Below are 986,779 nucleotides of genomic sequence, written 5' to 3'. Positions count from 1 at the left end.
CAATGCATATGCGTGCACCTTTGATTCAAAAGTTATTTCTGCTATGATTATGGTAGCTATAATTGTGTCCTATATGCAACGTTTAGGGAGAGTGCTGCTGTTGCACTCAAGCCCTGCTTGTGGGCCTCCCATAGGCACCTGGTTGGCCACTGAGAGAACAGGATGCTTGACTAGATGGGCCTGTTGGCCTGATACCTGGGAGCTCCCAGAGAGGAACTGACAGGCACTTTGCTCCTCTCTGGTCTTTCCTGCTGCTGCAGCTGCATTAAGCTAAGCCAAGCCAAGCCAAAGTTTGCCTTAGCATGTTGACTGTTACCAGTGTATCTTAGTCCACAGACTTAGCAGCGAACACCCACCTGCTAGGTGTTCGGAAACATCAAATGGCCCTTGATACAGAAAAGCGTTTTCAAAGGCTAGCTTCAGTGCTTTGCCACCAGTAGTTACATAAGGTTTTTCCCAGACCAAGTTGGCACCTGAGAGTTTGCCCTCGAAAAAGTGGGTCGCTTTCAACTTTAGCCAGTGTTCTCCTATACTGTGATTTTTATAGGGATATAATATCCCATTTTATATCTCATTGACTTTCACTATACTTAGGGAACTCATATGAAGTTTATGTCTCCATTTTAATGAGAGAGTCCAACCATTACTGATCACAGGAAATATAGCAACATTCCTCACAGTAGCCATCAAGACCAGGTCACAATTCTTAAAGGGAAGATTTTTGAGTCATTTTAAATATATATTATTTGTGGATTATTTATGGATTTTGCTATGCTCTCATTTTAAAAGACACCAATAGTGTGTGTGCATATTCTCCCCCTCCTCCTCCTCCAATAGCTGCCTTGAAAACACTACACTGTATTAGATGTTTATGGTCTGCAGACCATAAAGTGAAATGAATTTATTTGCCTTTGCATTCAAGGACAGCATTGCATAAGCTACTGCAAATCTAGCTTCTGTGTTTTTATTGTTTCTCTTTGAACAATGCTGCTGATTGAATTCAGAATCACTCCCCAGTCTCAACAATGCGATGCACCAGTCTGAGTCCCATGCAGTCACAGCAGTGACTAAGGATGGCTGAATCTGTCAATCAGTTTGGGTTTCTCTCCACCAGGGCCAGTCCACCCACAAGGCAAGGTGGGGCACTGCCTCAGGTGGCAGGATCCACAGGGACAGCAGATTTGGCTTCCAAGGAATGCATCACCTTCTGCTGCCGTTGCCATGGTGACAGTGACAGCTGCGGCACATTCCTTGGGGGCCTCCTTGGCACCCTTCCCCCGTGTTGCTTCTACAACAGCCTCTTGGTGACTAGAAGGCACCAGCCTGGTTCCCAGTGTAGATCTTTATTCCCTCCATGTTCCTGATATAGATCTCACCCCTTCTTCCTTGGCACGGGGGTGGGGGCACTTCAGGTGCCAAAATGTCTTGGGCAGGCCCTGCTGGCCATTTCTCATTTTCCCCATCTTACGTTCAGTTACAGTGGTACCTTGGTTCTCAAACTTAATCCGTTCCGGAAGTCTGTTCCAAAACCAAAGCGTTCCAAAACCATAGAAAGTAATCCAAATCGGATTAATCCCTTCCAGACTTTTAAAAACAACCCCTAAGACGGCAATTTAACATGAATTTTACTATCTAACGAGACCACTGATCCATAAAATGAAAGCAATAATCAATGTACTGTACTATAAAATAAATAAGACAGTGTTGTAGGTGATAAAAATTAAAATTAACTTTCTTTCTTACCTATACTGATGATAGTCATTGTTTGGATGGGGGGCTTTTATCCATTTCTGCAGTCACACAATCAATCAATCAATCAATCAATCAGTAGCTGAACTGGGTTCCACACAGTCACAAAAACAAATTAATTGGAAAAGCCTCAAAAACATAGCAAAAACAAAAGTACCAAACTGAATCAGTTCTGGAAGTCCATTTGACTTCCGAAATGTTCAGAACCAAGGCGCAGCTTCTGATTGGTGCAGGCGCCCCGGAAACAATAGCCGACAGCCGCACCGGATGTTCGAAAACATTCGAAAACCAGAACACTTACTTCCAGGCTTCTGTAGTTTGAGAACCAAAGCATTTGAGAACCAAGGCGTTTGAGAATCAAGGTACCACTGTATTCACATTTCCACTTCAGTTTGTCAGTTTTTAAAGTCCTTGTTCATCAGCATTTTATGTGCATTTCATCTAATAGACACATTTTTGTATGCAATTTTGCCTACTATACACATTTTTGCAAAGCAATTCCCTCTCATTCGATGCATTAGTGTATGTTATTTTCACTAATGTATGCATTTACATGCTCATGTAACCCAAGTGTATGCATTTTCCTACACATTACATTGCTGGAGAAATGTATTTCAAAATTCAGTGAAGTTGTCATGTTGCTGGACTCACATGTGCGCAGTCAGCACTCATGTCTGTTCATATGCTGAGAGGTTTAGGATCTTTTGCTGGAGTTATAATTTGCACTTCTTATAGATGTGTGTTAACCCTTGAATGGGGGATACATAAACTGAGGGCAGGGAGGGGCCTCTCTGTTGCTGCAACTGGGTGTACACCTGGGAGTAGCTGAGAGACGAAGGGCTGGTGGACATGCCTTTTCCTAACTTGTAAGTGTACTTTTGACAGCAAAGAGTTTATTCCTCACGCTGGACATTTCTTGCCTGACATTGCCGTGAGAGTAGTGCAGATTTTGAAGGATAGTTGTGTTTGGCTCATGTATTAGGTAAGTTTGCCTTTAAATGTGAACTGAATTTCTCTCTGATCTCTAGTGACTGAGAAACTGCTTTGGCTACTGCCTAGTAAATGTGTTTAATAAAAGGCACCTGGGTGTGTTATCTGAAGTTTATCTGAGTATTGCAAGAACATCACCACTTCCCTTAATTGTTCACAGGCAAAAGCCAAGACTGGGAGTGGGGGGACTTGTAACCAAATGTGTTTGCTGGTGATCAGTACTTTGAATGAGTATATTGGTCCATTAAAAGGTAAAGGTACCCCTGCCCGTACGGGCCAGTCTTGACAGATTCTAGGGTTGTGCGCTCATCTCACTCTAGAGGCCGGGAGCCAGCGCTGTCCGGAGACACTTCCGGGTCACGTGGCCAGTGTGACGAAGCTGCTCCGGCGAACCAGCACCATAGCAGCACACGGAAACGCCGTTTACCTTCCCGCTATAAAGCGGTACCTATTTATCTACTTGCACTTAGGGGTGCTTTCGAACTGCTAGGTGGGCAGGAGCTGGGACCAAACGGCGGGAGCTCACCCCGCCGCAGGGATTCGAACCGCCGACCATACGATCAGCAAGTCCTAGGCGCTGAGGTTTTACCCACAGCGCCACCCGCGTCCCGAACTGAATTGGTCCATTGTAACCCACCAAATCAGAAAAGTGCTCCCTGGGCCAAGATCCTGATAGAAAAGAAAAAAGAGCACAGGGGAGCAAAGTATTGTTGTGCCCCAAAAGTAATCAGAGCTAAATCACCCACCACAGGAAGTCCTTCTGCGAAGAGTTTCCTGCTCCACTTCCTCTATGACTGTCAGCACTGCTGGATGGGCCAATATGTAGACGCACTTGTAAACTCCATCACCTGTGAGCATTATATTCTGGGAGCCTCTCTCTCTCTCTCTCTCTCGCTCACCACATGCACAAACAAGCAAATGCAGTTGGTATCCTACAGGCATAGGTTTGCTTTCCCTGCTGAGTCACTAAGGAAAAACACAAACCATCTGCAATAGATCTTTTGTCCCCAACTCATTCGTTAAGTATAACGTATCATTTGCTGTAGCCACAAAAATTATAGTATGTGCAGCTGGAAGCTGCTAGCCCAGAAACATGCACGATGTGCAGCTCTGGACGCAAAATATTTTGAAGATTCGTCTTAAATATAGCTAAGGGGTTTTTCTCGTCTCCCTTACCCTATAATATAGAGCCCAGCTTTATGTTCTCAAATTGCAGAGTGGGCTTCCAGAGGAACAGAGCTGTTGATTTACTTTATAACATTCTATTTAGGTCTCTTGTCTTGCATAGCTCGGAAGCATGCAGCCCAGTCCTATGCATGCTTCAGAAGAAGTATATTGCATTGACTCCAATGGACCTTACAACCAAGTAAATGCATGCCCTAAAATGGGCCAATTTACTGGTGAGCAGAGTAATCCTAGATAAGGGCTGCCGAGGACGGGAGCAGCGGAGATGCCACCACCACATACACATTCTGGCTAGGGCAGAAGGCTCAACATTTGAATTGCCTGAGCCCCCCCCCCCCCACACACACACCATGGGTGTCAGCAGAAATGATTAGGGGGGTGGGAAGCAAAGTCTATGACTGGTAAGGACAGGCTGTTGACCAAGTGCAGTCTTTTTGCGACTGAACCTCACACACCATTACACTGTGCCAAAGAGAAGCAACAAGGAACAGTGGTGGGCTGCGCCTGTTGGTGATTTACTGTATTGTACAGGGCTGTACATTTCAGATCTAACTTCTCAAATATTGCTTTATTTGTCCATTTAAAAACAATGGAGTGATGTACAGGGTAGGGATGGAGGACAGCCTCAATCTGTCCATTGAACAACAATATAGTAGGTCTCCAAACAACATTTAAAACTCCTAAGGCTGAATTTCACACCTGGGTGTTATTAAAATAAATAAATACATTCACGATTCCAGGAGTTGCAAGCACCCTCCTTGACCCTGTGTGGGGCACCCAGGCCACCCATGGAAGGTGGTCCAGTTCTGGGCCTAGCACTCCTTCAGGATCCAGTTCCTCACCCCTGCTAGAAGTTCTCCCCAGAGAACGAAAGTGGGAATAGATGTAATATTTCCTATGAAATTGCTGATATTTCTCTTCTAAATGTTCCTCTCAGAGCCTTAAGCACTAGGTGCAATTTAGATTTCCTTTTACTGTTGCATAGTTCTCTCTGTTCTTCCCAGCTGACTGAGATAAGGGAAATAAATGCAAGGTGCAGCTGGTTCAGAGCGAATGAGGAAGTCTAACTGGCTGACCTTAGAGCAGGTAAATGATAGTTGGACTTTCAACGGCAGGGTGAGGGACAGAGATCTGGAGGACTTTGAGGGAGATCATGTCTCCTGATTGTGTGGAGAGCCTGTGCCTTTTCAGCTGTGCATGCATAGTCTTCCATTTCAGGCGTTGTGCTAAACTAGAGATAGGCAGCAATGGTACCCTCAAAGATGTTATTGGACTACCAGTCTCAGCCAACGTGGCCAGTGGTCAAGGATGATGGGAACTGTAGTCCAACAAATATGTGGAGGCCACCAATGGGCTACACTTGGATCGCAGAGGTGGGACTGACCTGGTGGACAATCCTACTCACTTTCCACAGGTGTGCTGTGACCATGCAAAAGTGCATCCCCTTGTGCTCCTGATAATCCTTCTCCAACACTCTCCTGTCCTTCTTGGCCCCTTTACCTGTCCCATCACCATCAGGAAGATCTGGTTTGCATGTCCTCCTGGAAGACTTGGTGCATTAGCAAGCAATTGGCCCTGATATGGCCTCCCCAAGTCATCACCTTGGTTTGCAGTTGGCAGTTGCTTTTGTATTGCTATGGGGATGGGTACTGAAATGTAATGTTCCCTGGCCTTTGTGAGGGAACATGTCTATTTGTGTAGATGGCAGCTTTCTTCTTCCTCCTTGTTTGACTTCACCCCCAGAGGCCCACTCCATTGTTTCTTAAGACAGGTGGATACCCACAGCCGTTAAAGCTTATACTACTTTAACAGTCATGGCTTCCCACAAAGGATCATGGGAACTGTAGTTTGTTATGAGATCTCTCTCCCTGCTCCTTCAAGCCTGTGCAGGGAAAATGTGTTTGCTAATTTCTGAGTTGTGACTGCTTGTACAGTGGTACCTCGGGTTAAGAATTCATTCTGGAGGTCCGTTCTTAACCTGAAACTGTTCTTAACCTGAGGTACCACTTGAGCTAATGGGGCATCCCGCTGCCACCGCACGATTTCTGTTCTCATCTTGAAGCAAAGTTCTTAACCCGAGGTACTATTTCTGGGTTAGCGGAGTCTGTAACCTGAAGCATCTGTAACCTGAAGAACCTGTAACCTGAGGTACCACTTCTTGAGATCATTCTCCCCACTAATTCTTTTTTTAACCCTAGCATGCAACTTTTGCTTTCTTTTCTCTGCTATTTCTGACAAGAGGCTTGATCGCTGTGCCGGGGCAAAGAAGACCTTTCAGAGTGCTTTGTTTATTGCTTTGAGGTAATCTTTGTGACTCACCCAGAGTTCATCTCTCCAGTTGATTTTATATCTTGAAGATTCCTCTGTTTGCACTGCAGAAGGTAGTACATTTTTCTGTCATTATCTAGGAGGTAGAGCCTGGAACTGTGTTAGAATGCCTGGCAAAACCAAGAATCATGGACAGGCAGTTCGGTTTAAGCCAAGATTCTTCCTTCTTGTTTGCTACGACAGGGGTCTGCTTCTTATTGAGTATTAGAAATGGGTCTCTCCACTGGTTAATCTATATTTATCTTTAGGGTTGCCAGCTGACCAGAAAAAGCCAGCCTGGCCTGCTCTTGACTCTTTAGTAGGCTCTTCATCTGAAGAAACCAGGAGCCAAACTTTCTCATGGCATAGAGATGAGCAACATTGCAGCAATTGTGAATGTAGCTATAGCTGAAGGGGATGTAAAAAATAATTTTAAAAAAATTAAAAAGTTGGCACCCCGACTGATGTTTTCCAATCCCACATGAAATTTAGGATGATTGACGGATTTTGAATACAACTGGCTCCATTTCTGTCAGAAGATTAAGAACAAAGGAACTTGAGGGTGTGGCGCCACGTTCACTCTAGTAGCTTTGCAGCCTTGTTGCTTGCAGGGCTAGCATGATGGGCCTGGAAGCTGCTCTCTTGCTCAGATTTTAATCCAAGATGAAGAAGATCTTTAATGCACTCACCCACGGGCTCTCTCACAAGCCCATCGCTTGTCTTCACTGCTGCTCTAATAGGAGTTTCCCTCCTCTCTCTAACCCAAAGCCAACTCCACACACCTGCAAAACACACACACACACACACAGACACACACACACACACCTCTGCATGTTCAGTAGAAGATCTGCATGCAAGTCATCGCCCCATCATTCTGCTGAAAACAAACCATGAGAAACAGCTGCATTCCCCTGGAAACAGAGCTCACATGAGCATTAGATCCTTACACAGCAAGGTTTATGAACATGCCATCAGCAATGAAATAATACTTTTAATATATCAGTTGTACATTTTCGTCATCACAATCCCCCCCCATTAGCACTTAAAATATGTCCTTGGTGCTATTTTGGAAATGCCTTTGTGTTCAGGCCACAACATTTCTAAAGGCTATATTTGGCCTGTGTCCGTCATGGCTGAATTTCATTTAAATATCTCTCTCTCTCTCTCTCTCTCTCTCTCTCTCTCTCTCTCTCTCTCTCTCTCCCCCTCCCTCCCTCCCTCCCTCTCCCTCTCCCTCTGCATCCCATTTAATTAAGGCATCTTATGATTCAGCTTTCTTTCTTTTTTTAAATTCCATGATAGATTTTATAAGTACATGCCAGAAGGTCTTCAGACAGAATACACTAATTATAAATGGTTCAACCTAATTACAGAGGATTGCCAGTGTTCTTGCTATGAACAAACAGGGTGTATTAAAAGTGCCTGTAAGAGGCACATGTTTGGTTACACTTCTTAGCCTTAATGAGAACCAATTAGGGCTTTAAAAAAGCATTGCTGAAAAATATTTTCATAGCATACAAAGGATGTTTTTGACACTTGAGTGTCTCAAGTATATTTTGTCCTCTACAGATACTTGAGAGGTTGCTTTACAGACGACCACAAGAGATGGTTGAATCTCCTTCCTTGGAGGTTTTTAAGCAGAGGTTGGATGGCCATTTGTCATGGATGCTTTCGCTGAGATTCCTGCATTGCAGGGAGCTGGGACTAGAACACCTTCAAAGTCCATTCCAACTCTAAGGTTCTATGATTCTTTCATCCAGTAAATTCCCCTGAGAATTGCAGGTGATGGCTCTTTTTATCATAGAATGAAGAGAAGGGTTAGAGTCCTGCATTCCAAAAATGCTGTTGCAGTAAATTTTGAGTGTTTTGAGTGGAAGGACCATTATTACTATTATTATTATTATTATTTAATTAATCACCTTCTACACAATCATTTCAAGATGATGTGCAATAACAGCTGTAAAAAAGCAGTTAAAACACAAACAGGCAGCTGATGCTGTTAAGACAGTACAAAATAGATACTCATGACCAAGAGCTGCAAAATCTGGCCAGAACAAAAATGTATTCAACTGTTTCTGGAAAGTGAAGATAGTGGATGCCTGCCATATCTCTGCTTGCAGAACTATATCCCTATTCACGGAACATATCAGTGTAAGGCAACATGGTAAGGCTGAGATGGGGGAGAACTTTAGAACTGCTTGCATTTTAATCAGAAATTATCTCCTTTGCACTTCGTGAACCAGTGCAGCTATCTTTCTACAAAGTGCAGCTATCTTTCTACAAGCTTTGGGAGTTCTTCAGCCAATGTCTGCAGAAGTGCACATATTGGGGGGAAGTGTGTGTAGATATACACATATTTATTTTTTAAAAAACAAGCAAATATGCATCTCATTATGGGAAAGTGCTTGGGAAAATGTGTATATTGCCCAAAACTGTATAAAAATATGTATATTATACGGAATTTGCACTACACTGATGAATTATGAGGATTAGTTTAAGGTTGATGTTTAGATTTTAGTTTAACTCTTAGATACTGAATATCAGTTACCCCAAACTCCTAGAAACCAACTACAATGTTGTCTTTGTTTTACATGTAATATTGCAGTTTAATCCATCTTGTTTATCGGAACTTTTCATTATCGGCATATTTTAGATGTCCTCCTGGCTGCCTACATTAATGAAGTTTGACCGTGAAAGAAATTAGAAACTGCAAGTCTAGACAGAGACCTAAACACACAGGAGATTAATGCCCGAGCTGTGTGCTAACAGGGAACAGCTAATGCGCAGTGAGAAATGATTTCATCAATGAATGGCTCCTGGGAGACCACTGGACTCCCCCGGAAAATAAGCTGCCTGGTGCAGCTCTCTGTGATTTACTGCCCAAGCTTTGCCTCCACCCAATCAGCCTGTGATAGGGATAATGTAAATTATTCCATCTCTGCAGCATTCGAGTGACTGGAATGTTCAGTCGCTAGAATATCCATCATAAACGAGGTAGAACTGCCCAGGCTCAGAGAAGGCGTCTCCAGAACATGTAGGAAAATAGGAGTAGCTGTGATTCCCAGCAATGACTTCATAGGTATCCTGTCAGTAGAGATGGAACACAGTGCATGGCTAGCAGCTGTTGACAGCCTTATTTGTCTAATCCTCTTCTAAAGCCACCTGAAGATTTGCCATTTTAAACCAGGTTTGGACCAGACAGCCCTTAAAACAGAGCACTTTTTCAAACACAGGATGTCCTCTGAAAAGCAGAATGCATGGCTGCTCTATTCCAGAGCCACACAGCATTCTGCATATCCGTTTGTCACAACTTGGATGGGAATGGCATTTGGTAGGATCAAAACATAAGGGGTGTCCTCATAAGGGGTCTTGAGAAGGTGTCCTGGTTCCAGGCTTGAGCTCCCGTGGGCCGAACCTGATGCCCCTCATTTCAGGTTACCAGGCAGATTCTAGTCACATGACATGTACCATGGTGGGTCCATCTAGGCTGGTCCACTCCTATGGCATTCCCCAGGAGCCATGCTGGGATGGTCTATTGGGTTTCAGATCAGAAGTCTTACAGATTCTGACCCAGTGCCATGCCAGCCCTTCTTCTTCACAGTACAGTGGTACCTCTAGTTACAAACTTAATTCATTCTGGAGGTCCATTCTTAACCTGAAACTGTTCTTCACTAGAGGCGTGCCTTCGCTAATGGGGCCTCTTGCTGCCGCTGCACAGCTGGCACACGATTTCCGTTCTCATCCTGGGGCAAAGTTCTCAACTCGAGGTAACTCTTCCAGGTTAGCGGAGTTTGTAGCCTGAAGCGTTTGTAACTTGAGGTACCACTGTAGCCAATAAAACGTGGCCTGTCTTCACCAACACCTGTCCTGAGTGTTATTTACTCACACTTGGTTCAGGTGCCCACAAGGCTCCTGTCACTCACAATTACAATTTGACTGAGCCACTGATTGCAACTTTCTAGAAATTTAAGCACAGCACTTCTTAACTTCCACAACTACACTGCAAATAGAACATAACTGTGTCAAAGAAAGGGTTTGGGTTTTTTTAAAAAAGTACAATTGGAACTTTGATATGCTTGTTTTAATATCTTGATAAAATTACTAAGGTGTTTTTTCAAGGAACAGAAAACATTAAGTCAGAAAGAAAGCAGATGGATTGCTAGTTGTTTTTAAGTTGTATACACACATATATGCAGTGCTTTTTCGGGGGGGGGGGCATACTCCTAAACATTTTGTGAATCTAGGTTTGGCCTCATTAAGGAGTAGTATTTCAATATGAGTAGGAAAATAAGAATACCCCTAAACATTTTGTACACATTATCCCCAGAGCATGATTGTCTTCAGAGTGCCAGGAGCACACAGCCCATGATAATAAAGATTATGCATCATCTCCATTACTAGCAATACTGATTCTATAATGCCACCTATTCAAGAATGAGGAAATGTGTTCTGAAGAGCAAAATAATTGCCTACAGATGGGTTACAAGGGAGGCTGTCAGATTCAAAACTGTTTAAAATCCTTCATTTGGAAAGAGAAATCATATCCTCCCTCAAAGAGGGCACGTGTTGCGGTGAAACCTGGAGACTGACACCCTGTGTTGTGGGTGGATAGATCGGTTAGCCACAACACCCGATTGGTAGGTCCCTTGTTGCTGGGATTAATCTGGCCAGTGGGGTGCAGTCTAAATGGACCGAGGGACCTATATATACCTAGGCACGTGACCCAGAGCTTCCTCTTTCGGTGCATGCATTCAGAACACCTGCCCACCTCTCCCCACTTTTAGGGCTTTGTGCTTGACCTTGCTATGCCGTCGTCTATCGTTGAGACAGGGGCATGGCAGGAATTTCCCCACTTGGGTGATTGGCTGTTGCCATTTGGGTTTCGCCTGCCACGTAGCAATTCATCACAACTTGTAAGGTTGCGGATAGGCGCTGGTTCAGGTGATAGGGATGGGAGAATGCTCTCGCCATCCCTACGTGAAGGGTATTCCATTAAAGGAATCCAGGGACTCAACTGCCACATTAGCACATTAACTATGCAAATTAACCAATGTCTGCAAAACTCTTTTGTCACTCACCACTTTGTGCACACCGGATAAAATGGATGGTTTTTTTCGTAGATTTCCTAGTGCCATATCAAGAAAATAGGCATGCCCAAATCCCTCTGAAAATCAAGTATACAGTGAAATCCAAGCCTCTCATGTGATTTGCTTCCCCTTCCAACTTGTTTCCTCTTGGCCATTTCATCATGAAAGCTTCGCTGATTTTGTTAATTGCACAGAACATTGCAGATACCTGCATTGTGAACATGTTGCAGACCAATGTCCCCTTGTCATTCAGTCCCAAATTCGCAAGGTTGTTCAGTCCATTCACCAGCCTGCGTTGAAAGAGCAGAATGCAATAATTCCATAGTGAACCCAGAGGTCTAGTGTCAGGATCTGGGGCACTTCTTTTATCTAAGAAAGGCAGGGCATATTCCTTTAAGAATTCTGGCATGAAAATATGCTTGTCCTGAGGGCACTTTCTCACTCAAACTGAGAACAAGGAATGATAATGTCCATAAAGTGATCTTATGAATGTCAAATGAAAAGCCAAATGTATCATTGCCTCAAGCTAGATAGAAAATAAAAATAAATATACAAGTATGTTTGTTAGTATCTTGAAATGACTTGCAGTATCACCATCTGTTTATTAAGGAATTCTTTTTCTGCTAATCCTGTGCTTCTTTATTGGGTTTGGAAGATTTATTTTTTTTAAAGAGTGGTGCAGTGTCTTCCTTCCACTTACCACTTTAAAAACACTAGAGAATTTTGGCTGAGTGAAATCTCTTACCAAGGTTCCAGCTACATTATACATTTTTAAAAAAAATATAATACCACTTTAAACAGTTGCGGCTTCCCCCAAATAATTCTGGGATCTGTAGTTTGCTAGGTGTGCTGAGAGTTGTGCAGCAATAAAACTGCTAGAATATTTGCAAAGTTAATCAGAGTCCAAAAATATTTTAAATTGGATGGGGGACGGTGCCTTGCAGGATGGGCTAGATAGCCCTCTGGTTCCCTACCCAATCAACAGTTCTATGCTTCTATTATTCTAATATCCTCAGAGAACTACAATTCCCAGAATTCTCTGTGAAGAGGTATTTGTTAAAGCACTCTGAGAACTGTAGCTCTGTGAAGGAACTAGGTGTCTTCTAGCCACTCTCAGCACCTGTAACAAACTACAGCTGCCAGTGAAGGAGCCCACGACTTTTCAAAGTAATATGAACTGCGTAGTGCAAAGTCAGTGCAAGACACTTTGCAGCCCAAGCCAGAGGAGCAAATGCTTTCTCCAACCTTGGTACCCAAGGCTGGTGAAGTCATTTTGACTCTCCAGGCAGAAAATTCCCACCATCACTTCTCTCCTGCATAGGCAGGAAAAATGGAAAACAACAACCCCGTATAAAGAACTACTTGCTGCCTTTCCATGACACCCCAAATCATTCAAGCCTAATAGCAGGGATTTCGGAGCGATTTCAACATATCAAGTCAGCACTTCTTGCTACACAGCCTGGGATATCCTTTTCTGCAATCTTCCTGTTTTAGACAGTGCTGTCACCTTTCTAGAACTCAACAGAGTTGTCTGCTTTAGTAAAAAGAAAGAAAGGTGAGGACTTATAAACAAAGTCAGTTTGCTGTATGCAAGGAATAACATCTGTCGCTTCAATGATACTGCGTTTCTTGAGGATTTTCAAATAAAAATCCATGCACTAAGAAAAGCATCTTTCACCATTTTACAGAGAAGAAAGAAGTTATTGAGTTCTTCGCATGTTGCATGCACATCCCTTAATTTTTTAAAATCTGGCCCTGTATGTTTGTTTGGTGTGTGTGGCGTACCCTGACTTCCTTGCATTTAGTATTGGGAGCTCTTAAAACTATGCAGTCGGCAAAAGCAGAGTTCCTTCTCAGATGGAGAGAGCCCTCCCTCCACATGACCAGCTGCTGAAACAGAGGGTCTTTCAGACCTTACAATGCAAATGGGGCGTCACACCTTGGTAATTGTACGATTGATGTCAGTCAGCTGAATGCATGAACCAACAACATTGTAAGGCATTGTGTTTGAGGTGATGCGGAAATGTTTTGCCTGTCGCGTTGCATCTGTGATGGCCCATTTCACACATCCCTCGATGTCTGAGTTATTGTGAGGACTGTGGACCACAGGAGACATTTCCGCAGTTTATAAAAATGACAGTGTGCTAATTTGAATAGACCTGTCCTTGAATTCACGAAGGAGTCTTGTGGCACCGTAAAGACTAACACTGAGTGTCTTTTCATAGGGATGCAGAATCATACCTGTTGAACTGCATGTCTGCAGACTTTTGAACAACCTTAAGTTTCTCAAGATTGAAAAAAGCGCTTGAGGATCCTTGCACGAGAGTTGTCAAACCTAATCTTGGTAGTTAGATCCTTTTCAAAGATATGAGGTCTAAGCAGTAGAGTAGTGACAGCTATTCATGACAGGCTGCTGATTTCGGTGTTCTTTTGAGGATTAAAGGACCTATTTCCTAAATAACTCATCCCCTAAGCTAAGCTGGTTTTGTACTTGCATGCAGTTAAGGTATAAATCCCGGCCCATATAAATATTTTAGAGCACTGTCAGCCAAAGGTGAAGGCTGGTCAAAAACGGTTTGGTGGAATTAGATGCAATTTAATCATCTCCATAAAGTTTATTGTTGCCATTTTGAAGTATGAGGCTTTGTGTAGATCTAATAAACAGAAAGGGCCCACAGTATATCACAGGGCATAGTTTACGAGAGCATATAATACTCTGGAAATAAGCCTTTCCCAAACAGAGCCATCTTTTTACACTTTTTTATGGCAAAGCAACTTGCAGAAACGGTTTTTTAAATCACAATTGTAAAATATGTATATACTAACTAGTGCTGATACAGATAGTCAAAATACTTTTCATATTCAACAGAATTCTCGTATTAGTTTTCCCACTACCCCGGATTCAAAGGCAGGGGGTTGTTTAGATTAAATCTGATACCCCAAGCTGCAATGATACCCAAGGCCTAGCTCAGAATACAAACTAGTCTAGCCTGTAATGCTGGGAAGATAGTGGCATTTGCCCCCAAGGTCCAAGCTCTGCATTAAACAGACTGCCCAGATAATATGGTGGCTTTGAAGGGCCTTTCCCAATGAAGGGAAAAGGCCCTTCAGCTTGAGCACTGCCCAGGAAATGTAGTTCTTAAAGGCGACTGAGTCCTTAAATATAGACTTCAGGTGCCCTGGAAACTGCATCCCCCGAAGCACCTACTGCCTTGAATGCTGCCTTTGATGTATTCAAAGTATCAAGGAGGGAGGGAGGAACAGAGAGGTCTCCAGCCTGGCTACCTGCACTGCTAGGTAAAGAGGAAGGAAAGCAGGCAAGGTTCATAAATTTGTAAATTGGGGAGGATCACAAATTGTGTAAATTGGGGAGGATCCCCGCACGCATTGCGGTGAGATAATCAAGACTGACCGCACTGCTGTTGTGGGTGGGAGCGATTGGATAGCCACAACAACCCGATTGGTGGTCCCTCGGTTGCTGGGGTATTTCTGGCCAATGGGTTTCATGCATTAACTGAGGGACCCATATATACCGCTGCACATTGCATTGAGCTTCCTCTTTTCCCCTCATGCACCGGATCACCCGCCCACCCTCCCTACATTTAGGGTTCATTATGACCTTGCTATAGGGACGCAGGTGGCGCTGTGGGTAAATGCTCAGCACCTAGGGCTTGTCGATCGCATGGTCAGCGGTTCGAATCCCCCGTGAGCTCCCGTCGTTCGGTCTCAGCTCCTGCCCACTTAGCAGTTCGAAAGCACCCCTAAAGTGCAAATTGATAAATAGGTACCGCTTTCTAGCGGGAAGGTAAACGGCGTTTCCGTGTGCTGCGCTGGTGCCGGCTCGCCAGAGCAGCTTCGTCACGCTGGCCACGTGACCCGGAAGTGTCTTCGGACAGCGCTGGCCCCCGGCCTCTTAAGTGAGATGGGCGCACAACCCCAGAGTCGGACACGACTGGCCCGTACGGGCAGGGGTACCTTTACCTTTATGACCTTGCTATGCCGTCGTGAGTCATCTGTTCTTGGGACAGGGGCCTGGTAGGAATTTTCCCACTTGGCTGATTGGTTGGTGCCACTTGGCTTCGCCTGCTGCATAGCAAATCGTCACAACTTTGTAAGGTTTGGCGGTTAGGCATTGGTTCAAGGTGGAGGGGAGGGGAGGTTGTCACACCTGCCCCTCCCAATGCGCAAAAGGGTATTCTGTTAAAGGAATTCCGGGCCTCGCCTTCCTTTTGTCCGATCCTCTTCCAGGGGTTAGGGCCACGCCAGAGTCTCTGGGAGCATCTGGAGTGATCTTGAGTCTGAACCTGGTCCAATGCTCCCCCAGGATGTTTTCCCTCACTGACGTCTGCTGGAGTCCAGGTGTCAATGGTGTCCTGCTGAGCTCAGGTGCAGCTAGTCGGGAACCAATGCCTAAGCAAACCACTCACGATCTGTAATCAATAAAGTTGTGGCCAAAATTATGCCAATAACCTTAAACTAAATTCCGTGTCAATTGTGTCTTTATTTATTGGGGGAGGTCTTGGGATCTTAACATGCAAAGGTATTGGGGGAGGTCTTGGGATCTTAACATGCTTCTAGTATCAGCAGAAATACAACAGGTTTCAAATTTCATATAAAAGGAGAAGGTGCTAATGCATTGTGGTGGTTTTTTGTGTGTGCGTTTTTTTGAGGGAGGGGGAAATTTGCCAAATCCAATGCCAAACTGAATCAACAAGATGGCAGTTTTCAAATGCTCTCCATCCATGAATCTTTTTCTTCCCATCAGGATTTGAACTTTGGCCTTTTGAGTTTTCTTTTCAGTGCCTTCACTGTACTACCTGGGCATCTGACTTTTAAAATGACTTCACTTTTTCCACTGCATGTTGACATTTAAGGATGAGTGTTTTTGCAGGCGTTTCCTTGTTGTCTTTCAGGATTCTATTTATATAACTACAGTGTGTGTGTGTGTGTGTGTGTGTGTGTGTGTGTGTGTGTATATATATATATATATATATATATATATATATAACAACAAGAACAACAACACTAGCTTTACCCCCATAAGAGCATTCATACATTGTACTAATAGTCTCACATGCATGTACACACACAAGCTGTTATTTTGCATGTTTGATTTGAAATATGATCCAATCTAAGCATAATTTGGAAACCTGAAACAAATTGCAAGTGCAACACACACACACACGCATATGGAATTGCTCGCTGTAGCTATTTTTCTTCTTAAAAGCCCTTGCTTTGTCATCTCTTCTCTCTCCCCCTCCTCCATTTTCTTCTGGCTTTGTCGAAGGCAAACAGCCAGGCTCTTCTTTGCAGAAAAAGCTTTTCTGGAAAAGACACAGAACGGGGGCGGGTGGTGGTGGACAGGATAATAGCATTTATTAACTAGCAAAAATGTGAGGGAAGCTTTAGGCCGGAACCACACTTTATGAGGAATGTTTGCCTTCTAGCACTAGTGTGAGTTTGGGAAAGCAGTTTTAGTGGAGAACATGTTTCATTTTCTCCACAGCCAGACCCCAAGAATAGAAATAAGGCTGGTTATGGAGGAAGCCTGTGTGGAAGAGAAACAGAGAGAATGGTGAAGAATTGAGAATATAAGGAGAGTTCCGCAGGATCAGACCAAGGGCCTACTTAGTTTAGCATCGTATTTCCCACAAGGCCAATCAAATATTACCAAAATCACCTATACCTCACACCCACTGATTCTCTGTGCAGATGCTCTCTCACTCCGCCCCTACTCAATTCCAGCATTTATTTATAAGTATTTATAAACCATACTCATGTTACCCTGGCAAATATGGTTTGTGGAACTCATACTTGCTGCGGCAATGTGTAGCACCTGTCTCAGTTTTGAGAGACTTGACTTACCTGTCGCTAGATTTCATGCCTAAGCCATGGGCACCCAAAGCCATGCCCTCCAGATGTTGTAGACTCCCATTCCCAGCAGCTCCAGCCAGTGGTCAGAGATGATGGAAATTGCAGCCCCAACATCTGGAGCGTGACATGTCAGCTACCCATGACCTAAGCTCACTGAAGGAGAAAGGAGAAAGGAAATTATTGGCCTTCTGAGGCTAAAGCCTCGGCTCAGCATCTACTGAACATTAAGCATGTGAGTTGTCCCACTGGCTCATTAGAGAATGGCACCCAGGCTTGGCTAGAACTCGCTCTTCCATGTACTGTTATTCCCATGTAGTCTGACCCTCCTACAATGCAAGAATTTTTTGCCCAAGTTTTGCCACCTGAAATATACTCAGAGTCAAGTAGTGATTTCACGCTCTTTATTTCAGCTCATAGGAACAGTCATTGAAACCCCCCCAAAAAACCTTTGGCTTAATATAAATTATTATCATAATGGATCCCGTGTGATTGGCTGATTCACTTCCTCCTGGGGCCTAATTGGCCTGCTCCTGCCGGCCAATCAGGTTGTTGCATTCTAGGATCCTACCTGCATATTGTTCTTGGATTAAAGCTCAGTACGCTGTGGGTTAAACCACAGAGCCTAGGACTTGCTGATCAGAAGGCCAATAAAGCAAGATGAGCGCCACAACCCTAGAGTCGGTCACGACTGGACCTAATGGTCAGGGGTCCCTTTACCTTACCTTACATAACACCACCCCTTGGGGTTTGGGGCGGGAAACATGCTGATTCTGTTACACCTCCTCTGCTTTGGATGCTCATAGAATAGCTTTCTGAAAGGAGAAGGGAGACTGAGATTGACTGTGCCCATTGGCCTCCTAGAGGAAGCAATGGGAAGCTGCTCTGGCCAGGGAGGGGCTTTGGGAAAGTGTGTGCGTGGAGAGGTGAGGGTGGGGCGGGGTGGGGGTGCTGAGCACAGCATTATCAGAATCGCCACCCCGTCCACACACTTTATTGTTCCCAAGTTGTTACTGGGGTTTGGGGGGGGTGTAGAGAGCCCAGTGCAGCCGCAGTAGCATTTTTATAACATTTCCCCAGATTGTTGTGGGGGCGGCATCCAATTCGGAGAGGTCATTGTTTTCATTGCCTGGTCCAGTCAGGAATTGTTTCCAATATTTTTTGGGGGAGGGGAACATTATTATAGTCACATTTATTCTGCATCTCTGCTTTAGCCTATTAAAAGAAAGCTTGGCTACAAGGAATCTGCTGGGATTGGCTACGTAGAATGACACATTAAAAAGGAATAAACATGGTTTGGGTCTAAATATGCCCTGACTTTAAGAGATGCTATTCTGAGACTTCTTAAATAACTAAAGCCAAGGCTGACTAGAATACAAGATAAGGGCACAAAAACCAAGAGCTTAATAAAGAATGACTCATGGCAAATGGCTAAAGCTTGTCTTGTTTGAGTTTTGGGATGCAATTGTAGAGGATCCTGTGTGGGGCAGCTGGAGCAAAACGTTAACAGCAGCTCAACTGGAAAGAGTCACCTTTTAATTAGTTTCAGGAGAGGGAAGTCAGAGCAGACATTCAACACAAAGCCCTATCTAGGGCTGGGACAACCCTAAGCAAGAAAAGGGGAGATTTCCAACCACAATTAGTAACATTAATCCCACAATAAGGAAATATTATTGTAAAAACTCCTTTGAATAACACAGTCTCAAAATTACATGGGGTAACTGATTATAGACATTGAGAGAAGCAACAGAAGCCATTCTCTGGAATTTAATGCGATGCTTGAATTTCAGCCAAACTTTGACATGAGTCTTCTCTATTCAATATGACAGGATACAATTGGGAAGAGAAAGACACTAGGAAATAAAGGCTTAATCTATAGATAATGGGAGTCGTCCATTATCCATTAAATGGGAGTCACTCTATATTCACTGTGGCTTCTGTATCATCTAAGCAACGAAAATACACCCCAGTATTATGGCAGCACTTTACTGCTTCTTTTCACAATATACTAGATTAGAGGGGCAAAGAAGCAAAAGCTTTTACAGAAGTCAATGGATATGTGCAAATGACACATGCACAACACATTTTACAGTAATGGGACCACGTGCTGGTGGTGGGAGGAGTCATTTGGTCTTTATCAATGTCAATGGAATAACATGCAGAATAACTGGCTTTCTTGCCAGTGCTAATCAACGACTGAATCATAAGAGGCCAGCAACTTTATGAAACAGAGAATCTGCTGTCGCTTTGGAATATTTCTTTTCCATAGAATTTGAGATCATCTCTAATTTATTCCTGTGCACCGGCTGTCAAGAGATGATTAGTCTGGGGAAACAGATGCAACCTCCCCTTAATTATTAACATGCCATTAGCCCTGATCTGTTAGTTTGATCAATGTACAAACATAATGGGCAGGAAACTTGTTGCAGCAAGAAAGCAGCTCCTAATTGAAGCTACTGCCACCCTATTCCTGGAGGAGCAGATCAAATATTTACAGTCCTTGAATGGTGGAAGATCAGGTTCACCCTCTTCCCTTCTTTAATGTAATCTCCCCTCCATTTTTGATGAAATTAAGCATCTGTGTGATTGGGCATTCATGTGGAATGCTAACATCATCTGTGATGTTATGTGCATGTGTGGTGCATGGGAAAGTCCTTCATATATATGAAGACTCTTGCCAGCCTGCCTTAAAAAATGCCAGAACCAGGCCACAGAATTTGAATGAGATGTGAAGTTGGACAGTTTAAAAGCAGCTTTTAGAAAGGAAAAACAAAATTTGTAAAAATAAATTGGTTTATTTTTTTCTTTTCTTTTACTGTGCCTTGAATTAACATTTGAACTCCAGAACAGAGTCCAAATGAAATTGTAACACATGCCAATTCCCCCTTTATCTCAAGCATGGATGAGTGTGTTCCTCACAGCAAGTAAACAAAAGACAGAGGGATTTGTTGCTTTAAAAATGGTTAACAGAAATTTAAAGGTGCACAAATATCTTAGGTGCTGGGAATGAAAAGAAACAAGACATGAATATTAATAAGCAGCCTAAAAGCATAAAACACTGCCAACAGTATAATTAATTCCTAAGACTCTTGCTGAGCAAAGACTTTTCGTTCATCCATCAGTTGTGTGCAACAGTTTCATTGATGAGACTCCTTCAGAATACTGAAATGAAGTTAATCACAAAAATCCAGCCTTTTAAATAATAATAATCAAAGTTATGTCTGAATTATGTTAAAATAGAGAGAGGTGGCAAAACCTTATCCAGCAGTGATTATGATGGATTCTTGCCAAGAACCTCCAGCAACTGCAGTCTATGCTATAGCAGTGCTTTTAGACATGATTAAAGTAGTATGAGCCATCTAGGAAGGATAATTAGAGGTGTGATTTGGAGACATGTATATGATAGGATTACGTTCCTGACTTTTCCCTTGTTTCTTATGCATCAAGTTTTAGCACTGTTACTTTTAAGGCTATAATGTCAGAGTTCATGGTCCAGCAACAATGCAAATCAGACCAGGTAAACAGGGCAGCAAGCTAGATGGAGGACATAGAATTACAGAATGGTAGAGTTGGAAGGGACCATGAAAATAATCTACTCCAATCCCCTGCAATGCAGGAATATGCAGCTATTCTATACAGGGATTGAACCTGCAACCTTGCCATTATCAGCACCATGCTCTAATCAACTGAGCTAATAATAAACCTGTTTTTATCTGTTGCATTCATGGGCTTGAACCTCTGTGTCCGCCTACGTACTTAAATGATGTGCAGCATTTGGCTGGATATTTGGCAACTGGCTTTTTAGTTTTTATATGAAGAATTCAGGTGCTTCTGCATTCCTAGAGCGCAGTAAGAATTAACATTAAGGCTCACTTTGGGTCATAGCAGTTGATGATAATTTTGGCTGAATTCTTACAGTGAATTGTCTGCAGGTCTAAATTAGTATTCTACAGTGCAATCCTAACCATGTCTACTGAGAAGTAAATGCTATTGAACCCAAAGCTCTGTTGAATTCAATGGAGCTTACTACCAGGAAAGTGGGGTTGGATTGCAGCCTTAGGGAGGGATCCTTTTCAGCCTCTAGTGTCCTATGCACACTTCTAAATGATGCTGGTGCATCTTCCACCAGTGACAGAACAGGACTTAGAAAGGCCCTTCGGTGGAAAAACATAATGTCCATTGGTTGATTGCAAGTTCTTCTAGATTGGCAGTTCTTTGGGTGAAAAACACCCATTGTTTGCAGGCCTTTCTGGAAATATGCAGAGACGGCTCAAGTCCATTCAAAATGGAACTATAAATGAAAGGATTTCTGCATCTGCACTCCTCTGGATCAGATGTGCATGGTAAAGCCAGTTTCTCCAGTCTGCTGTTGCCAGCCACTCTTCTGCTGCACAGCTCAGATAGTTCTGATATCCCTTCATCAGTGTGAGCTGCTGGGGGAATTCATGGCCTGTATAATGTTCCTGCTGCAGTCTATGATGAAGAATTGGGTTAATGCAGAGGTGGACAGAAGCAGAACCAAGCTACAGGCTGGAGGAAGAAAAGGGAACAGCAGGGAGATGAGGGACAAAGTAAAAACATGGGAAGTAACAGAGATGGAGCTGCAGAAGGGCCTGTGGTGCTACAGAGAGAAGAGAAAGTGTGTGATGCAGAGTGGGGAAATGGATTGAAGTGGGTTACAGAGAGATTGAAGCAGAGAAAGATCTGGCAGAGGGAAAGAAAGAGGAATGGCTGAGAGAGTACAGGGATGCAGAGAGATGTGGAAGGAAGAGGAAAGGGATATACCGGTAACAGATATGGGGACAGAGAGACCTGTGGTGGAACAAGGAGAAGGGAGGGCTCTAAGATGGAGTGACTGGGAGATCTGGCTTCAGGAAGATGGCTGAGTCAGTAATCCAAGTTTGTGGTGTTAGGAAGAGATGACAGTCATGGTTTCAAGAGAAATGAACACACAAGAGGAGAGAGCATTCTGCAGTGGAGGAAGAAAGTGATGGGAAAGTTTTAAAAGGAGATGGTTCCAAGAGGCCTGGAGCAATGCAAGAAGAAAAGTATGAAAATGCTGATAGAAGTGGGGAAGAAAAGAGGGTTAAAAGAGGATGGTTGAAAATGAGTCAAAGGCTATATTCATACCATTTAAAGCTCCATGATACCACTTTAAACAGTCATGGCCTGCTCCACAGAATTCTAGGAGCTGTAGTTTGTTAAGGGCACTCAGAGTTGTTAGGAGACGCCTATTCCCAACTACAGCTCCCAGAATTCTCTGTGAAGGATTGTTTGTTAAACCATTCTGGGAATTCTAGACTACTAGAGTGCTTTAACTGTCAGTCCCTCTAGTTCCACAGCTGCATACTCATCACCTGATAATTGCAGCTTCAAGTGATGACTGACATGGCTAAAGAGATCTGACAGATGTTATGTCATGGCTGGTACACCCAACATTTTCCCAACACTATTCATTGGAGTTAGCTCATCTGGCAGATCTCTCAGATATATAGCAATCAGTTTAGCACAGGCATCTCGGCAGAAGAATGGAACTGAGATTCAAAAGGTTAATCCTAACACATTTTGCAAAAGATTCTAGAAATGACAGTGACCTTTTTGGTGCGCTTGGTCTGATTGGAACCACGTGACACCTGTTCCCTGTGGGTTTGTGACTCTGTTACTGATCATGTTATAGAACACTACAAAGGTCAGGATTACACACACAGAGGCACTGGTACATTTTCACAGTGCAGGAAACACTACTTTTCTGGTATTCTTGCAAAAACAATAAAGCTAGTACCTGGGGGTGCTTGCAGAGGGCGACTTCATGTCGCAAAGTTCAGATCCAAATGGCTTGTGAGCAAAATATGAATTCACTAGGACTCTTAGATCCTCATCTGAGGCCCTTTTCTGGAGCCCTGAGACTCAGAGGGTGATAACAAGGGAGAGGACCATCTTAGTACTGATTTTAGAAAGCTGCTCTAAGAGCCTTTTTGGCTAAAGGGTGGGGACTAGGTGCCTGAAACAAATAAACCATGGTTTTCCCCTTCAAATGAATGGAGAGGTCCTTGTAGGTAGGGAACGCAGTGCAAAGAGTCTGTGGGTAGAAATGAAGAGCAACAGTACATGCTCCCTTCCCGCGTTCTTTACAAATGGACTGGGCTGGGCTTTCTAGAGCGTCTCCTTATAGCAGCTCAGGGTCAACTGCAGGATCTATATCTTGGCTTGCCTGGCCATGCTCTGCACCTGTTATGCCAGTGACCCTTGCTTTGCTTTTGCACCATTCTTAACTGCACAATAAGGGAGCTTAAGTCTTTCATTTAGAGTCAGCTGGAACAGTAGGTGTCTACTTCCCTAAGTATTGTTATGGGCCACCCCAGTCTCTGCCGAGCAGAGCACAAGATTCAAGGGGTCTTGGCACTTAACCCAGATTTGTGTTTCCTTCAGAAAATTAAAACACAATGGAGGCTAGTGTGTTCATGAGATATGGTTCATTTACCTATGTCTACAACCTGTATCTTTCAATGGAGGGGGTGTAGAACATTACATATCAAGAATGGCTCTTGTTGGCAAAGTTTTTGCAGAAAGCACATCAAGGGATACATGAAGCTAGCATTCCATTTGTGGGCACTGCAAAATGTGGGGTTTTCACTGCAAAACACTGCAAAACTTTTGCCAAACATTGGCACAGGTTGGGACTGAATTGGACAACGTTGGATTTTTTGGTGACTCCATGACCCCCGGGTTTGAGGGTCTATTGCTCCATTTGTGGGGTTTTCACTACAAAGCACTGCAAAAACTTGGCACCATTTTTGAGAGGATCCCGTATTTGGGGGTTCATAGTTAATGAAGCTGATACAAATTTAAGAGGCCTGTTAAGACACTATGCTCAAATAGGGAATTAGAACACAACTAAGGGGCATGGTGCGATGCGGATGGCGCTGTGGTCTAAACCACTGAGCCTCTTGGGCTTGCCAATCAGAATGTCGGCGGTTCAAATCCCCACGACGGGATGAGCTCCCGTTGCTCGGCCCCAAGCTCCTGCCAACCTAGCAGTTCGAAAGCATGCCAAAAAGCGTAAGTAGATAAATAGGTACTGCTCCGGCGGGAAGGTAAATGGCGTTTCCGTGCGCTGCTCTGGTTTCAGTGTTCTGTTGCACCAGAAGCGGCTTAGTCATGCTGGCCACATGACCTGGGAAAACTGTCTGTGGACAAATGCCAGATCCCTTGGCCTCTAAAGCAAGATGAGCGCCGCAACCCCAGAGTCGTCTGCCACTGAACTGTCAGGGGTCCTTTACCTTTTTAAGGGGCATGGGACTGTGCACATCACCTCTGCCCCTAGGATCTGGATGCATAGCAGGCCTACCCCCAACTTTCCTGTATTAAGCTGGAAGGTCTGAAGGGGTTTTCTAAGTGTGTTAAGTTGAGGCAGGATTCCCAGTTGCAGGGAGGCTTGTAAGTCCAGGGTGGAGACAGTGCACAGGAAACAATGGGGGCGGGGTGGTGCATGCATCCCCCCTCCATGAGTTTAAAACTGCCATGCCGGAAGTAGGCTATCTTTGGATCATTCACCCAATTCAGCTCTGGTTCCAGATCAAAGAAAGTGATGTGCACATCTTGCCTCCCATTCAGAGGGAATACGGAGCAGATCGGCTACAACTTCACTCAAACGTGCAGGGAAAATATGCTCAATTCATCAAGTGATGCACATAGGGAGGCCCATCTGCAATTACAGCTCTCCTTTGATAGATCAGTCTTTTTATGAGCAAAAAATGTTTTCTTGTAAAATGCCTAAAACAGGCCTTCTCTAGTTTGCTTTCATGCTAACATCTATTCAGTCTGCTAAATGCATCAAAATAGAGAGCTGCCCGATATCTTATCTGGTTCTATTTTTGTGCATGATTGTAGCAAAGGAAATAAACAGTCATCTTCTGATGCCCTCGCCCACATCTTTTATGGATCTGACATCATTGCAAATTCCGTGAGAGTTGACCAAAGAAAGATAAAGCTTCGCTTTGAATGCCATAATAATCAAATTTTCAGACTGTGTGCACAGGATTGCACAGGGAAAAGATGTCCTATTTATAGAAATGACCTTCAGAGTCTTTACCGGCAGGCATCTCTATAGGCAAACAATGCTTTGCTCCTGCTCTCTCTCTGATTGATCTGAGTGTTTTTCATTATCAAAGAGCACTTCTAAAGTCTTATACAATGGTCTGGCCAAGCACACCTGAATAAAACCTAGTCTAATCAACCTAATGTTTTTAAAAGGGATGAAGATAAGAAGAAATTGAGGTCAAAGCTTAACATTTCCATCATGGCGAACTCACAGCTGGAACTGTGCAAATCTTGTCTTGCCAGATCCTGGTCATGAAGAGGTTTTGCAACGCAGGATTCTGAGCAGATTCCCAAGGGCAGCAAAGAGGAGTCATCTTAAGTCAAACTCAAACAAAAGACTTTTTTAAAAAAGTTGGAGGGGCCAAAGCTGGGTGGTAAAGCACGTCCTTTGCTTGCAGAAAGTTCAGAGTTTGATTCCTGGCCTTTGCAGTGCAAGGATAAGGCAACAGGTAAGATCTCTCTCTCTGTGGAGACCTTGGGCAGCTGCTGCCAGCCGATATGACATTCTAGAGCAGCCATTATGCGATTGTGCATTCCTAGCCAGGAGATGCTATCGATTGTCTGCAATAGTTACGTGCTTCATATTGTCGTGATGCAGGTAGGGGAAGAACTTTATGAGCATCAGCACATACCAGACATTTGGCAGTCTAGGTCAACACACAATCTACTATGATTAGGACTGGTGCATGCCAAATACTTCCAGCTCCACCTATGAAGAATTCGCTCTCTTTTGTAATTGCATTGGTAGCCAGATGTGTGAGTTCAGAAACTATGATGGAAGGTCTTACAATGGGTGAAAGCACCAGTCTAGAGTGAAACAAGAATGAGAAAGATGATCCGAAGTATAACAGTGGCTTAGACAAATGGGTTCTGCTGAAGGAGTTCTGCTAAAATAGACTTCTCAGCAATGCAAGATAAAGAAGGCTTGGCCTACCACAAAGTTCCAGTGTGTATTTACATGCGAAATTGAGACTTATACACAGTGTTGTTTTCTTGCACTCTTAACAAATCTAGGCCCTTCAAGACACAAAGGCTTGAAGCTGACAAGTGCTTATGCTGTTGTATGGGCTGCCTTGCTGCACTGAGGTAGTAAAATGCTTTCTGATGAGGTGCTGAAAGTGCACAAAGTTATGGGGCACATCTAAAATGGACATCTGGACAAGGTCTTCAGCACAACTTGCAGAATGTGATTTCTGCATTCAAGTCACTCCAAATCTAATGTCTATGTGGGATGCAACCTTTTCTTCCAACATGAAAATATGCGTCAAGTTGCAAATCTCATTGAACTCAGTGGGATTTCCTGCTAACCATTTCACTCATTTATTAAAATTCTATCCTGCCCAAACGAGCATGGGGCAGCGATTAGCAAAACAGCAAAACATAATCAAAAAGTAAAAACATAAACTTTTTTTTTAAAAAGTCACCTCTCATAGCTAATATTATTCAAGGATGCCAGGAACAGGATTTTTCAGTCATCAAATACCTGGGTGAACAGGAATGTTTTAAAATTCCTCCTGAATGTTAATAATGACAGGTGCTAGGGAAGGGATTCCACAAATGGGGAACTATCACAACATGCATTCAGTTGCAAAACAAACAAAATTCAGTGAAGATGACGTACATATGAATAACATGCATATGGATCTAAGTCCTTGAGCCTGAAATCATGATTTTTACATCTCCTAATTTGCAGCCTTAACATTAAAAAAAAAACATTTTGCTGGAAATAAAGCATTATATACTTTTAAATTTAATTTTACCAGAGTTGTGGCTGTCTACAAAACATGCACTAATAGATACTCGAGTAAGGATGCAGTCTGTTCCCTCTTTCTTGGGAGTAAGCCCTATTGAGCTCAATGACACTCACTTCCGAGTCGAAAAAAGTTGATGGTGCAATCAATGTGCAAAGCTTCCACCTACAGGCTTGGCTTATGGAAAGACAGAACAAGATTTCAAATAAAAATGCTACAGCCCAATACTCAAAATAAATGGCACAACAACTTTCATAAATTAGAATAACAAAAAAGCCTGCATTGAAATAGCTGAAAGACAATTAAAAAGCAAGAATTCACTAGAAACAGAAATACTCAAGTTGTGGTTTTTGCTTTGACTTCATCCATAGATAATATCCTTGAGTGCATTTCACTGGACCACCGTTAAATATTTTAGTGGCTTGCATAAACACTTACCAGAGTACTGTTTCCAGAGCTGGCATTTGCTTTTCTGAATATTTTTCTTGAATGGCTGCTTCAAAGAACTGAGGACATTTTATATTAAGTCTGCTTTGAATTTCTTGCACCTCACAAGAGTGACTATTGCAGAAACATTCAGTGAATATCTCTCTATATGCGCCTGGAAGATCCATGCTTTTCAAACGTTAACAGTGCACCAAATGTTCACACACAAAAATTGTGACTCCCCAACCTACCCAAACATTTGTCTCTTTTCAGGCCTCCTCCTAAACAAGCTCTGCTATTTCAACAACTTCCCCTCACCTCCTCAATGCTTTTTCCCATGATCACTGTGATCCTGGTCAACCAAGGATGACTGAGTGAGCATGATAATGGCAAAGCACTGCACAGCATATAAGATTTGGTGCTTTGATGCCACCCCTGAAGGCAAACAAAGCAAAAATAATGCCTCCAGCAAAAGCAGTGCTTCCTGCATCACATTACCTTCACTCTGAATTGTCTGGGGGTGGTGGAGAAGCAAGATTACAGCCTGAATGGGAGGAATGCCAATGCCTTGATCATCAAAGCCAGACCAAGCAAATGCTTCCACCCGAGTCTGCCTCCCTCCGATTAAAATGTTTTCCAACCATGTCATATAAAACGAATGAACACTCATTTTTTCTACAGAGGACAAAGGCTTTACAGAAAACAGCCTCAGATATATTTCTTCTCCTAAGGAGCTGGATCCCCAGTAGATGAAGACATTACAGCTCAGTTTCTAGCAATACAATTGCAAAGCTGAAAGCCATACAAATCACTGGAATGACAGATGGTGTGCAAAGCAAGCTGGGAAGAGATGTGACTGGTACTCACTCAGCTACAACCAATCTTTACGTGGTCACAAATACTTTCTGACTATTTGGTGGGCAGCATGAGAGTATTTAACAACTACAACACAGCACAAAATCAATTCTGAGGCAAACTGAAATTAGAACACTTTTGGCAATCTCACATAGCCTAATGGCAAGATAGTCAGTAATGTTACTTAAATAATTCTTCAAAATCACTCATACTGGGATAATGATAGGTAAGTCATCTATAGTCATGCAGGGCTGTGAATATTCAGATGATTACTATATAGCGTCTCCTGAATATCACTGCTCAATCTGTGAGGCCGTTTCAGTCTTTTCACGCTTTGTATTTCTCCCCACACTCTTGCAGATCCAGTTGTTGGTATGTGTCCTATCAGGGGACATAGGGTCACAGATATTGGAAAGTGGTCACTATCTGTTCGTTCTAATACTTCAAGTGTTCACAAATGTGAATAATGAAGACTAATTTTGTCGATAGCTCTTCTCCCATGTTTGTTCAAATAAGTGTACTGACCTTTAGATATGTCTACAGAACTACCGTGAAGAGTAAATAAATTAGGTTGGGATATGAATTCCAACAATTTCAGGCCCCGTGCGTTAAATTTCTAATCCAAAGAACAATGTGAAGTTAGGAAGATACCTTCTAAGCCTCAAGGGAATCCTCCACAGTTGCTGCAATTGGGGCATAAAAACCAAGGACTACAGATGCTGTGGGGAATTTATGGTTGAACTGCTCCACAGTAGGGTTGTTAGATCTGACCAAACCTTGGCAGTCAGTGTCAGATTATAAGTAGAGGGGAGGTAGACATTTATACGGAAAAGAAAGATTCTTAGGTGTGGAGAGAATAGTAACAAGTGTAACCAGTGGTTTTGCAATTCATCCAAGCAATTGCCATTAAGATATACTTATCTTTCCAAAACAGCATTTGAACTTACTCAAACTTTTATTTTGTTTGCACTTCACTTATGGTTACAGAAGGCTTTTCACTAGTTGTGCTCAATGAAAAAATATTTCTTTCGACAAGGCACAAATAACTTAAATTGAAATTTTCTTGTAGTTTAATCTTGTTTTAAAAAACTGCAGTAATGTACAAAATCTAATATTAAGGATATACATTTACTACCAAATACTTCAGTGACAGAATTAAACGAATCAAGCACAATGATGCACAAGTGTCGGAGTACACAAATCACTTTTTTGGGTGCTAATACTTCAAGTCTGTTTAGACTTGTTCCGTCCATTTCCACCATTTCACTGCCATTTTGTTTTCTCTAGTAAACTTGTGCTTTCAAGCACATGTACACTGCCCTGAGTTTCTTAGAGGAAAGGCAGGATGCAAAGGGGATTTACACCAATAATTTAAATATTCCCCAGAATGGAACATGGATGGCAAGGTGACAATTTAGATCAATACTGAAAAACAGTAGAGATCTTGTTATGTTTGGGCCAAACCCTTCTGAACATAACACTAAACAGGACCAGGTTCAGAGTTTTGTTTGATTTGGACAGGGGAGAGAGGAATAGACAGAAACATAGAACACATTCTCTGTGGGAAATCTACCAACATACCAAAAGAAAACAATATTTGCAACTTGGCTACATCAATATTTTAGGTGACAGAATGATAGAGAAAGCCAAGTCAACGTTTATTTACAAAGCTCCTTATTTCATGTTTATGTGTGTTTAGAAATCTGTATAGACATTACAATCAGCCTTGTAGCATAAAGCAATGTAAAATATAGCTGCAATTCAAAGTAACCTTTTAGTTATCAGTAAGGCACAACATAGTAAGTTGAGCCTGTTTTTGAGACTCCTCCCGTAGCAGCTCTAACTGCTAAAAAGGCAGGCCATAATGGTTTGCCTCTTTGGGAGTAGAAGCAAATGATGATGAAACCTCCATGGAATCTACACAGACAAGAATTCAAAGCTCTCTGTCTGTGCAGTGTACCACTCATACATGGGGACTTGCCAGTTTCTCCCTTCTAGCAGGAGCACTCTATGCTCCACAAATGTAACTCTGAAGGTTGGAGGCCCTCAAAAACAGCATCTGCAAATAAGGAACCTGATGCCAAAAAAAAAAAGGGGGGGGGAGATGCTGCATCTTGTCCCCTTGTGCGGATGGAAATGCCTTGAACCTGTGTATGGGTCTCTCTGGATCCCAGTAACTCTGCATGTTACTGTATGACACAAATGATACCTGTTGGACAATATTTTCTTTCTGAAAGCATGCAAAAACCTGTTTGCGTATGTATTTCAATTACAATGGATAATGTGCCCACTGCTCTGAATGAAAAATTCTTTGTGTTTTAAAAAGTTGGCATTAAGCTTTCATGGAACACACATTAAAAGTAGGCCATTCCCCTGAGAAAAGGCAAAGAAAACTTTCATTGGTAAAACTGCATGAGGCTTGAAATGTTCATTTCCATCTCTTGAATGGTATACATTGCAAATTCTACTCAGAGTACACTAGGTGAAGTTAATAAACATGACTATCTTAGGTTCATTCAATTCAGTGTGTCTTCTCTGAGTAAGACTTGGTTGAACACAACTCCTTGATTTTAATTCAAATACTTTTTTTCTTTTAGTATGTCTCATGAGACACACAAGCTAAAAGAAACCAATAAAATATAAAACAAGTAAAAAAATATGCTTCCATCCAGGGAGACACAATCAATGCTATGGATTTAGCTATGACAGAAGGAAAACTAGAATGTCTTGGGCATGTACTTTCTGAGGATCATGATTCTACATGCTGAATCACAGCACGAATTCTCCTCTAACGGTTAAAACATTTGGCATAAAAGTATGCAAGATGGGAGAATGGCTTGTTTGCTGTAAACCTGAAATGTTCAAAAGTGGTTCTCTAAAGGTTTGGGAGAAAATACGGTAACTCAGGGAAATCCATTGGGGCATTTCTTATTTAATCCTGAGAAAGTGTAAAGGATCCTATAATCAAGAAAAAGCCTACTATGCTAATTACAGGGCCATAAATAAAATCTAAGAACAACTATGTCACATGTATTATATGGAAAATTAAGGGTTTGTGGGGTTTTTTTTAAAAAAAGATTTGTTTGAATAATGAAAAATCTAAAAGGAAAACATTTTCTCCTACAGAAAAAGCAGTCCTTAAAACATGAAAATTGTACGGGATGCATTAAAATATTTGTTCAATGTTTACATAAACAACACACAGTCACACATAAACAGACAATCATGGTGTGTTGATTGTTATTCAACACTATTTAAATCTATACAACAAACATAAATAAAACTGTTTAAACAAGCTAGTACAATATTGGTCTGGCCAATGCTTTTTCATGTTACCACACAAAACTGTAGATTTGAATTTTATGCTTCAACCTAATCAAGACCAGGAAAAGCAGATTACATAAACAAAAACATAGGATGGTAGCCAATGTTATTCATTCTCAGAGTAGATTTGTTGAAATCAATAAATTTAAGTCCAATAATTTCAGAGTTTCTAGTCTGAGTATGACTTAGGTATCACTCATGAACATATTTATGGTCTAAAAAAAATGAAGTTGTGACTCATTTGGTTAATGCAAAAAAAAAAAGGTACAATTTGATATAAATGTTTAGAACAAACCACAGTCTTTTAGGTTATTCTTTATGATAACATCAGTTACAGCATCAAAAACAAACTGAACATTCTTAGTATCTGTAGCACATGTGAAGTGAGTATAAATTTCCTTTGTGTCTTTTCTTTTGTTCAGGTCCTCAAATTGGCACTGGATATATGCAGCTGCCTCTTCATATGTATTTGATCCTAAAAAAAAAAATGAAATGCACAAACAAAATTCTAAAACAGAAGATTGTAGCACATACTATATAACAACAGGGACAGTAACAGAAAGATTGACTAATTTTCATCTGGCATATTTGAAGGATCATCTTTATACCTGCTCAGGTAATATCATTAAGAATCTAATAACATCAGCTCTAGTAACTTCAAAGTTTAATTTATTTGCTCCATCTTCTAATGTGATTTAAGCTAATACCTATCAAGAATAGTCTTTTTATATGGCAAACAGCTCTCTCTTTACCCTAGAAAGGGCAACATTCAGAAACTAATGGGGGGAAATTTCAATCTTCAAAAGTGGCAATTCTACAGCAAACACATTTCCAAAAGAGACTATAGGATGTAATTGCAGAATTAGAACTCAACTAGAATGTTGAGCTAAGATGATGATTTTCTATCCCACAACAGTAATTTAGCAATGTTAAGATCACTATTGTCAACAAAATATTGACATTGTCACTGAGCTTATTTTGCATATTTAATTTTCAATTGAATTGTATGAATGTAAATTTCTATTTCATGACATCTGACCCAATGCTTCCCCCCCTCTCTTTTTGTATGTGTGTCCTCTAGTATAAATAGATCAATATTTATTTATTAAATTTATATACTGTCCTTCATCCACAGACCTCAGGGTGGTTCACAACATAAAAATACAATATAAAAGCACAAAATGCATGATAAAAACAGGAACAAAACAAAAAAACTTCCTGTAGCCAAGGAAGTGGGCTTTAGTCTACAAAAGAATTAATCATAGAATCATAGAGTTGGAAGAGACCACAAGGGCCATCGAGTCCAACCCCAACTATTGTCATAGTTGTCTTGTTAGTTTTTAAGGAGCTAAAGAACTCTGGAAAAAAAAATCCAATATTGTGCAGATAGACTTCTGAATGCACAATGCAGCCCCCTACTTTCTTCTTCCTCTCCCCAAATCTGCTCTAGATTAAATCTCAACCCTCCAGTGAACATCTGGGATTGTTTGTGTGAGGGGCATGAGGGGCTGCAGAAAGAAGAAGGAACATTCTGGTTCTGCCGGCAGAAGTCCATTTCTCTAATAGGTGGTCAATCCCAGGATGTCACACTTTGTTTTTACTTATGCATAGTAAATGGTAGAAAAATTGTAATTTAATTATTTCTAGAATGCTTAATACATACCAGGGGTGACTAATCCCTGGGTTGGAGCCTGCATCAGACCCTGCTGATTTCAGTAGTAAAAAGAAACAAAAATTAAAGTAGACATGCTGCTGTTGTGGATGGGTAAGTTTAAACTTCTCAGCCCAGTCTAGCAGCCTGATGGGCATACAAATCACTTCTTCCCCGATCATCATATATATCATTTGATGAGCAAGGTGGGGAAATATCTGCCCTCCCTGAGGGATGGGCTGTGTGCCTTTGTATGTGTGCCTAAGTGTGGGTGTTTGTGAGAGCATCTGGTGGCTATACCCACTGGAGGTATGTGGCCGCTGAAGGGTCAAACCCTTGGCTCTAAAAATGTTAGCCAACCCTAAAACCATTCAGAGCGATTAACTTGTAAAACAAATAAACTCTAGCAGATCTAAGGTGCAATCCTGTTTACTCAGAAATAAGCCACTCAGTGTTCAATGGTGCATATAAGGATTATTGCCTAAATCACTAACAGTTTTTACACTTATCCTTATCTGGCATAGCATTTTTCAGAACATAAAGTTCTCTCTGAATCATAGACTTTGTCTTAAAACTTCTAAAGTGAGATATGTCATTTGAAATAGGCAAAAAGAAGAAGAATGCTTGAAGAGAGCTATGTGAATTTTATCACTGCAGATTTTTTTTGGTCATAGGTAGATCAGAACTCTGAAATAAGAATCTGGTAGTGAAGATTTAGCCTGAATAAATTTGGATTATCTGAGATGTTGCTGTGGCAGTCAAATTTACGAATGATAAACAGTCATTATAAACTTACTGTATTTTTCGCTCTATAGGACGTACCTTTTCCCCTTCAAAAATGAAGGGGAAATGTGTGTGCGTCCTATGGAGCGAAGACGCTATAGCCCCGCGACCCTCTCCCGGCTGGAGAGGTGACGCGCGGCTATGGCAGGAGCCTCTATAGCCGCGCGTCACCTCTCCAGCCGGGAGAGCGCGCGCGGGGATAAGCAGCCCCCCGTGACCCTCTCCCGGCTTGAGAGGTGACGCGCGGCTATGGCAGGAGCCTCTATAGCCGCGCGTCACCTCTCCAGCCGAGAGAGCGCGCGCGGGGCTAAAGAAGCCCCCCGCAACCCTCTCCCGGCTGCAGAGGTGACGCGCGGCTATGGCAGGAGCCTCTCCGCTGCGCCTTTCCGCTGCTCCCTGACCTGCTCTTTGGGGCTGGTGGTGGGCTTCCTCCCGCCAGCCCCAAAGAGCAGGTTGAAAGGAACCTGAAGCCTGGAGAGCGAGAGGGGTCGCCTGAACGCACCTTAAACGGCACCTTGTTTCAGAGCGGGAAAACAAGAGGGGGAAAATTCTCCCCCTCTCTGCGCAGCGCCTCCTGCCGCTTCGCTGAAGGGGTGCTGGGCAGAGAGGGGGAGAATTTTTTTTCTTGTTCTCCCCCCTCTAAAACAAAGTGTGTCCTATTGTCCGGTGCGTCCTATGGTGCGAAAAATACGGTAACTTATTTGTATATTGCCTTCCTGCTAAGTAATGTACAAAGTAACCTTCCTTGGCACACTTGTTCATCTAACATTATTTTTCAAACATTCTACTGTCACAGAAAACTTCCCATTTCATCTCTTCTGGTGCTCCAACCCCAAGTTGCTACCATGAAGCTCCTGCATGTTGCAAAGTATTCTGAGTCATGGTCTACAGTTCACATAGTTTTTGATGGGGCACTGCAACAGGATTCCTGGTCTTACCACTGCTCTGCCTTAATTGAGAGTATACATAATAATAAAGTCCATACTTCCTTACAGCTGTACACTAAAGTATAAATCTGTCACTATTACTTTTCTCCTCACTACGGAGTCCCTGAATGAGCTGCTAAAGAGAGATAGAATTTCTTGAAAGAGTTTGATAAGCACTGCTTTTTCATATAAGAATTTGGTTCATTATTATTATTACTTTGAAGCATCTCTTTTTCTGGGTATTGAACAAAAAACACAATGTAGTCTCTGTCCTCAGGCTTACACAAAAATCAAATTTTCAAACATTGATTATACAGACTGCAGATAATATCCTCATTTAATCAATACCGATTATTAGAATACTACACTACTTTTTGTAAAAGGTTAGAGTGGGCTATATGAGCTGCACAGTGAAAGTCTCTGACTTACAGTAATCCGGTACTTATTTACAAGTATGGTTTTCTCAACTGTTATAACCTAAGGTATCAGATCAATACATTCTCTTCTCTATTTCAGTTTTTGTTTCTTTTGGAAATAAAATGGTAAATACCTGGATATTCTGGGTAGCAAATAGTGAGGGGGCTCCTTTTGATTTTTTCTTCAAAAAGATCCTTCTTATTTAAGAAGAGGATAATGGAAGTGTCTGTAAACCATTTATTGTTGCAGATACTGTCAAATAATTTCATGCTTTCATGCATCCTATTCTGCAATGGAAAAATATGATATATAAGTTTAGACCCCTCTTTCCTACCCAATGAAATCCAAACATCATGGGGGTTTTTTTTTTGAAGCTTGTGTGTCAGGACATTTTACAAGTTACTGAACTCTCCAGGAGGACAATGGATTAGATGAAGAAGGGCAAAATAATAATTTCTAATGGATGCTTATATGTTTCAGGCAACGGCCTCTATTACTCCAAAGTTAAACACTTTGAAATTCCATTTATATGTTTAATTCTCCCACTGGAATTAAATGGGCGCCTAAATCTTAATTTACAGTAACTTTTTTTCTATATTCTTGGAGACTTGCACATTTTGCTTTCCGTGGGATCTGACTCTGGAAAAGGTTGCATTACCAGTTTACAAAATCTATAAACCATCATCTGCTTAGACATGGTGATTAACCCACTCACATCCCCTATCTAATGATGATAAATAACAGGACAGTATTTAATTTAGAAGTTTCACAGAATACAGGGGTTCCTTCCACGATTAGCTTTGGTGGGTAAGAGCTGATGCTATGTGCTCTTGCTTCTGCAGCACACAATAGTTTTGGAAGATCCATAAAATATAGGAAGAACCCATTACATGCCTTTTTCCATGCAGAGGAAACTGAGCAGTGCTGACATTGTTGAGTCTGTATAGGTGACCTAAATTGTCCAGTATTACGAAAGTGGCACAGGAAGCTCATATGCTGTAACAGATCTCATGCTGCTGTCATTGTCAGAAGGGGACCTAGGACTACTGTGTAACACAAAGAGCTGTACTAACTTGGCTGGGCCTAATGTTCCTTCTTTCAAAGTGGGTTTACTTGCCATTTCCTCATCTTCAGCAAGGACCAAATCATAATCACTCAGTGCAACACAAAAAATTATGGCTGTTACTCCCTCAAAGCAGTGAATCCATTTTTTCCGTTCTGATCTTTGGCCCCCAACATCAAACATCCTAGAAAAAAATGGAAGAAATGTGAATGATTATTTAAAGACGGGATTTCCCCCCAAATTCAAGAATGATTCTTCTGATTAGGTCAAATGTAGCTGAAGATGTAGGCTATTGCAATTTTAGCCTCCAAATTTGCCTCCAAACACTGTTATGTAGGAGCAAAATTTAACCAGATAACATTTTAAATTACAGGTTTCTATGGTCATTAATGCAGATTATTAATAAATCCACATTTTAGAATATGAGCCAAAGAGTATCATCACAGTAATACTACATATACCTGCCTACAGAGCAGCACTATATTTGCCTGCAGTTTTCTCTAATCTTACCTGACAATTACATATATCCTCGCCTCTCTTCCTCAGATGTTAACACCAGGAAAGAGAGACGGAAGGGACTGAAACCAATCACTGGGAAATGGGTTGGAAAGTTAGTTGTGTAACTGATGTGCTGTGCAGCTTAGTGCCCTCTTATTATATCACATTCAAATGCAATGATTTTTTTTCCAGATTGCTTTATAAAGATTGCTAAATAAATTCTCTAATGCAACCCACCCCTCCTTCTCCTGCAGAGCAGCAATACAAAATGAATATGAAAATTATAAGATTCATGCATTCATTGCTTTTTTGGAGATAAAGAAGAATTATAAGTTATGAAGAGCAAACTGAAAAATGGCATGTTATAGAAGTTAAGGATATCCAGCAAAGAAAGTAGGAATTAGAAAAAACTCTTGGAAAAGAGAACTGTTAATATATCTCTTTGCTTGCTTTAGAATGCCTCAGAACAGATAGTAGGATTTTTTTCCAATGGACACCAGGAAAGTATCTATATTTGTAAAATGCAATAGCTTTTACTCTTTGAAAATATTAACGTTTTATACAAAATATTTACACAAAATATATACATATCATATTTCTTGAGACTACTCACTTAAAATGGAGATCCTTGAAAGTAAAATGAGTTTCCACTATTCCTGTGGTTTTCACTCTAGTCCTGAGGACATCCTGCTGTGTCGGGATATAGCTAGTCTGGGCTATCCTGTCCAAGTCATTCAAGTAGCTAGAAGTATTTTTTTAATGTATAAAATAAAAATAAAAATCAACCGTTTGATACTTAAACATAACATGCAATTTAAAACAAATGGCATGAACAGTAAATACCAACTTCATGCTACTCAGGTATTGGTAGGGTACAGATAAATTATGGGCAGTTTTGAATAACTCTATTCTACACCACCTGACACATTTAGGTAATACAGTAGCAAAATTTTTAAAAACATGATTTAACAAGTAAATAAACTCAACAACACTCGCAGTAAAATCCTATGAATTTGTACATAGAGACAAGTCCCACTGTAGTCAATGGGGTTTCCTCCCAAGTAAGAATGCACACAACCTAAAACTGTAATCTTACACACACTTGGTGGGTAGCCCCACCAAACCTAGTAGGACTCGCTTCTGAGCAGATATAGAATTGTTCATTTTCTTCAGGGGAAGTCCCACCAACATCAGTGAGATTCACCTTTAGGTACAATTGGTAGGATAGTGATTATAACCTCAGAAGAAATAAATATGTAAGATGAAATGCTAACAGGAAATTAAATTAAATGCTGATTTACCAATTAATTAAATCTAAGGTTGATTCTACATGTAAAAACCCATTGGGGAAAATAAGGCTGATTTCATACACATTCTGGCTTATCTAAAATCATGCGGAGATGGCAAGAAATACTACTTGCTTTATTAAGTTTGCAGAATATGTGTAGTATGTAATAGTAGATTAAAAGCAAGGTTATGTTTATTTTACCACCTTGCCAGGTTAATCTGACTCCACTATCCAGGTGTAGCCATTTTGTTAGTAAATATAACCTATGGATTTTGCTATCTTATATTACATACGTTTGTGTGTGTGTAAGTAATGTATGCATAAATATGTATTGAAACTATTTAACATTATCAATGGGTCTACTCCAAGTATAAACAATGTTGAATATTGTATTACCCTATGCATATATGTATAAAATGACAACTTCAGAACATTGTGATTATTTCTATCCTGGCAAAGTTGACACAATTCATCACAGACAGTACTATTAATTTTAGATGTATTTCATTTATTTGGCAACATCTTTTTTAAAGAACAACAACACTATACTGGAAATAAAATGTATTGCTATACTTTGCTCAGCTAGTTTAGGGATTTAATCAGAAATATAGTGATAAGAATGTGCTCATCTCAAAATCTCTTTGGCCTTTTTTTTTTTTTTTTTAAGAGTCCCTCACTTGTATCCCTCACTTGCTGCTTCTCTTTTCAGCAGCAAAATGAATTTGGCAACTGTGCCATCACAGCAACACTGGTTCTTGTTTTAAGCTTACTATGCTGCTGAGTCATTAAGCTGATACTCTCTTGATCTGTTGAAACAAGCTTGAACGCCACTGTCTCTCCACAGTCTCTTGATAACACCAGCAAGCTCTGCTGTCATAAAGCCTTCCTCTGCTGATCCAGCAAGAACGAAGAGTTGACGAGCATCATCCTGTTAAAAAAGAAACATAAACTGTGAAGGTTCCCAGAAACTCTATTCAGCTTTCAAACTGTCATAATAGCAAAACAGCTGTTTACTTTTCTACAAAGTTGACAATCAATTCACATAAATAAAATTAAACAAAAAACATTGACATCTGTATTACAAGAAAGCCTTTTTTAAAGAAAATGGGGATTTCCAAAATGTCACAGAATTGTAGAGTTGGAAGGGATCCCAAGGGTCATCTAGTCCAACCCCCTGCAATGCAGGAATCTCAGCTAAAGCATCCATGACAGAGGGCCATCTAGCCTCTGCTTTAAAACCTTCAAGGAAGGAGAGTCCACAACCTCCTGAAGGAGTCTGCTCCACTGCTGAACATTTCTTACATTTCTGAACATTTCTGAACAAGTTCTTTCTGATGTTTAGTTGTAATCTCCTTCCTTTTAACTTAAAGCCATTGGTCTGAGTCCTACCCTCCAGAGTAGGAGAAAACAAGCTTGTTCCATCTTCCATGTGACAGCCTTTGAAATATTTGAAGATGGCCATCCTATCTCCTCTTTTCCAGCCTAAACATACCCAGTTCCTTCAACCATTCCTCATAACACTTGGCTTCCAGACCCTTGATCATCTTGGTTGCACTCCTCTGCACATGTTCCGGCTTGTCAACATCCTTCCTAAATTGTGGTGCCCAAAAGTGGACACTGTATTCCAGGTGTGGTCTGACCAAGGCAGAATAGAGTGATACTACTGCTTCCCTTAATCTGGACACCATACTTTTGTTAATGCAGCCAAATTATTTAATATACTACTTCTCGAAAGCTTTATATAACCATCAGATACAAGTTGCCTTTCGAGCAGAGGTAGGGAACCTGAGACCTAGCAGGTGTTATTGGACTCCCATAAGCCCCAGCAATCATGGTCAAAAGTCACAGATGATAGGAGATGTACTCTAATGGCATCTAACTGTCTTCTTCCACCTTGTTTAGGCATGAAGGGGGACAGATTCTTTGTCCTGCCTTAAATTTTCCACAGGTCTTGAAATTAACTGACTTTATTTTCGTCTAGTCTTTTACTTCTTTCACCCATGCCAAGATTTTGGGATATGAAAACTTGCCCTATTTTGCAAGCTGACTCCTTGTCCAGTCAGAGAAGATGTGTTGAAAGAAAAAGATTAACTATTTCACATATAATATAGTTCACTAATTCTTGTAAATGGATTTCAGAAGTACAGCAATGAAAGTGAACATTAAGTAAGGAGTACATCAATGCTTACAGCTCTGGCAGAATCCCCAAAGTCTATCTTCAACCTCCCCATTGCTCTAATGATAGCAATAATGGATTGAATTGTATTACTGTAGACAACAGCTTTGTACTGTTTACATTCTTCTTCTGAATAACCAGCTTCATGGATAATCCTAAAAAAGAAAGAAAAATCAGTATTTGTTTTAACTAAAAGTCATCTATTAACTTTGTTTTCACTCCTAAAACATACTTACTTCATTTGTTTGACAATTGTGCTTTTTCCTGATTCACCAGCTCCTATGAAAAACAACACCCAAAACATTGTTAACCAAAAGCCTGTTGCTCATTCCATATATCAGCACTTTTCAAGCTTTATTTCCACTGAGGTTGAGAGGTTGTGCAAACAAAATATCAGTAATAGTAGTCCACATTCCTTTTAAAAAACCAAAATAGTTTGTCCACCACTACTGATCTTCACTTGCAAAGCCCAGCTATAGGAAACTATGGAGCACATTCTATGCTGGTGTCTCAATTCATGCATGAGGCCTAAGCACGCCTTGCCAGCACACTATACAAACTGTAGAATACAATGCAATGTTTGGAAATCAGTGTGAAACTGATTGTAGGAAATTTGAATTCTGTTAAATGTGTTTTACAACGTTTTATGTGTGGAACATTTTAAAATTCCCTTTTTCTGCACATTTGGGAGTTTCAATTACCTATATTAACAATTTCATCATTAGGAAAAACAAGTGGAATCTGTACAAATACTAAAAGTACATCCCTAGAAACACTCCTGTTAAAGAGGTAATCTGGTCATACCCCCCCCCTCCAGAAATCTGAAAGAGGCCAATTCACTCTCCCTTCAACTCCCTGTTTCCCATTTCTCTGTTCTAACTGCATGGTTCCGTGACGCTATCAAGTACTGCTTATTATATTGTTTGGAGTGGAGTAGCCCTTTTAGGATTTTTTAAATTATTGGAATGTCTGCCTGTCTCAGGGTTCCCCTGAGCCTGTTGATACCGCCCTCTTGTCAGTGAATCTGTTCTGATTCCTAGACTCCACACTCAACAAACTAGAGTTTGCTATTAATGGAAATAATGAAGTTTACACCTCTGCCATTAAAACAATGGCATTAAATCTGCACATACAAAAACCAAGTTACTAAGTAAAGGTTGAACCTATTGGCAATCTCTCTCCACACACCCCACCACACATTATTATTAATAGTTTCTTTTCACATTTACACCATAATCTGATTAGTTGCAAATTACTTCCTGGAAGATAATATTCCAACCTGGGTGTGAGTCAGGAATATAACTCGAGAACCAGGATAATTCAAAATACCAAAGAATGAACACAAAACAAGTGGATATCACCATTGTACAGGCTAGAGGGGCCTGGCTGCTTACTACCAGAGAAGAACTGAAGTAGGTGAACTACTAGGAACATGGCAAGCTTCATATTCCAATACAGTGGTACCTCGGGTTAAGTACTTAATTCGTTCCGGAGGTCTGTACTTAACCTGAAACTGTCCTTAACCTGAAGAACCACTTTAGCTAATGGGGCCTCCTGCTGCTGCCGAATCGCCGGAGCCCGATTTCTGTTCTCATCCTGAAGCAAAGTTCTTAACCTGAAGCACTGTTTCTGGGTTAGTGGAGTCTGTAACCTGAAGCGTATGTAACCTGAAGAGTATGTAACCTGAGGTACCACTGTATATAATTCTAGGAAGCTGCCTTATACTGAGCAAAGACTGTGGCTCCATTTTGCTCAGTAGCCTGGAGACACCAGAAATTGAAGCTGGGATCTTCTTCAAGCAAAACATATGTTCTGTTACCAAGTTACAGTCACTGCCTGAGCAGACATAAGAAACAATTGTATTGCTACAATATTTACATGTGAACATCCACACACTACTATTCCGATATATGTTAAAGTTGTTGGAGAGAAGTATTTTAGTATTTTAAAGTTTTTCACTAAATTTCAACTAAATTAATGATTTATAAAACTAAGAGATCTTACTATCAGTTCTGAGATTTCATGAATTTGAACAGAAGAGGTAAACTATTGTGCTAACCCACCTGGGACCTTGCAGTAAAGCACAGGTAAGACATTGAATAAAAACATATATAACTCTATGGATTCCAATTATGCTCCCTTCTCATGAATGCATCTTACTGATGAAATCACATTAAAAACCTGGAGTGCACTCCTGCTTCTTTCCTTTGAAGCCTGGTTCATCTAACATCATGATGACATCAGGTAATTGACAGGTGAGCAGCCCAACAGGAGGAAGATTCACAAGTCTGATCCTTGCTTCTAAACCAGAGACAGCCTTCCAAAATCAGGCTACTCAGGGACAGCCAAAGTGATGTTCTCCAAATGTTGCTGGACTATCATACTTGCTTGTTGGCCATTCTGCTATGGAATTATGGCAGTCCAACATCTGGGGAGCACCACATTGGTTACTCTGGGCTGCTGATTAAGCTTGGGGTGAAACCAGTATTTTGTACCTAAGCACCATTTGAAGGAGATGGTTCCAGTAAACAAAACAAAACAGAAAATACTGCAAGCCTGAAGTCTGTCCACACCAGGTTTCTCCCATGAATTACTTCACCACTTAAGAAAAATTATGTGGCCTAACAACTCTCAGCACCCTTAACAAACTGCAGTTCCCAGGATTCCCAGGATTGAGGAAAATAATGATGGTTAAAGTTGCTTCCTAATATGCCAAGATCAAAAATCATATTTTTTTGAAATGTGAATTATCAAAAACAAAACAAGTCTCTATAGCTATACCAATAAGATAAAAATTAGTGGAAGATGATAGGTTAATGTAGTATCACAAAATTAAAAAAAAGTTGATACAGCTTCATTACATCTCTAGGAAGACCATCCAGCCACATACCAAAATATCAAGTACACAACTCATTTCAAACCACAAAAGAAAGCATAAAATGGCTTCCTATTGTTATTCAAGATCACGCTGTCTTTTTAATTTTATGTAATTTCAAGCAGAAATATTGTTTCTCTTTTTTTAAATCTTCACTTTTTTAAAAAAAATCTGGCAACAATTTTACTACCCTAGTTTATTCAGACTATCTCAAAAATCAAATATAAGCCCCATTCTATTCTAATTTCCAAATTATCTGCTGCACATTTCATCTATATAACTTTCAGGACCTTGAGCATTTAATAACCCACACATTTCCATAGATCTTTTTGTTATATTAACTTTGCCAACGGATTTTGGTTGGATCCTTCTGTAGTCATATCCAATGGCATACTAATATAGTGCCCTATTATCATTAATTAAATCAATATACAAACAATTGATTTAACAAGTAAGAGTAGTTACTGGTTGACTTAACAAATATATTTGTAAGAGAAGTTACTGGTTGACTTAACAAATATATTTTCAAGTCTGAATTATTTTACAGTACTTGTGTTCCTGTTCGCTTCAATTTGAACTCCTCATTCTGTTACCTGGAAACCAGTCTGCATTTACATTGAACACATTTGTCTTTTCAGAAGGCTGCAAACAAACATATGGACCTATTTAATGGAGTATTGTGGGTCGGAGGTGGAATCACTGAAAAATCACATCAGTGTTGCAACTGAGAAAAGAAGAACCTTAGTTCCTGTTAAACCATGATTCTGTGACCACATATTTGCGTGTTTTAAATTAATCAGAAACTAACACCCCCCAAGTAATTCACATTAGGAAGGAGTGCTATTAGTACACTATTACACAGGGTAAAAGGTAAAGGGACCCCTGACCATTAGGTCCAGTCGCAGACGACTCTAGGGTTGCGGCGTTCATCTCGCTTTACTGGCCAAGGGAGCCAGCGTACAGCTTCCGGGTCATGTGGCCAGCATGACCAAGCAGCTTCTGGCGAACCAGAGCAGCGCACGGAAACGCCGTTCACCTTCCTGCTGGAGCAGTACCTATTCATCTACTTGCACTTTGACATGCTTTTGAACTGCTAGGTTGGCAGGAGCAGGGACAGAGCAATGGGAGCTCACCCCATCACTGGGATTAGAACTGCCGACCTTCTGATCAGCAAGCCCTAGGCTCTGTGGTTTGGACCATAGCGCCACCTGCGTACTCCCTGTGTAATATATATAGTTTAACTGAGACCCCCTGCTCCTCCTGATATTTTAAAATAGAATTTTCAAGATTTGGGGCAGGGGATTTATTAGCTTTGTAGGGTGGGGTCATTTGAGGGGGCAAGTTTCTTTCTTTGGTCTTTTTTATTTGGGCTTAAATAGGTCCATGGGTCAGTGGAAGACAGGAGTGCCTGGGGTGCTCTGGTCCATGGGGTCACGAAGAGTCGGACACGACTAAATGACTAAACAACAACAACAACAACAGGTCCATGGATCATTGCCCCTGAGAACCCTCTCCCACTTCATAGAGCCTGCCTGGCTCCTTGATATACTCGAGAGCTTAGGGCAATGAAACAAACTGGAAAACTGCTTGCATGCAAGAGAAGGAAAACTCTAGCTGAATGCTATCGAACACTAGTGAGGACTCATTGTTGAGCCTAACTAGTGACAGGGAAGGCAAAAAGAAGGCATACTTGCCTGCCTCCATTGCATCCTTATCATGTTGTCCGGCAGACGTTTTCTGGGAAGTGTGGGGTCTTTTACAGAGTGGCTCAAAGGAGACGGTAGCTCACCATGACTTGTTTGGAAAGCATTTTGAGGGTAAAATTGCTTGCATCCACAGCTCTCCTGGCACCCTCATTACATATCTTCAAGCCTCTTCAACCATGTTTTTGGCTGCTTGAACAATCTATGGTCTTTTAAATGGGTCTGGGGAGGTGGTGAAGCTTCATATATGAGAAAATGTGTACAGACCGCCTCAAAGCTGCTGAGGGGTGTCCCCTGGTGAGTGTCCCAAGGGCCAGATAAAGAGTCCTGGAGGGATGTTTTTGGCCCCTGGGCCTGAGGTCCTAATTTACAGTAATTCTGAAATATGGTTAAGCATTAGATTTGGCATACTTTGAATGAGAGGATAATATTCCATGCACTTTGACCTGTTTTCAACAGTAATTTATTACAATGATTTGTAAACTGTAGTCCTTGTGTGCTTTCAGGCATCCATTATATTATTATTATTATTATTATTATTATTATTATTATTATTATTAGTTAAATTTCTATACCACCCTTCATCTGAGGATCACAGGGCAGGTTACAATATAAAAACACAAAAAATGCATATCACAGTAATGAACAAAACAATACCCCACCCCCCCACCCCCGTAGTTTAAAATGCCATAGGTTGTTTAATTAGCCAAGGGCTTGGAAAAGGAAGGTTTTTGTCTGGTGCCTAAAGATATGTAACAAAGGCACCAGGTGAGCCTCCCTGGGGAGAGCCACCCAGAGTATCTGGGAAAACCCAACCAAATGGGTGGGGTATAAATAAAAATTATCATTATTATTCCGTAAGCAGGGAGCCACCAAAGAAAGGCCCACACTTGTGTTGCTGTCCTCCATATTAAGCAGTAGAAATAATAGAAGAAAATCGCAAACTCCTTTTTCAACACAGAATTTCACTAAACAGGAGTAACTTGGGCAACAATTCTAGCCCAAGTTACCTAGAAGCCCCACTGAATTCAATGGAATTCACACTAGAAGACATAGGAAATGAGAGCTGGACCATAAAGAAGGCTGATCGCCAAAGAATTGATGCTTTTGAATTATGGTGCTGGAGGAGACTCTTGAGAGTCCCATGGACTTCAAGACCTCTCCATTCTGAGGAAATCAGTCCTGAGTGCTCACTGGAAGGACAGGACCTGAAGCTGAGGCTCCAATACTTTGGCCACCTCATGAGAAAACTCCCGGGAAAAGACCCTGATGTTGGATTGAGGGCAGAAGGAGAAGGGGACGACAGAGGACGTGATAGTTGGATAGTGTTCTCAAAGCTACCAACATGAGTTTGACCAAACTGCGGGAGGCAGTGGAAGACAGGAGTGCCTGGCATGCTCCGGTCCAGGGTCACGAAGATTTGGACATGACTAAACAACTAAACAACAACAACATGGTTTCTAAGACACAAATCAGAGCACTCACAGTTCGTATCTCACTTCTAACATTAGTTCATGGCATGTCCTTAGGCAAACTACTCTACTGGATGCAACCAAAAACCTCCTCCATCTGCAATGTGGTGATAGGGTTTATCCACAGAATAGTTTACATACTATTTACATGTTTGTTGAACAGTTAACTGCCAACCTAGCAGTTGAAAAGCATACCAGCGCGAGTAGATAAATAGGTACCACTGCAGCGGGAAGATAAATGGCATTTCCATGTGCTCTGGCTTCCGTCATGGTGTCCTGTTGTGCCAGAAGCAGTTTGGTCATGCTGGCCACATGACCCAGAAAGCTGTCTGTGGACAAACACTGGCTCCCCTCAGCCTGATAGCAGAGATAAGTGCCGCACCCCATAGTCAAATCCGACTGGACTTAACCGTCTGAGGTCCTTTACCTTACAATATAATATATGTGAAGTGTTTTGAATGCATGAAAGCATTATATAAATGCCTATTATTATGTTCATTGTCCAAACTGTGGGTAATCACAATTAAATACGTAGCCTAACAAAATTAAGGGTAGAGTTCCATCAGCACAAGCATTTATCTGCCATATGAAACGACCTCTCACCCTGGTGTGATGTTGCAGCAGTTCTAAACTTCCAGAGCAGATTTGACAAAGGAATGGGGGGAAGGAGGGAACCTCATTGTGCTACTGGGAGTCCTTACACTGGCTTCTGCAAGTGCACCAGGTGAGTTGAATCTGGCCCTAAGTGTCAAAATATGGAAATATAGGCAAACCAGAACAGTATTTAGTTAAATGAGGAATTGCAGCGCAAATTAAGACTTTTATTTGTTTCATCTGTATCACTCTCCTATTCTATCCTCGTAACTTGAAAGTGACCGGCTTTTAAAATACCCTATTTGAATACTCTAGATATGTATATATGCAGAACAACCCTATGCATATTTATTCAGTTCCAGTGAATTCAATGGGATGTACTTCCAGGTAAGATTGTAACCTTATGCACTTACATGCAGGAGTGAGACGCACTTCTTGGTAAATATGAAGATCATGCTATAATTCTATGCACACTTACCTAAGGGGAGGGGCTGTAACTCAGTAGTAGAGCACATGCTTTGCATGCAGAAGGAGCCAAGGCCAATCCCTTGCATGGCATCTTGATGCAGGGCTGAGAAAAAATCCTGTCTGAAAATTTGGGAAGTTGATACTATCAGTGTTGACAATATTGAGCTAAAAGGACTAATGGTAGGATTTAGTATAAAGCAGCTTCCATTGTTCTTATGTACCTAGGTGACAGTCCCATTGAAGTCACTTCTGAATAAATGTAGTCATAAATGCATAGTCAATCAGGCTAAAAAGGCCACAATAGCCAATGAGAATTTTCCTAGACCACAGATATCACTTCAGCATAGAATGTACTATTGGGCTGCAATATAAAGAATAAAAATATTTGTATTTATCGCACATGACAGATTTACACACTTTTATCAACACATAAACAATATCAATATAGGAAAACTAGCATGCATGAAAGTGCTCTGAAATGCACTAAGTTATCCATGGTGCGCAGGACAGGGGAATACGTATGAAAAATAAGCAGCACAAGCTTTATTATCTGGTATAAACTTTCATAAGCAACAGCCTAATGCAGCAACACACATTTCTGGAACGGGGGTGGGGCACCCAAGTATTTTCCTTCCATACTAAACAACAGAAAATATTATGTATAGTAAACTACTGTAAAGTTTTCCAGATGCACCTTATTTAAAATGATTTTCATCTAACACCAGTACCCCAAACTAACTTAAGTTCCACAGTGTGTATGTGGACTTGTTTACTTTAGGGAGGGGTGTTTTCATTTAGCAATCCTAAGCCATTTTTTATTCCTGACACCAGTCATCCAACTATTCTAAGAAATGTACAGCTCAAACCCATGAACATTCCCATCCTATTCGCCAAGAGTAAGTCCCACTGACCTGAGTTCAAAGGATTTTCACCTTCAGGTCTGAATTGCAGTCTTCATGCTAGGAGCATTTCACCTACACAGCCCTGTAGTTATGCTTTTGCCATCAACAGAAGCAAACCATTCAGGCAAACAATAGGAGTCCAAGTGACATACTGCAGTGAGGGCTACAAATATGGTACCCGAGAAATATGGCTTCGTTCAAATGAAAATGCCTTTACAGCTGACCACACATCACAGATCTCTCAACACAGAGGTGTTCTATCTTACCAGCACTTTACCCACCACCACCCCAATCACAATTAAGATGCTCAGAAGGCAAATTCCTTCCCCTGCCTGCACCTTTCAGCTGAGATCAAGAGGCTGATAACTTGCTAACTGGCAGGGCAAAAAGTGGAAAGCAGCAGGCGAGGCCAAGGGTGCGATCTCGAGGATGCAGTCTCAACCCTTTCAGCCTTGCAAGCACTTACTGGAGAGCAAGTCCCACCAAACTCTACTTCTGAGTAGACAGGCGTGGGACTGCCCTGTCAGTGCTGCAGAGGAGGGAGGAACGTGATCTGACACGCAACTGATCATTCACACGGGGCTAAAACTGCGCCTTGTTTTCCTGCAGGATGCTGCCGTGGAGAATTCAATTTCTGGGCAAGGCTGCGGGGAGAGAGAGCAGCAAAGCGAGAGAGAAGCAGCCTCCTCTCCCGCCGTCCTCACCCAAGAGCAGCAGCTTGACTTCGCGGGCCGCCTTCTCGCCATCCTCCCTCAGGTTCCTGTCGATCATCTTGCTCCTCTCCACCGCCGCCTTGTCCTCGGCGCTCAGCGTGCAGCCCATCTTGAAGGGGCTCCGGCTTCTTCGAGAACGCGAAAACACCGAGGGAGGGGAAATCTCCTTTGTCTTCAGCCTCAGTAGAGGAAGAAAGCGGCAGCCCCGCTGCTGGGATGGGGAGGGAAAGACGGAGGCGCGCCTGAGGTGGTTTCCCTCAAGCGTCTTAATAACATCCAAGGCTCGGACGGCAGCGGCGAACTGAGGCGCTCGTCAAAACAAAAAGCCGCCAGGCGCCACCCAAACCCGCCAGCCCCGCGCGGCCTCTCGCCTGTCCTCCTCACAAGCCCACTTCAATGGCTCTGCCTCAGTTTCCCCCCCGCACCGCGCGCGCCCGCGACCCCCGCCAAGGTGGGACGACGCCGAAGCCGCGCGGGCAGCCAAGGCGCTCCCAGGCAGGCGCGGCCGCCTCTGCTCCCCTCGCCAAGCCAGCCGAGAGAGCGGGGCCTCGTGTGTGTGCGCGCGCGTCTCTCCCCCCCCCCCCCCACGGAACTGTTGAGCCTCGCTCGGCGGCGCGTGCACGCGCGCACCTCCCCTGTCTTTTTTTAAAAAGAAAAGGTGGGGAGGGGGAGCGGGCGTCTGGTGCGCATGTGCAGGACTGGGCGTGGCGGCGTCGGGGGATAATTAGCATTGGGGCGGGGGTAGTTCGGGAAGGGGAGCAGCCCGTTGGTGGGCGGGCGGGGAGGGGGCTGCGCGTGACGTCAGCGCGCGCGATGTTTAAATAAATGAGCAGCGTGGCGCGGCAGTTGGGGCGGCCAACGGCTCTGGGGTGGGGAAGGGACGGGGCCGGCGGGCGGGCGGGCGCGCGCTGAGGTGGCGGTGGCGACTGTTAGTAGCGAGGGAGTGTTAGGGGGCGGCAGCTCTTGAGGTGCCTGGATATTCATTAGGCTCCTGTGAGGATAAATGCTGGGGGTTTTCAGAAAGAGACGCCGGGCGCTCGAAGGCGGAGAGTCAGGAGACCGAACTGGCTTGGGCTTTTTCTCTTGACGCGTTTCTAACTAGTTCTGTAATCCGCCCACACTCTCGCAGCCTTTAAAATTTGCAGCAACAACAGCCCTACTGTTCTGTATTTAGTTTGGGTTACGGAGAGGTGGCGGTTTTCTCTCTTAAGGCTTCCTGGCGATGCCTAAGCTCTCCATGGCGCAGGCCGTTTTCCAAGGGGTCCTTCCTCGGTCTGTGGACTGGGGACATTTTGCCGCCTGAGGCGAAGCGCAAAATCGGTGGTCTCTGCTCCTGGCAGAGTAGGGGTGAAGGAGGATCCGGAACAAGGCGGGGGTCAGGCTCCACCTTGGGATTAACTGCCCTCCCCTTGCTTCTTAGGCGGGCTGGTCCTGTGTAGAACCCGCAGTATGTTAAAAGCGGGGAATGGAGGGATATCTTTAAAGCTGTGATGTGGAAGATGAATGCAGGGTAGGGAAGAGAAATTAAAATAACGCAAGAACCTGAGGGAGCTTTAAGGTTGAAATCCTTTGCAGGGAGAGGAATGCAGGAGGGCTGTTTGCTACAAAGGTGGCCGTGAGGAAGGTGCCTTTTAATGCAAATAAAATTTAAATGGCAGGCCCCTATGGTCAGAAACTCTTGGGTTTAATTTGAATTCGTTTGAAATACAGCTGCACCATACATTCCTTTTATTCTGTTAGCTATTGAACCTTATACTGGAACAGTGTCGGGCCTTTTATGTGGTCGGCAACTACCAGTAGGTCACTTTGAGAATAAATTGGGGTGGGACAGATAAAAGACATCCAAAAACAACTCCATAATAACAACTTGTAGTAAAGGGTTTGGGGGGGGTGGAGATCAGACAGCAAGTCTGTGGGTGCATTTTTACATAAAGACCTATAAGTAGCTGACTCATACGGTGAAATGGTGGAAGTAATAAAGCACTGTTTTATGTAACTGCTTTGCAATGCATATTTTTCACTATCCTTTATGCAGAATTCTTTCACTAAGTGAAATATTGACAATTACAACATAATTTATGTGAAATGAGCTACTGAATGAGAAATCTCTGGGTCTAGCATGTGCTCTGTCACAGCAGGAGTTGTAATTAGGTTATTTCTGGTCTTTCCTTTTGATGACCTTAACCTAACATCAGTTTTGAAATATTTTATTTAACAGTTGCCTAATTATACAAAACACCTGCAGTCCTCTGAACAATCTAGAGTAGCAAGTTCCAGTAATTTTAATCAGTTTTGTGTCAGCACAGCATTTTGAGAAGTAGGTGACCTATAATTAGATAATGCCAAAAAAGAAGAAAAAAAGGTGGAAGTCTGTTGGAAATTCAAGTTCTTGACCTCAAATTTGCCTGCAAACTTGTACAAAAGCAGATGTAATGAAGCCTGAAATACCCATCCGTTACCTCAGGCTATATAATCATCCAGGTGTCAGTTGGTGTCAGTTCATTAATTGCAGCACTCAACCAGTATCCACTTGCTTAGACATAATGGCTCACTAAGGGATATTTCTTCAAGTAATGGATTTTGTTCCCTGAATTGATCTTGCAAGTTGTTCCCATGACAAAAGACACGAAGTAAAGAGGCCTTCGCATCTACCTTCTTACAGATCACATTGATTGAAATAAGTCAGAGGCAAGAAGCCTGAGGAGTGGGGCCCAAATGTGCTGCTAGTGTTGTTTGGTGGTGACCACCTCAGGGATGCCCAGAAATTAAATCCCCATGTAATTTCTAGCATAAGTGCATGCTCATGAAAAATTAAGTAACATCCAATGCACAATTTGCATTTTCATACCTTAGTCCTTTTTTTTTTAAAAAAAATTGATAACCTTAGTCTTGAGCAGTGCTCCCCCCCCCCCCGAAAAAATAGGTGCCAGTACTCACCATGAAGTTGTTACAGCAAGTGTCACACTTTTTAACAAAAAGATGTGCCGGTACCGCATACCCTTGAGTGCACCCTAAAATCCCCACTGGCCTTGGGTTATATTTTGAACTGTTCTGCTGGTAATTGTGTCTTGCAAAGTACAAAATAATTATTATATTCATGGCTTTTAAATTGAGAGCTAGTTGCAAAGTAAATGCATATGATATACACACAATGGATTAGAATGTTCAATCATATGCAGGAGGTGGATTTAGAAGTGATGTTATTCTTTAAGGTGCCAAAAAACTTACATATTTCTTATGCTACCTTAAAATGTGTATTAGAGTAACAAAACAAGTGATTATTTCTGTCACTTTGTGAGCCAAAAGTATAGTGTGAAAGGATTTAAGTTTACTCTGAACCTCACTATTTAGGTGAACTACCGGTAACTCATTAGATTTCTCCTTTAGGGAACCCAGTTAATGAGCTAACTATCCTTTTAAATCCAGTTTTGGTGTGCTAAATGAGCCTGGAACCAGTGAGCTACCTGAAAAGAGCAGCTTTTTAACTTCAATTCTCCAGAGCACTGGTGACTGACTTGTCAGGGTCTTAAATGAGAAACACATGCGTGTGAAAGATCTCACAAAACAAATCCATTCACTTATATAATGTCCAAATAGCATTTAAGACTTAATGACATTCCAGATAGTGTGAGCAGATGAGATCAGAGAAGTTTTGCTTTGTGCGATGAATGATTTCACTTGAATGCTTCAGGACTTTTCAGATTGTTGCTTTCTAGCAACGATAGTATTTTTGTGACTTAACTATTTTACAGAACTAAAACACCCAACACAATTTTGGAAGCTGGATCTCCACCCCCATTTTGACCATGACTATTCCAAAAATAGTGGTAGGATTGTCACAGTATCAGCACAGCTAACCAGTTTGCTGCTTCAATCCCAATGCTAGAAGTTCCTTTCATCATGTGTTGCCACCCTTATTGCTGGAAAGCTGCAGTCTGGAGGGATCTCTAACTACAACATCTGAATACAATAGCAGCTGGCTGATAAATGAATAATTTGATCAGAACTGGGTAAACCGACCTTCAGGCAGCAGCATTGCAGGCGTGGTGATGGGTGCATAGGCGAGGCAAGGAAGTCTGAATGGTGTCTGAGCAGTGCAGCAATGCTTTTTTATGTCACGGTACTGTTTGTTTATATGCTGCCTGTCAGCCAAAAAAAGCCACCTAAGGCAGCATATGAAGAATAAGCATCCAAAATCAAGCATGAACAATGCATTTCTTTAAGAAAACAAAAAACTTGACATTTCAAAACAAAAACCAGCGACATTAGGATCCTGCCAAAAAGGCAAAGGATAGTCTGCACAAAAATGTTAGAAGAATCAGAAGTAAATATTTAAGCAACAGCTCCACCTTATGAGTCTCAGGTGGGGTTGGGCCAAAGTAGATGCCCCTGGATGGCTCCAGCAGTCTCCCCTACAGACGCCCTAACTGGGTATCATTTCTGCCCCATTTCAGACAAAAATAGCTTGGGCTTGTACTGAATTTGGGCAGCCTTCAAGGGTTTGTTTGGAGAGTTCTGGCCCTGCGACTTCCTATGTTCCACTTGTGCTTTACAGTTCTTATCTGAAAGCATGGAAAATCACAATATGGTTAAACCAGATGATTTATTTTTTACAGATGTTAATGTTAGTGGGGATACTAATACAATTATACAAAAAGTGGTAAAGGCAGCATTCATTATAGAACACAATTCAAAACTGCATTCAAAAAACCATGGCAAAGTCTTTGCTTGTTTGATTCCTTCTTTACTTGCAGGTGTAGGGTGTGTTTCTTCATGACTTCCCCTTGCTCTGTGACAAGTTCCCCAGGCTTATAACTTCTTTGAAACCTTTACAAACAGAGTTGTCTCTAACAATATATAAATATTTATATTTTGTCTTGTTACGAGTTAATGTTTTTTAATGCTTTAAATAAAGTTCAAACTACTTTAAAGTGTTTGTAGGGGATACTAAGGCCAGGGCTTCAGAAAAACCCTGTGAGAACCAAAACATTGCTCACCCTGAAATTCTATCAAAAAAATTGCAGTGCCATTTTCCAATCCACAAAGTATACAAAAATGCATATACTCCATTAAGCTGCCCATGCAAATGCACATTGTAAAAATGGCTTACAAAGATGGATTATTTTAGGATACATAGCTTTGCAAAAATTTCCTCTCCTCACTCTGTTTGGGATTCCAGGTGTCTGGTTTACAAGGGTTATTATGCAGCTGTAACCCTGTGACAAGATAAAGCAGATAGTGTGTCGAGCAGGGAAAGAGTTAAAATATTTCCTCCAGTGAAGCCTATAGCCAGCTAAGACTACAGGTCAAGTATAAAAATTGACTGACCTTGTTAAACACTTCCTATAAGTCATGGGAATATGCAGAGTGGATATACAAATGACAAAGAAATCAATTTCAAGTAACAAAACACATGCAGTACAAGAGTAATTTGCAGCACAGTTCAGAAGGTGAATTGTTGGTTTCTTGGTATCAAATTACCTTGGTAAATTTATTATTGACTAGCATAGTATTTTTATTTCACATCAGTACCTTTTCTCAGCCATATTTAAGGTGTTTAGAAAGCTTGCACCATGGTAAATTTGTTACTCCTTAGGATACCACAAACTTGTTTTATGGTGTCCTATTTCTCAAGTTCCTTTTTTAGGGGAATGAGGGGATCCTATTCTGGGAACTACCATGGTCCCATGTACTACATCAGGAAGATTTTGGGCATCACATGGCAGGTCAGTCTCAAAGATGTGCTCTACCAAGCCCACATTCCCAGCCTGTTCACACACTGCTCTCAGTAACATCTACACTGGCTTGGTCATGTTCACAGAATGGAAGATGACAGGCTCCCCAAGGAGGTGATTTATAGGGAGCAGGCACCCAACTCATTGGCAGACCAACTCTCCATTACAAATATGTCCGCAAACGTGACATGAAGACTACAAGTATCAATCCCACCATATGGTCATCCCTTGCATATGACCGCAGTGCCCGGAATACAATCGGGTCATGCATTCATAGCAGTGACAAGATGAGGAATGATCACAAGGAGGACCACAGTGAGAAGAAATGCCATGGTGTATCTGCAGCAGCACAACCAGATGCTTTCATTGCCCCAGCTGCAACAAAACATAACCCTCCAATATTGGTCTCTACTGCCACAGCAGGCTCCAACAGTTTGACCCCCCCATACACTCCTCAATCGACTCTAGAGACAGACAGATGCCAATTGCCATGGTGCCTCAACCATCTTGATTGCAGTTAAATCTGCTATCCTGTAAACCAGGGGTGTAGAACCTCAGGGTCAAGGCTTGAACTGGCCTTCCAAACCTCTTTATGGCCCTTGGAACACTCTCAAGACCGCATCCCTTCTTGAATGATGATTTTGACTTCGTCTAACTGTCAGTATGCCTTTCAACCGAAGTCAGCGACTGGGCTCGGTAACTGGTTCTGCCCCGACTGGGCTAGGCAACTGGAGCACTTGCAGAGACCTTCCAATCCTGGAAAGGTCTCATCTCAGTGCACTGGACTCACAACTGCGCATTGTGAGCACCAGACTCAGCAGAGTATAAATAACGCAGAAGCTAGCTGTGAAGCATAACTCCTATTTCTAATAGCTACTACAAACTAAAGAACTACTGGCTTGCATGAGTGTTACAGCTCCCACTCTGCCATCTAGTCACTACATAGATAAGACTTCACACACAGTCAAGAGTGGAAGAGCAGTTTCCGCCCCCTCCTTTCTCAAAACACCAGATCAGGAGATGCAATGGGAGGGGGTGAAATATCAACAATCTCCCCATTTTCATACCAACCACTGCAGAATCTAACACATTTGCACTTTATGTACATATACAGTGAGTTGTTCTGTTAACAACTTTGGTTAGTGCATCGGCAGGTATTTCTTTCCCTGGCATATAGGACACTTTCACAATTCCTTTCTGGATGCATTCTCTATCTCAGTGAAGCTTAATCTGTAGATACTTTGTTCTCTGTTTGCATCTTTCAGAGTGGAGTAAAGCTATACAAGCTTTATTGTCCTGATGGACTTGAATAGGACAAGTAACTTTCACTTTTACATCCTCATACAGTTGTAATAACCACTGTCCATGAGGGAAAGAGTTAAAGCGTTAAGTTCTGCTTCGCAAGAACTCATGCTTTACTGTTACCTGCGTCCTACAAGACGAATCAAATAGGCATTGATTATACAAGTAGCACACACCTGAAGTGCTTTTACCATCAATTGCATCACTGCCAAAACTGGCATCGGCATAAATTTCAAGACCTCCAGATTTTTGGCTGGTGAACCTCAACCTGTAATGCAGAGTGCCTTTTAAGTACCTTGCTATGCATTTCAGCGCCTTCCAGTCTTAAACTGTGGGCTGGTTTGCATGTCTCCTGAGCAGATTTACACTTACAGCAATATCTGGTCTTGTACACCTTGCGATAAAACTGAGTTTGCCTAATACACTCCTGAAAAGCGTATCAGGAAAAACATCAGCATCATGTTGATAACCTGAAAACCATGGGGATGTCTACAGCATTAGCATCATTCAGGTTCAACCTTTCAATAACATCACTGATTTTGTGTGTCTGATGCAGCAAAAGTTACAGATAGGTAGCTGTGTTGGTCTGCCATAGTCAAAACAATAAAAATTCCTTCCAGTAGCACCTTAAAGACCAACTAAGTCAGTTCTTGGTATGAGCTTTCGTGTGCATGCACACTTCTTCAGATACCACTGAAGAATTTTTTATTGGCTACTGCCTGGAAATGCAAATGGCCAAATAGACGGTGGTACGCATGCATACACTGGTCATGCAGTTTCTCATTCCGTTGTGAAGGGTTACCTAAATACCCGATACCTGTTCAAGGTGTGTTCAAAAATCACAGACACAGTAGTGGAGAAAAAGAAAGTAAAATTTTATTGCTGACAGCACTAAGGCCCAGTGGAATGGTTTCCAAAGACTGGGTGCTGGAGCTCTGGTGCTTTCGGTTTATATACCTTTTTCCAAACAGCTTTAGGCATTACATATTCATAAATTGCAGCAAAATCAAACCAATAAGCGTGGACACAACCCTTCCTAAATACTCCTATGTCCATTTAACATTTCTCCAACCTACATGTTAAGGCGAAAAGGGCTTTGCGATTCTATTCAGAAATGACTCCTGGATATATATTTAGTGTTAGTACACTAACAAAGCCTCCTCCAACAGCACCTATGGAATGGGTCAGGTAGATTTCATCACTACACTGTTCCCCTTGGACTTCCCTCTGTTTCCTGTTTCTAGAGGCACGAGGAAGGAAAGTCTACAGTCACAGGGAAAGTGAAGTCTCCGATTCCCTCACACTGGTAATTACCAGGGTGGTAGTTAGTAGCAAGCCCATTGTACAGGAACCATACATTTGGATCATTAATCATCCATCCAGAATAGATGGATCCCTGTCTGGTGAAATTAACTGTATACTGGGGAAAGTATGGATATAGATCTGAAGGTGTGGTGTTTCCTTGGAAGGAGGTATTGAAGGAACCCCCAACCAAAATTTATTGGTGCAATGTGTATAATTTCCTAGCCAACCTTGATGTTGGTGGCGTTGTACCTGGTGCCAAACTTTCCATTTTGAGTTCCATGTCCCAGAGGCATAGCAACAAAAACACAAGCCTTGGGTGGTTCTGGAAAACTGGAAATACCGGTAGGAGGTGCCATTCAATTCAGAAGGAGGTGTAGTAAAAAGGCCACTTTGGTTATATAGTAGGCCTGCCAACACAATATCAGGATCCTTGATCAGTCCTGGAATGAGGGACATGTCAGCTACCTTTCTAGGATGTTCATAGTAAAGGGTGACATTTTCTCATGCTTTACAAAGACATTTCCTTGTGTCACACTGGGGTTCCCCAGAATCAAGATGCACATCAGGATTAACATGGACTTCATCCTCAAATTCTAATTCAGGATCCAGGGATCCCAAAGATATCAGGCATCTTTTAAGGGTTACAAAAGAGAAACTAATTTGTCAGACAAATTTACCCTCTTACCTGTCAGTTAAGGCTGGAGAGGAGGACAGAAACTATCACCTTCTGTATACCAACAATTACTCAATTGTAGGAGGTCCGAGGTACACAAACTAAACTGGAGGCTTTTCCCTGCGGTGCCCCTGGTGGCACAACTGCACATTTCTCCTGTTTGAGAACTGCACTGAGAAAGTACAGTTTTTTTGTTTCTTTCCCCCCAGGGACACAGGCCAAACTTTAGGAAACATTCAATAGTACTTAACATAGAAAAACCACAGTAATTTTTTTCTCTTTCCCCCCCTTTTTTATTGAGCAAGAGAAATCTTAAAATACATGCAATACCAACAAACACTTATAATTCACTTAATTGTAATTATAAAGAATATAGATAGAAAAAAGGACAGAAGGAAAAGAAAGAAAAAGAAATGAGTGTAGATAGAAAAAATAGTTTTAAAATATAAAGAAGTAAATTACAACCATGAAATATAGTAAACACTATGTGCGAATCTGCAAAGAAAAGAAACTTCCGACTAAATCCGTTGTGCTGATTTACAATTAAACTATTATTTACACAGTTATGTAAAGTTGTTTTTCTTTAACGTAATTTAACTTTTTCTAACAGATGCTTTGTATTGCATGGCTCATTCAATATCTGCCAGGAAGCTTTTATTGTCGCAGTACCCTTTGAGGTACTCCTTAATTATTTATTCCTTATTTACTTGTGTTGAGTTTCCTCTCACTATCCCCATTCTCCTTGCTAATTGTAAGTACTCTATTAGTTTGCCTCGATCTTTTAATTGTTTCCAGAGATAAGTCATCAAAAACCATCACTTGCCATTATACAACAGTTTATCAAGTCTATCCAAGTCTTTCATTGCCTTGAATATCTGCTCTCTCTGTGTATCTCCCAAAGCACATTACCACGTCTCTCAGCCAGGTTGACTCATTTCTCAGCTTCCTGATCCTATGTATGCGGTCGAGCGCATCTTTCAAAATTCCCAATTCCGGCAACAAATGGGCCATCCACTCAATCACTTTCTCCATATCTTCTGACTCTGGAAAAAAAATTTAGACGTAAATTTCCCATGTAGCATTAACATTCTCTGCCATAAGTTCCACTGTTTTGGCCAATTTAGAGACTTTGTCTTCTACTACAATATCTGGCACATTAAGCTTCTGTTAGATGCTGTGCTTTCTACCACATCCCGACAGCAAGGCAAACAACCTACCAGTAACTCTTTTTCACTGCCATTGGGATTGTTTAACTGGTTATACTTTTCTACTGTTTTGTTTCTTGTCTGAAGCACTAAAAAGCAGTTATGAGGAATACTAACTCCATTTGTATGTCTTAGAATAGGGATGTTTTTAGACTCCAAATTCTATGTTCAATAGCCGATAGTGATGGGATCGGGAGTCTAGTAACATCTGGAGGGCTACAGGTTCATCACTGACATAAAGCACACTTACTGTGTGCAAGCGAATTGTGCCTGTTTCACTACTCCTGGCTCACGGGACCATACTCAGTAAAATAGGAACAAAATGTCCTACAGAAAATGGCTACAGAAAATGTCCCTATTTTCACCCGAGGAATGTTGGAGAGTATGAGTGTCCCTGGCAAAGAAAAGGATAAAGAAAGGGGGGAACAGACCAACTTTGTGCAATTTTGAGCTAAAGGCGGAGAAGCTGCAGCTAATTGGCATGACGATTTTTGGTGCAACGATTTTGGTGGATTTGCTCTGAGGATGGCCCTTAGTTAATGCCCGCTGCCCTCAGTTCATATCCAAGGCCTGGAGAAATTGCTGCCTCAGGCAGAGTGCAGGCCTGCCAGCTCATAATGCTGCCTCCCCACCTCCCCCCACCCACGAGACCTTCTCACACCCTCTGCTTTCCTTGCCTGCCTGGGCACAGTTGTTTCAAAGCAGGAGCGCCTGCAGACGTTCCCCGTTTCCGACCCTCACCTCCAAGTCGAATGCCATGCCAATGGCTCTTTTCTTCAAGTTGGGATGACGCATATAGTCACGTGCCAGTCTGGAAATGGGCTTGAATTGTTCCTGGGTTGATGTGAACAAGGTCCTGAAACATCCCTATGGCTCTTTGAGTTGGGATGGCGCATGTTATCTCTGGCCAGTCTGGCAATGCTCTTGTATTGTTCTGTGGATGATGTGAACAAGGTCCTGAAACATCAGAGTAAGACACAAAGGATGCACAAGCCTGAAGCTGGCAGGAAGAACCACTAAGTGTTCCTGCACAACAACCACCACCACCAGGGTTACTTGAACCCCGCCCACCTGATTGTGTCCCCCCCCCCCCCCATCACTATCCTCTACTCCTCTCCGATTTCACCCAAGTCATATCTAGCTCTCTCTGTTAAGGAAGGGATGCTTGAGGGTGCAGGGCAGTATCTTGCAAATGAATCTCCAAAGCTAGCAGAGTTTGCTGAATATGATTTCCAGTGCTCCTGCAGAACTCGGAGCTGGCAGGAAACAACCCAGATATAAATTGTGGAAAGCAAGAGTGCTTCATTTGCCTGCCTTTCTTTTTAGCCAACCCCAGAATCCAGATTTGCTTTTGCAGATTTCATTCCACCCTCCCTGTAGACATTATCTGCTCTGCCCTGTTCTTATGAAACAATGATGAATGCAAATGGATTTAGAGAAGATTGGTAAATGGTGGAGTTTGTTTCCTACATAGGTGTGTTGCATGCTTCCCTCCCCCCCCCCCATGAGACCTTCTTACACCCCCTGCTTTCCTTGCCTGCCTGGGCACAGTTGTTTCAAAGCAGGAGCGCCTGCAGACGTTCCTCATTTCTGACCCTCACCTCCAAGTAGAATGCCATGCCTATGGCTCTTTTCTTCGAGTTGGGATGACGCATATAGTCCCGTGCCAGTCTGGTAATGCTCTTGTATTACCCCTGGGATGATGTGAACAAGGTCCTGAAACATCCCTATGGCTCTTTTCTTAGTGTTCGGATGGCGCATGTTATCTGACAATGTTCTTGTATTTTTCTATGGATGATGTGAACAAGGTCCTGAAACATCAGAGTAAGAGACAAAGGATGCACAAGCCTGAAGCTGGCAGGAAGAACCACTAAGTGTTCCACTGAAGGTGTACCTCTTTACCCCGGCCTGTGACGCCTGAGATACGTATTTTCAGGACAGGAGAACGGCATTCAGCAGAGGTCATCATCAGATCAAGATCTCCCAACTCTCTATGCAGGATGCAACTCAGGACCCTGGTCCATCTCACTTAGTGTTGTCTACACTGACTAGCAGTGGCTGTCCAGGGTTTCAGGTGAGGGACTCCCCAACATGGAGATGCTAGGGCCCTTCTGCATACAAGGCAGGTGCTCTGCCACTGAGCCTCACAGCGATGGACCACTAAGATGCTGCTAGGCCAGTTATTAAGATGTACCCCCCCTCCCAGCAAGAAGCCCCCACCCCCATCCAGCTCCCATTTAAGAACAATCCAGGAGAGAAAAACTGAATGGTTTTGTACCACTATCGGAGTTTGTGTCATGCTGCATCGCCTGTAATTGGGGTCTTTATCCTGAAGCCTTCTGAGGATGGGTTTCATCAGCTTGCTGCTGGTATAAGGATCTGTGGCTAAGGCCTTCCATATCGCTGTGGCTCTTCTGCAATTTTTCAAAGAGAATTTTTCTTTTTTTCCTTAAAAAAAGTCAGGCCTTTTTTTTAAAAACTTTGTATCGCACATGCATTAAATTCAGCTCTCCCCATTTCCACATCACGAAAACTTTGCACACTGGCATATATACCTTTTGCAAAGCAATCTCCCCTAATTTTATGTCTTTCTATATAGTATTTCCCCTTAACACACTCATCTCTTAGAGGCCCATACTCATCGCACTCTGCTGAGCACTCCAGCAAGCTGTCCACCACCAGGCTCAGACGCTTTGTGGCTAGGCTGACGATTGCTGAAAGTGTTTTCTTCTTTGGTGCTCGAGTCTGAGATCCTATGGAGACAGTGGTAAACCTCCTTGACAATCATGGGCAGCTGGAAGAAGATAAAAGAAGACCAGGATGAGAAAGTGTGGTGGACCTGAAAGAAAGCAAGGGGTTTTGGAGAAATGATATATGACGAGATAAAAAGGATGTTCAAAGTGATTATACACCCTCCCCAAAGAAAAACAAAATAAAACTGACGCTTTTGGGGTTATAGGGTCAGAAGTTCCAAAAAAGATGGTTAAGTTATTTGCATATGTGACTACCACCGCTAGGATTCTCTATGCACAGAAATGGAAAAATGAAGAAGTTTCCAGCAGAAAAGAATGGATAAGCAAAGAATAGATCTGCAAAGCTGGCAGCTAAAATAACAGAACTTAACCATGACTGTTTTATGTTTAATGGAAGCCTTTTTAGCACTATTTGAAGAAATATGACAATACCACGAATTCGCTAGCAGGATTTGACCTATGAGCAATGGAAATAATTAGAGACTGTTGTATTTTTGCTATGATACAAAAAAGTGAAGTTAGGGTGCAGCAATGCGATAGAATAAAAAAACACCATGGAAAACAGGATGGAAAGTAGGACTCAGAACACTCTTGAGTCCCCTAGCATACGATACCCCAGTGAGGCTGAACTGAATGGGCAGCAGCAGGAAGAGGTAGCAAACCCTGCTACCGAAGATGAAAGAGAGCCAGGAATAAGCAGGGTTTTTTTATTATTATTTACAACCCACGGAAGGGGAGGGAACACAAAGAAAAGAGACGCAGGAAAGTGAACAGGCAAGTTCACAGACCGAGCAAGGGTTAAGTTCCGAGTCAGAGGAGGGGCAAAGACCTGAGTCCCCTCACGCAAGGCGCATCGGGAGATTACGCGAACGTAAAAAAATTCCCTGCTTTAGCTGTTGGAAAAGACGCCGTAAATCAGTGGGACCAACTGACGAGAACGACACAGATTGAAATGGCCAGTTGTGGAAATAGCAAGAAATAAAAGCTATAAAAACGACAGATCTTGCCGCTACTGTTTGTGTGTGAAGAGAGCAACTATGCGACCCTGATTTGGGGGGGGGGGGGAGAGGGAAATTTATTATGTATTGGAATTTTATGTGAAATTGTGGAAATTCTTATAAAATATATATTGTTTAAAAATACCAGGATGAGAAAGAAATGACTGTTTGAAAATGTATATTTAGATTTTCAATATAGCTTACAAAAGGGAAACACAAAAGAAATAAATATAAAACAGATCAAAGAGCCGGCTTGGCTCATCTCTCCTGTTAAAAAGCTGCCCCCTAGGAATAGCAATGGCCCTTTGACCTCAGTGGTGTCCACATTGTGTTTCCTTTGCATTGACATGAACAGGGTGGAATAATGTACCGTACATTTCCTTCTGGTGCTGGTGTTCCTGTCTGTTTGGGCTCATGTGAGTACTGAGCATTATTTTTAAATACTTTCCCATCAACTTTTTCTGAGCGCAAGGATTTTCTAAAAAGAATATGGACTTTATAAGTGTCAGAATGCTGTGCTCACATGTGATGTGAACTGGAGTCCTTTATATGCATCTACATCAGACTATAGATACCGTTCAGAAGTCACCAATTAATTGAGCTAATTTAAATTCATTGTTTTGGAACAAGGGTCAAATCATGGTTTCATGATTTATTGCTATTTATTGCTAATGAAGCCAGGGAAAAGGATGTAATACATTCTGATTCTTCCCTCCATGCAGCAAAGTATGAATAAGCCATTGCATGACTCAATGGTGCTCTTTCTGTTGCTATGTTAATGTAGAATTTGCATTAAGCTGCCATTGTAGATAAACAAGAAACTAATCACTCAGTGATCATTGTATAATATTGATTCACTAATGATTTAAGATTATTAGCAAGGAAGCTATTGTGATTGGGATATTCTGGCAGATGTCACTAAATTTGAGCTCCATTGCATCACATCAATATATTTTACCAAATCTTGTACAACTAGAATCTGAGGAGAAGGAAATAGGTTCCTCATCTTCCCATGTTCCCGTCTGCTGCTTCTGTAGAGACCTAAAGTCTATCCACTGTACATAGCCCTGTTTGCAGTAGTAACCTGTTCATGAACGCCCTTCAGGCTATAATACCCAGCATAAAATAAATGTTTGTTTTTGAGGGGGAAAACATGCTCATCAGAGTGTATTCAAAGAAAGAATAAAATTGTATTCACAGATTTTGTTTTTTTTATCAGGCATTGTTATAAACACAGCTTGTGGCAGAACGGAGGTAGCTGAGAATAATTCACTGGAACCATTAAATCTTATTAGCAGAATTGTTTGCAGACACCAGGACTGGTGTCTGTCTACAGCAGCTGTCCAGGATTTTGTTTGCTCAGATTTCATTCTTAAACAGATTTGATAACAGTGCATTTGTCTCTCTGTGTGTGTGTGTGTGTGTGTGTGTGTGTGTGTGTGTGTGTGAAGTAAAATTATTAATACACTAAATATACATATATACATGGATGTAGCCAGGATTGGGGGGGTCATAATCCTCTGTCTAGCAGATTTGGAATGAAACATCTCAACAACAGTTTTAAATTACTTTCATTTGACCCCAAATGTTTAGAAAAATCTGTCAAAATCTTTATATAATTTCTACTTGTAGTTAAATAATTTTATTTATTTACTTGATTTGGGGCAGCTGTTCTCCCCTGGCTATGCCCACGAGTTTCCAAGAAGCTGAACAATAGATCATATGTGGTGGAATTGTAAAAAGATCAAAAGCTTTTGGGAAATTATAATGAACTTTATAAAAGGTTTAGATTAATTTTTACTTAAAAAAGGAAGCCTTCCTCTTAGGCATTATGGCAGCAGACATTCCAAAAGGAAGGAAGGAGTATACAGTGGTACCTCGGGTTTAGAACTTTATTTGTTCTGGAGGTCCGTTCTTAACCTGAAACTGTTTTTAACCTGAAGCACCACTTTAGCTAATGGGCCTCCCACTGCTGCTGCACGATTACTGTTCTCATCCTGAAACAAAGTTCTTAACCCGAGGTAATATTTCTGGGTTAGCAGAGGCTGTAATCTGAAGCGTATGTAATCCAAGGTACCACTGTACTTGTTTAGGAACATCCTTTCTATTCATAATATGGAAACTCTGGCCATCACCAAGATTGCTGCTGAGGCCCTGTAGGCATGTGCTGTTGTGGAGAAGGTGACTAAAAATCAGTCCTCCTGTCAGGGAAATATCTTTTCACACACCCAGTAAAAGATATTACACCTTCTTCTCCTTTAGCAGAGCTTGTCTTTTCATCCAGTGAAGTAAACAGCTCGTGTGTGTGTGTGTGTGTGTGTGTGTGTGTGTATATATATATATATATATGAAACAAAGCTTTAATAGTAGAAAAATGTAACATACTAACTGAAATGAAAGATACTGAGGCAAGGAACAGCCTTTTCTAACTGACAACCTGAAGGGAGGGGCCGATTCTAGAGTACAGTACAAAGCTCTGCTCACTAGAGGCCAAGTATTCTATTAATCGTATTAGGCTCCAGTGCTTTTCCTACAATCCCCTTCTCACTGTACCTAATTTGAATTCATCACGTCTAATTTAGCACATAAACTCTCAAAACTTTCTTTCGACAAAGGCTTTGTTAAATTATCATTTTCGTTGTTGGACAGTACAGTGGTACCTCGGGTAAAGTACTTAATTCGTTCCGGAGGTCCGTTCTTAACCTGAAACTGTTCTTAACCTGAAGCACCACCTTAGCTAATGGGGTTTCCTGCGCCGCTGGAGCACAATTTCTGTTCTCATCCTGAAGCAAAGTTGGGTTAGGGGAGTCTGTAACCTGAAGTGTATGTAACCTGAAGCGTATGTAATCTGAGGTACCACTGTGTTGTATTTCAATAAACCCTTCTGGCTCAAATCTCTTATCACATGACATTTAATGGCTATGTGTATGTGTATTTGTCTTCTCTGTTTGTACCGATTTAAGACAATGATTATCTTCCATAAGCTTTATGGGCTTAGAAACTGGCATTCCCAGATCCTCTAAAATCTTGTCAAGTCTTTGTGGTTCTTTGCATGTTTCTTCAGCAAAAACATACTCTGCTTCTGCTGAAGAGTGAGCTACTGAATTTTGTTTATGACTAGCCCAACTTACAGCTCCATTCCCATATATCTTATCAGAATGGTCCTGTCAGGCTTCATGGAATCTGATCTGCCTCCCTCATGGCAGGCTGCCAGTAATGGAAAAAACAAGAAGCTCTTACCAAACTATTTTATTCAACATTCACAGAGAGAGACTTAGGATGCATCTGTCAGATAATGGTGGTTGCTCTGAGTAAAGTCTCACCCCCTCCGTCTGTCCTATTATACATCATCCCTGTGTCAGCTGATCTCTGCTTTCTGCTTCTGAGCTTTCTGTTCTACTCTCAGTGCCCGCCGGGTCCTGGGAGAGGGGGGGATCTGGAAGGCTTTCTAAAGACAGAGTTTGTCAGCTGTTTCTCCCCTGGTTGTTGTTCTTCCTCCTGCTCATCTCCCAATATTTCCCAGCTTCTCCCCTCTACAGCCTCTGAACTATGACCTTCTGCAACCCACTGTTGTAAATCTATACTGTCTCCCTCTTCTCTGGGAAGTGTGGGGGGCAGTGGTCCCCGCCATTCCTCCTCAGACCAGTCCCTGACAGATCCTGGCCACATCTAAGAGAATGGACGTATACAAGGAGTGTACATACATGGTGACCAAAATGTCTGATTCAGTTTGTATGAAATGAGTAGTATCCTTGATAATAGGTGTCTGTTTTTGTAACGGGTGGCTGGCTCAGGCAGGAGTGAGAAGTCATTGGCTCCATGGCCCACAAAGGGGGTGGATCTTTGGGTTTGCAGTGTGCAAAGCTGAGCCCGAGCCCAGCAAGGGTGGAGAGCAGCAGAGAGGGCCAAGTGGGAGGATGCCAAGCGCTGGAGGGCTCCTGACAAGCGGTCTCTGCCTGGAGGAGAGGAAGGCAGGCTGAAAGGGCAGCGGCTGCTACTCAGTTGGCAAACTGCCTGCTTCCTTGCCAGCCCTGGGGAGCTTCAGCATTCTAAACTAACTGCAGCTTCAGATCAAGCTCAAGGGAAGCCCCACGTAGAGTGCACTGCAACAATCCAGACTTGAAGCACCCAATACTTTAACTGCTGTGGCAGGGCTTTGCAGGTCTTGGAATGGCCGTGGTCGTTGAACCAGGTGCAGCTGGTAAAAGCCATGGAGGCTATCTGGGCCTCCAGTGATACATCTGGACACAGAAACCCCCACAAACTGTGAACCTGCACCTTTAAGGATAACATAGTTGCTGATGAACTGATGTTTGTAAGAGAATTTGTAGCTGATTTTCTGAGGAACCCTTTACTCTGTTGAGAACCACATTCCCCTAAGGGTGATGCACATGCAGGACATGAGGACTGAAACCCAAAATGGGTATGCTGAAGTCAAATGTGGCCAGGGCACCGCTTTCTGCATGCTGTCTCTGCCAGCCCCCTTCCTCCTGTTTGCACCCTCCTTGTCACCTCCATGGAATTAGGCCAAGGGCAAAATGCAGCCCTTGGGGCACAGACTTACACCCCCCTTTCTCTGGGGCTTGATGCCGCCTGTGTAACAAGAAGAGTAGCACTTTTGTCTCCAAGAAAATTAGCTTGATGTTTATATTTGTTTTCTAGTGTCTCTCATGGATGAAACCTGTTAAATTGTTAAATCCTGGTCTGACTCCCACAGAATTAATGCAAAGTATTCACAGCATGACTGTGACATATGCTTTCCCTGAAACTTTGACTGGTAATACATTTATATATGTGTGCTCAGGCAACAGTAAGATAAATCAATAATGAATGATAAGTATCGGGGGCATTTTATATAGCCAGTTCATCTCTAAGAGTCATGTATCTTCCTATTGATCCAACAGCTCTTTGGTTTTGAGTGGCCTTCCATGAATATGGCTTGGAAGGGAACAGAGTGAGAAGGTGTGTGGCCTCCATGCCTTTTGGGGTGTGGGTGTTAGGGGAGGAGTAATAGCTCTGGTGGGTTGCACATCATGCTCCTGGGGTAGTTTGTCCACCTTTTGTCCTAGAAGCTGTTAGCAATCAACAGTGAGCACACCCCGCGAAACAGCTTTAACCAGCTGCCTAAACCAGGTGAGGGCAGCCGTTCAGTCTTAGTGAATTAGGGACTTCTCCTGCATGCAAAGTTGATTAAGCAGACAAGACCAATAGTGGGTCCAGCGGTCAAGGAGGTCGTTTCTGCACATGCAGTAGAAGGAAGTGAGGGGCAGATGGGGCTCGTCAACCTGGGAAGGTGGCCCATCTAGCAGAAAGAAAACTGATTTTAAACCTCCACTGCATGGCAGAATATCTTCGGAAGAAGAAAGGGCTAAGGAGCAAACCCAACACAAATCTGGAGTGGAGTCCCTAAGATGGCTGGATGGCACCTTGTACTACTACTTCTGGCAACTCCTGCAGTGAAGCGGGTGCCAAACATTGCTCTTCTTTCTTTGGACCACATCAGCAAGGCTGTGGTGTTTGTACAGAGCCCACGGTCGTCTCACGGACTATTGACCCGTACACCACTAATCCGCTGCCAACAACCAAGTCTTCCCCAGTAAATCACTTAGTTTCAGTCGGGTTCTTAAGTTAACAAAGAAGAGTGTAGTTTATTGCAAACACAAATAAACTTTAGCTGCATTCAAAACGTCGTTACTCTTTACCTTCTTAGTCTTATTTTTATCCTATCTCTAACTCTTCTGGGACGTGGGTGGCTCTGTGGGTAAAACCTCAGCACCTAGGACTTGCTGATCGCATGGTCGGCGGTTCGAATCCCCACGGCGGGGTGAGCTCCTGTCTGCGGTCCCAGCTCCTGCCCACCTAGCAGTTCGAAAGCACCCCTAAGTGCAAGTAGATAAATAGGTACCGCTTTATAGCGGGAAGGTAAACGGCGTTTCCGTGTGCTGCGCTGGTGGTGGTTCGCCAGAGCAGCTTCGTTACGCCACGTGACCCGGAAGTGTCCTTGGACAGCGCTGGCCCCCGGCCTCTTAAGCGAGATGGGCACGCAACCCCAGAGTCTGTCACGACTGGCCCGTATGGGCAGGGGTACCTTTACCTTTAACTCTTCTATCACCCCTCACACAAGAACCAACTGCACTAACTGTCTATTTCCAACTGCCTGCCAACTGCTTTCCCAATCAACCAACCCAAACCTCGGGCTAAGCCCTTTTATAAACAGGTGGGCTCCGCCTCTGGCTTTTCTATTGGTCTACCTATTAACTCTTTCTCTCCCCCTGTACAGACATTTTAAAAAGAACAGGCAAACGCCACAAAGGCAAAGAAGGGGACCTTCATACTCACTGCCCAGGCTTGCACTCCAGGGAGGTCACTTTGGTACTGTTAATGGAGCATTTTGACTTCACCCCCAGAGGCACATTACATTGTCTCTTGAGACCAATGGATGCCAACAATATTCATGTATTTTAGATTGTGTAAGGCTGAGGACAAGGACTTGGTTTTTAGGAGCTATTTCAGCAGAAGATTACAGTAAATTGTATAGCCATAATCCATAGCCATATAGTTGTGTGTACTCTGCCATTTAATTTTTTTTAAAATGCTACACAAAATTCATCTGAATTCTGTGCCAAAGAAAATGAAACCTGTGTAAACAAAGTCAATTTGCATACTTTATTACTACAATCTGAACAGACACTGCAATTACCACAGGGAAAATGTTCAACAACAATCCAGTTATCTAATGTTCTGTTAGACCCCTGTGATGCCTTCAGTCTTGAATGTACTAATAAGTCCACTAAAATTGGGTGCACGTTTGCATGCAAATGAGGGATACTTACTGCGTTTGTGGAATCCTTTATAAGGTGCCAAAGCGGTCTGTAGTAGAAATGGTAAATGGGCAAGTTTGCCAGGTCAGTCTTTAGTTTGATACGAGGTATGACAGGCCATGAAATAGCATTCAGTGTCTGCATTGAACCAGAGCCAGTAGATGTAGTGGATGGTTTTGAAAAAGCCAAAATGTCCAGCAGATCACCTGCCATGGCACAGTTGTAGCACCTCTGTTCCTGAGCCACCATTTTGTGTCTTGCTCTGGCTGATAAACTTCCTAAAGAAGAGGTGGCCTTCACTCCCCAAAGACTGAAGTCTGCCCACCTTTATCCTATAGAAGGGTGAAGTGTGTACAGCCTTGATTATGGGGTGGGTCAGTGAGAGGTATCTGAAGGTGGGTTTTAGTTGGATCTGACTTTGGATACATGCTATTTGTGAGCATTTTAGATAGCTTTTTTTTACCCTTTTTAAATGTTTGGCTTCTATATTTTAAGTCCCTTTTTGTGAGGAAAAAGCAATACATGGAACAATTAAATAATGTACCAAGTTGCAGAAAACAATGTTACTTGCAAAATGTAGTATGTCTTGATTGCTGAAAACCATAGTTCAATGTTCACAGCATAAAACCAGACAGCAGAACATCTGGATTCTGCTCCTGACTTTTCCAATGGCACAGAGATGGGTAACAAATTACCTCTTATCCAAATAGAAACAGAGCTTTTCTTTTTCTTTTTTAACTATTAACTTTCACTGAACGCAACAAAACAGTCTCTGGGAAGAAAACACAAGTTGGCTCTCCGTAGCTTGACTGTGTTTTTTAATATATAAAATGGGAAACCAGAGCAGCTTTATAATAAAGTGAGAACTCACACTTTGTCATCTACTAACCAAATATTTATCCTGAGCAACGGGGTGAGAGATTTTGAATAAACAATCATGGGTCAAACTTCGTTGCCTGTTCTGTCTCTAACAGAAATGGGACCATTCTCTCCCATATCTGCAATAAACTGAAATACCAATTTCTCCCTGTTTAGTAGTCCTCTATTCTCTCTGTGCTCTTAACACAATGACTGTGTTATATACCTGTTGGAGGCAGCCCAATAGATTTGGGCACCTGAGGTGAACCACGAAAGGTCCTTTGCCTGGCCAGGGAAGAAGGGGTGAATGAAGTGGCTTAGCAGACAGCACGGGGGAGGGGGGTGGCTGCTGAGGAGGTGGCAGATGTGACCTCCAAGGAGTGTGCCACACCTTTTGCTGCCACCAGAGCAACAGCAGCAGTGGGCAATTCATTCCTTGCCATGTAGATAGATCCTGCCGACTGATGCGGTTGGCTCACCTTGTGTGATGGCCTGGGAGTCTGATTCAGAGGCTGAACCAGAGGAATCCCATCCTGCACAGGAGTCCCTGCCTCCAGGGCCAGCTGAGCCGGGGCACGGCCTTGAATCTGAAGCGCCTGCACCTGTGCCGGATCCTCAGGAGCAGACACCAGATGAATCCACTCTGGCTCCGGAGGCGATTGAGGACCCATTGCCTACAGGTGCGCCTCTCCCAGCCCTGTCAGGGGAAGGTGAGCCTCCCCCTGGGTCCAGTTTTAGCCTCTCCTGAACTGCAGAGGCTCAGGGCAGAGAGGCGGAGGCAACTGGTTTCTCCCAGGAGGAGTGCTCGCCTTAAGGCCAGAAGAGGCGGGTCACCTGAGGGCCGGGACCGCCCCTGGCCTCAGAGGAGATAAAAGCCAGTCAGCCCAGTCCCAGGTTGCGGGAGCAATGACATTGGAAACCTGTTTTTCCAGAGTTCCCGACCACGCCCGGCTTCTTGCTTTGGACCCCGCTTCGCCCTTGGTGGACAGTCTCCAGACCCTCAGCCCAGGACCAGACTCTGACCACACCTCACGGTAACACCCCCCCCCCCCGGACCAGCACACAATGCCTGAGCCAAAACTGTAATCAATAAAGTTATGGCCATTTTTAATCCAGATTGTTGTCTGCTTTAGTTGTTAATCATGTCTTGTAGACACTGACCCAGCTGGTGGGGGGGCAATGACTTCTTTTTCCCTTGCCTTGAAGCTGGTCAGCAGTGAAGGCAGCAATAAAGAAGCAGAAGAAGAGTTGATGGACATATTTTGCCCTTCCCTCCTCTCTATTAGCATGCAGTGCTGGTTAACAGCATGACAGAACACAGGGGACTGTGGGAGATGATGTTTTCCTGAGGGTTCCTGAATATCACAGATTATTTTGAAGCTACTTCCAGATGAGATATGGGAAACTCGCCCTACTTTAATGATTTGGCCTTTGGTTCTCTCAGTTTCTGCTAATGCTTGATGTTCCCGGATTAGCCATTTAAGAGTAGGATGGTTATTGATAAGGTCCTGGAAATATTTAATATTTTTTACTCTTAACATCTTCTTGAGACCGCTGAACAGCTTCATAGCACTCTGTTAACACATAATGTCTCCATCTGCCTTGGTAAATAAAACAGAATCAGTGGCAGCAGGGACTGGAAATATTTGGCAGGGAAAACATCTCATTTTGCACATATTCACATAAATTCTGCTTAATAAACATGAGCCTGGCTTCTGTCATCTGGGAAAGAAAGGGAATGCACTTTCAAATCCTGAATCTCATGGACGTGTTGCCAAGCAAAAATGGCATTGGTGAAGGTGACATTCTTGCCAATATGATTTTTAAGTTACAGTAATATCGGCGCCATCAAGGGTTGTTCTTCTTAAAATGCCATTTTAAAATGTATTTTTAGTGCAAGTAAGAGTGTGTGGGTGGGGATTAATAAATAGGCTTGCTCTTATGAAGAGGTTTCTGTCAATTTGCTAATGCAACATAGGACTTATCGTCCACAGTTAAAATTGATTGTTCTACCTCTTCATCCATAACTGGCAGCCATTTCTTACTTGCAAGCTCAGACACTTGCTTTTGCGTAATGTAAACAACTCTTCAATATAATTCATCACGAACCTGCCTCTTTGTTAGGAGTTTCAGCATCACAGAATTACATGCCTAGAAAGGACCCCAAGCGTTATCCTTTCTAACTCCTGGCACCAATGTAACAACAAAAAAGAGCCTCCTTTCTCACACACTCTCTGTCACTTACACTCTGCATGTATGGTCTACATATGGGTGAGAATGGCACCGAGCTTAGGACTTTATATAGTCACTTTAGAATCAAGCAGCACCTGGCAGGCAATCAGCTGCTCCCCCCACTGCGGGACATGCTAACATTCATTCATTCATTAGCAGAATTGATACCCTATCGCTTAGCCACAAAGAGCCCTAGAGTAGCCAGCAACAGTCATTTCTAAGACAGTCTCTGTCCTGGGGTAGGGATCTAAAAAGACAAGACTTGCGAGGAATGGGGATGGGGGTGCAAACTCAGCCACAAGCTCTTAAAGTTACAGTTGGTGTCAGTGGAGGTTCTGGCAATCTTGCCCTTGATAAAGAGCTCTCCCTTCCCTGAAGTGCTCTTCTGCCCTGAGATGAGATCCAGGAGCACAATCGGTGGCAATGAATTCAGGCCAGGAAGGGGGAGAAGCTCTTGCCACCAAGTTCTTCCCTCAGACATTCCGGAAAATGAGAGATTCAGAACTTTTCCTGAAAAGCTTCTTGAGTTTTATCAAAACACATTGATTATTCCCAAGTTCCTCAATGTTTCTCCTCAGCAGGAACTGTCAGATTTGCCTCAAAGATCAACATTAAGAGAAATTCAGTAGCAGTTGTGGTCCAGGGGCTTGTCCTCCTCTTCCATTGTTCCGCTGGACAGTTCTGGGGTCTTGAAAAGGAAACATGAGAGTCAAATGGAGAACAGCTTGACTAAGAAACAGCATGAAATATTTCCAGTGGTTCCCAAGCAAGAAATTTAATACTCCTTAAAAAAAGAAAATGCTGGTCTTATCAAAACTCTTTTTGCTTCCCTAAAATACCTTAGATATTCTGCCTCTCCGATATCTATGGCATATCAAAATAATAGCATGAATGAGCCCCACTTTAAAGTTAGCCCGTTTCTTGACCTGAGAAAGAATAGTCCGTTACTTTATTTCTATGATGTTCAGAAACTCCAGCCCCCCATCTTGATTTTCAGAATTACATTTATTCATGCTGAGCTTATATAAGGGTTGCCAGATGTTCCTTTATTTGAAACAGCATTTCTAAATGAATGTTCCTCTTTCCTTTTTCTTTTTTTGGAACATTGCATCTCCAGGGGACATAATGTATGGGAGTAAAGCTTGCAAGAAAGAAATTTACTTACTAAGCGCCACACGTAGATATGAGGGTAATGGCGTGGTCAGCAAACATGCAGCATGCCGGGCCTAGTAATTACAATTTATTATACATTCCAAAGGCTTAATGAGTCTTAACCCTTTGAAATGAAGTTTTACATTTTAAAAATCTTTTTTTTTAAAAAAAAAAAAAAACCAGCACCACCACAGGTCTTTAAAAATTGAGCAAAACTATAAGCATGCTGCACTTGCTTAGTTTAGACTTATTTTATTACATATTTTCTGTCCATTCTGCTCTGGTAGTGTTGCCCTCTGGGTCAAAGCAGCAAAGTGAATCTGGGCTGGAGCCTAAAAGAGGTCAATGGTGAACACTTGGCCCAAGTTCTGTTTCTTTTCCTTCTTACTTCGTTTCCTCTCTATTCATTTGAATGAGAGTGTTTCAAGACATAAAAAACAACATTTTCTTGGTCAAGCACACACAATGCCTTGAGCAGCATTTAAAATGCAGGGTTTTCTTAGAAGATCAAACAATACACTTACCTCGGACAAGAATGGCAAGCAGCTTGATTCAAACCTCACACAGAAGCTATTTTGAATAACAAACGGGTAGTAAATCTACACAGGCACTAAAATTATGGAGCTGAGTACTAAATTTATGATTGCTTAGAACAATTGTATTTTTAGCACAAGAGTTTAGATTTGACATGCCTGGCTCCATATTAAATTGTGCCTGTTTATTCCCTAATTTGAATGGACTCGGATATGAACACGCTTTCCCCACGTGTTAGAAAATTAAAATCTATTTGTCAGCAAGCAATTATACTTTGATTTTATTTGCATACCTTCTTTTTAAACTCTAATTATCTTGGACATGATTCAGCTAGCATTAGTGTATTTTGAAGTCCAATGGAAGAGAGCTAATCATAGGCTTAACTGTGCCATTTGAAAACGTTACAGACGCTTAATATTGCCTGATCACTTCCTCATTAGGGTCCCCCCCCATATGATGTACAGTTCCAACCTAATTGTCTTTCCTCACATTCCTTTCTTCACTCAGAAGATCCTTAAAGCCCCAAGACCCTAGGACATTCAGAACTCATCTAATCACAGTGTTTGTTTGCACACTTATACAACTCATCTAAATGCCCCTAGTTTGTATCCCTGCACCCTCTCTCAGTGGTATAGCAAGGGACTGGGGCAGTTGCCCCAGGTGCTAAATTGTTTGGGTGCAAAATTTCAGCACCTTGTGGTGCCTCAGTGCAGCTACACACTTCTGTTGCTACACTCCATTGAAAATGGCTTCTCCATGCAAACCAGGAAGTGACTTCTCCAGACAATGGAACAACTCTTCTTTCCTTATCTCTGTGGCTGCGATCTCGTGGGGGCTGCTAGGCAGTTGAATGCGCATGCGTACACTATCTGTTTCCCTCCATGTGGCCCGAGGCCCTGGCAATGCATGCTACACCACTGCCCTCTATAAACCCCATTCCTCCAATCCAGAGAGCTAGCTCCACTCTGGGTATCAAGCAAAGTAAGTTAGTTACATGTTTTCCTCCCCCCCCTTTTTTTTGTTATCCTGCTGGGTGTCTTAGAATTCTGATTGAAGTTGTCCTTTGCTATACAGACTTCTGCCTTCTCTGAGCTGGGTTACCTCTTTACCATACCTAGATACCAGCTAAAGTTTTTGAAAAATGATGGAAATGAAAGGAGACATTGCCCTTGGTGGCTGACTCACCTCCTTCCATGCTGATTGGGTGGCCCTAGGGTGCTGGTGTCAGGGTCCGTCCGTCCTACTACACCTCTGTCAAATTCTACCTGTGAAACTACACGAGCTACAAAGCCATCCAGCTGTTTTATCATTCATTTGAAAGAATTCAGCCTCTTGCTTTCTGTGAAACTCTTATTGATTGCTCTCAATTTTATGAGCCGACATCTAGCTAATCAATCTTTTGTTTGGTGGGGGACTTCTCAATTTGGGTCACTTCTCTTCTGCAAACATGTTATATGCTTGCTGTCCCCCACCCAGATCTAAAACCCACTTTTTAGTGAAATCGGCGGGGTGCAGTGTAGGGAAGAAATTGACCGACAAACCTAATTCACACTCTGAGCCAAGGCACTACCAAAATGCAGCTATCCTTTGAAATTCTCTCCTCTGCATGGTGTGTTGCAGTTCTCCAAAGGAAAGAATTGCATAAAGAAATGTGTATGTTAATTATAAGTGGGTTCCAAAAAAGGCAAATATCTGAAGGAGCACCTGCCTTTTGCACCCATTTCTTCCATCCTTCTTTCATCAGTGCTTTATAGTTGATTGAAACATCTAGTGGCTGTAGCTGACCCGTAAGTCCACCAGGAATAACTGCTAGCTGTGTTTGCAAATCTTCTGTTAAATGTTTTCAGAACTGATGAAACACAAGCAGAACTGGCTTCTTCAAGAGCCTTCTAGATCTTCTTTGCAAATGATATACCCATAATTTCTTCATTCCTTCAGCCCTACTCGTGAGCTTGGACAATAATGCCAAGTGGCATGGCCTCTTTAGGATACATTTTCCTCTTAAAAATGAGCATAGGAGACAGTTGGGTACCGCCTGCACAGCATGAAAGGACAGCAGTATGACCTTGTTTTGATTCCGGCTGTTTTGACCCCTTTCATATCAACAGTTTTGTTGGAAAGCACATCAAAATTGAGAAGCACCTCAGCCATGTTTGCAATCTGACTTGGTTCAAAAGCATATTTTTTCTGGAGTTTTATGACATAGGAAGTAAAACCCTTGGATTTTGTACTCTTAAGCTGATGGCATTTTCTGTGCTAATTTGCTTCATGTTCTCATGGCCAATCCTCTCCTCATGAAGTTGAAGCAACATTTTGCTTTTCCTGTGAATTCAGCTATGCTGGGCCCAGGGGGTAACCGTTGAAACGCTGTCCAGGACCAGTCCAGAATCTGGAGGTTCCACTAGGAGTCAGTCCGACAGGGCCAAGGCAGGAAACCAGGCAAGGAGAGGTACAGGATCTCAGGCAGGTTCTGGCATACAGCAGTGTTGCTCCCGCAACCTGGGTGGGGTCCGACAGCCTTTTATCTTTGTCAGGGTAACGGCTGGTCCTGATCCCCCGGTGACTCACCTCCCTGTTTCTCCTGAAGGTGAGCACTCCTGCGAGTTTCTGCCAGCACCCAAACCTGTTTTTCTGGAGTTCCTAACCACACCCGGCTTCTTGCTTTGGACCCCGCTTTCCCCTTGGTGGACAGTCTCCAGACCCTCGGCCCAGAACCGGACTTTGACCACGTCTCAGGGTAACACCCCCCCCCCCCGGGACTAGCACAATCAAACTTGGTGTGCTGGGCCCAGTGGTAACTCGTGAAATGCGGTTCAGAACTGGTCCAGAATCCCAAGGTTCCTCTGGGAGTCAGTTTGACAGGGCCAGGGCAGGACATGAGGCAGGAAACCAGGCAAGGAGAGGTACAGGATCTCAGGCAGGATCTGGCATACAGCAATGTTGCTCCCACAACCTGGGGCAGGGTCCGACAGCCTTTCATCTTTGTTGAGGTAGCGGCCAGTCCTGATCCCCTGGCGACTCACCTCCCTGTTTCTTTTTTTTTATAATGAATATTTATTAGCATTTTCAAAAAAGAAAAAAACATATAAAAACATAAACAAAAATAAACAAAAAATAACAAAAATCCAAAACTTAAAAACAATTAAAAACCCCTAAAAGTTCAAATACTTATTTTCTTTTAACTTGTTTCTCAGACCTCCTCACACCTCCCCTTCTTGTATTCCAATTTAAATTATTGGCTCAGCAAATCCTTAATTTACTTCTCCATTTTAACTTAATTTAATTTATTCTAACATGTTATTATTTTACTTTTCTTCTTTCTTCCATTTCCTCAATTTATATTTACAAACCTTATTTTCATTTAATTTAGACCATTTTTAAAAAATCAATTTTAACTTATCCAAATTTACACATCAATATTTATACCTCATTTTTTCTTAAAGATTTTTCCTAAAGTCGACCAAAATTTCTCTTCCACATCTTTCCCAATTTCCATACCAATAGCAAAGCAAAATAAAAATAAAACAAACTATATTTATATACCCTTTGGATTCCCAAACTCCACCCCCCCTTTTCCCGGTTTCAGTCCTCAACAAAAATCCATCAGTCTCAATATACTGTTTAGCCTGGAGATCTCACGTCCAAGGCTCTCAATTCTCTCTCAGTTCCTCTCTGCCGGTCTTTTTGGTAGTCTTTAATGTTAAACTCCAAATCTCGAAGAAGCTCCGGCCTAACAGGATCCATGTTTCTACCAGCCAGACCTCCATATTTAAAGATAAAGCTTACGGGGTACTTCAAATCTTGTTTTATACTCCTTTCAAGTCCAAATGTCCCCCAAACTCCAGCTTCCACCTCCAATTCAGGCCAGGCTCTCCACATCAGATTTTTATTTTCCTTTTTTGTCATCATGTCAGGCTTCAAAATGCTGCTCTCCTTTAACTTCTGCAAAGTTTCAGCTCCTCCTTCCTTTTCTTCAGGCACAACATCTGTCACCTGCTCCATATTGTCAAAGCTCTCCGTTTTCTCTATTTGTTCAGTTGGATAGGCTCCTTGTTTCAAGTCCTTATCAGATTCAACAATGTTCTTTACTGCTAAGTCCAGAGTTGTAACATTTGTAGCCAAAACATCAGTTTGGCCTTGTAACTTTCCCAAGAGAACAAATGCTCTGTCCAATTCAGCCTGGATTTTCCTTCCTCCAGCCATTCCTGTAATGTCACTAAACCCCTCTAGAGGGATTTTAGTCCCTTAATGTTCCTTTCAGCTCAAGTCCAAAAGTCAGATTATTTTGTATCAGCCCTTCCTTATTTTCAACAAATTATTACAAATTAACCAACAGAAGCAACAAAAACAAGGTTCTCCTTTTCCGTCTCGACAGCCAACTTGACAGCTGTCAAACTTTCCAGTCTTTCATCAACAGGCTCTCTCGTGGGACACTCCCGGGTCCGGGTGTGTGTGTGAAATTTCAGCTCCCAAAATTAATCTTATTATCCTCCAGCAAAAATTCTTATAATGTCAAAACTGTGAAATTAAAGTCTTTTACTAAAAAAAAAGAAAAGATTCTCTCGACCTTAGCTAGCAGGTCCTTTGCTTTAAATTGTCTACAAAGAGTGGGGGGGTGGACTTCCTTTTTAACCCTTCCCCGCTCGTTCCTGATCCGCCAAATTTTTCTTTAAAATTCCAATTTCCGTATTACTCACGGGTTGATGTTTTAGAGTCCGAATGTTCCAAGGAAAAAGTCAGCGCTCTCCGATAATGGTTTGCGGCTTCACTCCGCAGATGAAGGAGTACTCTCAGCACCGCACCCCGTCCCCATTCCAAAGCCTTTAAAAAGGCTCCTTCACGGATTGGGGGGGGGGCGCAAAAGGTGCCCGCCGAGTCACTACGCTCACAGGCTTCTGCGCCTGTGATTTCAAGGGTCGCCGCAGCGGTAAGACCCAGTCTCTGCAGAGCCGATTCCCTCCGGAGCTCAGAGGGAATCCGCCATTAATCGATGGCGCCAACCCGGAAGTCCCGACTCACCTCCCTGTTTCACCCGAAGGCGAGCACTCCTCCTGCGAGTACTCTGGTCTCTCCTTCTCTCAGACCTTAGTTTATGCAGCTCGGGAGAAGTCGGTGGGTTACTAGACCCAGGGGCCGCCTCAGCCTCCCCTGACCCAACTGGTAGTGGAGCAGCTGTAAGTGATGGCCCAGCTGAAGGCAACGAGGTCATCCCCGCATCTGGAGCCAGGGCAGGCTCAGGCCCCTGACTCGGCCCAGCTGGTGCTTGTTGCAGGGGAACCTGTGCAGACGGGGACTCTTCAGGATCAAGCCCCAGACTTGGTTCAGATGATGCCTGAGGCAAAGGATCTGGTGCAGACTTAAGACTCCTCTGGTTCCGAGTCTGAGCGCGAGTCCCAGGCCATCTCATCAGCAAATATTTATTTCCTTTGCAAACCTTTTTGCTTCATATTGAATAAACTTGGTAGACATAATTATCCCATCCTGACGTTCCTCCATAATCCATGTCTTTATGTCTCTGCTCCCAAGTTTTGCCATTTTGCTGGTTTTCCTCTTCAGGCCCTCTTCTTTTTTTGACACCTTGGGTAGCTGTTCTTCCTGTTTTCTCCACTGTCTGATCATACACTCATTGGAAAGAGGTCCATACTGCCTCTCTGAAGATTTCCATGTTGTTTTGCATAATTGATGACTTTTAACTTGAATTCTGCAGAATATGATAATCGCTTTTTATTTTCTGCCATTTTTATCAGCTAGCGCTCAACATATTTTTTTGCAGTGTACTGTAGCCAAAATGCTACCCTCACAACGCAAGTGATAAATGGTGGTTCTTGCAGCTTCTTCATGGCAGCCATGGGAAGAAGATAGCCCAAAGTTGTTCAGCTTTTATAAATGAATTTCACCCTGGAGCCCCCATGTCGCTGCACAGCTAAATGTTTTTTTTTAACCTTCTATGTATAAGACGACCCCAAATGTTTGACTGAAAAAAACTTAGAAAAGAACATTGTCTTATACACGGAAAAATACGGTATGTTTCATGTTTTCCTTCGGTAATGATTTCAGTGATGTGACAATGCTAGTTCAGATGTGTTATTCAGTGTTCGTCATCCTGTGTGTCATATGATTATTTTTTAAAGAAAAAGGTTCTTTACAAATCAGATTCTTGTCATCATCAGCATTCTTTCCCAAGGGGCGGAAGACCTAGCACTGCAGTTGTATTATTCATGTTGCTCGTTGATGTGGGGCGAACAACAAATGAGCTCCAGATGGATAAATCCAGCACAAGACATATTCTTTAGGAGAACATAACTAAAAATAGTTTCTTACTGAAAAGACTCTAATGCTTAGAACTTGGAAACTCTTTTTTGCCACCTTGTGGCTGCATGTGGTCTTTTTTGACATGGGTTCCTCCTCTTCAGTTTTTTGATTTCTAAATATATTTGTGTCCTGCAGGTAAAGAATCTCTTGAGAAAACAGCTGCAGATTAACAATGTTATGTACTGAGTTGAATAGGATCCAAAATGCAGCCGTCTGATTGGTCCTAGAACAATAGGATTCAGAATGCAACAGTCTGATTGGTCCTAAAACAATGTAGCAGTATGATTGGTCCGCAGGAGCCACCCAATCCAGCTCCGGGTGGAAGTGAATCCACAACCTGATTGGCCTACAGGAGAATCTCGGAATTGGCCAATCATGTGCAGCCCATTGTGTAAATAATGTATGTAACCTGAGGTATCACTGTATACGTTTCAGGTTACAGACTCCACTAACCCAGAAATAGTGCTTCAGGTTAAGAACTTTGCTTCAGGATGAGAACCGAAATCGTGGCGGCGGCGCAGCAACAGCAGGAGGCCCCATTAGCTAAAGTGGTGCTTCAGGTTAAGAACAGTTTCAAGTTAAGTACGTACCTCCGGAACGAATTAAGTACTTAACCTGAGATACCACTGTATAAAGCAGATACTTTGGGGGAACTTCCATTCCTCCTCACCACTATGAGCTGAATAAAGAGCATGAAATCCACTCTCAATTTCAAACAAGCTTTGTAAGATCTCTTTAAGTAACTGACCTGAAGGGAGGCGGGCAAAACGGTTACTTCATTCACTTCAATATTCAGGATTATGAATCTGTTATAACCCAAGGTAAGCACATCCACCATGTAGGATAATTGGAGGGAAATATTGTTGGATGTTTAAAGACTTCTAGTATGATGATATTCTCAAATTAGAAGGCTTCAAAAGCTTAATAGCTCTTAGCGACTTCTGGTGAGTTTCTAAAACCATGCCCTATTTGTAAGCCTCCTTGCATCTTGCCCATCCCACTTCCTCCTTGATGTCATGGTAGCAGCAACAGGAGAATGGAAGCAGGCCTCTCTCCCTTCCATCTGAGATGTCTGGCACTCTGTTAGAGCAGCATGCCAGGCACAAGGAGCTCTGGGAAATGCAATTTTCCCAGTGCTATAGAAGTGTGCCAGACATCACAGATGGGATGTGGGAGCAAGTCCTCTTTCTACTACTGCCAGGACAGCCAAAAATTGTAATTTGGGGGTGAGGAGGGGCCTCAGAGACAAGGAAGGGCTTATATTCTGTTCTAGCTCAGATTTTTATCTAAGACAAAGCACTTTTGGCTCATAATGATTATATCATATTAAGGTGACCATTACAGACCCAACAAGATAGGTATTTGCAGAGTTTAGAAAAAAAAACACCCCAGAGGTTTTGACAGCATTTGGCATAATTATAACTATTCTGTAAGTGCCACCAGAATCGTGGGAGTATCCATTATGTATAATGTTCTACATCTATAGCAGAATTAAATGGTACAATCTTGCTGTGGTACAGTGTACTCCACTAATTTATTTCTACTTATTTTATCTATGTCAGAACATTTACACCTCAGTTGATTGTACAAGCCAAGCAAATGTCAAAATGGTTGACAAAATTTCTGATGGAATTTTTGAATACCCTGTAAGTGGAAAACTAGCAACAGATGGACAGAGAAGGACCGTTGTTACTTCAGTGCTAGTTTTTTTTTTTATAGTTTACAGCAGCCCGCCTAACCTGGTGGAAGCTCTGGACTGCAACTCCCAGAAAGCCACAGCCAGGGTAGACCATGGTCAGGGATATAATGGGAGCTTTACTCCCTAACATCTGGAGGGAATGTTTTGCGGAAAGCTTTTTCCACAGAGTAGCTCATCACTGGGGTGGGCAAACCTCAGCCACTTGAGAAATGAATTCCTCATTTGTTGTACTGCTTGTGCTTTAGGTAAAGTCCCAACAAGTTTGACCTTTATCAATGTGATGGCCTGGGAATCTGATTCAGAATCTGAAGGGTCTGCACCTGTGCCGGCTCCTCAGGAGCAGACACCAGATGAATCCAGTAACCCTCCAGCCTCTCCTGAGCTGCAGAGGCTCAGGACAGAGAGGCGGAGGGAACTAAGTTCTCTCAGGAGGAGTCCTCACCTTAAGGCCAGGAGAGGCGGGTCACCTGTGGGCCAGGACCGCCCCTGGCCTCAGAGGAGATAAAGGCCTGTCAGTCAGCCTGGTCCCAGGTTGCGGGAGCAACGACGTTGGAAACCTGTTTCTGCCAGCACCCAAACCTGTTTTTCTGGAGTTTCCAACCACGCCCGGCTTCTTGCTTTGGACCCCGCTTTCCCCTTGGTGGACAGTCTCCAGACCCTCGGCCCAGAACCGGACTTTGACCACGTCTCAGGGTAACACCCCCCCCCCCCCGGGTCTAGCACAATCAAACTTGGTGTGCTGGGCCCAGTGGTAACCCGTGAAATGCGGTTCAGAACTGGTCCAGAATCTGAAGGTTCCTCTGGGAGTCAGTTCGACAGGGCCAGGGCAGGACATGAGGCAGGAAACCAGGCAAGGACAAGTACAGGATCTCAGGCAGGATCTGGCATACAGCAATGTTGCTCCCACAACCTGGGGCGGGGTCCGACAGCCTTTCATCTTTGTTGAGGTAGCGGCCAGTCCTGATCCCCTGGCGACTCACCTCCCTGTCTCGCCCAAAGGCGAGCACTCCTGCGAGTACTCAGGTCTCTCCTTCTCTCAGACCTCAGTCTCTGCAGCTCGGGAGACGTCGGTGGGTGACTAGACCCAGGGGCCGCCTCAGCCTCCCCTGACCCAACTGGTAGTGGAGCAGCTGTAAGTGATGGCCCACCTGGAGGCAACGACGTCATCCCCGCATCTGGAGCCAGGGCAGGCTCAGGCCCCTGACTTGGCCCAGCTGGTGTTCGTTGCAGGGGAACAGACTGGGCAGACTGGGACTCTTCAGGATAAGGCCCCAGACTTGGTTCAGATGATGCCTGAGGCAAAGGATCCAGTGCAGACTGAGACTCCTCTGGTTCCGAGCCCGAGTCCCAGGCCATCACACTTGGTTTCCAAGAAAGAAGTATAAGATTCCAGTCCCACTTGTCCCCATGACCTTCAAATAATTTCTGTGCTGCTGGCATATAATAGCCTCCTTTGGATCTAAAGATTTTTTGTATATCCAATGAGATCCTCTGAGCATTGCTAGAAACATGCCCCCCATGTACTTTTCTACTTCCTGAGGCATGAAAAACTATACCCAGGTATTTAAAGCAGGAAACTTGTTCTGTCTTACGTCCATCTAAAGTCCAGCAATGTCCCCTCAGTTTTTTTGCCAATTCCTTAATTTTAGTTTCTGGTAATTGAGCACAAGGTGATCTTGTTTGCAGAAACGAGATAAGGCTCTCAGCGCTCTTGTAAGGCCAATGGGAGTTCTTGAAAGAATGGTGTCATCATCTGCATAGAGGCAGAAATGTCTGGAATGGAAATTAGCATTGCGGAGAAAATCCACCATCAAGTGGTGCCAGTATGCAGCCTTGTTTTAACTCCCTTATCAGTTTTAATTGCTCTCGTAAGATGGCCCTGAGGAGTATATCTTACTTTAAGAGAAGTCCCTTCACAAAACATTCTTATTAGGCAGAGTAGTCGTCTGTCAATGAGGATGCCTCCAACTTTTTACATAAAGTGGGTCAAGATATGGAGTCAAAGGTTGCTCTAAAGTCTATGAAGGTGGCATAGAATGAGGTTGTATTACAAGAGGAATATTTCCCAATCAAATTGTGTAAAATGAACCATTGATCGATAGTAGATTGACTTTCCCTAAAACCAGCTTGTTCCTTTGCTAGAATAATGCTCTCTTCCTCCAGCCAATCCAAGAATTTATTGTGCATGTGTCTTGCATAGAGCTTGCTAATTGTGTTAAGTAGACTGATTAGTCTATAGTTTGCCGGATCAGTCTTTGACCCTTTTTTAAAAATGGGAATTATGACTGGCAGCCCTCAGTCTGAGGGGGAGGTCACCCAGTAATTTTCGTGGCCGACTGAGGATTCAAACGCTGGTCTCCCAGGTGCCAGTCCACTACTCTAGCCATTATGTCACACTGGTGTGAGGAGCTATTGGTGTCTGGCTTTAGAAATAGGGTGGTGGTGATCTATTAAATGTATATCCTGCATTTCTTCCCAAAGGATAATAGAAGTCCTTGTATGGAGAACTCTGAGTATAACATGAGTGGCTTTTGAAATTCAATAAATCAGTTCTATCATATGCAACGTCATTTATTACAACTAATTCTGTGACAGGAAACATCAGTATATTAGCCATACTTTAAGGAACTTCTTTCTAGTGCAATCAGCAATATGGGGAGGGGAATTCTATCTTTACATTTCAAAAGAATAATTTCCTACACAAAGGGATATAGGAAAGCATATTATGTACCAGCTTCATGAACAGGCAACTTTAAAAACTGCTGAGCTTTGGAGAATATCTGGAAAGACTGGGTCATGTAGCAAAAAATAGAAACCGTGGCATTCAGCACATCAAGAATCTTATTGGTCAGTAAAAATTCTGCGTTGCAGCAATATTAAGCTCTTTTATCTCTGTGGTTTAGAAACTTTTCACACTTTTATTACCAACAAGTGAAAGGATGCTGGCAAGATAGCAGCATTCTTCCCCTATGCGTTGTGATAGCAACCCATATAAAATGTAGCAGAGGCAATTTAGTAATAATAATAATAATAATAATAATAATAATAATATATTTATTGTCATTGCCCCCTCTCGGGGACCACGAAATTACTTGGCTGCTCCATCCACCCAGGTAGGGCACTCCACACAAAATCAAAACAACTATAGAAACACTAGTTAAAACAATACAGTATAATACAGCAAGGAAGATTAGATGACTTTCAAAGTCCAGGCTTCCCATTCAGGGCCGAGATCGCTCTGGAGAAGAAGCTGTTCTTAAGACGGCTCGTTCTTGTCTTCATCGTCCTGTATCTCCGTCCCGACGGCAGGAGCTCGAGGAGACAGTGACCAGGATGCGATGGATCTTTTACTATGTCCAGTGCCTTCCTATGGCACCTTGTGGCATAAATCTGCTCTAAGGTGGAGAGTGGGCAGCCAACAATGCTCTCTGCTGCCTTAACAACTCTGCACAACCCCATCCTGTCCTGGGTAGTACAGCTTCCGTACCACACACATAAACCATAAGTGAGCACGCTCTCAATGGCACAAGCCAAAGGCAAGCAGCAGTTTCTGCGGAAGATGGTTTTTCCTTAGAATTCTCAAAAAGTACAGTCTCTGCTGCGCCTTCTTCACAAGCCCCCTTGTGTTGACACTCCAGGACAGATCCTCTTGTAATTCAATGCCCAAAAATCTGAACGTTGTTACCCTCTCCACACGGACCCCATCAATCAAAAGTGGCTGGACATTGCTCTTCTGTCTCCTGAAGTCCACCACAAGCTCCTTTGTCTTTGTGGTGTTCCTGTGTTAGTCTTAAGCATATTAGGGGTATAAGGGCCCAACCGAACCCTAGTAATCAGGCACTTAGATTTATCCATCATTTCAAGCAGCCACAGGAGCTCCAATCTGCACAGCACTTGATGAAAGACTTTCCACGCTCATGTCAGTGAGAGGAGTCACTCAATGCAGGCAGGAGCAGCACTGTGCCTTGAGACCAGTGCACGTGCCCCAGTTTCATGCAGCTGTGTTGTACCACACATGCTTTTTTACTGCACATAATCAGGAGAAAGAAGAGAAAGACGTTCTATAGGTGAAGCCCTGTGAACCCGCATGTAAATTCAACCAGGTTCTGAGGCGGTAAATAAGTTTGTTGCAAATTGTGTAAGCTTGTAAATCTGTTCCAGGGAGACGTCATTTCCTTTTCTTATTCTAACATCCTGAGCGCCTCATTTAGAAAAGCCATCTTTGATGGTCCTCATATTTAGGAATGCTTGAGAAATCTGATCTTTGTGCATCTGATATGAATTGATCAAATTCACACCTTCACAACTCATGTGTGTATTGGAGTCTAATGAAATCCTATACTTACCAGCCAGTGAGACAGTCCCACTGAGCTCAGTGGAACTTGCTTCCACTGATTTTTTCCTTTCTTTTAGAAATTGGGTATTTTATGGGGAAATATGCTTAAAAGGTATATTTAAATTCTGGACGGTTGAAGTTGTTCTGTATGAATTCTGATCCACATTTCCTACACTAATGCACAGGTCTGAACCTAGGGTTGTCTCCAACTAAATCATTGCGCACTCAGAATGGCTACCTCATACACAACAAATCTCCCCCACCTGCTTCACTGGAGGGTTGGAAAAGAACCCTCAAAGCCGATTATATATATTTGTTGTTGTTGTTGTTGTCGTTTAGTCGTGTCCGCCTCTTTGTGACCCCATGGACCAGAGCACGCCAGGCACTCCTGTCTTCCACTGCCTCCCGCAGTTTGGTCAAACTCATGCTGGTAGCTTCAGAACACTGTCCAACTATCTCGTCCTCGGTTGTCCCCACAAGGCTACACACCATCATCTTTCCCCACCTCAGGGTCTCTTTTCCAGGGAGTCTTCGCTTCTCATGCGATGCTTCAGGATCTGTCTGATCTTCTTGCAGTCAACGGGACTTCAGCACCACAATTCAAAAGCGTCAATTCTTCATGAGGGGATTGATCAGGTTCACTCTTTTGGCTCTCTGGCATCCATTAATGACTTACTATACAAATGTTTAACACTCTTTTGGAAGGAGTGTATTTGTGGGCTGGGCCAGAGTGGTTGATTTTACATGCAAGCAAAGCACAAACAGTGTTGTTGTCTAATGACATCCTATTCTCTGTAATTATCTTTCTCACCATACTAAACACCCTTTCAGAAGTGGCATTGCTGTGGGGAATACAGAGTAAAGCCTTCATTAATCTTGGCAGCTCACTGAACCTCACATCCTTCCCTAGCTGGCCCCAGAATCTGTCAATTTTTTCTTCTTGCGAGAGTTGCTTGCTGTCTGTCAGCTGGTAGTCAATGAGTTTGTCTCTCAGCTTATTTTCACTCAAGCTCAACAGGGAGCAGGGCCACTAGCCTTTCCACTGTAGAACAAAACAAGTGTTTAACTGAACATTGCTGATCTAAACCATGCACTAACTCAATCATTCTGTCAATGGGGAAACTGTCCCAAACATCTACCTGCCCCTGGAGTAATGTCAAGGCGAGCAGCAGGGTCCAGCACTTTCAAGTCCCTCAGGAGTGTATTGTCAAGGGAAAAGGAGGAGAACATCTTCTGAAGCACTGCTTCGTAGAATCTTCTCACAGATCTACAACAGCATAAGAGTGAAAAAACTGATTAGTGGCAACATTTTAGGCATACAGCCTATACACTGAGATGATATCATGATTACATAACTGCTGGGTAATATACTCACTGAAAGGTTTTCTTCTCATGAACGCCTTTGTGTCTGCTCCGAGGTCTTCATCAGCCAACTGATTTCCTTCTCCATACTCCTCTCTGAGAGGTACACCCACGATGGCCCTGGCTGGTATCAGGTAGCCCAGGATCCTCCTCTTCAAGCCTGTGAATTTGCACTTCCTCTGACTGCAGAAAATGTCAAAAAACAGGGAATTAGGAATTCTACAATTAGCACAATCCTATTTATTTATAACTATTATTCACACATACATACAATGTCATTGGTACCCACCCGGAAGGCAGTATTAAATTCAGATAAAGGCTTAAGGGCAGCAGACAGGAACATGAAGTAGATCTTCATGACCGGATCACCCAGATGGCTGGTTGGATCACGTAGTTTGGCACTCTTCTCCACCTCCTCAAGACCGTTAAAGTAGGCAGAACATAATTAAAATGAAAACAGCATAGTAAAGCATGTATATATCTGCTGCACTTACCATCCTTATCTTTAGTGTGGCCCATTGGTTCAACACTCTTTGGGTGCAGGTTAACAGACTCGGCCATCGGGTACTGGCGTACCTGAGCAGCTTCAGGTGGTCTGAATCAGTAAAATCTACAAACTCCTTGTAGATTTCACATCTTTTTGCCAATAAATTTTTATTGTTTTCTTCATATAATCTTTTTTCTAACAATCCTTATTATCACAATATAATCACTTTGACTCTGCCGAGTCTTGACTTCCCTCCCTCCCCACAGCTGGTATATACATCGCATTCTTATCGTGTATATTATTCTCATATCCTAAATTTTACATTGAAGGTGTTATTCCAATCCTGCTAGTGTCTTTAAACTTTTATAGTTCTCCTTTAAATATTCAATAAATTTACTCCAATTGTTATTGTATCTCTGGTCCTCTTGGTCCCGGATCCTCCCTGTCAATTTGGCAAGTTCCGCAAAATCTGTCATCTTCACCTGCCACTCCTGAATAGTTGGTAAATCTTGTGTTTTCCATTTTGGGTCAGAAGAGTTCTTGCGGCGGCTGTGGCATACATAAACAAATTCTGATCTTTCCTTTTAATCTCTGTTCCCACTAGACCTAACAGAAATGCTTCTGGTCTTTTGGGGAAAGTGTACTTAAACATCTTTTTAAGTTCATTATAAATTAATTCCCAGAATCTTTTAACCTTGTCACAGGCCCACCACATATGAAAATAATCCCTATCTACCTCTTTACATTTCCAACATCTCTCTTTCTATACATTTTTGCCAGTTTTGTTGGCGTCAAATGGCATCTATACATCATTTTTAATACATTCTCCTTCAAAGCCATACATCCAGTAAATCTCAGACCTTCATTCTATAATTTTATCCATTCTTCCAACTCAATATTATGCCCAATGTCTATCGCCCATTTTATCATCAATTCTTTAACCTCTTCATCTTGTGTGTACCATTCAAGCAATAAGTCATACATTCTAGATAATGTTTTTCCTTTACACTCTATTAGCTCAACTTGGAATTTTGATTTTTTGTCCTCAAACCCATTTCTCCTTTTATCTTCATTCAATAAATTGTTTATCTGATGATATTGTAACCATCCTGTTAACTCCATTTCAATTTGGTCGTATGATTTGAGTTTTACCCCTTTCTCCGTTTTCCTGGTAATATCCTCGTATGTTACTCTCTTCCCTTCCATGTTAACTTTCTTAATTGTCAATACATCTATTGGTGAGACCCACCAAGGTGTCTTTCTCTCTTGAGAGGTTTTTATTTCTATCCTAAGCTTCATATAGTGATTTTCTAAACACATGATTTAAGAAGCTTTTATGTACCTTCACTTTATCGTACCACAGGTACGAGTGCCACCCGTACCTGTTGTCATGACCCTCTAAGTCCGAAAGATCCGTTTTTTCCAATATCAACCATTCCTTCAACCAAACCAAACAAGTAGCCTCATAATATAAGTTCAAGTCTGGCAAGGCAAAGCCCCCACTTTCATTTTTATCTACTAATATCTTCATCTTTATCCTTGGTTTTTCCCCTGCCAGACAAATTTTGCTAAGGTTTTCTGCCAATCTCTCATTTGTCTTGTCCCTTTAATTACCAGTATGGTTTGAAATAAAAATAACATTCTTGGTAAGATGTGCATTTTTATCACCGATGATTCTACCCAAGAATGGCAGTTTCAATCTACTCCATATATCTAAATCTTTCTTAATTTCTTTCCAGACACTCTCATAATTATCTTTAAACAGGTTTATAGTTTTTTATGTCAGCCAAATTCCCAGATATTTCACCTTTTTAACTACCATAATTTCAGATTTCACATCTTTTTGGTTTTTTTTATGAATATTTTCTTAAGATTTTTGAATAAAAATGCAAAGATAAACAGAATAACATATATCATAACATACTTTCTTAACATCTTTGGACTCCCTCACACCTCCCGCTCCCATTTGCATCGTTGTCAATTCTTGCCCGCAATTTATCATCTTGTTTACACTCTTGTGTCAGGTTCATTTAAATATAATCTGTTAGTTCTCGAATAGGTTTATAATTTTTCCTCAAACTTACTTATCATCTTAATTCCATCTAATTTAGTGGTGCACAATTATTTATGATCTAGCATCCTTTCTTAACATTCAACCAAATTACAATGTTTTTTTAAATAAGTCTTGAATTTCTTCCAGTCTTCTTCGACCCTCTACTCTCCCAGGTCTCGGATTCTGCCAGTCATCTCAGCTAGTTCCATATAGTCCATCAGTTGCATCTGCCATTCTTCCAGCGTGGGTAGATCTTGAGTTTTCCAATTCTTAGCGATGAGTATCCTTGCTGCCGTTGTTGCGTACATGAAAAATGTTCGGTCCTTCTTTAACACCTTCTGACCGACAATGCCCAAAAGGAAGGCCTCTGGTTTCTTAGTGAAGGTATACTTAAATACCTTTTTCAGCTCATTATATATCATTTCCCAGAAGGCCTTCACCCTAGGGCAGGTCCACCAGAGGTGAAAGAATGTTCCTTCATTTTCTTTACATTTCCAACATTTATTATCAGACAAATGGTATATCTTGGCAAGTTTAACTGGGGTCATGTACCATCTATATATCATTTTCATTATATTTTCCTTCAAAACATTACATGCAGTGAAGTTCAACCCAGTGGTCCACAACCTTTCCCAGTCCTCGAACATAATATTATACCCAATGTCCTGTGCCCACTTTATCATAGCTGATTTAACCATTTCATCTTGTGTGTTCCATTTTAACAGCAAGTTATACATTCTTGAAAGTACCTTAGTTTTTGGTTCTAACAATTCTGTTTCCAACTTCAATTTCTCCACCTGGAACCCTAGCTTTTTGTCATTTTTAAAGACTTCTTTAATCTGAGCATAATGTAACCAGTCTCGCACTTTATCCTTCATTTTCTCCAAACTCTGCAATTTCCAATTGTCTCCATCTTTTTCTAATATTTTCCAATATTTTGGCCATTTGGCCTCCATATTGGGTCTTTTTCGGGCCTTAGCTTCCAGAGGTGAAAGCCACCTTGGAGTTTTGTTTTCCAATAAGTCTTTGTATTTTGTCCAGACATTAAACACTGCTTTCCTGACAATATGGTTCTTAAAGGCCTTATTGCTCTTAACCTTATCATACCATAAGTATGCATGCCAACCAAAAGCATTATTAAAACCTTCCAAGTCCAGTACATCAGTGTCTGGACTGTAATACTGTCCAGTACATCTTTTTGAACTGTAATACTGTATAGAAAATAATTTTGTTAGTGGCTGGATATGTATGTGTATGTTTGCAAGGCCTATCTAATAATAATGTACATGAATTCACCCTTTATCAAAGTGGGTGTATATTCTGACCAGTGCTGCTCTGATGGCACAGCCAGTGGCCAGCTGTGCTAGGTGGCAGATGCAGCCAAGATCCTGAATGTGGGGCTGTCTGGTCTTCAGTCTGCTGATAACAGAGTTGTGTTTGCCTTTCATGACACTCACATTATCAGAGTTAAAGATTCTCCCACAGAATGCCTCTTTCTATAGGAAAAAAGAAAAAAAATGCAACAAAATGTAAGGTTATAGTTAAGAGCAAACTACTGCACACGTTAACACAGTCAGCTTCCCTACCTTAATGCTGCTCTCAGTTTTTCATAAAGACTTTCTGCATTTCCAACGTTGCATATGGGCATCTCCAATAATCTGGTAACAACCTGCAGACTGGCCTCATCGTAGAGTCTAGCCATGACGAATTCTTTGTCTGCTTTTCTATTCGATTCGTTACACATCAATGAAAAGGGCTGAGATCGGTATGTTTTGGCCAACTCCTCATCTAGCTCTGCTGCTTTGGCACCTGTTGAGTAAGAGCACAGTAACGTTAGCTAACAATAAGCTGACAATATTACAGTGGTACCTCAGTTCTTAACCCGAGGTACCACTGTTTCCTTAATTTGAATCAACTTATCTTTTATGATTTGCGTAGTTTGGTTTTCCCCGCAGAATATTTTCGTGCAATGGCAGAGTCCGGGAACATGTCAGCTACACACTTGTTGAAGTCGTTGCAGAAGGTGAAAGAAATGTTTTTGGCACACAGCATGGCCATTTTAACCTCTGCATTTATGACCTAGTCAGCCTCTGTGCTATTCCTAGTCACAAATGCGGACATCGTCGGGGCATGTTTCTGTGACTACCCTGTGCTTGTGCTTGGTCACTTTCATGCCGAGTGACATCGGTCCTTCCCCCATGGGAGATACTAAAATCACAACTGCAAATTGCAGAATGCGTGACCATGCCCCACTCTGCTCTTCTTCATGAAGCTAAATTTGCTTCCCCCTTCCTCAAGATACTTGCACAACGTCTTCTCCACCTCCATCCATCTTTCTCTGTTTGAAAAAGAAGAAAAGCAACACATCAGAGTAGCCACACATGCAATTTGCAAAGAGATTGTTCTCCTGTAGCAAACCTACCTCCACATTCATAGGTGGGATTTGACTGGAGTAACACATGACTGGAAAGGCTTGCAGTTCCACAAACATAAGTGTGCACTGCCTCAAAATAAAAAGTGAACAAAAGAAGGCTCACTAGGGGGGCATTGCTGACAAAATGTCAACTTTGTAACCAGAGGTTCAACTGGTGCTGGGAGTTAAATGAGCCCTGAACATATCCCACACCAGTAGACTACATTTTTGAATAAGTCCACGTGGTTGCCTGCTCCATACATTATCAAGCCATAGCTTTACCCCTTCATCCATCCAGCCTTTTTCATTCACGTGTACAAAACAGCCAACAGGGAACTTGAGATTCGGCATTGTTTTTCTTTTAAAAGTAATCATTGGTCTCAGTTTGGCGCCATCAGCTGTGCATCCTAGTACCACTGTAAAACTGGACTCATGTCCTGTTGTTTTATTAAAATTGTTTTTTTCGCCTTCTTGATGGACAGTTTTATTTCCAACCATATCAAAATTCATTGGCGTTTCATCCATATTTCCAATGCTACTTAACGCATAGCCATGTTTAGTGTGCTGTTGTATTATGTAACAATGGAAACTATTTACTTTGCTATCAAGATCTGCAGGTACTTTTGGGCAATTTTCGTCTTTTGCCTCAGTACCATATTAATGCCTTCCCATGAATCTAGTACACCAGGATACAGTGGCCTTAAATCTGTTGCTGTGATCTGGGTTAGATTTGGCCCACTGAAGTGCAAACAAACGTATTTTATTTCGTGTCACTACATAACTGTTTTGGCAATGCTCATTCACCATGTCTACTACAGGTCCAGAGCCTGTGAGGAGGGAGTGGCATCAGCATGGAAGTTGAAGTCTCCCAATACCAATAGGTTAGGGAACTCCAAGGCCCAGCCGGCCACCGCCTCCAGCAGGCTTGACAGGGTGGCTGCTGGTGCGCTAGGTGGCCGGTACACCAGCCAGACAGCCAAGCTCTCCTCGGAGCCCCACACTAGGCCAACACATTCAATGCCGGGGATCGATGGCGATGGTAGAGCCCTGAAAGAACAATCTTCCCGGATTAATAATGCCACCCCTCCCCCCCGGCCCACAGTCCGTGACTGGTGGAGGACAGAGAAACCCGGGGGCGCCATCTCTCGTAAGGTAACAGTTACCCCTTCGCGCACCCAGGTCTCCGTCACACAAGCCAGGTCGACCCCCTGCGAGGTAAAGAAATCTCGCAGGGTGGCGGTTTTGTTGCCTATAGACCTGGCATTGCACACCACCAGTGAAGGAGGTGAGTAATCCTTGCTCACCCTACCCTCGTCTCTCGGGATGGGGCGCAGATTGGAAGGGGTACGAGCATATCCCCTTCGCTTATAACATCTGCCCCCACCGCCATACCTCCCTCGCCCCTCCACGGTAGCAATCCCAAGCCTCATAATAACCTCCATTTAAAAAATAGAAAAGCAAGACAACCAAAAAACAATTGTGCCCAAACAAAAACCAATTCCCACCCCACTCAATATCCCACCCCAAAACATAACAAGATAGAACAAAACAAGAATACATAGATAAAAACCACCATTCACGGTGGTACAACAAAATAAGCAATAAAAACACGTTTAAAACACATTAAAATATATAAAACATCTTTAGCATTTGCTGCAGCAGCACCAATGTCCTTAAAACTATCACGGAGGTGAGCCTGGGCCCCGCCCCCTAGGCCAGATGGAATTAGCCTGAGGAGGGAGAGGCCTTACACTCCAAACACTCACTCATCCCCAATTATTCCTAGTAAAAAGGCCTCTGGTCTTTTAGGGAAAGTATATTTAAATATTTTTTTTAACTCGTTATAAATCAAATCCCAAAATTTCTTCATTTCCTCGCAAGTCCACCACATGTGGTAGAAATAGCCTTCTTTGATTTTACACTTCCAGCAGGCCTTATTTCCTGTTTTGTACATTTTTCCTAATTTTGCTGTGATGTACCACCTATACATCATCTTCTCCAAATTTTCTCTAAGTGTAACACTTGCCGTAAATTTTATTCCATTGTTCCATAATTTCGACCATTTTTCGTATTCTATATTATATTCCAAGTCCATTGCCCATTTTATCATAACCTCCTTTATTTCTTCATCTTTGGTGTCCCATTCCAATAGTATATCATACATTTTGGATAATAACTTGGTTTTACCTTGAATTATTTCTATCTGAAATTTAGATTTTTTTCCACTCATCCCTACTTTTTTATCTTCCATCCATATTGCGTTTATTTGATGATATTGTAGCCAGCCTGTTACTTTTTCTTTCAAATCCTCATATGTTCTCAATTTCCAGCCGCTTTCTGATCTTATCAGTAGGTCTTTGTAGGTCAATCTTTCTCCTTCCATACTTGCTTGCTTAGTTATTAAAATATCCATTGGCGATAACCACCAGGGTGTTTTCCATTCTAAGAGTTTTTTATTTTTCTCCCGAACTTCATATAGTGGTCCTCTAATGATATGGCTTGAAAACCCTTTATGTACCTTTTCTTTATTTAACCACAAGTAGGCGTGCCAACTGAACCTATTGTTGAACCGTTCTAGGTATAATAAGTCAGTGTTTTCCAAAATTATCCACTTTTTGATCCAGCAAAGGCAGGCGGCCTCGAAGCATAGTTTCAGATTTAGGACCGAGAATCCCCCTCTTTCTTTTTGATCTGTGAGTAATTTGAATCTGATTCTCGGTTTTTTCCCTTGCCATATAAATTTCGAAAGGGTTTTCTGCCAATCCTTAAACATTATGGAACCTTTAATCACTGGAATGTTTTGGAACAGGAATAACATTTTTGGGAGTACGTTCATTTTTATTTCCGCCATCCTTCCCATCCACGAATGTTTGACTCTATTCCATGTATCTAGATCTTTTTTAATTTCCTTCCATGTTGTCAAATAATTGGCTTGAATTAAATTTATATTTTTTGTAGTTAGCCAAATTCCCAGATATTTTATTTTTTTAGCCACCTTAACTCCATTCTGTGTCTCTAATTCTTCTCTTTCATCCTTTCCCAGATTTTTAGTCATCATTTTTGTCTTTAATTTATTCAATTTAAAACTGGATAGTTTGCTGTACTCTTCTAATATTTCCAGCGCCTTGCTGACACTTTTTTGCGGCTATTCTAGGGATAGCATCAAATCGTCTGCGTAAGCTTTTAATTTATATTCTTTCGTTCCTACTTTAATCCCTCGAATCTCTGGTGTTGCTCTTATTTTGTTCGTGATTACCCCTAATACTATAATGAATAAAAGCGGGGAAAGAGGGCAACCCTGTCTTGTTCCTTTTTCAATTCTAAATGGATTTGTTAAGTTGTTGTTTATGATCAATTTGGCAGATTGATTCGAATATACTGCCTTTATTTCTTTCATGAATTCGCCCTCTATCCCTGCTTTCTCCATGCTTTTTAGTAGGAACGGCCATGAGACATTGTCGAATGTCTTCTCCGCATCGATAAAAATCAGCGCCGCAGGTACCTCATTCTTACACTCCAGATATTCAATGATGTTTATAGTATGCCTTACATTATCTTTAAGGAACCTATTTGGGAGGAATCCTGCTTGATATTTATGAATTAGATTTACTAAACACTTTTTAAGTCTGTTTGCCATTACCTCTGCGAAGATTTTGTAGTCGTTATTTAATAATGATATAGTTTTTGATATTTAATTTATCCTTATCCGGTTTAGGGATCATCGTGATGTGGGCCTCTTTCCGTGACTCTGGTATCCTTCCTCCTCCTAATATGTTATTTATAATGTCACATAGCACTGGCGTTAATTGGTTTTCTAATACTTTGTAATATTTGGCAGACAGTCCATCCGGTCCCAGGGCCTTCCCTAGTTCCATTTTCCTTATCGTATTCTGGAACTCTTCTATTTTTATAGATTTGTTTAGTTGAACTCTTTCTTCCTCTGTTATGGTCTTCCCGCTGCAGTCTTCTAAATATTTTTCTATTTGGTTTAAATCTTCGTCTTCCTTTTTATACAATTTCTCATAAATTTTGAAGAAATTTTCCTTCATTCCTTTTGGATCTTCTATCAATTGCTCCTCTATTTTTATCAATCAATCAATCAATCAATCAAACAAACAAACCTTTATTGCATTAGCATACAGCCATAGCAAGATAAGACAAAAATGCTAGAGACAAGCAACCAAACAAAATTCAAAGCGATATTACTGGCGTTATGATATTTAAATTACCCTAAGACAATAATGTAAAGATTTAGTTGCCAGCGCCGGGAATCTAAAGTGCGGATGTATATAAAGCATATAATGGCCCCAAAAAAGGCTCGGCACATTAGGTTAAAAGGTAATAAAAAGAATTAAGACAGGTCCAGGTCTAGGACACACTACCCCGTCAGAGTAGCCCTGAGTTTCAAGGCATGCACTATAAAGATTGCCACCCCACGTGTAACTTGGGGATTTGCGTCCACAAGAAGCGATTTCAAACAGTCTTCCTTAGATGTGATGGTGGACGGGATCAAGAGGAGGAGCTTAGTTCTTATTAGCTCATAAATAGGGCAGTAGAAAAAGAAATGTATGAAGTCCTCTACTTCATTCATTGTGCATGGACATAGACGCTGAGTAATAGGGGTCTTAGAGTAGATCCCCTGCAGGAAGGCCGTGGGTATAGAATTGAAACGGGCCATGGTAAACGCTCTTCTCAAATTGGGCTCCGTCAGGTCTATCAAGTAGTTGGCAAGTGATCTTACCACTTTCACTTTAGGGAGCCATATGGAGAGGCGAGCTGTGGTGGACTGTGCCCGGTCCATGGCCTCGTCTCTTGTAAGAATCCAGGCCCGGATTTTATGTTGGTCCCAAGATGACAGCGTGTCAAGATCTGGGAGGGAGTAGCATGCAGTAATAGTCTCCATGGCCTTGGACCACTTGTTGCTATGAGAACAAGTTAAAAAGGCTTGCCTGGCTAGTAGGGAACCTGGGGCTTTGATTAATTTACAATAAAAACTAATAATTCTAATGTGGGCTCGCAACAATGGAGGGGAGACCCAGTTCTGTTCTTAACCAAGCCCTTGGGGAGACCCAGTAACTTTCGTGCAAAAGAGTTTTGTAGAATCTCGAGCCTTTGTAGTGTTTTTAAATTCCACCCCCAGATTTCAACCCCATACAGTAACATCGGGAGGACTTTGCTGATAAATGCTTTTCTGATTGATGGAACCAACTGGCCGCCTTTTGCATAGAAGAATTTCTCCAAAGCTTTTTTATCTTATTTATCACATTTTGTTTTTGCCTTCTTCGCAATTGCCAAGCTTAAGACTGCCTTGCTGGCATCCCAGACTACCTCTATGCTTGTTTCTGTATTAAGGTTCAAATCGAAATAGTCTTTTAAGGTGGCTTTGGCCTTTTCAATAACTTCTTCACTCTCCAATAAATATTCATTCATTCTCCATCTGAACCCCCCCTGTGATACACCTTTTATTTCCAACATTATCAAATTGTGATCAGAGAGAGTTCTTGGTTGAATTTCACATTTTAGATAGATAGATAGATAGATTCTTTATTGTCATTACACAAGGATGCCATCCCTTAAAAACAACAAAAGCAACACAACAACAACAACCAAACAAACCACATTCCAGCCACACCCACACCCACACCCATCAAACTCCCAGGTCACACTATCGAGTTACTGCATTTAAGAAGGCCACAGCTCTTGGATAGAAACTATTTTTCAGTCTATTTGTCCTTGACTTGATGTTTCTGTATCTCCTGCCAGAAGGCAGTAGTACAAACAGACTGTGTCCCGGGTGAGATGCATCCTGCAGGATATTATTTGCTTTCCTAAGACAACGGGAACCGTACAGTTCTTCCAAAGATGGGAGGGGATGACCAATAATCCTTTGGGCTGTGGTTATGACCTTCTGGAGCACCTTCCTCTTCCTAGCTGTACAGCTGGAGAACCAGGCACAAATACAGTATGTGAGAATGCTCTCTATGGAGCCTCGGTAGAAGGACACCAGCAGTCTCTCACTCAGATTGTTCTTCTTTAAAAGTCTGAGGAAATAAATTCTCTGCTGGGCCTTCTTCACCAGAGCAGTGGTATTTGCGCTCCAAGTCATGCCCTGATCGATAGTCACTCCCAAAAACCTGAGTTCCGCCACCCTCTCCACCCGTTCCCCGTTGATATACAAGGGCTGAATGTCCGCCTTTTTTCCCCTGTAATCCACCACCAATTCCTTGGTCTTAGTCGTATTAAGAGCCAGATTGTTCTCTCCACACCAAGCACAAAGCCGCTCCACCTCGTCCCGATAGGCGGACTCATCCCCTCCTGAAATGAGCCCCACCACCGTAGTGTCATCAGCAAACTTGATGATTTTGTTGCTGGAATAAATGGCTGTACAATCATACGTATAGAGAGTATAGAGCAGGGGACTCAACACACAACCCTGTGGTGAGCCGGTGTTAAGGCTAAGGGCTGTGGACATATGTGACCCTACTCTAACCCTCTGAGAACGTTCTGACAAAAAGTCCAAAACCCAGAGACAGGTGGAGTTGGAGAGTCCAATCGCCTCTAGCTTGGACACCAGTCTATGGGGGAGGATAGTGTTAAAAGCAGAGCTAAAATCCACAAACAGCAGCCTCACATAACTCCCCGGCTGCTCCAGATGGAACAGAGCAGCATGGAGAGTGGTAGTGATAGCGTCTTCCGTGGATCTATTTGCCCTGTATGCAAACTGGTAGTTGTCAAAAGTTGATGGAAGACAGGAAATAATGTGACGGCGCACCAGTTTCTCAAAACACTTCATGATGATTGGAGTCAGTGCAACTGGTCTGTAGTCGTTCAGACTACTGATTGTGGATTTTTTAGGCAGAGGAACAATAGTTGACGACTTCAGGCAGGGTGGGACAATAGACTGGTGTAAGGACTTGTTGAAGATCTTAGTAAAGACCCTCGCCAGCTGATCCGCACAGCCCTTCAACACCTTTCCCATGATGCCATCAGGTCCAGCAGCCTTCCTCGGATTCACCATCCTCAATACCTGTCTCACCTCATGCTCCTCTACAGTGAATGAGGGGCCCCTATGGGCTGGTGGCTGTAATACCGGCGTCTCAGGTGGCTCCTTCTCGAAGCGAGCAAAGAAGAAGTTAAGCTCCTCCGCCAGCAAAGGGTCACCGTCGACAGCACCAAGGTTAGGTTTGTAGTTGGTAATATGCTGAATCCCCTGCCACATCTGTCTTGTGTTGTTACTCCTTAAATTATCCTCAATCCTCTGCCTATAGACCAGTTTTGCCCGTCGAATACCCCTCTTCAAGTTTGCTCTTGCCACACTGTAAAGCTGCACCTCGCCCGACCTAAAAGCCCTGTTCCTTTCCCGCAACAGGCACTGGACCTCTCTATTCATCCAGGGTTTCTGATTGGGGTAAAACCGGATGGATTTATTTACTGTGACAGTGTCTGTGCAGTGATTGATATAGCACAGAACTGCCGTCGTGTGCTCCTCCAGGTCTGAACGATCAAAAATGTCCCAATTGGTTCTCTCAAAACAGTCCTGCAGCTGATGGATGGCACCTTCAGGCCAGATTTTAACAGTCCTTGATATTGTGGGAGCCCGTTTCCTGAGTGGGATATATGCTGGTACCAGGAACAGAGACATATGGTCGGACTGGCCCAAATGTGGCAGCTGTAAAGCCCTATAGCCGTGATTTACATTCGAATAAACTTTGTCCAGTGTCTTGTCCCCTCTTGTGGGACATTTCAAGTTCTTTGTGGGACATTTTGAAGTTCTTAAAGTAAGTTACAACTTTAAGTTTGAAACTGGCTTCATATTTCTTCTTGCTGGTGAAGCCATGATGGGGTTTTGACTGTTGGACATTTGTATATTGTACTATATGTACCTTACCGGCGATTGGCTGGTTGTTGTATACAAAGCCTGCTTGGATTGGTCAGCTCTCCCTGCCTGCCCAGCCCTCCCTGTCTCCAAGACTATCAGAGCAGTAGTGCAAACACGCCTCTTTCACCCACCTGGCCTGCCCTTGTATCCTAGTACCTCCTTCTCTGCCTCGCAGATCTCACACATGCGTGCCTGCGTCGCTTCACTACAGTCCTCAGGAGCGAGATCTGAGAAGCAGAGAAGGAGGTACAGTAATAGGATAGAAGGGCAGGCCAGACGGGTGAAAGAACCCTGTTTTTCTGGGCACACTGCCGCTCTATCTCTTTTTTCTGTACCCCGGGCGTCCCAGACGCCTGCAGCTTGCTCCGCCCTTCACTTACACCTTCCCGGTGAGGTGCCCCCTCACCACGTCATCGGGACAGCGTTAAGTCACTTCTTTCCACGAATCCTGGTGAGTGGATTTTCTTCTACCATACTTGTACAGTGCTGCACTTGCTACTTTCATATGGCCGCTGGATGCGGCCGTGGCTGTTTTTGAGCTCACTCCACCATATGTGGCAACCGCAGATTCTCCAGTTCAGCTCGGAAGTTTCAGCACCCGGTGTATATGACGATCCCCGACTTTTGAGCACATTTCCCTGGGTTAAAAAGTCGTCTTACACATCAGAAAATATGGTACTATCATTAATTATTATAGCCACAAGAATCATGTATGAGAAATTCTCAGAAGATAGTGTACTGTTAATTAGTCCATGGGAAAATCAACAACAAATATCCAGCTGAGGCAAGACTAATGAATTGTTTTAAGAAGGAATAGAAGAAACAATTGCTTTTGTGAAAAAATATTTGGTTATTTTTAAGAACTACTGCATTTTGGATGTATTTCTTGTTTACAGAGTGGAGGTCAAACAAGGTGATGGCAGAGATGCATTTAATAAAGCTGCTCCAATCATGCATAAAGTGGGGGTGTCAAATTTTTAGGCATGTACAGGTGATGAGAGAACCCTTCTTGCACCCAATGTTTGCCACCCTAAATGATACTCTCCCAGGTATCCATCACAGATAGATACATCCATAGACATAGAGCCATAGGTAGATTAGAATATATAACTTCAAGCAGTGCTTTTTTCTGGGGGTACAGGGAGACACATACCCCTAAACATTTTGTGAATATAATGAAAGAAACTTATTTTTTTAAAAAAAATTAGTTTCTCTTCTAGCACGGTGAATCGGCAGTTCCATTGCTCCCTCTGATGGCGGCCTCATTTCCTGTCACGGCGTTTCCTGAGTCTCAGACAGAAGCGAGCACTTAATGTGTGAAGTAGGAATTGGAATCTAGCATGGTGTGTCAGGCCTGGTCGTTGTCCTCTTCAGATCACCACACGAACGCTTCTTGTTCTTTTATAACTTTTTATTGATTATTAACAAAACAATCTTATAAACGGTTTCTCAGAGTCACTTCTTTCAGATACCTTCTGAGCTCTGCTTCTCTGTGACCAGCCACCCTCAAAATGGCGAAGGCGCCTTTCCCTTCGTTTTCCCGCTCTTTTTTCTAACCTGGCTAGAGCTGGCTTGTATCTCCCCTCCTCCGAATCTGAGCTAGAACTTAACCCTAGCCTTTCCTGTGAACAGCCAGTCCCTCCCTCTTGCTCCTCTTGCTCCCTTCTATTAGATTCACTGCTCTCCCTCCCCCCTTGGGGAATGCTTTCTCCCTCTGATAAACTGAAAACTTCTAACTCTTCCCTGACATCACCCCCTCCCCTAAGCCCCCCTTCCTCCTCCTCCTTGCTCTCCTCTGTTTCTGAAGGACCGAACCCTATGAACTCTTCTTCCTCGCTATCTGTCTCTTCAAAAATTTCTTGAAGATGCCAGTTATGGGGTTTTGGCTTGTGGGGATATTTTCTATGAAATTCTCGAACGTTAATTTTTTTCTGCTGGTTCCCATGAGTTCTCAGACTCATCTAACCCTTTCCATGCAACCAAATACTGTAATTTCCTCCTACTTATTCTCGAGTCTAATATCTCTTCCACTTCGGTCTCCTCTTCTCCCATCATGGTGGGAAAAGGAGGTGGTTCCCTTGAAATTTGATACTTATGCGCTGGTACAAACACTGACAATAAAGATCTATGAAATACAGGGTGTATTCTCATATTTTCAGGCAAATGAAGCTTGAAAACGACTGGGTTAATTTGAGCCTTTACTTGGAAAGGTCCCAGTCTCCTTGGTTCTAGCTTTTTACACCTCCCTTGTATTGGTAGTCCCTTGCTAGACAGCCATACCCAGCTCCCTATTTGGATTTCTTCCCCAACTCGCTGGTGCCTGTATGCAGCTTTCTTGTAAGCCTCTTTAGCTTCTTCCAAATCCTCTTTCAATATCTCATGAATGCACCTCAACTCCTCTATCTGCTGGTTCTGCTGCTGGTACTGCTAACTGCTCCTCTTGACCTGGGAATGCCCTTGGGTGTAAGCCATAGTTTGCCACAAATGGGGCTCTGCCCATAGACACATGCATTGCATTATTATACGCAAACTCTGCTAGACTCAACTTCTCTAACCACCCGCTCTGCTGATAACCAGCATAACACCTCAGATATTGTTGTAGTGTTGCATTCGTTCTTTCAGCTTCCCCATTGGTTTGCGGGTGTCTCGCCAACGTGAGCCTTAGCTCCACATCTAGTAACTGCATTAACCTCCTCCAAAATTGTGATGTAAATTGGGCCCCTCTATCTGAAATAATTTGTGATGGCATACCATGCAACCTAAAAATATTATCTAAAAACATTTTTGCAGTTTCCTGTGCGGTTGGAATTTTGGCACATGGTATGAAATGTGCCATCTTGGTTAGCATGTCAACCACCACAAAGATCACTGTTTGCCTATGCGATGACGGTAAATCAGTTATAAAATCCATAGACACCACATCCCAAGGCCTTCCCGGCGTGGGCATAGGTTGCAACAACCCTGCAGGAGCTGCTCTGGGTGCCTTGGCTCGTTGACATACTTCACAACCTTTTACATATTGTGCTACCTCCTCCCTCAACTTTGGCCACCAGAACTGCCGTGTGATCTGATACAGGGTCTTTTCTCTACCAAAATGTCCTGCAGTCGGGTTATCATGATGTTGCCTCAACACTTTACCTCTTAATTCACCTGCAGGTACATACAGCACCCCTCTCCTGTACAACAATCCACCTTTTTCCTTGAAACCTTCCTCTTCCCCTCTACCTTTTCTCAGTTCCTCCATTTTCTTTTGTGCAAACTCATCTGTTACTGTCAATCGCTGGAATTCCCTGCTGTCCACTACTACGGCTGCACACCCCCACTGATCCGATCTCAGCATTTCTCGCAACTTGAGAGGTGCTTCCCCTTCCATATACTCAGGTTTGCGCGATAGCGCGTCTGCGCGAACGTTTTGATGCCCAGGTATGTACTCAATGCTAAAATTAAACGCAGCAAAAAACTCCGCCCACCTAATTTGTCTTTGGTTTAGCTCTCTAGCAGTTCTCCAATACTCTAAATTCTTATGATCTGTTTGTACCACCACCTGATGTGACGCCCCTTCCAAAAAATGTCTCCACACTTTAAAGGCAGCATGCACAGCTAAAAGTTCCTTATCAAATATGGTGTAGTTTTGTTCTGATTGATTTAATTTTCTAGAGTAGAATGCACAGGGTCTCTAGTCCCCTTCCTTGTCCTGTTGCAGCAGAATGGCCCCAATAGCCCTATCAGAGGCGTCAGTTTCTACCTTTATACGTTTACTTGGATCTAGGTGCATAAGATATTTTTCTGAAGCAAACACCACCTTTAATTTATCAAAGGCCTTCTGTGCTTCCTCAGACCATCTGAATGGCCCCTTGCCTCTTAGACAATCATAGTCAGTGGCGTTGTGGTTTTGGAGTAATTACCTATGAATTTATGATAGAAATTAGCAAATCCTAAAAACCTCTGTAGATGTTTCTTAGTTTTAGGTGCCTCCCATTCCACCACTGCCTGAACTTTACTGGGGTCCATGGGCACCCCTTCATGGGAAATGCAATATCCCAGGAACTCCACCTTTTGTGTGTGGAACTTACACTTTTCTAACTTCACATATAACCTGTTGGTCCTCAATCTCTCTAACACCTGTGTGACATGTTTTACATGTTCCTCCATACTTTCACTATATATTAAGAGGTCATCTAAATAAGAGACACAGAACTGGTCCAGTATACCTGCTAAGACGTGATTGATGAAGGTTTGAAATACCCCTGAGCCATTTTGCAAGCCAAAAGGCATTACCAAGAATTCAAATGCACCGTAAAGGTAAAGGTACCCCTGCCCGTACGGGCTAGTCTTGACAGACTCTGGGGTTGTGCGCCCATCTCACTTAAGAGGCCAGGGGCCAGCGCTGTCCGGAGACACTTCCGGGTCACGTGGCCAGCGTGACAAAGCTGCATCTGGCGAGCCAGAGCTGCACACGGAAACGCCGTTTACCTTCCCGCTGGTAAGCGGTCCCTATTTATCTACTTGCACCCGGAGGTGCTTTCGAACTGCTAGGTTGGCAGGCGCTGGGACCGAGCAGCGGGAGCGCACCCCGCCGCAGGGATTCGAACCGCCGACCTTTCAATCGGCAAGTCCTAGGCGCTGAGGCTTTAACCCACAGCGCCACCTGCGTCCCCTCAAATGCACCATACTTAGTACAAAAACTGGTTTTCCACTCACCCCCTTCTCTGACCCTTATCAGATTATATGCTCCTTGTAGATCAAGCTTGGTAAAGACTTTGGCTGACCTTACTCTCTCTAACAGGTCATCTATACGTGGCAGTGGGCACACGCGAGGCTTCATTTGGCTGTTAAGGATTCTGAAGTCACATACTAATCTCGGTGCCCCTTCCCTTTTTTTTTGACAAAAAAGATGGGAGCACCCCCAGAGGCCATGGACTCTCTAATAAAACCTCTCTGCAAATTCTTTTGCAGGAACTCCCTCAATGCTGCAGATTCTACTTCTGACATGGCATATATCTTGCTTGGTGGCAACTGTGCCCCAGGGACTAGATCTATCTTGCAATCATAGGGCCTATGTGGTGGAAGTTTATCCACTTCTTTTTCACAAAAAACATCCCGATAAGCAATATATTGTGACGGAATCTCACTTTCATTCCCCATCAACTTCGCTTCTACCTCTGTTCCCATTACTTCCACTGAGATTTTTCCCTTTTGCCCCAAACAATGTGTCATACAATAGATCGAACCAAAAACCAAAGACCTTTGATGCCAGGCAATCACCGGATTATGACGATTGAGCCAACTCATGCCCAGCACCATCGGGTGCCCAGCTAGTTTGGTCACATGAAATGCCCTGGTCTCTGAGTGATTACCCATATCCATTCTCATTGGTGGAGTCTCGTAAGTCAATTCTCCTAAAAGTAGTGGTCTGCCGTCGATTGTTTTCACTCGCAGTGGGAAATTCAAAGGTAACAAAGCGATTTTGTGTTCCTGTATCAATTTCTGGTCTATGAAATCTGCTGACGCTCCTGAGTCTAACAGCGCCTCTACCTGGACCCTGTGTCCATTGGGTAGTTGTAGTTGCACCTTCACTGTTAGTCCTGGAATAGGTGGTTCAGCGTGAGAGCCTTCTATTGCTCCTCCACCCGGCTGCAAGCTCCCATTTCCAGCCGGGGACATTCGTTTCCCTGATGCAGTTCCTTCGGGCAATTGTCTTCTCCCATGTCTGCTCCAGATATAGACTCCCATCCTTTACGATTGCGACATTGTCGTGCTAGATGCCCTGGTTTTCCACAGACGAAGCAACGCCTCGTGTCTCTTCCTCTCCCTGCATTTCCTCTTACCATGGAAGAGGTAGTAACTGGGAGGGGTCTGGCTGCTCCTAATTCCATGGGCTCTGGCCGCTCTTGTCCTGGCACATTGCCCGCTCTGCTCTCTGTGCTTTCGATAATATTGTTTTCCTGCCACCGTGGTCTCCATTGTTCCTTCTTTTTACTAGCCCTCCGTTCCACGCATAGGCTCAATTGCTGGCACGTTCGGACCAGAGAGTCCAAGGAACTAGGTTCTGGCATTTGGGCCAATTGGTCTAAAATCTCATTATTCAGTCCTTCCCTAAAAAGGGCTGCAACTGTTCGGGAATTCAGATCCCATTTTAATTTCTGCACCAGCAAACTAAAGTTGGACCAATAAACTCCCACAGTGTCTTTTCCTTGTCTCATTCTCAGCAGCTGCCTAGCTGTGGTTACTTCATGCACAGGGTCTAAGAAAATCGCATCTAGATACTGCAGAAAAATTTGTAGATTTCCTAGGGCGGCATCCCTTCGAGATATTAGGGGTATAACACAGTCCTTAGCCCTCCCTTCCAAGAAATTAATCACATAAGCAACCTTCTCTTGCTCAGATTGAAATTCTTTATCCTTTATCTCAATTATGTAAGAAATTTTTGTCTTGAAAGCCATGTATTCCGAGCTTTCTCCCTTGAAGCTACGTGGGATTATAGTAAATGTTTTACTCACTCTATCTCCACACGTCGCTTGCAGCATGGTTCTATGTTCTCCCAGTGCTGCCGATAGTACGTCAACTTGACTTTTCAACTGTAAGTTCTGTTGCCATAAGTCCTGTAATGTTAGCTGGAGCGCTGGGGTTTCTCCTTGCCCAACTGGCGCCTCAGCTCCCTCCATTTTGGCTCCTCCTTCTTTACATATAATGAAGAGGCGCAGAGCAGAAGGTATTCTGTCAGGCCTGGTCGTCCTCTTCAGATCACCACACGAACGCTTCTTGTTCTTTTATAACTTTTTATTGATTATTAACAAAACAATCTTATAAACGGTTCTTAAATATTATTCCTCAGAGTCACTTCTTTCAGATACCTTCTGAGCTCTGCTTCTCCGTGACCAGCCACCCTCAAAATGGCGAAGGCGCCTTTCCCTTCGTTTTCCCGCTCATTTTTCTAACCTCCTGGCTAGAGCTGGCCTGTATATCTCCCCTCCTCCGAATCTGAGCTAGAACTGAACCCTTGCCTTTCCTGGGAGCAGCCGGTCCCTCCCTGTTGTTCCTCTTGCTCCCTTCTATTAGATTCACTGCTTTCCTTCCCCCCTTGGGGGATGCTTTCTCCCTCTGATAAACTGGAAACTTCTAACTCTTCCCTGACACGGTGATTGGGTGTTTTTCTTGTTACCGCCTCCGATGGCGGCTTCATTTCCTTTCCCGGTGTAATGCATATTCTTTGTACTTTTGTCCATATACTGTATTTATCTTTCCCAATTTGAACTATAAAATTGTGATTTTCTTGAGTCATAATGAGAGTACCCCTAAACATTTTTAAAGGGGAAAGAGCACTGATTTCAAGAATGGAGTGATAGTAACTATGTAGCCTAAATGGGCCTGCTAAAAAGGACAGATATCAGCATTCTCAGGGAGCCCCAAGGTTGGAAGGAGGAGGGAAAAAATATCTGGGGGGGGGGGGACCACCACCCCAGAAAATAAGTTTAAGGAGGGCTGAATGTGCTCCATGGCCACAGAATACTGAGCGCCCGTTGTGCAGGGGGAATGTAAAACCAATGGGGAAAGGGGAAATGGAGTGCTCAGAGAAAGCCATAGCTGGCTGGCTGGAGTGCTAAACAGAAGCATTCCACACATGGGGTGCTGGTCCCGGGCTTTTATCTGCCCCGAGGCATAGGGCAGCCCCGATCCTCAGGTGACCTGCCTCTCCTGGCCTCGAGGCGAGCCGTCCTCCTGCGGGAACTTAGTTCCCTCTGCTTCTCTGCCCTGAGCCTCTGCAGCTCAGGAGAGGCTGGAGGGTTACTGGACCCAGAGGCAACCTCAGCTTCCTCTGACGGGGCTGAGAGTGGAGCACTTGCAGGCAAAGTGTGCTGGTCCCGGGGGTAAGGTACCGTGGGCGTAAGCAGAGTCCACACGAAGAGGGGTGAGGTCCGAGGCGGAGAGCCGGGCGGCGAACAGGAACGCTGGAACAGGAGGCCAGGCAGGGTACAGTACACCAGATGGTCAGGAACAGGAGGCCGAGCAGGGAACAGGAGCACCGGATGGTCAGGAACAGGAGGCCGAGCAGGGATCAGGAACACAGGAAGGTCCGAAGCCAACAACGACGTTGCTCCCGCAACCTGGGACCGGGCTGACTAGGCTTTTATCCTCTTCTAAGGCCAGGGGCGGTCCCGGCCCCCAGGAGCCCCGCCTCCTCTGGCCTTAAGGCGAGCACTCCTCCTAAGAGCAACCAGTTCCTTTCGCCTCTCTGCCCTAAGCCTCTGCAGATCAGGAGAGGCCGAAGGGTTACTGGGCCCTGGAGGAGGCTCACCTGTAGCCACTGAGTCCTCAAGCACCTCTGGGGCCAGAAGGGTTTCACCTGGGGCCAGCTCCTGGTGCTCTGCCACAGGTGCAGGCTCTTCAGCATCTAGGCCTTGCCCCAGTTCAGCCGGCCCTGGAGGCGGGGACTCCTGTGCAGGCTGGGATTCCTCTGGTTCATCCTCTGAATCGGAATCCCAGGCCATCACACAAAGTGTCCTCCATCCCCTCAGGAGCCAGAGCAGATTCAGCTGGTGTTTGCACCTGAGGATCCAGCACAGGTGAGGACCCTTCAGGCTCATGCCCCTGCCCTGGCTCAGCTGGTTCTGGAGGCAAGGAATCCTGGGATTCTTCATGTTCAGCATCCGAGTCCAAATCCCAGGCCATCACACATGGCATAATAAGAAAGATGCCTAGATCTCAGTAATCTTGAGTTTTCCAAGGAGGAAAGCAGTGGCGTGTGGGGATTGGAGGAGAATGAATAGTATTCACTGGAATCTTAGCAGCAGCAGCTGTTTTAATCATTTTATTAATTTGTTAGTATTTTAAAATAAAGCATTAATGCAATCCATTCTGTGAGTACATTTCACAAGCTGTATAAATGGAAAGACTAAGTGACCCTTGTTCAACACTGTCACCTGCAATAAGGTAGTAGGGAATGGAAGTGTTTGGGAAGGGAATTTTTCTCACAAGCTCTGCAAATAAAACACACTTCCAAGTAATCTTTTTACCATGCTCTTGAGTTATGTGCAGCAATATTTATTTTTTGGCAGCTTCACCTTTAAGCATTTTCTTTGTCACTAAAAGAAGCTTTATTTACTGTTTTTATTCAAGGAGTCATTTGATCCAGGTGTTTGCTAGTAATCATATCTAGGCATTAAATTGCCAGGACTCTTCTGGCAGTTTTAGATGCCACTGGAAATCACTCCTGAAGATCTCTCTCTAAGGAGAGAGTCCAGCTGTAGAATCATTTGGCCGAGGCCTCTAAATCAATGTTCTCTGTACTTTAAAATGATATTTAAGAAAGATATCCCATGTAGATTTGGAACCCACAGAGCTCCTGTGAAGTTTTTTTTTACACCATGATGCTTTCAAATCCTGCCATAGACTGTAATAAATTGCCAACACTATTAGTAATTTTGCAAAAACAGCTTCCGGTGATTTCAGATGCTAGGTTTCACACTATGCAGTAGCCTATCCAGACATTTGGGTGAATAATAATAATAATACAAATTATAATTATACACATATTCTTTATTACGGTCCAAAGACCCACAAAAACAGTTTCAAACGCAAAATGCAGCAGAGATACAAGGAAAAGATTCCCAGGCAATCACTGTTTTATCCTGAGCGTGTAGATTTCTATTTCTTATTACCTCCTAGAGAAATTTTGCCACGGCCAGGGTAATATCTGGAAATTTACCTGGAGATTCTGAAGCCTTATATCTCAAGTATCTTCTCAAAGAATTATAATACTTATCATCAGTACTATTTTTCTAGAAAACAAGGTGCCGAAACTCACCATGAATGCCTCCCTTGGTCTCTTATAATGGCAATGGCGCCCATCTTGAGTTCAGGCTGGAAAAAAAGCTCTGAATTATTATTGCTATTAAATCAATTTACATAGCACTTAAATTCCAGAATGGTTAATTGGGGTTAGACATCAGTGGCCCTCATTCCAAGGAAACCAAACCTGGGGTATGTGCTGGCACCCCTGAAATCTCTCACTGCTCAGAAATTGGAGAGAACATAACAGTTTGTTGTTGCATGCCCTCTGGCATTCCTAGCTCTATGAAATGGTCACAGGAAACTATCAGTGTTCTTTGTTTTTGTTTTTTATTTTAAATAATCTCAGACAGTAAAACTACTTCAGCAAGAAAATATAATGGGAATTAAGGGAATTGTGTGAAATTGCTTAGTTCTTGCTTCAGCCGTTTTATTAACTTGTCTTAATTGGAGGTATTGACAGTATTGCATGTCAAGGTCCCCAAGCCACCCTCAAATAAACACAATTCACACAGAATTTTAGATTAAGGTTGTTGGCATAATTTTGGCCACAACTTTATTAAAAATGGTGGGACGCAGGTGGCGCTGTGGGTTAAAGCCTCAGTGCCTAGGACTTGCCGATCGAAAGGTCGGCGGTTCGAATCCCTGCGGCGGGGTGCGCTCCCGCTGCTCGGTCCCAGCGCCTGCCAACCTAGCAGTTCAAAAGCACCTCCGGGTGCAAGTAGATAAATAGGGACCGCTTACCAGCGGGAAGGTAAACGGCGTTTCCGTGTGCGGCTCTGGCTCGCCAGAGCAGCGATGTCATGCTGGCCACGTGACCCGGAAGTGTCTCCGGACAGCGCTGGCCCCTGGCCTCTTAAGTGAGATGGGCGCACAACCCCAGAGTCTGTCAAGACTGGCCCGTATGGGCAGGGGTACCTTTACCTTTACCTTTTTATTAAAAATACAAAAAAATGTGAGTGGTTGCTTAGGCATTTGTTGCGACTATCTGTCCCCACCCAGGGACAGAACTAACATCTGCACACCTGCGGAAGTCAGAAAGGGAAAACAATTTTGGGGAGCTGGGTGCCAGGCCCTCACCTCTCCTCAAATGTTCCCAGGGGCCCTTGACAGGTTTGGACAAGAGCATGGCGAGCCCCTGGATTCCTTTAACGGAATACCCTTGCAGCATTGGAGGGGCAGGCACAGCCAATCCATGCCCCTCCACAACCAATTCATAAAACCAATTCCTAACCGTCAGTCGAGCTCCAAAGCTTGCCGCCAACCACTCACATATGCAACCATACCTTCAACCCCAACGCAACAGCTTTCAACCAGGTGTCATTCCCCAATGGAGAAAGATGCACCCCATCATCCCTATAAAGGGCAGCAGCCTTGAAGGTAATATCCGGGTACAAAATCAAAGACCCCCCCAATGCAATAACCTTTTTTGCGGCCGCACTATCAGTGTGCTTTCTAGCCTTCTTGGTGGCAGCTGGGCAACGACTGCCACGCCACATGTGCCTCTGCAGCAGCTGCGACCAAAAAATGTTGCAAAAAGGCCGCCAACTCCACCAAGTCTTTTTGAATTGAGGAACGTAAGGTGAAGCAATCTGAGGCAGGCAAATCATTTTCTCCCAGGTGCAGCACAATTGTCATGGGGGGGCCTCCAAACAGACACGCTTTTGAACCATTGGGATTAATTCAGCCCACAGCATTCCGCGTCTGGGCAGCCAGGACACCTGCACATGCTGGGGAAGAGTCCAAGTTCAGACTCCCATGCTCTGATGCCAGCCCAGTGGACGATACTGTGACCCACAATCCAGATACAGTGGTACCTCAGGTTAAGAACTTAATGCGTTCCAGAGGTCCTTTCTTAACCTGAAACTGTTCTTAACCTGAAGCACCACTTTAGCTAATGGGGCCTCCTGCTGCTGCCGCACCGCCGGAGCACAATTTTTGTTCTCATCCTGAAGTAAAGTTCTTAACCCGAGGTAATATTTCTGGAGTCTGTAACCTGAAGTGTATGTAACCTGAGGTACCACTGTACAAACAGCAACTACACCTAAGAATTGAAGACAAGCAAATATAGTACATGCTGTTCAGCGCCGCTCCCTTACATATCCTTTATATGCATCGGATTTCCAACGACCCAGATTCTTGATCCTTTCCACAGACAGACCCCAATGCGCTGCAGTCGTAGCAGCGCAAATGCGAAAAGAATGAGGGGCATAATCCGTGGCTGGATAACCACACGCTGCAATAACCTTGTGCATCACTTTTGCAAACTGATGCCAACAGGATGCCATTCTCATGAATTAACAGTGGACCAAACCCAGGAGGTCTAAGGGCCAAGTACCTGGAGGTGTCCGGCACAGGGCAAGGGCCCACCCTCCCAGTAGCAGGCGGCCGAATAACAGCACCTCTACCAAGCTGGTCAGTTTTTGAATTCCTAATCGTAAGCAATACCTCCGAGGGGGACCAGATGACACCCTGCAATAGCAAACCCCTAGAGTTCCTACCCCAAGAAACTTCCAGGACCACTGTCACGGTCCGGTCTACAGGCGATCTGTGCTGGACCCGGGGGTAAGGTACCGTGGGCGTAAGCAGAGTCCACACGAAGAGGGGCGAGGTCCGAGGCGGAGAGCCGGGCGGGGAACAGGAACGCTGGAACAGGAGGCCGAGCAGGGAACAGGAACACCGGATGGTCAGGAACAGGAGGCCGAGCAGGGAACAGGAGCACCGGATGGTCAGGAACAGGAGGCCGAGCAGGGAACAGGAGCACCGGATGGTCAGGAACAGGAGGCCGAGCAGGGATCAGGAACACAGGAAGGTCCGAAGCCAACAACGACGTTGCTCCCACAACCTGGGGCCGGGCTGACTAGGCTTTTATCCTCTTCTAAGGCCAGGGGCGGTCCCGGCCCCCAGGAGCCCCGCCTCCTCTGGCCTTAAGGCGAGCACTCCTCCTGGGAGCAACCAGTTCCCTTCGCCTCTCTGCCCTAAGCCTCTGCAGATCAGGAGAGGCCGAAGGGTTACTGGGCTCTGGAGGAGGCTCACCTGTAGCCACTGAGTCCTCAAGCCCCTCTGGGGCCAGAAGGGTTTCACCTGGGGCCAGCTTCTGGTGCTCTGCCACAGGTGCAGGCTCTTCAGCTTCTAGGCCTTGCCCCAGTTCAGCTGGCCCTGGAGGCGGGGACTCCTGTGCAGGCTGGGATTCCTCTGGTTCGTCCTCTGAATCGGAATCCCAGGCCATCACACGATCAAAGTCCCGGCTGAGGTCGTCGGGACCGGGGGGGCAAGATGGCAGGGTGGGAGCAGGAACAAAAGTCCAGAAGTCAGGGGTCCGAGGGTCAGGAAGCATGGAGTCAAGGGTCTGAGGATCAGAAAGCAAGAAGTCAAGAAGCCAAAGGCAGGAAGTGTGTTGCTGTGGCAAAGAGCCGAAGGGAAATTGTGCTGGTCCCGTGGGCTAACCGAGAGGTGAAGTCTGAGTCCAGTCCGAGGTCGAAGGTGCAGTATGAAGGCAGTCTGTGAAAGTTGAAGCTGGATGCAGGGCAGGTGAGGTCAGGAGCTCCAGCAGGATAGCAGGACAGGGTTCAGGCAGGAACTGTCAACCAATGAAGTTGCTCCCGCAACTTGGGACTGGGGCTGGCTGGCTTTTATCTGCCCCGAGGCACAGGGCGGCCCTGATCCTCAGGTGACTCACCTCTCCTGGCCCAGAGGCGAGCACTCCTCCTGCGGGAACTTAGTTCCCTCTGCCTCTCTACCCTGAGCCTCTGCAGCTCAGGAGAGGCTGGAGGGTTACCGGACCCAGAGGCAACCTCAGCTTCCTCTGCCGGGGCTGAGAGTGGAGCACTTGCAGGCAATGGGTCCTCCACCCCCTCAGGAGCCCGAGCAGACTCAGCTGGTGCCTGCACCTGAGGATCCAGCACAGGTGAGGACCCTTCAGGCTCATGCCCCAGCCCTGGCTCAGCTGGTTTTGGAGGCAAGGAATCCTGGGATTCTTAAGTTCAGCATCCGAATCTGAATCCCAGGCCATCACAGAAATGCTGACCTTATATCCCTTCCCGGCTCTTGCCACCAGGTGCTGTGAGTTACCAATTGGCCTCACCTGTGTGGCCGTGCCTTGCCTCTTCAATAGAGGTGGTGAAGAAAGTCTTCGCCGTCACTATCGCCACTTGGTAGGCTTGACGTTGAGCTCTAACCTGTGTCCAGTCAGATTCGGAGTGAGTTTTCTGCCACTGACGCTCTAGCCGTCTCAGCGATTGTTTCATCGCCCTCAGCTCCGAAGAAAACAATGGGGCTGTCCGGGCTCCATGCAATCGGAGAGGGCGCTTCGGAGCCAGACAGTCGATAGCCCTGGTTAACTCCGCATTCCAGCGGGCCACCAGGGAATCATCTGAAAGGCCATCAACATGGGATAAAGCATCCCCTACCACTCTCTGGAAACCATCTGGATTCATTAAGTGGCGGGGGCGGACCATCCGAATTGGTCCCACCTCCCTGCAGAGGGGAAGGGTCGCGGAGAAGTCCAGTTGCAGCAGGAAGTGATCTGACCATGTCACTTCTTTTGTTTCACTTTTACTTAGTGTCAGATCATCCACATCACTAGAGGTGAACACCAGGTCTAAGACATGTCCATGACTATGTGTTGGGCCAAACTTATTCAGGGACAGCCCCATGGAGGCCATGCTTTCCACGAAGTCCCGAGCGGCCCCTTGTAAGGTTGTGTCGGCATGGATTATAAAATACCCTAGGACAACCAAACTCGGTGTCTCCAGGAGAACATCCGCCATGATCTGAAGCAGCTCGGACAGGGAATCCTTGGTGCAGCGGGGACGTCAGTACACCAAAAGGAATCATTCCTATTGCCCAACTTCCAGAACATGCACTCAGAGAACTGGGTCTTCCCAGTAGGATGCCTGATGCAAGCTAATGACTTCCTAAAAATCACTGCAACCCCCCCTCCCCGCCCACATGACCTGGGTTGCTGTGCGTAAGAGAAACCTGGTGGGCAAGCAGCGGCAAGGACAGGCCCATCTGCTTCATCCAACCAGGTCTCTGTCACACATGCCAGGTCAAATCCTCCATCCACAATCAGGTCGTGGATGGCAGTGGTTTTATTCATCATTGACCTGGCATTACACAGCAACACCTTCAGGTCATGTGGGTTTCCCCTGTTGATTCCAGTATCCATCCGGTCAAGGCCAGACCCGGAGGCAGGGATAGTCAAATATCTTTAATACGGTCAATGACCAGAAAGCAATTTATAAAAATATGACATTATAAGTAGTATTGTGCTACAAATAACAGTGGAAATATGGCCAATTCACAGAATTGGTGCTTATATTTATGACCAGGTTTTATCTTTTAAGGTTTTAAGAATTCAATTCAAATGTCACTACTGTTTATTATCGTTCCTTCGATGTTTACAATTTGAACTCCGTTGCTGACATCATTGCTCGTCTTATTCTTGTTGCAATGTAACAGTACTTTGCCACAGGCCTGTTAACTTCGGGCTCTTTATCAGCTAAGAGGTGTCTGATATAGGTGTCGTCTGTACAACGAGGTATTTTCCTCAGAATCGGTTTGATCAGCTCTTTTCTTGAGTCTTGATATAATGGGCAGTATAAGATGACATGCCCGATGGTTTCGATTTCGTTGCTGTTACAGGGACATAATCTTTGTTCGATCGGTATTTTGTTGTATCTTCCCTCTAGAAGAGCTGAAGGGAGAGCATTAAAGCGGGCCCTGGAAAATGCCCATCGGTGTTTAGCGTTGTCTAGTACTTTGAGATAGTTTGCTAGATGGGGCCTTTGGGAATTGTACAGGAGTTTATAAGTTATCGGAAGTTGATTAAAGTCATTTTGGGCTTCAATGTCCCTGAGTCTTTCTTTGATTATGTTCTTGGCCCTTCCCCTTTCTAAACTTAATAAATACTCTGGGGAGAGACCATATGTGGCCAATTTTCTGAGAGTGCCCTTCCTCCAACTAGATTGGAATTTGTCAAGAAGCATCAGGGAAAATAGTCCAACCGGCGAGTTGTTAAGTCTTAGCCAAGTGCCTAAGGTTCTTATCCATACTTTGGCTTTAATGCTGTATAAGCCCGCTTCCAGTTGTAGTGCGGCATTTGGGACGCATTTAGGTGTTTGCAGGAGTGATCTAAGGAAACCTGATTGTATCTTTTCATATGGGTCTAGATTAGAGAGGGAGACGAGTGGTGCGCCGTATAGTATTTGTGCTGTTGGTTTTGCAGCGAATAGTTTAATTGTAGCAGGAATGAAATTTCCTCCCGTTGTGCGATGGTATCTTAGAATTGCTGTTGTACTTTTTTGTGCTGTAGAGGAGCTGTAATTTATGTGGGCAGTCTTCTTCCTTGATGCTTGGAATATAACTCCTAGGTATTTAAAGCATGTCACTTGTTCAATCTCCTGATTGTCTAAATTCCATCTGTATATTTTTCTTTTGTTAGAGAAAACCATGATTTTTGTTTTTTGGTAGTTCACTGCTAGTTTCTCTTCTCTACAATATTGGGATAAGCTGTTAAGAGCTCTTTTGAGGCCCATCTGAGTCTGGGACAATATAACCGCGTCGTCTGCATAGAGTAGGATAGGCAGTTTTTTGTCTGCTAATTTTGGGGCGTGTGTATCCGCTCCTTGTAGGTGGTCTATTAGGGAGTTTATATAGATGTTGAACAAAAAGGGGGCCAAAATACATCCTTGTTTAACTCCCTCTGTTGTTCTAATAAAATTAGAGAGTTGGCCTTCTTGGCTACATCTTATACGAAGTCGTGTGTTGTTGTACAGTTTGGATATTAGTAGCAGCAGATGTCGGTCTATGGATGATTTGTTAAGTTTGTCTCAGAGTCGGGTTCTTGGGATGGAGTCAAAGACTGCTTTAAAATCTACAAATGCTGCGAATAGGTGGTGATTGTGATGCGACGTGTATTTCTCAGCTAGGTGCTGTAAAATCAGGCAGTGGTCCATTGTGGATCTCCCCTGTCTAAATCCTGCCTGTGCATCATCAAGAATCTTCGCTCTTTCTATCCATTCGCACAGTTTCTCGCTGAGGTGTTTAGTATATAATTTACTTATTATATTCAGGAGGCTTATAGGTCTGTAGTTGGAGGGATCATCCCTCAAGCCTTTTTTGTAAATGGGGATAATGATGGAAGTCCCCCAGTCATGTGGAATCTGTGCAGTTCTATCTATATATGTAAACAGAGAGGCTAACAAGGGGGCCCACCAGATCGCATTATTTTAAAAAGTTCCGCTGGTATACAGTCAATTCCGGGGGCTTTCCCGTTCTTTAGTTGGTCAATCAGCAGATGAGTCTCTGTTGTTGAGACTGTTGGCCATGGCTGTATCTGATCTTCCGGTATGTCTAATGCATTGGACTCATCGCTAGATTCCTCGTAAAGATTATGGAAGTGTGTTTCCCAGGCTTTCAATGATACGCAGCAGGATAGTTGTGATAGGCCCCTATCCGGCTGTACAGCAACGATTCTCCAGAATAATGATGGGTTACTGGAATTGGAGGCCTCTATCAGTTGCTGCCATAGTAACTTCATTGCGTGCCTTTTCTTTTGTGTCAGGAGTTTTTTGTAACTTCTTTTGACTTCAAGCATCTTTTGTCTGTTATCCTCTGTTGGATTATCCTTATGACAGATGAAGGAGTGGATCAATGATTTCTTGGAGGCTATGCACTCATGATCGAACCACTCCCTGGAAGTTTTCCTATGGTGGGGAGACTTGGAATTCGGTTTTACAACAAACTCTTGAATTTTTTGTATAAGCATTTCATATGTTGTCATCCTGTTCGGGGCGCTCTCCTCTATTTCTAAGCACCCTTCCATAATTGCTTTTGAGAGACGGTAGCTCTCCTCAGATTTGTACCAGTTAGATATCCGCTCGCTCACTTGTCCATTCCATCTGATTTTCTTGAGGCCTGTTCCGGGTGTTAGATCTGGTTGATATCTGTGTTGTGGATTGGGCAGATCAAAGGGTAGATCACACACAAGGGATAAAGGTAGGTGATCACTTTCAGCTCTTGCTGTAATGGTGAATTTTGATATCCTAGGGACCAAGTCCTAGGAAACAATGCAATAGTCTATCGCTGACAATTTGTGTCCTGACCAATATGTATATTGACCAGGATAGTCTCCTTGTATAGCCCCATTCAGTAAGTGTAGATTCTGTCTGTAGGCCATCTGTGCTAGATGTAGTCCTCCAATGTTGCATGTCTTATCATAGGATGATCTTATCATTAGGGGTGGGATAATTTCCGTTTCTGGAGGCCATTGGTGAAAATGTGTGTATAGGGTGTTGTCGTTGGGGCCCACTCTTGCGTTTAAGTCACCAGCTAGTAATATCATGGCTGACGGATGTTGTCTCCTCCATTGCACCACGTGGGCTTCCACTTCTTTCCATAGTTGTTCTACTTGTGCCTGCCGTCGACATGTGGGTAAGTATAAGTTTATGCATAGCAGTTTGATTTGTCTAAAATCTAAAACTGCTGCTACAGACCATTCATCATTGGAGGGTAATTGGGTAATATTAGCTTGTATCTGTGTTGAGAACAGCAAGGCTAAGCCTCCTTTGGGTCTGCCCCCTCTTTGGCTAGGTGTTGCTCTCTTTATACATGAGTGGTAATTATCCAGGTAGAGCTCGTCTATCGACCAGGTTTCCTGGATGAACAGGATGTCAAATTTAGTGAAGAAGTCCATTAGATTGGGATCTTTACTTTTAGCTCCCCACCCTGCGATGTTCCACGTACAGGTGACCAGCTTGTGTTTTTTGATTGGCAGACATCTCGAGGGACAATCAAACCTAGTTGTCTCAATTGTTGGGGCGGTTGTCTTGTGGAGATCCTCAGGTGGGCTATCCTCATTTGGGTACTCCATCTTTTTTAGTGGTGCCCCAGGTTTATGGCCAATTTGAGATTTGTCATTCATTATGCCCATTTTGGGGTGTGTAGTAGGACATTTTGGCACGGTGTGTACTTGGACATATTTTAGTGTCCCAGAGGGGCGTCCTTCCCCCGTGACCTTATTTCAGTCATCCGTGTGAATGGTGTCTAGGGCTCCTAGGTTGTCCACAAAGATTGAACTGTTCTTGCTCAGTGGGACCGCTATTTCAGCTTGATGTGTTATTGTTTTCTTTGTTATAGGTGGTTCCGTAGGTCCCAGTTCCTCTGGCGATAGGAATAGCCTTAGTATCCACTCACTGTTGGATAAAGGTTTTGTGGTATAAGTTGCATAGTTAAATTCCCTGGTGACAGGTGTGGCTAGGAGGGTAATAGATTTCCTTATGGATGCTAATCTTTCAATTAGTGCGTCCTGAGCTTTATGTATTTGTTCAATAGTTGCTATGAGGCGATTTTCCTTCTCTATACTGGAACTTTCGTCTGGTACGTGATTTGGGGATAGGGTTTTTGGTCTTTTAGCCAGCTGGTTTGGGGCTTTATCTGCCTCTAGTTGAAGCATCTTACAGTTCTCGTCCACCATAGACATTATCGGCTTTATTTTTATCTTATCAGTCTTGATTGTTTCGATGAGAGGAGTGGGAGTACCAGACACTTTGAATAGGCGAGTCACCTGCAATCCAACCCTTTGTAACTTGTCCTTATTATCTGAAACTAGTTTGGTTGTGTGCCAGTCTCTGAATGTTACCACAACTCTGTTTAGGTCCTTGTCTGATGGCAGGAATTCAACATTAATGATGTTTTCTGCTGGGACGAACCCTCTAACGGCTAATTCAGTTTTCTTGAGAATATAGATTCTCTGTTGTGCTGGGGAAAGGAGATCTTTGTGCATGTATATGGGTAGGATGATAAGTTTTTGTTTATTTAGAATTAGATTTCTGCGAGAGTATGTTGTTTTAAGAGGCGTTTCTTGCTTAGGGATCGGGTTTTCCCTTGATTTTCCCACGGTTCCATTCGGGAGCGCTAGTTGCTCTGTTGAATTGTGAAGCCCAGCCTTATGGAGTTCCTCTGTTGAATTGAAAAGCCCAGCCTTATGGAGGTTTTTATTTGAGCTTGGGCTTCGGCTTTTATCAAGGGGTGGCAAAACTGGGTTAGCTGGGCTCGTTGGGTTTGAATTTTCTAATAGCTTAAATAGTCTTGTGAAGTTCATTTTCTTTGTTCGGGATGGGAGCTTTGTCTTCCTTCCCATTTTTATGTTCTTGGGCTTCTTCTCTTTATTCCTGGGACACTTTCCCTTTAAGAGGGGTTTCTTAGGGTCAAATAAATTTCCCTTCTGGTTTGATTTGATCCTAGAAGTTTTCTTTTTTTCCACATCATGTTGGGTTTTATTTTCCTTAATGCTGTTATCGTTTGGTGTGCTAGAGAGAACTTTATATGAATGCAAGTTGTCTATTCTCCTAGTTATTTCAGTCAGGGCGGTAAGTAGGCCCAAGCATTCTGAGAGGAAGTCTTTGATGTGTCCCAATTCTCTGCCTATCTGCAACTTCTGTTCATTTAACAGATCATTGTATAGCCCTGTTAGTATGTAGGGGAGGCATTCCAAGTCCAGATATTGGGCTCTTGTGTCCTCCAGGTCCTCATTCGTCAGTGTGAAACCCCATCTTCTCCCCGGGCCTGGGTCTTTGGGAGGGCTCATTTGTCTTAATTACTGAGTTTTCCTCTTGTGACTCTTGTTCCTGCTCCAGCTCCGGTTGATTCACTAAGGTTTCATTTTCTATGATAACTTGTTTTATTTCCGTTGCCAAATTGACTCCCACCCCTTCTTCATCTATTTCCATGAGCTCCCCGTACCTAGTGCGGTCTATGAACCATTCGTGGGGGTGTCATTTCTCAGCATTACTTATTTTATGTTTTTGGTTTAAAATAGTGTGAGATTTTCACCTGTCTTCCTCTTGTAGAGGGTTCAGCCGCTTTGGTGAGTGGGATTCCCAGCTCTTTATAGCTCTGTCTTGTGAACACCATTCCCTAAGTTGGAAGCTTCCCTTATTGGAAACTTTATTGTAGAAATAAAGGTAGAGGTAAAGTTTGGAAGTCCAGTATCCGGGCTGTTGGATCAGGGAGCCTCCCTACCTTACCCTCCTTAAGCCTTAACTTGGAGCGGGAGAGTATTCATGGGGGAGTTCTTGGACTTATCTTATCGAAGGTAGGCTCAATGGAGTTCAGCGGTTTCCTCTGCTTCTTTGGCTATATTTCAAGTCAATCCGTCATCCGGGAGCTCCAAGGTTGTGAGTCAGTGTAGCAGTATCAATAAACAGTGCGACGGTAAAACAATAAAAGAATAAACTAATTAAAACAAGGCGACAAGACAGACAGCCAATAGTCTTTAAGGTCCTTAAGATGCAGTTTTGAGGTCTTGAAGAGGCTAAAACTAGTAAAAAACGCTTAGTTGAGGTCGGAGGTTCTGATTAGGCTGCTACCTCCGTCGCCATCTTTGCCACACAGGCAGGGATAGTCTTCAAACAACGACTAAACCTGCCTCCTCGGTAATGACATGGTCTGGTCTTAGCGTAACTCCTCCTCCTGCCCATGATCACCGAGATCTGGTGTCCCAGTGCTTCCCCCCTGTGGGACTTGTCCCAACCATTGTGTTGGCTGGAGCCCCACTCCCAGGCAGCCCTTATCCCGCCCCTTAAAAACAAAACACAAACTATACACAACCAATAAAACTCAAAAAAACAAAAACAGAACAATTATACTAAAATTAATCCCCAACCAAATATCTATCCCACCCACCCCCAACAAAGGAAATTTTAAAAATTTAAAATGCCACCAACTGCTTGAGGGCATTTTAAAACACATTAACCACTTGGAACAGGGAAGCAATAGCAGAGCAACTTCCCGCATTTCCCCAAATGTTTGTTCCAGATAAGGGCCTAGGCCAGTTGGAAAGGCCTTGGAAAGGGAGCAGGCCCTGCAGTCCTCACCACAGCCGATGGTCCAAGGTCTCACCGCAGCAGGAGTCCCTTTGTAGCTGGGAGAGTGAGGGCCTGGGCCACGCCCCCTGGGCCAGTTGGAAAAGGCCCTGGAAGGGAGCAGGCCCTTCAGTCCTCACCACAGCCGATGGCCCCTAATGAACCAGCCGCATCAGACTGAACCTGGAAGTCATTGTGAAGGTTCAAAGTATCCTGCCACAAAGAAACTCTATTGTATTCTTTCAAGAATTTCAGCCAAATCCAAAAGTCTGCCTTCACTCCACTTGAAAGTCAAACCCGATGATGCGGGGCCTGCAGGCTGGCCGTAAGCCTGGCTAAGCGGGCACAAAATGGGCGACCAGGCGCCACCACTCTACAAGCAAAATTTAGGTGGCCCGACAAAGACTGGAGCTGCCTCAAAGTTACCTTGGTTAAAGGAAGCAATTCCTCAATAACCCTCTGCAAATTAACTATTTTATAATTGGCAGTTGGGAAGTACGCACAACGGTATCTAATTGGATACCCTGGTAGATCAATTGAGTGGACAGGCTCTCAGTCTTAGCTGCAGCCAAAGGGACACCCAACTCTTCCGTAAGGGAAGCAAATGCCTGCATTGGGATGACACAATTACCAGTGTCATGCACCGAGGCCAATAAAAAAATCATCGAGGTAATGAGTAACCCCTTCCAGGCTGGTTTTAAAAAGCAAGGCCCATTCCAAAAAAGTGTTAAAGCACTCAAAGGCTGTACAGGCTACCGAGCAGCCCATAGGCATAGCCTTATCAAAGTAGAAGGCCCCATCAAACCCTAACAACCAGAAATCCTGTGGATGGATTGGTAACAACCGGAATGCCGATTCTATATCGCATTTAGTCAACAAGGCACCAGACTTGAATAGAATATTAAGGTTTTTAATAAGAATACAATAAAGGTAAAAAAAAAAGAAAAATAGTAACAAAAATACAAAAGTAATAATAATAATAATAATAAAATGCAGATTTTCCATTTCTCATTTTCCTTTAACATGTTTCCCGGACCTCCTTATACCTCCCTTTTTAAAATTCCGATTCAAATTGTTGGTTCAGCAAATCCTTACCATTAAGTTTTAACCTGTTTCTAAGCCTGTTTCTCATATTCCCTTAAAGCATTACAGCTGGAAACCACTTAATTTCTATCCAACATCATTCTAACATTCTTTAATTTTGCAATATTTCTGTAGGTAGTCTTTAAATTTCTTTCAATCTTCTTCCGCCAACTCTTCTCCCTGGTTTCGGATTCTGCCAGTCATTTCTGCCAATCCCATATAGTCCATCACCTTCATCTGCCATTCTTCCAGAGTGGGTAGATCTTGTGTCTTCCAGTACTTTGCAATAAGTATTCTTGCTGCTGTTGTAGCATACATAAAGTTTGGAGGTGACCGTCGCGTGGATCACAGTGGCTAGGTCAGGGCGAGAGAGATAAGGAGCCAACTGCTTAGCTTGGCGGAGATGAAAAAATGCCGCCTTTGTTATAGCTGTAATTTGTGCCTCCATAGAGAGGGAGGTATCGAAGATTAAACCCAAACTCTTAACGGACGATGCTGGCACTAATTGCACCCCCGCAAGAGATGGGAGTTGCCCCCTCAATCCCATATCGCTCCGTCCAAGCCAGAGGACCTCTGTCTTCGAAGGATTTAACTTCAACCACCTCCCACGTAACCATCCAGCCACAGCTTCCAGACATCTGGTCAGTGTATCTGGGGCCGAGTCAGGATGGCCGTCCATCAACAGATAGAGTTGGGTTTCATCGGCATACTGATGGCAACCCAGCCCAAAACTCCGGACAAGCTGTGCGAGGGGGCGCATAAAGATGTTAAAAAGCATTGGGGAGAGAATCGCACCCTGAGGCACTCCACACACCAAGGAGTGGCACGATGACAATTCGCCACCAAGCGTCATCCTCTGTCCCTGACCAGAGAGGAACGATTGCAGCCATTGAAGGACTGTGCCCTGGATCCCCACGTCGGCAAGGCGGTGGTCCAGGAGTTCGTGATCGACCATCTCGAAGGCTGCTGACAGGTCTAGGAGAATCAGCAGCCCCGACCCGCCTCGATCCAGCTGCCTGCGGAGATCATCTGTTAGGGCGACCAGAGCCGTCTCGGTTCCATGACCAGCGCGGAAGCCGGACTGGAATGGATCGAGAGCCGATGTTTCATCCAGAAACCTACCAAGCTGTTCAGCAACCGCTCTCTCAATCACCTTACCCAGGAATGGAAGATTCGAAACCGGGCGGTAATTGGATAGATCTAAAGGATCTAATGATGTTTTCTTTAAGAGCGGACGCACCACTGCCTCCTTCAGTTCCCCTGGGAATATCCCGGTGCCAAGGGACAAATTGATGATATCACTCAGGGGGGCCCGCACCTCGTCTGGACACGCTCTAATCAGCCAAGACGGGCACGGGTCAAGAGGACAGGTGGTGGGCTTTCCAGCTTGGAGGAGTCTGTCCACATCGGCTGGGGATATCTGGTCAAAGTTGTCCAATACTGGACCCGAGGACAGTCGAGGGGCCTCCAGTTCCTTTATTGTATCCAAATTGGCAGGGAGGTCATGGCGGAGCAACAGGATCTTCTCCGCAAAAAAGCTCGCAAATGCCTCACAGCTGTGTGTTGAATTGTTATTTAAATTTGGCTGTCCTTCAAGGGACGTTAAAGACCTAATTATACTAAATAATTGTGCCAGGCGAGAGCTAGCGGAGGCAATGGGGGCCGAGAAGTAGGACTTCTTAGCTGCCTTCACTGCCAACTCATAGATTTTCATAGAAACCCTATAAGATGTTCTTGAGGCTCCATCACGGGCACCCCACCATACTCGCTCTAGCCGTCTGAGGTCCCACTTCATTTTCCGAAGCTCCTCGGTAAACCAGGGAGCCCGGTTTCTGCGGGGTCGCAGAGGGCACCTAGGAGCGATCTCATCGATGGCTGCTAGGAGCTGGATATTAGTGTCGCCATGGAAAACACCAGGTCCAGAGCCTGTGAGGAGGGAATGGCATCAGCATGGATGTTGAAGTCCCCCAATACCAATAGGTTAGGGAACTCCAAGGCCCAGCCGGCCACCGCCTCCAGCAGGCCTGACAGGGTGGCTGCTGGTGCGCTAGGTGGCCGGTACACCAGCCAGACAGCCAAGCTCACCTCGGAGCCCCACACTAGGCCAACACATTCAATGCCGGGGATCGATGGCGATGGTAGAGCCCTGAATGAACAATCTTCTCGGATTAATAATGCCACCTCTCCTCCCCGGCCCACAGTCCGCGACTGGTGGAGGACGGAGAAACCCGGGGGCGCCATCTCTCGTAAGGTAAGTTTCCCCTTCGTGCACCCAGGTCTCTCACAGAAGCCAGGTCAACCCCGTGCGAGGTGAAGAAGTCTCGCAGGGTGGTGGTTTTGTTGCCTATAGACCTGGCATTGCACAACACCAGTGACGGAGGTGAGTAATCCTTGCTCACCCTACCTTCGTCCCTCGGGATGGGGCGCAGATTGGAAGGGGTACGAGCATATCCGTATCTCGATCCCCTTCGCCTATGACATCTGCCCCCACCGCCATGCCTCCCTCGCCCCAGTACGGTAGCAATCCCAAGCCTCAAACCAACCTCCATTTACAAAATAGAAAAACAAATCAAACCAAAAACAATTGTACCAACAAAACAAATCCCCACCCCACTCAATATCCAACCCCAAACCAAAATAAAACGGAACAAAATAAAAATACATCAATAAAAACCACCGTTCACAGTGGTACAACAAAGTAAAAAGTAAAAACCCCTATAAAACGCTTTAAAATATATAAAAACATTTTAAACATTTGCTGCGGCAACACCAGTGTCCTTAAAACTGTAGCGTTGGCGATTGTGGGCCCCGCCCCCTAGGCCTGGTGGAGTGTGCCTACAGGAGGGAGCGGCCTTCCTCAACCCCCATGGTGCAGCAGCAGCAGTGGTGTCCCAGTGCCTCAATGAGGCCTCTTAAGTGTGGCGGTGGTGAGTCAGTCTGGGCCCCGCCCCCTGGGCCAGGTGGAATCAGCCTGAGGAGGGAGCGGCCTTCCAAACTCACAGTGCAGCAGCAGCAGCGATGTCCCAGTGCCTCATGAGGCCTTTTAAGCTGTGCGGTGGTGAGTCAGTCTGGGCCCCGCCCCCTGGGCCACGTGGAATCAGCCTGAGGAGGGAGCGGCCATCCCCAACTCACAGTGCAGCAGCAGCAGTAAACTATTAAATGAAGGGCTCTCTTTGGATAACATGCCGCAGCCACCACAGTGAAAACCTGAAAACTATCCAGCCAGCGCTCAAAAGTTTTTTCCACCTTAGAAGAACCAGCACGCCACCTTCTCCTGCCCAGGTGAACTAACAAGCGGAGGGGCCAATTTGAATATGTACACATAGCGACCATTCTGGAGCGCATTTTCGAAGGTGACACCCAGGAATAATGTCCCTTGCAATATTGGTAGAGACTTTAATGTCCGGAACCAACACACCATCCAAGCACTTCTGAGTGGCCCCATATTTGACTCTATGAGAATTGGCTCTACGATCCCAGACCCACTTTCGGGAGGCCGATTCCCCAAAACTCCCAATAGAGTTCCAAAGAGGATTGGATTGATCTTTATTACGGCCATTGGCCCGTTACACGACAGTTTCCCATACCAACATATTATACTTAAACCTCCAAATTTAAAATCGCCAAAACTTACAAAAGACAAACAGGAACCGGAGAAAAACAAAAACCACCATCATTACAATAAATTTGTAACCTATATATTGCCCTCTGCTCATAAATTAATCAAGGATATCAATGGTGATATCGCCTAAAACATAGATCATGGTTTAAAACAATGGTGATGTCACCTAAAACATAGGTCATGGTTTAAAGGGGTTATCCGAATCACACAGGAGACCGTTTCTCTTCTTTAGGGATAGGACGCTGATCAGGAATCTGGCAACCATGAGTGATTTTAGGGGGTCATCATCAATTAGTAGGTATCTCAGTTTGGCTTCAATCGTATCATCGACAATTCCCTTAAGATATTGAGCAAGAAACTTGCTCCTGGCCGGCAAGTGAAAAGCACAGTCAAAAATTATGTGATGCAACGATTCCGGTGCCCCACAATTACAATCACATAAGAGCGATATCTGTCCATTGGAGAATCTATTTCTCAGCACGTTTGATGGGAAGGTGTTGAATCTTGCCTTTACAAAGGCATATCTATGAGCTGAGGAAGTTAAGGAATTCAAATAGTTTGGGAGCCTTAAGAGGGGTAATAAACCAAGATTTAGAGGTGAGCAGGTACCATTGCCCAAGATCATTTTCTGCTGCAAGTCCATCTCCTCTAGCTTACAGGTTACTGTTCTTTTAGCTGGGACTATGTCCTGCTCTAGTAATTTGGATGGGGAGATTCCCATTGCCGTTATTTTCATCTGTATATTTTTTACCCATGGGCTCTGGAAATCATCTCTCCACATACATTGTATCAAGTACAAGTTTGGGAGATTGTGCCATAGAGATGACCAGTGACAAAGTATGTGCTTCCACAGAGCATTTTCCAGGGATACAATATTTAGTTCCATGCGTAACGCTGTATTACTTACACAGTTGGGCAGTTTCAATATCCCTCTTAAAAACTGATTTTGAATGACCTCCAGGTGAAATAGGTTGGCAAAAGTCCCCCAAATTGAGATGGCATAAGCAATTGTCGGGATCACCTTGGCCTTGAAGACTTTCAATGCCGATGGGATATGAAGGGCCCCATTGGTGAAGAAGAATCGCAAGATCGCCAAGGAGATAGCTTTGGCTCTATTTGTAACATAGGCTACATGGGCCTTCCATCTGAGGTTATGTTGTAACCAAACTCCCAAATATTGGAATCTATAGACTTGTTCGATGATTCTCCAATCAATTCTCCAATTATGGAGTTTCCGGCTCTTTGAGAAAATCAGGATCTTAGATTTTCCATAATTAATTGTAAGGAAATTTGCATTGCAGTATGATCCAAAAATTTTTAGGGCCCTCCTGAGACCTACTCTAGAAAAAGAAAGAATGACTGCGTCATCCGCATATAGTAACAAGGGGCAGCGATAAAGTGCTAGGCGGGGTGCATGAATCCTTTCTTGGGCCTCTATTAGGGGAGTCCTCGTGTCACTTATGAACAAATTGAACAGGAGTGGAGCCAATATACAACCCTATCGGACGCCTCTGTTAATGGGAATTGAATTCGTGAGATCACCCTCCGGGGTGAATCTCACTCTGGCCGCTGAGTTCTCATGGAGTTTGATTATTAGCCAGAGAAGCCTTCTGTTGATGCCCCAGCGGGTAAGTTTTTCCCAGAGGATGCTCCTGGGGATACTATCGAATGCTGCCTTTAGGTCAATGAATGCCACACAGAGTTGGCCACCCTTTGGGGTGGAATATTTCCAGGCAAGATGCTGTAAAATTAGAATATGATTACCGTATTTTTCGCTCTATAACACGCACCTGACCATAACACGCACATCGTTTTTAGAGGAGGAAAACAAGGGAAAAAACATTCTGAATGAAACAGTGGATGTATCATTTTTGGGCTTCATGCTGTGGCCACAGACATGTGATCTGATGGTGAATTTGGGGTGACCCAATGCAAAGATCCTGAGAATCCCTGTGGATCCATGCTTTGTAACCACGTTTTTGCACCATTGCAGCCCCAGGCAACAGTGGGTGCGTGATTTTTTTGGTGCAGGCTGTAGCCATGGACATGCTATGTGATCTGATGGTGAATTTGGGGTGACCCAATGCAAAGATCCTGAGAATCCCTGTGGATCCATGCTTTGTAACCACGTTTTTGCACCATTGCAGCCCCAGGCAACAGTGGGTGTGTGATTTTGGGGGGGCAGGCTGTAGCCATGGACATGCTATGTGATCTGATGGTGAATTTGGGGTGACCCAATGCAAAGATCCTGAGGATCCATGCTTTATAACCACATTTTTGCACCATTGCAGCCCCAGGCAACAGTGGGTGCGTGATTTGGGGGGGGCAGGCTGTAGCCATGGACATGCTATGTGATCTGATGGTGAATTTGGGGTGACCCAATGCAAAGATCCTGAGAATCCCTGTGGATCCATGCTTTGTAACCACGTTTTTGCACCATTGCAGCCCCAGGCAACAGTGGGTGTGTGATTTTTGGGGGGCAGGCTGTAGCCATGGACATGCTATGTGATCTGATGGTGAATTTAGGGTGACCCAATGCAAAGATCCTGAGGATCCATGCTTTATAACCACATTTTTGCACCACTGCAGCCCCAGGCAACAGTGGGTGCGTGATTTTGGGGGGGCAGGCTGTAGCCATGGACATGCTATGTGATCTGATGGTGAATTTGGGGTGACCCAATGCAAAGATCCTGAGAATCCCTGTGGATCCATGCTTTGTAACCACATTTTTGCTCCATTGCAGCCCCAGGCAACAGTGGGTGTGTGATTTTGGGGGGGCAGGCTGTAGCCATGGACATGCTATGTGATCTGATGGTGAATTTGGGGTGACCCAATGCAAAGATCCTGAGAATCCATGTGGATCCATGCTTTTTAATCACATTTTAAGTGGGGAGGGAAGGAAAAACAGAATGGACAAGGAGCACGGGAGGGGTGTGCAGAGAAGCAGCTGGCTAAGAATGCAGGAGAGGGGTATAACGGGAGGGAGGAAAGAAAGGCAAAAGTTTCCCCCCACCCAAGCCAGCCATATCTCTCTCTCTCTCTCTCTCTCTCTCTCTCTCTCTCTCTCTCTCTCTCTCCCTCCCTCCATCCCTCCCTCCCTCCCTCCCCTCTCTCTCTCCCTCCCCCCTCTCTCTCCCACCCCTCCCCCCTCTATCTCCCTTCCCCCCTCTCTCTCCCTCTCCCCCAGCAGCACAGAGAGGAATTCCCCTCGGCTTGCCTGGAGGGGAGGGGCTTTCCCTGCTCTTTGTTCCGTTTCAGCAAACACAGCAACGAAACAGAGGAGGGTGGGCAGTAAGACCCTGAGGCAGAATCCAGGAAAGCAGCCGCTTCCTCTTTTCAGGTTTCGCTTCTCCGTGCAGCGCCGCGATTTGATTTTTGCTTGATTTTTCGGCTCCAGGGACCACACATTCGCTCTATAACACGCACAGACATTTCCCCTTCCTTTTTAGGAGAAAAAATCTGCGTGTTATAGAGGGAAAAATACGGTAATTGTTGACTGTTTTGGGCGGAATCCAGCTTGTTCGGGCCCAATTAATTTCCTCTCTTCGGCCCATTGGATTAGTCTGTTCAACAGGGAGCGGGCATACAGTTTCCCCACTATTGAGAGCAGGCTGATGTTCCTGTAGTTCCCCGGGTCATCTGGTGAGCCCTTTTTGTGGATTGGAACGATAACAGCGTCCTTCCATACTTCCGGAATCATTCCAGAGTTGTTAACTGCATCGAAGATGTTCACCAGGACCTTGGCCCACCAGTCCGCGTGGTATTTTATAGCTTCTGCCGGGATCAGGTCTGGCCCAGGCGCTTTCCCTGTTTTGAGGTTGACGATCAAGTCATGGATGTCTTCCGGATCGGTAGGGGGCCAGAGGGGAAGCTGATCTTGAAATTCGTCTCTTGTGTTAACGATACAGTCAGTTGTGGCAAAGTAATTTTTTTAATAAGATTCCCAAACCGGGGCGGGAATAATAGTTAAAGGGTATCTTTTAGTTCTTTTATTTACCAGGAGCCAAAATTGTCTGGTGTTCCGTGATGATGAGGCTTCTATAATTGCCCACCATTGATTCACTTGCCATTCCAGTCTGGCACTCTTTAGAATTTGCTTGTAGGCCGATTTTGCTTGGAAATATTCTTTTGGCAAGACCGTTACCCCAGAGGCTTTATACTCTTTGTAGATGTTACCAAGAAGTTGTCTAGCCTGTTTACAAGCACTATTGAACCACAATGCACCTGTCTTCCTTTGTGTTCGATTTATTTTATGCGTCGGGACAGAGAAAAAAGACGTTAGATCTTCCGACAGATTTGAGAATAGTCTTAGGTCATAATCATGATAATCCTCAATTAAGCCTGAATATGCTTGTTTTAGTCCTTGTTGTAAATATGCTGAGAATTTTTGAGCCTGTAGTTCGGACCATTTTACACTTTTGACTTGCAGTACTGAGTTCGTAATCAAATGTGTTGGATGTCTGTCTCCATCTGGGGTCCAGTCTATAGTCATTGTGGCGACCAACGGTAGGTGGTCGCTCAGTTGAATATTTTCAACTTTAAAATGGGAAATTTGGGGAATATATCATGAGATACCAGCATTTAATCCAGGACACTGTTTGCAGAGGAGCTTATGTTTGTGAACTCACCCGGTATGTCAGGCAGGCAGTTCCCGTTTAGAATCACTAAGTTTAGACGTAGTACCAATTGGTAAAGAAGGGTTCCTGCTTCATTTACCCTTTTGTCTTTGGAGAGTCTTTGATTATGGAGGGAGAGGTCATTAATGAATTCAGGGGTTATCCACCATTTGGCTTTGATTAAGGACTCCCAGTTTGTTGCAATGCGAGCATTGAAATCCCCTGCTATAACATTGGGTATATTGGGGTGTTTGGAGTGACAAAGAATAAGATGTTCCTCCAGGATTCCCCATTTATTGTATAAGTCTGCAATGTTGCCTCCAGGAGGAAGATAAACATTTGTTATGGCAAGTTCGAAGTTTTCCCCCGTAATCAGGGCTGTAATTGCAAGGGTGGAAGCATTTACAAGCGTGAGTTTTGCCCGTATTTTCAAGGAAATTGCTATGACTAATCCTCCACTAGGCCGGCCTCCTTTAGTAGACGGGCATGCCGGTAATGATAGAGTGTTAAAACCATTAATATTTACTCTCCCCTCTCCCCATGTTTCCTGCAGGAGAATTACTTGGTGTGAGTTTATTAGTTTTACAAAGTCCGGGTCGAATTTTTTCCCCTTCCAACCTGCTATGTTCCAGCTTAAAAGGGAGAATGGGGGAGAGTTTGGCTGAGGTTTGGGTAGTCACAATGGAGAAGGGGGGAACGCTGCTCTTGGTGGATTGTCAAGTTTAAAGAAGTCAGTAATTTTCCTTTGGCTAATAGTAAATGACTTCTCTCCTTTTGACGCAGGTGTGCCTCTTGAGCTATTTGTAATTATGCTCTGCTCGCCTGGTCCTATAGGGGTAGTGTCCTGGTTTGGTCTAGTCTCCTCTCTGAAATCCCTTGTTTTATCAGAGAGCTTATCATCTAGGGGAGCAGAGATTAAGTCGGTACAAGTTTTAACTATTATTAGATTTTCCTTCCGTGGGTATATCATCTTATTTATATGGCCCAAGGGGTCTTCTGTCCAGTCCGTATCGATAGCAGATTGGACTTCCAAATCATCAGCTAGAGATTCTCCGTTCGATAATGATGACTCCAGGTCAGGCATTGAGGAATGTGTCGAAATTTTGTTTATATTTGGCTGTTCTTTAGTAGGTATAACCATTTCAGCAGATGCAGAAAGAGCTGGATCCAGATTAACTAATAGGGGTGGCGAGACAATTGTCTGTATCGTTGTCTTGGCTTTTATGGACCTGTTTTGGGGCTGTGGGCTGAATTTGAGAAGGTCCACTGAGCCTCCAATGGCCCTGTTGGTTTGAATTCCTTTGTTTCCTAGTTTGCTTTTGGCCTGAGACATCTTCTCTCTTAATTTATCTAATTTATTTATTATTTTTTCCTTTTCTTGTGACTGTAATTCGTCAAATGAATTCATAAGTGCGCTTTCATTGTTGGATATTCTGGAGCCACCCAAATTCGTCCCTGGTTGTGGACTGCAGGCAATCTCCTCCGTTCTCAGTGGGGAAAGCAACATCTCTTTGTCTGGTGATTTTGTAGAGCTTGTTTCTGGATCTAATATCTCTTTCTCTTTTTCCACAAGTAGTGGTTTTACTATACTGTCCGCAAAAACCCTTGTGGGTATGATTTTTGTTTTTATAAATTCCCATTTTTGTCTTATTATTAATAAGGGTAGTCTCAGCGAACGGAAGGCTAAAATAACTTTGTAAGGGCCATTTGATTGAGTTAGCGGAAGTAAAGCATAAAGATCGATATGAGCTATGCTTATTCTCAGGATTTTGCTTACGGCAGTTTTAGCTCCTTCCAAGCTTGACCACTCCCATATCTCAGACCTTATCGTTAGGCACACCTTCTTAGGTTGCAGTGTTAGATTTTGCTTAGACATGAGATCGTTTAGTTTGTATTTTCTCATCCCCTTTGCCCCGAAGTTTGGTGGGGCTATCACTGGAGGTCCCCTCTGGTAGTTATTTTGGGGGGCAATTTTGGCATCCATATCCATCACTTTTTCCGTTAGCTTGGAAATTGAGCCCGTCAGAGAGTCTATCTTTTTAAAAATACAGTCCAGTGTCCTAATGACTAGTTGTAAATGGGAGGACTCATTTCCCAGCTGGTTTTCTTTGTCTCGAATCTTTTCCCCATCCAGCTTGGGCCCACCCTTGATGGGAGTGCTCATTAGATTACAAGTGTGTAGGGTGGTATTTTGGGACTTGGGAATGTTATTAGCCACATCCAAGTCACCCAGTGGAAGAAATCTATTGTATGTAGTAACTGCTGCTTGAAAATTTGACTGGTCTCTTCTTCCTTTAGCTTGTAGCTTAGGGCTAGGGAGAAGTAGTAATTCCTCTGCTTCTCTGAGGCGTTTCCTCTTGCCCATAGCCGCAGTATATATGGGCTAAATAATGTAAATAATACAGGAGAGAAGAAGGGGACTTCTTAGCACAGTCAATGATTTAGCTATACAGCTGAGTGTTTAGCTCCAGGGATTTCTCCGCAGTTCGTTGAAGAGCCAAGAGCCCCAGAAGGGAGACTTTCTGTGGGCCGGTTCACTGATTCCTTCTAAGCAGTCTTTCAAGGCCTACCACTTAAGGCCGGGCCCAGAACGAAGTCGTGCTGAAGCCGGTTACCAAACCTCCAGAGGGTCCTATCCGATGCACTTTTGTAAAGTTATTGTGTAGATTAGAAACTTCCCTCCTTCTCCAGTTACCGTTGGTCGGGTAAGCAGTTCACAGTTCTATCTTTAGACCTCTTCTCTCTCTGCTCTCAGTACAGGCGGCAGCGTTCTCTCCTCCCTGGCAACCTTGATCAGGCAGCTGATAAGGAGGGAGGGAGCAGGCTGAGACAAGCTGAAGACAGGCTGAAGCTCGCAGAGCCAGCAGTTCCAAAGAGGCCTCTGTCTCCTCATCAGAACTGTGAGAGGACGTACCCATTGATGGAGATGAAGTGTCTCCTCTACTCATTTTGGCCCACTTTCCGGAATGTTTCTTATGGTGACATTTTCCTCCTGAAGACGTTTTCGCTGGCACAGGCAGGCTGTCCTCTGCAGAAGACTTGGAAACGGGACCATGGAGTGTGGTACCTGGCAGAAGCTGAAGAGAGGTGATAGGTGAATGACCCAACCCAGAGGTTCCAGGTAAAGACTGGGAAGACACCTCAGACCTGGAAGGGGCCTTCTGCTGGCCTGCTGAGTTGGGCCCCCCGGCTCCTGCATACAACCCTGAGAAGAGGTGAGGACTGGTATCCGGGAAAATTGTGAATCAGAAAATAAAACTCCAGACACTGGAAGATCCTCCTTCACTAGATGCCGAGGTAACAGGACATGAAACATCAGCTGGGGAATTAAGTTCTGCTTGCAAGCTGGGCTGGGAAGAGCAGCGCTGAATGAGACCATCCATTTCTGACACAAAGCATGACAATGCTACTGGATCACCAGCCAGACTTGCAACCAAGGACTGAAGACAGCCCATAGCTTGACCAGGAGAGGGCGAGTGGAGTGACTGAGATGGCCCACGAATCACCCTTTTCAGTGGGGTGGTAGAGGCAGGCCGCATTGGAAGCTTCTTTAGAGCCATACTAACTGCCAGTGAACAAACAGAATGAGGTACAGAACAGAAAAAACAATCAATAGCAATGTAACAGTTCCTATCAGTTTATTTCCAAAACTTATTTGCCAAATTAAAGCAACATATACAACTGACCACTAGGGGCCGCTATACAGAAACCAACCCCTAAGCAGCAATATCAAGCAGCCGTCAGGCCATATTGACACCGCACTCCCAATGGAAGGTGCAGCACGGCCACTAGGGGCTGAAGTCTGCAATATTGCCAGGAGAACGGAGACCTAAAATGGCGTTCCCACCAAAACTGGCAGTTGCAATGCGAAAGGAGACCTAAAATGGCTCTCCTGTCTAAAGACCTTCCCTCCTGAAAGACAAAGTAACCCCCCCACCTGCGCAAGCCACTAGCCAGTGACAATTACAAAGCCCATGGCACACAAGGACAGGGCAAGCCACACACCAGAAGCAGGCACCTATCCAGGGTGCCCCCCCCCCCGATTGCGAAGCTGGCACACCACTGACCAAAGAGAGCTGGGCTGCAGCAGGAATGGCCGGTGTGCAAAGCGCCGCTGGAAGAGCAACACCGGCTGCCCCACACAGCTGGTGAGGTAGATCAGGCAGGCTCCCTGAGGCTAAGCTCCCCACATGGCCGAAGGGAGGTGGGCAGACGGCCAGGGCATAGCTCCCAAGCCACGCTCCGACAAGAAGCAGCTCCAAGGCGCAAACCCCAAGGGAGATGAGTGCTAGAACTCCACTCCAAGGCTGTGCTCCCACACTCCCCGGAGACGCAGCACTAAGCCATCAAAATGAGTGAGGGGAAGGTGGCCAGAACTCAGCGCTACACCCACACTCCCTTCACGCTGCCAACAAGGCGGCAGTAGCCGCCGACAGATAGAGGGAAGGTGGCTGGGGGAGAGGACTAACGACTGGAGCCGAAACGCAGTAGTAAAACCACCCTATACCTGCTATTCAATAGCAGCCCATGTGGTGGCAGATTAGGGCAGGGGAGAAGTTGTGGCTGTGCAGATGCACAAGCAGATTCTGTCTGGTGCGCCCACAATGATTAGCAGTCACTACAATATATTTTCAGTAAACCCAGGCACAGCCACGTTCTGCCCTCAGGGATGAGAGGCTGCTTGTTCAGTCTAGCTACCCAGGAGTGCATGTTGGAATTTACTAGCCAACGTAATTTACAAGCTGAAGGGCATTAGTTGCAACACGGTACCCTGATAGAATATTCATTACTGATAAAGCCAGATCATGTTCAAAAATCATGTTCAAAAATCAATGTATAAGAAGCAGCTACTGTTGTCACAAACCCTTCTTGTTGGATGATGCCACCCCTTTTTGCCACTAGATAGCAGTGTGTGTCTTCAAAGCTTCCAAGCCTTGCCTATATCTTTGCTTTTGAAAACTGTTCTGTACACAGCTGAATGAAGAGTTGAGAAAGCTGCAGATCTGCAGATGGGCTGACAAAACCCAGCCAAGCCTTGTTGTGGTGTTGGGCGCTCCTTGCTGATCAACAGGAGCCGATGCAAGAAGGAAGATCATCGCCGTGTCAGGAGTGCACAGGAAGAAGCAAGTTCAGTTTGTCCCTTGTGAAATTCTGACAATTCAAAGGAGAGAAGTCAGAGATTCAACTGCCTCTACATCATCTTCAGCCTGCGATTCTGTGCACATTTATCTGGGAATAAATCATACTGAATTTAAGGGAATATACTTCTGAGTAGACATCTGTAGGCCTACGCTGCCAATTGTGCTGTTCTGCTTATTGTGATAAAGACGGCATGGCTTTGTCACTGGGATTGCTTCATTCGGTTTTCAACCTTTTTGAGTCCATGGCTCCCTTGACCAACCACACTCTCCCCTGTGGGATACCCTCTCAGGTGGGCGCCATTGCCACTATAAGAGAACAAGAGTGTTATGGCCCCTATTTTTCTAGAAAAATAGCACCGGATCCCCACTTATGTGGGAAGTCCATTCTGGGACACCATTCGTGTCACTGGGACATTCGTAAATCGGGATTCCCCCATTCCAGCCCCACTCACTTTCGGAGAGCATATAAGCAGGAACGAACATGTCAATCACATGCAAGTGGGGATTCCTCTGTTTTGCTTTTAAGTAGTGCTTACTAAACTAAAGACTCTTTCCATATTGCTTTTTCGGTGGCAAGAAATTCTGGAAGCAGAAGGAATACGGTAACAGGCAACTTAGGGCCAAAACAAACTCAGCTGGCCACAATTACTGGCAGTCGTAGGAGAATGCCATCATTGTTAACACTTCCCTTGAATTTACAGTTTGACATGTTATTTTTTTTTATCCAAACAGTTCTATTTATTGAAAGTTCTTTTGTTGGGCAGCATGTAAATAATGGCAGTAAATAAATGCTTTATTATTTGGAGCAGGGTGAGGGTGGGGAATACTTTTAATTATGGCCTGAGGCAACCCTGGAGAGGACCAACCTTTGTGGCTTTTGGGTTGCTTCTAATATTGAGGTAAAGGTACCCCTGCCTGTACGGGCCAGTCGTGTCCGACTCTAGGGTTGTGCGCTCATCTCGCTCAAGAGGCCGGGAGCAGGCGCTGTCCGAAGACACTTCCAGGTCATGTGGCCAGCGTGACGAAGCTGCTCTGTCGAGCCAGCACCAGCGCCGCACACGGAAACACCGTTTACCTTCCCGCTAGAAAGCGGTACCTATTTATCTACTTGCACTTAGGGGTGCTTTCGAACTGCTAGGTGGGCAGGAGCTGGGACCGCAGACAGGAGCTCACCCCGCCGCGGGGATTCGAACCGCCGACCTTACGATCAGCAAGTCCTAGGTGCTGAGGTTTTACCCACAACGCCACCCACATCCTTTGCTTCTAATATTACTCGAGTAAATTAAATGTCTTACAGATGCCTACGCCTCTCTTTAAATGTGTGGCTTTGCAATCAAGCAAAGAGCTCTGGTTGCCCCATTTTGAAGAGTTGGAAAAACTGAAGTAAAGGAGCAATGATCAAACCAGCCTGGGGGTCTGGGGCAGCTTTAGGGATTCAGATCCCCCTCAGCTGTGAAGTCCACTGGGTGTGACCTTGGGGCCAGTCACTGCCTCTCAGCCTGATCTACTTTGCAGGGTTGTTGTGTGGATAGAGCAGGCACTGGGGTTGGGGGGAGAACCACATACACCACATTGAGCTCCCTGTAGAAAATACAGGATCTTATTGTGATAACACACGATAGCCCTAAATGCGCAAGACCCAACCAAGCAGGAAGTTCTCCTGCACAAGCCCCATTCAAACCAACGGGAACCCAAGCAATGCCACTGCTGTGTTGGGCTGGGCTGAGCTGATGCACTCCACATGACAGCCCCAGCCTGCCTCTCCCGAAATTAGTGTGCACATTTGGGGAAAATATGTTATTGGGAGGATGGAAGCGAGAAACACACAGCACAGGACACACATGCAGAAATGGTCCTTTCCTTCAACATTCTCCCTGACTCCATAAAGCTGGCGGGGGGGGGGGGAGAGGAGGTTGCCTGGGGGGGAGAGATAGAGAAGACAAGGGGGGAGGGATACAAGGATTGAGAAACACAGAAGGCACCCCTCACTTTAAGATTTATTTTTAGATCCCTCCCTTCTATAACTGGGGGACTCTCAAAAATGGAGGGAGGTTATTGGTGCTGGTGGGGGTTTTTTCGGTGGGGGGTGTGCATTATGAAAAAGCAATAAACCAAACTGGAAGGGACACGCATACGTTTCCAGGCACACCTACCATACAGCTATTTTGCTATTTTCTTGCACTTCTTGATCCTTCTGTGTAAAATGAAAGCGCTCTTAGAGGGGGAGTATTACCAACGGTGGGGAAATTTTTTGTTTACAGGGGAGATTTTTAAAAGATAAACAGCAGCAACCAGCGGGCATCATGCAAAAGCCTCAGATGCTACCCAAAGGAGAGCCGGGGAGATTGTGGGTGGGACACAGAGAGAGAAGCAGCTGCTTCTGCATGGACATGTTCGCTCTGTCTTTAAAGTGGGGTGGCAGGGGTTTTTTCAAAAGGAGTGGAAAGATGGCATGGAGAGAGAAAAAGGGAGGAGGGAGCATGCAGGTGGGAGACTAGGATTCTGGGACACGTCTGGGAGGCTATTTTGAAAACTAAATAAAGTATTTTGTTATGCCATTTATGCCATCCCTTCATAACATAGATAAATTAAATCCCTTCTCAAAGCCCAGATGATTTAAATAATTTACATCCTTTTAAATTTTTAAAATACATTGTGTTTACTTGTACCATTTAATATATTGCACATATTAGTGTTTTTTAATATGGTGCTTAACATTGTATGGTGTGTGTGTTTTCTTGCCCCCTACCCCATCTTTGGAGAGACCCCTGTCTGTTTGCTCGCTTGGGTTTCTTTTCATGGCAATGGTGCAATTGCTTAAGGCTAATATCTTTCTGCTTGCACACTACATTTAAAAACCGGCTTTCTATGACATTCAAACGCTGCAGTCCTTATTAGTCAGCGTAATGCTGAACGAAAGCTCTTGAGGGCTGCTTGTTCCAGCAATCCTTAAGCCGGAGCAACATGGAACAGATGGGCCGGCGTCTGGCAAGGGGACTGGAGAAATCTACTGTTACCTGAAAAGAAAACCAAAGGAAAGCAGCTCCAAGCTCCAGCAGCACGAACACCTGGATGTGAGGATGGTCACACAAAGGTGTCTTTGGAGCAGGAGCAGCAGCAGTGCTGCCCAATGGGGAGGGGAGCTCCCCTTCCTTCCTGCACAGCGCAGAAACACTTTGTCTCCCTTCCTTATTTCTCCCTCTTCACAGCCGCCAGCTGTTTCTTTTCCCCACAACCCCTCTCTCCGCTCCCTCAACAATTTTTAATTCTTCTATGTAAAATACAACAACAGGAGCTGTGTTTCATATGAAATTAAGCAATACTAATTTTGCAAGTGGCCATTTTAAACCCAGCCCATCTTTTTTCTAATTCTACAGCACCATTTAGATACCTATTAATTCTACTACCTGAATCCAAGAGGAGTTGGATTCTTAATGGTATATTTTGGACATGCTATGCTGCTGAAATTTGACAATAATGAAATAAGAATATGGATTTTCCAAACTCAGTATATTCTGAGGAATGATCCCTTGCCCTCAAATTCTTCCTCTTGTTCTAATCAAGATTCACCAGTATATTTCAAGTGTATGGTCTGCATTTACAAAACCTAGCTAGAAGCTGCAGTTGGGTCAGGCCCAGAAGATGATTACTAGCCTCTTGGTCTGAATTGGCACCTATGGGGAATTTTGTCCCAATGCAAATACAGTGGTACCTCGGGTTACATACGCTTCAGGTTATAGACTTCGCTAACCCAGAAATAGTGCTTCAGCTTAAGAACTTTGCTTCAGGATGAGAACAGAAATTGTTATCCGGCGGCCTAGCGGTAGCAGGAGGCCCCATTAGCTAAAGTGGTGCTTCAGGTTAAGAACAGTTTCAGGTTAAGAATGGACCTCCGGAACGAATTAAGTACTTAATCCGAGGTACCACTGTAATAGCTTCAGATGAGAATGTTCCTCAGGACCACACGACAAAGGAGGAAAATACTAAATTCCCTTTCCATGGCTGCTCTGGTTCTGTAAATTAATACCCTCCTCTGTTGACGCAATTTTCATTTTTTAAAAACCCTGTAAATTAAACACAAAGATTCTGCATTTAGCACCATGTTTCGTTTGGTCCTGAGAGGCAGTGTGATTGAGTCCACAGAGTGCAGCACTTGCATACGATTATATTATTCCATGATATATTTAGCTTCTATGATACATTTAGCTTCAGATCTCAGTGTTCACCATGAACTTAAGCATCACTTTCTCTTCCCCTCCATCTGTTAATTCAACTGTGAAATAGGAGCAAAATTAACCTTTGTCATGACCTTTTGGAGTTCCTCTTTCTCTCCCCCTCAGTATCTGTTTTCTTTTCTGTAAAATAGGAGTGAAGGTAACCAGCAATAAATTCTCCAGGTTCTTTGTAAAAACGAATATTGTGAGAGTCGTAATGGATCAGCATCCTTTGAACTGTTATCTAAGGGCTTATTCAGACTTCCTCTTGTGCCACATTCCATTTCTCCCCAATGAATTTGTTATTTTCCCAAATCTGTGTCGTGTTTCTAGACACAGGTCTGTGCTTCAAAGTGCTGTGTCTGCAGTCTGCACATTCCCTGCAAAAAGCCACTCTTTGCCGCTGAATCGGAGCAAACACGAATTGTTCTGGTTCAGTGACAGAGTGGGTTTTCGGACCTAGAAAGCGCAGGGCAAAAGCTAAGTGTGGATGAGCACTGGGTGAGGAAATCCAAATAAATGCTGGTAACATTGGGTTCTATTTCTGTACAAATATTTTCTGTTAAAAGCTTAGCTAATTAAGCTTATTTATTTTCAAGAGGATAACATTATTAAGTAGTTATATCTTATTGACTGCCAGGAATAAATGTATAGAAAGAAAATGAAGTTAAGAGGGCATTATGTTTAATAACTATATTGTTTCTGTCTGAATTTGATCAATTGTGTGGGGGTAAAAGTTTTAATTGTTTCCATTTATTTAAGATTTAGAAAACTGGCTCAGTATTTCAAATTACAGAATTCATCAAATGGAAGAGTTAATAAAAGTTTTTAGCCGTTATTAATGTTCCCAGTTTGCGTTATATGTTGAGGAAGCAAATTAGTTTCATGAATGACAGGATTTGAGCGCAACCTCATTTTCAATTTATTTAATTTATTGAAGTTCTTCCATTCAGTGAAAAAAACCCATATAAGAAAAGGACGCCATTATAGGGATGAAAATGGGGCTTTGACTAAATTAGATGATACCATCCCAGGAAGTTCTTCCATCACTGGGGAACTGGTGTTATGGGAAATCTGTAACGCAAGTTCACAAAAATTGTTATCCTTCCCCACCCAACCGAAGTGGCTTCATGGCACTCCCTTGGGTGGAGGAGTGGGGAACCTGTGCCTCTTCAGATGTTACTGAACTGCAGATCCCATCATCTCTCGCCCCTGGCCATGCTGACTGGGGCTGATGGGATCTGCACTCCACCAACATCAGGAGGGCCACAGGTTGCCCATCCTTCCTCTGGAGTGGCTGGGGCATGGAAGTTGTCTTGCTAATGGAAGGAAAAGTCAGTTAAGTTTCAAAGTGGATGGTGCTTTGCGGATAGATATATGGTGCCATAATTCATAGAAAAGATGAGACCGAGGGGAGATATGATATCCATCTTCAGATTTCAAGGACTGTCCCATGGAAGATGGAACAAGCTTGTTTTCTCCTGCTCTGAACCAATGGCTTCAAGCCACAAGAAATGAGATTCCGACTCAACATCAGAAACAACTTTCTGACAGTAAGAACTGTTCAACAGTGGAACAGTCTCCCTTGGGAAGTTGTGGACTCTCCTTCCTTGGAGGTTTCTAAGCAGAGGTTGGATGGCCATTTGTCATGGATGCTTTAGCTGATATTCCTGCATTGCAAGGGGTTGGTCTAGATGACCCTTGGGATCCCTTCCAAATTTACAATTCCGTTATTCATTCCTCTTTGCCCACTTTGATTTCCCCTCCAGTTTTTTTTTCCAAAACTTTGTTCTGTATTTATTAATTATTATTCTTCTTCTCCTAAATCAGTGTGTGCAGCAATCATTGCCTTTGCTGTATTACGTTTTGCAGGCAGAATTATTTTTTGTTAGTTTGGCCAGGTTAAGCTTTATAATTCATTTTCATTATTCAATTTGAGTGCCTGGGCATTTTTGTTTTGTTTGTTTTTAAAAGTCAAATTTGGTGGGTATTAAGGGAGGGGGGGGGAGTCAGTTTTGATTTGTAGCTATTTATTCCAAAATGTAAAATATAATTTGTCCCCCATATGAGAAGTCATGTTTATTTCAAAGAGGAACACCTGTCAGGCTTCTGGTACTGAGTTAGTCACATTATTGAAGTGGCAGATTAAATCTAAGCTATTTCTCCCCTTTTAACATACTTATTTTTATTGACTTTGTCAATAGGATACCAAGGGAAATGAATACAAAAGAAAACTATGAATTGGCTCCAAAGTTGTATTTGGCAGAGTTTTGCTAGTGCTGAAGGAAGGCTGTGAAGATTTTGGCAGATTCCTCATTGCCCCCTTGCCATCTCATGCCTAATGAAAATTGCACAGAGATCCTGGTAGATGTTTATTGAATTTTCTATTATGATTTTTCCCAGTGTTCTGAACTTTTGAAATAAGTCATTTTTTAATTATGAAGTTACTAAAGCAAACAATGTCTCTTTGGGAGCTCACCATGCTTTGGTTTGGCACAGTGTGCTGTGTATCCTCTCATTATGACTTGCTTGCATATCCTGTTGATTTTACAAGGCTCAGATCAGATCCTATGGTGATAAATGGGGGATGATAGAGATCAAGATTTTATGTGTTCACACCCCTATCAGAAAATGGACAAGACAACAGAAGACATCGTTAACCTCTTTCCAAAATCACTGTTAACCTCTTTCCTGTGGGAGGAATGGAGACTGAAACGTTTACCTCTAGATTCCCCTTTAACACTCTTCCTTTCACACAGCAGCCAAATGAGGTTCATTTGCTATGTGGGAAACAGTGGTATTATATAAACTTGGGGACTTTTACCCTAATCCAGGGGTCGGCAAACTTTTTCAGCAGGGGGCCAGTAAACTGTCCCTCAGACCTTGGGGGGGGGGGGCGGACTATATTTTGAAGGGGGGGAAATGAATGAATTCCTATGCCCCACAAATAACCCAGAGATGCATTTTAAATAAAAGCACACATTCTACTCACAGAAAAACATGCTGATTCCCAGACCGTCCGCGGGCCAGATTGAGAAGGCGATTGGGCCAGATCCGGCTCCCAGGCCTTAGTTTGCCTACCCATGCCTAATCAATAGCCTCTTAAAGCTCCAGAAATAAATTTCATATTAGGGATATACCACGCGGCTGGTAAGAAATGCACCAGATTAAACTTTTTTTTTTTAAATCAGCCAAATATAAAGACTCAACCAGCCCACTGGAAAATCCATTTACGAATTGGAAGGGCCCCATTTGGATTGTCTGCCCCAGGCACCCCCTCCCACCTTGGCCCTTCCCCACACCTGTTAACACCTGCTTATGGAGATAAACAATGAGAATGGGAAAGTAGCTAACCACCAAAGGTGGACCCCAGAGTGAAATAAGCTTGCACTAGTTTTACTCAGGACTCAGAAGAGTTTTAAATAAACACACCAGAGCGTTCAGAGCAAAACCAGCAAGACTAGGGCAGTGGTAAACCACAATCCTCCTGACAGCAGCTTGGCTGGCACTTCCCAGGATGGTGAGGCAGGAAAGGGGTTGAGGTTGAGCTTTCGCTTCCATTGGTTGGACATAATATTATGTTTGCTGACTGGGAGCAGTTATGGACCACAAGTATGAAATTTACGGCATGTAATGCCCTAAGAGAGAATATTATGAAAATGATTTACAGGTGGTACATGACCCCAGTCAAGCTTGCAAAAATTTATCATTTGCCCGATAATAAATGTTGGAAGTATAAAGAGACTGAAGGTACATTCTTTCACCTTTGGTGGACGTGCCCAAGGATTAAGGCTTTCTGGGAAATGATTTATAATGAAATGAAAAAGGTATTTAAATATACCTTCTTGAAGAAACCAGAGGCCTTTCTCCTGGGCGTGGTTGGCCAATTGGTGCCAAAGAAAGATAGAACTTTTTTATGTATGCTACAACAGCAGCAAGAATACTGATTGCAAAATATTGGAAGACACAAGATTTACCCACTCTGGAAGAATGGCAGATGAAGATGATCGACTTTATGGGACTGGCAGAAATGACCGGCAGAATCCGAGACCAGGGAAAAGAGTCGGCGGAAGAAGAATGGAAGAAATTTAAAGATTATTTACAGAAATATTGTCAAATTAATGAATGTTAGAATGATGTTGGATAGAAATTAAGTGGTTTCCAGCTGTAATGTTTAAAAGATATGAAAATAAGGTATAGAAATAAATAATAATTGATGGTGAGGATTTGCTGAACTAACATTTTGAATTGGAATACAAGAAAGAAAGGTATGAGGAGGTCTGGAAAATAGGTTAAAAGAAAATAACATATTTTTCGCCCTATAGGACGCACTTTTTCCCCTCCAAAAATGAAGGAGAAATGTGTGTGCGTCCTATGGGGCGAATGCAGGCTTTCGCTGAAGCCTGGAAAGCGAGAGGGGTCGGTGCGCACCAACCCCTCTCGCTCTGCAGGCTTCGCGGACCTCTCCGCAAGCAGCGGGAGCCAGTGCTGGGCTCCCATGGCTTGCAGAGAGCTGCCTGTTTGGGGGCTGGGGCGGGGGAAGCTCGGGCGTCCCCTGCCCCAGCCCCGCACCTGGGGGGGGGGAATAATTTTTTTCCCTTTATTTCCCCCCCAAAATACTAGGTGCGCCTTATGGGACGGTGCGTCCTATAGGGCGAAAAATACGGTAAGTAATGAAAATGTTATTTGGTTTTTAACTATTTTTGTATTTTTGTTGTTTTTTTATTATTCCTTTTTTCTGTTTTGTCTTGCATTGTGCTGTTTCTTTTTTGGAAAACTTTAATAAATATTCTTTTAAAAAAAGGGGGGTTGAGGTTGAGTGTGTACGCTGGTGGCCATGTTGGGTTGTTTCAAAGAAGAAGAAGAAGAAGAAGAAGAAGAAGAAGAAGAAGAAATAAAATTTGTATATCACTCTTCATCTGTAGCTCTCAGGACAGGTCACAACATAAAAGTAAAAAAACCACAAAATGCATTATAAAATCAAGAACAAAATCAAGCCAAAAGCTTCCCAGCCCCAGGCCCCATCCACCTGTGCAGACCCAGCCTCCTCACTGCTCTTGGTCTCTCCTGGTGAGTTGCATTGACACCACGGTCAGAAGGGTGGAAGCAAAGAACCCACCATGTTGTCTGCTTCTGACCTCTGAACTGTGATGGTAATGGAAGGGCATCAATTGTTTTCCTTCCTCTGCACAGAGGTAACATACCCAAAAAAAGGCAAGACTTTCTCACCCTGACTAAAAATAGGCCTGTGTATATTAGCTAATGATTTATGAAGCAGGTCAGAAGCAGCGTTATATTTAGAAGGGGTCCACCTAAGTTATCTTTCCTGAACTTTAACCAGGAGAAGTATTGATTGAGCTCTACAAGCTACTCCCCAAAGAATCTCTTACAGTAGACACATTTGTTCCTTACTTTGTAAAACCAACCTTTTTTGAGTATGTCATGAGGATATTAGCATAGTAAACCAGCAAACACAGAGGCTTAAATTCACCTTTCCTGCATCATTTGCTCCAAAGCGTTTCCTAAAGCAATTAATAAAGGCCTTTTATCAAATTTGAAAACAGCCATTTTGATGTGCATTTGTAATTTCAAAAGGTCTCAAATGATGCAGCAGATTACTGAACAATTAATTGAAATTCAGGGTACATTTTGTGCTGATTCTGCAAACTCTAAAGGATTTGCTGTTGATGTGGGCATTTTAAAACGGCCACAAATGCAAGGAGAGTGAAAAGAGGGAGTTCATGGTAGCCTGCATTTTGAAAGTCATACTTCTGTGCGAAGAAAACTCATGTCTCTAGAATCCCTTGCCATCTTTTGTGCAAAACCCCTCTAATTAATCATATTTAGGAATTACTCTATGCAAAACATTTGCCTCCTCTCCTCCCACACACACAAGCTGCCAAAATGGCCTGCCCTCTGAAATACTCCATTAATTACAGAAGAGTTGCCATGCTAGTATGTTGCGTCAAAATGAGTCCTGCTGCTGCAGCATCCTAAAAACAGACATATTTATTTCTAGCTTGATATTATATAGCCCTCTGTGTCAAATACATGAAGTGATTGGGTAGGTGGTATTTTCTCTCTCGCTAAAAAAATTCTAACATAACACACACACTGTTTTCCCACCCATGAATGGAGATTTCAGCTGAGCTTTAAATTAGTGTATTGTTGTAAGGTTTTTTGGGGTGCGGGCTAAATCCTAGTAATTAAGAAGTGTCAGGATTTTGATTATTTGGGATGTGAAGAGAGAAATAACAAGGTGCAGAGGAATTCCTGGGCTTGCCTGTGCAAAAAGACCTGGCCAAGCTAGGGCCATTAAGAAATGATTCAGGGCCACTGAGGGTCATTGGCAATACAAGAGAACCATCCCGAGACAGCCATGCTATATATAAGATCTGGACTCCCTGCATCTGAAATATGAGTGAGTGAGTTGAGTGAGTGAGTGAATGAATGAATGAATAAATAAATAAATGTTACTTTCAATGAATTCTTGTAAGTTGATTCTACATATTTTCTGCTTGGCTTAAAGGCAACTTTAAAAAGAAGACGATAAATACAAAGGTGTTAGAATTCCCTCACTGAGGTGTTAAGACAGAAAGCAAAGGATAGGGCCCCATGAACACATGGACGCTTAAGCACGGCTGGTGGGAGTCATAGTCCAAAACATCCCGAGGGCACCAGGCTGGCCAAAGCTGGTCTTCGCACATTGCTACTGAATCTGCACTGCTATGTCATGCCACAACTGCTACCCAAGGAGAGCGAATGTGTTTTGGAGATGATCTGGAGATCTGTACACTACCCAGCTGAGGTTCATATTGTAATTCACAATTGCTTGTCCGCTCTCTCCAGCAGCAGGCTTTCCTTCAATCACACATGACTGGCAAGCAGCAACCACACAGGCGAAGTCTGCAAGCAGGATAACCTGCCCAATCTCATCTAAAATAAACATTCCCTCAACTAACAGAAGACGACACCTGTGAAAACTCATTCCTGCTCAGTACAGGAGTTGTACACACAAATGCTAAAATGGCATTAACACTGGGACCCCAAGTACCTGCTGTTTTTATCCACATTTCCAGCAATATATAAAAAAACCCCCCAAACCATTTCCAGTGATTTTGTTGGCATTTGCTTCAAAAGTGTTTCCAGTTTGGGAAGCATTGTCCACGCTCTGAATGGACCATAGCGGCATCAGAACAGAAAGACAAATCTGATTGGCTTAATAGTCTTGTTCTGCCATGCTTCTCACTATATGGTCCCCAATTGGCTGGACTCAGCCATGTGACTAAAATAGAAGCAATAGCAGGTGAAGGAGACTGTCAGCTGTAATAGAACTGCAGACAGAGGACACCAAATGGGGTTTATAGATGGCCTTGTCTAAATGGCATTTCCTCAAACAAAAAGAATTCACATATTAGAGTTCTAGCTTTGGAATGTCAAGATATTGATGTCAGAAAGAGAACCAAAGTCTGGATCAATTCCTACGATGCTTTCTCCTTATTAGAGGTCCAATGGAAAGAAGTTTCCTACTTATACGTGTCAGCGAGGAGGGTTCTAGGTTAGCCATCTCCTGGATGTGCTCATTGCCTATATTCAGGGAGTGATTTATGTGGAGAAAAAATTCGAGCACACCACCTGCAGGCACAAAGTGCACCACATAAGAATATCTTGCTTAGCTCTCAGGTGGCCAGATTGCCCTAGGCATTCCTGCAACCTGCCCTAGAAACTGCATTCTTAGCTAAGAGGCATGTTCAAGACCAAATGGGAACTTCCTTGCTGTGACGCACACAAGCTTTCTAAATAAGTCCAAACAGTTAACCCTTGAAAGCTGGTCATGCAGACAGACCCATGGCAAGAAAAAAGGAAGGCATCCCTTACGGCTTTATCCACACTCCCTTCCCTGGGTCTTCCACTTCAATGCACCATTTTTAAGCACTCACAGTTCAGAACACCAGGACAGGAGGTGTCTTCCAGAAAGCAGAGCAATTCCCTTTGAGGGCTCCTTATGTAAGAACAACACGTGCTTCGGCTTTTTCAGCTTTCTTACATTCCCCAAAGGCCTCCCAGAAAAGTAGGTGGAAGACTCTGTGCGTGTAGCAAAAAGTGGGGAAGGCGAAGAAGCATCTGACTTCTGGAGAATATTTTGTCTGAAACTGACAAGGTGTATGGCTGGGGTAAGTGCCTGGTGTCCCACAGCCTAACAGTAAGCTCTCATTAATTATTTGTTTGCCACACACTTTGATGGGCATCCGAGTTCTTTTTTAAAAATTTCAGGATGCTTTTCTCCCAACCAGCTGCCTTTGGTTTGCTTCCTTCCAAAAAAGTGCAAGCTTTTATTACCTGCTTCCCTCCAGCCTTAGTGAGGTCAGTCAGCTTCTCTTCTTCTCCTAGTCTAGGTGATGGGAATACCTTCTAGCGACCTTTTGCACCAGAGGCCAGAATTATTGACAAGCTGTCAAACCAGGGACGCTCACCATGCTTTTCTCAGCTGCAGTATTGATTGAGGTGCCCTCACAACAAAGAAATGGACTCCTAATAATAATTCTGAAAACATTGGGTCACAGGGTTCCGTTATGTGAAAGAATCTGAGAGTTTGGGTAGTGAAGTGGAAGCATAAGGAGAGAGAATAAGATACATATGTAATAAAAGCCCTCAAGCATTATTTGTAGTATTCTAGGATAAGGACAAAATTTCCTAAGTATGGCAGCAAGCAAGCTGGCAGCTTCCATCATACTTCCTTTAAAAATTAAAAATAAAAAGCTGTTTTCTGCAATGCTCTTTATATACTGGCCTGTTTCTCTAGGAACTCCAGGCATTATACATGAGATTACTTATAGTTCTATTTGCAATCACAATAACTCTGCAAGATAGATTCCACAGAGGAAGAGTGATTTATCCCACAATATCCCGTTTCAAAGCGGAGTGTAGGCATGAACCAATTAGTCCACTTCCAGTCCATGTTGCTTTTGCAGGTGTTCCTACACAAATCCCTCCTGTCTCGTTTCTGCATTAATCTACAATTTGTTTTAAATCTGCACAATTACATTTGCATTTGCATTTGGCTCCTTCCCACCTTCAAAACCTGCCATTCTGAATGCATTTTCTCTCAAAATCTGCCAAGTTAAACATGCCTTTTCACAAAATACACGTTAGCAGTGAGGACTGATGCCCATTGGGACCGACAGGAGGTAGGGAAATGAATAATAGGTGGAGCCAGAGACAATGAAAAGCAGACCAACTACTTCGAGTTTTGTTCCCCTCTTCCTCCCCTGCTGAGTTACACAAAGAGCAAAACTGGGAGGAAGGAGGAGGAACCTGGCAGCCCCTGGACAGCTTGTAAGTAGGAAGGTCGACAGGTGGGGTCTAGCTAAGCTAGCCAGACTGAGGTGGGTGGAGCTGTGCCCCATTTGCCCAGATAGACCAACCTCCACTGTGTCTTAGAATGCATTTTTTAAGCCAATGACTGTATCAGAATAGTGATGGGAGTTCATAGCAGCCTTCATAAAGACTGAATTTCTCACCTGGTCCATGACTCCCTAGAGCAAATTCAACCCAACACACCAACTACCACAGTGCACTTGCTCTCCTAGAGCCTCTATTTACCGTATTTTTCGCCCTATAGGACACACTTTTCCCCCTCCAAAAATGAAGGGGAAATGTGTGTGCGTCCTATGGGGCGAATGCAGGCTTTCGCTGAAGCCTGGAGAGCGAGAGGGGTCAGTGCGCACCGACCCCTCTCGCTCTCCAGGCTTCGCGCAGCTCTCCGCAAGTCATGGGAGCATGCACCGGGCTCCCACGGCTTGTGGAGAGTTGCCTGCATGCTGAAGCCTGGGCGCACTGAGCTCAGTGCGCCCAGACTTCGTGCAGCTCTCCGCAAAGTGCGGGAGCCCAGCGCTGGGCTCCCGCAGCTTGCGGAGAGTTGCCTGCATGCTGAAGCGCCGGGCTCCCACGGCCTGCGGAGAGTTGCCTGTTCTGGGGTGCGGGGTCAGGGGAAGCTCGGGCTTCCCCCGCCCCAGCCCCGTGCCTGGAGGGGGAATAATTTTTTCCCCTTTATTTCCCCCCCAAAAAACCTAGGTGCGCCTTATGGGATGGTGCGTCCTATAGGGCAAAATATACGGTAAATATTAGCGCCACAAGTACATTATGAAACTCTGTGATAGGGCAGGTGACTGTGTTACAGCAGACCTAAATAAGCTGCCAGGGAGAACAGAATAGATTTTTAAGACTGAACATATATGAAGCTCATTGAGTCCAAACCCTCAATGGAAACAACTGTGTCATTTCTGTGTGATGGTGTTGGCTGCTTGTAGCCTGCTGCTAAGCCCAATTCAAGGTGTGCCGATTTACGTTATAAAGCCCTAAATGACTTGGGACCCAATTCTCTGAAGGAAGGACCAGACATTAAGATCTGCAGAGGAGTCACTTCCTGTGGTTCCACTGCTAGGGGCATGTTGGAGGTAGAAAGAACTGTCTCCATGGTGGCACCTTGGTTTTGAGACTGAGGTAAGGCAAGCACTGTTGTTGTTTTTTGGCTACAAACTTCCTCCAAACACATATTTTTCCCCAGGCTTTTGGGTAGGAGCTGAGTAAATGCCCCACTAGCTACTAGCAATGGCCTTCTGCAGTCTCACTGCAGTATTGTTATTTGCTGTCATCCTAGTCTATCCATTGAAGGATGCTGTGGCATAACCGGATTCCTTTGTGGGGATGATTAGGGAGGCAGGAGAGAATGTATTATTTAATAATATTCTTCCAAACTTGCGCTAACAAGTTCCATATTCTAGCGGAGTTCCAAACATCCCCCTTTTTAGATTACGCAGCAATCAGCTTGTTGCTGACTCATCTGAGTCTTACTATTAAAGATTCCTTCCTGGTAAAATCCCTTGCCTTTCCCTCTTAAAAAGAATAAACACAAGAATCTGATTAACGTTAATATAAAAATAGTTCACTCACAGATTCATTCAGGTTCACAGACACATCCCTGAAGGCAGGCTTAGGTTACATAACGACTAGAACTATTCCATAAAGAAGTTAGTCCCAAGTGACTGCGACTAAGCAGTCACTTCTCCAAACACACAGCAACATCCAAAATGTTCAGAACATGGAGGCCGTGTGCTCCTCCATGCCAGGACAACAGACCACACCCACTTCAAGTCAGATGTCTAATGTAGGAATGTTGTACTTGACTGCAGTTTTACATCCCACATCCTTCAGAGCCCCAAGTCTACTCAAGTTTGTAGAGGTGACTTGTTGTGACTCTTACTCCTTTGATGGGGAGGGGGACTGAGAACCTTCTCTTCGTAAGATTCCTGGGAGTCTTAATTGTGCAGTTTTAATCTTGTCCAAAGTTTTATAGAATCTCTCTCCACTCGCAGTCCTTAAATCTGCCTCTTGGTTGTGGTGACATTGCTCTTAGAGCTCCTTCATCTTCTGCTCCCTGTGCTTGCTTCTTCTTCCTGCTGCTTGCCTTAGATGTAGGCAGGGGCTGAGTCAGAATCTCCAGGCTGCTCTTGCATCTTGTTGGCACCCAGCTGTGTCAGATGGAGTGAGGTGAAGCGTTTGGGACTGCTCCCAGCTACCTGCCTGCCACTGCATTTTAGTTGGCTGGTGTTTTCGTTAATAAACATTTTATTGGATTGTTTTATCATGCATTCGGAAGTAACCTGCCCTGGGATCAATGGAGCCTATGATGGCTGGGATATAAATTGAATGAACAAACAGGTAAATAAACATTCCTCAATGCTTTGCACAGCCAGTCACACAATATTGTCTCTGATTATATAGTTTTATCATTTGCCCAGGTTAGCAGTACTTGCATAGAATTATGGGAGAAGGGAAGTAAGAAGAAGCCATTGTAACAAGATGATCTGGCCCCAGTTATTTGATTAGGCCTTCACATGCCACTAGTTTAGTTGGTTCGCCTGTTTTCATTCTTCTGCTTTGGAAACTGTTTTAGCAGAGTAACTAAGGGGGTGAACCTATACTTGAGATCTGCCAGCTCAAGGGCTATAGGATTCCACTGTGCTGGAAGAACCCAAGATATGCAGCCAGTACAAAAGGTAATACTGGGGGAGCACCCCAGATAGGCTGTTGGGACACTGTTCCAAGAGCAAAAACTTGCCACCAAAATGGCCCAAACAGGGTTAAATCAGGGGTGGAATGTCGGTGACACAGGGAGGAACAAACTTATGCCAGAACTTATTCCGTGCCTTTCAATCCATGGCCAAACACCCATCAGCAGCGCAACTTTATACCAGTGTCATATTTCTCTCAGCTAAATTCAGTGATGGGGAGAAAATATCAGAAAAACAGCTGCCCCCGTATTTACAACTGCCCCACACATATCACTACAGCAGAGCGTAAGATATGGTGTAACTCATCACCCAGTTGCAGCAGACCAGTATCATCATTCTAACCCCACCTAAGGAGACCTTAATAATAATAATAATAATAATAATAATAATAATAATAAGGCACATGGCTTATTATGGGATTGTGTCTCATTGGTCACATTGATGTTTGTTTTTGAACATGTCTTATTAAAGCAACCCATGATGAAGCTAATTACATTAATAACCAAATAAGGAGTGGAGATTCGAGCTTTGCACATTAGCAATAAATTCTCCTCTCAGACTATATGTTTCTTGTCAATATTTTAACAGTTAGCTTTACTCAAAACAGCTGCGCCTGCATTTATTGAAATTGCTTTGCAGACACCACCCTCCCAAAGGCACCTAGAGACTACCAATGGGGCTACTCATCAAGTAATTGGTTGCAGGATTGTTTCTACAGTATTTACACAATGAGAGTAAGCACATAAACAAATGTCATAGCAGGGGCAGAATTAGGCGTGTGAACATTTAAGGGATACCGAGCACCACAGGTGAGAATATGTGCTGGTTGGCACTATCATTTATGTTCATTCTTAAAAAATGATAGCATCCCCACAGCTACCCGGAGAGCAACAAGAGAAACAGGAAGACTGAGAGCCCCAAAGTTCTTCTAGCACTTAGAGCTTAGGAAGTGATTAATGAACTTATTGAATCACGATAAATTTTTTAAGAGAGCTCCGGGCTCCCTCCACAAAAAGCTTTTAAAAATTAAAGTCCTGCATTAGTGCTCTGCATATTGTGCTGCCTTAACGGCAGAGTCTCAAATGCAACAGAGCCATTTCATTAAGGCCAGAGCATTGACTCAGCCCTGCTTTCTCAAAGCCTCAAGCGAAGGCACTGATTGTGGTGGCATTTTTTGTGGCAGGAGTGCTTTGCTTAATCATGGCAGGAAGGGGCCAGATGTTCCATTCTGCTGCTCCTCCGCAAATGAGACTGGGTGGAGTATTAGAAGATTTGTCTCCCCAGAAAAGACCACAGTGTTGGAGAGAACAAACATCTGCTGCAAGAATGTGAGTAGGAGACACTGGCAGAGCAAGGAAAAACAGAAGCAAAGCAATCCTTTTTAGCCTAATGGCCTGTACAGCCTGCATGTGAAGTAGTGGAGTAGCTGAGAACAACCTCAGCAAAACTGTGGTGCTATGGAAAACTAGGCTGATTTACTGGGGATGGTGTGTGTGTGTGTGTTTCTTTCTAACTTCAGTGCATGCTACATTCTGATATTCAACCGATTCGCACAACAGTTGAGAAAATTAATTTTAACAGCTTTGTATATTTTTCCTTTCTCAACTGCTATTTGTACTCAGTTGATCATTATATTTGTTTTGACTCATTCTTGTTAGATGCCTTGAGCTCTGTGTGAGGAAAGGTGAAGTGCATAGCGTCCAAGTGTCCCCATTTAATTGGGACATTCCAGATTGACAGAATCCACCCCAGCTTTTGATCCCAACCCCAGATGTCCTGTTTTGGATCTTGTGCTCTGGCTGTGCAGGAGCGCAGGACCAAAAGACAGGCATTTTTTTGGTTCCGTGCTATGACACGAGTCAGCTGGCTCACACCAGAGCATGGGACCAAAAGACAGAATGAAAACTTACCTTGACCCTGCTCGTCACCAGTCCAGGTCTGTTAATATGGGGAGAGGCGGTCCTTGAGGTTTTGTGGTTCTGAGCCGTTTAAGGCTTCTTAGGTCAAAACCAGCTCTTTGAATTTGGCCCGGAAACTAATTGGCAGCCTGTGCAGTTGGGCCAGGATTGGTGTAATAAGTTCATACTATCTTGGCCTGCTGAGCAATTTGGCCGCTGAATTCTGCACCAGCTGAAGTTTCTGAACCATCGTCAGAGGCAGCCCCACATATAATGCATTGCAGTAATCAAACTTTGAGGTTACCAGAGCATAGACAACAGATGTTAAGCTATCCCTGTCCAGACAGAGATGCAGCTGGGCCACCAGCCGAAGCTGATGGAAGGCACCCTATGCCACTGAGACCGCCTGAGTTTCAAGTAACATCAAAGGATCCAGGAGTAGCCCCCCCCCCAGCTACTTGATAGGTATGGGAATGTTCAGGGATGCAGGAGAGGATATATTGTCTGATTATATCCTTTTCCAACTTGCGTTAACAAGTTCCACAATTTAGCAGAGTAACATTCCCCTTTTGTTTAAACTCAGCGGATGCGTTTGCTCAGGCTCGCTAAAGCCTCTGTAATAACTGTTCTGGTATTTCCCCCTTATTCCCTCAGAAAAGATAAGACACGACACAGTCTTCTACAAAAGTATAAAAAGAGTTTACTCACATACCATTCTGTTCACAATAGGATCCCAGAAGGCAGACTTAGCTTAGAAAAGTAACATACACCTGGAAACTATCCCATAAGGAGACAGTCCCTTTGTCCTCTCTTGGCTGGAGGCCAAAAGAGCATCTTTGGTTAAGCAGATGTTGCTTCTTCGATGCATGTAGTGAAAGAGAGAGAGAGATGGCTGCCCTGCCCTGTGCTTTTGTTGTTACCTGCACAGGTGAGGCCACACCCACCTCTAGTCACATGCAGAGGAAGTCTGTCCCAGCCCAGAAGGAAACAGGAAGTTTAGCTGCCGGCTGGACAAACATTCCTCCCCATGTGTAAACATGTTCACTCCAGGAATGTTGTACTTGACTGCTCTTGTGTTTCACATCCCACAATAGGGAGGTGGCAATCTCCCATCCATCTGGACTAGGGAAGTGCCCCCTGATAGTGCCTCAGTTTTATCTGGATTGAGCTTCAGTTTATTGGCTCTCATCCAGTCCATTATTGAGGCAACACAACGATCCAGCACTTCCACTGCCACACCTGCAGATGCAGAGGAGAAGCAGAGCTGTTTGTCGTCAGCATATTGCTGACAACGTAAACTCCAGATGTATGTAATGGGATTAGGAGTCAAATCTCTCAGATCAGAAGGCATGGTTTTAGGGTAATGACACTGGGTCAAGGCAGATTAAGCCCAAGATATGATGTCTGAGTCAGCTCGTTCTCTCTTTCCACAGGGATGATAATATGAAATTGCATCAATACATCTAAAAAGGTGGAAACTTGATCCAGAGTCTAGCTTTGTTAGGCTAATTAATTATTGCTTATGTGGCAGCTGATCACATTATTCATATCTGTGGCAGCACTCATGATTAATGAAGCGTTCATTCTAAAAACTAAACGAATATTTATATAAATATTAACGAACTTGGTACAGTAATCTTTAACAATTATTCTTCCAAATCTCTACAATCCCTCCAGCAAAACAACTAAGCGCTTTCTTGGCTGCTCTTTCAAATATAAAGCTCCATTACTAGGTACACAAGGGGGGGGGGGATAAATTAAGACCATGCAGAGTTATATGCCAACATTTAGATGGCAGAGGATTGATTTTCTATAAGGCCAAAGGCTTTTTATAATAAAGTAAATAAAATCTACCATGAACCATTTTCAAATGAAATACGTGAAATTGGATGTCTCTAAATCATGTATTGATCCGATTTTCATAAACATGTTTTTGGTCAATACTGTGAGTAATCACTTCTCTGTCTGTTTCAAAATGCTGAGTAAGCTAGAATCTGGGGGACATTTGAGCCTAGAGGAGACACATTCTTGGACTTGTCTGAATATGGAGCAAGGCTGCAATCTAAGCATACTTACTAAAAGGTAAATCCCACTGAATCCATGGGGAATTATTTTCTGATAAACATGCTTAAGATCAGGCTATAAATGTGGAAGCGGGTCTTCAGAGTAGTCTTCATTTAAGAACATAGATTTTAGGGGTGGGGAGAAATACTGCAAATGTCGCTGCAAGCCACGGTTTGATTAAATGAATGAGCCTGGTGTTCATGCATTCGCCCCTCCCTCTTTCCCTCCCCTTACACACTTCATTTGATTAACATCTTCCCAGTTTTCAAAAACCCTAGTCCTGTCTTCAGGACCCAGGGCCTCAAATGCATGATGGAAATGCACGAAGGGGTCCTACAGTTCATCTCTCCTGGGGGAACCAGCCCCATCTCATTGACAATGAAAACACCATAAACATACCCCAGCCAGCCATAACGGAGGGGCAGAGCTACCCCTGAATGTGGCAAACATAACCATTGTGCTCTGAGATGCATATACATTTTAAAACAACCTAGCAGAGTGGCCTGGAAAAGAAATATCCTCTGTGGAAAGTGACATATTCAGCAGCGCACACCATTCCAGATGCTATGAACTACACTTAGAGAGCAAGCCTAACTTTCATCTAGGAGTGGTAGAGCCACATCCCAAACTCTGATGCTCGTGCTGGCCAAGGTGGAGGGCAAACAGTTTGGCCCCATTCTCCCCCTCCCTTACCATTTGTGCTAGCCCCTAGCACAGCAAAGGCATCCAGTTGAAGCCCATTGCTGGTAGCTGGACCTGCTTAGGATCCAGCAGATCTTTGACCAATCTAGTTTGACTCTTTCTCTGCTGCCTCCATGCCCCAGAAATGCTCCATTGTGTGTGGGTGTTCAGCTGACTTTTGTCAGGTGCAACAGGGACCTCTGGTATTCCCAAAGTCCCCCGCTGGCAGAGCATGACAGAGCCCAGCAGAGCTCAACACCTGCACCTGACCCAAACCCACTTCAGCACAGTGGATTGGTCTGCCCTGTTACACTTCTTGGTGTACAAAATCCTGACTATCTATGGACAAAGACCAATCAAGGCAGAGGCCTCAAGGGTGGCTAACAAAATCTGCAGGAAGTGGGATTTGGTTTAAACATTGCACATCAAATAAACAGAAATGGAGCCTTCATTATGCCGACATGGCAACCATTCTGAAGACCAAGACCTCTACATGTTCACCCTGGGCCTGAAACTTTTCAGCGTAGGCACTTTTTCATCAGAGAGTATTATCTACATATCTTTGCAATATCAGCATTCTCATGGTCCTTTCACCACTTTGTGCTAAATCATTTCTTGACATTTTAATATGTCCCCCTGTTGTGCCAAGGCCCAGTACACAGCTGCAAGAATGATTCAGTAGTTGTACAGCTAAGACTGCGCCAAAGACACACCACACCCCCTCTGTTTCCTAAAAATATTACCCCCCTGTGAAACTGGGGTGATTTCCTGCTGCTTACTTGGGAGCAGGGGAAATTTCTCTGGCATTTTCAGGAGGGGATTACCACTTACTTTACTAGGTCTTGCCCAGAAGTCAGCCAGTGGAAAACGGCTTCCCAACAGCTTTAGGATTTGTGCAGTATGACGTGGGGGCAAGCCTTCTGGCTCTGTGAGAGGTCTGGGACCTTCCTATGGTTATGTTAGTGGTGGTGGTAGAAATAAAGCCCTTGGCAAGCTTATAAGACTAGATAAAGTAGGTGGCAAGCTTTCCTGGAAATTACTTTCCCTGTCTATTCTTTCAAGAGGGTTTCATTTGGCTCCTACCAATCCAACAAACAGTCAAAAATGAAATTTTCAACACAGCTCAATGTGAAGCTATAAGATGGCGAATTATGTTACGGAATGTGACATCATCTGAAAATGCTCATCATGTTAGAAGAACTGAGGCTTTATGTAGTTTTCAGTCAGTTAGTATTCAATGTTTTAACCTTAGGTTACAACAGGAGATAAGAAAGCAATTAACAAAAACAACAAAAATAATTTTCACAGTAACATAAAAAAAATTATTTGTCACATTATGGATAAGTAAAAAAATAGGTATGAGCTCTGCCAGCTAAAAGAGTTATTCTGTTACAAGAAGCCAACAAAACACCAATTATTTGCAGCTCAGACCAGTTGGCTTTTTCCACAATAAGTGACTCTTAAAATTCAGTTCAGATCAAAGACAATATGGGGCAATAAAAGAAATAATGGGGTACATTACCCACAGAACCACTGCCACAAGAACAGTCTCAAACCATGGGATTTATTATTATGCGGTTTTAAGACTAAAAACCATGTTCATTACATAAAACACTACTGAATATAGTGAATGATGAGAATGCACACCACATAGGGGAAATGTCAAGCATGTCAGTGGAATTCTGTCTGTGGGCTTTCCTACTAGTGATTTCTCCTGCCAGATAATTTCTTAAATTTAACATGTATTGTTAATACTATTTTGTCATTGACAACTGGCCTTTCTTCGATCAACTTTTCTAATTGCTGTAGAGAAATTCAAGTTTTGTTTTATTTTAAGAAAAAAATAAGGATCATTTAAAAGTGCATCTCATCTTTGCATTAGCTAACTAAACTGTTCATGGTCCGGATCAAGAAACTAAGTGACTATCATAAACATATCACGGAAATCCGAGCATATTAAATTGAGGAAGAAATGTAATTGGCGGCTTGTCATACACACACCAAAAAAAATCCACTGTTAGATACCGCTAGAAAAAGGCTGTAGTCTCATAAATCTCTCTAAGGGAACATTAGCAAAGTTAGTTGTAATTCTTGCAAAATGTCTCTCCCATATCTGCACTGTTAGAGACGTCCATATCCCAGGGAGTGATCACACATTCCTTTTTATGACTTGAGAATTCATATTCACACCAGAAAATGTAGTATATGAAACAGCCTTCAGTGCCATAAAATTGTGTGGTAAGACATCAGTGCTATGAAACTGTGTTCTTATAAAAGCAGATAAGACAAATTCATAGGTAAGGCTATCAGTGGTTACTGTATAATACCTCTACTATAAGAGGTATTGCTACATTACCTCTAGTTTAAGCGGTATTATGCCCTGATACAAGGCTCTCACTGTTGGCGCCCATCTGAGGTCCAAAAGCAGAACATACCGGAGTATGGTAGAAGTGACCCTTCTCCCTTGACCCTATGTAGAGTCTTGCTGTTCATTTCTCTGGGCTGAACTTTCTTACCAGTGAGGTCATGAGGATCCAGAAAGTTAATTTCTCCTCAGGAAGCAAGAACTGCATGCAGATGAAAGTGACGGACAGTTGATGAAGGACCCTGAGTGAGGGACAGGGAAGAGGAGATCTCCATGGGTGAGAGGATGGGGAAGAAAGGAAAGCTTCCAGGTGAGAGCTAGGAGGGCTCACCTTTTTCTGACTGTGAAAAAGATTAAGGTAAACATACCTGCGAGAAAGGACTTTGCGTCCTCCTATCTCTTTTTTATTTTTGTTTAGATTAGTACATTTTTATTGCATTATGAAAAGTCTTTAAAATCACCTGAAAAGAACCAGGTTAAAAACTACCGCCCTATATCCTTACTTAATGTGGATTATAAAATTTTTGCAGACATTTTGGCAAAAAGACTAAAAAAAGTACTGATAGGGGAGATTCATAAAGATCAAGCTGGCTTTCTCCCAGGGAGACATATGTCAGACAATGTGAGGAACATTATAGACATTTTGGAGTTATTAGAAGTTGACATTAACCGAAAGGCGGTTTTGATTTTTGTGGATGCGGAGAAAGCCTTTGACAACATTTGTTGGAGTTTTATGATGAAGAATCTCCAAGGGATGGGGGTAGGCCAAGGTTTTGAAAACGGTATAGGTGCAATATATTCTAAACAAAAAGCAAAGCTAATAGTGAACAATGTGGTAACGGAAGAAATACCTATAGAAAAAGGTACACGACAGGGGTGCCCAATATCCCCTTTGCTTTTTATATCTGTCCTGGAGGTTTTGTTAAACATGATTAGAAAGGATCAGTTGGTTAAAGGAATACAGGTCGGAGCTAAACATTATAAATTAAGGGCATTTGCAGATGACTTAGTGTTAACGTTGCAACAGCCAGATACTAGTACCAAAAGAGCATTAGAATTAATTGAGATATTTGGTCAAGTAGCAGGATTTAAACTGAATAAACAGAAAACGAAAGTGTTGGAAAAAAATTTAACAATGGAAGAAAAAGAGAGATTTCAGAGTGAAACTGGTTTGGAAATAATGAAAAAAGTGAAATACCTAGGGGTGAATTTAACATCTAAGAATGTGAACTTATTTAAAGACAATTATGAAAAATGTTGGACAGAAGTTAAGAAAGATCTAGAAATATGGTCTAGGCTGAGACTTTCCTTGTTAGGCCGAATTGCTGTTATCAAGATGAACGTATTGCCTAGAATGTTATTTTTATTTCAGACCTTACAGATTCTAGACAAGATGGATTGCTTCAAGAGGTGGCAGAAAGATATATCTAAATTTGTCTGGCAGGGCAAAAAGCCCAGAATAAAATTTAAGATCTTAACTGATGCAAAAGATAGAGGGGGTTTTGCCCTGCCGGACTTAAGACTCTATTATGAATCAGCGGCTTTTTGCTGGTTGAAACACTGGCTACTCCTTGAAGACACAGACATTTTGGACTTAGAAGGGTATGATAATAACTTTGGTTGGCATGCATATCTATGGTATGACAAGGTAAAGGTGCATAAAGGCTTTAAAAACCATATTATTAGGAAAGCTTTGTATAATGTCGATATAAAGATTTGTTGGAAAGTAAAACCCCTAGGTGGCTGTCACCAATGGAAGCCAAGGCGGTGAAAAAATTAAACATGGAACCTAACTGGCCAAAATATTGTGAAATCCTAGAACAAGATGGCGAAAAGTTTAAACTCCAGAGTCATGAGAAGCTAAAGTTTAAAGTTCGAGATTGGTTACATTACTATCAGATAAATGAGACATTTAAGCAGGACAGGAAATTAGGATTTCAGAAGGAGAGGTCAAAGTTAGAAACAGAACTGCTAGAACCCAATACTAAGAATCTATCTAGAATGTATAACTTGCTGTTGAAATGGAATACACAGGAGGAAACGGTTAAATCAGCTATGATTAAATGGGCACAGGATATCGGTCATGACATTATGTTTGCTGACTGGGAACAGTTATGGACCACCGGCATTAAGTTTACGGCATGTAGTGCCTTAAAAGAGAACATAATGAAAATGATCTATAGGTGGTACATGACCCCAGTCAAGCTTGCAAAAATCTACCATTTGCCCAATAATAAATGTTGGAAATGTAATGAGTCTGAAGGTACCTTCTATCATCTTTGGTGGACCTGCCCAAAGATTAAAGCCTTTTGGGAAATGATCTATAATGAAATTTAAAAAGTCCTTAAGTGGACATTTATAAAGAAACCGGAGGCTTTTCTCTTGGGCATGGTCGGCCAGTTGGTGCCAAGGAAGGATAGGACTTTTTTTATGTATGCGACCACAGCAGCAAGGATCCTGTTGGCAAAGTATTGGAAGATGCAAGAACTACCTACTCTGGAAGAATGGCAGACAAAGGTGATTGACTTTATGGGACTGGCAGAGATGACCGGCAGAATCCGTGACCAGGGGAAAGAGACAGTGGAAGAGGACTGGAAGAAATTTAAAATATATCTTAAAAATTGTTGTAAAATTGAGGACTGATAAGATGTCTGGGGGTAAGAAATAGAGAATTACAGCTGTAAACATTAACATTAAGGAAATTTAAAGAAAACTACTAGAGAAATTGACTGAAGGGTTGCTAAAGAGTTGTAAAACAAGGATGCAGTGAAAGGGAGGTATGGGGAAGTCATGTTTTAAATGTTTTTTATATGTTTTTGTTTTGTGTTTTGTTTGTCTTTTTGTTAAAAAACCAATAAAAATTATTATAAAAAAAATCACTAGTATTTCTCCCTAATTTACATATTTTTGCATGCAGTTTTGCCTACAGCACACATTTTTGCAAGCAATTTCCCCTAATGTAATACATTTTTGTATGTTACTTTCACCAATATATCCATTTTTGTGTGCACAGTATCCTAATATATGTAATTTTGTACAGATTTCTTGGCTGGAGAATTCTGCATTGCAGAAGTTGGAGAAGTGTGAATTTTGAACAGTGGTGTGTGCTTCAGTTTGCATATTGTTTCAGAAAGTCCCAATAAGGTAAGCTTGCCTTGGTTTGCCATGGTTTGCCCAATGCAAAGCAAATCGATTTTCTCCCCCAGCCTCATAATGACTCACAAGTAAGTGCACAGGATTGCAACCTTGAAGACTTTCCCTTTCTCTGGAAGTGGGAGCCCTGATTCCTTCTCAGGTGTTTTTACGTAGGTTAATGTGGTTGCAGTTCCCGATTTTGTGGAGGAGGCGGACATCCAGTTTTCCTTCTGCATAAATGAAAACATAGTTTCAAAAAGGGTGTTGCCTAGCAACTCAGTCATTAAAATTACCTGTCTGCCTCAGCTAGATGGAACTTAGGTTTTTACTCCCACTGTGTGAGAGTCCCCCAGTAGATAATAATGATGTCCTCAGATTTACATTTCCCATCAAAGACACTGTCCCCGATTTAAATCCATAAGTTTGCTTTGATCAGAGGCACTAATAAAAATTACAATTGCTAGAACGATTTCTTCTTGGGGACAGACAGAGCAGTGAGAGCCCAGTTTGACAGGTTGAGAAAAATCCAATTACAAAGCGCCATTTTATTTTCCCTTCAATGTGATGAAATCAAATTTATTTTTCTAATTGGAAACCATTTTGACAATCCACCTCAAATCTTCTCCTTCATAAGACTAAATAGGGAAGGTGCCAAGTTTTTCATAGGGACAAACAGGAGCGAATTGTTCTACAATAACTCCACATATCTGTGATCCTCCATGGACAAAACTGTAGCCAGTTGTAGACGCCAGCCATGTTTGGAGAGCAGTTTTCTCCACTTCAAAACTTTGCTTCATTAGTTTTCCTTATGCCAAATTTGCCTGGCAGACATTTTAGTTAACCGCTAAGCCATGCCATCATATATCTTTGCTGCAAACATGGCAAGCTTGCCTGAATTGGTACAGGTATTTGTACAGAGCAATCCAAACTCCTTTTGTGCTGATCTGGCAGGTGAAGTTGGATTGGGTGGAGATGTCCCTCCCCCAGCCCTGCCAACCTTCTTCTGACCTCCCGTGGGCCATCACAGCAGGGATGAAGGTGGGGCTTTAAAGCCCCAGTAATCTGGGAAGGGGGCTTCAGCTTGCTACAAATTCAGGGTCAAAGTAATTAGGCTTCCTGATTCACGTTTTAAATTTTGCATATTGAAATTTTTTTGGTCATTCTAAGCCACTTTTGAGACCTAAAGGTAAAGGTAAAGGTACCCCTGCCCGTACGGGCCAGTCTTGACAGACTCTGGGGTTGTGCGCCCATCTCACTTAAGAGGCCAGGGGCCAGCGCTGTCCGGAGACACTTCCAGGTCACGTGGCCAGCGTGACAAAGCTGCATGTGGCGAGCCAGAGCCGCACACGGAAACGCCGTTTACCTTCCCGCTGGTAAGCGGTCCCTATTTATCTACTTGCACCCGGAGGTGCTTTCGAACTGCTAGGTTGGCAGGCGCTGGGACCGAGCAGCGGGAGCGCACCCCGCCGCAGGGATTCGAACCGCCGACCTTTCGATCGGCAAGTCCTAGGCGCTGAGGCTTTAACCCACAGCGCCACCTGCATCCCCACTTTTGAGACCTAGGTGATGAAAATTTGGGTATACATGTAATAAACAAATGGGGAAAGGTAGCTCAGAGTTGACATTACTCCAGAGTAGATGAACCAAACCCTGTGGTAAGCAACCTATGCTCTTCCTTAGCTTTGGTGCTGGTGGCAGCCACGATTCCTAAGAAGGTGGGATGGCTCCCGCAAACGACTTTTTGTCTTCTGCCGGCTGCCCTCCTTTCACATCAGCCACCCTCCTGCATGCAGACATGTCAGGAGGGACCCTGAAATCACCGCAGCTCTCGACTCCAAAGGAAACTGGCCTATAATACTGGCACGGATTTCCCCATCCCTCAAGGAAGGAAGAAACAAAGCTATTTAAGAAAACAAAAGTTTACAAGACCCCTACCTTTCACCTCCCCTTTTAAAAAGCCAAAGGCAGACTGGCCCTCATGGTGGTAAATTAGTCCTTTGGTTTAATGAGGTTCCCACATGGCAAGTCTTACAAAGATAAATGAGCCGTATTACTATTCATAAGTGATTTATGGTCTCCCAACTCACGCAACATCTCCTAATGGGTAGAATTAGGGTTAAAAGAAGGTTATCTCAAATTGCCAGCAGTGTTCAACATTGCTGCCCATTTGCCTCACCTTTGTCACACTAGCACAGTTGTTTAAAATGTAATTAATCCTGGTCTCATTCATTATTCTTTGCGTTGGCAGTAAAGGAAGGATGCCCCAAGTTAATATGGAGGAGCATTGATGCAGTGGCGTAGCGTGGGGGGTGCAGGGGGGCCGGGCGCAACATCTGGGGGGCGCGCGTGCTCGCACTCGCAGCTCTCTGCCTCCTGCTAAAATCCACGGGTTAGGGGCGCAAATTACTTGCCTTGCCCGGGGTGCTGACAACCCACGCTATGCCACTGCATTTATGCAATGGCTTCTTGCTTCCTCCTTTTTTTGCAACCTGATTGTACTTGATAAAACTTTCAGCCTTTTCTGTTGCAGGTGCTGCCTTTGTGTCTTGTACAGCTATTGAGGTTATATTCAGGCTGCAGCACATTTTATCTATGTATCTGTCGGGATTACAAAACACACAAACATATATATTATGTGCATCACTAGGATTGGATAATGGTTGTTATAGAAATTGCACTTTCAGTCAGGCCTCTCAGACTGATCTGTTCAGTAAACATTTATGGGAACAAAATGTCTCTGGTTGATGCCTATGAGTAGATGGCGAACATAAACTATAATGCTTCGGGAGCAGATTCTGAGAATGCATTCATCAGGAATCCTTTACTCATACAATTCTGTTTGAGCTGAAAAATGCTAATGGAGTGCTGTGAAGTCCAGAAGCTACACAATGACTCCATATATATATAAAGCTGTACCCATAGCATCCTCTTAACACAGCCTTCCCCAATCTGGTGCCCTTCAGATGTTTTAAACTACAACTCCCATCATTCTTGTCAATTGGCCATCTGGTTGGGGTTGATGAGAGTTGTAGTCAAAAACTTGTGGAGGGCACCAAAATGGGGAAAGTTAACCTAACACAGAAGACTGCCTCTATCCAGTTACTGTTTGTTTTATGCTATATGAGGCCATTTTGTATAGCAAACCCAGGTTTGTCACAAGTGCACATTTGACATGAAGGTGGAACTCAACAGTAGACAACATGGTGAGGTGGCAGCACTCCCCTGACCTCCAGTGGGTTGTGCCACTGCTTCTTATCAGGAGGTACAGATGGAAGCAGTGATGGGGTCAGTGTGGTGCAAATGCACTGGCAGGATTGCCAGGTTAACTCTGCTAGTTTGCACTGCACTGACCTCACTGTCTCCCCTGCCCTCCTGCTCTACCTCCCAGTAAACAGCAGAGATGTAACTGACCAGAGGTCAGGTGAGTGTCACACCACCAGGTCCACCACGGTGCAGTCTGCAGCTTGCTTTCTGGTGAGTTTGCCTACATACGATGCATTCCTTTCTTGCAGTCATGGTTAACCATTTTAAGTGCACAATTAGGGTAGAGAGACATGGGACTGACGCTCCGAAACATGCAGCCTTGGAAATTCCATGTTGCAAAGGTGGATGGGAAAACTCAGCACAATCTTGCAAATTTATTATACCACTGACAAATCTAATACGTAAACAGCCCTAAGAAGGAGTACACCTCAAATCCATTTTACAGACTTGAATGGTTCTGCTATTCACTGCTGTTTTTGCAAATTCTTGTATTGTTTTTATTTGAATGTGGCCCAGGCTGAGATCATAAGCAGTGATGTTTACTAATTAATTAAGAATAAATAAATTACTATAAAGCTGCACCTGCTGATCTAGTGTTGCCAGCATTGTAGTGCAGGCTGAAATGAAGCCGAGTGGTTGTAAGCAGCACAAATGGCAGAGACAAGCAGCACTTTGAATTAATGAACCAGCCACCCACTTGATAGACATCCTCTGCTGTCTGAGAACTAACGTAACACTCATCCAGCCCATGGACTGGTTCTGCTTTCTTGATGGATATAGAATATAAACCCTCACTTCTGGGCTAAAGTCTGCTATCAGACAATTCTGTGCCTGAGCTAATGGTGGCACGGTGCTCGTTCCTGAAAGAATTCTCTACTCAGAAACAAAGACAAGGCACCATGGTAGCCATTCATGTTTTGTTCAACATATTGATTACACAATGGCACTTTTAATATCCATAGGATTTATCATTGGGACCAAGTCTCAAATATGGTGGTGCAGGATAAAATTGCATCAGTTTTTATCCCTCTGCCATACGACCTCTTCCAGCCCTGCAATTCCAGCTATTTCCTGTTTGAATGAGATGGCAAATGTCCAAAGCACAGAGCAGTTTCATCTAGGGTATATAGATTTATATACTGCTTTGGAAGCCAGCCAAAGTCAATTCTTGTAGGAGGATATAATCTATCACCTTAATGTCAGCTGGAACTCTGTAAGAGAGGACACTGAAAAAGGATGCTAAGTTGCTTCTAATAAGACTTTATCTGGTAGCCTCTGATCATAGCACAATTTTCTTAATTGTATAGAGCATCAAGTGCACAGCAGAACTAGTATATAATATAAATCCATTTTACTGGTATGGCAAAACAGTAGATTCTTTAATGTCAGCAGAATATGTTGCAATTCCTCCCAAGGAGAAAGTAGATGCTGAGTGGCAAATTTTTTTTTTAATCTTATAACACAGTAGCTATAAAAATACAACAATAGAAATCAATATTGCAGAACCATAGAGTCAACTTCAAAGTATTGACATGCTGCAACGTCTGTATTCTATATAAAGCATGCCTTCTACTCCCTCTGTATCTCCCCACCCCCACCCAGCCCAAACTTCCCTGCTTCTGTACTAAGATATTTTCTGTCAGGTATCTGGCTTTCAAGGGGGAAATGTCATAGCTGCCATTTTCCAAGGAAAATTCCACCAGCATACAAAATTCACCTTAGAACTGAGCTTCATCTTGAACAAGAATTGTTTCATCTCACTGGATTTTCTCTTCATTTGGAATGAGGGAAGGTGTCCATTTCAGTTTCTTTCCATCTCTCTCTTTTTTTTCTTCAGTTCCATTCGGTTTTGTGGAAGTCCTGGTGAAAAATCCATCAGCATTTTAGTGTAAATCTTTCCTAACAGACATGTGTTGGTACACAATTTTGCTTAACAAACATATTTTTGTAAAGCATTTTCTCCTAATAGAATTTCTGTATATTAATTTTACTACTATATGCAGTTACATGCACAATTTACACTAGGATATGCATTTAAATGTGAAGAGATTTGAATTTCTTCCCTTGGTATTGCAAAAGTGCAGAAGCAGGCACACAGGCAGCACTGAGAACAACAATATAGCGTCTCAAAACACACCTGACTACACCCAAACTAAACACTTCTGCTCAAACTTCAATCACCAACTTGGATATTTGCTATTTTCCTTTAAATCCACAACGGCATGGAAGATGTATCAGCTGTTGTCATTCTATGATTCTTTCATTCACATCCCACCTGCTCACCATAGCAAGTGGGAAAAGAAGCTTGTGAAAAGACACAAGTGAAATCTGTTGAAGAAGCCATGCCTGCCTCATCTCCCATTTTGCTGGTGGATCAAAAACTGGTACCTGATGTATATCCTATCATGTATCGGTTCTCTGTTGAATTTCATCAGCTATGCTACCTAGTTCCAAAATCACACCACCCCACAAATAAGCACCCTGCCTTTACCGCAAAGTGAAGAATAGAATCAAATTCACACTTCTATATACAGTACAGGTGGGTTGCCATGTTGATTCTGTAGCTCATAATATGGCCTAGCGATCTGATTTCTCAAATTACTGGCATGCAAAATAATCAATTTAAATATCAAATAGAAGCTTATCTATAGATCTGTTTGGACCAGGCTTTAGGGGTGCAGCTTTAGAGTGCTGTGGTAAAAAATATGCAACAATTTCACCTCCATGGATTCTTTCCATTGCCTCCTTATCTGCATAAGGATAACATTTTAATTAATAAAAAAGACTTCATGGTCTTTAGTGTGATGGGGTAGACCTGTGGAGCAGCGGGGTGACAAGGTTGGGGATGTGTGGACACACTGACAGGAGCACCAAATAGGCTTTGTTGGTGTGTCTACACAGCTCCAACCCTGTTGCTCCACCCCACTCTAACCACGTCCAGATAAGCTGTAGCACCACACCAGCCACTCTTGCTTTCTTCCACGTGTGACATCTTTGTTTAACCATCTTCAAAGTGAACAATATGCAAGCAGATAATATCTGAGCAGTAATAGCCCCCAAGGCATTTTCTTTCTGCTATTTGTCATTTTCTAGTTTGTATTATTTACTTACAACAGCTATAAAAAAAAGTGAGTGCCTCATGGCAATATTTATTACGATTATCCAAATTTCCCTGGGAAAATATGGTGCTATAATGCTGGGAGAGACAAAGCAGACGTAAGTTACTCTCTACGTAAAACCAGAGTTTGGCAAAGACCTTTCGTCATTTCGTGATATGCAAATAGACTGATGTTTGTTGCTAGTACTGCATCCCACCAGGAGAATGAACAAACAGAGAGCTAGAATGAGTTGCACTTCATCAATTTGCACGTAAGTCACACTGCAACTGAAATGACTTTCCCCGCCTTCCGCATTTCCTTTCTTTCCCCACAACCCTGTGCAGCTTGGAAGTATGGGCGTGCATTCACGCACGCGGTACAGAGATTTTGAGATTTTGTGATTTGGCAAACAAAAGCAGCAAGATTCAAGAGCACTGTGCAAATGAAGCACACGGATATTCTGCATCATTTGTTCTGTTTGTGCCAGTGCTATGGGACGGGCAAGGAAGTAAGCACAGCAGAGGTGGGCAACCACAAGCCCATGAGACAAATGCAGCTCTGCAAGCTCCTCTGTCTTGCCATCAAGATTTCCCACACGCAGAGCCATTCCCCGCTCCATAGGCCATGCCCCTCTGTGCTTCACACCCATCTTTTGGTGCCTGGAAAGTTTCCTAAAGCTCTGGCAATGCCTCTTGCTGGCCTGGATGGCAGACAAAGAGGAGTGTGTGTGGAAAGAAGACTCCTGTATAAAGGGAAAGCTCACGCTCCTTGCTCTGCTCATTTTTGCTTCTGGCCCCACTAACCCCTAGCATGTGGCCCCTGGAAAGTTGCCCAGAAAGGAATGCTCTCCTCAGGCTCAAAAAGGTTCACCACCCCTGAGGTTGTTGTTGTTAGTCGTTTAGTCGTGTCCGACTCTTCGTGACCCCATGGACCAGAGCAAGCCAGGCGCTCCTGTCTTCCACTGCCTCTCGCAGTTTGGTCAAACTCATGCTGGTAACCTCGAAAACACTATCCAACCATCTCGTCCTCTGCCGTCCCCTTCTCCTTGTGCCCTCCATCTTTCCCAACATCAGGGTCTTTTCCAGGGAGTCTTCTCTTCTCATGAGGTGGCCAAAGTATTGGAGCCTCAGCTTCAGGATCTGTCCTTCCAGTGAGCACTCAGGGCTGATTTCCTTCAGAATGGATAGGTTTGATCTTCTTGCAGTCCATGGGACTCTCAAGAGTCTCCTCCTGCACCTTAATTCAAATGCATCAATTCTTCGGCAATCAGCCTTCTTTATGGTCCAGCTCTCACTTCCATACATCACTACTGGGAAAACCATAGCTTTAACTATACGGACCTCCCAAGAAGCAGGCGTCTCTTAATTTTGTGGCTGCTGTCACCATCTGCAGTGATCATGGAGCCCAGAAACTAAAATCTCTCACTGCCTCCATTTCTTCCCCTTCTATTTGCCAGGAGGTGATGGGACCAGTAGCCATGATCTTAGTTTTTTTCCCCCTGTTGAGCTTCAGATCATATTTTGCGCTCTCCTCTTTCACCCTCATTAAAAGGTTCTTAATTCCTTCTCACTTTCTGCCATCAAGGTTGTGTCATCTGCATATCTGAGGTTGTTGATATTTCTTCCGACAATCTTAATTCCGGCTTGGGATTCATCTAGCCCAGCCTTTCACTTGATGAATTCTGCATATAAGCAGGGGGGCAATATACAACCTTGTCGTACTCCTTTCCTAATTTTGAACCAATCAGTTGTTCCATATCCAGTTCTAACTGTAGCTTCTTGTCCCACATAGAGATTTCTCAGGAGACAGATGAGGTCTCTACCCTGAGGTAGAGTCCTGTAACCCTTCTCCTCTCCTCCACCGAGGGGGCTTACAGTTTGGTGACACCTGGTGATATTCATTCATTGCCTGTAAGCTACATGCAGAATTGTAGAGTTCCCATACTGTTTGTTCCAGGGAGAATTTTGTGGATGTGCATCCTTCTAAGTTCTCTCAAGCTAACATGACAGAGCCACGTGGGCAAGGAAGGAACCATTTACCTGAGCACATATCAGATGTGTCTAGCCTAGAGGAAATAGCAACAACTATGCATTCCAAATCTCAATCCTAGCACTTGACCATGTAGTTGTTTGGTTGCAGGGTATGTTTTTCTCTTTTTGGTTCAGAAGCTAATTCCACTACAAAATATAGTAACAGAATTGCAAGTAAAAAAAAATGCTTGAAAAGGTTTCGCAGCCACCCACCTGATTGTGTTGCATTAATTTCAGTTTATGCGAGAGCAGCTAAGAAGGATGTAATTGGAAGATAATTCTTTATACAATTCCCAGCTGCTCTTGCAGTATGTCTGCTTGAACATCTTGTGGTAATTGTGGATATAATGCAAAAAAATTAGACTTCTAAAAGCTTAAATTACAAGCTGTTAATTAAGACATAGTAGAGCCAGAGTCACCTAATTAATTAATTGATCAATCAGCTGGCTTAGTCACTTCCCAGATTATTATTGAGGAGTTTAGTTTTATTCTAAATTTCCAGAAATGACTTTGTTCATGATTTCTGCAGTGCAGATAAAATTTGTATGTAGGAACACGTCACTGCTGTTGGGTAGAAGAGCGGACTATCGGCCGATGGTACTTGGAGGAGAGAACTGGCCATTCAGTAATTCACACACTTTTTTACCATGTATATAAAACCATTCACGCTTTGTACGTGTAATTCTAAACCCTTCACTGACCACCAGAGCTCAGTTTCACATACATGCAGCGGTGGTTGATTTCGCCTCTCAGCCAGGATTAATAGTGATGAGGAAGCAGGGATGTAATTAGGCAGCAATTTTCACCCCACCCTGTGTGCATTAAAATCAGCACTGTTTCTGTTCCACTACAGTTTGGCTTCTGCTAGAACCTACATTATTTAGAATTATTTATTTTATTTTATTTTATTTAGAATTATTTATTTATTTTATTTTATTTATTTATTTTATTTATTTTATTTATTTATTTATTTTATTTAGAATTATTTATTTATTTAGAACCTACATTATTTACATTATATAGAACCTGAAAGGGAAACATCAAAACCTATGTGGAAAATGGCCTCATTTTGTAATGTCTGTGCACTGAAAAAACAACGGTAGCAGAATGGGGGGGAAACTACAAGTTACTTAGGAGACCACTGTAAGCAAATGGAAACAAGAGCAGGATTTTGATTTCATTTGTAGCATAAAAATCACTATGGATAATATGGTTTGCTATAAAAATTGGAGTATGAATGGATATGCAGTTGCAGATGTTTATAATGAGACCCCATGGAGGGACTGGGGGGCAGTCCCGAGATTCAGAGAATCTTTTTGTATAGACAGGTTTTTGTTTTGTTTTTAAATTGTTTATCTGTACTTCGTATTTGTAAAATCAATAAAAATGATTTCAAGAAAGAATAAAAAACAATGGTAGCAAATACCACTTTATATTCACTTGCCTGATTTTTGTTCCTGATCTCGGGTGGACATGTGAACATGTGAATTGCAGCCATTTTCAGTCACATTTCCATTTCTGACAAAATTCTCTAGCATCCCTATCAAGAGGAGCAGAATAAAAACAAAAGTGAACTTTGGTGAAATGTAGATTAATGACTCTGAAAATAAGAGAACAGAGATCATTCTTATATGTTATCAACATAGCCCCAAAATTAAAACCTCACTTTAAGAACATAAGGTGAGCCTCTTGGATCAGGCCAATGCCCCATCTAGTCCAGCATCCTGTTCTCAAGGTGGCCAAACAGATGCGCATGGGGAGCCTGCAGGCTGGACATAAATGCAACAGCACTCTGCTCACTGCAATGGCCAGCAGTTGGTGTTGAAGAGTTGGGAAGCTGCTTTTTATTGACTCTCTAACCATTGGTCTGCTTATTGTCTATTCTAAATAGCAGTGACATTCTAAAGCAGTGAATGGGGAGCCTATGGTCCTCCAGATGTTGTAGGACTCCAGTCCCCATCAGCCCTAAGCAGCATGGACAGGGATCAGAGATGATGGGAGTTGTAGCCCAGAAACATCTGGAAGCCACAGGTTTCCCATCACTGCTCTAAAGCCTTAGACAGAAATACTTCCCACCATCTACCACCCAATCCCATTAAGAAGAGATGCCAATAGTCCAGCGTGCTCCAAATTTCTGCCAGTGAAAGGCCCGCCTCCCCAGCACCTGATGATAAATTTGCAGGGCAAGACACAGAATGAACAAGGATGAGAGGCACCTGCCCTTTTAATAGAATAAGAAGAAGAGTTTGGATTTGATATCCCACCTTTCACTCCCCTTCAGGAGTCTCAAAGCGGCTAACATTCTCCGTTCCCTTCCTCCCCCACAACAAACACTCTGTGAGGTGAGTGGGGCTGAGAGACTTCTAAGAAGTGTGACTGGCCCAAGGTCACCCAGCAGCTGCATGTGGAGGAGCGGAGACACGAACCCGGTTCCCCAGATTACGAGACTACCACTCTTAGCCACTACACCACACTGGCTCAGGGTGCAGAAGGGAGAATTTCAGCAGTACTTGAGTGGCATACCCCACATGCAAGATCCCCTTGTCATCTACAAAAGTTCCAAAGGGGGAAAAGTCCTGCTGTCCTTTGCATCTGGTCACTTTAGCTACAGAGACCCTTCTCATCTTAATAACATATTCCCAATGTTGTATATGAAGAGCCTCGGTGAGCCCCAAACATCTGTTTATTGTGTGACCGGGTAGTAGCAGCACAGCTTGTTTTGTTTACTTACTTACAAAAAGTTATACACTGCTTGATTGTAAAAAATAAAAATAAATCTCCAAGACCTCTAAGAGATTTATAAACATTTAAAACATTAACATTATTGATAAAAAGTAGTTTTAAAATGTGTTTAAAACTTCACAGAAGATTATTAAAATCAGCAGTAGCTAAAAAGAAATAAAACACATGAAGCTTCTACACATCCAGATAGGTAAAGGTAAAGGGACCCCTGACCATTAGGTCCAGTCGTGGCCGACTCTGGGGTTGCGGCACTCATCTCGCTTTACTGGCCGAGGGAGCCTGCGTACAGCTTCCGGGTCATGTGGCCAGCATGACTAAGCCGCTTCTGGCGAACCAGAGCAGCACACGGAAACGCCGTTTACCTTCCCGCTGGAGGGGTACCTATTGATCTACTTGCACTTCGACGTGCTTTCGAACTGCTAGGTTGGCAGGAGCAGGGACCAAGCAATGGGAGCTCACCCCATTGCAAGGATTCGAACCGCCGACCTTCTGATCAGCAAGTCCTAGGCTCTGTGGTTTAACCCACAGCGCCACCCGTGTCCCCACACATCCAGATATACCTGCCTAAATAAAAATGTTTTAAGCAGGCACCCAAAAGAGAATGGCAAATGCACCTACCTGCCTGATGCAATCAGTAGGCAGGAAGTTCCAGAAGGAAGATTATGCCACACTAAAAGATAAATTTCTTACAAGCTAATCTCTTCCTTGACATTTCCTGTGATGCTTTATCCAATGAACCCGTTATTTCCTTCATCACCATTAGTTGACAACTCTGGACCATTACGCTGCAGCTCATCTGCCCAATGACCAAATTTAGAATACAGGGAACTGGAAAAGTGATATGGAATGGACATAGTATCTAGAGCAGAGGACGATTGATGGGCATGTGGGATCAATAGCAATTCTGGTCACAAAGGACGTTATGCTCAGGCTTTCATTATTGGTTTTAATGTAACCTACATTCTGCTGTCTGCTCATCAAGATTTCTTGCAGCAATAACCTGTAGGGTCTGCCAAGCAGCTCTGCTGCAGACCCTGCAGTACTGTACAGCATATCACTCAAAGCTTCACGGCAAAAGGCCTTTTGTGTGTGGCAAGATATTTCCCCATTTAAAATATATATTAATTAAATGCAACTTGGGATTAATTCAGCTAGAGTTGTAGTTTGGTATCGCTGTTGCTTTTCTTATACACTGGCAAAGATCAACTCAGCTCTGAAAATACCTCTGAAAGCAGCAAGGACTTGGCTGTTCTGGAAAAGTCACTGCCAGCTCAAGCAGTTCTTAGAAGTGGCAGAGACTCAATGCTTTAGCTGCTGCCCAGAGGAAAATTTTCCAGGGCAAAATCAAGGTGATCCCATTCATGTTCAAAACCCCAAATGACTTCAGCCCCCAATACCTGAAAGGCCACCTGCCCCCCCTCAACCACCTACAGAGGGGTCTCTCTTGGTAGTTCCTCACCCTCAGAAGTATGAGGTGTGGCCAATCTTCTCCAAAGAAGATAGGCAACTTAAATTAATGGAATATGCCAAAATGGCTAAATTAAGTGAAAGAATTAGAAATCAAGGCGACAACAAATATAAAAAAGAAGGGAAAATGTTGTAAGGAAGTTCATACAGTCGTTTAAAAAACACTTGAAATATTAAGGAGAGTGTTTAAATTCGGAAATAATTAAAGATAAGGAAATTATTGACATGTATAAATGAAGAAAATACAAAAGAACCAGGGGAGGGAGTGGGGGGAGGGGAAAGGCAAGGGATCTAAGTAATCCCAAAATAGGAATTCATTATGGTGTGAAAAGGTTTTATTTTCTTTCTTTTTTTACTTTATGTGGTTTATTCTTTTATACGTATGTGATGATAATGTTAAATTGTGAAAATTAATAAAAATATTATTAAAAAAAGAAGCAGCATTGAGGTGTGGCAGCCTGGGAGAGGTCTTCCTTTGTGCCAGTCCCTGAACTGTGGATCTCCTACAGAGCTGTGTGTCTATATTGTACGTATCATATGCGGAAGACACACCTCTTTACCCTTTGACAGTTAAAGAAATTTGCTCCATGGGACCCACCGCTTTTGCCCCAATTTTTAGTGGATGCATTGCACAAGGATTGGATAAATTGGACAAAAGGGTGTAATGAATCAAACCCTTCATGTAACTAGATTTAAAGGGGGAAAGAAAGGGAATCCAAAATTGTCGCTTGTGAATACTAAACTATTTATTTATTTAGATAATGCCTACCCTGTTTTTCAGCTCCCCAAAGGGCCCCCAAGGCAGCTTGCAGACTGAGAACACTAGAATACAAGAATACATTTTTTAAAAATGCAAATTTAATGCAAATAGAATTAAATTGCCTCAACTAAAACATCAGTGTAGAAAACCTTCCTCGTCAAATAAACATTGTGGGTGGAGATTTATTATCCCAGTTGGACTAAAATTGTCCTGATATTTGTTTTGCTGTTGTTTTTGTTGTTAAATCATTTTGGGGTATTTTATGGTTCATAAATAAATGAAATAAAGGATACAACAACAAGGGAGGAGCATAGAATGACTGTGTCGCTTTAAAATGTTGGGGGGGGGGGGTTAAATTCAGTTCACACTTAAAGGTGAATTTTGAATTCAGTCTTAATCATAATGTAAGAGAACATCTGGCCTGGTGGCTAACAAGTACCCTTATTCTTATTCTATTGGAATTTTTTGTTAGGGAAGGTGATGGACAAATTAAATAAACCTACGTGAATGTACCCCTTCATGGATCACTGCCTTGCCGTGGCGAAGGGGCTTGAATAACTCAGAGAAGCTATGAACTATGCCGAGCAGGGCACCCAAGATGAACAGGTCATAGTGGAGAGTTTTGACCAAACGTGATCCACCTGGAGGAGGAACCGGCAAGCCACTCCAGTATCCCTGCCAAGAAAACTCCATGGACAAAGACAACAGGCATATAAAAGATATGACGCTGGAAGATGAGCCCCTCAGGTCAGAAGGCGTCCAACATGCTATTGGGGAAGAGCGGAGGGCAAGTACAAGTAGATCCAGAGCTGATGAAGCGGCTGGGCCAAAGCCGAAAGGACGCTCAGTTGCGGATATGCCTGGAAGCGAAAGGAAAGTCCAATGCTGTAAAGAAAAATATTGCATAGGAACCTGGAATGTAAGAACCATGAACCTGGGTAAGTTGGAGGTGGTCAAAAATGAGATGGCAAGAATAAATATTGACATCCTGGGCATCAGTGAACTAAAATGGACGGGAATGGGTGAATTCAGTTCGGATGACCATCATATCTACTACTGTGGGCAAGAAACCCATAAAAGAAATGGAGTGGCCCTCATAGTCAACAAAAGAGTGGCGAAAGCTGTACTGGGATGCAATCTCAAAAATGATAGAATGATCTCGATACGAATCCAAGGCAGACCTTTTAACATCGCAGTAATCCAAGTTTATGCACCAACTACTTGTGCTGAAGAAACTGAAATTGACCAATTCTATGAAGACTTACAAGACCTTATAGAAGTGACACCAAAGAAGGATGTTCTTCTCATTATAGGGGATTGGAATGCTAAAGTAGGGAGTCAAGAGATAAAAGGAACAACTGGCAAGTTTGGCCTTGGAGATCAAAACGAAGCAGGGCAAAGGCTAATAGAGTTCTGTCAAGAGAACAAGCTGGTCATCACAAACACGCTTTTCCAACAACACAAGAGACGACTCTACACATGGACATCACCAGATGGGCAGCATCGAAATCAGATTGATTATATTCTCTGCAGCCAAAGATGGAGAAGCTCTATACAGTCAGCAAAAACAAGACCTGGAGCTGACTGTGGCTCAGATCATCAGCTTCTTATAGCAAAATTCAAGCTTAAACTGAAGAAAGTAGGAGAAACCACTGGGCCGGTAAGATACAATCTAAGTCAAATCCCTTATGAATACACAGTGGAAGTGAGGAACAGGTTTAAGGATTTAGATTTGGTGGACAGAATGCCTGAAGAACTATGGATGGAGGCTCGTAACATTATACAGGAGGCAGCAACGAAAACCATCCCAATGAAAAGGAAATGCAAGAAAGCAAAGTGGCTGTCCAATGAGGCCTTACAAATAGCGGGGGAGAGAAGGCAAGCAAAATGCGAGGGAGATGGTGAAAGATACAGGAAATTGAATGCAGATTTCCAAAGAATAGCAAGGAGAGACAAGAAGACCTTCTTAAACGAGCAATGCAAAGAAATAGAGGAAAGCAATAGAATGGGAAGAACCAGAGATCTGTTCAAGAAAATTGGAGATATGAAAGGAACATTTCGTACTAAGATTTCCACAATAAAGGACAAAAGTGGAAAGGACCTAACAGAAGCAGAAGACATCAAGAAGAGGTGGCAAGAATACACAGAGGAATTATACCAGAAAGAAATGGATGTCTCGTATACCCCAGGTAGTGTGGTTGCTGACCTTGAGCCAGACATCCTGGAAAGTGAAGTCAAATGGGCCTTAGAAAGCACTGCAAATAACAAGGCCAGTGGAAGTGATGGCATTCCAGCTGAACTATTTAAAATTTTAAAACATGATGCTGTTAAGGTGCTACACTCAATATGCCAGCAAGTTTGGAAAACTCAGCAGTGGCCAGAGGATTGGAGAAGATCAGTCTACATCCCAATCCCAAAGAAGGGCAGTGCCAAAGAATGCTCCAACTACCGCACAATTGCACTCATTTCACACGCTAGCAAGGTTATGCTTCAAATTCTACAAGGAAGGCTCAAGCAGTATGTGGACCGAGAACTCCCAGAAGTGCAAGCTGGATTTAGAAGAGGCAGAGGAACCAGAGACCAAATTGCAAACATGCGCTGGATTATGGAGAAAGCTAGAGAGTTCCAGAAAGACATCTACTTCTGCTTCATTGACTATGCAAAAGCTTTTGACTGTGTCGACCACGGCAAACTATGGCAAGTTCTTAAAGAAATGGGAGTGCCAGATCACCTCATCTGTCTCCTGAGAAATCTCTATGTGGGACAAGAAGCTACAGTTAGAACTGGATATGGAACAACTGATTGGTTCAAAATTGGGAAAGGAGTACGACAAGGCTGTATTTTGTCTCCCTGCTTATTTAACTTATATGCAGAATTCATCATGCGAAAGGCTGGGCTGGATGAATCCCTAGCCGGAATTAAGATTGCCGGAAGAAATATCAACAACCTCAGATATGCAGATGACACAACCTTGATGGCAGAAAGTGAGGAGGAATTAAAGAACCTTTTAATGAGGGTGAAAGAGGAGAGCGCAAAATATGGTCTGAAGCTCAACATCAAAAAAACGAAGATCATGGCCACTGGTCCCATCACCTCCTGGCAAATAGAAGGGGAAGAAATGGAGGTAGTGAGAGATTTTACTTTCTTGGGCTCAATGATCACTGCAGATGGTGACAGCAGCCACGAAATTAAAAGACGCCTGCTTCTTGGGAGAAGGGCAATGACAGGCCTAGACAGCATCTTGAGAAGTAGAGACATCACCTTGCCAACAAAGGTTCGTATAGTTAAAGCTATGGTTTTCCCAGTAGTGATGTATGGAAGTGAGAGCTGGACCATAAAGAAGGCTGATCGCCGAAGAATTGATGCTTTTGAATTATGGTGCTGGAGGAGACTCTTGAGAGTCCCATGGACTGCAAGAAGATCAAACCTCTCCATACTGAAGGAAATCAACCCTGAGTGCTCACTGGAAGGACAGATTGTGAAGCTGAGGCTCCAGTACTTTGGCCACCTCATGAGAAGAGAAGACTCCCTGGAGAAGACCCTGATGTTGGGAAAGATGGAGGGCACAAGGAGAAGGGGACGGCAGAGGACGAGATGGTTGGATAGTGTTTTCGAGGTTACCAGCATGAGTTTGAGCAAACTGCGGGAGGCAGTGGAGGACAGAGGTGCCTGGCGTTCTCTGGTCCATGGGGTCACGAAGAGTCGGACACGACTAAACGACTAAACAACAACAACAACAACGTGAATGTAGATAATGACCAACTGTGACATGAGAGGGGCGTTAGGGGAGGGGTAGCACCTCTGGTGGTGGGCAGGTCATGATCCTTCTGGAAGATGTCCACCTTTGGTCCCCACCCGGCATTCAGCTCCCACCTGTGGCTCCTCGTGATAGTGGCCACACCCCAGGAATGGCTTCAACAGGCCGGCTAAACCAGGGGAAGGTAGTGTCAGCTTTGCCTTTGAGCCGATGCCAATGACTGGGCTCCACCTCTTCTGCCCCGACTGGGCTAGGCAACTGAAGCCCTTCCAGAGACCTTCCACTGCAGGACAGCAGGTCTAAGTGCAATGGACCCACAACCTTGAGCTGTGAGCACCAAACTCAGCAGAATATGAACTACACGGACGAAAGCTCTGAAGCATAACTTCTTTATTCTCTTACGGCTACTGCAAACTAAAAATAAACTAAAAGACTAAAAGAGGCTACTGGCCTGCATGAGTGTTACAGTTCTTATGCAGTCATCCTATCTCTACACAGATAACATTCAGATTCCCACAGAGCTGGGCAGGAGCGGAAGAAGCGATGATCAGATTCTGCCCTCTCCTTTCTGAAAACATTGTCAAGAGATTCTCGCAATGGGAGGGGGGTGAAAATAACCACAGGTAGCCAATGGGTCTCAAATCTGTGGTGAGTTTGGGACTTCCTCCTGCATGCAAAGACAGATTCTGGCAGTGGATGAAATCAACAGTGGACCCAACAATCAAAAAGGCAGTTTCTGTATGTGCTGTAGAGAGAAGTGAGGGGCAGATGGGGCTCGTTAACCTGGGAAGGCAGCTAATCTAGGAGAAGGAAAACGCAATCCAAAAGCTCCATTTCCTGGTTTGATGTCTTCAGGAGAAAAATAAAGGCTAAGGAGCAAACCCTACAGAAATCTGGAGTGGAGTTGGATGGTGCCTTGTACACCTTCTGGCAACTCCGGCAGCCAAACCAGTGCCAAACGTATTGCTCTGCTTTCCTTTGGACCACATCAGCGAAGCCAAGAAGGGGTCTCAACATCTGGGCAACCCAGGACCTTCAGCCCAGGCTTGCACCTCAGGGAGGTCCCTTCAGTGCTGCTAACGAAATGGTTTTCCTTAACCCGCAGAGGCACACTCCATTGTCTCTTGAGACAGACAGATGCCAACAACAGTGACATGAGAACTGCACAGAAGGCCACCTTACACCAGTCAGACCACTGGTCCATCTAGCCCAGCATTGTCAACACTGACTGGCAGCAGCTCTCCAAGGTTTCAGACGAGGCTTTCTACAAGTCCTACCTGGAGATGCCAGGGACTGAACCTGGGACCTTCTGCATGCAAAGCAGGTGCTCTACTCCTGAGTCACAACCCTTCCGCATGACTTTGAGTTACAACTTAAGAGTGCAAGTGGGGTTGTTTTCTCTCTCTTTGTGACAAAAGGAAGCTAAAGAATTAGAGCCAAAAATGAAAAAGAAGCAAACACTCGATTCCAGTGACAGCCAGATACTGTCCTTACAATGCCAATAAGGAAGGGCACAGAGTCAGCTTATTGTTCTACATAAACTTCAGCCTTTTTTACCACCTAAATACATGGCTCCTGGGCTCATAATCTAAATAAAACCAGGAAACAAAAGGAAAAGGGACTTAAAGCAGAAAAGGAAATTTCCAATACAGAATCAAATGCCCATTTGCATCATTCACTTATGCTGATGGAATACTTGCAAAACTAGACATTTCTTAAGTTTGATCACTGAATAATAATAATAATAATAATAATAATAATTTCTCCCATCATATCAGCCGTAGCACCAGTAAAATGAATATCCAAATCATCAGTTCTTCCATTTTTTTAAACAGTGTATTTCTCTGCTGATTAAATTCAGCGAACTTTTAAGAGTATCTGTTGACTTTTTGTGTTGGTAATGCAGTGAGGCATTCTTTGCTGGGCTGCTAATTGTTGGGAGATGGGGTTTTGCTTGCTCAGCTGATGTTTTTGCTGTTATCTAAAAAGAAAATAAAAGCATACAAGAAAGTTTTTTATTGTTTTTTGTTTGTTTAAACAATCCCCATTGGTGTAATCAAGATGGTGCCCTCCAGATATTTGTGGACTACAACACCCATCAGTGCCAGCCAGTATTGCCAATGGTCAGGGGTGATGGGAGTTGTAGTCCTACGACATCTGCAAGGCTACCCTGCTGTACAGGCTCCAGAACCACCTCATTTCCCACCCACTCACAATCTTATTCAGCTAGCCTGTCCGTAACATAGCATGACTGTAGATCATTAGAGTCTATCCTCATTCACTTGCTTTCTCATTGAGGGGGCAGGAGTGATACCTTAAGTGGCAAAAAAAGGCTTTGAGCTATTCAGCCAAAGAAGAGTATGTTGAGGGTAGATTTCACTGTTATTTGAAGGAGTGAGAACTGCTTCACTATAAAACATCAGGTTACTGCAGTTTCACCACTTCCTGTCAACCTGAGGTTAATTAGTGTCAGTTTATCATTTGCAGCTCATTCACACTAGCTGAATTGAGGTCCAGGATAGCTTGTTGAATTCTGACCTCTGGAGCATTATGTTGCCTTCTTCCGAGAGAAACCCTTGGACAGAAATAGGTACTAAATAGGACTTAGCTACACTGCAGAGCCCAGGGTCAATGTGTGGCAGTGTTGGATGTGGAGAAGTATCTTTCCCAATAATCCAAGGATGAGCTCACAAACCTTGTGTGGCTACTGCGGTCTTTTTTTGTTTTCTAGTCATGTCAACAGGAATGCTGGTGAAATTCTCCAAGGAACTACAGGGGCTTGCAAAAGCTCACCTCAAAGGAGGGAGAAAGGGAGGTATCTCTCTTCCCAATTCCCCAACTCTTCCCAAAAACTTGTTGGCATGTTGGCTCATTCCTACACAGTGTGGGAGGGCTTGAGGTCTGTTGGACCATGGAAGATATAGATCTTTTGAGGATGACTGAAATTGAATTGGCTCTTGGGTGAACTACATCTCCCATGGGCTATTGGGCCTTGCAACCTGGTAGGCAAGGCAGAACAGACAGACTTTTATTTTAGCCACCAGCTAAAATAAAGCATTAAGGAGAAGGGAGAATATATTTTTGAGGAGCAGGAATCTGGCAGGGAGGGTGTTTGAGGATCAGGGGGCTGGCTGGCAGGGAAGCCTCAGAATGGAACGGAAAATGTATTTTCAATATGGGAGAAAGATAATCAAGGTTCATCTTCAAGTCAGTCCAAAGGGAATTGGGGCAAACTGAAGCAAGTGGAGACAAAGAGAAATAAATATGGCTCCAGATGAATGAGGAAGATAAGGTGACAACTTGTACACTGCTTCATACTTCAAAGAAATATCTAAGCAGTTTACGTCAGAAAAACATCACCAGATATACAATTTAAAAATCCATTTCTTATAGCAGCCCAGAACAAATAGGTAAGTTCCTCTTAAACATCAATCTAAATGAAAACAACTGACTCTTGGGAACCCATAAGAACCACTGGCAGACCAAAATCCGAAACTGCAACAGAGATGAGCAGCCACAACAGGGAGAAATATCTTACTACATTTTGAGGGAAAGAAGGATCTCCTAATAACTCCCAGCACCCTTAACAAACAACTCTTCCCATGGTTCTTTGGCAGAAGTCATGAATGTCTGAAGTGATATGATGCATCCCCCCACTTACATGTGTGACCATGTTTATGTGCTACACCTGGAAAGAAATACCTATTAATAATAATAAAATTTGTATACCACCCTATACCTGCAGGTCATAAGAGGAAATGGTAGGAGAGAGCTGGAGAGTTCTTGCGGCTTGTGAAGAGACCCTCCCTGGAGCCCAAAGAGGACATCAGTGGGGGTGGAGGAAGCCCCCAAGAGACCTGAGGCACAGCAGGTCTTTGTTTAGGTTGCTCAGCCTCCCCGCCTAACAGCTGACATGTGGGGCAGTGCAGCAGCAGCAGCTTTCCTGCACATCCTCCAGCCCCCAGCCAACCCCAGAGCTTCAACTCTAGATATTTTGGTCTGGATTGGAGAGGGAGTGGGAGAGAGAGCTGGAGAGCAGGCAAAAATAGGCATTTAGAGGCTTCTTAGAAGCTTTTTAGTGGGTGCTCCCCACTTTACACAATTTCACTATGCGCGCAGGGGCCCAGAACATGATGGGGGCACTGGTATGGTACAGATGGGGCCTGAGAGATGTAAGACAAAAAAATGGGGGGCGGCAGTTTCAAACATCCCTGTTTATGACTCAGGATAAAGGCTGTAAGGGGTGTGTTTGTGTGTGCACGCGCATCCCCATGCAAAATTGTCTATTTAGACAAGCCAGAGGTGGACCTTTAAAATGTTGATAATGTACTGAAGACATGGCTGCTTTGGTTACACTGAAGAGATATTCACTTATGGGTCTAATATTGGAAAACGAGAGACATGGCTTGGCTTCTTTTTTTGGTGTGCAAAGCCCAAAACGCAGACACACAAACACACACACGCACACGCCATAAATCATGCTCAGGGGGAAATGGATGCAAAGGGAAAGAGCAGTATATCTCAGCTGCTAAAATCATGAGCAAAAGGTCACTTGCTGGATCGCTGCTTGTTTTTCACAAAGCTGTTCCAATGCTTCCTCATATATCTGTATTATGAGTCCTGGGGCGGAGGGGGAAATGGTGATGTACGGAACAGGATGTTGTGCTTACAAATAATGGCTCCTTATATACTGCCTCCTTGGGTGATTTATGTCTCCTTGGAACCCCCCCCCCCTTTTTGGTAAGAGATTATTTGAAACATAAAGGAAGGAGTGGAATAGCCTTAAATTGATCTCAATTGAATTTAAGGAGGAAGTGGAGTGTCATAAAATTAAATATGTTTGTGGGAGGGAAAGAAGAGGGATATAAAGACCAAGTAGTTGTTCAAAAACAATATATTTGCCCACGACGTTTTTCCTTGCTTGGTATTTTCAAAATATAATATGCACAGGAAACTTCAAACAAAGCTCTTGCCAAATGCTCCAGCTGACCTTTTCCACCAAGGACAATCCCATGGTTTATATATTTATCAGACAATTGACAGCTCTGTTTTGCTTTTGGTGGAGAGGTAGAGTTGGGAGAAAAAATCATTTCAGTTCATATTTAAAGGCAAACCTACCTATCTTGCAGTTTCTGAAACAATAAGCAAATGTTTCGGACTGGCACATATCTGAATTTTGCAATGCAGTTCTCCAGCCAAGTACTAGGCACATACTAAGATGTCATCTGCAAATAAATGCATATATTAACGAAAATAAAATATGGAAATGCACCATATTAAAGGAAATTGCTTTGCGAAATGTATACATTAGGATAAATATACTGAAAAGACCCAATATGGAGGCCAAATGGCCGAAGTATTGGGAATTACTAGAAAAGGACGGAGATAATTGGAGGTTGCAGAGTATGGAGAAATTAAAAGACAAAGTGTGAGATTGGCTACATTACGCTCAGATTAAAGAGGTTTTTAAATTGGATAAAAAGATAGGATTCCAGGTGGAAAAATCAAAGTTGGAAACGGAACTGTTAGAACCTAAGACTAAGGTACTTTCCAGAATGTATAATTTGCTGTTAAAATGGAATACACAAGATGAAACGGTCAAATCGGTTATGATAAAATGGGCACAGGACATTGGGTACAATATTATGTTTGCTGATGGGAAAGGTTATGGACCACCGGTCTGAAATTCACGGCATGTAATGCCTTGAAAGAAAACATTATGAAAATGATATATAGGTGGTACATGACCCCAGTCAAGCTTGCAAAAATATACCATTTGTCTGATAATAAATGTTGGAAATGTAAAGAAACTGAAGGAACGTTCTTTCACCTCTGGTGGACCTGCCCTAGAGTTAAGGCTTTCTGGGAAATGATATATAACGAGTTGAAAAAGGTATTTAAGTATACCTTCCCTAAGAAACCAGAGGCCTTTCTTTTAGGCATCGTCAGCCAGAGGGTGTTAAAGAAGGACCGAACATTTTTTATGTACGCAACAACAGCAGCAAGGATACTAGTCGCCAAGCACTGGAAAACCCAAGATTTGCCCACACTGGAAGAATGGCAGATGCAACTGATAGACTATATGGAGCTAGCAGAAATGACTGGCAGAATTCGAGACCTGGGAGAAGAGGCTGTGGAGGAGGACTGGAAGAAATTTAAGGACTATTTACAAAAATATTGTAAATTGTATGAGTGTTAAGAAAGATGTAAGATTACAAGTAATATGGCACCATTAAATTAGTTGAAAGGAATATGAAGATAAGTAAAAATATGAGAAAAGCTAAATTTTGGATAAATGTCATGTTAAAATCAAGCTTTTAAGGTTTGGGTTAAATTATCTAAAATTAGGGATACAATATTTGAAAATTATAAAATAAGAATTGAAATAAGGTGATAAATTGCTGGATAAAGTTTGATAAACTTGGAACGCAGGAACGAGGGACGCGAGGAAGTCCAATGAAGTGAAGAAAATATGATTATGATACTTTGTTTGTTTGTTCTTTTTTATTGTATTAAAAATATTTAATAAATATCTTATAAAAAAAAAAAAGAAACTGAGAGGAACTGAAATTTACAGATTTGCCCACGCCTAGGCAGAGACATTCTTAGTATGTGGACACTAGTTGACTTGCAACAGGCTCTGATTTCAAATATATTTGAGTTCTCTGTCTGTTTTCATTGTGGTTTTAACCACTGTGTTTCTTGCTTTGTATGCAGAACTAGTGGGACGTTATAAATGTTTTTGATAAATAAATGAAATGCAAATAATTAGGATCTGACTGAATAGGGCATGAGTCAATCATTGCTGCTGTAGTTGCTTGCAATTAAAATATTTACGTACCAGTTAGCTAGACTAGACGTACTTTACAGAGTCCACTGTCAGAAGACCTGTAAGGGAATAGTCCTAGGTGTCTTTTATTTGAACACCTGTTCACTCCATGCCCTGTTTAAAGATAAATAACAACAATAAGAATAAAAATAATAACTTTATTATTTATACCCTGCCCATCTGGCTGGGTTTAAGGAGAGCCTTAAAGTTGTCCATCAACACCAGAACAGCAGACTCTGCAGGCACCAATAGGCACATGGGCCATCTGCACACAGTCTTGTTCCCCATTCTGGGGAGATTTATTATATATTTGCGTAACTTACAGTAATTATTTACAGATTTGTTTGTGTGTGAAGATTTTATGCAAAATTGGTCATGTCCTCTTTTGCCCTCTCTTTTTTTTGGGGGGGGGAGTATCACACTTTTTAATATGATGTTAAATATTATGCACTGAGTTATTTAAATAGTGGCATTTTTGTGTTTGTCTTCACAAACGTAGTGCTGAGACAATAAGAGAATACTAGCCATCCTTTTGTGTCTCTGGACTTAATGAACGGCAGATAGAGAAAAAGGGTACCCGTCCTATGTCAGAAAAATGATTGATTTACACAGGGGAGAAGAATGTGAATCTATCATTTTAAAAGTTCCCATGGAGTCCTAGTTCTACAGTTTCCGCAGCTGATTTCCCTGGAATGCAACCCCCCCCCCCCCATATATATGTACACAGACACTCCGTATCCTCCTCCACTTTAGGGAATGTGCCTAGCAACACTAATAGGGTGGATCTGTTTCCCCAAAAAGAGTCAGTAACCAGCCAGTAGACACCCCCCCATTTCTGAAAATAATGAATTTGAACCGAACTAAAGCTCCTTAGTAAGTTTTTATGCTGTCACTAGCTTGATCTTCCAGAGGTTACAATCACACAGGGGTGCTCACTGGTTACATGTGAAGAGGGGGCCTCTGATTTGCAGGCAAATCCCATTGAACTTGCTGGGACCTATTGCCAAGCCATGCCTTTCTTCCCCACCTCTCAGAAGTTAACTTTAGAAAGTGGTGATTTCTCTCCATATGACAAGCTCTCTCTCCCCATTTCACCCCCTACTTTGTTCCTGACTATTTATCTTCTTTCCATTAATTAATGTGATCTTTTTATGTGCCTGGCTGAGTGGGAAGAGGATGAGTGAGAGAAAGAATGTGTGTCCAGGAAAGATTAATTGGGTTCTGGGAGGAAGGAGGAGAGTGATGTCTATTGCTGTCTATGGGAAACATATTTTTAAAGGTTCCCTGCTTTATGATTGCTTTTGGACCCAGACTTTTAGTTGCACTTAGTTTCCATCGAAATCAGCAGGGCACATTAAATAATGCCTTGTCCATCTCATTGATGTCAGTGGGATATGAGTACAACTAATGTAGCCTGGATCCAACCCACATACTCATGTCAAAATATGTGTGGCATGAACACAGGACAATGTCAGCCACTCTCCTTGGGTAATCCAAATGAGAATCTCCAGCTGGAACAAATTGTGCTGGCTAAACAGTAAAATGAAGTGAACCTCAGTCATAAAATATCAAAGTCTGGCCACAGGAAAGTACTTTGCTAGTACACATTAAATTCTAAGCGAGCTCAAGGGACACTTTTATCTGTTCTTTGAGGCATCCGCTGTCAGCTGGGGAATACATTTAAATGATTGTAATAATAAGGGTGGGAGAGGTGGGATTGGGAACAGTGTGCCTGGACCAGAACACCACTGTGGCGTCTGATCACAAACCAGAAATGATGTGGTAGGAAAGAATCTGTGCACAGAGTTCCCTTCCATTTTTTAATCTGCAGCAACACCGTTATTCTGAGAAAGACCCATAGGCAGGTTGGTTCACACAGCGGCGTAGCGTGGGTTGTAAGCACCCGGGGCAAGGCAAGTAATTTGCGCCCCCTAACCCGTGGATTTGCGCCCCCTAACCTGTGGATTTGCGCCCCCTAACCCGTGGATTTGCCCTAACCCCAGATGTTGCGCCCGGTGCGGCCGGCCCCCCCTGCACCCCCCACGCTACGCCACTGGGTTCACACATTCCTCTTGAGTCCAAAGCAAGTATCGAAATCCACCCCAGTGTTGGACCTTTTGAACAAGATTGGTTATCCTCCATCACGTTTACTGCACACAAAATTGATCTCCATATTATGCTTGGCTGGGAGGGAGGACTTTGGCTTTAAAGTGGAAATGCTTCTTATGTCCAGTAGCTGTTCTGTTCTTTGGAATAATAAGATACTCCAAGGGAATGTCAAGTATAAGAACTCCCCACTCCCAGCAAAAATGGACCACTTCATATTCCATGTATTATTTTACAGTAGAAAGCAGGGGTAGCCTACTTGATGCACTGCAGATGTCATCATACTAAAACTCCCATCTTCCTTGACCACTGGTCTAGCTGTCTGCAATAATATATGCAGGCACCACATTGGATACTGTGATAAAAGGTTGGCCATTCTGAAATGTTTTGAACTCACCCATTCTGTTATTGTGTGTGTGTGTGTAATTGTAGGTAGGATTACATGTGAGTAGGCATGTACAGAATTGTGGTGCAAACGATCTAATATTATGGCAATTTCTGCTGATATTTTTATTTTATTTCACAGCTCCATTTATATAAAGTGCAGGTGCTTATTAGTCCTGCATATCCCAAATAAGGTAAAAGGTAAAGATACCCCTGCCCGTATGGGCCAGTCTTGACAGACTCTGGGGTTGTGCGCCCATCTCACTTAAGAGGCCAGGGGCCAGCGCTGTCCGGAGTCACTTCCGGGTCACGTGGCCAGCGTGACATCGCTGCTCTGGCGAGCCAGAGCCGCACACGGAAACGCTGTTTACCTTCCCGCTGGTAAGCGGTCCCTATTTATCTACTTGCACCCGGAGGTGCTTTCGAACTGCTAGGTTGGCAGGCGCTGGGACCGAGCAGCGGGAGCGCACCCCGCCGCAGGGATTCGAACCGCCAACCTTTCGATCGGCAAGTCCTAGGCGCTGAGGCTTTAACCCACAGCGCCACCTGCGTCCCATATCCCAAATAGACAACGCCAAATGCATCAAGCTTCTGGTTTCTGTTCATCTTAGTGTCTATTCTGTATGCTTCTGGATCAACAAGGATTAAAATCAGAGAGAGAAACAAAGAGGGTGAGGATGGTGGGTGTTTTAAAGAAGCTGGTTTCAATTTTTGCCTACATATACTCTCAATAAAGGTAAAGGGACCCCTGACCATTAGGTCCAGTTGTGGCCAACTCTGGGGTTGCGGCACTCATCTCGTTTTATTGGCCGAGGGAGCTGGCGTACAGCTTTCGGGTCATGTGGCCAGCATGACTAAGCCGCTTCTGGAGAACAAGAGCAGTGCACGGAAATGCCGTTTACCTTCATGCTGGAGCGGTACCTATTTATCTACTTGCACTTTGACGTGCTTTCGAACTGCTAGGTTGGCAGGAGCTGGGACCGAGCAACGGGAACTCACCCTGTTGCGGGGATTTGAACCTCCAACCTTCTGATCGGTAAGTCCTAGGCTCTGTGGTTTAACCCACAGTGCCACCCGCATCCCTATACTCTCAATACAATTCTCATAATTTGTCTGTGATATTCATGATGAAACTGACAGAAGAAGCAATTTATATTGTAAATAAAATCTCCATTAGATGTAGTGCATATTTCTAGGAATGGCCTTTCAGTCTCAAGCTACTTTAGCAGACTTTTGCCTGTGTTCAACCTCATTCCCCACAACCGTACATAAAGCCCATCAATCATGTTAACTGGGTCTCAGTAAACGGAACAGAAGAAATAGTGTCATAGGCAGCAGGAGAAATGCGGAAGATGGAGTCAAAGAGTCCCCCAGGCAACAAAATTATGTTTAAGTGTATCTCACATACTGGGTTTTCACCCAAGCACAACTGATCTTTAACTCATGTGGCCAATTCTAGACTGTACTTACATATTCTTGGGGGATCGTCAACAGGTTTATGGCATCCACTTCGCCTCTTCCACGGAAATCTAAATGATGTTTTAAACCTCTGTTGACAGAATATCTGGTGGAGTGATTTATCAGCTTGTTGAAATATTTTTCTCCCCAGATTTCTTTTCAATCCATTAAAACACACACCCAGATATGGAATCATTCCAATTGCATTTAAATCCCCCATCTGCTTTCCTTTACATATCTATAGTTTTTTTTCAACATCTGGAACACATTTCTTTTAAGTCTTGACTGATCCAGATCCAGTTTGGTGTAAGTGGGTTAGGAACAGACATGCTTCTTCCCTCCTTCCCATTCATGCTTTAGCATTTTCATAATCTCAGGGGAGAGGAGAAGACTAACAGGAGGACTATCATACGCGGGGAGTTTAAAAAATGAGAAGACAATGAGCATCTTAAAACCAAAGCAGGTAGCCATCAAGTAGAAATAAAACTTGAGTAATTAATAGGGCAACTAAAGAATAAGTGGGACACATGTCTTGGTGGTGATATTTACTGCTGAAGACTATGCAGCTTTGCACTTTTGGAACAGCTGCATTTCTTCCCTTAATTGGCAATGTTGCCAGCTTTGAATAAGAAGAAATAACAATTTAATCAACAATATACAAATACACACTGGTTCTACCTGTCTCTTTGCCTTTAAGGGTCTACATAGTGCTGTTGAATATTCAAAGTCTGTAAATTAGGGTTGGGGAGAAAATCGACTCAGCTCACATTTAAAGCTGTATTTATCAAATTAGCATTTTGTGAAATTTAGCCATCCTTCAAAATTCTCACTTTTCCAAATACTGTGATGTGGTTCTCCAACCAGTGTTTCTAAAATAGCATATATTATGGGAAATGTGCATAAAAATGAGTATACTAGTGAAAATGTCATGCAAAAAATATATTAGTTAAAACAGATCTGTGTTTAGAAGAGAAATTCACATTGCTGGACATTTTTTTTAAAAAAAGTTCAAGCTGCTGCAGAACTGTGGAGAATGGAATTTAAGACTGCAAAGAATGAGAAACTGAGAGAACCAAAAATTTGTTTCTTTCAACCCTAATTATACTTAAGATTCAGGGTGAAGAACATGGGTCACTCCAGCCCAGCAGACATTCTTCTGAAAAGTTCATAACCAAGAGCAAACTAAGGCCCAGGGACCGGATCTGGCCCAACTGCCTTCTAAATCCAGCCCACGGACAGTCCAGGAATCTGCGTGTTTTTACATGAGTAAAATGTGTGCTTTTATTTAAAATGCATCTCTGGGTTATTTGTGGGGCCTAGGAATTCATTCATTCCCCCCCCCAAATATAGTCTGGCCCCCCGCAAGGTCTGAGGGACAGTGGACCGGCCCCCTGCTGGAAAGGTTCACCGGCCCCTGACCAAGAATATGAAGGAAGCCTCCCTTTCCTATGCCAGTGAGGCAGCAATGACCCACCCCACCAGCTGTTCCTGTCCCCATTGTTTCCCCCCAGTGAATGGCATTCAGAGGTTCTCCCCCAGTTTTGAGGGGAAAACACATGTCTAGCCTCAAGGGAGAAAATGTGGGATTTAAAATCATCCAACTGTGACCACAACCCAAGGGAACAAGCACACCTAATCCCTTTGGCTCCTGGTTGGAGGAATCTCTGTTTCCCTTCTCAGAACAGCTTCATCCAGGTTCAAGGTCTTCTTCATATCATATTGGGCCAAAACTGATGGGGAAGAAGAAAAAGAACCATATCCAACAAGCAAGAGGGCAGAGCAGCGGAGGTAAGTGGGAACTAGAGATAAGCTTCTCAGAATTATATGCAACTTTTGAAATGCACCACTAACCTAATGCAGAAAATATTTTGCCAGAAATGCAACTCACGTTACATTAACTTTATTGTGTGCAACTTGGTGTAACCTCCTGGTGGCAGCCATGACTGTGTCTAGGGAGCCACATCTCTTTTTCAGAATCTCCTGACAGGGCTGGGAGAGACCCTTGTCTGACACCCTGAAAAGCAGCTGCCAAACCGAGCTAGGTGGGCTGATTGTCTAAGTATAAGGCCTATGTGCCTATGTAACTGAAGAGGGGTTTTAGGTTCAGCTTACAAGTGGGAAAGAACTGAAGGCCAAATTTTTGATGTGCTGCAGCACCACCACTGCTGATGGTTGAGAAGGGTACTGCAGTTTTTGATCCAGTAAAGATCAAGTGATGAAAGGAGCCAAAAAGATTTCTAACTCCGGCCACGCTCCTCATTCTAAGAATCATGTTGCCAAGATGCAGACCAAGCTATTCAGCTGCCTGTTTGCCTTTGGACCACCAGCTGTGGCAGCTTATAGCAAGACAAAAGGGAAAGTGCCAGTTCAAATGAAATTCTGCATGATTAGTTCCACTGGTTTTACATTAAACTCATGTAATCACTCATTCTTTCAAAAAATGTGGCAAACGTCTGTTGCAGTTAATTAGATCCTTGCTTGCAAAAATATTTTTCCAAAGCTCTTTCGTCAGAGATTTATAGCAGGCATCTCCCACATGCCTGCAGCTTCAGCTACACAAGAATGAATGAAGAATGCATTGAGGAAACTCCTCAGATGGGATTTTGCAAAGTAGCACATCAAGGACATCAGGAACCAAAATAACCAACAGCTCTGAAACTTTTAGCCACACTGATTTTAGCCAACTTATGAGAGGGATAATAAACCATGATATTAATTCTTTCATGAGACTTTATTTTGGCAGGATCTTTTTCCTTGTAAGAGAAACTATGTGGTTACAGCTGATCTCTTGACCTCTGATAAAGCTTTACATTTCTCCGGTTTAGTTAAGTGGGAGATGTGGGGGTTAGAATGTGATACTCGGTTTCTTGGAAATAAACATTTAGAACAGTGGGAAAGATATGCTGAGATTCTTTTTAACGCAGGTTAAATGCAATTAGTTTTTAACAATATGCTTGAAAAGATGCAATAGACTCAAAACAAGACTCAATCTAACATCACATCAAGCAAGATTAATTGGTCCAAGAGAAACATTTTAATAAATTATATGGGAAGAGAAAGGAGTACCCATAAATTCAGAGACGTTTCTTATAAGGTTCCAGGAGCCTTCCCCATTTGGTGCTCTTCAGGAGTTGTTGGGCTACAATTCCCATCAGCCATAACAATGCTTGTATCACAGGTGGTTGAATTAAGGAGAAAGACTTATTAACATAAGCGTGAAAGGTATTTTGATAAGCCCAGCAGAACTTGTTGTGGAGAATTCTGTGCCTCCTTACACAAAACGGGTGGGGAAGGAATATTCCAAGTTGGGCATATTGGAGTAAATGAAATATGATGCAAATGGGCTGTCTTGCCTCAGCTTACTTTTTTTTTAAATCACAACTGCTTTTGTACATAACAGTGTAGTAAAAAAACAAACAAAAAAACCCCAACATGGCAAGTTTACAAAGGCATGTAGCAATTACTGGCTTAATTTTAGAAATAATTTGTGTGGCTGTCTTGTTTCAGTTTATGAATTTGTTTCCTCAATGACACCTTTTAAAGTCAGTGCTTCACATCTGAGCTACCTGAGTGTAAACAGATCCTTACACAGATGCCAGAGACACGAAGCATCTGCTTAGCTATCGCCTCACTCTTTGATCGCTTTCAAATGACACACTATTTAGAGAGTGTTTTAAATCAGTCATTGGCAATTACAGTTCCCAAACCACCAATATGTTGGCAATGGAGTTAATAATAAGTGACACTGATCCCATACATATTTTATCCACTATCGAGCTCAAACACTCTAGCAGGCTTCTCTTACTGACATCTTCAGCAGTGATGGGACGTACAGAAAAAACTTCTCACTGGTAGCCTGATTCTGATGTGCAGAAGAGCATAGGAAACTGCCATGTACTGAATCAGATCAATGGCTCGTCTAGTTCAGTGCTGTCTGCACTGATTAGAAATGGCTTTCCGTGGTGTGAGTTTGAGGATATTCCCGGCTCTACCTGGGGTATTATTTCCTTAAATAAAGGAACTTCCTTAAATAAAGGAACTTTAGCAACTTGCTCTTCATTTCTGGAACCACCTAATTGTGGATTTGCATGCCCTGTGCCAACATTGGTGCTCCATGTCCCCTTCACTTATGGAATGCATCAAGAGGTGAAAATCTTCTTCCCTATTATATTCTCAGAACTCTCCTAGTTAACCACAGTGGTGTCCTTTGAGCTCACCCCCTTCTCTCTCCCACAGATGAGTGCTGTGAGAGCCACTTCCCCCGTGTGTGGTTCTACGCTGCTGGGTAGTCTGAAGAGAATATAGGTCTATTTTGACCTGTGGCATTTTATCCTGCCCCCTTTGTTAGAATAACGACCAAATTTAATCAAGGGATCTGACTAAAGGCCTCACAAGGCATTCTGATCCCATGTTAGGTAACTAGGGAGCAGGGGCAGCTGTGAGGATGAGCTCCAACCCATTACAGTTCCATTTGCCCTCCAATTCATGGAAGGAAAACTTCTGAAAGCAAAGAGCCTTCACAAGAACAATATTAAGTATGTCACTGTAGGTAGAAGCATTCCAAATGCCCAAAGGCCAACTTTGGGCAACCACTCCCACCAACTTCAGATTTGCCCTCCACAAATGGGAGAGTGAGGAGAATAGCGACTGTAGGTGTGGAGCTAAACTGTTGTTGTTGTTGTGCTGCATTTATTCTTCATAAAGTCACAGAAATAATCTAAAAATTCAATGACTAAAATCAAGCAACAGCAGAACATCTATTAAGAATGAAATGCTACCTAGCTTGTTGTGACAAGGCCATTCTTGCTGCTCTCTAAAAGTGAGTTGTGTTGAGGCCAGATAGACCTCCTTTGGAAGACTATATACATTTGGTGAATGGAAGGATCCAAAGAATTCCTGTAGCACAAAAAGAAGAAAGATGTCAGGCAGGTTCAAGCAATGCCAGTTCCTGATACTTAGGGAAGCACATGGAAGCCAAGTTTCAAGCACATTCCCTTGTCCATATCAGGCTCAGAAAATACATTTCTAGCTTGACAGTATTGTGATCACAATTCCAAATATGATGGCATGACACTCCTTTTGCAGGGTGCAAAGATTATTGAGGAGAAAGGAGGGCTGGCGCAGCACTACCTTAAAGCAAAAGGAAGCAAGAGTTCTTTGAAAATAATCTGTGAACCTGGAGTTGGTTTACTTCTCTAAAGCGAACTCATTAAAACTGTGGGGTGGGTGCGTTTTTAAAAAATGTAGATTCATCTTTCTCCTTTGTCAGAAGTGGAAATATTGATCAATTGCTACAAAGCTGGAAGGGAGAAATTTAAAAACACATTCCAATTAAGCAGCATAAATACCAACATCACCCAAAATATATAAAATATTCAGGAGTCTGAACTGTTTCAGACAGAATGAAGAGAGACAATTACAGAAAGTGTCAGGAGAAATTGCTTCCATGATATCTCTGTCAGGAGGATGAAGGTCAACCAAGGTCCATCTCCTGCTGGGATGATTAGCAGAAGGGTGACTTTGAAATAATGTGATTCCCCACCCCCTTGTGCCAGCTTCCTTTCTCTGTATTTTAAAGCTTCACAGTAGATTTTGCTGCCGGCTTTGCTGTGTCGCAATATTACAGTTCAGTCCTGCTGAAGAGATCCAGCACAACAGCAGCTGCTTCTGTTGTCGTGGGGCTAACACAATTTTCCAAGGAAAGAGAGAGACACTCTGTTTTACTCTTGACAGCGAGAACCATTCTTCAGACCCAGGAAGAGGAAGCTGTGGCCCTCCAGAGCTTGAAGATAATGGAATGATCCTTCCCATTATCCCTGAACATTGGTTATGCTGGATGAGGCTGCTGGGAGTTGGCGTCCCGACAGCATTTGAGTGACTTTAGATTTGCTACCCCATGGCTGTTGACAAGTCCAGCCCTCCCAATTGATGGCAGCAAGACAAACATCCTCAGAAGCAAGTACCACTTGAGCTATTTTATTTGTAACAAAATAACGCAAAACAAGGTGTCATAGAAACTATAGTTCAGGCATAGGCAAACTTGGCCCTCCAGATGTTTTGGACTACAGCTCCCATCATCCCTGATCACTGGTCCTGTTAGCTAGGGATGATAGGAGTTGTAGTCCCAAAATATCTGGAGGGCCACGTTTGCCTATGCCTGCATAGCTACTGCAGATGTTGGGCAGAGCAGTTTGATGGAATCACACAACACTGATGGTGACGTATAAAGTCCTAAACAGCTCAGATCCCAGAAGCACCTCACTCAGTTTCATTCTGCCTGGGCATTAGACCTTCTGGAGAGGCCTTTGCTACCACCCCACCTCTGGGAACCAACCGTTGTGTAGTGATGCAAGAGAGGGGCTTCTCCATAGCAGTAGACTGGCTCCTGCTCTGACCAGCACCAGCCTTCACTCAGTTTTGGGACCAGGCTAAGACCAGGCTATTTTCTCAACATTTATGAAAGCTTAACTCCACTGTGTAATGATAAGAAAATCAGCTGCTCAGCATTTTAAGACTGTTGTTGCTATGATGATTTTATCCATTTGCCTGTTTTATTAGTGGAATGAGGGTTTTTTTTTTATCCACTGGAAACAGAGTGGGCAATAAACATTTTAAGTTTTAAAAAACTGTATATAGGGTTTGAGGGAGAAAAAAAGCACTGCCCATTTAATAGAAGCATTTGAGCAATGTTTTTAACCTCTACAACTGCCAAAGTTCACAACAGTTCCAATTTCTGCTTCACATTCAGCTAGGAAAGGCAAAGGAGCTATTTTAGAAAACAAAACAGCAATAAATACTATTGTAACTCTTGGCAGGCTCTTCCTCGCTCTCTTCCCATTCCACAAGGAGGGTAGGCTTTGATTTAGGAAAACAGGGTCAGGGGATAATCAGACTGGAATTGTTTCCAGGGAATGGCAGCTAAGCGAGAAGGGGATTTTTTTATTTTTATCTAGACATTCTGAACACTCACTGAGTGCATTTCATTTCAATAATAATAATAATAATAATAATAATAATAATAATAATAATAATATTTTTTTATTTGTACCCCGACCTCCCTGGCCGGAGCCAGGCTCAGGGCAGCTAACATAATAAAACTAACACAGTATACAAAGAACATAAAAACATAAAACAGGCAATCAATTAATTAAAATACATCTTTAAATTAGTTCAGAGCAAATTAAAATCTGGACAGATGGCAGTCCACGGGTAAAATTGAGAGTAATTAGTATTCTCCAGGGCCAACTGTTACCACTGGTCTTATAAAGGACCTGTGAGCAGGTGAGGAGGCCTCTTTAATGCCTGTTCTTATACAGAAAGAAAAGAATCAGACTGAACCCTGACCAAAGGCCTAGCAGCACTAGCAAATTTGGGGTAGCAAGCAAGGGTACATTTACAATGCTGTAAAATTATAATGATAATATATTTGAATAATTTTTAAAAAATTAGAGACCAGCCTACTGGGATAAGTTCTTCAAGTCAACTCACAGAGACGTTTTCCTGTGTAAGGCCCTTTAGGTAAAGGTAAAGGGACCCCTGACCATTAGGTCCAGTCGTGACTGACTGGGGTTGCAGCGCTCATCTCGCTTTATTGGCCAAGGGAGCCGGTGTACAGCTTCTGGGTCATGTGGCCAGCATGACTAAGCCACTTCTGGCGAACCACACCAGCGCACGGAAACGCCGTTTCCTTCCTGCCGGAGTGGTACCTATTTATCTACTTGCACTTTGACATGCTTTCTTTTTTTAAAAAAAGATATTTATTAAGATTTTATAAGCAAAAAAGGGTTACAGAATAAAAAGGGGGGGAATAAAAATAAAGAGCAAAGATACAAAAGTACAAGTTAACAAATACAAAATACATAAAAAAGAATAAATGAAAAATAAAAAAACATTAAAAACAAATCAGTCTTTTCATGACTTGTATTTCATTTACTTATTTTCCTGACCTCCTCACGCCTCCCTTTTTTGTATTCCTGTTCACATGGTTAATTCAGCAAATCCTTACCCTCTTTGTTTTTATCTTAATTTTATATCTTAACATGTTTAACTTCATATTGTCATCTAGTTATCAATCCATTTTTACATATTCTTTTAACTTTGTTGCAAAACCGTCTCAATTCAACCAATCCTACATCATTTTAACATTCATTAATTTTACAATGTTTCTGCAAATAGTCTTTAAATTTCTTCCAATCTTCTTCCACCAACTCTTCTCCCTGGTCTCGGATTCTGCCAGTTTGACGTGCTTTCAAACTGCTAGGTTGGCAGGAGCTGGGATCGAGCAACGGGAGCTCACCCCGTCGTGGGGATTTGAACCACCGACCTTCTGATCGGTAAGTCCTAGGCTCTGTGGTTTAACCCGCAGTGCCACCAGTGTCCTGTAAGCCCCTTTACACTGGGATATTTACAGTGAAGTCATATGCATGTATACTCAGAAGCGAGCGCCACCGAATTCACAAGGGCTTGCTCCAGGTTAGTGTGTACAGGACTGCAGGCTGAAGAAACTTCAAACAATTTTTTAAATGTATTATTCCTGTCACTTGTGGTAGTGTGTGTTGTTGTTTCCCAAAACGTTTCCTTTTCCCAAAATGTTTTGGAATGAGACCACATCAAGATGAGAAGAGGTCTGTTGCTGCCACCACAACCAATGACAAAATACTGTGTTTGCCGTTCAAAGTTTAAAAAAGGAAATGATAAGAACGCCCCACACACCACCCAAATAATTTCATCTTCGCCTCAAAAACCAACAACATGCCCCCCCTGCAATATAACACACCCCTTGTGAATTGCATGTGGATTTGGATAAAGGAATTGTGGGCTCTTCACCTTTTTCTAAAAATGTCCACCTCAGCTTGGCAGCCATTTTGGAAGTGAAACAATTCAATAATAATAAATTCTTATCTGCCTAACTGATGTGCTGCAAATTGTTATGTTTCTTCCTTTGCGAAGTACATTTTGTACTATAAATTGTCTAGAGGGTTTCAGACCTAGAGAGCTCCGCATATGGGGCCTTTTTCAAAACCTTCAAGAAAAAGTTTATCCAGTGCAGCTTTTCAATCCCAGCTTCTGGCATACTGACTGGTAAAAAGTTCACATTTACCATCCCATTTTACACAATCTGTGCTGGCTTGTTCTTTGTAATTTGATATATCATAGTGATGCTCCCCTTCAGTGAGCAGCGACAGTGATCACACAGACAAAGTCCTAATAGGTGTTCACAGGGTGGTCAACATTTCCATTAAGCTAAATTTCTTTGTTTCAGGATTTATAATAAAATCTATGAATGTTAATAGGCACAAAATGCACCTGCTGGCTGGCATTTATAAAGTTCATCAGGAGCACTTACACTTTACGTGTCAGATGGGATTGTTGAACATTAGCCCTGATTTACAGGCGTCATTTATCAAAGACATCACCTGCTTACAGGGCGGGGGGGGGGGGAGTCCACACAAGGTCATTCCATTAGTGACTCTCCTGCAAAATTCACCGGGTTCTCCCTGCCACCAGCTCCAACATTTACAGTTGCCTCCAACAATTCTCTGCAAAGAGCCCCCATTTGTTTTATCATTTAAAAAGTAGCAAAGCCATGTCTAATTTCATCTTTCTAGAGGCAATATCCTGAGAGAATCACAGAGCTATTTGGTTTCTTCTGTTTCGCAAACCCACTGCAAACTGTTCCATCAGTGTTCTGGGAGGAGATCCTTAATAACTTACATTGCTATTAATCCCTGCCTGGCTAGCTCAGTCGGCTAGAGTGTGGTGCTAATAATGCCAAGGTTGCAGGTTCGATCCCTGTATGGGACTAGTGCATATTCCTGCATCACAGGGGGTTGGAATAGATGAACTTCAGGGTCACTTCCAACTCTACAATTCTATGAATGTTCTGTGGATGAATGCTTCCCATATTAATCTAATAATAATAATAATGATTTATTATTTATACCCCGCCCATCTGGCTGGGCTTCAAAAAAATATATATTAAAATACCGTAATACATCAAACATTAAAAGCTTCCCTAAACAGGGCTGCCTTCAGATGTCTTCTAAAAGTCTGGTAGTTGTTGTTCTCTTTGACATCTGGTGAGAGGGCATTCCACAGGGCGGGTGCCACTACCGAGAAGGCCCTCTGCCTGGTTCCCTGTAACTTGGCTTCTCGCAGCGAGGGAACTGCCAGAAGGCCCTTGGTGCTGGACCTCTGTGTCTGGGCAGAACGATGGGGGTGGAGATGCTCCTTCAGGTATAGTGGACCAAGGCCATTTAGGGCTTTAAAGGTCAGCACCAACACTTTGAATTGTGCTCGGAAACGTACTGGGAGCCAATGTAGGTCTTTCAAGACTGGTGTTATGTGGCCTTGGCAGCCGCTCCAGTCACCAGTCTAGCTGCCGCATTCTGGATTAGTTGTAGTTTCAGGGTCACCTTCAAAGGTAGTCCCACGTAGAGCGCATTGCAGTAGTCCAAGTGGGAGATAACCAGAGCATGCACGACTCTGGAGAGGCAGTCTGTGGGCAAACAGGGTCTCAGCCTGCATACCAGATGGAGCTGGTAAACAGCTGCCCTGGACACAGAATTGACCTGTGCCTCCATGGATAGCTGTGACTCCAAAATGACTCCCAGGCTGTTCACCTGGGCCTTCAGGGGCACAGTTACCCCATTCAGGACCAGGGAGTCCTCCACACCTGCCCGCCTCCTGTCCCCCAAAAACAGTACTTCTGTCTTGTCAGGATTCAACCTCAGTCTGTTAGCCGCCATCCATCCTCCAACCACCTCCAGACACTCACACAGGACCTTCACCGCCTTCACTGGTTCTGATTTGAAAGAGAGGTAGAGCTGGGTATTATCCGCATATTGGTGGACACCCAGCCCAAACCTCCTGATGATCTCTCCCAGTGGCTGCATGTAGGTGTTGAAAAGCATGGGGGAGAGGACAGAACCCTGAGGCACCCCACAAGTGAGAGCCCAGGGGTCTGAACTCTCATCCCCCCACCACCACTTTCTGAACACGGCCCAGGAGCAAGGAGCGGAACCACTGTATAACAGTGCCCCCAGCTCCCAGCCCCTCTAGACGGTCCAGAAGGATGTTATGGTTGATGGTATCAAACGCCGCTGAGAGATCCAGCAGAACTAGGAAACAGCTCTCACTTTTGTCCCTAGCCCGCCGGAGATCATCGACCAGTGCGAACAAGGCAGTTTCAGCATCCTATACATGCTGTTGGCCACCAAGCCCCTCTGCCATTTGTGTGTTCAAAAATTTAGGTGTTTTGCCATTTATGTTTTGTTTTGCTAGAGTGTCTGCTGCCTGATTTCTCTTTGTCTCTTTGTTTTTATTTGTTTTAGAATCTGTGTAGATTTTTGCTAGTTTTTTGAGGATGCAGGGAAATTCTGAGCCTCACTGGTTTCTTCTTTTTCTGTGAAGCGGGTATTTTGTGGTTGTGTGTGACAGATCCTTAGCTATCCCAATGTTCTTTCAGTTCCAAAAAGTTAGCAGAGACCGCTGTTGTAGCGAAAATGTGAGTCTAAGAGTTTCTAGCAGTGCTGTTGGTTTAGTGACTCTGCAAGCCACTTACACACACTTCAGTTTCTTCTCAAAGGTCCTCTGCTAAGAGAAGATGAGAACTCCCTCCAGACGTATTTTTAAAACTACCTTTACAAGTTAATGTAATGACGTTTCATGTACAATTTATGTGCAAGAACCGTGAAATGAAGCAAAGTTCTTTAGACATGGAATTTGCCCCTGAGATGACACTCCATCCTTAAGCAGGTAAAATGGAACTCTTTAATTATAATTCACAGAGTTAAACAAATTTCCATTATAACACATTTGTTTCAATGGTCTGTAATGGCATTATATTTGTTGTTAATTAGTGGATTATTCCAGGGCTTGGCCAAGATACTTTGCTGCCTGAGGTTAAGGAACAAGATGGCACCATTCTCCCTTTTCCACATACAAAAGCTGACCCTACTGGCAGTTGAATTTTACCACAACAAAGACGATGAAACAGAATTCTCCAGTACACCCAGTGCTATTTTCTAGAAAAAGAGGTTCCAGAACCCACCGTGAACATCTCCCTCGTTCTCTTAAAATGGCAATGGCGCCCACATGAGAGGTGCTGGAACTGAGTTCCTGTGAGTTCCCCCTGGAAAAAGCCCTGAGTACACTCCAGGGTAGCAAGCTGTCTTAGGGGATGCAAGACAGTTGGTGTGGCACACACAGATCTGACCAGCCCCTCATTGTTCACCTGACCATTTCACCTGACATCTGCTCGCTAATCAAAAAATGCTGCAATTCTGTACCACTATGCATCCTATGAAGAAACCACTCTGAGGCTTAGGCTAGATGGCTGGCCAGCCAAGACCACCTACAAACTAGCATCCCCGCTTCTCTAGCACTGGTTCAGGAGGATGGGGACAGCTAGCAAAGCTGCCTGTCATTGCTTTCTCCCATGCCCTGGCATCCACTGCCCGATGTATCTGCCTCACTCTGCCTAATGGCAGGGCTGGCTCATTCCGTAGAGTTGTCAAGTAGTTCTTCTGGTCTATAGAAAGCACAAGGGAGATACTGCTTCCTAATCTGGGGTGGGGGAGATTACAAGGAGGTCCACTGCAGGAATTTGGTTTCCAATTCAGTGAAATCTTGGCCTGTGAATAGTTGGGCATTGTTGATGATGATGTTGCTGTTGCTAGTTCCACAAAAAGGCCTCTAAGTAACTTTGAATATTTTAAAAGCACAAGCATAGATTATATATATATAAACACATTAAAAGCTCACAAAGCAACCCTCAATAACAGGAGCAAAACACTTCAGCCACACAACTAACAACACCTTACTGCATCAAAAGTCTTGGGAAAGAAGTATGTTTTTACCTGACATTGGGTGAACCACACTGGGGGAGAGCATTGCACAGAGAGGGAGCCACATCTGAAAGCCCAACCGAGGCACAAACTGAGCTGCATCTTTAATTGCTAGATGGCTTTCAGTCCACAATGAATACTGGAGAGTTTGCTCAGAGCCTCCAACTCCACTTTCTCTTATACTGGGCCCAACCATATATATTCCTTAGGTGTTGCTCCCATTCATTTCCCATAAGTCAGGTGCACATGAGGTCTGTCTGGCTTATGCTAGTTGGACATTCTTAGAATAATACAGAGATGTTTGCTGGCCATTTATCCCTGCAGAACTTGTAGGTACCACAGGAAACGTCAAAGTTTTCAGTCTGTCACTCTGAAAATTTTAAGGGGAACCCCCCCCCCATATGATTCAAAGAGCAGAGCTCTCCCAGAAAGAAAGAAAAATCTGTGTTTATCCTATGCTCTCTGACAATCTCGGTGGAATGAATCTGCTTACTCATTTCTCCCACATAGCTTTTGAGTGACAGGGCTGACAGCAACACACCAGGCATTTCTCAGTGTTTGTCAGACTGCAGCTCAGTCCTTGACAAAGAACAATGAATGAAGCAAAACAATTGTGATGGGTGGCAGTCACATCAATCTGCTAGAAAGACAAATGTAGGGTCTTATCACCTGTTCATGATAAGTTAAATTCATATGGGCAGCAATACTGATTTCTGGTGGCATTACGCTAAACAAATAAATAAATAATACTAAATAAATAATACTACCCCCATACCTTCCAGGTTGATAAAGAATAGATTAAGATAGTATAGTTGTGATTCAACAGAAAATTCACAAGTTGAGAGTCAGTGTTCTTAAATGGAGAGGAAGAGCTTGACATGGAGGGCATCTTGTGGAAGTTCTTCCAGATAGTAGTTTCAACACTCTTTAGTCATACTAGGTTGAGTATGAATCTTACTCTGTTTAGATGCTTCTGCATAGAGAGGAGGACAAGCCTCTTCTTTCATTCTGCAGCCAACTTTGATAAACTTACCTTAACTGATACTATATGAAAAGCAAACCGAAAGATTACAAAGTGCAGTGGAAAGTCTAACCTTGGTCCTGCAGATATTGCTGGACTACTGTTTGCATCCTTCTTGACCATTGTCTCTGCTGCCTGGGGCTAATTGGAGCTGGGGGGGGGGGTCCAACCATGTCTGAAAGGCCACAGGTTCTCCACCATTGGTATAATGTAAGACAGTTGCTGCCTCCTGCCAAGACTGAGTGTGTTCTTTGAAGAGAACAATAACATTGCTGGAATTGCACAATTAGAAGTGAATATAAATGATAAACATGCATTATAGAGTAAGACCATTTTGCTACCCTAGTTCCTAGTCCTACCTCTCCAAGGAATCTTATTAGCTGCCATCCTCTCAGCTTTCAATGGTCATGCTATCTGATGTCATCGGTGGTGGTGGTGGTGACATCCTAACCCTCAGTATGTTTGGGTTACATGGTAGTAGGATGCTATTGTTGCCAGGGGTAATAGTCAGGGGAAACACATAGCAGCAGAACAATGACATCATCTGCCTCATCCCCTCTGACGCTTGGCTTTAAGTCTTGCTCCTTAGCAGACCAGTAGGGGTGTGGTGCAAAGGCAGCAAGTTTTTAAACTGCAACTATAAGTGAAAGCTGAATATACAGACACCACAGGTAAAATGTCTAGCAAGGAGGTGTATATGCACTGCGGAATCACACAGATGATTGATGAGATTGATACCAAAGAATCTAATTTCCCTACAATTTGTAGTTCTCTGATTTGAGGCAAACAATGAGACTGTCAAAATGTATCTGCTGGTACCCCCCTTCTGAATTTCACATGTAGGGAATTTCCCATTAGGGTTGTTTTTATGGGCTTAGCCTTCTGTAAAGATCCAAATATGCCAGTAGCATAAAAGATGCAGAAACACTCAAAGCTGTCAGTCCATAAATAGACACCAAAAGGTGCTGTAGCTGAAGATGCTTCCATTTAGCACTCACAGGTAAGTGGTGCCTAAACTGTGGTATTGAAAATGACAAAAATTCTCCATACAATTCCATTAACTGATCTAATGTATAAATCCCCCTATCAGCTCATTTCTTCCACAGAAAGGACCACCACTCTTATGTGCAACTCTAGGTTAACCCCCATGGAGTTCATTTAGCATGAGCTGATGGGTCGAAATGTAAGACATTATCCACCACAGCTCTTTAGTTGCTGAAATTTCAGGTGGAAATAGCCTTTTCCTCTTTATATAAATAGACTCTAAAACCATTCATCCATAAAGTGGTGCCAAGTACATAACCTCATGCAGGGCTATCTTCAGAAAGGAGGCTTGCCAGTTATTTGTACGAGTCAAAAAATAGGCCCTAAAATAAGACATAAAAATCAAATCCTGCTTCCGTTACTGACAACCACGTTTTTAAGTGAAGAAATGAGATGGGGAAGTCCACCAAATAAACTTTCAGAATGTCACAACACATTTTTGAAAATACCTTTCAGGAATATATGGCCTGTACCCACCCAGCCAAGGAAGGCAACCACCTGTTGACAAACACACACACCTGCAGCAGCTTCAAAGGTGAACTGGATGCACACGGACCCATGCTTCCAGGGCCTACTTAGCTAACTTTAACTTTCCCAGGTTCATGCCCTGTGGAGCAGTTAAAGCAATATTGGGACCACTCCCCTGTCCCAGGCTTATGTACCCTTGTCTGATAGAGTGTGAGCACACAATCAGAGACTTCTGCACAAAATCATTGCTGCTCTTTCTTCTTTAAGCCTCTCCAGGATCTAGGAGACAGATAGGCTGGGAATGGAGGGCATTTGATTGGCTCATCCCTCACCTGAACAGCCTCTTTCTCTGCTTCTGAAACATCCTGTGCCCCCAAAGCTGTCTCTTACTGCCCCGGCCCTTTCTCTTCTCCCCACCCTGGCTCCTGCATTGCGGGTGCCACCAAACCCACTGGCTTCCTTGCCTCCATCACATACACACCAGAGTCCTTCCGGTCCCTGACAGTATATAAAGAAATAGCACAAAGCATAAAAATTGTCCACAGCAAGATAGTTCTCTTAAGTGTATTAACCTTACCCCAAATATTGAGTCTAAGCAGTGCCCATCTTTCTATATTGAGAGAGATCTCTGCCATCAATCTGCATAGGTTCAATTTAATCATCCACCTGTTTTCTTACGTGTGCACTGCTGTTTAATGTACTTTGTGAATTAACAAGTTTTGTTGTTGTTGGAATGTATTAATAGCTCCAAGTGTTCAGATTTTAATAACTACATCTAATTAAATCAGTTCATTATAAACTCCAGCAACAATACTGTCAGATAACTAACCTACTGTTAAAATAAGATCACATGAAATCTGAAATCTATTGAAACAGAGATGCAAGCATAGAATAAATTATATTATTATGCATTTTTAAATGTAAAAAACCACACACACAATAGAGCTTTTAAGAAGTCAATGTCTGCTGCACATTGTTTAATTCTTTATTTCATAGTTCAGTTTGGAGGGCATTGATTTGGCTTCCTTTATCAAATAAAATAGAAAGGTTAATTGGATGTTTATTTCTAGAAAAACACTCATTAGTGATAAGATACAGATAAAATAAGAGGGGTTGATTTCTTGACCCCAAAGCCTCGTGCGACTTTAGCAACGTGGGGAAACTCATCAAGTCTTGTGGCGATGGGTTTGCAGCTTACTTGCTCCTGCCACATCCATGTATTTCCCTCATTTGTGTCACACCTACACACACACACCCCCCTTCGTGCCTACATCTGCCAAATAAAAGCCAACAATCTTTATCTCCCCAATCTGGGCCCTAAAGTTAGCAGCTGTATATTTCTGGGACATGTACATGCCACACCACTGTTAGATGAAATGCAGAGAGTGTGGGGCGGGGGGGGGGGGAGACTTTTGACCCTCTGGACATTGCTGAACTGCAAATAGCACCATCCCTGGCTGTTGTCCAGGCTTGACGGGGCTGATGGGAGTTTGTAGTTCAGTAACATCTGGGGGGGGGGGGCAAAGGTTCCCCACGCCTAGCATAGTGTCACAGAGCAAAGCTGGTCAGTAAATCACACAGTTCAAAGCTGTAGTTAACTCTTTCTTAGAATCTTCACAGGCTTGGCTGGGTTTGGGGCTTAATGAGCTCATGCCCTATAGGTCCTACTCCATGAAATCAGTTCCTGAAACTAAAAGCACCCACCTCCCAACATTCCCAACGTTATGGGAAATTCAAATGGTTGGTGGCTCCTAGACCTGCATCATTGCCAAGTTGGGCTCTTGTCAAGATGCTGAGGTCCTGGAAGTTGCCCAAGGATCCTGTGTGCTGGTGATGGGCTGGCCTCATGACATGACCCCATTACCCACTTGGCCAAGCATTTAGATAGGCCTCGGTGCTCACATTGCTGCTTTCTCAGTGCATGATTGTGAAACGGATGACGTGTACATGATCGTAGATGAACCTGCAATGGTCTGCTACAGTTGAACAAATATGCATCAACATAAATAGGACTCTCAATGTTGTTTTCTTTATAGTAATTTCTTACCTGTCTTCCACCATGTGGTCCCAGGGCACATCACAACCATAGACTATACAATTACAAAAGCAGATAAAACCATTGTATAACTCTTGAGCAGGTAAGAGGGTTTCAAAAGGAACAAAACAGTTAAGTTCTGCATTATGTTCTTAGGTAAAATGTATCTTTGCAGTTTTTAAGCTGCACACAAGCCTGTGCACATTGGACCTTGGGGAAAATTCCCTTTGAACAACACACTTCAGAGTTAACTTGCATAGTTTACTCTGAATAGATTGTGATGGTGGTCATTCCGTCTCATTTTGAGAACCTTCCCACTGCAATGACGTATTTTGAGCTTCTCTCTCTTTATATTGCTTCTATACAAACATGAGCTCTGTGCAGAATTTAGTCATTTCAAACCATGATTAAAGAAAAATTATACATTGCACAGTTTCAGTTTAGAAAATGACCTCATTTTCTCCCAGTATCAATTTAAATCAATCTGTCAGTGAGATTAGGAGCCTGCTTGTCTACTTTGGGTTCTCTACAAACTGCAGATTCGGTTACCTTAATACTGGGGTGTGGCTATCTTAGGAGGGAGAGAGACAGTGCTGAAAACAGTTGTCTGAAGGCACATTAATTACAGGCATTTGTTTTCAAGGCAGAGATTAGAATGTATGTGCAAACCACTTTCTGTCACACACCTAAGATAGATCTGTCTTCACCTGCAGAAATCTTTGGGTATCAGAATGTAGTGATCTGAAACAAAAGCCATAGTTCAAAGTGTGGATGGAAGGGAGAGGGACCAGATTTCCTTGCCAATGACAACCACGTCCCTGGGCACAATGTTTGCCAATCAGTTTGTAAAGTTAAAGGGAATCCCTGGCCCCTCCTCAAAAATTCCTGCATGTTCCCTGTCCTGAGGACACCCAGGTGTTGAGGACTGACTGAATGTTCACCGTTGCAGGGGCCACATAATACTCATAATATTATTTCATTTGGCAGCACCCACCTTTGGAACGCCCTGCTGATTGACTTCAGGAAGGTGTCTTCCCTGTGTTCTGTGTCTGCTGGACATTTTTCTTTAGGCAAACCTATCTGGACATGTAGAATGCTGACATGGGGCTTTTAGCTTATCATTTATTTTTAATTTTTTTAATATTTAAAATTGTATTTTTTAAGTGTTTTTAAACTGATAATTTCATTGTTTTACTCTTTTTATAAACAACTTTTTGGGTTTTTTTACAGTTGTAGTATACACATTTCATGAAATGAATACATAGATAAATAAGCGAAAGGGCAGCTGGATGCAGCAGGGAGTACTAGCCAGTAACAGGGATTCAGCAGCAGAAACAGATGGTGGGCAGCTGGAAAGAAGACCACAAGGTTGGTGGAAGAAGATTGGACGAAATTTAAAATTTATTTACAGAAACATTGTAAAATTTTTGAACGTTAATGACATTGAAATGAACTGAAGGGGTTCTAGCAACAAGGTAAAAAATAAGATTGGATTGATAATAGATAAATTAATTGGATATGAATTTGCTGAACTAATTTTCAAAAGGGATACAAAAAAGGGAGATGTGATGAAGTCAGGAAAATAAGTGAATTAAAGATGAGGAATTAAAAAGAGGGATTTTGTGTTTTCTTTTTTTTTAATGTGCTTTTTCTTTTCTTTTTTGTTTTTCTTTTTTCCCCTAAGTTAAACTTCTGAATTTTTTGTACTTTGTAACTTCATATTTTTGTGTATGTGTTTTTTCCTTTTTCTGTTTGTTGTTATTCTTAAAACTTAATAAAATATCATTAAAAAAAATGGAAAGAAGACCACAAGGAAGGCTAGGACTGAGTCTGGGCTGAAAGCAAGAGCCTCTCAGAAGTAGATAGCTCTGGACTGCAAGGCAGGAACCATGAAGAGGAGCTCCTGTGAGCCCTGGCCCTGGTATTGCAGGCCCTACTCCTTAACAAGAGAGAAAGGACCACGCACAGTTTTGCAAGCTCATTTAGGTCAATGTCCCGATTGCTATTCAGTGCCCAGAATGTGCCACCATGCAGCAAGATGAACAGTTTCTGGGAACTCTTGGTCTGCAGACATGCAATTAGAAAAAGAGGTGGGGATGTGATCTATCTTGTCTAGGCTTGTTTGGGAATTGCTGGCTAATGTAGCTGGCAGATCACCTTTTGTCAGTGCTACTAGTTCAAAGCAAGAAGATATTCTGGAGTTCCACTGCAACGGTGCAGGAGGGGTAGAGTTTGCAAACAACAAAATGTGGAGTAAATATAAATCAACACATCACATATCGGCACAACATTGGAACCACTCTGGGACCCCTTTTTTCGGGGGGGGATGTATGATTTAACCAAGTGACATTGTTGTGTTCATAGTTTTTTGTTGCTAAGACTACACTTTTTTGCAGCTGTTGACATGTCATCTCAGTAGAGTCAGTAAAACAAATTATAATGAAACACTTACCGAGAATGTCCAGGTAAACAGAAACTACATCGTTGGACTCTTAAATCCAACTAAGTCATATTCTGGGAAGACCCATGAAACTAAATCACTTTTTAAAAAAAAATTATTATTTTCCAACACAAATATACAATTATGTCAAATTTTCACAAATTTGATTCTTTTTAGACTTCCTTTGGCTTCTCTGACAATCATCCATAATTACTTCTCAGTTTACGCATTCCTCTGTTTATATTGCCATTAAACTTCCCTCCCACTCCTATTTGTTTTTAACAATATATCTCTGCTTTCACAGAGCTTCTTGAAATCCCACCAGTGTTGTTTGCACATCACATGTTCTTTTCAGATATTCAACAAATTTCCCCCAGTCCTCGATGAACTTTTGGTCTTGAAGATCTCTAATTTTTCTGGTTAATCTGTCCAATTCTGCATAGTCAGTCAGCTTCAGTCTCCATTCTTCTATTGTCGGTATTTCCTCTTGTTTCCATTTCTAGGCCAGTAGAATTCTTGCTGCTGTGGCTGCATATTGAAAAAGTTTACAGTCTTTTCTTCTAATTTCATTCCCTGTAATTCCTAAAAGAAATGTGTAGGTTGGGGGGGGGATGTGTAGGTTGGGGTGGGTGGGAATCACAGCTATCCATTCCTGGATCATACTAAAAGTAAAGAGCTAGCATTCTTTCTGGAACATGCATAGCTTCACAGCAGGAAAGCATTCCAGAAGTGGGAAGCAGCAACCTCTTGCAGTCAGAAAGATATAATAGCTGTGGTGGGAGAAGTGGCAGTCCTTAAGGATGCAGGATGAACAGTTGAGATACTTCATTTTAAAATATGTGAAGAATGCTCGGCTGACAGATGTACTTTACCTTACAAAAGAGAAAGCCTCCTGAAGGTGTGATTATGCCTGTGTAAACCGAGTGAATGAGCAAGCAAGTTTTGGTATTTCACTGCTTTTGCTTTTAAAAAATGCTATTAAAAAATGCCAAGCATCTGCAAATAATTACCCTCAAAGACATAAGAAAAGTAAGTAATTTACTGGCATCTCTTGCTATCTATATAAGTAGTCTGACTTAATGAGCTACACAACACTCCATTCACGGCCCTGTCCTTGGTGCTGACTATCTCCTTGCTCTAGAATCTCTCTCTTTGGGTAGATAGGTATTACAGTGGTACCTTGGTTTAAGAGCAGCATAGTTTATGAACAACTCGGATTAAGAATGCTGCAAACCCGGAAGTAGATGTTTTGGTTTGTGAACTTTGCCTTGGAATAAGAACATGTTTCACTTCCTGTTGAGTGTGTCCCATTTGTAAATTGCGTGCCCCGCTGCTATGGCAAAGCACGCCTTGGTTTAAGAGCGCTTTGGTTTAAGAACGGACTTCCAGGATGGATTAAGTTCATAAACCAAGGTACCACTGTACTTGGTAATGCTTGATCTTTTCATGACATGTATGGTGCACAACATATTAAGGGCTCCACGTCGGTAGAAAATAGAGGCCTTTTTTCTTTAACACTGCAATCCCCTGTTATATTATTATAAGATGGCGGAATAAGAAGCCACACACCTCCCACAAAAGGCAGCATGTTGAGTCTGTGTTTAAGCACCCACCAGCAGATTACTGAGGCAAGGTTCCATAATGCTCAGTTTCACCTGAGCAACAAATGAGGGAATTGGTACCAGCAGAGTAATAGCCAGGGTGTTTTGGCCTGTTTGGAGGCAGGCGTGCCAAAAATCTTTTCCATCAAAAGAACAGAAGGCACCTTGGAAAATCCCTCAGGCTTGAAGACTAGGGAAAAGAATGGACTATTGTCAACATTGCGGGGTATGATTTTACCTACCAAGCAAAGATTTTTAATCAAGATGCCACATCTATGTCTATTCCTCTTGGCACCTGTATATTAGCAGTGCCACACACAACACTAGCAGCAGGACTGCTGCCTCAAAAAGCATTACACATTCTAGATTGCAAAGAATATGTATTCATAGCAACTAAATCAGATTGAATCCCAGTGCCACCTTCATCTCTAATCTGTTTACCTTCCGTCTGCTAAACACAACTATGTTAATCTTACAGCTCAGTGTATGGTGTTTATCACAGAGTCTTGTTTTTGTCTTTTATTTTCCTTTTGAGATTAGAATTACAATTCCCTTATTTTCCTGTGTCTAATCCTTAAACAATAGCCTCCTTTGCACATTTTTTTTTCAGAACGGGGAAGATCACCTTCTGCTTTTAGGATTATCTGTTCTCATACATGCAAATTTAAAGGTGACCCACAAAAAATCCTGTATTCATGCCTTTTTCTGTACTTTGGTGAAGAACAAGGAAGTCTGAAAGGCTTCTTCACTTTAAATATAAGGTGCTTTGCCCTGTGTGTTTGTCACACACAAAACTTCTAGTTATTTTGCAGAAATAACCACCCTGTATGCTTACAGGATAAAAGGGTGAACAGCATAGCAACAGTGTGCAGGTGAATTTAACACATTTATCTGGTTTCACTGTTATACATCTAATTTCTTTTCTGGCTGCCATATCAGGCCAGGTGTGTGGTCAGTGATGTGATGCTGCTCTTTGCTAGCAACTTGGGGTTCAGTTCTGAGACAATATGCCAGTTCTGCTGAGACACCAGTCCATCAGCCTCCTCCATCCATCAAGGCTGATTGGTATAAGGATTTTGCAGCTATCTGGGTTTGCTTTCCCCCCTCATCAATCCCTTTTCCTTTAATGTTGTGTCTTTTATATTGTAAGCCAGATGTGGGGCAACTCCAGCCCACAGGCCTCATTAGGCCCATCAGGCATCCCCATTTGGTCAGCAAGGTTATTTTGACTAAGCCACACGCACCTGCCCTACATACCTGACATTATATAAAATACAATGCGTTGTATTTGAAATGGCACTGGGTTCCTAACATATGTCTGCAAATCAGTATACAGTAGGACCTTGGTTTAAGAACAGCTTAGTTTATGAACAACTTGGATTAAGAATGCTGCAAACCCGGAAGTAGGTGTTTTGGTTTCTGAACTTTGCCTTGGAAGCAGAACATGTTTTGCTTCCTGTTGAGTGTGTTCCATTTGTAAATTGCGTCTCCCGCTGCTATGGGAAAGCACACCTTGGTTTAAGAACACTTTGGTTTAAGAACGGACTTCTGGAACGGATTAAGTTCATAAACCAAGGTACCACTGTATTATGAAGCATCTCACACACACACTGCATGGCACAGTTTGGAAACTTTGTATTTTAAAAGGTTTTGACTACATCCCTTATACGTGGCAAGAGTGAATCTACATGCATGTTTGTCTTTGATGTGAGTTCCCATGCTCACAGATGAGCCCTCAGGCTGAGTACTGAGTACAGTGGTACCTCGGGTTACATACACTTCAGGTTACAGACTCCGCTAACCCAGAAATAGTGCTTCAGGTTAAGAACTTTGCTTCAGGATGAGAACAGAAATCGTGCTCTGGTGATGCGGCGGCAGCAGGAGGCCCCATTAGCTAAAGTGGTGCTTCAGGTTAAGAACAGTTTCCGGTTAAGAACGGACCTCCGGAACGAATTAAGTACTTAACCCGAGGTACCACTGTACTAATTCAAATCCCTCCCTGTGGACAAAGGCCAAGATCCAACACAATGGGAGGGAAACGGGGCCTGACAGTTATTGTCCCCCTCTTTGAACTCTACAATAGTTCCCAGTGTCCTTCAGTGTGTGAAAGGAAGAATGACAGGCATCGTTTGTCTCCTCTGATGCAGTTCATACCAAGGGTTTGCAGGAGACTACTCCTTTCCCCACTGTTGTTCCCAGCGATATTTCACTTTCCTCATTCAAGACCAATCACTCTACATCCTTGCTCAAAATTAGCCAGATCTTCTCAGGAAATCATCGGGGCATCCTCATTATCTTTGCAATGAGGCCATCTCCCATTGCCACCTATTGGCTTGCCTGTGGCACAGTGAATCAGCATCTCAAGAGACCACCAGCTCTTCCCCACTGCTCCCTGCACTTAAGTGTGTGGTGCATTTAAACCCAGTTTCTCTGTTGCAACAACCAAGATCTGCATGCAGAAAGAACTTGATGCAGGTACAGCAGATTGTAAGTACGAATGCACACCTGCACCATGGGCCCAGTGGTGTAGCGTGGGTGGTGCAGGGGGGGGGGCCAGCCGCACCGGGCGCAACATCTGGTGGTTAGGGTTAGGGGGCGCAAATCCACAGGTTAGGGGGTGCAAATTACTTGCCTTGCCCCAGGTGCTGACAACCCACGCTATGCCACTGCATGGGCCCCACTGAATCAATTCATGCAGATGGTGTTACCCATCCCCATCAAAGACAACTAACCACTACACATACCTAGAAGTGGGTTAGGGGGCCTGGACTGGAATGGGCTTAACCAGGGGGGCCTGGATGCTATTTACAAAAAGGTAGCTATACTGGACTGCTGGAGACTTAAGAGCTGGTTTGGTGTACATTTTCAACATAAGCCTTCGCTGCATTTGCTCACTAAAACACGAATATCTGAAGCATTTCTCACTGTCAGCATTATCACACTGTTCTCTTTTGTTGTAGATCCTGCTTCCCTTTATTTCTCCTTGCTTTGCTGTGAAGCTCAGACTTCTGCATTAATTTCCCCGGTACACCATCACCTGTCAATCGGAGTGTTTAAATCTAAACTGCATGGGCAACTGCCATATGTATAGACTTCCCCCTCACACAACAGCCACCTGGATGATGCAGTTCTGCTCTGCAAAATTGCTTTGCCCTGTGCAATCTTTCTTGTGCTCACCATTCCAATCACATATGCAGAGGCATGGCCAGCTAGGAAGACCTGGCTACTGGCCAGCAACCTCCTTGTCAGCAAAAAAGGCATTAAGGACATTTACCAAGTCCCCCCAATGCTGCAACATCCCCCCCCCATACATCTTTCAGCTCTAAACCTGAATTCCATACATAAGCACCTGAAATGAGATAGAGATGTTGAAAGCAGGCAAGACTGTTAAAAAGGAAGCAGGAAACTATCAAGATTTTTTTAAAGCTATCATTAAGTATTAGGAAAGGGATTTGAATGGTTGTTGCAATGCGCTTACCCTTGTCCAGAGGACATTAGACGAATTCTGCAGTCTAGCAATAAAACAGCATAGAGTGTCCATCCATTTATCGCCGACTGTCATTACATTAACTGAAAGGGCACTATCTCACAAAACCACATTATCGTGCGCACACTCACAAATACATGTGCACAGCACATTTTGCAGCATAGCTGCATTCCATATATCTTGCTGGGAAAGGCTTCCCTCTCTTTTTTTCCACCACTGAGGAATGAATCTTAAACAGATGGATAATGTAATGCGTTCATCACATGGTGTAGCACACAGCATTGAAGGAACAGTGAAGAAGCCGCCAGTTCAACCCTCACACCAGCCACAAACTCATGAAGTGGCCTTGGGGAAGCCAAAGTCCTTCAGACCTAGTTTCCCTTCTGCAATGTCATATATATGACTAGCAAACTCAGTTCTCTGAGTGTGGAGCCTGATGCAGCCAAAAAGACATACCGTATTTTTCGCCCTATAGGACGCACTTTTCCCCCTCCAAAAATGAAGGGGAAATGTGTGTGCATCCTATGGGGCGAATGCAGGCTTTCGCTGAAGCCTGGAGAGCGAGAGGGGTCGGTGCACACCGCGTCTTCCCGCTGTCCCCGGACCTGATCTGAAGGCGGGCGGCGGGGAGAAGAGCGCTTCTCCCCGCTGCCAGCCCCGCAAGCTCTGGGGACAGCTGGGAGGTGCAGCGCATCTTCCTGCTGTCCCTGGACCTGATCTGAAGGTGGGCGGCGGGGAGAAGAGCACTTCTCCCCGCTGCCGGCCCCACAAGCACCTGGGGGGGAAATAATTTCCCCCCCCTTTATTTCCCCCCAAAAAAACTTGGTGCGTCCTATGGGCCGGTGCGTCCTATGGGGCGAAAAATACGGTAATTCACCATCAGCAGGCTTGGGGGGGGGGGACCAGAAGCAGCCTGTTAGGTGGGGCAGAGCTGCTATGCTACTTTCCCAGCAGGTGGGTCACTGATATTTACTGGGAGAGGTGGTGGGGCCAGGCAGCAGGCAGGTTGGCACAACGTAGATTCATTGTCCGGCGTCCCGCAATGGCTCCATCAACACATTGCCACTGTACGGACATCCCTGCTACCTTGCCCCTCTTTCTCTCAGTAAACTGCAGTGAACCACCTGCTGCACAGCCCCGCTCCCAGTAATCTGCTTCTGGGTTTTCAGAAGTAGCCATCCCCTCAAAAGTTTGGGGCGAATCTTAAGGGGGTACTCAAAAGCAGCATGCTCAGGGACCATGAAAGAAGTGGAAGGAGGCAAAGAATGTCCTGGAAGAAAGCATGACTGGCTGGCTGGAACCCTGACCAGAGAATGCCACACTGCAATATTTTCTTGCAGGTCTCACTTGTGTAATTAATAAATACTGACCTTAACCTACAGACATTTTTTATGGACTTCATAAGGTGCAGAACAAGAGAGAGAGAGCTGCCAACTGATAATGCACCATGTCCAGAGATAAGTTCACAAATCAGCTTTGTTTTTCAGGTGTCAGAAGACTTTTGTGTCTCTAGAATGTCCTCTCTTTCAGGGCTGTTGTAAGGATTACTGGGGAAATGTGCAAGGGCTGCTTTGAAAACACGTACCGTCTACCCCTCTGCATATTTTTAATGGCTCAGAAATCAGTCCTACTGAGCTCTTGCTCCCCACAAGGCACGCACAAGACCACAGCCTTCGCCTGCTCACTTAAAATGCAAGCCTAGCACTGGTAACGAACAAAATGGTGAAATGACATAGCTGGGCAATTAACTTACAAATATTGCCCATAACATTATTCTAAATTCATTAGCAGCTGCCCGTATTCCTCTCCTCCTTGTTTGTTTTTCCCATTACATTTGGTGCGCTTCGTAGCCTCTCTTTCGCCTTCAAGTCATTGGAGAGTCTTCTGTTTAAGCCCTCTGGCGATATTATGTTGCTTATGCTTGTTTTTTATTTTCTGAAAGAAAATGGTGATGAGGAAAATGAGTTTTACTTTAAGTGACATCCATTCTGTCAAAACGGGCACTCTGCCATTAGAGGCGCACTGGGGAAACTCTCATTCAGTTGACCTTTCACAACTGTATATTCTGCTCATTGTCTTTCAAGCATTCTGCGGAGAACAGTAATTAGCATATATTTACATACATGTGGACAGCTTCTAGGAGGGTCTTGTAAGCACTTACCCATTAGAACCCTGGCTTTAATAAATTGATGTATGCTTCTTTTTTCAATTACGCTGGGGCTCGGCTCTCTGTACTAATTGGGTGATAATTCACTTTAAATATTACTTTTTCTCTGCCTTTCATGGGAATATGCCGCATATTCAAAATCTAAGCAAATCGGAACTCGCTGCAGCAGAACGGCACAAAGCAAATAGCTGCTGAATGTCACTGGATGTTCACTACCTGCTTCCTCTGTTATTCCTTTGGAGAAATGATAGCATCCTCACTAAAAACATAAGAAGAGCCCTTCTGGACGAGACCACAGGTCTATCTAGGCTGGTATCCTGTTCCCCACAGCTAATCAACCAAGGCACCTATTGGAAACTCACAACAGGACATGAACTCTCCCATCGTTATTCCCTAGGAACTACAGTGGTACCTCTGGTTATGAACTTAATTGGTTCTGGAGGTTCGTTCTTAAGCTGAAACCGTTCTTACCCTGAGGTGCGCTTTTGCTAATGGGCTGTCCCGCTGTGCGTGTGCCTCTGGTGCACAATTTCTGTTCACATCCTGGGGCAAAGTTCACAACCAGGAGCAGCTACTTCCGGGTTAGTGGAGCTCATAACCTGAAGCGTTCGTAACCAGAGGTACCACTGTAGTACGCTGCCTCCAATCTGGGAAACAGTAGACAACTATCACGATGCGTAGCCATTTAGAGTTCCATCCTCCATGAATTTGTCAAATCCTCTTGTGTAGCACATGTAGTGTTCCTGCTGTTTGAGTCTGAACATGGTGGGCAGAAGCACTCATTATATGAAACATAAGACCACTGAAATCTATAGCTTTGTGTCAAGTTTTCCTCTCAACCTCTATCATGTGCAGGTTGCATTCATACTTCACAATAAACCATGGTTTATCATGACAGGAACGAGCCAAATAAAGCCTTGGCATTGCACACTGCCCCCTATGTGTCATGTGTAGTTAGAAGTTTTTTTTAATTAACCACAGCTCACAGTGTCGCCTGAACCTGACAAATTGTGGTTTACCTTAAAACCAATGCAAGCTAATTTCAACCATAGTTTATGAAGCTTGCTTCTTTCAACTAGGCAAATTTCACATTTCCATATCCCCTGCTCCAGTGGTTGGTTGTTGCAGTTCCTGGAAGTAAAGAACAGGATTGTATTTATGGCTTAATGGAAGATGTAGATCTGTGGCACCAAATGGATGTTGAAATGGTATATTGACTGTCTTGCGGATGTGGTTCAGATCAACCCTCAAGGACTGAGTCAGCCCATTGGTTCATCTAACCTGTATTTTAATTTGTTGTAGGTTGTTGGGAAAAAGGTGCAATATAAGTAAATAGAAGGATAATGATGATGATGATAACTACTACAATTTAGGGGTCAGATATATTACCTGTCCTCCATGGATTTGCCTAATCCCCTTTTAAAACCATCTAACCACCATCTCACTTCTGTAGCTCAGAGCAGTCAGTGACACCAAGAGGTGCAAGGAAAAGGCTCTTTGGCGAGTGGCTGCTTTTGGCTCAGAGCATGATTTCATTGCTGTTCTCCTTTTGTTATACTTATCCACTTAACTTCTTCCTTCGTTGCCGTGTGTTGGGAGTTCTCATGCAGTGCACGCACCAGCACACAGTTTAGGAATCACTGACATATATGATAATGTGGTTAGACTCACACAGATTTTTTCTGAGGGCCATCAACATCTCTTCTAATAACTTTCCCTTCAAAGGCACTTAGGTGAAGAGAGGAAGGAGTGGGAGCTGCAATTTTAGCTTCAGATTCCACAGTATGCTCAAATTATCACAAAAAAATTCTCCTTTCATTAGGAAGCAAATGGAAACAAACCACCTGTCACCTGGGGATTTCTTTCCTCCCCACCGAGATTCACATATCGGTCTAGGACATCTGGATAATCCTATTCCTGGATGTCCAAAATTAATGGGAACTTGGCATGCAGATTTCCTAGGTGGCTTTGAAAAGTTCACTTTAAATGCTGACCAATTAATCATCCATTATCCAGTTGTCCTCCATTACTTGCCCATAATTCAATGAGGCAGTTGCAAATATCAACTCAGGCCTAATGGGAAAACTCTATTCTGGGAAACATAAGCTGTCTTTTGGTGGGTTGGTGATACATGGAACTGGCATAATGAAATACCTTGCAAATTTATATTCCAACACCTTACAATGATATGTAACAAGTCCAAATTGGCTTATTATTTGCTGCATTGTGTCTACAGTGCCCAGAGTTTTTTGTTTTGTTTTACTTTTCTTAAACAATCAACAGTAGAGAAGTATTCTTTATGTGTGTGTTTTTTATTAGTTCATTGACACTGGGGAAGATGTTCTTTGGCTCTCACATTCTAGCTCACAGATTGATTATTTCAGTCTGCGTAAAAACTATCCTTTAGGTCTCACAATGATCCTGTAAGGAAGGTCAGCATTAACATCATTTCATTGCCCCTTCTAAGCTTGAGTTTGCAGCTGAGTGGATTGTCTGAAGCCAACCCCTGAGTCCTAGTTCACATAACCTTGCAGGTGATAAGGTACCTTTGTTCATTACCACTTACTGCTTTAGGCTACAGATGGGAGAGTTCCAGATTGGAATGGTTCTCTGTATATCCTTCATATGCAACATTCAATGTCAAGAAGTGTCTAGCCTAGCCTGGCTTGTAACATCATAACTTCTATGTGCAGGCTGTGACCGCTTTATGTAGCTAAAATGACACAGACAAGAAGGAGATGCAAGCAGGCTTTGGAGAACACCGAAGTGCAGAAGTTGCTTCTCCCCACAAAATGTGGGGCCAATTTCAAAGGACGAGGAAGTTCAGGCAGTGCAATGAGGACTGAGAGTGGCCTCTCAGTGGCCATTGAATACTAATTGACTGGTGTGGGAAGAGGAGATCAGGAGCAGGGAGAATGGAATGCCTGGAATGTTGCTGTGCTGCAACATTTTGTTCCAGCTCCCACTTATGATGAATGAATTTCCAAGCAGAAATGACAGGTGGGAATTAGGAAATGCAGGGATAGGCAGGCAGAGGAAGTGCTGAGCTCTGGTTCTTATTACGAAAAACAGAAACCAGAGGAGGAGAAAACCACCTTGGCCTTGTTTCATGCTGGCCCCTTAAAACAATGACCCCTTCAGCCAGAATGACAAAGGGGCATTTCCAATGTTTAAGAACTTTAAGGCTCCGTACATATTTGACAGAGTACATTTGGTTCACAAGATTTTAAAATAATTTATAGTCTTTGCAAAGCAGAGCTTATGCTGTGCCTCTTCCACAGTGTAGTCCACCATGATGAACTGCTCTTGCATTTAGGTTCTCATTTAATAATGTCATTGTGAAGGAATGCCTCGTCTTCCTTGCAATGAGGTCAAGAGCATAGGAGAGCAATCAGGCAGAGACTCTATCATGGGAGACGTACTCTGAACAGAAGCACCTATTAAAAGACAAGGAAGCGTTAGCACAAAGGGCCACTTTACACAAACTTCCGTTTCTCGCCTGAGGCCAAGCTGTACCTGACAACACAGCTGTATGTAATATTTACTGTGGTCATTGCTTTTCCATGGGGAGCCAATTAACTGGCTCAGAAGGAAAAAAAGGATGCTTAACCATTTTCCTGCCTGCCACTTTTTCCTGAGCCCCCCCCCCAACATATTTTTGCATTTGTGTGTTCCAGCACCTGTCCTCTCTGAAACTGCTACACTACAAATCCCAAAGACACTTTGTAGTGGGTTGTAAAAATAACATCACAAAAATATTTTTCACTCACTGAGCAAATAGTCCATACGCTCCAACATTTCCACAAAGAATTTGGGACATTTCTCCCACCCACATCCTGTGGCTGCCACTTGCCAGCTCACCCACACACCCCATGGCCACTGCCTCTTGCAGGATCACACCATTCCCTGCATCCTGCTACTTGCCAGCTGCCGCTACTTGCCAGCTCACAGCATGGGCGGGGGTGAGGGGGGCTGTTGCCCCAGGCACATTTTCTTTGAGGGTGCCTTTTGCTCCCCATGCCGCCCCTGCCAGCCCTGCACTGCTTTGTGAGTCTGATCCCACATCCCAGGCTTGCAAAGCAGCGTGGGGCTGAAGAAGATGCAACAGGCGTGTGCCCTTCAGATCAGCCCAATCAGACTGACACATGGACACCAGTATTTTAGGTTAATGGGCAAATTAAGGCCACAACTTTATTGGTTACAGAATGTGAGTGGTATTGGCTTAGGCACTGGAATTGAACCGACTATATCTGACTCCTGCCCGCCATGCAGGGAGTCCAGTAAAGGTCAACCACCAGTAGGGGGAGCCCTGTTGGCATACATCAACTGCGAGCTCCCCCAGGGTCCCCGATGGGGTCATGGCATGACCCTAGCCCATGGGTAGGCAAACTAAGGCCCGGGGGCTGGATCCAGCCCAATCGCCGGTCTGGGAAGCAGCGTGTTTTTACATGAGTAGAATGTGTCCTTTTATTTAAAGTGCATCTCTGGGTTATTTGTGGGGCATAGGAATTCGTATGTAATTTTCAAAATATAGTCTGGCCCCCCACAAGGTCTGAGGGACAGTGGACTGGCCCCCTGCTGGAAAGGTTTTCTGACCCCTGTGGCCTAGCCCATACCCGGGCTCCGGACGAGATCCATACCCAGGATCCCTTTAACGGAATACCCTTAAATGAGGAGGGGCTGGTGATGGCCACAACCTCCCCTCCCATGAACCAGGTTTTACCAATGCCTAACCACCAAACCTTACAAAGTTTGCTACGAGGTAGGTGAAAACCAAGTGGCTGGTGCCAATTTGCCAAGTGGAAAAATTCCTATCAGGCCCCCTCAACAGATGACCAACCAGCAAGGCCAAGATGACGAACGCATGAAAAGAGGGCTGGAGATCCACAGAAGCGGGAACCAAGGGGGTGATCCCCAGCCGTGTGGCTGCTTAGATATGGTAAGCCATGTCCCCCTGTGCACGGGGAGAACTCATGGGCTGCCTGCAACATCCTCCCGACATCACCCTTCCAGACAGTGTTGGTAGGGCAGTGTGAGGAGGGCACAGCAGGCATGCACCCTTCCAATCACTCCAGTTGCATCTCCCCCCTCCCCCAGTGTGCCCATGCACACACACTCCAGGTGCCTTGGTGACATGCTCCACTACTGCCAGCTCACACACCCCATCATCCTATTGTGTCTGCCACACACTCACTGGAGCCCTGCCAGTCTCTGACACCATGTCTGGTGTCTGCTTGTACCCTTTCTGAGCTCTTGAGAGAGGCAGGAACAACTTAGGGGTATCGCAAACAATGACCCATTGCCCTTGCTGGCCTCTGTGGAGAAGAGGCCCAAGCTGGACTTTAGCAGTTCTAGCAAAAGCCAGCAGCATCGGTAGGAATGCAATAGCAAGAAACATCCCCAGTGCAAATCTAATGGAGGAGAAAGCAACATTAAGTCACACAGCAAAAGGAAGAACTACTACTAGCAGAACAGCAAGAAGCGCCATCACTGTTGGGGTACGAACCTCAGTAGGAGCCTGGCAACCAGGAGCCTCAGCAGGAGCAGGCCTGAATGGACCCCAGCATTGATGTCCCACTTGGACCAATGGTCTCGTGACGCAGTTGAACTCAGTTAAGAATCTGGGTGGTGCAGAAGGTAAGTGGGGTTAGGAATGCAGCAATCCTGCACTTAACCTACCTAAAAATGCATCCCTTTAAACTCAAAGGAGCTTAATTCTGGGTAAGCATGTGCAAGATTACACTGCTAATGTCCTATTGATGTTAAAGGGAGACTTAGGTGTGCGCTTAAATTTCTACTTGGAATGTTTCATAAAGGATTGATCACATCTGGTGTTGGTTTTTAAATGCACAATCATAATTAGGGTTACTTGAAATAAGTTCCATTCATAAACCCCAGGGACTTGTTTCCATTTAAATATATCTAAGATTAGGCTGTCACTTGACAATCTGTCTTATTTGAAGCCACTAATGGATGAAGTGAGTTCTAAGTAAACATGCAAAGGATTGAAGTAACAATTAGGGACAAAAGGTTTAAAACTATATGATTCTCCCCCATTGCACCTCTTTGTCAAAGTCTTTCTGAATATGATTCTTACGTTCTCAAACGAGCTTCTATAGCCTTGTGAAAATGCAAGTGTTTTCTTCTCTTCCAGCTCTTGGATGAATTCAAGGGTGGATGAAAGGAAGCTAAAACAATTAAGAAATCAGTGTCTGTAATGTTGTGGGAGATACTGGTATACAGAAAAATAACTCAGATGATCCTTAAAAGTCTGTGCATCTGTTTCAGAAAGAAACAACAGTTTTTTACACGTAGTATGGCTTGCTACCACTTTGCCTTTGTTTTCCAAAATGTGTATCGTACATATACTGTACATTTCTATTTTAAATAATTCACCAATTGTATTAATAATATATGGGGAAACTTAATTTCCCAATGGCAAAGTACATTAAGTAGATCTATGAGAATGAGAAAGTACCATCAATGTTACAGCTGAGACTTGCAATTTATATATCCCATAGTCCCAACTTAACCAAAAGCTTATTTGTCATGAGCTGACATAGATGGTACACCTGTTCCCACTGAGATCTGAACCACCTATGCTTAATTACATTAGAGCTCTGTGTTGGATGTTGTCAGCGGTCTTCAAGATGGACTGGGCTGTATTAGTACCTAATATAACTTAAAGTGCTGGTGGGAAACATGACCACGTGAAGCACAGATCACCACTTGGTGTGCTCCTTATGTGGGACAGGCCTATCTCTGTGATGGTTCTTGTCCCAAACAAGAAGCCTAGTCTTGAATGCAAGTGCTTCTATGGGAGTTGGTCTGTTAACACCTGCACTGGTGTTTTGACAACCCTGGTACCATCCTTGTCAGTCTTTAGGTGCTAAGAGTTTTTGTTTGTTTGTTTGTGCAGATTGATTAATGTTTCTTCTGATGGTGCTCTATCTTTTAGACTTGTCCTTATTAAGATGTTGCCAGATGAGCATTTTATTTTTTAAAAAAATGATCCAGTATTATGAAAACACAAGTCTCCAATCTTCTTTCCTTTTAATGGAAACAGGTCCTGTGCAACCTCTCTAGAACTTTCCATCACTCTTGGGAGCTGGGAATGCAAAACAAGACCAAGATTCTTTCAGAACATGTGGCAATCGAATGAGTAAACATCTCCATACATTATGCAACAATGCTTACTATGTGGACCCATACTCACATGTGCCCCCTTTGAACATTCACTGGCTTTATGTATACATGCCATGTTCCTCAGCATTTCATCCAACATCCATGTGCCCAGACTTCTATGTGAGTTGGCTTCTGTGGAAGGTTGAACTCCACAAGATCAGGACTCCAGCTTGAGGAAGCCTGTGTACATAGAGGATTATTCCGAAAGGTTTCACCAATACAGTCATCTACACTCAACATGTGGGCATCATCAGCAAGAAAGGGCACAACTTGGGGTCAGGAACAGCAGTAATGCTCTGTTGCTTATTTGCACACACAGAGTCCCTTCACATAATTAATGTGTGATGAGTCATAGATCTATGAATTTTTCCCATTTTGGCACCACATACTGTGCAACCTTAGAAGTGCTGCCACATGGAAGCATTTCCTAGTTTCCACAGGTTAAGAACATAAGAAAAGCCTGCTAGAACAGGCCAATGACTCATCTAGTCCAGCATCCTGTTGTGGGAATGTTCAGGGATGCAGGAGAGGATATATTGTTTGATTATAGCCTTTCCAACTTGTGTTAACAAGTTCACAATTTAGCAGAGTAACATTCCCCTTTTTAAACTTACAGCGGATGAGTTTGCTTAGGCTCGCTAAAGCCTCTATAATAACTTCTGGTATTTCCCCCTTATTCCCTCATAAAAGATAAGACACGGCACAGTCTTCTACAAAAGTATAAAAAGAGTTTACTCACATTCTGTTCACGATCGGATCCCAGAAGGCAGACTTAGCTTAGAAAAGTAACATACACCTGGAGACTAACTCATAAGGAGACAGCCCCTCTTAGCTAGAAGTCAAGAGAGCATCTTAGGCTAAGCAGATGTTGCTTCTTCGATGCATGTAGCCAAAGAGAGAGATGGCTGCCCTGCCCTGTGCTTTTGTCGTTATCTGTACAGGTGAGGCCATGCTCACCTCTAGTCACATGCAGAGGAAGTCTGTCCCAGCCCAGCAGGAAGCAGGAAGTTTACCTGCGGCTGGACAAACATTCCTCCCCATGTGTAAACATGTTCACTCTAGAAAGTTGTACTTGACTGTTCTTGTGTTTCACATCCCACTTCTGTTCCCACAGTGGCTGACCAGATGCCGGTAGCAAACCAGCAAGCAGAATTTGAGCACAAGAGCCCTATCCCCTCCTGTGGTTTTCAGCAACTGTTGTTCAACCTTGCTGCCCCCAACCATGGAGGCAGGGCAGAAAATTGAGTTTTATTTTTCATTCATTACATACATCTCATATCCATAACATTTGCTATGCATTCCTTCCCCCCTCCCCTCCGAAGCTTCCCCAACTTCCGCTTCTAGTTTGTTTCTCCTTTCACCCAACTTGCTACCTCCTAAAAGAAAAAGTACTAATAACATATTTATACAATAAAATCTAACCTAAAAAACATAAAGATGAAAATAAATACACCATATTATTTCTCTATCTTCTACACATTTTCTAATACTAATGATGTGAATGTTTATTTAAATCCTGCCATCAAGTCTATAGACTTTCTTTGTTTCTGCAAATATAATATAAATTGTTCCCATTCTTTTTCAAAGTCATTGTTGTCTTTTTCTCATAGTCTGTCTGTCATTTTTGCCAGTTCTGCATAGTTGATCAACTTCTCTTGCCATTGTTCTTTAGTTGGTGTTTCTCCAGTCTTCCAATTTTGTGCAATCAACATTCTCACAGCTGTAGTGGTATACATAAAGAGAGTCCTCTTTTCTTTCGGTATATCTTGGCCTAAGATACCTAGCAGAAAGGCTTCTGGGGTTTTTTTTTGCAAAAGTTATTTTCAACATTTTCTTCAACTCATTATATATCATTTCCCAATAAGCTTTTACCTTTTTGCAATCCCACCACATATGATAAAACGTACCTTCTGCTTCACACCTCCAACACTCTTTCTTTTCATTTTATACATTTTTGCCAATTTAACCGGTGATATATACCATCTATACATCATTTTCATATAATTCTCTCAATAATATAAAATCTGTAAATTTCAAGTTTACTTTCCACAATTTTATCCAATTCTCAAATCGTATGTTATGGCCTATGTCTTGTGCCATTTAATCATTACCGATTTTACTTCTTCACCCTTAGTTTCCCACTCCAAAAGATATTAGATGCCTTTTTTTAGTAGTTTTGTGTTTTCTTCTATCACTTCCATTTGGGATTTGGAAACAGAGTATGAGAAGCCTTTCTTATTATCTTCTTTAAAGATACTCTTTAATTGTCTATGATGCAACCAACTTTGGAGGTGTTCAGTCTGGAAGTCTAAATATCTTTTAAAGCCATCCAAGTTAGTGGCCATCACAGCCCCCTATGGGAGTGAGTTCCATAGTTCCATGATTCTGTTTTCTATATATTTCACAGTTTTTCACCAACCATTTAAAAACATCATTGTATTCTTTAGGAAGCTCATATTGGAACTCACTGACATTCATTAGCTTAGGTACACCTTCATAGGGATGAGATTTGCTAAGAGATTTGCTCTCAAAAACCCAAATAAATCATGACTCCGGCAGCAAGGTGTTAGGAGACAGAGAGGCCCTAGCCATTAAAATTCTGTAATTAAGAAGTAAAATAAAGCAAAAACTGGAGGTGAACCAGGTCCCTGATCTCTGAGCTGCTGACTTTGCAGTAAAGAAACAGAAGGTCATGTTGCTGGTGTCAACAGTTTGTGTCAAAGCTTTTATATAGAGTGCTGAAACACTACATAGCAAGAGCTACCTGGAGAAAAATCAGGAAAACAATGCAATCTATTCTAATGCTGCAGAGACCATGTAACACAGGGAAGTCTGTGTTCTTTAAAAAAAAAAAAAGATCTTGCTGATTACGGTCTGGCATGAGACACCTGGGATAACATCTGTAGAACATTGCCCCTTTAGTAATGCCACATTTTTTGAATCATTCAGAAGGTTTCTGTTTTAACAAGACTGGCCCAGTCTTCTAATGAAGTGTTAGCAATAAAAAGTTGTGATACTGCAATCACAGAACCAAAGCTTTAACATATCAAAACCAAACAGCTGCACCAGTCTCAGGGCAACATCAGGAAGGTCCAGGCTGCTGATTAAAAATTCATATGAAAATATGGAAGCAAATGATGTGAAATGCCAAGTTGATGTGCCAGGGGTTGCCAAAATGCCCACAAATGATGCCTCTAGCAGCGAAAACCAAAGGGTGTTAAGAAATATCATTTCTGTTTCCCCTTGTTGAGTTCACAATTTAGAAGATAAATGGACCAGGAAAAGCCTTGTGTAATCCTTTTGCAGAGCTTGGGTTCCATTTAAGCAATCAATAGGAAGAAGGAGAATACGCAGATCTGCACAAACTGAGCCAAGTGTTTGTGGGAAATGAGGGAAGTATTTCAGCAAGGCTAAGCAGAGCACCTGCATTAGGGATGGAGATCCTGAGATCCTCCAGATCAGGCATAGGCAAACTCGGCCCTCCAGGTGTTTGGGACTACAATTCCCATCATCCCTAGCAGACAGGACCAGTAGTCAGGGATGATGGGAATTGTAGTCCCAAACACCTGGAGGGCTGGGTTTGCCTATGCCTGCTCCAGATGTTGCTGGACTATAGCTCCCAGAATCCCTGGCCATCAGCTCTGCTGGCTGGGGCTGATGGGAGAGTCACACCTGGAGGACCATACATAAGCAAGGAAGAGCTAGCAGATCTTTTTTATTAAAAGAAGTTGGGAAGGAGATATTCTCAGCTCAAATAATTATTTCCAGCCCAGTTGGTGAGCTGGAAATTTATCAAATCAAATAATATTGATGGTGTTTGTTGTCATTTAGTAATGTCCGACTCTTCGTGACCCCATGGACACCAGGCCCTCCTGTCTTCCACTGCCTCCTGCAGTTTGGTCAAACTCATGCTGGTAGCTTCGAGAACAGTGTCCAACCATCTCGTCCTCTGTCATCCCCTTCTCCTTGTGCCCTCAATCTTTCCCAACATCAGGGTCATTTCCAGGGAGTCTTCTCTTCTCACAAAGTGGCCAAAATATTGGAGCCTCAGCTTCATGATCTGTGCTTCCAGTGAGCACTCAGGGCTGATTTCCTTCAGAATGGATAGGTTTGTTCTTCTTGCAGTCCATGGGACTCTCAAGAGCCTCCTCCAGCATCATAATTCAAAAGCATCAATACTTTGGCGATGAGCCTTCTTTATGGTCCAGCTCTCACTTCCATACATCACTGCTGGGAAAACCATAGCTTTAACTATACTGACATTTGCTTTTTAAGATGCTGTCATTGCTTTTCTCCCAAGAAGCAGACATCTTTTAATTTCGTGTTTAACCTTCAGCGTTATCCAAACCATGTTGGTGGTGATAATGATTTGCATTTAAGGTTTTCTTTTTATTCTTCTGGCCTACTATGAACCAACAGATAACATAAGAGATGACGTGACATCTTCCCCTGGGGGGAAAACACACTTTCTCGCCCTGTGGTACAAGGCAGAAGGCCCCTGGCAGCCCTGAAGCAGTGGTCCCTTTGGGTTCCTGTAAAAGCAGTTGGTGGCTTTTAGAAAGAGGTGTATCCTGTTTCCATTGCCAAGTCAAAAATATGATAAGCCAGAGCTCTTGAATGCACAAGTAGAATAGTATCTGCTTCCTTCTGTAGTCAGATTCCAAAGGGGGGAGTGTTTAAGAGAAATAGCCCCCTCCATTTGCCAGCATTTTCTGGCCATTGTGCAAAGATCCAAAGACCAGGCTCCAGAGTTGAATATCTAAGTTGAATGCTGTTTTGGTCAACCTAAATATCTGACTCTAATAGGAACTTGTGAGTCAAATGTTTCTTTACTACTAATCTCAATAGAACAACAGCAAGGGAAAGGAGATATCACTCGTCATCCCTGAGTGGCAAGCTGAGGGAGAAGGAAGCAGGTGTGCCAGGAAGGAAAGGGGGATGTCAGGGGGAGCAGAAGGCTTGTCACTCCTTGGGAGAGCATCTGCTTTACACATGCAGAAGGTCCTAAAGTTCAATCCCTGGCATCTCCAGCTGTACAACTACAGCTCTGTCATTGCATTAAAGCTGTGCACCTTGGCTCCACAAATATGCTCTATACTATTGCTTACCACTAGGATGCTGGTGGCGCTGTGGGTAAAACCTCAGTGCCTAGGACTTGCTGATCGCATGGTCGGCAATTCGAATCCCCGCGGCGGGGTGAGCTCCCGTCTTTCGGTCCCAGCTCCTGCCCACCTAGCAGTTCGAAAGCACCCCTAAGTGCAAGTAGATAAGTAGGGACCGCTTTATAGCGGGAAGGTAAACGGCGTTTCCGTGTGCTGTGCTGGTGCTGGCTCACCAGTGCAGCTTCGTCACACTGGCCATGTGACCCGGAAGTGTCTTCGGACAGCGCCGGCTCACGGCCTCTTGAGCGAGATGAGCGCGCAACCCTAGAGTTGGTCACGACTGGTCCGTACGGGCAGGGGTACCTTTACCTTTACCTTTATTGCTTACCACTAGGAGGTCAAGCATTACCAGAAAATAAAGCTTTTAACTGTTTCATAAGCTATTTTATAATTCCTCCCCCAGGCCCCCTCCAAAACCAAACAAGCCAAAAATGCAGGCCAATATTACACATGTATGTCGGTGCAGTTTAAAATTGCAAAGCTCATTGCTCCCTCAAGAGAAAAGGCATGTAGGGGAAGATCTGGGCCAGTGGGTAAAAATGAGGAATTGTTAAAATATTGAAGGAATGGGAGTACCTCAGAAAACAGGCTGAAATTGAAACTGGTGAATTGATTATGTACTGACTGTGCAGGGCCTCCCCCAATCCAGTTTGGGGCCTGATCTGGAGTGGCCCCCAGGTCAATCCAGAGTTGACCCAACATGGATCTGGGCCCTGAATCCACTGGGGGTGGGGGAAGAAGGAGATGCTGTGTCTCCTCCCCCACCTGCAGCTGCATGGTTAACCAGAGTTTTTAAATATGCAGACAGAAGGAGGAGGGGAAAGAAAGAAACCCTGTATTCTCTTCTGGTTGCACTGCAGTCAGCAGGATTGAACCCTCCACTCATCAGCTGGTGAGCAGAGAGGGCCATCCTGCTGGGATCTGCTTTGCCAACACATTCCTTGAGGGGAACACACTGGTAAAGCAGACCCCCCCCCACTCTGCCAGCACCGGAAAACTAGTGATTGCATGTGAACTGTGCACATTGGGCGAAATTCTCACTACACTGCTGGTGACTTTACAGGAGTGGTTTTTTGTTTTTTTAAAAAAAATCAAAACTGAAGTGGAAATGTGGAGAAGTAAATTTAAGATTGGAAACATAAAAGGCTGAAATGGACAGATTTGCCCCTCCCCATGCACCTGAGGGGAATGTACCTTTGGCACTCCAAATCCCTCCTTTGGAAAGAACCACAGTGACTTCAAATGCTACTCCATCTTCCCACAAATGCCTTTACAACATCCCTGCAAATGCTGGGCAGATTTCTGGGTGCCCTGTCTGCAACCGCTGGCTCCCTAGCAAAATTCAAGGGCGTTTGAAAGATGGTTCTTCAGAAGCATTTTTAATGTAGAGATATGTATACAGAATATTCCCTTTGGTGGTATGCAAATAAAGTTGTCTGGTTCATTTTAAATTTTTGCCTTGGCTCTTCCTAGCCTGTCAGCTATTTGTTCAGCGGAGGCTGTAAGAACAGGTCCTGAATACACCCATCACTTTTTGTTAACAGTGTGATGGCTTGGTAACCCCAGGCAGGTACTATATAATATGCAGCACTTCGTGAGGTGTTTGCTTTAAGACAAGGAAGCAGGATGTGTAGCAGAGGCCACAGAGGCGGGTCTTTGCAGCTGATGAATCGCTAAAATCTGCAGAGTTTGTGAAAGGGGGAGCAACACTTAAAGGCTGTGGGCAAGATTTTTTTTTTCATTCTCTTTCTTGCTCTATTAAGTGTGAGTTTTGAATCAGTCCCTGAGTTTTCATCATGATTCAAAATCAATAGCTCTCCTTTCCCAGGTTCTTCTGATAGATGCCATAGATCACATTTTATAAAAACAATAAGATGAATCTTCCCATTATTGTTGCTGGTTGCAGTCACAGAAGACTTTCCTTTGCCAGATGCTCGTCGTCATAATTAATCAAACCCACCTCAGGTAATGACTTTGTGGGCTGTGATATTTATCCATGAACAGAGTCAATTGTGTATTATGGGGTCAGACAAGAACAAAACAATGAAATGTTGCACAAAGGGGCTTTTCCTGTGCAATCAGTGTTTACCCATAATGTCACATAAACACATACAAGACCTTAGCAGAGCATGTGTAGAGACGGAGCCAACTCCTGCCACTCACCTCCCTGCTGCTTACCAGGGCAGGGCGGGGGCAGCCGTGAGTCTGGGGCTGCATTCTTGCACCGGTAGGAGCGGTAGTAGCTCTGCCAGGGTAGCTCCACAACCTGCCCTCTCCGTTGCTCTTCCCCAGCCTAGCCCAGTAAACATCAGTGACACTGGCCTCAGGAGGCTCTCCTGCCAAACATGCCACTGTCTCACATACAGGCAGCTGCCTTTTTGCGTGTGGTAGTATCTGAAATGTTGTAAGCCTACACATAAACTGTGGAGGTGAAGACAGCACAGACAGGTCCACCCTAGTTAACGTGACCACCATTCAGTGGTACCTCAGGTTACAGATGCTTCAGGTTACATACGCTTCAGGTTACAGACTCTGCTAAGCCAGAAATATTACCTCAGGTTAAGAACTTTGCTTCAGGATGAGAACAGAAATGGCGCAGCGGTGGCGCAGTGGCAGCGGGAGGCCCCATTAGCTAAAGTGGTGCTTCAGGTTAAGAACAGTTTCAGGTTAAGAATGGACCTCCAGAATGAATTAAGTTCTTAACCCGAGGTACCACTGTGTATTAAAGTAGACCCACTTCTCCTTTTTACACTCCCCACATATCTCAGTAAAGGAACCAGCATTTTTTTTTAGTGTTCTTGGAGCTTGTCAAGATAATGGGGAGAGGGGTCTTGCATTAGGCGTGTTCACAGACAGGAGAAGTACAGGCTTCTGAGTAGATGGTTAGTTCATAAGAAAGCAGTTCTCTCTATTTCTCTCAGCTAGTTGCTAGCATCCTCATTAATTGCAGCTGTGTTCTCTTGCCTGCACCAGTGCTTCAAGGCCAGAGCTGGCCACATAGCTGATAGGGATCCCACAACTGTGGAATCACATGAAACACCCAGGACTCTCAGTCACACGAAGTTGGTTGGGAAGACTCAGGCTCTTTACTAAGGAGAAAAGTATGAAGTTGCCCATAAGGCCTGCGAGTGTGCCTCACTTTTTGCCTTTACCTTCCTGGCCAACAATTGTGTTACATCTTTTCATGGGGCCATGGATTCATTAGACTAGGTTGGCTAGTTTTATTGCTTTTGTCGTTTTGTGATTTTCAAATCAATGGTGTTTTCCTTTCCTATTCCTCCTGTTTGATAACAGGTTTCATGCTATGCTGCTTTTTTAAGTATTATCAATATAATATCCACCTCTTCATTTGGGTGAAACCAATGTCTTAGGTCTCTTGGTCACATTTGCTCAAGTGTGAAATGGCATCTCTTGCCTGAGAAGCAGAGAGTGGTAGGTTAGCTCTTGCTCCTTGAGATCTTTGGGACATCCAGAGTACAGTCTGAGATCTCCGTGCTCAGATGTGGTGAAAAGAAAGCAGGAACAGTGGGCAGTGCACTGCCTTACAGGGTTCGTTTTACACTTGGATTTTAGTTACGTCTGACCCCCAAGAAAACTCTATCCTGCATTTTGGGTCAGGTTTTTTTTGATAGTTATACCACCTACTCATTATTGATTAACAGTTTTCTGTTCTTTTTGATCATGACCAGGGTCAGAGCCACATCATGCATTTAAAGTGCATTTAAAACACAGGGTTTCTCCAGAGTATCCGATGACCAGTATTTTATCCCTCACAGAAGTACATTCCCAGCCCCCTCAGCAAACTACAGTTCCCAGGATTCTTTGAGGGAAGCCATGTGCTTTAAATATATGTCAAAGATGATTGGAAACCTATACTTTGCCTCTATTTCAGTATGTTTACTTAAATAATTTAGCTAGCATATAATTCTCCGATCCTGCAAACAAATGTCAGTGTTTGCAATCAAAGCCCAGAGCATGGAAGATGTTTTGAGAATTGCGGAAATTGACATGATTAAGATCCTGGTTTTATCACTCCTGCACGCTCAAGTAAATGTTACATGGTAAGTAAAACTTTGCTGAATTTTATGCATCTCAGAAGCATAATAGCGTTGAGTTTTTCACGCTAGGTTAAAATAAGGACCACTTTACCTGAACACTCACGTTTGCATAATGTCTGAGACACTACAGTCAATAAACAAACTTTATTGCTTTAGTGGTTAGGCCATAACAATCAATCATACAAATCAATTACAGTGAACAACACAATAATAAAATGCTGCATCTAAAAGGCAGCATAAGAGGGACTAGGCTGGCTTCAAGCAACGTCCCTCTAGGTTTTGTAGCAGCTGCTGCACAAATTGCCACCTTGTGAAGGACTGTCCTCTCCTTTCAGCTGAGCAAAACGCCAGGCTTTTGAGAAGCAGACCAACGTTGGATGAGAGAGGAGAATAGCATCTCTTCAACAGGAAGCTTATATAGACTGTAACCTGGAAATACTGGACGAAATCATCTGTGTCCGTCTAAACACAGCCGAAGATAGAGATGAGATAGAAGCCCCAAACAAAAAAACCCTGGATCAATTTGTCTGGAATGTGGCACGTTTTATAAACTTAAGTGAAGCTACTGCACCTGCAAATTTTATCCAGCTCTATCAAAAGGTAAAGGAGCAACAGCTACATTGGAAACTCCTCCCCCCCCCCCCCGGTAATGAATGTGGATGCACAAAGCTTTGGTTTTCCTGAGTGATGTTATGATTTGGACCTGAGGTCAGATTCCAAAGCAGATCAAGCCAAATTGGGCTGCTTTCTGAATGTCAAAATCAAGGTCCGAACGGAATCTTGTGTTCAGTCCCACCCCACCCCCACCCCCCCCAGTGACACGAGAAGCTGGTTGGCAGAGACAAACAGTGTCTTGTTTTGGCTGCTGTCCCTAAATGTATTTTCATTTTATCTCAGCCAAGTTGTTCTGAAAATAGGCAGCACTTTTTCAAGATCAGCTAAAGGCCATTCATGAAGACTCTCCAAGAGCCCTCCTAAGCTTTCCAAAACAGCAGCACTGCAGCAGAGCGAAAGCATTACCAAGCCTGCTTAATGAATCCCCAGACGTTCAAGCTAAGAATCGCAGAAACCTTCCAAATCCACACCTTCACCTCCATGGAGACTCCAAGGTGTGCCAGTTAGAAGAGAATGGAGGACCAACATCAGGGTTACTCATTCTTTTCTTTTACCAGACTATGAAGCAGCTCTCAGCTGCTTGAAGAGTTGGGATGTAAGCAGGGAAGGAAACTTTCTGTACTTTTCCAGCTCTTCAAGTAAGTGGAAGCTGCCAAAAGCCATTGAAGAAGGCGAGACGACATGCTCAGGTGTGTGCACACACCAGAAAGGCAATGTGGCTCAGACAAAAATCTCTCTCCCTTGATCTATCTATAAAATTATTAACAGCATGGCTCTCTCTGTTTACTAAGAAGTAAGTCCCAATGTGTTCCACATGGCTTACTTTCATGAAAATGTTTTTTTTTTTTTTTGCCGCCGAAGTACGCTACAGGACCCTGCCCTTGCAGGAGACCCACAGATGTGAAATAGATTGCTCGCCTCTTCTTCCCTTTGGCAAATGATTGTACTGTTGAAATGGTGGCAAGATTGCATTGGCCTATTTATTCTGAATGTTTGTAAGTGATGCCAACAAAGGTTTGATGATGATGAAAAGGTGCGCATGATTGCAGCCTGAGAGGTTCCTATTTCTTCAAGCACACAGAAGGAAATCAGATATTCTACTGTGCAAATGTGCTCATAATTGATTGCAACCAACACTGTGCAAACAGTTCCACTCACACAATGGAACTTCCCTTTCCTCTCCTCTCCCTGTGCATGCCCAAAGTAAGCTCTGGAGGGTTCCCCAACCCTCTGGAACAGATTTGGAGGGTGAAGGGAGATGAGACTTAGGGGAGGGAAGTTCCACTGCACGAGTGGAATTCTGTTGCACTAGCAGAACAGCAGCACACAATACAACTCATACATTTGTCCTGTAGGTGGCCCTGGGCGCCCCTGAATGCACATTCATGCAGAGTAAAATAGTATGTGAATCCTGTAGTCTCAAGGGGGCCTGGCAGCAATTGCCACCATTCTGATCGCATGGGGGGGGCATTGCAATCACAGGCACTGCACTTGGAATTGCTTTTGTCCATGTGACACCTGCCCACATGGAAATTTTGTTAACTTATACTAAGTCGGTTAATTAGATTTTAATTATTGTCATTCAAGGGGCTCTTGGCAGTGTGCATGGCTCTGATTGTTCCTGTTTTATATCACAACAACCTTGAGAGGTTGGTTAGGCTGAAAAGATGTGTTGGCTTGGAAATATTTTCATGGAGAGAAGGAGAAATGCAATTTTTGGCTTAGCTCATAGGTTCTCCTGTTCAAGCAATGTGTCTCCCTGTCTGATTATTCTTTAGCTATTTATGCCTAAGGTTTGCCCTCAATGAAAGACAGTGTGATCTGTATATTACCCTATTAATTCAAAAGTGCCCCACAATCTTGTCTCAGAGAAGCACCATCAGTGACTCTCATTCCAATGAAAATCAAAGTGATGTCAGAAGTTAATAAAAACAATTTCCCCTTGATTGAGTATAATTCTTGAAAATATTTTACCCCATCCTTCATTTTCTATCAGCTACTCTGCAGGCTGGATTTAATTTGCTGTTTCCTTGGCCTTTAACAATGGATGCAAACCTAATTTAAGCATTTGGTGATTGAATTAATCTAGTAGTAGGGTATTCATGCTCAAATACCTCCGTCATTAGCAGTATTCACTTCAATCACAATAACTGCTGCAATTGAAGTTCTTTGTCGGAATTGGCCTGTGACAGATAATAGAAACATTATATGGCCATCTCATTTTGTAACAAAGAGACACAAACTTTATCACAGATAGTCAGCAGCCCCCACAATCCGAAAGTAAAAGAAAGTGAATATGCCACAGGTTATGTCTTTATTTTTTGTTTTAAACCTAATCATACGTCACCTGGAAAACGTGGGTTGCTGTGATGCGATGGACAAATGCAAATCTTACTACGTATACCATTACACTCTGCCCCATCTTCAAGTGCTGTGAGATTCCAGGGGTGTCAGACTATGTTTCCTGTGGGACAATAAGACTCAGTCTTAATGATATGTTTTCATTTCTTGTTTCTCAAGGTCCTAAAGGCAGGGGCAGGGGGTGAAGGAACAGGGAGGAAGATAAAGAAAGGGACTCATGTCTGTAATTAATGATACTTGGGGGTCAAGGGAACGCCTTTCTGTGTGTGACTGCTTTAGTCCTCTGGTGACGGGGGAGGGGAGACCAGAAAGACAGAACTGAGGAAGGGGCAGGTGGTATTGGGTAAAGGTGACTTTTTGGGAAATGAGAGGAAGTGAACAGAAAGGTCGGAGAGAGGGAGACAGTTTTAGGGCTCCGGTGATAGGGGAAGAATGTTGGAGAGAAGTAGGAATTGGGGAGTGACAGATGGAAGTGGCAGGCGGAAGTGGACGGGGTTAATGTGGGCATTTGGAAGAACAAGTTGGGGGCACTGGAAGAAAGGAAGGGAAATTCTTAAGTGACCCTCCCTTCTCCCTCCTCCATTCCTCAGCTGTCTCATGCAAGAGAGAATAAAGGATGTGGAGCTCTCAGATATTTCATAGTACCTTCAAACAAAGTGTTTCACTCCTGGTACCATGTGTTGTCTTCAACATGAAGAGATTCAATGTAGTAATTTAGAACAGATAGTTTGTTAACAAGTGAACACCTCATTTATGTAGAACATCCATCAACTGAAATTATTGGTAGATAAAATAATTACTTACAGATCATAATATATAATTAGTAAGCATATGGTTAAATCTCTAGTTGCTCAGTAAGAGAAAACATTTTAAAAACCCATAAACACAGGGTCCTTTAATTAAATGCCATGCTTACTGCTTTTTGTTCTCTATAAAAGAAGTCATTGAGATCCTAAGCAATTTAATTTTAGCATAATACTATTTTCCCCTCCCTAAATCTACCAGCTGGTTATGGTATGCTTTCTCAAAAACCTGAGCTCAACTGTTAGGAGCTTTGCCATTTATACCATTTCAGACAATTGAGCTGGATCCATAAATGTTATTACCTTTAAAAGCCATTGCTCTATTGGATTTTTGTGGTGGCTTTGTTGGTTCCATACTCTTATCATTATTCAGGTTCACTCTGTATTCTTTGTGAGATCTCCATAACCTTTCTTAAATGCCTTTTCATTTTTATGAGAGAATATCAATAGTTCTGCTTCAGTATCTCTATTGTACGTAGACCAGACCATTGGGAATGTGCGTTTAATCATTTCTATGAACCGAAAATGGAATTTGGAGAGAAGAAATGGAGGAGGACTCTTTCCTTCTGTGGTCCAAAAGGCTTCTCATTATATTTAAAAGGAATGTAACAGTTAAAATCCATCCTAAAGTTATTACTTTGTCTTTTTTTTAACTTTGGAGTTTTTAACATTCAAAATGAAGCTTCAAGAAATCTCTTCAGAGCCTCTTAAATTGGGATTAATATTTGATGAAACAACAATAGATGTATACACACATATTCTCCCTTAATAATAATAATAAACAACTTTTATTTATATCCCGCCCTCCCCAGCCGAAGTCGGGCTCATGGTGGCTAACATCAGATATATATAAAAATAATAATAACATAATAAAATTTTATTTATATCCCTCCCTCCCCAGCCGAAGCCGGGCTCAGAGTGGCTAACAACAATAAACATTAGTATAAAACATTAGTATAAAATCAAACAATAAATAAATTACCTCCTAAAAGCAGCTCAAAGTTAAAGTAAAGTCTAATTAGATGGCTTTCCGCAGGGTTAGGGTTGGGAACAGTAAGTGCCCACATGGAATTGGAGAGACACCTCCTTTTCCTTCTCTTCAGGCTGCAAACTGTCTTGGTTTACCTCTCCCTGCAATGTCCACTCTGACTGGCCCACGGCCTCTATTCTTTTTTGTCTGTGCTACCTGAGACCCTTTAAAACTAGAAGGACGTTCATCTTGCCTTTTGAGCCCCACAGGCTGAATCTTCTTCATCTGGTAAAGAAAGAGCTCACAAGTGTTTTGTTTTTGTTTTCGCTGGGTATGTATCATTGATGAAATTATTATCCAATGAGCGCAAGAGGGCCAGTCCTCCCTACTATCGTATTTTATGGACTATCTTTCAGTTATTTTGCGGCATTAAAATGTTGCCATCAGAAATGCTCTTAAAAATGCCTTGCTTTTTAGCAATGTGCTTCCAAGGCTAAACAAAAGCAGCCCTTTGTATCTTTCCACCCTCATTCCTGATCCTCATAGATCGCTGTGTGTGCTCAAGGTGTTGCCACACAGAAGCCTCCCACTCAACATATGGCACCACAAGAAATGCAGTATGCCGGGAACCTGGGACAGTCTTCCCACCATCATTGCCCCAGCTCTGTAAAGCATCATTCTTGTGAAGTTATAATTTATTATGCGTTGAATCTAGATGCAGTCAGTGGCGTAGCGTGGGGGGTGCAGGGGGGCCCGGCTGCACCGGGCGCAACATCTGGGGGTTAGGGTTAGGGGGCGCAAATCCATGGGTTAGGGGGCGCAAATTACTTGCCTTGCCCCGGGTGCTGACAACCCATGCTACGCCACTGGATGCAGTTAGTTGCATTGAGATCCCAGTGACAGTGCTAGATTTAGGGTGGTGCGGGTGGTTCCCCTATATAGGCCACCGAGGAGAGGGGGCGAAAAATTGAGACCTGGCTTGTTCCCCATTTATCCTCATAACAACCCCGTGAGGTAATTTAGGCTGACAGAGCATAATTGGCACAAGCTTCCCCAGGTGAGAAATGAGCCCAGGTTTTGCCAATCTTAGTCCAGTACTATGTAGCTACTATGCAACATTGGCTTTCACAGGGAGAAAGGATTACAGGTACATAAACAAATAATCTGTAACCAGACAGAAACTGAATTCCTGGTGCAGCCCCTTTATGTTTATTAGCAGTCAATCAGGGATTGACTTTACAAAAGAGTTTTCAGAGCTGGTTCCTCCCACAATCACCTAGAGAACCAAATGAGACAAAGCATCTCTCAGGGCAAAATATGGTAGTTCTGTATTCTCAATATTTCCTTATGCAGTTGCTGGACTTTTCCATTTGCTAAGGAAAAACCAATTTTCTGTGATTTTTGAGCTTTGGGGGGAAATGATTCATTTCAATGTATTCCATCAAGCTTTCATTTATAAAGACTTTTTTTTCTTAGACATGACTCCATTTTGATGGAGGGGGGTTTTCTGTTTTAAGACAGACTTTCCCCATTTTTAATGTATTAGCTTGACATTAAATGATGTTGGAAGTGGGACCCTGAAGTCTTCTGTTCAGCCAGCTACATTAAATTATAAACTCCTGCTCATAGTCCAAAGCATACGTCTAGCCCACCAGCACTCTGAACTGTGCTCCTCTCTCTCCAGTTAGAGACTTTGATTAGACTCAACAGGGTGAATCGTGGAAATTAAGCAAGTTGGCTTATATGAGCAGCATAAAATGAGCTGTACCATGCCCAGAAAGACACTTTAAAATGTTTAAACATTCCAGCTCTGGGTTTTTTTTTGGGGGGGGGGAATTATAAATATATATATATATACTATTGTATCATTTTTTAGCAGTTTACAACTGTATTGATGCAATAAAAATTAAAAATCAGGGCTCATCAACTAAGTATTACAGATAGATGTGTTCTTAATTGCCTGCATAAGCTCAGTAGCACAAAAAGGATTTGGCAAGTGTTAAGAAGATAAAATAGATGTACAGGACCACCATCACCCCTGGAAATTAGTGAAAATTAGGAAAAGTAGAAAGATAAATAACTAGAGCCTCCCTTACATCAAAAGTCCTGACCTTCCCACTGCCAACTCATTCTACCTCCCAGTAAGCCAGTTGGGAGGTGAGTTAAGTGCCACTCAGCCAACCATGAGGAAATCTGAGCATGAAACCAGGCCTAATTAAGCCTTCTCTTGTGCGTTGTAAGAATTGTATTTGTAACCAAGCAGAAGGCAAGACCAAGATGGAATACCCTTGGTCCGTGGAAACAAAATAAATGGGCACAGGTGACAGGGCCAGAATTTGCCCCCTGAGCCTTGAGCTGATGAACCTGGCCTCACTGGTCGGTGAAATGTTGAGGAGAGAAGTCAACATCTCTCTGTGCACAGAGCAGACAGAGAACATTGTGCCTTTTCACAGGAAGTCTTGCAGTATATGGTCCCTTGCTCTGCGCCTTCCCCATAGCTATTGATTTTGTAATGAACAGCATATTGTTAACGTGTTTATTTGCAGTATACATTTATGTGAAAGGATATCCTATATGCTGCTAGATTGTAATGAAGTACCATTCCGTTGAAAACTAATATTCTGATAACACAATCTCTGTACTGTGTAATGGACAATGTCATTAAAGGACCACCAAACATCCACATCTGCAGCAAGGGTATAAAACTACTACCACCACAACAAAAATCCTCTAATTTACTGTAGCTGAAAAGTAATGCAGGTTAGATTCTAAACTATAATCAATGCCCTATTATCTTTCTGATTAGTTGACAAAAACTTGTTCTTAATGTTATCAACCAGTATCGCACAGCTGAATTACATGCACGGCAATACCTGTGATATTTTCAGAAAATATTTGGAATATGCGCACATCTTGTGTGCACATTTCAGCTCCTTCTTGCTGCATCAAATTGCTTTATTGGAACATTAGCTTGAGCCATTGGATGTTATGCTGGGTAGACACTGTACTGATGTAGGGATGTTGTTTCTTTTTATGACAAATTATGCTGCTTGCTGGATTTTAGCATAATTATTCACAATTCTAAACTTCTCTTTCAGTGTTGTAAATTCAGTCTGCTGACTATAAAAGGAGTCCCTATATGGCTTAATCTCTGCAGAAGTCAACCCCAATAAATTCAAGTCAATTTACTTCTGAGTGCTTACACTGTGGCCATGAGAAATCCTATATGTGCTTTCTTTGAACTTAACGGGGCTCCTTTTGGAGCAGACGTGCCTAAGATTTGAGGAGACTTGCATAAGATTATACTGACAGAAACCTATAATTCAGCATTTATTTTTCATATTCTTCAAAGACCCATAGTATGAAATAAAAAGGCAGCCCAGAGAGTCTTGAAGTACCTCAAACTGTCACCCTCCAGACGTTTTGGACTACAACTCCCATCAACCCCAACTGTGAGGTAGTAGTCCATATCATCGGAAGGACTCCAGATTGAAGAAGACTGTATTGGATGAACATAATTTTAAGGAATTAACTTTTGTATTCTGGAACCCACTTCATCATTTGCTCCTGACCAGAAAAGATGCTAGTTTGTGAATGCCTGCAGTGGACAGCAGGATCTATTCCTGCTCTGGCAATCATCTGGGGGGTGGCAGAGTGCATTAACAAACCCACACAATCTTCCACTCCCCCATACTAGAACAGCTACAACTTTGAAACTGATGATTTCATCTATATGCTTTGTTATCCCATTCATCTGGATGGCCTGGGGGCACCATGTATAAAGTTAAACAATAATTTATTCAGAAAAAGAAAAATATATATTCTCTGTATAATGATATGTGGGATTTTGGATGGCATCAAAGTGAATCTGCTGTCTTGCATGGAACGCCTTGAGACAAAATTCTCACTGAAAACTAATTGCAGTACATCATCATCATCTATCTTGATTATGGATGGGTTCACTGGCAGTCATCCTAGTTAGAAGACTACATGTTTGATGGTGGGAAGAGATGTTGGTGCACAGATTTTGCCCTTGTGCAAGTGTTGCATCTACAGCAGCAGAAGGGGACCTAAGGCCTGCCAGATGTTGGCCAAAATCAGAGATGATTGGAGTCATAATCCAACAACATCTGCAGGGTCACAGGGCCACCATCCCTGGTTCACAGTTTGACAGGTGGGGTGGGGCAGAATGAGACCTTTCTCCAGTCATATACCTTCCTATGTGCTCCCACTGACCACAGCTGGCAGAGAGTGGTTGTGGAGGAGGAAGAATAATTCTCTTGTAGTTGACATGATATTACCAGGAGACTTGCATCTTTAAAAACCAGTAATGCAAGGAGGAATGCTGTTTTTTAGCTTGAGGATTACAGGAATGCTGTTTGTTAGCTTGAGGATTACAGTCCTATCTGGGCAACCTTCCAGAGATAAAAGTGTGTCACCCCACTTCTGATTTTTTCCCAGGATGATGAGGAACCATTAATGAGTACTCTTTGGGTTTGGTCAGTCAACCAGCTACAAATCCACCTGTTACCTCATTCAACTCACATTTTACCAGCTTCCTTGCAAGAATATCATAGGAGACTTTGTCAAAAGCCTTACTGAAATCAAGATACACTACATCCACAGCATTCCCCTGATCCACCAAGCTTGTAACTCTATCAGAAAAAGAAATGATAGGCATGATCCCATCATAGGTACACAGTTTTAGGTACCATTAATTAAAATGATAAAGCTGTGTGCTTAAACTGTGTGCTTTAATTTGGCTGGATTGAGGCTAATATTCCATATCACTGCATATCACCAGCCCAAGTGCCCTGAAACAAACATGTGGGGTGGGAAGCAGAGGGGGCATGTGCCCTCTGCCCTCCCTGTATTAGTATTGCCATTGCCTCCCTAACTCATGGATGGTGCTGGAAGCAGGGAGACATTTGTTTCCAGTAAACTGAGCCCAGAAAGAAATGGATGGAAATTGGCAATTGCGTTGACTAGAGGCAATTCAAACTGCTCACGGCAGGCTACAATAAGGTTACGGACAGTTTGGTAAAAGAGGCCTACAAGCACACAAAAGATGGTGGTGTTGAGCAGATGTAATGGTGACACAGAAGTCAGCTTTCTTCTATGCCATCACTGTCACAGAGTGACCTAGGAGGTGGGCTTTGATAGAATTCAATAAATAAAATATTTGGTTTCCAATCCAGCTTCATTTTACAACTGTGGTGCCTCCAAGTCCATGTTGTACATTTTTCTTGTGGCTTCGCTGTCCACCCCTTCCACTGTGGGGCACTTTAGAGGGAAGAATGGTGCCCACCAGTGAGTGGGTGCAGAAATTTAAAAACAGACACATAATTTAAAAGGGAGTGCTGTGTTTGCCACCAGTGGTGAGCCCTGTCCCACAGTCCACAAAAATTGCTATAATTTTCCCCCAAATTTGCCAACAGATACAAACAAGTTAGCAAATCTGGGCAGAATTTCACACAGTCCTATGAGAAACTCAGATGTGGACATGCTATTATATCTGTTGGGGTTCCCAGTACCTAATCCTTTTCCAATCATTTTGAGCGCAGTGTGTGTGTGTGTGTGTGTGTGTGTGTGTGCATGCTCAGTGCTCTTTTCTTTCTCTGTGTAGATTCCTGAAGCATCATTATGGTGTAATTTTAAATTGCAAATGTGATAGGCATTTCTTGAATACATAATATCTGTGCACTGTAATAATGTATCCTTTTAAAAAATGGTAATGTATCCTTTGGGCCAAATCGCTGTCCTACTGAAGTCAATGAGAATTGCAATCATCTTCTGTGGAATTAGAATGTGTCCCCTAGAGCCAGATTTTTAGATTAGCTCAGCTTCTGTATGAGCACTAAACAAAGCACTAGATCCCTTACAGTTTATTCAGCAATAAACTATGTGCCACAGTAGCTTTAAACTTAAGACTGCTATTTTGGAGCAACTTTCTAAGCATTCCATGTAGAGAGTAGTGGTCTTAGTAGGGCAGCTCTGGTGTGAGATAGGGGCTGATACTCAAAACCAAGAATATGACACCTACTTCAGAAGTAGGGTGGCCATAAATTTTTATCCAAAAGAAAATTTGATTTATTATTAGGATTTCTGTTAATGTGGGGTTTCATTCTGAAGCTGTAGAGGGACATTTGTCAGCTCCGCTGCATGTCAGTTCTAAAAGTGTTCTGTCATTCTTGGCACAACAAGCAATCCTAATTCTCTCCCCCCTCCCCCCCCCCGGCCTAGGGATGTTTTATATGCTAGCACACAACTGTTTATGCAGACTACAAACTCCATGACTGCAAAGAAACTGTATTCATGTTATTATTTCTGCACCCACGCGGGTGGCGCTGTGGGTAAAACCTCAGTGCCTAGGACTTGCCGATTGTATGGTCGGTGGTTCGAATCCCTGCAGTGGGGTGAGCTCCCGTTTTCGGTCCCAGCTCCTGCCCACCTAGCAGTTCGAAAGCACCCCTAAGTGCAAGTAGATAAATAGGTACCACTTTATAGCGGGAAGGTAAACGGCATTTCCGTGTGCTGCGCTGGTCTGGCTCGCCAGAGCAGCTTCGTCACGCTGGCCATGTGACCCGGAAGTGTCTCCAGACAGCGCTCTTAAGTGAGATGGGCGCACAACCCTAGAGTCGGACACGACTGGCCCGTACAGGCAGGAGTACCTTTACCTTACACTGGTCATATTAAGTTCGAAGTCTTTGCTTTCCTGCCTCATTTGGGAATTTGGACAGCAGACTTCACAAGCACCAGACTATCCTGCCCTGTCACATAAACAGAGTGTCGGGGGTGCCAACTCCTGGAGGCCAAACCCTTCCCTCCCCCCATATTTGTTTGCAGGGGGCTGGGCCCTTCGATGTACATTGCATCAAGTTGTAGAAGCCAGGAACACGATTGCAGCATGGCTTCAGTGGCCAGCTCCTTCTCCTCCTTCTCTGCCACGGAGGGGAAGGAGGGGGAAGTAGCAGGAAGCAGCTGGAGGAGGCAGCAGGTGGGGCCAGCAGTGAAGAAGCTGCCAGCCATGGCAGCGGTGCCTCCACCACATTCCTGGCTCTTCCAACCTGGTGTGATGTTCAGGCATCACACATGCAACGTCAGCACTTGTGACTTCTGGATGCGATGTTGGCCCGGGTGACGTTGTCCCCCCCAGTCACATTAACAAGGTGGTGCCTCTGCTATGAGCTCTGCTGCTGAAAGCTGGAACCAGAATTAAGAGACTGATATTTTCACTGCCTCTAAGATCAGGGTATAATATACTTTATATGTGGGTGGGGGGTGGTTTTTAATTTTTTTTACTGATTAACAGTTTTTAAAATCAATGCTGTAATTTGATTCTTAGGGGTCTTATGCATTTTTTTAAGTGTAAATGTGGGAGGAATTGATAAAAAATATATATAAAGGTGGTTGTGAGTAATGTTTTCCTAGGGGTGGGTAGATCAGCCTGTTTCCATTCTATGTCAGTCTTCAATCCACTTTCAGTCTTAATTCCATCCTGTTCTGTTTTCTGCAGATTTTTTCCTAAACAACTCAAACAATCCACATTTAAATTGAAGACATTTTTGTATTATAGTGCTTTAAAATATGCCTTTCCTATACATTCTGTATTCATTTCCCATGGACTCCCCACCCAGCAAAATGCTTTTCTGTGCATTTTCACTCTAAAAACACACATTTTGTATGCATTTTGTCTACAAAATGTGCACTTGATGCACATTTTTGTGAACTGAAACTGAATTGCAAAATTCAGATTAAGTGCATTCCAAACTGGGTAAAAGTCTGGGAACTCCTTAAAAATACGAAAAGAAAAGGAAAGAAAAGGAATTTTTTCCACCATCCCTACACTTCCCCCTAATGGACTAGGATGGGCTGTAGAGAGTCTAGACCACAACAAAACAAAATAAAAAAATTCTTTCCAGTAGCACCTTAAAGACCAACTAAGTTAGTTCTAGGTATGAGCTTTCGTACCTGAAGAATCTGAAGAAGTGTGCATGCACACGAAAGCTCATACCTAGAACTAACTTAGTTGGTCTTTAAGGTGCTACTGGAAAGAATTTTTTTATTTTGTTTTGACTATGGCAGACCAACACGGCTACCTATCTGTAACTAGACCACAACAGTCCCTGAAATATGTGTTTACTCTTAGTCCCTAATTGCTGTGCCAAAGGATGTCACCCTCATGGTCAGAGGTAAGGGTGGAAGTGACAAGCTCCAGCAAAGGCTTCAGTTGCATTTTCCCCAATACTCCCCAGCTTGTTTACTACTTGGTTGCCTTTATGGGAGATGAGACATTGAACCACTATGATTTCTGTTGGGTGGTAGCTTTGCGTGTGAATAAATCACTTCTCTGCAGGAGGTACCAATGATACTCCGGTTAGAAATGGTTGTCTGCGTCTTCTGAACTCTGCTCCAAATGTTTTTGGTACCATACAACAATTAGAGCATAACCGCCGGAGTGAGAGCCCTGCTGCCTTTTGTCAATGCAACATTGCTGGGAGGGGAATCAATACTGTAAGTGATGTTGTTTTTCAAGACTAGAAGGATGTCATTTGGCTGTTGTATCTAAGAGGTCATTAGACTCAACAAAAGAGGTACTTGAAGAATTTGATCAATTTGGAAAAGTATCGGGCTTCAAACTTAATAAAAGGAAAACAAAAATGATAGTTAAGAATATGCACAAGGACAAAGTTGAAGAACTACAAAGAGAAACGGAATTAGAGGTGATTAAGAGGGTGAAATATCTAGGAGTATGGGTAACGCCAAAAAATATAGATTTATTTAAAAATAATTATGAAATAGTATGGAAAGGAATTAAGAAAGATATAGAAATGTGGGGCAGGCTCAGATTGTCATTTTGGGGTAGAATAGCCACAATTAAAATGTCCGTACTTCCAAGAATATTATTTCTCTTCCAAAATATCCCAGTGATCAAAGGTACAAGGATATTTAAAGTCTGGCATAGGGAGATCTCAAAATTCATCTGGCAGGGGAAGAAGCCCAGAATAAAATTTAAATTGTTGACGGATGTGAAGGAAAGGGGAGGCTTCGCCCTGCCAGATCTGAAATTATATTACGAGGCATCATGCCTATGCTGGGTAAAGACATGGATCAATCTGGAGGACAGAGAAGTGTTGGACTTAGAGGGCCACGACAATCGATTTGGGTGGCACGCCTACTTGTGGCATGGGCGGAGGAGAACGCATAAGGAATTTGGAAATCACATATTTAGGGGCCCACTGATTGAGGTATGGGAAAGGTATAAAGACGTGCTAGAACCAAAAACACCCCACTGGCTGTCACCATTAGAGGTTATGTCCGTTAAAAAGACCAATATGAGGGCCAATTGGGCCACATATGAACAACTGGTCATGAAAGAGGAAGGAAAGTGGAAAATGAGGCCGTACGAGCAGGTCAAGAACCAAGTTTATGATTGGCTACACTACTTCCAGATAAATGACATGTTTAGGAAAGATACCAAAGATAAAGGATATGCTGATAAAAACTCTAGATTCCAAATTGAGATCCTGGAAAATAATATAAAAACTTTGTCTAAAATGTACAATCAGTTACTGGACTGGAATCTAATTGATGAGGAAGTCAAGTCGGTAATGACATACTGGGCCAAAGACTTTGGCCGTAACATCTACTTCGAAGAATGGGAAAAACTATGGAAACAACATCTTAAGTTTACGGCTTGTGTGACACTTAAGGAGAATCTAATGAAAATGTTCTACTGTTGGTATATGACTCCCGTTAAATTAGCCAGAATGTACGGATCCTGTAATAAATGCTGGAAGTGCAAGGAAAGAGAGGGGACCTTCTACCATATGTGGTGGGAATGCCAAAAGGTTAAAGGGTTCTGGGAGAGTGTGTATAATGAAATGAAGAAAATTTTAAGCTATACTTTTGTTAAAAAACCCGAGGCATTCCTGCTGGGATTGGTAGGAAGGGAGATAAAAAGGAAAGATTACAAGCTGTTTCAGTACGCAACAACGGCAGCAAGGGTCCTGTTAGCTAAAAATTGGAAATTAGAGGGTTTGCCGACAATTGAGGATTGGAGATCAAAATTACTAGATTATGTGGAGATGGATAAGATGACAGGGAAAATCAGATATATAAAAGACCAGAGGTTTGTAAAAGATTGGGAAAGTCTTACGAAATATCTGGAAAACTTAAGCGATGGACAGATAACACTAGTGGGTTTTAAGGGAGCTCTGTAAGAAGCAAAGGGTAATGTCTAAAGAAAAACAGATGAACTAGAATGATTAACGGCACTACAAAATAAGAAATGCGGAATTATTTGCCTTTATTAATACGGATGATTTGTGGAAAGGTTGAAGGAAGTCACTTTTAAAATATGTGTGATATTAAGTGGAATATTATAGTCTGTCTTGTATTTTGATTTATGTAAACTAATAAAAATTACACATGAAAAAAAAAAAATAAGAGGTCAAACGACTGCATAGGGTAAGAACAATAAGACAAAGAGAGAGCTTTCCCCCGCCTTTTCTTGAAAAGAATAGAAAGACCTTGCCAGGACCAGCTCTTGCATTGCAGAGACTAGATTATTCTCAGGGTCCCTTCCAAATATACAGTTCTATGTTTCCTTCCTCTTTAGACATATAGAGTAGTCATGATCCATAGAATCATAGAATCATAGAGTTGGAAGAGACCACAAGGGCCATCGAGTCCAACCCCCTGCCAAGCAGGAAACACCATCAGAGCACTCCTGACATATGGTTGTCAAGCCTCTGCTTAAAGACCTCCAAAGAAGGAGACTCCACCACACTCCTTGGCAGCAAATTCCACTGTCAAACAGCTCTTACTGTCAGGAAGTTCTTCCTAATGTTTAGGTGGAATCTTCTTTCTTGTAGTTTGGATCCATTGCTCCGTGTCCGCTTCTCTGGAGCAGCAGAAAACAACCTTTCTCCCTCCTCTATGTGACATCCTTTTATATATTTGAACATGGCTATCATATCACCCCTTAACCTCCTCTTCTCCAGGCTAAACATGCCCAGCTCCCTTAGCCGTTCCTCATAAGGCATCGTTTCCAGGCCTTTGACCATTTTGGTTGCCCTCCTCTGGACACGTTCCAGTTTGTCAGTGTCCTTCTTGAACTGTGGTGCCCAGAACTGGATACGGTACTCCAGGTGAGGTCTGACCAGAGCAGAATACAATGGCACTATTACTTCCCTTCATCTAGATGCTATACTCCTATTGATGCAGCCCAGAATTGCATTGGCTTTTTTAGCTGCCGTGTCACACTGTTGGCTCATGTCAAGTTTGTGGTCAACCAAGACTCCTAGATCCTTTTCACATGTACTGCTCTCAAGCCAGGTGTCCCCCATCTCATTTTTTTTGCCCAAGTGCAATACTTTACAGTATTGCACTTGCTGCAGTGACTCTGCAGCACCCAGGAGAGGAATAGCATCCAGAAATCTCTATATGACGCATGCGCCCCATTGCAGACTGGTTGATACAGGGAAGCACATCACCTCCACAATGGCAGGAAGTGGGTGGAAGGAGTCCGTAGGCTCCTCTGCATGCCTGCAGACCTGCAAGTTATAGCTTTATGGCTCTGCAAGCCATAGTTTCCCCCCCCAAAAAACATTTGGCCCTTGTGAGCCTTAGGGGTTAATGGATAGCAATATTTCAGAGCTTCCCCATCCCTGCTCCTGAAAGTATAAATAATGCATTACTTGAACCCTGCAATCTCTGTCTGTGCTGATTCTTTAATTACAGTACCATCCCCAGCACCATTCAGAGCCAGACCACTCTTTGGCAAGCGCTTTCAACGGGGCTGTCATAAAGTTCAATTTCCAAGGAAGAGAAAATGCTGGGAATCCATTTATTTTGCTCGCTGAGAAATCCCCCGGGGTTTAATTAAAGAGTGGTAATTAGATGTACTATATGTTTGTGTCTTGTGTCGTTTGTGTCTTGAATTCTGATCACAGCAATATGCCTTCGCCCGGCGTTTTTGATCTCTCCCTTCTCTGTTCTCAGCAAGATTAACCAATTTACCCAAGGAGAGAGAGGGGGAGGGGGAAGCCTCTTTGGAGTACTTTAGTGAGCTTAATGTAAGATTTCCAAAGAGACTGGGGAAGGAAGGTTGCCTGGTAGTCAGATCTGAAAGGTGGGGGTGTGGGAAAAAGGAAAAGATAGAGATTCACCTCGACTCAGTAAGTCAAATCATTCCTTTTGGGTCAATTCACAGAGTGGTACAGCTCTGTCAATACAGAAGTTACCCCCCAGCGTTTTTTGTTTTTTTAAAAAATGTGGACCTGCAACAAAATGTTGCAGTGCATCCTCCCTCTTAAAAAGAACCTTCCTGTTCCGGATTGCAGGTGGCCTTCCTTTCAAGCAGGACATTCCCCTTCTCACACCCAACCATGTTAGCCTTTTCCTTTCCGAATTTCACACTATATTTAATAGAATCACAAAATCATAGAATTGAAGAGCTGGAATGTGGGGATCGAACCTTCAACCTTCGCATTATCAGCACCATGCTCTAACGAGCTGCATGATTTATTGACTATTGAGCATGCACAGTTTTCATCGTGGGGTGGGGGGTGGGGTAGGTGTTTTACCTGTTTAAGGTTATATCCAACTAAGTGTGACTCAGAGTAGCCATGTCTATTCATTTTAAAGCATCTACAGTGGTGCCTCGCAAGACAAAATTAATCCATTCCGCGAGTCTCTTCGTCTAGCGGTTTTTTCGTCTTGCAAAGCAAGCCCATTGACGACTTAGCGGATTAGCGCTATTAGCGGCTTAGCGGCTTAGGAAAAGGGGGAGAAAAGGGGAGGAACCGCAGGAACTCGCAAGACATTTTCGTCTTGCGAAGCAAGCCCATAGGAAATTCGTTTTGCGAAGCGCCTCCAAAACGGAAAACTCTTTCGTCTAGCGGGTTTTCCGTCTTGCGAGGCATTCGTCTTGCGGGGCACCACTGTACTTGCATTAAGTCTAACGCTGGATGCAATTCAGTAAGGTTTTTTCAATTCATTAAGGTTAAGTACCTGTATCTTTTGCCTTAAAGGTAAAAAATGAAACAACTGTACATGGGAAATCAAGCAGGGGCAACAAGGGTAAGCAGACCTTCCCCTCATTGCTCTTCCAATCCAATTCACAGTCTCCCATTTTTCATCTTAGAAACAAAAAAGCCCGTTGCAAGAGAGCTACATGTATTTCCTTGTAACAATTTTTTTGGCTCTAAAGGATCAATTGATTACTATTCTTCTTTGATAGACACACACACACACACACACACACACACACACATTTTATTTGCTTTTTTCATTATGGCCACAGCTTGGTAAACAAGACAACTCTGTGTGCCCTGTAAGGGGCATGTTGTACCCATGCTGTACAAAATTAGCCCTAGTCCCTTTGATATTGGTGCCTTTCCATTCTGTTTAATCATGGCCCAATTACATTGCAACTAGCTGTGTAACCAGCACAGTGTGTGTGTATATATCATCATCATCATCATCGCTTTTAATTTGTATACCGTCTTTTCTATCTTACAATACCCAAGACAGTATACAAGCTGAGGAAACAAAAAATGTATGCCTTATAACAATCTAATACAACACGAAAAAGGTTTATCAAGGGTGCAGTGAGATTATGGGCCACTTGCCCTTTTTACCCACTGTTGTCTTTTTAATTGTATATAGTGGTGCCTCGCAAGACGAAAATAATCCGTTCCGCGAGTCTCTTCATTTAGCGTTTTTTTCGTCTTGCGAAGCATCCCTATTAGCGGCTTAGCGGATTAGCGCTATTAGTGGTTTAGCGGCTATTAGCTGCTTAGCGGCTATTAGCGGCTTAGCGGCTTAGAAAAAGGGGGGAAAGGGGAAAAACTCGCAAGACTCGCAAGACGTTTTCGTCTTGCGAAGCAAGCCCATAGGGAAATTCGTCTTGCGAAGCGCCTCGAAAAACTGAAAACCCTTTCGTCTAGCGGGTTTTTCGTCTTGCGAGGCATTCGTCTTGCGGGGCACCACTGTATATTGTTTGTTCTATGTTGCTATGGCCATTGGCCAATGCAAATAAAGTTTATCTATCTATCTACAAAAATGTGATAATAAAACACAACTTTAAAATAAGCAACCTACATCAAATTAAGTAACATTCAACAATCATTAGAATAGTATAAAATAATATTAAATATCAGCATATGAAAATTATACAGAAATCTACTCTTAACAATTACAATAAATAATTTCTAAACTACAATCAATAAAACAACGGCAAGCCACAGTGCATAAAATAATACAATACAAATTGAGAAGCAGAGACTGGAGGGTGGGGCAAGGCAGGGGGACGAAGGCCTTGCCTGATGAAGTCTCTTCCCTCACATATATATGGCTTGCATGAGTAAAACCCTTCACTCTACTCCTCTTCAACAACAGGATTGATCTGTCTATACATCTATTTGAAAGGCCTGCTTGCCAGACTCTGTATGCCAGCCTTGTGTTCTTTTGCTAGGGCAGGGATTTCAGCAGTTGGCTGTTTTCATCTGGTGATTTCCATTTGGGCAGCAACAGAAATAAAAAGATGTCTTTGTGTACAATCTGGTGCTGGGAGTCATCAGAGACGGACATGAGCTCTAGCATGAGGTCTGGCTGCTTTGAAGTATCTCAGATATAGTGCCAAAAACCCTCTGGATCAAACGTCTTGCACTGATGGGCAACCCCGCCATGTTTTGTTTAATGTCCACCATTTCTTTCCTCCAGTTCTAAAATGCAATGAATATAAATATTGGACACCACTTTCATTGTGCAAATTGAATCGAGTTTGATTTGGATGAATAGCTTCTGAGATGAAACTCAGGCAGCTTCCCAGCATCTGCAAACATTTCAAAAAATTCCACCACCGCCACCTCTTCACATTCAGGGAGCTTGCTAAACTAGTTTCCAGCCTCAGGCGATGGCCTGGGCTTGAGTTCCAGGGTCCCAAGCGCTGCCCAAGGACACACAACTCTCTCAAAGGCAGCAAATGAATGCTTACTGAAGTTATGGCTGTTGTATTTATTAGGGATGTGCACAAATACAAAATACATCACAAATCTGCAGATCAAATAAATATATCACCATAAATGGATCGCCCCTTTGGGAAGCCTCATTATGACATTTTTTGTATAAAAGCAACTAATGAATATAAATGTTTAAAGAATCATAGAATCATGGAATTGTAGAGTTAAAGGGATCCCAAGGGTCATTCTAGTCCAACTCTCTGCAATGCAGGAATCTCAGCTAAAGCATCCATGGCAGACGGCCATCCAACCTCTGCTTGAAAACCTCCAAGGAAGGAGAGCCCACCACCTCCTGTCAAATGGTGTTACTGTCAGGAAGGAAGGAACCCCCTTTCTAGTAATTTGAATACATTGGTTCAGGTCCTACCATCCAGTACTAATGCCAAAACAGATTAGGAGGGGCCCAACTTGCCACTTGAGAAATGGGCATTGGTATTCTCTCACAGAGTATCTTATTAACCTGCAGGCACTCCCTCTTTGCCCTGCTCCCTTCTAACATCTGCCACAGATCTGCCCAGGTCCATGAATTAAGTTTTTGTGACGGCTCTAATTGCTAGAACGCGATCATGTGTTTACTCAGCAGCATTGCAAATGCGGCAAGAATAGCGCTCCTTTCCAGGAGCATATGTTGCAATTATTGATATTTACTCTTAGGTGGGTGAAGGTGGGGAGGGGAGTAGCCTGTTTTTGTTTCATTTTGGTTTTTCCCTTTACTTCATTGTCCACACAGAAAATGTCTCTGTGAGACTTGCAAACAGCACCAGATTAGGCTGACATGGCTGGTTGCCGACTCCTGTGTGCATCATGTTTACCAATAACGATAAGCAAGTCAAATGCTCCTGGTCTCCCTGATTTGTAAACATCTGGACCAAGGGCACAGATACAGCTCCAGATTAGTCATGCAGCAGAGTGCAGCAAAACGAGAAAGCACCGTGAGCCTCTCTGACAAGAACAACAAGGCACTAATAAATTAGCTGAGTCGTGTCTGAATTCTAATTGTTTCAGCGGTGGAGTTCCTGAAGTTTTCAGATCTTGTTTATACTCAAGCAATGCAGACTGCTCTTCTTACAGCTCCCTGCAAATTAAACTACCCTCTGCCTGACCTTGTCAGACAGTAGAGGTCTGCCTTTCATTGTCTTCTGAGACTGTTCAGTTTTAATTTGCCCCACAGACTATAAACCAGAAGGATAAGATCCAGCCAAAGCTAACCACTTATAAGTCCAATTTTAATCAATGGGTGAAATCCAGCAGGGGCTGTCCACCCGTAGAACAGACAAATGTTGGCGGAAAAGAGTTCCCATTTTTCTGAATAGTCTTTGTATGCTCGCGAAATCTTTTCCAGAGGGTTGAGGGACCCTGCAGAACAGATTTTTTTTTTGGGGGGGGGGAGATGAGAAGCTGCAGGAGAGGGGAAGGATCTTGCTCATGAGTCAAACTCCACTTGCATGATGTTGGTTCTCACCAGTTAGCTAGATCACCTCCAGAATAACTTCACACAAACATTTTGGGTCTTATTCCTTCCTGTATCACTCCCATCACACAGACATAAACATGGTAAGAATGGTTAACGTCTGCTTCATGTAATCTATGTCTATAGATTAGTGACGTGGTGTAACATGTCCTCCAATTTCTTGAAAGTTCTCTCCCCTTCTATTTCCCTGCCTCTTTGCATAGTGCTTTAGCATTTCACTGGGTGGAGAATTGAACTCACCATTTCCCCATGTTTACAAGAGAGCCCAGCCAAGGACATTGTGGGTTTTTCTTTTTCTTTTTCCTCCCTTTTTTTCTTTTTAAATGCTTTATTGAATTCCAAAAGAAAGCAAACAGTCAAGAAAAGAATAATACACCTTTCCACAAAATTAACTTCTTTCATCATAAAGAGCTTCTATAATGACTTCTTGTCACCCCATCGTGAGTCCTAAAAACTTTTAACATGTCACACTTTTCTTTTATCAGTCCAAATCAATCTCCATTATCGTATTTTCCTAGGGTTTTAAACATTTCTTCAGAAGTCACTCCAGACCTGCCAATGAATTCATTTTTTTACAATGCTCACTGAGATATTTTCTATATACGTCCCATTCTCTCCTAAATGTTTGTGTCGTGTGGTCTCTTAGTTTTCCCGTCATTCATGCCAATCCTACATACTCCAGCAGTTTCGCTTGCCACTCCAGTTTGGTCAGGATTGAGTCTCCCTTCCAGTTTCTGGCTATTAACATTATTGCTGTAACTGTAAAAAAAACATTTTCCTCACATTTTTTGGGATGTCTGTGCCCATTATTTCCAATAGGAAGGCTTCAGGGGTTTTTTTTGCAAAGGAGATCTTAAATATATTTTAAAGCTCATTATGTATTATCTCCCAGAATTGCTTTACTTTTCTACACTTCCACCACATATGTAACATTGTGCCTTTTGCCTCTCCACATCTCCAACAACTGCTTGAGAGCTATTTCTATACATTTTTGCTAACTTTGATGGTGTTAGATACCAGCAATAGAACATTTTTATAAAATTTTCTTTCAAAGTATAGCACACAGTAAACCTCAGGTCTTCCTTCCACAATCTTTCCCAAGCTTCCATCCGGATATTATATCCAAAATCTTGGGCCCATTTGATCATCACTGATAATAACCTCCTCCTCCTTGACTTCCCAGTCAAGGAGCCTATACATTTTGGAGAGTGTTTTCTCTTTAGATTGTATCAGTTCTTTTTCTAGTCTTGATGGTTCTGTAGTGAAACCCTTCCGTTTGTCTAATTTATATGTCTCATTGAGTTGGTGGTAATGTAGCCAATCTTGTAAGTATGTTCAGACTGCCTCAAAACTTTTTAACCTAAGCTGATTTCTCTCCTATACTTTGTGGGTTTTTCAGGAAGTTCAAACCCCCATAAAAAAATCAGATCACAGGAGAGGTTATTTCTGGAATGAAGGAAGACACTCACAATGTTTCTTCGTCACCTTGAAAGTAAGCTAAATGCCATGAAAACCCAGTACTTGTCAGGGGCTGGACTGAGGAGGAATGGTGGGGGCCGCCCCCCTTCTCCTGAACCTTACCAAGAACAGAAGGACAGTGTAGGTTTAGAACAGTGGTTTGCAGAAGCTCATAATTCAGAGGCTGCAGAGGAAAGAATCTGGGAAATATTGGGAGAGCAGCAGGAAGAAGCAGCAGCAGGGGAGAGACAGCTGACAGACTCAGTGTCTTTGGAAAGCATTCCTGACCTCCCAGGACCAGGACCAGGCAAGCATTGAGGGTAGTAGAACAGAAAGCTCAGATTAGCCAACGCAGAGATGATGTAGAATAGGAGGGAGGGAGGGGAGAGAGACTTTATTTGGAGCAATGCCATTATCTAGGGAAGGCTGCATTCCTTCGTCTCTCTCTGTGAATATATTGGTAAGGACTTTTATTGTTTATCTGCTTCTTGGCTGTTACCATGGGAGGGATCGTGTTCCCCAAAGCCTGACAGTACTCCAGCCATGAAAATTTTGCTGAATTTTCTCTCCACTTTGAATAATTGCAAATCACACACACGCTCATTTATTGACTGCAAATACACAGCGATAGGCAAAATTGGAAGAAAATTCCAGCCAGCATGGCCAGTGGTCAGGGTTGAGGTGCAGTTTAGCAAAATTCAGAAGGCCACAGATTGCCTAATCCTTTCCATATATTCTTGGAAGAGAGGTGTAGCTTTTCAAGCATCCTAAACCCTAGGCTAATTTGTAGAAGATAATGAATCCATAGATCATGAAGTCAGCTACATTTTTCTTCCACCTCCAAAATTCCTTTCTCTCCAGGTTTGAAGCATGCAGAGAAATGTGTTAATTCCCCCAAGTCACTTACTGGGAGGGTATTGAAATATCAGATCTTATCTATAGCTCCCCCCTATGCTAAGTCTTCATGCCCATTGCAGTTGTAGTTGTTTTTCATTTGTTTCTTCTTGGGAAGGAAATATCAGTCAAGTGAGATTTCTTTTGTTTTGCAATTTACATTTACATGCAAATGCAAAACAAGAATAAATATACAGCCAACCATGTAATATTAGTCTATTTCTGCTTGGGAGTCTTGCTGCATTGTGAATTATATTTTACATGGCTCTTTAACTGCTGGCTAGAATCCTCAAATTTGCTTCTCCTTACCCTAAATCAGAAGTCTAATATTTCAAAACTACTGCTGTTCTCTCATTGTGCTAATATCAAATTTGGTTCTTATGGTTGTAGTATACTAGATGACTGGCCTTCTAGAGCTCTTAGTTTGCTGAAGCTGCATAGAGGAATAGCAAAGAAATTTGGACACTGAATGGAAATATGACAGAAGGATATAAAGAATAGAGCAGAAATAGTCCCATTTTAATGATGGGGAGTTAAAGCTGACAAAGAAACCTGGATCAAGCAGAATTCAAGACTAGGGATGCTTGACAAAGCCCACGTTTCTATATTCCGACATGAAGTCACTTGATCTATACCTCTCATACTGACGCAACCTTGCAAGTTGGTTCTCAGCAGCTTAAGTGTATCAAAATATGTTTTAGAAGTGTATATTTTGAGAGAAAATACATTTAGAAATCTGTGTGTGAAGCACATGGTGAAATGCACATCCTCATGTTTAACCCCCCCCCCCTCTCCTCCAAAAAAAGGAAAATTTGCAGATTAGTGAGGAAATGAGATAGAACAGACTTATGGGTGAAGCTATGCAAAAGAGACATAGACCAGAAATGGATCCCTTCACCCCTCACTGTTCAATATCAATTCATTTTTATATTTGGCAGTGACATGGTCATATGTTTGCGAGAGCTCTCCTTGCATGGATAAAGACCCACTTCCCGTAAGCCTGCTTGCAGCTCCAGTTCAGTGGTGAGCAGTAGGCATTCACAAATGAAGTACAGAAATCCCCATTAATATCACACCAGGTGGGATATCCTAGTTCTTCATTTGCATGTATTTATCAGCTGTGGCACAATTCAGCCACAGCTGGACACCTTTAAGCACCTGTGTTTAAAGTTTCATTCAAATAGCCTTTCAAGTGCTTAACGTCTGTTCCAGTCATGCCTAAGGTGTTCCTCAACTTTTTATGGGTTGGATCCTCTCCCTGTCTTCATATCTTTATATCAGAAAGGATGCACATCGGGGGTGGGGCCTAATTAACTTGTGGGATTCACTGCTACAAGATGGGATTAAAAGGTAAAGGGACCCCTGACCATTAGGCCCAGTCGTGACCAACTCTGGGGTTGCGGCGCACATCTCGCTTTATTGACTGAGGGAGCTGACATACAGCTTCCGGGTCATGTGGCCAGCATGACTAAGCCACTTCTGGAGAACCAGAGCAGCGCACAGAAATGCTGTTTACTTTCCCACTGGAGCGGTACCTATCTATCTACTTGCGCTTTGACATGCTTTTGAACTGCTAGGTTGGCAGGAGCAGGGACTGAACAACGGGAGCTCACCCTGTCGCGGGGATTCAAACCGCCGACCTTCTGATTGGCAAGTCCTAGGCTCTGTGGTTTAACCTACAGCGCCACCCGCGTGGTCACTAATTCAGCAGGCTTTGAAAAGAAATTGGACATGCAGGGTAGGTCCATCAACAGCTATCAGCCATAACAGTTAAATGAAACCTTCGTAAAAGGAGGTAATCAGTTGCTGAGAGACACGCAGCAGGACAGGGGTACTGCTTTTTCTAAGAAGCTTTCAGGCTTCTGCAGGAAACAGGACAATGGATGTCCCATAGGGGCATCTTGTTTTGAGAACAGGATGCTGGACCAGATAGGCGTATGGTCTGGTCCAGATTTAGGACTCTTCTTATGCTCTTATGGACTAAATGGACTTTAGTCCAGCAGTTTCTGCTATGTTCTAAGTCAGTGGTGTCCAAACGTTTTTCAAAGAGGGCCAGATGTGATGAAGTGAAGGGCAGTGAGGGCCAACCAAGGAGCGAACCTTTTTTCTTTAAGATTGAATTGTTGAGCTTTTTTTAGGATTTACTCCAGGAAATAAACTGCCACAGGGACTGGATTACTGTTTTTTTGCACGGCAATTGCAGCTGCTTCCATTGCCCTCTCCCTCTGCCGCCCAATACATTGTTTCTGTATCAAAATAGCACTGGACCATGGAATACTGATGTGATTTTATGGTGTATAATCATCATAAAAAGATTGTAACCCTATATGGTCAGGATGATTAGCAAACTGATGTTAAAGGGCTTTGGTGGGGTGCATTTCTCCCCTATAATTCATTGTGATTGCCACCACAGAAAAGAAATCCAGTTGTTTTTCCCAAGGAATTGAAAATTACAGAAGACAGGCCAAAAAAAGGGACAGAATGATGTATTGTGAGCCAATATTCCAAAGGCCTTTTTTTTCCTTTTGAAAAAATTAGCATTGACAGTTTGACTGTGGGCACAAATAAGTAAAACAAAGAGTACAGAAAATCAAATCTAGGCTTGCTATTAATTTTTTTTGCTTTCCCCAAATCCAAAAAAGATGCAGATGCCAGAATTGTACTTTCTAACAGTATGTCCCAGGGTTTTCTGGCTGTCCCAATCCCTATGGGCAACAGCTCGTTGTGTCAAAGGAAAGCTGTAGCCCCATGTATCGCATACAATAGATCTGGAGTCAATCACTGGAATCTCCTGGTAGGGTTGGTTAAAACTTCTGTGTGAAATCAAGAAGAGTCAGTTATATAGTCAGTGTAGCTAGATGATCCAGTGATCTCACTTGATAAAACGTAGCTTGCTATCTTCCCTTCTTATGCAACAAAAATGGTGGTCATTATTACCTGTTGGAATCCAGGCTATCTATCTCTGTCTCACATACACATTCAAAATTGAGCAGACGTTACTTTGTACTGTGACTGAGATAACAGGAAATTATCCACCATGCAGGGTTAAAAAGAAAATATGCCTTTTGAAGAGACTACATATTGGCTTGTCAACTTGTCAACTACTTCTGCTGGAAAGAATAACTGGAACACCAACAAAAATGCAGTGACTGAGAGCAAAGAAGCTACCCATGGCCTTACAAGATAACATACGAGTTACGCTGCCTGGTATCAGCTTTGGCAGATGAAGTGGAAGAAGCAGAGCTGCAAGGCGTAATGAAGATGGAAGGCTCTTTTTGTTGCCACAAATACAATGAACGTCCGTCGGAAGAGGAAGGCAGTCCATCGAAGAAGACTAAAACAGAGATGACGTGGGAATATGTTTCAAAATTAAAAACTCATCAGCACAATTACAGAAGCTGCTGTTGTCTCAATTTTACAGCCCCCTCCCCTGTTCTGCAAAATGACGGTTGTAACAATGGCCTGCCAGCAAGACCTGTTGCGGAGACAACACAAATAATGTATAGGAACAAAAGCTATGAATACTCAAAAGAGCATTATCCAATCCTGGAAGAGGAGGCGGATGTATGGAATATAACATGGTAGTGCTGAAAGGTGCAAGTTCAGACAAACAAGCAACAATCAATATTCCTGTCTGGGTGGCAGATACATGTGGAATGAAGGGCCCCAACTTATACCATAAATTCAGCGGAATTTATTTAGGCATGTTGTGTGCCTAAAAGCTTTGTGTGATCTATATCCTGCAAAATTAAAACTAAAACCGGGTCCAGATCGTGTAGACGGAACAGCCTACAGCTTGCATGTGCCTATGATCTCTATGTGTTATGTGCACATGGTATATATATCTGTTTTGCTAATACAGTGGTACCTCGGGTTACATATGCTTCGGGTTACATACGCTTCAGGTTACACACTCCACTAACCTAGAAATAGTGCTTCAGGGAGGCCCCATTAGCTAAAGTGGTGCTTCAGGTTAAGAACAGTTTCAGGTTAAGTACGAACCTCTGGAACGAATTAAGTACTTAACCCGAGGTACCACTGTATCAGCTTCTTGTTTGTGTATGAGTCACTGTAATTTTGTGGCTTTGACTGAATACTCATATGTATTTCATGCAATATAATATTATTAACCAATGCATAAAATAAAATAAATATGGTGATGGAGGTCATGAGCCAGCCCAGCATCCATGGTCCCAACTCCCTTCTAAGCGCTTACCCTGCCCTGCTGTGCTGCCTGAAGAGGACTTGTGGGAGGCGAGTGGCTGGAGGGCCTGTTCAGGATCAGGAGAGCTATTTTGCTGATTTGTCATCACTGCTGTGTTTCCTTTCCAACACTGAATGATAACTGTTTTAAATACAACAGAGGAACAGGGATGCCAGAGAGCCTCAAATTAGCTCTGCCAGAAAGGAGATTAAAAATGAGGCTTATAAATAAAGCCCGAGTGCAGGAAAATTACAGCTTGTTCTGGATGCTGCTGTGTTTTTTTTTTAAGCTGTGGGTGATCTCCCCCCGCTTCCTTTTTAATCTAGGACTTAAATGTTGAAAATGTAATTATTGTATTTTATGGGATTTACAGTGGAATCCTATACATGTCTACTCAGAAGTAAGTCCTCTTCGCTCACCCATTCTTTGTTTTTGCTGACAGATGTAGAAGCTCTTTTAGGTTATAAATTATCACTCTGAAGGTAATTTTAAAAGGGAGGCATTTGCAGTTTTAGTACCCATAATAGAGCTGCAAAAAGAACATGAAGGGACATTTTATCATGCTTGGTGGACATGTAAAAAAGCTAATAAAATATTGGACACAAATACATAGTGATTTTCAGAGTCCAGCTTTGCTTTCTTGGCCCACATTCTGCTCATCACTGCATCCATACACCCATCTAGCACCTCAGCTGGCTCTCCTGATTCAGACAGAAAAGAGAGACAGAGCTGAGTGTTATCCATATATTGGTGACACTTCACTCCAAAACTCCTGGTGACAGCTCCCAGAGGCTTCATATAGAGGTTAAATAGAATGGGGAAGAGGATATCATCTATGGCAGGCTTCCCCAAACTCGGCCCTCCAGATGTTTTGGGACTACAACTCCCGTCATCCCTAGCTAACAGGACCAGTGGTCAGGGATGATGGGAATTGTAGTCCCAAAACATCTGGAGGGCGAGTTTGCCTATGCCTGGTCTATGGCATCAAACAGTGGCATGTCATAACTACTTTCTGGAAATAGTGCTAGAGGTAGGAGGAGAATCACTGAAGTACAGTGGCCTTAACCCCAATCTCTTGAATCAGCCCAGAAGGATACCGGGGTCAAGAAGAACAAGCAGAGTCAGACTCCCTGCCACAGCTCTCCCGATAAAGGTTATCAGGGTGTGTCCCTGACCAGTGTTATGATTGGCCAGAAGTGAGAATGAAATGGGTCCAGGTATTCACTCTTTTCTGGTTATGCATGAAGCTGTGCCGCTGCCACCCTCTTGAGCACCTTGCCCCAAAAGGGAGCACCAGCTGATGGACCAGGGAGGTCTTCTTAGGGAGTGGCACATCTCAGCCTCCTTCAAGGCAAGTGGTACTTTCCCCTCCTCTGGTGAAGAATTGCTCTCTCCCCAGGGCTGACTTTAAGAAGCCAAGATGGACAATGGTCAAAGGAGCAAGTGGTCAGCCACACTTCTTCAAGCAGCTTGTCTACATTCCCAGGCTGCTGAAACAGAAATTAATCCAACACAGAAGGACTTGCTCTAATGGTGGCAGAAGAAAACTGCCACTTGCAATGCAGGCCCTATAGATTGTTAGGTGTATTTATAGTTCACAGATGGCCCCCTCCGAGTCTACGATTCTATGAATAGTGAGAGCAAGCCTTTCAAAAAACTCCAGCATTTTTAAAAGATTTCTTTAATAAAACTATCATTTGTAACTTGTTCAAAGACCTATTTTCATTTAACATTCAGTATGTTTTAGCCCGAAATGTTTTCGTTCTTTGATACCAGTAATAAAGCAACCATCTGCACACTGGAATAAACTAATGATGATGTTACTGAATTAATGTAAGACAGGTCTGGGGGTGGGGGAGAGCTCATGCTGCTTGCCAGTTTGAAAATAATAATATAAGGGATAGGCTTGTTTACTTACATTCAAATGACATTTCCCAGAATATTAATTCCTGCTGATCTGCATAAATCTAACATTTAATGATACCCAAGGATACCTTTCTCATGGATGATGAGCTTCCACAATTCTGCCAGCAGTTTCTGTTTGTGGCAATGGTTGTGTAAGTACCAGCGTGCCAAACCTCACAGCTAGCGCTAGTTCTGCAGCTGTTGCTCAGCATATTGAAGTGGCAAGGAGGATTTTCCTATGTGCACTAGTGCTAGTGATTGGAGAACATCTTGAGTGAGGCTAAACCAACATGGGACTTGCCAATTATGCAAGTCTAGGGTTTGTGCTAGCAAAATTACACCGCTGGACGCAAGCCATCGCCTATATTTTAATTGAAAGGGGTTATTAACATTAACCTGAGAGTAAACCCACTGAAAGGAATAAATCAGGGATGTCCAACTGGTCATTTGTGGGGCATCCCTGGTTGATCCTGATTGATTGCCCCCCGCCAAAAAAACCCCCAGAAAACAGACAAACAACTGTGGGTCTTTCTCCCTCCAAAAAGCTCAACAACTTTGGTCGATCCTATGTATAGATCACTGCCAGTTGTTTTTTTTATAGTGAGTATCTGATGAAGTGTGTATTACACACGAAAGCTCATACCTTGAAAGCTTATATTTAGTCGATCTTAAAGGTGACACTGGAATTATTATTTTTTTTCATCTTTCATCTTGTTATTTATTATTTGTTTTTTTATAGTGGGAGTAGATTGCAGTCCCTTGGGAGTTGGACATGGCTGGAATAAACCTTCCTTAGTCATGTCTATTAACTTCAGTGGGTCTACTCTGAGTAGGACTGCTATTGGATACAACCCAGTGAGTAGAATTCAACAATCTCCTCTTTCCTTGCCTCAGGCACTGTTCCCGGGGTTCTCTTGATTCTCCAGAGCACATTGGAGAGCTGCAGAGCAAGGGAAGCCCTCTCACAGGAACTGTCATCCTCGCACCGCCTTCCATCCCAGTGTGTCCAAAATTAGGCTAAATTGCTCCAATACATTCTTTTAAAAAATGTACTCTTCCACATTTCTATTTCCTACTAGATTCTAATGACTGTACAATGGTACCTTGGGTTAAGAACTTAATTCGTCCTGGAGGTCTGTTCTTAACCTGAAACTGTTTTAACCTGAGGTACCACTTTACCTAATGGGGGCTCCCACTGCCGCCGTGCTGCTGCCGCGCAATTTCTGTTCTCAACCTGAAGCAAAGTCCTTAACCCGAGGTACTATTTCTGGGTTAGTGGAGTCTGTAACCTGAAGCGTCTGTAACCCAAGGTACCACTGTAACTGAAAAAAAGTGTAATGATTGCACAAACACACACACACACACACACAGACACACACTCCTGCATAGACCGTGTTGCGACTTGAATATTGCCACTCTAAATGTCTCAAATCTTTTTGAAGACTAGTTCCCCCTCAGGTAACATTTGCAAACTCCTTAACAGAACCAGCGATCTCGGTTTGGAGTCAATTGCATTTACTTTGATCAGTGTAACTACAAGGGGGGGGGGGCTGCACCTAATGAACAGAATGTATGTTTTTTAATGTTACAGAAACATTTTTAAAATGTTTTTTAATGTTACTGAAACAAACACCAAGAGACTTGGCGATATTCCGCAAAACTCTCAGTTACATTAGACTTGCAACAGCATTGGGTTTGCTCTTTAGGCACATTATGTCTGCTTTAACATTGCATAAAACTAAGAGTCAGCAACTTAACCGTCAGTTATATCATGAAATGAAGGGGTAACTGAGAGCAGAATCGGGACTTACAAATATTTGAATTCTTTTTTACTAAAGTTCAGGATATGTATGTGGGAAAGCACAATTTTACTCAGTTAATCTTTCCACAAAGGTATACGATTAACGACAGGCTGCCGCCTTAAACACTCTTGCCAGGGATTAAATCTCATTGGACACAGTGTGACACACTTCTGATTAGACACCCATAAGACTGCACTGCATATCTCACTGTACTAATGTAATGTTAGCAGGCCCACAGATACTCTGGGTGGAGTCTGACTAATCATAGAATCATAGAATCATAGAGTTGGAAGAGACCACAAGGGCCATCGAGTCCAACCCTCTGCCAAGCAGGAAACACCATCAGAGCACTCCTGACATATGGTTGTCAAGCCTCTGCTTAAAGACCTCCAAAGAAGGAGACTCCACCACACTCCTTGGCAGCAAATTCCACTGTCGAACAGCTCTTACTGTCAGGAAGTTCTTCCTAATGTTTAGGTGGAATCTTCTTTCTTGTAGTTTGGAACCATTGCTCTGTGTCCGCTTCTCTGGAGCAGCAGAAAACAACCTTTCTCCCTCCTCTATGTGACATCCTTTTATATATTTGAACATGGCTATCATATCACCCCTTAACCTCCTCTTCTCCAGGCTAAACATGCCCAGCTCCCTTAGCCGTTCCTCATAAGGCATCGTTTCCAGGCCTTTGACCATTTTGGTTGCCCTCCTCTGGACACGTTCCAGTTTGTCCGTGTCCTTCTTGAACTGTGGTGCCCAGAACTGGACACAGTACTCCAGGTGAGGTCTGACCAGAGCAGAATACAGTGGCACTATTACTTCCCTTGATCTAGATGCTATACTCCTATTGATGCAGCCCAGAATTGCATTGACTAAGCAGCCTCACACCACTTTAAAGAGTCGTGGCTTCCACAAAGCATCCTGGAAACTGTATTTTGCTGGTGAAGCCATGTTCCCTTCACAGAGCTGCAGTTCTCAAAGTGGCTTCATGGTCAATCCTTCTTCTCAGGGAACTCCCGGAATTGTTGCTCTTTGTGGGGAATAACAGCTAACAGCTCCCTTAACAAACTTAGGTTCCCAGGATGCTTTGAGGGAAGGAATGGCTGCTTAAAGTGGTGTGATACTGCTATAAAAGATAGATAGGGAGTTGGAGTAAACCCTATAGAAATAAGTGGACTTAGGTTAGCTATGCCTAACTTCATTCCATTTATTTCAATGTGTATTCTATGAGTTTGACTTAGTTGGATGAAACCTTCATTGCCTACCATACAAATTTCCAAGCTGGGGAATATTAATGTATCCGTTTTCAAAATGGTGGAGCAGCAGTGACTGTTGCTTGAGTCATGGTGAGCATGGTCTCCCGGCCATGTTCTCTGCCACAGTCTCTGTGGTCTTTTTCTCACTTTAAAACTAAGAATTATATCTGAACTTTCTGTTCTCTTAAACAGAAACACTGAAACAGCTTTGATATTATCATCATATCTCAGAGTAATAATTATAATTAGGTCCTTTTTTTCTAAAGGCCTTCTTTAGTTTTAGTACAGCTAAAACTATTTAAAATAGCCTTGAAATCTACCCTGAGCACCACTGGGAATCCCTTTGGTGTTTCTAAAACGGATGGCTTCACTTTCACTTTTTAAGATGGATGAAAAAGCCGAGCAAATTCAAAAGGCTCTTATGATCTTATTTGGAGGTGTCAGAACTTTGTAACTGTTGGAATAACCTTGGCCAAAGTGAAAAGCAAAAAGTACCACTGACACCCAATGCCACGTTGTGGCAAAATGTTGAACGAGTGGACTCTTAATTTTGTGTTCCACTGCAAGTCATAATAAGCAAAAGAATAAGCGTAATCAGCTCATGCTGCTTCACTGTGGGGATAAGTGGTGCTTGTTGGTGCTTTTGCAGTCCATTTTCGTTGGGCTGGGCACAAGGTTAAATTAGACAAAGCACATAGGAAGCCACAAAAACTGGTCCTTATAAGGTGTATTATAAAGGTGCATTATGCAATAAGCAGAGGTGCTCTCTGGATGTTGTTGGACTGCAACTGGCATCTGCCCAAGCCACCGTGGCTAATGAGGGATGATGGGAGTGGTAGTCTAAGGACATCTAAAGGGTACCAGAGTCACATGGTATGTCTATCCTATATGTGTAAGAGCAAACCCTCCAGGTGTCCCTATTTTCCAGGGATGTCCCTGATTTAGAGAAGCCATCCCAATTTCTGATTTGATCCTGGAATGTCCTGCTTTTCCTTAAGATGTCCCTATTTTCATTGGAGAAGTGTTGGAGGGTGTTGAGCTATCCAACCCCTGAGCTATCTGAAGGCAATAAGGAAGGGTTTTTTAAAAATGTTTAGTGTTTTATTAGGTTTGTATGTATGCCCAGAGTGCTAGGGCAACCCAATAAGATATGTGGGGTATAAATAGTAAAATTATCATCATTAATAATAATAATAATAATGATAATGATAATAAATTTTATTTATATCCCGCCCTCCCCAGCCAAAGCTGGGCTCAGGGCGGCTAACAACAATAAAACAGTACAACAGTACAACCCAACACAAAACTCTAAAATCATTCATTATAAAATTAATTCAAATAAAACCAATGGCAACCATTGGGCCAGAGCTCCGCGAAGATTGCCAAAGGAGGGAGTCAGGCTGTGGCCTGGCCAAAGGCCTGGTGGGACAACTCTGTCTTGCAGGCCCTGTGGAAAGATGTCAAATCCCGCAGGGCCCTAGTCTCTTGTGACAGAGCGTTCCACCAGATTGGAGCCACAGCCGAAAAAGCCCTGGAATGGGACGTCCCTATTTTCATCAGAGAAATGTTGGAGGGGTGTGTAAGAGGTATTCACGAGGGTCATGCTGGTTATTATTCAGTGCAAAAATTTGTTTATGGTTTTGCCTTCATTCAGATCTAATTATCTTGTTACATTCCATTTTTCCCTTTCCTTTATTTATGGCACTGCACGAGAGGTTCTAAAGTACCCATGTTATTCAGTGACATGCTGATAAGAAGTCAGACTGGAAGTTTTCCAATATAAATCTGGACTAATTCCACCAATTAATGTAAATGTACACCTCCACAGCTCTTGAGATTTAAAGTGCATGTTATGAATCTGAAATTGTCCTGAAAATAAAGAAGCAATTATTTTTGTCCTTACAACAGCAAAATTTCATGTGGCAGCTAAATGGGAAAGAGGGGTGTGAGAAAATCATCCACAACAATATGGTTTGAGAAAATCTAGGATTTGGTGTATTCAACAAAAATGTAAAATCCCTGGTTGATATTCAATGCTAGTAGGCTCAAGTAGACTCATTGAAACCAATAAACATGGCTAACTTAGGCTCATTATTATCGATGGATCTACTCTGAGTAGGACCATCCTTGAATCTTTTTACTTGTCTATTTTTTGCCTGGCTGGAATGTGTCCCTGAACTCTGATAATGTTCCCTGCCTGCCTGGAAGGAAGAAGAAAAGAGTGTGTGTGTTTAGGAACCAGCCTATTGCTTTTGTTTTTTAAAAAAAGTTTTTAAAAATCCATTTGCTGCCCTGCCCACCTTTGCCTTTGGGCCTTGGTCATCAGTGGCATGTGGGCCATGGAGGGCTGCTCAGAATGCAATGGGGCTCTCAGGGTGAAAAAGCTCCCCCACTTCTAAAGTAGGCTGTTGTTTTGTGACACCAGCTCGACTGGTTGGACACAGAGGAATGGTGGGAGAAACCAGCTGGGGAACGACCAAAGTAAGAAGGTTCAGATCCCAGAGACTAGTGGTGGGACAATGACGAGTGGTTATAGGGAGAAGAAAGAAAAGCTTGGGAAGAGGAGCTGTCATCCCTGCTGCTGCGACAAGCTCCTCTCCCCCTGGGCTCCCAGAACCAAGAGAGGCATGAAAAGGGAAGAGCAAAGAGAGCTATGTAGGAGCAGTCTTAGGTTCCTTGGAACAAACCCTGGGCAGGAGAAGACATAGAGGGCTGTGGGAAAGCAGGGACCATTAGTCCAGGCAACAGCTGTATAAGAGCAAGATGTGTTGCTGTGCTCATTTGACCTGACACTCCGCCAGGTCTGGGCAGATAGTGTTTTTGCTAATAAAGCGTTATCTCTATCTTCCACAGTGTGATTTACTGCTGGCTCACATCTGACACCTGGCTACCATCCCAACCACCAGACTGTCTGCTCCAGGTACTAGCCAATTGTCAGTCCTTGGGTGTGAATGCCTAACAGTTACCTTGGCAAGTAGAGGCATTACAACTTGGAGATTTTCACATTTGTTTCAGCATGTTTCAGCAAGCCAGACTGCAGCTTTCAAGAAGCCTAATCACAGAGGCGCTGCCAGAATGATTACGGTACCTCCTTCGGTGGTGTGATGAGAGTAGAGTCTATCACTGGATAAGAGTTTGGGAGTTTGTTAAGAGAAGATCCATGTGCTGATAAATAATTTATATGGATAATGTGGTTGCAGAAAGATGCAAAGGAAAATTATTTCCAGAGGCAATTTTCTATTATTCTCCAGACTGTAACCTGTCATTGTCGGAGTGAGTCAACTGCCAAATTACAGCTGAGATCCTGTTCCACTAATGAAATATTTTTGTCATCCTAATTTCAATGTTAAATCTAATTGTTTCTAATTTTACTGTTTTTCCTATCAGCATGGAACTCAACTGCAGCCATTGATGCTTGTCAGCTTTGCTGCCTTCGTTTGATATTTCAGTATTGCAAATGCAGAAAGAACATCCCACTTTATTCATGGGGCCTGCTCAGAATAAGATACTTTATTAAAGCAGTTGCTATTTAATTTTAAACATGAAAATGTCCCTTATAAAGGCTTAACACAAATATTTCCATGCATTCCCCCCCTTTTGTTGCCATTTCTTTCATTTCCCCCCCTTCTTTTTACACTTTGTTGCTAGGAAGTGATTTGAGTGTAATTTATACCAAATAGCAATATACAAATAAACTGACTATGACTTAATTTTCTGTCAAAATTAGAGATAATTAATCTTTTTATTCCACCACTCTTCCAAAAAGCTCAGAGCAGCCTGCATGATTCTTCCATTCCCCTTCTTTTAATAGACTTGATTAACAATTTCATACCAAGACATAGGGAAGTATCATAGCTAAGCATGGCAGGACAGCTCGACTCTATGGTATTAACCCCTTCATGCATTAGTTAGACTTAAGCATGCTGGTTATATGAGGCTGCTTACCCCACAATTTTAACCAAGATGTCCTCATAGGGTTGCCTATCCCTGAAATTTCCTGAACATAGCTGGAAATTGCTGCAATGTCCGGACATATGGCAACCCATGTCAGAAGTGTAGATAGATTTGGCTCAGAAACATGTTTTTGTTGTTGTTTGTTTCTTTGTTTTTAGATTTTGCAAAAAAAAAACACCTCAACAACTTTGGCCACTTTTTGAAATATGGCAACCCTATGTCCTCATCCAATACTCTAATCACTGCACTACACTGTCATCAACTCTAATCACTGCACTACACTGTCATCAACACAATGAACCAAACTCTGTCTTGCCTAGAACATTCTTATGAAGACTTCCACTGTGCTTTTCGCCTCTGAAATCCTTTGTGGCTGTAAATGAATATAAAATACGGATTTTATACTAGAGGGGGGAATGGTAACAACCATCTGCTGCACACAATTTTCTAAAGAAAATAAGAAAGCTCCCAGTGAACCTTTCTTAAGTAGTGAACATATTAATATAGGCAAATACAGGCTCATTTGCTGAATGTATCTGATTAAGTACAGCACATCACTTTTAAAGGATGCAATCCCACATCACATTTTGTAATTAACCCAGGAACCATGGCAGAAAATTCTACTGAGTTTCTGTCTAGCAGACCAAATAATGAGTGGTAAATGAATGGTAGTTCTTGGGGGAAGTGGTGCCAACTTGAATAAAATATTGGGGGAAGGTAAGCCCCACCACACAAGACGCAACACACAAACACCATTTGAATGGCAATGCCCATCAATGCCCCTTTAAATATTTTATTGGGGGGGGGCCAAAGGGACCTTGCCCCTAGGAATTGGCTCCTGTGCTTCGGGGTGGGGGAGCTCACCACCAGAGTAGTAAGTGGTAGTTTCCTCATTCTTGACCCATTTTTTTAGACCTCTGAAGTCAGTGCCTGACATGACCTTAACACATGAGCTCAACATGCCACAGAGATTGCCCCTTCTGGGTGGTGTTTACCAAAAACACAGGAAGATGATGGTCTTTTAGATTTTCCTGCACAATTAGAGCTATGACACTAGCAAGGGCAACAGAGTACTTGGGTGGAATGGAACCTGCTTAAACGCCGGACTTATTAATGCTGCTTCCTGTTGGAGGCTTTTTGTGTGAATTGGTCCCCAAAATACAGTCGTTATTTACCGTATTTTTTGCACCATAACACTCACTTTTTTCCTCCTAGAAAGTAAGAGGAAATGTCTGTGCGTGTTATGGAGCTAATGCCTGCGGGTGGCGGGGGGGATCTGCTGCAGTCGTGAGCAGAGGATCCATGGTTCCCCTTCCTTCCCTCCTCCGTGGTTACAAAGCATGGATCCACATGGATCCTCAGGATTTTTGCATTGGGCTACTCCAAACTCACTGTCAGATCACATGCCTGTGGCCACAGCATGAACCACAAAAATCATATATCCACTATTTCGTTTAGAATATTTTTTTTCTTGTTTTCCTCCTCTAAAAACTACGTGCGTGTTATGGTCTGGTGCGTGTTATAGAGCAAAAAATACGGTATTTATAAGCTTCTTGATGCCCAGCCTGCTTCTAAGCGGTTTACAAAACATCAATTGCACAACATTGCTAAAATGCACCATAATACAAAAATACAGCATAAAGCAATCCAGTTCAAACATCAAAATAGAAATGTCCATGATTAAAATATACAATAAAATAATCCATGGAAACAGCATAGTAATTAAAGCAGGAAACTTGAGTCATGAGATCAAAGAGATGTTTCATTGCTAAGATATTCACCTCTCCCCTCTCCCCAAATAGTGAAAATTGTGATTGCAGCATGGGGCACCTTTTCATACCTATAGGCCCCAGTATGAAACTGCATCCATGTAAATCCATATTATTTTCAATATCTGCCACGCTGCATGTGTTTGTTTGTGAATCAATGCTAAGTGTAGATTTAAACTGTAAAAAGGAATTAAAGCTTTGTGAAACATGCATGTAGTGGGTTTTTGTTTGCCTGAGTTTCAGTCTGGACTAAGATTCAGAGCCCACAATATCATTCCCTATGAATTCATTACAGGTGGTAGGTAAGTAAATGCAAAATAACATGATAGCAAAAGAGCAAAAAATAGTTAAATATGGGGTGTTCAGCTTTGCATAGCCATTGCCCCACCCAATCCAATCTCTTGCATATATACAGAGACTTCTATAAAGGGGGGAAGAGAGAGAGAAAAAAATCAGGGAACTGTCTTATATTGGTTCGTACCCTTAGTCCATCCAGCAAAATGTTTTGGGGTTTTTTGTCTACTTAGTGACCGCAGCTCTCCAAGATGGGCAGTCTTTCCCTGTCTCCTCCCTGAAAACCTTCCAACTGGAGGTGGAAACTGAGTCTATCTGTCTGCAAAACACAAACTTTGTAATGTGGTATAATTGTGCACAATGTTTTTAAGACAGCTTTACAAAATGGCAAAAGGGATTACAATGACTTCCCTCCATTGTCACCCCTCCCCACCCTGCCCCAGCAGTTTGTAAAATGCACATGTCAGCACAGATGTTTCATTCAGCTGCACTTTCAAGGTGCACAAGAGTGTCCATGGTCTAAAGGCAGCCAAAATGAAATGCTCTCAAGTTATTTAGTGCAGTTGTTTTAGAGCTAAGCACCAACACCTGCATTTTCAGAAGGAGAGAAAGAAACAAAGATTCTAGGAGGAAGTATAAATGAGGCAATTTGCTATATTCAAGCAATGCATAATTGGTTTATTAGCACAGAACTTGCCACAAAAATGCACATATTACTGCTGTAGCTTTTGTAAGCAGCATACTGCAAAACAGTCATAAAATCATTCTTTGCACTATAATGTCATTTTATGATATTTAGAAAGGGGCATTTTTTGGAAGCACTGTTATAGTACATTGCCACATTAAAATCTCTGGCACACTTAGGAACATTTCTCCATCTAAGAGTATTTGCATATTTTTTAATTAAAATCCCTCAGGAATAATTTCCTATCATACAAATTTGTTTTTAGAATACTTCAGAAGACTACTTCTGCACATTTCTCTCATCATAGCTTATTAACATGTAGTAATTCTCACTCTAGATCTACTGGGGCACATTTAAGCTTCAAGATATTAATATATGACTACCAAACAACAACCTGAAAAATAAAAGTATGCTTAGTTGTCCCCCAGGATGTTGTTCATAAGATCTGATTAATTTGGCCTAGTTCTGATTGAGGTGGCAAAACTATGGACCACAGGTAAAGGCTTGCATGACTGAACCCTTGTCCATCCAAAAACAAAAAGCCATCAGTGGAATCTGGAAAGCAAGCCTTCATTCTCCCCTGCCCACATTTATCGTCACAACTCTGTGAGGTAGAGTAGACTGAGAGATTTGAACTCGATCTCTCTGCTCAAAGTCAACTCAGTAACATCTAGAGAAAGGCTCTGAATATGGGAATGATAAGCCCTGTAACTCTGAATGGCTTTGTTAATCAAGGGGATTTAAATGTTTTGAGAACAGTACACTTACAATTCCCAGGTATATTCAGCAGACATAAAGAAACCACAGGAAAATGTGTTTATTTGCGAGATTATCACATGGTTCCATTTTAGATTATCATTGCTTAGCAACAAAAATAAAGCCTTCAGCACTTGGGGACCTCAGCAACAAGAAGCAGCAGCAACAGATATTCCAGCCATTTTCTTCTATCAACCCATTGTTTAAACCATCCTTCCCTTTTACTTGTTTTTCCATTGTGGTCTTGCAACTTATGTGGCTTCAGTTGTTGTTCAGAAGTGCTCTCTTCTGTCTTTATTCAGTGCTAGAATGGTTGAATGATAAGGCAAGCTCAGGGAGGACAGAAATCTCTCCCTGGGGTGGGGAGTTGAGACATGTGGGTATAAGACTTATTACATTTTGCAATCATCCCCTCTCCCCTTTATTCCTTCTTAATTTTGTTTCCAGAGGGCAGGATGTGGCTAAAATTGGGAACAATTAGAGAGAATGCTGGATTTCATTAAGCAACTCCCAATAATAACCATTAATAATAATGGTTTGTTTTTATTTTTGACAGGATGGCTTTAAAACAACTATATGGATAAGATAACAGTATATGGATAAGAAGGCAAAACCCAAATGCTGCACTCTCCCAAAGGCATATAAAACAAAGAGTGACATCCAACAATCTCAGAGAGGACAAAAATAATAGAATCATAGAATTGGAAGGGACCACAAGGGTCATCTAGTCCAACCCCCTGCAGGGCAGGAATCTTTTGCCCAACATAGGACTCAAACCCTCAACCCTGAGATTGAGAGTCTCATACTCTACCAACCAATCTACCACAGCTTCAATGGACTTGGCTTGTGCCTTTGCATGCTGTGTTCCTAACCATTAGATCTCCAATCCATTAAAAAATGGTTAGGGCCTATGAAGAAGACCAGCTCACAACCATCATGGTGAAAAGAAACCCACATGCAGAATTTTGTGCTTTGATCTGGACAACTGATAAGCAACTTTGCATTCATATGGTACCATAAAGATGCCTACAAACTATGTCACTGTGAATCCCTCGCACACAAAAGCTAAAGGGTTCCTCACAACAGGAGATTTGTAATGCCACGTCTAATTCATATTAGCAATGAGCTGAGAGAAGTCAAACTAACAAGAGACAAAGCTGTGTGGTAATTAAACTAGACAATGTCATTTTCATATAAGAATCATAGTGTGATGAGTGCACAACTACTGTGTCTTGTAGTAACCCATTCCATTTATGTTCTTCATCCAAAAGGAGCAACTATTCTGCCTCACGAGATTGATTCAACCTCTAGAATAATATATTTGCCTGGCGCATTTGCAGTCAGTGCAGGGCTGAGAAACCTGTGGCCCTCCAGATGTTGTTGGACTCCAGATGAATGTGGGCAATGGTCTGGGGTGGTGAGAGCTGTAGTCCTTAAAAATATGAAGGACCACAGGTTCCTCAGCCCTACAGTAAAGTCAAGAAAGTGCAGGTGTATTTCCAAACAGGGATGCCCCTGCTATAGTACAGCAGTGTCAAAAGACAAGCTATAAACTATACTAGGAGGAGAAGGATAAGAATGGGGAGGTGGACCACCTATGCTTCTTCAACACAGTCTCATCTTGGCAGGAGTAGATGTTACAGTTCCACTCAGGTGCAGGAGAAGTTCAGAAAGTGCCCCTGGGCTGAAAAATGCAGCTTCCTAAGACATTTCAACTTTCATTTTCTTTTCAATGGCAAATTTCTAGACTTTATTATTTCAAAATATGCATTTTGAGTGTAGTCGCTGTCAGGAGTGTGTACAGGAGCCAGACCCTGTGACCAGTAGGGCTTCACAGGACTGGGGCCTTGCTAAGTTTGTTCTGGAGAAGCAAGGCGCAGCCGCACAGGTGAGGCCGCTTGGTAACTCACTGCACCTGGTGGCAAGAGCCGGGAAAAGCTATAAGGTCAGCATTTCCCTTTGGCTCTTTGCCACAGCAATTTGTTTCCTGCCTTGCTGTGTTTGGCTTCTTGCTTCCTGATCCTCGCATCTTGACTCCTTGCTTCTCGACCCTCGGACCCTTGACTTTGTGACTCTCTGCTTCCTGACCCTTGGACCCCTGGCCTCTGGCCTCTCGTTCCTGCTCCCACCCCGCCATCTTGCCCCCGGTCCCAATGTCCTCAGCCAGGACATTGCCCGTAGACAGGACCATGACAGTTGCACACACACTTTGGACTTTAAGAAGGCTGACTTTATAAAGCTTAATGAGCTACTGGGTAAGATCCCATGGTCAGAAATACTCATAAAGAGGGGAGTCCAAGATGGATGGGAGTTTCTTAAGGAGCTTACAGATGAGATGAGAGTTAAGAAGCACAAGTATAAGAAATGAAACAAAGGGGAAATCATGAAGGAAGAGTATACACAAGTAGCCAACAGTTGCAGGGAGAAGGTCAGGCAGACCAAAGCTCAAAATGAGCTCAGGCTTGCAAGAGAGATTAAAAATATTTTTAAAAAATCCTTCACCTGTGTTCAAAGTAAGAAGAACAAGCAAGTAGTTGGTCCTCTGCACAGAGAAGACAGAGAAATGCTATTGGGTGACAGAAAGAAGGCAGAACTGCTCAGCACTTACTGTATTTTTCGTCCTATAGGGCGCACCGGCCCATAGGGCGCACCTAGGTTTTTTGGGGTGGGAAATAAAGAAAAAAAATTCTTTCCCCTCCCAGTCGTGGGGCTGGGGCAAGGGAAGCCCGAGCTTCCCCCGACCCCAGCCCCCAGAACAGGCTGCTATCAGCAAGCCTTGGGAGCCTGGCGGGGACTCCCGCTGGGCTCTCCAGGCTTGTGGATATCTGCCCGAAGCCCGGGGCACGCTGCTCAGTGCGCCCCAGGCTTCAGGGTGCAGGATGCTATCCGCAAGCGGGAACTCCCGCAGGCTCCCAAGGCTTGCGGATAGCTTCCTGAAGTTTGGAGAGCAAGAGGGGTCGGTGCGAAAGCCTGCATTCGCCCCATAGGATGCACACACATTTCCCCTTCATTTTTGGAGGGGGGAAAGTGTGTCTTATAGGGCGAAAAATACGGTACTTTGCATCTGTCTTCACCCAAAAGGAAAGTAGCACCCAACGTGGTGATAACAGACTAAACGATGTAAAGGGGGAGCTGAAGCCCAAGATAGGAAAACAGGTAGTACGGGAACACTTATCTACTATATATGAATTCAGCTCTCCAGGGCCTGGTGAGCTGCACCCAAGGGTACTAAAGGAGCTTGCGGATGTAATATCAGAGCCTCTGTCTGTAGTCTTTGAGAATTCTTGAAGAACAGATGAGGGCCCTGCAGACTGGAGGTAGGCAAATATTGTCCCCATCTTCAAAGAGGAGAAAATAGAAGACCCAGGTAACTACCGACCGGAGAGCTTGACATGGATACCAGGGAAGGTCTTAGAACAGAAAATTCAACAGTTGGTCTGTGAGCACTTAGAAAATGATGCTGTGATTACTAAGACCCAGGGCAGGTTTCTCAAAAACAAGTCATGCCAGATGAATATCATTTCTTTTTTTGATAGAGTAACCAGCGTGGTGGATCAGGGCAATGCTGTGGACATAGTGTGTCTTGATTTCAGTAAGGCTTTTGACAAAGTCCCCCGTGATATTCTTGTGGAGAAACTGGTAAAATGTGGACAAGACAAAGTAACTGTTAGGTGGATTTGTAGCTGGTTGACTGATCGAAGACAAAGTGTGTTCACTAATAGTTTTTCATCATCCTGAAAAAAGTGGGCTGCCGCAGGGTTCTGTCCTGGGCCTGATGTGCATCAACATCTTTATAAACGACTTGGATGAAGGTATTGAGGGGATTCAAGCACTGTATTTAATCTTAAGGGAGTTGAAGCCTCTGTGCTAAAACTACTAGGTTACCTCAGAAACACATGTACAGTAGAAGCCTTTTTATATATAATAAGCTGCCATTACATGATTTGAATTACAGGGGGAAATACCAATTCTATTCAGTCTGCCTGTGGCTTATAAAGAGGCAATGTGCTTTGTGTGTGACCCAGAAGATTAACACACACTGCCATTATCGCAGGAGGTCACAAGTTAGTAAAGAACTGGGTAACTGTTTCAAATGGCAAAGTCATGTCAAGCTAACACCACAGGCTTTGAGCAAATAGAACTTTCTAGTTAACAAAATGGATATAATTGCATTTCAAAGGTTAACTGATAAAATGGCGCAACTTTGAAACAGTGAAGGGAGAGAATATCTCTAGGGAGTCACTGACCTTTTTCAAAGGAAGGACTATAAATGCTGATAAAAGTCAGTCACTTACCCCCCCTCCAAAAAAAAGCCCACACCACAATTATCTGGTTAATTAGTAACTCTTCTGAAGGAGAATATCAGATTTTTCTAAAATAACAAAATGATTTGAATTATTTGCTGATGCAACAGGAACAATCTCATGACTGTTCTTAACAATCCACAATACTATACATAAAGCCATAGATACCCCCAATAATCTCCTGACACAATAGATATACTCCAGTAATATGGTCTCATGGATATCATCCTATACATGTTTATTCATTTAGCCAATAATCACTTCTCCTTTTCACTACAGTGCTTTGCACCTGCAATTAAATCCCTCACTATACAGGCAACTCCACATGTACACATGTACAATATGTGTGTGACCCATAGCTCTCAACTTTCAGATTTGAAAATAAGGGATCAGCAGCCTCACCTGTCCCAGGGAGCCTCAAGGGATCAGCAGCCTCACCTATCCTGGAGACAGTCTATGGGATATCTAACAATCCAGGATAGCAGCGGGAAGTAACGGGAAACGGTGCTGGAATAAGGGAATTTCCCACACAAAAAGGGAAGGTTGACAGCTATGGTGTGACCAGGCAAACACATATCATACAGAACCCAGAAAACATTACAAAAAGGAGCAGGGCAGGGCAGGGCGGGAGTGGGGAGGAGCAGAACAGGATGTTTGCAGACTTTTTCAAGGGTGTTTCAAATATTCACAATTTCACTTAAACACACAGTGCCTTGGAATGCAACCCCCACGTAAAGGGGGGCTGGGTTGCCCATAATAGCCTAACATTCAACAATTGCAGCCTCATACGCAGCACAATTTCTCATGGTGGGCAAAAACCACCTCCAGCTTTGCCACTCTGGTGGCACCTGATTTGTCAGCGAGATGCAGAACTTCAGGGTACGTTGTAATCCATTATCAACAGGCATGAGCATCCGTGGAGTTGCAGCAATTATGGAATCAGGCCATTTTGAATATTTCATACGAATGGTAAGGTGGAGAACTGGAGACATTTTTGATGGAAAGATGTGTATTTTACATAGGGCTTAATACCAGTTACTGGAGTGAAACAGGGAGAGGAGGCTATTGCACTCAGGTCCCGCTTGCGGGCTTCTCATACAGATCTGGCTGGCAGGTAGTAGGAATAAAAAAGTTTACACTCTGCAGGTAGCAAATAACAACTGATGTAAAGCTAATTTTCGTTTCAATCCCTTAGAAAGGGCTTGTGAATATTTACCACTGAGAAGAGACCCAGCAATTTGAGTCGCTGATATGTCTCTTGCTGCTCATCCCTGAGCTTTTATTGTGCTCTTCAAATGTTTGTACTAGCAGGCCTCCACTTTAAAAGGTTTTGCTGTGTCCTGTAAGCTTTTAATAAGTCTCCTGTGGAAACTCCCTGAATGGTAAGAAGAACTCAAGATGCACATTACGAATGCATCTCAATAAACCGTGTTGACTCTGCGAAGCAAAATGCACCACGCTATATTAGTGAAATTTGAAAAGGGCACACACACACACCCCACTTTCAGCAATGTTTTCAGGTGGGCTCCTCAAACAGGAGTAGAAGTGTTATGCAGTGATCATTCCTCCCCACCTTCCAGGCAAAATGAAGCTCAACTTGCAGGGTTTCCCAAACTTGGGTATTCAGCTGCTTTGGGTCTAAAATTCCCATCATCCCTGACCACTGGTCCTGAAGCTGGTAAAAGGCATTCCTAGTCACACAGGTCCCTTGGGCCTTTCTGTGACAGTAAGAGATGTTCGGCAGTGGAACAGACTCCCACGAGAGGTGGTGGAATCTTCTTCTTTGGAGGTTTATAAGCAGAGGTTGAATGGCCATCTGTCATGGATGCTTTAGCTGAGATTCCTGCATTGCAGGGGGTTGGACTAGATGACCCTTGGGTCCCTTTCAGCTCTAAGATTCTATGATTCCCCAACATGGGAACCACATACCCAAAGAGCCTCCATCTTCCCAGAATTTATACACAGTTTGTTGGCCCCTGTCCAGTCCACTACTGCATCCAGACACTGAATTATGGGAATTGTGGTCTGAGAACACCTAGTGGGCGTCTTGGTCTAAGAAGCATCAAGTGAGGCTACAGATTGTCCACATTGGACCTAAATTCAGAGTTGACTCTTATTGATACAGATTTAACAGTAAGGTTAAGGCTACGCTATGCAGGAAGTGATATCCTATGAAAAGAGCAGATTATGAACTGCATTCTAGCAACTAACAGCACAAGTGATTGCGAACATCAGTAATTCATTTTCTGTATATATATAATTAGAATGTTTTCCGTTTGTGGACACACACCAAGTGCTCTAGTATACAACACATTTTGTTTTTATTTTAAAACAACCTTAATATTTTAGGTAAAGCTTGGTTACAGCTGAATCTCTGTGTCTGTTCCTTTTCAGTCTCAACAGTGGGAGATTTATCATCTGCAAGTCTAATGTGACTTCCTCATCTACATTTTCAAGGCATCTGTCCTAGTGCCATGTAAATTAGATGCTCTGCCTTCTTGATCTGCTAGTAGAGCAGCTTAGCCAGAAAACCCTGATACAAACAGCGTCTCCCCTTGTGTCACAAACATGACTGGAACATCTTGCCAGCCAAGCCACAAGGGTCCAGATTTTTGCTTTGTTGAATGTTTGGAAGTGACAGTCAGATTCACAAATAATTGTCAAGTTACAGAAATCGCGCTACACTCCCCACAAAGTAAAAGGGTAAGGGATGATAACAGTATTGAAATATATCCCTCAAGAGTTGAAACTTAAACCCTTGTGAGGTACAAAGCGCCTCTGAGTGCCTTGTAATTGAGATCTAAATTTTCCGCCACGTGTTAAGTGTGGAAGGCAGCCAAGTGACACACTTGGCTTTTAGCCTTCTGTCTTGTCTACGCTCTCGGGGCCGTGGCATCAATCTGACTGTGTCTCGCAAAATGTCTGCTTTGAAATGGGCTTCAGGAGAAGGGGCACTGGAGAGAAAGTTGGAAAAATAAGTCTGAGAGCATATGGAAATGAATCACATCAGGAACTTAGATTTTAAATCCGCAGTGATTACAAGCTGAAAATGTTATGCTTGCTACTGAACTAATGTTGATTTGCATTTGCAACACAAATTTGGATGTGCAACAGGTGGGGGCCACTGTGCCTTGTGCTCGATGTCTAGGGGACAGGTAGCCACATGAAGCAGAGAATGCAGAAACCTGCAGAAGTGCAAAACTGCAAGGAGAAGACGCTTGCCCTGGGCCTGCTGGGCGCTGTTGTCGTAGTTGCTGTTGTCGTGGCTAATCCCCTAGCTTCCATGGATCCCTTAGCATTCCCTGGAGGATGTAGGCAATGAGGCAATGCACACACTAACTCTGAGTCCTAGAAGGGAGACAGTGCGCACAGCCGACGGTGCCTTTTTAGGGGGCCTAGCACGGGATAAGGGGTGCCACAGAGATAGTAAGGCAAAGCAGTACAGTGTTACCTCTGGTTACGTACTTAATTTGTTCTGGAGGTCCGTTCTTAACCTGAAACTGTTCTTAACCTGAAGCACCACTTTAGCTAATGGGGCCTCCCCCTGCTGCCGCCGCACAATTTCTGTTCTCATCCTGAAGCAAAGTTCTTAACCCGAGGTACTATTTCTGGGTTAGTGGAGTCTGTAACCTGAAGCGTCTGTAACCTGAAGCGTCTGTAACCCAAGGTACCACTGTATCTCACCACCATACCCCAGCCCAAAGTACTCACCTGCACTGCTTACCTGTACAGACTGTACAGTCTGATGACCATGTGGAGCTTGGAGCGCCTATCACAGCACTGCATGGCTCCCCTCCAGCTGGTGATAAGTGGTCCTTGCCAATGTTTGCTGGGTTTAGGTGCACCTAACCCGCCAACGTGGGTGGCCCTGTGGTCTAAACCACTGAACCTAGGGCTTGCCGATTGGAAGGTCAGTGGTTCGAATCCCCACAACGGGGTGAGCTCCCATTGCTCGGTCCCAGCTCCTGCCAACCTAGTAGTTTGAAAGCACTCCAAAAAAGTATAAGTAGATAAATAGGTACTATTCCGGCGAAAACATAAATGGCGTTTCCGTGCACTGCTCTAGTTTCGCCATGCTGGCCACATGACCCAGAAAAACTGCAGACAGACGTTGGCTCCCTCGGCCAGTAAAGTGAGATGACCGACGCATCCCCAGAGTCGTTCGCGACCGGACTTAACTATCAGGAGTCCTTTATCTTTTTTAACTCTAAAAAAGACTGGTGGTTGTCCCAGAAATTAGGTTTGTAGAACTAAAGTGGATCTCTGTCGCCCTTTTTTAAAAATCCAGAGTTTTTGTGATGGGGGCAGGCACTGAAAACTGTGGGGTGAACCAACGATGAACAGGAAGACAGATAACCACCGTCCAAGCAAATCGGGCTGAATACTCATTATCATATAACCTCCCCCAAAACAAATCAGAATGAATATTCAATAAAGATCAGGCACCATCTCACTTCTGCTTAAACTTTTGGCAAGGAAATCAGGATAATGCTCAATAAACAGGTCATCTGCAGGAACCCTTAGTAACTTACCATTTATATCAATTACTCTTTAGTCTCTACCACATAAAACACAAACTATGAATAGATTATTTTGCAAAATAAATGAAGCAAGAGCTCCTCTCAGCCTGTTACTTGGATACCATGCCTCATTTTCTAAAATTAAATTTCCCTATCTCAGTCAGAATCACACTGATATATGATCAATCAAGGTTGTCTTATCAGCCAAGTGCCTTGAATTTCAGACCATTCAAACAGATAAACAAGAAAACTCATTTGTGACAGTGATTTTAAAGATACAATGTGAATCTCTGACCACCTTTGTCAGCTAATGTGCTATCATGACCCCAAGCAGAGGAACATTACAATCATTGCTAGGGGGACAGCTTATCTTTGCACACTGCAAATGTTTCCAGAAGCTGCCATGGAGCTCAAGGAATTCAGGGAAATGAGGTTCGGATGACATCCAACAAGCAATTTTCAGCACCTTCACAGGGTCTTTTGAGGGGGTCTTTGAGGGGAACCAGTTCTCTTTGGGGCAGTTGGACTGTTGTTTCCTTTAAATTAGGGGTTCCTTGTTGGCAGATATATAGCTTCCAAAGATACAGACTGAAGCTATGAGAAGATTAGTTCTAGACTTGAGATGTACCCTGATTTTAGCCAATAATAGAAAATAAATGTTAACTCCATAGGTGTAGATGGAAGGAAAATATAAGTCCATAGGCTTTAAAACCACTTTTGTCTTCTCTGCTGCTACAGTTTTTGTTTATAGTTTCCTAACTTCCAAATAAAGTTGCACTTTAACTTACCCCTAGATAAGGATTTAAAAAAGCAGAAGTGAAATTCATAAATTTGTCATTATAATAGCTTTAAGTTCCCAAAGGGAAGCGAATTCATTCAATGTGACCAATCTGGGTTTATATTTCCTTTTGATAGTTCTGGAATTCTTGCCCAAGGAAAAAGAAGGGGAAAGATTAAAAAAAAAGGAAAAAGAAACACAGGATGTTGAAGAGCTAATCTTATTAACCTTGTTCAAAGCTTTCCCTTTTCTTTTTAATAATCTTTTTGGCATTATTCTGGATTAATGAATTTACAAACAAAATGTGATTCATGTTAAATAGAGAAAGCTTTTTATTTATTATTCCGGGGGGAGGAGAGAGGGAGAGAAATAGAATCTGGCAACTGAAAATGGATGCAGAATGGCTAGGCAGGAAGGAGTTCAGCTGTAGTGGCAAACAAGCTAGGCTCATACAAAAACTTGTGGGGGGGGACAGAACGGGGGCTGCCACATAAGGGCTGCTTGCTTTATTTGCCAGTTTGCATAATTTGATTTACATAATTAAGCTTCATTATTCTTTGCCATCTGTATATCCTGAGTTCAACCATGAGGGTTTAAAAAATAATAAGAACATCTTTCCAAAACACAGTATTCCACAAACACACTTGTAGAGGGCAATGCAAATAAAGGTCTAATATGTAGGAATTACTATTCTTTTTCTTTTAAATGAAGATTGGGGTAAATAACAGTCAGTAGGGGTGCTGGCCGGCTCTGCATGGATTCTGTTCTATCATTTCTGTACTGTGCTACTGGAAGCGTGTTCAAGTACTGCTGGAATTTCTCTGTGAGAGTCTCTTTCTGCAAATTTCACAGAGGTGTTTGAGGTGCTCTGAATTGAGGCTTGCCCCATCCTCCCACTCAGTCCAAGCGGACTGTTTTTACAGATACGGTTGTGTATGCTAAATCAATCCTCAGGTTAGAGACTGAAAGCCATAGAACAGGGCTCAGGAATGTTTGGTCTCCAGCTCCCATCTGCCCCAGCCGGCACAGCCAATCCTTAGGGTTGCTGGGAGTTGAAGTCCAGCAACATCTGGAGAATCTAAGATTGCCCAGAACTGCTCAGCACCTACTTCACCCAAAAGGAAAGCAGTGCCCAAATGGGTGATAACATAATAAACGATGGAAAGGAGGGTGCTGCAGCCCAAGGCAGGAAGATGGTAAGGGAACACCTAGCTACTTCAAATGAATTCAGATCTCCAGGGCCTGACAAGCTGCATGCATCCAAGGGTACTAATGGAGCTTGTGGATGTAATCTCAGAGCCTCTGTCTATGATCTTTGAGAAATCTGGGAGAACAGGTGAGTTCCCTGCAGACTGGAAGTGGGCAAATGTTGTCCTCATCTTCAAAAAGGAGAAAAAGGAAGACCCAGGAAACTACCGACTGGTGAGCTTGACATCAATACCAGGGAAGGTCCTAGAACAGATAATTAAATACTTGTTCTTTGAGCACTTAGAAAAGGATGCTGTGATTACTAAGACCCAGCAAGTGTTTCTAAGTGAATCATGCCAGACGAACCTCTTTTCTTTTCTTTTTTGATAGAGTAACGAACTTGGTGAATCAGGGAAATGCTGTGGATATAGTGTGTTTTGATTTCAGTAAGGCTTTTGACAAAGTCCCCAATGACATTCTTGCAGTGAAGCTGGTAAAACTGACTGAACCCAAAAAGTCATAGCCACCACATGATCTTATTTATGTGCAGGCATGTTCAAGCCAAACATCCAAGATCAAGCGTCAACATTATCTGAATATCTGTTTTCATCCAAGCCGCTGAATGTTAATGAGCTGGCCTGCACATGAAGTATTGACAGAGGCTAAGAATCTGGTTAATTGTATGGAGCTGTTACTGATAGTTTTATGTGTTTTCTTTCTGCAATCCACCCTGGGGTCATATGACAAAGGGCAGTATAGAATTTAAAAGATAAATAAATAAGCTAATGCGAAAGCAACGTGCTTTGCATTCAGAAGGTTCCTGGCATCTCCAAGTAACCAAGCAGCAAGTGATGGGATTGGCCTGTGCTGAGACTCTCAAGAGCAGCTGCCAGTCCGAGCAGACAAACTTTTATTTCATTTTTTTAAGTGAAAATATTTCTGTTAAAGAAAAGAAAAAGGGAAAAGGAAACAAAAAGGGCATAAAAAACCCCACATATGATATTTAGAAAGTATTTATAAAAAATGCTAGGTTATAATTAAATGTTTATGTATTAGACTAATAATTTCATTCATGTATCTTTGTATTAGATAAGTATGTACAGGTCCTTTCCTAATGCATCAGTTGATCCGCAGTATTGGAACTATAGACGAAACACCACTTTATCCTGAAATGACCTCCATCTAAAGTAAATGATGCAACAGACCGACAGTCCCTTCAGATCTATGATCAATGTTGACTCCCTGGTGCAAGAAAAGGTTGCAAATCCACACAAACAACACAATACAATACTTGACATTCTGCTTTAATATTAAAAACAACTTATATCATCTGCTGCCTAGAAAGGTGTTATTCATACTGCATGCTGATCATAAAAATCTATTTTTTAAAATGATTAATTCATTTCCCCCCTTTCATCCAAGGAGCTGCTTTTCAACAATGAAACCCACAGAGGCAAAAGCCTTTTCTCTGTATATATTGTTATGGAAATTCTCTAGTCAATGAAGTTCAATTTCCCTTTGTGCTTTTATCTTTATTGCAACTGAATTTTTCTTCTGTTTCATCAGTAACAGACATGGAGGTTCTTTTACATTTCTGAGACACTGGAAATAGTGATATCTGTGAAGGGACTAGCCTCTGTACAGTGGTGTACTCAGGGCAGGACTTTAGGGACAGAAGGCCTTTGAAAAATAGGCAAGAGAGTCCTCAAATACGTCAGGGCTGGCTCACATATTTTGAAGCACTGCAAGTGAAATAATGCAAATCACAGGTGGGAGGGGCTGCATAAGACCACTTGAAGTAAGTCAACACATTACCTTTTAAAGAGGGGCAGGGGGGCTCTAAAGCAAGAAAACAACTACAGTGGTACCTCGGGTTACATACGCTTCAGGTTACATACACTTTAGGTTACAGACTCCGCTAACCCAGAAATAGTGCTTCAGGTTAAGAACTTTGCTTCAGGATGAGAACAGAAATCGTGCAGCGGTGGCGCGGCAGCAGCAGGAGGCCCCATTAGCTAAAGTGGTGCTTCAGGTTAAGAATAGTTTCAGGTTAAGAATGGACCTCCGGAACGAATTAAGTACTTAACCCGAGGTACCACTGTACTGGGAATCTTTGGTGAAAGCTGACTGCCAAAAATTTGGTCTGAGAACTCTAGGACAGTTTTAGTCCAAGTGTTCTCTGAGCAGAACAAGTGATAAATCGTACCTGCCCATGGAATGTCTCGCTAGAGCATGGTGCATCTCCCGCTTGGACTACTGCAATGCACTCTACATGGGGCTACCTTTGAAAGTGACCCAGAAACTGCAATTAATTCAGAATGCGGCAGCTAGACTGCTGACTGGAAGTGGCCGCTGAGACCACATAACACTGGTCCAGAGAGATCTGCATTGGCTCCCAGCACATTTCCAAGCACAATTCAAAGTGTTGGTGCTGACCTTGAAAGCCCTAAACGGCCTCAGTCCTGTATACCTGAAGGAGCGTCTCCACCCCCAATGTTCTGCCCGGCCACTGAGGTCCAAAGTTACAGGGAACCAGACAGAGGGCCTTCTCGGTGTGAAGGAAATAAGCAGCTATCCTATTTTTAAAAGACATCTGAAGGCAGCCCTGTTTAGGGGAGTTTTAAATATTTAATGCTGTACAGTGGTACCTCGGGTTAAGTACTTAATTCGTTCCAGAGGTCCGTTCTTAACCTGAAACTGTTCTTGACCTGAAGCACCACTTTAGCTAATGGGGCCTCCTGCTGCTGCCGCGCCGCCGGAACCCGATTTCTGTTCTCATCCTGAAGCAAAGTTCTTAACCTGAAGCACTATTTCTGGGTTAGCGGAGTCTGTAACCTGAAGCGTATGTAACCCGAGGTACCAATGTATTGTTTTTAACATTTGACTAGGAGCCACCCAGAGTGGCTGGGGAAACTCAGCCAGATGGACAAGGTATAAATAATAAATTTTTATTTTTATTTTTATTTTTATTTTATTAGCATATTAATGTTACAGTTTGGGTTTTCCTTGTGGTAGTAATAATTTGATTTGTTTAGCCATAAGTCATAACAAAGTAAGAAAGGCATTCAGAGTTGAGCCACAAATTTAGCTCTCCCTGCAGCCAGCACAAATAAAGTAACAACATTTTCCTTGCTCAACAGCAAAAAGCACACAAACTCAACTGGTGTTAGAAAAAAATTCCTGCTGCTAAACTTATACAGATATTTTTCACAAGGATCTTATAGAGAGAGAACACTCGGTAATGCAGCGTCCTCTGTAAGTTTTTACAAAACACACAGAAACACTGTTCTAAGGGTAATTTCTCATAGCAGCCATCCAGAAACTCAGAGAGCATAAAACTACGTCTTAATTCTGTAGAAGCAATTCTATGTGCAGCCAGTGTAATTAACTCCAAATAGCTTTCTGATGGTCTACCTTCATGTATTAAGGCATGGATACAACCTAGAAAAGCTCAAGAAATGGATAGTTAACATACCAAGTCACAGAAGCTTTGTCATACAAAAAAAATAGACCTGCTATTTTGACATTTAGATTATAATCAGCTCACTATGAAGTTCTCCAGGAAGTATATGTAAAGTAGCAATTAGCTATTGAGAATTTAAGGGTGAGCTATAAGCCATGGAGACCAGACACAAAGATGATGGACTTAGCATTCCGTTATGAAAGTTTAAGAGCCAAACTTGTTTACTAGCCTGGACACGAGGCCAACCCACTTCTGCTCAGATGTATGAAAAAAGGCAAAATAAGGATAGATACTATAAGATGCATTGCTTTATTGAGAATCCCAATGCTATAACCACAGAAGAATTAGCTGTGAAATGGACCCCTAATAAAAAACAATTTAGTCTGTTGAATGGGGTTGTTAGAAATTGCCGAGTTAAATGTGACAGATCTCTTACCCAATGCTACTTCAGCTATGGTAAAATTGGTGTTAAGCTACATATTCTCATGGAAGTTAGCCAGCAAGTCTATCTGCTTTTTCAAACTATCCCTGGTTAGAGACAATATAACCATATCATCTGCATATAGGAGAAAACACACCCTTCCATTACCTATGACAGGTGGGTGTGCTGAATTCACAGACACTCTTGTGTCTGCCACCCAGTGGTGATCTACTGTGTGGAATGAGCTGATTTAGTACATTGGGTTACATTTATCTAGGAGAGCAGTGTTATGTACTGAAGTTCTCACCTTGGGCCAGCAGGGGGATACTGTAGATAGTTAGGTTAGGCAAATGAAGGATCGAAAGTGACGTTCAGTGATTGGATAGTTTTAGAAAGTTGTTACAGTAACGTGGTACTGGAGCTCTATATAAGCAGGCTGACTGAGCCCTTCAGTTCAGTTCTGTCCTGGCCTGTGAATAAACAAGAGCTGTTTGAAGAATCTCTGTGTCGTCTGATATGTTCACCCACAACTTAACAAGCAGCAGCCTTCGTTTTGTGTATCAGATGCAGTCCCTGCTTTCTGAAGCTTTGAGATAGTGCTTTGAGATAGCACTATTTCCTTCTTCTCTTGTTCCGCCTTCCTCCTAGTTCTCTCCCCACCATGGTTGACTATAAAAGTTTGATACAGTGACCTGATGGCCTCCATTTCTTCCTCCTTGTAAACCTAGTTTAGCCCATGGTGGAGCCACACAAATGGACATGTGGGCTCAGAAGAGTTGGGTGCACACTCAATTTTCTAAGCAATCTAGTCAGATCATTAATATACAGGCTAAAAAGGAGGAATGCCAAAACACATCCCTGTTTGACTCCCTTCTCATATGGAATTGGGTCAGTGACGTTTTATACCTTCCAACATCAAAGTGAGGCAACACGACTTATGCCCCGCCCCCTCTCAGCTCTCTCGCACCTTCGCCTGCTGCCCCAGCCAATGCAACCACTGCCGTGCTTCCAGAAGCCAGCACCACACTTCCGGAAGTATGTCAGCTTCCAGAAGTATGTCAGCTGGAAAGCTGCAGTGGAAGGAGAAAGAAGAGTGGGTGATGCCCACGGGAAGGCAAGTAGGCGAGTCTTTGGGCTCTGTTTTTTCATCCCAATGAAGTAAAGGACATGAGGCAGGAGTTGTAATGCTGGTGAGCTGTGCACAGGCAAGCTGCCAGCTAGCTCTGTGGAGGATCCTTTTATTGGCACAATATGCAAAACGAGTCAGATACATTTTGGACTGTGACCTTTACATATCTTCCGATCCTGAGATGGTGGGGTGGTACAAAGTTATTTTGGCACCTGTTTCCACCGCGTCATTTCCCCCTTCCACAATGTATGACAAAGGAGACAAAGGTCACAGACAGGGCACAACAGACCACTAAAAGAGCAAAGGTTAGATAGAGGGCATGATGTTCAGACAGCTGTGGCTTTGTCTGTGGGGGGGAGTGTGCTCCACACCCCAAGGTCACGCATGCAGACAGCTGAGGCTGCCTGCGGGTGGAAGTGTGCTCCACACCCAGAGATCATTCCTACATCCCATGCTCTAGTGTGGGGTGGCCACCTGACTCGTGCCACACATGTATTTTGGTCCCACGCTCTGGCACCACCAGTGCACAGGATCCAAAATGGGACATCCAGGATTGGGATCAGAAGCCAGGGCGGCTTCTGTAAATCCAGGATCTCTCATTTAAAACGGGACAGTTGCACAGCATGGCATTCCTATCTACTCTGATTTTAGCAGTACCATATTGGTACAGACTTTGGAGAAGCCTCAGAAGCCTTGGGTCTATATCAAAGGCATGCAATCTGGCCCACCAGATGGTTTCTATCTATTGAATCAAAAGCTGGTGATAGGTCAAGAAACATCTCAAAGAGCCTTGCATTCTTTTCAACCATTTCCCCAATGAGGTAGGACAAAGTACAGCCATGATTGATGGTGGATAACAGTTCCTAAAACTGGCTTGCTCTTCACACAGAGTACAATGGGAGGAAACCCACACCTGCAGTTTATTAAGTAAAAAAAAGTGGCATATATTTTAGAAGCGCTATCCAGGAGACAGACTGGTCTGTAATTCTCAGACCAATTGGAGTGTGTTTTAAATTGTTCCAGGAACAAGAAATGTTCACCTGGGTCCTTTTTAGCTTTAATCAGATTAGTCATTGATTTAACTGTACGTGAGGTTACTGGGTTCCAAACAGGGAGAACTCTGGATCTACAAAAGGGGGAGAAAGAAATGGAGAGCTGTATAATTCGTCAAAATTAGTGGTTTGGTCATTGAGTGGAATCTGGGCCTCAGTCCCTCTCGTCTCCCAAAATTAGTTTCTATAGCAGCTAGGCCCAAGGCTTCCCACAGAGTTCCGTTACCATCTCCTCACCCCACGCCACCCCTTTTTAAATGTATGAGGTATTTCTATACTGGTCTGAATGTGATGGGCTGTTGAGTGGATACTTAAGATTTTGGATTAGAATGCTGTCTACAGAAAGTTTAGCCAGAGTTTTCTTAGCATTCTGGCAATCCTCAACAAATCATGAGAAGGATGTGACAAAATTCCAAGAAGGGGTACAAGATGTAATTAGAAAGGGGTTCAAGCTGTCAAGTATTTGTTGGTGCAGACTTAAAGGAGGAGCTTCTCCCCAAAGACAATGAGAACTAATTCCTAAGTCCTCATGAAATTAAACTGGGACTAAGAAAGGGAACCAGTCCACCTGTTTCTTGTTTTCAGGGCTGTGTGTTTTCATGATTGGAGGGGGAACGACAGGCTATAGGGACCACTTTTTCAATTCCCCACACTTTTGGAGGGTTCAATTTCATTTTATATAACAGAACTGGGATGTGGGACACAGCCCTTTCCTATCTCTTAGCAAGGTGCCCACCAATCAAAACACCAAATGCAGATTGCAACTCAGTTGCTGGGCAGACCTAGAGGCACAAGTTGTGTATGAGGCTGGAAAAGGAAAGAGAAACTTTTTGCAGCTCCTTTTTGAGATCTCCAACTCTCTCCCCCCCCCCCCAAGTTCCTCCTGTTCTTCTCTGCAGGTGGAGGGCGAGGAACAAAGCCAGGGCTTGCAAGGAGATGCTGGGGAAGGCAGTGGTGGGTCTAGCACCTCCTGATGGTGGAAAGCCTTCATTGCAATGGATAAACAAGTGGCAAAACATTTATAACTGGGATTTTGTGAGACAAACTTAGAAACCGCAATGGCTTAATAGTTTTCATGGTGGTCCTGGGAAAATCAGGACAGTTTCACAGTATTCAAATGCACCCTTGAGGAAGGAAATGTTGACAACCATTGTTCTATTGCATGTATAATGGTGACATCCCCCAAGGTTTGTATGTTTAGACTGCATCACAAGGCTCAATGATGGAACAGAGCCCAAACTTGTAGGCCTTCAACTACTGATTCACAGCTCTTCTGATTGGCAGCTGCCAAAGCAGCAGTCTGTGATTAGCTATGCTGCTGTGAGGTCTAGAATTAGCAACTGTCATCAGACACATGTCTCTAGCAGGCAACTCATGACAAAGCGAGAAGTCTACCATTCAGAAGCCTGCAATTCAAACTGGAATTTCTTCACAATATTGTAGGAGCTCAACTGTTTCTCAGGCTGTAGCAAGGTTTATTCTGACATGCAGCTAAACACATTTTGTGCGATGTCAAAAAAAAAAGAGCAGTGTGAAATAAATTTGTGCGCAGTTGGGCATTTAGAATCTCACAAGGAGCTACGTAGTTTCTAAAAAAGAAATATCTGAGAAAGATAAAAAGTAGAAAATTAGTATGAATATGAACTACTTTCAGTTCTTTGTAACCTTATATGAATAGTATATTATAGGACTAATTACTTGATTAGTCGAAGGCATTTATTAACTCCTCTTGAACTTACCCTCCAGCTGAGACATGCGTCTTCTGGGACTGGATTCCTGCACAAGTCATGTGACCTGTGTGAGATTGCGACCCCAAAAGATGCACTTTGAGGGGGCCATGTTCTCACATGAGAGCACAGCAGCCCAAAACACGTGTTTTGGGGTGCCACACAAAATGGTCACCATACTCTTGCACACACAAAAACTAGATGTCCTTGTTTTACTGGGACAGTTGAGGTGTATGTGATATTAATAAATTTGTGTCCTAGACCTTATTCCAGACAGCGTTTTAAATAATACATGGTTAGAGGCAGCAACCTTCCATTTTTGAGCAGCCATTTTGTGAATATACTCCATTAACACTTAGTTTCACATAACTGTAATATTTAGCATGTTTTACAGAGATGATAGCCTGCTGGCTGCTTGTTCAAGAGGGGCAAAAGCTTATGGGCTGTAGCACTAAATTATATCTCTCTCACAAATCCTACCTTTCTTCAGAAAGAAGACGTTCCACAGAAGCTGCTTAGCTTCTTTGTGAGTGGAGAGTACTGGAGACCTGTGGTATTTCCACAATATCTCAGCTTATTTATAAATATACCCGATTGAGCAGATGGGAAGCACAAAGGCAATGATAGTCACCAAGCAACATTTAGTCCAGGGAAGGTTCTGGCAAGCTGCTTTTGCCAGAGAGAAATTTATCAGCAAATTTCCCCTGTTAAATTTCTAATTGAATCTGTGTTTCTCTCTCTTATGCCTACATTAAATCAACAAATAAAATTGCAAAAGCTGTTTTCACACACATGTGCGTGCACCCCCCCCCCCAGAAAAGTAGAGCTTGGTATGAATGCCAATCCAGTTCCATAATGTTTGGGGTCTGCTCCTGCCTCTGTAAAAGGGGTGGGGAACAACCAGTCCACAGGTCAAAGTAGCTCCCCCAGGCCTGCAAGGCCATTTCAGTCAAGCCATGCCCAGCTGCCCTACTACTGACATCACATATGGCACCTGGTGTGAGGCAGGTAAAGATGCAGCTGAGCCTGCAGGAGGCGGGGTTAGAGGTGCTGCCCTTCAGTGGATTGGGACCACCTGTAAAGCCCTGTGCATAAACAGCGGCAAACAGCTTATTGTCTGGGCTTGCAAAAGCTCTGTGCAGCGTGATCTGCAAGCCTTGGCAAACAGCTGATCATATTGTTATGATTTGTGGGTGCAAGACACCCTACATTCCAGATCAAGCTAGTGTTAGTATTTCATTAAGGCTGGTGTGTTAAACCTGTGTCTCAGGAGCAGCATCACTCACTCCAGTCCTAGCTTAGGGGCTTGAGCCTGATGTCACCTGCCTCAGGTTGCCTGCAGGTTCCCCAATGCTTGGCTTGCACTACAAGTGGGTCTTTTACACTGCTTAACTCCCAACAGGTACCCAGCAGATGGACAGGGAGGGGATTCAAACAGCAGGTGAGCAATTGGATCCCTACTAGCTCCTTCCCCTGGAATTCCATGTTAGGTTTTTTAATTAAATGTATGTTGCCATCAAAGGGTTAAAAGGTAGCAGAAACGCTCTAATCACTGAGCAGCTGGAGGTCATTAGGCTTCCAGGAATCTGAGTTTGTATAAATAGTCTCCTGTGTGTTTGTTCTTCCCCTTTCTCCTCCTTTTTTGGGCGTGTTTGCTGAGATGTGTGGTTCTTCGCCAGGGTTGTTTTTTGTTTTGTAAATAAACCTTATCTTTGAGTTACAAACCGCATGCTCCAAGACTCCTCTTTGAAAAGATACTGCCTCTCCTGCCCTTCTTCAACTGCTGTGCGAAACACTCTGCTGTAGTGGGACTTGTGACGATGGAAGCGCACTGGGCATTTACATTAAACTAATTAAAGTTTAATGGGACAGGTTATGGATGTTTGTACGTCAAGAAGGAGCTAAGGAGTGCAGTTCAGAGTGATTTATGCAAGGACTGGAGCGAAGACAGAAGCGGTTGCCGACAACGAAAGCCTTCAAAGCAGCTTGAGTCCTGCAACGTGCCTAGAAAAGTTTTAAACAGGCACTGCGCAGTTTGTACTCGCTGGAAGACATCTTATTCTTCAAGGAGCCACCTCAGCAGCTGGGAGACGGTCTACAGGTGTGTGAGTATCGTTCCTAAGCCCCAGGGAGGATGGCAGAGTCCCAGGAAAGTTTTTCTGTCCCGTTTACGCGACTCAATGGGAAAAATTGGCAAGATTGGAAGGCTAGAGTAAGGGTTTGGTTGCAAGCAAAAGAGTTGTGGAGTTGTACTGAAGCACCGCCTTTACAGGCAGCTGCAGACGCGTCTGCAGAAGACAAAGCAACAGCAGCAGCTTCACAGAAACGTGACAGGAAAGCCCAAGGTCTACTAGTTTTGGCAGTGGGACCAGAGCAAATGCCTTATGTTTCTGAGTTAAAGAACACGCATGAGGTCTGGACGGTTCTGCAGCGGTTAAATTCCAGAAACACTGCGGGGGCCAAGATCCATGCTACAAGATGTTTGTTTGATTTACGTCTCCAACCGGGAGCGTGTGTGAAAGAACATATTGCCAAAATGGTGTCTGCCTTTAATCAACTAAGACAGCTGGGCATTCCTTTCTCTATGGAGCAGCAGTCATACATATTGTTGTCTTCTCTTGATAAAAGCTATGAGACTCTAGCTCTAACCTTTGGAAGCTATGCCTTCAACTGAATTAACCCTTGAATACATTTCATCTCGGCTTGCAGATGAACAGGATAAAAGGCAAAGAGAAAGAGGTTTGTCTTTAAAGGGGAGTTATGCTGTGCCTAAGAGTGTTGATGCTGAGTTTGAGCACACAGTAAATGCTTTTGCAGCTAGACACTGTTTTCGCTGTGGTTCCCCTTCCCATTTAATTAGGAATTGCACACGTGAACCTGATCAAGACAGCACCAAGGCCGTTACCCCTAGTTACCAGACAAGGAGTTCCAGGGGACGTCGAAGAAGAGGAGGAGGTCGTGGCTACTCCCACAGCACACAGCACATGGCTTCAGTAATGGCGTTGATGCAAGGGCGTGGCCAAGGCAGCAATCTACGCTGGTTGATCGACAGTGGTGCATCTCACCACCTGGTGGCGCCATCTAGTGTCCGTTTGCAGAATTGCAGACATTTGCAAACCCTTAAAGTTGTGACAATGGCAGATTCAACTAAACGTTCCTTAGAGACCGTAGGCACAGTGTTCTTGAAATGTTTGCAAACAGAAATTGATGCCTACGTGCTAAAGGGATTGAAGGGGTGCATTTTGTCTGTGTCAGAACTTGATAGAAATGGGTTTAAAACTGTGTTTGAAAATGGGGTTTGCACTATTTCAAAGAATAACGTATCTCTTTTGCAGGTGGAATGCAGAGATAGGTTATATTATTTTGAGACAAGTCCAGATGAAGTTGAACAGGTTCATGCTGGTTGTGTGAACTCACCTACCCATAATTCTTGTGTCCATTTATGGCACCGCCGTCTGGGACATATTAATTTTCAGTATGTTAAAAGGCAACCTGAATTATCAGAAGGGTGCAAAATGAACAAATGTACTAAGTATTTGGATTGTACTGCATGCAAAAGGGCGAAGGTTCATAGATGCAGCTATCCCAGTTCAGATAGGAAATCTGACAAAGTATTCCAACTTGTGCATATGGACCTATGTGGCCCAATGCCTGTTGCTAGCATGGGAGGTTCGAGGTATGCACTGTGTCTCTCAGATGACAAAACAAAGGTTACATGGTTTTTTCCTCTCAAAACAAAAGCAGATGCTGCAGAAACAGTTAAAAATTGGGTTCATGCAGTAGAACTTGAATTCGGTACTAGAGTACTTGCTTTTCAGACAGACAGAGGGTCAGAATTTACCGGGTCTGTGTTGCAGAATTTCTTTAAGAAAAAGGGAATTAAGCATCGTCTGTCTACACCTTATTCCCCCCAAGAAGGAGGCGTGGCCGAACGTAAAAACAGGGTTCTGCAAGAGTTGGCAAACTCTATGTTGTTTGATGCTAAACTCCCTCAAAGTTACTGGGCGGAAGCCTGGCAGGCGGCTACTCATATTCTGAACCGAGTATATAATTCGGTAATTGCCACTACCCCATATTTTGCTTTATATGGGAAGAAGCCCAAAATTAATTACTTTCGGGTGTTTGGATGTCCAGCCTATGTACTTATCCCAAAAGCGTTAAGGAAAAAGGGAGGTCCAAGGGCTAGGAAACTCATCTTTTGTGGGTACGAACCACACGCCAAATCTTGGAGGTTCGTGAACCCAAATGGGGATACTACAAGAGTGGTCCTCAGTAGGAGCGCTGAATTTTGTGAGCAATCTGGATGGACTCACTTACATGCTAACCCTGACATTTTGAGAGATGATTTAGGCATTTATGCTGAGAATGAAAGTCCAGAGAGTAGTGAGCCAGAAGAGGATGGTGCACATGGTTCAGATGCAGATTCTGACCAGGCACAAGGTTCTTCTCCTAAGGTAGAAAAGCCAGAATCTAGGAGTGTTCCAACATCGCCAGTCAGTAGGCCTAGCAGACAGCAAAAGCGAAGCAGGTCGCCTGCAACACCAAGCCCAAGGGAGGTATCTAAACGGAGGTCTTTATCCCTAGAGGCACATCCAGGTATAAAGTCTGAGACAAATTCTGACAGCCAATGGTCAGAGGGGGCACAAGAGGAACAATTGCGCAGGTCAAATCGTGCCACAAAGGGCAAGCCACCAGAGCGGTTTAAGGTGACAAGTGTATACGTAAATATGGCACAGTGTGAGCCAGATAGCTATATGGAGGTACAACAGCTTCCAAGCTCAGAAGCCGTTAAGTGGCAGGAAGCAATGGAAAAAGAGATGGCTTCAATGAAGTCTCTCGGTGTGTTTACAAGTACAGAGCTTCTGAAAGGGCAACAAGCTGTAGGTTGTCGATGGGTATATCGTTTAAAGCCCACAACTACTGAGGAGTTGCAATATAAAGCCCGACTAGTTGCAAAAGGGTTTTCGCAGCGCAAAGGTGTTCACTATTCTCAAATCTATGCCCCTACTTCAAGATCAGAGTCACTAAGAATGCTTTTAGCCTCTTCAGCTAAGAAGGGAAATAAGCTGTTTCACTTTGATGTCAATGTGGCTTATTTAAATGCAGACTTACAGGAGGAAGTCTATATGACACCACCACCGGGTTTTGAAGGAGACAAGCCAAACCAGGTCTGGCGCCTACACAAATCCATTTATGGGTTGAAACAGTCCGCCCGTAATTGGAATTCCTGCTTAAACGATGCTCTAGAGAGCATGGGGTTCAGAAAGAGCGCAGCAGATGCGTGTCTTTATCTAAAAGGCTCGGGATGTGAACAAGAAGCAGTCTTGATATTCGTCGACGATTTATTATACAGTGGAAAGGATGATAAACTTGCACAACAATTTGCCACAAAGCTTGGAGAAAGGTTTCAGATAAAATCACTAGGCAATGTATCTGTTTATCTAGGAGTTAAAATTCAGCAAGATGAAAATGGGAACTATTGGCTCAGCCAAGAAGCTAAGATCCAGCAGTTGCTGGAAAGGTTTAAAATGGACAACTGTGCTGGTGTTAAAACCCCAATGGAGCTAAGTTACATAAAGGATGCTCAAGCCGAGCAACAGACAGAGTTCAGTAATCCCGGGGTTTACCAGTCAGCGATAGGCAGTCTACTCCACATTGCACAGTGGACCCGGCCCGATATAACATATGCTGTCAACATGCTGTGTAGACAAGCTGAAAAACCATCATTGCATGCTTGGCAAGGAGTAAAAAGAGTTTTAAGGTATCTCCAAACTACCAAAAGGTTTCGCTTAAAACTATCAGCAGGGGGCAGCACACAACTTGAATGTTGGGCCGACAGCAGTTGGGCAGATGCTGGACCAGATAGAAAATCAGTGTCAGGAATGGCGATAAAATTTGGAAATGCACTAATTGGTTGGAGATCAAGAAAGCAGTCACTTATAGCTTTAAGTTCAACTGAATCTGAGTTCAATGCATTATCAGATGTATGTAGAGAACTGGAATTTTATAAGCAACTGGTACAAGAATTGTTTGGAGAATGTTCCCTACCTATCAGAGTGTGGGAAGACAATCAACCTTGTATTAAACTAGCTAAATCAGGTCAATTCAAGGCACACACAAAACACTTTGATATCCGTTATCAAAATGTATGCCAAAGTGTAAAACAAGGTTTAATTGAACTAAAGTATTGTCCAAGCCAAGAAAATCTTGCAGACAGTTTTACAAAAGCTTTGAGTCCGCAATCTCATAAATGTTTCTGTTCAGGTTTAAATTTGAATTAAGGTTGGTACAGCTCAGTGTTACGAGCGAGAGGGGGTGTTGCTATCAAAGGGTTAAAAGGTAGCAGAAACGCTCTAATCACTGAGCAGCTGGGGGTCATTAGGCTTCCAGGAATCTGAGTTTGTATAAATAGTCTCCTGTGTGTTTGTTCTTCCCCTTTCTCCTCCTTTTTTGGGCGTGTTTGCTGAGATGTGTGGTTCTTCGCCAGGGTTGTTTTTTGTTTTGTAAATAAACCTTATCTTTGAGTTACAAACCGCATGCTCCAAGACTCCTCTTTGAAAAGATACTGCCTCTCCTGCCCTTCTTCAACTGCTGTGCGAAACACTCTGCTGTAGTGGGACTTGTGACGATGGAAGCGCACTGGGCATTTACATTAAACTAATTAAAGTTTAATGGGACAATGTAGGGGAATGGGGCAGAATGTTGGGAACTAGATCTTAGAACAAGAGAGACCCAACAAAGACGTGACGTATTTTCACTTTTGTACAATTACAGTTCCTGTGCCTTTCACATGGTGCGTCATACAACTATTTTATAATCATTAGTGTGGTTGTGGGAATGGAAGCTACTTTAATAAGCAGGAGAAAAAGAAATGATAGTAGCAGTGGCGTAGCGTGGGGGGTGCAGGGGGGGCTGGCCGCACCGGGCGCAACATCTGGGGGTTAGGATTAGGGGGTGCAAATCCACGGGTTAGGGGGTCAAATTACTTGCCTTGTCCCGGGTGCTGACAACCCACGCTATGCCACTGGATAGTAGAATGTAGAGGGGGATGTGGATTGAATCTGTATATGTCTACACAACCTGGTGCCTCTGGTAGCACACAATAATTTATCCAGTTATGTGTAAAATGAGAGATTTTGCCTCACTAATAACAAAAATGAACTGGGAATTTGGTTGCAAACTAAATCAAAAATCTCTCTTTCATACCATTTAGAAGGTTCTCCAGGGGATTAAGGCTACCCTGCTATAAATGGAACTGTAAACAAAAGTCCAAAACAATTATAAGAAAATTTCCCCAGTTGAAGTGCCAAAGAATGAATGCCCATTCTGCCCACACATCTTGTCTTTTTGGAAATTTGTCTATATCTTTCCTCGCTAGGAGCTCTGATATAGTAGGAAGCACAAAGGTGGTTTATTAGACCTGCAAGGGTGCATCTGAACGGCAGAAGATTTACTGCCAAAAATCTGTCATGGGAAGGAGCCAAATCATTAGCTCTTCCTGCATGATTGATCTTTCAAATATGACTAGCAGTGGTGTAAGAGCTACTGCTTTACACTGTCTATGTCACCCCTGCAGGCAATGTTTGTAAGCTCCCCTTCACATTAATCCTTACCTATTTCAGGGTTACTTCCTCCGCAGTTGTTCCTGCACCAGTCTGGGTCTGTGTAGTGGATTATACCCACCTGGAGCATAAGAACATAAGAAGCAGTCTGAGACTCACTTGAACCATCTGTCCGTCTAAGCCATCAAATTCAGGGTTACTACCCCCCCCCCCACCTCACCAGTGTGTTGCCTCATATGCACACGAGACCAGTTTGTAGCAGAATTGCCAGTTCTGGAAGGCTAGCTCTGCTGTGACACTCCTTCCCACCAGATCCTTCCCACCAGATTCTCCTGCCTCCTGGTGCTGTTAGACTACCATCAGGCTCAGCCAGCAGGGACAATGTCCAGTAGATGGAGGGAGGGAGTTGCAGTCTAGCATTCCTGAGCTGCACAGATTGACAGCAGCTCTCAAGAGCTGCAGACAGGGATCTTGCCAAACCCTACCTGCAGATTCCTGGGACTGAGCCAGGATCTTTTAAGTACAAACCATGTGCTTTACAACCAAGCTATAGTCCTACCCTCAAAGGTGGCATGCATTTATTCATTTATTATAGGGTTGTAGCCTTGCTCCTCAATCCTATGCATGTTTACTCAGCAAAAGTCCTAATTAGTTCAATGGTTTTCTGAAATAAGTATGCATTTGGTGCAGCCTAACTTTCTATATCTCACAGCCTTGTTCTTTGGGTGTGATTAGCAAAACACTCATCACATCCTGTGTCTGAAAGATACTACGTGCTGATAAGATGTCACTTCCAGCTGATTAGATATACCCAAGTTCTGTTGTTAATGACTACATTATCTGCCTGAGAAAGTAAACAGATTCTCGCTTAGTGAGATCCAAGATGTGCCACTTTTTCTGTTACTTAATACTGAACTTACAGTGATAACATACTCAAAAGTATCAGAACACCCCTAAAGCAAATCTATGTCAAAGCATATCACAAGGAGGTGACCAATACAACTAATGACCAATACAACTAAGCACAACCTTGCTGTTATGTTAATAGCAATATGCTATTGGATAGATAATTTGTGTATTAACCTTGAGCAGGAAAGCTTTGAGATCCCATTAAAGATGGTTCTCAGAGCAAGGCAGATGGAGGGCCTATGAAAATTACTAAAGTTTGGGAATAATGTCACCCTAGTTGTGTAACTCCCCAGTCTTGATGGGATTTTGTTACATGAATAAGACCTTGTTTTCTCATTCTGTAGATTATTATTTTTTGTCTTGAGTCTCTTTCTGCATAGTTATTATTTATTTGCTGTTGTATTCATGGTATTTTCAGTGTATTTTATTAAATGTTATTGGTAAAATTATGTGGAAACCTCTTTTGCAGTCATGTGATGGAATGCAGTATACAGAAGCATAAGATAAAATAAATCAGAGATGTGTCGGTTTCTGCCCTTCCAACAGTATCTTCAGTAATGCATTATAAGGGTTTTAGTGTGCCAGAAGAACAAATGATGTCATTGTCAGAATCATGCTTTTACAAAATTTGTGGGATTCCTTCAAAGGGAGCAGAATTACTGTGTTTAATGAAGTAAAATTAAAATTAAGTTAATGAAGTAAAATTAATTCAACATCTTTATCAGCGACTTGGATGATGGACTCAAGGGCATCCTGATCAAATTTGCAGATGACACCAAACTGGGAGGGGTGGCTAACACTCCAGAGGACAGGATCACACTTCAAAACGACCTTGACAGATTAGAGAACTGGGCCAAAACAAACAAGATGAATTTTAATAGGGAGAAATGTAAAGTATTGCACTTGGGCAAAAAAAATGAGAGGCACAAATACAAGATGGGTGACACCTGGCTTGAGAGCAGTACATGTGAAAAGGATCTAGGAGTCTTGGTTGACCACAAACTTGACATGGGCCAACAGTGTGACGCGGCAGCTAAAAAAGCCAATGCAATTCTGGGCTGCATCAATAGGAGTATAGCATCTAGATCAAGGGAAGTAATAGTGCCACTGTATTCTGCTCTGGTCAGACCTCACCTGGAGTACTGTGTCCAGTTCTGGGCACCACAGTTCAAGAAGGACACTGACAAACTGGAACATGTCCAGAGGAGGGCAACCAAAATGGTCAAAGGCCTGGAAACGATGCCTTATGAGGAATGGCTAAGGGAGCTGGGCATGAAGGAGAAGAGGAGGTTAAGGGGTGATATGATAGCCATGTTCAAATATATAAAAGGATGTCACATAGAGGAGGGAGAAAGGTTGTTTTCTGCTGCTCCAAGAGAAGCGGACACAGAGCAATGGATCCAAACTACGAGAAAGAAGATTCCACCTAAACTTTAGGAAGAACTTCCTGACAGTAAGAGCTGTTCGACAGTGGAATTTGCTGCCAAGGAGTGTGGTGGAGTCTCCTTCTTTGGAGGTTTTTAAGCAGAGGCTTGACGACCATATGTCAGGAGTGCTCTGATGGTGTTTCCTGCTTGGCAGGGGGTTGGACTCGATGGCCCTTGTGGTCTCTTCCAACTCTATGATTCTATGATTCTATGATTCTTTGATTCTATTCTATGGTTCTATGATTCTATTCTATGATTCTATGATTCTATGATTCTAAAATATGCTACTCAAGGTCCAAACCTCATTTAGTAACTACAGTTTAGAAATCTAACATTTAAGAAACTGGAGGGAGTAAGACATGAGTAGAAAAGCAACAAAAGTTTAATATTTACAGTGCAAATCTACATCAGAACAAAGACCTACCAACTTCTATGGGTCTACTAAATAAGTGTTAATATTGTTTTAAGTAGGATGCTCATTTTTATCTAAAAATCGGTCCTTGCAAATATAATATACTGTTGGAAATGCAACCTATGAACCTTTTAAAAACGTGGTCAACCTGTGGCTCAGGGACCACACACAACCCCTGAACTTGTGTTATTTGTTTAATCGTTATTGTTTTTCGCTCTGCTTTGTAAGTCCAAATAGATGACAGAAAGACATATGAAAAAACAGAGGAAAACATCTCACTCTACCAAAAGTGACCATACTCTACCACACACACCATATTTTAAAAAGGAAACAGCCATCCACACAGAGTAGTTTTGTAAATGGTGATGTGTTCCTCATGCGTGGTCCATTCTTCCATAACATCAGAGTACATTCTTTTCTGTTTGTTTCATCCCAACTTCTATAGTTTTAGAGCCCCCCCCCCTTCTATGTAGCTTCACAACAATTGGACCAGACAGTGTTTTATTGGATTAAAATTGATTTTTTTAATCTTGTCTCTGGTTACATGTCTTGAAGAATAGAAGTTTCTGTCTTCCTACTGTCTGAAAACAGATTGGTAGGGTTTTGGCACACATGTGGGTGTGCGGGTGTGCATGTGTGCCACACTACAGCTGCATGCAGGCTGCACACCCTATTCCTTTAAAACACATTCTTTCCCACATTCTGGACACTGTTATTTACCCCTCACTGAGCTGCAATTTTCAGCAACTCTTCACAAACTATGGTGCCCAGAATTCTTTGAGGGTGGGAAATGTGCCTCAAAAGTGCTTTTTGCAACACAGGATAGCTCAGTCGGCAGAGCATGAGACCCTCAGGGTCATGGGTTTGAGCCCCATGTTGGGCAAAAGATTCCTGCATTCATTGCAGGGCGTTGAACTAGATTACCCCCAGGGTTCCTTCCAACTCTTCATAAGATTACAGCATTAGAATTGTAAAGTGTGGTGTGTACACAGCGAAGAAATCTGTTATCAAAGGATGCGGTTTTGGAGTATGGGAAATACAAGCCACCACTTAATTCAGCTAATAAAATTAAAGAGCTGTCATAAATTATGAGCACATAAACCCCTCTGATTGGCAAAATGCCAGTAAGGCTAGCTTCTTGCTTTGTCTCTCGCATGATTTGTTGCAAGTTGCACTTTACATGATGACAAAGTGTAAACTTTAAGCGTAACAAGTGTTCCTGAAGACTGCTGGAGAGACTTCCAGCAAAAGCATCTGAAACAGCTTTTGGACTCGATGGCCCTTGTGGTCTCTTCCAACTCTATGATTCTATGGATTCCTGTTCAATGGAAGGTTTAATAACAAGAAACTTGAGGAAGGGGAAAAGCAGGTATTATAAATCATTCTGTCCAAGGAAGAGAATCCATGAACAGAATACGTTAGGAGACTCAAAGGCGATGAAATGGATTACGGAATCATGGAATTTGCTTTTTAAAATATAAAAAAATAATTAAAAATTCCTTCTTTTTTTAGATCACTCTCTATGTTGCTGTGCATCTTCCCTGGTTTTAACAAAACTCTTGTTGTTAGTTATAATCAAGAGAATGGTGGTTTCAGTCCTCTGTCTGCTTGTATGTCCAGAAATTCACAGACTGCCTCCCCTCCTCTGTACATTGGCAATGCAGATGGTGGTCAATGAAAGCTGGAGTCCAAACATTTGGAGGGCCACATGTAACTGATTGCTGAGTCAGTAGCCGGCACAGAAAGACTTCTGCCTGGCACTTTGGAAAACTGCTACCTGTCTGAGTCAACAATACTGGGTTAGATAGTCTACCACTGCAGAAGTTTCGTTCCTTCATTTTTTTCCTCCGTCTGTTTCATTAGCTTTTGGTCTATTAAAATGTTGCTGCACTATCGATTTTCTTTTCTTGTTCTGCAGTTACCAATAACTTATCATGTATTTACCTATCAGCACACAGAGATTTATGAGTTCTTTCCGGGAGGGATACTAGACTGAAGCCTCCCTATAAAGAACAAGGTTGCAGAACCTTGTTTGTACCGAAGGCATCAAGTATACAGCTTGGCTAGACGAGGTGCTGGAAATTCTAATCAAAACCAGCTGTGAGTTTGGAACAGGATGTCTTCTTCCTCTTACCTGCCAGGTTTCATAGTAGAGTCCAATGTGGCATGCATATTCAAACCCAAATGTTTGGCAAAGCAGGGGAGTGCGTGAATGATAATAAGATAGCTATGCTAATAAAAAGCATGTGCCACAGATAAGCTGAAAACAAGTCAAAAGCCAAACTTGCATAATCAAACAAAACCTCCATTGAAAGCAAAAAAAATACTGCCAACCACATGGTGTTTAAAAATAAAATTAAAAATGCTATATCAGCATCAGGCATGCATGTGCTATGTGCCCCCCAGTGGTGAAATCAAAATGCAACCATAGGAAATTCATTTGTCAGGTTTCAATGGCTGCATTTGACATGGGTAATTCCATGATGAGGAGCGGTATAAGGAAGCTGGAGAAAGTTTTGGGATCAAATTGCCTTGGGATGATAGCAAGGAAATGTCACCTTGTGTGGATTTGTGTGGCCTTGGCACATGTGACAACAGAAGTCTGGTTCATTCACTGTTCTCCCATCAAACAGCTCAGTACTCCAAGTCTGTGCTGCCAGCATAAGGTACTGTTATAGATCAGGGGGATGCCCCTTTAAACCCAAGAAATTAATAAATGGTTGGATCTTGATTATTTGGGGTATTGGAGGGAACATTGGAGGTCATTGGAAAAGTACAGGCTAAGCTTCCTTTCCAAGCCCATGCCTCACCTGGGATAGAGGCATTAACATGACAAAAGGGGTTGATGGCCCAACTAAGAGGAATCTTGGGCCTAGGCAGACAGAAAGTTGCCAGAGTAACTGGGTGTGAGGTGACAGAAAAAGAGTGTCTTCTTGAGCAAGTTGTGCTGGGAAGAAGGGAGAGAGAGAAAGACTGAGATCCATCTTGGGCAGGCTGGCTGAAGGCTGGCTGGGAGAGATGCCTGTAGGACTCCAGGGCTGCACTAAAACCCCTCTTGAAATTACCATGCTGTAAGATCTGGATTCCCTCTATGCAGACTAAAGGTGTAAATAGAAAATAAACGATATTTCTTGAAGCTACAACAGCCTCCACCATGTTTCAATTCTCCAAAGTAACACAAACCCTGGGTGAGTGCCTGGGACCCCATGAACTCTTGCTACCACTTGGCAGAGAGAGGGGCAGAACCCCAACTTTTCTAACAGTACCATAAGCAACTGGAGTGGTAAATGTGAAGCAAGTAAGATATATGTATTCCGTGCTGGACGCTATGGTGGAAACAGGAGAATCATGGATAGCAACTGATTCACCATGAAAATAAAGAGTAGACTAGCCCTTAAGCCTGCTGTAAGATTATATGGCGGAGAGGTGGTCCTTGTTACAAAAGTGTTGTACACTCTGAATGGTCTAAAGCAGTCACTTCTGATCTGGGGGGTGACAAGGTACTGCAGGATCGACATTAATGAAAGTGTAAAATGTAGCAGAGGCAGAGGTGTGCCCAAGAAAGGCGACAGTCACTTGCAGGCCATTGGGGGAAAAGTTGGGAGCAGTTGTGCTGGCTTGGGCAAGATCATTGTCTCTGTGCCTGTTAAGCTTACCAGCTGAAACCAGCATGGCCCATGTGATGACCTTTCTGGATGTCAATGTTGTGGCAGTGCCTAAAAACAGCCTAGTCTGGCCACCCCGACCGCTCTTTCCATAGTAAGGTACACGGGCAGTTGCAGTTGTCTTTTCCTGGTCCTACTTTTGCAATTTCCTATCACCCAGTACGTTTGCTGGGAGCTGGTGCCTAGGAAGCACTGGGGACCCCAAGGGAACACCTTTCCAAGGGCTCCTGACATCTTTCCACCTGGACATCTCCTGTACCGATTCACATCAAGGCTGTCTAAACATGTTGGGTTCTTGCTTTAGCCTGCATGCTTTCTCTGACGCATTCAGCCTACAATGTGTTTCTTTTCCATTTCCATTTAATATTAAGTGTTTTGACCCAATTTAGCGTCAGCTATTATCCTGAAAAGATTGTGTAGCACAAAACTGCTCAGCAATAAACTGGCTGCTTGAAAACATCCCCATTAAAATAAATAGATGAAAATGTGACTGCTGGATATTATTTACTATTTTCACAGACCTGGGGGTTTGTCTTTGCAAAAGCTTCAGAATTTGAGCATGCATCTTGTTAACGGAAATGTAAGGCCGCTTGCTTATTCAAGGTTCAGTGCAAGCAGCAAATAGCTTATGGATGTAAGCTAAATGCTCACGTGAAAATCAATGCCTTTGTGCTTTCATCTGAGCATAGATTTCTTTCAAAAGTTGAGCACTGTAACATTAATCCATAATTCTCTTTCATACAAAGCTTGGCCTTTAATATGAGTCTTCCTTAATAACAACATCCAAGGTGCTGTATGAATCGAACCACTATCCTAATGCCACCATATCTGTCTTTCCTATTAATGCCTCAAACCTGACTGCATTTACTGAGAACTAGACTAAATGTCTGAAGATGCCCCTAAAAGGAGCTCCCGTGGCACGTTTTCAATACTTGAGTTTAAGCTTTAGTACATAGCCTGTGCAGGTGTTCCTCCTGCAGCCTAGTGCCGTGTTTAGAGCATAGGACTAGCACCGGGGGTACCAGGATTCACCTCCCCCACTCAGCCATGAGGCTCACTGGGTGACATTTGGCCAGTCACCTTCTCTCAGCTAGCCTACCTTGCAGAGGATAAAATGGGAAAGAGTACTCCTTAGAGTAAAGGTGGGATAGAAATGTAAATGCTACACGTAAACCTCTAAAGCCTTTATACTCATGGAAGCTTCCTGCGTAATTTGGAACCCTGCATAATTGGGATTTTAAATCACAATGGGGAACCTCCAGGCATACAGGAGATTTACCACTTCAGAAGTTGGGTGCCCGCAGATTGGATGGTAATGAGAAGCGGGGGAGAAAGTTTAGTGCCCACGTTGCCATCCTCCCTGCAGCCTGAACACTTGCATACAGCCAATGGAGGGGGGAGGCATTTTGACCCAGGCCCTTGAGATCAAAGGGGGACTCAGATTTGGATACTTGTTAATCTTTTGGCATTTGATAAGTTTCCCAAGTGGTTCTTATGCACATCAGATCAAGTTGTGACACACTCCCCCAGTTTAGAGGGGCAAATTTAAACAAGTACGGGATGTGACTGGACAGTGGAATTTGCTGCCAAGGAGTGTGGTGGAGTCTCCTTCTTTGGAGGTCTTTAAGCAGAGGCTTGACAACCATATGTCAGGAGTGCTCTGATGGTGTTTCCTGCTTGGCAGGGGGTTGGACTCGATGGCCCTTGTGGTCTCTTCCAACTCTATGATTCTATGATTCTATCCCAGTAGCTGCTGGTGCCCTTCTTTAGGTCATCCTCATCCTGCCAGTCCTGGTGCTCCAACTCCATGTGTCTCCATGACACAGGATCATAACTGGGCAGGTGGCTGCCATGCAGTCTCCACACACCCCATCCACAGCTGCCCAAAATGTAGATAATTTACAGACTTTCTATTCTGTGATGGTGACCTACTTGGCAAAATGTTTACATTGCTCCCTATAAGAGAGGCTGGAGGAATTACAGCCATGGGAGATGACAGTTTGGGCAGCACTCAGGTGGCCTGTGTAACGTGTGCCTCATCTCTTACTCCCATGGAAATCAGGAGTACTTCCTTCCAAGCAGATGCCTTTAGGGGGAAACTAGGATTGAGGCAGTAGGGTGGTTCCTATGTGCATAATAATCACCTGACTGCAGCATCATGTGGTGGCATAATAGGTTTCATCTTGCAGTTGGAACTCTCCTATTGCCCTCAAACATGATGGTGTCAGTTCATTCTGCTCCAAGTCAACCAGGGCTGGTTCACACAATGTGCATGTTTATTATCTGATGCAGCCTGAAGTGATGAGCCACATCTATGAACAGGCCACTACAAACAGAACTTCCATATCTCATGGCTTCACTTCACCTGCCATGCTTTTTAACTGAGGAGCTCACACGATAATTAAATTTGTTTAAAAATATATTGGATCCAACTGGCCGGTTGTCTTTAGTTGGTTGCAGTAAGATTTGCTTGCATGAGGTGGGGAGGGATTGTTGGGTCAAGTCCGCCATTTTGCTTTGTATGCTGTCTATTCTGCCAGCTTTTGAAGATGCACCTGTTTGCACAGGTGTTCTGTTGATCTATTGACCCGAGTCTTCTGTTTTAATTACTATGCTGTTTTAATAGGATTGTTTTATTGCATAATTTCATTATATATGTTTTTATTTTAATGTTCAATGGGGTTGTTGCTTCTTGTATATTGATGAGGGATGCATATATTTTAATGTTTGTATAACTGGTTTTTATGCTTGTAAACGGAAGTCTAGAAGTCTATTTGGCATAAGGCATAATAATGATGATGATGAAAAATGCTTCTTAGAGGGGAGAATACGCCTGGCAGGCCCTGTCTTGGCATGAGCACATTCATTAAGCAGTGTATGGAATCCTTACATGTATACAGAGTGTACACACCTTGGCTCTGCCTATGTTTGTGTGTGAGCTCAAGAAAGAAAGAAAGAAAGAAAGAAAGAAAGAAAGAAAGAAAGAAAGAAAGAAAGAAAGAAAGAATTTAAATAGACAAATGTGCAGGTATAGGCAAGAGGTGTGTCGCACCTCACAGGCACTATCAAGCAGGTGCCAGGGACACATGCTACAGTTCAAGGGCAGCTGTTTGAGTGCAGGGAAGCGGCCATTCGCCGCATGTGACAGTGACTGCTAGGCCAAGGTCACCTGACAGATTCAGGGATGGTGCCATGGTCTCTATGGGCCAGAAAGGCCTAGAGAGCAGCAAATGCTTCATTTATTTCATATTGGGGGCTTCCTAAGCTAGAAAACCTGTTGCTGCAGCATAGGGCTTCGGTGAGCAGGAACTGTGAGTTGGATCCAAGGTTCCCTTCCTCTGCTGGAAGAAACTTCCTCCAGTGCAAGGAGCATTCAGATGACTGAAGAAGCCACCTCCTACTGCAAAAAGCTCTGTGCATTGGAGAAATGATACTTTTGAATCTAGCCCTTTAACTCAGGGTATCGGGTACTGGGGTCAGGCAGGAGGCCTCATTTTTGTGCCTTCTTTAGGAGCTGGCAGGAGGCATCTGGTGGGCAGCAGAATGCTGAGCTGGAGGGTCCTTTGGTCTGGTTCCCCAGGGAAGTCCTCAAGTTCTTCTTATGTTCTACAAAGACTCTCCTCCCTGAAAGAGAGGGGAATGGTTGTGGGCGGGAGCCCGAGCACCACCCTAGCAGGGGGCGTTTGCCCCCTGCCTCCAGCTCACCTGGCTGGCGCTCATGCCCCCACCGGTGGCCATCCAACCAGGTGCCATGGAGGGGGCATGCTCAGCAGCCTTTTGCTGCAGCGCCAGCCTCTCCCTGGCCTCATTCCTCGTCCTCGTCGTCCCATGCGAGTCACCCACCCTCCACTCCCTTCGAGTTAGGGCTTAGGTCATTAGCCTTGCTATGGACCTTCGGTTGGTCGCCCTGGTTGGCCGGGGGGCCTGGTAGGAGTTTTTCCATTTGGCATTAGGCTTTTTTGTTTTTTTGCCTACCTCGTAGCAATCGTCACAACTTCTGTGGTATTGGTGGGTAGGTTAGGCATTGGATTAATATGTTGTGGTGTGTCGAAGTGCTAGGCGTGGCCATCGCCTATGCCTTCAATTTTTAGGGGTATTCCGTTAGAGGAATCTGGCGGTCGTGTATTCTGTCCGATGCCTGCTTGGCGGGAGGCCATGGCACGACCCTCGGTGACAGCAGGAGGTGAGCCTATAGTTGGATCAGCATCAACAGGCTCCACCTACTGGTGAATAACAACAACAATATTTATTACGGCCATAGGCCCATACAGGTAAAAACACATAAATAACAGCTTGTGCACGTGGAAAAAAAAAAACAGCCGCAAAAACACCACAATAACAATAAAATACTATAAAATAGAATGGCATACTACGCCTTAGTTAGCTTGTAGTGCTCCTTGGCGTCGCTTTTGGGTAAGGACAGCGACCAGGAACCTAGCCACATTCAGGGTCGTATGGGTATCCTTATCCTGCAAGATTTGAGCAAGGTGGAATTTTGGTGGGGTACCCTCTAGTTTCTGTATGATTGATCCCAACAAATTTGCCCGTGGCACATTGAACAGGGGGCAAGTGAACATGATGTGCTGGAGTGACTCCGGCGTCTCCTTATCACATTCGCACGTGGCGGGGGCTTGGCCCTTTGAGAATCTATGTCTCAGGACGTTGGAGGGAAAAACGTTGAACCTCGCTTTGGTGAAGGCCAGTCTATGGGCAACAGTCGAACGGGAGGAGAGGTATGATGGAACGCAGTAAGTTAAAGTGATACCAATGTTCTGGGGCGAACAAACACCTCCCCCCAGCATATAATTTCACTGTAGATCGATGTCATCCAGTCTTTGGCGGATCAGTCTTTGAGCAGTAATTTGGTCTAGTTTTAGGGAATCTGAAGGAGAGATTCCATAACTCAGGAGTTTGGCATGAATTCTACTAGTCCAAAGGCTAGAGAATTCATCTCGCCATAAGCGTTGGACAAGGTAGTGGTTTGGTAATCTATGCCACAATGATAACCAATAATTGAAGACTTGCTTCCACAGGCAAGTTTCTAAGGATACGATCTTCAGTTCTAGTCACATGGCTGTGTTGCTTACGCACAGGGGGAGCATTAGGAGCCGACGCAGGAATTGATTTTGCAGTGTCTCAAGAGGAGCAAGATCTGTCATCACGGCCCAAAGCGGGGCAGCATAAGCAAGCACGGCAACCACTTTTGCCTTGAACACCTTTAGGGCCGAGGGAACATGCAAAGCTCCATCCGAAAAAAAGAATCGGAGGAGCGCATATGACAGAGTTTTGGCCTTGTTAAGTAGGTGTTGAATTTGAGCTTTCCACCCCAAATTGTGTTGAAAAATAACTCCTAGGTATTGAAATTTTAGGACTTGCTCTATTTTTGCTCCACCAAGCTTCCATTCGTATAATCTCCGGCTTCTGGAGAAAATCAGAATCTTGGATTTAGCATGGTTGATGGTTAATTGGTTGAGTTGACAATACGTGGCAAAGATCTTCAAAGCTCTGGTTAGTCCAACACGTGTATAGGATAGAATTACCGCGTTGTCCGCATATAAAAGGAGTGGGCAGCGGTAGTCCGCAAGTCTAGGCGCGTGTGTACTTGGAGATGAGTTAACTAGGGGTGCTCGCATGTCGCTGATGAATAGGTTGAATAGACAGGGAGCCAATATACATCCTTGGCGCACTCCCTTGTTTATTGGTATCGAATTTGTGAGGTCGCCCGCAGGAGTAAGTCTCACTCTAGCAAGGGTACCTTCGTGGAGCTGACTTATAAGCCATAGGAGTCTTCTATCAATGCCCTGTTTCGCAAGTTTCTCCCATAGAATATTTCTAGGAACGCTGTCAAAGGCTGCCTTTAGGTCTAAGAATAAACCCATCTGTTTTGTGATCCAATGCCTAAGCCAATACCTTTTCACTGCTGTAATCAATAAAGTTGTGGCCTTTCCTAGCCCATTAACCTTATATCATGTGTCCTCGTGTCTTCATTTCACTTAGCGGGGGTCGGGTCCTCGAACCACAACACCCATGTTCTTCTCATGGTCCAGACTCTTTTGCTATTATTGACTGCCCTCCATGTACTCATTGTACTCATTGAGCACCTATCATTCAACATATGCTGCATGTTCAAAGTTTTCCCCGTTTTTTCTTGTATAGCGAAAACACAGAGATTGAAAAGCAATATTAATAACTGGTTTACACTTTTTCTACTTTGCTTTGATCTACTCTTACTTTATTGTTGTACTTTAATATTATTTAACGTTAATATGATTTAAGTGGTGAAAATAAGGAGTGGGAGCGCATTCTATCTGATTAGACATCTCTCTCAGGACTAGGATTTAATATCAGCTTCAATTGGCACATCATAAAATGCATTTGAAATCAAACTTTCCTTGCATCCAATTTGTTGGGAGACGGCATTCTGTTAAGGGGAAAACATGGCATGACTCTGGAATGAGGTAAGCCCAACAACCAATAAATCAATTACTTACATTATCTACAAGGGCACACAATAAATACACATTTTTCATACTTATAAATCAGTTCATAGAAATCAATGGCTTCTCAGTATTGCTCCTCGTGTGGAGATCTTCACATCATTTCTTATCCCTTTCCTTTAAGCCATTCTACTTTCTAAATGTCAAAAGAAGAAGGAGGGAATCCTTCCTGCTTAACTTCCAGTAATTATGGAAAGCTTTGTCAAGGAAGGATTAATACAATAGCTTAGACATTCTTTTCTCTGACCTTTCTGATAAAGAATGGCTTAAAAATAAAATAAAAGTGTATTGTCAAGTTAAATATTTTGGCTTTAGTGTTACAAAGTTAAATGTTTTCATTTGTCAGTTGCTGAGATGCAAATGGGAACGTTGACAGTTTCAGCTTTGCAGGAGAACCGGCCTCGTTCTGGAACTCTTTGCCCATGTCAAATTGATGTTGACAGAAAGAAAAAAGAACACAGCTCAGTTATCAGCCACCATACCTGGCCATTTGCAAAGGCATTTGCAAGGGCTCATGGGCCCCTGGCAGTACTTCTTCAGACTGCAGCAACTGCTGCCCCTTGGCCCACCGTGTACTCTCTTGCTTGCAAATGGGCTCACTTAGTGATAGCCGCAATGACCAAGGGCTTGGAGCCAAGCCTATCATAGCATAAGAGGAGGCTGGTGGCTGTTCCAGACTTCCCCCAAACAAGAGGGTGTACCCACCAGTTGCACCTGGTGGGACGGCATGAGAGCAATGGGGGTGGCAAGGCTGGGGGCTGCAGCAGTGGCACCATGTTCATAAGGCTATCAATGGCTACTGGCCATGTTGGCTCTGTTCTGCCTTCATGGTCAGAGGCAGTGATGCTTCTGAATACCAGCTGCTGGAAACTGCAGGAGAAGAGAGGGCTCTTGTGCTCGGTCCTGCTTTCAGAGTTCCCATGGGCATCTGGTTGGGCACTGTAAGAATAGGATGGTGGACTAAATAGGCCATTGGTCACATCCAGCAGGGCTGTTCTTATGTTCTCAATGGATGGAATGATTGAAACCTTTCCACCCATCTCAGAGTGACTATGAGGATTCAGATCCTCCCTCTCCTTGCTCACCAGATGATTGATCTTGCAAATGGGAGGACAACATATTGTATCCCAATCTTACCAGAGCCCTGCAGGAAGTTATTGCTGAGTAATGCAGAAAAACTCCACAATGACAAAGCGGAAGAGTCTCCAATTCAGTTTTTTAGAAATGGCAAGAGCCTTAGATGACATGCACACACACATACAAAGGCTACCTGTGGATACACACATATTACATACACACATACTACCTGTGGATCATGAGACAACCTGGTTAGAACCTGTGGTAGTAGTTGGGGGAGGAATTCAATGAGTTTGCATTCAAAGGCAAACTTACCTATTTTGCACTTTCCCAAGCAATACCAAAACTGGATCACTACCATTCTGCAATCTTAATTCTTCTGTGAATTTTGCAATGCAACTCTTCTGCCAAGTAAATATGAAAAACAAATAAATATACTTGGATAAAGTGTTTAGAAAAATGCATACATTCATTAAAATAACACCGACAAATGCATTGTATTAAGGAAAACCACTTGCAGAAATGTGTATCTTGGCAAAATTGCATACAAAAATGTTCTTATTGGTAGAAATAAGAACTAAAATACTGGTGAATTTTCATGAAGGCTTTCTTAAAGAAAAAAAATCCAAAAACTGATGTGGAGAACTGAAGAACTGAATTTAGGATTGGAGAAAAGAGAAACTGAGAGTAACTGATATTGATAGATTCATCTCTATCTCCAGGGTCTGAAGCAGAGGGTCTTTCACATCTTCAGAACAGCGGAGGTGTTTTCCAGAAGGTGGGAAAGGAGAAAAGACTGTAATTTCCCCTCCCTCCCTTTCTGAAACTGCCACCCCCCCATCCTTAGAAGGTCTCCTGCTCAAGGCTTGCTAGAGCCCCAAACAAACATGTTGAAATCAGAAATGGTGTCCTTGATGAGAACAAGATAGAAACTATTTGATCCCAGCAGGATGGCTGCTTCACTGGTGACATTGGAGCTGGGATTTATGTGAAATAGTGCACTTCAAAGTCTGGAAACAATGATCCATGCTTAGCTTTCAAGGTACCATGTGTGAAGGATGTTCAAATGAACTTGTTTATGAAATCTATTTTTTGTTGATTACGTAGTTATGTCTGCAATAGGTAACTTTCCCCCCTTAAAAAAAGTCTAGCTTTTCTGTAATACTGTGAAATATTTTCAATTCTTTGTCACAACTTCCCTTGTGATCCTTATATAATTGCAGACATTTCAAGTTCCCTTTAATGTAACAGACAGAAATATTTATCTCTAAATTGGGTGGGGACTAAAATGCACACACCCTTGAATTCTTTGGAGGAAAGGCAAGATATCAATGAAATAGATAAGCAAACTGCCTGGCTCAGAACGTCCTCTAGAAATGGTGCCTTCAACTGGGAAATGGCACCATCATTCTGACGAATGTCTAAAGTGCTCTGATCCAGAGGGAGCACAGCGGTTGTAACCTCCTCTTTTTCACATACCACAAGGTTTAACAAATATATTTCACGTCTGCCTTCCCGTTGCCAATAAACAGGCGCCTCCAGGTGACTCCTTGCGTGCCAAGAATTTTTCATTTGTTTGCATTAGTATCCTTGCTTGCATTCCTGCACCGAGATGCCTGCACATAATATCAACCGAGTAAACAAGAAAACTGTCTGCCTGGCATTTTTCTCAAAACATCTTGCAGCAGTTAAAAGTGGAGACTCCTCCAAGCTTTTACCCCCCCTCCCCCATGCTTTTCTCATAAATATGCAGCTTTGACCTCTGTGGTTGTCTAACTAAGGTTAATGGTTTCTGCTATATATTTGATATAGGACTGGGTAAAGACTAGAGAGTCCCGACTCCCACACCTTAAAATAGATCTGTGCCTTTTAGCTACTTTGGGTCAGATGGAAATTCAACAGGTTTCGCTTTCCCCATTGGTGTGTTGGTCTGTTATATTTAGACCTGTCATGCATTGGTAGAATATTCTGCCAGAGAAAACAAAGAAATTCAAGGAAGAAATCAGACTTAAAAAGCAATAATCAGAAACCTGGAGCCATCTTCTAAACCAGGCTTGCTCACCTGGTGCCCAACATATGTTGTAGGAGTACAGTCCACATAATCCCATATTGTTGGCTGGGACTGATGGGAGTTATAAGACAAAGCATCTGAACTTCCCACATGTACAGTATTATTCAGGGTTAGGAAGAGTGATAGGGTTGTCATCTTCCAGTCTTCCAAACAGTATGCATGTTGTTTGTTAATTATGCATTTTTTTTCCTGGTTCTGTGTGGATTTCTTTTTTTTAGGTATCTAGAAACACACCTGCACACATGTCAGTGGAGCCCAAGGCTTCTGCATCCAGCTAAGCATTGGATCTGGGCCTTGAGGGGGTCTTAGGGGGCAATGTAACTAGAACAGGGTTGGGGAAATCTCAATCCTAGTGTCTAAATGGACCTCACTCACTGGCCCTGCTTCACACCCTCCCTGAATGTTATTGCCTGACTGGAATATGTCCTTGAACTCTGATAATGCCTCTTGCTTGCCTGGGAGGGAATAGCCAGGTCTGCCTGCAATAGGAAGTTTACAACAATTTACTTTACAGTGGTTCCTCGTGTTTCTGATGCTTCAGGTTACAGATTCTGCTAACCCAGAAATAGTACCTCAGGTTAAGAACTTTGCTTCAGGATGAGAACAGAAATCGTTCTCATTGGCGGCAGCGGCCCCATTAGCTAAAGTGGTACCTCAGGTTAAGAACAGTTTCAGGTTAAGAACGGACCTCCAGAATGAATTAAGTTCTTAACCCAAGGTACCACTGTATTTCCATCTGTACTGGAGGCAGGGACAGCCCAAGCCATTTCGGCACCTGAGGCACATCACAAAATAAGGGCCCTTACTCCCTGCCAGGGAAGAAAGGGTGAGTGAAGTTCTACTGTACATTGGAAACAGGGTGCAGAACAAATCAGCCTTATGTGGCAAATGAAGTGGAAATCAGAGGCCATTGCAGGGAGGAAAGGAGCCCACTCTGAATGGCGCTGGGTGGGTGCAGAGCCCAGGAGACCCCAGACGGCAGCCCCCGGCAGCACCTTCCTATTCACTGAGAAGCCACTGTAGGGGGGGGGGATGCAGGGGGAGGGGTGACGGCCTCAGTGACATACTATCATTTCGTTGCAGTCACACTAAAATATTGGATTCCTTCATCCTTTTCTGTTGCAAGGAAGACCAAAGTGAGCCAGGATGTTCCTTTTTCGGAAATAAGAGGGCATTTAGTTCTGAAGGCATTTCCCACCACTAGGTGGCTAAAATTGGGAAGCTGATTGCTTTCCTAGAGGATTACAGTAACTTCTGCTGAACTGGATCCAAGGCAAGACTCATTGGTGCAGGGATAGAAGAGAATATTGAATCCCACGGAGTGTAATTTATTTCTTCCTTCATGTCATACACTTGGTGCCAGATGGAGGGCTCCCGTGCTAGTTTTCTGAGCTTTTTTTTTTTAAAAAAAAGCACCATCATCTAGCCCTTATTTAGAGAAACTTCCTGCTTCCTTCATATCCTTTATATAAAAAGGGATTTTTCTAGAGCTGCACAGTGTGGTACAGAGGACAGAGCATTAGATTTGAGCTGTGGAGACCTGGGTTCAGAAGCATTCTTGGCCACAAAGATCAAGGAATGTTAGCAAGATAAAATGTCAGCAAAATGAAACACCACTTTTACCAAACTGAGCTCCTTGGACAAAGGGTAGGATATAAATAAAATAAAGTGAAAATGCCATCAATAATTTCTGCTGCATAGTTGTTTGAGGGCATGTGCTTGTGGATAGCTGAATTAGAAACCTCTAAAATATTCAGTAACATTTTAGTAGATATCGAGGCTCCTCTTTATGGATAAATCATTTAAAACAATAATTTTTTCATAGTCTGCTTTTTCACTTCATTTATACTAAAAAAAAATGAACCTGCCGTCTTGGGTGCAAGAGTGATGTCTAACTTAGCATCAAAAACATTTTAGTATGACAGCTCTGTTAATATTTCTACTCAAAATTCAAGCATTGCATCAGGGGTTGTTTTTTTAATGTTATGTGGTTCATTCATGGAGCTCTATCCAACAAGGAGCCTCTGAACTGGCAGCTTTCCTAAGGCAGATGAATATGATGAAATATATTATTTAGCAGGATGACACAAAAGGAAGAGGCAGGAGAAAATTAAATTTTCCAGTGAAAGCTTAATTCTGACCCACTGGACCCCTTAGAATTATCATTACAAAAACAATTCCATGCAGTCAGCTTTCACCTTTTCAAATGCTTTGGTCCTAAAACAAATGCTGTCTGTGGGGAGAAAGTGTTACAATTTTGAAGCAACTTTTTTAAAAAAGAGAAAGTCATAGTGCAGGTGGTGGGATATTTGACTGATCAATATAATTGATTGAGGTTATCTTTTTATGATAGATATTTATTAAGGTTTTAAAAATTATATTAAAAACAAAACATAACAATAAAAGGTAAAGGTAAAGGTACCCCTGCCCGTACGGGCCAGTCTTCACAGACTCTGGGGTTGTGCGCCCATCTCACTTAAGAGGCCAGGGGCCAGCGCTGTCCGAAGACACTTCCGGGTCACGTGGCCAGTGTGCCATCGCTGCTCTGGCGAGCCAGAGCTGCACACGGAAACGCCGTTTACCTTCCCGCTGGTAAGCGGTCCCTATTTATCTACTTGCACCCGGAGGTGCTTTCGAACTGCTAGGTTGGCAGGCGCTGGGACCGAGCAGCGGGAGCGCACCCCGCCGCAGGGATTCGAACCGCCGACCTTTCGATCGGCAAGTCCTAGGCGCTGAGGCTTTAACCCACAGCGCCACCTGCGTCGCGAAACATAACAATACAATCAAACATAACAATACAATCAAACAAACAAACAAAACAAGTATAATTTCATTACCTTATTTTCTTATACCTTACTTTCCCGACTTCCCCATACCTCCCCTCTCTGTATTCCAATTTCTATTTTATTAATTCAGCAAATCCTTTCCCTTAATTTCATTTAGTTTTTAACCCTTCTTTTCTTACTACTTATCCAATCCGGCTGGAAACCACACAGTTTCTAAACCAACGTCATTCTAACATTCATTAACTTTGCAATATTTCTTGAGATAGTCCTTAAATTTCTTCCAATCTTCTTCCGCCGTCTCTCTCCCCTGGTCTCGGATTCTGCCAGTCATTTCTGCCAGTCCCATATAGTCTATCACCTTCATCTGCCATTCTTCCAAGGTGGGTAGATCTTGTGTCTTCCAATACTTTGTGATGAGTATTCTTGCTGCTGTTGTAGCATACATAAAGAATGTTCTATCCTTCTTTGGCACCGTTTGGCCAACAATACCCAAGAGAAAGGCCTCTGGTTTCTTCAGAAAGGTATATTTAAATACCTTTTTCAATTCATTATATGTGGCCGACCTGGCCACAGTGATCCATGCGACGGTCATCTCCAGGCTTGACTACTGTAATTCACTCTATGCGGGGCTGCCCTTGAAGCTGTCCCAGAAACTCCAGCGGGTACAGAATGCTGCAGCGAGGCTCCTCATGGGGTCTCTGCCATGGGAGCATATTCACTCAGTGCTTTTCAAGCTGCACTGGCTCCCGGTGGAGTACAGGGTCAGATTTAAGGTGCTGCTTTTGACCTTTAAAGCCCTTCACGGCCTAGGACCCTCGTACCTACGGGACCGCCTCTCCTGGTATGCCCCACGGAGAGCCTCAAGGTCCATAAATAACAACACCCTAGTGGTCCCAGGCCCTAAAGAAGTTAGATTGGCTTCACCCAGAGCCAGGGCCTTTTCAACTCTGGCTCCGGCCTGGTGGAACGCTCTGCCTCATGAGACCAGGGCCCTGCAGGATCTGATTTCTTTCCGCAGGGCCTGTAAGACAGAGTTGTTCCGCCTGGCCTTTGGCTTGGAGCCAATTTGATTCCCTCCCTCCCTCCCTCTCTCTCTCTCTCTCTCTCTTTTCTCCTCTTTCTTTCTTTTCCTTCTCCTGCGATGAGGCTACATTTTAATATTTTAATGTTCCATTATTTTAATGTTGTATTTTATTTTTGTTTTTAAGTTGTAATCATTCATCTTGTTTTTATTATTGCTTGTAAGCCGCTCTGAGCCCGGCCTTGGCTGGGGAGGGCGGGGTATAAATAAAAAAATTATTATTATTATTATATATCATTTCCCAGAAAGCCTTAATCTTTGGGCATGTCCACCAAAGATGAAAGAATGTACCTTCAGTCTCTTTACATTTCCAACATTTATTATCAGGCAAGTGGTAAATTTTTGCAAGCTTGACTGGGGTCATGTACCACCTATAAATCATTTTCATAATATTTTCTCTCAGGGCATTACATGCCGTAAATTTCACACCGGTGGTCCACAACTTTTCCCAGTCAGCAAACATAATATTATGACCAATGTCTTGTGCCCACTTAATCATAGCTGATTTCACTGTTTCATCCTGCGTATTCCATTTCAACAGCAAGTTATACATTTTTGACAAATTTTTAGTATTGGGTTCTAACAATTCTGTTTCCAATTTTGATTTTTCCACCTGGAAGCCAATTTTCCTGTCCATCTTGTAAACCTCCATTATTTGATAATAATGAAGCCAGTCTCGCACTTTATCTTTTAATTTCTCAAAACTCTGCAATTTCAATTTGTCCCCTTCTTGTTCCAAAATTTCCCAATATCTCGGCCATTTGGACTCCATATTAAGCTTTTTCACAGCTTTCGCCTCCATTGGCGACAACCACTTTGGGGTTTTACTTTCCAACAGATCTTTATATCTAATCCAGACATTATACAATGATTTCCTGACAATATGATTTTTAAAAGCTTTGTGTGCTTTAACCTTGTCATACCACAAATATGCATGCCACCCAAAAGTATTATTAAAACCTTCTAAATCCAGAATATCTGTGTTTTCAAGAAGTAGCCAGTCCTTCAACCAGCAAAAAGCTGCCGATTCATAGTATAGTTTAAGGTCTGGCAGGGCAAATCCCCCCCTTTCCTTTGCATCAGTTAAAATCTTAAATTTAATTCTGGGTTTCTTGCCCTGCCAGACGAATTTCGAAATGTCTTTCTGCCACTTCTTAAAACAGTCCATCTTGTCCACAATTTGCAATGTTTGAAACAAAAACAACATTCTAGGCAATACATTCATCTTTATAACCGCAATTCGACCAGACAAGGAAAGCTTCAAATTTGACCAGATTTCTAAGTCTTTTTTCACTTCTGTCCAAATTTTCTCATAATTATCTTTAAATAAATTCACATTTTTAGCTGTCATATTGATCCCCAAGTATTTCACATTCTTAACCACGGTTTATCCTGTCTCATTCTGAAACCTCTCTTTTTCAAAAGCTGTTAAGTTTTTCTCCAATACCTTAGTTTTTGACTTATTCAATTTAAAACCTGCTACTTGACCAAACTCTTGAATTATTTCTAAGACCCTTTTTGTACTAGATTCAGGCTCTTGTAATGTAAGTACCAAATCATCAGCAAATGCTCTCAATTTGTACTGTTTGGCTCCGACCTGTACCCCTTTAACCAGCTGATCCCTTCTAATCATGTTCAACAAAACTTCCAGGACTGATATAAAAAGTAATGGAGAGATTGGGCACCCCTGACGTGTCCCTTTCTCTATCATGAATTCTTCTGTAACCACATTGTTTACAATTAACTTTGCTTTTTGTTCAGAGTATATTGCACCTATACCATTTTCAAACTCTTGGCCTACCCCCATCCCCCGGAGATTCTTCCTCATAAAGCTCCAAGAAATATTGTCAAAGGCTTTCTCCGCATCCACAAATATCAAAACTGCTTTAGTGTTTATATTCACTTCCAGCTTTTCCAAAATGTCAATTATATTCCTTACGTTATCTGACCAATGTCTTCTTGGGAGAAAGCCCGCTTGGTCTCTGTGAATCTCCTCCATCAAAAGTTTTTTCAATCTCTTAGCCAAAATGTCAGCAAAGATTTTGTAATCCACATTTAGTAATGAAATAGGGTGGTAGTTCTTAAGTTGAATCTTTTCAGTCTCTGTCTTCGGTATAAGTGTAATAAAAGCTTCTTTCCACGTTTCTGGTGCCCTTTTCCCTCCCAAAATTTCATTGCAGACTTCCTTCAAAGGTTGTAATAACCACTCCTTCAAGGCTTTGTAGTATCTGGAAGTCAGCCCATCTGGTCCCGGAGATTTACCCAATTGCATGTTTTGAATGGCACCTTCTATTTCCTGTTCAGTTATTTTCTGGTTCAATACTAATTTACTTTCATTGGAGATTTTTTGTAATCCATTTATTTCAAGAAATCGATCTATGTCCGTTTCTTTCTGCGGCCCTTGTGAATATAGTTGTTTGAAATATCTCTGGAAGCATCTTCTGATTTCAGTTGGACTGTAAATATTCCTTCCTTCTACTTCTAAGTTTGTCACCGTATTCAATTTTTGTCTTTTCCTCATTTGCCAAGCCAAAAGTTTCCCACATTTATCTGCAGATTCAAAAGTCTTTTGTCTCATTTGTTTAATTTTCCATTCTATTTCTTGATTCATCAATTCCATATATTGTATTTGATACAACTTAATTTCTTTCAGAATCTCATGAGACTTTGGTTTTGATCTTAATTTCCTTTCCCCTTCTTTTATCTTTTCCAAAATCTTATTTTTCTTCTAATTTTGGCTTCTCTTTTTTATTGCATTTTGTTGTATCAGGAATCCTCGCATAACAGCTTTACTTGCGTCCCAGATCACTCTCTTTTCAACATTGGTCTTCATGTTTATTTCAAAGTAATCTCTCAAAGTCTTTTGGGCCTTTTTGTATACTCCCTCATCTCTGAATAAGGTGTCATTCATCCTCCATCTGAAGGAACCTGCTGTCATTAACTTCATCTCCATCCTTACGGCGTTATGGTCGGAGCAAGTTTTTGGACAAATTTCAACTTTCTTTATCTTTGGAGCCATTCCTCTAGTAACCCATATTTGGTCGATTCTAGTCCATGTCATTTTGGCTTCAGAAAAGAAGGTTCCCTCTCTCTCAAGAGGGTTTTTTGTTCTCCAAATGTCAACCAAGTCCATATTGTCAGTCATTTCAAAAAAGGTTTTTGGTAGTCTTCCATCTTTAGTAATTACCTGTCTCTGTGCTTTGTCCATATTTGTGGATACTACTCTATTCATGTCTCCCATCAAAATTACATTGTAATCCAAATAGTCCAGCAAAATCTCATGCAACTTCTTAAAGAATTCAGATTTCCCCTCATTCAGTGCATAAATTCCTACAATCAAAAATTTCTCTCCTTGGGCTTGGATTTCAATTGCAAGAAATCTTCCTTGGTCATCTTTAAAAATTAGTTTCGGCAACAATCTTTCCTTTGCGTAAATCACCACTCCTCTTTTTTTAACTCTGTCCGACGAAATGAATTCTTGTCCCAATCTTTTATTATCAAGGTTATCAAGGCCGTGTAAATTAAAATAATTTAATCAAGGCCGTGTAAATTAAAATAATATACATTCTAAAAACAATTAAAACCATTTCTACAGATGTAAAAGGGAAAGCCTTTGTGAGCAAAAGCATCTTCACAAGGCACCTAAACATCACAGGTGGTATTCAACTAAGTTTTACCCATTGTAGACTCATTTATAAACATGACTAAGCTAGGCCATTAATTTCAGTTGGTCTACTTCACTGACACCCCATGACACAGGCCACCTGCCGAATTTACCTCAACTCACCAACTCACGTTTGCTTCCACAAGAGTCCTGCCAGCTGGGACAAACACTTTAAAAGTTTTGTTAAATCATTCAGACACCAGCTCCTGATTTCATCTCACCTCTTTTCCCCAGCCATCATGGCACCTCTTGAAGAAGGATGCCACAGTGCCTACATAGCAGGGCCAGTCAGGGGCCGACTGATATGCCCCCAGAGCATCATGGGAACTTCTTCTGTTTGGCTCAGTCTCAAACTTGCTCCCACACAGTCTCATGGATATGTGACTGCCAACCGATTTGAAGGTATTTAAACTCAGTGGACTGGATAGATAAGGTCCCTTCCCATGACAGAAGGAGATTCAGAAGAGACTTCTTCCTCTAGAGGAGGACCCCTTCCATTAGTAGAACCACATGTCAAGCTCGAATGCCTGTTTGTCCTGGACAATATTAGGGGATGGCCGAAGGCATTTGCTGCCTGAGGTGAAGGACAAGATGGCACCCATCCTATCCCACATACAGAAGGGAACCAGACAGGCAACTGAACAGCATTGTCCAGCACATCTGAAGACACAGAACAGACACTGGCATGGCACACAAAGCTCTGTCCTCCAATACCTCACCACCACTGCAGTTGCTGCCTCCCTCTGCCTAACGGTAGGGCTGGCCCCAGGGACGAAAATGCTAGCTACTACATTATTGATTCTGTGATAGTCACTATGGATTAGGTTTGTTTAGTTGAGCATTGATTGATGTTCCCTCTCCTGCCCTGCTCTCCTAGATCACTTCTTTTCATTCTAAATCAAGGTTCTCATTTCAGCCCTTGCACAATCTTTGAAGGAAGCAAGTTGGACGGGATTTGCATTTTGTACATAGTTCTTGTTTTTAAATGAAATGTGTGTATCTATTTTTACACAGAAGCCTACATGGTTGACACAAGCACAAGGCATTCACCATCAGTTGGATGCTTACAGACTTCAGTGTCAATGACAAAATCTGCATTTTTCATGCAAGATTCCCATGGATTCTTACATTATAGTTTTGCCACCTGTAGCTAAAATAGCAACTAAATGGCAGAGTTGAGTAAAGTAATACAAGAAATAAAGTAAAGTAATAAAGAACTAACATGCTATTCCTAAAACTCAAATTTTGTTATGCTAATTAATTGTGTGTGTGTGTGTGTGTGTGTGTGTGTGTTTAGTTTTGAAACACAGCAGGATTCCACTATGAGAAGCTGAAAGATAACAGCTGCATTCGGGCATAGCGCTACACTAGCTATCCCATTGGCGTGTGGACTTCTCCCAGCGCAATTGAACTTTCTGTTTTCTCATACCCCTCCCCCTAATCTGTTTTGGGGTTTTCTCCAACCCTCTAAAGCAGATTTGGGGTATAGCATAGGGAGGTGTCCTTGCACTAATAGGATGACTTTGTTGGATACCCCGCAAACCTTGGACTCTTCCTCCTGTGCAACGGGGAGAGGACTTCACCAGTGTTTTGTTTCACTGTCTCCTAAACTAAGGTTTTTATTGCGTGTGAATCAGGGACCATAATTTATCACACACTCCAGCCAGTTTCAAAACAGGCTAACTTCAAACCCTCAGTTATGGAGGTGGCTTGTTCAAGTGACTAGAATTTGTTGTCAATTATGGTCCCTAGTGTGAGTGCAATGACAAGCCAGAATTAGGGGGAAGTGAAATGAACAGTACAATCCAAACCATGTCCACCATGTTGAATTCAGTGGTGCTTATTGCCAGATCAATGGAGTGAGGACTGCCATTTCAATGCTGGTAAAGTCCTCCTCCCAGTTTCATGAGAAGAGGTGAGGAGAGAGAGAAAGAGAACTCAAGCCTGTGGCTTTGTTTGGGCTCCTTTCAGCTCCTGCACATCATGCTAAAACATGATTTGGGATCAGAGGAGAATGTGGTCTGGGGTTGGTCCTTTTCTGCCCGCCCCCTTGCAGTTTGATTATCATTGTCAAAGCAGCAAGGTGACTTTCCTAAGCTTTGAAGGTAATGAAACTGCTTCCTTCAGAAAAAATCAAAAAGTAACTTTCCATGCAATGCATTAAAATACACAATAGAACAGCTGCCTTTCATATCCCGATGCAGATTGCACGTGCCTTGAATTAAAAATTAGTTATCCTCTGACGGTTCCATTTCTTAATTAATATTCTAGAGATTCTGCAAAGATTAGAGTCAGATGGTGACAATGGGCAAAAAAAATGTGCACTTTCAAAGCAGGGTTTAGGAAAAGGGCTCACCAATGGCCTCTCTCAGCTTGAAGTCATGCCAGTGGCTGAATTCTGCTGTCAGTGGATGGAGAGCTGGATAAATGCTGAGCCCCTTTTGAAAAACAGAAGACTTTGGGTAGTGTGCTGTTCTTCTTCTAACAGATTGTGACAAATTTAATTATCCAAAATTTAATGTGTTTAACCTTTCAGGGAAAGAGGAGTCTTCTTGCCTTCTCCCATTGCAGACTTCTAGCACTAGACTTTAATTTCAGTAGCTCTAATGGATCCCCTGCTTATGGCCCTCAACTGTTTAAACCTAAGTGCCAATATAATGCATTAACTGGTGTTTTTTTCTCCAAAGTCTCTCCCTCTGTAGCTGCTTGTGAGCAATTCTTGGAGACATGTTAATCTAATAGAAAGAAGGAATTATTGAACGCTGATCATCCTTTCGCTTTCAGTCACTCTGTGCCATGCAGGCTACGGGCACAGCGGTCTTTATGGTGTCACAAGGGTCAAAAGAGTCTGTTAATAATGTGAAATAGACTTTCCCAGTCTGGCCTCCTCCTCCACATGCAACTCCCATCAGCCCCAGCCAATATGCCCAATGATGAGGAATTCTTTTCTACTCAGGAGTTCAAGGTTATATCTGAAGTATGCCAGGTTAAGTTAAGATATGTGCATAAGCAGCAGTTCTTGTCCAGAGACTGTTGGGGTGGGGGGATAGGATGCAGCATCCCAGACCCAGGAAAGCCCTTATTTGAGCACATGTTCTTGCTGTGAGGGAGCACATGAAATCTCCAGCTGGCTATTGCAACCGGACTGCATGTAATTATTCAAGGGAAAGGAACACTGAACTTCAGGACATCAGCAGTATAGAGAAATGCAGACATTTTGTCTCCATTTATTAACTGATAAATCTGTTATTTATTAAGGGCCTGCAGTGGTAGCTGGTGCCCATCAGGACTAGCATGGCATAAGGACAGGGAAGCCAACAGTAGGTGGAGCCAGAGTCAATTATAGGCAGGGTCAACTGTTCTGTTTTTGTCCCCATCCACCTCCTTGTGGAGTCCTAGAAGGGCAACACTGAGACCAAGGATGAGGAAGCTGACTCACCTTCCCATACCCTTCAACATTTCTCCAATGAAAATAGGGATGTCCCATTCCATAACAATAATTTTACTATTTATATCTGACACATATTACTGGGTTGCCCCAGCCACTCTGGACAGCTTTCAAAATATACAAACACATAATAAAGCATTAAACATTTTTTAAAAAACTGCCTTCGGAGGCAGATAACTCCATACTCTCCAGCATTTCTCCAATGAAAATAGGGACATACTAAGGAAAAGTGGGACATTCCAGGATCAAATCAGAAAGCAAGGTGACTTCTCTAAATCAGGGACGTCCCTGGAAAATAGGGACACTTGGGGGGTCTGTTACTGGCTGTAAATAGGGAGGCAGGGAGGTCGGGGGTGACTGAGAGTAGACTGAAGTTGGAGGGGCTGACATTCTGTTTTGCGGCAAACCAGGCAAGTCATCCTCTTGGGAGCTCTGTGCCCAGTAGGGGTCCCAGACAGAGATTAATGGGGGGGGTAAAGGGCATGCCTCCCCTAACACATGGATTGGCAAACTAAGGCCTGCGAGCCAGATCAGGCCCAATTGCCTTCTGGATCCAGCCTGCGCAGGATCTGGGAATTGCCATATGGCTCGCCAGTGTGCATGTTATTTCCCTCTCGCTCACACGGCGGCGGCGGCACCTCCTCCCTCCCTCCCTCCCTCCTCCTGGCTTCTCCCCACCCTGCCTAGAGGAGGAAGGGGGCTGGACTTTGTTGGTGCCAGTAGCAGCAGCAGCAGCGCTCTAGTGTCCACCATTTTAAGCAGCCCCTTTCTGGAGCCCTTTCACATGCCGCTCATCATCCCTCCGCTGCCACTGCCAACTCGAGGTCGTCCATTCATGTCTCTCTTTTTTGCCTGTGAGCAGGGGTGAAAATCCCCAGCTCCCAGATGAAAAGGTGAGGGCCCTGGGCTCAATGGCTTCACCCAAGAACAGCCCCAACAAGCTACTGTGGTGAGCTGTGGAATACCTTTGAATTTGGACATATTTGGCAAGCAAAGAGGCACCCCCCTGAAAAGATCCTGATTTATGCTGCAGGAGAAAATAATCTGTTTGGAAAGGTTTGGAAAGAATGAAAGACACTAATTTCTGCTTTGTTTGAACAGTGGAAGGAGGGGAGGCAATATTTTAAGTCATGGAGTTTTTTTTTCAGAATCTGCGTTATCTACCCTCCCCTAAAGCAATGGAATGTAAAGTTTTCAGGAAGAGTGGACTTTAAAGATACCTCTTTGTGATGGATTTATTTTATAACTCAGGACTTTGCCTGAGAGTAACAACCCCAAAGGACTTTTGAGGGATTTTAACCACCCGTTGGAACTTTGTATTGTGAAACTAAAATAATAAAGAAGAAAATATTGGTAACAACTGGATTGACTGTCTGTTAAGCACTTGGAAGACAATAAACTGTGGAGCTGGATGTAAACAGAGGATCGGTAGAATGAACTGCAGGAAGATTTATTAGTTTGGGGGGAAGGATGGAGAGGAAACATGGATTTTGTTGAGATTACATCACACACACCCTTTGAAGCTTGAAGCTGGAAATGAGAACAGTGAAAGCGACAGGATGGGCCACAGGGTATACCATCTTGATGGCTTCTGAGACTTTCAGACAGAGAAGAAGAGATATGGATTATGTTTATTTATTAATGATTTATTAATGAGCTGTTTGTATGTAAAATTGAGGATTAAATTTGGCGAAAAGTGAGGGGTGGGTGATGCTGGGAGATTGGCAGTGTGTGAGAGGGGGAATGTGTATTATATATTTATAGGAAAAAAATTCTAGGGGTTTCATTTTCACCCTCTGCACGCAGCACCAGTGAGGCTGGAGCCAGATGTCAGACAGCAATGTTCAAGGCCATGTTAGGGAGGAATGTCTGGGAGGAAGCAAGATCTGTCTTTCTCAGGCAAGGTGTTGCTCAAGAGGTATCAGAAGGAAATGTTTGAAAATTGAGGAATGACTATTATATTTTTTAAAAAAATAATAATATTTATTCAAATTTTAAAGGTTACAAAAAGAAAAAAGAGAAAAAAGAAAAATAAAAAAGACAGAAAAAATACAATCAATTAAAAAAACACACAAATCGAACCTTTACATAGCTTTCTTTCCTTGTTTCCTTGACCTCCTCATACCTCCCATTTTTGTATTCTAATTCAAATTGTTATTTCAGCAAATCCTTCCAACCTTGTTTTTATCTTAATAATTTGTCTTAATATACTATAATTTTACGTTCTCTCTTTCACCAATTCATTTTTACTTAATCCTTTATGTCATTTCTGCCAAAACCACATAATTTTCTTTTTCCAACATCTTTCTAACAATCCTTAATTTTATAGTATTTTTGAAGATAAGCTTTAATTTTTTTCCAATCTTCTTCCACCGACTCTTCTCCTTGGTCCCGGATTCTGCCAGTCATCTCAGCCAGTTCCATGTACTCCATCACCTTCATCTGCCATTCTTCCCGGGTGGGTAGATCTTGTGTTTTCCAATACTTTGCAATGAGTATTCTTGCTGCTGCTGTAGCATACATAAAAAAAGTTCTATCCTCCTTTCGCACCAATTGGCCGACCATGCCCAGGAGAAAGGCCTCTGGTTTCTTCTGGAAGGTATATTTAAATACCTTTTTCATTTCGTTATAGATCATCTCCCATAAGGTCTTAAGCTTTGGTCATGTCCACCAAAGGTGGAAGAATGTACCCTCAATCTCTTTACATTTCCGAGGAATGACTATTATAGATAGATAAAAGAGGATTTACTCTACTCAACTATTTTGAGGACAGGTTATAACTATGTATAACAGCCATAGCAGAAATTGGTAACTGAACAGGTGATGTGTATGGAGAAGGGGTGAGTGTATTTTGAAATGATAGTTAGGGAAGTTATTTTATTGGGAGCAGAAAAGGAGGGAGGAAAATAGAGGGGACATCTGGGGCTGAGGCGGGAAGTCAGCTTTTAAATTTGTATTAATTTGGTGACAATTTGTTTAAAATATGGGAAATAAATAAAAATAATTGGCAAAAAAAGAAAATTCAGAAAAGGAAGAGGAAGAAGAAGAAGAGGAGGAAGAAGAAGAAGTTGGAGTTTAAACTGTTGGGTTTTTAAAGAAAGGATTTGGTTTCCCTGAGAACAAACCATCATTTCCTCAGTGTTCCTCCAAGTAGACAACCCACCCCACAGCAGTTCAAGAAAGATGAGGAACATTTGTTCCATCTCCAGAAGACATCTGAGCCTCCTGAATATCACAGGGGAGAGCCATGAGTTATATTTTGTGTTTTACCAGAAGAATGGGAAAGCATGAGTTATTCCTGCTTGTTTTGCTGCTCCTGCCTGTCTGCTCATACACTGAAAGCCCATGATTAATTTGCCCATCAGACACTTTCACCGTTCTCACCAGTTTGGTTCCAGGACAGATTATTTCACTATTTCAAATATATGCTAATGGATTAAAGGAGGTATTAAAGATGGCTTGGTAGGTAAACAGAGAACAAGTGAATCATACGTATTATCTGAATTAATTCATTTGGATCGGAAGAGTGTCACCTTGATGAATAAGGGTGTAGGTTCTACCAGGAGGTGAAGTCTTCTTCCTATGAAGGAACAACAAAGATAGCTGAGTCCAAGTGCTCCTCCTCAAGAATGTGTGCATACTTTCTCACACTTCAAAGTCTTCTCCCAGAAACATAGCATGCTAGGGATCTTGCCTACTCTTCCTTTGAACTAGAGCAGAGGTGGGGGACTAATGTCCCTCCAGATGTTGCTGGACTACAACTCCCATCATCTGTGACCATTGCCCATGTTGACCGCATCTGATAGGAGTTCTAGTCCAACAATATCCATTGGGCCACAATTTCTCTACTCCTGACCTAGAGAGAAATGACAACCACTTATCTCAAGTCAGTGTTACTTTAGGGAAGCCATTCAAAGCATATGAAAGAGAAAAACTATCTTATGCTGCCACACTAATCAGAAATGGGACAGGAGCCAGGACTCTAATCACACACTTGATGGTTTAAGGCTACAGATCAGCCCTGCGTGTTTGTGGGTAAAAGAAAAAGGTTGGATAGTATTGTTATGAGGAAGAACTGCAGGAGCCGAACCACAGTTCTGTTAGCAAGCAAATTAAATTGTTTTTCCTTGAAATGATGCCACAGCTCTTGTTAAGCAATTCACAGGATATTTACAAAAGCCCCAGTGTGTTTGCTTAGGCAGTCTATTCCTTTGTATGCTTGTTTATATCTCTACAGCCAGTCAGCCCTGGATGGTGATAAAATATTCAACACTTTTTTCTGAGTTAACCGTGGGTAGCCCTTCTTTCGTTTCCAGCTATTGTGCAAGAAGCCAATAATAAAGACACTTTCCCTACATTTGTATGTAAATATTTACTCCTTGTAAAAAGAAAAACCAAACATAATTATATGTTGAAGTATATTCTTCAGTGTTTCAATCTCCCAGAAATATACACTAGCGATCTAAGCAGAACATTGGGTAGGCAAACATCATTTGTGTTGTAGTAAATGTTACTGTTCAGTGGAAGAAGAAGAATTAAAAAAGAAAAGAAGTGTCAATAACAGGTCTTAACTGTTTCTTGGAAAATTTCCTCTTAACTGTTTTCAGGGTCTATGTGACCTGCTAGGAAGATTTAGAAATATCTAAAATAATCTAGAAGTAGAAGGTGTCTGTTTTGCACAACCTGGGGGTTTGGAATCAGGGTTTTTCATTACGTTATGTGAAATATATGACCCGCAGGCCAGAGGTTTTCTGCCACTTGTGTAGGAGACAGAAGATTACACAATAAACTGAGCCTGCAATTCTAAACCCACTTAGCTGGGAATAAGCCCCTTTGAACTGTGGGAATTCCTTCTGAATAGCCATCAATACGGTTGTGCTATAAACTGCCTGCTGAAAATAAATTGTCAGCACACAGAGATGTCTGAATAAATGTGTGTAGATTGGGAAGGTGCTGGCTGCCACCCTCATCCCACAAAGATGTGCATTCAATATCCATAGATATTGAAGAGGGTTTGCTTCACTCCCCCCTCCCCCCCTCTCTCTATACTGCACTGTGATGTTTAGGCACTTCCCCTACATTAAAAGCACTTGTCAGTGATCATGTGGACTGGCCCCATCCACTGCCACCACTCTTGGTAGCCATGCATTTGGCAACCTTGAGAAGGGGATCTACCTACACAGAAGCATAGAAGAGCAGAATTGTTGGGAGGTGCCCCAAGGGTCATCTAGTCCAACCCTCTGTAACGCAGGAATCTCAACCAAATCATACATGACAGGTGGCCATCCAACCTCTGCTTCAAAACCTCCAAGGAAGGAGAATCCACCACCTCCCAAGGGAGACTGTTCCACAGTCGAACAGCTCTTACTGTCAGAAAGTCCTTCCTGGTGTTTAGTCAGAATCTCCTTTATTGTAATTTGCAGCCATTGGTTGGAGTCCTCCCCTCTAGGGCAGGAGATATTGTTGTTTTGCACGCAGAGTATGTGGGTGTATGTTGGCTTCTGCATGTGTTGATTTCTCTGACATTTATAATAATAATAATAATAATAATAATAATAATAATAATAATAATAACTTTTATTTATATCCCGCCCTCCCCAGCCAAAGCCGGGCTCAGGGCGGCTAACAACACTAAAGTAGTGCAACATTATAAAAACATTATAAAAATTAATTAAAATCAAAATTGATGGCAACCATAAACTAAAGTTTTGTAAAGATAGCCAAAGGAGGGAGTCAGGCTGCACCCTGACCAAAGGCCTGGCGGAACAGCTCTGTCTTGCAGGCCCTGCGGAAAGATGTCAAGTCCTGCAGGGCCCTTGTCTCCTGTGGCAGAGCATTCCACCAGGTTGGAGCTGCAGCCAAAAAAGCCCTGGCTCTAGTTGAGGCCAGCCTAACCTCTCTGTGGCCTGGGACCTTCAAGATGTTTTTATTTGAAGACCGTAAGTTCCTTTGTGGGGCATACCAGGAGAGGCGGTCCCATAGGTACGAGGGTCCTAGGCCGTATAGGGCTTTGAAGGTTAAAACCAGCACCTTAAACCTGATCCTGTACTCCACTGGGAGCCAGTGCAGCTGGTATAGCACCGGATGAATGTGATCTCACAGCGAAGACCCCATAAGGAGTCTCGCTGCGGCATTCTGCACCCGCTGGAGTTTTTGGGTCAGTCTCAAGGGCAGCCCCACGTAGAGCGAGTTACAATAATCCAGTCTGGAGGTGACCATCGTGTGGATCACAGAGGCTAGGTCAGGGCGAGAGAGGTAAGGAGCCAACTGCTTAGCTTGGCGGAGATGAAAAAATGCCGCCTTTGTAATAGCTGCAATCTGCGCCTCCATGGAGAGGGAGGTATCGAAGATTACACCCAAACTCTTAACGGACGGTGCTGGCACTAATTGCACCCCCGCAAGAGATGGGAGTTGCTACCTGTCTTCAGTTGTGGAACCCAAGGCAACCTACATGGGATTCCCAGGCAATTACCCCTCCAGATTCAGACCTATCGCTTAACTTGGTACGCATGAATTTGCTCCTAAACTGCAGAGCACACAGATTTCCAGCAAAGTATAACAGTGGACTCTTTCTCTTTTTTTAATGTGAAAAACAGGCAAGAGTGATTGCCTCATCCTAGAATTCTATCACTTTCTGATACATTGACAACCAGTTTGTGTTGCTATGGGCCCTTTTTGTTGACAGAGATCATTAGTGGAGAGGGCGGGGCGGGAGGGGGGAGAAGCTTTTGCTGAGTCAATTGTACCATTTGAAAATAGAAACCTACTTGACTGTGTTCGTAGAATACCATTCTGTGCACAAAACCCAGCCTGTATAATGGCGCAATTGAATGCTCTTGAATGGTTGCTTGCTTAATTTATTTTTCATCACCGAAAATGAGTACATCACATGGTTTTTGAGCATGTGAATACAAAATCACACCATGCACAATTTGACATTGGGATAAATGGTACCAATCAGCTGAGCTTGCAACAGCTTATGGTGAAGACATTGGGCCAGCGGGTGTTTAAATCCCATTCACTGCTGTGGTATCAGAGCAAGAAAATTAGAGGTTCAAAATACGTGTTTTGCTGTTCATAGTCTTTTCAACTGAAGAGAACAGATTCACTTTATCGCAAACTGAGGGGCAGAAAACAAACAACAACCAGGAGAGGGTTAAAATAAAGAACAATGTTGCATATTTAGGCTGTATTCAGACATGGGGTTTATTGGCTTAGTTTTACTCCCTCGTGCATTCAGGAACAAAACTGAACTGAGCTCACAGACCTTCCACACAAAAACCCATTCCTGTCCCGATGACTGCCTGCCCACCAGCTTTCTTCGTTCTTCCAGCAGCACAATGGGGAATGTCATTTTGTTTTTAAACAATTGGACAGAAAATCCTTGCTGACCTACTTTAAATCACCTGCAGATCTGCCAGTAGATCCTGATCTACCTTCTGCAGAAGACAAGGGCGGTGGGTGTGGGAAGCATGTGATGCATGAAAGCTTGGCCACATACTCTCAGGGCAGGAAACCTGAGGCCACTGACCCTGTGTTCCCTCAAAAGGCAGGTGCAGGGCTAGGAGTGAACAAGCAGACCCACTGACCACTTCTTCCCTAGAAATGCTATTTTTATTCTCCCCCCACACCAATGAACTCCCTATCTGGAAGTAAGTTCACTGACACAGCAAGCATTTAAACTAAAACACATGATGCCTCCCAAAGAATGCTGGGCACTGTAGTTTGCCCCCTCGCAGCTACAATTCCCAGCGCCCATAACAAACTACACTTCCCAGTATCCTTTGGGGGGTGTCATATGCTTTAAATTCATGGTATGCATGCAGACTAAGTCTGGCTGTGGGACATGGGGCACTGATCCCTTCTCTCTCCCACCTGCTCATTTTCGCTACAAGCGTAAGCATACACTTCCCAAAGCCACGTGGAGTTCCGTCTTCAGTAGCATCACACAACAGAAGACTATTAAAAGCAGTAGCTTGCAATCCAGTGCCGAGCTAAGTATGAGTGATATTAAGTTGTGAATGTTTGCTGGTTGGATGAACACGCAAGAGAGTGATGTGATTAGGTGGCACAAAGCTGTAAAATCAGTGTGGTTCATACAGCAGCATCAAAATGCATAATGTTCCGGAAGCAAGCTCCAAACAGCGACTGATAATGGGCAGAGCATTTCTCAAGGCAGACCAGGTGGATTAAGGTAGCAGCAGTGGAGAAGCAAAGGTTATTATATCTTGATCTGATGACTCAATTTGTAATAGCAAGATGCACAACTTGATGAAAATGTCGTCCTGTTAAACAATTGCTGTTGAATGTGAATGCTTGATTGACTTGCCCCATATGTGCCCACTCAAGAGCTTCCGTCTGCAAAACTGGCACATCTGCAAATTTCTGGCCCTTGCAAGGAATGGAGCCTTTGCTGTGGCAGCACCAAGTCTGGAATCCCCTGGCCATTCATATCAGACACCAATATTGTTTCTGGCACCTGCTAAGAACTTTTTGCCTTTGGGCAAAACTAGACAAATAAATTTAATGTGTGATCTTATTATATCTATTTTTAAAACTACTGGTTTTATTGCATTTTGACAAATTTTATGTCAGCTTGTTTTTAACGTTTTATTTGCCTGGTATTTCTTTGCCAATTAAGCAGCACATAAATCCAGTTGAATAAAAATCCATCAATAAATGCTGAATGTAAAGCAATGGCAAACTGTGTTTGGACGTAACACTGGCTGTTAACTATGGCTAGGAAAATTAGTTTAGATACAAGCTGCATGGCAGGAGGTCACACAGCCCAAGGACTCCCACTCTGCTCCTTTCTTCCTCCAAGTGGGGAAACAAACGATGGAGTGACTGTCTTACCAGCATTCATATCTGGGAGAAACAAACTGTACTTGGCTTCCCAATCATGGGCTGTTTGGGAGAAACAAACTGTAAGTGCTGCTTTGGATGCAACCCTCCTCTGCTGGGAGAAAGGGAGACATGAAGCAGGTGGGCTTGGACTGCATGGCCTCGCATGAGCTCATGCACAGATTAACTTGCCTAACAATAGCTAATGTTCAGTGTTACATCTGAATGCAGCCAGTGTGTCTTTCTGTGTAATGATATGAAACTAATGTTGCATACCTGCCAAGCGTCCCAATTTAAGAGGGACATCGCAGATTGACAGAAACTGCCCCAGATTCTGACCCCAATCCCAGATATCGCATTGTGGCTTGCATGCTCAGAGCGCAAGACCCTAAGATGGGCGTTTTTTGGTCCTACACTGTGGCACAAGTCAGTTGGCTCACACCAGAGAGTGGAACCAAAAAACAGAAGGAAACCCCTATCTTCTTGCTCCTTCAATCTGTGGCACCAGAGGAGGAGGAGGAAGTGGAGGCTGTGCAGGGCAGCACGGCATCTCCAGACACTGCGCAGGCTGGTGCAACCTTCTCCTAGGCTGTTCCTGTCCATGTGGCATTTCTGTGGCTAGGGAAGTGGGTGTGGAGGTGGAAAAATAGATCTGACCCACGAGTCAGAATCAGCTGGGCGCCTAGTGTCAAAACATGGGGCTTTGCACACCCTCTAGCAGGAGAGAGCCCCCCAGCAGTGTTAGAAACACTCTCAGAGTTAACTAGCAGCATAGCATGGAATATAGGTTGTTAAACCCTTTTGCATATCCCATTTAGTCTGCCTTAAAGCTCTTGCTTCCGCTTCTCTTATCCTCTGGCAAAGGACAGGCCACACATTGTTAAGTATGTTTAAAATGCTTTACTTACTAAATCCAAAAGTCTGGTTCATGTGTTATTCCTGTGTAGTAATCTACACAGGTAGATTACTATTGGGTGCAAAATACAACATATTGTTTCAAACCTGCAGTCTGAAGCAAGTTCAGACATGTCCACCCCAGTGGATTACATGGTGAGAAGAGAGAAAGGAAGAGAAGCAGCACCACTTCCTCCCTCAGAGGTGAGGAGGCATGACCTAGCTGAGTCTAGGAACAGAACTCTCTGATCTTAACCCATTTCTGCACTAATTAGCACTCATACATAGGTTCGCTTGCCATTTCCCACAGTGGAATAAATTGGAAAGAGCTTTTAAAAGGGGACATTTTTGGGACTCACTGGAAGAACACATTTTAAAGTTTTTACAGACTATATTTCCGTGCTTTTCTTTGCTGCATATTTTGCAACATTAGATCTCTGCTGGGCTTCTCTCACCAAGAGTTCTTGCCCAAAACTTGGTTCTTGGCTTCCAGGATTCCAAGAGAAAAAAACAAGTCTCCATTGATTCTAGAATAAAATGTAATGTGTACACAGCCTTTGCTATACGTACTGATGAGGAATAATTTGTAATAAAACTATACTAGCCATTTTCTGTGACTACAATTCCATTTGAAAGGAGGGGGATGCATAGTTGAAAGAATGGAGAGAGTCTGGAACTAAACCCCAGTTATTTCCTTGTCCTCCACTTCCAGCACCTCCTTCAAACAAGACCTTTAAGGCTACCTGGTTAACTCCTGAGGGGGGACACAGAGGAAATCACTACTCCTTTTGGTACAAATAAAATAAGGCGAGTGGGCAGAAACTTAAATCTGCTTATTAAGTGCAGAGTAATCATTCATAATTTGAAAAATGGTATAAAACCTATTGTTTCTGAGGTTCCATAATGAGTGGATTTTTTTATAGTGGGAGCATCATTTTGTGACAATGTTCAATTCCAAATTTATAAGGCATGAAAAGCCAAGAGCTTTTTCATGCAGAACATTAAAATGTTCTTTTACATTTTGCATAATTTTATCTACCTGATAGATATTAGCTACTCTACAAACCTCTGGCAATTCATTCAGCACAGAACCATTTACATGTGAAAATGATAAGTGGGGTGTGGGAAAAGCAGAACTTTAAATGATGCTTCAAGTGATTTAAAACTGGTATATTTACAGTCTATATGCAAAAGGTCTTTGACCAAAATCCACAGAATCGTGCAATTAGTTATGTATGGCTAAGGGAGCTTTTAGACCAAGAACACACGCCACTCATGCCAAATCTGAGACCACCTAGAAGTTAAAAGGGGCTTTCGAAAGTCGTTTGTAAGAAGACGTAAAAAGAGAGGGGTTTAATTTTCAGAGGGAATACAACTTTTTTTAAAAAATCCAACTAACGCATCCCTTTTGGGTGTATCCCAAGTTGTGGTTAACTTCCTGCTAATTCACAGACTCAATTCAAAGCACTTTTTTTTTACTTTTAAGCATCAACATGATGCCTGTTTTCATATTGTTACATTCTCATACAAGCAATATGCCTTATCAGAGTTGAAGAGCACATTCCAACCAGGCAGAAACACTCAGGGAGAGCACATAACAAAGTTAATGAGGAGATGTGTATTGCTATAACAGGTTTGGAAAAGAAATCCTTACTCTCTCATAGCAAAGTTAGCACCATCACGATTGCTCCAAGCACATTAAAACTTGGTTAGATTTACATCTACCCTCATCCACCTTTAAATGTTCTCCACGAAAAGGCTTAGGTTAGAATAAATCACAGATACTTAGCTTTGCAAATAAGTGAAGCTTTTACTCACAGAGTTTTAGAAGTTACAGCAAACATCTGTTGGTAGTAAAATGAAGAAGGAAAAAGGTTCCAACTAACTTAAAAAGAAAAGAATTTGGCTTCCTTACAAAAAAAAATCATGCAGCCTTGTTTTAGCAAAATCTGTGTAACAAGAAAGATGGCTGGCCAAGCAGGCTAGCATTCATAACACTGTATAGTCCAAGCCTCTACAATCTTCTATTTGGTTCTATTTTTAAAGGACAAGCAAATAGTGATAAAACAGGCTTTCTGGTGGCAATCATTTTGTTGAGGCCTGCTTACTTATTCGCTGGCCTTTTTCTCTTAGAATATATTTAGCTTTCTAGGACAGCATGTGCACCATTATGTGGCTGTTCTGTGTCATTTATGTTGCCCTCTGGTTTGTTTTCTTTAACTCTAATGTAATAGATTTTACTGATATTACATTATCTGTTTTTCTGACTGCAGGTCACTATGACAGTTCTATTTATGAACTAGTTTGTCTAGAATATACATTTTCAAATAAATGAAGTAATACTTTAAACCTCAGCTTTTAAAAAAAATTGTTTGAACTCTCTCAATGAAATGTAATAAACCTAAAAATGGTAGTCAGAAATCTAGACTCACAGGCAAAAGGAAGACTTGAGAATATTATGGGAATTAAAACAGAAATTATAAAAAAATAAAAATTTGGGGATATGGATATCAGCTAAGAACTTAAACCTTTTCCAGGATAACTATGTTAAAATCTGGAATGAAATCAAAAAAGATTTGGAAAAATTGAGTGGAATGAACCTTTCTTTGTTAGGAAGAATATCCAGTCAAAATGAATGTGTTGCCTAAAATGTTCTTATTTCAAACACTGCTGGTGATAAATAGCCCAAACTGTTTCAAACAGTGAAAGAAACACATGACAAACTTTATCTGGCAGAGGAAAAAACCCCAAATTAATTATAAAAATCTGACAGACGTAAGAGAGAGCGTGTGTTTTGCCCTTCCAGACCTCAGACTTTATTATGAGGCAGTGTGCCTCTGCTGGATGAAAGAATGGATGAAGCTAAGGGATGCCAACATTTTAAACCGAGAAGGTTTTGACCTACGCTTTGGATGGCATGCACATCTGCAAATCAAATCCAGGGTGACAAATCCAGAGTGCACAAAGGTTTCCAAAACCATGTCATAAGAAGAAGTATATACACGGTTTGGGAGAGACACAAAGATCTTTTAGAGAGCAAAAACCCAAAATGTATCACCAACGGAGGCAGTCTCAGTGAAAAGGTTGAACATGGTCAAGAAGTGGACCACTTTTAAAGACCTTATAGAATATAAAGAAAAAATGAAAAAAGAGAAGAGATTTTGGATACTATAGATTGGTTTCAGTATTTTCAAGTGAACAAGTTATTTAAAAGAGATAAGGGAAAGGGATCTGTGGAAATGAGTTCAGAATTTGAAAAAATTGCAGTAGGAAAGGATGACAAATTAATCTCGAAAATTTATAAACTGTTACTGGAGTGAGAGACCAAAGATGAGATGGTAAAGGCAACTATGACAAAATGGGCTATAGATATTGGTTACAACATAGAACTGTCTGCATGGGAAAAACTATGGGGTGGGGGACATGAATTTCTCTGCCTGCTGTCTTATTAAGGAAAACTTACAAAAGATGATATACCGGTAGTACTTGACACCCAGCAAATTAGTGAAAATGTACAAAAAGGGGGCTCATTTATGCTGGAAGTGCCATGAGGTAGAGGGAACTCTTAATTCATATGTGGTCATCGTGTAAGTATGCTAGAGAGTATTGGGAAATGATTCATAGAGAATTAAAAAAGATTCTAAACTCACATTTCCCAAAAGACCAGAGGCCTTTTTATTAGGGATAATAGATAACGACATTCCAAAAAAGGCACTCAATATCTTTTTGTATGTGACCACTGCAGCTAGAATAGTACAGTGGTGCCTTGGTTCTCGAACAGCTTAGCTGTTGAACAAATTGGCTCCCAAACTCCGCAAACCTGGAAGTAAGTGTTCTGGTTTGTGAAGGTTTTTTGGAAGCCAAATGTCCGACGCAGCTTCCACTTGAGTGCAGGAAGCTCCTGCAGCCAATTGGAAGTCATACCTTGGTTTTCAAACGGTTTTGGAAGTCGAACAGACTCCTGGAACAGACAGTGGCGTAGCGTGGGTTGGCAGCACCCGGGGCAAGGCAAGTAATTTGCACCCCCTAACCCGTGGATTTGCGCCCCCTAACCCGTGGATTTGCGCCCCCTAACCCTAACCCCCAGATGTTGCACCCGGTGCAGCCGGGCCCCCCTGCACCCCCCACGCTACGCCACTGGGAACAGATTAAGTTCAAGAACCAAGGTACCACCGTACATGCAAAAAATGGAAGGAAGAGGTACCCACGAAGATTTGGCAGAACAAATTGATAGAATACATAGATCTAGTAACCATGGTTGTGAAACTAAGGAATAAGGATGAGTTAAAGAGAAGAGAAGAGTGGAGGTGTTTTGGAAATTGTTTTAGAGGGTACAATATACAATTTAATCTACAAGTAGGAGTTAACATATGAAGAGCAGATAACATCAAAAAGGAAGACTTGACATGATAATGGTGAAATATCAGGATATGCAGCAGACCAAGATTTTCCTAGAATGCCACAGAGAGATGGACTGAGAAGTCTTAGGAAAAGAGATGAGATGGATACTGTACGATGTGTGTATAAAAGTCGTTAAAATTGCATAAATAAAAGGTTTTTTAAAAAATAGGAAATGTAATAAACATAAATTTATTTTTAAATATACATTGTTAAAAACAATTTATTTACTCCAGTACTAGTATATAAAATAAATACAAAGCAGCATTGTCCAATATTGGTTTCATTTTATGTTTACTGGTATTGGAATGCATGAAGTCTTAATTAGGATCAAACTCATATTTAGGAAAATACCTTGTTTGAATACCTTGTTTTTGTCTCTGCAGAGGAGACAGCAGTTTTTGTTGTTACTGTTTTAATACCAATTCGTTTAGCTGTCTGTGAGTCTCTTGATTTGCACAGATAGCCTAGGAAATCCAACATATATGTGAAAAGTTAATATCACCATGGAGATAAAAGGAAAATACAGACATTGGCCATGGGTGTATGTACTGATCTTTTCCAAATCATTAAGGTTCAATTTTTACGTCTCCAGTTCTATAAATGGACCCTGCATTGATTCTTCCATTATGGGAGTATGATGTTGGCAAATTCTCCAGGATTCTAAGCCATGATACTGTAAAAATGCTGAAATCACATTTTTTTAAAAAAAAATTATTTCATAAAATCAAACATGGCTTGAATGTTAAAAAAAAACCCCTCAAAGCTCATGAAATCACATGAGAAGATTGTGATCGTCATATTGGAAGAATCATACCAAGCAAAAGTTGTTCTGCCATTTAGGCTTCTGCCAAAGGCATATCTTTTGCTGTTGTTTTTACTTGAACCTTGAGTTTTTGAGTACAATTGGGATCTTTTTCTAGTGTGTTCAGTTCTCCTGAGATTTCTATGAGGATTCTTGGGGAAAGCTCAGACCTTTTCAAGATTCCTTTCAGAAGGTTGGGCACCAAACACAGGGGAGTCTGACCTCACCTCACCACCATTTCCATTTATTGACCCGGATATGCCTGAACATGCTCAGCTGCATGTTCAGGAGCATCATTCCCTATGGTGGTGCATGAGATTTTTCAATTGATTGAATGAAGAGCCACAGAGAAGTACAGCTCCTAGTGGGAAATGACAGGAGCATCCAAGCCAAGGAAAACACAATGAGGCTTCTCCTTCTTTTCAGTGAACTACCTTTTCATCATGAGAGTCCCATGGACTGCTGAGAGTCCCATGGACTGCAAGAAGATCAAACACATCCATTCTTAAGGAAATTAGCCCTGGGTGCTCACTGGAAGGACAGATCATGAAGCTGAGGCTCCAATACTTTGGCCAACTCATGAGAAGATTCCCTGGAAAAGACCCTGATGTTGGGAAAGATGGAGGGCACAAGGAGAAGGGGACGACAGAAGACGAGATGGTTGGACAGTGTTCTTGAGGAGACGAGCATGAGTCTGACCAAGCTGCGGGGGGCAGTGGAGGACAGGGGTGCCTGGCGTGCTCTGGTCCATGGGATCACGAAGAGTCGGACACGACTAAACGACTAAACAAACAAACAAAAAACCCTTTCATCAATTTGCCCACTATTACACAAGGATAACTTTATTTTAAACAGTAAAACAAGGATACATTGGATGGATGGATGTGAGGCTGGCAGGGAAGCAAATTCAAAACCCATTAATAGGCACTCCCCAACTCCTCTGAAATTAGGCCAGGTTCACAATGGATTTCTGAACTGGGGAAGTTTGTATTCCAGCTTCAAATCTACCCCCATCATTTGAGATACTTGGAGATCTTCTGCCAGCCAGTGAAAGCAGTACTGGGTTAAATGGACCACTGGGTTGACTCAGTATAAGGCAGCTTCATCTGTTCACACACTTTTTAAAAGGGGCCTCCAGGACAACATTTTTTGCTGCTGCCTGCTCCTTTCCTTACTAAGAAAGCATTTACAACTACTTTCAACATAAAGGTTAGTGTCACCTGGCATGATTTTGTAAGCTGGCAAGCATCCAGACCACAGGTGAATGCAGAGCGCTCTTTGCCCCACCTGTTCCCATCCTCGGTTTAAATAACATGGAACCCATCCAAACAGTTTGACAAGATGGTACTAAAGCTAGCTCTGTTCTATATCATATGGCTTAGAGTTCAAATCAGAACAGATGTGAACACGTTTGTGTACTACATAGTGCTTAGAAAACGGGCCACAGGAGTCTACAAAAGCATCAGTATGCAAGCAAGGATTTAAAAGCCCTTTCATACAACCCAAGACAATTTGGCTCAGATAAGGGTTGCTGTTCTGCCTGCTTTGTTGGTAGTGTAGCATCAAGCACTCAGCAAAAATCAACAGTTTTTTTATTTTAAAAAATCCTTAGAAATGGGGAAAGTACCTTTAAAAAAAGAGAAGCAAAAGAAATGGAAAATAATCTTTTGAAATGTAACCATATGCAGAGGGCAACATTTGAGCAGAAGACATCAACATAAACTGTGTTCTGCTTTGTTTACTTAAGACACAGTCATACACAAGGTTACCTAAGTGTTTTCAGGTCACACCACACAAAGTTTTCCTCAAGGTTTTTATTAGCTTTGTTCTTTCAATTCAGATGCAGAGCCTGCAACCAGTCTTGGAAGACATAAACTTTTTTATTCTTTTCTCTCTATTTTTCTGTGGAAAACCATTTCTTCTCCATTGCTTGCTCTTTCCCATATTTTCTTCCACGAGGGAAAAGAAGCTTGGGGAAAAGGGAAAGGAGAAACATCACTGAAAGGGAAAGGGTTATGCCTTCCCCAACACAAACCTCCCAAGATCAGAATCCTCCTGCACAGAACCTTAGTACCCCTCAGAAGAAGGAATAACAGATTAAACCAGTTTGAGGCCTTAGTCTAGCTGCACTGGTGCTGTCAGTAAGAGAGATGCCATATCAAACACTAGCTTTAGAACAATGTTCCTGTTTGAAAAAGGAAGCAGATGTGGAGGCTTAGCCCATGGGTAGGCAAACTAAGGCCCGGGGGCAGATCCAGCCCAATTACCTTCTAAATCCGGCCCGTGGACAGTCCGGGAATCAGCGTGTTTTTACATGAGTAAAATGTGTGCTTTTAAAAAAATGCATCTCTGGGTTATTTGTGGGGCATAGGAATTCAGTCATTTCCCCCCCAAAAAAAATCTAGTCCGGCCCCCCCACAAGGTCTGAGGGACAGTGGACCGGCCCCCTGCTGAAAAAGTTTGCTGACCCCTGGCTTAGCCCTTCAAAAGTTGTCTTCCGCTGTTAACAGAATCACCAGTGATCTTGACACTCAAGAACATTGGAACCAATTCTAGGTTTTTGTGTGACCATATTGACAAGAGCAGCAAGACCCAGGAAAAATCCTATGTATGTGTACTAAAAAGGGGGGGGGTTGCCCCAGTGTGTCCAGTGGAACATGGGTCACTTCCAAACAACCTGTTTAATGAACATTCATCCTGATTTGTTTGCACAAAGTTGGCAGGGAGATTATATGACAAAGGCTGTCTATTGAACATGCATCTGTTTGTGGGGAGGTTAGATGACATTGTGTCAAGCAGTTGTTATCCCACACTTTCCAGCGCATTTCCCTATTAATTTCCTTATTGAAAAGAAGTCATTTTTTTAAAGGAGTGGGTTTGTTGTGCAAGAGTGCCAAGTCCACTTTCATCTGTGCAAACTTAATTTGCCTGCATGCCACTGAATCTCACCTGCAACATACTGACAGTCTGGAGGCAACTTTGCAATCAAGGTAAGTTAGCACCGAATTGCCGCCTAGCTATGTAATCCTGACCATGTCTACCCAGGTGTAAGTCCCGTTGAATTCAATGAGGCTTCCATGCAAGTAACTGGGGTCAGGATTGCAACTTAAGGCTCTGGATGCTTTCTTAGAAGTAAGCCCCACTGAACTCAGTGGACCTTACTTTCGAGTAGGCATGCCCAGGACCAGCCTGTAAAGAGTTTCAAGCACTTGGGTAGTAACCTACTGCATTGTTTCATTTGTGCAAAGATTTACATCTGCACAATGCAACTTTCTCCTGACTCCTCCCCTTGCACATGCCTCATGCCCTCCCCACATCAGCTCTGGAGGTTTGGGGGGAAACCACAGAACCATAAAATGGTACAGTTGGAAGGGACCATGAGGGTCATCTAGTCCAATCCCCCGTAATGCAGGAATCCTGTGCCCAACATGGGGCTCAAGTTATCCTTGCACTAACAGAACAAGCAACTTAGCAGTACATTGAATACAACTCTATGAGTGGTATTTAACTCATTTCTGCCCTTTGAAATTAATGTGCCTAAGTTAGTCATGTCTATTCACTTTGATGAGACTCCTCTGATTAGGACTATTTTATTTTCCAGATGAATCTTTCAAAACTAGGGTGCTCTCCTGAAATGGCAACAATTAGAAATGCAGAAGCTAATGTTTAAGCATTCACATGACATTATCAGAGAGTTTCATGAAATTCAAACAGCACTACTACTCCCCCCCCCCCCCCCGTGTAGCCTCCTCTGCTGTTCAAGAAATTGTGTACTAGAGAATATTGTGCTGGCCTACTTAAGCACTCCTGCCTCTGTGTTGCATTGTGGCCCCTGGTGCGCACGCAGGCATTCCTCCATTACATGAAATTATTATTTCCCAATGAACCACCACAGCTCCATAGTTGCACATCCATCATGCCTTTGACAACAGAATCAAAGGCCTGTAATTATCTAAACGATCATACCTGTTACAAATTAATATTCTATGCAGGCTCAGGTTGTTGCTGATAGGTTTTTTAATGGAAACACTTTAAAGTGGGAGTAGGCACCATTTAAGAGACAGGATATTCAGCATAATAGTCAGATCAGCAGCAATCAGATTCAAGCAAGTACTGAGAACCGCAAATAGTCCTGATGAACGAAGCTTGTTTAAGGTAATATGGAAGCTTAAGCACTGGGAAATAAAAGGCATCTTCTTCTACTAATTATTAAAGTGATACATAAAGCAGCAAACATACCGTATTGGCCCCCAGTGAGAACTTCCTCCATGAATTAAGCTAGAGGTGGGATCTCACAGAGCTGTTTGTGTTGTGGTAAAGCGGATCGTTCAATTAGCTGTTTAATTAATTAACTAAATTAACGAATTAGCAATAGATGTGCTTTGGAAGGAAGAGTTTGGGGGAAGGGGTGGAGGGAGCACATCATATAACTTTTCTGAGGCAGGTCCAGGGATAAGGGCAGAAAGGTTGATGCTGTTGAAGGTAGTAGCATCTCTCTTGGTGTCTGAGGATGATGAATCATAGAATCATAGAGTTGGAAGAGACCACAAGGGCCATCGAGTCCAACCCCCTGCCAAGCAGGAAACACCATCAGAGCACTCCTGACATATGGTTGTCAAGCCTCTGCTTAAAGACCTCCAAAGAAGGAGACTCCACCACACTCCTTGGCAGCAAATTCCACTGTCGAACAGCTCTTACTGTCAGGAAGTTCTTCCTAATGTTTAGGTGGAATCTTCTTTCTTGTAGTTTGGATCCATTGCTCCGTGTCCGCTTCTCTGGAGCAGTGTCCTTCTTGAACTGTGGTGCCCAGAACTGGACACAGTACTCCAGGTGAGGTCTGACTTAGCAGAATACAGTGGCACTATCACTTCCCTTGATCTAGATGCTATACTCCTATTGATGCAGCCCAGAATTGCATTGGCTTTTTTAGCTGCCGCGTCACACTGTTGGCTCATGTCAAGTTTGTGGGCAACCAAGACTCCTAGATCCTTTTCACATGTACTGCTCTCAAGCCAGGTGTCACCCATCTTGTATTTGTGCCTCTCATTTTTTTGCCCAAGTGCAATACTTTACATTTCCCCCTGTTAAAATTCATGAGCCGAGACCTGGTGGAGCATGCCTGTGGACAAAGGCAGAGGTGGATCTAGGGCAGCGCAACAGGTTCTGCTGCAATGGGTGCTGAGCCTAGGGAGTGCAGCAGAGCGTCACAACTATGACATGGTGAACTGAGCAGAACGGAAGATGACAGGTGGGGGGGGGCGGTGCCAAATTTTGGCCTTGCACAGGGAGCCACTGAAATTTCAAAGTCCAAAGTCTGCCCCCGACAAACGGATAGGGTAGGGTAAAGCCATAGACTGGGCGCTTTAAAGATGACCATGCAGCTTCCTAACCTTAAAATGGAAAAACACTTTTCTGAATGGCAGGGGAGAACAGATTTTTTTTAAAAAGAGATTTCCCCTCCAAACTAGGGACCAGATTTTGGAATGTAAGTGGGGCCAATATGTTCCTTACTTACATTATTTAAAGCCTGGAGTCCATGTTCAGTTTGGAGGAACAGTGGGAGCGGGGATAAGTTTTGAAAGCAGCCTGACCCAATCCATTTCCCTGACTGAGGCAACCCCACTACAGATGCAGATGGCAGGGTGGGAAGCGGGAGAAACATATATCTACAGAAGGGGGGAAGGGGTTGGCAAAAAGACTGGAAGCCTTAATAGCCCTCAGTCCCATCAAATTTGGTGGTGCTAAGTAAAAAACCAGTTTTCTCATCTTTTCCACCCAGGAGATGCACATCCTCCTGACACAAGAGGAACTTGCACATCTCCCAGGTAGAAGAATGTGCAACTTCCTTTTTGAGCAAGGCCTAGGAAGGTAAAAACCTGGTGCTTCTTGTTCCTTCATAATCGGTGTGTAGGAGCATCTCAAACCTGAGACCCAGGGGTGGGCCCCAGTGATGTCATTAAGCACGACACTTCAAGCATTAACCAGAGTTTCTGACAGAGTTTCATTCCATTCTAAAAAAAAAAAAAAAAAAAAAAAAACCCAAAAGACTAACAAATGAGCAAATATGTCGCTGGTTGGACATTAAGATAGAAAAGGCATGTTCCCAGGTCCAGCAGAAGTGAGAACATCATTCCTTTCCACATGCTGAGGGAGCCTGAGTAGGGAACAGTTATTCTAGCCTACCTGCTTCTGGGCAGAAGGGTTTAAGTGTCCTTGGGCCAGGCAGCTCATGTGAAGGCTATTGTTGGATGAGGGGAGCCTAGTGTGGTGACTTTAGAGGAGGACACTCCCAGACAGGAGGACAGAGAACAGATGCCCCCCAAGGCTGCAGTCCAAAACACACTAACTGAGGACTATGAAAATAGAGGCCTTTTCTGTTCTTCTGGCCCTATTCCTTGATATAAATTAATTTCATCCTCAATATTTCTTTTTTAAAAAATCTTTTCCTTTCCTTTAAGTGTTCTCTATTTGGGTTACAAATCCTACAAGCTCCTTCATGAAATTAGACTCTTAACACCTACGTTTCCACCCATGTAGAATGCTGTATCAAAGTGTCTGTGTTCTTTGTTTCCCCTTAAATGTTCCTGTTCTCATTCATTATTCTCTAAATACACGCCCATCTCACTTGTTACTACAAATCACTCAATGCAACCAGTACGCATTCCACACACAAAAATAATTTGAAGTGCTTAAACTGTAATGAAATTGCTATGACTGTCAATCAATTTCCATATGTCAGCGCAATCCTTAATCTGCTCAGTTCCCATCATTCACTTGTGTCTTCTCTGCACACGTTGAATGTGCATTCCAGATGGGACGACAGGAGCCCCTTCCCCACTCACTCCACAGTGGCAAATTAATGATTTGTTTTTGTAGGGTTAGTACTTCAGTGGGTGGAGATGGTGGTTGCGGTATCTGCATTCATTGCATCCCAGACTGTGTTTACTTTGCTGTTTCCATCAGATACATTGCACTTGCACCATTGGTGTTTGAAACCAAGTACACATGATGCTGGCCCCAACTGACATGTATCCTGTAGTTTCCTGAGAAACAATGCCGTTCAGTACATTTTCCAATTTGAAAACGTAAGCTGAGGTTAAGCTAAGATATGCACACTTCAGACAGCTGTTGTACATGAGCAGATGACAGCACCATTGAATAGGGGTTCGGAACAGAGAAACAAATCAAGTAAGGGGCATCAGGTGAGGACATCTCTACCCTGTATAACAAGGTAAAAAAAGAGACTTGAAACCCAGCATGGGAAAAAGATCTCACTGCCTTTTAAGCCACAAACGTATATGTGCCAGGGACTGCCAGGGCCACCAAAGAGAGTGTGGCAGAGGCAGGGGACCAGGGGAGGGACGACGAGTCATGCCACCCACAAGGCGAGAGGAAGGAGTCAGGGCAGTCCGAGGCAGAGGAAGATGCGCAGGATGTAGCTGAGGAAGAAGGGGCAGTTCAAGCAACGGACGGGTCAGTAGATCCCCCACCTTCCCCCATCCCAGAGTCTCCTGGAACCAGGAGGGGCATGAAAAAGGCAGAGCAGCAATGACTTCCATGCAGGAAACGTCTCAGGTGGTGGGAAAGGAGCCCATCCGAGGAGGGTATATAAGCCAAAGGAGTGGAGGGGCCCCACTGTTGCTGTAACTGCTCCATAAGGCCCAGACCGGTGGACCACTGTCTATAGGCGAGAAGCAGGCATGCGTCGTGTGAATCTGGAGCACCACAGAAGCTGCTGCAAAGGTTTCTCTTGCCAGTAGACTTAAATATCAGATGTGTGTATTCTTTATCTGGGAGAGGCCATGACCATACATAGCTTCTATAGTCTACTTGGAAATAAGTCCCTTTTCTTGAAAATTTATTATAAAAGATACTTGTCAGAGCACATTTGAGAACGTCTTCCTCCTCTTCTTACTGTAACCTTTCCTTCACATTTAAAGCCATCACTTTAAAAACAACAAAAAACAACAGTGGTGCCATTCAGTGCTTTTTTCTGGGGGTACGCATACCCCTAAACATTTTGTGAATCTAAGTTTGGCCTTGTTGAAGGGCAGTATTTCAATATGAGAAGGAAAATGAGAGTATCCCTAAACTTTTTTTTTTTTTAGAAAAAAAAGCACTGGTGCCATTACATTTTTGTTTCTTTAACATGGATTCCACTGCAACAATTCAGATTTGCAAGACTCTTTAGGAGTGTGGAGGGAGGGATGAGGGGAAAAATAATACTCCCAGGTTCAGCTATGGAAGAAAGAGCAAGGCAGCAAACAGCAGAAGCCAGTACTGTTCTTGGGGGATGGGGGCGGGCTGCTATGGAGGACCTCTTGGTCCTGAATGGGGTAACTGTGCCCCTGAAGGACCAGGTGCGCAGCCTGGGAGTCATTTTGGACTCACAGCTGTCCATGGAGGTCAATTCTGTGTCCAGGGGAGCTGTCTACCAGCTCCATCTGGTACGCAGGTTGAGACCCTTCCTGCCCCTGGACTGTCTCGCCAAAGTGGTGCATGCTCTGGTTATCATTCCGCCTGGACTACTGCAACGTGCTCCACATGGGGCTACCTTTGAAGGTGACCCGGAAACTACAACTAATCCAGAATGCGGCAGCTAGACTGGGGACTGGGAGTGGCCCCCGAGACCACATAACACCAGTCTTGAAAGACCTACATTGGCTCCCAGCATGTTTCCGATCACAATTCAAAGTGTTGGTGTTGACTTTTAAAGCCCTAAACGGCCTCGGTCCAGTATACCTGAAGGAGCGTCTCCACCCCTCATCATTCTGCCCGGACACTGAGGTCCAGCGCCGAGGGCCTTCTGGTGGTTCCCTCACTGTGAGAAGCAAAGCTACAGGGAACCAGGCAGAGGGCCTTCTTGGTAGTGGTGCCCGCTCTGTGGAATGCCCTCCCATCAGATGTCAAAGAGATAAACAACTACCTGAAATTTAGAAAACATCTGAAGGCAGCCCTCATCAGGGAAGTTTTTAATGACATTTTGATGTATTTTTAATCTTTGTTGGAAGCCGCCCAGAGTGACTGGGGAAACCCAGCCAAATGGGTGGGGTACAAATAATAAATTATTATTATTATTAGTCCACACACACACAGTCTATTCAAAGGAAATATGTATGAGTAATGAAGGCAAACTGGCAAATCCATTAATTCCATGGCTACATTCTTGTAGCTGGAAACATACTTATGAGTTGCCTATGTCCTTTCTCTGATCTCTTTGTATGTTTAACCCACACCTGGAGGGCTAAATTAATATATCCTCTCCTATCTATTAAAAGCCATCCCCTACTTTGTGTTGGACTGGACAGGCAGCAGCAAAAGGTGAGGTTACATGCCATATGAGATTGTGTGAGGTCAGGGCAATGAGGCAATTGAAGCATCTTGGGGGTGGGGAGGATTCAGAGATCCCAAGTGGTGACCAACCTGCTTTCAGATGCAATGGCTGATTTTGACCTGCAGAAAGGGAAAAGGGAAAAATATAAAGAGTTGGCCTTTGAGCCAACCCCTGCAGAAAACCAGACATAAGACCTAGTTGGGCATCCTGTTCTCACAGTGGGGAAACCAGCAAGCAGGATCGGAGCCCAAGAGCAGCACCCCCTCCCGGTTTGCAGCAACTGGCAGATCCGAAGCAATGCTGGAGTCAGGGGGGCCAACTTGAATAAAATCTGGGAGCGTCTCAGGTAAACCTTGGAATGCCAATGCCCATCAACTTTTTGGGGGGATTGGCCCCCTCAAATATTGTATTGGTGTGTGTGTGTGTGAAGGGACTGTGGCCCCTGGGAGTTGGCTCCTACGGCTGGGGCCATCTGCCCCTTCCGGGATCCTTTGGCCTGGATGGTTCGCCGCAGATGCGCGCCGGCTCCGTTCAGAATCGCGCCTTTGCGCAGCGCGGGAGCGAGATGGAGCGCGCGGGGGTTGCGCGAGGCTGGCTCCGTTTTGTGCGTGTGCGCGCGGCGGCGGGGGGGGGGGCTACGTCTCCTTCGCCCAGCGCGCCAAACCTGAGGGAGAGCGAGAGACGCCGAGCGCGCGCCCGCGCGCCGGAGCCTGAGGCGCCGTTTCCCTCAGCCTGGCGGCGCTTGGCCGTGCCTGCCTCGGCGGCGGGTCCGTCTTCTCTCCTCCCTCCCCACCCACCGCTGGCTGCTCCCCGCCTTCTCCCGTCGCTTCCCTTCCCTCCCTTCTCTGCTGCTTTTGCCAGGCAAGCCAGCCTCCCTCTCGGCCTTCACTACCGGGTCAGAGGCTCCGTCTGGGGAGAGCGAGTGCGCGAGCCAGGCAGGCAGGCAGGCAGACGCCCCCCCCCCCCCGCACACATCCACGCCGCCGCCTCCTACTACTCCAGCAGCAGCAGCAGCAGCAGCAGCAGCAGCATCCACACGCAGCCCGCCCTCTCGCTCGCCCGCTCTCCCCCCTCAGGCTCGCCATCCAGTTACTGTAAAACTAGTCCGTACTCTCCCTCTCTCTCTCGCACACGCAGCATCCTGGCTGCCGCAGCTGCCATGGCCAGCAGTTCCCCGCGCTCTCGCAGCTAGAGCGGCAGAGAGGGGGGGAAGCCGCCGCCGCCGCCGCCTCAGCCCCGTCCCTCGCCCCGCTCCATCCTCCCTGCTCTCCGCCGGCCCAGACGGCAGGCGGGAGTAGCGGGAGCGGCAGGCGAGAGCAGCCCCCTCGCCCGCCCCTCTCGGCAGCCTCCCTCCTCCTCCTCGCCAGCCCCACACGAGCTAAAGGAAACTCCAAGGACACCCCGAGGCGAAGGAGAGCGAGCGAGGAGGGAGGCGGGCGGCAGGCAGGCAGGCAGGCAGGCAGGCGAGGGAGAAGCGCCCATCCCTTTCCCCCTCACGGCAATGTCCAAGGGCTTGAAGAAGAAAAGCCACTGGACGAGCCGAGTCCATGAGTGTGTCATCGTGAGGAGCCAGGAGGGCCAGCTGGGCTTCGAGCTGAAGGGGGGCGCCGAGAACGGGCAGTTCCCGTACCTGGGGGAGGTCAAGCCCGGCCAGGTGGTCTACGAGAGCGGAGGCAGCAAGTTGGTGCCCGAGGAGCTGCTGCTGGAGGTGAACGAGACCCCAGTGGCCGGGCTCACCATCCGGGATGTGCTGGCCGTGATCAAGCACTGCAAGGACCCCATCCGGCTCAAGTGCGTCAAGCAAGGTAAGCGCGGGCCGGGGGGGAGGGGAGGGGGTTGGCGGGCGAAGGGCCCCGAAGAAGAAGAAGAAGACCACGGCGGGGGGCGAGGCGCGGCAACTTCTCCGCTTCGGGGCAGTTTGGCCGCCGCCGCCGCCCCCGACCCCCTTCCTGCGGCTGGGGAAGGGGAGGCGGCGGCGGCGGCGCACAGCCTTCCTGGATCGCGCTGCGTGTCTCGCGTGCCGCACGGCAGAATTAAATGTGCGTCAGCGGCGGAGCGCCTGGAGAGCCGCGGGGAGCGGAGAAAGTTCGGCCGGGCCCAGCTGGGACTGAAGAGGGAGCAGGCCGGCGGGGAAAGGGCTGCGGAGCGAGGGATGCGCAGGACGCAAATGTGCCGAGCTGGGTCCTGGGATATCAAAAAAAGCGAGTGCTTCTGAGCAAGTGCAGAGCGCCACCTCTTCCTCTCTCCGCTTTTTGCTCAGGACAGATGCAGGGCTATCCCCACTTACTTGGGAGTAAGCTCTTTTTCTGTACTCGGTGCGTGGGACTTGCTTCTGAGTAAACATGCCTGGGAAAGGGCTGTAAGGCTGCCAGCCGCTGCACCGTTACCTGAAAGGGAATCCCGCTGAGGGCTGGGATCTGGCCCTACGAGGAAGGGCAGCACGGATCCAGGGCAGACTTCAGCCTCGGCACCGAGACTCCCCTCCCCGCCACACACCCCTTTTCAGCCCGAGTAGAAGGAAGGTATTCCAGGGCATCTTCTCCTGGCAAGGGGAGCGGTGGCACCAACGCGTGCCATGCAAGGAAGAGGGAGGGAGGGAGGAAGGAAGGAAGGAGGGGGAGAAGTGTGGCTAAACATTATGACAGCTCTGCAATAACGAGGAAAGCATCCCCGGTGACTAACCCTCCCGGGGAGTCGTAGTAGCCGCGCCGGGGACCAGCCTGCGCTAAGGCGCCGCAACGTGCCAAGGCGAGCGTGCCAATCGCTTGGGAGGACGATTGTTATTATTCCGAGTGTGGAGTTTCAGCCAATAGGAGGGCGGGGCAAAAGCCGGGGCGGGACTTAGCTCATCAGCTGGGTTTCCCCCAAGATCTGCACAAGGCGCGGGGCGTGTTCCCCTGAAGGCGCTGGCTGGGCTGCTGCGTGCCAAGTCCTTGACCACCACAAGCTTCTCACCTCTACGAAAATCAGCCGAGGGGTTTCTTGGGTCGAAAACAAGTCCTCTGACATGCTAAAATAGTGTTCCTGTTTTTTGTTTTTTATTTTTGTTTTAAAGACAGCAGTTTAAACCTAGGGGAAATTGGGGTAACCAGAACAGGCTTGAAAGGTGCTTCGTTTTTATTTTTAGTGTTGTCGTTGATTGGTAGCTTCAAAGGAGGTGGAGGTTGCAATGCAAGATTGCAAGAGAAGGTTTGCAGGGAATGGCTTTCCTGCTCATCAAGGAGCATTTAAGCAGCCCAACATATGAAACGTTTATTGGAAAGCTAGCTAAAATCCATTGGTTTAGTGCCAGTGCTGCAATTATGGGGGAGGGATAGGAAATCTGTGGCCTTCCTTGCATTCCCATCATCTCTGACTGTGGCTGTGCTCATCAGGGCTCATGGGATTTAGAGTCCAGCAACACCCGAAGCGCCATAGGTTGCCATCTCTTTTCTAGAGTTGTACTGCTATGCTTTGCATTTGAAGGTAGGGTGGTTTGTCAAGGAAGCTAAATCCATGTTAAGAAATACTTAGCGTTGACACAGAAAAGGGTAGGTAAGGTGTGGAGTCTTCCTTCTCCATTCCAAAATAAATAAATATCAAATATGTAGTGGAAAGCTGCCCTCAAATCTTGGAGTCCTAAATTAATTAAAAACAGATATCAACAACAGAAGTTATTTACAGTGCGTTGAAATAAATAGGATAACCCATGAATTAGGTAAACAGCTGCTGAATGAGGAAGACTGGCCACTTCCAGACTCCCACTATTTTGTGAGTGGCACTAAATAACATTAAGGGAGATTCAGATTGTGCTAGTAGAATGGATTTGGTGTTCTTGTGCAGCAAGCCTGCTCTCCTCCCTCCCGTCCCAACTTCTTGCACTAAGGAACGTGATGGAGAAATGCACTGGAAAGTGTGAGATAACAGTTGTTTGGTATGATGGTGTATGCCTTCCCTGCAAACAAATAAGAATGAATGTTAAATAACACAGGTCCCCTGGAAGCAACAGTTACATTATACATGTAAACTGGTTTATGCAATATTTAATTGTTACTGCTTTATCTTTGGAACCCTCGTAATTGTAGCTTAGCGATGTTGTTATGAATTCTCTTAAGAGATCCCCAGGACTTGTTAAAGAATAATTCCTAAGGTCCACAGAGAAAACTCTCGTGGGTTAAACTGCTTTGAATTTGCAGTGTGGTCATGTTCTCAGAAATACACTGGTAGGACAAGTAATGCTAATCTGTCAAAAGCAATATTCCACTACTACCAATTTGGAATGATAAACAGAATATTAATGGCAAAGTGTAACAGATGGCTTTCCTTCTCCAGCTTAATGTCCAGTGGCAAAGTTTAGGTATACTCTTTGGCTAATTACTTTCAATGATTTTTGTGCTTTTGAATGCCTCAGATGATGGATCTGATCCAAAGTTTGAATCAGGCACTTGCAATTTTACTGCTTTGTCTCATCTACTAAAGTCATACTGCTAAAACGACCATGTTTTGATTTTTGTGCAGCAAACTGTCACTTGGGTACTTTGTACAGTCCAGAGGGTATGGAGGCATGGAAAACTGTGCATTGAGTGCTGAGGGCTCAACTCTCTGGAACTGAGATTAGACAGGCACCTTCCTTGCTGAACTTCACATGCACAACTTTCCTGTTCCAGCAGGCATTTTTAGATAGTGTTTGGTTTTATTATAGATATAATAATTTTCCATGGATAGTTTTTTATGTACACTACTTAGAGATCCAAATAATTGAGCAGTATATACGGTAAATGTTGCAGGAAAAAATAATTTATATGGAAAGAGAGGGAAACAAAGTTGAAAAAGTTTTATTTTGTGAAACAAAGTTGATAAGAACTTGAGATCCCATTACTGCTAGCCTGCACTTTGATTGTTACTGACCTTAGTGGGATTTACATGTATGTGACTACATAGCCAAACTCATCTTTTTAGATATCTCCTACCAATTGAAAAGGCAGATAATATTATTGACAAATAGGCTAGAACTGATTTTAGCTTCCATTCCTTTTTACCTACATGCAAAATTATAGAATTATTTTTTAAGATAACTTGCAGTTTTGTCCATAGTTGGAAATGCAATATGATTATATCAGAATCTTATGCCTGTATATGCCTCAATTTATTCCTTACAGTAACTGGTGCTGTTCTTCAATGTCCTTCAGCTGGCAGCTCCTCCAAAGGGAGTAAGATACATGACTCAGCTTCCTTACAGGGGAAAAAACAAGTCTAGTTGATATATACACATTATCCTGGTTCACCCCCATTGCTCATCGTTAAATTTTATCTGTTTTGGAATTGAAGTCCTTCTTAGGGTAGCAATACATTCCTATCTGTAATATTTAAAACATATGTAGGCTATTGACATTTTATGGGGTTTATTTACACCATGTGCAAATCACATAAAATTGAGAATTTGGGCACCAGTTTCTATGCAAACTACATTCATAAGACAGTTTCAGTGCAAATGCTCTTAGATTAGGGAACAGCTGGCAACTCCTCTGCAGGGAATTGAATGACTTAGCTTAGCCTTCTTATAGAAGGAAGCCCTGTCCAGTTTATATATGGCCAAATGGATCTTAAAAACGCAATCCAATTTAGTTTCTACCCTCCTCCTTATTTGAAGTACAGAGGCCCTATATTAAAAGTTTGTTCCCAGTGAATTGTTTTCTCCAGTGTACAGAACAAAGAGTCATAGTCAATGAATGATGTCTGTTTTTGTAACTTTGTTCTTATTCTGTTCTAAGACATGTCAGATCAAGGTTAATTAAGTAATTATCATATTTTTTGCATACATTTATCAGTGAACCCCTCTATAAAATGTTTCACTGCAGACAGTTAATTAAAACATCATGACCTTGACTGGGGCCATGTGGCCGTTTTGGCATTTCTCTCTTGGAATTAAGTGCTGTCAAGAGTAAAAGCACAGTGTGAGATGCGTAGGTAGGGCATTGACCCTCCTACTATGGTGGTTAAAAGTGTTTGAGCACATATTTTTCTTGAACATTATTACAAATCAGTTGTCAGGTTCCCTACAGAAACAAAATTACTGAATGTTTAATTTTGTTTTACAGTAACTTGTTGAACTCTTTTAGCACAGACAATTAAAATGATACATTTTTAATGGTTTGCAGATCTGCTTCACTACATTCAGTTGCCTAAACAGTAAAAAAAATGTTTCTCTGATGTTTTAGCGGCTTACAAAATTGACCTTTGGCCTCTAGCATATTTAGATTAGAAGAGCCAGCCTGTCAGATCTCTTCCCTTACAACACTCCAGGACTGAGCCTCCTTACTTGGAAGCAAGCCATATAGATTTCCGCAGTGCTTATTTCCAAGAATTTCATCCTAAGTAAGCAAGCAGGTGTTCTTAATGGGTAGTGTGTTAACTAGGCTGGATTGCTTGAATTATGTGAAGTTTTTTACTCAGCAGGCATCTTGGTTTTGAAGGCAAGAGGTTAGCCTTGGCCTTTTGGGAGCTATAGATTGAAACTACTGACTAAATGAGTGATCTTAAGTAGCTGTTTGAGTGCAGTTATGAGCTATGCAAAGTTAGTTATTGCATCTTCCCATGCTTGCTTTGGAGTTTGTAATTGTTCTTGGATATTTAGCAAGTTTATAGCCTGCATTTAGAACCTGGCATGCTCTGGTCTATAGGGTCACAAAGAGTCGGACATGACTAAACGACTAAACAACAACAAGCCTGCATTGCAGAAGGTTGCCTTGGCCAGATAATTCTGAGAGTTAATATGTGTTGCTGTACCTGCACATTGCATAGTATGTATTGGCCTAGCTATAGCCTTACCCTTTGCAAGGCAAGTAGATTCTGCCAGGTTGCCTGTTGATTTTAGTCTTGTTTTAACAGACTGTGGTTACAAATCAGGTGTGTCTGCACTGTCTGGATGGCTCCATGACAGCCTAAATTAGAGTTGCCATACATCTGGGAATTCCTGGACATGGCCTCTTTTGGGGGTCCTACATGCCCATATAGGAGGAATTCTACATTTTAAAGCAAATGTCCTGGATTTTGTTGTTGTTTTTTAAATTGGTTGTGGGCTTCTCTGGTTCAGGTTGTGGTTTGGCGGTGGCGGAGCTATCAGGCGATTGTGCTAAAAAAGCTCAACAACTCTTTATATCCAGACCTCTTGAAATATGGCAACCCTAAAGTGCATTTTGGGAAGTGTACTTAGAAGCAGTATGACTTGAAAAACCACAGTTATATCTAGAAATATGCTTAACAGGGAGACCTTGCATCTCTGTTTATGATGATGATTCTACTGTAGCTCACACTTCTACCGTCAGTTTCTCACTTCTGCTCCATTGGAACCTTTTACAAGCTAGCTGTGTGTCAGAGTCTTCTTTTTAGATGTGTTAGCTGTGTTTGTGGATTTTATATAGTTGAAATAGGTAGCAGCATAGCAAGTACTACTATGCTACTTTAGAGATTTGGAGCAAGTGTGTATTATTTTTTGCATTTGTCAGCGACTCATTTTACCTGATTTAGGTAAACGAAATCATAAAGCAATAAAAATAGGTTAACTTATTTGATACATTGATGGTGGGACCAGAATGTTCCTTGTTCCTGGGGAGGCTATGTACATAGTGCTAGTTTGTGTAACCATTCTATCTGTTGGCAAATATTGAGTTTTTGGCCTTAAAAAAAGGACTTAAATAACAAATATTATATCAGACTAATACAGATAAATAGATAGATAGCATTGAATAAAAAGTCTGTGCCTTCACTGAAAATTAGGTAAAGCAGCCCAACATAATATGTTGAATATTGTGGTCAGTTTTAATACAACAATGCAGTGGTGGACCTTAAAAAGATGTTTCTGTCTTAAATGACATAGGTACAAGAACATAGGATGCTGTCTTATAGGGAGTCTGACTGTTGACCTAGTAGCTTGGTATTTTCTGCAGTTCAGAAAGGACTCTTGCTGAGTCTCAGCCCTACTTGAACCTGGGACCTTAAACACAAAGTAACTGCTCAGCCAATGAGTTATAACAATTCTCCAAGAATTTACTTTCTTACTGTGATTGTATATTTCATATGCAAATAGTTTCCTTCTATGACATATAGTCGTCCCCCCCCCCCGTGAAGTATATGCCTTGTCTTTTGATTTATAGATTTTATATGCCCCACTCCAGAGTTTTGACATTCCCATGAAAGCCCAATTTCCTAAATATGCAGTGGCTTTGGCTGTTGATTGAAATTTACATATTCCTATTGCATATGTACCACTGCTTTGATATTGCCCTGAATGGGAAGCCCATGTTCAGTAGGAACATGCTGTGACTGAGCTGATCTTTTCCTTCTCAGAGATTGATGTTGTGAAACATCAGAAACCAGCATTCATATCTAGATAATTCATTTTCCCTTGACACATAGCATTCATTGACTTGAGGATTTAGTATTATTGTTCACCAGGAGCTAAATCAGGGGTCAGCAAAGTTTTTCAGCAGGGGGCCGGTCTGCTGTCCCTCAGACCTTGTCGGGGGCCGGACTATATTTTGGAAAAAAATACTATCAAATTCCTGTGCCCCACAAATAACCCAGAGATGCATTTTAAATAAAATGACACATTCTACTCATGTAAAAACATGCTGATTCCTGGACTGTCCGTGGGCCAGATTTAGAAGGCGATTGGGCTGGATCCGGCCCCTGGGCCTTAGTTTGCCTACCCATGAGCTAAATGAATTTGGATTTTAAATCTGTGGCTTCTTGTTATGAGTAATTTTACTTGAGGTTATTGTCGGTTTAGGTAGTCTCTTGATGTAACTTTTAAGTGTCAATTTCTTAGCCACCCCTTCTAAAAGTCTCACGATCATCAACCATTTTGAAGAACAAACAATGGATAGAAAACAATCTAGATCTTCTTTTAAACAAAACATATGTTAGAATCCCAGCACTTTAGTGACTTTGGCTTGGCTTCCAAAGCCAAACCATACAGAGAAGACTATTAAAAAATCCCTCAGATTATCTATTGTTAAATCTCTAGGAAAGGGAGTTATCCACATCTGTTCTGCATACCTCTTCACACAGACAGGTACAGATATGTCACCAAGTGCAGAATCTATCCCAAGTACATAACCTACATTTATGCAGTTATAACCTAATATTTTAGCATGTGTAGATCAGCCTTCCATCATGCATGGCGTTAATCCATTATGCAGATGAATCTTTAAACTAGTATAACTAGCTAACTATGCTTTTGGAGAACAATGAATCATCACAGTAATTTAGGGGGGGCTCACTATTGTAAAAACAAAATTTGCAGAGGGACACAGAAGGAAGTATACAGAGAGGTAAGTGGGTGTCAGAGCTGCTCTATAGGCTGCTTTAGGAGAAAAAGCGGGAGGTATGTGAGAGAGTCCGCTCTAAGGAACACATCAAAGCACAGATCCAAAAGGACAATATTTGATTAAGAAAATCCCAGTCCACACAAGAAGCATTTTAAAAGTCATTCATGCCCAGTGGCTGACAATATACCTAATCAACAGCAATAACAATTTAAAAATAAGAACAATTGCAAATGACAATAAGTCCTTCATTAAAAACACCAATCCATACAATATTGCAGGGATGTCCAACTCGCAAGAGACTGCGATCTATTCCCGCTCTAAAAACACTGGCAGTGATCTACCATTGGGGAGGAATAGTCAAGGCTGTTGAGCTTCTTCTGGAGAGGCTTCAGAAAAGTTGTTGAGCTTTTCCATTATTTACTTACTTACTTACTTACTTACTTACTTACTTATTTTTGGATCGATCTATCAGGATCACGAGATTGACCAGGAACGCCCTGCAATGATAGATTGGACATCCCTGCAATATTGTATAAAACAGTAAAAATAAACTAATTAATTAGAAACAGAATTAGAAAGAGTGGTAGGCCAAATAAAGGCTCACTACAATTAACTTACGCACACTGGATGTCAGCCACAATTCTCATTTCTTCCCCCTCACAGCTCTTGCCAGCTTCTCATATCTCAGTTCATTTTCCATTTCTCACCAGGGAGGTAACAACTTCTCGTTTAAACTCTCACAACCATTTATTGCGTGGATATTGTTCAATCTCTTTACATCAAACATCCCTTCTTCCAGGATTGTCATCTAGACAGCAGGGTTTTTTGAGGCTCTGCGGTGGTGCTGGTAGGACAAGGCTGGTGAAAACGCTCATCCCCTTGATGCTGGTCTCTCTAACATGCCTTTGCTTTACTGCCAAGAAGATGTTTCAAACTGCTGTGCTGATAGCATAGTATGTAGGGCAGTGGCAAATAGAGCTAAAAGTCTGTGTTTCTAGCCTGGTGGGGAAATTGACAGACTAACAGCTTGAGCATCTTCATAGTACAGAGATTTTCAGTTGCTTAGGGCCACACCAGACAGGACAGCTCTCTCTCTTTTTGTAACATGCCATGCACATAATGCATGATGTGACATCATTACCATTTGCACCTCCTTGCACCAAGTTTACAAAATTGAGATGGAGTAAGTGGGTGAGACATCACATTGTGTGTTGCTTTTCTAAAATGTTAATGAAGAGAGGGTAAAGAGACACAGTGTTCCCTTTCTTCAGGACTGTCTTAAAGCCAGATGCTCTTATGAGCATGTGCGGTTTTATGTGTTTTTGGTGCCTGCTAAAAGCATTTCTTTTCACCAGGCTTTCCCAGATTAATTTTTGTTCATTATGAACACTGCTGGTTACCTGAAATGTGTGAAATCATTATACTGTGATTTATATTGATTTTGTGTTACGTGTTTTTTCTTTTTTTGCACACCACATTTTAAATGTTAAGCAGTTTATAAAGCTTTGCAAGCACGTGAATTAATAATACTTTAGTTGCAAGTGGGAAGTTGTAAGCCAGTATCCGTTGAATTATCTTGTAGCGCCAGCCTACTTTGTAGTGCCTAGCATTCTTGCAAAGAGTGCAATAAAGGCAATGACTGATTTGCATGGGGGTTATGTTCCTGACCCCCATATGCATTGGCTCAGCATGCATAAAGCTTCTCTGCCCTGCTCCACCCCATTATGCCCCCGCCTTGCCCCCTTTTCCAGCCACTTCTGGGTCACCGCAATGTGCAGAATTGTGGTTGCACATCAATTGGATGCATGAAAAACGGTTGTTGCCTCTACTAGGGTGACCTTGGTCTGATCCAGAGAGGTAGTTCTTAGGCAAGAGTGCATAGTGAGGGTCACTCTAAAGAAAGATCAATTAATGCCTTAAGGTTAATTACTAAGGAATCTTGAACATTCACTCTTTTTTCATAAACTAGTTAAAACACATTAGGAGATGAATAATTTCTAGTAAAATGACAATAATGTAGATAATGCAGCACTGCAGTTGGTCCACCCATGGTTTAGACTTCATTTTCTGATATTTGCTCTTTTTAAGCAAGTGAACGTATAGGCATTTGGTGATAATTTTGGTACAAAAATAGTGGAATTGAATGAGCTATCACATATATGAAAACTTTTTTCAAATAAAATATTGTGGTTATACAAACAATGCACACACAATAATAGGTCTTCTTTAAATTTGTTGACTGTGCATGCACACATTGCTGTGAACCCGGAAGTGGCAGGAAAAGGGGATGCGGTGGGCTTATACATACTATGCTGTCACACGTGATGAGCCAGAACTAGGGCTGGGAGATATATCGTCCAAAACCAGTTTGAAGTTCACATCGTGATAATTGTTTCAAAATATTTAAGCTGGCAATATACTGCAAATCACAAAGTGTGTAAGGGCTAGGTGATATGTGGTTTTCAACATCGCAATAACTCACCAGCTAAACACTGCAATGTTATTAGCAGCTAAACATTGCAATCTACCACAATGTCTGAAATAAGGATGTAACTATACAGAAATGAACAGGACAATGTCCTGACAACTGCTACCACTTAGGGGTCTAAAAAGGATAAATGACAAGATTATCAATCATCACACCCTCAGTTTCATCAGCAAACAAAAAAAAGTGGCGGCAGTAATAGCAGAAGCCTAAAAGGCCTCGTGGCGGCAATGGGAGTTGGCAGCAGTAGCATGGTGGTGGCGGACTGCGAGGCTTCGTGGCAGTAGTGGAACAGCAGTAGCCTGCAAGGCCTCATGGCAGCAACGAGAAGTGGCAGCATTAACGGTGGTGGCATGCAAGGCCTCATGGCAGTGACAGGAAGTGGCAGCAGAAGCTGTGGTGGCCTGTGAGTCCTCATGGCCGAGGCCTGTAGGGACTCGTGGCAGTGACAGGAGGTGACAGCAGTATTGGTAGCCTGCAGTACCTTGTGACGGCACAAGCAGCGGGGCTTGCAAAGCCTTGCTGTGGTGGCGAGAAGTAGTGGTGGCCTGCAAGTCCTCCTAACAGTAGTGGGAAGCAGTGGCAGCCTGCCTCAGTGAGGCCTTGCAGGCCACATCTGCTTCTGCCACCGTCTCCTTCCACCACCGCAAGGCCTCACAGACGGTTGCTGCTTCTGCCGCCACCACCCACTGCCATGGCAAGGCTTCGCAGGCTGCTCATTATTGTGCCACTGCTGCCAGGCTGCCACTGCTTCTGCCCCCTGCCTTTGTTGATTCTGCCACCACTAGGCTATTGCTGCGTCTGCCGCCTAGCAGGTCTGCTGGCAGCCTGGCAGTCTAAGGTTATTTGTATTGACTCATAATCGTACTTTGGATTTTCCTGAATATCACCATTTGTTAGCCAATCCCAAAATCATTGGGATGCATTTTGGCTTGCCTGCTGGTGAAAGTAACCATGAGGTGATTCATAATATCATCCTTTATCAGTTTTAGACCCTTAAGTAGTAGCAGTTGCATTGTAGTAGCATTGTCCTGTTCGCCTCTGCATAGTTCCTTCCTTATTTCTGATATTATGATAAATTGATATATTGTGATGTTTAGCTAGTGATATATCGCGATATTGAAAACGAGTTATTGCCCTGCCCTACCCAGAACATAACCCCCGGGCAAATCCAGAGTTGCCCGTACAGCTTCTGTCATATTTTGAAGATACCACTCTTTATCCTGGCCTTTGACACTTGAGTATATTCCATGATTCACTCTAGTTGTGATTCTAATTTGTTTTAAATTGTTTATAATGTTATAGTTTACATTGTTGTGAACCCGTCTGGGAACTTGTGGTGAAGGATAGGTAATAAATTTGATGATGGTGGTAATAATAATGTACGCAGCGAATGTATGGACACTGTGGCTGTTGTGTGGAGATGTTAGTAACTCCTATTGAGTCTTTTAAAAAGTTTTTTTAGGCATATTTATAAACAAACAAACAAACAAACAATAAGGTACACACACTTAACCACAAAATAAGCCAACAAATTAAGAAGAAAAAGTAAGGAGAAAAGGAGCATACAATGCCACACCACCAGCTCTCGTCACCTTTGAATCATATAAATTCTTTTTTACATTGCATATCATTTATCACTGTAATTACTTATTTTATGGTATTATTATAATATAACATCAGGTCATCCTTACAGACTTAGTCTAAACATTTTGGCATGTTATCTTTAGAGCCGTGTTTGTTCATGTAATCTTCGAACCATAGCCATTGTGCCCTTAATTCCTGTTGAGTCTTTTAGACAAAACAAGTGGTATATAATTGGCAAGACTGTTTTGGAAGAGCAAGCCTGATTCCAGCACATGGCTCTTCATTTCCTCTTATACAGTGGTACAGTTGTGGAGAGTTAAATTCTGCACTTTGGAAGGCCATTGCAGTAGGAATACTGTATTCCTCCAGCTGCCTGAAAGTAGGTGATCTGAACTATTCTGAAAGGAGCATACAGGCATGCATTATTCCTTCTACGTCTGTCTTCCAAATTCTTCCACCCTGCAGACCGTTCTAAAGTTTTTCCCAACAAATATTATCTAAAATATGTGCGGCATCCCGTCTCAGTAGTTCTGCATAGTTGCATCAGTGATAAGGATGGGTTGAGCTAACATATTAAGAGACGCTTGACCTGCTTTGCTTGTCTGGCAGTTACACTCCCACTGCTAGAACTTTACAAGGTCATGATATGCAATAGTTTAGAGATCTGCTGGAATATTCAGTTCCCCTAAGTTCCTACTTTCAATGCTCAGACTCGAGACCAAGTTGCACATGATGCAAAACTGTGCCAAAGCCATTTTATTGTATTAAAAGTAGATGTTGGGGCCACCAACTTGGATCAGGGTTATGGCACTGATTAAACACTTATTATGAGGGGGATTAAACACTTCCCCAACTTAAACACCCCCATAAACTACGATTAGCATCAAGGTGAGGAAGGAAAGACTGATACACACAGAGTTTGGTAACAAGCATAACAAACAAACAGTCCTCAAAAAATGAGATCAACATAGCATATCAGCCTGTTGTTCTTCCATACACTTAATTTTCTTCGTCAAAACAAATAAATTTGGATATTCTTGGTGCCTGGTCTTGGGAGCATTCTTATTATTTCTGCATCAGAACCATTGGCCTTTGCGAAGCCTGCAGCGTGATAAAAAAGGAATGAAAGGTGGAACCATCCTAGAGTCAGCAAGATATTTGGTTTAGTTTTCTCCCTTGTTCAACCCCAGAGACACATAACACGTCTTTACTTCCCTAATGTTATGCTGTGCTGACTTGTATTTTATTGGCCTTACGAACTGGCTTTTAACCTTGTATGTAATTTTATAGGTAAGGTCGGGGCTTTTTTTCAGCAGGAACTCACCGGAACTCAACTTGTCATTCCTCAACTTTTCTGAGAGCAGGCTTCCCTAAAAAAATATTAATTGCCTACTGCTTACTTAAATCCTAGCATTGAGCTCCACCCCCTCCCCCCGTGACCTTATATCCATACTTCAAAACTTTCATGAAAAGCTTGGTTAGCATAAGGTTTTCATATAAATCTGCCAAGTATTTACTCTGAACATTGTGTGAATGAATCATACGCTCATTAATTGTGACATATAGCTTAATACAACGTAAAGGCGGTTTGCAGTCCAAGAAAACATCTTACTAAAAGTGTGTTATTGCAGCTCTAAGATAGTCATCTATTTAAGTGTACATTTTTAAAATAATATGTGATTTGAAAAATGATTTTCACCCAGCTTTTCTGTACCAAATATGTCAGCCCATTCCCCCCCCCCATCCAAATTCTTAAGGCTGTGAATGCATTAGACAAAATCCATTGGTAAGTTGTGCATGGAATGAACAATGCTGTAGAACAGCAGCTACATCATAGTGTTGCTGTGTGGAGTTCCTCAGGTCATTCCTCCCAAACACGACCTGCAAGAAGCTTCCATAATAAATAAAAGTATTTTATATGTATTATTTATATAACATAAAATGAGCAGACTCAATACTTACTGCTTTAAAGTGCTGTAACTGTTAGTCACAAGGTTAGCATCTAGGGCAAAATCTTTCATCCAGATGCCGCTCCAAGTACTGTATAGTTGTATCTAGAGCGGAAATACACTGCAACTCTTAGCAGTACACAGCAGAGCTAACTAAGAATTTAGGACTAGGAAGTAAAAAAAACCCCTTTTCATTTAAAACTATCAGGGGATTTGGTTAGGCAGAGGGTAATTATCCAACTAATTATCTGCAGAGCCACTACATTAGCCTCCCTAAATCCTTCTTTAAATTCATCTCTGCTGCAACATTTGTAATGGCTACTCATTTGATATGCTGTGGAATTCTGCAATATTAAGCATACTTATTCATACTTATTTCAGTCTTTCCTCCCCCTTTCTGTTCACTATCTATTGTACCTATCTGCTGTGGTTCTTAACGTGTGATAATTCTGTTATGGGTAGGTCTAAGTCAGGTAGCAGAAAACAACAACCCATGATGATTAGAAAATCAGAATCACAGCAGATTTCAAATCCAGGCCTTTCTGGACATATTTAGGTAAGTCCTTTCTGATGGCCTGCAATGGGTGCTGTGAAAACATAGGAAGATTCCCTATACTGAATACACTATTACACCTTGCTCAAGCCTATTTACATGGCTGCATTCCGACAGTAGCATTGCGAAAGTGCTCTTTGCCACCCTGGCAGTTATGCTGTGGGATTCTGCAGAGCAGTGTTTTATCTCCAATGCTTTGTCCAATTAAACTATGTCTAAATGAAGCCGATGAGAGTGGTCATTAGGAGATTTGGGGCAAGGTGTCATCCGAATTGGGAGAGACTGTGTGGGTCCTGGACCAATACCTAGATGGTGGGATGGATGAGGGAAAATAAGCTGAGGCTGAATGCCAGTGAGACAAAGTCACTGTAGGTGAATAGTTCCTTTGTCCAAGAAATTGGCCAGTTATCTGCCCTGGACAGAGTTGCACTTCTCCTGAAGGAGCAGGTCCACAATCTAGGGATCCAGTTTTGTTCTGGATCCAGTTTTGTCACTGCAGGCCAAGGCAGCCTCTGTGACTTCTGTGACTTCTGTGGCTACATGGCATGACAGATGTGTCCATCGCTGGATCAGGAGAGCTTAACCACAGCAGTATAGGTGTTGGCGACGTCAAGAATAAATTACTACTTCAAGCTCTGCTTTGCCTTCTAAGACCCTGAGTTGAGGGAGAGCCCCCTCTCTTTAGCTTTCCTAATGGCTCATCACCTTCCCTTTGCCTTCTTAATGGATCATCTCCCTCAGGCAATTATCTCATCAGGCAACTGCCCTGGTTTATATTTTAACGTTTGCTGAATCCAGGGGTTCAGTGTCTGGCACCCAGAAACTCATAACAGGGTGGAGTGTAAAACTCATAACAGAGGGAGTCTGGCACCCACAAACTATCAACAAACATACCATCTCCTTAGAGCTGCTTTGAATTCCCCTTATATCTCTTTTCTTTAAAAATAAATAAATAATAAATTCATTATTGGGAAAGTAACAAAGAGCTTTCTTGGGTTATGGTGCTATAAATAAATAACAGAATCAGCATTGAGTTGTTTAGAACAGATTAAATTTAACAAACTTTTTTCACTAGCATATGCAAAACAAGTTCTGCCGTGTCACTCTGAATTGGCATAAAGGAAACCGCTGTAAGTAACAAGTGTAGCATCTAGGGCGAATTTTTTTCACACAGACCCCACTGCAAGTATTGTTGTATCTGTGAAGGATGATGGGGAAAATTGAAAAGTGATGTGAGAGGTATAAATTACACATGTTTCAGTAATGTGCCAATTGATGCTAATGTTTGAATGTGGGTTTCCAAGTGTTGCTTGTAACACTTCCGAGTACTGTACTTAGGAGGAAGCTCTAGGAATTGTAGTGTAGTACTGTTATAACCAGTGTGCTTCCAAGACTAGACACTATATTGCAGAAATAATTCTTGACCAGTGAAACTACTCAATTCTATTGCTTTCTGCACAGTTACTGTGTGCCGCTTGTTGAACTGCATTCATGACTACTATTCTAAAGATGGTGGCATTCTAAACCTTGTTTTTGAAGGAATCTTTCCATTGCTGCGACTTGCTTGTATATGTTTATTTACTGAATTTGTATACCACCCTTCATTAGTAGATCTCAGGGTGGTTCACAGCATAAAAACACAAGATAAAAACACAAAATAACCTGGTAAAAACAAGGAAAAAACCAAAACAATAACACCCCTCCCCCCACCAAGTAGCAAGTGTTGTTGTTTTTTTTAAAAAAGTCTTCACTTTTTAACAAATGTGTGGGAATTTCTGATAAGCCAGTGCAAAGAGGGTGTTTTTCCACAGCACGGACACTTTTTCTTCTATACTCCAGGAAAATGCAACATGAAAGCTTTATTGGGGGGGGGTGTTTTGCTGTACAGGAATCTCATGCTAGGAAATGAAATGAAAATCAACATACTGTCTGTTACATTGCACACAAATTTGCTCCTCCCCTGCTGTCCAGCTGCCTGGAAAATAGCTGAACAGCCATGAAGAGGAGGCTGCTCCTTTGGAAACCACCACAGATTCCCTACTTAGTTATGTGAGTGTGCTGTATGTGTGTGGTTTGTGTATGTATCTGAGAAATTACGAGGCAGCCCTACCTCCCACTAGCTCTGGCCCTGTCCTCTTTCGTTCGGCCACACCCACTTTTTTCCTCCCACCCACCATAGCCATACTATCTCCCAAAGGTTGGCAGTGCAGAAATTGGGCGGAAAAAGGTTCCTCACACCACTTTACTAGACCTCTGCTCGTTATTTTTCCTTCCTCACCATCTACCCTTCTATTCTCTCATCTTATTCTTCCCTCTCTTAATTACCCTGACATGCTAGAAATGTTAACAAGTTCACACCTTGTTTCCTGATCCAAGCCTCCATACAGCTGAAGCATGACTCTGCCTCTCCCTTGAGTCCTCTGTACTTGCTAAAGGACTTGAGGAATTGGTAGTGAAGACGAATAGAGGCTTGAAGAATCCCTGTTTACCAATAAGTGTGCATTAGAAAATATTAAATAATCCACTTTTTATCCATCCTGAAGTATACCTCTGTGAAGTAAACAGCATCTCTAGCTGCAGTTTGAAAATGTGCAGATAGTTAGCCATCTGTGTAGATTTCTTCATAATTTTCTAATTTAAAGGCATTTTATCCCATGTTAAAACATGCCCTTTTCCTGAACAAAATAATTTTAAAAATTGAAGGCCCACACCTGAAAAGTGTCAGTTACAGATAGGTAGCCGTGTTGGTCTGCCATAGTCAAAACAAAAAAAAAATTCCTTCCAGTAGCACCTTAAAGACCAACTAAGTCAGGTCTTGGTATGAGCTTTCGTGTGCATGCACACTTCTTCAGATACCTATCTGAAGAAGTGTGCATGCACACGAAAGCTCATACCAAGAACTGACTTAGTTGGTCTTTAAGGTGCTACTGGAAGGAATTTTTTTTGTTTTGACTTTGGCAGACCAACACGACTACCTATCTGTAACTGGAACTATGGAAGGCACCACATTGAGCCACATGAAATGGAAAAGGTATCTGAAGAAGTGTGCATGCACACGAAAGCTCATACCAAGAACTGACTTAGTTGGTCTTTAAGGTGCTACTGGAAGGAATTTTTTTTGTTTTGACTTTGGCAGACCAACACGGCTACCTATCTGTAACTGGAACTATGGAAGGCACCACATTGAGCCACATGAAATGGAAAAGGTATCTGAAGAAGTGTGCATGCACACGAAAGCTCATACCAAGAACTGACTTAGTTGGTCTTTAAGGTGCTACTGGAAGGAATTTTTTTTGTTTTGACTATGGCAGACCAACACGGCTACCTATCTGTAACTGGAACTATGGAAGGCACCACATTGAGCCGCATGAAATGGAAAAGGTATCTGAAGAAGTGTGCATGCACACGAAAGCTCATACCAAGAACTGACTTAGTTGGTCTTTAAGGTGCTACTGGAAGGAATTTTTTTTGTTTTGACTTGAAAAGTGGTTAGTTAAAGAAAAATTAAAATGGTATACCTGCTTTTAGAGAAGCACATTTTTCTTATTGAGAACAGAAAATTATTTTTTTCTGCTTCAGGAGTGATCCTTGGATATAAGTATTTCCATAATAGCAATCAATATTCTGCCTTGCACAGTGATTTGATTCAGACATAATGCTATGCCAAACTGTGGCTTAGTGTAAATGAGCAAATGTGCAGGTTCTCATGGAGAAGATTGAAGCCACTTTTTGAAGAACAACCCTTGACTTTCACCTGTGCAGCTGGTGGTTTATCTGAAGCAAGATAAACCACAAGCTTGGTTTCTGAAGTAACACTAAGCGAAGCTACCAGGAGTGCAGCCACAGCTACCCAGAAAAGGAGGAAAGGGGCTGCAAACCTGTGAGCCTGCACATACGCCTTGATTTGGCTTAGCATTACAGTATGTGCAAGCTGGGTCAGTTTGTACCCATGTGTTCTTAATTTGGCACAGTTTGAAGCAACTGGGCCTGCAGCAGTACTAGAATAAAAGCATCTGCCATTGCCAACATGCATTGCAATGCATTAGGAGAGGCATTGCAGGGCTACTATGAGAACAGACTGCTATGAGGGAAATGCTGCTGTGAGTCTGCTAGACCAGGTAGTAAGGAGCAAGGGATGAGAGAGGTGTGCATACCTGTCCTCCCAATTACCTGATAGCCCTTCTGACCTCGGTGTCATTTGTTGGGGCAGAGGAGAATGTGAGTGAAGCCGGCTGTAGCTGATGACTCTCAGCCGGTCAGAGAGCTATGAAAACAGCACCAATGAGGTGTGTTGAGTTGCTACTAGTGGGCATCCAAGATTGTGTCTTTGAGACTGTGGTGAGAGTGAGAGCTGCCCACCGTTAAGATGGGCCATTGTTTTTTATGAAGTGCATCTTTTGTGCATGAAACGTCTGAGGACACTGCTTGTGAGAGGAAGGAATGCCAGGCATGGAGTGTGTGCAGTTCCCCCCATCCTTGGGTGAGAGTCTTGGGCAGGACTCAAGAGACAGAAACCTGGGTGTGAGCCAGATTATCGCCTAGGACACACCTGTGTGATTGATGGGTGGGAATTTGATTTGATGTTTTATATGGTTCTATCAGTGAATGGTTCCATTGTGTCAGGTTGTACTGCAGTACAGTATGTTCACATCTTGTGTGTGTGGGTGGGGGGTGGGTGGGTGGGGTATATTCTGGATACTCCCAACTGCCCCCTTAGATATCTGAGCACCCTTACCTTTTCAGAGGCAGCCTGAAAGGGCCTTGCCTCTAAGCTCTCTGGCTTGCTTTCCAGAGTGCAGACTCTGGGATGTGTTCTCTTGAGAGCTTATGGGGCTGTCTTAAGTTATTAGAAGATCTTGGATGTTCCTGTGAGATCTCAAGAAAAAGCATCCAAGAGCCTGTATGCTGAACAGGTCTTGTTGTCCCATAAGCAAACTAGAGAGCTTAAAAGCTCTATCTGCACTGGGAAAACCCATTGCAAAAAGAGCTTTTAAGGTCTCTTCCTTGCATGCATTTAATTTATGCAATTTCAACTGTCTGGCTTTCAACCTTGCAAGCTTGAAATTGCATAAGTAAATCTGAGATTGTACTGCACATTTTTTTTAGTAGTGGGAGGACTGATTGGTGATAATGGTTGGTGATTGAATGGGAGATATTGGAGTGATTGGGTGTATGGTGTATTTATGGAAGCTTGTGGAGTGTAGGAGTAGAATGGGATGAGTAGCAGATATTGAATGAATTATGTAGATGTCAGGCAGAATCTGAGCGTGAAGTGGATGTGTTAGGAGGCTGAAAGTTATATGCTGTGAGTCACGGTGTGCCTTGGCAAGGGGAAGAGGGAAGAATTTCTGACCCTCAAAATGTTTTCAAAATGTTTTGCTGTGTTTTTGCTTTGGGGAAAATTAGTTTTTATTTTATACTCAATTGTAGTTTTACTTTGTATTGTAGTTTTTAGTTTCATTGTTAGGCCAGCTCTGATTTGCACCACTAGGCTTTCTATTAGTGGGTGGTTTATGCTAGCAGAAATGGGGGTGGGATCTATAGAATAATCAAATCATAGAATTGTAGAGTTGGAAGGGACACCAAGGATCATCTAGTCCAACCCTCTGCAATGGAGGAATCAATGAAGTTCCTCTTCCTAATTTATTTTAATCTAATCAATTTAGCACTTTTTTTAAAAAAAAGAACCCCACACCTTTCTTCCAAGGAGCTCAAGATGGCATACATAGTTATCTTCTTCCTTTTTGTCTCCTCACAACAACCCTGTGAGGTAGGTTAGGCTGAGAGACTGTAGATGGCCCTGGACTATTCAGCAAATTTCATGGCTGAGCGGGAATTTGAACCATGGCCTTCAGGTCCTAACAGCCTGACATTCCAGTCGCTACACCACACAGCTCGCAAAGAGGCAAAGAGGCAAGCTATCATCTGGAGATTCTGTCACACTGCACTCACCCTATCAGCTCCCCCCCCCCCTTTGAGCCACTCCTACCCACAACAGCTCTGCCTGTTTCCCGCTTTTCCCTTCCCCCAGCAGGAGAAAGAATCAGACTGCTCTTCCGCCTTCATAAGATGGCCTTATACAGGCTTTATCTAGCTGTCCAGTATATCTGAAGGAGCATCTCCACCCCCATAGTTCTACTCGGACACTGAGGTCCAGCTCTGAGGGTCTTCTGGCGGTTCCCTCACTGTGAGATGCCAAGTTACAGGGAACCAGGCAAAGGGCCTTCTTGGTAGTGGTACCCGTCCTGTGGAACACCCTCCCACCAGATGTCAAAGAGAACGACTACCAGACTTTTAGCAGACATCTGAAGGCAGCCCTGTTTAGGGAAGCTTTTAATGTTTGATGCATTACTGTATTTTAATATTTTGTTGAAAGCCGCCCAAAGTGGCTGGGGAAGCCCAGCCAGATGGGTGGGGTATAAATAATAAATTATTATTATATTATTACAGTGGTGCCTCGGGTTACATACGCTTCAGGTTACGTACACTTCAGGTTACATACTCCGCTAACCCAGAAATAGTACCTCGGGTTAAGAACTTTGCTTCAGGATGAGAACAGAAATTGTGCTCCGGCAGCAGCAGGAGGCCCCATCAGCTAAAGTGGTGCTTCAGGTTAGGGAACAGTTTCAGGTTAAGAACAGACCTCTGGAACGAATTAAGCACTTAACCCAATGTACCACTGTATTATTATTTTATTATTATTATTATAGCTCAGAACTCTCAACACTGGCTGGCAGCAGTGACTCTCTAGGGTTCAGGCAGGGACTCCTTCCCGGGTCCTCCCTGGAGATGCTGCCAGGGCTTGAACTTGGAGCCTTCTGCATACAAAGCCAGCTAAGACATCCTTTCCCATAAGAACATAGGAAGAGCCTGCAGGATCAGGCCAGTGGCCCATCTACATCCTGCTCTCACAAGGGCCAACTAGATGCCTGCAGGAAACCCTCAGCTAAGACCACTGTCCTTTCCTGTGGGTTCCAGCGCTCAGAAGCATCGCAGCCTCCAGCCATGGTTTCCAGGCACAAGTCCAAGAGAGGTATGGAGGAGCCCCAAGTTAGGTGACTGGTACATCTGTCTAATGGCTTCTCCAAAACAGGAGTGTAGCTGGACGTGAGCTACAAGATAAAAAAGAGCAGCAAGCCCTTTATGCAGTCTTAGCTTTTTCTGCCCTCTAATCTACGAGTGATTAGAGTTGTTTACAAATAGTTAAGGAAAATATAATCATAACTCAGGGGACAGTTTTGTGTAACGTGCTCTTGCTTAAGGGGCTTTTGCATATCAGCACAGATATGTTTAGGCCTGCTTATCTTGTGAGACTTGATGGATCACAGGACACACTATGTCCCAAAGTTCACTGCATATTTCCCAGTTTATCTGCAGTTCAGCATTTTTCTAAGAGGGCGACAAATTCTATTATTGAGCAATGGTTTTGCTACACTCACTTTCTAAAATTTGGGAAACAAACTGCATATTACTGAGGCTCTATACTTTTGTGGATACTGAGTGAAAATATTTTGAGAGGCATGGCCAGATTTAAGTTGTACATACAGTTTAAAGAGAGAGGGGGGGGGGAGAGAAGTGCTATGGCACTTAACCTTTATGGGGAATGCTGTGGGTATGTACTGTAGACAAGTATGTACCTTCTTATTTCCCTAATGTGTGATGCACCTTGTTATGTACTAAGTTCTCACCCTGGGCCAGCAGGAGGATACTGTATATAGTTTTCACTCAGGTCCACGTATGCAAATAAGGGATTGAAAGTGACGTTCAGTAATTGGATAGTTACAGAAAATGGTTACTGTTGCATTCTAGTGGAGCTCTATATAAGCAGGCTGACTGGACCCTTCAGTTCTGTTCTGTTCTGTTCTGGCCTGTGAATAAACAAGAGCTGTTTGAAGAATCGCTGTGTCGTCTGATATGTTCACCCACAACTTAACACACCTCTAGAAATGCAATTTTATGCATGCTTACTCCCAGCTAAGTATGCACAGGATTGCTGCCTAAAACTCTCGTTACTGTGAGCAAGCAAATGTCTTTTCTAAAGTTTAAAGAGCAGAGCAAAAAAGCTCTTTAAACTCTAGAAAAGCCCTGCTTTCACTTGCAGCAGCATGTCACTTGCTGCGGAAAAAACTCCAGGCCAGCAACAATGTTGTGTGACCATGTTAATACCAGGAAGTCCTGTCACATCTGCAATTAGTCTCATGCCACTGTGAACAAGCACATGGCTTTTTTAAATGTCTGAAGTAAATTAAATATATTTCCCGATATGTGTCATTCATATATACACAGACATTCCCTGCATCAAAAAATATTTTTTAAAAGACAAAGTTGTATCCCAGCCCCTGCCTGTTTTCTTTTGGAAGGAATTTGCTTCATTTCCCCTTCCCTTTTGATGAGATAGCTCAATCAGCAGAGCATGATACTCTTAATCTCAGGGTTTGTGGGTTTGAGCCCCATGTTGGGCAAAAGATTCCTGCATTGCAGGGGGTTGGACTAGATGATCCTTGTGGGGTCTATAAAGTTTGAAGTTTGGCACAGCCCTGGACGTATTAGGATGTGCTGTTAGCAGTTTATCCAAGGCAAGCTAATGGACACATTGACTTATTTTCAGGCTCATATCCAACAAGGCTGAATTTCAGCACTGTGATTAAATGTGCCTGGATGTCTTTATTACTCAAGCTGACCAGCAAAAATGCCCATAATTTAGCATGGTTTTGCTAAAGTACGCTAATTGCAAGATTGAACTTGATTAGCAAAGAGATCATGGTTGAGCTTGTGACTAAAGAAGTGATTGTGTAAAGTCATGACCATGTTAAGGATCTGGTTTGTACAAAGCATGAAAAATCTGAAAAACCTTTTTTTTGGAGGGCGGGGATTCAAGGTTAAGAAGAGACACATTTTTTCAAGAATGCTGAGAAAAGCAACTTTACAGTTTCTGTGGCAATAGGTCAGTCATTTGGTTGCCTGAGGCTCAGACAAGGAGATGGGGAATTGGAGCCTGAGGCTCAAGGTAGCTCTTGGAGTAGAAGGAAGCAAAGCCTATCTTCAAAATAATCTAGGCTGCTCCTTACGTTTCTGGAAGTCCCGGAGGGTGAATGGGGCTGGCCTGAGTTTGGGACCCCCAGTAGGACACAGTTTCCTTAAGGTCCTTGCCGAGATTATGGATAGAGTTGAACCCGTGTCAAGCTCCATACGGCACGGGGCCCCCTCTATCTGTACCTCTACATACATTTTCTCTACGTTGGGGTGGGGCAACTGGTATACCTGGAAATCCGTGAGCTCCGTCGAGTTGCCTTGGTGCGTTGGGCCCTGGGACCTGGGGCTCTTGGATTGGTCATCTGATGCCTGGCGTCGGGTGGGCCGAGCCCGACACACCCGGGCGATGTGTCCCGGTTTTCTGCACTGCCTGCACTCTGCATTGCGGAAATAGTAGGTCCTCCTCTCGTGCCTTTCTCTGCAGCTTGTGCAGTTCCCTCCTTCTCGCCGAGGCAGCTGTGGTATGTGGGCTGCTTGAGTGCGCTGCTGTACTCGGTGTACCTCCTCCCTGTCGGATCCTGAGTCGTCGGTGAGGTCTTCGTGGTGGACCCTTGGTTGGGATGGCAGGCTCGGCCATGCCTCTTGCGTCGACCTCTCGGCAGCTTCCGTTGCCAGGGCCTCCTCCAGAACGACCTGGAACGTTAGGTCCTTCTTAGCGTAGAGGCGTCGTTCCAGCTTCTCATCCTTCAGGCCTCCGACGAGGCGGTCACGAAGCATGTTCTCCAGCTCTGAGAAGTTGCAGAACCAGGCGGCTTGGCGGAGAGAGGTCACAAACCCAGTTATGGTTTCCCCAGGGGCTTGCCGCTTTGCGTAGAAGGCATTTCAACGAGCCACCACTGAGGGCTGTGGCGAAAAGTGCCCCTTCAGCTGTTCCATTATTGTTTTGTATGGAACAGTAGTGACGTCTTCAGGCGCAAGGAGAGCCCGGGCGATTTCAAACGTCTCCTCTCCGCAGACGCTGAAGAATATCGCCCTCTTCTTGGCGTCTTCTTCGTCAGTGACCCCTTTGGCTTCTAGGAGGAAGTGAAACGGGAGGCATATGCTTCCCAGTCTCCAGATGCTGGGTTGAACGGCAAGAAGCTGCTGTCGGTTGCCATTCTGAGTTCCTTGTGTCCCGGAGCTGAAGCCTGGATACACGGTGCGAGGCAGCAGTGTGGCAGGTGGTGGTGCTGCGGTGCTGTGTGTGGCGGTCAGCTCAGCGGGATCCCACCTTCGTCACCAGTGAAATATATTCAGAGTCGCAAAGTGATTTAATGCTCTTTATTTGGCTCATAGTGGTGAGGAGGAATGAATGAAAGTCCCCTCAAAGTATCTGCTTTATATACATTATTTACACAATGGGCTGCCCATGATTGGCTAATTCCAGAATTCTACTGTAAGCCAATCAGGTTGTGGATTCACTTCTATCTGGAGCATGATTGGGTGGTTCCTGCCTGTTATGTAGTGATGTTTCACTCTGGGCCAGCAGGGGGATACTGTATATAGTTTTCACTCAGGTCTGTAGATAGTTTTCCCTCAGGTCCACGTCAGTTATTTTAGGCGGGAATTCTGGGCTGTTGTTACAATGTTGACAGCCGGCTGCCTATAAAAGCAGGCCGGCTGAGCTGTTTGCAGTCAGTTCTATTCCAGCTTACGAAATAAAGAGCTATTTGGAGAAATCGCTGGTCGTCGGCTATGTCAACCCACAACTTAACACTGGCGACGAAGGTGGGATCGATGGACATCAGAGCACAGCCAGATGCGGCCAGCCTCTGAACTGAGCGAAATCACTGAGTGAAATCACTGGACAGAACCAATTCAGAGCTGACTGTTCCGGCTAGAGCACTGTGTTCCATCCATCGCCCTTCACGCCGGCATCGGATTCATGGCTTCACTTGTGCCTCTACCGCCATTTGCGCCAGCCTCTGAATCATGGGATTCCTACCTCGCTCGGTTCGACTGCTACCTCCAAGCCAATGAGCTGACAGCAGTATCAAAGGATCGTAAGCGGGGCCTATTCCTCAGCCTCTGTGGGCCTGAGGTGTTTGAGACGGCCCGAGCATTGGTTGTGCCCGAAGCAGTCCAGGCAACGCCATGGGACACGATCCAAGAGAAGCTCCGCAACCACTACGCACCAAAGCCGTCCAAGATTGCTGCCCGCCATGCGTTCTACCACCGGAACCAGGCAGAGGGGGAGTCAATCAACAACTACACCACCGCCCTGCAACAGGCTGCAATGCACTGTGAGTTCCGAGACTTAGACGATGCCCTGATGGATCGAATCGTCTGCGGGGTCCGGGACATCCATCTGCAACGGCGTCTCCTCGCCAAGCCAGACCTCACGCTGCAGAAAGCCATTGAGGAGGCTGTGGCCTCAGAAGCTGCTGAACGCTCCGCCCAGGAGATCCGCAAGTCCAGCAGCCCGCGTCTTGCTAGGGAGCCAGTTCCGGTGCATCATGAAGAGGCCAGCAGTGATGAGGCATCCTCCAGTGAAGGCGATGACGTGCACCAGACAAAGCGGGAGCACAGGAAGTTCCAACAGAAGTCCAAGGGCCAACCGGAATGTGCCGGCTGCGGAGGCAACCATTCCCGTGCCAAGTGTCGATTCAGAGACGCCATCTGTAGGAAGTGTTCCAGAAGGGGCCACATCGCTAAGGTCTGCCGATCGGCTCCGTCTGACACCCCCCCTTCATCGACTCGCAAGTCCAAGCCTTCACTCCAGTCCGCCAAGGAAAGTTGTTTCGCTCTCACCAACTGCCGCTGCCCGTCTGCAACCATGATTGGCCAAACCGACTCGCCTACGCGACGCAAGCTGAACGTCACGGTGCTCATTGAAGGAGCTCCATGTGACATGGAGATTGACACCGGGTCTGCCCTGTCCATTGTGTCGTGGAGCACCATTAAAGACTGGTACCCAGAGTGTCCAAAAGGCAACTCGACTCTCACCGCGTACACCTGAGAGACTACCAGGGAAACGACATTCCCGTGGTAGGCGTTGGCCGGTTCCGGATTGCCTTCAAGGATTTTTCGGGCCTGCTCCGGTTGGTGGTGGTCGAAGGTCAGCGGCCAAGCCTCCTAGGGCTAGACTGGTTTGATGCCCTTGGCCTGGAAGTCACCGGCATCAACTGCATCTCTAACGCAGAGACTGAGGGTCTGGTCAAAGACTTTGCCGAGGTTTTTGACGGCACCTTGGGGCAATATACAGGTACGCCCATCTCCTTTAGCCTTGATCCACAAGTCGCCCCCATCAAGCTAAAGCCACGCCGGGTTCCCTTTGCTCTCAAGGCTAAGGTGGACGAACAACTGGACAAACTGATCGCCCAAGGAGTTTTGGAGCCGGTTGACCACGCCAAGTGGGAAACCCCCATCGTCACGCCTATCAAGCCAGATGGGTCGGTGAGAATCTGCGCTGACTACAAGTGCACGATCAACAAGGCACTTCAGCAGCACGCTTATCCGGTTCCTGTTGTCCAACACCTGCTGCATTCCCTGGGTGAGGGTAAGGTCTTCGCTAAGCTGGACCTTGCCCAAGCCTATCAACAACTGCCAGTCGATGATGCCACTGCTGAAGCCCAGACGATCGTCACCCACCGGGGGGCATTCCGTTGCCGCTGGTTGCAGTTCGGGGTGAGTGTGGCTCCTGGCATCTTCCAAAGCCTTATGGAGCGTCTCCTGCAAGGGCTTCCGGGCGTGGTACCATATTTTGATGACGTCTTGGTGTCTGCAGACTCACACCAGCAGCTGTTCGAGCGCCTCCGTGCCGTGCTGACCAGGTTCCAAGAGGCCGGGCTCAAGGTAAAGAGGGAGAAGTGCCAGATCGCCGTTCCACAGGTAGAGTTCCTGGGCTATCTTATCGATGCCTCCGGCCTTCACCCGACCACATCCAAGATCCGCGCTATCCAGCAGGCCCCCACCCCAAAGAACAAGACGGAGTTGCAGGCATTCCTGGGGCTGCTGAACTTTTATAACATGTTCCTGCCCCACAAAGCCACAGTGGCTGAGCCTCTTCACCGACTCCTTAGTACAAAGACGCCTTGGGCCTGGGGTCATCGGGAGACGGCGGCCTTCAACGCGGTCAAGGCTCTCCTTTCATCAGACAGTGTGCTGGTACAGTACAGTGAATCCAGGCCGCTGGTCCTTGCCTGCGACGCCTCACCTTTTGGCATCGGTGCTGTCCTTAGTCACCGTTTTCCAGATGGAAGAGAAGCACCACTCGCCTACTTTTCCAGGACACTATCTCCGACGGAACGGAATTACAGCCAGCTCGACAAGGAGGCATTGGCACTTGTGGCTGGAGTGAAGAGGTTCCATGAATACCTCTATGGCAGGACTTTTGACCTCATCACTGACCACAAGCCACTCCTGGGCCTCCTCACCGGTGATCGTCCAACTCCACCGGTCCTCTCGCCATGCATTCTGCGATGGACTGTTTTCCTGGCTGCCTACCACTACCAGCTCATCCATCGCCCGGGGAAATCGATGGGCCATGCCGACGCCCTCAGCCGTTGCCCTCTTCCAGCATTTGTGGAAGACCCGGCTCCAGCTTCATCGCTCCTTCTGATTGAGGATCTTCCGGCAGCGCCTGTATCAGCTGCCACTGTGGCCTCCGCGTCTGCCCAGGATCGCACCATCAGCCGGGTGCTCAACTGGGTGTGGAGGGGGTGGCCACAAGGGCCTTTTGCATCGGAGTTCCAGCCCTTCGCAACCAGACAACATGAACTCTCAGCTCATCGCGGCTGTCTCCTGTGGGGAGACCGCGTCGTGATTCCCCAGGGACTCCGTCAGCGCGTCCTGGAGGCTCTGCACATTGGCCACCCGGGAATTGTCAAAATGAAGGCGTTGGCTCGGTGTTACGTCTGGTGGCCTAATATGGACGATGCCATCACTGCCTGGGTGTCCGCCTGTCAAGCGTGCCAAGAGTCGAGGCCTGCACCACCGGCAGCTAAGGGACACACCTGGGAGACGCCAAAGACACCCTGGTCGAGGGTGCACATTGATCTGGCTGGCCCCTTTCACGGCCGGACCTTTATGGTAGTGGTGGACGCCTATTCCAAATGGCTGGAGGTCGCCCTGATGCCCTCCACCACTACCGAAGCTGTCATCCGGGTGCTGCGAGGCCTGTTTGCAACTCATGGGTGTCCTGATGTCCTTGTCTCTGACAATGGACCACAGTTCACGTCAGGCACGTTTGAGCGGTATCTTTTGGGACTGGGCATCCGCCATGCCCTAACGGCACCCTTTCATCCATCCAGCAACGGGCAAGCGGAAAGAATGGTGCGCTCGGCAAAAGAGGCACTGGCGCGCCTGGACCGGGGAGACTGGCATGAGCGGGTCGCCGAATACTTGTTCGTGCAACACATCACCCCTCATGCGGCCACAGGGAGGAGTCCTGCTGAACTGCTTATGGGCCGCCGCCTCAGGTCACCGCTCAACCGGCTACACCCGGACTTTGCCGTGGCTGAACCCCCAGGCTGTGCCAACGCGCCACGGTCATTTGTCCCAGGAAACCAGGTCTTTGCCCGGAACTATGTGGGGGACATTCCTTGGGTGCCAGCCACAGTAGTGGGAGTCACTGGACCTCGCTCGTACCAGGTGGCACTCGAAGACGGACGCTTGTGGCGACGGCACATAGACCAGCTTAGGCGCAGGGTTGGGGACTTGGACACTACCGAGGTGCCCCCAACTGCGCTTGCGGCTCCAGAAGAGACACGTACAGATGGCGAGGCCCCACCTACACCTCCCTCGCAAACTGCCAGCGTGGAGCCGAACCAAGCCGCTTCAGAGGGTCTGCCAGACTTACCACAGACTCAGACCACTCCACTTGCGGAGGCTCCACCCACAGCAGCAGATCCAGGGGATTTGGTTCCAATGCCACCTAGGGTCGCACCACAGCCTCAGCAAGAACTGTGTGGCTCTCCGGACTTGGCTACCAGTCCCCGGCGGTCTGGCAGAGTTTCCAAGCGCCCAACTTATTTAAAGGACTATGTTGTTGGACATGTATCACTGTTGGTCTAAGTATGGGAAATGTAACCAATATGCTTTTGTGCCTAATTGAACCATTACGCGTAGTGCTGTATATAAAGAAACCATTACGATTGTAACTAACGCCTTATCTCGGTGGGGAGGGGTGTTATGTAGTGAAGTTTCACCCTGGGCCAGCAGGGGGATACTGTATATAGTTTTCACTCAGGTCTGTAGATAGTTTTCCCTCAGGTCCGCGTCAGTTATTTTAGGCGGGAACTCTGGGCTGTTGTTACAATGTTGACAGCCGGCTGCCTATAAAAGCAGGCCGGCTGAGCTGTTTGCAGTCAGTTCTATTCCAGCTTACGAAATAAAGAGCTATTTGGAGAAATCGCTGGTCGTCGGCTATGTCAACCCACAACTTAACACTGCCAACCAATCATACTGCTGCATTGTTCTAGGACCAATCAGACTGCTGCAGTTTGGATCCTATTCAACTCAGTACATAACAGCTGCAAACACACCTTACATTTGAAGCACATGACTTCCCCGAAAGAATCATAGGAATCGTAGTCCACCCCTTAAAGGTAAAGGTACCCCTGACCGTTAGGTCCAGTTGTGGACAACTCTGGGGTTGCGGTGCTCATCTCGCTCTATAGGCCGAGGGAGCCAGCGTTTGTCTACAGACAGCTTCTGGGTCATGTGGCCAGCATGACTAAGCCGCTTCTGGTGAACCAGAGCAGCGCAGGGAAACGCCATTTACCTTCCCGCCAGTTTACCTTACCTTACCTATTTACTTGCACTTGACGTGCTTTTGAACTGCTAGGTTGGCAGGAGCAGGGACTGAACAACAAGAGCTCACCCCTTCGCAGGGGTTCGAACCACCGGCCTTCTGATTGGCAAGCCCTAGGCTCTGTGGATTAGACCACAGCGCCACCCGCGTCCCTAGTCCACCCCTTAAAGAGCTACAATTATTTGGGAGAAGTCTTGTGCTTTAAATGCAGGGGGTGTGCAGCTGGGGGTGGGGAGGCAGATCAATCAGTCAATCAAGCATTTTATTCTAACTGATCTTAAATGCAGTACTGTTACTTTCAATGTCAATGTTTTTAGAGATCTGTGGACTATTGGGCAGTATATATATAAATAAGAGTAATGGAAGTACAGAGAATTGTATTTAGACTTAAGATAGTCTTGAGTATATTATGATTGTAAAATGTTTTTTGTAACATTTAAGAACAGGCTTTCCATTAAAATGGTAAAGCATTCCCTGGGACAGATTGCTTGGTGCAGTATTGCCTATGATATGGCAGTGGGTAGGCTATTTTGCAGCCCCCGCCCCACAACTCTCTCCCCTATTCTGAAGTTCAAACTGCATTATGTCCCCCATCATATAATTTAAGTCACAGTATCTTTTTACTTTGCATGAGAGAAGAGGTACCAATAGGACTTTTTTATTAATAAAAAAAATAGCAATTATATACTGCCTAATAGTCCAAAAATCTCTAAAAACATTGACAAAGAAAGGGACCACCACAAGGTCTGGCATAAAAACAACAACAATCAGCTAAAATGTTGTTGTTGTTTTTAAAAAACCCACAACAGCAGATCTTTGTTGCTGTGATGGTCAACAAGCTTTCCATTCTGAAAAATATACCACTAGACTTCTAGAAATGTCAGAGATGCCAGAGGCAGGATTTTAAACATTTTATTAGGTGAGGACACTTTTACTTATTTTCTCCTGGGAATAAGGACCAATGAACATAGTGGAGCTTTATTCGAAACAAACCTTATAGGATTGTAGCCTAAATGTGAACCATTATTTTCCTTTGTTTCTGTAAATGCTATGGTTGTATGACACTCTAGTTTCCAATGATGTCTCATTTACATATAATAATCATAATCATAATCATAATAAATTAAAAAAGAGAGTGGAACTTCAACATAACCTCTCCCAACTAAAGCAGCTAGGCTTTTATGTTTAATTATAGTCATCCACAATAATTGAGGATGAACACATTTGGAATTACACAAGGGTCAGAACAACAGGAGTAGAACCCTTTTTAAAGAGATCCAATTTTAACAGGCAAAGCTGTGTGTTCTGAAAGTGTGAATGTAATGCATCCAACTAAATAATAACTTTCTGGCGGTAAGAGCTGCTTGACAGAGGAATGGAATCCGCCGGGAGGCTGTGGATTCTCCTACCTTGGAGGTTTTTTAGCAGAGGTTGGATGGTCATCTGTCATGGATGATTTCGTTGAGAATGTTGCATTGCAGGGAGCTGGGACTAGAAGACCTTCAAGGTCCATTCCAACTCTACAATTCTACGATTCTGTGTCTTCAGATTATCCACTCACCGTGGCAATAACAGTTGTTCAGGCAAAAACAGCTTGCACACTCTTTTCCTGTTTGATTATATTATTATTATATTACAGGGAACCAGGCAGAGGGCCTTCTTGGTAGTGGCGCCTGCCCTGTGGAACGCCCTCCCACCAGATGTCAAAGAGAAAAACAACTACCAGACTTTTAAAAGACATCTGAAGGCAGCCCTGTTTAGGGGAGCTTTTAATGTTTGGCAGACTCTTGTATTTTAATATTTTGTTGGAAGCCACCCAGAGGAACACTAATGTTTAGTATATAGAGATATTTCTTCGCATAATCTAGTTTATTGCTATCATATGTAAGATACATGTGCAGGTTAGGAGATCATGCATAGCTTCATGTTATAATATACTATGCTATAACATGTGGGATAGAGACCAGCTCAGGAAGTGGTCTTTGTGCGAATAAGTATTACACATTTATTTATTTATTTATTCATTTATTTATTTATTTATTTAATCTGCATTCCAGCCCTTCCTCCTAAGAAGCCCATATCTGAAATCATGTCTGAAACATTTTTAAACACTTGAAAACTGTCTAAAATACTTAAACCATTTAGAATATCTAGAAACACTTAAAAGCAATCAGATGGTTATTCATTTACTTACAGTTATTAATTTCATGGTTGCAATGGCCACTATCAAATTCCTAGGCAAACAGGAATATCTTAACATTTAAATAATGAGAGAGACAGATTCAAATCACGAGGAAGGTTATTTCACAAATGGAGAACAACTACTTTTGAATCCTTAATTGCTAAAATATATTTAAATTATAAGGTGTGGTATCCAGTATTTACAAATTATTAATAAGCTAGGCAATGGGCTCCTCACAGGGTCTTAAGCTTTCATGGGAGGGTGACCTTAAATGTCAGATTGATTAACATAAGTGGGATCACATCTGGGTAAATGCGCCATTAAAAAATGTGTCCTCTAGGATTCAAGAATCCATTCTAAAAATGATACTTATGTAGTATTGTGCTCTGGTACACCTTTCCAAAATGAATACAAATATCCATTATCCTGGTGAGGTTATACTGTGATACTATTGGAACTTATATGCATATGTGGTGGGGATGTGTACTTTTATATAGTTTTTGGTTAAGTGCTTTTACAACTATTTCTCAAATCATAGATCATGGGTAGGCAAACTAAGGTCCAGGGGCCAGATCTGGCCCAATTGCCTTCTCAATCCGGCCCGTGGACAGTCTGGGAATCAGCGTGTTTTTACATGAGTAGAATGTGTCCTTTTATTTAAAGTGCATCTCTGGATTATTTGTGGGGCATAGGAATTCATTCATTTTTTTTCTTCCAAATATAGTCCGGTCCCCCACAAGGACTGAGGGACAGTGGACCGGCCCCCTGCTGGAAACGTTTGCTGACCCCTGTCAAAAATCAGCCACTAGCACCACATCTAGTCTTGGCCTTACACAGAAAGCAATACAGATCCCTTGGGAAGTCACTTAAATAAAATTGTATTAATTTGGTAATAATTTGTAAAAAAAATTATTGTGATTTGAAAAATCAATAAAAAATAATTGGCAAAGAAACCCCCTGAGTATCTTAGAAGAAGAAGAAGAAGAAGAAGAAGAAGAAGAAGAAAAAGAAGAAGAAGAAGAAGAAGAGGAGGAGTTTGGATTTGATATCCCGCCTTTCACTCCCCTTCAGGAGTCTCAAAGCGGCTAACATTCTCCTTTCCCTTCCTCCCCCACAACAAACACTCTGTGAGGTGAGTGGGGCTGAGAGACTTCAAAGAAGTGTGAGTAGCCCAAGGTCACCCAGCAGCTGCAGGTGGAGGAGCGGAGACGCGAACCCGGTTTCCCAGATTACGAGACTACTGCTCTTAACCACTACACCACACTGGCTCTCTGGTCTTCCCATTACTAGCAGCAGCAAGAATGCCTATAGCCAGAAGCAGAGCTAGCTAATCCGGTACCTGGAGCAGCACACATGCTGTGCCCGTGGTGGCAGGGCTAGCTGCCCATGGGGGCACTGCCCACATCAAGCATCCCAGGGGGGCGGGGCGGTGATGTCCCCCTCTCCCTCAGGGGCAGACTGCACCCACCGCACCCCTTTCCTCCGTCAGTGCCAATAGCCAGTCAGTGGAAATCTTGTTATCCTCACTTGGTTGATTCTTGATTTGGTAGAGACTGAGATAGAGCTCTTTCTGTTCCAGTATTTTGATGTTGTTTGTATTTTGTCTTTATTTTTTAAAAATAAGAAAGTTATTTTTTAAGAAGGAAAAAAATGGGGGGGGGGGTAGAATTTATGTCCCTGGACTTAAGGGCTGTTGTTCTCCCTTCCATGTTGGATATCAGATCGTGTCATATTTCATAAGCATTACATTTTTCTGGTACATTTTTTGAAAAGCAAGCAAGAGAGCAAACTAACTTTAATCTTGTTAAATACATTAAAGAAATGATCAGATGATTGCATGGCTGAATAATATAAGTAATTCAAAGACTCTCAGTTCTGGCATTATAAACCCCATTAAATAACTTCAGCTCCAGGCTTAACTTTCACATACAGAGTCTCCATCCAGGAAAATTTAGTTTAAAAGGTTGTTGTACATTAAAATTACATGAGGTGGTTTTTTTTTAAGAACAGATCCTAGACATATACTGGTTATAGATAGTTTTTTTTTTTTTTTAATCAAGGGAGATATTGTTTAGAAATGGTATGTTTCTGCGAATAACCTTTGACAGAAAAGTTATTCTGAGAGAGGTTTGGAGCAAGTTCTACTGTAAATGTGAAAGACATAGACTAAACTAGTGCTGTGTTGAGCATTTCTCCTTACTTGCCCCTTCCATCTGGACTATTCTCCACCACTTAATGAGAAAATATTTTTTCCTGATCGAGAAGCTTGAGCAGACATGAAGACTACAGTGTGTTAGAGAAATGTTTAAAGGAGGAGAAAACCTGCATCCGCTTGGGCCACCTCACAGAATTAAGAGAAACTCAAAACTGTGCACCCATTGAAATTCTAAAATAATAAGAATCAAGTGCCCTGAGAATGAAGCAGAGAAATGAAAGCCTCTTTCACATAGGAATAAACCTTCAAGGATAGATTTTGGCATAGCACTAGACAAACACTGTATCCTCTGATACCAAGAGGATCACTTATCCAGTGACTAGGGCTGGGCAATTACTGGTTTTCAACATTGTGATATATCACCAGCTAAACATCGCATTGTTCCGGTTTAACGATGTCTGAATTTAGGATGCAACTGTGTAGAGGCAAACGGGGTAATGTCCTGGCAACTGCTACTACTTAGGGGTCTTAAACTGATACAAGAAATCAGCAAGAGGGTTTGTAAGGTTCAGATAGCATCAGTGTAATTGTACCAAATAAAAGTACAATTCTTCCTCTATTGCCATTTGTATACCTGTTTAAATAGCTAGAAGTATGTTATTAAAGCCAGTGGTATGTTTGCCTGGGAAAATTCTTGTCCAAAGGACTAGCATTATCTGTCCACCAGGAACGTCACAAATGCAGCCTGTACATAAAGTTAGCTTAAAAATAGCTTTTCTGTGTGGGTGAAGCAAAAACGTTAATGTTGTGGTTTTTAAAAATAGATTCTGAGTAAAAGATTAGTGGCTAGGGCAGTCCTATTGTCTCTTGCCTAGAGTGCCAGTGGATAGAACCAGATGTTGGAAACCTTATGCCTTTGTGTTTTGAACAAACTCTGCCCCCTACATTTGGAGCAGCAGCCGCTGTTACTACCTGGAAAATTTAAGATGAACTAACATAAGGAATAAAATGGTAGATACAGAAAGCCATGAGAGATAGAAAACACTATTTGTCTTTTGCCCTTTATTTATATAGCAGCATAAAACGCTGTGTGGATAAACCATGTTTTGAGTTGCATGGTTGGCACAAAAATATACTATTTGAATGGTGACAATGGAACTAATAATCTTGTTTGCATTTTGCTGTTGGCATGAGACCTGCCGCTGCTGTTCCCTCTTTCAAAAATGTCAGAATAGTAAATGGCTTTATCATTGCTAGGGACTTGATACAAAACCTGAAAGCACACCTGCGATTTCTAATGTGATGTGCTCCATGGTTTTAAACTGGCATCTAAGATTATTCTAGACCTTTGTCATTGGCAAAAAGGTTCTACTAACTCTTTTATAGTTTTCAAATAATGTTTTAAAGGGGGCAGTTGCTAAGGTGGGAGACAAATGGTAGGGATAGGGTTTGTTCGCTTTTTTGTAAATCTGAATGTGATATGAATGATGGAAGCACTGTTGGCAGTGTTGCTACATTTCTCCAACTATAGTATCTGTTCAGAGGTATTTGTCCTGCTCTCTTGGGCCAGATCTAATATTGAGATAAAAGAAAAATTGCTTTCATGTCACCAAGAAATGTACCATATTGTACAACTGTAGACAATATGAATACTTGTACGATAGCAGTATTATTTAAAATTACACAAGCATCACCATCTGATGAAAAAGGAATCTTGATGCTGCTGGGGTTTTTTGCATGTTGGAAGGCACTAACAATTCCATATTTCAATGCACTGTTACATAGTTTGCTCAGCATGCCACCCTCATGCAAAAACAACATTGTGGCTACTGTGTAAACAATTGTGTAAAAGATTATCCTAGTTCCCAAGTTTCCATTTTTATCTTCAGTGCACCATGAATATGCACCACGTATAATATGTTTACATTTTGCTTAATAGGTTCACTTATTAATAGTTTAAAAGAGAAATGGCAAAATTTGTATTTGCAGAGCAAGGCAAAAAGTTGATAAATAAGCATCAAAAAAATATGATGAATCCTGCCTCCCAATTCCATATGTTTGCACAACAATTGATTTCAAAACTGAAATCAAATTGTTGTGGTAAGCTTTCATTGCAAAGGATTTCCTTCTAAAAAAAATTGCATAGATTTCCCGAGATGCTAAGGCCTTTCTTCTTATTTCGCATACTTCAGTGCTAAATAACATGCTGGACGTGTCTCCAACGTCTGAACCAACTTCTTCTCTGGTAACAATGATCAGAAATATATTACTGCATGCTGTTTTTTAAGACTCTATCCAGCTTGTTTTAAGATCCTTCCTTGCAGCATTCTCTATGGCAGGACTATGGAACTTTTTCAACTTGAGGGTCATGTTTCCTCATTGCCAATCTTCAGAGGATGGGGGGGGCAGTGTGCCGATAGAGGGTGTAGCAAAAAAGAAAAAGATGAACATGACAAAAGAGGGCAGGGCAGAGCTACTGCACATGCTCCTATACCCACCCCCACTTGCATTTAACATAAACCTCTCCTTCCCCTACTTTGCTATTACTGTCGAGAGTATGCAGTATGTTGCTAGTCTCAGCACTGCTCCTTTGTCAGAGACATGTGGACTGGAAGTTGAGCTGTGAGGTGATGGCATGGCATTTGAAGCCACCCGATGCTTCCAGAACCAGCATGTGGAAGCATCTGAGACAGGTCATGGGCTTGCTGGCTGGGAATGAGGGCACAGCAGGTTGAATGGAGCAGACAAGCAGGAGAGAGAGCATTTCAGGGGAGAGAGGGTTTCGAGACATGTGAAAGAGGGAAGCTTGGAGGGAGTAACATGGAAACACAGGAGGAGGTAGTACCTTTAAGGAAAAGAGCAGGAAATAGGAAAGGCTCTGGGGCTGTTAATCCAGAGGAGAGCCAGAAGGGGGAGGAAGAAGAGACATGGGGAGTGTGGAAGAGGAAAATTAAACAACCAAAGAAAGATGGCTCCTGCAATGAAAAGGGTTCCCAAGCCTAGGAGGTCACCAGGGGCTTTTCTGAAGCCAAGAAACAACTTGGGGAACTGAGGATTCTAAGGATCTGGAATAACATCTTAGAGTCATAGAACTGTAGGGAACAAAAGGACCTAAAGGGCCATCTAATCCAACCCCCTGCAAATCAGGAACCACAGCTATCTGTGACGATGAGGTCTCGCTACTTGTCTTTCCACAACTGATGTCTGCAGGGTTCTGCAGCGCCCACTGCATCCGCATTCGGGGCTGTGTTTTACGATGCACATAGCAGGGATGTCAGTGTAGATCCTTTGCCTTGGGGAGAGAGGGTTTCAGGTTCAAGGACTGGCTGGCCCCGAGTTTCCTTTGTCTCATGTGACTCTCTCCTCCCCATCTTGAGCCTGCTTCTTTTTCCTCTGTTGCTGCCGCTGCTGCTGCCACCAGTGCAGGGAACTGGTTTCAGATGGTTTTGGCCCAGGAGTGGCCAGTGTGCACCTTTACCTGCAGCAACCACACCTACACACACAAGCAGAATGAGATCAGCAATATGGGTATGACAGTTATTTTCTTTCCAAATATCTCTCCATCATGCCCCAATACACACCATATTTTTTCAGCAGTTATTAGGGGTCTTCCTATAAGGGCTCCTTATTTGTACCATTATATCTTTACTGAACCTCAGTGTACTTTGAAAAGTAGGGAAATATGATTGGCAATAGCAAAACTAATAATGTATGTTGGTTAAATAGTGTGTTTGACAAATGCAATAAAACATGTTTGCACAATCCATTTTCCCCACTGGAATCTCCTTAGTCTTCATCCAGATCATCTAAAACAGCAGAGGCCTGCTGACATGCCAATTTGCAATAGGAAGGGAAAAAAAGCAAACACATATTCAAATAATATATTCACATCCCAGGAGTTGGAATTCCACCCTTCCATCTCATGCAACCCTGATTTTTGCAAGGGGCCCGGCTTTTCCACATGCAGCCCACCATAACCTTCTATTGACTTCATATACTATAGTGGGAAGCTCAGTCCTGCTTGGGGTCAAGAGCAGGATATTGAGGTCAATCTGCAGTGATTTGAACCATATGTGCTGCTGTATTTTCAGTGCAGGGAGCGGTTAGTAATGCTGATGCTGGGGAAAACGTGTAGTGAAGAGTGGCCTAGAAATATCCTGATGCTGAGGGAGTGTTAATAAATGCCATTGGGTATACTGCAAGGGATTAACTCTAAATCCCCTGTGGTATTTCATTGCTGTGGAGCTGATCAACATAACAAAATGTGCTGGTTTTCAACTCTGCTCCCTATTGAGACATCAGTAATACTGTTGTAGCTTTAGCTATATCTATGACATAGAAGATACTAATCCCAAATTAGACAGGGTGCTGTTAAATTACCCTGAAGCAGCCTGGACACACATTTGGGGACACCAGGTCATTTCCCCCCTTTTGCATCAAATCTGTGGCACTACAAATTTTATATCAGTAACATAACAACATTACAAAATAGGTGGTTCTCTGAACTCTAATGGGTCAGAGCCACAAGGAAGTGGACCTAGCCAAAGCAAAGCAATGTGAGCTACATGCATATGCAGTAGGTATGCCACACACCAGACGACTCAAAATACAACCTGGCAGGTAGCTTAAGAGCTATACAGTGGTACCTCAAGTTAAAAACTTAATTCATTCCGGAGGTCCGTTCTTAACCTGAAACTGTTCTTAACCTGAAGCACCACTTTATCTAATGGGCCTCCCACTGCTGCTGCACGATTACTGTTCTCATCCTGAAGCAAAGTTCTTAACCCGAGGTAATATTTCTGGGTTAGCGGAGTCTGTAACCTGAAGCGTCTGTTACCTGAAGCGTATGTAACCCGAGGTACCACTCTACTATAGGATGGCTATCCCTGCACTAAGGATAATCTGTAGTTGGTTCAGGCATTCTTCATTCCAGATTGCTTTCTTAAATTGACAGCCTCTCAGCCCCTGGATCGTGTAGAGGGTGACCACAGGCTTGCAGTGGCGTAGCGTGGGGGGTGCAGGGGGGGCCGGCCGCACCGGGCGCAACATCTGGGGGTTAGGGTTAGGGGGCGCAAATTACTTGCCTTGACCCGGGTGCTGACAACCCACGCTACGTCACTGCAGGGTTGGCTCAACAGACTTTTAGCCTCCACTAATTGGTTCTCACATGCAGCTTATATCCGGAAGATATCACAAGGCAAGGTGACAGGAGTTATAAGAAAAAACTGCTCCCTGTCCCTTATGGGGTACTCAAGAGCCCGTATAGAGTCCTTATGTAGGTTCTCTATTGGTAGAAGAAAATAACAGAGGCCAACCAGAGAATATTGAGAAGCAAAGCAGCTAGGAAGGCTGATCATTATTAACTGTTGCAACAGGGTGCTCACAACCACACGCAGGAGGCAGGAGGGACTCCGAACAATGGCGCACAAGCCCTTATATAGACATTTGAAATTGCCCACCCTGGAGCCCAATACCACCCCCCAATACATCATACATACATCACAGAAGGGGTGGTCTACAACAGAATCCTGTCTGGCTCAAAACCTGTTGATGGGTTTACCTGGCTGTTAATGGGTTTACCTGGGCAGCCTGGCTATTCTTTTGTGAAGATAAATACTTAATTCCTGAGTCCAGGTCACAGGCTCGCCCTATTCATATCTTAAATGTGCCCTTAGGGCAGGATTTGTGAGCAAAGAGACAATGGGAAGATTTTCCCCATTTCCTCCCTCCTTGCATAGAAGCATTTGAGGTCAATTTGGGAGAGACAAAATGGTTTCATGACTTTTTTCCTGTACTGTTTCGGACATGCGGTTTATATATTTATGTATGTATTTGCTTGGTGTATTTATTTTATATCTTAGACCTTATAATTCTCATATCATTGGTAACCTGCCCATAACTGCCCCATAAAGAAATTAGAACAAATGCTCAAAACAAATGGGCATTATCTAACCACTGTGTAAGCTTTGTGCAAGCAAATGAGAATGAAATCTGATCTAATTTTGTGTGCTTTATTCTACATGTGGTGCTTATTTCTTTTTAAGTAAAATATTGCTTTTTTAAAGATAAAAACAGCAAGAAGACATGGGTAGATAATGGAAAAAAGATTGCCCACAAGACAAAAGCATGCAGAAATGCAGGCCGTAGGACCCATGAACATAGGAGACCTTATGGACGCTGCAGGGATCCAGAACTATATCAAAGATGTGCAACAGTTCAACTGCAATCTACTGGTAGATCCCTGGGAGGTTTTGGTAGATTGCGGTCAATCACCGGTTCCCTTTCCTTAGCATTGCTAAAATCGATTCCGGTCCCGCCCACTCGCCCTGCCCTCCATTGTTGCACAATTTGCAGAACGGAAGATGGAGTTTTCAGAGTGAGGCTGTTTTTCCCCAGCAATTTGTTGGCGAGTGGCTGTTCCTCAAAGCCCTTAAAAATGGGGCTTTCCTCAACAACTTTGACCTGAACTCCAAAAAATAAAAAAAAAACGGGCAGATCACTGACAGTTTTTAATTCTGCAAGTAGATTGCAGTCTCTTGGGAGTTGGCCACCCCTGAACTGTATGATTAATTCTGCAAGCTGATGGAGCTTTGTGCTTGTGTTTCTTTGGTAGCAGTTCCTTCCTCCCCTCCTTCCATGTCATAGTGCGAACAATCTTTCAAACTGAAATTTTCAAAATCAGGTTTTCTACCAAATTCTACAACCGCCTCGAAAATACTCCTCGTATTCATTTATGAACACTTTGAGCCATACTCATACAATAGTGCATATGTAAACATCACAGGCCTTGAACAAATAAAGAATGCTTCTCTGTGAACAAATAAAGAATGCTTCTCTTAGAGACTAACTTAGTTATGTATTTTATTTATGATTTGTGAAGTGGATATAATTTGTGTAAGGTATGTGGTGGATTTTTTTTTTGTTTATGTTTTTCCTGTATATATGTGCAATATGAATAAAAATTAAAAAAAAAGAATGCTTCTCTGTGTTCAACTGATCTTCTCACCTACTGAATTCATACTCCTACCCACTTACTGTCTTGCTTTTTTAAACACAAGTTTGAAGTTCTCTAAGCCAGTTAAATGCTATAACGTTTATTTATTCCAACCATTTACATATTGCGCTAAATAGTGTCCAGTAAGGTCACAAAATACAATTCTATAATTCTATACAAAAAGGTAAAATTTGTTGCAGTTAACCATAAAATCAGAAAACCTACTGACTTACTGCTGAAATAAAAAGAGGAGGCCCTCTCCTACAGAACGTGATCAACTTGTTACATGCAGTTTCTGGACCAGGTTCAAATATGGATCCAGGAACACCCTCAAATTACAAATTACAGAGTACAACCCAGCCCAGATTAGGCAGCTGGTCAATCTTCCAGACTCATCCACAGTACCTCTATCTTTCAGTGGTTCAAGTTTAGTTTAACTTAGTTTAAGATGGCAGTTTGCACAATAAACAATATAACTGAAAGATGCAATTTCCCACACCCCATTGCCTGTAAGGCATGGAGATTGTAAACTGCCTTGTAAAAATTGAGATTACATTAGAGATACCATTGTTAACATTTTTCAGGCTTGACAGTGATAAATTACACTTTTTAAAAAGCCTCTCTGAAATAATATCCCAAATGTAACAAACGGCATCAAGGAACTTGCCTTACTAAGGGGGAAAAAGTGAAACTGCAATGCATTTTAAGCAATTTTGATGCCATTTTTCAAATCTCTCCTTCAAGTACAAAAGGTGTTCGGCTGTTTGAATTAATTCTCGGCATTAGATGATATAAATAGTTGAGATGGTTGCATTGACCTCTATGGTTTAGAGATTTAGCAGGAAGAGTTTCTGTGGCTATATGGAATGTTTATACCTAAGGGTTTCTCCAGTTGCTTGTACACTTTAGCCCTTTTGCAGCACAACATAATTGAGGGACTGCTGTTCTAGTACAAAAACTCTTATCATAAGGACAGTGGCTTTAAATGATGCTGAAAAGACTTGTCCCTAGAGGAGCTTAGTGAAGAAGGCAGTTTGGTAAAGATGAGAGTGAGGCAAGGGAGTATTTTGGCATTCCCCAGACCTCCTGCAGGCAACAACCAATTTACGTGTCCTATTGATGCGTGACCGCGCATGCACACATCACACCGAACCTGGAAGTGACACTAATGGCCCTAAAAGAGCCCAGAAAGGGCAACAAGGCACGAAAGCTCACCTGGCAATCCTATGAGCCTTTGCAATTCCATGAGCCCTTGCACTGACCATTGAGACCTGTTCAGAGTTGGAGTTGGAGCAAGGAGGTTTGGAGGGAGTCTGGTATGTGCTGCTGGTTTTTCAAGGGTTTCCAGAGGTTTAGAGGATATTTTCAGGCTTTTCCAGTGGTGTTTCACTTAAAAGTGTGTCCCGCGTAAATGGGGAGTTGCCTGTATAGTGATTGAGAGAAACTTTGTGCTTTGGACTGAAAACATACCTGGCTTGGTGACAACACAGCTGAAGCCATAAAAAACAACTCAAGTGATAAAGCTATAAAGTTACTTAAAATCTGAAAGCATAGGATGTGTTTGCTTTCCTGCATTATTTTCTCTGTATATATATATATGTGTGTGTGTGTGTGTGTGTGTGTGTATTTTCACGTGTGTGCTGTGATCACATTTATGTTGATAGTGTAAGGTGACACTGTCTAAACAAAAGATGATCTGGAAACACAAGTATCATATAAAAAATATACTACATGTGAAGTTGGAGAGGGGATTTAGTATTACTCAGCTCTTTTTTTCTTTCTTTCTCCGCCCCCCCTTTTTTTCTTTTTGACATAAGCCCTAGAAAACTGATAGCTGGCTTTGGAAAACTAGGGTGGTTGGGTAAGGGTGGAATTGTTTGTTATATATTTATTTTTGTTGAAGTCTGAAAGTCTTAAAGGTAGAAAGATCTTTCCTGTGCATTATTTAACAATGTATCCCTAAACATTTTCACTGACACAAAGCTCCTGCAAAGCTGGCATTCTGTGTTTTCCGCAGTGCAATGGCCTAGCCATTGGTACATGTTCTCCTAAGTACGCTTATGCTGCCACAGCATGTCCTAGGATTAGGCCATAAGCATGATGAGCACTTTAATATTCGAATTATATAAAAAATAAAAAGAGAGCATAATGCTATTTGTGGCAGCACTTTCATTGTAGCACTTCATTTTTTAAAAAAGAATTCTTCATCTGCAGTGTGTCTTAACAGACATGTGATACTTTGAACTGCATTTGCCAAACTTACTGAGTAAACACAAAATATTACTCACAAGTACCTAATTTGTGTCTCATAGAATTTAGTGGGGCTTGCTTCTGAGTAGACATGTATAGAATTGCACTCTTAATTGTCAATTGTTTGTAGAACTTGATATTCTAACTGAACACACAAAGTCAACACTACTTAAGGTTGTTTTGACATTGTTGCTGGCTTTCCCACTGGTATTGTCAGTGAGGAATGGCCTGCTGGAGAATATCCAAAAAGTCTTGTATTAGTGATTCATTATTCATTAAAGGAACAAACCTAAACTGTATTTCTTGGATAGTCTGGTCTGTTGTTTCTCTGTACTTACTGATACTAGTGCCATGTGTTTTGCTGATTATAATTATAGGTGTGTGCTTGTTTACTAAGAGAGCTGATCTAAAATAAAACACAATCATATTATGCTTGAAAACCTAAGACGCTATATCTTAGAGTGGTGTTTACCAAAATTTTGAGGGGCATCTTTTTCCTAAAGTGAGTCTGGATGCATACAGTATATCCCTCTAAAATAAGAGAGAGAAAAAATATCATTAGTGTGTAGAAGAATTGCACCTGTTCTTTGTGCACCCTGAATTACGAGGTGAATTGGGGTGATATTGGGACAGACCTTATGTTTTGGAGTTATATTATTCTGTCAACAACATCTCAAAGCAGCTCAGGGTCTTCTTAATCTTCTGAGTGGTTCTGTGGCTTTGGATGTCCAAAAACCATACAGCCATTTTGTTTTTACTGAAAAACTGAAACAAGCTGACTGGGGAACCAGAGTTCGAGAGGATGGTTTTAATCACAGTGAGTGGCATCCCCAGGGCACTCCAATCACAGTGCTTTGTGCTTGTCATTCACATAGATTAATAACGGGCAGGAGGAACCTTTGGCTCTCCAGATGTTGCTGAACTACAGCTCTCATTATCCCTGGCCATTAGCTATGCTAGCTAAGGCTGATGGGAGTTGTAGTTCAGCACATATGGAGGAACAAGGGTTCCTCACACCTCACACATACCTTAGGTAAGTCAATGTGCTTCTATAAGATATCCATTGTATTCCCCCAAAATTGGAAGCATCCATCACCACCAATAACTCTTAGAGTAGCAGGATTCTTGGTGGGAGTGGGGGGGGGGGTGACATCTCTGCCACCTTATCTTCCCTGTGTTCTTTTTTCTTCCATACCCCCATGGTTCCTATTATACCTACCCCCAAATCGTAAAGTCTTCCATTTAGAGAGAACCACTGCAGCTATCATCCTTTATCAAGTGTTATCTTCCAAGAAGGGATAACCATGCTTGGAAATTGTGCCCAGTTCTGACAGATGTTAAAGAGGAAAAAGTATATGTAAACATTGCTTAAGCTTTTAAACTGGAAGGAACTGGAGTCTAAGCTAGCAAATTGCTTGACTTTCATGTTTAAACAGGCTGCTTAGTCATTTAGCCCCCTTGTTTTACCTGTAATTGTAAATAAATCACATTTGGCACCTCCAGGTATGACAAGAGAAGCAGACGTATTGGGCCAAATTTATCACTACTGCAAACTCACTAGACTGAGCAGAATTTTCCAGTGTGTTTCTTTGATGCATGCAATATTAATTATTCATATAGATGTCTCCTTTGATAGAAGGGAGGGAGAGATATACTTGAAAGATACCATGTCTTCAGAGAGTTGCCGTAATAATCCTGCTGGTTTTTAAAATATATTCTGGCAGTGGGAGCATAACTGCTGCATTGGAACTGCTGGCACAGTGAGCAAAACTCTGGCTCTTTTGTGTCGCTTTGAAGATCGTACGCTCTCTCTCTCTCAGGATGTACTGTCAAAAGTCTGAAGAGTTGGAGTGTTGTAGCTTTGACTGGTTCCATCATTGGGCTCTTACTTCAGAATCCTTTGGGTTATTCTTTATTAAACTAAGAAAAATAATACCTTCTGGCTAGTCATGCTGTTTGAATTGTTAAGATAGCTTGGCTGCTAAGTTTCTGATTCAAAAGGCTACACTGGTACCTCGGGTTAAGAACTTAATTCGTTCTGGAGGTCTGTTGTTAACCTGAAACCGTTCTTAACCTGAAGCACCACTTTAGCTAATGGGGCCTCCTGCTGCCGCCACTGTGCAGTTTCTGCTCTCATCCTGAAGCAAAGTTCTTGAGGTTCTATTTTTGGGTTAGCAGAGTCTGTAACCTGAAGCTTCTGTAACCCGAGGTACCACTGTACTCTGAGCAGTACAAATGACTTCAGGTGTTGTTTTTAATGCTGGATAATAATCTCTGCATTTAGATACATTCTGTGTACTCTAGTGGAATCCCAGTGGAAACCTGCTTTACCGTGTCTTATATTTTAATGTGCCTGGTTTGTGTTTGATGTATTCACCTAGAAAAGAAATAACTGGCATTTCTCTTCCCAAACATCTTTTCCTCTTTGAGCTAGAAGCTAAACTCAGGCCACCTGTGGAAGAGCAACCAAAAGTAATATAAATATTGTCATCTTTTCCCCCACAGTAATGCTTCCAAGTGTGGGACTTTAAGACAGAGTGGTATTCTGCAGTATGCTAGAAAACAGTGGGTTGTATCCAAAACTCCACTGTTGGAACTCCTCTCACACACTGGAACTTAGCCTTCCTCTCCTCCCACTGTGCTTCCTGAAAATTTGCTCCAGAGGGCCCCCCCAGCTATTTGCATCTGATTTTGAGGGTGTGCAGGAGGCTGCGGGGGAGAGGAAGGGAAAGTGCCGTTCCACAAGTGGAAGTCTCTCCTGCCAGTGGATCAGGAACTTTGGATACTCTTTACAGTAGTTACAGGAACTGATACCATGATGATATTCATCAAATGAATACTGATGGCAAAAGTCACTGACCCAAAGTTTTCCTATGCTGCATTCCCAGCAACCATAAGTAGAAGCGATGTCTTATTCTGTAGTAATAAGAGAGTTAAACATTGTCTCTAGTTAGTATGGGTTGTTCTGTTGTTGTTGTTGTTTCAGCTTGTTCCTAAATAATCACCCGCTTGCTCTGGGCTTACAAAGTGAATAAGTTTGCTTTATATTAACTAAATAAGATAACATATTCCCTTCTTGTCTGTTGAGTAAAGAGAGCCAGTGATAGTGGCAGATAAAGTATTAGACCCTGAATGCTGAGATCCAGTTGAATCCTTGCTCACCCATCTGGATTATTAGGATAAGAATGAAGGGCAACTTTTTTGTATGTCATTATGAGTTTTTTGATGGAAGACTAGGATACAGTGGACGCTCGGGTTGTGAACGTGATCTGTGCGGGATGCACGTTCGCAACCCGCAGCGTTCGCAACCCGCAGTGGCACCTCTGTGCACGTGTGGGCTGTGATTCGGTGCATGCGCAAAGCGCAATTTAGCACTTCTACTCATGCGCGACTGCTGAAACCCGGAAGTAACACGTTCAGGTACTTCCAGGTTTGGGCGGTCCATAACCTGAAAAAACGCACCGTGAAGCGTCTAACCCGAGGTATGACTGCACAAATAACTGACATCATAATTATTTTACACCTCTGTTGAGGAGTGTAACTACTCTGGAGCTATAGATATATAATTGTGCCTTAATGCTTGTGGGAGCACTTACTGATAGGAATCCTCATTTATTGCTGATGAGAAATGCCCATTCGTCCCACAACATTTCAGTGCTGTGTTATGTTAGAATTACCATAGTATGAATGAAGCATGACCTCATTTATGGCTATCCACCCAGTGTCTCTCACAGCTTTTGACACAAAAGTATGCAGGTGAACAACTGATGACTTATTCTCTGGAAACTGCCATAGAAAATAGCATAGATTATTTCTACAAACAGGTTGTATCTCAAAGTCTTGGGCAATCATGTAGCTGGAATTGTAGGTCTTGGAACAAAACATGAACTTTCTGAAACTTGGTGCTATTTTCTAATTACAGTGGTACCTCGGTTTAAGAACAGCCCTGTCTACGAACTACAGTGGTACCTCAGGTTAAGTACTTAATTCGTTCCGGAGGTCCGTTCTTAACCTGAAACTGTTCTTAACCTGAAGCACCACTTTAGCTAATGGGGCCTCCAGCTGCCGCAGTGCCGCCGGAGCACAATTTCTGTTCTCATCCTGAAGCAAAGTTCTTAATCCGAGGTACTATTTCTGGGTTAGCAGAGTCTGTAACCTGAAGCGTCTATAACCTGAAGCGTATGTAACTCGAGGTACCACTGTACTGCCCTTGCTTTAAATTAGTTCCATTTGCTGAAAGTCTGTGTTACTAGGAAGAGTGACAATTCAGACAATTTATTTATTTTTATTTTACAGATTTAGATACCAGCTTCCATTGTAGGTTTCTAAGGTGATTTACAACAGTGCTTCTCAAACTGTCTGATGTGCTGGACTTGCACCCCCCCCCTTACCCCCAATATGGCAGAGGCTGGTGTCATATTTAGTTCCTGAAGCATCCCACCCAACCTGAGCTGTGGTAGAGTCTCAGCAGCTGATGGATCACAGACCAGCCCACTGATTTACAATATTACGTAGTACCAGTGTTGCAAACAATAAAACAGCAATAGGCTAATTTGAAATTGGAAGCTTGTGGTGACTTTTGGAAAATCCCACTTTTTTTGCTGAAAATGCACTGGGTAATATTTAGCTCAGCCCTAAAGATTATGTACACGTCACCACTGTAAGTTAGGATCATTTCACTACAGTGGTACCTCGGGTTAAGAACTTAATTTGTTCTGGAGGTCCGTTCTTAACCTGAAACTGTTCTTAACCTGAGGTACCACTTTAGCTAATGGGGCCTCCCGCTGCTGCACGATTTCTGTTCTAAACCTGAAGCAAAGTTCTTAACCCGAGGTACTATTTCTGGGTTAGCGGAGTCTGTAACCTGAAGCGTCTGTAACCCGAGGTACCACTGTATGTGTAAGAGGTCCCTTTTTCCTTAAAAGCCCAGTGACAAATGCTTTTATAATTATCAGTTTCAGGCTCATGATTGGAACAGATTTGGCTCCGCAGTCCTTAACTTATTTTAAACTCCTTTATTTCAGTATTGGTGTTATACTCAGTGCTTTTTTCAGAGGGTACTCAAAGGAATGCAGTACTGGCACCTCTTTTTTGTTGTTAAAAAGAATGGCACATACTGTAACAACTTCATGGTGAGTACTGGCACCTATTTTTCTCGAAAAAAGGCACTGGTTATACTGACTGACTTTGCTATGATAACATCATTCCTAGAAAACAGATGTTTCTCCAGTTCTCTTCATTAGTGGTGACTGTTGGTATAGATTATTGAGGGTGATGAGAGATTAGTCACACAATGGGTTATCCATTAGCTGCTCCGGTATAAGAACGTGACAGAAAATCATTCAAATTTAACCATTGTTTTAACTCCTAAATACAATGTGCTTAGTGTTTCAAATTAGTTCTTACATGCTTGCCATGCACTTTTGTTGTTTTATACATTAATCATTTTAGCAAATTATTTTAAGAACACACACACACACACACACACCGCTATCCACTTCCTTTTCTTTTTCTTTTCCACACATCCAAAAGCTGAAGTGTCTCATAGTCTATTTTTTCTTCCTGGGCTACATTGCTTTATGAAAGTGAGTCCATACAGATGACCCAGCTACCTTGAGATGAGCTTTCTTTCTTTTTTTTTTTGAGTAATTTGCTTGCCTGTATCAACCTGTCAGGTTATAAAGATGATTTTACCACACAGGAGCCTTATGTGAATGGTAAAAGAGTAATTTCTTTCAGTTCTTATTTCGACTGCTACCTCATTTACAGCCATTAACTGAGGGCTCATCCAGACTTCCTTTTGAGCTGTGTTTCTAGGTACAGGTCTGGGCTTTAAATCCGTTTTTTTGCTATTTGTTCTGATTCAATGCAGATTTTCCCGGGGAAAACTTTGGGACAAGACAAAACGAAAACACCTGGAAAATGGTTGGGGAGCAAAAGAAAGTCTGGATGAGCCCCAAATCTATACTGTCTCATCCTTGAATAGTTTGATCATGTGTCTCCTTACCAAGTGGTAAAGAGAATTTTATCACATACCAGCTGTAAAAGGATAGTAGAATGATCACCCACATGGGCTTATAGTGTTCTGAATTTTTTTAAAAAATACAGCCTAAATTAAAGCTGTATTAAAACTACAAATTTCATCAACCTCTTGAAGATTGTAACATTTAATTTGAAGACTTCAAGACCACTTAGCTGATTTGCGCTATGAATGTAACGTAATGCCTATGATGTGAATGGAATAATGATATAGTTTAATTTAAAATAATATGTCTTTGAACCTTGACATTTCAATTCTGTTGTTTCCCCAGTACTCCATAATTCTCTGCAACTTGGTCCAGTACTGCTTTAGATTACTGTGACATTAGTGAGCTGAACAAGTTTCTGCTCTTACTCTGTCAGCATCAACAATGTTAAATAAGTCATTTGGAGAGTGAAAGAAAGACACTTCATCTACACACACACACGCACAGCTCCACAAGTTTTAGGCTAGGAAAGGTTTTTGCTGCAGGTGCAAGTTCAGAACAGTTAGACGAAAACACTGTATGGCCTTCCTTTGTGAAACAGTGCACAAACCTCTTCTTAAATTAAAAATGCTTGTATGAATTCATTCCACTACACAGCAAAGATAGGTACATCATGAACCCTGATTTTTGTAAGAAACCATTTTAATCTTATTTTAATTAAAGTAGAAAATCTGTAAAACACAAAGCTGTGTGAATTTGTTTAGTTCTTGACAGGATTAACATTTTGCCTTTTGGCAAATTAATTGCTAATTTCCAGAAAGGGATCGTTTATCTTTTTCATGAACTGTTTCTCAGAATCTAGGAAAAACACAATCTAAGGATGCAATTCTAAGCATATCCATATGAAATAAATCAAACTGGAATCAATGGCTTTTGCTGCTGAGTAAACATGACTAAGATCGGGAAATATGTTCAATAAGCATTTTAAAGTTTTATTCTCTGTAATCTCATCAGTCCTCTGTTGTTGTTAAGAGCCAGTCAGGAAAATGGATCCCTTTGAGAACTGAAATACGTTTCTAGAAATATAGAATGGCATATCACATTTTGGACTGCACTGCTTTAGTCTAATAATAATAATAATAATAATAATAATAATACCCTGATGTTTTCCCAGGTGGGGACTCAAGGGGTCTTACAGATACAACAGAAAAAGCTTAAAACATAGAAAAGATAATCATTAAAAAGTAATTAAAAGCTAATATGATTAAAACAATATAAAAAAGATCTGTTTAAAGATACAGATAATAGCAACAAGAAAAAACAAAACAAACACTAGCCTTTTACAGTCAGATGAAGTGTCTTCATCTGATGACAAAAGGATGAGGCACCAAAGTTTGGGAACAGCCACCAAGAAGGCCTTTACCCATGCCCTTCCCCAAGTGTGCCTCTGAGGGTAGTGAGACTGAGAGAAGGGCCTCCCCCAAATATTTCAGAGCCCAGGTACGTTTGTATGAGAGAATACAGGCTTTCAGCTACCTGGACCTAAAGAGAGCTTTAAATCTCATAACCAGCACTTTGAATTGTGCCCAGAAACAGACTGGTAGCCAGTGAAGCTGTTGTAACAAGGGCTTCTGCTCCCTCTGACTGATTGCTCCCTGTGACTGTCTGCCCAAATGGAATGAAACTAAGGTGTGTCACTGCGGCCAAATCAGACATTTCAAGGAACGAGTGCAACCGGCACACTAGGTTTAACTGTTGCACTCCTGGCCACCGCATAAATTGGGGGGTAACACCTTTAAAGCCCAACCCCAGAGAAGAACAACAATCTTAGTGTGCATGAAAATTGTAGAATACTTCTACAATTCATTACCCTTCATGTTGTTGTTTTTAAAAAAATGATGATTAATGGATTACATTGGGGGAAAGCTAAATGGTTCAATAAATGTCTTTAACTAAATTTAATTATAAATTTCTAGATTTATTTGACAAGTGGTAATGCAGATTCCACGTTGGCTAAAGCAGCAAATGTAGATGGATGAAAGATGCCATTGCTACTGACAGACAAAAGTATTCTCTCAGTTTCGTTCAGTATCTGCAGTGGATTAATTGGTTCAAAGTCCTCTTATTGCTTTAAAGTTGTTTAAAAAGTGTACAATTCAATAATAGAGTTGCTATTGTTCAATAAAACTATTTCATACCATAACACAGGTATGGCATTGGTGAGCTTTGTGGGCACAAAGCTACCAGTTACCATTTAACAGTAACATTTAATATTTATTTTCTTTATAAAAAAGATTTCTAAATTGCCTTTCAGAACACAAAAGCCCTCAAAGTACAGTTAATAAAATAATAAATCATTAATATTACATATTAACATTTAATTAAATATTAAAATCAAATTAAGTCATCAATTTCATAAGAACAAAGGAAACTAAAGATCTCCTGGATCAGATTGTAGGCCTTTCTAGTCCAGCATCCTGTTTACACAGCCAATTGCGTATGGGAAGTCCACACACCCCTTCAAATGAACACTACAAATGAACGCAAAGCCCAGCAGTTAATAAAATGCAGATTGAAATAAAAGTGTGTTTACACTTCCTAGATTTGGGGCCGCCACTTTTAATAAGCTGCTTCTGGTCCCCATCAATTTAGCATCGTTCAGTGATAGGCTAGAGAGCTGGCCCTCAGAAATAAATCGTAATGCATGGGGTGGCTTGTAACTATGTGGGTTATCCCTCCTTCGTATTTGCTGGAGATTCCAAAGTATAAGTGTTTCCTCTAAGAGGGACTTCAAAGGTTATTTAGCCCAGCCCTGTCAGTGCAGGCAAAAACCTACTACAGCATCTCTCATACTATAGTCAAGTCAAGTAACCTTTATTGGAATCACATAAAAACATTCAGAATACATTCAGAATAGAGGAAGAAGAAGAAGAAGAAGAAGAAGAAGAAGAAGAAGAAGAAGAAGAAGAAGAACAAGAAGAGTAGTTTGGATTTGATACCCCGCTTTATCACTACCCGAAGGAGTCTCAAAGCGGCTAACATTCTCTTTTCCCTTCCTCCCCCACAACAAACACTCTGTGAGGTGAGTGGGGCTGAGAGACTTCACAGAAGTGTGACTGGCCCAAGGTCACCCAGCAGCTGCATGTGGAGGAGCGGAGACGCGAACCCGGTTCCCCAGATTACAAATCTACCGCTCTTAACCACTACACCACACTCTCTCAGGCCAGTGTGATCTTGTCGCAACCCCAACGGCACAGTCACCTGCCAAAGGGCAGAAGAGGCAAGCAATCAGCCTCATCTCTGTGGGTTTCCAGCAAGGGCAGGATCCTGTAGCATACTACAACGACAAAAAAATTCAAATAGAGGAACTTAGCTACTGTCTAGATGAGCTCCTGGTCTCTCCCCTGTAATAAGAAGCGCATAACCTCCATCTCTGGTTTCCATGTTGGACTACATAGATGGTCTAGAAATTGTTGGCGGAGATCATCATACATTTTACAGTTAAGGGCCATGTGAGCTAGAGTTTCCACCAGGTAGGCATCGCATGGGCAGATCCTATCTCCTTCTGCCAAACCCACAAACCTACCCCAAAGGAGGTTAGAAGGATTAGAATTGAACCTAGCTAGCAAAAAAGCCCTTCTTTCTTGCAGGTTAAACAAAAATTGTAAATAATTAAGATTAAATTCCTGCGCCCAAGAGAGCCGAAAATAAAGAGGGGAACATGTTTTTTTCTTCAGCTGAAATTAGTTCCTGGCGATCTATGTCCCACAGCCTAGTTTTTAACATGGTCTTGGTGACTGGGAAAGCCACTTCATACTATAGAATGCATTGAATGAATGACTTTGCAGAATTATAATAATAATTATACACATGGAGTGTAAAATGGTCGCAATCTCAGCACCACTCCCATTTGCATAGTGTCTAGGGCTTAATTTTGTATCTGCTGGTGCTCGTGACGATGATGGTGATAGTGGTGTAGCAATAAAACTGCTAGCACATTTACAAAGCAAAGAAGGGTCTGTTATGGTTTCAAACTGGATGGGAGACTGCATGTTGAGATTCCTGCATTGCAGGGAGTTGGGACCTTAGGGGTCCCTTCCAGCTCTACAGTTCTATGACTCTATGCCAGGAAGTCATCACATGTTAACTTTTCAGTGCCTTTTTCCCATAATGAGGTATCTGCTTGAAAGTGTTTGTACTGAGAAAACTTCACGAGTTCAGAAATGTCAACAGTCACAACAATCTAGACTGGAACTAGATCCCCTCTGTTATGTATTGAAGTTCTCACCCAGGCCACCAGGAGTATTGTGTATGTAGTTTTCACTCAGGTCCACGTCAGTTATTTTAGGCGGGAAACCCTGGGTTGTTCTTGCTACAATGTTGACAGCCAGCTGCCTATAAAAGCAGGCCGGCTGAGCTGTTTGCAGTTCAGTTTCTATTCCAGCTTACAAAATAAAGAGCTACTTGGAGAAATCGCTGTGCTGTCGGCTGTGTCAACCCACAACCTAACACTGGCGACGAGGATGGGATCGATGGACATCAGAGCACAGCCAGACGCAGCCACCCTCTGAGATGAGCTGAATCACGGAGCTGAAACACTGAGCGAAATCACGGAGCAGAACCAATACAGAGCTGACCGTTCTGGCTAGAGCACAGTGTACCATCCATCGCCTCCATGTCGGCATCGGAACCATGGCTTCACTCGTGCCTCTACCGCCGTTTGCCCCAGCCTCTGAATCCTGGGACTCCTACCTCGCTCGGTTTGACTGCTACCTCCAAGCAAATGAGCTGACAAGAGGGTCTGTAGAGCAAAAGCGGGGCCTCTCCTCAGCCTTTGTGGCCCCAAAGTGTTCGCGACGGCCCGAGCATTGGTTGCGCCTCTAGCAGTCCAGGCAGCACCTTGAGACACGATTCAAGAGAAACTCCGCAACCACTACGCCCCAAAGCCGTCCAAGATTGCTGCCCACCATGCGTTCTACCACTGGAACCAGGCAGAGGGGGAGTCAATTAACAACTACACCACCACCCTCCGACAGGCTGCAATGCACTGCGAGTTCCGAGACTTAGATGATGCCCTGATGGATCAAATCATCTGTGGGGTCCGGGACATCCGTCTGCAACGGCATCTTCTCGCCAAGCCAGACCTCACGCTGCAGAAAGCCACTGAGGAGGCTGTGGCCTCAGAAGCTGTTGAACTCTCCGCCCAGGAAATCCACAAGGCCAGTAGACCGTATTTAAAGGACTATGTTGTTGGACATGTAACACTGTTGGTCTAATGGAAGTAATGTGAAATGTAACCGATATGCTTTGTGCCTAATTGAACCATTACGTGTAGTGCTGTATATAAGGAAGCCATTACGATTGTAACTAACGCCTTATCTTGGTGGGGAGGGGTGTTATGTATTGAAGTTCTCACCCTGGCCACCAGGAGTATTGTGTATGTAGTTTTCACTCAGGTCCACGTCAGTTATTTTAGGTGGGGAAACCCTGGGTTGTTCTTGCTACAATGTTGACAGCCAGCTGCCTATAAAAGCAGGCCGGCTGAGCTGTTTGCAGTTCAGTTTCTATTCCAGCTTACAAAATAAAGAGCTGCTTGGAGAAATCGCTGTGTCGTCTGTCATGTCTACCCACAACTTAACACCCTCTATAGTAGATCTTTGTGCATACTCAGATAAAAGATGGGATGTGCAATGTACTGTATCTGAAAAAGCTTGATCATTGCAACTCTTATGGGGGGGGGGTATCTGGAAGCATTTTACATTTGGAGTGGTACTATTTTGTTAAGTTGCTTTGAGTTTTTATTACAGCAAGCTACATACAATTTTTTTGAAAGCAAAACAAAAATGTTTTCAATATATTTGGGTTTTTTAATGTATGATTTGCTTAAGGTTTTTATTTTAAAATATACAGGCCACCCTTAATTCCTCTTACTTTCTAGCCATTAACTGAATTTTATTGGCATGCCAGTAACTGTGCTTGTTATATTTTGTCGTACCTACTTTTATGCTGGAAATTCTGTTGGAGCAATTTTCTTATTATTCAAATGCATAGATTTTATAGTGTTTTGCAGCAGAGATGCCTCATTTCATTCTTTGTCTTCTGCTTAATAGGAAAATGTGATTAATTAGGGTAGGTGTTGTTCCATCAGGAAAAGACTATCATAATCTTCCCAGTGTGAAATTGCTTGTGAGTACTGTTCTCTTATTCACTTTTACCTTTAGAAATACTTAGGCTATACTTAATGAAATGCAATAATTTATTTTGCCTGTTCAGGAAACCTGACATGAAAAGGGCACAAAATTATTCTGTAAAACATTCCTGCCATCATAACTTTGGACTGAGCTTCACAGTAAATACTTCTAAAAGCCTTTGTGCTGAAGGTGTCAAAGGAATACATGATTTAGGTTGGCTTGTGGGAAATCAATCGTAAGTGTTGCTGCGGAAATAGCATTGTCATTAAAAATGATTTCTTTGTGAATAAAGCTCATTAGCAGAATAATGGTTTCATAGTTTTAACCAGCATTTTGCTTTTCTGGTTTGGATCTGGCTGTGTCCCAGAATGAGTGGGTGTGGGGGTACTGCTTTCATTCAAGCAGGGAGGTCAACAGTTTCTCTTTCTAGCTGCTGCTTTCTACACCAGCGGTTACCAAAGTAGGCTGCACTGCCCTTCGGGGAACAGTGATGGGGGCACTAAGAGACAAGGGGGAGGCATGGGGTGCCTATCAGACTGGGAAAAGCTGGTATCAAGTTCATCAGTTTGTTGAATTAATTAAACTAAAAAGTTTTAACTGGACATTTAATAAATATTCAATTAGTTGTTATTGTTTTAAATTTTACTGTGTGGCTTCCTTAATGGTTTGTGCCAACTGCTGTTCGGAATAATGCTTTTTATATGGTAGGGTAGTGGGTACTGGGAATTAGTTTATGGAACTAAGGAGCTGTTGCCTGAAAAGGTTTGGGAACCACTGCTCTACACCATAAAAAAGACTTTCCTAGGAAGCCCTTCAAGGGGTGCAGGGGGATTCAGCAGAGGGAGAGACGAGAAATTTTTGTCCTTTGAGTAGTTTTGTAGTTGCTATCAATAGGCTCCAACTAATTGGGATTGCATTTGGCCATGTGTCCCAAATTTACTGGACATACCCAGAATACTGCAGTCAGAAGCAGTGTCTGGGCAGAAATTGGCAAAATGTCCAGGAAAATCCGGACGTATGGCAACCCATGTCAGCAGTGTTGTTTTTGCCGATTTTCCTTAAAAATAGCTCAAAAATGGTTCTTTTTCTCAACAACTTTGGGCAAAACTAAAAAAAACTCAGCAACTTTGGCCAGAAGATGAAATATTGCAACCCTGGCACTTGAAAACTGATTTTATCCTTGACTGCTATGGAATGTCTCCATTAACACATTGTGCTCTTATTTGTTTAAAAGATTTCACTGTGCTGGTGCCAAAGAACAAGTAACACAAATCAGGGGTGTAGGAAAGGGGGGGGGAACCGCCCCAGGCGCCATCATGGAGGGGTGGCGGCAGATTATCAAGGAACAATTACTGCCCTGCTAGGGTGGTTCATAAAAAAACTTTTTTTTGAAAATGCCTGCTCCAAAGGTCTTATCTTACTATGCTAGGGATTATATAGCTATATATGAAATTTCATGCATATCAGTTAATATCTTGACCCACCTCCACGAAAATAGCTGTTTATTTGGCCGTTTTCCTATGTCGTGAAGCCTGAAATTTCAATTCAGTGGACCCGTGTCAAGATATTAACTGATATAAAATATACAAAAATATAAAATAAACTATTGAAATTCATGATAAAGTTAAAAACAGGCATTTAAAAGCATTTGGAATATGACTAAAATCAACAGTAGCTAAAATGAGGTAAGACACATATAAATTGTACATGTCTAGATAGGCTTGCCTAAACAAAAATGTTATAAATGTTCAACATTTTAAGTATTTGAAGGTTCGGTATATGGACTTCATAGTATTATTTGGAATGTAGTATTTATTTATTAATGTGGTTTGTCATTTTACACATATATTGACATATATCAATGAAAACTCATGAACCAGAAGTGGTAAGGAAATTCTCTGGACCTAGAATACACTAATTAGATAGAGAACTTTTAAAACAGATGAAAATAAAAGTCATACAACAGCAGTTTCACTTGTCCCATTGTCATACAGTACTTGGCTTTGCAGAATTTTTGACCACTAAAATCTCCTGACAAAACCTCTTTGAGCAGAGCTAAGTGTAAGATACAAAATGAGTGTACCCGCGGCAAACAGCAGTGCCTTTAATCACACCATGTTCACCACTCTAAAACAGCTGTTGTCTCTCAAAATGCACCAAGTTTTCTCTTCATCTGTAGAGGATTGGTCTGTTTGCCCTCAGGCTGTGTTCCATGTTGCATCATACAATTCAGACCTTGGTATTTCCCAAAGCCATAATTTTATGTGCTTCAATTACAGTCTTTGGGATAAAATGCTATGGGCTTGAGTCAGCCTAAGGTTAAGTCCCAATGATGCTGAAATCTGTTCCATTCAAATAGGAGGCGTAAGAAATTCTTAATTTTGATTGGGGAGTCTACTTATTTAGGTAGTTACACATATGTAATTGTGTGTTATTGCCTGTACTTAGCAATTCGACTACTGTTATTTAATTTTTTCGACCCAGTTATTTCTTACCCTCCCTTTACCATAAGGTTCTGAGGCAGGCTATAGCAATTTAAAAATACAATGCAGTTTAAAGTAAGTTTCAGTCACAATAATAGGGTGGGTCCCACAAATATAGATCTCAGGTGCCAAAGGTGGCAGAAGAATGCTACAGCAACTTAATTTCCAACTCCTTGCTTCTTTGTGATGAGGAATTGTCATGAAATGGCAGAGGACTTTTTAAAAATGTTGTTCTGCATGTTTGTTAATGAAAGGAAAACAGAGGCAATCTTCCTTTAAACATTTTAGGGGCGATGGAATTAAATGGTCTCACCATATATAACCTACAAAATGAACAGCAGTTTCAGAACATCTCCAAATACAGATCCCTGCTGATTTTCCAAGCTGTATCTTTCCAAAGTGCTGGCAAAAAATTTTTTAACTCCTTAATCTTTAATTACATGGAGAATCTTTAAATAAATGGAGAAAACCTCCTCAAAACTGTCAGTCTCAGGTATAGGCCCAAACAATTAAGCCAAATATCATTTAGGTTTTCATAATGGTTGTGCATATTTTAAAAATGTTTCTTTTCCCCTACCATAGAAGTTATTTTTAACTACAGTTTACAGATTCCATAACTTACCCATTGTGCAATGCTTTCATAGGCTATATTTAATTTAGGCGGGTGGTGGTATAATTTGGCACATACACTGTTGGCACCTGCTGTTAATGTATTTGAGTTAAGTTGGGTTGAACCTTTCCCTGCTCTGATTGGGGATCTACACAATTGGTTCCGAATTTATTGCTTGGCGGTGATTGTGATTCAAAATGCCTAATTATAGGCTGTTGGGTCTCAGTATCTCATGTGGGCCCTTAGGTATGGGCTTGTGGACTCACTCCAGTCCTTCCAATATTCTTCCAGTCTTGTCTGTATTTTTCCAGGTGGAAAGCCCAGGATAGCAGCATTCTTCCAGCCCTGGGGAGTCCTGAGCAGTGGTAAGGCCCTGTTGCATAGCTCTGTCTCTGATTATACTTTGTTGAATGTTACATAAACACAATACAGGATGTGGAGGGAGAATGGCCATCCCTGAGAAGTGAATGGAAGTTTTCTTAGTATGCAAAGGGAAATGATCTGGTGCTGTAGACCTCCAGTGTGGACAAGCTATCCATTGGCACAGCAGCAAAGCTCTGATGCACACACTCTCTTCTTGTTTCCCAGAACTCCCTGGTCTGCTCACTCTTTTGATACACAACATACAGTGTGTGCTGATGCTGAATTCTGTAATCCGTTTGTGTGTCTTTTCATTTGCAAGTATCTAAAGAACCATTCAACTTGTTCTTTATCTTTTAGGCTTGTGTTTTTCAAATAGCAGCCCTCTTCCATACCACTCCATGGCAAACCACCTTTGAAACTGGAGACCTTTAACAGCAATTTGTGATACAGCACAGGGCCACGCCCAACCCTTTAGTGCAGGGGCCGGCAACCTAAGGCCCATGGGCCAGAAGCAGCCCACAAAGGCCATTTAACCAGCCTACGAGCCGTCCCCGAACTGAGCCGCCTGCTCGGCGAGTCCCCACATGCTGCACTAAACTGGCACAGCGTGATGTGGGGACTCTCTTCCGTGGCTCTGGAAATTGCTCCTGTGCATGCCCAGGCACTAGCGGAGGAAGAGGAATGTGGGGGGAGTACACCGCCCCCAGTACCATGATCCCAGTGGGGTTCCATCATGGCTGTCCCGCCCGCGCTGGCACCCCGTTCCCGCAGGCGGTGCTCCCCGCTCCCAGGACGCACGCCCCACCCCTGTGGGCAGCGTGCCCCACCCCCGGGATGTATGCCAGCCCTGCCCCTGCCTGCTCTCTACCCCCCCCAGTGCCAGAGCATGAAGCAACGCCACTGTGCCCTGACTCCGGAAACCGTGTCTGCACATGTCCACAGCACCGGAAACCACTTCTGTGCATGCCCAGACGCCAAAAATTGCTTCTGTGCAGGCGCGATTTTGGGTATCTGGGCATGCGCAGAAGTGATTTCCGGTGTCATGCTGTTAAAATGTTTCTTCTATTCCTCTAAACAGTAATGATGCCTGCCACATGAATAATATTAAGTAGCTTTAAGATGATTGGTCTTGCTATGTAGTGCTTAGCTTCAAAGCAAATACTTTCTCCCATCTGTATATTTTCAATATATTACCCAAAACTGCAGTTTTGATCTTAAAGCCACAGATTTAAAGTAGCACAAATGTACTAAATGTTAGCACATGACACATCTAATGCATATGCCTAAATTAGTAACACCTTCTAAGCTTTCTAATTTTAATCTAGGTTGTTCTGAGATAACTAATCTCTAATAGCAATTTTGCACAACCAAACAATCACATGAAAGGTCCCGTTATTTGAGCTGCCTCTTACACTGGCTTTTGCAGCTAGATAATTGGATCTCCACCATGAGCGTCTACTTTGTACAGCTTTAGTTTTGTTTTAAACGTATCTCCTGGATTCTCTTTTCTGATTTTCTTTTACACTGCTTTGAGACAATTGTACAAAAGGCAATTAATAAATTGATGTTGACGATAATATACAGCAGCAAAACCTTGTGAGCTAAACCATACTGATAATGTTCATGCCTTGCATGTTCAAGATCTCAAGATTAATCAGTTAAAACAGGTGGAGGACCAATGGGCTGCACCCGGCAGCTGCCAGCAGTGTCCTAAAATCAGGTGCCTTTTCTCCCTTTGGTGTGGGAGCATTGCCAGAAGGTCTTAATGTACCGAAAGTGGGAAGGAGGGCCCAGTGAGGAGGAAAAGAAACACTTAAGATTATTCCCTGAGGAACAACAAGACACAGTGTTTGCTCTCCTTGTTTGCTCATGCCCAAAACAACCCATCCATGCCTGCTCTACAGAGACACACAGAGAGTGCTGTGTGCCAGCATCTGTGGTGAATGTGTCTGCTTCATGTTTGGGTTTGCATGTGGTTCATATGTGCTCAATACATGACCTCTGTGTGTGCAGTAGCTGAGCCTATCAATGGCACTCAGACCTCAGTGGGGCAGCTGACTGCAAATGCAGCCCTTGGACCAAAAGGCTTTAGCTAACCATTGACTTAAACCAGGGTTCAGCAAACTTTTTCAGCAGGGGGCCGGTCCAATGTCCCTCAGACCTTGGGGGGGGGGGATGAATGAATGTCTGTGCCCCACAAATAACCCAGAGATACATTTTAAATAAAAGGGCACATTCTACGTATGTAAAAACACGCTGATTCCTGGACTGTCCACGGGCCAGATTTAGAAAGCAATTGGGCCGGATCCGACCCCCAGGCCTTAGCTTGCCTACCCATGACTTAAACGATCTTAAAGAACAGGGATACGGCCTATGGCTGACAAACCAGTAGACCTACAGCTTGCCTGGGTTCTTCAAGATGTGGATCCTTATATTACCCTACAGGTTGCTAAATTCCTAACAGCCGTCCTCTCGTACAAGAGACGGAATGGAATGTTAGCTGATTATTGATAGTTATAAGAATTTTCTATAATGACATCAGATATTGATTTTAATGTAGTGCCTAAAATTTTTAATCTTAATCTTTTCTTATGAATGGCTAATAACCCTTGTGAGTTGTGAATTGTGTTAGTTAGTTAGTTAGTTAGTTTGATTTATTACGGCCATTGGCCCATATCTAAAACAATACATCAAAATTTATCCATAAACAATACAATTTAAACAGTTGTGAATGGTGTTAGTTAGTTAGTTAGTTAGTTAGTTAGTTAGTTAGTTATATTATTTGTGGTTTGTACGAGTCCGCTGTTTTATTTGATTTGTTGTTGTTGTTGTTGTTGTTGTGTGTGTTTCATGATGGGCGTAAAGCCGAATAAACATTTTGAATCCCATATCCTTGGGAACTGCTGCCAGCTGGGGCTGGAAGGACAATTGGCCTGATTCTGCAGAAGGCAATTCTTTGCCTGTCTCTCCAGCCCTCCACCATGCTGCAGATTCTGTTGTGGCAAACTAGTCATACAGTAACAGATACAGGGAAGCCCAATTCTCACTACATAGACATGTGCCTGAAAGGGAGATCTATTTCTTCACTTCTCTACCGAGATTGGAATGAAGATCCCCCTCTCAACACACACACACACACACACACACACACACACACACACATCATATCCCTGGTGGGTATGATCTCCATGGCAGAGTGAAGAGAGGAGCCTCCCATTACGATGTAGCTTTGCAGTAAGAGTCAGGTTTCTCTGCTCCTGTAATTAGCTGCATTAAAGATACATAGTTGCTTGCATTGTACTTAAGTTACAGTGTTACTTGCCCCTGGTAACAGATGTGCCAGGATCACAATGCAAAACCTGCAACTTGAATGCAGTTGGGAATTAGTACCTGCTGGTAGACAAGTAGGGCTGTTGCAGACACAGCCTAACTCTGTCTGCTTAGTTAAAATAATTTGGACGTCTTTTGACATTTTGCTTTCATAAGTAATCTAATATCAGTGCAATCTGATTCCCACAACTGCACACAACGTAAACATATTGTGGCAGTAGCATATCTCCCCCCTCCCCCTTCTAACGATAGTACACGGTATCCCTGAAGGATTTGTTGTCTCCAGAAACATGTTACTAGATGTGTATTTTCCCTTCTTTATATGTTTGCATTCAGTGGCTAAGCTGGAAGGCATAACTGGACATCTGTTGTAATAGCATGCTGTTGTGCCTCTAGAGTATTGAGCCACAAATCTTGACTAACTTCAACTAAACAAGAAGAGGCAAGATGCTGGTATGTTAAGCCCTGGGGTATGCATCTTTTTCTCAGTATTTTGGATAGCAAAAGATGAAATGTCTTTGAACATAAAAGTATTGAAGTACAAAACAGTAAGCAACTCACTGGATTTTTTTTTTTAAATGACAAAATACAGATATTGTAAACATAAGGTTTTGATATGGTGATGAAAATGTGAACCACTTGTTCAAAACTCACCTGTTTTATGAACACATTTCCAATGTTAGGCATTGGAAGGCCCATTGAAATCAATGGTTTCATTTTCTGTTGAGGAAAAAGCTGCTCAAGTTTAAAGCATAGTGTGCTGTGGGACGCTGCTTTTTCAGGCGGTTTTCATTACATTTCATTACAAAAAACAAAATGTGTGTCTGTTTGTGTGTGTGCATGTGTGAGATATACAAATATATTCTTGCATAGCTTGTTTTTCCTGCACTTTTAAAATGCCTAATTAATGCATATTTTCAAGTGGTCGCCAGGATTTTAAAAAACATTTACCTTTTGCAGGTTTTATAAGAATTTTGAATTTTTAGAGTAACAAATCACTGTTATTTGGATAACAGGCAGATACATTGTATAACCTGGCTGCTGCTTCTTGCCTCTCAACCTCCAACTTTCTGAGAAATGAAATGTGTGGACTTTTAATGTTGATGAAATGCAGCGTGTGCACATGTAGCATGTGTTTCTGATTCCCAAAGAAATTCTGTAATATGTATGTATGTGTATATATATATATATATATATATGCAGGTTTTGGTGTCCTCGGGTGTCTTCCCGTGTAAAAGTTGGGGTGTCTAGGCGACGTTTCGACGAGGTCTCACTCGTCATCTTCAGGCTGGTGCTTTCGGCTTCTTGTTACTTGAGTGATTTCTTGAGTGATATCCTGAGTACCACTTAGGTGGGTCATTAGGTGTGGATTAGTTGCTAAAGTCTTTGTGTCTTGACCTCTTGAACTTTGTGAAGAGTTTTCCTGAGAAGATGGCTGTATTGCACTTAGTTGTGCTTTGGCTTGGCTTCGTGTATAGGGGCGAGCTGTGGTTTTGTGGCTTGTGTCAGCCAGATCTGTGTAGGGATTGCAGGGGGGTGCAGCATCCGGAGGTGCCACCATGGATTGGCTACTGGATGGTGTCAGTAATTCATCTGTGGAGAGGGTCTGGGTTTGGGTCTGGTGTGGTTGATTGGTGTTGGCGTTCTGTGTGCCTCTGGATCTGGTGTCAGTTTTTGTGGGGAGGGCTAATTTCCAGATGTCTGGCAAGCGGGATGTGTCGTCACGCTTGTTCATGTTGTGAGGGTGTTTCTCTATCTCGATGGCTTCCATGATTATTCTCTTGTGGTGATGTTCCGTGTTAAAGAGCAATTTGGAATCTGCAAAATTAATTTCGTGTCCTGTTTCTTTCATGTGTTGGAAAAGAGAGGAAGTTTTTTCTTCTTTTTTGACGGCATTCTTGTGTTCTGCGATACGTGCATTTATTCGTCTGTTTGTTTGTCCAATGTACGTGGCTGGGCAGACTTTGCAGGGTATTTCATAGATCCCTTGGTTTTCCAACTGGATTTTATCCTTGGGGTTTCTGAGGATATTGGCTATTTTTTGGTTGGTGCAAAAGGCTGTTTTGATATTGTGTTTATGGAGGATTTTGCTAATTTTATCTGTAGTGCCCTTGATATAAGGAAGGAGGGCCATGCCATTGTTTTCTTCTGTGTCTTGGTTTTTGGGGGGTGTTTCCTTTTGGATTAGCTTCGTAATCCTGTTTTGCTGGTATCCATTGGCAATTAACACATTTGAGAGATTCTGTAACTCAGTTGTCAAGTGGTCTTTGTCAGCCAGGCGTTTGGTTCTGGAGATGAGAGTCTTGGCTACGGAGTTTAGCTACCATCCAGTAGCCAATCCATGGTGGCACCTCCGGATGCTGCACCCCCCTGCAATCCCTACACAGATCTGGCTGACACAAGCCACAAAACCACAGCTCGCCCCTATACACGAAGCCAAGCCAAAGCACAACTAAGTGCAATACAGCCATCTTCTCAGGAAAACTCTTCACAAAGTTCAAGAGGTCAAGACACAAAGACTTTAGCAACTAATCCACACCTAATGACCCACCTAAGTGGTACTCAGGATATCACTCAAGAAATCACTCAAGTAACAAGAAGCCGAAAGCACCAGCCTGAAGATGACGAGTGAGACCTCGTCGAAACGTCGCCTAGACACCCCAACTTTTACACGGGAAGACACCCGAGGACACCAAAACCTGCATTCCTGTACCCGTGAAAATCTACGAAAGCATATATATATATATATATATATATAACAGCAGTGTAATTCTCAGGTTACAAAACAAAATCAGATAGATCAGGGATTATGTATGTGTGCCCTAATGCAGATGTCACGCTTTGTAATCTTCTCCTGTGAAATCCCTCATGCTTTAATTTGGTACAGTATTACTCCACTGATTTTGATACTTTCAAAACACAGAAAGAAGTGTATCAGTAACTTTGAGATTACTATTTAACTTACTTAACTGAGCATTTAGGTGTTTTCTCATATGTCTTATAAACATACTTCATTGTTTCCATTTTTAAGCCGATTATTGAGTTAGTTCCAGAATGTGTATACCGCAATATGCTACAGAATAAACAGCCTTAGTTTTCATGCTGGGATTCTCTTTCTCAAGAGAAATTAATACTGCCAGAGTGGTGTTGATTTTGTTGTTCTGCCAGTCTGTAGCTTTGGTTTTGAAGGATATTGGGCCAATCTCTGCATGGCTTCAAAAATTCCCAGTTCTAATAGTTTTCAACCTCCCAGGCTTGGTAAACATGCTTGTTTGGGATGAAGAAACACACACTTGATCTTGTCAAGCAATGGAATGTGTTTTGGTTTTGACAATGGCAATATTCACAGATCACCTACCAGAATATATGGTTTCTAGTATATAAAGATGTGCTGTTTATAAACCTACATTAGTTGTGATTTAACTGGAGCTGTTCTTGAACGGTGTGTGTGACTATTACAAGGTCACTCTCTGGCTTCTTTTGTTCCTTCAGAAAATGGTTACTCGGGGAAGTTACGGGCCAGCTCTGTTACGCAGCTTCTCTTGCTGAAATCAAGTTTTTTCAGTCTTTGCAGTGTCTCAGGGCTTATGGCACTGTATCAAGTACTAAAAAGAACAAATGTTTATAACAACATATAAAAAATATGCAATTACAAAGACAATAAAAGTAGTCAAAAACAATGAAAACATCAAACTATTCCACATAAATCATAAGATCTAAAGTAAAGATACAAAGAATACTGTATTTTTTGCTCTATAAGAATCACTTTTTCCTTCCTAAAAAGTAAGGGGAAATGTGTGTGCGTCTTATGGAGCGAATGCAGGCTGCACAGCTATCCCAGAAGCCAGAACAGCAAGAGGGATTGCTGCTTTCGCTGCACGGCGATCCCTCTTGCTGTTCTGGCTTCTGAGATTCAGAATATATTTTTTTCTTGTTTTCCTCCTCCAAAAGCTAAGTGTGTCTTGTGGTCTGGTGCGTCTTATAGAGCGAAAAATACGGCAAATATCAATAACAGCAACAACCCCTCCACACACACAAAAAAGCCTTAAACATTATACTACTGGCCAAGAATTTAGTCAGAAGCCTAAGCTTTTGTAGGTCGAAAGCAGTCAGGGACCTGCCCTCTCAGGCCAAGTGGAAAAGGCCCTGCAATGCAGGGAGCAGGTCTTCCAGGACTCACAGCCACGATCCTATGTCACACCCTGACCCTGTCTAGAAGCATTACCTACAGAGAGGATACCAATATTTTGTGAGCCATTTCTGTTATAATAGCTTCATTTAAATTAGCATACAATAATTGTTTGGTTTATGAAACAAGAGGCTTCAATGAACCTAAACTAGACATTGATTTAAGGTACAGAAAAAGAACATGATTCCTAATGGCACAGAAATAATAGCAAAAATATTCCTAAATAAATTCAACATGCAGAAGCTATCTTTGCATGCTAAATGGGGTGTGTGGTGAGCAGGATGTTACAGGCAGTCCTGCTTTCCTTCCCAGGTGTTGTCTGCATAGAAACTACACACAAATTCCACTTTCTCCCCAGCACTGAAAAGCAGGATTATGATTCAGAACCCAGGACCCTATGCAAATATTTGGGTCCACATGCAGTTTCTATGTGGATGGTTAACTGAACATTAAGAGAGAGGAACAGAGATTACACATTTTGTCTTTCTCTCCACATTCAGTGTAACACAGTGGTGCCTCGAAAGATAAAATTAATCCGTTCCGTGAGGCTCTTCGTATAGCGGTTTTTTCGTCTTGCGAAGCAAGCCCATTGACGGATTAGCGCTATTAGCGGTTTAGCGGCTTTTAGCGATCAGCTGTTAAGCGGCTTATCAGCGGATCAGCTGATAAGCGGCTTAGCAGCTTAGGAAAAGGGGGGAGGGGTAAAAACCCGAAGGAACTCGCAAGACTTTTTCGTCTTGCGAAGCAAGCCCATAGGGAAATTCGTTTTGCGAAGCGCCCTTTCGTCTAGCGGGTTTTCCGTCTTGCGAGGCGTTCGTCTTGCGGGGCACCACTGCATTTGAAAAATGTATTAGTCTGCATCTTAATTAGATGTTACTTTAGCCTAGCGTTGGGTAAACATCTTTAAATTCCAGGTTGTGTGGTACTTAGAAGAAGAAATAATTTTGTGGCTCTTTCTATCCATGAGGGTATATATGTGTATGTTTTGGACCGTTAACTGATAATGGCTCATTTTTAATGGAAAGAAAAATAGGCAGCAAGGGTTGATATGGATGGAGCCAAAATGTTACTATAAGTGATTGATTTGTAATTTAGTTCCCAGGAGCTTGAATAAGGGGGCTGTTGAAGCAGACAGTGTTAGAATATTTGCTAGATCCAGATGAGATTAGTTTAAACAAACTACAGTCAGTAAGTCAAGAACAAACCATGGCTTAACATCATAGGCTACATATACACTGCACTTTTAAAGGACATTGTTTCCCTCAAAGAATTCTGCACACTGTAGTTTACTCCCTCACAGTTACAATTTCCAGCAACACTTACCAGACAAAAATGTCCATAACTTTTTGAGGAGGGAAATGTGCTTTGAATGTGCTTTAAAAGTATAGTGTGTATACAGCCGTAGTTTGTTTGGAGTGAAACAAACCAAGGTCCTTGGTTCAGATTTAAAGCTAAGTCAGGGGTCATGATTTGTTGCTCTTGCTTGTGCTAGGGGAAGCGGGAACTATGCTTTACCATGATGTGTGAACACAGCCATTAAATGGCCTTCTGTTTTCTCAAGGGGTTTGTCATGTGTTCATTGCCTGAAGCGGTACATGATGGTTTCTGGCTAGCTATCTTTAAGTCTGGTTTATATGACTGGTAAGCATGAGACTGAAGAGGTTGATGCTTTTCTCTTTTTTCATTGGGCCCACTGGCGGATGATAAAAATATACAAATTCAGAATCTTCTCATAATAACAGAAGCTGACTAGAGTTCCTTTCAAAAAATCCCTGGAGTGAGACTTTAAAAAACTACCATATGCATTGAAGTAGGCATTTTTGTTATATATAGCTGTACAACTTACAAGATAAAAGTGTAAACTGTTAAGTAATGGTTGTTTGGTACAAAGATGTTAAAATAGTATTCTTTTCAAGTGTGGATCTTCCTGTATGTATTATGCAAACTTGATAACCTAGAGTATTCCACAGTGGCTGATGAATTTGTGTATACTCAGTAGGAAGCTGTTAAAATATTCTTGCAGTGTTTTTGATCTAAAGAAAAAATTATGTCAGCGGTGAAATGGTGGGAAAATATGTCTCGTACCTATCTCAGCCAACTGCATTTCAATTAACTCTCTCTTTGGAGCCATGGATCAAATTTTGCTGTACATCTTTTATGTTTGCTTTATTTACCAATGCCCTCTTATTTAAACATAACAGTGATAGACTGTGAGCATCACTAGCCTCAAACCAAACATATTCAGTGACAGAAATAAGAGCAACAGGTATAACCCATTTGTGTCTAATTCCTCCTACGTGTAAAGTCCAGCATATACATTCAAAAGTGTGCTTTAAGTAGTTTTGAATGCATATTTGTTGCAAGTAATGCACTGAAAGAGCAGTTTTCTGCTGAAAAATAAGCCTTCTTTTAAAAATCTGTTGGAGTTTTTTCTTGCATAGTTCTTATTCATTTTCATCTTTAAACTGTTTAACAGGCTTGCATTGAGGCATATCTTGGGTTACATTAGAGCATATGACATGCAACAGTTACCTAAAATTGAGATTAAACAATCTGTTTTAATCGTACCTTATCCAAAACATTTTCCCTATTCTCCAAAAAGTGGTTGTTCTGTTCCAAGGAGCTCCTCTGCATGCAAAAAGGGGAGAAACCTCAAAAGCAGCGGTACAGTGGTACCTCAGGTTACATACGCTTCAGGTTACAGACTCCGCTAACCCAGAAATAGTGCTTCAGGTTAAGAACTTTGCTTCAGGATGAGAACAGAAATCGGGCTCCGGCGGTGCAGCAGCAGCAGGAGGCCCCATTAGCTAAAGTGGTGCTTCAGGTTAAGAACAGTTTCAGGTTAAGAACGGACCTCCGGAACGAATTAAGTACTTAACCTGAGGTACCACTGTAGTCCTGTTGGCCAAGGTCAAGCCACACCCATCCTCCCAGCCCAGGCACCAGTGCACAAGCTCATTGGCTAGTGCAAAGCTACCACTTGCCATGCTGAATCCCCGAGTGGTGAGTGGATCTGGTAAGACCAGGCCTATCAATCTTGCCTTCCCTCCTCTGGGAGCTCCCCTTCCGTTTTTTCCTGGGTGAGGATTGTTATGCCCTGTGGGCCTCTAGAGAAGTCTGTACAAGAGATGTATCTGCATTTGGTGGGCTCCAGATGATGAATGATGAACGTAGAAAGATTCCTACATTGAGGAAGAAGCTGGTTAAGAAAATTCAAGTGTTTTTGATAACTCCAAGACAGAATGCATGAGAGTTACCCAGTTAAAACCTTAGATATGGTAGCTTCCCCCCCTTTTCTTTTGCTGAAGATATGTTTTGAATTTAGATATGAACCACTTTTGCTCCTTGAGGAGTAAAGGCTGTTTCATCATTGACAACTGGCTATCGCCAGCAAAATCTAGTCATTGCTATTAAGTAAATGCAAGTTCAGTGCAGTAATTAAAGATTAAAGCAGAAAGCCTTTATTGTGGCATTAAATCTATCTATAGCTCTGAAAAGCATTATCCCAAGCACCCAAGTAATTAAAAGGCAGTTAAATGAAACACATGCTGATAAATTAAGTGATTTTCACAAGCTGATTTTTGTAATGATGTCTTATTAAAATGCCCATAAAATATCCTACATCAAATTCTAGTCCTGTTTTTTAAAAAGGAGGATCTAAAAACGCTCCATTTAGATGCAGAAAAAGAAGCAAATATTTTTTTAATATAAAGGTTCTACAGAATAAACTTGATATATACATGTTAGGATTATGTTTGAATTTGCCAGAGTGTAACAGCTAACCTCCTTAATTGGTAGATTAATCAACAAAACTTCATTGATGAATTGATAGGACCTATATAAATCAATGGAGTGGACAGTTAAGGATGCATTGGTTAATTGTTTTGAATACAGTTAAGTTGTGGAGCAGCAGGTGGGGAAAGGCACAAAGTCCCTTTTATCAAGGCTACAAAAAATTGGGCACTGTAATGTTGGAAAAATGAAACATGCTGTGATTTGGGACAAATTTGTGTGTGACGTAGCACATATCTAGCTCCAGGAGGAAAAAAGTAAGTCACAGCCAGCTTTAAATAAGTTTTTGTAGGCTTTGAGACTTCATCCTATCCATTGTAAACTGAAACAGTTATTGTTTATAAGTACCGGTATCTCAGGTAGGGTTGGGAAAGAGTACTGTCTGAAATTGTATGATTCCTATTGCAGGAATACTAGGCAGCTTCCTGTGTTTTATCAAGGCACACTGAACAATTTCCTCGCCTGTGTAGGATACAGATTACCCTCCTCAATAAATAAAAGGAACCAACAAATAATGTCACTTAGTGATGTGAGGTGAGAATATTCTCCAGAGAATAGTCTAGAGAATGAGAATATTCTCTGCTAGAAATTTCTCTGGAGTATATTCTCCACAAACTGTAAATTCTAATGTAAGAACCAGTTTTACAACCCACATTTAAAAAATCTAGTAAATAATAAGTGAAGCTGTGATATTGCCAGTGTAAGTAATGAATAATGATGTTTTTGATCCAGTTACATTACTGGGCATTGTGTCATTCACCATTGGCAGTTCTGAAATGTGAGCTACAGAAAACAACTTCTTCTTCTTCTTCTTCTTCTTCTTCTTCTTCTTCTTCTTCTTCTTCTTCTTCTTCAATGCTATTCATTTAATTTGATGAACCTTTGAATGTGTATGTATTTAAACTTTATGTAATAGCCTTTTTTCTATTTTGGTGTGACCTTATTCTTAGCAATTCTATACCCTTGGCCATACAGTGTGATTTTTTATATATATATATACAGAAAGTAGCTTTAACGTTTTATACACTTAAAGTACCTAGGCCTATGCAATTATGTGTAACAGCATGTGAGGTGGCCTTGATTTAAACAGTTGACATTTCTATATTTTTATTTAGTGCCAGTAACTGTTTTTTTGCAGTGCCATTCAACGGTACAAGGTGCCATTTACCAGAGACTGACATACTGAAATATATTATAATATATTGATAATATATTTAATGTTAATGACTTCTTTTCTATATGTATACATATAGTTTTGTTTATCAAACTGTGATTTAGTCACCAAAACAGTTATTAAGTGTTAGAGCTATTAGACGCACAAGATAGCCTATTACTGAATTTACTTGTATCAAAGCATAACATGCCAATTGTATTTTTTGAGTGATTAGTTTGGTGCAAAAAAAATCAAAGAATGCGAATTCACTGCATTGCCCCATTGAATAAAAGTATCTATACAGTTTTTGGTTGCCATCTGAAGAGGTTTACCCATGAATAAACATGTATATTAACTAATTATATCATTTTCAATGCATTGAAATTATATAATTTTCAATGCATTAAAATGAATATTCTCCTATTTTAAATAAAAAATTTCTCATTAATTGAGAATATTCTCCAAAAGATTATTCTTGAGAATTTAACGTCACTATATGCACTACACTATTGCTTAGGCCACTGTTAATAAGAGTGATAAAGTAGCAGAAACATCAACATAGATATTGACATGCATGATATTGACGTGCATAGATATTGACGTGCATTAATTGAGAATATTCTCCAAAAGATTATTCTTGAGAATTTAACATCACTATATGCACTACACTATTGCTTAGGCCACTGTTAATAAGAGTGATAAAGTAGCAGAAACATCAACATAGATATTGACGTGCATGAATTGATCATAAATATATTAAAATGGCAAATAATAGTACTGTGCCAAACTTTTCCATTAAAAGCTATCTATTAAAAATACAAAATGTTAACACAATAAAATTCAGTGGTCACACATATTGCAAAGTGTGAACAGTGTGTATCAAAAGTACTGTATTCTGACATAAAGTCTTGAGTTAATCTTCAAAATTTGGTATTAAAAATGTAGTTGCGTAAACTGGTATGCTCACTAATGACTGCAGAGTTTGGTACTCAACTTGCTTTTAGTCTGGTATGGATTTAAAAGTCTGCATTTCATACACAGTTCAAAATTTCCCATGGTTGAAGACTCAAGGGTTTATTGGCTCAGAGTGAATTACTCCCATTTTGAATTCCAAAAGCCATATTAGAGTAATTGTTGGGCAAAACAAAATCTCACACAAAGAACAGGCTGTTACGCAGGTCTGTCTCTATCTTTAATCACGAAGAAAGATGTGACTTTATTCTTTGAGGGAATGTTCCCCCTCCCAAGTAAAGCAATCCAATTTGACTTCTGTTGCCTAGCAAACAACCTACAATTAATTTCCATCTTTATTAATATAATAATTAGTTTCTCTCTATTCTTGTTTTGCACTCTCAAGGAACCTGTGTGATTCACCTAGGAATGCTTCTTGTTCCCAGTTGGCCTTGGTGCAACCTGTTCCCTTCTAAAGACTGCATGCTGAAGCAGATTTCAAGGCTTCAATATCAGCCAATTCCTCCCCCCACCCATTGCTCCATTTACCATCTGCCTGATGAATAGTTCTGGAGAACTCTGCAGCTTGCACATTGTTTTCTGGTATTTGGGTTGGTCTAATAATTATAATTATGGATTTTGGAATTTTTCTAATGAGCCAATATGGCTATGTTTACTTTTTGTGCGACTTGGAATATCAAACGGGCCCCCTGACCATGAAGTCTTAAATATCTAAAATGCTGCATTGCCATAGTAACACCCCTATGCAAGACATACAAACATTAATAAAAAGCATAAAATAGATATAAAGGTCAAGCATAAGCCAGTTCATTCTGTATAACAATGCGGCAATTACAAGGTCTTCATATTCTTGCTACAGATGATAAAATCCCATTGCTATTAGGCATGTAAATAGATTAATAACTTCCAGCCTAAGAAACGCCCCAAACAGATGGCATGTTTCTTTTCTAAACTTTTTTAAAAAACAACAAATAGTTGTGCGTTTGGTTAATACATTCTCATTCTCATATCATTTCAACATGAGCTCCCTTGTAGTCTTAATAGGCCTTTGGTTTCATCTTTTATTTCAGTTTTTAGCCTGCTTTTAGGCAGGTCGCAGTTCAAGAAGTACTATCATGAGCCATGCTGTTTTGTTATGCAAAGTGGAAAAATCTACAAGACATGCTTAAGTAGTATGTGGACCGGAAGCTGGCAGGAAGTGAGGAGGAATTAAAGAACCTTTTAATGAGGGCGAAAGAGGAGAGCACAAAATATGGTCTGAAGCTCAACATCAAAGAAACTAAGATCATGGCCACTGGTCCCATCACCTCCTGGCAAATAGAAGGGGAAGAAATGGAGGCAGTGTGAGATTTTACTTTCTTGGGTTCCATGATCACTGCAGATGGTGACAGCAGTCACGAAATTAAAAGACGTCTGCTTCTTGGGAGAAAAACAATGACAAACCTAGACAGCATCTTAAAAAGCAGAGATATCACTTTGCCGACATAAGTCTGTATAGTTAAAGCCATGGTTTTCCCAGTAGTGATGTATGGAAGTGAGAGCTGGACATAAAGAAGGCTGATCGCCAAATAATTGATGCTTTTAAATTATGGTGCTGGAGACTCTTGAGAGTCCCATGGACTGTAAGAAGATCAAACATGTCCATTCTTAAGGAAATCAGCCCTGAGTGCTCAGTGGAAGGACAGATCGTGAAGCTGAGGCTCCAAGACTTTGGCCACCTCATGAGAAGAGAAGACTCCCTGGAAAAGACCCTGATGTTGGGAAAGATTGAGGGCACAAAGAGAAGGGGACGACAGAGGAAGAGATGGTTGGACAGTGTTCGCGAAGCTACCAGCATGAGTCTGACCAAACTGCTGGAAGACAGTGGAAGACAGGAGTGCCTGGTGTGCTCTGGTCATGAAGGGTAAGACACGACTAAAGAACTAAACAACAACAACAACAACAAAGCTGTACATGGTTCAGACAGTGACAGAAGACAATGGGAACAGTTAGCTGTATCAAGCATTTGAATTGTATGGATGGAGCTTGGCATAAATAGAAAGCTGAAATAATCCATTTGGATTTGGCTGGAAAACTGGTTTAGGATTTGGAGGTTGTACTGTCATTACTGTGGTTCTAGTTCTGTTGGTGTGCTTCTTTCTATACCTCCATAAAAACAGCTCATTTGTAAGTAAACAAATTATTGCTATATGCAGAACTTTAAAGGAGACTGACTAATGCTATAGAAGCAGCCTTAATTTTCTTCTCTCTCATTAAAGGACTCACGTAATAGGCTGAATTCATAACCCCTTTATAGGTGATACAGAACTTGGAACCTAAACCTTCCTCTCACCTTTATTGATGTACAGTATAGGAAAAACATTTAAACTGTACTTACGTTATTATATTACTGGGCTAGCATAAGGGAAAATAGTTGACGTGAACCTCTAGGCAATCTTTGAAGATTAATATACTTGACTTTCTAGGAGGTTGTTAAGATCCTTTGTTAAAAGACAGCTGAAGTATTTGGATAAATTTCTTAACTCTAAACCCTATCTATCTCACCTTGGCAGATACAGCTGTATAATATTTGTAAATCCTGGTTAGTTCCATTCTTTTCCTCATCATTCCATTTCTTTGTGGGCTCCTGAAATCTCAAAGCTGTTGTGACTTTTTAAAGCAAATTTAGATCATGTTAACTTTTGCATGTGCCCATGTTCTGAAAACAGACAATATTAACCTTTCCCCCCTACAATGTTTTTGCTTGCTTAGACAAACAGTTAGCCTGTTTGGATTGCATTCTGTGGTAGAACGGAAGGTCATTTTGTGTGAGAGGGAATATTGTGGCATTTCTTTAAAGAGTTCAGGAAGTAATCAATTGTTTGGCTATTAAGAAAGGAAATCAGGGCAGATTCCTTACAGGGCAGATTCTTGACCCATAAGTGATACCTTGCTAAATAATTTATTCCACTTTCTATTATAAGTAGCTACTTTTTAACAATGGATAGCAGTACTGTGCCTGTATTTGTAAACTATGAACACAGTGTGTAATATATAAAATTCTGTTTTATAAATAAAAATTGTCTAATTTATCTCCACCTAACTAAAAAAGGAAATTCTAGGTAATTTTTCTGTTATTCATCAAATCATAATGAGTTAGGGGTTTACAGGTGCTCACACACACTGCTCTGTTTACATTTATATCAAAATGTGGTCATCCTCTTAATACTTTTTGAAATTTTAGCTCTTTTACAAAGTTATATTTGTGTGTGTAATAAGATTCTTGCTTAATGTAATGGTGTGATTTAATTATTAGTACCACAAAATATATTTTGCAAACATGACAATTCATCGTAAATTGATACATGTTTTAGAACAATCTCACAGTAATTGCAAAAACAGGCATCTAAAAACACAATCACATTCAATGTATACTCAGTAATAGTTCCACTGACTTCAGTATCTATAGGAGTGCAGTCTATAAAGAACATAAATGGTAACAGTTTTACTTCCTGACCAATCTGGGTAGGGACCATTGAAACCTGTGACAGATGATCAAAGGCTTGGATGAATAGGAATAGCATTTACATAGAAGTGTATTTATATTTTACAAGGCAAGGTGTTCATGTAATTCATAAAAATGAGTCTACTGTAATATCAGGTAGTATCACTTAATATTTCAGGAAAGGAAATGTGCAACATTCAATAAGGTCCATTATCCTGCTCTGGAATATATTATAGGTTTCAGTGAAAAAGGCAGTGTATATTTTGACAAAATTTTATTTAATGTATTCTATATCTAACAGATACCTTTATGAGAGTTATCAGCACAAGACAAACACTGCTTACATGCTGTGAACCTCCCTGAGATCTATGGATTAAGGGCGGTATACAAATTTAATACCGGTAAATAAAAAAAATAATAAATATTTTACAAACATACATAATTAAAGACAAATGAAACATAGAAATATGCAATAAATTAAATACATAGCAGCACTGGTACACACACACACACACACGACTTTAGGAGACTGCAGTTCACGTGACACTGGGCAACTATGTTGCATATCTGCCACAATCTCTGCTACAGGAGCTGACATGGTTTGGAAGGGTGACATGCACCACTGCCTGGAAAAATGATTTTTAAAGTGGCATGGTCAACCTGCAACAACGTAAAGCATTGCAAATTTTGTAGCTAAGCAGGGATTTAAACCTAAGTCTCCTTGACTTATGCCCACCCTCTAAGCACTACGCTACTCTTGCTTTTAGACACACAGAAAAAAAATTGTGGTCTAGTTATTTTATTTACAAGTACTTATTACAAGCCTGGCTTAGTGCTGCATGACCAGTTAAAATATGTTGTCGGTTTAATATTACTCTTTTACCATTTCTCAATAAATCTAATTTTCACACTCCCTTGACACTAAAGGAGTTTTCTGTTGTTCAAGTTAATGAACAGTACAAGAAACTTCAGCTGTTTGAAGTAGCTTTTAAGAGATGTTTGAAAAATTCCCGGGATAGTTTTTGTTAAACCTTTTTGTCTATGCTTTGATATTCATACCTATCAGCAAAAGTTGAATTTATTAAAAAGTAGCACTGTATATTACCAGGTTTGTAGTAGAAGACCACAAAATAGAATAATGTGGCTGTTGTTGATTTTCTTTATATTTCATTGATTTGTTTTGTTGTTTGCCTATTTCCAAAGGTTCTTAAAAAAAGAGATAAAGACATGAACCTGCTAGTTAACTTGAGGGAAATATGAAGGGCATCAAGTGTTAACTTTCACTAAAAGGTAATCTGTTGGGTGGATTTTTTTTTTTTTTAATAAAGTTGTAAATCAAAGGTAGGGAACCTTTAGCTCTTAAGATGTTGCTGAGCTCCCTCCCATCAGCTCCTGCCAGCATTGCTAAGGGATGCCATCGTTGTCATTAGGGAAGTGAAAATTGTAATTCAAGCTAATTCAAGCTACACCTGGAGGGTCCACAGGTTCCCCGACCTTGTTGTAATTGGTAGGAGTCATTTTGTGCTTTCGGGAACTGAGTAGACTACAAGTAAAATAAACATTTGAAAAAAAGATATTTAAGTATTTGTCTTTCTTTGTAACTGGTTCATTTAATCCAGTTTGACAGTTGTGATACATGGGATAATTCATTATTCATTTTTTGATGGGTGAGGCTGAAGGCTGTAAGCTTTTTAAAAAACACACACACACACACACACACTAATCTTCACACACTTGGATTTTTTTTTATGACTCATTAAATAGTGTCAACAACCCTAATGGCAGGACATGAATTCATTACTGGTTTCTTAGTGCCATCTACTGCATTGTCATATGTACTTATAGCAGGGCACAGTGTTTAGCAAGGCAGGTTGGGTAGACTGCTTGGGTTCTCTATTCCAGAGCCAGAATTATAAACAGAGTCATGCTTGGCAGCCTCAGCTATCATTAATATTAATAGCAGATTATAATTGCTGCTATTAATTATAATTGTACCAATAGCAGGTTATAATTATAAGTTTAATACTAGATGTGTTCCATAGTGTAGGATTAAATAAGTATGCAGAAAGTCATGCCAACCACCAGCAGGAAAGCACTCAGCTGTAGTGGAAGGACGGGGGAACATGCCGTATTTGGCATCAGAATTATACCACACCTATTAAATACATTATATGCAATAACACACATAAAGGAAAACTGGTTATTATCTGGCATGCTTTTAAAGCACAGTTCTATGCATCTTTACTAGTAGGTTTCACTGATTCCAGTGCAGTTTATTTGCTAGGGGGTATGCCATCTTTTAGGGATGTGGGTGGCGCTGTGGGTTAAACCACAGAGCCTAGGGCTTGCCGATCAGAAGGTCGGTGGTTCGAATCCCCGTGACGGGGTGAGCTCCCGTCGCTCGGTCCCTGCTCCTGCCAACCTAGCAGTTCAAAAGCACCTCAAACTGCAAGTAGAGGTGCGCTGCTCTGGTTCACCAGAAGCGGCTTAGTCATGCTGGCCACATGACCTGGAAGCTGTACGCCGGCTCCCTCGGCCAATAAAGCGAGATGAGCACCGCAACCCCAGAGTCGGTATTGACTGGACCTAATGGTCAGGGGTCCCTTTACCTTTACCTTTAAGCCATCTTTTAACAACAGCAAGACTTTCTTCTGTGAAAACAGGCATAGGATTACACTGTTAATCTATTTCAGTTATACTTCAGGTGTGTCTAAATCACTGGGGATTATTCTACAATAAGTGTTGTATATGGCATAGATAGGATGTAAGATTTAGTACCTAAAATTGCTTCCCTGACTTTTGCATCAATAATAATTGAATCAATTATTCTGCCCTTGAAAGCTGCCCAGGCAATACATTTTCATGTCATGTATAATTTGTTTCAGTATAGAGGGTGCATCAATCAAAACACGTTTCAAAACTGAGAACTAGAAATAAATTTGAAATGGACCAAATTGCTCTCGTTAAAATAGATCAACTGTTTTCACACTTGAATTTGTAAACTACTTTACAAATACATGTTGCAATATCATTATTACTTTCACTTTGCAATTTGGTAGGGGAGGTAAGGAAGGACAGTAACGGGTCCAAGACCTTTCTGTGTGTCTGAGTAGGAATCACATCAAAGTGCCCCTGCTCTAAACTCAGTACAGTGGTACCTTGGTTCTCAAACTTAATCCATTCCGGAAGTCTGTTCCAAAACCAAAGCGTTCCAAAACCAAGGCACGCTTCCACATAGAAAGTAATGCAAAATGGATTAATTCGTTCCAGACTTTTAAAAACAACCCCTAAAACAGCAATTTAACATGAATTTTACAATCTAACAATACCATTGATCCATAAAATGAGAGCAATAAACAATGTACTGCAGCCACACAATCCATCAATCAATCAGTAGCTGAACTGGGTTCCACACAGTCTCAAAAACAAGAAGACCTGCAAAAACAAAAACACAAAATAAATAGCAAAAACAGACAGATCTCAGTGTAACACTCAAAACGGAAGTGTGTCACTCAAATTGGAAGCGTAACACTCAAATCGGAGCACGTTCAACTTCCAGAAAAAGTTCGCAAACCAGAACACTCCTGGGTTTACAGTGATTGGGTTCCAAGTTTTTTTGAGTACCAAGGCATTTGAGAACCAAGGTACTGTACTGTACTATTGTCTACTTCATTAGTCTATTTTTCTCATAACGCCACTCAAATATTTTTCTAGTATGCTATATACATAAATATGTAAATCTCAGTTTGATGGAGTTTATCATATAGGATAATTATGTAAATATGAATGTACTCCCACTTCTCCTGAACTCCTTTTAAGCTTTCATATTTCCATATAGATACATCACTGAAATGAGATTCTTATTTCACCTTTAAAAGACAAATAATTAATTGTAAAGCTTTCACAAGACAACAAAGACAGCACAAATGGTAATGGTTGATTCCTGCGAGTCTTCAGTTTTGACTCCCCCCCCCCCACATTAAAATGTATACTCGAAATACACAGTTTATACAGTTTAGGTAAAGGTAAAGGTACCCCTGCCCGTACGGGCCAGTCTTGACAGACTCTGGGGTTGTGCGCCCATCTCACTCAAGAGGCCAGGGGCCAGCGCTGTCCAGAGACACTTCCGGGTCACGTGGCCAGCGTGACATCGCTGCTCTGGTGAGCCAGAGCCGCACACGGAAACGCCGTTTGCCTTCCCGCTGGTAAGCGGTCCCTATTTATCTACTTGCACCCGGAGGTGCTTTCGAACTGCTAGGTTGGCAGGCGCTGGGACCGAGCAGCGGGAGCGCACCCCGCCGCAGGGATTCGAACCGCCGACCTTTCGATTGGCAAGTCCTAGGCGCTGAGGCTTTAACCCAGCAGCAATTCTCTGCTGACAGCAGGATTCAAAGCCTTTCTTAAGTATATCTCAACACAGAGTTTCATTACAGCTTCTGTTCTTTAGATTTAAATCCCTGTAAACCATTGAGATAGATCTGATGAGGAGATAGACATGTATAATCACTCTGAGCAGACATTCAAGAGATCCTTATCAGTGTAACAGAAGCATTGAAACTTGAGCCAATCTTGCTTTGTCATGTATCTTTGGAGCAATACGATTATTATCGCTTGATATATTCCAAAGAGAAAGCTCTGTTACCTATATTCAGGTTTCCTCCTGTGCCATAAGTTACCAATAAGCATTTTTCCTGTTCTTGGAAGAGTCAGTGAAGTGCACTGTTAACATTTATATTTATTGTGTTAGAACATAACCTAGCTCTACAGATTGTCTTCTCCCCTCCTCCCTTTCCAGATAGATTTAATTAGCAGTATTCTCATCCTATGTAGCTGAAACCAGTTTACTGTTCTATCTGAACCAGAAAATGTAGGTTGCAATACTATTTTGGTAGGGACTCGGGTGGCGCTGTGGGTTAAACCACAGAGTCTAGGGCTTGCTGATCGGAAGGTTGGTGGTTCGAATCCCCGGGACGGGGTGAGCTCCCGTTGCTCGGTCCCTGCTCCTGCCAACCTAGCAGTTCAAAAGCACAAAGTGCAAGTAGATAAATAGGTAGATATCTCTGGGGGAAGGTAAACGGCGTTTCCGTGTGCTGCTCTGGTTCGCCACATGCTGGCCACATGACCTGGAAGCTGTACACTGGCTCCCTCAGCCAATAAAGTGAGATGAGTGCTGCAACCCCAAAGTCGTCCGTGACTGGACCTAATGGTCAGGGGTCCCTTTACCTTTACCTTACTATTTTGGTAAACAAACGCAAACCAGTCATTTGAAGTTGGTTTCCAGTTCTGGTTTGGGTTAAACAGAGACTTTAATAGCATATCTTGTCCTCAGCCCAGTCATAAAGCTGCTCCATGTTATCCCCCTCACAGTGATATACTGTACAGGCAAATATGAAACTACCTTTTGCTGATTTCTGGCTCCGAGGGCTGGCTGATATTTGGTTTTCAGCATTTTGATATATCACCAGCTAAACATCACAATATACCAATATATCATGATGTCTGAAATAAGGATGGAGCATGTAGAGGCCTTGGCTGGCTTCACGATTTTTCCTGCCTCATGATTTTTGCCGTTGACTACTACTTTGATTCACTGCCAGCCAGCAGAGTTAACAGGGGCTGCCAGAATCAAGAGAAACGTTTGCTGGCTTCACAATTTTTCCCATGTTGTGATTTTTGCATAGCGCGTGCGCGCGTGTGCGCACACAAACACACCATGATTCACAATATACTTCCAGGTCAAAAATTAATAGGTTTTGGATGATACATCACCCAACCCTACTGGTTCCACATCAAGATTTCTGTCTCTATATAAGACCCTTCCTGCTAAAATTCCTCAGCCTAACCAAAGCCTTCCTTCCTGCCTACTCATTTTCCTGACTGAAAATTTATGTTACGCCACATCTTGAATTATTTCAGCAGTTACATTCTTTGTAGAAATCAAGAAATGCAAAACAAAAATATGATCTGGATTGAGATTACCATACATAACTTCACATTGGTTCCCATTGAAATCAATGGGAACTAAATGTAGCTAGAACTATACTCTGGATCCAACTCATGGAAATAGTTAGTCAAACCTCCTCAGGGTTCTCAGAGAGGACATTATAACCACTGCATAATCTCCTGGTCTTCCTCCTGTTGTGTTACCATGAGTTAAGCCATAGTTTGGCTTGTCATGTGGCCCAAATTGGGGTTAATGGTTTCTCTCCTCCAGAGACTTAGATGACATATTAAGTCTATATCACCGCAGCACAGCAGGAAGAATATGGGAGGAAGAATGCTCTATGAAGGTCTGCACATTCATGCTTAGCCATAGTTACTGTTATGTACAAACCAGCTATTTATTTGTTACTGCAAATTATACTGCTCTGTATCCTAAAAGAACTGTAGATATTGTGCACATAACAAAATGAAGGTATTATTATGCACCACCCCAATTTCTGAGTAGTGCGAGATTCCAGGAGTTCCAGGCTGGCTTATCCATGGTCTGTGTTTGCTTTTGGTAAAGCGTGTTCTCCTTCATGGAGAACACATGTTGCGGTAGGGGCCGCCAGGACACTCCAAAGTTGTGGGACGGGCTAATTGATCGTTGGCTACTGTTGTGATTGGGCTTCCCTTGTTGTTGGGAAGAAGTTAATGTTGCCATTTGTTGATTGACAGCCAGAAATGCTAAAACTCCCTGCACGAGGTGTAGAGCTTCCTCTTTTCGTGCCGTGCATCGGATTGCCCGGCCCCTCCCTATATTTAGGGTTGTTCGCTTTGACCTTGCTATGCTTGTCATGGGGTCGTCTGCTTTTGGGGCAGGGGCCCGGTAGGAATTTTGTCCATCTGGCTGATTGGCTGGGGCCATTTGGTTTTTGCCTACTGCATAGCAAATCGTTACAACTTGGAAGGTTGTGGTTAGGCATTGGTTTTTGGTTTGATTGGCTGTGCCTGCCCCTCTAATGCTTCTGCTGCAAGGGATTCCATTAAAGGAATACAGGGGCTCACTATTGCTTTTGTTTGAACCCTGTCAAGAGGCTAGGGCCACGCAAGAGCCCCTGGTTGCATTTGGGGAGGGCTGAGGGCAGGTTCCCTGCTCCGTTGCTACCCCCAAGTGTATTCCCCTTATCTGACTTTCACAGGCGTGCGGAATGTCAGTCTGTCCCCCACTGGGGGGCAGATAGTTGCAACCAACGCCTAAGCAACCACTCACATTTTGTATTTTAACAAAGTTGTGGCCAAAATTATGCCAAAAACCTTAAACTAAATTTCTGTGTGATGTGTGAGTTATCTGGGGGTGGCCCTGGGGACCTCGACACGCAAATGAGGCACAGCAGAGACTGTGGTATCTTTACGAATATGGTTTACTTAGACATATATACAACCTGAGCCTATGATGGAGGGGTTCACAGCATTCACACCCCAAGTGGTCTGGCTTCTTCCATAGCCACAGCAACCTTGGACTTAAGCAGACTTCAACCATTACTTTTCATAATTGATCTCTGATTCTCTCTCCAGCCCATGGCTTACTATCTCCATTGCTTTACTCCCAACTCCAATCCTAAAAACCCCTAACCCAAAACACTGTCTTTGAAAGTTACTCTCAATTGTGGAAGGGAGGGGGGCCACCCATTTGCAAATGAGATTTGCCCTTGATCCTTTGTCCGTAATCGCTCAGTACCCCCAGGCTATCACCTCATGCAGGAGGCTAGTCTCGGTTTAATTAGCTGTTGATACATCACAGGAAGCACCAGCTTGGCTTAATTAGCTTTTGGCACATGTTGATTCCAGAGCATTAGAAGCATCTAGTACACAGCTCAAGTACACACATGGGTCTAGTAACCAGTTTTAACACATAAGCCTTAATTAAATTCTCACATTAGCTTGATCTGGAATTTAGATTGTCTTGCACTCACCAACTCACAACAGTGTTAAACATGTTAAATTTGAACTTACGTTTAGACTTTGAGCTATTTCAAAAGCCTAGCCATCTTTTTCAAAAGAAACACATGTTTTGCTGACTACTTCTGACAGAGACAATTATAGATCTTTGCTTTCTTTTTTGCTGGTACCATAAATCAATTCTGGGTGCAAACGTGGAACACAATGATGTTATTTATTTGTTTTGTTAAAAGAAGATCTAACTTTATTTGTCACAGTTAACATTTACCAAATATAAGTGAGTAACACTGAACACTGTTTTGTACATATGACTGCCATATGCATGCATGCCTTTAGGATGTTTCCAGGGAAGCTGATGGTGTGCCCATAATTTTTCTGCCATTTCTGTATTTTTGGTTTGTGTGTTTTTACTCATCGCTTCCAAATGAAGCACACATTGGAGTACACTGACTGTTCCTCCTGCCTAGCACTGGCATTATCTCTGGTTGTAGCTATCTGTTACGGCTAAAATCTAGGTGCGGGGCTACACTGCCACCCAGCTCGTCAGACTAAGTGTCCGCGGGTCCCTGCGGAAGAAAATGAGCTCAGCCGGATAGGAGCAAAATGCGGAGATCCAAGGTTTATTGCACAACAGGTTCAAGATGAGATTGAACAGCGAGAAAGGGGTGACATGAACTTTTGAAACTCCCTCCATGTCCCAGAATACAGTGCAAAATACATCCCAGTTACATCATGAATACATTAAGGAGAGGTTGGGTTACATCGGATTAACATAAGGAGGAGGGAGGGGGGAATATGCAGAGCTACACCGGATTACCATAAGGAGGAGGGAGGGGGGAATATGCAGAGCTGGAGATATGCGCAGATAAGCGCTTCCTGAGTGTATGCATAGTCTGTCACCTGGCATTGCCCGGAGGAAAGGTTTGGCAGAGTGATTTGACAGGATTAGGGTCTTGACACCTTACTTGAGGAATTAGGGAGGACACTAGAGAAATTGAGCAAATATATTGTAGTGAAGAAGACATGCCTCCCCCTTCCTTAAAACTATCCAAATATGATTTGAATATTGTTTTCTTGGGCCTTTGCTGTGGCTTTTGTTTGTAATTGGTACAGCTCTATTAGAAGTCATTGTGCAAAATGGTATAATGTGATATAAAGGCTCATATTTGTTGTGTTTCCTCCACCACCATCTAATAAATTATTAATGTTGTGTAAGATGAAGCTGTTCATGATCACCTCAATATTGGAGGTGAAATTAATGAATAGAGATGCAAACAGTGAATGATCTATGCACATGATTTTCTTTGACATTGGTCTTTTAAAATAATCTATATGCATTAGTCCTGTCTTCCTGGCAACCTGTTAATCTGTATGGACACGCAAATTAATTTCATTCACATAGATCTGCTGGATGTTTGTATAGGGAATTTTTTTATTATGTTTTCATCTTCTCTCTCTTTTTAAGGCTAGGACCTGATGCATTCTTTATGAAATATGTATTTCAGAGTAGGTACCTTGTAACCAACCACTGTTCACAGCAGAGGTGTTTAAAAATATATATTATTCTACTGACATTAAAGGGGCATTTATCACAGGTTTAATTAAACTGACACAAAATCAAAAGTTGCTTTTGTTGTTACTCAAGAGACTTTTGAAGGAGATGCTTTTACCTGCGCTCCTCATGCTTTAATATCTGTAGATGAGGGGCTCCCCTGCCTCAGTGTACTTTTGGCAGAAAAGTTAAAAAGGTAAAGATAAAGTACCCCAACAGTTAAGTCCAGTCGCGAACGACTCTGGGGATGTGGCGCTCATCTCACTTTACTGGCTGAGGAAGCCGGCGTTTGTCCGCAGACAGTTTTCCCGGGTCATGTGGTACCTATTTATCTACTTGCACTTTGATGTGCTTTCGAACTGCTAGGTTGACAGGAACTGATAGGTGTTCTCTATTGTGTGTCCCCATCCTTGGATCTTTGAAACTGCCACATCTGAGACTTTCTCCTGAAGTCATCTTCTTGTTTTTGAGAGTCAAGGGGAAGAAAGGAATACATTAAATCTTTGTTAATGCTGTAATCAAGGAGACAGGTTATTTTATCTTGGTTTCAAAATTCTCATGTCACTCAGATTCCACCTATGAGACACCAGCCAGGTTCTTCCTTGACTTTCTAGGTGCAGTTCTTTGTTTCCAAACAGGAGTCACTAGGTTGCATCTCCTGATCTGGTGCAAAGGAAGACCACTGGCGCATCTAGCTCAGCCCTGTTGACACTGACTGGCGGCAACTGTCCAGGCTTTCAGAGTGGGGTCTTTCCAGGGATTGAACCTGGGAACGTCTGCATGTGAAGTAGATGCCCTTCCTTGCCCAGCTATTCACCTTTTAACTCCAAAACTCTTCTTTGAAATGGAGTAAGGTGCTTTACATAGTAGATGCCCAAGATTGAACCTGAGACCATCCAAATATGAAGCATTTGTTGAAATGGTAACTGAGCTAAAGCCCCTCACCAGGAGTCTCAGGAGACCCAAAGTCCTATGAAACTGTTCCTTTGGGGAGATCTGCCTGCCTTCTAGAAGTTGGGAAGATTTGTTAAGATCTTCCTGTTCTAGGAATGTCTTTATATCTCTGGAGTTGTATTTTTAAAAATACTTGTATTGCACTGCTTGTTTAAGCTTGGTCCACTCTATCCCGTCCATTGTGGGTGAAGTGCATATGCCATCGGTAGGCAAACTAAGGCCCAGGGGCTGGATTTGACCCAATCACGTGTTTTTACATGAGTAGAATGTGTGCTTTTATTTAAAATGCATCTCTGGGTTATTTGTGGGGCATAGGAATCCGTTCATTTTTTTCTTCAAAATATTGTCTGGCCCTCCACAAGGTCTGAGGGACAGTGGACTGGCCCCCTGCTGAAAAAGTTTGCTGATCCCTGGCATATGACATTACAGATCCCTGTTTCACTCTCCCCTCTGGTGGTATATGTAAGGCTGTTAATCAGGAAGGATTAAGCCTGAGGAAGCCTCTGTGTCTCCAGCCCATCCTCTCACCACCCACTGCCTTTTCTTTTTCTTTTAACAAATTATATGGTTAGGCTGTTTTGATTTTTCCTAAAACGACTTCAGATAAATTCAAGAGGTGCCCCACAGTTTTAGCGACTTGAGAAAAAAGTATCAATTCCCTATTGACTCTTTCCTTATAGTTTCTAATTTTTAGAATTACGCCTCCTCTTGCTCTTATTTTCTCTCATCTTGCTAAGCCAAGTAACTCCATCCTCTTAAGGTGAGAAACTGGTCCAATCTGCTGACTATCTGGGGATGTGCTCACCATCAGCTTGTTTCCTGTGATAGTTCCTGTTTTGAATCTCCCTCCCTCCCTCCCTCCCTCCCTCTTGCTCTCCCTCCTCTGAATTAGATGCCTGTTCAGTGCTGGGAGCAGATCTTTTTTTATTTTAATTGAACCAAGCCTTTTCTTTTAAAAGCACTGTTTTAATCTGGCCCATACTGCTACTGTTTCAATCTTGTCTACTTTTGCTTGTTTGTTTTTAATAAAAAGACTCATACGTGAGCTGCTCTGAGAGTGTTTGGTCTTCTCTGGAAAGCACAGGTGCTCCTCTTGGTGCTTAATCCCTGGTGGAGGCCGTGTTTAGTGTACACAGTACTATTACTCATCTGTAGTATCAGATATGCTGATTCAGTTGGGGGCTCCTTCTGGAGTGAGACTCGAGGATTTCTAAGAAGAAGGTGTCAAGAGTGTTTTTCACAGTGGAACTGTTGTCTGGTTTGCTATAATTGGAAGCAGTAGCAAATGTAAGAAACTGTGTTATTGAGAAGAGAGGCAGAAGGACAGGAAATGTAACAGAGGATGGCCTGTAAGTTTTCAACATATGGAATGTAGAACACAGAAAAACAGATATGTTGGATCAGAGCTAGAGGCCATTAGTCCAGCATCCTGTTTCCAGGGGTCATTGTCCAGATGCTTCCAGGAAGCCTATTAAGGCAACAGGCCTTACCTGCCTTTGGCCTCCACACTCAGCAGCTGCTACTTGAAGGTTCCATTTGGCTACAATGACCATTGGCAGAAGCATCTTTCATACATTTGGCAAGCAGGAAACACCATCAGAGCACTCCTGACATATGGTTGTCAAGCCTCTGCTTAAAGACCTCCAAAGAAGGAGACTCCACCACACTCCTTGGCAGCAAATTCCACTGTCGAACAGCTCTTACTGTCAGGAAGTTCTTCCTAATGTTTAGGTGGAATCGTCTTTCTTGTAGTTTGGAGCCATTGCTCCGTGTCCGCTTCTCTGGAGCAGCAGAAAACAACCTTTCTCCCTCCTCTATGTGACATCCTTTGATATATTTGAACATGGCTATCATATCACCCCTTAACCTCCTCTTCTCCAGGCTAAACATGCCCAGCTCCCTTAGCCGTTCCTCATAAGGCATCGTTTCCAGGCCTTTGGCCATTTTGGTTGCCCTCCTCTGGACACGTTCCAGTTTGTCAGTGTCCTTCTTGAACTGTGGTGCCCAGAACTGGACACAGTACTCCAGGTTATATGTTAATTATGCATAGAGTGAAAAAGTACTTTGTTTTATCTGTTCTAAGTCATTGTGGGGTGTGTGGGGGTGTGCGGAATTACCCAGTTCTAGCTTTACTAGAAGGGGGGAGAATATATATTCTCCGTCTGTGTTTCCAACATCATGCACAATGTTTCCCCTAAACTATAATTTAAAAAACCTAAATAGCATAAATACTTCAGCCTCGTCATTGTGTCGTCATTTTGATTGTTATATCCTGTACCTCTTCCAACAACATGCCATCCTTTTAAAAGATGAGACAGTCTGAATCATACACAATGGGTCACCAACCTTGTCTCTCAGCTGGGGCTCTCCAGTGCAATCCTATGCATGCCTACTCAGAAATAAGTCCCATTGAGTTCAATGGGCCTTATTCCCAGATAAGCATGTATAAGATTGCAGCCTCAGTGGGTGTTTTTATTGAGTTATCCAACATGGCCCCACTATTTCTTTCCTGGGTAGTCATAGCCAGTCCATGTAAAGTGAATGTATCTGTGTAGGGTTTTTTTTTGTCACAGTCTTACGTTAGGATTTAAATATACAATCTAGTTAATATTACAGGACAGTACTAAGTAAATTCTTGACGATTGCAAAAAACTCACGATCTTGAGTTTGCTTAGTAGTATGTTAGGCTATAAACAGTCATATTTGAAAATGACAAAACAGAAACTATCAACTATTGTTCCCTGTTTACAATAAATATGAGAGATCTGCAGCTAACAATAATAACCAGAGATCTGGCTGCAGCTATCCATTTGGCTGGTTATTTACCATTTCTCTCCCACATTCCAATTTGTATCACAGGAAACCCAGCCAGATGGGTGGGGTATAAAGAAATCATCATAATCATCATCATTACTACTACTACTACTACTATTTGTGAAAACAAATTTTATGTAGCACTTGCCTAAGGCATCTATAGCTTCTTGGCTGACAGCTTCATGTGAATTTTTTTATTTTTTATTTTTAAATGCACTTTCCAAACTCTGATTAAGATGTTGCTTGTTTGCTAACTTGCATGTAGATTCCACCTTTCCTCCAAGCAGCTCAAGGTGCGTGTGTGCTTTCCTCATTTTCTCCTCACAACAACCCTGTGAGGTAGGTTAGGCCTTTCCCAGATGCTGCCATTGATTTTAAGAAAATACAAAGATTCAACATTAATCATACAATTCAGTTTGCAAATTGTTAGAAGGTACTTAGTTCAAAAAGGTAATACGGAAATATGTAGTAAACAAAAGTAAGGTCAGGACTGGGGGGAGGGTACTATTGCGAGCTTATTTATACATTTCTTAACAACAAACAGAATAATAATAATAATTTATTATTTGTACCCCGCCCATCTGGCTGGGTTTCCCCAGAAGCCTTGTCTTAAGCTCATGCACTGGTGTATATAGAGAGCATATCGGGAGAGGGAGGATTGTCAATGTGGATTCAAATTGTGTGAGTCATCCTTTACATACTTAACAAAATTATTCTATTTTACAGGGCATCCTTGTTTTGTTCCCCTATGTACATCAAAGGCAGCAAAGTCTGACTCTAAATCGTTGATTCTGACTACAGCTTGGGATGTGCAATATATATGCTGGATCGTATTAAGAAATTGGGGATTTTTTTTTCATTTTTTTGAGAACTGGTGTCAAAACATTCTACTGCAAACCGTCAAAGGCTTAAAAAATATCTAGTGCCATAATTAAGAGTGACGATTCTGATGGTTTGGATAAGACATTAAGGTTTAGTGCCCTACCTGGGTGGATGGAGCAGCCAAGAAATTTCGTTGTCCCCGAGAGGGGGCAATGACAATAAATATATTATTATTATTATTATTATTATTATTAGTAGTAGTAGTAGTAGTAGTACTTTCCTAATGGGAGCTGCAATGTTGTGTCCAGGGATGTTCCCAGGGATGTTCCCAGGTGGTTCCCAGGGAAACAAGCTTCCCAGAAGCTGCCCCTATGGAGGCTCCCTGACACCTACTTAATTTTGCCAGGCCTTTTAATTCAATCTTTAATAATAATAAAATCTCTATGTTGATTTTATGCTGCTCTTTTATAGATAGGGTTATTTTTGGTATATTGTTTTTAGGATATTTTAATACTGATTCTTAGCATTGGTCTTGGAATTTATTCAAAGAGTAGGGTAGAAATACCTGTAATAAATAAATGAAATAGTAGCAATTAATCAGCCTTATCCTTAAATTTGTTTCTGTTGCGTATGAGAAATGCACTAACAACTCTGTTTTAAAGAAAGATAGTTATCCAACATGGCCCCAATATTTTTTTCCTGGGTAGTCATAGCCAGCCTTGGCAGCCTTATACAAAAGTACACTCACATCTCAAGACAGGATTTTTGTTTGGTTTTAAATGAACTCTACCTTATACCATTGCTAGGAGAGGAGCGGGAGACTGAAAGAAAACTAAATAAGCACCAATGTCATGCTTTTTTTTTTTTTTTTGAGAAGCAATCTTGTTCCTATTGCAGCATCTTTCAGCTCATCAGCAAGCACAGTACAGACAGATGCCCTGTTTGTGATAGCATGAGTAGAAAGCAGCAGATGTTGCAGTGGCAGACAGGATGGCAGCTGCTGTATCAGCATTGCATTTTCTCTGTCGCCTCCCGATGAGAGCCCATCAAGCAACAGCAATTGCTCTCACAGTCGCTTCTTCTTATATAGCAGCTTATTAGTCCCGAATTGCCATAGTCTTTCCTAGGGGCTTGTTGTATTTATGATATTACTAGATTCAATCTGTGGACAACTAAGCATTTTTAATACATACAGGCATCCCCTCCACTTGCATCTGTTCTACTCACTTGCGACCGCATATATGCGTAGCACCGTGAAATAATTAAATAAATAGAATCGTAGCAGGAAATGGTAGGAGAGAGCTGGAGAGTCCTCGTGACTTATGAGGAGACCTTCCTTGGATCCCAAAGAGGACGTCAGTGAGGATGGAGGAAGTCCCAAAGAGACTTGAGGTGCAGCACGGCTTTTAGGCTGCTCAGCCTCCCCACCTAACAGCTGACACGTGGGGTAGTGCAGCAGCAGCAGCAGCAGCAGCTTTCCCACACATCCTTCAGCCTCCAGCTGGCCCCAGAGCTGCAACTCTAGTTGAAGAGAGAGTTTTGTGGGGAGAGAGCGGGAGAGAGTGCTAGAGAGCAGGGGGAAATGGGCATTTAGAGGCTTTAAAGGGCGCTCCCCATTTTATGCAATTTCACTTATGCATGTGAGGCACGGGGTATAACGCTTCCGTAAGTGGGGTGACACCTATATAACTATGGCTTCAAATGGTCACTACAGATGTACCTGTGGATATATTTTTGGAATAGTGATAGTGCTGCAGCTGAGATGATAGACATGTGCCACGATTTCATGCATTGAATTCAGAAGTCAAGACATTGTTCTGAGCTCTGTGCTAGAAATGCAGAACCTGCATTCTTGGGAGTGATAGTTTTTCACAAAAGCATAACACGAGCCAAGAATTGTATCCCTGGATTCCTTACAAAGTCACAGAGACATCTAGACTGTCTTTATCATATCATTCATAGCCATCCCATTCCAAGGATTGTGGTGAGCACTGAAGAAATCCCTTGGATTACCTCCCAGGTTGTGTTTTGGGAACAAAATGCTTTGAGCCAGCCCTGCAAAGATGGAACATAACTGAAGAGTGTAATGTTCTTCACATTTGTAGAGCGTGATAGCATTTTGATGAGCATACAATTAGGTGGGAAAGTTCACACATGCAATATTGGATAGTAAGTTGTGAAAATGAGAGAACTGACATTCAGTGTCGTGGAAGAAAAGCATGCCATATTGTACATCTCCACTCAAACTGTTTTCTGTACAAAACTAGATTGGATGTTGGTGAACTAAAGAACTTCTTATGTATCACAAGCATAAATGTTTGTAACCCATTTAACATTTATTAAAAGTATAACAACTCTATAAAGTAGGTCCATATTATGCCCCTGTTGCAGGTGGGATTAAATTATTTTAGCTTGACTAAGGTAAGGATACCTTCTGAGTTCATAGCAGAGGTATTATTTCTAGAAGCAACTGTGCAGTGCACAGTAGGATCTCTTATCCACAATGACACACTTACAGCTTAACCTGATCCTTTTGGTTTTGATAGCTATTTATGGGTTTGAATTTTCAGGATATTTTAAACCTACTAACTCTATGTGCAAGCTGCAAACCATTCATCAGAAAGAAATAGCATTCTTGGGTTTTTTTTACAGTTTAACATTAATTCGATAGGCTAAAATAACGGTGAGATTCTATAATATAACATAGTTCATGGGATATGACCGAAGGGTCAAAGCAGTGGTGTTAGGGAACAGATCACCCCATCACAGATGTGCAGGTTATGACCTTATCTCCTCTGCAGAAGTCTCTCTTGATCCTGTTGCACTGGTGTTTCCTTCTTGAACACTGTAGTGCTCTTGCTGGGCGAAAAGGATTCATTAAAAGCCCATTAGAGATGTATCCTGTGGGACTCTTTGGCCGACAGGAATCCAAGTGGTGTGTTGGCAGCAGCTACAAACAAGGAAGGCGATAAGAGTACTTCCCATGCGTAGAGTCACTACTGCACAATAGTGAACGATTGTCAGGGGACGGGGATGCTAATTGGTTGTCACTGCTGAAGCTGTCAAGTCCTAATCGGCACCTGGAGAGAGAACACTGGGAGACCCATGGTGTCTTTTCTGAAATTCCCAAAGGAGTGGGATTATAAGTATCCTAAATACATAACTTGTGGTGCAGTTCATTGTACTCAGGATGTATTTATTGTTCTAAACCTTTACTTCTTAGTTAATTACTAATAATATTGTGTTCTGTTAGAGCCACATACACCTTTGCACTATGGGCACCTCCCCTGCTGGATATAGACAGAAATTATTTAGCTTATTTATGCATCCATATAATTATCTTATATGTGTACATTGCCCCAGATGGCCCTCTTGGAACCTATATAAGAAAAGGCCCCATGTGTTTTACTCTTCCCACTGAATGCATGGAATGGGACCATGCAGTTCTACCTCTCGACCTGCATTAATTGTAATGAATGGAAATGCTTATATCCATAGCAGATCATAAACAAACAAGCTAGCTGGTTTAATATGCATCTCCTCATAAAGTCAAGCAAGCAAACAAATAAATATGGTAGAAAATATGTGGGATCACATAGAAAATAGATGTCTAAAAATAAGTGTTCTTATCCATTGCTTTCAGTTTTTAGAGAAAATATATCTGATTTTATTTGTGGGTCTTCAGTAGTGTTGCTGCTGAAAAAGTTTTCATTATGTGGTTGCTAATGAGTTTCTACCACAATATAATAAATTATTGTGCAGGCAGATGACCATCCAGCTTTAACATGCCACACAAAGAACAGGTTTAGTAGGAAAGTATAGCTTCCTAGGACAACCGTAGGAAAGTGGATTGTACACAACTGTGTATGCCAAGAAACCATAGTCACCTGTTGAGGAACACCTGTGAGCTTATTGGCTGGATATGGTTCCCACAAGCAAAACCAACAGTTGGCCATTGTTTGTGATACCATGTAACAGCAGATGCTAACATCTTCCACATAAAGTAGGCAAATACCCTGTTACATTAAAAACAATACATTGTTGGTACACAATGAAGCTGGAAAGTTCAGTCATGCACAGACTGAATGCTTTGCTATACTACAATTCTACTAAAAGCCTTCATTTTCAAATAAGGAGATCATGCTCTTAATTAGAGAACTTTGTTTCTGGAGCATGTACAGCAGGTGCCTTTTTTTGTAATACCTTCTGAAATAATGGATTAAGCATTAATTTTTTATCAGCAGGTCATTCAGAGTTTGTAGTTATCACATAGCAAAACTAAAGGCAGGAGTCATGTCTGTGATCAACTGAATTCTTTTTAAAACTTGATCCATGACAGCAGGTGGTAAATTAGCTGAATAGATTTGCCCACTGAAATTATAATTGTAGATGTTTGGCTTTTTGATGCACTTCTTAAGTTATATTTTTTTTAATTTACAGCTTTTTTCTCCAGTTGTGTTTTTTCTTCCACTTACTGGTTACTGCTAATAAGCTGGAATGGAAATGGAAAGTGACATTTCATACAAAATTTCTCCTTGAAACATATTGAACAAGTAACAAGCTTATTTCAAAATAAAGTTTTAACCTGAAGGTGTTTAAAGTTTCCATGAAGTACAAATTGTTATTTTCATATTTAAATTAGCTACATAAAGCTTTTTGACCATGTAATAATATTCCACACTTAAAAGGAATATTTGAGACATTGTGGTAAAACAAAAGAGTGAGAGATCAACTTTAAGCAACAAACTATCAAATAAGGAAAATCGTTTGTGAATCAGAATCGCAATCATTCTGATCATGTTTTAAAGAACTGGTTAAGGGTTTGGGAACACCCTGTGGTTTTGTTTGCTTTTGTTTTTAACTTTGAAAGACACTGCCATCTGAAGTAAAACAGAGGACCTGTACTGTTGTGTCACCCCATTTTTGGACCTTCCTCTAGAGAGAGGGCACCATTCCTACTTTCTTCTCTGCAGCAGGTGAAAACCCGTAAAGTCAAACCCATAAATAGTTATCAAAACCAAAAGGATCAGGTTGAGCTGTAAGTGTGTCATTGTGGATAAGAGATCCTACTGTGCGCTGCACAGTTGCTTCTAGAAATAATACCTTCCTATGAACTCAGAAGATATCCTTACCTTAGTCAAGCTAAAATAATTCAATCCCACCTGCAACAGGGGAATAATACTTTATAGGGTTGTTATTGGGTGATGTAGTTTTAAATAAATATTAAATGGGTTGCAAACATTAGTTAAGCTTGTGAGACATGAAAAGTCTTTTAGTTCACCAACATCCAATCTGGTTGTGTACAGAGAACAGCGTGAGTGGGGAGATATACTATGGCATGCATTCACTACACTGAATGTCAGATCTCTCATTTTTACAACTTGCTACCAAATAAATAAACTGAGTTTGTTTATCTGTAGAGTAGGCAGGTATCTGACCTAAAGGAAGGAAACTGGAAGCTCACTATTATGCAGGAAGTTCAAGGGATTTATTAAGCCCAATTAGTGTCATGGTGCCAAGGCTTAAAATGTACCTGGCTGCTTTTTCTAAGATAACGTTATCATTTTGTTTCAAACTTTTCTCTATAGATATTATATATTATATTATATATATTATATATTATTATGCAGGTTTTGGTGTCCTCGGGTGTCTTCCCGTGTAAAAGTTGGGGTGTCTAGGCGACGTTTCGACGAGGTCTCACTCGTCATCTTCAGGCTGGTGCTTTCGGCTTCTTGTTACTGGAACAGAGCGGGATCTCAATGTTTGAGTTCCTATAAATACTGTAGAGGGGGTGTGGTGTCTAGCCTCCAATGTTCTGGGCAGAGAGGAAGTTCCCAGGCTAGTGTGCCTTTTCTTCTTTTGTTCCTTAATTACTTGAGAGATACCTTGAGTGATTTCTTGAGTGATATCCTGAGTACCACTTAGGTGGGTCATTAGGTGTGGATTAGTTGCTAAAGTCTTTGTGTCTTGACCTCTTGAACTTTGTGAAGAGTTTTCCTGAGAAGATGGCTGTATTGCACTTAGTTGTGCTTTGGCTTGGCTTCGTGTATAGGGGCGAGCTGTGGTTTTGTGGCTTGTGTCAGCCAGATCTGTGTAGGGATTGCAGGGGGGTGCAGCATCCGGAGGTGCCACCATGGATTGGCTACTGGATGGTGTCAGTAATTCATCTGTGGAGAGGGTCTGGGTTTGGGTCTGGTGTGGTTGATTGGTGTTGGCGTTCTGTGTGCCTCTGGATCTGGTGTCAGTTTTTGTGGGGAGGGCTAATTTCCAGATGTCTGGCAAGCGGGATGTGTCGTCACGCTTGTTCATGTTGTGAGGGTGTTTCTCTATCTCGATGGCTTCCATGATTATTCTCTTGTGGTGATGTTCCGTGTTAAAGAGCAATTTGGAATCTGCAATCCCTACACAGATCTGGCTGACACAAGCCACAAAACCACAGCTCGCCCCTATACACGAAGCCAAGCCAAAGCATAACTAAGTGCAATACAGCCATCTTCTCAGGAAAACTCTTCACAAAGTTCAAGAGGTCAAGACACAAAGACTTTAGCAACTAATCCACACCTAATGACCCACCTAAGTGGTACTCAGTGGTACTAAGTGGTACTCAGGATATCACTCAAGAAATCACTCAAGGTATCTCTCAAGTAATTAAGTAATTAAGGAACAAGTAATTAAGTAATTAAGTAATTAAGGAACAAAAGAAGAAAAGTAATTAAGTAATTATTAAGTAATTAAGTAATTAAGGAACAAAAGAAGAAAAGGCACACTAGCCTGGGAACTTCCTCTCTGCCCAGAACATTGGAGGCTAGACACCACACCCCCTCTACAGTATTTATAGGAACTCAAACATTGAGATCCCGCTCTGTTCCAGTAACAAGAAGCCGAAAGCACCAGCCTGAAGATGACGAGTGAGACCTCGTCGAAACGTCGCCTAGACACCCCAACTTTTACACGGGAAGACACCCGAGGACACCAAAACCTGCATTCCTGTACCCGTGAAAATCTACGAAAGCATATATATTATTATATATATATATATATAGATAGATAGATAGATAGATAGATAGATAGATAATATATATATTAATCTCTTACATCACGATTTCATTCAGATGATCCTTCAAAACATGGTTTGGATTATTGTTAGTGAGTGTAATTCTCATACTCTCTATCTCCCTGTTCCCTCCTCATGCATGGCACTTAATTCATTAAGTTGTTTAAATTATGAAACTAGGGATTGCTGTTACATGAGAAGCGGCAAACTGTGGTTTAAGCAGTATGTATGTCCAACATTAATGTACCATTGACGAGTTACCCTTGGACACTGATTTAAAATGAAATCCTAGTAAGGTTTACTTTGAAGTAAGTCTCATTTAATTTAATGGGGTGTAGATCTCTCTCTCTCTCTCTCTCTCTCTCTCTCTCTCTCTCTCTCTATATATATATATATATATACCATATTTTTCGCCCCATAGGGCGCACCAGCCCATAGGGTGCACCTAGTTTTTTGGGGTAAAATAATTTTTTTTATCCCCCCCCCCAGCACGGGGCTGGGGTGGGGGAAGCCCGAGCTGCCCCCGACCCCAGCCCCCAGAACAGGCTGATTCTTGTGTGAAATGAGAATTTTCAGATTAATTGCTGCTATATATACCTGTCATGGTACAATGGAGAAGTTGGCTGTTAATTGATTAAGTGATAAATTATCAGGTAGCGTAAAGGGCCCACTCACTGATGAGCTGTCAGGTGATGAGATGCATCTGTGGATCTATCCTGGCTCACTTAATAATCAACAGAGGTGTTCAGAAGTAAAAAGCTTCATCATTCCTATAGCTGAAGTATTGAGCTACATTTTATTGAACGTTACTTCATTAGATGTTGCCATTTGCTGCTTCTGCGCCAGTGTTCTGTATGTGATGTGATAGCTTCCCCATTCCCTTCATGGTGGGAAATGGGGTATAGGTCAGCCCCATGCATGCATTCTTTTTTTGCACTGAATGAATGGTGAAGCCCTTTCCTCATGTGCTCCTGGATACCTGGATTGGGGAAACTGTATATGGGTACCACACAAACCTATATCTGCACTTACTCCATTTTTATTTAAGTTCATTAAATTTCTCGGTAACATTTAATAGTAATATTATGTCAGGCATCTAATTCCCTCCCAATCCAAACTAAATTGTCAACCCATTTGTACTCAACAGCGGGAAAGGGGGGGCATTTCCCCCCCCCCCAAGTGCCCAACAATTTCTCCTCTGTATAGTTTACCAAATACCGGTAGGTTACAAACTGTGTATGACCTCCATCTGAGTGGATGAGCTGGTGGAGATAATCTCAGGTGTGGTGTGGCATGATCCCTTCATCTACTTTAAAGATAACTCAAATGGAACTTCATGACCTCCTTGATAATTTATATATCATTGATCCCCCAATACATGTGACTGGACATATGTTTGACCTGTTGTTGTTTTTTGTCTTGTTTTCTTTTTGCCACCAAGCAGATTAGTACTATTTTGATGATGGGAGGCTTGTTGTGACATCTCTCACTGTTGAGGTTTGGGCTGAATGCAACTACTTCCGTAGTGGTGACTATTCCCTTTTTGTGCAATGTGCTTAAGCTCTCTTAAGCTGGCATTGGCCCAGCTTCAGGCATCTTTCCTTATTAGATCCATTTCACTTCAGGTGACCAGGGAGACCAAGGTCATTGAAGATATGCTGGGAAAGAAATGGTCGCAATATGACGCTGCTTGTTCTTCTTGGCCTGTTAGTGGCTTGTGATATCATTGGCCATGGTATTCTAGGGCAGCTCTGGGGATCCTGATTTCTTGCTGTAGCGTCTTGAACTTGATGGTCTCAAACAAGAATATTAAAAGTATAATAAAAGCTACCAAAAAGTTATGGTTCTTATTTTTTTCCAATGAGGAAATGCTTTGGGAGGATGCTTAAGAGTTCCCTGATTAAAGTTGGGCTCAAAGCTGGGGAGTTGAAATACCAATTTAGAACAATATTGGACATACAGCAGTATTTCAACAAATACAGTAGAATTTCAACAATTGGCAGTTTTTAAACATGCCCATAGAGGGCAGCAAAGAGCTTCCCTTGAAACCATCAGAGGAGTGTTGTAGAAATGTTGCTGCTTTGGTGTTCTTGTTGCGTTTTTGCTTTTATCAAAAAATTGAAGCAAGTTGAAAGCACCTTTACCCTCACTTCAAAGTTAGGCACACAAGTAATATTGTTTGCTCTGGGTAGCCTAAGGTTATTGGATAGAGCAATTTGAATTAAACCTGACCCTACACAAACAACAGTAGCAAATCAATACAGATATTTCTGTAATAGCGATGAGGAAAAGATGGGTCACCAGCAGTCTTCTTGCTTCCAGGCCGTTTAAGATATTAGAAAGTAGAGTTTTAATGGCCCCCAAGAGGCCCACTGCTACATCACCCTGTAGGTCAGAGTAGAGAAACAAACATTGCATTTATTTTACCTATTTTTCTATTTATTTAGTATCAATTTTAACATCCTGTATGAATTTAAAATTATTGTTGGAATAATCTATGGAGGATCCAAAAGGTTGTGAGGTGTCCTTCTGTTAAAATTCATATTTGTTTTTCATGTGCTTCTGACTCTCTTATAAATACATTTGCAGTTCACATAATGTGATCTTGTGCCAGAATACTTGACATGGATTCCTGCTTTTGATTGTCCTTTGTTTTGCTCGTATACTGTTTAATCAGACTGTAGTCCTGTGAGAAAGGTCGATTGTGGGACCACATTAAAAGATCATGTTTCTGTGTACGTGATCTACAAAAATCTACGGGGGTCTCAGAAGGGTAGGGAAGACAGCTATTCAATGCCTGTTTTTAAAGGGGGGGGGAGAGGTCCCACGGTAACATGTAAAAACTCCAATCACTTAGAGACCTGGCAAACAGGTAAGGCGGTTCAGTAGCAAAGGATCAAGTTTACTTTAAGCACTCTGTTTTGCTGAAAGAACACCCAGCCTTATATAACAGCATGGGAGATGAAAGAGAATCACTAAGGCTCTGATCCACTCAATAACATGAAGCCAATGTGGCTGAGGACAGATATAACTGTGTCCTGGGTGGCAGCTTAAATGCATCACTGTTCCATTTCTCAATGGAGGGAGCTAGAGCCCAAGACACAAGGCACCAATTAAATTTCAGATGAAAATGAAAGACGGAGGAAACAGCATCTGAACCATTTGTAGTTCCTAATACTGTGTAAATGATGTCATGGTAGTATAGGATTTATTTTTAATTATTAGACCAGCCGGGGGGAATGCTGTCAAAGTGCCGTGATAGCATGTCCATTGCTCATTTGAGCATAACAAAGGGCCTGGCTTAGAGCTAGTTACAATGCAGACAAAAGCATTGTTTGAGCTTCTTCTCTCCCTTTTTGTCATCTCAGTGCTCGAGCAGCAGAAATATAATTGAGCACTACAATAAAACAGGATGTTTGGACAGATCCCTGTGGCACAACAAACAAATTAGCTGTGAATCTCTCAAATTAACCCTGATCTTCCATTAGGTGATGTTTTATCTCCCAGTTTTTGCATTTTGATAAAGATTGTTTTAAAAGAGTGAATAGGCAACATCTTTCTTTGTTTTTCTTTGTTTGCAATAGCTAGACAACAGTTTTTAGTGCCATTGTTCTTCATTCCTAGCTCTACTTCAAATTTGCACTGGTTTCTTTCCCGATTTGCTTGTTCCTTGAAAGTAAAACCGGATCCAATATGATCTTGGGGAGTGCATACATTCATTTCAGTAGCACCTTAAAGACCAACTAAGTCAGTTCTTGGTATGAGCTTTCGTGTGCATGCACACTTCTTCAGATACCTGAAGAATCTGAAGAAGTGTGAATGCACACGAAAGCTCATACCAAGAACTGACTTAGTTGGTCTTTAAGGTGCTACTGGAAGGAATTTTTTTTGTTTTGACTATGGCAGACCAACACGGCTACCTATCTGTAACTGATACATTCATTTGTGTGTGTGTGTGTGTGTGTGTGTGTGTGTGTGAAAACCACTTAGCACCCACCTGTGCCTGCACTTCCTGCTGCCGACCTGCCCTGTATGTCTCCTCAGTGCTATCATAGCCACCCTCTGCTTCCAAAGTGATGTCTGCTGGTAAAAGCATACCCCCCCAGTCCCATTATCCACTAAATTTACTTATTTAAGATTACAACCTTATGCAAATACACATGGCAGTGAATTACACTGAATATAAAGCACACTTTTTGTGTAGCTAATAATAGAATGGACAAAAGTACGGTATGTCACGCAGCAAGCTTAATATTTCAGGCCTTCTGAATTTTAGAGAAAATGCCTTGAAGATGTGGTCTTAAGGGGTAAAAATATATTCTGAACTATAATTCTTTCATATGTATGTTTTATGGGTTTGGGGGTGGTATTGTGGTATTTTGTTACTGTAGATGCCTATGTTGTGTTGAATCAGAGGTGAGTTGTTCCAGGAGCTTTGCTAGCACCAGCCGAATACTCAAGATAACCTCACAATTGGTGGCAGCTGTAGTGCTAAGCTTTCACACAACACACTCAGGAAGCAGGCTAACTGACCTGTTCAAGGAAGGGAATTATCTTCATCCATGGGGGTGGGGTACTAGGCTCCAGACCGAATATGCAGTCTCATCCACCTGTGGGGAACCTTGAGGGTGGTGGAGATCATGGCCACCTGTGGGCTGCTCTGCTGTATAAAAAGCATTTGTTCCGGTGCCTGGAACAAGCCGTCTCCTTGTTGTGGAGTCTGTCCCACAGACTGCTGGAAGCAGGAGCAAGGAGGGAGCCTTCAGACCTTGTGTTGTGAGTTTGCTTTTCCTTTAAATAAACTACTAAGCCCTGATCAGCCTGTTAGTGTGGGAAGCGTTCTTTGGGAACCTGAGTATCCAGACCCCTGTGAGCCCTCTTCTGGCTCTGTGGGATACAACACTATGTACATTTTAAAGTGTCACCATCTCTTGTAAGGCATTACACAGGTATGAAGTTTACGGCATGTAATGCCTTACGAGAGAATATTATGAAAATGATATATAGGTGGTACATGACCCCAGTCAAGTTTGCAAAAATATATCATTTGCCCGATAATAAGTGCTGGAAATGTAAAGAAAATGAAGGTACATTCTTTCACCTTTGGTGGACGTGCCCAAGGATTAAGGCTTTCTGGGAGATGATCTATAATGAATTGAAAAAGGTATTTAAATATACCTTCTTGAAGAGGCCAGAGGCCTTTCTCCTGGGCATGGTCGGCCAATTGGTGCCAAAGAAGGACAGAACTTTCTTTATGTATGCCACAACAGCAGCAAGAATACTTATCGCAAAGTATTGGAAGACACAAGATCTACCCACCCTGGAAGAATGGCAGATGAAAGTGTTAGACTATATGGAACTGGCGGAAATGACTGGCAGAATCCGAGACCAGGGAGAAGAGTTGGTGGAAGAAGATTGGAAGAAATTTAAAGACTATTTGCAGAAACATTGTAAAATTAATGAATGTTAAAATGATGTTTGGATTGAAATGAAACGGCTTTAGCAACAAGGTTAAAAAGAATATGTAAAAATGGATTGATAATTAGATGAAAATATGAAGCTATAACATGTTAAGATATAGAATTAAGATAAAAACAAAGAGGGAAAGGATTTGCTGAATTAACCATGTGAACTAGAATACAAAAAAGGGAGGTGTGAGGAGGTCAGGGCAACAAGTAAACGAAATATAAGACATGAAAAGATTGATCTGTTTTTTAATTGTTCTCTATTTTTCATGTATTCTGTATTTTTTCATTTGTATTTTTGTACCTTTTTATTTTTAATTTTTTCTTTTCTTTCTTTCTTTTTATTCTGTAACTTTTTTCTGTCTATAAAACTTTAATAAATATCTTATGAAAAAAAAATAAAAATAAAGTGTCACCATCTGTGGAGTTTGCGGTTTGTGCTGGAAAACAATAAATGTAAAACTAGCCCACCTAACCTCCACCTTTGCTTTGTTGATCATCTCTTCCTTTGTGGGAGACTGTCAAGCAGAAGGGATACGGAGGCATTATTGCGGATGTGCTTTGTACTCTATTCCTCATCCCGTCAACTAAATCTTAAGATGCTGGGAGATCCAGTGTTGAACAGTTTCATTAAGCATCTTGGTGCTTTACAGATCCCTTACTTGGTACTTATCTTCTTGTTCAGGGCAACTCCTTGGTTTGGGCAAGCAAGAAGCTAGTTCACCTCTATATTTGATAGAGGGCAAATGCTGTTCAATAAATACTATAAATAATATTTGGGTTACTAAAACAAATGAATTTATAATTAACCCACTGAACAAGGCAATTATATCTGTTTTAGAACTTAGCTGAAAGAATGAACTGGCATTTTTGGGGGGGTTATCAGCCTTTGCCCAAACAGGTTCCAAGTCCGAACAGCAATTTCCCCTAGCCAACAGCCAATTCCTTTGGCACCTTACACAGTTAATAAGAGTAAGAGATGGAGGAGAAAAGCCATCCCTCTAAGAATTTGCACATATCATAGTAACACCTTTTGGCTTCCTTCAAAATCAGATTTGTGTCAAATGACATTTTTTAAAATTAAATTCAGTGGCCACCTAGGGAACTGCAGAACCTTTCTAAGTAGTGATAAGTTTACTCTCACATAAAATTTTATGTGAAATAATTTATCATAAGATTGCCTTTGAATTTCCCATTGAAATTATTTGTCAATTTTGGACCTGGAACACATGCCTGTTCCAAATTAAGAAATTGTCCAAGCGTACAAAATTCCAGTACTTAAGCATGACGAAATGGCTACAAACATTTATCTGTAAAAGCTAAACATGATGAGAAAGATACCAAAGGTTACAACACAACCAGTTTCATAGAATAGGTTTTGAGAACCGGCCCTATAAGTCTGAAAGGAATATCTACAGCAGACCCAGTAACTCACTGACAGCCATTGGCTGCCCCACTTACCAGCCTAAGTCACATTCTACCCTAGCTGCAAGCTCTGAACTGTCTTAAAGGGCAGCCCCACATACAGTGCCTTACAGTAGTCTACAAATTATATTAATGTTTTTAAAGAACAGTTTAATTGAACAAAATAAAAAAAAGAAAAGGTATACTATATCATTATAAAACTTAACAATTACAATTCTATATGTACTTACAGTAGTGTAGACCGGAGGCAACCTTGGTCCAAGAACAGCCATGGCTTGGTGAATCAGCTTAAGCTGTGCATTAGCACTCCTAGCCATAGAAGTCACTTTAACTCTACTGACTTTAACTCTACGGACAAGCGGGAATCTAGGAGTACAGAGGGCAGAGTTGTTGCTTTCAAGCCCTATTATGAGCTTCCCATAGGTAATGGCTGACCACTATTAGAAACAGGCTGCTAGACTACATGAAGCCCATTTCTGATCTACAAGGACTTTTCTTAGGTCTTGTTATTACTTGACAAACTGGAGTCATATTTCCTGGAAAAAACAGAAGCAGAAACCAGTTTCATGTACTGCACTGGTCTTACGTGGACAGTGAATAAGAGGAAATGGAAGTAAAATCAGTAGCACAGGAAAGTGGCATAGCTGAAATACCAAGGACAGGGCTTTTCATTGGATTGGCAGAGTATTACACTTGATGTTCTATAAAAGAGCAATGCCATAAGGTCATTAATGTCAAGTGCCCTATTTAAAGGAATGCCTGTTTTGGCATTGGTTTCCTTTTCTCCGAGAGAAGCGTATACTTCAGGAAAGAGCAGGTTTCTGCCGTAAAGAATGTGCCACTCTATTTCAGAAATCAGGAAAGAATGGCAAGCTATTAATGCAAAAAGTTCCATTATGTCCAAAAATAAAAAAGAAGGAAAGGGAAAATTCAGTGGAGCATAAATGGTTTCACATAGAATCAATTCTCCTGTGAAATAAAATGATCACAGTAGAGGTCTGTGAAACTAACCTTCATTCTTCCCTCACTTGCTTGATATTTTTTTTTGGGGGGGGGGAATTGTGAGAATAAGGTAGCTGTACAGAGGGGAGAATACTTTTTTTTTAAAAAAGTTCTTGTTTTTATGATACACAATTCACAGTAGCAAGGTGTTTTTCCTTGATTCTTTAAAACACAATCTGTTGAAAAGTATTGCACATTTTATTATAGCATTTCTTTTCCGAAGGATTAAGACTGGACCTGGTTGCCTTAATATCCCTCTCTGATCTAAAAGGGGTGGTTTCACGGTGTGAATGCACACGAAAGCTCATACCAATAACAAACTTAGTTGGTCTCTAAGGTGCTACTGGAGGGATTTCTTTTTTCTTTTTATGTATTAGAGCAATATCTTAATTGGGCAAACTAAAATATGAGTTCTCAAAACTCAAGGCTAGCGGTGAAGCTATCTGAGTCTGCATTTGGTAAGAGTCTTTTGGAATGGGGTAGCAGACATTCCAGTGAAGCTCTGTTAGGTGCTATGCAGTTTTCAGGTGACACCAAGGCCAAGTAGAAAGAGAACACATTTAAATGGCTGGTGCCTCTTCTCATGTTTGTATCGCTCAGGTCTGTTTCCATCCTCAGGTAAACCAGTGGCCCGTTTCACTTACTACTAAACCTTAGTTTAGCATTATGGAAACAAATCTGAAGCTCGCATGTTGCCTGTTGTGGCCTATTGTGCTCTCAGATAGCTGTGGCTGAAAGGAGCAGATTGACACTTAGGATTTTAAATTAAGCAGATTTCCGGCTGTGTCCAGAGAGAGTGATCATCTGCTGGAACGCCATTCAAGGAAACTGATGGGCACTCATTGCCATCCTAAGTCCTGAAGTATAGCTGAGCTCAGGCAGAGGTGGAGTTAGCTGCTCTGGCACCCAAAGCTGGTGTGTGCCCGGGGGCGGGGCTAGCTGCCACAGGGGTGGAGTAAGCGTCCCAGGGGGGCGGTGCAATGATGTCACCCCCCTCAGGGATGACACTCAGGGTGGACCGCACCCCCAGCACCACCTTCCTTTGCCAGTGGGCTCAGGCGTGGAGTGGCAGACTTAAATGGATGGTTGGATGGAACAGGAGGATATCACAGGGAGAGCTGAGAGAGCGAAACAGAGACTGGAGGAGGTGGGCATTCTCTTCTGCCATGATACATCTCTCCCCTCCCTTCACCCCTCCCAGGAGCATAGGACTGGAATCCAACCATGAGGGGTGGAAAAAACAAAGTCAGAATGAGAGGCTGCAGCGTGGTCGCACAGGACGTGATGCGCTCTTGCTGTTGGGATCTCATTGGGGTTGGCTCAGTCAGTAGAGCATGTAGCTCTTAACTTCAGGGCTGTGAGCAAAAGATTCCTGCATTGCAGGGCGTTGGACTGGATGATTCTCAGGCTCCCTTCCAACTTCACAATTCTATGGTCCTTTGGTCCCTGGTGCAGTGAGCATCTGCTCACTCAACAGTCCCTCAAGGCACAAGAGTTTTATGAGAAAGTTCATGTGGCTCCATCTCTGTATGGGGAAATTTTTAATGTTTGATGTTTTACTGTGTTTAATGTTTTAATTTGCTGGAAGCTGCCCAGGGTGGCTGGAGCAACCTGGTTAGATAGTTAGATGGATAGATAGATTAATAATAATATTAATTAATTATTATTATTATTAAACTCTTGTTGGGTAGGCATGCCAGCCCATTGGGACTTGAACCACCAGTGGTGGTTCTAGCCTCTCCTGTCAGCTAGCCTGGACCTCAAGGCTGCAGAGACTCACAACCTGTTGCTGAGCCCATAGCCTCTACTCTAACTCAGTATAGATTTCTTTCTTACTCTCAGGTCAGAACCACTGTTGTGGTCTGATCAGGAGTCCAGAGATTTACTCTGGAAAGTGAATGAAATTATAACAAGATTTTCAGGTCTTTTTCTTTTATGGAATTTCTGCTTCAGTCCAAGCAATTTGTAAGGTTTGTAAGGTTGTTTGCAATCTAATTAAAAGCTTAAGGTCACATTTGAGCTGGCTGAAGATCTTTTGTTACAGCTCAGTGTTTGCAAGTTTAACTTCTGCAATTGTGGAACTTACCTCAGGTAACTGTGCATAGAACTGCAGTCATGCTGCAAAAAAGTTTTAGTAATTATCATGACCAGTGCTATTTTTCTAGAAAAAGAGGCACCGGAACTCACCATGAACACCTCCCCCGTTCTCTTATAATGGCAATGGTGCCCACCTGAGAGGCGCCGGAACTGAGTTCTAATGAGTTCCTACTGAAAAAAAGCCCTGATGGTGACACAGTATACCTCAGAGTGTTAGTGGATACAGGGGCAGAGGAAGGGGGTGCGGTGGGTGTGGTTCTCCCCAGGTGTCACCACTGAGGGGGGGTGACAAAATGCCGGGTGGCACTCACTACAGGGCCTGCAGCGTGTCCGAGCCAAGCGCCCAAGCTCTGCGCTGCCCAAACGGTCTGCCCGCTGCCTCCCCCCCCCCCCAGTTGTAGGGCAGCTGAGTGGGAGGAGGCAGGCAGACTCCGGAGGCCCCATGGTGCATCCTGCCCCTGTGGGCTCGCCCGCCCTGGGCACCCAAGTGGCTTCCTCTGCCACTGAGTGGATAGCATGGTGGGCAGTGATGCTCAGCTCCCAAAAGCCAAGTTGCTTCTTTTTCTGCAGTGGGAGGTTGCTGCAGTGTAACTGTATTTTCAGGAGCACTGGATTGGCTCCTGCTGGTGCGTTTACTCCATGCCAACCTCGCCTGTGTCTCCTGGTAAGCGGCGGCGGCAGCTCAGTGTTTGGGAGGTCATGAGACCATTGTCACTCCATTACAATGTCTGCTATTCCTCTGAATTACTAGTTGCTGGGTATCATGAGTGTGCGAGGGCATTGATGAACTCATGTCCTGCTTATGGGCATCCCATAGACACATGATTATCCACTGTGAGAACAGAATGCATTCAGTTGAACATTTGGCTTGATCCTGCAGGGCTCTTGCTATTCTTTTGCTATGTTTGTCATCCTGTGAGAGACCATCTGAAGCGCACAGAGGGGGCTCCAACCGTCCCCCAAAAGAGACATTCTTGAGAAGCTGGCCTGCTGTAGACCCAAGACCATGTTGTTTGAATCCATGTTATGGTTCAAAGCTTTTCCCCTCTATATATGTGGAACTTGTTCAGAGTGAATAATGAACCCCCTGTGACTATGGAACTTCACAAATGAATCAGTTCTGCTGTTCCGCCCTTTCTCTTTTTGCTATATTGTTACTCCACAAGTGTTAGTGAACTGTCATTCTGAGTCAATAGACAGCAAGAATTTGTCTGTTTCTGACCCAGACCCTGTAGATAATATGGAAAGTAAGTTAATTTTTTAAAAAATATATATTAGAATGGCAGAGGAAGAGAAACGTGTCACAAGAAATAACTATATTAACTGTGGTCTGAGCTTTTGTGCATTTTTGTTCCGAACATTTTGTTATCTCTTTCATGAGAATCTCTATCCTAAAACTACAAAGCATTCCTGGCAGATGATGAATAGAGCTGCTGAATAACCGTCTAGGAATGTTATGCCTAGATTGGACAAATTTGAGCTCAGAATTCCATCTAAATTTGGCTGCAGTGACATGAAGTTTCTAGCTAATTTCTCATGAGCACTGCTCATCCATATGGCTTTGCATAAGTCTTTGACATGCAGAACTGACATTCCAAACAACTACAAATAGTAAACATGAATTTTGTTTCGGCTTTAAGAAAGAATTCGGCTGCTAGTTTCCTCATAATAATAGCATGCTGAGATTCAATTTCATATTTGCTTAAGAGTAATAAAGGTCACCCATGGAACATAATAACGAGTTACATCTCTCTTGAAAGCTAATCATTTTTCACATATTTTACTTATTTGTTCTTGTGTTTCCCATCCATGAGAAGAACTCAAAATATTTACTACCCCTGTGAGCCAATTTGTGACAAGAGAATTTCTGTCTGCACAATGAAATATGTCAGAGTTGAAATATTGGGCTTTTATCCAACAACACCATCCCCTTCATGTCAGGAGTTCTATTTACATAATTACGCTTCGTCTCCCTCTCTTGCCCATGTGTGCTCTCTGTGCCCCACCAAATCATCTCCAGAGGTTTGGAGGAAAATTCATAACAGATCTGGGGGCACATGCAGGGGAAATAGGAGGAGCAATTCCATTGTCCAAGCAGATGTCTTTGCACAAAAGGGATAACTTCGTTGGATAAAGTCCTTGGTGTTGAATCCCTTCCAAAATGACTATGCCATTCTGTATGTGTCTGCTTAAGATAACTACAGTGGAACCTCGGATTTAGAACTTAATTTGTTCTGGTGGTCGGTTCTTAAGCTGAAACTGTTTTTAACCTGAGGTACCACTTTAGCTAATGGGGCCTCCCGCTGCTGCCATGCGATTTCTGTTCTCATCCTGAAGCAAAGTTCTTAACCCGAGGTACTATTTCTGGGTTAACCGAGTCTGTAACCTGAAGCGTCTGTAACCCGAGGTACCACTGTACAGCATGATGTAGATTTTGTAGCAGTTAAATCTATTGACTTTTCACATGAGGATAATGTACCTTGGTTTGAGCATAGATATTTTCCCATTGCACAAGTGAAGTTTTCCTCAGCTGTAAAAGAGAAGACTCTTTGCTTGTGGAACTTCAAGCATGCCTTAGATTGTGCTGCATTGCAGCTATCCTTTACAAAAGCCGTTTTCAAAATGACTGCAAGAGGGCTTGGTGACAACAGATTGCAAGTGAGGAAAACACAGAATAGGCAACACAAGTAGGACCTACAACAGAGTGCTGTAGTGTGTGATACTCCTGATCAGGGTGGTAGCCATACGGCTTGGGATGGATGGACCAATTAAAGTCTGGTCAGTTCCAGTTCTCAGAGGGGGGTGAAACTAAGTCTCTCCTATCCTGTTGCCAGGCAGATTTTTAATTTTAAAAACCCTTAAAAATCCACTAGGAAACATTTAAAGCACAGCAAAAACAAAACAAAACAAAAACACTTGAGTACTTAGGAGGTCTGAGGAGGACATGCTGCCTCCATTCCTTTTTTTCTGTAATTATCTGAAAATAGAATGTCCACCTACTCTCAGCTACTGAGCAGCTACCATGTTTTTTCCATCCAGTTCCTCCTGTAGCAATGGAACTTTGTCAAGGAGCCCTGTGCACTAGCTGCTACAGCTGTGGGTGACTGGGATACTGTTTTCAAATGTTTTAAAGTGGAAAAAGGGGAAGGAGATGAATGGATTCTGTCAGACTTCAGATTCTGAAGTGGACCACTGTCTGGATGCAGGTCATGATCCACACAAATTGGATCAGCGAGTCTACTTTGGAATCTGATTAGGTCAGATTAGTCTTCCATCCTTGCATCAAATCATGCTTTCCTCCAAGATACATCATTCTATTGCCACATTTTCCCCAATTTCACACCTCCCTGCACCCTTCCATCAGTCAGCCAGTATTCTGTAATCACTGACTATACACATTGAGCTGCGTATTTGGGGTTAAGGAGTGTCATCCATAGGTCCCCCCCTAAATATTTTTGTACCTGTGCAAACTTTGGGGTCACCTCAAGCTTGTTGACCTCTCTCGTATCTGCATGGTGTCAGTTTGGCTATATGACCAGCATTCGGTGAATTGAATCTGATATTCATATGATTCCTGCAACTTCCACTGTGGGTGGACAGAACAGGAAGACATATGTGAAACTGACTCTATGCTTCAATATAGAAGAGATGTGAGCAGGGATATAAATTGGTCCTTAAAGTCGTAAGAAATGGACACATTCAATATTTGTTGATTGAACGTCTAATAAATATCATGTCATATGCATAGGCTCTCAAAATAGACTGTTTGTTGGTTAGGTTTGAGAAACAATTTGGCAAAATGGTGTTTCTTCTGAATTCTAAACATTCACATTCTGACAGCTCAGAATGTGATCATCAAGTGATTGCTATCATCAAGTGATTGGAAAGTGTGATTGACTGTCTGAGACTTTATCCCTTTAAATCCCTACAATAAACACTTTGCTTTCACTGGTTTTTGCTATATTGTAAAAACCAGTAAAAACCACACACACACACACACACACACACACACACACACACACACACTATTGTGTCTAACATGACCTTATTTTCTGAAAACTATAGTTTGCATAGATGCACTGGCCTGTTACAAAAAAATTAATGGAATTCTTTGTTCCCTTTATTTTCTAGACAAACAATAAAGGCTTGAATGAAGTGCACCAATAAAAGGTTAGGTCATATCTAACTGAGAAATGACTCCTGAGTGGAGAGCAAAGATGAAGTACAATAAAAAGAATGGCAGGATGGCAGGAAATAACTGAGATGAAAAATAACTTTCATTCCAACTTCAGGTCATAGCACAATCACAACCTGTTGTGATTGTTCAGGCATTTGGAAAGCAAAAGTTCACTAAACTAATGTTAGTTTTTAAAATGTAATGAAATTAAGCTAGTTAATCTCTCTCACATTTTTTATTTAGCATGTCAGTAGATTAAACTGTATTTATGCCTTTTAAATGAATTAGTCAACATTTTATTTATGTATTTGTTTAATCAAAATGTACAGGCCTTTGTCCAAAAGTCTCTGATGGTGTAAAATATTTCTCTAAACCAGTGGATAAAGTCAACAAAATTTAAAAACAAGTAGAATAATAATAATATTGAAAATATGAATAAAATCAGCAGGATTGAAAAACAAGTATGCATAATAAAATTACATTTCTGGGTGGGCTTGCCAATCAAACATTTTAGCAGGCACTTGGAACAGCACAGTGAAGATGCCTTCCTGTTCTTAAAAGGGAGGGAGTTACAGAGCATTGGTGCTGCCATACTAAAAGATTGAATCCCCATGTATGGAACTTACAATGCAATCACATGCATGTCTACGCAATGGGAATAACTCCAAAGTAAGTTTGTATAAGATTGCAGCCTTAGGGTATATTTTACTTAAGCAGATTTATGGGGTGGTAGCAGGGGCAGGGGTTCAAAAATGGTCATTCGGGGAGGGGGGGATTGTACCAGAACATTTTCTGACTCAATATTCCATATTAGAATATTAATCCCCTTCTTCTCTTCAGGCTGTGACACTTGTAGCTGTCTTCTAAAGCATCACAGCAGTCTTTTCCAAACTTATGGTGTCTGCTTTTTGTTGTTTAAAGTTAGAGGCACACCACTTGTTTTTAATGGTGTATGTCAGGGCCGGTCCATGATGTTTTGCTGCCAGTGGCAGGCATGCAAGCACACGGCAGAGGAGACAGGTAGGTGCACAGTGCCAGCAGTTGGGGGTGATTACTGCTGTCTCCTCCCAGCTGCTCCGAGCCTGACACCCTGACGCTACTGCTTCACCCCACTTTGTGGGTGGAACGGCTCTGGTAGATGTATATATTTTCTCAATTGTTTCTCAGAACAGTCAACAGGCATGGTAGAAAAACCCGGCTAATATTGTCTGCAAGCATCTTGCACTTTGTTTTCCATTACTTTACAGGATGGTTGTGATGCTTTTCAGATTTGCTCATACTGTATGTTTCAGGTAATTACAGGACATCCCCATTTCCTTCCATGGGATTAAGTTATGGGCAGTATATTGTCAGAGAGAAGAGAACAAGTGTTGCATGGTGTCTCTCCACCCCAGTGGGCACGGACAGTGGGAAACATCCAACGCAGTGGCTTAACTTTTCATCTGTTCTCATGGCATATCTTGAATCAGTACTTTACGTCATTGTTATGTGACTAATCTTGTGGGGGTGGGGTGGACAAGTACATAACTTCATGTAGAACTCTTATGAAGGTACGCTGCTGAGCAGAAAAAGGCGCAAGCATGCAGCAGAGATACAGTGCTTTGGAAATAGTAATGTCTTTCAAGGTTATTCATGACTGTATTTAAATTTTCAGTGTGCTATGTGACAATTCTTAGACATGAGGGACTGTGTAGGATGGCAAACTGACATAGACAGGATTTTTAACTAAGAGCAGCAGTTGTTTTATGTTTTGCAAGTGTTTCTCAGTTTTTAAACTGTTTACTACTTGCATCATTTAAACAGTTTACAGCAGCAAATGTTACAATCACCAAAAAACATAATCTTGTTCAGACTATGTATTCAGCCTTTGTATTAGTAGGTGATGCCCCCCCCCCTAAAGATTACAACTCCCATTCTCTCTGGCCCATTGGCCATGTGATGGCCAGCTGATGGAACTTGTAGTTGAACAATATCTGAAGGTCACCGTATTGACTTAATGAGCACTCCAGTAAAGCAGTGGAACAGATGCATTGATCTGATATAGAAAGTTAGTGCAATAAGACATTTTTTAGAATCTTAGAGTTGGAAATGACACTGCATCTAGTCCAACTCCCTGCAATGCATCTATCTATCTAATTACAGCTATTTATATCCCACCTTTGGGGATACAAATCCTTCTAAAGCAGTTTCCAAGAAACACTAAACTACCATACTTTTCCTTCTATTAGACGCCCCCATATATAAGACTCCCCCCTATTTTGGGGGACTCAGTTTTAAGAAAATGAGGGGAAATGGCCCAAAGTTGTTGAGCCTCTCCCCCCGCGCAGCTGCGGCATCTCCCTTGTTTCCCATGCACAACAACATCAAGAGAAGCTGTGCTCCAGCCAGCTAGCCGGTTGTGTGCAACATGTGTGGGAAAGCTGTGTGCCGCCAGCCAGTGCCCCCAGATCGCTCCCCGCGCACAGCGGCATCTCCCTCCATGCCACTATCTGTGTATTGGGCGACCCCAGTTTTTTAACATGATTTTTGTGTCAAAAAACCTTGTCCAATACATGTACAAATATGGTCTATTTTTAAAACAAGCAAACAATTAATGATGATGGAATTCAGTTGTGATGAAGATGATGCCATTGTAGACTTTGGTTGTTTCCACACTAAAGGCCTTTAGTATTACTGAGATATTGCTTTTCTGTAAACTGGAAAATAGAATCGTTTTGAGGTTCCACTCAATATAGCACTACGTTATCTAGCAGTCTTCTTGTCCATGGCCAAGAATATTCCATAATGTTAACCTGGGAATCTGTTGTCCTTTCCAATATTAATCAAACACTTCTTGTAGCTTTAGCCTGTTTCTCTAATGTTGAAGATTCATTGTACATTGCTCCTTAATTACCCTGTGTCTAGCCTCTCTGAATGTCACAAGTGCTGCTGTGCTATCAGGTTTGGACTTGGGTTGGCAGGCTCTGACACAGGAGAAGGAAGATGAGAGGAGGGTGAATGGTGAAGGGGGATCTCGCCTTTCCACCCCAGCTTTAGCCACTTTGGAAAGGGGATCTCAGGGATGCTGGCTCTCTACCTATGACCTTCCTGTGGAACAGAGCACCTCTGTGGAAACAGAACAGGAGACAGCTATGACTGAACAAACACTGGAACAGGAGGGTACAGCCTAAAAACAGGTACTGGCTTCTCTTTTTTAATTTTTTAAAAATAATTTTTATTAACCGGCCAATCAAATTAAATCAAATCACATCACATAAATTCCGAATTACAAAGCCGAATTTTAAATTTTGTTGAGGGAACCCATATTTCAAGATCCGAAGGGGGATTCTGATCATCTTCTTGCCACTGCGTTAATGTCCAAATCAGTCCAAACAAAGTTCATAATTCTATCCAGTCTTATCTTGCTGTTTCCACATCACATCTTGTTCATATATTTTCTCTTTTTTCTTTATGATCTCTTCTGATAGTCTCCTTAAGCCGATAAACACCAATAATAATCCTGTGTGAATTTTTCTGTTCTTTCAATCCTCAAATCGAGGTGGTTTCCATATATCATCGCCTTCATAGATAACAGCGCTCTTTCCATCATTAATAACAGAAATGTCATTCTTAAGTCCCACTGAGGAGTTTCACCCACAATATATTTCTCTATTTCTCCTCTCAGACTTAAGTCCTCCGACAGAACTTCCCAATATGGGGAATGAATTTTTAACTGCGTCATTCCAAAGCCCTTATACATTCCACGTTCTTCTTAAAACATGCTTTGGTTCGAAAGTTTATCTCCACACAGCCTTAAATCAACAGCTTAAGTCCTTAAAACGACATTTCTGACTTGTGAGGGGGAGGGGATTCTTGTTTAATCACATAAGGGAAAGAAAGAAAAGTGTTTTTTTTCCCTCCCCCTCAGTTCTCTTTGCCATACCGAGTCTTGGCGTTTCTTCTTATGATTTATACTTGTTTCTCCGACTCGCCTTGTTTTATCAGAGATCTCTTCTGTTAGCAGTCTTTACTCCCCCTTCTTCCTTGAAACATGTGCATTCGCTTCATCCAAAATGTTTCTTTTGAAGTTCTTGCAGCTAGTGGTGCGGATCAGAGACAGCGTCCAGGAGCGCTGAAATCCCACAGGAGGGCATTGTGCCTAGTGCCCCCATCCCCACAAATTTGGGGGTGGTATAGGGCACAGCAGGCAAGGGCAGTCCCCCACCACAATCCTGGGGGGGGGGTAGGGAGGCTATTTACTCCCATCACAGCCTCCAATTTCAGGTACTGGCTTCTCAGATGGGAGTAGACCGATTCCAAAGGATGGTGCACTTGCAATCCCAGTATTCACAAGACAGTCTTGCAAATGACCATGCCCTGCCTTGTCTTTAAAAGCTGGTGGGAGGGTAGGAAACTTGTTGGGACATCTTCATTGCATCTGTTGAGTTCTGAACTTCTTACACTGCTCCATAACTCCTACATTATGACTCCTGAGCACTCTGTCTGCTGCCCAGCCTGTACCGTTAGTTGCCTGGATAGACATCTTTCTTGCTTACAAGTAGGAACCTCTGTCTATGTTTTGAGCAGAAACTAGGGTGCTTAACTCTGTTATTGTCAGCTTTTGTTTCCCTGGGGAAGAGTTTAAATTATTTTGTTTTGCTACATAAAAATGAAAAGACTTTTAGGGGGAGAAGAAATCAGTAATTAAAGCCGACTCCCTCTTGAGGGGAAGACAATAAGAAGCAATTCAGAGAGGCTATTTAAGGGGCAAGCTGGTAGAAACCTTCCTTTTCAGAAAGACATTTAGGCTGCAAATTGCTATCTTACTGAATGGTTTATAATTGTCTCTGGCTCCTGAACAATTTTACTGTTGTATTGTGTTACTTTTTAAGCGGTTTATTGCTATGGGTTTTGCATATGTGCCGCCGGGGTGCAGGTAGATAGTTAAGAGCTTAGGTGGCTTCAGCGGTGGGCGCCAGGCGCCCCTCAGAATTCAGCCCTGGGTTTACTGCTATATAGTAGTCGGTCATCAACTTTATTTTACTAGTCAGTGGCCTTGACATCTTTCAGATGCACATTCAATATTTCAAGATTTCCACTCCAGTTTACAATATAGTAAAAAAACTAAAATAAAACATTAACTTAAAAAAAAAGCCCCATAGCATCCAGTACAATAAAATTCCAGATTAAACTAAAGAGATGGAAGCAGAGCCTCTGCCTCATGCTGTGGGGCATGATGGGGAGATGGGACGAAATGAAGAAAATCTTCCCCACTAGTCTGTTCTCCTGACCTAGGTAGAGACCTTCCTCTACAGCTCCCTGCTACCCCAGGACTCACAACAATATATTTTATTGTATTAATACACTGTTCACCACTTTGGGGACTTTTGAACCAAAAAGCCACAGCATACCTAATGGTCTGTTTGCTAATAATTTGTCACACTTGTTTGGTGTACAGAGAACTTCATTATTCTTCTGTTCATCGCAGATGAAGCTGCATTGAATTCTTTCCTCTCTTGATTTTCTAAATCACTCCAGGCTTGAATACAAACTGAAGGGGTTAGACTATGACTCCCAAATAAATTTAAGAAAGCAAAGCTATCATAAAAAGGTGGTTTCCACCCCTTTCTTTTAAGGTTCGCAACAGTAAACCTTCCATTTAACAGTGTATTTGTCTTTTGTGTCAAGAACAAGGCAATTTTTCATGATCTCATTCTCTTTTCCTTTCTGAAGTCTTCAGCTTGTTGAGTTCAGCAAGAGCTTAAAAACTGACATTAGTGGTATAAAGCTTGAAGGAGCCAATTGATTTGTAAGCCCAAAGAGCCAAAGGCAAAGTTCTTGACAACATACAACTGCTGAGCCACAGGGTTCTGCTTCTGAAATACTGTCACAGATCATTTCCATTTGCATTGCAAAATGTATAGCAGTAATGCAGATCTTAACAAGCGCTTTGCTTAAAATCCCTACAGCACAAATATATTAAGATTCTTTATAGTTCTTTGGAGAAGCATTATTCAAGAACAGTGTCCTAATGGGAATTAATCACAAACTGTACCCAGACAGAAATATATTTGTCAGTTAAAAGACTGAGCGAGTGTGGTATATGAAACCAAGAGCAGTTGCCAAGTATGCATAGTGATGTGGCTGCCCATTTAAGAATCATAAGGAAAACTGGATCTCATTTGATTGTACAGGTTTTTATAACCTGCTATACCTCCATTGAAGGGATATGGGTGGCTCTATGGGTTAAACCACAAAGCCTAGGGCTTGCCGACCAGAAGGTTGGCAGTTTGAATCCCTGCAACATGATGAGTTCCCGTTGCTCTGTCCCTGCTCCTGCCAACCTAGCAGTTTGAAAGCACGTCAAAGTGCAAGTAGATAACTAGGTACCACTCCGGCGGGAAGGTAAATGGCGTTTCCGTGCGCTGCTCTGGTTCGCCAGAAGCAGCTTAGTCATGCTGGTCACATGACCCAGAAGCTGTACGCCAGCTCCCTCGGCCAGTAAAGCGAGATGAGCACCGCAACCCCAGTGTCGTCCACAACTGGACCTAATGGTCAGGGGTCCCTTTACCTTTATACCTCCATTGAACTCATATTTTACCTTCAAAACAACCCAGCAGGACAGGCTGAGCCAGAGTAACGTCTACTAGGCTTTTCCCAGTGAAATTCATAGTTGAGCAGCGGTTCGAATCCATGGCCAGGCCGAACATTCTCAATCCAGTACTACCTTGGCTTTCTAAAGGCTGATTGATAGTGAAAAAGCTGGTTATCTGTGGGTCTGTCTCATGCGACTTCAGGAGCATATGCAAGAAGGAGCCAGGTTGGCAGAACCAATTATATACTTCTGTCCAGGGGAGAAAGGAACCTCTTTAGGGTGGAAAGGAACTGCATAAATTGGCCTGACCAACATGGTTCCTTCAAGCACACGTTGCTACAACAGTGTGAAATTGCACCAGCATAGTTTTGCACCACTACTTTCGCTTTAGATTACTATCTAGGCTTTATCTTGACATGCAGAGATGTCTACAGCACAGGGAGGAGGGGGGAGGGCAGGGGGAACTGGAGAAAAAGAGAATGAAAATATATGGAGATAAGTACCTTCACTTGCCAAGATTACGTACAAATTGTTTTATTACTAAGGGGATGAAAAAGCTCTCACAAGTCTAAATTGCAATTAGAAACAATTTAGTTTCCTGCAGCTCTCCCATGAAAGCTTTAAAATAAAAGGTAAATAGGTACAGAAGAGTAAAATGTAATCTGTAGCATAAGCAGTTTAGGTACAGATTTGTACATGAATAAGTCAATAAGTGAGAGAGGCTGTTGAAAGATTCATCAATCTTTAAATGTGAGATTGTTCATTTTGTACTCTACTGAAGATTATCTAGTGATTTTCATGTACTAAATCTGGAAAAGTGCCATACTGGGTGGTTTCTTTTTTCTAAACCCTGTGAATACAAAGCTAAAAACTGCAGCCAAAACACTGACACATTACAAAGTTATTTATTAAATTGGAAGCTTATATCCATCTACCTGTCTGGGATAATAGAAAAGATTAGTGGTGCATGATGTAATTGTATGTTTTCTTTAATGGTATATCTAGCAAGTGTGGGCTCAACAGTAAGTAATGAAATTTGTTTCCCCGGAGATTGAGCACGGCTGTTGTATCAATACAATTCAGGTTAAGAACTTAATTCGTTCCGGAGGTCCGTTCTTAACCTGAAACGGTTCTTAACCTGAAGCACTACTTTAGCTAATGGGGCCTCCTCCTGCTGCTGCACTGCCGCTGCATGATTTCTGTTCTCATCCTGAAGCAAAGTTCTTAACCCAAGGTAATATTTCTGGGTTAGCGGAGTCTGTAACCTGAAGCGAATGTAACCTGAAGTGTATGTAACCCGAGGTACCACTGTATTAGATTTAACTGTGCTTTACTGAAGCAAGCCAACCTCTGGCTATTATTAGTCACAGTTTAGAGTTTCAACATCATGCTAAACTCTGTTTAGTCAATTCTTGAAGTGAAAGCTTCTGATTTGCTTCTTGCTGTTCTGCTGGAGAAGGAGACAAGAGGGGGAGTCCATAACCCTGATGCTCTCCTTGGCTAACTTCTATATCGGTACACCATAGTTTATCATTCCATAGATACACAACCTCTTGTTGTGATATGGTTGAACGTCCATATTGGCGTGATTTGTTCTTTCATGTCAGAATGTATCAGAGTTCTTTCTCAAAGAGGGGGCACAGTTTGTTCCAGCATAAGTAACAAAACTAAATCCTTTGTAGTGTGTACATTTAAAGCTGTCTCATGGAATCTGTTCTTCTGTTGCTCTTGGCCACATGAACTTTCCTGTTGTCAGTAAAACCTAGAAAACATGGCACTGAGATTCTGGTTCTGCCACAAGTGAGTGCTCATTTCTCATGAGACAATAGTCACAAGTGAAATTTGAGGTCTTCAAATTAGTGTTGTGCTTTTTAAGAATAGTCATGTCCAACAGCCGTTCTTGGAGTGACTAGAGGGTCACCAGGGAAACAGCCTTTTTGAAACCTTCATGCTTATTTAGCCTTGAATCCACATTGGGACCCAAAGTGCAGAATACAGAAAGCTCTCTTGTGTGGTTTTCCAGTAATTCCGTTGCTTGTAAATACATAGTTTTCCTTGGCTAGGGCTGCTGTTATTATTCAATAAAGAGAGGCAGCATAATCAACAGAATTTTCAACTGGGAAATATTTAAAGGTCTCTTTTCAGTAATTAACTTACTACTACAAGATTTGAGCAACAACAAACCATAATTAATTACTTATAGCCTTCATTTTTTAAAAAGAAACTATAAACCATGAATGTAAAAAATGTGACCGTGATTTAGATGTTTTTTTAATCTTTGGAAGCTTAAATTATATGTATTTTCTTAGGTTGCTGGATATACTTCTAAATGTATGTCCTAAATTACTAGTAATTTTGTTATAGATCATGGATGTGATCCAGCAGTTCAGTCCCTTCCTAGCAAACCAAGGTTTCATTTTTGTTTTTCAGTGTCCAGTTTGCATTGCATTTTGCAAATAACATCACTCCCATTTGTTCCATTTTGGATGCCAGAGTTTTGGCAGAGTCAGAGATGTATGGAGTCAGGACACCATCTGGTCATGTTGTTTAGGGTATTTTTCAGTATGTGCAACTTGAGGATGTGAACAAACCGCTTTATGCTTTGCTTTCTTGATCATTGATCTTCCTTTCTTGTGAAATTCAGGTTGATTGGACATCCTATATGGATCCTGAAGTGAGTGATGTTTCAATGAGGGAAGGAGTCATCCCTATTGCCTTGAAAAAAGGCAAAATTTAATCCTATGGTTCTGAGAAAATATTGTCCAGTATAAATTTGTGTTTTTCCTTAATAAGGGTAATGGCATCTTAATATTGGGTAGTTTTGCGAGAAGCTAATTATTTAATTTTCAATAAGATTTCTGGCCTGGTTATAAGATGGGTACAGCCTTGGTTGTCTTGGAGGATTGCTTATGCCATGGAATGGAAAGTGGGAGTCTGACCCTGTCGGTTCTCTTGGACTTCTCAGCAACTTTTAATATCATAAGCCATGATATCTGTCTGGGTGGGGCTTGATTGGCACAGCTTAGTGCTAACCTCAGTCCTTTCTGACTCAGTCAGTGGTGCTGTAGGACCTGCTCCTTCTCATAGCCTTCGGCTTATGGGGTGCTTCAGGGCAGCATCCTATATCCCCCCCTTTTTTACTATCTGTTTAGGATTTTGTTGTCCCAGCTTTTGTCATTCTTAATCCCAGAGTGGGTTGTATGAGACCACTGGGGGAAATCATCCAAAGGTTTGGGTTGCTTTGCCATCTGTATGTCTATGACCCTTAATTCTACCTCACATGTTGATTTGATAATCCTAGGGAGGCTGGCCTACAGCACTCTTGAACTAGAGGAAGTTTTGATATCAGTGACCAAACTTTAAATTAATCCAGACAATAGGGAGGTACTATGGGGGGGAAGGCAGTCTGCTTTGGATAGTAGGGTTCAACCAGTTCTGAATGGGGTTGCACTCCTTCTGAAAGCTCAGATGAGCAGTTCACATGCCCTCCTCCACTTGACACTATCAGTAGAACAGGGGTGGGGAACCTCTGAATGCAGGCATAATTAGGCCCATTATGGGTCCCAGTTTGGCCTGTGAAGCCATTTCCCCCAAACTACATTCACCTGCCCCACAGACCTTACAAATGAGGGGCAGGCAGAAACATGACTGCCAGTGCACAATTGGGAGACTTAATATGCACTCCCAGTTGTGCATTAAAAATGGTTGCTTGCTGTTGCCGCCAATCAGCTGATCAGGAATGAGAGCAAGCTGGGAACTTCATTAACAACTCTGTAGTTCAGCAAATTTCGGCAGAAAGTGAAGCTTGAAGCCAGCACCTGTCAGCTGATAGGCGCTGAATCCAAGCTCCTTGGCATTGGCTTCTTACTCATTGAAAAAGCATTCCACAGAAAAGGCTCACCACAATGAGCATTGGCTGTGAGCCACTCTTCTCACTTATGGCAGCTACTTCTCGTCTCTCACCTGGAGTTGCACCTTGAACAAGTGAGGCCTGTCTCAGCTCTCTTCGTAATACATGGTGTCAAAAGTGGATTAATGCTGCCACTAACTTCTAGAACCAGATTCTAAAAGCTGAAAGCAAGCCCTGTAGCTCTCAAAACTCTTGAGCAGGGACTAAGAAAACACCTGGAAGAGCATCAGAAGCAGTAAGTGTCTGCTGATACCTAGCACAGGAGGAGCCACACCATCCCAGGGTAGGAGAACAACTGGCCAGGGTCTGGTCTTGCCTGCAGCTGGGAGGCACAAATGGCTGACTTGCTCTCTCTGCTGAACCAAAGCTGTGATTGGGGGGAGCAAGTTCTCTTGGGGTACTAATGATGTGAGCTCTTCCATCTTATGCTTAGCCAGTACCCGTGTAAATAAAAACATATATCACAAAGACACCAGAGTCCCCAGTGGCCTTCATTACAGGGAAACTAAAATTGAGGTTTCTGCAGGCACTATTCAAGTCTCTTACTGCTTGGAGATTGGAGTCTGTGTAGCAGAACATTCTGCTTATACCAGCTGCATTGTTACTATTATCACTTGACTAGTAAGTTGCTCATACATAATATTTATTACTTAGGATTTTTATGTGTCCGGCTCAGTTCAGGCTTAATAAGAAGCCCTGGATTGCTACTATATGTCTAATCTCCTGCAGCCTTGGAATTCTCATGGTCCTCCCTTCTGCCTCCTCCTCTTTTGCTTCCAATTCTTTTTAAAGCCACAGCTTCCTGTGATATCCAAATTTGTGGAACTATGAATTATTTGAACCATGAGATCAAGGTAGAATCGAATCCTAGTTTCAGATTCTAGCTTGTTCTGAAATCACAGTATAAACAAGCCAAAGTTTTCAGGGTTAGGGCATCATGGGGTATTAAAATCAGAAACCTCTGTTCCTGATTGCCTTCCCTGGCATGTGGAGGAGGAGGAGGAGGAGGAGGAAGAGGAAGAGGAGGAGGAGGAGGAGGACAGGGGAGGGAGAGTGCATTACTCCGATTCTTGCCACAGCTCATTCATGTAATAAGAAACCATGGTTTCTCATTACGTGTGAACTGGGCCCATAAATTTACTAATCATCAATTTCTAATAAAGAGTTCAAACATAAAAGGAAAAACTTAAGGCCGTGTGAGTCAAAAGTTATTTGGAAATTATATTTGGCTTTCAATTTGTGGGGAGAATCATCTTTCTTTGTAATACTCATGTTCCCTCAAATCTCCAATCAATTATTAAAGTGGCATTCCACACAATGCAATTATTTCTACAACATCACAAGAGAAAAGCTGTATATTTGTTGTGATGACACAATTAATTGTATCTTTTAGGCCTGTATGTCTTTCTCGTTGGAGTAAAAATCCATTCTTGGAACTGTGCCAGAGAGATTTGTAGGCTTGAGTTGAAAATGCATTATAAAAAGAACACTTGTTTTCCTCTAGATGGTACAGCTACTGTTTAGCTGAAGATTTAACTATTTCTACATTCTCATTAATTCCTCCCCACCTCCTTTTCTTTTTCCACCCTCCTCAAAATGTTATTTCCATCTTGCAAAAAATTATATTCCATAAATTATAGACAGAAATAATGTAATCTAATGTGTATACTCTCAAAGAGGCAGATGCAAAACCACAGGCTAGAGATTAGGTTTTTACAAAGCCTTCCGAAGGTGCTGCAGGTTAAAAAGAGAGAGAGAGCAAGAATTGAGAATATTGTAAAGGAAAAATGTTTTAAACCTTAAAAAGTGCTACAAGAAAGATGAAGCACTTGTTCAGCTTATACAGCATTGCTAGAAAAGAACGGATTTACATCAAAGGGTAACTTAATTATGCCTGACCTAAGGGATTGTTGCCATGTTACTCTTCCAATTATGGTTGGATGCAACATGGTATAACCCCCCCCCCCCCAGTGCTTATATTTTGGGGAAAATCACATTTCTGCTGTGAACAAAGTAACATTAAAATGTGATGGAGAAATCACGATGGCTCTCTTTTTGGTGGGGAGGAGGGGGGGGAGTTAGAACAGCACCTTATTAGATAAATAAAAAAAGTGTGCAAATTAATAATATGCCTCAGAGCCCTCCGTGTTTGTGCAGACAAGAGCCGTTCTGGTGATGGGTTCTGCTCCTCTGGTTCCTGTGTCCTGACCCCCATCCCCTCAACGTCCCCTGTCAATACTTTCCATCCCCCAACCTCTCCTTCTCGCTCCAATCGTGGCTACACCCCTCTCCAGGATCCTAGTCAACAGTATACCGTACTTCAGAGGTATACAAAGAAGGTGGGAACACTTCTGTATATTGATTAAAACTTTTGATTCTGAAGATAACGACTGGTAGACGAAAATCAAATATGAAATACATGTGTGAACAAAAAACACGAAATATTTAGTACCTACTTGTTTGTTCTTTTTATGCATCCATTTCATTGATACAGTGGCAATGTGGGGTATATTTCCTTTACTAGAGGAACATGTTCTTCCTTCAAGATAGCTTGAAAATACGTGACAGAAACCAAAGAGCAATACTGCTGTTGCTTTTTTTAAAGAATAAGAAGTAGCAGCAAAGCCATTCTCAAAAAAAAATCAAAAAAATTCCCCACAAGCTCCCAGATTCCTGCAAACCCCTTCCCAACTGTTCCCCCAGCCAACCAGCACACAGAAATTCAAACCCAGAAAAATTTTCAAAAAACAACAACATGGCCCAATGGTCACAGAAAATCAAAAAAATTCAAACCCCCCCAAAGCTCCCAGATTGCTGCAGAAACCTCCCCACTGCTCCCCCAGCCAACCAGCACACAGAAATTCAAACTCAGAAATTTTTTTCAAAAAAAACCAACATGGCCCAATGGTCACAGAAAATCAAAAAAAATCCACAAAATCCCCACAAGCTCCCAGATTGCTGCAGAAACCTCCCCAACTGCTCCCCCAGCCAACCAGCACACAGAAATTCAAACTCAGAAAAATTTAAAAAAACAACCACGTGGCCCAATGGTCACAAAAAAATCAAAAAAATTCAAAAAAACCCCCACAAGTTCCCAGATTCTCTTAACCCCCCCCCAACACCAAGTCCTTGAATCCCAAACACCCCAACCCAAAATCCAAAAACCCCCCAAAAAGCTTTAAAAGTTTAACTTACCAAATGGATGCAGAAGAAGTTCTGGAAAAGTTTTGGAAAAGCTTCAAAAATGAGCAAAGTCTGAGAAAAGGCTACCAAACCGCGTGCTAACAGTTGCTCCTCGAAGTCAAGTCGCAACTGCAGCTGTTCAAGCAAAGCACCCTTGGTTTTAACGGTTTTAAGACAAAGGAAACAAAGTCGCAAGACGTTTTCGTCTTGCAAGGCACGCCCATAGGGAAATTCGTCTAACGAAGCGACGCAAAAACTGAAAAACCCTTTCATCTAGCGAGTTTTTCGTCTTGCGAGGCAAGACGTAGTTTCAATTAAACTTTGGCAGTTGATCAAAACAATGTTCTATAAATTTATTCCTTCTTTCAACAAGCTTCATTTTTGCAACTTTTATTTCTTAGAACAGTAGGATAAAAGTGAGTGAGTCAAACTAGGGTATGTTGTTGGTACAGCGAAATATCCAGGGATTAGGGAAGGGCCACCTGTGGTTTAAGTTATTTGGTGCTTCACATACTCTGAAAGACTAGTTTTTGGCTGTTATTTCAGGCCCAATCAAAGCTGGTTTGGCGCTAATCCAGAGGCAACACAATGTCTGGAGGTTTGCTGAGCAGCTGCTACTGCTGCAGTAATTACATACTTCTATGGAACAATGCTTCTTCATTGTGTACCATAAAGGAGACAATCTAAATAGGTCTGTTAAAACTGCACTGGCCATTTCTACAGCTCAGGTGCCAGCCTTTGCTTTTTCTTTGTGCACCTACATCCAATATACAATTATATCTTGTTAATTGAATGTTTAAACCACCTGGCTTTCACTCCAGCAATTTCAACATAGGTGTCTTTAATCCATGCATAAACAAAATTTCTAACAGCTTTCTGTATATATAATTTTTTTCCTTGCTGAACAGCTATAATTGTCCCAACTACATCTTTTAAGATAATAACCCTGGTTGTTTATTTTGTAGCTGACATTTGTTTCTGCCACATATACAATTGGATTATCTAGCTTTATACGTCTAGGTTGTGCAAAGCTCAGATAAAAACAGCCATAAATTTTGAAGGTCAAATCATGGTGCCATCATAATGCTAGCTTGAAATGTTGTTTGCTTTGTAAACATGTTTTTCAGAGTCTTTGGGGTCAGTATTGATGGCTCTTTCATTCTTGTTTGGGGTTACCAACAGGTTCTACAGCAAATTATTGCAAAAGCAATAGTTATTGATAGTGAAAAGCTTCATGGGTTGATATCTGCAAATGCAATATGATCCAAAAGAGCAAACCGGATCATTTTTCCTTTGTCAGTTGGAAATATCACTCAAATTTCTGCTCTGAAAGTTTTCGGAAGGCTTTGCTCAAATCATTGATGGAAAACCCAGGTGCAACAGTGACTTTAAACATTTATTGACAATATTATCACTGTACCATATGTTACAGGACTTGGTTTTTAATGAACAGAGATAGAAAAGAAAACGTGTTACTATTAATTCAACAGCCTCCCAATATTTTTATTGTCCCTTGATGATTCTCACTAGTGTGCTATTTAAATTAAGTAGCAACAACTGTTGAAAATGTCATAAATGCATAATGAAATGCTTAAGAATATTTATGATCTCTACTGTGAATTAATTTTTAGACAAGTAGAGTGTGGTGCCATATGTCCTAAAGGGTAAACTGAATCCCAGATTATTTCTGTTTTCTCCTGTTGCTGGGTTTCTATGGACAGAGAATGGAGAGCCAGCATAGAGTAGTGATTAGTGTGTTAGAATTGGATTGGGAAGACCTTGATTCAGGATCAGCTCACATGATGTCTTGATTCAGCCCAAAACACCTGCGGCAAACCACAAAATGGTGCGCGCGCGCACACACACACACCATGGAAGAAGGGATCCACATCAGGAACAAGGGGTGAGGATAAAGATCTATATTGGGAATAAAGATCTACACCAGGAAGGGTGGGAGACCAGCAGCACCTCCTATACTGTATGGCAAGAGGCTGCTGTAGACACAGCAGATCTGGCTTCCAAGGAACACACCACAACTGTTGCTTCCATAGCAGCAGCAGGCTATGCATTCATTGGAGGCCAGATCTGCTGCCCTAGGCAGTTGCCTCACCTTGCCTGCTGGGTAGGCCTGCCCTGGTTGCAACCATAACCTCTTGGCAGTGGAGTCACTGTTATTTGCTGAGAGGGACATATTGGCAAAGCCAATCCATTGTTCCTGCTGGCAAGTCCACACAGCCTTGACCTCACCCCTCTCCCTCCCAGTCAGCCGCACCAACTCCACTAGTGGGAGACTATTGCTGCAGCTCCACCCTTCCAGGTAAGTTCATTCTGCCTTGATCAGTATTTCCACTGGCTCTCCATAAAGCTCATGGAATTAGGCACAATCTCAGCCTAACCTTGCCTTTCATGGTTGTTATGCTGATGATAAAATGGAATGCCCTCGTAAATGCCACTGTCAACACTTGCCAAAGAAAGGTGGGATATAAATGTGAAAAATAAATACATTTTAAGCAGCAATCTTGTTTGTTCCTCTATTTCTCATCTGCAAATGCTGTAGCAGTGTTTTCCCTAGGAGCAGAGAACAGCAGTTGGCTTCGTTCCATTAGTGTGACTCTTCCACGGCATCTTCCCTCTGCCCTTGTAAGGCCATGGGACCAAGAGCATTTATTTCTAAGAACAGGCTAATTTTAAGTACTTTGGTTTTAGTCATTTGCATTTGCCAACAGGGCTAATTAGAGGAACTCTAGGAGTCTAACACAACCAGAACGTCTTTTAAAAACACAGAACAGCTGGTTCAAAACTGCTGAACTCCACAAGATTAAGTTAATACAATTTGTCTTTGCCTTGCTGTCTTTTTATGATGACCAGGGTTAAAATCTACCCTTACAATGTTATATAATATTGCTTTTTTGGGTCAGCTAGTATCTGAAATGCAAATTCTCGCTATCTCTTTTTATTATGAATGTGTACATTTCTGTGCTCCACTGTAAAGATATCCTATTCTACTGGATAAAACGCTGCCTAATATTTTATTCAATAAAGTTTATCATGTGACTGCATAAGTAGTAATGGGAATATTACAACAGGAAATATTACAATAGAAAGCTATTTAAAAATTTACTATATTTTTCATTTTTACATTGATGCATGACTCAACATTGTAAAATATTAGTGCTTATTTAATTGTATTTTGACTGCACCATGTTCATTCTAGGCTAATAAGATTCATGGTGCCAAAAATGGTTTCGGTGGGCTTTCTGAAATGGTAAAAAAGCCATCTGTCTGATTGTTAGGCTGTTTTATTGTGATTTTTATAGGAGCGTTGAAACCATATATAGCAACTACCTCTTTTTTAAAAACAAAAATATTCCAGATCTATATATTCTGGCTCTACTTGTTGATTCACTTTAAAGTAACGTTATTTTGTTACGAGGACATTGCCTAAACATCATTAAGAGTGGGGGTGACTGTGATTACTACAACATCATACTTCACAATATATTTTACAAATGCTCCCTTCTATATGAATAAAGGATGCAATCCTATACCTTACTTACATGGGAGTAAGTCTCATTGAATTCAACATGACTTACTACTGAGTTGGCATAAACAGGATTGGTCACACATAGTAAATGTGGGCAAGTTTACCCATTTCTTACATACATGCTAACTAGGAGCTGCTGCCTACACTCGCATTGCATGCCAACTCAACCTGCCTGCCACCCACCAACCAGCCCCCTGCTGCCCACTACTCTTCCTTTATACCTGGCCAACCTTTTACACCTTGCCCAAACCCATCATCCCCTCAATGAACTCCCAACCTTCTCCCTATTCCCTCACAGTTGGCCCAACCCCTCCTCCCCTTGCCGTTTACTGCACAGAAATCCTCCCCTCTGATAAATAGTACTAAATAAACTACAGTTTATTGACCCAAATTAATGTTACTGAATATTTTTGATAATACCATTAAAAATAGATTGTCAAAAGGGTTGTTCTTATATATGATCTTGGCAGCATGAATAGTAATTGCAACTCAATGGAAAACAGCCCAAAATCTTACCCTGGATTCTTGGTAACCAGGGCCGTCTTTAGTAGATGTGGCGTTGGGGTGCAAATATCTGCCCAGCACCCTCAAATCACCACAGATAGTGTTGGGGTGGCTGTAGCTGCGCACTACCAGCCATTGCGAGGTGCAACTCTCCCCCATGCTGCTGTAGGAGAGCAATCCTCACAGAGGCTTGGGAGGGAAGCTGCGCGCCCACCAGCCATACGGTTGGCAGGGTGCAGCTGGAGGATGTGCAGGGAAAGGGAGCTTGCTGGGGTGCCCCTGAGAAGCTGGCGCCCTGGTGCGACGCACCACTAAATCCTATGGGAAAGACGGCTCTGTTGGTAACTGCTCACTCTGGAATAGAGCTATATTGGAGACCAACACACTTAATTTGAGATTTTGACAAGGACTGGAACCTCCAGACTCTTTTTATATAATATGGCATTCCTTTATAACCTGTACAGCAGAACCATCATTTTCAAGACAAACCTCGTCACAAGCCTGGTGTACACACACAAAAACAAACACATAATCACAATAGAATCGGCATGGAACCAGCTCTTTCATTAAAAGCAGCCAGTTCCCCAAGCTGTTGGAATAAAAAAGTATTTGGCTGCCGGTGGAAGGAAACAAAGAGGGAGCCGGTCTAACTTCTCTTCGGAGGGAGTTCCAAAGTCTGGGAGCAGCTACTGATGAATAGCCACATGATGAGTGTTCAAAAGACAACCGCAGAATACAAGTCAATTAACCTTGTTACCTGTTTAACATGATGCACATGCACAACAAGGTTCCATTTACTTAGGCAGGTAATTTTTTTGTCTTAAAATATTTATTTATAATTTTATATATAAAAAAACACATTTCAATAATCATTCAACAATAATTCTAACATTTTAAACCTCAACTTCCCTCCTCTTTTCACAGTTCCTTAAAGTTATTTCCATCTTTCCCTGCATATCCCAGTTGTCTCAACCTATTCTTTTAATCATCTATTGCAAGTTTTTACAGTAGTCCTGCTAATGTCTTGATCTGTTTACAATTTGTTGCAAATATTCAATAAACCATTTCCGTTCCTTAATAAAAAGTTTGTAGTCTTGATTTCTTATTCTTCCAGTAAGTTTCACCATTTCTGCATATTCTGCATATTCCATTAGTTTTGTAGCCTTTCTTTCCATTTTGGGGCAAATATTATTGCGGCTGTAGTTGCATACACAAATAGGTTTCTATATTGTTTAGGTAGCTCTGATCCCACAATCCCCAGAAGAAAAGCTTCTGGGTTCTTTTAAACAAATTTATCTTTTTCAATTCATTATATATCATTTCCCAGTAAGCTTCAACCTTATTGCAAGACCACCACATATGGAAAAAGGCACCTTCTTTCTCTTTACATTTCCAACACTTATTCAATTTTGATTTGTACATTTTTGCCAATCTGTTAGGTACCATCCATACAATATTTTCATGTAGTTTTCTCTTAAACCATAACATGCTGTAAATTTATATCTATCTTCCACATGCCTTGGTAATTGTTTTTTGTTTTTTGAGCGATAAAGTCTGAGTAACTTGTAATGTTCATTCCTCAGTCAACTGCTGCTTACTAGCCTACTAGGGGCATCATAAACTTCCTCTGTTTTTTGGCTTGAGAGCTGTACATTTATAGGCTTATATAGTCTTAGTTTGTGACAGATTTTGTTTTGGTTCACAGATAATATGGAATAAATGTTTCACCTTGCTGTTGACACTTGCAGCCCTACACAATAAGTTGCCTTTTTCATATGGTCATTATGGTTATGCATAGCTAATGTTTAAGAAAACCATGTTTTCTAAGCACATGGTACAAGTTGCTGAGTCATAAGCAAAGTATTTTTAGAATCCCTGGGAAAATGACATTGTTTCACTTCAAATCTCAATATATCAGAGCTCCAGGGCAAGTTGTTCATGGTTGAGATGCAATCAATTATACTCTCAAAGTAAAAGGGGGGAAAAGATAAGGCATAACATACCAGGTTCTGTTCACAGAGCAGCTATGATAAAATATGAGTAAGCAGAAGTTCACAAGCCATCCCAAATATATTTTATAAGGGCATATAATAAAAATGTTTTAAGGCTAAGTAATATATCTGCTGTGACAATAGCAATATAAAGAGCAATGTTTGTTTTATTACCAGCCTTGAACTGCGAAATAAAACTCAGCAATAATCCCCCATCTGGAACATCTGTGAGTTACAAAAAAAACCTACTTTTATAATACCCTGGGCTAAAGAAAATTATAAGCCTTGTTGTGTTTATCTCTTGCCATTTTCTCAGAAATACGAATGATTCTCTCTGGTCTTGGATCTTTTAATGAGTTACAGACTGTTTAATATCCCTTTGTGTGTGTGTGTCTCAATAAAGTGTGTCTTATTACAAGCCTTGGAGAAATGGACTAAACTAGAATATACAATAAATATTATAAAATACTTTTATAATTGACCCCATATTTAAAATTTTCAAGCAGTGCAGTTTTTAGTTTGACCAAGTTTGGATTATATTGGATTTTCTTCCATTATTGTATTATCTGGGGATCGGGAAACTCTGAATTTAGCAGGGGGAAATGGCAGGCTTCAACTTGGATGAGGATAACATCATGGGAACACTGCAAAAAGGTTTAGACCAACAGTTATGAAATGTTCAGACAACTCACAGTGCAGGGCAAGGATGTGTTAAAGATTCATGTGGAAATATCTGGGGACCTTATCTGAAGTGAGCAGGCAATATATATAATGAAAATGGAACTGGCTGTTCCAGTGGCCAAGTGAGAAGTAGGTGGGACTCACAGAGCTTTGCTAATTGCATAGAAGAGAAAATTTCAACAGGTGCAGATTTTCTTTCAAGCCACACCTGCTAAAATTCTCTTTGTGATGCAACTAGTAGGAAAACAGGGTTTTAAACTTGGTGCCAGTGTGGCACATGGCATGCTTACTCATGCCCTTTTCAGTGGTCAGGAAGCATGTGCATCTGTGTGCATATTCTGAGTGGTGGCAAGGAGAGGGGAGGAAATAAGAGGTGCAGGGAGAGCTTCTAGTCTTTTCAGCCAATCAAAAGGGCAACTAATTGCAGTAATTAGCAGAACTTTTTTACTGTAGTCTTTCCCCAGACCAAATATCACTGGAAGCATGTAATAAATTAGCAATCATAGAAGACATCAGAAAGTTTAAAGTTAGGAATAGACCCGGGTTGGGGGATAGCCTAGTCTGGATACTTGTGGAGATCCATATACAAATGGAATGTACATAATGTGGCAAACATATACGATACCCAGTTTCTCCAAGGTCAAAAGATATGTTTCACATATGCTTAACCGTACTTACCGGTAGTTTATTTTTTGGCTGCAATTTTGTTAATGTTGATATTGCTTCATAGATTTATAATTGCTGTAAAGGTAAAGAGACCCCTGACCGTTAGGTCCAGTCGTGGCTGACTCTGGGGATGCAGCGCTCATCTCATTTTATTGGCCAAGGGAGCCGGCGTACAGCTTCCAGGTCATGTGGCCAGCATGACTAAGCCGCTTCTGGCGAACCAAAGCAGCACACAGAAACACCGTTTACCTTTCTGCCGGAGCAGTACCTATTTATCTACTTGCACTTTGATGTGCTTTCAAACTGCTAGGTTGGCAGGAGCAGGGACCGAGCAACGGGAGCTCACCCCGTTGCAGGGATTCGAACCGCCGACCTTCTGATCGGCAAGTTCTAGGCTCTGTGGTTTAACCCACAGCGTCATTTGTTAATCATATAATATGACTTTTGCTTTAATTGTGATGTGTTGCTTATTTTTTAAGTTGTTACTTGGTTCACAGTGTTTTCTAGAGTGTAATTGTTTCACTGATAGTTAATTATTCTATATGATTTATGCTATATTTGTGACATGATGTTATATCATGTTACTATTATTTATTGCTTGTTATCTGTGTTTGAATTCATTTGAATGAACAACAGGTCAGAAATGTAATCAATCAAATCAATCAAATCAAAACATGCCTTTGCGGATTTGGGAACGAAAGGCTTACATGCTGCTGACATACTGTAAATGAAAGAACATTTCTTCACTTTTGGCTTGCTCCGGACATAGAGAAAATATATTTAAAAATATGTAGTTGCTAATGTCCAAAAAGTGTGCGGACAAAGCATGCTTGAGTCAGGTTCTTCTACTTGACTTTAGGACAGTTGTTCACTGACCTTTATCCCAAGTTCAGGCCATGCTAGGCATAACTAGCCTTGCAGTTGCAAGTGTGGAGTTCACCTTCCAGCTAGTCTGAAGGAACCTGGCAGCTTCCCTGCGTACTCTTTTGCTGCCCTGCTAGGTACTGATGGTGGACTGCAGGGTATTGTTAAGCAGAAATGCTTCTTAGAAACAGAGCAGAAATATTAGTGCTATAATCACTGTGTGAAAGCGATGTGCTGACCCAGCGGGTCTCTACATTTGGTTCTAGGTCATGTCATTCACCTGGGTCCCAGGTCATGACACCCCAGGTATCATCCTATTTGTGAATAATAATCCAGACTTCAACCCTGAACACCTTGACCCAGTTGGGCAGTACAGTGGTGCCCCACAAGACGAACGCCTCGCAAGACGGAAAACCCGCTAGGCAAAAGGGTTTTCCGTTTTGGAGGCGCTTGGCTAAACGAATTTCTCTATGGGGTTGCTTCGCAAGATGAAAAAATCTTGCGAGTTCCCGCGGGTTTTTCCGCTCCCCCCCTTTTCCTAGGCTGCTAAGCCGCTTAACAGCTGATCGCTAAAAGCCGCTAGACCGCTAATAGCGCTAATCCGCTAAGCTGTCAATGGGCTTCCTTCGCAAGACGAAAAAACCGCTAGACGAAGAGAATCGCGGAACGGATTCTTTTTGTCTTGTGAGGCACCACTGTATTAGCAAAGGAAACCTGCATTCCAATCCTGTTTGTGTGTGCAGTTCCAATTCAGTATCTGTATTTAGATGAGGATGTTCATGCGCTAATGATTACTGCATAATTAAGCTGCTAATACATAGCCCAGCTAGAAAATTGTAATAACACCAACCAGCTGTTTGGCAAATGGTGATGGGTAGCTGTATTTAGTCTCCCTGGCTCATACTTCCCTATCAGCCAGCTGACCCGCACCATTTCTAGTTGTCCAACAAGGCTACATGTGCACACACATTTGAATAAAGGTCCCAGCCCTCTTCTTTGGGATCATGGTTATGTGTACAGTGGTACCTCGGGTTACATACGCTTCAGGTTACATATGCTTCAGGTTACAGACTCCACTAACCCAGAAATAGTACCTCGGGTTAAGAACTTTGCTTCAGGATGAGAACAGAAATCGTGCTCCGGTGGCGTGGCAGCAGCGAGAGGCCCCATTAGCTAAAGTGGTGCTTCAGGTTAAGAACAGTTTCAGGACCTCTGGAACAAATTAAGTACTTAACCCGAGGTACCACTGTGATTTAGGAAATAAATAAAGAAAAAAATAGTTTGATTCAGTTATAGGTAAAGCCAAATATTTAATTGAAAAGGAGGTAATCTAACACTTCATATTTTATTACTAATCAATATGTGTTTTGCTAACTCTTCCAGGAGGCATTGTTGATAAGGATCTTCGTCGCTACCTCAATTTACGGTTCCAGAAGGGTTCAGTGGACCACGAGCTCCAGCAGATCATCAGAGACAATCTCTACCTCCGAACAGTGCCATGTGAGTCCATGTTTTGTTTTGTCATAAGAAACTACTGATTCTTATGGATGCAGTGGGTAACAGCAATACTAGGCTGCAGATGGAATAATCTGAAAAATTTAGCATCCATCCAGGCTGATTATTACTGAAATTTTGCATGGAGAGTATCATGAATGAGGAATTTGCTGGCCTTTGCTGGTGTTGAAAATTCTGTTTCATTTTGTAGCTGCAGTAAAGAGAGTATTGCCTGGAGCAAGTAGCTTTATTCTATATAAACAACTAAATGTGATCCTCGTATGGATTGCTGACGGAGGCTCTTAATAGCTGTAATTTTTGAATGCATAGAATATCATTAGTGATAGCGTTTGAGAGCCAGAGTAAGGGCTACAAGTTTTTAAATGTTGGCAAGAAGAATGCAATTTGGGAAATGTTGAAAATATGTATGTGGAATGACATTTCATGCAGTTGCACCAGGAATTGGTTTTTACATACTCTCAAGTGATTTTCAAAGAAAAATGTTAATGTAACTTTGAAAAAAATGCCAGAAGTGTGAAGAAACTTTTGCTTTCAGAGAGAAAGGTGTAAGAGAATAAGAGACAGCCAAATTAGATGCATCTTGTAATTGTCTAGTGCTTCAAAAATAAAAATCCAGGCTGACTCTTTTGAACTAGCAAAGGACATGTGTTCTCTATCAGGGTTGTGGTTTTACATTAGAGACCTATATATGATGAGATGAAATAATGGGATGCATCCATTTTGAAAGCAGCAGAATCATTTTAGTGAATTTAACCTTTTTATGTCATAAAAGAAAGGTTCACCACAAAGCATTAAACAAGACCCTTTTATATTTCGAAGGTTGTTTGTTTGTTTTAAAACAGGAAGTGAAATATCAGACCTGGAAGTGTGCTACCTGGGTCTTGTGTACGCTCAGAAAAGGTTGTCTGAATGAGTAGTGCTGTTGTTTGTTGGAGGTTTGTACACTGGCTGTCTCAGAGAAGGCATTTGGAAAAAACATTCTGACAGTAAGAGCTGTTCAGCAGTGGAACAGACTCCCACGAGATATGGTGGGTCTCCTTCCTTTGACGTTTTTAAACAGAGGTTGAATGGCCATCTGCCATGGATGCTTTAGCTGAGATTGCAGGGGGTTGGACTAGATAATCCTTGGGTCCCTTGCAACTCTATGATTCTAGGTTTTATGTGCTGGGAATAAACCTGAGATGAAGCTTCTTGTCTCTAGTCTGCTCCTGGGCTTCATACTGTGGGCCAGCCTAGCCACTGTATTTCTGATTAGCTATTGGTTTCCTGGCATGTGTGTCACAAGCTATGGATGTGTAACTTTCAGCAGAGGCCATGTCCATAGTTTACTTGGCAGTGGGTGGAAGTCAGTATTAAAGAGTTACCCTCATTCTCTTTAACTTTTGTACACAAAAGCCCTGTTCAGGTATTGTGTCTGCATGTAGGAGACATAGGCTGCACACACCAGCCCCACCTGCTCAGTCCCCAGGCTACCCATGTTGAGCTTTTACACATGTTCATATGAATGTAAATAAATGCCTGCACAACCAGGGATGCTGTGTTCTACTTGCATTCAAGAAAAGGTGGATCCTAGCTCCCTTCAGACCTTCTAAGTCTGAGTGGGTGGGGGTGGGGCTTGTATAAATGTCCCTACCACACCCACAGTTTAACCCTTTGCATGTTCAGGCAAAAACTCCTAAAAATAGGAAGAGAACACACACAGAGTGTTAGTCCAAAGCTATTATATAGTCTCCAGAAGGGGATCAAATATATTTCATGTTTCAGATGTGTCATACCCAGGGCTTTTTTCCAGCTGGAACTCACTGGAACTCAATTCTGGGCCCCCTCAGGTGGGCACCATTGCCATTATAAGAGAACATGAGAGGTGTTCCTGGAGAGTTCCATCACCTCTTTTTCTAGAAAAAATAGCACTGGTCATACCTAGCCTTTCTTTGTTCACCAAAGTGCAATTCAATATGTGTCTATTTAGCAGAAAGCTCTAGTGCTGCATAAGATTGTATCTTAAGGGAGCAATCCTATACACATGCTGGTGTATAGCAAGCTAGTGCAAATTCAGCTGGAGTAAAATTACACCACATCCACCCAGCAGAGAGGAAAACAGGCCTTTAAAATAGTGTTTGAGTTAAGCCAATTTTGCTGGATTAATTTATGCCAGGGTTGCCAGGTTATATGACTGAGCTGAACAGGCTTAGGATGCAACCTAAGGCTCCACCTCCTGGTCCCACCCGTACCGCATATGCTCCCTTTTCAGAGCTTACTTTGTGTGAGCCAAGTGCCCCCCCCCCCCACAACCATCTCCCAGGAAATAAGACTCATGATACTTGTATTGACTCAAGTTATGCCTCAACTTTATAGGGGACAGGTGTAAGGTTTTGGAAAGGCCTTGGATATATCTGTTTGTGGTCACCCCAAGGCAAGTGGCCCAGTTGGCACACATCAGGCAGGAACCCCTTGCTAGGTTGCCACCTATGGCCCTCTGCTCTACCTGGGCTTCTGGACATCACAACCTCCTTCCGCATCCCTTTAACGGGATACCCCCGGTAACTGGAGGGGCAGGCAGAGGCTACAACCTCCCTTCCTCCAAAGACTAAGGCTTAACCAATGCCTTGACCATCAAAGTTGTGACAATTGCTATGAGGTAGGCAAAATCTCAGGACAGAGTTCATTAGTCCAGTGGATAAATTGCTACCCAACCCTGGGAATTTTAGTGAAGGAAATGGACTAGGTGATGGAAGCAGACTGGCTTTAAGTACCCCAGCAGCGAAACATAGTGAAGCCTTTCACCCCGGTCAGGCCCACCGCTGGGCAGAATCTCACAGCCAGCTTGCCCATGACTGGCCAATTTTGGGACAGGCTAAAATCCACTTTCTGGGCCAGCATGAGGCCAGTTTTGAAGTTGTGCCAGGCCAGGAGTCACCCTTCCTCCATGTCCTATGCCAGATCATGGCGTGCAGTGTGCACCATCACACAAAGACTCTGGACTCTGAAGGTAAGTGTCATTAGGTTAAGATCCACCAGGCTCAGCTTGGTTGAGCTTGGGTGGAGGAGGTATGCAGTCTTATCTCTAGCTAAGCCATGGATGAGGGAATTAGGCCTGCACAGCTCTGCTGCATTTGTAACCTCCATGCCAGAGATCTGCTGGATTCTAATCAGCTCATCCCAGTGGGTCTTGGCAACTCTTAGTCATTTGGGCTATATATGTTTCTTTGTTTCTTTCTTTGTGTGTTTGTACACACACCTATTAATAACATTCTACTAATCCATTTTTATATCTTTTGTTGGGAGAATGCCCAGATAGCTGGTATGCATCTTAACATTAAATTATTAAACATAAATCTACATTATTCTGGTGTCAAACGGCACAGGGAGGTGTGTCATTTTTGTACAGCTGTGTGAAAAGCCTAATAAAACAGGAGCTAATTTGTCCGTCAATGAGAGAGACTGTGGAGAGGAAAGTGCATTAATTTTGAAGCTAGTTCCCACCATAGATGGCTTGTGAACCGAGCTGGAAAGTACTGTGGTAAAAGTAGAATGGGACAAAGAACAATTCACAAGAAGCTGTGCTGAAGCTACTAGGATAGACTAGAAAGGGTGACCAAGAAGTTGTTTATACTGATAAGGAAGTATGCCAAAGCCTGGAGCATCAATCATAACAGATTTCAATTACTGTGATAGTGATGTGAATGGCAATGGTAAGATTTCGAAGTAAGAGTGCACGTTGTTGGAAATGGTGTTAAACCTTTTATTGCTCCTCAGTTTATCACAAGCTGTGAACCAGAAGCAAATGCTCGAGAGAATCACAGGGCTTTCTTCCAAACCTTTTAAACTATTTTTGGGCAAAACATTCTCACAGTGTTGGACTTTTAAAATGAAGGTTCAGTTTTATAGATCCTGCTGATAAGAAGGCTGATGATAATTTTTACCTGAAATGAAGGGAAATCCAGGGTTTTGTAGAGCAGGCGAGGACAATGTGTAATGTAGGCTCACATGTTCAAGACTATACTTAGACAATAGCAACTGCTTAAATAATTGCATCCCTTGATTTTAACCACAGGTCATGTTAAACATGCTTCTCTTGTGCATTGTGTGTGAACAGTTGTAATGGTATAATACAGTACATTCATATAGCTTGTCCTGCATATTTATTTAAATGTGTATTGAGGCCAAAGTTGAAATCTGTATTTAATGCTTCATATACTTTTCAGTCAGCTATGAGTGAATGCTGTTTTGATAGGTTCATCAGTAATGGTGTTGAAGTTTCTGGGCTTTCCTCCAGATGGTATGGCCTCTGCTAATTTATTTTAAGGGTATACCATATATAACAACAACAACAACGCATTTCAGGCATTCCTATGTGTTAATATTTTTATGATACAATTTGGATGGCTAAGGTAAAAGCCTTGAATCTTGGCAGTGGAGACAAATAAAATAATAATGTGCAAAGAAAATCGTTGATGTGTGAAAGCATTCCATGCAGTATTGCAAAAGCATTGGAGTGAAGCCTACGAGGGCTGTAGCCACTCAAAATGTAGAGGGTTTGTGCATGACCATCAATTTGAGCCTACAGTGGTCACTGTTCAGTTGTCTTGGGCGTATATGGTGCATTGCTTAACTGGGAATGACATTCATATGATTTGGCAGTTCCTAACGGGCCCTGTATCCACAGCAACTGCTGGCAGCACATTCCTTGAGCTGCTGTTTTCTTAAAGCTACACACACACTCAATTATTTGAGGTCTTCTCTTGTGTATATCTTACCCAATCACCTGTCTGCCCCATTTGTGAATAAGGTAATGGTGAGGGACTCTGCTCATTACACATTACGCTTACTGTGCCTTATAGATTGAAGCAGTTTCCCCTGAACCCTTGTTTTGATACCTACAGTGAGTCAGGTAGTGATGAAAGGACTGAAGGGCCACTTCCTGCAACTTCTTTGGTCAGGTTCAGCCAATGGGTTACCACCACCTCCCCTGCTCTATGCAGTTACTGTTTACATTTGCTAGAGGTAATTAAATTAGACACAGAGGACTATCACAAGCATCTTACGTACCTTGTTCATTCTCATGAAGTGAGAACAAAAATGCCTACCCATTAGACAAAAAGGTGCAAAACTCTCCCTACCCCTCCCCTTACCACCTTGTACTCTGTAGATAGAAGCATTTTTTTTAATGTAATTTTTATTAACAGGCCAATCAAATTACATTGAATCCAAATTATACAGCCAGATTTTTAAATTTTTTGTTGGGGGTACCCATACTTCAAGTTCTGAAAGGGATCAAAACATCACACTTGCTGCTGCCTTGATCAAACAGTTCTGTCCAGATAGTCTTTTTGTTATTTTCTTCATCTTGTTGTTGTTATCATATATTCCTTTCTTTGTGATCTCCGATAATCTTCACAAGCAGGTGAAAGACAAATATCTCCTGTGTGGGTTTTACACTCTCCAAAAATCATATCACATAAAGGACAGACGCCATTTCCACACCTCTGTTAAAAACATTCCCACTGTCTGTTTGTTGATTCATAGGCTTGCACATCTATATCTCAGAGGGCTCTGCCAGGACAAGATAACGTTCCGACAACCATTCATTCACATTCCAATGACCCTGGTCCTCCTCCCTCTCGTCCAACTTAGGCAAGCCTGTCTTCACGAAACTCCATTTTTAACTGCGTCATAAAACTTTCCTTTCATTCCACCAGTCCTCTCTTCAATCAACAATCCACTCCCACACAGTTCTTAGTCTCCTGCTTGTGATTAATAATAGCAACGATTCTTCTCTCTGCCTGGAGGGGAGGGTTATTGGTACTCACATAAGGCAAAAAAAAAAGTTTTTTCCTCCCCTCCCTCTCCGATTCACTCCAACATACCAGTCTCTTGATGTTGATTCTTCACTTGATTTATTTTCACGCCCATCACTCCGCTCACAGAGATCCCATTAATCAGCAGTCTTTACTCTTGATCTTCACTTGATGTATGTGCATTAGCTTCTTTCCAATTATATATTTCCAATTAAATATTTTGAGCTAATGCAAACCAGTGCGCTGATTGGAGACAGCGTCAGGAAGAGCCGACTTCACTTGAGGGCTTCGTGCCAAGTGTCCACACCCCCTTCTTTCGATTCTGGGGGTGCATTATGGACACCGCTTGTTGGCTATTTGCAGTTTAGTAGCACTGCAGAGAGCTTGCTGGGGAGACCATGCATTAAAAAGGGACTCAAAAATAACTTAAACAAGGTTTTAATAACGAAAACAAAAACTCCTTATACACTGAATACATCAGCAACAATCCAGACCCAACCACCAACCCATCCCCCAGGGTAATGGGAGAGCTAGGTGCCACTCCTTATATACCACACCCAAATGCTGACACACCTTAATCAATGCAACTCAGCAGCACCTGCTGTGTTTCACAGCTGTAAAGCTGGGTCTCGTTATTTTGCTCTGGCCCCTTAAAGACATACACATTGGGTGGAACAATGATGAACCTTTACATTTAAAGAAACCATTCAACACCGCTGGCAAGGCAGTCCCCCCCCCCATCCCCTTGGGGGGAGCAAGGAAGGCTGCATACTTCCCATAGCAGCCTCTTAATTACCTCGTGTGGGTCCGAGAGATGTTATTGTCGGCCATCTTCCAATGCGCCCCCTGGTGGCCCCCGTAGATAGAAGCATTTTAAGGGTGGCTGGCTGTCAGTAAGGCCCTAGGGGAAAACAACAGAAGCAAAATATGTGATTCTATCAATAGTCTTATAGCCACCAGGGTAATATGTAATTTGCTGTGAACATGGGTAGCACAGACTGAATTGAACCTTTATTTTTTGTGTATGATTATAAATGTTCTGCTTATATAACCAGCCAAGAAAAGTGAGGTTCTCATGTAAGACACATGTTTCGCTATTTCCCCAGTGTTTGTCATTCGCCCTTGTCATCTTCCTTGGCCATTAAGGTGCAAGATGGTTACATCAATAAGATGTTCATGATATCTAAAATTTAAAAACTAGCCATATCTACTAATGTTACTTCTTGTAATGACTTCAGAATTGTTTGAATTGACAGGTGTGCCAATGCTAATGCCACCCACAAATTATGCCCAGATTTGCATATATGTTGTGCCAAATTCAAATTTGGATCCTCTTTTGTCTGTAGAGCAGAGGGGCCATACATAAATCGGGACACACAGACACACAGAATGTCAACAGTTGAAGCTTTCCCCGCAATAATGTTTTTGTTCGAGAAATAGCTAAACCTGTAAAATTTCTGCCTGTCATACAGCTGTTAAATGCACAATAAGACTTCAAATAACACATGTTCTTTTACTGAAGGTATTTCATAAATTGATTTTAGGCCACCAGTGCTACAAAGAATGCAAGACCAAGCGTTGTGGGGTGAGCTAAGATTTACAGCAACTAAGGTTCAGATTTTATGCTTGTAAACACAGTAGTAAACTTGGTGGTTTAAAAAAACCACCAGTGTATTGTAAGATCATTATTTATTTAAACTGCACAACAAGTATAATAATGTTACTAGTGCAGGTCAAAAAGTCACCCTTTTAATTTCTTTCTTTGAGCAAAAAGGGTTTGAGCTTTTGACAAGAATATGTGCATTTAAGTATTTGTGCCAACAGCTGCAATTTATTCTTCTATTTTCTCCCATTGGTAGAAAAGCAATGAATTACCCCCTCACTCATGTTGATGCCATAATTAACTTAACAGCCTCTCCAAATGCATTTCTCTAAAACAACACATGAACAGACTGGTTAACAATGGTGGGCTAATACTATGTGCTTCTCATTTGCTGCTCTATCACAGCCCTCAGCAATACGAGTTTAACAACACTGGGCTGCTTTAAAAGACTTGCATAGCTCAGGCTCTCTCAACCACAATGCATCCCCCTTGCCTTGTGATATCAACTTCAATTGCATTTGCAGTAGCACTGGGTGGGAACCTCCGGTTGGCAACTCACCAGCTGACGTGGGCAGGGATGGAGATATCCGGTCAGCAATCAGGCTGCCCTTATCTCAGTGCACACCAACCCCCAATGTACAAGCATCCCCCCACACGCGTGTGACTGTGCACACGTGCAGCACCAGAAAAATAATTAAATAAATTGACTCCTACCCAGAAATGGCAGGAGAGAACTTGTGTCTCATGGGGAGACCCTCCCCCAGAGCCCAAAGAGGACGTCAGGAGAGATGGGAGGTGCAGCAGGGCTCTGTTTAGCCTGCTCAGCCTCCCTGCCTGACAGCTGACACATGGGGTAGCGCTGCTGCTGCTGCCACCACCTCATTCCCACATAGCCTCCAACCCAAGCTTCAATTCCGCCTGGCTTTCAAGTTGAACTTAGCCTGATCTTTTATTCCCCTTCCTTCCCTTTTTATGAAGATTATCCACTCTGGGATCCCACAGCTAATTCTCCCCTGGTCTCCCCTGACCCAAATAGGACTAATTTAGCCAGCTAGCCCTGGTGATCATCTAATGTTTATTGGGTGGATTTTCCCCCTAAATTGATTTTTGAATTCTGAATTTATTGTTATTCACGTTCAGAACAATAAATTCTGAATTTATTGTTATTCACGTTTCATACTGTATTTTATGCTGTTTTTTGTTGCATCAATTAAAATTTGTTGTTAGCCGCCCTGAGCCCGGTTTATTATTATTATTATTATTATTATTATTATTATTATTATTATTAGTTTTTTGTTTTTTATGTGCAGCCTTTTTGGTACAATTGGGAAAGATCGGCAGAGAGGGTGTTTGGAGACATTTTAGAGGGTGGGTGCTCCTTACTTAAGTGATTTTCACTTATGAGTATGAGGTCCAGGAACATAACCCCTTCATAAGTTGGGGGGTTGCCTGTACATTAATTACTAAAGTTGTGGCTATGTTTAACCTCCAATCTATCTCTGACTATCATTACTTCTACATGCCTGCCTCTCTGTGCCTGGTGTGCATAAAATAGGAGCTGCAGGGAGGCTGACCACAATTGGAAAAGGAGAAAATTGACATAGGTCCCAACACACAAAGAGACACAAGCAAAGCACTATTATTCATCCTGGGAGGGAAGTTGCCGCTTTTACCGCATTTATTTATAATGCAATGTTCTCCTTCAGTATTTATGAACATCTGAGGTAAGTTGGTAGTTGAAACATTTGTAGCTTTCTCCATGGTGGTTGTTAGAGGATAGCAAAGGTCCTAAAGAAGCCTCAGTGAGATAATTAATGTTATCGATTCCTTGAAATTCAATGCTAAGGGGCAGGTACCATAAAAGTCTAATAAAGCTTCTGCATCTGGCAGTGATGAGCAACAGCAGTGAAAGTAGCACACAAATAGCTTATTAAGCAGAGTAGATAGGAACAAACATTATTTTGTAATAATTCATTGTGTTAGTTTTAAGACATAAATCTGTTAGGGGTATGGATTCAGGCTTAATGGTGGAAGGTTGTCCCTGAGGATCCTGCCACAGATAAGTGACATTCTGTTTCAGCATGATCTCCTAATAAAGTGCATTAGTAAAGAATGAATTAGGTCTAACATAAAAGCAGGACAGTCACAACAGAATGGTTCTATCCAAATCAGAGTTTGTTTGTCTGTCTGTCTGTCTGTCTGTCTGTCTGTCTGTCTGTCTGTCTGTTTTTGCTTAGGTTTTGATGATTAAACTCTTAGCCTATAACTGAACTACTGGAAGTAGAGGCAAATAATAATAACAGTGCACTGCACTGACCACCTTGAATGAAAGGCAAAAAGTGTGATAAACAAATGAAGAGCTTTTAATCCTCCTTCACCAATTCATGGTTAAGAATGTTCACACAAGCTGTAAAAAATAATTGCTTAAATAGGTAAACAAAGGCTAAGTAATAAAGACAGTGCTTTTAATAACTTTCTGTGCTCACAAGAAGGGCTTAATAGACAACCCTTACTCGCCTCCTACATTGGTGAAAAGGAATATGTCCCCCTTGAAGTTATGCAACTCAGAGCTCATCTCTTATATATTTTGGAAAGTTGTTTGTCTCTTTGTTCTTCATGCATTCAGGCGCCTCTTATGACACCATAACTAAATGTCTCATTCTGCTTCCTGAGATCAAGGAGGAGGTTTTTTCTGTGTTTGGATACAGTTGGATGTCATTTTGAATCAAGATGGTGGACTGAACCTTTCAAAACTGCATTAATTTTAACCACTGATTTCAAAACAGCACTGATGTTTGTTAGTTAAAATTCACTCCAGAGCAATGCCAGTCACTTTCCACTAGGGTTGAATAAAATCAAGTGAAGACATCTCATGGCCATAACAGATCCACAACTAGATCTCCCAAGCATCTTCACTTTTACCTAAAATGATGCAAAAACCTCTCCAATTTTGATTAATTTGTAGCAGCACTGTGGGAGAAGGGCTAACTCATTTCCTTCTGTGGTGTTTCCCTGATCTAAATTCTTCCTTTTCCCCTCTCCCTGACAGAGACCGGCTCAGAGTTATCTTGAAGACACAGGAAAGAGTTTGATGCAAATAATGGAGCAGTTCCTATAGCAGTGGTTGTTATGCAAGTGTTTTGCCTAATGAAGTGGGTTTTGTGGAGAGTTTATAAAAGATCCCACTCTGCAAATAGTTAAGATAGGAATCTGGGATTTTGGGGGGAGGGGATGTTTTAAAAAACAACAACTCCAACATTTTCTCTATTTGATTATGCTGGCTCAAAGAAAGATTGTAAAGAAGCTCCATATGTCATAGGAAACAGATTATGTAATGCCTTATAATAAGCCACTTTTGCCTCTTCCAATTATTTAAAGACTTTAGGCAAAGGATTATAGCTGCATTAATTGCACTGTGGTTTATTGTGCTCAGACTGTGAAATGAGCACTTTTTACCCTTTTTCATTATTAAACATGTGCACCTACATATTATCAACATCAATACCTAATAATTCTTGCTTTCTTATTATGAATAACTAAAAAGGATTTAAAGGTTATCCTTGCTTTTTAATTTTAGCTCTTGGTTTAACGGCAGTGTAAGATGATAACTCATAATCATAGGTTTCTGTTTTGCACAGTGGATATATATATCTAATGAGAAAGAGAGCTCACTTTCCAAAATATGTTTGAATTCAGAGCAACAAAGGGAATCCTAATTAAGGGAAATTATCTGACTGTGCAATTAGTGTTGAGGAAGTACAGCAAGATCGTACTGATAGGTTGGAAGTAGTAAGATTAAACTGGCACATCACAGCAGATAAGTAGCCAAATCTGGCAGGATACAAATATGCAAAAAGTGGCAGCACTGTTACAGTTCATTAATGGCATTTTGTTTATATCTACAGACAGATATTGAAGTGCCAAGGTTTGTAAAGTTTGCCACATATTAAACAGATTGTAGACATTAACATGCCTAATCCTAGTGCTAGTGAAAGGATTGTGCATGTGGATTTGGCTCTAGGTTGCTAGAAGACTTCTCCGGTTTCTTTCTTTATCTGCTTCTGCAGATAAGACCTGGGCACCTGTACTTCCTACTTCCATTCCTAATTTTCTGTGAGGGCTTCCTATGATTCATAAAATCAAAGAATTGTACAGTTGGAAGGGATCACAAGGGTCATCTAGTCCAACCCCCTGAAATACTGGAATCTAGAACTCTCAACTTTACCGACTGTTCTCCTCGATGGTTTTCCACTGTGTTAGATCTCCATCCTGCAGACTCTATCAGGTTTTCTGGAGTCACAGTTTGAATTAAAGTATTTTATAACATGCAGTTTAGGATTCCCTTGATCTCTAGCCATATCAGCCAAAACAGATTCAAGGTTTAAACATTAACATAATAGGCTGTTTTTTTGGAGGGACGTGGAACTTAATTTTTTTCTCTCTCTTTCTGTTTTCACTGTTCACTTTTGTGTCAATGTCATTACTTTGTGTGCAATGCTGTCTGATATATATGTTTCCGTGACTTTAGATTATGTTGTGTCATTGTTTTAAGGTCTTGTCATAAAGCTGCCACCTTGTAAAAGTAATGGTTTCCTTTCAGTACCACTAGATCCTCTTTTTTAAAACTCCAGTTTTTATTCCACAGTGACAACCATGATTATCAGGTTTTTTTCCCCTTCCTTCTTGCTGTATGGCACCTAAATCACAGAATCCCACAATAAGTAACATAAAAACTGCCTGCCAGACTTGTGTTTAAATCTCTGTATTCTTAACACTTTTTATCTGGGGTTATAGATCTAAGATGAGAGCTAAGATAAGAGCTGCTACTGTGTTCTAACTCCATTTTGGGTTGAACAGTTTCAGATCTGAACTACAAGTGAAATCTGCCAGTGGGCACACTTTAAATCATAAGTCATAGTACAAGGAAAATGCATACAACAATAGACTAGCTGAGTTTTTATACTTAAAACGTTATCTCTGTAATACAGATGGCAGCTGCAAAGTTTCAGCTTCCTTACAAACATGAACTTTACTTTTGTGAGGAAATCATTTCCTATTGCAGTTAAAATACCCACCACCTTGCAGGACATAATCAGGAGAAGGAGTAAACTCTACACAAATCCACAGTGAAGTTCCTAAGACCATTGGGTGGCATCTTGTATGTCTCCTTCCAGCAACACCTGCAGCCAATCTGGTGCTTCTCAAATGCAAAATGAGACCAATGTCTTCTAAATGGCATAAATGCAACCAATAAATGTCAATAAACTTTATCAAAAGCAGTCTGCTTAGAAGCAGTTTGACACATTTCAGCCTGGATTTTATCAGCTCTGCAATGCTCCCCCTGACCACACTGCTGGCAGAATCTGCTCCTAGGCCCACCAGGTCCTGCACAGGTGTGTCCTTTCTGTCCTTCACAGGAGAGCCCTTGAAAGTGATGTGAAATGTTGGTCAGTATTCTCTTTTCACTGCTTTGGCTTTAGCCTGGAAGATATGAAATAATAATAAAAATGATGAGAATATACAGAGTAAAGGGAAAGGGGAGAATTTATTAGTGAGAACACAATCCTTCCAATGGGCACAAGATGTTGGACATAACATTAAGATGGCTGACTGGGAACAGTTATGGACCACAGGTATGAAATTTATGGCATGCAATGCCCTAAGAGAGAATTTAATGAAAATGATCTATAGGTGGTACATGACACCAGTCAAGCTTGCAAAAAATTACCACTTGCCCGAAAATAAATGTTGGAAATGTAATGAGACTGAAGGTACATTCTTTCACCTTTGGTGGACATGCCCAAGGATTAAGACATTCTGGGAGATGATTTATAATGAAATGAAAAAGGTATTTAAATATACCTTCCTGAAGAAACCAGAGGCCTTTCTCCTGGGCATGGTCGGCCAATTGGTGCCCAAGAAGGACAGAACCTTCTTTATGTATGCGACAACAGCAGCAAAAATACTCATCGCGAAGTATTGGAAGACACAAGATTTACCCACCCAGGAAGAATGGCAGATGAAGTTGATGGACTACATGGAACTGGCGGAAATGACTGGCAGAATCCGAGACCAGGGAGAAGAATCGGTGGAAGAAGATTGGAAAAAAATTTAAAGATTATTTACAGAAATATTGTAAAATTAATGAGCTTTAGAAAAAAGGTGGAATGAAGCTATATGGCTTTGGCAGAAATGTTAAAAGGAACTAGGTACAGATAGATTGTTAATGTATTAAAGGGGAAAAAACTAGGTTAGAATACGTTAAGATTAATTATAGGACAGAAAACAGATGAAGATGGAAAGGACTTGCTGAAATAGTTAACTGAAGTGGAATACAAAAAGGGAGACGTGAGGAAGTCAATGAAACAAGTGAATGAAAGTTAAGATTGAAAATATTGGAAGTGTTTTTAATTGTTTTTGTTTTGTTTTGTTAACTCAATGTTTTATGTAGCGTTTTTGTTTTTGTATTTTTTTATATTGTTATGTCTAATTTTTCTTTTTTCTTTTTGTAATTTCCAAACTCTTAATAAATGTTATTTTTTTTAAAAAGAGAACACAATCCTTCCTCTGACTAGTAGAACCAAGTCTCCTTAGCTGCCTTCTAGAAAAACTGTCTAAAAGAACAGTCTAGCCTTGTAGTTTTTTTTTTGGGGGGGGGGGGAAATCCATCCTAGCATTCTTCTGTGTGATATTTCAAAGTCTGATATAGCATTGCCTTATAATTCTCCTAGAATAATATGGGAGAGCTGCGAAACTGTTGCCTTGCTGAAAACGTGTGGGCGGTGGATAGGATTTTACTTTGGAAGAGCAGTTGTGTTTGTGCATGACACAAAGCCATAAACTATGACTTTGTCATAAACAAATCCTCCTGTGCAGGCACTACATACTGGCACACACAGCCCAATTGCTGCTTCTTTGCTTCCAGCTGGGAAACAAACCATGGCTTAGTGTTACATCTGAACTGGCACTCAGGGCTTACTTGCCTTCAAACAAACAATGGATCAGACAGCCAAGAAGAAACCTTGTCTACAGATTGTGGTTTATTTTGAGAGAAACAACCCATGAGTCCAGACATAACACTCAGCCAGGCACTCTGTGGTTTGTTTCCATGCTTATGTAATGGAAGAGTGAAACAGGAGCGATTGGACTGCATGCACCAGCCAGCACCCAGCTCAAGCACAGGAGACTTTGCTTAACCATAGTTGCTTGTGTATCATTGGGTACAAATGTTACCAATGAGAAGCTATGTAGCTGATTTCTCACAGCACATTGAGTGATACCCAACATTAGTAATTGATTTCAATGGGTCTACTATAAGTATGACTAACATAGGATGTCAGCCATTATGTAGTTATACTGGATTTGTGTTAGAGCAGTTGTTTTTAAGCTTTGTAAATTTTTGAGGATATATTGTTCTAACGTTTATATTTCTACTTGATAATATGATTTCTATTCAGTTACGGTATACAGTATGGGAAAGCACACCTTTCATACTGACATGATAAACATGATGAATATATCGTCACTCACCACTGATGTGTATCACCAATTAAGATGGCAAGAGAGTAAAAACTGGCTTCCTGGGCATAGACTAAGTCAACTAACAGTTTTAGTTGTACATATTTCATAAACGAGGAGAAATGTTATTTTTTTCAGTATGACATGTAAGTAAAGTTAGAATCATAACCTTTTAAAAACCTAATACTTTAAAACCTAGAAATGCACATGCAACATTTTGAAAGAATATAGGTCATAAGAACAGCTCAGAAATGTGAAATATAAACACTTGCTTTTCCCCTACTGCTTTTAAGATAAAAATAAACCTTGCCTTGTATCTCCAGCTTTAAAAACCAGAAACCCTAGGAACTCATTCATCATTTTCAAACATTTTCGGATGTTTCTGGCTTATTTTTCAAATAAAAGTGGCAGACCTCTCAAATGAATTCCATCCAAAGGTCTAAATCTGTCTCCACTAATATTAATTATGGTGAAAGCTAGGTCAGATTCACTTGGTTTATATTACACAGAAAATAAATTATTTATTTTCTTGAATTTGAACTGGATTATTTACTGTTAGACCTGCATGAGGATTTCAGGAAGACATCAGCAATATGTGGAACTTCTGGAGTCAGAGGGCTTGGCATATATGTGCAAGTATATATTTAAAATCAAAGCCTGAACTTCAAGTATCAAAGAATAGGTAAGGCAGTGGAGAAAGAATATAGGTCAGTATAAAAAGTAAGAGTTACTTTTTTACACACACACACACACACACACACACACACACACACAGAAATAATAATTTGGTGAGACTGCTAGCTGAAAGAATAAAGAAGTTTAAAGCTTATTACTTTAATGCAAACAAATCCATTCTTAGTACAGGCTTGGCATGTGGCAAAAAAGGGAGTCAAGAGGCTAACACACACACATGCTTGCTCACACAAACTGAACTTGGAGAAGAAACAGGAAGGAAGTAAACCTACTTAAGGAAGGAAGTGATCTACTTAATGAGCTAGCTAGGTCCTTCCCCCAGGCCCCTCATATCAAGTTCCAGAATTTTGTTTTTCTGCATGTGGCAACCTTACCATTGTTATCAATTACAGGACTTCACACCAAAACAGCAGTTTCACTTAGCCTTAATGTTCTCTTCTCCTACCAAACTAATTTTGATACCCCTTAATTTTGTTTTATTCACGTAATCCATGCTTGCACCATCCCTGCCCCGCAAACCACCAACATGGTTCATATGGGAAGGTCCCATGGCTCAGTGGTTGCTAGCCTAGGCTCAGTCCATCTCTAGTTAAAACAATATTGAACAGCACATGCTCAGAAAGACCACTCCCCAAGACTCCAGAGAGCTGCTGCCCACCAGAGGAGACCATACTGGGCTAGATGGGCAAAATATCATGACCTGGTATGCCCAAGGATTAAGACTTTCTGGGAGATGATCTACAATGAAATGAAAAAGGTATTTAAATATACCTTTCAGAAGAAACCAGAGGCCTTTCTCCTGGGCATGGTCGGCCAATTGGTGCCAAAGAAGGACAGAACTTTTTTTATGTATGCCACAACAGCAGCAAGAATACTTATTGCAAAATACTGGAAGACACAAGATCTACCCACTCTGGAAGAATGGCAGATGAAGATGATGGACTATATGGGACTGGCTGAAATGACTGGCAGAATCCGAGACCAGGGAAAAGAGTCGGCAGAAGAAGATTGGAATAAATTTAAAGATTATTTACAGAAATACTGTAAAATTAATGAATGTTAGAATGATGTTGGACAGAAATTAAGTGGTTTCCAGCTGTAATGCTTAAGACAATATGGAAAAAAAAGATTTAGAAATAAGTAAAAATTAATAGTGAGGATTTGCTGAACTAACAATTTGAACTGGAATACAAAAAAGGGAGGTATGAGGAGGTCTGGGAAATAAGTTAAAAGAAAATAAGTAATGGAAATTTTCTGTGTTTTTTAATTGTTTTTATTTCTGTATTTTTGTTATTTTTTCTTTTTATTTTTCATTGTATTATTTCTGAAAATTTTAATAAATATTCTTAAAAAAAATAATATCATGACCTGGTATGAAGCATTTTCTTGTGCTTCTTCCAACCTACCAACAATTCATGACTGATTGGATGTCTTCCTGTTGGTAGGTCACAGTTGTGCATGCCCGAGCTCTTCATTCTTTTATGTCTTTATTCTTAAATGTATGAGTATGTGTGATGCAGCTGATCACCCTTTCTGCTAAAGATACTCCTCCGGTGCTTGAACTTGTTTATGTTTCTTCCTACATTTTTCATTTCATGTTGACATATCTTGTGTGTCAGTACTACATCAAGCTAACTGCTTTTCTCCATTTTGCTTCCACAATCCTCAAAGCAGCATATAGGCATCTTGAGTTTTATCCTCTTTAATAACTCCCCAAAGTGCAGCTGAAGCAGGAATTAATTTGATTCCTTTTTGCCCCTGCTTGCATTTTGTTAAAATAGTATAACAACTTTTCAGTTTCCCCTGGACACTGCTATAATGTTTGTAGCATCTTAATTTCCTTTCACTCTAAATTCCTTGTGGTGTCTTTAAGGATGTGTTGTACACAAGAGCAGTGATACTTCAAAGCTGAAACAGCCACAGATCAATTTAGTCAGGTCCGTTAAATTAAAGAAAGAACACAAAACACTTCATGCTGCTGGCCAGGAGGATTAATAAAAGTGCAAGATTATACTGAAGAGGAGACATGAATAATTCTTAGAAATGACTCCTAGCCTTTGTGATTCAGAAGCAGTTTTCAAAAGTGCTTAAATATTTTTCATGCGCTTTATTTCTTTGTCCTCAAAGCATACAATCCTTATGTTCTTAGCATACAATCAGAGCTCCATTTGTTTCGATCTCTTACTAAATTGCTTTGATTGGCCCACTTGCCTAATGTTGAGTGTGATTCTGACTCTGATTGCTCACAATGCTTTTTCTGTTGTTTAGGGGAGCCCTTGTGATTGGGTTTGGATGTGGGCAAGTAGTTAAAAAATCTCTGGCATCAGACACATAACACTCTCTATGCCCAACTAACTTACTACATAAGATGATGGTTGTGGAGTTGTGCTGTTGGGAAGACCCTGAAAACAGGATAGGATACAAATAGCCCCTTTTCTTTTCAGGAAAGTTGTTTGCTTTCCAAGCTGGGTGAGAAGAAAGAGAAGCCCCAGATTTAACTGCTCTAGTCCTCCAAGTATGTATAGAAATGAGTTCTGGACCATAAAGAAGGCTGATCGCTGAAGAATTGATGCTTTTGTGTCAGTGCTGGAGGAGACTCTTAAGAGTCCCATGGACTGCAAGAAGATCAAACCTACCCATTCTTAAGCCCTGAGTGCTTACTGGAAGGACAGATCCTGAAGCTGAGGCTTCAATACAGAGCCTGAAGTTGAGGCCACCTCATGAGAAGAGAAGACTCCCTGGAAAAGACCCTGATGTTGGGAAAGATTGAGGGCACAAGGAGAAGGATGAGATGGTTGGACAGTGTTTTCGAAGCTACCAACATGAGTTTGACCAAACTGCAGGAGGCAGTGGAAGACAGGAGTGCCTGGCATGCTCTGGTCCAGGGGGTCATGAAGAGTCGGACACGACTAAACGACTAAACAACAAGTCCTCCAAGTGGAATTTGTGCTTCATCACTTATACCCTCATCATCTAAGGAGTTTTCATGAAACAATCTCTGTTAAAACAGAGGGGTGAAATTGACAGACTTTTAGGTCCTATAAACAATAATTCCAGTACCTAGAAACATGGCAGTTTTTGTGAAATGAACAGGCCGATTTTAAAAGTTCAGACTGGTGTTATACCGACACATGGTAAACTGATGATGTAGGCAAGCTTGTGGAGCCTATCTTACTTGATATTTCTCTGAAATAATAGGTTATTTGCCTGAACACAAGTTCTAGTTCCACTCAGCCATACCTACTTAGGTGGCTTTGGGCTGGTCATGGTCTCGATCATAATCAGGATGCATCAATCTCAATATTCAAATATTCATAGTTCAATAATATCTAGGACAGGCCGCCTTTCCCCCATGTGGTTGTAGTAAAAAATATAACTAGAAGCAAAGCGTAAGAATAAATGAACAGTTCTCCCAATGGAGCTGGTGAAGTTCCCTTAGGGTTGGTACTAGGACACCTGTTGTTTAACATATGAGTGGTAAGCAGTGAGTGGCCAAGGTTGCTGATGGTACCAAATTGTTCAAGGTGGTTAAAACAGAAAGCGAGTGTGAGGAGCTCCCAAAGGATCTGCCCCAACTGGGTTTATGGGCAGTAAAATATAACTGCAGTTCAATGTAAAGAAGTGTGCAGTGATGCATACTTGAGGGAGGTGGGTCAAGATTACTTCCTTCTTGCATTCAGTTCCCATGGGTCAGTATGTCTGGTATTAACCAGAAGGTTAATGGTTTGAGCCCACCCAGGAAAGGCTGTGGGCAGCATTCCTGCATTTCAGGGGTTTGAACCAGATGACCCTCGGGGTCCCTCCAACTCTACAATTCTTTGGCTTTGTGGCTGGGTAACCTGGCCTAATGACAGGAGACCAATACATATAGTTTCTCCATATAAAGGGTTGCATTTTTTATAGTAAATGTTGAGTCTTTCATTCTAATGTGTATTGTCAATCAATCAATCAATTTCCTTTATTCGACCGATAGTCAGAAATAAAACACAGAAATAAAACACAATACAGAATTATGAACTAAAACATCATAGGGGTACATGAATAAAGTAGGGCCACAGCACTAAACCTCTCACAGATAACCCACATCAAGGCATTCAATTGTACGTTTCCGACGCTTGAGTGCCAGGAAAAGGAATTTAGCCACTGACAAAGTTGTTTTCCTAGAAGACTTATTTAGCAGATATGCTGTCTGCTTTTCTCTTTGTCGGGGACTAAGCTGGGGTAAGTATGGGGTTTTAAGATACTGTCTTAAATCGTTGTAGAAGGGACAGCTCAGTAAAATGTGCTCTGTGGATTCTACCTCACCCAACGCACAATGGCATAATCTCTGGTCATATGGGACTCCTCCATATCTTCCCTTCAGAACTGCCGAGTCAAGAACATTCAGCCTAGCCACGGTAAATAGTCTGCGGTATTCCATGTAGTGGATATCCGCCAGGTAGCGAGCTGGAGCAGCTCGGTACATCTGCTCCCCCAGAAACAGCCCAGGTTTCACACGGGCTATGTCCTCCTGTCTCGCAATATCCCTTAATCTTGGGGGATCACCGCCTTTGCGTGGCTATACGTCATGGACTCTATATAAAGGGAGGACAACCCGCACTTCTGCACTTCCTCCACTATCTCCCCTTCCCATGGAGATTTAAAGTTATCCCTCAGAATCAAGGGGGCCAAACCTACCGGTCTGAAACAAAGCTTAAGCCAAAGCCATAACTTCGCTTTCAGGGCCACATACCTAAAGGCTTGGCAACCAGTTTCCAGTCTCATGATCGCACCTGCCACGGAGGGGGGGATCCTGAGTATGGCCCTGAGGAATTGGGTTTGGATAGATTCCAATTTTTCAAAGTCCCTACGTGAGCCCAAGGCAATGCCCACCAGTAGAAGAGGGAGGACTTTCATTTTAAAGAGTCGCAAGGCAACTTTGACAGTTTGTACCTGTTTCTTAGAGTACAGGGTTCTAATCACCAAGGCTGCTTTCGATGCGTTCAAGGCTATGTATTCTCTGTGCGCCAAGAAGGACCTATTTGATCTAACAACCTGACCCAGGTATTTGAAGCAACTGACCTGCTCTAAAGGAATACCATTAATTGACCATAAATTAGGTTTCGGTCGAGCGGCAAAGACCATTATTTTCCTTGGCATAATTTAGTTGGAGCTCATGTTGGGTCACATATTCATGAAGAGCTCGAAGCATCCTCCTTAATCCGATGGGGGACGTAGCTAATAGAGCGGCATCGTCCGCATACAGCAGGACATTCAAGGCTCGTCCTGCCAGTTTTGGTGGATGGAAATCAGTATTTGCCATATGCACCACTAGCGAATTAATATAGAAATTAATCAGGGCAGGGGCAAGCAAACAGCCCTGTCTTACCCCCCTAGTGGTGGCAACCGGATTGGAGACTAGCCCCTTGCTATCTAGCCTAATCCTCAGGAAGGTATTAGTATGCAAATTAATAATCAGCAGGAGAAGGCGGCGGTCGATAGATGTCGCTGCCAATTTTGCCCATAGCTGGTTCCTGGGAATTAAATCAAAGGCCTGCTTAAAGTCTATAAAGGCGACGTGGAGGGCTTTTAGGCCATTGTCAGCATACTTGGTGGCCAAGTGATTTAGAATTAAGATTTGGTCTGTTGTTGATCTTCCAGGGCGGAAACCCGCCTGTTCCTCTGCGATGATGTTGTTGCTTTCCATCCAGGTCATTAATTTGTTAAGTAGAAATCTTGAATAGATCTTCCCGATAACATTTAGCAGGCTAATTGGTCTAAAATTGGCCGGGTCTGTGCGCGGCCCTTTCTTGTGGATTAACACAATCAGTGCTTTGTGGCTGGGTAACCTGGCCTAAAATGGGACGCAGGTGGTGCTGTGGGTTAAAGCCTCAGCGCCTAGGACTTGCCGATCGAAAGGTCGGCGGTTCGAATCCCTGCGGCGGGGTGTGCTCCTGCTGCTCGGTCCCAGCGCCTGCCAACCTAGCAGTTCGAAAGCACCTCCGGGTGCAAGTAGATAAATAGGGACCGCTTACCAGCGGGAAGGTAAACAGCGTTTCCGTGTGCGGCTCTGGCTCGCCAGAGCAGCGATGTCACGCTGGCCACGTGACCCGGAAGTGTCTCCGGACAGCGCTGGCCCCTGGCCTCTTGAGTGAGATGGGCGCACAACCCCAGAGTCTGTCAAGACTGGCCCGTACGGGATGGGGTACCTTTACCTTTACCTTTAACCTGGCCTAATGACAGGAGACCAATACATATAGTTTCATAAAGGGTTGCATTTTTTATAGTAAATGTTGAGTCTTTCATTCTAATGTGTATTGTGTATTGCCCCTTATTGCCCATCCTTTTTATAGTTTGTGTCACTCATTTTAAAGTTCAGAAATAGAAAGGTATGTCTCCACATGCCATGTAGGTGATTTTCTTACGCTTGACTGGAAAAAAGAAGCAGTGATCAGATCAGGGGAACTGTTGTGTGTGTAGCATTGCCACTCCGCTACAGGGTTACCATCTTGTCATAAATACACATCATAAAATGTGTTTATTAATAATGGCTACACATATGATGTGGAAAGTTAGTGTGTTCTTTTATATATGCTCTGAACTCACAGTGCCAGTAGCTTTTTGAACATCTAAAGAGCCTTCCATCTTGACACCTTTGAACCTTCTGATAAGGCTGCATATATCTGGGGCATCTTAACTGGGTTGTGCGTCCCAACAAGGCATTAGGAACTGCATTGCTCTACTCATGTCCAGCTTCTGTTTCTCAACCAGGTTTCTGTCCTTTCTGGCTCTGTCTAGTTAGCTGTGTGTTTGGGCTGGGTGCCTGGCAATTGACTCTGTAGAGTTCTTTCCCTGCACAGTTGCTTTCAGGGTTACCCATCACCACCACATAGAAGGGCCATTATATTTTCTCTGTACAGTTTTACCCTTGCTTTTTACCCTTGCTTTTCGAACAATAATCATTAATTTTAAACATAATGGTGTGTTTTTTCAATGATTGTTTTCAAATATATGTCAAAAACAACCACCTATGGCTTTGTTGTTGTTGTTTAGTCGTTTAGTCCTGTCTGACTCTTCGTGACCCCATGGACCAGAGCACGCCAGGCACTCCTGTCTTCCTCTGCCTCCTGCAGTTTGGTCAAACGCATGCTGGTTGCTTCAAGAACACTGTCCAACCATCTCGTCCTCTGTCGACCTGTGGCTTACCTGGGGTCAGTGCCAGGGTTAAAGGATATTTGTTCATTTGCTTGTTTGTTTGTTGGCTGTGTGAGAAGGAGAAAGCATTAGTTGGGGGGAAAGTAGTGGACAGAAGCAAACAAGTAAGATAGTGGGGGGGGGGGTTGAGGTAGCTAATCTCGAGTTTACTGTTCAAGATCTGTTTTAAATGGGGGGGAAAGCTCCCTGATTAGATTGTGATGGCACTGTGCCCATTAAGTAAGAGAGATCTGTAGTATAGACATTGGCAGAATATCAAGTGTCTGTAGCTGAAGGTATGAATGAGGAAGAGTTCCTGTTGCACTGTTTCCCAATAAAATGGAGGCAATACTCCTTGATGTAAAAGAGAAATCAGTGGTGCTTCACAAGAGGTCATTGAATGTATGAGCAGATATTCTCACTAAGGCACACAATTTCACAGTGCTCAAAGATAGAAAATATCTTGCCAACTGTTTTATTTTTGAAAAGTCGGAGCCATTGGGAACAGCTGGCGTCTTCATCACAAGCCAGCACTGAAGCTTCAATTCTCCTTGAAATTCTGGAGTTATCTTTTGTCCTGTTTCACATTATTCTCTCCATTTTCATATACTGTACACACATAATAAAAAGGTAAAGGTACCCCTGCCCGTACGGGCCAGTCTTGACAGACTCTAGGGTTGTGCGCCCATCTCACTTAAGAGGCCGGGGGCCAGCGCTGTCCGGAGACACTTCCGGGTCATGTGGCCAGCGTGACAAGCTGCATCTGGTGAGCCAGCACAGCACACGGAAACGCCGTTTACCTTCCCACTAGTAAGCGGTCCCTATTTATCTACTTGCACCCAGGGGTGTTTTCGAACTGCTAGGTTGGCAGGCGCTGGGACCGAGCAACAGGAGCGCACCCCGCCGCGGGGATTCGAACCACGACCTGACAATCGGCAAGTCCTAGGCGCTGAGGTCTTACCCACAGCGCCACCCGTGTCCCACACACACACATAGGAGACCACAAATTAATGCTCTTTGCTCTAACCTTCCCCCCCCTTTTAACCAGGACACTCTTAAAATTCATTTCTTTGTAATTCTGTTAATCTAAACCACAGTGCATGAAAGATACAAAGTAATACATATTTCGTATAAGTGAAGTCTTAGGGGCATCTTCATGGAAGTGTTTCATGATTTTTATAATATGCATTAAATGAAAATAATAATAATAATAATAATAATAGAAGTAATTATAAATTGAAACCTTCACAATAAATGAGAGATGAGTTGCCTTTGGCTCTAAGTCATTCGTCCCCTGTAGCAGCCATTCCAACAGGTTTCCTGAACTGTTTCCATCCAGGTTTATCATTATAACAACTATAGCTTTAAAAACTTTTTCCTACATCCTCATTTTTCCTCTCAATCACCTTTGCCTTGTGTGTTGTGCCTTTTAGACTGTAAGCTTGAGGGTAGGGGCTATCTTCTTTGGAATTGATCCATAAACTGCTCTGGGAGCCTTTTTGGTTGAATAGTAGATTGAAATGCTTCAAATAAATAAAATAATATCTAAGCCGTGAAATAAAATTTGAAATTATGCTGTCAATATGCTCTACAATAGGGACAAATGGAAGAACAAGATGCACAAATATAAAATGGGGGATACCTGGCTTACTGGCAGTACATGTGAAAATGAGCTAGGGGTCTTGGTGGACCACAGACTTAACACGAGTTAACAGTGTGATGCAGCAGCAAAAAAAAGCTAATGCTATTCCAGGCTGCATAAACAGAACTATAGTGTCCAGATCAAAGGAAGTAATAGTAGTAGAAGAAGAAGAGTTTGGATTTGATATCCCGCCTTTCACTCCCTTTTTTAAGGAGTCTCAAAGCGGCTAACATTCTCCTTTCGCTTCCTCCCCCACAACAAACACTCTGTGAGGTGAGTGGGGCTGAGAGACTTCAGAGAAGTATGACTAGCCCAAGGTCACCCAGCAGCTGCAGGTGGAGGAGCGGAGACACGAACCCGGTTCCCCAGATTACGAGACTACCGCTCTTAACCACTACACCATACTGCATTCTTCCTTAATCAGACCCCGCCTGGAATACTGTGTCCAATTCTGGGCACCACAATTTAAGAAAGATGTTGATAAGCTGGAATGTGTGCAGAGGAGGGCCAGCAAGATGATCAAGGGTCTGGAAACTAAGCCTTATGAGGAGCGGTTGAAGGAGCTGGTAATGTTTAACATGGAAAAGAGGGGACTGAGAGGAGATATGATAGCCATCTTCAAATATCTTAAGGGCCGTCACATGGAAGAGGGAACAAGCTTGTTTTCTCCTGCCCTGGAGGGTAGGACTCGAGGCAATGGCTTCAAGTTACAAGAAAAGAGAGTCTGACTAAACATACGGAAAAACTTCTGACGGTAAGAGCTGTTCGAAATTCAGTCTCCCTTGGGAGGTTGTGGACTCTCCTTCATTGGAGGTTTTTAAGTAGAGATTGGATGGCCATCTGTCATGGATGCTTTAGTTGGAATTCCTGCATTGCAAGCAAAGTGGATGGATCAGAGGAGGGATAATTTTTGAGATAGGACCAAATTTAGGAATCCAGCGAAGTGGGTTCAAATGATGATGTTTTGTTATTAAAAATTTGAAGAAATATCACCATAATCATAGTGCTTAACAGTAGATAATACATATTTGGTCTAATTTGTTCCAAGGCCAGGGCTGTTCAGCCCGAACTCACTGGAACTCAATATAAACGTTACATGGTTATAGTATTATACTTAACAGTATTCAGGTAACATGAAAACTAAAAATTTCTATAATTTTGAAGAGTAAAGTTGCTGTACTCTAATGTTATGCTTTGCTTGTGAAGGTCACAAAAACAATGTCATTATGAAATAAGTAATGATACATATCTTATCATAATAGGCATCAGTAACTCGAGAAAGTGCTATTTGTACTGTAACAACATGCCTTGAGAAATTCATAATTAAAGGTTCTGTCAGCTTCTTGGCAAAGGATTTTGTCACTTTACAGAAGAATAGCATTTTTTCTCTGTAGAAAGAAATCTTGTGTATAATACAGAACCTCAGGGAACAAATATTGTGCCATGCAATATTTACTACTTTGGCCTTGAAAGCACACTGAACTAGGAAAAAATGGTGTCAGATGCTTGTGGCAGTACCATTAAGTCATGTTTTCATGTCTGCTGACTTGTCCCTCTGGAGAACTAATTGTTTTTGGAAAGCAAAATCAAGGTTGTATGTTCAGTGAAGACTGCACACTCAAAGCAGGGTCTGCAATACGTAACACATTATATTATGATGCTTAAAAATATGAAGAGTATAAATAATTTTAACATGAGTATTATTTTCAAACTATGTGTGAGGAAGAGAGACATTGCACTAGATACATATTACATTATACTTATGAACTAATTTCTTTAAGGTTTCATATGCATGATGCTGGTTCATCAAAGGAATGATAAGTGCTATTAGTAACTTCCCAGTTTGCAGGATTGTATGCAATGCAAACCAGCTCCAAACCAGAATGAGATCCCATAGAAAGTAATGGACAGAGTGATGGACTTTGGTGGGCCGAGCTGGGTTTTAATTCCTGCCCAACAAAGATCACTGTATGTCTTTGGGCCAATCATACACTTTTATCCAAACCTACCTCAGGTTTGTTGTGAATAGAGTCAGGCCTGTCAATGACTATTTGTTGGTCTTCCTGAGGGAGGTTCCTACAGGAGCTGAGAAAATAATCCTCCAATGGGTTTACGGAATGTTCAAATGCTTGGGTTTTTTGTTTGGAGGTATCTGCCGTTCCTTTTGACCCTCCTGGTTATATTGCTGTTGAGGATGGTTCTGTGAATTCATCTTGGGCGTGTCCACTTCCTCCCAGCTTGTCAGGGCTGTTTGTGGTACCTTTGCTTTCACTGGGGTTCCTGGCTGTGGTTTTGTGGGCACTCTGTCTCACTAGCCTTCGTTTTACATAAGGGCATCAGTGAGAGCGGTGGTAGATGCAAGTTTTTCTTTTAACCATGTAGCTGTTCTTGCTGAGCAGGAACTATTTGCAAAGTAGTTTCTTGTTCACCAAACTCAAGAAGTTCTGGTGCCAGATATTTAAGGTTTGCAGATTCCTGTTGTTCACTGCTATGGTGAGATCAGTATAACGTGTGCCGATCTACTTCATAGTCCATGCAGCCTGTATGGATATGCGGTGTAAGTTCCTTTACGTCACAGTTATGGTCGGTCTGATGTTTGTCCAGGGCTGTATCTGGATGTTTTATGAAGGCCTTTACTTGTAATGCCTAATAAAGGTTTAACAAAGTAGTGGTAGTTTGTTGTGAAAACACAAAGTTCATCTCCTTGGGCTCCTAGGAATAAGTGCAGAATACATAAATATATGAACAACAGTAAGCATTACAAATTACACTAAAGGATTAGTCTTTTCCATAGTGTAGACAGCAACAATTTATTGTCAAACTGATTAATAGCAGCATCACACAGAGCTGTTGTGTTGGCAGGATTAGGGACAATAAAGCTGTGCACCATCCTAAAGCCCTTTGGGTTACCAGAGTGTTCTCTGTTTCAATAAAAACTTGTGTCACCTCAAATAGTGAGATATATCAGGGTGATTCTGGGTAGTATTTCACATTACTGAGTTAGACTGTGCCTTTATCAAGATGGATCAGGGAGTGCCCAGCTTCCCAAGTAGCTCTGTTGCTGACATTTCCATAAACTCACTACCATTCTCTCCTGCTCTTTTCCTTTTCTGAGAAATGAAGCCAAGCTGACTGCAGAAGTACCTGAGGTCAGGTGAGCGGAGGGAAAGTTGAGAGAATCTTTCCATTTGACAGACAAATTTAGCTTTTAATCCATGCATGGGGACCATTTCAACAAGAGGCCCACATTCCATTTAAGAGGAGACACATACCGATGAGAGACAACAAACTCAATCTAGACTGAGGCACTGCTACTGAGCCTTAGACCAAATGGATGGGAGGTTGCCTGCTCTTGATGGGGCTACACCCCCTCTGAAGTAGATACACAGCTTGGGGGGGTATGGCACAGTGATGTGGAGTGCCTTTCATCAGCTACGTCAAGTAGCTCAGCTGTGCCCCTAGCTGGGCAGGGATAGCCTAACTTCTGTTGTCTATGCTCTGGTAGCCTCTAGGTTAGATTACTGCAATGTATTATATGAGGAGCTGCCTCTGAAGACGGATCAGAAACTTCAGCTGGTGCGGAATTTGGTGGTCATGTTTCTCACTGGGGCAATATGGTTTGAGCATTTTAGATTGATCCTGGCTTGACTTCACTGACTGAAAATGAGTTTCTGGGTGCAATTCTGGGACCTATAGAGCCTTAAATAGTTCAAGACTCAAGGACTCCCTCTCTCCATATGAACTGACCTGGCCACTGTGATCATCATCTGAGGCTCTTCTTTGTGTGCCCCTTCCAGGAGAAGCCTGCAGAGCAGCAACATGAGAATGGACCTTTGCTGTGGTGGCTCCCTGCTTGTGGAATGTTCTCTCCAAGGAGGCTCACCTGCAGCTATGTTGGTGCTAGACCAACACGGCAGACCAACACGGCTACCTATCTGTAACTGGAACTAGGTGAAAAATGTTTCACTATAACCAGGCCTTTGATTGACTGAACATTCAGTGGCTTGCTTCTTTCCCAGTCGTTTCTTTTCCTAACAATTAAAAATCAAGTAGAGACTTTTTCTTAATCATTTAAATTATTATTTTTTTAAAGCCAAAAAACAAAACTCTAGATGAAATTGCATGGAATTTGACAGGCTTAATGCATTCTGGAGGAGCTCCTTTGCCTGCAATTTTCATTCACTTAGCCAAAAAGGGAAAGGGTAAAGTGATAATCAATGGGACAGATGAATCAAATCATAATAATAAATAACAAATCAAAGAGGAATGATGCAGAGCACATCTGAAACAGATTGAGATGCTTCCATCCGCCACAGATAAAGGGTGAATCTTGTAGTTACTGCACATACCTAGCAGAAACCACTGTAGCTGTCTTAGTGCAAGCTGTAACATCTGCACATATTTTTAGCCTCCGTATGTTAGTGCCATCAGCAAAATTCTGGACTGCTTTTGAAATCAAAAGTACCTTTGCATGATTCATGCCACTAACAATGCTTTTCTAAACCACAGATTTGTATAGTTTATGCTTGCTGATTGATAAAATCCACAGTACTGTTGCCTGAACATTGAACCAAGCCAATATTACTAGAAATTCTGTAGTTTATTAGAAATTTATCAGTGAGAAGCACAGTAACAACAGATAAACTGTCTGCTATTATTGATCTGCCATTATTGATCTTTCCTTGCAATGCATTGCCACAGAGGCATTTTAGATATGTTCTGGGACATACACTAAATTCACACAGGATAACAGCAAATGATTTGAAGCTGCATCCTAGGAATCTTCTGCAACATGCTGAAATTTGAGACCAGATGTTTATGGCTTAACAGCAGGCAAACTACCAAAATAAGCAAAACCATTAATCAATTCATTGTAATGGCTAGCATTGCAACCTGAAGTCTTTGCATCTATCTATCTATCATCTATCTATCTATCATCTATCTATCTATCTATCATCTATCTATCTATCTATCTATCTATCTATCTATCTATCTATCATCATCTATCTATCATCTATCTATCTATCTATCTATCTATCTATCTATCTATCATCTATCTATCTATCTATATCTATCTATCTATCATCTATCATCTATCTGTCTCTATCTATCTATCTCTATCTATCATCTATCTATCTATATCTATCATCTATCTATCTATCTATCTATCTATCTATCTATCTATCTATCATCTATCTACCTATCTATATCTATCATCTCTCTCCCCCCCCCCATCAGTTTAATATGTTATGCATTACAGCTCTATATATGTCTACTCAGAAATAAGTCCCACTCGGCTCAAATTTGCTTAATCCCAGATAAATGGTTAAAAGATTCTTGGGCTATTCCACAAACATAATAAAGAGTATTGCATTTTTTAAAAGCAAGTTTTTACTCTATTTACATGTAATAAAATACCTCACTCCAGATAAACCATGAGCTCTAACCGGGGTTTTTTCTTTGTTTACCACACATGGTTTTTGTGGGGGAAGCAAACCACAAGCCTAGATTAAGATGCAAACTAAACCAAACCATGATTTAGCTCCAGGTAGCATGGTGGCAGCAGGACTAGGGGAGTAATGTGTGTTGGCTCATTCATGCTAAGACATGGCTTGGCTTTGTGTTATGTTGGAACCCAGTTATGTGAATTGTGTGTGTATTCCTCTGATTTCCTAGGGTGAGAAATTGCTTTCAAAGGTATGTTGGGTTGAAAATAACTCTGCATGATAATAATCTGCTTTCAATTCTGTAATGTCAAATTAAGCAACTAAACATCAGCACACATGAACAAATAGTTGAGTATTTTATGGAGTCTTGCTATTTGTGACACTTCAGGCCAGCAGTAACACTGATGATTATTATAAAAATGCAGTCTTCTATCTATCTTCATGCCATCACGAACAACTTCACCACCACCAACAGCAACTTTAAAACATCTAACATATAATTCCTGGTGGACCTAGTTAAATGGGGGGCGGGAATATAAATGTGTCTTGGAATCTCACATTTTTATTGGCTGTCAAATATAGAGATACCTGATAAAAATTTTTGCAGCAGTCAGTCAGCAGTAAGATATTTCAGGTGATATGCAAAGTGTTGCCTTGGGCACATTAACAAAAATACTTGGCATCTCAGCCACTTCTATGCTCAAGCATGACAGCTGAAGAAAAGGTAAAGAAAGAGGAAAGTAAATCCATTATGCTGTAGAAACATTTGGCTTTAAAGGTGAATTGTTTGCTTTGTAATGGCTTAGAGCAAATTCTGTTATTCAATAGGGATTTTATTTAAATCAAAGATTTGATTGATTAGGTTATACCTAGCCATTATAAAACTCTGTTACTTGTCACAACCAAAGTACTTCTTTTGTCAACTGCCCTGATGCTTAAAATAAATTTACAGCAGCACTGATTATTTTGTTTCAGCAAGCCCTTCTGCCCTGTTGTATTCTTTACAGCTAGTAATTGGCCCGTGTGAGTAGTCCAGGATCCAGAACTGCAGGGGAAGAATGAGAGAAAGAATTGAGGTCAATTACTCCAGGCAGCAGAGATCAACTCAGCAGGGCGTGATTAGGAGAATGCCACAAAAATGAGGTGGGCTTGAAAATTGTTAAAACTATGGTAAATGTCCAAATCCAGACCCTTGTGTCCTAATGGCCGCTGGCTCTAGGAAGCACAGGCTTTTCTGTGCAGTAAAATAGAAAAGTCGATGGAAGTGGCTTAAGTCTTGTAGGGTACTACAAGAGACTGAAATATCCCAATGTGATCCTACCAGGAGTTTTAACTATATGGGGTGCAGTGCAGCAAAACTACTTACACGGAAAACAAGAACATAAGCAAAGCAGTATGCTTAACACAGGAAATCAACAGTTCATATAACAAGAGCATGCATTTCTAGATATGTGCTGTACTTAATAAAATATATGATTTCCTGAATGTTGTAAAACATAATGTGCTGCTTTGTAAATAATAATAACCATTGCCATATTTTAAACTGTTCTGGTTGGGCTGAGCTGCAAAAAGCCAACTCTCCAAATATGTCGAAACACATCATGCAGAAATTTGAAAGATCTAGGATATTTACTTTAGAGCTAATGGCCTCCAGAATAGATGTTAATCTCGATTAATTTTTTGCATAGCTAAATGGGGTTGTTATTTTCTAGTGTCCTGAAACAACTTAACTTCGTTCATGTGACATGCTTGAAAATTACAGCTTTAATTTTTTAAAAACAGCTAATTTTATTTAGGGTTGCTGAGAAAGTATGTAAAAGGAGAAAGTGATGTTTTCCCTTGAAACTATTGTAACAAGCCACTGAATACCACTGAGTATCGAACTTGTTTCTGTAATGATTTCTCGTAGCAACTGCTTCCTATCCTTCTGCCTTCTCCGAATGTTCATTATGTAGCACAAAAAAAGGCTGGATTTCACAATATGCTACATTGTAATCCATAGTGAAACTCCTGTTACGAAAAAGGAGCAATCCAGCAGCGAGCTGCAGCTGGCTGGAATGCCAAACAGGATGTTGATGTTTGGGACTGTACCATGGGAGCAAAGGATAGTCTATTCACTGTACTGAGCACCGGATGTTAGCTCAGTGTGTCACCTGACATGTACTGGAAGTACAGGGGTGGAGTTTCTCTCTCTGCTGTGTGTGTTTGGAGAGTGCAGACATGTTTCTCTGTACTGCTGCATAGACAGAAATAAAGGCATGTAAATACATTTCTGTCTGTCTCTTTCCCCCTCTTGGGGAAGACAGGGAGGAGGGAAGAGTGGTGTGTTCTTCTCACGTTTGAGGAGAATCGCCGATAGAGACCTTGCCTGTATCCTGCCGGGAGTTGCTGACAGGGAGGTCAACAAGGAACTCAAGCCGGGTGCCTGGAGAGTGGCAAATTCCTCTGACTAGGCTTGAAGATTCCAACAACTCCCACCCCTCTCCTCTTCCTAAGATCAGGAGATCTGTTGTACTTTCCATACAAAAACATCTTGGTTTTGTGTTCTCTGTAAACCAACAATCCTGGCATGGAACAAAATCTGCTTAGTTGCTGGGCAAGGTGGTTGTTTAACTAACCATTGTTTGCATTTGCATTAGACATCTTAGTGATTTAAGGTATGGAGGACTCATATGATGTTATTTGCATAGCATGTCCCAACCACCACATCACTCAGTGGCACTTCATAAATGTTTCACCTGGACCAGTTGGAGCACCTAGAACATTATAATGTTGGTATGCAAAACGCTTCCTAACAAATGCATCCAACGTTTTTTTCTACACTTATACTATGAGCATGGTTTATGATGCATTTTCTCAAAATGTTTCTGGTTTGCCTGAAGGTGATTCTAACATAATGATCTCCACTTGACTTAGCAACTGGAACCAATAATAGCACATTCCCACTAAAGGCGTTACATCCAGAAGAAAATGAGGCTTGTTTTTGGAGAAGGAATAGCTGAGCTCCAGTTTTTTAGAACATCTGTGGATCCTGGCAAGGAACTCCGTGAAAGTGGGCTGTTGTTTTTAATGCATATTTTGAAGCCAGCTAATCAGATAAAAACATCAATACAGTATCCTCACAGTCTCCGTGGAGGAGATCAAGAGTTAACACTCTTTGAATGTCAAGAGAGATGCTAATTGTTAAGGAAGTCTGCAGTGATTGCCAACGTTTAAAAAACAAACTCCAGCAGTTGTGCCATTTATGCTTGCTTTTGATCAAAACAAAACCATAGCATTAATAAGAGGCCTAGGTTGTAATGTTCAGAAGGTCCCTTGGAGAACAGTAAAGTATTTCTGATAGTAGTAATTTGCCAACTAAGTAAGGCAAGATATTCAAACAGGAGGTGTTTTCATTTTTGGAAGCTGTATCTTCATTAATCAATATTTTGGAACAGTAACCAAAGTTAAGGAACCATTCAGAGGCTGACCTGTGCACATTTTAAAAGAGAATTCACCTCCACATTTATGCTGCTCACTGCATAGAAAAGCATCAGAGATCATAAGACTTCTCTTTCTGCAACCTATAAATGAATGGATTTCATTCAGAACAAACTTGTAGCAGTGTTTGCAGACATTTGAGATAGTTCAATTAGAACAAGCAAAGCACTTACATAATATCCTATATCAGATTTCTCAAGTACCGGTCTAAAACTGCAATTTTCAGGGTTTGAGATTATTGTTGTATATTTACAGTTCAATCCTCTTTACTCATGGAATAAATTCCATTGCTTCTGGTGGAACTTACTTCCAGGTTACTTGTAAATAAGGTTTTGTTAAAAAGATATTCGCCCATCATTGAACACCAGTAGGAAGGAGAGACAAGTAGATCAAACTCTGTTGGCAGGGGGTTGGACTCGATGGCCCTTGTGGTCTCTTCCAACTCTATGATTCTATGATTCTATGATTCCAGATATCACCAGTTCTAGATCTGGGGTGGCGGGGACCTGTGGCCCTCCCGATCTTTGTTCATTTTATTTAAAATATTAATGGTCCATAAATATGGGCAAGTTTAATTGTTTTAGTATTTTAACTTTTGTATGTTTTTTTAAGTATGGTTGTAATTTTTTTCTTGATTTTATTGTTTTACCTTTTTGTAAACCGCTTGGAGGTTCTACAAGCAAGGGATGTATAAATTTTATTAAATAAATAACTATTTTTTTCATTTACAAGTTCACAGGGTAGGGTACAGCAAAATCACCATTTAAAATAGAACAGTATAATAAATTAAAAGCAGCAACTAAACCAGTAAATGCAGTCAGCCATCTTGAAGTGCACAGTGGATACTGCTATCAGTCTGAGCCATGGTCAGGGATGATGGAAATTATAGTCAACATTGTTTGGAGGGTCACAGGTTCCCAACCCTACTCACCCTTCCAATGTTTGGGAAATTCTCAAAAACCTTCCTTGGATTCTCTCACTGCAGGATGGAAATATATTAAAATTACTCTAAAGGGTGGGTGAGTTGTAATTTTACTTTCCTTTGTTTAGCAAAAATAATAATAAAGCTGATTGTTTATTACATTTGTTTAGCCTTTCTTCCTCCAAGGAAGATGGTGTGTTAGCCAAATAACAACCCTGAGATAGTTTTGCTCAAAATAATCCTAAATTAATGCCTAAATAATGCCTAAATTAATCAACACCTTCCTGTGAATTACATCTAGCATGCTAGACATTACTCCATATCAGCTCCACTAGCTAATTATTTTACCAATAGAATAAATATATGAAGGATCATTTTATTATTATTATTTATTCAATTTATTTCCGAAGATCCCAGCCAGTGCACAACATTAAAAAGATAAATTAGCTAGCATAATAATAAAATACAATAAAACAATCACAATAATAATCATAATAACATTCCTCCCCCATTTAAAAGGCCATCGATTGTTCAATAGCTGAAGGGCTGGGTGAAGGGGAATGTTTCCCCTGGCACCTTAGTGCACTTTTACTGTCAGAAATATGCTTTGATGGTCTCTGTTCCGCCTGTAAATAATGGGATATTCTTTAATATGATCTGACTGTTTTGTGTGCAGGATTGCAATAGCCTTATCATCACTTAATAGTAGTGATTTGTGAAGGTTGTTCTGGAAAACACCTCTTCCTGGAATATGCTATGTTGGGTAAATAGGGATCCAAGAATAAAATCTAAGATACAAGTTTCGAAAATAAACCAAAAGAGCAGATGCACCAGCTCAACCAGTAGAGGGTACTGTAATACAATGCAAGAAAGTAGGGTTTTTTTTATTCCATGATAGGGTACCAGAGTATGAATACACAAGCAAGATCAAAGCATATAAACTCTGCATGCCGTAATGGGTATATTTGCCAAATAACCATAAGATAAGCTACCCCCCCCCTATGCTTTTGCCTGGCTTTTCTCCTGCATAACTTAATAAAATAATTGTTTTACCCAATCATTGTTGCAAGAGTATCAGTATGGGACCTCCCCAAAATTCTGCATAGGTTGGTGCTTATAGGCAGTTAAGGGGAAGAAGCAACTTTTAGTGCATCTTCAGAAAGCGCCGTAGCTCAATGGCAGACCACATGCTTTGCATTCAGATACATTCCCGGGCATCTAGTAAAAAGATCCGAGATCTCAAAGTTGGTAAAGACCTTCGCCTGAAACCTAGGGAAGCAGCTACCTGTCAGTTTACTGCAAAAGAAAAGAAAAATTCACATTTTTTCCTGCCCAAGTAATTTCTTTTCCCCTGTTCTTAACCTTATCCAATTTTCAAAACTAACCAACACATATGAAGTTGCCTTATAGTGATTGGTTGATCTAACCCTGTATTTTTTATTATTATTAAAGATTTTCTTGATTTACAAAAGTGTGTGCAATGTCTATCTCTCGTATTTCCCCCCCCCCCATGTAACATTTTAACAAATCAGTTTCATTTGTTGAGACATTAGTAAGAAAAGGGGGGAAGAGGTGACCCTGTATTGAGTACAATGACAAGTAGCTGCTTCCCTAGGTTTCGGGCGACAAATATTGAAGACACTCGAACTCAGGACGTAAGGGAGAAATGTGCTAAGAGGAAGGCACGCTTGGCAAATCCACACCGTGATCAACTCCCGTCCAGGAACCAATGTCCCCACTGTGGAAGGATGTGTGGGTCCAGAATTGGCCTCCACAATCACTTACGGACTCATTGTTAAAACCATGTTTATGAAAGACAATCTTACTCGGCTATGAGTGATCACCAAAGAAGAAAATTTATTTCCGACCTGAGTTGAGCCTGTTTACTGGCTTTCAAGTCTGTTACTGAGGTTTAGCACATTTGTCACCTCAACTAAAGCCATCTAAGCCACAAATTTACAGATTACCTGATAGAGTGGTTTGACTGCTTTTAATCCACATGGAATCTATGTGGGAATGTTATTGTGAATCATGCTGTGCAATGCTACTGCCTGCCAAGTTTGTTATAAATCATTATATTAGTAATTGATTGAGAATGTGGCTATACTTGATATAAATCATGAAGTGTGTGATAATTAACTTTTTTGGCAATATAAGTGGCACACCGCACCATGCAATATTGAAGCAGATGAGTAAAGTGCTATATGCACAAAACATGAAGTAGTAATTTGATATCTGTTAAATTATTCACATGGCATTTCTATTTAAACATGAATGAATGATAAGTAGCCAGAATGGGACTATGCATTTTTGATTAAAGAGTTTCTACTAACGGATTCACATAGCTGCTTAACTGTTTTGCATGCTTGAAAAATAAATAACAGTGTATACACGTAGAGCACCCCACCCTTACTTTTTAGACATGTGGAAATCAAAGAAAAAATGAGATTTGTGTCTGCTGATGGGACTCTATGCAAAAGGGTTCTTCGAAATATGTTCCAATTGCCCCAGGAAGGTATTTGAAAGGTGATTTTTCCAGGGATGCAACCACAGATTTCAGAGAACTGTTTGTGTGTTTGCAATACTTAAAAAATGTGTCCTCCCATTATTTTTTAGGACTTGCCCAAGGAAACTGTGGAGGGAGTGGTTTACATGAACTTGCGTTCCTGAGACAGTTGAGGCTTGAATACTTTTGTGGTGGAAGATTTAACTCCACAAAGAATCAATGGGATGCAACACTACCTCTCACTTAGCATAAAGTCTTCCAGACCATTGACTGGGAAAATCAAGATTAAGGATCAAACTAGAGAAGACACCTTTCATACATTTAGCAACTGAGTGAACGGCACTTTAAAAGTAAATAGTAGGTGCAAGTGTGGGAACAAATCCAGATGAAGTGTCTAACAGAAGCGGGTAGTTTTAACCCTACTGCAGTCCCAGTTTGAATAATCCCCCACGCCTGTAGGGGGAGCCAGTTTCGGGCACCTGTAGAGAGCCAGTGTGGTGCAGTGGTTAAGAGCGGTAGTCTTGTAATCTGGGGAACCGGGTTCGCGTCTCCGCTCCTCCACCTGCAGCTGCTGGGTGACCTTGGGCTAGTCACACTTCTCTGAAGTCTCTCAGCCCCACTCACCTCACAGAGTGTTTGCCGTGGGGGAGGAAGGGAAAGGAGAATGTTAGCCGCTTTGAGACTCCTGAAGGGGAGTGAAAGGCGGGATATCAAATCCAAACTCTTCTTCTTCTTCTTCTGTATAAGGTATAATGGGAGAAAGCTCCCATTCAGACCAATGGAAACTTTTCTTCAATGCAAATTGGAATATAGGGACCTGCCTACTACTGAGTAAAATCATTGGTCCATCTAGCTTAGCATTTGATGGGAAGTTTTGCTTCTACACATGATTCTGGCTAAACCATTTTAAGCTGAGACATTCCTTCATCACCCTAGAATGTTCAGTCCACATTGAGTTCATGAGACATTGCATCCTGACCTGTTCTTAGTGCTTGGTTGACCACATCTACGGATGAATGCTATATATTAATCACTAGTAATAGTTTAAGTCTTGCTATATCAATCACTAGTAATAGTTTAATAAGGAGGTTTTCACGTCCTGTCCAATTCTGTGTTCCCTTTCCCAACCTTTAATCTATTGATGATTAATGCCTATATGCAACCCTTGCATTGTATTTGTGTTAACCAATCAGCAACAAGCACGTATGTGGCAATGCTGTAATATTCAATAAAAGGGACTCCCCGAGACATGCTCGGGAGATGCCTCCCATATGACACTTGCCATTCGTCTGTTGTTTATTTCAACCCAACAAGCATTGTCTACCCTGACCACCAGCGCCTCTCCAGAGTTTCAGGCAGCCAACATTTCCCAGTCCTGGAGATGCCAGGGATAGAATCTGGAGCCTTCTGCATGCAGAGCAGATGCTGTACCTCTGAACAATGGCCTTCCCCCTTAAGGTGTGGGGAGTTCAGATGGGGTCCTCAATGAAAGACGAAGGTTTAAGGCACCCATATCTCCCCAGGTTCTATTTTGCATCACACATCTCCTCTCCCAATCGCCATCCCCATTTGCGCTGTTTCTTTCTTTTTTAAACTGCTCATGCAATTGCTAATTGCTGCTAATATAGTTTTCCTCCAAGAGTTGGTCCTCATTCTATGAACTTCATACAGAAGCTGTGGGTAATGCATTGACCTCCTACAGACTCAAGTTTAGATTCTGTTCAGCAGTTATGAAGCAAAGTGGGGAATGGCAGGAAACAAGTTCCCTTCCTACCCCTACTCCTCTCCACCCCAGTTCTAAATGTAATTGTTTGCCATAATCTGTGAGTCTCCTCTCATGTGATGACTAAGTCCTCTTCTCCGCTTGTTGCAATGTTTCTCATCACCCACAGTCGGTGGCAGGGAAGTCCATCTTTCTTCTCTCACTTCCTCAACAACTGGAATGCTGCCTTAGCAGGTGCAAGGGAGTGAGTGAGTGAGACCTCCCTGCTGCTGATTATGAGGGGACTGCATTAGGAGCATGGGATATATTCCTAATTCTCACAATAATTAATTCAATCATACAAGTCCAGTTCCCAAAGGTAAGATTTCACCGACTTCATAATTTTTATGGGTTTTTTGTTGTTGACAAAACTCTTGTAAGCTTCAGTGGGCTATGAGGCATCACCTAGTTTTGTTTACTAGAGTAGTAACATGTGACTATTACATTTATAAAGCATGGCAGATAATCTCCTGTTATGTAAATTGAATAAATGGCGCTACAAATATAATCCTGCACACAGCAGGTGAGGATCAAAATAATCAAGCCAAGATGACCAGAAAATCTCTTTTACTTTAGGGTTTAGGCTAAACAAAAGCAGGTCTGATTGGTTTTTTTTGGTTAAATGGAGGTGAAAAAGAGAAAGTGAAAGGATATATTTCCAGAAGTCTCAAACCCTTCTTTTCTATTCCATACCTCAAATCTGCCACATCAGATCAGTGAAAAATGTTTCTGGCCAAATGCAGTTACAGTATTAAAACCAGCATAATTTGCAAAAGAAGATACTGCTTCCCATATTCCCTGTCATTCTGATACTTTATTTTAATATTTAAACTATTTCTTCATCCTCCAACATAATAATAGATTTAATTAAGATTAGCAAACCATCTTTCAACTAAAATGCAAGCACTTATTTTGCTATGCAGATGTGGATCAGTCAGCTGCTGTCAGGGAGGAGGAAAATGGTCAATTTTCAGTTTCTCATTTTGGCCACTTTTCAGCACCAGTTTGCAGATTTTTATGTTCGCCTCTTCCAATATACACATTTTAATTTTGCCTAATATATATAGGGGTGGTTTTGTATGCTATTTTCACTAGTAAATTCAATTTTTATGCATGCTATTCCCTAATGGAGACATTCTGTAGATATTTTGAGGATTGGAGAAAGTGTATCACAAAAGTATAGAGAAGTGCACATTTCAATGGAGAGATTTCCGTTCATGTATTGTTTTGGGAAGTGAGAATTAGGTAGGCTCACATAAAAAGTCAACCAAATTCCTCCCTCATCCTTACCTGCTCTGTGTAGCAAGCTCTTGTTCCTTACACAGTGGGCATGCAGGCTTCCCCCCCATTTATAACATGTCATTTATGAAGGAGTTTATAGGCAAGCTTCCCTTAAAAGAAGAGCTGGTGCTACATTTTACAATACAAAAGTGGTGATTTGAGACTGACCTTGTGTTGACCTCCTTAAGCCTTATCGAAAATAAAGTTAATACCACAGTATTTCTAGTCACGTTCTCAAAAAGTATCTTAAAAGCTGCAGTGTTAAATATATTGCTGTGCAATGACACTGCAAAATAATAATAATAATGCAGTGGTACCTCTAGTTACGAAATTAATTTGTTCCAGAGATCCATTCTTAACCTGACACTGTTCTTAACTAGAGGTGTGCTTTTGCTAATGGGGCCTCTTGTTGCAGCTGCGCCACTGGCACACAATTTCCATTCTCATCCTGGGGCAAAGTTCTCAACTCAAGGTACCGTATTCTTCGCCCTATAGGACGCACTTTTCCCCCTCCAAAAATGAAGGGGAAATGTGTGTGCGTCCTATGGGGCAAATGCAGGCTTTCGCTGAAGCCTGGAGAGCGAGAGGATTCGGTGTGCACTGACCCCTCTCGCTCTCCAGGCTTCAGGAAGCTCTCCGCAACCCTCGGGAGACTGGCGCGAAGTCGCAGAGCTGCCTGCAGTCCCAGGCTATATAGGAGAAGGCTATGTGCCTTTAATATTGATGTACTGTAAAAGAAGATCTGCATTCCCAATCACCAAGAATATCCTCATACTGACTTGTGGTTCTCAAAAACAAAACAAAAATCCTATTATCCATCTTCAAAACAACTCTTCTGGTAGACATGGGGGTAAACTTTGCTTTTTCTTAAGTAAAGCTAGGTTTTGATTGGACACAATACAGCAATACCTCTGTTTATGTACCGTCCTCCTTGCGAACACTTCAGGTAACAAGCTCCGCTAACCCAAAAGTAGTTGCTCCTGGAAGCAAACTTTGCCCCGGGATGTGAGCTGAAATCACGCACCAGAGGCCCCATTAGGGAAAGTGCGTCTCATGTTAAGAGCGGTTTCAGGATAAGAGTGGACCTCCGGAGCAAATTAAGTTCGTAACCGGAGGTACCGGTGGTACCTCAGTTTACGAAATTAATCCGTTCCTGAAGTCAGTTCTTAAACCAAATCCGTTCTGAAACCGAGACGCGCTTTCCCCAATGAGGCCTCCCGCCACCAGTGCCCTTCCACCATTCGGCTTCTGTTCGTAGACCAAGGTAAAGTTTGCAAACCGGGACACTACTTCCAGTTTTGCAGAGTTCGTAAACCAAATAGTTCATAAACAGGACTGTTCGTAAACCCGAGGTACCACTGTATCTGTTTACATAAATTTATATAAAAAACAGAATTTGGCAAATTACTTATTATATGTTTAGTAGTAGTCTGTACTTAGAACTAAACTACAGGCAAAATGTCATTTCCTCATGGCACAGCTTTCTGAAACATTTTTTATTGTTGTGCTGACATTTGTAAAGTTTTAACAAATGCCTCGGGAAAAGGTCGCCTTCCAGAGACATTTCCCCCTCCTAGAAACCTCTAAGGACAGTGAGTGAACGTTCGCCTGATAGATCAGTTCTGATTACAAAGATTATTCCATCTTTTCTTCAAGGAATTGTTTTTCAACATGATTTTGATTGGTTGGCTGGAAATATTTTTTCCCCATGATGTCACTGGCCTCAGTGATTTATTAGAAATGTATCCTCCTATAGCTTTCTCAGTGCCCATACCTGCATTAGAGTTGACACCCCAAACACTGGATGTGAGTTAAAGTTGCAGTGGCTGTTGCTGCCTTTGATCCTCAGTGCTCTATTCCACCCCTTCCTCACCTGCTCCAGGTAAATAACACCTGACTCGCATAATTTAAAGGAGATTCTCTGGTGTAGGGTAAGAGGTGATGATTGTACTATTCATGCATATTGTATTTTTTACAGATACAGTGGTGCCTCGCAAGACAAAAAGAATCCGTTCCACGAGTCTCTTCGTCTAGCGGTTTTTTCGTCTTGCGAAGCAAGCCCATCGACGGCTTATCGGATTAGCGCTATTAGCGGCTTAGCGGCTTTTAGCGGCTTATCGGCTTAGCGGATAAGTGGATAAGCGGCTTAGAAAAAGAGGAGGAAAGGGGGAAAACCCCCACAGGAACTCGCAAGACATTTTCGTCTTGCGAAGCAAGCCCATAGGAAATTTGTTTTGCGAAGCGCCTCCAAAACGGAAAACCCTTTCGTCTAGCGGGTTTTCCGTCTTGCGAGGCATTCGTCTTTCAGGGCACCACTGTATTTTAAACAAACTTAAGTTTTAAAATATTTGAACATGTCACTCTTTAAAGTGTAGATGTAGAGAAAGACTTTTAGAAGCTTTCCATCCACTTTGGATTTGATCTGAACAACCTCAGCAGTGCTGTGATGCAACGATTTGAGTAGAGTTGAGTGGCCCCAAGCACAACCCTATGTGTATTCAACACTTTCCTTTCCATTTGAACTTAAGAGCCATTGGAAGTACACTGTCTTTGAATATGGAGATTAGTGGGTTTCTCTGTTACTTTTCCAGATGTCTGAGCTAATGGCAATTGCTGTATTTTGTGGCAAGGAATTGCACAAGTTCATGATCTGTTACAGAAATACCCATTCCCCATCCTTTTTGCTTACTTATTTGATGACTTTCAGTTACTGTAGACCTGGAAGAATTGGTTGGTGGCTATTTGGTAAGAGAATGTTTATGGTTTCAGTGAATTTCGTTGTTGTGTGTTAAGTTTCATAGGTTATAGTGTTCATTCTTTTGCTATGATAATAAAAAATAAAAGCTGCTTTGTAACCTTTTGGAGAAGGTACAGTAAAATTAACCTGTGTAGGAAAATTTAACTCTCCATATAATTAACTCAAGGCTTTTGTGTGACAGTATTCACTGGTACAGAATACTAGCACCGTGGGGGTGCAGGTTCTGCCCATGGCAGCCATTTTGATATATTGATAGCATTTTTATCAATATATGAGTTCCAGCACCTCATATTTTATATATAAAAAGCACTAAATTAACTGCTATCAATCCTCATTTTTTAGGTCCAGAGCCTCCAACATTCCTTAGGTGAAAATAGAGACATTTCTTACTACCCTGACAAGTGACTCTCCTTGACCCCCCCCCCCATTTCCTATCAGAAGAAGGGCGAGTGCCGCCACCAGGCCACATCACACATGCCTTCCCGTATCCTGACTGTTAAGTTGATACTGCTGTCAGCTCGTTGGCTTGGAGGTAGCAGTCGAACCGAGCGAGGTAGGAATCCCATGATTCAGAGGCTGGCGCAAACGGCAGTAGAGGCACAAGTGAAGCCATGATTCCGATGCTGGCGTGAAGGGCGATGGATGGAACACAGTGCTCTAGCCAGAACAGTCAGCTCTGAATTGGTTCTGTCCAGTGATTTCGCTCAGTGATTTCGCTCTGTGATTCAGCTCAGTGATTCAGCTCAGTTCAGAGGCTGGCCGCATCTCTGGCTGTGCTCTGATGTCCATCGATCCCATCCTCGTCGCCAGTGTTAAGTTGTGGGTTGACATAGCCGACGACCAGCGATTTCTCCAAATAGCTCTTTATTTCGTAAGCTGGAATAGAACTGACTGCAAACAGCTCAGCCGGCCTGCTTTTATAGGCAGCCGGCTGTCAACATTGTAACAACAACAGCCCAGAGTTCCCGCCTAAAATAACTGACGCGGACCTGAGGGAAAACTATCTACAGACCTGAGTGAAAACTATATACAGTATCCCCCTGCTGGCCCAGGGTGAAACTTCACTACATAACACTGACCACCCCTTAATCCCAATTTTATTTTATTCTTTGGTACAAAAAGAAAACACGCACACCAATAAATACATTTTAGAAAGGGGGAAGATTAAGCACCGATTAACAAAGCATTCTTTAAAATAAAATAAAAAGACTCCTTGCGCTACACTGCATTGTTTCCACCCAGGGCAGCCCTGCCTTCTGCATGTCCCTCTTGAGCTGGCCCAACACATGGGATTGGGTTTTGGCCTGGGCCGTCTTTAGCAGATGTGGCGCTGGGGTGCAGATATCTGCCCAGTGACCCCAAATTACCACGGATAGTGTTGAGGTGGCTCTCGCTGCACACTGCCAGCCATCCGGGGGGGGGCACAACTCTCCCCCATGCTGCTGCAGGAGAGCGATCTCCTCAGAGGCTTGGGAATGAACTTGCGCCCCTCCTAAGCTTCCTCGGGAGGAGAGCGATCCCCGCAGAGGCTTGGGAGGGAAGCTGCATGCCCGCCAGCCTTATGGTTGGCAGGGTGCAGCTGGTGGACGTGCAGGGAAAGGGCAAGCTGCTGGCAAAGCTGCACAGCTCCCCCACTTGCTGGGGCGCCCCTGAGGGGCCAGTGCCCTGGCACAATGCACCACTAAGCCCTATGGGAAAGAGGGCTCTGGCTTTGGCAGCCGCAACCGCTTCTCTCCCTCCTTTCCCACTCTCCAGCAGCCACTTTGAGGTGCCCAAGGGAGGAGGTTGACAGCGGCAGCCATGGAGAGCCGACTGTATGCTCCCTCGCAGCCGCCAGCATCATCACTGGGAACAAGTGCTGGCTCATCCTCCTCCCAAGCTTGGTGGCGGTAGCACTGGCGAGTGAAATAGGGACCTTCCGGGATCAAATCATAAACCGGGATGGCTTTCATAATTCCGGGACTGTCCCTGTGAAATTGGGACACTTGGAGGGTAATGTAAGTCTTTCTTCATTAGAGAACCTCAGTTAAATTGCCACCATTTGCTTCTTCATCTCTACTCCCTATTCATTTTGTCCATGTTATGCCATCCTATAATCCTGTATCTTATGGCCAAATTGCACCTTACATTAGATAATGTCTGTTTTGGTTTCAGTTTATAAATAGTGGCTGTGGGGAAATGGGGCTCATGGGCATGGGGTCAAAAGGCAGAAATGAGGGTGTAAACCTTTTTTTCTTCCTTTTTTTTTGGCCACAAAATAGTCCTGATGAAAATGCTTCTGCCCTCAGCTGCTTAATACCTCAGGAGGAAATCTGCTGTAAACACCCATTTTAGTTTCCCTGCTATACAGTGGCACCTCAGGTTACAAACACCTCAGGTTACAAACACTGGGTTACAGACTCCACTAACCCAGATGTAGTACCTCGGGTTAAGAACTTTACCTCAGGGTGAGAACAAAAATCATGCAGTGGTGGCGCGGTGGCAGCGGGAGGCCCCATTAGCTAAAGTGGTACCTCAGGTTAAGAATGGTTTCAGGTTAAGAACGGACCCCTGGAACGAATTAAGTTAGTAACCAGAGTAAGTTAGTAACCACTGTAATGAGTACCATCTTTGGAAGGGACATTTTCATTGGGAACAGTGCACAGGGGAAGGTTGAGCCAGCTCTATAGACAACATTACACCTCCTACACACACACACACACACACACACACACACACACACACACCACTCCCAAAAAACTGCTTTGCTCCACCTAGAATTTTTATGCTGGCTATTTGGCCATAATAATGAAACATTCACCTAGAATTTTAGCAAAGTTTGGCATGGGCAAATCAATAAACGTACTATTTGAAAATGAAAGACTATGAAAGAACATACAGGACTTTCCCTTATTTTTCCTCTTTAAATGCTGACAGTAATAATTAAATTTTAATAGTATCCATACTTACTAGAAGCCCTCAGATTGCTCAGAATAACTGTTAGGAAGAGTTAAACACTAGGAATTCAACCTGTGTGCACACCTTGAATCTGCTGGAGTCTCATAAGATAACAGAAGGCAGTGCAATGAAAGAATGGGATGTTTCAGGACATCTCAATGACGTTTTTTATTCAAACATTATATACTCAGCTATCAGCAAGGAAAGAACTGTGATTAGACATACATAGTGAGTGTGATGGATGAATAAAATGCCCTAAGCAACATTCTTCATTTCTTAAAAGTCCACATTCATTTAAATATTCTAGATGCTTTTCATCAGCTTTCACTATTTCTCCTTTTCCAATAAGCCTCATGCATTTAGAAAGTAGTGTATTTAGTATTCTCAGTTTTATTTTCTAAATTACATGCATTTTTCTTTGGTTCTGTGAAGTGACAGCAGGCATAAAAAGAAGCCAGTGTTTATTTTAGCTTTTCCTGACCTACTTTGGCTAATTGTCAGCCACAAGGACATCGCCAACAAAAGTATGACATACATTCGTTGTAATACATGAACACAATCTTATTCATGCAGTATATTTGATATAAAGTGGCTGCAGGGAGGTCTAAAAGGTGGCTGTGAATTGAAATGCTAAAATTATGTTCACCTTTGATTTCCAAGTGCCCTGGACTGGCAAAATGGCAGTACCAGTAAGGGGGGAAACTATTATTTGCAACCACTTCATCCTCCCAATAACAGAAGAGGCTTTCATTATTTTGTCAATTAACTGCTGTTTTGGAAGACATTTGCATAATATCACTTGAATAATTTTTGCTGAATTGCGTTTTAGCATCACAGGAAAAAAGTTGAAAGCAGAGTTATTTAGTCTAATCACTTAACGCTGAGATTGAAGTGTAGGAAACATCTAAAAATGCCTTATTCTGAGTCAGACGGTCTGCTAATCTGTGGATTTCAGCCATACCTGGAGGTGTCAGAAATTGGGCCTAGCATCTTCTGCATGTGAGAAATGTACTCCACCACTGTGTTAAGGCCCTTTCCCTGCGTCTAGCCATTTGCTCTTATAACAAGTTACGATGACTGATATTTGCCATATGTTCTGCACTTTCCATAGTAAAGTCGCCTGTGTATGCTTTCTTAATGGATCCAGAAATTCCCAAAGTGCAGCCTTCCTGGGATTGGTGTGGGGAAAATGCAGATCTGGGTGCTTGCCAGCACAAAAACTTAATAAAAAATGATGCTAGAGAAAAAGCTATACTACATCTCTTATACCCTCAAGATTTCTTAACATTAAATTTATGAACTGCTGTTTTAGTACTGCTGCTTTGTTCTATTCCCCCCCCCCCAAATAAAGGCAGAAAACCTATTATTCCCATTTTTATGGATAATCTGCAAGATGCAGGGATGTCAGTCTTTCCATGTGGTGCTTACCAGACCTGTAATGATACTTCATCACATTTCCTTTGTTTCACTACATGCCCTCTGATTTTAAAGAAAATTTGGTATTGTAATATTCTGTAATCAATGTTAAATCACAGTGATGACACAGTATATATTTACATAGAGACTATATGTGTTATCCATATGAGCACATCCATCTTCCCACAAATTTTATAAAATAATGATTTACAAGCACCTCCCATTAGTGGGTTCTCCTCTCTCTTGCCTCTCAGGTGCCATGCCCTGAGCTGACATCCAGACTGATTTTTCACCCGTAATGACAAGCAAAATAGTTGATTGGTGCCTATTAACCTTTAGAAGACCAAGAGCATAAGCTCAAGGAAATCATTTTGTGCAGTACTGCAAAGCTTTGAGGGTGCTGTCTTCATCCTTCATCTAAAATGTCTGTATTTATTTTCAGGACAGATAAACTGTCAGTCGAATTATGAGGTGCAGGCCTTGAGGTTAATTTATAGGAAAATGCTTCTTTATGGATACAAATAAATCTACCTTTCCAGGCTCTATTTAATGACTTACAGTGTAATCCTGTGCTTTTTTACTTGGAAGTAAATCCCACTGAGTTCAGTAGGATTTATTATCTAGCAGGTGCATATAAGATAGAAGAAGGTAGGTAGCTTTTAAATCTAGAGTGGAAGATGCACATGTTTCAAATCTTTGGCTGTTTTCTGTTCAATTAGGATGTAATCAAGATAATATAGATCACATTCTTTCACTTTAAAAAAATCCAGCAACAACTACCTATTCCGTTTTTTTGCTGATGTGAACAAGAAGTCAAGGAATAATTTGCCATTTTATCATTTTGTCCTGTAAATTACCTAGATTGCTTCTTTGGTGGGAAGAATTAATAGAATACGCCTGTAGCCCAATCCTAAATAAGGTCTGCTCAGACATTTTCTTGATTTCAGTTCCTAGGAAATGGACTCTAGACAGCAGTCAAAGAAGCCCATAACTGGAAAAATCTATCCTTGAATACTTAGTGTCCAACATATTTGATATAACCTGGAACTGGGAGGAAAACCTGTGTGGAAAGTGGACATGTGTGGGCATGTGTGGCAGAAAGTTCATGGCTTATCCAAGATACCCATTTTATCTAACTTCCCTTCCCATATTATCTCCTTCTCTCTTCCTATATCTGTGATATTGCACAGCATATGGAGAAAGGATTACATTTCTCCAAGTAGCTAGTACTGATGATTGCTAAATAAAGCCTCCATGTTCAGAAATAACGTACCTTCAATTACCAGATGCTGGGAATAAGATACCTCTCTCATGCCATGCCTGTGAGCTTCCCAAAGGCATCTGCCTGGCCTTTATAAACAGAATGCTGAACTAAATGGCCCCTTGCTATGTTCTGGCAAAGTAATGTATGCTTTCTTCAACAGCAGAGGTCCTGAATATCACTTGGCTAACAATAAGACCGGATAAAGGGTGAGGGATGGGAATCTGTGGAAAGGAAGATAGGCAGGGCACACAAGTCCATGAGTATTTGTTAGGATACAGGTCACTTGCTTTTCTACCATTGAAACAACCAACAGAAAATAAGTGGCATAATAATAACAGTAGGGGGAAGAAGAAAGGGAAAACCCACAAACACCTGCATGTCTCAGTCTAGAGTAGAAGACATTTAAGAGGAAAAATGCATCCTTCCTAGCCCAGGCAGCCTACCATAGAAAATAATTGAAACTAGTGGCATTTAGTTCATCATCAAATTGGCTTAGAATTCAGGTGCTGGGCTTTGCAAGTGATGTGAATAACAGTTGTATCTCCAGGTAAGGTAACCATAGAGTAGGGAGAATGAACAACAGCAAAAAACAAAAACAAAAAAGCCCCCACACCTTTCATTGTGGAAGTGAAACAGTGGGGAGTTATAAAAGCAGAGTTCCCTTATAAATAGGCTGCCTGCATACGACTGTGCTAGGTAAGGTAGTGAGTGCAGCTTTTGTGTTATGCAAAAGATTCCACTAGAATCTTCCCCATGAGTAGCCAAACGCAACAAAAAAAAGTAGATGACATATTTTCCAGAGCTACCCAAATATTTATCTGGACCTTCAAAATGTTTTCCTGGGGATCTACTTATTTCTGTCCAATGCCTAGTGGAGGAAACAAACAAGACAATTGTTGTAGTCCTTACTTTGAATATGTGCAGTCGGCCTTCTTTTTAGGGTTCTTGCTTGGAGGATTTCCCAACGCAAGTGCCGTATGTGTAGGAGCGTCTGGAAAATACAAATTCCTTAATGCAACACAGCCTCATATCTGTGCCTACCAGATTATGATAACCAAATAAAATGTAGCTGAGGCTGAGCAACCATGCACTAACAAGTTATTAGATAATGTGTTTTTCTTTCCAATTACTTACCCATGAAAGGTATATATTGAAATTATTAAAAGTGAATTAATTCAGCTTTCTAATTAAGAAGAAAATTAGGAAGGGGACTGACTTATTTATTCTAGAACTATAGTTAGCCATTTTTAAAATGCACGCCAGGCTAGAGCCTTCCTAATTACTTAGCTCCTGTCACTTTTCATTACCTTGGAAATCATGTTGTTCACATGGTAAAGGTGGAGTAAAATATGTCCTAAAGGGAGGCAGGGGGTAGGCAGGAAAATTGCTTTGGGTAGGCTGTTTATGCAAGTGTTCCATCTACTCCTTATCTGTATTCTGGTCCCAGGAGGGGCTGCATATACGAGTTCAAGGCAATTGGACTTTTATTCCTGTATTCTGCTAGAAAGGCTGTTGGCTTTTATATGGAATAGATCTGAAGGGTTCCAGCTGCAAGCAGAGAACTCACAAACTACGCCAGCCTCTATCAAGCACATTTGGAAACTGTGAAAGGTGAAATGTGCTGGCTGAACACAGTGATTTTAGTTTTTTTTATAAATGAAGGAAGACAATCAGGGTTGGCATAATACACTCCATTTACATGTAACACCATGTAAAACATGCAAAACCATTGCAGAGTTACAGTGCCTTCCGTGGCTGTAGAGAGCAATACTGGAGAGACATGTTTTGTTGCAGCTGGGACAGCTGGATGCCTTTCCTCTGCCCCAGCTACAACAAAACATGTCTCTCCATTATTGCTCTCTACAGCCACAGAAGGCACTGTAACTCTGCAATGGTTTGACTTCACCCCCGAAGGCACACTCTTCCATTGTCTCCCAAGACATACAGATGCCAACCATCTGGTAAGGTTTTTGCCACTTGCACAGTTGTTCTTATGCTGAGGAATCTTAATGGCATTCACCAATATGGTTCCTTGCAGCATGTTTAGCCCACCATGTAAGTGATGTTCAGACAGAACACTTCCAGTGCAGGAGCAACCTCAGAGCAAGTAGCAAGGATGCTGACTGGTTCGTAATAAGGAAATCTTGATGGATCATCATATCCCAGTCAACATCTCCCAGAGAGAGGGGTGAGATAAAGCATGGAGAGCTTTCTGGTCCTCTTCCTTTCTCCTCTCGTTGCTTGCTTACAAGTAAAGAGACAGCAATATTAGGGAGAATAGAATGTCCAGGATGCTCAAGGCATTGGCAGTAACCCCAGCATGGGGTTAGGCATTGGCAGTTGGTCAATAATACAGACCCCTCATGTCAGACCTGTCTTTCCAGGATGCAAGCAGAGATGTCTAGATCACAAGGGTGTATGTGCCTGTAAATAAAACCTATCTTTCAAGAATGTAATATATTTGTAGAACACAATTCTTTCTCCAATATCCACTAAAATACAGGCTTGTCCAACTTCCAAGAGACTGCGATCTACTCCCACTATAAAAAAACTGGCGGTGATTTACCCACTGGATTGACCAAGGTTGTTGAGCTTTTTTTATTAAGTCAAAATTGTTGAGCTTTTTGAGGGAGATCAAAGTGGCTTTTAGGGGGGTGGGAGGGGTCCCAAGATCTACTGTGATCTACCACAGGCACCCCACGATCTACCTGTTGGCCATCCCTGCACTAAAACAATGAAAATGGCTCACCCTCTCTTTAAAAACAAGGCAGCATTGTTTAATTTTCCTTCACGATATTATTGGTAAGCTGACATGAACAACCTTGCACTTCTGCTTTTGGGTGAGGACATCTGACTGCAATAGGTAGCTGTTTGCATAATGTTTAGCACATCTTCTATCACACTTCACAGTTTCAATATGCTGCAGAGACATTAATGTCATAAGGGCTTTTGCAAGTTAGCAAGTCTGTTTATAGATCAGCCTTTGCTATTGTTGAGTGCCCGCAGCACGGTGAAATACTTTTCATATTCAATGCCCTCCTGTCCCCAAAAGATAGCATAGTCATTGACACTAGCTGTTGGAAATAAAGTTTGTGCTCTTTCCCCCTGATGCTGTCCTCTGAAGCTGATGTTTATTACTGTGTTGCCCAGTTGCTTCTGAGCAAAACAAGAAATCGGGCAACAAATGCTTCCTAGGATCTTATCCCCCATAAAAAGTGCTGTAGGCATCAGATGTATTAAGAATTAAATAAGCCTGAGCCCAAAGCATTCACCACAGATGAGCTCTGCCCATTCTGTGCCTCTTTGTGATTTACTGTTCTAGCCTTGGCTAGTGGAAAAGGGGAATTGTGCCACATCTCTGCATGAATGTGATTGTGTCATTCTGCTGAGAAAGAGATGCAGCAGGACAACCCATCTCCAGGGTAAAGTGTTGGTGGTGAACTCCGCTGAAAGGGGTTAGAGGAAGCTGTCTTATACCAGGTCAGACCACAGGTTAATCTAATCCAGTACTGTCTACTCTGACTGCCTATGCGTCTCCAGGATCTCAGACAAAGGTATTTCCCATCACCTGCTTAATTGGTCCTTATTTGTTGTTGTTTTTTAAAGTAATGACCCCAGGGATTGAACCTTGGACATTTTACACACAAAGCATGCTCTGTTATCTAATACTAAGTTATAGCCTTACTCTTACACACTCCAATAAAAAGTAAGCAGTTTAAGCTTCAACAGTGCTGTGTTACCTCCTATTAATTTCAAATGGAAAACTATCCCTTTAATATTGTTATACAGTGGTACCTCTGGTTACGAACTTAATTCATTCCGGAGGTCCATTCTTAACCTGAAACTGTTCTTAACCTGAGGTACCACTTTAGCTAATGGGGCCTCCTGCTGCCGCCGCACCACCACTGCACTATTTCTGTTCTCATCCTGAGGTAAAGTTCTTAACCCAAGGTACTACTTCCGGGTTAGTGGAGTCTGTAACCCAAAGTGTTTCTAACCCGAGGTGGTGATTAGAGTTTCAGTCCCAGACTGTGGGAACATTGGGCTGAATATCTGCTTGACAATGAAGCTCCCTGGGTGACCTTAGGCCACCTTGAGTTTCTCAGAGGAAAGGTGGGATATAAACGTATAATTACTGGAAATTGGAGAATGCTGTCTTGAACTAACACATCCCTTCCCAAAACCTCTTATTTGAAAACAGACTGTAAAGTTAACTTTAAAAGGCTTTTAGTTAAGCTAACAAAGGGCAAATGTGAAGACTTAAGTCACATTTAGCACATGATGATTTTTTTTAAAAAAATACAATTTGCACCTAAGTTTGGGATGGAGACATCTTTAAAAATATAAATAGGTTTAGAATTTTTTTTCATATGAATTGTGACCTGTTATTAACTTTTTCTGAGCCAGACAGAAAATTGAATGCAAACTGGGGAACAGTGCTTAATGACAGTGACATTTCCTGACAGAGCAATTCTTTGCATATCAACTGTGCTAATTATGCTTGAGCAGACAGCAGCAGTTTAACCCATTCACCAAAGGACATTTCCTTTTGCAAAGCTTGTGATCCAAACTTTCATTTAGATAGAGGTCTTCTCCGGCACATTACAATTTAAGGGCAAAATAAAATTTAAAGTGATAAATGAAAGCCTGAGCAGTATCTTGATATGTTGTGTATCCCCACGATCCCCACTTGATATGTTGTGTATCCCCTGAAGAAGAGCAGGTTTGGAAAGGCCCCTGTCCTCACCTGAAAAGGGTGGAGGTGAGTCTCCCTCATGCCTTATAAATTCTAGCAGGGATGGTGCAACTGATTAAGTCAAGGAAATGATAAATGCCTGGTTGAGAGGGAAGTGGTCTCTAGCTACCTAAAAGTAGCTGCAATGTGACCTTTCCTGAGAAACTCTTCTACAGACCCAGAAGATCTAAATACAGTGGTACCTCGGGTTAAGAACTTAATTCGTTCTGGAGGTCCATTCTTAACCTGAAACTGTTCTTAACCTGAAGCACTACTTTAGCTAACGGGGCCTCCTGCTGCCACTGCACCGCCACCACACAATTTCTGTTCTCATCCTGAAGCAAAGTTCTTAACCCGAGGTACTATTTCTGGGTTAGTGGAGTCTGTAACCTGAAGCATCTGTAACCCAATGTACCACTGTAGCTTTAGGCTGGTCACAAATGGACAAGTTTCTTGAGGAGGTGTTTGCTGACCCGATCCAGACACTCTCGGACAAGACTGTTTTTTTCTGTATCCATTTCAGTTGGGGTCCAAGCCTGGATTCACTGCTAAAGCTGCCTTAATTGCCCTGTATGATGACCTGTGTAAGGTGAAAAACTTACCCTGAAGTTGCAGGTTTGTAGCTTGAGGTGCTTCTGGAACTATTACAGTACTGTCACTATAGGAAAAACTCAATTCTTCTTGAGAGTCTTCTTTTAGAGCAACTGTCCAAGTTTTGTGCGGAGGGGGTACTGCTTTGCAGTGGTTTGGGTTCTGTTTGGACAGTCAACTCCAGCTGGTGCTGTGCAGTCCCCCCTGCTATTTAACATCCATATGAAATCGCTGAGTGAGGTCACTTTGAGTTTTGGAGTGTGTCGCTAGCCTACATTTGTCCCTGGTTAACAGAATAATAGAAAGTTAAATTCAAAGTATAGCATCTAATTGTGCTATCATTTCCTAGCCTCATACCATTGAAACTTACTAGAAAAGATCTCCTAAACGCACAAAGTATAAATAACTGTGACACTGGCAGACATTTCGGTTGGCCAAGGGTGTGAGAGAAGCAACACACACAAAAATATTCAGCATCCTTCCTGTCATCACCAACATCAACTTAAAACCTTGATATAATCGAAACACAGTTTAATTGCATGAGAGAAAATGTCATTCACAGTCAAGAGGCATCGAGTGATCACTTTCACACAAGTTGTCAGTTCAGTTTAGTCTGTGTTGAATTTACGATAGACTATAGCAAAAGAACTTGTCATCAAATATCTGCAAAGGTCTTCACAAAGGTTAACCTAAAATCCAGAAGTTATCTTTATTGCAATAATTTCAGTATGCTGATGAGGACGCCAATGACTTGGAAAGTAACCAAAGTTCTCAGAGGCAAAAGGCCATCATGCGGTCCAGTGAACAATTAGACCATAAAAACATTTTGTATGGAAGACTCACTTTTGGTAAACTTGATATCACTTACATGACTGAACAACAGATAGAGCTTCAACATTCAGATGTACATGTCATAAATATTATAGAAAGCTTATGGTAGTGGCATAGCTGGAGTATATTTTTTATGTTGGACAAAAATTAAACATGAATTAAAGCTATTTCTGTTAAAACAAATTATTGAAATGTGAAAGTGATATGCATTGCGTCCATGATTTCTCCCATTCTGTCTTACATTGTGGTGGTGGTAGAATATTCTGTGTTAGAATTGTATCATCATATGGCAACCTAGAGGGTTGAGTTTCCCAATGGAGAATGAAAAAAATTATTAGTTTGGAAAATCAGCAAAATGTTTTCAACTTTTTTCAGTAAGTCTTGTTACCATTTAGAAATAAAACTCAATTTTACATGATTTTTGCATAATAGAGAGTGGAATAAAAATATATTTACTTAAAGGAAGATTTCCCCCCCCCCCAAAAAAAAAAATATGAAGGAAGAGCCAAGAAAAGTGTTTCTGTTTGGGCTGTCAGTAAATAAGACACTTAATAGGTAAATTGCACAAACAGATATACTGTACATTACTTAGCCTTTGAAGGAAAATAATAAGGCTGGCATCAGGAGCCTACCTTGATTTCAGCAAGGCGTTTGACAAGGTGCCCCATGATATTCTTGTAAAGAAGCTGGTAAAATGCGGTCTTGACTATGCTACCACTCAGTGGATTTGTAACTGGCTGACTGACCGAACCCAAAGGGTGCTCATCAATGGTTCCTCTTCATCCTGGAGAAGAGTGACTAGTGGGGTGCCACAGGGTTCTGTCTTGGGCCCGGTCTTATTCAACATCTTTATCAACGACTTGGATGATGGACTCAAGGGCATCCTGATCAAATTTGCAGATGACACCAAACTGGGAGGGGTGGCTAACACCCCAGAGGACAGGATCACACTTCAAAATGACCTTGAGAGCCAGTGTGGTGTAGTGGTTAAGAGCAGTAGTCTCGTAATCTGGGGAACCGGGTTCGCGTCTCCGCTCCTCCACATACAGCTGCTGGGTGGCCTTGGGCCAGTCACACTTCTCTGAAGTCTCTCAGCCCCACTCACCTCACAGAGTGTTTGTTGTGGGGGAGGAAGGGAAAGGAGAATGTTAGCCGCTTTGAGACTCCTTCGGGTAGTGATAAAGCGGGATATCAAATCCAAACTCTTCTTCTTTGACAGATTAGAGAACCGGGCCAAAACAAACAAGATGAACTTTAACAGGGAGAAATGTAAAGTATTGCACTTGGGCAAAAAAAATGAGAGGCACAAATACAAGATGGGTGACACCTGGCTTGAGAGCAGTATATGTGAAAAGGATCTAGGAGTCTTGGTTGACCACAAACTTGACAGGAGCCAACAGTGTGACGCGGCAGCTAAAAAAGCCAATGCAATTCTGGGCTGCATCAATAGGAGTATAGCATCTAGATCAAGGGAAGTAATAGTGCCACTGTATTCTGCTCTGGTCAGACCTCACCTGGAGTACTGTGTCCAGTTCTGGGCACCACAGTTCAAGAAGGACACTGACAAACTGGAACGTGTCCAGAGGAGGGCAACCAAAATGGTCAAAGGCCTGGAAACGATGCCTTATGAGGAACGGCTAAGGGAGCTGGGCATGTTTAGCCTGGAGAAGAGGAGGTTAAGGGGTGATATGATAGCCATGTTCAAATATATCAAAGGATGTCACATAGAGGAGGGAGAAAGGTTGTTTTCTGCTGCTCCAGAGAAGCGGACACGGAGCAATGGATCCAAACTACAAGAAAGAAGATTCCACCTAAACATTAGGAAGAACTTCCTGACAGTAAGAGCTGTTCGACCGTGGAATTTGCTGCCAAGGAGTGTGGTGGAGTCTCCTTCTTTGGAGGTCTTTAAGCAGAGGCTTGACAACCATATGTCAGGAGTGCTCTGATGGTGTTTCCTGCTTGGCAGGGGGTTGGACTCGATGGCCCTTGTGGTCTCTTCCAACTCTATGATTCTATGATTCTAGGAGGTAACCTATGTACAATTCACAGTATCAGTTTAGGTGTGATAGTGCTTTGTTTTTCACATGACAACCTGCCACTGATTTCACTGCTTGTGGTTCGAGGACCCGACCCACGCAATGTGAAATGAATACGCAAGGACACGTGATATAAGGTTAATGGGCAAGAAAAGGCCACAACTTTATTGATTACAGCAGTGAAAAGGTATTGGCTTAGGCATTGGATGTCTAAAACAAGGGGGTTTATTCACCAGTAGGTGGAGCCTGTTGATGCTAATCCAACTATAGGCTCTCCCCTGATGTCACCGAGGGTCGTGCCATGCAGGCATCGGACAGAGTACACGACCGCCAGATTCCTTTAACGGAATACCCAAAAATTGAAGGCATAGGCGATGGCCACACCTAGTCCTTCGACACACCACAACACATTATTCCAATGCCTAACCTACCCACCAATACCACAAAAGTTGTGCCGATTGCTACGAGGTAGACGAAAAAACCAAAAAGCCTAATGCCAAATGGAAAAATTCCTACCAGACCCCCTGGACAACCAGGGCAACCAACCTAAGGTCCATAGCAAGGCCAATGAACTAAGACCCTGAGCTCAAAGGGAGTGGAGGGTGGGTGACTCGCGACGAGACGACAGAGAGAAGAATGAGGCTGAGGAGGAGCTGGCACCGCAGCAAAAGGCTGCTGTAAACACCCCCTCGGAGGCACCTGGTTGGGTGCCTGCTGAGGGGCATGGGCGCCAGCCAGGTGAGAGGAGGCGGCAGGGGGCTAACGCCCCCTGCTAGGGGCGGAGCTCAGGCTCCCGCCCACAACCACTCCCTTCTCTTCCAGGGAGGAGAGTCTTTGTTATACAGTAGATGCTGTTCCTGCAGTCCCCACCCTTTCCAATTTTATGGATCATTCTTACTCTGTTCCAGTTTACATCTCTTTGTCTGGTGGCAAGATAATCTCGTAAGAAAGAGGCAGCCTCTGACATCTATGATAATAGCTGTACTCAAGCATGCAGCTGATTGATCTCTGAAACTAGTAACAAAACTCCATTCAGTGTTCTAAAAATTGATCATATGAATTAGTTTTGAATAATGGTATAAACTATACACAATTAGGAAGACTTGTTTTGCTCATAATATGTTGTTCAGTATTTGTGGTCTTCATAATAAAGAAAAGCAAAGATCTACTCTTTTATTGTTATTTTAACACAGTGGATAATACTTGTGGATTTTGTTGCCTGCCTGCCTCTTTATATGGATGTCTCATCATGCAGAATATTAAACTGGCTGGCATCATATACGAACAAATGAAGTGAAAGGCTTTCAGTTTCTTGGACGCTTATTAGGCAGGTTTGTAGTCTCAGGCATTCGTATTGTGTGCAAGTGTTATTCAGTGGTAGAGAATGTATATTTTAAATGTGATTTCCAAATTTTACCATCTAAGCAAAGCATAAATTTTGTGCTCATAGAGTAAAATTACATCAGTGATATCAACAACAAAAAAAGAAAACAGACATCCCCAGTACTGTGAGAAATATATATTTAATAACAAAATATGTACAGTCCTGACTTCTTAAAATTCATGATCTCTCACTAACTATAGTGCATGGGAAGCAGTAAATTTTCCAAGCAGAAAATTGGTGTTAGATTAAAATTTACTAACTGAATTGGAAGTTGATAAGAAATGCAAGTTCTCATTATCATTCTAATTAATTAGGTTGCAAAGATGATCCCTTTGCCAATATGGGAGCCAATGAGGAAAGTACTGCACATTCTTCTTCCATTATTCATTATAGGCTTTATAATAAAATTTTATAATAAAAAAAATTATAATAAAAATTTAAATGTGTTTTTGCAAATGGATGGCTCTGCTTCAGAACTTCTCATTGAGATCATTCACATGGTACAGTAAGCCAAACTATGGCTTATGGAGTCTGTGGGATCAGAGCCAGTGTGGTGTAGTGGTTAAGAGCGGTGGTCTCGTAATCTGGGGAACCGGGTTCATGTCTCCGCTCCTCCACATGCAGCTGCTGGGTGACCTTGGGCCAGTCACACTTCTTTGAAGTCTCTCAGCCCCACTCACCTCACAGAGTGTTTGTTGTGGGGGAGGAAGGGAAAGGAGATTGTTAGCCGCTTTGAGACTCCTTTGGGTAGTGATAAAGCGGGATATCAAATCCAAACTCTTCTTCTTCTTCTTCTTCTTCTTCTTCTTCTTCTTCTTCTTCTTCTTCTTCTTCTTCTTCACCTAGCATCCTTTTCATGAATCGGCAGGTACAAAGTGGCCAATTGACAGACCATATTTTACCTCCTGCCCATGTTTGACCGAGATGAAGCCTAATGTTCTGCAGCCGCATACTACAGTGGAGGTTCAGAAGGGAAAGGAAGTCTCTTTCAAAGAACATTGCTTATCACTGCTAGTTTTCTCTTTGATTGAGCTACAGTAAGCTTCTAGATAACCTTATGTTACCACAGAACACAACTTGAAGACGACTAAGACTGTAACTGGCTTGTTGGTTGATCATCCCTGGATGAAAAATGTAGTTGTGCAGGCTGATCTCCCAAGTGAAAATAATCACTGGAAATATGCCATAGCTTGCTTCTTTAAGTTGTTTGAAGTTGTCGTTTATTGGATATCTTGAGTACAGATTAATTAAGAAAACTTAGGCATTGTTGATGTCCACTGGATTGACAGAGAAGGCAAAAATAGACTTAATTATCTTCCAAAATCTGCATTTGTATTTGAACACTGTAATTAAGTCATCATTTCATTAGTGGAACATCAGTGATATAACTTTTAATTGTGCGTTGAGAATTTCTTTACTTTGGCTGTCTTTAAAAAGGAATTCTTGATTAGCTGTTTCCCTCATTGTACAGCTGCCCAGGTTTTCTCTCTGCTGTGCTAATGAGCTCAGCCGCTTTCTCCTCTTCACAGGCTCAGAGAGTCCACTGAGGAGTTCCACTTCTTAACTTACCAGCATGACGGCCAATTTTGCTTGTCTCTTCCCCATGGTGCTCTGGAAACATGTGAAATAGGAAGATCACCTTGATGGGGTCTATGCTAAGTTTATTTCTCACACTGGTGAAACCAATGCCAGGGAGACATCAGCACTAGTCATACTACTTCCCCATTCATATGGTCACTCCATTAGGTATGTTACCAGAGGAGTATAGGAAGCAATGGCCATGCTTGCATGATGCTATTCTTGGGGCTCTCTCATCAAAAGTAGCCTGCACAATCTGTGATCCACCAAGCTGAAGCAACCTACCAGCCATGCATTTATTTAATGATTTGTAACAGCATCTACATGCCTCTCAATAAGTTTGTTCTCTGGGTACCTTACAAACAATAACATGTTAATCTGCAGCCAAAATACAGAACTATGCAAGTAAACAAATCTCACCATATAAAGTTTGGTAGTAAAAAAAAGCACAGAAAAATACAGTGTCTAAAATGTATGGTGGACTATGATGCGATTATATAACCTTCCTTTTCTTTCCATTTCCTGGAACTGCAAACTTTGGGTGTTGTCAAGCGCTGTGCATGCTACCGTCAGTGGAAGCTGGTCCCCTGGGTCTACTGAGGCACAGTCTTCCCAAGGAGAATGCTGAGATTTTATTTTATTTTTTAATCCCTCCAAAATCTCAAAGCTACATACTTTTTCCTGTCTCACCCACATTTTTTTACTTCTATTTGAACTCAGAGAATCTCTGCAAACATTTCTGACAATCTTCTGTTCTCTGGCCATTCAGCTCTCTGTTCTGCTCAGGCAATCCTAATGCAAAGAGGTCACTCCCTTGTGTCTCTAAGCAGAAAAAAACCATATGGCTGATGGGGCTGCCGAAAGGTCAGCACCAGTAGAAAAGCTCTTACTCTAACTGTTCTTATGAGGCCCATCCAACACAGCCACTGTAGCAGATATGGAAGGAATTTGGACTGCTTTAGAAACAGCTATGCAGTAGCATTAGCCTGTTAGAAGTCTCCACTGGTTCTAAGAATGCTCATAGCTGTTGCCCTAAAGGACAGAGATGCAACACTGAGTTCTTAATTTAGCACAGTTTTGTGCTCTCTAAACCTTTCAGATGCTGTCTTACAATTGTGAGCCATTTTGGTTTGGCATTTCCTTAGTGCTATGCCCTCCCCCTCCCCATAATGCGTGCTGGGCGCAATGGCCAATGTGCTCATAATAAATTAGGAAACCAACCAGCAGCAACTGAGGCTGCATTTGAAATGGCAGCACAGAGCCAATGGCAGAGAAAGTGCTGGATTCTTCAGTAGATCAAATGGAAAATGGTGTCAAACCAGTTTTCATGAGCATTCTGAAATGTGTGATTCACAATATTTCAACCCAAAATGTATGTCTAATGAAAATTTCAATAAAGCCCCAGCTAAGTTTTTCATTCGGCACCCCTTCTTATGCACCACAATTCCCTTTAAAAATAACCTAAGTTCCAACTCCAGGAGCTCTTAATTACAAATTTAGATGCAACATCACTTCTGGATTATTCATGAACTTATTCATGGTGGGCTTCCCAATATTTCCTTCTCAAAAATTCCATCCTATACCTCCAATATTTGTTGGAGGGATTTGCAGATTAAGAGCAGGGAGTATATTTACTACAAAAAGTACCATCCCTGTGTTCTAGGAAATTTCATTCTAACATGATTGAAACACAGATTTATATTACAACAACAAAAACAACAGCAACAGCAACTTAAAAAACCAGCCAAGGAGATAACTTGCTACTCCAAACTGGGAAAAACCAGTTAGAAAACTCACATTAAATTCACTGTGCAGCAGGCCAACATAACTTGTGACATGCCAAGCTGAAAACAGTCCACCTCCGATGTATTATCAATTATCACACACCCTATTTCTGTGGTCCTAGGAAAGAAATTATCAAGTTACGTTTTTTCTCCATATATGGATCCTGCGCTACATTTTGGTGGGTCACAAATTGTGTAAGTCTGGTCTAGAGCTACTTGGAAGTTAGGCAAGCTTAAGTAACACTGATGGAAGGGATTGTCAAATCAGTGTGAGGGACACCTGAATATTGGAAGTGATGAGTCAAGGTGCCAGAATGGTGCTTGATTGTTCCAGAAACTGATGGAGTATCAAGATTATTGTCAATGAAAGAACCAGACTACTAAATAGATGGATTTTGTCAGGGAACTGATTTGTAAATCCGGGGGACTGTCCCCAGGAAATGGGGACATCTGGTAACCTTAGTGTAAAACACTCTTATATCACTATAGTAGTCATGATTCCTCTCCGCTCACTGCCAAATGATCCTGGTAACTAGTTTGTGAAGGGTGTTGGGAATTTTAGCTCTGTGGGGACTGATTGAAAAAGAAGCACTTCATAATAAAAAGGGTATTTCTGCAGAGGTTTGTGTGTCACATGTTTTGAATTCTTCCTCATATTGAGGTGTACGTGGATTGCCACATATTCTGAATTTTCCTCAAATCGAGGTCTTGTATGTGGGGCATGGCATGTAGGAAGAAGGGTAGACTAGAGCCCCATGCACAAAAGTGTTCCTCATGTAGGGATCATTACATTCTGAAATGACAGAGTCCTAGAAGACATGTGCCATGTTTTCTGAATGTTTGCATTTGCTGTTAGATTTGGACCTGACCTTGATAGGTTAAATGCATCAGGTTGTCAAAAGCTTTGATCTGTAGAACCATGCAAAGCTACATTTTTCCTGTTGGAAAGCCCCAACCATGATTCCCTGATAACCTCACCATTCACGGATTATATTTCTGATTAACTTGTGACAAATTGAACAATAAATGTATAAAAATAGCTACTTTAATTCTATCTATAAATAGTAAGGGGGAACATAATGGATCAAGTCACTATATTAACTACCTCTCAGAAATTCTGAGTACACAGCAATTTATCTTGCAGTGCAATTCAAGTGCTGGCAAATAAAATTATAGCTGTAATAAAAGAAAACTTTTCCAGTATACAAAGCTAATGATATTTCTGGTAATTAAGATACCAAATAGTCTGATCACTGCTGTTTTCTAAAATACAGTAGAACTGGTGGATGGATTTTTTTGTCTCTTCTCTTTTTCTTTGTGAGTGAATGGATAATAGGCTCACAATTTAAGCTGGAAAATAAACTTGTGTTAGAAGGTTCTTAATTATTTGTCCATTTGGAACACAATTAAAATGTGGCTGATTGGTTAGCATTCACAAGTTTTAAATGAAAACTCAAGTAATCTTTTTAAATTGGATAGTCAATATTTGCTATGTGATGTTGCTAATACCAGCCAATGCTCATCGAAAACTTGGCTTCAGGTTTACAAACTGAAAGAGCCATTGTTCATTTTAATCTTCAGCTGCATCATTTGTAAGGTATGTTGTTATGTTATTGTAGCCTATTACTTAACTCAGCCAGTAAAATTATGTGTATTGTTGGATGATACATGCCGTTTGCTTTTTACTAAAAAATAGTTTGTTTTGTGCAAGTACCTAATGCTTTGAAATAAAGCCAATATTCTTTAACTGTTGAGTTGACCTACAGACAAGTTGATTGGTCTCTTTCAAACTTAATGTCTGTCCTACTGAGCTCCAAGCGCTGAATGTGACAGAATGGGTAGCCGAGTGTAAACGAACACTTTCCCAGTGGAACTATATCTTTGAAGATGTGAATGTTGGGCATACACATGGCTGGGCATACAGCAAAACAGGCATTGGGAAAACATCCAGAAGACCAAAGGTTCTCCACACCCGCATTAAAAGAATATAAAAATGGTAGCTGCTGTATCATGAAAAAAGGAGGAAAGCAATAAGGCAGCCGTAAGAGCAGTGAACTGATGCATCTCTCTATCTCTCTCTTAGTGTCAGAACAGATGGCTAATGTGAGAGGACCTCTTGCAAGATCATACAATGTATGAGGGAGTGAAGTTGAGCTGGAATCCATGACAGTCTGCTGTTGGCCAAAAGTATTGGCCTGTTAAAAGTTGGAATTGGGTACCCATTTCCTGCAGTTAGTTTGGGGTTGGAAAAATTATAAAAACAGGATTTTATCATTAAAGCTTGCAGAAATTCCCTCATTCTGTAAAGTCTCATTCTACTCATATTATTAGGTGGGCCGTTCTTCATTATCTGTAGTAATTTATGTTCATGCACCGAATTGTGACTGAATTATGGAATTGGCCTGATAACATATGATATGAATACATCCACTGGAATAAAAGCACAGTGGATGTATTCATCCCCAAGATTTATACAGACTTTGATAAAACCTGACGAAACTGCCGATCTAGATGAAATTAAAGGTATAATTCTGACCCTCTCACTAGTTTCAGTGGAATGCTCACTAATGTCCTCAAACATGCATATGAATTGTAAACATAAAACATTTTCCCCACCAAAATTCAAGTGATTTGAGGTCTTGGTTAGCATTCTTTAAGTGTATATATTACATTGAGGTTCCTGGAGAGGGTCAGCCTTACCAGACAGTCGGGTGAAGCAGCCTTCTTCTGGTGACACCATAGCCAGGGAATAGATGAAGACAGACATTGGTGCTTGAAAATTGCTTCAATGCCTTTCAACGTATTGCCCTTAGTGAGCTCCATTTTGGGCAGAAAAATGTTTTGCAGTAGCAGTGTTCATAATTCAAGCTTCAAGTGCCTCACACAGGGGCTATAGCATTTGAATTATGGCCAATTCTTCCAGCAAGGCACATCCTTACTGGTGGGTGAAACCCACACAGTGGGCCTTCAAGGACCATACTGCTGCAGCTGACGTAGATGGGACAGAACATCAGCTAGGTCAGGGCTGTGCAGATTCAACAGTACTTCAGCTTAGCCCCCCCCCCCAGCTTGCTGCCCCACTCCCTGTCCAGGTAAATTGCTGTGACACCAGTGTTGAGGGGGTGACTCCACCTGATCACACTGACTGCTAGTGCCTACCTAAACTGATTTGACATATTAACCTCCCCTTGGGCTTCACAAGAGGTATGTTTAAAGCACCTGGCTTAAAAATCAGATAATTTAGGTCTATAGAAAACTGCTATACTTTTTGCTCTGTGCATCCAAGTGCCCTTAATCCCCCCTCACTTTTAGTTTTCCATTCAGACACTTCTTCAAAATGTAGCATGCATAAAGTATTGACTAAAATGGCTAGATTGCATTTCCCAAGTTCTGACTTTTCCCTTCATTTTCAAAGGTTTGAGTTTCTTAATTTGCCTAATTAGAAGTATTTTTTTGTTTTGTTTCATTACTGCATGTTTCAGCTCCAACTTAATCAGCTTTCACTCCTCATACCAATTAAATCATCATATGCAGGGCACCAGCTCAACTTCAGCAATTAGAGAACAATCGTCTAAGCACTTAAGGCTTGTCTGCTCAAAATAAGGTCACAAGAATGGACAGATGACCTTTAGGAAATATTACTTTACAATTAAAGTACTATGATGAATTCAAAACTATGATTACTCACTTATATTTCAGTTCTGTAGAATGACAGGCTGCATGTGTATCTTTTCAGTGGCTTTTAAAATACTACAGAAAAAAGTCCACTAGCTCAGTTTCATTCAAGTAAACTGGTTTCCAATATGCACATAAACATGACCTTTTCAACTAGTGTGCATATTTGCCTTTTAATGCTCTACCCAGAGCAATGAATACTGTTTTATGCCGCACAGACCAGTCTTTAATGTTTCAACCATGGGTTACAACAGAAAACAATTAACAACTACAAAAAACAATAATCACAATAACAATAAATCGAATTTAACACATGATGCACAAGATAAAAATTTGGCATGTGCTTTGACAGCTGCCAAAGCAAATCTTGTCATAGGTAAAAGGGCTGCTTTATTACTAGAAGCCAACAAGAAATCATTTTCCTCCCCCCCAGCTCAGACAAGTTGACTTTCCCCTCAAGACGTGGGTCTAAAAATACTGTCCTGAGCAATGAATTACACTTCAGTCGCTTGTCTAGTACCCAGACTTGGCAAGAATAAGATTTAACAGAAAGGAGTAGAATCCTTTTACACATATTTCTTCCACAAAATACAGAGGAGTAGCCTTTGGCCATGTTATGTATAATCTCCCTCCCTGTTTTGCAGGGACTCCTCTCCCGAAAGAATGTGTATCTCTGCAATCCATCTGTCCTAGTACCCAGAAGACAATAGTCCATTTAGCCTAGATGAAAAGATAATGTAGTTTTAGGAATTTTAACTTTCCAGTGTATATCAATTCAGGCTGTGCATGAGACTGGGGTCTGAGAGACTTTCTTCACAGTGGAGTTGCAGAATTCTCTCATTTCCCTTACCTGTAAATGGATTCAGATGTGTTATGCAGCAAAAAACTTGTTCCACGAGAAAACGCTGCTTGCCAAACCTCTTTAGGATTGAAGCTATATGCTTGGACTAATGGCAAAGTTGTCAGGTTAATAGATTTTCATTTATTTTAGAACTGAGTGGTGGGGATGAGCTCTTTTAGCAGTTTCATATTTTTTTCCAAATGTTCTCTTCAACTACAGGACCAGTTTTGTTCAAAACATGGTGTAGTTGTTCAAACCATGTGATGAATGCTAACTAGGATTGTCATCATGGTTTGTATGCCCATGGTTGCAAGGGGAGTGTGTTAGCACTAACTGTGGTTACTGTCAATGGAGACATAACATTATACAACAGTTACATATGTGGAATATGTGTGGGAGAGGAGAAAACTTGTAGCAGCACAGTGGTTGGAGTATTAAAACATTTTGGACTTTAACAATTTTTGTCTTTTGGGCTTCCACTCTACACACATTCACAAATGAGCACGAGGGGTTTCACACAACATGAGACACAACTATATCCCTTACAAATGAGTCTATTAGTTTTACAATTAAGTCTGAGAGTAAGCCCAATTTAATATAATGGAACTTACCTCTTAGAAATACAACTATAAGAAAATATAAAGTAAATTTACAAGATTGATTATAATTCTGATTTATTTATTTCTGCAATTACAGTGAAACAATAAACTGGGCTCCTGCCAACCTAGCAGTTTGAAAGCACGTCAAGTGCAAGTAGATAAATAGGTACCGTTCTGGCAGGAAGGTAAACGGTGTTTCTGTGCGCTGCTCTGGTTCGCCAGAAGCGGCTTACTCATGCTGGCCACATAACCAGGAAGCTGTATTCCGGCTCCCTCGGCCAATAAAGCGAGATGAGCGCCGCAACCCCAGAGTCGGTCATGAAAGGACCTAATGGTCAGGGGTCCCTTTACCTTTACCTGATAAACTGGGAGGATGGGCTTACCCATATAGTTGTTAAACCATTTAAATATTCTCTCCAGCCTGGGAACTGTTTGCAGATAGTGTTCCCCCAACCAGGAGAAATCCCTGAAGGACAACACATTTCTTTAATGCTGTAAAATGTGTTTTGAATAACTTGAGGAAGTGAAGACAATGGTGTAGGCAAAGTTTTTCAAATGCTAGGAAGGGGGGAAAGCAGTACCGTACTTATCTGGGAGTGGTCACTCAGCCTTATCAACACCTTCAATTGCATATTGGGACAGTGCTCCATTTATGTGGAGGGATACATCAGATGTAATTTGAGGAAACAGCAGAAAGAATTCAAGGATTAGAAAATATGGATTTTCTATAATGTGAAGAATATGACAATTTTTATTTAATTTGGGTTTAAAATTCTACAAGACAGGCTTAAACAGTATGTAGACTGAGAACTCCCAGAAGTGCAAGCTGGATTTCGAAGGGGCAGAGGAACCAGAGACCAAATTGCAAACATGTGCTGGATTATGGAGAAAGCTAGAGAGTTCCAGAAAAACATCTACTTCTGCTTCATTAACTATGCACAAACCTTTGACTGTGTCAATCACAGCAAACTATGACAAGTTCTTAAAGAAATTTGAGTGCCTGATCACCTCATCTGTCTTCTGAGAAATCGCTATGTGGGACAAGAAGCTACAGTTAGAACTGGATATGGAACAACTGATTGGTTCAAAATTGGGAAAGGAGTATGACAAGGCTGTATATTTTCTCCCTGCTTATTTAACTTACCGGTATATGCAGAATTCATCATGCGAAAGGCTGGACTGGATGAATCCTAAACCAGAATTAAGATTGCTGGAAGAAATATAAACAACCTCAGATATGCAGATGACACAACTATGATGGCAGAAAGTGAGGAGGGTGAAAGAAGAGAGCGCAAAATCAGCCCTGAGTGCTCACTGGAAGGACAGATCGTGAAGCTGAGGCTCCAATACTTTGGCCACCTCATGAGAAGAGAAGACTCTCTGGAAAAGACCCTGATGTTGGGAAATATTGAGGGCAGAAGGAGAAGGGGACAACAGAGGACGAGATGGTTGGACAGTGTTCTTGAAGCTACAAACATGAGTCTGACCAAACGGCAGGAGGCAGTGGAAGACAGGAGTGCCTGGCATGCTCTGGTCCATGGGGTCACGAAGACTCAGACACGACAACAAAAATACTACAGTGTAGTTGTCAAAATACAGCTTTGCAGAAATAAATATGAAACTCTATAGCATTTAATGGGGGGGGGGTAAACAAGTTGCAAATAATTGTGACATATGTTTCTCCAGGTATATCTTTGTGTTGCTTGAACATTATCCAGTATGTGAAGAAATCAACTCAAAATAGCATTATTTTATAGATAATGGAAAGGGTGAGGATTGTTGCTCTCATAAATAAGGGAAAGGGAACATGACAACAATGGTTGAATGTTTTTCTTTTGAATGGCAATACTGCTTGAGAACATATAATAAATCATCCATCACATTCCTCCTATTTTATTATCAAACAAGCTAGAAATAAGTTGATTCGTCATGAGTTATGGCATTCATTCCACAAACAAGAATGTAGGAAATTCATTTCTCCAGAGGAAAAGATAAAAAATCATTAGGGAAATATGTAGGCTGTTCAATCAAAATGATTATATTGTATGAAAGTGAAAACAAGCTTTGACAGAGAGTCATTTTGATTTATGGTTTAAATGTCCTTGGTAAATAAAAGCAGTTATGTATGTATGCATTTTGAAATTAGTATTTCCTAGGTGAAAAACATGCAGCAAACTATAATTACTTCTTCTGAATTTCAAGAGGGGAATAGGGAAATACAGTTATTTAAATTTAAGATTGATTCATGTGACAGCAGGATCAATAAAACATGTTGAACAACATTTTGATTCTGCTGAGGTCAATGGTACATTAACATTCACTGAAAAAGAAACAAAATTTTACACACCTAAAGTTTTAACCACACGGAAAGTTCCTCTGCGTAAGTAAAATATAATAGGGCACTTTCAAGAAGTGACAATTACATTTTTCAATTAAATTGTAAATGAAATTTACAAATAAAAGATCTGTATAGAACATTGATAGACAACTTCTGTATTCTCTATGATAAAAATTGTAATTGTTTTCTGGAGCATTCTCCACAAGAGCACAAACTTCAGAGAGTTCTCAGCCAGACAAATTGGCTTAGAGCTGCTCTTGAACTGAAGAGACCCAACACATCATTGGGTAAAATTGAGGGCAGCTGATCTGTATCCAATTCTTCATACAAGCACACTAACCTTTCTCAGAATCTTCATTTGCTATTTCTTTCTGCTCTTCTCTTTCACTAGTCCTCCATCTGTGTGTTTTCCTCTGCTGCTTATAAAGCAGAAACAGCCCGTCCCATACCTCTTCTCTTCCACCCCCTTCAGTACATATGAGGTTGCTTTCAAACAGCTGGTGTGGGCAGGTAGCCAAACTACCTTGGCATCTCCCCTAGCCTCCTCACACCTTACTTTAAGATCTTCACAGTTAGGATCCACATATGCTCACATTTAACCATACAAAGATATAATCCATACAAAGTTGAAAACAGATAAAACATTAAAAATGTGGAATATTCATTTTTCTTACAACTTGATGACCTTCCCCCCTTAAAGGTGAGTCTGTGGACAGACTTTTTAAACACACCTGTTGTTGGGGCATTAAAGCCAGCTACTCCTGTTTCAAGGGGCTTGGCTCCAGTCTGTGGGCCAGGAGTTGACCATCTCTGGTATAGAATGTGTTTATCTTGTCACAATTGCAACAAGCCAGTAGCCACCATTCAAGGGAGTACGCACAATATTGAATATCTATTTAAGTATTTCATAGTAAAAGCACACTAAAGACAAAGCATGGCATTAATTTTTTAAAAATCAGATCCACAAGTCAGCTTTAAAAAGCATGGTTTGGATCCAGCCTTAATCGTGCTTGGAATAGAACCACTAAAATTAATGGATCATAAGTTACTCATGACTAACCAACCCACTGATTATTCTCACTGAGCACAGAACTAATTCCTAGACGGCATGAATTAAGACTCAGGAAGGAGAGATGGGTATGTTGAACCTTTCTAAAAGAGATATTCTTCCCCTGCCTAAAATTGCTATCACATTTCAGTAGAGATGTGCTTCTCTTGTTTGATAAGTGTTCACAGAGAAGTACTTTGATCTGGGGGCTCTTTGATATTACAAAAGCCAGTTGTAACACATTTTGATTAATTAATTTTCTGTAATTTATATGGCTGGGCATAGCTGTCAACGTTTCCCTTTTTTTAAGGGAAATTCCCTTATTCTGAATAGGATTCCTCGCAAGAAAAGGGGAAAGTTGACAGCTATGGCATGACCTGTGCACACCTTAAAAGCAATAGAGGCATTGTTTTAAAAAAACCAGTACACTTTAAAACAACTGTTTTTCAGTTGCATAAATTGTTCCGAGTGTCAGGGAACATGTTGTTTTAACATTCAAATACGTATTGCCTGAGTTATGAGAGTTTTTAAAAAGATCTGGTGCTTTCTAACGTAGTAGCAAAATAAATATATATGCAGTGTCATGTTGGTTGTATCTTGGAAGAGATAGGCATTAAGCTTGAATGCACTTCTACACCTCTCACTCTCCATTTTCAGAAAGAGGCACTTGTAAAAAGATGAAAGAGACACAAGCACAGTTCGGTATGTAGGAGGTCCTTGTGTATGTGTACTGTAGCCACCCACATCTAAGGGCTATTCCTCCTGTTATTTTGCATCATGAGAGCTCTTTCCAATGCATTGTGTCAGAAATCCCACTGAGCTAAACCAAATCTTTATTATGGTCATAGACCAGCATAAGATAAAAGCACCTTCATGCATAAATAAGTAAGCTAACTTACTGTAGAAGGTACACATACTCATATTCTCAGATACAATAGACCAACATAAGATTAAAAACACGTAAAACAAACCCTCGGTTTTAGACCTACTGTGTGGCTAGATATTGTGCTGCTATGATTGACATACATCAGAGGATGGTAGGTCCAATTGAGCTATATCTCCTGGCATTTGAGGCAACATACTCAAACAAGCTGTGTACACACTCTTGTTTACTCTGCATCCAGTGTGCTCCTGCTGTTGATTTGCAAAGGGGTTTCACACAACATTAGCCACAACCCATATCTATCCTGTATCTATCCTGTTGTTTCTTACGAAACCCTGAGTGGAATTCAACAATGAGCTCTTCCAGTCATTCCATCTGTGCAAGCACTGCAGCTTGCCAAATGGAATGATTTCTCCTCTCCTCTCCACACACTGTTCTGGAAGTTCTCCTGACAGCCCCTTGCTGAGCAGAAACCCTTGTGCAGAGCTTATGGGGCTGGTTAGTTGAATCCCACCCACTGTATTTTGATTCATTTCCCCACAGACCAGCTTCTATCCTAATTAGGGGGGGGGGGGAGAACAAACTAGCTGCCCATTAAGCAGGTAATGTGTGTGTAGCCATTGTGTCTAGAGCAGGGGTGGGTTATCTTTTTTAACCTAGAGCCACAAATACCCCCAGGGAAAATTTGGCCTCAGGCTTGAGGTATCTCACCCCTCTTCTGGTGAATTGATGGAGCACTTACCATGCTGATTGCAGTGAGTAGAACTGGAGACCTCTGAAAATAATCTGTGAACTGTAGTTTGCTTTACTGTCTCATGTTCTCTGTATTAGATCTGAACAACAGCTGTAGTGTTACAACCTGCCAGACTCCACAGATTTCTATTCAGTATGCGTTGTCCCGGCCAACATGTCAGCTGTAAATTGCAACCATGCCATTATATGGCACACTAAGACATACAGGGTGGTGGTGCATTGGGCTGAATTCTGACATTAATTAAAGAAATAAACTGGTAGTGAGATTTTTAAAAAACAAATTCCTAGCTGACATTCTTAATTTGTTTATGAAAATTATGACAAACAAATAGAGGAATTGCTTTGTTAACTGTCAAACAACTGACTTTACCATTCAAGGGGAATGTGTCTGTATGTGACAGAGGGGGCTACGTTTGATGGATACAAAGCAGGAGGTCTCTGCAAATAGTTCATAAAGTGCTTCTCTGAAGTGCTGATGAAAATGGACAAGAAACATGTAGGATCTGGAAGCTGACAAATTATTAAATACAGTGTGTATATTTTTAGAGTACTGTCTCCCCTTTAATTTTAAACCACTTAGTTAGACAACAGACAGATCAATCCTATACACTGGTACCTCTGGTTACGAACGTAATTCGTTCCAGAGGTCCGTTCTTAACCTGAAACCGTTCTTAACTTGAGGTACCACTTGAGCTAATGGGGCTGCCGGTGCACAATTTCTGTTCTCATCCTGAGGTAAAGTTCTTAGCCTGAGGTACTACTTTCGGGTTAGCGGGGTCTGTAACCCAAAGTGTTTGTAACCCGAGGTACCACTGTATTCATATTACACTGGGGCCAGTCCTACTACACCATTAGGAAAGTTGGCATAACCAATGTATGCTAAACTCAGGAAGGGAGAGGAAAACACACATGCAGAAAATACAAATCAGGATCAACACAACACAATGTCCACAGTGTCCCAAGAAACTGTGGCATAGTAGACCAGTTGGAGACTCTGCCATTTATGATGCAATGTGGGATGCAGACAGGAGAGAGAGCCAGCCTGACCTCCACCCCCTCTGGAATTCTAACCTCCTTCACTAGTGGTTCTGGGGGTTAGAACAGTTTTCTTTAAAATATTTTACCCTTGAGAGAAGTAAGCACTTGGCCACTGTAACAGATGAACTCTTTTGAAGCCCTTTTGAAAAGCTCAGTGTTGCCCTTTTCCCCAAAGCAACCCATTATCCCCATGCCATATATATCAATCATCTGGAGTGTAGTCAACAGCCTTTGAAGTCAATGGTAAAATCTACATTGGTTTTTAATGGAACTGAGTTAGTGCACTTTTTCTGCTCTATTTCAGTTTTTTAAAAAATCAAAAGGTTGATCTATTTTACATCTGAATAGTTCGTTAATGTTTCATAAGTTAAAATAAAGCAAGTACTAACACACTAATGGTGTTTGGCCTTTTGTTGGTTTTAATATTTTAAACCTATAAATAAACAAAATCATACAAATATAAATTGGGGAAAACTGTAGAAAGGGTTGTCAAGAACAAGGTTGGCTCTCAGGTCTGTATTTTTCTAACTCCCATGACTAGCATTACCTTTTAGTTGACCTGAAGAACAGAATAGGAGTCCACATTTATTTGAAAAAAAGAAGAAGAACCCAACATTTATCCGACTGGAAGGTCATTGGCTTTAGTGAACCCAAACTTCTTAAAGTTGTAGCATTAAACTACAACTACAGCATTAAACTAACACTTTGCTCCAGTTATCCAGAACTAGGCTCCCAGTTTGAGCCACCTCCTCTGGAACTGTCAAGCATTTATAAAGCCTTAAACAACTCAGGAATGCAATACCTTAAGAACTACCTCTCCCCATATGAACCAACCTTGACCCTGTGATCATCAGCCGAGACCCTTTTTCATGTGGCTCCCCTTCTCCATGAGAAGTCTGGAGTGTGGCAACATGAGAACAGGCCTTTTCTACGGTAGCTCCTCGTTTCTGGAATGCTCTCCCCAGGGACGCTTGCCTGGCACCATCATTACATACCTTTAGGCGCCAGTTGAAAACATTTCTGTACATTTTGCCACAACATGCAACAGAAATACAAACTTCTGTATTAAACCCACCCATGAAATCCACAAAGACAACAAACATTATATCCAGAACCTTTAAAAGAGAGTGACATACTTCTAAGTATATCTTTATTCTTGTTAGTATAACACATCAGGTATCCTTTTACACCTCAGTTTTGTCAGATGTAATGAAGACCGTGGATCAAAAATAAAGTGAGGCTTCTGGCTTCCTGGTTCTTCTATTTTTGTTGGGATGAGGTTGCATGCATTACGTATGTGGAAATTTTAAGTGTAAATTTAACACTTTGCTGTCAGCATCAGGAAGGCACCATTCAGCCAACTGAAGCTGCATTTCCCTGCATTGACCTTCCCATGTATCTCATATGTGATCAGCAAATGATTTAGCTTACAGATGCTACTACCTGGGAAACATATCGACAAGCAACTTCTTTCTGGTTCGGAGGTTGTCCTGTATTGCATGTTTTGTTATTTTGCTAAAGGTTTAACTCAGTGCTGTTTCACTCAGGTCCTTCCTATAGGCTTCCATTGGGCATCCAGTTGACCACTGTGAGAGCAGGATAATGAATTAGGCTTTTGGCCTAATTCAACAGGGCTCTTCTTATGTTCTTCTCATGTTGTTACATTTTTCTGTTGGCACAGTGCATTTCTCTTGGTATCCCCTGCCCTGCTTCACCCCTTGCACAAACATAGCATGGCTACTGATACTTGGGGGACAGGAAGCTAGAGAAAGGTTCAGCATTTTGAATTTTGGAAATGCCTGCTGTGCATTTTTAAGTGATGTTGAAGTTCATCATCACACCAGTGTTATCACACTGATAACATAAATCCCAGCAAGGAAAATGGAGTCAGAAACTTTTGAGCATTCCTGTTGGACAAAAAGCTGGGTTTCAGCATCACTTGTCACTGATATTTCAATGTAACTGACAAAGGTAGCTTGGATGGTTCAGCATTTATTTAATTTTTGATAGATAAGGTCCTAGGGCAGGCTGCAAAAACAACAACAACAATTATACAGTTTAAAATACAGTAAAGCCAATTCTTAATGCAATTCCAAAAATATCATTTAAAATGGAGGATAACAGTAAACATATATCTCAGCTGTGAAATGACATGCACACATGTGAATTCACTGATGTATATTTCTGCTTGTCGTACTTCTGTGAACAAGACTGAGATTCATTAAGACTTGAGCAGCAGTACTTATGGCTGATGTGCTGCTGCTGCCAAAAGCAATAGCCCTCGCTCTCCTCTTTTCTCTGATAAGGTTGTGTAGTGCACAATGGGTGCTGTGATGTCATTCCCTTGAATTTCCTCACTCCTGCAAACAACAGTCAATAATGGAAATGCTTATTCATAACATCCTGGTTTGTATGACATGCTCAGCTCAGCCTTGGTTTAGTGAGACTATGCAAATCTGTGGTCTCCTAGAGAAAAGCCTGCAGTCGTCATTTTGCTGTTCCCTGGATCCTTTTGTGTTCCTATGCTAGTCTGAGGCTTAGCATGCTGTCTGAACCAGAACTTGTGGTTGAGGTCTCTCCTTATGAACCACAAGCTAAAGCCAAGGTTCACTCTTGGCTACAGCTTATGGTTATTGAAGAAAGAGCTGAACCATGAGTTGAAATTTAGACCTTGGTTGAGTGTGAGTGTGGGACCGAAAGACGGGAGCTCACCCCGCCGCGGGGATTCGAACCGCCGACCATACGATCGGCAAGTCCTAGGCACTGAGGTTTTACCCACAGCGCCACCCGTGTCCCTGAATAAAACAGGGTGACAAATACAGTGATACAGTCTAGACATCTCTGTCCTTGTGGGGAGGCAGTTACAGACTCTTTGGCTCATGTACTTCTTGCCTCTAATTTATATAAAGACAACTGAATTAGATCAGTGACTCCCATTCTCTCAAACTTATCAGGTGGGACTTCTGAACCTTTTGGCAGATTCGAACAAATGATAAACAGAGACTGTTGCTAGATTTCTCTTTCTAACTGCAAAAACATGAAAGGAAATTCCCCAATTAAACCTATCCTATCTGCTGTTCTCCTACATTACCATTTAAAAATACTTACTTTCATTAGTTGTTAGCTTCAGTTAACGCTATAAACATACAAAATAATAATAAGTATCATCAACAAAAAGGAATACAGAACTTGACAAATGTTTGATGTAACTATCAGCCGAAGGTTTTAGTCACTTATGTTCCAATATAGACAATCAAATAAAGGTGTCATTTCATAATGTTCCATGCATTGATGGAGAAAGAAAACCATGCTCAATCAATTTTACAAAATCAATGAAAGGATACCATGTTGAATAGGCTGGTCATTTTTCCAGTGTGATGTTCTGTTTGTAGAGTGATAAATAAGTCCACAAGTACAATGTCCCATTCTTGCAAAATTCAAACTTCAAAAAGATTTATATCTAGAGATTTCCAGGGGTTTTTTTTTGCTATCACTAATTTAGCTGCTGTTCGTAAATGAAGGATAGTATCTTTATTGGTTACATTTTGAGTCTGGGGCCTGGGGAATGCCATTACATGTTTTAATCTGGTTATGTGATTTCCCCCCCCTTTCAACTCACTCTTAACTTCCATATTTTAAGGTATCGTGTTGTATATCTTATTTTAGACATATTTTAGATATTTCTGGAATTTTATATCATTTCTGTACTGCAACCCACTTTAATGTATTTTGTATGTTATATTTATTTGTACATTTGTTGGCTTTATTGTGTCCAGGTCTGTGACTGCATAATAAAGAATCTGTATCTGCATCAGTGATATAGTTCAGCACTGGTCCATGGACCAACTAGGAACATTAATGGATCTCATTTTTGCAATTTCCCTATATATGGAATTCCCACACAAGGGATATTCAGTTGAACCTATCAATTCTGACTTTTTACTGGGCTTTGTAGATCCTTTTGTTTCAAACTGCTTTTAGGTAACACATCTATTAGTTAAGAACTTGGGCTCATTTTACATTGTTAATAGATATCCTACCTGTGGCTTTAAACCTGTGTTTAATTAATTTTATGGGTTGCTTGGCTTGCCTCTTTTTTGACTACTGTTTTATTGTGTGTTTACAGTTTTATGTAGGCCTCCTTGGGAGGTTTTTCTGTGCTGAAAACAGGCCTAGAAATACTGTAAATTGATGGTTTGTCCTATGCATGCTTAGCAAGGGAAGCTCCACTGAATACAGTAAGGCCTAATTCTGAGAATACATGTATAGGCTTGTGTTCTTAATTTGACTTCTGCCCAACATTCACAGGGTTTCAATTCATGTAAGTCCCCCCCCCCCCCAAGATAAGAGAGATGTACTTTCATGCAAATCTCTTCTTTATAAGCTGAAGCAGTTCATTTTGCTTCTCAAGAATATGGCTTTTTTGTATGATCATTTAAGCATTAGAAATGAGGAAATTGTCTATACTACACTGCAGTAAAGGCCATTTTCTTTCTCTGTATCTTCATTAGTGCAAAATAATATTCACCTATCCATAGTTCTTTCTATATAATGACTCATGAAATGAAGGCTTTGTGCTCATTTTCTGCAAGGAATCATTTGCTTCTCAGGCACCCATCTCTACATCCTTTGTGTTATGGAAGGAGATCCATGTATATATTTCCATTTCAAACCAATTTAGCACTTTGGTGGATTAATTATTTCAAAACCTTCAGATGAAAAACCCTTTAGAAAAAAATCTCATTTTCTAATGTCATAACCACGATAGTGTAATGGGCACAGTGAGTTCACTCTAGCAGAGGAACAAAAACTTGAGGCCTCTTGGAAGCTTGCCAATACCATTGTGAAAAGACAAAATCCATGGACCTTTTGCATATTTCCAGCCCCACTTAGGAGCATAGATACTGCAAGCACTTGCAAATGCCATTTTTGGGTAAGTGGAGGGAAGAAGCATTTGGAAAAGGATTTTGATACATAAAAGCATCTATCATTGATTTCATCTAGAACAATGATTTTAAATCAGATTACAAAAAGGGGGGGCGACGACAAATGAAATAACAATACATTCAAAACAGCCAGAACATAAAACAGTTTTAAAAACTTAAGACAATAAAAATTGTTTTAAAATGCCTGCATTATTAACAAAGTTCTTGTCTGGTGCCCCGAAAGACAAGAATATTTAGTGCTAGCATTCCTGGGACACCATTACCAAAAAAGCGCTGTCTCTTGTTGCAACAAAACCTTACCTATGACGAAGGTGGTATTTTGAGAAGGTCATTGGCTGATTGCATTGGCTGATGTGGGAAATATGGAACAGGGGGAAACTGTTGGCTAGTAGAAAATAATCCCTCGAATTCTGGTGCAGTGCTCATTTATAGACAGCTGGAAGAGGAATAATAGAACATGGTAAGCATTAGTGTTACAATGCAATTCTGTCCATGTGTATAGAGAAGTAAGTGCCATTGTAAGTGTGCATCATTAGTTAATAATGATGGGTGATACTTAAGATACTCTGACTTCTATTTTATTATTTTGAAATGTGAGCCACTTTCTACATGTTGATTTATATTTTGCTTTCTTATTTGTTGGTCTTTTGAGTTTATTTCCATTGATACGAGTTTTAATTTTCTTATTTCTATTTTCTACAGTATAGTAAAAAGATATAATGTTAGCATAGGCTCCAGACAGGGAGGCTCCTCACAGACTCCCCCCCATCACAAATCCAGATTCAGTCTAGATCTGGATAAGCATAATCTTTAAAAAGAAGAAGAGGAGGTGGAGGAGAATGAGAAGGAGGAGGTTTCAGTTTGTAGTGTAATATAGGTTTAAAATGATTTGTCTTTAAAATTCTGCAGAGACCACCACCTTTACTGTATCCAGGTTGGAATAACAAGCAGGGTCGGCCCAAGTAATTTTTTATTCTAAGCCTCAATTTGAGGCGAACCACAAATGGCACTCCTCTTCCCACCAGGGAAGAAGGGGTGAGTGAAGATCTACAATAAAATTTGGATTTTAATTAATTTTTATAATGTTTTTATAATGTTGCACTATTTTAGTGTTGTTAGCCGCCCTGAACCCGGCTTCGGCTGGGGAGGGCGAGATATAAATAAAATTATTATTATTATTATTATTATTATTATTATTATTATTATTATCAGGGACAAGGGCGGGGGGGGGGGAGATTGAATAAAGTTCAACAGAGGAAGTCTCCATCTGAAGGTTGTGGCCTCTCTTTCCTTAGGAATTTTTAAGCAGAGGTTGGATGGCCATCTGTCATGGATGCTTGAGATGCCTACATTGCATGGAGTTGAGTTCAACCCTTGGGGTCCCTTCCAAATCTAAAATTCAATGATTCTATGATCTACATCGGGATCTGCTACCCCGTGGATCCTGCCACCTGAGGTGAACACCTCACTTTGCCTCAGGGGCCAAAGTAATGAAAATTTTGTCAATAACAACATCTAAGCTCTAGGTTGACCAGTGCAATCTTATGCATTATGTCTATTCAGAAATACGTCCCATTAAGTTGTGCTGTATGGAAACTTAGTGATTCATTGTCTACATCAGATATAGCTTTCTAAATGTCACATACATAATGCACACAATAATTCTAATAAAAAATTAAGAACATTAAAAAGAAAGGAGGGGTAAAAGGCAGACCACCCAAGACTAAAGTCATCACAGCCCTGCTTTATGCCACACTAATTTGTCTGATAACATTAATTGTAAAATCTGCTTTTTATCTCAAAATTAAACAATAGATATTATAATCCCCATGTCTTTATCATACTGAGGCTGTGCTGCATGATTTCTGGTGTTCTGAAACATGGGCATTGCTCTAGCTTTCTTATTTGGGAACATATCCTTGACTTTCTGCCAACCAAACTGTCTAGCCATATCAAATGTCCTTAAGCAAACTGCACTTGATTACCTTGGAGACTGCGGCTGTTAGATTCACATGGAGTTTACTACAAAATTGGTATAGACTGATATCCTCCTGTGCCCTACTTCAGTTCTGCTCTGTGTATGTGTGTGTGAACTGAAAAATGATGCAATCTGTGATTGGAAGCAAGTGTGCTCTTATGGCATATATGTGCAAGAGCCGTTTAATGCCAGAGCCTCAAAATGCTTGCATTATTAGATAAATGCACAATTTTAAGAGCAAAGGTTGCTGTGTGTGTAGCTAATGCTAAATCTTCAAGTGCTTTGTACATAACAACTGAGCTCTCTTGGCATATGATGATACGATAGTAACATATAGAACACTATATCCTACAGATATAAATAGCTACAACAGCACACAGTAGCATGGCTGGCATAGCTACAGCCATATCCTATGTTACATTTGGCAACTCTGTCAAACACTGTCATGTTCACTTTCTGTTAGTTGCACTCCCATCATTTTTTAAAAATAGATCCTGGTTATCATGCCCTCTGTTTTGAGATCAGGAGATCAAGAATTAACCTCACATGCTCTGAAAAGCCTTTTGTCACTCTGGAGCAAGATGTTTTTGGATGCAGAGCCGTGGCTTGAGCGAGGAACTGCTATCAAGCCCAGAAACCACATAATAGCCTTCAACTCAGGGCATCAGATCAGCAAAACCTGCTTTCTTTCAGTTATTTCTGAAATTGGAATCAATTATGACTTGAGTGATTTATTTGCCCATTAATTATCACCCAGAACACAAACTGACTGCTGAGGTAAGAAGAGGCATTAATTAACAGGCTGAAAAACAACCCAAAAGCTTATCTAATCGGTGATTAGAAAGTACAACGGATAAGGAAGTTCTGAGGTGTTAAAAATATTCATTTTTTTATAACTTGTAATTCTCTGTCCTGTCCATGTGGTGATGGAGGAGACTTACACAATCTTTCCAAGGCAGAGACTGACAAGGGAGAGACTTAAACAATTCAGTTTCACAAAAATACCATTGAACACCCTACTGATTGGTATCATGCAACAATTATTGGGTGAACAATTGAAAGAACTCAAGGCTGAGATGTGCAGAATGCTGAATGAAAATGGTTCAGAGAAAAACCAGACCAAAGAATTCATGGAACCTGTGGGGGGAAAGTGTTGATCAAGATCTACCTGAATATGAGAGTGAAAAGGCAAAGTGAAAACAGCAGAGGAGGAAATGATCTCCACACAGGACTGTAACAGACAAATGATGGTATTGGGATGCTGTAAGAGAGGAATGGAATTTTGGACAGAGACATTAAGAAACATCCAGAGATGGCAGAGCTAGAGCTGAGAGAGAAAGGCTTTTGTACAAGCTGAAGTGAATGCAGAAGAGAAAGCTTCTGATGATGTGTTTGGAAAACGAATGGAAGAAATGGAAATGGAATGATGTTTCACCTTTAAATTAAGACGGGAAAACATGGCCAATAGGAAATGGGACTAGAAAATATGGAATTGGATAAGAATTAACGGATATAAGTAATTGTGGACTATTACTCTGATAAAAGTTCTTGCAATCTCTTGGAGAAAAAGGTCATTGTACTGGATTGGAGAAAGACTATTCTTGACATTTAGCAATAATAACAGTAGAAGAACCCCTTTTGGACTATTTGTGTAGAAAGAAAACTAAATGAACGAGATGTCTGGGACTGAAGATTGGGAAAACACTGCCTAGTAGAATGAGGAACAGCTGGACATTACCCTGGAATCCAGCTAGATACTATCCAGGAGTGAATGTTTTGAATAATCTCTTTATATACATAATTGGCAGACGGAGAACCCGAAATCCCCCTTATTTCTATCTTCTAGCATTCTGCTTATGTTTCTTTTATATGATAGCTTTTGTCTTCTTCTGTTAACTTTACCCATACTCATGTTTTGTTCTGTTTTTGATGTCCTCTATCAGAGTTAATGAGGCTACACATAGGAAGGTGATAGAAGGATGATGAAGGACCCTGGCAGGGAAGGGAAGATCTCCCAGGGTGGGAGGCTGGGAGAAGAAAGGGAAGCTCCCAGGTGACCTTTGTGTGGGACAAAGGTTGACATGCACCTCTGATAGAGGATTTTGTTTTGTTTATCTTCCCTTTCTTTCTTTCTTTCTTTCTTTCTTTCTTTCTGTGGTTGGTTGGTTGGTTGTTCTCCTTTTTTCTATTTCTATTTAGGTTTGGTTAGTTTGGATTTTATTGCATTGTATGCTGAAAAGTTTCAATATTTTTTTAAAGCCCCAAATATGGACTGCTCAGAGATGTGGGCTTTGAAGGGGGGCAGATTTCCTGTGTGATGGCTCCAACTTGTGCACTGGGTTCTACTTCAGAAGACATCTGAATGAGGAAGAAAACATAACACAAATGTGTTAAGTAATGTATCCTTGTGGAAGAGAAGCAACTGAACTGCATACTAAGGATTGCTCTAGCCCCTGAGGGATTGACTGAGCCTCTGGGCTTCTAATTGCCTATCTCCCACAGTACTCCTTAATCTTCTGTTGAAATTAATCACCACTTTTATTGTGTTATAATTAATGTAGATACAGCGGCGGAGTGTATGCCCGCACTGCCCAGGGCAAGCTCATGGGGTGCACCCCTGAGGGAGCCACAGTTCAGGGTAGGGGAAGGGTGGAGAAGCTGCTGCCCACTCTCCTCCAGTTCTCCACCGCAGGGTCAAGCCTGACCCAGCAGCGGAGGTGCTGCCACCAGGCGCAAGGTGTGCCGCGGCCAAGGAGGCTCCGCCCATCCACCTGCTCTCCTCCCCTGCATCAGGCCTGACCCAAGGGTGAGCAGAGCTGCGCCAGGCACGAGTGTCTCAGCCAAGGTGCAGCTCCTTCTGGCATGGTGCCAGTCTCCAATGAAGGAGCCTTGCCCTAGGAGTGCCTGTTTGCGCTCCCTCTCAAAATTGCTCGACACCCCTGGTACACCTCTGTGTAGACATAATGTAGATGTATGTTCTTGCTCAGGTGACTCATAGAATCATAGAATCATAGAGTTGGAAGAGACCACAAGGGCCATCGAGTCCAACCCCCTGCCAAGCAGGAAACACCATCAGAGCACTCCTGACATATGGTTGTCAAGCCTCTGCTTAAAGACCTCCAAAGAAGGAGACTCCACCACACTCCTTGGCAGCAAATTCCACTGTCAAACAGCTCTTACTGTCAGGAAGTTCTTCCTAATGTTTAGGTGGAATCTTCTTTCTTGTAGTTTGGAACCATTGCTCCGTGTCCGCTTCTCTGGAGCAGCAGAAAACAACCTTTCTCCCTCCTCTATGTGACATCCTTTTATATATTTGAACATGGCTATCATACTCAAACTCTTAAGTATCAGTGGAAGGTTTTCCTAACCTCTAAATTCAATTTGCATATATTGAAAGCTACCTTTGATTTGTTCCATGATCTCTGCTTTTTCACACATTTCTGGAAGGCATTGTAACTGTATAACCCCCATTGCACTCTAAGCTTTATACAAACAAATAAAAAAAACCTTTCCTGATTATTTGTTTCATTAGTAACATTCTTCAGATCAAATTTACCTAATCCATGGTTCAGTCTACTAACGGGAAATCAGCTCAGTGAACAAGAATTTATATAACAAAAGAAATGCTCACTTTGGGAATCCTCATAATACTCTGCTCATTGAAAAAAATGCTAACCTCCAGACTTTTTATTTTTTACTCTAATGCTCTCGTGTTTCACTTCGGATTTAGCTGCAAATGAGAGACTCTATAAAGCCCTTTAATCCATCAGTCTCCTATTTGCTGAAGTACAAGTTTCATGGTGCTTCAAAGTTTGCTTTATTTCTTGTTATTTTTATTTCTTATCACAGCTGCTATCCATAGGCATGATACATTTAATTTTATTGCATATTTTACCATTCTTCACTTTCTAAACAATTCATCTTGAATATTCATTAATGTCTCTTTATTTTAAGAATTTTAGGCATGGGTCTGCTTTTCACACCCACCGTCATGATGCAACTGGCATTGTTGAGCATTTCCTTTCTTGAAATCTAGCTACACAGCTAATATGTTCCTTTTCTGCCTGTCAAGTAACATTATATATTCTTCTTTTCTCAGAAGTTATGATAAGCTCTTTTGGCTATTGCACCACAACTAAAACTATTCAGAGATTTAATTATTTATTTATTACCTAGTCAACTGGACAGTCAAAATGCAGTTTTATTTATTTCTGGCAGTAGCAATTCATATCTCTAGAAGGGCATTGGTGGACTGGCATTCTGTTTGGAACCTTGTTTTCACGGTTCCTAAAGCAGAGGAAGTTACCCAGAATCAAAAGGAAAAGTCGGGGTATATCAAAACAAGTACCTCTCTTAGTTATATTGGTATCATAATCCACAAAGCAATGTACCAAATTGGAATCAATGCAGAGTCATGTATAAAATGTTGGCCTTGGACCAGAGAAGCCCCTGCTTGAGTCACTCAGACATACTCATCCTAACCTACCTTGCAGAGTTGTTGTGAGGATAAATTGGGATGTGCTGTCCTGAATTATTTGGAGAAACAGCAACACTGGTAAATAATTGGGTATAGTGGATATAGTGGACAAGATGCTCACCCTTTCCCCCAGAGCCATGAAATAATTAGTAACAAAAAGTGCACATGAAGAGAGAAAGATATACAGTAGGCTGGTTTCTAGACACATTCACACACCCTGAGAGCTGGAACATAAAAAAGGCTGATTGCCAAAGAATTTATGCTTTTGAATTATGGTGCTGGAGGAGACTCTTGAGAGTCCCATGGACTGCAAGAAGATCAAACCTCTTCATTCTGAAGGAAATCAGCCCTGAGTGCTCACTGGAAGGACAGATTGTGAAGCTGAGGCTCCAATACTTTGGCCACCTCATGAGAAGAGAAGACTCCCTGGGAAAGACCCTGATGTTGGGAAAGATGGAGGGCACAAGGAGAAGCGGATGACAGAGGATGAGATGGTTGGACAGTGTTCTCGAAGCTACGAACATGAGGTTGACCAAGCTGTGGGAGGCAGTGGAAGACAGGAGTGCCTGGCATGCTCTGGTCCATGGGGTCTCGAAGAGTCGGACATGACTAAATGACCAAACAACAACAGGCAAGCAAGAGGCATTATCAGAGTTCAAGGCCAGGCAAAAACACTCCAGGGCAGTGAAGCAGAGCTAGTGAAGAAATGGGCTGTGGGGAGAGTCCTAATGGCCAGATAGAGGTGCTTGGAGGGCCACATTTGGCCCCTGGTTCCCAGGTTCCCCACCCCTGATGTTAAGACTGGCTTCTAATTGCCCTTCTGTGCAACCCCAGTGAGAAAGAGCTGCTCTTTAGAGACACTGCATATGTGTCTCTAAAGAGGAATGCAGTATCATTTGTATTCTCTCAACTATGCAGTAGACTAGAGGGACTAGGAAAGGTTTGTTTCTCGCATGGTTGCCTAATTGGACTACTTTGTGTTATAGAGAGCATCTTTACATACAAATGTGAATGGTGTGGTAGCACTTTTGGATAAACTCTTTCATTAAAGGCTTGCATCACAGTCAGTAAAGGATGAATACACTAGTGGAGCTGCACTTCTAAAGCAGCACTAGCAAATAATTTCTAATCAAGTAAGGAAAGTGACGTCACTCTTGGTAAATGTAAAGTTGCTTTTTCTGAATGCAGCGGCCAAGTAATTTTGCTCTGCAGTTGAGAGAAATAACAAGGCTGTTGCATCGTTGTCCAGCTGGGCTAGAATGGGCTGCCAATTTCCTTGTTTAAGGGCACACAGCTTTATGCAGGCCAGTAATCATAATTGCATCCATTCATGTTTCAGTTTGTTCAACTGTGAAGGAATGGGAGTGAAGGGAAAGGACCTTTGTGGGATTTGCATTCATTATATCCAAAATCCCATGGCACTTTTCTTTCTAATGGCCCTGTGTCTCAAGAGCAGGGCTTTTTTTAAAGGATCCTAATAGGTCTGGGCATCGAAATCCTATTGCAATTGACTATTCTATGAGTGTCTATAGTACCTTGCATTTTAAATATCATAATGCTAATGGCGCACAAATGATCTGGCTTATACTGCAAACACCTTTTTAACTAGTCCTGTGTTAAAATCTGTCCTTCAGTTTCTCAGAGGTTTCCATCCACCGTAGTGTGAAAGAGCATTCATTTTTCTGCCTTGTTCTCAGGGCACTTGAGAATTTCATAAGAATTTCAACAGGTGCACAGTTCTGAGCTAACCTCCTTGATGCAGGTATCGGAGGATGGTATGTGGTTTTTTTCTTTCCAGTAAACATATCTCCAGCACTCTGAAGTCTCACTGGCTGCCTGCACCTCCTGATCTGAAAAAGCCCCGTAGGACTTGCCTCTTTCCCTGGGCTTTAATTGAAGTGCAGACACTTGGAAAGGTTTCAGAGTGAAGACCACTGATAAGATGAGGTCACTAGCCTCACGGAGGCAATTTGCAGACAATTTTGAATTAACTTAATCAAATATATTTCACTATGAAATCTTCCAGATCATACTTAAGGGCTTCCCCCCTTTCAATGAATGTCATTGCTTGTTGTATGCCAATTTTTCAAGGGATGTGGGTGCGATGTGGTCTAAACCACTGAGCCTCTTGGGCTTGCCAATCAGAAGGTCAGCGGTTCGAATCCTCACGACGGGGTGAGCTCCCGTTGCACGGTCCCTGCTCCTGCCAACATAGCAGTTTGAAAGCACACCAAAATGTGCAAGTAGATAAATAGGTACCACTCTGGCAGGAAGGTAAAAGGCGTTTCCGTGTGCTGCTCTGGTTCGCCACATGACCCGGAAAAACTGTCTGCAGATAAATGCCAGCTCCCTCAGCCTGTAAAGCGGGATGAGCGTCGCAACCCCAGTCTCATCTGTGACTGGACTTAACTGTCAGGGATCCTTTTCTTTTCTTTTTACCCATTTTTCAGAACACAGTAATATAATAATGTTAGTTTTTGTTATTACATAGCTTCCTACATAAATAATAGTTTTGTTTTCTGAATATTTAATATCTAAAGAGTTAACGGGACACACCTAAGCCCTGACTGAAGTTTGTCCTTTCAGTAGCTTCAGAGTTCCAGGGAAATATGATTTTAGAAATGTTGACATGTATGTCAAAAAGGGTTTTTGTTTATGTGAGATGGTGCCCTTAGAGTGAAATATATATATATATATATATATATTTGCTTTCGTAGATTTTCACGGGTACAGGAATGCAGGTTTTGGTGTCCTCGGGTGTCTTCCCGTGTAAAAGTTGGGGTGTCTAGGCGACGTTTCGACGAGGTCTCCAGCCTGAAGATGACGAGTGAGACCTCGTCGAAACGTCGCCTAGACACCCCAACTTTTACACGGGAAGACACCCGAGGACACCAAAACCTGCATATATATATATATATATATATATATATATATATATATATGATGGAAGACTTAATCTTCTAACGTCATACCTGACAACCAGGCAAAGTCCCAGTTAGTGGGAAAATCTGCATTATTTATCTTTTATTTCATTGAATAATAATTAATAATAATAATAATAATTATTACTATAATATTCATGTATATAAAATATTGAGTGAAAATAATTAGGACTAAAAATGATGTAATAAATATGAAAGCTGTGCAGTGGTACCTTGGTTCTCAATCTTAATCTGTTCCAGAAGTCTGTTCCAAAACCAAACTGTTCCAAAACCAAGGCACACTTTCCCATAGAAAGTTATGCAAAATTGATTAATCCATTCCAGACTTTTAAAAACAACCCCTAAAACAACAATTTAGCATGAATTTCGCTATCTAATGAGACCGCTGCTACATAAAATGAAAGCAATAAGCAATGTACTGCAGTCACAAAATCAATCAATCAGTAGCTGAACTGGGTTCCACACAGTCACGAAAACAAAACAAAACAGCCGCAAAAACAAACACAAAATTAATAGCAAAAACAGACAGACCTCAGCGTAACACTCAAAACGGAAATGTGGCACTCAAATTGGAAGTGTAACACTCAAAACGGAGCACATTCGGCTTCCGAAAAATGTTCACAAACTGGAACACTTACTTCCAGGTTTGCAGTGTTTGGGTTCCAATTTGTTTGAGAACCAAGGCATTTGAGAACCAAGGTACTACTATATCTTGTTTGCTATTATTGTTTTTTATATGACAGTTGTATATGCTGGAAACTGAGGCAGTGGGGTGATATATTACCAAAAGGTCACATAATTAGTCTAACCACCTATTTTCAGTGACTTTATGAAAGATACATTCACATTTCCTAATCTTGTGGGTAAGGCCCAGTCAAACTTCGAAATGTAAATTTATTTGGTTTAAATCATTTATATCCCACTCTTCATCCCTAAAGAGAACAGAGCGAAATGCACTCAGACACAAAGAGAGAAAGGAAAACCTTAAAGTAAAAATATCCAGGAAAGCTCAGGAGCCTGAGGTTTTAACTACCTTCCTAAATGCAAGGAGTGAAGGAAACAACATTTTACTTCACAACTTTTATTGAACTATTTACAGTGGTTCCTCTGGTTAAGAACTTAATTCATTCTGGAGGTCCGTTCTTAACCTGAAACTGTTTTTAACCTGAAGCACCACTTTAGCTAATGGGGCCTCCTGCTGCCGCCACCACGCAATTTCTGTTCTCATCGTGAAGCAAAGTTCTTAACCTGAGGTACTATTTCTGGGTTAGCAGAGTTGTAACCTGAAGTGTCTGTAACCTAAGGTACCACTATATATGACTTCTGTGATGCATTCATAAACTGACTCATCTTCCATGAAATTTCCCTAAAATACACAAAATACTGTTTCTTCATTTATTATCAATTTTGTAAAATTGTATAATATATACACACGACAGATGATGGATACAAGAGAGACCTTAGTTCTAAATGGCAGGTTTTGGTAACCAAGGTTTCAAGATCCCTGTTGTAGCTTGGCTGTGTCTTAGAGCTTCTAGGCACACCCTTTGGAGAGATGAGTGACACAAAAAGGGGAGTCTGAGAGCTTCCTTGGAACAGGACCTTCTGGAGCCCAACTTTCGGTTAGTCCGCAGAGCCACAGCTTCCAAAAGAGGGTGGCGACAAACAAAAGACTTATTGCTGCAGAATATTGCCTCACACTGGCATCCTTCAGGAGAGTTTTGGGAGACTACAGCCCAGCCTGGGCTGGTGTGGGGGCCTCAAGGATGAACAACCTGCTCCTGTCACGCCATTCTCACATGACGAAGGGAAACTTTAGACCTGGAAATCGCACTCCCTCTTCGACCCTTCTTCCCAGCACTTGACACAACTGTGAGTTTTATACTCCATATGATTTATTTTTACAAACGTTAATGATTAAGTGATCTATAAATGCCACAAACAATGAAAGTGATGTTTGCAGTTAAATAGGAATCTGACATTCCTGAGAGATGCTGGTGCTGTTTCATAAAATAAAAAAAACCATTTAACTTGATGAGCCCCATTTAACACAAAGGAATTTACTTTTCAGTAGGCATGTATAGGTTATTACCGTAAAAGAGTTTGTGTGGCCATTTGCTTTTTTATCATTTTTATTTTTAAAGAAGGGAATGGAAGAGAAAGCAAAAACACCAAGTTTATGTTTAAAGCACTCAAAATCACTATTATTTGTCCAGACAGATCCCGATAGCACATGACCGGAAGCGTGGGGAGGTAAAAACTGAATCTGGCTATATCTGTTATAACAAGAAGTCACCCTCCGTAGCAAATGCTATTGACTCCTAAGTAGGAAATACTAATTTTAAACATGAACTGATATATCCAGAGGTTACTTATAATTCTGTGATTTTTTTGGCTCGTTCCCTGGTAAAGGGTTCGATCATTTCCCACATGGTGAGATAATAAACCTAAGGTGAGATAATAAGCATTTAAGGACTCCAGGCCCTACAAGAAAATAACCATATAATTTGCATTTGAGAGGAAAGAGTTCATCATCCTGATGCAGGGAGAAACAATAAATTTTTAAAAGCAAGCTGATGATGTAGCTGTTCAAGGTCCTGAAAATAAAAATAAAAAATCAGTTTGGCACTGTGATCCTAATCATACCTCCATATGTTTCTGCAACATTCTCCCTGCTTGAATATTATGCTTTTCATCTTATGCCCTTGTTTGAGATCCCTGGCCTTCTAAATTTAGGTAGATCATGCCTAGAAAGGGCTTTTTTTCCTTTTGTGGTATTTGTATGCAGAAAGCTCTTCCTGTGGAAGCCCAACCAGGACCAAATTTAATACCCTTCTAGCATAAAATGAAACAAATCCTAGCAATGCCTGACCAATGCAGATATTTTCTGATAATGCCCTAAGGGAACAATATTGGTATTTCATATCCTAAATACTATTGGTTGACACTTGAAACATAATTATTTAGGTTTGGTTAAATGAGTTCAAATTAATAATAAGTTGTTGCTGATATGAGAAAAGTGCAAGTTTGAAAATAAAGTGAGCCCATAGAAACACAGACTGATAGAGTTGTGTATTCCAGCAAATGATTTTGTAGGTGCTGTGGGCAGGTGTTTTTGGTTTTTTTTTATTGTAACTGTCAATACTCACACTCCTGGTACAATGCAGTGTCTGCTTTTTATTATTAAACCCATCTTATTATGGGCCCTCAAACTCTCAGAGACAAAGCAAGCTGTGTCAGTGCAATGTTACTTTTCTAGAGCTAATGCTAAGTTAATCACTGATTCTGTTAGGTGTGCGCACGGGGGTGTGCTTCGCTTATTTGCCAGAGGGAGAGCAAAACATATTAGTGTTAATTATTACAATTTCAATTCCCAGATCACCTGCCTGAAAATTACAGAGAGAGCTCTGTACATGCAGTAATCTACTATCTACCCTCACGACTGGGTAGTCTATTAGCATCCAGAGCTATGCTGGACACGCTAGGCAAAATCTGCCAGAAAGGCAGTTCTTGAATGGTCACATCAGCATTATTAGCAGAAAATTCATCTGTGTTCTTTAGCAATTAAACATTGCTGGAATTGATTGGATTTAAACATTCATTCATCCAGGGAGTAAAATATCTAATTTGTAAGTGAGCTGTTTTTAACTGAATCCATTTTAATGCAGATTCCCGGGCTATTAGAAAAAGCAAGATCAATAAATCCACAGGCCGTAATGGGAAATGCACCTAATTAAAGATGTGTTTGATTTATCAACACTGTTGACAGCTGTAACCACAAAATGGAGAAGTGGAAATGTAGGGATTACATATTGTGTTAACCTAACCACTAAAATGAATTTAAAAATACTATGTATTAATATGACATAGACCACTTTTCCATTATTGTGACCTTTACATGTTCTCCCAGGCACAAGGAATACACCTGTGCAGCTGGGAGAATGTTTAAATGTGACTAGGGCTGATTGCAGGGTCTTCCCCCACAAAAATCAACATCCTAGTGGGAGAGAGATTCTGTGTAACATGTTGCTATATGTTTGGATCATTTATATGAATGCTCAGCCATCTGGGAGCCACTCATTGATGTAAGAGAACATGTGAAAAACTCGACGTCCTGCCACAATTTTCACTAGATATATGGCAAAATTAACCTTACACCTTAGCAGGATTATACAGATAATCCAGCTAGTTCATCTTTATCCTGAACTAAAAATCCCCAAGAACTTTAGCCTTTCTTCCCCCTCTTAGTCACCCTTTTTAAATACCTTTTCCAGATAAATGATATCCTTTGGGGCATGAGTTTAAGTGGAATCGAACTTTGTACTTCAAGTCTGCTGTGAAAACTCTGTAGCATGAGGTTCTCAGAATCAGATTACGGTAGTCTGTTATGTTTGGAGGATTTCTCCAAAACATAAATGGTAGAGGCCATTTATTTTGTATGTCCTTCACATTGTTTCCATTCCCACAGCCTTATGAAAATGGTGACCAATCTGTATTCTGATACATGGATGAAAAATTACACCATGTTTAACTTAATGCATTGTTATTGTGCATACTTAATAATACAGTTTCCCTAGTCCTGTAAACAGATTGTCAAGTGTGTATTCCACCCCTCCCCATACAGTCACAGATGGAGAGGGACATGCCCATAATAGCTTCAAATAAAATCTGTGTACCCACTGAAAAGCATTTTTCAAATGTAGGTCACCCATTGTGAGAACCTGCTAGATGGGCAAGATGGAAATTTTAATTTGTTTTACAATACCAATATCAAATTGTGTGCTTTTATTAAAGTAATTACGTTGCAGTGTAATAAAAGCAATTGTCGCCGTTCTGTTCTGCTCTCCCTTTTGTAGAAGAAGAATTAATAAGAAGGTGGTGTGTAACTCAGTCGAGTGTCATTGAAAGTGAGATACTTCGAATGCTAGATTTGGGCTTAGGTGAGCTAAAGTGACATTCCCACTCAGTCATGTACTAACAGGAGGCTAAACTTGGGCTAGTCAGTATCTCTCCAGTTCAGTCCCAGGAGGCAGTTTACTGCTTGTTGGCTGAATGCAGTAAATATTGTACAATACATTATATTTTAGGGGCCTAACTACACGTTGCAGGGATGTGGGTGGCGCTGTGGGTAAAACCTCAGTGCCTAGGACTTGCCGATCGTATGGTCGGCAGTTCGAATCCCTGCAGCGGAGTGAGCTCCCGTCTTTCGGTCCCAGCTCCTGCCCACCTAGCAATTCGAAAACACCCCTAAGTGCAAGTAGATAAATAGGTACCGCTTTATAGTGGGAAGGTAAACGGTGTTTCCGTGTGCTGTGCTGGTGCTGGCTCACCAGAGCATCTTCGTCATGCTGGCCACGTGACCCGGAAGTGTCTCTGGACAGCGCTGGCCCCTGGCCTCTTAAGTGAGATGGGCGCGCAACCCCAGAGTCGGTCACGACTGGCCCGTACGGGCAGGGGTACCTTTACCTTTACCTTTAACTACACGTTACTAAAGAAATTTCTGATAGGCTATTTTCTTAAAAGCACCCATAGGGTAGACAGTTTGGCTTGTGGATTTGGAGCTGAAGCTGTCCTTATACAAATCATTCCTTCCTGGTGCATCTATTAACTGCAGGGGGGGGGGAATATAAAATGCTCATGTTGTACCCATGTGTTTCCCCCTCCATTCCTAATAGCATTTGTGCCAAATCACCTCCCCACCCTGTGAATGGTGATTTGCGGTTGCTTTTAGGAAATAATAATAATTTTAAAAACAGTTTCTCTCTCGTGGAATTTGCAGTTTGGCATTGTGTAATAAATATGCCCTACAAATGATACCTCATGAATTCCAGCAGAATGGAAGCCACAAGGACGCTGATCCTCAGTATTATGAACCATAGGCTGTTCCTTGTGAAAGCAATGAAAACCAACTTTAACATTTGGAACATACCAAAAGAGCCCATTGCTGGTGTGACTTAACAGCTGGGCAGATTAGTTACAGGAGTTCAGGACCCTGGTTAGCTCTTTCCAGGTAGAGGCTGGATGCAAGGCACTATGAGCAGCTGCTACGGTATCCTAAGGCTCCGTTCTAGGCTGCAGCCAGGCATGGGCTTTTATAGCCCTGCAGCTGAGGGATTCCTTCTAGCTCTTGACCCCTTTGAGAGAAGGGGTTGACCTTGTGCCCTGGTACTTAGGCATGGGCTCCTGTTGGCCTAGGATCTTCTAGCTGCCCCTGACTGTCTGGTAGTACTGGCTCAGCAACACGCGGCTAGTAGGTTTACTGTGTTCTGAATTTCCATGTATGACCACTCTGAAATGAGTTTCCTAGAAGAGCCACAACATAGGCCAAACACACATGTTTACACATGTGTACAAACCTAGAGCAGCGGTCATGCATAATGTTCTGGGCTGAGTAGTGGAGAGAAAGAACTTCTGCGTGTTCAGAGTTAAGCCTATTACCCAGTATCTCACAATTCTGTGTTAGGAGGTATATTATTCTTTTTAAGTACAGTGGTGCCTCGCAAGACGAAATTAATCCATTCCACGAGTCTCTTGGTCTTGCGGTTTTTTCCTCTTGCGAAGCACGGCTATTAGCGGCTTAGCGGCTATTAACGGCTTAGCGGCTTAGTGGCTATTAACGGCTTAGCGGCTTAGGGGCTTTAAGAAAAAGGAAAAAAACTCGCAAGAACTTGCAAGACATTTTGTCTTGCGAAGCAAGCCCATAGGGAAATTTGTCTAGTGAAGCGACGCAAAAACCGAAAACCCTTTCATCTTGCGCGTTTTTCATTTTGCGAGGCATTCGTTTTGCAGGGCACCACTGTATACTGAAACTACTGAGAGCCCAGCTGAAGAATGTCAAAAAGATTCAGTAGCTCACACAACCTCTCCCATAAAGCAGCAGTAGATTATGACAGGGATTTCTTTCTTAGGAATGGATGCATCTTCATTGCTTAAAGAAAGATGGAATGGAACTTTCTAGCCAACCACAAAACACTTGCACTTGGTTCCACAAGAAACTAATCTGTGAGATCTTCACCAGTCAGTGAGTCACAGGTTGAAAATGATGATCCTGAAATAATGAAGTGTAATATCATGATACCGCACAATACGTTGGTTTGGATCTCAGCAAAAGGTTTTCCGATGAGTGTGATGGATGTCTTTTATTTTCCCTGTTTATAATGGTGTGAAATTGTACAAAGGAACATTTGGGCACCAAGTTAAAGAAATAATATATTCCCATGGTTTCACTGTTCTTAGTGTAATTTAGAAGCACTGAGACTCCTTTCCACCTCAGCATGTTATTTATTTGTTTTTTTCTATTAATAAAATATAATTACAAGCCCCCAAACGAGTGTAGTGAATTACAAAGTGAACATAACCATAGATTTCTTCACAGAAAATATGTACCACCACCCACCCTTACTCAACTCAAAACTCTGAAAAATAAGAAAACAAGAAGGAAATAGCAGGATATTATTCAAATCAGTGGGATGGAAATATTGTGCACCCTTACATTAATTATTCCTAAAGGGTTGATCTCAATCCCAAGAGCACTTCCTAAGAGCAATAACCAGCAACAGTATGTTCTCAGGTTTAAGATCACAGTGGATGATGCTGAGCTCAGGTATTGCCAGGATGAGTAGTGCATTATTTGAAATATTTTGATTCCTGAAATCAAACAAAACTTGCCTTAGCCACTCAACATTTATTGTCATTTCATGTTATAAATATAAATTCAAAATATTTAACTTGAACAGGAATAATGTTAATAGTAATAAAAGAACCGTGTGTTTTTTTCAAACTACTTTTAGCTGCTATCAGCTACAAATAAATTCTTTTATAGGAATTTTATGGATGGCATATGATCATAAAATAATACACTGCTTTGGTTAGTAGTGCTGCAAATGTTGCAAATAGTTGTGAAAGATGTCTGCAAAGAGTATTTAATGTACAGCACCTGAATAATTTCATAATATTTGTCTGCTCTACTGTTGTTGAAATCAGAGCACTGCTTTCTTTAAGAAAGCTAGTTCTGTGGAACTGCATGTGTGTTCTAATAATAACTAAATATTGTAAAATAGTTGGTTGCTAATTATTTAAGATTTGGGCTCTCCATAGGCCTCTGTATGGCTGCTGTTGGAATTGAATGCTAGCTTAGCTGGGCCTTTTGTCTGATTCAATAAGGTACTTCATAATTATATTGTTTGGGCTGCAACCCATACTGAAACTTCTCACCTGGTCACAAAAAGCCTTTATTTATATTATCTTTGCTTTTCTAGAGTTTCCAAATCTTGCGACATTTGCCCAACCATCATTAGATCAGTATCATTAGATCAGAACAAGCAGCATTTGTCTGAGCTACCTGCAGGCTGAGGAAGGATCTCCTCCAGAAAATGCAGAGAGTCCAAGCCTGGCAGCCACTATCAGTAGGAGTGGTCTCAGAGTGGTCTACAGAGTACTGTAAACTCTTGTTGGCTAGCTGGCTGTGCCTATGACTGTGTGCATTGAATAAATACAAGTGTGAACACCCATGCTTCTAAGCCAGGGGTCAGCAAACATTTTCAGCAGGGGGCCGGTCCACTGTCCCTCAGACCTTATAGCTCAGTTGGTTAGAGCATGGTGCTGATAATGCCAAGGTTGAAGGTTTGATCCCCATATGGGGATCAGCTGCATATTCCTGCACTGCAGGGGGTTGGACTGGACGGGGGTCAGCCAACCTTTTCAGCAGGGGGCCGGTCCACTGTCCCTCAGACCTTGTGGAGGGCCGGACTATATTTTGAAGGAAAAAATGAACAAATTCCTGTGCCCCACAAATGACCCAGAGATGCATTTTAAATAAAAGCACACATTCTGCTCATATAAAAATACGCTAATTCCCAGACCGTCCGCGGGCTGGATTTAGAAGGCGATTGGGCCGGATCCGGACCCCGGGCCTTAGTTTGCCTAACCATGATCTAAGCCTTAGAAAGGACATGGTATTTTTCCACTGCATCTTTCATTTTAAGGGGGAACCCCTTTCTAAGCCTGAGACATACTTCAGACTATTAGCTTCATTTTCATTTAAAAGTAGGGGAAACAGTATTAGACTACAGCTGGGAAGACTCAGATTCAAATCCTCTCCCATGTAGCTCACTGGTTGACTTTGGGCCAGACAATCAAACTTCAGGGGGCTGAGAAAGCTAGGAACAGTACAGTACTAGGTAGAGTACATTTTGCACATAAAGCAAAAATTGCATATAGTCAAAACACATTGGGTTCAATAGCGGGTGGGATTGCCAAAGTCATTTTTCCTGCCCGCTTTCTTTTATTATTATTAATTTAAATATGTTTTTATTGATTTTCCAATATTATTCCAACAGCAGCCTCATTATAACAATACCAATTTTATCCAGTTAATACAATTATTAATGTCAATTATTCAAATGTCAGACTATGCAATTTAATCAAACTGGCCTCCCCTTGTGCTAGATTTGGTGGCCTTGTTCTTCTACATTTTTTCTGCGTTTCAAAATCTTAGTAATTTCTATTATATTACATTCAGATATAATAATCCCTTATATAACAGCTACAATCATGTGATTTCATTTGTGTTGGTATATTAGGTAATCTATAAAGTCTCAAGTGAGTAACTCTAACTGTAATCTTTATTCTTTCCTGCAGTGACAGTTTCCCCCCATGATGTTTTCCCATCCATATATGATGTTATATCCTTCATTCCCACAACTGTTGATGGTTCCCGTCATGCCTTGGGAAAAGCGGTTATTCAAAAGTCACTGCATCACTTCGTCCCATGATTTGGCTTCCAATAAACAAGCTGTCTTCGCCATTTTTCCAGCCTAGGAAGAACGGTCTGAATCCAGACTGCAAATAGTTAATCCAAAAACTTCTATTCCCGCAGCTGGTAGACTCCTTTCCTCCCTGCTGCTGACTTATGGACAATTGTCCTTATCTCAAACACATTCCTTTTTGGATAATGGAGGTTAAGGAGAACTTTGCTCCATATTTTCAAAGTGTAGCATTCCCCACTCTCTTCCTTCTCAGTTCCTTTCTCTCATACACACAGTTCCAGTTTTGTCAAATTCCATATTTATATTCCAATTTCTTCCCTCCTCACGTGTACAGATTAAAAAAAGCAAGCAAACCAACTTGCATACCAGTGCAGGAATGCAGTATCATAAATGCAGAGAAAAACTTGTATATAAGCTAACTGCGGACTCCCCTCCCCCATCGTATCTTTCACCGAATGAAATCCCCCCTCAATCCAAACCTTTTAAATCCTTGTAGCTGGGTTCGTTTTCACAGTTTCTTATCTCATCATCTCTAGTACGCGCCTGTACTTTACTCCATTTTTTAAAAGCAACAACAACAACCCAATTAGCAGGGCAACCTGTGCTTCCAGGAACAGGATTGGGGGTTGCGGCAGCCGGAGTGCTCCATGCACCCAGTGCCTTTGCCTGCCCTTGCATGGGGCAGCGAGTGCCAGAACAACAAGCAAACTCTGGGTAAGAGCCAGGTTCCTTTTCCAATCAAAGATGAATGCAGAAAATGCTATTCCCCCATCATTTTCTGTTTATCTCCATCTGTCTCTTTCCTCAGTGTTGGGAGAGGCGTCCATCCCCTGGCACACAGGAAACAAGAAGCCTTTCCTGCTCACTTTCCACCCCCTTTAATTTATTTATTAGTAGTAGTAGTAGTAGTATTGTCATGTGCATAAAGCTGAATGGGCTCAAATTAAGTGTGCATGTTGTGTGCTTACTGTATGCTGCCTGAATTTCATTGGAAGAAAGGTGGTATATATATTAAAAGTGTAGTGCAATGTAATGTAGATGCACTTCTAAACCTTTCTTTCCCATGTTACAGTTTTCAGGATCAAGGGTGACTTGATAGAAGGAACCTATGACTCATTACTGTAACATGAAAAAGTATAAAGACCATAACGTTACCTTAGGCTGTAGCATTACTGAGGGCTCATTCTCATGACCCCATGTGAGGTGGAACATTTTATGGCTTTCCTCAGTAACAATTCATATTGTCCAGTCAAACACTGCAGTTGTAACGTTTGTATAACAACCAGTTAAGTCCAGTCACTATGTGGTTACTTTCTACGCAACTGTTGTCTATCTCAACAGCATATAATCAGCTCATATCCCCATGATCAACCTCCACTATACTACTACTATTCCAAGATTTATGGCAGCTGAGGTGTACTATTTCTGAATTCAGATTGCTACTGCACTTTATTCTTACTGCAAAAAAGCTTTACCATTAAGGTTTCAGACTCTTCCCACACCCCACCCTGAAAGGAGCCCGCTTTTCTGTTTCTTCAGAAGGTACTGATCCAGGCATATTTCTGGATTGGGAAACCCAGAGGAGAAACTCCTGCAGAAACAGAGGTCATGTGCTCCTCTGAGGGGATATTATTTTGCTGCATCTCTGCTTGGAAATGATTGAATCATTCAATCACCCCCAGTGCGGAAGTACAGTTGAAGTACCAGCCTCCAGCTGAAGCTCAATGGAAGAAAGCAAGGCCAGCACAGCGATACATGCAGAAATGTATCTGTCAGCCACCTCTGCAAATGGGTACTTTCAGCTCACCAGTGCTCCCAGGGCGCCATAATGGTCAAGATACTGGACTAGGGAGCAGGAAGACCCAGGTTCAAATCTGCCCTCAACCGCGATAGTCGCTGGGTGTCCTTGGCCTTGTCACGCCCTCTCAGTCCAAGCTGCCACACAAGGATGTTTGAGGATTCAAGCGGGGAGCCACCCCAAGCTACTTGGGAGTGGGGAAGATTATGACAAATAAAAATGCAATTACTCTAGTATGCAGTTGTTATTTATATCCTGAATAGAAGTGGTAACAACTACCCAATAGTAGTGTATGAAGAAAGCCCCCTGCCTGCCTTGAAGTAGTCATTTCTAATAACAGTCCCTTAAATCATAGCTCTCTCTTTGTCTACCTGAGTGAAAGCACCTGGGTGGTTGTCTGTTAATGATTAAAACTGGGTCTGTTTGTTTTGGTATGCTTGCATCCATGCAAGATGATGCATAACATATTGTCAGTGTAGTGTGGGGCGTGTCCTCGTGGCACCTGGGGTGGACACACTGGGGGTGAGGAGGATGCAACAGAGCAGCCACTTGCCCTTCCAATCACTCGGACCGGGCTGATTTGAAAGTGGCTGCCTGTTGTGTCCTCCTGATGCCCTGCCAGCCCCACGCTGCTTTGTGAGGCTGGCATGCCAGATCAGACTCACAAAGCGGCGTGGGGTTGTCAAGGGTGGTGTTAGGAGCAAATGCACCCCCAAAAAACTGCACCCAGGGCAATGGCCCCCCTTGCCTTTCCCACACTACGCCCCTGTGTCCATGCCTGGCTCTTAACAGTGAAAAGTTTAATTCTATATCCTTCCCCCGTGTGACACTATCTTTCATTGATTTTTCAGGGAGGCGAGGGAGAGTGGGATAAAACACTAATTATCAGCCCTTATAGCTATATTTTTCCTCTTGCTGTGTAATGTAAATGAGCTACCTTTATCTCCTTAAAAAAGAAAAGAAGAAGTCAGAGCCTCTATTGGTGTGTCTTCTGCTTTGAAGAGAGGAAGGGTCACCTGACTGCCGCCTCATCCTGCTCTTTTATCTGAGGGAAACCAAGAGTAATAGGTAGAGAGATGGGCACAGAATAGGTCATCACTGCTCAGATGCTTAAAGGACCCTGACTGAAGGAGAGCAGAGTTAGGCTGCTGGTGGGGGGTGGGGAGAGAGACAGAGAGACTCCGGAGCTGCTGCTGCTGCTGCCTGCTTGCCTTCAGAGAGGAGAGAAAACAAAAGCGCTCAGCTGCAGTTTTGTGTTGCTGTGTCTGGCTTTAGAGGAAAATTCTAGACACCCTCGCTGAAAACTCTCAAGCCCAGCCGAGGCTTCTTCCCTCACCAGAAGATTATTTTCTTCCCTTACAAATGGGTTGGATCAGTACAGGTGGCCTCACTATCAGGAGAAGGCAGACTGGCTAAATGAGGACCATGGAAAGGTAGGGGAAAGGCTCTGCCTGGTTTTTCTGCTCTTATTTTTCTCTCCAGTCCTGCCTTCCTTTCCTGTATCCGTGCCTGGAGCCAGTGCTTCAGTTTGCTGAGACCTAAAGGGAGGAGAGGGGGGTGGTCCAGCTGTGGGCATTTAAATCCCACATTGCCAAATTGGAATTTGCAGCGCTACCTGTAATTGAACAGATGTGGAACCCAAACTTGATCCTGAGTCTCACTTGGCTATATCGAGGATGTTCGGTATTTGCTGTAAAGCTCTGTGCTGCTGTTCTGATGGCCAACCAACCCCTTTTCACTCAGAAAGTATCAGATAATTGTTATGTAGGAAGCAAAAAGCAGAAGAACGAACAATCCAGGGTGCCAGGAAGGCTGAACAGATGCATTGATTATTGGCTCTTTAGCAACAAAGGAAGAATAGACTTTTTGGAGTTTCTTGAGGTGGCAGCAACATGATTAGGAAATGAGGGGCAATTTTATTTTGACTGTTTGTTCATTTTATGAATGGTCAAGAGGTTAACTTTTGAAGGCTTCCTTCTTCAGCAATGCCAAAATCAGCTTGTTCCTTTAGAGTCACTTTCTGGCTGCTATTAAAAGCAGAGAAACCATTAAAAAAATTACTCTGCTTCCCAATGGCTTAAAAGCTAGTGCTGGGGAAGAGCCAGGATTTGGTGTTTCAGACTTCTGTATCCGCTTGAGTGTGACTGTTGTCATGTAAAATAAAAGCTAGCTATATCTAGCAGACCTGAATGCATTTGTGTTCCTTTCATGGTGAATGATGGATTTCCTTTTGTTCTTGAACATGCCTTTTGCCTCTGCCTTTTGGAACAACAACAAAAAAGCATTGCATCTGAATGCATTGGGGCTTTGTTTTTTATTTTAATGTTAGTGAAAGCCATGTATACAAATCTCCCATTGTGTGGTTATGCTCTGCTTGATTCTGAAGTAAACTGGGGGGGGGGGGGGTGTAAATTGGGAAAAGAGCTGGTCCTGGGGTAATATTGGATGTTTTAAATCCCTGCCACCTGAAATGCAGACAGAAGCTTACATTTAGTGGTAGCTGGCATTCAGCTCCATGCCCCTCCGAAATCTGCAACATACAACAGAAAGCGCCACAAGAGAACACCAGTAAATCAGATTTGTAATGGGCCCTTTAAAATTTTCTCCTTAAGGGATGACTGTCTGGGTCCCCCCTTTGGCCAAAGTAGGATGCAGTCTGACAGTGCACAGAGCAGCTGCATGCTGACATTTTCTCTGGATACTAGTGAAAAATGGCTCCACATCTCTTCTGTAGTTCCATGAAGATGGTCTCTGAGTAGCCATGCATTTCTCTGAAACAATTGTTTGTTCTAATCACTGTGCTTTGGTGAGGCTGCCTGTCTGGTTAATTTCAGTTCCCTTGTTTGAAACCTCTGCTGTGTATTGTCAGGGATACTTGACTAGGAAGAGTGTGGTGGGGGTGGGAAAGGTTGGTGGGTGTTTTTCTCCCCCCTTGAAGTAGGAACCCATGGCAATATGACTGCCTCAGTAGACAGGAAATGTTTATTACAGACGAGCTGTATGAATTCTGCCAACAGCACCACTTCCGACAGTATTAATGGAAAAGAGAAGTGTGTTTAAAATGTACGTGGCTTAGATAATGCACCACCCACTGGAAAGGTGGGGGTACAAAATGCAAAACAGCACTTACGGGGAACTGAAAGGCATAAGTACCAATCCTTAGAAGATGGTCAATTTCTGAATGGATAATCATGCTTTTATGATAACATCACTGCTAGGGAATTCAAAAGGGAAAGCTCTTGGTCGCATACAACTAAACAGGAAGGGAGAGAGAAATCTTTCTTTATTTTATTTTGCTTGAAGACAGACTCATTGATGAAAATCACTGAATCAAAGAGCTATTGAGTGCTGGCAAACCTGAAGCATTGTTGTTGGTTTTGTCTATGTATTCTGGATAGCAGAAGCAGGAGGAGAGCTCTTATAAAAAGCACTGTGTTTAGGGAAAGGAAAGGTAGGGGGTGTAGCCTTGACTGCCTTCCCTTTCCTCCATAATGCCATGTGTGATATGATTTGCTGAGCTGTACTGGAGTTGGCTTAAGAGGAAATGGAATCTCCTTCCCACTCCTGCAGTGCCCAGAAAGAGTTAAAGTGTCACAATAAATAGCTACCAGGGAAAGAGTGGGCTAGAGAAATAGGATGGGTGGTGAGGACATGGTATCCAAAAATAGTGACTAGATGAATTGATGATTGATCTTTGAATGCGAAATTAGCATTTTATAAAAACACAAAGAATACTCAGTATCGAGGCTACAACATGCAATAGTTTCTGTTCAATTTCAGACATGACTGGCAGCAAGCAAGCAGTAATTTTCAGAGCTTCTATTCTCGTGGCACAAATGTGGTGCCAATTACTCAGTATAAAAGGCACAACCCTTCAGATGGTTGTTTAGAAATGGTGTAATGTATCAAAACACTCTTCCCCAATGCATGCTTCAATTCGTTTCCACAGAACTAAAAGCCTGAAGGTGCAGTGTGATTCAGAGAAAATGGTGAAAATGGACCTCTAAGTGCACACATGCAGTCTGATTAATGCTTTTATAAACGTAGATAATTTCGCCATCATAAATGGCCTATTCAGAGGAAAGTGATGCAATTTACAAGGTGGGGAAATGTAAAAAGAGGACTAGCCATCCTTTACGCCACCAGAGAAACAATAATGTCATGCCAACATTACACACCCCTTACAAACAGAATTTAAATAATTGGAACTGTGAAGGCATTCCAGATGCCTAATTTCAGCTGGCCATGTTTGAGCATCGAGCAGTGCAGCTGCAGCTTTGGATACTAGACAATCCAGTTGATTTCCAACTATGTATGTTCATAAGTGTAAACAATGAAAATAAAATGCTGCACAGGGAGAGATTAGTTTTCAAATTTGCACTCTTTGTATGGAAGGGTTTGACAAAGCTGAATACAGCCCCCCAAGAAAAGACAGAAAAACAAAGTGTCTGAGAACAAGCTCATTCTGAATAAAAGCAGGCAGACAAGGGCAAATTGTTGACTACCCAGAACATTCTGTTCATCACCAATGTGGTTGCAGCGAGGAATTGTTTATAGCAGAATGAACCATCCAAATCCATTTGCCCAGAAATGGAAGAGGAAACGTTGCATGTTCTCCTTTTCCTCTGGAAATAAATGTGCAAATTAGCTTTGCTGGGCATATTAACTCAGGCTGCAATCCAAGACACAATTATCTGGGAGTAAGTACTGTACATTGAATGTTATAAGACTTTCTTCGGAGTAGACATGTTGTATAGGATTGCACTGTAAGACTTCTAATAGTCACAGCACTCCAGATGTTTACTTGGTAAAAGACATTTCCCATTCTTTCACATCTGCATGCTGAGTTGGGTGCAGTGTTTAGCATTAGATTTGGACATTTGAGAGGCCAGTTAGAAGGAAAGACCATCTTTAATGTGTTCCTTTTCATTTCCTATTACATTTAAAGTTCAAAGATAGCAATTAAAAATTGATTCCATTAAGTAAAGTTCCCTCTCCCTTTTTAAAGGCAACTTTGAAATGGCCAGTTTAGGTATTCCGAGAGACTATTCTATTCCTCAGATTAAAATCTTGGGCCTGGAAGAGTGTCTTACTGCACATACTTCTCTCTCCACAAGTGGCCGTACTTTGCAATAAAGTTTGCACCATCAGGCAGTAAAGCAGAGGCGGATTTAGGGGAACATGACCGATTCGGTTGCACTGGGCACAGAACCTTGGAGGTGCCACAACTATGGTGTAGAATGGAAGGCGGCTTGCTTGCTGAATTTTGAGATCGCACATGGTGGTGCTGAAATTTGAGACCTCGGGGCCTGCCACTGAGTAAAGGCTTCGCAGTTAGGAAGCCATGCACTCAGATATAGTCAGAGAATTATATATAAAATCAAAAATGGACAAGTAAAATCAAGGTGTCTCTTTTTGTTGCCAGCAGGTATCATTTTTATTTTTCTACAAATGAAGCTGTAGGAAAACCTTTTCTCAGAGTGACGAATATTTGGTAGGGCGACTCAGAAACCAGACAGAGCGGCTCCAAGGGCAGCCTGGGCCATTTGGCCATCTCTGTAGCAAAGCTTAGTGGATTAATCTGCCAGGTAAACCATCTACTTCTTGCTTCCCTAATATTGAATGAATTTTAAAGTAGTCCTTGTGACTGTCCTTGGGACAGTAAAGAGGTAAAAGCCTTTTTAGTAGTGTCTTGCTTCACAGACAGGTTTACTTTGTGAGAAAGAGCAGAGTGGCCCTCAAAAACCTTGTTGCGTGCATCCTACCCCTCTGATAAGTCTTCCAGCTGAATGCATAAATGTTGGTGGGTCAGAACAATGACAGGCCGACATAATGACTCATTATGCAATAGGAAACAAAGGCTGCTTTCTCTTGCAGAACAAATATGTTTGGAGCATGGCAATACAGTAGACATAATTTTAATCATGGCATGCAGCTAGCCATCAGTTAATTAAAACAAGCAGATGATGGGACCATATTGTTAGTAGTTCAGCACTCCTTTAAAGCACTGGTGCTAGGAAACTTACAGCAAAAATCCAAATATGTGTATTCAGAACAAAGTTCCATTGGGTTAATTAAAGTTTTCTCCTAGGTTATAGGATTGAAACCTTAATCTTCAAAAATCTTAGCATGAAGACCACAATAGGGCTGTTGTGTTTCTATGGATTTGTCAGAAGACCTTAGATGTGATGACTGGTGAGGAGGAAATCTGGTTGTAGGAGATCTAGCTGCTTGACTTCAACCCTCAACTTTGTATTTCACTGGAACTGAATAGCTTTTACATGTTTTTACATAAAAAAGGTTTAAAATGGGAAGTTCTCCGTGAATATAAGATATCGTAAATAATGCCACATTTTCTAAAATCTCTAGTCTTGTAATGCCTTGCTATGAAAACAACATGCTATTTTGCAGCTATGCAGCTTGATTTAGAATCAGATTAGGTGACGTCATGTTATAAGTCCAGAGTAAAAATTGGTCTCTTGTGACATGTATAATTTGCAACCGAAAAATGTTGGTGCTACTAAGTGGCTAAATAAAGACAATTGCAGGAAATATTTTTCATTGTGCAGAAATTCAGCCTAAGGCCTTTGTACTTCAAGGATCTGATGTAACACTATTGCTTGAAATGCTAGGCTAGAAGGACTATTTGTTTGATTCTAATGTATTTTTATCAGCTGATGTGTATTTGCTAAAGAGCATTCTTGCTCTTCAGCTATACAAAGTGTTTGTTGTCAGAATCAATATGCCTGACAATCAGGCATTGTTTGGAATTAGTCATAGTTGTATGCTGGCAAGTAAAAAAAAAGAAAAGGTAAAGGATCCCTGGACCCTTAAGTCCAGTCATAGGCGAATATGGGGTGCGGCGCTCATCTCGCTTCAGGCTGAGGGAGCTGGCGATGGTCCACAGAAATCTTTCCAGGTCATGTGGCCAGCATGACTAAATGGGACACCATGACTGAAGCCAGAGTGCATGGCAACAGCATTTACCTTCCTGCCACCGCGGTTCCTATTTATCTACTTGCACTTTGATGTGCTTTTGAACTGCTAGGTTGGCAGAAGCTGGGACAGAGCAATGGGAGCTCAGCCCGTCACAGGGATTTGAACCACCAACCTTCCGATCAGCAAGCCCAAGAGGCTCAGTGGTTTAGACCACAGCGCCACACACTCCTTGTCCTATGCTGGCATAAAGTAGATGTGTATATGTCTGTGGGTGTGTGTGTGTGTGTGTGTGTGTGTGTGTTACCTGACCGTGTGTGTGTGTGTGTGTGAGAGAGAGAGAGAGAGAGAGAGAGAGAGAGAGAGACAGACAGACAGACAGACTTTTGGGGAGCTTCTCCTACCTTTTCCCCAGAAGCTTGCAGGAATTGCTTCTGCCTAATTTGACAGGGATCTCTTTACTTGTCAAGGCAGCATTCCTCTGAATGCCAGTTGCTGGAAATTTCAGGTGCTGTTGCGCTCATGTCCACCTCACAGGCTTCCCACAGGCATCTGGTAGTTCATTGGCTTGATCATCTTAGTTTGTTATGCTCTTCTGCTTCACTTCCAGACCTATTTAATGAGTAGTCATCCTGATTTCTTCACAGGAATATTAGGTGATGTTGGCTTTTTACTGAGCATTCATTCATATTTGTTTACAGAGAGGCTAGATCATGGTTTGTTAAAGTGAGTGTTATCCCACACTTTCCATTGCATTTCCCAATTACAGTGGTACCTTGGTTTATGAATTTAATCTGTTCCGGAAGTCTGTTCTTAAACCAAAGCGTTCTTAAACCAAGGTGTGCTTTCCCATAGCAGCGGGGACTCAATTTACAAATGGAACACACTCAACAGGAAGCGAAACATTTTCTTATTCCAAGGCAAAGTTCACAAACCAAAACTACTTCCGGGTTTGCAGCGTTATTGTTAATAAACTAAGCTGTTCTTAAACCAAGGTACCACTATACTTTCCTTATTGCAAAAATTCCCAAGTCAGCTTGAATTGTGCAACCTGAATTTGCTGGTAGAGATTGAATTGCACTTGAAAATGGCAACGTGACATTCCCTTACCAAGGAAAACTGAGTCCTTGCAACAACATGTGGAAGTTTCCTTTCTCAAAAATTAGAAGCCCATGTAGATGGTTCACTGGCAACAAATTTTAGGAGTGGCTCCTCCATGACTGCACTTGCACCCCTTCTTTTTGACTGCAATGACAATCATATATGTAGCACATTTTGGGGCACCTACTGAGGCCCATGCTTCACAAGTGCGAAATGATCAAGCACTGAGAGTAGTAAGGAAGGCCCAAGTGGCAATCATGACATGCTTTGTTCCTTCCCTTTGAGAGGTGCTTTGGACTGGGATTAGAGGGAGATGCAAGCAATGAGGTAGTTACAGCTGTGCACTTGGGATGAGGTGTCCATTGGTACCAATACAATACAGTGGTGCCTCGCAAGACGAAAAGAATCCGTTCCGCAAGTCTCTTCGTCTTGCGGTTTTTTGGTCTTGTGAAGCAAGCCCATTAGCGGCTTAGCGGATAAGCGCTATTAGCTTAGCAGATCAGCTGATAAGCGGCTTAGTGGATCAGCTGATAAGTGGCTTAGCAGATCAGCTGATAAGTGGCTTAGCAGATCAGCTGATAAGCGGCTTAGCAGATCAGCTGATAAGCGGCTTAGCGGATCAGCTGATAAGCGGCTTAGCGGATCAGCTGATAAGCGGCTTAGCGGATCAGCTGATAAGCGGCTTAGCGGCTTAGCGGATCAGCTGATTAGCGGCTTAGTGAATCAGCTGATAAGTGGCTTAGCGGCTTAGAAAAAGGGGGGGAGGGGAAAAAACCGGCAGGAACTTGCAAGACATTTTCGTCTTGCGAAGCAAGCCCATAGGAAATTTGTTTTGCGAAGCACCTCCAAAACGGAAAACCCTTTCCTCTAGCGGGTTTTCCGTCTTGCGGAGCACCACTGTACTTCATCCTTTCTTCTCCACTCCCCCAGCTCTTTAATCAATTAACATAGCACTGAGTCATTTCCACTCTTTCTCACACACAGTATATAAAGTTCTATATCTATGTGCTTTCGTAGATTTTCACGGGTACAGGAATGCAGGTTTTGGTGTCCTCGGGTGTCTTCCCGTGTAAAAGTTGGGGTGTCTAGGCGACGTTTCGACGAGGTCTCACTCGTCATCTTCAGGCTGGTGCTTTCGGCTTCTTGTTACTGGAACAGAGCGGGATCTCAATGTTTGAGTTCCTATAAATACTGTAGAGGGGGTGTGGTGTCTAGCCTCCAATGTTCTGGGCAGAGAGGAAGTTCCCAGGCTAGTGTGGCAAAAAAAAGGCACACTAGCCTGGGAACTTCCTCTCTGCCCAGAACATTGGAGGCTAGACACCACACCCCCTCTACAGTATTTATAGGAACTCAAACATTGAGATCCCGCTCTGTTCCAGTAACAAGAAGCCGAAAGCACCAGCCTGAAGATGACGAGTGAGACCTCGTCGAAACGTCGCCTAGACACCCCAACTTTTACACGGGAAGACACCCGAGGACACCAAAACCTGCATTCTATATCTATCTATATACAGTGGTACCTCGGGTTACATACGCTTCAGGTTACATACGCTTCAGGTTACAGACTCCACTAACCCAGAAATAGTGCTTCAGGTTAAGAACTTTGCCTCGGGATAAGAACAGAAATCGTGCTCCGGCGGTGCAGCGGCAGCAGGAGGCCCCATTAGCTAAAGTGGTCCTTCAGGTTAAGAACAGTTTCAGGTTAAGAACGGACCTCCAGAACAAATTAAGTACTTAACCCAAGGTACCACTGTATATGAGAGAAATAATTTATGTGGATTCCCCTTTTTTATCTGGTTGAGTTTCTTAAACTCTCAGAATGTGAGACATTATTCCCAGCAGACATTTATTGTACTATGTCATTACTCACTTGCAAATTAATACACACACACAGAACACACACCCCAAAACCAAAAAACAAAACCAGGCTACCCCACTGGTTTCAGAGGCTTGGGGGTTGGTGTTCATTTAGGAAGCTTTACTATTCAGTTCTGCAGATTCAGCAGTCCCAGTGGTTAATCCTGGTTATAACCTTGAGCTGTAAGGAGTGAGGGCATTTAGTAATTACGCTTCCCAACTGTGGATGTTACTGCCTAATACATTTAGAATTGCTCATTCAGTTCGTTCCCTTTAAAACTGAAGTGAGGAAATAGATTTGCTGCTGCTTCTAGGTGTCCTTGACAAAGGTGACTATTGATAAGTTTAATTGACCTAATTAAAAAAAAAAAATTCTGATGACTCTGTTGCTGCTAGAAAGAAACAATTTATTACTTGTTAGCAAAATGTCATCTACTGGTGCAACCATACCTTCTAGAAAGTGCTTAATGAGAGGTGGGGGGAAGAATGAGAGAGAAGAAGTGCTGCTTGGGTGGGGGTTGGCTTGTTGCGGTCACTGTGGAAATGAGGAAAGTGTGTTCCTGCATATCGGAAGACACATCTGTCATGATACTTGAAGACAACATAAACCATGAAGGATATTTGGGCTAGATTATTTTGGTAAAACAGGTAGAGCAATGCCTGAACATGAGGTGTTAACAAAGACAACCCATGATCTGAACCTTGTGAATATGACTCAGAGTTGGAATCCTCTTTTGCCCAAAGTCCACATGTGCAAATTTCCATTTACATCTGAACTGCAGTGTTGTTTTGTTTCAAGACTTTATTTTAAACAGCTGTGATCACATACTGATTATAAAAAACACAGTGTGATATTCAAATGATTGCACATTGACACAGAAATCTTAATTTTAGCAGTCAGAGCTTCAGATGCTCAAGAGCCATTGCAAGATCACGAATCAGTTCAGAGTACATTGTTTTCTTTGTGATAGACAAGGCACTTACCTTGTTTGTGGATATCAGTCTCTGCAAGTAAAAAAAATACACCTTTAAATAGTAGTTTGAGAGAGAATGTACATTCAAATACTTGCTGAAAACACCAATATAAATGCACATGTCTGCTTGTGTGTGTAAGTGCATATTAATGCAAAATGAAATGAATTGTCCATCGCTATTCAGTCTGTAAAACCAGAAATATTTCATTAGCATCAAGAGAAAACTAAAGGCTTTCATAGGAAAATGTATCCATCCATTGATGTAGTACAGTATTTTAATATATATTTTTGGAAGCCGCCCAGAGTGGCTGGGGAAGCCCAGCCAGATGGGTGGGGTATAAATAATTATTATTATTATTATTATTATTATTATTATTATTATTATTATCACTTAATAATTACCCACCAGTGTTCATTTTCGATCATCAGATTGGAATCCTTGGTTCAACATTAAAAGTTGAGAGTGAGGGACTGAAGCTGGCCCAGCCTTAGCCTAGTATCAGAAAAAGAAGCCACCTGCTCTAGGAGAAGGTGGGTAGCTCCAATGGTCCCAGCTCCCCACCTTGAAATTTCTGGCATCTCAGGTAGCACAGTAGGTCAGAGTGGCTGGCTGTTAACCAGAAGGTTGGTGGTTCAAGCCTACCCAGGGATAGCTGTGGGATTCTTGAATTGCAGGAGATTGGACTAGATAATCATTTGGGTCCCTTCCAACTTACAATTCTGTGATTCTGTACACATCAGAAATATATGCTGAGATTCCCTTGCTTTTGGCTCTCCCACTAAACGCTAAATCCCACTAAACTCTGTCCAGCAGCAATGTGGAAAGAAAGAATGTGACCAAAAAGCTGTTTGATCATGCCACTGTTTTGTTTTATTGACCCTACAACTTCTTTGAAAATTGGCATCTGTGTCTAGTTTTTAGCTCCCAGTATGTTATCATTTGGACAATATCAGTTTTGCTCCTATTAAAAGTGTGAGGGTTTGCTCCAGGACTCTTAACAAGGGCAGTAGAAGGAGGCCACTTCCTTAATATGAAGTGTGATATATGCAATGTATATGGTTTTTTGGAGGAGGGAAAGGTGTGAGGTCGAAAATATATTTTAAAAATCGCAATAGCAAAAATGTGACTATCTCCTTATTTGTCCATAAAAATAAAACAGTTTCTAAACACTATTCTATTTTAGTCATCTGTGAAATTGTTCAGTGACAGTTCATTATCACATAAAACCTGCCTTTTAATCCTTCCTTCTTGTTGAAATGCATTATAATAGCGATTTCTGCTCCTTTATGTGTGCCAGTGTTCCCAATTAAAATTGTACCACTTAAAACAGTTATCCAGACATTGTGGTGATGGGCTTATATCTCCTAGTCGCTGTGGCTACAGGTTATACATGGAAAGCCTATATCAGTAGGTTGTTACCAAATTTTATTTCCAACTGCAATATTTAGTACTGTCCTTGAATGCTGCTGCTGTGGATGATTCCATGACCTTCCAGATCTAAGAGGCTCTGACATGATTGAAAAGATTTGATTCATCAGGTGAACACCATGTGCAGCCCTTTAGATCCTTCTTTGTGTTTGTTTTCTTTAATATTCCTTATTGGTTCATGTTTTCCTTAGTAGATAATACCCGTGGTAATAGATTTTTGTTACTGAGTTATGGCTACTTTTGGTGAAACCAAGGCCATTATTTAAAAGATGCTACCCTCCTTTTACACATGGTCCTTGTCTATTGAGAATGTTAGCCTGCATGTGGGAAAACAACCTTTTTGAGGAGAAATTAAAAATGCTGCTCTGTTAGAAGAAGAAGAAGAAGAAGAAGAAGAAGAAGAAGAAGACGACGACTTTGGATTTGATATCCCGCCTTTCACTCCCTTTAAGGAGTCTCAAAGCAGCTAACATTCTCCTTTCCCTTCCTCCCCCACAACAAACACTCTGTGAGGTGAGTGGGGCTGAGAGACTTCAAGGAAGTGGGGCTGGCCCAAGGTCACCCAGCAGCTGCATGTGGAGGAGCAGGGAAGTGAACCCAGTTCACCAGATTACGAATCTACTGCTCTTAACCACTACACCACACTGGCCTTGTGTACATCCCCCCCCCCCCCTCGCCAATTTTGTGTTAGGTTTAAAGGCTTTTGTATTACTTAACCTACCATGACTGAAAAAAGTGGAAAGAAAAAAACATTGTCTTAATTTGGGTTGGAAATGACATTTGTTCTGCTCACAGGCTTGCCTTTCATTCAAGAACTAGTCTTATAACCTTGGGCATTTGTTATAAGAGGTTTGTGTTATGTTCCCCGAGAAAAAAAATCCTATTTTGGTGGTATGAATTTGATTTCACCAATGAAAGAATGAGAAGAGTATATCTGATTTCTAGACTAGTCTTAAAAGAGCAAGGAGACCTGTCATTTTTTAAAACCACCTAAAGGAAGGGTTCACTGAAGGTTTTCAATTTGAGATAGGAAATCTAGATTAAAAGAGCAGCTTTGGAGCATTGCTCTCACAAAGGATTATAATTTGAGAGGAGCAATGGTTTTCATGCTTCATTGTTCCGAGCAGTAATGACTCATCTGAAAGCCTGGATGGTGCACAGCCCCCCCCCCCTCCATACAACCTTTGGGGGCGAAGCAGAGAAAAATATTGGCAGCAGCTGCTGCAGGAACATATGTCTTTCTGCCCATTTGCTGTGCAGGCATCCTGTGTTTCATTGTTATTTCGTTTACTTCCTTGCTCCATTTTTGGTTCTTATTAAAATCTATTGCTACAGTCCAAAGGTCTGCAGAGATCCAGTGCACTAATGGAGAACCATGAAAGCAGGGATTCTCTTCCTTATCAGAAAATGATTCATACACCCCTCACCATGAGATGGGCAGAGTACTGAAGAGAAGAAAGCAGTCCTTGTTTGTGTGGAGCTCCATATACATAGTAGAGCACCTCCAGGCACAATGCATGCCTTGGGTTTTCCATGAGAATGCATATCTATTTCACCAGAAAACCTGTGAGACTGCTGTGCGCATTCCTCAAGCAAACGCAGTCAGAAAAATTCACACACACATACACAAAGCAGATTCTTTGTAAGTTTGAAATGAAAAGAAAGTATGAGGAAATAGTCACAGGGCCACTTACCATATTATGTTTTCTTTAAAGGTGTGTAAATTCAGAAGCAGAGAAAGGCATATGGAGTTTGATGATTGTATGATGAGACATATGGCTACTCAATACCTGATGTTTGCATCATACAGGCAGCCGCTATGCTAACGTGCATTTTCTTAATTGCTCATATACTGCACACAAACTCATACTACTAGGGAAAGCATTATATGAATAAGAAGTGATTTATCACTTTTGGCCGACCGTGGTAGCCAAGCCAAAATGTGTGGTTGTCCTGACCCTTTGTCATCACCAAGGTCAGTCAAAATCCCTTCCTCCTACTCCTCTGGTGATGAGCCAGCACTAACGCTGGAAAAATAAGCTGGGGCTTGCTTTGGTGCTAGGCAGCCAAACTGCTCAGCCCACCTTAACAACCCAACACCAACTAGATGGGCAGTGACTTTCTCCATAGTTGGACTTTGCTTCTGGGCAATTTTGGAACTGATCCTGCCCCCACTTCAGTTCCAGAGTACTTTGGAAGTCTAGGGGTCTTCTTGCCTCTGTCACCTGATGACGATGAAGCGCTTGCTATTGCGAGTGAGAAGGAACATCAGTACAAGAAACAGCTGCAAAGGACAGAAGACACACTGCTTATTTACCTTCGGTGGTGAAATTGTTCTACTAGACCTGCTACTAATGCTTTTAAAAGTCAAGTAAAAAAAATGAAGTGCCAGTACTCCTATCTTGATAAAGGTGCTGTGGGTGCCAACACACAACAGCTGCCAATAGCAGCAAAAAAAAAGTGGAGGAAGAGGTGACTATAATCCATACTGATGAGTGCAATCACAAAAATAGTGTTGCGTATCAGTAATGAAATCCTACCATGCAGGATAGATTCAGGTGTTGATAGGGTGATTGTCCTGAGGCAGCCTAGGTGGACTTTGCATTCTGTATCAGCATTATCTGGTGGAAGGAAAGCATTGTCCTCATCACATACAAGCAGTGGCCATCAGTAAGGCAGGAAGCATGCAAGTGATGTGCTCATCATAGAACAATAACTGCATGAACAGAAATGCAGATCTCTCTAGAGACTGTGGCAGTCTCAGAGGAGTCAACTATTTGGATTTTTTTTTAAAGACTACTATGCCTTCTCAGTTTTTACAAAAGGGCTCACTATCTGATACACCTTTCCTGAGCTTCTGAGGGTGGCCTAGATTTTTGCTACTATTTTTTCAGTGATTTTGGCCTCTCCACCCCTTTCATTTTTTTTTAACTGAGAGGTGTTCAGTTCTGAGCTGAATAGCTGCTTAAGGAACAGTTGCAGTCTCAGATTAAATGAATATGCATCCATGTGTTGCCATGGCAATGTGGTGTAGACAGCTCTTCAGTCCTGGAGGAACCTAGCAGGAACACTAACTTCCATTAATATGTGATATTAAAGGCATGGTAAAGCTACAAGCCTTTAATGTTGCCTTAATCTTGGGTGCTGCTTCCAGGTGGTTTTCTGGCTAGATTATTAATACGAAGATCAGGTTATTTTGCTGTATTTGGTTCCATCAACATTCCACACCAAGTTGCCATGTGTCTCATTCCATAAGAAAATTATACTACCAGAGGAGGCAGACTGTGCTGAAGTCCATTTCAAAGGAGATAGAGGACAGGGGCAGGAACCTGGACAACTCCAAGGGACCAGCTCATTAGGCCCATAAGCTAGGGGTGCTGCCCTCAAAAAACTCTCTCCCCTCCTTAAATGTTTTACAAACAATATTTAAATCAATAGGAAAGTCTTTGTCAAAAAGGCCATGCCTTTTCTTCTCTCCCAGAGACCAAGCAAGCCTCCAGGCACACTAGCTAAGCCAAAGACAAGCATGCATTTTAAATGTCTGCATATCTCATGCATACCTGCACATTTCCCTAGCTACCTTGTAGCAGTGTGTGTGTGTGTGTGTGTGTGTGTGTGTGTGTGTGTGTGTGCAGCCTGGGGAATCGTTTTCATTTTTTAAAAATTAAATCACAAGACAGAAGATAGGGCCCACAGGTTTCCTTTGGTCAGGACAACTCAGCTGCACATCTTTTCTCCTTTGCTAAAGTGCGTTGAAGAAGAAGAAGAAGAGGAGGAGGAGGAGGAAGAAAGGCCTCTTGAAAAGGCCTCATTTTGCCAATCTGGCGTGGGGTGGTGGCTTTAAAAACTTGCTGGGATGAAAAGAGAATTCTGGAGGCTTCTGTTGAAAAGAGAATTCTGGAGGCTTCTGTTGAAATGCATGGGGAATCCTTTATGGCCAGAATGGCTATAATCCTTTACACCCTGGGTTATATTCTGCTGACCTATTCACACAACTTAATCCTTTGCCCCTCTGTTCAGAAAAGAAACGTTTAAGGAGTTGCTTACAACAATCAGTAATAAGACAGTCATGGTGTGGGTTTGCCTTTGAAGGATAAATTAGAATTTATGTAAATACACATACAGTGGTACCTCGGGATACGAACTTAATTCGTTCCGGAGGTCCGTTCTTAACACGAAACCGTTCTTAACCTGAGGCGCGCTTTTGCTAATGGGGCCTCTTGCTGCCGCCAGCATCAATTTCTATTCTCATCCTGGGGCAAAGATCTCAACCTGAGATACTACTTCCGGGTAAGCGAAGTTTGTAAACCGAAGCGTTTGTAACCCGAGGTGTTTGTAACCCGAGGTACCATTGTACTTATTGGTGAAGTGGGAGAGGAGAGTAAGCACAGTTATAATTTTGTTGGTTGGAGGAGGTGAGAGAGAGAGTGTATAAGCAAAGGGGAAGGATAGCACCAGGAAAGAAGTGGGGCAAATAAGAGATGAAGGAGAAGGGTGGAAATAGGGAGAATATAGGATGGAGAGAAAAAGAACATGGAAATCATAAAACGTATTATAAGGTGCAGCGTAGAAGGAACAAGGAGTGGAGCGAAAGGAAGCTGAGGAGGAAAAGTGGAGGGGTCAAGGAAGGCAGCCAGTGGATGGATGGATAGATGCAAACAAAGAGGCAAAAAATAGAAGGAAAGATAGGAGGTGAATGCTGTGCTCTGGCAACCCCAGAAATAATTCCCCTCTGACCTGGCCAACCACTGCCCCAGGGGCTCTGCAGATAATAATTTTCATTATTATCAGTAGTATCATTAATATAGCCTTAATCAATTCATGTAAAGCATTAGCAGGGATAAACTTTCCCCCAACTTTTTTTGGGGGAAAAAACCTTTAGGCTGGCTACGAGTGTGCTGCTAAGATAGTGCAAGAGGTTGTTGTCTGTGTAGGGAGCTGGAGCCAATGGAGGCAGTAAGTAGACCAAGAAAACACAGAGTATGTTGGTCTGCAAGCGCTTCTTCTTTTTGGCCACTTTTTTGCCATCAGTTTCGCCATCTCCACATAGTCCAATAATTTCAAAGTCCACTCCTCTCTCTCTCTGTCTCTCACAGCAGCAGCACTGGGTTTTCTGACAGGGAGGGTCCTGGATAGCGTATAATTTTTAATACCCCCACTCCTTAAGGTAAAGGTAAAGGGACCCCTGACCATTAGGTCCAGTCATGACCAACTCTGGGGTTTCAGCGCTCATCTCGCTTAATTGGCCGAGGGAGCCGGCGTACAGTTTCCTGGTCACGTGGCCAGCAGGACTAAGCTGCTTCTGGCGAACCAGAGCAGCACACGGAAATGCTGTTTACCTTCCCACCGGAGTGGTACCTATTTATCTACTTGCACTTTGACGTGCTTTCGAACTGCTAGGTTGGCAGGAGCAGGGACCGAGCAACGGGAGCTCACCCCGTCGCGGGGATTCGAACCACCAACCTTCTGATCGGCAAGTCCTAGGTTCTGTGGTTTAACCCACAGCGCCACCCGCATTCCCCCCACTCCGCTCACTCCTTACTGGACCCCACTGGACTGCTGCTACCCTCTCATTGCCTTATTCCTCCATCAGTGTTTACAAATAGCGTTGTGAAGGGGGACGTTCCAATGAGATGGGTGCGCAGTCCCTTCCCTGCCCTGTCACTGATGCTATTCCTATGTTGGTAATAATGTGTTCAGCCAAAGGATTGGGCTTTAGGGAAGGGGAGAAAGGCAACATGTCTCATTCTTGAGAGAAGAGAGTAAGAAACACACAGCAATGCAACAAACAACCTAGAGAACCAGCTGGGAGAGTCAGACAGGAGGCAAGGTGATGGGAACAGCTCGGGCATCCTAATGAGAAATGTGTTCTTATGAAAATAATTCTTCATCCTGTAGCAGTACTATATGCCGCAGGACACAGAAGGAGGCATAGTATTGTTGGCAGGGCAGAAATCAAATGAATGCCTTCCCCTCATTCTGTTCCACTGTTGCTGTCTCCTGTCCCACTGCTAGAATTTGACAGGGATGTTGGGGAAAGGCTTTTAGGTAGACAAAGGAAGCATGGTGTCGATCTCTTCTAGTCTTGTTGGCAATTAAAGAGTGGTGGGGATTTTTGTGCACAGTTCATATCAACTTTGGGTGATTGTTGTTAAAGTACAACAAGTACTTCCACACAGTTAACCTATCTGTGACTTACTTTGCAATATGCAACTGCTCTGGGACGTATTTCACATCACATATTCAAAGCAGATGTGACAAATGCAGGACAAAATGGTACAGTGTTCACTTTAGAGATATTCATCACCCATTTACCCTTCTGCCATTTTGCTGCATGTTTGTCATGCATACACATTAGGGAATTGGTTTGATTTGTGGTTTATTTTCGTCATGTAGAAATGCAGGCACCTTTTAAAAATAAATAAATAAACATTTTAAGGAGAGAACAACATGTATAGAAAGGATGTACTACATTTTACATATATTTCAAAATCTTGGTATCAGATCTAATGTGGGCGCTTCGAGGGAAATGACAATCCCAGATGATCTTTTTTGAAAAGTCCTCGAAGTTTTAGCTGGCAGCTTTTATGCCTCATATTCGGATTGCTCCTTCCCTCATTATGTAGATTTTTTTTTATCCTTCCTCATTATCACATCTAAAAGTACATTAAGTGTTGTGGAACATGTTACACGTGGTGCCTTCTTTTCCTGTGGTATTCATCTTGAGTACAGAAAGCGGACAACCAATGTAAAATATTTTTTTTTCATTAATTACATGAAGTGGTAAAAAGGTAAAGGGACCCCTGACCATTAGCTGACTCTGGGGTTGCAATGCTCATCTCGCTTTATTGGCCGAGGGAGCCAGTGTACAGCTTCCGGGTCATGTGGCCAGCATGACTAAGTCACTTCTGGCAAACCAGAGCAGCGCACGGAAATGCTGTTTACCTTCCCACCGGAGCGGTACCTCTTTATCTACTTGCACTAGGTTGGCAGGAGCCGGGACCGAGCAACGGGAGCTCACCCCTTTGTGGGATTCGAACTGCCGACCTTCTGATCGGCAAGTCCTAGCTCTGTGGTTTAACCCACGCCACCCACGTCCTTCGTGCATGAAGTGGTACTTTCCAGTAAATGCTATATGAACCTGACAGATCTTTCTCCAAAAGAGACTCATATTTTTTATATTTTGGAAGGCTTACAAGTGAGGTTCTATTCTTTGATTTCAATTTGATTAAGTACATATCAGGTAAAAAAAAAAAATCCAATTGTGCCTAAATACAGTGCATTCAAAAATACTCGAAAGGGATGCTAAACCCAACTTACTGTATTATGACATGTTCAAAGCAAGGGATTACCTGACATAGGCTTAAAATGTGTTGTGCCATTTGCTTCTTTCCTTTAAAACAATAATTTGGTTTCAAAGTCAAAATAGTACTCCAGGCTAGCTTCAGTGAAGTGTGATACATTTGATTCACTAACTGCAGGTTTGTAAGCTTTCCTGGAACACTTAACGGCAGCAAACATGCATGAAAGAAAAACTTTTTTGTTCTTCCAAACCTTATAGAATCTAAGGTCTGCAAAGGGGGAGGCTAGGGAGCTATTGTGGAGGCTGGTCCATTAGGACAAATAGGACCTGCCCCACTGGTGGAGGAAGGCGGGTGCAGGGCGCACTGGGTGTCGGCCGTCAGGGCGGGTGACATTGCCGCGCCACACAGACGCACACACACCGTGCTCACTGCATGGACGGTGCCCCAGACACTCACTGTGCGGGTGGCGGGCCACTAGGGATGCTGCTGCCGTGGGCAGCAGGCGGCTAGGGATGCTCCCCACACAGACGGCTAGCAGTGTCCCCCACGCTCGCCACGTGGGCGCGAGCGGCTAAGGACGCTTGCCGTGTGGGAGGCTAGCTCTGCCCCCACACCATGTGCCAGGGCAGGTAGCTCTGCCCCTGCCCTGCCCCACCAACTCCAATTTTGAATCATCTTACATAATCTTAGTTTTGCCCATGTGTAACTCAGCTGGGAGAAGGATGAAGGCAAAAGTAGAATTCAGCTGGCTCCACCTGTAATTCTCTCTGGCTCTACCTCCTGTTGGGCTCCCTGCCTTCTGCCTTACCCGTCCATCAGGTACCAGGCACCACTGGTGTATAGTGCAGACCCTCCAAGTGTCCCTATTTTCCAGGGTTGTCCCTGATTTAGAGAAGCCGTCCTGGTTTCTGATTTGATCCCAGAATGTCCTGCTTTTCCTTAGGATGTCCCTATTTTCATCGGAGAAATGTTGGCGGGTATGGAGTTATCCGACCCAGAAGCTGATTGAAGGCAATCCTGTATTGGTTGTTGTTGTTGTTTAGTCGTTTAGTCTGACACTTCGTGACCCCATGGACCAGAGCACGCCAGGCACTCCTGTCTTCCACTGCCTCCTGCAGTTTGGTCAAACTCATGCTGGTAGCTTCGAAAACACTATCCAACCATCTCGTCCTCTGTCGTCCCCTTCTCCTTGTGCCCTCAATCTTTCCCAACATCAGGGTCTTTTCCAGGGAGTCTTCTCTTCTCATGAAGTAGCCAAAGTATTGGAGCCTCAGCTTCAGGATCTGTCCTTCCAGTGAGCACTCAGGGCTGATTTCCTTAAGAATGGATAGGTTTGATCTTCTTGTAGGGAAGGTTTTTTTTAAATGTTTAATGTTTTATTATTATTTTTATATATCGTGGAAGGTGCCCAGAGTGGCTGGGCAGCTGAGTAAGATGTGTGGGGTATGAATAGTAAAATTATCATTATGGAAGGGGTGTCCCTATTTTCATTGGAGAAATGTTGGAGGGTATGATGGTTCTGGCTGGTGTTTTAGAACAATAGTACATAGGAAACTGTATTGCATTAAGTAAGACAATTGGTCGATCTAGTTCAGTGTTGTGCGTGTAGACTGATTGGTATCATGTACTCCACCACTGGGCTATGCTAGATGTGATCTAATCACTGTCCACACATAAGTCAAGAAATGGGTAAATATCACCACTTATATTACTATGGGAAACCTTAGTGTAACTATTCTAGAGCATTGCCGTTCTAGAAGGAAGATGTTGTGCTCTGACAGAGGAGAAGGGGAAATGGAGAGTCTGTCTGTAACACAGCATTAGGACTGTATTTGGTAATACGCTTATTATGCTTTCTATTATGTTTTTATCATTACGTTCTGTAAAATGTGTTCTTAATGTTGTACACTGCCCTGGGATCTTTTGGTAAAGGGCAGTACATACATTGTAGTAATAATAATTGTAATAATACCGCTGACTGCGTCTCTGCTTCTCCTGTGCGGCCCCCAGCCCAGTTTTCTAGAGCCAAAACCATTCCAAGGCACTGACGGCTGCATATGCATTGTAGTGAACACTAGAGAGCCATTGTTTCATTCTTTGGACTTGATCTGTAGCTCATTTGCCAAATCATTTGGCTGCCACGACGAAATAGGTATGGTAAAGTGCAAAATGGTCAGTAATTTCTCCTTCTAAAATGTGCTGAATGTGTGGAACTTTGGGATATCGAGTCACAAGGATCCTGTTACTGCTTTGCAGCTGATTTATTCTGGTTTGGGGATATCTGGGGGAAGGGGATATTTCAGTTGCCTTTTAAGTATTACAGCCACACCTAGGAGCCATTTTCCACCCATTCACCCAAAGGTTAACATACAAAAGGCACACAGTCATGTGGCTGAAGCATCTGGGATGTGGCTGAAGCATCTGGGATGCGGGTGGCGCTGTGGGTTAAACCACAGAGCCTAGGACATGCCGATCAGAAGGTTGGCAGTTCGAATCCCCGCGACTGGGTGAGCTCCCATTGCTCGGTCCCTGCTCCTGCCAACCTAGCAGTTCGAAAGCATGTCCAAGTGCAAGTAGATAAATAGGTACTGCTCTGGCGGGAAGGTAAACGGCGTTTCCATGCTCTGCTCTGGTTCGCCAGAAGCGGCTTAGTCATACTGGCCACATGACCCGGAAGCTGTACGCTGGCTCCCTCGGCCAATAAAGCGAGATGAGCGCCGCAACCCCAGAGTCGGTCACGACGGACCTAATGGTCAGGGGTTCCTTTACCTTTACCTATGTGGCGGTGGGTTTTTAGATGCTACAGCTGTGCCATGAAATGGTACAGCTATAATGTTTTTAAAAGCATATCTCAATTTTTATTTTTATTTTTAAAAATAGAAATGTATCTCATTAACTATCAAAAATGGTTTATTACACTATGATGCACCACACTCAACAGTGATTTATTTTTTAAAAAGCAAATCATGTATAAGCGCAAATCATTAAGACTAAAGCAAAGCCAAACTGAGTCCAAAGCTTCATTTCCTTCTTGTTGCTGATGAGTGGGTGAGTGTAATATGAGTTCAGTGGGTTATTTAGCTTAAATTTAACTGACTGTTGCTATTAGAATCGTCTAACAGAGTGAAGGGCAAAGATGGGAGCAACATGTGTTAATGATATCCAATAGTGCAAACACCCATAATGAGGAACAAACTCAGGAATAATGAGTTTTACAATGCACAGAGAAAGAGAGAGAGAGAAGGCTAGAGATATAAACTGCTGTGAGAAACAGGAATACAGAGAATTAGTGTGAAAAGGCGGCATTCACTTTCTGCAAATTTAAGAACAGGTAATGTGCAATCTGGATGAGGGGGAAAGATAGCAATCTGCAACTGAAAAATCCAGTTATCTAGCTGGTCCTCCTTGTTTTACTTTTCATGTGGTAGAAGAACAGGCACATTATTGCAATAATGTCAAGATTAAGTAAAGGATAAACACATCTTTACAAAGGACTTTCAAATCTCTGATAATAGAGAACCTTGTAATTTTAGGGCTGACATGCAAAATAATGATATTGAGAAGAGAAAAAAGTGCCAAAGTTGGGATCTTGTTGTACAAGCAGACCTGTATAAATGCCATTCATTTCTGATCTGTAAAAACAAGCGTGATTAAAAGAATTGATTTTGTCAGGGAACTGCCATTGGAACAGGGGCAGGAAACAGAGGGGCAGTTGTGTTACAGGGAGCCTCCGAAAATCTTGCGAAGCTGGGCGTAACGAGACTTTTATGCTGGGGGAGGTCCAGGAAACAAGCAGTCCCGGATTCTGCTAGCGATTGAGACAGGCATGAACTTTGGGGTTCTGCACTGGTTACTCATGCATGTAAATAAAACCTGTAAAAGACAGGCCATCTGACAGATTTCATTGCTTTCTGAATGTAGATTCACCCAAAAATCCCAAGCACCAGACTATTTGAAATGGAGAAATCTGGAAAAATAGGTGATGTGCTTAAGCCAACTCTGAAATGAGTCTATTTCAGGATGTCAGAAACGATTGATCTTCGATCATTGGTGGGAACTCACTGGTCCATGGACCTCATTAGTCTTAGCAGTGGTTCCTATTTTACCCTGACAGTCAGGGGGCAGAGAGAGGCGCAGCTGCAGAGGAATAATTGGGGAGTCAGAGCGCACCCCCAATTGTTCCTTGCCATGTGCCACTTGTATTCAGTGTCATTTCCTTATTTAGTATTACTTTTATATCCCAACTTTCCTCTCTCAAGGTGACACCATGAGCTAGGGTGGGGGTGGGAGAGACTATGTGGGACTGAAGACTGCTCAGAGGCAGGTGATTTATGTTGGGACTTCAGCCAATGGAAAAGTGAGGCTTAAGATCCGCCAGACCCTAAAGGATGCTTAGATACCATATGACAGTCATACAAAGGGCAAGAAGGCATTAGTGTTTCTTTAGCACTCAGTAGGCTGAGATTTCTGCTTTTTGACCCAAGGCTCTTAAGCTACAAATGCCAACACACAGGGGAGATTATGAAGAACCATAGATGTTGTGCTTTTTAAAGTCAGGTAGAGAGGAAGAGGGAGCAATAGGTAAGTTATCACAAGGTGGTGGCCTGGGGAAACTGTTTATTGGCCAAAAACATATGAGGCATTAGCTGAGCATGTAACATTCCTCTGATGATGTTGAAACTTTGGCACATGGTCTGCACAGCAAGCTGTTTGCATTGCTTCTTGCATTTCCCCTCCTGTTCAAACCAGCCCTTTCTTATTTCTTCTCCACCTACTAGCCAGTCTGGTTGCTGGCAATGCAGCCCTGCTGGGGGCATGGACAGTGTGTAGCGCCACATTTGCATTATCCATACTTGAAAAGGTAATATAATGGCAGTATTTTCCTCCCTTTTTTAATTTTTGAAAGCACACCCCCATACATGGAATTCCTTCATCTTTCAAATGTTCATTTCTGGCAACATACCATTTGCAACAGCTCAGCCAGCTCCACGTCTTCTAAACAGAAGACCAATATTAGTATTAATATACACACTGCCTCTGGTATGCTTTTACTCACAGCATAAGAGGGTGGTCCTTAAGGCATTTATCAGCTTCTCTGTTGGCACATTGGCACAACCTCAAAGAAAACAGAAGGCAGCAATTACAATTTACAAAATACTTTGGGGAAAGAAACTGTTGCACAGGCAAAGTAGAAATTGTAAAATGCATTACTTACTAGCAGCTTTATTGAATTGCCGGTTTCTTATAACAGAGTGCTTATAACAGAGTTCTTATGACAAAGGCAATACAAAATAATGTACATGAGTTCCTGGAAGTATTGATTGTTTAGACTTTAGAGGAAATTCTGTTCAGTTAGGCTCCTTATCCACTAAGCGTACTTAGGATCCCAGTCTTATTTACATTTTTCAGCAAAGAACTTGCCTATCTCTAATTCAGCCCAAATATTCCAACTATTTACCTGATTTTCTGAAAATATAAGCTCCTTTCATGCACAGATTACATAATACTTGAAGTGGGGAGGGGACACTTCTGCCCCCATGCAGATGTCCACACACTAGCAGGGACTGCTTACACATGAGCAGCTTCTCGTACCCAGACCTTCTCAATGCAGACCACAGCAATGCATGGACAGTGTCGGGGAGGGGCAGCTGCTTGCCCTATGCTGTGGGCAGGGTCTGTATCACACTTTTATTTAATAGTAATCATGTGATGCCCTCTTTGCTGGTTTCACACTTGAAGTGGGCTATATAGAGAACGCCTTCCGATGTATAGGTGTCTTAGAATGGTAATAGCAGGTGGTTGCCTATGTTCTTCCAGCACATGTGGGCATTTTGATATCGGGATACCATTAATTTCATTTCTAAATGAAACCTGCTGTGTCCACAATGCAATTTTAAAAAATATTATGTTAGGGACAAAAGTTCATTGCTGAAGGTGGCTTTCCAATGTCTCTTGCAAGTTCCCAGTTCTACAGTCTTTCTCAGAGCTGGCAATAAGATGAGCTACAAATAGTTGCAAACCATTCAGAGTGCTGTTTTTGAGATTCCAAACTGTGACTTTCCAAGGGGGGGGGGGGGCTTTGGGCTGCTGCTGTTCAATGCTACATGCCTTCGACTTCTCCTCTCCCACCAGCAGTAATCAATGACTGAGTGTGCTTTACGATGTTTGGTTGCAGGCAGAAAAACAGTGATAAGCTTCACTGGTGCCAATCTGCTTGGTCTGCAGCTTTCAACTAAGCCCCCAAGTCTAGTTTTGTACTTACTGTCTTGAAAGCTTGCCCACTTCCCCCCATACGTTCCAGAAAACATCACACCATAATTCCCTTAATAACCTTAAAAGTATTAGAAGATGCCCATGATGCATTATTCCCCAGTTTGTGCCCGGAGCACAATTATTATTATTATTATTATTATTATTATTATTATTATTATTATTTGTTGTTGTTGTTGTTGTTGTTGTTGTTGTTGTTATCATCATCATCATCCTATTGCCTGTATTGAATTAAGATTCAACTGCTAGTCCAGTCAGCTTCTGTAGATCGAAACAGTGGTGCGCCATCTTGTTCCTTTCTTTGCAGTAGCAAAATATTCTGGGTCAGCCCTGGCCTTTGCTATGCAGAATAGTCCTTTTATTGATGTGTTTATAGCAAAAGACACTTTTGAAATTCTGAGTGCATTGTGACTGAAAACAGCTAGAGCCTGAGAATGGCAGAGCTGAAGTAATGAGATCACTGAGGTGAGGGCAGCACAGAACTGCAAAAAGTTTGGAAGTAATAGTGATAATAGAGTAAAGGTGCAGAAATGGACGTACGAAACCAAATGATTACTGCCTCAAAGAGCCTAGCAATGTCCACACTTCACTGGAAGAAATGTCACCAGTCCTGATTGATAAGATATCATGTCTAAGAGTAGGTGTGAGATTGCTGAAGTGTTTTTGTGCAGTCAACGAACTGAGCCTCAAAAACGTTTACTCAAGATCACGCAGCAGATGTTGGTATGGTTCAGAAAGAGTCCTGCTATGAAAGCTAACTCAATCCTTCTTCTGTTCCAACACAGCTTGATAACCTACGCACTGATCTGGAGTGAGAAACTGCATTTTCTCCACCGAATTTCAAACAGATATACTAATTGATACATAAGGCAAGCAGTAAATTGCTGGCAAATGTGCATGACAGGTTTACACCCTGTGTCTGTTGGCATTGCTGCTCCTACTCTAGGAATTCCACTTGGCATTCCATTTCACTGTCTGTGGAAGGGTCATTGCAGGGAACCAAGTTCTGGGATGCCTTTAAGAATGTGTCACATTCTCAGTGAGATTCCCTCACCATCTCAGCCAACAGACAGGACAGCAACGTGATTTGGCAGGGGCCCATTTCCATCCCTTTCTTTCCTTCAGATAGCTTGCAGTGCTTTTTCATGTCAAAGAAAATGTGATTGGTGGTCTCGCTAATGAAAACAATGCAAGAATACGATAACGAAAGTCTGGATCATCATGGAAAGTAATCTCTGGAGAATTGTTTTGCAGCCCAGAATGCCATACTAGGGCTGTGCTATAAATCAATGTATTTGATATCGGGTTTAAATCAAATTGTGATAATTACTTTACAATTTATCGCATATCGTGTGTGTGGTAATAAAAAGTCAGCTCTTCCTTGCCTCCTGCAACAACAAGAAATAGCTACAAATCACTACAGCAGACTAACTCAAATATCACCCAGCAGATATCGCCAAACAGAGCTTTGAGAACCGGTTAGCTCTCCGTATCCCCGGCCAGCAAGCAGGGTCTTCTTCTCTGAAGGCTCTTGCTTAAAGGCACCAGGGTAGTAGTTGACTTAGGGAAAACCTGCAGGTTCAAACTTCTGGAGTCCTTCCCCCCCCCCATAAAAACATAAACTTGGGTTAGTAAGAAACAGGCAGACAACTTTCTTTGACCCTCTTCTGTCATCCCCCCCCCATCTGTGTGTACTGCTTGTGGGTGTGCGAGTGTCTATGTGTGTCTCCTTCTCCCTCTCCCCTCCCATTGGTGGGGTGTTTGTTGCATTTGTTTTTGTGAAACAGCAGCCAGCCAGCAAAAAGCCCTGGGGTTTTCATTAACCCAGCCAGCACATCACACTTTGTTTTCTGTAAGCAGCAGTCTGCCCCTTGCATGTTCAGACCCAGAAACCTTCCCCCCCTAAATAAATTCACACAAGACTCAAATTTTGGTATTGGTTTTTGGCAGAATTTAGGCCACAACTTTATTGATTACAGAAAGTGACTTGTTGCATAGGCTCTGCTTCGACTAGCTCCCTGCCTTGCAGGTAGCGCTGACCCAGGGTTCCAGCATAGGTCAGCCAAGGGTGAACACCTGGGTAGCGGAAAGCCGGGAACGGGCTAACTCTGCCACCCAAATGTCCCCCTGGACTCAGGCACGGGCACAACCCCCTCTCAGGGGTTGACAAAACCATCAAGTCCCTGGATTCCTTTAATGGAATACCCTTCACATAGAGATGGCAAGAGCGTTCCCCCATCCCTATCACCTGAAGCAGAGCCTATCCGCAACCTTACAAGTTGTGACTATTTGCTACGCAGCAGGTGAAACCCAAATGGCAACAGCCAATCAGCCAAGTGGGAAAAATTCCAGCCTTGCCCCTGTCCCAACGACAGACAACACACGACAGCATAGCAAGGTCAAACACAAAGCCCTAAAAGTAGGGAGAGGTGGGCGGGTGTTCCAAATGCAGGCACCAAAAGAAGAAGCTCTGGGTCACGTGCATGGGCATAAATAGGTCCCTCGAACCATTTGGACTGCGTCCCATTGGCCAGATTGCACCCAGCTTTGAGGGACCTACCAATCGGGTGTTGTGGCTGACCAATAGTACCCACCCACAACACAGGGTGTCAGTTTTCCAGGTCTCACCGCAATATGTGCCCTCTTTAAGGGAGGTCCTGATTTGTTAAAACTGTACTGTGGGGGTGTGATTGTGTCTCCCTGACTACTCCCTCCCCCCTCTGTTCATGTGCCAAGATGGTGCTTCATTTGGAGCCCTGAAACTATGGCAAGAAACTTTCCTGGAGGTGCTATATCCCCATATTTGTTTAGCTCAGTCTGATCTCCAGTGCTTTGCGTGCGTGCGCGCGCGCTCTCTCTCTCTCTCTCTCTCTGTGTGTGTGTGTGTGTGTGAGAGAGAGAGAGAGAGAGAGAGAGAGAGAGAGAGAGAGAGAGATTGTGGCTTGCAAGAATAAAATGGGGCAAAACACCCAGTGCTTGTTGTTTGTGCCTTTCTTTTGGGGCAGAAGCAGCCCACGGGTTTCTTATTAACCTAGCCTACACTGCCAGCCCCATGTTAACCCTGCCAGTCTTCAGCTCTCCCCTCCCCTGTTGTAAGTAGGAGGGAAATACACGATTGAGATGCTTGTTGGCTTGCAAGTTGCTTCAGAGTAAAAGAAAGAAACACCACCCTACTCTGCTCTTTGAGCCTCTTCTGTGTCTCCCCCCACCTCGTTATGCTCCCCATTTTCTCCTATAAGGCTATGCCAAGAGTGGACATTGACGAATGCTCTCTAATGTAGTGTAGGGCACATGAGGCAGCCTTCCCAATGTTGAAGGTGCTTGCAAAGAAGTTTTTGGCTATCCCAGGAACAAGTGTGCCATTTGAAAGTGTGTTCAGCACGGCTGGCAATGTTCTTCAAATACAAAGGACATCTCTAGTGCCAGAGAAGACCAAAATGCAAATTTTCCTTGCAAAAAATATAAATTTCATTTAATAATTTTTGTTCTGTTAAATTTTATCCATTCTTTCTGGTTTGGCCTGGTTAATAAAAGAAATGCAAATTTCCCAGGCAATAAAAATATAAATTTTGTTTATATTTTGTTCCGTTAAAATTTATCCGATCCATTCTGCCAAAAACCAAAACTAACATTTGAGTCTTGTGTGAATTTATTTAGGGGGGAGGTTTCTGGGTCTGAACACACAAATACCACTTGCTAGAAACCAAAGCAGGGGAGAGTGCTGTTGTGGTCAAATCCTGCTTGCTGGGTTCCCACAGGCATCTGGTTGGGCACTGGATGCTGGACTAGATGGACCATAGGCCTGGTCCAGCAGGCTCTTCTTTTGTTCTTGCAGACACGTCTAAATGTTTTCTTACTACTGTTGCAAACTGCAGTAGCACCTCTTACTTATCAGTGCTCATATTGGTCTCCACAGCCACAGCAGGCACTTCACCCTAGAAGGCGCACATTGTCTCCCAAGACAGATGGGTATCAGCCATTTGGAAGCAAGTCATTATTTAGGTCTGAGTCTGGTCTGTTAATGTGAAAGCTGCTTCATCCCTAATTGAGAAGCTAAAAATGGTTCTTTCCCCCTCCTCCTCCCCTCTCCACATAAGTGGATGAAATCTGCAGGCAAGCAAGTGCCTGAGGAGTAGATTAAAACCCACCAAATTCCAGGCAGATCCATTCAGGGGTTTTCATGCAGGGAATCTGTTACTTAAAAACACAAAAAAAAACCAGATAGATATCACACACCCCTCCAGGTTCTGTTGCAACCCATTTGAAAAGCGAAGCAGGTGCCTCTGGATAAGAAATCTGCCAAAGACAAATGGGTCCAGGGGCTATAATGATACCTGATTTTGCCTTTGTTATAAAAAAATGGGCAATTTTTCTCACTGATCCCTGTCCCCCTTTCTCAGTGAACAAAAAAAGAGTGAGCACTATTAGTTTTAATTGTTTGTTAGGTAAAGAATGCTTGAGAAAGAAGTCCACTACCCTAGTAGTCTAGCTATGCTTCTTGTGCTGTACTCTGGAAGGAGAATAAGGACCCACACGAAAAACACTTCTGTCTACTACTTCAACACCTCTCCTCCAAGTTACTAAGATTGGAGTGGCTATGAAAAATAGTTTACTGTGAAAAATTAGCTGTGTCTGTCAAAATGAAATGTCCCGCCAACATCTCCTTCCCTCTAGGCATATCCCCAGTCAGCTTGGTTTCATTACTCAGAAAAGGAAAAGAAAAGGAGAGTGGGGAAGAAGACTAGTGCCATAAGGCAATGAATAACCTTTGGGGTCTTTGTTCCACCTCTAGACATCTTGCTGGCACCAAAGTCCAAGTTGGGAATGTGAGATCAAGACCTGAATCCCCCCCCATTCACCTTGTTCTTTGGGGTGCCCACAGAACAGATGCACCACCCTTGTGTACTGTTATCTGCTACTACACAGAGACAGTGAAAGGAAACCTAGAAGAATCCAGCTCTCTGAAATTCTCATGAAGGTAGTACTAGTATACATTTCACCAGTCTGCAGCAATATAGGACAGAACAAGCAAGTATAGCTGAGGGAAAAGGAAGACTCCCCTGTGCTATGAACACATCATTTTAAATATAATTGTTAATACAAATATTTTGAGACAACAGTGGCTTTAGTTCACCTTCTCTGTTGTTCATTTCTGAATAAACTATAGGTAGGGTAATGAAATGGATACGGCAGAGAAAATGTGTTTTTGTCTCAGTATCAGATTAAAATAATGAGGTCTACAGCATTGTTATGGGACAAATCTGATAATCGTCGTGCTAGCAAAAACAATCTGGCTTCAGTGACATTTTTGCTAAAGTAGGAAACACAGAATTTGATGTATGTAGGCTGAAATTTCTTTCAGAATGTAGTCCTTCATCACAAGTTACATCGTCTTAAATCCATTTTCTATATTTTTGATCTCTTGCTCCAGTTTAGTGTCTATTCAACATGTTCCATCTGTGTGCTGGTGTTTTAAATTTCCTTGTAACTTACCATGACCAGCAACAATTTAGAACACAGATAGATTATGCGAAGTAAAGTGTCCTGTCAAATAATTGCACTATTTGGGAGTGGAGTGGAGAAGGAAATAAGAATAAAAAGTCATGTTAAACTGTTATCTAACTTTCTTCAACACTTCCCGTGGTCCTTTTCCTTCAGAGAAGGGAGACTTTTCTTCCCTCCTTCCCCAACAAACCTCTGTCTCCCAAACAACTTTACTCGGCTTGCAAAGAATTGCTGGTGCTTGCATCAGTCCACTCAAAATGGCATGGGATGCTTAGGGCAGGCAAGTGAGGGGGCACGGGACAGGCTGTGACTTTTTTTTTTACACACCTGTTACCTGTTGACTAGTGGAAGCACTTAAAAGAGCCCAAACAGAGCAACACCTTAAGGGCAAAAATTCAAAAATATGGCAGCTGGATGCTCCCCCTTCCTTTAATATTGCACTTTGTTTCCTGTATAAAGGGTGACATGTTGTAAACTCCTGTGAGTAGTGAACCCTTTCACGTGAACTAGTTTTACACAGGCAACGGCCAATCTTTGGTGGAACAATCCAATTTGTGTTTGTGAACATGGACTGATTAAAGATTGAACACAAAAGAAATAAGCAAGAATTGTGGGGAGAGGGGGGAACCTAAGAAAGCATCTTGGGAACATACTGGAATTACATACAACCTTTGTACAGCACAAAGACTGCAATGCTTTAATAACAGCAATATTTAAAGCAGCTCATCAGTTAAAAGCTGCACTGATTTTTATAACGCTAGAAAAATGAAGACTTTTAGGCCATTTTTTATGATTGTTAATGTTAAGGTTTATTATGTGTACAATTCAAATGTGCAAAATGTATGTTATCTATTACTCTAGAGCAATATCATATCTGTACACAGTTAGGTATCCCAGAGCTTGAGAAAATTTGCCCTCACTGATCAATCTTGTTGCAAATAAAACATAGCCCACAACAGTTAGCTCATTGTTGGACACATTTACAAGCAACCAAGTTTGGAAAAGCCCTGTCAAATCTATATACTTATTGAGAGCCCTGCGGAGCATTTACAAATCCTTTTCCAATAATGGACAGATGTTTCTAAACCCTCTGCTTTTGCGCCACCCTTCTCAAGTAGTTATTGTAGGTTTTACTGATACATCATCTCTCACACACATTCCTCACCACCACCATCTTGCTTTTCTTTAGGCCCAGAATACTGGTTTTAAATAGATTATTTGCTGTGGTCCTATTTGGATTGCAGAATCAGGAAGTTAAATCGAAGAATACAGGGCAGGTAAGAACTGTTTGCTCCTCCTTCCTCCTAACAGCAGGCAGTGTGAAAACACCCTAGCCTACTGGGAATGGCAGACATAGGACCTCATGAAGAGATGCTGATGTTTTCATCAAGCCTAGGACCTTGAGATGCGACAGAGTCTTTCTGGTGGAATGGAGGAAAGGGGCCCTGTATCTCTTTCCCTTTGTTTTCACCCCCCGCCAATCCTTCCCATTGTATTAATAAATCTGAGATGAATGCAAGTTAAGAATTCCTGTCATCTAACCCATGTCTGGATTGCGCAGAGTTTGTTTCTCATAAAGGAAAGCAGCAGCAGCAAATAATTGAAAGGATTCAAGGCTACGTCTAGACCAGTGTTTGAGATGGCATTGGCATTTGCGCAACGAGGGGGATTCATATTGCACCAGGGCCTGTCATTGTTTGCACACCCTGATCCTGATTAAACTAACACTAGCAGAAGCCAGCACAAGGACTTCCACCAGCACAATCATGCTTGCCCCCTCTCTCCTACTGTGCCTCCCCCTAATCCGCTCTGGAGGGTCAGAAGAACCTCCAGAACAACACAGATGGGAGCTTTTCCGCCGGGCAAGCAGAAATGCTTGCACTGATGGAACAATGTTATTGTGCAATGCTGAATTCAACCCCATATCCTGCTTGTTGTGACAATTGTTGGGTTTCATTAAAGCAATCCAGCGTTTTGCACAACTCATACCAGCACCTGTCTCTCACTCTGGTTGGTCACTGTTGGCAACAGGCTGCCAGACTGGGAAGGTCCTCGGTGTTATTCAGTCTGGCACTGCTTAAGTGCTGCTGTGTGTTCTACCTTCCTGACTTGCCTCATCCACACTTCTTCATTATGAGGGCCTGTATTTCTGTTTTATTATGGTGACTTTGTACCAGGGCACTCGGTCTCAACCCACAATGACTTATTTGCCACACAGCTCTCTGAAGTCTTGTGCAGATGTCCTCCCTCATCCTGCCCCATCAATCCCAACATAACCGATGCAAACCTGGGGTCCATGGCAGTGTCCAGGTGGAGAATAGGAAGCCTGGAACAGGCAATAATGTTGCCTATTCTTGTAACGGAGAACATGCATAGATTCAAGTTCTCTTGAAGAACTTCAATTTAACAATTGTTCAGTTAGGTGTGTTTCACAAGATGATTGTAGAAAAGGTACAACCATAGGAACATAAGTAACCACTTTACAGTGGTACCTCGGGTTAAATACTTAATTCACTCCGGAGGTCCGTTCTTAACCTGAAACTGTTCTTAACCTGAGGTACCACTTTAGCTAATGGGGCCCCCCGCTGCTGCTGCGCCGCCAGAGCACGATTTCTGTTCTCATCCTGAAGCAAAGTTCTTAACCTGAGGCACTATTTCTGGGTTAGCGGAGTCTGTAACCTGAAGCAAATGTAACCTGAAGCATATGTAACCCGAGGTACCACTGTATAGTGGATTGGACCATTGATCCACTGAGCTCAGTGTTGTTTACAGTTACTAGTAGGATTGAATCTGGGGCCTTTGCCTGCAACTAGGCATGAGTCTGCCACTGCTTTACCACTAACATCATAGCATAGCATTTACAGGGCGCATGTTCTTCTAACTGTGATAATGTATATACCTCATATTTTAAAAAAGCAATTTCAGAGCTGCTCTTATCCATTGATGTTCCGTTGTATACTTTAGTGATGTGACGTTTTTCTCCTTAGAGTGCTGATCACTTTTCAGCCATACATTTTCATTGTAGTAATGACATAACTGTAGTGGAGACTCCAGCTGCATGAACATATATATATAAACTTATGGAATCAGTGCAGGGCTACCTATCCAATGGGACTAAGTTTTTCTTCTCCATGGGTTGGAGTTGAGTTTGTCATTGTTTGCTCACTTACACAGAGGTCCCCAAAAGACAGTTTCCACTTCCTCCAGCTCACTCCCCTATGATTGATACTGTTATATCCCCCTCTTCCTCAATCTATTATTTTATTTAAATCATGGAAACAGCAAAATCATAGATTCTGACAAATAAGGTACAGTAAAGTAAATGAGACATCTGTTTACAACTACTACCTGAAAGTGGCAGAAGGTTGGACACCATTAAATTTGGCTAAATGACTACTTAATCCATAGGCTTTCAAACTGGGGCGGGGTATTGTTTTGTGTTTGTTATTATGTTACACGCTTTTGTGTTTTTATATTGTAAGCCACAGTATAGTCATTTAATGTTGTTGTTGGCATCAGTTTATGTTGAGAGACAAGGAAGGAATGCAACTTTGGAAGTAAAGTCAAATCACTGGAGTGTTACAGCGCCCACTGTGGTTGTAGAGGTCAATACAGGAGAGACATGTTTTACTGCAGTTAGGGCAGGTGAAGGCAAAATAATAATACCACTTCTTGAATCTGGATTACTAGCATATCCACTTTCATTTAGTGGTCTAATACCTCCTCTTAATAGGAGCTAATTACATTGCAAGATGGTCTTTTGGACTTCTCCTTATTCGTGTAGGAAGACTTGTAAAGCTGTAATTGTCCTTGCACCTGAACCACAGAAATTGCTTTCCCTGGTTCTGCGTAACCAGTTCACTGTCCATTTGGGACACTTTATTAGTAATTACTCCTTCAGAATAAGACCCTTAAAACTAGACCTATTAAGTCAAGTTATTTTATAGAATCTTTTAAAAGAAAGCTAGGAAAGCCTTTAAAACTTAAATAATTTAGTTTGAGCTTGTTAAATAATATACTCTAAAACTGAAGATTTTTTCTTTCTTTTTTTAGGAAAAAGGTTTGCATTCTGATTTCTTTTTGTAATGTACAGTTTCTTACATTTTATGCCTGTTATTACAATCCTGATTTCTCCTTTTTCTTTCCATCTTTTTCAACATATTTTCTTTTGTCATTTTTGGGATGTATAAACTTTAAAGAGAGAGAGAGATTAAAGAGAGAGTATTTTTGCCACAACATCTGCATAACAATAATTGGATATACTTCTTCTTTTTAAGCAAAAAAGCATGTTCTGTTTTTTAAAAAGAAAGCAGTTGACAAAAATCAGAGTACACAATAAAATTAAGGAGAATAGTAACAACGAAATGATCTCAACTATTATATAGTACATTATATAGCAATTTAGGCTCAAACAGCTTGGAATTCTATCTCTAAAAGATTTATGGGTGGAGAGTAATTGAGACTAGCACCTTCATCTAAACCTAGGTAGAGATGGGTGTAAATCTCAATTATGTCAGCATAGCGCTACCATGAAGGCCCTGCTCCAAATCCTAAACAAAAGTAATTGTTTGCAATAAGAAAATGTTCTTCCAATGAAATCTTAAGGAGGGGGTAGTTCACATATATGGAATAATTCTGTCTGACATTAATAAGGTAGCAGTAATTGGATTTAGGGTTGCCAAGTGACCCACGGAAACCTAATTGGCCTGCTCCTATGCTTTTAACAGCAGCTTGATTTGCAGAAATCAGTAGGTGAGGCTGTTCACAGCAAGGAGAGAAGTACTGTCACCTGCTAATGCCTTCAGGTCAAGCTGCTGCTAAAGACAGAGAAGCACAGCACTGGTGAAAAGGTTGAAAACTCTAATTGGATGCTATTGAGAGAGCCGCGTTGTCAAGATGTGTAGAATTTGCTGGAAAATAGCTTCTATTGTCGTGCTTCTGAAAAACCAGAATAGCAGTGATTGCAGAATACCCAATAATCTCTGAAGTGGAGGGAGCTATTCTTCCCATTTGCTTGGATAAACATTTTCAGATTCCTTAATCCTAGAATGTTCTAATTTGAAAAGTGTTTGCTTCAGACTTATCTCTCGGACAGCCTGCCATACCCTGCTAGGCTTTGCTACTAGTGCACTTGAAGACATTGCACCTGGGAGGACAGAGATGATGGCTCTTTTTTCCTCCTCAGCGCACCTTTATATGTAAGGAATCTTTTAGCCTGTCTGCTGGGAGGCTATGTTTTGAAAAAGCTCCATTAGGAAAGTCTAAGTGAACAAGACACAATTTCGGTCCCCCGCCCCCTCTTGCTTGTCCTTTTGCCACTGGGACCTTCTGTCACCTTTAAGTAATTGGGGCAGAATGCAGGAGTGTTGCTCACAGTGAAACAAAACCATTACATCCCTGATAGTGCCCAACTCACCTCTGCTGTTTCCCATATTCCTTGTCAATAAATGTACGCTATTGACCATTACAAAAAAGGTTCTTAAGCCAAGCTGTCTAAAGTACGCGCATATATAACTTTATGTTAGCTAGCCTTAAGAGCGTGTCTTTAAAGATCAGCTGCTAAATCCACATCCAGATTTCTTAAGTAAGTGGTCTGGTTTTCAGTTTTTTTGTTTTATATGGAAATGTTCAGGTCACTGGAAAGTAAGGTCACTGCTGAGGATTAGCAACTGGAAATCACTGCTGCATGAAAACCAAGAATTCCTTAAACCTGTTTACCTGTCAGTGTTGAGCTTTTAGTCATCTTCTTCCTTGTTCAGATTGACCATAGTATACAATTACAGGTATAAACCTGGGTATGTTTAGCCTACTAAGGATTACACCAATGTCTTGAGCACTCCCAGCCACCCAATGAAGACACACAACTGAAAGTTTAGTTCTTTTATATGTCAGTGAGATTGTTCTTAGAAATGAATGCCGGTGTAATAATATCTGCCCAATTGCCACCTGATCTGTTTCAAATTCAAAGCAATAGGCAGGGGCGGTCTGTCCCGTTTCACCGCCTGAGGCAAAACTGGAATCTGCTGGCCCATTCTCTCTCTGCTGCTACGCCCCTCCACTTCTGCTGCTGAGAGAGCCAGTATTCCACATTCTGCAAGGCGAAGCCTCTCATTTAGTTCTTTACTGGCAAAGCAGCAGCAGCTAGACTGGTGACTGGGAGTGGCCGCCGAGTCCACATAACACTGGTCTTGAAAGATCTACATTGGCTCCCAGTACGTTTCCAAGCACAATTCAAAGTATTGACCTTGAAAGCCATAAACGGCCTCGGTCCTGTATACCTGAAGGAGCGTCTCCACCTCCATCATTCTGCCCCGACACTGAGGTCCAGCACCGAGGGCCTTCTGGCAGTTCCCTCCCTGCGAGAAGTGAGGTTACAGGGAACCAGGCAGAGGGCCTTCTTGGTAGTGGCACCCGCCCTGTGGAACGCCCTCCTACCAGATATAAATAATATTATTACTTGGTTACATCAGCTCCTAAAATGCAACAACCAGCCCTGACAGTAATTGAATCATGTTATTTGGTCGGTCACAGCTCTGAAAGCAGTGGTGGGGGACCCATGGGCCAGTGGCATGATTAGGTCTGGAGGGGGGTTCTAATTTGGCTTCCCAGGCCACTGTCCCCAAACCATGCCCACTTTCCCCCACCTTTAAGTGAAATAAAGTGAAATAAAATATGTGGCTGCAAAGGAACAATCAGAACCTTAAAGTGCACATTTGATGGGCCATTGGCAATCAGGCTCCTTCTCAGTACCAATCAGCTGATCAGCGCTAACATGGAGCCCCACTCGATGGTTCCATGAGGGAGATCCCCATCAGGAGCTCCCTAGTGCAACCAACAGCGCTGTCAGCACCAGGCAGCTGATGAGCACTGAGAAGCATCGCTCTGGGGTCCATTCACAAGTGGTTTGCATTCAAACTGCTTGCAAACAGACTCTAAAGGCTATGGCTCTCAGTACCCATAAATTGATTGGTGTCAATCAGTGAGCCACTTTCATGTTATCATCTGATGTTGTAATGATGTCAAGTGATGGACAGTTGGTTGGCTCCACCCACCTGTGGGGTGTGTGGGAAGAATTGGGCTTGTTGTTCAAATCTAAATCCCCAGCTCTGACGGAAAGCCTTGCGTTATTTTTGTTGTTGTTTTATTAGGAACAGAATAGGCTTATTTAGGTCCTAGGGGTGAGGATGAGCTTGATGAAGAACATGGTTTGCATATTTATGTGTAGTGGAAGACTAAAATTTAAACAAATAGTGTCACATTTCTTGTGCTCATGCTGGAACAAAGCCCTAAACAAATTAATGTGTTGGTTGTTTGCAGTGCTCTAGCCTCTCTCAGAACACCTTGATGGTGTAATTTCAGTGTCAGGTGTTCTGTTGTGTTCAAACACCCACCTCAGCATATCTTCAAAGACGTAGATGTTACAGCAGATGTGAGATTAGAGCTTTTCACTAAAGCAACAACAGGCCCATGTCACCAGCCATGAATATGTGTCTGATAGTCAATGCTCCAGTCTAAACTGCAAGATGAATCACTTATCCAAAACCTTTTTTTCTGGGCTGACCCCCACCCCACAAACAACAAATGAATATGCAGTGGAAACCATTAGAAACCTATAGAAACCTAGGTCAGCAGTGGCCAGGTTATTTGGCAAATGTGCTGTAGGTCAGGTCCAAAATGTGAAAGTACACCCTGTGGGCTTATTTATGCATCATAGTAAACCAGTCTATGGCTTACCATGACTGAATGTGCCAATTCCTGGAGAGAAGCTTGCACATCCTGTCGTTTAACGAAAGTGCAGAGCAATAGCTATGCTCAGATTTGATTTAGAAAGCTAGGACCATGACTAAGGTCTCTAGGTCATGAGTAAGGAGCAGAGACCGTAGCCATGATCCTGAATTTGGACAACTTGCTAAACCGATTGTTGGCATAGCTGCCATGCTGCACTGTGCTCAAAGGACCAGGGAGGAGCCAAACAGGTGAAAGCTCTTTTCGGTAAAATGGTATATTTGCATGGTCCCAGGAAACCATAGTTTGGCATACCATGACATGTGATGAATGATCCTCACCTGGATTTTAACTGGTTAAAACTACTTACTGAAGTAGGGAGTATACGGACGCTGAGCATTGCTCACATAGATAACACGCTGACATTGAGTACTGATGGAAGACACCTGTTCTTACACAAAACTTGCTGATAGCAGAAGATTGGTTATAACAGAGCAAGAGGGCATGAGTCTAAGACAATGGAAGGCATGGACCCAAAAGTCGGTAAATCACAGAATGACAAAAAGCAGAAGAGGATAAAAGCAGCACTGGGTGTATGAACAAGCTGGGACCATATGTATCATGCATAGCCCCAGTAGGCAGGCAGGCACCCAACTGGCCTACTGTAAGAGAGGAATTTGGGAGTACATGGAAGTGTGAGTTTGATTTTGAATTAAGCTGTTATTAGAACAAATATACTAGCTAAATATGGGGCACTGCCTTTTTCTGTACAGTATACGGTCTCGGGTGGGTTGTCATTATAAAGAAACAGCAAGCCTTTGCAGATTAAAAATGCCCTTCCCTGCTTTATCTTTGGAGAGTGGATAGAATTCTTTCCCACCATTTACCATGAAAACCATCAGAGATTACCTTTAGCTGAGACTTCAAGATTTTGTTTTTGTTTTAGTTCTGATTATTACACATGGATGAGAAGATCCCTTAGCATTATTAGGTGGTTGTCTTTTGAAGTGCACTTTAGTTGCAGCAGTGCTACAAGTAGGAAGTCATAGGGGACGTGTCCAGCAGAGTAACAGGAGAGCTACCCAGTGTGATTTGGCCTATTTGCAACATATACCATAACTAAGATGAGGTGGGTGCTGAAATTCAGTAGTGTTTCAACAGCAGCTGGTTTATTTTAGGATGAAGTGATGCTGATCTCCAGGTGGAGTTGCCATTGTATGAATCTTGACTTAATGCCAGGATTCTCTTCCCATCTCTCACCTATTAGTTTGAGAGATGTGAGAGGAAAAGACGCTTTTGAGGCCATGCAACCTGGAAACTGGAAACATCTGTTGCTCTTTCCCATTCAATAGTTTCTTTGACTTTTTTTTGCATGTACCCAACATTTTAAAAAATATAGTAATATCATTTTTGCAGAGGGAAAATGATGTGTGTCTATATGTAGTCAATATTTTTTGTTGAATTTATTGGACCAGCCCTTTTTTTTTTTGCTGGTCAATGAAATTCAGAATTAGTCTTCGATGCTCATATAGTGTATGCAATCAGTTGTTCAGCTAAAGAAATACATGGAGGGAGAAGGCTCTACTCCTGTATTTGGGTTCTATACACACAGTACAATAAATTGGTGAAGGTTGGGAAAAGTGTTTCCCTTCTACACACTGATCATAGCTAAATTTCTGACATCTGCACAGGATGATGGCGTACCAAAAATATTAAAGTCAAGGCATGAGGCATGACACTTGACAAATGCTGGAATATCATTTATTTAATAAGAAAATACTAAAAATAGTTTCTGTTGCAATCATATGTCATCCATCATAAATCAATGTGATTGTGGTGAAATATTGATTTACTCCCAATTATAGTGTGTAACAGGTCTGTGTGGGTTGACAATTGCTGGCTGCTATTTTTGCTTGCTAAATGGCTCCCATTAAGTTTCTATGGGTTGCTTGTCCCTGGATCTGAAAACCAGCCTCTGTGTTGTGTGCCTTTTCTGTGAGGCATAATGTCCTGAGGAAGAGGGAGACTTGGGATAGGTATGTGCCAGTGCTCTTTACGTTTTGTGGAAATGCATAAACCATGTTTACTAGCATTTCAACTAAGAAAATCAAAGGTGTGTTTTAAAGTATATGCTTCATTAACTGTGTATTAATTTGTTTGAATTAAAAGTGTGCGTGAGAGAGAGAGACATTCTGTGGAAAATTTGAAAAATGTTTTTAGTTAAAAAAACAATTATTTTTCAACCCAAATTGATGACTGCATCCAGGTGTTTTTTCTTTTAGAAGTTGTTTTTATTGGGTTTTTTCTTTAACAGGGTGGAAAGACAGATATAGTCTGAAGTACAGATTCTCCAGAGGTTGGGAGGGGAGGGGAGCCTTGTGGGTCACTGAACTCCATCCATGTTATTACCAGGAAGGAAACAAAGATGTGCTCATTGAGCTTGTGACCAAATCTTCAGAGAATTAAGCAATGTGCAGACTTGCTTTTTAAAAATCCTTTCCCATGCTTTGTGGCTTGTGAATTTGTGTAAAAAATATATTTTAAAAATAAAACATATTCTGCTTCAATGAATCCAAATGAGTCATAAAAGAAAAACACAATATAGTATGTCAGTTTTGCTCATAGTAAAGGTAAAGGGGCCCCTGACCATTAGGTCCAGTTGTGGCCGACTCTGGGGTTGCGGCGCTCATCTCACTTTATTGGCCGAGGGAGCCGGCGTACAGATTCCGGGTCATGTGGCCAGCATGACTAAGTCGCTTCTGGCGAACCAGAGCAACGCACGGAAACACCGTTTACCTTCCCGCCGGAGCAGTACCTATTAATCTACTTGCACTTTGAAGTGCTTTCAAACTGCTAGGTGGGCAGGAGCAGGGACCGAGCAATGGGAGCTCACCCCATCGCAGGGATTCGAACCGCCGACCTTCTGATCAGCAAGTCCTAGGCTCTGTGGTTTAACCCACAGCGCCACCTGCATCCCTTGCTCATAGTAGACCCACTCAAATCAATGCATGCAAATCCATTGATTTCAAAGGTTCACTTTGAATGTGTTTAATACTGTATATCACCCACTTTAAAGGAAAATTAAAATACAGTCAGTTTTGCCACACTGGTTGGGTTACTGGCTGTGCTTTCTTTCACAGTAAACATGTCATAAAGCAAAATACTTTTATTTTGTATCCCAAATTTACAAATCCAAGTTATCTGCATTTTGAAAGGAACACTGAAACAGAAATTTTTCATTTATTTACAACATTTCTATACCACTCATTAATAAAAAAGTTCTCTGGACATTCCACAAATAAAAGTTAAAACCATGAAGTGTAAAAAAAAAAAAAAAAAAAAAACAAACCCCAGAACATGGGCATAAACAGTTAAATAGCTAGACAGCATAATTAGAATAAATCTGCAGCAGAAAACAACAGTAGCTGCCCCTGTATGACCTCTGAGTACCCCATCAAGTCTTGTGTGTACCATCCACCATGGCAGGAGGTGGGGAGAGGTGGGAAGACACTGGACTTTGCTCCTGTTCTGGACCAATTGGATGAGCTTTACTGGTAGGGGACCTGCATGCCGAGGTCCCCAAGCCACCCCAAATAAAACACAATTGACACAGAATTTTTGTTTAAGGTTTTTGGCATAATTTTGGCCACAACTTTATTAAAATACAAAAAATGTGAGTGGTTGCTTAGGCATTGGTTGCGACTATCTCGCCCCACACAGGGAACAGACTGACATTCGCACGCCCACAAATATCAGAAAGGAAAAACATTTTGAGGAGAGAGACGGAGCTGGGTACCATGCCTCACCTCTCCCCAAATGCTCCCAGGGGCTTTTGTGTGGCCCTAGCCCCTTGACAGGGGTTCGGACAAAAGCATGGCAAGCCCCTGGATTCCTTTAACGGAATCCCTTGCAGCAGCAGCATTGGAGGGGCAGGCACAGCCAATCCATACCCCTCCACCAACCAATTCATAAAACCAATGCCTAACCGCAACCTTACAAGTTGTGACGATTTGCTACGCAGTAGGCAAAAACCAAATGGCACCAGCCAATCAGCCAAATGGACAAACTTCCTACCGGGCCCCTACCCCAAAAGCAGACGACCCCATGACAGGCATAGCAAGGTCAAGCAAACGACCTGAAAATAGGGAGGGAGGGCAGGTGATCCGATGCAGAAAGAGGAAGTTTGACGCTGCATGCAGGGAATATATAGGCTATGGCTGTCAGTCACAAAATGGCAATCTATAAATCTCCCCAACAACAAGATGAGCCCAATTGTAAATGGTGGCCAACACTCACCCGCCCAGCAACAGTGGGGTGTCTTGTTAGCCCCCACCGCAACACGTGCTTTCCATGAAGGAGAACACACTTTGTTGTATTATGTGGGGACGCATATCTCTGAGGGACTGTTTGTTTGGACCTTGTTTTATGGTCTGTTGTGTGTGATGTAGGAAAGCATGTATTTCTTGGTTGTTGGGCTTCTTATAGTTGAATAGCTGTACCTGGAGGCTCCAGGAAGAAGGCAGTAGAACTTGGTTGTGAAAAAGGATTCTAGCATCATGTTCTGGTCAAAGGGTCTCATTGATTACCTGTAGCCTGCTAAGCAGAGCTTGTGATTGGTAGGGCGCAAGTAAACAAAGGGCGGTCAGCCTGGAGGCGCTGAGATGCTGGCAGGACTCAAGGGATATAGCAAAGGCTTTTGTGTGCCTGGGAGAGAATGGTGGCCAAAAAAATACACTGCTAGGATTGTACGGAAGAAGAACAAATGAGAGTAAGATTCAGCTCTAGGAGAGGATTCCATATAAACATTATTTGTTCTATTGGGGAAAATAATGGTTTTCTGTAACTCTTGCTTATGTATAAACACCATATTTTTGCCTTGGTAAACTTTCCTGCTTCTTAAACTTGTGTGGCCCCAGCTTATAACAAACACCCTCACCCCCAAAAGTCATAAACCTATAATTTTCCCTTTTATCTGATGGCAGCAAGTTCTTTAAAGGGGGAGGGTGGGCTGAACAGAGAGGCACACTTTGTGTTATCTCATTATCCACTACTCATTTATTAATAAAATGTTCATTCTGGCACATTTTGTTCCAATGAACAGAATGCATGCAGAGAACATTTTAAATTTATTTTAAAGATCCATTTTAGTTATTAAAATAACAAAACAAAAAAAAAATCTTTCCTCTGGATAGCAAATACTTTTATTACTTGGACTCCATCCCACAAAACCTCTTATTACCTTCTTGATGCTTGGCTTGATGGTCCCCTGTTTATTCTTTTAATAATTGTTAAATGGTTTCCACCAGGTTCTTAATTACTTTCAGTGTGCAGCAAACATAGCAGAAAAAGTGTATATGACAACAGAATATAGATTCATTTGTCTCATTTGCCATTTTCAGATCTAGCTTAAGCTACCAGGCATTCAAACTTTATCATAATTAACAATAAAAACTGATGATTTACTGACTTACTTATTAAAAAAGAAACATCAGCTGTTCAAATGAACAATAAAAACTATCATATATATATATGTATCTCCTAATGAGATTGATTACTACAAGATAAAAATTCAAACACAGAAAGGGCAATGAATGATGGATGTTTATCCTTCTATCAGTGAAATATCAGTCTTTTAAAACCATAAGGGCTCACAGGATCTACTTATGATATTCTCCACCTGTTAGTCCTCACACAACATACATATAGTTTAAAAGTGTATGAATATTCACACATATTTTTCCAAAACAAAGATAAAATGCCTAGTACTTTCTGACCAGGACACCACAGGATGCACCCACACATATGCTTTAAAGGTAAAGGTACCCCTGCCCGTACGGACCAGTCTTGGCAGACTCTAGGGTTGTGCGCTCATCTCACTCTAAAGGCCAGGAGCCAGCGCTGTCCGCAGACACTTCCGGGTCACGTGGCCAGCGTGACAAAGCTGCTCTGGCGAGCCAGCACCAGCGCAGCACAGGAAACGCCGTTTACCTTCCCGCTAGTAAGCGGTCCCTATTTATCTACTTGCACCCGGGGGTGCTTTCGAACTGCTAGGTTGGCAGGCGCTGGGACCGAGCAGCGGGAGCGCACCCCGCCGCGGGGATTCGAACCACCGACCATGCGATCGGCAAGTCCTAGGTGCTGAGGTTTTACCCACAGCGCCACCCGCGTCCCATGCTTTAAAGAGGCATAATCATCATTACATCACCAGCATCTTGAAAGACTGACTTTAGTACTGGAGCTAGCCACTTCCTTACTATAATGATGCTGTGTAGTCCACCATGCCCAAAACATCATTTCTGCTGAATCAATTATTCTGAATCAATCTCAATTTTAAACTTAAAGAAAGAATTACATATTGATTCAACTTTTCATTGATTGTGCTGAACGGAACATTCTACTTCCCCATTCTGCTTCTCCCTAAGGTCCTGAATATCTGACTTACAGCATTCCAACATTGATAGACAGCCATTGTGGGTTTAGGTTTATGCAAAAATCCAATCATTTCCTCCAGTAATGTGGAAAATACCAAGGCACTCAATGCTGGTGGTCTAAAAAGAGACACCAAAATATGCTATAGCTGAAGACACTGCCATTCAGCACTAGCAGATGTCGTACCTGAGCCACAAAATGGAGAATGACAAGAATTATCTACCTAGTCACTTTAATCGATCTTATATATAAATCCCAGGACTGCCTCTCTTATTTTGAAAGCCAGTTTACCCCATAGTTAATCTAGCATAAGTATATTGCTCCAAGTGCAACTGATGGGACATAATAAACTTGTTTGAAGTTTTATTTTACAATCAGGAAGTATACAATTTTTGGGGGGCGGGGGGAATGCACATTTCTGCTATCCCCAGGCCTGGAAAAGAGAATATAGTCATGCAAATTTGTAGATGCCAAGTTATTAACAGCAATATTTGCTAATAGATTTCAGGCTGTGATAGCAACCCAAGTTATGTACACTATATGCACACTTTAAATCACATTCAAAGCACATGCTCTTCCTCAAATAGTAATTATGGGAAATGCAATTTGTTAAGGGTTGCTGGGAATTTTAACTCTGTAGGGGATGAACTACAGTGCCCAGAATTTTTTGAGGGATCAGGTGGGCTTCATTCATTGAAGGTAGGGAGCAGAAAATTTAAGATTGTGTTCAAATGGCAAAAGAACATACTGCTTTTGAGACTGACAAAAATGTTTGACAAAATATATTGTTAGTTTGTTTCTTTTTATTTGGGAAAGATGGGTTTTTTAAAGCAATTTATTAATTAGATTAGAATTGTTTGTCCTCAGTTATAAGTAATTAAAATTGAATTATTTTTGGTTTGAAGTGAGATGTGAGGTAGGATTTTCTTCTTTCTCTTTCTCTTTTGATATTTGATTTATATTTGGAACCATTGGCAATGTTAGGCAGAATAGGGAGATTCATGGGGTTTTTTTACACAAATAAATGGAATTTAAAATAGCTGCACATTCCAAATTTATTAGTAGTTCTGAATCATCCACACCAGAACTAATAAAATTGATTAATAATGTATAGCAATTTCTGGCTATACAATTAATTGGTTAAAATCTGAATTAATACTAGTAGGCACTATTAAGTCATCTAGTTTATATGCTAAACATCTAGTTTATATGTTTACATGCACAAGTGATAAGCATGATTTTGCATATATGCAGCGGAGTTATTCAAATGCATTACAATTTGCATTATTTGCTTTTGTAAATGTTTTGTGTGTGTGTGTGTACACACAGAGATGAAAAACAACAATGTACCTGGGATCTGACAATCTCTACAACTTTTTGGGAACACCAAATTACTTGGATAGTGCTTAGGGCCTTAGGCCTTATTTGTTGCTCACAGTATATCACAATCCAGAGGTTAGAACAAATTATTGAGATGCCCTCCCCCGTATTCCTAAAAGAAATTCAGTTCCATTTTCCACTGCATTCAGCGTGTTTTCTAAGGATGCCCACTCTGTTGCTTAGCCTACCAAGTGTTTAAACATAGATAAACAGAGACCTGTAGTTTGCTAAATTGCTATTTAACCTTCATAAATATAAATAGAAAAGTTATGCTTATCTTATCTTGCAATGTGTTGTCCAAAATATTGTCTATTATTGTCCTGTATCTTCAAAAAATGCTAACCTTCCAGCTTCCAGATAATTTTGTTACATTATATATATGCCTGTATTTTCATTGGTCTGTTAAAATGAATATTGAAGCTGATTCAGCAAATTATGCTGCATTCGCTTTAGTGGTACTTTTTGTGGCTGATTTCATTACCCAATAGAAATATTTTTCTGCTATATAATTTATTTGAAGACCTTCATAAATATTGCACTTACGCCTGATGTCAAGGAAAGAAAAAGTAGAGGAACATTCTGCTTCACCAATGAAAAGTAGCTAAGAGGAAATGCCTGTTTTTAATTGGTTCACATGAATGCCTTCTCTACTCCTAATGATTTACCATTGCATCAAGGAGGGTGGATGGAGAAAAGATTTATAATTAGATTGGCTGGCTGTCTTTATGTCTTCACTTTTCAGATGAAGGATGAAAATGCATTTTAATAAAGCATCTCTCTAGATTCTGGTTACCACTGATAACTCTATGAAAACACCAGATAGCACTAAATAATGTGTCATTAAAATAAACCAGCCAGGTGCCAACCCTCCATCTCAAGGGGAAAATATAAACTGAATATGGGGTTTTCATACAGAATTAATGGTCAACCTAGAAAAATTATCTTTTTGTTGAAGTTACTGAGTCAATGACTCAGACATAGCTAAATTCATTTATTTGCATTAATATTCTCCCCACTTATAGTAATACAACATAAGATACAAAAGATTTAACATAGTTTTAAACATTTGTTCTAAACAGATATATTCATATTATTCCAAGATTATTTCCACTTCTGCATGAATATTTGTGAAACTATAAATTTGTTCTCAATTTCTGCAGATCGTAAACAAATCCCCATCAATGTATTTTAAAGTTGCCAGACTTTTTTTTTTTCATAATTAATACAAACTGCTTTATATGGCTCACTTCCATTTGAAGTAGTGAATTGATTGTAGGTCTAAGTGGTCGGGGGGGGGGGGCAGAGAAAGCTCCTCAAATCTTACCACTTGCAGCCAATCATTACTGTATTCAGTCTTAAAGCCACAGTGACATGTAAGTCAACTTTTCTTGCAAATTGTGCAGAGTTTTGTAAGAATGATATGACAGATAAGGGAGAGATTTCTCTTTGCAAAGCAAACTTGTGTGTAGATGTTAATATAGCTCTGTGGTTGAGGTGTTTTGGAATGAAAAATGGATGTAAAATTCATGGGAGGCAATTAATTTAATCTCCCCAAGTATGTTATGAAACACTCTCCCCTTCTCCAACTGTCATAACATTTTATAGTATAATATTAAGCAGTATTATCTACCGGGGAGTGTATTTCAAAATGATCCTATGACTTTTAAAATAATTAAGTTTCAGTTACTTTAACAACTTAATGGCGGACAGGAATCCACAGTGATGTTTTCCAGTGATGAGATAAGGGCTTTTTGGGCTCATGAGCACAGATGGAATATTGAGAGGGTACCATGGACATCAATGGGACGCAGGTGGCGCTGTGGGTTAAAGCCTCAGCGCCTAGGACTTGCCGATCGAAAGGTCGGCGGTTTGAATCCCTGTGGCGGGGTGCGCTCCCGCTGCTCGGTCCCAGCGCCTGCCAACCTAGCAGTTCGAAAGCACCTCCGGGTGCAAGTAGATAAATAGGGACCGCTTACCAGCGGGAAGGTAAACGGCGTTTCCGTGTGCGGCTCTGGCTCGCCAGATGCAGCTTTGTCACGCTGGCCACGTGACCCGGAAGTGTCTCCGGACAGCGCTGGCCCCTGGCCTCTTAAGTGAGATGGGCGCACAACCCCAGAGTCTGTCAAGACTGGCCCGTACGGGCAGGGGTACCTTTACCTTTTACCTTTACCATGGACATCTCCCCATCCCCAGTTCCTTCTCTTCTCCCATCAGTCAGATAGAAAGTGTGTGTACAGCCTCGCACACTGCTTTACCATGGAGTAAAAGCTGGGTCCGTAGAATTTTCCCAGGGTAAAAGCTGGATCCGTAGAATTAAAAACCAATCTTCATGAACCACCGTCAAATTAAAGTCTACTACATTGGTAGATTGCACAGGGTTGCTTTCGTTTGTCCCTACGATGTGTATTGAAGTTCTCACCCTGGCCACCAGGGGGATTGTGTATATAGTTTTCACTCAGGTCCATGTAAGTTAATTTAGGTGGGAAACCCTGGGCTGTTGTTACAATGTTGACAGCCGGCTGCCTATAAAAGCAGACCGGCTGAGCTGTTTGCTGTTCAGTTCAGTTCCAGCTTACTTATAAAGAACTACTTGGAGAAATCTCTGTGTCGTCTGCTATGTCCACCCACTACTTAATACCCGTGATGTGTATTTTTGTGAGTTGGTGGTACTTGGGGTGCAACATATGGAAAACCCTTAACAGTCTCAAGGGAATCTGTTTTTACTAGATCTGGCTTGTATGTGGTCTGGTCTGCCTTTACTTTCTCGCACAAGCGTGTGTCTTTGACTCCTGCGGGACTCTACTTTTTCCACCCCCGCCCACACTATTTTCCTTGCCCTCGTCTTCCATGAAGCTGCCTTTAACTCCTGCCCTGTTTAGCTGCTCAGGTAGCGGTCTGGACCTTGAAAAGCACACACAGCTGCAGGAGAAAGTAGGGAGGTGCCTTGCTTTTCCTGCTTCCTCTCTTAGGCTTAGGTCTGTCAAGAAGAGAAAGTCCAACCACTTTGCCACCTCGGGATGAAGCAGGCAGTAAGTAAGGGAAGAGGCTGAAGGGCTTTGTGGACTCCAGGTGAAGTTCACTGCACCCATGGATGCCACATGGCTAACCTCAGCAATAAGCCATACCTGTTGATTTATTTGTTTTAACAGTTAATAAAGCTGGTAAAGGCAAAACACTATGTATGCATGGTGACCCTGTACAGCGAACCAAATTAGTGTAAGGAGAAATACATTGTGACTTTTTCTCAGTAGAAAGCACAGCATCTGCTCCTTCCTTTACAGCTGTTTAGCAAAGAGAGTCTAGTTACCCCCATGGACATTTTACTTTAGACGGGCAGTGGATGGTAGGAGCGAATAGTCTGTGTGGCAGCCATTTTGTGTGTAGATTAACTACACCAGTGCATACAGAAATTGCAAGGAAAGGAGTTGCAGAGTGACAATTAATATCAGGGCTTTTTTCCCCAGCCGGAACTCAGTTCCAGCACCTCTTGGTTGGGCTCCATTGCCGTTATAAGAGAACAAGTTCATGGTGAGTTCTGGCACCTCTTTCTTCTAGAAAAATAGCACTGATTAATATGATTGTGATTATTTGTTAGATTTCTTATCGACCTTCACTGTAAAGTCCCAAAGAGAATTGCAGCCGTGTAGAAATGCAACATTAAAATCAGTCAAAACAATTTTAAATCAAAAGAATGGAGTGGGTTCTAAAAACATGTTTCAGGTATGAAATGTCAGGGGAAAGAGATGTGGCTTAAGCCTTAAGCATATGACAAAAGCTACACTATTAAGGTGCCAGACACATCTCTGTGGGGAGAGAATGACACAGTTCAGGGCTGCCTTAGAGAATGCTCATCCCCCCCCCCCCCGAAAAAACTTTCCGAAGGTGATAAAAGTACCAAGAACCCCGCCCCCAAGTAGGATATGTAGGGATGACTATTTGGGATTTATATCAGTGACAGTATTTATTGTCGCTAGTATATAGAAACTGCACAGAACAATAACAAAAAAAGAAATATTCATAGAAGTCTTTGGTGCAATTCTCCCAGTAAAGTTATACCAAATGAGAGGGAGGCAGGACAGTTGCTACAGCAGTTGTCTTATTGTGTCCTGTCTAGTCTTTTCTTTCACTGCAAAATATGAAAAAAAAATACTATTTAAAAGTCTTTTCACAATTATTTTCATTAGTGCCTGTGCTTTATAGCACAATGAATTATAATGTAAAAACCTACTGATCTGCCTTAATAGTTTCAGTTAGAAGGTACGCATATAGTTTGGGTCTAAAACAGAGTGTATTAATTTGGAGGAAGATATTGCTCTTTTAGGACAGTTTGGATATAAACCACATTTATGAATTTGGGCATTATGTGCTTCTAACTGTATTATACTAAGGATTACACCTTGGAATACAAGCAAATTATGTTTGTCCTGATAGGGATCAGAAGCAAATCAGGTTAACTCTTTTTGGCTTGGAACCACTTAGGAAGTTCATCACCTCTTGCAGAGGCTTATCGCTTTAACAGCAGCAACAAAACTCTGCTAGCAGGTGTGTTATCTGAATAGCAGACCTGACATTGTGGTTTTATTCCTAAATGCAGCGTATTTTAAAATAGTTATAAGAAATATTCAGAATCATTACTACAGCTTTCCTCATGATCCCCAAGGAACATATCACAGATCCAAAACAAAATTGCTTGTTAAAGCTTATGCTATGTATCCATAGCTCAATCAATATTTTAAATACGAATCCGGAATGGGCATTGAGTCAGTCCAAAGATAACATTCTACAGGCTAAATTGCATTATGTCTATGAACAATGGGGATGGGGTTGCACACTGGATTCCTGGCATCAGCTGCCCTCTGGAGCAAATTGGAATTGGACTCAGAATTGTCCAGAGCCCCAGTGGGAGGCGTTCTGACAATTTTCCTCCTTCCCTTTCAGCCCCTGGCATAGCCTTCTATACTTTTTCAATGTGGGATCCCCCCTGCTGAATCGAAAGCTTTCCATGGATGGCCTTCCATTCACAAAATGCAAATTCTAGATCCAGTAGCACTTACACCTAAGTAAACACAGAAAGGATTTACTTTAAACTAAATTGCATGAATATTGTGACAGCCCTTAAGTTTTTGCAAGCTTCAACTTTGTCTGCCACCTGCTCTATTAAAATAAAAATACGATATAAAAACAACACAAATATATAAAAAACAAACACCATCTATGTATTGTGTGTTGTTTATTGGCATTCAGTCTTGATTATAACCCTATGAAATTGGCATCTTGCAAGAAAACAATTCTCTTTATGCATATTCTTGTTAGTAAGGCCAGTGCTTAGGTTGCTAATGAATGAAATGACTTAGTCTTAATCATGCACAAATCAAACTGTGATGTATAGTATTATAGACTGTCCTACCTATGAAAGGATAGGTTTTGCTGCACTTTGGCACTCACATTCTGGGTTAATAGTCCTGTGGTCTTGTGTCAGACCATTTTAACCAGCATGATTAGCAATCATTGCAATTTGCAAGGAGTCCGCCTAATGATACTGCATTATCTCATTGTGAGAAACCTGTTAAAACCTGATGTGAAGGAAAGGGGAGGTTTTGCCCTGCCAGACTTGAAGCTATATTACGAGGCGTCATGCCTATGCTGGGTAAAAACTTGGATAAAACTGCAAGACAAGGAAGTGCTAGACTTAGAGGGACACAACAACCGATTTGGGTGGCATGCCTATTTATGGCACGGGCGGAGGAAAGTGCATAAAGACTTTGGAAATCATATATTTAGGGGTCCACTGATTGAGGTATGGGAGAGGTATAAAGACATGCTAGAACCCAAAACTCCCCACTGGCTGTCGCCACTAGAAGTCATGAGTGCCAAAAAGATCAATATGAGGACTAACTGGGCTACTTACGAACAACTGTTAATTAAAGAAGAAGGAAAGTGGAAAATGAAGCCGTACGAAATGGTTAAGGACCAAGTCCATGACTGGCTGCATTATTTCCAGATCAATGACATGTTTAGGAAAGATACTAAAGATAAAGGATATGCCGATAAAAATTCCAGATTCCAAAATGAGATATTGAACAATAATATAAAAACCTTGTCTAAAATGTACAATCAGTTACTGGATTGGAATTTAATTGACGAGGAAGTTAAGTCAGTAATGACATACTGGGCAAGAGATTTAGGCCGTAACATCTACTTTGAAGAATGGGAAAAACTCTGGAAACACCATCTTAAGTTCACTGCCTGTGTGACATTGAAGGAAAACTTAATGAAAATGTTCTATCGTTGGTATATGACCCCTGTAAAACTAGCTAGGATGTATGGATCCTATAATAAGTGCTGGAAGTGCAAGAAAAGGGAGAGGACCTTCTACCATATGTGGTGGGAGTGCCAGAAGGTTAAAGGGTTCTGGGAGAGTATATATAACGAAATGAAGAAAATTTTGAGATATACCTTTGTTAAAAAACCAGAGGCCTTTCTGTTGGGATTTGTAGGAAGGGAGATAAAGAGGGAAGATCACAAGCTGTTCCAGTACGCAACAACGGCAGCAAGAGTCTTATTGGCTAAAAACTGGAAATCAGAGGGTCTACCGACAATCGAGGATTGGAGATCAAAACTATTAGAATATGCGGAGATGGATAGGATGACAGGGAAAATCAGATATTTAAAGGATCAGAGGTTTACTAAAGATTGGGAAAATTTCACGAACTATCTGGAAGATCTAAGCGATGGACAGATAACTCTAGTGGGTTTTAAAGGAGCTCTGTAAAAAGTAAAGGGTACTGTCTAAAGAGAAACGGGAGAACTAGGATGAATAATGGCATTACAAACTAAGAACTGCGAAATTACAAAAAAGATTAGTATGGATGATTTGTGGAAAGGTTGAAGGAAGTCACATTTAAAAATCTGTGAAAGTAATAATTGAATCTGTATATTTTAATTTTGTATTTTGAATTATGTAAACTAATAAAAATTATGCATTGAAAAAAAAAAGAAACCTGTTAACACAGGACACCACTTCACATCTATAATGCAAATCATGAATTGGTTGGTGCTTTCTTCATGGTAAGACGAAAAGGGCATTTTCAGCCAGCACTTTTAAGTATTCATTCTTTCTCTCTCTCTCTCTCTTTTCATTTATCACATCTTTAAGAAAGATTACATAGAATAGAGTGTATGGTCTGGTTGAAAATGGTCAGCTTTCTTTGTATTTTTCACCTATATTGATACCTATATTCATGCATACAGATGGGGCAGGTCACACTCAAAGACCTTCTCTTATCATACTTAAACGTGCCCCAGTTCAACGTATTTCATACCAATATTTCTTCACAAACATCTCATTCAGCTTCCTAGTGCTTCATTCCAAAATATATGCTTGCATTAATCCCTACCACCAAATTGTTTAAAATACGGTAGCTTTATCCTGCTTAGTGCCCCACAGCCTCACTCATTGCAGTCATCCTTTCACAGGGGTCGCGGTCTCTTCTTTGTATTCTCATTGTGTTCCTTTGTCCAGGATAGCACTTGATTTGAAGTGCTGCAGACAAAGGCAGAGATAGGACTGCAGTACTGATTTTAATGTAACCATTTCACATGTCTACTCTCTGCCTCCTCCTTTAGACACTATAGGTTCTGAGAAGCACTAGAGATGTGACATTTTCCTAATTAACGCAAAGTCTTTTGACCCTCACTATTTAGATGTTACTGTCGCATAATAGTGCAGAGATGAAGATGGTATGGGGAAAATTCTTTTTCATGAATCAAGTGTCTTCTAAGATAAACCATGCATAGAGTTCAAGTGCAGAACCCAGGTATTTCAAGTACTTCTTTAAATGGGTGATATTTAGTCCATTGAAGTGGCTATTATCACATAGAATTTCATGGTCTTTGACATAACCTTGCATTTAGCACATGAATGACTATTGTATCCTTAGTCTTATATTCTGTCATCATTCTGAGGGCCTTCAGTATGGTAGTAAGGATGTTTCGCTCATTATTTCTCTCCTGGGATTGTTCCCTTCATTTTCCTTTTATCCCTTTTCCTTTACTCTTCATACAATAGAAACTGATGAAGACACCAACATTTGTGAGCCCCTGTAAAACAGGCTTTGACCAGGGCTAGCTGTGTGCTGCTGTGCTTAATTGAAAATCATTTGTTGTTAGCTTTTTCTCCTCTCTTCTTTCTTCTGGAGAGGCTGTCAAGCCTATTTGTGATGTGCAAGATTATTAAATAAGGTGAGACACTGTCACATAATAGTAATGGGAAGCAAGTTGGCTGCCAAAAGGGTTTAACGTTTGTTTGCTGAAAAGGACCAGCTTTTTTTAAATCTTACCTTGTTTGAAGATGAAAATTGTTCAGTACTTGTTGATTACATTCATTTTGGAAACCATGTTAATAAATACGTTTTAAATGCTAACAATGTTAATATTGATGATTCAGAATAGCAATAATCACCATGTGCTTGAAGCATACGTTACTGGAGTGGTGAAGAAGCTACTCCTCTTTGAATAGTCCCACACCACTCCAATTGTATCCATAAAGGCGATCTTAATGGTTCTGCTAGATGGTTCTTCCAATGAATGCCTCTCCCTAGAGGCCAGACAACACTGATAACATTGAACCACATAATTTTGCTGAATGCATGATTGCATCTTATCAATGTCTTCAGAGGTTTTGGATCAAAGGGGAAATGAATCTCAACAGAACTCTGGCAATACTTGACTTGGGTCGTGTCCAGGTTTTGATGCAGTCCAGGGAGAGTTGCAGGTAACAGGTTAAATCTGATGTTGGCCAAGAAAGACTAGTGTTATTTATATAACAATTTTTGCTGAAACATGATCCCCTGAACTCATCTCAATGTTTCACAAAAATGCTTTTTAAAAAGGGCTAGAGATCTCTCGCTAGTTTTTTGGTCATTCCTCTTGGTACTGGAATCCTCCTTAGAGGGTGACCTAGAACTCCCCAAGTTAAATATCACAGAGGAGCAGCCTATGCCATGGAACCAAGTGGTAGAACAGGGGGGTCCAGTGCCTGGGGGGGGGGCAGCAGTCCAGCCTCTTCCAGACACAAGACCAGAGGCAGAAGCCAAGCAGTCACCAAATGTGAGGGAGCGTGGTACCTACCTGCGGAAAATGACTCCTCAGAAGTAAAGAAATACTTGTGAGTAAAAGGCTCATGATTAGACAAAATTCTCAGGCAAAATTGATAGGCTGCAGCTGTGCTGGAACAATGTCTTAGTATTTTTAAGTTTTCTGCAGGGGGCCGGTTCACTGTCCCTCAGAACTTGTGGCGGGCCGAACCTCGGCCACAGGCACACACCTTCCTTCCCCCCTCCCTCCCTCCTTGCCTTGGAGACAGAGCAGCTGAGATACCTCCACCCACCTCTTTCAGACGGAGCGGGCTGGGCTGGGCTGGGAGGGGAGGGGAGGGGGTCCCCACCGGCGCTGGGTCTCATCTTGTGTGGAGGGGCCACAGCCACCCTGCCGGGAAGGGCCCCTATCCCAAGGTGTCCATGACTGTGCTGCTAATGTGCCACCACTGAGCAGCACAGAAGAGTCCTCCTCTTCCTCCTCCTCACAGGCTCTCTGCTCCTGCTTCTTTCCGCCCCTTCGCTTCTCCTCCCTTCTTGGAGTTGGACATCAGGCCTCCCCTCCATTGGCCGGTTTGATGCCAGCCAGTGGCCAATGGCGACCCTTCCAGAGACTCGCTGCTCCAATCGGGGCCCTGCCCTGCGCCTTGCCCCGATTGGAGCAGCGAGTCTCTGGAAGGGTCGCCATTGGCCGCTGGCTGGCATCAAACCGGCCAATGGAGGGGAGGCCTGAGGTTGCTAAGGCTTCGGATTGGCCAGCATCATGGAAGTCTGAGCAACATCGGAGCATGCTGGGAGATGTAGTCCGGGGGAAAATTGCAAAAAAATTGCACCCAAAAAAATGAGGAAAAAATGGCGATTGCGCTGATCCAAATGGCGATTGTAGAACCGTTCGCGGGCCAGATCCAGAGGGCAATTGGGCTGGATCCGGCCCGCGGACCATAGTTTGCCAACCCCTGTCTTAGATTGACCAAAGAACGACTAACACATGCATGTATGTTTCTCTTTTAGATTCAGTATACTGCCCTTAGTTTTATTGTATATATTTTGTTTTCCTTGGATTCAAGATGTGCACTGTGCTGCTTCAAACATTATATACAAAGCAAGCAAAAGTAGAAATATGTTGCACACTTGCTTCCTCAGTATCTTAATGTTCAATGGTGCTTAATCTATCCTGAACCCTGGTGGGCGGGGTTGGATAAATGTTAATAAATGAACTGGGCTGTTGACTACTCATTCAGACTTGAAACACAGTCCCAAGCAATTTACTTGGCAGTAATTTTAAGTGAGTAATTGGTGATTTCTCACAGGTAAGGGAGTATATTTATTATTTATATTTTCTTTCATTCAATTTACATCCTGTCCTTCTTCCCAAAGGAGTGCAGGACAGCAAAAACATCAATAATAAAAACATGTTTAAAAGCATGCTTTAAAAAGTTTAAAACATTCTCTTAGCCAGTGATTTCATGGTTGCTAGGAACAGTGTCTTTCAAATGCCTGGGTAAACCTAGAGTTAATAGCATTTCAGCATAAAATATTATGCCTACCTACCTGGGAGTAAGCCCCATTGAATTCAGTGAAACATCTGAGTAGACATGTATTACTATATGTCAGGGAACTGCCATCGGAGGGACAGGTGGTGGACAGGCTCCAGGAGAATAGGAGAGAATCTGCAGCAGAGGAAGGAACCAGCAGGGGGAGTGCAGGAGTCACAGCAGAGGGGAGGCTCTGGGATACTTCTAGTGAGAATAGCGAAGAGGTAACAAGACCCCCGTTAGGAACTCCCACCCTTCGCCGGAAACTGTCACGCAGAGAGTCACGAAGGCGCATGTCCGTCAAACAGCTTTTATGTTGGCGTAAATTCCGTAGACGCCCACTGTCAGATTCTACCAGTGACTGACGGAGTCATGCTTTGGGGGCTCCGTTAGTGCCTCGGTTTGGATGACCAACCAAACCCCAGAGGGATCAAGCTTTTACGCACAAGCAGCTCACTATCCCATCACAGCAATCTGACAGTCTTTGAAAGCAGCTTGTGCAAGCAGAGGGCATCATGAGCGAACCAGCCGGAACCGGAGGAGCAGGAGCTGGAGCTGGAGCAGGTCCAAGCCTGGAAGAAAGGTACAGGGCGTTGGAGGTCCAGCTGGCGCTGCAAACGGCGAGGCTCGAGGAGAGGAGGGCTCAAGATGCGGATAAAGGGAAAACCACCCCACTTGCCAGACGGGTGCCTGGATTGGTGCAGAAATTTGGGGGGGATCCCAGGAATTATCAAGCCTTTAGGACAGAGATGCAATATGCTCTCAATCTACTGTTTGATGACTTCCCCGATGAGAACTCTAGAGTGGCGTACGTGATTGGCCATCTAGAGGGAGGGGCGAAGGACTGGGTTCGGACCCTGATGGCAGCCAATAATGAAATCTTAAAGGACACAATGAAGTTTTTTCGCGCCATGGACTTGATGTTTTCCAGCGAGATCGAGCAGGGGGTGGTGCGCAGACAGTTAATGGCGTGTAAACAGGGGAGCCGATCTGTACGTGAGTACTGGACTGAGTTCACCATGCTGATTCATAGACTAGGGTGGGACCTTGCTAGTGAACCTATTCAAATGCTGTTTGAAGAAGGTCTCTCTCCGGCAGTGAAAGATGAACTTTCCCGGGCGCCTAGGGCGGAGTCTATGGATCAGCTGACTAAATCAGCGCTGTCCATAGGAGCACGCCAGGAGGCTAGAGCTATGGAAAAGCGGGAAGGAAAGGGGGAACGTTGGAAGGACTTCCACATTCCAGAGATTCCAGAGCAGCCTTTCCCGCCAGCAGAGCCGATGGAACTTGGAACAGCGCGCGCAGTTTCAAACACCAGTGAAGGGCGGAAGAAGGAGGGAAAGAGCGGCAAGAGATGCTATCTCTGCCAACAGCCAGGTCACTTTGCCAGAGTCTGTCCGCAAAGGAAGGAATGGCAAGGGATGGCGGGAACTGTTGGGGGGAAGGAGGAAGAAGAAATCACGGAGCAAGTAAAAGCCAACGCCTGGTTGCCAACATCAGGGCACAGCAGCCAGGCCAGGGAGTAGTGAATGTGCCCACGCCGGAACCTCCAAGACCAGCGCTTGTGATAGAGGTGTTGCTGGAACTGGCAAACGGACACCCACTGAAGATAAAAGCGCTATTGGATTCAGGTAGCTCATGTAATTTCATGAGTAAGGAGTTTGCAGCTGAACACCAGATACAGACTATCCCATTAAGTAAGCCTTTGCAGGTTACCACGATTGATGGGAGGGAGCTGTTGGGAGGAGAAGTGAGCCAACAGACTGTACCAATGATAATGAGGGTGGCAAGACACACAGAACTGATAGCGTTTAACGTAGCCACCTTGGGAGGAGCTCCTATTATCTTGGGTATGAGCTGGCTGGCGCTACACGATCCGCTAGTAGGCTGGCATCAGAGAGTGGTTTCCTTTGGATCAGCACATTGCCTAGAACACTGCAAGGAGGGAGAGGCTCAGGCAGGGGCCAGGGCCACTCTAGCAGGGATGGAAGTGATGGACAAGGGGAAGGTGCCACCACAATACGCTGACTTGATTGACGTCTTTAGCGAAAAGGAAGCAGATAAACTGCCCCCGCACAGACCCTTTGACTGTCAAATTACCTTACTCCCAGGAGCACAATTGCCAGTGGGCAAGCTGTATGCAATGTCAGACAGTGAGATGCAGGAGTTAAGGGAGTTCATTGACAAGAACCTCAAGCGAGGTTTCATCAGAGAGTCACGAGCGGTGGGGGGCAGCCCAGTGTTCTTTGTGGACAAAAAAAACACGGGCAAGCCCAGGCTTGTATGTGATTTCAGGGCCCTAAATGCAGTGTCAGAACCAGTGACTTTCCCTATGCCTAGAATTGATGACATTCTAACACAGGTGAGAAAAGGGAAAATTTTTACCAAGCTGGACCTTAGGGGGGCATATAACTTGATACGTGTGAGAAAGGGGGATGAGTGGAAGACCACTATGTTCACCCCCTTGGGGACTTTTGAGTACCGGGTTATGCCTTTCGGATTACAAGCGGGCTCCGCCTGCTTTCAATCATTCATGAATCACGTCCTGGGGCCACTGCTCTACAAGAACTGCGTAGCGTTCTTAGATGACGTCCTGGTGTACTCAGAGAATGAGGAGCAGCATGTGCGAGATGTAAGAGAGGTACTGAGCAAGCTGCGAGAAAACCGGCTGTGGGTGAAACTGGAGAAGTGTCAGTTTCATACCAGGGAGGTGGAATTCCTGGGGTACCGGTTGTCTGACAAGGGATTGGCCATGGATCCCAGCAAGGTTCAAGCGGTACTGGAATGGAAAACACCAAAGACCAAGAAGGACGTGCAAAGGTTCCTGGGCTTCGGAAACTTCTATAGGAAGTTCATCAAAAACTTTGCCCATTTAACAGCGCCCATCACGGATTGTCTTAGTAGCAAAAAGAAATTTGTTTGGACGGAAGAAGCGCAGCGGGCGTTCGAACGTTTAAAGCAGGCGTTTGCGTCGGAAGAGCAACTTTTGCACGTGGATCTACAACAACCAATGAGAGTGGAGACTGACGCGTCAGACCGAGCGGTGGGGGCCGTTCTTCTCCAGCCGGGAAAAGATACGTCTGAATGGAGACCGTGTGCATTCTTCTCGCGGAAGTTGAACAAATCCGAGAGGAACTACACAGTATACGACCGAGAACTGCTCGCCATTCATGAAGCATTCCGGAAATGGCGGCACTTGCTGATTGGGGCGCAGCACAAGGTTCAAGTCCGAACTGACCACAAAAATCTGGAATACTGGAGAACAGCCCGAGTGCTGAACCAGAGACAAGTGCGATGGGCCCAGGAGTTCTCCAAATTCCACTTTGAGATTCGTTACGTGCCCGGCTCCGAGAACGTGAGGGCGGACGCTCTTTCCAGGAAACCTGAGTACTTAGAGGGGGAGGGAGCGCCTGAGGCAAGGCATGTAATCCCTGAAGACCGCTGGGTGTGTGGGGCGGCATTGGTGGGGCAGAGGGAACTGATAGAGGGTACGGAGAACGATGAATACGCCCAAGAGAAACTCAGAGAGCTCAGGAGGACAGAGGAGAACACAGGGGGGTTTGAAGAAAAGAACGGGGCGTTGTATTACAAAGGGGCACTGTACATACCCGATGGGGAACTGAGGGGCAGAGTACTCAAGCAGTTGCATGACAGCCCCACAGCGGGACATTTTGGACAGCACAAAACCATGTGGTTGGTTACCAGGGAGTTTTGGTGGCCCAAGGTGAGGGAGGACGTACGGGAATATGTCAGGGGTTGCGACAGGTGCCAGCGAGCGAAAGGAGAGAGGGTGGCGCCAGCGGGGCTATTACAACCCTTACCCACGCCAGAAAGGCCATGGGAGGCAGTATCCATAGATTTTATGACGGACCTGCCAAAATCCAAAGGCAAAACAGCTGTCATGGTGGTGGTAGATCTATTAACCAAGATGTGTCATTTTATAGCTTGTTCACATGCGGTCACAGCGGAGGAAACCGCCAAGTTGTTTGTAGAACATATTTTTAGGTTGCATGGTGCCCCCTTGAGGGTTTTGAGCGACAGAGGGAAACAATTTACTTCCAGGTTCTGGAGGAAACTTATGAGCTTACTGCACGTAGAACTCAATTTCTCAACTGCCCGGCACCCAGAAACAAATGGGCAAGCGGAAAGGGCAAACGGGATTTTACAACAATACCTGAGGTGTTATGTAAAAGACAGAGAAAATGATTGGGTGGATAAGTTACCTCTAGCAGAATTTGCCTACAACAACGCGGAGAACGTGTCCACAGGGATGAGTCCCTTTCTGGCAAATTATGGGTGTCACCCCTGGGCATTCCCAGGAGAGGGAGGGGAGAGGTGGAGCGTGCCGGCGGCGGAATATTTTTTTGAAGAGATGGAAGCGATCCACCGTCAGCTTCAACTTAACTTAGAGAAAGCCAAGGAAGAATATAAGAAGCAAGCAGACAGAAATAGGAGGGAAGGTGAAACTATAAGGGTGGGAGACCGGGTGTGGTTATCCACCCAAGGACTACCGTTCAAGGGCGGGAGTAAGAAATTGAGACCCAAAAGATTGGGACCCTTTGAGGTCATACAGCAGGTCAACCCAGTAGCATTCAAACTCAGGCTGCCCAGTCACATGAAATTACACCCAGTATTTCACAGGTCATTACTGTCGCCGTACTGAGAGGGACGTGAGTGGGGGGAGCGTGAGAGAGAGGCCACCCAAACGCCCGTGATAGAAGAGAGAGAGCGCGACATGAACGTGGCAGGAATCATTGATTCCAGGTGGAAGGGGAATCAGGTGGAATATCTGGTAGAATGGGAGGGGGAAGTAGAGTCGGAAAACACTTGGGTACCAGCAGAGGTAGTTAATGACGAGGTCTTAATAGAAACATTTCATCAGCGTTTCCCAAGAAAACCGCAACCCGTGGCACGATTTAGAAGGGAACACTTTGGGACCACCGATGAGGAAGGAGAGTTTGAAGGGTTCCCAGAGTCAGGGGTGGGTGAGGAAGCCGACTCCGACGAAGAAGAGGAAGACGGGGAGAGAGACGGTACGCCGTGGCTAGAAGTGTTTGAATCCTCGGACGACGAGGAGAGTTCCTTCAGGGGCTTTCCGCCCTCACCGCCAGTGGGAGAGGAGGCGGGAGGGGGTGAAGGGGGCCCTGGGGGGGGTGGATGTCAGGGAACTGCCATCGGAGGGACAGGTGGTGGACAGGCTCCAGGAGAATAGGAGAGAATCTGCAGCAGAGGAAGGAACCAGCAGGGGGAGTGCAGGAGTCACAGCGGAGGGGAGGCTCTGGGATACTTCTAGTGAGAATAGCGAAGAGGTAACAAGACCCCCGTTAGGAACTCCCACCCTTCGCCGGAAACTGTCACGCAGAGAGTCACGAAGGCGCATGTCCGTCAAACAGCTTTTATGTTGGCGTAAATTCCATAGACGCCCACTGTCAGATTCTACCAGCGACTGACGGAGTCATGCTTTGGGGGCTCCGTTAGTGCCTCGGTTTGGATGACCAGCCAAACCCCAGAGGGATCAAGCTTTTACGCACAAGCAGCTCACTATCCCATCACACTATATTTCACTGTTAGTGATGAAGAGTTGAGCTGATGAAAAATTTGGCATAAAACACAGGGCTGCAGAATGGAATGTTCAGAATGACTGAAGTGAAGAATCGTGGAAGTATAATTGGTGCGTCTCCTTCATCCAGCTGCCTTAGGGACTCAGCTCTGGATTTGTGTAGGGTTTACAGCCTTTTCTTTTCCCAAAGACATTCCTCAAGGCAGTGAAGGTTTAGGACCAGAGTTTTCCTTCTCCTAGATGGGCTACCTTCCCATGTTGATGAGCCCCATCTGCCCCTCACTTCCCTGTACAGTGGTACCTCGGGTTACATATGCTTTAGGTTGCATACGCTTCAGGTTACAGACTCCGCTAACCCAGAAATAGTACCTCGGGTTAAGAACTTTGCTTCAGGATGAGAACAGAAATTGTGCTTCGGCGGCATGGCGGCAGCAGGAGGCCCCATTAGCTAAAGTGGTGCTTCAGGTTAAGAACAGTTTCATGTTAAGAACGGACCTCCGGAACAAATTAAGTACTTAACCCGAGGTACCACTGTACAGCATGTGCAGAACCGCTTTCTTGATCATTTGACCCACTGTTGGTCTTGTCTGCTCAATCCACTGCAGCCTGTCTTGCCTGCAGGAGAAATCCCTAACTCACCCAGGGTTTTAGACGCATTGGCTACCCTCACCTGGTTTAGTCGGCCAGTCGAAGCCTTTCCTGGGGTGTGGCTGCTGTTGCATGCTGACAACTTATGGGAGCCACAGGCGAGAGCTGAGGGCAGGCACCTAAGGTGGACAAACTGTCCCAGAAGGAGCACAGCGTGCCCCCCCCAGCATTACTATCCCTCCTCAACACCCCATATAAGAAATTAGCAAGACGCTAGTTGACTATGACAATTACAAAAAAGTATTGCAAAGCAGACTCACTTCCTTTCTTAAAATTCTTCTGGAAATGCATGTCTTTGGCTTTTCATGCCTCAAGATAGTCCCTTGAGTTTTACCTGGGTTTTGTTCAACATGCTTTAGCATTTAAAGGTGACTCAACTGGCTTCCCTGTCAAGGCTGAAACATCAGGGTTCTACAGTTCCTTCACTCCAGGTTCCATCTAAGGCAGGGGTGCCCAAACTTTTTTCAAAGAGGGCCAGATTTGATTAATTGAACATGCGTGAGGGCCGACCAAAGTTGTTGAGTTGTTGACCTTTTTTAAGGATTGAAGTTTGTTGAGCTTGTGGCTTTTGTTAGGATTGAAGTTGTTGGGCTTTTTTAAAGATTGAAGTTGTTGAGCATTCTTTAGGATTTTACCCTAGGAGATAGACTGCCACAGGGGCTGGATTAGGCCCCCAAAACGGTGTGGTGTAATGGTTAAGAGCGGTAGTCTTGTAATCTGGGGAACCGGGTTCGATTCCCCGCTCCTCCACATGCAGCTGCTGGGTGACCCTGGGCTAGTCACACTTCTCTGAAGTCTCTCAGCCCCACTCACCCCACAGAGTGTTTGTTGTGGGGGAGGAAGGGAAAGGAGAATGTTAGCCGCTTTGAGACTCCTTAAAGGGAGTGAAAGGCGGGATATCAAATCCAAACTCTTCTTCTTCTTCTTCTTTGGACATGCCTGACCTAAGGAGATATTAACACACAAGATTCTGTACAACAATTACACTGAGGAAAGTGATATAGATTAATGACATTATTGCAAGCCGTTTTGTATTTCAGTATATTGAACAATATGCTGCTGGCCTCCTCAGATTTCAATATTGCATGGCCCCTTTCCATTACAATGGTTTTTCAACCATTTGCAGGTATCAAATATACTACCGTCACATAAAGTGGAAAATTGATGAAAATCATGCAAGGGCTATAAAAACCTGCCTTTTTGTCAAATTGCCTGGGTGCATAAAATACTAGCTCAGACTCTAGTAAAAATTTCAAAGGTTGTGCAGATCATTAGTTGGTGTTTAGTTATTGCTGTGTTGAAAATACATTTTTACCATACAAGCTAATGAGATGTGACACACTTTCTATCAGGAATGCAAGTTTGCAGTAGCCTGATTGCCAAAAATCATTTAATTATGTTCCAGCACCTATGAAAGAGAAAACAATGTCCTCCCTATAAAGGCAGAGTAAAGGAACAACATCAGAAACTTAATAGACTGAGCGGCTGAGGTAATGAATGCCTGTAGGTAGCTTGGTATGCATTCATGGCCTCAGCCCTTAAATGGTTTCCAATGAATGGAGGAGCTTTTGCTAAACTGTGCAGCTGACCTGTGCAGCTCCTAACAAATAGTGTGTAGCTCTCAGGATTGAATTTTTCTTTTCCACAAATTGTAATGGGAATAAATTTTCTTAATGACTTATGTAGTGCAGTGCCCTGCATTCTTACTCAGATAAGAAAGTCCCACTCTGTTCAATTGAGCTTACCTCCCATCCCTACTCAAGGTTGTTTAGGACTGCAGATATAAAGGTAGATTTTCTGCTAAGGAGAACAAAGAAGAAAGAGAACGGGGGAGGAAAAAATGAAAAACGAGTAGGTAGGAATGGAAGCATTGTTAGGCACAGAAAAGTGATGATAGTGCAAAACTGTTTTTAACCCTGCATTAAAGATAAACTGATCCCTGGAGAGTTGGGGTGCCATCACAGATAAGACCCTGCCTTAAGTTATACACCAAAGGTTGGGGAGCAGGTGGCACTGTTGTCTAAACCCCTGAGCTTCTTGGGCTTGCCGATCAGAAGGTCGGTGGTTCGAATCCCCATGACAGGGTGAGCTCCCGTTGCTCTGTCCTAGCTTCTGCCAACCTAGCAGTTCAAAAGCACGCCAGTGCAAGTAGATAAATAAGTACCACTGAAGCAGAAAGGTAAATGGTGTTTCTGTGCACTCTGGCTTCCATCATGATGTTCTGCTGTTCCAGAAGCGGTTTAGTCATGCTGCCCACATGACACAGAAAACTGTCTGTGGACAAACACTGGCTCCCTCAGGCTGAAGCAAGATGAGCACCACAACCCCATAGTCACCTTTGACTGGACTTAACTGTCCAGGGATCTTTACCTTACACCAAAGGTAGTACAACTTGACAAAGAACCTTTGATGCAAATCATAGTAATTGGACAGGCTTGTGCAGAAAAAGAAAAAGGAAGTTAAAAATGGGAAATGCAAGAAACTAGAATGAAGAAAGACAGACATAGGAGATTGAAGTCAAAGAGAAAGCAAGGAATGTTAACAGTGGTTATTAGAGAAAAAAGGGAGGAGGAGGAGAGCGTGTTGTAATACTGTGTGGTGGTCTTAGAGGGGGTTGTGTGTGAATGTGACGGTCTATAGCTAGCATTTATAAGCTGCAAATTGTGTTAAGCATCTTTATTGTATTTGCAAACCTCCGAAGCAAATCAGTTCCAATTTCACTTTATAGACAAAAAGCCAGCCTGCCCCCATCCTTTCCCCAACACCTCTAGAGAACAAGACATACCCACCCATCTGTAGGAGCAAAATCTTCATTACTCTGTATCAGAGGGTCTGAGGGAAGGTAGCTTTCACCCGTCGAGCATCCATGACCCATGAATATGTTACTGAAAGCACATGCACAAAGCTCCTGGGCAGAGGTGTGATCAGGACACCTCAGGCTTCTGATTAAAATTTTGGCATTTCCTCTTCTTCTCTGGAAGTTTCCTGACTGCAATAAGAAATAGTATTGATCGGACATTTTTTTCTTGTTCTTTGGGCAGCTGTCGGAAGGTCTTCACCCAAACCCAGACCTTCAAAAACAAAGTGAGCTCCTAAGGTCTGTGAAAATATTTGCAGTATAGGCAATGGCTGTTTTGAAACAGGATTTTCTCATTCTGCAGTGCTTGTTAAAACTTATAAAGCAGACACCAAGTATCATCACTATTTTAATAGTTCATTGGCATTTAAATGTTCAGAAATAATCTTTTTCACATTTTTCTTTCTTTCTGGAATACTCCCATAAGCACATTGGTTAAAGATGATGACATTCTTCCTACTGGAAGAAACTTGGCAGGCCTTATAAGCTCTACCACTTTTGTTATTTCAGATAAAAGAAACTATTTATATCTGAGTACTACAGGAAAGTAGCTCATCACATCCTGTGCTACAGGTATTTAATGTGAAATGAGCAATTCAATTAAAGAGGAAAGTGCTACTTACGTTGATGATTCCGTTAATAGCTTTCTTGGGAGAACATTTGCTGTATCAGAGAATTGGAGAACTGAAGGCATTACTTACCTATCTTGACCCATGCGTTAGATAATTTTCAAGCAATTGTTTTGAAAAACGCTGTGGTTCTTCCGTTGAAGGAGTTCCTCAATACAGTGAGTAATAGTGGAAAAACTTTTCCTGACTAACAACTTGTGAGCCATTATTGGTCTTCTTCTCTAGTAGGTATCTGGACAGATGTTTTGGGTAGCATTTGGGCACCTTTTCTGTTGTGGAGGGAGTCGCCTTAATAAGGGAAAGCTTACTTCACTTCAATATGTTGGACCTCCTACAAGAAAACATTTTCTTAGGTTTAGCACATGCCATCGTGTTCAACAGCCTTGTCATATCATTGCTCTGTCCCAGCTTATGCCAACCTAGCACACCAGTGCATAACCAGTGGATAAATAGGTACCACTGTGTTGGGATGTTAAGCGGCATTTCCGTGCAATCTGCCTTCCATCACAATGTGCCAGAAACAGTTTAGTCCTGCTGGTCACATGACCTGGAAAAGCTGTCTGTGGACAAAGGCCGGCTCCCTGGTCCTGAAGTGAGATGAGCACCACACCCCATAGTCAAATTTGACTAGACTTAACCATCCAGGGGTCCTTTACCTTTACCTTTACCTTTACCACCTCCAGTTCACCAATGGAATTGAGCAAGTGATTCAAAATATTATGGAGATTTTTTTTCTGATTGCAACTGACCTGATTGAGACATCTGATTACTAGAAGATTCCTTGATTGCCTTCTACCCTGTTTGAAGCAAATAATAAAATGTTTTTGGCTCTATCAAAGCAGGTAAATGTTATCTTTAGTAAAGCAGTAGAACAAAAATAGTATTGGACAGTAGACTGGTCCAGGGTCACGCAGTGAGCTTCATGACTGAGTGAGGATTTTAACTCTGGTCTCCCAAGTCCTTATCCAAAACTCTTAACTACTATATCACATGGGTTATGGCCGGGGTTATTGCGTGTCGAGGACCCCCAAGACACCCCTGAACAAAAACACGTTCACACATCATTTTTGTTTTGGTTTTTGGCATAATTTTGGCCACAACTTTATTGAATTACAGTAAGTGAGTGGTTGCTTAGGCATTGGTTAGCGACTATCTGTTCCCACTTGGAGGTAGGAACAGAACTGACAACCACACCCGTGTGGAAGTCAGTAAGGGTAAGCAATTTTGGGGAGAGGATAAAGCTGGGTGCCAGGCTCACACCTCTCCCCAAATGCTCCCAGGGGCTCTTGTGTGGCCCTAGCCCTTTGTCAGGGTCAGGGACAAAAGCATGGCGAGCCCCTGGATTCCTTTAACGGAATTCCCTTGCAGCAGCAGCATTGGAGGGGCAGGCACAGCCAACCTCATCCCCTCCACCAACCAAAAAATTAACCAATGTCTAACCACAACTTACAAGTTGTGACAATTTTGCTATGCAGTAGGCAAAACCCAAATGGCACCAGCCAATCAGCCAAATGGTAAAATTCCTATCAGGCCCCTGCCCCAAAACAGACGACCCCATGACAGGTATAGCAAGGTCAGCCCAAACAAACCCTAAATAAAGGGCGGGTGGGCAGGTAATCCGATGTGCGCAGCAAAAAGAAGAAGCTCAACGCTGCACACAGGGACCTATATAGCACCCCCATCAATCAGATAAAATTGCAACAATCAATTTTCCCCAGCAACATTGGAGGTGCCCAAGCCGTGGCCATCCAGACTAACCCAGGCAACAGGGAATGTCATGGTTGCTCCCACCGCAACACGTGCGCTCCATGAAGGAGAAGCCGCTTTGCCATTTAAAGCAATAGGTACTGCAATTACTTATCCTGATAAATTTTAATTAAATGCTAGGGGTCCATCAGCTCATTGTTGCTTGTTTGTGAAGAGCTAAAAGTGAAGAGAAATAGGAAGGAGGCAGGGCACAAACAGATTTCACATAATTGCTGTTGCCTGAGAAACCATTTTCTTGTTGTCTGGGCATGTTCTGCAAAGCTAGATCAATTAGAGTCACAACACTAAGTGTGTGTGTGTGTGTGTGTGTGTGTGTGTGTGTGTAGCAGACGGGGGGGGGGGGGACAAACAGGAAAAAAAATACATTAGGACATTAGAAATATATAAGCCATTCTCGCCTTCTTTCTCAGTTCCTCTATTAGCCCCCTGTAGGTTGCTAAAGATTGAATAAAAATCAGAGCTAACAGTATTTGTTTAAGGATAATGGCTGGGGAAGAGTTTGTTTAGAATATGTGTATAGCTCAAGCTAGCAAGCAGACTGCTTGAATTGTATATCCCTTTTTAGAGTATGCTTTCAAAGCAAGAAGCAAGCTCTGTGTGTGGTTGCTAGGGAGGGGGTCAGCCTCTTCGCCCTTCTCCAAGCACCAACTGCTCCACCTTTCCTTATTTCCTTATTAGTACAAGCCTCCAGGCAGACAAATGGTTTGCCATTCAGATCCTCCTAGGGACGCGGGCGGCGCTGTGGGTTAAACCACAGAGCCTAGGACTTGCCAGTCAGAAGGTCGGCGGTTCGAATCCCCGCGACAGGGTGCGCTCCCGTTGCTCGGTCCCTGCTCCTGCCAACCTAGCAGTTCGAAAGCACGTCAAAGTGCAAGTAGATAAATAGGTACCACTCCGGCGGGAAGGTAAACAGAGTTTACGTGCGCTGCTCTGGTTTGCCAGAAGCGGCTTAGTCATGCTGGTCACATGACCCAGAAGCTGTACACCGGCTCCCTCGGCCAACAAAGCAAGATGAGCTCCGCAACCCCAGAGTCGGCCACGACTGGACCTAATGGTCAGGGGTCCCTTTACCTTTAAAACTGATGCCTGCTAAGCCGTCTTGGAGCTTATCACCATCATCATTAGATTTATACCCCACACCAAAGGAGCCCAGAGTGACAAATATATCAATGCTAATATAATTAAAACTCCTGAAAAACAATTCACAATGATCATCTAACAAAGTTTTTAAAACTCCTGAAAGCAATCAGCTGCTCTCAAACTAATAATTTCAGCGTTGCCAGAGACAGTAACTTTCAGCCATCAAAATACACAAACAGGAATATTTTAAAAATTTCTCTTGAAAGTGAATAGTGAGGCAGACTGACACGTCTCACTGGAGAGGACATTCCACAAATGGGGGACCACCACTAAGAAGACCTTGTCACAGGTCACAGCCACTTGTGTGACCCCCAGTGGTGGCATCACCACAGGACCTCTGCTGCTGATCACAGACCCTCCAAGTGCCCCTATTTTCCAGGGACAGCCCCTGATTTAGAGAAGCCATCCCGGTTTCTGATTTGATCCCATAATGTCCTGGTTTCCATAGGATATCCCTATTTTCATCAGAGAAATTTTGGAGGGTTTGGAGTTATCCAACTCCCCTAGCTGTCTGAAGGCAGCCCTGTATAGGGAATTTTAAAAATGTTAATGTTTTATTAAGTTTTTATATATGTTGGAAGCTGCCCAGAGTGGCTAGTGAAATCCAGTAAGGTGGTTGGGGTATAAATAGTAAAATCCTTATTATGGAATGGGACATCCCTATTTTCATCAGAGAACTGCTGGAGGGCATGTGATCATAAGACCTGAGATGTTGGATACTGGGAAAGGCAGTCTTTCAGGTACTTGGGTCCTGAGCCATTTAGGGCTTTATGTAAGGACGCAGGTGGCGCTGTGGGTTAAAGCCTCAGCGCCTAGGACTTGCCGATCGAAAGGTCGGCGGTTCGAATCCCTGCGGCGGGGTGCGCTCCCGCTGCTCGGTCCCAGCGCCTGCCAACCTAGCAGTTCGAAAGCACCTCCGGGTGCAAGTAGATAAATAGGGACCGCTTACCAGCGGGAAGGTAAACGGCGTTTCCGTGTGCGGCTCTGGCTCGCCAGAGCAGCGATGTCACGCTGGCCACGTGACCCGGAAGTGTCTCCGGACAGCGCTGGCCCCTGGCCTCTTGAGTGAGATGGGCGCACAACCCCAGAGTCTGTCAAGACTGGCCCGTACGGGCAGGGGTATCTTTACCTTTACCTATGTTAGTACTAAAAGCTTGTACTGGACCCAGTAACTCACTGGCAGTAGTATTCTAAGGACCAGTGACCCATGGTCCTATTAGGCTACCCCACTTAGCAACCTAGCACCCACATTCTGCACTATCTGCAGCTACTGGACCATCTTCAAGGGCAGCGCCACATAAAACATGTTACAGTAGTCCAGGTGGGAGGTCATCAAAGCATTGGCTCCAGAGACAGCTACAGCTGTGTTATATTCCTATTCATACTATAGTAATTATTTCTTAAATTTTCATCTATGCATATAAATCAGAATGTGTAAAGTTTTATCCACACTTGTGGGGTGAGATTCATGGCCTTTTTTGGGTGATGAATAACCCTATCCATAATCCCTGAGCCTTTAGTGGACACTTATCTTCTTAAACTATATCTGCAGCCAAAAGACTTAAAGGTGCATTTTAAATCAAAGCCTCTGGTGCTCTCAGGGATTTTGCTGGATAATGCGTTGCCTGGAAGCAAACTTCTACACTACACAGTATCCTCATGGCTATGTTAGACTAGTGTCCTTGCTTTTTTAAAACACGGCCTACACAACCAGTCAGTTAATGTTTTCAATAAAAAGTGGACAAGGAAATTTATCTGGAAGATGCCATTATAAATTATAAAGGGCAACGAAAGTATCCCTCCTGCTGGTCTACAAGTGGCATACCTTATTTAATTTTAGACAGCTTTTGTCCCAATACATCAATCTTTCCTTGACTACCTCCGTTGTTAATCTAATCCTGGCAGTGAGTCATTCCATTTCTTTTGAATTATTTCATTTTATTCTGCGGAACCATTCTTTCCGCTGCTCTTTGAGCAGGGAAATAAGTTATACTGTCAACAATTTTGTTTCCTTAAATGAAATAGGAGTAACTAAATTTGCTTACTACAGCAGCCTCAGGAAACATATATCTCATTCATCTCATCTGTGAGCACTGGCGTGCCCATGCACACACGTCCAGGAATGTGTGAAGCAGTTGTATATTACTCTCGTTCTCTCCATACTCCCATGATCTGCAGTTTGTTGTGTTTTTGCTCATTTGTTCCGAGTTGTAATGCTGAAAACTGCCATGACATAGTGCTTGCCAGCATGAACAATGTAGGATTACCATACGCCGACTCCATATTACCTTGGGGAAGGTAAGGCAAGCCCCTCACCTGTTGACATCCCATTTCAAATCATCCCTTTCTAAGTTCCTTTTATAAGAATTAAACAGACGGTTGAGTTTTCTTATATACCTTTGTATGTAATGTATCTTTTAACCCCAAAGGTGAAATCAATATTAAGATAATTTTATATATTATAAGTAAAGCGGCAAACCCTTCCTGTGAATAAGTCCCACTGAATGTAGTGACCTCTTTCTTTTGTGTAGGTTTAGACCAGGCTTCCTCAGCCTCGGCCCTCCAGATGTTTTTGGCCTACAACTCCTATGATCCCTAGCTAGCAGGACCAGTGGTCAGGGAAGATGAGAATTGTAGTCTCAAAACATCTGGAGGGCCGAGGTTCAGGAAGCCTGGTTTAGACTGTTAATCTAATAAAGTGTCGTTCATAATGGGAACTTCCCTTTCTTATGCCTGGAAATTCCTTGCTATATTTTTCTCTACAACTGGTTTTGTGATTTCTGTTACTGTCAATCCTAGCTGCCATTTCCCTAACTCTGACGCCACTGTAAAAAGAACAATTAGTGGAATCCTCTGCATGTATAGGAGGCAACTCCTAGGTCCCTTCGGCCTCACCAATAAAATAATTGAGGGGGCGGCCCCTCAAGTTGATGGGCGTTGCCATTCAAATAGTGTCTGTGTGCCACATCTTGTGATCAATTATGCAGGGTGGGGCTTATCTACCCCCCCCCCATATTTTATTCAAGTTAGCACCCCTGTCTGCATGTCTACTCAGAATTAAGACTCATTGAGCTCAATGTATCTTACTCCAATGTAAGTGGGCATATTATTGTAGCCTTAGTACTGTATCAAACTCTGTAGCTCTGCCAGCACAACAGACATCTGGGTGTACAATGGAACTTCCATTCCTTATTCTGTCCCCTTCAGCCGCCATCTGCCTTCATAATCAGCTGTGAAGGGTTGGGAGACTCTCCATAATAGATTTTGGGAGTGGGGGAGGACAAGAAATGGAAGTCCTGTTGTGGAATTAGAACTCAAATGCAATCTTACACATATCCCAATTTGATTGTTTCCATTGAATTGAATGGGACTTGCTTCTTAAAGCAGACATGCACAGGATTGTGCTGTTAGAGAAAGCTTGCATAAAGTTTAATAACCTTAGTCTTTTAGAAAAGAAAGCATTCGTCCTTATACAAATGTACAATAAAGTTGAAGGTTAGGAACAATATGGGGGAAAGTGTGGTCTGTGATTAGGAGGGGAGGAAAGGAGTGGGATTTCTAACCAGTGTGTTCATTTCCCACTTACCCCACCCCGGAAAAAAATGCAATTTCTCTCTCATCCATAGCATTCCCTCAATGCAGCCCAATCTTATACAACCCAAACCTCCGTTCCATGCCTAGTTTAAGGAATAAGACTCAGAGAACAAAGAAGACACAACATTTAAAACAGGACGCTTCTGTCTAGTCAGCAGATATCCAAGGTGTTAGCACAGCTGTTTCCATCACATTACGCCAGCAAGGTATTTTACTTGTATAGCTCTCAGTAGAACATGAGACTCTTAATCTCAAGGTTGGGGGTTTGAGCTCCACATTAGGCAAAATATTCCTGCATGGGGGGGGGTAGGGGGGGACTAGATGGTGCTTGTGGTCCCTTCCAACTCTACAATTCTATGATTAGGAATTTAGATGGATAGATGCAGGGTTAGGAAGATGGAGGTAGAAAGTGTGGGGTTGAATATCATAGACTTACGTCAGGCTTCAGAAAGACTGGAGTAATTTGGAAGCTCATAGGATAGATATCTCCCTCACCTCCTTGCAGTGCATGCACCATGAACCCAGCCAGATGGGCAGGGTATATAAATAATAAAATTGTTGTTGTTGTAACAACAACAACAGCCTAGATCCAACTAAAGAGCCTGACCAAAATTTGAGGTTTCATATTTATAGGACTTTGCCTGTGAAGCTAATGCAGTAGCAGGATCTGCTTTAGATTGATAGATGGGTGAAAATAACATTAATAATCACCACGTACCTTTGTCCCGAGCAAGGCAGGTTGTGGGTCTGTGTGAAACAGAGGCCAGACACAAACCTACAGACAATATATGTCATTTCTGAGATTTAACCTGTTGCATCTCTGCGAGATAAAGAAGCTGATCACCCTGGAGAGAAGGGAAGTCAAGAGTGAGATGCTTCTTAATTACAGAGTTTACTTGAGGATGTGACCCTTTCATGGGGCAAAAGTACATTGTGTACGGAGCTGAAGGGAAATAAATGAGCACAAGGCTGTTACATGCAAATAAGCACTTTATTTGGGCTGGAAGGAGTTCTTTAAGATACTTGGTCAAAAGATTTTTGAAAATCCCACTACTACACTAGGTCAGCTGGAGCACCTCCATCTATACTTTTATGTTTGTTGTTCATTTTTTAAAAATATGATTTTAAAAAAACTTTATATGATATGCACATATATAATACAGCTCCATATCCTGCATTTCAAATCCATGCAAAGATGTTCAAAGTGGAAATGCTCACTCTTACACAAAACTGGCACTGACATCTCATTCTGAAACTTCACATGAAACGTAACCCATACATATTCATGGCTGCTTAGCATACTCCAAATTCATATACTTGAGGAAATGTTGTGTTTTCAACATTCAAATAGTTGAACAGATTGCAGTTTATGTATATGTCTTTGACTGACATAAGGCACCCACACATGGAAAAACTCTTCCCCAGATAATTTGCATTGTTATACCCCATTATAGATTATATTTTTTGGATTACAATCTGTTTTTCACCCCACCCCACCCCACCCCTTGAGCTTGTTATTGTTTTCGTGAGAGCATCTTCATTGGGTATCCATGTTCTTTCATCCATATCTGAAATGAGAAGCCCCTTTTCACCTACTGGCATAGCTTGCAATTCTGCACACAGCTAGAAAGCCCAAACACTGTTGGCATCAATAGACACAAGTGCCACACAGACTGTGCTAATCTTTCCCCAGGGAAACTCACCTGATACCCATATCGTTATTTTTTCATACACTAAGGAAAACAGCCTTTTCTTATTCCAGGACTTCCAGGTATTGTAAATATTTTGTTTTTTTGGGGGGGGGGATATATTTTTTCCCCTCTCGCTTCTAGCTACTGCTTTATTGTTGCAGTTGGTCATTCTAAAAAATGTAACATTTTATAAATTGTCCTGGAAGGGCAGAGTTAAAATCCTTTACCTAAATAAAACATAGACCTTCAGTCAAGTGACTGACAACGAGATATATGCATCAGAGCTTGGCACAAGATTTGAACCTTGTGCTTTTGTTCACATCGTGACAACTATTTATATATTTAATTTTGTTACTGGAAGCATTGTGTATTCAATATTACATAATATTAGGCACTCAAACTAAAATTCGTTGCACGCTTCTGGTTTCTACAGATCAAATACACTCAGTTGGCTTATTATTTTAGGAAATGATGACCTCTAACAGAGCAGCTTCTCGGCCAAGGCCATATTTTTGCCTGTGGACATACTGTTGAGGAGATTTAAGTAAGCACACTAGGGTTGTGCATTACTAAGAGCAGGAAAGCCTAGCTGTAAATGATTTCAAACATTCGTAAAACACATCTTATGCGATGGTCACATAGGTTAGCATCAGCCTGTCTTTCAGATTCTAAAAATACACAGAAGATTGCCAGATCATGTAACTATGGCACATTTCCTACTATTTCCTGCTCCCTACACAGCCAAAGCTCAATTTCTAAGACACATATAAGAAGATGTGAAGGTTGAATCAAGGTTTAGTGAGCAGCCTGTGCACTTAATTCCCAGATTGCCCCTCTAGGTTCATATTGTGTGCTGCCCTGTGATCTTCGAATGAAGGGCGGTTAAATGAATAAATTGAATTAATGAATGGTTCAGAGCAGCTGAGACAGGACCAGAGACATTTCCTACCTTATCCATACCGTACAGTACCAGCCCTACCGTGAGGTCAGGTGAGGCAACCACCTCAGGCAGCAAGATTCACAGGGGCAGCAGATCCCAATGTAGGTCTTTATTCGTCCCTTGTTCCTGATGTAGATCTTCGCTCACCCCTTCTTCCCTGGTGGCTGGATGGGTCTGGAAAACCATTCAGTGCTTCGCCTCAGGTGCCAAAATGTCTTGGCCAGTGTGGTTTAGTGGTTAAGAGTAGTGGACTTGTAATCTGGGGAACCGGGTTCGCGTCTCCGCTCCTCCACATGCAGCTGCTGGGTAACCTTGGGCCAGTCACACTTCTCTGAAGTCTCTCAGCCCCACTCACCTCACAGAGTGTTTGTTGTGGGGGAGGAAGGGAAGGGAGAATGTTAGCCGCTTTGAGACTCCTTCGGGTAGTGATAAAGCAGGATATCAAATCCAAACTACTACTACTACTACTACTCTTCTTCTTCTTCTTCTTCTTCTTCTTCTTCTTCTTCTTCTTCTTCTTCTTCTTCTTGGGTCAGCCTTCATATGTGACACTAAAATACCTCAGTCAATCACTGCTACAGTAGGGAATGAAGTTCTTTGATTGACAGGCAGTATGGAACCGTGAGATTGGCCAGCTGGGTATAAATAGGACTAGACTGTGAACCTGGTCAAGGTAGCAATGTCTAACATATGCTGCTCTTCAGCATCTAAATGCCAGGAGCCTGAGTGAGAAATCATAGACCAGGTTTGGCCACCTATGACTTCATTCAAACCTCCCACAGAAAGGATGAATTTGGTTTGGGGGGGGATTGCTGCGGAGATTTGAATGAGACAGAAGCAGTCAATAAAAGTGTACTAGAGGGGAGGTGAAAACAAGAAGTTTCAAAGTGCTTTGCGTGTGTTTTGCCTTTACGAAGAGCGTGCAGTTATCTTTATCAGGAAGGCTGGAGGGGCAGAAGTCGAAAGAGCCTTTTTCAACTATGGCTGGTTCACCAGCTACAACATCTTTCAGACAGAGATGACTTGACCACTCTGCTTCATGCACTGGTAATTTCCAGATTGGAATATTGCAGTGCGCTCTACATTGAATTCCCCTTGAATACAAGTCATAAACCTCATTTGGTTCTGGCAAATAATGAAGACATACCTCTTAATTGTTTTAACACCTATGATGTGTGTTTCCAGGACCCATCTTGTTTGTGTGGTTGTGAATTCTTTTTTCAAAGTTGTTTTAATATCTGCTCCTGTGATGTCACACTACCCAGGGCTAAGCCATGGTTTGGCTTAGTATTCTGTACAAAGTCGGGTACATAGTTTGTCTTTTGCAGGCAAACCATGAGTGGTAAACCAAGAACAAACTATGGTTACAGTTCATGATTTGTTTGGGGTGACAAGGTGAGATTTAAACAAAGGGATCCTGCCTCCTAGCAATTGTATTTTTAATGTGTTAGCTGTGTAGCTGGGCTCCACATAGCTTTATAGATGTCTTTTTGTAGATCAAAAATTACTTTGCTAGCTTACAGGAATAATATAAGGATAAAAATATTAAAGACCTACCCCAAATAGATAAAAGTGAGAAGGCTTATTTTAATTTCTTATAACCCATGGAGATGGTGTTCAACCGATATGACTGTTGCTTCCAAAGTCAGGGTTCTTGGAGGACATAAGAACAGCTAAATAGAATGATCATAGAATTGTAGGGTTGGAGGGGCCTTGAGGGTCATCAAGTCCAGCCCCCTGCAATGCAGGAATAAAAAGTTAACGATGTAAAAATAATAAAATAATGATGCAAAAGTTATAGAAGAGAATGGCAAGCAGAAAAGTTATGGTTTCATTTACTATGCTAATATTTCTGCGTCTGTAAGAAATAGCTGACCCTGTGCAGGTATTTTATTTAATTTGACGGAAACTTAGATTCAGTAATAGCAACAAGATGGAAACGTTTGGAAGAAAACCAGAAAGTTTAGCTGTGAGAAGGAAAAGGGCAATGGGATTTTTACACATATTCATTCATGTCCCCCCACTACTACATCATGCTGATTCTATGGCTCTCTTTTGGTAGACTGTATTAAGATCTAACCCTGTGGAGATTGCTAGTTATTAAGCATGTCACTTTAATAATGTTTCAATTATCTCAGAAACTAGCCCTGTTGTAGATATAAGCCTGTTGTGAATACAAGACCAAATCTTCCCATACTTTGCTATTTAAATCTGGTATAACTGCCTGGTAGTTTGGTTCCTATAATTTCAGATGTATATGCACACATAGTCCATAAACTCATTGAAAAAATGGATCTTGAAAAACCATATGCTTATGCAGCCATTCACGTTCTTAGGCTGGGAGCAGGCAGAGAGTTAAGTCCTCTCAGGATCACCTTCATTTGCAAGTTTTGCAAAACCTGTTTGACCAAAAGTGATGCTGGAGCAAAATGAATGAGTGTGAAAACAGTGGAAAGGACAGGGCTGGCTTGATCTGCTAAACTGCAATCCTATGGATGCTTACCTGGATTAAGAGGCATTGTACTCTATGGAATTTATTTCCAAGCAGACTTCTGTCAGGCAAAACTCAATTGCAGCATGCTTAATTTGTGTGGGGGGGGGGGGGAATCCTGTAGTATCAATGGCATCAGGATTTAATTTACTTGCTACTCTCCTAGGCTCTGAAGTCACCCAATACACACTTAGATTTCCAGGTGAAAAAGAGCATCTCTATTTGCTTCAGTGTCAGGGAAGCATAATGCATCTGTTTCATTCAAGCAGACATGGTGTTGGACCCAACCCAAAAAAGGAAACAGTTTTTTTGTGTAGGTTTGTGCCCTCACAGGAGTAGCCAGATTTGAGCTCCTGGATGTTTCTGAAATACACAATTGGAGGGAAAACAAGAGGAACAGCATACAGGTCACTGGGACACAAGAGTAGATTTTTTTACCCTTTCAAAGTTAACTGTATTGTGTGTGTGTGTGTGTATGTATCTCAAAATCCAGTATCATCAGAATTTTTTATTTATTTCAAAATTGTAAATGAATATAAAATATGTCTGTCTGTACCTTGGAGCCCTTTGAGAGCTGATATCTTTTCAATAGGCTTTAAACAACTACATAATTTCATTTGCAAAGGACATTCAAATATGGGGAAAGCAGCAAAAGAGAAACACACAGGAAGAAGAAGAAAAAATGCTGTATTTACCTATATTCAGCATAAGATAATTCTTATACAAGAAACTTACGTGTGTGTGTGTGTGTGTGTGTGTGTGTGCGTGTGTGCGTGTGTGTAGATGGTTTATTATTTATTGGGACTGCTACAGTCCTCCATTACTCTTCTTATGCTGCTGAAGGTTAGAATGTCCCTTGTGAACTCTCACAGGTTTCACTCCCCTGTTTTAAAATCATATCAATGCTCATATCAGGCTCATTTTGAGGCAGTGTTAAGTACAAGCAGAGTAAAAGCCGCTATCTTCCTGCAAAAGACAGAAATAAATCAGTGAAAAATGAATTTCATAATTAACACAAAATACAGATAACTGCAGCTCATATATCTATGTGTGTGTGTTAGAGAGAGATGAGCCTCATTGGCTTTCCTGTCATAAAATTGCAGTAAGATAATTTCCTGGTTCTATCTGACACCTTGGATGTTTTAAAGGTAAGGAAGACAAATTGGTAAAACAAGACCAACCATTGCAACCTGCATATTAATTTCTCAAGTTGAATCTGGGAAAAGAAATCCGTTTCTGCCAGTTCCACAGGAAGGTGTGGGCAGAATTCTGAGTCTGATCTTACCAGATGTGCGGAAATTTTTCATAGAGATTTTGTTTAACTGAGCTTCAGTTCAGTGGGTAAGACCGGATTTTGGCAAGGCACAGCTGTGGAACAAAGAGAAAAGCTCTCAGACTCAGCGGCAGGGGGATTAATCATTATGCCATAAAATCAAAATATGGGTTAAGCTGAAGTGTGGATGAACCCTCAGATGGGCATTTCCACACACACATTAATAAAACAGTGCTGAGTATTCACCTGCATTCCATTCAACAGACTTGGTAAAACAATCAGCATATGTGCAAATGACTTTCCACATCATTTGGTGACAACCTCCTTTATTAACCAACCTTTTGTTAGTAGGGTCTTCAGATAACAAGATTACAGAAATCTGCATAAACACAACTTGCTGTGCTTAGTCCACTTGGACCCTATTCTGCACAAATCCCATTAAATGCAGGAGTTTGCCAAGAGCATGACTGCCTTTGCTATGTCACTCCTATTACCAAATACATCAGGCTCCTGAAAGATCTGTAGCAGCCTCACATACAAATATATTTTGGCGACTCCATGGGTGTGGAGATCAATGGAGCCACAATGGGCTTGGATTGGCTCAGAATGTTCTGTGCTGCCACCACCCACCAGGAAGCAAACGTTTCAAGGAGTAATTTTTTTAATGGGCGTTTATAAAATCCCAATCCTGATCAGGATAGTGGAAGCCATGATCAAAAGCAGCTGAAAGGCAGTTCTTTTTACCAACAACAGTTCTACTTAAAGTATTGTTTTTCTCTGTGCAAGAGGAGAAACTGAAAGTGTGCAATGTAATTATTTTCCCTTTTTCATTTTGCCACAGTCAAATGAGAAGTGCAGGAAGCATACAGACACAATTTCTCTCCCACTCTCCAAACTGAAGGGCGAGTCCTGCCATGAGCATTCATGTCTTCTATATATTCCTGACATGCATTTGAGAGTTGTTTTAAAGGACACTCTGTGGCTATTAAAACAGAACAAAAGGTTAAATCAGTCCATAGCAGAGTCTGCTAATGGGACGTAATCTGCCTTGGAAACTGAATGTGTTTTTCCAAAGGAAGAATCCACCCCAAAGAAAAGATCACTATGCAACTGTAGATAATCTCTTGCATAACAACACAGACTAGTAGCAGCCAGTCAAAATTATTGGATACATATACATTACTGTGACAGGCCATAAAGGAACTTTTACTGGGGAAGCAATGAGGCAGGTCTGTTTTTGGTAAGTGGGGCAGCTCTGTCTTGTTCTACATTCTCTTTATAAGAGTCAGGGATCCTCCAGACTGTCAGTATTTTGCAGGAGGGATTCAACCTCATACCAGAAATTTTAGGCTTCTGCAACTAAAGTGAGTTAACCTGCCCTGGCACCTCAGAGCAACAGATACACTTAAGATAAACCAAACAGACTTTTTGCTGTTAGAGAAGTGACTGGGAAATGCACTGAGAAGTGGGGAAAGAACAAATGATTAATTGAAGTCAGATAACACCTGCAGTCCCCTCAAGCAAATTAGGATGAATGTTTACTGTATTATGTTGTTATGTTCTTATATAAGCTCAACACAAAGAAAATCAGAATGAATGTTCAATAAATGCTGGATATAATCTACCTTCTGTGGAAGCTTTGTAGAAGCAAATCAGGAAGAATGCTTAATAAATTGATTGTCTTGGAGGAGCACTCCGGAGAGTACAGCCAAAGACAATTCCTAACTGACTCTTGTAGAACTGAGTTACCGCGGCATATATTTTCATGAGAGTTTATTTTATCAGATGAAGGAGTTACTTCACTGTGTGTGCATGTCAGAAGACAGACAGAAAAGTAGATAGTTGGAAAGAAGATTCCCAAGGGGTGCAGGAAACATTTTTGGATTTGCTACAGATGCGAATACAAGAGCAGAGCAGAATGTATATATGAGCACTCACAGATATTGCTCATGGTGGTAAATTATCAGAACAAGAAAGGTGAAACCTACATTTGAACTATTACTTTCTTAAATAACCATTCCCAATGAATTTGCACGTTAATTTTTGTTGTTGAGATGGGGAATCTGTGGCCCTTCAAGTGTTGCTGCACAACTCCCTTCATCCCTGACAATTAGCCTGCAGATGTTGCTGGACCCCCTACTTCCATCTGCCCCAGCCATCATGGCTGTCACTTCCCTATTCCTAGCTTACAGGGTTGTATTTGGGTATATGTGAAATGTACACTCAACTGTGTTTGAAAGTCACATTCAGATCTATACTCAGCCTTGAGCAAATCTCTCTCAGGCTAGCCTACTTTGCAGGGTTTTTGTGAGACTAAAGGATATCAGTGAAGGTGGAATTTCCCTCACCCAAATGGTACAAAGCCATGATCTTTAGCCTACTCCCTCAATAACCCTGACCATCCTCCTGCTTCAGTGTCCAATTTTTATCTTTACCTCCCCCTCACCACACCACACTCCTCTTTTTGCAGCTAACAAATTCTGTCAACACAGCTGTCAACTTTTTGATCTAGCCAGACCTTTGCACATTACACATATTTTAATATTAAATATATATTTGTTGACTTCAACCACAAACATAAAGCTCAACACAGACTCAAAGGAAAAATGTTCATCATCACTGGCTAGCTTCTGCCATAATAATGTTTTTGACGTGCTACAAGACTCTTTTTTATTGTTGCTGTTTCCCTAAGAAAGTGGTTCACCCACTTGTTATGTAATGTGTGCTGTTATTGTTGCAAGTTGTGCAAATATTCTGTGTTTGTGAAAAATTATAGCAAGAATGGGGTGTATGTATGGTGGCAAAATGATTTGTATCTGTATTTTAAATGTTTATAATAAAAAAAAATAAAACTGCATGTTTGTGTGGCTGAGATGCGGAATTGTAACATTATCAGGTGATACTGGAGAAGATCAGCTGCAGTCCTCGCCCCCCCCCCTCCCCAATCACCCAAGCGAGTTTGGGAAGGCATTGGCAAAATGTTTGCTAGCCTTTAAAAAAACACAGATATAGGTCCAAGAATAAATAGCAGAATTTTCCTACTAAACTTGTGGGAACCAAGTTACATATTTGTTTCCTGACCAAAAATGTCAAAAACATCTAGCAAATAAAGATTTGCTGAAACTGTCAACGTAATATTTTAAAAAGAGGTCTTATTTTACAAATACATAATTATTGTTTAAAGCTCTAGAATCCATATGAAAACAGCAGCAGGAACACTGAGAAGGCCAGATAACAACTCCAGCTTCCATGCTGCCAGGCAATCTAAAAGATGCCAGAAACAAAAGCAAATGTGCTGAAAATATGTATCTTTCAGAATTTCATGCTGGCAGTGCCCATTTCAAGGAGGAGAGGATGTGAATTAATAAAACAAATGGCTTCCTATTTGTGCCCTTTTGAAAAAATGGAGTCCAATACAACCAGCCAACTTCTTTTAAGTTCCATCATCTCAAATGGAAGAATAAAGCGAAAGCTTGAAATCTCTCCCACTAGAAATCAGTGGTGCTTAAAAACTTGGATAGGCAAAACCCGATCTATTTCTAGGGATGTTTCCATCTCCTTGAAAAGCAACACAGTATGTTCAGCATATTTATCTGCAAAAACAAACATGTGTTTTATGCAACTTTAGTTAGATGGTGTTCTTGTCATTATTCATCCATTTTAGACTTCACTTTATATCATGGAGTTAATTGTCTTGGAAGCCACAGAAACCAAGGAGCTGAAGCACAGTAAATTCTGGATTGGGTTGTGGCATAAATGTTTATATGCCATTGTGCACCACTGCAAACAGTGTGGGGTGATGTCATGCTGTGTGTAGTTACCATCAGTACAAACTGTTTCTGAGCCGTGTTCCCACAAGCTTCATCACCTTCTGCTTGGCTGGTTTTAATTAATGCAATAAGAGAGTTAAATACTGAAGAGGAGGAAGAGGAGTTTAGAAGAACAGCAGAGAGGAGAAACACACTTTTCCCTGGGATTGGAAATAAAATAGAGATTTGATGAAGTAGAGAGCTGGGGGACATTTGAGCGATGCAGGATAGCATAATTCACTCATGGTAGTTGAGCCCACCATGCCTTTCAGCTTCTGCATTTTGTTTTTTTTTTTAATAATATTTATTAAGAGTTTGGAAATTACAAAAAAAGAAAAGAAAAATTAGACATAACAATATAATAAAATACAAAAACAAAAACGCTACATAAAACATTGAGTTAACAAAACAAAAACAATTAAAAACACTTCCAATATTTTCAATCTTAACTTTCATTCACTTGTTTCATTGACTTCCTCACGTCTCCCTTTTTGTATTCCACTTCAATTAACTATTTCAGCAAGTCCTTTCCATCTTCATCTGTTTTCTGTCCTATAATTAATCTTAACATATTCTAACCTAGTTTTTTTCCCTTTAATGCATTAACAATCTATCTGTACCTAGTTCCTTTTAACATTAACATTTCTGCCAAAGCCATATAGCTTCATTCCACCTTTTTTCTAAAGCTCATTAATTTTACAATATTTCTGTAAATAATCTTTATAATTTTTTTCCAATCTTCTTCCACCAACTCTCCTCCCTGGTCTCGCATTTTGTCCAGAATGGCACACACTTCTTTTTTAAACAAAAAAGCACAGCTTTTAACACAAGTGTTTCCTCATCACTTCAAAGAGTCCTGCCTCACTTCTGCACCTAGACTGGCTCCACAGCTGCTCAAGACTATCCTAGTCAGCCCCCCCCCCCTTACCTTGAGCACTTTCCTGTGGCATGCTGCAGCAATTTTATTTCCAACCCCTATTTATTTAGAAAAGCATATCTTAGCCTAATCGAAGAACTATCTTAGCCTAATAATAAAACTGTATATTTAAAAATGAATGTACTATGTCAGGGATGATAGGCTTGCTCAGTGCTTTTCCTCTAGAAAAAAAAGTGCCAGAACTCACCATGAAGTTGTTACAGTAAGTGCCATACTTTTAACCAGTGCTTTTCTTGCAAAGAAAAACGGTGATGGTACTGTGTCCCCCTTGTGGGGGGGGGGAGCACTGGACTTGAAGTTTAAAGATAAAAAGTTTTCAGCAGGCATTGAAAACAATACAGCGGTTAGCAAGGGTTCCTGCCTCATCTCAACAGGTGTAGTAAAAAGCAGTGATGGCAAAAGTGGTGAAACCAGGAGGTGGGGGTACTGCTTATGTGAACAAAGCACTGGGGAGCTGCTACATGGCAAACTAGGCAGTCGTAAAAGGATTAAAAGTCAGGATTTAGGATGGTGCAGGAGATTGAACCTGCATAGTGCGTTGAGCCAAGGGGCACAAAATGGAGAAGATCCACTCAGGGACGCCAAATTTTGGCTTCACACTGGGCACCATATTACATAAGATTACCCGCGTCTGCCCCTGTAAAGTGCCAAATATATTGGCTCAGTATATTTATCTATATATGCACGAAATGTTTCTTCGAACCCTTCTAGTGCCCATGCAACACTTAGGGTGGCTTTCAAAAATTTAAAACCTCATTGCAATAATTGGCAGCTTTCATTAAGGCTGCAGCATTCAGTTGACAAATGGGTTAGATTAATTGCTTCAGAATAAGTTTTTGTCGTAAAAGTGCCTCTGTTTCATCAGCCTGTGTGTGCGTGTGTGAGTGCGTAAAACAAAACTGCAGGTGGCAAGCACCCTCTTAATAGACACACCCTCTTTTCTCTCACATAGGTGCCTCGTCTAAGATGATGCTTACTAAACTCATATTAGCTCAGCTGGTTAGAGCGTGGTGCAGATAGTACCAAGGTTGCAAGTTCAATCCCCGTAAGGGACAGCTACATATTCCTGCATTGCAAGGGGTTGAACTAGATGATCCTCAGCATCCCTTCCAATTATATGATTCTGCTAAAAAATTTTTTTTCCCAAAATAATAATAATAATAATCAGGTTGCAGCCATAGGTCATATATGAATTTTAAGGAGACACCCTCTGCCCAGTTATTCCCACCTATTTTGTAAGGAAGGAAAAGGGGGAAGGGTGGAAAACTTCTGCAAACCAAAAAAAATGTTTGTATGAGCAACCCAATTGCACTGTAAATCCATCCCCAGTTTGCTTGAATGGCCCAGCCATGCTTTTATCATATGTTAACTTTGCATTTCCGTTCATAGAGAGGGGGCTGGGAACTGGTGGGAGGGAGCAGATAGGAGGATGTTTGCTGGAGAGAGAATAGCCTGCTGGGAAGTATGTTTGAAGGCAAGAGAGACATTGCCTTCAGCGAAATGAGGATGGGGCAAATAGGAATACATTTTTGGGATGTCCATATTTTTATTAAGACAGTGTGGCTTTTTGAATGTGCACCCCCTCTCCCCAGTCATAATGGCATAGTTAAACTCTGACTTAAAACCACATCATTCAAAGTGTACAAGGATGCAACGGTGAGGGGAAAGCATGTTGTCTGCCCCCAGACTCTGGAGCCTGGGTTGTTGGCTAGGTATTGCTTCCCTTTCAGCTGTGTCTCTGAAACACCTTTACTTCTTCCCATAGCACTCAATGGAAACCACACACTTCTAATGGTAGGGGGAAAATGTAGTTCATCGTACAGATCTGTAATGTGAGTTTCTGATATTTTTAGCTTCCTGCCACAGTGAGGTGAATCCAAGTATTAAAGAAGAAACTTGTGTATTATTAGCACTGCACATGGAATGCATATTACCATATAACCACTTGCTTTTTATTATTTACTGATGACTCCCAAGTGCTTCTTCTGCAAATATTCTCATAGAATGGCTCGGAACTAGAGCTGCATATTAAGTAAGATTAGTTTCAGGTCGAAAGACTGTAGGAATCAGAATAAACTGAAAGAATACTTTTAAGTTGCAGATAACTCACTACCAGAATCTTCTGTATAGCTGGTCCTCAGCCAAGATATAGTAATGTGTCAACATTTAGACTGGAGAGTCTCTGAATAAACATGTATAATCACTATGTCTTACTGCATTTTGATCTATGTTCTACAACTCAGCAATAGACCTGTTCTGCATGACCTAACTTAGTGACCTGATAAGTGTAATAGCTTGAAATTAGGCTGGAAATGTCTGTCTTCTTTCTTGTAGATAGATGTGTTCACACTGTGAAAACGCTTTAAATGGCATCCTTTTTTGACAGTATCAGCTGAAAAGGCCATGTGCAGGGAAATAACAGAGCTTCCATTGTTGCCTCAGTTAGTAGAAATCTCCTTTAAAAGGAAGTACATGTACTCAATCTTACCCTGTAAAGCAGAGTTGCCACCACAACATTTCACCTAAAATGAACCTCAGGACAAATTTGACCGAGGGGGGTGCAGTAGTCTACTTGGGCAAAACCTCTGAAGGATGTTAAGGGAAGCTAGAAGACTGATGATGAGATGAGCGAAATCCTTCAGGATGGTGTCTCACAACCCAAAGGCTATTTTCTCAGAATAGTTGAGTAATAGAGGTGAGATACAGTGGCACGAAACTGAGCCTTTCGTGTCATTGGCTTAGTTCTGTGGAATGCTTCTCCAACTGAGTTTCAGCAGAAACCTTCTGTTTTAAGCTTTAAACTGAAAACTTGTTTATGTTGCCAAGCTTATGCAGGCTATTTAAAAAAAATGTATTTCCGTAATGCTTGATGATCTCAAATTTTATATTTTTTTATGCAGTTTTTGTTGTGTGGTGGTGGCAAACCACATTTTTAATGAAGAGTTGTATACAAAAAAAATGGATAAATAAATTAATGGTGTGGGGTACATCTCAGCCCAGAAACAGATAGGTATGATGGATTAGGACTTTTTGCTATTTGGTTTCAGATCCATAGCAACAAAATATGAAAAATACCAATCTACTTTACATATTAACAGATCTTGAAACACTTGGGTCATGCTGCACTACCTTCCGTTTGGGACCAGCCCTGGCACACACAGTTTTTGACCTGGTTTTTACTGCAATGTCTGCATCGGTTGCGAAATTGCTCCCAGACACTGTTCAATGGGTTGGTGAAAGTGCTGCCTTATTCTGAGTCAGACTATTGGTCTACCCAGCTCAATATTTTCCTACACTATCTGGCAGTGATACTCTTGGGTTTCAGACAGAAGGTGCCAAGAATTGGACCTCAGACCTTCTGCAAGAAACACAGGAACTCTTAACACTGAGCAATGGCCTTGCCTCAAGTTTTCAGAGGTTTCTAAAACTCCTGAACCATGGTAAATTAACTGCTGACCACCTATCCACACTGCTGCTGTAAACACTGATGTTTGAAAATTACTTTCATGAATTGAAAGTGTGCTTGAACTTTCCTGGGGATACAAGACTTGATCGCATAAATTGGTTAATAAGTAGGCTGGTATTGTTTCAATTTTCAAAATATCAGCAACCAATTTCAGTTCAAGAATACTATTTTGGTGTGCATGAAGGCACAGTATGAAGCGAGAGAATAGAAAATCTCAGAACTCCAAGGTGAAATAGCTTTGTATGTGAGATAACTCTGCAAGATTGTATTGCAAATTGACCAGGCAATTTATACAAATAGTCCATACACAGATACACTTTTGATGCAATGGAACCTCAAAGAAGTGCATTCGAAAGAATGGAGAAAGGATGTCAAGAAAGTGCATCTTCTAGACTCATGCACAGCCCAAGACGATAGGGAAAATGAAATGTTTCTTAAAATGCTTCATGCATAAATAGAGGCCCTTGTTCTGTTCACCTGTAAAGATTGAAAATGCTTCCCCATATCTTAACCAACTTCTCATGAATACCAGAATAGATTTTAGATGAATTATATAGTAAGTTCAATGGGAAGTATTCAGTTTTGCTACATAAAATGTGACGCCCCAGAGCTCAAAATCACCATGGCAATACTGTACATGCGCCTCATATAAATGAGTGTTTTCAGTCTCTTTCTTTTGTAGTCTGCTTTTCTTCTTTCCTACTAATTTTCCCTCCTGCTGTAGAAAACTGTAATGCAATGTGTTATTTGGTGCTTCTGCATTTGTTTGTAATCTACATGTGTATGTTTGTGCTTCTGCCTTCTGTGTGGTGGGCTCTTTCTTGGACAACATGGGAAGGAATCCCATGAAATAGTCTTGGACCACATATTCCTCCCTCCCAACCTACTGGAAAGTGTCTCACTGCATCAACCTCCTGGGGACGGAGGCAGCAACTAACACAACATGTCTCAGGCAGATTGTGGGGTGGGATGGGGTGGGAATCCCTCAGCAAAACAGCCTCTTGTGCTACACCTGCTCCCCACATCACAAACAGGTTCCAGGACCTATTTCTTTCTGTGTAAGGATTATGGTACCTGGAAGGTGGCAGCTATTTATATATTTTAGGGCAAATGTGGGGAACCTGTGACCATTGAGCATGGTGAATGGTCAGGGGATGATGGGAGTTGTTGTTCAGCATATCTGGAACACCACACATTCCCCCAACCCTGCCTTAGTTGCAAATGGATCAAGAAATAGTGGTTACATGGATAATATTGCACTAAGAAAGAAGCACTGCTTCAGGCAAAGGTGCCAACTCCCTGGGTACCTGAGCACCCATAAATTTTGGTGCTGGGCTATGCACACTGCATGGCACCCACTGCCCCAGGCACCCAAGGTCGCAGGGCCAAGCTGGCACTCCTGGCTTCAGGTGAGGGGTGTGGCCTGGAGGAGGGCCCAGTAAGCAGACAGATGTTTGGCCCCCAGGTCTGAGCGTCCCAACACCGCCTTACATGCTTATCATCAAAACTGAAGTACTGTATGTGGAATTTATTAGAACTTACTTCCAAGTATGCATGTTTAGCACAGAAACACGCATGTGCATTTCTTAAGCTTGCTTTGCTTAAGAAAGCTCTCTTTGAGCGAGTATGGCGGGGCGCCCGTGACGGAGCCTCAAGAACATCTTATAGGGCTTTTATGAAAACCTATGAGATGGCAGTGAAGGCCGCTAAGAAGTCCTACTTCTCGGCCTCCATTGCATCTGCTAGCTCTCGCCCGGCGCAATTATTTAGTATAATTCGGTCTTTAACGTCCCTTGAAGGACAGCCAAATTTAAATAACAATCTGACACACAGCTGTGAGGCATTTGCGAGCTTTTTTGCGGAGAAGGTCCTGTTGCTCCGCCATGACCTCCCTGCCAATTTGGATACAATAAAGGAACTGGAGGCCCCTCGACTGTCCTCGGGTCCAGTATTGGACCACTTTGAACGGATATCTCCAGCCGATGTGGACAGACTCCTCCGAGCTAGAAAGCCCACCACCTGTCCTCTTGACCCGTGCCCGTCATGGCTGATTAGAGCGTGTCCAGACGAGGTGCGGCCCCCCTGGGGGATATCATCAATTTGTCCCTTGGCACCGGGATATTCCCAGGGGAACTGAAGGAGGCAGTGGTGCGTCCGCTCTTAAAGAAAACATCATTAGATCCCTTAGATCTATCCAATTACCGCCCGGTCTCGAATCTTCCATTCCTGGGTAAGGTGATTGAGAGAGCGGTTGCTGAACAGCTTGGTAGGTTTCTGGATGAAACATCGGCTCTTGATCCATTCCAATCCGGCTTCCACGCTGGTCATGGGACCGAGACGGCTCTGGTCGCCCTAACAGATGATCTCCTCAGGCAGCTGGATCGAGGCGGGTCGGGGCTGCTGATTCTTCTAGATCTGTCAGCAGCCTTCGACATGGTCGACCACGAACTCCTGGACCACCGCCTTGCCGACGTGGGGATCCAGGGCACAGTCCTTCAATGGCTGCGCTCGTTTCTCTCTGGTCGGGGACAGAGGGTGGCGCTTGGGGGGAATTGTCATCGCGCCACTCCTTGGTGTGTGGAGTGCCTCAGGATGCGATTCTCTCCCCGATGCTTTTTAACATCTTTATGCGCCCCCTCGCCCAGCTTGTCTGGAGTTTTGGGCTGGGCTGCCATCAGTATGCTGATGACACCCAACTCTATCTGTTGATGGATGGCCATCCTGACTCGGCCCCAGACACACTGGCGAGATGTCTGGAAGCTGTGGCTGGATGGTTACATGGGAGCCGGTTGAAGTTAAATCCTTCGAAGACAGAGGTCCTCTGGCTGGGCCGGGACGATATGGGATTGAGGGGGCAACTCCCATCTCTTGCGGGGGTGCAATTAGTGCCAGCACCGTCCGTTAAGAGTTTGGGTGTAATCTTCGATACCTCCCTCTCCATGGAGGCGCAGATTACAGCTATAACAAAGGCGGCATTTTTTCATCTCCGCCAAGCTAAGCAGTTGGCCCCTTACCTCTCTCGCCCTGACCTAGCCACTGTGATCCATGCGACGGTCACCTCCAGACTGGATTATTGTAACTCGCTCTACGTGGGGCTGCCCTTGAGACTGACCCAGAAACTCCAGCGGGTGCAGAATGACGCGGCGAGACTCCTTACGGGGTCTTCGCTGCGAGATCACATTCATCCGGTACTATACCAGCTGCACTGGCTCCCGGTGGAGTACAGGATCAGGTTTAAGGTGCTGGTTTTAACCTTTAAAGCCCTATACGGCCTAGGACCCTCGTATCTACGGGACCGCCTCTCCTGGTATGCCCCACAGAGAAACCTACGGTCTGCAAATAATAACATCCTCAAGGTCCCAGGCCTCAGAGAGGTTAGGCTGGCCTCAACTAGAGCCAGGGCCTTCTCGGTTGCGGCTCCAATCTGGTGGAACGCTCTGTCACAAGAGACTAGGGCTCTGCGGGACCTGACATCTTTCCGCAGGGCCTGCAAGACAGAGTTGTTCCACCAGGCCTTTGGTCAGGGCGCAGCCTGACTCCCTCCTCTGGCAACCTGCACAGAATATTGCTTAATCGGTTGCCATTAATTTGATTTTAATTAATTTTTATAATGAATATTTTGACTGTGTGATTATTTGATTGTTTGATTATTTGATTATTGTTAGCCGCCCTGAGCCCGGCTTCGGCTGGGGAGGGCGGGATATAAATAAAAATTATTATTATTATTATTATTATTATTATTATTATTATTATTATTGAAATCCTTGTGTGCATACATGCACATTAAAAAAAAAAAATCCAAGCTGGCAACTGAAACCGGAAGGTTTGTCAAGTTTGTAAAGGTGTGTGTTTGGCTTCAGTGTAGGTTTGTTTTAAGCTTAGGATGTTAACCAAGTAGGGTTGCCATATGTCCAGAATTTCAGCGTCTGGGCGGAGATCGGCAAAATGTCCAGGAAAATTCAAGCATATGGCAAGCCATGTTGGCAGTGTTGTTTTTACCAATTTCCTTTGAAAATAGCTCAAAAAGGTCTTTTTCACTTTTTGAAATATGGCGACCCAACCAAAGGAGTTGAACACTCATTGTAGAATGTAAAATAGAGAGCATCTTACACTGTCTCATTATGTGAATACACCATCAGATTGGGGATTGCTTCTCTCCTTTTTGCTTTCTTTTTGCTTTGCTTAATATGCAGGCTAATTATAATTCCATGAACTTTTAAAATCAACATGTAAATGCTTGTTTTGTTCTCCTGATTTTCCAGCTGATGAGCCCTACAACAGGTTTTTGTTTAGCAATTTTATACATTCTGTGCAAATATAATAGATTTTCAGTTCAAGTCCTCCTTTCAGTAAGGAGCGCCGGAAAAATATTTTAAAACATGGCAATCTAATAATAATAGTTATTATTGCTTAAGTTCTTAAAAGAAAACAAGGTGTTGTATAGAATAAAACACAGAATTAAGAATGACACACCTTCACAGTCTAACTATACACATGAACAAAAAGCAGGAGACACATTGCAGCTCCAAGAAGTCATACCTCAACGCATGGGGCTCTTCCAGGACAGGGTGGGTTTATTCATTTATGCTCCAGTTGCAATCAGGACCCGGGGGGGGGGGAATCTTCAGGTGCCTATGAAAAATGCTCCATTTGTCTTGGCTTTGGTATGGAACAGTTTTCTGGTTTGCTTGACACACTAAGCCACATTTTCTCTTGGAAAGGGTGAGCTCATAGTCGCTTGCAGCCCTTTTGCTTTTCCCTGGTCCTCTTTGCCACACTGTCATGCTAAACAAAACCAAGGTTTGACTCTGCCTGTTATCTCAGCTGGGACTGGGGACTAAGCCCCCTTCTCACTAACTGCAAGCTCTGAACCAAGAAGAAACCTTGGCTAGAGCTCCTGATTAGTGAATATAGAGTTTTACAGCGAGGCTCAGCTGGGCATGGCAGCCAAACAGAGCAAGGAGGAGCAAAAGTGTCTGCAAGTGGGCTTATCATGTCATCATGTGAACCAGGTCAGTATGTCAATGTTTAAAATATATTTTACACTTTTTACTGATGATATATACGGTACATTATAGCTCAGTTGGTTAGAGCATGGTGCTGATAATGCCAAGGTTGAAGGTTTGATGCCCATATGGGGATCAGCTGCATATTCCTGCACTGCAGGGGATTGGACTAGACGAGGGTCAGCCAACCTTTCCAGCAGGGGGCCGGTCCACTGTCCCTCAGACCTTGTGGAGGGCCGGACAATATTTTGAAGAAAAAAAATGAATTCCTGTGCTCCACAAACAACCCAGAGATGCATTTTAAATAAAAGGACACTCTACTCATGTAAAAACATGCTGATTCCTGGACTGTCTGTGGGCTGGATTTAGAAGGTGATTGGGCTGCATCCGCCCCCCGGGCCTTAGTTTGCCTACCCATGGACTAGATGATCCTCAACATCCCTTCCAACACTACAGTTCTAGGATTCAATCATTCCTCTATGTTCCAAGTACTTCTTTCATAAACCTTACGGCATTTCTCTAAAGTGGGCCTATAGCTACAGTATATTGGGGGGGGGGGGTTAGCGAATACTCTCTTGAGTGAGTTCATGACTCAGATGAGATCTGAATTGAGGACTTCCTAGCTCACTGTCACAATCTTAACATGATACACCAGCAACCAGCAACAGTTTTTCAAAACAATTAGCTGAGATAACAACACAAATTTTGTAGACTTAAATGTGTGGAAACAATTTGGAGCAACACTTCCAAGCTCACAAGCAAGAGATGGAAGCTTAAAGCCCGTGAGGTTTTTATGGGTCAGGCCATGCACTGCTCAGAGCAGACTGTTAAAGCTATCTGGCCTTTTAAATAAAGAGTTCAACTGCTCGATTTAGGTGCAAATATAGGTCAAAGGGGGTTATTAAAACAAGACGAATCACAGAATTGTAGATCATCATCATAATAATAAAAACACATTATTTGGAATAAAAGGCATGCATATTAATTCTCTTTTCTCAACCAGGCTCTTGTTGGCATGAAAAGCACAGCAGCCATTTGGTGGCACTCACGGTCACAGAAGCCTTTATATGGCCTCACTTCCTTGCAGAATTCTTAATCTCCAGCTGGCCATTTCAGACTACAAAATCACCAGCATTTAACTGCTCTGCGGCTCCTTGTGAAGCTGAAAGCTTCAGCTCCTTGTAGTCTGCTTTCTCTATGCTCCATATAGCATCAGTGGCAGCCCTAGCAGCATACAGCCCCTATTAGCATTCTGCAATGCCAACAGCTTTGTGAAAATGCAGGTTGTCACTGCAGTTTCTTTCTCTCTGTCTTTCTTAGCCAGACTCAGGTTTATTAAGACAGATTCATCTCACTTTGGTTTCCTTCATCTTCTCTTGCTCACGGCCCTTGACCAATCTATCAGTGCTCCTTTGCTCTGGATTTTCTTAATGTCCTCCGCTGACTTGATTATCTTCTGTCAAGAGAATCAGGCAAAAGCTAACCTATCAGGGTTTGGTAACTGGGTATGGTCTATGTTGGTGTTACGGTCTTTGTCATATTTTAGTGAGGATTCCTTTTGAACATGAGCTCCTAAAATTTGGGAGCACCCCTTGTCAGGAAATGTGAATGTCACTGTGAAGAGAGGTGCTAATAGGATTTTCTGGGCCACGTTCACTTATGAAGCTTGAGCCTTTCCTCATACCCAGAAAAAAAGGACACATATTTACATAAAATCCACATACGCTAATTTATTATGTATAGATGCATATTTAGAAACAATACAATACAATAATGGCTGTGAACATAGAGGTGACGTCTTATCCCCATTTGGACCTCTTTGTTTTGCGGTAGGAAACTTTTAATCTGTAGATAACTATTATTATTATTTATTATATATTTATTTATACCTTGCCTTGTCCCCTTACGGGGCTCAAGCCAGCCTACAGATAAAAACAAGAGTCACTAAAAAAAAGGTAGAAAAAATAATTTAAAAAACAATTATACATAAAAATATGTATATATAAAAAATCCATTTTAAACATACAAATTAGAGGTGGATCCACCTCTTTCTTTAGCATCAGTTAATATCCTTCTAGATAAAACATACAAATTAGAACAAAAACAGCATGGCACCTGCCCTTTCATTAAAAGCAGTCAGTTCCCAAAAACCTGCTGGAACAAGAAGGCATTCACCTGCCAGTTGAAGGACAACAAGGAAGGAGTCGGTCTAGCTTCTCCAGGGAGGGAGTTCCAGAGTCTGGTAGCCGCCACAAAGAAGGCCCTTTTCTGCATCCCCCCCAAGTGTGCCTGTGAGGGTGGCAGGACTAACAGAAGGGCCTCCGCTGAAGATCTCAAAATCAGCTCAGATTTAGCTTAGACCTAAGCTAACAACTTCATAGTGAGCACCAACACCCATTTTTATAGAAAAAAAAGCACTGGTCGTATGCTCCCTAAAACCAGCCCCGGTCAAGTCTGCCTGCAGCTCTTTGAGCCAGTGGAAGTTTCTAAACTGTTGACTCACAGAAAACGACAGGCCACACACATGGTAAGATGTATGCCAGACAGAATGTCAGTAGGTGAAGCTTTGCCCAGAATTGTACTAGAAAGAATATATATATATAGTTATTATTTTATTGAACACTCCCATGAGAGTTTTTACTGATGGGCACTTTGAGATTCTTAAAAATACATAAGTCAATACATTTATTCCATAGTTTGCATTAACTGCTGATCTGTCATCCTGAACTGTCATATCTTCATTGGCTTTTAGATCTTACTTTTGCAGGAGGGAGGTTATCGGTAATAGACACTGGTTGTTTTGTTCAAGCCCAAGAGTGTTAGTCTTGATAGCATAACTGGCCCAAGCCATTTCACTGCATGAGGCACAGGGCCTTCAAGCCCAACCCAGTTCCAGATGTAGAAGCAACTGGATCTTCCATCAGTCTTGAGGATATCAGGCTCGCTTATGGGGCACACACAACTATACCCTCCAGAAAAATGAAATGGCCAGGGGGTGAAGCTGCTGCTCCCCTGAGACCCCAGGACCTGCTGCATCATTCTGCGTAATGGTAGGATGAGCCCTGACTATTAGCTGTGATGGAAATCACTATGTTCAGGGGCAGTCTATCTGTGAATAACAGGTGCTGTGCAGAAAGAAAAGGACAAAGCCATCATATTCAATCCCTGCTTCTAAGTGCCTGCAGGCATCTGTGTCACGATTGCTGAAAACAGAATGCTGTTTCTTTGAAAGTGATTCTTGTGTTTAGAAGAATTGAGAGTGAAAAATACTCATTTCCTAAAGTGTAGGTGTCCCCCCCCCCGCTAAGCTTTCCCAAGAACTGCAAGTAACTTAATTGAATTCAGCTGACAAATTTATAAGTGAAGCAGCTGCAGTGCATGTGTCTTTCAGCAGCCTGAGAAATATCCTTATTGCTTCAACCGTTAACCCTATTACATCTGCCAGATACATTTAGGCTCTTTGGAGATCATCCACACTTGAAGGAGGCCGGACAGTTTCAGTGTCTTTTTATGTCAGAGCCGGCAGCTCCTGCTGGGTGCAAATTGCTCTGAAACACAAAAAAATACAACAGGATCAATGAAGATTTAACACATGATTGAACAGAGCCTTGGGATGTTTGGGATGTTCTGTACACGCTGCCTTGCTTCATACAATAGATGTCCCAGCAGCCAGTAAAAATGATTGCCTTCATTTTGTACTCTCAGGTGCTTCCCAAAAGTTTTAAAAAATTGTAGCAATGTCCCCTGAGTGAGTATAAATACACCCTGTTAACACAAAGTCTTAATAGTTCCCACTGAAATGGTTTCTGTGTTTTACCACAGAGTTAGTGTGCTGCCATAAAATCACTGTAAGCCGCTTCTGCTCCATGGCGTCGTCTCCTGTAGGTCTCACCCAGTACCCTCTCCTCCTTGAACAAATAAAAATATTAGAGCATCTGAAGGTAGTGTCGAGCACTGCATTTAAATCATGAAATACATTTCTTTTAGGGAGGTACTGAAGTCTTATGCCAGGTGCCACCAAAGGATACACCTTCCATAGGAGTAGGAGATAAGGTAAAGGTAAAGGTACCCCTGCCCGTACGGGCCAGTCGTGACCGACTCTGGGGTTGTGCGCCCATCTCACTCAAGAGGCCAGGGGCCAGCGCTGTCCGGAGACACTTCCGGGTCACGTGGCCAGCGTGACATTGCTGCTCTGGCGAGCCAGAGCCGCACACGGAAACGCCGTTTACCTTCCCGCTGGTAAGCGGTCCCTATTTATCTACTTGCACCCGGAGGTGCTTTCGAACTGCTAGGTTGGCAGGCGCTGGGACCGAGCAGCGGGAGCGCACCCCGCCGCAGGGATTCGAACCGCCAACCTTTCGATCGGCAAGTCCTAGGCGCTGAGGCTTTAACCCACAGCGCCACCTGCATCCCAGGAGTAGGAGATAAATGTCTCTAAATCCTTATCCAGAGGTTTCTGAACTACGACTCCCATCAACCCTGACCATTGTCATGCTGGCTAGAATCAATGAGCTTAATTCTGATTGGCTCAAATTAAGTTCTGTAAAACTGGCAAAATAAGTTTACTGACTATTCCTGGATCAGGATGACTTGATCACCATAGTCCAGGGAGCCTCAAGGTTGCATTTCTGCAATGCGTTCTACTTGGGATTAACATTGAGGTCAGTTTGGAGGCTGCAGCTAGCACAAAATGTGGCTTCTAGGATGTCTTTGTGTAGCAAAATTAACTTTTGAGGCTGAAGGAAATCTCCACGCAGTGGTGAGAAAACAAAGGGTGTTTATTTCTATCAATAAAGGCTCAGTGGGATCACTCTCCAAAAGCTGAGCAAGCCAAGCAATACATATGCATAAACTTCCTCCAATCTAAAGTTACAACACAATACTAATTATACCATGTATGTCCTTTCCTTCATTACATATTCATTAGGCAAGGAAACAAAGGGCTCTCTCTCTAAGGAGCCCCCACTGCATGTGGTCTCTTTGCATTCCTTTCTACCTGAGGGGTTTAGCACATTTGAGCACAGCATGTCTCACTGTCAAATGTAGACACTTAGGAATGTTGTTTACAACCTTGGGACTAAAGCTGCTCCTAGCACAAGATAAGGCACTACAAAGAAACAATAGACACAAGGCCTCTAGCCTGGCTAGTTAGCTGAGCTTATAGGTCTCTATGTGCATCATTTGGGATCTGGGATCTATACAGGCTGCCAATCTACTACTGGGCCAAGTTCAAGGTTTTGGTAGTAACATATAAGACCCTATGCCGCTTACAACCAGATTCCTTACATACCCAATAGCTTGATGAATTTTGCAAGTTCTCTTTGAAGTCTCCTAAAATAGAGCAATTTTAGAAGGGTTTTCAGTGCAGCTGCTCCTGATTTGTGGAATAGCAACCATGTTCAACTATGACAGGCACCTATTGTTTGCTGTTTCTCAAAACAACTTCTTCCTGGCCCTGTGATCCACAAGAAGGGTTACTTCTTCCAGACATGCCAGTGTTGTATGACTTGGATCCTAACTTTCCTTCCGTGAATGGAGCACAGTTCTCATTCATAGAACAGGGTTTTCCTGCCTCCCGCTTCCCTCTACAGCTCCCTGTAAATCTTTTCCTGGAGGTTGAGGTAAACCTTGAGAATGACACATGTGTCTTACAAGAATGAGGAAGCAACTCAAGAGGCAAGACCCATGTGGGTTTGGGGGAGAATCTCCAATCTCCTCTCCAGTCGGAAGTAATTCTGCATGTGCTGCCCAGATTGTGTTGCTTGTGAAATGTAGCCCTTTGGTCTGCAGCATCCAAAAAAGCTGTATTGATGGTCATGGCATTACAAGGCCAAGGGCAGGAATCTGATAGTACAGCTTTTGTGCATCTTTTTTTGCTTGCCTCTCTTTGTTAGAAATGTAACCCCGAGCCCCTGAACCTCCCTCCCACTTTGCACAACATTCTTTTCAAAGTAGCTATGGAATAAAATGCTTTGATAAGTGTTGTTTGCTCCAGCACCGTGCAGCTGGAAAGCAAAGGAGAATACTGAATACCACAAATAAAAGATGTCATATATGTATCTTCTTAGTACACAATGTACTCTGGATGCCACTATTAACTAAAAGCCCAGTCAGGCTGCCAGTAATGTCAAGTGCAATTTAACTGCAGGGTATTGGCCTTATGTCTAATGTTTTCTCTCTTTCCCAGATGGGCAGCGGGAGGGAATCAATATAGAGATTCTTGTAGATGATAGTCGTTCAGCAAGTGCTACCAGCAACAAATCCAGTTGCTTGTGGTCCCAAGGCCATAAAACATTTTTAGGTGTGAGCTGGGCCTGGAAACAATCAAGGATAGGTGGCATTGTAGAAATTGAGGAAAATGGAAGCTGCAGAATTTGGTTGTGACTTGGAAATCACACACAGGGCAAAGAGCTGCGTGTTCCATTTCACATGAATGCTGGGGATTCACCACCCCTCTCCCTACTGCAATCCCTCAGGGGACAAACAGGGTAAGAGGAGGCCAATTCTGATTCTTCATTTGCAGCATCATTAGAAATGTAGGCAGCTAAAAAAAAAAAAAAGCAGAGACATTACCTTGTCGACAAAGATCCGTAGAGTTAAAGCTATGGGTTTCCCAGTAGAGATGTATGGAAGTGAGAGCTGGACCACAAAGAAGGCTGATCGCTGGAGAATTGATGCTTTTGAATTATGGTGCTGGAGGAGACTCTTGAGAGTCCCATGGACTGCAAGAAGATGAAACCTCTCCATTCTGAAGGAAATCAGCCCTGAGTGCTCATTGGAAGGACAGATTCTGAAACTGAGGCTCAAATACTTTGGCCACCTCATGAGAAGAGATGACTCTATGGAAAAAAGCTTTGATGTTGGGTGAGATTGAAGGCACAAGGAAAAGGGGACAATAGAGGATGAGATGGTTGGACAGTGTAATAGAAGCGACCAACATGAATTTGATGAAACTCAGAGAGGTAGTGGAAGACAGGAGTGTCTGGCATCCTCTGGTCCATGGGGTCATGAAGAGTTGGACACGACTAATTGACTAAACAACAACAACAAGGTGGGCATCCAGGCCTGCTGGTTTTCTTTCACTTCTAAGATTTGGGAGCAAAGAGGGGAGGACCTGGCTGTTGTCCAGCTACTGTCAGTATGCTACCAAATTTAAAGGCGGCCGTTGAACATGCTTTGAAGTGATTCCTTCCTACCCCATCCATATCAAAAGGATAGTGAGCCAGCATGAAGTATTCAGCTTTGCCCCAACTTCAAACCTGATCTCAGAGGAGGAGCAATGGGAGTGGGAGCACCCCCATTTCCAGCAAGCACACACCTCAACTTGCCCTCTATCTCTGGTAACCCCATTGGTCAGGTTCCTCCTCTTTGTCAACTGAAGCCCAGCCTGAACCCCATAGACCTCAATAACAATAATTCTGAACCAAGCTGGCCCCTCTCTGAATAGCAGTTTTCCCATATCCCATTTTCAAATTTCAGTGAGTGGATTTGGGTGTGGTCCTATTTTTGTTTATGTTGTCCGTTGGTTGGTTCATTTCATTCATGTCTCTCTCTCTCTCTCCTTCATTCTCCTTTCCTAGTTTATTTATCACACTGTCGACAAATTTAAGTGCCCTTTCTCTTCATCTCAAGTATGTCAATATTTCTTGCCTCGTTTCTCAAAAGCAGCGCATTAATGCACATTCAATGCACATTTTTATAGTAGCACACTTTTTCACCTCATATTTCACTGCATTAATGGTGAATGATATCTCTTCTCCAGGCAAAAGAAATACAGAGATTTCTCTCTCTATTGTGTTTTATTGTTGAACATGGAATTTAAGGTGTTAGCTTATTTAAGTCAGCACTGTTTCCAGAAGAAGGGGATTGGGGACATGCACGTACTGTATTTTTACTTTATTATTATTATTTATTAAATTTGTATATCACCCTATGCCCGTAGATCTCAGGGCAGTTCACAATTAAAAAACCCAGAAAATACAGAATAAAAACAAAAATGAAGACAACCCAATAATACCCTCTTCCCCAATACATTTTAAAAGGGCATTGGATATCAATCAGCCAAAGGCCTGGTTAAAGAGGAATGTTTTCTCCTGGCACCTAAAGGTGTATTACGAAGGTGCCACTGCAGAAAAGACCCATTTTCATGTTGTCGCCATGCGGACCTCTTGTGGAGGAGGCACACCAAAAAGGGCCTCAGAAGATGATCTCAGGCACACATTTATCAAGGTACTTGGATATACTCCTTCAGATCAGTGAGTCTCACTTCTAAGTCGGCATTGTTGTTGTTTACTCAATTTATATACTGCCCTTTATCAGAAGATCCCAGGGTGGTGTACAACATTAAAAACACACTGCAGAACATCAATGATAAAAACATAGAAAAACATATAAAAAGGCAAAGGAAATTGATATTTTATTATTTCAAAATTAATGGTGATAAAATAATAGCTTTGGTCATGTTCATTCAAATTGTTACACTTACAGGGATATGTTTTTCTTTAAAAGCGCCATTTGGAGGTAAATTGAGGTATAGAAGGTATTTGCTCTTAATTGAAGAGAATCATATGCTAGTACACCCATTCACAAGTGTACATTTTCAGCTTATATGAAGATGGAAAAGGTGATCTAATAATCTAAAAGTGCACTAAGCAGACATGAGCCTAGTTATGACTTGCCATTAACTGGCCTGATTCACACTTAATGCTCGAGAGAGAGATAGAATATAAAAGAGAAAGAAAGAAAGAAAGAAAGAAAGAAAGAAAGAAAGAAAGAAAGAAAGAAAGAAAGAAAGAAAGAGTACTGGCTGAGTTTATGTCCATGTAAACCTCTTGACTGAAGAGTATATTTACTTTTTTAAAAAGACTGTGATATTCATCCTAACTAGAAATGTCTGAATTTGCAAAAAATGAAATCTTAACAGAAGCCTTTGAGGCTTACAATGAGAATCATTTCTCACCTTTTGCAGCCTGTGAATTGGATTTGAAACAGAGCCCTGAGACTAAAATTGGGAGTTTTTCTGAGCCACTGAGCTACATCTGATTGTTGATGATTAGAACCTAATTGATCCAAAAGTGGGTTAGCCAAATGCATCTCACCGATATAGCTGCAACCATGTTTCTGATAAGCTGCTTGCGAGGTAAATGGTGTTGAGGTAATTGATTCCTGGCTGATTCCTCAACTATATTTTTTTGAAGGGAATGTGAGAGGAACCTAAGAGAGGGGAGCAGTTTTACCTAAATAACTTCAGCTGTCATGATCTACGTTAAAGCACCTTTACTAAACAGCTTTAGCTAAAGTGGCTCAATTCGAGTCAAAGTGCTTCAACTGCAGGGGTCAGCAAACTTTTTCAGCAGGGAGAGGGTCCACTGTGCCTCAGACCTTGTGGGGGGCCGGACAATATTTTGAAGAAAAAAAATGAATGAATTCCTATGCCCCACAAATAACTCAGAGATGCATTTTAAATAAAAGGACGCATTCTACCCATGTAAAAACACACTGATTCTCAGACCATCCACAAGCCAAATTGAGAAGGCGATTGGGCCGGATCCGGCCCCCGGGCCTTGGTTTGCCTACCCATGAGCTAGAGTATGCTTTTGCCCTGGTTCCTGGTTCTCACACTTTGCCTTTTGTTTTGTCCTTGCCAAAGAAGGTGACTGGGGAGACCAAGCCAAAGGACAAAGAAATCCTATGAATGCAGAGCAGCTTAGTGTCTCTCAGAAGAAGAAAATGTTGGACTTGTACTTTGTTGCCACACTGCATAACAACATAAAACTCATGCTTTAAACAGAAATGTCTGCTTGGGTTGGGATGAGCATAACAAATATGACACCAATACATTTTCTGTATAGATTATTTGTTGTTTGTACATGCGCATTGCTACATGGCAGAAGTTATACCCTGCTCTCAATGAGCAATATCCCTTTTTTATTATTAGCTTGTTTTGCAAATGCTGCATTTGTCCTTTAAGCATTCTTCAGTGCTAAGAACATATTCAGCTTAACTGAATGGGTAATGTATCAAACTGCCACAGGTTATCCTAGAATCCACACACTGAGATCAGGAGCTCCCTATGTTATCAGGAGCATGCAAAGTCACAAAAGACACACTTCCTTTAGAAGTTGAGGTAAAGTGCTCAACTTCTAAAGAGAGCTTTTAGTTCTGCAAGAATTATGAGAACTCTTGACACACAAATGTGTTGTTTTCTTGAAGGAGGGGAGCAGACATGATTGAATTCCTTTGCAGCTACAATTTTATCTAAATATTTTCTCACTGGACTTAAAATTAATTAAACCCTTTGATCTCTAATTTGTGATATTATAAAGCACAATAAATTTTAAGAAGAGAGCAAACATAAATATTAAGTGTAGTTGGTTTCAAGTATTATTTTTACATAGACAAGGCTGTATAAGCTCATTAAAATAAGTCTTAACATTTCATTTAGTTTTGTATGCCACATTGAAGTTTTGAGCATGTACTAGATGTCTAACAGACTTATAAATAATTATTTTGTAGTATAGATGCAGGTATTTATAGATGTTGATCTTGGCATATTTTAGTAATGAAACCATGTGATGTAATTCCATAATTCATTTGCCTCTTTACTGAATGCAAAGATAACCAACAACCAGCTCTTTCTTTCTTTCTTTCTTTCTTTCTTTCTTTCTTTCTTTCTTTCTTTCTTTCCTTTTCCCCCGATAGGGGCTCAAGCAGCTTCCAGCTAAATTTTTATTTCATTCCATTTATCTGTGGAAGGTGTTGTACACGATCCCTTCCGTCACATATTTTTTCTTTACAACAATCCTAAGAGGTAGGTTCAGCGAAGAGGTTGTAGTTGTTTCATGGTGACTGATGTTTATGATGTCTCTGTGTGTGGTGAGATCAAACACAGGAGAGGCTTCCTGATGTGGAATAGGATGTCCCTATTTTCATCTGAGAAATGTTGGAGGGTATGCTAAAGAGAATTCCCCAGTATGATGTCTAAGCTTGGAGGGATTTTGGTTGATTTAAGCTATGGTTTGTAATGAGCCAGGATATCATAAACTACATTTAGGTGCTAACTTGCTTGAACAGCACACTGGAGAATGATTAACTACAGTTTGGCATCATGTCCCTAAAGGACTACTGTTGATTTCAAGGAGATAGAAAGCATCTACTTAGTTTAAATCAATGGGCTAGGTCATTTAGGCCACATTGTGCCTACCAGAAGGCAACAACCATACCACACCCCTTTTTATATAAAAAAGAAACCTGACTATTTCAAAACATTTTAACCATTGGCAACCCAGTCAGTTGGCTGGCATATATATAATAATAAAATAATATTTATTATTATTAGTAGTAGTAGTAGTAGTAACTCATGCCTTGAGTTCCTTCTAAGCTGCTTCTTACCCTACATTTTGGACAGCGCTGGGGCCACTCTTGCCTCCCAGCCTTCATTGCAGTGCAGCATGTCTCTGTTTTTCCTGTAGAGAACAAAGAAACCTCTTTCCTGTCTGTCTCTTGCAATCTCTAATATCCAACTTTCCTGTAATGCTTTTAAAATATATTACTGAAAAAGGACCCTAGAGGGGGGCACTTTATGAAAGGATTTTGGGGCACCTGTAAATTCAATTAAAGGAAGCTCTGTCTTTTACAGATGGTTGCTATTAGCTTCTCTGAATCACTTGCATTATACTTTCTTTTGAAATGGCAATTTGCAGATTGAATTTCTACCAAACATCACTTCTCTTCTTTTCATCTTTAACTGAGGAGTCACAAGCATTTAAATGCCAAGCCTCCTCTGTTGCTCTTAAATATTGAAAATCACACAATTACCCCAAAACTATGTAGAGCACATTTTTAGTGTTCTTCTGCAATGTAAAAAGCTATATTCATTTCATTCCTATATACAAGCATACTGTTACAAATACATACCCACATACATGTACACACGTGACAATAATCTTCAATGCTTGATTTAACTCAGTGAATTCACTTCGCACCTCTTACTATTAATGTTCTTTACCCTGTGAATATTATATATTAACATCTTGAAAAGCCTTCTTGGCAAAGATAATGGAATAAAGATGTTTTATGGGTTAGGAACAGAGCTAAGAATGAGCTCCTTTGTAGATGGGTTTAATCTTCGGTCAGGAGTACTCTTGAAAGTAGATTCATTGTAGGTGGAATTGGGAGTTTGCCAACAGCACAAAGATGACTCAATTAACACTTTGATTGCTAGCCTGAAAGTCATGGTGTTTGATCTAAAAACCATGAATGGAAAGCAAATCACTACTAGCATTCCACACTAAGAGACCTCAGTTTGTGAAGGTCCTTTATGTGTGTATTACAGAAGTTCTCGTCTTTCAGTTCCACTGTTTTCATGTATTTCAGTGCAAGGTATAAAACAGTCTTTCACATGTCCTCCACATTTCAAAGGGCACTATTGGATCAAACCTGTGCTATATGGTCATGAAAATGCCCAGCAGATCAGTTCTGGCACTGACTTGCATTGAGGATATGAGGATATCACCCTTGCTGCCTGAAGTGGAGCAAAGCTAAGCCATGCCAGTCTGCTCCAGTTGCAGATTGGTACAATATAGAAGCAGAGAATTGTAGGGCTGGAAGGGACCCTGAGGGCCATCTAGAGCAACCCACTGCCATGCAGGATTCTCACTTAAAGCATCCATGGCAGATGACAAGATTCTTAGCAAACAAATAAGCATAGGAAGCGACTGCTCCTAAAGAAGCCTGTTTTAGACCTTTTGGATTGGGTTTTCAACATCATGATGTATTACCAGCTAAACATTGCAATATACTAAAATATCATGATGTCTGAAATAAGGATGGCTGGCTTCATGGTTTTTCCTGCATTGTGTTTTTTGCCAGTGCCTGCTCTTGGGATTTCCTGCCCCCTGCATGAGGCAGGCGAGAGCTGAGCTGGCAGAGTTCATAGGGGCTGCAGGAACCGAGAGAAGCATTGGCTGGCTTCACAGTTTTCCCCACATTGTGCTTTTTGCATAGCACACACACGAACACACACATCATGATTCACAATATATTGCCAGGTCAAAAATTATGAAACCAATATCACAATATGGACTTCAAACTGGTTCAGTGTTTAGTGTGGCAGCACCAACACTTTTGAACACCCAGCCTATTGACTTCAGGCAGGCATCTTCACTGTATTCCTTTTGGTGCCTGCTGAAGAAATTCTTATTTAGACAAGGCTACTCAAAGGTTGTGGACTGGCGCGGGTGGCGCTGTGGTCTAAACCACTGAACCTAGGGCTTGCCAATCAGAAGGTTGGTGGTTCGAATCCCCACGACAGGGTGAGCTCCCGTTGCTCAGTCCCTGCTCCTGCCAACCTAGCAGTTCGAAAGGACGTCAAAGTGCAAGTACATAAATAGGTACTGCTCCGGCGGGAAGGTAAATGGCATTTCCATGCGCTGCTCTGGTGTCGCCAGAAGCGGCTTAGTCATGCTGGCCACATGACTCAGAAAAACTGTCTGCGTACAAACGGCAGCTCCCTCGGCCTGTAAAGCGAGATGAGCACTGCAATCCCAGAACACTGCAATCCCAGAGCCGTTCACAACTGGACTTAACAGTCAGGGGTCCTTTACCTTTACCTTACTCAAAGGTTGTAGAAGTTTGAATTTGTTTTAGCCTATTTTATTGCAGTATGTTTCTGTATGTTTTTAATTATGTTTGCAAAATGTTTAATGAAAATTTTATTGTTTTATTTTTATTTTTTTGGTATCTGCATTGAGGTTTTATCTGCAATCAAGTGGCATATAAATCTTAAGAAAGAAAGAAATGTTATACCAAATTAGGATCATTGGTCCAGCTAGCTGAGGACTGTGCATGCTGCGTAGGGTTTCAGTCACGAGTTTTCCCCAGCCCTTTGTGGAGATGCCAAGCATGGGACCTCTTGCATACAAAGTATGTGCTCTGCTCCTGAGCTACGGTCCTTTTGAAAATATTTCAGATGCAGGCATCTGAATACAGGCTATTGATTTTTGCTTCTCTGAGTATTTTATTATGCCCCTAAGAATAACTGGGCGTATCGAAGTCAAGCTGAAAATGAGGAGTATATGTATATGTCATTACACAATACGGTCCCAGCATATTGCTCTCTAAGACCACTTCCTACATGCAATGACAATCAACACACTTGCTTTCATTGCTTGGGGGGCTGCCTGGGACAGGATGTCATGGGGCCATTTATTTGAACTGTGATGGTGTATCTGTATCCATTACATGCACATCATGTAATGCAGCCCCAGTGTAGCCCCCTCCCTTTTTCATTGTAACTCTCGGCTAGGGAAGGATTTCTAAACTTTTATGGTGTTGTGTTTTACTCTCTTACTCAGAGCAAGTATCATAAACCCTTGGAGCTTCCTGCCTTGTAATACATGTAAAGTCAGTTTCCTTGAAAATAATGTTCACTGTTTGTGCCATCTGGGAGTTTAGAAGAACAAGACAAATGCAGAATACCTCTGTTTTATGTTCTCCTGACAGAGATGAGTAGAAGTTCTCGAGCAGTTTTATTGCTTATGGCAATATTATCCCTATATAAAGTAGCAAAGCAAGCAAAAAAAGCTCATTAAATATTGTTGAGGTTTGCTATGGCAAGGTGTATTCAAGGTCATCCTAAGGTTGCATCTGATGTTTATTAAAGATTAGCAATCTAATTCTGCAGGAGCCCTCTGGCTATATTAAGGCATGATAAGCCTTGCATACATCTGTCAGTAACAAGCTGTTTCAACTGCAGAACATGCATTCACTCCAGATACGTGTCCAGCAAAACCAAAGAGCATCATATACTGAGGAGATTTCCTTGCAGTCCTTCTTGCTATAAATTGAACAATAAAGATGTATCTTTTACTAAGGCTTTTCTTCACTTTAATAGTTTATTTTTCTGTGCTTGGAAATGACACTGAAGGCCTCTCCATATGATCAGTCAAAAAGAAAGCTCCAACCTTATTTTAGGCTTCTGCACAATGTGCTTTGCTTGCTTAAGGGAATTGGACTGAAGTGCCATCGGTATGCCAATGACACCCATGACAGGTCAATCAGGACAGGCAGTTCTGGTGCTGGGCTGTTGCCTGGAGGTAGTAATGGGCTAGATGTGAGACACTAAATTGAAACTGAATCCAGACAACATAAAGATATTGTGCGTTGCAGGCTCTCAAGTCTGAGAAATGCATAGATGACGGGTTCTAGATGGTGTTGCACTCCCCTGGGGGGGACGGACCACTACATAGCTTGATGTTATTCCTTGATCCAGTATTGCCACTTGACACCTAGGTCATTCTTTAGATCAAGTGATCTAGTAATGGCTGGTTCACCAGCTTTGGGCCTTTCTGGATAGGGGTAGTCTGGCTACTACGGTCCATGCTCTTGCAACCACCAGATTGGACTAGTACTGTGTCTCAATGTAGGACTACCCTTGAAGACTGTTTGGAGGCTTCAACTAATGCAGAACACAAAGTGCTAATGGGCACCATTGGCCAGGCTCATATTAAACCAGTCCTTAAATCTCTGCACTGGTTGACAATATGCTTCCAAATCAATTCAATTTGTTGGAGCTGTGCTACTGGAGCTGTTCCCCTTCTTAAGCAGTCACAACACAGAAATAATGAGGGCTGTGTATTTTATCCCACGCATTGACTGTGAATTACAGATTCAAAAGGGGGGGGGGGTTCTCTGCATATCTCATTGTAGCATTTTATGAACCCAGCAGTGTCCCTACACAATTGCAGGAGCAGTGATGCTACCAGCTGTCTGAATCAGTTTTGATGGGGAAATGTGTGGCCTGTGCACAAACAAAAACATATGTACTATGCAAAGAAGAGGTTATGCATAAACTCCTTGAGAAGCTCTACCATATTTTTCCTGTGTTCTATCCTTTGACATCTCTCTGCTGCATAGAGCCATGCCTGCTAAGAAAGGCACCCCCCCAAAAAAAATTATGCATCTCATTTTCTAATAATCACTAACAATATTCACATGAGAGAAGAAGAAGAAGAAGAAGAAGAAGAAGAAGAAGAAGAAGAAGAAGAAGAAGAAGAGTAGTTTGGAATTGATATCCCGCCTTTCACTCCCCTTCAGGAGTCTCAAAGCGGCTAACATTCTCCTTTCCCTTCCTCCCCCACAACAAACACTCTGTGAGGTGAGTGGGGCTGAGAGACTTCAGAGAAGTGTGACTGGCCCAAGGTCACCCAGCAGCTGCAGGTGGAGGAGCGGAGACGCGAACCCGGTTCACCAGATTACGAGACTACCGCTCTTAACCACTACACCACACTGGCTCTCAACATAGCAAATGTTCAGAGGTAGCTAATACATTTGCATAAGTAAATGAATGTGCAAGAACCAAAGTCTTCACTTCCAGCAGACATTATCAAAGTGCTCTAAGTACTGACAAAGATAGTAAGACACAGACTATTTCCTGTGCAAAGACCACAAAGTAAATTGTATCTGTTGCACGAATGCAGGGCAGTTTGCTGAACTCATTTGTCCAGCAACGCTACTCATATTTTCTAAACCAATACAGATGGTTGTATTTCAGTAAAACTAGGCTCTGTGCTTTCCCCCATGGTCTGTGGATGAAAGCCACTTTTCAGACACTGGAAGGTCATAGTCAAAGCAATTATTTTAACATGGTGGATAACATGATACTAGAGAGGGCATAAGCAGTATGTCACATGTATTGAGGCTTTGACTTGTGATTCCCTGATTCCCTACCAGGTTACAAGTATGTACCTGGACTCACAAGTACACAGCCATCACTCGTGTATATAGACACACTGCTGAGAGGTTTAGACTCTTTTGCTGGAGGTGCAATGTGTGCTTGTCTATGAGTAATTATTTTACAAGAAGCTCTCACTTGGAGGAATAAAGAAGCTTAGTTTATTATACAATATCTAAGTTACAGGGTATATCAATGCGGCTTCAGACAGAAAAATTCTGCAGTACATACTCACCTTGATCTAAAGATTGACAAAGTGTCTTACCAGTTTACTTGTCCTTAAAGCAGTATACTTGTCCTTAAAGCAAAGCAGAAGGGTGCTGATTCCTGGGGAGTGCTGGGTAAATCCTGTCCTGTTGGAGCTGGAAGAGCTAACTGCCTACTAGCAGAGCCAATTGCCTGTCTGGCTTTTTGCAATAATATTCTTCCTAATAGGGCAGGGAGAGGCTTTGAAATGAACAAGTCCTGCCCCTTTCTCACCATTGCCCATTCTAGTGAGAAAATGACCGAAAACTGGTCATCCTGCTTGCTTCTCACTCTGTGTGTTTTGCTTAACAAAGAAGTGAAAGATGGTGATAGTGAGCCTTTAACTGAACCTGGCGGTCTCTTTGTTTGCTCTCTGCCTGCAAAGTACCTTTGTGGATGGCTCCCATTGAGGAGTTGAGTATCCTGTCTTTTTCTTTGGCGATCACTCCTAGCTGAGGAAGATTGTCTTCCATAAACACAGTTTTAACAGTGAGTCCATAAGTGACTATGGAGGCCAATTCTGGATCCACATGTTCTTCCACAGTGGGGACATAGGTTTCTGGGTGGGAGTTGATCACGGAGAGGGTTTGCCAAGCGTGCCTTCCTCTTAGTGTGTTTCTCCTTTTTGTCCTGAGTTTGAGTGTCTTCAAAACCCATGACACTTTTGGTAAAGGCTGTTCTCCAATTGGAGCTCTCGCAGGCCAGTGTTTCCCAATTGTTGGTGTTTATATTACATTTGTCAAGATTTGCCTTGAGAGAGTCTTTGAACCTCTTTTGTTTACCACCAGCATTATGCTTTCCATTTTTAAGTTTGGAATAGAGTAGTTGCTTTGGAAGACAATAATCAGGCATCCACACATGACCAGTCCACTGAAGTTGATTGAGATGAGGTTGGTATCAAGCAATGTTCAAGATGAAGACTCTCATGTCATATTAAGTCTTGCCAGTCTTCTTACTTATGCCATGATCTACAGAGATAAATCATAAGTTCGGATTCACACTCTTCTGTTCACAGCTGTGGCTACTCACCAAGAGAGCTAATCAGAGGAAGAAACTGCTGGTTTGCCAAGGTAGTTTGACACCCAGCCCTGTCCACGTTTGGCTGTGTTTCTCATTCAAGCTGAAATATTAATATTATAGGACAAAATCCCAGTGATCCAGTGGTCTTCTTTGGAGTGAGTCCAGGATGGTCTATCTAGCAATGTGCACCAGTCTTGATCCCCTTCTTTTCAGCATTCACTTATGTTTAAGTGTGATTGTTAATGCAACTGCTGCACCAATTTCTAATTACAGTGGTACCTCAGGTTACATACACTTCAGGTTACAGAGTCCGCTAACCCAAAAATAGTACCTTGGGTTAAGAGCTTTGCTTCAGGATGAGAACAGAAATCGTGCTCCGGCGGTGTGGCGGCAGCAGGAGGACCCCATTAGCTAAAGTGGTGCTTCAGGTTAAGAATAGATTCAGGTTAAGAACAGACCTCCAGTATGAATTAAGTACCTAATCCGAGGTACCACTGTATTAAATTTTCAAGTACCTTGTGCTTATCAGTTAACTACAGTGGTGCCTCGCAAGACGAAAAGAATCCGTTCCGCGAGTCTCTTCGTCTAGCGGTTTTTTCGTCTTGCGAAGCAAGCCCATTGACGGCTTAGCGGATTAGCGCTATTAGCGGTTTAGCGGCTTTTAGTGCATAAGCGGCTTAGCGGCTTAGAAAAAGGGGGGGGGACCGCAGGAACTCGCAAGACATTTTCGTCTTGCAAAGCAAGCCCATAGGAAATTCGTTTTGCGAAGCACCTCCAAAACGGAAAACTATTTCGTCTAGCAAGTTTTCCGTCTTGCGAGGCATTCATCTTGCGGGGCACCACTGTATATCTACCGTATTTTTCGCCCTATAGGACGCACCGTCCCATAAGGCGCACCTAGTTTTTTTGGGGGGAAATAAAGGGGGGAAAATAATTTTCCCCCCAGGCGCAGGGCTGGGGCGGGGGAGGCCCGCCGGAGCTTCCCCTGACCCCAGCCCCCAAACAGGCAGCTCTCTGCAAGCCGTGGGAGCCCAGGGCTGGCTCCCGCCGCTTGCGGAGAGGTCCGCGAAGCCTGGACGTGCTGAGCTCAGCGCGCGCAGGCTTCGGCATGCAGGCACCTCTCCGCAAGCAGCGGGAGCGCTCCCCCCACTTGCGGAGAGGTCCGCGAAGCCTGGACGCGCTGAGCTCAGTGCGCCCAGGCTTCCGCATGCAGGCACCTCTCCGCAAGCAGCGGGAGCGCTCCCCCCGCTTGCGGAGAGGTCCGCGAAGCCTGGACGCGCTGAGCTCAGTGCGCCCAGGCTTCCGCATGCAGGCACCTCTCCGCAAGCAGCGGGAGCGCTCCCCCCGCTTGCGGAGAGGTGCGCGAAGCCTGGACGTGCTGAGCTCAGTGCGCCCAGGCTTCCGCATGCAGGCACCTCTCCGCAAGCAGCGGGAGCGCTCCCCCCGCTTGCGGAGAGGTGCGCGAAGCCTGGAGAGCGAGAGGGGTCTGTGCGCACTGACCCCTCTCGCTCTCCAGGCTTCAGCGAAAGCCTGCATTCGCCCCATAGGACGCACACACATTTCCCCTTCATTTTTTGAGGGGATAAAGTGCGTCCTATAGGACGAAAAATACGGTATTTTGTTGGAAAAATCATACTAATTGCAACAATAGCCATTTATGCAGTTTGCCTCAAGCATTCTAAGTACTCCACATCTATCATATCATTAATCCTCAGAACAGCCCTATTGCTGATGTGGAGCTGATGGGGAGAGAAAAAGTGGCTTGCCTTAAGGCCACCAAGAGACTTAACATCTAAATTTCTTGTTGGCTCCCTGTGAGACTCTTTGTGGTTGCACCCTCTACCTGCTTTCAGAAGCCCTAGGCACAGTTTCTTCGTCTTGCATAAACAAGAAGAATGTCTGGAGGTTGGCTGTAAACCCTCTTTTCCTCCACCCTTTTAGTTTATCGTGTGCTGGCTGGGAATTGACATATTTCCTGTCTGAAGGATTGCATCCTCCACTCCCACATTCTAAATGCCTTAGAAACAACTAAGAAACAAAAGGCGTATAAATTATACAGCTCTCCCATGTGGATGGCTTTCAGCTTCCCATCTGCCACACAGAGAGCCCAGAGATTGTCATGGTGTCAGCAAATTGAGCATATAATTCAAACTAGTTGGGAGTACATCCCAAACAAGCAAATTCCAAGTGTCAGAGGGGAAAGGAAGTATTTGAAGACAAAGTAACCCCTCTGGCTTGGAAAACTGCAGTACTCCGCCTGACCTTCTTGCAACTGTTGTGTTGGGGGGGGGGGTCCTGAGGAATAAGGTCATCAGCTCCAGATATCTTGGCCCCAAATGATGTGTGCCTAAACAGTCGTTGGATGTTATGTTATGACACTGGGGGGGGGGGGGGGGCTTAGAGCGATGGTAACATGTTCAACATACCAATATAGATCTTGCACACTGTGTCGGCCTAGAATTCTTTATTTAGCAAAGTGGGCGGGGAAGTATTGCTTCTTGTAGAAGATCAGAAAATATATACTTTGAAATGTACGGGGCTATGCCAATTTAAAGTACATCAAAGTTACTTTAAACAGTTTCACTTGGTTTGATTGTTTATTTAAATCATTTTTACTTTGTGGCTTATATGAGATCAATAGCATACAAAACAGTCCCTGCCCTTAGGTTTACAATCTAACAAAAACAATAGAAAAGGGAAAAAGGAAGGAGGGGTGACAACTCAAGCACCAGTTCCTGATGGGGAACTTATGGCCTGTGGGGTCTTTTTTATTTTACCAGGTCTTTCCCCCTCTTCTTCAAGTTCTGCACTGGCTAGAAGGAGGAAACAGCTGATCGCGAAGTTCCATTCTAGATTGGCATGGGCATAGGCAAGGGGGGGACATCCCCTAAATCAATAAAAACCAATACAAATCTGCGGTTCTGCCTCCCTAACAAAAGCCTGCCCCCTCCCAACAAAAACCCTATGGACTATGACCATGTAGATTGGGAGGTAGGGAGGCTTTAGCCCTTTGCTCCCTGTAATGGTTATAAGGGGTTGCTTGTGCGTAAGTTACCGCCACTGCTGGCTAGATTGCCTGGTTAACCTTGTCTTGGCTGACAGCCCTTCACTCCGTGGCCGTTCAGTCGCTTGCAGAATCCGTCAGTGGGCGTTTCTTGAGCCTCTTCCAGCAAAGAAGTTGTTTGAAGCCAAGTCTCCTCCTACTCTCCCTGCGCGGAAATCTTCTGCGCAGGGAAGGAGTGGGCAGAGGAGTGCCCGTGCTCTCCCCACAAGTTTCGGGCGAAGAGTCTTGGAGACCCCTCTCCGAATCCCCCATCTCCCTCCCTTCTTTACTGGTGTTGCGCTGATTTCCTTCCCCAGCCGATGGGCTTCCTCTCCCTCTGCTGGGGCCCTCTCCTGCATCGCTCGATAGCCTTGCCTCCACCTCTGGCTCCAATGTCAGTTCCCTGACACTCCCCATTGTGGGCCCAGTGTAGATCAGACCTCTCACACCTGCAGCTTCCATTTCCAGAAATGATCCCTTGAAACAAATGAATCCAAATACATGCAAAGATTGTCAAAAGCTACTTAAGGTCCCAGATGTAGGGTTGGGAGAGAAATTGAATGACGACCTACCTATTTTGTGCTTCCCAATTAAATGCACATATGCTTTGAAATGGGCACTTCTGTATGTTATGTGCATTGTGTGAGGTTTTTGACCCCACCTGCTGCTGGAGTTACCACCCAGTTAATGTAGCACTCAGGCTGAAATGCGGTTGGTCTCTCAGCAGCAAGTGTGCTGCTTGCCCCTACAATTGAGGGGGGCCGAGGCAGCATGCTCTGTGCGTGCTGTGCCGACGTCATGCGCACATGCTGCGGGGCATGCTGATGTCACTCATGGACACTGCGTGATGTGCTGGCACATCATGTGCACACTGCGCGGCTTGTGCTTAAGGCAGGAGCATGTCACGGGGCATGCACGAGAGAGGGAAACACATTGTGTGGCGTGCGTGCACAATTGCCATGGAATTTTGAGGGGGTAGGCTCCCTCCTTGAAAATTTCGGGGGGCCCTCAGTCCCCTGCCCCCCAACATGGCGACCCTGATCAGCAGGGTAGACAGACTGTGCTGCATGTTTATAGAGGTGTGCTTGCACCTGCTAGGCTCTCCTTGCATATTTGTAAATAAAATAAACATAGCACTGATGGGTATGTCCTTATTGTGTTATCCCTGAAACTAACCAGTTGGAGAAATTGGGACAGTATACCAGTAACTCTTTTTTTAAAACACGTGGGTAATAATGGCCCTTTGTAATTCACTTGTGTTTTTATTGTGTTGTAGCTTACCTGGAACCACACTTCCCTTTAATTGCTCTGAGTAGCTACAGCAACATCAGGGGTTATGAAGTGCTTTCGCAAAAGATGCAAATTACATGTTGAGAGACAGAGAGTGAGTGAGCGAGAGAGACTTGATTTTGAATAGCAATTGCTTTTCAGCATCAAATGTGGCAGCATTATAAATAGTACGGTGTCACTCAGTGCAGAATAATAAAGACAGACTGTTGCATTATTTGTCAGAATTGGCACACTCGTGGTACCATCAGATTTTTCAGCCAGCGAAGTTGAGGAATTGGCCTTATCATGGCACAGCTAATAGACAATCCCAAGTAGTCCAAAAGTACTTGTTGATATAAGGACAGCAAATGGTTTCACTGCTCAGTTAAGGGAGGAAATAGTCCCACCCCCAAAGCCATATAAGTAGACTAATAGTGTGATCCCAGGAAAGGGAGATTCTGGTGACAAAGGTTCCATTAAACTGAATGGGCGAGGGGGTGAGCTGGGACTGGCAGAACATGACAAAGCTTAGGTTTTAAATTTACGAACCCGTCACAGCTGCAAGTCAATTGGGGATATGGAAAGCATTTTGTTATACAGTGGTGACTCTCAAGACGAAATTAATCCGTTCCGCGAGTCTCTTTGTCTAGTGGTTTTTTCGTCTTGCGAAGCAAGCCCATTGACGGATTAGCCTATTAGCGCTATTAGCGGCTTTTAGCGGCTTATTGGCTTAGCGGATAAGCAGATAAGTGGCTTAGCGGCTTAGAAAAAGGGGGGGAGGGGAAAAACCCCGCAGGAACTCGCAAGACATTTTCGTCTTGCGAAGCAAGCCCATAGGAAATTTGTTTTGCGAAGCACCTCCAAAACGGAAAACTCTTTCGTCTAGCGAGTTTTCCGTCTTGCGAGGCATTCGTCTTGCGGGGCACCACTGTACATCATGTCTTCATGCTGTCTTCCTCGAAAATGCTTTTGGAGCATGCATGTGATACCATGGTATCCCATAAACCATTGTGGGAGTCACATTCAGGGATGATTCTTGGTTCTTTCCCATTTGAAATGGAACTAGGGGAGATTAGGCCCCCAGTGAGGTTAACTTAAGCTAAGAACAGAGAAAATGGGAGAAGAGCAGGAGGAGGAAAGACAGGTTGGAGGAGATCCCTCATGTACCCACAACACTGATTTAACTTAGAGGGCTGGTGCAGCAGATCCAAGGTGCAGCCTGAATCGAAGCTGGTGAAGCTGCCAAATGGAATGATTCAGTGCTTTTTTTCTAGAAAAATATGTGCTGGTACTCACCATGAAGTTGATGCAGTAATTGCCACACTTTCTAACAACAACAAAAGAGGTGTTGGTACTGTACTCACTGTCAAACCAGTCTCCAAAAGGACAGGGTGAAGCAAAGTGATGTACAGTGGTGCCTCGCAAGACGAAAAGCTCGCTAGATGAAAGAGTTTTCCGTCTTTTGAGGCGCTTCGCAAGACGAATTTCCCTATGGGCTTGCTTCGCAAGATGAAACGTCGGGCGAGTCCTTGCGAGTTTTCCCCCTTTCCCACCTTTTTCTAAGCCGCTAAGCTGCTAATAGCCGCTAAACTGCTAATAGCGCTAATCCGTCAATGGGCTTGCTTCACAAGACGAAAAAACCGCAAGACAAAGAGACTCGCGGAACGAATTAATTTCGTCTTGCGAGGCACCACTGTAACAGCGAGGGATGTCATTAACTCTGACCAATAAAGCAGTACAAAAGCTCCAACTTCATCTTATTTGAGTTCATGAGAGTAGAACCAGTGGAGGGCAGGAGTTTTGACGTACCCCTCCTCCGGCCGGGGGCCATGTCCACTGTCAGTAATATGCACACCTATATGTGAAGCTCTGAAATCTGCAGCAAATAAATATTGCTGTTAGCAACCTGTACTTTTTACGAAACCATATAACAAACCAAACCTAAGATAAATCTTTCAGACATCAGATGCCCATTAATGTGCATAATAGCAGTTTGTGTTTTCTTTCCTTCAAATTAGGCACTACAAGGCCTCATAAGGAGGGGGAAGTCCCTGGTGTGGATTATATTTTCATCACTGTTGAAGATTTTATGGAACTAGAGAAAAGTGGTGCTCTTTTAGAAAGCGGGACATATGAAGGTAAGCTGCGTTCTTTAATTGCAAAATCTGCTTTATGTTTTCATTATGTTTTCCTCCATTTTCTGGAATTACATTAGGACCTCCCATTAGATTGTATCATAGCACCCATTATCTTAAATTTATGAGCAGCCAGATGGTAGTTGTGAAAGTATTTTTTTTCCCTATGAAATATCTAAATGCAAATGGGCTCAATTTAATTGGAATTCATGTCAGTTAAGGGGAAGGGAGAATAAAAAGTGAAAGCTAAACTACTCAGCACTCAGCGAAGTTAAGGCATTAAACAAGTTTTTTTATTTAATTAACGAAATAAGGTATAATAGAATACATACAAAAAAAGACAATGTCCTTGGGCAATAATTCACAAATTGTATAAAACAAATATTAATAAATTAAAGCATTAAACCTGAGTCAAAAGGATTCCACAAGGTCAGAGAATCAAGGGAGTTAACAAGTATACCTTTATATTTGTATCTGAACTTTTGGGTGATGTTCAGGGTGGAGGCTGGGGCCATCTGCACTAAAGGGGGGGGGCATGTGTTCAGTTGTGGCTCATTCCTGTCTTCTGAACGCAGCAACCAGAGTCAGGCCAGTGTCCATTTGGTTGCCTGCTCTTCATTTGAGATTCTTGAACATCATGATGCTTCAGAATTGTTTGCGATTATCATTACACCAAAAACCTGAGCCTAACTTGCAAATGCCTCAAGCCAAGCACTGCTCATTGCAGTGCAGAGAGGGTGAATGAAAATGCTAGATTGAGGTGGGCAGTTCTACAAACACACACACACACACACACACACACACACACACACACACTGCTGCATGGTACCCATACATTATTGACAATCTTGCAGATAATTGTGTAAACTGAAAACTGAATCAGCAATTTTAAAATTGATGTCATGCAGATTCTTGTAAAACCTTTTTTTTTTTAAGAAATAAAAATCCTAGCACCTTAACTACATGGCAAGTAGATATGGAATTTCCGCAGTGGGATTTAAAAATATCTGCTTGAGAAGTGACAACCTGGCAGCTTAATGATACCTCTAGGGTTACTGTTGATTCACCTCATGTCAAACTTGTTCAAGATTTAAAAAAAAATAATGTGTGAAATGGAAGTATGTTGCATAATACTGGAAGAGGAATGGAATGGAAATGTGCAAAAAAACACACACAATACCACAGAAACTTGTAAACAGCATGTTTCTTATAGTACATAAATGCGGTACCACATTATATCATGTCTTTGGTCTTTTTTGACTGCTTATCCCTAGATATTATAGGTTTGCAAGCTGTGCATTAAAAACACGTACATTCTGAAGAAGTCTAATATATTGGGTGGTTTCATCTGTCTGTGAAGGAACAGTGTAGGGCTCAGATTTATAATTTAAAATCATGCTGTTCTTGCTGTCTAGGAACTTATTTTTCTCCACCAGCAGAACTAATTATCCCAGCCTCTCCATCAGGAAAATGACATTGGATGCTCCATTCCCACCAAGGAGATGGTTCCAGGCAGCACCATTTGCCCACTGGAGATGCTGCAACTACTAGTCGTTTCAGTCCTGGTCTCTTACAAAACAAATACATATATAAGGCATTCTACTGCAGAGGTGGAGAACTGTTTTTAGCTTGATGACTGGATCTGGAAGTGGCCCACAATTCGTGAGCCATTTTCAACAGAGGGTAGGCCCAGCCACCTGCCATCATATCAGAAGTGATTGGCGCTGATAGCAAGCCACACCTTATCTGTGGGCAAGTGCAATGTGGATTCAAACCATGCCAGCAAATAGACATTTTTCCTTGGCAGACTGGCAAAGCTGTCTACAGGGCTGGTCTGCAGCAGAAAAAAAATGCCCCTTTGAAGGCATAGAGTCCAAACTGCATCTGCAAATGGACAGTTTCAAAAGGGGCTTGCAGTTTTCAGCTCCAATCTGCTCTTGGATGCTTTCAGCAAGACTAAGGAACAATCCGGAGCACACTTTAAGCTCCCAGTGGTTCATTTTCAGATACATCTTTGCCCGTCCCGCATATGACATCAGGTGTGGGGCAGATGGGTGTAGTTTGGGGGAAATGACCTCACAGACCAAATTCAGATCCCTGTGAGCCAAATTGGGCCCGTGGACTGGAGGTTTGCCACCACTCTTCTGCTGGGAGCATCTGCAGCTGCTACCTCTGCCTTTCCCTTTCCCTTACACCAAAATTGGTTTCTTCTCATTGGAGAAGGGTGATGTACAGGTGGTCACAGCAAGTGGGGCTGTGTTTCCCCACTTATGGGGCTGTCATACATCCAGATTTTCCAGGATTTCAAAGGCAGAATTGACATCCAGGGAGGATTTTCGAAAGGTGGCGCTTTGTCCTGGATCTTAGGCAAGTCAATTGAAAAACCACGTTATTTTGGTGGTAATCCTAAATTTTGGGGTCTTCCCAACAGCTTTTGGGGTGTCCTAGTTTTTACTTTTTGAAAAATGGCAACCCTACATAAAAGAACCTTGCTTACCCCAGTCTTCCTCATAAACATTCAGATACAGGGCTCTCTTATGTAAGAACCTTCCCTTCATTTTTTGGTAATATTCCTAGTGACGGCTGCACAGTGAGAGACTGAAGTGCCATCACCTTTACACCAGAACTGGTTGCCGTATTTAACTGTCAAATATATCAAGTATATTTATTGACAAATACATCCAGAGGCTTAAAGGAACATATTACTAACATTATTTCTGTCCTGCTGACCTACCATTTAATTGTAGGATGTGGTATCTTCCAATGAATGTTCTTGAAGGCACATTTCAAGCTAAGAAAGTTTGGACCTGAATAGCACTTGATTGCAAAACCACCTTGGAACCGTATATGGCCTAAATGCCAAAAAACATGTTGCAGTGTGTTGTATAATCTTACTTAGACAAATGCTTCTGTGCTCCAAAGCATGATCCTTGGGAGGGGATAATTTGCAAATGAAATGAGAGGCTTTCCCCAGCAAAGATTCTAGGCATGTTTCCCAGCAAAGGTCATTTTTACCTCCTAGGCATGGAGTTTAAGGGGAGCAAAATGTCCTTGCCCTGCCCCCTTCTTCCTTCCTTGAGGATGCTTAGCTATCAGATTAATATTACACTCCTTTTCAGTGTAGAGTATAGCTTTAACTTGAGCTATCGGAGGAAGAACAAACTGTTGACAGAACAAATAAATAAATAAATAAAGCTGCTGTTTTCCGGGAGGGAGGGGGAGAGAATTTGGATTTGACATCAAGACATGTCAAACCCCTTGTGGAAAATGGTCAGTGTCAGGAGACTTTCATTATTGCCACTGGCAAGTAGACACCTGTCTCAGCTTACTGAAGTCATTGAAAAGTTCCTTCTCCATTTGCCTTCATCTTCCTCCTTTCACTTTTGTGACAGCCACAGATCGGGGGGTGGGGGGAGGCGGGGAAGGACTTTTTTTTTTGCCTATAGAAATCTGTCAAAAAGATGTCATCTGATCTGATTCATCTGCCAGTTGATCCCACTGTTTCCTCTCCTTTCTGTTGAGGCAGTCTTCAAACCCAGCTAATGTTTAAATGTGTGTGGTACAAACTGCATTTTTTACTTAGGAAACAAAGCTCTGTTTCCAAATTCAGCAATATTGGTCTTCACAGAAGCTGGGAGAAATGAGCGGCATCCCACTATAGCATCCATGTTAAATAACTTTTGATGATATTGACTGGGACCTATATATGTTAACATTAACCTGTTTCTTGCCAAGTATGTTATAGAGCAGGCATGTCCAACAGGTAGATCGTGATCTACCGGTAGATCACTGGACATCTTCAGTAGATCACTGGTAGATCATTGGCTCCCCCCAAAGAAGCTAAACAACTGTGGCTCCCCCTAAAAAAAGCTCAAAATTTTACCTCCTCCCTGAAAAAAACTCAACAACTTTGACCTGAACCCCAAAAAAGGGGGTAGATCACTGCCAGTTTTTAACTCTGTGAGTAGATCACAGTCTCTTGGGAGTTGGTCACCCCGGATACAGAGTATTAAATATGCAGTATCTTCCATACCAGATCTTCATCATCATTTTTGACTGGCTTCTCAAAGCCTTGCTCTTTCAAGGAGGAAGGCCACCGCCACTGTTTCCCACCCAACGCGCACCCATAATTCAGACACACATGGTTTTCTTTCTCAGTGGCAAATGCTCCCCTGACCAGTTCCCTGGTTCCACAGGGATTTCAGGGACTGAACTGGCGATCTTCTGCATGCAAGCCCCATGTTCTACCCCTGAGCTGCATCACTTCCCCAAGTTGAAGCAGGGACCACTGAAGTGCTTCGTTCAAGGTGGCCTTGCAATTCAGATGTCAAACAAACAAATAAATGCTACAGACATATCGATGAAGTGAAAATAATGTTGCGAGGCATACCATAATTTCAGATTGGGATGATGCGGGTCAAGCTTGTAGTCACAGGGTATGATTTTAGACAGAAAGCAGATCCTTTTAAGTTTCTCCCTCAAATTAACTTTACCTATTTGTTTACCCGGACCTATTTGTCTGTACTCTGGCAGGTTTCTCACCTAGGGGACACCTCTCTTAGGTCTACAGTTTTCTGATTTCTGCTGCCGAAAAGTTACAAATGTTTCCTTTTAAAAAAAAAGACCACATGAAAAAAAAACTTACTTTAGAAGTGCTGAGCACAAAATCCCCTGGACCTAATTGCCCATATATATATTTTTTAAAAAATTCCTATTAGCATAAATGGAGGATCAAATCACTATGCCATCTCCAAGGCCCATGTAGTCCCCCCCCCCTTTTGAAATGTGTGTCAGGATCCTTCAGGCTTCGGATCCTGCCAGTCCAAGGCCTCCCCTACTGGCTGGCACTACATCTAGACCTGAGGTGTGCTAGAGGTATCAGTGCCCCTGACCAGGTGAGCTGTTCTTTACCAGTACCACTTCTGCCACATCCAGTACCACTTCTGCTTTACCAGTACCACTTCTGCCGCATCCATGGCTCCTCAGGGTTCCATCTTAAACCTGTACTTAACCTTATTCAAGAAAAATGATTGAGAACTTGAAGTAGTTAACAGGAGTTGGATCCTTCCCATTAAAATTTTCTGTATCTTCAGCACTTACAGCAGTCATAGCAGCAACACTATGTAATCAGTTATTTGTTCAGTATGCAGTCATGTGCTGTACTGAAAAATGAAATTAACTTTTAATTATCCTTTCCTCTGTTTTCCCCCTCTCTCAAGAGATAACTTTGTCAATCTTGTTTGTATTATCAAACTGTGAAGGTGACTTTCACCAGTATCTTGCATGCATTTCTAAACTTCTGCAGTTTAGAGATGATTTGACAGATGGTTCTCAAACCTGCCTGAGGTGAATTTTACCTACTGTATAAATATTGATTGCCTTAATAATTGGCATTCTGTATCTCAGCATCTTAACAAGATATTTTTCTCTAACAAGCTTTGTGGCATGGGAAAATCTTGATTCAATTAGAGCAGTATTGACATATTGCCTAAAAGAGAAATGTAATGTCATCACTGCTATGAGTGAATTGCTACTTAAACATGTGCAGGGGCTGCTGGACTGAAGTTCTTTCTGCCAAAGGTCCCCTGGAATATATGAAAGCTTCACAAGAGTACCATGGCTATTTTTGCACAGCTCCAGTTCATTTTTGTGGCACTTAAGCAGGGGAAGTTATTGAAAAGCAATTGTATTCCTTTTCACTAGAACACATCAGTATGTGCTTCAAGAAGAAATCCCCTGACATTGATCCTGGGTTTAATTATAAATGGTGTAATTGGATTATAAATTGAGATAAAACAATGTGCAGTATGTATTCCATTTATGGATACAGCTATTTTCTGTGGTGTTTGGCTGGAAGAGGAAAAAAGGTACTTGTTTTTAATTGGATCAGGGTATTATTGCATTAGTTTGTAAAACTGATGATCAGTGATGCAGAGCCAACTGTAATGACACCTTTTATTGGATCAACTAGTCATCTAAAGTATTGCATATAGGCTTTCAATGGCACATTCTTCGTTAGGCAGTGATGTGCAGAACAAAAATAGAATGTAGAAGCTGATTTCACATATTATTATTCTTACTCAACTGTGCCCTAGGGAGTGTGTCTCACTATTCCTAGAATTCACCATCCAGAGAGGTATGCATGCCAGTTTTATACACAAATGGAATTTTCTTTTCTTTAAAAAAAAATGTTTATCCCCTTCTTCTCCTTAAATAACAGCAGCAACAACAACCTCTAAACACTGATCTGAATTTTGAATTGGTAGGGTTCAGGGTGGGAGCTGCAGTATAGAAAACAAAACATCACCCTCCTGGGTTATGAGCGCTAGTGGATCTTTTTGAGCCCATTGAGCCTGCCAAATGAATGATTTCCTTAGATTTCACAGATCACAGGGGAGCCCAGCGTGGCTTCATCAGCAACTAGTTTCCCCCTTAGAAATACACTTTAAAAATTGAGTGAAGGATGACGGGTGAGTGCTTTATATACCCGAAGAAGCATATGCTGGCAAGTTTTATTCCTTTGACAAATTCTTCTTCAGATCTCTTTCACACCTTGGCTGGCAGCTGCAGACCAGCTGATCTCACTCAGGGGATCTTGCCCATAGGGCCGCAGTTGTCGACCCTCTAAAGAATGGCACATAGCACAGAGAGAGAGATCTGCTAAAAGTGTAATTTAATCCAAAATCCAGTTGTAATGTGGAAGGCATCCGCTCAGACGAAATATGCTGTGGGAATTATGACTGATAGCATGTGAACTTTCTTGGGAGGGAGGAGGTCACAGCTCTAGGCATTCGAATGCAAAATACAAGGCAACTTGAGAGGGTTCTCTTCAGGTGAAATTTCTGTAGGAATTTCAAGGTATATTTATAGCACTGAATTGCTGTAGGTCAATTTTGAACCGCCCAACACGGTTAGTCTTCTGCAGACTACTATCGACTACTAAAACTATATTTCAGTGACTAGGAAGAACAGTGCTTTATGCACACCCAAATGATAAATATGAAACGAGATTTGTCTAGGCCATGAAATTTTTACACATTGTTGTACTAGAAAAGTCTGTGCTGAGTAATACATTTAGTCCAGGTCTTTCAGGCTTACTCATATTTAGTCTTGGGAGCTGTTCTGGTTATTGAATTTATGGTTGTGTATTTTAATTTGTATTTATTGTAAGGCGTCTTACAGGTTTTTAATTGGATTTTCTTTTAAGTTATGAACCACATTGGGATTGCTATGAAAAGTTGGTATTATTTAAAAGTGGGGTTTTTTTAAGTAAAGTAAATAAATAAACTCATCTAATACACTTCAATGAGTGTTAGTCAGAGCTGAACTCTTGAAAATGTTATTTTCTTACATTAGGTATCTTTGTAAGATAAATAACTATTGTATCAGCAGTGAGATGGGTTTGGGCAATTTCTAAGTGAAGAAAAAGAGATGAAATGGGGGAAAACACAAACACACTCACTCCAGTAAATATTTTTTTGATTGGATGTTTAGGTTTTACACTTCTCTTTTCACAGTTACCTTGGAAGTTTTCCACTTTTGCAAGGCTTGATAATTGGTCTCAGAGAGGTCAGTGGGACACAGTTCTCCCCGGTTACATACAATATTTTTTTACCCCAGCTCAGTTTTATACCAATGTCAAACATAATTCTGCTGAAAATTTTAAAGGCAGCATTATGACACATCTTATATTATGTTCCTGTAGTTGGTGCTTGAATGTCTTAGTTTGCCAGCACCCATGGAAAGATGGAAATAGAGGAGTTTCAGGTTTTTTTTACAGGGGTTTCCAGGGAGTTTGCAGGCTTTTTCAATGTTGTTCCCAATATATGTGATTTCACTTAAACTTGTGGGGCCTCAGAACGTAACTCCCACGTAAATGGGGAGTTGCCCTTATTGTTTTCAATCTCTGTTCTGTGCATCTACTTTGATATTTTTGCATATGGCACTGGACCTTTGCTATGTATAATGTTTCGAAACTGTGTTAGATCCTGTTTGATTTCTATTTTCTGTACATTGCTTTGAGGTTCTTTTGAACAAAAAGCCATTAAGGAATTATGTTGAATGTGTTTCACCGAGTGACAGTTTTATTCAGTCAGAGGATGATTGTCAGCAACTATATGTCCTCATCCTTTCATTTAGGGTTGAATGAGGGAAGATATATATCTTACTGTGAGCTGAAAATTGATCCAACTATATGATAGCGCAACAATCAGATCACAGCTTCACAAAACTGCTAGCTGTAATGATCATTGAATTTGCTGCTAATTTTTTTATTTTGTGAGCCAGCCCAGAGGAAGAGTCAAGTACAGGAGGAGGGTATTACAGATTAGATCAAATTCTTTTTAAAAAGATTTATTAGAGCCAGAAGAACAAGCCCTAGAAGGACAATTTACTGTAACACTTCATGTCTTATAGTACTACCATACATACATAATGTGCTATATTTAGCATTTTTTTCGGACCCTCCAAGTGTCCCTATTTTCCAGGGACATCCCGGATTTAGAGAAGCCACACTGGTTTCTGATTTGATCCTGGAATGTCCCACTTTTCCTTAGGACACCCCTATTTTCATTTAATAAATGTTGGGGGGTATGGAGTAATCCAACCCCCAAGCAGTCTGAAGGCAATCCTGTATAGGGAAGGGTTTTGTGTGTTGTTTTTTTAAAAAGGTGTCATGTTTTATTCTGGGTTTGTATATGGTGGAAGCTACCCAGAGTTGCTGGGGCAACCCAGTAAGATGTGTCAGGTATAAATAGTAAAATTATCATTATGGAATGCAACACACCTATTTGCATTGGAGAAATGATGGGAGGGTATGTTTTTTGTTTCAATTCATTGTATTAAGGTAGAGTATTAATTAGGCCATTTTTCAAAGTAGAAATGTGTATATTACATCACACACAACAAATTGTGCAAATGTATTCTACAGTTCAGCATATTGGCACTTAATCTGTTATTATTCATTTGCTGTTTGCCAGAAATGTGGAGCTCATTTGGCATTTGTTAGAATTGGCCCAAACCACACATCTTTTTTCCTTTACACACATGGCTAACCATATAGTTTGGCTTCGTGATGGAAGCCATTCTTGCGAGGATAATGTGTGAAGCAGACCATAGTCAGTTTCACAATTCTCTAAAGCTGTGAGCATGTAACTTTTCTAAAGGTCTTAACCTAGTCTTAATTTAAAATGGGGTCGGTTTGTTGAGAAGATGCCTTTCTGAGGCCTTTTAGGAAGGTTTCCTGCAGACTTGAGAACTCACTGGCTCCTTGTCTGCACGCATCTTCCTCAAGGAGCTCTGTCAATTCCGGCGGTAGCAATTTTATCAGTGATATGGGGCAGAAAACGACTGAAAAAGATTAAAGGAGAATATCCTACGGGAATCATTCATATTTCAGAACGTTTCTTCAGAGTTTTAGCTTACATATACAGAATCTTTGTTAGCAATATTTACTTTAACAGAACAGTGCTTGTAAATAATCTTATAAAATATTGTGTTTACTGGCATGATAGCTTATAACTGCTGGAGATGTTGCTTTTGAAGTGTGGCACTCTGATTAGATAAGGGAGATCAGCAAAAGAAACTACATTACCTAGTCCTAGACAGTGAATTTCACAAAAACTATTTTATAATTCACAAACATCCTCACTGATGTGTCCCCCCCCCCCAGTTTCATTATTAAGTTGTACAACAGTCCCCAACCCAATTTCCATTAGTTGCTTTCTACAACTTCCTATCAGTTGGCATTGTTTATTTAGACTTTAACAACAGTACTTGAAGTGCAGAGCATCAAACAATAATTTCCTCCCATTTGTTGCTTCATTTCTAGGTAGGTTGACTCTAACTTTATGTTTCTGTTTTGCAAATGTAATCACCTGCCTGCTCATCTGGAAGTGGCTATAGGGATAAAGGAAGTCTCTTTATACTGGCTCAGTAATATCCATGCTAGGTGGCATTTGCTGTCCAGGGTCTCCGATAGAAGTATATCCTATTCCCACCTGAAGATTCAAGGGTCTGAACATAAGACCTTCTGTGTACAAGAGACAGGCTGTATCGCTGAGCTACAGCCCAAGTGACCAAGCAGATGTCTCTATGCAATCCTGCAGCCTGTGAGGCTTTGTGAATGTACCCTAATCCCTGTTTTTTGGACTGAGACAATACTTGTGCCTTTAGAATAAAGGTAAAGGTACCCCTGCCCATACGGGACAGTCTTGCCAGACTCTAGGGTTGTGCGCTCATCTCACTCTATAGGCCGGAAGCCAGCGCTGTCCGCAGACACTTCCGGGTCACATGGCCAGCGTGACGAGCTGCATCTGGCGAGCCAACGCAGCACACGGAACGCCGTTTACCTTCCCGCTGGTAAGCGGTCCCTATTTATCTACTTGCACCCGGGGGTGCTTTCGAACTGCTTGGTTGGCAGGTGCTGGGACCGAAAGACGGGAGCTCACCCCGCCGCGGGGATTCGAACCGCCGACCATGCGATCGGCAAGCCCTAGGCGCTGAGGTTTTACCCACAGCGCCACCCATGTCCCCTGCCTTTAGAATAGTGACTGGTTAAAGATTTTATAGAGTTTGTACAGCAAGACTAGATGGTGTTCCTTGTGCAAAGTATTGGGCGCACTCAGAGTATGGATAAAAAAGAGAGAGAGTTTTATTCATTAGCTGCATTTCATCCTCACACCAGGGGAAGCATGGCTTCTGCAGAAAAAGGAAATAATCTGTGATCAGCATATTTATAGCCTTGCCAGATTCCTGCTGAGGCCTATGAAGTTTCTGGATCTACAGCCCAAGGAGACAGTCTCCCTGCAGATGGAACTGCAAGACTCTGAAAAGCCAAGCTATGGGCTCAGAAGAAATCACAGTTGTTCTATGACTATAAATTTAGGCAGGGGCACTTGTAATAAGCACCATTCATCTTTGTGGCAGAGCATGTAAACATAAATGCATAAAAATAGCTTGCTTTATGGCTTGATGCCTGTGATCCTAGAATAATTCCTCACTATACAGATGTTCAGGAAGATGCCTAGATACCATTGGCATTTCCTTCTCTTAACCGTGGGCAGAATTGTTCCCTGGTCTGAGACAGCTGCTGCCAGAACATTTCCTCTGTTTATGTGCCATGTGAACCCTTTATCACATGACATAAACATACCATACTCACATGATTGGGTGGCCAACTCACATAAGTTTTCCAGAGCCTACATGACTAGGTTACATGGTATGCTAATATAGGTCAGTTACTTAACTTGCCTTCGTTGCAGTGTGACGACACCCTTGAATATCAGAAACTGAAGACCTTGATATTATTGTAAATTTCACTCGACCTCCTAGATAGCAATCTATTCCCTTAAGATCTGAAATATCAAGGCAGAGGTGAGGAACTTCCAGCCAGGGTTCAAGTTGGCCAGCATAGCCATTTTCCCCAAACTTTAGGATCATAGAATTGTAAGGTAAAGGTAAAAAAAGGTAAAGTACCCCTGGACGGTTGAGTCCAGTCAAAGGCGACTGTGGGGTGCGGTGCTCATCTTTCTTTTCAGGCAGAGGGAGCCGGCGTTTGTCCACCGACAGCTTTCTGGGTCTTCTGGCAGAAGAGGACACCGTTATGAGTACCAAAGCGCCGTTTACCTTCCTGCTGCAGTGGGAATTGTACAGTGTCCATCTGTCCATCAGCTGATGTCACTGGGTGGTAGCACATTCCTGTAGGGAACATGCTGGTGAAGCAGACCCCCATTCCCTTGGCTTAGCTTTGGCAGGTGAGCAGAACCACCCAGTTATCAGTCACCTGATGTCTTCAAGATGTCATCTGTCTGACCGGTGGGTGGCTCCACACACCTGCTTGTGAGGGTGAGAGAAGATAAAAAATATTGCCCGTTAGGCCATCACCTGCATTAATGATATGGTTTGGTCGCCACTGAAACCTGTTTACTAAACCTCATTAAATGGAAACCTGATTAGCCTTCATTACAGTTAAAAATGAAGATGTAAGGCTTAACCATTGTCAAGACAGGGTGAGGTATTGATGACAGAGGGAGAAGGGATTGGGGAATGGAGCACAGGATCCCAGACTCAACTTTTGATTCCAAACCTAATGATCTAGTATAGTGCAACATTGGTCTACATTTCAGAACATGTGGAAATTAATCACTTCACCTCTATATTGCTCAATCTTCTCATTCTTTTCTCATTTTCACATCCTTTCTGGAAATGAAAATGTAATAATTCTAATCATTTGGAAAATAATATTCTGGGTCCTGAACTTTCTTTTATTTGTATAAAAAATATCTCATGGAGGGAAAATATTGAGACACTCCTTGCCAAACACTTAAAAGATTAAACTAGGAAAATAAAGACAGATAAATACTGTTCAGAGTGTTTATCATTTTAAAGTGTTTGATGCATGAACATTTTGATAAACTTAACCTCCCCATTCCTTTTTATCCAAGTGCTTGAGCCTGGATTGCATCAGTCTTTTATATGATTGATTTCTTTGTTTTTTTTCTGTTTGGAAGTGTTGGTACTTGTAAAGGGATCTATGAGTCTCAGCAACGAAATGGGTAGACACCATTTTCAAGGAGCTGGCATCAGGAGTGAGCACACACGCTTCAGCCACCTCTGTTCCTCACTGCCAGCTGGACATAAAACAGATTTGACCAGCCAAGTACATTACTTGTTGGTGTTACCTCTTGAAGCATGTTTATGCGTAGGGCTCAGCTGAAAGGGCCCCATCCTGTTATCATTGGACTTCTAATCAGAAACAAAAAGGACTCTTGTTTCAGCAATTTTCCCAGCAATTTCTTCTCATCTATTTATGAAATAGCTGAAATTGTAGCTGGATCGCACATGTGACCTGCATAGGAAGCATTTCCCTCGCTTTCAATTGGCTTCACCCAATCCTTATTGGCTGGCACTCGTCTGTCTTGGGAGACAGTGGAAAAGTGCACCTTCAGGGGCAAAGTTGCATTTCAGATCCTGTGTTCAGAAAACATGGTTTTAGGTTGGTTTACATAAAAATGCAAAGTGAACAAATTTCTTCCTTATCCCTCGTAGGCAGTATGTGATCTCGGATTGGCTGAGGAGTGATGAAACAAAGAATAACAACAGCTGCCAGTGCAGCAGGGGGTTGGAGGAAATGGCTGTGAACAATAGCAAGCAGCCATGAAAGATATATGTTGAAAGGGTTTTTCATAGAATTCTCCCCACTCATCCCATCTGAAAATTCTACTTTTAAGCCAGGAAGCAAACTGGAGAAGCACTCAGTTCAGATGTGTGGTCTGAACCATAGGGTGCAACTGCTTCCATAAACAGCAACACTCCTCGCACCCAGTGTTAAGTAAATCCAGATTTGCTGAAGCTATAAAATTGTTCACTGCTTCCCTGTCCTATGGAACATAAGCAGCCTTCATTTTCTGCATTGCAATGAATGTTAAAGGAATTCTGCAGAGGCCTCTACACTGAAATTTGTTGGCATCTATCTGTGTTTAGAGACAATGGAGTGTGCCTCCAGGGGTGAAATCAAGCCGCTGCGTTAGCGACCAAAGTTACCATGACAGGGCGCAAGCCTGGGTAACTGGGTATGGAGGTCTTGGGCTGCCCAGACACTAAGACCCCCTTCTTGACCTCACTGATATGGTCCAAATGAAAGCAGAGCAATGCGTTTGGCACCAGCTTGGCTGCAGGAGTTGCTGGAAGGAGGCGTACAAGGTCTTTTGTCTCCTAGATGGGCTACTTTCCAAGGTTGATGAGCCCTATCTGCCCCTTATAAACTGGGAAGTGCTCGTATAATGGCAGCAATCTGCAGATGAATCTACAGCTCCTAAATACTTATAAATGATTGTGACATTCCCCTTTTCCTATAGTATTGACTTTCAGCCAAACGGTAAACAAATAATTCACTGTAATGTCTGCCCAACTAGTATTTTCATCTTCCATGTAATTAAGCATTCTTCTTCTCAGAACTATATGCTTACATGGCTTTGAAATGTAAGCCACAAAACTGAAGAATGATATCAGTGTTCGCTGTCTGCAAAGCACTTCTTTATCTCTGTGTCAGAAAGACAGGTATTTAACGGGGAAAGAGAAAGAGAAGGGTTGAAGCCCCAAAGTCTATTTTTGAATTGAAGGTTGATTTGTTTCAAGTATTTTTATACCACCTTTTGGTATAAAACGATAAGCATGTTCAAAATATAGGTCACCTATGAAGTATTTGTTTTTCATGAAGTGGTTACAGGCAAGTATCTCTGGAAAAACCTAAGGGTTTTTTGTTTCCTTCCATACATTGAAATTTTAAATTCCCTGTTTGTCTTGCAGCTAACTGGAGGGCCAGGTAGAAAAGAGTGTAGGATGGATGGTGCAGAAGAGGGAAGGTGTAGTTTGTATGACAACAGGTATAGCTCTCTTCTCCCTGAATCTTAAAGGTCCTTGAGCTTTGTACAGTTACAACTAACAGATGGAGGGCACTGTGATTTATTCTTAAAACTATAGCAGATGTGTGGCTAAGCTCACATCTACACATAGTCAACAGTTGTGTCTTTCTGTCAAGACCCTTGGATCTCCTCATCACTACCTTACCTGAAATATTGCTTGTCAAAGTTCAATGGTTATATATAAATAGGTAAAGGTAAAGGGACCCCTGACCATTAGGTCCAGTCGTGACCGACTCTGGGGTTGCGGTGCTCATCTCGCTTTATTGGCCAAGGGAGCCGGCGTACAGCTTCCTGGTCATGTGGCCAGCGTGACTAAGCCGCTTCTGGCGAACCAGAGCAGCGCACGGAAACGCCATTTACCTTCCCGCAGGAGCGGTACCTAATTATCTACTTGCACTTTGACGTGATTTCAAACTGCTGGGTGGGCAGGACCTGGGACCGAGCAATGGGAGCTCACCCCATCACGGGGATTCGAACTTCCGACCTTCTGATCAGCAAGTCCTAGGCTCTGTGGTTTAACCCACAGCGCCACCCGCGTCCCATATATATAAATAGATACCATAAAAAACACCATAACCTTTCTACAATATAGGACTTCTTCAAATAAATATCAAAACAGTATACCAAAGACCAACAATTTACTGACCAAATTTTGCCACTACTCCTCCCAAAAGTTGCACTTAATTGCCAAATTCCTTCAAATAAAAAAGGGTTTTATAGTGATACTTTTGTTGTTGTTGTTGCTGTTGCTGTTGCTGTTGTTGTTGTTTTTAAAGGAAGTATAGCATGCTCTTCTTAAATCTCTCTGGCATGAAGGGCAAGTACCACTGAGAGCTCCAAAACTACAAAGTCATCAGGATTCTTTGAAAAGTTAAATTGGCCAATCTCTTCCATTATGCATAAATCCATTAGAGTTTAGCTGCCTTTTACAACAGCCCCCATGCCTGGCTCTTTTCCAAGGCAACATTCAAGGACTGCATTGCTCCTCCTTACCTATTGTTGTCTAATCTTGGTATGGCTGGAATGTAATATGCGGATATTCTTTGCACCCTGTTTTGATTTTTTTTAAAAAGCCAATGTAAATGACTCCCTTCAGAAGCAAATTAGTACTTGAGCCAGGTTTATCAATCATACACAAACAAATGCACATGCAGACACAGAAATACACATACCTTTTCTATCTTTCTCACTGACTCTCTCCATTGCCGTACATTCAGATCAGATGCTTCTTATTATTCTTCTGTACTGTTTGGATTACTCGAGCCCTGCATGAGCAAGAGAGTAAATTCAGAGCGCTTTTGTGCCATTATTGTTGCCTAGGAAACCACTTCCTTTTTATTTCAGTGCATGGGACATCTGTGTCACTTTGAGTCTGGCTTGCCGAAAGACAACTTCGCAGCAGGGTGTCAGGGGATGAAAAGTGGAATTAATGAAATCTCAGTGCTTATTGTAAATAAAGAAAGGCTTGTGTAAAGTGTTTCCAAAACTATCTAGTGACCTGAGACTCCGGGTACCTTAGAATGCTGAGCAGCGTTGAGGTGTGTGCATTTGTCTTCATTAAACGAATGGAGATGAAAGCTTCTTGATGCCATCAGATGTATCTTGGAGAAAGATTGCTGCTTTTCCAGACACATTATCCTACTGTTAGTTAATGACAGGCTCCATAACTTGAACCAGCAGAAGTCCATCACTATCTGTCTTCCTTTCTGCCATACAGTTTTCTCGGTGAAAGTAGGCAGCCTTATGTTGCAATATGCACAAGCAAATATAGGCAGAGCTCCTGCACAATTCACTGTTGTTGTGTAACAAGATACATTTGCTGAAATTCCCTCTTCTACCTACCTATTTAAAGGTGCAGAAGGAACCTTGTCCTCTTTTACACCTGGTCACCCTATAACTAACACATGGTAGGCAATTGGATAAAAATATCTGCTTTGTAAGGTAGTGCTTCCAATTTTCCAGTAAAGTTACCCGTTCTAGAGTAGAACATTGTAGTTATAGGTTACTTGCAAATAGATGAATAAGGTGCAGTTTGTTGATGAAGATCAAAGAGTTCTTGTATGCACAATGCAACATGAGTCTGTATTTTGGGTCTGTCCACATTCCTGAATCAAAGCAAGGTTTCAGTAACCCCTATCTCCTGAGGAAGATCAGAATCCTAACCGGAAAAAAGCCTCATGTCTCTCTCTCATGTCTTTAAATTGGACTTGCACTAGACAGCTCTTCAAAGAGAAAACTCTTTCAAATAGAGAAGTGTCCTCTGTAAAACAGGACACATGGCCACTCTCTTTCAAACTGAAATTATTATTATTTTATTATTTCTTGAATAAGAGGATCTGAGGATCACAGGTTTACAATATAAAAACACAAAAATATACAACATAGTAACAAGCAAAACAATAAAAAGCCCGCAATTTAAAAGGCCATAGATAGTTTAATGAACCAAAAGCCTGGGAGAAGAGGAATGTTTTTGCCTGGCACCTAAAGATATGTAGTGAAGGCGCCAGGCAAGCCTCCCTGGGGAGAGCACTCCACAAGCAGGGAGCCACTGCAGAAAAGGCTTCTTTTTGTGATACCACCCTCTGGACCGCCTGTGGAGAAGGCACATGAAGAAGGGCCTCAGATGAAGATCACAGGGTCAGTTAATATGGAGAGAGGCAGGCCTTGGGGTATTGCAGTCCTGAGGTGTACAGCTTTATTTGAGGTTTATCTGGGACAGGTATCAGCAGTTGGCATGACTGGGCAGTCACTGAAACACACCTTTGCAGAGGCCCAATGGCTAAGAGCTTCCAGACTTCTGCTTCCTTACTTACTCCCTTGCCAACTCTCCCCTTGGGAAGCAAGCAGGAAGGCATCAGTTGGTGAAAATGGCAACAAAGAGGAGACAGGCCCACCCTGAAAGAATCTTGCCTAAGGCCTGGCCAGAAACCGGAGCCAGCAATGGGTTCAACTCACTGTTAGTTTTATCTCAAGCAAACAACCCAGAAAGTACAACTCTGAGAGATGTGCTGATCAAAGGTATTTTAAAAAACAGAATTATAACGTGTAATTTCCAGCAAATGTAAATTGCAGAGTTGATCATCTAATAAATAGTTTACAAGTGGTGGTAATGCTTTATACTCCTTTTTTATTGGTTTACATTTTCTGATTTGTGGAACACTGAAAAATCTATTCCACCACCCATCCCACTTAATAATTTAAAGTAGCTCTTCAGAAGGATTTTTTGGGGTGGACGATCCAGCAGTTTGGATAATGTATTTAAATATCCTTAATCAGAAAGATTAGACATAGGCCTTGCTGTTTCAGCAATACCATAACTTATATGCTGATTTAAATGCTTTGCACGTCAGCTCATTTGAATTATAAATGACAGCCTCCCACTTTGTGAATATCCACTAAATAATTTTTTTTAGTGACCTTTTGAAAGAAAATATAATTATGCCTTGAGCAGGTACAACAGTAGCTTCAGAAAGACAAGGAGCTCCGAGAAGATGGGCAGTTGGCATTCTCTCTGCATGCCTCTCTTAGTGTGGCTATGAGCATATTATTTATTTCCTTTTTATCATACAGGCATGGAATTGTGGATTTGGTTGTACAACTTCCAGATTTTTAAGTGGTCTTGTTTTGCTGTGTGAGGAGACCCCAACTTCATATGCACACCTCTGCCTAATGTGTTTTTGGCCGTAAAGGTAAAGGTACCCCTGCCCGTACGGGCCAGTCTTGACAGACTCTGGGGTTGTGCGCCCATCTCACTTAAGAGGCCAGGGGCCAGCGCTGTCCGAAGACACTTCCGGGTCACGTGGCCAGCGTGACATCGCTGCATCTGGCGAGCCAGAGCTGCACACGGAAACGCCGTTTACCTTCCCGCTGGCAAGCGGTCCCTATTTATCTACTTGCACCCGGAGGTGCTTTCGAACTGCTAGGTTGGCAGGCGCTGGGACCAAGCAACGGGAGCGCACCCCGCCGCAGGGATTCGAACCGCCGACCTTTCGATCGGCAAGTCCTAGGCGCTGAGGCTTTAACCCACAGCGCCACCTGCGTCCCGTTTTTGGCCATAATAAAACTGCAAAACAGACAACTCCCTGGAAGGAGCACGCTGTGTTTGGTCTAGAAATGCAAAATACCCATTCTTAAAGCAGAATCCCACTCTCCCAGAAAGTAGCACATCATTGCCTGACTCAAAATGGAGCAATATTTGTTGATGATCTCTTGATTAGTGAGACACAGGCATGGAGACCAACAAAGGGGCAACTGCAGGAAATTTTGGATTGCAAGGAGACACTAGGGAAGTTTGAAGGGGGCATACATAATAATCTTGGGGAATAGGAATGTAACAGCAAAGGTGGCAGTAGCAGACAAGTGGAGAGGCAATATAAAATGTAAGGTGGATATGAAATATTGTGCAATGGTGTTTTGTTTTGTTTTGTTTTGTTTTGTTTCCATGCTCCATTTTTATGCTATGGAGCTCAGCATAGTGTACATGGAGGTGGATTTCAGCTTTATCCTTGTAATGACTTCTTGATGTAGAAAGAAGGTGACTGTCTCAATATATCATCCAGTGAGCTGCATGGTTGACTTAGGACTTGGACTCAGGTCTCTTCTTTTAAATTATAAATCTATCCATGATATTACACTGACTTATTTAATCACTTGTCACTGTTGTTGTAGTTGCTTCATAAAAGAACAAAGATCCCAGTTTGAGCTCTTCTTCTGTCTGGCAAAAATGGAAAAGATGTGAAGTGGGGGGGGGATGATGACAAATCAGTTAATTAAACACATATTTAATACTACTTGGTGTTTAAGAAACTTTTTAAAAAATCAGTGCAAATTTGAAATCAGTTGTTAAAATTAGTGCAGTTTTGAAAGGTTCAGTCGGCCATCTTGATTCAAGATGATGTACAATTGTATCCAAATGTAGATGAAACCTGATCCTTAATGCATAATTATATATTTCTAAAATATACAGTAAAAGGTAGAAAACTGATACATGGGGCACACACATTGTATAATTATGTAAGCTGTAATAAATATCAGGGACAATAACAGGGAAAGACAGGAAAAGAAATAAGCTTCCGGAACATTTCCTAAAGAGAAGATGGTTTCCTAAGTTATGCCAGTCATTAATTGTTCTGGATTTTCTAGATATTGTTGACTTGCATAAAAACCCAATATAAAGTCTGACTTTTTAAAAGCCTGGATTTCTTGCCATCACTGAAGTTTTAGCTAAACCAGAAATAACTTCCTCAGAGTGCTGTCTAGTGAGCAGGATGTACTTGACTTTGCGAAAGTGGTAAATATCATTTGTCAGAAAATTCACAAAGGAATTCAGTATCTTCTGAGGGCATACAGCTACTTGGAGAAGGAAAACAGCATATAGCACGAAGTGAAATACCTCACAAAGACTCACCCATTTAATCACACAGATTTACTGTGGGTTAACAAATTGGACACAAGCATTTCATGACTTTGATGGCAATTTACTAGGTGAATGTGAGATCTTAGGGCATAACATATAGTGTCAGGAGTGAAAAGGAGCTAGAAAACAGATAGGGCATGGAAAGCAGACCAGGCAGTTACCTCATCAAACCTGCTCAATAGATCTCTTGCATGTTCAGATCAGTTCCTACGTCAGGCATGGGGAACTTATGGTCCTCCAGATGTTGCTACACTTCAGCTCCCATCATCCCTGAACGCAGGCCAGGCTGGCTGGGGCTTATGGAAGTTGGAGAACAGCAGCAGATGGAGGGCCACAGGTTCCCCATCCTCATCTTCTTGACAGAAAGATTGTAGGGAGGGCCTGTAGCTCCCTAATATAGCATGTGCTTTGCACACATGAGGTTTTAAGTTCAGTCTCCAGTATCTCCAGTGCAAAGATATCAGTAAAGTGGGAAGACACCTCTGCATGTAATTCCACAGCTAGTCAAGAGTATACACACCCTGTTGTGAACGTGGCAGCAGGAGCATCTAACTGGCTCTGCTGGTGTGGTTGCAGCATGCTGACCTCACAGCTGTGTCCCCTTTTTCCTTCACCATTCCAGTACGCAGCAGCAGAACTCAGTGCGGCCATCATGCCATCTGCTTCCGCCTGCATAGCTTACATTCTGGCATTTTTAATTCGATGTATTTATTTGCAAATAAATTTCAAAGCAGTGTGTAACAGGGTTTACAAGAGCAAATCATATGAAATAATAATGGGAGCACACCAGACAATATGAAACATTACTCTGCTGTTTCATGACAGTGGGCGTGGCTGGGATCACCCCTCAGGAAAGGCCTATCTGAATGAACACAACTTCAAGCAAAGCTTTTCCTGGCTTCACATGCCATGGTTTCACCATTTATTCTCAGCCTCTGCTTCATATACTCCATCTCTCCCTTCTGTACAGCTTTCACTTGCTCCAGTTCTCTTCCTGGCTTTATGATTAGGTAAACCAAAGCTTGCTGTTCGGTTCAAACTGGTAAACTGTAGCTTATGCTTGCCTTCCAAAACAGGATGGGAAATGCACTTTGGGCCATGTTTACCAAACCTTGGAGGGCAAGCACATGCTATAGTACTGCAATCTAACAATACACTATGATTTTTCCCTAACCAGAAAGTTAGGGAGGGAAACAGAGCACATGTTAGATTGTCTCTTACATCTGAACAAGCCCACTGTCTGTTGTGTATTTTCCAAGTGACCAAGGATCATTGTCTTTGGATCCTGTACAGTCATACCTCAAGTTGCACCCGCTTCAGGTTGTGTGTTTTCATCTTGCATCCTGCAGCAACCCGGAAGTACCGGAATGGGTTACTTCCGGGTTTTGCCATTCACACATGCACAGAAGCTCTAAATCACGCTTTGCGCATGCGCAGAAGACCAAATTGTGCCACGCGCCTGTGCAGATGCAGGTTTTTCACGCTACAGATGTAACACGAGGTACCGCTGTAGTTCAAAATTATTTTCCTTTCTGAGACAGGGGTGGAATCTAGACCATATAAAAAACGCTGCGGAAATGCTTTTTAAAAAAAGTTTTGAAAAATATGTTGAATTTACCATAAGCTCACCATTGCCATCTAGTGTCACATTTGTATAATGCACTTAAAACACAGTTAAACTGTTATATTTGCAGCTGTATAGCTGAGTCCATAGTCCATATTGACCCCTCGAGTACATGACCAGTGCCTTTCTCCCATGAAGTTGTTACAGTAAGTGCCACACATTTTAACAACAAAAAAAGAGGTGCCGGTACTGTATACCCTTGAGTACTGTATATGACCATATCATGTCTGGTCAGGAATATTGCATTCACACTGAAGTGTTCTCATCAACTTTGCAATAGAGAAATTGATTTCTTCATCTTCAGCCTACTGTGATCTACCAGGCCTAACACAAGACAAGTTGCAGCATGCATGGTCTATTATATTCCTGTTAGGAGCACTCAGAAACCAAAGAACATCCTTTCACTTGCACAGGACATTGCTAATTTGTTTGCAGGTTGGTGAGAAAATACATTAAAATCCAAGGCAATTTGATCGGCAAAATCCATCTTACTGGTCAAATTAATAACATATAAGTTAACCCCCCCTCCAAAAAAAGCCCTTTACAGTGTTTTGGATTCCCGGACAGTCTTCCTCCTTAAGTCACCGGGGCATTCACCTCACCCTCATAGGTATAGAAGCAGGAAAACACATTTCTTCTTTCTGCCCAGTCCGTCAATTTGTCCATATTTTTTTCCCATATTTCCAAAACCTTACTTAACCATTCTTTTTAGTGGTTGACCAAAGGTAGATAGTTAAGTAAACCACAATAAAAAATAAATGAGGATAATTCATTGAATCTTGGTGTTCATGTGTTCATGTAAAGGAAAATGTACCATCAGAAAGCATAAGAAAAGGAGAAGAACTGGTAGTACAAGGAAAACCTAGGGGAGAAGACAAGACGAGAACAACAGGTGAAAAACAAGAGGGCTGCCCATGCTTGTAAGATAGAAAATAATAATCTCAGCAACAGGCTGTCAGTATACAAAGAAAGAAAATGGTTTGCAGAGCCCAAGCACGCAATAGAGTCTTACAAAAGGAGGAACATCATATTTGCTTAACAGCCACATGCACAGCCATGGCACTGTGCAGAGCCCAGGAAAAAATGGTTCACAAAAAATGGTTCACAGAGCACCATCAGGCACTAGCAACACACACAGGACTTGACATTTACTTGGCCCTCCTAATGTTATTGGACCACAGGAAATTGATCATGACCCAAATGACCTTATGAAAATGAAATTGCTGAGAAAAGTCAGTTGTTGTTTAGTCATGTCTGACTCTTCGTGACCCCATGGACCAGAGCATGCCAGGCACTCCTGTCTTCCACTACCTCTGGCAGCTTGGTCAACCTCATGTTCGTAGCTTCGAGAACACTGTCCAACCATCTCGTCCTCTGTCGTCCCCTTCTCCTTGTGCCCTCCATCTTTCCCAACAGCAGGGTCTTTTCCAGGGAGTCTTCTCTTCTCATGAGGGGGCCAAAGTCTTGGAGCCTCAGCTCCAGGATCTGTCCTTCCAGTGCGCCTTAAGAATGGGTAGGTTTGATCTTCTTGCAGTCCATGGGACTCTCAAGAGTCTCCTCCAGCAACATAATTCAAAAGCACCCATTCTTCGGTGATCAGCCTTCTTTATGGTCCAACTCTCACTTCCATACATCTCCACTGGGAAAACCATAGCTTTAAGTATACGGACCTTTTTGTGCTTTATTAACATTTTAACAGCACTTGCATTTGATAGATTTCTGTTCAAATATTTGTACATGTACTGTATATTTCAATTTCCTCTGGAAAGCAATTTAAAATATTTGAAAATATTTTAAGGGGAAAGCTAACTCAACCCCCCCTCCCGTTTTGAGCCAAATAAATGTTACGAGAAAGGAGTATACCGATGCTTCTACTTAATCATTTCGTTGATTGACTGAGGAATTTGTTTTTGCTTTTGAGAGAGAACAGATAATATTAATATTAGAAAGTCATTGTGTAAACCAATTAATCATCCCAATAGAAGTGCCATTCTAAAACAGTAATAAATGCATATACAAAAACCTTTGAAGGATTTGTAGTCACAATACTATTGTTCTGTCAAGTGCTGTGTAGCTGGAGCCAGAGGCTCTCCATATCAGGTGCTTTTTGGATTACCTGGGACTGCTGTTTGAAGGACCAAACTGTGGGCTGTTCAAGGTGGGGCACCATCAAAGCAGCCCCAAGGCCTCTTAGGGTGGGGGGGGGGTCAGGTGGCACAAAAGGGTCAATCCCATGCCACAGTCTTATATAGTGACACACACACACACACACACACACACACACCGTCCCCAGATCTGCTGCTGACTTTTCTCAGGGCAACTTATTGCTGAAGCTACCAGATTTTGTGTTTTGTGTTTTTTATATTGTGACTTTGTGTTGTGAACCACCCTCGGATCTATGGGTATGAGGCAGTATGCTAATCTAATAATAATAAAAATTCACACATTTGTGCCATCATAAAATATTTTATTTCGTTTACATAACCCTGTTGCTGCAGTCCATGTCACTGATTGGTTTCAATCCTGAAAAACTAGAACAGTCTTTTTTTTAAAAAAAAAAAATATTTATTGAAATTTCCAGAAAAATCCAAAACATGAAAGAAAAAAGAAAAAAGAAAAAAAGAAACATTTGCATTTGAAGCCTTACTTTCATTAGCATCTTTCCAGGACTTCCCCACCCCACCCCCTCTTGTATTCCATTTCCATTAAATTAGTTCCACAAGTTCTTACCCCAAATTTTAAACTTATTATAATTAGCCCAATGTTCAATTTAATTCATCTTATATAACCACTTTCCCTTTATATTCCACCGTCCTTCAACTTAGAATTCCCCCCCCCTAAGATCGACCCCTGTTCCCTTCCACAAATTCCCCTCTTTAGTACACACAACAGAACGAAATAAAAAATAAAGAAAACAGACTTCAGAATATAATTTTACACCCTTTGGATTCCGAATTTCCCTCCCCCCTTTCCCGGTTTCAATCCCCAATGTCCATCAATCTATCTGCTGTCAGCCTGGAGACCCCACATCCATGTCCAAATCTCTCTCGGCTCCACTTTGCCGTCTTTTTGGTAGTCTTTAGTTTCCAACACCCAATCTTGGAAAAGCTCTATCTCAAGAAGGTCCATTTTTCTTCCATCCAGATCTCTATATTTAAGAGTAAAACTCAAATTCTGTTTCCCAGTCCTCCCAAGTCTGAATGTCCCAAATGCTCCCACTTCCAGCTTAGTCCAATTCTTGTTGTTCTCTTTCCTCACTTTCCTCAGGTTTCTTTTCCTGTTCCACTGCAAAAACATTCTAATTCCAAAAGCTTCTAGTTCCTCTACAGAGGCTTTATTTATTCAGGAACAAAAACTTGCATCAAGTCCCTTCCATTCTTCAATAGATATATCTATTGTCTCCTTTAGTGTAGAGACCTCTGTAGACAAAATGTTTCGTTTTTGCAGCTTTCCCAGGAGATAAAAAGTCCTGTTCAATTCCATGAATATTTTTCCACTTACAGCCATTCTTGTAATATCCCAAAGCCCCCTCTAGAGGGATTATGGTAACTTAGTTTCCTTCCAGATCACACCCAAAAGTCAAGCTAACTTATTATCCCTTGTTTTCAACAATTTATATCCAAATTGTAACGAATCTGACCGGCAAAGTCATCGTAACAAAGTTCTCTTTTTATTCTCCAACTTTGACAGCTACTTTGACAGCTGTCAAAATCTCTATATCTCCTCACCAGGCTCTCTCATGGATCACTCCCGGTTCCCGGGGGGTTGCACTTTAGCTCTCACAATCCACTTTTCTCCCCCAGCACAATCTTGTAATTTCCCATCGTGAAATTAATAACTTTTATCAATAAAAAACAGACCCTTCTCGACCTTAGTTGTCAGATCCTTGCTTTAAATCATCTACAACAGGGGGGAGACGGACTTCCTTTTTGCACTTCCCCCGCTCATTCCGAATCAGAATTTTTTTTTCCTTTTAGATCTGCTTTCCCAATTACTCACGGGTTATTATTTTTAGTCCAAATTTTCAATGGAAGAAGTCAGCGCTCTCCGTCGAATGGCATGCGGCTTCGCTCGGCGGGGGAAGCAGAGGACTCATAGCACCACACCACCCCACGTCCTCAGCTCCGTAGCCTTTAAAAAGGTTCCTTCGCAGGTCGGGGGCGCAAACGGTGCCCGCCGAGTCACCAGGTCCATGGGCTTCTGCGTCCATGGTTTTTGAGGGTCCCCGTGTCGCCGGCGCGGCGGGACCCAACCCCTGCCGAGCAGACTCCCTCCGGAGCTCGGAGGGAGTCCGCCATTCGGCGATGGCGCCAACCCGGAAGTCGCTGAAAAACTAGAACAGTCGATTGTTAAATGCATTTTAGTTGATTAAACACCTGCATTAGTATAATTTGAGCGATTAATCTATTAAAATTAGATTTCACTGTATAACCAACAATTCATGTTGATGCTGCAAAGATATGGAAAGAAGTGCAAAGTAACTTTTGTTTAAAAAGCTCTAACTTTTATTGGTGGTTTGATTTTTTACTGTATATGAATAAGAAAAAGAACGATGTAACACTGCCCTCTCAGTATGCTACTTTGTAGAGCTCACAGTTCTTTATTTATGCTGTAATAACAGTGAGAGTAACACTTGGTATCTTTATACAGTGGTACCTCAGGTTACAGACGCTTCAGGTTACAGACTCAGCTAACCCAGAAATAGTGCTTCAGGTTAAGAACTTTGCTTCAGAATGAGAACAGAAATCGCACAGTGGCGGCAGCGCAGTGGCAGCAGGAGGCCCCATTAGCTAAAGTGGTGCTTCAGGTTAAGAACAGTTTCAGGTTAAGAACGGACCTCTGGAACGAATTAAGTACTTAACCCAAGGTACCACTGTACAGTACTTTAAAGAGAGCAATTCCTATGTAATTTTTGCTGTCCCCGTTAGTCTCTGGAAGTGATTTTCATCTATGCTGTAAGCTATGTTATTTATATTTTTCTGAGGATAATTCCCCCCCCTCAAAAGTGTAAAACACACAAACACACACACTCCAAAATACCCTTAAAGGGGTTTGGTCACAAATACCTGAAAGACCACTGCCCTCCTTACAAACCTTCTTGTTAAGATCAGCAGAGAAGCTGCCAATTGATTCTTCCAGTGCAGTCAGAAGTCTGTGGAGGGGAGGAGGGGAGTGCAGGAGAGAGCCTTCTCCATGGCGGCCCCTAAAAACCCTCCCCACAAAGTGGCATCTGGCACCTTCATAATGTAATTTCTGTCACATGCTGAAGATGCACCTCTTCGTCTTGGCCTTTGACAATCTGGCGTGATATTTTTGCTTGATTTGAGCAAGTCCTGGAGATTGCCAAATTATGTCTTAGGAGTAATTCCAGCTTCATTTTCTTTAACTAGGGCAACATTCATTTCAACCAAATTCCATTTTTTAATTCAATTTTAATTAAATCTCAATTTCTAGCTATATTAGTCAGCAGACAAAACAGATCTATTTTTTTATATGAGGGGATGCACACCTTTAATTAATCCAAATGAAACCAGCAATGGAATTATGGTTACTATGAAGTCTAAAGTCGCATTTAAAATATCGTCTACTGTGATCAAATTTGCCATAATTTTTTTCACAGTGCCACCAAAGGAGAATAATACCTGTATCGTAAATTACATTTCTAGCATACACTAGAATAGTTGTGGTGTACTTAATTTTACAAGCATAAGGTATAAGCAATGCACCATTTTAACATGCCTTTACCATCTTCCTATAGAGTTTTTAGATTAAAACCAGGAACATTACACAAAGCTGACTTGTTAGTCCATCGAGCTCAAGACTGTGGCAAGTCACTATCCTAGGTAAAGGCTTGTCCATACTTCTTACCTGAAGAGGAGATGCCAAGATCGCCTGTTTAGTGTGTGGTCCAGGATTTTCTGCATGCAAATGATGTGCTTTGCCACTGAGCTATGAAATAAAGCTATGAAACAGTAAGCGCTAATAGGGATAATGGTCTCATGTTTTGCCTTCCCCACTCCTCGTTAAGCAGTCATGAGTGAATTCCCATCAAGTTGTATCCATCATGCATCAAGTTAAAGTATTTTGCACTGGTGCTCCTCCTGTATACAAGGCCCACAAATTGGGCTGGTGAGTGGAACCAGTGCAGAGGTGGGCCCAGGAATTGTTCGCAACCGTTCTAAGTGTATATCTTTTGCCCCTGCCTCTAGCTGGCCTTCTAAATAGAAAACAAAGAAACCAAGCAGATGCCGCAAGTCTGGATTCTGTTCATCCCTACTCTGTGTTTACTTGCCCCATTTAGGAGTTTATTTTGTACACTTGTTTATACAGACCAGAGTTGAACAAAGAATGTCCCTCCAGCCTTTCCAGCTCATTCATTCATTCATTCATTCATTCATTCATTTAGAAGCAAGAGCATTCCAGGGCCACCTTTCAGACCTAGACAGGGGCCCCCAGATTGGATGTGTGCTTGTGCTGTAATAGATACATTTGCAGAAACAGGCCTGCAAACCATTGCATCAAGAAGAATTTATAGAACTGATAGTGTTTGTTTCCAGTAGCCAGCGGACAAAAGTTTCAGTGAAAATGTATCAAAATTGCATGTGTCCAAGAAAACAGGGTGGGAGATGAGACAGAAGAAATGCAATCAGCCCCAGGCAAAATGGCTTGTCAATGAGAAACCAAAGATAAGAAGCATTAATCTGCCATGGACATTGATTCCAATCTGCACTGACTGTGTGACTTCAAAAACATTTGGTTGCCCTTGATGAAAGAGATCACTTTTTGGTCTCTTAGTTAGCAAATTGTTGCATGCCAATTCCACTTGCATTGGAGATATTGATCTAAGTGCTTATAGAACATTAGTAGAGGCTAATAGGAAATCACATCGTAATCCCAATTTATTCATTAAACTAATCCTCTTTCTATTACTGATCGCCTTACATGCCCTCCATCCCTTAGAAGCTCTACATTTTGTTTTTCTCCTTGTGTTGTGCTGCAAGACTCAACAGCTTTCACATCAGTTGTACTATTTAGACTGTAGGCAGAATCCAAGGAGATGCTTTAGGTGTGCCTGAAGGCCAGAGCATGCTCATAGTGGTGGATTTGGGGCTCTCAAATTTCAGCATTGCCCTGTGCACACACACCCCACCTCTCACACTCCGTTCTACAGCATTGTTTTGGCAGCCCCTGCAGCATGACACACAGTGCAACCATACCAGTTGCACTACGCTACCCTTTGACGCCCAGTAGTGCTTTTTGAATAACAGTGTGCTGTTTGGGGATAGTAGACTGCAAGAATCATAAGAAAACCCACCTGGCATGTGAAAAGTAGTTATCTTTGGATCCTGGCCCGAAACCATGATAAAAAGTATAACAAATGGCAACTCATACTCTTAGTGACTGGTGTTCTTTGATCTAGATCTAGATCTAGATCTAGATCTATGTCTAGTACACCTCATTCTTGTGACTAGGTCTTAAACAAAAATATGTTAACAGAACACTTCTATACATGTCTACTTGGAAACAAGCTCCTCTGGCCTTGTTAGTATATTCAAGCTAGCTTGGTGCTGTACAGTACAAAAACTGTGGTCATTTTGTTGCACCATTGCTCTTGCCGTGCCACTGGGAGCTAAGTCCTCAGCAATTTAAGCCCAGGGTATCTTAAGGACTACTTTATCCTGTATGCCTCGGGTCAATGAACGAAATCACCTGGGGAGGCAATGTTAATGGTCCCTATCCATGGACCAGAAGCGTCAACAAGGAGTTGTGTCTTCAGTGGGCCCAACTCTATGGAACTCTCTCCCTTTTGAAATCAGGCAGGCATCAGATTGAAATGGTTTAATGTCAGGAGGCCTTTGCACTACAAGCAATAATAATTTAGTTTTTGGAAACTAGTCTGAAGCCCTGTGAGAAGTTGGAGATGTGAAACTTTGAGAAGGGGAGAATGTTTTTGGTAGTTTGGGGCTTTCTTCATCATGTGTTCATAAAACGGCATGATGTAATCTTGTATTTGCGGGGTGCAAGGGCAGTAAATAATCCTAGCTCTTAAAGGGCACTCAGCACTGTTACCAAACATTTAGGGACAAGGCTGACAAAAATAATTAGAATTGTACTTTCTGACATAGCTAACAAGGACCGAAGCATGCTTACCAGAAAATAAAGGGCATTCATTTTTAAGAGCAACATTGTCTCAGCATCTCTGCTAATTCACAAATGACAAGAAGCACACCTTTAGGGAACAGGACAAAACTCTGCTTTTATGTTACACCAAGAAAGCAGAGTATTTTCAGATTCCTTGAATCACATATGCTCCAAACTAAGCAGGGCTTTGGTAATTTGGCTTGGCAGTTTCTAACTCATGATGACATTTACTTAAGGTAAAAACCACTGGGAATGATTGTTGCATTGAACCCTGTGGGACTAAATGTCTGCCAGTAAAAGCCTGATTGTCGAGAAAAATGGAAATTGTGGAATAATAATAATAATAATAATAATAATAATAATAATAAATTTATTATTTATACCCCACTCATCTGGCTGGGTCTCCCCAGCCAACAAAGGATTAAAAATACATTAAAACATTAGTCATTAAAAACTTCCCTAAACACACAAAAAGTATACATTTTCTACAAAAGAGACATAGAATCTTAATAGCTTGTGTCTAGAGGCTGCAGTCCTCTATGAGGTTCTGCATGCATAATCCCAATTGACTTCAGTTTGATTTAACAGAAATGCAGCTATACAGGATTTCAAACTTAAACTGCAAAGGACTTTGAATTCTGAGCAAATCTCCTGCACTTCGAGGCAACCTTTGGGGGGGGGGCACAGGTTCTGCATGCATAATCCCAATTGACTTCAGCTTGATTTAACAGAAATGCAGCTATACAGGATTTCAAGCTTAAACTGCAAAGGACTTTGAATTCTGAGCAAATCTCCTGCACTTCGAGGCAACCTTTTTTTTGGGGGGGGCACAATCTCTATAACATTTGACTGAAAGCTTTACAAGAGAAAATAGTCAATATGTTGTCCACTGAGACAAGACTTTCACCAATTCTGCTTCTCCAGCTTCAGAGAAACACTCACAGAAAACTGAAATATGACTCCAGATTCTGCATGGGAAATCACTTTAAGAGGTTTGGGCTGCAATTCATGGTCCATTTGTTCTGAGGAATCAAATGAGATCATTTCAGGAAGCACTATGCACATTTTAAGATAACAAATGTTTGGAAATTGTGTACATAGCTTCCTGTAAATGGCTTCTGAGTACCTAGAACTGAGGAACAGTTTATAACCAATGATAAAATGCTAGGACTGGCTGTCAGACCCACAGAGGTTTCCAGTTCTTTAAAATCTTTCAAATCAAGATGAAATCAATCAAAATTTTGAACTAAGGGAAATGAAAAGTAAAAATGGAAGAAAGCCAGATGTACCAAGCAACAGGAACTTGTCAGTTATTGGCTTGTTACCTATTCTGATCATTTGGTTGTGAGGAAAACATCCATTCCAATCTACAAGATGCTTTATATTTTTGTCATGCATAATGTAAAATCTCAGCGCTTCAATCAGAGTCCTCTTCATCAGCCAACTTGACCAAAAGGGTGCCACTAGCCGTGGCAGAGCAAAGCAGTTAGCCAATCACTCCCAGGGACTACTGCATTAGAGTCGCAATGCATGGATGAGAGAATGGTGTTGGAGGATGGATTGGGGTTTGTTTAGGAACTAGGGAGCATTCTGGGACAAAAGGGCCTCTACTTGAACCAGGATGTAATGAAAATACGAAATGTTAAACCTAAAATGTTTTACTGTTGGCATTTGTAAGCCGCTCTGGGTGCCCTGTCTGGATGAAGAATGGTGCCCAAAATGCACACATGCACGGTTGGATGAAAGAAGAATTCTGGCCTCTCAAATGACAAGTGGAGTGTTTTATTTCGTTTTGTTTTAAAGAAGTAGCAGACAAGTGAGTGGTTCTTGCTCTCTTCTGGGTGTGTGTATGGGGGGGCGTGTCTGGGAACAGAAAGCATATCTAAAATGCATAGCCCACAAAGTTGTGTGCAGGCCAGTTGGAGAGGATGGATGCCCAAAGTTACTTTAAGCTCTTGTTTATCAGGGCTCTCCAGAAATTACTGAAAGCTGCTTTCCCTGGCAGAGCTCCAGCACCACTGGAAAACCCCGCTTCAGCACATCTGTCCTCACTGGCATAAGCAAATGGATCCAGCCCATTGCTGGTGGATTACTATGTCAGCTCTTCTTTCAGTTTTGAAAGGGAAAAATCCAGCTAACTGTCTTGAGGATGAAAAGTGAACTTTCAATGCCTTATTGATATGTTGTCATACTTCCCACTTCTCATGGTAACAGCAGATTCTACTACTGTGTTCATTTCAGTGTTAACTGTTCCACTTTCTTGCTATTTCTTGCAAGCCAGACCAGGCGAAGGAAGGCAACCCCCTCGGGCAGCTGATAGAGGATGTCACACAAGAGCAGCAAATAGTTGTTTAATTTATTATTGTTGTATTTCTGCTGTCAGGGGGAGATGCCCACGTGGGATTTTTCTGCCCCATTTGCCATAGTAATTTCACTAGCCCTGGTCACTCCACAGCTGCCCCTCAGGCCACAAAATGCAGGCTCTGATTTCAAGGAGCATATTCCATCCCCCTCACCACCACAGGTGAACGGTTTGTGTGGTCACTTCCAACCAAACGTTCCAACAGCCTGAATAAATGAATTAATGAAGATTTATGTCAAATGCTGTAGTCACCAGATAAACTGCTATATTCTCCACTCACCCAAGCATCCAAACTGCCTTCAAGAGCAATTCTGAGTAGAGTGCATTAGAGGAGTCACATATGATTAAGTATTGCAGTGAAGAAGAAGAAATATTTGCAACCAGCTAGCAATTCTGCCCAGGACACAGAAGTGTCTGAATGAAATTACAGGAAGGAAAGGATTAAAAAAAATATGATTACATAACCTTAATAATAAACCAGTAAAAAGCCCACCAAATGTTTAGAAAGTGAATGCAAACCAGGGATAGTTATGTACATGGCTAATAAACAGTCATTTTGCAGGGGGTGGGGTCTTGTTATATGGCCCAAACCACTGAGAATGTCCCCCTGCTCTCCCAAAAATACCGTTACTACTTCTCTTATTAATAATAATGAAAATATTGGTGTTAACTTCAAATTGTCCATTTTCAGTTGCTGTTTTATTACAGGGGTGGCTGAACTGAGGTCCCTAGACACTGCTGGTTTATACGGCTCCCGTTATTCTTGACCCTTGGCCATGTTGAGTGGGAATTCAGGTTCCACAGCATACATTTATTTATTTCCTTAAGATATGAGGTATAAATAAATAAATGTATAAAATCTGTTTAAATCATGACAGCAAACACAGCATGACACCAGCCCTTTTATTAAGAGCAGTCAATACCTAAAAGCCTGTGGGAACATCTCTTGGGCCATAGATAAGCCACTCCTGCTTCAGTGCTTCTAGAGAACTTTGTAACTGCCTTTCAGGACTTTGCATGTGACTTTCTCTGACACATTAATGTTTTGCTGAAATAAATGTGAAATTGTGCCTTTCTGTCTATCTGTCTTATCAGTGGCTATTTAAAATGTATTTATTGATTTCATTTATGAAATTTCCAGTGCATCTACTGTAACATCATGGAATTAGTTTGAGTTGATGTGGCCTTCAGATGTGGACCAGGTGCCTTCAGTGAAGCACCAAACATGTGTCCCACCAATCATGGCCCCTCTGGGCTTATTAAAGCATGTTGGCGTGGGCCTAGGTAAAGGCATCCCTACAGGAATCAGTGATCCCAGACTTCTTGAAAAAAGCAGTGACTCAACCACTTCTGAAAAAGCTGTAAACTGTTCACCTTCTACTAATCCAGACTGGGTTACTACAATGTACAGTGGTACCTCAGGTTAAGTACTTAATTCGTTCCGGAGGTCCGTTCTTAACCTGAAACTGTTCTTAACCTGAAGCATCACTTTAGCTAATGGGACCTCCTGCTTCTGCCGCACCGCCAAAGCACGATTTCTGTTCTCATCCTGAAGCAAAGTTCTTAACCTGAGGTAATATTTCTGGGTTAGAGGAGTCTGTAACCTGAAGCGTCTGTAACCTGAGGTACCACTGTACTCTGTTTCTGGAAGCTACAGCTGGTACAAATTGCTGCAGTCCAGCTTCTCCCTGGGGCTGATTATCGACATCCAAACAGGCAGGTCCATATGAGAGAATGTGATAAAACCATCACAGAACTGTAGAGTTGAAAGGGACCCAAGGGTCATCTAGTCCAACCCCCACAATGCAGGAATTTCAGCTAAAATATCCATGACAAATACCTGTGGTCCTAGTCCTAAGCCATCCAGGGCTTTAAAGGTTAAATTAATAATTTTAGGTCTTGAGAAAAGATCATTACCTTGTACAGTGGTGCCTCGCAAGACGAAAAGAATCCGTTCCGCGAGTCTCTTCGTCTTGCGGTTTTTTCGTCTTGCGAAGCAAGCCCATTGACAGCTTAGCGGATTAGCGCTATTAGCGGCTTAGCGGATCAGCTGATAAGCGGCTTAGCGGCTTAGAAAAAAGGGGGGAAACCCGCAGGAACTCGCAAGACATTTTCGTCTTGCGAAGCAAGTCCATAGGAAATTCGTTTTGTGAAGTACCTCCAAAACGGAAAACCCTTTCGTCTAGCGGGTTTTCCGTCTTGCGAGGCATTCGTCTTGCGGGGCACCACTGTACAGTACAATGAATAATCACGTACTCTGGCTAAACATCCTCATAGCAGTTGTGCCAGTAAAGGCAGCATGAAGTTGTGATTAGAGTGTAAACCGGCTATGGCTGCGGGTAGACTTGAGTTCAAATCTTTGCTGAGCCGTAGAGTTCCCTTTGTAACACTGAGTCAGCCAGTATCTCTTCCCTTGCAGCAATCTGTACACCCATCAATGTCGCAGTTAACTCTTTTGGTGGAATAAATAAATAATTGGCTTTGATAGGCTTGCTTAGCTTAGAACATTTGTGCTGAGGATTGGACTGTGAATTTATTCTGCCTCCAAATCCCCGATGTTTTTGCATTTCACATGATGCTACCTGTCTGAACCATTTTGAAATGTCTCTCCAACAAAATACATTTTCAATTAAAAATAGCAGAACAGCTCTATGTTTACAAATGTGCCATCACTGGCTCTTCGGGGAGCATAGGCAAGAGGAAGGAACAGATGTGTTTTCAAGAACTTAAATATGGTGCTGGTTAAAGATGAAGCAGTAATCCACCAGTTTCAATTTCTAGCACAGATACTGTCTTGCTGTTGCAGCCAGTTATCCAAAACCTTCATTTTCCCAGATTCCAACCAATTTACCCCTTGTTGTGTGTAAAGGACACTTGGTGTATTAATAACTGGGCCAGAGAGACCTGTCTAGCTCCCCCTAGTTAGTTTTCCTCCCCTTTTAAAGACCTTTCTGTTTAATTTGGGCCTTTTTCACATTTGACCATTATTTAGTTTTTGATCCAAGTTCCCCCTGTTTGAATTAGACCTGAGTGATTCACAGCCACACTTACTTGAATTTGTATATGAGACGCATCTTTGATCTTTCCCATAGCACCAGTAGGCATTCCTTTTTCTGTATTTCCTCGCCTTGTAACTCATTGATTCTGTGGTGCCAATTAAATGCTGATAGGGCACGCATGCAGATAGCTGTATGAGTGCCTTGGTTTAAAACCACAACAACAACAACATTCCCCAGTTGGAAGTGCACAAAAGCACACAGGCAATTGAAAATTCTCAGCTGACAATATTTGATATGGTTTGTTGTGCAGTTCTCTGTGCAGTTTTGTGCAAATATAAAGGAAATATATGCTATAGTCCTCTGTTCAGGAGGAGCACTGAAATGAGGAGCACAGCTAGAAAAGAAATGAAACCAACTTTAAATTATCAGTGCACACTTCCAAATCAACACTGTTATGTAGTGTCTGATGTAAAAATAAATAAATAGAAGTGGTTTGCTTGTGCATTTTTCAGATATTGAGAAAATATGAGAGATGAAAAACAAATATATAAGGCTATATTCCATTCAGTAAAAGTAAAGGTAAAGGACCCCTGACAGTTAAGTCCAGTTGCGAACGACTGTGGGGTTGCGGTGCTCATCTTGCTTTACTGACCGAGGGAGCCGTTTGTCCGCAGACAGTTTTTCCGGGTCATGTGGCTAGCAGACTAAGCTGCTTCTGGCGAACCAGAGCAGCGCATGGAAACGCCATTTACCTTCCCACCAGAGCGGTACCTATTTATCTATTTGCACTTTGGCGTGCTTTCGAACTGCTAGGTTGGCAGGAGTTGGGACCGAACAACGGGAGCTCACGAACCGCGACTTTCCGATCAGCAAGCCCTAGGCTCAGTGGTTTAGACCACAGCGCCACCCGCGTCCCTGCTCCATTCAGTAACATGCTGCAAATAGTTGCAAGCACAGCTAGAAATGAAAAGAAAGCACTGAGTGTGGAGTGGGCATGGAAAGGGTTGTCACAGAAAGTGGCAATGGATCCACCTACCCTAAAATACTAAACTCAGTTGAGTGGTTTGGAGCCCAATTTTCCCCAATTTGTCAGATTATACCCAAATTTACAGGGAGGTAGTCTCAAGATTTGTGTTGTTTGAGGATTCAGCTAGATTGGTAAAGAAAAGGCCTTTTATATGCATTGTATATGCGATATAACACTGTGACACCAGATGGCGCTGTGGAGTCCTATCTTTCCCTACCAGATTTCCCTGTATGAGTTTACAATGCGTTTCACTGAATTGCTTGTCTGATGTGTCTAGATCCAGCCTGGGAGTAACATCAGGTGGACTAGTCAAATAAAATAGGAATGCAAACAGCTACAAACACACAGTAAACTCTGGTGTGGACAGGCTGATTATTTTACTGGTTATTGATTATGTTGTTGGTTGTGGTTCATTTCACCTCTGTTTTATTTCTAAGTATGTGATGGAGTTCTTTTTAAAAGTTATTTCATTGGTTTTTATTTCTTCACCTATTGTTAGCTATCTTGTGCACTTTTACTATACAGTATAAGACGAAAGCCAGGACTGCATTACTCTCGGTGGAATGTACATTTTGATACACATTTGAATACAGTGGTACCTCGGGTTACATGCGCTTCAGGTTACATACGCTTCAGGTTACAGACTCCACTAACCCAGAAACAGTACCTCGGGTTAAGAACTTTGCTTCAGGATGAGAACAGAAATCGTGCTCTGGCAGCGCGGCAGCAGCAGCAGGAGGCCCCATTAGCTAAAGTGGTGCTTCAGGTTAAGTACAGTTTCAGGTTAAGAACGGACCTCCAGAATGAATTAAGTACTTAACCTGAGGTAAAAGGTAAAGGGACCCCTGACCATTAGGTCCAGTCGTGACCGACTCTGGGGTTGCGGCGCTCATCTCACTTTATTGGCCGAGGGAGCCGGCGTACAGCCTCTGGGTCATATAGCCAGCATGACTAAGCCGCTTCTAGCGAACCAGAGCAGTGCACGGAAATGCCGCTTGCCTTCCCGACGGAGCGGTACCTATTTATCTACTTGCACTTTGACGTGCTTTCGAACTGCTAGGTTGGCAGGAGCAGGGACCGAGCAACGGGAGCTCACCCCGTCGCGGGGATTCAAACCACCGACCTTCTGATCAGCAAGTCCTAGGCTCTGTGGTTTAACCCACAGCGCCACCCGTGTCCCTTTAACCTGAGGTACCACTGTACTTATTCCTCTTTATAACTAGAGGATAGGAACTAGTTGACATGCATGCGCCGGACCTCTGTTATCATGCACGACAGCTTTTGCAGCTGCTTTTTCGGTTCAGATATCCAAAACACTCTACAGATGTTTCATGGAAACCTAAGTCTGAGAGGAGACAAAGCTGAAAACTACGCTGAAATAAATGGGTAGTTTTCACACAGCTCCATTTGTGATCTCTTTGTTTTCTTTCCTTTTTTGTCCTAGACAACTACTACGGTACTCCAAAGCCTCCAGCAGAGCCAACCCCATTATTGTTAAATGTAACAGACCAGTTACTCCCCGGTGCAACACCCAGTGCTGAAGGCAAACGCAGAAGAAATAAGTCGGTGAGCAATATGGAGAAGACTGGAATAGAGCCCCCAGAGGAAGAGGAGGAAGAAAGAGCTGTCGTCAACGGAAACGGCATGGCAATAACACCAGGTCAGTGCTTTTCCTCTTGTTATGCCTCATGTGGATTTCAGCTCCTTGCCATTGTAGCTAAAGGCAAAAAAGCAGTGATGTTACAGCAAGCAGCATAGTGTGAAATTTATGATAGCTAAACTGAGCCACCCAGTGCTTCTCAGAGGACCAGGCCAGACATTTTTTTTTAAATGGGAGACTTAGAACAGGCAACAACAGTGGGGCCCACTGGCAATGCTGGATCTAGAGCGCTGTGGGTGGTTCCCCACCCCACAGGGCACCGAGTTGAGGGGATACATGATGATGATGATGATGATGATGATGATGATGATGATACAACCTAAATTTATACAAGTACCTACCTACTCAAAGTTAGGGGGCGCCAAATTTTGTCCTCGCTTAAGGTGCCATATTATCAAAGTCTGCCCTTGCCGGATGCCAGGTGCTGAAACTTGGATATGACCCCAGAATTATTCAACATCTTTATCAACAACTTGGATGATGGACTCAAGGGCATCCTGAACAAATTTGCAGATGACACCAAACTGGGAGGGGTGGCGAACACCCCAGAGGACAGGATCACACTTCAAAACGACCTTGACAGATTAGAGAACTGGGCCAAAACAAACAAGATGAATTTTAACAGGAAGAAATGTAAAGTATTGCACTTGGGCAAAAAAAATGAGAGGCACAAATACAAGATGGGTGACACCTGGCTTGAGAGCAGTACATGTGAAAAGGATCTAGGAGTCTTGGTTGACGACAAACTTGACATGAGCCAACAGTGTGACGCGGCAGCTAAAAAAGCCAATGCAATTCTGGGCTGCATCAATAGGAGTATAGCATCTAGATCAAGGGAAGTAATAGTGCCACTGTATTCTGCTCTGGTCAGACCTCACCTGGAGTACTGTGTCCAGTTCTGGGCACCATAGTTCAAGAAGGACACTGACAAACTGGAACGTGTCCAGAGGAGGGCAACCAAAATGGTCAAAGGCCTGGAAACGATGCCTTATGAGGAACGGCTAAGGGAGCTGGGCATGTTTAGCCTGGAGAAGAGGAGGTTAAGGGGTGATATGATAGCCATGTTCAAATATATCAAAGGATGTCACATCGAGGAGGGAGAAAGGTTGTTTTCTGCTGCTCCAGAGAAGCGGACACGGAGCAATGGATCCAAACTGCAAGAAAGAAGATTCCACCTAAACATTAGGAAGAACTTCCTGACAGTAAGAGCTGTTCGACAGTGGAATTTGCTGCCAAGGAGTGTGGTGGAGTCTCCTTCTTTGGAGGTCTTTAAGCAGAGGCTTGACAACCATATGTCAGGAGTGCTCTGATGGTGTTTCCTGCTTGGCAGGGGGTTGGACTCGATGGCCCTTGTGGTCTCTTCCAACTCTATGATTCTATGATTCCATTATTTCATTGACTCAAAGTCAGGGCTTTCAATTACAGACACTGCTGCTTTGCCCTGCTTCTGTAGCTATGTCTTCAACTGTGACCGGATATCATGTTGTTTAAAGTGCAGGTGTGGTCTCCCCCAGCTGCTTACTTCTCTGATAGTTTCTAGCCATCAAGAATCTTTTCTGGCCCATACTTGCATTGCACTTGGAAGAATTCAAGTCATTTCTGTATTGGTTTACCTCATACTTGAGGGAGATCTAGAAGGTTATCAAATTGGGTCTCTCAATCTGCCTTTTAATCACAAAATTGTTTTTAATGTAAGAAATTAATTGAACAGTTCAAAAGTGTGCATCACATAAAAGATTCTGAAAACTCTTAAGTTTTCATGTGTAGGAAATAGGTGTCTCATTTGTCTTACGTAGAAAGAGAACATATGTGATTTAGAACCTAATAATCCTATTGAAAAAAGAAGTTTCAATGAAATATTATTTCCCGAAGCATAGATTGAAGGATAAATCATTCCATTAAAAGCTTCTGAATATACAGCACATAAAAAACAATAAATCCAGCACCTAATCTTTAAGAACTGTAAAAATTATATACACATGGCTTTTAATACAGGACTTCCTTTTTTTCCATTTGAGGAAAATAGCACATTCAATTTGAATGATTCCCCCCACCTCCATAAAGTATCATTTGTTTATTTATTTCCATCTATAAATGGCTTGCTGTAAAATATCATGAAGTGATTTAACAATAAAGACATCAACAATAAAACAATTTCATATATTAAAACAATTTGATATATAAAAATGATTTCCAATCTCATACAGAGATGCATACAAAACGTAACCGATACAAGTATACAGTGGTATATATACAAGCCATTGCTATTGTCAGGGGCTCAGGAGCAGAGGCACAGGAGAGGGAGGAAATGGAGAGCGAGGGGGAGGAATCCGAGGGGAGCGTAGGCGGTGACAGTGGTCAGAGGGATTCCATGAGCCTCTCCAGCGAATCGGAAGATTCACAGAAGGGAGCGCCGATGGCCAGGGCAAGGGGGGTGCCAAGGGGGAAACCCCAGAAGGAAGGGGCCAGCGGGGACTCCCAGAGCAGCAGTTGGAAATCAGGACCAGCTTCCCCACCAGAGCGCAGTGGGGGGGGAGGAGTCCCAGGCATCGGGACCAGTGTTCTCACCACCAGCGAGAGGAGATGAGTCAGGATTGACCACGCCTCCATCGGAGAGCGGGGAAACGGTCAAGAGGAAAGTTACCGGCTGGGCTCGCGCGCCAAGTTCAAATGTACAGGCGAGCGGCGCAGCAGGTAGCCCGGATAGGGAGCCAGGTCCTAAAGCCCGCCGGAAGGAGGGGCAAGACTCAGGGGGGTCAGCGTCAGAAGAGTCCAGAAAGGAGGAAACCCCAGGGGGCAGAAGGACCCAGAAGAGGAAAGAACAACGGAAGAGGTGGAGTAAGGCTAGAGTCTTAAACTGGTGTCTAGGAGGCGGAGACTCAGATGGAGCTTCGCTGGTCTAGGTTCTAAGACGTAGAGTTGCACGCTCCGGCTTTGAAATGGAAACTAATCTTCAATAAAGACTTTTATACGTTATTACTGACTAGCGTTGGTCCTCTGTGAGCTGGGACCTGGAGGCAACTCTGACAGCTATGCATAAGGGGAAGCCATGAGACACACTGTTTCTTTCTTGGCCACTAAATTTCCACTAATTAAGGCAAAAGTGAAGAATTCTGCAGGAAGCACAAAAAGATAAGGGTAACAGAACTGAAATTCATTTAAGGTGTTTTTTTGTGTACACCTCCTACCAGGAATCAATAGAAAACGTTAATTCAGTTTGTTAGTTGAGCTGTGCTGCTCTTTATTATGCAGTGGATAAAGCTGACTAAAACCAAGGTGTAAAGTTGCTACTGGATTTCACCTGAAACAAGTTTTCTTTTTTTAAGCACACGCTGGAGGTTTCTGCTTAGATGTTCCCAAGTAGTTTTGTGGGAAGGAAAAGGAATTCTGATAAGGCCATAGAGATTTGGGGAGGAGGAATCACAAATCATTAAGGCGCCATGCACTTGCATATGTGACTATGCCTTGTTGGATAGTGTGGGGACGATTTCTCAGTGAGCCTCCTTAGGTTTGTGGTGCATGACAATTTGTCTGCCAGGGGACTGCCTTCATTTACGTTGTGTGGTTTAACTCGCTTGCTGAGTCATTGGAAGCCATTACAGTGGTACTTCGGTTTAAGAACAGCCCTGTTTACGAACTATTTGGTTTACAAACTCCGCAAAACCGGAAGTAGTGTCCTGGTTTGCGAACTTTACCTCAGTCTAAGGACAGAATCCAAACGGTGGAAGGGCACTGGTGGCAGGAGGCCTCATTAGGGAAAGCACACCTCGGTTTAAGAACAGTTTCAGTTTAAGAACAGACTTCCGGAACGGATTAAGTTCGTAAACCACTGTATTTGCTTTATTCTTAACTATGGTGTTTTTCACATCCAAGCATATACAGTCATACCTCAGGTTAAATATCCTTCAGGCTGAGCGTTTTCAGGTTACGCTCCACAGTGACCCGGAAGTAACAGAATGCGTTACTTCCAGGTTTCGCTGCTCGTGCATGCGCAGACACTCCAAATGACGTCACGCGCATGTGCAGATGCAGCGAATCGCGACCCGCGTTTGTGGTTGCGTTTGCTTCAGGATGCGAACAGGGCTTCAGAACGGATCCCGTTCGTGCCCAGAGGTACCGCTGAATATTTTTTGCTTTTAATTTTATATTGTTATGCAATTACTATTACATTGCTTACCCTAAGTTATGACATTTACTTTGATGGCACTCACTCTTTGATAGTGTGTGTTGTTCTCTCAGGTGGTCGTCCCTTAAGGGAGACAAGAGAGGCCAGATGGTTCATTTCCAAGGTTGTAATTCCAATGTCATGCCATTGTTTAAAATGCTTTTAATGCTCAAATGGATCTTCAAGAGGAATGCAAAGTGGGAGCAGAGAGACAATTTTCATACCTCTTTTTTACACAACTAGAAAGATCTCTCTCCTAATTGCGAGACCTATTTCCAAGGAATTCAACTTGCTTTCTTTTGCCCTTCTGTGCAATATTTTGCATGCCAGCTGAGCCTCCTCTGTTCCCTGCAGTTCTTAGCTGCAGTCATGCTTTCTCTTGCCTACTGTGGGAAAAATGTCAGGTTCGTGGGGTTGCTGTCAGCTTTTAGCTAGCAATTTGACTGATGAGATGTGAAACAAAATGGAAGTCACTTCCCCATCTCCCAACTTAAAAGTAAGCAAGGAGGAGAAAGCAGCAAGTATGTTACTCACTGTAGGGAAACAGAGGATTTTCTGGAAGACTTGCAAAAGCACATTTATGTAATTTTATCTACACATACAACCCTTATTTCTGTAGCAATGAAGAGGAAGATGGTTTTCCTAAACAGCTAATATTTGCATTAAGATGTACAGAGCAATTCTCCTCCTTTTAAGCTGGTGCCTCTGTCCCCTGGGATGTCCAAGTGACTAAGCCTGCAGTGATTAGGCACACTTATATGGAAGCCAGAGCAAAACTCAAACATTACAAATAAAAGGAGGCTGCTTCAGAAAATGGTATCTCTCTACCAAGTCTCCTCCCACTACTCTGTAACATGTATAGGGACACTTCGTTTTATTCCACTTTGCTCCATTGCGCTTCACAGATATTGCTCCTTTCGAGGTTGTGGGTGCTGCAGAGGAGTTTGGATTTGATATCCCGCTTTATCACTACTCTAAGGAGTCTCAAAGCGGCTAACATTCTCCTTTCCCTTCCTCCCCCACAACAAACACTCTGTGAGGTGAGTGAGGCTGAGAGACTTCAGAGAAGTGTGACTGGCCCAAGGTTACCCAGCAGCTGCATGTGGAGGAGCGGGGAAGCGAACCCAGTTCACCAGATTACGAGTCTACCGCTCTTAACCACTACACCGCACTGGCTCTCAGCAGCAGGCAGCCTGGCTGCGTCCAGGGAAAAGAAGCCCCTGTTGCCACCACTCCTCTTCTGGCCACCACAGTGGAGTTGGCTAAGGCTGGTGTCGGGTTTTCCCCCTCCCGTTCCTGCAGCCAGGATGTATAAGAAGTGCTTTCATAATTTATATGAAGCGCTATATTAATGCATAGGTGTTCTTGTTCTTGTTCTTGTTCTTGTTGTTATAGATGATAGACAATTCAAAGGATGGATAATTTTATAAAACATTGGACAACTAAATTGTGAACCAGCAGTGTGAAAAGCATGAGGACTAGCATCTTGTTGGGGTGTTGTTATATCTTGTTGGGGTGGATGTTAGTCTAGGAAGTCATCAGCTACTGACTTTCTCTCATGGGGGAAAAAAAACTATCATGGGAAGACCATTTTTGCACTATTTTTATACTTCAGGCTTGAAGTATTTTAATTTTTGAAAGTAGGTCACCTAAAGATGTAAGAACGTTGCCTCTGGTTACAGGAAGGAAGCTGGATTAATTTAGAATCTCATTTTATATCATGGGAAACTTGACCTATGTTTAATATATTGACTTAAGTTATCCAGTTGTTGGATTTTAGATAGATAGATAGATAGATAGATAGATAGATAGATAGATAGATAGATAGATGATAGACAAGATAGATCTAGATTAAAGATATAGATTATAGATCTAGGTCTAGATATATATGTGTATACTTAAAAGGTTTGATTAAATGAACCCAGGCAATAGAATGAAGTTTTTGTGAAACCAAAAAATATCAACTCCTCCCCCGTTTCCATTAGTTAAACTATGGATTGTCTCCATCAGATCACATAGCTTTAGGGAGGTAGGGAGTTGGAGGAAAAGCTACCTTCACTTCATAATTGCTGCTGACCAGACAAATATCCAAAGGAAATCCCTCAGGACTGCAGGAGAATTATCATGTGTAGCAGTAAACATTGAGCACCACCCCAAGGTGGATTTTAATCAGATAAAAAAGCTTGTGAACTCCTATTCCTCTCCTGGGGATTCTCTTCCTTTGGAACCAGAAGAAAATGGAGGAGTACCATCTTTTTCTAAATCCTGTGCAGTTTAATTAGTCATTGGAAATGACTTGTCCTCCCTAAAATATGCAGCAATGGATCTGATTGATGCCTGAGAATTTGATGTTGGTGTTTAATTCTAGTGACTGTTTCGTAATTGTTTTGTAATCGTTACTGTGATCCTGGTTTTTATACTGTTGTTTTGATTTATGAATTAGTTGAACTGTAGATTCAGTTGTGGGTTTTTGAGTGTTTGCCACCTCAAATTTCATTGGGAAAATCTGTGGAATATCAGTTTTTGAAATAAAATAAATATGCAAAAAGGCATTTTTTGTCTTTAAACTTTAAGTTCCATATTCCATATGTGAATTCTACCCTTACCATGGATAGCTGACAGGATCCTTCCCACAATGAAGTGGCTCAGCAGAATCAGAACTTCCAATTCACTGTGTTCTTAATCCTCATGCACCAAAATTTGGTGGGATTTAACTAGGGTTGGTCCACAGTCTATGAGGCAACTGTCTAATCGTATCTCACACAGACCCAGGCCATGGTTATTCTCTTGAGGTTTGGACAAGTGATACTCCAACTTAGAGGGACCGTGGCCCACAGAGAGCGCACATGAAATTAAAATGTACAGCCCACTGCCCCTGTTTTATATTTCTTCCTGCTTCAGCCTAGTTTTAATATTTTCACAGGGAAAACTTCAGGTGGTTTTTTTGTTGGTGTTTTTTTTTTACTGTATTACTACAATTGATACTTCAATAGCACAGGAACCTTGACACTCATGTCGTCTTCTCTTGTGCAGAATCAAGTGAGCATGAAGAGAAGAGTACAGGTGCCTCAGGTGAAACCTCCTCACAGCCTTATCCTGCACCAGTATATAGCCAACCTGAAGAGGTAAAAGAGGATATGGATGTAACAAAGCAACCCAAACCAGAAGAAAATGATGAATTGGGCCCATTGCCTGACAATTGGGAGATGGCTTACACGGAGAAGGGAGAAGTCTACTTCATTGAGTAAGTACTTCACATTTGAAAAAAGGCACGTGCCAGACTTAATGCAAGCTACAGAGTTAGTAGCAAGGTTCTATAGATGGCCACTTGGATGTAAGGTCCATTGAATTCAGTGGGTCTTACTTCTAGGTAAGATTGCAGCCAACAGATTCTGAACCAACATGATAGGGACATATATGAAATTAAAATATTTCCTGTGACCACACAGCTAATATATTGCTAGTTCTTGGAACAAAACCATATTGAGATGAAATGTGTGGCTTATAGATTTCAATGTTTACCAGATCTCATATTTATTGGTGTAGGGTTGCCATATGTCTGGAATTTCCTGGACACAGCGGGTATTCGTCCCTCTTCAACAGTGTCTGGGTGAAAATTGCTACCATGTCCGGGAAAATCCAAACATATGGCAGCCCATGTCGGAAGTGTAGATTTTGGTGAATTTCATTCACAATAGCCCAAAACCTCATTTTTTATTTTTTTATTTTAGCTTTTGCAAACAACTTTGGCCAAAAACAGCACAACTTTTGTGTCCAGATTTTTACTCTTTGAAATAAGACAACCCTATATTGGTGTAAATACCAACTGTAAAGTAAGCATGCCCAGTCACTCCCAATATATATCTATTTTAAATATATGGTATATTTTTGACTGCCATGAAGTTATGGAATGTGGACCCAGCAGCGGAGCAAGCCTATCGGGCGCCTGGGGTGGCGCGGTTGCCCTGCGCCCAGAGGTGGCGCCAGCCGCCCACAGGAGTACCATGGCATCTCTGAGGAGTCTGCCTGCCTCCTCCCACTCAGCCGCTCTACAGCTGAGAGGGAGGCAACAGGCGGACCGTTTGGGCAGTGCGGAGCCTGCGGGCACTCAAGCCACCGCGTCACTCCCAGGAGAGATGCGTGGCTCAGGTGTGCTGCAGGCCCTGCGATGAGTGCCACCCACCATTTTGTCACCCCCCCTTAGTGGGGTCACCCGGGGCGGAACGCACCTCCTGTACCCCCTTGCTACGCCCCTGTGTGGACCTATACAATATTTGCTGCTTTCTTAATAGTTTGGAATTGTCCAGATTTCACAGGGTTAAGAAGAATCTCATGCTGTTCAGGTCCTATTAGCTAGCCTCTTAGTTTATAAGTTAAGAAAAAGACTTAATCATAACAAGCCCATCAGACTGTTAAGGAACAAATATGATATCAGATATTATATCATAAATAAATAATATTTATTTATGTAAATAATAGTAGGTTTTAAATGCCATGCTTGTGCTGCAACCAATACCAGCCTGTTTTAATGTTTACCTTTTTGAGTCAATTTGCTGCTACTCTCCCACCCACCGTCACAGTCTTTTCCCACCTGCTGTTCTCCCCATTGTCCCCTTCTGCACTTTGGACCTAGCAGCTGGGCAGTGGCAAAGGGTGCTTGCCAGTACACAGCACCAGCAACTGAAGTTGCAGCTATCTGCTGCTACTTTAATTTGTCTGGCATTCTCAAAATGACAAAAGAGTAGCTGCAAAATGAGCCTGATATTTCCCCTCTTTACAAAACACCTTCAGCAGTTCCATGTTGCCAGGGGCGCCGACTTATAAAAAATATTGGGGGGGCCCATACCGGGGTCCTGCCCCGGGAAGTTTTCTAAATTTTAGATGAAAATTAGTGAGTTTTAAAGTTTTTTAAAAGTATTTTAGAGTCGAGTCATATGATCAACATTAGAACCCCGAAAACTCGACTCTCTATAACTCCACACTCCGGGAAACTCGACAAGCCTGAAACACTTTTTGGCTTTGAAAAAAGAAACAAAACATAAACACGCATGGTATTTTCGTAAAAAGCTAATTTAATTTACAGTAACAATTATGCTTATAGACTATTACAGAGCAGTGAATATATAGCTCTGAAAAGACTGAAATGATATTTAAATAAATCCTAAACTATCATTAAAAGAATAAAACATAAAATATTGCTGTCTCACAGTAATAGCACTTTGATTAATAAGTGAAATAGCTAATTTAAGCTTACTTTGAATAAGGCTGAGGGTTCATTAAATAAAAATAATATCTCAAAGTTAATGCTTTAATACAGTTAATAAAGTTAATACAGTATGCCTAATACTGTATGTAAATACTGTAATACTGTATGTAAATAACGGGCTTTAATTGGGTCTTACACCCTAAAAATATTTAAGTATTTGAAAATAACTAATACAGTACTATAGTAATATAGAAATACAGTACTAAACTAGTACTAATATTTCAAAACTGAAAATTTAACATTCTGTATATATTTAATTCTCAATTTTATAAAGATTTTTAATATCTGACAGTGAGTTTGGAGTAGCCCAATGCAAAAATCCTGAGGATCCATGTGGATCCATGCTTTGTAACCACGTTTTTGCACCACTGTGACCCTAGGCAACAGTGGGTGCGTGATTTTTTTGGTGCAAGATGTAGCCATGGACATGCTATGTGATCTGATGGTGAATTTGGGGTGACCCAATGCAAAAATCCTGAGGATCCATGTGGATCCGTGCTTTGTAACCACGTTTTTGCACCATTGTGGCCCCAGGCCACAGTGGGTGCATGATTTTTTTGGTGCAGGCTGTAGCCATGGACATGCTATGTTATCTGATGGTGAATTTGGGGTGACCCAGTGCAAAGATCCTGTGGATCCATGCTTTGTAACCACGTTTTTGCACCATTGCAGCCCCAGGCAACAGTGGGTGCATGATTTTTTTGGTACAGACTGTAGCCATGGACATGTGATCTGATGTGATCTGATGGTGAATTTGGGGTGACCCAATGCAAAAATCCTGAGGATCCATGTGGATCCGTGCTTTGTCACCACGTTTTAAATGGGGAGGGAATGCAGGGGAGGAGTTTAACGGGGTGGGGGGGAGGAAAGGAAGGCAAAAGTCCCCCCCCCAAGCCAGCCCCCTCTCTCTCTCTCCCACCTGCGAGTCCCTAGAGCACGGAGAGGAGGAGGTGATGGGCTGGAGCCTGCACGCAGTGTGACTAGGAAAGAATTAGAAGGAAGGCCTCGATCCTTTCCTTAACCCTCTGCTTGCCAGGAGGGCAGGGGATTCCCTGCTCTTTGTTGAGTTTGAGCAAACGCAGCAACAGAAGGGGGTGGGCAGTAAGACCCTGAGGCAGAATGCAGGAAAGCAGCAGCTTCCGCCTTCCCTCCGCCCGCCCGCCCGATCTTATTTTTGCCTGATTTTTGCCTATTTTTGCCCCTGCGCTCCGGCGAGTCAGCTCCAGGGACCACACATTCGCTCAATAACACGCACAGACATTTCCCCTTACTTTTTAGGAGAAAAAATCTGCGTGTTATAGAGCGAAATTTACGGTAATAATTTTCTTAAATTATTGGGGGGGCTCTGCCCCCCCAAACGAACTTTTGAGGGGGCTCGGGCCCCCTCAGGCCCCATGGAGTCAGCGCCTATGCATGTTGCTATCGGCCTTCTTGCCATTCATGTTGGGATGGAGCTTCTATTTATACACCTGGCCACAATCCAGTGCTCATCTGTGTGCATATTAGTCTCATTGAAATAATTGCATTATGACTTCAATAATATTCATGTGGTTGTCCCAAGAACACACAAGAAGTATCTGTTCAAAAATGGGATTTGATCTCTTTAATACCAACCTACCAAACTAAATTATGGTTTCCTGTAACACGAACAAGCCTACAGTAGTGTGCATTCCCTTTCCCCCTCTCTTCCTCTTTATGCACCAGAGAAAAGGATCACAATATTACCTTTATATTAACTACAGCTCCCTCAGCCTGTAATGTCTAAACTTGAAGAACTATAGTTAATGTAACATGTGGTTTGGCCCTAAATCACAAGGGGAACTGTAGGGAAGAGTTTGTGAATAAATGATTGCTCAACATCTGAATTTTCTCCAGTATCAATATTGGGTGAATAACAGAAACCTATGGCAGCCACTGTCTCTTCTAGGTGTTCTATAGCCATACTGTCCACATAAAAAGCCTTAAAACATGCCCACAGTGGACACTAACTAAAGCTTGGGTTCTTATGAGCTAGAGATTTTCTGTCATTCAGAAAAGTGATTATTTTTATCCTTTTTCGCCTAGAGTTCCAATCTCCTTTTTTTCTTTTATTCTCTCAACTCTGTTCTGTTTTTGCTATTGCTTGAAGTATCCATCACTTCTAAGTGATTTCTTCTCTAATGCATATTGAGTGTTTGTAATTGTTTACATTTGCAGACCCACTCATTAGCCATCTAAGCAAGCATTTGTTTTGAATTGGTTTTAGTAATTGTAATAGTCTAATCTCGTGGTGCATTGTAAATTACGTATGTAATAAAGCTTTTGCTTCCCTTTCCACCAAACTGAAGTCATTATTTGAACACAACATTTGGAAGGAATGTTTGTCATGATTAGCAGCTCGCAATTTTCAACCCTCATTGGTAGCGAAGGCTGTACAGTAGAGGTCTTGAATGCTACCCATATTTCATAAGCAAAGTGAATTGCCCAGGGCTTTTCAGCCAGTTCATTACCATTAGATTAATGGGTTCATAATTAACTGGTCATTACCCTATTATAGCTGTATCACAGTGACAACTCACCCTGTTGGTCAAGAATCACTGTCCCTCAGGACTTCAGACAATTTCTTGTTGTGACACTTGGCTGCATCTTTTCAGCCTCAGTGGCTCCCTATGTGTTCAAAAAGCTATGGCTAGAAGGTAGTTATTTCTGACTAGAAGACGGTTCAGTGGTATCATGGTGAGCAGGCAAGGAAGGCTCTGAGCTGAGGTATGTCAAGCAGATTGGGTTAAGACACTCCCTGACTTCCTGGTTGTAAGCATCTTACAGAATATTGAGAACCTAACATAAAATGGTTTGTTTCATACATAGTCTCCTCACAATTAGGAAGCTGGATTGCGGTTTGTATTCAGCAGGAAATTTCTAACGCTTCAAACAAGGGACAAGGAGCCTCTCCCCCCCCCCCGTGCCAGATGTTGTTCAACTCCCACCATCCTGGCATCTCTGCTTTAGACCTTCTAGCATGTCTGAGGCTTTGTTTTCTGTATCTTGAAAGCACTTGTTCCTGCTCCACCTGGTCAGGCACCTACTATCATTATTTTAAAAAGTTGTGAGTATCAAAGTTGGGTCATCTAACCAGTCTAAAACATACATCGAGTCCCTGCCATAAACTTGTTTATTAATTCAGTCCCTCCATCCCAAACAATGGGGCTGGGAAATGCTGCTTTATATATTTACAGCCTAAGCAGGGACTTCAGAGATAATACTTTCCATTACTAGTGGGGTGCAAACTCCTCTGTGGCCCCTCCTACTCTTTTTTGTACTCTCCTTATTTGACCAGGAGGCAGATTGCTCACCCAACTAACCTTTGGCGTGGCATAATTCTCTGTGAAGCTTCTGTTCTTCCTTCCAGGCCTTGCACCCCTTTTCTTTTCATGGGGTAGTCCTCTACTTGCAATGGTTTGGTCTGTGAGCCCCTCTGCAAACAGACTCTGGCACATTTATACCTTCCTGGTTCTGTCATCGGCCTTTCCACATATACAGCAATAATTAGTTGGAAAGCAAATTATGTCATCTTGCTACTAAGCAGCTGCTCTGGGAGAGTGAGTTTTCATTGCTTTTTGGAAAATCTGTCTAGCAAGGTTTGCAAATGCACATTGTATATTAAAGAAAGGACGTAAGGAAGGAACTGGATTCTATAAAGGGTTGCATGTTGAGGTCCCCAAGCCACCCCCCAAATAACTCACATCTCACACATAATTTTTGTTTAAGGTTTTTGGCATAATTTTGGCCACAACTTTATTCAAATACATTAATGTGAGTGGTTGCTTAGGCATTAGTTAAGACTATCTGTCCCCCTGCCTGGGGACAGAACTGACTTCCAGATTCCAGCGAAAGCCAGTAAGGGAAAACAATATTGGGGAGAAATGGAACTGAGCCATAGGCCCTCACCCCTCCCCGCATGCCCCCGGGGCTTGCTGGCCCTAGCCCCATTCCAGGGATTCGGACAAAAGCATGGTGAGCCTCTGGATTCCTTTAACGGAATTCCCTTTCAGCAGCAGCATTGGAGGGGCAGGCACAGCCAACCTCATCCCCTCCACCAACCAATTTGATAACCAATGCCTAACCGCAAACCTTACAAGTTGTGACGATTTGCTATGCAGTAGGCAAAAACCAAATAGCCCAGCCATTCAGCCAGATGGACAAAATTCCTTCCAGGCCCCTGCCCCAACGGCAGACGACCCCATGACAGGCATAGCAAGGTCAACACAAAAAAACCGTGAAGTTAGGGCGGGTGATCAGGTGCACGCAGCAAAAGAGAAAGCTCCAAGCTGCGTGCATGGAATATAAAACGTTTGATCCCTCCCACCAAATTGGCAACATAAAAATTACCCCCGCAACCCAATCATCCAATCGTTGCCACAGGCCATCTTTCTAACCCTGCCTGGCAACGGGGGTGGCCGGGCAGACCCCACTGCAACACGTGCTCTCTATGAGGGAGAACAACCTTTGTTGATCCACAGTCCTTTAGAGCCAATAATAGGTAACCAGTGCTAACTGCTGGCTTTTCTCTCTTCCTGCCACACCATGTCTCTCACTCTTCCCTCCATCCTTCTGCCATCCCCTCTTAAAAAAACCACACTTTCATTGTATGTGGTGGCAAATCCATGTGGCCCTTTCAGCTTTCTCTCCCTCTGCTCTGGGCAAACCACCTCTGCCCTAAAGCAGCTGAGACTGCAGAAAAAGCGAGGCATGGCTCACAATTGGCTGGGAAGCCACAGTCAGAAATCCTTGCATTGTGGCCGTGCAAATGTGCTGGTGTGTGGCCATAGAGGTTCGCAGGGTGTGCAGTTTTTGAGTCCCCATGGATTCAAAATATTAAATTATATGCAATCGTTTTGTTAAATGCATCATTTATGATAGTTTTTAGTTGAAGATGTGAATTTTCTTTGAAAAAGGTGTTAATTTATTAATTTATGCGTTCTGAATTCATATGCTTCAAATGTAATTCAGTTTCCTCCTATCATAATAATGTTTCATCTCTGATCAGAAAGTATGTTATTGGATGCTGGTATATAATCAATCTGAATTGGAAGGGCCCCCTCATAAGAGGGGCCCCACATGAATCATGCTGGATGAGCTTTGGCTGTGGCCCATAGGTTCCCTATTCCAGCTGTAGAGAGATTCCTTCCAAACTAATTAGTGAATTTAGTACACAAGCTATAGGAGATTATAAAGAGTTGGGTTTCACTGGATGCTTCCCCCCCCCCCTCCCAGTGATGAGGTCAGCTGGATTCTTGGCTGACCGAACAGTAGCCAGCTAGGAAATAAAAAGTTAATGGCACTGAAATAATCATCTCTTTCTGGGTACTCTTCTTGTATCCTTCCACTCCATCCTCTCTGCCAGTAATAATTTGCCTTCAATGAATGCCTTGAATGGATCGCCTTGAATGAGTGCATGAGTGGCACAAATGCCTTGAATGAGTGGGTGAGCAGAAGGTGACGTTTAGAAAATAATTCTTGGTTTTCTTATTTCAAAAGTTCGCTGTAATTGAAGTTTTGGGTTGGTGAAGGTTAAGCTTTAAAAGCACAGTCTGGGAAGTTGAATGCAAGTGGGTACTATGAGTTCAGAGGAGTGGAGGCTCCAGGGTTATAAATACTCATACTCTTCGCAGCAGAGTGAATGGCTTGCTTTCTTCAGCCAAGGGGAGTGGGAAGAAGAGAAAATCACACAGTGCTGTGGGTTTTTTTATAGGTACAACCACCCTGAGACCTCCAGGTATAGGCCGGTATATAAATTCAATAAATAAATAAAATACATACCCTCCAAGTGTCCCTATTTTCCAGGGACAGCCCCACAGTTACAAAAGCCACCCCAGCTTCTCATTTGATCCCAGAATGTTCCTATTTCACACGCCAGTGACACCGTCACCAAGCTTCGGAGGAGGATGAGCTGGCTCTTGTTCTGAGTGGCGGCTGCGAGGGACCATCTTGTTGCCTCTCCACGGTCTCTTCAAGGCCTGATGACAACCTTTTTTTTAAGTTCATCAGGCATTTTAAGTAAGTTTTATAATTCCAGGTTTAATTTGAACTATATAGGAACCTTACTGTACATTGCTTAAATGTTACGGTATTAAGCAGCATATACATTGCAGAATTAACTACTTATCTCAAAGTAAAGCAGCTAGACTTAAAACTCAAGGCACCACCATTTGCATCCAGACTGTCCCACCAGTCGAGTCGTGAGTATAAATCAATAGGAGCAATGCATCTGGATTTTTACAGAGCACTGATATCTTTTTCCCATCAACACTACCCTTTATAACAAAGGGCTTACATGCATTTCTAAATTAGTCGGCGAATGCTACATAAATAAAAACCTTAATAATTCAGCAATATGTAAACTAAACAATACAAAGTGAACAGCCTCCCAGGATGTGTTTAATAAATAAAACATGCATTACAAAGGAGTGACAGTGCGCAAGAAAGAGGAGGAGTAATGAGATGAGAGTATTTATAAGAAGAATTTAAATTCCTTTAAAATATGGAACTAATATTAATTTCTCCTTTCTGGTTTACGGTCCTTATATTGCTATCACACTACAAATTCACTTGGCTGTAAAAAAAAGGATAAGCATTTTTCAAAAATCTTGTTATGTAGCTCCTTAGCTATTCTAAATATCCATTCATTTGGGAAACTGTTCCCTTTGTAAACAGTATTTTACCAGCTTAGTTAAATTCTTTCTTTTTAAAAGGCTATGCTGGGCTTTGTAGAATGAGCCACATTATTACTTCCAGTTCTGCAAAATGTACTTTTATCATGGGAGCGGAATTAGATATGGAATAGATAACAGTTGGTTCATCAAAGCGTCATTAATCATCCTGTTAGAAAATGGAGACTGCACTAAGGCACACTTCAGTTTGCATCTTATTCTGAAAGTATGGCTGCTGAGAAATAATCATCCTATATTTACGAATCCTTGAGGTCTAAAATAAATTTTAAACTCAAAACTCCAGCAAATGGGAATAGAAGACTGTTGGTTGCACCCCCTTTCAGCTGGAGAATGCTGCACATTCCTTTTGCCCTAGATGAGTTTTGCATTTTCAATTAGGCTAACTTGGCAACATTGTGGTTGATTTTAATAAAAATAGCTGCTTTGAGGACAGGGAGTTTAGGCTGCCAAATTCAGAGGTTGCCTTCAACAATTTCTCTTACACCTCCTTCAAGTCTACTTAGACCAGTAAGCAAATCAAGTATATTGATTGCAATTTTGCACCAACCTCCCCCCCTCCCCCCTCCCCCACTGTATCGGAAGGAATAAACTTGGTTCCGTTCAGCATGTGTCTGATCAGGGTGATCTCGTTTCTTTTCAGCCATAACACAAAGACAACATCATGGCTGGATCCACGACTTGCAAAAAAGGCTAAACCTCCCGAAGAGTGCAAAGAAAATGGTAGGCTATTAAGTTTTCATTGTTGCTGCTAAAAGAAAGAAAGAAAAATGACTTTTATTTGCTTGTACTGTAGATTGTAGAAAGTATTTAAGGAATGAGGGAGAAAGGCATTTAATTACTGCTGTAGTTGTGTGTGTTCCTCAGTTCTTAAGGTACCATGTATTTCTGCTTCTCTTCTATGTAATACCCGTTCTGAAGTTGATATTGATAATAACAAGTGTGTGTGTAAGGGGGGGGGGGTGATTTGTAACATATTTGACTCTTGGGCTGCCTTTTCTCTTATCTGGATCTGCAGAGTGTGCTTAGATCCCAAGCTTTTAAATGTGTAAAAACACACAGTGCCGAAAGCTATTGTGACAGAGATGGTGTATGCATATTTCGATGTGATTTGCTTTGCAAAGGGGCAGTTCTGTGCCAGTTAAGTAGTGGGCAGTTTAAATAAACCAACGTTTACTTAGCGGGAGGGAGAGGAATGAGAGGAGGGGAGGGATGTCAGATCGGTTGTTTCTTCGGTTAGAAGGATATTTTTAGCCCCTTGGAATCGTGTACAACAGTGAACAATTATTTAACTATTGTCCTCTATATGACTGTGTTAGTAAAACCATGGTGATTAGTGTATTTGTCAGGACTAACGACTGTTACCAAGTAAATAATACAGATCTGTTTATCTTCATAAGCGACCCATTTTCCCAGGTTTTCCAGTACAAGCAATGTGCATGCAAATTAGGTTGGTCAAGCCATTTTAAGTGCTAAAAATAACTGCTGAAATTTTTTTTTTTAAGCTATCATCTATAATTATATTTAGGGTACCAGGATCAGGAATTTTGGGTGAAGCAGTCCTTTCTTTAAAGGACTGCTGGCTACAACCTTAGAATTATAGAATCAGTCAGAACCTGAAAACCCCCAGGCTGAAAAAAATTCCCCAGAGGTACTAATCCATTTTCTGTTTAAATACTAAGGAGAAGAACATAGCCAGATTCCCCTGGAGAACTTATCTTTTCGACTTCCATTTGTATCTGTTGTTTCTTATCCTGCCTTCGAGAGCTGGAATTAACACTTGCTTTGTGTCTTCTTTATGACAACCTGTTAGATATTTGAAACAGCACATCACTCACCCAAGCATTTATGTTCTCTGAAGGTGAATTTTTCACTGTAATTTTATGTGAAGAAAGTCATCATGAGGTGGCAGATTAACATTGATGTTGTGAACTATACTGTAGAAAATGTTAATTTTTATCATTTTTTTTTTAAAAAACACTAAAACAAAATAATGTAACTCCATCCTGATTTAAATAAAGTGAGCTCTTGCAGCTTTTCATCATAAGTTGTGTGTTCCAAACCTGCTTTTTCTTTTTCGGGTTTCTCTTTGGAATTCCCTCAAATTTCTGTGCTCCTTAAACAGCAGCTAATATATGCTTCTTAAATTCGATGAGATGCTCCAGTCTAAGCAACATCTGGTGTTCTGGAGAGTGTTGTCATAACCACCAGTGTCGTTGCTAATAAGGTGATTCAAAAAGTAAACTTGGACCCCCCCCCCCCAGAAAGCAATTTTCTGATAGATTTTTGAGAGAAATGTTTTTGGAGCTTCAGAACTGTTCAGCCATTTCCTGGAGAATATTCGGTGAAATGGCCACCCCAGTTTCACCTTTTCTGAATTTTGAGTGCATCTGTCGATCTGGTTTTAGCATTGTTTAATGTTATTATTCTAAAATTGTTGAAGGGAGCAAGTGGGGTTGGTCTTTAGTCCTTCCAGTCTTCTTCTCGTCATCCTTCTACAGTTACATCCAACAAAACAAAATTTATCAGAAGAGAGTTTTCGGAGTGAAACTGTTGGAGAATTTCACTTCCACTCTAAGAATATTTGGGGAAAACCCACCCCAATTTCAGCCAGTTCCAACATATATCTGGTCCAACAAGGTCCTTCTTAAAGTGATGGCCTGTGAGACCGAGACCTGAGATCTGTGAAAATTGGTACTTAGCTATCCACAGGCATATGCAGTTCCTGCATATCCCTACATCATTTTCACCTCAAGAATATAGCAAAATACATTTTAAAATGCATATTTTGAGAGAAAATCTAATCATATCTGTTTAGATCTGTACTTTTGTGCAGATTTTAAGAGATTCACAAATAAATGTGGAAAGATGGGGGAGCAGATTTATGGAGAAACCATGCTCCACACTGGACCCAAACATTCCTTTTCTGTGCCTTTTTTGCCCTTCTCCAAACTGGTGTCCTCTAGGTGTCCCAGTACCCTCAGAGAGAATAGGGATAACAGGACCCCAAGGGTCATCTATTCCACCCCCTTGCAATGCAGAAAGCTCCACTAGATCGTCCATGGCACTTGGCCATCCAGCCTCTGCTTAAAAATCTCCAATGAAGGAAAGTCCATTACCTCCTGAAGGAGTCCATTCCACTGCTGAACGAAGCTCATACCATCAGAAAGTTCTATCTTTAAGGGGTGTTCATCCTCTTAAACTATTTTAACCTGTTTGTGCAGGGGCAGGGGGGGCGGGGAGAACAGTATATTCACAAGATTAATGAGAAAATAAGATGAGCTTGAAATAAATAGTAAGGGGTTTTGTTTTTTAATTTGCTTTCTTGATAAATATTAAACCGAGTGGAAAACAATGAAAGTCAAATGATTTCATTCAAAACATGGATTTAGGGACCAAACATGCCTAAGTTTTAGAATATGCCAGATATATTGCTATTGGGACAACAATTGACTAAAGATTGTAATGCACAGTTAGAGTATATTGTATAGAAAGTTTGTTTAATACTCAGTTTTGTGATTATGAAATAGACATGTTCAGCCATCCTAACCGGCACTGCAGCTATGGATTTTATCATCAGATAATGGAACACCAACACTAAACACACAAAATGCATTGTAAGAAGAAATAACAGCCTTGGTTGTTTTGTTTTCTCTTCTTTGGCCCAGGAGAGGGACACTAGGTTCCCATTCACTTGGTTTTCACTATGTTTTATGTTGCAAGGGACCAATGGGCTTCTTAATTTCTACGATGAAAAGGGAAACCAATATATATTCCTTCTGTTTAGCATTTCTACTCTTTTGCCAAGACGTATAAAAACCAGGAAGTAGTGTTGTGTTATTCGTGAGGAAAAAACTGCATGATTCTGTTCTCCAGGAATCAGAGGTAGAACAATATTGTTCATGTGTGGGCTTCTCTTTGAATTTTTCGCTTTGGAATGAGTGCCCAAATAAGTTGCTTGGCAAGACTATTGTCATTTGGCAGGCATGCAGAGAAAAGTTCTATTGACAAAATTTGCCACATCCATAGTAGTTACTAAGCCCTTATATTGAGGTGCCTGGGAGGGGACACTGGCCATTTGGAATAACTCTAAATTTGTGCCCATCTGAGAGGGATCTCAAACCAGCAACTGGTCTTTGGCACCTTATATTCACTAATGGCCAGCCAATCAACCTAGTGAAGAGGCATCATGCTCAATAAAACATCTAACCTAGCCTCTCACACTGGAGAGCCAGTGTGGTGTAGTGGTTAGGAGCGGTGGACTCGTAATCTGGTGAACAGGGTTCGATTCCCTGCTCCTCCACATTCAGCTGCTGGGTGACCTTGAACTAGTCACACTTCTCTGAAGTCTCTCAGCCCCACTCACCTCACAGAGTGTTTGTTGTGGGGGAGGAAGGGAAAGGAGAATGTTAGCCGCTTTGAGACTCCTTCGGGTAGTGATAAAGCGGGATATCAAATCCAAACTCCTCCTCCTCCTCCTCCTCCTCCTCTTCTTCTTCTTCTTCTTCTTCTTCTTCTTCTTCTTCTTCTTCTTCTTCTCAGTCTGAGCAACCAGCTGTACAGAGTAGCAACACCATGCTCTGCCTCACGTGCATTGCATAGTACATACTTCACCTCACCTTTCCTTTTCCTCGAACCTGCCCTGCCGTGTCTCACCATGATCCATCTCACTTTATCTTTCCAATCTCGTGTCGGAGCTCCAGCCTGTCCATGACCACACTTCCTTCTTCTTATCAACATGGTTGTTGCCTTGTATTTTGCCATCTCGGCCTCATGCCAGATAGGCTCCTACAATCCTGCAAATGAAGAATGTTGTACTTGATTCAAATCAATATGTGGCATTTAACACTCACCATTCCACTCCATTTTCTCTGAGTCCTATGGTTGCCATCTTTAAGCACAGCCTGAAACCCTTTTTGTATGGACATACGTAGTGAACAAGGAAAAGCTTCATCTGCTCAATTCATCTCTTTCACTTACACTTTTTTCGGCATAAAAGGTCAATAGAAGCAGGGTGGCTTCCTAAACTCCCGTAGATGTTCAGTAGATGCAAACAAACACAATAATTCCCACCATTTTCCCTTCACAGATAACTCTGTCATCAACAGGGCAGCATTTTATAGGACATACCCTCCACAAAATTTCACAGATTTAACATGGAGTAATCTAAATGTGTAAATGAGGGTTGAAACTGAGACCCGGGGTTTTTCTCCTATGCTGACTGGAAGAGCCTTAAGACATGCTACTGGATCATGATGGAGCCTCTGGTCTCTGTTTCAATCTTCATTTACACGTTTGGATAAGTTTTTGACACTTAATGATCCAGCTCTTTCCTAGAGATGCTCTGTTTTAGGACAGCTGCTTTGAGGTCCTTGACAGACTGTCCAGGAAAACGGAATTTCCCCCCAATGTATTTTTATCTGCTTTTATTATCAGATTTATGTGTATTCCACCTTTTTCCTATACATAAGCCAGTCTGGCCTTGATTAGATATCACGTATTTGACATTTGTAGCGGTACAACACATTAGCACTTTGAGTGTAGTAGATGTAAGTGCGGAAAGATTTTTCCTGGTATTTTTGCCCCTGTATCAACTGATGGCCTGGAGAGAATAAATGAAGTGCCTGCCCAGGCTAAGTATTTTGCCTTGTCGTTCAATCAACCTGAGCACTAGAATAAATATCAAGGAGAGAAGGCAGGGAGCCCCGCTTCTAGTTTGCCCTAGCAAGTGAATCTCAGGAGTATAAGGAAGCTGCAGTAAAATATATCAATGCATATAACTGCCACACACAAACACAAAACCCTAGTCAAATCAAGGGGAAAGAAACAGCTCAGGCCATTAGTGGCATTCTGCTTGTTCCTCATCTTCATAAGAGTTATTCTGGAGGTTGTACTTACTACAACCTGAAAATAATTAACAGCAAAAAATATTACTCCGCAATGCCAATATATAAAAATCTGAGCCAAAGAAGCTTACTGACCTCAATGAAACATTTTTAAAAATATATTTTTATTAGGTTTTCAGAAAAATACAATGAAATACAGTAGGACCCAACTATACCCACAGTGGAAATCTGAATACAGTTTAGGCAGGGGATTTTCTCAGCAGAAATGTAGCACACTTTTTTTCTAGTTCTTTTCCATTACAAATACTTAAGGCCTGTTTTAAAAATCATCTCATGCCTGATCCTATAGATTGTTATCAAACACCTGATGCGAACAGTCAAAATGATAGCTGCTTCCTTGCTGTTGTCAGAAACCACATGTTTTCAGACATACCTCTCCTTCATGAATTTAAGCATTTACCTCAGAGGCACACGGAGAAAGAGAAACTCTTCTTTCCATAATGTGCAAAGCAGTTCTGAAGTATTAGCCTTCTCAGTGCACCTCAAGTAAACTGGGACACAACTGACACCTTTTAAAACCAGTATTTACAGACACACACACACTTTAGCAACCCTTCTTGAACACTTTACATGTTGATATTTGGTGATGTATAAGAGCTCTGTTTCAAATCCAAATGGAACACCTATTGGCTTCTTACACTGTGAGAGAACTGCCTTTTAAAATGTTGCTTAGATGTTTTGGCCGGTAATTCTTAAGAAACTTGCAAGCCTTTGTGGTAAAACAAAATAGCAGAACTTTGCCTTGACAGGGCACCCAAACCAAGGATGCTAATCTCTTTAAATACAACTCAGTGACCCATGAGCCAGTACATGATTTCTTCTGGCTAATTGGGAATGTACGGTATTCACAAACTCACGTTTGTTTTGTGATGTGAAAGGCTCACATTTTTGTCAAATTCAGGCAGGAGCTTAGTGAACTGTGGGACTCGGCATCTGGGAGTTTCTGAATATTTTATCTGAAGTAATGAGGAAGATCATGTGATGTGGAATCAAAGCAACTGCTGGAGAGAGAGCCAGCTGGGTGCAGCAGTTGTCTATCAAATAGGTACTGGATTTTGTCTCTGTGGAAAAATTAGAGAACATCATGAACAAAATTAGAAAACCTGTGGAGTAGCCTCCGTGGATACCCATTAGTAAAAAAGAAAAGAAGAATTGATTTTATTAGAGTAAAATTTGTGGAAGTTCATTATTTCTTTATTCTAAAGCTGGGTGGGGAATCTGTGGCCAGAGGGCCACATTTGACTCTCAACTGAATTCTGTGTGAGTGGCAAGGACGATTGATCAGGAATCCATCAGATTGCATAAATCCCTCTGGGCAGACCATCTCCATGCCTTGCCATACCCTCCAACATTTCTTTGATGAAAATAGGGACATCCTAAGGAAAAGCAGGATATTTCGGGATCAAATCAGAACTGGGACGGCTTCTTTAAATCAGGGACGTCCCTAAAAAATAGGGGCACTTGGAGGGTCTGCCTTCCAGAGTGGAGTAACTGTATTCAACCCAGACGCCACCACATCAACAGTTACCAATCTTCTCTGGGGCAAAGACCAGGTTGAGGGTATGTCTGGCCACATGAGTCAGGGGTGAAGGGGTTCCCCATTCCAATTTTTGGCCTTCCCTCAAGCCTCAGCGCCTAGGACTTGCCGATCGAAAGGTCGGCGGTTCGAATCCCTGCGGCGGGGTGCGCTCCCGCTGCTCGGTCCCAGCGCCTGCCAACCTAGCAGTTTGAAAGCACCTCCGGGTGCAAGTAGATAAATAGGGACCGCTTACCAGCGGGAAGGTAAACGGCGTTTCCGTGTGCGGCTCTGGCTCGCCAGAGCAGCGATGTCACGCTGGCCACGTGACCCGGAAGTGTCTCCGGACAGTGCTGGCCCCTGGCCTCTTAAGTGAGATGGGCGCACAACCCCAGAGTCTGTCAAGACTGGCCCGTACGGGCAGGGGTACCTTTACCTTTACCACTGTCTTTTGCCTTGCACACTACCAGTATCATTATTTCAGCAACATAGTTATGAGACTGTCCTAACCACAGAGGGAAACTGTGAAAGTGCCCTGGGGTGCCAAGATGTCAGGGGAGCCTGACTCAGCCACAGAAATGTTTTGCAGGAAGAACAAATGCCTACACTTGCAGGAAACAAGCAGAGTGGTGAAAGACTAAGACCCAATAAGCATAAGGGGAAATTGGTGCTGAAGCACCTGGAGTTTGGCGAGAAATAGATAGAATGATTTCTGAGTCCATTCCAGTTTCTGTAGGCCACACCAGTGATTTGACACAGAGAAACAAAGCTAGTCCACTCTCTACCAAAACTTTGTATGGTGGAATGACTTTCTTCTACTCTCCTCTAGGTATGGTTGTATATCTTCAGAAAAAGGACTTAAGTCTCAGAACCTTTTGAACTACATTTTCATCTCTTCCCCCAAAGAGAGTTTATTCTAGCTCAAAACACGCTTGAATTCCAGATTTAGCAATACATTCCATTCTGCACCTATTCCGTTTTAATCTCCTAAGGAAAGTAGGCACCCTCTTCTGAAAATAAAGCCGATTTTAAAAGTCCTCGGCAATGAAATTTATGTGATCTCATTAGAATTCCTGTAGGTGGCAACAGAAAAGTCTATATCTAATATATCAGGCATTTTGCCTGAGAAGTTTACACTTCATTCCACTTTCTCTACATATATCCAAGCAAATATGAATATCCCTTCCTCTTGATGTATTTATAAGCAGCTGGGGTTTCTTCCATGTCTGACAACTTACCAGAACTGCCATATGGCAACGCCATTTAAATGCTCCAGAAAGATGGTCCAAATGGCAATAACTACCATTCCATTCTTTGTTAACATAATTAAATAATGCAGGTTTCCAGTTTCTGTCACTCTGAATCTGTACACAGCAGGAAAAGACATAATCAAGCTCCCGCAACAGTACCAGGATTCATTCCCCCTTCCATCCTTTGTTCCACCGCAAGAATAACAACGGTTTTTTTGTCTCTCCAACTTCACAACTAGAAAAATATCACTTGTGATGCTAATACATTTGTTCTCTTAAAAATAGAAACAGGTACAAATATTATTTCACCGTTGATGTATGCTCTTTATTTGTTTGAGTTTTTAGATATGTTGTAAGCCGCCCAGAGTGGCTTACAATATGTTGTTGTTGTTGTTGCTGCTGCTGCTGCTGTTTCCAACCAAAGAATTATCAGGAATTTGTTTATTTTTTCTACTAACTGGTTTTACTGGCAAACCTCAGTATTTTCTAAATAACGTAGGTCACTACCAGCCTGACCTCTGGTTAGTCATGTCATTGTGGCTTATCAGGAGGTAGATGGAAGGAGGAGGCGGCAGCAAGGCTGGTGTGGTGTAAAGACACCAGCAGAGCCAGTCTAGCATTCCTGCTGGTGCACGTGCACTGTGCTGAATTCTCACTTTCCCCTCTACCTCTCAGTAAGCAGCACCAGCACAACTAACCACCCCACTTGCTTTTGCAGTTGCCGTTCATTATGTTTTTATCATGGGGAATGCTTTCATGGAACAGCAACTATGTCTTTAGAGTAGATTTCACTTTTTGAAAGATTATGCTACACAAAAAATTGTTAGTTTTTTAAGGTGCCGTAAGCCTTTTTCCTGGTAAGTAGTTTAATGTTTCACTATAAAAAGAATGATCAAATGGATATTGAACCAGCTACAACCTTTTTCTACTCAAGAATGCTCTAGTGGCATTTAACTCTTTTTGTAGGATTATATATATATATATATATATATATATATATATATATCTGTTAAGATATATAACTGCCCAATGAAAAGAAACAGTTTGATGTGCAATGCTCTTTAAAATGTATTATATTCATGACACAAAATCAATGCAAAAGGCCAAACTGCATTAATAACATTTTAACAGCAATATAGAGCACTTAGACATTGTTTCAGTACAATTTTCATTTTTATGATAATATATGTGATGAGAAAAAGCTAGAAAATAACTTGTAAACCCTGCCATTAAAATTAAAGGAAACAACAGGACCAATGTACATTTTATATCATAAAAATCATCATCCCAAAAAAAGGGTTTTAGATTTACTTTGGGATATAGCGAAGTTTAGTTTCCCCACATACATTGTTATTTATGTAAATGTGTTTACATTCACTTTCCTGTTTACATATGAAGCCCCCAAACAGCTTGCAACCATAGGGTTGCATCCAGAGCTAGTGGAAGCAGAAGGAAGCCTTGTAGAAGGAGATGTCCCACTGACCTTTCTTCTTCATTCCCCTGTGACCCTCCCAAGCCTCTTCTTAGAAGCAGGGAACCCTTGACAACAATATGAGATGGAGACCAGGGGTCTCCTGAAGGAGTGGGGAATTGTCCAAAAGTGGGTGCAAAGCACCTTTCATAAGCATAGAAAGACCTTGGGCACAGTTAAATCCTTATCCATCTTCAACCTACTGCAGACTTGTACTTGTACGTAAGTTCCAAGTCAAATGTGCAATAGCATGATAGACAAATGCAAGAGAGGTGTTCTGGGTTGCACTAATTTGAGCCACATATTCTGGGCATGTCCAAAAATCAGGCATTTCTGGGCTCAAATAGTAAATGAAATTGCAAAAATCACTAGATACAAATTGCCTCCTGACCATTTAACCATTCTCTTCGGATGAAGAGAATGTGAAAGGTGTCATTCATCCTGATGATAGAGAATAATCATACACTTATTGACAGCTGCTCAATTGTCTATTAGTTATAAACTGGCGGACACTAATCCACCATCTATTGAATATGGGCTCCTAAGGATTTGGGATTTCGCTTACAAGGTCAAACTTACTAATATTATAAGAGCCAGGGAGGGCGGACAACAAAAAATCAATTTATACAGAAGTGGAATTTGTTTTTCTGGTATTGGAAAAATACCAGAAAACAACACAGGATGTGATGAAGATGTATGATATACTGTTGTTGTTTAGTCGTTTAGTCGTGCCCGACTCTTTGTGACCTCATGGACCAGAGCATGCCAGGCACTTCTGTCTTCCACTGCCTCCAACAGTTTGGTCAAACTCATGTTAGTAGCTTCGAGAACACTGTCCAGCCATCTCATCCTCTGTTGTCCCCTTCTCCTTGTGCCCTCCATCTTTCCCAACATCAGGGTCTTTTCCAGGGAGTCTTCTCTTCTCATGAGGTGGCCAAAGTATTGGAGCCTCAGCTTCATGATCTGTCCTTCCAGTGAGCACTCAGGGCTGATTTCCTTCAGAATGGATAGGTTTGATCTTCTTGCAGTCCATGGGACTCTCAAGAGTCTCCTCCAGCACCATAATTCAAAAGCATCAATTCTTCAGCGATCAGCCTTCTTTATGGTCTTATGTTCCATGATATACTAGGAATGATCTAAGAGCAATCTTTTTTCTCCACTTCTCTGTGTCTCACCCATCTTACAGGGGTAGTTAAGTGGGTTGTGTTTTATCTGGATGTGTTGTGTTTTGGAAATTCTATAAATGAGTAATCCTGAACGTGTGGTTGTTGTTGCTATTTCATTACTCCGAATTTTCCATATAATGATTATCGTAAATATTTTTTTCTAAAAAAAGAGGGAAGGATTATACTTTGATTTCAACATAACTTAGCTGCACCTCTTGTCCAGTGGATTGTATCGAGGACTAATAATTGAATAATTTGCTTGGAGTTTCAGTCTTAAGATTTTTTCTTGAGCTTTTTTATATGCTCTTGATCTAGGATTCAGGGATTATCGGCTTTAAATAGTGGAGAGTCTTTTCACCACTCACTTAAGTCTTTGGGGCATCTCACATCTGGGGGTGGTCCTTCTTTTTTTGTGCTGAGGTCCTCCTTGTCTTCTTCCACATCTGTGCCGGAGTCAAAGACCCCTTTTCTTTAAGGTTCAAGCCTTTTTTAAAAAAGCATTTAATCACAATTTTACAAGGATAGCCAATCTCAAATGAAAATTCTTTCCCCCCCTCAAAAATATGAAACACGACAAGACACAGAATACTTCTGAGTCCATAAACACTGTGAAAGGCTTATATGAATAGGATTAAAATAATGTTTGTTTGGTAAGAGCTAAATATATCCCCCATTATTTTTGAAGTGGAAGAAAAATAGAATGTACTCTCCCTTCTGTTTGTGAACAGAATCAATCTTTTTAAAGCTTAAGACAAAAATAGCAAGTAATATTATCACTTTTTGCCATTTTGAACGTTCTGACTGCCAACATAAACACAATATCATCACAACAACATTTTCCAATTTTGGTTGGCACAGAAAATTCTTGATAAAATGGAAATTAAATAATGAATCAGAACTTTCAAACAGATAACTGAAAGGTGATGGGTGTACAATTTATTAATCTCCGTAGGCACTGGAGTGCTTGTATTAGAAAATTATTTCCCAAAAAGAGGATTATTTGTTTGCACTACACCAGTACTGGAGAATGGATTTAGGGACAAGCTCTAAGAAAGATCATATGGAGCACTTATCCAAGGCTTTGCCAATGCGCCTGGCACCTGAGCACATCCTGGCCATGGCTGACCGCCAACACATGCCAAGGTAGAGGCAATGGAAAGAATGCATATGCTCTGCGCAGAGTGTCATTCCCCCATGGAAATGTAGTTATAAGGGCATAGGAAGCTTGCCTTATATCTAGTTAGACCACTGGTCCATCTAACTCAGTATTGTCTGTCTATTCTGACTGGTAGTGGCTGTCAAGGGTTTCAGGCACAGACTTGCCTGGAAATGCCACTGACCATTTGAATGCAAATCATGTGTGTTGTACCACCAAGCTATGGCTCTTCCCTTCCTTATAAATGAAGGGCATTCACTGAGTAAAGGAAAGTGTGTGTTTTCCCTCTCTCAAGACACTATGAACAAATAACATATAGATTACCAGTGATTTTTTTCAAGAAATTGTACTGTCTCACAAGATCTCTATCTAATAATCTGGTTCACATTAAAAAAAAAAACACTGAGGCTACATTTGTGCATGAACACTGTCCTGGTCTGTTTGACAAAATGGTACAGCAATATGCTCTAAGTTTCGGAAACACTGCAGAAAAAGCACTTTGCTCTGCTTTTCCAAAGTTTTGTGTAACTTGATCTCTCATGTGTGTCTGTGTTTTGCATGGATGCTCTGAAATGGTCAAACATAATATATAATTACATAAATAGTTTGGTTATACACCTTTCTTTCTAAAACATATTTTAAAGCATAAATACATAAAGAAATGTAAAATAAAACAAGGCAAGAGTATAACAAAAATGAGCTGCTCACCCCCTTTTTTTTAGGGGATTAAAAGTACAACTGAGGGCTAATTAATATAATAGGTTACCCTAAACCGAATTTGCTAGACTTTTGCACTTATTAAGAGTCCCCAAAGACTGCCTATTCTGTAATATGCTACAGAAAACATATAAAACACAGCAGACGTATGAGAATTTGAAAAGAGAATATTTTTCACTGATTTTCCAAAGAATGGCAAATTAATTTGATTCTGCTCACGGCACATCAAGATGGCTCTAATTTAGGGGATGAGACAGGGTTATTCTTCAAGTTTTTATTCTTTCTAGGAACAAGGAAGAATTTTATGGTAGCACATAATAGAACTAAGAAACTGAATCTCATTCCCAGTCCTTTGGTGAGAAGGCCATATATCAGAGCATCATGTAAGCTTTAGGAAGTAGAGTAGGGAGTAGACATATTTCACAGTGCGATGTACAGTGGGGTAATTCATGCTTATTTTGAACAAGCCAGATAACTCCCAAACATACCATGCTCCAGAGAGAAAGGGTAAGTGGTCTAGACAGAATTCGACCAAAGCTCTTGGATGCACTTTCACTCTTCCTCTGGGATATAATCATTATTTATTCACTTACCAAATCCCAGTAATTTAGGATAGTCACTAGCAGATGTAAATCACATATCTGGGTTCCATGTTCCTTAAAAGTCTCACAATAAAAAATACTGTATTTTTCGCTCCATAAGGCGCACCGGACCATAAGGTGCACCTAGTTTTTAGAGGGGGAAATCAAGGGAAAAAATATTATTCCCCCCCCCCCGCCCCAGCCCCAAAGAGCAAAGAAGCCAAGTCAGCGAGCTTGTGTGCGGCTCTTAGGGGCTTTTCCTGCCTGCCTCCCCCCTGCATTTGCTTCATAAGACGCACACACATTTCCCCTTACTTTTTAGGAGGGAAAAAGTGTGTCTTATGGAGTGAAAAATATGGTACTCCACACAGGTAGATCCAGTGAAACAGCAGAAGGGAAAACTAAAGTTCATTTTGTAAAGTTTAGCACCGCCTCTAATTCCCGCTCACCAGTTGCAGTATTTACAAGCAAGTAATTTCCCCCCATAAATCAGACTAGCTAATGGCTTTGAGGTTTTTGCCATTTCATTTAGGTGAAGCTTGGCTCACTTCTGTAAGCCGTTTGGAAATTTGCACTTTGCAGGCACCTAGTTTCAGTGCACTATGTTAATATGATGTAATTAATTTGCGCTGTGTAATTGACATTAATTAATACATAATTGCGTACTGTAGTGGCTGTTGGGATGGGGCTCTGCTGCTTACCTGGCCTGGTAACAGAGTCACTGCAGATTACTGGGAGGGAGCGTAGCAGAGGTGAGGTGTCAGCAAGGTTGGCACAGTGCAGATGCACTGGTTGGGAGTCCTAGATTGGCTCTACTGGTTCATTTGCTGCCACCTTGCTCATCTCTCTCTCCCTCCTGGTATTCCACAGTGACTCCCATGCTAGGAGGTCAAATAAGCAGAGCAGCCTCAGTCCGCCAACCACTAATGCTTACATCAAAACACACAATATTATAGAGCTCAGTATTTTGGCGAGACTGTGTGGGCTCCTTGTGCCAGTTTCAGAGGTGCTTGTCACCAGCACTACATCTTTTTTTACAGCCACTCTGATCATTAGTCTCTGTGGTTGCCTAGTTCCCTCTTGTTAGTTCACATTTCCTTTGGGAGCTGGTAGACCACAGAACCAACACCTTTGCCACAGAGGCCTTCTCTGGTCTGGTTTAGCTGGAGAGAGAGGTGAATGCTATCAGTAAATGGAAAACATAGGGCTCAAGGTTAAAGCAGTGTGTGGCAGAATTTAGGTGTTTCTTGCAGTCTGTGGTAGTGATGCTGAGAAGGAGGCCCTGAATAGGCCATATCCATTTTGGGAAAACATGTAGGCACTACTTCATGACACACCAACCATGTTTTCCCCAACCTTTTCATAATCTTATAGAAAGTTGAGTCTTATAGAAGACTGCTTGTGGAATGCTTTGCCCACCTCCGAAGTAGCCAGTCTTTAGACTAGTTTGCCATTTTCTGCCTAGAGAGAAATGTCTCTATAGGTCTCTCCCTTCTGAATCAGCAGATGTGTCTCCTGCATCTTCAGTTTTGCCCACTTTTGGAACCGTGCACTAATTAGTCAAACCTTTTCATGCTGCATTTGGTGCTCTAATCTTTTACAGGAAAGCTTCACTCATTTGAAGAAATATGCTTTCAAAGACTAGCTTTTTTCCTTTGCATTATCATTTTAATGAAAACATGGCTGTCAGTATTTCAAAAACCAAGTCTTGCTTACATCTCAGAAGCTGAGGTTTCCATGGCAGACAGAGCTTGGTGTTTGTTAACTCTTCCTCATGTATAGGCTACTGTTCTTACTGCTGCACAGGGAGTGCTGGATACATTATTAAATAAATTCATCTGACCTTGTTCAGATCAGTAATTCCCAGGCCCAAATTTAGTACACTGCAGCCTTTTCTGAATGTTCAATGAATGTGATATTTCTCTTCAAATTATCATCATTGCAGGTTCCATTGAAGATACTGGCTTTAAGCTCCCTCCCTGCACTACCTTTTGCAAGTATGTGTTGGTACCCAAGGCATGTAGGAGAAGGTTAGGTTGTTCCTATTAAGTGCTCTATTCTTTTAACAGCCTTCAATTAAGCCTTGCCACTAGCAGAAAACTCATTAAATATTATTTACCTTTTAAATAAACAGGGTGACCTTGAAGTAATTAATTAAAAAGCAGTGTGACAAGGCATTATCAGAGGAAACATGGAAACAAATCCTGCAAACCTTAATTATCTTAACACTCTCTGTAGTGGTTGCTATACGAAGCACCTGTGTGGCCCTATATTACAGAAGAGCCAAACCAGCTTGGCTACAGCCACTGAAATACACCATCATCTCTGGGTGCTGCCAACCTGCAGGATGACCTGGAAGTGATCATAGAATTATAGAGTTGGAAGGTACCCTGAGGATCATCTAATCCATGGGTAGGCAAACTAAGGCCCGGGGGCCAGATCTGGACCAATTACCTTCTAAATCCGGCCCATGGATGGTCCAGGAATCAGCATGTTTTTACATGAGTAGAATGTGTCCTTTTATTTAAAATGCATCTCTGGGTTATTTGTGGGGCATAGGAATTCTTTCACCCCCCCCCAATATAGTCTGGCCCCCCGCAAGGTCTGAGGGACAATGGACCGGCCCCCTGCTGAAAAAGTTTGCTGACTCCTGGAGTCCAACCCCCTGCACTGCAGGAATATGCAGCCATCCCATATGGGGAATCAAATCCGCAAGCTTGGTGTTATCAGCATCATACTCTAACCAACTGCCATGGCTCAAATGGAGGAACCGTAGCGGCAGTCAAGTTCAGTCTAGATTACATTCCATGTGGGTGATCTTCAGTGATGGGCTTTGGCAATGAAGTAGACAGCAAGAAGTGGGTGCATCTGTTGAGACATAATATAGTAGTGGATCCCACCACTCTCACCCAAATGCAGAAGATCTGGCTACCAATTGTGGATCCCACCTATGCATACATGCTATAACCACTACCACCAAAATGAGGTGGGTTTTTGCATGAGGTAAAACTTTGACACTTAGAGACTCAGGTAGAAGTTGAACAAATAAAAATTGATAAAACAAAGGATGTGTCAAGAGATAATGTTATTTCAGAAAACAGTTAACTTATTAATAATTTTACTAAATCTAGTGAATGTTACAGGTTTCTAAACGAGGTAATAAATGCTTGGCTTCTTTTAACCTTCAGTTACTTATTTTGAGTTAGATGTTACAGGTGTCTAGACAGGACAGTAAATGTTCAGCTTATTTCCAGCTATTTCACTTCAGTTCCTTAACTTAGTTGTTGCATAGGTATTATGCCTTAAGACTTTGGTTCTCAAGCAAGGTGGCACTTTCTGTCTGTTTCCCAACCATATATCAATCACACGTGTGAAGTCTTTTGAAAAGTATAACAGACCAAGGGATTCAGCACACCATCCCTTAACTGGTTTGGGAGTCTTCTCTTTTAGAAGATCTCTGCTCTCCGGACTGAAATGAGACACAAGTAGACTGTATCCACACAGCTTCTCCTTGCTCAAACTCAGCCCTCCAGTTAACTCCTGTCTCAATAGTCTCCCAAGATACTAAACACTGTATTCCAATCTAAGCTCAGAGACTCCTTTGTCTAATTGTAGACATTTTCCTCATAGTGGATGTGACACACAGATCAGAACCAACTCTCCTTCTCTTTCTTCATCCATCTCCCTCTCTGAACTCTCTCTCAGAAACTGCTCCCTTTTTACCCCCCCCCCCACCGCCAAGTGCTGCTCCACCACCCCTGTCTTGGTGGCCAATCAGAGAGAGACTTCACCCTCTGGTGGAATTCCAAGTCACTGCATCACCAGACTCTGGTCTGGCTCAGCTGTCCATCACAGATGCATAAAAGAAAATCACCTAGGATAGGTCAGAAACAGAAGAATCAATGGCCCTCCCAGAGGAGGCAGGAGCCTCCAGCTTTGCTTCACTGGGCCAATGAGGGAACTGCAAGTCACTGTCACTTCAGACAGGCCAGTTAGTCTGCAGGCAAATTCTTCCTGGCCCTAAATACAGAGTCCAAAGAACTTCCATAACAAGGTCTCACATACAGGTCTGCCTACATAAGCATGGGAAAAGAGGAGGAAGGGAGTGATGGAGGGGAATCCAAAGAGAACTGAGACTGGAGCTTGAGCACGGCTGACTTTTATAGCCAGGGAGCAGACCAGAGGGAAGAAGTATTTTCTTTGGTCTACTCCCAAACTGTGCCTCCTGCTTGCTCACAATTTTCTTAATAATAATAATAATAATAATAATAATAATAATCCTTTAATTATATCCCGCCCTCTCCGACCGAAGTCGGGCTCAGGGTGGCTAAGATCAGATATATAACATGAGTATAAAATCAAACATTAATTAAATTACCTCCTAAAAACAGGTCAAAATCAAATTAAAGTCTAATTAGATGGCTTTCCACAGGGTTAGGGTTGGGAATAGTAAGTGCTCATCAGCCCAACTGATTACACTGATCTTATATGGGCCTGTGAGAATGCTGGGAGGCCTCTTTCATATTAGTTCTTATACAAAAGAAAAGGGGAGTCAGGCTGAGCCCTGACCAAAGGCCTGGTGGAACAACTCCGTCTTGCAGGCCCTGTGGAAAGATGTCAAATCCCACAGGGCCCTGATCTCTTGTGGCAGAGCATTCCACCAGGCCAAAAAGCCTCTGGCCCTGGTCAAGGCCAGGCTAATATCTGAGGCCTGGGATTTCCAAGGTGTTATTATTTGCAGACTGTAAGGTCCTCCATGGGGCATACCAGGAGAGTCGGTCCTGTAGGTACAAGGGTCCTAGGCTGTATAGGGCTTTAAAGGTTAAAACCAGCACCTTAAACCTGATCCTGTACTCCACCGGGAGCCAGTGCAGCTAGTATAGCACTGGCTGAATGTGATCCCATGGTGAAGACCCCGTAAGGAGTCTCACCGCGTCATTCTGCACCCACTGGAGTTTCTGGGTCAGTTTAGAGGGCAGCCCCATGTAGAGTGAGTTACAATAATCAAGCCTGGAGGTGACCGTCGAATGGATCACAGTGGCGAGATCAGGGCGAGAGAGGTAAGGGACCAATTGCTTAGCACGGTAGATAGAAGCCCACAAGGGAGTCCCGGCAGGCAGCATGGCCAGTGGAGGAGGAAGTGACCCCCTGCTAGCCATGACAAAGCCAAGCCCTCTCCACTGTGGCCACACCAGACAGCAACTGCTGTTGTCCGCCATGTCAAAGAAAGCAGGTTTTTTTAATATGCACATTAAAAAAAGAAGTTAAACAGATACCAAATTCTGCAAATTCATACATGGCAAATACATGGTCATTTGAAATTGCCAGCAGTAGCTTGGTTTCTGGCTTACGAAGTCATCAAAGTCATCAAAAGAAAAGCCAAAATATACCCTGGTTCCTCTGCTTTCACTACACCAACATTTTGGTGACTTTGTTTACCAGAAGTAAACCATAAGTCATTCCAGTGTATTGTGAGAACAAAACTAGACCACATATGTGCTCTAAATTGATTAATATAAGAGAGTGTAACATAATTTTCCCTTAGACTATTTTATACTGTGATGTGTAATAAAAGCAAAGAGAGTAGAAACTTCATTTTCACTTTATGTTCATTCTTTTTAAAATTGCTGTATAATTGATGCTACTAGCATTGATAGTACTGTTATTTATTATTTTGCAAAACTTTTTTGTCTGTATCCCTGAATTTTTAATTGGCCACTTGAAATGAAAATGTAGATCCACAGGCAATAAAATAGAAAATTTACCTCTGAAATGGATGCCTTCGTAAAGGCATTTGAATGCTCAGAAGTGCTACTACTTGATTATCCACTGTTACTCTTCAGTCATGCTACAGGTCTAGTTGGCTTCTTTGTATAAGGTTATTTATTAAGCTCTCTATGGGCTATGTGATAAATGCATAGCAAAAGCATAGCACACCCACGCTAGTACTTTCCTTTTGTAATGCATTGAGTCTTAATGTTGTTTCTGTGTGTTTGCAAGGATTCTGTTCAATTGCAAATTTTAGCTTGGGTTATGAACTTTAAGGCAGATTATAGTGTACCCTGCTTTTGATGCAACTACAGAATAACTAGTGTTCTAGCCAGGGACTCTTTATTCTTTAATTGGAATATTCTGCCTATTGTCAAGGGACAAAACAAAAGATGTTCTAGCTAGATAATGAACCAAGTTTCTACAATACAATACATCCTAGGATAATCAGCATTTGATTATCAGTGCAGTCATTTAATATTCACTCTATTTCTGCTGGCATTTCTATTATAAAGATTGGGATCCACTGAAACATGAAATATTGGTTAAGTAAAGATTTGTGAACTTCTCCTTGCTAACTCTATGGTCAGCTGAAAAGTAACATTTTCCCCTGGGTCACCAAACCTCTATTGCAATGTTTCTCAAACTTAGGTCTCCAGCTGTTGTTGAACTACAACTCCCATCATCCCTGACCACTGGATTCCTCAGCAAGGGCCGGAGCCTGAGAAGTACAGTCAGGCAAAAGAAGCATAAAAAGGCTCAGCTGCCAGCAGACCTCTTGTTCACAAAAGTTTCAGGCTTCCTGGGCGCTGTCCAGGGTGCTGAAATTCTGCCTCTTGGTTGCCCTCTTTTCCTTCATTACCATTAAGCAAGCTGGGATAGTATCTAAAATGGAAGTGAATAACAACTGCTATCTATAGTACAGTGGTACCTCAGGTTAGGGACGCGGGTGGCGCTGTGGGTTAAACCACAGAGCCTAGGGCTTGCCGATCAGAAGGTTGGCGGTTCGAATCCCCGCAACAGGGTGAGCTCCCATTGCTTGGTCCCTGCTCCTGCCCACCTAGCAGTTCGAAAGCACGTCAAAGTGCAAGTAGGTAAATAGGTACTGCTCCAGTGGGAAGGTAAACAGCATTTCCGTGCGCTGCTCTGGTTCGCCAGAAGCGGCTTAGTCATGCTGGCCACATGACCCAGAAGCTGTACACCGGCTCCCTCGGCCAATAAAGCGAGATGAGCGCGCAACCCCAGAGTCGGACACGACTGGACCTAATGGTCAGGGGTCCCTTTACCTTTACCTCGGGTTAAGTACTTAATTTGTTCCGGAGGTCCGTTCTTAACCTGAAACTGTTCTTAACCTGAAGCACCACTTTAGTTAATGGGGCCTCCCGCTGCTGCCGCGCCGTCGGAGCACGATTTCTGTTCTCATCCTGAAGCAAAGTTCTTAACCCAAGGTACTATTTCTAGGTTAGCAGCGTCTGTAACCTGAAGCGTATGTAACCTGAAGTGTATGTAACCCGAGGTACCACTGTACTAGCTACCGTGAGTGCTCTAGGAAAAACCTGTTAATGCAATGTATCCCTTTCAGCACTGTGATGTATATCACCTTCTATTACATAGGAGTGCCCTCCAGGCAGGGGCATAGGAAGGGCTGTGGGGGGTGCCGGCCTCCCTGGGTATCATCCCTGAGGGGGGGGACAAAATGGCACACCACAGAGGGTGGCACTTAACACGGGGCCTGGCCTGCAGCGTGCCCAAGCCACGTGTTTCTCCTAGGAGTGATGTGATGGCTTGGGGGCCCTGCACTGCCCAAAACAGCAGCATGGAGCTTGCGTCCGCCAAGGGCAGCTCGCCACGGTGCCCCCATATGCAAATCGCTGCCCTGCCCCCGTGAGCGGCTAGCCCTGTCCCGCCCTCCAGGTTCTGGAGCAGCTAGCTATGGCCCTGCCTCCAAGGCTGGAGCGTAAGGGAATTATGGCCAGATTCAACCAGGTGGCTGCACTGCTCCCCCACCCTGATTCACATTACCCTGGTAGGAATGGGAGCAGTACATGAGGAAGGTGTTGGGGTGGGGGTGTTTGAATGCTAAATGAGTTTGCTTTCTTTATAAGCGCAAGGGACAAATAATATTTATTTCTTAAAATTTATATCTTACCCTTCCACCCTGAAGGGTGTCCAGAGCATCTAGTAACATAACATCTGATAACACCATATAGAATGATTAAAGGAAAAGATTCAAAGAAATACAGTACTGAAATGTCCCTGTCCCCTTCTAAAGGCCTAGACCAGGCGTGCCCAAACTTTTTTCAAAGAGGGCCAGATTTGATGAAGTGAACATGAGTGAGGGCCGACCAAAGTTGTTGAGTTGTTGACCTTTCTTTAGGACTGAAGTTGTTGAGTTTGGATTGGAGTTGTTGGGCTTTTTTTTAAGGATTTTACTCAAAAGTTGCTGAGGGAGGGATTATTCCAAAGTTGTTGAGCTTTTTTAGGATATAGAGCTTTTTCGGGGGATTTTGCCACAGGAATTAAACTGCCACAGGGGCCAGATTAAATTGACCGGAGGGGCCGGATTAGGCTCCCAAAACTAACTTTGGACATGCCTGGCCCAGACAAGTTCTGCCTAAAAATAGCCAAGGAGGGGGTCTTCAGTGTTCTCAGAATTGGAGTAGTGTGTTCTCCTCAGGCTGATCTACTCAACAGTTAAGCCACTTCTTGCATGGCCAGCTATGTCCACATTTTCATTGATATGACTGAGGCCACACTTGCATTCCAGGAATGGCCATACCTGGAAAAACAGACAAAACTGGGCATAGGCACCCCTCACCACCAATGTACCCTGTGTTTTGAGTGACAATTGGCATCAAGGAGGACCCTTAGACAGCAGGGGTATGCTACCCCACCAGAACAAGTTAAGTCCATAATTCCTTGACCAGAGAACCAACCACTCCATCCATTCAGATTTAGGGTATTGGCCCTCCCAGACCATTACACTGCACCTGAAGCTCCTGACTGATAGCTCCCAGTGGCATCATACAGATGTTGGAAAGCATATAGCAGGGATCACCAACTTGGCTCCCACAGGTGCCATAGTGCCCATGGGCATTAGGTTGTGCATTTCTTTAGTTTTAATTATTTTCATTTTATTCTTTGAGAGGGATAATTGAGATTTTTTTTTAAGGGAGTGGTGTCCTTATCCCAAGAGGAAATTCATGTGTGACTGTGGTAGAGCAGTGAGTGGCACATGTCCACGATAGGAGTGTGGTGTGGCCGCTTAGCATTGTTTACCTGGGACTGGGGAATGCTCTCTGTTATTAAACAGCAACAACATAGGGAGTGTTGTGGGAATTAATACTGTGTCATTTCCACAATTAGGACTTGCAGGACATATGTGATTTCCCACAGCAAGCATGTCCAGGTGGGTGAGGAAGCAACAATGAGGCCCATGACAGCCATTTCATGTTGTGCCTTGCTCCTTTTGAAGCCATTTTGTGACTGGCACTTTTAGCACTTACTCAAAATTTCCCCACTGGTCCAAAAATGCTTGGTGACCCTTGTAGAGATTTTTTTTTTTAGTTCCATTATATGCAACATAAACTCTGCCAACTCTTATTTGTTCCAGGTATCTGTCTCTCTTTTTTATATGTGACTTGAATATAACATTGGTTTTTCTGTTTTAGATAGTCATGAATTAGTTCTTCTTTTATTTGGAAAGTTTGGTCCTTTGACATTAACTGAAAATATCTTCAAGGAATTTGTGGTTATTATTCATACGCTATAAGAAGAGAAAGAGAACTGATAAAAGACAACTACCTATTATCCTGTTGATCTTTAAGAGTAAATGTCATTGCTGTTGGACAGAGTTGTTAAAGGAAAATCAAAATAATTGTTATCTTTGTAGGTGTATATTTTAAGTCCTTTATGGCTGATCCTATGCATTATTGCCTGGAAGTTACATTGAACTCAGTGGGGGGTTACCTCTAAACAGACCTACATAGGATTGATCTGCATAGGTCTAAGCACTTGTTGAGTCTCCTGAAATGTTTCCATTATTCCCCATATGATAGATATTTTTAACTGAAATTGAATATTCAAATTAGAATCTAGGTTTGTTAGTTAAAAATTAGAAATCCCAATCTCTGGATAAATGTAATTGAGAACTATAATGTCATGGCCCTCAGTCGTCAATTTCCTCTCCCCATACAGATCTTAATCTAATGGGTCGGATCCAAAGGTTCCCTTCTTCCGACGGAGGAAGCTTTCCTCTGACAGAGGAAGAGAATAAAGGTAATAAAGCAAAATTAACGTAATAAAGGTAACTAACATGTCTCTGGGTTTATTTAGTTTTTAACAATGCCAGCACCTATCCAGAAGGCTGATTTTTATCCCTGCCACTGCAGGGCTGTTTAAATAAAGAAATGCAATTGATACTCTTGTAAAAATGCTTCTGATCCCCTGGACACATCTGCAGCTAACAGGAGACAAGGGGAGGAGATTTTTACTGATTCCTTCTTCTCTTCTAGCCTCCCTGTGCCACCTTACAGTCTGTGCTGGGGGGTCTCCTAAATATCTGGAGATGATTTTCAGGAGGCACTGGGGGTGTGGGTAGAGGGTGAATTGGGGGGGGGGGAGACCAGCTGCCTTCTTCTCCTGTTAGTGGGGAGATTTCCACTGAATCAAAAGCCCATCTGTGAGCTCAACGGCACCAGATGTATTCAGCCTTTTCATTCCGCCCATTCTAAAATTTAAGTAAGTAACTCTACCAAATTATTTCCTTCTACTGTCTCAGGAATCCCATGAATTCTTAAATTATGACTTCTTGTTACATTCTGGATTATTTCTAGCTTTGCCCCTACTCTGTTTAATTCTAATTTATACATACATCCTACATCCTTTTTATTTTTATTTTTTACCAGCATAACTGTCTCTTCCTGATAGTGACTATGTGTTTCATTTAGGTGTTCAAGATTTACCCAATTTGGCTTCAATGAGTGAATTTTGTCCCTTATAATGTTTAATTTTCCATCTATTAGTTTACCTCTGTTTTGAAAAATAAACCCTTAATTTTGATCCTACAACCTTCCCTCTTGTTATTTGCTATCTATGATGCTTTGTCATTTATCTTGTTTCCGAATCTTCTGAATTGTTTTCTAAGTCTTAAATTCTTTTTTTCTTCATTTCTTTCAAATGTTTGGGTTTTAAAATAACACCAGTCAAGATTCTCAGTTCACCCACACCACCCTACCGTGACCCCTTCCTTCCCCTTCCCTGATCCTTAGCATCATTCCTCTTGGGTGTTTTCTTCCCATTTTGTGAACTTATTTTACCGTCTTAGCCCACTTTAGATATTCAGCCATATGCTGGAGAAATGAGATGGCAAGGGGTCAATCAGATATGTCTGCTTAGGAAATATTTCCTTAACTTATTTTACCCTTATGTCAATGTAAATTCAGTCAAATATTGTAGTTAACAGATTTGAGCTATTCTGTTTGTATACAGCCCAAAATAAAATAATCCTTCAATATTATACAAAAGAATTAACAACTCTAATAAATCATATGTTTAACTCGTAAAAAATAACAATCCATTCAAGGAATAGGAATCATGTCAGACATCTAAATCATTTTAATAATTCAGATTATTCAGATTAAATCCAAATAACAAAGAGTAAAAGACAAATAATATAAGACTTCCTTTTATCCAAACACAAATGAAAGTTCCTACAAGATGTCAGAATAACTGAATAGAGTCTTGTTTCTTCTTCATGTCCAAGTAAATAGAAGTAGAAATCTAAACAAGGCTAGGAAATAACTAAGCTGTGTACTTTTGTTAACTTTTGAAATCTGAACAAATACAAACTGGTCCAAAAAGGTGGAGAGAATATGGAAAAAGAACATTTCTGTGGGAGAACAGAGAAACAAAAAGGAGGAGAATGACTGACAAGAACAAGGAAACAAGAAGAACTGGACAGAACTGGGAGAGGGAACATTTGGGATATCCAGGTTTGACAAGCTTATGGAAACAAAATTGGAGTTTTTACTCCTGGATATAAAAACCTGGATAGAAGAAATGGGCCCCTTTTTTGATAGACTCCTTCTATGATTGGACACTCGTAATTAAAGACTGGCAAAGAACCTGAGGGACATAGTGTAATGTGGGAACTCCAGGAAGATATTAGAAGTAGAGGGATAGGTGAAACACAAAGGGGAAAGAGGGGAGGGAAAGTTGGAATCCAAAGGTTGTAAAATCACTACTCATATTTATTTTATTTCCATCTGTACTATGTTTGAAAGGGGGGAACTCGTGGAAGGGAATAGATCGATCTTAGGGGATGGGAATTTGGATAAATTGGGTTACTGATGATGAGTGTAATTTGGGGATAAGAATTTGTTGAATTTAATTGCTTATTTGGAAGATTTGGAACACAAGAGGGGGTAGGGAGGGGAAGTCCTGGTTATTGGCAAAAAGTTTATAAATTGGATTTAATTTGTTTTAATTTGTTTTAATTTGGAAAACCTTAATAAAAATTATTATAAAAAAAAACAACAAAAAGGTGGAGAGAATAGTGGAGTCCACGCTAGATTTTATTTCTATAAATAGAAATCCAAACAAGGGGACAAAAATAACTATTGTACTCATTCTGCTTGTTCAGGTCCATGCACACAAACACAAATTAGACAGTAGAAATAAATGCACTCTTGTTCCATCTTCGTATCCAGCTAAACAGAAAAGAAAGTCCCAATACAGAGAATGGCTAACAAAGTGATCCTAAACTCTGGTAGGGTTCATCAAGACAGAGAGGCAGATCAACTACCACGTGCAAAACTGCTCTCATTTCACAGCAGCCATGGCAGAAGGTGGGGTTGCTCGGATTGTTTGTCTTGGACATTTTATTTTAGCTGTGATAGCTCCAGGTTGGTGCAGCTGAAGAAACCAAGTGGGCTCCCTTTTGGAGAATTGGACTACTTCAAGATCTAGCAGATCTATGGCCAGCCCTGTTCTGCCCCCAATGCTCTATTTTTGAGAGGGAGGGAACACACAAGGGGTGTTGAATCTGCCACACTACAGCAGGGACCTCCGCAGTGACCTGTGTACTCCTTCTGCTTCTGTATAGCTAAACAAATATAAAGAGACTTCACATAAAATGAGAGAAGCACCGGCATGCTGAGTGGACCCTAAGGCAATCATTCCATCAGCACAAGGATCTCTCCCTGCACATCAGTTCAGGGATATGCAAAGAAGGAGAGAGGAGAAGTCCAGTTGTACAAATGGAAATCTGTCCATTGAAAGGATTTGTTAGCAAAATACCACCCGCTGTTTCACTGAATAGACAAAGATACAAATTCAAACTACCATGTGGAGACTTTTCACTTGGTTATGATCAAACAAAACAGTAGCATACCGCTAACTGAGATAATCAATATCTTTGGTTGTTTCATCCATGTTCAGCCAGATCTCAGAGAGATAGATGTATTAGTCCAGGGGTCAGCAACCTTTTTCAGCCATGGGCCGGTCCACCGTTCCTCAGACCATGTGGTGGGCCGTACTATATTTTTTTGGGGGGGGAATGAACGACTTCCTATGCCCCACAAATAACCCAGAGATACATTTTAAATAAAAGGACATGTTCTCCTCATGTAAAAATATGCTGATTTCCGGACTGTCTGCGGGCCGGATTGAGAAGGTGATTGGGCCACATCCAGCCCCCGGGTCTTAGGTTGCCTGTATTAGTCTACGGCATCAAATTGTCTTGTAGCACATATTTTTTGAGCACATTTATTTTGTGAACATAGGCTTCTGTGGATCCCATTATTATTCACTTAGACAGTGGAAGACAGGAGTGTCTAGTGTGCTCTAGTCCATGGGGTCACAAAGAGTCGGACATGACTAAACAACAACAAAACTCCTACAATATTTGCCTCAGTGTTTTCAAGTTTTGACTTAGTCTCAATAGGTTACATCCTTCCAAATGCAGACTTTTATTTTAAAAAATGGGGAAAGTATAAAGATGTATTGATGCTTGTTCAGTATCAAACTGGGACCAGGGAAGTTCTAAACACAAAAGCATGCTTCACTATGCCATAGAAACCTCAGTTAACTTTCTTCCTATGCAATATTTTGGACAATGAAAACTATATGGTACAGCTGAAGTACTTCTTTTCTTTAGTTTTGAGAAGTTGTATTATTCTGAAATAAGGAGTGTTTGTTTTGCTTTCATTGACCCTCTGCAATAAGATATAATCTTTGAAATCAAGTTATGCCATACAGACTTCACAAAGTTTGCCAGAGATCCATTCTGCATTTTCAAATGAATGATAACATAACTGGAAACTTTTACAAAAGGTGATAATAAATTGTTTCTTCCCTTACCATCTGCTAACATATTCAGAGAGGCTAAAGGCTTTTAAAATATAATAATAAATTAAAAAAAAACACATTAATTAAACTTATTTATTTATAGCATATATAGAGGCTACACCATAACCATTTTCTCTGGGTGGCTCGCAAACATAAATTAATAAAACATAATAGTAAAATCTAATTACTGTTTTAAAAAAATTGCCGCATACCATAGATGATCCATTAACACAGTGAGAATGATAGTAAAATCAGGCAGCAGCAAGATCTAAAATTACACACTAAAAGCCTGCCATAATATATAGACGTGAAAGGATGTGCCTGCTTCTCCACATCTGTTCCTCAAGCATCCCGAAATTACCCCTTCATGGCAAGCTACGCAGATTTCCCCTGAAATGCATCTCCCTCCCAAATCATATCCTAAGATGTACGGAATATGGGCAGGGTTTATGGTTCTCATACACTACTGCTCAATATTGTTGGTGGCTGAGACTGCTCTAGTTTCTTGATATGTGAATGTTCCTTTAAGGGAGAAATATTTGGAGGGTGCCATTACTAATTATTAATTATTTAAAGCATAAAATAAAGTGGTTTACATAAGTGCAATAAAAGTAAGGCAATTCCTGCGGGCAAGCTCATAATATAAAGGTCACAACACAAAAGGAAACTCAGACACCAATCCTGAAAACAGCATCTCAGGTTTGCCTCCTCGCCAAACTGCAGTCGTGGTCATTTGCAGGATCAAGCTGCATCCAAACCATCAGTGGTGTCGGAACAATGCACCAGAGAGTAATAGAAGGAGACAGACCATAGAGAAGGAAATGGCTAGAGCAGTCTACACAGGCCACTACCAGCCAGAGTAGTTTCATGAGAGGCCACCTACACTTGGGGACATTCCAATGAGCTTTGAAAGAATTATATTTTCTGAACTGGGGGGTGGGGTGGGGGAGAGAAAGAAGCTGAACACGGAAAAACACGAGAGGGGGCTGTTTTCTTCCTAGCATCATTAAGATGCCTCAAAACCTCATGGTTTATGAGCAATTATTGTTCCAGCAGCATTTACTGGAAGATGGTTTGGGCTGGATTGCATTAAAATTGTGACCAAAAGCAACATTATATTTTCAATCAGCCTGCTTATCTCACAGTTATCTCACAGTCAGCTAATCTCTGTTTGCTGAAAACTGTTTCCATGTATTAATAGCACAGAAAGCATAACATCTCAATGTTGCCCTTGTGTCATGTTTGTATCTACGCATATCACACACTTATGTACAGGTGCTCCAAAGACTTGCACTTTGCATTTTACTCTGCTTAATTCTCAACCATGTGTGAACAGGAATTAATGGCCACATCTTGCCTACTATTCAGCTGGCAAGTCTTCTCTTCCTGGCTCTCTTCATCAATCATGCAGTGCTGTTAAATAACCGGATTACTTTTTAGGGCACAAACTGAGCCAGCAGAGACACACATGCTTTTCAGATAACTTAGCACACTGAACTGAATAAGACTAAACTGGCTTAAAGGCAAGGATCCTGGCTTCTGCTGTTTTGTGAATCATAACCTATCCCAAGAGCAGGATTTGGTTGTGTTTATATGTGATATTTACTGCAGAACTGGGAGGCCATTATCAGAAGATACTAATCAGCTTCTGTGCCTCACATTTGAATGTGGGTGTTTATTATCCTTAGGGCAACTATTTCACATCAATACCTGCAGTAAATATGTATGTCAACAAATTCTAAACCTTCCATAGCAAACCCGTTAATTGTGGCTTTATCGGGATTTCCAAATATAATCACCAATAAACATCAAAGTGCCTTTATCACACAACTGCTTCACAGAGACCAACACATAGCCCCAAATAATGTTTGTTGATAAGACTGAATATATTAAAATAACACTTACAGAAATAACCTGAAATGCCAGTGGAAGACAAAAAAAAATACAAATCGTAAGCTTAAATCACCAGCACATTAATACACCATAAGCCATGGCAAAACAGATTTATAGACTCCAAATGAATAAATCCAATTTATAAGTGAAGCTCTTCAGATCTGGGTTCAGAGAAAATAACTTCTGGGGCTTCCTCCTGTACTTGGTGGCAGACTGGATCAGATCCAAGAAACAGACTGAATACTGGCAAGATTGTGGGTGGTGGTTCCTGAGTCTAAATAGTTGGTCAATTGCCTGCCTTGAAGGGGGTCATATTTATTCTGAAAGTTCCTGGATCCGTCTTTGTCACTAGAGGCCCAGCTGACCTCTGTGGCTAGGTAGGAGCTGCAGCAATTCTGGACTGGAATATCCTGGCCACTGTTGTCCCTCCATGCACTGGTAACTTCTAGGTTGAATTTTAGAAATGGTAACTCAATGTAGGGCTGTCCTAGAAACGGGTTTGGAAGCTGCAGCTGCTGCAAACTGCTCACTGGAGCAGGATATCAGCAACCGCTGTTGAAACAATTGCAGTGACTGCCAATTAGCTACTAGGCAAGGTTCAAGGTGCTAGTTTCAGTGTTTAAAGGAATCGGGCTTTTAGTGTTGTGGCTCTTGCCCTTTGGAATGCCCTTCCTTTTCCTCTTTCAACAAAACTTCTCCAGTCTGCATCTGTATTGGAATAAAAAAGAAAGAAAGATGTTTTATCACTTGTTTACTGCCCTGGGCTCCTTTCAGTGGAAGGGCAGGATACAAATGGAATTAATTAATGCCAACTGTTGTTATTTGAAAATTTGACTACTAGTTGTGAGATAGATTACCATTGCTTCTAGACTCAGCTGTCCTTCAGTGGCCAGGTAATCCAGGTGAAATATCAAAATGATACATCTCATTCAGTTTTAGGTTCTGGAACCTTTAATTTTGGCACCTCTCTACCAAGCCATTTCTCAGGCCAAATAGCCTACCAAATTCTGAATCAGATCAACACCTCTGCCGTGCTCACACAGAAGCCCCCTTCAGGCGTCCAGCATTAAATGTGTGAATGGGAACTCATGTACGAGACGGATTGCCCTACCCACTCAATGCCAACAAGTGCTTTGGCCATGCCCCCTCAGCACAGTAGGATAAGCATGAGTGTGAAGATCCCCCAGAGGGAGAGCCTTGCATTCATTTTTCAGGAGGACATAAGTCAGTATCTAGGTGGTGAGGGTGGCTCACTCATTCATAAGGCTGGCTCGCTTATTCACACATTCGTACTGAACACATGGATGCTTTTGTAGTAGTTAAGGAGAAGAGAGCGTAAGCCAAGCATTGGTTTAGCTGCTGTGCTGTGCTGTGCTAAAAGGACCAGGGAGCAAAGCGGCTTTGATCTTCTCTCTGGGAGCCCTTCTGTTTGCTCTAAGCCATGGTTTGGCTCTGTGTTTCATGTGAATGCAGCCTCTGTGAGTGTCCTAACAATGGATGGCAATTAGCATATCTGTTTCTTCTATATAAGCTGCAATAAGGATGCGGGTGGCACTGTGGTCTAAACCACTGAGCCTTGGGCTTGCCGATCAAAAGGCCGGCGGTTCGAATCCCTGCGACAGGGTGAGCTCCCGTTGCTCGGTCCCTGCTCCTGCCAACCTAGCAGTTCGAAAGCACGTCAAAGTGCAAGTAGATAAATAGGTACAGCTCCGGCGGGAAGGTAAACAGCGTTTCCATGTGCTGCTCTGGTTTCGCCAGAAGCAGCTTATGGCCAGAAGTCATGCTGGCCACATGACCCGGAAAAACTGTCTGCGGACAAACGCCGGCTCCCTCGGCCAGTAAAGCGAGATGAGCACCATAACCCCAGAGTTGTTTGTGACTGGACTTAACTGTCAGGAGTCCTCTACCTTTACCTAAGGTTTATATCCAAAGGGATTTAACAACCTGACACTGTAAGTGCAGCTCTAATTCCTAAGCTGTTCTTAAATATGGAGGGTTTATCTTCTGCACATGAAAACGATGTTATGTCCTCTCAGAAATCCAGTCATATTTATATTGCAATAAAAGGTATATTACAGGCTACTAAAATGGTATCTTGGGGTTTCTGCAATAACATAAGAAATTAGTAATACCACCTGGAAACATAAATGCTCCCTTAACACATATTTTTAGATATCTGCAAGGAAACAATAATGCGTATCTGGAGAACGAGGTTTAGAATGAGAACCAGTGTTTGCCAGCCTGGGCTGTAGCTCAGTGGCAGAGAACCTGCCTCGCATGCACAAGGTCCCGGGTTCAAAGCTCAGCATCTCCAGGTACCATTGGGAGAGACTCCTGCTGGAAATCCTGGAGAGTCGCTGCCAGTCCGTGTAGGCAATATGGAGCTAGATGGGTCAAAAGGCAGCTCCCTGTGTCCCTATGGTAGTCTGCTGTGCTGGGGAGCCAAGAAAGGGAACTGTGAAATCATGTCATTCTTGGGCATTTTTAAAGATGAAGACGGATGTCATATTTTGAGTATATTGCTAGCATTTTGTGTTTACTGTTAAATCCATGTACTTGTTCCATTCTCAGGCAAGCCTGGGGGTGGGGGGTGGAGACACGGGGCTGCAGTTTAATTAAGCTCAGGAAATGTGTTTTTCTTTCTCTCATATGAATATGATTGGTTAGTGCTTGTGACATCACTTAAAAACCTGCCTATTCTGAGAACATGATTTTTTTTTTAAATGTAGATGAATGATGCTCACCAATTTTTTTTAAAAAAATTGTTTAATCTGGACAAGCCACCTGATGCATGAGGGCAGGTGAATTCATTTGTGTGGCAGGCGCATTAGGGGATCTGTGGAAATTAACTAGAATAAAAGACCCATCACAGCACAGACCAAGGCAGCTGGAATCCCACTGGCAATCTGAAGTGAATGGTACCATACTCAGCCCACCTGAGCTCAGGCCAGGACCCTGTAGGAGGCTCCGCCATTTTGCTTAGATCCTGCCCAATGTCATTTCCACCTAAGTCGTAACAGATAAGTTGGTTAAATGCCTAATAAAAGCCTGCTGTCCAGTGAAAGTAAGGTGAAAACCCCTCAAGTCTGCCTTGGTGCAGAGTGAAGCCCCAGCCATGAGTAAGCAGTCCAAAGAGCAATGATTAAAAAAAAGATTGGAGCAACATAAAAAGGAAATATTTTTAGTTATTGAGCATTTTCTGGTTGCTAAAGCTCTGGGAAATCAAGTGGAAGTTGCATTGCAAACCGGACTAAAACTGTATTAAAGAGGCATTAACAAATGTTACTTGGAAAACAGAATAAGTAGCAAACATTCGGCAGGGGTTTTTTTAGAAGAGAAAATGCCGTGAAAAGTACATAACTCAACTAAGCACATAACTCAGCTATCTCAATCGGCAGTACCGGTCTTGATAAGAAAATTAAATTGTTTTCCTGTTGGCTGGAGTTAAAGCTTCCTCTAGTTTCAGATAAGAGACTTTTATCACACGGTTCTACTTCCTTTCATTGCGGGCTTTGTATTTGTCTGGCAGATGTCAAGGATAGGACTATTTCTGGCAAGAACAGAATGCATTCAAGCCAAATGTTCTAGTTATGGATAATATTGCATAAGAACTGTGTTAGTACAATAACATGCAGTTATTCAGATAGAATGAAAACGTCTGCTATCCCACTAACACCACAGTGTTATACAGGTCTACCAGGAAGAAAGTCCCATTGAGTTCAGTGGGGCTTACTCCTAGATGAATGACTACAGTGGTACCTCTGGTTGCGCACACTTTAGGTAACAAGCTCCGCTAACCCGGAAGTACATGGTCCTGGAAGCGAACTTTGCTTCTGGATGCAAGCGGAAATCGTGCACCAGAGGTGCACACGGAGTGGCATTCAAGCCTAAAACAGTTTATATCCCTAATTGACTCCAGGAAACTGCTGAGCCAAATTCTCACTTTTTCCATTGATCTGGGTGCAATAATCCTGGATGCCCTATATACCTAACTTTAAATCTTGACTGCATATTATTGTAGCTTCCCTAATATTCATTATTTCTCTGCATTTTACACTTCATCCTTTCTAACACTCCACGCATGCATTCTTCCTTGTGCTGGATCCATTGGGCCAATGTTCCCTTAAATATTGCATTTACACACACACACACACACACACACACACGGCTCATTCTGGGAATATGAAGCAAGGAAGTCTTTGCTTGTATGCTTGTTAGTATTATAAGCATCAAGCCTGGTTTACACATAACAACAAACCATTATTTGTTGCTAACAGCATAAGCCAGAATGAACCTTGGACTCACATGCTACCCCTCCCTTCAGGCAGAAGAACAGTAGATTTAAAGCTTTAATACCTGTTCTGAACCTAAATTCCCATTCATCCAAACTCAGGAAACCATGGTTTCTGAAAATTGCAGTTACGGATATAGGAAGCAACTTTGTACTGTACCTAGTTAAACAATCGTTCCACCTTACCCAATAAGGTCTACCAAACAGTACACTTGGCTCTCCAGCTGTCATTAGACTCCAACTCCCATCAGCCCAGCCAGCATGGCTGATCATCAGGGATAATGAGTGTCATAATCCAATTGCATATGGGAGGCCACTGGTTAGTCACCTCTGGTCTACCTTATCTGACAGGGTCTCTCCAGAGTGTCAGACAGGAGTTATTCCTGGACATGCTTGGAGGTGATGGGGCTGAACCTTCAATCTTTTGCATAAAGAGAGTGTGTTATCCCAGAAGTACAGGTGAAACTCGGAAAATTAGAATATCGTGGAAAAGTTCGTTTATTTCAGTAATTCAACTTAAAAGGTGAAACTAAGGCTGCTATTGAAGGCTGCTATTGGCGCTGTGGGTAAAAGCCTCAGTGCCTATGGCTTGCCGATCAAAAGGTCGGTGGTTCGAATCCCTGCGGCGGGGTGCGCTCCCGTTGTTCGGTCCCAGCGCCTGCCAACCTAGGAGTTCGAAAGCACCCCCGGGTGCAAGTAGATAAATAGGGACCGCTTACTAGCGGGAAGGTAAACGGAGTTTCCGTGTGCGGCTCTGACTCGCCAGAGCAGCGATGTCACGCTGGCCACGTGACCCGGAAGTGTCTCCGGACAGCGCTGGCCCCCGGCCTCTTGAGTGAGATGGGCGCACAACCCTAGAGTCGGACACGACTGGCCCGTACGGGCAGGGGTACCTTTACCTTTACCTTTTATTGAAGCTTCCTGGTCTTCCATAACACCTCAGCAATGCCACAGCCTGATAACATCCATGCCATGCCGCATTGAGGCAGTAATTGATGCAAAAGGGGCCCAAACCAAGTACTGAGAACATATGCATGCTTCTACTTCTCAGAGGTCCAATATTGCTCTATTTGCAGTCCTTGTTTTGCTGATTTCATTTAATACTCTAATTTTCTGAGATTGTTAATTGGGGGTTTTCATCAGCTGTACGCCATGATCATCACAATTATAACAAATAAAGGCTTGACATATCTCGCTTTTGCATGTCATGAGTCTATCTCATATATTAGTTTCACCTTTTAAGTTGAATTACTGAAATAAATGAACTTTTCCACGATATTCTAATTTTCCGAGTTTCACCTGTAAGCTGTAGCCCTTCTCCAAGCTAATATATCCAACCAGGATATGAAAGGATGAAACAGGAAACTGTAACTTAGAATAAATCTCCTTCCCAAACATACAAAGGGGAGGGTGAGAATGTGAACCTGAGGCTTATGTAGACTTGTTACTGTTCATAACAACCACCACTGGTTGTTCTGTCTTGACCACGTCACAGTTCCTTATTACTCAGGCTTCAGATGTTCTGAAGCTCAATATCTTCTAAATCACCTTCATATTCTCCTAATCTAAACTAGGACAAAACAAACACTTAGTCATAATCACATAAGTTGTGTAGAGAGACCAGTGGTATGGTCTTTGCCGAGTTGAGATTGTCATCTCTCTATATTCCTGTGCACTTTGTGTAATAAAGTTCCTTCTGAGATACCTGCTCAGAACAGCTTTAATTAGACCATTTAGCCTAATGGAAATGTGTTACCCAGGGCACAGGATGATAAAAATGACTGCTTAGCTGTAGTCAATGAAAACCTTGGTGTTTAATCCATCAATTCCACCAGGTTTCAATTTATTTCATTGAATAAAGTTTATCTTCCTGTTTGGTTTTATCCTGTTTCCCCCTCATTATTGAGGACAGCTGTGTTTAATGAGATCTATAAGATCTAGACTCCCTCCTTCTCCTGCCAATCCTTCCTTCCTGTCAGGGCTGGAATCAGGCATAGGTCAGCAATAAAACAATAAATCAACCAAGGCAGTGAAGTTAATTATTTATTCCAGAAAACAAACCACAGTCCCAGCCTAGTGGTCTCAGCAACTCTTTCTAGGAGGTCTTGCCCCTGGTGAAGCAGTTGTGAGCAGCGGCATAGTGTGGTTTGTCAGCACCCGGGGCAAGGCAAGTAATTTGCGCCCCTAACCCCTAACCTGCCGCCGCTGCCAGCTTCTTCTTGCTGCTGCCTGGGCTGGTCGGATGTGGTTCTCTCCCGCGCTCAGCGCTGCGCTGGTCGGCCGCTGCACTGTCCCTCCCCCAGATAGTCCCCCCCCTCTCTCCACTCCGCATCGCAACGCACGCCTGGCACCCTCCCCCTCCACAGTGGGCGGCGACCCGGCAGCTCGGATCGGATTCGCACAGCCAGGACTGCAGTGAGAGAGAGTGAGTGAGCCAGGTAGGGGCAGAGAGCTGTGAGTGCGAGCGAGCGCCCCCCCAAAAAATGTTGCGCCCAGTGCGGCTGGCCCCCCTGCACCCCCCACGCTACGCCACTGGTTGTGAGGACTGAAGGCCTCAGAGTCTGACCTGTGCTCTGCCGCAGCCTCTTCCTGTTCACTACACCCTGTTACCTCTTCTGCTTCTTCCCTCTCCTATCACCAGTCTGCTTCCTCCCTCTGACCATTCATTCATTGTCATCCCACCACCAATCCCCTGGTCCTGAGCATTCTTCCCCAGAGAGTTCCTTAGGGGGTTCCCTGGCTTGTGTCTCCCATGACTCTTCTGCTTCCAGCCAGCCCATGACACTTCCCTTCTTTTTTTTTCCCCTTCCCAGCTCATTACTAGCAACTCCAGACCCTTATGTACTCTTCCTCTTTCCTTCCACCCCTTTTCTGACTGTATTCTTCCAACATGTTTTGCCCCTGGGCAGCTCCACTTCTGATCCTAACACCTCTGCGTTTTGTCTGATCAGTCAAGGAGTCACACAGAGTCTAACTGTGCCTGCCAGGATCCTCTCACATATACATAAAGACAAAACCTAGACGAGACCTTTGAGTCTAATATTAAAATAAAAGCTGGCTGCATATGTTAGCAGAGTGGAGTCACCTGATAGGATCTGGCAGCTACAAAATTAGTATTGCTGGATTGTCCCATGTTACAGACATGGTCATTAAAAACACAGCAGCTCATTGTAGGAATGGAATGGGAAGTCTTCAAGTGGAGTCTTCCCTTCATATCCTTTGCTTAAGGGCTTTCCCTATCTAATTTTTGTACACCATACATTGGACTAGACATGGTAGCATATTATCCACTTGTGTATGATAGGAAAAGTGCTTTGGCAGACCACGTAGCTGGGACCCTAAAGACCTCTGTTCAGTTCCCTGCCCCAAGCACACTCTGTCATCGTGGATTAACTATTAAAACTATATTGTACTTCACACATGGTAATTCATCACTTGCTTGTATACATTTTGTGAAGATAAAGCATCATTAAGGAAAACTATTAATTGTTTGCTAATAAAGTGCATTGTGATTCTTTTTGGCAAGGGGTCACACTGTGCCCCTTGCTGCCTGTGAAAGTCTAAGTAAATATCTTCTCAAAGATCTACCTTGTATTAGAGACTGTTTGCTCTTACTGCTCAGTACTTGTTGCACTGGCTTGGTCTCTCCACATGGAATGGCCACCTTAAACATTCCTACATATCACTGGATGCCAGCACTACCTTCCTACCATTCTGACCAGAGGAGAATTGCAAATGGCTTCTCTCTGTGTACATGGCCTGATGTAGCTACCTCTTCCTCCTTTGATTGTGTGTGTGTGTGTGTGTGTGTGTGTGTGAGAGAGAGAGAGAGAGAGAGAGAGAGAGAGAGAGATGGGTCGCATACCTGCACCGTATTGTGGCCCTTCTGTTCTGCTCTTTTAGATGTGATAGCCATTTTATGTGATGTAACCCCACAGCAGCCATTTTATAATTAGCACCCTCAGTGCTTTCTCAAGAAGCTTGGTGACCCCTGTTTTAGACAGACAGTGGGGGTGGGGTATTCAATCAACTCTCCCATTTACTTTGTCCTGCATATCTACGCTGTTGCTAAATCTTTATATTCCGTTCCACACCTTGACTGCTGCACTCTCTCCAATTGGATTCCCTTTTGTGATCCCAATGCTTCTATTAATTCAGTATACTTTTGTTGAAATAATCCTTCTTTCATTGCTACAAACCCATCTTACGTTTCTGTGTACCAGACCCCTGACATTTGTTAAGTCAACTTCAAATCCCTAGACATTATTCTCCTTCTACCTTCCCTGAATTACTTTCTTCACTTCAGGAAAGTTAATCTGTCCTCACTTTTTTCTGTCCTTCCATCCCACCCACCGGCCGTCTTATGCCAGGAACAAATTTCCTGCTCATTCTATCTGTCAACACAATCCATCTTATTGTTTGTGGGCTTTCTGGAAGTTTTTGGTTAGCATACCACAATTTACAGCAGTACGTGGACACTCCTAAGTGAGCCCACGTGAAGAGTTGGACTTGCATGTTTCTTTGTGCATGGCTTGAATTAGGACTTCCGTGTTTACTTTCAGTTTCAAGGAAATCTGTTTTAGCATTCTGCATGAATCAGCAATCCCAGTTTACAACAAAGATTAGCTACTGAACAAGCACAGTTCAAAGCATGGATTATGAAACTGGCTTGTTAAACTAAGCATTGTTTGTTTTAAGCCAGGATTCTTAATTTACTCATAATGCTAAACCAAGATTATTTGACTCTGAAAGAAAGTTTGGCACATAGGAAGAAGAGAGAGAAGGGCAATAAGTGAGCCTGATGCTTTGTTCATGTTCACTGTGGCTCATACACAGAGAGGCAAACTGTGGTTTGGCCTTACATGTGAACATGCGGAAAACAGGATGCTAGATTAGCTGGGCCTTTGGTCTGGTCCAGGAGTGCACTTCTTGCTTGTGTTTGCTATAGTTTTAAAAATCTGCCTTGAATCCAAGATGGCATCAATATGCACTTTCTCATAACTGAGCCTTCTCCTTATCAGCTACCAGGTAACCCTCCATCCCCCTTTCCCATCCTGATCACTTCTTCATTCTAATCTCCTTCCAGTTCTGCTTATCTTCTTTACATGCTATGTTTGCTGGACTGTGATTGCATCATTTATCTGGCCTGTGTAGCTCAATATTGGCTCTTGATAAATGTTGAGTAGTGGGAGTAAAAGTCATGTGATCAAAGTTCAGTTCAGGAAGAATCAGGACAAAGAGACAAACCACAGGTGAGAGAGGCTGCAGGCCAAGGCAACTGTTTGAGTCCGGTGTTCTCTCAAAAAAGGGTGAGAGAATTCAACAGATTAAACTTCATTCATATCCAAATATCCTAAACCAGGCATCCCCAACCTTTGGCCCTCCAGATGTTTTGGACTACACTTCCCATCATCTCTGACCACTGGTCCTGTTAGCTAGGGATCATGGGAGTTGTAGGCGAAAACATCTGGAGGGCCACAGGTTGGGGATGCCTGCCCTAAACATTATTTTTCATTTTAACTTGACCTTTATGCATGTTGACACCCTCTCTTCATGAAGGGGGAGTGAAGGGGAGGGCCACTGCCTTTCCATTCCCCTGGCCTGGGTTTCACATACTGTCCACCAGGGAACAGGGGAAAGATTAGGTTCTCCTAGAAAACTAACAAGGAAGTCCCAGGTACACTTTCTTATCATGAAAATAAAGTATGCTTCCTGCACTCCAGCAAGCAACCCAAGACATATTGCATGCTATCACTTTTCTTACATTGTTTTTCACTTCCAACAACAAAAATACCTTACATAAGCTTCTTTGTATGCATCGGATGTTAGACAGAAATGCTCAGTGACAAAAGCAGACAGGGTAGCCATATGTTGCAGCACAGCAGCCTGCTAGAGTCCATTAACGCCCTTTCACCACCACCAGAAAAAAGCTGTAAAGATAAATGTTATCTAAAAACATCCTGCTAACAGAGTGAAATAAGGATAAGGAGGTGTTCTTAAATTAAACATGAAGAGGACACAATCTGTTCTTCTCCTTGGTCACCAGCAAATCCAACTTTTCTCTCTGACACTTCTGCCTACTTTTCACCCACAGCAGAAACCCGGTTTATCCTCCTGCTGCAGGGAATGTTTTCCAGGCCTCCAGGGAATAAGGATGGTGGTTGCTCTTGCTCTGTGTTTGTTTTCTTCGTACTGTAAAGCCACCTCTAACCCTTCAGACAAATTTGACACATTAGAGTTGAACCATACAATTAAATTAAGCCATGCTACCATATTTCTTCTTGCTTGGGCGCTGAATGGTGTTTGGATTGAGGGAGGGATGTTGTCCTAGATTCATCCAGTGCTAATAAGAAAATATCCCATACAACTTCAGTTAGTTACATTAGCTGGATTTTCTCTTTTAGTAGTATTTTTTTTAACCTTCTTTCCTCCTACACTCAGGTATGGAGAATCTTTAACCCTCCAGATGCAGCGGAACTATACCTTCCATCATCTATTGCTATTTGGACTTGTTTCCTGGGGCTGATGGGAGTTGTAGTTCAGCAAAAACTGGTGAGCCAAATGTTCCTCACAGCTGATATAACTTAAATCTGACAACTATACAGTCATACCTGGGGGAAAGTCCCACTGAAGTCAATTTGGGATTTACTTTTGAGTATACACGTACTCAGTTGCACCATTACACTGCAGTACTACATATTGCTACTCAAAAGTAAATCCATTGAATTCAGTGGGGCTTACTCCCAGGTAGGAGGGTATATGATTGCATACTTACTTAAGCATACTTACTAGGGCGTATGCTCCATTGGATTCAATGTGACCGTCTGGAATTGCAGCTGTTAATTTTTATGTTAATAATGAGTGTCAATTTTTAAAATAAAGGAAAATATGACAGCTAGAAGTCTCAAAGTAATGGTACAGAAACAGGGTAGCATGGATATCTGAATGATTTTTCATGTGAGGCAGTAGAATTTTCATAATCATTTACTGTACTTTTAGTCACTTTTCTTTACACAAAATGTACCCCCAAAACAGTACAAAGGCCTGGATAAACACAAACGTTTTTGCCTAGCACCTACGCCAGTTCAGGGATTGGTGCCACAGGACAGAATCACTACGTGATCTTCAACCAATCTAATCCTCAAACGCTCTCCTTGGTTCCCCCTTCTAAAAACGGCCCATTTTAAGTTACCTGTTGAATCTCCAGCCAGCCTCACTTAGATTCTCTTTTACTGAGCTGCGTTTTCAAGCTATGCCCTCCGCCATTCTAGACAGATGATATAACAGGGTACCGTATGAAGACAGACTCTGAATATGTGGGCAACCGCAGGTGGAAGACATCTTGCACTGTTTCCTATATTGCCCACTATACATTGGACCCCGGAGGCGATTTCTCACCTTACCATCCATACAGAGAAGGTCCTATGGCTTCTTAGCAATGTAAACACTTCAGTGACTCATAAAGTCACCCTTTTTGCTTTGGCAACCAAAAAGATCAGAATGAAAACCCTGGACAATATAGCAATGAACTAAATAGAGAGCATTATTTGTGGCACGACACCCCTTTTGCTTGTATTTATTTTTGATTCAGATTTTGTCATGTCCTATGGCTAGTACAATAAAGTTATTTGGATTTGGCCTAGGACCTAAAAGTAGAGTGAATGAATTTATTAATACGGTCACAGACCAGCGTCAACACACACAATATCACAGATCATAAAAAATATCAAAAATACAAAAGACAATATGAATATAACAAGGATTTAAATATAAAAATTAAAAATTAATTGTTAGCGTACCCCCTGTAATTAACATTTAGGGGTTTGGTCATTATGGGATACCACTTGCTTCCTGCAATTGATTGTAGACGCACAGAATTTAGCTACATTTAATGTAGTCTTGGGATTCTTGTCCTCTAGCAGTAGTTTTAAACTATGGTACTCCGATTCTTTCCTAGACTTTTGCAAAACAGGTGTAATAAAAGTCAGACGTATATCCTCATAAAGATGACAGCGTAATAATACATGTGAAGCAGTTTCAACTTCCAGCGAGCCACAAGGACAGACCCGTGCTGTGTAAGGTTTACCCTCAAATCTGCCCTGAAGTAAGGCAGAAGGGAGAACATTAAATCTGGCGAGGGTAAAAGACCGTCTGTATTTGGGTACCTGAAGACCTGACAGATAGTTAGCTGGAGAGAAACCTCTCCCATGGTCCCTTATTGCTGGATGTTTAATCATTTCACTCATGTGGCATTGTAATTCTACATCCCGGATACGCTGGCGAATTGTAGTCCTGGCTTTCTCGAAGCCTGTCGCTATCAGGGTCTGCTGTGGGATCCCCAAGCCTTTAAGTTTTTCCAGCAGTGTAGCTTTCCATCTGGATTGGTAGGCATCCACTAAGGTCAAGGGTGCCAGCCCAACCGGGGGGAAAATAAGCTTTAGGCAATAATGGATCTTCAATATCCATATCCGGGTGCTGATAGGAATTTGCCCAACCTCCAAACGGACCGCTATGTTGGATACACAAGAGGGGATCCCCAGCAGGCAACGGAAAAACTTAGTTTGGAATGCCTCTAAGAGAGTAAGGTTTTTAAAGCTGCAGATCCCTAGCCGCCATCTTGCAATCCCTAAAAAGTAGATTGTGATAGTGTGAGACATATGCCCCTGTGGAGAGCATTTCATAAGAGGGAAACTACCAGTGAAAAGGCCAGTTCTTAGGTCTATTGGGATAAGGACTGTAGGAAATACTTACAAATTCTAGACCTTAGAATAATATTTGTACAGTTTGGCAACTGGGTTTATAGCTGCTATAACTTCACAAACCCTTTCTCAGTTCTTCTTTTCCCTTTTTTGCCTGTTCTGTTACCAGTGCCTTTGCTTCCTTGCTATTTCAGATACTTTTATGCATGAAAATGCAGCCACTTTCTCACCCTGCCTCATTGCATGCCAGCATTTCGAGAAACCATAGATAGAGCTGAGAAGTCTGGAACCCATCTTATGCCTACAAATTTGCGAGGGTGGGGATCTTCTTTGCAAGTAGACTCTCTATGTATATGTGTCAGAGTTGCCTCTAGGTCCCAGCTCACAGAGGACCAACGCCCGGTTGATGTAATGTACAAAAGTCTTTATTGAAGTTTAGTTTCCATTTCAAACCCCAGAGCGTGAAGCCCTACGTCTTGACTCTAGATCGGCGAAGTCCCCTCTGAGTCACTATCCCTTCCGCACCAGTTTAAGATCCTAGCCCGGCTCCACCTCCTGCGCTGTTCCTTCCTCCTCTGGGTCCTTCTGCCCCCTGGGGTTTCCTCCTTCCTGGACTCTTCTGACGCTGACAACCCTGAGTCTTGCCCTTCCTTCCGGTGGGCTTTAGGACCTGACTCCCTATCCGGGCTACCTGCTGTGCCGCTCGCCTGTACATTTGAACTTGGCGCGCACGCCCAGCCTGTGACTTTCCTCTTGACCGTTTCCCCGCTCTCCGATGGAGGCGTGGTCAATCCTGACTCATCTCCTCTCTCTGGTGGTGAGAACACTGGTCCCGATGCCTGGGACTCCTCCCCCCCACTGCGCTCTGGTGGGGAAGCTGGTCCTGATTTCCAACTGCTGCTCAGGGAGTCCCCGCTGGCCCCTTCCTTCTGGGGTTTCCCCCTTGGCACCCCCCTTGCCCTGGCCATCGGCGCTCCTTTCTGTGAATCTTCCGATTCGCTGGAGAGACTCGTGGAATCTCTCTGACCACTGTCACTGCCTACACCCCCCTCGGATTCCTCCTCACTCTCCATTTGCTCCATCTCCTGTGTCTCTGCTCCTGAACCCCTGACAATATGCATCCTTTGCCTGACTTTGATCACTAATTAGTGAAGTTTTATCTACTGTATTTGCCTCCTTTGAAGAAAAGATATATGTATATAGGATCAGGTGCTAGGTTTGCCTTTTGTATCAGTTACAGGCAGGATTTGTGGACACAGTTTGGTCCCCTTTTGCTCCTTTAATATGTAATTAGGTCCTTACACTTCACAGACTAGCTTTGCATCTGTTTGACCAGTTTCTCATCTCCTTCAAATATTAAAGTTGTATCATGGAAGCAAAATAAGCCTTTTCTATTTCTTCCAGATCAATTTTGCATGTGTTTGTAGTCCGTCCTGTCCTGCTTTCACATTAATCTGTGGTTTTTCTAAGGAAAAAGACACCAACTGCAAACATTTGTATTTAAATGCATATTGTATTATGTATCTTATCACAAAATATTTTTTAAAAAACACATTTTAAAATGTATTTTATGCTATAATACGCATTTGTCTTAGGCAGTATTTTTGAGCCAAGGACAGTATCACAAATTTCAGAAAAGTGCGAAGTTTGCAGAATAAATACATCCAGTTCCACACATTAGTCTTGGGGAGAGAAGATCAGATCACTTCACAGTGTAATGCCCAGAAATCGAATTCCTCAAATATTGCTAAATCCCAGCCACCAACTCATGGGAGCAACAGCATCAGAGCAGACACTGAGCTTATTCTTACTAGTGATCATGTCATTTTGTTTGGTGGTCATCTGATGCCAGTAAAACATTGTTTTGTGCTCCAGTGGCTCAGGGATGAAGCAATTCCAGTCATACCTCAGGTTGAAGTAGCTTCGGGATGAATATTTCCGGGTTGCGCTCTGCAGCGACCCGGAAGTAATGAAGCTCGTTACTTCCGGCTTTCGCTGCTTGCGCATGTGCAGATGCTCAGAATGAAGTCACATGCATGCGCGGAAGCAGCGAATTGCGACCCACAGACGAGGGTTGCGTTCACTTCAGGATGCGAATGGGGCTCCAGAATGGATCCCTTTTGTATCCAGAGGTACCACCATACTTACTTTTGAGTAGTACTTCTTCTTGGCTGACAGACCAGACTTTCTACGAAAACTTCCTGTGAGAACTCCAAGAGGAGCTCCACCACAGTTTTTGGTGTGACTCGTGTTCATGTTGTTGTAACACCACTTGAATTTTATTTCAGCAGCATTTATGAGCGAGAGTCACTCTTTCAGATAGGGCAATATTCGGTTTCACCCTGACCCTCACAGCTGAGAAGAAGAGCACCACTGAGAAGAGCATTCCTGAGAAGGGACAGACTTCCTCTGTCCAGGAAAGCAGCCTGCACCAAAGCAAAAGAGGCTGGTGAGTTAGAGTAGATTCTCTACTCCCATGTATTCAAACAGGTAGCGTTCAGCATCAGCCAGTCTAATGCACACAAACACACCTTTGGCCAAAGCCATCTGCTTTAGCTATTCCCACTCAATATCAGCAAAATGATTATCCATGCAGTGTAGATTGGTGTGACAGGAAAAGCTAGAATCCTGGAACAGAGCTGGTTCAGGCTGTGCTGATTCGACAAGCAAACAAGGTCTCAGCACAAATATATCAAAGTGCATCAGCCTTAGATGCCTGCCTGGTACCCTATAAGGAAAGCTCTTTTAATGCACCTTCCACATATGTTGCATTTGTTCCAAGATTTATTTGCTCTGTAGGTCTGTAGAGATTGTTTTGATCTCTTTCTGCCTAAATCACTCTTTCAGAAGAAAAGGATTGGCATTACACTGGCATCTATTTTTCCAGGACCCAGGTTTCCACGAAGTCTATCTCTTGTTCATGCCTTTTGGAAAATCTTCTTTGAGTTCCAAAGTTTATTATTCCATGGTGGCTAATTGGATAAGAGTTTTCATTAACCAAGCCCCTACACTCTGTTTCTGCAGTAGTAAGAGAAAACTCTCCACAGGTAGCATTCTTCTTTTTTGGCGTTCACTCGTAGCCAAGTAAGATTGTCTTCCATGAGCATGGTCTTAACGGTGTGTCCGTAGGTGACTGTGGAGGCCAATTCTAGATCCACACGTCCTTCCACAGTGGGGACATAGGTTTCTGGGTGGGAGTTGATCATGGTGAGGGTTTGCCAAACATGCCTTCCTCTTAGCTCATTTCTGCCTTTCATCCTGAGTTCAAATGTCTTCAAAGTCCATGTCAACTTTGGTAAAGGCTGTTCTCCAATTGGAGCAGTTGCAGGACAGTATTTCCCAGTTGTCAGTGCTTATACTACATTTTTTTAGATTTGCCTCGAGGGAGCCTTTAAACCTCTTTTGTTGACCACCAGCATTACACTTTCCATTTTTAAGTTCAGAATAGAATTCTGAACTTTGGAAGATGATAATCAGGCATCTGAACAACATGACCAGTCCAACGAAGTTGATGTTGAAGAATCATTGCTTTGACACTGGTGATCTTTGCTTCTTCCAGTACACTGGCATTAGTTTGCCTGTCTTCCCAAGTGATATGTAATTTTTTTCAGAGACGGTTGATAGAACCTTTCAAAGAGTTGGAGATGGTGTTTCTAAGTGGTCCATGTTTCACAGGGTTGGTAGTACAATAGCTGCAAGAGTTGTGGCTTTTGAACACCATATTTTTATTTATTGTGGGAGTACCTTATAGTATACATATATCAAGAAGATGTTCCAGCTGAAGTGAATCTGAATAATTTGTTGCTGAACTAATTATATGTTATTCCATGATAAAAGACCAAAAACTGTGCTTACTCTTGATCTTTTTGGGGGGGCGAAATGTGGATGCCCCCTCCAAGGAACTGATAAAATACATGCTAATAGCATCATGTCATTGTGCAGCAGGGCAGAAATGTGATTGAACTGATTTTCCAAGGCTGTTATGAAAAGCAATGGAACAAAAGGAAGAGCTAATATGTCACCTCAGAACGTTAAGAGATGATAATGCTACAGACTCAGTCATAACAACTTGGGAAGGTTTTCTGATTCCAACTGAAACACAAGTACGAGACCTTTATCCTTGGCTTTGGAACTCACAGTTAGATTTCTATCTATACTAAAGATGTCATCTGTTCATAAAACAACCTGAAACCAAACAAAAGACAAAATGGTTATCGTTTACTTAACGAAGTTTGTACTCTTGTACCTGCTTGTTTTCTATCATGTACACATAGTTGTAGCCACCTTTTGAGATTTGATTCCTTTTGTTGTGTTATTTGAGATTTTCAATAAAAATGAAGTATAAAGCAAGACAGAAGCATGAGATGACTTCGTTGCAGTTGTTTTTGAAACTGTGTTCCCTGAGGTTCTTTAGAAACTTATCAGGGATTCCTCAAAGCGAAAATCAATAATGTGGACAAGCTTATCTGAAAGACAACTTGTCCTTTGCTGTCAGTCTTTCCCTGCAATGTATAGGCACTGGAGAGTGTTCGTGTCTTCCAGGTTGCCCCCCTGCTTCACAGAGCACAGGAGTGATGTCCAACAGGCCTGGTTCGTTCTCCATATGAACTAAGAATACCCTGAAATTCTGTGCTATGCATTGTAGTCCTGTGTTAGATAGGTCAATGTAAAGAGTTTTGTCGAAGGCTTTGCACTGGAGCTCCCAGAGAGCTGTTGCTTTAGCAGTGAGGCAGCTCAGACTGAGAACTTACATAAGAGCTGGCATTTATATCCCTTTCTGGCTCTCAGTCAGACCTTGATCCAGGCAAGTACTTGCGTATGTTTCCTCCTTCAAAGTAGCCTCATGCACAGCAAGCCAGGCACTTGGCCAGCAACCCTGAAGCTCCTTCCTAGCTCACCAACTCCTCTGCTCCTGTGGCCTTGGAGGTAGGAGGTACAGTGGTACCTCTGGTTAGAGATGCTTCAGGTTACATACGCTTCGGGTTACAGACTCCGCTAACTCAGAAATAATACCTCAGGTTAAGAACTTTGCTTCAGGATGAGAACAGAAATTGCGCAGCGGTGGCGTGGTGGCAGCGGGAGGCCCCATTAGCTAAAGTGGTGCTTCAGGTTAAGAACAGTTTCAGGTTAAAAATGGACCTCCAGAATGAATTAAGTACTTAACCCAAGGTACCACTGTAGTAGGATGTCCAATAGCTTCTAGGAACCAAGTCAATTGCTATGGAGACCTCCAGTCCTGGGGTTGGGATGTGTGGATCTGATGGCTTCTCAAGGTTGCTGGCACTGCAGGGATAAAAGGCTGGCGATGCAGTGGGGAGTGCTTCTTTGAAGGCATCCTACATTCCAGGTCTGGGTGAAATGAACCTTGAGGGCAGAAACTTTGAAAACCATAGAGTTCTGGTCTAAAACCTCATTGGTAGGTAACCTCATAGTTGGCTTCAGATGAGAGAACTATAATTTAATCCAATGAAGGACTTGTAGAAAGTTGAATAATATTGTTGACTGAAACAATTGCATAGCACCAGATTTATAGTTTCAGTGAAAACTGTCGAGACAAAACAAATTGTTCATCTGTTCAATTTTAGTTTTGCAGGTAGCCACACAGGCCATGCAAAGAATATTCTGTTCAAGTTCATAACATTTTGGAAAAACAAAATAAAATGCAGATGATTTCAAGTAAAAGGGTTTTTATATGCATTTTTCTATCTCTGCCAGGGACGCGGGTGGTGCTGTGGGTTAAACCACAGAGCCTAGGGCTTGCTGATCAGAAGGTCGGCGGTTTGAATCCCTGCAACGGGGTGACCTCCCATTGCTCAGTCCCTGCTCCTGTCAACCTAGCAGTTTGAAAGCACATCAAAGTACAAGTAGATAAATAGGTACCGCTCCAGCGGGAAGGTAAACGGCATTTCTGTGCGCTGCTCTGGTTCACCAGTCATGCTGACCACATGTATGCCGGCTCCCTCGGCCTATAGAGCGAGATGAGCACCGCAACCCCAGAGTCGTCCGCCACTGGACCTAATGGGCAGGGGTCCCGTAACTTTTTTACAATCTCTGGCACAGACACCCAACATAATCTGTATGCTTAAAACTAAGAAAAATATGAATTAATGTTGCTTAATTAAAATACAGTTAGCTCTTTTTATAGCTATTTTATTTTTATCCTTTATAGAATAAGAAAATGTCATTTAGCTAAGCATCTTATTATTTTTGTCAAGTGGCATATTAATTGGACCCAAAATTTGCAAAATGCCCTTGTGTCATGGTAAATGCAAACAAAATATGTCACTTTTAGATTAAGACCAGATGCCTCTTTCTCAGGAAGGCTCCCTTTTCTGATGATGCTGTCAGAAGAAAACCATTTAGAGGCAGACAGAGTGAGCTAGTTTTGGCAGATGGCATTACAATTCAAATAGAGGAAAATAAGCTTCCAAGTGCGTACATACTTCCTTGTCATTCAAATGCATGGGTATTGTTCAACATAATTTCTAAACTTGGAATGACTCAATACAAATGCCTTCATCTGTATATCCATTGCTGTTGTACGATGATGAGGAATAACTTCTATGACTGCTAGTTGTTTCCAGACGGCAGTAATATACAACAGAAATGATTCTTTTCTATTGTGAAACAAACAAAATAAATTTCAGCGAGGGCTTCTTAAAAATGTATATATGTAGTAAAATCAAGGGATGAAAACATTTCACTTTACAAAAGCTCTGGGGTTTGGGTAATGGTAATTGTGTCTGGAAATGTTAATGAGCCCAAAGAGCTTGTGAGAAGCATCTGACCGTGCACGGGGCAGCTGGGCTTTATAAAGTCCACGTCCTCCAGCTCTGACAAAATACGGACTATATGAAACCCACCTGCCTTTTCCTCTGGAGGATAATATTTTTCTTGCTTACTGGCAAACAGCTGATGGGGCTGTATTGGTTCTGCACAATTTAATATACAGCATGTACTTTATTGCTCTATCTGTACTGATTCATTTTAAGATGGATAAGTTTCAGGGCAAGTTTGGCTCCGTTTTGGTCATCCTACTGCTACATCTGGACAGCGTAGTTGGAAGCAGCAATGGAATCAGAGAAGACAAGTAACTACTTTTAGGGATGCTTAGTCAAGGCTACACAGGGACGCAGGTGGCGCTGTGGGTTAAAGCCTCAGCGCCTAGGACTTGCCGATCGAAAGGTCGGCGGTTCGAATCCCTGCGGCGGGGTGCGCTGCCGCTGCTCGGTCCCAGCGCCTGCCAACCTAGCAGTTCGAAAGCACCTCCGGGTGCAAGTAGATAAATAGGGACCGCTTACCAGCGGGAAGGTAAACGGCGTTTCCGTGTGCGGCTCTGGCTCGCCAGAGCAGCGATGTCACGCTGGCCACGTGACCCGGAAGTGTCTCCGGACAGCGCTGGCCCCTGGCCTCTTGAGTGAGATGGGCGCACAACCCCAGAGTCTGTCAAGACTGGCCCGTACGGGCAGGGGTACCTTTACCTTTACCTTTACCTTAGTCAAGGCTGGGATGATGGTCTTGGCAGGGGAGAGGGATGCCCTCAAGGCACCTGTTTTTTGAGCTTGTGGCTTCAGTGGTTTGGCTGCGGTGCGAAGGAGGAGCCAGAAATCTGCTCACACAACTCTTGATTCAAGCCTGTGTTTACCTTTTTAATTAAAAAATGAGTTATGTGAAAAATTGGGAGGTTTGCTTTTATACTGTGCAAGATGCAAGTGCTCAGGTTCTATGTTTTGTTGAGTAAAATTATTTTTAAAAAAGAGTAAAATATTGACGGAAGCACCTCAGACTGGATAAATTTTATCTGAGTAATGCAGAAAGAAGAAGATATAGAACTGATAGTAATTTTTGTTTTTTTTAGTCAAGTGTAATTTGGGTATAATATATAGCTGTCAAACCAAATCAGCCTCTAATTTAATCATTGAATTGATTAAAGCTGACATGCATTTATAGGGTAAGTCGGTTTCAGCTGAGCACATGTTTCTACAATGTGAGGGGGAAGTATCCACGACTCCATGACAATATGTGTGTTGTGGTTCTACGAAGACCTTTGGAGCCCTTTCTACCTGTCCCAACATCCCCTGAAATGTTTTAGTTAAATTAATATAATTTAGTTTTGCTTTCTAAGTAAAATTGCATAGAAATCAACAAATGATTGCCAAGTACTGTACTTGGAGTAATATATTATTTTTCAGAAGGTAAAATTAAAATTCTTTGGTTTCCCAAGCTAAACGTTGGCCAATCACAAAAATAACAGCAGATTTTATCTCCTCACACCCACAAACATATTTTCCACTGAAGAATTTTGCAAAAAAAAAAAAAGTTTCACCCTCTAAAATGACATGCCCTAGACTCCCAGTTCATTATTTATCATTCTTCAAAGAGTTGAGCAGGTACTTTAAGGGTCTATTCTGTAGTATCAACATAACTGCTTTGTAAAGTAGGTCATCCTGAAAGACAGTGACGTGTCCAAAGTCAGTGGCATAAATCAGTGGTCACATAAATCAGTGGCCTGGCTCCGGATAAGGCAGTGTCCTCTGTCCTTGCAATTCTTCATAGAAGAGAAGGGATGTGTACCTGGATAACTGTTTGTGCTGGACAAGGGTGGTTATTTATTCACTCTCAGAGACTTGCCTCTAATAAGCATTTTACAGATAAACTTATGAAACATCCCATAAAGTTAAAATGTTTTAATTCAGTGCAGTTAGTGTATCTTATCCTCAATGAAAGTTGAGGTCTTTTTGCTGCATTGCTAGCAGAGGAGATAAACACGCACACATGCATTTTACTATGTCTCTAATGAAAAATAACCACAAATTGGCTTAGAATAAAAATGCTGGAGACAAGTCTTCAAACAGTAGCTCTGCGGTCAACTTATATTTTGGCCAACCTTATCTTTCAACCTTCAACTACTAGCCCAGAGTTTGAGCTCTACTAATTCTGTTTTACTGGCCTGCACAGAATTTTAATTAAGTAGAGCTCACATTTTGCATCATGGATACAGAGGGAATTAACACATACCCTTGTGAAGAATTTATATGGCTTTTTAATGATCCACAACAGTAGTACTGAAATTTAATTTTTGTAAAACCTGCAGCTTGAATGGGTATAATATAGTTAGCAGTTCTACACTTGCCTTTTAAAAAACTGGGTCCTTTATAATACTTTCAACTCATTAAATTTTTACAGACTTTTACACTCGAAAATGGGATTTGCAATCTGAATTCTTAATTGTTTGCCCACCACACAAATACCATTATGCATTATTGCGCTGGAACAACATGCAGGAGTAACTCATATATTTTTCTTCCCCCATGCAAAAAAATAATAATCACAGACTATACAAACTTTACCCCTGAAAAAGAGGACATGTCCTGGAAAAAGAGGACACATGGCAACCCTACCACAAGTGAGTACTCAGGGGCTCCGGACACCCATTTCTGGTTATGGCCCAGGGAAAAGGAGCAGAACATAAATAACATATCATAAAGCAACAATAACTATTGGTTCTATCTTTTCTCATGAAGAATGATAATCATTTATTCATTGAACATATATAGAAACACTCCCTTGCTGTGCCGAAAGGAGAAGTGCTTTGTTTAGTAGGAATGAGTAAATTAATGGATATTTAAAGGCGTGTGGAGAACTGAGGCATTTTGCTCTCCCAAATACAACAGAGTTGCAGTGGTATTCCTACCTTTAGGATAGATACAGGATCACTGCCTGTGATAATAAGATAACTAACATCTAGGGCATAAAATTGTTATGAGTGCTGATTTTTTTTATTACAGTCAGGGTCCAGTGGACCTGCTTAGCCGGCAGTATAAAGTTGTGTTTTTGCTTCTTCCAGATTGAAAACCCCCTCTTCCATCTCTTTAGGCTTTAAATTCTAGGGTGGGCTTGGTTGGAGGGGAGTGAGGTGTCTCTATTTTCATCTGAGGAAGGTTGGAGGGTATGCAACACAATATGTAATCTCAAAACTGGCGAGCAAAGAGTGCATGGATGGGGCCCTGGCACCCTAGGCTCTCTGCGGACACAGCCCATCCAGTTACATCCGGTGCACAGGTGTGAGGCTGATCTAGGGGAGGAGATGGTCACATGTCACATGCCATGTATAATCCCTACTCACTTTGGAAATAACGTCCATATAAATCATTTGTCTGTTTCAAACCCCACTGCACCACCCACTACTGATTGTCACTCTATACTGACTGACGGAAGCTCTCTAAAGTTTGAGAAGATTTTTTCCCACCCTTGCCTGGAGATACTAAGAATCATATGCAAACGGTTTGTTCTGCCACTGAACTAACCACTGTTTTCCCAATATCACTGGGTACCCTCTTATTTTCCACTCTTGCAATACTTTGCAATAAGGACAAAGTGATTAACCTGTTAAAGATGGCCTAGCTTTCCCATAAAAAGCCATCACCTTTGCAGTGAGTGTAATATTTATAATGCAATAGCCTTTTCTGGTTGTAAAATGTGATAGTGCAATTAGTGCTGCTGCCGTCTGGTGAGTGGAGTTAAAAATAAGCAACACGTGATTAGTTTCAAATAAAAACTTTTATTTTTTCCTGATGGTATCATAAATATTCTGCAGTTCACAAAATCATTTTCTCTGGTTGAGCGCAGCTGTAATCCTCCTTCAATAACCACCCTGTGAATTGGTTTAGGCCGTAACACACAGCTTTGTCTCTGTACTGAATTGGGAACATTCCTCTTGCAGGTGTCATGTACTGGTGATGTTTTGTTTTGTTTTGTCTTGTTTTGTTTTGTTTGTTTTGTTTTGTTTTGCTTTGCTTTGCTTTGTTTTGCTTTGTTTTGCTTTGTTTTGTTACACAATATTTTCTGTGTTTAGTCTTTGTCATCTATGGCAAATACAATTTCTTGGGTAGAAAAGGCTCTCCCTGATTTCCCTGGGCAATAATATTGTAGCTGATATGCTACTATTTCTGGCACAGACAACTGCACAGTAAGAGAAAATTCTTCTCAGATGGTGATTACCCTGCATTTTCATGCCAGCTTTCAAGCTGGAGCTACTTGTGACTGCCATGGGATATGTCTAAAATTTGGCATTGGTTTTGAGCACTATATTTAACTTTGTAATGTGGTTGCCACACTTGACAACAATACTCTTTCATTATTATTAGAAATCTTGGCATCCTGTGCTGTATTTACTGAGAGGCATTACTCTTTGTTTTTCAGAGCTACCATATGGCTGGGAGAAAATTGATGATCCCATTTATGGCACTTATTATGTTGAGTAAGTTTCCAAGACCAATATTAATTTACTATTAATCTTGCATAAACTGTTGTCTATGTCCCAGAACAGTGCTTCAAATTGAGAAGATGTGTACCCCACTGTTTTTTGTCTACACATTGAAATGTGTCAGGAAATAGAAGGCTCAATAGAAAATATCTGCAAACTTCTAACGTGAAATCTGGAGAAGTTGGGATCCCCATTTGTACCTCGTCACATACTGTAAGCAACTGTTGAGGTCTGAAGCTCCTCAGTCCGTTTGTACCAACATAACAAATCATCTTATTCAAAAATCCACAGCTGTAGACAATATTTACATGCTTAGCTATAACAAAAATTATATGTGGATTTTATAACTCAGCTGCCAAACCCAAAGCTGATGTTCCACGGTGACATCTGAGTAGCTAAGCCAAGAACAGTGACCAGGTGACTGGATACTGCTGCCTGTCAAAGCCACAGAATATTTTAAAGACTGCTTTCTCTCACATGAACCTTCACTTGTCACCTGAGGCCTAGCTGTGTGTCCTGCTGCCTTTTGTGTCAGAAGTATTGGATGAGATGCAGGGCCTTCTCAGCTGTGGCACCCAAACCGTGGAACCCTTTTCCTAGAGAGGCCCATTTGGTTTTCTCTTTAGGCTGCAATCCTGTACATATTTACCTAACAGTGAATCCCACTGAATTTCATTTGACTCACTTTTGAGTAGATATGCAAAGGATTGTGTTGTTACTCACTTTAAGGCAAATTGTAAATTAATTATTTTGTCAAGTATTTGATCTGATTTGTCTCCCCCCCCCCCCGCCGCACTGTTATGTTTTCTCTATGCTTTTAGATGTCCACCCATTCCAACTATGTCTGCTAAGATGATGACTATGAATCAGATAAAATTATATATTTTGTTGTTATTCTGTAATATATACATTTTATCTATGATTGTGAGCTTGAATGGAAGGGTATAAATGTTATGTTAAATAAATATTAGTGAGTACTCTTGTGTATTCACTAGCAGTAGTGGAACATACCGAAAACCATTTTGTCATGATGTTGCATCATCCTTCCTCAAATCTTATATCCCATAATAATAATTTTATTATTTATACCCCGCCCATCTGGTTGGGTTTCCCCAGCCAATCTGGGTGGGCTCTCAGCAGAATAGTGAAAACGTGATAAAGCATCAAGCATTAAAAACTTCCCTAAACAGGGCTGCCTTCAGATGTCTTCTAAATAACAACAATAATTTTATTATTTATATCCACGTCCCACGGACAGTTCATAGTACCTAATTCATTATATTAGGCAAAGTTGCATACAGACTGTGTGCGTTGGGTGAAATGTCCACAAACAGGCATATGAGTTTCATGCAAACTGATGTGGAAATGAGGAGAACTTAGTTAAAGACTGGAAAAATTAGAAACAGGGAGATACTGAAATTGACAGATTCATCTATCCTTCTCTGACATTGGTCAGTGGCTGGACAGGCAGCTACCTGGAAACACAGTTTGTCACCTTTTCCATCATATATAAAAGGCAGGAAATGAGATTTGCCACTTCAATTATATTCCTCAGCTATTCACAATGCCTGCAAAGGAGGTGAATAAAATATAACCTTCCTTTAGTTGAAGAGTTTTAATTGCACACAAGCCAATATTTTGTACATTCACTTACATGATATTTACCATGGAAAATATCACTTCTAATATTTTCCCAACGTAATCTATGTTTTCAAAAAGTGTTATGTGTATGCATCTTCAGCTTGCTCTGTGTGCAAGTAGGTTATAAGGATAAATTGCTTCTATAAATAGGCAAAATTAATTATCTTACCCCAGTGAGACACCATTCCAAATCTGCAAGCAATAAAAGAGAAAGAAATGCAAAGGAATGCTTCATTATTTGCATGCGCGCGCACACACACACACTTTTTAATGTATTATGTATATGTAGGAAGAGCTAATAAAACCACACTGCCAGAAATGCATAATCATAAGGAATAAATCTCAGTGAACGTTGGATTTGACATTGGCACTGCATTATCTTATAGTGGAGATGGGCATAACATTTGTAGCGCAGGTTTGGAAGTAAAGGTAAAGGTAAAGGGACCCCTGACCATTACATCCAGTCGCGGACGACTCTGGGGTTGCGGCGCTCATCTCGCTCTATAGACCGAGGGAGCCGGCGTTTGTCCACAGACAGCTTCCGGGTCATGTGGCCAGCATGACTAAGCCACTTCTGGCAAACCAGAGCAGTGCACGGAAACACAGTTTACCTTACTGCTGGAGCAGTACCTCTTTATCTACTTGCACTTTGACATGCTTTCGAACTGCTAGGTTGGCAGGAGCTGGGACCGAACAACGGGAGCTCACCCCGTTGCGGGGATTCGAACTGCCGACCTTCTGATCGGCAAGCCCTAGGCTCTGTGGCTGAACCCACAGCATCACCTGCGTCCCACATGTTTGGAAGTACCCTCAATAAATTGAGTCAAACTGTTTTCCTTGAGTTGTCAGATTTTAAGAGCATAGCTTTCCAGAATGTTAAAGATTTCAATCAGGAGTGGTGCCTGCATACAATTGAACTGCCTGTGGTAAAAAGGCAGCTAGATATTGATTGGCTAACAGGGATGTGACCTACAGGTGCACACCATAATTTCTGGAGCATTTTTGCGACAGCTGTTCATTGCAGGGAGGGCAGTTGATAAGCTGAAGGGCAACCCTATAAGTGGATTAATGTACACCTCTTACCTGGCCTGTCTGTATCAAAGGGCTTCCAGGCATGTCCCTCTTCACCGGGATCAAGGCTTAGACCCAACATTCAGGGCTGCAACTGCTCCCTGGCCTAAGATAGATTTCATGGCAAAATATCTCCTTTCTCAAACACTTATTCAATCCTGCTCTGTGTGGCGACATTTGGAGCCTATGCACATCATATTTCTGTTGGATTGATGACCGCATTACGTGCAATTCCTGTAGGTCAGCTACCCACCTGGCTTAGCCACATAATATTCTGGTTGGTTAGCTAGTACATTACCGCATCATATTGGCCTTGAGCAATTTCTCTGCCTCAGTTCACCATTAAAAACAAACAAACCAACGTGAGTTATAGTGTGTTGTGAGGGCAAACACAATGAAGGCTATATAATAGGGATGAGGCATCTGTGGTCTTCCAGAATGTGTTGGTCTCCAACTCCCATCAGCCCAACCAGTGTGGCCAGTGGTTAGGGGGGGTGTCAATTGCAATCCGGCCACATCAGGAATGCCATGGGCTAGATACCCGTTGCAGATCAGAAGCACTATGCAAAACTGTCATAAGTGCCTGAAAAATACAAAGTAGGAACTACTGAAAGGTTGCTTTATGGATCATTTTGCAATCAGCACTTGCCTAAATGTATCTTCAAGCTCTTCATATTTGCCTATGGATAAAAGAAAAGTTATACAGTATATGGACTTTAAATTGCATGAAATGAATCTACTTAGTCAAGTTCCAGGAAGCAATTCTCAAAGGCAGTAGAATCCATCCATAGGGTAGCAAATTACAATGGAGACTGCCTAATAGATCATTTCTTTTAAAGTTGTTCCTTGAATGAAGCGGGAGTCTTATGAGACAAATCATTACCTACTTTCCCATGATTTTCCCTTTTCTCCTTTCATTCTTTCTTTGGTCAGCATATCAGGCTTGTAAAGAGCAGTTTTGCTTCTATTAGCAGCTTCCAAATTTGCTGTCAAATTTTATTTTGTCATAAGTCCTTACAGGCTGCTTAATTGTTTCTGACACTGTTTCTAGCTACATGCAAAAAGCTTCTATGCTCCTTTTAAAAGCAGGAGGAGGAAAAATCACTACAGGAGACAAGGCTTTAGATTGGGAAAATGGAAGGGAGAAATCACCCGCCCAGACTTGAGCCTCCTGCTGGCTGTTTCTCCACTTCAGATAATTTAAGCAAACATACTTTTGGAACAAGGACGTTGGTGGCGCTATGGGTTAAACCACAGAGCCTAGGACTTGCTGATCAGAAGGTCGGCGGTTCGAATCCCTGCGATGGGGTGAGCTCCCATTGCTCGGTCCCTGCTCCTGCCAACCCAGCAGTTCAAAAGCACATCAAAGTGCAAGTAGATAAATAGGTACCACTCCAGCAGGAAGGTGAACGGCATTTCCGTGTGCTGCTCTGGTTCGCCAGAAGCGGCTTAGTCATGCTGGCCACATGCTGTACGCTGGCTCCCTCAGCCAGTAAAGCGAGATGAGTGCCACAACCCCAGAGTCGGCCACGACTGGACCTAATGGTCAGGGGTCCCTTTGCCTTTACCTTACTTTTGTAAACTAGGTGTTGTTGTTGTTGTTTAGTCATGTCCGACTCTTGACCCCATGGACCAGAGCACGCCAGGCACTTCTGTCTTCCACTGCCTCCCACAGTTTGGTCAAATGTAACCTAGGAAGTTACCTTGTAAGACCACTGGCCCACCTAGTTCAGTATCGTCTACAATGGACTTCTCCCCATGCTGGCTGGGGCTGAAGGGAATTGTGGCCTGGGAAGACTGGGCTACGTGGACTGTTAGCAGCTCTCTACAGTTTCAGGAGTCGCTTCCAGCCAGGAATTGTCCCTGGGACGTTTTGCATGGAAACAAGGTGCTCTACTACTGAGCTCCAACTTTGTGGGGAGCAGCACACAAACGGCCCTCTGATGCTTTGTTACTTTATTAACTTAAAATCTTTTAAGGCTGCTTTCTCACCAACACATAACCTACTCTTAAAAAAAAATAATGTTTAAAATAAGTGCCCCTACATATTGCAGCAGCATCTACCTACCTACCTACCTACCTATCATCTATAAAAGGTGTTCTGGTCAAGACCTGCAATATGATGAAGCCCTGGTGGTGTTAAAAGTGCAGCACTATCATGTTCATAAAGACTTTTATCGTCAGCATAAAGATCTGTGTTTTAATCTGCTGTCTAAGCTCAATAGGCTTGAAGTGAAAATTGCTTCCCATTTTTCATTATAAAAAGTGACAGTGTAACACTTTCCTTTATTACTGGTGTTTAACAGATGACTTGGTTTTTAAGGAGACAATATCCCATTGTAATATAGTGTCTTAATTATGTCATAAAAATGGATAAATCATAAAAAGTTAAATTGCGTAGCAAATTTGGTCTTTTGGAGTGGGGGGCGGAGAATGCTCTCCTCAGCTTTTGAAGACACCTTCCTTCTTTCCATGGGTCAGTTCACACAACTCTCAGCCAGGGGACCAGCGTAAGTCTGAAGTCTTGGGAGCGGATCTTTCTTCAGTGTCTTGTGTAGAGTCTAATCAGGAAGGGCGCTTCCCATTTGGGAAATGGGAAATGTCACATTACCTTGCTGCTGCTCCTGCCACCACCTACCTGCTCCTGCCGTCGCCACTGCTACTCTGCTGCCACTCTGTGCCCTTGGCACCACCAATTTCAGGCAAGATGGCACTGAATTTGGATGAGATCTTGTCCCAAATTGCGTGGGGCGATTTCAAGTGAGATCTCATTCCAAATGGGCACAGTCTTGCCCAAATCGGTGCCGGTGGTGGTGGTGGCACTTTTCCACTGCTAGTGGTGGCAGCGGGTCTGGCAGGGCACCCACGGGCATGCTGCCTGGGAGGCTTCTGCTGTCTCAGGCAGTGGCCTCAGCCTGCCTAATGGCTGGGTAAGCTCTGGTTCGAAAGATGCTGAATGGAGATACTATGAATTGAACTTAGGAGCATGTGCTCTGCCACGGAGCGAAATATCCTTGGGGTATTTCTTTGTACATGTATCATTTTGTGATTAGTTCATAAAGAATATTCACAATGTTAATGGTATCCTTAAAAATATCACCTTTTAAAAGTTGTAATTGGCCAATCTAGTGATGCAGAATCTGTATTGGATGCAAATATTGATGTTGCAAATATTACACTTTCCTTTTGAGGGGGTGGCTTTTCTCATGGTGGTGAATGTTATTCTTTTCATTAATTAATCTTCTCATGTGGTTGCAAGACTCATAAACAAGGCAGAATATATCCACAACTAAATTACTCCTCTCTGTTTGAATAGCTGTCAGAGGACAGGCCTCTCTTTGTAGAAGTGTTCTATTTAATTGACTGCCCTGTCCTTATAGAAAATGAATCTTTGGAAGGGATAAGAGGGCCTTTAAATCGCCCATCAGACCTAACAGGAGACTGAGCAAGCACATAGGTCACCTGGTTACAGTCTTCTCCACTATGATGAGATGGATTGTATTTCTGTTTCTAAATTTGCATCTTTACATATAGATATGCATATGAAAATTTATGCAAATATTGTCTTCTTTCTTGGTAGTGCATTTCCCCTGTTTTTGGTGATGCAGAAGTGGCCCCTCTTAACTTCTACTCTGCATGCCTTTCTCATCAAGTTGGAATTTGTTAGTCCCATTTAGCTGAGAAACACTTTCAACCAAGTAAATATATGTGTTGTAAATCCCATTGATTTCATTGGCACCTACCTACTTACCCAGACTGCACTTTTAAAGCTTGAACTGACACGTTTGTTAGACTGCCTTCTAGCTTCCTCTCTGTATACACCTCAGACCATAATTCCTACCTCGTTGGAAACGAGTATTTATTTAAAGATGTGATAAAAAAGAGCATTCATTATGTTCTGTGCAGTGGTGGTGGTCAGATACAAATCTGCTAGCAAATATTTCAAAGTAGAAAACATTTCAAAGTATGTTTTTTTCCTTTAAAAAGTGCATTGTCAACCATTTTTGGGGTTCTGAGTAAGAGTTTCCATTCAAAGAAACTGTTAATTATTCTTTTTTTCTGGTATTGGTATGTGATCTCATTCACCTGTACTGATGAACACCTGTGGGTTGGTTCATGTGAGGGGGAAACAGTCCATGAGGTACTGGGATCCTGAACCTTACAAGGCTTTACAGGTCAAAACCAGCATTTTTTATTGAGCCTGGAAGCTAGCATCGGTGTTATATGTTCAGACTGCCCTATCCCAGTCAACAACTGGGAGGCCGGATTCTGCACCAGCTGCATTTTCCAATTTGACTCCAGAGGCAGCCCAATGTACAGCACGTTGCAGTAGTACAACACAGAAGGTACACAGAAGACAGAAGTTAGACTGTCTCTGTCCAGATAGGAGCACAATTGGGCCAAAAGCTGAAGCTGATGGAAGGCCCTCTGTGCCACCAAGACCACTTCAGCCTCAAGCGACCGTTCTTAATGTTCTTGCACTGACACTTTCATTAGACTGTGCATATTAAAAAATTAGTAGCATTGACTTTGCATGGTTTGCTTATTTGTTTGTTTAGTGCCCTGTCCTTCCTCCAAGGAGTCCAGAGAGACATTCATGTCTCACAGTGGCATATGATAAGCTGGAAGGTCACCATGGTCCTTCATAGACCTTCACAGCATATGAGCCTGGATTTCCCACATCCAAGCCCAGCACTCTACTACACCACATTCAGTTTCAATAATCATATTTCCAATAACGGTATGTATTCAAACGAATCATCTCCAGAATTCTCCTTAGGCTCATAGGAAGCTGAGTTACACGACTTTATACCGAGTCAGTCCATTAGCATTTGTCTACACTGCAGACAAGGTTTCAGGCAGAGCATTTCTTAGTTCTACCTGGAAGTGCCAGCCAGGAGCTGAACTTGGAAGCTTCTGCATTCAAATCATGTACTCTATGGTCCATCTCAAAATTACATTTCTAGGGTTGCCATACAGTCAGAAGCAGTATCCGGGTGGGAATCAGTAAAAATATCTGAGTAAATCCGGATGTATGGCCAAGAAAAGCTCAAAAAAATGGGTAAACAAAACAAAAAAAGCTCAGCCCCCCTCCCAAAGCAACCCTAACAGTTTCCTGCTAAAGGACCTAAATGTATCCTGACAAATTGTTCGCTATAGTGATGCCTCAGGTGTGCTTGCTTGAGAGAGTGCAGCCCAGTGATCACTGTTCAAAATGCAGATTTGGAAAAGGATTAACTGGGATTGACAGTCTTACCTTTTTCCCCCCAGCCACATAAATAGAAGAACGCAGTTTGAAAATCCTGTTTTGGAAGCAAAGAGGAAGCTCCAGCAGTGTGCCATGACCAACGCAGAACTTGGAACCAAGCCTATGCCGGCCCAAGGTTTCCGAGGTACAGTATCATGTCAGTGCACCATATTTAAAACTAAATTAATTCCATTAAATTTTCCAATTATTGTGGCAAAATGATCGATATATAAATATAGAAATGAAACCTCTATTTTTCCACAACTGAGAAGAAAATATGAAAAGAAATGTTACCCTTGAGTTCAGCTCGTGTTCTTAAACTTTCTGTGATGACAAATCCAGCAAAAAAAACATGTTGTAACTGAATCTTCTCCCACAGGGAACCTTACATTTTGTCATAGTAAACTTTACTGGAGGGGAGGGGGGGATGATCCTGTATGGGCCAGCCTATATAAGACAAAACAAAAATTAAATTTTTTAGCTGGTGGGATTCGTTCTTGTGCATGGAAACAGAAAGATCAAATAAATATAGGTGTTTTGGGGTTTCACGTTTGAGACCATAGGAAGCTTTTAAAGTCCAAGAAGCAAGAACCCAAAGAAAAATACAAAGCCCTGAACAATGTGAGTCCAGAATGACACCTGAGCCTTTATATTCCAGTGATCTCAATCACTGAGTTCACCCAGAGCTGCTGTTCATTATCTCCCATGCTTCAGACACCAGCTGGCTTCAACTGGAAGTCAGGCCTTTAGCGTTCCTGGTCCCATGCAATGAGATACTCTTCTAGCAAAGATTCAGTGGCCATTCTCTTTTTTTATACCAACAGGCCTGTTAAGTTCTTCCTTTTTTCAAGATGAGTCAGTCATTTTATGATTATTTTGTATTGCTTTTATGTACCGTACATTTTATTGTATTTGTACATATTATTGTTCACTGCCTTGGTATTTTTTGTGAGTGGGTGATATATAAGATGGTTAAAAGGTAAAGGTACCCCTGCCCGTACAGGCCAGTCGTGACCGACTCTGGGGTTGTGCGCCCATCTCACTTAAGAGGCCGGGAGCAGGCGCTGTCCGGAGACACTTCCAGGTCACGTGGCCAGCGTGACGAAGCTGCTCTGGCGAGCCAGCACCAGTGCAGCACACGGAACACAGTTTACCTTCCCGCTATAAAGCGGTACCTATTTATCTACTTGCACTTAAGGGGTGCTTTCGAACTGCTAGGTGGGCAGGAGCTGGGACCGAACGACGGGAGCTCACCCCGCCGCGGGGATTCGAACCGCCGACCACACGATCGGCAAGTCCTAGGCGCTGAGGTTTTACCCACAGCGCTACCCACATCCAAATAAGATGGTTATAAATACAAATAAACTTTCCATAGAAAGAAAGAGGTGGTTTGTGGGTCCTCTGCCCTGTCACCTCAACAAGTAAGTATGCTCAGAGCGTAGGGGCTCATAGTGTCTCTCCTGGTCCAGCTGTAGGACCAAAATGGACAGGACATTAAATATGTGAATGCAGTGAACATGCCTGTTTCCCCCTCTCTTTAACAAGTTTAGCTGCCGCCTCTGGGGAAGGTGCTGCACATTATGATCCTGCCAATCCTCTTCCCCACTAAAACCGCTTGATGTTAACCCTGGGAAACTTTCCTTCTGGGGATAATAGCACAAGAAAGGAGACTTTCATCAGGATCTTAGGGTGGGTGGAAAGGGCAGCCCAAACTCTGTATTCCATGTTCCTCACCCTGCTCATCGCTCCCGACTCCACAGCTACTATTGTTAAAGGGGGGAAACCAAACACATTAACTGCATTCAAGCATTTAATGTCATCTTTGTTTGGGCCCAGTGATGTACGGTCAACCTGGACAGTGTTCTGTTAGAGGAACTTTACCTCCCATTGAAGGTGGCGGCACCTTCTTAGGGAGCTGTTCCTCACATTTGGAGAACGATGGCTTTAGAGCCCTGCTTGTTGGGAAGTTATGAGATTAAATATCTTGGTGATGCGGAAACATGCTGGTTAACCATCTATATATGGGTATAGAGATTATTATTTTTTACCTAAGCTTGTAGCCAAAGAATGAGGCTTCTTCTCCTTTATAACAGTAGAAAGCTCCTCATCAACATTACCTAGGCCCAAACTTGTTCACCCGTGCCCAGCGCCTCAGAGGTCTCGCAGTGTGAGTGACCTGTCTCTGTATCGGCGGGACATTGCTGGAGTGTACAGGCTTTATGGTATGTTCAAGTGCTGCTATTTACCCAGGCGGCACTTTTGTAAAACAAGTAGCGAGCTGCATTTTTTTTTAAGGGAAAAAAACCCACCCTTTTCACCTTTCCCCATACCTTTTCTTACACAATAAAGCACAGAACAGAGGCACTGGATGTCAGGTGAGGCCATTTATTTTGCCTGCTGGTCTTTGTCACACTTTACACAGAATCACACTGAAAGTTTATGTCAAGGTCACAGAACCGTCTCACAAGTTGTAACTGTTCTCTATCTAATACTAAAACCCTGCTTGCTCACATAATGTGTATGCACACACACACACACACACACACACACACTGTGCCTAAATAAGCAAATTCCACTGCTATTTGGAATTATCTTACAAAGCTACTTCAATAAATTTTAAAAATAGAATGACTAACTTTTCTTTTACAACTTGCAACAAACAAACAACTACAACCTTGTACTCACTCACTTGGGACTAAGTCTTATTGTATTGAATAGGACTTAATTCCAATTAGTCGTGTGCATAGGGTTGCACTCTAAGACACTTTAGATAAGGAAACCCTGCCTTTGCTGGTTTTTACCTTCAGTAGAAGATAACTCAGTAATGGTTTTGTTTCACTGGGAATGCTTGCACTTTTATTTTGCTTTTATTTTTCAAAACTGCCACCCTGTTGCCTGCTGTTGCTTCTGCTGCACTCTGGGGACCCAGTCGTTTTGTTTACAGCACGGCCAAAACATCGTTTGTTTTCTCTTTATGTTGACTGATGTAGAAAAACCGCTCTTCACCCGTGATGCCTCACAACTGAAAGGGACTTTCCTCAGCACCACTCTTAAAAAAAGCAATATGGGCTTTGGATTTACCATCATTGGTGGGGATGAGCCCGATGAGTTTCTCCAGGTGAAGAGTGTCATTCCTGATGGGCCTGCAGCACAGGATGCCAAAATGGAAACAGGTAAGTCGGAGGCTTTCCTTAATTTAGAGGAGGATGGCTTAAACTTAGCACCCATTGTTATTTCCCAATTGCTATCAGTGGCCTGTGTGTACACTAGACCTTTACACACACAGAGCAACCAGTCAGATTGTTCTTTCTCTGTTCAGACATTCCTGCAGAGTGATTGCCCCTCCTCTGTTTATTTGGTCTGTAGGACTGGCTAACTTAAAATTCAGACAGGGGAGCGAGCACTATGTTTTGATCAAGCAAGAGGTTGAAAATGGATCAATTCATTCTTGCTTTCTTGGAGAATAAGACTATTTGGGAGGTAGCAACTTTATTTAACAGATGTGTGTTTATTTTACACTTTCAATAATAATATCTAGAGGTCATAGCCCAGCAATTCACAAGAGTGCCAGATTTCAAATGCCGCTTGGACGTATTTCCACTTCTATATTCAGTCATGCGAAGGGTGTGCATTTATGCTTTGCTAGGACACAGCTTCTTAATGCTCTGTAGAGTTCCAGGTCTGTTCTTAGCCATCCTGTTTGATATGTGAAGGGAAGAGGCGTTTGAGATCCAAGGTATGACTGTACTTGAAATTGAGTCTTGAAGATAACATGGAAAGAGGTCACTATGCCTGTGGACCAATTGCATTTGTTCCACTTCTACTTCCTTCTGAGTTCACGATCACCAGATATTTTCCCTGAATCTAGTTTTCCACACCAGCTTTGCTGTTTCATTACTAAGAGTGCTGCAGATTGTTGGCTTTACATATTGCCTAGCTTTCGTGATTTATGGGGAACTCTTATCTGATGGTGTCTCGCAGATCTGTATCTTTGTGTTGTATACTGGATATTGTTATCTTGTTGTTTCGGTATTTTGAATTCTGAACATGGAACAGAAGTACCATAATCTGGATATAAAAGCAGACAAGTTTCAAATTGCTCAGCAGGGATGATATCATAAGGCTTGTATCTACAAGCAGAGATTTATGTTATACATGGACTTTTCACTCATATAAGCAAACTGTTACAGCAGGATTGGGCAAGATTTTAAAAAGAGAGTGCTGCTTCAAAGTGAGAAAAAATATGAGCATATATAGGCGCTGTATTGCAATGGAATTAATGCAAAATGGGTCTATGTCCTTTCCTAGAGCAAATAGTGAAATGCAGTTGTATGTTGCCTAAAATATATTTGGAGATTTGATTGTGTTTAAGACTACCAAGCACACCCATAACTTCAGAAACATTTGATATTATGAGACTAACATAACAGAGTCTTGTTGTTTCTGATTTTTCATGGCACCCTTTGTCATATCTATTGCACATGAATATGCTGTGTAAAAGTAGCTCTTGTGTAAACCACCTTAAGTCCTTCCTTTCTTTTTTTCACTGTTGTATTTGTAGAGAGGTTCCTATGACAACCATTTACAACCATTATGATCGTACAATGGACAATCGTAACATCATATTTTTTGAGAAATTCAGATTCTTACATTCCTGAAATGAAGTTACTCACTAAACCCTGGTCTCAGCTCATATTAAGATGACCTTGCAGGAACACAGGGACTTCATAGCCCTGGTGTTCATCTTTTTAAAAATTAATATTTCTGTTTTACTTCACAGTAATTCTATCACTTTCATTCAATCTGAGCTTTCTCCAGTGCCAAGATAATACCTGTATATTCCCATTTATGTTAAACAAAATCTCTGGATAAGGTATTTTCTTGTATTTCAGAGTTATTGAATTCAAATCCTCTTGAGGCTTCAGTTTTATTGCATTTTCTTCTGAGCTTCCCCCCTCCCCCCCTGCCTTCCTTTCTGAGCTAGGCAGATCTCTATATTTTCTGCATGCTGTTGAAAACCTTAGATAAGCCACAGTTTCAAATAAGATTTCAAATATTGCAGTGCTCAGGACTTTCTTGGTTTGTGATGAAAAATAATGGGATATGAATAAAGAGCAAAATATCATAAAATGGGCATTGGTTTGGGGCCTATCTAGAAGAGTTTAAATTTGCAGGAAGAAACCTAATCTTCAAATAAAAGCTTCAGTGTTCCATCAATATGTGTGCTTCTGGAGGCAAGTATTACTTACAGCCACTAAAATAACATTGCCTGTTTATTTCCATTGTTCCATTGCCGTTTCCCCTTATCTTTTCCCCTTATCTTCACCTTTTCTCCATGAAAAGTTACCTTCATTTGTTCACGTCTCTACATTATTCCATTGCTACGCTATTCAGTTGTTCTTGGGTATAGACTTCTATTTTCTATCTTTCTGTCTGATATACTTTGATTCCGTTCTTATTCTAATTGCTGCTTTCACCCCAGTTGTTTATTGAGCCTGTGGGCACTCTGATGATCTTTATTACAACTCAATTCTAGAACAGTTCTGTGCGCACATCACTTTCTGGGACCAGGCTCAAAGGCCTTGAGCAGATGCAAGGAGGCAAGTGGAAGACTTGGGAACTTGCAATGGCTACTGCCTAGTCAAGGCCAGAGTGTCACATAAACATTTCCCTAGTGGACCAGTTAAGGTGGCAGGAGGACTAGGAGATTTGACTTGCCAACAAAGACATTTCTGTGTATTAAAAAACAACACACCAGCCAGAACATAACTCACTTTTGTCTGTCTCTCTGTATGTTTTAGACTCTCTTTTCTGCCCCACTAGCCCCAGCACCAAACATAGATCAGGCAAGTATCACAAAATGTCTTTGGCTTTCACTGTGATCAGTCTGCTGTGCTACTGCACCAGCTACATTTGGCATGCCCTCCTCTGTGGCCAGGAGTGCCTTTTGCCTGTCAAGGTCCCCAAGCCACCCCCAAATAAATCACAATTCACACAGAATTTTTGTTTAAGGATTTTGGCATAATTTTGGCCACAACTTTATTAAAATACATAATGTGAGTGGTATCTTAGGCATAGGTTACGACTATCTGTCCCCGCCCAGGGACAGAACTGACTTCCGGATTCCAGCGAAAGCCAGTAAGGGAAAACAATATTGGGGGAGAAAATGGAGCTGGGCATCAGACCCTCACCTCTCCCCGCATGCTCCCCGGGGCTTGCCGGCCCTAGCCCCATTCCAGGGATTCGGACGAAAAGATGGCAAGCCCCTGGATTCCTTTAATGGAATTCCTTTGCAGCAGCAGCTTCGGAGGGGCAGGCACAGCCAACCCTGACCTCTCCATCCAACCAAATTTTAACCAATGCCTAACCGCAACCTTACAAGTTGTGACGATTTGCTACGCAGTAGGCAAAAACCAAATGGCACCAGCCAATCTGCCAAATGGACAAAATTCCTACCAAGCCCCTGCCCCAAAAGCAGACGACCCCATGACAGGCATAGCAAGGTCAAATGCAACAGCCCTAAATTGGGCAGGGTGGGTGGGCGATCTGATGTACGCAGCAAAAGAGAACGCACCACGCTGCGTGCAAAGAATATATAACCTTCGGGCCAACCCACAAATGCTAACATCAGAATCTCTCCAACAACCCAAAATAGCCCAATCACAGTCATGGCCATCCAAACGGTCCTGCCCAGCAACCAAAAGGGAGTGTCCTGCTAGACTCCACCGTGACACGAGCTCTCCTTGAAGGAGAACACGCTTTCCTAGACAAGAGTAGCCTGGCCATGGTAGTCAATGCATTGGTAGCCTTGAGGCTGGATTATTGCAGTGCATTCTATGTTGCTGCTCTGAGAGTTCCAGCTGGTGCAGAATGCAGAGGGTAGTCTGCTGATGAGGGAACATGGCCACCAGCATCTGTTATGTCCACCCATTTGCTACCAAGCCAGGTTTGAAATTCTTGTATTCATTGAGAAAGCTCCAGACAACTTAGATCCATTGTACCTTAGATACTTACATGAAACCTTAAATCCCAGTTTGACCACTGACATAATGTCACGGTGTTCCATTGCACCAGAAGCAGTTTAGTCCTGCTGGCCCCATGACTCGGAAAACTGTCTGTGGACAAACACCGGCTCCCTCGGCCTGAAGCGAAATAAGCACCGCAACCTAATAGTCACCTTTGGCTGGACTTAACCGTCCAGGGGTCCTTTACCTTTACCTTACCTTTCCCATGTTTAGGAGCATCGTTTGGTCAGTCCCAGAGCTGGTGAGGCTTGTTTGAGACTGACACGAAACAGAGTGTTTAGTGCAGGGGTAGGCAACCTAAGGCCCGGGGGCTGGATGCAGCCCAATCGCCTTCTCAGTCCGGCCCGCAGATGGTCCAGGAATCAGCATGTTTTTACATGAGTAGAATGTGTCCTTTTATTTAAAATGCATCTCTGGGTTATTTGTGGGGCATAGCAATTCGTTCATATATTTTTTCAAAATATAGTCCGGCCCACCAAATGGTCTGAGGGACGGTGAACCGGCCACTGGCTGAAAAAGGTTGCTGACCCCTGCTTTAGTGTCATTGGCCAGCCCTGTTGAATGCTCTTCTTACAGATATCCAACAGGCTCCTTCTGTTTTAACCTTCAAATATTTCCTTGAAGACATTTGTACACCACTAGACTTAGGCAGACCATTAAGAAAACATCTTCTGTAGTAGTTACAGTAGCTGATACTTCGTGATTTTAAATTCTTACATGTTTTTTATTGTATATATGTGATTGTTATAAGCTGCTTTTGGGTGAGATTTTTTTTAAATGAAATTGTGGAACGTGTTTCTATAATATTTATTTATTAATATTATTTACAATATAAAGGAATATATCAGTTCCCTAGATTACAGGACCTAGACTATTGTTGCAAATCGCTTAATGTGTTTCTGCACATATAAAGTGATGTCTTCTTCTTATGTCATTGTATTTTGTGTGATAAACAAAATAAGAATGTTATTAATAGTTGATTCATTGTGCTGGAATAATATTTACAGAGTTGGTAGAACTGAACATTTTTTTTAAAAAAATAATCCTCATCTTAAATAACGAACCCTCTTATGCTTTGTTTAAAACTCTGAGAATGGCCCTAAACATTTTTCTTGATAGTTGCACTTTCTTTCTGATAAATCATGCAACACACAAAGTAGTCAATTGGTGTTAAGATCTAATAATAGACATTATTCACCTTCTGGCCTGTACTGGCTGGGGATACATATTTCTTGTAATCATTTCCTCTGTGTGTTAACATTCTGGAGAAGCAGTGTGTGTTTTTACTTGATTATGTGTGTTCAAAAAAGCATGGTTGGTGATGATTCAGATCAGACATGGTCCATAGAGTGTTTTGATCTTTCTTGCAATACTGGGGGGGAAACAGACGTTTATCCTCATTCTTTTGATCAGAGCTTGTTCTAAGGAAGGAATGGCTTGTTTGTGACTTATATACCATTTAAAATAACCAAACCCATAAAATTACAGTAATAAGATGACAAGCCAAAGGTAAATGCATAATATAAAAATGCAGTTTTTAAAAGTCCAGTAAATGTTAAGAAAAGCATCAACACAGAAAAACCGATCTGTGTGATCAGATAATCAAGAGGCGGGGGAAACCTGATGAAACAAGTACGTTTTCAGAAGAAGTTTAAAGCCTGCCACAGGGGCTGCCTTCCAAATTACATGAGGATGGTGTTCCAGAGGGTCCCTAATGAGAAGGCCCACTTTCAGGATATCACAAGGTGACAAGGGGCCAGCTGAGCCTCCTCTGAAGTTTGTAGGGATCTTCTGGGTCTCTGCAGGAGAATGTGACTGGTCAGATATCCTGGTCCCAAGTTTAAGGCTGTATTGGTCAGTAACAAATCTTGTTAGTCAATAACAACACCTTGCTAGGTAGCTAACGGGTAGCTAGTGTAGTTATTTTAAGACATGTAAAATATATCTATAACTACGGTAGGTGCTCAACTCACCATACTACCTGCTGAATTCTGCACTAGCTGAAGCTTCCAGACCAACTGCAATGGGGAAGAAATTAATTTCAGTTTGCATTTAGCGGTGAATTTGCTTAATTTGCACTTTCCAAAATCATATGAAAACTGGAACCCAGCCATCCTTGGAATTTGCACTTTTCAAACTTTTGTAATCTAGCAAAGTAATGGGCACATGTGTTAGGGTAAAGTCTGGATGACAGGCACATATTAGTGATACTAACATAAATGCATTTTATTAGGGGAATTTGGCTTCTAAAAATATATACATTAAGCAAAATGACATGCACATGAAAAAAGTATATACTAGGACAAATTTACACTAAAGTGCTGATGAATTTTCACGAGAACTTGAAATAAAATACCGGTAATCCTCAAACTGTTATGGAAATGTGGAAAAACGAAGTCAAGACTGGAAAAACGAGAAACTGAAATTGAACTATTTGTCTATCCCTAGTCAGAAATCCTTCCAACCAGAAAACCAGGCTGTTTTCACAGTTTCTGAAGTGATGGCAGAGAATGCGATTTCATCTTCATTTTTTAAATACAGTCATACCTCGTGTTGCGTTAGGTTCATGTTGCGTCTTTTCAGCTTGCGAATGCGGCAACCCCGGAAGTGTATACGTCCAGGTTTTGCCGCATGCGCAGAAACGTTCTGCGTGCTTTGCACATGCGCAGAAGCGCCACTCTAGTTGTGCACTTTTCGGGGTGCGAACGGCACCCCGGAACAGATCGTGTCTGCAACTAGAGGTACCACTGTAAAGTGGCATTATTGTGGTGTCATCTACATGGGAGGGTCAACCTGTGCCATCTTTCAGTGTGATAGGCCATTTTAGACCCCTTCTGTGAGATCCTACAAAACATAACATGATATGGAGCTTGTTCATTTATTTCTTACCTTCTTCATAGCACCAACCATGCAGCTGTCTAGCCTTAACTGGGCCTGGCATGCTGCAGACGGGACGTTTTATAGCCCTTCCAAGCTGTCATGATTTCAGCCCCCGCTGCAAGAAAGCCTGGAAGACCATAGCCCTGTGAGCTCTTATGAGGCAGTTGCGGGGGGCGGGGGGACGGGGACTCTAATGAAAGGCATAGCTGACATCTCCTTGGTTTTCTGTTTGCACAGGATGACAAAAATCTCCAAATTGGAAATGGTAGTTGTCACAATTTAATTTCCCAGTTGATTCACTAACGGCAAATTATGTGTATTGTTTCACTACATGAGGTATCAGGAGGGTGAAAGGATCTGGTGGTCTTGTATAACCAAATGACAAGCAAATGAGACTTCGTAATGATGTATAAAGATTAATAACCTAGAACTGTCTTTTGAAAATGTATCATTTCAGCATTCCATCTTTGGTTTCAACTTAATGGTACTGCATTTTTACATGTTGTTATTTTATGATATAACCCCCCACCCCATCGTACTTCTCCAGCATATACTTTTTATCAGGTAGGCAGACTTCTATCTTTAAACCAATTGCAAGTTTCTAAGTTGAAAGTATGTGGACCTCTAATAATAATAATAATAATAATAATAATAATAATAATAAATGCACTTGTTGTTGGCAACCACATTTCTCAAGATACAGCTGTGGCTGTGGAGACCAATACAAGAGAGGCATGCTTTATTGCAGCTGGAGCAGTGGTGTGTGGTGATTTATTTTTATTTTATTTGGTAGGGCTACAGTTAGGGCAAGAGGCGCCAGTTAGTGAGGAAGATGGGGGGGTGCCACATCCGTGAGCATCGCACCTCCCTCCCTAAGCTGGGCAAATGTTTTCAGGGCTTTGGGAAGGAGGCACCAGGGGAACATTTAGGGCACTAGACTAGTTCCCTAGTCCAATGACCGACCACACACCACTGAGATGAAGACACCCAGTTTTGCTGTTACAGAGGCACCATGGCGTTTTTCCTCTCTATGCTCCTCCCAGTGGTCATATGCAAGAATGTAAGATAACTACATGTAGTGAAACTTTTTTTTCATTCTTTTGAAAAGTGTTACCTGAACTTATGAGGACTTGGTGCACTTAGCCTATTTGGCTATCATTTCAAACTCACGTTTTCGTTTTCCCTCACAGTCTGTAACTTCATTCCTGCCAAGTCATGGTTTGGTGCCACAGAAACAAGCCCTGGGCAAAGTTTAGTGGTTTCTGTGGCGATGGAGCAGAGTCCAGCCACTTCAGTGGGGTATAATTATGGTGCCTGAATTATGTATAGCTCTATATAAATCAGTTTTCTTCTTTTTGAGATTTGCAGCTAATTTGTACTACCAAGTACATTTCCTATGTTAGTAGTATGGAAATATCATGACTGTCTCAGACTGTTAGGTTATAGATCTTGGTTTTTGCTGGTATGAACTGTAACATGGGCATGTCATATGTCACTTTAAGATCACCCAGTCTCTTCCATCCTTCATCACATATGAGTGGAGGAATTGTGTTAGTACCACCAAGTTCCCAATGCATATGCTGAGAAAAGACTGCTCTCTTACAGCTTGGCAACCCTGCCTCCCTGTCCTGTTGCCACCTTATTTGTTTCATCCTCTAGTCTAGATTCTGGGCCACATGGCACTCATTCTATTGCCACCTTTCAATCAAGGCCCACTTGGGTCAAGCCCTTAAAGTTGGACAGTTGCTCTGAGTCTGTTCTTCTCCTTTCATTTGATCATCAACACTGCTACATTACACATGAGGTGACCTGAAGCCTGTTTGTAAGTAGCTGCAAAAGGATAGATAGACTTGAAGTAAGATGTTCACTTCATTATTTTCTAGAAGCTACATTCTTCCTCTTCTGTCCCCGTCCCGCTTTTTTCATTCATGTAACACATGATGTTAAGTGGGCTTTGGCTGAGAAAAGGAAGCTGCCATGGGGAGAGGCAAGCAAGTTGGGGGCTCTTTCTAGTTCCTCTCATATTGACCATCAGGATTCACTTCCACTTGGGGTTAAAAGGCTCATAAGGGAAGTGGGACATCAGTCTACTTGACAGTCTCTTGCATGGCTGGACTGCCCAAGCTGGCAGATGAGGAAAGATGGGAGTAAAAGACCCTCTTCCATCACATGAACAGTCAACCCATCTGTCAGGGAACTGCTATCGGAGCCAGAGGGAGAGGGAGGGCTCCAGAGGGATTCCGGAGAGCGTCCCGGGAGGGAGAGAAGCAGCCCAACCTCTGGGGAAGGAAATCAGCGTAGCACCAGTGGAGAAGGGGGGCAGAGGGGGTATCGGCGAGGGGGCTCCATGACTCCTCGCCGGAGACCAGCGGGGAGAGCAGGGGTCCTCCGCTGCCCACACCCAACCTGCGCAGAAGGCTTCCGTGCAGGGAGAGTAGGCGGAGACTAGGCGTCAAAGAGCTTCTTTGCTGGAAGAAGTTCAAGAAACGCCCACTGACGGATTCTGCCAGCGATTGAGACAGCCACGGGTGAGTGGCTGTCCGGACAGAAAGGGTTCACTCAGGCAACCCAGCCAGGTGTGGCACCGATTTACGCATGAGCAACCCCTAGAACCATTACACCATCTATCACGTAGGTTCTCCTAAGAGTTTTTGGAAATTTCAGAGTGCTCTAATCTTTGAGATAACTTATATGTCCTGCAGACCTATATAGATATTTGAGGTCATTGGTACAAAATGCTATAAATACGGCAAGCCAAACCTACTCAAATGCTAATATTCTTTGCATATGTGATATATTATCCTGCCATGATGTATTATATTGCCATATAAATAGCCCTTGAAATAAGCATTATGAGCAATTTACTAATTTATTTTGCACTTGATTTCTCAGTAGATACAGAAATAATTTGTGGAGTAAATTAAATGGCAAGTGTGGATATCAGCATATTAGATTACATGTCTTTTCCAATTTATCAAGATGGTATTCCTTTCACATGGTAGAAAGGAATTTCTCCCATCATAATTTTCATCCTTAACTTTATTCTGCTCATGGTTTTATTAAAAAGAACTTCTCTTATAATACAGCTTTGTGTGTGTGTGTGTGTGTGTGTGTGTGTGTGTGTGTGGTGTTGTTTGGATCCTCAGACATCTGACAGATTTACTTGTGATAGCATATACATCTATGTCTGCATTAGCACTCTTTTAGTTTTATATCAGTTTTGTACCTTTTTTGTTCCAGTACAAAGCTTATGGGTTCCTGTGGATGACCTGTTTATTGAGCTTTTATCCAGTTTTTCTTGCAGAAAGGTTACACGGAGGTTAGATTATTGAGCATTTGTTCTTAATGGTTTGCAAGAAGGTTATACGACAGTGAGCATCCGACCTGATTTGCTATGTATTCCAATTAATCACCCATTCACTCCACACTTTTCATTTCCTCATCACTTTCCTAACCGGAAAAAAATCTGTTTCTTTTTAAAAGTGGATTTGTTTTGCTAGGGCAACAAAACACTTTTATCCACTCCAATTGAGCAAACCTAAATTTACTGGTATGCACTTGAAACCCTCTTACAAAATACTGACAGTATGAAGACGACCTACATTTCCAATACAATGCATCCTTCACCTCCTGAAATTATGAACCTGGACTGTCAATTTTTGTAAACTTGCCCAGTTATACCTATGCTGTCAATCATACGCTACTGTTAAAGGTAATGTGTCAGGAAATGCAGGAGGGTGACAGATTTGTGTCTACTCTGAAGTAAGTTTCATTTAGTTCAGTAGTGGGACTTATTCCTAGGTAAAAGGCCACAGGATTGCAGCCTAAGTGCTTTTAAAAAGAGTCAGGGCTCTGAGAATGGAAGGATACTATTATGGCTGGGAAGAAGGACAGTGTGCTGCTTTGTCATGACCAATTGCATGAAGGTTTATTCTCCTTTAATGTATGAGCTACAAGATTTCTCATGGAACCCCTCACAAGTGGAATGCTAAACAGGAAGCATGTTGACTCTATGAATAGCCCTGTTCAGTGTAGTTCCCCGGCACAACTGAGAATCCCTTTTTGTCAGGAAGAGGGTGAAGAGAGTTGGAAGTTGTTAAGAAAAAGAAATCAGAGTTCTGGTTTGCAGATAAAAAGAAGCTTGGGCTGTAGATTATATAGATATTGATGTATTTAGAGAGAAAGAGAAAGAGCTCAGAGACCAGCTCAACACATTTACACCCATATTGTAGCATATGTAGTGAAGAACTTGCACTGATGTTCTATATTAAAATATCTGCTGATTGTTTTTCTATGTATAAACTAACATCTGAAATGGTGACCCATGGAAGGTCACAGCAGATAACTGCCACGGCAAGCACAAATCTTGCAGTTTTACTTGCGTTGTGGTGAGAGGCATTTGCTGCAGTCTTCTGTATGTTTCCATTCCCGGCATCATGCTATTTAACGGGGCTGGCCAGCTGCAGCAACACCTGCACTGCCTTAAAAGCTCAGAGTTTCAACATCAAGACAAATCTGTTGCCTTTCCCAAAGCCCTACCATAATTTTATCACCCTCTGGGCTAGAAAACTCTGAGACTTGAGAGCAAGCTTGCATCTGACCCATAGAAAGAGAGGCTGGTGTTGGAACCAGGATGCTGCCGCTTATTTGTTTCATACGAGGGATAAAACTCCAGATTTGGAGTCTAGAATGATTTCTTTGTTCTGGCGCTTCATATTATTTCCATGCTGGTATGCTCATACCTGGCTTGAGGGACCATTACCAGTGCTGAAGGGAAATTCATTTTCTGAATATGGAAATGGGTGGCATCTTAAAAGTTGGGAGGCATCTTCTCCTTTGCCTCAGGCAACAAAATGTCTTGAATGGCCCTGGGGAATCTTGTTCCACAGAAACCTTACTGCAGCATATTGACTAGTGTGTGGTTTTGATTCTGTAGGTTGATCGATGGGATCATAGAATTGTAGAGTTGGAAGGGACCCTGAGGATCATCTAGTCCAACCCCCTGCAATGCAGGAATATGCAGCTGCCCCACATGAGAATTGAACCTGCAACCTTGGTGTTGCCAGCAGCACCCTCTGTCCAGCTGAGCTATCCAGGCTAGAGCTGTTATGTGAAGACTTTCGGCAGGGGTTTCTTTTGATCTCCTCCTGGCTTCATGATTGTATGGCTCACTTGTTTAAGAAGACATATCTGTATAATTTTGTGCTTGGGCCTGATGTTTAGATGCCCAAAGACTTGAGCAGATTCTTCTTAAGTAGTGCTGCTGCTGCTGCTGCTGCTGCAAGTATTACATATTTGTCAATGACAGACATGATGACTTTGGTATACCTTAGTCGTGACCATAACTCTTCAAGATGCTGTGAGGGCACAGAATCTATTTATCAAGCTCATGCATATCAAATATAAGTCATTCTTGCAGCTAACTTAACATTAAGCAAATGCTAAGCTTATCTCTGAGTATATGGAAGCATTTCACAGGCACCATTCCAAACTTCTACACAACTTCTCTCGCTGAAGACCTGAACTCTTGTATTGCTCTTGTCCTAAGAAGTAAATTGCCTGCCTTCTAATTAAATATGGGCACTTTTGTTTGCTCTCATCTGATACAAACTTATAGACATTTGTCGTGGCCATTGAAATAACTGCTACTGTTAGCATTTAAAAAAGAAAGCCACATATCAATTAATAAATCACCCTAAAGGTATAGGAAAGTGTTTAGGATTCCTCCCATGTGGGGGTCTGCAAAAAGGAAACAACACATGATACAAATAAATAATTTAAGTTAAGAGATAAAAGGGTTGAAAGCAAATAACGGAAAACATATAATCCTTTATATGTTCATGGAGTATTATAAAATCACAGGCCTGGAGTGTCTCGCAATTTAATAAGCAATATCTAGTTATATAGTTAGGACTCAAAAAGACAACAGCAACACGTCTGTGACATTATAATGGAGCTCTGGGCCCTTTTTCCTTCTGAGGACAGTGCAGCAAAGAGCCTGAGTGGTGGTGTTAGAGAAGTTTGAAAGTTGTTAACAGGTTGCATCAAATGGTGTGGATGAAGCTGCATGATCCTAATGCTGGTCAGATCACTACAGAAAGATGAGATTAGTAAACTTGGGCTAAAACAAGAAAGGGAGTTGTGCAGGGGGCGGAGCTCCTGATAAAGGACTATGAAGACTCTTCAGAGAGCCTGGGTGGAAAGAACAGCTCTTGCTAAGTGGTTGTCATTGCATGCAGGTGAATCTCAGGAATCCTCTCAGGAATGAGGAAGTATTGATGTGAGAGCCTGTCAGATTGTAGTCTCCATGGGGATATTCTTCAGGAGAGAGTGAGCTGGAGACACTGCAGCAGCTAATCTTCAGCTGCATCTTTTGGCTTCATGCAGAGCAAATAGTTCCACTTCTGGCGGTTGGCAAGGGCACACGTAGTCTAAAGGATGAGGAAACTGCATGTAGCCATGGGCATTTATGCCTTGATCAATAGAGCTTAGTCAGATCCATTACTAAGACAATATAACTATTTTTATATATTAGTGTTTTAGCTCTACATTTGTATCTTGTCCTTCCATCAAAGAACTCATGGAGTTGGGTGGTTGGGTGATTGGCCAAAGTCCACCCAAAGGTCTTCATGGCTTCACAGGAAGTTGAAACCCAATTCTTGTTCCAATTCCACCCCTCCATTACATTGTCATAGTGTTGAGAGCTTTCCCTTTGCAATCCAGGACATTTCAAGTATTGGGCCAGTGTAGCAGATGCTGTTCTACTGAAGTGCAAAAACCGTTTTCATGTTCGCTCATGCTTCTGAGAGGCTAGGATAAAGAAAAACTAAATAAACAGAAATGTTGGATCAACATTACATTCAGAATTGCAGAAGCGTCATTCAGTTGGAAAATCAGAACTGCCAGATAAATGTATTTCAGATTTCAGTGTCATGCTATTTCTTGGAACATTAAATAAAGCAGTGCAGAGCAGTCCTAAATCCTGAACATTTCCCCATGTGCGTACATGCACTTCAGTCAGATATAATGCAGTTTTATTCACATGCCATTAGACGAATGAACACCTCATATATTTTTGTGTTTGAATTAGGCAGCCCTTCTGTTCCTTAATTTAGGAGATGGGATATCAGAAGAAATTGTCTAATGTTAACATAGGCAATTTCTTTTTTAATGGAGATAGCTTTTAATCTTTTACATATTTTTTGGTGTATGAGACCATGTGCACCTGACTTAGCTGTTGCTCACATTCTCTAAAGCCTCCCTCATTTTTTCAGCCAGGTAGTACCAATTCTTAAACTAGTTTTTCATCTTACAGATAAGTAAGCTATATTTGAAGTGACGAAGAAACACACGTCCCATAACCCTTTTTATTTTAATAGAAAAATTAAAATCTGTGCCTTGAAATTCTAAAAGGCTTAAAGTAATATGAAAGCATATCACTGGAAGTTTTGCCTAGGGATGTTTTGTGCTCTTTGCACATGTTTTACTACAGCTAAACAAGTTGGAATTGCTTTTAAGAACATAAGGTGGTATGCAACTAATCTGTGTAAAAAGGTAAAGGACCCCTGGACAGTTAAGTCCAATCAAAGGTGACTATGCGGTTGCAGCGCTCATCTTGCTTTCAGGCCGAGGGAGCCGGCATTTGTCCACAGACAGCTTTTCTGGGTCATGTGGTCAGCATGACTAAACCACTTCTGGTGCAATGGAACACTGTGATGAAAAGCAGAGCACACAGAAATGCCATTTACCTTCCTGCCACAGCAGTACCTATTTATCTACTTGCACTAGCGTGCTTTCAAACTGCAAAGTTGCCAGGAGCTGGCACAGAGCAACGGGTGCTCACTCCATCGTGGAGATTCAAGCTGCCCAATTTCCAATTGGCAAGCCCAAGAGACTCAATGGTATAGACCACAGTGTCACCCGCATCCTAAGTCTGTGTAGACCCACTGAAATAAATATAATTAGTCATGGTTAAGCTAACTCTATTGATTTCAGAGGATGTACTCTGAGTGTGACTCTCTTGTTGGATCAGACCAAAATGCAGCTAGTCAGATATCCCCATTTTAACTGTCTCATTCAAGTTCCTCACAGCTAATCAAATTTCTCTTTCCAATAGAGGACAGCGCCTTTGTCTGTTTGTCTGTGGCATCTGATATTCAGCAGTTAGCTACCTCTTCACACTGGAGTTCCATTTAGCCATAGCAGACGGCATGATGGGGCTGTTGGCATGCAGAGGGTCGCAAGGCCAGCTGGCTTGCCCCAGCTGGGTCGTCTTCTTCCAGCCATCCCACTGCGAAGACCCATCGAACTCTGATCTGTTGTAAATCAGCGATCCAGGCTTCAAAGCCAGGGCACACTATATCAGCAGTGCGAACTGCACACACAGAATAGGCGTGAGGCTTGTGGAAGCATACTACAACTACGGATTTATTAATCATAAATCAGGACAAAGAAACATGTCGTCTCTCTCTTGGTCTTCTTGAGAGACAGAGAGAAAAGCAAAAGCTATACACACAACGGGAGTTCCCAGCAAGCTGTGCTGGTATGTAAACAGACATGTGACATGCAACAGTTCCATGTCTTCAACTAAAGGTGGAATGGAATTTTCCAACAGGGGCTTCACTGCTCACCTGACCAACATCTGGTTAAGTCACTGCTGCATACCAGGCTGAAGAGGAGGGATTGAGGCAGTGGCAAGGTCAGCTCACTGCAGAAGCACTGACAGGACACTGGAGCTGCTCTGCTGGCGCATTTGCACCATGCCAACCTCTCCGTCCTAGTATGCAGCAGTGACTCAGCCAGAGGGAGGTCAGAACAGGAGTGTACAACTGTGCCATCTGCTACTGCCCTTTAGCTATCATGACTGATGTCCATTGATAAATCCGTGCTCCCTGAGTTCGTCTCACCCTTCTCTAATTTCACACAACACAGTCACCTCTCTAGGGGCTCCTGCAAATCCTGGATGTGACGTTAATCCCACATAAATATAAATAGCAGCATGTACATGGGATTAATGCACATTTAGGATCATACCCAGAATGATTCACATAATTTCCTTCATGGAAATGTCTTTGCTATTTAAAAACAAAAATCTGTAGCATGCATGACGCAACCCCAGTTTTCCAGAACCCACAATTTATTATTGGGTAGCTGTAGTTACAATGACTGTAAGACACAATATCAATACTGTAAAGAAATAGCTAAAGTCGCAGAACTGAATTACTAAGCAAAAAGTGAATGTATGCCTTTTGGTTAGGCATCTCATTCTGGTGGATTTGCTTTAGCTGATGTGCCACAGTGCTTTGCCTGGCTTCAGCTGCAGCTGCACAGACTTCGTTCAGAGTCTTAACCACTGACAAATTGCTCATTAAAGGCCATATATTTTAAGCTTCGTGGATTTACAATAATGGACCTGTTTCGTAACCACTGGAAGACAACTGGCTTTGTATTCAACCGGATAAGAATTTAAATCTTCATCATAAATATGGTCAAAAATTTCAGGTAAAGGTAGATGTGTTTTGAAGCGGTGGGATCAGTATCCCTTCCTGTCTCTCTTTATAAAAACAGTTCACTTATCCCCACTTCTTGTTTTCCCTTCCCATGGAGCCATTTTTTAGGGGAGTTCGGAATCGTGGGGCAGCACAGTTAAGAAGGCAGTCAAAGATATTCATCGGCTGATGACACTTGGCGCCCTGCCAGTCTTCCTGGGCAGCAACAGTGGCTGCTTTGTAGTTACCTCATGCTTTGTCATATAGCTAAGCTTTTAGGCTGCTGAGAAGCTTGCAGAGCTACTTCCCCGCTTCTGGGAGCCATTACCTAGATAAATGTGAAGCTTCGTGTGGAGAAATAAAATACAGCATCCTCAGAAGCACAAATGTATTATAAATTTTGACCTCTTTACATTTAAAAACCCAATTTTGTCTGTTTGCAAGGGTTTCTCCACATGCAGTAATATATTTCACTGTTCCCAAATAGCAGAGTAAGTGTGGAAGACAATTTTCACTATGCTCTTCAAATCCACTGATGCCCTGTCATGCAGTTCACTGGCTCCAGGTTTTTTATTATGATAAAGGGCTTCCATACGCAAAGCCAAGAACAGAGTGGCTTATTTTACCTACCGAGAGAGAAACCTTCTGCAGTGAGTAGAGCTGTTCTTATTTCATGTGGTCTCGATGAGAAAGGATTCATTATTTATGTTTATTATACGTTTCGCTTTGGCACAGTGCAAGCTCCTAAGACCAGTTCTCCGCACAGCATCTGGTCCTGAAAGAGAAACCTGCCTGCTTTTTGTACTCAGTATTCATTTTATGGATTCCCTTCTTAGTGCTATCCTTGCAGTTTTAAGCTCCGCTATTTCATGTTTACCACATCAGCAAATAATCAAAGCCTTTAGATTCTCATAATTTATTTTATACTTCCTTTCCTGGAAAAAAAAAAGTTAAATGCTTTCATTTAAATAGATCATGCCGCTGTATGTAGAATACAATGGAAATGTAAATAGCCTCGGCGGCTAATCCACATCTGCCTGTGTGTAATTACCGGATGCATGCTGGTTAAGCACTTTTTCTTTTTCTGAAAAGCCAGCTTTTTAATTAAAACATGTGCACAGGGTAAAAGTAGAATTATACTAGGTCTCTCTCGGTAAAAAACAACAACAACCTATATAAAATGGCACTTCCTTATCAAAAATATCCACTTCCTGTCATGCTCAACAGCTATGTTTCTTTTATTTTATTTGACCAAATATACTTTTATATTACTAATAAGCCTGCTACAATCTCTCCGGGCTTGTATCTTGTTCCAAGCCACATTTCTGAAGGATTTTTAGGAAGGCTGAGAAGGCAGGAGGAGATGTGCTGTATTATGGAGAAGTGAGGGTGGGGTAAGACAGTCCCACCAGCAAACACACACACACACACACACACACACACAGAGAGAGAGAGAGAGAGAGAGAGAGAGAGAGAGAGAGAGAAACTGCTTAACTGCTTAATGTTATCTGAACCTTCTTCTAAGCCACAGAGGCACTGAAGGGTCAGCAAGTAGAGTCCCTTTCAACTATATAATAGGAACAAGTGGGAACTAACCAAAGGTATTGTAGATCAACAACTCTGATGTGGTGGGTCAGCATTTTGTTCCCCTCAATGTTCCAGGTACCAGGTTGTGGACTGGCACTGGTCCAAAGAGACCTACTTATTGTAGCACTGTTGTGGATAACTAGTTTTATTTTCAGAAATGCCATTATTTGTTATGCATTTACATAGAGGCATTTATAGCTCACCTTTCACTCTGCGTTTGGGTTACGCATCACTCAGTGCAATTACATCACATACCACCCTCCACCTCCACCCCTCAAAGCCCTGTGAAAAAATCTGTGTCTTGAGCTGACATCAAAAGGTATACCATGATGAGACCAGACACATCTTGGAGGGACGGACAGTCCACTGTCTGGGGCACTGTAGAAAATGCCTACTCAAGCCCTACTGTCCCAAAACTGCCGCAGCATTTTGGGTTCTACAGCCCCTTAACAAAAGGAATCTAAAATTCAAATATTAATAAATACACATTGCAATGGAGTACATTATTCCCCTGCTATTTTGCTATTATACACACACTTAAAAAAATAAAAATACAACCTGAGTGCAGTTATCACATGTGGATAGTTTCCTCCAGTTTCTGTTGTTTCTAGAGGAATTCCATCTGGATAAATCCCCCTGTGAGTACAGCTCAATTCTCCATCACTATATATTTTGAGTTGCCAAATATCTCTGCCTTGTGCTGATATGTCTGTATCAGGCAGTCATTTTTGGTTGCCATAAGATTATGCCACGATGTACTTTGCCTTTGGTGTCCTTAAAGACATTTAAGTCCTTTCTAGACCTACAGATGTGGCCCATTGTTGCACTGCCCTGATCCACTGCCCTGCGCTTGCTTAGACATCAGAATTCAGATTTTCTCCAATTTGAAACATATGATCATAGCTTTGATGCTTTGCTTGCTACAGTTGCTCACGGCTGCTCAGAACAAATGCACAAAGTGAACAGGATGGAACCTACCAATGGTGGTGATTGTGAACTAACCATGGTTTGGTTTAGCAGGTCATTTAAACCCGGGAAAACTACAAGCAACAACCAAGGTTTGGACGAGACAAGCCATGAACTTTTGTTTGGATGACACACTAAGCCAAGCCATGGCTTAGCTCTTAGTGGCACACTAGCAGCATGACCAAAGCTGCCAAAATCTCCTTCCAGTTTGATGTTACAACACTTCAGAAAGACAAAAAGCTACAAATAGTGTTATGGATTTCTCAGGAGTCCTTTCTTTTGCAGTTGCCTATTTAATTCTACAGATGTCTGCAAAAATGTCATTTATTAGATCTGTTTTAAAGCTAATTGCAGAGTGGTAACATGTTCAGTATACAGCTCTCTCCCAATCGATGTCTGCTGCTTTTATAGACACAAAATCCTAAGAGATTATGATTGGCACATTTTGGCAATTGATTCAACCTTCATCTGTAAAAGCACACAGTTGTGCCTTTTCTTTGCTACTGCTTTCAGTGAGCCAAGAGAAATATACAGGGGTCCTCTATCTGTAACTCTATTATAAAACCTGGAAGGTGTGGGGTGGGGGCTTGATAAACTCAGTCTTTGCAAATTCCAGATCTTTACCTCCTGGACTATTGTGTAGACTAGAATGTAGCTCCCTGTTAGATTTTGTACTTTTCCTTATACTGAGGTGCAATCCTCACTTCCAAAAAAATCAAAATGCATTTTTAAATGCACGTTTTAAGAAAACATATGTTTAGAAAGGCAAATTTTGAAAGAAAATGGATTTAAACACATTGAGAGAAAATGGATTTAAGCAACACAGACCAGGAACAGAATAAACCATCCATTCCCAAACCCAAGTTTCTTGTAACTTTCCAATGTGCTAATATACTACACATGGAGCATTTTCGCTGCAGCGAAGCAGGACTGCAACCATCTCCCACCTGCCTTCTGAAGTGGTACAATCCACAATTCCACCATCTCCCTCTGTCCTGTTGTATAGAATGACTTACTGAATACCAACCCAGGTGATGGTATTATATTTATTACCCACCCTTCACCAGAAGGTTCTTTCTACCCTTTATATATAACAATGTGTCTCTGTCTTCATTTTCCAGCCTCTCCATTCTATTCTGTCTCTCAGAGACACACACATTCATTGTCTCAACATCCCGTTTAGTACTTATGGGGGGTTTTGTGGGGGGTTATCTGCCCCTTAGGTTGTCCCCCCCCCCCTTAAGATTTGTTGTACCTCTCTACAACTTCATGGATAAAAAGTGATCAGAGATGGAAAGTAAGACCCAAGCACAAGCATTTAAACTTGATCTATTATGAGATGGAAAATTCAAGTGTCTAGGTGGATTGCAGTTGAGGAGTGGAACTAGAGTTTGTGCCTCGGCAAGACCCCCCTCCCCTCTGCCAATGTGTACCTGGACTGTGGGAGATGCCATCAGAACCTTTCCTCCTGTCAAATTTGTATCCATTCTTGTTCATTTATCTAATTGTAATGCAAAAAGGTATTGCTGGCAGGTCCGGGATGAGCTGGTGAATGAACCTTTGATGTGATGGTGCTGGCGTATCCGGGTTTCTTGCAGGGTCTGGTCCCTGTGTATATTTGGTTGTTGCTGTTGAGCATCCATTATAGATTAGGGAGCTCTCTGCAAGCAAGGACAGGTCTACCCCCTGGAATTGGGAGAGGCAAGTATCATTTTCCAGGATGGACTATAGATTATCGATGATATATTGGAATTTTTTTAGGTAACAGCACGTGGTGTTCTATCACTGTCTCTTCTGGCTCAGTCTTGAAGCAGATCATTTCTGGGTGCCATTCTGTCCTTGCTGAACGGCCTTTTTACTTCATTGGATTCATAGTGTGATTTTTTTTTTAAAATGCCTGTTGCAAATCCTTACAGTATGTCCCTATCCAATGATCTGGAACATATGCACTGGTATCACAGGAATTGGCTACAGAAAAATGGATCTTGTAGTGTCCTCTGGAAGCTAGAAGTATGTACTATAGATATGTTCAGCAGTCAGTGCACACAAAAAATAAGCAATGGATATTGGCAGGAGGTTAAATGCTACAACCTTTCTGAAAATAAACACGACTGAAAACATGTCACATGCAAAATAATAAATAAATCCTGTTTCACAAATGTGTTCAGAAGAAAAGGATCCAACTTTAAATAACAGTTTCCATAAGAAATTGGAAAATAAAGAGGATATTGCTTTTCTTTGTGTCTATGGGAGAACAAAAACTCCTGTTCTATGTACACAACAGATGAAAAGTTCTCTGTTCCTAGTAGCCTCTGTGATTTATTTTTAATTTGGAAGTATTTCAAAACTTAAGGTAAATCCATGCCACTTTTTCAGCTGCTAACATTCTTTTTTCAGGCAGGCATACATTATTGTGTCAACAGCTGCAGCAAAATGGTGATCCCTTTTGGAGATCCCAAACTGATTCACATTTTTTAAATTCAAGAGTAGTTGAAGTTATCTCATATCACTATTTTTTTCTCTTTCTAGGTGATGTCATTGTCTATATTAATGAAGTTTGTGTCCTTGGGCATACTCACGCAGATGTAGTCAAACTCTTCCAGTCTGTTCCCATTGGTCAGAGTGTCAACCTGGTGCTATGTCGTGGATACCCTCTGCCCTTTGATCCTGAAGATCCTGCCAACAGCATGGTGCCACCACTTGCAGTCATGGAGAGGCCTCCAGTAGTAGTAAATGGAAGACATAACTATGAAACTTATTTGGAATACATTTCTAGAACTTCTCAGTCTGTTCCAGATGTAACAGATCGGCCACCACATTCCTTGCACTCCATTCCAGCAGATAGTCAGCTTGATAGCACATTCCCACCACCTGTTCATGATGATAATGTATCAATGGCTTCTTCTGGGGCCACGCAAGCTGAACTCATGACCTTAACCATTGTGAAAGGGGCCCAGGGCTTTGGCTTCACTATAGCAGACAGTCCCACAGGACAGAGGGTGAAGCAAATTCTAGACATTCAGGGGTGCCCTGGTTTATGTGAAGGTGACCTCATTGTTGAGATCAACCAGCAGAATGTACAGAACATGAGCCATGCAGAAGTAGTGGATATACTTAAAGAATGTCCAGTTGGAAGTGAGACTTCTTTGATTATCCATAGAGGAGGTAAGTCTAGAAAGCCTGCACAATTACAATAATATGTATGAAAGGATCTAAAATATGTTTGCTATGTCACTATGTGGAAGAAAGTTCTCTTCCTAAATCTGGAAGGAAAAAATGTATACCTACTGAGGCATGTAGGCAAAATGTGATATTATAGTGTAAATTGCCCTTCTGTTATGTTTTGAGACATTTAACACTCATTAGAATTTTTGTCTTTGTAAGTGGAAAATGTAGGTGTTATTGTGTGTCCCAGCTTCTTCTTGTTTTTTGTTAGTTTGTTTTGTTTATGCATGATGTTTGTACGTAGAATGTTACAAGATGTATAGTGTTGCAGGATTTAAGTGTAACTCTCATATGCAGATTGGATCAAGAGACCTAATGATCCACTCAACCAAGAGTACATGGTTCATACGAAGCAGGTTGTAAATTCACCCACAACATGTTCAGATGTATCAGATATATCAGTTGATTCTGAGAGTGTTCTCTGATTTGGAAAATCTAATATCTCACACAGTCCATATTAAGAGATTTAGTTACATATCTGATTGTTCTCCCTGTGGCATAAATATATGATTACTTATATCTACAAGACTTTTATGAACAATTATTACAGATTAGATTTAATTAGAAGTTACCCTGTGGAATTAAAATTGACTGAAAAGACTACCCAAAAGAGATGAAATACTAATATGTATGTAGAGCTGACAAAACTTGTTAGTTTCATTGCAGTTGTAAAATTGAAAATGTTTTTTCAGCACTTTTTTCCAGAAACCAATATTAGCAAGCAAAAACGTATGTGATTTAATAAGAAACTAGGATGGCAGTTCTTCTGCCTTTCTATATATTTGTAGGTGCAGAACAAAGCCACACGTTCATCCTACACACATGTCATGTGTGTGTGTAGGACTAGTGTGAAGCAGTGAATTTAATCAGATGTACAGTTCTTCTGCCTTTCTATATATTTGTGTGTATTAAGAGAGGGGGTTTCACCCCTCCCCTTTAAACCATGATCCCTCCTGGGTGAGTCCCTGCCGCACTGGGCTCAATAAAGTCATTGAAAGGAAGAATACTTATTTATGAAGAAGCAGAGGAATGTTTGAATGAGTAGCATTTGATTTAAGAAACCCACTTAAATACGTGTATTAGTTTTGCTTTGAATTTCTCAGTATAATTCAGTATGAATTCTGAATTAAATCTATGCTGGGGAGCATTGATGAGACCTTCGGGTATAGGGTGGTATATAAATTCAATAAATAATAATAATAATATTTCTTACCCTACATTTTGATTGCATTACATCACTGCTACTGAGTCAATTTCTCCAAACAGTTTGTATCTAGACAGGATGTGTTTAGTATGGGTAGATTGTGTACATTTGAATATGAATCTGTTATCTCTTAATAAATAATAATAATAATAATAATAATAATAATAATAATAATAATAATTGTACCCCGCCCATCTGGCTGGGTTTCCCCAGCCACTCTGGGCGGCTTCCATAAAAACCAGAAATACACTAAAATATCACAGATTAAAAACTTCCCTGAACAGGGCAGCCTTAAGATGTCTTCTGAATGTCAGGTAGTTATTTATCGCTTTGACATCTGATGGGAGGGCGTTCCACAGGGCGGGTGCCACTACCGAGAAGGCCCTCTGCCTGGTTCCCTGTAGCTTTGCTTCTCGTAATGAGGGAACCGCCAGAAGGCCCTCAGCGCTGGACCTCAGCGTCCGGGCAGAACGATGGGGGTGGAGACACTCCTTCAGGTATACTGGGCCGAGGCCGTTTAGGGGCAAAATGTTACCCTTTTGCCCATCTAGGCATAGGATAGGATTTTCTTACTGTTTCAATGTTTCTAGAGTCCTGTACTCACATCACATGTGCGTACACTAATTATGCATAAGGGGAGAGTAGAATTGTGCTCATAGGCCGTTTTCCCTGCCCTCACATATGCAGTTGGGTTCCCTGTGGAAAGTTTGTGTACATTCACTTGGTACATGTGTAGGTTCTATCCCAATATTATGCATGTAGGTGCAGAACAAAGCCACACGTTCATCCTGCACACATGTCATGTGTGTGTGTAGGACTAGTGTGAAGCAGTGAATTTAATCAGATGTACAGTAGGATCGCATCTTGCATGATATTACTTTCCGGGAGGTAATATGTAAAGGCAAAATCACTTAAAGTCAGAGCAACCCCCCTGGGACCACCTCTGGAGCTGGTGCAAAAATTGCGGGGCCATCCTATGTTTTACAAGATCTCACAGAGCCCTCTAAAGCCCACACAAGATGTTCCCAAAGCCTGGGAAGCAATGTGGAGGGTTGGGGGAAAAAATGCTCTCTCTTGTCATGCTTGATTTTCCCATTGCTTGCTCTGGAAGCCTCCAGAAGATCATAGAATCATAGAATCATAGAGTTGGAAGAGACCACAAGGGCCATCGAGTCCAACCCCCTGCCAAGCAGGAAACTCCACCACACTCCTTGGCAGCAAATTCCACTGTCGAACAGCTCTTACTGTCAGGAAGTTCTTCCTAATGTTTAGGTGGAATCTTCTTTCTTGTAGTTTGGATCCATTGCTCCGTGTCCACTTCTCTGGAGCAGCAGAAAACAACCTTTCTCCCTCCTCTATGTGACATCCTTTTATATATTTGAACATGGCTATCATATCACCCCTTAACCTCCTCTTCTCCAGGCTAAACATGCCCAGCTCCCTTAGCCGTTCCTCATAAGGCATCGTTTCCAGGCCTTTGACCATTTTGGTTGCCCTCCTCTGGACACGTTCCAGTTTGTCAGTGTCCTTCTTGAACTGTGGTGCCCAGAACTGGACACAGTACTCCAGGTGAGGTCTGACCAGAGCAGAATACAGTGGCACTATTACTTCCCTTGATCTAGATGCTATACTCCTATTGATGCAGCCCAGAATTGCATTGGCTTTTTTAGCTGCCGCGTCACACTGTTGGCTCATGTCAAGTTTGTGGTCAACCAAGACTCCTAGATCCTTTTCACATGTACTGCTCTCAAGCCAGGTGTCACCCATCTTGTGAGAGCCTCCAGAGCTCACATAATACTTCACAGTGTCTGGAAAAACCTGGTGTAGAAATAGCTTCTTAAGCTCTCCTCCTTTTTTTCCAGGTCCTGGGAAGCCCTCGCACCATCTTGGGTGGCCCCTTCTGGCAGTTTCCCCCCTCTCTTTCCTCCACCCCACTTTTAATTCTTTTTGGCCAAGCTGTGATCACCTAAGTAAAAACTTGCAATCCTACTGTATAACTGTTGGAAACATCTAGAATAAAAGGCTCTGGTCCTGTCAATGACCCCTAAATAAGACCAAATATCAGAAATGAGTTAAAGGAGGGAAGACAAATTTCAGCATTTTAAGCAGTGAATAGCAAAACAAATGCATAGTGGTTTAAAGCAACCATCTTTTTTAAAAAAATTGAAGAGATGAACGTATGAAGAAGGAAGCTTTGGCTTATTGAAACCATTACTGGTTTTGGATTTTAACTGTTGCTCTTCCAAGTTAGCTCCTGACATTTTTTTCTGTTTTCTGTTTAAGATATATTTTACTCAAATGCAGAATTTTGAACTTTTACTAATCTTTTTCTGTTTTTAACAGTGCAATCCTATACATGTCTAGTCAGTAGTACGTCCCACTGAGTTAAGTGGGGTTTACTGCCAGATAATTGGGCCTTGGTCTGAAGCCTAAATTACTCTCTTGGTAAAGCTGTTTAATCCCTGGTATTTAACATAGTAATAAAAATTTGGTACCTAAAAAAATATTCTTTGGTGCATGTGTTTTTTCATTGGTGCCTCAGTGGGGATTACTTTTGAGTAGACATGCATTGGATTGCATAGTTAGTGCCTTTAAAAAACCTGATCATGAATAGTTGTCTATGAAATACTTCCCCCCTTTACACTGTTGTAACTAAAGCAGTGATATTGTACATCTATAGACTGTCAATATTCCTTGGGAGCCGACAATAGAAAGCTGTAGTGTTTTAGGTACAATTGACATAAAATGGAAAATAGGTTTTCTGAACTGGAGATTGCGCGCATCACCTGAGGCTTATTGTAATCATTAATGCAGTGAATAAAGGACCCCCTGGTTAGATTACTTGACAAAAGCCTGTTTTCCACAAAGCTAAACATTAAGTGCAGGGGGGGGGGGGATAATTGTAGCCTATACATGCACCCAGGCTCCACCATGCACTGCCTCCTGTGACAAGCCATATCTATTACAGTAGCCTTCCTCAACCTTGCAGACCCCGCCATCCTAGATCATTGGCCGTGCTCTCCGGGGCTGATGGGAGTTGGAGGGCATCAGGTTGGGGAAAGCTATGTTACAACGACACAACTTTCAGCTCCTGTGTGGTAGTGCAATAAACATGGGCCAAGCTATTTATTTATCTTTTTATTCAAACATTTTTATCCCTCTCTTCCACTCAAAACTAGATACCCACCAGCTTACAGCAAGTATACAAGAAAAGTAATAGTAGTAATAGTAATAATAATAATAATAATAATAATAATAATAATAATAATAATAATAGGGGGAGGAGGAGGAGGAGGACAGCAACAAGAGCATATACAAAAGGGTAATAAATGAACAAATCTACAGAAATGCTTGCAGGGTCACCTTGGACCTAGTAAAAATACTTTTTAATGCACCTCCTGTGCATGGTTACCTAGAAGTAAGTCTCACTGCATCCTACCAAGTATATTTAGGATGTCACTTCCTTCTGAACACACGCAGTGAGGCAGATAGTCTGTCCTCCCCAAGAAGCAAATTCCAAAGCCCTTGGTGTGGAGGTTTTGGCTTTTTTTCAGTGGGTAGTAAGCAGTTGTTAGGCATCTTATATGCATAGTCACAACTTGATGGAAATGTGATGGGGTAGGCTTTAAGTATAAAGGAGGACCCACCCCACAGAGGCCCTGAGGTCGCAACCAGCTCCCAGCCCTAGCTAGGTTACCAGCTGTCCCAGCCACATGGTTTTGCACCATGCTGGGTCCTCAAAGCTGGATAAGTCCCATTGTATGCCCCAGCAGGGCCTGCAGGGTCAGAAGGCCTTGTCCAGCCCCACCTGCTTTTGTTAGTCAATAAAGCTCTCATCTATGGTACCTGGTGTGTTATTGGTTTATGTCCTCTCCTATCCCTGAATGGGCCCTGACTGCTACCTCACAGTCACAGATTTGGTCTGCATTGTTGCTGTGGGACTTGCATAGATCATGTCAAGCCCATGTTCTCAATTCAAAAATGTGAATAGGATATTGAAAAAAGACATTTCTGTCACCTGCTTGAACCATGTCCAACCATCTTTGTTGCTTCTTCTCCCATTTTGCTCCTCATCCCTTCTGTTACCTCTCCTATTTCTAGCATCCGACTGCATAAGCATTTCTCTTTTCTGTCTCCTCGGAATATGCCATGCCCTAGTGCCACTGTTCATTTATCCCATAGCCTCTAACGAACTGCACTTAACTTTTCTCCTTGTCTTTTCATGGCTTTGCATCTTAAGATTCTATCAGAATCTTAGCAAGCTCAGCATCAAAACAATTCCACTTTCACACATGAAGGTTCTCTGGAAATCTATTGAGTGTAAAGAGACTGAGTGGTGCAAATGTTTCCAGAATGTCCGATGTTATGCTGTTAACTGCTCTGAGATCTTCGGACAAAGGGCAGTATACAGATTTCATAAATAAATAAAATAAATACTGTGTGTCAACCACCTTCTATACCACTGAAACAAATATACACCTATGTGAACTGATATAAACCATTTGCTCATGTTTATTTATTCACGTCTAAGCACCCTAACATTTGTATTAATAGCTTTCATATTTTGTTGTGCATCTCTGTAGAGCAGTTTGCAATTGATTCATATTTCTGAATTAGAGATAGGAAAACATAGATCATTGTGGGGAGTCTGTTAATTTGTTGAAGACAAGAATGAGTAGTAATAATAAACAGTGACAACAAAAACTATGTTAATTGCACTCATAAAGTAGCAATATGGAAATGTCACCCCTTGTTACAAGTTTCTTTGTGCTATGTACTTTTGTATAATATTGCTTTTGTGTTAGATATGTAATTTTCCTATATGTTTCCTGACAGGCTTTAAAATTAGTGGATAGAGCTGTTTTTATAACTAGTAATGGTAGCACAGCCTCCAGACATTTGCTTAAGAAGTATATACTAAACATAAGTGGCAATTTTGTAAATAAATTGAAAGGCCAGCTATCAAGGGGATATATATATCCTAAGTTAACTTCCATTAGCATTATTGAGGGTTGCATTGAACACAGTAAGAGGAAACACATCTCCGAATAATGCTTTTTATTAGACAGAAATATTCATTTATGCATATGTAGATGTTGGCATTCCTGTTACATAAAATATTGGAACTACACATTAAAGCCTCTGTATGCAAACTAAGGCTATAGTGTGCTGTTTTAATTCTGTAGCTATTATGAAACTGCCAAGAATAGCTTTAGGACAAAATTTGAACATTTATTTCCATATGAAGTAGCAAAGCTATTTAGTTATGCAGAAAGCAGTTGCTTACATTGGATATTGGTCAGGATCTGAACTTTTGTCCTTGTTGAAAGTCTTGTACAATGTTGAGTGTGGAGTGCCTAGAATTCTTTGTTATGGATCACTGGGGAAAATAGCAAATTTTGGAGGCATATCCAATCATCACAGTGGGATACTGGTTTAATGCTCATTTGGAAGAGAGACAGGCAATAGCTTGAAGGGAAGCAGGATTCCTGTTGATTTTTGGACTTGAAGCATATTGCCCAAGAACCACCCAAACCCAATCTTGCCTATCTGATGAGATTGGCTTAGATCAAGGAAGGGGGAGCTCTGACCCTGCAAAAGTTGTTGGGCTATAACTCTGAAATGACCAGTGGTCAGCAGTGATGGGAGTTGGAGTTGAACAACCTCTGGAGAACCACAAGTTCCTTTCCCTAGTTAGATGACACTTTACAGTGAGATGCCATTAGGAATACCTGACTTTCTAACTAAAAATATTATGCTGGTGTATGTAAGATTTAGCTAAATATGTTGAATGTCTTTTCTTCTGGTCCACACAGCATGTGTAATATTCTTTTTAATCTCCCGGTTGGGCTTCCAAGCTTCTGTTGGCGTACATTGTGTAGATGATGTGATTTGTAACCTCAGAACAATATTTTGTGGCAACAACAGAAATAAAATGAGATAATATTCTATGAAACAAGTGAAATCATTTTTGTGATAGAGGTATTAGATGTAGCGTTTCTTTGTGATAAATTCCTTTATCATTCCAAAAGCATGAAAACTTTCTTCATGCCCCCTCCTTAGATCCAGTTAGCTGTGATTGGTGCACATTTTGAGGCAGCAACTGCCAGTGGGGTTCAATTCAGCTAATTGAAAGGTTGTTGCAGGTGCAGAAAGTTAAAATGATGTTTAATCCCATGATGTTCAAAAGCCCAATAGACAAGCAGGTGAGGTGTGTCTCCACCTTGCCTCTATCTCATTGCTTCCCACCATATAAAGCAGAGATGGGGAATTTCTGCTCCTCGAGATGTTGCTGGTGTCCAACTCTCAGCCCCAGCCTCCATGACTGATGGTCAGGAGGATGGGAGTTGTAATCAACAGCATTTGGAGTACCAAAGGTTCCCCATTCCTGATGTTCAGCAATGTTGACAGTCCTTGCTGTGTGGATGTAAGTGTAAAATTGTGATCTGTGGTGTCAAACCAAGCATTGCTTCGAAAACTCCTGTTGAGTAGTAATCTCACATAAGTGAAAACAAATGCTAAAGCAGCACTCTTCCAGTGTCAGCTTTTCACCTATCCATTTAGTTCCATAGTTATTTTTGGCAGACTCCGCACAGATATATGGCACACTTAATCCAAAAGAATTTTTTCAAAAACTTTTCAGAAGATCATCGATTTACCACTGTAAAAAACAAAACAAAACCAAAAGTCACAAGAAGAAGAATTTTTGTTTGAGACAGACAGCCAGACAGATACAGAGCCAGTGTGATGTAGTGGTTAAGAGCGGTGGACTTGTAATCTGGTGAACCGGGTTTGCTTCCCCGCTCCTCCACATGCAGCTGCTGGGTGACCTTGGGCCAGTCACACTTCTCTGAAGTCTCTCAGCCCCACTCACCTCACAGAGTGTTTGTTGTGGGGGAGGAAGGGAAAGGAGAATGTTAGCTGCTTTGAGACTCCTTAGGGTAGTGATAAAGTGGGATATCAAATCCAAACAGAGAGACAGATCCGGGGAAATAATAATGTTTATCTTAGTGTTCCTGTTTTCAAAATGCTTCACACCCATTGGGTTGTATCTAATTTCTACTCACAGTAGACTCATTGAAATTAAGGGACCTAAGTTGGTCCTGTTAATGATGTCCTCCAGTGGTGCAATAGGTCAGTGTGTCTGGCTGTCAACCAGAAGGTTGGTGGTTCAAGCCCACCCAGGGATGGCCATGGGCTGGACTAGACGAACCTCAGGGACCCTTCCGACTCTACAGTTCTATGGATTAATGTGAGTGGGTCTACTCTGGGTATATCTAACACTGGATGCAACCCACTAGCTACATAATCCTAGCAAGAGCCCTGCAAGGTAGGCCAGTGTTATTATCTGCATGTTGCATTTTTAGTGATCACTCTAAGGACACCAGGTGAATTCTTCTTGGCTGGGGTAAAATTTGAAACAGGGGAGGACATCCACACCACACATTTAAAGTACATTCAATGCACATTTAAAGCATGTGTCTTCTCCCAAAGAATCCTGGGAATTGTAGTTTGTTTAGAAGGGAAGGTTAATGGGGGGGGCATCATATCCTTTATGGTGTAGATCTGCCCAGGGCCTTATATTTTTACCCACCCTTTTCTCGTGCATACATGCTGCATACTTTTGACTATTTTTGAGGCTAATTCCAAATCAATCTATTCCATATTCTCTTCACGTGGGCCTTCGTTTATACAGAGCATAGTTTTTTTATAGACAAGGAAGACATTTCTATTTAAGTAACAGTGTTATTGTGTGAATTCAGCTTACTGAGTATTGTGACATCTTTTTTCTCTTAAAAAAAAATAAAATGATTCCCTGCCTTGTGCTTTAGCACAGTAGAGGGATTTAAGATATCTAATTATTATGATTTTTTTAAAAAAAAATCAATGTATGAATTTTCAAAATGGGGAGAAATCAGAGACTCCACATGTGAGCCTTAAAGTCCAGGCTTTGTCATTTTCTTTGAGGCTAGAAATAATTTACATTTCAGCATTTCTAACAGAGCAGTCTGCTAATGTCTAGGGGAAATAAATCGATGCAGCAGCTTCTTTTTCTTTCTTTTTTTTAAAAAAGAGTGAAAGTAGCTTATGCTAAATAATTCATCTGGGATTAGCTAGCCTCAAAAAAAAAAATGCAGATAGTTTTGCTACTTCAGTATAATCTACATGTTTTAAAATTCCAAAAGTTAGATGAAACAAGGTTATGAAATGCTAGTTGTTCCTCATTTCCTTGTGGGGATACTTCCCCCCCTGAAAATTCTATGTCCATTTTATCTATCCTGGACCCTTATCTTGCCTTGCAGTGAGCCTGAATTAATTCAGTCCAAGGAAGTTTCAGTTTAGTCCTGATTTTGCCTCAATTAGAGTCTATTCCGGATTAAGTTCCACTCTCTTAAAGAAGCCCATGTTATTGCATTCCGAATGAGCATCTCCTGCTCTAGGTCCTGTGTGTCTACTGCAAGTCCTGTCAAAATCCTGATTTCTAATCCTCTGTGCAAATCCTGACCCTTGAGTGGAGGTCTTGGCCCTAGAGTAGAAAGGATGGGGGTGGTAAACCTTAAGCATTCATGAGATAGAAGCTATAGGCTAATATACACACTTACTAAGGAGTAAACACTCTTGAACAAAGTGGGACTTACTTTTGAGTAAAATAGGCATGGCTGCATTTCACTGTAACATTGTGGTTTTTAAAACATTTGCTTAGTGGATTAATTGTCTTGTTGGATTTAACCCTGATTAGGATTAGTCTGTAACTTTTTTTAAAAATACAGTTTATTTGTTCCTCTTTAAAACGTCACAAGACTCTGCTGTTTCTGCAGCAAGAAACTAACATGGCTACCCCTCTGGCAAGTGACTCTTTTGATGAAAACAGAGGAAATTGTGGATTTGAAAGTAAGATGGAAACAAAGTCTCTAGAATTGCAACAAAAAGTGGGGGGGGGGACATGTTTGTAGCTGTATGTACAGGACAGTTTGATAGATCAGTGTTTTACCCATAACTTGTGTCATGTTTAAATCAGATCTCAATATCTGTCCCAGACATAGGGTGGGGCATTTTTAATAGCAAAGAGAATTCATAGGAAAGTAGCATAGCTTAGCTTTCCCAACCAGCCAATCTCAGATAGCAAATATTATTCTTCCAGTTGGAAGAAATGCTTTCGGAGGCAGGACTATGTATGGCAAGGTAAGCTGCAACTGGGGGAGCAGTTGATTCGCTAACCCGTGTGCCTACCCCATCTTTTTACGCGCTTGGGACTGATCTCTATTAAACATGGTAGATTTGAAGCTATAACAGCCAGCCTGGTCCCTAGGCATCTCGTTTAGAAGTGCAGTACGAGTATTTTCAGCCTAGTGCAGAGTGCAGAATTCTACTTCTGTGAAACATAGCTACCGGTATCTTGGAAACTCATCTTAAAGGTGATAAAATGACCTTGAGATTAGATACATACATACTTGGTATCTTTTATCTGCCAACCCATATTTCATATATGGAGTAGGAAATATTTTTATTTTTAAAAACCCTCTAAAGAAAGTGTAATCAATTAATTCCTTTATTCAATTGTATGTGATTATTATTATTTACAACATTACAAAGTTGAGCACATAACTGTAATTTTATCTGTATTTTTTAGTATGAGCTACAGCTTTTCAAGTTCAATTTGAATCTAGTAAAGAAACTTTTAACCATGCAGTCCCTCTTAAAGTTTTGTCTTTATTTACCAGGACAGTATTTGCCTACTTTTTCTGGCTCCTCTTGCCCCTACATAAGTACTTTTCCTAATTGCCTTTTGAAGATGCCTTAATTAGCTCTTAGTACTGCATGAGTTGATAAAGGTGCCTTTCTTTGGGGTTTAGCGCCTTCCTCTGAGTCTCTAGAACAGAAAGGGGAAACTTGTGGCCATTCAGCTGTTGTTGGAATAAAGCTCTCATCATCTGTGATCACTGGCCTTGCTGATGGGAGCTGGAGTCAAATAACCCCACTATAATTTCAAGAGAATCTTACTGGCATAGACACACCTTGCCTTTGGTCTGCATTAAGAATGCAGACACTACATAGTACACATTCTGCTTTTCATGTGGTGCAACAATGGAGGTGTTATTTCGATATCTTAGGACAGTTATGCTTTTTCTGCTAGCATATACTTAACAATGACTATCCTGACCTTTCAGCCATTGGAAAGCATACATCCTAAATCGGATTCACTCAGCACTAACCTCTACAGCACTTAAAAGCCTTTTTTTTTTATTCTACGCCATAGAAGCATCTATGCTTCTGTGATGGGAATATACCCCCAAATAGTGGTACCGGTGCCATGCAACCAAATGGCTTAGATAAGAAACAATTAAATATTGCAGACGTTAGTGCTAAGAGAATCAAATTAAGGAAATAAGTATTTTAAAACATTGTTTGAACTAGAGCCTAAAATAAGCTCGATATCTGGAACATATGCTAAATATAAGGTAAAGCTAAAGGGAGCCCTGACCATTAAGTCCAGTTGTGACCAACTCTGGGGTTGTGGCGCTCATCTCGCTTTATTGGCCGAGGGAGCCAGTGTATAGCTTCCGGGTCATGTGGCCAGCATGACTAAGCCGCTTCTGGCGAACCAGCGCAGCACACAGAAACGCTGTTTAACTTCCCGCCGGAGCGGTACCTATTTATCTACTTGCACTTTAACGTGCATTCGAACTGCTAGGTTGGCAGGAGCAGGGACCGAGCAACAGGCGCTCACCCCATCCCAGGGATTCGAACCGCCGACCTTCTGATTGGCAAGTCCTAGGCTCTGTGGTTTAACCCACAGTGCCACCCGCGTCCCATGGTAAATATATAGAGGTCTAAATAATTCAGCCTAGTGTATATTTTTTAAAAATCTTAATGTTTCCATGTGGAGCACCCTCGGGGGCTAGGAAGCCTAGAGCAGGGATTGCCAACGTGGTGCCCTCCAGATGCTGTATACTACAACTCCTGTCATCTCTAACTATTGACTATGCTGGTGGGGGCTGATCAGAGTCGTAGTCCAGCAACATCTGGAGGGCCCTACATTGACCTAGAGGCTTTTGGCCCTTCCCTTCTAGTTAAGATTTTTGTCCCCTCTGTTCTGGCTTGCTGGTTTCACACAGAAATTCATTGCTTTCCCCTCTCATTAGCCTTGATTTTATTATCTTAAAGTGGTTTGTGTTTGTATAGGGGTAGTTAGGACAATTTTATCCCCATTACCAGTTCCTGGTCAACAAAGATTAATAGATCTTTCATATGTGTATAATTCTTGCATTCAGCCTTGGACAAGTCACAGGTGGATTGATTTAGCAAGGGACTGCAATATTCAGTTGATCTCAAGAATGATCCATCTGAGAGTGTCTTTTTATGAACCATGTCCACGTTCATATAGGGCTAGGTTGACTTGGAATACTTAACTATTGAATTACAAAGGTTCACACAGTAATATTTGCTTCTCTGCTTCACTTTACCATGTTTTTCTGGCCCTGCCTAATTTCAGCTTTAGACGTCCGAAACATTTCCCAAGCATTAGATTTGCTTCATGTGCCCTCTGCTTCTTAAAATGGAGAGGTTCTCTCAGGGCCTCTCCAGATTTGTGTTTTATTGCAGATGTATTCTGACTGCAACATGTTCTCGCTACAATAATTGTGCATCAGGAATTGATTCATTCTGCTTTATTAGTTGTTCTGCAATGCTCCCCCAATGCTGCCAACATTATTGCTGTCCAGAAGGGCTGTAGCACAAAAAAGGAGGACAAAACAAGAACAGAGAGTTTGTGATATGAAAAGTTATGGGTTTTCCACAGGAAATTAGAGGGTTTGTGGTGATTGAAAATGAAACAGTATGACTGCCCCAAAACTTTTGCAGGTGCAAGTAGCATTAAAAACAAGGTTGCATAGGATCACCCCATCACGAATGCATACTAAAAGTGATGTCCGGAGGGGCCCTCTTTGCTACATAATAACACAGGCTTTAAATCAGAAGATTGACTTAAGATTTAGATCAGAGGAGCCTAAAAAAGGGAGGAGGAGAAGAGGCTAGAGCAACTGAAGGACTGTAGCAGAGAGAGGACTGTTTGCGACAGAGGCAGGACAAGGGTATAAAGTCAAATAAACAGATGATGCTGTAGATGTACCTTCAGTGCAAAAATCAGCAATTAGCAGGCTGTTTATGACTCCTGAAGGGAGAAGGATGCTATAGTACGGAGTAAAAGGTGTCCCAGAATCGAATGAGAGCATGAGACTCTTAACCTCAGGGTCGTGAGTTTGAATCTCAATTTGAGCAAAAGATTCCTGACTTGGAAGGGACCATGAGGGTCATCAACTTGATAACTTCCAACGATTCTACAAGAAGGATCAATAGCAGCCAGCACTTTGTGGTGATTGGAAAGACCACATATTTCCATACATTATATTGTGTGGCACTAATTATTTAAAAATTGAATGAGAGCACAGAAAGGCTACACTGATGAAGCATCCCACCAACACAATTGGCAAGAGCTTTGTTGTTGTTTAGTTGTTTAGTCATGTCCGACTCTTCGTGACCCCATGGACCAGAGAACGCAAGGCACTCCTGTCCTCCACTGCCTCCCACAGTTTGGTCAAACTTATGCTGGTAACCTCGAAAACACTATCCAACCATCTCGTCCTCTGTCGCCCCCTTCTCCTTGTGCCCTCCATCTTTCCCAACATCAGGGTCTTTTCCAGGGAGTCTTCTCTTCTCATGAGGTGGCCAAAGTACTGGAGCCTCAGCTTCACGATCTGTCCTTCCAGTGAGCACTCAGGGCTGATTTCCTTCAGAATTGAGAGGTTTGATCTTCTTGCAGTCCATGGGACTCTCAAGAGTCTCCTCCAGCACCATAATTCAAAAGCATCAATTCTTCGGCGATCAGCCTTCTTTATGGTCCAGCTCTCACTTAGTTTCCATATTAAATGAGCACATTAAAAGAAGAAAGGAAATGCATCTCAGAGCATATGACACTCCCATCTCCTTCTATAGCTCTCCATCTCTCTTTGGGACAGAAATTGATTCAGACTCTTCAGATTTAAAAGACACGCTTAACAAAATGGAAATAACCCTTCCATACTGAGGAAGCTGGAAAGAGTGCAGTAAAACATGACATGTTAAATTAAAGAACATTGCGGTTCTGACAACCATGAAGCATTTGCAGGCCTCATAAGTAACTCTAGTCCCACATCCCAATTTTTTATTGGTGTTTGTCCAATGAAGGGATCATCTCGTGCTCTGAAAGCAAACAGCAAGGCAATTAACAGAATGCCATTCACCAGTTTCCTGTTCTTCGAAGAAACTATTTTCATTGGGACTTACTCTGTATTGCTTAAATAACATCTCTTCCTCCAGAGAAGTGCTTTAAATGTTTCAGTATTGAAAGAATTTGGGGTGGGGGTTGAGCTCTGTCAGTTTCAGAACTGCTGCACAAGTGCAAAAAGTAATGAAGATACTATGGATAAAGTTATAGCCCAGTGAAATAAGACACCATCTTTCTCTCACCCAACCCCAGCATGCATGTATTCATGAAAAGAGCCCACAAAAGGGCATTCCATATTGAGGAAAATTGCTTTGCAGAACTGTGGTTATTAGGCAAATTCACATGCAAAAAGGTGCAGATTACGATAAATTTCCTCTAAAATTCTGATTAATTTTTTAAAGCCTTTTTAAATAAAAAAATGCAAATTAATGTGGAAACTGAGAGAAACTGAAATTGACAGATCCACACTTGGACTTATCCCATGGACATGCAGCATTCACAAAACTATATGCATATATAGCCCATCTGCATTCAGTAAATATCTAAAAACCTTTTTTATTTATCCAGGCTTTTGGTTAATTGTTTGATTAAGTTTTTTTCTGGTTTTAATTTCTGTGTATGCTATAATGATGTTTTGAATTGTTCTGTGTAATTTTATGGCTATAAGTGTCCCTGGACTCCCCTGGGGATGAAGTATGGGTTATAAATTTCATATGTATGTTATCTAATATATATTTCTACATTTCTACAGTGAACAAATGTGTATTAGATAACATACATATGAAATTATAAACTAGAGTTTATTTCAAAACAAATTTCTCTAAATTTTTATTGATTTTAGATTATATTCGCATTTGTAGAAAAATCACATTTGTAGAAAAATCAAGATTCTAATCATTTAATAACAGCAAAAGTTCCTATTCAAAAAGTTTAACCTACATGTTTTTACTACCTTTAATTTCATGTCTTCCTTGCTGTCAGGGGCACCATCTCTAGGGGGCCCTAGGGCCCAAGCACCCACCCAAAAATGGTTGTGGGTTCTCAGCACCTACACCCCAGGGCCCCCTGATGCAACTTCTGATGCCTTGTGAAGCACTGGAAGTCATGTCCACGGCCTCACAAGACCTCAGAGATGCTGTGTGAGGCCTTTTGAGACCTCAGAACCTGACTTACGATGCCACCAGAAGTCAGGTTCTGAGGCCGCGGGGCAAGGGAAGTCATAACCTGGGGCCCAAGACAGCGCCCCTGCTTGCTATGGGCAAATATTAAGGGGAAAATGTAATTTGTGTCAACAAAATAAAAGATAGGAAAAGAAAACAAAGCTGAATATGCCCAGGCTAATTAAAAATGAAAATAGATTCAACATTCCCAAAGTGTTTATTTACAGTTCTAACAGAACAAGACTTACAGCAATCTTCTCCATCAATATATAAATTCCTTGTTTGAACTTTAACTCTTAAAACATGTATCTTGAACGGTGTTTACAGCACTAAGTGATATGGGCCCCAGACAAATAAAAATAAATAACTTAGAAGCCAGACTCAGTTAGTAATTTATGTGAAGTATATTATTATTTAAATAAGATCTAATTACTCTAGTCATGTAGGGCATCTGCAGAGAGAGAGAGAGAGAGAGAGAGAGAGAGAGAGAGAGAGAGAGAGATCTGGCATCAGCATCCATCACAAAGCTGCATGCCTAAAAAATGGAGTATTTAAATGCTACATTGTTAATGCACTTAGGGTTCCTGTTGTTACAAAAATAGGTTTCTAAACACAAATTAACGTTAGTCAAAAAGATCTTGACAGCTTAATGCATCTTACAACCAGGAGCTGAAACTTGATATTTTGTAATTCTGTGGTAAATCTAAACACCAGTAGCAAATTAATAGGATATCCCACTGGTCCCATTGGCAAATAGTAAGCTCTTTGATTGCATTTTCATCTTCTTGGTACCACCACTGTTGTCACAGAGGACTCAGACTTGCTTTCTCCCCTCAATGTGACTTTAAGTTGTCCTTCCGGGTATCATAATAAACTGGTGCCTTCTCCTTGTGGTGACAGGCAGCTGCTGCTACAATCTGCCCCCACCCCACAAAAAATATAAATTGTGTGAAAAAAGCTAATTCATTTCCTGCCCATACTCACTAAATCTTTTAAACCAGCATAGATTATTTAAGTCTGATCATGCAAGCTGGTTGCTGAGTCATCCTCAGCCTCTGATTTCATTATAGTTTGAATGCATTTTTCTGCATGGAGGTTTGGGCTCTTATGGTGCTATACCAAAAGCCTCGCTATCTCTAATATTGCATAGCCTTTATACATCTACATGTCAGGTGATGAGAAGTTGTTGGCAGTGCCTAAAGGGGGAAAGGTTTGGAGGGGGGAGAAGCAAGATGTGTCCAGCATGAGGAATAACTGGAAGGCAAAAATGGTAGATAAGTGAGATTATGCATGGATGCACAATGAAAAAAGGATGGCATGGTTAACTCAAAGGCAGGGCTAGGAATTAAGAGCACAGGAATGACCCTGCTCCTTCCTGCCTTGAAGGAGACTGAGGATGTGCTCTTTAATACCAGTCACTGAATAAGTAAACTGATCAATGTGTTTCCCACAGTTCAGCATCTCAACTGAAGGCAGCATCCTCTCTCTCTGTAAAGAAAACACTATTTTGGTACCCCACTTGTATCATCTTCAATGCACTTGTTCTATACTTGAACTCTCCCCTTTGAATGACTCCCCCCTCATTTCCCAGCTGACTTTGCTGCAATGGTGTTCAGGGTCTTTTGATACAGCATTATGCTTCAAAGCACCCAGCAGCCTTTTCTTTTGTTGTGCATCCTACTTTGCTCATATTTTCTTTTCAATGCATAATGCTAGATGAGCTGTCTTGAAGGGCAATGATGATTTATTTACCAAAGCTCTTCTCAATCTTAAGGCATTCGGTCTCTCCCTTCCACATGAATGAAACTTCCCAATAGATGATATTAGCAGCAGCTCCCCCCTTAAAAAAAAAAAAGAAACTATTTATTGTACCTGCAGGCTTCCATTGTCTTTTGGCATGTTACCCAAAACACCTGCATTTCATGTGTGTTTTCATATGACTGGTGCCAAACATTGCACATACGAGAACTCATAGTAATTGAATGTCTGAAGCAGAGATGGAGAACCTATCATCGCATAGGTGGAAACTGAGCTCCAGCGCCCGTCAGCCCCAGCCAGAGGGCCTCTGGTCAGGGATGATGGGAGTTATAATTCAGGTCAGGGGGCTATGGGGACTAGGCTAGTCCACTAAATGTTTTCCATGCACCCCTTTCTCAAAGCCCAGGAAGCTTCTGCCCAGCTAAGGGAGGTAGGCACGATGTTCACACACACACATCACCCCCTCTGGCTCTAACTGTTCGCCTACAAAAAATTTCACTGCACGCCTGTGATTCAGGACCATCTGGAGGGCCACAGATTCCCCAGCCCTGGTTTAATGGCACTTTAGCCTGCACACTCACTATTCATGGTAGGGTATCGGAAACAGAATGCCTCTGCCCCGCTTAAGAGTCAAAGTGCACTGTTTTAGCTACCTTAGCACTGAAGGCGAATCATTTGTACAAATCATTTCAGCTCTGGTCATCTGTGCTTTGTGTCAGCTACTGTGTACCCTTCTCTAGACAGGCCTTTGGAATAGCAACTCTCTTTAATTCCATGCTCTGCAAAGTGGTTGTGCTGTCTAGGAATTACAACCTCAGCATCATTTTAGCCAGAACCACCAAATGCATCTGCGGGGTTTGAATTTGCTACTTGTCTCTAGAGACTGCTCCCTGGAGATCATGGGAGGCATATAGTTCCATAGTGTCAGGACTGTAATGATAATATTGGCACATGTGGGAAGAAATGGGTTAGAAGATGCTTAAAGGAGAAGGTATACACCTATGTGGAACATAGGAAGGCGCCTTATCTAAAGTCAGATCTTTGTTCCATCTGACTAGAAGCAACCCTCCAGCATTTCAGGCAGGAGTCTTTTTTTGAGCTGTACCTGAAAATGTCCGGGATTTACATGTGCTCTGGCACTGAGCTGCAGCCACCCCCCATGTTCACATACAGGGCCAGCCCCCCCCGTGAGGCATTGTGAAGGGATCAATTCACATCTCTTGTTTGCTTCACCATTTCATATAGCAAAGATGCATTTAGACAAGTCAAGTGACCAAGGTTATAACATTCCTAGTCAAATGACATTCTGGTGTTTTCTATGTGACCCCTTTCTTTGATAGCCTTTCTGCTTGCTTCCATTTCTGTTCCCTTCAGTTTGTAGATTGTGGACCTTTGGTAGGATAGCATCTGTGTAAATTGCCCTAGTGCTATCAGTGTTGCTGTGAGGCTTAAGTGTAGCACAGCACTGCCACTTTGGTTTACAAATTTAATAAATAATAATAATGTTCCTGATGCTCCTATTCAAGGTATTGACCACAATCCTGTAAATAAGGCCACACATCCACATTCTATGACATTGTTCTAGGTGGAAACATTTCATTGCATGCGCTGTTGGTTAGTGAACTGAGAGCTGCTTACTGAAAACTTTTGACATTCGCAAGCATTTTGCAAAGGAGAGCGATTGTCACAGATCTAACATCTGCTTGTAACATTCCACCTTTGCTTTCAGAACAGTTTAATCTTAGACTCTCCTGCGTAGATACTAACAACCCAGAGAGCAAACCATTTTTCAAGGAGAAACAGCTGTGGATGCAGAAGCATCAGCTAATAGCGGCCTGAACTTTGTTAATTTCTATTGTACACGGAGGGGAAACTGCTTTACAGGTCTTTGTAAGCTACACCTATTTTACTGGACATACATTTGGCCTTTCAAATTGTACCCCATAACATTCTTTTTGCATTGCACTCAGGAACAAGCAACTACCATCAATAATGGGAGTGAAATTCAATAAGTTCAGAACCCAGTTATTTATTTTGTCTGTATCTTCACTGTTTTCCAGAGTTGGCCAAACCCCACTTCATCCCATCCCACTTTGAACTTTCATACTTTCACTTTCTGTGGATGCTGCCTAAATTTTCCAGCCTTTGTTCAAGATGTCATCCTTGATCATTAAATCAAAACTAATGTATTTATTACATTTCTCTTTTCCATCTAAGAAGAGAAATATATGGGCTTTGCAAGTCTATGAGGCACGTTAGACTGAAAGACAGTGACATCTCCAATGCAAACTATTAACCACTAAGGATGACTTGAGATTTGAACATGACTTTTTTACATTCATACCCTATATTCCAATGTCTGAAAATAGTTTTCTGAAGCTGGATTCAATAGCCAATTCTGCTACTCTTGTTTTTATTTCAATTTACACACTACTGTGACTGAATAGTGAATACTAGTTTATACTTCTCTGAACATGAACATGAAAAGATGCCTTGGGAGACTGTTGTTCCTTACTGATTATATTTTTTAAACCACAGAAAGTTTCTTAAAGTCACACATTCAGAGGCAATTCACAAAGCCATAGGAAGCCACATAAAATGGAGAGCAGTCTGTTCCTTTCAATGGAAATTAGCTCATCATGGCCAACATGTCATCAGCTGACAGCCAAAGCCCTGCTGGGAAGCATAAGCCCTTTGGATTGCTTCAGTAACTGCTAAGGTCTTCTGAATGATGATTGTTGTGCTTCAATATAACCTCACAATTAGCTGTAGTGCTAAGCTTTCGCACAACACACTCGGGAAGCAGGCTAACTGACCTGCTCAAGGAAGGGAATTATCTTCATCCATGGGGGTGGGGTACTAGGCTCCAGACCGAATATGCAGTCTCATCCACCTGTGGGGAACCTTGAGGGTGGTGGAGATCATGGCCACCTGTGGGCTGCTCTGCTGTATAAAAAGCATTTGTTCCGGTGCCTGGAACAAGCCGTCTCCTTGTTGTGGAGTCTGTCCCACAGACTGCTGGAAGCAGGAGCAAGGAGGGAGCCTTCAGACCTTGTGTTGTGAGTTTGCTTTTCCTTTAAATAAACTACTAAGCCCTGATCAGCCTGTTAGTGTGGGAAGCCCTTCTTTGGGAACCTGAGTATCCAGACCCCTGTGAGCCCTCTTCTGGCTCTGTGGGATACAACACCTCCCTTTTCTGCAATGGGTTTGTGCCTACTTCTTAGGTAACATTGTTGATCCCCTGGTGCTTGCTATTTTAAGTACTCAAATATTGAAACGTCACCTTTGTCTTGTACCATTTGATTGGATGATTTGGTGTCATATATTGAAGTGGATAATGTTTTGAGGGCATAAGCGTGACCATGCCATGTATCTGTTCAAAGTGTGGAGTAGAGGTTGTATCCTTGGCTGGTTTGATATCTCAGCATTAAACTATTAGTAGCAGTGCCTCATTTAGAAATTTACAGAATTCTAAGAAAGCAAATAGTCTGTAAATAGTCAGGGCTTTTTGCATACATAGCATACATTTAAAGCACATCACCCCAGTTCCCAGGCTTCTTGGGGTGGGTGGGTGGGTGTGCTATAAACATTTGCAAGTAGAGGCCAGTGGGGTGTGTGGGCAGGGCTGTGTCACTGTCCTGGCTGCCCAGTGCCATGCACCACTGCTGGCTACCAAAAGGGCAAGAGCAAGGACGTGGTGAATCACAGGTGGGAGCATTGGATTGGCTCTGCCAGTGTGCCGTGCTGAAGTCCCCGCTGCTTCCCTCTCAGTAACTGGCAGCAGTGCCCAGCACTGGGTGCAGGGATACAGCCACATCGGCTGCTACTGTGTGTACACAGCCCAAGAACAAAATCACACCCAAGTGTGGTGCTACAAGCACAAGTGGTTAAGTGGGTGTTGCTGTGAGCAGATCTGCCACCCTACAACCCATGAGTTTCCAATCTGTTTTGAGGGAGGGGAGGTTTTTGAGTAAGTGGGAACACCCCCCCCCCAATATCAGCCATATCTGAGTATACAGCTCTGGACACATTTTTTAAAATCTGAGCACTCTGCTGGCATTGTGTTCCTAACTTTTATTTATGACCACACCATGGAGATGATTAAGGAGAATTGCTCTCTATTGGCCTGGATAGATTGTTCTGCAGCTTTCAAATATCAGGAGTGTTTGGCGATTTCACAGTCACTTCTAAGCATACTCTGGAGTAACTTTGCTCAACCAGGAAGGTTTCAAATGGTATAGATTTTTTAATTTTAATTTTCATTGGGTTTTATGCATAAACAAAGAAAACAAAAGTAGCGAATACAAAAAAAACCCCAAACTCCTCAGAGGACACCTACCAATTATATGTACACAATTCTATCCAGTGGGTGCATAATCAGAAGTAATCTATCTTGGAGTTTACTCATGCATTCCAACTTTCCAGGAATCCAGCAGGAAGCTGTTGAAGGATTGTTTGCACTGGTAGCATCTATAGCAGGGGTCTGCAACCTTTAAGACAAAAAGAGCCACTTGGACCCATTTCCGAAGAAAAAAAACCTGGGAGCCGCAAAACTCGTCATTATGAAAATAACTTTTTTGTCACTTTTTATTATTTCTTTGTTTTACCCCTCAGAATTACTCCTCCTCATAGAAATAAATGTTAAATTAACAAGTTACCTTTTGTGTGTGTGTGTGCTCTTCACTCCCCTTTCAATGCAGTGACCAGCGTACATGCCCTTTACAATGTAGCGGGCGGGCGGGAAGGTGACGTCGGGACGGTGCATGACTAACGCACGCACCGCCCCCATGCGACGTCACAGCCAGTACAGCGCCCGCCACAGTGGGGAGTGTCGGGGCGCACAATGCGCCTCCTCCCCTCGCTAGTATCTGCCCCGGAGCCGCGGCAAAGGTGTAAAAGAGCCACATGCGGCTCCGGAGCTGCAGGTTGCCGACCCCTGATCTATAGTAAAGCTCCACCAAAAGGCTCCAACATAGGGATGTCCTATTCCATAATAATAATTTATTATTATTTATTCCCCACCCATCTGACTGGGTTGCCACAGCCACTCTGAGTGGCTTTCCAAAATATATAAAAACATTACAAAGTTTTAACTTAATAAAACAAAAACCTTCCCTATACAGGGCCGTCCTCAGATGTCTTCTAAAGGTTGTATAGTTAATTACCTCCTTCCCTTGGGGTCAAATAACTCTATACCCTCCAACATTTATTCGATGAAAATAGGGATATCCTAAGGAAAAGGGGGACATTCCAGGATCAAATCAGAAACTGGGATGGCTTCTATAAATCTGGGACTACCCCACATAGCATGGATAACATCTGGAGTTTCAATTTGCTGTAGAGACTACAAATTATGAGGGTTTTTCCCCCCTAAAATGGTAATGTTCGCACATTACTATACCAAATTGCAATGTTTGAACCATGCAACATTTTCTATAATTGGGCAGTAGATATACTGTACGAGAGTTCTACACCATCTTGGGACTAAGCTCTGACGTGTTTTTCCTTATGTGGGCCAACACTGACTTTGCTGGTCTAGAGCACTGCAGATTTGTCCATTTCACTTCATCAATCTGCTCACCCATATCTGTCTCCCAAACTGCTTTCAATCCTCTATGGGAGCCTGTCACAATTTCTATTAGGATCTTCTAAATACTTGAGGCTAATCCTTTGCTTTTAGAGCTAGCATTAGCAGTAAGAGCTTCAAACTCTGTAAGAGGCCTTGTTTCCTGCATCCATGGGAGAATGTCACAATTTACATAACTGGAGCCATCCCACCTTGATGTTTCCAATACAAACTTGAAGTTGAACTTGCACTACTGGGGAATCATTTTTATAAAAATCACACCCTCTGTAATGCCCCCTCTGTTGCCATTTAGCTATAACTCTTCAAAGTGTCATATCAAGTACTTTAATCTAGGGTGCTTTGCTAATGGAATCAAAGGAGGGCAGGCTTTGCTGCCATTTTTGTCAAACATGAAGCATGGAGAGTGTGAATAGATTGCATAGATGTTTGAGAAAAGAAGTTGATAGAGCTTCAAATGGTCAAGACCACAAAGGACTCTTATTCAGCCTTTAATCCTTTATTTTAATCCAGTTTTTGTGAACTTGACAGATCATATATAACTTACAAAGTTGAAATGCATTGCGGTACATGCCATTATTTGGGAGTCGCCGTCCCCCCAACTGGTTTTCTAAACAAAATCAAATGATATTAATAAGCATTTGTTTTTGCTGGCTTTCATCAGGAAAGGCTAAACAGGAGCTTCATGGAGTATTTTGTTGTTTTAAATACTAATTTATTTTGCTCTGCTATAAAATTATAAGTGCTATAGGTAAAACTGATTAGAAAATGAAATACATCTATAGCATTTTTATATAAGAAAGACCTGTGGAGTGCAGTCAACCATAGGGGCATTATAAGCCACTGAAAACGAAGTTTTGCTGATCATCTTGTTTACATCATTTGCCTTTGCAATGAAATGAGAGAAGATTCATATTGAGTCTGTAGCTCCAACCAAAAGGGGTTCTTTGGTTTGTGACAGTTTCATTTGGGCATTCTGAAATCAAATCGTACAAGGGATCCTTTATGGCAGGGCCCGACAGAATTCAGTTGTGGTTGACTGCAGGCAAGGTTTCAGTGGGACAGGGATTCTTGCTGGGTCTTCAGTGCCATTATTTTTAAGAGGTCCTTCCACCCCCACTCCCCGTTGGTTCTCACTTCCACACCAGTGTGCCTTTTTGTCAGCAGAGTCCCACAATCTCCCACGACGTTTGTGTCATCACCACAATACCATTCATGGTCATTGCACTGGCCTAGACTAGGGGCAGAGCCCACCAAATACAAACTTAACAGCCATTGGCCTGTTCCTTCCTTTCATGGGGCCATTCATTGGAAGTAATTCTGGCTGTGCAGAAGAGCTTGTGCAATGGGACTTTGGTGCTCCCCTGACAGACACCCAAATCACTCACCTGTCCTGGATTAGCAGGAAAGAAACTTCAGAGGTCAAAAGAAGTGGGACCTGAGAACAGCAGATACTTCCTCCCATGTTATCTTGGGTCATCCTCCCAAAGTTGATGGCTGCTGCTGTCTATCACCGTTAAGCTAACCACTTGGTATTTGGAGCCTCAGCTAGGTCATGGGAACATGGAAAGCTACCCTCCTGTTGTGTTGAGATAAATGACAGACGAGTGGTGGGTGTCATATGGGAGGCATCTCCCGAGCATGTCTCGGGGAGTCCCTTTTATTGAATATTACAGCATTGCCACATATGTGCTTGTTGCTGATTGGTTAACACAAGTACAAAGCAAAGGTTACCTATAGACATTAATCACCAATAGATTAAGGGCTGGGAAAGGGAACACAAAACTAGACAGCCATAAAAACCTCCTAATTAAATTATAAGTAGTGATTAATATAGCAAGACCTAAACAATTACTAATGGTTGATAATGCAAAACTTAAAAGGACATAACAATCACGTTCCGTAGATGTGATCAACTATGCATTAAGAACAGGTCAGGATGCGATGTTTTCATGAACTCATGGTGAACTGAACATTCTAGGGTGATGTGCAGAAACAAAACTTTCCTTCACCCTCCCATCAGATGTCAAGGAGATAAATAGCTATACAGCTTTTAGAAGACGTCTCAAGACAGCCCTCTATCGGAAAGTTTTTAATGTTTGATGTTTTATTATGTTTTTATATATGCTAATGTCTACCCAAACCCTTCTACGTTTCCGCCTATATTCTCCCCCGCCAACGGCAAGAACAGTGGAAGCAGCAGCAGCATTTGTAGTGGCCAAATCCAAGCTTAACTGGCTTGCCTACCAGGTAGAAATTGGAGCTGTATATGGAACAAGACTAAAACAGCAATCAGTGAAAGAATCAGTACAGGCACAAGTACCTTTTCCATGACAGAAAGAGATAGACTACGTATGCCTGAAGGCACATGATACAGCAACCTTGCTTGGTTAATGGCTGGACATGAAACTACCTAAGAACCTGATGTCCTCCATCTTGAGTTCCATCATGCATATATCAGCATCTCTTATGTCCTTCCCTCTCTGTTCCACATGTTTTGCCTCCCCACCTTCAGAATTATAGGAAGGGCAGCTTCATCATTTCCTTCACTGGGTGCAGGAATTTTTCCCCAGAATAAACAGGACTCTGTTTTTGTAAAAAAAAAACAACACACCACTTTTAACAGTTCTCTGAGACGTGGAGGGGAGGAAAAGGGGAAACTGGGACATTTTGGCATCAAATCAGAAACCAGGAGGCTTCTGTAATTCCAGAACTTTCCCTGGAAAATAGGGACACTTGGAGGGTATGAGCTTTTGTAAAATGACCACTCAAGATGACTGGGCCCTGTTCTTGTTACCCGTAGCACTTTCTCGGTGAAACCCAGGGAACCAGGCCCCAAATCTTTTAAGCAGAGTGTGATTGGAGTTGTAGTCTATGACTTGGCTCAACGTCTTGATTTATCTACTCTGCTTTTCTACTCTTTAATTGTAGTATTGTGACTGTGGTACAGTTGTTGTCAGGATTGTGTCACAATTTGTGGTCTCCTCTGTGGATAGCATTATTTGGGAGGAACTTCAGGGAACATGAAATAACTTCACATCTTAGGTTGACAGGTATCGCATATCTCACCACTGAACAGCCAAAACTAGTTCCTAGGGGTGTCTCTGTTCCCTGGTTTGTCTCTGGTTAATGTCCAGGTATTTTCATTGGTATTTTTAGGGATTGGCATTAGACTTGTGGATTTGTATTTGCATAGGCAGGTCACTCTGAGGTAAATGGGGTACAGGAAGTCAATGTCGTTGCTTCTGCCTCTAAAAAACCATTTTCTGACTGACTCTGCTTTGCATATCCTGGGCTCTGCTAATGAAATAAAATAAAAATAGATCACATAGGGCTGGTCAGCCTCCGTGTTCCATGACACACCCTCATTATTCTGAGTTTGAGAGACTGACAGCCTATTAGACCACAAAAGTGTTTCTGAACAGCTTATGCTTTCAATCACCTATAACCTGCTTTTGACCCCCAAGGTAAAACACTTTAATTTTAGCAGCTTGGGGGAACTTTTGATGATGATTTTTATTTGTCAGATTAATGGACCACTAACTGTTGCCATTTTTCATGCTTGCTATCAATGTAACTTGCTATAATTTTCAAACCAGCTGTACCGTTGGGGCATTCTTTAAAATACATTTAACCTTTTAAAAGCACATATGGGTTTTAAACTGTTTTTCTGGTCCTACTGCTGGTTCCCTTTATCTTTTTTTACCGCTTTGCTTTGCGTTTCATAAATCCAGTTGAAATGCTTCTGCATTTTCTTATGAAAGATTTTCCCTGTGATTATAAATAGTTAAATCTGTACATCTATCCAGACTAATTCATGTCCTTGAATCCATGTATAAGAATCCTAAATCTCTCTCTTCAGTGCTATCACACTGTAGGTTTAAATTATGGGGGGAAAGTAGGTTTAAATTATTGGGGGGGGGGTGTTTTCACTGGCCATTTGTGTTCCTTCATAATCAAGGCCAACCATCACCACCTTTGTTTGACCCCTGCCCAAATCCTGATGCTATTTTGTCCTCTGTGTCCATTTCATCTCTGGATGCTTAGCCCAGCCCTGTGCTGGGGGTCTTCTGTTAGGGTCAGGTGGTGAAGCTCCATGAAATCCATTCTGTTGATCTGCCAAGAAGACAGGAGAGACGGCTGATTCCAGACTTAACTTGCCCTTAAGCATGCAGGAGGAATGACCTGCTTATATTAATAGTTAGGGTGAGTTCAGAAGTTAGAACAACTCTTTATTGTTTATTTGACTGCAATACTAAGTTCAGTAGATTTTCTTCAAAAATCAGCATGTTTGGTTAAAGTACAGTTGGTGTGGCTTAATCCCAGGGGACCATGAGCACTTTGTCTTGAGCCTTTTAGCCAAACTGCAATAGAGTCCTACTGCTCTATATTCAGTAGGTGGTGGCAGCTACAATCAATTGGGTTGTTCTGTTGTGGGTTTAATGCATACTCTCCAACATCTCTCCAGTGAAAATAGGGACGTCCCATTCCATAATAATAATTCTATTATTTATTATTTATACCTTACTCATCTGACTGGGGTGCCCCAGCCACTCAGGGCAGCTTCCAACATAAATTAAAAAATTAAAAATTAACCATTTAAAAACCTTCCCTATACAGGGCTGTCTTAAGATGTCTTTTAAAGGTTACCTAGTTACTTACCTCCTTGGCTTGGGGGCCTGATAACGCCATACCCTCCAGCATTTCTCTGATGAATATAGAGACGTTCTCAGAAAAAAATGGGACATTTTGGGATCAAATCAGAAACTGATATGACTTCTGTAAACCCAGGACTGTCCCTGGGAAATAGGGATACTTGTAGGGTTTGTTTAATGATAAAGGTGGGGCACTTGGATGCCTAGGTAAATTGGTCTTCCTAGTGACCCTCATGGGGTTCTGGGGGGCAGAGAGGATAAGAACTTAAGGATCCCGGAGTACAACACAAGGGCATGGTACCAGCTAACCAAAGGGAGTTGATTATCACCAATGTGCCCCTAACATGCATCTACAGAAGGGCCGGCCCACCCAAGAGGCAAAGTGAGGTGACTGCCTCAGACAACAGAATCCACAGGGGCACCAGTCCCCGATGGAGAACTGTATTCCCACCTTGTTCTTGATGTAGATCTACACTCATTCCTTCTTCCCTAGCAGGGAAGGAAGCACCATGTTGTGGTTCTCCACAGGTGCCAAAATATATTGGACCAGCCCTGGTCTCTTTTTAATATGAAAACTAAAACCTAGAATTTGTCCTTTAAAATATGAAGACAGTACTGTCACAAAACTGAATGTAAACCTAACATGAAAACAATGACCTGTACTTTGGGAAAGAAAGTTTTTGATTAAGTGAACTAAAGGTTGCATCACGCAGGACCTTGAAAGTACGCGCCAAGATCAATTATCCCCCTGGAAAGTGTCAGGCAACCATCTGTTCCTTTGCAAAACAACCGAGGAAGCCATATGTGAAGAGACATTTTGATGATAAAATGGAATAAGCAAAGTCTTATGGACCTTATCGTCCATGCATCAAGTGATGTGGAATCAGCAGTGACTGACTTTGGCCTTCCAGAGGTTGCTGGACTCCAACTCCTATCGGCCCCAGTTAGCATGGCCAGTGTTTAGAGATTAAGAGAATTGTAGTTCCGAGAGACAACAGGCTTGTGACCCCTACCTTAAAATTTATTGTAAAGGTTCTGAGTTCACTCACTTCCAAACATTGACTAAACTAAACTATCAGCAACCTTACTTCTTATTAGCATGCAGAATAATGCTCATCGCTGAAAATTTCCAGAAGCTTCAAAAGAGTGCACAACATCTTAAGATAATGTTTATATATATATATATATATATGCTTTCGTAGATTTTCACGGGTACAGGAATGCAGGTTTTGGTGTCCTCGGGTGTCTTCCCGTGTAAAAGTTGGGGTGTCTAGGCGACGTTTCGACGAGGTCTCACTCGTCATCTTCAGGCTGGTGCTTTCGGCTTCTTGTTACTTTTTCAGCTGGAAGGTTTCCTCCCCGTAGAGGTAAGATATTTGCTTTCGTAGACACCCCAACTTTTACACGGGAAGACACCCGAGGACACCAAAACCTGCATATATATATATATATATATATATATATATATATATATATACACACAGTGGTACCTCGGGTTACAGACGCTTCAGGTTACAGACTCCGCTAACCCAGAAATAGTACCTCGGGTTAAGAACTTTGCTTCAGGATGTGAACAGGAATTGCGTGGCTGCAGCGGGAGGCCCCATTAGCTAAAGTGGTACCTCAGGTTAAGAACAGTTTCAGGTTAAGAACAGACCTCCGGAACATATTAAGTTCTTAACCCGAGGTACCACTGTGTGTGTGTGTGTGTGTGTGTGTGTACGGTGAGTGGATGAGAAAGAGCTTCGCCAGGCACAGCTGTGACAGGAATTGGAAAAGTAGGTTATAAAGTCAAAAGTTGGAGCCCTGTTTCCAAATAGAAGAATTTTCATACTTACTAGAACATACTAGAACTGTATGAAAGACAGATATTAACTGTAAATAGCCTTGCAAACTGTAAATGGCCTTGCCAGGCCAGTAGGTGAAACTGCTTCTCTTACAACAGTGGAAGGTAGAAACTACAGTGGTACCTCGGGTTACAGACACTTCAGGTTACAGACTCTACTTACCCAGAAATAGTACCTCAGGTTAAGAACTTTGCTTCAGGATGAGAACAGGAATTGCGTGGCGGCAGCGGGAGGCCCCATTAGCTAAAGTGGTACCTCAGGTTAATAACAGTTTCAGGTTAAGAACAGACCTCCAGAACGAATTAAGTTCTTAACCCGAGGTACCACTGTATGTGTATGTTTTGAAAGTGCAATAAAGTAAAATGAATGTGACCAGGTAATTTCATCTTAGATTAGGGCTCAGCTAAAAGTTGGACTTTGCGCTTTTCCTTCACAAAGAGCTGAGCTTGAATGCAAAGACAAGTGTTCTAGCTACATCCCACCCCCCCACCCCCCACCCCTCTTGTCTTCATTATTCTGGTTAAGTTGAACGAGGCTCTATTTGTAGTTGAATGCTTTTTCCAAAGAGCATTGCACGTATGTACTTACAATGAACTTGAGTGCTAAGTTTTGACAGCTGCGAAATGAGAAGGAAATAGCAGCATGGTTAGGGAAGTGTGCTTCCCTAGTATAGAAAAAAAATTGGGGTTTAAAAAACACACTTAAGAGGGTCTAATTCCCAAATAGCCCAGTGAAGGAAGCTCCTGCGTGGCCTCTGCGCAGTGGCAGCCCTGCTGGGTTCCAGGGTGGGGCAGGGGCAGGGGCAGAGTGACAGTGAGGCAGGAGTGCTTTGGGATCACCTTAGCACCTCCCTGCCCTGTGCCATCTCAGAGCATGACAGCAATACTGCTGGTTGGAGGCCAGGTCCATGGCGCCGCCCCTCCCCACCAGTTGTTCTCATGTGTATGGAATGGAGTATCCTGAACATGGAGCAGGGGCAATTCACAGAGTGACACTCCCCCCCCTTGTCTCTGTATAATTGCATTAAAGGTAAAGGGACCCCTGACCATTAGGTCCACTCGCAGATGACTCTGGGGTTGCGGCGCTCATCTCGCTTTACTGGCCAAGGGAGCCAGCGTACAGCTTCCGGGTCATGTGGCCAGCATGACTAAGCCACTTCTGGCGAACCAGAGCAGCGGATGGAAACGCTGTTACCTTTCTGCCGGAACAGTACCTATTTATCTACTTGCACTTTGACGTGCTTTCGAACTGCTAGGTTGGCAGGAGCAGGGACCGAGCAACAGGAGCTCACCCCGTCATGGGGAATTGAACCGCCGACCTACTGATCAGCAAGTCCTAGGCTCTGTGGTTTAACCCACAGCACCACCCGCGGCATTACCCATCTTTTTAATCAGCCTGTTTTCAGAAAAGTTAACTGTGTGTACTTATTAAAATATCCCATTCTATCTTTGGCACTCCTGCAGAGGCTATTTTTGAATACTGAAAAGAAGAATAGCTTCATGCTTCAGGTGGCAATTATTAATTCAATTAACAAGGAATGCCATTTGGGGTGGAGTCTATCTCTATTAAGATCAGTGTGGGTTTTGACGTTGACCTCTGTGGAACTGAACCATTTGTTTTTATTTTATTTTTGCTCCACTATATTTATTATTGACATTTTCCTCATGCTCAGTAATACAATTTTTCCGGGTGGCTTACAAGAGAAGCTGGAAAACAATTACTGTACACACAAAAATTGGGCTGTAAAATGATAAAATCTTATACAGGGTAAAACCAGCAGGTACAGCAAAGCTCACAGCAGCACCTGCTGCTGTAGCTTCCATGGTTAGCTAGATGTTTGGGAGGTGGCTGCCAGGTAGAGGTTTTCTTGCTGGGCTGAAAGTGTGTCTGAGTCTATCTGCTGTTGATCCTGTCCTCCTCAACGTCACAACCTTTCTGGTGTCCTACGCCCCCCAGGTATAGTGGGATACACAATCATTTTAGTTTGCTAGTATTTGTAGCTTCGTGTTTCTCTATTTAAATGTACATAACTGTTATGCAAATGTATCTTATAAACACATCCCAAAAGTGGAGAATTAGGATAAATGCAGCCATTTCAGAGCTGAGTCCCTGAAGCTACAGGGGCTGTTTTGTTTTGTTTACTTATTTATAAGGGTGGGTTTTTTTTACCCGCTCTTCATCTTAAAGTCCCATGGTGGATCATAACAATGTAATGAACAATTATACAGATAAAACAGTTACAATTATAGAACAAATAAAACTGTTCCAGATGGAACAGAACGGCTTGTCAGCTTTGTTTCCTGGTCTCTGCTGCTGGGACACAGCATTTTCACTCTGAAAATAAAAGTTGAAAATGAAAGTTGGAGGAAGAAAGTGACTGGTCACACTGTCAGGCTGTGGTGGTTCCAGGGCTATGAGGAGCCTGCAAAGCAGAGCAACACCCTCTTTCAGATCAGTAAGGAATGATTGGTTCTTGGCCAGTGCTTCAGGTTCAAGACCTATGGAGTAATTGCTAAGGACAGGGTCAGACTGATCTACATGGATATTTAATATAGCCCAAAACAAGGGTGACATTGCTTTACTGAATCCTCTGAGTTTCCTTGTGAGATGAGAGAGGTCACTGTGCACAGCCAGAATCCACCAATGGATTCTTCCAGAATCTCCTGCTGGGAAAAATTCAAGGCCGTTTGCCACAGGAATGAAACTGCCTGGTATACCAAGGGAGACAGTAAGTGGGGTCTTATTCATTTATGGGCAGTTACCATAGGTGCTGCCAGAGAGCATATTTGCTCTCCCAGCTGGTAACTTTATTGTGATTAAAATGTGCTCTATTGCCATTGGTGATATGTGAGCATGTTTTTCCATAAAAGCCCTATCCTGGTTACCCCAGCAATCTGATCATAGAGATGAATGGTTTCAGTTGATGGTATATCACCAATGTTCTCCCATTCCCTGGGTGAGGTTTGGGCTGAACATGGCTACTTTGCACTACAGGGGTGGGGGACCTATTGAGAAGGCCCACTCTAACAGAGTCATGGAATTTGATGGATTCTGGAACGCTCCTGTTGAGGTTAGCGTCACACCATGGAATGAGAATACTGTTATAATTACATTTTCCTTTTACAAGCAAGGAACATTAGCCATTCTTTTAAATACCACAGAATGTTAATGAATATTTGATATAAAATCATTCTCTCTGTTTCCAGTTCAACTCTTCATTCATTCATTTATTCTTACATTCATATAACCAGCCTTTCTTGGATCATGGAATCCAACACAGCATACGAGTGGCTCCTAGGCAGTCACCCCATATCCCATAATGACAGAGCTGCAACAAAAATGGTGCCACCAACACACAAAAAAGGAAATATTAGGTACCCCTCCCCAAAAAAAGCCTAAGAAGGAAGGAAAAATACCCAAACAGTCCCAGAAATACTCAGTGACATTGAATATTGAGTGACTGAGGAGGGAGGGGGGATGAAGTATAGGTAGAAAAACAGTAGAAAGAAACATTTAATTGTCTAGATAGGTCATTTCCTGGCTCACAATGGGAAACTATTTTAAAATGTCACTATGGATGGTAGAAATGGCTGGTCATAAATATCGGTGGAAAAGTCACAGATTTTAATGTAGCTGTGAGTCTGCACACACACACACACACACACACACACACACGCGCGCAATCCATAATGGAGTGAAAACCCAAAATGGGCAGGGGACTCAAAACAGCCCAGTAAGAACTGCACATTCTCAGTGAGTGTGGAATGCTGACGGACTGCTGGATGGGTGGGCATGGAGTGAAGTCAGGGGAACCATCAGTAGAAGGATTCCACACCGCCCCGTTTTGCTTCAGGGCCCAACTTCTTACTCTTAACATTTAGATCAAGTGTAGACATCTTCAGTGTATTGATTAAATATCACAGCAGAGGCTTGGATCCTAACTTTTCATTCTGTGAACAGAAAGTGCTTTCCTACACAAATCCCCAACACCACGCTTACATAGACTTCTGCTGCTCACAGAAAGGTCCCCTAGGTGAACTTAATTCTCCTCCCAGGAACGAGCACACTGTCTGTGAATGGAGCAAAACTTCCAGTCCAAGTCATAGTTCCCATAACATACTAGAAAGAATTAAATTTATCAAGGCATTGTTTTCTAGTAACACAAATCCTGAAAAAGGGGGGGGGACTTAGGTGGAATCTATACCTATATAAAAAAACATTCTGAAAATGCTTTTTTTAAAAAAAAAGTGTTTTTAAAAATACATTGAATTTTCCATAAGACTCACCATCGTCATCTAGTGTCACATTGTATATTGCAATTTAAACACCCTTAAAACGTTTTATTTGCAGCCGTATAGCTGAGTCCACAGTCTTTGGACAAATGTTTCTGGACCTTCAAAAATAAGTATTCGTAAAGTCAGACACTTTTCCATGAAAAAAGCCTTCCACTTTTCATGTACTTACTGCCTGAAACTTGTTTTTAACATAGAAGCCACATATAAAGCAATTCTTTTCATTGTGTTCTGTTACCGAAGTAAACAACAATAGGTCTTTTCTTTATTCATTTTATAACCTCCCTAAAACATTTAGATATGTTCGTATCAATATTAATTATCAATATATTTCTTGTTCCATTCTCCAATAAACAAGCCATATTTCTACAAGTTGAGTTTGAAGTTTTTGGTGTTCATAAGAAGATAAGAAGTTTCTTGGGAAAAGGAATAATTGCAGCATTATTTATGCAGAAAAAATGACTTATTCCTTGATTTATTTAGCAGTGTTGCTTGATGACATTATTTAAATATAATGTAATATGTTATATGTTATAGTCAAGTATTGTAGCTATTCTGAGTTGTCAGCTGTGTTCAGTGGTACTCTGCTGAGTACCTTGAAATCCACTCTCTAGGTCCCAGTACAACTTGAGCAAGCAGTGAATTGAATTTTGGAAAATTGTGCCTGACCACGCTCTTTCTAAAGATAATGTCAAATGTATTTTTGACTCCACTGAATAGAAGTTAAGGTGACCTTGGATGTTCAGATTAATCTCCTAGGTACTTCCTATCTCCCGTCAGGGAATATTGTATGCTCTCATCAACATTAATAAAAATTACACATTTGAACAAACAACAAAGAGGTTTATTGTTGTCCAATCTGCATAATAAAAATAAAACAAAGATGCACTGATGTTTTCTTTTCTTTTCCTTTCTTTAGGATTCTTTTCACCATGGAAGACTCCAAAACCTGTAAGTTTTCGTCTCAAAGTCTTTGCATTATGACATGTGATTATGTGCTAGTTATTGCTTTTGAGTGCATTCAGTTTCAGTGGGAGAGAATTAACTGGGTGCTTCAAGTTGCAGTCCTATAGCCCAAGTGCCATTCCCTCAGTGAAGAGGGAGGTCCATGAATGGGATGCCACCTGTGATACCAGAGGCCCCCTCCCCCAGCTCTAAAACAGAGGATTCCCAGGCTTGTGCTGCTGGGGGCAGCCATGCTTATTCAGGACCCAAAGCCTTTTTACTCTTCCCAACACATCCACAAAATTTCTCTGAAAATTTCCCTCCCATTATAGCTACTGAGTGGGAACATCAAATTAACAACTGTTAAGATTGAGAACAATACTATTTACTTTAGCTGGATTGTGTATTATGTGGTTATTTATCAGAATGCCTTTCTAACCATAAACACCTGGAAATAAACCCCATAGGACTGGATGGGGCTTCCTTTTGAAGGCATATGCTTAAGATCACACAGCACATCTTACCTCTTCAGGATTTTATACCGTCCTCATTTCAAGCAAGTTTGCAGAGTGGTCACAACATGGAAGTAAGCCTTTTTGAATTTAGTGGGGATTACCTACGGAACAGCATTCTTAGGATTATATTGTAACCTTTGTTCCTGTGTTTTGACCTGGAACCACCATGCTTCCTGTGCTTCAAAACTCTCTGCAAAAACAGCTAGCTAATTAGTATTTCTTCCTAACATCTAATCCTCCTTGCTTCCACCAGTCTGTTCAGCATAATTCACAAAGCATTTCTCAATAGGATTAGCCAAAGGTAAGTAGATTATATTAGATCCTGGCTGCCTTGTGGCCTGGCTGCAGGCAGGTATTTGTTATCTAAGCTAGGCAACAACATTTCAGACCTGCGGGAAAACTAGAGCCAAGGAGGTTCAGGGCAGAAACCCCAATTTCAGCCAAAGGGCCATGTTCTCCTCTTGGGCAACCTTCTGAAGGCCAGGCAACAAACATGGGCTAAGGCCAGCCAGAGGCCAAATAGCAGCAATGGCGGTGTCAGGAGGGCAGTTTGTGGCTCTGCCCACCACACTGGCCACTATTGGGAAAAGGGAAGCAGAACGAGAGAGAGAATGAGAAATAAAAGCCTATCAGCTGGCAGTGGTTTCATCCCTGTCTTCAACTTGTTGACAAAGACCTTCAAGCATTTCTGATGTGTCAACTAAGCACAGGCCTCCTATAGAATATTCAACCGTCAATAGTCTAGCTACTTTTCACATGGTGAATGCAACATATTTCTGTTGTATTTCTCTCGAAGGGAATAACAGAAATGGCAAAAGGAGTAAAATTATTTATATTCTTCACTGAGGAATGTGGCCCTCATGATGGAAAAGCTTCCCCACCCCTGTTTTACATAGTACTAGCTGCCATGTACTCTGCAAATACATCAATTCCTGCTTTTGGAGACTCTTGATGGGGCAGGGCAGGGAAAGAGAAAAAACCCAAGCTGTTTCAGCCAGCTACAGATGAAATTCCTCAGCAAATCACCGCCCAAATCCCCACTGATGCAAAACACGCTTCTTTTAAAAAAGTGCTGATGGCTGTGGTATTGCTGACTGAGACCACAGGACAAAGATAAAATACAAACCGTGCTTTACCTTGTAATAATCACATTCATTATTGATAAAATGCTCAAGGCTGCAAACCTATACATATGTACTTGAGCGTCAGCCCGTGAAACCCAGTGGGGCTGATTTCTGAGTAGGTACAGAATGCAAGCTATGAACCGCGTGGGCATTGTACAGTTTTGTATAAACAAGACGTCGCCCTCGCCTGCAGGTGTTCAGTCTAAACCTTTGTTTTCTGCTGTCTGTTATTTATTATAGATGATGGAACGATGGGAGAATCAAGGCAGTCCACAGACAAGTTTATCTGCTCCAGCTATCCCACAGAACATCCCCTTTCCGCCTGCCCTTCACAGGAGTTCTTTTCCTGATTCAACAGAGGCCTTTGACCCAAGGAAACCTGACCCATATGAGCTGTATGAGAAATCACGAGCTATTTATGAAAGTAGGCGTAAGTGACAAATATGGTCCCCCTCCGCAGAGCACTCGGAAACTTTAAACAATGCCTTATACACGTTCCAAAGCTGGCACAGTGGCACTGCTTGCCATACCTCAAAGCAAACCAAATAATAAATCCAATTAGTGTAGATGTTACAAAAAAAAACACAACCACTGCCACAAGTGCCTTCATATATTTATCCTAAATTTGCCTCCATTTGAGAGTGTGTTCCATCTATTTCTCTACTGATTAATTGTAATATAAATAGATGGGAGCTTTGCAAAAGCCATAACTGCTTTTGGTTGGTGCCAGTAATCATTTGCTTGCGTGTAAATTGGCATTTTGTTTAGGTTACCTGCTCTGACTCTCCCGCCCAACAATGCAGAACAATGAATGTCAAGTTATTTTTACAATGCAACCTTTGTTATATTTCACAATGAAAGTGCTTGAAAACTTACATCTATTTTCCCTGGTGTATTTGCAGTCCTCTCAGAATGCTGTATTGAAAATAAGACCTGCACGTTTTTATGGATATTATAAAGTGTCTTCCGGCATCTTACAGTAGGGTCTCATATTTATAGCTGCTGGTCTCCCAGGACCAAATTAGATGAAACAATGGCTGAGTCAGGATGAAAGAAATGAGCAAATGAGGAAGTTCTTGTGGATTGGGGAGCTTTGTGGGTGCGAAAGAGAGGCCCATGCATACAAAGAGCTTTCTGCTAGAATAGGAAGTCATATTCTCACTCCTTTATGTGTGTGAGAGACAGACAGAGTGTTATTTGGACATAGTGCTAAACTGTGGCTTAGTGTTATGCCTGAATGTACTCATAGTCTTGTTCATACTTAAGGCTCCTGGTGTTTGCCTCCTATGAGGAAGCGCACAGCTTCCTCAGACACCGCATTACACAACACTACACTACTGTACGAGATGCGGGTGGCGCTGTGGGTTAAACTACAGAGCCTAGGACTTGCCGATCAGAAGGTCGGCGGTTCAAATCCCCGCAATGGGGTGAGCTCCCGTTGCTCGGTCCCTGCTCCTGCCAACCTAGCAGTTTGCAAGTAGATAATAGGTACCGCTCCAGCAAGAAGGTAAACGGTGTTTTCGTGCACTGCTCTGGTTTGCCAGAAGCGGCTTAGTCGTGATGGCCACATGACCCGGAAGCTGTACGTCGGCTCCCTCGGCCAGTAAAGCGAGATGAGCGCCGCAACCCCAGAGTCGGCCATGACTGGACCTAATGGTCAGGGGTCTCTTTACCTTTACACTACTGTACAAGAGATTCTCCCAACATTACAGTAAATACATTAGCTGTAATCTTTGTGGGCTTCAGCCATGGTGTTTCTCAGAATTACCTTCATTTGGGCCTGTTTACAAATGTGGACCAAGAAACCTGGAATGGAATTAGTAATGACCCTATTCAAACCCATTTTTGGAAAACAAGCTTGGATTGATTTTTTACTTGCCTTTTCCCCTTGGTACATCTATTGCTTTAGTGGCAGAATGTGGATGTGGTGCTGAAAGGTTATTCCCCAGCGAACTCCCTTCTGGGAATGGTTGTCAGAAGGAGTGACGGGAGGACCTGTAATTAGCAAGCACTTTTTGAAACTCAGCATCTTTGCTTAAAAGAGACTTGACTTGATCTAACACTTTAAAGACAGGGCAGTCCTTTTCCCAATAATTGCTCCCCATATGGGAGTCACTCAACAGTAAATGAAATATTTTCACAGAGTCTTGCACTTGTTATTCAGCAGGGAGGCTCTTGAATAAAACTACTATAGACAGTGTCAAAAAGTGCAGAGTAAAGATTAACTTCAATCTGGTTAATAAAAAAAAAGGCTTGAGAGATAAAGAAGAATTAAAGAAGGCATCAATCAGTAGAAGAGATTATAACATGGGTAGGCAACTAAGGCCAGATCCGGCCCAATCACCTTCTAAATCTGGCCCGCGGATGGTCCGGGAATGAGCGTGTCTTTACATGAGTAGAATGTGCCCTTTTATTTAAAATGTATCTCTGTGTCATTTGTAGGGCATAGCCCCCCCCCCAAAAAAATATAGTCCTGTCCCCCACAAGGTCTGAGGGACAGTGGACCGGCCCCCTGCTGAAGAAGTTTGCTGACCCCTGGATTATAATCTTCAGCCTGGGACAAAGAATATATTTTCAGAGGATTACCTAATATCAAGTAATTTGTAAGGGTCATATTTAATTCATATTTTGGCCTAAATGTCATTCCAAACCTTCAAGTTAAGCAAAAGTTAAAGTTAAGTAAGTTTTGAACCTTGTAGCCTGTATTAAAAACTGTTACAGTGGATCCCAAATGTTCCTGTATACCTGATAGAACATCTGCACCCCCATCGTTTAGCCCGGAAACTGAGGCCCAGTTCCGAGGGTCTTTTGGTGGTTTCCTCAATGAGAGAAGTGAAATTACAGGGAACCAGGCAGAGGGCCTTCTCAATAGTGGCCACCGCCCTGTGGAACGCCCTCCCAGCAGATGTCAAACAGATAAGCAACTACACAAATTTGTGAAGACATCTGAAAGCAGCCTGGTATCAGGAAGTTTTCAATGTTTGATGTTTGCTGTATTTTTATTATGTTGGAAGTCATACAGAGTGGCTGGGGCAAATCAGTTTGACATCTGATAGCAGGGCTTTCCACTGGGTGGAACTTACTGGTTCCCTGTAAGTTCAGTTCTTGCAATGAGGGAACTGCCAGAAGACTTTTGGAACTGGACCTCTGTGTCCAGGGATGGAGATGCTCCTTCAGGTCTACAGTACCAAAGCCATTTAGGGCTTTAAAGGCCAGCACCAACACTTTAGTGCAGTGTTTCCCAACCTTGGGCCTCCAGCTGTTTTTGAACTACAGTTCCCATCATCCCTGACCACTGGTCTTGCTAGCTAGGGATGATGGGAGTTGTAGTCCAAAAACAGCTGGAGGCCCAAGGTTGGGAAACACTGCTTTAGTGAGCTTACAGAGGCTGCTCACCAATATAATTTTGCTTCATCTGGAAATGAAACAACCTTAACCTCTTACATTAAAATTTATGCAATTCACACACCTGACTTCTTGTCAGTCTGCTCATAACACTCACGTGACTGTTTGGGTGGATTGTGATTCATTTTAGGAATGAGTAGCAAATTCTCTCTGGAGACCATTGACCCTCCTTATAGTGTTGGACTCCAACTCCCATCAGCCACAGCCAGCGTGGTCAGGGATAGTGGGAGTTGTAGTCCAGCAACATCTGGAGGGCCACAGATTCCCCACTATGGCCATAGATGGTTTTGAAGCAAACTGTTTATCAAAAAAATCAAAATGTTGTGTGTTATTGTGCTCATGTCCTGCTTACAGGCTCCCCATAGGCATCTAGTTAGCCCCTGAGAGAACAAAATGCTGGACTAGATGGACCGTGGATCTGATCAAGCAGGGCTTTATGTTCTTGAATAATAAAGGAAGCCTTAAGAACAAACACAAACATTGCAGAAAGCCTTAATCAAGGGTTCCATTGGCCAAGCAACCCTTAAGACTACACCACCATATGCCCTTCTTCACATTGGTACAATGCATTGTTTCGATTTCTTGTGGCTGCGTTATATTGTCTTAATATATTAACTAGATTGCCTGTTTTATTGGGTGTAAGTAGCTTCCTGAGCAAGACAATACAGAAAAGTGCCCTGGGAACATTCAACATCAATTTGAAACCCCAACTGGTCCGTGGTATGCTGCAGCAATTAGACTGGCAGGGGATCTGCAGAATAATTAGCCCAATATGTTGCATAACATCTTACGCCAGCAAAATTTCCACTTTGGATGGGAGCACCCTTTTCTCATGCAACTCTCTTATGCAAAGTTTCAAAACAGCCTTCTGCTAGCAGAAAGGGCTTTGCACCAGCAGAAGGGCAACAATTGGGTGCAGTCTGATTTTAGTGATTCTCTTGAAATGTGCACCTGAGCTCGAGTGAATGCACTGAGTCTTTTTCATTCCTTTTCTCAACTTCATTTTCCCTTTAGGGTGCAATCCAAGGTGCTCTTTATACTGAGGAGATGGGAGGGTCATTATAAGGCTTGCTGCATTACTTCCTTGAATGTTGGCCAATGGAAATTTCCTCTCACCCATATAGTCCTGTGGAAGAATGTTATAAGTTCAGCAGCACATGGTCATCGTTAGCATATTTTTTATGCTGATATTGCTTAGATTCCAAGACCTTTTTCCCAGTGAGAGCAGAACATGCATCTTTCTAGTGAAATGAGCTGTATTGCTTGCTAAACTAAGGGAAATTCTAGAGGTGATATTAAATGAGCAAAAGGGGGTTTGGGGGAGAGTGGTTTTATTTTTCATTCGATTTTGCATAAAACGTGCTTGAGATGCTACACCAGTCCTCCCTTCCTTCCCTCAGTTATTTTTCTGCTTTGAAAATTGGCTGCTGGATTTAAAGTGAGAGTTTCCCCGAAGCTTTCTATATTAAGACATCAATCATGCACTGAAGTATAAAGTTGTCAGAAATCTACAGAAAATTCTGAAGTACACAATGGAATATCCTTTGTGTTTTCCATAACACAAAACCATTAGGCAGCTTTGTGTTTCTGAGGTTACGGTGCTTGTGAGGTTACAATTTGTGTTTAATGTATGTATATACAAATACATATACATAATCAGAAGCACTTCAAATTGCAATCCAAGGCTGATGGGTGACATGCAAGTGCCATTAAACAGGAAAACAAGATGCTGCTGAAACTTAAAATGTAAACCATGAGATATTCAGCTTTAACTAAACACACACACACAAACGAACTAAAAAATATCACTCTAACAGCATAACCCTACATATGTCTACTCAGAAGTAAGTCCCACTGAGTTCAATAGCAATTATTCCCAGGTTAGTTGGTATAGGTATACAGCCTAAAATGCTTATTATTGCAAATCCTTGTAATGCTTGTTAGTGTGATGAAAGAGGCTACAAATATTCCTGAACTTCTGGGTATTATAAAAACCCACTCAGAGAGAGTTTCTTACTTTGTAGTGTTGATTAGTATATACAAGGTTGCAAAAGATGGAAGACTCATTTCAAGTCTACTTGAAAGAGATCTCCTATACACAGATCTCCCTAGTACGAAAAAGGGCAGAATTAATAACCCTAAACATTTACAGCCTGAGATTTATTAATAGCTTTTTCTGTAAATGACTTGCTCCTGCATTTTAATGCATACTTCATATTTTCTGTCTTCGGATCTAAAGCTGCAGGAGATAATTTGAGAATTAATTAAGTATATATGCAATCAGGAAGATTGGCAGAAGAGCATCTGTAGTATATCTCTTTGAAGGAGAGTGTTAAATAAAGGAGAATGTTAAGTCATTACAGTGCTCCCTAAGCCCATTCTAGCCGAAAGGATGGGCAGGACAACTTATGAGTTAGCAAGCAGAGTTATTCTATACATGTAAGCCCCACTGAGTTCAATGAGACTTACTCCAAGGTAAGTGTGCATAGATTCCCTATGCACATTTACCTGTGCACTTCATAGAAGCATCAGCGTCTGTGGAGGCACAAGGTGGTGGCAGAATTCACTGTGGCTGCCTAGCCTGTGGTTCAAAAGTCACCTGGCATCCACTACACTCATTATTAGCTACAGTTGAAATATAAGAAGTGTGAAATCCCCTTCGTGGTATTTCTAAGAACCTAGGACCAGATCAGAACCTCTGTAGGAATATATGGGTGTGGGGGGGGTTGTCTTTGCCCTTATTGTGGAAGCTACACTCTCCTTCCGATCCCCATGGAGAAAGCAGCTACATTGTTTCCCATTGTATTGTCTACTTCATAACAATCAAATTAGCACATATCATATGTATTTTGTCTGGTATGCTGTAGGCAATTTGTGTGCAATATAATTAACAAGTTGCCCTTTACATATATCTCAAGGTGATTTACAAACATACCATTAAAAACAGCTAAAACAGTTTTTAAAATGGTCCAAAACACAATGGTTTATTTTTACAAGAGGGTGATGAGAAGATACAAAGAAGTTAGAGCTTTGATTAAAAATAAGGTTTAGAAGATGTTCAGACTGCAAATGGGCAATATTCTCAGTTTAGTAAACTTGCCAAATTCTTCCCTCCTCATCTCTGTAGCTGCAATTTTGCATAGTTACACTTACTGGTTTCAGCAAGCCCTACCGAAACCCTGCCATGAATGGAGAAGAATGTTACTATGGAATAGTTTTCCCCCATTGACAAGAGGAGGAATCAGAACTCTGTTTCCAAATTTAGTATTTCACACATTACTGTTTCCAGTGGACTAAATATAGGCTCTGGTCCCTCAACTGCATGTTAGAGTGGCCACAATCTCTTTCTTGGCTGTGAGTGTCAAGTAGAGCACCCATGTTATGTAACCTTTCACTGGCAGAATAACCATTATTTGTTTGGGAGGCTCCTGTGAGCTACTATGGCAACTTTTCAGTCTGTGTATATCCGCCTCCCACCCACCTCCCCAAAATGACATGCTAAAAACTAATGTTTAGAGCGGCCTTTTTTGTCAGCCATTCAGTAAAATTGCCTTCATTCTGGGGGAAAATGTAACTAGAGCTTCTTCCTGCCCACTTTTTCAAAGCACATTTAGATGTTGGATAATACAAAACATATTGTATGTTTCTCAAACTATTCTGAGGAAATCATAGGCTAGGGAACTTGTGGCCATCAGTCCCATTTGGCATGGCCAACAGTCAGGGACGGCTGTTATCCAGAAACCTTCAGTCCCACATCCCTGCTGTAAAGTATCTTCAAGGATCATAAGCTATTGGTCCCATTTCCTGCATGCATACACACAAAATACGTATTTACACTTCTTTCTCCAGATCTAGGAGATGTGATAGTTCATATATTTTGTGAATTTGAAATAAGAATTAACCCTCCTGGCATCACAGGGAATATGCATCAAATGGAGAGGAAAATGTAAGCAGCAAAGATTAAACTTTTCCCTGTGCGGCTCATCTTGGCAGAAAGAGTTACTCGTCATGGCAAAATGTTTTTGTTGGTTATAGAAGCTGACAATGTATCCAAAAGCATTTCCAGATGAGATTATGAAAATATCAGCATTAGAGAAAGTGCTGTGGATGAGAAGTGGTTTTGATTGCTGGCTGGCAAGGCGGCCCCAGAGGAGTTACGCTAATAGAAAGTGTCAGCTCTGCGACTGATGGCTGTATTAAAGACGTAGCAATCAGCTTCTCTTCAACCCGGCACACATTTACAAAAAGTTGCACAAGTTACATTTGCAGTTAGACAATTAGAAGGCTTTTATCTGAGAAGCGATGCAATGGGAATTTCACCGTGTAACTGAAGGAATGAAACATAAACCAGCCATCATAATTTATTATCTTCTAAAAGTACAGTCCTACAGCTGCAGGTCCCACTGTGTTCAATGTAGCATTCATAGGAGTGAATCCTCACGGTGTATGTCTGTGTAGAAGTGTACCTAGGATGACAGTATCCTGTGGCAAAGATTGGACTGATACTGGAAAGAAGGGGCAGGCATGAGAGTTCCTTCCTATGGATCAGAAGAGGCTCACCCGATAGGAGGGAGAGGAACAAAGCAGCAGGGAGGTCAACGCAGTGAAGGCTTATCAGCAATGCCACTGCCAAGACACTATAATAAATAATATAAAAAACTAGTGCTGTGTCTCCACCCCACTGGGAAGCTGCTTCTATCCTGGATGTAGAATCCATTGATTGCCTTCTCTAGCCTTGATGTGTCATCCCTACAGTGCATCAGCTCCATTTCTGAATGGTGGTTTGAACTTTCATGTGATCTGGCCTCTGATAGTTTTCTCATACTAGCAAGAACCTTCATTTCAGCACTTGTTGTGCTCGATCTAATAATATCATGTGGCCTGATTTCTATATTTTTTTTTAAATAAAGAAATAATATAGGGAGTGTTGTTGTTTTCCAAAAAGGCTGAGCAGAATAGACCAACTCTGTAACAACTATTCAGTCATTTCCCTCCTAGATTTCATATTCTGTTTGTTTACAAAACAATAATCAATATAATAAGAAATGTTTTTCTCAGGGGTGGGGGGAAATGGCAGCCAGAGATTTCTAGTTTAAATAGTAATTATTCAAACATTGCATTGTAGAATCACAACACTAGATATATTCCTTTCCATGGAAACAAAGCTGGAATGAATAATTTTATTGAAATATATATTGTCACACACAAGTAATTATTTGGAATACCTAGCATGATCTACTGGAGTATTATTATTCACCAAACTAATTGATTTTTTTTGGGGGGGGGGATAGAAAAGAGGTATATGTAATTTCACTGAAGCTGAAACTGCAGAAAATCCCCAGATATGTAGCCACTGATTTATCCAAAATCTATGATAGTTCCCAGCATATATGCTACACACCAATTCTAGATTGGGAACAGAAAGGCAAATAAATACACAAATTACAGACAACCTCACTTGGGGCAGGACAGGACATCGTTATGATCATGAAGCCATACATTGCCGTTCAATCAGCCTACTCAAATAATCCCCATCTAATTTTGGACAAATGTTAAAAGTTGCTTCCTTGGAAGAGGGATCAACTGTACAATAACTCCGGAACTAGCTCTGTGAGCGGAATAGGGGTATATAGTTCCCAGGATACTTTGGGGGAAGCCATGGCTGTTTGAAGAGGTATGATACTGCTTTAAATGTAGAGTGCAGATGGAGCATCAGTGAGTCTTGCCCCCACCCCCGCCCACTCCACTGATGGTTAAGAGCAGTTATAGAAACAGGGTTGTGCTGTATGCATACATCAGTATTCCAGCAGTTTAAGTACTATAGCTTCCCCCAGAGCATGCTGGGAATTGTAGTATGCTGAGGTTGCCGGGGGTTCTCTGTCTTAAAATCCCTAGCTTCCTGACAGAAGCACCATTTCCAGGTTTCCTTGGTGAGAGTGGAAACCAGACTTGACCAGTTTAAGAGCCAAGCTGGAAGCCATCACTGAGTTTTTTTAAAATAAAAAAATAGCTGGGGGAGGAGCAATTTTCATCAGGAGTAGAGTACACAAAGGGAAGATTTAACTTTACCCTTCCCAGATTATATCATTGAAAATCACCCCCAAAGCGAGTAAAGCATTTTTTTACAAAACTAATGGGGGGGGCATTTCAGCCACTGATGAAAGGGTTAAACTGTTCCTCTGTGCATAGCAGTCCTGATGAAAATATCTTTCTACTCCACATGTCGATATCATCATCATCATCATCATTTTATTTCTATGCCAACAATTAAAACAATGCTCAAGGCAGCTTACAATATGTCTGCTATTTTATTATTATTATTATTAATAATAATAATAATAATAATAATAATAATAATAATAATAATAAATGTTCTTCCACTCAGCATTATGACTAGTTTTGCCCTAAATCTGCAGTGTAAATCCAGGCTTGGTCAAACTGAAAACCCAAGAGAAATTGATCTATCTCTTCCACACTAGGCTAGATGTGGCCCCTCAGCAACAGTTGCTTGAGCATTTGGAGATTTGTCCAGACTTGAACTGAGGGCTGTCACATATGAGATTCAGAAGTATTAAAGTGTCTGTGTTCATATGTTTTGGTTGTGCTGTAACTGTGCTAGCCAGAGTGCCTCCATTTCTGCACATAGCTCTTGCTTGTTCCTGGCTTTTGTTCCTCTTAACCCAGACGAGATCCCCACATATGTATGGGCAACCGCAGAGACTGTGTTTATGTTCAGAACGACAAGTCTATACTTGCCTGTTCTGTTACTCAACCATCCACGGATCAGGCTGTGCCCTGGGGCAGCTAATAACCAAGTTTTCCTGTAAATTTATAGTCAGTTCTATTTGTCAGGGTTTGGAGGGGTCTTTGGTGTTCAGTCTTCCATCACAGCTTGAAAAAATGAAATCCATGCTGTGCATCTCTGCAGAAGAGGTAGAAAAGAGCATGAATTTCTAATTCCTGCCATCTGCTTTTGTGACCAAGCAAGCTATAAACTGCCTGCACATTGTGAAACCTAATGAACATAGACACAACTTTGTACTTTTTATTTGCCTGACTAAAATAAAATGAGTAGATGTGTATAGGGTTGCATTGTAAATCTTATCAATGTCCCAAAATACCCTGTGACATATACATTGAGCAGGGTGAGCTTGTTTCATTTGAGGTATTTAACTTAATGCTGAAGGCTGTCATTTGAAAAGAAAGTGTGGTATTTATTTGTTTTTATTTCTTTGTTTACCAACTGCATGTTGATAACAAGCAACTAACATATCATTGAATTGAAGTTACTTCTTAATTTGCTCTGTTTTCAACGAATGTATCTATACAGATGTGCTTCAGCTAAAACCAGACACAATAACGTGAGAAAAGTCTGTTCAAAGATTAAATAAACAAAAAGTGTTTGCTATTTCATACTGAAGCAGAAAAAGCAGAACTGCATTTTTACATGTCTAGACAAATTTATTTCACCTTTAATTCCACATTTTCCTATTCAGAGCAAGTGCCGCCCAGGACTGGTTTTCGAATGGATTCCTCTGGCAAGTATTTCTCTGCCTTCATTGTTCTAACATATCTATTGTCCATTGCATGTCCTTGTGACTGTGCTTCTTTTAATCATGGCTCAGGAGTCGGGTAAATCATGAGTCCTAATCACCATTCTGCATTGTTTTTCTTCTTTAAAAAGACAAAGACTTTTCATCTAATAAATACCCTTTATGGGAAGGAGCAAGTGTTCCTTAAAAAAATAAATATCTCAAAACATATATGTGGAAACATGTAACCATGTTTATGATCATTAGAGAGCCAGTGTGGTGTAGTGGTTAAAAGCGATAGACTCGTAATCTGGTGAACCGGGTTCGCGTCTCCGCTCCTCCACATGCAGCTGCTGGGTGACCATGGGCCAGTCACACTTCTCTGAAGTCTCTCAGCTCCACTCACCTCACAGAGTGTTTGTTGTGGGGGAGGAAGGGAAAGGAGAATGTTAGCCGCTTTGAGACTCCCTAGGGTAGTGATAAAGCGGGATATCAAATCCAAATCCATTAGATTAATAAGCTTAATAAAATATCAAAGTCCAGAGGATTTGTGTTCACATTAATTGTCATTTAGGCTTTCACAATAATATAGGCTGTCCTGCCTACAGAAATGGTGGGATAGAGGGAGAGGTGGATGCTGTTCTATAACTGTCATCCTTGTAGAGAGCCAGTGTGGTGTAGTGGTTAAGAGCGGTAGTCACGTAATCTGGGGAACTGGGTTCGCTTCTCTGCTCCTCCACATGCAGCTTCTGGGTGACCTTGGGCCAGTCACACTTCTCTGAAGTCTCTCAGCCCCACTTACCTCACAGAGTGTTTGTTGTGGGGGAGGAAGGGAAAGGAGAATGTTAGCCGCTTTGAGACTCCTTCGGGTAGTGATAAAGCGGGATATCAAATCCAAACTCTTCTTCTTCTTGTATGTAATTTTTATTTTTATTATTTCTTTTAAAAGTAGCCCTTCACTTCCATGTCATAATGGTATCAGCAGGACAGGGCATCACTTCTCACCTGACCTCCAGTTAGTCAGGTCACTGCAGCTTACCAGGACAGAGAGTTGGAAGGGCAAGGCAGCAAGGTTGGTGGGGTGCAAATGCATCAGCAGAGCCAATCCAGTGCTCCTGCGGGTGCATTTGCACTGCACCAACCTGGCCTCCCTCTCTCCCCCTCCCAGTAAGCAGCAGCAATGCAAATGACCAGAGTTCAAGTAAGCACCAGTGCCCCATCACTGTGCGCTGGTGGGCTTGGTATTATGACGAAATACATGGGCATATGGATAAGTCCACAGAACAACACAACCCCCTGACAAACCGAAAGGGTGAAATGGTGCTGTCTCTATGCCTGGCTCTGCTTGGCTCCTTTGGGTTCGACCAGCAGAAGCTGAAAGCATGGGAAGTGAAAGCTATAGCTACCAGCAGGAAACTCTCAAAACATGATGCTTCTGAGGTACAGTGGGAAGCAGGAAGGATGGAGTTGGCCTGGCCAAGGATCTGCTGTGTCCTAAGTTGGTTCAGCAACCAGCAGTGGGCACAAACCAGTGGTCCCCCCTAGCTTGTGTGTGCAGCAGGACTGCTGGGTGAAGTGGTGGCTCCTTTTGTCATCTTCAAAGAATGCATACAAGGGAGGGCAGTATGTTATGGTAATGAAGGCTACTGCTCTTTTTTCATCAAGCGGTACTAGTGATATATTTAACCGCTGGGCCTCCCTGCTGGAAAGAGGGGCATTTCTTGAATTTCTGCACACTATGGAACTGTTAATGGAAGGTTCATGAGGCCTGCCCAAAGTTCACAAACTTAACCTAAGCCTCCAGGTTGACCTCCCCAGTATTTTTAATTCTCCCACTTTTCTACAGTGTTTGCTTGAAATATACTCGGAGTCGAGAGTGGATTTCATGCTCTTTATTCAGCTCATAGTGGTGAGGAGGAATGAAAGTTCCCCCCAAATATCTGCTTTATATACATTATTTACACAATGGGCTGCACGTGATTGGCTAATTCCGGGATTCTCCAGTAGGCCAATCAGGTTGTGGATTCACTTCCACCTGGAGCTGGATTGGGTGGCTCCTGCGGACCAATCATAGTGCTGCATTGTTCTAGGACCAATCAGACTGCTGCATTTTGGATCCTATTCAATTCAGTACATAACATTGCTCTTTAGTTGAGTTGAAAACATTGGATTGGATGCAAAGGTTCCCTTTCTCTAAAGGAAGAAGCTTCCTCTAGTGGATCCAATTCATTGCATTTCCAAAAATATTTGCATTGGAATTCTACTTCTCCCTCCTTGACATTTTGTTTCTCAGGCAAAGATAAAGGGAAAAGTCTCCTCTTTTTGGCACTTCCTATTATTTAAAGTTGGTGACCAGTGGGCTGTTTGCTTTACAAAGCGCAGTCTCTGCCTAGAGGGCTTATTGTGCTCGGATGTTTTGGTTTCCGGGAAAACTGAATAAACATGGGCACCATTCCTTTTCATGAAGCTCTCTATTTATTTTCATTACAATGCAGACAAGATTCAAGTACAGAAATATATAATACAGCGTTTCTAGCTTAAGCCAGTGTGAAAGGTTAATCCCCCGAAACATTTGTGAGACCTCCATTCATAAAATACAACTTTCTACATTTATCAACAGTAAATTCTTAAGAAGCGCATGGTGAAAAATTCAGCTTGGAAAATGGTAGAGTATGCATATCCAGGGCCCATATTGGATCCTGCTGTTATTTATTCATTTGTTGTCCCCCCCACAAAAGCCAATCACTTCGATTTTTAATTATTACTAAATGACCCAGTATTTATTTTGCTGAAACATATTTCTGAGTAGCTTCGAAATGTTACTTTGGGGACATTCCATAGCAAATCAATGAACATGGGTTGAATTATTAATAGTTATGGATTTTACTATACATGTTGACTTTTTAAAAGAATTTTTAAATTATTTTCTTTGGGACATATTCTGACCATGTCCAACCTGCTATGCTACAATAGTTTCATATAGGAATTGCTAATAGTCAGGTAAAAGAGCCCTACTAACACAAATGTCCCAGGAATAATTCTGCTAGTTCCAAAGGGTAAGGATGTTCTTTTAAAAAAAAAATCACATTTCACTATTGTGGGGGGAGTGGAATGTATAGAGAGCCACCAATTGCTGCTGTTTAGAAAAAGGGAAGTTTTTCATTCCTGGAACAACCTCCTTCCTCTAGACCAGGGGGGTCCAACATGCTGCCGTCAGAAAGCCAGGCAACCAAGGTACTGGGCTTCCTCGTACCCAAGCCTATTTAGCACTTTCTCAGCTTTGGGAAGGAGATGGGAGAGCCTCGCACCTCCCCAAAGCCTGACACCTCACTTAGCAGTACAGGGGCTGGTGGGGTTATACAATTTTGGGCTTGCTCCACCGCCCCCAATACAGAGAGAGAGTTGTTGTTGTTGTTTAGTCGTGAACGACTCTTCATGACCCCATGGACCAGAGCACGCCAGGCACTCCTGTCTTCCACTGCCTCCCGCAGTTTGGTCAGACTCATGTTTGTGGCTTCGAGAACACTGTCCAACCATCTCGTCCTCTGTCGTCCCCTTCTCCTTGTGCCCTCCATCTTTCCCAACATCAGGGTCTTTTCCAGGGAGTCTTCTCTTCTCATGAGGTGGCCAAAGTATTGGAGCCTCAGCTTCACGATCTGTCCTTCCATTGAGCACTCAGGGCTGATTTCCTTCAGAATGGATAGGTTTGTTCTTCTCGCAGACACACACACAGAGAGAGTCCTAAATCCCTGTTATCTTCATTACACATAAAACTATTCACACTTTAGAACATTTCAAATGCATTTCAGGTAACCCTACAATAATCTAGGTTCAAAGTAAACATGACAGTGGCAGGTCTGTCTCAGTCCAGATGATGATGATGATTATTATTAAAATTTATATACTATGCTTCATCACAGGGTAGTACTGCAGTCACAGAAAAAGCTGGCTGCTCCAGCGAGGGGTTGCTCCACCCTTCTCCCCACACCTTCCTTCCCTGATAGGGGAGCTTCAGAGCACACACTTATTAGCCTATTTTGCTATTAAAAATCAGAACTCCTCTCCTGCTCTATATGTTATATGGGCAGATCCAGGTTTAAACCTATATAACTGTCAACATCACAGCTAATCTGTCCCTCAGCCTCAGTTTTTACAGGTGGCACTAATGACAGTGATCATGAATCTTCAGAGCAGGGGTTCTTCAAAACTGGTATTTTAAATGACAGGGCTCAAAGTTTTTGCAGCAGGTTTCTCATGCTACAAAATCTCCCTGGTTTTAAACAATGCATTTCCATCAAAGAACAAATGACAAGATGAAATTGGTTTGTGGAGTTCACTGCCGCAGGCTGGCTTGCTCAGATGCCTTTCAGAGAGGAACCGACCAAATCAAGGAGAGTCAGTCAATGGCTACTTGTCATGAGGACTCTATGCAGATTCCATGTTTGGAGTTCCTTTGGGGAGAACCCCAAACACTTCCTGCTTGTGGGTCTCCCAAAGGCATCTGGCAGGCAACTGCATGAAGCAGGATGCTGAACTAGATGGACCACTGCTGTGATCTAGCAAAACTTCTTGTATGTTCTTAAGGCATTCCTTATGGTGGGAAAATAGTGGGAAAAGAGCGGCAGGAAGTCATATGTGCATGATTAAAAATGTTTACGCCACTCCTCAGACATCAGGGTAAACCCACTTATTTCTAAATAGAGAATTTCTCATTGGAAGGAGGAAAATGCTATGTGCCTCTTACAAATACTCTTATTCATATTCAGAATGCAGAGCAGTTTATGCGTAGCAGTCAATTTCCCTTCATTCAGAGTTACCTTGTGGCATTTGCTTTGATAGTTCCATCTTCAAGTACCTGTGTTTTCTTCCTGTCCCTATTCAACACACTCTGTCTTGTTTCTGTTTGCATCGGCTCTGGTGGGACTGTCATGTATCATTTAATGATCTAAACACTGGGCAGCTCGGTTTTTTGTAGAAAGAAACTCAAAACATTTTACACCTAAATGACATCTTATCTTATACCAGGTCCAGATTACAAGGAGTTGGATGTTCATCTTCGGAGAATGGAATCTGGATTTGGCTTCAGAATTCTTGGAGGAGATGAACCTGGACAGCCCGTGAGTTGTTTCTTTTGACTTTGTACTCTATAGCTTCAGCATCTTCGCTATCTGTCAGAAAAATATCACTTTGTATAATGGTCATATTGGAACGGCACTTTTTCTTCTTCAGACATTGAAAAAGACAGGACTCTCAAGCTATAAGCATCTCCATCTAAAATCTGTCATTGTGAATCAGTCTGTATTAAGTTACCAGGAGTATATTCTCCAGCCTTTTACACAGTTCATTTTTCTGTGACATCTTTCAATTACTGACTTACATGACATGATTGGCTTCCGCAGATGGTCAGGGCCTTGCTTTTACAGCAGCAAAATAACATTCAAACTTAGCAGGAACAAACGAATGTCATGCTTTGAGAGACACAGCACTGAGAAACGTTTGCTAGATAAATACAGTAATTTTGAGATTTGAAACTGCCCACTGTTTATATTGCACATTCTTGAGAAAATGTAACAGACATCCTGAAATGGGACATATCGCCTTCTGAAGTACACACAGTAGTGACTTCCATTAGTCATATACTGAAAGATTGCGGTATCAAAATAGAAACGTTCCCATGATACTTCTCCTCAGCCATGACAAGCTTAAGGACTTGTGACTTTTAGTACATCACACATAGAAAAAGAAGTAGTAATCATTTTATTTTACATATTTTGGATGTATTTTTAGCCCTTCAGCATTCCAGTGTACAATAAAGAATCTTAGAATACAGCTTTAAATATTATTCAATGCAGATAGAATAGGAAACAAACATTTTTGGTGCCCTTTGGATTTTGTATTTATTTGTACTAGCCAAAGTAGACCTAAAAAATCTTTCCCTCCCCCCTGCCTTCTATGGTGAGATGCACAAGCTGTCTCAGCATATAACATTTGTACAACTGACTGTGGAGGAATGACATTGTGGTCATAGATTGCAATGGCATGCTACAATGGCAAGTATATCTATGACAATTTACCTGTCTTCTGACATCATAGCATTTTGAATGTGCAGACATCACTGATGGCTGGTGTTATGGGACAAAACACACAACACTGAGATGTCCAGATATGGGCCAGTTGCTTTCCATACGTAGAAGTTTTATATACCAGAATTATGAAGTCGCTACAGGAAAGGGGGGTTTCTGTCTGGTGCTTGTAGAATTGGTCTGTGGTTATTTTTAGTGCTTAAAATTCTTTTGTATATTTTGTATTATTGTGTTGCTGTTTTAATGCCTTTGTATATTTTGCAATGCAATGCGACTTCTTTGGTGTTGTTAAGTCAGTAGATGCATAATAAATGAAATTATAATAATCATCATTATCCAAAAAAGACGGTGGCAGATCCAATTTTGTCTAGAAGTCAGAGATCGAGGTTGTAATGTCCCTGCTACATTGCCTTGCCCTTGCCCATAAAACCACAGTGCATTCTAGCCAGTTTTGCAACCATAAAATTGCTGAAGACCAGAAATAAAAATAAAAATGTTGGAGTTATATCAGGGTTACATAGCAATCAAACATGTTAGTGCTAATGTTAGAATCAGAATGTTGGAAGCTATTTACACTGTCCTATTCTCAAGGGCCCCTTCATGGATCACTGCCTTGCCGTGGCGAAGGGGCTTGAAGAACTCAGAGAAGCTATGAACTATGCCGAGCAGGGCACCCAAGATGAACAGGTCATAGTGGAGAGTTTTGACCAAACGTGATCCACCTGGAGGAGGAACCGGCAAGCCACTCCAGTATCCCTGCCAAGAAAACTCCATGGACAAAGACAACAGGCATATAAAAGATATGACGCTGGAAGATGAGCCCCTCAGGTCGGAAGGCGTCCAACATGCTACTGGGGAAGAGCGGAGGGCAAGTACAAGTAGATCCAGAGCTGATGAAGCGGCTGGGCCAAAGCCGAAAGGACGCTCAGTTGCGGATATGCCTGGAAGCGAAAGGAAAGTCCAATGCTGTAAAGAAAAATATTGCATAGGAACCTGGAATGTAAGAACCATGAACCTGGGTAAGTTGGAGGTGGTCAAAAATGAGATGGCAAGAATAAATATTGACATCCTGGGCATCAGTGAACTAAAATGGACGGGAATGGGTGAATTCAGTTCGGATGACCATCATATCTACTACTGTGGGCAAGAAACCCATAAAAGAAATGGAGTGGCCCTCATAGTCAACAAAAGAGTGGCGAAAGCTGTACTGGGATGCAATCTCAAAAATGATAGAATGATCTCGATACGAATCCAAGGCAGACCTTTTAACATCACAGTAATCCAAGTTTATGCACCAACTACTTGTGCTGAAGAAACTGAAATTGACCAATTCTATGAAGACTTACAAGACCTTATAGAAGTGACACCAAAGAAGGATGTTCTTCTCATTATAGGGGATTGGAATGCTAAAGTAGGGAGTCAAGAGATAAAAGGAACAACTGGCAAGTTTGGCCTTGGAGATCAAAACGAAGCAGGGCAAAGGCTAATAGAGTTCTGTCAAGAGAACAAGCTGGTCATCACAAACACGCTTTTCCAACAACACAAGAGACGACTCTACACATGGACATCACCAGATGGGCAGCATCGAAATCAGATTGATTATATTCTCTGCAGCCAAAGATGGAGAAGCTCTATACAGTCAGCAAAAACAAGACCTGGAGCTGACTGTGGCTCAGATCATCAGCTTCTTATAGCAAAATTCAAGCTTAAACTGAAGAAAGTAGGAAAAACCACTGGGCCGGTAAGATACAATCTAAGTCAAATCCCTTATGAATACACAGTGGAAGTGAGGAACAGGTTTAAGGATTTAGATTTGGTGGACAAAATGCCTGAAGAACTATGGATGGAGGCTCGTAACATTATACAGGAGGCAGCAACGAAAACCATCCCAATGAGAAGGAAATGCAAGAAAGCAAAGTGGCTGTCCAATGAGGCCTTACAAATAGCGGGGAAGAGAAGGCAAGCAAAATGCGAGGGAGATGGTGAAAGATACAGGAAATTGAATGCAGATTTCCAAAGAATAGCAAGGAGAGACAAGAAGACCTTCTTAAACGAGCAATGCAAAGAAATAGAGGAAAGCAATAGAATGGGAAGAACCAGAGATCTGTTCAAGAAAATTGGAGATATGAAAGGAACATTTCGTACAAAGATTTCCACAATAAAGGACAAAAGTGGAAAGGACCTAACAGAAGCAGAAGACATCAAGAAGAGGTGGCAAGAATACACAGAGGAATTATACCAGAAAGAAATGGATGTCTCGTATACCCCAGGTAGTGTGGTTGCTGACCTTGAGCCAGACATCCTGGAAAGTGAAGTCAAATGGGCCTTAGAAAGCACTGCAAATAACAAGGCCAGTGGAAGTGATGGCATTCCAGCTGAACTATTTAAAATTTTAAAAGATGATGCTGTTAAGGTGCTACACTCAATATGCCAGCAAGTTTGGAAAACTCAGCAGTGGCCAGAGGATTGGAGAAGATCAGTCTACATCCCAATCCCAAAGAAGGGCAGTGCCAAAGAATGCTCCAACTACCGCACAATTGCACTCATTTCACACGCTAGCAAGGTTATGCTTAAAATTCTACAAGGAAGGCTCAAGCAGTATGTGGACCAAGAACTCCCAGAAGTGCAAGCTGGATTTAGAAGAGGCAGAGGAACCAGAGACCAAATTGCAAACATGCGCTGGATTATGGAGAAAGCTAGAGAGTTCCAGAAAGACATCTACTTCTGCTTCATTGACTATGCAAAAGCTTTTGACTGTGTCGACCACGGCAAACTATGGCAAGTTCTTAAAGAAATGGGAGTGCCAGATCACCTCATCTGTCTCCTGAGAAATCTCTATGTGGGACAAGAAGCTACAGTTAGAACTGGATATGGAACAACTGATTGGTTCAAAATTGGGAAAGGAGTACGACAAGGCTGTATTTTGTCTCCCTGCTTATTTAACTTATATGCAGAATTCATCATGCGAAAGGCTGGGCTGGATGAATCCCTAGCCGGAATTAAGATTGCCGGAAGAAATATCAACAACCTCAGATATGCAGATGACACAACCTTGATGGCAGAAAGTGAGGAGGAATTAAAGAACCTTTTAATGAGGGTGAAAGAGGAGAGCGCAAAATATGGTCTGAAGCTCAACATCAAAAAAACGAAGATCATGGCCACTGGTCCCATCACCTCCTGGCAAATAGAAGGGGAAGAAATGGAGGTAGTGAGAGATTTTACTTTCTTGGGCTCAATGATCACTGCAGATGGTGACAGCAGCCACGAAATTAAAAGACGCCTGCTTCTTGGGAGAAGGGCAATGACAGGCCTAGACAGCATCTTGAGAAGTAGAGGCATCACCTTGCCAACAAAGGTTCGTATAGTTAAAGCTATGGTTTTCCCAGTAGTGATGTATGGAAGTGAGAGCTGGACCATAAAGAAGGCTGATCGCCGAAGAATTGATGCTTTTGAATTATGGTGCTGGAGGAGACTCTTGAGAGTCCCATGGACTGCAAGAAGATCAAACCTCTCCATACTGAAGGAAATCAACCCTGAGTGCTCACTGGAAGGACAGATTGTGAAGCTGAGGCTCCAGTACTTTGGCCACCTCATGAGAAGAGAAGACTCCCTGGAGAAGACCCTGATGTTGGGAAAGATGGAGGGCACAAGGAGAAGGGGACGGCAGAGGACGAGATGGTTGGATAGTGTTTTCGAGGTTACCAGCATGAGTTTGAGCAAACTGCGGGAGGCAGTGGAGGACAGAGGTGCCTGGCGTTCTCTGGTCCATGGGGTCACGAAGAGTCGGACACGACTAAACGACTAAACAACAACAACAAATTCTCAAGGGACATGATTCATGACAAGTGCATTGGTAAATGCTGGATTTACAGGAAACTTTTACACAAAATGGGGCAATGGTGCTCTTTCTATCTCTCTCTCTCTCTCTCTCTCTCTCTCTCTCACACACACACACACACACACACACACAAACACAAATTTACCATACAAGGCCTAGCTGAAAAGATACCTTGATAATCTAAGCAATACATAATTCACTGGAAGTTAATAAGAATTTGCCAGAAGTGTTGTAGCCAAACTCTTGGGTTTGGATTGTGCTGTTATTCTGTTTACAAACCAAAATATAAAATTAGATTTTGATCAATCCCAGATTTATTGAATCAAGGCACTCCAGAGAAAGCAGGAGGGTGGGACGTTCAGGCACAAGTCTCTTAATTGGTCTAATAAACAACATCTGCCCTGGCCCTTGGTGAATTTATGATAATATTTCTTTTTGGCATGTTTGTTATAATGATGTCTGAATGCTGGCATGTGGCTGTAATTGCATAGATTCAGTATGATTTTAAGAGGAAGCCATAAAATCCAATATTGCAATTGGAGACAGAGAATGGTTGCATGATTTGGAAACACACATGAAAGAAAAGAAATGTGAAAACTGGCTCGGACACAACTTTATTCCAACCAGCTGCTTAACTTTTCAATCAAATAAGGCCTGAGAGATGCTGAAGAAGCTTTTTATTTCTCTCTTTTTTAATCTTTATTGTTTTCAAAAAATGAGTATTGAATTTTTCAGCATGGGGTGGAGGAATTAAATCTTTTGCTTGTTTGTTGCTTTTTTGTGGTGATTGCCTTAGGGTGCACAACTGAACTGAAGCCACCTTTTCATAAAGAAACCTTTGAAGGATGGAGATATATAAAATTTTCATCTAGTTTTAAGTTGGCATCTGATCCCAAATGGCTGCGCTAGTACATTTCCCCATGATGAAGCTTAATGTTGCTGCAGCATTCTGGTTCTCCTCAGGCTAAGCACCTATTGACTAATATATTTGCTAATGGCTGTTTCACCCATGCATGTACCTCTTTCAGTGCCTTATCATTAGATGTCTTCACTTAATGACTGACTCCACTGGCTAATATTATTCATATTATTCATAGTCTATGTTGCAGTGTCTTTCTAGACGTAACTGATCATGTTGCACATGATGGCTCTCAAAACTAAGGACCTTACTAGTATATTTTCCCTTTCATGCAAACACACAAGTTGTGTGTGCACGGTGCAAGTGTGAAAATATAGCAACTTCCATGATGCTATAATGTAAAGTTCCTGTAATAAAATGGCAGAGGTTGCTATGGCTTGACTGCTTAGATTCCCAGCTCACATGTTATATGGTTCATTCAAGCCTGAATGAGAAGAAGAGCCTGAATGTATTGTGCAAATTAGCTCTAAAATACCAAAGGATTTCAAAGCAGTTTTCAAAACGTTCATTTCCCCTCTACAGGGACCAGCCACTTCTTTGATAGCACAAATCCCCAATCAACATTGTACAACAAGAAATCTATTATCGCATTAAAATGCCAAGAGATGTGCAAAGTGGACAGGATCAAGTCACTGTAATTGTCTTATCACAGAGTCTGTTCAATAGGTTTTGCAGTGACCCACCAACTCCTTATTAAACCACATCACTGAAGAATGTTATTTATCTAAGGGACAGGGGAGACAGGGTTTAGAAAGTCTAATCTTTAGATGTTATGTATTAACCCTCTTTAACAGCCAAACCCTCGCCCTGAAACTTTTGTGCCTGCAGTGTCCTTAATGATTCTAATTTTTGTAATTTCATGATCTCTCTCTCACACCCACACCCACACTCACACAAACAGGAGTATATTTTCTAAGAAGAAAGTGAGCCAGCACTGTAAAATATTCATTGCTGTTTGGGTTATTAATCTCATTACTCCTTTAGGAAAAAGTGTAACATTAATTACTAGTAATTGCTACAGTATTTGGAAAGGATTTTGGGGCATTTCTCATAGGCTTATCTGAGTGCTGGCATTTTGGCAGCAGTATCTTGGACACCACTCTGCAACAGAGAAAAGTTTTGCCTATGCACCACCAAAAAGTATTGGATATTTCTTTGCTGTCTTGTCCTTTGGATTTATGCTTGTAACACTCCTCCCCCCTCCCCATTACTTAGATTTTAATTGGAGCAGTAATTGCCATGGGCTCAGCCGACAGAGATGGCCGCCTACATCCTGGTGATGAGTTGGTCTTCGTCGATGGAATTCCAGTGGCTGGCAAAACTCACCGATATGTGATTGACCTCATGCATAATGCAGCTCGGAATGGGGAAGTGAATCTAACTGTGAGAAGAAAGGTGCTACCCACAGGTATGTTCAACAGAAGGGAAACCAAATATTACTAAGAATTGGGATGCAACGAAGGACAAATCATACATAAAATGTTCGGGGGGGGGGGCATTAATATTCAGAGAGATGTTGCTTTTTAAAGAAAACAGATAAAATGTTTGTTTTTCAGCTTTCCCTTACAGTGTTCCTGACACAAATGCTAAAGTATTTTGGTTATTTTACAGAGACTAGGAAAGTAGAACTGACATAGAACTGTACTAGTCATGAGTCACCTTGTCCGTATTCCTTTTTCTCTTGGCTCTATGTTCTTTCCACCATCACTTCACATGTCGTCCTCCTGCTAAGTCAACTGTCCTGTTAACAGCCATTGTGTGACCAACAGACTGCAGGCAAATGAAATAAGCGTCAAGATTGTTAGGTTCCTGGGGCCGGAAGTGATTTCATGAGTTTTCAGCTCATTCCCATTCATTAGGAGCACAATGTAAAAGCCTTTTAGCACAAACCAAACAGCAGCAGGTAGAAATAGGGCAGCTGCCTTGTCGGCATTATACTAAAATCTAAACCATAGATAACAGAATTGTTTCACTCTTAGAAATTTAAGGAGTCATCAGAGTGGTTTTTTCTAGATATAGATAACCCAAAGATGAGGCCTTAACTCACAGTTTTCATCTGGAGTGTATTTCTATGAGTCTATTCACTTCTTTGCAATGTTGCCGTATGTGGATTTGTGTCTGACATCTCAAAGCCTGCTGCCTGTGGGCCATTTCAGACACGACACAGAAACAAATACTACCGTGAACAGGGAGCTGAAGACAATCCTGATAAGAATACCAATAGGCTCCTTGTGTTTTCAAAAGCTGGTTTGACACATTCACATTTTACATTTTTAGGTGTACACTTAGAAAAAGGTAATGTGTGAAGAGGAAACCATATCTAGGATACATTTGTCACAAGTGCACTGAACTGAGCAATTGGAATAAGCAGATATGACTTTAAACCCCTTTCTGTCTACTCCTTCCCATTCAGTAAAGAACTCATTCTACCCTGCTTACCTTGCTAGCTTTGCCTTCCATTCCTACACATTGTAGCTGATCAAAACCTCATATTTCCAACCCCATCTCATTCTTCACAGTGTCATCTTCTTCTTTGGCACAGTCCTATGTCCCATTGTTAGCCGTATTGCAGTCATTCCAGTAAGGAGACTGATGTTCTTCTGTTGACCATTATAGACTCCTGGAGTCAGAAAAATTCTCTCCAGCCTGGTGCAACGCCCCCTAGCAGCTCCCCAAACCTTAGGAAAATGGCCAATAGCCAAGGTAACACACAGCACCTGATGATTAATTCCTTGAGGAAATTAATTATGCTTCTGCTTGTGTGGGTGACCGTTTTTATTTGTTGCTGGTCCTTTCTGCTAACTGCATGTCTGGAACTTTCAGTTGAAGGAACTTCTTCTGGTCTGGAACTTGTAGCTGAATATTCTTTTTGGTGGCAAATATCAATCACGTATTGAGTAACAGGAACCTGTCTTCAGAAACAATTTGAATAGGCTATTAGCAAACCTCCAGGATGCTAGAGAGAGACAGTCAGCAAAAATCCTCCCCTAAAGCTATGGAGGGGTGGTGAAAGGATTTTGTGTGGGGGCGAACTTTGGAGAGGGATCTTTAACTTACAACTAACTGAGGTGGACAAGTTTATTTTATTTATTATCTTACAGTACAGTGGTGCCCTGCAAGACAAATGCCTCGCAAAACGAAAAACGCGCAAGACGAAAGGGTTTTTCGGTTTTTGCGTCGCTTCGCTAGACGAATTTCCCTATGGGCTTGCTTTGCAAGATGAAATGTCTTGAGAGTTCTTGCGAGTTTTTTTCCTTTTTCTTAAAGCCACTAAGCCACTAATAGCCGTGCTTCGCAAAACGAAAAAACCGCAGGACGAAGAGACTCGCAGAACGGATTAATCTCGTCTTGCGAGGCACCACTGTATATTTCGTTTCATTTCAATTTAGTTATTTATTTATTGTTTCATTTTGTGTGGGATTGTATGGGAAAAGGATGACTGCCTCCGTAGGCAATAAGCAAAAGAACCCCCGGCCATCAAAGTAAATGATATTCATGCACATTCCCCCCAAAGCACTGGAAGTTCTCCCAGCCTAACCTTGTGGAAGACAAAGTCAGGGTGTTATGCCCAAAGTTTGATATGAAGAGTCAGGTTGTTGACAGCCTTTATAACAGAATATTAGGACCAGTGGTTTTTTTCTGGGGGGACACAGAGGTACACATACCCCTAAACTTAAATCTAAGTTTGACCTCCTTGAGGGGCAGTATTTCAATATGAGTAGGAAAATGAGATCACCCCTAAACTTTTTTTTTAGAAAAAAAGCACTGATTAGGACAAAACTAAGAGAGAAACTCTGACAGTCACACTGCATGCCATCATTACCAGAGTGCCCATGACGCTCCAAGCAGATGGACCCACACATGCACAGACCCACACACCCCTTTCCAGCACTCTGCTATTTTTAGTTTGTGCTTCAGCCATTCCCTCCTGGGAATGTGGGCTAAAACCACCATTGCCACACAGCTCTGTCATAGTATCATTATAGCACAAAACGTCAGTCCATTTCTCTAATTGACTGTGCGCACTGGAATGTAGTATCCACTCACTAAGTTCATACAACAAAGCGGGGGCACTTGGTAAGCTCCAGCTTGAGAATGTGAGCAAGCATAACATGGAGGTGATGGGTTTGAGAGCCATGTCCCCAATGCATAGCTGCTATTAGGAAAGATAAGCAAAGTCTCCTCCATAATCTTCACTGCCCCCCACCCCCCAAAAAACTAAAACAGGCCTGAGGAAGCACTCTTGAAAGATCAAAAACCTAGTTGGAGGGAAGACAGCCAGTGCTTCATGGCTGGGTAAAAGTTTTCCCCAAATCTTGGAAGTACGTTCGAAGCTCTTGAGAATGAATACAGCATAGAATAATTGCAAGAATGGGAGGAATCTATTAAAGTCCAGTTATGAAAGAACCACACAGGGGAAAAACTATGTTTGGGCTTGTTCATTCTGAGAGCATTTAATAGTCGGGTCTCCATCTTAGATTTAAAGAGCCATAATACCTTCAGAACTTTAAAAAAATGAGGAAGAGAAATGCCAGGTATTGAAACCTGATCAGGAATGAGTGACATTCCAATGTACAGAAGGACTAAAATGCTAGTCTTTGTGGAGAGCATACCCAATCTTTAACTCTCCCTCCCATGGACAGATTTTTCAGAATAGATGGATATCCAATAGCAATATAAAATCTGCTCTACCTGGTTTCTTTCTTGTACTTAATGGGAATCTGTTACATTCATTTATAGCTGAGGCAGCACTCGGTAATTCTGTGGGGTAAGATAATTTTCTTTCTGTTGCACCCGCAGTGACATAAACCGTATTCAGGCTTCTAAAACATGACAGCCAGAAAATGAGATCTTTCTTGTCACTGACTATGGCATTTAGCTGCAGGTCTGGTTCAATAACTTCGGGAGATTTTCAATCGGCATAATGATTGTTTGTTTTTCTTTCGTCTCCCTTGCGCTAATCACTTTGTTTCAAAGTTGTACAAGGACAGCTAGAGGACATGCTTACCTGCCTGAGAAAAGAGAGACTTATCCTTGATTCAGAGAAACTTGATTTTGCACTTTGAAGATTTTGCTTGATATATTGCGATGTGTGTGGCAGAGAGAAAGCTAATCAGCAATTTTGTAATATGCATCTTTATCAGTTGGAGGAGGGGGAAAACAGATTTGTTTTTATCTAAAATTAAAACATTCCAAATATGGACCCATTACAGTGGTACCTCGCAAGACGAATGCCTTGTAAGATGAAAAACTCGCAAGACGAAAGAGTTTTTCGTTTTTTGAGTTGCTTCGCAAGACGAATTTCCCTATGGGCTTGCTTCCTTTTTCTTTTTCAATGCATTCCTATGGGAATCTGTGCTTCGCAAGACGAAAAATCCGCAAGAGGAAAAAATTCACAGAACGAATTAATTACGTCTTGCGAGGTACCACTGTATCTGTTTTATGAGTGGAATCCAGCTTGTGGCTGCAATCCTATACACACTTTCCTGAGAATAAGCCTCACTGAATTCAAGTGAATTCATGCATAGGGTATGAAAAGCATCATATTATTTAATCCAGGGGTCACCAACCTTTTTGGACCAGTGGACAGAATTTTGAGAGAAAGTCAAAAAAGTCAAGGGGGAGGGGGTGGCATCACACTCTACAAGCAAGAGAGCCAACCCTGGCATCATTATGCTTACCAGGGGGTCTCAGCCGTGTCCTGCTGCTGCTGTTTGTAGAGATCACACAATATTGATTTTACACAGAGAGAGAGATACTATTGCTGTCTAATAGCCACAGGGAACATCTATCAGTACCAGGGAAGACATACAAGATAGCTATGCCACACTCACTCTCATTTCACCTAAATTTATTTTGCCCCATAACTTATTTTCTAGGAGGGGTAGAGGAATACTTTTTTTAAAAAAAAAGAAAAAGCTCAGCATCTGGAGCACTTGCCCAGCAGTGCCAATCAGTCTTCATAGGTGCTGGGTTGACAACCTCTGGTTTAATCACTAGTTGTGCTAGAATTATCAAAGAGTTTTTCATGTCCATTCTGTTCTTGTTGAAGAGAGACAATAACATTTTTGTCCAGCTTTCCTCTAAGACTGCACTGTCAACTTCACTTATTCAAAGCTAGCAGGATGAGACACAAGGGAGGCTCTATGGCAGGCACAGGCAACCTCAGCCCTCCAGATGTTTTGGGACTACAACTCCCATCATCCCTAGCTAACAGGACCAGTGGTCAGGGATGATGGGAGGTGTAGTCCCAAAACATCTGGGGGATCGAGTTTGCCTATGCCTGCTCTATGGCTTCCTGATTGCTTACCTGGATGAGGACGGGTTCAGGGTGCCCTCCAGATTCAGCCCCAGGGAGCATGGCCCAATGGTCAGGAACAACTGGTGGGTATTATGTTGGCCCATATAAGAATGCTTTATAGAACTGACCAGGGAGGAGAGAGGATCATAGAGAGGATCAACTTTTCTGTGGCTGGTAGCTCTGAGTGTTCATAGTGAACCATCCTCTCTCGCTGGTACCATTTTCATTTTAGCACCTGGAATGGGTTACCCTGCAGTCTGTTCAGTAGCTCTTACTGCATTATTAATCTTCAATAATTAATCTTTCATACTGCATTACGGTGTGGTAAGCTGGTTTGACATCAACTGATAGGAAGTGCCTACAGAGGGTGATGAATACAGCACAAGATATTATGGGCTGTCCCGTGAATCCGCTGGTTGAAATAGCAGAAGAATGTTGCCTCAGGAGAGTGAGGAAAATTCTCAGGGATGATTCACACCCTGGCTGGCACTTTCTTGATCACCTGCCCTCAGGCAGAAGATATAGAAGCATGATTAGTCGCACCAACAGGGTAAAGAACAGCTTCTATCTGTGGGCTGTTAGGCTACTGAAAGAATGAAAAGATAACAACAGGGCAACTGACTTTCAGGTTTGGTGGGTGTGCGTCAGTAAACGAGGGGAATTAAGACTAAGAGAGCTAAGTGGGGGGTGCTCCTATAAGCTCACTGTATACAAGTTGTTCAAGTGACAATAAAGTATTTCAACATTTCAATAAAGGATCTGCCAGAGAAATAGAGCTGTGTTTTGTCCAAACTTCACATTTTATTTTTTTACTTTTTGCTGACCACCAAATATATAAATACAATACGACTTCTATCCTTCTACGTCCTCGGCATATGGAGTATCATAGAATTGTAGAGCTGGAAGGGGTCCTCAGGATAATCTAGTCCAACCCCTTGCAAGGCAGGAATATGCAGCTGCCCCATATGGGGATCAAACCTGTGCACTTGGTGTTATCAGCCCCGTGCTCTTAACCAATTGAGAGAAGGCTGGTCCACGATGTAAGTGAAGCTAAGGATTCGAGTTCTGTGTATAAGGACAGGTTTTCTTTTTGTAAGACAACCTGTATTTGATAACAGGTTCTTATTTGGGATTAATCTTCCCTGAATTAATCCCTCTAGTCCACAAACATCTTTTGAATAGGCTGTTCTCTTTTTAAAAGGGAAGTCAAGCAGTTAATCCCCATTACTCTGTTGGTTGCCTGCTTAAATTTTTCTAGTTTGAAGGCAAATACCTTAATATTGAATTAAATGTTGAATTAGACATACTTAATAGACATAGATAGATAAAGAAATGTCTCATTCATTTCCTTGGAATTCAACACCCATTATTAGTAATGATATAATTTTATAGAGCAGTATTAATGCGCTATCGGTGTACAGCGTGTGCACAACATAAGCAACCCACTCCCACAGTTTTAGTCTCTCACTGAGGGGAACTGCTCTCACTGCTGTGTGTAGCAGCAGTTGTGGAATTGCTTACACAATTCAGATTATTACTCAATTTCCATAGTTTCCAGTCAATGCTCTGATGGTACTTGGATTCTGAGCTTCAGGTGGATTCTTAGAGCAGCTTAAAGTAAAAGCTGAAATCCATAGCAATCAGGCCTATGAAAACAACACCCACCATTTTAAAACTCCTTGAATAGCACCTAGAGCAAGGGCCACAATTAAAGTGGATTGATCTTAAATGCCTGGGAACATAAAAAGGTTTCACGTGGTGCAAAAAAGATGCAAGAGAACCTTCCTGGTAACTCCAGAGCTAGGATGTCGTCGCTGAAAAGGCCACCACTGTTTTCCTGTCTCAGGCTTTCTGAACCCTTCATTGCCAAAATGTTTCTACTTGCCTTTGCTTGCTATTGTTATCAGTGATAACTGTGGTCACTGACTTGAATCATAAGAAGTCTGGTCTATGGGGAAATGTTATAGTGGTCCATGTACTGCTAAGGCAGACTTAGGGTGGATCAGGTCCAATTAGAACTGATTAAGTATTCATTTAAATAAATCCACAATAGACAAGATTTAAATTGAGTCAAGTCTCACTAGTAATTACCTGCTCTGAATGTTATGGGTCTATTTTGGATCATATGTACTAGTTTAAGGAAGGGTGCCTTGATTGTTTTGCTGCCTTATCAAAGTAGATCCCTGTTATTAGATCCAGTCCTCCTATACTGGGTGCAGTTTTGTTTAGCACGCCCAGTATTTGGTGTTCTAGAAAGCCAGATAGATTTGAGTTTGGTGAGTGTCTGTTTTGTCAACAGACAACCTAGATTCTTAATCTTTGTGTGATTTCTGTTTCAGGAGAACCGTGCCCTGAGAATGGCAGAAGTCCAGGCTCTGTGTCTACGCACCACAGTTCTCCAAGAAGCGACTATGCCACATATGCTAACAGCAATCATGCTGGATCAAGTAGCAATGCTGCACCCCCAGAGGGCTTTGCTTCGCACAGCTTGCAAACAAGCGATGTCGTCATCCATCGCAAAGAAAATGAAGGGTTTGGTTTCGTTATCATTAGCTCCTTGAACAGGCCTGAATCTGGATCTACAATAAGTAAGTTAAATTTTTTTCTGTCAATTGTTGTTCCAATTCCTTTACAAAAATCCTATAAAACTTCCTTTTGCCAACTGTACAGTGGTACCTTGGGTTAAGAACTTAATTCATTCTGGTGGTCCGTTTTTAACCTGAAACTGTTCTTAACCTGAGGTACCACTTTAGCTAATGGGGGCTCCCGCTGCCACCGCCTGATTTCTGTTCTCATCCTGAAGCAAAGTTCTTAACCCGAGGTACTATTTCTGGGTTAGCGGAGTCTGTAACCTGAAGCATATGTAACCTGAAGTGTATGTAACCCGACGTACCACTGTATATGCAGCTAATCCATTGAGTTCCATTTATTCATAGACTTCAGCATTTATAAAGTCTTATATCCTTGCGTGCTTTGGGTCAAGAGACCAATTATTTTACACAGTTCACTCTTTCAAATGTTTCCTGCCCATGATTTAGAGGGATTCTATTTTATGGTTTTGTCTCCTTGTTAGGCTGTGCTCTGAAATAATAAAGCTATCAATAAGGCATTAAGCACTGTGTACATCAAACAACCAGACTAAAAAAAGTCTCGTTGTTTAAGACTAGACAAATGAGAAACTGAGAGACACTGAAACTAGGGTTGCCTTATTTCAAAAAGTAAAAACCAGGAAACCCTGAAAGTTGTTGAGTTTTTTTTAGGAAAACCCAAAAGTTTCTGAGATTTTTTTAAAAAAAATTTACAAAAATGCCCCCCAAAGTGATTTTCACTTGCCTAAGATATAGGACAAAGCGACAGCTTTTGGAAATAGCAACTCTACTTGACATTCATTGAGGCATTCTGCAAAGAAAGAAACAGTATATTGCCAGTTGAATACACTGAGTCTTCTGGCATGATAAATGTTGACACGTGCTCCTATGGGTTACCTGTGCAGCAAATAAATAAATTTTAAACATTATTGTTGAAATGGTATTTTAAACAGTAGCCACTTGCTGGATAACCTTCAAATTTAAATTGTAACATGGGAAGTGAGTGGCCCTCAAAAGAGGCTAAACAACAACCAAATAGATATTATTACTCTGACTATTATCTAATTTTACTTAATATGTTGATCTGAACAGCAGGTGTGGCTTGATTTCATTGTGGAAATTTGCTGTGGGTTTTTGTTTGTTTTCTTGCAGTTCCCTTGATGGAAGCACGATGTTTTGAGAAATTACTGGGGCTGTTGCTGCTCACAGAGCCATTTTAAGCCTTAAGCTACTTGAATTCCAAGAGGACTAGGCTGGAAGAGGCCACTAGATGCAATCAAGAGAAAGCTAAGTGAGCTTAAGTTCAGTTGAAACCAATGGGATTTAAATCCACAGTTAAGCACTTAAGTCCCATTGATTTCATGGTTAACTTTCTCTGGATTGTGCCCACTGTATTTCAGCATTCACCTCCCTTCCATATAGCAGCATCTGACTGGGTCTTTGTGCAGAGGCTTTCCAGATTATTATTATTATTAATCAGCAGATTATTAGCTATTCCGCTTTTCAAAGGACTGTCAAGAGCAAAGTGTGACTTTCTGGGTCAGCTGCCCAAGGACTGAAGAAAATCACCATCACTGGGACATTTAAAACTGGGCCTGGCAGTTGGGAACAATTTGAAGTGACTAAACCCCCTCTACACACACAAATGGATAGGGGAAATTGAAGTGTGTTCGTCTTTTATGTTAAATAACTGTGAGCAGTAGCCAATCAGAGGATTAGGCTGGCAACCAGGACTAGCCAGTTAGAAGTGAGGGCTTTAGTGATGTAATTGGCTTTTAAATCAGAGAGGGAGAAGGGGCTTTAGCCATCCTGTCCCCAGTTTTCCTGGCCCTGTTGAATACAGAGGATAATAGTCTGGGTAAGCAAGCATAGGATTATGCTATAAGTGTATTATTAAATAATACAGGCATAGGCAAACTCAGCCCTCGAGATGTTTTGCGACTACATTTCCCCTCATCCCTGATCACTGGTCCTGTTAGCTAGGGATGATGGGAGTTGTAGTCCCAAAACATCTGGAAGGCCGAGTTTACCTGTGCCTGAAATAATATATACAGTGGTACCTCTAGTGGTGGATATGATCTGTTCCGGGGTGCCGTTCGCACCCAGAAAAGTCCACAACTAGAGCGGTGCTTCGATGCAAGCGCAGAGCGTGATAGAGTGCTTCTGTGCATGTGCGAAGTACGCAGAACATTTCTGCACATGCGCAAAGTGCACAGAATACTTCTGCGTGCACGAACACAGCGAAGCCCGGAAGTATACACTTCCAGGTTTGCCGCGTTCGCAAGCTGAAAAGATACAACATGAACCTAATGCAACATGAGGTATGACTGTATTGTGAGAAGAGGTACAGAACTGAACCATATGGTTTTTAGACTTGTATTGCTTTTTCAAAGTAATTGGTTGGTATTCAATTAAGTTTTTCTCAGAGGGGATCTATGAAAATTAATGAGCACATGAAGCGGATCCCACCGCTACTACCAGTTGTGGCAGATCCAATGGCTAACACCAATTGAAGGCCTTCAGACAAGACCTACCCGGAGATGCCAGGGATTAGACTTGGGACCTTTGGCGGGCAATGCCTGCCCTGTGCAACTGTGCTATGGCCCACCTCATATGAGATGCCAGGAAGGAGATGTTGCGTTGCTTTCACAGTAGACTAAAATAGCAACATAGCAACTGTTACTGCAAAGACTATTGCCATTTAATGTACGCTTGTTTTATTTGCAAAATAAAAATAATGTTTTTATTATTAGTTCCTTATGTAGCATCTCAGTGTTCCACAGCACTATAGAGAGTAATATAAGCAAAAATAACCCAGTAGGTCCCTGAGCCTTGGGAGCTGATCATTTATTGGACAGCCAATGCTGTTGACATTTTCACAAGCAAGCTTTCAGAGCAACCAGCCAACCAGCCATTCTTTTTTTTTACCCTACATGGTGTGCCATAGCATTAAACAAAGGAAGCGAAGAATAAATATTTAAATATGTTCAGTAAAAATGTTAATGTATTCACTGCAAGCCAGCCAAGGGGAGAATTCATTGAAAATACCGGTATGGAAAGAGAATTGTCTGTAATGTCAGGTAGGCATTGTCTCCCTGGTCTTAGGATTTCAAATAGAGTCCTGCAGTTTTATTTGCAATTGTTAGAGCTGCCATGAATAAGTACAGCCCAAGAAATACCCACATAGGAAGTAACCTTTGCGACAGAACAGTAAGCAAGATTAGTTTGTGCATTTTAAAAAGGTTTTATCAGCACCAGCTTTCTCCTTGTATTATTGGAATTTTGTAAACAAGGTGATGTGCTGAGGGGACTTGAACTGGGAGATGCCTGGTTCTTTGCGTCCCCATGGGAACTTGCCAGAGGAGGGAGATATGAGTTGCACTTCAGTGCAACCACTGCAGCAAGGGACCAATTGGCTTCTGCCTGATCCCATAAAGCATCTGGCTTGGCTCCTCCATCTAAGCAACTCCCTCAGGCATTGTTCCAGACTACCAGTCCCCGTTTACTCCTTAGCCTCTTCCCTGGCTTGACTACCTGCCCAGTTGGTACCTGCCTGTCTGCCTTGACAAGTCCAGAGGGTCTGCCTCCCTCTCTAATTTCTTACTTGGTAGCCTGGCACCAAGTCCAGTTACATAAATGCTCAATAATTTAAGAAGGTAGGTGTGACAGCCATGAGGAAAGTAGGTGAGCCAGAACAGGTCTCCTTCAATGGCCAGCCCATTATGGGGAGCAGGCAAGACAGAAGAGCATATTGTCTATGGGACGCGGGTGGCGCTGTGGGTAAAACCTCAGTGCCTAGGACTTGCCGATTGCAAGGTCGGCGGTTCGAATCCCTGCAGCGGGGTGAGCTCCCGTCGTTCGGTCCCAGCTCCTGCCCTCCTAGCAGTTCAAAAGCACAATTAAGTGCAAGTAGATAAATAGGGACCGCTTTATAGCGGGAAGGTAAACGGCGTTTCCGTGTGCGGCGCTGGTGCTGGCTCGCCAGAGCAGCTTGGTCACGCTGGCCACGTGACCCGGAAGTGTCTGCGGACAGCGCTGGCTCCCGGCCTCTAGAGTGAGATGAGCGCACAACCCTAGAGTCTGGCAAGACTGGCCCGTACGGGCAGGGGTACCTTTACCTTTACCTTTATTGTCTATCAGAAAAAGTAATGTGGCTTTCCCTTGCAAGGGCCTGTCCTCAAGTGGTCTAGACTTCTCTCAGACTGCTTGCTGCCACCACCTACTAAAAACATAAAATAAGCCTGTTGGATCAGGCCAATAACCCATCTAGTCCAGGATCCAGTGGCTGGACAGATGCTTGTACTACTACTACTACTACTACTACTACTATTGTTGTTGTTGTTGTTGTTGTTGTTGTTGTTACAGCCCAAGCTAGCCTGTAAGCTAGGCATGAGCGTAGCAGCACTCTGCCCACCTGCAACTCCCAGAAACGGGCATTCAGGGGCATACTGCCTCTGACAGTGGAGGTTGAACATTCTCACCATGGTTGGTAACCATTGATAGCTCTGTCCTCCATGAAATTGCCTAACCCTCTTTTAAAGCTTTACCATTTGGTGGCCATCGTTGCCTCCTGTAGGAGCATGTTGCATAGTTGGACTTTGCACAGTGTGATGAAGTGCCTCCTTTTCGCTTTCCTGAATATTACAGGCGTAGAGAAAGCAGTACGACTCTCCTTTTACATCCTGACTCAAGCACATCTACACCAAATATGTGGAATGAGATAAACAGAAGCAGCTGCAGGCCTGGCCTCCCAGCAGCCAGCATTGCTGCCATGTATTGGGATGGTGTGGGCATGGGGCACAGTAGCAGTGAGGCTGGGACAGTGTCAGTGGGGCAGCACTACTCTGTCCCCGCTGCTGCCTTGCCCCAGACCTGCCCTGTCCTTGTACACAGCGCAAACACACACATACACACAGGCTCCCTGGTCGCCACTCCTGCCTTGGGATCCATCAATGCCAGAACCCAGAGAGTTAAACAGAAACATAGATTTAATTGAAGAACAGAACATTCAGAACAAGTAATATTTCTCTACAGAGTTCTTACACTTCTAGTTTCCTGATTAAACATCACTGTCTATCTTGAAGTGTCATAACAGCTATCCTAACTCTATTAAATATACCATCTCTTGTTCCCCTCAGTCTCTCTTGTCTGTCACAGCCAGCCTCCACTCTGTCATTCTCCAGCAGACATTATCAGTCACTCAACTCTAACTCTGCCCAGCTATCCATTCCACTCCACTAATGTCAGTCATTCTTCCACTACCTCGTCAATCACAAGAAGCAATCCCAGGGCCTCCACCTCCAAAACAAATCCTCCCAGAGCATAGGCAGCTTCCAGCCATGCCTTTCCCAGATGCATAGCGACAAGGAGCTGTGTTGTAGTGACGCGGGTGGTGCTGTGGGTAAAACCTCAGCGCCTAGGACTTGCCAATTACATGGTCGGTGGTTCGAATCCCTGCGGCGGGGTGAGCTCTCGTCGTTCGGTCCCAGCTCCTGCCCACCTAGCAGTTCAAAAGCACTATTAAGTGCAAGTAGATAAATAGGGACCGCTTACTAGCGAGAAGGTAAACGGCATTTCTGTGTGCTGCGCTGGCTCGCCAGATGCAGCTTCGTCACGCTGGCCACGTGACCCGGAAGTGTCTGCAGACAGCGCTGGCTCCCGGCCTCTAGAGTGAGATGAGCGCACAACCCTAGAGTCTGTCAAGTCTGGCCCAGAAGGGGAGGGGTACCTTTACCTTTAACTATTTATTTAAAATAGTTTCCCAATACCTCTGCACTCTCAAGAGAGCCCTCAGGGCAGTTTGCAACAAATACCTTAACACAGTAAGAACTGAGAGCAGGAAAAGCTTAAAGGGTATACATAGAAGCATCATCAAAAGAAGAGTATTAAAGCATCATTTACAAATCCTTAGAAGCTTCATGAAATAAAAACGTTTCCCTCTGCTGAGAACTGTTAAAGACAGTCACACTTCCTTCAGGGCAGTGTTTCATAACTGTGCTACATCCACCAAAAAAGCCTTGTCCAACCTGCCCAATATGGCAGCAGGGCAGAGAGGAGTGCTTCAGGTGATAACTGCAACTGGCAGGCAGGTTCATGTGAGAGGAAGCAGTCCTCCAAATATTCTGGTCCCTGCCTCTTTAGAACAGGGTTGGGGAATCTCAGGCCAGAGAGTCAAATTCATCCCTCCAAGCCTGACCCTCGGAAATCTCCTTAGGACACACTTCCTCTCCTCAGGTCATATCTCTTGCCCACCCCTACTCCTTGAAATGTGCAGTGACTGAAATGTGTCCTTGAATGTTGATAATGCATTTTGGTGGCCTGGATGGAGGATATCAGGGAGTGTGTGCAGAAGCTAGCCCACTGTACAAACTGGCATTTGTTGCTCTGTCTGCTTTTGCCTCTGGCATGGGACCCTCATTAAGTTGCCCAAAAGAGAATGCTGGGCTGAAAACAACATTGCTCTCCTGGCTTCCCAATGCCATGTGTCACTACCAAGAAGTGCAGTGCAGTGTGAGCACAGCAACAGGCACTTCAAATTGGCTCTGCCACTGCAGCTGAGAACTCCTCACCCCTCCAAAAAAAGTCCTGCATGTACACAAATAGCCCCTTGAGTGAGGGATATATGGTTACGGACAGTTTCCATCCTCACTTCCTCATATCTAGCATAGTTTTAACAAAAATGTTTTAATAGAAGTATGGCAGGGCCGGCTCGCCCATGAGGCGGACTGAGGCAGCTGTTTTGGGTGGTGGAATCCTACAGGGTGTTGCCAGAGAAGCAGCAGCGGCTTCTGGCAACATCTTGCAGAGCTCTCATGAAATCTTGTGAGAGTTCAGTGAGATCTTACTGGAAGCCTGACCCCTGGTAAGTGAAGCTTTGGCAGGGCAGGGAGACAGCACCTTCCCATTTCATCTCAGGTGGCAAAATGGGACAGACCACCCCTGAACTATGGCATAGAGCCTTTATTCAAGGAACATAAGGTCCACAGGAAGGGAAAGTCAGGCAGTATTTTCTTACATCATCATCCTCTGATAGCTGTGTACGTCGCATCTTCTGGCTGCCCCACAACTCCTGGAGTTTCACTGGAGAGGACACATGAGGAAAAGGCCGCAGGAGTGATTGATAGTGGGTGTTAGATGGCAAAAAGGCATCTGAAGGGAAACAAGCTAAGCATACTGAGTTATGTGTTATATCTCCCAATTAAATCATGGCATGCTGGGAGTTAAAGCTGAATTAAAGCTCTTGCACCTATGGAGAATTGTGGGCACAATAAATATTCATGTGATCAGCTGTGTAACATATTGGAAAGGACAGCTGGCTCAGGAGGGTTTGTTGGCTTAGTTTTCTATCGGTTTCTGTTTACATTACAAAACTATTGTAAGAAGTTATTATCTGCCAGAGGTTATAGTACAGATACAATACAGGTTTGGATTCCCCAACACACACACACACACACACACACACACACACACACACACACCTGTTCGCATTTGACATTTACCCAGCGTACAAAAAGAAATGTGAGAAAACAGGCAAGTGACTTTTTACAAAATACAATCTCTCAGCTGTTAGGGGAAATACATACAGAACAGATGAAAAGACACCGTACTTGTAAAAGTGAGAAACATTATTTGTCACTGACACCAGCTTGTAACGATCAGTGCTTTCTGGGGGCATGCTGTGATATTAGCCGGAGCTCAGTATGATTTTAGTGATTTTCTGTCAAGAGAAATAATTTTTGTTTTAAAAAGAAGAAGAAACAGAAAGGTACGGTGTTTTCTTCAGCACCCAGTGTTTCTTCTAACTTTCTGCATGCAAATTTGAAGGGAAACAAGAATATATTAACAACTCAGCATTTTTTATATTGTAATGTTTTATTGTTTTGCTCTTATTTTTCTTGTAATTCCCTTCAATAAAACTATGCAGTGATTTTGGGGTGAGGGTTAAAATAGCACATTGGAAGATTTTCAACCCATGATCTAAAGCAGTGAGAGGGTGCTCTACCCTTTCAATGAAGGACACAGCTCTGTACAAATATCCCTTGGTCCTTATGGAGCTCCACAAAAGTGGCCTTCATAAGAAAGAAGCTTCAAAAGATCATTGGACTGAAGTGCCTCATGGTCTGAGGGCATGTGATGCAGCCATCTTGCTGGTGCTGAGCAGCTCTGGACTGGTCAGTGTCTACATGGGAGAGATTGTCTGGGAATCCTATGTATGGCCCTTTCAGTTCCATGGTGGAAGTTGGGTCACCTGTATAGATGAAATTATATACATAGACATAGATATGTATTATGTCTGTGTGTATGTGGTACATATCAATAGGTAGATGATAGATATCTTCACACCAAATATATGTAATTAGCTGCAGCATAAAATAGGATATTCCACTTTTTCTGTTATTGAAGAATAGGTAGTAACATTTCGCCTGATCTTCCCCATTTCAAAACTGCCTTTTGTTCTGGCTTCTGATTCCAGTCCAGCGAGCCCCTTTGGACATGCAGAAGGGTATCACTTTACCAATTGGTTTTTCCCATGCTCTGCCTCGTTCTGTACTTTATTTACTTCAGAAATTGCTTCTGAAGCTCTTCTGAATTTCAGAAACCACTTGAGACGCCATGTGGGGTGGCAGCGAATGTGCTGTCAGGGAATGAAAGGATTAGAGTCTCTTGGGGTCTGCGGAACTGACTATAAGCTCCTTTCGATTGGAGACCACACCTGGAAATGGGAGCTGACATAATAGGCAGCTAAAGGTCTCTAAGTCTATAATGGTTTGTAGAACTGTGGGAGACATGATTAATACAGAAGAGAGGTTCATTAGCGTTATGGTAATTAATATATGCACTGACTGTTAGTATTTGAGGCTGCAAGTTATACCATCAGTGTTCCTCCCATTCCAAGTGTGAAAGGATGCACGTGGCAGAGAAGAGGCTAGGCGGAACCTTCCTCATGGTATTTTTTTCCCCTCATGCAGAGAATTTGTTTAAAAATGCGCTATGCATTTTTGAAATGGGAATAAGTTGTTGTTGTTGTTTAGTCGTGTCTGACTCTTCATGACCCCATGGACTAGAGCATGCCAGGCCCTCCTGTCTTCCACTGCCTCCTGCAGTTTGGTCAAACTCATGCTGGTAGCTTCGAGAACACTGTCCCACCATCTCGTCCTCCATCGTCCCATTCTCCTTGTGCCCTCAATTTTTCCCAACATCAGGGTCTTTTCCAGGGAGTCTTCTCTTCTCATGAGGTGGCCAAAGTCTTGGAGCCTCAGCTTCAGGATCTGTCCTTCCAGTGAGCACTCAGGGCTGATTTCCTTAAGAATGGATAGGTTGGATCTTCTTGCAGTCCATGGGACTCTCAAGAGTCTCCTCCAGCACCATAATTCAAAAGCATCAATTCTTTGGCGATCAGCCTTCTTTATGGTCCAGCTCTCACTTCCATACATCACTACTGGGAAAACCATAGCTTTAACTATAACGGGCCTTTGTCAGCAAGGTGATGTCTCTGCTTTTTAAGATGCTGTCTAGGTTTGTCATTGCTTTTCACCCAAGAAGCAGGCGTCTTTTAATTTTGTGACTGCTGTCACCATCTGCAGTGATCATGGAGCCCAAGAAAGGAAAATCTCTCACTGCCTCCATTTCTTCCCCTTCTATTTGCCAGGAGGTGATGGGACCAGTGGCCATGATCTTCCTTTTTTTGATGCTGAGCTTCAGACCATATTTTGCGCTCTCCTCTTTCACCCTCATTAAAAGGTTCTTTAATTCCTCCTCACTTTCTGCCATCAAGGTTGTGTCATCCGCATATCTGAAGTTGTTGATATTTCTTCCGGCAATCTTAATTATGGGAATAAGTAGGAGTAAACAAATGACAATGTAAATGGCACTGAAACTACATGTAAACATGCAGAAGTCCCCTACTCTTACGGTAGCTTCTTTTAAAGCTGAAAGTAGCCTGGGATTTAATAAAAATAAATTTAAAAAAAAAGAAAGTAGCCTGGGATGGTAGGGAAGGGCTTGCTTAATCCTTTCCCATCCAGCCATTTTATTGCTCAGAATTCATTTCCTTAGCTTTTTCTGCTCTTACAGGAATAGCTGTGGCTACCATTATCTTTTCTCCGGCAGAGTGAAAAGCAGCTGGGAAGTGGGGATATTGACTGGAAAAATTGCCAGAGGAGAAAGAATTGAGCTGCCCTTCCTGCCCCCTTTAATCTATTCCTGCTGATCCTCTGCTCAATACTGCAAATCTCTGAGGCTGCTTTTAGTTTTGGTTTGGGGTGTGTTTTTTTTAACAATCCAAGGGAACAATACATGTGCAGACACAGGAAATAGAAAAGGAGGGGGGGACAACAGTAAATAAAAGGGGTAGGAAAATACAATGCAAAAAGTGGGTTTTTTTAATCAAAAGAAGAAGCAGCAGCAAAGAACCATATAATTTTTGCAGTTAATGGATGGATGAATTGGCCATCAACAAATGCAGAGCATGAAATAAAAGTTCTGCAAACACCCGTAACTGGGGTATTTCATTCATCTTAAAACAGATGCAAGGAGATGTTAACATGGTGGTATTTACAAACAAGTGATTTATCCCATGTGCATTTGAGAGGTGATCAAAACCAGTTCTGTACCAATGCCTAGGGTCGCCATGTTTAAAAAAGTAAAAACCAGGACATCCTGTTTCTTTGTTTTTAGGCAAGCCATCCAGATATATGGCAGCCCTAGCAATGCCTCCATGTAAATTTTCATTGACTCTTAGAACTCATTAGCACAACCTTTTGATCTGCACATTTGAATGGCCCAGGATAAATTATAAAGCTTGTGGGATAATACTCATTTGCTGCTGCTGGGCTGAACATTGCACTTCATAATGTGACTGTAACTGCCTCCTAAAAACTGGAAACAGCCAATCCAAACTGTACTCAGTACATGCCTGACTACAGTCATACCTCGGGTTGAATGTGCTTCAGGTTGAGCACTTTCAAGTTGCACTCCGCGGCAACCCGGAAGTAATGGAGCGCGTTACTTCCGGGTTTTGCCGCTCGCGCATGTGCAGACGCTCAAAATGACGTTATGCACGGAAGCGGCAAAACGTGACCCACGCATGCGCAGATGCGCCATCACGTCTTACATTCCGTTCAGGATGCAAACGGGGCTCCGGAACGGATCCCGTTCGCATCCTGAGGTACCACTGTATAGTGGTCAGGTTTTCCCCAGTCTTTTGAGTTCACAGTAGTACAGGACAAAGGGAGCCCTGGCTGACTAAAATCTGTCGCTACTACAGGCCTGTCCAGTAAATCTGTTTCAACTTAGATCCTAGAATTAATAAATCAATAGGGTTTTTTAGAGTTTACATATTGTTGTTTTCTTTTAAACTGAGTAATTTGCAAATATCCAGACTGTCTTGCATTTCCTTAAGTGTGTCTGTAAAGCAGAGCATTAAATCAAATTACAATTTGCTTAATTAAAAGGGCTTCAAATACTAAGGCACTAGAAATTAATGAGAAGGAATTAATTCTGTACTAAAAGCCATGCATCGTTATTTTGTTTCTTGAAAAAAGCCCTATGAAAGCACTTTTTGCTTGAAAATAAAACTATAGTTCATCAGCAAGTTTCAGAAGTTGTATTCCTGATATTGGCTCAGGAAGTGTTTTAGCATGGGGCAGTGGTGAATTATGTGGTAACGGTTAACATCAACAGGTTTAGATGTAAAAATGGATGGACTTAGAGCTGAAGTTCAAAATCATATTTTCTGAACTTAGTTTGAATCCAGACATTCCCTTCTTCCAGCAGAGAAGCTCTTTCTATTAGAGGAAAGGAACATTTGGATCCAGCCCCTTGTGAGGAAATCTCTACCCTAGTGAAAAAATCTCTATTCATTTTTCCATGTTTTTGTTTGCATTCTAAGGACCAAAGGTGCAATCCTGTTGTGCCTACACATGTAAAAGAGCATGAAGAGGTGCCATGTAGAAGCTAGAGTAGTCCTTACCTCTCCTGCAGCATTACTGCTTTGCAGGCCTGCCCCACTATGGCTGGGAGCTTCTCAAGTCCTTCAAGGTCTCTCCTAAAAGTATCTAGCAGCATCACCTGCGGACCTGGCACACAGGCTGCTGGAATAAACAGGAGCATGCAGAGCCCTGGAGGAAAATAAGTTGCTCGATGCTCCCAGGTTAGGCATGGAAAGCCATTCTGTGGTGGGTGTGGCCTGGTTGTGATGCAACACACTGCATACTGCAAAGGTGACCCTGGGTTTTCTGTTCACAAATCAGTGCTTCATATATATAAGAGAAAATAACAAATCTTAGGTTGTGCCTGCAATGTCTAGTTACCTTTTGCCTTCAATATGCTTTTTCTCTCAAACTAGTTTTGGGATGCTTGCCTCTTTGTGCAATATTTACAAGCATTCCATATTTTGTTTAATTTTACCTCCTAATTTCCATCGTACCATAAGAGGATTCAGCAGAGGACAATCATAAGCTTTTTCATTGGACAACTTTGTGTCTTACCCACCATGATCAGTCCTAGATGGGGTTACAATCCCTGTGAAAGAGCAGTTGTGTAGTTTGGGAGTGCTCCTTTATCTCAACCCGAGGTACTACATCCGGGTTAGTGGAATTTGTAACCCGAAGAGTTTGTAACCCGAGGTACCACTGTGTGTGTGTGTGTGTGTGTGTGTGTGTGTGTACAGTGGTACCCTGGGTTTACAGACACTTCAGGTTACAGACTCCGCTAACCCGGAAGTAGTACCTCAGGCTAAGAACTTTACCTTAGCATGAGAACAGAAATCGCGTGGTGGCAGCGGGAGGCCCCATTAGTTAAAGTGGTGCTTCAGGTTAAGAACAGTTTCAGGTTAAGAACGGACCTCCAGAACGAATTAAGTTCGTAACCCGAGGTACCACTCTCTCTGTGTGTGTGTTGGCAATGAGAAAGGGTGGAGTAGAAATTTCCTAAACCAAAAAGTAAAAAAATGTAAAGACCTTTGAATCTCTGCTCTTCCAATTGACCTTTAGTCAACTAAGCGGACGGCAAAGGGAAAATGCAGGGAAGAAAGACATTGTCTCCTGGTTAATCTTGAAAAGAAGACTTATCCCTAATGAATGTCATGACTTCCAAAATGATGGTGGATACTTTACTTTGTTATCGGCATAAGCTCCAATAATGCTGATTTAGCTGTTGAGATTTTAGACAGAAACCCAAGCAGACTGAAGTGGACGTGCATTCGGGGGGGGGGGGGAGAGAGAGCTGGATGTTGCAGCTGCTTACAAAGCACAGTAAGACCGTCTAGACATTTCCCACTGGAACCCATTTTGCCTACATGCAAACATTAGTTTACTTCCTTGTACCTGCTATCTTGTATCGACTGTCGTTTTAGGTTAACTGTGCGGGTATATATATATTTCCTTTTCTTTTCTAGCTGTACCCCATAAAATAGGCCGGATAATTGATGGAAGCCCCGCTGATCGCTGCGCAAAGCTCAAAGTCGGAGACCGGATCTTAGCTGTGAATGGCCAGTCTATTATTAACATGCCTCATGCAGATATTGTGAAGCTAATTAAAGATGCTGGTCTTAGTGTAACTCTTCGCATCATTCCTCAGGAGGGTAAGTAATTGACCCTTAAAACCCTGGAGGAAAATAGAAGTAGCAACCAATTAATCTGAACTGCACCCCTGGGAAAGTGAGGAAGTTTTTATATGTGCAGCCAGTGCGTGGCATTATATAAATGTTACTGCTGGATCCCCGCAGACCTTGCTAGAAGAGAATCTGAGCCCTTCAAAAACACTTCAAATGGCAAAAGTATCTGTGAACCACCAGGAGAGGCCTTGATGAAGCACTGCAGGGTCTGCTCCTTTGCCTCCTGGGAGAACTAACATTATATAGCAGTTGGAAATAATCACTAGCGTCCCCTGTTCCATTTTCACCCCACTTTACATAATTGCAACTCCACTGACGTCAGATTTGCTTGGGTTTTTTTTCCTCCCAGTTGTGCAACTGAGAACAGATTCCAAACCACAGGAGCACTAACAGAACGACTCTTCAGCATTAGGAACTTGTCCTTCCAATGGTTTTGTACCTTGTGTACTCACAGAGTGGGTGTTAAATTCTGCCCAAAATATGAGGAGAGCATTCTGATCTAATGGCGGTAATTTTGCTCATACCTTATTTCCTGGAAAGGCATAAATTCATCCTCCTTCCCCACTGAAAGCAACATGAGATATAGATTCCCTCCCCCCCCCTCAGTTTATCAGTTTGTCTCTTGTCAGTGAATTAAAATGTTTTAAAAATATAATAATTTTCACCATCTGATTAACTTAAACAGGCTGGATTCATACTAAGTTAGTTGCACATTTATCACTGAAATCAACATGAAAAAATCATAATGTTCCATTAAAATAAATGAAAATCAAGTTCAACTAACTTCATCTGGATCAAACCTAATGATAGCAAGACCGGCACTACCATTAGGCAAGCTGAATGGCCCTCCTTGGTCAGAAGGTTAATGGGCCGCTAGCAAATTTTCATTTATTATATTTTTACCATTGTGAGGCGCGCACTGGATTTTTTTGCCTCTAGTACAATAATGTCTCTGGCTGCCCCCACTGATAAATCACAGTACTCTGTTGTTGTTTTTCTTCTATAAGAAAACTTACCTTTCAAGAAGGCTGGGGGCACTTTGGGGGGTGGGGCTTAGAACCCTCTGAAGGCAAATCAAGTTTCTCATGCGAAGGGCCATTGCTCAGTGATAGAGCACATGCTTTGGATGCAAAAGCTCCCAGGTTCAATACCTGGCATTCTCCAGGTAAGGCTGGGAAGTTTTCCTGCCCAAAACCCTGGCGAGCTGCTATTAGTCAGTGTAGACTAAGCTAGATGGACCAATGATCTGACTTGAAATAAGGCAGCTTCCTGTGTCGTTTGCAACCCAGTGCTGCTCCCCTACCCAGTTCCCAAATTTTGGTACTGATAGCTAGTAGTGGGTGGCTGGACAGCAGCACTTACCTGATGTCCCAGTGCTGGCATTGCTGCAGTGCCCCAAGAGAGGGAGGGGCAAGGAGGTGACAAGGTTGGCATAGTGCAAACACATTGACAGGAATTGGCTCTAGCTGTGTGTTTGCACCACACTGACCTCTCCCTCTTGTTATGCCTCAGCAACACCTGCTGTTGCTGCTGCTGCTGCTATGGGCTTATGCACAGATAAATATGGTTGCAGACTATGCAAGACAGATTGGAGAAAAACAGATTTCTCTCTAACCATCTCTGCCCACAAAGCAATCAACATTTGGCATGAGAATTGTGTTCCTAGAGGTACAGTGGTGCCTCGCAAGACGAAAAGAATCTCTTCGTCTAGCAGTTTTTTCGTCTTGCAAAGCAACCCTATTAGTGGCTTAGCAGATTAGCGCTATTAGCGGCTTAGCGGCTATTAGCGGCTTAGCGGCTAAGCGGCTATTAGCGGTTTAGCGGCTTAGAAAAAGGGAGAAAAAAGCAAAAAAAATCGCAAGACTCGCAAGACGTTTTCGTCTTGCGAAGCAAGCCCATAGGGAAATTTGTCTTGCGAAGCGCCTCGAAAAATGGAAAACCCTTTCGTCTAGCGGGTTTTTCATCTTGTGAGGCATTCGTCTTGCGGGGCACCACTGCACAGGGAAAGGTGATGAATTCTGTTTCATTAAGTAGTCTGTGTAGCTTTACATCCCAGTAGCACAATAGTAAAAGACTAGAGATGTTGAATACATAAGTTGTGTGATTCCGTCGCGGTCTCTGCTGCTGGATGGATAACTTCTTTGCTTCCTGGATATATTTTCCCTATTGGAAGTGCTACAGTATGAAAAAGAACACTTTATCATATACACATTTACAAATATTTGTTAATATCTTATGCACCTAAGAGGGGCTGGCCTTGTTTGCCAATGGCAAATGTTTAGCTGAGTTCAAAGGCAGCTGGTCTAGCCTACATAGTTTTGCTTTCCTGCCTGTTTTATTTGTCTAAATGTGCACTGCCCAACAGATTCAAAATAGGTAAAAGCAATTGTACATTAATAGCTTGCTAGATATTTAGGTGCTTAGAAGTTAAACAGAGCATGGAGAATAGAAGAAGGAAAACCTAAGAAAACTGCAAAGAATATTGTGGCGCCTTAGAAGACTGACAAAGATTTACTCTGACATGGGTTTTTGTGAAGTTGGGCTAAGAAAAAGGAGGGTTTTTCTGAAGATGACTCTGTTAACCCTACTTTCCTCCACTCATTCAAATGCATTAGTTCTATTCCAGTCCAAATCCTTCACCCCCTTCTTGCTGAGTAAATTAGGCTGCAATCCTGTGCACACTTCCTCATGCACATGAACCCTGTGGGAAGTCTGTGTTTGGTCTGTTAGTCATTCAAAACAGATCTTGAACATAAATTTGGGAAAGCTATTATCTGTGGCCAAATGGTTTTGAATCCAAGCAAGATTTCTCTCTTCCAGTTCCCTTTCCTTTCACTGTCATCCTCCTTTCCTTCTTACATCATTCTTCAGAGGTCCAGGGGTCCAGATTTGAAACCTTGCATGAGCACGATATTATCTATGAAAATCTTCCATCTGATACTGTTGTCCTCACGCTTTAGACGTGTGGGCCTAAGCCATCTAAAATTTCAACTGCAGAGCTGTAGTGAGCTGCTATTTTCTCATTTTCTCTCTTTTTCTCAAAGTGGAACCATTCCATATTTCTCTCTGCCCTTGGAAGGAACTCTGAGAAATGAAATGTGTATGTCAATTCCAATTGGGTTTTGAATAACACGCATGCCAGCCAGAGCAGGATGAGATTTCAAACACGATCAGATGAAGCTTTCTAAGTTCAGGTGTCTTAAAATCTAATTACAAGCCATGATAATAAAAGCAACAGAACATAAATTGCCCGAGATGGGGTATGACACAGCAATGATTGCCTCCCTTTGCCCTTTACTAAATGCCACGCGGTGACAGCTCTCTAATCACCAGTCTTCCGTTATGCAGAGCTGAACAGCCCAGCTTCCGCACCCAGCTCAGAAAAACAGAGCCCCATGGCACAGCAGCACAGCCCCATGGCTCAGCAAAGCCCCCTATCCCAGCAGAGCCCCGTAACACAGCCGGCGCCTCCACAACCTCTCCAGTCCCAAGGACACGAAAACAGGTAAGGAAAGAGCAGGTGATCCAGCCTTCTGCTTTCTCCAGGTATACAATGAAAGACTGTGATTCCCTAATGGTGCATTTTGGCTCAGATCGGAATAGCCCTCCCACAAACAGAAGGGCTCTTTCTGTTCGTGATCAGGAGAGGCTCCCACTCATGGAAGGAGAAGGGAGCAGTTCCCCCAAGTATTCTCTTCTGTTTCACTCCCCACATTGTTCCAGAGCATATTTTTAAGGAACAGAAGGAGCTACAGGGAGTAAGTCAGGGAAGTGGCCCCCCCAACTCTTTCTGTGAGAGGGACCATTCTTTGAGCAGAATTCCTCTCACGGTCTACCTGCATCCAGCCCTTTATGCTAATGAAACAGTGCATAATTTGGTGATGACGTATCTGTTGCTGTGAGTGGAACCTAGCGCAAATGGCACTTTGCCTATGTAGTAATTGCCAAAGCTTTCATTTGATGACTTTTGACATGATTTTACCTTATTCATGTTAAGAGTTCTTATGGTACTGCCTCATAATATTATATCACTGGTTTCACTGCCAGATTCCTGACAATATGACTTGCATTGTTGCCATAGAACACCTTATCATGTGAAAATGGTGCACAAAAGTTACTTTGATCAGAAGTGCTCATGGGGGTCAAATATGGTTATGATGCTGTTGCATCTTTTTAATCTTAAAACTGACTCCCTCTCATGAGCCACACAAACAAACCAGTATTCGAAATCATTTTGTCTAGCAAATTTACAGCTTTCTTGGTTTATAGCAGATCATTAATCTCCAAATCATTTCTCCATGTTAGTTACCAATCTACTTTTTGTAATTTCCGGACAATTATATTTTGTCCTTGTAAAAACTTTCGTCTTGTAAAATGTGACCTAATACATTATCATTATAGTCATTCACATCATTGATTTACCAATGTACCTCGTCCAAAACCTTGACCCAACAGTAAATGACAGTTTCAAAGTTCCTACACAGTGTTATAAAAAGGACTAATTAGTTGTGGTTCAAGTACAATGCTCTGTATGTCATATTCATTTAACACTCCTACAAAATTAAGGCTGCAATCCTAAGCACACTTAACTGTAGAAGCAAGTTCCTTTGAAATCAGTGGGGTTTACTTTTAAGTAATGTGCTGAAGACTGAGATGCTAATGATCCAAAATCTTTATGAGGTACTTTTAAAAAGCTACTTTAGGTGCATCCAGTGGGAGCTTTTGATTGTTAACTTCTTATACTTTTTGGAGAGCAGACCTCCTGATGCCTTAGCACAAACTGATTCTGAACATATTTTCCATTTCAAAAGGTTGCAGGGCATGATCTGAAGGAACCCAGTGCACCAACTTTGCTGAAGCCAAGTAGGCTTGGCTCAGAACGGGAGGCTGCCTTGTGCTCCTTGTGTATACTGCCTTGGACAGTAGGGCATTAATGTCAAATAGAAATAAAGAAACATTGTTTACTATGAAAGATGAGGTTAGAGAAACACAGGGTCAGAACTTCTGTAGGTGGGTGAAGCTAGCTGTTCAATTCTTTGGATCCTTGACATTGAGTAGAGAACAGCTCAGTTTCATGTGGCCTTTGAGCTAATGTCATTTGGGTGGCAAGAAGAGAGAAAGGGGGGAGGGGTAGCTGAAAGAGTGGAGAAAGGTGGGAGAAAAAGAGTGAAAGGCGTAGCAGAGAGGTGGAGAGGGAGAGAGGGATGGCAGACTGGGGGTGACCCTATGCCAGGCATAGGCAAACTCAGCCCTCCAGCTGTTTTGGGACTACAACTCCCATCACCCCTAGCTAACAGGATGATGGGAGTTGTAGTCCCAAAACATCTGGAGGGCCGAGTTTGCCTATGCCTGCCCTACACACTTTTGACTCTGACCTTTGAAGATGCATGCGAATTTTTATGCAGGGTTATTTTTAAAATTTGGAATGGGAAACATTGCAATAAATGCCCACATTTATTTTATTTAATCTTCAGGGCAAAACTAGACAAACATTTACATTGCGCTTTCTGAAAATGAGTGTGCATGAGTCTTGTTCCTAAGGGAGTGGTGTCTCGCCACACACCAGCTTCAAATAATGAAGGTACTGCCAGTCTGGACTGCACTAGAGCACATGTGTTCCCCCATAACAGCAGCCATTTGAGACAAAGCACCTACAGCTACCATAGGACAATCAAAGAGTATGTCCTCACCAGCAACAGCTAGGAGGCAGAGGATGGTGCAGACCAGTGCAAAAAAATATATAAGTGCAGTTGCTGACTGCTCAGCTACCACCAGTCACATCTGTGGGGGGGGGGGGGGGCAACTAGACACTCAGCAGTTGCCTGCTTCCATTCCATTGAGCAGCTCACAGACTCCACTCACCATTTACCAACCGTGGGCGTCATGCTTTTAACTATCCCCTTGATCTGGTATGGTCTGTCCTGACGCAGATTGTTTTCCACCCAATCCCGAATTCAGTTACCTCATTTTGCAACCCAGAAGTATGCTTTTCATTTCTTGAAACGTGTTTACCAGCTACCCAGTTTTCAGTTTAAATAATGCCTTACTAAGGTTCCAACGTAACAATTCTTTATTGCTTAGTTATAGGTCAGAGGTAAAAGCAAGGCAGGATGTGAAGCCCGACATTCGACAACCTCCCTTTACAGACTATAGGCAGCCTTCAACGGACTATAGGCAGCCTCCATTAGACTACCGACACCCTCCAGTTTTGGATTACCAGCAACCGCCACCTCTGGACTACCGACAGCCCCCGTTGATAGACTACAGGCAACATTCTCCTGACACCAGGCAATACCCTTTATCAGATTACAGGCAGCCCCAGGTATCTGTCTGTTCGTATCTATCGTTCTAATAACATTTTTCCATTATACCATGCCCAAAGCCGTTTATGATGAAGTTTGATACTTCTGTCTGTTGATATTTCATTGAAGTCCCAAACCTAGTGGTTTGCATGCAAGAAAGGAGAAGAGACACCATTCAGGGGTAGCGCATGGGCTTGGCGTGTAGAAGTTTCCCAGACTCAGTCCCTAACCTGCCCACTTAAACAAAGGCAAAGGGAAAGGGACTCTGGAAAGCTGCTGCCAGTTTGAGTAGACAATACTGGACTAGTTGGACCAATGGTTTAATGAGTTAGTATAAGGCAGATTCACAGGATCAATTTAATTTTGAATGCATTGATATGGGCAGTATCCAACTAACATGTTCCTCAGCACAAGGATTTCTACTTGTGCAATGGGCCTTCCCCGACTTTCTCCCCTCCCCAAATCTGCTCTGGAGGATTGGGGCAGGGGGAATCCTAAAACAGATTTTGCATTACTCAGTGCTACTTTGGTAGGGCTGCCATATTTCAAGAAGTAAAAAATCTGGACGATCAGAGGGGGAAGGAAATGTACAGAGAGAAAGAGGGATTATTAATACATCATGTATAATTCAGATTGAGAGTGCCTTGGTGATTCAGAAGGGTAAGAAAACTTCTGTTTATGTATACGTTTTCTAATTTTTTTTTAAGAGAAGTGTTTAATACCCTCAAAATCTCCTTCACAGCCTTATCTACAATCCACAGTTGAAATACTTAGAGTTAAGCTGATTTGCATCCCAATCATATAACCATTTCCCTGGAAGTATGTCCCATTTATTTCACTGGGATTACTTCCAGGTAAACACACTCCAGCCTCCTTGGTTTTCTTTCCACTGACCAATCTGCCTGGGACAGATCTTAAGGAGCCACCATGTTAGAGTAAAGCTGTGGTTTGTGTCACTGATTCGCCATAGGTATTGGCACACCCCATTCAAAGTGCTTATCTGCTGATATAATGGCTGCATTCAGACATCTCCCCCAAAGCAGCAAAAACATAAAAAACACCCATGTACCCAGATCAGATACTTACCAGATAACAACAGCCTGTGTGGATAAATAAGTACACTCCTTTCCTCTTCAATACACATCGAAGGCTGAAAACACAACCGCCAGATTTCCATGATTCTTCCCAGTAAAAAAACAAAAAAGAATTATCTTTGGAATTGGGCCTTTTTGAGTATCAGCCTCCATGTGGACTAAATGTATCACACATAATTTTAGATGCCTTTCACCACACAATAACTGCTGCCAACTAGTAAGTGTTTGAACCAGGCTGTAGCATCAAACATTAAAACAGATGTTGGGAACATTCGGCCTTTACAGATATTGCCGAACTACAACTTCCACCATCCCAGGCCACTGGCCATGTTTGCTAGGGGTGATCGGAGTTAGAGTTCAGCAACATCTGGAGGGCCAAAGGTTCCCCATGCCTGCAGTAATTCAAGCTAAGTCACAAGTATTTTCATTTAATTTAGCTATGGGTTGAGAATTGTAGCCTCGATAAAGAAAGTCGCTCTCCATTCATTGAAATGATTCATTTTCCCCCCTGTTCTTTGACCATACAGGACTTTGATTATTTTACTGTGGACATGGAGAAGGGAGCCAAAGGATTTGGATTCAGCATTCGAGGAGGAAGAGAGTACAAAATGGATCTCTATGTGCTGAGGTTGGCAGAAGATGGGCCAGCAATAAGAAACGGAAGAATGAGGGTAAGCTGGGTTGAAGAGGCGGGAGCTAGCAGAGGTACTTGAAAAGAACGGCACAGTCCAAACCCACAATCTTGCAGGATTAGAGAGTTTGGATTTGGCGGATCTTGGGCTGTCCCAGTTTAGCAGTGGCTCAGCCAGTCTAACATAAGACAGTGTGAGTCCCCAAAAGGGGAAATTTAGGGAAGGGACAAGGAGAGACTTTCAAACCCCTGTCAGGTTTGTCATGTGACCAGAAACCTGGTGAAACATACACTGGTGGTATTCATGGAACCATAGAACTGTAGAGTTTGAAGGGACCCCAAGGTCCACAACCCCTTGCAATGCAGGAATCTCAGGTAAATCATGCATGACAGATGGCCATCCAACCTCTACTTAAAAACCTCCAAGGAAGGAGAGTCCACAACCCTCCCAAGGGAGACTGTTCCACTGTCAAACTATTAGAAAGTTTTTTCTGCTGTTTAGTAACTTGAAGCCATTAAGTCATATTCCTCCTGAATTGAGTTTTTACTAGGGGTGCACTATGGTGGCTTTCTATAGTTATGGTAATAATAATAATAATAATAATAATAATAATAATAATGATTTACTACTCTGGGCAGCTTCCAACAAAATATTAAAATACAATAGTCCGTCAAACATTAAAAGCTTCCCTAAACAGGGCTGCCTTCAGATGTCTTCTAAAAGTCTGGTAGTTGTTTTTGTCTTTGACATCTGGTAGGAGGATGTTCCACAGGGCGGGTGCCACCACCGAGAAGGCCCTCTGCCTGGTTCCCTGTAATTTGGCTTTTCGCAGCGAGGGAACCACCAGAAGGCCCTCGGCACTGGACCTCAGTGTCCAGGCAGAATGATGGGGGTGGAGATGCTCCTTCAGGTATACTGGACCGAGGCCGTTTAGGGCTTTAAAGTTCAGCACCAACACAAATGTACTGGTTGTTCTGCAACTATCATTGAACAAAGTCAAACGTACTTTGAAGAAAGTATGTGGAGGGTCAGGATGTCAGGCTGCAATTTTGTGTACACTTACTTGAATATAACTCCCAGCCGGACTCAAAGCATATAGGACTTTGCTGCATGAATGCTGCCCTGCAACTTTTTCTCTTAAGCCTCTCCCTCTCCAGAGTCTTGAGGTGTGACTTATGCTATACCTCTTCATCTGGGAGGGAGCCTCATTGACCTCAGTGGGCCTTCCTTCTGGTGAAACACGTCGTACAGTATAGGATTGCATTGTCAGAAAGTTAAAAAGATGCCTGTGCCTGATTACTCATGCATAATAGTCCATGGAGCTCATCCAAATGTTCAGTGGCTGCTCTTTCTTCTTGATGCAGGAAATAGCTTCTCTTAATGTAAAGTTATTTTTAGCTCTGGAAACCATAATTTTGCAGTGATCTCTATGCAACAAAGGGTTTTCTTGAGAATTAATCTATGAGACAGCACTCAGGGACTTGAGAAGGGCAATATTTAAATATTAACTACCAGCCTATAGAGTATTTTGTTTACTTTTTTATTACGAAAGAGAAAACTATGTATTTGTTGTTGGGCTTTGTGTGAATGATCAGAAAGAGAGCTGAGAACTAAAAATAGATGCATTCACAACCATTCCAAAAGTGCTGTCTTTAAATAGGGAAGAAATAACACAAAGATAAACAAGACTCTTCCATCATGCATTGTGGATTTGATGATGCCTCTACTTCCTGATACCCCCAGATTTGTTTTGCAATTTCTTTCTGACAATATATAAGCATCTTATCGGGGGGAAACCTGACATATATTGCACCTTTCATTCATGACATTCTGAATTGGGGGCAGGGAGGTACTCTTCCTAATTCTACACTCACTCATGCTAGCTATAGTCCTCCTCCATTCTGAAGCCAACTAATTAAAGATTGGTTGAGGGAGTTTCTTTAGATTACAGCAATGTCACTGGATATTATTTCCACGAGAAGGACAGAGGCATGAGTAACTCAGTCATCTTAGTATTATATACAGACACAAGGACACACGTTGCAGAAAGCTGCATGAAGCTGCATGAAGGCTGGGGGGGCAAGAGCTTTTCTTCCCACCCCCAGCATTTTAAAAAACCCCGGGACAGCAGAGTACTTCTCCGCTGTCCCGGGGTTTTTTAAAATGCTGGCGGGCGGCAGCGAAGGCTTCGCTGCCGCCCGCCAGCATTTTAAGATCGCCTCGGGACAGCGGAGGACTTCTCCGCTGTCCCGGGGCGATTTTAAAGCCCCTGGGAAGGCAGGCGGGGGGGAGCAAAGACTTTTGCCCCCCACCGGCCTTCAGGTCCAGGACCTCTTCTGAAGGCCGGCGGGGGGCAAAAGTCTTTGCTTCCCCCCCCTCCGCCTGCCTTCAAAAGCCGTCCGGGATAGCGGGAAGCGCTTCCCTGCTATCCCGGACTGCTTTTAAAATGCTGGCGGTGGGGAGCAAAGCCTTTCGGCCCCCGCCGGCCTTCCTGGACCTCTTCTGAAAGCCGGAGGGGGGGGGAAGGCTTTGCTCCCCACCGCCAGCATTTAAAAGAGGTCCCCGGAGATTTGCGAAGCAAGCCCATAGGGAAATTCGTCTTGCGAAGCAACTCGCAAACGGAAAACCCTTTCGTCTTGCGGGTTTTTCGTCTTGCGAGGCATTCGTCTTGCGCGGCACCACTGTAACTCTGGTGGTTTCCAAACACTTCACTGTAAATGAGTGCTTTGGGGAGTGTGTAGCCTTTTGCATTGCACAGTGAGAGTTTGTCATCATCAATAAAGCATTACCCAAAAGCATTCTACCCTAAGGTATCTGTGAGTCAGAGAAGGCTGCAGTTGGCTGGGATGCTGGTGCTCATTCAGCAAACTCATGTGAGAGAGAAAAGCAGGTGAATAAAAAGAAACAGCAATCCTGCATTTAAAAGGATGTGCAAGAGCCTCTTTGGTGAGGCTCACTGGATGGGTCAATAGACTCAGTACAAACAAACGAACTAAGAATGATGGGTACACAAGACTGATGGAACTGAACTCACCAGAGATTAGAGAAGAGGCGTTCATTTATAGAAGAAACACTGGGAACACCAAAGGGTAAAAAAACAATTGAAAGTGCAGCCGGGAACAGAAAGCAAACAGAATGCATTTGTATTCAACAAGTGCAACAGATCAAAGCCTCCTGGGTGCTGAGAGCAAAATTACAGTACAATCTCATTTTCTAGTTGCCCCAGACATTCCGCTAATAAGATATTTGAGTAAACAGAACTCTTTACTTAGGTTACATTGATATAGAGATATTCAAGTCAACATACAGCAATTCAAATTACCTGAAGGTGTTTTCTTTGCTGTAATCACTGTTTCTGATATGACAGTGCTCTAGTGGTTAAGAGCGGTGGACTCGTAATCTGGTGAACTGGGTTCGCTTCCCTGCTCCTCCACATGCAGCTGCTGGGTGACCTTGGGCCAGTCACACTTCTTTGAAGTCTCTCAGCCCCACTCACCTCACAGAGTGTTTGTTGTGGGGGAGGAAGGGAAAGGAGATTGTTAGCCACTTTGAGACTCCTTAAGGGGAGTGAACGGTGGAATATCAAGTCCACATTCCTCCTCCTCCTCCTCCTCCTCCTTCTTCCTCTTCTTCTTCTTCTTCTTCTATTCAACATGTTTCTCTGCTGCTAAGGAGTCTCGCAGTCTCTGCCAATTCCTGAAATATGAGTGTCGTGTTTGAAAGCTTATCAGCTGCTAACTACCTTAGCCCTATGTGTCCAGTTTGCATACATCATGGGCTCTGTTCAGAGTTTCTAGTGAACATGCAGAGGATGTGGGGGCCAGCCAACAGGCACAGGCTAACCCACCTTGCTCCATGTACCCATTGCACACACTCGGCCCATCAGCCTGGGAGGTCACTGGGTGACCTTGGGGCAAGTCATCTGCATCTCTCAACCGAACATGCCCCAACAAAATTGTTGTGAAAATCTCTGAGGATAAGTATAGCGCCCTGATCATTTTGGAGACAGAGAAGTTTACAGAGGCTGTCTATAAATATATAATCATGAACTACGAAGCCACTTACAATTAAGATAGTTCCTGCCTGAAAACTGTGCATCGCCTGTGGTCTGAATCATACATTTAAGTTAATCTGCTTCTAATAAACCTCAAAACTCATGATCTATGTTTAACCATGCTTTGTTTTCTGAAGCAGACTCTGAAGGCCTTTGAAGGACTTTATCCTAATTCCCTGCTTCATATATCATGATCCAGTTTTAGCAAAACTGGCAATGGATTCTGACTGCTCTGATAATTCTTGAAACTAAATTGAGCACTAATGCCTTAGTTACACAGCACACAAAAGTGTGGCAAGTCACCAGTTTGCTAGCTTTCCACAAACACTAGTCCCAAGCAGGCTTGTATTGACAAAGAGACATAAATTGGCCAGATTTATTGTATACACAACAAAGAAATGCAAAATGAGTTCCTCTAGGATGCTAAATCTGTTTCAGCTGTGCAGTTGATGCTATCATAAATCAGAAGCAAATAGGTGATCCATTATACAGTATCTTTACACAAACTGAGGACAATCCACAGAATCTATTTCAGGAAAAATAAAAGGGAAGGAACAAGATTGCTTTTATATATGGTTGACTTGATTCTCCAGAACAACTCAGGTTGTCTTGTTAGAAATGTCTTTAGAATCTCATGGGTCAGAGGAAATCTTTAACAGCAGCCACAAAAGAAAGGTCAGCTAATAATCTCAACTTTTAATGTAACTTTAAAAAAAAATGAAATTTCAAACAGAATTGTTTTTGAGACTGCATTGTCTGCTGGAGTTATACACACTGTGGAGAGGGTTAGCATGACCATTGGTAAATTATACATTGTTGTTGTTTAGTTATTTAGTTGTGTCTGACGCTTCATGATCCCATGGACCATAGCACACCAGGCACTCCTGTCTTCCACTGCCTCCCACAGTTTGGTCAAAAATTATACATTAGTGTTCTGGAATGAGTTCTTTAAATTATAGCTCTCATCTAAGATGCTGCACAACATTCATGCTTTAAGGCTTCTGCCATTAGAATATCACAGGCTGTTGTAATCTTTTAAATATTTTCAATTGTAATCTAGAAAACATTGCTGCCTCACATTAGGGGAGAGCAGCGCACAAGCTTTCGAAAAATTAGTGCAACATGCTCCATACTATAAAACAAGGGGGAATTGTAATGATATGCTATAGCTCTAACTATCCTACCTGGAGACTAGGCCTTTGCACCAATTTATAAAAACAGAACATGATTCCCAGTAAGAGAAATGAGAAGCTCTTTGTGACATAGAGCAAAGGCCTAGCAAGCAGAGAGGTATCATTATGCCGCACAGCTGTGTGGATGTCAGCTCTGCACATGTCCCTCTCCATCCCATGCACAGGAGCTGACTGGACTGGCGGCTGAATCTTCCTTCAACACTGGGAATGGGGTAGCATCGCCCACCAAAGGGCAGTTTAGGATATTTCTGGCAGGTCATGGGACACACAGCTCTAATCTCTCCAGCTAAGGGCAATGGCCAGTGGCCCAAGAGGAGCTTCCACAGCTCCCCATTCTATCAGCCACCTGAGGTGACTGCCTCACTCTGCCTAATGGTAGGGCTGACCCTGCTCAGTAAGAAAAAGCATGTCTGGGGTGGAAAAGACTTGGGGAAAGGAAGCTTGTGTGCAGATCTTGTCTGGGATCAGGAATTTAGGTGGTGTTGCCCTTGAAGGCAATTCAGAAACTTCAGCTTGGCAGAATACAGCGGCCAGAATCCTGATTTGGATTCCGTTTAGAACTCAGTTTGTTTTTGGTTTTTTTTATAATATTTTTTATTAGTTTTATAAAATACAGAAAAAAGAATAAAGAACGTATTATAAAAGTAAAAAAGAAAGGTTACAAATTTTTCTTACTCTTTTTTCCAAATCTGTTGGACTTCCCCGCGTCCTCCCAACCCTGCATTCTCTGTGATGCATAACGTCTGCAATTTGTTAACTTATTTCAATACTTATTGTATCTTCCTTTTTATCATGTTACCCAATTTCAAATGTATTATAACCCAAATCATATACATTTTCATTTTAACACAATAAAGTTGTTTCATTATTCTATCTCTGACTCCTTGTACCTTAATTTCCATTTCTTTAATTTAACATTACTGAAGCTAGAATTTCCTAAAAGGTGCGTTTTTTAACATTCATACAACTTATAATGTTTTTCCAAATAGTCTTTAAATTTCCTCCAATCCTCCTCGAATGTTTCTTCTCCCAAGTCTCGGATTCTGCCAGTCATTTCGGCCAGTTCCATATAGTCCATCAACTGCGTGTGCCATTCCTCCAGTGTGGGTAAATCTTGTGTCTTCCAATATTTTGCAATCAGAATCCTTGCTGCTGTAGTAGCATACATAAAAAAAGTTCTGTCCTTCTTAAGCACTCTCCGGTCCACCATGCCCAGAAGGAAGGCCTCTGGTTTCTTAGGTAAGGTAAATCTCAGTACCTTTTTTAGTTCATTATGAATCATTTCCCAGAAGGCCTTCACTTTCGGGCAGGTCCACCAGAGGTGAAAGAATGTCCCTTCCGCCTCTTTACATTTCCAGCATTTATTATCAGACAGGTGATATATCTTAGCAAGCTTGACTGGGGTCATGTACCACCGGTATATCATTTTCATAATGTTTTCCTTCAAGGCACTACATGCCGTAAATTTCATTCCGGTGTTCCATAACCTTTCCCAGTCTTCAAACATAATGTTATGCCCCAAATCCTGCGCCCACTTTATCATGGCGGATTTGACTGTCTCATCCTGAGTATTCCATTTAAGCAGCAGGTTATACATTCTCGAAAGTAGTTTACTTTTTGGTTCTAACAATTCTGTCTCTAGTTTCGATTTTTCCACCTGGAATCCAACCTTCTTATCTACTTTAAAGACCTCTTGAATTTGTGCATAATGCAACCAATCTCGCACCTTGTTTTTTAGTTTTTCCAAGCTCTGCAACCTCCAATTGTCTCCAATCTTTTCAATAATTTCCCCATATTTAGGCCAATTGGCTTCCATATTAGGTCTCTTACGTGCCTTGGCCTCCACCGGTGAGAGCCACCTCGGAGTCTTGCTCTCCAATAAGTCTTTATATTTTGTCCAGACCATTAAAATTGCTCTCCTGACAATGTGGTTTTTAAACAATTTGTGCACTTTAACCTTGTCATACCACAAATATGCATGCCACCCAAAAGCATTGTCAAACCCTTCCAGATCTAGGACATCAGTGTTTTCCAGTAAAATCCAATCTTTCAACCAGCAGAGGGCTGCAGCTTCATAATATAACCTCAAGTCTGGCAGGGCAAATCCCCCTCTTTCTTTCGCATCAGTTAGTATCTTAAACTTTATTCGGGGCTTTTTGCCCTGCCAAACAAACTTAGAAATATCCCTCTGCCACTTTCCAAAGCATTCCACCTTGTCCACGACCTGTAGGGTCTGAAACAAAAATAGCATTTTTGGCAATACATTCATCTTTATAGCTGCTATTCGGCCCAACAAGGAAAGTTTCAATCTTGACCATGTTTCCAAATCTCTTTTGATTTCTAACCAACATTTCTCGTAGTTGTCCTTAAACAGATTCAAATTTTTGGAGGTCAGATACACCCCTAGGTATTTTACTTTTTTAACCACATTTAATTCTGTTTCTTTCACAAACTCATCTGTACTTGTCAAATTTTTTGCTATAACCTTAGTTTTTTGCTTGTTCAGCTTAAATCCCGCCACCCGACCAAAGTCCGAAATTAATTCTAACACTCTTTTAGTACTAGAGACAGGCTCCTGCAATGTTAATACCAGGTCATCTGCAAATGCTTTCAATTTATATTGTTTCACTCCGACCTCAATTCCCTGTACCAACCGGTCCTTTCTAATCATGTTCAATAGCACCTCCAGAACTGAAATAAACAATAGGGGGGATAGGGGGCACCCCTGCCGTGTCCCTTTTTCAATTTTAAATTCCTCTGTCACCACATTGTTTACTATCAATTTCGCTTTTTGTTCTGAATATATTGCTTCTATTCCATTTTCAAACCCCCGCCCCACTCCCATCCCTTCCAAGTTTTTCTTCATAAACATCCAGGAAATATTGTCAAAGGCTTTCTCCGCATCAATAAAAATTAATACCGCTCTAGTGTTTAGTTTTGTTTGTAAAAGTTCCAAAATGTCGATAATGTTTCTTGTGTTGCCAAACAAATGCCTACCAGGGAGAAAGCCAGCCTGGTCTTTATGGATCACTTCATTAAGCACTTTTTTAAACCTACTTGCCAAAATGTCTACAAAAATTTTGTAATCCACATTTAGGAGTGAGATGGGGCGGTAGTTCTTCAGCTGAGTCTTTTCAGTTTCTAGTTTGGGTATCAATGTGATGAAAGCTTCTTTCCACGTTTCCGGTGCCTTCCTCCCCTCCATAATCTGGTTACAAACCTCCAACAAAGGTTGTATCAAATAGTCTTTCAAAACCTTATAGTATTTGGAGGTAAGTCCGTCGGGGCCTGGAGATTTGCCTAATTGGAGGTTCTGAATGGCGCTTTCAATTTCTTGCTGTGTGATATTACTATTCAGGGTTGTTCTCATTTCCTGAGGTATTTTCTGTAATCCGTTGGTTTTAAGAAATTGGTCCACCTCCGAATCTTTCTGTGGCCCTTGTGAATAAAGTTCTTTGAAATATCTCTGGAAGCACTTTCTAATTTCCTCGGGTTTCTGAACCATTCTCCCTTCAATCTCTAGATTTGTAACAGTATTAAGTTTTTGTCTCTTTTTCAACTGCCATGCTAGCAGTTTCCCACACTTATTTGCTGATTCAAAGGATCTTTGTTTCATTTGTTTAATTTTCCATTCCACCTCTTGATTTATCAGTTTCAAATATTGTGCTTGGAAAAATTTCACTTCTCTCAGCACCTCCTTCGACTTTGGCCTGGATCTTAGTTTTTTCTCTCCATCTCTTATTTTTTCCAATATCTTCTCCTTCTTTTCATTCCAGAATTTTTTCTTGATCGTATTTTGTTGTATTAGAAACCCTCTCATGACTGCTTTACTTGCGTCCCAGATTATTCTTTTTTCCACAGTGGTATTTAAATTTATCTCAAAATAGTCCTTTAAAGTTTTTTGGGCCTTCTTAACAATCTTCTCGTCCCTTAATAAGGTGTCATTCATTTTCCATCTGAAGGATCCGGTTGTATTTAGTCTCAATTCCATTTTCAAAGCATTATGGTCGGAGCAGGTTTTTGGGCAGATTTCCACCTTTCTAGTCTTGGGTGCCAGTCCTCTAGTTATCCATATTTGGTCGATTCGTGTCCATGTCAGATGAGCTTCAGAAAAGAAAGTCCCTTCTTTTCCTAGGGGGTTCTTAACCCTCCATATGTCAATTAAGTCCACATTGTCAGTCATTTCAAAAAAAGTTTTAGGTAGTCTGCCATCTTTCGTTATGTTAGCACTTTGCGACTTATCCATATTTACAGACACAACCCCATTCATGTCACCCATCATGATGATGTTGTTATAGTCTAAGTAATCCAGCATAATCTCATGCAGCTTCCTGAAAAATTCCGATTTTCCTTCATTTGGGGCGTATATTCCTAATATCAGAAATTTTTCTCCTTGTGTCTGAATTTCAATCGCCAAAATTCTGCCGTGTTCATCTTTAAATAAGAATTTCGGTGACAGGCTCTCCTTTGCATATATCACCACTCCTCTTTTCTTCACTTTGTCCGAAGAGATAAATTCTTGGCCTAGTCTTTTATTAATTAGCACTTTTCTGTGGAGCCTTGTCACATGCGTTTCTTGCAGGCAAATAATGTCCAATTGTTCTTTTTTCAAAATATGAAATACTTTTCTTCTTTTTTCCGGAGAATTTCCGCCATTTATATTCCAACTAAGAAGCTGCAGCGACATCCTGGTCTAATTGGTGGGTCTACAATGGGGTATCTAGGCTTCCCTCCGATCCCGGAGGTGGTAATGTTGGTCCAGATCCAGGCGGTGTAGGCTTTGGAGATGGTCCCGGTGGTGGTGGAGGCCAAGAAGCTGCGGCTCCTTTCTGGAGGTCCTCCTCGTGGTCGTGTAAGAACTTCTGTTGGTCCTCCGGTGTTTTAATTCTTACTTTCCTTCCTTTGTAGGTAAATGATAGTCCTTGCGGGAACTCCCACCTATAAGGGATTGTGTTATATCTCAACAATTTGGTCAAATCTGTATAAGTAGTCCTAAGGTCCAAAAGGTGTTTAGGTATATCTCTGTAAATTTCAGCCTTTTTTCCTTCTATCTCCAAGGATTTTTTGAAGTGTAGGCCTAGTATCTTGTCTCTTTCCTCTCTCGATCTCAAAATAACCAAACAGTCTCTGGACTTGTCCTTCTTTATCAATTTTCCCAGTCTAAAGGCAGTCACAATTTTAAAGTCCTTATCTTCCTCTATCCCCCAGAATTTGGAGAACAAAAGTGTTAAAAATCCCTGTAGGTTTCCTTCCTCCAATTCTGGGATAGCCCTTAATCTGAGATTATTTTCCTTACTTTTCAATTCAACCAATGACAGGTAGGCTTGTTGTTCCCCTACCTGTCTTTTCAGAGGCCTTACTTCCCCCCTAATCTCATCAACCTTTTTGTTCGCCTGTTCTGCTTTTTGACAAGCTTCCACCGCAAGCTTATAATTTTCAGTCGTTGCCCCTTGTAATTTTTCAATTGCCTGAGTATGATGGGAAACTTGCTCAGATAATTTAGTAATAGAGGATGTAGCTTGGTCAATTTTTGATGATTGGGTGTCCACTTTTTGATTTAAAATTCCAAGTTGTTCCAAGATTTGCTTCAGAACTATTTCAGATCCTCCAGTTGCCATATCTTCTGCAACAGGCTCTGCAGCAGGCTCTTCAAATTCCACCTCCTGTGCTGTCAGCACAGTTGGGACGGATGATCTTCGTTGATGAGATAGGGTTGTTTGAACAAGTTGCCCTGGTTTCTTTTCTTTCTCTTTAGCTTTAGCTGCTCTTGTTCTCCCTGTGCCACTCATTCCACACCTGCCTCTGTTCAAGGTCAAATTTTCTTTTGTTTCATAAGTTAGACAAAGTCCAGAGTGTAAACAATTTAACCACAGAGAATCACAATAAAGTACAGTTCCCAGGCCTCTATATCTCCACAATCCTCTAGGTGGGGGTATTTCAAAGTTTCAAGGAAGGAGAGAGCTCTTGTCCGCCATTGAAGTTCTTATATTCCCTATGTTAAGTCTTTGATAGTTCCAGAGCACAAAAGGAAGTTTCCACAGGCTTTCTTTGTCTTAAAGAAGAGCCACAAGGTGTCAAGAAGGGTCCCAGCAACAATGTTTAAACGTTAATGTCTCAGTCTATGTATCAGTTAAGCTCCAATAACAGTATCAGCAGTTTGACAGTTCTCCTTTGCACGCTGACAGCCCGATCGCTGGGTTGTCTCTTTTAACTCCACATAGCTCAAAATTAGGAAGAAGGTCCCAAAAATAAAATCCACAACTTTTACAAAGATTTCCTGCTTGTCTTTTCGCTACAAAGTCTGTCAAATATACCCTCGTTTTACTTTTACAGTCCCTTTTCAGTGCTTCAGCGCTCTTCTGCGCAATTGCTTTAATCTGGTTAGCAGGATCGGGAGACGGACTTCCTGTTACTCGCCTCCCGTTTTCAGCCGAATTTCAACCAAATTCCCAAATTTTCCGATGTTTAGCTCCCCTTACTCACGGGTATGTAGCAGCCAATTTTGATGTTTTCAAGAAGAAAGGTCGGCGCTCATCAGCAGCAGCAGCGCGGCTTTGCATCCACGAAAAGAGCGATGAACTCACAGCGCCGCTCCCCCTTTCGTGTTCCGGAGCCCCTTACGGAGCCCCTTCTTCGTTTCCGGGGGGGCTTTGGGCGCCCGCCGAGTCCCACGGCCGCAGGCTCGCTCTGCCTGCGGTTTTTCTTAATGGGTCTCCGCTTTGCCGTAGCGGACGACCCTTTTTCGCGGAGCCCCTCTTCACCAAGTAAAGAGGACCGCCATTGCTATTTTGCGCCGCCTCCGGAAGTCCTAGAACTCAGTTTGTTTTTGGATTGAATTTAAGGTGCTCACGCTTGTGTTTAAACAACTTAGGCCCCAGATATCTGAAAGACCACTTCCTTGTGTCAGGGACTGGCTGGCTAAAGAGGAGTGGTGAGAGACAGCAGCCAGGAAGCCCCCAATAATAATAATAATAATAATAATAATAATAATAATTTATCATTTATACCCCGCTTCCCCAACCACTCTGGGCGGCTTCCAAAAAAATATTAAAATACTATAATACATCAAACATTAAAAGCTTCCCTAAGCAGGGCTGCCTTCAGATGTCTTCTAAAAGTCTGGTAGTTGTTGTTCTCTTTGACATCTGATGGGAGGGCGTTCCACAGGGAAGGTGCCACTACCGAGAAGGCCCTAGGGAAGCCTCAGAAGAGGAAGGCTCGGAGCCAGGGGAGTGGGGCACTGAGGACAGGTCAGAGGGGGGAGGGGAGGAATGGCTGGAGGCTTGAAGATGCGAGCAGATGTGAGCGAGCAAGAAGAGCCAGGTGCAGAAAGCAAGGCAGGCTTTGCTGCTGAAGGGAAGAGAGGACAGCATCTGCAGAAGTAGCCCAGGAGCTTGCTGTTCCTACTGAACTGAGCACAGAGGGCTTTGCAAATAGCGGAACAAAGGGCACAGAGTTTAGGTTTAATCATAGAATCATAGAATCATAGAGTTGGAAGAGACCACAAGGGCCATCGAGTCCAACCCCCTGCCAAGCAGGAAACACCATCAGAGCACTCCTGACATATGGTTGTCAAGCCTCTGCTTAAAGACCTCCAAAGAAGGAGACTCCACCACACTCACTGGCAGCAAATTCCACTGTCGAACAGCTTTCGCTGTCAGGAAGTTCTTCCTAATGTGTAGGTGGAATCCTTTTTCTTGTAGTTTGGAACCATTGCTCCGTGTCCGCTTCTCTTGGAGCAGCAGAAAACAACCTTTCTCCCTCCTCTATGTGACATCCTTTTATATATTTGAACATGGCTATCATATCACCCCTTAACCTCCTCTTCTCCAGGCTAAACATGCCCAGCTCCCTTAGCCGTTCCTCATAAGGCATCGTTTCCAGGCCTTTGACCATTTTGGTTGCCCTCCTCTGGACACGTTTCAGTTTGTCAGTGTCCTTCTTGAACTGTGGTGCCCAGAACTGGACACAGTATTCCAGGTGAGGTCTGACCAGAGCCGAATACAGTGGCACTATTACTTCCCTTGATCTAGATGCTATACTCCTATTGATGCAGCCCAGAATTGCATTGGCTTTTTTAGCTGCCGTGTCACACTGTTGGCTCATGTCAAGTTTGTGGTCAACCAAGACTCCTAGATCCTTTTCACATGTACTGCTCTCAAGCCAGGTGTCACCCATCTTGTATTTGTGCCTCTCATTTTTTTTGCCAAAGTGCAATACTTTACATTTCTCCCTGTTAAAATTCATCTTGTTTGTTTTGGCCCAGTTCTCTAATCTGTTAAGTTTAAGTTTTCAGCCGTAGGGGAACACTAGGGCTACTAGGGGAACTTTGAGCTGAGGCATAGATGGGGTCTTAGGAGGACGTAGAGGAACTGGCACCTGCTCAGTGGAAGCAAGTTTGGTTGGTAGGCAGTGCCGAGCTGTTAGCCATGTTCCTAAATGAAGTATTCCTGAACTTGCGTTGGTTAGGGATGCAATATTTCAAGAAGTGAAAATCCGGACACAAAAGTTGTTAGCTATTTTTTGCGATATTAGGCAAGATTCAACACTTCCAATATCTCAGGAGGATACTGGTTAAATTTGGACAGCTGTATAAAAAAGAACATCTAAAAATTAACTATGATAAAACCAAGAACACTGTATTTGGCAAGAGGACTACCAAATCCATGTGGACTCTAAACAGTCACACCCTTGAGCAAGTACCCAGATTTAAATATCTGGAATTACTTATCGATGGGAAGTCAGCATGGAAGCCCCATCTGGAAGCAATTAAGGTAATATCTGGCCGTTCTTCTGGGCTGCTATATAGGTTCTTCCATTCAAAGGGCAGGCAGTTAATCAACCCAGTTATTAACTCATTGGCCTGATCCAGCAGGGCTTGTCCAACATTCTTATGGCTTGCTTGAGGCCACCTAGTAAGTGAATGGCTAGAGCAAAAATTGAGCTGAGCTACACCAGCCACCCAATGGCAGCAGCCTGTGCATTGGAAGTGCTGTTACGAGGACTGCTTTAATGAGTTAACTTTCACCGAGGGCGGGGCTTTCAGCTCAGGAGAGAGGGAGCCCCATGCTGTGGGGGAACTTGCACAATGCAGGGCCCTTCGCAGGCTGCCTCTTTCTATCAGAAGGAAGGATGGAAAAAGTAATAAGATATTGAATATTTAATTTGGAAGCTACAATGCATGTATAAATAGGAGATGTCACTTTCCATAGGGTAATTAGTCTCTTTCAAGAGGTTTAATTATAAAATGCATTAAGGAGATGGCAGACAGCAGTGCCCTTTGTGCACAATCATCGGGGGCTGTTTTTACCATTAAAATTCCCCACTTAACGCAGGTTGAAAGCCCGCACATGCAATTACCTTCATTTCTGGTGCAGCAGGGAAGCGGCACACCTGTAATGAGTTTTTTTTTGTTGGCAGAGGCCTGCTCATTCAAGAATGGCGCAGCAGGCAACTTGCTTTAAGTTAGGCAACTGTAATTGCTTTGACACGTCATAAACCAACCGTGCACGTCGACTGAAAATATTTACTAACCTGCTAAGCACATCTAGTAACCTGCGTTCATCAAAAGGCCCAATTAATGCCTGTCTTTCTCACTGACCCCACCACAATTCAGCTCTTTCCTCAGTATTCCTTCGATTCCAATTCCTAGATCTTTATTCTGTTGCCGATTTTCCAGCCTCTCACAGGGAAGTTGGAAGCTGTGTCAGAGCCATGGTTCCTCTGGCTCATTATTGCCTGCCTGGCTGACAGTTCATTCCCTTGGAGTTCCTGAGGAGTGAACCTTCTTCCCTCCTCCAGGAATACTTCACACAATACGTTTCCTCATTGTAAAATGATTCATGCACGTACACAGAGCAAAACGTGTGGTGGGAAGAAAGTGAAGTGTTTCTCCCTCTCCCATAATACTAGAACCAGGTTATCCATTAATGAAGCTGTGTTTTGGAAGATTCAGGACAGACAAGATGGAGTTCCTCACACAGCGCAGAGTTGACAATGGAATTTGCTCCCACAAGATGAAGCAATGGCTGCCAACTTGAATGGCTTTGAGAGAGGATTAGGCAAAGTCATGGAGGGTTGGGCTTTGCATGGCTACCAGCCATGATGTCTAGGTTCTACGACCACAGTTGGAGACAGTGTGCCTCTGAGCACCAGATGCTGGGAATCACAAGCGGAAAGGGTGCTGTTGCGCTCAGGTCCATCTTCTGGGCTTCCCATAGGCATCTCGTTGGCCATTGTGAGAACAGGATCCTGGACTGGGTGGACTTTTGGCCTGATCGCTTGGTTCTTCTAAAGGCAGCCTCTACAAACCGTACAGCTGTACAAAGTCATTGCAGGATCTTTCCACGCCCCTCTAAAATTAATTTATTAGATTTGTATACTGCTCTTCATCTGAAGATCAAAGAGCAGTTCACAACATAAAAATACAAAGTGAAAACACAAAATACATAAAAAAGCAAAACAAACCAAGAACCTCACTCCCACATACATACCCAAAAGGCCACAGAATGTTAATCAGCCAAAGGCCTGCTTGAATGAAAAATGTATTTGCCTGGCACCTAAATACATGAAATGAAGGCACCAGGTGAGCCTCCCTGAGGAGAGTATTCCGCAAACCAGGAGCCACTGCAGAAATGGCCTGTTCTCGTTTTGCCACCCTCTTGACACCTCATAGAAAAGATGCCTCAGAGGATTATCACAGGGTCTGAGTCAGTTCCAATGGGCAGAGGCATTCCTTGAGGTATTGCAGTCCTAAGTTGTCAGTGCAGTTGGGCCAGGATCGGTGTAATATGCTCAAATCCCAATGAGCAACCTGGCCACCGAATTCTGCACCAGACCAACTATTCTTCCTTGCCCCCTGCCACCAAAAGAAATGCCTGCCCTTGCATCTCATGTAGTACTGTAGCGCCAAACCAGAATCCTAAGAACAAAGCAAGCAGAAAGGCAGTTCTGCTGGATCAATATAAATACGCTTATCTGGGGGAACCTGACGTGTCAAAGAAAATAATAGAGCTATTTATTGGGAGAAATATAGTAGGAAGTTTATTAATGATTTACCTGCTAAATAGAGGGTTAAAAGAAAAAAGTACATACAAATGTTGCATACATCTGAGTCTCCTTATTTTAATGGTTTTTAAAAGCTTTACAATTTTATTTGTAATTAACCTATCAATAAAAATGTCACTTAGATGCTCCCTAGGAATATTATCTCCTCATTATTGTCACAAAACAGGCCGCTCAATTTCATAGCTCAGTTGTTCTAGAGCCTGGCTGGAGAATCTGAATTAATCTGAACTGAAATGACTTTTTCTTTAAAGCAACACACTCTCCTGCTTTCATAAATATAAAAGAAAAGAGTAATTAAGATGCATCTTACCATGGATCATAAATGCAACTGAAGTTTTTGTGTGGGGGTGTGACACGAACACTGTGTTCTGATGAAAGCCTGCATTTTATTTTTGGGGTGTGCCGATATCAAGCAGCTAGGTACATTAGTGGCTCGGCATGGCATCTCCCGCTGTGCTCTTCTCTTCTCTTGCATCTCCACCCCAAATATCATCGCAGATCCTTGGCTCCCAGCCCCCTTGCCACCCAAAGCTTCCCTTTCCTAAATATTCCTCCCTGAAACAACACACATTTCCCCCACTTCCCAATAAATATTCCATGCATATGCAATGTAAAAGATACAGCCAAACATTAGGCAGGTTTGTACAATGATTTAGAGGTTAATATAGCAGTTTAATGTCCTCTACTCTCCATCTTAACGGATTGTCCTAGAGTGAGCCATAGATAGCTAGTGCTGAGGGAACAATACTGTCCTTTCCAGTGTGCAGAATAAACATGTACCATAATGTGTCAAAACCATCTTTGCTCTTTGTGTTCCTTAGCACTCTTAAGATGCTGGGTTAGTTTCTCTGTAAGATTCTTCCACAATCTATTCAACCATGCCTCTATAGAGTCAAGGTAGTAGCTGTTTTCCATTAGTATTAATATTATTCTAGCTGCAGACATTAAAAAGTTTAGAAAGCCCTTAAACATCAATGCTAACATACAGATCCAACTCCAATCAGATGGGGCAGGGTAAGGTAGCTTCATTTGGGGGGTGGAGAGAGAGAGAGAGAGAGAGAGAGAGAGTATAAATCATTCATATTCAAATATGACTTAGATTTCCACCCAAGTCTGAGTTGATTTTCAGATGCCTCCCATAGTGAGAATTGTCTCCATGCTCTCAGGGGGACTTCTCCCCATGCTGAGCTATTGCAGAGCAGGTGTGTTGCTCTGGTATTGATAAATGTGCTTATTTAATCTGCTCAGCCATGTGTCCTGCTCTCCAGCAGCTCTACTTGTTTAGAAAATCCCATCTAGGTTTTATGACATTCTGTGCTGCAGTGATCAAATGTCCCAACAAAATGAGCTGCGGTTTTCTTTAGCTGGAAAGCATTGATAGTCAACTGTTGTTCGGTTGATACTGTGCTTTTGACGGAGCCCACATGCTCTTGTTCATGTGGGTGATAACCTCTGGCCCATCAAGACGCAGGAAAACAGACAGCTGTGGGGTTTAGGGAGCCCTGGTGTCGCATTGGCCGTTCTTATCAGTGTAGCTTGTTTGACAAATCAAGATACTCGTTCATGGGGACTAGTTTCTAACATGTTTCTCAGAAGAAACACAGGCAGAGCAGTTATAAATAAAGAGTGCACATATGGCATAAAAGAAGCAGCTTGTGTCCTAGGTATGAATTATGCTGAAGTTAAGAAAAGAAGGCCGGCTTATTGATTTGCTATCTTATATATTTCTATTCCGCTTTCAGGGTGCCTGCAAGGCAGCTCATAGGCTAACAGCAATCCAAAACAGTAGGAACAGCAATAAAATAGCACGAAACATAAAAAGATATTAACAGTAATAACAGCAGCAAATAAGAATCTGCTAAACCAGGGAGTTAATTTAACTTGGGTTCAAATTTGCACTTTCGCCATCTGGTAGGTCAGGGAGCAAATACCTGGCTCAAGATTATAACTGAAGCCATTCATTCAGTGTACTGATATAGACTGCTTCTTTCCAAGAATAATATCTTCATATAAAAAATAAGATGAGCATTGAAGACACAGCGATGTAAAGGAAAATGCCGTACATTCTTCAGAAAATAATGATGGATTAAGAATGGCGTAAGAATACATACAGCGACAAAGCAATCAATCGGGTTGCTATTTCCTACCTTAATTGAAAATTGGGCCTCCTCCTCCTCACTTTTGCAAGGAAGCATACTTTTCAAAAAGAATGTCTTAAGTGCCCTATCATTTGCTAGGAGTTGATTTTCTTTTAGAGCTGGGGCACAAACCATCCCATGTTAAGCACTCTTCATTCTCATTGATTTCAGTAGGAGAAAGTTAAGCACATGTTTAATTCCATCACGAAAACAAATGGGATTTAAATAATGGGCTGACTTTGCTACGTTGTGCCGTTGTTGTTGCTTATTTTACTTTTATTCCATATTGTAATGGTTATAGGGGTTGCTCGTGCGTAAGTTGCCGCCACTCCTGGGTAGGTTGCCTGGTTAAACCTTTTCTGTCTGGACAGCCCTTCACTTCGTGGCTGTTTCAGTCGCTAGCAGAATCCGTCAGTGGGTGTTTCTTGAACCTCTTCCAGCAAAGAAGTTCTTTGACGCCAAGTCTCCGCTTACTCTCCCTGCGCGGAAGTCTTCTGCGCAGGGTGGGTGTGGGCAGCGGAGCACCCGTGCCCTCTCCACTGGTCTCCGGTGAGGAGTACTGGAGCCCCCTCGCCGATTCCCCCATCTGCCCCGTTTATCCCTGGTGTTACGCTGATTTCCTTCCCCAGCCGATGAGCTGCCTCTCTCCCATCACTTGGGAGCCTTGCCTCTGCCTCTGGCTCCGATGGCAGTTCCCTGACACATATCTTCTCCTGGGAAATGTGAAAGCCTAAAATTACATGGCAGCCTTCAGTTTCAGACTACTTTGGCCCACTGGCATAGTCTATGAGAGCAGCTCTAAACAGGCCCATCCTGTTCCCAGGACTGAGGACCTTCAGAATTCCCCAGCTGCTCAGGATATGCAGCAAAATGGTTCCTGTTAAACTCTATCATTACCCATTACTACAGTTCTGTTTCTTAGGTCCTGAGCATCTGTACAAGTTACGGTCTGAACTAAATGTGGCTTATGGGTCAGGGAGGAGAGAGACCCTAGGATATGACTGAGGTTAATGTTACCTTCATCTTTAATTCAAGGCAGGAGGAAAAAATATGTTAAGGTATCTAGTACATTCAAATGCATTCAACGAATGATATGTGAATGACACTGTATGTTTATGTGTTTTCAACATTAAATGCTTCATTTCCCTTCGTCTAACTTGGCACCCTTTTTTTTTTTGTCTGGCAGGTGGGGGATCAAATAATTGAAATTAATGGGGAAAGCACAAGGGACATGACACACGCCAGAGCAATAGAACTAATCAAATCTGGCGGCAGGAGAGTGCGGTTGCTACTGAAACGTGGAACCGGGCAGGTCCCAGAATATGGTGGGTTTTCATTTTTATTAGTATCAATCTGTGGTTCTTTTGTCTTGGAAATTGCATCTGTTCAGTGCTATGTGTCAATTGCAAATGTGTCAAATCAGTACCATGTCCCTCTGGAAGTACATGCCATAATGCGTAGTTAAATCGCTGTATGCCTTTTGTAGATACCTACCAGCAGCAGAGGTAGAATTGCATTATTCCCAGCTACACAGGGGCCCCAAAGACCCATTAGATGCAATGCTTGACAGGGGAAGAGATGCTATAAACTTACAAGGAGAGTTTCATCAATGATTTTCAGGTAGCTCTCTCATATACACGCTGCATAAACTTGTTGGGGAGAAGTACAGTGGTACCTCGCAAGACGAATGCCTCGTAAGACGAAAAACTCGCAAGACGAAAGAGTTTTTCGTTTTTTGAGTTGCTTTGCAAGACGAATTTCCCTATGGGCTTGCTTCGCAAGACAAAAACGTCTTGCAAGTTTGTTTCCTTTTTTGAGCCTTTTTTGAGGTTTTTGAAGACTTTGCTGATTTTTGAAGCTTTTCCAAAACTTCTTTTGCAGCCATTTGGTAAGTTAAACTTTTAAAACTTTTTGGGGGGTTTTTGGATTTTGGGTTGGAATCCATGCTTCGCAAGATGAAAAAAATTCGCAGAACGAATTAATTTCGTCTTGCGAGGTACCACTGTACATAATTCAATTGCTAATCGAAATAACAAACATTTGTGAATAATACCATCAAAAGAGATTTCCAGAGTGTGCATTTTCTTTTTCTATTGATGTCTATTTTGAATTAGTTGCCAGTTTTGCTGCTTTTTGATCAGTTTCATTTGTGTGCACTGGGGGGGGGGGAGGTTAAAAATGCTTTCATAGTAGTGGTTTTAATGAGCTTTTAACTGTTTGTTTACAATTTTGTGGGGAAATTGCAAGCTGTTTGGGGAACCTAATAGGCTAGAAAACAGGAACACAATACCAGTTATAAAAAAGTATAAACATGCATAATATATCGTTAAGATTGCCCAGCCTTGTTTGTTTCTGTATCCATGGAAAAATGCAAGAGCTGCCTAGCCAGAGGAACTAGGCAGGGGTCCAGAGCTTCACAGCTCATGGGAGGCTTTGCTAAGCATTCTAGATGTCACTAGTCCTCAGTTCCAAGTCCCAGGTTTGAAAGGTGGAGTCAGGGTACCTGGAGGGTTGGACTGTAAGGACTGTGTCCCTGGGATTTTGCCCTGTGGGCCATGGAATAGATCAGTTCTACCCCTCCAGCTTTAAAGATACAGTTCCAGTGGCGGAGCCTTCCTCCCCAATTCTGCCAGCTCCTTCAAAGCCTTGGTCCAGTCAAAGCTCTGACATGGGAATAGCCCAAAAGGGCATTCTGGGAAGTGTTGAGGGCATTTTGGGAAGCAGCTTAGATCCAAATGAATCCCCAGTTGGGGAGATATTTAGTTATGCTTCTAAACAACTCCATTTTCACTACCACCCAGTTAACTAGAGCCTGGCAGCACTTTCCGTAAAGGAAGTAGAATTGCATGTGCATTTCCTTAAGATTTTGCTGTAAAATTCACTGGAGATTATAGGGTGAGAGGGACTAATTATACAAACATAGTACAAAGAATGTAATCTCCATGTTGTCTCTGGGAATGCAGTATTTGGGTAGAAAGAAATAAAATATTCTGTTACTAATCCAGAGTAGTTGGGAACAGAAAATCCCAAATGTAGCCTGATCATGCCCAGTCATTCATGGATTTGATCAGGATATCTCTACGGGAGGAAAAGTTTTGATTAATGCTCTGGCAGTGGAGTTGCCTTCACAGAAGGATGCACCGGCTAATAGCTTAAGGAAAATGGATGTTGCATATCTACCTCATATCTCAAAACCTGTTTATTGAGGATAATAATGGCCAGAGGAACCGAAATCTTCACAAGGGAGAATGAACACTCTTCTCTGAGTTGGGGCGGGGGGGGAATCAACATTATAACAAATGGCTTCAAAGCAAATAACTAGGGGAATGGCAAGACATCTTTAAAATACATGAAGCGGCAGGCTTGCCATATATGTGTGTATACCCAATTCATGTAATTCATTCAGTCAATTGAGTGTGCATCTATATAGATGTCTGCAGAAGCTGCCCACATCACAGTTGGTATGCATTGTCACATACCTGGTGGCAAGTTCATACAAGATTCCAGTATAACTCCGCACATGAGATTGCTTTACTGCCTAAAAGGTGATACTGTTTTGATTTTACAGGATTGTTTATTAATAGTATATTTTTGCTTAATCATTGTGGGGAAGTTTAATATTGTAATCTGGTTTCAGATAGGTCTGCCCAGGAAAGCAGCTTTAAAATGTTAAATAAAGAAATGCCCTCTACGTCAGTGTGTGAGCTGGCCCTTAGCTCTAAAACAAAACAGAAGATGGCAGCTCACAGAAAAACTATCCGTTCAGTACAAGCTGAATCGGGCTGATTATTAGCTACCTTCCTTCATTTGTTTAACTTTGAAATGGCTGCCTGCCTCCCAGTTTGCATAAACGCACTTAGAATTCAACGTGGCATCTTCCCAGATTCAATTTCAGCCTCCCAAAATTTCATTTCATTTTGGTAGCTGACTTCTGTGGCTGAGTCCTTATCTTGTTTTTCAGAAGGTAGTTCAATTTTCCAGCTAATGTGGAGGTTTCTGAGATGCACTGCAGTGCAAAATGCCCTAATTAAAGGCTCTTAGGCTTGATCAGGAATTAGAAATAGTATCCAGGGCCAACAACTAATGTATTTTTAGCTTTATACTCGAAAAATAAAGTGCTGCTGTTCAGTGCCCACCAAAAAGGGCATGTAAATTTTGTAGCATGTTTAAATCAAAACAGGCAGGGAGCAATTAAAAACATTGTCATATTTATTCTTAAAAATATATCCCACTTTCCAGGGAAACCCAAGACATCTGATTAAATAATCACAACACACACAAACACATACATAGGGGCATTTGCTAGAAGAAAGAGGTGCTGGGACTCACATGTTTATAAAAGTGTCATGGCTACTAGCCCAACATGGCTGCTGGAGGTCATTGCAAAATAACCTGCTTTTTCAACTTTTCTACATTCAGAAACAGTTGCAGTAACGATACAGATAAACTCTCTTCTCCCCCCGCCCCTATATGTCTTGCTAATGCCTAGGCCAGTCTTCCTCAAACTGGTGCCCTCTAGATGTTTGGACTATAGCTCCCATCAGCGCTGGCTAGCAGTTTAAACCCCCATCCTTCCTCCTGTCCACTTCCATGTCCCCTGACTTTAATCCTGCCCACACAGCTCCTTGTGAATCACCTCGCTCATTCTGGCTGCCAGGTGGCTTCACAGTTTCGGTGTTTTTGCAGCCTGTGGGCAGGCAACGCAACTCAGAGGTTGGTGAAGCTTGTCGGAGGCTCCATTCTGCTTGGTGAATCAGAAGTCATGCAGGCCTGTCCGAACCCACATTGCCTTCCAGAAACAGCCCCCACCCACCATGTCTCCCAAAGCACATCCATAGCAGGCCCTTACTCAGACTTCCTCTGAGTACAGGAGTCATAGATTGATTTTTAAAAATTCCACCAAAAGCCTCATCCAACTCACACACTCTCATATTAATGTTGCACTATTTATTTATTTTTTGGTCTGTATATTTATTTTGAATTGTTGTTGGTGCTGTTGCTCATGGTGGTGTTTTCATTACTAAATCGTTTTGGGAGGGGGAGTTGTCACCTTTTACCTGTCCTCAGTTTAGTGGTGGGGGTTAATGACAAGGCCAAGTATAGACGATACACTGGCATACAGGTGGTCGGCTCTAGACCACCACAATAAAGCAAATATCACATTAAAGTGAGTCACTTTTTTTTTTGTTTCTCAGTGCATATAAAAGTTATGTTTGCAGCTACTGTGGTCTATTAAGACAGGCCCCCCTGGCTGCAGGGGTGGAAGGGGGAAACCCTGGCTCCAGGCCAAGCCATGACCTCTTCCCATGGCCAGAAAAGGGTGGTGGTGGCTGTTTACAGCTGCACCCATGTCCTCGTAAGGCGCAATATCTGTGAAGTGCAATAAAGCAAAGGCAATAAAAATGAGGTCTGCCTATATTAGATATCACATTTACACTCAACCTTTTATGAAAGAATGCCCAAGGCAGCAAACAACAGCAGAAAATAACCAGCCCACATAACATAATAAGCAGTAATACAGTGAAGCCATATAAAAACCAGGTGTGAGTTAACAAGTCAATTTAAAAAAGGTTGCCAGTTTTAAAATGTTGTTAAATTAAAAATACAGATTAAAACACAGCAGCAGAGAACAACAAATCCACTCACAAGGCCAAATGGCTGCTTAAATAATGAAGGTTTTTACCTGTCCAGCCATCAACAAGGGGACTGGATGTTCTTAGGGAGGAAGTTCCAAAGAGACTTCCTGTAATTGGTCTCGGTCAACAGACTGGCTACAGCTTTCTGAACCAGCCAAAAGTCCCTAGTCTTTAAAAGTAGCTCTACATCAAGCATATTGTAACAATCCAAATACCTAACACACCTGGGGATGAGAGCAGTTGGCATGCAAATCTCTGCTGAGCAAAATTGCTTCTGACCACCACCCCAACCTAGGTGGATTTATGAATTAGCCCCAAACTGCAGGCCTGATTTTCAATTAAAAAAATAGCCCATACAAGTAAGCCTTGATGCTATAGGGGTTTTTCGTAGGAACTGCCCTTCTCCTCCTTGGTACACAGGTGCAGGTGCAGCCTGCCAGTTGTTAAGTTGTGGGTGAACATATCAGACGACACAGCGATTCTTCAAACAGCTCTTGTTTATTCAGAGGCCAGAACAGAACTGAAGGGCTCAGTCAGCCTGCTTATATAGATCTCCAGTACAACGTTACTGTAGCAACTTTCTAAAACTATCCAATCACTGAACGTCACTTTCGATCCTTCATTTGCATAACTATCTACAGTATACCCTGCTGGCCCAGGGTGAGAACTTCAGTACATAACACCAGTCATGGCCCCGAAGAGGAGGCTGTAGCGGCACATTCTCTGCTAGCTTGTACAGCCCTTTCTCGCCTCTCCAGAGCGACAGCTGCCAAAGAAATTCTGGCCAGAAATGGCATGTCTTGATTGTTAGGTCTCTGCAGAGGAGAAGAGAGCTGACAGGTTAAGCAGGAGATGTGTTAGCACTGCATTATGCGCAATAAGTGGCATTCCATGCATCCTTCCCCTTTGTGTGCACACTGGAGGGATCGAACGCAGTCATTAATGCAGCTCAGAAACAGGTCCATCAGTCCCACCTAATCTCAAGTCAGTTTGGGGTTTCCTTCACACTTTAAATTTGTTCTGATTTAGGATGGTTTTACAAATCACCTCAAGATTTATCTCATATTTCTTTAGGATCTGCTTCTCAAATATGTCTGTAGAATACTTCATTCTTTCACTAATATTAACCGCCTGCATGCATCTTTGTCTGACTTTTATTAGAAAAAATAAATTGGCTGTTACTTGTAAGCAACCTGCTCAGTTGTTCTAATAATCTAAGAATTCTTTGCAATGATAATAATAATAATAAATAATAATAATAATAATAATAATATGTCTTGATGTCACTGGTTCTGTTAATTCTAATGATTGGTCCTAGGCTGTTCCTCCCCTTCCTTTAGGAATGGTATCTTCCAGCCTCTCCATGTGCATGAAAAGTGACAAGCATGGCTCCCCTTATTTCTACTTATTGGGCCACCCTAAAGACACGGTGTGTAAACTCTGCATGCATATTTATTGTTCTCTAATATGCTTTCATTTTACAGAATTGTTTTAACTGAGTCTTTGACAAGTTTTCTCTTACAACTTAACTTGTTTGGTGCCTCTGTTAATTCTACATTCTCCTTGAAATTGAAAATATTTTTAAAAGCAAGATCAAAGTACATATTTTTAACACAAAGCCTTGGACATATATTTTGATTTGATAGATAGGGCTTTCTTTAACCCTGTTATTTCCCCAACATCCCTGTATTTCAGGATTTTATATATACTCATAAAGTTCATAAAGAATGCAAGGGAATCTCAACAACATCCTAAGGTGGCAATCCTATATATAGTTAGCATATACATATAGCTTCATTGACTCATTGACACATTTGGAATTTTCAAAAAGGGCTCTGGGCGCCACCATAAAATTGCTGTTTCAATGGCTTTGCCAGTCACAAAATGGCTGCCACTGGAGGCATGCACAGAAACAAATTGTTGGGCCTACCCCTCACTTGCACATTCTGTGCATGGGTTTCTTTGAGATTGGGAGAGACACATGGTAGAGGGAGAAAACACAAATCCCAGAAAGTAGGGTGGCCACCAAGCACAGATTTCTCCCCAACCCAGATAGAAGGGGGAAACCAAAAACAAATATTGATCCCCCCCCCCAAAAAAAAACAGAGGAGGAGAAGGAAAATAGCAAGCACACATACTTTGGCCCTTACCTTTTGGGTTACCCCACTCCTCTTCCTCCACCTCTCCCATTTGGTCCCCCCCCCCAAATATCTTTTTTCTTTCGAAACATTTTCAAGACACTCTGTCTCCCCATCACCTTGCTTTCTGCTTGCGTGCAGATCGCAGCTTAGAAAACTAGATATCTGAGGAAGGAAGTGGGAAAGAGAGACACTGTTTCCCCTTCCTCTCTCAACTCTGTAATTTCCAAGGCTGAGATAGTTCATTTCTCACTCCCCGTGAGAGGGTGGTGGTAACCCCTAGCGAAATGGGAGCACAAAGGCTTCACAGGCATTGGGAAGGCCTTCAGGAGTGGCATTGCACCTGCGCATGCCACAGTGAGGACACTCGTGCTAAAGCATGGTTTAGTGTTAGATGCATAAGCAGCAGAGAGCCTTGGGTTCACATATAACACATATATAATGTTTCTCATTACATCCAGACTTGGAGGACCTCTGACTGGTTCAAACTAGCCAGAGTTCCCACAGTTCATGAAAAATAAGGCTCCCTAAGGATCTTAGTTTACTAAAGTAAAGCATAGTTTGGTATTACATCCCAAAGCACAATTAATTTTCAAATGAACATAAGCTGCCTTCCACAAGCAGTGTTTGTGTGGGGATACAATTTAGGACTGTGTAAATTTCACCCCCTTCTAAGTCTCTTAGGAGTCTTGTGGTCCAATCCTATGCATGTTTACTCAGTGATAAGTCACTCATGCGCACGTAGAGAGGATTGCAACCTAACTTAGATTGCCCCAATTGGCTCTTTTTTGCTCAAATTTCTCTCTACTTCCCCATACCTAAAATGTTTGTATCATTTTGTCATGCTTTGCTGATGTCCAGTGTAGTACTTCTTATATGTAATACAACTCCCATGATGCATCTCATGTTTAGAATCATGATGGAACCTTCACTGCTTTCATAAAAAGAATGCAAGATGCTTTTGTATAAACTAAGAAATACCTTTTTAAAAAAATATTTTCCCAGTAGGTCACTTTCATTGCTCATCTCTCACCTTTACAGTGAAAAGGTGAGAAACCTTAATAAAACTTGATGAACTCTAGCTGACAGAGTTAAGGCTGCACTCCTATTCATGCGTATTTGGGAGTAAATCCCATTCAGTTCAGCAGGACTGAGTATAGGAGTGCAGTCTTTAATTTCCCATAGAAAATAATGAGGAGCCTACAAGTGGCTTGTGCTGATCGAGTTTCCCCATCATAAAACAAATGGCATGAATCTTTCATGAAAGACAGGACAACATACAAAATATAGCAGTCCATTATCGTTCTAAGCACTGTATTCTACACTGTTTCGTTTATGCAGTTCATTTGAAATGTAGTTTGACAGGGTGTTGGCAGAACAATATACTGGGGTGTGTGCTAGCTCACTTTCATCCTTTAATTAAGAGGTCAAAATAAAGCACTTTCTGCTTGGGTGAATTTTTCAGTCTACCCAAGTTTTTCAGAATGAATTTTTCCTGTTCTTGAATAGCTAACACTGATGGCTTTCGGATGTGCCTAGCTTTGAATTCACACATACAAAAGGCATGGAGCCAAAATATTCTCTATCCCATCACTCATTTCTATGCTCATCAGAGCATCCCACAAACAAACGGTGGTTTCGGAGTTCAGCTCCCTAGCCAAAACCAAGTTGTGGAAATTTACTTTTAAAAAATGGCACAGCATTGCAATTTATTTAGTTTAAGGATTGGCAGTTTATTCACAACATTTTTAAGTTCCAGCTACATAGTCAGTATCTGTGTACAAAACTTGGGCAACATCCGAAATAATCACTTCATAACATGAAGGTATTGAGGTCAATCCAACAGAATTAGTTGTGCACAATTAAAAGCTTAAGCTCCATTTATTTCAGTGGAAAATAAGCACAATTCATATTTACTGTGCAAAAAGATCATTTCAAACTCTGTGAATTCTTGACTTCATTATTAACTTTTTTAAAATGGTGAAAAGTGAAGTGCAAAATTACCATATTTTTTCGTCTATAAGATGCGCCCATGTATAAGATGCCCCCTATTTTGGGGGACTCCAATTTAAGAAAATGGGGGGAGATACTATCCGTGTATAAGACAAGCCCAGATTCTGAACATTATTTTAGAGTAAAAAAAAATAGTCTTATACATGGAAAAGTACTGTAAATGTGCAAGTCCCATTAATTTAGTCAGACAACTATATCTGCTGAATTGTGCTGACGAAAATTATTTTCAAACTCATTAGAAACTATTATCAACTCTTATGCTTAAAATAATAGTAATACGCCACTCTTGATAACAAAGTCCACTTGCATGGCTGCAATCCAGAAACCATTCAAGATCAAGAGTGAAAAGATTTCTGATTGCAGTCTGATTTGTTTTACCTGTTTAAAACAGCACAGCAAATGGTTCAGAATGAATGGAAATAAGCTCTGTTTGGTGCCATAAATGTATGTTTATTTTCCAGTCTCCAGTAAATTATTACAGTTACCATGACAAATGCATGTCAAAATAATATAACCTATTCACAAGTTTTTGAAAGGCCAAACATTGCAACGTAACTTCCTCTGTGATCATGGTTCTCTTAACATCTTTTTTTGTGTGTGCGCCAAGAAAAGGAGGTCTACCTCTCCTCTCTCCCTTCATCAAGCATACAGGCTGGATTAACCATTATGCTAAGTACCTTTACAGAGTGGAGCTCTAACTAATCTGGGGGCCTTGTTATGGTTGAGGTCTATCTGAACATTTAGAGGTTGTGTATCCTGTTTTTCTGATCTGAAGAAGGTGCCCACATAACCCCAAAGCTTCCTTCTTTACCACAGTTAGCTGAATCAAAGAAGCTGACTCCGTCATCTGGACTACTTTGAACCATTTAATTTCTTGGGACTGGCATTGCAATCACAGATGTAATTACTCTTTCCTCTGCGTTGGAGTGTTTTAAAATTCCTCCCACAGCACCGTTTTTATCAATAGAGCATGAGCTTCCGTGAGCAATTACCCTACTTCACCAGATGCTGGACTGGAACTGTAGGCCACAAGTCAGAGAAATCAGTTAATGGGTTGTTTACACTAAAGTCTTCTTCGGTTTCTAAAAGGGCTATTACCTCCTCATTGAACAATGCATTTGAGAATACCTGGTAAAAGGCAGTCAGAAATTATTCTCATAGCTTTAGAATGTCAGAAAAAGCCTTAATTAGATTCTGTTTCACATGGTCACATACTTGAATAAGTTCTGCTCCCATAAGTTGTTGTTGTTGTTGTTGTTGTATATTTATACCCTGCCGTCTTCTCTGATGAGACTCAGGTTCTGTATGTCCAACAGAAATTTTCCTTCCAAATACGGCTGCACTGAGGTCTCTGGTGGAGGGTCTGAGGAATTTACATGTTTGCTTGTTTGTTTGTTGCATTTTTATTTTTTTAATGTCAAATTGTGCTTGTTCTTTTTCTCAAATATAGTTCCATCTGCACAATATGGACTGCTAATAGGCACACTGAGCTAAAAGAACTAGCATGCCCATCCAACATTCTGGGAGGGCAAATTGGGACATGAGCTCCCCTCTGCTGCTGCCTCCACACCATCCTGCCCCGGACACCTTTACACACCACCACTGCTGCCCCCCCCATCTCACCACTGGACGCCCTTATCCAGCACTATCACCCACTGCCCCCCCATACACACACGTACGTCAGGATGCAACACCAGAGGAATAGGAGAGCGTGGCACCAAAAACACACGTCTTCTGGTTCCCGGGCTATTGTGGTACCGCCTTCTGGAAATATGGCAGAGGTGGCAGCGGCAGTGGTGGAGGCCATGGAGGCGGAGAGAGCTAAAATAGGACATCTGGGATTGGCATCAGAAGTTGGGGTGGCTTCTGTAAATCTGGGGTGCCCCGCTCAAAATGAGGCAATTGCACCATATGCACTAGCGAGATGCAAAGTGGATGAGATCTCCTCCCTGGGAGCAAGCAAGTCCCACTAAGCCATGGTTTATCTTTGCATTATGTGCAAACACAGCTATTCACAGCCCTAGCAGAAATGTGGGCATGAATTTCACAGTTGTGCAATAGATGGTTCTGTTAGGTTAGAACTTGTTGGAGGCTCTTTCATAGCACATAACCATACCACATTCCCAGATGCAAGGACATTAAAACATGAGGACTCAATCTGCCCAGCCTTGGGCCCTGAATAAAATAGACCTTAACACAGATTTAAAGGGATGGTTGCAGCAGGAAAGGTGAGGGATAATCACTTTGCCCCCAAGCGCTTGCTGCGTCTGCATAAGACTTCCTCTTTGTTATGTACCGTATTTTTCGCACCATAGAGCGCACCGGACCATAGGGCGCACCCAGTTTTTAGGGGGGGGAATCAAGGGAAAAAATCTATTTTTTTCCCCAGCCCCAAAGAGCAGCGTACAGGCTGCACAGAACCTCTCCCTGCCGGAGGGGTTGCGCGCAGCTATGGCACAAGCCAAGGCAGCGAGGGGGATGGATCCTGCTCGCTGCTTTTGCTTCCTCTTTAGCCCCGTGCAGCCTCTCTCTGCCGGAGGGGTTGCGCGCGGCTATGGAACAAGCCAAGGCAGCGAGGGGGATGGGTCCTGCTCACTGCTTTGGCTTCCTCTTTAGCCCCGTGCAGCCTCTCCCTGCTGGAGGGGTTGCGCACGGCTATGGCACAAGCCTGCATTCGCTCCATAGGACGCACACACATTTCCCCTCAATTTTTGGAGGGGAAAAACTGCGTCCAATGGAGCGAAAAATATGGTATCTTAGACCCATTTTCAGATTTGGCTTGTTTTTCTGTGCAAGCCTCTTTCTGAGTACAAGATTAAATGTAGAAATATATTACATGTGCCAGTAGTGTGTGACTGCACTTCATGGCAATTCTCATGATTTCAGGAGCTTCAAAATTGGCTGTTCAAAATTGGACGTGCATAGAAACATGACCTGGCTTTTGACCATGTGATCTGTTCCTTTGAGGTCAGGCATATGTAAAGTTCTACACACAGTAGATCCCCATGTACACACAGGGATCCAGACCTTGTATCATGGCCTTAAAAACTAAATAAAATAAAAGATTCCAAAATGAACTTTTGGGATTTGCACTCGAGGCCAATTGTCGCTTCATGCTTTGAAGACACAAACAGATTATAGGCAGATGCATCACGCTAAGCATGTTTGTTTATAATTTCTGTAGCATTTGTCAGTTTAAAAGGGTTTTATATTTCATAGCTCATTTATTCCAGGCAAAATCAGGTAGGTTAGATGGCACATGGGGTCAGCTGCTCAACAGCTCTTGATCTCCATGGCTGAGTGGCTGTTTGAAGCTGGGTCTTTTGCATGGCTTTAAAATGCAAAAGGGGAGTCTGTCTTCTACCCTCAACCATCTCTGTTTTACCAACAAGGCTGTGGAATTCTTTACCTCTGGAAGGAGGGACACTAATGGCTGCTGGACGTCAGAGAAGGATGAATCTATCCATTTTGGTTTCTCTCAGTTTCTCATGCTTCCAGTCTCCACCTTAATTTGCCTTAATTTTTAAGTTCTCACAAAATTTATCAGAATATTAGTGCTTCTTCTGATCTACATGATTTTGTATGCAGTTTTGCCTAAATATACACATTTTTACCTATTTATAATGCATTTTTATACACAATTTGTCCTAATATATGCATTTTTGTAGACATTATTTTGTTGGAGGACTGCATTACCAAATTCAGAGAAGCATGAAGTTTGAAGGGTAGCTTCCTATAAATCTGTATATTTAAATTTCGGGAAGTGCAAATTAGGTAGGTTCTCTTTAAAATACAAACTGAACCACTTTCTCTCCACTCTCATTCCTAGCAGACACTCCCCCCCTTTTTCCTTTTTTACTCTTCTAGCTGATTTGAAAATATAATTTTATTTTGCATTTGGCATATAAACTTTAGAATGAATTGTTTTCTTGCTGCTTTTCTTTGTAAACTGTGGCTGACTAGAGAGGAGGCGGTTATGGAAGGTTTTGTTTATAATTGCTAGTTTCCTTTTTAAAAACAGTATTGTTGTTTTTGTGACCCTGTGTGGAAAAGCAGCAGTTGGGTGCTTTAAATGAATAAGGGAATACCCATCTCCTCCCATTGCAAGCATCTTTCTTTAGTTGGGGTTGGAAGTGTTGCTGCAAGCGCTGCCATTGTTGTGGCTTCAAATATTTTGCCAGGAGAGGAACAGCCACCACCCTGAAGTTGGAGAAAGTCCACCCTCAGAACAAAGACTCTTCGCTAAATGACAATGGCCTGAAAGTATCTGATGCAGTTTCACCTCGGAAGCTGAGCAGATCTTAACCAGGCCAGAAGACTTCTAAGGCAGCACTTTAGTCTTTTGAGGGGAACAAGACGCCAATGAATAAAACAATCAGCATTTCTGTTTCATCAGTATGCATAAAGTGTGCGTGGCTCTGCACTACAAATTGCAGCAGTCAGAACCCGAAAAAAGTGAGAGCGCATCTAATTTTAACTGCATGCATCCTTGGGGCATGTCCCTTTGTTGATAGAAGCAAATAATGAATCGTGGAGCAGTGTGCAATATTGTAAGGAGATCAGTTTTTTTTTACCTGTCTGCACTCAGTCAGGTGGCATAAATCACAGTGCTAAAACCTCTGAATATTCTTCTGACTAAAAGATACAGCCACACAGTAAACTGAAGTTAATGAAGCACAATAGCTACATACACAAGAATTCTAGACATTCGGTGGTGATGTCAGGGTCTGCCATTCATTCTTGTTTATGAAAGAAAAGGCCAATAGCATGGAATGCTCAATGAATACCACATAGAGGAAGATAATTTTTAATCACTTTCCCCCAGAAAAGTGAAACTCAAAGCAGCTTACAAAAATTAACATTAAAAACAAGGACAAAACAACTTAGCATTGTGTGTGTGTGTGTGTGTGTGTGTGTGTGTGTGTGTGTGTGTGTGTGGTGTTGGCATCTGTCTGTCTCAAAAGACAATGGAGTGTACCTCTTGGGGTGAAGTCAAACCACAGCATTACCAGAACAAGACTGGGCAGTGTGTATAGAGCTCCTGGGCTGCTCAAATGACAAGATTCAAATCTCAGCCTTGCTGATGTGCTCCAATGGAAAGCACATCTGGCACCAACTTGGCTGCAGGAGTTGCTGGAAGGAGGCATGCAAGGCACCATCCAACCATCTTTGGGACTCGACTCTAGATTTCTGTAGGGTTTCCCGCTCCGCCATTTCTTGTCCCGAAGATATCCTGCAGGGCAGTGGAGGTTTAGGATCAGAGTCTTTCTTCTTCTAGATGGGCTACCTTCCCAGGCTGATGAGCCCCCACCCGCCCCTCATTTCCCTCTACAACACATACAGAAGCCACCTTCTTGACCATTGGACCCACTCTTGGTTTCGTCCACCCAATCCACCAGAGCCTGTCTTCACATGCAGCAGAAGTAACCTAACTCACCAAGAGTTTGAGACCCATGGGCTGCGGTCACTGGGTTTAGCCAGCCAGTTGGAGCTGTTCCCAGGGTGTGGCCACTGTCATTTGCTGATAGCTTCTAGGAGCCCCCAAAGGAGCGCAACATGTCTCCAACCAGTGTTGTCCATGTGTGCGTGTTTTTTTGTGCTGGTCATACCACCAAAAGATAAGCAGAAAATTAAGGTCCAAAGGATAATAATGTTTTTGCCGGGCACCAAAAAAGCAGATAGTGATGGCATCGGGGAGAGCAGTCCATAAACAGGGAACCACCATTCTCCTGTTGCTGCTTTCTGCACCTCCCTCACAGAGCGCACATGGAGAAGTGCCTCAAATGAGGAATGCAAGGTCCAAGTTCATTTATGGGGAGGGCAGTCCCCGCACATAAATGTATTGAGCTGAGATATTGGGCTGCAGGGCTGCATAAGGTTTATAGGTCAAAACCATCACTTTTAATTGGGCCTAGAATCTGATTGATAGCCAGTGCAGTTATACCAGGATTGGTGTTATGTGCTCAGACGGACTTGCCCCCATAGTTATTCTGGCTTCCGGCACCAGCTTTCTTGTGACAACCTTGACTGTGCTAAGATAGTTCATTCATATTAATATATCGTTCCAAGTAGCCATACTCTTCATTTCTACCAATTTCAAAAATCCATGGTGTGGAAAAGAAGAGATTAATTAAATGGATCAAACTAGTCGTTAATAACATTGTTCTGCAGCCTTCATTTCAAACATGATATCCAAAATGTTCTTGCCGTCTTCTGCCTCTGGGTGAACAGCTATTGAAGGATTTAATAAATAGGTGGTAGCTGGCAGTCTGGAGACAAAACATACCTGAATTGTAAAGTATGTGTAGTGGATTTCTTTATATTTGGTTTTAAAGTCAATGGGAAACGAATATCGAAGGGGCTAAATAGGAAGATTAAAGAGGGAAGCCTCAAGCTGGCTACATGGAAATGTTCTTGTATAAAAGGATTATAAGAAGCCCCACAGTTTGATAAACTATTTATTGGGATAATTGGAATTTATCATCTCCCCTCCCCTTTTGTAAAGGGATTGTTTTGAAAGTGTTCCCTTGGAGGGTCTCTCTTACAATAGGCACTTGGGAAAAGTGCCTTCAGATTAGACCTGCATAATGTTATGACCTCACCAAGCCCAATAAACCCATCAACCATGTCGGGCAGGCCACCACCAGGAAGGGCTTGGAAAAAAGTCTTGCTTTGTTTTGTTCTTTGCTGTCCCTTGAGAACCTCAAAAGCGGGAGCAGAGGCACTATTGACAAGCCCCAATACAAGGCTGGTGGACTTTGATATGTCTGTGGTTGGATCACAAGATCTATAAGCCTGACGTTGGGTCTGTGTCATGGGATTTGATCTGAGAAGTCCTCTGCCCTGTGAGCACCTATGGGCCAGGATCAGCTGGACAAACAGGCTGCCAGAAAGGCATAGGAAAGTCTCAACTCCAAGGTGTTGCAGTGCTGCAGTGTCCAAGCAGTCAACTGGACACAGAAGAAGATGAAAGACAGAGGAGAAATATACAAGAGCACACTGTAGGGCTCCTCTGTCTCCATGGACAGAAAAACACAGCCTATACTACTGTGTGGGAATTATTTTTGTAGATCTCAAAAGCAGAAGCATCTAAACTAGTTCCCAGAAATTGCCGGCTTGGAAGATCAGTAACCTCACAAACTTTTAGCATGGCACATTACTGCTATGCCTGGTTGTAAGAAGAAGGGGAAAACACCATGTCAGCTCTGGTCATTTTTGGAAAGAGGATAAGGTCCTTCATCCCACAAAAGCATTTATGACAGAACAAATAGACAGAAGCTGAAATCTGAAAGCATTTGATCTGGCATACCGGTAGGAAAGACAAGGAAATACGAAGAGCTATCTGAGCAGAAAAGAAATAGGCTGAGGAAGAGTGACAGGCCTTCAAGCCAACATTGTTCAAAGCCTTGGCAGGAAATTACAGAATAAGAGGCTGGTAAAAAAAGAAAGGGGGCACTCTTTCAGTAGAGTATTACATCAAACATAGGCCCACATCTAGTTTTCCAGGTTTTCCTATCTATAAACTGTTGTTAACTGTTGCTTAATTGATAAGTTCAGGAGTGTTATCTGTGAAGCTCTGGAAATGTTAAACTGCTTATTGGTTGCATTGCTAAATATGCAGACAGAGCAATCCTAGGAGAGGCCAAGGAATCACAGAGTAGAGGCTCCTTCCCTGCACACACAGCCCTCCTGACTCCTCCTGAGCAGGGCAGAAGGGGCAGGGAGGGAGGGAGAACAGTTGCCTTGGTCATTAACAGTGGGCTTACGTAAGGGCACAGAAAGCAATCAGCATAAAGGCGCTTCTGCCTTCAGGATGGTGGCTAATAAATTGTGCACTTCCTAACTCCTAAATTATTCCACGAATATAATATATAGCCCATTTACTAATTTATTAAAGTTACCCCCTTTATTACATTATTTATGGACCCATCTTATGACTGACTCTAGCTTAATTAGAGTAATAAAAACTAATCCAAAACTCATTATAATTTCAAATTCCACAGCACCTTGTGAAATAGTTTTTGCAGCTCTATTCCTGCTCTGCATAAGCTATACTCTGGCAGGACTTCTTCCTCCCCAGATGGAGTTCATCTGCAGAAGGAAAGGAAATTATTAATAGGAAAGTTGCCTTTTTAGTTACTTTAAAGATGTCAGAGCATTAATGCGAGAAATTGGGGTGGCAAAGCTCAAAGTGTGTGATGTACTGGAGCACATGCATGAAGCCTTTTGACCCCTCTCCATGCAGCCCGCCTGGTCCTGGGAAGCTGCTCTTCCTTTCCCCATATTGACCAGCCATCAGCTGGGTGCGGGGGAATAGAGTACAGCAATTTTAGCGGCATCAGGCTTGCTGGGAAGTGGACACGTCAACCTACCGTATTTTCCGCTCCATAGGGCGCACCTGACCATAAGGCGCACCTAGTTTTTAGAGGAGGAAAACATGAAAAAAATATATTCTGAATCGAATGTTGCACTAAACTATTTAAAGCAGCAAAGCGGGCGGCTCCTGTCCGCTTTGCTGCTTCCCTCAGAGGAGGGAAGGAAGGGGAACCATGGCTTATCTAAGTCCAGTTAATAATGCTGAGCCTGATTTTATATGCATCTCAAAGCCCTTGAGATATATACATTATAGTGACAAGCCGAGATAGGCCTCCTGCATAGGAGGAGGGGAGGAGAAGAGAGGGAGCCCTCATAGCTCAATAGGGAGAGCATGGAGAAGATCCCAAGTTCAGTCCTTGAAAGCTTCTCCAGGTAGGACTGAAGGTGTGTCTCCTGAAACCCAGGTGCCTACACCCGTGTAAGCTGCTCCCCTCCCACTTTCCTGCTTCAAAGGGAGCCCGGGAGGAGGGAATCCGCTGCAGCCTCAAGCAGCGAGAAGGATCCATGGGTCCCCTCCTTCCCTCCTCCGTGGTTGCTTTGAAGCAGGAAAATGGGAGAGGAGCTGCTTACACGGGTGTAAGCGGCTTCCCTCCCACTTTGCTGCTTCAAAGCGAGCCACGGAGGAGGGAGGGTCCAACGGAATCCCCTTCCCTCCCTCCTCCCCGGCTCAGCTTAGCAGCTGCGGCTCTTGCTGGCTTTACAATGAGCCGGAAGGAGGGACGGACGGCAGTCCCTCCTCCGGCCTCTCTGTAAACCCAGCCAGAGCCACAGACACACTCTATGCAGCTCTTGCTTTAAAGGGAGAGCTGCGCAGAGCTTGTCGGCAGCGGCAGCTCTTGCTGGCTTCGCTCCATAAGACGCACAGACATTTCCCCTTACTTTTTAAGGGGGGAAAAGTGCGTCCAGTGGTGTGAAAAATACAGTAATTCCCTCCTCCACACTTCTGATGCACCCCAGGTCTCTAATGGAAGCATGTGGACAACAATCTTGCCTGCATCAAGAGCGCTGGAACGGGGGCAGGTTAAAGTTTGGGAGAGGAAGATGTGGAAGAACTGGTGTGTGCATGTTGTAAGCGGGGACAAGGGGTTGAAATGGTGTTGAAAAGTCATAATACTTCATTCTTTCGTCATGATTCACAAATTAGAACTTAACGGGAATAACTGTGAGAAAAATAAAAGGAAAAGTTCAATAGAGGTTTCATGCAAATTCTGCAATTATTTTCTTTCTTATCTATCATCATCTTTCAAATAATGAGACCCAAAAGCATATCTTTTCCTGTTCCTGAGTGTGTAAAAAAAATTAATGTGGAAAACAAGTCTCACTGCTTTTTAGAATGTTCTTGTTCCATTAGAATCAATTCCACCTGCAGCTGAAATGAGTTTTGAAAAGGGGGCTGCCTCTTGATCCATTGGTATCCATCTCATGGATATGCTGGTTGGATCGTTCATTTTCCCTCACTGTGATGGGGTTTTTTGTAGAACATTTATCTTCATTCCTTGTGAAGCTAGTCTTTTGCTTTCCAACATAATATTTACAATGTATATGGAGCATCAATGATTTTTCTAAAGACTGTAGTGTTTGAGCTGTCATTTCAAAAACGTGGGTCGCAAAAAAGGGAATTGGCAGTCTCTTTGAATAAAAACAACTTAAGGACCATAGAGCACTCTCTCAGCAAAGAGTTTCCATTGTCTATTATGGCTCTCACCTTTCTCAAACAGGAAAAAAAAGTGTAAAGATGTCAAGAAGGAACAGGGTTTATTCTAATGTGCAGCTAGCACATTTTATTCAGTGTCAATATATGTGTGCAGTGTGAAATCAGTTTTTGTGCAGTTAGGCAAAAGGGATTTAATAAGGAGCTAAATAGTTTCTTAAAAACTAAATGAAAAGAGATAAATAGAAACAGAAAAATGAAAATGAATACTGGCTCCCTTCATATCTTCATAAGCTTATGATAATAGTGTGTATTGGGACTATTTACTTGACTAGTAAAAAGCATTTATTGGTTCATATTTAATTTCACTACAAACAGTGCACGTAGGTATGCAAAGCAGCTGAAGGCAAACCACAGAGAGCTCCCTGGTTACATTCTGAGGCACCACACGTGTTGGTGAAATTGTGTATAATTGAAACACATTCAAAAAGCCTGCAAACACCCTGTTCTGCCCCTGTTCCTCCCTCCTAGTGATGTTTCAGTGACGTCTTTACGATGTTTCCAGGTCACTTCCGGGTTTGGCGTGATGCATGTATTGTGTACGTATTGTGCTGCAATGGAGGGGGGGCTTCCTGTAATTGCAGTGCTCAGTAACATCCCTGTTCAGGATCAGAGAGTTAGAGGTGTTTGAGCTGTTATTTTAATGCATGTGCAACACGGGCGTCGTGGCTGCCAGGCCCTTGCAGAGGTTGTCTGAGGCCCAGGGCAGGAGTCTCGTTAGAAGAAAGCCATAAATTCAAACCAAAAAGCAGCATGGGCAAGAGTACCTGGCTGCCCTCGCCTTGCCCTCTGCACAGGCCTGGTAGCTGCTCTCCTTCTGGAGAGACTCAGACCCAGGGAGGCTGTGTGAACAACAGGATCAGCCGTGGAGAGACAAAGAAGAGAGAAGTTGAACTAAGCAATATCTTAAATCATGATGGAAGGACTTGGGGCTGGAGTGACTTTTTGTTGCTTGTTCTTAATTGAACAAAGTCTGCTAAGTGTTTCCCAGGCCATCAGCAAAACAAGTTTGTAATATATCTTTTTACGGGCTTTTTTAAAAGTAACGTCTTCCAGGGCTGTGATGTGGAAGCAGCAAAACAAAGCCGGTTGTGACTCAAAGATCTGATTGAGCAAAGGTTGCAGGAAACCCTAGTTACAAGAATAGCTGGTGTGCTGAGATTTCAAGCCAAAAGGCTGAAATGAAACAAATTCTTTGTGATATATGACACCATCCCAACCTTAGCATCGTGGTCTTTACTAGCTGCATCCGCAGTAGAGAATAAAAACCACCGCCTTTCTGGCAATTGCATAGACAGAGCATTCTGGGACATGCTTCGAGGCTGATGTAGAGCTGGGGCTAAGAGCATGAGCTATAAATCAGGAATTCTGTGGTCGAAATCTCTCCTCAGCTTGTTCATTAGCAGCAGCACATTTAGGGCAGTGTGGGTGGTTCTCCCACACAGAGCGCTGAGCCGAGGGGGCGCAAAGTAATGATAAATAAAAAAGGAATTATTGTGAAAATAAGAATTATGTAGGGGAGTTCACCAACTGATGTCCTCCCTCATATTACCAAAGTCTGTCCCTGATCTTAGGTAGGCAATTCTCTCTTGACCTCAACTCCAGTCTGCAATAATTGGGACCTACCTTAGAAAACTGTTGTAAATATTAAATAATACCAATAATAATAATATGCCTTTTGGCCACTGCTACCTGGTAGATGAAAGATCTGGGATTCCATAACTGTAGGAGGGAGAACAGAAAAGGGCAGGAGCTAAATATTAGTTCCCTATGATTTTGTCCATGACATGAATTCCATGGATGTCTAAGCTAGAACTTCTCACCCCTGTAACTTCATCCAAATTGTGACCTTACACTGCATTCCTGGATAGATTTGTCTCAGGGGATTGCCCAGCGTAGATGATCCAAAGTTATTAAATGTTTTCAATCTCATGCCTGTGAACTATGGAAGCTGTGAGGTCCTGGGGTTAGAACTTAGGGTTTAGCTCTAAGAAATGTAGATTCAAATCCCCACTTAGGTGTGACTCTCCCTTTGTGGCGTCTCAACACGTCACTGTCTTATTAGACAAAAGTCTCAGTGAAACAGACAGGCCACTCTTAATGCCCTGGAGAGATTTAAAGTATTTGTTTATTTATTAAGACATTTATATATCTTTCTCAAGACCATAGGGTGTTTTAAACGTAATAAACAATGTACTATACATTCCTAATATAATTTTCATAAAATATACCAAATTAAAACAGTTATATTAATACAATTCATAATAATGAGCAATATATAATACATAAATAAGCAGCAGTGTCCAATTATTCACAATGTCAACTCAGCAATATAGGAAACCCTCCAAGATCCAGCCCATAGAAACAAATTGTTGTTCACCATGTCACAGTTTCCTTGCTTCTAGTCAGAAACACTAAAACATTCATCTGATGTTTGATAGGATTACAGGAGCTGTGAAGGAAAAGATACCCTATTTCATTTATGTCTGTGCAAAGTGTTTAAGAATAAAAACCTCAGAAATACTACCAAATGTCCCCAGAATTTCCCTGTAAGCACAGAAAGAGAAAAATCATTAATCCAATGGCTCTAAAGCATAAAATTGTGCATTTTTCATGTTTAGATATGTTATGAAAAGCAATCATCTTAGTAATGGTTGAACAATTCCAAATGAGCCATTATGTTTTGAGCAGAGCTCTTTAAAGGTTTTCCTTCTGAGCAGCAAATCACTTATCTTAATGGCCTATGATACACCCTAGAGATTTTGAATTTCCCATCCCCAAAGCAACACAGGTAACAGTGGTGATGATGATGATAAAAAACAGCAAAGGTGGTAATAATTTCCTGTGTACCCTCAGCTAGAGAAAGAGGAAGGCTGTCAGTCATAGGTTCACAGGCAGGTCATTAGATCAAGAGAATTTTCACCTGGGTCTCAGGCAGACAGGATTTGAGGGCAACATGCTAAACCAAGCCGTAGTTTAGCTCAGCAGCCAAGCGGCCACATGCTCACACATTCACACATAGCAATGGTTTGACTTAGTGCGACGTGCAAACCAGCCATTGTATTCCCATGTGCCAAGCAGAGTAGAAGTATCTGCTCACATTCCCCTTGTTCTCCTCCCTGTCATCTTCTAACTGTAAAATGTTGGAGTCTAAGCCCCTTGGGGCTTGTTACTAAGTACAATATGAAGCGGAAGGGATTCAAATCTGTCAGATAGCTCTGCACATGCATATAATTCATGAAACTGAGTTTGTGCCTGATAATTATTTATACGTGAACGATAATTTGGTACAGCCTTGGATCAGTAGATACTGATTAGACCTGCAACTGGTGTGGAGTTTTCCCTTCCCCTTCTTCAATAATGATTTGGAGAGGGAGATTAATGGAGTTGTTTGTTAACTGCCTTTATGAAGATGGATGTTTTTAAATAGAGCTCTGTTGAATTTTCGCTTTCATTTTGAAGGCAAGCTGTATGCTTTCAAGGGATGTGAAAACTACCCCCTGAGTAGGGAATGCATGACTCTGTCCATCTCAGTTTCTCTCTGTTTCTTGTTTTTCTAATCTAAAGTTCAGTTCTCTACATTCCCATATCAGTTTGCTATTAAAAAACAAACCATGTCCTCATGAAAACTCACCAGCTTTTTAGTGTGAATTTCTTCTAAGACACACATTTTTGTATCCAACTTGGATCCAATTTTGTATCCAGTCATAGAATTTATTCTAAGATACAGGTTTTGCAAAGCAATTTTCTGCAATAGACTGCATTTTATGCATACTTTACCATAGCATATGCATATTTGTACAGATTACTGGGCTGAAGAACTGCACTGCAAAATTCAAAAAAAGGGTAAATTTGAATGATGACTATGTTTTGTTTCATGTCTTGCTTCAAAAGAACTTGTGGATTTTGTGGGTTTGCTCTAAGGTATGAACTGAGTCAAATTTCACCCTCCCATTCCTACCCACAAGTAAACTCTGTTTTCCACTTTGTGCTGTTTTCACACCTATTTTTGAAAACATTGTTTCCCTGATCCCCTGCTACTTCGCTAGCAAACTTATATGTTCATCCAGCCCTCAGGATCATGTAGTGACTGTTATGTCATCACAGCGCTATTCAGATTTGACTGCATGGTGACATCAGGGAAGCTGGATGAAGATGTAACTCAGATTTTGCCAGGTTCTAGATTGAACAGGGAGTGCCCAAGAGGGGCCTCGCTGCAGGCGTTTGCCTTGAGCATGTGGAAAGCCCAAAGGAGCCTCCAACCAATGGGCCTAAAGGCAAAAACATCTTTTTACTTACACAGGTAACAAGTGACTAGACATACTCTGAAGCACTGCTCTAAATTGACTTTTGCTTATTGCTCATTGCAATGGGCATTCAATCACACTTTTTATTAAGTGTGCTCTGATGAGTAGGATGTACCTATATTCAGATGCACTCTCTTATTCGCAAATGTTTATATGGAACATTGCTCTCTCTTTTGCCATCTGTAGTAAGTTCATCAGCATTGCGCAATCCAGCACAGCAGAGGTAATAGAGGTGCCTCCCATTTCCCCCCTCGGAGCATTTTTACATCTTTTTGGGCATCACTAAATCACCAAGTCTATGGGTACAAGAATGTTCACAAAACCCACCCACCCCAGTTCAGTTCATCTTATTTTTTTAAGTGGATTGGCAAAGATTTTCCCACTATATTCCACTGATGTGTCATTTTGTCTCACATCTGTCCATAATAGCTGCAGAAACAAGGAGCCACAACTCAGAATGTGTGAATTCAGGAACATCCTTCACTATGTCCATATTATGTTAATGAGACGTATTCTTGAATGCACACATTTGGAAATGTGGCTCCTTGCTCTTTTTGTTTGCTTGCAAGTTTTTGGCCTTTTAAAACAGAGCAGCATCCATGGTTATTTGAAAGTACGTATCATTGTGTCCTGGGACGCAGGTGGCGCTGTGGGTTAAAGCCTCAGCACCTAGGACTTGCCGATCGAAAGGTCGGCGGTTCGAATCCCTGCGGCGGGGTGCGCTCCCGCTGCTCGGTCCCAGCGCCTGCCAACCTAGCAGTTCGAAAGCACCTCCGGGTGCAAGTAGATAAATAGGGACCGCTTACCAGCGGGAAGGTAAACGGCGTTTCCGTGTGCAGCTCTGGCTCGCCAGATGCAGCTTTGTCACGCTGGCCACGTGACCCGGAAGTGTCTCCAGACAGCGCTGGCCCCTGGCCTCTTAAGTGAGATGGGCACACAACCCCAGAGTCTGTCAAGACTGGCCCGTACGGGCAGGGGTACCTTTACCTTTACCTTTTATCATTGTGTCCAATGAAGCTTACTTCCACGTAAGGGTGCAAAGAATTGCAACCTTAACAAAATAAATTGCTTAATTACAGAAAATCACAACACCTGCCCATAACACCACAGCCAATGTGTTAGATCCAATCTAAGTTAGTTGGTCTTTAGACCAATTTAGATAAATGGGGCAAGTTAGCTGTGACATAAGCTTGAGTGGTTTCAATGTGAACTAGCTTCAACTAACATAGTCTGTATACAGCTAAATCAGTCTTTTTTCATATATAAAAGTGCTTTCTTTGTGTGACATGTGTAACATTTAAAGTGGCCACAAAATGATCACAGGATCTGCAGAGCAATCCATAATGGCAGCAAGAACATTAACAAGCCATTATGAGCTGTGATTATTTTAGAAGAGTAAGGACGGTGCTTTCAGTGAAATACAAAATAGATAGCGCTCCAGTATGAATTTATCTCCATTCTGTAGGGTGCATAGCATAATGGTTAATCCAGCCTATTTTTACCAGTGTTTTTATTCATAGCAAAGTTGAGCCCTATGTGTGTAAGGGTCAAACTACACACGATGTAGGAATTCCCTGACTGGAGCTCTCAACATCTTTTTATTTTAGAAAGAGCAATCATGAGCAATGGTTTGGGGAATAAATGGGATTAGGTTTATGGCACTGAGGGAAGGAGGCAGGGTCTGTCTACACTTTGCTCCTTGAATCAGTTCCCTAACTTAAAGTGCCCCAGAAAGCTGCAGAGCATGTGAGCAGGTAAAGGAGATGGGAATTCCAGTCACAGTTTCCATGTCATGTGTAGCCCGCTGACCCATTTAGAGCTGTTCACAATGTTCCAAAGTCAATGATCACTGTTTCCATTGGCATGATTTGTCTTGGTTCCCCACCTCCTCTCACCTAAAGAGGAGACTGAAGAAATGTCTCTAGAGTTTAAATTTAACTACTAGGAACTGTGATGCAGATTCAGTGAAAGAGCAGTGGAAATAACTGTTGTTCCTTTTTGTTGCAACAGACGAACCAAACTCCTGGAGTTCTCCCTCTGCCACCTCCCCAGGTCTGCCGGAAGTAACTATTTCCCTTGATGACATTGTCTCACCATTATCTTCATCACATCTAGCCCAACCCTCTGACCCTTCCCACCAGATAAACCCAGAGCCAACATGGGATATCAAGAGGGAACATGATGTAAGAAAACCAAAAGAGCTTTCAGCAAATGGCCACAAAAAGAAAAGGGTAGGTGAGCAGAGAGAGAGGTCTGCAAGTCCTAAAAAGGTAGACAGGTCAAAGCACGAAGAGGCTTCTCGGAAAGGAAGCTCAGAAGGCAAGGGTAAGGCTGGCGAAAGCGGCTGGCCGGCGTCAGAAAGCAAGGCGGTTGGACTGAGCACAATGGCCGAGGCTGCGGTACAAGATCTTGGGTGTGCAGGAACCAATGATGAACTGGCCGGGAGATCGAAGTGGATGGAAAGCAAAAGAGGAGGATCGCTCGGTGCAAAAGATCACAGTGCCTCAGCTGTCACAGGGAAGAAGTTGGCTGCAGCTTCCGAACACGTCAAGCTCGATTCCATTGGTGCTACAAAGACATACAGTAGCAATAGCAGCAGCTCGCATGGAAGTGACACGGATCACAGCCAGAAGGAATCTGAACGGAAGCTCAGTGAGTTCCCACGGAAGGGACACCTCCACTCCATTAGCACACGTAGCACGAACACGACAGCCCGGAAGGCAACTGTCTCACCAGGACCATGGAAGATTCCTGGGTCTGACAAGCTACCTGATGTACTAAAATCTGGCACTTCAGCTATGAGCAGATAAATCAGGGACTGTTGCCTTCTAACTGTTTCGCAGTGATGCAGAACATCCTTCTTAGCGTCTGTCTCACATTGATTTACTTTAATTTATTTTAACTGTCACACACACGCATACATGCTCAAAACACTGAGAAATGGAAACAATAACATGTATTTCCATGACAACGTGCATAGCGTCCTAATAAGTTGAAGCAGCATATAGTCACACAGTATTTAAATGTGACCCTAAAGTCCCCCAGTTTCATTTCAGAGACTTTGGCAGCTATGGAAGAAACCAAAATAATATGAAGGACAGTCAACCACAAGGACAGTGCAGTGTAGCTTTAGTATGTTGTTTTCCACTGCATGAAGGACTTTGGATTTTCGTTCAAACTTTATATCAAGAAACTGGAAGAAGTTAGAGCAATCACAAACTGGAACATCGCCTTAAATAAAACTGCACGGAGAAAGCTAAAAGTGGAAAAAGAAATCTTTTATCTGAGTTAAATGTTGTAAATAAATTGTTCTCAACATATCCAGACAGGGGTTTGAAGCATTTGAAATTGTATATCCATGACATGTCTCCACTGTTAACACTTTGGAAAAGATCACCGAAAACCAGTAGCATAATTCGTTATGCAAGGTGTGCAATCCTAGTGGATTAGCTGGTGCGATACCATTTCTACTGCCATTTTTGTGAACAACCCATGTTTCTGTATGTTGGGGTGGAATTGTTTCCCCAGCCTAGCCTCAAAAAGGAGATTGCCACAGGTTACTCACACTCCCCCCCCCCCATGGACCAGGATTACTTGGTACCATAAAAATTTTGACATGGAGAACTGTAACATGCAGTTCCCAGACCACTATGATGAGAAGGTGATTCTTGAAAGATTGAAAAATGCAGTTTCCTTTCAGAAAGCCTCCATTTCCTGCAGGAACTAATAATTGCCTCAACACTTGTCCAACTCTCATTTAACATGACTATCCTTGAGTTTTTGTCTCCCATTACACTCTAGGAAATTCTAAGGCAGAGCTCCAAGAGACATCCTCTTCCGTTATCTAAATTCATATATACATCAGGCATCCAGCTCTTACCTTGCTTCCATATTTTTATTCAGAACATTCTTGCTTTTAACTTTCGAATCTCAAGTGCCATGAGAACATTTCAACCCACGCCGGTGAAGAACAGCTTCTCCAATGAGCTCCATTAATCAATTCTTTATCCCTGAGAGGTTTGCTATTTTCCCAGCAACAGCAATACAAACAACAGCAACTCGGTAATAATGTGGGTTGTTTTTTTTAATAAATAAAAAAATCACCAAGATAACTATGCTTAGGAATGATGTGTTTGGCAAACTCTCGTGTAACTGGGAAATACATTGCTCAATGATGGAGCAGAAATCCTGTTGGTGGAAGTTTTGATTTGGAGAAGGCTGTGAGGCAGTGATGGGATGTTAGCCATTCTGGTGATGGGCAGCGCAGGAGAACAGCCTCTTGCTAGCTCTTCCAGCTTCATTTTTCCTCCAGGAGATACGGAGGCATCATTCTACCATAGTTGGGAAAAGTCAAACGAAAGGATTTTGCACCTTTTAAACAAGATGCTTATTTTAAGAACTAGTCCCATTATAATTTTTTAAGAAAGCACAAAGATATGTAGCTGTTTACAAAATATATATATATATAGTTTTTAATTAAGAAATTAGAGATATATCTTTATCCTCCAACCTAGACATTTGGCATAATTCACTGTTAATTTATTAAATCTGGATGTTGGACAAAATTTCCCTAATCTAAATGGAAATGCACATCCATCAATATTATTTCCTATGTATAATGAACAGAAACAAACAGCATTGGGGAGTAAATAGTTGAGATTATGCTTGCATAAACTCCGATTTGCACAGTGCCCAGCAAATCCTTGTGCGGTAATTGCTTTATGCGGTTGTAATTGATAACCTGTGAAGACAGCACATCATCTAAACCCCATTCCAAATAATATTTCTGTGTAGTGTTAGCTGTGAATTTACCTTGTACAGCTCTATCGCTATAAATATAATTCCATGTATTAATAGTCACAGAAAGGCTGTAAGTGAGCAACTATTTTTATGAAACGCACCACTATGGATAAATTAACTTTTACAGAAATCTTGTTTACTGTATGATATTCTAAACCACTCAAATAAAATATATATCCAAGAATCTTTTTCCCAACTTATGCTGTGTAATAATTTTTTTATTGGGGGCGGGGAGAGTGAAATATCATGAAAATACTGATTGTCTCCATGCACACCCCACTGCAAAGAGAGTGCCATTTTTCTATATGACAACCAAGCCATCACACACTTTGAGTTATGTGAACCTTTAAAACAAACCTGCAGATTGTAGCTGTGGTGTCGGTGCAGAATTGGACCTCGACAGAAGGGGAGGAAGGATTAACCCATAATGCACTCAACAAAAATCCCTCCCCAAAGCTGTTATTTAGCACAGGAGGAACAATCTCGCTGGCCTGACATTCACAATCCGAATATATGGAAAACTAGCAACTGATACACATGATCTCAGTGTATCCTGTTTGGTCTGTATGCAGAACCCCACAGTTACCACTCTGAATGGCTTCTTTCCTTTCCCTGCCACCCCATTATATGCAATATAATGCCTAACACAATGTTCTAGTGGTGCAGCTTTCTACTTGACTCGGGTGACGTGGGAACCAGTAGACACTGCTCCTCCCTACACTTTCTGGGTCTTATGAAAATCCGAGGGTGCCTATCAATGCTGACATGGATGGAACAATAGGGTGGGTACCGTCTGCACGCCCCGCGACTTTTCAGGCTAACCCAGAAGCTCATGGAAGAACAATGCAAAAGTAGCAGCCACACCGTCAACATCAGGCAGTGAGGACCAAGGATTCCACCATGGCACCCCCATGAAGTACATTGTTATTATTTCACATAGCCATCAGTGGAAAAAATACCAAATTACAAGTCAGTGCTGTGAGATAAGGTGAACAAAACCCACTATTGGCCAAGTGGAGTTTAATACTCACAGAAGAAAATTGCTATTGCATTAACCCGCAGCCTGGTTTCACTCAGGACACGAATTTACACAGTAGATTCCCCACATACTATACAACCCCTCTTACACTGAAGTTGTCCACATGTAGCTGCTGCAGGACTTAATTAAAAGGAGCTTACCAGCTACGTATGGTAGTATTGCTCTACTGCCTGCATAAAAATTCCCTAGCATTTTAGTGAATCTTCTCCCCTAATGTATACATGTTTTAATGTAGTTTTTGACCGGCATACACATGTTTGCAAGCAATTTCTCCTACTGTAATGCATTTTTGCATGTTAGTTTCACTAATATATTATTTTTATGCACACTTTCACCTAATATGTGCATTTTTGTCGACACTGGTTGAAGAACTGCATTGCAAAATTCAGCAAAGTGCGAATTTTTTAGGCTGACTGTTTCAGTTCTCATAGTTCACCTTTGACTACGAATGGAATAAAATTTCTCCCCCCTCCCTGGGCAGAACCCATCCTCCCTCAATCCCAAGTTTCATCTTCTCCAGCAGGTAAACTAGGATTGCCATATGTCCAGAATTTCCCAGACATAGCCGAGATTTGGCTGTCGGAAAGGGTGTCCCAGTGGAAACTGCTGATATATCCAGAAAAATCCAGACATATGGCAACCCATGTCAGAAGTATAGCTTTTGATGACTTTCCTTGAAATAGCTTTAAAACTAGTTTTTTTTTTTGAGATTTCGCAAAAAGGAAAAGCTGAACAACATTTGTGTCTAGATTTTCCACTTTTTGAAATATGGCAACCCTAGGTAAGCATTACAGTCAGAGCTGATGACAAAGTCTCAGTGTTCTTCTTTTAGATCTCTGGTTTAGTAAATAGTTCATAGTTCACCCAAGGTCATCGATGTGCCCACATACAGAATACAAAGCCTTTCTGTTCGCTAATGTTTCATTTTGCTTTGACCTGCTTCCATCAAATATTTGAGGGGTGTGACAAAGGGGCACCTTGACTTTGAAGTGACATTTGCCGCAATCTGGGGGATTAATAATGCAATTATTAATCAGAGATAGCTGGGCTGTCAACCCTGAGTCTACATATTAAATTGAATTTCTAAAGAAAATTTTTTAGCAGCTGTTAGAGACATTTCTTCAAAGGAATGAATTTCTTGTTTGCTCAGGTGTGCAAACATCTCGGCCCTACAAGAGCTGATTATATATCCTGCTTAAGATTGGCCTGACTGGAAGGGATTCCTGCTCCTAGTATTAAGGCATCTTTCCCAGTTTTCCTTCATATTTACATTTTATCCAAAAAGCAAGAACTAAATCAGTCATCTGAAGGGACATGAGCAAGTCTGCCTGATTTCCCCAGAGCTCTGGGTTTCCCCACATTCCCCTCGGGTTGGCACTACACTGATGAGGAACTGAGGGGGGGGGGAGTTGTGGGTGCTTAACACTTCTGCAGATAGTCATGTCTCCCCTTCACCCTCGCCTACAACTGTTCCTGCAGTTGGGCTCATGAGACAAGATGTCTGTGGGATGGTCAACGCATGGGGACATCTTGGGAAAGGTTGCATAGGAGAACCCATTGGTGGTGGCAGGGGTGGGTGTGAATTAAGCATTTCCTCTCTTCCCTGCTACTTCTTCCAGCAAAAATTGTACCCTTCCCAACTGCTTTAGACATTTTTGTTAGCTCCCCAGACCCTGTTCTGCTGTAAAACATCTATATTATTATTATTATTATTTGTCAGGACTGCCGCTAGGTCCCAGCTCACAGAGGACCAACGCCCAGTGGATATTATATACAAAAGTCTTTATTGAAGTTTAGTTTCCATTTCCAAGCTCTGGGCGCGCAGACCCACGTCTTAACGCTAGACCGGCTAAGTCCCCTCTGACTCACTGCTCCACCCACACCAGTTTAAGATTCTAGCCCGGCTCCACCTCTTGCGCTGCTCTTTCCTGCGTTGGGTCCTTCTGCCCTCTGGGGTTCCCTCCTTCCTGGACTCCTCTGACGCGGAGCCTCCTGAGTCTTGCCCCTCCCTCCGGCGGGCTTTAGGACCTGGCTCCCTTCCCGGGCTCCCCGCTGTGCCGCGCTCCTGTACATTTGAACTTGGCGCGCGCGCCCAGCCGGTGACTTTCCTTCTGACCGTTTCCCCGCTTCCTGATGTGGGTGTTGCCAAACCTGACTCCTCTCCTCCCTCTGGTGGTGAGGACACTGGTCCCGACTCCTGGGACTCCCCCTCCCCACTGCGCTCTGGTGGAGACGCTGGTCCTGATCTCCAGCTGCTGCTCAGGGACTCCCCGCTGGCCCCTCCCTCTTGAGGTTTCTCCCTTGGAATCTCCCTTGCTCTGGCCACCGGCGCTCCCTTCTGTGAGTCCTCCGATTCACTAGAGAGGCTTGTGGAATAACTCTGGCCACTGTCACTGCCTGCGCCCCCCTCGTACTCCTCCTCCTCACTCTCCATCTGCTCCCCCTCCTGTGTCTCTCCTTCTGAACCCCTGACATTATTATTATTATTATTATTATTATTATTATTATTATTATTATTATTATTACCCCACCCATCTGGCTGGGCCTCCCCAGCCACTCTGGGCGACTTCCAACAAAATATTAAAATACAATAGTGCATCAAACATTAAAAGCTTCCCTGAACAGGGCTGCCTTCAGATGTCTTCTAAAAGTCTGGTAGTTGTTTTCCTCTTAGACATCTGCTGTGAGGGCCTTCCACAGGGCGGGTGCCACTACCGAGAAGGCCCTCTGCCTGGTTCCCTGTAGCTTCACTTCTTGCAGAGAGGGAACCACCAGAAGACCCTTGGCGCTGGACCTCAGGGTCCGGGCAGAACGATGGGGGTTGAGACGCTCCTTCAGGTATACTGGAGCCTTTAGTTTTACCAATAAATTGTGGGCTTCGGGACGGGTGGGTGTTGTCTGAAGAGAACTTTGGCTTCACAACTGTGGTGCAGAATGTTTCTTGAAAAGCTGTCCTCTTTTGCTCCTGCCCCCGTCCCTGCCTGTTGCAAGGGTCTAGCAAGCATAATTCGCTAGTGAGGGCAAGGAGCATAGTCCTCATTCTGCTCACTAGATAGCATCTCTGTGATCTATAGTACTATATTTGTAGTGAGACACACACACGCGCCATTCATGAGGGCAATGTTTCTTGTCCTTATCCTGGGGTCAGGGACTGGGCAAAGGAGGAAGGGTGGAAACTGCCTCCCCAGCCTGACCCTTCCAGAGAAGAAGGAGACAGTTCAGAATTACAACAGGGTTCTGAGGAAGGTCACAGCGCAGAGGCAGATGAGGAGGAAAGTTGGGAAATAATGGGAGAGGAGGAGGAGGAAGAGGAAGCACTAGGAG

The 986,779-nt window shown here is 42.4% G+C and overlaps 2 protein-coding genes and 3 long non-coding RNA genes across 29 annotated transcripts; 3 read left to right on the top strand and 2 right to left on the bottom strand.

Moving 5' to 3' along the window:
- Window positions 1-29,257: 29,257 nt before the first annotated feature.
- Window positions 29,258-49,982, bottom strand: LOC310826544 (guanine nucleotide-binding protein G(i) subunit alpha-1). Of its 3 annotated transcripts, none has more exons than XM_083701622.1 (9): window positions 49,166-49,299; window positions 47,570-47,679; window positions 40,684-40,726; window positions 40,461-40,602; window positions 39,042-39,199; window positions 37,597-37,725; window positions 36,540-36,669; window positions 35,556-35,709; window positions 29,258-32,120 (listed from the first exon to the last, which is right to left on the bottom strand). In XM_083701622.1, the coding sequence occupies exons 2-9, from the start codon at window positions 47,643-47,645 to the stop codon at window positions 31,930-31,932; spliced, it is 1,023 nt and encodes a 340-aa protein (XP_083557748.1). In that variant the 5' UTR covers window positions 47,646-47,679; window positions 49,166-49,299; the 3' UTR covers window positions 29,258-31,929. The 3 variants fall into 3 exon arrangements, with proteins under 3 accessions (XP_083557748.1, XP_083557746.1, XP_083557747.1); XM_083701620.1 differs by lacking the exon at window positions 49,166-49,299 and adding an exon at window positions 47,781-47,812; XM_083701621.1 differs by lacking the exon at window positions 47,570-47,679 and having other exon boundaries at window positions 49,166-49,982.
- Window positions 49,983-56,927: 6,945 nt separating this feature from the next.
- LOC310826584 lies at window positions 56,928-65,101 on the bottom strand. 3 transcript variants are annotated; one of them, XR_014555861.1, is made up of 5 exons: window positions 63,363-65,101; window positions 62,033-62,810; window positions 61,673-61,808; window positions 60,136-61,205; window positions 56,928-59,232 (listed from the first exon to the last, which is right to left on the bottom strand). It is a non-coding gene; the product is annotated as an uncharacterized lncRNA (long non-coding RNA). The 3 variants fall into 3 exon arrangements; XR_014555859.1 differs by having other exon boundaries at window positions 62,033-65,101; XR_014555860.1 differs by lacking the exon at window positions 61,673-61,808 and having other exon boundaries at window positions 62,033-65,101.
- Window positions 65,102-353,640: 288,539 nt separating this feature from the next.
- On the top strand, window positions 353,641-982,612 carry MAGI2 (membrane associated guanylate kinase, WW and PDZ domain containing 2). Of its 21 annotated transcripts, XM_083701289.1 has the most exons (26): window positions 353,641-354,724; window positions 413,710-413,763; window positions 489,228-489,344; window positions 705,258-705,377; window positions 742,812-743,027; window positions 750,226-750,436; window positions 759,809-759,888; window positions 782,895-782,975; window positions 813,132-813,189; window positions 821,179-821,300; window positions 823,249-823,377; window positions 824,146-824,328; window positions 845,631-846,266; window positions 881,010-881,041; window positions 882,915-883,104; window positions 893,576-893,617; window positions 898,637-898,728; window positions 905,667-905,859; window positions 907,068-907,154; window positions 913,092-913,340; window positions 926,737-926,922; window positions 930,304-930,460; window positions 933,037-933,277; window positions 934,879-935,022; window positions 954,622-954,760; window positions 979,627-982,612. In XM_083701289.1, the coding sequence occupies exons 1-26, from the start codon at window positions 354,421-354,423 to the stop codon at window positions 980,424-980,426; spliced, it is 4,863 nt and encodes a 1,620-aa protein (XP_083557415.1). In that variant the 5' UTR covers window positions 353,641-354,420; the 3' UTR covers window positions 980,427-982,612. The 21 variants fall into 21 exon arrangements, 19 of the variants coding, with proteins under 19 accessions (XP_083557415.1, XP_083557427.1, XP_083557425.1 ...); XM_083701301.1 differs by lacking the exon at window positions 893,576-893,617 and having other exon boundaries at window positions 882,915-883,098; XM_083701299.1 differs by lacking the exon at window positions 893,576-893,617.
- LOC310826622 lies at window positions 684,538-689,723 on the top strand. Its single transcript, XR_014555898.1, has 3 exons — window positions 684,538-684,970; window positions 685,345-688,723; window positions 689,417-689,723. It is a non-coding gene; the product is annotated as an uncharacterized lncRNA (long non-coding RNA).
- On the top strand, window positions 726,198-737,770 carry LOC310826617. The gene is made up of 4 exons (XR_014555894.1): window positions 726,198-729,376; window positions 731,180-731,489; window positions 731,719-735,574; window positions 735,719-737,770. It is a non-coding gene; the product is annotated as an uncharacterized lncRNA (long non-coding RNA).
- Window positions 982,613-986,779: the final 4,167 nt, after the last annotated feature.

The sequence above is a fragment of the Podarcis gaigeae genome (genome assembly GCF_964106915.1).
Source record: "Podarcis gaigeae genome assembly, chromosome: 10".
Classification (NCBI taxonomy): domain Eukaryota; kingdom Metazoa; phylum Chordata; class Lepidosauria; order Squamata; family Lacertidae; genus Podarcis; species Podarcis gaigeae.
This window is presented reverse-complemented; position numbering and strand designations above follow the sequence as displayed.

Bases quoted from the DNA above. Each gene is read 5' to 3' on its own strand.
- LOC310826544 (XM_083701620.1), bottom strand. The intron at 39,200-40,460 runs GTAAGCATTGAT...CTTTTTTAACAG, and splicing joins TTGGGGATTCTGCCAGAGCT to GATGATGCTCGTCAACTCTT. The intron at 36,670-37,596 runs GTGAGTAGTCTC...ATTTTTTTCTAG, and splicing joins TTCAAGGATCTCCATTTTAA to GATGTTTGATGTTGGGGGCC.
- MAGI2 (XM_083701289.1), top strand. From the start codon at position 354,421: ATGTCCAAGGGCTTGAAGAAGAAAAGCCACTGGACGAGCCGAGTCCAT. The intron at 893,618-898,636 runs GCAAGTATTTCT...ATCTTATACCAG, and splicing joins TTTTCGAATGGATTCCTCTG to GTCCAGATTACAAGGAGTTG. The intron at 926,923-930,303 runs GTAAGTAATTGA...TCCGTTATGCAG, and splicing joins TCGCATCATTCCTCAGGAGG to AGCTGAACAGCCCAGCTTCC.